This window comes from Drosophila simulans, chromosome 3R (genome assembly GCF_016746395.2).
Source record: "Drosophila simulans strain w501 chromosome 3R, Prin_Dsim_3.1, whole genome shotgun sequence".
Taxonomy (NCBI): Eukaryota; Metazoa; Arthropoda; class Insecta; order Diptera; family Drosophilidae; genus Drosophila; species Drosophila simulans.
Genome location: NC_052523.2, coordinates 19,791,684 through 20,738,133, shown reverse-complemented (window position 1 = coordinate 20,738,133; position 946,450 = coordinate 19,791,684). Strand labels below are relative to the sequence as shown.

Sequence of the window (946,450 nt, the reverse complement as noted above, 5' to 3'; positions counted from 1 at the left end):
CACCCTGTGATAAATACAATGTGGCTCTTCAATTTATGATATATGCATATAAGTAAGTTCTCCTGTAAATAATATGATAAAAAAATTTATTTTTTTAGATGTAATTAAATGTTCCATTATGTGAACCCTTTTTAACATTGCTGTGATCCAGATATTATTAAGATTTGCTTAAGGACTCCCTGGTTCCGCCCAACCCAACCCCCTTACTTAATGGCGTTTTTCTGACTTTCTTTGCTGTACTTTATTTTATTTTTGGCATTCCCTTTTTTTTTGTGTGTTGGCAGTTTTAAATTAGAAAAGTTTCTGCCAGATTTTTGTTTTACATTTTTCATATTTTCTACGGGCCGTGCCCCGCTGTGCATGTTTGTCGCTGTCCTTATTGTTGTTGCTGCGTCACATGCGTAGCTCCACAGCCCTCCACATCCGCATCCTCCTCCTGGTCCGCCTCCATCTCTGGCACCATCCTCATCTCCATCTCCATCATCATCAGCAGCGGCAGCAGGACCAGCAGCAACGGCTTTCGAGGCACCAAATCCACTCCCGACACCAGCTGAGATGAGGAGCTGCGAACTGGGCGAAGTATGTCATGTTAATTTCTATTTGCTTGCCATGCAGAGCGGCAAACTTGTGCCGGGTCCTGTTCTCCTGGAGACCTCGACTACAGTGGAGGTCAGATGCAAGCTCTTGAGCCACACTATGCAGGTAATCTTAGTAAATATGGCAAATTTATATAAAGCGCTCATTTTATAAACCGCTTGATAAACCAAGTATTTGTCAAAAAGTTGCGCCAAAAGGCATGTTGTCCATTTGTATGGCATTTTAAGCTCCATAAAGAATGCTTTCAATTGCTATCGCCAACCTCGGGATTGCTCTCGGAATAATTTAAATGTAATTTGAATGAGAACAGGCCAACGAGAGCATCCCCTATTTGTCAGTGACCACTGTGATGGCATTTGCATAAAGCCGCAAAGTATGCAACACATTTTCGGGCACAAGCTAAAGTTCAGCAAAGCACAAAACAATATGCAAATTGCCCAGCCAACCCATCCAACCCGCATCCACGTCTCACCGCTGGAAAAAAAGGCATTGGTAAGACGACTCTCGGGTCAGGAGCAGATCCCTTTTTGATTTTGTGCCCACTTTTTTTTCTTTCGTTGGTGCCATCCCTTCAGCTGCATGTGTTAAGCGACTGTTAAGTGACTTAAGCCCAGTTTACACGCTCAATTACACAGGAATCAGAAGAAAAAAGGGCAAGTTGAGAGTGAAATGGCAGCTAATTAAGAAGCGCGTTGCGCAACGGAAATCAAAACCATAAACTAAAATGCCGCAAAAGGAAACGCGGCGCGGAGTGCAACTAGCCGATGGGCCACGACCATCTGGTTCTGGCCAGGCCAAGATTCAGCTCGAAATGGCCAAAATGCGGAAATGGCAACCGGGAGAAGCACGTGCGATGCTAAGTTTGGCCAACCAACTAACCAAATACACACTCGTGCAACTTGAGGTGCACGAAAAAAAACAAGGAGTAGGTCAATTGTAAAATTCAATAAATATACATTTATCATGTCCATTTATGTATGTCCTTTTTCTGGGCAAATGTATCTCCCTCTTGTTTTGCAAGGTAAATTTGTGACCGAACTCAAAGATTCTTTTGGCAGTGCCCTCCGACACATGAACACCCTTGAAATGCACTCGTGTGTCCCCGTGTCCGTCGGCGTGACAGGAAAAAGTATGTACCACAACCAGGGTATTGCTACATTTGACCAAAAGCACGTCAATTAGAGTTCAAAAGGGGTGCGGTCCATGTGCGAATGACTTTGATACGCCAAAGGGGCTTAGATTTAGCTGAACATGTATCCGAGCATCCGCATCCGTGGTGTTGTGTTTTGGCAAGAACCGCAGCGCGTTGCTTGTTCCTTTCGGTTTGGCCTTTATATAATTTTAAAGTGATTCCTTGTTTGTTTTCTGCTTTTTGCATTGAGTTAGAGGTCTTGATTTGTATATCTTGTTAATGAGAAGGAAAATAGTAAGTGCTTGTACCCGCCCGCACTCCAGAGCACGCCAACGTATCCTGCCGTGTCTCACCGAGTTGTTTGCGGGACAAGTCCAAGGAACAAGTCCCGCCAGGTACCGCCAGAGATCCCGCTAAGTCCCGTCAGAGTTCCTAAGGTCTAAGGTCTAGATCTAGAATACTTCTGATCCTTCAAGGGTCATTGACGGGTGTTAATAGTTGAGTCGAGTCCTTTTGGACTCTAAAGTTCATTTGGCGAGAACAAAGAGGACTCGAGCAACAAACATATGGGTGAGTCCGTGTATTGTGCAATGATAAATTACAAAATATGTGCCTTTGGCAAGTGGCATGTGTGTGTTTGTGTGGCTGGCTGTTAGTGTGAGTGACCCAGTGCCAGGATGAGGCCGCAAAGGCCATTTTGTTGTTATTAAGTTTGGCTTTTTTCATCCTGTTTTTATACCCGTTACTCGTAGAGCAAAAGAGTATACCAGATTTGTTGAAAAGTATGTAACAGGCAAAAGGAAGCGTTTTCGACTATATGAAGTATATATATTCTTGAACAGGAATAGCCGAGTCGATCTAGCCATGTCCGTATGAACGTCGAGATCTCAGAAACTATAAAAAATATAAAAGCTAGAAAGCTCAAGTTTGTTGACCTATGTTGCCACGCCCACATTACGCCCCAATCACGCCCGCACTTTGGAACAAGTCTAAAATTTTTTCTCATTTTATTCCCAATATCTATCGATATCACAAATGCTGAGTAACGGGTATCTGTTAGTCGGGAAACTCGACTAAAGCATTCCCGCTTGTTTTGTATTGTTTTCAGCTGCACATGGCCTTTGTCTATGGGGCGAAGGGACAAATAGATGGATGGAGGGGCATGGAGTGCGAGGGGAGGCTCGACAGTTGTAGACTGCGTGAAATTAATGATGCGCCAAAGTTCTGCTTCTTCTGCGGACTTCATTGTTGTGCAGTCGAAATGGCAACGAAATGTCCACAAAATGTAGGTCTAAAGACGCTTTTATTAATAGTCCTGGTACGTGGTCACGATTAACTGCCATTTTACGCACTCGCACTCGTCCTGCCACTCCCCTAACTTCCCACCCCTCCCCACCTCCGGCCCCCACACATTTGGTCGATGGGCGGTCTTAGCCTTTTTGAAAGCTTTTTGCTGTTGCGTAAGTCGGAAAGTCGCTCATCTCTGTGGATGCGTGTGTGCGTGTGTAATCTGCGTGGGATTTGGACACGACTTTACTTAAGTTCATAAAAATTCTATTAAAGGCAAAAAACCTCAACATACGGGCACGCCTCTTTTTCGTATCCCGGACGCCCAAGTAGTTAGGCGTTCTGCAATCCCCAATCGCCAAGGTTTACAGATTATAATTATCCGCTCTTAGGAATAAAGTTGTTTTTATGAATGTGAATTTTCAAATATTGATATAATATTACTCAGCTGCCATTCAGAATTTTCCATGTAGTATCCTACTGAAATTAGGTCCAATTGAAGTGGTTCCTAAAGCGGTTTCAAGTCGGGAACATCCGGTTGATGGAGGACCCTCGTCCATGGCATTGTCCTGTCTTTGGAACAATCAGAGTCGACGGCTTTTAATAACATTTTTCGCTGCGTTCCCACGCCGCCTCCTCTTGCACTTTTTTGTCCCCGCTTTTGTCTTTCGGTGTTTTTTGTCGCTTAAGTGGAGGCCCCGGATCCTTCGAGTGCTGGCTGCCACGCCCCTTTCGTCCCAGCCCAGTCGCCCAACATTTTACATGACATTTTAAATTTACGATTTACATTAAATGGCGCAATGCAAGAGCAACAACAGGGCCAACAACTGGCAGAGAGGCAAAAAAAAATCTGAAATGGAGGAGGAATAAGTACAACGAGTGGTTGTTAAACGAAATTGCTCAGCCGCTTCAAGAGGCTCAGTTACCATTGGGCCCCAGCCCAAATCCCCATCCCCACTTGGCCCGCCCTCTGCGGTTGTCTGCCTGTCCTCGGAATACAGTTAAAAACCAATTTCGTGTATGTAAAATATATCAACTATATATTTAAGTGGCTCTGGCGATGCTGATTCCGTACTTCCCCCGCTTTTCTTCGCTTTCCTCTTTTTACTTTCGGGTATGTCCTTTATTTTTATTCGTTCTACTTGTCGCTTGTCAAGGATAAATGCATTAGCGGGTGTAGCAATTTACACATTAAGGCGTGACAGGGGGGCAAAGGTAATATACGAGTATAGAGATGGGGTAAAAATGGGGTTGCGTGAAAATACATTAAGGATAGGAAATCTCTTAGCGACTGGAAATAAAATCGTGTTGAACAATCACATAAATTGGTTGAGAAGAGCCCATTGGGAAGAAAGGATATGTGGAATAGAAAATGGTTTTGAAATTTATTTTTAGAGCTAATTTAAAGAATGACAAAGCTAATCAATTCCTTCAAAAATTTCAACGCTATTAATACTCACTGCGAGTATATAGTATTTCTTGCCAATTAAATCAATCTGTAGAATCTAATCAATTTTTTCGTATCTCAGGCATTAACCCAAATAAATCTGCACCAACGGCTAATTAAACTTTTGGCCCATGAACTCTTAATTTATGATGACTCCGCCGCGCTCCACCACCGAAAACTGTTGGCAGTTGAATAAATAGTTGTTTCGTCTTGTTGGCTACACACAAACACGCACAGACAAACCTGAACCACCTGTCCACACACTTGACGTGTATTTCCGTTTCCGTTATGCGAAAACTTTTTTTTCAAGCCACCAAGCAGCAGCTAAGACTTTCCCTTTTTCCCAGCCCATTTTCATGTCGAACTTGTCGAGAGGGCGAAAGTTTCACGCTTAACATTTGCGCCGTGCAAAAGTTGAAAAGTTTATCCCGACACACAGACACACACAAACAGGACTAACTAACTAGCGGACACCTAGCCACCAGCAGCGGCACACCTTTTTCCACACACACACCTGCAGGCGCAGCGTGTAGGCCTGTAGACAGACACACATACACGTGTGCTGATTAGTGTGGACCGTGATTAAGGGAAAGGGGTGTGCGGATACTGGTGTGCGGATACTGGCAAACTGTTGCCTAATTAAATTTAAATGCTGCTTAATTGCACGCCCGCCAGGGGGCGCTGCCGTGCTATTAATAATTTTTGACCAAAAACGCTAATGAGCCAAACTGAACTTAAGTTTAGTTTGAACTGAGGCACGCCTCCAGCTCAAACTCCACCCACAACTTCAAGTCAAGTTTTTCAATTTTTAAGCGAAACGCAAGGAGTGCCCGGGAAAGGTATAAACACTTTGCCAGCAAGCTAACACTATTAAAGTTAAATTCTTATTACTTTCAAGTGCAGCTTAAAGTTGTTAGTTTTCAAGAATTGTAAAGTATTTGCCTGGGAAAAAAAGAGATAAATGTTAAGATTCAGATGGTACATATTTATGGTAGTTTTTTGCTAAGGAACAAACATATTATTGTTAATAAGTAATGCTTTTGTAGCCCTAAACATTTATTAATAAAGTGCATATTTTCCAATCTAGCCCACCTTTCACATGCCTAGGGTATCACCATTTGAAACTCTTGGTCAAAACTTTGACGTAACCTTCGCTGCTTTCATTTATCATGCCGCCAAAGGACTCGGATGGCCGTGTGCCTCCGCCTGAAGTCCTGGCCACCGGCTGAGGCTATTAATTTCGCGTCAATTAAAAATTAAGCCAATTATTTGTGCCAACCCCGTGGCAGTCGAACTGGCTCAACACCGGCCTCCGTCCTGAGTCCTTTGCCCAGTGGTCTTTCCTTACTTCCATCCTTTCGGGGCCTTCTTCCTGGTTCGGTTCGTCTTCCTGTACAATGGCCTTTGCTATCCTTCCCCTTGACTGCTTTCGAAGTCCATTAGGGCTTCATTTGTTTTTAATGCCGTGTAACCTTTTGTCAGAAAGAAAGAATAACATAAAATAAAATGGCGGAGGAAAAACGCCAAATTTCTAAGTTGGCACTTTCACGGTTCGGCCTGGATCGTTCAGTTCTGTTTCCGTTTCCGCTTTGCTTCTGGGTATTGGTATTGGTGTCAGGCCGCCCGCCGTTTATTGGCTAATTTAATTTGCATGTCTTGCGTTTGGGCAATTAATCAGCGGAAACAGCTGTCCATCGCCTTAACCCTAGGGCGCCCACGTTCCTCATCCTCGTGCTCTCAATTTTTGACCAGTTTGTTTTGGCTCTTATTTTTAAATAGAATGGGACATACACTGTTGAGCGCTGGGAAGAATTATATTTTTAAGCAAAATTTAACTTAATTATAATTCGTTGTACTCAACAGCATATTTATATATCGAAAATTTAACTTAAGCATAATTAACTTAGAACAGACACTCATTTCACAGTACGTACTTTCGAGTGTCTAAGAAAATCGGAAAACGAATGTAATCCAATGAATTATAAACGAAACAGGATGATTTTTGTTCCGTACATTTGCTTTTTCGGCACTTAATTTCAATCTTCTTCAAGTCTCCTGCCATGCTCTTTGCATTGTGCAATCCAGTCTTCCTATTCCTTATTGAATTACGAATCCCCGCAGACCGCTTCCTCCACCCCGCAGCACACTGCTCCTGCAGATGTCCTGTGCCCTTCGCCTTTTAATTGCATTTTCCGTGAACAGGACTGCAGCTCAAGTGGCTGCCTCTCACCTTTTCGCCCCATTCCATCCTATTTCATCCCGTCAAGTTGAAATTAATGCAGCAATTTGTAATGAGTTTGCCTCTTTGCTTTGGTGTCACTATTGTTCCGGATTTATTGTTGTCTCCGGGATCAAGTAAATATACTTCATTTCTTTCTGCAATCCAATTTGCAGGCTGCCCGTAAATATTTTCTGCCGTATTATGATAATTTATTGTACTTAGCCGGCCACTAATTGTGCGCCCAAACATTATAATGAGCCATGGGCCGACGCCTTCTGAATAGTCAAGTGGCATCGAAAGCTGGATTCCGTAAATCAAATTATGCAAAACAGCATAGCTATACAATTTTTTATTGGGACATTCCCGGTCCCACGTCCCAAAACGAAAACGAAGTGCACTCATGTGTCGACTGAATGCTTGACCCATATTTATTAACATCTTGGGAGATATATATTTATTTTAAAGTCTACTTTAAAGACATCAGTCTATTTTTTTTGGTAGCTGCTTTACAGGACATATATTAAAATGGAAATTTAAATATTTTTGTATATTTTTGATTCCTTTTTTCAAAAATACTATAATTATAAGTGAATAAAGGGTTTTTTTCAGCGCATACACTTAAGGAAATAGCTTAAATCCGCCTTTTGCCTGTTTTACGAGCTCCATTTTGACACTTAACATGGGGATCGAGGAGAGGGGACAGCTTGGCGACCCCATTTTTATACACATTGTCAAGCCATAAATTTGTTTGGCTGCGCAGTATAAATTTTTAAGCAAAGACAAGCCATGTCACGCACCCTCCGCCGAAACCAGCAACGACCATTGGGAAAAAGGACAAACAGGATCAGGATGCGAGTGAAACTATAAAAGCGCCGAAAAATTGAAATAAATTGAAAATTGCAGAAAAATATAACAAAGTGGTGTCCAGCTTTTGAGGGTTAGTGGGTGGAAAAGGGGCAAGCGATTCGTTCTTGTGTGCTGCGAAATTTCCTCTTCTGTAAGTTGAATCCTTTGGTCCTTTGTATGTTTGTATGAGTGACTGTGTGTGTGTGTGTGCGTGCATATAAATTAAGTTTTAAAAGTAAGCGCTCTTTCTTCTCTATCGTTTTCCCCATTTCACCTTTGTGTTGTATTTGAAAACAAAATAAATGCAGCATCTAGAATTTCGTGGGAATTCGATAGACCAAAGTGCCGGTTGGTACGAGGGGAAAGTTTTTTGAGCTGACTGACTTGGAGAGCTCTGATTTCAGAAGTTTCTCCTTGGCCATCTTTTCAGAGTGCTGAACCAGCCCTTGAGTGGAAAATGCATTAGCATATGCTCAGTATTTAAAGATAAACATGGCATTGACTGGGAATAGTGGTCGGGTTTCAATGGAGATTGATTCTGTTTGGGCCAAGTTCCGGTTCAAGTTTTCATTCGTAATTTACTTAATTTGATTTTTGTTTCGATTTCGCAGCAGTGTGATATCCTTTTGAGCTCTTTACGTCGCAAAGTTTAAGCAACTGCCCTTAAATATGAATCTGTAAAATAGCTAACCCATTGAAGAGCTCATTAAAGTGCGGAGGGTGCTTAAAAGTCACGTCTAGAGTATATTAAAGCAGCTTAAGCGGCATTAAGGATGAGTTGGCTGGCTTCTCTGCGCGGCCAGCATTCATTAACCGAGCTTTCTTTTATCGATGCGAGTGTCAATTAAATGCGAGTTTGCTTTCCAATTAAACCACTTGATTAGCTTTTGTGCGCTGCAAAGCGATGTTCGTGGAAAGGATAGCCCACTGTGAGTTCCGCCCCTTGACCTGCAACCCATCCACTTCCCGTGGGCTTTGTGTGGCCGTGCGTGGGCGTTGACGTTGCAGTGTGACCAGCATTATGCGTGAAGCATGTTAATTGCGCCTAATCAGCTACACGAGCATTGGGTTCAGAGTTCGCCACATGGGCGCAAGTGAAGGGAGTGACTCCGCCTGCAAATCCAACGCTGAGTTTTCTGCTGATGCACCAGTTTTCCAATCGCCGTCGCCTTCCGCCAAGATGGCTAAAAGCGTCGGGCACAATTTGTTACTTCACCGCATTCACTTTCGGTTAACAGATTTCTTTTCGTGCAGCTAACTCAATAAACCCAACGTTGTCTTGCATGACAAAAGCAATGACGACAGACACTCAACGGGTTATTAGCGAGGGGTTGTCAAAGGACCAGGGGGCTAAGGTTCGGGGGGTCACGGTGATGAGCTGCCGCCCCCTTGTTGTTGCTGATTTCACTGCAGTGAGCTCGACGCTAAATGGATTTTTAATGTCGTTGGCAATGCAGGAAAAGTTTCCCAAAAGGTTGTTGTCATCGCTGGAGCGAGTATCCTGTGCGACTATGTAGTTGTGTGCGTGTAATAACACTTAAACGCTTAAATTCGGTAATAGATTGGGAGTTGAGTTGACTCGATACTCAGATTGGAAAGTAGTCACTTAATATTGGTAACAGCAATAATAAATACAAATTAAATCTTTAAATCAAGACTCGCAGCAAATATTTCAGGTTATTTAAAGACCATTTTCTTATTTCACATATTTTTGAGATATTCAAGGATATTTTTGATATAATTATAGTTTATTCCCTAAGTGTTTCTCTCAATTTTCACGCTGCCATCTCTGTGTATAGATAGCCCACATTCTCGGAGGAAAACTTGGTGGTGCTGCCTCAGCTTCTTTGGAAGGTACGTGCAACAATCAAGTGTCAGCGTAATGAGCTATCAAGCTGCAAAATATGCAATTTGAGCGCGAGTGAATAGTGCGACTAAGAGTGCCGCCCACCCACACATACACACACACACGAACACATACTCTCACTTACACAGAGGAACGTGGCACAAAGACGGGCACACAAAAATGCGGGTTGAGTGGAGAACAACGACCACGACAACTACAACACCTCGCTATCGCAGGAGCTTTTGCTAAATTTTGCGTGTAAGTGACAAGTCCCGCATAAAAGGGCATAACAACTGCAAAACGCTGATGACAATGTGTGTGTGTGTTTGTGTGTGTGTGTCATGCGGCTGTGTATGTGTGTGCACTGGTATGCGATGGAAGATGGCGACGCGTTTTTGTTGCACTTATTAATGAACAAACAACAGAGCGGCTACGTAATCATCGTTGTCAGCCAAGCGCCATCATAATCAAGCACTCAAGCGCATAATTATGCCATGGGTGTGTTGCGATGGGGGCGATGCGGTGTGGCATAGGAGGCGTCGCGACTCAGGGGGCGTGGCCAAGGATTGAGGGATGAGGTGGCGTGCTGCTCTGACGTTCGTTTCGGATTTCGGGTTTTGTGGTCTGACTGTTGTCCTGCGGTCGCCAACTAATGCGGCGCAGAGGCGTCCTGAAAAGGATTAGAATAAAATCACTAACCCAGCTGAATAGAAGTATTTAATTAAATACTAGTTCAACATATAAAAGTGGTTTAATGCATCATAATTTATATATTTAACGCAGTGGAAACCCCTTAGAGCTGCGCCCTTGTTGCCACAATCCGAGAAGTGGACACTGACCAGCGCTTTGCACAGGACACTGCGTGGCTTTGGTCTCGTGGTATCATTGCTCCAGTTTGCAGCTCTGCCGCCATCGCCGCTTTATGTTATTTTTGTGTTGGTCCATAATTTACAATTAAAAATCATGACACTTAAATATAATTAAAATATGAAAACGGTTCTGGATGCTGCGCAGCAATAAACTGTAATAAAAGTTAATTAGAAGACGGCCAAAGGCGAGTCCTTAAAGCTCTGCGCCCTGCATGGCAAAGCCACTAAATTCAGCAATATCCCAGATCTTAGTGCCCCACTCAAAAAGTATTGAGTACTAATGAGTTTTTAATCACCAATGCAGAGGGAGTTGCTGGTTGCTGGCAGGACGAAATACATTCGCAGCTCTTCGTTGTTTATTATCCTGCCGAATGGCTTTAAATAATAAATGCTGGAAATTCGCCCGGAGCACGATGACCACAAAGTGAGAAGCCAGAACAATGCAGCCATCGGGGTGTTAAATGGTTTTGTCTGCATGTCAAATTACAGGAAGCATAATTTCAAGCCTGGCTGCCTGCGCCTGTTCCCAATCCGCAAACGGACCAACCATCGACCTAACTGGGCCCAAAGTAAACAAAACGTGGCACATTCCAGGCCAAACAAAACAAAAGGTGCAAACTCTTTGAAATTATGCATTGCATTTTTGGGTCTGCCCAGGCTGGCGGATGTGTTCTGGGATCCGGGAAGGAATGGAATTGGAATTTATTGTTGGTCATTAGGCAAAACCATTGGGTAGTCGAGCCACATTAATGCCAGTTTTAAAGGCTTAATCGACACATCGTCTATTGATTTGCAAACAATGCTGAGCTTGCTGCACTAAGAGGTAATTAACTTCAAGTCGTTTTAATTGGCATCGTTTGAATTGAGCTCGATTTGCTTCGATAAATGCTTAAGTAAATTACGCTAAGACAGTATGTATGTATATGTTTATATTTCAGATTGAGGATTTAATAAAGAGTTCAACGAGCCATATCATTCCACACTTTGACCATTATTTCCAATATTCTAGCCAAAAATCAGATCAAAAAATCTTAATATTTCCAAGTTTCCGGTTAAGAATTATATCTTTGAAAATTGGCTAAATGTCCTTCTGAATTTTAGCATCGAATGCATTCACTTCATTCCGCGTAATGGAGTTTCGAGTGCATTATGCACCATATCCTTTGTGCGGTGTGCTATTAATTAGGCTTATTAAAATCGACGCTGACAGCTTTGCGGTTTGGCGGTTCGAGGTTTTGGTTTGGCCTGCACACAGCCGGAGAATCCAGAGCGGGTCTTAGCCATCAAGGATATTTTAATCAGGGCAATTGTTTGAGGACCTGCATAATGCATCGCGCCAGCCGAGTTGAGGCAGCTCAGTTGAGGCTCATTACAAATGAAAATTACCGCTTAATAATGTTTGAGGGCGGCGGCTCTAAAATTCTCATTACTCTCTCCGAAACTCTTTGAATGCACAAAAATGTTTCAAGGATATATATTTACTCCTGGCACATTCGAGTGCATTTCTCCTTTCCGGTCGGCCCGACAATTTCATTTCCCTTCGTATTTTTTATTTTTTTTTTGTGGGTCACAAGCCATTAGCCAGGCCAAACGGAAAACACGCTAAGCCGTCGCGGACACCGAAAGTCGAGTAAAGTCGAGTCGGTTCGAGATGAGACGAGGCGAGTCCTTTATGCATGCAGGATGAGCCGGATTCGCATTCGGATTGGGATCCTGATGCGGCCGAGGCTGCGGTTGTGGCTGAAAATGGAGGAGGTCCGGCTGCGGAGGCCCGCCCGCCACCATGGGCCAAAAAGTTAATTGTAAACATGACCCAGTTTGCCGGGCATCTCGTTCCTCTGTTCCTCTGTTCCCGCTCCTGCTCCTGCTCCTGATCCTGCTTGTTTGCAAGTCACTCATTCAGCTGCAAGAGCGCTTTGTCTGGAGCGGGAAGAGGAGACAGTGGGTCGGTTGGGCGGGATGAGCTGGAAGGGTGCATGGGTGCAGTGCATCCCTGAATGAAGAATGCCGCTCCCTTTATTATGCGACATTGGCCTCCGCAGCCGGCAGCTGCCTCAAAAGGATATTTGTAATGCTCCATTGTGCTGGTGTTGTTGCGAGCTGTGTCCTGTGTGCCTCTGCCGCTGTCACCTAAGTCATTTTGGCTTCACTTGAGTAATGGCAGCGACGCCTTAAAATATGCAAAAGCTCGAAAAATGTTTATAATATCTGCAGTGCAAACAAGGGGCGAAGACAACGGTACGATGTCGGTCGAAGCAGAAGTGTGCACTGCGAGAAATAGATTAAACTAAGCTGGGATTTTTAGGAGTAGATTGAGATGGTTCTAAACACAGACCACAAATCAATAAGTTTAAGTTTAGGCTATAGTCTGTGGCCGAGTTAGTTGCTCAGCATTTTTTCCAAGTGTACCCAATGCAAGGGGGATTTGCCCGATCCGCAGTCGTTCTTGTAGTTGCTTAGCTATCCCGACAAATGTCCGCCGGGCTTCGCTGCAGCACTTTCTTTGGGTCGAGGATGTGGGTGGTTGTGGGTGGCTATGGATGGTTGTGGGTGAAAGTGGGTGGTAGTGGGCGTGCGTGTGCTGGCTGCAGTTCAAGTTAATTGGATTTGGGCAAAGTGCTGCCACTGGCGGCTTTCGAAGGTTGTTTGCAGTGCAGTGCATGGTGTGAGTGAGTGTGTGAGTGAATTGGGGGTAAATGCAAGTCTAATGGCTGCAAGTGCCTTTTTAATGACACCTGAAGTCATTCGGTAAGCTTAAGCATTTGTGCCGGCAGTGAATGTTGGCAACTTGCGACCGCCAGACTGGGATCTTCATTTGAAAACCCTTTTTCAACCATCCTGTTTGGGGTTTTAAGACGTTCAGATTGCTTAATACTCTCCTTGCCGCCTGTTTAAACATCGTGAACAGTTATCGAGAATTGAATGCGTAATTCTGCTGGTATTTAAGTTTCAATTGAATGTAGCTTAATCCCCATTTCGAATGGAAGTATGGAAGTAAATATGATAATACAGTTTTGCTCTACAGCTCTGCCGATACTTTCACGCTCATGGAGCGAAAACACGTCACTTTTCGGGACTATGACTTACTAGGGGGAAAATATAAGTAGAATTTGCCTGAGAGCAAGTCACGGAAGAAGGGGAGTCATTGCTTCTGCCCCAAAGACTCCCCCATGGACATTTACATGCACGCCCACATGAAGTTATGCCATAACAAAGACGTTGCACATAGGACTACTTGGATATGCATAAAACTATGCTACATTGGCACTAAAACAAACAGCAAATGGGGATACGGTTGGGATAAGAGGATAGGGATGGAGCATGGAGACGAGGATGAGGACATGGAACCAGGTGGGGGCGTGTGTGTGTATTCAGTAATGTAAAAGATGCTGTGTGACAAGATGATGACGATGCTGATGAAATATGCCAAGGCAAAGGTAAAACCAACTGGCTAAAAACACGCAGGGATGGATAGTTCTCAATGAAATCTCAGTTGTGAACAAAACACATATAATATATTAAAATAAAAACAGAAAAAGCTTAAATTAAGCTTAAATTTTAAGTTATGAACTATATTTTAAAATTAAATTAGCTTCATTTCAACTAAGTGACATCTAATATAAACTCGAACATTTAGTTTGCTCTTAAATTCTTAGATAATAAATTGCCACAAATAAAGCCATGAAAGTTGGTTTCGAAAGTAGTCATTTAAAGATGAAAGTTGATAAAGTGAATCAATTTGCGAATGGAACTAGATCAAAGGGTCATTCAGCTCAGGGCCCCGGTTGAACTGGCTTTTCTATCTCCCTGCCTGCACCTGCCAACCGATGGAGCTTCTATGCTGGCTAAGTAAATGTTTAAAATATTTGGGTTGCCTGCTGCTGGTCCTGGTTCTGGTTCGTCCTGCAGATCCTGCCACTGCTCCTGCTCCTGCCACTGCTACACGTTCTCGTAGTTGAAGTTTTGCGCCCAAAATTATTAAGATGAGTGGCATAAATTATGAGCAGACCAGCAGGCCCTGCACAGGACTCGTAAAAGCCGCTGGCACATAATCCTTGGGGACTGGGAGTGGGTGGATGGGTGGGTGGATTGTTTGATGAGTGAATGACTAACTGCATGACAGTTTAGCCACTGTGTGGGTGTGGTCGTGTGCGGTATGTGTGTGTGTGAGTGGGCGGTGCTGATCACTTTAAGTATTGACAACGTTGGACTGCATGGCGTATACGTAATGTGGTTTGTGGTGGTCGGGGGCCTGTGGCAGTTAGTTTAATATTTATTTAATTTAATATGCTAATTGGATGTGATCTGAGTGTGTGGATGTGTGTGTATGTGTGTGTGCTGCTGCAACTTTACGAGCGAACAATTCATAAATAAATGAAACCGTCGAAAGTTTTCACATGTCAACGAATTGAGTTTGTGCTTGAGTTTTGCCTGCCAACAACTGCACCAATGACTTTTATAAATCGTTTATAAAATTTGCCACCGAAGACGGGAAATGCTGTCGAGGCAACTTCTGCCGCAAGTCGCCAGCCACAGGCGACGACAAATTGTTTTTGCGATAAAATAAGACAAGTGACACGCGGCCCTAATCGTTTGGGGGTCGGCGGGTGGTGGGTTGAGGATAGTTTATGGTGTCCAAAGGGCGATGGGCGTGGCCAGTTGCAACCTAAAAGGCTGCCACTCCGTTAACGTTAATTATATCAGAGTGACTGAGCCGGAACGACATGGGGAAAAAAGGTTTGGAGGGGGGAAAAGAGATCTAAAACGGAAACGGAAACCCAGAGAATAACTTTTGCCATTGACCGTTTCAGAAATTGCATTTAAAGTGTGGAAAACAGCAAATGCATTTCCCACCGACGACCTCAATGTTTTGCATTCAAGCAATCAAATTGAATTTGTCAGACGACATAAATAAATGGTAAATCAAACGAATTGCAAACTCTGCTGTCAGCGGGAAATGAAATTGCATGCCAAAAAGTATGCAATGAATTATACGTAAAAAAAAAGCCGAAAAAAATGCATCAAACTGTAACAACTCAAAAGTGGTAAGCAAAAACTCGAGCTGGGAATAAAAATAAATTCTTAAAATATACGAATGTATACAAAAATTGTGCAGCATTGGGAAATATTTTGCACCAATCGCAGGGTACACTGAATGGATTGGATTGGCTTTGACATGGCAATCAATTTTTGGTAAAGTTATGAAAAAACCCAATTTGTGCCAAGAAATTTCGATGAAGAATGAAAATTAAAAGTGCTTCGGACGCAATGCAATTCAATGTTGGGCAGTCTTCAGTATCATCGAGAATGAAAGTTATTAACAACGTATAATAAATCTAAGAAATTCTTTATGATTGTTTGGTTTCCAATGCATTGGGCTTGTAATAGTTGCAGAGCATCCAGCTGCCTCATAAGTCCGACTTTCTTTTTGTTTATCGCTGCAGCTGCCACTTTCCATTCCCATTTCACGAATTTTTTACATGTGGAGCACAAATAATATGAATTTAAATTGGAGCCGTGAAACAAAACAAAAAAGGGAGCCAGTGGGGATATACAGGAGAGCAGCTCGCTGAACTGTGAAAAGTAGACGGGAAGTAGCGAAAATGATGCACACGCACACTCGAAATGCGAAAAGCGACAAGCTGGCAAAGTCACTCAGTCAGTGGGTGGATTGTGGGTGGTTGTGGGTGCAGAAGTGGGTGGCTCGCAGCATATTGAACTTGTCAACATGACAGTGGAGCGGAACCGAAGCCAAGCAAAATGAATGAATGAGTGAGTGAGTGAATGGGTGTGTGTGCGTAAAGTGATTCCCGATAGTGGGGAATGTATGCAAAATATATGCGCACCCAAATCCTGCGAAGCTCCTGCGGCACAAGGAGCACGGAGCAGGGATCCCTGGAGTCTAGAGAGCAGTACTTGTTGAGCTGAGCCAGCGTTACTCACGCTCGTCATGCTGCTCGCCGCTCCTTTTGTTGCATTTCAGTCAGTAAGAAATTGCAATTGCTGTGCGCAAACTGACATTGACAGCCCCCGGCTGGGAAAGAAAAGGGGGCGTGGCACTGCGGCTGGCCTGCCACTCTGTTGCCCATCAATTTGAATGACATTCACAAACAGGCAGCCAGCCAGCGCAAATGCAAGGGAAATCCAGCATGCACGACGACGAACAAGAAATTGTGACATTTGTATAGAAATAGTTTTGCAGTTGCTGCAAATAGTTTTGCAGACATTTTTTGATTGCCGCATACTTTAAGCCAGCGAGCCAGTCAGTCAACCAGAATGGATGCCTCTAGCTCCTCCACAACTGAAATACTGAAAGATGCGGAAAGCTGAGAAATGGTTTCTGGCTGGATCTGGTATTTTTTGCCCAGATCCTGGGGGCTCGTTTACTCCTTTGCTTTGATGCGGCTTCATGATGCTGCTAGTAATAAATCTCTTTTCATACGAAAAGGGTCTCATCTGTGGCTTCAATATTAATTTTAGTAATTTGTTGGGAATGCCATGCATGGTTGGCTGGTTCTTAACAGTTTTATATGCCAATCTGCCTAGAGGTCTTTTCAATATACCTCAGTAAAAATAAGTACCCTATACACTAGTAACTTTAAACTATTTCCTCACCAGTCTGCCGTGAATATGGCTCTTAAGTAGAAATGCTGGAAAATTCGGGGAATTATCTCGGAAAAGCGTCATCTTCGGCTGTTCTTATTTTAATAGCCCGGCGATTATAGTGGATTACATGCACATACCCTTCATTATCAACTTATATTCCCAGCAGCTCTGTGCCGGCTGCACCGACGTCATCTTTCCCATGAGTTGGCATCCGTTGCCTGTGCATTTGCCGCATTTTCAAAAGGTTAATTTTCCAGTTATCAAATAAAAGACCAAGGCATGCTCTCGTACTTGAATCCATGGAAACCGAGGAGTAGCAGGCGGTGGAGGAGCAGGATGCAGCAGCTGGCTGTTGGATACACATGCTTGGCAAATAGTTTTGACAGCCACCGGGGAAAGTGGGCGGCAAAAAGGGGGCGTGCTGTGTGTGTGTGTGTGTGTAGTCGTGGCCAAAGCCGTTGGCATCCTCTTACGTACGAGTATTTTTGCTAGCATTTTTCTTGTAATAATTTTTGCTTTAACCTTTTTGGCATGCAGAGTGAAACGAGCGCTTTGCATTTCAGCATTTTGCTTGGCTGCTTTTGGGGCCAACGTTTTTATTATAGCGTATTTTAATTTTCATTCGCATCAATTTGCTAAAACACTGCATTAAACTAGGGAAAATTGTCTTAAGCCTACGTTCTCGTGAATTTAATTCTTCTTCTCGGTTAGATTGTAGATTTGCTTGGCAACATCGGATAGCTGAACATCAATGGCCTTGGTATCGTCATATAGCGACGGAGCCTCGCCCAGGATCACAAATGTGCCCACCAAGGATGCGATCATAAAGAGCCAGAGGAACAGGCGATCCATGACCATGGCCACAAAGCCCCAGTCCTGATCTTCCTGCAAGAGGTAAATGGTCTCAGTAAATTATGCACATTGAGTGCTGAAATAAACAAAAAGCTTTAAATATCCATACGAAATCGGAAAATAAAAATCAATAAAACTTCAGTAAATTATATACATTTAGTGCCGAGCTAATAAAAGTTATTAAAATATTCAAACGAAATTCGAAAATAAATCAAGAGAATCACATTGTTAGTAGATATAAGTGTATATCCAAAATGAATTTATATCAATTATGCACACTTTATATAAAGTTGAACTATTAAAAATGATTGCAATGAAATTGCTGAATAATATGTTCAACAAAAGCAAAAATCAGTCTCGTTTTCATATGAAAATTTTACTTTCTTTTTTGGCTGCCATCCAATTTGAAGTTGCCCGCATGCAGGACGGTTAATTGCGCTTTAAGCCCACACTTTGAGCGATTGGCTTTCATTAAGCACTTCGCTTAATCTACTTATGCCCGGCATCAGTTCGGTTATCAATCAAAGAGCGAAATCGCAGCGCCAGCAAAGCAAAGCCCGAAAAAATAAATGGCTCAAAAGGGCCAAAAGCGAAGAACAAGCGGGGCTGAGGGGAAAACCCGTGGCAACCAGACACCGCCACACAGAATCGCACAACAAAGAACATTCGGGGTTTGATTGAAACGTTTTGCTGAACCCGCTGATGAAGAGATGAAGTGGCTCGATTGGTGGGAGGTTGCCAATTGCCAGTCAATTGAACAAAAGCAATTAAAAGTGGATTTGCCGGGGCGAGTCTTTAAGTGCAAATATGGCAAAAGCTTAAATAAGTCGGCAAAAAAAAAAAAGAAAACCAAGCGCCTTCCAGGAGATCAGTCAGTGGGTGGCCAGTGGCCGCTGAACGAGAGCCTCCGGATAGGACAACATCATCGGCCAAAGCGATTTTTGCGGTTCCTCTTCTCCGGCTACGCCCGTGGACAAACGGAATTTCCAATTAAAAATTCAATCAGCTGCCGGACTCACCGCATTGAACTCGTCCTGCCGCTGCATGTGGTGCTGTATGAACATGACGTTGTGGATGGCCTTTTCCAGCTCGAAAGGATACTTTTTGCGTGCGGCCACATCGCTCAAAGAGTCGTCCAATCCGGATAGCACCGATGGCAGTCCGTTGTAGCCGCTCAGGGTGCTCAGTCCGCCGCCCAAAGCCCCCACCAAGCCGCTGAATCTGTAAGTTCGAGATGAGAGGTCAACACAGTGTCCTTGTGCCAGGATATGCACAGATGCGGGGCTTAAAAGTTATACATTCGTCCATCACAAATTACAATTGTTACTTTGTTTCGGACCGTATGTTAAAAAGTATTAAATTGTTACAACATTTTCTTAAATAAGTGCCTGTACATGTTGTTGAGACTCAAGTTGGTTTATTTACCCCGAAACTCGTTAGCATAACTCACCTGTTTGTGGCCGTGGTCACGTGCATGCCATTGCACCCACCAGCACCCACACGACCTTGCATCCGCCGCAGGGAGTCTGGACTGGAGCCGCCGGAGTTCATTTGCATCTCGTCCATCAGCGCCTGTCCGAACTTGGTCTTGCTGAACTTGAGGCCGTAGTTGATCTTGTTGGCCGCCAGGTCACGCAGCAGGTCCTTGGGCACACGCATCAGCAGGAGTTTCGGCAATCTCTTGATGAAGAAGGACCTAATCCAGGGTCGCATCTTGTGCGTACTCGGCTTCCGGTAGTGTATGTTCAGTATGATAATCGTGATGACAACACTCAGTCCAACCAGCAACATGGTGAAGAGTAGATATTTTCCCAGTAGCGGCAATGCAAGTGAAGTCGACGGTATAATCTCCGATATAAGCAAGAAGAACATGGTTTGCGACAGGAGGATGCTGATGCACAGGGCAATCTTCTCGCCAGAATCGGCGGGCAGGTAAAAGACCAGCACCGAAAGGTACGAGATGCCCACACATGGAATAATCAGGTTAACCGTGTAGAAGAGAGTCTTTCGCCTCAGGGTGATATTGAAGAAGATATCTAAACCGTCCAGCCATTGAAGCAGTTACAAATCCATGAAGTCGTGCAGGAAGTGGGTTACAAAAGTGTCGGGAAAAGGGGAGAGAGGGATATTTTTCAGGGGATGAGTTTGGGTAGAGCTTTCGCGTAATTGCTGGCGATGGGAAGCTTTAAACTCCACTAAACTCACCCGGATACGGTTCGGCGCAGCAGGGATAGTACTTCTCGTGCCGCTCAGCCGGAACGCCGAGTATGTCCCACTCCACACTGGGATAGTACTCACGCAGGTCGATGCCTATCTCCACCTTGTTGTCCTTGTCGTTCTTCTGGCTGATGTGCTTCAAATCGATCTGTGAATCGAGAAAAGCCCCGTTGATGGAGCCGTTAAAGTTACGCTCCTTTGCCTCCGTTGTCCGGCTCACTGCCACTTGCCGTGACAACGCTACCTGGCGCATCCCACTCCCTCCAATCTCCGCCAGCCAGACGACCGGCAGCCAAAGTGCAGTCGTTAAAAGAGTAGCGAAATTTAAATGCGTTGACAAACGCCCGGTGAAAAAGAGCTCTGTTCCGTTGCCTGTCCTAAAACCCATCCCAGCACTCAAAAAAAAATCTAGTGCCTTTAAATGGTAGCAAAGAGTCAGATAATTCAGGTTGCTCTCTAATAACTAGTGAACTTCTCACCTAAGTAATCGTTTATCATTGTACATATCTTATAAATTATAATTGTATAGTTCGTTTAATTTGCAATGTCCCGTACCTCAACTCAATATTGATTTAATATTTCTCTCAGTGCACCTGTCCCTCTTCGCAGCACTGCGAAGGGTCAGCGGAAACGGAAGCTGCTTGGGTTGGGTGGAAGTCGCACTTTGGCTTAATTTATGGCCGCGCATTTTTATGACAGCGACACACACAGTCGAGTGCCTCTGTGTGAGTTAGTGCCGCTCTCTTTCAGCGCCAGTGTGTTTGTGTGTGTGCAGCGGTTAGACAAGTTTCAATTACACTTTTACAATTTCTCACATTTTAATCTGCGAGTTGCCAACGACGCCTTTTCGATGTTCTTACCGCGTCTTAGGCGTGTAAGTCGCTACCTCATCTCCTCATCTCATCTCTCAGATAAATGGTGTACCATAAATCGTTGGCCACGCCCATTTATCTGAGGCTCAACTGGCATGGCACTGGCAGCAGATAGAAGACAATGACGCCACCACTCACCTGATCACCGTCGTAGGTCCACGAGCCGAACTTCATGAAGCAGGTCTGCTGATCGAAGGGAAAGTAGCGCACATCAATCTCGCAGCTGGACTTGAAGATGGCCGGCGGAGTCCACACCACTTTGCCGGTGTAGTGGAGGATGGCCTTCGTCATGGTGGTGACCACGTACTCGCCATCGGCACTAGAGGAAAGGGAGGAAATAGCTTTGATTCAGGGCTTGCAAGAAACGCAATTTTAACATGCAATACAAATTGGGCTTTAAGTGTACATGTCTGTATTCGAGGTCCTGTTGCGACTACTTACTTGTTGTAGAGCACGATGTCGGGCAGCCAGATGTGCTCGGAGGGCACATAAAGCTCTGTGACGCCGCCGTACTCCGAGGGATCCCACTTGAATTTATGATCCTGCCACTCGTGCTCCAGCCACACGTTGGTCGTTAGAATTTGATCTTTGAGATTCTGCAAAAAATTAAACTCGCATATATGTACGGATAGCTTTACAAGCCGCAAAAGTGGACAAGTGGAGCGATGCGGAGTGGAGTTGGTGGAGTAAGGCCCAGCCATGCATCAAGTGGGATTTGCATTTTATTCATTTTTCCCCTCACTTTTTTTTCTTCTGCTCCCAGGCGCTTCTTTATATCATTTGCACTTCTCGTCCTGGGCACCCGGTACCCCGGCTAATGTGCTTTTTGCTGTCAGCTTACGGCTTCTTTCCCTTTTCGGCTTGTTTTATTACCTTTTAAGCCTTCTGGTGGCAGGGCCAACCATCACCACCATCCAAAGTGGCGGCCCTTGCAGCCGGAATTGCAGTCTCGGCCGGCTGACAAATGACTTGGCCGGGGAACTTTAAGCAAGCGCAGACAACGATCCCCTCCATGTAATGAAATGTTGGAGTGAAATGTTATAAAAATCTAGTGCTCCCCGTTCGCCCGAAGTTTTTTGAGAAATGCCAGCGATTTATCTGGTGTTCTGGTGGTGCAAGGCAACCAGTGCTGACAGGAATAAAGTTGATGTTGCGAATTGAAATGTGCCACTTTAATATAGGGTCTACACGGAGAGAAATCTAGCTAGATGTGGGTAATAACACAATTAAGTCATTCCTAATTTACAGCACTCATCCCTCTTTTCTTTGGGGTGGGTGTCATTATGGCCCCATGGATTTCTCTGTTTGCCAGCTCGCGATTCGCCCCATTTGTTGCTGTTTATTGTTTTGCATTTTTTATTTACGAGCTGCTGAAAGTTGCTGGCAACTTTTACGCACTTCTTGTTGTTTTGCCAGCAAATGTAGCGAAACGCGGGCGCTCGAGCTTAATTAAAAAATCCCCCCACCCGCCGAACTTCGATGATTATACCAATTAATTGTGCTTACCAAATCGATGAGTTGGGACAGCCGTAGGCCCAACTTGACCAAAACCGTGTCCGTGTTATTGCTCACGGGGCGGATGAGGCGATTGTAGTTGCTCAGCAGATCGTCATAGAGTCGCTTGGCATCGGGATTCGCCTGAACGGTTTCGCAGAGGAGCAGTAGCACCAGGAGCAGGCAGAGCGGCTTGCAGTGGCGCCAGATGTGGGCGAGCAGGGCGATGGGGCGGGGTCGTGTGGTGCAGCAGCCAGGAGCCATGGTGACGTCACGGCGGAATGAAAAAAGGACCTTGACGTTTGTGCGGCGTGGGCGGTGTGCCGGTGTTTTATTGATGCACAAAACACGCGCACAGGTTTTTGTTTACCTTTCTGCCCGCCTTGGGTGCTTGGCTGCCCCTTGGTGCTCAATCTCTGACGCAGTTCGTGGGGCAGAGCGAGTAACTGGCTTTTAGCACATGGCCTAAAAGTGTTTACAAGTCTCCAAGTCTCGCTGCTGCTAACCGATTCCCGATTCGGCGCACTGCTTGAGCAGCTGAAGCCGCTGCGCCCAGGCAGCTGATTTTGTTTTTGCTCCGGCCGCCTTAGCTTATTTAAAAGGTATTTTTAATTTTCACCAACTCAATTTCGTGCTTAAAAAATTCTAAAAAATATTCAAACTTGTTAACTGATTTTTCAATATTTTTGTGTGCAGTTTTAAGCGGACTTTCACTAGATTTCAACGAGCCTTTGGGCCCCGCTCCGTGCTGTCCTGCATAGATATTCACAGGATTCGTACTGACGCGCGTTTTGTTTTTGTAGCCTGGCCAGGACCTCTGGCAGCCTCCGTTTTGTAGCTTTGTCGCCGGCGGGATATCATAGGAATGTGACAGCCGCTGATGCTGCGCAGCGCCTGCGCCTTGCGCATTCACCCTGTTATCCTGCGAGAGCCGCATCCTGTTACACACTGTAAAGCCAAGCCCTAGACGGAGGCTCTCTTTGGTACACACTCTCCGCAGGATGCTCGCAGGACTCTCTCTCAGGATGCGCTCTTCGATGGGTTAATCCCGCAAAGACTCAGACTCCATTACAACTCCGGCCTGGTTCGGTGCTCTTTTGGCCGTACATATTTTTTGGGCTCTCTCCCGCGATTCCGGCGAGCCACAGCCCAAAAAAATTCCCCACAAATACTCCCAGCACACAGTTACGCAGAAAAAAAGAAGAAATTCGAGGGAAAAAAAGTATGAGGCAAGGCAAGGAAAACTTCAACCATGTACATGTGTACACATACCGCTGCACATTTGGCAAACACTCATACGCCCCGTTGGACCCACATTTCGTTTAACCAGAAACCAAATTTTTCGTAATTGTCAACATTCGTTAAAATCTACGTTAACATGCAGTTCGCCCAGGATCCACACACACACAGACACACACACTTCTACATTGAGAGACACACACACAGCTATCAGCACTTGTGCACTTTGCATGTTTAGCGCTGCAATGCTGGCTACACTTTTTGCCTTTTGCATGGGTGTTGGTTCAGCTCGGTTTTGCATTTCGTTTCGTTTGGCATTTTGCAACGTCTGTTCACATATGTGTCATATTGCGATTTTGAGTTGTTTCTGTGGTTTTGGTTTGGTTTTTGCCACCCATACTTGTATTTCTATCTGCCGGCTGCTGATTTCCCTCCCTCCCTGCAGGCCCTGTGATGCCTGTAATGCGTTTGCCGTGTTGAAAACCAGCCGAGCCATTTCATCGCATAACGCAGCTAGGGAGAGACTGACGACTACCTTTGGCTGGCTAAATTTAATTACCGCATATTGAAAATGATTGAATTTAACAGCTTTTTCGATTGGTTAATTGAAATTAACATGTTTTTATCGCCGGTGATTTAAGGGAATTAAGGTTTAATTTTTACTGTGTCGAATAGTTTGACAAAGAAATGTATGTTGTGCTTGTAGAGAAATGTAACTTCAACGAAGTCGTATTGGAACTTAATGGCTCAGAATCAAGGCCCAAACTTTAAGCTGAAGTCCTGTTGGATTAGGCTTTATTTGCCCTGTTGGTCAGTGTTTTGGCTGTAAGTTCCGGCAGAATCCATAATGATACATGAACTCTGTCATTTGGCCGTGCCGCCATTGAGCCGCGTGTGTTTTATGGCTTACGGTCATTGAAGGCATTTTTAGCTGGCATTTGTAGCTTGCTTTTTTCGCTTTTTGGGGCCAAATTGGTGGCATCAGCGTTTTTACTTCTGCCAAAAGGGAAAGATTCAATGAGCAATTTATGCGCCTGCTGGCGGAACAACTTTAATCTAGTCTATTAGCTGCTTTATTGCTGTTTTCGTGGCCACCCTTTTTATTTATATCCTTTGTTTGAGCCTCATTTGAATGGGCTGCTGATACGGTTGCTTCCTCCGACGGTTGTTATTGCTTTCATTAGCCAACCTATTCCGACGAGTTACACATGTTTGAATTCTCGGATGTTTGCGGGTCGGGAATGGAGCGGAATGAAGGGTATGGGAGGGGAACGGAGGGATCCTCACGTTTTATTGCCACCCACACTCGGCACCCACTTCTCCACATAACAAAGCAATCAAAATTACAACAACCAGCGTTTGCCACAATGGCAAACAACAATTTTTAGCTTGTTTGCAACTCAAAGTTTTATTTTTATTTTCCTTTTTTACTATTTGAGTTGATGCTAGATGCTTTTTTTTCTTCTTCGGTATTGCGGTATTTTAGCAACAAGAGCGAGAAAGTTTTGTTCTCTGCACTTCGTCCTGGTAAATCAACAACGAAAATGGGTCGGCAGTGAATTGACTTTGATATACCCTAGATATAGATATACACAGGTGCCATCAATCCGAGCTGCTGGTTCTGTCAATCTCGGTGAAAATTAAATCTTTGATGTCATAACTTATATCAGCATGGCCCGCCATTTTCAATGAATAAGTTAACAAAACATTTTCGATAACAAAGCTCAGCCCATCAGGCGACGAGGCCAAAGTTTAGCCCAACACCTGACTTTCTGACTCGCAACTAGCTCCTGACCTAAGGACCTCAGTTTGGTCCCTCTGCCGCCTGAGTCCCACTTCCTGATTGCAAGAAAACTCAATTAAAATTTAAATTTTCGAACGTAAATGACAAAAGTTTCTCAACTATAAATAATCGGCAGTCGCTCCACTTGGCTTGCTCTTGGTTTTTGGCTTGCCACTTCAAAATCTGACAAAGCCGCGACCAGAGACCCTCTCTCGACCCCCTTTCGACCCCCTTTCGAACCCCCCTTCGAGCCCCTGAAATGCCAGTCGGATTCACCCCTCCATAAAATGCGTGCGTGGCTGCGTGATCGAAAGTTTTTGTCTATATTCGTACCATTTATCTAACTTTTATGGCAGCCACACCAGCGGCAACAACAAACGTTTTCCTGCTTTTGGCCAGAAATTAATTGCAAAACTGTTTGGTGTCTCTATATAAATCTCCCCTAACTGAAACAACAGATATGTACATGCACAGGGAGACAAAGGTTCAAAGTTTGCTGGGTTATGACATACTTTTCAGAATATTTTCCAATTATATTTGAGTTGCTTGTGTTACCAATATAGAATATTATAATAATTCGATTTTTAAGCTTATCTATTTAACATCGACATATAGTTTTTCTCAGTGCATAACTATGCACATATATACATGTGAGTTTGGTGGCTTGTTTTTTGGCCATGGCAGGCCAATCACAATGAGCGCTTGCCTGCCACTTGAACAACATAAAACTGATTGCGAAAATCTGTCCCGCGCAACCCTCTCCAAAAAAAATTTGTTAACGTGGTCGGGAAGGGGGTGAATCGGTTGGGGGCGGTATTTGGAGCCGGCACAGTCCTTTGTTCATCAATTCGAGGCTGCTGCGCTTGTCGTGCCCATTGTTGACACGTTTAAGAGCCGTTTGCTTTTATCAGCACTGTCCAGATCGACAGGCGACAAGCGACGAAAGGACGAACGGCCGGCGGGGTGGAGCGCCAGGACGAGAGGCCACCAACCTGCATATAACATTTTTATAACGATTTTAATTGTTTCTGTCGACTGTGGAATCGTGCAAGCACCGGCGACCCATCAATTTAATGGCATTTTCGCGTGAAGCGCGCCAAAAACCAAAATAAATAAAAAGAAAAAAAAGAGCCTGGGACCCAGAAAATCAAAGCCCGAGGCGAGAACACTGGTGGTTTTGGAGTCTTTTGGTCAATTAATGAAGATACTGGGTTTTATGATGAGCAGCGACAATTCGTGCTGGAAGTGGAGAAGGAATTATACGCCCATTGGTGGCGTGTTTATGGCGCCGTAAAATTGCCGCTCGACATAAAAATGTTGCATAGTTTTTGGGCCGCTAAGCGCATGTCATTAATTGCGCATTAGTTTGCTTTCTCGCAGCCCGTGTGAATTTCGTGATTTCGCGTTCGCAAATCAAAGGGAATTCGAGTGCAAACGAGGCGTATGCGCAATCTAATTTGCCATTAGCGTTGGTATGCCAGTATGGGTATAAGTGAAAGCGTAGCTGTAAGTGTAACTGTAACTGTGTGTAGGTGTGTGTTTTGGCCCTTAAGGTGATGACTTGGCGGTTCGTACTTGAATTTCTGTTTGGCTGGCTTTACTTGATTCTTTGGCTGCGTATGTGATTAGGATTTAAGTTGAACCGCCCGTTGAGCATCCAACAAAGTTTTGGCCAGTCAACTCAGCCAGCAGCAAATAATATAATAATAATATTATTATAATATTTTGCAGCAGTACCAGCAGCCGCCACGCCCATCAGCTCAAGCTTATGTACACGCCCACACAGTTTTATCAAAACGAAGAAGGAGCGAGTTGGATGCACTGAAAGAAAAAAATACGATTTAATTCGTAATAACTAAAGAAAGGGTTCTAATTTTATGGCGAACAACATGAACTTGAAAATATACAAATCTATATACTTTCTGAGTTGTTTAGATACAACTAGAACACTTTCAGCATTTGCATAACGTAAGATGTATATACTTGTTTCTTTCAGTGTCTGAGGAGTGCGAGTGACACAAAGTCATCAGGCTTCTGACTTAGCAACTTTGCAATGACAAGTTTCGCTGTCTCGCTTTGAGAGCGCGTTTTACTATGAATACTTTGTCAAGTTTTTGCTCCAGGACCCGGGACTCATTGTCGTTGTCATCATCAGCACTTTCACCGCCTCGTCGTCTGTGCGAAATGCTCTGCCTGCGATTTGCCAAAGTCGCTGCAAAACATGCAAACTAAATTAACTGGTACAATTGTGGGCGGGCAGTGGGTCTGATGATTTGATGGCCGTAAATCGGGCAGAATAGATTTTATACCCATGGAGGAGAGTATCTATCTTTGTCTTAGTCAATTTTGAAAGAAAATCAACAATTTGTCACACTTGCTTCATTATCCGAGGAATATTTAGGGAGCTCTAGTCCGGCAAACTCTTGGTAAATGTTTTGCCAACTTCGTTTGAGCACTCAATTTACCCAGCATTTCATGGCTATCTTCTCTCTCTTTGGTCCTCCATCTTGGCACTGCCACTTGGCATTTCCTGTTTCCGGTTCGTTGTTAGCAGCGCCACGTTGTCGTCTTTATGGTCAGTCGTACCCCTCCATTGTTTCAGTCTCTCTCTCGCTTGTATATATAGTACATTATCTTATGCGAGTCGGCTTTTGTCGTTTGCTCTTGAAATATTTGCGCTTCATTATCATAAAAAATTTATACAAATTGACAGAAATCCAAGTAAATGCATAAATCCGGCACAGATCTCAAACTTTTAATTGCGCCGTCTTGGATTTTATGGATGTCAATATATACGGGGGATCCCTTCGCAAATTCACTGTCATCGTCATCAATATGGTTGGTGCGTTGGGTAGATTATTGCGGCCACTCGCTTTTATTGTTATTTCGGCATGGCATTTTCTTTGGGCGGGGCGAGTGGGGGATAAGGCCTGGCTTGACTTGATTGAATGCCGTTCGTTTGGCAGGTGGCGCTGCTCAGGTTCCTTCCGTCTCCTTCGTCCTGTTGCTGTTCCCGGTGATTTATGTGCGTACGCGCGCCTTGACGTCAATTCCGCTTATGAAATTGTCTGTAAATTGGCCTGACATTGATTTTGGCTGGCTGCCATCCATTAGTCATCAGCGTATTGATTGACATATGATAACCGCAAGCGGTTGCCATTCACCAAAAGCTTTTATCCTTGCAGCAAGCGCAAAACACCGAAAACAAAGACCGCAAAAAGCCCCGCATGCACCACGAAATATGCTCCAAATTGCATTCAAGCGTTGACACCCATTAGTCGCCGGCAACAAAGGGGGAAAAACTCAAATAAAAACCGAAAACCAAAAAGCCCGAGCAAATGGAAAATGGAAATGTGTAAGGCGGCCCAGCAAGGCCTGCACTTGGCATCAATTTTTATATTTTAAGCCACAGGCTGCCTGCCACTTGAGCCGTGAGAACAATGCGATGCCAATGCAGAATGCCAGATTGCACAAGGCACGAGCTGCAGAAAACAAAACCAGCCACCACACTCGTCCCTCCAACCGAAACAAAAAAATAATAAAAAAAAAACACGGATAGCAAGTATGAAAAGATTCTGCCGAAAAACGCAAAATGCAAAACGAAAACTCGAGGATATCCAGTTTGATGCAGATGGGCCAAAAATCCCAAAGACAAAGTCTCTCGCCTTCCAAATGCGAACCTGCCAGAGTAACCCAATGAAAATCAGTGCGAAACGCTTTCCAAATTTTAGCAGCCAGTCTCTGTTTCCTTCTGCGATTTTCCTACCAACTGCTTGGCATCTGTGCACTACTGGCTTCGTTCCGTGGCACCCGAATCCTTTTGGCCGCTGCATCCTCTATCACTTTGCTGTAAAGCCTCTTGTGCGGATTTATTAGCTGAGCGATCGGATTTGTAACTAATTTCGAATAGGGAATTTCGAACAATAAGTGGTTTTTAAAGGGAAAGAATATAGGGGAACATGGGATGGAGATGGAAGGAAAGCTTATTAAATCTTTAGTTAATTTCTGCGACATAAGAGATGCCCTATGTGATCTTTTAAAATAGTTAGAACAAAACTAAACAATATTATTGTAAAACATATAAACTTATTCGGTTATTTTTAAAGTTTCCTAGAGCTATTTATTTCACTATTTAAATCTTAAAAGCAAACTCATTTTAAAAGAGTTGGTATTCGGATAATATATAAGTTTCTCTAGAGATTCTTTATTATTATTATTTTAGTCTTAAATCTTAAAATGAAATAAAATTTTGTCCACTGGTGAAATACCCGCCATGAGAGTATTCCTTTCGCGACTTAAGGCACATTTGGATTGGATTTTTGATTTTGTTTGCTTTTGCTCGGGTGTCGGAGTGCGTGCTTTTGGCGTTTATGTCAAATGCAGAATTTCCGTTTCATACTTTCTGCACTTGCTGTTTATTGTTTGCCCTCGGTGTGCAGTGGTGCTTTGTGGATGTGCGGCAGTATAGCAGTGTAGCTATATAGCCATATAGCTATTTGCTGTCGCTGCATCTGTGTGTGTGTGTGTGTGTGTGCTGTGTATGTGTGTGCGCTGTGCTGTGCATGGCTGTGCAGTTGCATCTGTATGCCGGCTTGTTCGAGTATTTTATAACTTGTTGGCTTAACTTCCACAGAATTTTGTCTGTTTTGTTTGGTTATGTGCTATTTTCCCGGGCGCCCCTTCCCCACTGCCCCACCCCTTTCGACCCCCTTTCGACCAAAGTGCCAAAGTGTTTGTGTCTGTGGTTGCGCTTAGTTCGGCAATTGTTTTCCAGAAATTCCTTAAGCTGCAAAATGTTTGTTATCAAACAATTTTTCGTGGCTTTCCCCCTGGGCTCTTGCTCCTGCTACCCTCTATTCCATTCTACTTCCACTAATTATAACGAAGCCGAGCTGCCGGAGTTGCAGTTCTAATTAGTTTGATTTTAATAGGCGGAGTTGTCGAGCGGTTGGTTGCCTCGAATCCTCGACAATAATTGAAAGCATTGTAGTGGCAGCAGTTCATTTGCATATGGGAAGCGCATTTCCTGGTGCTTCAAATTTATGGTACGTGCAGTTTAAATATTAAATAAAATGTCTTGCAAAAATAATTGAAAATCCCTGCCCTTCACTCCAAGCCCCGAGCAAGTTATGTGCGATTAGTGCAAATATTGCTGTCTCAGATTTCCACACAATGACTGGGCGAATTTCGATTATCAAGTTTTGGCCATATCAATATTTGGACAAGCGTTTGCAATTGATAATTGAAAAGTGTGCGGCCAATGGTACGTATGAGTAATGTACAAAGGCGGACCATTGTTTGAGTTGCCCGATTTGTACACGTGTGTCTGTGTGTCTGTGTGCGTATGTGCTGGTATGAGCTGGTGTGAGCGGATTTCCGTAGCCGTATCTGAAATGAAAATCAAATAGCAAGTGCAAAACGTGGCTTGGGGAAAAGTGCAGCTGAAAGAAATTAATTTGTGTGCAAATATTTTAGATAGTTCTTTTTTCCGGTTTTCTCGAGCTGCTTTCAGTGCTGCATTCGGTGTGTGTGTGTGCGAGTGTGTATGTGTGTGTGGCGTTGGCAATTTCAATTTCTTTGCCAAAGTAATGCTTCAACAATTCGCCACGCCAGAGGGCGCTCACGTGCACGGTCGGTCTGCTGATTAAGGAGAACTGCCAGCTGGCAACTTGTCTTGCAATCGCATTTGCTGCATCCACCACGGCGTGTCCTTGCAGCCACTGAGACTCCTTTCCCTGGCAAAACATTAAATTGTATTAGCCTAAAACATTTCATTACCTTCAGCCCTCCGACTGGAGCAATCAGCTTGAAAAAGCATTTGAAGATTTAAGGCAAATCCCTGAGAGCGTCGCTCGGATGGCAAAGCGGACGAGGTGGAGGCCAGCTTGTAGCATACTTTTCCAAACTGCTCGCCCCTGGCGTGCAGCTAATAAAAAGGAAAATATTATGCAACAAGTAAGCAGGAGTATACACTGCTCTCAATGGCTTCCAGCCAAACAGTACCGAGTGGCGCTTTATTAGCTGACCCATCTTCAGCTGCCACGCCCCTCAGCACCTCAGCACCTCGGCCCTTCAGCAATCCATCCATCCCATCCTCGAATCCGCCCACTCATAATCCAGTGTAAAATTGTTTTCAAGCAGCTGAGTGCAGTTCATGCTGCATGTACTTGTGCAGCTCTAGGGCAGGCCTTCTGCCGGATCTGCTGCTGCCCCTCATTTGTTGGCCCGGGTCCCAAACATACGTACGTACACAAAAATGCACAAGAATGTACAAAAAAGCAGAAAGAAGTACAATATAAGAATGCAGAATGTGTGCTGCACTACACAGAAATAATTTCAATCATGGCACTGTAATTCCCAGGCACACTTACCGCCTCCTGCGGATCCTTGAAGGTTCCGCCGAAGAAAACCACTTGCACTGCGCCCCATTTAATTGCCGGAGTGCAGGTGCTCGAGCAGATGAGCACCGGAATATATATATTCGGGAGTACCCTCGCTTAAGTAGCCGTGCAGGTGGGGCTATACTGAGCTGATATAATACATTCAAGGATGCCAACTTGACGCTCTATATTATATAAAATTGGTTTAATCTCTGAAAAATCAATGCATAACTCACAGAACCACAGGAGATTATTGAAAAAACGAAAAGCCAACAAAATAAATAGTTGCGCACTTGAGGAAAATGTTTATAGAACAATGCCCATGCAGGGGAATTCGCTGTATTGAGTGCTCACTAACATATTTCCACTAAATAAATTTTAATTTGCTTTAAGGAGGCAGCGCAGTGTTCATGCATGCTCAAATTCACCGGGAACCACACGAAAAGGACGAAGGGCCAGCGAGGGGAGGGAGGTTGGCTGAACAGGATGTGCCAACACTCGCTATTTATGAGTTAATCAACCATGAACTTTAAAGCCCCGCTCTGAAATGCAAAAAGGACAGCAAAGCCACAAACACTAACCGCACTCGAGACCCAATAATGAATTTGCATTTTCTACGGCTTCCAAAAGGCATTTTCCGGCTTGTTGTGCTGTTTGGCACATAGAGCGAAAGACCGCCGACCAAAACAGGGAAAAACAAATGAAAACCAATTAAAATTTAATGATTATGCAGTTTTGTACAGTAGCAACATTTTCCACGCTTCAACGGCGAGCCAAAGTTTTTAGCAAGGTTTCTGTTTGATTGAATATGAGTGTATTCACAGTGAGCTTGTATAAATTCTGTTGTGCGTTTAATTCCGCTCGAAATAAGTAATTCATGTGGCCGGTGATATAAGCAATCCAGCATGCTCCTTGGACAGGAGCAAACCTGTGAGCCATAAACCAAAAGAGGAAGCGAATCGGAGACAAACAGGAAATCAAACGCAAACCGCAGCTGAAAGCCAATGCCGAGCGATCCGCGGAAATGCGAAGATACCGAGATAAAGACGGACAAAATAAGAATGAAAATAAGAAGTAACTGTAACTGGTGATGGTGGTGGGTGGATGACAGGCAGATTACGTTTCCGGTTGCCGCTGACAAGCGATGCCGAAACCGGAAACCAATGAGCGGCGTATAAATGTATTTACAATACTGACTGAAAATAAAGTCCTGCTTCTCGGCTCGTGACGCCGAAAAGTATGCTACTTACACAAACACTTCGTCACACACTTGGACGGAGAATTGCAAATTAGCAATTGCCCATGTGAAAGTGAAATGAACGGAAACGTGGCCCAAATGGGCCCGAAAAGGGACAGCGGTCGGTTAAGCAAACAGCAAGCGCACTGCAAAAAGTTGAGAGCCAAAGGATGAAGATGAAGGTCGACTATAAATGCGGCCATCAATTAGGGGGCGGGGCAGATCGATGCCCGCCTGGACGGGTTATTTATATACATCAAAGTGCGGGTTTTTGCCTCGTAGTGGACCACTTAACTCGATAGAGCGCGTTCCCAGACGTACCGGCTTTTTGCGGCGAAACTACTGAAGGGTATCCGCTGTTCGCCAGAGCGAACCCTGCCGAACTTACTTTTGTCTATTTCCCCGGACTTACAGCCAATTTAAAGTGCTGGCTTAGAGTGGCCAGGCCGCAACTGAGGTCCTGCCATATGTGTGACCGGAAGCAGCGGCCAACAAGCGGAGCTTAGGCCCTAGAACTCAAGTTGATATTGACAGCACACCCGCACCAATATTAACCCTGACTCACAGTCTCACTAGGGTGACTAGTCCTTTTTCGAGTCAGATATTTATAACTAGAAAAATATCTTCAAAAATCATTCTATTGCACTTGGTACTTAGCATTTTTCCTATTCATGCGTAATTCCAGGAATAAGTTGTTATATATTACTTAAAAATCGAACTACCCTAGTCCCTAAAAACGGATCACCTACACCCACGCTAGTTGTGTGCATGTCAATGTGGCTAAGGGTAGGAAATGAGTTTCAAAGTGCTTAAAAGTGGCTGCTGGTGTTTGGCTTTCAGTCCGCTGGCCTGGAGTGCCAGCGTTGCGCTACATTAGATTAAACAGCTTAAGAAGTCAGCCAGTAATTCCAAGGCACCAACACACGCGCACATACGCAGCCGAAAGCTGTCAACGTGGCGTATGAGCAATGTTGCCTTTCGCCACTCGCTTGCCGCCTTGAGTCGAATGGCGATGGTGATGGTGCTGGTGCTGGTGATGCGGTCTTCTTGTGCGATGTGGCAGAAAAATTAGTGACCCTGAATTAAATTGCCATTATTTTCAACTCACTCGAAAAGATGCGCAAAATACACACACTCGCTGGCATCGAGTGTATTTGAGCGGCTGCTGAAAAGCGGATTTAATATGAAAATTCCGCATTACGAGTTGTTTGTCGTTTCACTTTGTGTACTGCACATACATACATATGCACAAGCAATTGCCAGACTGTGCTAGTGTGTGTGAGCGTGTTAGGGTGTGTGTGCGGGTTTAGCGATTGAAATTCAATTACTTGTGTCCCTTTTTGCTGCCGCCCAAAAAGCAAAAAAAACTGGCGAGAGCGAAGCAAACTTTTTCGCCAGCAAAAAAAAAAAAAAGAAAAATACTCGTAATATTCAGCGTGTATGTGTGAGCCTTATATCTGGTGAATGTCATCTGGATATGGCTACAACTACAACAGCATAACTTTGAACAACTGTCAGCCGGGTTCAGAGTGGCCACGTATCTGTGTGTGTTACACGCCCTTTGAGGTTGGTTAACTGTCTCCTGCGTGGTCCGAGTTTTTATCGCCGCCACTGTGCGCCAGTCTGTTTGGGTCTGAGTTTGAGTTTCGTTTTGAGTGCGTGTGTAGTTTGGGCCAAAAATACAAAACACTATCAGCAAGCAGGCCAGCACCAAGAGGCCGAGAAGAAATCGAGAGACATCGCCGACATGACACACAAAGTTATGGCCTCTCGTCTGGCAATCGCATAAATCAAACCTTTGTCTTGCAGGTGGCAAGAGGACTTCGCCATGGCTGGAAGCATTTTGGTAGCTGCATCAAATGAGTTTATTATGCCACATCGGAGGCCATTTAATTTACATTTTATGTGGCTGAATTTAAATGTTTTCCAGATTTGTGGCATATAAATTTGCTGATTAGGCAAATGTTAGGGTTGCCCTCAATGATTCGAATCAGATCTATGGCAATTAAAGGAATTCAATTAGCAAAGAGCCCCTTGGTGTTTTTCGTTTGATTGTATTACGCACATGATTGATGGCAATTTGAGCCACTGCGATTCAATCATAAGCCGTCCATTGATTATCCCTATTTTTACTCGGAGGCGAGCAAATAAAATTAATGAGCCGCAAATGCAAAGTAGGGAAATAAATCCACCAAATCATATTTAAAACACGTGGCTTTGTTCGCCGTGCCCAGCATTTCTTTGTTTTTATTTCATTTTATGGCTGTTGTTGTACCTTTCACGTCAATTGGAATGCCATACATTTCAATGATTACGATGCGCAAATATTCAATCAACTGCTCGCCCGTTCGGTTCTATGTGGACCCATACTCCTCAATCTTGGCCCCATTTCAATATCCGAACGCACCGATATCGTCTGTTTTTGTTATGGGTTTTGTTGTGGGTTTCGCGGGCCTGATTGCTTCATGTGCGAACAATTTCAGCATTTTTTCACGTTTATTATTTTAAATAATCGATTTTCGGCCAAACATATAAAGGCGTTTATGTGCGTGAGGGCCGGGGCTATATCTACATACATATATATATTTTATGGCCCCAAGCTAAGGACACTCATTATTCGGTTCGGCCTGTAATAATACCGTGAATAAGAAACAAGAGCTGAAAGATTGCTGGCCTAAGCCGACTGTCCAATACGCTTCTTATTTAAATCCCGGAAATATATGGCTCGCAAGGGTCAGAGCATCTTTCATAATAGTTTCCAATTAGTGGGCCCTCTTTGTAGGGCATACAAATCTAAAGCAATTTGTTTGTGGCCACTAAATTGGCCAGAACCCCGCCCCTTTTCGCTCTGTGTCGCTGTATGTATGTGTGTGTGTGTGTGAGGCGTCACAGCTGCGGTTCATAAATAAAAATAAATACATCGCTTGATTTATATGGCCCTAATGAGCTCAGCGCCCAGTTCAAGCGACTTTGGGCCCAACAAAGACCGAAAAACCGAAAGGAGGCGAGCCACAAAAATAAATAAATAAAATCCGCAAGCACATCATGTAAATGCTGTGCAAATAAAGAGATACATTCGCTGGGGTGTGGGTAAGGGGTATTGGTATAAAAGATGGCTATGCAGTTGGCAAAGTCGCAATGTTGCCTACTTTTCGGCTGTTTGGCCGCCAGGCAGCGGCCATTTATCCGCTACGTGCGACACACAAACACACACACGTGTAACACACGGCATCGCCATATGTATATGTGTATGTGTATATATTCCCCCAATTCGGTTTATCGTGCTCTACGTTTGATCTGCTTTCAGTGCGTGCCCATCATCATCAGCATTAGGCATGATTGTTGTTGTTATTAGACAAATATATATCTATCCATTGGGATATATGGTGGGAAGGATATCTGGATAGCTGGAAGGCGTGCAACTGTTTCTGGCATAATGACGCTAATTTTGTACGGTCCGATGGCATTGCGCTTACCCCGAGTCCTGTACGGAGTCGGAAGGACCATAACTTATGAGGCGCATTTTTCAGGACCAAGGCGTCCTGGCCTAATGTCAGGTGATTTGACAATGGCATTTATTAATTAAAACATGTGTCGCACGCACGAGCGCTCACAGACGGCTGATCCGCCAACCAGCCAGCCAGCCAGACGCTATTGATTCGTCCTTGCCCAACAGGGATAGCACTGGAAAAGGTTAACAGGACGAATTGGCAGGGGGCCAAAGGATCAGAATAGAAGCAGACAGGACACGACAAAATCATATTCCTGTGCGAGATGGGGAAACAAGTCAATTGGGTGAGACCCAAAGTTCATGCCAATCCTAATTCGTAGCATTAAAAGCCATAAAAAAGGATGAGCTTTATTTTAGATGCAATCAATTTAATTGAGGGCGATTAAAAACTCAAATTTTGCTAGTCAAGTTAGCATACATAAATATCGATGGTTAAGTTAAATGCATTTGTTTCTATGTTTTTTCTTACAGTTTTGGCGTTTTAAAAATTAGCTTTGTTTAAATTATTGATTTGAGCACAAAGAATGGTTTTTATTGCTTTACAAGCTTTAATTATTATTAAGCTCCATAAATAGTTGCAAAATAAGTTGTTTTGTTTTTTTTTTTTATTATTATTTCGGTGAAAGTATTGTTGTTAATAATGAACAATTACATTAAGCGATGAAATTGAATCGGTAGTTTAAACCCACTATAATTGCAAATTAGTGGCAAATAATCCGCGGACATCTCGCGGCCTGGCAATCCGGCTCGCAGGACCCACGATCGATGGCAACCCTGGCCAAAAACGGAGGCACAGTGGGAAAAGCAGAGGACAGTAGAGGCCAGAGGCAATGGGACAGAGCTGAGCAAATGAAGTCACGTACGTGCGATTTTTCTTCTGCTTTGGGGCACATATTAAAATACGTGCGTCTCGCTTTTACTATAACTTTTACACAAACACACACACATTTTTACGGAGAGAGAGGTGCCCCATACTCACACACATGCACATTAATGGCGGCATGATGAGGCAGCTAAGTTTGCGTGTTTGTTGCTGCTCACAAAAGGGCTACAAATGGCTTAGGCTTTTCCGCTGTCTCTTTGTATGTGTGTGTGTGTGTGTTTGTTTCGTTTTGGGCTCTTATTTTTCGGTTTTATGTGCTGGTGTGCGTGCGTATATATATGTTTGTTTCAATTTCAATGACTGCAAACAACATTTGCACTTAGTAAATAAAATATAACAAACGCAGTGGGTCGGGTTATGCTGTCGGCACTCGGTTCGTTTAAAGTTGGCCACACTCAGTTTAATGTTTTTTGTTCGGCTGCTCGCTTTCGGCCCCATTCCCGCTTGGCCAGTAGCCAGCATCCAGTGTCCAAATCCAGAATCAGAATCAGAATCTGAACCAGATCCAGAGTTGCTCATTTGCATTTTGGGCGCTGCAGCTGGGCAACATATAGTAAGAGCGGGAAATGGGCCAATGAACTGGCAGACAAAGGCCGGGGTCCATTCTGGGACTTCGACTCGAAAAGGGAACGCTTGCTCCAATTTTGGTTCATCTTCATTCGTGTATACATACATTCACACCCTGCGGAATGAAGCACCTACTTTGCCGTGAAGCAACAAACGCAATATGAAAAACAATGACAACTGGAGTTGATCACTATACTTTTGGAACATGGAACCAAAATCAATACATATTTACAGCTTTTGTGAATTGGTTTTTGGACTGCTTTTAATTTAGAAATGTTCTTTTGAAAATACACTATTCCGACTTCTGAATATCCCTCAACACTGGCACTTTCCGAGTAAAATCAACAGAAACAATGTGATGTGCCACGGCTCCCCTTTTGGCCAGAGTCATGTGCCCCGTGTCGCTGGGGGACAGTGGCAGACCCATTGTTGCCTTGATTTGTATTCGCCTTGGCTAAGTGCAATGGCCACTTTGTTTTTCGATATGTGCCCGGCCACTCGAAATTCCCCCATGGAGGCAACCTTATTGAATTTCCAGTGATATGCAAAGCAGCGCATCTCAAGACCGTAGATAAGACCTCGACAGCAGGATGCCCAGAATGCCCAGGGCAGCCAGCCAGCCAGCCAAGGGTGAGCACTTGACCACCCCGTTCGTATCCTCATCGCAGATGCAGGAGTGCAGGCAAATCTCGCAGGTGTCCCTCCAGCGCGATTGGTTTTGGTAGTAGATTCCGGCCAATTGCTGGCAGCCCAACTTCGGCGACCACAGACAGCACCAGTCCAGGATCGGACCTTTAAGACGCATTAGTTGCGATGTGGCAGCACAGGGCTAACTCTCACACTTACCCGTAACGTTGTACTTGTGAGGAACACACTCATCCAAAGTGTACAATTTTTGCCCTAAGCTGTTTGAAAACAATATCTTGTCCCTATCCGTTTTATTTTTACAAAATAGGCCAGAATGGGAGACGGTACATTTGCGTTGAATTTTTATGCAGTTTGAGCAAAGAGGCCCCGCTATGCGTCCCTCGTTTACGTCCTTCAATGCGCCACCTAGCCCTATGTAGCATAAAGATACAATTAGCCATGCTACCAGACATTTTCCGGTGTGCATGTCTTATATCAAAAATGTAGTGTGTGTAATAAGTGTGATTTTGAAAGATTGCTCTGTGCTAATGTTGTTATTTGATTTGTTTCTATTCATATCTTTAATATACATTTATTTTCAACATGGTAAAAGTATTCTTTAAGTGAAGTCTAATAAATTCAGCAATAATTTTGAAACGATAGTAGTCTCACAGCAGTAATTGAATTCAAGGAACTGCGAGATAAAATTGTAATTGCCAAGCATTTCCATTTGACCCAAAAAATAAATTTACCCCAGGAAGTTAAACAGTATTTGTATTTTCGTTTTTTTATCTTTCTATTTTTCATTTGTGTGAAAATATATCAGCCGCAATTTATCTGCCCCGTCACCTGTCGTCCTACGTGCGTGTTCATGTGTGCAACAGTGGCAGGAGGTGGACCAGGGATCCGCCGGATAAGAAGGATAAGGGAGGTGTCGAGGCGACCCCTCCGAACCTGATGAGGGTTAATTTGCCAACGGCTCAACAATTCATCAGCCAGTCCAATTAACTAAGCGCGACCCATTTCCCCAGCGATGCGGCGCGACTTGTCGGCTGTTATAAATTTAAATTTAAAGGCCAAACAAGGCGCGATGCCAAGTGCTTTATCGCTGGCCCAGCAGATTTGCTCGAAATGAAGAAAAACTGCCTGCCCAGGCCAAATCCGAAGTCGAGCAGCCAGACAGGCACTCACAGATGGTTACACCATGTCCTGGCTGTCCAGTTGGCCAACTACTTGAATTTTCCTATTCGACCCACTCCCGATGACGGCGTTTGCACTTTATCCTTGTCAGCTGTTATCGTTTGTTGCGCTTCTGAGGCAAAGGACGCGTCCGCTTTGAGAAATTGCCGCACAAAAGTCAACGTGTAACGAGAAAATAATAAATGCCATTAATACAGCAGGCGAACCAGAGACAGTCGGAAAAACAGAAAGGGAAAGCTTCCCAGAAGAAAACGAATCGGGTATGAAATTGAAAACCGAGGAGCATAGTTTAAGCACCTGCTTGGTTACAAAAGTCGAAGATTGGGTACTCTATAAATTAGTGAAGTGAAGATTTTCAATTACATTTGACAGCTTTTCTATTTGAGATTACTTGCATACATTGGCATTTGACCTGTAAAATGTATTTTATTGTAATCTAAAGTTTTCCCAGCGCTTAATAAATATTTACAAAAAGTAAGCCCTTTTAGTAGAAGGTAAACACATCAAAAATGTAAGCCGGTGAATAACAAACACAGTTTAAACTGAAAAGTCAACTTTTCCAACTGCCTATGTAAACCCTCAGAAGCACTGCCAAGTATAAATGAATGATTCACATTTGATAGGCTGGGAATTATGTTATGATCAATTATTGGGCGTCCCATTCGCCGGTTTGTATGTTTTTGAGACCAGGTGCCGATTGTCACGCAATGGGAAGTTGGCCTAAAGGCGGCAGGGTTCTTTACTTTTATTGACAAACTCGACGGGAATTTGTGCGAAATGTGCGTGCGCGACTTGGCCAGGATATACCTTATCCTTTGAGTGTTCTTTTTTCCCTTTTTCCTGTTTTTTTGTTTTTTTTTTTTGTTTTGAGGACACCAAAAGGGAACTTGCATGTGTGTGAGTGCGGTTTTGGTTTGGGCGTGGCCCAGGACATGGCATTTTTTTGTCGTAGTTCCTGCTTGTGTCTTTTGTTTCCACCTCGTGCCACTTGACATTGCTTGCGGTTTGTTAGCGGTCCGGGCGAATTCCAGTGTGCAACAATCTCGTACGGGAAATTTTGTTATTCAAAACACGACGGATTACCGTTCATTCCGCTTACTCACACACACACACATGCGTTTCGGTAGGGACAAGAAGGCAGAGCACTGAGAGAAATAATGTGATGCACTTAATTATATAACAGCTAAGCAAACTAAAATAGTTTGGAAACATTATTATATGCTAAATATTAAGCAAATTAGAATATTATTATATTTTCAAAGATTTCAGATATGTATACAAATTTTTCTAAGTGCACATACACGCATGCCTATGTGAAGACCGCAGGCGGCACCTTACCCTGCGACTCTTGTCGCTGGCGTTGTCACACGGCGCACATTTGTTAGACACTAAGCCCGTGTATGCCTCTCCGGTCGGGATAAGAATGTTTATTATGTTTATCACACACACATACACACTCAAACACATACCGTCGCAGGACTCAGCAACACAGAGAACGCTCACAACTACAAGCCAAACCGCAAAGCAACCGCACGTACAGAACTTAAAGGGCCTGACGGCGAATGACAGACAACAAAACAGCAAAATGAAGCCGCCGCTTCCGTTTCCGCTCGCAGCGGCCATTGTCTTTCGTAACTAACTTCAAAATGGCGATGTGCCGTGCCGCGCAATTATGGCCACGCCTACGACTTTTGGCATTTTCCAGTGCCTTTGGTCCTGGCCGTTTTTATTTCGCATTATTAAATGCTTCAGGTAGCTACTTAAACACGTTTTCGATTAGAGCAGCTGCTGTCATTACTCAAAGTCGCGGGGGGAGTGGCGGCAACGGCAGTTCTCGCTCTCGTCTGTCTTTTTTGGGGGGAGATTTCCTTTTTCCGTTGCCCCTACCTGCGATTTTCATTCTTTCCTTTCTTTTTTGTATTGTGTACATCTTCAATATTTTATAATAAAGTGAAATTCCAGGAAGAGGAATACAAAAATGTGCAGCTAAAGTTGCGCCAGTGGGCGAGCTGAGATGAGGTTGAGGAGCAGGTTGGGGCAGCTGCTTACTGGAGTGTGCTGATAAGACTCGGGATCAGCTTAAAAGAAAGGGAAACTTGCAGTATTAAAACCGAACCCGGGCGAGAGGAGCAGGAAGTATTATTTTTGTAATCACTAGACTACTTCATTTCCCCTCGCTGATAAGCCAGACTTAAATTTATATTGCTGCAGTTGTGGAGTGTTCTTGAATGTTATCAGCAACTTTAGTTTTGCACAAAGAAAACTTGCTAACTGCAATCTTCAGGAGCGGAAAAGTAAATAGAAAAATTTGCAGTCAATAAATAAAATTGACTGATTCTCCTACAAACTGAATCATTGCAAAAGCAAGTAACTTATCAAGTTAGGTTACTCTTAGGACCCCATATTATTTATATAATTCATGTTCGCTTCTTAAAGTGTAAGTAAATATATGTATATTTTTAATTTTTAATAGTACTCAAAAGCATACCATCGTTGAGATTAAACTGTATGGAAAAAGAACAACCCTTGTAGTCACTCCCTCGTTTCAGTGAGTCTAAGCATCTCGATGTAGCCATGCCAACCAAGCCGAGAAGCTGGGCGAATCCATCATGGAACCGTGGTACGTAGAATTTCTCGAAAACAGCCACAACCTGTCATAATTTGATGTCTTAAGCTGCCAGATGGGCGGCCAGAGCGAAGTGGGGCTGGGGCCTCTTTAAAAATAAATCTGACGGTGCTTTAATGTGGGATCCTGTTATCGCCGACGACGTGCAGCTGTCGCTATTAGCGTGTGACTGCCGTGGCCTCCATGGCCATTCCCACTTCCACTCGCAACTCACCCCTCCCCTCGCGAGTCCTTTTCGTCCTGCCAAATGGCTGCCGTGTTGTGGCTTCTCCTCATTGCCTGATGAGGCGTGTTGACAGGATATTTACAGGATTTCTATCAATATGCCGGCATTAGCACGTACGCCTGCAATGAACGTGAACGTGAGTAATGCCAGGCAAAAACCGAAATACGGGGAATTCTGCGAAAAAGCCTGAATGAGAGACAATGGAAGCAGCTAAACGGAAGTCCCCATCATTAACTTGCCTTCTAATTTAATCATATTTCAACAAACCAGCTTATCACATTAGTGATTCCAAAAAACACTCTGTTTTTGTATCCCTAACTTAGGTGGCTATTCAATAATTTATTAGTTGTGTAAAGAAAGAATCTTTAAAATACCCCACTGCATTTTTATAGAAGGACCCAATGAAATGGGCTCAATTCAGCTAATTAAATTTACTTTGTTTTTTCTTTTAAACTGACTCCTGATTCATTGTATTCATTGCTCTGATTGCTACGATTTCTCGCTATTTCTTTAGCAAATTGAAAGATCAACAAGACTCAGGTGCTGGCCGTTAAACTTATTCCTCTTAAATTATTTACATTTCATTTGTACCTGCAGTCGCTGGCTTCAATGGGTTAAGAGACGAGGGCCCCAGTCAATTGTTGCCAGTCAAACAAAAACTGGCACAACAACAACTAAAACAAAAGCAACAACAAAAACAAGTACAAGTACAACAAAAAGGAGCCCAAGTATTTGTGCTATTTAAAATTTGCTTTACCAAACGTCAAGTGCCTGGCAGCGGCAGTCGGGCCAAAGTGCCACTCGGTTCAACTTAACTCTTGACCCCTGACCCCTGGCTTTTGCCACGCCCCTTCCGGCCACCAAGCCCGCCCACTTGGACCTGGCTTATGTGCGTTGGTAACAGAGGAAGAGAAAGAGAGAGAGAAAGACGACGAAGGCCTATTGGCCATAAATTATTAATGATTACTAGCCCGAAATTACAGTTAACTCACTTATTTGCTCATTCGCAAATGAAGGCCAATTGCAGCTGGTTGGCAAGAGGGGCGAAGTGCGGAGTCTAATTTATTTTTACCACAGACCGGGCAAAAAGATGAAGAAGGGTTAGTCTCCAGCTAATTGTGGGTCCGATTATGTTTAAATATTTATTTTGATTGCTGAAATTGCGACTGGGTGGCAGGCCGGCATCTATCCAAAAACTTCTCTCATTTCATATTCATAACAACTTTTTCTTATTTATATTTCATATAATTTTATGCCTGCTGCGCATAGGCAAAATGTATCCTATTTCATGCGAAATTGCGCATTTTTATAAGCCATTTGCTTTTTGTGAACTTCCGCCTAAAATGGTATGCGCCCCCCAATTGATTTTCATTATTAGCGGAGGCAGGACTCAAATCAAAATTCAATTTTTTTGTAGACATTTGCTGATTGTGTTTGATTGTTGTCTGGGCCCCGTAATTCGCTGACTTTATTATGCCGTCTCTGCCTGATTTCCATTTGATTATTCCGAATTGTTTGCTTTATGTTCAAGAGTATGTAACATCAAGTTAGCAGTCTAAATTCGATTCATGAAGTGCACTTTCTAGATGGTAGATGGTAGGTGGGTGCTTGTTCATATATTTTTATAAATGGTAGAGAGGGGTGTTCATCTATTGTAATCTAGAGCTCAGAATGGTTGCCTTGAAACTCATTTCAAACTTATCTTAAATCAATTAAATTTGCCCATAACCCAAATATGGATTATTATCCTGAATGGCGAACAACTTCGCACTTGAGTTCGCTGTGCTCCCAAAGAGTGGAGATATCCTTTCAGAGGAGCGAACAAAGCGAACGGCTGCCTTGCTGAATGAAAATGGATGGTGAAAAGTCGATGTGCATGTGCATGGAGAAGGAGCGGGAGCAGATTGAAAGAGTGTTGACGGCAAACTATTGAAGAACTATTGAAAAGTATTCAGGCGCGGGAAAGTCTCAGCTGGGGCAGTGGACTAAATGGGCGCGGCACGAGTGGCCGGTGGGCGTGGCAGGCGGGCAGAAGCAGAAGCAGCCTACACAGAAAACACACACGCCAGCAAGAATGTGTGGACAAAAACAAAAATTCTTTCTAAAGCACTCAGCAGCCCAAAAAGCGTGGATATATACACATACACATAGAAACACAGACACACAGATACGCACACTGACACCCACACAGCTTCAGTTAGTTGCACTGAAAAGAGGATAAACTGCATTTTTATCTTTAAACACACTTCAAGTGCCGTCATGGGCGTTTTTCGGGCAACGAGAGTGGGAGTGGCAGCCTAACAGGCACGAAACTCACAAACACAAGTGCACGCGCACCTGCTGTCGAAAGTGTGAGTGTGTGTGGGTGTGTGAGTGCACGTTGCTGCAGGTGAGCGTGTCTGTGTGCGGCAGGTGTGCTTTTGTCACAGCTCGTCCTTGTTATTATTATGATTATTATTCAAGTCATCAACGACGGCCATAAAGCAAGTTTCTGAAGGAGCCGCACTTGCACTTCAAAAACGCAGCGAACAGTTATGAAGGATCGTTAAGAACGCGAAGGTGCCTTCGTCACCCATTAAATCTATCTGCTCGGATTGCCGTTGCATTAATCACCGAAAACCCCGCCCAAAAGCGGTCGATCGAAATGGCCAAACTATTTATGAAATCAGGCATTTTGGCCTTTTCGCTTAAGCGAGTTGTGCGATAAACGCTTGGCACCCGGTTGCCATTTGCCAGCCACGCCCATGAAGACATTACGCGATAAGCCTCAAGGTAACGACATTGCAGCAGGATTCCCCCCTTCGTTTTGCCCCTTCAAATTTTTTCGGCAATTTATTGCCAACCTTCAAAAGGCGAACTATGCCAATTTTTGGCTGCGAGCTGGCAGCGAAAAGGGAGTGCGAGCTAGAAGTGCTTTGCATAACGGCAAAAATTAATTTTTTAACACGCACACTGCCAGAATGAGATAAAAAGAGGTGGTGCACACTGAGAAAAACTTGTCATTGGTATACTAATTTTTAAAAAATATAAATAGTTTCATTAATTGCTGTTAAGAGTTTAGAAAGCCAATGGATAGTATATGTTTTGACCTAACCTGTAAAGAAAAACTATATAATCCACACATTTTGATTTTATTGTATTATTTGCATAGCATTGTTATTTATACGCCTATTTACTAAATTCATGAAAATTTTCTTGCAGTGCAGGAAGAGATACAGCGAAGGAGAAGCCCGCTGCGCGTTGACACTGATTTTGACGCATTGCTCCCAAAGGATGTGACCCAAAAAGTCAGTGCGCCAAATGAGCAAATGTAGGCGTTGGCAGAAAGGGAAGCGGCTACAGAAACCGGTTAAGTGTTCGCCAGTCTGGAGTGCTGGAAGCCCGCTCACGGAATATGAGAGCTGTCGGGTTCGCAGTGATGTGCGAATCCGGGCACCAAGGATCTAAAAGGTGGGTGCTCACCTAGTCGTTAGCCGTGGTTTTTAATTTGCGACCGACTTCTGGGCACAAAGTGAAAGGCAGACGGCAGCCCTGTGCAGTGGCAATCAGACAGAAGAGATCCCGCCATTTTAATATGCATATTGCGGGCCTCGAAAAGTTATGTCAGTAGCGGCACGGCTGGGCAGGAAGGGAGTCTCTTTGAGCTGGTTCAACACACCCGAATCCGAATTCAAATCCAAATCCCAGAACCTCCAATTGATGGAAACGAACTGGTTCAATGCCAGGCCAAATGCCGAGAAAAAAAGATGGTAAAAGTAACTCGCAAAGGATAGAGAAGGCAAAACACGAGCCAAGATGATTCGCTGCGAGCGTCGCACAAGTGCTACACAGTGAAAATGCAAAAGAAAACTGCTGGCAAAAAGGGGCAAAAAGGAGTGGAGCGGGTGTGGGGAGGGGAGGAAAATGCGAAAACGCTGAAAACCATGTCAGTTTCATGCTCGCGGCCGCACTTAACATTATTTCTGCTGCACCAGCTACGAAAATCCACTTCTTTTGTGGAGAAACAACAGAGGCAACGCCAGCGAAAACACTACCCACTACGTTCTTATAACGCATACGCCGCGTGGTACGTGCGCCAGCAGGTCAAACTTAAATATTTAATGAAGCGCCTAATGTGCAACTTCCCGTCCTCTCCACAACTTTAACCCTTAAGCACCCCTAATTGCCGAGCCCCACCGTTGGCCACCCAGAGCCCCCAAGCCCCCACTTTGTTTTTGCCCTTCTTTGGTCAAGCCGGGCAAAAAACCTGCAAATATTTTCAACAAATTTTTGCCTAATGCAAAAAATATTTTATTGTGCTTCTGGCCACTGAAAGGCGGTACAGGTGGGCCTGCTCGGTACCATAAATTTGAGCCGGGGGAAAAACAGTGGAAAGTGGAATGGGCAAAGGGGCTTCTCTGGCCAAGCAGCCCCGAAATATTTGCGGCGGTCCTCTAAGCCCTGGCATGCGGTTTTCCAGGCATGTGCAGCATTTCAAGCAGCGCACTTCACACAGAGCCAAAACAATAATATACGCACACACACAACCAGAAAAGTACACAAACACACACACAGCCACACCCACATTGGATTGGCGAACAAAGGACGCGAAGGCAGGCAGCCAAATCCATTCAGTTTTTCGGACGCCCAGCGAAGGTGACTAGATGCAGGTGCTGGCTTAGTGATGTCATGATCTGGAACTACATCTGATTCAGGATATAAATAATTGGCCAGGAGGCACACAAAAGCTGAAAGGCCGATAAGGAATTGTTAAAGAATTGAGAGCCCATGAATCGATTGAGTGGTAAAACGTTACCAGAAACTTGATCATTTTATAAATATAGTGAATTCGTTTAACTTTAACTTTTCCAAAGACGAAAGTCTTTAATTATATATTTCTTAACACATTTAACGACTGCTTTCTGACCCATTTTGCAGCAGCAACCTGAGTTGGCCATCACTAAACTGCCTTTGGTGACAAAGCATTAGGACCTTTGTACAAGCCAGCTGGAAAGCGGGCTCCTCCTGTAAGCCCGGCAAGAACAATGCCATGAAACAATGAAATATGCCCAGACAGGCTTGGAATCAGATCCAGTCTGGAGCGCTTTCTCCATCTCCCACTTCCACCCTGGCGCACACCACTTGTATCCCATTAACGTTACCCATACGCCCCCCTGGCCGGGCGATTTACTTATTTACATCAAAGTCCGAGTCAAGGTGTTCTGCACACGATGCAGCCTGCCTACCAATTACCCACTAAACTTAAACCCCCACACATCATCCTGTTCCACCCTTAGCTCACCCACCCACACACACACACACACGCACTCAAATGGGGATGCAATAATGGGGGATCCTTGCGACAGCAGTGGGCACAATAAACTTGCTAACGTAACAAAATTCAGTTAACACGATGGCCAAGGCGACGAGCGTGGATGTCTGCGCTTTGGTTTTGGCGCTACTGCCCACATGTGGCCATAATTTTTAAGCGCCAAATGAGCGGCCATCCATTGGCCATGATGTCTGGCATTTGCCGTTCTGTTGCCATTGCCGTTTGCCATTTGCTATTTGCCATTTGTCCGGGCCAGTGCGACACGTATACCTTTGGGTGCTGGCCAAATTGCGAAATGCTGTAGCCACCGGAAGTGCGGGGGATGTGACGACGATATTCTAACCGTAGTTGGTGGCCTGCCTGGGACTAAAAGCTGCACGTTAAAATTAACAACTTAATTGAGAAGAAGCACATATAAATCGAGCACTTGTCCGCTCCTTTGGTGCAGAATTACTTTATTCTTCATTGGCCGAACTCATTTGGATTCGCTTCATTTAGATTTCTCAGCACGATTCATGACCTTTGCTCAGCCAAATAATCAAAACCAGACAACCCAGGCAACCCTTTTTAGTTGGCCCAAAGCAAAACGGATACAGTCGGCAGCAATTGTGATTGAATTGCGGAATTGCAGGCTTGTCACGCACTGTCTGAACAAAATAAGCGTGTTAAAAGCCTTTAAATACACACAAGCAATGTATATTTTGGCCGAATCAGTAAAAATATGGCTCAAAAAATGGAATAGAATACTTTGTTAGACTCATAATTAAAAACGTAACACATTGGAGTTCAAAATTGGAAATTTAATTTTTTGCCATTTTTTGCAAAATTTGATGATGTTACCCCTTACAAAAAATACAAAAATCGATAAAAATTTTTTTATTTTTATTTTCACCTAAATTTGATAAAAATAATTAGTATTGGCAAAAAGTTGTAAGAAACTGTTTTTATTAGGTCTGTATGACCATTTTTAGCCAAGTTATGCTGAAAATCCTAGTTGAAAATAACGAATTTCATCAAAAGTTGTTTTTGTCATTTTTCGTCAAATAATAATCGGATTTTTTGCCAAATCTTTGGAAATAATGGTCCAAATATCGAATGTAATATCTCGATGTGATTGTAATGAAATCCCCAATCGATTAGAGTTTAAATTTGGCAATTTTATTTTTTTGTCATTTTTTGCACATTTTGATGATGTTACCACTTACCGAAATTGCAAAAATTAAAAAAAAATTTTTTTTTTCAAAATTCACATAAGGGCATGAGAAATAAAATTCATTCATCAAAAGCTATAAAAAACTGTTTTAATTACGTCTATATGACCAGTTTTGGCTAAGTTATGTTGAAAAAACCTTCTGAAACCAAAAATTTGAGTCAAAAGTCACTTACCGGATGTTTCGTCAAATATTACAATATAGAAAACGGCCCAAAAGATTTTTACGAGTTTAAAAAAGCCGCAAGAGACTGAAATATTCCAATAGCATTGGCCATAGTCAAAATGTTGTAACATGCTAATAAATACACTCCCAAAATAAAATAGCTAAGCTTGGATCTATTCAATTGTCGCTCGAATTTGGAGCAACAAAATGGCAGTTGGCATAGGACGAGCTCCGATTGTAAATATTGCCACGTGTTTGAATGCAAATAAATAGGGTAGCTGGCCAATTGGCCCGGCCAACATGCGAGTGGAATGCATTTCAAGTGAGGCAGAAACGGGAACAAAAACCCCAATCGCATGTCGCACAAAGTGCCAGGGCACACATTTTGTCAAAAATTCGACCCAACACACAGACAAATGAAAGCCAAACACAGAAAGGAGAAACAAAAACAGCGAAGATAAAGAGAAAAAGGTTGTTGGCGAAATGTGGGTTGGAGAAACCACAATCGAGACCATTATCAATTACACGCACAGCAGGACACGGCGGCAGGACAAACAGGAGCTGGAACAGCTACAGAAAAACAGAAACGGGAAGATGGAAAACAGAGGGTGAAGTCGGAGGACGAGCAGCGCAAACGAAATGAAAATACGCATAAAATTGCAATTTACATCAAATCCATTTGCACCCATATGTACAAGCACGCACACATACACAGGCGCACGCATATTGTTGCCAAATAAAATTCATTCACACGCATAATGAAACCCGCTCTCTCTTTGCCTTGCTCTCTCTTTCCAGAAAATGCAGAGGGCTAACAAAAGGCATGCCGAAATAAGGACAACAATGTTTCGAAATAAACAAACAAATGCGACTGGACACCCGGGGCGGTGGTGGGTGGCCGCTATGGGCGGCGGGGGTGTGGCAAGGACGGGCGGTGGGTGGCAGCGATTGCTCTGATTAAGCAGCACACGCATTCATCGCCGCTGGAGAGTTTTTCGGCCGGAGAAAAATCCACGCCCTATATGTAAATTATTAGCCTGGCTGCTTTTTGTCCGCCCAACTCGCGGCGACACAAGTCCCCTGGAGTTTCTCGCTAACAATTTGCGGGCGACTGAGAAGTGGTGGCAAAAAAAAAAACCCATAAGAGAAACCAAATAAAAAAAGAAAGAGACACTTTCCAACGGAAGAGTGAGTGTTGGGCGAAGGATGCTCTCGGTTTGTAGACTTTTGCCATGTGGCTCAAAGTAAAACGCCCTTTTGGAGTTGCAGATAAGAGAGTGAAAGGCTAAGAGAAGCTTTTATTTTTATTTTGTTAATAGAACGAAATTACAAAACTAATCCAATGAAATAACACAAACAACAGTTTCGTAAAGGGAATACATCTAACTAAAATCTTGACACATCTTTTCGTACCAAAATCTATTGCCTAACTATAATCTATCAACGCATCGCTAAAATTTGTTAACTACTTTCAAGCTAGTCCAAGAAATTACCAAACAGGAAGGCTGTGACTGCTTGAGAACCAAAGCCCATCGCTTACTTACCAGCATGGCAAAGGACCTGCCACTCGAAGAGAGCGAGAAAGCTCCTGGTATCTCTGAGATTCAGAGCAAAAAGGGTGGCTGCCCGCTCTTCGAGTTTGTCGCTTTGTGGCCCAGCATGCGCAGAGCGGCGGCGAGAGCGCTGGCGAGCGCCACACGGCCACATCCCGAGCAGCATCCACTCCAAAGGACCAGCGGCGGCGGCCCCAGCTGCGAAAAAGTCTGCCGTGCAGCGGCGGCCATCAGTAGTTGCCTCAGAGCCCGCGGGTTGAAGAAATCGTACGCATCGAGCGAGTGACAAGCGCCGAGTCTCACCAAACAAAGAAAAGCAAAAGCAGAGCCCCAAAAAAAGGAGAAAAGAAAAACCAGAAAAACCAAATAAAAAACAACAAAAATCCAACAGAAAAACGTAGAAAACCCGCTACACTGACACAAAAACATAGCCAGTCCAACGAATATTTTGTAGTAACCTCCCGCAACAACTAAAAACAAAAAAAAAAAACAATCGCAACAAAATGCTGCCACGAATCGCAGGCAAATGAGCCCGCTAGCCCGCAACGGCTCCCATCTGCGGCTGCTGCAGAGCAGCGAGTCCGAGCCCGGTCCCGCATCCGCACTCGCATCCGCATACGCATCCGTCTCCGTATCCGCATCCGCATTCGCATCCACATCCGCATCAGCCACTCGCCGCGTCTCCCAGTGTGTGTGCCAGTGTTCAGCCGAAGCGGACCGCCAGCAATTGCAGTGTAAGGCGTCCGCCAATCGCATCCAAGCAGCAAACTAATCTTAACGGCGCCGTGTGTCGCATCTGAAATTGAGTTTCGCTTCCGGTTCCGCCGCGCGTCGCCCACTCCGTTTGGCCAAGTCGGTCGGTTGGTCCGCTCAGAGACGTTCCGTTGCGTTCCGTTCCGCTTCGCTCGGTCGATCGGTCGTCCGTTCAGACAGTTTTTCCTGCTCAAAATTTGATGACAGCAGCAGACCTGTAATGTAAGTCAGAGTCGCTACTGCCCCTGCAACGCGAGGCATCACCTCCCTGCCCCCCAAAAGTGTGTGCTACATGATTCCTGCTTAACTGTTGCTCCAAACTGCGGCGGCGTTCAACGCCCCAGCCAGGCAGACATACAAAAAGGCAGACAAGCAGACGGACAGACAGGCAAACAGACGGACGGACAGGCGAACAGGGGCATCGGAAATGTGTGTCAGTGTGCGAGCGAGCTCACTGTACTTGAGTATTGAGGCAAAGGCAAGCCTCGTGTTTATGCCAAACCCATGTCATGATAATGCTGAAGAACTATCAAATATAGAATATATATATGTATTTAAAGGAATTAGCGTAGTTATTGAAAACTGTGCCACACAATATCATTTTTAAGTTCTTGTATACACACATTTACTTGCAAAGTTCAGTGAGTGAATTTTTCATTAATATGCAAAATGTTCCATCTGATAGATTTTAAATACTGATATACATTTAAAAAGTTCACATTGGTACATATTAATGGCATGCCTGCTAATTTAATCACAATTCAGTGACTCGTGTAAACAAATGTTGACTTCGCTAGGCTCACATGTCTGGGCTGCCTTTGTGTGTTGATTTTCTCGTTTTATTATTACCTCAAACGTTTTTCTCGTTTGCTCTAATGAATACGCTCCGACCTGTTATCCCAGTTTCGCCAGTCGCCTCCTTCAGTTGGTTCCCCTTACATAGCCACCATTCCTGCCCCATCCACTTGCAGTCACCTGCTACCAGCAAGGTAGCACATTACCCATACGCCCCGTACGCCAGCCAGCCAACCAGTCAGCCAGTCAGCCAGTCAGTCAGCCAGACAGACAGACAGTCTCCTTCGGCTTGCTTTCCCTGCTTTTCTTTTCGTTTCGTTTCTGCTTTTTTGTTTTCGTTGTTATTGTTTTTAACGCAAATTCCCACTTGCTTAGTTGCCTGTTCTGCCTTGTTTTTGTATGCCATTGTCTTTGTCCTGACACACAAATGTTCCTTTATCTTTATATATATATGTATATGTGTGTACATTTATATATCTATGTATATATACTATACAGGCAGCGCCATCGTCTTGTTGTTGCGCAAATATTTGCCTTTTTTGAAGTTGATTTTTGGTCTCCGTCTGAGCGTCTTTTGTTGCCATCTCAAGTTCTCAAGTTCTTCAGCTCCTGCAGCTCCAGCAGCCCAGAAACGCCCCACACCGCGCCAATATGCTGATGAATCGTTGCTAAATTGAATATCGAGTGTTTATTTATATTGGCCGGCAAGTGTCACGCCCGCCAGCCAGCCAGCCACCCGTGTCCATTGAGTCCGGCCAGCGAAGAGGAGCTCTGCAAATAATTTGAAATTGATGTATTATCTCGGAGGGAACGTGGCACAATTGTCTCAGTCGATGACCCGCTCGTCCTTTCATCCTGCTGCACGCTTAAGTAGTTTGTGCAGCGCAAACAAAATTAAGCAAGTTGCAAGTTGCTCGGACAAAAGTTGCCGTCACAATTGTTATTTTAGCGTTGCACAGTGGAAAAGGAAATTTGAGCAAACAATTTATAAAATAAACGAAGCGCGCGGCGGAAACTTGGGAGCATAAGTACTGCTCTTAAACAGAAATCAATATACGCATGAATCAGCTGAATTTTGTGACCAAATTATTTTGTGCACTCCAGTTGAAAGATATATATTTTTAATCAGCCAGGAAGCGAAATTCGATTGCAGTCAGCGTGGAATTGCCTTGTCGCTGTGGACCACAATTTATAGCATTCAATTTTCTATTTCCGCTGTCTGGCAAAATATTTAAGCCAGCTCATTAGTGGGGATTCCCTGGCGCGTATTCCGCACTTGGCCAGAACGTGCTACCGCATTCAATCTGAGCTTTAAGCGCCAACTGCCGAGTGCATTATGCGCTTCGCTATCTTTCCGCCAGAAATCTGGGCGAATCATTGTGGCCGATGTGGCACTGCACTTAGCCGACCCGCAGTGCCTACACAAGAATACTGCTCCATCTCCGCGGCATGGCGTTTTTTATTTTTAAGCCAACTGCCCGCATTGCCTGTTCCCAGTCCGCTGCTCCTTTATGCTCCACGCACACACACACAAAGCAGCGCACATGGAGGCGCCCCAGAGATGCCCAGAGATACGGGAACATCGATGTCGCTGGTTTTGCTGGTGCTGCTTTTGGTGGTGGTGGTGTGTGCTGCTGGCTGATGGACATTTGCTGGCAGCTCTTGTGCCTCCTCGGCTCCTTCCCTTTATGCGCCACAAATGAAAATGCAGACAGACAACGGGCGCCAGCCGACGACAGCAGCAGCAGCAAAAGCAGCAACAGCAACAGCAGCAACAGCAACAGCAACAGCAGCAACAGCAGCAGCAACATCGGCAGCAACGACAGCCACGTCTGACGATGACGTCGCATTTCTGGAGACAATGAAACAAACTGGACCCGGCACAGATCCCAGCCGAGTTCGTTGACAACTGTGTCTCGTCCTGGCCCCTCGTCCTTTTGGCCATGCCCGCTTCTGTTTGTTTAACATGCATTTGAGTTATGAGCCAACTGAAAGGCATACTAAAACCCACCAGCACACACACACACAAAATAACCAAACAACTTTGGCTTTAATTCATAATTATTTTTATGTCAGCGCACTCATTAAGAGTTGCAAGCTTTTCATTCCATTTCCATTTTCACTTGCAACTCCCTGCTGCCAGCCATTTGCCATTTTTTTACTGCCCACATTTTTGCCATTTTTCCATTTCCCATTTTCCTCTTTTGCACTTTATCCCTGGCTTTGTCATTTGCATTCCACATTTGGACTCCTTTTAGCATTTCAAATGTTCCCACTGCACAGTTTGTTCGTTTAAATGGCCCAACATTTTCTGCTCCGTTGTGCATTTTGTGACTTTTAATTGCAGTCCTCAATTACTGAATGGAAAGCAATAATAAATTGGACGCCGCATGAACTTTGCTCGTAGCTGCTGCTGGCCTTTAAAGGCTGCCATTTAAGTTTGGCTTAAATCGGTATTGCCAAAGTTTGCGCCAACGAATTCCTTACGAAATTGAGCCCGTTCAGCGTTATTGCAATTTAACAACTGCAAAAAAATATTTAATTTTCCCCTGGCAATTTGTCAACTGGGTGTGGCCCCTCCAAAGCCCAGACCAAGCCAGACCGAATCAGACCAGACCCGACCAGACCAGATACACACCATGTTGCCACATATAAAAGTCGGTACATATATATATATATATATATATATATATAAATTATCATTGCCAGCCAAAACTCAAATACGATAAATTGCCAGGCAACCGGGCAGCAGCCGAAGCAGCAGAGGAAAAAATCTATAATTTACACAAAATTCGTTTCCGCATCGGAACGCTTTTCCAATATAAATTGTTCCCATTCCGATTTCGCATCGTTTATAACATATTCATGCTGATGCCGCCAGATATGGCCATAATCGCATCAGACTGGAACCCCTTCACCGGCGGCGACCTTAGCCAACTCTCGATAGGAAGTGTGCCAAATGGCCAGGAGACGGCAGTCTAGTCCTCGACAACTTGGCAACTGTTTTTGGTTAATTCCATTTGGCTGCTCTGCTCGTTTTTAGCCTAATTGATAGTACAATATTCATTAATTTTTGGCCATGATTATTATTACTATTTTGCAAACTTGCCAACAGGCACACTCTTAACTTGATTTATTACTTTTTGGTATATAAATTAAATGTATTCGATGACTTTCTATGGAGGTGTCTTCTGTCAGCCTTCTTTTAGTTTTCAATTGACACTTTCCATTAAGCTTTCGTCCTGTTTCCTTGCCAAATTTTTGCAGCGACAACAACATTCAAGACTGCTAACTGGAATTGCTTCGAACCATCACCATCAAAAACGAAGAAACAACCACAACAAAGTGCTGCCAGCAACATAAACGTAATCAGGAATTTAAGCAAAACCAAAAAGAAACATCAGGGACAGGAAGGAAGACCCAGGGAGCATGTTTATGGAATTGTCATCGTTAGCGAGCAACTGACGCAACAGCTCAAGGCATGTGGCAACAGCAGCAGCAGCAACAGCAGCAGCAGCAACACTGAGCGGCAGGAGCAGAAACACCTGGCAAGAGAAGCAACTAGGAGCAGGACAACCTCCGCGGACAGGTGGTGTGCTGCTGTAAAGCAGCACCATAGCTGCCATTAAAATAGACGCCGCGGCGCAACAGCAACGCTGCCGTCGTCACAATCAACGCCAGCGACAGCACCACCCGCATCATCGCCATCGCAGACGACGACGGCGCAGCAGCAGCAACAGCAGCAGCAGCAGCAACATCAGCAGCAACAGCAATTGCAACATCAGCAACTGCAGCAGCAGCGGGCTGTTGGGCGCAGTGGGCGTGGCCGGCAGCTGCCCATTGCTCGCCACACAGCAACTAATCGAGGAGCCGGGCAGCAGCAGCAACACTGGCGACGACGACGGCGGCGCAGCAGCAGCAGCAACAACGCAGCAGCAACACTGCAACCTGCAACATCAGCAATACGGTCGACGGCGACGCTACGACGGCCTGTCATCTGTAGGCAATGCAACGCGCTGTGCAGCAACGGTAAGTGTATATTTAGTACATCAATTATAATTAGTATAATGTTGCAAGAACGCTTATGATATGAAAATAAGAAAGTGACTAGCCAGTATCTAAACGCATTTACTCGCTCATGACGTAGAATTTACACATTTCAAGATTATACAGTTGCCATGAAAACGTTTCCATAATTGTCAATAATTTGTTGAGGAAGTTGGCCCCTCAAGGAGCTGCGAAGATAGCCTCCGACGCGAAACTCAATTATCCCATCTTTACAAGTTACTTCCGAGAATTTCCCACGACCATTACGTGATCTCGTGTCAATCTTGCCAGCCGGAGCCTCCGTATCCGGAGGCCAATGGAAAATGTGAAAATGTGAAAATCTGTGCCTGTGGCTCGGGCCTACGCCTGCCCATTAGCTGTCAGGTTAATGCACCCAAAATGTTAATAAAACACAAACACACACACACACAGTGGAGCGTCGCACATATGAATTTATGATAAGCACACGCAGGGGGCAAAAAAAAAATATGTGGGGCGGTTGGGGGGTGTGCAAATGGCAATGGACTGGGGAATTGGAATGGGAAACAGGCACTTTAAAGTTGCGACAGCGTGACGTGGGCAAACTTTCAGCGAGAGACGTGCTAATGAATTCCCCAGCACACTCTGTCTGTATTTGTATCTGTGTGTACTTGTATCAGTATCTGTATGTGTATCTGTGCGTCTGTGCAGATATGTAGCTGTATCTGCGTGGCTCTGCCAGCGACAGTCGTATAATTTCTAATGCGATGCTTTTATGATCGCCGCACACACACAAACAAACACTCTGGGAAAAAACACCCACGGGTGTTGCCACGCACGTGTACCAGCCTACTGCTATTTTCCATGTGTGTGTGCTTGTGGAAATTAAAATGCATAAAAGGATAACAGCAGAGTTGTTGCTGCCACCGACAAACCACAGGCGCAAATCGAAGCCGTTGGCTGTCAGCAACATTGTCATTGTAGGCAAATTTCGCCAGAGACTGCATCGACACAAAAAAAAAGCTGTGCAAAATACTAGAGGAAAATGGGAGGAAAAGGAGGATTTAATGAAAGCGAAAGCGAACGCAAAAGCCCCTGACAAATTGTACTGCAGGGAAAATTGTGATTTTCGCGCTCATCAACGACGATGACAACAATGGCAATGGCCCAAAGTGCACGTGTTGCTGTACGCAGGCCACGTCTGGTTTAATTTTAGCACCGTCTATGGGTCCCTGAGCCAAACCGAATGCCAGTGGGTTGAATGGGGGGCACTGGGGCTGAACGTCGAACACCTTGACACTACAAAACGGGGCGTATACGTAATACACACTGCATACTATTAGGCGCTCATAAAAAATGTAACGCTGTCGCATAAAAATAGATGCCAAACTCGAACCCTAAAATGAAAACCCTCCTCGTCGCCGCTGTTGCGGCTTAGCGAGGAATAAACCATGCATAATGACCCCAATGTTGTTGTCGCCATCATCAGCATTTGAGTTATAAATTTTTATATGATTTCAGCTCGACTTGTATCATAATTACGTAGCTGTATGTCTTTGTGTGTGTCAGCTTAGGTATCGTAATAAAATGTACAACATTTTATGGGCGCACTTAAAGTTTGGTGTTGCTAGTTGCCAGGGCAAACTTGAAACTCCTTATCGCACACACTGAGAAAATGTACTGCATGCTATAAAAAGAAAACAATATGTTAAGCCAAGTTAGTGATTAAAAGAAGGACTTCAAATACTTTGGTATATTTAGTATCTGGTAAAAGGAAACTCAACTCTGCATAGATGATAAATCGATATACTGCAAGTATAGGCATATAACCCACGAAGCCGATTTATTTCAATGTGAAAAAGTGGCCAATTTCCCGACTTATTTTATTTTCTTTTGGTGCATCTGCCCTGCTCAAGTGTCTGCCTCTGTGATTGCGACTAACTGGAGGCACGTTTGGGCCAGGAGCCAAGGAAGCAGCGATTATTATTGGCAATCAAGTGGAGTGCCATCTTGCCTTTGGCTAGTTTGATCTCTGATTGCAGTCGGTGCGTCAGGAGAGAGTCGAGAAATTGCTCCGATGGGTGGCTTTCTGGCCAGAGGCGCAGACAAGCACACAGCTCACAAAGCAACCCGCTCCGTAACATAAATGGAAATAAAACCAATCCGGCGGGTAGTCCTCGTATCACAGGATGCCGTCTCTTCCGTCGATAAAAGCCATGAATTTGGGTTAAATATTTTCACGTTCGCTTCACTTGGCTGTCATCAGTGGGTAGTCACTCCCGAATTCGCATTACATCCAGCCAAAATCCAATCTACGTTTCAGTCATCCTCGTTCCTGCTGCCTTCTGCCCCACAGTTATGCAATGTACTCGCAACTCGTAACTCGTAATTCATAAGCCAGAAGCACAGCATGTAATATGCCTTCGATAACATTTTGCTCGTGTGACAAATTTTTGTCGCAACCAGAAAAAAAAAAAAAACAGAACAGGGGTAGAAAAAAATCAGAAAAAATGCTGCAGAGTAACAGGAAAAAGTTTGCCAGGAGGAAAGGACCTCGGCTAGCAAAAGGACAAAGTGTTAAATGTTGACATGTCATGACATTCCAAGGAGCAGCGGCCAAGCAGATGGGCCTTAGTCCACAGACAAGGGCTAACGAATCTGCAAAAGGACTCGTGAGATGGAGCGATGGGTCCTGGTCAACTAAATCGGAAGCTGGGAGCGGGAGAGAGAGGCAAAGTCGCTCGAACGAGCGGCTTACGTGCTGACAGCTGACAGGCAAACCAATGAACTACGATATGACATGGCCGCCATTTCGACCCGCTCCCAAGATCCTTTTCCTGGAATAACAACCACGGCGTGTGTGTGTTGTGTGTGTGCGTGTGCTCGCTCTGTTTGTGTTTGTGCGGAACATCAACTAATATTGTCAACGCAACATTCGACTTGTTATCCCTTCCGCTCGCCTGACTTCCTCTTCTTAATTTCGTTTTGAACTCCTCGACGTCAGCCATTTTGTCGGCCTTCTCGCTTTCGCTCTCGCTCTCTCTCTCTCTCTCTCTCTTTCGCTGTTTCTCTGTCTCTGTCAGTTATTTGCAGAAATTTATTGAAATTGTTTGTCAAATTCCGTTTACTTGTTTTTCGCATTTTGCCAAAAATTTCCTTTTTTGCCAGCACCAAATGATGACAAGGACAACCAGACTTCCGTCGATGTCCTCTTGCGCCATTTTGTTCTCTCTCTTTTCTCTATCTTTATCCGCTACGCTTTTTTCTTAACTGTATGTGTGTGCGTGTGTGTGTGCGCTTGGCAGTTAATCTAAGAAGTCGAAGTTGCTATAGGGTCGCTTGGTGGCATATCAACTATAAGTTGGTCCTTGCCTCGCGAGCCCCCATCCAGCCATTATATTTTTTATAAGTTGGCGCTATAAAATGTTGCGCCATTTCCCATATGCACGCTGCTCCGTTTGTTTTTGCATGCATTTCTCGCATATATATATGTATATATATATTTAGTATGGCGGGAAGTCCCTTTTTCCTCTTCGTTTTAAGAGGCGAAATAAATAGGGCACAAGCATGTATATAAATATATTCAAGAAGCGATCCAAGATTTTATTGATGTTGCTTGAATTTGAATGACATTGTAAAATTATACGCAAATGTATGCAGCCACCGAAAAAAGACAAGTACTCCGAGCGTCTCGTTCTGCATAAAAAAGGAGATATGATGGGAAAGGAAAGAGAATTTCGTGTTCCAAAAAGTTTTATGTGCATATCTATTACAACTTCTGAGTTATGTATGCGTGTCATATTGGACAACTGTCTTAAACAAACAGATGCATGGGTACACATATTCATACCAATACGAGCAGCGTATGGCTATGCATAAACCATAATCAAATTGGCCTAAAAGTGGAAGTTTAGTGGATGCTTCTAAGGCCATTGGATTCATATGTCTTATGTAAGCGGAGCCATGAAAATGGAAATATATAGGTTGAGTCATTCTGGGGACTGTAAAAATGATTGACATAAAGGGTTGGCTTTGAGGAAGCATTAAATGAATTTGTTTTAAAATGTTTTAATCAATTGAATATGTTTCTTTTCAACTATTTTCTAAACATTTTAAACACACGTTTCCTCTTCAAATGATTGCCACTTTACAGATTTGCTCTCAATCTAGCTGTTGCAGGCCAAATTCCGGAGTTAGTGTCTTTTATGGTGTCATGTTTTTTTTTCAACCCTTTAAGCCCAAACTGAGGAAATTCCTTCTCCATTTGCGTTGATAAAGTCGCAGAGGAGGGCTGTATGAAAATTGCACGATAACACGGCACCGAGAACACTCATCTAAATATAGGCTATGGCATAATAGGCTCAAGACGCTTTCATTCAACACTTTTTAGGCAGCAGCATGAAATGGCGCCAGCATGAAAGCCATTCACTCACACACAGGCAAAAAAGTGGAACTGGAATGAATGGCCCAAAGGAGCAAAGGGAGCGCCGAGAGCAGGCGGAGCAAGGGGAGCAGAAGGGGCCAAAGGACCAAAAGGAGTAATCGAGACACGCACGAAAGACAAAGGCCAAGAGCAGCAAAAAAAAAAGAAGAGGAAATGGGGAATAAAAATGAAACGAACCCCTTTTCAAATTTCCAACGGATTTTCTTTGTTTTTTTTTCCCCCACTGCCGGACAAAAGGTGGCAGCGAGTTTTCATTTAGACGAATATTCCGGGCAGGTGGGTGGCAAGCTGAAGGCCCCGAAATGCACGAAACAACTGAAAAGGTATTGTGTGGCAAAAATAAAAATGTCAATTTGCCAAATGTCGGCGAACGGAAGTTCGTACACCCAGCTCAGGTAGAAGGATAACCCATACCCACCGAACTTCAAAGCCGGAGTCCAGAGTGGTGTCAGCGTTGCCACAGAAACCACCACCAGCAGGGCAAAGTAATTTCCGAAATATTGTACTCAGATGCTCACTCATACTCGCACACACACACTCACACTTGCACACACATACACCCACCGACTTACACAGACGTAGAAAAGCCAACCCCCAAATCCGAAAAAGAAAACCACTTTAATTTCCTCGGGCTCCGTTTATATAAAATATATATGTATATATCTTTCGCACCAGTTACAGCTATTCGCATTCATGCGGGTTCTCGAAATGATTTCGACACGGATACTTTTGCAATGGAAAACGCCTGGACTCACGATTCTTTCGCTTAAGCCTGCCTTTAGTTTAAAGTGTATTTAATTTAAATGACTTAAGGGGGTAGCAAATTGCTTCCGAAAGGGTTGGGCACGGCCCATCTTGTATGCAATGAGTGGAGCTCGTTTTCGGGGATGGCTTTTCCACCCACAGGCAAAAGTTTTCCCGCCGAAGACCAACAAGTTTGGTGGCAGGAGCCTGGGAAGCTGTCAAATTGTATGGCAGCCACTGGTGTAAGGACCTTACGAAAAGTTTATCAAAAATGGTTAAAGCCCAACTGCCAGGGACTTGCAGTTGACTGGTATCGACTGGGGTTGGCCAGAAAGGTACGTTTTAACAGCGAAATATAGCCAAAGAATGGGCCAGGCCTTTAAAACGAAGCCTTTAGCCCCTTCGGTCTCAATGGCCAATTTCGCTTTTTGGACTGGATGAATTCGGTTCGTTGGCTGGAAGCAGTGCAATTCGCGCTTGCAACGTAATAAACTGTCTTGAATGCTGAAGGCGCGGTGTAAGCGGGTTGTAAGCGAACGAGGTGGAAAAGCTGGCAAAAGCTGGAGGAAAACTGGGAAAAACACGGGGCTGGATAAGGTGGAAAACCGCAGTCAGCATCACAGCTTCGTGCCCACGGGCGAGTCGGAATCTCTGAATCTCGGCCTGGCTGGCTGCGTTTAAAAACTTACTTCCTTCCGGTTTGTTAGGCGGCAGAAATTGCCGGGTGGCCAAAGCAAGAATGGCAAGGGGAAAGCGGGCCGAAATGGAAAACGGAAAATGCCAAATGCAGTGATACAAATGCGATTTTCTGGCAACGGAAAGGCGGAAGAGGTGTGTGCGCCATACAAATACACACACACACACAAAGTGTCAGGCAGAGATTTAAGGCTTTGCCTGCTGACACTTTTTCAAGTTGATGGCGCCTGGCAAACATACACACATATACACACACATGCACAACTCACGTTACACTCTATTTGGCAGCGTACCCAACTCAAAATGCTGTGGCGGAAATTATTGAACGCACTCACACACATGCGCCGATACGCAGGGAAAATCGGAAAAAACGAAAAAAACGGAAGGGATTCGCACACATTAAAAATGCAAAAAGTCAACGACTGCGCAGGAAAAAGCCACTGAAGCTCAGCTGAGCATTATAATGCGAGAAATATATTCATGCGATTACAATAAGAATCGAATAATGCCGCGTTCTTTTCCTCGCCAGTGCGTGTGTGTGTGTGTGTGTGAGTGCGACAAGCTAACGCCTCTGATTCACTCTCAGCTTCGAATTCGGATTCGGATTCAGATCCGGATACCGACTCAACCGCGTCAACGGTTGAACCGCACAGGAAAGAAGCCATCAGATACGAGATACTACCTGGGGGCATGGAATCAATGCAAGTTGAAACTCAATTGCAGAGATATGATGTTCACGTGATTTATGGTTATTTTCCACTTAATTGAACCGCTGATCATCGCTGCCTCGTCTCGAGACTCAAAGGTCCGAGCGATAGTCGTATGGAGATACCATAAATCCATAAATAACGGCGATGGACATAATAGCAAACGGCACTTGGCCCTGTGCCGTGTCTGCATTACGCATACGCCACGTTGAGCGGCGCAAGTGCCATCGATTTGCTGCCACATTTCGATTGCTCTTTTTCTTTTTTTTTTGGCCGCTTGCGCTTTTTTTGCCGAACGGCTATAACGAAATATTTATGCGACGTCATTGGGGCATCATTTAAGTCGTTTGTGCTGCGATATTTGCTGCACTGCGCGAAAAATCTGGTAGTTTTTTTATAGTTTTCTGTTTAGATATTTGCTATATGGAATAAAATTTATTTGTTGTATTATCTTAATAAATTAATAAATTATTTATTAGATTTTATTTGTGTTTTCTCTTAATATTTTCATAACTAGATATACATTTTTCAGTGTACATTATTTTTCGTTGCCAGCAATTGCTGCAAAAATCTCTGCCCATCTGTTTTGGGCTTAGGTCGTGGCTTAATTTGAATTTAATTGAAGCGCCGCTCGAACGAGCGCTGGTTTGGAAGGTGGAAGCTGAAGGTTGGAGACTGGGAACTGGATGCTGGGTGGGATGGCATTGTAACTGGCACATCCAATTAATGGTGGCCGAAACTAGCGCCGAATGTGTGTCGAGTGTTCGCACAGCGACTGTTAAATAAAATATGGAGTGAGCGCCAGTAGAGTCGAGACTCTTGTGCTTGGCCCTTTTTTTTCGCTCGAGCTTGTTTGCCAGCCGCTTGTTCGGCTTTCGTTTGCTTTAACCAGATTTTCCTCGGGTTTTTCGCCCAGCTTTTTCCAGCTTTCTCCTGCGTTTCGTACACACATATGAAATGGTTAGAAAAAATGCGTGTGTGCCACTTAAGTTTACATTTTCATTTGCTTGCCCCAATGACTTTCGCCGTTTACAATCATTTTTTCCGCATCCAGCGACGCGGATCCCCGATGGCTTCTCCCGCTGCCCCATGGAAATGGCGTATTAAATTAATTTTCAGCTTGTTTAAAGTTTTGACCCGACCAAGAGTAAGGGAAAACAGTAAAACCCACAAATGGAACATAAAGTTCTATAGTTTATGCCAACTGCATTTGTATGTGAGTGTGTGTGTGTGTGTGTGTGGGACGAACATGGCCATTCGGCAAAAGCCAAGTTGCTCATGGCTATTAGCTTTGGTTTTTTAGTGCGTTCGCCTCCAAAAATGAAAAGCCAGCGACGGCAAATAGTAAAATGTCAGCGTAAACCCGTAATTTATGTGCATGTGTGAGCTGCTTGGGTTCTTGCCCCGCCAGAAAATGGCCAAAATGGCAAACGAAACTGATACCTCATGCCACGCCGCCTTTTTGGCCTTTTTATGCGCATTCTATGCCGCTCTTTTGATGCCGTTTCGGGTTCCCTTTCGCAACCAGGCGTACATCAATCAATTCATTGACTCCGCTCGGAGCATAAAACCCGAAAGTATCCTCCTCGACAGGAGGAATTCTCACAGCCGTGGTAATAAAACTTTTCGCCAGCCTAGTCAGCCAACCTGATGTACACATTGCAGTAGAATCCGCAGTAGCAGCAGCAGCAGCAGCACCTTCCGATCGATATGGGTATAGTTTTATGTGGCCGACTGTGGCTGTAATTCATGTGCTGCCATCAAAGTAATCCCCCTGGCATAATATCAGTCAAGGGCAGTGTGAGAAACGACAGGCAAAGCCAATAAAACTAAATGAAAGGGGGAATTTTCGGCCAAAAAGGAACAAAGTTTCGGCACACAAACTTTTTCACACAGCCACGATAATTATTGGAGGGCGTATATTTATTCCGGCAACTTGGTGGAATTTATTTATACTTTTGAGTTCACTGAAGCGTTCCTGCTGCTGGCTTGTATGGCATTCTTTTTCTCTGAGTTCAGGACCCCTGAATGTCGATGAAAAAACTATTAATCACAGAGAGGCGCAGAGATATGCTCACTGTGGGTTGTAACTCAAGCAAAAGGCTTATTTCAGAGACCCAGTTAGCGATTCAGGCCAGGCCAGGACATATTCACGCCACACTTGTTAGCCAGAAAAGGGCAGAAACGGCAGGAAGAGTGGTGCCAAAGGGACTGGGACTGGGGCTAGGGCCACGTTTTTGTTGTGTAAACAACAGAAACGAACGTTCGCATAAATTTTTCCTTTTGGGGCCCCATAAAAATTTATATAATTGAGCCGCGGCAGGCGCCTAACTGAAAAACGGGCCGCAACGAAAAAAAAAGAACTAAAAGAAGGAAAACGATGCCGGGACACGCGGAAAGGATGAGCCTGCCTCAAAAGAAAACTCAGTTCATCTTGGGGCAATGGAAAGTCTGGGCTGCTGATGCTCGGGTTGAGGATGTGAACGGAGTGAAAGGAAAGTTGAAGGCAAATCAAAAACTCGGCGATAAGCACGAGTTCAGCCAACAGTCACGCTGATTGGTATTTTCTATCCTTCCTCCAGCTTGGCTTCATCATCGCAGCTCTTTTTTTTATATTTCCTTTCGGGGTAAACCATAAAATATTTCACATTTTCACTGGGCACGAAACCGTCAGAAATTTGTGCTATGCGCGGCAAATATGCTAGAAAGTATAAAATTTGTAGCATACTTTATGGGGCAACATATTATCCCAGTTTTGTGTGTATGGGAGTGTGTGTGTGCATTTTGGGGTCCAAACAAAAACTAAGTCCTCGAAGAGCCCACCTGAAGCAAAAGAGCGGTAAGTGAAGAGCACGGTAAACACGCAATTAAGCTCGAAAATGTCTCAAGGATTAGGCATTTCGCCTGTCGCTGGCTGCTGTCATCGGGAAACCGACACCCGAATCCAGGCAAAACCAAAGCCAGGACCTCAGATCCTGTGACAGCCATTGGCAACAGCTGTCGCCCGCTTATTATGTTTATTATAAATAATTTTGCAGCTGCTCACCGCCATTATTATATTGCATCTGCTTTTGAGTTGAATCCTCCAAAGGTGCAGAGAGAGAAAAAATGGGTTCTATTGCTAGCCTATCAACAAAATAATAAACAATATTTTACAAAAGAACCGCATAAAAGAGAAGACTTTTTAATGGGTATCCTTCTTATCATTCGTAAAATTAATAGATTTGATTAAAGCATAACACTGCAATGTATTTATTTGATATCCTTTTGTGCTATGTATTTTGAAACTTTGGTGAGTCCTTGCTGCAGCCAGGTGAAAGGGAATCAGGGGATGGATTTTGAGCGGAGGTAATGGCCCAGGAAACCTCTGAGCCCCGAATGTGAATGCGTATGTGTAGTTGCCGCAGCCAGGCAGTAAATAAATACTTGAGCAATGACATGTCAACGTTAATAAATGATTAACTTGTCATTTGAAGCAGCGTGGAGCGAGCGAGAGGGGAGTCAAGTGGCACGAATGGGTGGTTTGGTTTTTGGGTGGTGCGGCCTTGGTAGTGGAAGGTATTTATATGTATGTGGGTAATCTCGGTGGTGTTTGAGAGCAGTCTGTTTGTGCTGAACGTTGTCTATGCCTGTCTTAGATTTCGTTTATGTGCGTACTTAAGTTGTCAGTTTGCATATTAGATACGAGTATCTGCAAATAGCTGCCCCGCCCTCCCCCGTCTCACCGACCAAGTGCCCGACCCAATCGCAATCAAAGTTATGTCACATGCGAGTCCAAAGTCTTTGCTCTTGAAGGAAATAAAGTTTTCCCCTCAATCTTCCGCTCCGATTCGGTTTCGAGTGCCGGGTCACATAAATCTTCTAAGCTGGCCTGTGCGCAAAAACGAAAGCAGACATGATATTTATGATGTTGGTCCGACAAGCAAAAGAAGAAAACTAGCAGCAAGGAAGTACATAATCATAACGAAACCAATGTCCTTCGACAAGGAAAGTGGTAGCGGTGGGTGAAAGGACTGGGCCAAGATAAACCAACCCGGACAGGATGAGGCTGAGGATGAGGAATGGCGGAAGCCCGCCTCGGCAATTGTATCTCCACAGATCAGACCGGGCAATTCCATCATATTTTCCGGCTTCATAGCTAATTAATTTCCATGAAAGCGAAATTTAAATGCGTATTTTCACTGCAATCACAAAGGCTACAACGTCCATTTGCCATTCGGGGGCATATTTATGGCGCAATTTAATGGCCACAAAACCCCAAACGCAGTTCGTCTGCCACAAAGCCCCTTCCGTTCCCGCACTTCGCTCTAATTTTAATGTAACAAAAAATAATGAAATACACTGGCGGGGGGACAAACAATGGTGAATACCTTCTGGTTGTTCCATTAATTAATGCCACGATTATTATCTGGCTCCTGGAGTAATGACATTGCCACTGCACGTGCCACATGTCGGTTCGTTCACCCGACCAGGTAAACTTTCATAATTAGTTTTACTCGTACTACCGTTGGCCGTTGGCCCTCACTCCTCGAAGGACGAAGGACCACATGCATAAATCTACCGCACCTGCCCACGAACAAATCACGCTATGATGGCGCAAATGAATGGATGAATGACTGGATGTAGTAGTTGCTGCGAGCCAATTATTTACACTGGCCAACACAACTTCCGCTCCATTGAGTATCGCATCGAGTGGGATTGGTATTTGCATACACTCACGGAAAATTAGGGAAACTCGTTTGAATAGTTTATACTTTTAATTCTTTTCGGTACTCCAGAACTCCAAAATGTTTATAGCTGTACAAAGGATTCTGTTAATCCTATTAATATTCAATGGTTGCATTCAATCTGTGCTGTCCAGTGTTCCTTCTAGCTGGCACAAAGAATTACGAGTTCGAAGTTAGTCGGGGCTGCCATGTTCTTGCAAATTTATAAGCGCCCCACATCCTGTTTTCCTTTTGGCCGCGCATTTTACGACAGACCTGGGCATCCTACTGGGCATCCTGGATGCCCGGTGGCTCCAGGACTCCGGCGTTAGATTGATGATGCAGGTGAATTACGCGCCGCTCAAGTGATGTACGAGTATGTATGGCCAAGTCAGCTGGCTGGCTTTTAATTGAAAACCGAAATGACTTTTGGCCCGGAAAAAGCGGGCGTGGCTGTATCTCGTTGATTTTATGCTAATCCATGCAGCTCAGGAGCTGAGTGGCGCAAAGTCCGGCGCAAAGTTACCCAAGTCATTGAAATTCTGCATAAAATTAAGCGGCTTCATCTCCCCTCGAAAATGTCAAAGCAAAATAAACAGTCTCTCTTTTTTTGTTTTTTGTCGGCTGATAATTATGCGCTGCCAGTCAAGAAGTCCGGCCCAGGTGTTTGTGTCTCGGCTCAGAGTTTTTATCAGGTGCTGCAGCGACCACCGGCTACTGCATTGTTGTAAAATTCAATTAAGATCACAGGGACGTTATTGTTTTTATGATAATTAGACACCCTGCCTGGTGCAGCAACGTTTTTCGTGCACAAAGTATGTTGCAAGTATATGCGCTTAAGCGCATCCCAAAACTTGGGCCAACAAAGCCGCAAGTTTGGCCACGTCGAGATGAATTGAGTTGGGCCAACGGACTGACCCACTTAATTGGCTTTAAGGCCAAAATCAATTTATGCACCCAAACAAAAAGGCAGCTTAGTGCCAGTGAGACCAGTGATTGGCATCTGGCACTCGGATCGATTGCGTATACGCAATGTGCACGTTAATCAGGCCAAAGAGCTTTGAGTCGGGCCAAGTTTAAGTTCAGATTCAGGCGACAGTTTTGGATGCGACGGACTAACTTACAGCAGAGTTAGAAATTTGTAATTTTATAACTTAATTTTTTGTGGTTTCTTCAATTTTATCTTCTCTTTTAATCGCTGCTGCTGCGGGTGGCAAAACTTTCGGTTCAACCGAAAAACTATCCAACTTTGCTTAATTAATTATTTAAATTACCCGAGATGTGCTAAATAGCGAATGATTTATCTGGATGCAGCCATCGCGCGCTGCTAGAATGTATCTGATGCAGTTTTAATTATTATTCTTTGTGCTTTTTTACGCTTTTCGCTCTCTCGGCCGCCTTTCTATTTTCGGAATGGAATTATTTTTCGCTCTAACTTTTGTGCAGTCGAATGAAATATTTTGATTTGCCGCTGCCTGTGGCAAAAGTTCGTTAAAATATTCATAATTACTTGGCGTGTGATGCGGCGCCACTTCAGCCCACCACCACCCACTCTGCCACGCCCCCTGGCCCGCTTGCCCATTTTCCACATTTTCCCGCCCACTTGGCTGGCCGAGGAAAACTTGGCGAAGAAAACAGAAATTGTGCTACTTAATGAGCGGCGATGGAAACTTTGGCCAAAACTTTCGCAGGGGGCGTGGCACCATGGGCACATTTAAAATAATTACGAATTTATTTAAGCTGCTTTATGGCGAAAAAATAATTTACAATAGATGTCGAAGCGAAACTTTTTTCGCTTAACTCTTGAGTGCCCCACGAAATTGGAATTTATGCTTATGTCATAGATGGACAAATGTGCAAAATGCTGTGTCGTAAAAAAATATTAGTATTCGCTGCTCTTTGCGGCTCGTGTTGTTTCCTATTTTACATTTTTAATGGCTGCCAGGGCCATTTCATTGCCACACTTGACAGTTCTGGTTGTATATACTATATAGTATATATATATATATATATATATATATATATATGCATGTGTACTTCTGTGGAAATGTTTATGAATACACTCGTACGCACGCATGGATATTTGGGCACACAAAGACGCAATTATCTCGGGCATCCCTACATGTAACTACTGTCCCAGGGATATATAGTATATATTATATACTTTGTACTCCAGCCCAAGTAAAAAAAAAAATAACATGTGTAAAGCGCACACAAAGGACAAGTTTCGCTTTCGCCAAGTCCATTTGCAAATTCTGTGCTGAAAGCGGGTTAAAGTAACACAAAAGCCCCGGAAAAGCCCACACTCACCGGTTTTTCCGCATTTCCAGCTCTGTTCGCAACTCCCTGCCCCCACTGCCCGTGCAACATTTTTGTGTATTTGTGCGTAAAAGCCTTATAAATAAGTTATACACGTGGCTGGCAATGGGATCAGAAGGAACTGCCCCAGGAATTGTATTGTCATCCGATGGGAGGCGTGTTTAAATCCATATTTCAGCTATAATTTCACAGGGCTTAACTCTTTAGGCCAGCTGGAAGTTCCGCATTGCATTCTGGGCCGTAAATTTGATTGCTTCCAGCTAGTAGATGAGCACTTCAAAGTCATCGTGCTAACAACATCAGCACCGCATTTTATTATTTGTTGCTCTGGCAATTTCTTTGCCCGCCGGCCATTATGGCCGAGTGTGAAATGGCTAAAATCGAAGGAAAAACGCTTGCCATAAAAGCAAAAGTCATGCGGTTAAGGGTAAGAACTTCTTCTAGTCCCGATATCATTTATTATTTACAGTATTTCCCCTTACACATGAGTTCTATTCGAGAGTTTTTTTTTTTTATTCTGTGGGTAAGGTCGAGATATTTGGTATGGGAGGTGGAATGCCTGCTTTGCATGGAAATTGAAAATTACTCGTCGGGTGACAGTCGAAATTTTGTTATTGGTTGAATGCTGTGAGCAAAAAAAAGAAGAAAAATGCCGGGGTAATTTAATGCAATTTATACGGACCGAATCGGAGTGTGCAATTAGCAATCGGCCCTTGCCATATTGATTTGCAATTAAGTGCAGCGAAACCTAGCGAAAAAAACAGGAATGAGAATATTCCTTTCATGCGGTTGCCTTTTTCCGTGCAATCCAACTTAATGATGCGCGAACTATTAAGCGCATTAAGTGCGATTTTTGCCTTTATTTCCTTTTGTCCACCACTCACACCCACACCCTCACCCTTAACCCTTGCGGGCCAAAGTGTAGAACAAAAAAAGGGGGTGGGGCACGCAGAACGAACATTTATTACCTTTGACACGAGCCATTAAATAATTTAACGCGCCGCGCGGTAGATGAAAAAATGGGCGAGCTGAGCTGATGACACCTGGCACACGTGAGTGTTAACCGGAAATTAAATTAATATTTTTTCCTAACTACTTACAAAGCTTTTAGCCGTGCTTTATACACTGATGGCTCGATTTTGCTTTCCTTTCTTTTTTTTGTCATTTTCGTCTGAGGCGGAGTTTTGGGCGTAATCGAATTGAACTCTCAGACGGATTGGATTAAATTACGCTAGAGCGAAGCGGCTGAAATTGAAATTTAATTTAAAATACATCAAGCGGGCATTAGAGGCGGCCGTCTGCTGGCAGCTGGCTAAATGAACTTGGCCAAGACAAACAGCGAGTGAGCAACAAAATAGGGAATAAGCAAAAGGCAAATGGCAACAGAACGGCTGAAGGGAAACGCACTCACACACGGCTATTGGGGAAAATAGGAGCTGAAAAAGCGGCAGAGAAAAGCTGGAAAACAGAGCGGGAGAAGTTGACATATGACATTTAATTTAGTGTCTTTGGTATGTTGCCTTTGCCTGGCACAATGCCAAAAGCATTTGCTCGCATTCATTAATTTTCATTTTCGCAATGGTTACAAAACACAAAAAAAACCTCTCAAGTCCAACGAACCCCGCATACCCTTACAACCACACGCTCATTATCCTTTGGCGGGTGAGTGGAAAATGGAAAATTTTCCTTACCCCTGAACCCATTCGCCATGCCCGTTTTTCGCCAAGAAATTTATGTCTAAGCTGCCGAAAAGAAAAACGCCAAAAAATGCCAGTGTTTGAGTTGAGTGGCACTTTTTTCCGCTGCTGCCGCTGTCGACGTCATTATGTCGAGCTGGAGCTCTTCTTTTTGTTCTTTTTTTGCGCTGTATTTTCCTTTTTTCCCTCCAACAAACCCCCACCCCACCCTTCCCGACGAATGCAGTCGCTGGCTAATAAAATATTTTATGCTGGGCTTATCTGCCATATCAAAAGCATGAGTTTTGCAGCTGCGACAACACAAAAAGCCGGGACAACGCATTATTAACAGCCAGGCCCGCAGCCCACAGCCCAAAGCCCCGCCCCCCTGGCACCTCACCTCACCGCCCCGCACCGCATCCACCCATCAAAGGTTGCCACCCATCCACCCACCACCGCTCACTAAAACATAAACAAAAACCAAGCGCCGAAAGTATAACAAAAAATTCCCAAAAGCACAGACACACTCACACCCGCATTAGAATTTATGAGAGAAAGCAACAGTCCAAAGTGGCTACAGTGAGAAAAAATCGAATAATTTGACACATAGTCCATTTAATAGTAAGGGTGACTTTAATGTTAGATAAGTATAAGTACTATATAATGTATTATACCACGGCATCAAATTATTTTCTTGGCTAGAAAAACTTACGCATTTTTTTCTTCAGTGCATTTGCGGCTTAGATGGAGAGTTCTTGCTAATTTGGGGCTCGGTTTTTAGTCAAGTGCAGCCAAACATTTTGATGCCCTGATAATAGAACCACATGCGGTTCCGCATGCGGAAAGTGGAAACTTTCCACCTGCCTTCTGGGTGACAGAGGCGAGTTTTCCAGCTCGTGACAGCTTCCAGCTGCTGTGCACTCCCTTTTGCCCCGCCGACTTTTCATTTCCTCAAACGTCATGTCCATGTTCTTTGGTCAACAGCAATTTTCAATTAAATCCCGAATGATAAGCGCACTTTAAGGCTATCAAACTTCAGCTGGCATTGTTGTTCGAGTTCCTTGGGCTTCACGGCCTTTTGTGCGGAGATTATGTGCGATGATGTACGGGATAATGTGCAGTACATTTGTACTGATAATCTGCTAAGAGCATCCAATAGTTGTCCGCTCCTGTTTTCCGGATACTTTCACGGCTTTTTGTGTCGCAAATCCATTGAGGCCTTTGTGAACTTGACGTTTGCTTGGAGCTTAGGTTGCAACTTAATTATTTACATGAGTGTGACATTTATTAACCATTTGCTAATTGAAATTTTAATTTGTTTGCTTGCAGGTGAGTTGATTAACAAATGCATCTATTGGGAAACACGGGTGAGATCTGAAATCGTAGATAAGTGGCTGAGAAATTTATTGTTGAATTATACTTCAAATGGTACCTAATAGGCCCTAACTACTTACTATTATCCTAGAACTCTTGCCAACTGCACAGTAAAATGGCAAATTGAATATGTATAGATGAAGGTAATATTTTCAATAATGCGGATGAAGATGTATCTCATCCTTATGTCAGCAGGTTATAGCCTTTAAACAGCCCACTCATATTTATTTATATATATTTTATCCTCCACCTTTGTATGGGAATAGCAACAAAAAACAATCACAGGACTTTCAGTGCTCGGCAAAAATCCCGTAAGGATGCTGGAAAAGCCAGTGCCATTGCATCATTTTATCCATCAATTTTATACCTTTTACAATTTTCTCTTTTTTTGTGCCAACCCGCCTGCTTTCGCTACAAAATAGCAATTGTATTAAACGCGCTCGAATCTGAAGGAATCGTAGTGATTCAAGGGGAATCGAGGGGCCATTGGGGGCGACATTGTAGCTGCCATATAGACACATCAAGTAATTGAATGCACTTGCGACACGCGGCAGGAGACAAAAGGGCGGCACAAACCCACACATATATATATATCGGGCTGAGGGGGTGTGGCAAATCGGGGAGTCTCAGCTGGATGTCGTTGCTTTGATTTCGAGCTCGTTCAATGCTATTAGCGCAAGTAAACTAGAGGCGATGGTGCGCGGCAGATAAAGCCAGACATGAATGAGTTTCTCCTCAACTGATGATTCAGATTATTAGCTTTTTTACTATATTATAAAGTAATACGAACTGAATAAAGGTTGTCCATCTAATTAATGCGTCCCATAGATATAAACACACATTTAAAGCATACATCATTTCTGATCTAATTTCTGAAACTGAGAGGACTCATTGCACGAAGCTCTCGAGAAAACCATTTTATCAAAATTAGCACAAATTCCAGCATTAATTGGAGCGAATTCAGCTGCCGGAACAGTCAGGAGCCTCTCGGCTGCCCCATTCCCATGCCCATCTCCTGTGCTCCTCGGATCGTCGGGTATTTGCTCAAGTGCTCTGCCATGCAGTGGTGTGTGTGTGTACACGAGGATGTATGGTTATATGGGTGGCTGGATGAGCGTGTGAGTGAGAGTTCTGTGTCAATAGTTGGCACACATACACCCGATTGTTCATGGGAGCAACGGCGGTGTGGGGTGTGGATAGTCATCGTCTACTTTGCATAGAATTGAAATTTGAAATTGGAAATTGAAAATGGAAAATCGCTTTGCCAACTGTGCCGTCGAAGAGGAGATGAGCAGATGAGGAGTCTGTCTGGCTGATTGACAATGCATTGGATTTGCATTAAATAATCGAACTACGCGCTTCTGTTGCTTTTTAGCCATTAAGTTGAGCAAATATGCGGGGATCTGAGCCGGCTAAGTGCTGTGGAATCACATCATTTCGGTTTTGCCAGAATCTGCAGCGATTTCGGCAATTTATCAAATTGCCTTTGCCCAAAAGTTATGCAATAATTTAGTTTCCAAGCTGGTGGAATTGAGGGTATTTCTCGATTTCAATGGGAGTTTCGTGGATGTTGGCGTAATCGCTTTTGTGCCTGGTTATGCACCCGTTATGTGTGCCAGTTTATTTAGTTTTTTCCCCCCATTTTTCACAATTTGGTCGAGATTTCGCAGAGAAATTGAATTTTTTGCATTCTACGCAGACGAACTTCAAATGAACATGTTGGTTTGCTAACCTTGCGTTTAAATGGGCTATGCATTCCAATGTTTTCCATCATAATTCTGTTCCACCATGTCGCATTTGGTCGTACGTGTTGCTGTGTGTGTGTGTTTGTGACTTTCTACCCGGCCACGCCCACGCCCAATGCCGCCCCCTGTGCCAGAGCTCAGTTGCAGTTGCAAATTCAGTTGCATTTGCAGCAGAAAACTCAATCCAATTCGAGTGGCTGCAGTTTATGCTGTTTGAGTTTTGGTTTGGTTGCTTTTCGTTTTCATTTTCATTTCTGCCTCTAGCTCGCAGCTATGCATATATAGCATGGGCATAGTATTTGAATAATTCATGCGTGGCAATGCATAAGTCAGACCGAATGGAACTTCTCCCAAGCCACCAATCCACCCGCAACTGAGTCCACATCCACATCCAGATTGCAGTTGTTGTGGGTGTTCCAAGCTGTCCATTTTATTTGGGGTCTGAGGTCCCAGTATCTGGTATATAGTATCTGGTATCCAGCCGAGTATAAAGCGACCTAGAGCGACCACAATGGCTGCTAAGTCAATAAAGCTCTCACTTCGGTGAACTTGGCCCGGGGCTATGGCCAATTTGCTGCCCCGGAGCGAAACTATGACAACGATGGCTAAAATCGAAATCGATCTGCTGCCTAATTGACAGTGCATTGTATCGCAGGATATCGATGCGCCGTGCCAGTTAAATGCTAATGAATTTTTAATGCTTTTCACTTTTTCGCCCTTCGTGGCGAATGGAAATGCATTTAAAATGCAACAAGGACACAAGGAATGTCCGGGCTGGCAGCATAATAATTATCCGATTGTGTTTCTGTGTGTTCGTGTTTGGATTAATTAGCTGTCATTTATTCATTTATCGATTGCATCGCTCATTTCCTACCTGCGAATTACTGGCGAACTGAGAGAGCGATGGTCAAACATTAATCAAGCGCCAAACTTCGTGTTCCGCTATTGGGGGTAATTAAATAACAATGAAGTGGGAGCGGAAACATCTGTTTTACAATATCAATTTTGCAAATAATGAGCGCCAAACAAACCCATCCATCAATCAATCAATCGTGCATTCAAAAACTCCGCACATAATTAGTCAAAGCACCGAAATGTTGGCGAATAAATCAAATATATTAGGTATACATTTCCACCACGAAAACCTTTATTTATTGTATATCATTTATATACATTTCTGGCTATGTATAGATAGATATATACGTAGCCAAGAAATAGGAATAATTTTATAGCGGACATCTGTTGTCCAAGTTTCAAATGCTGTCTGGCCCTTCTTATAGATAAATTTGCAATCGCCTTCGGTCGCCTGTCAGACGGTTTGATTTAAATTTATGACTATGGTTTGTCCAAAGCATGTGGCGCAACAAAAAATAAGTTGAACAGTCCATGGAATGGAAGTGAGTTTCGACGGGAAATATCCTTTAAGTTTTATTCAGCTAGCTGAAAATTCACAAATATAAATTGCTTAGTTTGCACAATCAATCCCGTCGTTTAATCAATAAATTTAATATTTTTTACGACAAAGTAAGCAAGTATCATAAGTAAGTCATGGTTTATTCCTTTAGACATTAAAGTCTCTTTTGCATTAAAAAACATTTCCTGACTGTGAAATAAGACTTCCCTCTCAGTTTGTAGTAAAGGGTATATGAATCTTCTTGCTTGGGACAGATGTAGGTTTTTCTCGTCCAGCGATAGAATCGCAATCTTATGACCAGCAGTCCAATATGAATTATGACGCTGCAGTTGGTACGTGAAAGTGTGTGTGCTTGAAAATAGATACAAACTAGGAAGTCTGTGGAAAAGGTTAAGTGAAACGAGCTATGAAATTTAATTTGAAGCCCAGCTTAAACTTCGCCGATGTGGCATTTTTATGAATTGCCCGCCATTTTGTAGGCCATCCGGTGGGCGGCGGCCATCTTGAGGGTGGCCGCCATTTGCTAAGTGTGTCAACTTCCGGTGCAGCACACCGAGTGCAGTGTAAGTGTCCTGAAGCAGCAAGGATAATCAATAAAACCGACGGCAGGCGGCGTGCACTTTTTACCACAGTTTATGTTAAACTATTAACAGGATACTGGCTTCCGTAATGAACCAGCTGCCGCCGCAGTCCGTTGTCCCGAGTCCTTATTCCACAGTCGGTAGTTGGTGGTCCGTAGTCCTCGGCGCCAATGCACAAAAAGCGGGTCGCAGAAAATAGAGAAGCCGAGGAAAACAGCTGCATTGTTCACTCACACACATACACACTAGCAGCGAGATGATGGAGAAAAGCGACACAGATGGCGGAGAAAAGCGGGAAAGTGTGAAAGAGAGACATTGGTGCAATGTCCTGGGCCAGTGTGGTGGAAAATCGACACTCAATATTAGCACCGTTTATGAGCTATGAATGAGTTACGACTACCAAGTGAAGCAGACGCGTCAGCCAGCTGACCCAATTCGATGCACTTTAATGCATCCAGTTTACATTGTTGACACTTTAATACTAAAACACCGGTAGCGGCAACAATTGCGTTTCCGCTTTCGGTCGAGACAAAAAACGGCGAGCGCATTAATCATGCTCAACAATGAATGAATGAATCCGTTTCAACGGCCACTTCGCTACATTAATTAACTCATAAATCTTTTGTGCATATCGAATGACAGAAATTGGCAAGGGGTCTACACAAACCCACTCACTGGCCAATGCCCCAGCTCACATATACAGCCAATTATTTCTGCCCAAATCACTCGAAATACGAAATAGGTGAACGAGGAGGCCAGGACTTGGACTCGTTTGATTAATGTAGCCGCTCCTCTGAAATATTGACAGGCCTTGGCAGCTGTCGGCATTGTTTTTCCTCTGCTCTCCACGAGCATCTCTCTATCTATCTATCAAAATGGGTAAAAGTCATTCCAACAGCCCGTTGTTCTTTGTTTCCTCCAAGTGCTGAAAATCGAACTGGGACTATCAATTTGCTTCTGACACTGCCTGAAAGATGATGAGTGTTGTCGAAATTTATGAAAGTTTAGTTGGCTCGAATTGCTATTCGATATTAAAGTGATGTTAGCGGAAACTCATTTTATTGCTCTTCCGCTAACCAAATATAATCCCACTTAAAGTTTTATATTAGCTATAGACAGAAATTGCAAAAAAAAAAGGATAATATGATTCGTATCGCTCATTGCAATCAAAATTAAACAATGCATTATCAATTTATTTAATCATTCAAAGAAATTTGAGGGTCAGTAATTTTCAGCTTAATATGACAGGATTTTTATTTTTGGTCAATATAATGAATATGAAAGGGAATTCATACGATACTGAAGTCATAGGAATTTAAGGATATTTTTTCTCTGTGTAGCGCTTAGCCCATTTGGCTGAATTACATGGTTCTTCTTGTAGCAAGGGCGTGCCCCAATTTGTCAGATATTCCTGCTGGCGGCTCTAAAATGTCGTGTGTCTTGATTTTATGGCGTGTCGAGTTGCCAGTCGCGGGTGCCATCGTCATCGCCATCGCCATCGCCCTTGCCATCAGCATTTGCAGTTTGTGCATTATTTGTATGCATTAAAGATAAACACGAGGCTCTGTGTGTCGTGCAGGTGCGCATTAAATTCGCTGTAACCACCCCAAAATCAGGGGGATACATTACCATTCCCATTCGCGCTCCCGTTCCCGCTCCCATTCGGATTCCCCTCCGTCGCCGGCGGGCGGTTGGTGCGGTAAATGCGACATCAAATGGGTGGGCTGGCGGGTGTTGGCGGTGGCTTGCGGCTTGCCATTGTTAGGCAGCCAACTAGTGGGCGTGGCACGTGGTATATAGAGTACTTATCATGATGATTATAATCAGAGAGCAGCCAGCAGAAGGCAGCAAGCAGAAAGCGGGCCACTTGGCGCTTGTAATGTTGTTTGTTGTTGCTGCCGGCACTTTACGACGGCTTGCTGCACATCAAAGGCGCCGCGTAATGAGCAGCACACGCTTACCGCCACTACGCCCGCTGCCCCCCAACCGCCAGCCCACTGGAAACTACCCACCTACAGCCATGCCTCCACAAGCATTCCCTTAGCCAAACCATTCCCATCCGCCGGCATGTCCTGTCGTCTGCCAGCGCAAATTGACTTTGTCTGTGTGTTTTTGACACCTGCGGCAATTCGTATCCCAGGCCAGCCCTCAACCACCCACGCTTTTCGCATCAAAGATAATTTAAAGCGAACGCGAAACTAGTTCACGGGTAGCTGCCCCTCAGCGAAAAGGAGGCGGTGGAGGAGGTGGTGGCAACCAGAGAACTGCAAGGGTGGCATTTTTAGCCACTCGACTCACACCCAACAATTTTGTGTGCGGGTGCTACCCGCCACGCACATCGCGGGTACTTACAAACACACAGTATACGTCTGCACATGCAGACAAGACACCCCGTTGTGCGCGCACCCGAATCAATACGGTGACCTGCGTCGCGGGTGCCGATCATACTCGGCACCCATAACGGAGGGTAGAGAAGACAAACAGTCAGAAAAAGACAAATGCCTAAAAAGGGATGAGTGACAAAAACACTTGTGGGTTTACCGTTAAACACATGGGTGTTTCCAAAAATACTCGGGTGTTTCTAAAAATACTCGGGTTATAGTCTCTATCAGTCTATCTACTCTTGTAGATAGTCGAGTCACAGACAAGACTCCATGCGTTTTACACTCCATACGTTTACACACTATTCTTTCGGCGTGGCTCTAGACTTTGTCGAATACTTTGTAAAATATGCCCTTCATCTTCATTATATATTATTATAATTATATATATTATATTATATTTTATTATATTATATATTATTATATATATATATATGTAATTTAATTATATATATATATATATATATATATTTATATATACTACTACCACTATATAAATATATATATATAGTTTTTATTATTTAAATGTAAATTATAGTAAAAATAATAGTAATAGTAATAATAGGAATAGTAATAGTAACAGCCGAATCTATGTACATAATGTCACAAAATTCATTTCAAAAATGAATTTATGTAAGAGTATTTGTCATTAGAGTATTCAGCTAGCGACTTGTGAAAAATTAGTAAGGCAATGATTCGAAACGGGTGGCACCCGACATGAGCACGAAATTTTTCTTGGTTATTCCCTTTTACCCTTCATTTCTTATACCCGTCGCGCTTCCACCCATACAAATTTTAGGCGTACAAAAAATGACCTGCGGCCGATCGTTGACTGTGCGTCCACTCACCCATACGGCTCTTGCGCAGCAGGCCTCGGGTGGTTTTTTTACTCGTAACAAAAACACAACGTTGGTAAAACACCCGAATATTTTCTGTTGCCGCAAGTAGGGTGTCAAAAAAGACGGGGTGCCTAGAGACCGAGTGTTTATAGGGTGGACGTAGAGTGCCAGTGGCGGGCTGCAGTTCTCTGGTGGCAACCTACATATTTGCTAGTTTCGAGGCGTGGCAGGGCCCCAGCCCCAAACCCCGGCGTCTATTTGCTTTTTGGCATGCTGTTTCATAGCCGCAAGTCCCAACATTCTTTAGTTGTTAGCTGCTCCACCAGCAGCAGCCAAAGCAGCAGCAGTTTCAGTTTCTCTGGCGGCCCCAGAAAGTATGCCACAAATTTTAGCTGCGTGCATGAAACTGTTACTCGAAAAATCCAGCGATGCACGGGAATGGAAGGAAATCACCCTTTGCCGGAATTACCTAGAGCAACCATGGAAGCCAGTTTGCAGCTTTGACAGCCCCAACTGCGACAGGAACTACCCATTTAACTGGATGGCCAATACTATACGCCAAACAAACTCAGATGAGTGTACTCGTATATATCATGGTTTATAAGATTGAACTAAAAAAAATAAAATCTTTTTAAGATTTTCAGAGAGTTTTGAACATATCAGTGTATATAGACAGATTTTTGAGAAGATAAGATATTCCTGGATTTAATTGCTCTACAACTTATCTTTCGGTATTCCTAAATGACCTCCTCAGTGAGCTTGTCATCTCGAAATTACTTAGCATAATTGTCCATCTGAAATTGACATTATGCAAAGGATATCTCGTCTGAGAATTAGCATTAACCGTCACATTTCAGTTCCTGCCTCGGGCACTTCATGTTTTCGTAATTCGTTTATTAAATTAACACCTTGGGCTATTATGCATACATCTTGTTGTGATCCTGAAGTCTGAAATTTTGATGTACCCACAAGTCCAGCGAAGTGGAGTCCACTCGTCTGGCTGCTCTTTTGCTCTTTCTTATGCAAATGTCATTGCATAAACATAATTAACTCGGCCCGGTCAACAGGGCGTATGAAACTTTTTGATGACCAAATAAAAGCGCTTCAAGAGCTTTAGCATGAGCCAACTTTCCCGCCCAAGTTTTGCCGTAAAATACGAAAAAATAAAAATTTCAAAATAATCCAGCACCTGTGTCCCTGGCCAATTGCCGTATCCTTCAGGAGAAATATAGTTTCGCAAGTTTGGCGGCAAAGTGAATTCAACAGTTTGGCACTTATGCGTCCCAGCGGGAACTGCTGTTTATTGATAAGCAGATGGGATAATGCAAGTGCCACACACATATACACAATGAGTCTCAAAGTGGAGTCAACGGGCCATGAGTGAGATGCATTTCCAGCACAATCCATATCCATATCCCATTGTGTCGCCGCCATCCAGCTGAGCTGTCACTGCTGCCGATTGTCCTGCTCCCGAGTCCTGGTAAATGTTGCTGAAATTGTTGCCATTGTTGCCCCTGTCAGTCCGGCGTTTAAAGCTCAATTGGTTTAAGTGCGAGCATTTGTGTCCCCCTCACTGCTCACTCGCTGCTTACGACCTGGTTACTCCTGCATGAGTTGCGAATTCACGCTGCAAGTACTTGCAGTACTGCCAGCAATTTGTGTGGCTTTGAGCCAAATTAACCGCAGCAACGCCCTGCTCATGGCCCTGACTGATGAAGCTTGCACTCGAGTTGGACACATCATCTGTTAAGTAATTGGCAGAATAAGTTAGCTAGAGTGGTTCAGAGGGCTTGCATCTATTACCACGCTCATGGATGGTGTTTCAAGGGGGCCAGGATTTGATTTTATTAATGTTTGACAATCAGGCAGATGTATCATCATCAAACATCTCATCTTTCCCATTTGTTCTGAAGTAGTTTATAAATTGTTAGCACATATACATAGTTCATACAATTAATTTAATAATTTGTAAAATCTTGTGAGAAGATTTTAAAGTAGCTAATGGTTTTCCAATATGCCACAGTAACGCTGCGACATTAGCGCCGCTGCTGTTGATGCTGCAGTTTCCGGTTCCCCGGCAGGAGTACCAACAGCAATTCACCTGGGATGGGGGCAGCAACCCTTTTGCATAGCACTTAGGGCAAGTTACGACTCCCATTCGGTATTCCATCTCAGCACCCCGCGTCCTTCGCATCCTGGCCATCCTGTGCATCCGTCCGCCCCGCCTAAATAGTCCGCTGAGTGCAGAAGGCAATAAATGCTAATATTTTATTTAAAACGCTGATGGTGAAAGCAAGTGCATTTCATGCTTCCCCCTCACACATACACACACGCTCCCCACACACACACACAGGCTCGCTCACTCTCTGTTTGAGCGAAAATTAGCTTTGTCTGTGTGTCGTGCGTGTGAGAGCTCGAAGCACTTGAAATTAAATATTGCGCATACGCCGCATTGTACGGTTTCAGTTCCACCATTTGTGTGCGGTTCACGCACATTTGCACATCATTTGCCCTGCTCAAGTGACTGTGCAATGGTAGTTGGTAAGCCTCTTTGGACCTAATGCTCAGATGTTTGAGCTCATTTGCAACCCTTTGGCTGCCGCACACACGTGAGACTACATCAATGTTATTTATGCAAAAATAATTTTCAAATGTTTTGCATATTTGCAAAGGTTTTCGGGACGCATATTCATAGCATATCCGTTGGCCAGAAAAAGCCGCAAAAGCGCGCCACCCGTGCCATCAACCCCGATTTGCCCTTTTCCTTTCACGAATCAAGAATCTAATAAAACTTTGCCCAGCTACCTTGCATACATCTGCTTATTTGCTTATCATATGCAAATTTTCATGTTTCAAGTTGAAGTTTTCCTCTCGTTGCTCAACAAAAAATCCAAAAAAAAAAAGCACACCATATACACACGCGTTCATATATATTTGTGTATATGTAGGCAGCCCAAGAATGTTTAACAAGCTACCTGAGGGCGCTCATAAGCAAAAGTTCAAATAACAAAATTTCAGCTTTTACTTTTACCCGGCAAAAAGTACACGCAAAAAACTCAGTCAGGTATTTTGGACGGCTGTGTGTGTGCGCTCCTTTGATTATACAACTCTCTTTCTACATCTATCCCTTTGGCTTTCCCCATCACAGCTCCAAGTTTTCCCCATTCGATTTGTGTGCTCACTTTTAGCTTTTGGCTATGAATTTTCCGAGCACAACTACAGAGCTGCACCCTTTAGCATTTGCCCAAGAAATTACTTAAAAATATGTATAAATTATGCATGCATCTGATTCCGCACATAATTCTCAGTTAAATTTGCATAATTTGGGAAAAATGCACTCAGCCAGATAGTCAGCCAGCTAATAACTGGCCAATCAATGCGAAGGACGGACCAACTGCAATTATATAAAACATATTTGAATAAATTAGGCACTCGATGGCTTGAGTTGGCTGGAAACTTAAGCATTAACGGAGTTAAATAAATACTAGTTAGGGTACTACAGAATTATGGCAGTTGAAAAGATTAAATTGTCAAAGTTAACACCTCTTTTGAGTGCAGTTTTATACATCTTTTTTGTGAGTGCAACTTTTTGTGGCACAGTAACGAGTTGATTCGCAGGGGGAACAAACGGATTAAGTGCGATGATGACGGGTCTTTTTGAAAGGGGGAGAAGTGAAATTCAATTACGGGGGCGCAGAGACAAAAGCAATTACAGCAACAATGCCAAAAATGGCAGCTGCCGTTGCGGCCATGTTAATATATCAGCCGAGAAGTATGCAACGAAAAAGGCGGCGAGGGAGTAACAAAGAAATGGGATAAGGGACGAAGTGGCACATGCAAAACAAATAACACGGAAATGAAAAACGAACTCGACTGGAAAATTGCAAGAGCCCCTCAGCCCAGAGCGCACACCCATACAATCATACAGCACCCATAACACCCACACACACACACACACACATACAGCTCACATACAGCAAGCGGAAGTTGACTCGCCAGCCATTTTGCCGTCGACGGCGTTTCCGGCAGAGCTTCACTTGGTTATTGTTGCTGCTTTTGCTGCGGTTTCTCTGCGCAGCTCTGCCTACTAAAAAATTTACTGGCGCTTAAAAATGCCAGCGAAAAAAAAGAAACAAAAAAAAAGAAAAAGGGAACAACAAGCCGAACCAAACAAAAAAAAGAAAAGTAACAAAAATAAAGCACCCAGGCAACTACAAGTAAGCGCACAAAAGACGAGCACAGAAATGACATAAAATATTTACCACGCTGAAAGACATTTTCATTTGTGGCACAACACAGCAACAGCAAAAGCGCCAGCAACAAAAGTTGGCCAACAACAAAGAGCCAGGACTTTGGACTCAGCCGCAGCTCATTACGAACAAATTGACGGCTAGCTAACAAATAGTTTCTCTTTCAATATTTGCTGCAATTTCGCTGGCTGCACTCAAACGGGTGAAAAAGCGAAAGAAAAAAAAATCGAGCAGCGAAAGCGGATACACTGAAATCCACCCCTCAGCTCGGCTTACTCGCCAGTCCACTCTGCCGCACCCCTGAGTCCTGCGATCCTGCAACGTTTACGAGTGTTTTTAATGCCACATTTTGGCTGCTCCTGCTGCAGTTTCAGTTTGCTGGGGAAGTGATTGAAATTATAGCCGCCGTCGGACACGTCGAGTGCATTCAATGTCCGTCTCGTTCTCTTTACGGCCATAGAGCTGGTCAGTTATTTTTGATACTTATTATTTTTATATGCCACCACCCCTCCAGCGACCAACAAGTGCTAATAAAATGGCAGCAAGCAGGAAAACAGGATGGCGGTGCTTGCTTTTGTGCGGCACTGTTGCAGTGGATTGTGTATCTAGACTACATATATATATAAAAAAAATATATACATCGGGCAATTACATAACAATTTGTTCTGCTGTTGGCGGGGAACCTGAACTGCTGCTCATATTGCTTCTGCTGGACTTAATAGCGGTCGTAGTGGACTTCAATCCCCGCAAATGAGGATGAAGCACCGAGCGTTAATTTCACAGATCCCCCTTTCGAAAAGCGGAGAATTTGTCCTGCAAGTGCTGAAATCAAGCTCGTTCCGCAATAAGCCGGTCTCTTCTCTTTGTCTATGTTTTTTTTTTGGTCCTTTTCCGATTGCAATTAAAATTGTGGCCCGCAGTCAATGTCAGTTTTTTGGCTTCATTATCCTGTCAACTCCGTGTAACCAAAATGGAGAAGAAACATTTGTGTAATTAAAATTGCGAACAGTGGTGTAACACGGGTGCTTTACATAATCGTAATGGATGTTAAGCAAGATGGAATTATATGATCCGAATCTATAATATTATAGAAATGGAAATGAAAGGGATTTAGTACGAAATTTGTAAAATATTATGCAGGTTTGATATGAATACATACTCCACTGTGCAGTCGACCAGCAATCGTAGTCCTTCTAAAACTCTCGCAACAAAAAAAACCAGCGAAAATTCCATGAGAAAGTTTTGCAGTTTACATTTTTCATTAATGGCTTTGCGAGCTATTTTCGGGGCAGGACACGTCATCGTCTGGTTTTTATGGTGAGCTCCATGCTCTAACAAAAAGTTTACACACAAACCCACACCCACCCACACACACTCACACAGCTGACATACAGTATATATTAATAAATAGTCAGCAAATAATATTGCGCATACGCAGCGTTGACAGACGCAGCAAGCCAAATTGTGGCCAGAAATTGGGTGTGCGTGCGTGTGTGTGTGAGGGAAGTATAAATAATAAATAAATATAAATGGTCATATGGAAATGAAAATGAAATAATCTGCCAACTAAGAGGCGCATAAATAGCCCTCGAAATGACATTCATTTTCGTTGGCGTTGTTTATGCCTGCCATTTTCGTTGTTCGTTGTCCTGTCGCCATTTTGTGTATATGTCATGTTGCCTTCCCGGCTAATATTATTATTATTATTTTTTTCTTTCCCCGCTGTTTTTGCTCTGCTCTGCGGTCACTGACACGTGTTTTGTGCTGAATTATGCAGACGTCGGTATGTGATTTGATTTATTTCGGGTCGAAAGAGAGCCGCACTTTTATGGAATCAATGCACAAATTACAAACAATTTACACATCGAATTAGCATAATTAATTTAGCCTCGTTACCAAACCATCAAATTGATAAATGTAATTGGCCAAGGACATTCTTTTCTCCCTCCATCTGAGTCATCACATACGATTTTCTATGTGCACATCAAATTATGGAAAACTTTTCCAGCTGACACATAAAATCTTTTTTGCGCAAAACTTTTGCGGAGTTCAAGGAAAAAGGCTAAAACTAAGGATAGCGAACTTTTGAGTATACAGTTTTTCAGTTAAAAAAGTTTTAAGTTTTAAGTTACAGTTGCCTTGCTTGGGCAAATCTTGAGTCGACATAAAACCACTTGGTCAAGTGGCCATTCCGAGTTAGCCGAAGTAGCCAGAATTGATCGAGCTGCTCAAGAATATGTAAATATATGTAAATAACCATATAATTCGTGTGCAGTGTGATGCGCTTTGTTTGTGCCACGTGAAGTTGCATTGCCAAATATTTCAGTTTTATTTCTGCCCAAGCAAACAGTTATTGCTTTTGTCTCAATTACTTGGGTCAATATTTACTGGTGCACATGTATCGTTTCATTCTTTCTCTGCGCTTCTCTGCTTCTTGGCCACTTTTCTAATTGGCCAGAATGCCCAGGAATTGATAATAATTGCTTGTTTGCGCCTAATGTAGCTGTACACGACAGCACTTGAGAATGTCTGCTGAAATAACGCTGGGATTTTTATGCATAAAATGCAGAAACGCATATTTAGTGGGTGGTGGTGTATGCTGTGTAGTATATGGGTAATTGTGTGGGCTGGACTCTGGGATTGAACAATAACAAAAATGTCGAGTGCATGGGGATGGCAGCCAGGAGACGCCGGAAACGGAAGGATGTTCCAGCACACACACACACACACACAGCACACAAACTCACACTCAGAAATGTGGACATGCTTGTTTGCGATGGTGTCTTGAGTGTTTGAGCCAAAGATTAAATGGTGTTTATGGCTGCACGATGGTGCTATTGGGGCCCCAAAAGGGAACAAAGCTCCAAGACTTTTGACACTTTTGCAAAATTTACGACTCGCACTCCGCTCTGTTTCCCCTGCACAATTGCAGTGGAAAGTTTTTATGTTTTATACTGAAATAATGCTAATGCAAGCTGAACTAAATCCGCACTGCCAAAAGACATTACCCGCAACTTATTTCCATATTTATTTTTGCTCTATTTCCACCACTTTACAGGGTTGGACCTGGCCTAAGATGGGTAGCGTGCTATTCACAGCTGTATTCATAGCATTACACTTTGCCACCGGCGGCCTGGCCAACCCAGATGCGAAGCGACTCTACGACGACCTGCTGAGCAACTACAATCGCCTCATCCGACCCGTGGGCAACAACTCGGACCGCCTCACCGTCAAGATGGGTCTGCGCCTCTCCCAGCTGATCGATGTGGTAAGTGCCCTTCTAGTCAAAGTTACCCTTTTTTGCAGCCAAGGAAAGTGTGGTAACACGTTTCAGACATAAATCAATGGGGCGTTTATCTGGAAAACTTTAAATTTTATAGTTCTCAGGGGTGTTCCAAGTGCGTTTTGTCCAGGGTAAAGAAGAGTTGCAACTAAGCTTATTCTTTTTTAAATTAATTTCAAAGCTCCAAATGTTTAAAATATCATTATCTAGTTTGCAAAGAAATCGGAAAGTTATTACAAGATTGATGGTTATAATTGGAGAGCAAGTCCACCACCGCCTTGATCCCGTGCCAATTGATGGAAATTTGTTGCTAACGATGCCGCCCAACTGAGCAATCCATTTGTTTGACAAGTGAGCCGAGCTAGCGGCGTTGTTCCGCGATAAGCTTATCAAATGACAATCATAACAGATTAATTCGCGAAAGTCCCGCGACGCCCGTAAGCAGGCAACGGCATTTGTGTAAGCCGCAGCAAACAATCGGCGCACAATTAATAACTGTTTACCCGGCGATTAAAAAGCCAGGCAACTAAGCCAGCCCACTCCCCATTGTCCCGCCGCCTTTTTGTTGTTTGCATAATAAATCAATGGCTTTGGCCCAGTTGATTGTTTTCTTGATTAACTATGCAATTGCCAGTTGAAAGGGGCATCGGCATTTGAAATTAAGCAACACGCATACATACATATATCAAACATATATGCATTCGTGGCAATATCGAGGAGCTGGCTTAAATTGCAGCTGGGCCAGATCGGTTGGGGCCAGGCAAATGGAGCACAATCTTCTGCTCGGTGTGGCTGCACATGACAGCCGGAAATGGGTAACCGGCTAACAGTTACGTGCTGTTGGCCACACAGTAGCGCTGTTCCCTTGCTCCCTTTCCGCTGCTGAGCTTTGGTTCCTGCTCTTTGCCTCCTGCCCTGCGATGCCTGTTCTTTGGCTTAGTTTTTTGGCTTCCATTTTTTTGTTTTTTGCCCTGCTGTTATAAATCACGCGCTAAGCACCAAGACCACTAAAGGACATGCCAGGCAGGAGCAGCAGCAGTCAGATGCAGAAGGAGTCAAAGCCATGCACATTGGCACCGATCTTCGCCAAAATCTGGTTTAATTAAAAAAGGAGTAAGATAAATCGTTCCTTTAATCTATGGAATTGAAAGGAAGAATAGAGAATATACATATATCTATTTCCATGCTTTATTTGCTAATCGAAGTGCTAGCGTAAATTAACTTTTAGCTATCTTTATTATGTATTTGCAAAATAGTTCCTACTTCTTTCCAAATCACCAGAAAATCGAGAAAAGGACCAAATTATTTCGGCCAAATCAACCCTTTTAAGCCATTTCCCCTGCTTCCACGCCACTGTGGCCGGGCATCTGGGCAACTGGGCATCTGGCATAAGGTGCTTATATCGAAATTGCTTTTCTGTGTGTGCGAGCTGCTGCACAGAGAAATATCGCACAGCCGCCCTGTGTGCGCTTGACTGCTGACTGGCTTGAAATATTCGCAGAATTTCTTTTATTGCAATAGTCCACTAGTGGTAGTCCACGCTTTGCACCCACTCCGCCCACTCCCCCATTTGGTCCTGTTGTTGTGGGACACACGTGTTGCCTGCTTTTCCTTATTGGCATACAATTGCTTGTAAATTCTCCGCACTGAAATCACTGCTTCTGTACATTTTTTTTTTTGTTTTTTCCGTTGTCCTGGAAATTGCAATCAACTGTCAGAAGGACGAGGGAGAAAGCGAGAGAGGGAGCGAGCGAGGGGAGGCTGAAAAGTATGTGGGAGGGGCAGCAACAAAGCAGCCGTGCGTTTTGGCCGTAGAATTTGTAATTTGCAATTTTCCATCTGCTTGCTCCTCGGCCACCTGATCCATGCCTGAGTCCGGCTTCAGGTACCTTGGGCTTATTAGTTGCATAACTGCTGCTCGACCAGGTGACAGACATACTGTGCATGCAGGACGAGAAAGGCAATTCCTGTTGGCCATCACAATACCAGCTGCATTGTAAGACCGGCTTACATTTGCCCACCCAAAACGCATTCAAATGGCAAATGTTGCACATTTTCGTGCCAGTTAATTGCATGTTGCCCATAAATTACACATATTATTGGGGAAATTGAAACGGAGACCGAAATTGGGTTCTGTTCAGCCGGGAAAGCCCAAAGCCTTTTGTGTGCTCCTGTTGCAATCCCAACCAAATTAACTTTTCACATTCTATGCTGAGGTACATAAATGTGTTGTGGAATTTACAGAGCAGCAGTTTAATTGGAAATACCAGGAGAAGATATCTTAAGTGCAACCTGAACTAGGTCAATATAAATGTAATTTAAAATGGCACTATATATTGCGTTTTAGGGCTAACAAAAAAATACAACCTTAGTCAGGACTTATTTCCTATTTCCTAGACCCAACATTAACTTGACCTCTTGCATTTTCCCCCTACTAATTGTCGGAATTAGAAAGGCCTCCTGAAATAAGCCAGTATTTCATGATATTTTCGGAAATTAATTTACTGCTTATTCAGCTTACACCGCCTTTCAAAGGCGGCTCCTGCTGCTCCTGTGGTCACAGGACACTTTTTTGTGTGCCGAGTGGAATGCCTTTTGCAAAGTTTATTTACAGCACACAGGAAATTCGATTTAAATTGTAAACAAGCCCAGTCAGGCAAGTCATGGGCACGGCGCCGGGCTATCCTCTTCCTGCCCAGAACTGGGGGATCCGGATCCCTCGAGTAGGTAAACCTGTCACACACACACACACACAGATACTCAGAGGATGCAAATCCTGCTGCAGGACGACTGCTTAAAGCACTTGGCTTAAGCAATTTAAATGCTGCATATTCTGCATCGTGTTAGAGAGGGGGAGGGCAGAGTCCTGTATCCTTGCCCCCGCCTAAGTGCGAATAGGCGAGACGTGCAACAACGACAACAGCAACACCAATTACAGTCCTAGGTGCGAACTGCCCCAGGACCACTACAACTACTCTGGAAGTCGGCATCCTGATTGCAAATTTCTCAATTTCTTATGAGATAAGCTGCGGCGCAACCACTGTGCTGATGCGCTTGCCACACTGAAAGAAATAATTTAAAGAAATTAATATTCTAGAAACTCAGTAGTAAACTTTATGAATAACATAGGACTGTAATACCAAAGCATAACTCGTAAATATCTCGCAACGGAACATTGATTTTTAGTTACTTTCAGTTTAGATATGGTTCCTGATGGTATCACCTCCGAATACAGTATATCCCCATTTTTTAGCGTGCTCCGCTTACTGCCACTGGTTGCAACGGATGTCCCACATAAAGCATAAAGGCTACCGGCTCAGCTTCCCTCCGTATCCTGCGCATCCTTCGGCTTTCCCGCTCCCATGATGCCGCATATTTTATCTCTTCCTTATGCCATACTCATCGCCTTTCTTAGTCATTGTGCTTGGTTCTTGGCTTTGTCGTTTTATTGCCGGTTTTCCGCGTCGCCCTCGCCTAATGACCTTTCCACGGGCTGGCTGCTCTGCTCTGGTCTGGTCTGGTCCACAGAAGGACTAAGAGTCCTCGGAGCGGGTGATTACCGGGGGGATACCAGGATAAAGGATCCGGGAGCCGGCTGCCTGGGTTGCGTGGCTGGAAAAATCTATTAACACTGCGTGCCTCGACATATTGCCGCGGTCCCTGAGGTTTTCCACCCCCATCCTCCAAAGATTCCAGGTCCTAACTCTGCGGCGGAAAGAAGTGCGAGAAACGCGTTACGCCGCATCATTATCATTCTGTCGTTAATTACATTTTTCAACGCTTAAGTGATTTATTCCGCAATTTTATCGTTTTCTAATTCTTTCTATTGAGCTTCCCCACATTTAATGAGTTTCGCCCGCCGCGCAACGAAATATGAAGGAGCAGATTCAGTAGCTTCCCTAGAGATTTTTAAGAATGAGCCAGATAATATAGGGATATGCATGTACATAAGTGCTTTCTTCATCCTAGCTTGAATAAAAATGGTCACAAAGATCATATAAACAACACCTTTAAACATTTTTATTTTAATCAATTCATTTTTTTATCAATACTAATTATTTTTACCACTTTTTGGTGGAATTTGAAAAAAAAAATTTTTTTCAATTTTTGCAATTTCGGTAAGGGGTAACATCATCAAAATTTGCAAAAAATGGCAAAAAAATAAAATTGCCAAATTTAAACTCTAATCGATTGGGGATTTTATTACAAGCACATCGAGATATGACATTCGATATTTGGACCATTATTTCCAAAGTTTTGGCCAAAAATCCGATTATTATTTGACGAAAAATGACAAAAACTACTTTTGGTGAAATTCGTTATTTTCAACTGGGATTTTTAGCTTAACTTGGCCAAAAATGGTCATACAGACGTAATAAAAACAGTTTCTTACATATTTTTACCAATACTAATTATTTTTTAACACTTAGGTGAAAATAAAAGCAAAAAAAATTTTTTCGATTTTTGTATTTTTTATAAGGGGTAACATCATAAAAATTTGCCAAAAATTTCAAAAAAATTAAATTTGCAAATTAGAACTCCAGCCGATTGGGTAATCAATTGCGAGCTTATCAATGAATGCCAATCCAAAATTGGACCATTATTTCCAATTTTTTGGTCAAAAATCGCTTATTTACTTACCGAAAAATGTGGAAAAACACAATTGGCTAAAATGTTATATTTTCGATAGTTTTCTTTTATCATAGCTTTGGCTAAAAATTATGATATAGACATATTAACGAATTTTTAAACAATCCCCCCCACAATCATTTTCCCAATTAGCAATTTTCCGTGCGATTAGCGGCTCACCGCAATGGCCACTTGAGCAAGCGGAAAGTTTTAGCTGCTCTTAAAGCCAAAAGTTTCGCTTATCGACCGGGGGAAGATGATATCCCTAGCATATAAATTGATTAAAACTGAATGGTTATAGGAGACTGGAGCTCACTGCACGACATCCCGAACCCAATTCCACTCGCCCCAGTTGGAGCCACCCTCTTGCACTTTTCGGAGCACTTCGAAATAGATTTGTTAAGCGCCCAGAGCTGCATCGAGGTGGCAGTGGTAGTGGAGCCCGTGCTCAGTTCACTAAAACAACATTTTCCGGGCGCAACGAGTTCCATTTGATGGTCTCTGCCACTCAATGGTGCTTGGCTGTTGGAAAAGCCACCCACGCAGCTCCCCCACCCAATTCAGCTGAAGTGGAAACTGTCAGCATTAAATTAATGAAACACTTGTTAACATTCGAGTCTAACAAATCTGTACGCCTTTGTTCCGTTTACTTGCAGAATCTGAAGAATCAAATTATGACAACCAATGTCTGGGTGGAACAGGTAAGTTATTCGTTTATATAAGACTGAAAACAGCACACAAGCTGAAATAGTTGGACATATATTATTGCGTTTGCTCAACTCAACTGTGATTTGGCTTTCGAGGAACATGAATTTGCCATTTGCATGCTTCGCTGGCGTCGAATGCAAAATAATTTGTGCCAGCCAATTTCGACGCGCTCGCATTATGCCAAACTTCTAAGTTGGCCAAGTGGCCGGGCTCCATTTCGCAGGACCAGCAGGACATTCGAGACCGCCAGGACCACTCCCACTCCGAATTCCAATTCCAGTTCCTGTGCGCTTGCCACTCGACATGTCCATTGGCTTTGCACTAATGCGGCGAGCAGCAGTTGGCCACAAGCCCAAAAAACAAAAAAAAATATATATAAAAAAGAAAAAAGCACGAGCCAGAGGAATATCAATTGGTCCGTAATGCCTCTTTTATCCCAGCTGCTTTTAAACACTCTTCACATTTTTGTTTTTGGGCTGGGGGAGAGGGGATTGGACTTTAAAGTTTTCCGGTTTTGCATAAAACATGCACAGCAAATTCCTCGCACACAAATTGCAGTCAATAGTGGCAGCAGCTTATCCAAAGTATTTGGTTTGACAATTCACTAAAACCGAAAACAATAACAAAAGCGGAATACAAAATGATATATAAATTATGCATTTGCCAAGCAATTTGCGATTGTGTGCATCTGTGTTTGTTTTAGCCAAATGCAAGTGCTCATTTCGGTCCTCATTATGAGCGTGTGTTGCATGTTGAATGGCACATTGTGTTCCCAAATTGCATTTCGCCAGCAAATTCAAATAGATTCCATTTAAAGTTACAAGTATACTTAGTTATATAGAGTTATATCTATTATTTATATATTTAAAGCTTAAAGAAGTGGTAGTAAATATGCTGATCATTTGTTTAAACTCATTGTTACATTGGTATAATATCTGCCACTTAAACAACCAAATAATTTGTAATAATATGGCCAGATAAGGCCGCATTCAGGAACCAATTGCCATGAATTATACTGCAATTTATTTGTTTTCGCATTTGGTTTCGTGGTGTGCCACGCCCATTCATAAGTGGGCGGCAGTCTGTCAATAAAGCCACAAACGCTTGCGCACGTAGCGCCATAAAAGCTTTTGTGTATTTGGCCAACGTATTTGGCAGATGCACTTGCATTTAAGCAGGTGGCCAACCGCAGTTAAATGAGCCATGTATTTCCATAATTATAGTTCGAGAGCAGGGATATAAGGCCTAAATGTGTTATGTTGCTCGAATTTCTTGTGATTAGGAGCAATTAGCACTAGTATAATACTTTTTTTTAGGTAGATAAACAGCATAGTAACTCACTTACTTCGCATAATGGCTGAAACGCATGTAAGGACAATTGACACCCGATTTCGTGTGTAAGTCGGATCAATATTAAACCAGTTGGGAATCCCACTCTGCAATTATATTTGCAATTATCGGGGAATTTCGTGCTTGGTCAGCACGAAAGCGAGCGTGCTCCTGCTCCGTTGACCACCATGAAACCCCAACCCGATATCAACTCTGGTAATCCCCAGTGTGATGGCTCCCACTTGGCGTGGTCGTATAAACATATATATGTATATGGAAAGTGGCAATCAACATAATTACAGTTATGCGTATGAGCAATGAAAAAGAAGTTCGATATCAGATGAAAGCGTAGCGACTAACAAATACCTCAAATAAACATAATATTTAGCTAATTGTCACTGTATAATTGGAAATTGATTAAAATATATCAGAATTTGAATCTATTCTGCACTTACGTAAAACTTATACATTAATTGTAGAACTTCATACTTCAGAGCATACAAAAAACGTATATACCCCTGCCTTAAATAGTACTCCGTGCTTAAACATTGAAACCCAACATCGAAGCACAATTGTATTATGAAAATGTAATTTAATGCCAACAGCTTAGCGACCAATGAATTAATGCATAATTAATGAAATTGAAATTGCAGCCATACACGAGAGTTAAACGCCCTCAACCGCATAATGAAATATTTATAGATCGAGCAAACGCTGAATAGCCGCACTCAAAGTGCGGATATTTTCTAATTTTTCAACCCGCAAATATACATTTGTTTTTCTATTATTTATGGCAATCGGGCATAAATAATTGCCCATCGCATAGTGACATCTTTTGTTGTGCCGTGTGTGTGCCACTGCTTTACAATGTGCATTTTGCAATTTCAGGAATGGAACGACTATAAATTGAAATGGAATCCGGATGACTATGGCGGCGTGGACACGTTGCACGTTCCCTCCGAGCATATATGGCTACCGGATATTGTGCTCTATAACAAGTAAGTACCAAACTAATTTTCGCCCAGCTCATCGGCTCCGGGATTCGCCCGCAGTCAGCATCGCAGGCTCCTCCGATAGCCTGGAGCCAGGCGCTAGGAACTGGGAGCCTGGAGCCTCTTGGCCATTTGCATAATTGCCCCGAATGGGCGGCGGCATAAATCAAAGCCAAGCTGTACAGTTCCTGGACTAGGCCATTTATCAGGCGATGATTAACGTATTTTTATTTCAATGTAACTTGAGCATTGCGGTTGCCTTTCGGCTCTCCCTGGAGGCTGGCTAAGTGTCCTGGGGAGGTCCATTTCGGACCCCAGTCCACAGATCCGGGGTCCGTAGTGCTCTCAAATTGAACGTTTTCGTTGGGTCGGTATAATTATTATAATTTGCTGGAGTGAAGCCAATTAGGGGACAGGGATCGAAATGTATCCAGTGATACAGAGGCAATGGAACATGCCGAGAAATTAAAGGGAAATTCAAAGTCAAAGTAATTTAACTAATTAGATGAAATTGATTCAAAGCGAAACATACATAATAACTTATAATTTAAACTCAACAGCATTTGCCTTTATATTCCATGTGCAAATTGAACTTAATATTATTGAAATATATCCTAGCCAAGCATATCGATTCCTTGTGCCTTCCAATTTCATTTTGCAATCCTTTTGAGGACTTCGGCCCACTGTAGCCCTTCAGTTCGGTTGCCTGGACACTTGACTTTGTCGATTTGCCAAGCTGCTCGAGTACTCTTCCCAGGACATCGGTCAGGATATCTTGGCCATCGCCGCTGCTGTTGATGTTGTTGCTGCGGCAGATCGGCTTACGCGCTTTATGGGCCCTTTATGTGTGTGTTGAAACGAGGGGGGAGTTGCTCACATTTTGTACTCCAGCGACTTGGCAGCGGCAACTATACGCATTGAATACTTTCGGGGTGTTTCGTTGGCGGCAGTGTCATAAAAAGTCGTAATTTATTGCTTGGAAAAAGCTTAAATTTCATTTGCCATCCAGCCAGCAAGCGACAAAGGCATTGTAACTAAAGAAAGTGGAAGCGGGTGTTACCCGAAGAAGGCCATGGGTGTTATATGGCCAGGATTTTGGTCGTTGGGACGCTTTTTTAAACTGCAAATAATTTGTACACACCATAATGAAGCGCTTTCGCTTTGTTGCCACATAAAATTGAACTTGAAGTGTCCTTTGTGTTCAACGCACTTAATTGTGCTGCGTGTTTTTCTTTTGCTCTTCTCCAAAATGCCAATCGAAATGGCCTGGCCAAAGTCCATTTAATTTAGTGTCAAGTTAAGGTGATGGCTTACGGGCCGCTTTATGGCATTCCTCGCATAGAATCTCGGCCGACAATCTGAGCCAAATTCATAAAAGTTAAACGAATGATAGTCGAATATTTATCTTGTAGGCTTTTAATGTTGCCGCAAGGATAATAAACGTAAGTCCAATGTCAATATCAATATCCTGCCTGCTGGGCTCTCGCTCAGTTTGATTTGTTTCCGCTCGTAGATCCTTGGAGCAAACAAGCCGGCATGAAAATTTATGCAGAAATTAAGCGCCAAGTGTTGCAGTGCAAAAAAGACGCGTTTGCTGGCTGTAATTTTAAATGCAAATACATGTGCAGCAGCCGGCGGAGGAAAACGCGTTTATTGTCGCACTTACACATACCCACACACTCACCGACGCACGCGTGCAACAAGGACGATGGCAATCTATTTTACGATGCAACTTTCTGTACGCGTATGAGTGGCGGAATGGGAATACCCTGCGCCCATTTGTATGCAATGAAAAATGTTTAATTGTCTGCTAAACGCGCAATGGCAGCAAAATAAATAGTTGGCCAGCCTTTGTAAATGGCCCGAATTTGTGCCGGCCCTTCACAACCACCACAGAACAAAAAAAATACCTGCGTGCGTTGCGTGCGGCATTTGTGGCACACACAACACACTCACACTCATACATTCATATCCTTGCAAAAACGCGGCACATTCAGGGCCAAAATGCTGGGGAAATGCCACAAAAGAATTCAAAACAAGCGTCAAAAGTTGTTATTTATTGCTCGCGTTCTGGCATTCGGTTTTGTTTTCGGCCAGAGCCGCAGCAAATTGCAACATTTTTGGCAACATTTTGTTAATTTTTAATTGCAATTACCACTTGCATTTGTTTTCCACTCAGCTTGTAGTGGCCTCCTGGGATCCGGCCTAATTATCCGGCATAGCACTCGCATGTGAGCTCATCAAATGCGCATACAGCCGGCAGACGTGACTACCAAAGCTATTTGACACTCATACTCCGTGAGCAACTATGGAATCCACTTAAAGCCGCCAAAATAGACCGACTGCTCGGAATTACTGCCACCCTGAAGACGGCGAGCACCACCCACTGATTGGGCCACTGTTTGTATTTGTGAAAGCCGCTTAATTCCAGCAATTAATTTTCATGTTGATCCAAGATATTAAAATCGCACTCGACTGACTCAAGACCCCGGTTTCGGTTTTGGCCGTATTCGAGCCGTAACCAAGCTTACTCTGGCCGCACTTAGTGGTTTATTTCGGTTAGCCAGCATGCCACACACATAACGCATATGAGTTTATTTGGCAACCGTCGAATAATTACTGTTTGTCTACATGGAGAGCAAAATTCGGCCACGTTCTGCTCAAAATTTTGTGTCACTTAATTACTTTTATTTGATTTCATTTAATCGTTTCAAATATCTGTGCTATTTAAGAGGATTCCATGATATTATAGCCCGAGCAGATGCCACAGATTATGAATTTATATTCATTCGACACTAAACAAAACATTTGCAACTTCTTTTATATTTTTGCCACTTGATTATATCAAAATATTAAATGTTTGTCTTACTTTCATATGAAAAGCAATCTCATTTGATAACGTGACGTATAAATGATCGCATTAAGTTTTATTTTCTGTGCGCAAATAGTTCTGGCCAGCGCGTTTAAAACAGATTTAGGACCACGCCCATACATACGTCTGCCCTATTTGGCTGGAAAAATAATCCCACTAAGCCGACACACACACACACACACACACGTTCGCACACCAACTCAGTCATGGGCGAAACGCATTACCATTTTGAGATGCCATATTAGCTGAACGCCATAAATCTCCGCCTGGGCATTAGACTCCCCCCGTTCGGACGCCCGTTTTGGCCACATTGGGATGTGGATCTGGCTTCGTGCACTCAGCACTCGGCACTCGGTACTATTCCCAAAGTGCTCTGCTTTGGCTTTGTTTTCTTTAATTAAATGAATGTTGTTGACAACTTTATTATCAGCTGAACTTTTGCGAGGCCCGGGCTTCGACCAAAGGGCCACACCAATACAGTGGAATCAGTGGAACAGGAGCCGCAGCCACTTTAATTCTATTATTGTATGTTGCTAGATGGGCGTCTGGTTGGTCTGGTGGTGACTCTGGTTGCTCCTCCTCCATCCAACCCCGCACCCAGCATCCCCTATCTATGATTCTTTTTCAACTGCTGTTGGCTTTTAGTTTTTAGCATGAAAGCTGACGACAACTGCGTTGAAATCAAAAGAAACGAAATAAAATTTCATTATCTTTCATTAGATTTATAAAAATAAAAATGGCATGGCGAAGTACCAGAAGGACGAAGGGATGCGGATGGGCGGATGGGTTGAGCACAAGAAGCAAGACAAAGGCGATGGCGATGGTGGCGGCGGTGGTCAGAGGGAAGCGGGCGGAAAAGGACATGGCCAGGGAATCGGGAGCAGCGGCAACAAAGTCAGCAAAAAGTTTTTCCTGCCCGCCAGCGGGTTGCCAACTCCCTTGGTTCCGTGACGGTACAGTGGAGCCAACTGACACGAATACTTTACACAACTAACTGAAGTCCTTTGTGTGTGGAAGACCTCGAACTTCAACTAATCATTTCATCAAGTTTAAATAACAAATAGTTGGGATATGGTTAACGTTTGCCTTCAAAACATTTTCAAAGTAATACATATCACTGATTATTTCTGATCACTTTCCATGGCATCTGGCCCCACTGTGGACCGCTTCGATTTGTGGCATGAAAACTTTGACTGGGGGCGCAGGGGGCACAGATACAAAGATGGCGCTCGCTGTGCGGCGCTGAGATTAACGCGCTGATAGACGCGGCAGGCGCCGTCGGCTTGGCCAGGATAACTGCCAGGACCACAGCGATGACACTCATACGCCGCGTTGTCCGGCTCTATACACATACACATACATATATATACTTATATCTGTGTGTGGGCTTGTCGCTCGCTCTGTGTGTGAATCACCGTTAAGATAATGGCTGCAATTGCGGTGACCCCCAGGCGTGGTTTTGGCTTTTTTTTCGGTTTTGGTTATAAACTTTTGTTCGCTTTGTTGATTTTCTTTCTCTGTCGCCCCAGACTCCTGCTGCTCCACTCCCCCCTTATTCCATCCTTAATCTCCATCTCACTTCCCTGAGCCTGTGTGTGTGTGTGTGCACTGCCGACAGCCATTTTAAATGGTTTTTAGCCATTAATGGTTGCTGCTGCCAGTGCCACTGCCACCGCCACTGCTGTTGTTGTAATAACATTTTAAAACGCTTTGCTTTCGGATTTAGATTTAGTGTGAGTCTCTGGCCAGTGGCCATAGCCAGAGGATCCGAAAAGGACCTTGCTGCTAATGGACCGTCGTCAGCAGCGGCCGATGCTATATGCCTTATATAGGGGGGCGTGGCCTGCTTGCCAGAGGATACAGTACGCAAACAACCTAGCATTAGCCGCAGTTTTTTCCAGTCTAAAATGAATTCGTAATTAGAAGCTAAAATGTATTTTTAATTAGTTCGGCACTTTCAGTCGATTTCGGGCGGAGAAAAAAACGTTCCGTCGCCCAACAAAATTCTTTCTTTAAATCCTGATATATATTTAAAAGTTAAATCACTGCAAGATATACCTTTTATATACCTAAAATATTAGTTCAATCAATATGGAAATTGTTTTCAAATCTAACATATTCTCCATCGTCTTTCTTCCATTTCAGCGCCGATGGCAACTATGAAGTGACAATAATGACAAAAGCAATTCTTCATCACACGGGCAAAGTGGTGTGGAAACCGCCCGCCATTTACAAATCCTTCTGCGAAATTGATGTCGAGTACTTTCCCTTCGACGAGCAGACATGTTTCATGAAGTTCGGCTCCTGGACCTACGATGGTTACATGGTGAGTTGGGGATTTGATGGCGGGGATGACCCAGAACTCATCCACCGAAGGGAGGCAACAGCTGGCAGCTCTGGCCACGAACAGATTATCCCCCGGCCCATCAATCAAAATCGAAGCAAAATAAAACCCAGAACGGGGCTTTGGCTTGATTCTATCTGACTGAGTGCTAATCAAACGTTGCCTTGACTCGATTAAAAAAACATTAATTTAAAGGAAAAGGAAAAAAGAAAGTGGCGCTTAAACGACTATTTAAACATGTTAAAATAATGGCATTGAACGTTACTTTTTTATGATTCACTCGGGTGGATTTTCGTGGTTAAATATGTGCGCGTTTTTCATTTGGAATCTGCCGTTAATGTTTACTTTGTTTTTTTTCTATTTTTTTGTACACTTGACACGTTTCACTTGCTGTCATGTGATAAATCAAGTGGGGGACTCCCCCCATCCACCATTTTCCATTTTCCATGCACATGTGTGTGTGTTCTTGTGTTTGTGAGATAACAGCTGGCAGCTGCGTTTAATGAACCAGCCACGCCCACGACTTTTTGGAAAACTTTTTGTTTCGGCATGGTTTAATGTATAAAGAAAAAAGAAGCAACCGAAACACGAAGTTTGAAAGTAAAAAAATATTTAAAAAACTTTTCCCATGTCCTTTACTACTTTAAATTAAACCAACAACCAAGAATAATACTGCTAAAAATACCTTAAATAGATATATTCACCACTTTTCAACCCCGCTTTTTTCAAGTGTATGGCCAAAATGATTCGAGAAAAACACAACTGTTGCGCTATATTGCTATATGGCGCCTCTTTCCTGTTGTTATTGTGTTCATTATGGGCAACAACAAAAGCGAAGGAAAATCGGAAGTTAGGGGGGGAAAAATCGAAAAATGACAGCACATTATTCTACATATAAATTTTCGTTTTCCTCCCCTTTACGCATCACAAATTTCGAGCATGCTTCATTGAGTTTCGACTTTCCTACAACTCGTATGGGTTGTGAAATTTGTGGATCGCTTTTTGGGATTTTTATAGTGTCAGCACAAGTGCAGGACGAGGTATTAATGACGATTGTCTCACAGGAATAGATGTCCTTAAAGTTGTTTCATTTGACCAGTTCGAAACACAGAATTCTGAGGATTTCAATAGGTATATATGTTCTTGAAAACTTCAAAGAAAGTTAAATAAATCACATACAAGCCTGTGTCCTGATATATTACGGGAAGAAAATAAATTGTTATTATAAGAAAAACACTCCACTAGAAGTACCCACCCACTGGTAAATAAATGAGCAACAGACAACCAATGACAAATCAAGCCAAATGGAAATGAAATAAAGGTAACAAGCGTAAATGTCATTTGTGTTTCGGTTCGCACGTGAGTCGAACTTATCGCGATTCCTGCCATCTGTCGCTGAGTTAGGATCCGGAACAGGAATAGGAACCATTCGCCTGCCGCATCCCCAACTCAATCTCCGTTCACGGCAAACGATTCTCCGTGCAATTGACGATTGTCAAAAATTTGTCAGAAGTACGTTTTTCCATCACCTCTGATTTTCCGATTCTGTGAGCGCGGCACTTGGCCCAAATGTTTCCAAGGAAGCTTCGTCTGGGGAAATGGGCCAACAAATCAACATAAATAGATGTATGATTGGCCTGGTCTGGTGTTGGATCGAGGTGAACAGGTGCAGCAGTTGCCAAAGTTGCCGGCCATAAATCAGCAAGTTTTAAGAAAGACCAGCTGGTCCTGCATATTGATTATCTCACCCTTGAATCGATGTAATCAGTTGCCAGTTTTTGAATTAAAACGTAATTTGTAAACAAAATATAAAGCAGTTTGCAGTACACTCAAGTAAATAGTTATTTATCGCATCCTTTACAGGTGGACTTGAGGCACTTGAAGCAGACCGCCGACTCAGACAACATCGAGGTGGGCATCGACCTGCAGGACTACTACATCTCCGTGGAGTGGGACATCATGCGGGTGCCGGCGGTGCGGAACGAGAAGTTCTACAGCTGCTGCGAGGAGCCGTATCTGGACATTGTGTTCAACCTGACGCTCCGCCGGAAGACGCTCTTCTACACGGTCAACCTGATCATACCCTGCGTGGGCATCTCGTTCCTGTCCGTTCTGGTCTTCTACCTGCCCAGCGACTCTGGCGAGAAGATCTCGCTCTGCATCAGCATCCTGCTCTCGCTCACCGTGTTCTTCCTCCTGCTGGCCGAGATCATTCCGCCCACCTCGCTGACGGTGCCGCTGCTGGGAAAGTATCTGCTCTTCACCATGATGCTGGTCACGCTCTCCGTCGTGGTCACCATCGCCGTGCTCAATGTGAATTTTAGGTGAGAGGGCTAAAAAGTCACTTGTGTTATTGGATCTTATTTCAATCTTTACACTCCCTGTTTAGATCCCCTGTCACGCATCGCATGGCGCCGTGGGTGCAGCGCCTCTTCATCCAGATCCTGCCCAAGTTGCTCTGCATCGAGCGGCCCAAGAAGGAGGAGCCCGAGGAGGACCAGCCGCCCGAGGTGCTCACCGATGTCTATCACCTGCCGCCGGATGTGGACAAGTTTGTCAACTACGATTCGAAGCGTTTCAGCGGCGACTACGGCATTCCAGGTATGAACCACTATCTCATCCATAAACCCAATTCCGTATAACAATGGTATTCCTTCTGGCGGGCGAATCCCATACAAAAGAAGCAAAAGTTTTCCACCCATTTTCCCGCTCCGCTTGATGGCAAACTTTCTGTGTAGAACTTGGAGTCTTGGGATTCGTGGGCTTCTTGTAGTTCCCCATCCTGCAGCTGAGAAATTTATGAATGTTTTCAACTGGCTTTAGTGGGCACATTACCAACGGTGCATGCAGCGAGCGACGGGAAACTTGCAACTTGCCAGTTTATATTCCATTTTAAATATGCACAACAACATGGAAATTATATGCATTCAGACACACCGCTTTATAATGATGCCGTGTTCGGAGGGCGGGGCGAAATAATTTATGACAATTAACAAGTGCATCTGCAAGGACGCCGGCCAAAAGGGAAAGTTTTGTCCAGGCATTATAAGTTCTAGGAAATGCCTTTCATGCTATTTTGTCGCCCCAAACTGACAGCATTTAGATGGCTCATTAAAATGGAGTCAAGAGTAAAGAAGCTGTTTTTTAATAAAGCGCACACTTGGCGTATACGTAATATTACGCATACGCCGCGAGGAGCAATAATTTTAAGCTTACGGTCAAAGAATGAAATAATTTCTACTTCAAGTGGCTTTCAAAGCGCGCGAAAAAGAAAGGGAAATCGCAAAAGAAAAGACCTGAAACTTTCAAATGGCCCAGCGAAATAAATGGAAAACAGAATGCAGAAAACTATTTATTGAGTTTCCTTATTGTATCCCCGGACCTGAAGTCCTGCTTCTCTGCTTCTGTTGGGCCGCCCTCGAGGTTGAGGGTCCTTTGTCCACTCACTTCCTTCGGGGACATTGTGCCAAGGAGCATTGCGACGGCGAAGACAATGCAGAAAAGTTGCAAATTGCATTTACAACTTTATTTGCCTAATGCTGTTAATGCTGGCAAACACTCGGAAAAAAGTATCTACCCCAAATTGGGCCTTTGAATCTGTATCAAGTTACGTAAAAGCAGCGTCTGTTCAAGATAGAAAGTGTAGTTAATAAGAAGCTTTACTTTCTATGACACACCAGTAATTTCAATAGGATTATAAAGATATTAATTAGTATATTTTTATCTTTTTTCCCCAGCACTACCCGCTTCGCATCGCTTCGATTTGGCGGCGGCGGGCGGGATTAGCGCCCACTGTTTCGCGGAACCGCCGCTGCCCTCCTCACTGCCACTCCCGGGCGCCGACGACGATCTGTTCAGCCCGTCGGGCCTCAACGGAGACATCAGTCCCGGCTGCTGCCCGGCCGCTGCAGCCGCCGCTGCCGCTGCCGCCGCCGCCGATCTCAGTCCCACGTTCGAGAAGCCCTACGCCCGCGAAATGGAGAAGACCATCGAGGGATCCCGCTTCATCGCGCAGCACGTGAAGAACAAGGATAAGTTTGAGAGTGTAAGTAATAACTATGTAGCCATACTCTTTTTAACATCTAAACTTAATTTAATCTTGTTTATTTCAACATTTTATCATAAATTATATTTGCTTTTCAGTTAATTATCATAAAAAATATAAGAACCAGTGCTTAAGAGGATTCAATATATGGTAGACAGAATAGTACTCGTAAAAAGCAATTAACAATTCCAGAAAAGTTAATACAACTTTTAAGCCATTTATGAAGATTTTAAGTCCATGGCTTGTAGTGTTGCTGTGTTTACCTGCCTTTTCCATTGCAAAACAAATCCTTGCATTTCCGTTTCTCCTCGCAATCCTGATTCACAATTCGCAGTTCGTCCTTTTGAAACACCGCGATGTTATTAATTTTCCATGTTGCGAAACGAATCTAATAATCTGTACCACACCTCCGCACCACGCAGCATTTCAAAACGGGCGAATCACACCCGCCGTCGGTGGCCAATCAGCCGCAATCATTGTCTGGCACTCGCAGCTGGAACAGGCAGTCCGGACTCCAAATCCGCTGCTGGCCAGACCCGAAAAGACCTGGCCAGCATGTCTGGTGCAATGTTTATGTCTGCTCTTGATAACCCGCATTAGGACCGTAAAAATCCCCCATTTCTGCACGGCCAAAACGAACCGGAGCCGGTTAAATCGCGTTGCTAGCGTCCTTTCTAATCAGGAATCAAACGAGTGGGCCACTGGCGGATCCTTTTTTGGATCACGTTGGCTCTGGCACCGCCAGCAGTGCCGAGTGAAGGGCAATCGGTCTGTCGCCACCGTTTGGAGTTGAGTGATTGAGTTGTTTGTGCGCAAATACGAAGAGTTTGCAACATGCGGTTCCTGCACTGCAGTTTGCCATTTGTTGGCGAATTGCTGGGTGTGCAATTGGTTGCAAGGGTGGTGTGTGTACATCGTCTATGTGCATGCGTGTGTGCAGATGGAGTGTGCGGTGAGTGTGGGCTTCGAGTTGCAATCGATGTTTGCTCTGGAACATTTCAATTTAACTGGCAAAGCCCGGACCGCAAATCTGATTTGGATGTGCCAAAACCATTTTATTCGAATGGCAAAATGATTAATGAAGATGGTTAGGAGCAATGAAAGACTTATTAGTTTTCCTGTCTACTTTTCTTTATTTATATATGTACAAGCAATTACTTTAAATTGAAAAGCTTTGAAGTAGCTATTTGTTAGTATATGTACCTACTTTTGACTATTTTCTTGTTTAATTCAATGAAATCCCAACTCATCCTGACTTTATTTCCACAACTTTCAGGTGGAAGAGGACTGGAAGTACGTTGCCATGGTATTGGATCGTATGTTTCTGTGGATCTTCGCGATCGCTTGCGTGGTCGGAACAGCGCTGATTATCCTGCAGGCACCCAGCTTGTACGACCAATCGCAGCCGATCGATATACTCTACTCGAAGATTGCCAAGAAGAAGTTCGAGCTGCTCAAGATGGGCAGCGATAACACCTTATAGCGACCACTTGGGTTCGCGGCTGGCTGGTGGAATCTAATCATCAGCTCGCTGCGGACCCTGTTCGCCGCTCGCGACGATGATCGTGGATAATATACGATGAGCCAAACCATGAGTATTTCCTCGGCGTTGTACAACTCTAACAGCAGCAGCAGCAGCATCAGTATTAGCAACGCCAGTGACAGTGGCAGTGTCATCGGCAGTGTTGCAAAGGTTATTGTAAGTAGTGTTGGCAGCACCAACGAAACGGATGACTCTTGGAGCCCATCGTAAATATGCGCGAGGCGAGTGAAGTGAACATTGCGAAATGAATTGAGATACAATCGAATGGAGGCAAGTTTTTGGAGCAGTTGATCAAAATATGTATGTAATGTAATTTGATGGAGTTGTAGTGTTGATTAACCGTGACAGTGCTGGACAGCAACGCAAGCCACAAGATCGCTGCGGAGCGGAGCTTAGTTTGTAAGTTTTTTGATGTACTTGATGTATGATTGTGTGGTCGAAGAGTTTAGGTGGTTCCCGAACCAGTGTTGTAAAAAGCGTATGGAGTTTTGTAAGTTATATTGTATTTTTGAGCGCCAAAAAGTTCCTTGTTACATCTTTTAGTTTTAAAGTTCCACACAACACAAAACAAGAAAGCAAACAAAAAGAAGCAAAAACAAATGAAAATGTTTTAAAATTGCATTTTAAATTTAAATCTGACTGCATGTGTTCAGTGCGTGAGTGTGGGTGCTTCTGCAGGAGACTGTGTGAGTGTGTGCGTGCCACAATATACATATGAAGAAGAAAATCAATTTTAATGGTTTATTTATTTGTGCATATTTTTCGCATTATTTTTAGCAGAGCAAAAACAAAACACTGAAGAAATGCGCCCACGCAGAATGGGTAAAATTAAATCGCATTGAATTCCAATCTATTTTTAGCATAAATAAGTGAAGTTAATACGATAAACTACATTTAATTAGCCGATAAGTCGTAACTAGTGGTAGCTAAGCAAATCTAGTATTGAATTAAATTTAATATTAAAACAAACACGAGGTCCGACAAATCGGCTCGTAAGAAGCGCGAAATTCTGAAATAAATTTAGTTGAATGTCGATACAAGCGAGTCGTCGTCACATTTTTAAAGTCACACATTTTTACTAAACACACGAGCAACCAACACACACACAAACGTACATAAATATATATTATACCGTGCAAGCATACATATAAATATATATATAGAGTACGTATACGTATTTATAGGATTGCATCTAGTCAAAACACAAAACAATTTCAATTAAAAACACGCACACAAACAGACAGACACGGCGGTAAACAAGTAACAATAACTAAAGCGAATGGATATTTGTTTAGTTTGCAGCCTTTAATCAATTAAATTATTGCGTTTAATACGAATTCCATTTTCACTTGATTTCGATTTTGATTGTTTTCCAACCACCCAACCACCCACTCCGCCCTTGCCGTTTATTTAAGCAGCTCCTTTGTAGTTCTCGGCACTCATTATGCATTCATTGGAGCATACGGAGCGTTCCGAAACCTTTGGCAAGTTCAATTTAAAATAAAAGTTTTTAATTACTTTCAACGGGCCACGCGAGTACCGTTCTGAGCTCCGAGTTCTGGCTTCTGAGGTCTGAGGTCTGGGTTCTGGGCTCTGGTTTCTAGCCATTCCAATGGCTCCGGTCGAGTGGCACACAGAGAACACCTTCAATTTAAATGCCAAAGCAAGCGAAACTTGCCACAAGGTTGACTGCCACGCCCACTCGCCCCTCATTTATGCCTTTGCATTTTTAATTGATTTTGGAAAAGTTTTCTGCCGCTGGAGCAACAAGAACAGTAAACATTAAGCAAATGCAAGAGCCACCGTTGCTTTTTCGACAGAGGCGGCGCCAAAAGGGGCGGTGTTGGGGCGAAAGAGGGCGTGGCAACGCCGCAAGGCATGCAACAAATTAAGTGCGGAATGCAATTTGCCTTGCTGTGTGCATAAGAGGCTGTGTGCGAGTTAATAAAAAGCCAAAAGTAAACAAATACTTACACTCGCACGGTTGGAAAAGCACTGAAAACTAAAGTTTTTATTTTTATAAATATTGGATTCAATTTGATTTTCTCTTACTTTTGTTAAATATTAAAAAACAAAACTTTATTTCAATTAAATTCATAATGCGTGCTGAAGTCTTTTCAATTTTCTCAGTGTAATCACATTACAGCAACAATAACTTGCCAAGCATAAGTGAAATCTGTGGAAACTATTAGCAAAGAATGTCGCGACAAGCAACAGCGGCAACCCTGAGCTCACTGCCAGGGTTGTCGAGCGGCCTGGGTGTTGCTCATTGTTGCCACGAGAAATGTCTGAATGTTGCGTCAGCAGAGTTGTGCGTGCGAGGCGGCAAAAGTTTAATTAAAATTCCTAATCGAAAATATTCAACATTTGTGAGTGTGAATTAATTAAAATAGTTTTCCAAGCCAACGAATGTGGCACTGTTTAAGCACACGGAAAAAGCGGCACGGAGCTGGGCTGGAAAATGATATACATTTTGGACTTGTTCTGGGTGGAACTGGGTGGAAATTTTAAAGTTGCAATTATTTTATAATCAACTATTTTATCACGATGCACACAGCCAAAAAAGAAACACACACACACAAGCACACGATAGCGATAAAAAAGAGGAAAACTAAACAGGAAAATCTAAATAGCAGATGCCGTTTTGGGTGTATTAAAATGTATAGTGCATAAAAATCAACAGTTAACATTTTTTAAATATCTAGCTATTAAACTAAACGTATTATAAAGCCTATAAAATAAACGTCGGAATATCATAAATCAAGTAATTAAATACAAATGCGAGGACTTAAATTAGAATGAAACCAATGTCACATTTAAATTAAATCGATTAAATGAACAATGCAATGCAAAGGCAGCAACAAAATCCACAAAAATACCCGTTCATTTATTACACAAACAGGAAATACAATTGTGCATCATATATTGAAAGTATTAAACTGAGCTTATAAAATTTAAACTAAAAAAAATTGACACACACAATGTTGCTAACTGAAATGAAAAAAAGCGCGTAAACTATTTGACAACATTCTCGACTTCCGTATCGAAAAGCATAAAATAAAAAAGTCTGAAAAATATGAAGTATATATAGAAAAAAAACACACGCATAAATACATAGAATATGGAACACAACACATGACACCTTTTAAAATGCAAAACTGAATAACCACTGACACAAGGCAAAAAAACTGATTGCAAAAATTATTCATAGAGGACAAAATTGAATTACAAAAAGTCCGTACACAAGAAATAGTTTAAAGCAAAAGGGCAAACCGGTATTACCAAATGGAAAAATAAAATATATTTTGTACAATAACGATACATTCGGCTCTTAGTTATTGGTTTTGTTAAGATCTAACTTAAACTTCAGAATCATAGGCAAAAAATATCAGCCATTTTTGGTGTGACTTGTAAATATTATATACATTTAAATTAACACTTGCTTAGGCTTTAAATATGTTTGTTTATTAGGAATTATTCAAATAGTTTTAGTGTGCTGATATAAGTTTTGTTTGAATGCATACAAATTGTTGAATCGACTATTTACTGTAAGCTTCTTAATTTTAAACTATTTTGTACAGATTTCCAGCTTAACAAACCTTTTGTTATAGTTTTAGACAATCAACTATTTAAATATATTTAAACGCAGCAAAGCGAAAGAAAAACAAAGAACTAATGACAAGTAAATGGCGTAACTTTTCTGTGAATAAAATAAACTAAACGAGTAAAACCCCTATAAAACATTTATGCATATTTAAACCTAATGTCACTATGCAAATATAAAAATGCAAAAAGCAAAAAAAAAACACATAAAAATATGCGAGATGCGTGGAAGAACAATTAGATGAAATTCATTTCAACAAAAACCATTTTTGTAAATTGTTTCACTTGGGAAATCGACACGCTAAAGCCAAACTAAAACAAAAAACTAAATAAATAGAGAAATAAATGAAAACTCGTTTTACCAAATAATGCAAAACACAAGGAGGAAAAGTGAAAAAAAGACACTCGAGAAAACAAAATCTAATTAACGTCAAATACATAGAAGTGTATATGCTCTCATTGGTTGTGTTTTTAGGTTATAAACAAATAGGTTTGGCTCTGTGTGGGTGTGTGGGCGTGTGGGTGTGCCGGTCCTTCGTCCTGCACACACACAAACACACGCACCGCCCAAACAAACAAGCAAGCAGACAAGCAAACAATCGTTCATTCAATCACTCAATCAGTCGGTCTGTCGATCCCACTCACGATCGGTCGGACCTATAGTTGTACAGTTCATTTCAGCATTGATTCATAAATATTAACGAGTAAATTAAATGGAATTTAGCGACTATCTGTATATTATGCTAGTAATGTCAAACATTTTGAATTTGCCTTTTTCGAATCGATTCTGTTCAAGTTTTCCCTAGGTTCTAGCTAAATGTTTAGTGTGCTTGATACGGAGAGTTAAGCAGTTAATTTAGGTAATCGAGAAGAAACCGTGTAATTTAAATACTGCCACAAATAAGACGAAATGAAATGCAAATAGAACATATAGAAAATATACACATATATATGTATCATCTATATATGATATGAGTACGAGTATAATGATATACGAACTAGTTAAGAGCAAATAATTTTCGCAGTGTGTCCACGGAAATGGAAAACAGATCCTTTGCGGAGGAGCTATAGTCACGTAAGGGTCGTAAGGATCACGCAGATCGGGGCTCGAAGTTAACATTGAAGCTAAGTACTAACTATATAGGCAACTCACCAATAACTCTGTATATAACTAAAGTAACCACCACAGGACATACACACACACCCAAACACACACACACACAGCAATGCATACACAAGAAGCACGCAGTTGAAGCAGTTCATACCTGTATATATAGATATATATTGTGAGGCAACCGCCGATCCATCACCGATCGATCATTCAGCAAGCGAAAAGAATTTAATTCCAGTACAATTCATTTCCCGATTACAGTTACAAAGGACAACGAACTTGTGAGCACACACAAATCTTAGATAAAGCACAGGAAAATACTTGAGGAGATTAGTAACGAAAACTACTCAACAGTTGCCGAGTATAATGCCCTTATAGGATATACTTGAAATAACTAGATATTTCCCAAGAAATTCGATTTAATTCGCGTTGCATTCCATTTTAATAGGGGCATTTACACCAGGCAATAATGTGTTTCATTTTAGCAAAACGAAAAACCATTTTAAGGCCAATCACACTTAGCACTAACAATTATCATAATTAGTTAAACGCGAAATAGTTATTAAACAAAAAAATATATGAAATCGAGCAAAGTGGGGTAACTGAAGCAAAATAATTACGATGTAAACAGGAAATTGAGGTATTTGATAAATATGCGGCTTGACCCTGAGATTCAAAAAACATAAAATCGTATGTCTTCCAATCAAAGGTCGTCTTTTGTAGCAAACACAACAAGAATCAAAGTCTGCGTATTGCTAAACAAGAAAAACAAGTAAACAAATCGAATTGGAAGCAACTGCGGCGCTGATTAATGCAGAAATGCTAAATATCTGAAGCGCAAACCAACACACACACACAAATAGAAACACACACCAGCAAACGCCCAAGCACACTCACACACACACACACTGAAAGTGCACTCTGCAAGCTCGATTAGCGAATAATCATGGCATTCTTTAGGGTTAACAGGATATTCAATGAAGACACCTTCCACGAAGCATTCTTCGCTCTCACTCTCTCACTTGAACTCTGACCCCATTCGGTTCCCAGCAACTAATCAAGTACCTGACAATAGATGAACAACACTTTTCCAGAATTTCTAGGCACAGCACATCGATCCATTTCCATTAAAACTCGTCTTGTACATACAGTTGCCGAATGATTAGTATTATTTGGCTAACAAACTTTTACAAAGTTGTCCAGAAGCGAGGCAAATCAAAAAATACATAAATTAATTCATTAAAAACGGTTTCAATGACAGCTAGAAAATTTAGACACCGACACACGATACGCGCGTACACATTTCAGAGCAATTAGAGACAACTTTTGTAAAATATTTCCGAGAGCAAGGCCAAAACAATTGGTTTAGTTAGAAACTGGCTTTTTCAATGATTCCAAACTACTAAAGGTTCATCAGAAATTGATAGAACAAAGAAATTACAAATAAAGGTGGCCAGATGCAATGTTATTTTTAGGCTAATAACCCACGAATGCGCCTAAAAACATGCAATGGTATTTTAGCTGAATCTATCTATTTTTGATGCACCTCCACATATTCGAAAGAGAGGTTTTCAATAGTTGACATAAAAAACCGCAGATTCGCCAGCAGCACAATACACACACACACACAGCCTTAAGCTAAACACACACCTCCACGAATATACTCGAATATTTTATGCTTGTGTATGTATGCGTTTCGTGTATGAAATTGAGTGAATGGCATTGCATGTGTGTGTGTGCGAGATAAAGCCAAAATCAAATGTGTAAATTCATAAACTACAAATCCCTCGAGTGTATAAGAATTGTACTAACTATATATTTGAAGGTATATAGGATTATGCATATACACTTGTATGTATATTTTTTGTATTAACAATTAGGTGCCGTTAGGTTTAAGTGCTTCCGTTGCAAGTTTTGTGTAAATTTTCTTTCAATTCGTTCGATTGAGATATGAAAACCAAAATCAATTTTAGCGTCAAGATTTTTAACTCAAAAAAAAACGAATCAAAGCAAATGGCAAATCTTAAAGTCTTGCAACTCACTGGGGAAAACAACACCACGAATATTAAAGTTAAAGGTAAAGCGCCCACGGGCCAAACTAACGGCAAATTGCTCAACAAAAAAAATAAAACCCAAAACCAAATAATTAACGATAAATATACATACATATACGCAGTAAAATAAAGCCAGATATAAATACAAGTATGGAGTAAACATTTAGTTAGGCGTCCCAAGCGCTCGCTAAAAATTCTACACGAGAATCAATTTTGACTAAATTGAAAATTTAGTTAAATGGAGTCGCATAACGTAAGTAAGCTAAGTAACGATAATCCGATTTATGTAAAATACTTGCGACTAAGTATAGACTAAGCTAAATTTGACACTGCAAATCAAAGCAAGATCAGCGAAATGCGAACCTAATGAGAAAATGAGATGGTAAAATGGACATTTGTGCATCAGTATAATTCAGATAAATGTGACACGATACTTAAACTTAAACGGAAAAGCGTTGCATTTACATTTCACATAACAAATACGTGCGTAAATATATATATGATTACTATATATATTAAATATATATTCGAAACTCTCTTGAACAACAAAACCGCAAACATATTACATAACAAACCGAAACTAAATTAATTACACTCACGCGCAGCCAGCAAGCAAACAATTGAACATTGAAAATTGATCAAAAATTACCAGATCATACACAAACAAATCGAAGGTATTAAACAAATTAAACGAAATCGATAGAAGCATAAATATGTTGACTAAAACAACAGTATAAAATGGAAATGCATTAACAACCTAAATGTAAGACACTAATTAACGAACTTAAGCTAACGCAAAAACAAATTGAAATAATAGCAACAATTGCGAAAAAAAAACAACACTAAAATTGAAAACAATTAAAAAACGACAACACATTAAAAGAAAACAATTACTATATAAATAAATGTTACGCGTTATTAAATAAAGAAGAATGAAAATAATTTGTTTTAAAAAAAACAGCCAGTCTTTTATTTCGAAATGAATCTATAAGTAAGGGGATTTAGTAAATAAATAAAAAGAGTAAATAAATTCCACAACTGTTTAATTATTGTTAATCCTTTTTATTTTCTTTTTTTCAAGTAAATCATTTTTTTTCTTTCACATATAGTTGAATGAACTAAACTTTGTGGTTGTGGCCGCCATATATTTGCCCAATGCCAAAGCCAGCAGTGAAAACTGGCATCCTGGATAGATTTCATGGCACTCCCGTGAGTTCCGCTTGGATCGACGGTAGATACGATCGTACTGATGATGGGCTTGTGGTTCGTGGGCAGCCACCGGGGAGGGGGGCAGGCTGAAGACAGTCCTGACCAACTCGTGCAACATGTTGCCCCGTTCCTCGGACGGCAGCATGAACCTGGCACTTTCGCAGAGAGCTCGAGCCACACAAGAACGACCATTGAAACCCATGCTGCAAGATGCGATTCATTGGGTACAAAACTATATAAATTTGACTTCATTTTCACTCACTTGTCAAACAAGGACTGCACTTCATCATAAAATGCTCGCCGGGATCGCCGCTTGATGGTATCCTTGGCCAGGGTGGCGTTCAGTCCATGGGCGTGTTGGATGACCCACTGATGGTTGGGCAGATCGTAGGCCACGCCCCAGTTGACCGCCCAGCTGAGATAGTCAACATCGGGGTTGCCAATCATGCCGATCGTCATGCAAATGGCGCCCTGCAGGATATGTCTTCCATTAGAGACGTTTTACTGACCAATCTGGCCAACTGGCCATCAACACACTCACACCGAAACCGACGAGCCCTCCGGAAATGCCAGATAACGCTTGTGCCGGCGCAGAACTTTGGTCACCTCCCCTGTCCGGTTGGCATTTGCAGCTGGTGACATCATGGACATCACCTGGGATTGCACCTCGTGCAGCAGGAGGCAAAGTGCCAGCAAACTGAAGTGGCCAGTTCGAGAGAGCCTCATGCTGTCGGTAGAACGTTCCGTTGGTAACTGAAAGCCAAACTGAAAATGGGAACCAGTCGCTATAGCGGCTTATTAGTTCGAGTGCCGTGTTGATTGCACTGATTAGCGGTTGCCTGCAAAGTCCGCTTTTAACAAGTGCCCATTGTTAGGTGGTGGTCCTCCTCCTCCTCCACGGAATTGGGATTGGTATTGGGTTTGGGTTGGGTTTGGGTTTCCCTATCTCCGATCCCCCTGGCCATCGTGCGTCGATGCGGCCAACACTGATTGCTGTAGCATGTAAATTTCTGTCAACAGTGGGAAATACACTTGTTTTGTTTCCACTTCCACTCCAATTGTCAGCATTGTGAAGCGAAAAACAAACAGCACAAATTATGGAATTGGCAGTTCGGCTCCCCGGAGAGTGGGTTCCATGCACTTGGGAATCTATCAATGTTTCCATACCCTACTTTAGCTGCAGATATACATTTATGTCACCACAGTTCGGCTACTTAATATCGAGCGATCATACTAAAAACATTAATAATTTTAACCAATAAAACGGATGAAGAGTTGAACTCATATGCGCTGCAATTTTCGATGAAGCGCACCACAAAGTGGCCAAAAAAATGGTCAATAAAAATGTCGATGTACGAGTATTTACTTAATTTCCATTCAACTTTCTGCTGTGGCGCACAATAAAATTCATTTTTTTTGCTCATCAATTTATGCACTCATTTTTCATTTGTATTTATTGTTTGAACTGTGGAAATATTACACAATTTGTGCGAGCTTAATGCACGAAAGTATTGATTTTTTAACATCGTTACGAGCTTCAATAAACGCAAGAAATTAAAGGCAAAACTGAGCGACAAGGACTAAATAAGGACTCTAAATACCAAAATTATTATATTTTGATTAACCTTTAATGGCTTCTAAAAAATAATTATAATGGCTAGTTATTATCAAATAGAAAACATATTAACAATTGAAGTTCAAAAAGTATTAATGCATACCAATTTAAACCTAAAGTTTATGGATATTTCCAAGAATCTGCATTAAAAAAGCGCTGCATATTTACAATTCCGTTTATTGCACTTCATATTTATATCAAATTGAACATGCAACGCGGTGCATTAACTCTATATAGGGTGTCATAGCAGTCAGCTGAGGCCTTGCAGTTCGATAAATTCATTGGCGTGTTTTCCATATTTTCGCTTTCATTCATTCGCGTATTTCTCCTGAAACCTCTCGCTGATGAGCAGCAAAAAACTCTGCCGGCAATGTGGTCCATACAAACTGGCGCATTGGTGAAGCGAGTGGCCGGCGGTGAAGGCCTCCCGATACTTGGGCTTGTGGGCAATCTCCGGATGCACGTAGCGCAGCATGATGCGGAAGATGTCGTGGAAGAGCGTTAGGCCCGGCGGAGCCAGCAGATGACGTGCCTCGCACAGGGTGCGCATAACGCAGTAGTTGGGCTGGTAATTAAACCTGAAAATTGATATGGGAATGCTGACTATACATACTATACAAAGGGTCAATCCTTACATGGTGGCCATTATAGATATCAGATCGAAGAGCATGCCGTGCGGATTCTGTGCCTCATTGATCACCCTCCTACCCTGGCTCTCCAGTTCCCTTCTCAGCCGGCGGGACATCGCCGATGGTCGGCAGTAGTAGGTTCCGTACATATCCTTGACCAGGTGGGAGGCTGGACATCCCAGCTGCATCTGCTGCGAATAGGATTTGCGGCGACTCAGCGTGGGAATGCCTTGCGGGTAGGCGAAGTAGAAGGACTGTATGGGATCTGCGGGATTCAGAGGCACAATCACGGGCTGTGGTGGCAGTGAAACTGGATTGCCAGGAACACCAGGTGGAGGCGGTGGTGGTGGTGGCGGAGGTGGTGGTGGTGGAGGAGGCGGTGGCGGAGGTGGAGGCGGAAGCTTCGCCTTCGGCTTGCCTACATGCCTGGGTATCCAATCTTCAATGGCAGCAGGTAGTTCATAAAGACTGGTAATCTCTGCCAGCCAGAGAAGTCCTCTGGGTATCGTATCTAGAATTGCCTTGGCGCAATTCGCAGTCACCTGTGATCAGCAAAAGTAAGTATAACTTCCATTATTTAAAAATTACATTATTATTTTACTAACCGTTAGAGCAGATCCCAGTTCAAAAGTGAGCCAGCGCTTCTGGCGATGGAGTAGGTGAATCTTCTCGTGCATGTAGGTCACTCCCCTATTCCCGGAGTTGGACTTGGCCATTAGGGAAGTGGTATCATTTCCTGCGGAAACTAAGGCCACCAAAATGGCGCAAACCGCCACTCTAAGCCATATTAAGTTTTCCATGGCGAAGCTGGCCGAGAACTGAAGAACCAGGCTGCTGCCGGATCGACACTTAACTCCAGATTGAACAAGTAATGTTCCCATTCCGTTCGCGTGGCCATCCAATTTGGTACGCAGCAGCTATTTGGTCAAGGCATTAGTATGGAAAGGGGTCACTTGGCCAGGCTCTAATTCAATTAACAAGTTGCCATTTTGATAGAACGCTAAGACAAAGCGCTGGATGGAATATGGTAGAAATCAAGGGCCAAATCATTGATTCAGTTGGTATTATGTCTGCGACTTGGCTGACACTCTTGTTCACGGCATGGCTTTTGGGCGAATGCCAGAGCAGTTCGCCGGATGAATTTGCTCCGCCGGCGACAAGTCACGAAGCCGGCAAAGTCAACAATGTCACGCTGACTCCGCCAGGACACAGCGTCGTCGCACAGGGGAAAGCACAGGACTTCGACCGGGACTTGGACCAGGACCCACTGACACCACATGCGGCCCCATCGTCGCAGCGGAAACTCTCGAGAGGCAAGCGCTTTGTGGCCTTTCCCCAGGGTTCATCAGCATCGGTGAGTCAACGAACCCTCGAACAATGGGACAATATGCCGTCTTTATGCACAGGGAAAAATAATAATAGGAAATGGAAAAACCAATCCAAATGAATGTTTAGAATCCAGTTGGAATCTACTTAAATGCTACTATACTAACTTATTTAAATAAAACATTTTGTGGCCGTGTTCCAGGGCGCTGTCTGTCTGACCACTGGTGTTATTGGCAACCCCAACCTGCTGTACCTCAGTTTGGGCATCAATTGGGGCGTTGCCTACGACTTGCCCAATGTCACCTGGGTGCTGCAGAATGCCCACGGGTGGACCACAAAGAAGTCGGCCCAGGCGCAAATCAAGCGCAGACATCGACGTGAGCTCTATGGCCGCCTGGAGACAATGATAGACAGGTGAGTGGGCCGGGATTCATGGATCGGCATTCATGGGTCAAAGGCACTTGACCATCTCAGGTCCATTTGGGTGTGGGATTTCTTCGGCTCTAACTATTTGAAAGCGCCTTCAGAGCAGACAAAGAATATTTAAAATGTATTGTGTTCTGTGAATTGGTCTTACCAAAGTGCATAAGCTCATCATTAAGTTCAAATCAAAGAAAACAATTTAGGGAGCACATTAAAGTTCACTATACAATTGCAATATAAGCTGAAGCAAATAATAGAAATAGTTTAAAGTATCAAAGGAAGTGGATATAACTATAATTTAAATGTATCCTATCAGTAATAATGATTTATTAGCACAATTAAGAAACGTAAATCATCTCAGTCGCAGTCCTGAATTACTCGCATAAATTCGCGCTGATTAATGACTTTGGGGGCTTTTTATTTGCGAAACGCACTGTACGGCTCTCAACAGATGTAGCCACCCACTCATATGTAGATACTTTGCATGGCTCAAGTGGCAGGACACCCTGCTCGTCGTCCTGTTTGCGCTGCCAAAATCAGCCAAGCCACTTGGCTTATCACGCACAGTGCGACCAAGGGAACTTCGCACCCAAAGTGGTCGTTGTCCCTACCAGGCCACGCCCACCACCCACAAACGCCCATATTACCGCCCTACTCTGCGATGCGTGCTCATGGCATAATAATAAAATGTTGGTATTTTATATTAGCATTTAAATTGGCTTTTTGTATGCTTCGGAAATAGTTTAATATCCGTAGAGGACCGTGCGTCTGAGTCTCGAGTCTGAAGTCTGCGGTTCCGGCAGCTTTAACTTGGAGCCAATGCGAAAAATGCATAGCAAATTAGGCCGTAATTGGGGCAGAGTTATGTGGCGGGTGGCCGTTAAACTATCTGCAATCTGTAAAATGCCTTATCAACGATCCGCACACCCACACACACACACACACATACGCACATTGAGATACATTCGGTGATGGGCGTTGTCATGGTAATCAAAGGACTTGAGCCCCTTTTCGATACGACTTGCCTCAATTCCTGGGATCGACTAAGCTTCAAGTGGTTGTCAGAAAGTTACCATATTTGTCCTTCGACCGGCTGGCTGGCTTTTCCTTTCGCCATCCTCCGCAGGATTTTCCCCTGGCTTTGACCTTAGCTTCACGTGTCGGGAATTCGGTGACTTGTATCTCAAATGTGTGTTGTGCGCTGTGTGCTATGTGTTGTTCGCTCGTCTTGTGTTTCATGATTGTTTTCCCTCGATTGGTTTCGCTTTTCGATTGTCTGTTTTGCTTAGCGTCCCACAATTGATGCCCGGCCATTTTGCCCCTGACTTTTGGCATTGGCTCCTCTGGTTTACGACCGCCTCTCCCTCTAATGGGTCAGCTAAGCGCCTTCCCTGGCCTCAATTGCCTCTATCCGATATGTCGGGATATATATCCGCACATATAGTATACATCTACACTCGCATGTGGCAATGGCACTGGCAGTGGGAGTCCTTGTGTATGCGATGTATGCCCTATGGGGTTAATGAAGTTGTTTGTTTGTTTGCTCGCCTGTCGCCCTGGCCGCAGCATTCAAGTTGACAGCCGCCACTATTTCAGAGCGGGGGATTTGGCGTGAAGGGGGGCTAAAAAGTTATCCCCACTACCAAGCTTAAAATCCCCTGGAAATAATAGTTTGTGGTGGAACACTCCTTAAAGCAGTTCATTGTGTGCCAGTTTGTGTGGTGGCCAATGTTTAATCAGAGAAAAAGTATATTATATTCCATTTAATATTAAAAAAGCTTATGTTTAATCACACCAAGTTCCTTTCAATAGCATAATTTTGCACTTTAGCCATACTCGATAGGTATAACCCTCCATCCAGTCCAAACCAAGCTAGCCAGACCCTTTGAGTCACCCAATCACCCGAGGTGTGAACTAATATTGCACTGCACTTTCGCCGCGCAGCAGAGTTGGCAAATATGGACTCCATGGCCGTCCAGCCCATCGATCTCTGTCATCGCATCTTTGACTTTGCCCAGGCAGTCCGACCTTTCGCCTGGCATCGACAGGTGGTGGTGGGCATGCAGGTGGATGGGAATGCAGGTGCAGGTGCAGGCGGAGGTGCAGTTGCAAGTGTCGGCACAGGCAATTCAATTAAGTTGAATGCTTGCCGCTCTCCTCCGCCGCCCGTCGACCTTTTGGGCCGGTGCCATGTTTATTGTAAACGTGACTGCTGCAAGTGTCTGAAGAGCATTCTAAACGTTAACGGACAATTGACACATTTGCACTTGGGCCAGTTTCCTTTGGCCCAACCGATGCATTGTCTTGGCCCGAAGTGGAGTTTCCACTGCAGCTTGCAGTCTGCAGTTTTCAGTCGCCTGCTAGAGTGGCACGTGCCACGTTGCTCCTCTTTTCTGCCATGATTTACGCGCACCCCGCATTGTTTAATTATCGTTTAATTGTTGCAAAGTTTTTGATTTACGATTTAATTGCAACGACAAATGCCACGCCCTCGTTCCCCGCTGCCGCTGCTTCGTTTTTCCCGGGTAATGTCAGCCGTGATTTATGGTCACCGCCAACATTGATGACTATGATGGAACGTGCGGATGACTCCACGGCATCCACATCCACATTCGCCTCCGCGCCGGAGTCTCTGGTTACATCCTCGCATCTGTTGCACCGCCGGTGGCAGCGAGTGCTCAGTCGTCCGAAGCGCTATCTCAGCTTTCCCGAGGGCTCCTCGTTTTCCGTATGTGTCATGTCCCGCGACCAATCCCCTCCTGCAGTGAGTTCTTTTCTGTCACTGTCTCCTTGATCAGGTGGCCGTCTGCTTCACCGTGGGCATCATTGGTAATCCGTATTATGGCTACAACAGTTTCGGCCTGAATTGGGGAGTGGCTTATGACCTGCCGAATACCACGTGGGTACTACAGAATCTTCACGGATTTGCCACGCATCCTGTGGCTCCTGCAGTCCTGCGTAGAAGGTCGAGGAGCGCCATTTACCGGCAGATCGAGGCAGTTGTGGATAAGTAAGGGGGTTTTTGAATTATTGGTGTAGATCTTTCCGTGCTTATGACCTAACTAATGTTTTATTTTATAGAATTCTAGCATTGAACTAATATATGTATTTTTACTTTTCTTAACTCCATTAAGCATGGGCTATAATGGACGTGACTGCATCTTAAGAACCCTCTGCGAGAGTCGTCAGTACTTCCAGCGCACCAAGATGAGCATGGTAGGCGAGATGCTTCGTACTATATTCAGGTAAGTTCCAATTAATAACACCAGAAATCTTCTAATATCCATCCATATCCACAGCTTGCCAAAGCAGAGAATTTTCACCCGGGAACTGCACGAGAATGCGGATATAGTGCACTACGATCAGGCATATCGGAATGCCCATACCGACGACTGCACCCAGTACAATTGTCATTTCTCTTTGCTGGAACTGGCATTTGGAAAATATACCACACCGCCGAAAAATTATTACGCCTAATAAATTTCCGATTCCTAAAAGTGTTTCGCATCAAATTCCTTTTAAATGTCAACTTCGTATCCAGATGGGGGAAGTGCGAAGGGAAGTGCAAAAGGGCACTTGTTGAGCCAGGTTAAAAAATGACACTTCATGTATCTTCTGGCCAGCTGCAAGTTGGCATGCGACATCCCTCCTCCACAGCCAAGTGGAATTGATGGTGTCTGTGGGCCGACTCCAGCTGACTGATGTGGAAGTCGGTCTCCTGACACCTTCTGGTCCATCATTATCATCCTGGCAGTGGCAAACGAACCTCAATTGGAGCCAAATAAAAATACATTGGCCAAAGTTTCTTTGCTGCTGCTTTTTCGATTGAAATCAATCAAAAGAAAAGTTGGCATTGTCTTAGACAATGAGTGAAAATTAGGAGACCGGCTGACATATTTACGACTATTGGCCAAAAACAGCCCATTTGGGCATCGAGAAATATGGGCTGTAATAGATTTAGAGCGTAATAAAATCTGTCAGAATAGTAAATTGACAATTGGAGTTGGCTGAATTGAAAAATGAAAGAAGAAGACATCAGAAAAATAGCCAATTTAAATCCAATTTTAACTTTTTATCAACCTATAGCGACTGCAATAACCTAGAAAAATATTTACTTATTTAAATCTTTTTACCACTACTACTAATTCCTGCTAATCTGGAGCTCAACCGCGGCCGTAAAGAATCTTTTCCAGGTGTTCACACCTCATCCGCATGCTCCACGCTGGCCCCATTTATAAAGGTAAACGGGGAAATTGGGGACGTCAACAAGAAGCAGCAGCTCAGCGAAAGATGGAGAGAAAAGTGTTAACAAGTAAACGTCATGTCCAGAAGTAGAAACTAGAATTCCGGAGCAGGATGGAGCGGACAGAATGGATATAGTGGACAGAATGGATAGAATGACCAAGACACGAGATGTCACCGAACCACACAGAGCAATAAATAAATAAGCAACGCCAGCAAGAACAAATTCATTGTTTGTTGTTTGTTTGTTTGCTTCTCTTTTTGGCTCTCGTATTTATGTCAGCCAGATTAAATATATCCGAGCTTATATCAGTAGCCCAGGGGAACTGGAACTGGACACAAGACCCGTCCACGACGAACAATGTGAGCGAGGCAATTAAGCCGGAAAAACGTCAGGAATTGAAGTAGTTTCAGGGCGAAAATCCCTAGCAGTTGAAAGTATTAATTAGTGAACATTTGGAAATTCAGCAACATGACTCACCTGTCAGCGTTGGCATTGCTGATGCTGCACTTGCTCCTGGTGGTGCCCATCCCGGCGTCCAATCCCCCCGTCACTCAACACCAATCCGTTGACAATTTCGAGGGGCTCAGTCCACTATCCAAACATTTCGATAGCCCCATGGCCAGTCCATCGACCAGCAATATTCCCAGCTCCGACTTTGATTCCGCATCCGGCAATTCCACAAGGATTCTGCGTCGTGGCAAGCGTTATCTCCAATTCAGCAAGGGATCACGTATGTCGGTGCGTATATGGTGCATACTAGCATATGGTAGGTGTACGGTGTCCAGTTTTAATTGGCTCCCTTCGATGTCCTGCAGTGGCGTACCAACGGCAAGAACAATCTGTGGACAATCAACACTCTGTATGCCTACGGCTATGGCTTCCGTGCCAATTATCCCTTTCCCTCAATCGAGGAGCAGAAGAAGGATAATGCCGTCTTCTTTCGACTGTTCAAGAGGGACCTCTTCTCAAAACTGGAGACTGCTCTGGATGGGTAGGTTTACTAATGTACTATATTTTATATTTTATTAAATCTATTATCCTTTTTCCTTATAGACATGGCTTCGATGGTCGAGCTTGCATGCTGAAGTCGTTCTGCACTGCCATTAACGATGTGGATAATCCCAAACAAAAGAGCGGAATGCTCTTCAAAATGCTCAAATTGATATTTCGGTAAGTCGATCATATGCTCCGTATTCCACGTGAGCTGAACCCAGTTTGGCCTTTAATTAGCATTATACTCATAAGTCTATAACCAAAAAGAAACCTGTTTTGATTTGAGTTAAGAACAATCATATGCTTTCCAATCCATTCTTTGCTGTTAGTTGAGTTCTTACATTGGTTACAATGGTCACGGTTCGGTTGGGTCTACTTCTCACTTTCCTGACCCTGGTGGCAGGCCAAGATCGGAATTCCACCGCCATCCATAGTCGAGCCAAGCGATATTTGGATATTATAGAGACAACTCGTATATTTGTGGGTAGATCAAGTAGCGCTAACTGAAAAATATTTAAAGTTATAGTCAAATACATATATTAACTCCCCTTTAAAGTTCCGCGTTAATGCCAAAAACAATGTGATCAAATCGCCGATTGTGTGGGCTCATGGCTATGGCTTTCGAGCCAATACGCCGGTGTTGGTCAAAAGGGAGAATAGACCCTTTCGCAGGGACACCTACGAGTTGCTCCACGAGCTAATCGATCGCAGTGGCCTGGATGGACGTGCGTGTGTCCTGAAGGCCTATTGCACCGCCCTGGCCGGGGATCATGGTCAGGGGTTTTTGTTTAAGCTCTTGAAATACGTATTTACGTAAGTGCCTGCCAGTCGTATGTACATTAATGCGCCCAACCACACACACTTTACTTAATTGCAGACTGGATGAGCACGACAAGCGGCATATGCCGCATCTGCGGGAGGAGAACTGCGAGCAAATCATGCACAGCCATTGTCCTTTGAGTTTCGACAGCATATCCCCATACACCGATGATGTTTAGCACTAAGCACTTGGAAAGGAGAACAGATTGGCCAAATAAATATGAATAGATATCTATGGATAATGTTTAAAATAAGTATATTCACTTGATATTAAACTAATGGAACTCCGACGACTTTTTTACGAGTATAAACGTAGTTTTCCAAACAGAAAACCCTCACTGAACATCTGGCAATTGACAGAACTGTAGATTGAACTGGTTTATTTTTTTGAGCTACATAAAATAAACAAGACACAGATTGAATTGCACATCAAAACAAATAAATAGACCCACAAAACTGACGAACTGATTGCCTAAAATAATAATACTGATAGTAATAAAAGCACTTCAAAGTGATTGAAGCCTGGGGTGATTAAATATTGAAGCTCGTACCATGGCACAATAAACCTTAATACGATTGTTAATTCAGCGTGTTTTTAATACAAATTTAAAACTTCATTTCAGCACAAACGTATTCATCTTCATTTGAGTTATGTTTAATACCCTTTGATGGGGTATACATACAAAGGGGAAACTAAAACCTAAAAAAAAGTGAAATATATTCAGTTTCAATGATTTAACATGCAAGTTTTACAAGTACTACTACATTTTTATATTCGTTATTAATAAACCAAAAGTTGTGCATTAATGCTTTGCTATTTTCAAGATTTTCCAGATTTTTGTGGAGATAAGTGTTTGTGGCTGCTGATGATATTTATTCGGTGTTGTTGCCATTTGCAATTTATAATTAACTTGTGTGCCATTTGCAGGTTTTGGATGAGTGTTTCTGTTTTTCCGGCAGCCGCTGATGCTGCGTGTGGCAATCAGCGACATGCATTTAATTGGCATTTTTATTAAACAGCTGAAAATGAGCAGTTGCAAAGAGGCAGCGAACAAAAAACCAAAAAAAAAGAGGATACCAGGCGGAGCAAGGACTCGCTGGCCATTGTTGACCTCGTTGCATGACAAAAGTGTTCCAGCTGTTTAATGTCACCAGCACGAAAATACCGAGTGGTGTTAAAATGTTTGCGGCAGCCTTTGATGCACTTGCCACGCCCCCCAAGGAAAACCTGTCGCCCACCGCAGCGGCATTAAGAATTAACTTTAATTAAGTTGAAAAACATAAATTACATGCACGCGTACAAGGGCATTAAATTGCAGTTGCGGGCGGGCGCTCTCGAGTCAGAACTTTGCCACAAGGATACACGTATCGTAGATGGAGGAGTCCTCCTCCCACCGGGACATTGACCGCAAAACTTTAAGAGTTTATTGGGCCACAACTTTGTGCCACTTAAGCAAAGGTGAAAAATACACATGTAGTTAAATGCACACGCAGCAGCGAGTTGCATCCCCAGCCTTAATCAAGTATTAATTATCTTGGCGTGCGTTGAATTGCTGCATCAAGAGGTCAACTGTGCACTGGAAGTGACCTTGCTCGATCCACAAACATCCAGCCAACCAATCACTCCCCATTGCACATTACCTTCACCCGATTTCCTTAAAATTGGCCTGAGTAGCTATAATCCATTTGTACAAAATAATTATTATATGTTTTGTGTATTATTATTGAAAACTAGAGAATTCAATCTTCAATTAGAAAAGTATCGTAAGTATCTGCTTACACATCTCAAAATATTTTTTTTTTAAGTCTCTTGTAATCTTCTTATTGGCTTATTTTAATATTGAAGAAATAAATTGAAGGAATTTAATTTACAATTACTTAATTTACAATAAATTGTAAAATATCCTGGAAATGTGGCAACTGACAACTAAATAATAGTAACTGCTAAACCAATTTTTGTTCAATGATCAGTAAGCAAATGAAATCACCATAAATGTACAAAGACTTTAAACATTATTGACTGCTAACATTGTAAATAAAAAGCCAATTTATGTGTATTCAAAATGCAATGTGTAAAATCCAGTTCTATAAAAAATAACAATTTTTAATTGCCCCGAATTAAATCTGATAGCCTGGCACTTTGCAATTTTATTTAGTTCTCTTACTCGATCTGCCAATTATATATTTATTTATTTTAATACAATTTGTGACCTTTTTACAATGCAAAGCACTTGCCAAATGAATAAAAGTCAATAAATTGTTGAAAAGATAAAAGCATTTTGCTGTTGCCCAAAATGCGAAATTTATAAAAACTCGCTTGCTACTAAGCGCAAATAAATATTTTAATTGTCAGCATGAAAGCCATTTTAATTACTTAGGAAAATAGGCAATTTACAGCTAAACGGCAATTCGACATCCAAAATTAATATAACCCGACAGGTGTGGTAAGTTATTTCGGCCCCCTGCCCATACAGATACAATGCGATGTATCCGTGGGATTTTGGCCCAAACAATATAGACGAGATTAGAGCTCAGCTCGGGTAATTTATTGGCCGTCAAGGACCTGCGAAATGCGCATCTGGTTTGCCGGACTGGCTCATTATGCATGCGAAAAGGGCTGACGGACTGGGTGGAAAGGCCCATTCTGTTGCATTCATCTGCATGCCACACTCATTCATTCATTAATCGAACACGGAGGTGGAGTGACTGGCATGCAAATTGATTTGATGCGTTGTCAATTAAAATGTGCAATTAATTTCATTTGGTTTGCCTCACATTATCGAATATGTAATTGCTTGGTTGGGGCGATAGGCACTACCGCACTCCCTGCTGGCTTTCCATCTATCTACATGCCTATCCCTATCGGCGGATTGGAGGTGGAGGGATTTCAGATAGGGAATATGGACCCTGACAGCGGCTGCTAATGAGCTCAGTTAGCCAATTCAGTTTGTGGCCAGGATCGCGTGTGTGTATCTGTGTGTGTGTCTAAATTAAACCGTCTATGATACGGCAGAGAGCATGGCGTATACGCAATTAGTTAGTCAAACGCTGATTGCCGCGCTTTAGACAATGCAGGTCATGCGTATAGGAACTGCAAAAGTTATAGAGCTACAAAATACTATACATGATTTATATCTGAGTTAATTTATTTATTCTATAATTTTTACTGATATCTTAAAGCACTTCTATCTTATGCGTTCCTATTCTTATGGCTGGCATTATAAAAACCAATATGCCTAGACCAGACTTAATTTTAAAATCCCAAGACTCTCAGCATCAGCGAATCACTCTCGCTGCCGCCTCCCCAAATTAGTTCAAGGATTAGTGCAATAAAACTAACGTGCCATGGATTTGCGCAGCCCTTTTGTTGACTTAGGGGAACTGGGGCAGAGATTCTGGGCAGGAGCAGGGCACAGGGGTGGCGATGGTGCAGAGCGGGCATGTCACAATTTCCCAATTAGCTACTCATTGAGATAAATTTCTTATGCAAATGATGACAAGGCCAAGACAGGCGCTGGAGTGGCATTGGCATCCAAAATCCCCCGATTACCCCAGATGGCTGGTTGGTTGGCTGGTTGGCTGGCAAGGCTGGGGAGTTTGGGACTTTGAGTGGGGCAACTGCGACGGTGGACAACGGCAGAGTGACATTGACTGACTCGCGATGACGAAGACGCAGCGGCACATCCTTTGGCCCACTCCTCCTAATTGGCTGCTGACATTTGCCAGCTAACAACGGCAGAAACAGCAGCGGAAATTACAGAGAAAGAGCTGCTACTGAAATGGCAGCCAGAAGAGCAGCGTAAAGCTGAGTAAATTTGACATAATTAAAATGCTGAATCCAACAGCTGTACACAACCATGGCCATAGCCAGACAGCTCGAAAATATAAATAAAAGGTGTAGCGCACATTTTGCTAATTTCTTTTGAGTGATTAAGCCAAGGTGCTAATTACATTAGCCAACTGTCCCATATTTTCAACTGAAATGGTAACAATCTCATGACGAAATAGGGTTCCCGTTAAGTTTCTGGATGCAGAAGTTCATTGGACTTCTTCACACTCAGGTGTGAAATAATTTCAGAATTAGTGACTCCCAAAGGAGAACTGCTAAACCATAGATCATGATTTAAAGTGGAATTCTCTTGAAGTTCATAATTCTGTACTTATCTGAGATGATGATGCTTGAGCATCATTTGTTAAAGACCAGCATTCTTTATTAATTTAATTCAAGGACTCGGAATTCTTGGAGGCACTTTTTTTTTAGATGTCATCTGTGCCTTTGCATTTCCAAAATTTAATTATAACTTGAATTTGCTTAAGGCTCTACCTCGCATACAAATGCAAACTTGTTTTGTTTGCTATCTGGGTGCGATAAAATTCACTTGAGAGCATCGCCTAGAACTTTGTTTGGTCCCCCAAAGGATCCAAAAGGACGTGGCGCAAACAAATGCAAATTGCTCATACGCCGTGTGGACCAGAAGCCAACCAAAAACCAAACGAGGCCGACACGGAGAGCAGAAATGGCGCTTATTAAAGTTTGACTTGTACTTTTGCATATTTTTTATCATCATTTTTATTTTTGATTTTTTTTTTTGTGAGTGTGAGTGCAGCGGGGTGGGGGCAAAGTAAAAGTTTCGGATAACAAAAATTAAGCATTGCCTTTTGCGTTCCATGATAATTGCGAACAATAGACGCAAACAGGAGGACGCATCCGTGGGGCAGGAGGGGGTGTGACCATGTTAATGCTTCCGCATTTGCGTTCAGCTGCAACATTGCACCGCCGCCTGAGCATGTGAATGTGCGTGAGTGCACTGGAAAAAATAATACAGACTATTGATAATACATTGTAAGTTTAATTAGCTAAACTAATCAGTAAAAAGCTATCATATTCAGTTAATAAGCTAAAAGGTGCTACAAATTATTCAAATACATTATACTATAAATTATTAAATATTTCGAACTCACACCTTTATTGAAATGTAATATTTTAATTAATTTTCTCCGCGTGTGTGTTCCGTGTGGGTGTGGGTGTGTGCCCGCACACATGCAAAAGTTTGTGTGCCAGCGACATTCACGCCTCGCTGCACTTTTTACATGCTGCATGTTGCCTGCGGGCATTAAGTGTGATTTTATGCGATTTGTACCAGGCAAACACCCGTTCGGCGCCGCCCCCTAAGCCGCCCACATCCTGCCCCGCCCCCTAATCCGCACCAACCCCCCTCCCGCCTCATGCGACGCCACTGGCATGGGGAAAAAACCGCAGAAGCAGCAGAACCTTTCCACCCTCCGCACATCTTTGCTAATTTACATTTGACAAATGTTTTGCATGCTGGAAAATTTTTGCCACTGCTGCGACGACTGCTGTTCGTTAGTGCGAGGAGCGCCTGTACCTCGCCTGTACCCGCCCCTCCTTGCCCCTCGTTGTTCTGCTAGCTGCATTTGTTTTCATTTGGTTTCTCTGCTGACATTGTTTACAGTTCAACTTGGTTGGAAATTAGTAAAAATCTCACACGAGCACCAGCCACAGAAATAAAAAAAAAAACAAGCGAGACAATAAAAATACCAGCAGCTCGAATCGAAAAGACAAATGCAAAGGAGCACACAGCACGAATTTCGAGAAACTAATTTAAAATAATGTTGCTTAACTTTTGGCCGCAGTCAAGGGCGTGGACGATTAAATAATGTACACTAAAAACCATTAAATGAACTAGTTTATGAAGCGAAAAGCCTCTAAAATAATATTAAATACATAGAAGTGGCATTCTTGCTTCAAGAGATTTTCAACGTAATTATTTTTTATTCTACTTAGATAGTTATCCTGGCCATTTGCATGAGTTTATTCCAGAACTCCTGGCTGCAGTCACTGTAAGTTTTCCGGCAATTGGCACCAGCTTTTCCGGCATTCCGGGCATGCAGATACTTTTCAGGCACATTATCCAGGGATGGACTGTTAAATGGTTAAAGATAACAAGTGCTACATTTTGCTTAAGCATTTTAAAGATACTAAAAACTAGACTTACACCAGCACTGCATTCAGGATCTCGCCGAAAATGCTGTTGTGCACAAAGGGACGTTGGGATATCTCACAGATACTTTTGAGCAGGCAGGCACCTGCATTCCGATCTCCGAGCCTGCAACACGAATAACCTAGTAAAAGGCGATGACAGATGAGCCATCAAATACACACCGCTCCAAGCCCGTCTCCACGACATCGTACAGCCAAACTCGGGTCTCGTCCTGGAAAACCCTGCTCTGGATGCCTCTCCTCCACTCTCTGGCGGTGGACAGAAATGTCGAGGTGTTCCAGAAGCTCCACCAGTAAATTGGGACAGGCGATGGCACGTATTGGGCCTGGTAGTTGACGAATCCCCAAACCGACTGCACCGTATCCGCCTGCTTGATGGGAAACGCCAAGCCAGCGACAATCTGGGGGCGAACAATTAGGAGCCGGAATGCCAAAGTTGGATCGATGGTCAACCTTGTTTGTGCCCTGGCCATTGAAAATGGCCAAGCGTTTGGTGCGACTGAGGCTCAGCCCATGGCTAGCATTTCTATCATTCCCATCTCCGGCAGCACTCGCAGCAAGGACGAACAGCAGCAGGACGGAGGATGGATTCGGCTGGAACTGTTTGCCACTGGAGTGCATGGTCAACTAATTTTGCAGCCGGTGCAACTTGCGGCAGCATTGGGAAACTCAGCTCTTAGTTTGCCAAAGAAATTGACAGACGGGGAATTCGCAAAGTTAACAGAAAACTGCCATTATGCACTGAGGAAATAAGTGTGAGGAATCTTTGTATTGTAAAATGTCCAATTAAATTGCATCTTAAGCGAGATATTACCAAAATAACACATGTTTCAAAAACCACTATTTATATGAATATTTGAACCGGAACATAATCGCCTATTTATGTTTTATCATGTATAAAATGTATGTATAAAACGAATGGGCAGAATCAATACTGAACATCGAAACCGCAACTGAAGCTGTGGCGACTCCAACTATCTGGAACACTTACGTGGCTTCGATTCGCAATGCCTCCTTAATCCATCTGCCCTCCATCCATTCCATGACCAGAATGGCAGTGTGTGTGTGCCTGGATTCAATCGCCTTTGGCGATATGTGGATGCCACTCCCAATGAAGTATCCTTCCTTTAAGAGGTGTTCCTGGCGGTCCATTATCCTGGCCACCAGTTGTAAACTGATTGGTGTGGCCAATCGAAATATTCAGTGTATATCATAAAATCATAAAGATTTTTATTTACCAATTCATATTAAATAATAGTGTATTCAAAGAATTGACCCATGAATTAATTAAAAACTATGCCGTAACATTAATTTTGGTTTTGAATAATAAGAGGTAAAATAAAATAGAGCAGTTAATTCGAAAATTAAAAAGCACTCAATCAAGCTGAGAATTTCACCGAATGCGTGAAACGTTTAATCCATCCGTAAGCAGTAGTGATTAAAATATTTTAAATGCTAACCATGAGCTACTGTTTTTTTTATTATTTGACTGGCTTGTCACTTTAAAGATTATTTATTGCGGTGGCTAGCAGGCATTGTTAGCGCGAAATAAAAAACCAGCAAATATAGTAATTAAACAATCTGTTGTCGGGCAATTTGACAATGTACGAAATAAATGGGATGCATAGAGTGAAAAATCGAGGAATTAGTATTTCAGCTGCAGGTCATTTCAGTTGGGAGATGGAATGCAAATGGATCGGACTATTTAGCACCTTCTAAAGAGCACTTGGGATGGCACAGAATAGAGTTAACGACACTCAATTGGGTGCTAATTGTACAATTAAACTTGGCCGAACCAAACTGGACCAAAATCGTTGGCCGGAATACACGCGGCATCAGTTTCAGTAGCAGTTCGAGTTCGATTCGGACAGCTAATGGCATCAACATATCGTAAAATAAAAAGTTTAGGCCCGGCCAAAATCGCTCCCAATCGAGAAACCAATTCGCCCCTAATGGTAATTATCTGCTTCATAAATTCGCGTTCAATTCCGACCGGAGTTTTGGCCCCTCGAAAATGGCAGTGTTTTAATTGTACAGACCGATCGGAACGGATTCAAACTGGACCAGCGACCAGCGACTATTGGCCATTGGGATATTGGACATCTCTTGCGCTTCGAATATTGTCGAAAATTGCATTAATTTAACGCATGATTGGCAGTGCCGGCAAATGGAAGCGTCACAGCTAAAGTGAAATTATGCAAATTTCGTCGCCGCTTTTTTCGATGCGAGTGCCCAGGCACGCAGCAATCTGAATGTTCGATTGCTCAATTACACTAGTGAACAAAACTGGGACACCACTCTTGAAAATAAAAAAATTTAACTGGTGCCCTGAAATAGAGTTACATGATGTTCGTTTAAGAGATAGGTTTCGATAGGTTTCAAAAGTGTTAATAAACATTAATATAAATATCCATTCTAATAGCTTACAAAAATTACTTATAAAATGTGAATAAATTCTGAGATTTAGATACTTCTGAGATACTTACATATTCTTAAAAAATCTCCATCAAAAATATTTTCATTAGAACTCCATGTTGGCTGCTAAGTGTTGACCAAGTGACTTTTGCTGGCTTCCATTAAGGACAAATGGGGAAAACAATCAAAGTAATTGGATGTGCTGGAGTCGGCACTCTGCTCATATTGCTGCTGCCTCTTTGCCTGATCCAAAATTATAGTGCACCAAGTGGTAATGGTCACTCGAATGACTCGCACACAGTGGTCACCACACCTGCTTCTGCTCCTGCTCCTGCTCCCGCTGGCCCACTTGAATCTGGAAGGGATGCCATGTTGCGACTGCATCGCCAGAAACGGTACCTGCTCTTTCCCGAGGGCTCGTCCTTTCAGCTGGTGTTCGACATCATCATACCCATCATAGACTACACCAACTACGCCATCCTGGGCATCACCTGCTCCGTGGCCTGGGAGCTGCCCAGCAAGCCGCCCAGCGAGCTGATTGAAAACGTGCTCACGCGCATCAACGACGGCACCATCGGCACTGTCCGCCGGAACGGTAGCGTAGCCGATCCAGAGCCTGACCCTCCATCCCAGCCACTATCCCAACCCCTAACCCACTCGCAGAATCTGGAACTGGACAATCGAGGAGCAGCCACGGCTAATTGGCAGGCAGTGCACGCACCGCCGGCGAATCCACCGGCATATGCGGCCAATGAGCATGACTCCCACTCGTATTACACGAATATCCAGCGCATCCCGGCCGCTTACCCATATGCAAATGCAAATGCGAATGCGGATGCAAATGCAAATGGACAGCAGCGCCAGGCGGCGATTCCTGCTAATTGGCATGCGCGACAGTCGCCCGCCGAGTGGCAGCAGAGGGTGGAGACGGCGGGCGCGGACAACTGGTGGACACGGAATGGACAGCGAGTGCAGCAGAACTGGCGCGAAAAACAGCGCATATGGGGTCCCTCGAAGTGGGAGTAAGTAAAGCTACAAAATATACATATTTAAGTATATTATATAAAGAATATTTTGCAGCTATGCCTACTCCCAGCGACCTCGAGAAGTGCTGCGAGCACCACCCAAACATCACATATATCCCGTTTTCGCCAGGCGGAGGCGGCGACGCAGTCTGGAGCAGGATGCCCACTTCCAGCGACTCCACCTGCAGCAGCATCTCAGCTCGAGGCAGCTGCTCTTTGGCAAAATCGAACGCCTGTACAAGTCGTGAGTTTAAGACGCCTACTATAAATCATTTCGCTCAGTGGTGTAGTAAACGTGTAATCCCCCAGGCGACGACTAAATGGTACCTCCTGTGTGCTACGAGCACTCTGCGAGTCCTCCCAAAGGCAACAGCATGTCCTTCGAGGGACGAATGTGGTCAAGCCACAAAGCTTTATAATGGAACTACTCTCGGCCATCTTCCAATTGCCCAGCAGCGATGACGTGGAGCAGCCGGAGGAACTGGAGCTAATGATTTCCCCTCATTATCTGGAGGCACATCGGCAGAAGGGCAACTGTCGGCAAATCTACGGCGACTGCAATCACACATTCTGGTTGGAAAATAAAAGTCTGGGAAATATCTAAATGCTATTGAGTTTTATTCAAAATTATATATTAAATCTAAGGTACACTACAGTAGAACTCAGTGTTTAAATAACTTTGAAGATTAGCGAGTTATTTAATATATCTTATAGTTTGTATTGACAACCCACCCAGAAAGCTAGTCGGATATTGTAAAGAAAGATTGCACAAAAGTCATTTGGAAGTTTCTTCACTTGCAGCTAAAAGCATTTCCCGAGTCGAAGGCGAGCATTTGAGTTTATCCCCGGAAAAACGGAGACTAGTGATCACATTACTTCAACTTCAACTCCGCAGCACTATCGGAATAAGATGGAAGTGTGCTACTTTCGGGATGGAACGAATAAACCAAAAGTTGGGAGCGTGAAAAAGTAATTTGAACCTCTAAATAGACCAATGAGCACACGGAGCAAAAGGCGAAGGCAATGGAAGCAGCTCCACAAGACAAACTACTTGGCAAAACACAAAAGACGAAAAGTGTGAAAACTAATGAAAGACAAAGAAGGAGGGCAAAAGAAATTTAACGAACGGAGCTCAAACACAAACTGGAAACTTTCTGGAGGGAAAGCTGCTTGGACACCACCACTACTCACAATTAACAGCCAAGTTTTGGCCAAGAACGCTTCTGCTGCTGCCTCTCTTTGTCGGTTTGGGCCAGCATCGCGATACTTGGCCAACAGTTGCCGCATGGACAACGCTTCGACAGCAGGTTGGAAAAATGTGGACTCGGAAAAAGATGGGGAGCTGCTCCAATGCCATCGAGAAGGGAAATTCCCCAATAGGTAATTGCTGGCCGACCATCCTGACGCTTCTCATCGTGGCCAACTTGGTCGACGCACTGAAGACCGGGGAATCCATCCAGTTGGCAACCGGGAGCCAGCCATCACTGAGCATAAACAATGCGGACGACAGCAGCCTGGAGCAGCTCATCGAGATGCGGCTGAATGAGTCTGCGTCCGCATCCGTCCAGAACAGCCAGTCAGCCAGCCAGGAGCTGTTGTCCCGGAAACGACGTTATTTGGTATTTCCGGAGGGCAGCTCCTTTCAGATGGGTAAGTCCTCAGTCACGGGACAGTGACGCAGTTAAAGGGTATTTTACATTGAATAGGGGGTGTTGCATTTAAAATATACCTTAATTAATTAAAAGATTTAAATGCAGAGAAATAATTTTAAAAATTGTGAAAACTTGTCTATTAATAGTTAGGGGTACGCCACTGTCATAATGCAAATCACATGCCTATTACCCCCCATCTTCATCCGTTTAGTGTACGATGAGATTGTGGGAATGGTGGACCACACGAACTACTTGATTCTGGGCATTACGGTGGCCCTGGCCTGGGAGCTGCCCAGCAAGCCGCCCAGCGAGGAGCTGGACGATCTGCTGACCAAGTTGGAGGACGGCACAATAGACATCAGTCGCAACGACACCGTGTCGAACATAACCTATGTGGATGTGGATGCAGATGCCTCGACGACCACGACGAGCAGGCCGGCGGACTACAAGCCCAACTACATCAATTTGTCGAGTTACGGCTCCTCCTCCTCCTCGAGTGGCAGCAACTCCTACTACAGCCAGTCGCCCGTTTTCCGCACTCCGATGCATCCGTCGCATCGATATGCGGATAGTTATTACTCCTCACGTCCAAAGGGGGGCAGGCGGAAGGACAATCACTACTACTACAGTCGGCCCGGGGTCAGCTCCAGCTCCAGCAATCCATTCGCCAAGTGGACGAGACCCTACTCTCACGCCCAGAACTCACGCTATCCCTACTGGGCTCTAAACTCAAGGTAAAACTACATACTTAGGAATTTTTTAAGCTTCATCCTTCTTTGTTGGGATTTGGTATTCAGTCGTTTATAGTATGACCTTATGCATGTTTATATTTTAATTAATTATCTATTTCGTTTGCAGACTCAAAGATAGATACTACGGCTACAAAAGTCAACAGGCAGCACCGCCGGCGGCGCAGCGACGACAGGACAGCACCACCACCACCAGCGCACCCACCACCAGTCGACCCACTCGAAGGCCAGCTCCTCGACATCATCGCATATATCCGGTGTTTGGCAAGCGCAGCATTCCGGATGCAGCCAATCCGCATAAACGCCAGCGACGCAGTGGAGTGGCCACTGAGCACGAGGACAAGATGAGCCGCCTGGAGCAACTCCAGATCAAGCACCATCGCAGAAGCAGACAGTCCTTGTACGAACGAATCGAGAAGTATCTGGACAAGTAAGTAGGACTAAGTTAAGCATCGATTCCAAGGAACGTGTAGATTTACTCCACTATGTCATTAAGATACGTTAAAGTTCAGATACAAGTTTGAGGTATACTCATCAGGGATTTTAGTTAAGAAGTACTTATCCACTAATTAGCGTGCTAAACGACTTACTCCTTCCACAGGCGAGGTCACCATGGCCACCACTGCGTATTGCGAACCCTCTGCGAAACGGGCCAGAAATCGACGGAGGAGGAGCCCGGCACCTTCGTGGGCGAACTGATGCGTGCGGTGTTCACCCTTCCGGAAGCCATGGACAACGAACCGGTTGCCTATCGCGACACCCACTACGACAAAGCACACGCCTCCAAGGCGGACTGTGCCGCCCTCTATCCGGAGTGCAAGCAGTCCATGTGGCAGGCCCAGTTCATACAATAAACACCCAATCCCCAAGTCTGCTTTAAGTTGCCTTTATTCAGTTCCACTTTCCACCCATTAGCCAGGCCAGTAAGTTCAGCTTACACGAGTCGCGAAACTGCCGGTCACAGTCGTCCGCATCCATTTGCATTATCCGGGAATAGTCATCCTCTACGCCGGATGCGGTGGGTAGTCTAAGGTGGTTAATATGCAAAACTTAATCAAGCTGATATCACAGAAATCACATTAAACTTACGTAAACACAAGCCTCACAATATCCTGAATCATCGAATATCCACGCGGTAGAAGCAGGCGTTTGCTATCACAGATGGCTCTCAAAACACAGGCTTTAGCATCGATGCCCAAACTATAGTATTATGTACTAGTTATTCACTAAAGACTTAACTATAAATTCATTCTTACAGCTTACTGAAACCATCAAAGTGCTCAAAAAGCTGCCTGCGATCGCGATGTCCGTTGTAATGCCGCATATCCTCGAGATGCGCCAATTCAGGATAGTGAGCTACCTCATGCGGTGTCATGTCGGGATCGTACGGATCATAAAGCGGCTGAGACCGCACATCCTTATAGGGTTCCACCTCGGGATCATAGTACTCGCCATCCGCAGATCTATACCAGCGTTTCGACCACTTGGGCGACTGCGTGGTCCACTTGCTCCATCTGCCAGGTTGACTGTACTTCTCGTAATTGTGATTCGCTGGCGACCAGTTCTCGTAACGATTACCATATTTGGACCAATGTGCCCACTTGGCAGGATCTACGTAGGATGGTTTTTGTGGCCTCACATCGATGCGTTGGAGTAGTTTCATTGGCATGGGTTTCTTCAGAGGGGTAGCCTTAAATCTCCAGTTTGTTCCGGGTATCCAAACATAGGTGGGTTCCGTAGTTGTCTTTGGTTTCTCCGTGGTCGTTGTTCTCTGACGATATCGCTTTGGATAGACATCTTCGCGTTTCGAGGGAACGGGATAATAACAAGCCTGCTCGATATTCATATTCACTCCCTTGGGATAAGCAGAGATTAGACCTTTACTCAGCTGACCTGTAAACTTCAAATTTGATCCTGGAGGAAATAGCACGAAACGCTTTCGACGGGAAAAGACTCTATCAAACACATGATTTAACTCCGTGTGGTTTGAATCCACTTGGCCCAAAGTCAAGTGAATAAGCTCGAAACTAAGTAGGATCAACAGATCGATACGCATTTCTGAAGAGTACTGATTGAGATATTCAAAGTGAAGACAACCAGATCCAATTTCAATGTACTGTTTACCATTGTAGTCAAGTGTACTGAGGTGTTAATTGCACATTCAACAATTGAAGAACTTAATTTGAGAAGTATTGGTCAAAATACGTGACTGATAAATAAGTTTTACTTTATTCAAGTCTGCCACTCAACAGCCAAATTAATAAATTCATATTACACTTAGACTTTAACTCCGTTGCACATTCATCAGCATCTTTGTCCATTAGGCGACTGTATTCATCTTCCAGGCCATCCAAACGGGGCAGACTTTTAAATATAAATTTTAAAAAATATTTTATTTAAAATTAAGAGGAATTAAACTTACGTGAATACCACTCGCAACATGTCCTGAAGCATGGAATACCCAGGTGGCAGCAGTAATCTCTTGCTATCACAGATGGTGCGCAAAATGCAAGACTTGACATCAATGCCAATCCTTAAAGAGTTGTAAGATCAGATAAATTAAAAAAAATAAACTATAAGTACGCACAATGAACTGAGCTTGGCGAACCGATCAAACAGTGATCTGCGATCGCGATGGCCGTGGTAATGTTGTGATTGCCATGCTCCACTGTACTTGTTCTGATTCCATTTGGATTCCCACTTTGGCGAAGGTGTGGTCCATTTTGACCACTTTGCCTTGTTTAAGTCCCCTCCTTTCCATTGGTAAGTGTCCCATTTTTGTTTCTGATTCCAATCTTGCCACTTATAAGGATTGGCATAGCTATCATCATCGATGCGATGAGTTTTCGGAGCTGGTTGTCTCCATTTGGGTTTGGTCAAGGTCTGGGCCTTAAAACGCCAATCGGTGCCAGGTATGTAAATAATGGAATCAGGCAGCTTTTCCGGTTTTTTAGTCGTGGTCTTGGGTCGCAACTTCTTGGGGTAGATATCCTCCACAGCTCCGGGAATCGGAAAGTAGACAGCCTCTTCCAAAACAAAAGTTATACCTTTGGGATAGGTCGCCAGAAGTCCAGTAGCAAAGGAACAGGTGAACTTAACAAACGATCCCGGCGGAAACAACACAGCTCTTCTTCGTCGTGAAAAAACTCTGGGCACTACATCTTTAAGTTCCGTTTTCTTGGATTTTCCCTGATATGCTTCCAAACTTGGCCCAAAAGCGGCATACAGCACCAACAAGATAAAGATCTTGGCTCGTAGCATCTTAGCCAACTGAAAAGCCCAAATTATGGATGCTGCCCAAAGAGGCCAGTTATTCTGGCAGTGCCAACCGATTGCCCAAATATTTACTCACAGCTGATTGACGTCTTGATATATTTACGATGATCATGTATCCATTAACCCACCGACCCAATTTGTCCAGTAATTTTGGGAATCGCTTGTTTGTAGATCGATCAGTTCCCCTTCAAAACTCAAGACGAATGGTTCCCAAAATGAAACCGAATTGGCTAACTACGTGTATCCTAGTTATTTTTCTGATTCATCAATCGAGTTCTCTGCTATGGCCAGCATCTTCTAATTTGGGTGTAAGTGAAGTTTGGACACAAATCTGGACTATAAAACTAACTACATCACTTGTAGCTGACACTTTCAGTGTCCACACCCATTGCTGAACTCTATCCAGAACGTCGTATTCTGATCGATTGGTGCTTCGCCATCTCCTACAACTATCCCTATAACCTGACTGAGTTTTATAGCATACCCATCTGGCCAGGATTCGCCAACTACAAAGCGAAGCGAGAAGTTCCCCAACTGGAACTGACGGATGAGAACTTCTATACGAAATATGGACATAATAATGGCAATGGTATGCATCCCAAGGATTTTTCGGCTGGGGAACTCTATGCCTTCCTTGAGGATACTTTAGCGGGATATGGATACCATGAGACGTGCTTGCTAAGAAGTGTTTGCGAGTTGGCACAACACCCTTTCGATGACAACCATCAGCACTTGCTAAGCGACATTGTGACCTTCGTTTTGAGGTAAGAATATTTTAAGATATCAAATGTTTTAGTTAATTTAATTTATAATCTATTTCTGTAGCCCCTCCCAACACGAAGGTTTTCGGGATGACGAAGACGTATACAGAAAGACCTACGAATTGGCCGAGCAAGATGGATTCCTGGGTCGGGATTGCTTGAGATTATATTCCCACTGCAAACACGATCTATTACAGCTGATGAGTCAAGTTATATTTCACTAGAACTAATAAAAGATCTAGAAATGGGCCTACATGTAAATTGCAATGTCTGTGCGTTTCATTAGCAGCCACTAATTAAGTGCGTTGAGTTGTCAAGATATCGAGTTGAGATACACATTCTTCTTGCTGTGATGGTCACCAGATCAGAATGTATCTCACCGGCGTCCACTTCACTGGAGCTCTGCTTTCGCTATGGAGCATTCTCAGACCCATCCAGGCTGAGTTCCCACTGCTTTTTCCGGCATCTTCTGTTTACCAGATCACCTCATCGCTGTCGGTGCCCGTGGTCATTCCGGATCGCAAACTCTTCTGGGATTGGGGTCTCCAGATGAACTATGCCCTGCCGGCTCAACCTTCCTCCTTCTACGCAGCCACCATTTGGCCAGATGAGTTTTCTCGGCGCGGAAAGCGTCACTTGTGGAATGAGACCGCAAAGTATCTGCCAGAAGGTGTGTCCGCGATGCATCCAAGTGACTTTACGGCCGGAGAGCTGTACGAGAGCCTGGAGAATATGCTCATCCAGTATGGCTTCGATGAGTCCTGCCTGCTGCGCAGTGTTTGTGAATTGGCGCGACATCCTTTCAAGGATATGGAAAACAATATGCTCACCGCCCTGCTGACTTTTACCCTGACGTAAGTAAAAATCGAAGCTATATTAAATTTAATCTATGGATTTTGTTGTATCTTTCAATTTCAGTCCCTCTTTGCATGAGGCTTTCGCACCTGGGGAAAACGTTTACCGGGAAGTTTACGAACATGCCGAAGAACAAGGATTCCTTGGAATGGATTGTGGCCATCTGTATTCCAACTGCCCCGTGGACTTTCTCAGTGGCATCAGCAGCCTGTTAAGCTAGCAGTGTTTACCTGATCCATTAAACTGATTGTGGACAACCAGTTGGCCTAGAGGCATAATAATTTGGGAAAGCATTTTCAATTCAATGAAGCTTAATTGTAAACTGCAACTGTGTGCCAGTGCAGAAATAATCTAGACCAATTAAATAGACAACAATGTTATGGCTAAGATATTTATTTCATCTGACCAGTCGGGTGGCTAGGTTTATGATATCTGCTTGGCAACTCGGATATGATAGATGACACTGACCACCGAGAAAACCAATTTGCTCGGCTTTTTCGTATCTATCACGATAATGCTGCTCGTCCTCGGCGAATCCCTCGTGTTGAGATGGTCTGCAATTAAAAACAGAAAATTACGAATAAATATATATAATGGGTATAACAAAATCTTGTTCAGAATATTTCTTTTTTATAAGAAAAGAATAATGAGCTTACATTTTCAACGTTTAAAACTTACGTGAGCAGGAAGGTTATAACTTGGGTGACCATTCCATAGAAGTGGTCCTCTGCAAAAGGATGCAGGGCCAGTTCGCAGACACTGCGGAGCAGACAGGATCTATGGAAACCATAGGTTTCGAGCATGTTTTCTATACCCTTGTACAATTGACCGGCTGTAAAATCGCCGGGATGCATGCCGCCCTCCAGATCCCACTGCTGTAGATTAGCAACCAGGCTGTTGTCCAACTGGCGCTTTTGTCTCCGGGACAGCTCATCGGCCCAGATGGTGGCATTGTAGAAGGCGGACACCGTGGGCGGCAGGTTGTAGTTCATCTGAAAGCCCATGTCCATGAATACTTTGGTGCGGGTGTTCAGGTCGGCGGGAATGGAGATGGATGAGGTCAGCTGGAGCACCGTTGAGGTGGGAAAAAGCAGAAGTCCATGAATGGGTCGAATCAGGGTGATCAGCAGCAGGATGACCTGGCCGAAATCTCCGACGTTCTGCAGCTTTGAGCGATACATGGCGATGTGATCCACTTGGGAAACATGCAACGAGCCACCCGAAATCCAGAGCACTCCATTGTCTATTTGGGGATTAATTAAGGCGAGCTGTGAATAAGCGGATCAACGACCAGAGCCAGATGCGTGAATAGCAATTAGAACGGTCCACAAAACACCTCCGAAAGTGGAGCGCATGCTCCATCATTAAGATCCAAATGGCAGCGTGATCTGGCCAATCAAGAGACATCTTCGGCTGACTCCGTTTTCCTCCACAAGAACGTTTCATTACCCAAAGACCTTAAGTCATTGGTGCTACACAGAAAACAATTCAGGTTGGCTCTAAGTATAAAACTTATGCCTTCAATAGAAGTTGAATACATATTTTGATTAATAAGTATGAAATTTAAAATACCTTATTATATTTATTAAATAAGTGCAACAAACAAAAATAATTAAGTTAAATTTTTTTTCTCTGTGTATTCTTCCCAATCAGAATCTGTCAATTTCTTAGGCAAACACATATGGCGTTCTTTGTGTATCGTGGCTGAGATCCAAGTTTAAACAAAGAACGATTAGTTAGCATTGCACTAGAACACAAACAAGATGGTCCATAGAGTTCTGACCTGGCTTTTGTTTCTCCTCAGTTTGCTATTCACCATTGACTTGGTGCTGAGCTTCACAAAGAACATTTACACCTCAGACGACAGTTTTTTAAGGATTAGCAGAAGTATAAACCATCCAGATGAGGGCGGTAACAGCAGTCTTACTTCTTTGAGTCGCTCCAAGCGCGTGGCCATCTACAATGGACAGGGCGTTGTCAAGGTAGGATTACAACATGGTAGATTTGGCACATCTCCAACCATTCCACTTATACTACCACCCACTTTGCAGTTCGTACCTAGCCTGGCGTATCCTGTGAAGCAGACGGACAAGAAGCAGTCCTTTTGGTGGTTCTTCAACGTGCAAGGCCAGTGGATACCCACCACCATTCCCCTGTACTGGTGGAGCTTTTGGAACACCACCGCTTTCGTGTCCACTGCTCGCGAGTGGCGCAAGGACATGCAGGCAAAGGTCCTGCACGACGAGGCGCGCACATGGGTCTACAATGCCATTGAAGTGGGCATGGAGCAGTGAGTATCAGTTTAGGGATTAGCTACCTATTTTTTAATCCCCCTCTTTTTCTACAGACTAGATGGTGCTTACGGCGGAGTTTGCCTGCTCAGAAGCATATGCGAAATCTCGCAGAAACCCTTTCAGAACAGCAACATCTTCAGTGAGATCGTAAACGCAGTGCTGGTGTATGTGACATTTTACTTGGAATGGATGAGTTATGAATTGTAATTATAAATGAATTTCCAGACCCACCCTGGACAATGTGGCGAGTAAGTATTTACACGCCCGGAACGCGGGACGTGGAGGTGCCGACTGCGAGCGAACCTATAGCGATTGCAATCCGCTCCTCTGGAGCCTCGTGACAAATATGGCCAAGAATCCGTTTCAGTGATCACACATCCTGTATCCGTGCTGGCACTCAGGGCAAACATTTTAATCTCCTCATACAAATAAAAAATGTATATGCTGTAGAATCGTAAAAGCGCTTTATATAATCAGGGCCACGGCTCTACTTCTTGGCAATGGCTCGTCGTCGGAACTCGGCCCAAATCTCACAGAGCAGCGGTTTCGCCAGACAATTGCACTCCTTGAGTGGCGGGGCGTCGGGCTTGAGACGTCGGCACTCTGAGAAAGATGGATATGGCGTCCGGGGCTTCACACACGGCAGGGGTCCCCGTTCCCTTCTGCACGAGGGTGGTCGGCGACCATCGCGATGGCAGCGACGGGGCAGACGGGGACACAGATCCTCCGACGGATCCGGACAAGGCTGCGGGCAGGCGGTCGATGGCTTCGCCGATGGCTTGCGCCGCTTAATAGGAGCCGGCTTGGCCTTGGCGAAACAGCAAATCTTCTTGGGCTTGATCTGGATGGGCGGGCAGGCCACCCATGTCTGCCAGTACTTCCGCTTCGCCTTGTCCGACTCGACGTAGTAGATATCGTCGAAGCGCGGATTGAACGGACAGGCTGTGTCGTCGGGATCACAGAATGGATTCAGCCACATGGACTGTGCCTTGACGATCTTCCTCTTCTTCTTGGGCGGAGCCTGCAGATTGGGCTTGCCGCAGGGGAACTTGGTCAACACCTTGGGGCACCGGCTCGGCCCCTTCTTATCACAGCCAGACCCAAATCGCACACAGCTCTTAACCGCACCAAAAATCATCGCGCTTGGCCGGAACAGTGCTCGGGAGGAATAAACACTCAGTGCCATTTTGGAGCTCTGGAATTTTGAATTTTTAACCGAAATATATTTTCCAAAGGGTTTGGGCCGGAAATTTAGATGGAATTTTGCGAACACGAAACTGGGAGGCTAGAGACCTATCCAGCTCGAGAACGGAATGAGAACTGACGACTCTGGGTTATCCGAAATCACAGTACAACGACATGGGTCGGAAGTTCGATTCTCGGCTCACTATGTTTACAATTTTGCACCACTTTGGGTAAGGAAGTCTAGAACATTGTAGGGACAACTTGGGGCGTAAAATCGGGCACAGTCCTGGTTATCCATGCGATGCCTGTACTTATCGTCGGCCACCTCTTCGGGAACTCTGAAGTATAGTTTATTTAATGGATTTTTATATCACAATAAATTATTTTACTTACATCAGCACAATTCGCATTAGATCCTCCATGAGGAAACCCTGATCTTGGCCGGCGTTTAACTTGGCCCTTAGTTCACACATGGCTCTCTTGATACAGGACCTTAGGTCCAACTGAAAACTATTAATGGGTTATTTTAAATTATTTTGTGTAAAACTTGAATCTTACACTTTTCCCATGGCCTCAAGCTGATCGAAAATCTCTCTGCGTTCTCTGTATCCACGATGTAACTTCCAACTAGGCACTTGATCCCAGGATTCATAAACTTCTTCCTCCGGTGGATATGAGTTTCTCTGATTTGCAGACAAACTCCATGGGCTATGATAGAATGAGGCCCTATTCAATGTGGGTCTGAAATATTTAAAGCCACATTAGAGTATTTCAAAAGAAATAATCTGATATTACCTCGATTCATAGAACTCCTTCCTGCGATTAGTGGGCGAGGATAAGTGCCATGGAGCTTGGGAAAATGAATCCCTAGTAAGACATGGAACTTGTAATTATTACCTCGTGAAAGTAATTCATAATAATTTACCTCAATGTTGTTTGGTAGAATGGTACTCTACGGCTAATGGCGGGACTAAACTCAAAATTTCGAATTAATTTCTTTAACTAATAGATATAGATACTTTACCTATCGTAATGAGCATTTCTATGTGGCTCCGCATAGTACGGATAAGAGCTTTCAGGCCTTTTGCTATATGACCAATCATATCGGCGTTTTGCCATTGACATTGGCTTTGGCTTCATCTTCTTCAGGATCTTGGGCTGCCAACCCTCAATGGTGTCGGGAACCGGAACGTACATATCGAACTCCAGGCTGTACTGAAGGCCACTTGGTCGTCCGCCCAAAATGAGTTTGGTTAGGGCGGCGGTCAGGAGAAGGGAAGCCTTATCGGGAAATACCAAAGCACGCACCCGTCGCGATAGAATGCGATTCTCCAAAGAGGAGCCCACCAGATGGGTTTGATTCCCAAAAGTCGCCCTAATGGCTCCGATCCACAGAAGTACCAAAATCGTAGACCTCATGCCGCCACTCTGAGAACTCAACTGATCTGTGTGACAGATACTAGCCGTGGAAAATTAACGCCAGATGAACAGCGCTAATTAAGAAAGGTGAGCCGGCTTACAGCATCAGGTGTGCCTTGATTCGTACGCACCTTACATGTCACCTCGATTTTTTGGGAGCGGATTCAGTTCGTTACACGCCGCCTCTTTGGAAGCAGGCTACATTTTGGCATTCCAATACTAAAACTTACACAATTCCCTAATTCTTTTTAATAAAATTTCTAAAAGCGTAAAAAAAAGTATATCTACCGAGAATGGTTAACATCCACGGTGGCACTCGGATGATGGTGAACCGCTGCATCGAGCTCCTCCGTGCTCGGATCGAATGCGCCTCCACGCGTCACATCGCCAGGCGGTACCAGCGCCCCAGGGTGGGCAGCCCATACCTGCCCGACGATCAGATACTCAGGGAGCGGGAAAAGGCGGATGTGTACAAGAAGAACAAGCGACGCTCCATGTGGGAGCAGGACGATGGCCACGGCGGACGCATCTCCGTCGGGGACGATCAGGAACGCTTCGATAACGAGCAGTACCATCCGCGCGAACTGGAGAAGCGAAACTACGAGTGCACCTGGGTCAATTTCCCGGACAGCGTGGCGACCAAGCAAAACCGCAGACGGGACTTCCTGGAAACGATGGATACTGACGCTCCTCGACGTCGTCGAACCCAGGTGCTTATTTTATGGGATATTTCAAACAAAAATCAATTTGAAATAATCTTTGTTTGCAGGGAGACAGACCGAGTACGGCAAAACCATGTGACGACGAGGCCCGTGCCTTTATCAACCAATGGGACACCAATGCGGCGATGATCCAGCGCAACAAATTTGCTCGTGCCACTGATTGCTGTCCACCACCCATAGTATCTCTCCGGTTGTCAAACGCCTACAACACCCGAAAACGTCAGTTCTTATTCTAATCCGGTTATTTTTGACAGTTGTATTCGAATCAGAAATTCTAGCAATTGCTCATTCTTGTAGCCTGATCAAATTGATAGTGTCGAAGGCATCAGATTTTAAAGCGTCCAAATCCGAAAATGTAACTGTATAGTGCAGATGTCATATTTGTTAATAATAAAATATTTAAATGTATTGTGTGTCTTCGTCAAGAGCGGAGAAGGGATTTGAGATGAGATCATAGCTAAAAATCATGGATCATGGCTAAAAATGGTCTCAGAGACATAATAAAAACTGATTCTTACAGTCTTTTATCAGTGCTTATTATTTTTACCACCTTTTGGTAAAACTAAAAAAAAATATTTTTTTTCCCGATTTTCACATTTTTTATAAGGGGGTAACATCGTCTATTTTTTCAAAAAATGTCAAAAAAATTAAATAGGAAATTTTGAACTACAACAAATTAAGGGTTTAATTACAAGTTCATCGAGATATGACATTCGATATTTGGACCATTATTTCGAAAGTTTTTTACAAAAAATCAGATAATTATTTGGCAAAAAATTCCAAATACTGCATAAATTGGAAGTGAATTCTAAAAAAATAAAAAATTCAAAAGCTCTGTATTATTTATTATGACATTTTCTTGAAATGCCCATTAAGGTGGTCTAGAGTGCCATTTGGAAAACGCTCTGCGAGGTTAGAAATTTCCCAAAGAGTGGGGAGACGACTTTTCAATTCCATATTTTTCATATTTCTTGTATCTATACCCTTAAGTCGTACATAGATAGTTAGATCTTTTTTTTCATAACATTATTGCAGTTATATTTTTTGAAATTCACCTCCAAATAACGAAAAAATAAATAAATAAAAAACGTCCCCATGTTCCAAATCCAATATTTCGGTCAAATTGGTTTGTGTCGTTACTGGAGATTTACCAAAGCTTACAACCACTTCACAAATGTTGCACAATCCTTTAGTGTATATCTCGGAGCGAAATGATATATTTTTGTAACGGCCATTCCGCGGTCACACTTAATATCACGTTTAATTGTTTATTATTCGGCGGTTGGGTTTTAATTGTTTTTTGGCGATGGCGCTTCTCAGAAACGCGTCCCAGAGCTTCTTGGGCAGTTTCCGGCGCTTTGCCAGCAGCGGATGCACCATCTACAGCCTCAGTTCCGGTCATGTCAAGTGCGGTGTGTCCGTGATCCGCGTCTCCGGGCCGCAAACAAAGAAGGCCCTCCGAGCAATTGTTGCAAACAAAGAATACGAGCCAAAGGCAAGTCAATCAATATATACGTTTATTATTCGATATAAGAGGAGGGGTCATGACCTGTGCAGTGAATAGTTTTGCTTACTAGTATCTACAATATATGTAACCAAATGAAAATACCTGTAGCTTATCTAAATTAATTTTGGGACAGGTATCCTGTTTAAAAATAAACAAATTTAAAAAAATTCCTTACTTACATAAAGTTGACTAAATAAATTGAAATATTTCGTGAACTTTGGCAAGCTGCCAGGTTTCATTCGTATAATTATTCATATTTAAAGACGAGAAACCTCTTTGATAGTGAAACTTATAGTTCCTTTATAAATACTTTTCCAAATAGGCCCGTCAGGCGTATCTGAAATCCTTCTACCATCCCGCCAGCAAGGAGATGATCGACCGTGGGCTCTTACTTTGGTTTCCGGGACCGGCTTCCTTCACTGGGGAGGATTCCTGCGAGTTCCAGGTGCACGGATCTTTGGCAGTCATTGCGGCCATGCTGGATGCTCTGGGAAAAGTGGATGGCTTGCGGCCGGCGGAGCCGGGAGAGTTCACGAAAAGAGCCTTCTTTGGTGGAAAATTGGATTTGACAGAGGTGGAGGGATTGGCAGATCTTATCCATGCTGAAACGGAGGCGCAAAGAAAGCAGGTAGGCAATGGACTTCGGGTCTTATAAATGTAGTTTCAAGTCTACTCTTCCTCCAGGCACTGCTACAAAGTACTGGAGCACTGGCGCGTCTCTACGACAACTGGCGCCGGCGACTTATTCGCTGTGCTGCCCATTTGGAGGCCTACATAGACTTCGCCGAAGAGGAGCAAATCGAGGGCGGCATCATCCTGCAACTCGGCAAGGAACTGAAGGCGGTGAAGCTCGAAATTCGCGAGCATTTGAGTGACCAGCGGCAGGGAGAGCTCCTCCGCGATGGAGTTCGCACTGTGATCATCGGAGCACCTAATGTTGGCAAGAGTAGTCTGCTCAATCTCCTCTGCCAGCGATCCGTGTCCATAGTGACGGATCAGGCGGGCACCACGAGGGATATTATAGAAACAATGCACAATTTCGGAGGATATCCGGTGGTATTTTCCGACACAGCAGGATTACGCCGATATACTACGGATAGTATAGAGCAGGAGGGTATGCAGAGAGCCAAGAACTGTCTGGTCCAATCCGATTTGATATTGCTCTTAGCAGAAGCCAAAAACATTGCACACCTGACGCACGATGACGCAGTTGCTCCCTTTGTTGATAACTATCTGGGAGAGTTGGATATACCCCTGGACATGTGCTCAGGGAAACGTCTGCAACTGGTGGCCAATAAAACGGACACTTTGACAGAGGAGGAGCATCAGCAGCTGGACAAGCTGTCCAACGTGTTAGCCATATCGTGCCATAAGCCCGATAAGATGCCCGTCTTACTGGGATCACTGGAGAAGCAGCTGCAAGAACTGTGCGGGGAACCGCGGGCGGAGAATCCACGCATCACAAACACACGCTACCGACAACAACTGGAACGCTGCATTGAGAACATTGACATTTTTCTGCGAGATTACAGACCCGACGTTTACCCGGACATGGCCATTGCCGCCTCCAAGCTGCGCAACTCCGTGCGCTGCATCGAACGCATCACCGGACACATCAGCTGCGAAGATATACTCGACGTGGTCTTCAAGGACTTTTGCATTGGAAAATGAAGAGATAACCATAGTTTATAGTTGTGAGTTGCGAAGATTACACTGCCCCGTTGAGTATTGAATAAAATATTCATTTGTACCTTTAGAATTTTAATAAGCACAATAAATTAAGATTTCTGCACGTTTAAGGAAGATTGGAATTACATTTATTTCTAAAATTAACATGGGGCTTAGTGAACTTTTTTTTAAATTTTTCATTGAATCAAAAAAAATATATTTTCTTTAAAAAAAATAATTTCTTTTTCGAAATTACGTTACTTTTAGTGTGACCTTAACTTTGGATGTGATTATTCCGCGGTCAATCGCGATCTGGGCACACAGTGTTATATTGTTTACGTGTTTTGCTCGAAGAGATTTGTTTTTCTTAGAAAAATATGTCATCCTGGATCACAGGACTGGCGGACAAGGCCGAAAACATTTTGAACAAGCTGGACCAAAATGCGGCAACTGCCCTGCAGACAGAGAACGCCACCGGATCAGCGGATCCCATGCGCAGAAGCATGACGAGCAGCACCCAATCTCTGTCCACATCCCTGAAGTCCACTCTGTCGCCAGTGAAGCGCTCGGGAGCCAATAGCGCATCTAGTGTAAAAAGCGAGGGCGGAGGCTCCGTGGTCACCAAGGACCTGCGCCAAAAAATGACCACATCGGCCAGTTTCTCCAACAGTCCCGACATATCCGCCAATTCAATGGACACAAATGAATTGGCTGCCTTCAAGATCGCCCTAAATGAGATCACAGCTGAAAGGGATGAACTTCGTCTGCGCTTGGATGATCTCAATAACGAAACCGAAAAGTTCAATCTGCATCAGCACACCCAGGTTCTGGAAGCTTTGGTTAAAACTCTGTCCGAGGAGCGGGACAAGGCTGTTCATGACCACAATGAGGCCCAGGCGGCAAACATGGCGTATGTGCACTCCATCTCCGAACTGGAAACCAATCTGGCCAAGTTGCAGCAGGAATACATAAGCGCAGCTCACAAATTGCAAATGCAAACAAAGGAAACGGAGCAGCAGCGACAGGAGCTTCAGGAATACCGCATCAAGGCTCAGCGAGCTCTGCAAGCAAAGGATTCCCTCATCGCAGAGTTGAAGGCTAAGCCCACGGAGGAGGGCGCAGATCCAAACCTGGTGTCCAAGGACAGTGAAACGCGTTTTCTGCAAATTGAACACGAGTCACTTAAGCAAGAACTAGAGCATGCCAACGAGGAACTGCAAAAGGCGCGTTTGCAGTTGGACGATTACGTTACCCAGGAAAGACAACGACAGCTGGAACTAAGCTCTGCCCGCCAACGTGAGGAAACACTTGCAAAGGAGTTGCGACAGGCAAGGGAACACAATGTGACCTCCGAATCCGATCAGCGAGTGCTCACGCAGGAACTGGCCTCACTGCGGCAGCAACTTAGCAACCAAATGGCTGCTGCTGCCACTCGCCTCCAGGAGCGGGAGCAGCAGCTTCAGCAGATGCGTCAGCGGTTGAGCGAGGAAGCCAACACGGGAGCCAAGAACGATTACGAGACTCGGCTAAAGGCTTTAACCCAATCACTGGTCGAGCGGCAGAGTCTTCTGGAAAGAGTTACAAGTGAGAGAAATGCCCTGCGATTGCAGCACGAAAAGGCACAGACGCAGCTACAGCAAAACATGCACCTGGTGGAAATGGAGAGCCAAAGGGGCAGCTCCCGCCATGCTATGCTCAACAGCACAGATGATGGTAAGTCTAACATTCTTCGAGTTCCAGAAATCACCTAAATATGAATTCTACGTAGTCAAAGCTCAATTCCCGCTTCTCATGCATCCAAGTCCATTCGACAATCGTGTGGCCCGTCGCTTCAAGCGAGCCCTTCGCCAGGCGGACTCCATGGGCATTCGGGTGGGAACCTTTCTGCGTCGCTATCCAATGATGCGGGTCTCTGTGATCGTCTACGTGGCCCTACTACATCTGTGGGTCATGTTTGTGCTGCTCTCCACTACACCAAACTAATCGAATGAAATACATTTATTTGAGCAATTGTTGTATTTCCATAATATTGTATGTATTGTATTTTACACGCCAAAATTGGATATCTAGTGGTACGAGTATATGTGTCATGTTTGTGGTTGCAACAATTGTATATATCGATAGTATACTTGTGTCTCGCACTCGTTCTAAATTCAATATTCAATAAACATCAACTATGTACAGAAATTGCAATTGATTTAACGCTAAAAACATCAAGCAAACAAGTAACAAGACCGAAAAAATTAGCACTACTAAGTTAGGATTAGAACGATTCCTCACAGTTCAAATATTGCATAAAGAATCCATCTACAGATGCTGTAAAGTTGTTAAGTAAACGTGCATTAGTTTAACTTCAGTTTAACTCCAGTTGCTGGGCAGAGCTGACAGTTCTAGCTAAGCGGAAGAAAATAGAGAGTATACGCTTTTGGGACGATTCGCGTAAAACATGCGCTATATGCCCCGCAAGTTTTTATATCAGTCATCGGCATGGTAGCTCACATAGACAGCATCGCCACCGATGCTAATCAGGCACTGGCCCTAAGAATACAAGATTTCAGTGGAAAAACTACAAGGTGAGTAGATCATTGTGTTTGCCTTACCTGATTCTTGTGCTGATTATCGAACAACATTAGTTCGGTGATGTAAAAAGAGACCATGGCATTTCCGCCCAGCGAAGCGATATGTGCTCTCACCACAGCCAGCAGTTCGGTAATAAAGCCATGGACAAATCCGCTGATGCCACCATTTTCCCGGATCGAGGTGCTCTCCCGAATAAAGAAAAAGTTCAGGTTGCCCAAATATTTATCTATACGACCACCAGGTATGAAACTAAGTGGCGTCACATCCACTCCATAACGATCTCGCAGCGGAAACTGTCAAACAAATACATTATTAATATAAAGACATCGATGATATTTTAATCTTCTTACATAACGGCTACGTTGAACCGATCCAACGTTCAAGGGCTTAACTCCGGTTGAAGGCAATCCCGAAACGAGATTGTTAAGACGTGATGGCGAAGTTTTTCTCATTTTAAATGAGCTCATTCCGAATGGCGGAATAGCGGTGCTGGTTGGCGTGGGTGTGTCCACCATCTGATCCTCGTCCAGCGGAAATATGTAATCCTCCTCTTGCAGCATTCGTTTTCCGTTTAACTCTGGCTGAGATTGAGTGGCGTGCACCGTGCCATCATGAAATCCGTTCTGCTGTTGTGGTGCCTGCTGCTGCTGCTGCTGAGCTGGTCGTCCACGTCCGCGGTACTTCATTCTGTTGGCATCGCTTAGGCCCATGGCCATGCCAGTGACAAGCAATTGAATTTGATCCTGCAGTAAAATATGTAAGTTAATCATTCCTGATCAAAGTCCTAACATTTTCCTTACCGTCTCTGGCAGATCTAGTCGGAAGCGAAGATCGCAGATAGCACAGGGTATCATAGTGCGTAGCTTGAAGTAAATGGTCTGCAACAGTCTGGGAAAGCAAATATATTAATGTGCTGATCTCAGTATGAAGTTTAGACCTACCTCTGAAAGTGTTTTGGGAAGCCGTTTACACTTTGGCCCACCTCGAGTCGAGCGCGCCAAACTTGTGTGAACATCTGCAGATTCTTAACCGTATCCATTTCCAGCATGCCCGGCACCTGCTGCGTATTGACCACATGGAAGCCTTCCGGCGGATATGGCTCCATTAACAGCGATATGATTTCCAAGTCTTCGATATCGTCCACTTCCAGGACACACAACTCTTTGTTGCCACAGTTCAAGTCGATCTCGTTCATCTCCTCTTCATCAGAGTCGTCTGTATCTGATTGTTTATCGCCAGAGGCGCCTGTGGAAGGTACTCCTCCGACATTGGCTGCCAAATCCGGGTCCAAGCTTTTAAGCTGATAGATCTCCTGGTTGCGTTCAAATGTTTCTTGCAATTTCTTCTGCAACTCATTTAGCTTTTGCTTGTCGGTCCACGAGTTGCCTGCCACGATCTTTGGTACCTGTGGCACCGGTAAAGCTGTGAGAAATAGAGCCGTTCCCGTGGCTATCAACGCTATCATACGCTCGCCGATGGCAACTTGCGTGCGTAGCCCAAAAATGGCATTCATGCCCTTGGCCTTCAGCTTGTTGATCAGCACTCGATGAAGTTCGTACTCCAGGAAGGGCAGGCCATCCGAAATCTCTTTGGCGTTCAGCTCCGCACGCAGATCTCTTTTGGCGCGCACCACTTGAGCCTGCATGAAGCAACCTCTTCCGGTAACCTGCATAAACTCAGGCACTTCGAGTGTAGCCAGCAGAACATCCGGAACTCTTCCCTTGCGGCACACAGCGCACTTCTTCATCTTCACATTAAACGGAACCGAGCTTAGGTTGTAGGGTATGTGGCAAATGGCACAGGCATTCCGGGGCCCATTGAGTGGGGGCAGTCCATAACGTTTACCACCCGAACTGTTGCCGGTGCCGAGGGAACCGCTGTCCTTGCCAATGCTCGTATCTCCGGCGGTGCTTCCATTTCCGTCCTCCACGGAATTCGTCATGGCTGCAACGCTGGCTGTTGCTTTCGACATGGTGAAGATATCGGTTTGCGATACAGATCGATTAAATACCATGTTAATCACGGCCGCCGTTCCAGTGGCAGATAAAACGCAGACGTCGTCACTAAAAAGCAAAGATAGGGTATTAATTACGCTTATCTTAGCAGGTGTGCGCAGGGATTTCAATATAATAGATTATTCGTTTTATTTACGTACGATATGGTTGTGGTCTCCGCATAACCTAACACTACATTACAGCCCAGGGATCGGGCATGCGATCGGATCTCCATTCGCAGCTCCGTCCACCAGCTGTCTCGGACTTCCGGCTCATCCGGATTGGGCACACGCTCTAGTAGTTTTACGGAACGTGCCGCGACCGTTGCGCCCAAATGAAGAATGAATCCCGTCGGGTATTTTGTCATTGTCAGGAAGGGATACTCCAACATATCCAGACTGTCGGTCGCAGTTCCAGGCTTGGCTCCCACCGTCGGTTGCGTTAAACGCATCATCGCCGTGGCGGCCACCAAGCGCTCACTGGCCACACATATGGAGTTTCCTGTGGATTAAAAAGGGTTCCGAAGGTACTATGAGCATTTCATGCGCATTTGGATTTGTATATATGTAGCTCTTACACATAAAGATTACATTTATATTTACAACGGAATATCTTAGACCCGTATGGAGTGTTGCAGATATGACAGTAAACATTTAAAATATGGGCCAATATAATTTTCAATCAAAACTTGATTATGATAATCAATCAAAATAAATGTTATATTCAAAATATAACCCACAAATATGAAATATGGGGGTTATTAAGGAATTAAATTTTGAAAACATCAAATCAAATTAAAACCTATGAACTCAGATCCTCAGACCACATCAAGTCCCACTTCTATGACACACGTAATGATGGTGTAGTGTAACATGTAAGGATAAATTAGATCGGATGAAGCATTCAAGACTTGGCGATACAGAAGAGCAATAACCTGCTTAAGGTGCAGGATGTGAAGAGACAGAAAGGAGCACGCACAGACACACAGAGGTACATCGAGAAAGGACACTGAGATTAGGCGGAGCATCTACTTACGCTTCCGGTGGAACGTAAAGGCTGTGCCTGTTAGCGAGATGTGGCAGCGGACGCAAAGATAGAACGTTGAAAGATACGTTTATGGTTACTCAGAGACGAGACGGTCAGAAAAAGACGCACGTTGACAGCAAACACACAAATATTGACAGCCACTGGTGCTAAGATTCTTATAGTCTATAGTCTAAGCCTAGATATAAACTAAAGGGAATGAGTGTCCCTGAACAGCCATGTTTCCGATATCAAGTATAAATAAATATAAGTTTAATCATACTCGAAAACAGGGCTGCTTTCATTAGCTGGCTCCCTTACATACCTTTGGGCGTGACACTAAGATCGGAATCAGAGGATCTGCGACAGATCTCGCCGACGGTGGCCGGCACCATTGTCGTGGCCGTTGAGGCTGTAGAAGTGGATGCGCTATCCGCATTGGTTGTCGCCGAGATGCCGCTCTTCGAGGGACTGGGCGTTAACTTAAGGCGACTGCTGCTCACCGGCGAGGCGAAGCGTTTCAAATTGGGACTGCTACCCTCCACCGTTGTGGGTATGTTGGACGGTCCAGTGCTTGCGGCTGGTCCTGTGGAACAGGGCTGCTGTTGGAGCTCGGAGCTGGATCTAATTACGCGTGGTGGTTGTTGTTGTCGAATGGCAAATGGAGCAAGCAATGATGATTCATTATTGTGGTTACTATGGTTAGTACTATTAGAGATATTTACAGATTGATCTAATTGGGTAAGGCAGGGGGAGTTATTGTAATCGAAGACGACTAGATTGGACTGGGTAGGAGTGGGTGTAGATGGGCAGACGCGCAGCTCGGGCGCCTTCAGCAGCAGCGTGTTGGGCGGAACAGGAGTATCGGGAGCCACTAGATGATTCAACGACGCACTGCGTTGCATGATCTTCCCGTAACTGGGGAGAAAGTTCAATTGCAGCATGGACGAGGATCCGCTGAGGTTGGAACCCAGCCAATCATTGGAGCAGCTAGGGAGCTCCGGTTGTGAGCTATAGTATGGCTTGCGTTCCAGCGAGGGCACAAACGGATGCTTCTTCTCTAATTCGCTACTTTTGGGGCTCAGATGCATCATCTTTTGCAGGCGACGTGAGAAGCCTTTGAGGTCGTCGAGCAGATTGTGGTGGCTAGGCCCCAAATCCTGCTGACTGTTCTCGCAGCTACGAGTCTCTCCTGGCTTAATCCAATTATCCTGTATATCCTCCTCCTCTTCCGGAGAGTCTTCGGCATTGCTCTCAGGTGGACCTATTTCCAGATCCAACTGCAGAGAGTCTTCCGATTCAGTTGAGTAATTAGATGTTGGTCGAGTCCTGGCTTGAAACTCATCCCCTGGCAAGTCAGGAGCCGAGCGGGTATTCTCTTGATACTCCATCAATCCCGGCACAGTGAGGAAACTCTTGATGGGCATGCGACCGGGACGGACATTTGAATCGCTACTAATGGATCTCGTTATGAAAGGGGGAATCGACGACTTGGAAGTCGATGCGGCGAAACGAGACTTGCGCCGCCGCCTGAAACTCGAGGTGGCTGCAGTGGCCCCGCCAAAGATGCTGCTCAACGACTGTGTAGCATTCTCCGGTATCTTCGGTTCAATTCGTCGGATAAGTGTGGCGTATTTCTGACTAAAAATCTTACTCGATGAGAGCGTTAAACGCCGCATACGGTGTCGTAGTTTTTTCTCGCGATTTCGATCGCCGCGCTCGTCCTCTTGCCTTATGAGATTCTGCATCAGTTCCGCATCCTCGGTGTCGCTGCTGGCACTCTCCAAGTAGAACATCGTTGCTGCTGCCGCCGCTGCTGCAGACGAGGGCGCCGACGAGCTGGGCTCCCTATAGATATTGAGACGATATTGGGGCGTGCGTCCCGAAAGCGGCAAACTTGAGCTGCTTGCGCCCGCACAATTAAGGAAGTCTAGATACTTTTGTGTCAGTCTAGCCGTATTTAGAAATGGTAAACATAAACACGACACAACAACGAAACAACGACAACGATTGGAACGTGCAATACGATACGACAAGGAGCGAAAGTTAAGATATTGAGGGATGAACATCGTCGCAGAGATTTCGGTGTGGGGAAGAACGTTCAAAAGAAGAAAAAATTCGCTTTAGAAAATATTTTAGTTCGTTTTCTACTAGCACCTACTTTCAGCTACGGATGCTAAACAAATTGTTTGTACAATCAAGGGTAGGCTGGCTTCGGGAACCGAAGTTTCAAATACTTTTGCAACCTGATAAGAAACAATTTTACTAGCCCAGACATGGATATAGATATTGTTAATAGACTTATGCAATCATGTAATCGGACAGCTAAAATATGTCAATTGCTTTGCAAGAGTATAGTAAATATCAAAAGAAGTAAGAAGTTATGAGTAATTAGGCAGCACTAATACTCACTCTTCGATCAGTGCCACATCCGCACTGTTCGGTTGACTTGTGCTGGTGTCCTTGATCAGCGTGACAGCCGTTCCAATGCCTCGGGCCACCACACCCACGTCGCCCTCCAGATCGAAGCACTGGGTATAGCCGATGACGGCATTTGCACCCATATTAATAGCCTTTAGGCCCATTCTCCTCTGCACCTGACCCGACAACTTGAGAAACACCACCTGGCGAGCCTCGTTGGAAGCACGCGGTGTGCGTATTTTGTCGATCCACTGATACTCCGGGTCGTCATTCACCACTAATTCCTCGACAAAGCCATGAATCACTTGGGCGCGGTAGCCAAATGGCACACATTGAGCTGTTGGATAAAAAGGGATAATTATACTAATCCTTAAGAGAATATATTATTGTTTATACAGTGAAAGAAGGGGATGCCGCAGGAGCTCTGACGGAACTTATTGACGTCCGAGAACAGGTCAACCTTAACAATCACATTGATCTCGCCGCGGATACCGTGCATGGTGTCGAAAACAGGAATCCAGCCGGATAGCACGGTGCCCTTGCCGTGCACCGCTTGACTAGAGCTCTCCAGGCACAGAGGATTCAAACTGATGTTGACCTTTCCAATCGCATCGTTCGCAGAGTACGTGTCGTAGTCCATCAGGCGGATTTGCAGGGGCTCATCCTGGAGCTCAGCATCGTCCACCTCAAAACGGAACCTATCGGAAAGCAAGGGTTACATTATATGTAGCTAGTGAATGGTCAGACCTCACCAATCGGTATTCCAGGTGGGATTCAAACTCTTGCGGAAGACATCCGTCTTGTGGGTCACCGAGGCCAGTTTGATCTCCACAAAGGCGTCCGTGGTTTCGCTGCTTTTGTCCATCACGGGCAGGTTGCGCGCCGCCTTAATCTTCACCCCCACCTTGCCCGGCATCCTGTCGCACTCGCCTGTCGTCCCTTTTCACCAGATACCAGATTGTTACAACCGAATTTCGACCAGAAGGGTTCACGTTTTATCTTGTGTTTTCCATTTTTCCCAGTGCCAAGTGTGGCCGTGGTCCGTGAATTGCAAATTACCTGCAGATTAGTTACTTGTGCTGGGACTCCTCATTGTTTTAATTTGCTTATTTGTATGAGAGTGGAGCAGTTTCTTAAATCCTTAAGCAAAAATCATCTTTATTGATTCAATAAATTCTAAACTAACTACTAGCGAGAACCATTCCAACTGAAATTTGCTTCAACTCATTCCCGCCGGAGTTTAAATATATTTTTAAGACATGGTTATGTACTAGCCTGTATATGTATGTACTATAAATTAAATCATTACTTATTAACTTGTTTTGTACATTAATTTCTGGAAAATCACAATAACAAGTTTTGATAGCTAGATTGTCGCTGAAAGATGACAACACTGGCGCAAAAGAGCGACGAGTGGGCAGCGCTGCAACAAAAATCAATAGTCGCCGCCATATTTTTTCACTGAATGAAGACCAACGCGCTTCGCACACCGAAAAATGTAAAGTTAAATAAGTTATTTAAGATAAGCTACTGTTGAAAGTGCGCCGAGTGACCAAGTGATCAGTAAGCATCGACAGAACCGTTTAATCGCTAGCAATAGTTCCCCGAATCGCCAATCTCCGGCATCCTAACGCTGCTTCTTCTTCCTCCGGCTTCAGCAGTCTTAAAATCCGCGTCCGAGTGCGAAGTATACCAGTGCAAGTGGTAGTGCGTGTGATCTAGTGTACGAGAACAGCGAGAGAGGAGCATGGAAGGAGGCTCAGTGTCCTCGCCATCGATGGGCGGCCCACGTGGAGGCGGTTTCCGTGGACGGGGCGGTGGAGCGCCTATGCGCGGTGGCTTCGATCGCGGACGTGGTCGTGGCGGTCGTGGACACTTTATGGGTGGCATGCGCGGAGGCGGCGGTAGCGGAATGGGCGGAGGACCGCCCATGCAGGGCATGATGTCGGGTCCTCCGAGGGGAATGCGTGGTTCCCGTGGTGGAATGGGCTATCAGGGACGCGGCGGCGGCTATCAGCCGCGTGGTGGCGCTCCCATGGGCATGCGAGGCGGTCGCCCACCTTTGTACTCACAGCGTAAGTTCCCGCAGACAACCCTCGACTCCCTGCCGCACCTTGTAAATCCAATCCAATCCAATTTAGCTCCCAAACAACACACAGGTGCCGAGAACAACAAGACCGTATCACCAGTGCCCACCTCGGCGATCAGTGGAGAACAGCCAGCGGTTGAAGCAGCCGGTGACGAGGTCACCGATGGCCAGACATCAGCGGTCGTCCCGTCTTCGGGTAACTCGCATGGCGGCAGTTCCGCTCCTGGTGGCAGCAACGGCGGAGGACCTCCTCCATATCTGGGCCGTGGACGTGGACGCGGTGGTCCCTTCAGTGGACGTGGACGTGGTGGCGGCGGCTACAATTCGCACATGAACGGAAATGGAGGCGGCAGCATGTACGGTGGCTCCCACAGCCACCACGGCAATTCCATGGGCGGCGGTCCGGGCAGCGAGCACGGTTCGATGCCCAGGCGCGGAGGTCCTCGGGGCAGGGGCGGCTACAATCAAGGTATGAGTCGGCCACCCTTGCATCACCATCAGGCACATAATCCCAATACACAACTTGCACCGGTACCAGCTCTCAAACGCGGCGCTCCCGGTGGTCCTGGTCCCAAACGCGGTCGCTACGAGGGCGGTCCCTATGGCCAGCGGCCCATGACGCCCAAGTACCATTCAACACAGCAGCATATGGGTGGTGGAGGCGGCGGCGGCATGTCTTCGCAGTCCTCCTATGGCTCGCCGCCAAGTCACCATGCGCCACAACAAAGGTAAGGCATCGAATTTTCAAAACTTATATAATCTATTTAATCAATAAGGTGCACACTTTCTAAATCTGCAAAAATATTTTCTACATCTTTTGACGCTATTCATTATGCAGCCATCACAGCTATCAGACACACGAGCAGACCCAACAAGTGGATCCCTACGCGCAGAGCGGTTACAGCACCCAGACCACCCAGCAGGGATACAATGGCTATGGGCAGAGCGGCAGCAGCAGTTATGCGACTCACACATCGCAGACAAGTGCTCCGGCGAGCAGCAGCTACGGAGCCCACCACAGCACCGAATACGATCAGAGCCAGTATCAGAACTACAAGTGGGTTACCTAATCTTGACCTCTATCTCCCTACGTTTCTTGCCTTCAATTGGGCCACGCAAGTGCTAATGAATTGCTTTGTGCTTCCCAACAGCTCGACGGGCTATGCCGCACCGCAGGACACACGGTATCAGTCGTACAGCCAGGACTACAGCCAACAGTACGGCTCGACCGCAGTGGACTACAATGCTACCGGACAAGCGGACTACAGCCAGCACGGAGCGCAAAGCACTGGCTACGATGAGCGTGCCTACGCGGGTTATGGTAGGTTATTTCAGTTCCCTCCAGTTGCATCATCCGTCATCGGTGTCTTCTTGCAGATTCGCAGGCCTACTCGCAGAACTATTCAAATGCAGCCGCCTACTACTAAACAACCACTTCCCACTCCCACCCCTGACGGCACACTAGAGATCAGAACGCTGCGCGTGCTTCGATAGGCCAAGAAACCAAATAAGAAGGGATTAGGGCAGAAAAATATCGAGTAAAATGGAAGGGAATATATGTTTAATGCAACAATTAACTTGCTATACATAACACGCAAACACACACATACGCGGTCACTCAAAACATACAATTTTAGTTTTAAGTATAAAGTTCTCTTTTTCTTAGCATTTAAGCAAAACTAGTGTTTCGACGTCTTTCTATATAAACCCCCAACCCAAATTAACATCCCCTTTGTTTCCGTTTCGTCTCCCCATGAGTACTGAACAGATATATTGAAATAATCCGCCTTGCCTGTTGTTTAATGTTCTCTTAATAGACAAACGGAGCTAGCCTGCACTGAGCTCCAGCCTATAAATTTAAATGTGCTCCTCCTTAGTTCCATTTACAATTACAAGTCAACTGTGACCAAAGTATGCTACAATCATATTTTTTATATGACAGAAAAATGCGAGTACGTAACATGATCTTTTGAATGAACTAAATTTAAACATTTTGTGAATCATGTATATGATTTGTGAATATTGTATACAAATGAATGCAATGTATATTTTAGTTTTTAAGCTGAAAACCGCAAACGACTCTCGACACATTTATTTTCAATCCCACATGCATCTGAAAGCGTTTATGATTTTGCAAGATTGTGTTATTTTTCTTTATGAATGACAAAAACGTGACGAAAGCGTAACTTATTACTTTTGTTTTACAAAAACCTCTTATAGTGACAATTTAAGCAAAAAAAAAGTTCGTAATAATGTAACTCCTTAAAATTAAGCTGAAAAAAACAAGTAACGAAATACACAAAGTATATTAGAAAAAGATGCAAAAACCATAACCATAATCAAAGTCAATAAAATAATGTTCAAAAATGTGTTTAATGCATTAAACTTATTTAAGCGTACATATTATTATTTAAAATATTTTGTTTAAAAGAAATCAATCAGTAAAAATGCAAATTATTAAGCAAGACAATCAATCAAAAGACGAATAATAAGTGAAAAATGTGAAAAACGTAAGACTGAATATATTCACGAACTGAAGCTGCACTGCCAGCATACAAGTCATGAAAAAAGAGAGACCAATGAATGAAATAACAGAGTATTAAGTATTTACGAAACGATTACTACAAATGCAAAGAACAATTAATTAATCGCCAAGCGATTATCAAAGTGCCAAGTATACCTGACTAACAAAACTCAGGATAAAAACTAAACGAAAATCCAATATACCGAATGCGTTATGAAAATGCAAGGACATCAGTCAATCAAATTATTAAGATAGTGTCGCGAAAATATATTAACGAGAATGTTTACCATGATTGAGCTAACACGTACCATAACCATTCAATTAGATGAATATCTAAATTTACAAACTGAAAGCACTGAAAGTACAAAATGCAAATATTAAAACATATTTTGGTAAGTTAAGGTTAATGCTAAAAAACACATATATACAAAAAATTTAGTATATGATGACCTCAGCATGCAAAAACTATTAATCTAATATGATAATTTAAATCAATTTTTAAACAATTCTACCTCCTTGAATTAATTAAGAAGTTAAAGTATTTAATTATATTGTAAAGTAAAAGTTTTGAACAACTTATGGTTACTTAAAAAAACAACTTAACATAAAAGCTGTTGAGCTCTTCATACAAGAAAATGCGGCACTTTTGCCGCATTTACCATATAAATTGTAGCATTTAGATTTTTTTACAGGAATGAGAAATCAAAATTAACAAAATTAAAGCGATATACGCTTATCAAATCTGAAGGAAACGAACTAGATGGATATGTCAAGGGTGGTAATCTCAAAACAAACAACACGAATACAAAGAAATCAAAGAGATTATAAATATATGAAATATTTTATTTTAAATGTTGCACTTTTATGTTATTTATATATTTTCGTTTATGTATACAATGATTTTATTTGTTATTGTTAAGCCGAACCAAATACCTTAACTACAGTCTTAAAAAGAATAAACAAGATATTATGCGAATGAAAATTTATTAAAAAGACTGAATGATATTTCAACGAGATACAATCTCTATAGATCCAAAGAAACTAAATATAAAATCAATAAATTTATACAACAAATTTATATAGAATCGAATTCAAATGACAATGAAATGCCTAAGAGACTTTTTTAATTTCCTAGTTGAAAAAAATAAAAATATTAAACTAAACATTTTGCCACAAGAAAAATGACTTAAAACAAAGTCACATCATCCCATAAAAATGGAATACAAATGAAAACCATTACAAAATATCAGAAAATCAACCAATGAGCAAAAAGAGTTATGTAATGAGAATCAGCCAAAGAAACTCATTTTTAAAAGGCATACAATTTTTGATTTGCAAGTCTAGACATTTTATGAATATGCATAGAAACCGAATAACTGCATTATTTCACGTTTTTCTGTCCATTTGACTTACAATATTCTGTTATTTGTTTAATTTTTTATTAATTTAATAAAACCTTTAAGAATGGCAAAATAATTTAATAAAAACATGCAATTAAATGGTAACTTTTAACTTTTTCAGCAAAAGCAAAATATTGAAAATCAAAAAACCCAATGGAGCGAAAAAAACTGCGTACTATGGAACCCATTGACCATTCTCATACGAAATTATATATCAAGGATACGAATAAAATTCGGAAATATTTTTCAAGTTTACTCGAATGACGTACAACAAAATGCAATAGCGTCAAAAATCCATTTAGTAAAATTGACTTTATTAGAATGATTTAAAGTATAAGAAACCGTCAGCAGTAATAAATTAAAATGTAAAAAAAAAAAAATGATGTTACCTTTTTTATTATTTATTTTATGGTGAGTGAATATATAAACTTGTTAGAAAAGAGCTAAAAAGTTAATTATTTATGAAGTTTGCAATCTAACTCACCAAAATCATCGCCCAACTTTCCTATTAAATGTAAACCATTTCAATTGCATTTTGCTATGCATTCACAAATTGAGAGGAAAAGTTTGTCTTTATTAAAGTATACAACGGAATTTAGTGTTTGGATTTGAAAACATTTGTTGGTTATTTAATAATAGTGCTTCATGCTAGGGAAATATGTTTGAGATATTTAAACATCGTTGAAATACGTATTATTAGTTCTTTATAACACTCAGCAAATAAAGAGTACGAATTAAATCAAAACCAAGGGTTTAACTTTCAGAACATTTCGAGGGTCTTTGAGTATGTACAAATATGTATTCGATTTTTTTGTTGCATAGAAACATTGGACATTGGATATTTAATGAACTAGAGAGCTTCCAATTGAGTATAGTTCTGAGTTTCCATCGATTACGTTTACATAATTATGCTGAAGACGTCAAAGTAGTGTTGTGCTTTTTAGGAAGAACAGAAACGATTCCGCCGCTTGTGGTCAGGGTCCAGTGTCGTTGTCTCAAGTCGGGATTAAGTGGTGTTCGGGATGTCCTTGCACAAAAATGTCCTTAACGACGTTTTCCGAAACGCAGGAAGACGTGATCGACATCCGTTCGCTTGTTGTAGTTCTTCAACAGGTCATCAGAGTTGGCCACCAAAGCTGGAGCAAAGATAGATGTCAAGTAATCTAAGGATAATGGCCTGGTCCTGATTAACTCACCGGATGCCTCGTTGTTGATGTAGGACTTCAGTGCCGACGTCAGTTGATCGGAGTTCTCCAGGGCCTGGCACACCTTGCGGATGTGCGGGGGCATCTCCTCGACGATGCCGGACTGGCACAGAGGTGGACCCTGGACTGCGGCCCGTGTGTTGGACACGGCCAGGAGGACGATGGCCAGGCAGCAGGCGACAAAGAACTGAGCGAAGGACATGCTGCAAGTGGGTTATGAAACATGATTGACATCGGAAGCTGGTGTCGAGCTTATTTGATTATCGCCGGCAAAGGTTGCTCGGCAAGGACATCCTGGCTGGAGGGCGACTAAGCCATGCTTCACGCTCCATGCTCCATGCCCCATGCCCCTCCAACCCCACTGATTTTGATTAAGTGTAATGATCTTAATGCTACGTGCCTGATTGCCACTCGCTGATGATGGCGTTGCCCTGGCAAAGCATTATGCATAAATGGAGTTGTACTTGGCTGTCTGGCTCGCGGCGGTGTTACCATTTTAAATCGCATCGAAGCAGGCGTCTTAATGCTACCCTAATACGTTTACGCGACACACAATTTGTTTCTATTAGCTGGAAAAGGCAGAGGCTAAGGCAATTTGTTCTGCGTCAACGCCTCTGGATGATGATTACGCTGGAAGTGATGAAAGTGGAGGCAGCACTCATACGCCCCGTGTTGCAGTCGGCATGCAAACACCTGTGCGAACGTGTTGTCCCCACATCTGTTTAGCTTAGAAAAACCAGCACCGGAAGTCGGGAGGGAGGGAGGAGTAGGTGCTAGGCGGTAGTTGGTCATAGGACACGTTCCAAGGATCCAAACTACTGATGCTTGTTTAGGGCTCAATCAAGGTGCACGTATGCAAATAAATTGCCATGTCTGTTTACTCAGAAGACACCATCTATTGCGACTTAGTTGGAACGTCTCTCACTGCTGGTCAAAACTAATAAGTTCTTTAAATGTTAAATAACATATTTTTAGGAAATCTTCCTCACATACTATAGCGTTTTTAAAATCTACAATATTTGCCACTTCATCTATCTGACGTTTTTTGTAGTATTTAAAATATTTAAATAGTTTTACACTTTATATTATCGCAATTCTACCATTCTTTTAAATACCCAAACAAGTTTTCTAATCATTCTTACAAGACCAGGCAAGCAGGTGATATCGTTGGATACTAATTAATATCATCATTATGATAGTTCCACCATCTTTCTACACACTTTTAATATATGCTTATAAACTTTCACACATTTCGACTGAAACCTCAAAGATTCACTTTCTATGTATTCAGATAGTATTCCTCAAAAGTATCTAACACTCTGCACATCTCAAGACACAAGTACCCACCTGATTAGGGCTTTGAGGTATCGGTGCTTCCACAAAGAAGTTAATGGACAAATTTGTTAGTTGTTAACACTGGGGTTCAGCTGCTGCTCTGTTTGCTGGACTTGTTGAACGCAAGCACTCGAATGATGTCCTGTCCAGCCAGGACATCCGCTTTTATTTACTTCCGCCGAGGACGAGCGCAGATGCCGCGGTGGCCTCTGATTGGCTGACGGGAATATACAGGCAGGATTCGCACAAAACTGGGGGTTGGGGGACGTGGGACCACATGTTGCGCTCCTTGCTGGATACTTGGTGGGCGTGCTCAAACATCACTCATACGCCACCGAAACCGACCGAAGCACGATGTGTGCATTTGGCAAACGTTGGACGGTAGCAGCGGATGTGGGAATGGAAATGGTAGCCCACCGAGTTTCCCCAATATGTTTATCTATTATATAACTTTATCAGCTCTTAATTATGTTGTAAAAGTTGTCGGCTTTATGATCAGTGGCCGGCAACCATCACCTATTTATGGGTAGTTATAATCATTTATGGCCACCATCGAACATTGTGCTGTCCAACCCACGGGGATCTGCTTTAAGCCGCAACTTTAAAGCCGTTGTCCTGGCCACTGCATTTTGCTCCACGGATGCGTAAGCAGAGTAATCTTCGGTTTATGAGACTGGGATTTGCAGGCGAAGCGTTGCAATTAATTTGAATTTGTGCGTGTTTCGCACGCCAAGCTCCCCGATAAGAATTTCGACTGTGACGTCAGGAGATGAGTATCTCGAAGTGGGATGACCACGATGCACATATAAACTGGGAAAATTTGAATTAACCAAGAAGGAAATCTAATTTGCCATCCTTTTGTTATAGTCAGCGTGACTAATGCAGTGAGAAGATAGAGAATTTAGAAAATTTACCATAAAGAGCATCATCATAGTTACGAGTGTTATATTTAAATTATATTTAAAACAAAAGAAATGAAATGCATATGTAGGCTTTATTAAACTCTATAACTATTTGTATAACTGTGTGTGGCTTAAGATATATTTCATTATATATTATTATATTTGCCTCTAGAAATACCCACATAAAATGTTCTTTGCTAATGTAATAAGATAGAATTGGATTTGATTACTTATGGATAATGTGCTCCCTGTTGCCCACCAACGTTGAGCCCACTAATTGGGTTATGGTCGGCTGCCTGACATTCGCTGTCCATCTTTGATGTGGACAAATCCTGGCCAAATAATGCAATGCCAGTGCCATATGCGAACTGCGAAATCTGGGGTGTTGGTTATTCGAAAAAAAATCCACACTTTGCTGGCCCAACAATGTGTCGCGAAATTTGCACAAAATTTGAATAAACTGATTGAGTGTCAGTTGTACGCGAATAGTGCGTCAGTGCAGGGAGGAATTGGAAAGTGGAAAATGGGCGAATGGGCGCGAATGGGTCACCATGTAGCCCATCGATTAACATTTAAATTATTTTCGCCACTTTGCGGCCTACGCAAATAAACGGAGGAAAAACCCCAGCCAAACTGGCTTACATTTTATTTTACTTCTTGGGAATCGTATCGTACAAGCTAAGGTTCAGGTTGAGGGTCCTTGCAGCCCTTCAGTCGAGTAACTTGGCCACAATCGGATCCGGTGCGGTCATGGCATAGCCCAGCTGGTTCAGAGCCCTCCGGATCTCGACGAACACGCTGGCATCGTCGATGGTCGCCGGCAGGATGACGCGCTCGTTGCGGGCAAAGTCCGCCATCGCCTTGCGCATCGTCTTACCGGATCGAGTGCGTGGCAGGTTGTTGACGGACGTGACCAGCCGGAAGGCGGCGATGGGTCCAACCACGTCGCGGATCAGCTTGATGATCTCCGTCGACAGCTTGGCATCGGTCTTCTTGCAGTTCTCCACAGGAATGTACAAGCACAGTGGCACTTGTCCCTTGGTGGCCTCGGGCACCCCGAAAACGGCCACGTCCACCACGTCCGGATGGCGGAGCACGGCGTCTTCCAGGCTAGAGGTGGACAAACGATGGCCAGCCACATTGATCACATCATCGTCGCGAGCTGTCACAAAGATATAGCCACGTTCGTCCTTGTAGCCCGCATCCATTGTATCGTAGTAGCCCTAAGTTTAAGATAAAATAAGAAAAAATCTTTAAGATTTCAGATACTAACCATCCACTATACTATAGTAACTAAATGATATCTTAAAATTTGAGGATGTTCCTTTTGATGACTCACCGGAAACTTTTGAAAGTAAAGCTTGCGGAAGAGCTCTTCGTTCTTGTAGAGCGTGGCCATGTTTCCGGGTGGCAGTGGTAGCTTCAGCGCAATCCTGCCCAGCTCCGAGGTCTGCGCCTCGCTGCCGTCCGCTTTTAGGATCTTGACTGCAAGAGAGATGTCCCAGGACTTAAATCCTCACTCAGCCAAGCTAACTGGAGCATCACTCACCGTCGTAGCCCATGAGGGGCAAGCCAGTGGAGTAGGTGGGCGGACTGAGGTTCTGCTGGAAGCCCAGACATGTGGCGGTGACCGCGGATCCAGTCTCCGTCTGCCACCAGTGGTTGAGCACGGGCACCTTGAAGGTCTTCTCGATCCAGGACTTGGTCTCGTAGTCGCAGTGCTCGCCGGCAATGAAGATGGCGCGCAGCGACTTCATGGAGTACTGACGTCCATAGCTGATGTCCGGATCAGCACGACGGATAACACGGAAGGAGGTGGGCACCGAGAAGATCGAGCGCACCTGGTATTGGTCGATGATCCTGAAATTAAGAACAATTAATAAGTGTAAGAAACAACTTGGAGAATGACCACTCACCTAAAGTACTGACCCGGGTCGGGAGTACGGTCCGGTTTACCCTCGTACATGATACTGGTGGCCCCTAGGCAGAGTGGACCGTAGCAGATGTACGAGTGACCCACCACCCAGCCCATATCTGAAGCCGCCCACCAGGTGTGGCCGGGATTGATGCCATAGAGAGTGCGCAGCGTGTACACCAAGGCAACCAGGTGACCTCCGATGGTGCGAAGGACTCCCTTGGGCTTATCCGTAGTTCCAGAGGTATAGAGGATATACAAGGGATCGTTGGCCTCGATGGGAACACAGGCTATGGGCCGCTCGCCCTCCGACATCTTTAGAATATCTGACCAGAGCACATCCGTCAGAGGATCCAGTTTGGTGGTATCTGGCGTAACATTATCCCGCCGGAAGATTATGTTACGCTGCGGTGGTCGCCATCGCGACATGTTAATAGCTGAATGAAGAATGTCCAGGTAGGGCACCACCTTGCCCGGTTCCACGCCCACATTGGAGGCAATCACCAGCTTTGGTTCCACATGTTCGATGCGCGAGCAGAGTTCCCGGGCGGCGAAGCCACCGAAGACCACGGAGTGAATCGCACCCAGACGCACAATTGCCAACATGGCAATGATGGTTTCCGGAATGAGGGGCATATAAATCACGACGCGATCACCCTTGACTACGCCCAATTTGGCCAGGCCGCCGGCCAGCAGAACGATCTGGTCATACAGCTCCTGATAGGTAACCCGACGCACTGTGCCCGTCAAGGGGCTGTCATGGATTAGGGCCACATTGGAGCCGCGGCCGGCCAGTATGTGGCGATCAATGGAATTGTAGCAGGCATTCAGGTAACCGCCCACATACCACTTGGTGAATGGCGGATTGCTGTTGTCCAGTACCTTCTCCCATGGCCGATCCCAGTCGAGCAGGTTACCCTGCTCCTCCCAAAAGGCAGCCGGATTCTGAACACTCTGGCGATAGGCCTTCAAGTAAAGGGGATCGTGAGCCTCCACCGGCATGCCGCATACAGATTCACCTGCGGAAAAGGTGGAGCAGCAGGTGAGCATTAGATGGGCGGGTTCATTGTTTCCTCTATTGGGTTAATCGCTGCTTCTAATTAGGCAGGCTATCAAACTAAATTACAAACCTTCCACTCAATACCACCTTACACACACCAGGCACATTGAATTTTAAATTTTCCAAATGTCGCGGTCACTCAACTGATTTCTGTATACCCAACCTGGCACCCATGTACTGCTCATATGCGTCGGGTGTGCGGCTCACCCAGACGCCGAGCATAATCCACACGTCATATGCGATGGATATTGGACCTAAAAGCCTCCTTGTTGAATAAGCTAATCGAATTCATTAATATTTAGTGCCGACAGTTTGGGCGCACAACTAAACTCTAATTAATCACTTCAAAGTCGCATCGAAAGTTCATTATTTTAATTGGCGAGCAGTGGTTGAAAAAACAATATTTATCACCTTGAATAAAATATCTATCTATCTACATCCAACTAAAAGAATCCAAGAAGATTTTAAACTGTTGAACTGCACTTAGATAGTTTTTGGAAAATTTGAAAATCTTTTGAACTCGTTTAGATATCATCACACAACGAAACTTGCATAATAGTTTTCAAATCACTTCATTTGATGTTCTAAAAGTTGTTTCTTTTAACTGATGTATTCAATATGCGTATTAAAATATATGTAACGAGTTCCGCAAAAATCACGCGATTACTCATTGAATAACTTTTTAGCCTTTTCGTGTGAATTTCGAAACCGTTTTCGACTTACTGCCTTCGTAGTTCACTGCACTAGGACCGGGTTCCATTGTAACTTTCTATAACTTTCGTTCTTGTATATATTTAAGTCAAGTTTATATATATATCTATTTATTATATATATTCTTTTTGAATTTTTTGGATCAAACGAGCTCAGCACAACCGTCGCACTGTAGTCGAAACTTTGCAATGGGTCTGGAGAATGTAGAACGCAAGTTGGAAACCAAAACCTTAAACAAAACACCCGATCAAAGGTATGCTTTCGAAATTCTCCGAGATCGGGAGAGTCGGAACGGTGGAAAAGGTTTACGAAATGGAGCGGAATTTAAAAACCTTACATTTTATTTATACGAAATGATTGTAGTTACACATCTTCAGCGTAGTCTAGTTCCACTTAAGAATTATTTCTTTTTCTTATCCTTTTTGGACTTTTTCGAGGGAGGTGCCGCAGCAACCTCCTGACCCTCAGTTCCTTTGCTAGCCGTTTCCACGCTGAAGCCCTTGATGTATGGCTTGACCAGCCGGAAGATCAGCTTCTCGTGCTGCACATTGCTGGAATCCAGGCTAAGGCGAACGGTGACAGGATCAAAGGAGTGGAACACCACATCCCCGCAACGCTGTGTATGATCCTCTTCGTTGAAGGTGAAGACAATCTCGCTCTTGACGCGCTCCTGACCGTCCTTGCCATCCTTGTCCGTCTTCAGATACAGGGTGCCTTCCAGGCCATACTTGGGGATTAGCACTTGCAGAGCATTCTTGCGCACAAATAGCACATATCTGGAGATGGGAAATAATTGAAAAGAAAGTTGGCCACTAGTGGTTTCTTTGACTTACCCTTCCTCATCCTCCTCCTTGCCGCGGAAAAATAGATGCGTGTTGAGGGCCACCGATGCGCGACCAGCGTACTGAGCCATTTTGTGGCGGTAGTTAAGATTATGACACAGCTCCTCATTTGACTTTCGGTCCAATAGCTTGGCATAGGTGCTATCCGCGCCGATTGAGGCGGCCAGCAGGCGATGTACCATGATGTCGGAGTAACGACGAATGGGAGACGTAAAGTGCGTGTAGATGGGAGCAGCCAGACCGTAGTGGAAGAACTCCTCCTTCTGCAGACTGCCGCTGATGAAGTACACTGCCTGCATCATACAGCGTGTGGTGAGGATGCGGATCATCGTGTTAAAGTACGGATTGTCCGCCTTGACACACTTATCCAGTGAATGCGACAGCTCCAGCCCTGATTCGATGTCCACCTGGAAGCCCTGGTAGCGCGCAGACTTTACCAGCGGATCGAAATTGGTAGGCGGTGGCCGAGGATGGCGACGCAGAACAGCACACTCGGAGAACTCCGTCGCGATATGCTCGGCCACTGTGATGTTGGCCAGCAACATGAACTCCTCCACCATTGAATTCGTCTCCCGCATCTGCTTCACCTCCACCTCGAGTGGTTCGTGTGTCTCGCTGTCCACCTGGAAGCGGATCTCCGGCGAGGCAAGGACAAGGGCTCTGTAAATTATGGATGCATTAGTTCACTTGATTAAGAGCTGGTAATATAAACTTACCCATTATCCATTCGTCGTTTTTTTAGTATTTTGGCCAACCGGTTAAGATGTCTCAGGGACTTGGCTATTTCATTCTGTTGCGTGGCATCGTCGATGATACTCTGCGCTTCCTCGTAGGTCATGGCACGCTTCGATTTGATGACGCTCTTGTGGAAGCGTTTGCTTAACACATTTGCCTCGTTGTCCACTTCCCACACGCAGGAGAAGGCGAATCGCTCAACGCCGCCAACCAATGAGCAGAGATTTGAGCTGAGTAACTCGGGTACCATGTCGATTCGTTTGCCCACCAGGTATACGGTGGTTCCCCTGGCCGCTGCCTCCATGTCCAGTGCGTTTCCTGGCCGGATAAAGTGACTCACGTCGGCGATGTGAACGCCCACTTCCAGATTGCCGTTGGGCAGTTCTCTGCAGTGCAAAGCATCATCGATATCCGTGCAGCCCGGGGGATCCACAGAGCAAATGAACAGATCCCTCAGATCCACACGCTTGGAGTAGTCCTCGTCAGTAATTGTCCAAGGCATTTTCGGCAAGAAGCTAAGCACTTCGTCCGAGAACTTGCAGTGCGGGACGTCGTGCTCTAGCAGGATAACCTCGTTCTCGGTGGCCGTGTCTCCGAGCGGCCCAAGGGAGCGCACAAAGTGTCCATGTGGGTAGCGCGAGTTGCGCGGCCATGTGTCAATCGTTACGATGATGCGCTGGTTCTGCAGCTTTGCCGCCTGTCGCGTTTCTATACGGATGCGCGGAATCTTTCGGTCGGCGGGCACAAAGATGTGCCGATTTGTATCCTCTATTAAGCTAGGCTGTAGGATGCCGCAATACTGTCGCCACTTCCGTCGCACAATACCGACAATTCGCCCTGTGGGCGTGCGCTCTGCGGGTGAGGCAGCGGCACGCACCTGCTTCAACATGTCATTTTCATCCTTGGCCCTTTCCTCGCTGGGCACTTCATCGGCATAGACATTCTTCTCCTCCAGTACAATTTCACTGGGCGCTGACCACTCCGATTCGGGCAACAGCTCCACGGCCACCAGGTCGCCATCCACGGCCCGATTAAGAGCCTCGCGGCCTTGGATAAGGATCTATTAACCAGGAATACGCGGTTTCGTGAATCGTATGCCATGGAAGATATTTAGCGTTTTTACTTACACCCTTTTCAAATTTCTCTACACTGACGCTGCCCTCCAAGTAGTTCTCCCTGGATGCCTGAAAAGTGCCCTGTAGTATCTTATTTTGGCGCAGTCCTTCCAGCAGCTCCTTCATGCTGAGATGCGGCGGGTACTGGGGCAGACCATTTTTCTCGCTGTCGAATGTTTTGTGCGACAGCTTATCCATCAGAAGTGGAAAATCCTCGAGAGATTTCACGTACTCCGCGGCTGTGGTCACCAGAATACCTTCTGCCTCGGCCTTAGCACGATTGGCAGCATCATCTGTGAGCAGGACAACCCGCATAGCAGCTTTGCCACTGCGCTCGAACTCTTTAGAGGATTGCGAGGCCTGCAGGTGGTCATCGTACCACTTGGTGGCCAGCCGAATGGCCCGATCATTGCGATCATTAGCGGTCTCATCTGGTTCGCGATCAGCATAGGTTTCCCTAGAAGAAGCACTATATTTTAAAGATTCCCCTAGAAAATCCATTAACCTACTTGTGGTGCTCGTTGACGAACACATAAAAGTTTCTGGTGCGGTCGTGGACGATCTCATTGAACCGCTTGTAAATGGAGGAGCTCCTGTGCTTCACTTCGTTGAGCACGGTGGTCAGGACGACTACGTTGCGCAAAACATCCTCCTCCAGCACGTCGATCTGGTCCAGAACCACATTCGTGTCCAAAACGAGGTAGTGCGGGAATTTGAAGAGGGTGCTCTGATTCGCGTGCTGCGAGGTGAGCTGGTATACCTCGTTTTGGAAGCACTCCCGGCACAGTTCGGAGCCGCAGCCGATGTCGTCGCGCAGATAGTGCTCCCGCACAATCTTCAGGATGTTGCCGCGCTTCGTTTTACGCGTAAATTCGCGTAAAGTTTGCATTTTGTTAAACCGCGTCCGAATTGTTACACCTCCACATGTGTGCCGTGCCGGAATGGGTAGGCCCGTTCACGATTCGGCTGCGGTATTATCTGCCTAAGGCCTGTTCACACTGCAGCCGCAATGGTCACAATGGTTTGAGTCTGCGGACTCCCCCGTCTCTTGAGGTATAATTTAGTACCATTTATTAAACTGATTTTCTATATCGGCGCTTAGCACGTGTAGAACGCACGTTGCTCAAATTTTGTTATTTAAAACGCTAAATTACACAGCTCCCGGATGGTGCCGAACGAGAAAAGCTTTCCCCGCGGCGGGACAATCCACACAGATGCCAAAACCGACGACGTGAGCCTGAATATCGTGAGTTTGGCCAGCGAAATATCCGAGATCTCTGTACATACTTTTCTGTCCCACAGGTTTTCGGTGCCTCGCAGAAGAAGGTGAAGAAGGCGCCGAAAGTAAAAGAGAACTTCCTGAGCTCCGAAACCGAGGAACAAAATGGCCAACTGGAGGCCTTCTCCGCGGAAACGCTCAATATGGACACGCTGCAGGAGGACATGCTGGTCATGGGAGTGGTCAAGGAGTTGACAGCCACCGCGCTGCAGATTGCCTTGCCCGGCCGGATGTTCGCCCGCACTTTGGTGGCAGATATATCCGACGCCTACACCCGTGTGGCCAAGGCGGCCATGTCCGGAGACACCAGCGAGTACCACGACCTTACCGAGCTCTTCCAGGTGGGCCGCATCGTCTACGGCAAGGCCATCAAAACAGAGAAGCTGGACACTGGTCGGGTTAGCCTGCTCCTGTCCCTCAAGCCGGCTGATGTTCACGGTAGTCTGCATCACAAGAGCATCAAGAAGGGTTTCATCTTCTCTGGCGCCGTTGCGGAGGCTTTGGAGCACGGCTATGTCATCGAGTCGGGAGTACAAGGACTTCAGGCATTCGTGCCATGCGAGAAGCCAGCTCAGAAGCTACACGTGGGGCAGTTGGCTTTCCTGAAAGTCAAAACCGTTCATCACGACACCCACCAGAGCACCTGCACCTGTGTCCAGGTGGAGCAGGACCAGCTGCGCATCAAGAGCCAAAACGAGACGAATCTCGACTACATTCTGCCAGGCAGCATTGTAAGATTTAAGGTGGCCAAGCATCTGAAGGATGGCCTCAAAGGCAGCATCATGAACGAATCCTTTAGTGCCTACGTCAACGAACATCACCTGGCCAACGCTTTGGATACTTTGGATGCCTACGAGCTGAATGAGGATTACAATGCCAGGGTACTCTACGTGATGCCCCTAACCAAACTAGTGTACTTAACTCTTAATCTGGATATCAAAACTGGAGCTGCAGTAGCAAAAGATGATGATGAGGAAGAGCAGGAGGTAGAGCCCATCCAGGTGGGTTCCGTGGTGGAAAAGGCCAAGGTTCTGCGCCTGGGCAGCGGAGGAGTGGTGCTGCTTCTTAACAAGAAACTAAAGGGCATTATCTCCTACGGTTCAATCCGGGGTAACTTCAAGGGAAATTATGACAAGGACGAAGTATTGTCCAAATACGGAAGAAAAACCAAGCATAAGGTTCGCATCCTAGGATACGATGTTATCGAATCCTTGTACTACTGCTCCGATGATCCCAACGTGGTCAACGAAAAGCTGTTCTGCCTGGAGGATATAAATGCCGGCGATCTGGTCACAGCGAAAATATTCAAGAAGGACGACAAGATCAAGGGCTGGTCGGTGAGGATCGGCAAGGTCAACGGAATACTGGAACAGTTCTATCTGGCACCCAATGTCCGCTACGATGTGGGTCAGTCGTTGAAGTGCCGCGTCCTAGAAGTTAATGCCGAGCGCAAGATCTGCTACGTGAGCAATCGTGCCGAGTATTTGGGCAAGGGAATGAAAATTCTGACTGATTATGCGTCTGCTCACGTTGGAAACGTCTATATGGGCACAGTGGTCCGATGTGAGGACACTTACGTCCTAGTGAAGTTCGGCAATGGCATCAAAGGAGTTTTGCACAGGCAGAATCTAAAGGAAAATAGCTCCTTTTTCGAGGGACAAACAACTAAGTTCCGCATCCTAACCCGCAACAAGGACCAAATCACTTTGACTTTGCCGGAGGACAAGTTCCAGCTTGGTGAGATCTGTCCCGTTGAGATAACCAATGCCTTAGATGCTGGACTGGAAGTTAAAATCACCTTCGCCGCCGAAGATGACGAAGAGGATGAAGATGGGAATCCCAAGCTGGAAGAGTTCGTGGGCCTAATTCCACTGCGATTGTTGTCGGATCATCTGGAGCTGCTGCACGCCCAAATGCGTGTCCATCCCGCCGGCTCCTACACCGATGCGGCCTGCATTATGCAGAACATCTTCAGTTTACGAGATGTCCCCTACTTCAGTGGCCAGCTCACCAAGGATTGGCAATCCGTTCAAGTGGGAGACATAATTCGCTCTTATGTGAAACACGCCACCGACCAGGTGGTGGACCTCATGGTGTGTGTTCGCAACTACAATAAGCCGGTAAAGGTTCACGTCAAGATGCTTCGTCTGAATGCCGTGAAAAATGCGCCCGTGGAGCTAGTTCCGGAGCAACTGCTATGGGTAAAGGTACTCAGCAAGGAGGTGGAAACCAAGACTCTAACAGTGTCAGCAAAGCTTACGGATGTCTGGAGCGGGGATCTTAGTGATACTGCAAAACTGGTCGAAGGGTAGGTTCAAAATATAATCTCTTTGAGTTCATTAATCAGTTTTTCTTTGAATTTTATTACAGCTATTTAAATGAAGTGGCGCAAATAAAGGCAGGCCTTGAGGAAGCTTCTGCTCCTATTTCAAAATACTCCGTTGGGGAGAAAATCAACGTGGTGTTCAAGGGCATCGATGCGACCACCAATGACTGGGTCTACACAGTAGAGGGCAATGCCAAGGTGTCCGCCCTGCTGCTCTCCAGTTTGGCTGGAACTGCTAAAGCTCCTGAGATGGGTAGCAAGCACGAGGCAGTTATTTTATGGGTTGACTACTCCAGCGATGTGCTACTCATCAGCAACAAGAAAGTGGACATTGCGCATATTTCACCAAGCGGCGAACTATCCACGAATCTGATCGGAAAGGCTGGCATGAAGGCCAAGGTGCTGTTGAAACTAGAGTCCGTAGCAGTGTGCTCGCTTAAGAAGGGCACAAACCCGTTGGTCATCTGTCCGATTCGGTTGCACCCCAACGATATAGAAAATTCTGGAAGTGCCGAGTTGCGACAAGGAGATTTCTGCAATATAGCCTTTATCCATGACAAACTCCATATCGCAGTGCCAGAGACTGTTTGGCGCCTCTGGAGAGGAGTGAAGAGAACGGCGGACACAGAGGTAGCTCCTGTAAAAGCCAAGAAGGCAAAAGTAGAGGAGTCACCTAAACAAAAAAAGGCTACAATTGAGGAGACCTCTGCACAGAACAAAGTCAAAACGAAAGTTAAAGTGGAAACTAAAACGGAAGCTAAAGCCACATCTACCATGCGAAAGGCAGAAGTGGTAGAAAAAATTACCAATGGCCAAAAGAAGACTCAACCCCTGACCAATGGAATTGTGAAAGAGAAACCCAAGCAGAATGGCAAGCTCTTCTTCGAAGATAAAACTCCAGCCAAGAATGCCAAGTCTGAGGCACCGAAAAGCAATGGAGCAGAAGGCAAGTCGCGTTTGCCCGGTGTGTCTGGTTTCTGGGAGGATGATGTAAATCAGTCCAAGGACGCGTCTAGCGACGAAGACGAGGAGCTGAATGTGGCGGAAACACAAAAAAATGCAGCCAAGAAGAAACGGCTCAGCGCCAAGGAGAAGGCCAAGGCGGAGGTCAAGGAAGAGCAGCGACTGCGGGAGATCGAGGAGCGTAATGCGGATCCCAAGGCACGTCTGGAGACAATCGACCAGTACGAGCGTCTTGTGATTGCCCAGCCAAACAACAGCATATCCTGGCTGAAGTACATCGCTTTCCTATTGTCCAACACAGAGATTGAAAAGGCTCGCGCCTTGGCTCGCAGAGCGATATCCACGATATCCTTCCGGGAAACACAGGAACTGAGGAACATGTGGAGTGCCTTACTGAACATGGAACTCGTCTACAGCAACAATTTCGATGATGTGCTCAAGGAAGCCCTAAACTGCAATGATCCTTTGGAGATCTACATTAGCGTTGTTGACATCTTAAAGAAGAACAAGAGAAAGGACCGCCTTTCCTCCGTGCTGACCACAGTACTCAACAAGTTTAAAACGGAGCTCAGGGTGTGGCCCGTGGCCGCCGAGGCGTACTTCTGGCTGGGCAAGTCTGACCAAGTTCACAATCTGCTGCAGCGCGCATTGCGGGCCTTGCCAAATCAAGAGCGTAAGTTTACTTAAGTTAAAATGTAACTTGTTTTAATTTTATATAACCATTGCAGACATCCCCTGCATTGTGTCCTTTGCCAAGTTGTATGCAAAGCACGATAACAATGACATGGCGCAGACGCTGCTCGATGATGTAGTCACTTCCTATCCCAAGCGAATCGACATCTGGTCGGTATATGTGGACATGCTAATCAAGGCGGGTCTAATCGATTCCGCGAGGTGAGTTTGATATCTGTGAAATATAAACAGAAAAGATATCTTATTCCCTTATTTTATTTCAGAAACGTTTTGGAGCGTGCCGTGTTGCAAAAACTGAAGCCGAACAAGATGCAAGTCATATACAAAAAGTATCTGCAGCTGGAGGAGAATCACGGCACGGATGCAACGGTGGCCAAGGTCAAGCAGCAGGCCGAACAGTGGGTGAAGAACTACGCCAAGACGGTAAAGTAGTTCCATCATGCCCCACCTCTTTAGTTTGTAAATTAGGATTAAGATCAAAAGTTACATACAGTGTTTTTTCATGGTACTTTATTCTAAAACTATTTTAAATGAAGTGTGATTCCGAGTGCTACCTTTAAATATATATGTATGATAGTACCTATATATTATAGAAATACATATAAAACGTTGCTTTGGCCATGCCCCCTACACATAGAATGTAGGACTGATGCCAATATTCAACTTAAGACTTGAACATTAATTGAACATATTCTGCCACGGTGTATGATGGATATGGGCTGGCTAACACTTCACGGTTGGTGTTACGGATTTGACGGATCGGGGTGGGTTGGGTGTGGGACATTGACCGTAGCGGTGACACTGACATTACAATGAGAAGTGACGTGATTTACTCTTACATATTAATCAATAATAAGAAATAAGACTCTAGCAAATGTTACAAAGGTTTCTTGATTTAGCAATTAGATTTAATTTATACATAAAACAGTCTGCGGTCACTCCTTGAAGATACCGCGCGCCTTGGCAGACGGCTTGCGCACCCTGCCTCTGCTGCTAACGTTCAGCCGCTGTTCATCCGAGTCCACCGAGGTACCGTCCTCGTCTTCCGCCTGGTCCCGCTCGGTGGAGGCCTGTGATCGCTCCTGAGAGCTGGCATGAGCGTCGCCGTTACGGATTCGTTTACTCCGATGGGAATATCCAGCCGCCGCCTCTTCCTCCTCGGACTGCTCATTGTAGCGCGGTCTCTTTTGGTTGCGCCCGGCTCGCTGGTTTCCACCCCGGTTGGCACGACGACTCCGCGGCACAACATAGTCGTCATCGTCGTCGTTATCGTTGGCGATGGAGTTATTGGATGGCGGGCGACGTGTGCGGCGCAGCGGACGCTCCTGAGTTGTGGCGGATGAGGAAGAGGTTTTTGCCTTGCGCCTCGGGCGACCATTGCTGGGGGAAACGTAGCTGGTCAGTGGCTGATTGTCTTCCGAGTCGGAGTCTTCATCCTCATCTTCGTAGCTCTGCGAGCTAGAGCCTCCATCAGTGCCCTCATCGGAGGCAGCAGCCTCCTCTTCCTCGTGATCCTCGTCGTGCGAGTTCGCCTGGCTAGCGCGACCACGCCGACGCCTTGTGACCACGTTGCTTGTACTGTTGCTGTTCGTGGTAGAGGTGGGCCGCCGGTGATTGGCTATGGCTGAGAGCAGACGCGAGTTTTCCAGGACATCCAGACTGGTATCCAACTCGTCGGCATTTCGTTGGTGGCGCGAAAGAATGCGGCGCGGTGCCCTCGATGAATTCACGTTGCCTAGGTAGTTGTGATCGTGGGTGGAAACCGCTGGTTGCTGTTCTGCCCGTGATGCTGCGGCCGAGGACGTTGTGGAGGTGGCATGAGAACGGGTCATATGGGTATTCCGTTCTGGCGGCGAGGCTAATCGACGGCGCAGGCTCAGCGGATGAGGGGCCACTGTTGCGGTTGAGCTAGTTTTTGCAGGTGATTGATAATTTTCTGCAGGAAAAAACAGTTAGCTACCGCTTATTGAAACGAATTCGAACTTACTTTGCTGATTGTTGGCCAGCGGCTCGTTGTCACTGTCGTCGTCGTCATCGTCGTCACTCTGGGCTGGACGGACGACGGTGTTCCGGTTCGTGCGTAGCTGGCGAGAAGGACCGGCAGCCGCCTGAGCCAAAGCGGCTCGACTGGTAGAGGGCACGTCGTCCTTTGTAGGTGTTGGCAGTATCTAAAAGTTAAGAAAGATGTATTACAAAAATGCACTAAAAGTTACTTAATGTGTCGACTAACCTCCTCGGCTTCCTCGCTGTCTTCTTCCTCTTCCTCCTCCTCCTCCTCCTCTTCAATATCGCTTCCACGACCCCAGTCCATTAGCGCCCTCTTGGCGCTCTGACGCGTGGGTCTGATAACAGGAGAGTCCGTATCGGACTCGATTATGCGCCCGTTGCGCACTGGCAGGTGGTAACTGTGATCATTCTCGGCTCCAAGATGCGAAGAGGTTCTGCTTCCGTTCGCCCGAGTGTTCCGTGAAGGACTTTCAAGGCTGGAGTTGGAGGCAGCTGCGGCACTGGTACTCGGTCCATTGCCAATTGGTTGCGATCTGCTGCTTGCCGAGCGTCCCTTTCGACGTCCTATCTGGCTATCCTGTGTGCTCTCATCGTGTTGTGAGTGAGATGCCGCCTCTTCTGCGGAGCTGCCTGCTATGCGACGTGTCCGACGTGGCAAACTAGGGCCAGGAGCAGCATTGGCTGGGCTTTTGTTCAAACGTCGCCTCTTGCTCGAGTGGCCATTTGTCTGCCTGTTGCTGGATGGGCGTGCGGCACCTGGTCGTCGCCGACTGCTGCGTCCCTCGTTGGGGTTGTAACTGTCCTCGGAATCGTTGATATTGGAGTCATCGCTAAGCCGTTGCCGCTGCCTTGCCCTGCGCGTGCGTGTCTGCTGAGGAGAACTGTCATTGGATTGGGCTCTTTCCTCTTCATCGCTGCTGGCATCTGACGTGGCCTGCGCACTGGTTTCCTCTTCCTCTTCCTCCTCGCTACTGGTGCTTTTGCCTCGACGCTGTTGGGCGGCGGATGAAGAAGTCACGCGGTTGGAGCCAGAGGAACTAGCACTTACGGCCACACCGTTTCGCCGACGAGAGCGCCCCCTCGTTGCCGCCTCTTCCTCATCATCATCATCGTCGTCATCATCATCATCCTCCTCGTCCTCTTCTTCACTGGAGTTAGCGACTGGCAACCTTCTGGCCGCTGCTGTTGGCTTTTGATTGCGGCGCGTGGATCGCTCCTTTTTGACTCGCTTGTTGGGACTGCTGCTGGAACCGCGTCCTCCTCCACTGCTGCCGGACTTGTTTTTATTAGCGCGCCTTAATGCCGCCTTCCAGCTAGTGACCACTGTCTTGATATGCGACTCAAATAGCGCACTGAGTCGCAATGTCATGGCATAAATCTGAAAAATATTTGAAAACAAACGATCAATTGGTATTGGTTGCAAAACGGTTGAAACTAGTGCGTGGCAAAGAATGTTAGTATTACAGGCTGGGAGATGAGAAACCTTACCGCTAGATTATCCTACATTAGATGATAGTCACGGAGATCGTCATTCATTTGGTTAGACATTATATCAAAATGTTTTGATGGGTTATATATTTTTTAGATTTTTTTTTTTTTGTTTTACATTTTTGATGGTCATGAGTTGGGGTGGTTAATTTGAAGATCGAGATTGAAGGCATGTTCACGGAAGGCAAAAGAAACGTAAAGAATAGATGGATGAGCTTGCATTTGTGGCTACGTGAGTGAGTATGGGATGGGGTCACAACATAAACGAAAAGGCAATAGCTAAGAAAAAGGTGGATATCTCAGTCTTGGAATGCAATAAATGACGATCTGCAACCGATCTGCCAATCTGCTCTCCACTCACCCGTGAGCGCTTGTTGGTGTTGTAGTTCTTGGAGTTTTGGAAGATCAGTCGCACATCCTTGGCAAAGTCCAACGGATCATCGTAGTTGCCGCCCAGCAGATCCTCCTTTACAGTGCGCAGATCCATTGGAGTAGCTATGATCTCCAGGTAGTCAGGGAAGTCGATGGTGTCAACGGGCTCGCGGAACGGCGCCGAATCTGTCCTCGCCCACATTAGATCAAGCAGTTGGCGACAATCGGCACGCCAGTCCCCTTCCGAATGAATTCGAGTGGATCTATAGAAGATTGGGTTGTTGAGTCATATTATTATTAGGCATTATATATATTCTTACCGCCTGGCTGAGGATACTCTTTGCCTAGCTGCTGCTGCAGCTGCTGAAGTAGTTGGTCCTGTGCTGGTCGATGGCACTACATCCGAATCTACCTCGTTCTCGGACTCCGACGAATGGTACACATCCGCAAGCTGGTGGTAAACAGCAGCCACATCTATCTCATCCGGTTCCCTAGAAGATGTATATTTGAAAACAACTGCCTTTTTAAAACTTGAATCCCTTCACGCACCTGATGATCCTCAGACAAAGATCTGTCACAATTCGCGAATGCTTGACGATAATGGCGTGCCGGCGATTGTACTGCTCCGCATTGGTGGCCAGGTAACGCACATCGAACTGGGCTGAGGTTATTCGGCGGTAGAAGTGATTCTCAAAGCGAGACTTAATTGTGGTCAGGTCAATGGGATATTCGATCAAATAAGCGTAGTCCGGATATATGTTAAGGTCGACGGGGGCCAGAAAATGTTCCGCTATAGAGAGACGCATAACCTGTGAGAAAATCAATTAATAAAAAATACGATTAACAATATTTAAACAAAATTCTTACCTGCTCCAATCCATTGATAATGCGCCTGCAGGTCCCATCGCGATCCCCTCTGTGCCATTCCTCGGACTTGGGCTGGTATAGAGTGGCGCGAATCTCCTCCGGCAGAACTGGAACAGCACCTCCCACCTCGTCCGGTACCCTTTGCTGATCGATGGGTTCCATGTCCCAGGGACTCATAAACTCATACTCTCCGTTATCCCAGCGCACGCGGAAACACATGAAGGACGAGTCGGGGAAGTCAGCAGAGAGGGCGTGGCGCGATTCAATCTGACCCATCCACCAGCCGTCGACAATCATGCAGCGGAACCGGTCACCAATGCTCCAGTTGCGCTGCACTGCAAGATCGAAGGTCTGGCGCAGCACTAAAAAGTCCAAAACGTCGGGCATGTCGTGGTACTTGATCTTGAACGTTGTCCCCGTCATGTTGCCCTCTTCATCGATAATAGCCAACTTCAAGCAACACAATCGGGGTGGGCGGATTTCGTACTTGATTCCAATCACACGCACCAGCTCGTGGTCGCGCAGTGTGTGAAAGTTCCACGGCTCCGAGCTGTGCGAGAGCTTGTAGACCTTTTTCAGGCGGACTGCATCCAAGTACTTTGCATGTCCTTGCCGGAAGTAGACCACCTCATCACCCATCTGGGGGTAATAGGGTGCCTTTCGAGGAATCACCTCAGATAGCCACTCAGCGGGACGATAAAGCTCCGGTATCTCTCCATTTGCATCTGTGGGCGGAAACAAAACAGTTTTACGACCAACCTTCCGGGCCGTAACCTGCCCACCTCTGGATCTGCCCGCTCGCTCATCATCGCTGCTGTCATCACTACTGCGGGGTCGCCGTGAGAGTGGCTTACGCTTGGATCTTTTTGGTGGTTCCAAATTCGGGCCAGGAGTATCCGCCACCCAGTCAGAGTAATCGGAACTGTCCGTTTCCGACTCATCGCTGCTGTCCTCTAGGTTTTCTTCCACATTCGAGTAGCTGGTGTCGCCGGATGAGTTGCTGGACACTTCTTCCTCCTCTTCCTCGGGTGGCTGCGCTACCTCATCGTAGTGCTCCGGCTCCTGATCCCGAACAGCGCGGGTGCGATAGGCCGGTTGTGGTTGTCCGCCAGCTGGCTGGGGTCCACGTCTTCGTCCAGCTCTTGCGCCGCCGCCATTGGCTCGCGTGTTTCGTGGCCTGCCCACGCTTCCTGGCTGCTGCGAAGATGCTGCACTGGCAGTGTTTATCATGATGGGTCGGCGGCGCATTTCGCGTTTGTACTCCTGCTTTTCAAACTGACCGGCAGAGTAAATTGTCTGCTTAAGGTTTTGCAACTGGGGATACTTCATGGGACGCACATAAGTGCGACGGATGAATTTCAGAGGCAGCGCCTGTTGGACTTGTGCCTGGCCAGGTTCGGCTGCAGGTTCTGCCGGAGGTTGAGACGGCCCTGCTTGATCTTCAACTGGCGCGGCAGCTGCAGCACCCCATCCTTGGCGAGGCGTGCTCAAACGACTGCCCAGGACATTGCCACGTGAGGATTGCCTGCCGTTGGAGTCCGGCATTTGACGATTGGTCAAACGTTCGAACGACTGGTTGCCGTTGGTCGGATTGGCATCATTGGCATTTACATTAACAGACTGCCGATTGGCCAAGGCTGCAATCATGCGGTCGATATGAGAGTAGTTAGCTCCCTGTGGTCCTCCAGCAGCAGCAGGGGGCAACACTGCTGGTGGAGCTTCAGCGGGTGCAGCGGCCACAACAGCATCTCCACCTGCACCTCCATCGTCGATTACTACTCCATCCACGCCTACCGTAAGATTTGGAATCAATTGGTCCAGGCTACAGCTTTCACGACCAGGCACAAATCGTTGAAACCTTGATGGATGCGGGTTGCCATCTGCATCGACCAGGAAAGGCGGGGGCATTAGGTGCGGCATTATCTGAGTCTGCTCGTCCACCACATGATGCTGCGCATCTCTCAATAAAGGTCGAAAATCCGTATGAAAAAACAGCTCCGTGGGAAGCTAAAAACAAAAAATACATTTAACTTTATCCTTTTGAAAACCCTTTGATTCCTCAATCTACTTACCATTTTGTACTTTTCAATGCACACGCCCAAGCCAAAGATCAGGATGTGTCCATGCGAATCGGTGGCAGCTATCATTGTGCCATCCGGTGACCACTTGGCATCAAAGACACTGCCATGGCCTTGGCCATCGATGTCGTTAAGGAAGTTGGCCACACAAACGCCCTGCTCGATGTCCCACAGAAATACCTGGCCATCGTGGCCGGCGGAAAGAAGGACATGCTCATCTCTTGGGTTCGACTCAAGCACATAAAGCTCATCCTTGTGCCCACGCAGAACACGATGCAGCTTGGCTGACTTCGAGTCCCAGATTTTTATCTGTTTTTAAATGGGATAATTAATTATAAGTAAATGTTTAGCACGTTTTAAGACGGATACTCACAGTAAAATCGTTAACGGCGGTGATGACATAACGGTCCGAGGCATCCCAGGCCACCATGGTTACCTTAAGCCTCTTTCCCTCCTCTGGTTCCGGGCAGCTGCAATTTAATTACAAAGTTATTAGTGTTTATTGAATTCCTTGCAAGCTAGCAAAATTTTAGAGACTAGCACTAACCTGGCCAGACGCTCCGTCATGCATAGTTTGGAACTTTTCCACTGCTGCGACTCAAACGTCCAGATGTGTGCTGTTCCGTCTTTGCTGCCTGATATAAATCTCAGTCCACGATGCGACCACTGCACCGAGTCCACGGCATCTGTGTAAGCTTCCGTCTCCAATATTCTTTTCGGACCGTCCTCGCCCATCATATAGACGCGCACATGGTGATCGGCAGATCCAGCGGCCAGAAAAATGCCTCCCGGCGAAAAGGTGGTACACATCATCTGAGCTTGTCCGGGCCGCAGTTTCTCATGATACTGCGTTGGCTTCGGGGCAAACGTGATCTTTTGCCCGCGCGGCGTTGAGTATTGCCAGAAGGCGATCGACCCATCTGTGCTGGTGGTCACTAGATATTTTAGATCGCTACGTGGCGACGGACAAAAGTTCACCGAAGTTATCATGCCCGTATGAGCAGACAATACGGCGATGGGTGATGTGGTTTGCATGTCCCACACTCTCAGTATGTGATCCAATGACCCGGCAGCCAGCATCGTATTGTCCAAGTTAATGGCTATGTCTGTAATCTCGGATGAGGCGCCTCGCAGAGTGGCCAGCAGGCGGCCATCTGCCGCTGACCATATCTTTATAAGCAGATCATCGGCTCCGGTGATGATGTATCTCCCTGTGCGATCAAACAGCACGCAGTACACCGAGGACAGGTGGCCCACAGTGCGACGGAGCAATTTTGTCCGGCGGTAGAGGTCCGTGGGCACGAGGAGCTTGCGACGTACTTCCCCGCCGTGTTCCCGTCCAGTTAGAACGCGATCTTTGGAAATATAAATGGGTAAGTCTCTGAAATGCGATAAAACTCTACCATGAAACTAACCTAAGTTGTGGGTCGGCTTCGTGAGGAGTGAATCCGGCAACGAGACTCCATTAAGGCGGGTGCAGTAGTCCCTTAAGGAGCGATGGCAGTAGACGGTTTCCTTGGTGCGCAGGAGGTTCTGGCGCCCAGTACCCAACAGCGAGTTGATGCCCGGCACACTGGGCGGAAGCTCGCGATCCACCAGTGGACCCAGACGGCTGCATATTTCAAGCAAGTGATTGGCGCCAATATGCTTGTACTTTCGTTCCTGCGAATTCAAAATCAAAATTTAACGTGTTCCTATCGATTAGTCGATAACCAACGCGATAGCTTTAACAACGTATGCTTGTCTCGTTTACTCGCGCACAAGTCAAGGCAAAGTGGTGGTTGCTTGCATGTGTCTGTGCGCATGGGCATGTGTATGTGTGCGAAAGCAAAATGTCGGCTGGTTGCAGCTAATTGTTAAAACTAAATTACAACGCATTTGTTTAAAAAATTCGGATTTTTCAAAATTTACAATTTTTACGGAGGTTTTAGAATTTTTGCTTTCCACTTTAGCCTTTTACGAATTTTTGCAATTTTTTGTTGTCTTTTTAATTAAATAATTGCTTACTTATTTGTTAATTTAACAGTCAGAATGATTGATGTCTTTAGTTGCAATGTTTTTTTTTAATTAACAACTTAATTGGATGGGCAACTTTTTTCTCTATTCCCTCACACGATGACGTCACAAAGGCGCGCGAACGACAGAGACGGAAAATGCCGCAGCAGACACACACTTACGCAAGACTTAAATGCCGATCAAAAGGCATTAAACGATAACTTTGAAAAGCTAATTGATTAATTATGAAAACACTCACCAACTCCTCAAAGGTCTGCTCATGCTCGTTTCCCTGCCAATCGAGACGACGCGGCAAAACCTGGAAATCGAAAGGTGTACGTATATAGAGACGGGTGTAAATATATATGCATGCATGTTTGACTCTTATCACTTGCACTCCGTGACGTCGACGATGACGTCGCGGGGGCATCCCTATGATTCCATTTCTTTTTTCATGTTTTTCTCTTTTTTTTTTTATGGACTATATATTCACGTGGCCCCAGCAAATCCACAATTCAGTCTGATTCCCAACTCTGAGACAAGCGGACGTACAAGTGGGTTTTTCGTCGTTCGCTGCCGGCAGCAGAAACAACAACAAAACCAAAACAAAGCGTATAAACAAACGCGGTTTTCTATTTTTTTTTTTTTGGCCCCCCCTCATTTCGAGTCGGTAATATCTGTGCCAAAAACACAGCAGCAGCCCCACTAAAACTCACCTTCTTCTCCTCGAGTTCCCGGATCAAGACCTAAAGTTGGATAGAATTTAGTTTCAGAATTAAAGTAAATGTTTGTAAACAAAACGAAATTGCGCTCTTTTAGCGCGAAATCCGATTCCAATGCGATCTCGCGCGAGCGTTGCTTTCAACCCACCTTCGCCGTCTCCTCCAGCGGTCCCGCGGCCAGGAACTTGGAAATGAGGAAGTACAGCTCTGCAAGATAGGGAATTTCACGGGTTTTAGTGCAACAAGTTGTCGGGAACGCGCTCGCTGGGAGTCGCCAATATGCCAGATATATCTGGCCAAAGGGGCCCGTGCATTTCGCTTGGCCAAACGCAGTCGAAAAAACGCAGCCATTCGATTCGAAGGGCGAGCGAAACACAGACACACATTTCACAAAGTCAAAGGGGCTGCGTTTGGTGGCTCCGTTGGGCGCACTCGCTGCGTCACCGGGCGTTACGCACCTGGCTTTAGATCATCACCGGAACTGGGCTGTCTAGTTTCCATTATTCATTGCGAATTGCAGCTCCGATTATGACAAAATTGCAGTTGCTTTCTTCTAAAATTCTTTTCGCAGCTTCTTCTTCCCGTGTGACACTCGATTGCCATTCACAACGAATGACATGCTAACGCGTATCGATAGTTGGTGGCGGGGCTCACGAGATGGCTATCGACTCTCAGCCGAAGGAGCCAATTTTCGTATTTGAATTTGAGATGATGCCCTGAAAGACTTCGCAGGATTCTACAATCTGAGATATTTACATCAAATTGAGAATTTTAATTCTCAGTCAAACATATTCGGAGCCATTGCTTTGGAATTTAAACTTTTAATTAAAATAATCTTTAGAAGCTATCTGAATAAATAAACTGTTTGCAATTATTCGCTTTTGATTTTATATTGTAATTTAAAAGCTACTATACAAAATACTGATAACTAGTTTACTGATTTAACTCAACAAACAAGTGAAATCTTATAAATTTTCAAATTTTCCCATTGGTATCGATTATTTTCAAGTTATGTTGCTACTTCATTCCGTAGCCATGCCCAGGACAATATTTGAATTTCAGATGTTTTTAATTTGCAATTTTAATTTGAAACGAAATTGCTGTAATAACTATTTATTATTTTAAAGGTATGCTTATTGAAAATCGATATATTCATTTTTAAACGTGCGAATTAAACGTGAATACCTCTTATGTCAAACGCACACCCCTAGTTATGGATATCGGAGCAGCTGCGATATTTTTTTTTAGGGAGATATTGCCATTTTCTAATGTAACACAAAGTGGAGTGTAGCCACAAAGTAAGCGTAAATAGTAAATGCTCGCGGCCCATAAACAGCGGAAAAGGCGATAGATAAACCAGCGAACATGGAGTGCAATCTGGGCAGCGAGATTGGCCAGAAGATGCGCGTAAGTCATTGGAAAAAAATCAATGAACTCGTTATGGATACCACTCGGATTGGATACTCCAATACTATATATTTTTCCACTCAATTAATAGAGCGCCGTAAAGGCAAAGCTGCTGGAGCTGGGAACCGGAGGATCGGCCGGTTTTATAGACGATGAATTGCCGGACTACGTTATGGTCATGGTGGCCAACAAGCGCACCAAACAGCAGATGAACGCCGAGCTGAATCTATTCCTAGGCGATCAGACTGACCTCTTTGTCACCTGGCTGCACGAAGTGCTGCAAAAGCTCCAGGAGGTCACACTCCCCACAGCCAGTGGTATGATGGATATCCTCATCATACTTATGCACCCACTAACTCTATTTTCTTTCAGCTTCCAGCAAGAAGCGCAAGTCTCGCGGCCAGGAGAAGGACAAAAAAGGATCCAAGAAAGATAAGCGACCGCACCGAAAGTCTGGAGATGAGCTGGAACCACAGCCAAGCTCCGCAGATGCCATGCCAATCATCAGTTCCATCACGGATGTTTTTGCCGAAGAGCTACTCGAGAAGGCAAAGAAAACCATGGACATTGATCTCAGTGCCAAAGATGAGATCCTGCACAAAAAGAAAAATCGCAAGTCCATCGAGGATGAGGATGCATCGGCCAGTAGGGCTCTGGATGTGCCCGCTGTCTCCGAGATCAACTCAACTACTACCGGTGTTAACCGGCAAAAAGACCTCGCCGAGCTGGCCGAAATCCAAAAGAAAATTCATGCAGCCAAGAAGCATTTACGCCAGATTGGTGAGATCGGGGATGAAAACGATGAAGACGATGAGGATCTGTTGAACTTGAGCGCGCGAGAGGACTCTGTAGACCAGGAGCCAGAGGAGGACCCCCCGCAATTGGAGGCGCCACAGCGAAAAGCTAAGAGCCCCATTATTTTTAACAGACGCGAGAAGACACCCGAAAAGCGTCCAGAGGCTGAACCAGAGATCGATTCTCGCCAGGAGGCGGCGGAGGAGATAAACCCCAAAAAAGATTCTTCGGTTGACAAGGCCAAGGAAGATCGGTCTGAAAGGCGATCTGTGCATGACCGTCTTGGTTTAAAGGCCCAAACGCTGGGAGATCGTTCGCAGCGCAACCAAAAGGAGCTCTATGTGCCGGCCCATCGGCGACGGAGCGAGCTCGAGGCCATCAAAGAGCGCAGTCAAAGAGAGCGCTCCCGAGAACGACGCTCCAGCCGCGATACCCCTAGAGACACCAACCGTAATCACCGCCAGCGTCGTTCGCCTAGTCCGGAGGCTCCAAGTACAAAGCAACGCATTGGCTCTCAAGTTATTGTGGCCGTTAACAAGCCACCGGAGCCGTCGGACGATGAAGATATGGCCGATAAGCCAGTCAACTCCGTGATTAAGATCAAGCCCAGACCAAATGTTTCGCCCAGAAGACAGGCCTGCAAGAACCTCCTGTTGCGAGCAGTGGCCGACGCGCAGCGTTCTACAATCCTCGCCAAGACTTCGACACAGAAGGAGGACGAGGATGTGGGCAGGGACACAAGTTCTCTAGGCAAGCGCAAGTCGGTGGATAAGAATGATCAGATTAGTAAACGGAATCGCGAAAGGAAACGGAGAAAGAGAAGTGTACAAGGCAACGAACTCTTCCGGCGCACCACTCGGGAATTAGTGGTAAATGTTACACAAAGGGATGGCAAGAGTGCTCGGCGGTCCAACGAGCGTCGCGCCGAGATCAAAGTGGTGGAGGAAGAATATACGCCAAGCCTGATGACTGAGGACGTCGAGACGTATGTGCCGCAATTGCTGACCAACGTGGATGAATTGGATTTGCACATCAGCTCCCACGACGAGCCAAGTCCCAATTCCGGATCCCTCAAGACTCAGTTTGTGGTCACGTTAAACGGCGACAAAGCTCTCGGAGGTAAGAATGGCAAGGGAGGCGCCTCTCGCAAGCGGCCGAGCAACTCTCGTAAACGCTCCTCCTCACCCGTATCCACGCCACAAGTGTCCTCCTCCAATATTGAGCCCACGTCCACGACGGTTGATAAGCGACGCCGATCCAATCGGGATAGAAGCTTCTCGCCATCGCCGAGACAGAGCAGTGGGTCACCCTCCCTGCCGACAACACGCAGCATCAATCGCAGCGAGGTTCGTCGGCAGCCTCAGGAAATCAAGAAGATCATCATAAAAAATGACACTGATGAGGATGATGAAATGCACGGGTCACCGAAGAAACGATCACCAAACAAGCGCCAGCCAGCGGCAGCAGCTAACACATCGGCCAATGGTCACAAGGACAATAAGGATAAGGCTAAAATCGAGGAAGGCTCGACAACTCCACCGCTGCCAGCCAAACCAAAGGCGCGGCCGGAGAAGAAAGCTTCCAGCAAGGAGAAATCCGTAAGATCTAATTCAGCGGAGACGTCATCGGCCGCCAAATCTGTCAGCGCCTCACCTTCTGTTTCTACAACTACCAAAGCCAAGCACACGCCCATTCGCTTCACTCTTAAAAGTGAGGACGAGCCGAGTGCGAAGAAGAAGCGTCGTTCTGGCAGCCCCGATCGTGATGTTGCGGCTCCCGAGAGACGCAGGGTATCCATACGCAATGCGGAGGACAGGAAATACGACAACTTGCCGGCATGTAAGTGTATTTTTTAAATTTAAACAAATTTGAACAATTACTTAAGACCTTGCCCCATTTAGTGAGCGCGGTTAGCGTGGATTCCACCGTGCTGAAGGTGAACAAACCAAAGGAGCGCTGCAAGTATCATCCAAACTGCACAAAACAGTTCTGTGAATACTACCATCCAACGGCGCCGTGCAAGTCTTTCCCCAACTGCAAGTTCGCGGACAAGTGCATGTACTCGCATCCGAAGTGCAAGTTCGACATGGCCTGCATGAGCATAGACTGCAACTACGCCCATGGCGGTCAAAGGGATCTAAGCCATGTGCAGCTTGCTGCTCCACCACTATGTAAGTGATATCCTTTGTATTTACTTTTACGAACTCACAATTTTTTTTTAATTTACAGCATCTCACGTCATCCCAGTCCAGAATTACAAGTCGATATCGGCTCCTGTTACATCCACGACTGCGACTACGATGTGCAAGTACTATCCTAATTGTTCCAAGCTGGGCTGCACCTTCTATCATCCCAAACCCTGCCGCTTCGGCAAGAACTGCGTAAACAAGCTGGAGTGCATCTTCTACCATCCTGAGATGCAGAGCAAATTCAAGTGGGTGGCATCTTTGGGCTAATGTGGACTGCACTTTCGTTCAAATGATATTTAGCAAATGTACTCTAGACTCCTGGCCATTGGCCACTATTCGGTACCCCCTTATTTCGAGTTTATGATTAGGCGAGCTTGGAGTTTTTTCTATCTATATACACCGAGTTGTATACTTACATATTTAATCTTCATTATTATTTGCATTCATCCTACTGCTTATAATTATCAACTTGTGTATTAGTCATTAGCAGCTCGCTCACATACATGATAAACATAACTAAAATTTGTTGGTCTTGCGAATTTGTTTGCATTCAAACCATAAGATACACGTCACGGTAAAGGTGACGAATAAATTTAGCAATAGTTGCTACAAATTGGAAAAGAATACGATTTTTATATATGGGTTACCGGGTGTCTTGAACTGGATGATTGAATAGCCAATTGATTGGAAAAAGTCGAAATATTTAATATTTATTATATAGTACAGTCTCTTAAGTTTACGCTTAGATATTCTAGAGCAAAATATGTTTTTTATTTGATTTACTTAACCAATACTTTTTCTGTTCTAGTTGTCATTGCTTTTCGTTACTAAATTTTTTTTTGTTATAAGGCCACATTTACTGATATATATACTCGCGTATATATAGGCATATAGGATTTTCGGTTTTTAATTTCGATTTTAGCTCAGCTAATTTAGTTTAAGAGTCGGCAAACAATCTTATTTACAAAAATACTCGTACAATACATTTGATGGGCTTCCTTGTGGAATGCAAAGGGGAAATCGACGTCGGAGCTCAACTTTGTTCGCAGCTTTAGGATTACATATACGAGAAATCGAATACTGAATCTAAACTATGGGAACATAACTACATAACGACTATAGGGCGGTACGTATGTCATCTAAACTACTAGAATAAATAGACAACGGCATTATTAACTAACTAAAGCGTAGGCAGGGATCGGGGACGAGTCGAGGTGGAAGCCTGGCTGCTGCTGATATTGCTTTGAGCACCTTAAGATGTAAACCATAACTAGGGGCCAACTTAGTACAAAACATTGCGTTACTCCTACAGCTAGGTGTATATGGGCGGATTTAAAAATATCTTTTGTTTGCTTTGCTAATCGTCGTTCATGCTCAAAACTCAAAACTAAATAAGTCGCTCTTCCGGCGGTGGCTTCAGCACGTTGTCCATTTCCAGCCGTGGGTTGCAGTACTCTTGCGCGCTCGGGCTGTAGGTGCCCCTGGTGGCCCGCTTGTTCCTGGCCATCACCAGGAAGGTGCCCAGAAGGGCTCCCGCGATCAGCAGCAGCACCACCACTACGGGAATTACAATGATGGCAATGTCTGTGGTCGAGGGTCCGTCCTCCTTGGCCGTAATCTAAAATAGAGAAGAAATCAATATATAGTTTTTCTTACACTGAATTTGTAGTGTATCATTTGAAAACTTACCGGTGCTGTGCAGTTCTTGCCCGCGAAACCTTCCGGACACTCGCAGTAGTAGTCCGGTTTGGCGCCGCAGGACTCCACGCAGCGACCGCCGTTGGAGCAGAGGTCCGTAGCGTTGCAGGGATCCGTAAAGTTGCAGTAGGCTCCGCAATAGGGTTTCTGGCAAATGCACTGGAAGGATCCGGGCTTGTTGAAACACCGGCCCAGACCGCCGCAGTAATCTCCCTCCACGTTGCACTCGTCGATGTCATTTTCACAGCGAATGCCCTCGAATCCGGTACCCTGGCAATCGCACTCGTATCTGCCGACGAGGTCCTTACATTGACCTCCGTTCTGGCATGGATTCGATTCGCACTCGTTAATGTCCTGCTCGCACAGACGACCAGTGTATCCCAGACTACATTTGCACATCGGTACCTAATGAGAATAAAGTGTTCCGATAAATAAGTGATCAGTGGGGTATTCCATTTCTAGGCCACTTACCGCTCCAGTGGTCAGGCAAAGGCCACCGTTGTCGCAAGGCGTTATTTCACAGAAGGGAATGTCACACAGTGGACCCTCGAAGCCTGGCACGCATGTGCATGTAAAGTTATTGCCAGTAGAAGCATCTGCAAGAAAAATAGTAATCGTTTAAAGAAAAAATTGTATCATAATGATGGGGCATCACTTACTGAATCCATTCTGGCAGGTTGATCCGTTCCGGCATGGCTCGTTCTCACAGGTCATTTGTTTCAGCACGTCGCACTGCGGGCCCATATAGTCCTCCGGGCAGTCGCACACATACGAGGCGATAAGATCCGTGCAATTGCCACCGTTGTGGCACGGCTGATCCGCACACTCGTCGATGTTTTGCTCACAGTGCTGACCCTCGAATCCTGGCTGACACTGGCAGAAGAAAGCTGCCACCTGGTTGATGCAGGTGCCGTTGTTCAAGCATTCCGTGTTAAGACACTCATCGATGTCCGTGCCGCAATCATCGCCCTCGAATCCAGGTTGACAGGTGCAGGCGTACTCATCCGATGGAGACTGACAGAATCCGTCATTTTTGCAGTCCGACTGGAAGCACAGGATGCAGCCCTCCTCAGGTCGTGTGGCATTTAGACGGAATTGGGCCTTTTGCTGTACTGAAACATTGGTGCGCGAATACAGTTCCGCCATAGAGAAGTAGGGCAGTAAAAGATCGCCCACCCTTGCCTCTCCCACACAGCCCTTGAACTGAGAGCCCTGCTGGGCGGAGAGAGTGGATCCACGTGCTTGTCGCGACTCTGGCATGCCACCCAAGTAAACCTGGGTGCTCGTAGCGATCAGGGACTGGAAGGCCGCTTGGTCAATGTCCGTGGAAAAAGCTGGCGTCGGATCCACCATCGATTCCCATCCCTTCCATCCACCCTCCAGTTTGCTGTTGTGTGCCCTGAGGTAAATGCGACTCCATTCTCCGTCGGTGTTCTCCTTCTCAAATCGTGCAGACTCGCCAAAATGCAGTGCACTTAGCTTCCAGGTGATGGTCACTCGTCCTCCGTTTACTCCAATTTCAAAGAATCCGTCCACATTGTCGATGTACAGGAGAGTTCCTCCAGCACGAGTACGGAAGGCAATATCAATCACCGGTTTAAGGGTCTGCTTGGGAGCCGTTTCACTGACAATATCGTCAGATTGCGGCTCCTGGAAGTAGAAGAAGGCAAGAGGACTGCGTTCCTGGCCAGTAAATGTGGTGTTAGTAACACACTCATAGCCATCGTCCAGATTTTGGCACAAGCTCTGTCCCGGACATGTAACGTGTTGGCAGAATTCTATCTCCTGACAGTTCTTTCCCTTGTATCCGTTGGGACACTTGCAAGTGTAGTCGTTCCATGTGTTCCTGCACTCGGCATTATGAAGGCACGGATTCTTTCGGCACAGATCATCGGACACCTCACCAGGTAACACGGAGGCGCGATCGATGGTTACAGCGCCTAGAGGTTTGGCATTCACTTGGACATCCGTCACGTTCAGGGAATACATCTCCACAATCAGGTTGAGCGAGCCGTTGCTGACCTTCACGTCCTGGATTATGCCCTTAAAGTAGTCCCTGCTGTCGTCCGCCTCCTTGGGCACTGTTGTGTCCTCAATGGGTACTCCTGCTCCCGGAACTGGAATTATTCCTGGTTCTGTGGTCGCTCCCAGAAGAGACTCGCGTGTGGGTGCAGGTCCGCCCAAGTAAAGCACCTGTGCGTCCAGCAGACCCGTCGTGGACAGCGTCTTGCGGAAGTACTCGGTGCCATTGAGCTTGACCTGCACGAGCGTTTGATTGCGCACAACCTCGATGAGGTGGTTATAGCCGTTGTCCAATTTCTGGCCACCAACGGTGTAGGCCTCCGGAGTGCCGCTGAACTGCATCTTAACCAGCAGTTCTCCGCCATGTAATTTGGCCGCCACATATGAGTCTCCAATATCTGTTGAAGTAATAGGAAACAGGATTAATTTATTTGAATTCCACATAAATTTGTTTAAAGAAGAAGTTCATTTCGATTTAAACTCACTTTTAGTGGGGGCTTTGCGTGGATCGGTGCCCAAGTAAAAGACTTGACCGGTTGGCTCGCGGGTACGAATAAACATGGAAATATCTAGAATGGATCTAATAGCTCGCCTAGCCACATCTGTGGTCTCCACAATCACAGCCGAGTGGGTGGTATTCTCATGGCCAAAAGTAGCAGCAGTCATATCTAATAATATGGAAATCATGATGTGTCAAAATCTGGATGCATTACCTCCATTCAAGACTACTTACTGTGCTGACATGTGTGTCCAAAGAATGGTCTGGGACAATGACAAGCGAAGGTGTGCCAAAGGTCCGTGCATTCACCGTTCGAATGGCAGGGATTCGGTTTACATTGCTCGGTGCGCGGACAACCGCTCTGGACATTTTCCAGCTTGGTATAACTGACATTCGCATCCTGCTCCTCGGGAAAGATCCATTTCCCATTGACCATTATGTCTTGCATGCAGCCCACAAAAGCTGACGGTTGGTGGGTGAGGTGGCGCAGATAGGACTTCAGATTGGGAATGGTGCCGCCTAGGTATGTGCGCGGGAATGAAGGCTGGCTATTGTTGGCCGTTTCATAGGAGCCAACCGGAAAGATAGCCTGCTCGTCGTTGGCCGAAAGGACTAAATGCGAAGTGTTTATGGCCACAAACACCTTGTGCCAGTTGCTATCGTTCAGCTTCGATCCGATAAACACGCCCTCCCACTTATTTAGGAGCGAGGAATGTAGATTAAGTCGTCCATTAATCAGCTCCAAAATATAGCTAACTGGTTCATTCTTTTCACCGGTGGTTCCAAAGGCCAGAACTCCGTTGGGCAGTGTGGTCCTAAATTGAAGATTAATGTCGTAGCCCTCCTCGCGTTCCGTGGTAACCGAAATCAAGCTAGTGGCCACCATGGACAGAGTGGTGGTCTTCTCGCACTTATCGCCCTGGAAGCCGTTCTCGCAGGTGCAGTTGTACAGATGAGTTACTTCGTTGATTAAATACGGGAGACAAGCGCCACCATTTAAACAAGGCTGCAACAAGGGGATTAAACTTATTATAAAGATCTATCTTCTTTTGTTTGAGAGACTTACATTCTGGTCACAGCCTTTGAGAAGAACGGAGCAGTTTTTGCCTCCATAGTTTGCATCGCAGTCGCAGTCATAGTCATCTATCTGGTCATAACATGTGCCCCTCTGGCAGGGATTATAGCGATCACACTCATCTATGTTGATCTCACAGTGGGTGCCCTCGAAGCCAGGTTCGCATTCGCAGGTATAGGTTCCAATCTGCGAATAAACGCAAGTTCAATATTAATTTTCATTCTTTAAATATCATAAATTTAATAACTTACCCCGTCATTGCAATTTCCGTGTTTGCTGCATGGATTACTGTCGCACTCATTAATGTTGATCTCGCAGTTCTTGCCAATGATGCCGGGCACACAGACGCACTCGTAGCTGAGGATTAAGAAGGTTAAGCCACGAATTTAAGATGGGATCGCGCTGCAAATGACTTACCCGCTGGCATTCTCAAAGCTAAAGGGTTGGCTAAACACCTTGGGCAGATCCGTGATCCTACTCATTTGGTAGAGCGTCATGTTCGAACGCTCTAGGCAGTTGCCATTGTACTGGCAGGGATTACTCTCGCACTCGTTGATGTCCTGCTCACAGTTCTTTCCCTTGTAGCCGTTGTGGCAATCGCAGAAGTAGTCCTTAACCCTGTCCAGGCACTTGGCACCATTCGTGCACGGATTCGAGAGGCATTCGTCTATGTTCAGCTCACAATTCTCGCCCTCATAGCCGGTGCCACTGCAGTCACAACGGAAGCCACCCAATTGGTCGATGCACTGACCTCCATTCAAGCAGGGATCTCCCACACAGTCGTCAATGTCGATGTCACAGATGCGGCCCGTCATTCCCGGAATGCAGTTGCAGGTGAAGTTGTTGATCCTGTCAATGCAGGTGGATCCGTTCGAGCAGGGATTACTTCCGCACTCATCGATGTCCACTTCGCAGTTCTCGCCCTCATATCCTGGTTGGCAAACGCACTCGTAGGCATTTATCTAAATCATTATAAGTTGATTAAATATCGCTTGCATAATCTTCATTAATAGTGAAAATATTGGTTTCGCTCAAGCACTATGAAAAAAACAAAGCGATTTAATTGGAATTTGGAGGGACAAGCTTACTTTCAATTACATCTAATCGAAAAGAGTTATGTATATTCTAAGCTCCCACTCACTTGTCTCAAAATCCGATGCTTTCCGAATTTAAAGAAAAACAACTAATTACACTTTAGTAACAAACTAATCCTCAGTCACCAGCGGCAGACTCGGATCCAAGTCCGACTGCCATCTACCTACCTTATTGTGGCACGTTGCTCCGTTGAGGCAGGGAAAGCTAAGGCATTCGTCCACATCGGAATCGCAGTGAACTCCGGTAAATCCAGGTGTACAATAGCACTTGTACGATCCCTTCTCGTTCTTGCAGATACCATTGCCGCAGATCTTCGGATGCAGGGTGCACTCGTCCACGTCGTTGCCACAGGTGCGTCCAGTCCATCCCCGAGTGCACTTGCACTCGTAGTCTCCATTCGGTAGGTCCACACATTCTCCGCCATTCTGACACGGTTGTGTGGCGCACTGGTTGCACACCTTGTTCTCCGGGCAGAGGCACTGATTCTGGACACATACCATCGGTTCCTGGCAGTTCAGTGGCGAACAGTTCTCGGCCTTCTCGCAACGATCTCCCGAATAGCCGACGGCGCAATAGCAATGAGTTCCGTTCATGGAGCAGGTGCCTCCATTTAGGCACTTTCCATTGGTGGCATTGCAGTTGATGGGTGTCAGGGCCAAAGCAGAAGCTCCATCGCCCGTGCTCGTTTGACAGTTGTAACCTGGGAATAATACTAGAGATTAGTATGCAATAGGACTTTGTTTTACTATTTAAGTTTAAAGGTATATTTCTGCTTTCTTTAAGTGTTTTACCAAATATTAATTGTTTAACAAGATCTACTTTTCTACATATTTAAAGTTAGCTTATCTGGGGTTGCACTAAAAGTTTAGAATTGGTTAGACTTAAACTTGAATCTTGAATGAATCCACAATGTTAATTATTCTGGCATGTCTTCTGACTTCATTTGAGATTATTCTTTTGCAAAATAGGGGAGTCCCTCATTCATTTCCATGTGATAACACTTAATAATTTCCTGTAAATAACTTTCTAAGCACTGTGGCAGAGTGGATTCAGACAGGACTCTAGTCGAAATCAATATCATTTTAAACCCAAGAACCACAAGGGCCATTAACCGCATGCAAATTAAACTCCCTTAAGTGGATCATCAGTGACATGCACACTTTTAGGACAACCCCGGACAAATGTATGCCAAACCTGTGTATCCACTAGCACAAATACAGGAATAATTGCCACTATAGCCCAGGCAGGTGCCACCGTTCAAGCAGTTTTCTTGGGGACATGCATTCAGGGAGGCCGAGCGTTGGGTCGGAGATTGCAGTGGCTGTTGTGGTGGTTTCCTGCTACCCGTGGTCGTTCCCACCGGTGTTCGGCTGGTTGTTATTGGAGGTATCTTGGTTGTTGTTGTTAGGGTGTTGGGAATAGCTGGGTTAGGGTTTGCTGTTGTTCTGGGCGTTGTTGTTGGCTCTTGTTCTGGTGTCGGTGTGGTTGTTGTTGGCAGGCAGTGACCAATGGGTCCTACGATTATTACCCATCAAACGCAACATGGTTTTATACAATACAAGATTGGGGCATTAGCTTATAGCGAATAAAACGGGCAGATATATACATTTAGTGTGGGTGATGAGCTTTGTCTATGGATGTCAGATGGATAATGAAACTCTACAGGAACCCATTTTTAGCAAGCTACTACCGCATCCATTCGACCTACTTAGTTTTAGCTCACAACGCTTGCGTTTGAGCCACTCGGGCGATATGTAGCGCTTCTTCTTTTCGCTGGGGCACAGCGTGGCGTCGAGAATGTCCAGCTCGAGCGGAGTCAGCGGCTCCAAGTCGGAAGCTTATATATATCCCAATTGGTTAGGTGGAGAAATTAAGACCGTAAAACCCAAAGTAAGCGAGTGAATAGTCATGCAGTACCCAACAAATGATCCCCATAACCGGAAAGAATGGAACGTTGAACTCACCCGATGAGCCTGGCTTACACACGCACTTGCCGCCTACGCACTCCGAATCGATGGGGCACTGCTGGGCGCAACTGGGTGCGATTTGGCACAGTTCACCAGTGTACTCCGGCGGACAGAGGCACTGGAAGCCGATGGGCTTGTCCAGGCAGGTACCGCCGTTCAAACACTGCTGCGTCTGGCATGTCATGGGTCGATCACAAATCTCGCCGCCCCAACCGTCCAGACACTGGCAGGTGTACCATCCGTAGGTATCGAAGCATCTGCCGCCGTTCAGGCACGGATTCTTGTCGCACTCATCCACATTCGTTTGGCAGAAGGCACCTGTGTAGCCGGTGCCGCTGCAATCGCAGCTGAATCCATTGATACGGTCTATGCAACTTCCGTTGTTCTGACACGGCTGTGAGGCGCACTCATCCGTGTCCACCTCGCACCTGGCACCAGCGTATCCTTTGGGACACTCGCAGGTGAGGGCTCCACTGCCGCCAATCACCACACATGCTCCATTGTTCAGGCAGGGGTTCGTCTGGCAGAGTGGGTGGATGTTAACCTCCGTCTCGCAGTGCTGACCGCTGTGGTTAGGATCACAGAAGCACTGGTAATCACCTCGTGAGTTCTCCAGGCAGGAACCACCGTTCTCGCATGGATTCTTGGCACACGGCGAGCCATTGTCCTTCTGGCAGTTCTTTCCCGAGTAACGTGCCGTGCACCGACATTCGTATCCCTCCGGACTGGACGAGCACGTTCCATGGCCCATACAGGGATCATTCAGACAGAAGTTGTCCGGCAGTCGGGTGAAAAGATCGTGATCGCTGCAGGGACCCGGGGTCAAGGGACAGTGACCAAAGACCACATTCTGCACCGTCGAGTTGTTCACAAACTGCAGACCTGGTCCATCCAGAAGGCAGCCGGAGAAGGAGTTTCCCAGTATCAAGATGGCGTCCTTGTAGCCGATGTCCTGGTTCGTCAGGAACTGACTGTTGTACGTGGAGTTGGCTGGAGAAGAAAGAGAAATTAATTATTAAGATTAGCAAACTTTCTTGGTTGGTTTCCTCTATGCATTAACTTCTCGCACGTATTCTAAACAATCGTTTAATTGATTTTTCGAATGAGTTCATCACTGCCCATTTTCTCCCTCTATTCAGTTAGCAAGCACAATTGCATTACTTAGCCCTCGTGATGTGATTCACTTCCATGTGCTTTGCTGCATTGCACGATTGTCCACGACTGACCCGAATGAGTGGGCGATAGAGCCCATTTCGTCTGAAATCCAATTTGGGGCAGCCAGAGTGGCATGGTAACTTACCAAATATGCTTGCCGCGCGATCCACATGCAGGTAGAGATTTCCGTACTCGTACTTGAACTGCAGCGTATGCCAGCGGTTGTCCAGCAGTTGGTAGGGCAGCTTGACATCCAGCCGGTTGTTGGGCCCATGGACGGCGGGTCCAGCCAGTGAGATTTGCAGAAAGTCATTGAGCACTGAGATTACAATGGAGTTCTTGTTGTACTGCTGGGCGAGGATCTCGCCGCCGCGGCACGAGCGGAAACTAATCGCCGAGTGGTCCCAAATGGGCATCGGCGTGGTGAGGCGGAGGTAAGTGGAGCCATTAAAGTACGCCTCCTTCGTCGGCACCGCCACTGAGGCGACATCTGCAAGAGAAGATCAAGATTGCCAGGGTTAGTGAGATTAGCCGATGCAGTGGACATTACGTGTAATAAATAGTTTGTAATATAAACAGAAATATCTTAGAAGTTCATATATGTGCAGCTGATTAGGAACCACCCACTCTAATTACAATTTCACTTGAAATCCAAATTAATTTAATTTAAAACCGGAAAACTGCTGTAATTCAGAGTAACTTTTTCGCTGAATGCATCGGACTGATGGGTGAAATGAATGAAATAAAAGCATGACAAGGCCAGGTCGGTTTGGTTCGGGCCAAGTCAAGTCAAGTCAAGTCGGGCTCTCATTTAACTAATCGCATTTCATTCGCATTTGGCCAACGCATTTGTAACCGTAGACTTCCTCATTTCGCGTATTTGGCACACGGCAAATGGCCAATTGGTTTACTTTGGCTTACATAGTTTCCCAGTGCTGTTCAGTTCAGTTCAGCATTTTCGCCGCGTCTCTGTCCATTGCTCTCCGGCTAAGAAAGTGTTTTTTTCTTTCGACTAGCATTGACCAAATTAGACGAGTTGCCATGGCCCGGCACATGCCACTTAAATGGTTATCAGTTAAAAACCCCCCCCATGTCTTCTCAACTTTCGTTTGCGCTGATCACCAAAGCGCAGAATCAATTTCAGTTAAAGTAGAAAAACAGCCGCAGCCGCAGACCAGAAGACTCCATAACTGACTCCAAGTCGTTTTTCTCATTCACATTTTCTAAACAAATACGTAAAAATGGCCAAATGGCGAAACTAACTAGCTTTTTCTTAGGCCCGAGTGCACGAGGCGTTAAGATCTGCGAAGAGGGAAACTGTGAATATGCACCAAATGTACATACAACTTAAGTAGACTTGCATGTTCATAAGCTGGTTTTCATCAATAAAGTCTGCAGATCAAACATGAAAACAAAAACCCAAGCAAAATCTTGAAACGGAAAGAAAGCGGCGCAGGAAAAAGTTATTAGCGAAAGGAAATCGAAACAAAAATCAGCGAAACCTTTCGTTTTTTATAAATACGATTTTTTATACAAACAAAATTTCTGTACAATAAGTTAGTTATTAAAAACCAGGAAGCTTGTTATAATTCAGTGCTCAAATAGCTTATTATGAATAATTGCTTTCACTGGGATGAATTGATTTATTTTGCATAAATTATATGCTTTTCTTAACTTTTTAATACTTTTTTACATATTGATGGTTGCCATTTGCCATTTATGATTTTTAACAACTTGGTGTCATTCAAAAACTGAAAAGACCATTGCTGTTTCAATGGCACTGTCCAAGTTGAGGTTTATGACTAAAAAATAACATTTACTTAATTTTATTTCCACCTCAACATTGCTGGCACATGTGTACTTGAGTATTTTTGCACTTTCCACGCAAAGACGAGATCATTTTAGCACCTCCTGGCTCCGATGAACCTGTCTGTGGTCCGCTGTGCCCTTTGGGCTGCCCTGACCCATGGCAGCCACGAGCTTAGAAGGTGCTTGCGGGACTTGGAAGACATGGGGAGACCTCGACAGAACCCGAACCGTGTTAAAACACAGCGGGCAACAAAATACAATACTTTATGAGGCCATCGATTTTGCTGGCTCTTTTTGCGCGGTCTTCTCAAACATTTTATTTCGAACCTATTTAAAGGCGATTTGCTTCGCTATTTGCATTGACAGCAAGCGCGCTGTTGTTGTTGTCATTTCTGTGATTATGTGTGCCAGGTGAGAAGGGGGCGTGGCCGGGAGGCGGGCAGCCAAGGTGTAGTCAGTGAACAAGTAAATAAGTCGCCAGCAAAGTAGCTCATAATTATATTATACTCACGTACGAAACTATGCAGAAAAGTATTCAAAAGTTAAACGGCAAAAATGCTATAAAAATCACACATGTACACGGAGAGAAATGAAACACTCAATGTGTATGAAATTAAAATATCATACGACTAAATTTACTTATAAGGGTGCAATAAGTAGGTTCATTTTATATTAAAATTGTGCCCAAATACTGGTATCTCAATATAAAAGATTTATTATGTTAGTTTTTCATAATAAAACCACTTGTACCTACTCGTAAAACCAGAATTCCGTTGGTTTTGGGCTTTTATATAATCTATCCATTGAGTGTTTAAATTGGCCGCAAATAAACGGAACGGAAATTTCATAATCATAACCAGCGGCAAGAATTCTATTTCCATTTTTTATGGCATTTTGCCGTTTTTCGAGTTTCTGTTTATTATTTTCAGTTGTGTCATGAATGACTCGACTACGGATTCGAGCTGGAACTGCAAAACTCTGGATTAATTCTGCTACGGAGAGCGGAAGAATTCTTTTTAGCGGTGCCATAAAAGAAACAGTTTAATAGTTTCTTTCGTCTTTTGTCAAAAGCATTCTGGCCATTCTGCTGTAAATGCTTTTTAAGCTTTTAATGATGTCTCGCTTGGAGTTTTTTTGGGGACAAAGATTGTTTTGTGTCGGTTCTTAGAAAGAGGCGTGTCCAATAATCAGAACATACGAATTTTAAATGATCTTTATTGTGACAGCTTTGAGATGGTCAGCTATTTTCGCAGATTAAAGTATTATGAAAGTTCCTTTTGTACTCTTCTTGCATAATCTTCTTTTAAATGAATTTGAAAGTATCTTTGTCAAAGTATCTGTTTCTTCAATACAGTTCCGTGGCTAGTAACTCACTATAGTCGTTCATTGAAATTTATAATTAATAGGCTGACCATCATGCTTTTTCAAATTGTTTTGCCCACTAAATGGGTAATAAAGTAATTATTTCTTTGAGTAGTTTCCCTAAAAATGCTGAGCCCCTATACTTAAGTAAATCTTTCAATTTAAAAGAGAAAACGCTCTGTTTCTTCAATCCATCGTCGAGATAATCACTCATTTTAAGTTGTTCCATTTCAGGTTTCCCATACTATTTACCACCCATAAGAAGCGAGTGATTTATGCAGCAAACACAGTATGCGAAAAACGCGCAAAACTTTTCCATGGAGGAAATGAGTACTGCCAATTCCTGTCCCGCCCCCACTCACACCTCATCAAGTTGGCCGAAATGAGAGGCTCTCTCCAGTAGACCCAGTTAACAAAAACATTCAGCCCATTGCAACAGCCAACACAACATAAGTAGATGTATGCAAATTGGCTCAGCTCGCTTTGCTTTGGTTTTACCTCTGGCACTGCCAGTGCATTTTGCATTTCGGATTTTGCACTGCATTCTGTTGGTATGACTAATCAGCGTCAGCATATGCAAAAAAAAATGCCGCACCGAGTGCAATACCAACGTGGAGTGCCTACACACAGCTGCGGTCACAATAATAGCAGCGATAATGAAAGGAGCTGTAAATTGTGCAGTTATTAAACATGTAAAAAAACCAATAAATGGATAAAAGTTTTGTAAAAATGTACAAAATTATAGATGTACAATATCATCAAAATTATTACCTGTTTTGTACGATTTTTCAACATGCCATCAACCACCTTTATTATCATCTTAGTGACAGCTGTGCATACATACATCCAAATGCATATTGACTTCGTTTCCCAATGTCACCAGAAGCTACTGCATTTGGCTTCTTTTTTAACGAATTTTTCACGATTCTAAAGCTTGAAGAGCTCTTTTGGATTGTTATAAGCAATACCTTCCCCCTTTTGTACATACATGCAACCCTTATCCCAAGTTGCAGGTTCGATGTTTGGCCACAACAAAACAGGTTGCACGTTGCTAACTGGGCTAAATTGAGCGGTTGCTGAGGATTTATTTTAACTCTCCCCTAAATAGAAAATCCCCCTTAGTAAAATGATAAATTGAGATAATAAAACCACTGTAATTTAAGATAATGCGTACATTTCGATAGAGGAAGTCAACTAACGTATTGAAATGCTTTGAATCTAATATTTTTTCCTGTGCGACTATTCGTTTTTTGTTGATGCGGGCAGCTCTCTGCATTTGGTCATACCTCAATTCTTTTGGCTCGGTTTAAATGGTGTATGACTACTATGTTGCCTCACTTGGCAGCCCACACACAAAAAACACGTTAACTGGTGTTTGTGGATTTCAATTTTTGCTCTAAATACTTTTTACTTTTTCCGCAGCTTTTGAGTTAACTGAACGCCCACGAAAAATAAATAAATTTCATTTTGCACTCGATTGTTTTGTTGTTTTCATTTCGCTTATCGGATGTTCAGAAGTTGCATAAATTAAATTTGACCGAATTTACTTTTTTCCGTTTCTGTATTTAATTTGTTGGCTGCTGCAACAACAATAACACTGTTTTGTTTTGTCTAATTAAATTCGAAATTTTTTAATTGCACTTTAATTGTTGAGTTTTCGTTTTCAGTTTTCGGTGTCTGTTCGTTTTTTTTTTCTATTAATGGAAAAGTGAAAACGTGTCGCGATTAAAATTTAATTATAGCTTGTTGATAATACGGGCTTAATTGCACTCGATGTTCAATGATCATGAGAGCTAGAGATATTTTTATATATATATGGATAAATGATCACAAGGAAGGTCTTAAACAAAGATAAGCGGAAAAATAATGAAAATGTGTTTATCGTTGTAAAATTTAAGGAAATTAAAATGGTTTTAAAATTAATTTAATTCATTTAAAGAGGAAATTGGCATTTTAATAAAAGTAGCCAAATATGGATAGAGTTCCGCTATGAATATTTATGAAACTAATGTGGGTTTTGATTTCGACGAATTCTTAGGAGTTCTTAAGTTATCTTAGGCACTTTGAAATCAAATAGTTATATATTATAGGACGGTATCTTCGTTATGATAAATAGATACAAACTGTAACAAAGATAAGAACTCTCTTTCAAACCGCTTTTATAAACGATTAGCTTCGGCCAACAATTTTTCTAGGGTACATAGAATAATCCCTGTTGAAAATGATTTCTTTGTTGCGTTACCTGAAGTCAACGCCTTTCTTCTCAAGATCAGTTAGTTCCCATGTTCATCGCTCTATTCTATAACTTACACATTTTCATGTCTGACTGCACTTTAGAACCCGAAGAACACATTGCTCTAAGCTATCCATTTGTTCCAACACCTCGTTGGCGAGAAGAAAGAGCCCAAACGAAACTGAGATACGAATGCGTTCCCACACTAATTTCCGCTTTGGCTTCCAAGAAATGCGGTGAGGAAATATTTTTAAATATTTAAATAAAACCGCTTCGGCTACACAATATGGTAACAATACATTCAAGCGGCCAGAAGCTAATTAGTTTTCATAAATGAACGTTTCCCATGAAAGCTGCAGATTATCAGGCGAATCACACAAAAAATCCGCACCCACTACAAAGTTCGAGTGCGTCACCAATTCAGTGGATTTGCTCAGGTTACTCTCATGAAATTGTGCATGAAATCAAAATAGATGGTAGTAAATAATAGCAATGATATCAAAGCACATCATATCAATGTTTCATATCAGCAGAAGTGTGAAAAGTTTGAAGTAACAATTGAAGTTGAAATGAGTTCATGAATAATTTCATTTCAATGTAGTTAATTCATTTTTCTTTTTGTGCCATTTCTCGTTGAACTTGTCTATATTTAAGCGTGTGAATAAGTCTTTACGTTTAAACAGTTAGCGTTTATTCATTAATATCTTGGTTCTGGGAAGAGCAAGATGACTCTCAAGCGAAAAGACCCCCGAAAATAAATGCTTAGAATGGGGCAAACTCAAAATTAGAGTCGCTTTTTCTCTCCCCCGCTCATTTGGCGCCGTTCAAAATTGTGTGTGTTTTTTTTTTTGTTTAGTTTTTGGAGCCACCTCTGCGCAGGCGCGCCTGGGAACCAGTTTTGTGGCAGCCAGTGGTGTGTTGTTGCTCGACCGCTTTATGTGTGTTGCCAACAAGGCGGCCCTTGTACATTCTGTGGGCCTGGAAAAAGGGGCGGCCAGACTCGTTCACAAACTGGCACAAAGCAATGAACTGTTGAATAAAACAAAACCGAAAACACGCCTGAGAATCTTTTCCGGTGCGTCCCCAAAGAGCAGCACCATCACATCCAGCAGAACCACTAGAACCACCAACAGATCCACCGGAATGAACCTCTGGAACCTTCGGAACACACAACCTGGGCAAACACAGACTTCTGGAGTGTAAACGCAGTCCGTGGGCGTTGCACCACGGGAAGGTTTTCAAAATAAATTAAGGGTTCTGAGTAATTATGGAAAAAAAGTAAAAAATCATATGAGGAAGTGACTTTACACTTTCAGCAGGGCATATGATGTGCAGTAGAATTAACTTATAGAAGTAATAATTGCATGTATATATATTTTATTATTTATAAAATGGCTGCTACCTTATATAAGCTTTAGTTTGTGTGCTGAGCACCACAACATGCAAATAAATAATAAAAGCACGCATGCTGCGTCCGTTAATTGCCTTCAGAACCCAATCTTCAATTTCCCACCTCAATTACCAAACAATTTTTGTTCGATTTCGATGCGTTGTGGCCCACGGTATCGTTGTTGCTGTGACTCAATGCTAACAATGGAATTTGTTGTTGCTGGCAGTACGCTGCGTATGCAAATAGCGACAGATAAAACGGCACTACGTGATCACCGCGATAAAGACAATCCAACGGACAGCATTGAACAACGCCCACAACTTTTAAACATTTGTTTGCATCGAATAAATTTTTGGAATTATTATCGTGTAAAAGCGAAAGCTGCCACTGTCTTTTCAGTTTAGTATAATAGTTTCTCATATTTGTGGTTTTTGTGCATCGGTAATTTCCCAAGGTGGCTGGCTAATCGATGCAGTCGCAGACAACGGGCAACATTGCAAGGAGAAACTAGATAGAACTAAGCAGTTGTCTCGACTTCAAGTTACCTCATTACCTCAAAAATCATCACAAGAGTCCACATCCCAATTATTTCGGCTATAACTATAATAGGTCCTGAGATCTGGGCTCTGCATTCTCAGTATTGCATTCAATTCCACTTCCGCCACAATTCCCCACTCCCCACTAAGTACTGGGTAATGAAGTACGCCCTAACCCTTAAAGGACTGGGGAAAATCAGTTCTTTTTTAGTTATACTCTGGCTATTTTTATAGACCTGGCTAACGACTTGCACTAATGGCCAACGTCAGGCAATGGTCGCGGCCGGCTGCGTAGGCCCACGGAACATGGCCCACGACCCGCGTCACGGCCGATTGCACTTTAACACTTGACCAGGTTGAAACACCGGACACCGGAGAGCGGAGAACGCGGGTGTGTCCAGCGTACACTTTTCATTCCATTCTCGATTTCCATTTATGTACGTGCCAGAGAATTTCCATAAACTCGCGGGGTCACGTGTTGTTATCGTTAACGCAATGCAGGTAGTTTTGGTTCATTTGTGTTTTCCCTCCACTTTTCCACCGTGCAGAGTATACCTGCGCCGCGATTTTTCCCCTGAAAATGATGGATTATATCTGTTTAGGGCGGAAATTCAAACGAAAGCCGTACAGAAACCACTCTCGAAGTGAAGATGACGCTGATGATCTTCGCTGTCGGTGTCTGGATTTTACGATGGAAGCTGCCATAAACCAGTTGCTGTGATGCCTTTCAGGGATTTCCCAGCCCAGACATTCATTTTCTCTTTCTTTCATTCTTCGCTTTTCCTTGTCAATCATAAACCAAAGTCATTTGATAAATTCTACGATAAAAGGTATACCAGAGTACCGGGCCTATTAAAAAGGTTGGTTCAAACACAAATTAAAAGAAAATGTGTTCGTAGAAATGAATGAATAATAGCTATTTATTAGGGCTTTCCACGATTTTTAAATTTTTTATACAGTTGAGGGACGATGCATTTGCACTTTTGTTATTAAGCCGAAAATTTGTTTACTTTAGCTCCAAGAGCCGATAAACTGGTTTACTATGTTTTCGCTGCACTCCAGGGCTTTCCCTACTTCGAGCTGGAAAACTCTTTCTCTATCTGTGCTCCCTTTTCCTGAGTGTTCTCCTTATCAACCTATCAACGGAATTGCGGTATTGCTGACGTTGAGTTGGCCGCGCTTTTGCAACTGTTGTACTTCACTTTCCGGCCAAAAGATAAGATTGCGCGTAACAACAGCCGGATGGTTGGCCGTTTGGAGGGTTGGTACTCGAATTGTAAATAAATAAACCCAATTTTTAAGGTCGTTTTTGCACAATCCGTTGGAAAAAGGGGGGCAGACAATGCTAAGCCAGACACACAATTGAGCCGCGGACAACATGTAACAGAAAATTACACATAATGAGTCAGCAAGAGTTGTGAATCAATTATTATGATCGTTATGCGATAAGTTTCACAGATTTCACTGTTGTGATATCGCTAAAGGCGATTTGAAAATGCAGACAAATGAGGTGTTATTACCAAAAGATCGGACCAGTATCAACAAATGCAGAAGCAATAATTTGTTATTTACCTAAAAATTTGATATCCATTTGTATGCTACAGAGTGTACAAAATGCGGGTCACGTTAAAATATCTCTTCTGGTTTCAGTTATTAATTCTTCTTGGCCAAAATTGCTAGTATTAACCGCCTTTGAAGCTATAATTTGATTAATTATCTCGCTCAGCGACTAAAGTTGTGAAGTTGTACTATACTAAATATAATTTTATACGCAATCGAGGCTAATACATTTCTCAGCATTCCTTTTGCTTGAATGATAAGACCGAGCACACAATCATCAAAAATTAGAAATGAGTGTATAATTAACACAATCAAACTTCAGGCAGACCAGCTCCATGAGTCACTTCTTGAAGGAAAACCCGTTGAACGAGTTTTTCGTAGGCCCCGAAATCATTGGAAATCCAAATTCCTTTTACCCAACATGACTTTTCCTTGGGCCACATCCCCAAAACACACGAATGCCCCACTCACACACACACATGACCTGTTGCTCTTTTTTTTCGATTATGAGCTTTTGAAACATCAGCAAATGTTCAGGCTGAAGAATGCATGTGGCTCAGCATATAAACTATTTACAGTGTGACTTCCCTAACTCAATATCATTAACTCATTAAGAATAATTTCAAATTTACGGAATCGTATATGAGACTTAAAGACAATAACAACATTATAAATTCCATTTAAAATGGGTAAGCATATAATATACATTTTAAAAATTTAAAACGAGCAAGTTCAATGCTGTGGAGTTATCACTGTAGCTTAAGAACCGTGTAAACACAGTGTTGCTCTCTCATGTCCCCATCTATGCTCTCTCCTCCTGAATGTCCTCGACAGCCTATCGCCCTCACTCACTCACTCACTCGCTGGCTCCCTCTCAGGGTTCTCTCTCACCTGTTGCTAAGTAAATAAGTATGAAGAGCGGTATCCATTGAGGCGACGAATAAACTGAAATGGCGCGCTTGAGCAAATGCGACGTAATTTGAGCTGCGCTTTTCGTGCGGTCTCGACTTCTTGCTGTTGTTGTTGCTGTTTCTACTGATGCCGCCACTGTTGTTGTTGTGGTCGTTGCTGTTGCTGCTTGCCGCTGTTTTTGTTGTTGCGACAGTGACGCATTGGCGATTTTAGCCATGATCGCTGATTTGTTGGCTCAAGTCGTGTTTTCGTATTGGAAAGGGTTGTGTTTGGCTAGATATTATTGCTATTCAAACGATACTCATTGAGCTTGTTGTTGTTGGTAATTGCATTCTCCCTTTTCTTTCTCCTTTTCTCTGATCCACGCAAACACTCACACGCACACACACACTCGCGCGCAATCGGCACTTGGCTTAGAACAGGTTATTTTTATTTTTTTAAGTTATATTCCTCTCTTTCTGCTAGTTGTAGTATTTGCACACTTTCGCACGCGACACTTTCTAGCCTGAATTTGAATATTGAGCACAGAGATTCCGCTTTGAGCCAACTAATTTGCCATTTCTTCCCAGGCCACGATTCTGAATCACACCAACACACACAAACATACGAGCGCTGAAGACTTGGCTTAAAAGAGAGGTGCGCTGTTCTTGTTGTTGTCGCTGCCCTTTTGAACTGCAAGCAGCACACACACACGCGCGCGTACACACATTGGCCAAAACGGGGCGAAAAAAACGTTACGAGCGCGAGCGGCCAATAAAACGCACGTACGAGCAGCAAGAAAAATGTTCGACCGTTTGAATCAGCGATATCCGTTTCGTGGGCTTATATATGGTGCAGTGTGACCAGTCCGCTTGGCTGGGTTTGGCTGGATTTTGATATAGGTCCAGCATGCATGACCACACTGATTTTCAAGCTGCACAGTGGTACAATATTATATACAAAAACAAATATTTTGTTCTTGAATTAATTTCGCACAAGAATCAAACTTTTAATTAAATTTTGATCGAACTTCACTGATTTTAATATTCAATATATCATTTAATATCGTGTTTATATCCAGGTGAAAATCCAAGGTACACGAGCATAGTAAGGTTTAAATAAAGGCGGGAACATGAAAAAGTAAACTTCACTTAAGATAAGCCGAATATATTTGTAAGTTCTGACCTAATTACAGTATTCTTACATCATAATCCAAATAGAATCCCAAAGCCCTTTATAAGACCGCGAATCTTAAATTGCGAAAATTCCGCACTCTACTTATTTACAAGCTGGAATGCATAAAAACAAATTCCCCCATAAATCAAGAAGCCGGCGGATAGCAACTACGTACTTAATGTAAATGTAAACGCCCACAAAGCGCCGACTTATCGTTTCAAAGAGAACTCAGCATAAACAGGCAGCACCGACAACATGTCGTCAATTTTTGGAGGTCTAGGTGGGACTATATAATGTGGGTAAGCCCGGCTAGAAATCACAGCAGTTGGGGAAGTTAGCAAAATGGACAAATCGCGAAGTTATACTGGTTCGCTTTTGCTACTGATTCTACTGGGCATTTCGCTGGGAGATTCTATGCCCCTGGAGGATATGGACTCCCAGGAAATGATTGACTTGACAGATCTTGGAGATACTCTGTTTGGTAATCCGGACGTGGAGACCACTGGAGCCTTGGTCGAGGCACTCGATGTGGAATCCCCTCTGAATCCCGAGGAGCTGGGCACCTACCACGAAGGTGACATCCTGATTCCACTGAGCTACAGGGACGCCCGATTCAATGGCACCCGTAATGGCATTTTGGCGCTGAGTTCCCGCTGGCCGGGCGGCGTTGTGCCCTACGAGATTAAAGGTCCTTTTACCAGCCAGGAATTGGGGAATATCAACCACGCTTTTAGGGTGAGGTTTCAGCAATAGGCCCTATTCAGCTTGAAAATAAGATTTTGTATCTTAGGAATACCACACCAGAACCTGCGTGCGCTTCAAGCCCAGGACCACCGAAAAGGATTACATCTCCATTGGTAGCGGAAAGTCTGGCTGCTGGAGCAGCATTGGGCGCTTGGGAGGTCGCCAGGAAGTGAATCTGCAGTCGCCCAACTGCTTGCGTACATACGGCACTCCCATCCACGAGCTGATGCACGCCCTGGGCTTCTTCCATGAGCAGAATCGTCACGAACGTGACTCCTATGTGCGCGTGATGAAGGACAACATCAAGCCCGAGATGATGGTCAACTTCGAGAAGTCCAGTTCCAGGACACAGTACGGCTTCGGCGTGGAGTACGACTATGGCAGTGTGATGCACTACTCCCCCACCAGTTTCACTCGGAATGGCCAGCCCACGCTGAAGGCACTGCGGGCCACATCCGATGCCAGCCAGATGGGTCAACGCAAGGGCTTCTCTGCCGGAGATGTGCGCAAGATCAACGCGATGTACAAGTGCAAGGTATAGATGACAACTCCATTCGAAGCATTCGCGTACAGTATTTTGACAAACATAAATATTTATCATCAACAATCAATTGTGTTTACTGAAAAAATATGTCTATGGGTACAATATTTGGTTAGATAATTAACAATCGCCTATGTGCGTCGTGTCTTGTACTGCTCCGGGAACTCTCACGCCATCCCATCCTAGTGGTACGGCAGGTTCTTATTTGTCTCAAAGAAATAGTTGCCCTGCATGTTGAGCTCCTTGCAGATCGTGGAGAATCTTCGGATGGCGTTGTAGGTGCCGAGGTTACTTCCATCTTCACGGGGAAACACAAAGCATAACAGAAGATACTATATATACAGCACAGCAAGTGTCCGATTGCATGCATTGGTTGGTTGATTGGTTAGTAATCCGGATCATTCACTCCAGTCAGCGGGTGGTTAGTGGGGACGCGCCTTTTGGGTGGTGGCCTTACCTGGGCCCGCGAAACCGGCACCCGTCGCATTCAAATCCAGATTCATGTAGAGAGCCATGTTTCCGGTTGATCCGTGCCGAGATCGATTGTTTAAGAAGTCCCGGATATGCTGAACGATCAAATCGATGGCCACTGAAAGGAAAAGAGCGGACAATTAGTTCGCACTCAGTTTGGAAGTATCAAATCGAAATGCTGCACCATCGTAAGCATTGCAACTCAATGTGGAACAATGCACTTACCTCGCTGCTCCTCCCGAGCTCCGCCGATCCAAGCGGTCTAGTCTAAGCCCAGGACTTATTCTAGCTCTAGTTAGTGGGATCTATTACCTAATCGCATCTAAGCTGGGCGGCATGTTCTGTTAATTGTTATGCTACTGTGTTTTGTGACTGAAGTAAGTGTGCTTTACAATAAACTGGTTGTGTACTTACTAAATGAAACACCGATTTATCTTCACGCCTTGATAGGCTAATCACTGTCTTGCATTAGTATATATTTGAGACTGCATAAAGGTGTTTAAAAGGGACGCGATTTAATAACACTATAGTCGCAGGTTCCGACTTCAAAGATGCCCGGTACTAATGATGATTAATTTATATTAGCCCTTATATTTTATAAGGATATAGGTATTGTCTAAGAAAAATGTATAGGAACATCTAAAAAGTATATGACCAAAAATTGTGAATTTTCAGGAATGAGATAAATATTACTCCAATATGGTTAGTACGGAAAAATTATCCTTAAAGTTTGCAAAGCTACTTAATTTCAAAGTAATTAACATATTCTAGTCAGGAGTTTATACAAAATATTCAAGAAAATGTTGCTTATAAAACATAATAAAGCAATTGCTTACAATAACATTCGCAAACCAGAGATAGATAAGAGTAGTTTTCAAAGTATCGGGCATCATTAAACATAGATACAATAGTTAGATATGTAACATGTGTGGTTTGGTGGATAGAGTGCTTAAATCCTCGGGAGAAAGCCAATTGGGGCACCGGGGTTAAGTTTTAACGTTTTTCGCTATAACTTAAGAGTTAGACTGGAATCGCAATCGCAGGTTGGGTTATCTTGATGAACGGAAACGAGCTTAAATACACACTACCATGTATTGTTGAACATATGCAAGAGTAGATACTAAAGATACTTTTCAATCTTAGGACTACGTTAATCGGTTACGATGAGAAGACCAAATGAGAAGCGATGCCGGCGCTCGTTAATGAACATTTGCCTTAGTGTGCTGCGGCGCCACGGGTTTCTATATCATTCTTTAGCGTTTGGACTTTAGTTTTTTTTTTTTTTTGGCAATTAGTACAAGCTCAAGACGCGGCGCTAGGACGAGGAATTGACCGCCTCAGAAGCGAGTTGTTTACATTTGCGTTTAGTGATCTCGCTTCATGCTAGACGCCGCTACCCTGACTGTGTTGCTGTGCTGTGCGCTGTTGGTAGTGGCGAGAATCTCCCCGATATGGTGTACAATAAGATCAATGGCAACTGCAAGAAATACAATAAAACAACAGGAACAAAACGAAAACAACAAAAAAAAATAGTAACGCAAGAGATACAATTAACAGAGATGACGGAAAAACAAGTAGGGGGTAGAAATGTTGATAGGCATATAGTACTTATATAAATATTTGTAAACATCAAGCAATCTGTGTGATAAGGGTTTGTTGTCCCCAGACGGATTAATAGAACCAGAAACAAAAGAACCATTTCTAAAACTATGGTTATAGGCAACCAACTCAACGAAACACTAGAAACGCTTTATGTGTAAGAGTGTGTATTGTGGGGGCGCATAGAAAGTAAGTTGAAGTGAATAGGAGTGTGGGTGCTGCTGCCTCACCTGTGTTGTCGGCGCCTCGTGGTATAATAACGTCAGCAAACTTTTTCGTCTGAAATGGGCAGGGTCTATTAGTTCCATTATATGGCACATGTGGTATGGGCTCAACTTACGGGCGAGCAGAACTCCTCGAAAGCCGGCTTTACGAAGGTCATATACTGGGTGAGCACAGCATCCAGGTCCCGACCACGCTCATTGATATCACGTGGCACTAACGAAAGGTTTATTACAAGGGTTATTTCAAATCATGCCACAAGCCACAACTTACCTCTCCTGGCCAATCTGGTATCGGAGTCTGTGTCCACGAACAGCTTCATGTGGAACAGTTCGCGTATCTTGGGGAAATAAAATACCAAGATGCCCTCGAACAAGACCACATCGGCTGGGTAGATAACCAGAACGTTTTCAAAGTCGCTGCGGGAAAAACAAGTTATTATTAGAACTTATGAGATTGTACTCCAGTAAATGGATTCAGCATTCAGTATGCTTAAAAGAAGAAAGGAATTTACACATCCCCAAACTCACAGCGAGTTGGTGCGGTAGTCGTAGCTGGGTATCTCCACTTTATGGCCCTTTAGGATGTTCTGAAGCGTGCTGTACATAAGCTCCTCATTAAAGGCATCCGGATGATCGAAGTTGAAGAGGCCCTTCTGGGCCTTGGCCTTCTCGGCGGGCGTCAGTTCGCGGTAGAAGCTGTCCTGGCTGATGGACACCACCTGGCGCTGCGTGTGATCCATTTCCGCCTGCCCAAGTTGCTCCATGATCTTTTTGCACACGGTGGACTTGCCGCTGGCCGTTCCGCCGGCCACGCCGATCAGAAACGGCGACTTCACCTCGTCGTTGGCTGCTGCTCCGTCGCCATTTGGCAGGCGCAGCGTGTCGGCGTTCCTCAAATCTTGCATTTTTCTCTTACAATAGTAAAATCAAATGCTTCTACTTCACCAACAGCTGATTACTTTCGAGATGAGATTACCATTACCAATAGTATCGATATGTCGATTGTCGACCCGCCACGGTTATCGATACTCCGGAAGTGAAGCGTTGCCACACAGGCAAAAGTTTCAAAAGACGTTACTTTTATCTAATTAAGTTAATTTCAATAATTTTGTGAACCTATAACTTTTTGGGGAATCCTAATTATTGCCTGGCCAAAGAGTAAATGCAAAATCTACACATACATAGACCGTGATGACGCCGGCCCGAGATTTGAAAACAATTTACCAGCGCATTGGAATTGGAAATATTTGCACAGCTTGGCTTTTGTTTGAATGCTTTTTTATACTTGTATTTGCATAGTAACTGTATTAGCAACCCGCTGGCGGTCATATGCCAGTGTCTTTTCAAAGCCCAACTATGAAGGCTGCTTTAGATCTCAGCCCGTGGAGTTGGTTTTACTGGCTTCTTCATAGTTTCTTCATTATTTCTGTGCTTGAATCCTGTCACGCGGTGCCCATTGTCGGAGGTCGGATCGTGTCAACCGTGGGCAGTACTTCACTTACAATTTTCAGCTTAGACTTCTAATTTAAAGCTCCACTTCTACTTAAAGGCAGCACAAGTAAATATCCGTTCATGGTCTCATTGGAAGATGTAATCACGGGAAATACCACAAGTGGAGTTTCTTATCAACACTTTTGCGGTGGCAGCCTAATAAGCGATCGTTGGATTCTATCCGCAGCTCACTGCGTTTGGAGGAAGTAAGTTAGGTCCTCTTCATTAATTGCCAATATCAAGTTTGCTCTATCTGAAGAAACATTCACAACATTGCTGCCTTTATTGGCTATGAGAATATTGAAAACATTGGGCAGCTGGAGCCATATGGTCTGGAGAGCGTCGAGTATATTTACTTCCAACCGTGAGTAATCACTTGAGTCAAGTTTAATACTCCTCCTCAAGGGAGATTTATTATTTGGAGAGACTCTTTTCTTAAGATCGTAATAGTACAGATTATCGTTTATGGCAGATCCAACTTTCGGAATGATATAGCTCTGCTTTATATGAAACGTCGATACTGGAGTGATTTCGGCAATGGCTTACAATACGCTCAACTTCCGCCACATGGCATGAAACCGGACCAAAATGGTATGATTAAACAGCATCCGAGTTGAGTGCGATACTAATCCCTAGTTTGCATAGAATCCTGTCGCATTATTGGCTATGGAGCAACCCATCACGCTGGACCATGTCAGAAGAAACTTTTCGAGGCGGAAGTTCGCGTGATTGATAATCAAAAGTGCCGCGATATTATAGGACACATCTGGGCGCCACAAAACGGGGCCAATACGGTGTGTGCCCTGGGCAACAATCAGGACTCCTGTCAGGGAGATTCAGGGTAAGCCAGGGATCATTTTCTAACAAGCTTAGTGCCTAATTAATTTGATTGTTTCCTATTAAAAGCGGTCCGCTAATCTGTCCATATGGCGGCAAGGACTATATCTACGGCCTGGTGTCCCACGGACTCACTTGCGGCATCCCAGGCATGCCAAGCATCTATACAGTGACCAGGCCCTACTACGATTGGGTCCAACTACTGATGCAGTCCTAGATCTCTGGCGATCACGTACATATAAATAGTATATTTATTATGCGATATCAAACAGAAACACAATTATGAATATTTACTTAAACAATGCAGGAATAGCAGAAACTAACAAACTTACGCTTAATTACTGTAGGTATATATAGCTAGATTTATATTAGACTAACTAACCATTTTCACGACTTTCTTTATCAGTTTTGTCTTTTCTTTAGAGCACTTCCATTTCAACTATTAATTGTTTTTCTTTTTGAAAGTGTTTCCGATTGTAAAACATTTAAAATAGCGAAAGGCAGTTGGAGGTACAGAAGTTTTTGGGTCGTAATACCTATGTTGGTATACCTTAAAAAGTAGTTAATCAGTTTAGTCGTGGAAATGGAACTTAACCTATTGCTGTCATCACTGTTTCTCGGCCGGCTCCGTCGGAGTGGAGGACGCACTGCTCTCAACTTTGTCGGACAGCTTTCCCGTTCCCGTTTCCGGAAGTGTGAGAGTCAGTAGGCCAGCTACTAGAACGCAGCAGCCGCAAATCGTTGTTGGAATGTACCAGCCCAGAGCTCCAAGGACATCGACCACATACGGTGCCGAAATGGAGCCCACATGGGCGAAGGTGGAGCAGGTTCCCAATGCCGAGTTTCTTATCTGGGTGGGATACAGCTCAGCTGTGTAGAGCGTGACCACGGAGTAGGTGGCGCTAATGCCAAAGCGACCCAGCATAGCGAAGGCCACGATCCAGGTGGTGCTGCCGGCGGGAACAGCAAGGACCAGTAGCAAGGACACGCCGGTCCATAGGAACAGGAACATGGTGGTGAGGCGACGGCCCGTGAAGCGCAGCATTATCACAGGGACGAGATAGGAGGGTATATCCACCAGACCGGTGCCTATGATGTAGAGGTATCTGGACACCGACAGGTTGGCGGCATTGAGAGCTGCAGGAGAATGAAAGATCACATAACATAGAGATGAGAATCCTTATAGACTGAACTTACCCGTCACATAGTAACTCAGCGAAGTGACGCAGAACATGAAATACGAGGCAAAGATCATCCTGCGCACCTTGGAGTTGGCATACAGCTCGATGATGGACTTCAGGGGACCATTCTTCAGTTTCTGACCAAAGGAGAATCCCTCTTCGGGCTCCAGCTACAATGGTAGAGCATTCCATCAGCACTCCACTTAGCAATCAGATGCACTGATGCAAACATATAGGTATATGTTTCAGGGACTTTGCACTCACCGACTTCTTATCGCTGGCGACTTGAGATGGGGCTGCAACGGCGGGCTGAATTTGGTAGTGGCTGGGCTGTCTGAAGAGAATCTTGTAGACGCGATCATATCTTTGATTCGAGATCAGCCAGCGGGGTGACTCACTCATCAGGCTGAGGGGAAATGTGCTCGGTTACAGGGATTGATGAATCTAAATGGGATTAGGATCACTCACTAGCAGTTTAGAATGAGCAGCAGCGAGGGAATGGTGAGAGCCAGTTGCAGATGCCTCCACGGTTGGATGACGTAGCCAAGAATGGCCAGGATGATCATGCCCACCGGATAGGAGGCTGAGAAGGCAATAGACATCCAGGAACGATGCTTCAAGCAGATGTTCTCCACGACTAAAATAATATACAGAAACTAATTAAAGAAGTATAGCATATAGTTACGAACTTACTCATGGTAAATGCTGGATAGAACAGACCAGAGGAGGCTGCTCCTAGTGCGAAACGTCCTGCCAGGAAGAGGCTGTACCAGGGCGAGAAGGTACAGAAGAAACTGCCCACAATAAAGAAGGCTGCGCCCAGGGTGAATGAGGTTTTGCGACCAAATCTGCCGGAAAACCAAACATCAGACATTGCTTTAACCCTTATCAAGAAGTTATGCAAAGACTCACTTGTCAGCCAGGATACCAAAGGAGAAGGATCCGCAGAACTTGCCCAGCGATATGGAAACCTGGGCGGAGGTACGCTGGATGCTCCGGTCGCAGGTGAGATCCCAGTCCGCAACGAAGGTGGTCTCCGGATGGGCGAACTCATGTTGCCCCTTCACACGGCATGACACCTCAGCCGGCGGGGAAATCTGCGACAGATGGCCGGTGTAGTTCAGGGCCGCCTCGTAGGACATCTTGGCCAGGTGGCCATAGTTCCAGTCCCACACGGTGCAACCGCCCGAATCCAATCCCTTGCCGGCAATCTCACGCTTCTGGGCGTGTGTCCAGTTGGTGTCCTGCAGCTCCGGAATGCCGCACCACTGGTCATCGGGCAGGTGGCCCAGCAGCGTGTAGGATGACACATGGAATCCATTCAGTATATTGGGGGTGACACACAGGAAGAAGATCGCCCTGAGGAGGGATAGGGGATCTAAGTACTTAGGTTACACTCAGTTATTTGCCAATTACGTATATTTCACTTGACTGCTAATTGGGATATTGTTTTCGCAGATACTCTATCTCGTATCCGGATAAATTGTTTACAACACGCAACTCCAATCGAATTGGTGGCACATTGACACCGCTTGGCTAACTGCTCATCGGAATGCAAATAATGGCAACGATCACAACAACGGAGTAAAAACAAAGCTGTGAAGGTTGTGGGCGAAATATTCGGTAGTTGTGAACTAGCTATGCTGATCACATAATCACTTAATGGCAGTTAAAGATCCGCCGGAGAGCATATATGTATGTTTTGCGCGAACGGCAGTGTCGTCGTTAATCATTATACAAATCGGGCAACCGGAACGTTGTGCGCAATATTTACATATCCATCCGATTTTTTATTTCACGTGACTCCCCCACCCACTAAGCCACGTAAAGTTCCGCGAATATCATCAGCATTCAAGTCACTTGGCAGTAGGACTTCCTCCAGTGAATCAGTTGAACGTCCTCTACGCAGTCTACCCAGTGATCATATCAGATGGGACGGACTGGTTTCATGTCCCCGTAGCGATCTGGGTAATGGAACCGGTACTCAATCGCACATCGCCCGATTTCGATTCACAAAGTGCCTTATCAACCACGATTGAGCCTAGTGGAAATGTATTACTACACATATTCAATGTATATGCACACTGATAGGCCAGATTTCCGTGCTATATTTAAATGCCATACCGTCCATGCCGACGAGCACTCACATGACCGTTGGCCCCTCGATTGGAAGCCACACACAGCTGGGCGGTGAGTCGTCTTCGATCCCGTCCTAAAATTAACACCAGGAAGCCCCTTTTTGCTCAGCATAGCATAGCTTAAACCTAATTGATTTTAGTTGGAATTGTGCTGATTAGTTTGTGGCTTAAAAGGGAGCTGCATTCAACTCGGGCTCAATCAGAGCGATCAATCAAGCAGAAAAACCAATTAAATCTGTATTAGCTCTAAGTCAGGGGAGAAAAGTGCACCACCCTGAGTAATGTCAACGAATTCTAAAAACTCAGCCTTCTAAAAGCTGGTTCATTGCATTCATTATGAACTGGGTCAAGTGGAACGTGATTCGAGTTGAGTTGCAAAGTGACTTCCTCAACTTGGATCGAATTATGGCAGCAATATGACTCCTTTATTCCATTGATCCGAAAAAAAATCGTTGAAAAGTTGTAACCTCAATTATCAGCTGCTCCCATTAAGCATTATTTACTTTTAAGAATGAAAGTACTAAATTTAAACTATATAGAGTATATATATAATCTTAATCTTATGATAAAAGTAGATATTTTAACTGGCGGGCATAAGAATAACTGATCTTTATAAAAACCACATTTTAAACTAAAGTAGACTTTTCTCGCAGTGCATTCCACTTACCACACAAATGCCCCGCCACTGCCCACCACTTCCAGCTGCTTGGTGAGCAGATCCTTCATGCTTTCCTCGCTGATCAGCTCGCGATTCTTCTCCGGATTCTCCTTGGATTGAGTCATGATGATGCTTCAACTTGGGCTATTCAAAATTCGAAATCTTTCTCTCTGTCGCAGACTCTGAAGACGACGATGATGTTGATGATGATGATAATGGTGTTGTATGAGGCAGACGACTGACCCCACGCAAACGAAATGTTCAGATTGCTCGGGAGGTTCTGCCTCTGCCACTGAACTTGAATTCCTCGGCTGTGCAATCTATTTTTGAACTCGTGCAAAAAACACAGATCTGCGGATTTGAATTCTGATACGAATCGCGGGATTAGGAACCTGGTATTGTAGCTCCTCCGGAGTGCATTCACTTTGGGCAGAGGTGAGAGATAAGAGATGTACACTTTCACTTTCGCCCTCGACTGCAGGTCGAAATATATTTATTTATTTATTTTTTATTTTTTTCGGGTTGCTTGTCGTTCCTGCAGTGGCTGTGTTTATCTATATATTTTCTATATTCTGTTTCTATTTTCTGTTTATGTTTTTTCAATTGCCAATGCAGCAGCACATGGGAGCGCTTCACTTTTGACGGACGGCGACACGTTTTTCTTTCTCTTTACCAACGCCGCTTGTTGTTTGCCGAACCGAATTTTCCCCAAGTTAAAATAAACATGAAAATGTAATGATATATTTTCCGTTGGGATATTCTTTTCACTGCCTTGTATCTATGGTGCTGCTATTGCTGCAGCAGCGCGTGCAGTTGCGTTTGCCTGCCGGTTTTTGGTATTCGCCGATCTTCGCTATCAACTACTTGTCGCCTCGGGAGCGTCTCACAAACTAAGCCCACGGGAGGCCGATCGCCGCGTTTTGTATGCCGCCGATCCATTGGAGGATTGTGGGGGGAGCGGTGTGTCTGGCCAGGAGGAGGGGCCAGCGGAGGAGGAGGAAGCACTGGGGCGGTACTAACATCGCACTCGGTCAGTGCCTTAGTAGCGCCGATCCATCCACTCGCGTTCGTTCGGCTCTTGGCGATCCAAATACTCGGACTTATGTTGCTTACTTTTTGGATTCGGGTGCAGGCATTATTAACAAGAAAAAATATTTAAAAAAAATTGAAATCGCAGTCGTTGGGCGTCCAAAGAGAGCAATTCTTAGCGAATGTCGATAAGTGCGCACTCTGCGAACAACCAAAGAAAGCAATGATTTTTTTTGAAACAAGTGAATATTTTTAAAACAAAGCAATTACCAAAAATTTGCATGTTTTTGTGTGGCAGCTGTTGTCAAATTTCCAGAATAAGTATAAACATATAATTAGACTTCAAATTTGGATTATTTAGGGCTAATGCAATAACAACTGTTTGGTCATCTGTTCAACAATGATGTTATTAACCTTTTTAGGCTACTATAAATTATCTTATTTAAAATTGAAAAAAAGGCATATAATATGTATAATTTTTCCCACTTTTTTTTACCAACAACGCAACGTTTTCACTCGGATTGCTCATTCGAAATGCGTAGAAGAACATGAAAACATTTAAATACACTCCCGAACACTTGAACACATGGTCGCACTCGCTCCCTCTCCCGAATCCGTCAGATACATTACAATCGCGCTACCCGAACCCCGCGATACATTTACATTAGCAGGCCGTTTAGTGCTGTTGTCTCTGAATTTCATTACCATTTTCCCATTTGCTTTCTTGATAAAATTCGAGAGTCCGTTTAATGTTTACATTTTGTGCTTTTGTGTTTCGTGTATTTTGTATTTTGTGTTTTCGAGTTGCGCTAGTAGCATACGTTTGGAAAAACTGCTGAATGGAATGCTTGTTTACAATGTGGAAATAATGCCTACTCATATTTTGTTATTCTCGCGACTAATTTGTGAATAAATCCCACCGCCGTTGGCATAGAATAGAGTTTGCATGGAAACCAAATCGAACCGGAACTTTGAAACGCTGGGATGGCATAGAACCAGATCTCTCTGAGCAGTGACCCGCTTATCAGGTGATTCGATTAAGGTTAACCTGGCTTATCGCATCCAGCATCGAGAGTCCTCAACTCTGGCCAAGATCAATTGAGCTCAATCAGTCGATCGATCGAACGACGTCAATATCTTAACTGGCTAACCCAGCGGGCATATATGGAGATTGACATTGAAGGGTGATGATGGCTTGGGATCGCATTGTGGCATCTACATATAGTACGAGTATCCCGTGCACTTCAATTATGATTGCCCTTGTTATCGCATTCTAATTTTAGCCTTGCCGCAATTGCTGCTCACTTGTTCGGCTTTATTCGCTTCCCAGGCGCATTCTATTCATCCGTAAGTTAGCCGTTCTAGCCGCACTAACGGTTCTAGCCATACCCTCTATACATTCTAGTCTTAATTGGAGCTTCAGTTGATGGGTCGCTGTGATGCACATGGGCGTGCCGCCATTAGCAATTCGTTTTGGGGCGAACCCCGGCATTATTTCGATTCCAGAACCTCCATTGTTTTCCAAACGCACGTGCAGTTCGGTGCGGAAGTGTACTATTCTGGCTTATTTACTCCAAGCTATCCCCTTTCAGGCCACATCGGTCAATCCATTCAGAGCTAATCTAATAATATCAACGTAATCAGACAGAATTCTTTATAATGCGATATGCTTTCTCATAAAAAGATATATTGCACTTTAAGAAGATTCAAGCCCAATTTAAATATAGCACAGCAAATAAAGATAGTAAGCTACTTTATTTTTGCTCTAAAATGTAATATAAGATACATTAAGACGTAAAAGATACACATACCTATGGAATAAAACGCATCTGAAGCAATAACTGGCCTTATAATTAAATGATTTTGCACAATAAAAATGATCTGCATGTATTATATTATGTATATTATAATGTGTTCTTAAGTACTTACCCCCACACACACATTGTATGGATAATAATGATAATTTCTACTTATAACGACAGCACAATTTAGCCATCCAGGCGTTGGCGAAGCTTAAGTGAATGATTGCCCGGAATTGTTCACGAATTCATAGAAATCTAGGCGTTGCTAAACTCAATGAGCCCACTTAAGACATTCCACTCGACTTTTGATTTTCGAGACTAGGACTCCGACTAAAGGCATTCAAAAACAAGCATTTAATTTCTATAGATAGGTACATAGGTGTGGTAATTCCCTAGATTGACCTGGCATAACCCAGGTTCAGCAACCAGATGAGTCCGATCACAAAGAAGCTGTAGAAGGTGACATTGTAGAGATTGAGGCGACTGAGGAGTCCCCTGATTCTGCCGGCGGAGACAACATCCTGGCCATTCTTTGGCCGATCGACAAGCATGTCCTTCCAGCTGACCACCTGGGGTCGCACCACAAAGACGGCATTCACCGCCGCCCGGAAGCCACTCTGCACCGCACCGCCCATCAGGCTGCGATAGCTGGTGCCCACGGCAGAGGAACTGGACCAAATGACCCGATGCCAGGGCTTGGTCTGCGGCTTGTGCTGCGCCACATTCAGCTCGTCCGTGAAGCACTGGCACTCCAGTGGCTGGCGCATCTCCTCGCCGAAGTGTTCGGCCAGCAGATCGACGACATCTTGCAGCACTTCGTCCTGATCCTCCGGCGAGTGCAGCACGTAGCCGCAAAAGCTGGACATCCGACACTCGTGACCACTGACCAGCGGCTGGGAGCTGAGAAAGTTGCCGGAGTAACCGAGATCCGTCCAAACGGACTTCCCGTATCGCAACTGAAACTGGCTGATCACCTGGCGTTGCTTTTGGCCAGATCTGGATGTCGTCCTTGGGAGGAAGACCTTTGGTATGCGCGGCTCGAACTGCAACTTCTGCACCTTGTTCCAGGGAATGGCCAGGATCGCAGCCTGAGCCGTGTGCTTGTTACCCTGATCATCCGTCACCTGGACATAGTTCTTAAAGTGCTCCAATCTGACGGCTCTGCAGTTTAGGATAATCTTGATGAACTGCAGCTGCTCCAAAATGTTCTCTATCAGCATCTGAGTGGATATCTCATCGAAGCTTGTGGGGTAGGTGAAGTAGCTACATAAGGGGTGTAATTATCATTTAATAAGGTAATTAATTATATGATATTTATAACCCCTCCTTTTAGATGTACGGAATCAAATCAATCAGACTGCTGACACATACGTGACCTATAAAATGTAACTATTTCAAGTAATCAATCAATTTCAACTGTGCTCTGCTTTTTAGTGCGTTATCTAACCGTGTTATCCATAGTAAAAGTACTGCCTTTATGTTTTAATTACTGTTTTTAACACCTTAGCTTTTAAAATTGCGACATACAATGTTGTAATCATTCATCATTAAAAACACTTAACTGTCAGAAGCTGAATCATAAAAAGTAAGCAGGAAAATATAGACATAATATAAATACTTTGTAGCATCCAGCAACTTACAAGTCAATCAGCATTTTGAGACCTCCACAGGAGCTGCAGACGGACATAAAGACATCGTAGTCCACCTCATTGGCAGGAACACCGCAGACCAGCTGCACCAGGTTCAACATGAAGTTCCTCGACTTGCTGAAGAACAAATGGTGGCAAATGTGCTGTTCCATGTTGGACACTCGTTCCCGAAGACTAGAAAATGAGTCGTAAACCTGTGCAAATCTAACAAATTCTTTAGATTTAATTCAACCCACTTGAATCGTTTCGAGCGAAACTTGGGCATCCGCAAGTCCAGCATCTCGATGTATCGTCCTAGTTCGAATTTTGCCGGCAGAGCTGTGAGTCCACGATCCAGATCCCAGCATCTCCGAAGTCTGCCACTGATGCTCCGCCGCCGCCGCGGTGACAAGTGAATGAGGGTGAGGAGGGCCAGCATGTCCTGCTGTGCTGCATCCACCAGTCGGGTGCTGTTCTGGCCCATCAGGCCGCCCAAGCCATCGCTAGCCTCAATCATCCTCACCTTCAGGGTGCTCTCCAAGGCCAGGATTTTCAGGGCAGAGGACAGGCCCGAAAGGCCCCCGCCCACAATCAGTACATCTAGTTCGGGGGTCTGTGTGCCGAAGGGCAAATCCATTTAGACCGGCCAACAATTTGTATGCTCACTTCATTTCACTGAGAAATTTGAAAACTTGCGCCAAGACAGTTTGACATGCACAGGCAAAGTTTGAAAACGCTGTTTCTGATGTGTGGCATACTTTTGGGCTGCCATTAGAATAATTAAAATAAAAAGAGATTAAGCTATAGTCGAGTTTTCCGAGCCCGTTACGGCTTTAGGGCGTTGGAGTGGGCGTGGCAAAAAGTTTTTTGTCAAATCGATAGAAATTTACACGATCAATAAAACTATGCAAAAATGTGGGCGTGGCAGTTTTGGGCGGTTTAATCGCTTATTCCCCAATATCTATCGATATCCCAAAATTAAGAAATTTCGCGTTCGCATTCACACTATCTAAGTAACGGGTATCTGATAGTCGGGGAGCTCGACTATGGCATAATCTTTTGTTTTAATTTATAACCCATTTGCTCAACGACATCACGCCACAACTCACATACACGATAAGTTTAATCAAAACTAAAACTTTTTATCGGTGAATTAGTCAAGTAATATAACATTTAGGAAATGTTTTTTATTTCAACGTTTGAGGGGTATCAAATTATTACACGGCTCATAAATATTCGAATATCCCAGTTCCATATTCAATATGTGTAAGGTCGTTGAACCATAAATTAGATAAACTAGATCAGTCCATTAAATTGAACATACTGAGGGTTGTGACCATGTGAGTTTTGTGGCTTTGATTTTCTTATCAATGGACAGCGTTGACAGTAATCAGTTTTATCACTCACAACCACTGATATGTGAAGTGAACTTTATTAACTCGATTAATGAGTAAAAATGTTTGAATTTGAATGTTCCGCTAGCGGGCAAGTGCACTAGGAGATTGCACTCAATGAGATTATTGCGTTTTCTTATCAGCCGACCATTTAGACCTAATTCTTTTAATGAGCGAATTTATATTATCGTCTCACCGACGGTGAACCGCCTCAATAAACAAAGTTGTCACAAAGTTCGTTGAACAGACTGCGACTTGTGTGCAAATACGATTTAAATATTCTCGACTTTTATTAAATCGCTTGTAAAGGTAAACAAATAGAGCTGAGAAAATGGAATGAATTGTACAATATACATCGCTGGAGAAATGGAAGTGCGCTGAATGCTTAAATTCGTTGAAATGACCAATTGAGGCCATCAGTGTAGATTGAGTGATTAAGTGCTCGTCGTCTCGCAATTAGCTCGACTTTCCGTTGAGCATCCCGGACAGCTCCTGGGTGCCGCCCTCCTCGGCGGTTTCTTGCGGCGCCGGCTTCTTGCCGAAGTTCTCCCCATCCTCGATGGTCTCCGGCATGGGTTTGTTAAGGGTCTCCGGCAGGAGCAGGGACAGCAGGCCAGCGGTGAGCGACAGTGCTCCGCAGATGATCAGCGGAAGCGGTCGCCAGATCTCGCCCAGCAGTTTTAGGTAGGGTGCCAGAATGCCACCCACTCGAGCCACCATGGAGGAGGCTCCCAGACCCACATTCCGCACCACAGTCGGGAACTGTTCCGCCGAGAATATGTAGATGGTTCCATACGACGAAGTAATGGCCAGCTTTCCTATCATGGCGCAGGCAATGATCAGCCAATTCATGTCGCTCGGCACGAAGATGGTGGCCAGAAGACTAACTCCGGCCACCATCATGGTGCCGCACAGGATGGAGCGACGACCCCAACGGTTCAAAGTGAAGAGGAGCAGCACATAGCCGGGAATTTCCACGCCACCAGAGATCATAAAGTTAACCAATTGGTTTCCACCCAGATTGTTGGTGTTCCACGACAGGCCGTAGTAAACGCCACTGTTCACGAACCAATCGAAGAAGATGAGCAGGGTTTTCCGTCGAAGATTGGGATAGCGCAGGAGATCGAACACAGTGGCCGCTGGTTGGGAGGCCGCCATCTCGTCCTGCTTCTTCTTTTCGGCCACCTCGTCCACCAGCTGCTCGTAGATTTCGTTGGGCACCTCCACCTTGTTCTCCTTGGCCGCCTTCTCGATGATCACAAAGGCCTCATCCTTGCGACCCTTCATCAAGAGCCAACGGGCAGACTCCGGAACGATCCAGTAGTAGCAGAGGAAGAGAAGTCCCGGCAAGGTTAGAGCAATCTGGAGCCAACGCCAGTCGTGGATGAAGTAGGCAAAGCCAGCAGTGAGCATAAAGCCCACGGAGAAGAACATCTGCATGGCCACGCCGGCAAAGAGGCGATACGAGGAGCCCACCATCTCCAGGGCAATGACATAGGCAACCAGGAAGACTCCCGAAGTGGTGGCGCCCACAATCAAACGGGAAATCGTGTAGCTAAAGTACTCGGGTGCCACGCCAGCCAAAACGCCGAAGATTAGCTGAAGCACCAGCGAGGCGAAGAAGGTGGGCTTGCGTCCCAGCTTGTCGGACATCTGGCCAAAGATGAAGCTGCCCAGGAGCACGCCCAGCATGAAGAGCGAATCACTGGTGGCACTCAGCAGGCTTCGACTGCAGACCATGTCCCACTCGGTCACGGCACTATTGAGATACTTGCTCCGATCGTAAACGTAGCTGGAACAGGTCTTGGTTTCGTTGCTGCTCCGTGGAATGCTGCCATTCAGGTATTCCTCCGTATAATCCACATCGTAGTAGGAGCACCTCTCATTCGGCGGATACGACAGGTTCCACAGGTGGGGCGATAGTTCATAGGTACTGCCATTTTCGTATGGCAGGGCACATCGGAAGTCGGGTTTGGCCAGCAGGAACACGCCGGCCAGCTTGTGGAAGGCACAGACGATGGCCGGCAGGCAGAGAAGGTAGTAGATGCGCTTTTGATACGGTCCGAATTCACCCAGGTGGGTGATGACGTCGTCGTAGCCCATTGGTGGAGCAGTGCCAGGTGTAACACCTGAGATTCGGCGTTGTCAACCGTCGAGTGTCGTACGATAACTGACTAGCAGCGGTTCAATGGTCGCGGCACCGTGACGTATGCGCAATTTATACACGCGTCTGGTTGCGTATACGCCCGATGAACCCGTTCGATTGTGCAACAATCTGGTTGAAAAACGGAACCAGGTTGCACCAGCACCAGCACCAGCAGTTGCTGCAGCAGCACCACAGTGAATCTCTGTCCAGCGAATCTCGTGCTGAATTGGAGCGCGCGATCAACCGCTCGCCAGCTGCCTCAGTCTCAGACTGAAAACACAAAGAGCATCGAGGGTTCATACGAACCCAGAACAGAACGTCCGCCTATCTGGCCGTGTCTGTGTGAGCGGTACGCGTCTATCTATCTGAGTGTGTGTGTGTGTGGTAGAGCGTTCAACCCCGTGGCCAATATATTGATCAGCGATCCGCATTAGGAAACTCTAAATGGAATCAATAACTTCCCATATCAGAACGGGGATGAAGTCGGGGTGCCGCGCAGGCGGGGAAGTGGCAGCTGCCGCACTGATTTGGACATCGTACGATGTCAATTAGAGCCCGCAGGAACATCTTCTTCTGACCAAAGAAAGAGTCCACCGCTTGTGGTTCGATTCCGAATTCCAGCGAATCAGAGATTCTTTTATCTCACTTCAAGCCAATAAAGGAAAATAAATATAAATAAATGCTGTAAGTTTTAAAAAAATTTGAATTCCAAAATAATTCAAAACAGCGAAGTAGACATATCCCAATATTGCGACCGCGACTGTATGTTGATAAGTATATGAGCTCCCCATATACATATGTATGCACGTATGCCTTCTGCTTATAGATAATACACTATACTCTTCCAAAAACTGCTCTTACATTCAGACCTATTTCTCTTAAAAACGTATACTTCCGTTTCTTATCTGAAACATCGGCTGGTTTGTTTAAATATTAATTGAAAAGTGCCGAGAACATGTGGCAGTGCACTTGGAAAATAGTGCACTACAAATAGACGACCCACTTTTCGAGCAGCCACGTAGGAAAAGATCAAGGTCAAAGTGCTCGCGAGATGTGAATAATGCAACATTATGCCCAAGAATCATACGATTATGATTCGCATTCCAAGGCATATGATGAGTTCTTTCTGCAACTAAATATGATTGTTAATTTGTAGCACTAACTAAGCACTTGTTAATCTCGTGATTTATAGTACGGGACCAATTTTCAAATGATAGTCTCGTGTTTTGGGCGCTGATAAGAAGCAACTACGAAAATAAACACAGCGGAAACACGTTTCAAATTTCCTAATGGAATGGGACAGACATTCTGTCCGGGTTTACGAGGGGTCAACGAGGAGGAGGGGTAAAGTTATTTAATCTCTGGGAAAGTACGTTTATTTGAAAATCATCTACTACATGTATGTGGTAAACTAAAGTTAAATATATATAGGAATAAATTATGCAGCAACACGGGATATTTTCCAGCTAATTTTTCAGGGAAAAACCTCCCCTAATCTTCGGAATTCGTAACCCTCTTTATAAGACCGCTCCTCACTACCCGGCTAAATGCTATAAGAGTTGTGATCAATTTGTTGCTACCCATTGTTTTTCGTTCTTAATTCTTTTGCCTGGTCTTTTCTTTTTTGGTTACGTGTGAGATTTCAGAATTTATATAATACTTGGTCTATGTTTTAAAGGTAAATGCCCTGCCTTTGGCGTGACCGAATTCTAGATGCCCTGTTTGTAATTTCTGGAAACTTTAAAGTTCAGCCCCAGCGGCTTACTAGTACTAGTGGCCATTGGCTATGGTTGATCCATTCGTCTCGCCTGATCCCTTGAGTGGCTGCGCCTCTGCTGCTCTCAGTTCTTGGCCCGTTTCCAGGTAGACATCTCCCTTGGTCTTCTTGCCGAAGCGCTCGCCATCCGCAATGGTCTCCAGCATGGGCTTGTTGTGCGTCTCCGGCAGCAGGAGGGAGAGCAATCCGGCTGCCAAGGACAGCGATCCGCAGATGAGCAACGGCAGAGGCTTCCAAATGGTGGCCAAGAAATTGAGGAACGGTGCCATCATGCCACTGATACGGGCCACCATGGAGGCGGCGCCCAGAGCCACATTTCTCACCACGGTTGGGAACTGCTCGGCGGAGAATATGTAAACGGTTCCATACGACGCCGTGATGGCCAGCTTGCCCAGCATGGCGCACGCAATCATGAGGGTGTGCATTCGCTCCGGAATGATGACCGTGGCCAGGAGACTGAGACCCGCCATCACCAGGCAGCCACACAGGATAGATCGCCGGCCCCAGCGGTTCAAGGTCAGCAGAAGGAATATATAGGCGGGGATCTCCACGGCTCCCGAGATGACGAAGTTCAGCAGCACATTGCCACCCAGGTTGTTGGTGTTCCAGGAGAGACCATAGTACACGCCGCTGGTCACCAGCCAGTCCAGGAAGATGAGCAGCGTCTTGCGCCGGAGATTGGGGTAGCAGAAGAGATCCCACACGGAGGGCGGTGGTCCCTCATCCAGCTCCTGATCCTCCAGCTTCTGCTTGGCCTTCTCCTCGGAGTTTTCTCCCTCATCGAGCAGCTCACTCAAAGCCTCATCGCTGATCTCCACCTTGTTGAATCGCGCCGCCTTCTGCATGTTGGCAATGGCGCAATCCTTACGTCCCTTCGAGAGCAGCCAGCGGGCAGATTCCGGAATGATCCAGTAGTAGAACATGAAGATGAGTCCGGGCAGCGTTAGAGCAATCTGCAGCCAGCGCCAGTCGTGGACGAAGTAGGCGAAGACCGCCGTCAGCATGAATCCCACGGAGAAGAACATCATGACGAAGATGCCGGCGTAAAGGCGCTTGTCCGGACCCACCATTTCCATGGCCACCACATAGGCCACCAGGAAAACTCCGGAAGTGGTGGCACCCACCATCAGCCGGGCGAACGTGTAGGTGAAATATTCCGGAGCCACTCCAGCCAGAACGCCGAACAGCACCTGGATGACCAGCGAGGCGAAGAGGATGGGCTTTCTTCCGTACTTATCGCTCAGTTGGCCAAACACAATGCTGCCCAGGAGCACTCCCAGCATGAAGAGCGAATCACTGGTGGCGGCCATGAAATCCCTGCCACAAACCAGGTTCCACTCGGTCACGGCACTATTGAGATACTTGCTCTGATCGTAAACGTAGCTGGAACAGGTCTTGGTTTCGTTGCTGCTCCGTGGAATTCTGCCATTCAGGTACTCCTCCGTGTAGTCCACATCGTAGTAGGAGCACCTTTCATTCGGCGGATACGATAGGTTCAACAGGTGGGTGGGCAACTCGTAGCTACTTCCATTCTCGAAGGGCAGTGCGCACCGGAAGTCCGGTTTGGCCAGCAGGAACACCCCGGCCAGCTTGTGGAAGGCAACTGGAATGGACGTTAGGCAGATGAGGAAGTAGATGATCTTCTGGTAGCGTCCAAAGTCGCCCAGATGGGTGATGGCCTCGTCGTAGCCCATGGCGAAACTGCACACTCAGCACTTTTGTCCAGAGTCCACGAATCCGAATATTAGATTCCGTCCGCGCAGCTGACTTCGTCGAGTGGCGCCGGTATAATGAAACACCAAATCGGAAACGCTATGCTTTTTTGGCACAATCTCGTGATGTCGACGCACTCGCAAGTTTCCGAGAAATAGAGTTTACTCTCTGCTCCGTTGACGTGTACTTTGCTCCCTAGAGACAGAGAGAGAAAGTGGGAGAGGGAGAGCGAGAATTCTCCGTCCCGGTTCCGGCAATTATCGGCCAACACGTGTTGCCGAAATATGTTGGCCAGGGAGAGGAAGTGAATCCGCGGTGGAAACAAGGGCACTTCGCGAAAGAAACCGGCAACCCGCTATCTAGATGCGTCACCACAGGCCAACGAAACCGAACTGACTATCCAAACCAAACCAAGACCAAACCGAAGCCAAAAGCAATAGCTCATGCCGACCGACAGGGCCAACAGTAAAGGCGGCTATATATCCGACCCTCTCTGGTGCTCGGATATATCCGACTGTTCATATGTTCATATGCGAAACGAAGAACGGCAAACAAACGCCGGCTGCATGCGCACTCTCAGTGGAATCGATGTGGAATCGGGAGAGCGGGTCTCTAATACCAAGATATCAATACCAGATACCACCACTCCAGGCGGACGAGGAGAAGGCGGAGAAATGACTAACATGGTACGGAGCCACCCCTAGTCGTTTTGGTAGCACATTACACCGATCCCCGGCCACTTACAGGGAAATCCTCTACCAATTTCCATTTCCATTTGCACAGCCGCTTGCAGCCAGGTAAGCCAGGTAAGTGGAAACTCGAACGCCTCATCCGATGGCAGTCGTTCGTCAATCAGGCGATCACGATCACTCAGAGCTCCGCGCTCTCTTTCACTTCCAATTGAGCTGCGCTGCGACAGACAGACAATTAAGCGGGTATCGCAAAAATACGAAGAAATGGTCGCAGTTGAGGGTAGCGACTAGGAGATACCCATTCTTGTTCGATGAGATTTCACTTTTCATCTGCTAAAAGAACTTAGTTTCATTAGAAGATTATATCAATAAAGTTTAATCTATAAGTTCACTGACTTGAAGTTCTAACTTCAACTTTCAAGTCTAGTGTTACAAAGTTAGGAGGGTTCGACTATATATAGTATATAGTATATAATATAGTAACACAATATACCCCTACAACAATTAATAAAGACGCTCTTGATTGAGTTCAATTAATAAGCGGGGCGCTGACCCATTATGAGAGCGAAAAATCAAAGGCGGAAAATCGTACGATACAATGGCTCCTCTTTCACCCTCGTTTCTTGTTCTTTCGCCAGTGTTATTTATCTAAATCTTTGGACACGGTATCATCTTGCAACAAAGGCTGCCGGAATATTTGATCCGCAGAATGCATCCAGGTGGTGGTAGCGGGTAAAGTTAAGGACAGCAAAGTAATTAGTCACCTCACTTTTTATTCAGTAAACAACCCCTCTTGGAACTTTTACAAAGAGTACGGGTGGAATGTGGGAACCAATTGTTCTGCTCCACGTCACTAAACTTAAAATACATAGGAATCAAGAATATGAGAACGCACCTTTGTGCAGACATCGAAATCTATATTTTGAAAAGTTGCCAAATCTTCTTGCTCTGCTGAAATAATTATAGTTTAGTACTGAGAACTGAGTACAACCCTCTCCAACATACCGCCGGATAAGCCATTGCGACTGTGGACCAGTCGTGATGCAGGTGTTGCTGAAGAGTGAACCACTTGATATCACCGCATTCTTTACCCATTCCATTCAAACTTGGCCAATTTCGTTTGCATCTTTCTTAATTACACTTAAAAACGGCACGATCAGCGGCGAATCTTTTTGAAGAGTGTACTGATTACACTTACAACTCGAGCGTATCCAAATTTTTCTTAAGTCTTACCATAATTAAAAATCATCTTAAAGTGGCGCATCTTGAATAACCATATTCCAAAGTTAAAGCCTTAGCTTACTGAGATTAAGATTAAAAATCTTGTTATGAGCTTTAAGTTTAGAACTGATTATTTATTAAGTCTTGGCTGCACAAATGGTTTGATAAGTCTCCCAAAAGAAGTATTTTAAATACGAATCAAACCATTATGGATTTGAAAAGTAACGCATATTTAAAATTAGCGCCAAAACTAATCTCTGGTCACACTGCAGGGCAGTTTGTGCGCACAAACTATCGGCAATGGTGGTGGCACCTCTAGCGGTCAGCTGTTTTGCGCGTGCTTGTTGTTGTTTCGATGCCGTTGCTTTTCGAAATCGAAAATCCAAAAGTGGATTGTTGTGGATTTGATTTCAGTTCGACTCGACTCTCCAACGCGACGGTACGCGATTCGAAACGCTCGTGCTCGTCGCCTTCCGATCGCCGCTTGAATTTCAAATCTGAACTGTTAAAACCGAGGCAAACAAACACAACACCCAGCTGAAAATACTTCAAGTGTTACAAACTTTTCGGAATAGTTTAGCGTTGGTATAAATTGCAAGTTCTAAATTCGAACCAAACAAAATCCACGGAGGAGATCGATTCCAAGTGGATTGCGCCGTCATCAATGTGTTCGTGTGCGTCCACGGAAACATAATCCCCATTTGCCAGTAACTCACGCACGTAGAGATCTGCAGCCGTCTTAAGGTAAGTGGCCAATATCTCTCTAGAGGATTAGGGGTTAGGGGAAAACACCCGACAGCGAGTGGTGGTCACCTGTGAAGGCGGATTTGCTGCCTCTTGCGTTCTGTTGACTTGCGCTTTTCGCTTTTCCGCCTGACATTGGCACATTCTTGTCCACGAAAATCGGTTACCTATGTACATATGTACAATATGCCAGTGGTGCAACCAAGAAATCGATTAGCAATCGCGGAAGTGACTGCACCCTACATATGAGTACTTTCAACTGGGAATCGTCTTTGGTGCATAAACTAAACCGAAGTACAAGCAATTATTACATTTTATTTATTTCTATACCAAATAGTTACTCAGCATGTAGCTAGTTTTTGCTTTAATAAACTAATTGTAACCATGACTCATATTGCATTACATTTTTTTGCCCTCCAATATTATTAGTTCTCTATAGAACAGGAGGTTCGAACAGAAAACGTGACCGTAAGTCCAACAAAAGGAGTGCGCAGTCGCAACAGCAAATGTCACCACCATTCCTGTAATTCCCACAGCTGTCCTCCTACCACGCATCCTCATCCACATCCCCCGCACCCACAACCATGCACCCTATTCCATGTGTCCATATGTATGTGTATGTATATAATTCTATTTATAGACAGGGGCCCATGTCAACGTCGCCAGTTCACAGTTGTTGTTGTGTTTTTAAAGCAAACTCAAAGATAGTTTTGTGTCCCGACCATTTTAATTGAGTGCGGAAATGAGCAAACATTTCTTGGAGCCACCTAACCCCCTCCACTCCCCTCCCAACCAGGAACACAAGTGTCGTTCTCCCCAAACGACTCACTGGCCGTCTGATTTCCCATTCGAGGCACATTTCGTTTATTTATGTGGAAAATGGGTGAAGAGCAGGAGCTGGAGGAGCAGGGATGTGGACGCCGCTCCTGCGCATGCGTGTCCATGTTTGCAGACGTGCCCAATCTATTCTGAGTACTTTAAAGCCAATTAAACGGGTTCGTCGATACCCTTTCATGTGGCCAGGGTATTTACAATTCTCTGGGGGATGAGGAATGGTTCCTTTTTCACAGGAATCGGTGGCTAGAGAAGACAAGACTGTTTATATGGGTGCTAAAACTAAATTACATTTTTGTATTTCTCTTTAACCAGACATTTCACTTTATAGTAAAAATTTGATAGATTTGTTGAGGTATCACTGTATCATTTCACCTAATATTCGCACAAGGGTGAACTTCTACCCGACGTGTCGCGCATATAATTCCACATAATTCGAGATCCTTTGCGGTGCGCTGGAGTAAGTCCTGTTGTTGTCCCTGTGCTGGCTGTCACTCAAGCCCCGTTCAACCCCCTTTTCAACCCGACGTGACCTCCCCCTCGCCGGGTGGCAGGCAATTCCCAACACGCGCCACACAGCTGACAGGATCGCAGGATCACGATCCTGATCTCCATTGTCAGCGCCGACAGCTGCCCATATGAATTATATGGAACCTTCAACGGGGAACCTACAGATATGTAGCACACAGTTTCTCGGACGGAGGCAACCCAATCTTTTTGGAGTGGCCAGCAGTTGGGCTCGAGATGCGTTAGACCAATTTGCATATAATACAAAAAGAGAAACACTGAAACGGCCGACGATTGTTCAAAGATTCGCAGTGAAAGTCAGCCAGAGTGTGTGGTTTAATTGCAGCTTTTGTTTTGATAGTCGATTAGCATAATTCCAGATGTATTTTGCTCCTATCCGTGGCATCGTTGATGGATTTTTTATGTACATGCCCCTCTTGTTTTATTCATGTACGTTAATTTTGTTGTTTGGCCAACGCAACACGTGCTTATAAAATATTGGATCAATATATGCAAAGAAAGTTCCGTTTCAGTTTCCTGTTCAAAAATATATCAAAAACGTTGATTCAAACTATATAAACTACGAAGTACGGAATGCAGTTGTAACTATGATAAGATAGCACTAGCTTTTAAACACTAAATAAATAAATTATTTCAAGCTTAAACTTCAACCACTTAGCTCATGTGAGTCATGTATGTTGATAATGATACGACTATTTTTATAGTTACAAACGACTTCCCTTATTTGTAGCAACATTTATATTCATAATCCATAATCCCACAATCTCCAACTTTTTGTCAAAAACTGTTACTTTCGTTTGATTAATGACTGCCAGTCTATTTATAACTTTTCAATCATTAAACAATCGTTTAAAACAAAGCGACTGAAAATAGATTTGCATAGCTATAGTTTTCGATGGGAAAGAGGCTCGACTTTCGGCGATTTGCTAGTTGTGCGATTGTGTGGCCAATAAATTTGGTTATATTGTTCGCATTACAACCAAACTGACGAAAATAATTATATTTACCTGGTATTTATTTTTCTGGCGACAATCAAAGGGGTAATTGTGTTGGGGAACTGAGATAAGATTAAATGTGAAACGATAACACATATTTGGGAACACACACAGGCCGCCCAAAAAACAAAGGCTGGCTAACACAAAGCCCCAAATGTGACCCAAAATAAACAAAGCCTTCAAAATGGTGCTCCATGCTTTTTTTCCACCATGCTTACATATCCGCCAAGTGCAAAGTAACGACTTGCAGGTCCACACCATATGGAAAATCTGTGAACATGTGTCGTGGAAAATGAGTTATAGGGTCGTCACACAAATCCATCAACGTCTGTGTAAATGACTTGGTTAATGGCAATGGGAATGGAAATGGGATTCGGATCTGGGTCTGGGTCTGGGTCTGGATGTGGATAGCCAGCGGTTAGCATTTGCATTTTAATTGCATCTCCGAATTGTAGGAAACGAGCAGCGTTAATTGCCGTTTGGCTCTCAGTAAAAAAACGCTTTTCAATTGTCGGTAGTTTTCCGGCTTTTTCGGATTTCTTTTGACTGGTCCGCATTAATTGGTTCCACTTGCTCGACGTTTAACTATCGACAGTCATTTCTTCGCCTTAAATAATCCACCATCTCTCTCCGCTATATCTTTTTTAAACAATTCCAAGTCGTTGAACCCGCACTGCAGCTGAAAGCACTCGACTCGGCATTTGTGGGGCACATGAAAAACTTTAAACTAAACTAAAATACGAAAAAAAAAAAACCAAAAAAATTAAAAACAAAATCGGACAGGGATGGCAAATAACAGAGAAAGATTGAAAAACAAAATGCTACGAAAAACTTGTTTCGGTTGTGACTTTTGCGCATGCTCAGCGTTTTGCTTGCCAACGCTTTACGGTACAGTGAACTCTGGCCCCGTCACCGTTGCGTTTCCCGCTGTCGGTTAAGCGAACCAAACTCGTGTTCCTGTGACGTTAGGGCCATAAATTTTACAGCTGCAACTTCTATTGTTGCAAGTGTAATTGCTTTTCGACCAATTTTCCCCCCACATTTTTTTTTTTTTTGGCTTTTTGGATGGGCCAAGTTGGACCATTTAGCCCGAGTGACTCATCACTCTGAACCCATTTGGTAGTGGCCACTGGCAGCTGCAAAATCTGCGGCCAAAACAAGTTCAACTGGTTGCCCAGCGGATGGCTTCTAAATCCGTGCAGTGGCTACAGTTAGGGAAAGGCAGCTACTTAAATCGGGAATAATATGGATTGTCTATCGACTTGATATTTGATTTGCATTATCATCTTCAGAATGTGGGTAATAATATATAGATACTTATTATTATGTATATTCACATATGTCTGGGTCACCTTTGCACTTGATTGGGGTCACCATTATGTTGCCTTCTGATTAAACTCCTATCTAAACTTATTGAATAAAGTTAGTACATTTTCGATCAGTGCACTGTTGACTTTTGTAGCCCCCGCGTTGCACAATCGCTACTCCGAATACGAACCTGAACCTGTCGCACCGTTAGTGCGTCCCTGTGCCCCCATCCTCGCGGACCCGGTTCCCGGACTCCTGCATCACGTGAGCAGCGCGTCTTGACTGGTTGAACTTGATATTGATATCGGAAGATGGTCAAGGAACTGGCCGGAATGGCGAACGCAACTGGTTTTGGGCTCATAGGAGATCGGTTCTGGCTGAACAATGCCAATCTGGCCAACAATGTCCATTGGATTCCGATGAAATGCTCATCCACACAAAACTGAACGGGCTGCGAGTTGTGAGCTTCTTTTCTCAGCGCTTTTGGCCTCAAATTGCCTCCAGTTGTTCATGGGTTGTAACCCAGGAAAGTGTCGCAATTATTACACAATTTTCGTGGTTCGCCGTCTCGTTTCGACTTTGCTTTAATTTTCCTTTGTGTCTGAGATGTTTTGGTTTTCCACCGTGGTAGAATGGCATACGAGCTGGTTTTTTTTTCGTTATGAAATGATGGCAATTGTTTCGCTTGCAATATTATTTTTTGCTCTTCTCGTTTTCCTACTCTTTGTTTCGGGTTTTGTTTATACCGGGAAGTGGCACAAATATGCTATTCTAAAGGGCTCTTAGAGGAAATGGGTCACCGAGCAGAGTCAGCCAGAAAATATGGTAATGGGTTGGATAACAGAAGCGTTTCTCAACTTTGTATGCCAACTGCAAGAAAATCCATAAAGTGAGATGGGTTTGAATTGATAGAGATTCAATGAAACCAAATCATATGGGGTTACAAATTGAAAATTTCTCATAACACTTAATTGCCAACACTCTGCTTCAGTTTCCCCCAATTATTTATAATTTTCCTCACAAGTTTCCCCATCTAAATCAATTGATCGTAGATCATCTTCTTCTCACATTTCTTAAAGTTACGCCGCGAGACAAATCAAATAAACAACCTGTGTGTTGTTTCCATTAATTACTAGCTAGCTTTTCCCTTTTTCAGCCCGATGGCCAACAGCTTGCCCTTAACTGTTTTCTCATTTTGACCATTTCCAAGCAGCATTGCGCAATGCAACAGAATGCATAACAAAGCGCATGCCAAAACAATAGGCGCATAACGAACATGATTATTAATTATTCAGCAAAGGCAACGGCAACAACGGTCATTTATTGTATTTGCTTTGGGTTTAGGGTTGGGACTTTGGTTTTGGTTTTAGTTAGTTTTAGTTTTGGTCACCGCCCGCGGCTCTTTTGGCCAAACCGGAAGCTGAACCTCGTCGCAACGGTAGAACAGTTTTCCATGACACACACAGAATGACACTATTTTTTAAACCATTTTGGGCTGAAAATGAGCAGATCAGATACAAAATGTAAAAGGGGAAAATGGTAAAAATTCATGTGGTATGAAAGAAAATGTAATTCATGAAAGTGATTCATACTTCTGTATGTGCGCTATGCACTTCTTATCGCAATGTAACGCTTATCATCACCTTTAAGGGCAAAGAAACGTACTGTTACATCCTACGAGTAATCATATCAATAATTCCCCTATTTTATAGTTCCTTAGTGCACATGTGGTAAAATTCTATTTGAAGCAAGACAAGCCGTTTCCACTAAGAACTTTTAGATGTAAACTTCTAATATCCCGAATGTTAAACTACTAACTAGGCCATTTAATCAACTTGTACGAGTAAAATTCGTGTAAAACTAAGTAATTAATAAAATTAAGTCACTAAAAAAGAACTCAACAATTGTCAGGTGTGGGGTTCGAACCCACGCTCCCTCTCGAGAACCAGAGCTTAAATCTGGCGCCTTAGACCGCTCGGCCAACCTGACTGTGCAGAATCGCCGCCAAAAGAGCTATAAAAGCGAACGGGGCTGCCTGGCAGCCAGTGCCATTTTCATTCGGTCGTTGAATAAGTGGAAAAAGGGGTGTTTTCCCCCTCTATATATAGAACATGTACATATTTTGGATGTTGAGTACATGCATACCATTGTTTATCTATTTGTTTGCATAGTGATTAGGTATTTTCACTGCCGCATTCAGATGATGAGATTAAATAATTTAAATATTTAATTACATTGTGTATTATCCTTGATTGGAAATTTAGGACAAAAGCGTCCTACGTCCATAATAATTTACATCAATTCGTACAGTTATTTATAGAATGCTTTGCTGCACTCGTGAACATTTTTTTTTTTGCAAATTTCGCTCTCATTTCGCCTTGTTTCGTTTCGTTTCGTTTGTTGGTATTGATCAAGCGATTACAGAACAGCAGATAGGCAAACAATGGACTTAAATTCCCCCTCCCCGCATCACAACCCCCTGATTTTTCAGGTACGTCACAGCTCGCTGATTTGCTCTATCCATTCATCCCATTTGCTTTTTAGAAAGCTCGCAGGAAAAGCTTTTGTGATGCCGCTATCAGATGCATCTCACGAATACGAATCGCTAATCAATCTCGGATTTTGTTTTCTTACTCCCTCCGCCCTAATCGCTTTGTTTACCAGAATTCGTCGAGGAGCTTTGAAGCTTGCTCTTAACCTAACCCCAACCCATGTAGCCCATAAAACCCCTTGTTGAATGCCCCAGTCAAGCAGCTGTTGCGTGTGAATAACTCAATTTGCCAATTGGAGTGCAACATAGCCACGAGTATGGAAAATACATATATTCACTTATTTACAATTATTCATAAATATGTACAGTTGCGGTAACAATAATAGCACCAAAAGCACATTTCGTGTTTGCCCCATCGTTTCTCTATTTTCTGAAATTTTTTCAAAATTTTTTCCACTAATCTTAAATACTACAATGATTTTCAATTGAAATAATAAAATTGGTAACAGATCTAATGGATATTTTAAAAATAATTGGTAAAACAAAGAAAAACCTCAAAATTTAGGCGGTAACAAAAATAGCACTGTTTCTCGTATTTTGCTAAAACTAACTAAAAAAATAAAATAAGAGTTCAACAAATGGATTATATCTTAAGAACTATGTTTAAAGAATCTTAATATTTGGTTGCGTGACCATTGTAGGCAATGACAGCTGCGCATCCTCTTGGCATGGAGTCCACCAAGTCCTGGTACCGTTTTTGAGGAATTTTGCTCCATGAATCCTTGATCCTCGATCCCCCATGAATCCAAAGTTTCTCGTTATGGTTGGGCTTGGCTTCAGAAACCTTTTTTTCACGTCCGCACAAAGTTTTTCGATTGGATTCAAGTCGGGTGACTGATCATTACTCGGATCGATTTCTGCTCAAACCACTTTCGAGCCTTCTTCCTCGTGTGTTTTGGGTCGTTATCCTGTTGAAATGTCCAAAAAAACGGCATTTTATCCTCGGCATATAGCGCCATCACATTTTCCAGGATATCTGTGTAAATGTGCTGATCCATGATGCCTTGAATCATATGAATCGGATCTACTCCATAGTATGAAAAGCACGCCCATACCATGATGTTTGATCCCCAGTGCATTACCGTCTTAAAGGTGAAGCGAGGATTATTTTCAGTTCGTGGTGGACGCCGAACATAAGATCGAGAGCCTTTCCAACCAAAAAACCCAATTTTGCTCTCATCTGACCACAAAATGTGGCGCCACTTCTCCACAGGCCAGTCCTTGCGTATCTTGGCATATTCGATTCGCTTTGCCACATGCTTCACAGTCAAAAGCGGGACTTTTCTGGGACTGCACACATTATGGTTGTTTTGTCTTAAGTGTTTGCGAACTTTTTCCACGTTTGCAGCTATCTGAAGCTCCTTCTTCAGTTCCGTCACCGGCTTAAAAGGCTCCTTCTTGCTTTGCCGAACCAAGCGCTTGATCTCCACATTGGACATAGAGGGCTTTCTTCCACGTTTTTCGTTATTTTCGACAAACAGCAGTGCGTTGCGGATCATATTGTTTGAAAAACAAAAAAAAACGTCTCATTTTAGCGTAGGTTTTACCTTCACAGATCATGTTTTTAATCAAATTCCTTATTTCGACGGTAAAATGCTTTCCCCGACCCATAACTAGAGAATTTTTGGTCTTCTTTTGAAAAAAATTCAATTAAAACCTTTAATGCAACTCCTTTTTTCAAAATATGTCGAAAAAAAACCCAAAGCAATCACTCCTATTAATTTTATTTAGTAAAAACGTGGTCAGTGCTATTTTTGTTACCGCCTCATTTAGCGCCCTTTTGCAGAAAGTGCCCAAAAACAAAAAGAACCGTTACATTGAGAGAGTCAAAATTTCTTGCTTAGAGAGACAACATATGGTACTTATTATTCATGCAATCAGACTTTAAAAAAAATAAACATTCAATACCTTTTTTTAGGAAATAAACTTTCCACCTGCAGTAGTGCTATTATTTTAACCGCAGCTGCTGTACGTCTGCGGTCAGCAGGTTTCGCTTGATTCTTGCACTGGGAATCTCAACTTATATTGTTATCATATTGTTTTAGTTCGTATTCCATCACTTTGAATTAGTAAAAAAAAATATTGGAAAATATTATAAATTTACAATCATATCTCAAGATCTACGCGCTTGACCCCTGCTGTATGTATGTAAGTATGTATGTGCAGTTAAATCCGGAAGTTGTTATTCACGCCGCTGCATTGCCGCGAGGCGACTTCCTGGTGCAACATGGATCGGCTGCCATGACTCCGTCGTCGCACTTGAGGCAAGTGCCACGGGTGCCATTGTTTGGTCCCGCTCCCGAATTGGGGCACAAACAAATAAAACCTTTTCGAGTGCGGGGTATAAAATGCGCCTGGCACGCAGCTGGAATTATTACTGTGCCACCCACTCCGTCGTCCGTCGCCATCGGTAATTGCGGATTCGGCGCAGTTGGCAGCTAACGAAGCCGAATGCCGTAAACGATACGATATGCTGGAGAGGCACGATGAGCAGCAACCCCGTGTTTCCATGCGGGGCATCCTGCCCAGAATCCGGCAATCGGCAGTGCATGTCGCGCGTTTGCTGCAGTCGTCACGCCACGTGTGTCCCCCGTGTCTCGCCCTCTTATAATTCTCAATCGGTTTTTCTTTTTTTTTTGTTGTTTTTCGGGGCGGTTGCCCGAATCGTAGAACTCGGTTACTGGGTGAAAACTGCACGGCAACAGCAGCAGCTGTAGCAACATCATCATCATCATCATCCTAGCAAAGGCAGCAACAATAACAGTTGCATTTGATGTCAAAAGTTCAGCATCATCGCAAGCGATTTCCCAGTTATATATACAGCATATATCTCGACACGCGTCTGCTTTCGATCCGCCATTGTGTTTACCTCTTAATGTAGGTCAGAAATTGGCATAAATTGTGCAATGGCCGCAAACTAATCGAGAAAACTCAATTAAAAGTGAAAATCTGCATCTCATGGGATAATCCAGCGGATGGGCCAAAGTTCGCCAGCGAGTGGAAAGTGTTTAATCGATAGTGAAAAGCGGCAAAGTGAAAATCAATTGTGCAGCATTTGTGGTAGTCAACAAATCAGCTAACTACTTACTTACCCGTATTCAGTATTCACTCGCATCCCAAACGGTTTCGCATACAGTCAACCCCCGTGGTGACTCACCCAGCACCCTTATACGCACTCCCTTATCCCCTTTTTTGAGTGCCAAAGTCTTCGCTCCAGTGCATTGCACTGCAATTAACCTATTGAGGAGTTTGGCCTGCAGTTTGGGGACCCCGAAATGGATTTCTATGCCAATAGCAATCCGGTGCACTCGGCCAGCACGGGTGAGTTCAATTAACTTGGCTTAATTGTCAAGACAATCTTATCGCCAGACATTATTTCGATTAAGTGCTGGCAATGACTTTTTTAAGCCTTTTCTTTTGTGATCTAGAATAAATGTTGATTGGGTATCGTAATAATTAAGACAATTAAAACGAAAGCTTAATTAAAATGCATTTACTTTGCGCAACTGTTTGGTAATTAAATTGATTCAAATATTGAATTTATTTGAGGAAGTGCAACTTTATAACAACTAGAATACAACTTCATTTGTATTGTTCATAGTTATGAAATGCACAACAGTTTAGTGACTTTTTTGGTTACTATGCAACTTGTGATTAATTCTAGAATAGACAATGACGACTGCGCCTGCCAAAAAGTAATGAAAACAAACAGGCACGTTTTCCAAAAGCAGAGAAAATTACAATAATAAAAAGCTGGCACGCAACAAGGTTTTCCTTCTTTTTTTTTTGGTCGACGGAAGAGGGCGAGTAAACATGATGATATCACACCCAACAGCACCCACTCCGTCCAATTTTCGCAAGTAAACATTGTCTACTCTCTATTCCTTTTGAAGAAAATCACGCAGAGGCGTCTGCCTTGCGGGCTTAGCTCCTGGCTAATTGCTATTCGGACCTGGTTTGGGTTTTGGTTTAGCGGGTCGTGGGTTCATTGCATGTGCTCGGATTACGTATACGCACGGTGTGACTTGGCCAAAACCAAATAAGCCGGTTAGCTGCAGCAGGTGTCGTCACCCGCCCATTTGGGTGGCTCTTTCAGGCTGCACTTCATCATTTAGGGAGCACAAAAGGTTCGTTTGGTCTGTCCGGCTTCACATTTCATAAGCTTCTTGAACATGACTTGGCTGTTTCTCTAGTTCTTCCAGTGCCCCCCAGCTCATCATCTTCCTTTTCGAGGCCTCCGTCCGCTGTGTGTTCTTGATTTTTTTCCACACCTTCGCTCGCTTCTGGCCATGTCCATTGTCAATGTCGCCCTGAAGCATTTCCTCCGCCGCCAAGTCATTTGCTGCTTCCACACTTGGTTGCCTGCTCTTCACTCAGAGAAAATCTTGTCCAAAGACAATCGGAAACTAAAGATTTATGCTCTATGGTACATAAATGTAAGGATGCTGTTCTTATTGTAATAAACTCTTTCTGTTAACGTTCCTTAATGAATTGTACTAAATTTTGATTAAATATAATGTGGCAAGTAATACAATGTAGAATCCGGAAAGTGCACTTCGCATAGTGCCGCCTTGGGTGGAGAAAAGAATGAGAATCTGGGGGAACTTGGAGCCTGGATTTCCATGCCTGGTCGTCGCCAAGAATGCAGCCGGGCCAGTTCTTCTGCCCCCCATAAACGGCCATCAAATGCTGGCTTCTCTGTTTTCAGACCTCCATCACTTGGTTCCTAGGCAACTTCTCGCTTGTTTTTTGTTTTTTATTTCATCTTTTGCATGCACTGTGTGTGCTTGTTTTTTGCGCAATTTGTAATTTATGCCGCCATCTCATGCTGGGGCAGCAGTTTCGAGTGGCCCAGCCCATATGGAAAGGCAGAGAGGACTGAAGAGCACTGACTGGAGGAAGGCCCAGGAGGAGAAGAAGGCGACAACGTGGCCGTGATTGTGGCTGTCTTGCATATGGAACAGTGTGTGGAACATGGCCCCAACTCCATCGCCTTGCCAATCATTATTTTTTGCTCTGTGCATAATCAAGATTATGTTAAATTGTCTGAGTAATTGTTGTTAATTTGCCTGGGCGCATTATAAAGCGATTTCAACCATATGTCTGGGGTTAAGCTCCGCTTTCTTTCTTTCTGGCCACAAACTGGGCTAATTATGATGGATACATTGCAGCCCATAAATTGTTTACAACACTTCGCTATCAGCACGAGATTGAAGTTTCATTTAATATCCAACCTAATGCTGCTTAAGCCAAATAATAGTTGGGGGAAAAACTGACCCAACATGACTCACTTCATATGGAACACACAAAACTTGTGGGTCGATAAGACTTCACTAAGTTGTTAATGCAATGTGTTTGTCGTGACATAATTTAAATGCAAAAGTTTGGAACTAAAAGGTAACATGAGTCAGCATATAATAGATAGGGAATAGTACTGTTATACATATGAAGTTAGATGGTTATTTGCACTTAAGAACTTTTTAAACCAACGAATTGATGAGCCAGAAATAACAGTAAAATTAAATGTTACAACTGTATTGTAAATGAGAGATTCGTTTCCTAACAAAACCAATAATTGCACATCTGTTTTCCATACATCTTTCCGCGTTAAACGTTTTCAAGTGATCTATTGGAAAAACTCCCACACACAAAAACTAGTATCTCAGCATCTTTAGAATCTCTCCTCCTCTCTCGCTCTCCACTCTCTCTCACTGATTCTCTGTTTTGTTCTCATCTGTCAAAGCAGAGTCGTCCCACAGACCAAACTGACTCATTTTGCAAAACAAACACAGTGGCTTAACAATCATTTAATAATTTAGCACTTTGCGGCAATTTTATCTTGATGAATGCGGGAGAATGAACTGAGAAAGCTATTGTTTCCCCTACAAAATTCGAGAGCATTTTGTCGCCACAATATGTAGGTATGTATGTACATACATATGTACATTGTTACATGGAAAGAGATCGGGGAAAGAGTGAAAAGGCACCATTAACCTAGCGAGCGCTGAATAAATGGATTTCACCTTGACGCTCTCGTCAAAACAATAATTCCAACGTCACTGTCTCGCTTACCGAAATCAGATATCGGTCGGGGAAGGTATATGCAGATATATGCATATATAGAGCTATAGCTCCACAGCTACAAGTCTGTAAATGGGAACTTGTGGTTTTCTTATACGTTCGTATATATGTATGTCTATAAGTGATGCTAGTTGTTTGGCAAAACGCATAACAAGGTCATACACCTGAGATCAGTTGGCTATATGCAGCTATTCTAAGGTAAATAATAGAAACTTTTACTCATGAGAAGTGATATTTAGATGAAGAGAAGGGAGTGCGCTAAGTGAGCATCATCCAGCTTGCGTTTGCATGCGCATTTAATCTACTATTATCTCTTTACTGCCAGACAGTTACTATTATTTTGACCGCGTTTGTGGCCGGGGGGCTTATCAACGGGTCTACTCACACAACGCCCATGAGTCAGAAGGCAGTGCATGACCAAGAAAGGTAAGCAGCGAATAGACATAAACGAAAGGCGAAATAAGCGGAGGCAGACGAAAAACAGAAACTGCCACAGCGACAACAGCAGTTAAAGAACAATGGTATCCATATGTCACGGAGGCAAAGGTACTGCCTAAGCCAGTACCAGTTCCTCAGTTCCCTCAGTGGCTCAGTTCTCAGTTCTCCAAAGAGAGATTGAGAGAGCCGAAGAGAGGAAGGCAGACAGTTAAAATGGCCATAAAACACCGGCACCGGTAGTAGCCCTAATGACTCGCCGAGAGTCAACACACACAAATCTCTCCAGCCAGCCGATCGCTTCACTCCACTCTACACCACACCACTCACTTGTCTTTCCACACTCGACCAGTGTGGAGCGTTGGTTGTACCTGGCCGGAATCCCAGTTCCTCGGTTCTCTCTGTGTTGGCACTGCGAGGTAGATAAGATTTTTCGCATTGATATTGTCCCGCGCCATACGCTTGTACCTGACATAATAAATGTAAAAAGCTAAACTTTTGAAATTGCCCATTTGCTCGATGCGGTATAGTATATAGTGTTTTTTTTCTGTTCCCCCTTTGCAGTGCGCAAAATGTTGGAGGACACCCAACTGGTGTGGGTGCGAGATGCCGCCGAGGGCTATATACAGGGCCGGATCACCGAGATTGGCGCCAAGGAGTTCGAGGTTACGCCCACCGATCGCAAGTATCCGAAGCGCACGTGTCACTTCGATGATATCCACTCCTCGTGCGATGGACCCCAGGATCATGATGACAACTGTAAGTATCCAAGTTGGCGAAATATTAGATGACCTTTTGGAGTCTTATCTAGCACGTATTATTATATAAGTTGGGCAGGAAAGTTAACAAAACAAAATCTACTGCACTTGATCGCAAAAGAACTTTCCAATTCCACTTGGAATTGGAATTAACTACGATAGTTTATTCCCTTTAAAAATAAAACATTTACCACGAAAAATCATTTACGTGAGTCTAGAAAGCGAAACCACAAAGAGTAAAGTAGGGTAAAGAAAAAGATTTCGAACGTCAGTGATCTTAAATTAATATCAGGGCTATGAGGCACATTCTTAACTGCAACGGGTAGCGATCTTATCTACCAACCCGATAAGATGGCTTTCACATTAAAGATACCACCTATTTAGACCGAAATTTTTCAGTGAATTAGCTTCAAATTGAGTGAAAGAAACTCAGGGTAATGGTATGGGACAGATCTGGCGAAATGCTTTATATATTTCTTAACCCTAGAGTGGGGTAATCGTTAGCTACGCTTGCTTACCTGACCTCCGAACCCTGCAGACAGGCGGGTGAAAGTGGTCGGGGGGTTCGGGCCATAAAACCCGTACAATTTCCAGCGTTTTACTAACCCAAATGATTTTATGTTGCAGGCGAACTCATGCTGCTCAACGAGGCCACATTTCTGGACAATTTGAAAACGCGTTACTATAAAGACAAGATCTACGTGAGTACTCGAAATTAGAACCAACGAAAATGGAACCATGTTAAGAACTTGAATTGCAGACATATGTGGCCAACATACTAATCGCCGTGAATCCGTATCGTGAGATCAAGGAGCTCTACGCACCCGATACCATCAAGAAGTACAATGGTCGTTCCCTGGGTGAACTGCCTCCTCATGTCTTTGCTATTGGTAACTAGAATTGATATTAGTATGTTATAGAAGATAGTAACCGATTCCCTTACCAACCCACAGCGGATAAAGCCATACGCGATATGCGGGTATACAAGTTGTCCCAGTCGATCATCGTGTCCGGAGAGTCGGGCGCCGGCAAGACGGAGTCCACCAAATACCTGCTCAAATACCTGTGCTATTCGCACGACAGTGCCGGTCCCATAGAGACCAAGATATTGGACGGTAAGTGCTTCATATTTGAGGATGCTTGAGGAACAGCTCTAAATGATTACACTCCCGTAGCCAATCCCGTGCTGGAGGCCTTTGGCAATGCCAAGACAACCAGAAACAACAACTCCTCGCGATTTGGAAAGTTCATTGAGGTGCACTACGATGCCAAGTGTCAGGTGGTCGGTGGTTACATATCGCACTACTTGCTGGAGAAGAGTCGCATCTGCACGCAGAGCGCCGAGGAGCGAAACTATCATGTTTTCTACATGCTCCTCGCCGGAGCTCCGCAGCAGCTACGCGATAAGTTGAGCTTGGGCAAACCAGATGATTACAGGGTAGGTCTTTCCCATCAATCGTTCGGAAACGTTCTCTTTTCATGGCTTAAACTTTCTTTGGCAGTATCTCTCTGGCTGCACACAGTACTTTGCCAACGCCAAGACGGAACAGCTAATACCGGGCTCACAGAAGTCGAAGAATCACCAGCAAAAGGGTCCGCTGAAGGATCCGATTATCGATGATTATCAGCACTTCCACAACCTGGACAAGGCCTTAGGTCGTCTGGGACTCTCGGATACGGAGAAGTTGGGCATCTATTCTCTGGTGGCAGCTGTGCTCCACCTGGGCAACATTGCTTTCGAGGAGATACCCGATGATGTGCGCGGTGGCTGCCAGGTGTCGGAGGCTTCGGAGCAGTCGCTAACTATCACCAGTGGCCTGCTGGGTGTGGATCAAACAGAGCTGCGCACTGCCCTGGTGTCCCGAGTGATGCAGAGCAAGGGAGGTGGCTTCAAGGGCACGGTTATCATGTAAGGATCATCGAAGTTGAAGGGATCTTTTGTTATCATTTAATGACTTACAAAACCATCATTCTCGCAGGGTTCCTCTAAAGATCTACGAGGCAAGCAATGCACGGGATGCCTTGGCCAAGGCCATCTATAGTCGACTATTCGATCGCATCGTGGGCCTGATCAACCAGAGCATTCCCTTCCAGGCTTCAAACTTTTACATCGGCGTGCTCGATATTGCTGGATTTGAGTACTTCACGGTGAACTCCTTCGAGCAGTTCTGCATCAACTACTGCAATGAAAAGCTGCAGAAGTTCTTCAACGATAATATACTGAAAAACGAGCAGGAGCTGTACAAACGCGAAGGCCTCAATGTGCCCGAGATCACTTTCACGGATAACCAGGACATCATCGAGCTGATCGAGGCAAAGTCGAATGGCATCTTTACGCTGCTCGACGAGGAGTCCAAGCTGCCGAAGCCCTCGTACTCGCACTTCACCGCCGAGGTGCACAAGTCTTGGGCGAATCACTATCGCCTGGGTCTGCCGAGATCCTCGCGACTGAAGGCCCACCGCACCCTGCGCGATGAGGAGGGCTTCCTGGTGCGTCACTTTGCCGGAGCTGTGTGCTACAACACGGAGCAGTTCATTGAGAAGAACAACGACGCCCTGCATGCTTCGCTGGAGGGTTTGGTCCAGGAGTGCGATAATCCCCTGCTGCAGACCCTCTTCCCCTCGGGAAGTAGTACTTCGGTTCGTGGAAAGCTGAACTTTATATCCGTGGGATCCAAGTTCAAGACTCAGCTGGGCGAGCTAATGGAGAAACTGGAGCAGAATGTAAGCAACACAATGGACTTTTAACCAAAACCGAAATTTAATTAATCTTACCTTTCAGGGGACCAACTTCATACGCTGCATCAAGCCCAACAGCAAGATGATCGACCGACAGTTTGAGGGCAGCCTGGCGCTGGCCCAACTGAAGTGTTCGGGCACAATTTCGGTGTTGGAACTCATGGAGCACGGTTATCCATCGCGTGTTCTCTTTGCCGATCTCTACAGCATGTACAAATCGGTGCTGCCGCCGGAACTCGTTTCACTGCCGGCTCGCACCTTCTGCGAAGCCATGTTCCAGTCCCTCAATCTGAGCGCCAAGGACTTCAAGTTCGGCATCACCAAGGTCTTCTTCCGGCCTGGTAAATTCGTGGAGTTCGACCGCATCATGCGCTCTGATCCGGAGAATATGCTGGCCATAGTGGCCAAGGTCAAGAAGTGGCTGATTCGATCGCGTTGGGTGAAGTCCGCTCTGGGAGCCCTCTGCGTGATCAAGCGTAAGTAGTCCTCAAAACTTCCTTTTGACCTTTTGTGTAATGTTCATTACTTCTCTTCCCTAGTGCGCAATCGAATCATCTACCGCAACAAGTGTGTTCTAATAGCTCAGCGTATTGCACGTGGTTTCCTGGCCCGGAAGCAGCATCGTCCACGCTACCAGGGTATTGGCAAGATCAACAAGATCCGGACTAACACCCTCAAGACAATCGAAATCGCAAGTGGACTGAAGATGGGTCGTGAAGAGATTATTAGTGGGGTAAACGATATCTACAGGCAGATCGATGATGCCATTAAGAAAATCAAGGTAAGTTATGATAAATGCCAGTTCTAGTCCATTACTGAATACTTAATCCAAAACAGATGAATCCACGCATTACTCAACGGGAAATGGACTCGATGTACACCGTGGTCATGGCCAACATGAACAAGCTAACAGTTGATCTGAACACCAAGCTTAAGGAGCAGCAACAGGCCGAGGAGCAGGAGCGTCTGCGCAAGATCCAAGAGGCCCTGCAGGCCGAACGGGCCGCCAAGGAGGCGGAGGAGCAGCGCCAGCGCGAGGAAATTGAAAACAAGCGACTGTGCGTATTAGTTTTTGTTAGATAGGAGTTGTTAACTAACTCCCCATTCAAAATGCACAGCAAAGCGGAGATGGAAACTCGACGAAAGGCAGCGGAAGCTCAGCGCCTGCGTCAAGAGGAGGAGGATAGGCGTGCCGCCTTGGCGCTGCAGGAGCAGTTGGAGAAGGAGGCCAAGGATGATGCCAAATATCGGCAGCAGCTCGAACAGGAACGTCGCGATCACGAGTTGGCCCTGCGTTTGGCCAACGAGTCCAATGGCCAGGTGGAGGATAGTCCACCAGTTATACGCAAGTATGTGATTATATAGTCAAAACCTAGTACAAGTTATAAGGCCAGAAATAATTGGGTAATGTTTTAATTATGATTTTTAAATGGGTTTTAGTCCGAATATTGATACAGTAATTGGGATGTAAAAATAATACAATAATAATTCTGTTTAAATATTAGGAAATTATCAGATTTGGCCTGTTAGGTTGTCCATTTATATTGTATATATTATATATATTAATTATTTTTTAAAACTCACCAACTTTTTCCTTTTCCCCCACACGGAATCCACTCCACACTTTCCACAACCAAACACCACCACCCAACACCCACTCCAACCCAACGAACACAACACAGTGGTGTCAATGACGCGTCTCCCATGGGTTCCAACAAATTGATCAGGTATAGCACGCTTTATGAATTACCTATGTCTACCACTCTTGTAAATTTTGTCAATCTTTTCTTGCTTTCCCAAAAACACTAATTGGATATTGAATGAATTGATAAAAAAAAAACAAATCAACAAACAATTCTTTACTACTTTAACTTCTTTACTTTCTGTATATTTTTGAACAAGTTTTTCACAAGTTGTGTCAAACATTGCTTCGCGGTACTTGAATAAGTGAGTTGGTGCTGGTTTTGAAAACATTTCATACTAACTAAATTACTAACACCTAAAGTAATAAGCTCGTGCCCACTAATCGAAATCATCTGTAGCCTATACTACTACTAGCAAACTCCCATTGGCTTTTAGTTGTTGCCTTTCGATTCTCCTACTTATATCCTGTCACTATGAACATTTGATGCCATCAATGACTCACTTTGTTTGCTTGCGCTGAATATGTATACATATCTTTGTAAAAAGTATTTAATTGAAAATGATGCTAATTGCTCTTGCGATTCCTGTGCCAGATCGGAAAATGTTCGGGCCCAACAACAGGCCCTGGGCAAGCAGAAGTACGACTTGTCCAAGTGGAAGTACTCGGAGCTGCGTGATGCTATCAACACGTCCTGTGATATTGAGCTGCTGGAGGTGAGTCGTCAAGAGGAATTGCTCACTTAACACTTGGATTAATCCTGTGATTTTGCAGGCATGCCGTCAGGAGTTCCATCGCCGCTTGAAGGTGTACCACGCCTGGAAGGCAAAGAACCGCAAGCGCACCACCATGGATGAAAACGAGCGTGCGCCACGCAGCGTTATGGAAGCCGGTAAGTAAATAGCACTGAAATCTATATTTTATAATGCTATCAATCATTTCCATTGCAGCCTTCAAGCAGCCGCCTTTGGTTCAGCCAATCCAGGAGATTGTGACCGCCCAGCATCGCTACTTCCGGATCCCCTTTATGCGAGCCAATGCGCCGGACAACAGTGAGTGTACCACGGACTATAAAATTGTGAAATATTCAAATAATATATCCCCTGCAGCCAAGCGCGGTCTGTGGTATGCCCACTTTGATGGCCAGTGGATCGCTCGCCAAATGGAACTGCATGCGGACAAGCCGCCAATTCTACTGGTGGCCGGAACGGACGACATGCAGATGTGCGAACTGAGCCTGGAGGAGACGGGTCTGACGCGTAAGCGTGGCGCCGAGATCCTGGAGCACGAGTTCAACCGCGAATGGGAGCGCAACGGGGGCAAGGCCTATAAGAATTTGGGTGCCGCCAAGCCGAATGGGCCTGCTGCTGCTGCTATGCAGAAACAACAGTAGACCCCCAATACGACAAACCGGCACTGCATTGATCAAATACGTTGCCGTTTCGATGGTCTATAGGTCAAAATTGGTAACTAACGAAACTCGAAAATAAGTTTTTGTCAGTCAAATTTTACGGAAAGCGACCACGTCCATAAACATTTTTAGTAAATATAACTCTATTTGATTAGAAATGTGTGACCTTTAATTTGGATTCCGATCCCATTTGCCCAATCATTTTGTGCGCGCCCGGACTGTTTTTGGGGGCCTTATACACTTAGCTATACAAATATATATCTCTTATTAAGTGAATCTTATGATGTAAAAGGAAACGGCAAGTTGTATTTAGTATTTAACTAATTACTATTTAAATTGTGTATTTAGTTCACTGCGATGTATTTACATAATTGAATATATATATATTTTACAGTATTTTAAAAATAAATATTTGAAGTGAATAAATTCAATCAAAATCAAATATTAAATATATGAGAACTTAACCGTAACTCAAAATTAACTCTGAGCTTCAGTGTGAACGAGTCGATTTATTTAGTTTTCATCAATTGCTTTAAGTCTCAGTGTGTACAAGCTATTTTATGGAAAATAGTGTGACCCTCCTGCATAAGTCAGGGTGACCATCAAAACATCACCCATGCGATAGTTCTGCAAAATACGGTCACCATAAATTGGCAACACTGGCCCCGGTCTGAAATAAGCCAATTTGTATTTAAGCCCATTTATCTGTGTTAAAAGCCAGCTCGGGATTAACAGGTGATTCATTCAGTATGCCCACCATTGGAGTTAAACGGGATCTGCTCTTCGAGGCGCTCGGCAAGACGTACAGTGAGTTCGAAGAGTCCACGTGTAATCACGTTTTCATCGCTTGGAGCTCCCTAATGTTTACCCCTTTCCCGTAGCCGATGATGAGTTCCAGGATCTCTGCTTTGCCTTCGGGTTGGAGCTGGACGAAGTGGTAGGTGCTGCTGACTATTAAAGAGTAAACACATGTTAAAATCCCGTAAAATAATGCCCACAGACCACGGAGAAGCAGATGCTGACCAAGGAACAGGGCGATGTGGCAGCGGCGGCCAATGCCAGCGAGGAGATCATCTACAGAATCGACATACCCGCCAACCGGTATGATCTGCTCTGTCTGGAGGGTCTGGTCACGGGTCTGCTGGTGTTCCAGGGAAAGTAAGAACCATCGCTTTCATATTAATGAAACTATGCTACAGGACTGTGCCCTTTCAGACTCAAGCCCCCTAAGTTCCAGTTTGTGGAGCCGGCCAAGAGGCAGGTGCTAAAGATTGACCCTTCGACTGCGCAGATCCGTCCGTACGCCGTGGCCGCTGTGCTTCGGAACGTGACTTTTACGCAGGCCTCCTACAACAGCTTCATCGATCTGCAGGACAAGCTGCATCAGAACATCTGCCGCAAACGTACGCTGGTGGCTATCGGAACGCATGATCTGGACACCCTACAGGGACCCTTCAGTTACGAGGCTCTGGCGCCGAATCAAATCAAGTTCAAGCCACTTAACCAAACCAAGGAAATGACTGGCAGCGAGCTTATGGACTTCTATTCCACGCATGCGCAGCTGAAGCAATATCTGCCAATCATTCGGGAATCACCGGTTTATCCAGTGATCTACGATGCCAACCGTGTGGTGCTTTCACTGCCGCCCATCATCAACGGTGATCATTCCAAGATCTCGCTGAAGACCAAGAACGTGTTCATCGAGTGCACGGCCACGGATAGAACGAAGGCGAAGGTGGTGCTGGACACCATTGTATGCCTCTTCTCCGAGCACTGCGCCCAGAAGTTCACCGTGGAGCCGTGCGATGTGGTGCAACCCGATGGCAGTGTGATCTCCTATCCGGAACTGGAGGTGCGCGAGGAGCGGATATCGGTGAAGCGCGCCAATGCCTATATTGGCATCGATGAGCCGGCGGAAAAGCTCGCAGATATGCTGACGCGCATGTATCTGGAGGCCAAGGTCGATGGCGACTCGCTGGTGGTTAAGATCCCGCCCACGCGTCACGACGTGATCCACGCGTGTGACATCTACGAGGACGTGGCTATTGCCTACGGCTACAACAACATTAAGAAGTCGCTGCCTGCATTCATGCAAATAGCCAAGCAATTCCCACTGAACAAACTGACCGAACAACTGCGCGAACAGGTGGCCCAGGCGGGCTTCACCGAGGCGCTGACCTTCACGCTCTGCTCACGGGATGACATTGGGCGCAAGCTGAACAAGAACATCGACGCCCTGCCGGCCGTGCACATAGGCAATCCCAAGACCCTGGAGTTCCAAGTAGTGCGCACGACCCTATTGCCCGGTCTCCTCAAGACGCTGGTGGCCAATCGCAAGATGCCGCTGCCCCTGAAGCTCTTCGAGATCAGCGACGTGGTGGTTGCGGATGAGAGCACGGAAGTTGGTGCCCGCAATGAGCGAAGGGTGTGTGCTGTAAACTGCAATAAGACCGCTGGCTTCGAGGTAGTCCACGGCCTGCTAGATCGCGTGATGCAGTTGCTCTCTGTGCCCTGGAAATCGGCTAGCGGCACCAAGGGATATTACCTTCAGGCTACAGAGGGTAAGTTGTCGATGAGTTCTTGTGATCCTGAGTTAACCATGTACCATTTCATTCCAGATCCCAGCTACTTCCCCGGTCGCTGTGCTAATGTGATGTACGACGGTGTTGTCATCGGCAAAATTGGTGTTTTGCATCCCACAGTGCTGCAAGCCTTCGAGCTGACCACGCCCTGTTCGGCGGTGGAGTTCACCATTGAGCCTTTCGTCTAAAAGATTGAAGCGATTTACAAAATGTTCAACATTGTCTAAAAAAAGTTCACAAATAAATTATCACAAATTAATAAATAATGCCAAGGTTTTCTTATTTCTGAAAGCTGCAATTCCAAGCCAGTTCAAACAAAACAATTTGTTGTAATTTTTTATTTATGCTGTTTAATGTTCTCTTTTATATTTTTCCTTCAATACAATAATAATAATTATAAGAGTAATAATAATCCGTAGTATACTCATATAGTATGTGTGTATTTAATATATGTAGTTTTTTGTTTTTCTTGTTTGCATTTTTTTTGTTTTCATACTTTTCATATTTGAAGTATATTTATATTAATTTTTAAATTAATAAATCTATGTGAATTTAATTTCTTTCGCTTGAAAAAAATTCTATATTTATTCAGTATGCTTTTGTATTTTTCATTTTTATTCCCATCGTTTTGTTTGCGGTTCAATCAAGGATCTCATAATCAATCATCATCTCATAACGGCTGTATGTCCTCAGATATTCGGTTGTATCTTTTTGTTAATCAACAAAATCGAATAAAGGTCCTGTCGGGCATATCGGGCATGTGTTTGGGTTTAGGTGTTTGTGTATGTGGTATATATATTTCTCGTAATTTGTTGTATCAAATAACTTAAACAAACATCTCCACATTCTCATTACATTATTTGCTTGCAGCTAAAACATTGAAAAATAGAAAAAAAGTAGTTCATGCTTCACTTATATTATCATTTATTTCGTATTTTCATATTCATCATTATCATCGATAAAGTATATCTTGCAATAACCATCGGTTATTGTTTTACCATTTGTTGTGTTTCTGTGTGTTATTAGATTATGCGTGGGTTCTCTAAGCATTATATATCATCGTCTCAAGCAACGTTATCGTTCTCCTCTAGAATTTTACAAAGCAATTGCATTACGACCCCCACCCACACCTTTTTGACTTGTGTCCCGGGCTCCGGATTTCACTCGTGCCTACTGGAGGATCAGGCAAGAAGGGTTTTTGTTAAGGTTTATCAAGTGTTTTTACATATCTTCCTCTTCGTTAGTTTCACGTTCCGCTCGCGTTCATTGGGTGATCGAAATAAAAGTTCGTGTATCTCATATATGCTATTCCCTAGTATATATTTTAGATAGGTATATATTTTTTATGTACGTCTATGAGCAGTGTCGGAAAAGCATCAAAGATGGCAAGCAAGCGCCGCTTCGTCGTCTCGTCATCTTAATCATCATCATCATCATCATCGTATCGTATATCGTTTAGTTCTCGTAAATGGAATATTAAAACGTTACTCGACCATTATGTTATTGACGTTTTACTTAGTTATTTAAGCAATTTCAATTTCTACTAACTACATTTTTCGGGGTATCGACCACACCAAGGGTTTCATCATTCACTTCTGACCAAAGAACACCAAGCTCTGTAGCAGCTCCACCTCGGATGTTTCGTTCGGATTGGTTGGTTTGGTAGTATCTTTAAGTTTGGGAGTAGTTTGCGGTATGTATACGTTATAAGTTGAATTAAGTAATTATCTGTCGGCTGTGGTTTTTCGTTTCGTACTTTTTTTGCGATTCATAGCGTATGCATATGCGTTTTCATAGCTTTGTTCTAGTTTCCGGTTTCGTTAGCTTCTTGTTGTTTAGTTTAGTTTGGGGTTTGTTTTTTGTCGTGGAAAAACTGGGGAATATAGAGAATAGTGCGCGCCTTGAATTTACAGTTTCGACATTCATTTGTTGCCTTTATTAATGTTATTAAATATATATATAGATGTATTTATGTATAAGTGTTGTAATAAAAGTTTGTGTGTACTTTAACTTTAGCTGGCGCTAAACATTTCAATTTAATGTTTCATTCATAAGACTGACTTTTATCCTAACGTAAATGTATTTGTGTATATGTGGGTGTGTGGGTTTGTGTGTGTGTGTTGTGTGCGGGGAAAGGGGTTAGTGCTTGTATGTGTGTGTGTGAAGATTTACTTTTCGTTTCGTTTTCCCTATAGCTCAACACACAAAAAGCTACCACTAACTTCATGCTTCTTCAAAAAATATCAATACATTTAAAAATAAATAATATATATTGGACCCAGTTGCCTGGGCACCAGTTTCGAACATGTTTTCTTCTTCTAGCATTTTGCTTTTTTTATCATTTTGCATTTCTTTAGCGTTTTTATGTTTATATGTTTGCGGTTAAATTTCACGTTTTGCCTGCGAAGTTAAATAATTACCCGAATTCAAACGTTTTTATATTGTTAAACTAAAGAACAAAGCCATGTAGCAATTTTCCATCTAGCTGTTGCTGTTAGTTGGTTTCCACGAAAGTTGACAGGCAGTTAGAAGATTTAGGATTGGGGAGAAGAAGCCGAGAATCCGAATAGTAATCGTACAAATACAAAAAATATTATTTCGCTTTGCATGTTCAAATCAGTGAGATGCTATTGACGTGACGTTTCTGCTAGGTCCTGGTAATTTGTTTGCAGGAGTTCTCTCAGCCAGAGCTGCTCAGTTCAGGCATCGAAGAGATCCTCCATTTGAGTTTCGCTGGCACATCAGTTGGACCAGTTGGTGGTATAGTTGGTCCAGGGCATCTGTATGAAAAGGGAAGCATTGCGTTAGTGATATGGATTTTCAACCAATTTCATCGTTCTGATTGCAATTGCTAACTTACGTGTTTGTCGTGGTGATCCCACACCTCCATCTTGTCCGGCATATGTGCGGAGATGTCAACGGCTCCAGGGGCGCCCACAAAATGCTGGTAGCCGTATGAGGGCATCAAGTTGACGTGCTGCTGCTGCTGGCTCATATTTGGAGGTGCCTGCATGTTGTGGTAGTCCATTGGCATCTAAATATATTGAAATATCAAATTAAATAATGCCAATCTTGAAAAAAACATTTCATCAATCTCATCTTACATTCATTGGCTCATGCTGCTGCTGCTGCGGATAGGGTCCGTTGTTGTATGCCCTGTACTGCTGCTGCTGCGGCTGCTGCTTCAGCCAGTTGAGCGGTTGTTGCTGTTGCTGCTGCGACTGCGGCGGAGGAGGCGGTTGCTGCAAGCCCGGAGGCTGAGCCTTAAGCTCATGTGCCCATGGGGGCAACACACTGGCTAGAGCATCTTCCATGTTAAGTGACGGGGCTCCCACGTTAAAGTAGTTGTTCTTCCATGATGCGGCTCGCTCAGTGCCTATGGGGCGCGGCATCTTGCGAATGTCGTCGTGGTTGGGCGACATGGCAGATGGTGAGCCCATGCCCGCCATTCCGCCGGCACCATTCTCCAGGTGCAGCATATCACGGCCCGTGTATGAAGGATACTCCAGAGTGCCGCCATACCAACGCTGTGCAGCTGCGCCTCCTGGCTGTCTGGCACCCGCTCCAGGTGGTTGTCTGCCTGGATTTCCTCCAAATACATTCGACTGCGTTCCTCCCTGCGGCGGTGGCTGCGGTGGCTTGGTGTTGCCTTGCGGAAAGATGACGCGTGGATTCAGGCGCAGCACGTTATTAGCATCCACGATGAACGACGATGTGGGATCCATTGGATAGTTTAGCTGCTGTTGTTGCTGCTGTTGCTGCGAGGCTCCCACCATCCTTTGCAAATTTTGCAAAGTCTGCATATTCTGTAAATTCTGCTGCTGCCGATCGATCATCGCCGAGGCGGCGGCGGCAGCTGCGGCTTGGGCAGCCGCAGAATTGTTACCGCTAGCTGGGTTGGAACCAATCGCTCCAAATGTGGGCGGTGCTCCGGCCTCCGGCGCAGAGATCGGCATGGGCACATGGCGCTGGATGGGAACTGTGGCCGTGGGCGGTTTGATAACGCCTGGCGAATGGGCAGGAGCCGTCTCACCCAGTCCTTGGGTTCCATTGATGGAGGGTTGACCCACTGCGGGATTGCCCTCGTTGGCTGACACCATGGGTGATCTGGCTGGTGCTGTAGCAGGCCCTCCTGGTCCACTGGTGATGATGTTGAGAGCTTGTTGGCTAGATTGCGGTTGTTGCTGCTGCTGCTGCTGTTGGATCACATTACCTACAGGAGGCGAGGTGGAGTGATTCGACGAGGCCTTAGAACTGCCAACGGGCGAGCTGAGGATGTTGCGATTGTATCCTGGTGCCTTGGAAGCATCCGCTTGCGGCAGACCATCGCCCACAGCTCCTGCTCCACCGCCGATGCCTGGATCACCCAACTTGCCCCACTGCGACTGCTGATAGTCACTGAACAGGGAATATGCGCTAGACAACTTGGCTGCTAGCTGGGCACTGAAGCTATCGCTGGTGGTGTTTGCTGCACTGGCGGCCATCAGATCGTTCAGTAGGTTTGTATTGATCACGAGATTTTGCTGGGACGTCTGTGGTTGCTGGTTTGCCTGTTGTGGCTGCTGCTGAGGCGCTTGTTGTTGCTGCTGCTGCTGTTGTTGCTGCTGCTGATGCGGCTGTTGTTGTTGTGGCTGTGGGCCAGGAACTGGTGCTGTCTGGGGTATTTGCTGTTGTTGCTGCTGCTGTGTTTGATGCTGTTGCTGGGCTTGGATGGGAGATCCAACTCGCTTACTGGGCGGTGCAATGGGAGCAATGGGTTTCACATTGCTGTTGGTAGCTGCTGCTCCTGCTGCCGCAGCTGCATTCACGGCGGCCACATCCGCTACATTAAAGGTGCCAATTGGTCCAGCCAATATGTTGCTGTTGCTACTGTTGCCACTCACACTTCCGAGCTGGGCAACGTTGGAAGCCGCCGTTGCTGCAGGTCCTCCTTGGCCAGCTACAGGCTTGCCACGTCCAAATGGAGCCACCACGCCACTGCTGCGCCCACCGGCAGAGGTGATCACCGCAGATGTAGTACCACCCTCAGCCTTTTTGGGCGAGGACTGTCCAATAGCCGCTGCCTTTGCGAAATTCTGTGCACCCGGTGACACAGTCGATGATTTACCCAAAGTGGTACTGCTCTTTTGTGCAGCTGGCAGGGATTTGGAAGAGCTTTCTGACTTGCTCTTGATCACGCCATTTGAAGAGCCACCTGCGGAGCTGCGACCAGGCTGCTGTTGAGCAAGATAGCTACTGCCAGCCCTGCCGTTCCGGGAACCCGATCCACTCGAAGCCGACACCTTGGTGCTACTGCCATTAGACTTGACCGACGTTGATGACCGTCCACTTGGGCCCTTCACTGACTGCAGCTGCTGTTGCTGCTGCTTGTGCGCATTGCTGTACGAAGCTCCCGCTGGTGTAGTAGAGCTAGCTGACGAGCTGGAGGATGTGGAGGTGGTGGACGCAGCTGAAGAAAAGGTATACGCATTCACACCGGCAGCAGTGCGATTGTCCCAAGTTCCCACGGACATTGGTGTGCTCGCTCCGCCACTAGACGCCTGCTTAATACTGCTGTTAATCCTGGGCAGCATTTGCAATATGTCCACATCGGGATCCTTGATTAGTGCCAAAATGAGCATATGTGCCTGTTTTGTAGCATCGGTTAAGCCCTTGATCGTGATGCAACGCTCTGATTGATTCTTGCCCTGCTTCTCCACCTCGATGTGAGCACCAGTGGTGGCGCGAATGGCGTTGATGTTGCTTCCACCTCGTCCAATAACCCTGGAGATGGCATTTACGGGCACTTGCACCTTCTTGCAGGTCATCTCGGGAACCGAAGACGCTGCTGTAGTGGTGCTGGTGGCCAGGGAGCTCGAGCTGTTGCTGGAGCTGTTGCCTAGGTGGTGGTGCGGATGGTGCTGCACGCTGGTGGCCGAACTGGTGGCTGTCACAGGCAGTGGGGCTCCACTCGCTCCCACCGCTGTGGTCTGCTGGGCGCTGCTCTTGCGGACTACTTCCTTCCAGCCATCGACTTCGGTGCGCTTTGCAGGATTCAAACTGGTGGCACTCGCAGCTTGTGACACTGGCTTTGCAACTTCCTTCCGAGTAGTATTGGCGCTACTGGTGTTGGTAGCGGTGCTGCTGTTTATGTTGCTCGCAGACTCGCTGCTCTGCAGTTTGCTGGAGCTACTGGGTTGCTGCTTGGCTGGCAGTGCAACCTCCTTGGGCGCAAGATTCTCTTTCTCACGCTTGTTGCTGCTGCTGGACGAGCTGTTCTTCTCTTCCTTCTTCTTGAGAGCAGGTTCCTCCTTCTTCACATCGAGCTGACGCTTGAGAGGGGCAGCCTGTTGTGCGGCAGGAGGTTGCTTTACAACTTCCACTGCGGACTGCTTCTTCGCACAGATGCCCTTGAGGACGGTGTTCGATGTGATTACTGGTTGCGTTGGTTCTACCGATATCAACACCTTGTTTTTCGCCTGCTTCTTGTTCTTCTTTCCCTGGTTGTTGGTGGACACGGAATTGGCTGCCGCTTCCGCAGCCTGAGCGGACTGACTGCCACCGAAGCGCGCACCTTTGGTGTCTCCGCTGGAGCACGAGCCCTGATCGATGCCAGAGTCTCCCTCCTCGCGGGCGGCGGCCGGCGCTGCCTCCTCGTCTTCATCGTCCTTGTCGGAATCATCATCCTTGTCACTGACGTCATCGTCATCGCCTTGCATATCATCTCCGCCAGCCCCATTGCCCTGTTGTTGACGGCGTTTCTCTTCTTTCTTCTCCATCTTCTTCTTCTTCTTGCGCTCACGACGACGGGCGGCGGCAGCTTTGCGGCTCTCCTCGCGAGTACGCTCCAAATCCAGCTCCTCCAAAAGGATCGAAGCATTCTTATTGGCCTTGACGGCCTGGGCCTCTTTGGCGCTACGCAGGATCTTCATGCAGTCAAAACACTTGTCTATCAGCTCTTTGTCACTTATGGTACCGATGAAGCGAATCATCTCCTGGTCAGAGGGAAACTGCGACACATACTGTACCATCCACTTCACAATCTTGGTGTGCCCCTTGCGGAAAGCAGCCATCAGACAGGAAACACGCCGATTATCCTGTGAGTCAATGTCAGCATTATGGTCGTACAAAAGCTCAACCACACTCAGGTGACCACCATGGGCAGCCAGCCAGAGTGGGGAGTTACCCTTCTTATTTTTTACCTCTACGCTGGCATTACGAGATAGCAGGAGTTCCACGAACTTTTGATGGCCCTTGTCGGCGGCAATTGTGAGAGCCGTATCTCTGGACGTCGGTACCGGAGCAGCATTCACGTCCGCACCCTTGTCCAACAGAACGCGACCGACCTCTATGTAACCGCCTGATGCGGCTTCCATGAGTGGTGTCAGACCCGTCTTAGCTCGATGCTCCACATTGGCCCGTCGGTCGAGCAGCAGACTTACGACCTCGTGTCTGCCCTGGAAGCAAGCCAAAGTCAAGGCCGTATTGCGATTCGTCTCGATCTGGGCATTTATGTCGGATCCCTGATCCAAAAGCAACTTAACCGCCGGCGTATGACCATTCATGGCGGCTAGCATAAGCGGTGAAATGCCCAGCTTGCTGCCCGTTCGCGAGTTGATCTCTGCTCCATGGCTAAGCAACAGTTTAATGATGTTCACATAGCCCCCACTGGCTGCCAAGCTCAGTGGAGTGTAATCAGATACATTGCGGTGCTCCTTGTTGGCACCAACGCTAAGAAGAAGTTCCACCACCTCGTATCGGCCGCCAGAACATGCCAGGGACAATGGTGTATCCTTCGTACGCTCTGATTGAGCCTCCAACTCAGCGCTGTGCTTGAGCAGAATGTCCACGACTTTGTCGTGGCCAGCGGTAGCGGCTAGGATAAGCGGTGTGAATCCCTTCTTATCACGGTGCTCGATGTTTGCTCCCCGATTGATCAACAGTTCCACCAGCTCTTCATGACCGCCGGCACAAGCCAAGGTTAAAGCCGTGTCGTGGTTGGATTCCGTCTCTGAATCTATCTCGATAGTCTTGTCCAAACTCACGGTGGTCGCAACTGCTAACTGGTTCTGCACTAGAACTTGTTGCTGGGCTGTTGCGACCTGAGGCTGTAGATGCAGTTTGGTGTTCTCTGCGAGGGAAATTAATTTAAGTTATTTAAATTTGATGAAATAAAATATGTAATGTGGTTATTTGTAAAGACTACAAATGAATAAGATAGTAAGTATGTACGGATGACCCACCTTGAATGCCGGCTGGTGTCTGGCGCACCACGCAACGACGTTCCTTGCGCGACTGCTTGTCAATGGCCTTTTTGGCAATGCCGCCGGGCATCGACTTGTTTGAGCTCACACCGCTGCTGGGCGCGGGAGTAGGCGTGGCCATCGGCCAAATGGAGAGCTCGTTTTGTTGCATTTGCTGTTGCTGGGAGGCCTGAAGAGCGAATTGTGTATATCCTACAGCAGGCTGCGGCACTACAACAGAAGCGGGATGCGTCTGCGTCGCCACCTAGAATAGAATGTATAGCGCATAAGACTTCAATCGATTCTATCGAGTTGTATGAACATACCTGATGCTGGACACAGGTTGGTGGACACGGCGGCGGATGCAGGTTAAAGTGTTTTTGCTTGAGTGGAATTGCTTGAACACCCACAACAGGAGCTCCTGCCGGCACCTGGCCGCTTCGCTGAAGCAATAGCTCCTGAGCCACCTGCTCTAACTCACTCTGGGTGGGCGGACGCTGACCGCCAGTTCGATGCTGAAAGAGATGCGCCTGCTCAGCGTGTAACTGCTGCTGTTGCTGTTCGGTAAGAGGCTCGCCAACGCCCTGCTGTTGCTGCGCCTGATGCTGGGCCATGTGTGGTGGCAACTGGAAGAGCAATTGCACTGGCGGAGCATTCTTGTCGCCGCTCTCCACGTTGTAAACGAAGTTGGTTGGAGGCTGCTGCTGATGCTGGGCAGCCACAGCTTTAATGATGCGCGCGTTGGAGTACTGCTGAAGCTGCTGCTTTAGTTCTGGATCGTTTTCCAGGGCAAGCTGTTGGTGTTGCTGAAACTCGGATGCATTGGGCAAAGCTTGGTGATGAAGCTGCTGCTGCTGTTCATCCGTAAAGGGCAGTAAGGAGAGCGGTGTTTGCTGGTGTTGCTACAGAGAAAAGTAAATTGTATTTTTAAAAATCCGAATCCCGCAGATGGGAAAAATGAAACCAACCTGCAGGTGCAGTTCCTCAGCATCGAGTATCCGCTGCTCTAGTTGGATGTTTTGCATGGGATAGTCGAGGAGGACAAGATTTGCCTGTCGCTGGGCATCCTGCGGAACGTCGCCTGGGTTAATGAGACCCGGCGACCTTACCACGCCCACCAACTGCTCCTGACCAGTCCACTTGCCGGAAGATTGCGCCCAATTTCCAGCAAATCGACCCTTGCACATCTGATTGAGGCTAAACTCGGCAAGCTCGGGATAGTTTAGGCTACTTGCCAATTCCTATAACAAATAGTAACAGTATATGGTTATTATATGCAACTAATGCTTAAAACAACAAATCAATTAACATTCATATCCCTATTAGTTAAAATTAACTTGCCTGGAATATATCCTCCATTTCGCCATCATTGGCAAAGTGCTCCAAGCCCGAATATAGATCACTTGTGCTAGCACTGCCGTCATCTTCTGCAAACAGAGATCGTCGTCGTAACCAAATTAGAATATATATATATCACAAATATCCGTTTCTGATCTTACCGCATTGCTGATCTCCCTCTCCATGCTGCTGCTTCTGGTGGACTACAGACGCTTTGGCGTGCGCAGCTGCCGCGGAGGCTGCTGCCAACTGCTGCTGGAGTACGCTGTTCAGAGCCGCGTTGCTGTTGGCCGCTGCTTTGAGATTGCTTATTTGGGGCAGGACATGAACCAGATCCGAGTTGCTAAGTTCAGGCGGGAAGTCGCACAGTGTCTGCGAGGTCAGGATTAGGTTTTCCAACCGAGTGGCCATTTTGCGCTGTTTCAATGGCAACGAACTGGCACCGCTTTTGGAGTTGTTATTATTGTTGCCAGTTCCTTGGTCGCTGTCAGGCTCGTCCAAGAAGAACTCGTCATCATCTGCATCATCTTCTTCTTCCTCGCCTTCTCCACCACCATCGTCTTCGTCGATGTAGTCTACCTCACCATCGTTGTCCACCTCCGCGTCTTCGTCATCATAGTTCAGCTTGTCGCCCTCACCGCTGTTGGTATCCTGTTCTTCATCGTCATCTTCCTCCTCCTCGTCATCCTCCTCTTCCTCCACAATTATGCCATCCTCCCTTAGAGCGGCCGCTAATTCAATTGGCTCAGGCGGCAGTGTGTTTTCCTCGCCATCTGCTCCAGCACCACCGTCATCCTCGCATTCGCTCTCAAGATCCGAACTAATCTCAACCTGATCCTTGTTAACCGCTGCCACAGCAGCAGCTGCTGCTGCGGCCGAGCAGAGCGTGGCCAAGTTCTTCATCTCGGCAGGAGGCTCGGATCCGAGCTGATCTCCTTCGGTCGGTGAGGACATGGTAGTCTCCTCCATTTCCGGCGGAGTCTCAGTGGGCGACTTTGGCTGATCACCAAAGAAATTGTGCACTCCCACCATATGCCAGCCGTCCTTGAAGAAGTTCAGCTGGGGTGTGTTAAGAGCCAGGTCTTTTCTGCCCCTTGGACCATTTACCGCCGTCTCCAACATGCCACGGAAATCGTCCATGGCCGTCTTGCGCTGTAGAGCTACATCCATGGTCTGCTGTTGCAGCTGCTGATCGACATAGTTGCCGCTGCCAGTGGGCGAGGGAAGTGGAGATGCCGGAGAAATAGAGTAGGCCATGTTCGCGGATGAAGCCGCTGCTGCGGCTGCAGCCGCTGCATTGTCCAGTCCAGCTACTCGCTGGTGATGCAGTTGAAGTTGCTGCTGAAACTGGAGATGTGGATGCTGCAAGTGCTGCAAATGCTGCGTATTAAAGCGTTGTGTTAGTTGGATGAATAAGAAGGGTGGGCGTTAGCAAAACGTACCAGGTTATTATAGATGGAGACCATTGGGTTCGGCAACACTTGCTGGGCGTGTTGGGCAGCCGCTGCTGCTGCCGCCGCCGCTGCTGCTGCAGCTGCTGCTGCTGCGGCCGCTTGCTTCCGGTTGTTCTTGTTGGTGGCCTTTACCTTTGGCCTGTCGCTGATAGCTGTGCTCTGCAGAACTTCCGAGGAATGGGTTATTGCTCCGCCAGAGTTTCGCTGTAATTGACAATCCAGTTGTTATAGAAATTATTGTATAAGTAGGACAACATGTAGGACTTACCGCTGGGGTCTGGGCGCAGGGGCTATTGTCCAGTGCTGTCGGTACGGGCTGATTGTTGTCGGCTCCTGATTGTAAAGAATAATACAATGAATAAGAACCTTTAAAAGGAAACATTAAGCTGTGTTTTAGCTCACCTTTAAGGGCTAGCTCGTTAGGGTCACTGCTGCTACTCTCCGGCGGAAGTTCACCCTTCTTCAGCTCCGGCATAAAGCCGCGTCGGCGCTGCAACCGTGGATCCTCTCCAGCGCATGCAAACTGAGGGGTCTTTCCATCCTCACCCAAAGGCTGTGTGCGCACCTGCTCGCCATGCTGTTGTTGATCCACCGGGCAGTCAATAAACTCCACTACTTCGGCGGTTTTCAACGCGCGATGGCGGTTGGGAAGCATGGCCTTTAACTTGAGCTGACCTGGCTGAAGTTGCTGCTGCTGTTGCATTACAGGCTGCTGGCAAACGGTGTGGAAGAGTACAGGTGGAGCGGGCGGTGCCTTTTGCGGCGGCTGCAGAGAATTGATGTGCTCCATGTCCAGGTCGAAGTGCTTACATGGAACTAACTGGTGCTGGCCGGCTGCAGGTGGCTGCTGTTGTTGTTGCTGCTGCTGCTGCTGTTGCTGCTGATCAAAGCCGGGCTGCAAATGGAACAATCTCGACTTTGCAATAAGACCCTCCTGCTGCTGAGCGCCAAGAGTAGTCAAGTCAATTCCTCCGACTTCGCCATACTCCTCCATTCCAGTCTCACTGCCCGTGGTACTGGTTCCGGCTCCCGCACTCATTCCCGCAGTAGCCGTAAGTTGCAGATCACCGGCATCCAAAAATTCGCCAGTTCCCATTGCCACGATGTTGGAGGATCCATTGCCGGCACTGCTGAACTGTTGCTGGTGGAAATGTTGTTGATTGGATGCACGTGCCGCCTCAGACAACTCATGCAAGCCAGGGGGAGCGTTCAGCTGCTGCAACTGATGCTGAAGCTGCTGCTTCATGATCTTTTGACGCATCTGATTTGGACCAGGTTGATTGCTGGTTGGAGCTGCCTGGGTAACATTCGCAGCCGCTGCGTTTTCCGTAGGCGAAATGTTCGGATAGCGGAAGAGTAGCTCGACCACACGAGTGTGTCCACCCTTGGAGGCTTCGATTAACATGGTGCTGTTGTCCTTCAGCTTGTGGAACGGGTCGGCGTTGTTTTTTAATAGCAGTTCCACCACAGACTGATGACCCCCGGCACAGGCTAACGACAAGGCAGTGTGGTCATTACTGGTGGTCTGTTTGTTGACATTAGCGCCCTTTTGAATGAGGAACTTGACAGTGCACAGGTGTCCGGCACGACAGGCTTTCATTAGTGGCGTTCGACCACCCTCGGACTCGTGCTCCAGTTCAGCTCCATACGACAGCAGCACACCGGCCGCATCTGTGTGTCCGTTCTCACAGGCATGCGTCAAGGCGGTATCGCCCGTCTGGGTCTCTGCATGGACATTGGCCTTCTTCTTCAGCAGGAAGCTTACCAAATCGGTGTGTCCCTCCTGCGAAGCTTCCATGAGCGGTGTGGAAGCACCCAGCTCAAGATTAGCTCCCTCCTTGATCAGGAATGCAGCCACCTCCATGAAGCCACCGCAACAGGCCAGCGTCAAAGCTGTCTCCTGGGTCTCCTCGGTCGTGGCATTGATGTTTGCACCCTTGCTGAGCAAGAGGGCTACCATCTCCTCGTGTCCCTCGCGAGCGGCCTCCATGAGCGGGGTGTAACCCTCGTCGTTCACCTCTTCGATGTTGGCTCCCCTCTCGATCAAGAGTGTTGCCAACTCCACGTGACCACCGCAAGCCGCCAACGTTAGCGGGGACTCGAAAGAGTCCGTAGGCATGTTCACTTGGGCACCGGAGTCCAGCAGCAGGCGAGCAACCTCCACATGGCCGTCCATCGAAGCCTCCATTAGGGCAGTGTGCATTTCATCGGTTTTGTGCTCCTGATCTGCACCTGCCTGAAGCAGGAATCGCACCATGTCCAGGTGACCCTTGTAGCAGGCTAGTGTGAGGGCGCTCTCCTTGAATTCATTTGAGTGGGTGTTGATGCCGGCTCCATGTTCAAGCAGCACCTAAATGGGTACAAGGATAACCGATTTGCAATTAGCTAAGCGATTACAAAGTTTAAAACCAATACATTACTGCCGAATGCATCAGATAAGATCAAACTGAATCACAGAGCTTGGCATCTTGCCTACGCCAATCAGTAACGCGATTCAGGTCGCAGGTGTGCCAACACTCTCAAATCTCGGATTATAATCAGTTGCAGTGTACACCGTAAAAAGACTAGTGATTCTCTATATTGATTGCAAGGCATATACTGGTATCACTTACCTTGGCTACCTCCACGTGGCCGGCGGAAGCTGCTTCCATCAAGGGGGTGTGTCCGTTCTCGTTCTGCTCCTCGACGTTGGCGCCGTGCTTGAGCAGCACCTTCACCACGTCCACCTGACCACCGGCGCAAGCAAACATGAGCGGGGTGTTGCCCGTGGCGCAGTGGGCGTTCACATCGGCGTTGTGGTTGAGCAGCAGTTTGACGATGTCCAAATGACCGGCGGATGCAGCTTCCATTAGAGGCGTTGAGTCCTTTTGCCCTTTGTCCTCCACCTGGGCGGCAGACATGGCCAGCAGAACCTATGACAGTAGAAGATTATATTAGATGTATCCTTGAATTGCCCCACGTAATGTCTATTTCTTGTTTCGTCTTTTTCGACTCTGTCGGCATTGTTTTGTTAGCTGCGAACTAATTCGGGGCTATTTATCGATAAACCAGCTGAGTGGGAAAACGTCAGTGGAGATGTAGTTGGCACGTGATGCATTTACTTTATAAATAATTTACTAGTTCCCAGCAGAATTACCGAGTTACCGAAATTAGTCAAATTCATACCTGAGCCAATTCGTAGTAGCCCGCAGAGCAGGCCATGGAGAGCAGGGACTCGCCATCATCCGTGGAGGCGGCGGCATCGTTCAGGTTCACATTGCCCTTGCAAAGCAGCCGCTTCACCGTATTGACATCATTATCCGTGCAGGCAGCCACGAGGGATCTGGAGAATCCACTGCTACAGCAATAGGTAAATAGATTGCGAGTAAATATACAATGCATTCCCTGGTACAGAACGTCAACACTCACTTCTTATCGCGGGGACTGTTGGCGCAGCGCATCTTTGTCAGCGCCTGCTTGGTCTCGTCGATGGCGTGAGTGGCGTGGCGCAGGACAGGAGCCTTCTCGTTGGCCGCGGCCTCGAGCAGAGCGGAGATATTGCTGGAACGCTTGTTGTTGGCATCCAGGAGGAAGGAACTCACTTCGGGCGCGTCCTCTTCCTCGTCCTCATCGTCGATCTCCTCGTCGTCCGCGTCGTTGTCCTGTAGCACATCTGGAGGGATAGGATAGTCAAGAAATTACTATAACGTGAAGCAAGTATAGAAGCTTATTAAACTTACCTATCTCCTCTTCGTCCTCCTCTTCTTCTTCGCCTTCGGACTCATCAGAGTCTTCCGACTCCTCCTCCGTTTCGTCCTCATCCTCGCGCACCTCACCCTCGTGCGGACAGCTATCCGGATCCGATTCTGGAATATCGTCCTGTAAGGGAGAATACATTTTGATTCATTAGACTCTGGCTGCTGTCAAGTCAAACTATTTTCTACTAACGAACGAATATACGAGTATAAGAGTAAAAGCTGGAAGTTACAAATTAAAGAAGCTATTTAATAGTTGATCAGTAGAGCCCATTCTTGTTGTCTAAGGCCAGCAACAAAGTGGTGTGGTTTAGGTGTGTTTAATCATGTGTGCGAGGAGGAAGCGGAGTAATTGGGTTATAGATCGATCAAGTATTCTGCGTAAATTAATGTTTTAGTACAACTGGTGGTATGAAGGTTTAGGAACTTTCGTTTGCCTTTAACCTTCAGTTAATGGATTATGTTGGGTTTTCTTTTAACTTTTGGGATGCGGATCGGGAAACTGGTTTATAACGCGAAACTGAAACTTACCAGGAGATCTGGCCTTAAACACAAGAATGCCAATAGGATCTACAAATAAAGAGAAACGAAAGAAACGTGTACATAAATAATAAAAATTAACGCAGGCACATAGAGAAGAAGACTCTTTTAGGGCTAGTTGAACTATATTGTAGAGGTTACAGCGAATTTACATGGACGATTAAATGCAGCAGATAGTCCACGCTGTATCGGAATCTTCGTATCATTGCTTTGGTAAAGTTTTCAAAAAACGTGCTAGAAGTTGAGCGGTCAACCATTGCTGCCTTGTCCATTTGTTCTTCTCAGATGCGTTGGAATTCGTTTACAACGGAAATTTAAAGAGGTCTATTTTTTTTGTTTTAGGTCTAATTCAACAATTCACAAACTTCAAATATGACAAGGACTGCATGGCGAGAGAGAAACGTTTTAAATCCTACAACAAAACAAATGACGTTTGAACAGAGTTGCCAATGCGACGAATAAGCGATGGCAGGGCAGGTTGGCCAAAAATGTAATTATCGATAACAGAGTAGAACGAGGAGAAGACGTAGAGTGAAAATTAGCAGAAAACAGGACAATCATTTTAATGCACAGTTTCTGTTACTCATGTATGTTGACTTTCCATATTATTTCCCAGATCAACAAGGAAAACCTTTTCTGACCCTGATTTTTACCACATTAGCAGTAGTAGTGGGGAATTTTAAGAGCCGCATGAGTCAGAGAGTGCAGTTCGCACATCGATTTAAATACGGCACACACACATACACTCACACACTACTTAAATGTGCGAGTGTGTGTGTGTTTACGCCCACGCCTTAAATTATTGAACCAAAAATTAAAATAGGGAAAGACATTGCTGAAAAATATTGCCGAAATACATTTTCAACACGAGGCCAAGTGCTGTCTGCTTAACCTTTGATGAATGAACAGAGGAACAAAAAGAACATAACCAAGCTGAGGAGCAGAGAGAAACGGCAGCGGAAAGAAAAGAAAAGCAAAGAGAACCTACAACAAAAATTCATCATGAACGAGTTCAACAGCAGCCGTTCGTTTGTTCTCGTTGCTGCGCATTGGTATGCGTGTTGGCCCGCGTTTGTGTGTGTGTTTGTAAATTTGTGAAAAAGAAAAGCAACCATAAAATGTTTGCACGCTACCGCAGAAAATAATCAGCAGATTGTCTCTCTCTTGACCAAAAAAGTAAGATACCCAAGGTTCATTACACTCTAAATGCGTTATTATTATTATGGCTCTTATTTATTATTGTTTTTTAAGTGTTTGACATACGTTTCACTGCTGCAGCAACAAAAACAAGAGCAGCTAGGAAGAAGCAGAAGCGGCACTGGCGTTGCCAGACCGGCAATTGACATCTTTGTCACGCTGCCCAAAAGAGAATTCGCGAAAGCAGTCGAAAAAAAATTATGTACATGTGTAAGCAGCGAGGAAATTAAACTACAAATTTGCGTGGGAGAGGCGGGGGGTCAATTGCAAGATCCCATCGATGCGATGACCTTTGATTTTAATTGAGTAGCTGCAGCATAAAAGCTTTTACGTTTTTTCTTCTTTCAGCTTGCATTTAGCATTTCGCAAACGTGCTTGTTTGCTAGACAAAGAAATACATAGGCATTTACGCATACTATGGCAAGCCAGTGAGCAGTCGAACAGCTGATAAATCATTCACACACACTATCAAGCGAATAGGGCTAGCACACACAAACAGCCTTCCGGTGTGTATGAGAGAAAGAGAGCGACGCTGCAACAACAATTGCGTGTAGCACAAATATGTGCGATCAATTCGATTCGAGGTATTTCCCCACGTAAAATTGTATATAATGCAAATCTGTGGAGCGGCATGCGTGGATTTTGTTTGAAATATAAATACTTGTTTGTTCAACTACAATAATAAATCACTCGGTTATTCTGATAAGGAGTGTTTGGTTATCACTTGGCCGATAACTCAACGCCTTTAAGCATCTGTCTTAGCTAAATTGTTTGCATTATCAATCAAAATTGGCTGAGGGTAATTACATATATTACTTTATTTTTGAAACTATATGTATGTATATGTTAACACTTTATGTAAACATCCAAAAATAAGATGACTGCAATTAAAATGCTCAGCATTACCATCTTATTTAGACTATTTTGGTTTTTGCGACAAAACTAGTTTTATCCACAGTTCATTGTGTTGCCTGTAACTCTAAGCAACATTAGATGGTTCCTAGTAATAGTAGATGGGGCTTATAAAGATGAGTGTAGTATGTGTTTATGACTAAGGCCAAACAAAAACTAATTCTACTTCTAGAGGCGTCGAGTAACAAGCTTGAGATTTCAAAGTAGTACCAAAATGTCAGCTTTCGAAAAGATCGATGGACATGCAGGACAACTTTAAAGCGAATACAAATATGTTTTAGAGACAAGTCTACGTAATGGCTTTTATGCAGAGGTGGGCTCACTCACCTCTGAAACGGACTCCTCCTCCGATTCGGACAGGTCTGTGGTGACGGGCTGGGGATAGAACTCGGTGTCGGTGTCCGTATCCGGCGTGATGATGTTCTGCAGCGCCGAGGAAATGGCATTCACGATGCCCGCCGACGAAGACAGTGAGGAGGCGGTTGACGACATGGACGAGGTGGCGGAGCGATTGGAGGCGGAGGCCGAGGCAGCTGCAGCCGCATCCTTTAGCTTTTGCTTAAGCACGACAGCGGCATTGGCCATATCAACGGCGGGATTCAGGGCCATTCTGGCCCCGCCTACCGCTCCTACTGATGATGATGATCCTGATCCTCCTGCGCCTGATCCACCGGTAGCAGCGCCAGCGTTGCTATCGGCGGCAGCTGCGGCGGCGCCCATCAGCAGAGTGGTTGCGGCGAATTTCAAATGCGCCGAATCCTTGCTGGTCAAGTTGGGTGCATTACCGGTAACGGGCTGCTGCTGTTGCAAGGCCACCTGTCGCTTCAGGGCGGCCACTGCTGCTCGGGTCTTCTTCGAGGAGCTGGAGGAGCTACTACTGGGGGCAGGAGCAGTTGCGATTGCTGCTGTTGCCGCAGCAGCAGTTGCATTTGCAGGAGCGTTGGTTGCAGGCAGTGCTGGGCTGGGCGCCGAGGCCACGGCGGCACGGAACTTGGCGGCACTTCCAGCTCCGGTGTTGGTTACCGATGCGGGATTGGCAATGACCGTGGTGCTGCCACCGCCACCGCCACTGCTGCCACTCCCACCGCCTCCGCTGCTGATGTTCGTTGTTGTTGTGGTGGTTGTGCTGCTGCTGGCCGTGGGCGGTGTGGGCGTGGCCGAGGACTGACTGCTACTGGTTCCAGACATCTTGGCAGTGTTATTGGTGTTGTTGTTGTTGTTGTTGTTAACTTTCAATCGACTATTGCTGGGTAAAGGTGTGTTGGTTAAAACGCCTGATGACTCCGTCGTCGTCAGTGGCTCATTCTTGGCCGTCAGGATCTTCCGCCCGCTGTTTTTCAATAGAGCGGCGGCTATCGATTGTCTGGCGGCAGCGATTCGGGGTAAATTATGATTCAACTGTCTGTTGGGGTTTTGATTGGTGTTGTTATTGTTATTATTGGATCCAGAGCCAGAGCCTGCGTTATTCTTGCTGGTTGCTGGTGCTTTCGGTTGATTGGTTGTGGTTTGTTGGTTAAAATACGCTGTGGAGCGCACATTCAAGTCATCGCTTTCATGGTTCTTCGCATCATTATTCATTTTACTCTCTCGCTGGAGGTTCTGTGTTGTTGGGGTTATTCTTTTTGATTTACTTTCAATTCGCGCGTCCTTTAGGGTATCAAAAGAGGTAAAGGTAAAGAAATTAAAATTTTTTGTTTGGGTAAACAGATGTCACGTCCCAAATAAATTTCACTACAAGTGAATTTAACAACTTTGTTGATGTGTTTTTCAAAGGAGTGTAGGGGCACGGCGGTGACGGCGGCGGCACAGAAACACATCAACAAAAATAGGTTCTTGGGTTATATTGATTTTTGGATATTGTGAGGAATCGGTTTATATATATGCGATGGGCAAAGAAACTAACACACACATTCGCACGCGCACACACACACACACACACACGTAAGCACATGAGCCAGCGAGGTGGCAACTCTGCGCATTCTTTCACTTTGCCTTTGCACACTCGTTCGTACATCGTTCGTTCGCATTTAATTCTCCCATTCCAATTCCCCTGTCCACTGATTCACATTTTTACACCGAAAATGGTTCAGGTGCAAGACGAAACAAAAAAATTGCACTAAATCACTCAATTTCCCCACGTTTCGTATCGCCAATTTCGTTTATTCACGGATACAAGACCAATCGATGCGCAATTAGGACTCGGGGCAACGTGCTTCACTATTTATATAATCGCAGAGGGGAGACGCCGTCGAAACGACCAATCGATTGTTGCACTTTACAAGTTTACTAACTTTCGAGAACTTGGAATTGCAATACTTTATTTATAAAACATTTCGCAGCAGTTTCGACTTCGCCCGAACGAACGAAGAAAAAATCACTTTTCGACTTTGGCGTATGCGTTTCTCGCTTGGTCGATAGCCTCGTCTCTCTCCCGCACACGCGATGCCCTGACGCGGCCAGTCGGACCGCTGTCACCATCCCGCTCACACGCGCAGACGAAGGCAGAAAATAGCTGAGCGACTGAGGGAAAATTTTTTTGCCACTATTCCGATGTCGATTTTCACCAATTAAGTGACGTTTGCTGGACAAAAAACTAGCACAATCCACACCCCACCCGATCCCCAACAATTTGGTGATATTTGCGCGTATTACCGTTTAAAATTTCTAGCAAATTAATCAATTTTTCAGCAGTGTTAAATTCTCTGTCTATCGTCAGAGTTTCGGATCGCCATATTATTCCCGGATATTGAAAGAAAAGGTAGGACCGTACTGCGACTCACGATATGAACTCACATCGATATTTCTCCCTTCACTTTTGTTTCCGGCGGGGTGGTATTTTTGAATAGTCTTGCTGTGGTCCCATTAGTTTTGTATTTGTTTACTAACTTCTCTTTTGTTATATATGAGAGCGCTCATAATATTGAGATATTTTTAATTTTCTTTTAAAATCTTGCAAATTCAAAATTTTATGATTTTGATTTTGCTGCTATATAAACGACCTTGTCATGTTTCACTTTTTAATTTAAAACAAATTTTCACTGTTACAAGTGTGCCCATGTAGGAAAAATTGTACAATGCTAAAATTATCATTAAGATTTTCAGAGTTTTCGTTTGAAATAATTAAATACCTGATATTTCCGATTATGAGTATATTAATGATTTACCGCTAAATTTTGTGATTTTTAACCACCAAAAGGAAACCTGGTTAATCCCGTTGTTCTTTCGGGCCGAACCGGGAAAGTCATCGATAGTATCGCGTACATCCGATTATCGTGCCAGCTCTAATTTTTTTCCAAACTAACAACACGACGTGTCATTTGCCGGACTCGCAGGAATAAAACGATATTAAAATGCACACGGTTTTAACCCGAGGAAACGCCACGGTGGCATACACGCTGAGCGTTCTGGCCTGCCTCACCTTCAGCTGCTTCCTGTCCACCGTCTTTCTGGACTACCGGACCGAGGCAAACATCAACACGGTCAGAGTGCTGGTGAAGAATGTCCCGGATTACGGAGCGTCCCGGGAGAGGCACGATTTGGGCTTCGTGACCTTCGATCTGAAGACGAATCTCACCGGCATCTTTAACTGGAACGTGAAGCAGCTGTTCCTGTATCTCACCGCCGAGTACCAGACACCGTCTAATCAGCTCAACCAGGTGGTACTGTGGGACAAGATCATCCTGCGCGGCGAGAATGCCGTGCTGGACTTCAAGAACATGAACACCAAGTACTACTTCTGGGACGACGGCAATGGCCTGAAGGACAACCGCAACGTATCGCTATACCTCTCGTGGAACATCATCCCGAACGCCGGACTCCTGCCCTCCGTTCAGGCCACTGGAAAGCACCTGTTCAAGTTCCCGGCCGACTATGCCACCTCGTCCATTTAGAGCTTAGGGCTAATGCTAAATAAAGCTGGTTCCGCCCGGGTTTCCTAGCTTGTAGTGTCTATCTAATAAAACCCCAAATAAAATATCTTCGTAAAGATTTCGAACTGTATCCCAAACGAAAGAAACTTAAGAGAAATTCGTTGAAAATAATTTATTATTGGTCCATTTTTATAATGGCAATTTTATCTATAGTTTTCTATAGTAATTAACCAGCGAGTGACTGCAGAGCGCCAGCACTTAGTTTTCGGTTTTTCGTCTCAAATCGGGGCTTGGCAGTCGAACTAGGGTCCAAGCCGGAAGCTGAGGTGTTGAGGGACAGAGCGACAACCAAAATAGCAATGAAGAACTTTCCAAAAATTTAGAAAATATTAAATTTCGGAATGCAGATATTATTAGTACCAACTCACCAATTTTACTGAGGCCATGTTGATATCCGTTGAAGAAATCTAAAACCAAACTAAAAATGTACAAACGATCTCCAATATATATATGTCCCGTATTCAAGGCCGTATCAAATGGGTTGGTCTCAAATATTAAAACTGAAACAAATTCGTTAACATTTCTTACAAGTCTTACACAATCGAAAAGACTAATTGACCTTTGAAAATGTAATCCTTAAGCCGGAGATGATGAACCCAACGTGTGCAAATACTTTTTCGGCCAATTCACAACTGATACGAATAAGAATGGATTTTGCCTTCGGTAGATTATTTTTATTTGAGACTAGAAGCATTCATTAGATTACTTATTTTACAATGGGGTTGTTTAAATGTTATTTAATGCTGCAGCATCTGACATGCGATAACACAGTTGTCCTTGATCTAGTTTTGTACAAAAACATAATAGATGGACATCAAAAATGTTTATTTATAAGATCGGTTAAGTCTTAATATGGCAACGTATGGTAGACAATCGTAATACTTGCGTAAATGCATTCAGGAGTTGGCAGTTTTCTGATTATTTATCAGTTTACATATATTAGCCTTGGTATTTAAATGTTTTCCCACTGGGGACATGCGAGCGTATGTTGATTTAATATTCGTTGGTCTATATTTATAATAATTAAACAGAAATAAATAAAATGATCTAATTATAAAACAATACATACTGTCTTCAATGGCTATAAATTTGATATACCTAGAGTTCAAATAAATATTTTAAATATACTTTGAGATCGTGTTCTTGAGATACTTGTTTACTATTCGTTTCTCGCCTTTTGGCGATATTCGTCTAAAACTTCCCGCATTCGCTTGACAAACATAGGCTGATCTTTCGGAATAAAGCCCAGGAAGGCGTTCCTCGTGGGCGAATACAGCAGCATGATAACCTTGCAGACGACCTCGGAGGAAAATCGGGCACAGCCACAACTGCCGGCGGTCATCGACGATGCTAGCGAGTCGTGTTCTTCTCCAGGTGTCGATCGGAGAATTATAAGTTTCGAGTCCTTTATAAACTCTCCGGCGAACTGACCAAGGTAAATTGAGGGCATCAAAATCATATTCATATCAGTTGGCCAATCCTCCGCACTGATCCCGGGATCTCCATTCTTTATAGCGATGTACACGGAACACTCAAGCTTGTGACTAATGCTTGGCTCCTCTGAATTTGCTTGTGTCGACCAATTCAGCGTTCCAGTCCATAGAAGTTCATTTATAATGGCATCTTCCTCCTCAGGAGGCGGTTCTGCTGGCTGTGGCTGCTTGGGTGTTTGGGTGTTGACGCCCGGCTTTCGTTTTGCACCCTGAAGAATCTCCTGCAGTCGTTCGCTAAACGAATCCTCATTGTTGGGTATGAAACCAACCAAAGCTTGATGATCGTGCGAGTAGATAAGAATTAGAGCCTTGATGTTGCAGTTGGGATTGGAGGAGAAGTGGATGCAACCAGCGAAACCGGAGCTCATCGCCGTAATCAATGAATTGAGTACCTCTTCTTGGCTGGATCGGAAAATAACCATCCTGGCATCCTTAAGGAATTGTTCGCCAATTTTACCCAGCACTGTTTTGGGTATCAGCTGTGTTTTCAGCTTGTTTGGCCAGTTCTCCGTGTTAATCTCCGGCTGACCTTCTTTAATCATAGAGCAGATTTTGCATTGGAGCGTGTGCAGAGTCTTCGGTTGATCCAATATCTGTGCGTCCTCCCATTCGAGCTCTCCACTCCAAATTGGTTCCTTTGGGTCAGCATTTTCAGGATTTTCCGGGTCTTTTTGCAAAAGCAACGCCCCAATCATATGTGTTAGACAATCGAGCTCTCCTTCGTCATCATCCACTCCTCGGGCTTCCTCTGGAACCGGCTCCATGCCTAATTTAAGATGCAATCTAATTAAATAAGGATTTTGTCGGATAGGCAACTTGTCGGTTAAAAAATTGTTTAACTTTTTGTTTATCAGTGATATGCTTCTTCTTCTTCTTTTAGCGGTTTGTTATTGGTATCGCACTATCGGTTGGCTGGTTGGTCGATTGGCGGCCATCGAGATGCAACGCAATGCAACCCTGGCCAATCACTCTCACTTCTTCTTCTGCGTTTGTGTCAAAACAAAATTGAAACTAAAAACTCGCTAAAACCGTCTCGCAGCGCAATTATCTTTGGAATTCGTGTTATTTATGTGTTTGAATGTTAGCGTCGGCACCCCGCATCCCAGTGTTCATGACCCCATGTGTACCACCTAGGTTTAAATGCCACCAATCCCCTGGTAGAGTAGCGCGTCTGAGCGAATAAAAAAACTGGACATGTTTCGCTCCAAGCACTTGTGACTGACCAAATCTCATCTAAAGCCCTGCCATGCTGCAGTACAAGAGTGCCGCCAGTGCGGCTACTAGTGCGCCCTCCGCCACGCCTTCTGCGGCAGGCGGTTCCAGCAAGGCGACTATTCCACCAAATGGAGCTAGTGCAGCAGCTTCACAAACGCAGGTCCAGGGTGCTCCCGGGACACCAACCATGCAGCAGATCATCAACATTCACCAAATGCCTCCTCAGTTTGCGGGCGGAGCGATTGCCGGGAACGGACAGAACGCTGGCATGCCCCAAAACATGTTCCAGATCGTACAGCCCATGCCCATGCAAACGGTGAACATTGATGGCCAGGAGGCCATCTTCATACCAAACCTCAATGCACAATTGGCCACCGCTCAGGCGGTCAACTTCAACGGACAACAGGCCTTCATTACGCCCAACGGTCAAATTCTGCGGGCTCCCCAGATGGCAGCCAATCCGGCAGCCTCTAACTGCATCCAGCTGCAACAGCTTAACGGCTTGGGCCAGGAGCAAACCCAGCTGATCACCATACCCGGCACCAACATTCAAATACCTGTCACCAATCTCATTCAGCAACAACAGCAGGCACAACAAGTGCACCAGGGTGCAGTGCAACAGCAGGCACAAGGAACAAATGCATCTGGAGCCAATGGAGCGGGAGTTGCCAATAGTGGGACAGCGGGTCAGCTGCCAGGCAGCATCACCATACCGGGCACAAACCTGCAGATACCAACCTCGGTGGCGGCGGCCAATGGATTGCTGGGAAACATCTCCAATATCTCCAACTTACTAGGCGGCGGGCAATCTATAAAGTTGGAGAACGGCCAATTGCAGATGCGGCCGCAACTAGTGCAGTTTCCGGCGCCAGCCATGCCGCAGCAGCAACAAACGGTTGCTGTGCAGATTCCCGTTCAGACTGCCAACGGACAGACCATCTACCAGACTGTTCATGTGCCCGTCCAGGCAGCGGCAACATCGAGCGGAGGACTGCAAAACCTGATGCAGGCGCAATCCTTGCAGATGCCCTCCGCCTCGCAGATGCAAATCATCCCGCAGTTCTCACAGATAGCTCAGATTGTTACGCCCAACGGTCAGATTCAGCAGGTGCAGCTGGCAATGCCGTATCCTCAGTTGCCTCCGAACGCCAACATTATACATATCCAGAATCCCCACCAGCAGCAGCAACAACAAGTGCAACAACAACAGCAGCAGGCGCAACAGCAGCAGCAAGCGCAACAGCAACAGGCGCAGGCACAGCAGCAACAACAACAGGTCCAGGCCCAGCACCAGCAGCTCCTTCAGGCAATCAGCGAAGCCTCGGCGGGGGGACAACTGCCGCCCAATCAGCCCATCACCATTACCAATGCCCAGGGCCAACAGCTGACCGTGATTCCCGCCCAACTACGCCCAAATGCGCCTACCGGACCCACTCCGGCTCCAGCTGCTGTGCCCACACCAATGCAAATGCCCAATCTTCAGGCTCTGCCCATCCAGAACATCCCAGGCCTGGGTCAAGTGCAAATCATTCACGCCAACCAGCTGCCTCCTAATCTGCCAGCCAACTTCCAGCAAGTACTAACCCAACTACCCATGTCGCATCCTCAAGTGCAAACTCAGGGCCAAGTGCAGGTGATGCCCAAGCAGGAGCCGCAGAGTCCAACGCAAATGATCACCAGCATCAAGCAAGAGCCGCCGGATACCTTTGGACCCATTTCCGCAACCGGTAATCCTCCGGCACCTGCCTCTACTCCAAACGCAGCCTCACCGCAACAGCAGCAGATCAAGTTCCTGCATACGGAAAACAACTCCCTGTCCAGCCTGAGCATACCATCCTCCATTCAGATCACAGCCCTGCCACAGCAAGCGGCGAATCCACCGAATACCCCAGCCACACCCCAACCAATACCCGTATCGTTACCTGCAAGAAGTAAAGTCAACGCTGTGAGCACGTCAAGCACCCAGATTACAATTGCGCCGACTGGTGGCCAAGTGGTGTCGGTCACGACGCAGGCTAGGGGAGCAACTGCAAGCATAAGGAGCACGAACACCAGCACGACGACTATAACAACGCCGTCACAAAGCCATCTCAATATGAACATTAGTGTGGCCAGCGTCGGAGGTGGTGCAACTGGCGGCGGCGGTAGCGGTGGAACAGCGACTGGAGAAACCAAACCACGCTTAAAGCGAGTTGCCTGCACCTGTCCCAATTGTACCGATGGCGAAAAGCACTCGGACAAGAAGCGCCAGCATATCTGCCACATAACCGGCTGCCATAAGGTGTACGGGAAAACCTCCCATCTAAGGGCTCACCTGCGTTGGCACACTGGCGAGCGACCCTTTGTCTGCTCCTGGGCGTTTTGCGGCAAGCGCTTCACCCGCTCCGATGAACTGCAGCGCCACCGCCGAACCCACACGGGTGAGAAGCGGTTCCAGTGCCAGGAGTGCAACAAAAAGTTCATGCGCAGCGATCACCTGTCGAAGCACATCAAGACGCACTTTAAGACCCGCTCTGGCGTGGAGCTAATTGAGCTGAGCATCAAGCAGGAGGCCAAGAGTGGCAATGCACCCAAAAGCATTAGCACGATGAACGGCATTGTGACGATAGAGATTCCGGGCGGCGGTTCAGCGGCGGCGGGCAGTGGAGCCTCCAGTGTGGCGGCCACGGTTGCAGGCTCAACTGTGACGCCGGGCGGGGCCACGATCGTTCAGCTGCCGACTGTGGAGGCCAGCGGCGGGGGTGATAGTTTCGGCGATGATGAGGACGACGAGGAGGATGAGGAATTGACCGAAGAGGACGACGAAGACGAGGAGCTCGACGAGGACGACATGGATGATTGCGAGGATGAGGAGGATGACGAGGATCCGGAACTGGACAGTGGCGATGAAGTGAAGATGACAATTGCGGTCAGCGAGCCTGGCGACAATTCGTCCAACTAGCATTCGGAGTCGCTGTTCATGGAACAGTTCTTGTTTGACCACTTCCCGTAGCACCCACCGCCCCCTGCCACGCCCCATGGGACCATGGTTTAGCAATATATAAATTGTACATAGCGTAATTATGTAAAATCGAGCATTTTAAATGTTTACCCTTCTTGTACAGCTCCGGTTGCGGATCATCCTAGATTAGTGTACATAGCTTAATCGAGCATCGTATTTTAATTAAGATTTTTATTATACATTTTATAACATTTTTAGGGATTACATGTTTTTAATTAATTAACACCAATAAATGAAGAACTTTATATAGTTAAATATGGAAACTTTTAATTGATACATATATGGACATCAGGCTATTGAGTCAACGTCGATCGGCTCAGACTCTGAATTTTGAAAAGTTATAGTTCCTTCCGAATCAATTGACGGTCCAATCGACATGCTTTCCGAATTAATTTGATCACACCGTACCCAGCTCTCATTCATCTCTGTCTCTGGACAGTTTACCTGGTCGTCAGGCTCTTGCGTCGACGTGGGTCGTAGTAATGAGCTCAATTGGGTGCCAAACATATAGTAGTCCGGATCAGACTCCGTATTGTTATTTCCTTGTGAATTTATACATCCAGTCCGCATCCTTCCTGAATTAATTGGATCACATCTCACCGAGTTCTCGTTAATCGCTGTTTCTGGACAGTTGATGTGCTCATCCTGGAATTCTGACTGCTGATGTTCGTCTTCATCGTCTCCGATGCCGCTAAGATCAGATGACGACACGGCTGGCCGAGCCATCGCTTCCACTTGAAAGTTCACTTGAGACACTGAACTAAGATTTGCGTTTACTTGGACCTCGTTGGTCTGCATCGCGTCAATAAAAGATGCATGAGCGCCACGAGCTGGAGAGGATTCTTGTGCTGATAGGTTTTGAGTCTTTTTCCTTCGCCATCTATCCAATCGGCTGATGTTGTGCTTCTTAGTCTCGGCGGCAACTACTTCTCTTCTCTGGGCGACAAACTCCTCCGGATACGGTTGGACCATCTTTTTGCGCACCGCTTTCATATACATTCGGTTGATAAATCTCTCAGACTTGTTTACAAAACGTCCTTTTGCTTCAAACCTCTTTTTGGCTTCCCACAGACAATTCCAAGCGGTCATGTCAACCTTCACTTTGGTGCGTAGACACAGCTCCTTTACCTCGTCCTCGGTGTATGGGCGCGCCAAGTCCTCCTCGGTTATTCTCTTCAAATATAGGATACTACACTCATTGCCAGGAATTTACAAAACGAAATGCGTCTTACCGTTTTTTCGTGCATCCATAGAATCAATTTGTTGTTAGGATCGCTTTCTTTGAATTGCGCACGAATTTTTTTGTCCTCATCGGCTAGATACTGCCTCAGGAAGGCGGACATTTGCGTCCCCGACATTTTAACCTTTGTTTGAAAATACGCAACATTAAATTAAATAAAATCCAAATTTTTTAATGGCATTCGCGGCTATTGGCCGATCTATCGAAACTCTGTAAGGTGATAACCGATAATCGATAGATTAGTCAGTATTTAGTATTTAATGATTTAGCTCAATTCTAGCTAAATATTTTCGTTTACTGTCAAAATAAACACATTTTATTTTACAAATTAATATTGCAGAGCTCCTGATTTCAACCATATTTTTAAAAAATCAGTTCAATAAACAGGGTTCTGAAAAAACTGTCAACAAAATATAGCTTCTTTCTCAATACGCTAGTTGGAGACCCTGCTTGCAAATTCTTTCCGATAGCCGATTAAAAGCGAGTGGACATTACCGTGTACGCCAAACCAGCGCACAAAAGAGAAATGGAAAACGAAGGAAAGCGAAGAACGAGAGTTTACACATAGCAGCAGCACGCTAAATTCACAAATAAATCGTCCATCCAGAGATCTAAACTACATAAAATATATCGCGTCGAAAGCCGAGTTCTCAGCAAAAAACATTGACCGAAAAAAGTGGCTAGTAAAGCAAACAGTACGAAATACCTACGTGTTTTTATTTTCAGCCCTGCACCTCTGACCGTCTGTGTGTGTGTGCGTCTTGTGTGTGTGTGCCTCTTGTGTGTGCTGTGCTCTTGTTTTGTTTTGACTGAAATCCCATTTGAGTAGTTCTTTTTACAAACAAACGTCATCTCACACTTTATCAGAACACAAGGCCGGACTTCAGTTGGACGAATAAGCACGCATTTTGGCCCAAACTTGCCGTGATACCGTTCACTGATAAAACCGAGTGGCAACTCCGATTGCTCACCATGTATACAAAAACAAGAACCGACGATGAAAGCGAGTCGCGTGATAAATAAATGAAAAGCGGAGGCCCAACAGAAGAAAGAGCGATCCAAAACGAATAGGTTTGATTAGCAGAATCGTCGCTTCTGTTCCGACAAACACGAACGGAAAGCAGCAAAATAATAAAATAACAAATATAGGACCCAAATAAAGGCACCGAAAACAATAGAAGTCGCTTAAATTTCACTGTGAATCCTACGAATATCGAATATTGCAGAATCCCCAGCTGCGTCTTCCCTTTCCTTTCAAAATCCTCGAGTAAGTGCAGGCGGAGAGCGAAAAGAGCGCGCGAAACGTGGAGAGAGGCGACAAGTAAATTTGAGCCAGAATTTCCGATTGAGGTGACTTCCTGGGAAAAGTGAACTGAACCAGGTAATCCTACACAGGTTCCTGGTATCCACGATTTTCAATATGCGACATACGGCTTTCCTTCTTCTTGTTTTGCCCGCCCACGCCATTCTTCTATCTAACTGTATAGTGTTTCTGTGTGTGTGCTACGCGTCCGTGTGTGTGCGTGTGTGTTGGTGCTTGCACTTTGCGCGCGCTTACCAAAATCATTTTCGTTTGCATTTATTTATGATTTACAATTTACCATCCGCAGCTGTGCGAAAGCCAATAGCAGTAACTTAAAGCCTAATATATGTATGTATCTTTGAAAAAAAAGAAACGTTTCAAAATACATATCCAATTCAATTTATCAATAATATATTAAGATTTTCCTCAAATCCTATCCAACCATTGAGTTTGGCGGTATTTTCCATAACGACCTTTTACCTTGCACTTAAATTTTACTCATTGATGTTTAAGTACTGCTATTAGTTTTCCCTGAGCTGTGTATGTAAACCAAACCCGGACCTCAGACCCACCTTTGTTTACTAATACAAAATAATAATGGAAACCACTTTATTAATATTTTGCAGAGACGCTTATCATCAGGCGGTTATTATGAAAGGTTATGATTTGATTCCAATACTCCTAGATACATTTAAGCTAAAACTCAAAGCATTCATTTTTGTTGCTAAGCGAGGTTTTGTCTCCTAACATGAGCCCTAACTTCCTTGAAACAATTCCAGATATTAACTTGTTAGCTCTTACATTATACATATACTAATATAACTCTCTTCTATACCAAACAGGCAATCATTATAAAATGTCTCGTAACAAAGACAAATACGACAGCGCCAATCGGAGGCAGCAGATCTTTCTGTCGCAGGAGGACATAGCTGCGGGCAAGAAGACAAACTGGAGTGGCCTGGAGATTACTGGTGCGTATCACACACTAAATCCCAACAAATATCATATTAATTCTACCGTACATCTGGTTACAGGCTGCGTCCGCAATATCAGCCCGTCGCTGTGGGAGTTTGAGCATCTAACCGCCCTCTACCTGAACGACAATCAGCTGCTGCGATTGCCCGCAGACGTTGGCATGCTGACCAGCCTCCGAACTTTGGACCTGTCCAGCAATAAGCTAAGAAGTCTTCCCGCAGAGCTCGGCGAACTCATCCAGTTGCGGTGAGTTTGTGGCCTGGCATAGAATATTATTTAAATCCTATCTTAGTCCTATTATTATGTCTCATACTGTACTGCATCCTTAGCAGTTGATCTATTGTGAACTCGCTGTCTGGGCGCAGACCCTATTAATCACTGATCCACGCTTTTCACTAAGCCACTCCATTGTCTTGCCTCCTTTTAGGGAACTGCTGCTGAACAACAACTTTCTGCGCGTACTGCCTTACGAGATCGGCAAGCTGTTCCACCTCGTCATACTCGGCCTCATGGGCAATCCGCTGCAAAAGGAGTTCATGAACATCTACAACGAACCGAACGGCACGCAGAAACTGCTCACCTACATGCTGGACAACTTGTCATGTGAGTCCCCCCATGTCTATCTAAATCCCTGTGTGTGTGTGCGCCCGGTGCGTGAGCAGCTCCTGACCAGGTGTGTGTCTGGCTGCGTGTGTGCATGTGTGGGGTAAAAAGGAAAGCACGCGAAAAAAGGCTTCCGAAAAGAGAAAGTTTTCGAAGAAACTACGGGCTCAAGGGTATTTTAACTATCTTGCTGGACTTGATGGGATCTTATTGATAAAAAAAAGGAAGCTTAAAGTAGGAGATTATCTTGCCAAGCAAGAATTCCTTATGTAACTGCTCGATATATATGTTTATTGGGAAATTTAGGGCTAATGACTTGTTGGCAAATTTTGGTCTTAGAGATCAAAAACGATTTGGGTGTATTTATATATAGTAGAGTTGTAACAGCAGAAAGATATATTTATTCGTACATTTTCAAACGCAGCTAGTTAGCTAATGTTTTTCCGCACCAGGATAGTTCATAAAACCTGTTGCCAAAGCCATAATTAAAGTTCAAACTCATGGCTGCCCATTAATGCCAAAAAACATAATGCACGGGCATCAATTAAAAATGTCTAATTGAATGCAACAATTACAACAATTGACGGCGTTGGCCAAAAGAACTGCACGACCTCGACATGCAAAAGCCAAGAGCTGCTCTCCGATGCAAGTTGGCCCAAAAAAGAGAGCCGGTGGCTGAGCGTCAGAGCGTACGTGTGGACCTAGTGTGGAACGTAAGAGACAGAGAGAGAATGAGAGAGAGTGACTTGTCTTAACGGCTTTTACTGTTAGCCGGGTTTCGCTGTCAATCGCGTTAGCAGCTGACTTCAGTCTGCCGCTCGCTTGGCTACGAGGCGGACGCACTAGCTCCACTCTGCTCCCCAGTCTCTCTTCAGCTGGAAACCCGTTCGCGAGCGTCGCGCATGCGCCGTGTGTTTCGTAATTGCGATCGCGCCGTGTCCCAGTTTCTTGGCGTTCGCTTTTCATTTCGTTGCGGTGGAATCGCTCGACTGTTGGCCAACCGAAATGCCTCTCTGAAAGGTGGCTCGCTCAAGTCGAATAATCTAACCAAGCGGCCAAGTGATGTGCAATCGACTCGATCCGCCGACAGGATTCAGTTTGGGACTAAGACAAAAACAGTATGAGATCGCATGTGGCCGTTTACAGGGCGCCAGAATCAGCAGCACCACCACCACCGCCGCCCAACTACGCTTCCCTGCGATACCACCAGCATCCGTTGAGCCATTGGCCGGGTAGCCAGCATCCAGCTCCTGTGTACAGGCTGCATCATGGTCCGCCGTCTGCACCACCGCCCAATTGGGCAGCTCAGTCGGCTGGCCAACCACCTCAGCCTGTTGGCTATGGAGTGGTCAACCAGCAGCGGATCAATGAGTGCGCCGGCATACCGCTCATCTCGAATGCCTCCAGTCACTTGTCGCCAGCACAGCGACAGAGATTGCTGAGGAAATCCGCCCTTAAAACATGTCCAACCTGGCCACCTGGCGGGGCCACTATGTCCCAGCTGGCTGTGCATGCCCAGGGCATGCCGCTGCTCCAGCAGAATGGCAAGCACCATCTCCAGCAACAGCAGCTGCAGCACCACCAGCCGCAACATCACCATCATCCTGTGGCCAACAACTGGAGTGGCTACCAGCCGATGAGCAGTCAGCCTGCTTTCAAGTTGGCTGACAAATCTCGAGCCCTTCGCTATCAGAATTCGGCACCACCGGTGCTCAGTAGCCAAGAAAAGACGCCTAACAATGCTGCTGGCCAGGATCAGGGCAGCACACCAGCGGAGACCTGTCTGCCAAGGATTATTAAACCCAGGAAGCGGCGCAAGAAGGATCGCAAACCGGGAAATGGTGTTTTGCTCAAGATTGAGACGGACATGCAACCGAAGATGACCAATCCGCTAGACGGTTACACCGCAAATGCGGGTGGATCTTACCACCTACCATCTGGAATATTGCAGCATGATCATACGCACGGAGTCTGCTTCTGCCGAGAATGTGACCCACTTCGTTCGCTTTGGGATTACCCGCTTCGGCGATCGCTTTCCGATGCCTCTTCCAGCGAGCCAGGAGGCGGAAGCCGAGAGTCCTCCTCCTCAACGTCATCCACGCACTCGGACAGCTCCTGCGATAGCTCCATTTGCAGCCAGAGCCTGCCCAGCTCATTGGCCCTGCAGGAGGAGACCACCGAGGAATTCGCTCCCATTACCGGCGATAGCAGCCGGGCGGAAAAAGTGGGAGTAATCGGATCCCAGCGGAGTCATCCGAGCGCAGTTGCCACACCCTCGCAATGCCTGAGCGATGATTCCGGCTACGGGGATATCCTGAGTGGAATCAACATTGCCAACGATCTGTTTGGAAATTGCTGGCGTGGTGGGAAGCTGGGCAACGCCTCCTCCTCGATTTCCGCCCAGGCGGAGACGCTGCTTGATGCGAGCCTCAATGAGATATCACGCAAGCTGATCGAGACCTGCAATGCGGTAGATCAGGCGGGATCGGAATCGGGATCGGGATTTGGATCGGGTGCAGCCAGCGACAGCGGCTTGGATAGCGCTGGCAGCCACAACTGCGGATCGGGCCTTGTCTTTAACTTTGAGCATTTGAATCTGACGGATGCGACGCCCACAGCCTTGGATTTTCTCGTGGATTGCAACAACAATAGCAGCAGCACCACCACCAACATTGGCAACAGTTTGGGTTTGATGTGGCACGGGGGAAGGCAGCCTAGTGGAGGTGGCAGCCACGATGACAGCCAAGTGGCAGCTGCCAAACTGGGCCCAGACAGCCGGGCCACACCCACCAGGCTGATATTGGGCACGGTGGGTAAGCTGAAGCCAGCGTTTTCCACCATCTCGTGACGATGCCAGTGGAAAACTAATCAAATCCAAAGCCATGAAAATGGGAAACGAGACGAGACGATATCGCAGCCCAGAAAGTGGCTCATTTTGCGACGATTTGGTGAAACGTGAGACGAGATAGCGATGCGTGGGCGACTTTGGATTGGGGAAATGTAAATCTCCTCGATGGATTTTTGAATTTCTACCCAACCCAAGTTGCGCAACTCCAGCGAACACGGCGAAGAAAGAAGAAAACCCATTAAATGGATATAACGCACATGTGAGGTGATCATCATCATCATCACATCATCATCATCAAAAACATCGACGACGTGATCGGAGCGAAAAACAAAAGGCCAACGAGTTGACCAAATGGGCGCAGGCAGGCTGGCAAGCAGGCTGTTGGATACGATCCCCGGCTAAATGGAAACTTATATAGACAGGCCGGGACTGGAAACCATGTACATACGAATCCCAGTCCGACTTCCACTTCAACTTTCACTTTCACTGCGGCGGCGGCGGCGTTTTGTATATCTGTATTTTTTTAAGACATTTTTCTTTTCTTTTTCTTTTTGCCAAGACCACAGATCCACAGATGACGGAGCTGCGGGTGGGGGTTACGGGAAGGGTGCGACTCTTATGCAGATTTTGTGGCGCAAAAAGAAGAAGAAACTGTAGAAATCGTGTAGATGTACGATGTGAACTCTAGAGATACTTTAACTATACCCCCATGCATATCTCCATCTACCTTACACATACAATTAGTTGTTGTTGTTATTTGTGCATTAACGTTATTCCATAGGGCCAAAAAGCCAAGCAACCTGTCCCCAAATGTACTCCCAAAAATCTGGGAATTATATAGGGCTACATATACATAGGGGCTATAGGGGGTCGGTCCGTGGGTGTTAATTTTTATCGTAGAGCTTAGGCAACGTTCCTACATGTTAGTTTTGTATCTTTATGTATTTTTTGGGTTCTATTTTATTTTAACTGATTAGTTGGTTTGGATGTTTTTACTTAGTCCGTAAGCGAAGCGCTACAACGTGAACTTTTATAGCCGATAAGTTATATGTATATGGGGAAACACAAAAACAGATTGGATCTCTAGTGGTTTATAGCGATGTTCTACTAAAAGCTTATATCTGTGCATGATAATTTATTATAATATAGGGGTAGAGGATTTTTCAACAAGCCTTGTTCGATTAAAAGAAACCAAAACGTTCAGAAGATTCGCTTTGAGCTGATAACTCATTCTTTTCAATTGAATATTCATAAGCCTAAAGTGAGAGTTTCATTCTCTGAGGCGATCATTCAGTTAATTCGTTATCCATATCGCGTTATATCTTCGATATGAGATTCGCAATTTGAGGGGCGCATAAAACAGCCGAGCGAAGATCTGGTGCACAATTAATTCCGACTGCGATCGCCTCGCCAAGCATAAAATCTAAATCTGAAAATCGAGAGCAGCCCTAGTTACCTGCTTACTGCTTACCTGTGCTGCAGTTAGTCGGCGAGTAAAAGTTTTCGCCTTATTTTTAATTAAAAGAAACTCACGAACGCGCAGCGCGCACTGAAATTGCTTGAAGTTTTCCGCTCTGCTCGACGACTCGACTACTCCGGCTAAAACTTGGCTTGGCTGAAATTAACTTGGCTCGAATCGTGTTGGCTGGGAGTAGCAATCGGAGTTGTCTCAGCATCTCGGCGCTGGAAAATGTCACAGATTTTCCATTGGCAGGTTCCGGGCAGACAGTTTGTGTTACCATTCCCCAGATAGAAATTACCACTCGAAGCTAATTTATTTAATTAATATTTTCACTAGTTCGTATTGTGTGCGCTCCCGCATTCTTATTGTAGTGTTTGTGTTTATTCGTAAGCATCGTTTTTGCACAAATAACAATCCTATAGTTAACCCGACCCATCAACAATACACCGCATTTGTAACCCACACACAATATGGCCAACTTATTTATTTTGATTAAGCCCGAACGACGAGAACCCAATAAAAAGTGTAAACAAAAATGTCAAACAAAAAGAACTTGATTGCTGTTTTGATAGCCCAAAAAAATAACAAGGTGTTGGAAAAAACTAAATAAAATGGGGGGGAAAACAAAAAATCAAACTCCATCATCTATAATGAGGCACGTTTGAGCCGCATTCGAAGCCGGAAAAACAAACAGAAGTCGGCGGCTTTTCTGGGCCTACCCAGCACCCAGCGAATTCCCAGACGCACTGCATCGACAGCACTCGAAAATGAACTTTCCAAAACATTAGAAGAAGCTCACCGCTTAGCGGAGGCCGCGCAGCGTCGATTTCAATTACCGAGTGCTGCTGAGTGGGAACCTTTCACCCGGGAGAATCTGCTTGTGGCTGATGAGATGGGTCTGTCTTGCCGGCTTTCGCAAAAAGATTAACCGCTGTCATAACCGTAACCGGCAAATTAATTTCTGGGCATTTTGTGCCCGTCATTAGGCTAATTAATGTCTCCATTTTAGGGCCTCATTTGGAGTTCTGACCAGCTAGCCAGCCAGCTGGGCTACTAACTGCTTGTTAGGTCAGCTTCCAACATCGGCCGGGCTCTTTCGCAATAGCCGGCAAACCTCTGGAGGAGGAGATCCGTGCTGGAGTTCCATGCTCAATGCTCCATCGTTCGCACTGCGGACCCGGACAACGGACGAGCGTTGAGTGGGTCAGTGGATAATTGGGTCATTTGCAACACTGTTTGCGCCATCAGCCGCCATCTAGCACCAGCGAACCACCACCCCACCACCGCACCACTGAACCACCTGGCAGCCAGCGGTGGCTAATGTGTTTTGGCTACGTCAATAAATGCGTCGCGCTGCTCGGCCGGCTGTCGCTGTCGTTGTTGTGGTTCTTGGTCATAGATGATATGGCCGGTGGCCAACGAAGCGGGGCCATCTTTCTTAGCATGCTAGTTGTTCGCTTTTCCTTCTGTCCCCCCCAAGTTTAATTGTTTTTCCTCACCTTCCCCAGCTGCGGGTATTTCAAATTTGTCGTTCTATTCGCTGGGGTTTCGAAATGACAACCTTCGCGGACATAAAAAATGTTTTTTCTTTTAGAAAAGCTTTTGATCTAATAGGGAAATCAAAGTGTTCACTTGAATCGCGTAATAAATCAATTTTATAGTTGAAATTATCTTGCTAGTAAGTGTACTAAGGTTCTGCCATTTTCTATTTCTGAAATTTTTTAGTTAGCTTTTTTAGTTAGACTTTCCCAAGTCTTCCATTTCCCCCAGAGTCTTCTACTCAATTCGTTTAGCCGCTTTTCCAGTTGACTTTTCTTTTGGCTAGAAATTAGCATTTCGCCATGAAATTGAAAGTTTCAGTTTCCAATTAACTTGGCCAGTTCAGTGGGCCACGTACACACAACACCGGTGGTTCATCCTCCTCATTATCATCATCATCATCATCATCCTCTTGGCGTGGAGTTGCCCAAGTTTCTAACCTAACTCCACTTCCTCTGCACAGAGCGGTTAATCGGGATAAAGGCCAAATGTCTTCGAAAAAGGTTACGCAAAATGTCAAACAGTTAAGAATCCAACTTCTAACGGCCACACAAATGTCATTATTACACTTATTCTCCACTTTTAATGCCGTCTGCTCGTTCGCTGGGTCGTCTCAAAGTGGTTTTCTTGCTTTTTGCCGGCACCGCTGTTGATTTTCTTTTCAGCCGTTCTCGTGTTGACTTGCCTGTGGATTTTCACAGACAATTGCCGGTTGCCACTTGTCTGGCCCATTAGCCAAACTATACCCACACTATTCATGAGCCACTCGAAGGGCTCCACTCTTTTTTTTTTTGAATAATTCGGTGGAGTAAATGTTGTGCTCATGTTGGGCAATGTGTAAATTTGATTGTCGGTGTGGATAGCAAAAACAGAAGAAGTCATTAAAAGTCACGTTCTTCTTTTCGATTTTCGGCTTGAGTTCAGAGTGATCTTAAGTATTATATTAATATAAATTATGCTAAAAGTGGGTTAAATGCAACCTAAGTAATTAATCCTTATAATGGAAATATGTTCGTGGTGCCACCGAAGATTGCAAAAAAGCCAATCTTACAGAACAGAAAGTATGCCAGTATTACCTAACACTAGTTAATTGGGTCATTCTCTTTTTTTCCACACCTATTAAAGATTATCATGCTTGATTAGGTCACCAGTTGCGACTTGATGGTAGCCCGGTAGCAGAAGATGGTCTTTAGAACAAAGAGCGAGCGATTGAGCCCATCCAACCTGACCATTCATCCATTTCATTGTCATATATATTTGTGTATATATATATATAAGACTTGATCTCGCCATGCGTCGCTGCAGCCTCAAATGACGAAATCATTGGTTGAATGGCTGGAGGATGGGGTCTAATGTCTCGCCTGTGTCGTAATCTCCCGGCGAAGATGCATCGTGGCTCGGAGCCCATAAATCAAGTGGACGGAGAACGGCCAAAGGGCCGGTGTTAACTCTTTAAGTCTTTCTCATTTAAGGCTGTCGCATTTGTGACCTACTACTATGCTCTAAGGAAAGGTTTATACGATCAATATATTCACAATGTGCATAACTGGGATTCTATCTGGTATAATGTGTTATGATCTCAGGAATCAGCGAATCAAAGGATCTACCATAGCTATGCTGTAATATCATTTTATAGAGTATTGAGATATTCGGTCTGCAAAACTGACCATTGCTTCTTGTTGTAACTTATTCTTCCTCATCTTTTTTACCTTTTTTTTGTCCGCTCACGAAATGGGCACAACATGAATTTATTTTTTTTCTGTTTCTGGCTTTTTTCCGCTTGCCACTTGCTTGGCCGCTTGGCCCACCGTTGGTTGTACAAATTTTGCCGCTCTATGTAGGTTTATAACTCGACCCGTCTGAGCTTTATTATTGTTACTACCACTGCCTCCGTTTTTCTGGCCAATGACGATGGCTTTGTGTGTGCGCTGCATACGATGCTGCTGCGATTATTGTTGTAACTGTTACCTAATCGTTTAATTGGCTTAAGTCGCTTGATGATCTCCTGCCACCTCCCGTTCCCTTGATCATACGTAAGTCTTCTCGTTTTCGGCTTTTATTTAATTTAATTTTTATGACAACTTTTGTGCTTTGTAATGCATTTTAAACGCATCGCGGCGTCATCGATTCCCACAACGTTTGCCGATTTAGTGGAGCATGCCGAATTGTAATGTGGGAAGAGGAAGTGGAGCGAAAATTAACTGTCGGGCTGTGGACTTGTGCAGTACCCTGTAAAACCCACTTGATTGCCATTAAAACGCATTTCCAACACTTAAAGTGTAGGATATGTCATGGTTAGGATAGTATTGAACAGGAAAGGAAAGGGATTTGGATAGGATCATATAGGATAGAACAAAATAAATGTATGTTTTATAAAAAAAGTTATAAAAAGTTTAGTTTAATATTATTATATGTATATGCATCAATTTAATTTGTGTTGGCAGTGTTAATTAATTTTATAGAACCATATAGCATAGCCCTTACTATCTGTATGATTTTATATATGTATAAATATATAAGTGATAATGCTCCCTATATCGCTAACCTTTTTGGCCAATATACCCCGGCTTTCGCTCAGTTTAGTATGACAAAACGGCCCCAAACAACCGAAAATGGTTTATTTATATAGCGAAACCGGTATTTATAACTGCAATTGGGAGTGAAGAAGCAGCGATGATGACGATGATGATATTAGTGCCAAAAATTATAATAGTGTGGCGGAGGGCAGTAACAAAAGCGGCTGATCATTTTGGGGCCTCGGCACCGGAGCCACCACGCCCCTCCGCCCTGTCCCGCCCAGTCTTTGTCCGCCTTTGTTAGCGTTAACGGTTATTTCGGTTACGAAATGTGAACTTTTTTTTTCTGTCCGGGTTTTATATTATTTTGTGCTTTGTCACTGCGAAGCTTTTTCCGTTTTTTTTTTTTTTTTTTTTTGTATTGCTTGTTGGTTGCTTGTTTCTCTCCCCCCTCCGCCCCTTGTTTTTTGTGGAGTAATTCGCATAATTGGCCCATATTTCTTATAAATATGCATCAGAAATCGGAAATGTTTTTTTTTTGTTTTCTTCGTCTGGTCGCTACGCCTTTATTGTTATTGTTTTAAATGCGGAAGTGAGCTTACAGCCTGTTTCCATTTCGCTTTGGTTTCGTTTTCGTTTGCCGGTTGTCTCAGTTTTGGCCTGGCTTTTTGGGCTTATCAAGGTTGTTGTTGCGTAAAAGGAAGTGCAAATGATTAGAAAGTTTAATGGCCAGGGAATGGGCCGAACTGCACTGGGAAAAAATCAAGTATTTCCTGCTTAAGGCCCCTCGATGTGAAGAGGAGAAAAAAAAAGAGAAAAAAAAAAAACCATGCATCATGGCTGCGATTTCTCTACACAGTCATTTTAAGTGTTTAAGAAGCTATTCTTAATTGAAGTCCCCACGAGTTTTAGCACTTCATTTCGCTGAAAGAAACTTACTTATCCAATATATAAGTTTAACCAGTACATTTCACCATCTTCTGGTTAATTTATTGGTTCTTCGCATGGTGAAATGTTAGAAAACAGCGATTTCCCCTTTAAAATTTGGCTATCTTAACCAAAAATGTGAAATGAATAAAAACTTAAATTTACGAGTAAATATATTTGGTTTGTTCAGATATTCAACGGTTTTTTGGTATTGTGCTATTTTTAAATGCTGCCTATCTTTTCGGGAAAAAAACTGTTAAGAGTAAGATTAATGCCTGCTCTGCATGTATAGATTTATTTATTGTAATAAACAAATTTATTACTGCTTTTAATTGGTATTCCGTTTATTTGAATAGTGAACTCTATTATAGTTGCATTTCTTCAAGTATGAGCAGTAGTACTTCGGCGTTCGGTAGTTAAGGTTTCTAATTATAGTTGCGTTTTTGTTGGCCAACTATGAATGGATTGTGAGACCAGCCCCTGGATGTTTTCTTTGGGGCTTGGTAGATGGCTGGCTGGCTGGCTGGCTGGGATTGGATTGGATTGGATTGGTTTCCAGCAGGAGGCAGGCTGAAGGCTGAAGGCAAAAGGCAGTGTTCAGTAGGCAGTTGTCTCGTCGCCGCTTTCCAACGGCGGGAGAGAGAAAGTATCTGAGTGCTGCGACTGCGAGTGCGCGCAAAGATTTAAAAGTGGATCAGCGAAAGAAAAATAAACGTAACCAGGCAGCGTGCGGCATTGTTGGCCGTTGGATCGCGTGAGGCAGTTGCTGCCTCCTCCTACGAAGATGCTGCCACTGCCACCTAGTGCACTGGGAGAAAAAAATGTGTACAATATGTGTGCCCTATTATCATGCTGCCAAGCAACTCTTTCCCATTGTAATTAAAGATAATTTCCCTAAATGCACTTCATAGAATCAACAATGCTCAAAATCAATTTGATTTCTATACTAATCATTAGATGTTTCTTTTTTTTTTTGTGGTGTGTCTGTGTCTTGCTTCATGGAAAGAAAGCCCACGCCAGTCTGCGAATCCAACTGCTGATGGAGCTGGTGGAGATGGGGTGCTCCTCTGCAGCGGCTGTTGCCACTCGTCATCCGCTTGCCTGTGCATAATCACTGTGCGCGCACATTTTCAATTGATTTTCCATGTGACGCAGCACAATTGGAGTCTTTTGAATATGGCGCTCACGTTCGGGCACGATCTGTGTGAAACCCGGCAAGAAATGCAGCGGCAAATGCTGTCCAACTGGTTTCCCACACGCACATATGCAAGTGAACTGAACCCACAGCTGGGGCCAAAAGAATAGCGATTACAAATAGCAGCCACAAAAAATTCAAAAATATATCGTGTGACTTGTGCTTTAATGGAGGCTAAAAGGCAGCATTTTGTATTGGATCTCTCTAGTATTTCATTTCTTAACTGGTTAACTGGTTTACTAAGCACCATCTCATTCTTTCAGCAAATATTAATTATTATTGCTATTAATTTGACCCCATTTGTAGTTACTTGGCTGCGTGGAGTGCCTGAAGTGCACCTTAAATTGTGTTTCATTATTATGATTTTAATGCCAGATTGTCTTGAGTGGATGCTTCGCATCGCATCGCATCGAATCCCATCGATGGCGAAGTGGACTGACAACCAAGCCATACCAGTCAGAAACTGGCAATCAGCAGCCAGCAACTTTGCAACTTGCAACTTGCGATTGCTGAACGCCATTGAACATTGGCAGTCAATTGCTGCTGCTGCGAAAAAAACTGGTGCAAATGAAACAAGTTATCTAATTGCAGTGCTCGCAGAAGTGTGGCAAGTGGCGAGTTGACTTTTGTTTTCTATTCGGAGCGGAGCAGGTCTGGCCTGGCCTGGCCTCCAGTTCGCCACAACTCCGCCGGAGTGGTTGTCCACCTCCTCGCATTTGCCAACGTGCTGTGCATACGAAATCGTTGGCTTGGCCAATCCAATACACGCTCACTTACAAAACAGGCTCTGCATATTGGCCTCTTGGCGTTTTTAATCGCACCAAATTTCAATTTGAATTTCACTTTCTTTTTCGATACGCTCACTTGGGTTTTTGCCTTTCGAACTTTTGTTTGTTGTCTTTGGCTTTTTTTTTCCACTGCTGCTTCGCTATTGTATTTCATTTCGTTGCTTTTTGTTTTCAAATGCTGCAAGCAGCGACCATGAAAACTTTTTGGATAGAAAGGGCTTTCTAATGGCGCCCGAGGAGGAGGGACTCCAAAAATGAAGATCCAGGGGAAAGGTGGTGCTATCGTTGCTGCTGGTGGGTGGTGGTGGCGGTAAGAGGAGCCTCGGGCTGGATGGGATTGGGAGGATTTGGTGGGTTTGGAGGAGGCGACACGACATGGCGTGACACCAGGCTGCGAGGCGAATATTGAACCATCGAATGGCAACTTTGAGTTAACCGTGTCAAGAGAGAGTAAACATAATTGATATGCATCCATTAGGCAGTAAATAATCTTGATTGTGCGACGTTTGGAAATTTATGACCGATCGAGCGAGCGAGCGAGCTGGTGGATTAGGGAAAGGATCGGAGACTGTGCTCTGTGCTCAGTCCGTAGATGATTGGGAACATTACAATTGTGCTTTCCCAACTCAAAGTCATGATGCTACTTTGCCAAGCAAATTAACATCTGACAGCAGAAAGCCCACAGAATAACGTGCCAAAAAGTGGAGCACCAAACAAACATCTTTCAATTACCATTCACGAGTTTAGAGAAACAGGTTTCGTTTTCACTTTTATTTTGGCAATGAGAACGAAGTATTGATAAAGATAGGCGTAAAATACTCATTATATAACAAGTAAAATCAATATTAGGTGTAAGTATCTGAACTAGTTGAGATCTCCTGGAACAAAATTTTGATGACTAAACTTAACGGTAGAGAATTAATTGATTACATAAATTGTTGCGAAACTATACAATAACTGTCGATATTGTATGTATGATGTATATAATAATGTATGTATATAATTTAATTTAATTTGCGTGTCTAATCCCAGAGAGGTCCAAAGGGTGTGATCGGTGCAGCCTCCTGGTGCGTTGACTGGTGTCCAGCAGGTCTTGTGCCAGGTTGTTTGGGTGGTCTTGAAGCCTCTGCATGTACTGCCTGCTGCTTTTCTTAATCTCATCCTTCACCCAGGGGAAGCTGAGGACCTCGTGTATAGTGGCATTATCGTGGAAAGGGTGAGCGTTTGTGACTGTGCGGAGCGTTTTGTTTTCGAATGTCTGGATTATGTTGATGTTACTTTTCGATGCAGTGCCCCACAGTTGAATGCCATACGTCCAGATTGGCCTTATGATCGCTTTGTAGATAAGGAGCTTAGTGGAAGTCGGTAGCTTAGATTGTCTGCCCATCAGCCAGTAGAATTCACGGACTCTGTTCTCCGCCTGTTTCCGCTTCTTTAGCAGGTGTGGTCTCCATGTAAGTCTCCTGTCCAGTGTAAAGCCAAGATAATTTGGATTGGCTACCTCTGGGATTGGGAACCCGTTGAAACTGACTGGTGGGCAAGTGCCGCGTCTAGTTGCGAAGGTGGTAGCGGTTGACTTGTCGCTGTTTACCGATATATTCCATCTCGTGTGCCACGTGTTCAGTAGATCTAGTTGCTCCTGCATAGTCTGGGAGGCCTCTGCTGGGGTATCTGCTGTTGTTAGGAACGCAGTATCATCGGCGTAAGTGGCTGCCATAATGTACTGGCTCGGTATCACCGGCAGGTCAGCCGTATACGCGTTGTAGAGGAGCGGACCGAGAACGCTTCCTTGGGGAACTCCTGCACGGGCTTCTTTGACGTCTGAGCGCGCTTCTCCACACCTGACGGCGAATCTTCTGCCCTCCAGGAACGATTTTAAGAACTTGAAATATGGCTGGGGCAGGCCGTTTTTGAGCTTTAGGAGGAGACCGGGGTGCCAAACACGATCAAAGGCTTGCTTAATGTCCAGCATTACTGCTAGGCAGTATTTCTTATTCTCAAAGGCGTCCAGGATATATTGCGCTACTCGGTGGCCTTGCTCTGGTGTCCCGTGGCGGCGCCTAAAGCCAAACTGGTGATCAGGGATCAGACCAGCCTCCTCAATCACCGGCAATACTCTGGTCAAAAATACTCTTTCGAGTATCTTGGAGAGTACTGGTAGTAGGCTGATCGGGCGGTAGGAGGCGGGATTGGCTTCGTGTTTACCAGGCTTCAGGATCATAACTACTTCGGCGCGTTTCCATGATGAAGGGAAGTGCCCCAATTGCAAGCACTTATTTATTATGGTCGTGATTAGTGACTTGCTAATAGGGGGGAGGAGCTTTAAAGCAATGGCATTGATGGCATCATCGCCTGGAGCCTTGTGGTTACCCATTGCCGCTATTAAATTGCTGATTTCCTCTTCCGTGGCCTGGGGTATCGACTCGGAGTCAAAGAGAGGTTCTGACAGGAGCCTGGCTGTTTCGGCTGCTTCATTTGGGGAACATCGATTGGCTGGTGTGAAGACTTCCTCCAAGTGCTCGGCGAATGCGTTGGCTCTTTCGGTCTCAGTTCTGCACCATGAGTTGTCTTGTCTTCTGATGGGCGGGATCCTCTTCAGTGGCCTCTTGATGCGCTTGGTAACATTCCACAGGTTGTGGTGGGGATCACCCGGCGCGAGATTACCAACAAAGCTGTCGAGGGCCTCCTTCCTTAGCCTGACCAGAGTTTCCTTCAGCTCCTTGGTGGCTCTGTTGAGAGCTGTTTTGTCTCTAGGGTTCCTGGAGAGGAACCAAACCCGTCGGAGACGCCTTTTCTCTGACTTGAGCTCATTAACCCGAGGATTCCAAAAGTGGACGTCTCTACTTCTGTCCCTCGTTTGGTTAGAGAACCTTGGAGCAGCATAAGTTGCTGCCTCCTGAATTTGCGAGGTGAGGTTCACAACGGCCGCATCTATAAGTTCAGGGGTATCCAATGGTGGATTAGTGACTGTCGAGTTGTTCAGCCAGTGGTGGTATTTGCTGATGTCGGACGTTTTGAAGATTAACTTTTTACCCGCGGATCTCAACATGGCTGAGGCGTAGACCGAAACGGCAATGGCACTATGGTCCGAGAGAAGGTCTTCCACCTCCCTGGTCTGGATTCTTGCCGGGTCCAGGCCGCCAGAGATCGCAAAGTCCAAGATGTCTGGAGTTTTTGCAGGGTCAGTGGGCCAGTATGTTGGCGTCCCAGTTCCGTGGCAATTGAGGTTGCGGGAGAGAACCTGCCTGCATAGCGCGCGTCCTTTTGGATTGCATACTCTGGAACCCCACCAAGTGTGCTTGGCGTTAAAGTCACCTCCTATGACGAATTTGGGGCCGAGGCTGTCCAAAAGCGAAGAGAAGCAATCGTCCGTGGCTCTAAATCTGGGTGGGCAGTAGGCAGCAGCTAAGGTAATGTCTCCGTGGGTGGTGCTTACCGATATTCGGGCGCATTGCACCCAATCCTCTTGAATTGGTGGTTGGGTGTCGAATTTGATGCTGCTGCGAATAAGGATGGCGGCGCCGCCGCGTGCTGAACCATTAGGGTGGATGGCTGACACGAGGTCATACCCCCTTAAGGTGAAGTAGGACCTGTCTGAAAAATGGGTTTCGGATATGAGAAGAATATCTGCTTGGTTGGTCTTGCAATAAAGCTCGACCTCTGGCCTGTTGTTGATCAGGCCGTTTGCGTTCCAGATAGTTATGTCTAGTGCTGATTGCATAGGGACTTACAGACGGTTGCCATCATCTGATTCATTTGACTCATTACCTTCTCCATCATCTGATTCGTTTGACTCATCGCCTTCTCCATCATTTTTTCAAACATGGCTTCCATTCTGCCCATTATTGTTTCCATCAGGTTGTCAAAATTGGCCTGAGTATGAGGGATGGCATGTGTCTCATCAGTTGCCTGTTTGACAGCGTTGGCAAAACTAACGTTAGGAGTAACCTTGCTGCTGCTCACAGTGTAATGGGCGCGTGGGGCTGAAGCCAGCTTTGGAGCGAGCATGCTTTTGGCCTTCTTATATGCGGGACAACCTTTATAACAAATGAATGAAATGCTAAAATAGTTTATACATTTCACTGGCTAGTTAGTAATATAGGTTGTGACTTTCCACAGCAACACTTCCCCCATACCAAATACAAACAGCAATCCATCTTTCCCCACAAGCCGCTAAAAACTGTGGCACGCTTCGCTGGCTGAACAAATTTGTTTTCAAATTTCGTTGAACGCTTTGTTTTGAAAAGTGTTTCCGATGTGCGTTTGTCTTTTGTTACACCTGTCCATGGGGTGATCACTCACAAATTCGGTGAAATTATTTACCATGCGACCCACTCGGCGGCACAACATTGGTGTTTCGAGTGGGTGCGTGGGTGTTTTGAAGTCGGCGGGTAAAAGTTTCATAACTTAACCCAAGCTACCGAACCGAACACCTTTAACCCGCCATGATGATGATGATGATGATGACGATGACTATGATGAGCATCCACTTGAGGATGCTATTTATTTGCTAACAAAAGTTGGCATTGAGTTCGCTGTCAAAGTCTTTCGTTTTGGAGTTTTGTAATTCAAGCAGTTTAGTTTATACTTGTGCTTCGCACACAACGATCATTCAAGTACACGCGTTACGTTGCCTTTTCAGACATTTCCCGTTTCGGTGACTCATTTTCGTCGTCTTCTGTAATTTTGTGTGCCGTTCCATTAAATAACCATTTGCATAATTAAAGAGCAGCAAGAGTGCTGAGTCCTAAACACGAATTGCACAATTAAAATGCAATCAAAGCAGTGTTAATGTAGTCAGCAAAACTAATAAAAACAAAAAAAAAAAAAGCAACATAGCCGAAAACAAAACAAGGCACAGACAAAAGCAAAATTATTTAAAAAAAAATCACAAAATTTATTAAAAAGTGAAAGTTTTTAGTCGCCGTCACCGCGTGCACAAAATTACCAGAGGGAAAAAAGAAATGCAAAAACAATCAACAGGTCTGCGAAACAAAGCAAAACAAATCGCCCAGAGCCCCCCAGCTACCGCTTCGTGTTCAGAGCGCCAGAGAGGAGTCCGAACCGCTGGCCATCGGTGCGATTAGGTTCCACATTCCCACCGCCACTGTAACGCTGTACCGACGAGCGGCGCACCCAGTTCTTTTCCAAGGCGCCCTTTGCTGCGGCACAATGTTGTAAGCAACGGCCCAGTCACGGCTACCAATTCGAGAAAAGGTGGCGCGGGTGTGGCGCGCAAGAATTTCCAACCGCACCACCAGCGCCACCAGCAACATCCGAACCACCCACATCAACCGCATCATCAGCGCCACCCGCAGCAACAGCAGCTCCAATATCGTTCCTATTACGCTTACCTGCTGCAGCCGACGTTTATCGGTTTCGCCACACCGCAGCATGTTCCTCCCAGCTGGAGGAGCACATGTCCCAGTCGGCAGGCAAGCAGTGCTGCCCCATCACGTAGTAGTAAGTGGTTCCCGCAGCACCAGTGATGGGAAATGGTACTTATTTGCACACTTGTTTGGGTTATACATTTCACAATATCTTCAGAAACTTGCTAATCCTTTATAGAAGACTTATAGCCTAATATGAAAAAAAAAACGATTAGATATGTGTACCTAAATCCTAAGTACGAGTACCTTTGAACCAACATCACTTTGGCACCTCAGCGGCAAAAAGCGAATCACCACCTGACTTGAACTGGTGGTGCCGCTTTTGCGCTGGGGCAACCCAAAGGCGGAAGCAATTTGATTGCTTGTGCATGTCACTTTCACCGCTTGCAATCTGCACCCAGTGGACGGACGGCATGGGGGATTTCCACGGGGAGTAGATAAGTGGTTGTGGGAGAACGTGGATGGAGCCAGTGCAGCAATGAGTGTGTCAGTGGGGTAGCCGATACGGAGTGCTCGTGTGTGCGGGTGCTAGTTTCATAATAATCTCTTGCCACTTGGCATTTTCACTCGCGCAACTTACTAACCGCACATCCGCTTCTCTTTTTGTGCTTTATCTTTGCAGTTACCGTGAATCCACCGCCCCAGAGGCCCTGGCTACCACTGGCCAAGCCCAACAAAACGCGACCAGCCTGTAAGTTGTAATTAAAGCCTAATGGCCGACAAGCGGCCGACAAGAATTTTCTATTAGCCAGCCAATTGCAGTTGCCCTAGATAGCTAAACAAGACGCTTTTCCATCGACAAGTCTTTTAGCAGTAATAAGTACTTGAGAGTAATTTAAGAAAATTGTTTATTAAATTGATAATACTCTTAAAATTAAAAAATAACTTCTGCAAAAGCGATACCTCCGCCAACTTAGTAGTTGCCTTTCAAATTTTACGCTTAAGAATGCACTGGTTTCATAGACAGCATTAATAAATACTTTTCCACACCCGTAGGCATTTTTACGGTCATGTGCTATAATGTGCTCTGCGACAAGTACGCGACGCGGCAAATGTACGGATACTGTCCGTCGTGGGCGCTATGCTGGGAGTACCGGAAAAAGTCCATAATCGACGAGATACGGCACTATGCAGCGGACATTATCAGTCTGCAGGAGATCGAAACGGAGCAGTTCTATCACTTCTTCCTGCCGGAACTCAAGAACGATGGCTACGAGGGAATCTTCTCACCGAAGTCGCGAGCTAAGACTATGTCCGAGCTGGAGAGGAAGTACGTCGATGGCTGTGCGATATTTTTCAGGGCGTCCAAGTGAGTACAGATGTCAATACCTATTTAAATGATAATCTAATGCAGCGATCTCATTACATAGGTTCACGCTGATCAAGGAGTCACTGATCGAGTTCAATCAGCTGGCAATGGCCAATGCCGAGGGCTCCGACAACATGCTGAACCGCGTTATGCCTAAGGATAACATCGGTCTGGCCGCCCTGCTCAAGGTGAAGGAGAACGCATGGGAGCCGATGTCCGAGGTGACGCAGATCTCGCAGCCGCTGCTCGTCTGCACGGCGCACATACACTGGGACCCTGAGTTCTGCGACGTCAAGCTCATCCAGACGATGATGCTCAGCAATGAGTTGAAGACGATCATCGACGAGGCGAGCCACAGTTTCCGGCCGGGTCACAAGAACGACTCCAATGCTGTCCAGCTGCTGCTGTGCGGTGACTTCAACTCGCTACCCGATTCAGGCGTTGTGGAGTTTCTGGGCAAGGGCCGCGTCTCCATGGATCATTTGGACTTCAAGGACATGGGCTACAAGTCCTGCCTGCAGCGGCTGCTCTCGAACGACACCAACGAGTTTACGCACTCGTTCAAGCTAGCCTCCGCCTACAACGAGGACATCATGCCGCACACCAACTATACGTTCGACTTTAAGGGCATCATCGACTACATTTTCTACACGAAGACGGGCATGGTGCCGCTGGGCCTGCTGGGTCCTGTCTCCAATGATTGGCTGCGCGAGAATAAGGTTGTTGGATGCCCACATCCGCATATACCCTCTGATCACTTCCCACTGCTGGTCGAGCTAGAGCTGATGCATACGGCTAGCCAACAGGCGCCTCCTAACGGGCTGATCAATCGCCGGTAGCAATAGAATAGACGCGGCAGACCCACCACCAGCAACAGCACCACAACCAGTACCACCCTGATGACGACGACGACGGCGTCGGCGGCCACGCGCACGTCGGCTGCCAGCGGGGGAGGAAGCGGGAGTGGGACTGGGAGCGGGAGTGGCGGAGTAGCTGCAAGTGGAAGTGGAGGCGGTGCACTCATGATCCCGGGCGGATATAGGGGTCGGAGCTGCAGCAATAGCGGATGCCATCGTCTGACGGCTGCTCTCGGAGCGGCAAGAAAAGTAGTGAATCCACCGCCGCCGCCGGCGGATAAGCAGCAAACCGCCATTCCCCATCCCGCTCCCAACTGACGTGGCGATCTGCTCGCATCAAAATTCAGTTTAAGTTAGATACGACAAACTTTGATTTCTAATCCGGTCCCTCAGCTCTTGTACCCACCATCCCCCCAAGAACCCTAAGTTATAAGCTGACGACGTTGTGGAGGTTCCGCCGCTTTGTGCGCTGGATCGCAAAGTGTGCTCACCAATGCAACACATTAACTAAGATCGTAATCGTAATAGGAAGGAATATAATTTACTTGCTGCACACCTCTTACGCGCTTCTCGTTTTGATTTATCAACTGCACGTTTTCACCATCGAATAAATCCATTATATACAATATGCACATGTCAGCAGTTAAATTCTTGAAACACTCTCATCTAACCACATTGTAAATCTAAGCCGATTTCGTTTAGCCACATTTTCAGCAGCCGTTCGTAAAAAGTTCCCCGAAACCAATTATGCATTAAGTGAAAAGTAAATTACATTGTGTAAAAAGTAAAAGAAAAAGATATCTAAGTAAAAAGAACCTATGCAAATTTATCTGATCAACCCCGTTTTCCAAATTGAGTCTGTCAGGGTTACAAAAACTACAGAGTTACAACATAAACCTAATGTGTATAAAAACTATTTTGGCCAGGCAAGTAAATGCTCCGTATGTGCAAAGTAAAATAGATCTAGTTGATAATGCAGCCGCAGATTCATGTAATGTATAACATTAGAAAACTTCAACAAAAAAAAAACTGGTCAACTGACTATAATTTGACTGCATTTGGGATAGGTCGTTTTGTGTGGATTGGAATCGGTCATCGGTGGCGAAACTTATTACAATAAGATTCTTCTTAACAATCATGCAACGTGAAGAAAACTGTCAATGTATTCATTTCCGCCACTCCGATTCTGAAGGATAAGAAATACACCCACCCTATTGTGCATATTTAGACCTAAAAAGATCTTACAAATATAAACTATGTGTACATACATGCGTGCAGCAAAAATACAAAGTAAATGTCGAAGGAGAAGTATTTTTAAGTATTGAACGAAGATCCGTCATCTATGGAAACGTTTCAGCACACAGAAAAACTTCATGTCCGGCCCTCATTGTAAGCTCCAAAAAAATGTCGAGTGTATCAGGATAATAGAATTTGTAAACTGATGGCATAAACGAGGCGCACATCGGCAAGCGATCTTCAATCACTGAAACCCCTCATCAAACTAAATAAAATCAACAGAAAATCAAATGTCACATATCAACATTTTTTAATTAGGTGTAATCAGGTACTGATTATGGTCGGAAATGCCTCTCCGATGGCATTATTCTCTTTCAAGCGCTTGACAATTGGGCTCCAAATCTTTGGGAAGGAATCCTCCAAAATCGTCATATTACCGACGATGTACAGAGCCCAGCGGGCTCGAGAAAGAGCCACGCACACCCGATTTGCTTGGTGAAGGAAGCCAATTCGGCCGGATAGATTGCTCCGCACCAGCGAGAGCAGCACTATATTGGCCTCAAGGCCTTGGAAACTATCCACACTGGCCACTTGCACAGTCGAGCGATAGTTTTGGGGAAGCTGCAGAAGGAGAAAGCATTGAAAAATCAAATAATATACAATTGGGTATTGCTTACATACCGCCTTCTTGATGCACTCTATTTGGCCATTGTAAGGGGATAATATCACAATATCGCTGTGCTTATATTGGGCCTTCTGGATCAGGAACTCAGTTAATTTAGCCAGCACGCCAGCTTCATAAAGATTCTCAACGGACATATCAGAATTGCGGTGCTCAGGTTGGTTGTGCTGAACGAAGTACAAGTTCTTAGACATCAGGCGGATGTCCGCGTATTCCTTCACTGACTCCGAGCAGAGAAGCTCGTCATAAATGCTGGGCACAAGGAGTTCAGAAATACAGGGTCGCATGCGGTACTGCAGATTAAGCCGTGAAAATGGCAGCCCCGCCACAATGAGTCGTTCAAAGAGCGAGATCTGTGGTACCTTACTGCTGCCACTGAAAGGTTGCAGCTGCATGTGATCGCCGACGAGGATCACGTGCTCTGTGTGCGGCGTTAGGCATGCCACGATGTGTGCCTCCTGGATCTCGGCTGCCTCCTCAAAGAGGACGCACTTTGACTGTAGCAACCTGAACAAGAAGTTATGGCGAGCCGCGCACGTGGTGGTCATGGCCAACAGGTCCTTGTCCCTTGCTATAAAGAACTGGAAAACCATACGCAGTGTTTCGATACGCTCGGCAACCTGATTAAGCTTCTCCTGAGCCGCCAGAATGTCCTGGTAGCTTTCCTCGCTGCCATCAAAGTTTGCGTACAGGCCTTGTAGGTTCTGGAATTCTTTCTTGTGCTCACAATTGACTAGCCACCAAATTCGCTTCAGACGCGGTGGCAGCAGTTCTGGCTTGATCATGGTACGCAAATTAAACTTTGATATTTGCGGATCTCGCGACTGACTACCAAAGCGAAGAATTTCTTGGGTGTACCGCGAAATTTTTACCAGGAATTTGTCCAGCGAATTGTTGGTATAGGTCAGCACAATGATGGGTCCCGTGCCCAGGGCTTTGGCATTCTGTATCAAGCTGTTAACCAACTGCACTGAAAGGTGTGTTTTTCCGGTGCCTGGAGGTCCTTGAATGATGCTGAACTCCCTGCTTAAAGCTTCCTTGAATGCAGTTTTCTGACTCTCATTTAAGTGCAGATCTTCCGGTAGTTTGTCCAACGTGAAGGGCTTTTTATTGAAACTAAGCTGAACTCCTGGTTTCATGTACGCTGGCGGTCGTATCTCCATCTAAATAGTTGATAATGTAGAATATATTTTAGTTGTTCTCTTACACATTAACTTACCTGCCCGTCGACAATATAGCGACGCATGGAAAACTTCTCTGTGCTGCAAGTGCTCAGGTAATTGTGAACTCTGAGATAAGGTTCGAAAAACACGGGCGCCTGGAACATGATCAGTGGTCGGTTGTAGGCGTTTCCAATATTATATTGCTTGACAATCTGAACACTTAGCTGCGGATATATAGAAATAATATGAACATTAGTCTTAATATAATGATTAACACATATCTTACGCAATCCTCCTTTAGTTTTTCTGGCTCAGTATAACCAACGGAAGCAAGAATTAAATCATCAAAGGCCAGACTCGTGGTAAGACAGAGCAGAGTCCCAGATTTTATAGAATTCAGCCAAGCCTTATAGACATTCTTGGATACTTTAGTTGATTGAACCTTCAAAAAAACAAGGCTATGACGCTGAGCGTTAGCAAACTGTGGATTTAAAGTAAGATGCACATCGGACCATAGAAGGCCCTGTTGCTTCAACTCATCGACATCCGTTCCGCTGCGCAGCTGTTGAACAAACTCAACTAGTGGTGCTAAAAAATCTTCTCTTAGTAAATTCCGCAGTGTATTCACATATTGGACTACTTTGTCTGACACTAAGCGCTCATTCTCTTCTTCATTGGAAGCCTTAGTTGCTTCCTTGCCCAGTAACGTGTCCAGCGTTGGATAAATTAGGCCCTTGACGTTATGTGAAAAGTTACCGGTGAATGCTTCAAGACCATCAATCATGTCGCTTTTAAAGGAAGGTGCCAATTTCTTATAAAGTTCTACCAATTCGTAGCCCTGGCGACTAAGGAGGCCATGCTTATGGGCTCGTAGAAGCATCCACTTAACACGGCTTAATATCAGTGCCGACTCCGCATCGCACACAGAGGCTTTGGCCTGCAACAGATTCTTGATCGTGTCCAGAAGCGCCGTCTGCCGGCTGAATGCGGACAGAAAGATTTCATCAAATCCGCCCAATTCGAGTTCACAGAGCGACCACAGGACATCCACGAACAGGCCAACTCGTTTCACACTGTCATTGGCCAACACTTGATTCACGAAGAGATCTCGCTCTTCGGACAAAAAGTATAAGAACATGTCGATGGCTGGCATTTTTAAGGCATTTGTTAACTCGGTCAGGGAGAACTGTGAAGTTCGCTCCCTCAAAAAGCTTGATGGCTGCTTAACCATACGGTGGTATTTACCCTCAGATGAGGGGCTTTCGATGTACTCCTCATTCTTCTGCAGCTCCAGGGACTTCAAGGACTTTTCCAGGCCCTGCAACAGGTCGTTCTCATCCTGGTCAAACCAATCGTCATCTGAACTTGACATGGTGCTTCGTTTTGATTTCTTGGAAATAAATATCAAATGAATTTCATTTGATTTCGTGGAAATAGCAAATGAAATAGAGGTGGAGAAACATAGATGCCAACATCGATTATTTCGAAAAATCACAAACATCGATGTTTTTAAAGGAATCATCGATGTTTCTCCACCTCTAAAAATCGCAAAAAGTAAAATGCGGAATTTACAGTGAAGATTTCTTATGTGGACTAAGGTATTTAAAAATAATTAATTAGCCTTAGCATAAGTGCAAAGAAAACAAATATGCACGTTATATTTAAATGTGTTTTTAACTATTGAGCAATATAAAATTGCAGTTTGCTAGCATCTATAAAATGAACTTAGTTAAATATTTTTAAATATTAGGTGGTACATGCCAATGAATTTCTACTGCATTGGCAGAAATCGGGATTATTATGTGACGCTTCAAATCGCTTGAGATCTGGTCACTCTGCGCTTGGAACTGGATAGAATGGTTGTGGTGTTATTTCGCGAAATTGTTTAAGATAGTGCGCTTAAGATTTCTTTTGCATTATAAATATTGCAATCAACAACAATTACAATCACAGGCACATCAAGGCGAGTAAGCTAAGTAAGTATAGTCAGTGCATAACAAGTTGTTAACATTTAAAACAGCCCGCGCTTTTTGCCTTGCGTAGAACAAAACCAAATGGAGCGGAGTCGCAGAGGCAGGATTCGGCGGATGCCTTCGACCGGATCAGAAAGCGATGGCTCAATGGCAGAACCCACTCGCAAGAGGAGCAAACAGCAGTTCGTGGCGGAGGCGGAGCCGGAAATTGTGGCGTATCTCGAAGAGGAAGAGACGGAGAAATATGCGAACGCGTCTACTTCGCGGGCGGCAAGGTCTCGAAACAAGCCGGCGCGCCGAACAACTTTAAACATGTCCCAGCGCTCCGTGGACTTTACTCTGACGGTAGGATTGAGAGATAAACCATTTAGACCCCGTTTATCTAACCTATATTATCCATAGTCAGAGCTATCGATACCGAACGCATTCGATCGCTGCGGCAAAGTAATTTCCATGCGCCTTACCAACTTCATGTGCCACTCCAATCTGTTTATTGAGTTTGGGCCCAATATTAACTTCCTGGTTGGCAATAATGGCAGTGGCAAGAGCGCTGTAATCACGGCACTGGCTTTGGGCCTGACAAGCAGCGCTAGGGCAACCAACAGGGCTAGCAGTATACAGAGTAGGTAGAAGAAAGGGCCATGCAAATCAGGCAATTATGATATATGTATTTCAGAGCTAATCAAGAACGGCGAAGTTAGTGCCACCATCTCCATAACGCTGTCAAATTCGGGATTGCGGCCCTTCAAAGCGGACGTCTTCGGGCCCCACCTTACCGTGGTGCGTCAAATACGCCACTCCTCTTCGACGTACGATCTTCAGGACGCTCGAGGTAAAAGCGTCTCGAAGAAAGTGTCCGAGATTAGGCGCATGCTGCTCTGCTTCGGCATCAATGTGGAGAATCCCATTTTTGTGCTGAATCAGGAGGCGGCGAGGGAGTTTCTAAAAGAGTAAGAAGATCCGCTATAGCCTTCAGACATGCCTCTTAAGCATGTTTTATTGTTTGCAGGTTGGAGCCAGCATCGAATTACAAACTGTTGATGAAAGCAACTCAACTGGATGTTTGCACCAGCAGTCTAACTGAGTGCCATGCCCAGCGACGTCATTTCACCCAAGACCTGGAACAACTGGGAAAGGTGGAAATAATTTAGCATTTAATATTTCCTGTCTCTACATATGTTTTTTGTTGTTTTAATTTAACAGAAGAGAGATGCGGTGATCAAGCAGGCTGACGCGGAGGAGGAAAAGGTATTGATGCTTAAAGATAAGGAAATGGTCAAGGTAGGAAATTTCACTTCTTGTAATCACGGTTACACCTAACATCGCTATACTTATTCAGGTAAATCTAGAGCAGTGCAAAACAAAGCTTGCATGGATGGCCGTGACGCATTACCAAAATGAGCTCGATAAACTAGAGCATTCAATTAAACTGATTGAAAACAAGAAGGCGAGTCTGGAGCAGACAACATCCAAAAAGGAGAGTACACAAGCCACCATGAACCAAAAATTGAAGTAAGGTTACTAAATAATAATAAATAAAAATAAATAATAATTTTTTTTTGTCATCAGAGAGTTTGAGGCTTCTAAAAATCAAATATTAGCAACACAAAAGTTCCAGGATGAAAGACTTAAAACCGCTAAGAAAGCAGTACAGGATCTGCTTCTAGAAGCCAGCCAAGTCAAAGCCCAGATAGGGAACGCAGAACGGCGCATGCGAGAGGATCAGCATTCGTATGATGAATGTGAAAAGCTGATGGGAAACTATTATGCCGACTTTAATCGGGCTAAGGAGCAGCGGGAAGAGCACGCTTACAAGATGGAGACTTTAAAGAAGCAAGTAGCCAAAAACGAGGAGAGCATCGCCCAGTTGCGAGCAGAGCAGCAGCTGATTAATCGAGATTTAACATCAGCCCAGGAAAGGGTGGACGCTTTAAAAAATGAAAGAATACAGCTGCATAAATCAAAGCGTGAGTTGATATCTTCTTTCTAATAAAATCAATTATATGTTTTCCAATTACTACAGAAAACATCAGCAGGGAGATAGAAACTCTGTCCCGTAACAAGTCCAACAAACTGTCCGTGTACGGTGAGCAAACGATACAGGTTGTTCATGCACTGCGAACTCAGTATGCCGGTTCCAATATGCATAGAATGCCCCGCGGTCCGCTGGGCCAGTATATCAGTGCGCCCAATCCAAAGTACCGCGACCTGATCGAGAACCAGCTCATGCACTGCCTGCGTTCCTTTATCGTTGGTTCAGACCGCGAGCGCCAGTCGCTGCGGGCATTGCTGCAAAACAAATTCCAAGGCGGCAATATGCCCACTATTATAACCAGTCCGTTTACGGATCGGGTTTACGACGTGTCTAGGAATAAGGTGCGACCCACCACGCCAAATACCACAGTTCTAATCGATGAAATCAGGTAAATGCATTTGCAATTGAAGTATGTGATTCATTTCACTATAAATATTCTAAATATTCTAAACATTCAGCTGCGATGATCCTGTGGTAATGAACTACCTCATTGATATTCTGCGCATCGAAACGGTTCTTGTGACGGAGTCCAAGGAAATTGCCGAATTTCTCACCTCTGACACTGAAAATGTGCCGCCCAATCTCACGCGTGTGCTGGTGCCGAACCTGGGACTGGAGTACATACCATCCCCCAACTACGCCGTCTACTCGACTAGAATAACAGACGCCCGCTATATTCATATAAACGTCGATGATCGGATACGCCAGCTTCAAATGGAGCAAAGCGATCTGCAGGAAAAGTATGCTTCATTGGAAATAGACTACATGCAACACACAAAGGTAGTGGAAAACAACCAACAATTGATTACGAAGAACAGTACAATAATTGATCAGCATCAATCAAGGAATCAGAAGGCGATGCAGCAGATAATGGAGCTGCAAAACTTTGACTATCAAGAGCTACCGGAGTATGATCGATTGGTAAGTGCTAATTCTCACATATCCTTTTAGTATTCATTTATTTTATTGATTTTCTAGAAATCTCATTTGGCTGATAGCGGCGAGAAAATTGAGAAATGTAGGCTAGAACGGGAAATGCTTCAGGAAAAACTTATTAGCATCACAGATCGCCAGGCAGAACTTCAGTCAACTGAAGCCGAAGAGAGGCGAGCCCTTGAGGGGATTAACAAAAAGCTTACCACACTGGATACCGAAGCTTGCGAAGTCGAAAGCAAGATTCGAAGCCTGGACCTCCACTATGAAGAAAACACACGTAATTTCCAAAAAACGTTGCAGTTGGAGAGGAAAATGCTTGGCGAGAAGGAGGCCGTGCTAAACGAATTGGAAAAGGCTCGCAGGGAGGCCGAGAAGTTGGGAGAGTTCATAGCGACGTCGCAAACGGAGGAGGAAATACGCGAGGCAATCAGTCGTTACAAATCAAAGATCAAACAGGTGGAGCAGCTCAACTACAATCCTGAAGAGCTGGAGAGAGGTTTGGCGGAACTGCGAGACGAAGTGGAGCTTCAATCTCGGCACCTGGACGTGGTTGACTCCGTGATCAAGAAGCTGCGCATGGCCTACCATCAGCGAGCGCAACTTTTTCAGCGATCGCGACACCATTACTTCACAATGGTTCAGTTTCAGTTTGAGGTATATATTGAGTTCTTGTAAACCTATTAGAGTCTTACCAATGATTTTCTTTACTTTTCACAGCAAGCCCTTGCTATGCGAAAATTTAAAGTTAGTTTCGAGACCAGCGACAAGGAGAAGACGTGGAAGATCAACGTATTTCCGCCCAGTGGGAATGAGACTTCCAATACCAGGAGTTTATCGGGCGGTGAACGATCGTTCACGACAGTATCCTTGCTGAAGGGACTTTGGAGCACTTCAGATCATCCGTTCTATTTTTTGGACGAATACGATGTATTTACAGTGAGTTTGTTTTATATTCGCCACGTTTTTGAGTATACCGAGACAACGTACCTTCTTTCAGGATGAAGTAAACCGGAAGTTTATCACGGAAATTCTAATCGGCGAGGGTTTGGAGTGGTTGTCGCGTCAGTATTGTTTTCTGACGCCCCAGGATACGAAGGTCGAGGCTAGCAATCTGATCACCGTGCACAAGTATGAAAACGAATTAGTCGAATTTGAGCACTAAATTAATTGCATCCCATTTTATTCCAGACTAGAGGCTCCTGAACGGTAACATTTTAAAATTGTGTATAAACTTAAAAGTTGCGGGCGACGAAACATCAACACAAACTGTTTTATCAGAAACTATTAGATGTCTCCAGATAAGCTAGATTTATATTGACGAATTAAATTTTAAGTTATGTGATGTTTGTTTTTCGAATAAAATATTGTTCCATATTATTATTGGAATTTGGAAAGGTTTTCAAACTTGGCCTCAAATATTTAATATCCCAAATATTAAGGGTGTTCTTTGATGTGGCAACCTTGGTAAGTGCAGGGTGGCAGCCCTTGCGAATCATATGTTGGCTGCGTGTTCAAGCTGCGTAAAGTAGTATGATGTCTTTAATACATTGTTAAAAAAAAAGTAATTTGTCTAATGTTTTTGAAACCCATTTTTATTCGGGTTTTAAGTCTGACATATTTGGCTAAAGATATATTACTCTGTTGAACCGAACTCATCAAGCAGTCTGACCGTGCAGCGCCCCTCAGCTGTAAGTAACCTCAACGCGGCGGGTACCGGATTTGTCTTATTTGTTTGTTGAAATTGTTAAAGCTATTAAATTTGCACAATGAGCCGCAACTACAAGGAAGATCAGACCAACGAGGTCGAGGCGTTGGACTCCATATACTGTGGCGAAATGGAGAGTAAGTACAACGGCACTTCCTTGAAATCCATATTAATAATTGCTTCTGTTCAGTTCTCGCCACGGAGCCGCACCACAAATTCCAAATTCCCATTGCCACGGAGGAGTACAGTTCGGAGGAGCCCGAGAAAGGTCTCGCCTGCAAACTGGTCTTCACATTCACAGCCACCTATCCGGATGGAGCACCCGTGGTGGAAATCGAGGAGCCAGAAAACTTCGAGGACACGTTCGAAACGCGCCTCCTGGAACACCTGCAAAAGACAATTGAGGAGAACCTGGGCATGGAGATGATCTTTTCGCTGGTGAGCAGCGCCCAGGAGTGGCTGAACGAGCGGTGGGATGAGCACAAGTTCCACCAGGAGGAACTGCGAGAGCAGAAGTTGCGGGAAATCGAAGAGGAGGAACGCAAGAAGTTCGAAGGCACCCGTGTGACGGTGGAGTCCTTCCTCACATGGAAGCTCGAATTCGAGGAGAGCACCGGCATTGCCGCCAAGCGGGAGAAGAACAATGTGTCCAAGAAGCAGACCGGACGCGAACTCTTCATGTGCGACACCACGCTCAACGATTCGGACATCAAGTTCCTCCTGGAGGCGGGTGAAAACATTGAAAATGTCAAAATCGATGAGACGCTGTTCCAGGATATTGGCGAATTGGATTTGGATGACGATGATGATGAGGATTGGGTGCCCGGGGCGGACGACGATGACGATTAAGTTAAAAACTCAAACTCAAAGGCAAATTCATGTATTTTATAAAACATTAAATGCCAACTTCTTTATTAATCTAAGTTGTTTGGGTTTTGCATGCTCATTTCGGAAAGACGGAAACTGGTCTCCGCTTTAATGTCATCCAGGTCGAAGAACTCCTCATCGCTCTCCTCCTGCTTTTTCTTCTCTTCCACCTGGCTTTTCTTAACCGCTGGCAGTTTCTTGTTGGGGAAATTCAGATTGGACCAAGAGCCGGGCTCCAGTTTGGGCAGTGTTATCTCCACTTTGGTGCCATACATATGCGCGCTGGCATTGCTCACATTTACAATCTGCAAGGGAATACTATGAGCCTGTTCAGCATGGAATTAAGTTGGACTTGAGGCTTACTCCGCGCAATTCCAGGTCCAGGTCAAACTTGGCGTTGTCCTGCTCGGGAAATACCAGGTTGACGTGCAGCCTGATGGGGTTCAGCTCTATCACGCTCTGACTGTAATCGTATTTTTTGGCATAAATGGCCACCACCACATTGGTGGCCGTCTGGTGCCAGTCGTAGCGGCATTGCACAACCTTTTTGTCGTCGTTCTAAAAAGGGGAGTTTTTAAAAGTTCTTCTTGTTTCTTCCAAGTCTCTTGCTTTTTAAGGCACTCACCTCCTTGACCCATTTGTGCTCACCGTAGGTACAGCCCTTTTGCGCCATAAACTGGGCAAAGTCCGAGGTTCGTTTCTGGCAGCAGGACCAGAATTTCAAGCCCTCGTGAAAGATTGGCACGCCCGGATGGTAGGTGCACTCGCCAAAGTCGCTACTGTTACCCGTAAAGGAGTAGGTACAGCCGTTATTCTTGCAAGTGGTTCCCACCTCGATGGCGTCGCTGGACTTTTGAACAGCCGGCGTTTTGGCTGCAAAAACTATCTCTTTCAAGGCAGGAGCCACGGTGGGCTGTAGAACAGTCATCGGCGAATCAATGGGCGGACGCGGCAGGGCTTCCTGGATGGGAGCCCGCACCTCAATTACCTCATCCTTGTCGGACTCATCTTTAACAGGTTTCTCCGGCTCTGGTGGCTTTACATTCGAGTGCTTTGCCAAGGTGCAGCCCTTGATGTTGAGGAACTCGGTGAAGTCGACCGACTTCTTGTTGCAGCAGGACCAACCCTTGTAGGCGTCGTGGAAGAAAGGTTCGCCCGGATGGTGCCGACAAGATTCTGGGCGGGATTACGGGGGGTTAAACACTCAGCAGGAATGTGCATTGACTTTAACGCCGGCTGCTTACCATCATTGTTGGTCTGCGGATCGAAGAGTTGGCCACAGCCTCTGTTATAGCATTGTTCCATGATTATAATGTTTGGTTTTACTAATAATGTTTTGGTTTGACTAAATGTGCACAAATTGCGCTTAAAATCTAGAATATTCCCCTATAAGCAGATGTGTTCCATACGTTTTTACCTTCAGTAGGCGCACCGATATTATGGCATTAGTGTGTGATGGTCACACTGCGGGGGCTAGCGCCAAAATTCAAAATGATTGATTATTACAATTTTTGCGTAATAATGTATAGAAAGTTAATAACTTCATGTTATTAAGTATAATTCCAATTTTGTAACTCTTCGAACTTTGTCATGGTTAAATATAGTTAACTTCTTAAAGTATAAAGGTACCCAGTGACTTGTACTTAAATGCCTTGAAATATGTGACAATTGGCTGCTTTTTTGCACACCAATAATCGCTGGTGGCTTTGGAAAGGCCAACAGTCGCGAATGGAGAGCAATTAAAAGTGATAGTAAATTTGGAATTATGTTAATTGCTGCCACTGTTTGGCTGGCCAATGCGGTCTTTATAGAATTCGCTAATTGCAAGACGGAATTGAACTGAAAACCATTATTTGCAAATCACCTGAAGGTCAGCAACCGACTGTGTTTGGGCTACGTGATTTTCGAACGGAACTGGCAAGCGACATTTTCAAATTAGATCAAAGAATGGGCGGGATACTGGAGTGCTGGTCTCTGGCGGCTTCTAACTGGTTCCCGGAGGCCTCGGGTAATGTCTCCGCCTTGCATGATTGTTTATTTGTCACACTCAGTCATAGACACACGTTTTCGCGGTTTCATTTTCATTTATTGCCCGCGGTGTCAGGGCATAAAGCATACTTGCACACAAGAAAAAAAAAATGTACTGTCCCATTGACTACAACATTTTCTGTCACTTGGAACGAAAAATTTATTCAAAACCATCAATCCAATAAATTTTACATTTTATTTCAATTGTAACAAGGAACATTTCAAATATTTTGAAGCATTAACCCTTCGTTTTGAAATCAATATAATTTTTTCTCAGTGCTGTCGTTGAAACCGTCGTTTCGCTGGAAATTCTTGTGGTCAACAAGGTTATCAACACGTTAGCCTGGCTCTGTTCCTGTGTCGCACTTCGAAATATGAAATCACAGAGAACGCTTTAGTCGAGTTTCTCGACTATCAGATACCGATTACTCAGCTAGTCGGAGTACAAGAAAGATATTCCATCATTTTTTTTTTATATTGTTAGAAATTGGCAAGATTGTGCGTGACAATATTCTAAAACAAACTACTTTTCTAGCTTTTAAATTTTCCAAAATCACAGAGGTCTGGCGGACAAGGAAACATCGACTTGCCTAGTGATCCTGATGAACAGCGCCTCATTCTGCCTGTTGTACACCTACCTAGTATACTCTGCGAGTATATATATTAATGGTATAATTATGACAAAGTCGGCGTTTTCCGCAGCTCCACAGGCACATTCGCCGCTTTAACTGCGGCTGTGAATCATGCCATGATCCCATTGTTGTGCAACCGACCAAGAATAGTGGACTTTTTCTGGTGCGGTGCAATTCTGGCATTTGGCTTTTGACAATCGCAGAAATGCAACATATAAATAAATAAATAAATAAATAAATAAATATAGCGGACACTGTGGTCGCAACATCGCCAGTGTCAGTGGAAATTAACACCGCCCGTTTTGACTTCGGCTTCGGCTTTTGTCTTTTGCCCCGGCCGCCCGGGCGTATACGTAATTTAGCATACAATGGCGAGCGCGAGCAAGAGCCAAATAACATGCAATTGTGGCGCTGCTGTCATGTCATGCTGTACAGATTTCCCGCAACGGCAACATTCGCAGCATTCCAGAGCCACTGACGATGCCCAAGATGTGCGTGCTGCAAATGCCCGTCTACCATTGCCAATACTTATTTAGGCTACTAATCCTTATCGCCAATTGCCGATTGGCTGCCAATTTCCCAGCTGAAAGCTGAAGGGATGTTGCAATTAGGCCGCCGCAATGCAAATGATCTGTGCGCTGCACGCTCTCAAGTTCGTTTCCCAAGTCTTTTGTTTGCCAATCCAAATTTCAGGTTAAAAAAACAGCTTGGCCGTCAGTTGATTGCTTGTTAGTTTCAATCATAATTATTTCATATTATGACTGAGCTGTTTGTTTGCTAGTAAAGAATAAGTGCATAAATACATAAGGAAAATCATATGTAAATGATGTAAATGGTAGATGAGATGAAAATATTTTATTTCAATTATTTAATAAAATTTAGAGATCCAATTTTATGTTTGTTTAATAGCTGTAAGTGCATAATCTGGTTTTGCAGCTCCTCCTCATTCAAGTTAAACAATATTCATTTGTTAATAAGAGTTAACACATTTATTTACAAGACAATTGTTTCTAGTCTCCAGCTCTTGCTCCTAGTTCTCCTCTCCGGCGGCAGTCAGTCCACTCCACTGACCACTGAACATGACTCGGGATTTGGTTTTGGCCTCAGCTCCATCCGGCTCAGAAGTATCTAAACCGCGTGGTGTACGGACTTCCGAAGAAGTTGTATGTCGCGTAGGCGGTGTCGGGGGTCTGGAAGGTGGTGCTAAAGTACGTGGACGGATCCCCCGCGGCCGCCACAGCCACAGCCGCCGCTGCTGTTCGAACAAACAAGAGCATTTTAATTGGGTTTCTCACACGACGCGGCGTGATTAATATTGGATTATTAGGTAGAGGTAGAGGTATACGTATATATTGGGCAAGTGCACTTCGAGGCGGGGTATTTGGGATTTCGTAGTGGTATTGGGTATTGGGTATTAATTGTGGTTGCTGCGGGTGCCAAGTGGTGAATTCCAAGCGTGGGCGTCACCCAATGACACGGCTCGAAGGTCGCGCCGGGGTCTAAAGCTCATTCCGTCAATCACAATCGCCACTGCAATCACGGAGTCGACGTCACAGTCGTCGTTAGCCGATCTAGCCTTTGATTGTCCACCGAGTCGTCCGTCCGTCTGACAACGCCCAGCCACTTTGATTAGAATGTCGGTCACATTTGACCACTTCGGCCAATCGGTATGTACACTGGGGAAATTAATCACCTAAAGCTATACATTTCATAAAAAAATCCTATTTACGGTCAAACTCAAATATTCAAACAAGGCAAGCAGGAAAGTAGGCAGATAATGGTGGTAGAAACCAAGGTTCGTTTTCTAAGTCTTTTGTTTTCCAATACAATTGGAAGCAACAAATGATCTCGGTCGCTAATTAATGATTAAGGAAAAGTATTTATGCAATTATGGCCATTTGAAGAATCAAAGACTGAGATTCCGAGGAAGCCTTTGTGGAAACCAACTTCTCTTTGTGTACTTGTGGTGGGTGGCTGCGGCTGGAGATTGCCCAACTGCACACACCGGCCAATCGCCGCTCGAATTCATGCCTGAAACTAAATCATAAGGGGATCGCGGGGCATGGAGCAGGCGGAATGGGGCGGGGGAGCTGCCATTAATCTACGCCAGTCTTGGGCAATTGTTACGCTGCGGCTTCAGTTGGTCGTCGATTGGTGCTGCCGAAACCATTACCATGGCCTGCGGGCGAGTGGGTCTCCTAGCCGCAGGCAGTCCTCATCAGGAAGCCGAATCCCACTGCGTAACCATTTGGCGTTATGGTTTTGTGGCTCTTGTGGGGTTTGGGGGAGAGAACTTTTGCCATGCAAAGTTAATTACACAATGGCTGGTCCTTGTCGACTCGCAGGCTTTTCAGCTTTTCAATCGTGCATAAATTGTCAAATTGTAAAAATTATCTCAACTTAGCGTCGTTGCCGCGAACGCTTTTAACGCTTTTTGTTCCCAGCACCAGCTTCATTGTGAAATGTCTCTCCATTCATTGGTACAATGAGTTCGGAATCGAAGTCGGAGTCCTCCGGCTTTGGCTCGTATTCAGCATGGAAAAAGTTGCCCCATTTCTGCATGCTCAAAATCGATATGCAAAAACAGAGCAAGCTGCGCTCGCAAAAAGCGAAAATCAACTGCCGACATATTTTGCATGCGGCAAATGCAAAAGAAGCCAAGTCGCATTAGTTGCGCATATCATTGACTCCGTCTGGCCGGCGTCTGCTCCGTCCCTCCGACTCCATTCCATTCCTCGCCAGACCAGATTCCGCTCCTACTCCGCATCGAATCCGGCACGGGACCGTTTGCGGTCTGAGTTGGAGTCGCGAATCGCGAGTCACAAGCGGCAATTGTTGCCCCAGCACCTGCTTCTGCTCGGATCGTTAAGGAAACTGCTTATGTTCCCTGCCAGCTAAGGTTATGTCGATTCTTCTATGCTGTTGGTTCTAATAAAAATTAAAAGCTATGGAAAAGCGAAAAGATCAAGCAACAAAATTGGCAAGATAATTATGTCCTGACATTGCGTTATTACTTTACAAGTTCGTTTCCTAAGTCATTTGTTTAGTAAGTCAGCTATTGCTTCTTTAGAATTAATTAACTGCCTAAGTTCGTTGCCTAAGTCTTTTGATTTTTACTTTAACTGGTAATTTTTTCTACTTGGTCAAAAGAGGAATAGTCCACAAGTTCTTGCAAGTTTCAATTTGTTGTTTCTCTTCCAAATAAGACAAAGATCACACCTAGCTAGCCGAGCCAAGGGAATCAGCACCTTAACCGGCTTATCTGCCCATTTGCATATGCATCATTTTGTCTGGCTTCCGCAGGAGACCACTAGTCAGCCACCTGGAGTACATGTGTTCCTCTGCGGCCTGCTCCGCCAAGTGTGAAGCTGTGCGCGAGGAGAGAGGCAGAGCATGCCCAGGTCGAGTTGGAAGTGGTCACAGTCGATGGTTTCCCCGGATCCGTCTTCGTCTTCGTTAGAGTCTGCGTTCCAGTCTTAATTTCCCGCCATCCAATCGCGGAGCCGCTGCACTTCAAAGTCGGATCGGAGCTGTTAATTAGGCGCTAGTTTTATGTGCGCTTAAAATAATTGCTACCGCGGTGATTGGTGATCACTGATCAGCCGCTCAAGTGCTTTAATCCAGATACAAAACATAAATACAAGTCAGATGGTGCATTGATAAACGAAAAATGCTGCGAATTTAAGTGTGGATTTTTTGTTTAATAATATTTTTCGGTTTATTCATAATTTAAAATTTCGTTTTTTGTTACAAATAAAATAAGGTAAAAACAAAAGATAAAATCATAATACAATTCCAATTTGAAACATAAATTAAAAAGAAGAAGCGAAAATCATAATAAAAATTAAAATACAAAACGAAACAATAAGGTGGAAAATAACTCAATAGCGTTTTCAAGCTAATTAAACTAAGTAATGTTAACTTTACATTAAGGGGTGTGGGGACAGGAAGGGAAGGGAAGTGGGGGTGCCGCGTTAGTGGGTATTTTTACTTGTGGGTGGCTGCAATTAGCTAAGAGGGACGCATTTCCGTTTCCGGTGCTGGTGCGCAAAGTGTGTGATTGTGGTGCTTTCGAGTGCTTTGGGTTAATTACTGGTAATCGGTGTGTGGTGTTGTGTTGTATTGTGTTGTGGGGTGGGGAAGATTTGGTATTCGGTGTGCAGAAGATTTGTAACTTTAACCAGAGAGTTTTCCTGCGAATTAGACATTTGTTTTGGGTTGCAAATTACTGGGCAATTGTTTAACAATATAACAAAGAAATAACAAAAACACGACTACATATTGCACTAATAAAGCTTTTCTCTTCTAGGAAAGTGTTTGCGTGTGTGGCTGTTCAAGTGTGAGTGAGATGGAGATGGAGGAGCAGCTATCTCTATCTGTGTTCAGACAGTGCGCTTAAAGAGGTTCGCATTACTTTGCTGGGGCGGCACAAAGCCGTATCCGGAGGCGCCCACGACCACGCCGCTCGACTCGTCCACTGCGTCTGGAGGGGATGGGGGGAAGACCACGGGTCCTGCAAGGAAATCGGTTTCAAATGTTAAGCAAGTGCTAAAATACCTAAGTTTACTTATATTTCTGTTCTGCCTGCCACATTATTAACAAATAAGAATATCCAGCTGCTACTTACCCCTGTTCTGTCGAGGATCCCGAACCTGTGTGGCCGATGAGGGTCCCGCTAGCGCCACGGGATCGAATCCAAAGCGAGTCCTGCTGGGGAACTGGCCCAGAAAGTATTGCTGGCCCGCGGCGAAGGCCACAAGGAGGCAGAGGGTGGCAATGGTGACTAACTGCAAGTGGTGGAGGACAATGGAAATGGTTAGCACTGGGAGTATTTCGCTATTTGGGTATTTGGGCATTTGGGCATTACGAGCGCAGTGCAAACACATGGCTGTCGGCATGCACGGGCCAATTGCACTGGTTACACGCTGGCCAAAGCAATTAAGCCGTGGAAATGTGTGCCAATGCCATAAGCCGACAATTAAATACCGAACGCAAGACGCAGAATGCCACATGCTTTTGCTTTTGGCCCGGTCAAGTGCAGTTGCCTTGAGCACGAGCCAGAAAGCCAGGCCAGAAGCCCCGATAGCCAAAAGCCGGAGTGCCAAGTACCAAGTGCCCGATTGCCGGAGTGCCATTAACAGTTCCAGTCGGCCACCGATTTGATTTCGGTTCTGGTCGATGGCCAAAAGGCCTCTGCAATTTGCCACGTCAACTGCAGCAATGGCCCATGACGAATTTATGACAAAAATGGCACAGTTTGATATGCTTGTTAATCGTAACACTCAACGGGAGGACAATAACTTTCTAATAGTTAAGAAACTAACACAATTGGGCATGTTCTTAATTTGTAATAACAAGCTTGTTTCACAACAAGCAAGCAAATGCTAATTGCCACGTTTTAATTGCTACTTTGTTGATCCTTTTTTTGCGAAACACTTAACTAGCAGTTATGCCACCGTTCCACAAATTATAAATGGATTAAAAAGTGTGCGCATATTATATATTTAAATGTGCATTTAACCAATCAGTATGTGGCAAGTGCTTTAGAGAAATAAAATCTTAATTACACCCTGGGCTCCAGGAAGTTTCCAACTGATTTGTGTGTCCCAAGGCACAGTAAATTAAAGCGTGTTCCTTTTATGTTTTTTTTTTCTTCGAACTTTTTTGAAAGCATAAAAAACCAAGGTATTGGAAAATGTATGCGCTTTATTTAGCATATTCAATGCACATCACGTTGAGCCGCCACAACTGCGCTGAAGTGTGATAAATTTGTTAAATAGCAATCACGGCAGCGATTATTTTCCCACTGACCCCAATCTGCTCCATCGCCTGGGATGCTAATGGCCCATGGAGAAGGCGAAGGAGACGGAGACGGAAACGGAGGAGGTGCCTGATCAGGTGGGTGGCTGGCCGCAAAGGGGGCCACATGCAGTGCAAATTGTCTGGCTGACTGGTTCATAAATCCACAACGGCTGTCTTCATGCCCGACCGCAAGTCGAACGTCTTAGTTAAGACCGTCATTCGCCGGCTGGCAGAGTGACTTTAATCATAGGGCAAATTTGACTTAATAGAACGGGTTTTCTTTTGGCACGATCGATTGGACAATCGCCCCAAATGCACCCGTTTTCCATATGAGTGCAACCTGCTAATGCAAATGTTGCCAAAGTTGGTCGGGCCTCATTAATTGCCTAATGGGCCGCACCTTTCGTTTCAGTGAGGGATCAAAACGGGCCCTCCTGGGGCCAAAATGCAACAATAACGCTAATTGCTATTAGCCAAAATATGCTACAAAATAATCACAAAATATGCAAACAAGGCGGTCGCAAAGTTGCCAACAAGCCACCGCTCGACTTGTGAAAAAATTTTTGTTTTAATTAATTCTTGTTTGCTGCCGTTTGCCGCCGTTGTTGCTCTTGTTGCTGTCCAGCCAGAAACTAAGCCGCAAACTACAACTAAAACTGAGACCAAGACTATTGCCACATCCGAGTTTTTTCGAAACAAAATTGAAACAGTGTCGCAGGATTGAAGTTCTCAAGAGATCGTTAAGGGAAATACTGTCAAGTTTACAAGAGTGCAAACTTAACTCAGTTGAGCAGTGAGACTAATGATGCGATCATTAGGATTAGGCTATAGTCTGTTTGTAATTCAATTGCTACAATTACTCCAGAAGCTAAACCTTTAAACAACTTTAGTTTATGGGATTAATGTCATTCATATTAGACTATTAGACTCAAAACAATATTAATTTAGTTACTTATAAAACAGCCTTTTCATGAGCCAGCGAAATATTTCTTTTATAAAACTGGTTTAATTTAGTAATCGATGTAAAACCAATCAAACTTCCTACATGAACGGTTTAAACGGATATGAGACACTATAGCCGCCTGTGAGGCAGACTTTCAAACTAGAGGCAAACAAATTAGATTCATCTGTCTTGACCAGTGGCTTTCTGTGTTGGCATCTGTCTGGTCTCTCCCCCTTCAGCTGTTCCACTGCCAGGCGATCTTGGCCAGAAAATGCAGCTTGTAAACACATGTAGCCGTCAGAATGTCGTCAGTTGGCTATTTGCATCTGAAATTCCGCAAAGCACGAAAAACCTCAGCCCAACAACAGATGCCGAATTCGAAAGTGAGCGATATGACAAATTTAATAGCATTTAATTGGGATTAATTAGCGGCTTGCGGTGGAGTTAAGAACAATGCCTGCGGTCTTCCTGGGCCAGCCACCCGCTTGGAAAAAATTCCAACAAATTAGTCGAACAAATGACCTTAGATATGATTTCGTAATTGGGCGACTTGGGCTACGGAGCAGCAGAAACCACACCAGAAAGCACACACAATTCAGTTATCGAGGCACGCTGTTTTTGCATTTTTTTTTTTTGTATCTATTTAGTAGTAGTTGGCCAACGGCGGCTCATGCGAAAATAAAACCCACCCACCCACAACAATGATTAAGTGCAGCAACATGTGAGCGTGCCAGCGCATATAAAGCCAAATAAAAAGGCAGGTAAAATACGACTTGGAGCTGTAGTGGGAGCACCATGGAGCACCATGCGGCTCCATGGAGCAGCACCTCGGACAGACGACGATAGCTACATTGTCTCGTTAGCTCCGCACGCTGATAGCCCCTGGATTCGGGCTATAATAGCGCTGTCATGCCACCAGATATGGCCACTAGAAACCACTAGTAAATCCCTGCAAGCCGACATTTGTGGCACTTGAAATTGAATAAAAATTGACTTGTAATTGTAATTTTCGTTGAGGAGTTTTAACCTGTCTGCAGGCAGTTTAGATAGCAAACAAATTAATCTTAAGGATCCCCCTTTTGCTAACAACAAATCAATCTATGGATGCAAATGAATGCTAATTAAATTCCAGCTATTTGTTCGTTTCTTGCTATATTTAAATGCTCTATTTGTTAGAATTCCCCTTTCATTTTCTCACTTTAATTAACTGCTTATTGGTTATCTCTTATCAATATTCATAAATCTTTACTGCGACTTGTTGTGGTTTCACTTTGCGAGATTGCTTTACTTTAAGCACTTTCCATGCTAGCTACTCCCTTCAAATTTTCAATTAGTTTTTTCTATTATGCGCTGGCATTTATTGGCGTTTAGTTTTTGATTGGCTACCAATGTGCGGTAAAAGATAAATTATATTTATTGCTCGACCCAAGCAACAGGTAATCGAAACTGCGCTTTCAATGGCTGCGACTTGGCCCACAAAATGCTACAAAAATTTGCATGAGTCACAGGGGGAGCCTGGAAAAGCTGAAAAACTGAAAAGCTGATGGATATCCAGGTGGCAGGCGAGCAGCTGCTAATTAATCTTGTTTATATTTAAACTTTAACCGATTTGTCATTTGGCCAGTTGGTCGCTGGGGCGTAATTAATTTTATGTGAAAACTACACGCAGTTGGAAAAGTGAATGTGATCGCAGCGATTGAACTCGGAACCCCGAACACAAAGTTATTATTGTTATCTTTTGTTAACGATAGCAACGCCCAGTTGCAGAGTTTTTATTTCAATTTTTTTTTTGGCAGAGGGTTCAATGCTCGATTGAGCAACAATTTGGCTGACTTTCAACACGGAAGTTTGAGTAAAGAGCTCAGACTTAAGAGTTAAGCGTTAAGAGCTCCGGGAGCTTGGACTCTCCTGCTCCAAACGCAAATAACGCCGCTTGTCCGAAGCTGGATCGGTGTAAAGTGTTGGATGTAGTAGGTGCAACCAACTTGCAGCCAAACAGCCGCAAGAAAAAAAAAAAAAAACGAGCAAAAAAACAGAAAAATAATGGCAAGAGCTATGGAAAACCGACGACTGCCGCTTCAAATTACTTTGAATTGTGTTTAATAGGTGGGAAATGGAGTCAGTTGGCGACTTCGTGGCCAGCTGCCCCGCTGATTCGCCGATTCGCTGTTGCCCAATCTATTGTCAATTGTAATTGAATTATTAAACATCAATTTGCCTAGGAAGTGCAAATTGCCAGCGATCGTGCAGCGTGAGAATCGAGCTAATCCAATTTGATTTGGTCTTTTGATTTTCTCGATTCTTGTGATTTTTCCTTTTCCTGCCAGTGAAATGGGTTCAAGTTCAAACTGGTTTCCAGCTGCAACTCGGGCAAATTTGTATCGTTTAGAGTCTGACAAAATGCCAAACACAAACGCCAGATGACGACGACGACGCACATGCCTCATAAATATGGTAATGGACCGCGAATATCTGGCCACAAATGCCATACTTTTCGCAACTGGCCGTCGTCGCATGTGGGCAGTTGGTTTTCGAACTCCAGCTGGACATGTGTACGCCATGCACTTGCCATGGATACTCCGCGGACTGACCTGACTGAGTGACTGACTACATGGACAACTAGCTGGCTATATGGTTATCTGACAATACGATTGCGACAGTCGTTCCAACGCAACTGGAGAGCCCGAAATCCTATGCCTGCCAAATCCTATGCTCCAGCCTCAGCTCCAACGCTAATCGCCGTCCAGCGACAGAAAGGCATAATAAAAATTGTTGAGCCCGCTCCGTCCGATGGGACGATATCGAATGACATGGCCTGGAGGACCAGAGATCGGATTGTTCCACTCCTGTCCAGACTCAAGTGTTCAACGCTCGTTGGGAGCTGACTTAAATGCCTCTACTGGGAAATAATTAAAGAAGACTAATAGCTAGGAGCACTTTTCCAACTTTACGATTCCCAAATGACTATAAATAAATACTAATGTTCTAACAATGTTTTACTTTTCCTTTGATTCACTTTTACCTGCACTACTTCCTTATATTTCCCCAATAACTATCTATATATCTTTCGCAATATAGTCTGTATCCATTTTGGACCTGACCCAGAGCACAAAACTCCATCGCAAAGCAAAAGCCAAAGCCAAATTGCGAGTAATTATGCACGGAGTGGACTTGTCGTCGTCCCCGTACTTGGGCATTGAGCAATCGGCACTTTCCGGCGTGACATCTTCATTAGAGGGAAGCCAAGCGCAGCCGACTACGAATTCAAAAAACAAAGTAAAAAAAACCCAGATCCGAAAACCGAAAAACTAAATACAAAATACAAACATCAAAGTGTACAAGTACGTATGGCAATTAATTTGAATTTCCACACGCAAGCAAAAGAGGCAGAAACTTTGTAACTAGAAATCCGGTGACTGGTCGGACATCTGCTGGTTGGAGCGATTAACTGAGTTGGCTGGGAGCAATTAATAAATCTTGTTCGTGTGCATGGTCGAATCCTAATCGAGAGCGACACTGATTGCGGTTTCCCAGGGTGCCAGTTTTACCTGGAACAGCCACTTCTTAGCCCCCCTTTCAGTGGGCATTGCATAAGCCATTTTCCGATGCAATGCACGCTTGCATTTTTATAATGCATAAGTTGGAGTTAACGCAATGTTTTTGTTTCTTTTTCACTTCTTGCCATTTTTCACGCACAGCTTCGGTTCATTTGATTCATTCATGACTGCATCTGGGGTTTGGTTTTCGATTTTATGGTGGCTGGTGGCTTTTTAGCTGGGAGAGCCGGCTTGGGACACGCAATTGGACACGAGAAGTTGGTCAGCCGGCCAACTACCAACGGCCAGAGCAATTGGTCTTGGCTTTGGCATTTCGGCTCTTGGCTCTTGGCCATTGGCCATTGGCGCGTGTGTATCGCACTTTTCAATTAAGTTTACAAAACGCATGCCCAGGCACGTTTTCGCCTCGTTTTCTTGTCCAATCTGTCTATGCGTCTGTCTGCCAGCCGTCTGCGAACTCCGGGCCACCGATCTCCGATAGCCAAGCCCCGGATCACAGATCTCCACGGCCTTCAACGTGAACTTGAGACTTGTTTATTTTTTTTGGGTTTTTTGCACGCACGTCGCGATTTTGCGTGCGTTTTCCCATGTAATTGCGGGCTACTCGACTTGATTGCCAACTGCGTGGCGGAAACGGCTTGGACTTCTTATTAAATCTGTTTAGAGGCATATAATTTCGCGTTTCATTGACCCATAAAGTATGATTCAGAATGTGATGGGATTAAAAGCGGCCGTTTATGAAAATTAACCACTTGGCTTTACCCAACTTAAAATAACTTTTCAAATAGCTAGAAACTAATCAATTCATTAGCAGGTGTGGAGAATTCAATACTAATATGATAATCAATAAATATTAAAATAATTTAACTCACGGAAACAATAGCAATTTTAATCAAACTGAGAGTTCCTAAAATAAACTTTGAAATAAGTATTTCTGGGCATAAATTAAACATTGTAGCAAGCAAACATTTTAAATGAATGAAGAATATTGTTCATTGTGAACCGATAACATTTTGATGAGCTAATAAAAAACAACTGGTTTTGTGATAAAAACAAACGAAGGGGAAAACACATAAATTGCGAAAACTTGTGTGTGAAATTGAAAGAAATTTATAAAATCAAATATTGATTTAGACTAAGAGCTGATTGCCCAGCATTCCAAAAAGCGCGCTCATAAAAGCTGCCTATCAAGATCGAATTATGATAGGAAATATGCATATTTAGGTCATATGCATTCAAATTTTCATCAAATTTCCAGCGCCTTGAACGTGGATGGTCATCGAAAATAATGCACATAAACTTATATGGCTGAGGTGGCTTATAGATTCAGATATAGACATATCGAGGCGGTGGCGTGGCTTTCATGGCCCGCTGACACACGACATTGTGGACCATAAATTAGAGTGCCAGGGCCCAATAAAAATTCTTGCGGAGCAAACAATGACTTGGTCGACCGCAGCAGTCATTTGGCAACTGTCAAACCGAAATAGTTGACTTCATTTGTGGCCTAAACGAGGCTCAAACGTGTTAACAATTACGGCGCATTAGCGGCCGATGCAAATGCTGTGACAATTGTCGCGAAAAACGAAAGACTTAGGCAACGAACTTGCCGCAACTAACGAGGAAAACGCGAACGAAAATACTTACGAATTTCATATTTGCTGGCTGATTGAGCTGCGCGGCAGTGTGTGCGTGTGAGTGAGAAGCTGCAATTAGTTAACAAATATTTGAATTATATCTGACTCGAACACTGGCACTTTTCACGTAATCGATGCTTTGCTTGGTATTTCATCAATTTTTTACGTTTGTTTGGTAAATTCTTGGCGCTCCAAGTTTCGTAAACAAAAGGTAGCAATGCGTTATTTTGATGGGCTGTTAATTTTGTTTGGTTTTTTTTTGTTTGTATTTTTGTTTTTTTTTTCGTATGTTATTTATGGATGACAACCGACGAGCACGCGAAGCCAGGAAAAAACTGCATCCAAAGGCTGTGAACTGCGGAGTAGTACTCGTTGTACTCCAATATACAACATATATCTTACACGGTGGGGCGCTCGGGCTTTTGGATTTCGGATTTTGGATTTGGGATCTCGGATCTCGAACCGCTGTACGTCGGCCTGTGCGGTAAAACGTTTAATGAATTCCAACAGATATGCTCAGTTGATTTTATATAAAGCATGGCCCGATCTCTGCCGCCGTCGACGGCGCAGCCGTGCGTTTGTTTTGAGTGGCTTTTGTTTTGTGTGTTTGGCGGGCGATTTGAGTGAGTTTTTCTTGTTTATGACTCCGCTGGTCGGGGCTACGTGCTATTGGCTTTTGCATTCACCCCCGGCCACGTGATGTTTGTTCTCTGCAAGGGAATCGTTGGCATCGGTTAATGTTGATGTTAATGGGCAAATTGCAGTGGCACGGCAGCGAATTCAACTTTCTAGCGAATCAATATTCATCGGCTTGGTTCCGGTAACCAGTTTTGGGTTTGGGTGCACAAAACGGGTCGATCAGCTGGCGATGCTTATGCAAATCCGTGTATCTAGCATATGTAATTGGAAAGCTGGCAGCACCTTGACTTGATTGCAGGTGAAAACATCATAGCAACTTGGCTCGCAGCGCGGCATTTGGCAATTTCTTCCGGCTGGCTGGCTGGCACTTCCACTTGACCGTGAAATTCGCTGGATATTCGTTTGATTTAAATGACAATTTACGCGTTACGTTCGCTTCAGTGATTAAGAGTGGCATTATGCATAATCTGAATCATAATTATGTGTTCATAATACGCTCGTTCTCGGCCGGAAGCGTAGAATTCCGTTCGGCTCAGAATTCCGGCGGCATCTTTTCTATATTTTTTTTTTTGTTTTCTGATCCCCCCAACTTAAGTGTATCGCTAAACGATTGACATTTGCCGCTGTGTGGCCCTTAAAAAAAAATTATATATATCGCGATAAATGTGAAATTCATGAGGAATGCCTGTCATGCTTGATTAGCTTTAATCTTATACGATTTGCACACTTGTTTGCTGCTATGCGAGCAATGCGTTCGTGTTGTAGTTTTTGCGTTGATTTCATTTTAGCGACAAGTCGACGGGAAAGGGGCAGGGAACGGAGGGGACTGCAGGCAGCTGAAGCGGCAGCAAGTTCAAGTTCAAATCACAGCTGGCCACAAAAGCTCCTTGGCTAGCTGCAACCGCCAAAGTCGAAGCGATTGACTAGTAAACCATACTCTTCACAAAAGGTAATAGTGTCCAAAAGATGGTCTATATCAAAGTATTTGAATACTCAAAACATATTAGGAACTTTTAGCATAATAAGATTAATAGGTGTATTAAATATTTATAAATTGTTTTGAAAAGATTCTTTTATATTTATTTATTATATATAATATTCCAGCACTACTTAACTTATTTACGAAAATATTTATAGTGCAAAAACATAGCTACCTATAGCTATAACTACCTGGCGCGATCTAGGGTAATCCCCTGCAGTCGACTCCATGATCTACGATCGGCCATTTAGCCAGGGTATTTGGGCATTGTTCAACTGGCCTTCCGTTCTGTTCTCTTCGGTTTTTGCATTGTCTTCACTCCACGGCGAGAGGGTCAAGTTCAGATACAATTGCTGTAAGCGAGGCAATTAATGCGGCTAATTGTTGATTGCCATTGATTTATGCTGCTGAATCAATTAGCCAATTGCCTTGCGCCAGCGTACTGGGATTGCGGATTGGCTTTCTTTGATTCGGCCAGATTCGGCAGCTGGTTATCAATCACCGAGCGGCCTCAGACTTGGCCTGTCTTGACCAGGGCCCGGGTTATTGGCACTTTGAGGAATTGAATAGTGGATTTGAAAAGTGCTGCTTGTTTGGGCCTCAACTTGTCCGCACATGACAGCCGATAGCTGTAGTTTTATAAATGAGCATTTAAGCGGGCTACTAATTGCCAGATTCGATCTTCTCAGCTATTCTAAAAATACCTGCTGACGCGATCTTCTAAGCATGATATCAAGCCACATCCTGTTGGGAAACTCGGCTTAGCCATTTATCATTAATCATCTCCAACTTTCATTAGGGAGCTTTTGGGCCGCCACTCCCCGAAATCGAAAATAACCGCCATATCTCACTCCTCGAAACCATGAGGAAGTCGATCCGGCACAGGTGAGTCAAATATCGCGAGGCGACAAGAACGAATGAGAGGCGGTCAGGAAAAAAAAAGTATAATCTCAGCGGAAACTGGCTCGCAAGTTGTTGTTGCTCGAGGGAGGTGAAAAGTGAAATGATTTCATAAATGACTGATATAATTAGGCACGTTATATGCCAATTAGCGGCGTGTTGAGGAAGCAACCTCTGCCGCCTTTCACAGGTGACACATCTTGCACCGTTAGCCGCACACGGCTAATTGTGCCCAAATGTGCATTTGAATCGCATCATTATAATTCCGATCCGAATTCGAATTCGAATCCGAATCCAATGCAGCTGCATGCCAAAGTTCCTGCCGCATTTGCATTATTAGTCGCACATTCTCTCACGACCAGCGACCTTGACAATGACCCCCAAAGGCGGCGTCTAACGCACGCCGAGGAGGAAAACTCTTGGCGCACTGGAACTGGTTTTCCTGCCCGATTTCCACCAGCTGAGATCCATGAGCCGCAAGACCCGAGGCGTGAAGGCGCCAATGTGCGTGTGCAATAAGCCATAAAAACGTCTCGCACCATGACAAACGATCTGCTCGTGGTTGTTGGCGTTGTAATTCGATCGAAAGCTATTAATATGCAAACTGGTTGGACGCGCGAATTATGCGCCAAAATGGGGGGAAGCTGTCCAAAACAATAATTTGCATTCATCAATTTAGCAGTCTTAGCTGCACTTCCGCAGCGTATTTGAAATCTGCAAAATTGTGCCACATTCATTGTCACAAACAATTGAAACATGAAAAAATATCAAGGTATTTATTTTCAAATACATTTGTTGACAATTATACTGTTCGGAAAGAAATTAAAGTAAAAGTAGAGACATATATAAGCAGTTAACTGTTTTAAATATAAAGAAAATATTTAATTTGTTATTCTTTATACCGAAAAAGAAACAATTTAATCTAAAGATAAATGTAACTATTTAAATTTGATAGTCAACTTCGATAACGGTTGATAGTTGGTTTCGATAACAGTTTATCTGCGTAGCGTGACTTAAAATCGATTAGCCACCGATAGTTGCTAGTCACAGTAAGTGACTCACGGTTGCCCACCACTAATAGGCCGGCGAAAAAATTTGTCTGCAAATATTATTTTCCGTGTATGTAGTTTCATCCAAGTGGGCCACCGAATGCAGCCATGACCAAACCGACGCGCGCATACTGTTCCCTGGTCCTGCTGGCGCTCCTCGTCGCCCCGTTCGTGGTGCTCGGTGAGGATATGCCCAGGGAGCCGGACTACATGAAGCGGGAGCACAGTTTGGTGCGTCCATTCCAAGGTGGGTAATTGGTCACTGATGATACGGAGTGTACGTGTACCTCTAACGTGGCTTGGGCTCTATTGCAGGCGTAGGCGTGATCCTGCCACACTGGGACTTCCTGGGTAACACGATGGTGACCAGCAACTATATAAGACTGACGCCGGACTTGCAGTCCAAGAGCGGTGCACTTTGGAACTACTCGGTAAGCAGGAGCGTTCGTCTCTCCCCGCGACTTTTTGAAGTTCAATGGTAATTGTGTTTAATCCAAAGCCCGTGATGACTCGCAATTGGGAGGTGCACATTGGCTTCAAGGTGCACGGCAAGGGAACTGAACTGTTCGGCGATGGGTTTGCCATTTGGTACACAAAGGAGCGCATGCAAACCGGGCCGGTCTTTGGCAGCAAGGATCACTTCTCCGGACTGGCCATCATTCTGGACACCTATAGCAATCACAATGGTCCACACAACGTATGAACCGCAAGGCATTGAAAGTAAATGTATTAACCTTATATTTGTAGCACCAACATCCATATCTCAGCGCCATGGTGAACAATGGCAGCTGGAGCTACGACCACGATCGCGATGGAACGCACACTCAGCTGGCCGGCTGCGAAGTTCGTTTCCGCAATGTGGAGTACGAGACACTGGTTAGCATTCGGTACGAAAACGACATTCTGTCGGTGTCCACAGATCTGGAGAACCGCAACGAATGGAAGAACTGCTTTGTAGTGGCCAACGTTGAGCTACCCACGGGCTACCACTTCGGCATGTCTGCGACGACGGGTGATCTGTCCGATAATCACGATATCCACAGTTTCAAGTTCTATGACCTGGACTTGAACGTAAATGTAAGTTCACTTTTGTTTGGCAAACCTCGGAAGGGGAGCAAGCATTACTCAGTTGTCTGCTATTCGGCGAACGCGATAAGGAGTGCAAGGAACTCGAAAGCGGACTTAAGTTTCAATAACTGCGTATACGTATAAAGAAAAAAGAGTGAACTTGTTTTTAATTGCTGCAACTTGTAATAATTAAGCAGCTGGCTTTAAACACATTGTTTGGTGTCTAATCGTGTTAATCTTTATAAACCGAGTGTTATAATATTCATATCGTATTACTTAAAACCAGTTTTACTTTCTTGTTGCAATAACCCTCTATTTACTTTCTTTCTTGTTCGCAGCACGATGAGATTATCCGGCGCTCCAATATCATACCGAATGCCAAGACTTTCGAGCCCCCGCGCGAGCACAAAGAAGATCCCAAGCCGGGAATGTCCAACGCCAAGATCTTCTTCATCCTTCTCTTCGTGGTTGTCGTGGCGGCTGCAGTGGCCATCTTCGCCATCTCCTACTTCAAGGATCGCAACGCGCGAAAACGTTTCTACTGAGCTCTCTAGCTAGTTCATCATAGTAGCATCATGTTAGGAGTTTCCCGGACCTCAGTTGATCGCAACTTTTATTTATATCTATACCGCGACTGTATCCCATTTCTTATCACCCTTTTTAGTTTCCTTAATTGTTTAGTGAGAGGGTAAACATAATATTACACGTGTTGGAGAGTTAAATTTAAGTGCAAATTTTTAATCTGAACTATAGGAAAATTGAGACCGTGAGAATATTATTGCGTAGACAAGATTAAAAGCCACTAAACAAATGCATGCGCTTCTCAATTAACCAACCATCCGCAGCTACTGCTGACGTCCAGCCAACATGGACTCAATCTGGCGCACCTGGTTACTGACAAATCGATCCCGGGCACTGATCTCCTGGCGCTGCCCCGGCGGCTCACCCTCCGACTCCAAGGCGTCGTTGGACTTATGCATGCCGCTCAGAATGCACTGCTCAAATAGCGACTTGGACCGTGCATCATCGTCGTCGTCGTCTAGCGAGTCATCTGAGCTGTAGTTCGGCTTATCGCCATCCTCCGCCGGCTTCTTTGGCTGCCCATTTTCCCTGCATAGAGTGCTGGTACTAGCGTTCGCCAGGCTGGAGCTGGTACTGGCACCGCTGGGCTGAGGTCGACAACTTCCCGCAGCAATGGCCTATAAAAAGAGGGAACAACTTTAATATTTCTGATTTAAGCGAGAGTTTTCTGACTGCATTTTAAATTTAACTTTTATGAAATATCAACATTCCGATTGCTAACTCTACCAAGACACTTGTTTTTGAGCGAGTGTCCCACAAAATGTTTATAAAGTGAAATATATCAAGTGTTTTGAATGAAGTAACCTCTTCTCACCTGACTTAGAAGATTGCAGTCGTCATCCGAATCCATGGAGAGTGAGCTCAGAGAGTCGCTTTTCTTCGGCGGTAAGCGCGGCTCCGCCTCTCCTTGAACTGCACTGCGCCTGGGAGGAAGTTTGGGTGCCTGAGCCTCTTCTGCAGTCCTCACGGGCAGTTTTAGAACAGGCCCAGCCTTAGCAGAGCCAACAGTGAGATGGGAAAGTCCCGAGATGACCGAAAACGTGCAGGGACTGTCCTCGACATAGTACTTGCTCATTTCATCCGACACTGGCAGATAACTGGGCAATGCATTGCCACCGCAGCGCATCTTAGAGATTGCATCTTCTGCCGGCATCCGAGTGTCCATTCCGGTAACATCAGCTCGCGGAGCAGGCACTGGCTGCGCCTCATTCGCATTTAAATCATTCGGGATGGACAAAATGGACAGATCACTATTGCTTGGCGCTTTGGAAAGCACGGCAGGAGTGTCCTCTGTGCAATAGCTGCGAGGAGCATCGCCATTGCCGTTGATGTCATTTCCACGCTGCCCTCGAATAGCGTTTGCATTAGAGTCGTCCATCATGCTCAGATTACTTAGACTGGTGGCGCAGGAGAAGGCAGCAGGTGTGTGCTCCACGTGGAATCTGTTCAACTTGTCCTCAAACACAGTGCTGGGCTTCTGAACAGGTGTATCCAAGTTATTTTGAGTGGTCACTTTTCTATCCCTTCTCGGAGATTGCGGCATACTCTGGGTGGGTGAATCGGGCAGCTCTGAGGGGGAAATAACACCACTCTGCATCCGGCTGTATTCACTGATCACGGATCCATTGTCCTCGCAGGCAACCGTTTCGTCGTCGCCCACCAATGAGTCCATAGAGCTGCGCCGCGAAAACATTAGTGGAGTTTCTAGTGCGGAATCGATGTTTTGAGGCGTATTTCCGTCAACTTGTACCGGGAGAACAGCAGTTTTCGTTGGAGTTTTTGGCGGCATACATTTCTCCGGTTTCTCTGTGAGGCTGTTGAGCGAGTCGAAGCGACTGAAGCTGCCGGGAGTCCCTTCTTCACAGTAGTTTATTGGTCGCTCTGCAGTTTCCGTCTCCGTTTCAGTGGCAATTTTCTGCTTAGCTGCTGAAACCGCCACCAGCCCAGGACTATTGCGCAGCTCCGTGGCCGAGGAGGACTTTGTCAGTTGCAACTCCTTACTTCTAATCTCATTAGTCTCCGTCTTCAGCTCCGGCTGTGCCGTCTGAGCGGATCGTCTCTCCTTATATCTAGCACTGAAATCTGTTGGCTGATCCAAGTCGATCTCAAAGGTCTTACTGCTATTGGGTTTGTGCTCCATGTACTTCATGGAGTAGTCAATGGGCTGCTCTTCAGTGGGTGTGACAATTTCGAAGGGATTCTTCGCTCCCTCCGACTTGGTTGAGTATTTAGTGGAATCGGATTTGCCCGAGTAAATGGACTCTCGGCTCTCACACTTTCTGTTCAGAAAGCCAGTTGTGCTGACTGCTGAGGGTCGCACTTTCTTAAGCGATCCCGTGGGATTTGAGCTTAGGCGCAGTGAGCTGAATCTCCGTGGCAGCGTACCTCCATGGCCAGCTTCCTTGTCTAGTGGCAGGGACCCACCATCTCCATTGGGCATAAGCTCCTGAGTGGCCCTGAAATTAACTAGGTTTTTCAAAGCCGAGGCACTGCCCTCCGCAATCATGGAGTTCTTGGAGCTGATTAGGGCCCGCAAGAGCGGGATGGCATTGTGGTCAATGAGGTATTGCTGGTCCTCGGGACAACGCGCCGAGAGATTCCACAGAGTTCCGCAGGAGTTGCTTACCACGGTTAGAGACTCCGATTTCAACTGTTGCAACAGAATGGCAAGGCAATTGTACCGTCTTAGGATTTGTCGGTACGGCTCACACACCGCAATGTGGCTCGATACATTTCGAAGAATGCCGCCTGCATTTTCGATGATCTTAAGAGTTTTACTCGGACCCTCGTAGCTAAGCATTCCGACCAAAAAGGCCAGTGCTCCGTCTACTGCACAAAACTCCGCCTTGTTGGTGCTGCAGTGCGCTGAGAGATTCCAAAGGGCTGAAAGTATGGCCTTGAGAGTGTTCTCGTTCTTGTTTTGCATGGCTGCTCGAGCCAAGGAGGTCACAGTACCCAGCTCGTTAAAGATAGTCTTCATGTGTTTGTCCGCGCGCCACGAGAGATTGCGCAGCACACCAGCAAGAACCTGAAGAGATCAACGGTAATTGAATTACGATCTTTTTTTATTAATCTCCAAGATTAAACTCACCTGTAGAAGTTCATCCGGAGCCGTGTTCAATTGAGCAATGACCACTTCCATGAACTGTCGCTGACCGCACAGATACGATTTGTTGTGGACGTTCTCGTCTCCGAAGGTGAGATTCGTAAGGGCCATGAGGCCGTAGCTCCTGAGGGCGTTGCACTGTTCTCTACCGGCAGCCGGTCCATGGACCGCATGATCAAGGTGGACCAAATTGGGAATCGCCTTGAGGGCTCCCAGTTCGCACATAGTCTGGCGGTGCTCCTCGTCGAAACTGGCTTTCATTAAGAGCTTCATAGCCGCCAGCGGATGACGATCCTCATCATCTGCGATGGCCTCACCGCCGCTCTGCAACTGCGTGTGCAGAAAGTTACAGTAGTCGAGGATCTGGTCCAGCAGGCGCAGCATCTTCACCTCCCGCTGGCGCTCCTTCTCCTCCGGATTATTGTGGACGATGTTGTGCAGCGCCTGGCTGGCGTACTTTCTCGCCGTGGAGAGGCCTTCGTCGTTGGCGTGCAGAATCTGCACCAGAAGCTGGATACAGTCCGAGCTGCGCAGGGCGGTGCATGTTTCCGGATTTCGGGACAGCTCCAGGAAGTTGCGCGTCAGCTCCAGGCGAGTAGCGTCGCTCTCGTTCAGCGTCATTACTTTGAATGTATCCTCACCTATATGAGTGCATTCAGATACCAGGGATTCTGGGAATAAACCTATGCAGCTTTGCTTCTGGATGAGTCCTGTTGCACGGTCGCTTCAACAGGTAGTTACTTTTGATCTGAGATCCTCGATCTTTGTTTGAGATGGCCTGCGTTTAAGCCATTTTCCAAGCGCGCAGGCTCAGCGCTCTAGTGCTACCGATTAAGCTAATTTATAGCTAGTTCTGCCCAAGTTCAATGATCAGTCAAAGTTCTTTCGAATAAAGGGTTTAATACAAAGTTAATTCTTTTTATTAAGGAAGCTCTTAAAATGTTGTTTAAATATTTTAAATAAATGTGCAATAATGTTTTTACATTACATTCTTACATTTTCCCACAACTGTTGACAACTCTGCCCCGCTTTAAAACAAAATAAGAATCGATTTTATATCAATGCAATCCAAGTATTGAATTTAAGAACTAAAAATAGGATTTATACAACTAAAAATTAATCATTCTGCGTTTTTATTTAACTACTTCCTTTAATGTTTTTTTTTTATTTTATAGAAAATATTTCCACTACACCTTCAAAAACAATAATATCGAATACTTATCTATAAATGTGTCCATCTCTAGCAAACCGTTACGTCACGTCAATCAGCTGTTGCTGGACGCAAAATTGTTTCTGCCGCAAAATAATGAACTTCTTGAAAAAGGTGTGTTAAATAACAACAAATATGACCATTTATATATTAAAATAAGCTAATCTATTGCAGCTGGTGCCCCAGGTGGCGACCGAGGTGCAGCAGCTCAGCCGGTCAGGATTCCACACCAGCTCCGTGTGCTGTCGCGTGCAATCCGGGCGGTACCGCATAACCACAAAGCGAAACAGGCCTCTTACCTACGAGATGGCCAATCCGCCGCATTTTATTGGCCACCGCAAATCGTGGAACTCATGGAACACATGTAAGTTGTAAGAAAAGTTTATTAAGGAAGCATTTTGATGGCACCCCTCTATCTTAGCAACAATAAAGGATGCCCTGCGTCCGTCCCAGACCGCCATAGAGGATGTGTTCATCCGCAAGTTTGTCACCGGCACATGGCATGCCCTCGTCTGCTCCGAGATCATCATCAAGCGGCAGCACAACACTATTAGGATTGCGGCCCTTATTCGGCAGGCGATCACCCCGCGAAAAATGTACTTCCTTATTGGTTACACGGAGGAGCTGCTCTCCTATTGGATGCAGTGTCCCGTGACCCTGGAACTGCAGACGGTGGGCGATAAAAAGGACGTGGTCTTCAAATACATTTAGTTCATTCAGCTATTTACATGTCCAATATAAAAGTGTAGATTTACTTAGTGCGTGTACTCGACTTCGCTGCTGTTGTTTTGTAGCGATTTGATGGCCTTGTTTACGATAATAACACCGTCGAGATCCTTTACCTAAGGCGAATTTTTGATAAGTTATGGCTTAGCACATGGTTTCCTTATTTACTTACCGTTTCTATAAGTCTTTTGACGTCTGCTAAAGATGTTTGCTTTAGTATCGATGACCTTATGTCTTTAACTAGTTCTACAAACAGGAAAACAACAATCTTCCGGGACCCTCCACAGACTTTGTCCCATATCTTGACCAAATGAGTTGTACAAATTATTCCAGCAAAGCAGGTTATGTACCAGTTATCCAGTAGCGTTGAGTTGCCATCAAACAGGCCCAGAAGCTCCAGGTGACTATAAAGAGTAATCGAAGAAAATTAGTCAAATAACCGGACTAACCATGAGCAAACCCACTTGAGCAAGGACAAATCTTCGCGCTTCAGCATATTCTGCGTTTGCTCCTTCAGCTTGACGCACTCCTTCTTCAGTTCGCGAGTGTACTTGTAGAATCCCTTTGCTATCCAGTAGGTTTCCACGTTGTCGTCGAATATTTGCAGCAATGTGCGCACAATCTCTATGAAGTGCATGTCGTCCGCCTGGAGACTGGCACTAGTATTGCCATGCCACAGTCGATTGGACTCTATCAGCCACATGGTGTGCATGACCTGCGCCTTCTTCTTATGGTCTATCAGCCACATGAAGGGGTCCTTCTGCTTATTGTCGTTAAGCCGGAGCACGGTTACCGCTCGCCTCAGATCCTCGTACATTTCGCGTCTCTGGTCGCGTACGTACGCCGTGGACGCTTTGTGGAGCGGGAGAATGCCCATGACCAGGGCCCACAGATAGCTCCTATTGTTGTTCGGCACTGTGTAGTTCATGCAGAACTGCTTCAGCTTGCTCAGGTTGCGGATGTCATCCTGTAGTAGTTTGTTCAGCGACTTTTGTTCCTCGACGCTGTTTATTTGGCATTTTTCATAGTAGATGGACCTGAAGTTTCGCTCGTCAGTATTCATGGTAATTTTTGCGTTTATTATCCAAACAATAGGGATGGCAAACCCACCGCGAAGAATAACTAGCTTCGATTACCGACGCTGGTAACACCCTACCAATGTTAATAATATAATTTTGAAACTATTTTGAGAACTTAGGTCTAGTAAAATAATAGTAAAATAACAGATATTAATAAACCATTTAAGTTAATATCAAATGAATTGTTATTATTATATAAAACTATTCAAATAGATTCCAAAGCATAATACTCCTTGTAGGGTATGCAAATCGATTGGTGGCTTAGAGACTATATCGATATGGTCGTCGATGGCTGTGCCACCACTAGTACTCACTGGATGCAAAAATGTCTTTTCTGAAAAGGTAAACAAAATGTGCAAATCGTGGCGAATAAAGACAATAATACGCTAAAAACGAAGGCGTAGAAGGGCAGTCGGGAGTCCTGTTGTCACGGATATTAGAAGCCGGACTCTATCTATCCGGAATATATGAGTGAACACGAGCTCGAGGCTGTTGCTCGCCAGCACATGAAAATCAATAATTGAATCAGAAAATCAAAACACGGATTTGCCCAGATGCATGCAGGCCCGCGATAAATTATGCAATTGTTGGAGCCATTAACAACCCCCCTTACCCTTCCCATCGTTCCCGTTCTTGTTTTGGCCCCGTTTGCAGTTGATGTATTCAAATTCAAATGGTGAACTCGATTTTGGCCGTTGTCGTTGTTGTCACTACTGCCGTGCACGTTGTTGTAATTGGAGCTGGGAATCGCGATGGAGCAGGAAATCGGCACCTGGGATTCGGTGCTGTTGGAGAACCTGTCCGAGGATAGTTTCATAAACAACATCCACCAGCGCTATAAGCGCGATCACATATATGTGAGTCCTTACAGTTCTACCAACTCTTCAGATTTCTATACATTTCCTTATATTTTCATTTCCAGACCTACATTGGAACATCTGTTGTGGCTCTGAATCCATATCATCACATATCCGAGCACTCTCTGGACAATGTCCGCAACTATGGCGATAAGGGCATCTTCCAGCTGCCGCCCCACATGTAAGAGATCATTTAGGAGGCTGGCCCCTTATCATTACTTACACAACTTTTTTTCACCAGATATGGTCTCACAAATCTGGCTTATCAATCGCTCAAAGATCAGAGCGAGGATCAGTGTGTTCTTCTCACCGGTGAGAGCGGAGCGGGCAAAACGGAGACCTTTAAAATGATCGTGAACTTTCTGACCCACATACAAGATCGCTCACACTGCCCCCCAACACCGAATGTTCTGCGCAAGCAATCCTCAACCAGCTCGGCCAGCGGATTGGTGATGCACGCCCACAGGCGAGCCTCCAGCAGCTGCTCCGGCACTGCCAATTTTATTATATGCAAAAACCGGGCGGAAAATCCGTCAGGCAGTGTTTCACGGCGACAAAGTCCTTCGCCAGGACCATCGCAGCGATCGCGGACGCGGGCCGAGAGCATCGAGCGCCAAAGCAGGCGCCACATGCGGGAGAAAATTGTCGACTTTGATTTCTCACACCACAAGAGCAGCGAAAACATCAGCGGCCTTCCTGAATCGCACGCCCACCACATGCATCCGACCAAGTCGTGCTTCAAGCACCAGCAGACCCAAGTCAGCGCCTGCACTGCAATGCCCGCGGCAGCTAAGGGATCGCCCAAATACGCGGTACCCACCGTGTACGGCGGTTGCCGCCAGTGCGGACACAGCAAGTGCGTTCGTGCTCAGAGCCTGGAAAAGGAGGAGCGGGATGATCTGCGAGGCAGCAACTGCCGCCTGTCCACCATAGCCACTGCCACCACCAACCCGGCACATCCGCATCGCGGCAGTTGCTCCAACCTGATGCGCCAGCACTCGACAGAGAGTCAGCCGGAGCGGGAGCGGGATCGAAGCTCCCTCATGGGGTCCACGCAACGTATATCGCTGTACGATGCACACAAGCTGAGCAAGGTTCTGGGCGATCTGCCGCCGCCTCCGCCTAGTTCTGTTTCGCCCACGCCCTCGGCCAGCTCTTCGCTGCACAGGCGTCATAAATCGCCCACGCAACGAATGCGAGAGTGCGTCACCTGTGCGGATGTGTTCCTGGAGGCCATGGGCAATGCCTGCACCCTGAAAAATAACAACTCTAGTCGATATGTAAGTGAAATGTGTATGTACTGAAATGTGCTAGAATACCACTGCAGTTTAATGACTTTAATTTTAATGTTCTATTGTTTTTTGATTTCAGGGAAAGTTATTTGATATCGAAATTGATTTTAAGGGAGATCCAATGGGAGTGCACATTACCCATTGTAAGTAAAACTCCACCTATTAATTATAAATATGTATTCTGACATTTATTTAATTCGTGCGTACCTTTAAGATATGTTGGAAAAGGTTTGGTTGAATTTTAATTAACTTTAGTTTAGTTATTATGTCTAATATTTCATCTGTTTACAGACCCGTATAACGGACCCTATCATTGGAGAGCGAAATTTTCACATCTTTTACCAATTACTATTGGGAGCTGATCTCCAGTTGCTAAGTAAGATGTTTTACTCATTTTAAACGCTACCTACTCATCGCTATCTTCTTAGAATCGCTCAAGCTGTATCGAAATGTGGAAAAGTACGAGCTGCTGCGGAACACAACTGCCATGGAGGAGGACCGCATGAATTTTCATTATACGAAGGTTAGATCTTAACCGGATAATTATATAAGTGAACAAATAATCGACGTGTTTCACTTCAATTCCAGCGATCCTTGGATGTGCTGGGACTTAGTTGTGAAGAGAGCAACTCCATCTTTCGTGTCATCGCAGTGGTTCTAAAGTTGGGTAACTTTATTTTCGTACCCATTACTAACATTGATGGAACTGAGGGTTGTCAGGTGTCCAATGTTTACGGTATGTTGATTAAGGAAATCACCTGCAACATAATTTATATTATATTCCATTTACAGAAGTTCAAGAAACAGCACAGCTTCTTAATATGGAAGCCCAAATTCTCATAAATTGCTTAACCAGAGCGAATAGCTCGAACAGCGCTCAAGAGGATGTGGGTTGCGAAATGGATGCACGACAAGCAGCTACCAACCGAAACACGCTGTGTCGCACTCTTTACAGCCGTCTCTTCACGTGGCTGGTGAACAAAATTAATGAGTCCCTGAAGTCAACACAGCGCGAGAAGAACCTAGCATTGCTAGATTTTTATGGATTCGAAGTGCTGGACCACAACTCCTTTGAGCAGTTTGCCATTAACTATAGCGCGGAAAAGATCCACCAGGCAAGTACACATGACTCATCCACTTTAGAATTATAGGTCTTTAATAGTGTAATTTAATCCTTCTCCAATTTCAGAATTTTGTGTTTCATGTGCTGCGTTCGGAGCAAGAACTCTATATTCGCGAGGGACTGGAATGGTCTCGCATTGACTACTTCGACAACGAGTCAATTTGCGAGTTAATAGACAAACCCAGTTATGGTATATTGAGCTTGATTAATGAACCCCATTTAAATAGCAACGATGCTTTGCTTTTGCGAGTTCAGCAATGTTGCGCGGGCCATCCCAACTTTATGACCACCGGCAGCAATTCCATGTGCTTTCAGTATGTAATTTAGCTAGGTGATCTCATTCTCAATGATGTCTCAATGTGTTTATTTTCAGGATTCGTCATTATGCAAGTGTAGTGAACTACTCAATACATCGGTTCCTCGAAAAGAACTCCGACATGCTGCCGAAGTACATTAGTGCTGCCTTTTATCAGAGCAAACTTTCGTTGGTGCAAAGCCTATTCCCCGAGGGGAATCCCCGTCGGCAGGTTACCAAAAAGCCCAGCACGTTGAGCTCGAATATCCGCACCCAATTGCAGACGTTGCTGGCCATCGTTAAGCATCGCCGCTCCCACTATGTGTTCTGTATTAAGCCCAACGAGGGCAAGCAGCCGCACCAGTTCGACATGGCTCTGGTGCAGCATCAGGTGCGCTACATGTCGCTCATGCCGCTGGTCCATCTGTGTCGCACTGGTCATTGCTACCACCTGTTGCACGTAAAGTTCTTTCATCGCTATAAGTTGCTCAACAGCCTGACTTGGCCCCACTTTCATGGCGGCAGTCAGGTAGAGGGTATCGCCCTAATAATCCGTAACCTACCACTGCCCTCAGCGGAGTTCACGATCGGCACCAAAAATGTGTTCGTGCGTAGTCCCCGCACCGTATTTGAGTTGGAACAGTTTCGCCGCCTGCGTATTAGCGAGCTGGCCGTGCTCATTCAAACCATGTTCCGAATGTACCACGCAAGGAAGCGCTTTCAGCGCATGCGACACAGCCAGATGATCATATCGAGTGCCTGGCGCACGTGGCGGGTAAGCAGTTTTGTGGGAAATCCATTAATTTGCATGATAAGCTTTGTATTACTCTCATTTTCTGCATGTATAGGAATGCCGATTTGGCATTCCCTTCACTGGTCGTAGGCATTTGTGGAGTTTATATCGTGTCGTAAGCATTGCATGATATATTCTAATTTATCTAAAAGCAGTTTTTGTTATATATTTATTTTTAATTCATTTATTTTCCTTAGGCCCGCGAGGAGTATCGGTCCTTGAAGTACAAACGACAGGTGAGATGGGCCATCGATATTATAGGCCGCTACTACCGTCAGTGGAAGATTAGGCAATTCCTTCTGACAATTCCCTTGCGACTGCCACCCAACACGCTAAGTCCGCTCTCCACCGAATGGCCAGTGGCTCCCGCATTTCTGGCAGATGCCTCTCGTCACCTTAGGTCCATATACCATCGTTGGAAGTGCTACATCTACCGAAACTCCTTTGATCAAACCGCGCGCAATCGAATGCGGGAGAAGGTCACAGCCAGCATTATCTTCAAGGATCGAAAAGCTTCATATGGACGAAGGTAACAGATTCTTAGTTTTTTAAATTCAAAATATTAATTAAGGGGTATTTCCTTTACAGTGTGGGCCATCCTTTTGTGGGGGACTACGTGCGTCTGCGCCACAACCAGCAATGGAAAAAGATCTGTGCCGAGACCAACGATCAGTATGTTGTATTCGCAGACATAATCAACAAGATAGCGCGGTCCAGTGGCAAGGTAAGCTAATATATTTCATTTAACAGTGAAATATAACAAGACAAATTTTTTTATTTCAGTTTGTGCCCATTTTGCTGGTGCTATCCACGTCATCGCTTTTGCTGTTGGACCAACGAACGCTGCAAATTAAATACAGAGTGCCTGCATCGGAGATTTACCGAATGTCTCTGAGCCCCTACCTAGATGACATTGCTGTGTTTCACGTAAAAGCGGTATATATACTGTCCAATTCCTATTTCCTAATCTTAAAATCATTATTTATTCGTTTTGCAGTCTGAATTTGGTCGGAAGAAGGGTGATTTCGTTTTCCAAACGGGTCATGTGATTGAAATTGTTACCAAAATGTTTCTGGTCATACAAAATGCCACAGGCAAACCCCCGGAGATACACATAAGCACTGAGTAAGGGCTAACAATCAATGTCCAAAAATCCACTGGATATGAAGCTATTCTGCTCTAGATCCGATGACGATTAAGGCACTTTACCAAAGTCGTGGCCAACTAATACTAATTTTTAACCTTACAGATTTGAAGCGAACTTCGGCCAGCAGACTGTCATCTTTTCGTTCAAATACGGCGGCATGTCGGACTTAGCACAAGGCCCACCCAAGGTCACCCGTAAGGCGAACCGCATGGAGATAATTGTGTGATCCACGACAGAATCGAAATCTGATCGTGGCAGCTCATCGAGTCCGCTGCTATCATCTTCTTCGCCTTAGGCAGAACTCGTGTTCGGCGGAACGTATCCAAAAATTGTCGCCAGTCATCATGCAATTGCAATTACCATTGCTTTTTGCGGTGGCCGGGGTCAGTCGACTTTTATATGGTCCCAGGGATCAAAATACAATTTTAGCAATATATTCATACACTCACACAATTTAGTTTCGTTCACAAGTGACAATCAGAGTAACCAATTTGTTGTCAGGATTGTGCCAAAAGCAGGAAACTAGAATTGTGCCAATGGTAAAAGAAAAAAGAGCGAGCTAATTTTAAAATGCACCGTTTTTATTTAAATATGTAAAGTTAAACGAAATGAAACTAACGAAGTGAACAACTGAATTTATTCACCTAATTTGTCGAACTAGGTTTAAGTGTAAATCGTGCACCAAGTCGATTAGCATTGCAACAATAAGTATGTACTGCAAGTAAGCACTGGTAGCAGCGCAGCTCGAAAAGATTGGAAGCAGGATTTGGACGGGGGTGCGCCGGTGCTGGATGAGCAGTATTTAGGATTTTACACAAACTATGATATTTCCGTTATAGAAACCAAGGCATTTCTCTTACATTTAAGGTTTCATACACAATAATTAGTAAACTAATGCTAGAGACAGACATATAAACCTCTTTATATACTGGAAACACAAATGAACCCAATATATGCAATTTGCTGCGACAAAGCAAGATAGAAACTTTTCCCAAGCAAAACAAAAAATGTTAAACAACTATTTACAAAGCAGAGCAGATGAGTAGTTAAATATTTCAAATAAATATATAAATATATGTATACACCATACGAAATTAATAATGAGTCTATATAAAAGCGACAACAATATGGAAAAAATACAGAAAACATGTTTGTTACAAGTTGAGAACGAATGTATGTAGTTGTTTATATATAACTTGTTATTGATAGTTCGGGCATCTACGTAATTAAAGCTGGAGTTGAGTTCTAGAGCTCCAGCGATGTCACATGCTATCTGCGACATGGAAATCCATCAGTTTTTATTTGTATTTAAGTTTTAAGCGAATACTTCGAAAGAAAAGCCAAATATGAGTAAATCGAAACCCAACCAGTTGGTAGTTTATAAAACAAAGTTTAGCAATAATAAAACATACACATAGTAAATTGTTTGTACACACACCCTTAAGGGGAGAAATCCCTTACAACTTGGATTTTTGCTTCTTAAGCATTTCCCGCAGAATGCGACGCAGAATCTTGCCACTGGGGTTCTTTGGAATTTCGTCAACAAAGATCACGCCACCCCTTAGACGCTTGGCAGGCGAGGCGTTGTCGTTGACAAACTGAATGACTTCGTTCTCGGTCAGTTGAACATTGGCCTGTTTGACCACAAATGCCAGCGGTAGCTCGCCAGCCTCCTCGTCCGGCTTTCCAATGACCGCCGCATCCTTAATCTTGTCGTTGGTGAGCAGCAGAGCCTCAATCTCTGCGGGCGGAACCTGGAATCCCTTGTATTTGATCAGCTCCTTGATGCGGTCCACGATGAAGAACTCAAAATCATCATCATAATAGCCAATATCGCCAGTATGCAACCAACCGTCCTTGATGGCGGTCTGCGTGGACTTCGTATCTCCGATATAGCCCTTCATGATGCCGTCGCCCTTAAAACAGAGCTCGCCGCGCTCGTTGGCCCCCAATAGCTTGCCGGTGTCGGGATCGATCACCTTGGCATAGATGCCCACCTTAAGAACGCCCACACTGCCTGGCTTGCAGAACTCATCGTTCTGCACCAGAACACTCAACGTTGATTCGCTGAGACCGTATCCCTGTCGGATGAATGGCACTCCAATACGCTCCTTGATCTGATCCTCAGTTTCGCGACTGAGGGGGGCTGCTCCACACAGCAGGACCATCAACGAAGACAAATCGTACTTATCCACGATGGGGTGTTTAGCCAAAAAGACCATAAGTGGTGGCACCATGAAGGCCATCATCACGCGATACTTTTCAATGGCAGAAAGGAAGAGGTTTTCCTCGAACTTGGGCAGGTATACCAATCGTGCGCCACGGCAGGCGGTGGTGATAAGCGTCAGACAGCCGAAGGCGTGGAACCAGGGAATGACAGTGAGTAGAGTGATCTCCTCCATTGGAATGAGAGTGGGTTGGCTATTAAAGAAAAAGCATTTTAAAGAAACGTTTTCATAGCATATTATTAAACTTACATTTGTGAGTCGAGAGTGGCCAACAGGTTCATTTGGGTCAGCTGCACTCCTTTAGGAAGTCCGGTGGTTCCAGAAGAGCACACAATAAGAGACACGTCCTCGTCCTTATTGGCCGCAGGGCTCGTGAAGTCAGGCTGCGACTTGAACTTCTCGTTCTCCATCAGCTCCTTAAGATCATAGATGTTCTTAAAGTTCTTGGAAGTTCCACTGAGCGCAATGATGCCCTTGACGAACTTATTCTTGCTGGCCACTTTGGCAACACGATCAATGGTAATCTTAGAGGCGAATATGATCTTTGGCTTGGACAAGTTAATGGCGTGGTCCACTTCACGATCGGAATATGTTACGTTAAGGGGAGCAACCGTAGCCCCAACTGCTAGACCAGCGAACATGGCCAGGGCGAAGTTAACGCTGTTTTCGCTAGACAAACCGACGACGTCATTCTGTTTGACTCCCAGTTTTTGAAGGATGTATGCCAGCCGTACAATGGACTTGTACATGAAACTGGCAGTGTACTCCACCCCATTGACGGCATCCACCAGCACCGTCTGGTCGCCGAAGCTCTTGTACTTGTCGAGGATGTACTGACCCAGGGATCTGCAGTCCTGGGCCTCCCGTTCAGTCACAGGACCTCCGTACACAATATTTCCGGGCAGCAGTTTTGAAGTCATATTGTGTCTGCAAATAGAAAGAAACATGATAGTTAAGGTTTTCATTTTATGATGAGCTATTATGGAAGATAACTGAACTGCTATCTACCAAAAATTATTCCAATATACATAGGCCTTTGGGTAGTGTGAAGTTTTCCTAGAAAATTGTAAAAGAAAAGTGGTACAGGGGTTGAAGTTATAGCAACCCTTCAAACCATACTTTGAACCCCCCGGACTATCTAATCGCACTCGGCCTGCAGATCTTTTACTTGTGCCGAACATGCCATCGATGTTAACAATGTTCCTGCTATCTGAGATAGTGGATTATAGAAAATCTGCATGTTTGCCAGTCCAGGTTCCAAAGGTCGCAGTTCACAGCGGTTGAAGTGGCTTCTTCCAGCTCCCCTGCGGTCTAACATTTAAATTTTCAAGCGAACACTCGTTAAACCTTGTAATGTTTATGTTTTATACCGCTAATATATTCAGTATCATTCAGATAATCTCGTCAATTTACTTATGTACATACGCTAAAGTTTTCTAGGTTACGATGCGAGCGGGAGCGGCTTCCGTGCGAAACTAACTGTTCGTCGGAGAATGGTAGGGCGGAATGTCAGGCTGCGTTTACGGAACGATTAGATTAGCTTATTTGATAACCCCGGCGTTGCAACTGCGCAGGCGCGAGTAGTGTCACTGACTATTTTTCATTCAAAGTACACCAAAACTGCAACGGAAAATGGGTCAGGGGATGGTGCGGCACGTATTTGCAAGAAAAACAAGAGACAGCTGTTTTAAATACTTATTCGATAAATTCTTATTGAATTGTCAGCTGACGGTCTGGCAACGCCGTTTGTTTATTTTCATTTAAGTGCGCTACATTCTAAATTTTACGGTATATGGGTATATTAAAAATATAATATATTACTTAATTTTTAAAATATTATTAAAAACTAACAAAATTTATTACTTTTAATACCTTTATTCACATTTAACGATAACGATAAGAGTGGAAAAAGATACGTGTTGCAATGCAATAATATTGTTTATATATTATTTCATTTATTTACTTACTATAGTATTATTTTTATTACCGTGCAAAAAATGATTTTGACAACTTAACACTAATCAAATGTAGCGCATTCGTGTGTCGCTTCTGATCGATCCGATCCACTGACGATCTGATTCATGGATGCCTAACACGCATCGGAATGGAGTAAAGCGAAAAAATATAGGAAAAATGCCAGGGACCAGTACTTAGTTGTTGATATTCTTGGGCGTGGAACAGAGGTACGTACTACTGCTGCAGAGCTGCCTCAAGATAAACGTAATCAGCATGGAATTATCGTTGGCATGGCATTTTAATGGTCAATACATATCTCGTTCATAGGCACCATTAACTAAGGTGACGACGCCCTTCCTCAAGCAATACCATGTCAGTGTCCATTACAAAAAAGTTTTACAAGTTGGATATAAACCGAACGGAATGGGAGATCCCGGATATATATCAGGATCTGCAGCCCGTGGGATCGGGAGCTTACGGACAGGTGTCGAAGGCACTTGTTCGTGGCACCAATATGCATGTGGCCATTAAAAAGCTTGCCAGGCCTTTTCAATCCGCCGTCCATGCAAAGAGGACGTACCGGGAACTTCGACTTTTGAAGCATATGGATCATGAGAACGTAATCGGCCTGCTGGACATATTCCATCCCCATCCCGCTAATGCATCGCTGGAGAACTTCCAACAGGTGTACTTGGTAACCCACTTGATGGACGCAGACCTGAATAACATCATACGGATGCAGCACTTGTCCGACGACCACGTCCAGTTTTTAATCTACCAGATACTCCGTGGCTTAAAGTATATCCACAGTGCCGGAGTGATCCACCGTGATCTTAAGCCCTCAAACATTGCCGTCAACGAGGATTGCGAGCTGCGCATTCTAGACTTCGGGCTGGCCCGTCCAACAGAGAACGAGATGACAGGCTATGTGGCCACGCGTTGGTACCGCGCACCTGAAATAATGCTCAATTGGATGCACTACGACCAAACGGTGGACATCTGGTCGGTGGGCTGCATCATGGCCGAACTAATTACCAGACGCACCCTCTTCCCAGGCACCGATCATATTCACCAGCTAAACCTGATTATGGAGATGTTGGGCACGCCACCCGCCGAATTTTTGAAGAAGATCTCATCGGAAAGTGCACGTTCCTACATCCAGTCACTTCCGCCTATGAAGGGACGAAGTTTTAAAAATGTTTTTAAGAACGCCAATCCGCTGGCCATCGATTTGCTGGAAAAGATGTTGGAGTTGGATGCCGAGAAGCGGATCACAGCCGAGGAGGCTCTTTCACATCCCTATCTGGAGAAGTATGCGGAGCCCAGCGTCGAGCAGACCTCACCACCATACGATCACAGCTTCGAGGATATGGATTTGCCCGTAGACAAATGGAAGGAGCTGATCTACAAGGAGGTCACCAACTTTAAACCCCCACCATCGTTTGCTCAGGTTCTAAAGGATGTAAAGTGAACACAAACCATTAAGAATTTAAAGTATTACATAGGCCAATTTATTTGTTATAACCTACATGTTTCAACCACGTCTTTTGTACTCAAATTTATCAATTCTTAGTGTTAACTTTTTATTTTGTTTTGCCTTTTTGTTATGGCACGCCAAAAATACTATACTTTTTAACAATAAATTTGTTTTATAAAAACATCAAGTAATTCAACAAAAACCTTATTTTTGTCACCTCTTGGGCGGGATCTTTCATAGTGCTGTATGTCCGGTCATAAAGATGACTGAATCCAACAAGTTCAGTGTTCTTTGTGTCGAATGTGCACTGATAGATAAGGTGTTACGATACGATAAGCTTTGCGGGTGACTAAATGCAAGCTCAGTTTTCATTCTGTTCCCTTCCGAAGAAGACATATTTTTGCACATTTAATCCAGAATGTCGGAGTTCGTGAAAGTGGCAGTTAACGAACGCCTTTGGGAGTTCCCCGACATATACGAGTTCGTTTGTTTTCTGGGTGGCGGTTCCTTTGGCCAGGTGGCTAAGGTGAGACTACGAGGCACCGAAAATTACGTCGCTATGAAAAGGCTTATGCACCCATTCGAGAGGGAGGAGGATGCTAAGGGTGCCTATCGCGAGATCCGTCTGCTGAAGCATATGAATCATCGAAATGTTATCAGCCTGCTGAACGTCTTCCATCCACCAGCGCACAACATGATGGATTTTCAGCAGGTTTACTTGGTGACTCACCTGATGGACGCGGACCTGCACAGGTACTCGCGTTCGAAAAAGATGAGCGATCATGAGATTAGGATAATCCTTTACCAAATACTGCGGGGGCTGAAGTACATACACAGTGCCGGGGTTGTTCATCGTGACTTGAAACCCTGCAATATCGCAGTTAATGGAAATAGCGAGGTTCGCATACTTGACTTCGGTTTATCCCGTATGTGCGCAGACAAAATGACGGACTATGTGGGAACTCTGTGGTATCGAGCTCCGGAAATTATCTTCCTCAGGGGTCAGTACACAAAGGCAATCGACGTGTGGTCGGTTGGTTGCATTCTGGCGGAACTTATCACGGGGCGTGTCCTGTTCCCCGGTGAAAACTATCCAAACCAAATACGATGTTTGATTGACATAATCGGTACTCCGACGAGGGAGTTTATCACCGGAATAAGCATGGAAAAATCGCGTAGTTACCTGGAGAGGTACCCGTTACGCCAAAGGTGTGATTTTCACCACCTATTTATGGGTACCGATGTCCAGGCCGTCGATTTGATGGAAAAAATGCTCGAAATTGTTCCCGAAAAACGCATAACAGCTGCGGAAGCAATGCTCCATCCATACCTTCGGGATCTTATTGAGCCACACCATCATGCCGAAGACACCGCACCAGTCTATGATCAGAACTTCGAAAACCTAGTGCTGCCTGTAAAATGCTGGAAGGAACTTGTTGCCAACGAGATTCGGAACTTCTGACCTGACCAACTTGATGTGCATTTTTAAAATGTCTTAATTATAATAATGTAGAAGAATAAAGAAATTTTATATTTATTAAATGAACAAATTGTTCACAAAATTAAATTAAAAACTGGGTCGATATTCAGTTAAATTTAAATATTGAAATCTTTGAAATACCCCTATTAAATCTTCCGGATCTGGCAGCGCTGGCGACAGCTGATTTTGCCTTACCGGCTTATTTTTTTTACATTTGATAAAAAAATAATGTTGAGCTTGCGAAGTGTATTAAAACACTGCCTTTCGGCCAAGAAAACGTGCAGCAGAAACATCTCCGCCCTGTACATAACTGGCGACAAAGCAAACGAAAACTATGTAACTCTGCAGCCGTACATGGACTTTAATGGAACCTTTAGAGAGCGGCAATCTTTGGACCAGAGCATCTCCAGCCGGGGATTGGACATTCCTTTGGAAACTGTGCTCAGCAAGTACGAGAAGTATAAAACACATCACGCTCAGCTGTCCAAGGTGGTGGAGGAACGCGAAAGGGTGACCAAGCGCCTAAAGGAGCTAACGAAATCTGGTGGTAGTGCGGTTCAGCTGGAGGAGTTGAAAGAGCAAGGGAAATCGTTGCGCAACGAGCTAAAGGCTCTAAAGCAGACACTCTATCCCATAGAGGATGACTTTATTCATGACTATCTGCACTTGCCCAACCTGCTGCATGCCCAGAGCCCTGTCGGAGGGGAGGAAAAGCTTCTCTATCGCCATGGGATGCCCAAATCAGATAATAAGACTACATCCCACTTGGCACGCCAGGAACTTGTACATTTTGTGGACAACAATCGTTACTACTTGATGGAGCAGGCTGCTTACTTCGACGTAAATGCCATGCAATCCCTGGCCCGCTATTTCGTCAACCACGGGGACTTCATTCAAACTGCCAATCCAGACTTTGTGCGTTGCGTTCTCCTGGAAGCCAATGCGACACCCTTAACCGACTATCATCTGGTTCAGGAAGAGCACCTGCAAAACAAGATCAATACCGCCTATTTAACCGGAGGTGCGTCCTTCGAGAGCTACCTTGGTGCCATGACCAAGCTGTGCGTGTATCCCTCGGTGCTGCCCCTTCGGTATGTCTGCTGTGGTCGGAGCTACAACAAAGCGGAAGCGAAGTTGTATGGGCCCATTCCCAGTCTTTATACGGCGACACAAACGAATGCGGTACAAAGCTTTGTGGCAACGCAAACGGCCAACGAAGCAGACACCCAACTAGAGCATATTCTCAATCTAGCTACTGATTTCTACAAAGCTGTGGACATACCCTTTCGGATTTCATATGCAACAGCAGCAGCACTAACTCCGGCGGAGAGTCTCCGGGCAGTCATCGAAGTTTATGCCCCCTCACTGCAGCGCTACGTGTGTGTGGGACGTATCAGCAACTACGGGGACTTTGTCTCCAAACGAATCCTTTTTAGCACGCGGCGGGAGAAGCACTATGATTTCTTGCACTTGGTGGGCGGACCAGTGCTCTACACCTCGCGACTGATAGCAGCTCTCGTGGAGCATGGCGTGCGCTTGGAAGACTGCAAACTTTTGGGCTCTATTAGTCAGAAACCCAGTCATCAGCAGGATCTGCAGCAGTTTAAGGACCTTTTCACGTAAAAACGATAGGTGTTTAGTTTCTGTTGTTTGTTCTTAGGCCTAACAATAAGTAAAAGTTAAGTTTTACATACAATTATTTACAATCTAATGTAATCTCATGGTCAGCAGTGCGTTGAGCCCATAAACAGACTGCTAGTCAGCGCACTTGATCTGCAGCTTGGGAAATCTCTTCCGGAAATTTTCACATTTAGGCGTTGTGAAGGTAAAGACATTTCTGGAGTCGTCCAGCACGGAATTGGGACTGGAACGCGGAATCCTCAGCACATACGTGGTGTTGTACTTCAGCTTGCTGAACTCCAGCGGGTCCTTCTGCAATCAAAATGAATGTAATGTAGCTAACATACGGCAGCATTCGCTTGTTTGATCTTTGTAGTTTGGCATACACCTATGGCATGACCCGATTCTATTCATCAATATTGGGAAAATTTTGATTGGCATTTGACCACGTACTGCCAATTGGAAAGACGTGTTTTCCGTGTCAAATAGAGGAAACACGATTGCGCCTTGTTAAACAATACCCCATGGTCAACGATGTTCCACTAATTTGCCCTTGCCCGGTGGTCCGGCCAATCGGCACGAAGTATTCCGACATGTGGCTCGTGGCTCCCATCAGAGCATCATCAAGGGTATTACTTACTTTGGCGCGAATCGCGCGGAACTCTCGCTGCTCGCAGTTCGTCTCCTGGGGACACAGTTCATAGACCCTGCAATCGGGGTGATGGCATGAAATTTATGCATTTGGGCAATTTGTTTACAAATAATTACTTCTCCTTGTGTGGCTGGAAGCCCAGAATCTGCACAATCATGCCGAACTTCCGGTTCAACCGGAAACCCACTTCATACGTGGCGGCGGCCGCTGTCCGGTTTGTAATGGTGGGCGAAACTTCATTGAGGGCAACTGGCTCCGAGGTTGTGGCCCGTTCCGAGCTCATGGAGCTGCTAGTGTGATGATGTCGGCGCCTATTTGCATTCCCGGAGCACTGAAGCGGTGTGATTGGCTCCAGAGGCTGCAGCGTCGTGTTGAACAGCATCGACCACTGCTCGGACTTGAGGCGACGAGAACCCAGGTAGGATATGGCCTGCACCTGGATGTAGTACGAGGAGTTGGGTAGCAGTTCCTTGATCTCGAACTGGTGGGTCTGAAATCATCATAACGAGCGAATTGCTAAGGCGCTACAAGGCACACCTCGGGTTCCACTTACATCCTTAACGTAGGAGCTATTGGTAATCATCGAGGCCTTGGCACTGTTTACGTACAACGACCAGGTGATCTTGTACTTCTCGACAGGCAGGTTGGACTTGGAGGGGCACCACACCAGCTTAAGGGTCATGTATCGCCCATCAAACTGCTTGCCGATGATCTTCGAATCGTTCGGCGCCTTTGGAGGCTTTGGGTCTAAAGAGTTAACAGCAGAGTAAGTGAAGGTTGTATGGAAGACCAGAACTATACACTTACTGCCCGTAGAGGGAAAGGGATCGCTTGGCTCGGAATATCCTCGGAACCCGTAGGCGTTTACGGCTGCCACTCGAACCTCATACCAGCGACCAGGACGCATGTGAAAGAAGATGTACGTGCTGTGGAATATAGAGGAGTGATAACACTGAAAAAGAAATATATCATGGAATGAACATACTGCTTGCTGTGTCCGATGTTCTCCTCCATGGTCTTCTCCACCTTCTGCCATTGCCAAGGACCCAGTTTCCTGGCTGCAAAATGCCGTCCTATGTGGGATCTCACCTCCACGTGGAAGTAGTAGACCAGTAGCGAGGACTCGATCTTCAGATCGACAGCATGGCCTCGCGATCTCCGGAAATACAGGATCTTCGGTATGGGCGGAAGCTGCGTGTTGTTCCTAACGCCGAGAGGTTCCACGCACATGGGTCCGCAACTGGAGGGACAACACTTCTGCACCTCGGGGCATTCATGATCGTACTGACAGTTGTCCAGGCAGGAGAGCCTGGCACGCGATTGCCTTCCAATTTTGGGGCAACTGCCGGCTCTGGGTCCCAGCAAAAGCTCCTGGATGCACTTGTTTAGGCACTGTTCCCGTCCAGCTTTGGTTGTGGGATTGCTGCCACACTTCGCCAGGCACTGCAGCTCCAGGATCTTATCCTTAACATCATTGCTATCCCGGAACCAGTGTGCCAGCTTTTGTCGCTGCAGCTGATTTGATGCGGATGTGGAAGTGGAGCTGTAGGATGAGGATCCATTGGCCACGGCGCTTGGGAATAGCTGGCCGAGAACAAGCAGCGCCAGCAGCGCCACTTGCATGCTGCCCATCTGAACCGCTCCGATCCTCGGTGATTGCAATCTGCAAATGATCATGCGTCAGGTGATCAGCTCTCGGTTTCTGGACATTCCGTGCGTTCGTAATTTGTGCCGATCATCAGCAGCAGCCCGCTGATTATGCTAAAGGATCACCCGCTTCGCCTGCTCCCCGCGATATCGATGGGAGTCGAACCGGTTTCACCCATTTTGCATGACCAACTAACTAATCATTCCTCGCATTTGAGCCGCCCGACCCCGAAGTCGAGGCAATGAAAATGCAAAAAACACATAAATGTATCTCAAGTGCTTGACAGGACTTCAAAGCGCGCATCATAGTGCGTGCCACGAGAGCATCGGACAGACGGCCAGACGAGGCCAGCTATCTTCCTTCCAAGCTGACTCCGTGATGCCCTGTACTGGTCAATTTGAGTTGAAAATGTATGTATTGTATTTTTTCTCACTGTACAGTAAAAATATCTTGTGGATATCTTCGCACCTTTCCAAATCCCGGACAGCACTTTTCATCTTAATTTCGCATCGCAACAATTCTCGGAATCCTGAAGCAGACTCTCGAAATTCTTCACCTGTTAGCTGTTAACTATCGATGTGCTCGCATCGATTCCATGTAGGGTATTTAGCACGCAAATGGGAAACTAATGTTTTATGGTATGGTCGATGGTCGTCGGTTTATGTTGTTGTTTCGCTTTTTGTTGCTGTTCGACTGCGTGTGAATGTGCAGGCAGCAAAAACAAAATCGAGAAAAATACGACTACGATGAATGTGCGAGAGCTGCAAGTGGATGTCACCACATCCACAGCCACAACCACATCCACATCCACAGTTGCAGGGGCTGCAGAAGCAAAAGCAGCAGCCTCATCAGATCAGAAGCCTAGCCAGCAGATGCCGCACATACCAAGGCGATACAGACACTCTGGGAGCAGGAGCAGTTGAGTGGAGAAGTGGTGCAGCGATTCGGCGGCTGGTGGCGGTGGTTTAGCCAGGAGATGCCATGCTCCAGCACAGTTGGGTTCAGAAATATATGTAGGCATTACGATTGGATAATAATTAGAATCAATTCACAGCCTCGAAAGTTTTTATATATCTCAAAAGCAGAGGCAACACTGCGTATGAGTAATTATTTTTTTGATAGAGCTGTAATAATATATTTTCTACTTTCTAAACACAATTCTGAGTAGAAGTCGCTTGCCAAAAAGTATGCAATCAATTTACTTGCAAAATAATGGGATTGTTAGTTAAACCTAGTTAGCTAGCTGCATTGTTAGTTACAAAAATTTGATTCTTAATTGGAAGACCTTTTGTGCTGACCGCGTCTGTGGCGACTGCGACTGCCACTCCGCCTGGGATGCGATGGCGACTGGGGGCCAAGGAGCTCGGAATGGCTGCGGGGAGCGCAGGCCCGAGGCAGCCTAACTGAGGGACATTAAGCGACAAATGAATGTGCGCGACGATCGACGCAAGAAGATGAAGCGGCGACTGCGACGACGACGATCGCCAAGAGCAGACGAGATGAAATGCACCAAGTTCCGCGGAACGAAAAATTTGCAACAAAATTGGGCAGTAAAGCGTCGGCAATGCGGGGATTGGGTTGGGGTTGTGGTTGTGGTTGGGGCTTGGTGCGGGGTATGGAGTGCGGGGTATGCGGAATGGGGGGGATGAGGATAGCGGCCACGACTCTTCCAGATGAATGGGTTCCTCGGCTGACGCTGATGAGACAGTCGAGTCGCAGCCAGGCTGGCTGCCGTTGCGTAGAGGCGATTAATTGCTTTTAACGATTCAAAAATTCAAAATTACTTTTTATGCTTCACGCACACCAAGGCGCAAAGGCACTTGGCCAGCATAGCACAGCACACATACGATGCACTTGGGGAAAATGCTAATAAATTTTCGGAAATTGGTTGGATAAAATGAAAAAAAAAAAAACCTATGAAATTGAAAAACACTACAAAGTATTCACCAAAAAAGAGAAGGAGGTAATGACCATAGTCAAGTTTAAGGTCACGTTTGACCCATTTTTTCTGCAAGTGTACACACAGGGGCGTTGCTAAGGAGGGCAGCGGATGGCAATTGGGGGGGATGAGGATGAGGATGGGGGGCACTAAGATCCGGATCGATTTCGTTGACGTCGTTGCTGTGATAAATCGTTGGTGGTTGCTGCTCTTGCTGGAGTGTTGCTTTTGTTTTGCCTCCACTTGCAGTTGCTCCGTCCCACTAGCCGCCACCCCCACTTCACCCCTACCACGATCCCCCATTTGGGGCTTACTACAATGGCAATCCGGCGACAATGGCCAGTAAACTCGAGGCGGCAGCAACAGCGGCAGCAACTGGGTGTAATATGATGCAAATCGTTTAACACTTTGACCAACAGCTCATCGCATTGTTGCCTCCGCCGCTGCCAAAGTGCATTGGTGGTAAAAAACAAATCGAAAAACTTTAACGTTCGAAGAGGGCACGTAACAAAATACCAGCAAATGGGACGGAGAACAGGAGCAATCATCAGTTTTTGGGGACCAGGCCAGAAAACGGCGAGATCAAACCGAGGAGTTCGATGGACTGGCTGGATGGGCAGGGGGGCTAAACATTATCCACGATCATTGCTGAATCACAGTTAGCCATAATGTAAATATCAACCGAATGTTTTCTGTTGTGCATTTAAAGAAACCGTGAAGTTTCCCCTTCTCAAATATCATGAAAATAAAGTATGATTCCATTTTAGTATGCGTCAGATGTCAACGCTTTCGATGCATGCAAATTTATAACCTAAACAATTCATCATCAAGAACAACAAGCTTATGATTATCTTACAAATTCAAGGTCTTAAGCTTGAGCTCTATATTCCTAAGTAGGTAGTCCATATACCAATTTCACATGATCCAACTATCCTCTTGCTAGAAATTTCGTATCTTTCCCATTGTTGTCAAGCGCGGTATCCCCCGGATCGCTATGGTGACACTTAAGACCGCTAGGAAATCCAAGCGACCCCAATGGAAGCCCATTTATGGGGTTCAAGCACCCAGCTGGGCATGTGCTCAAGCTCAAGCTCAAGCGGAGCGAATCGGAGTAGGATCTGTGTCCATGGCGGTGTCGAGTTCTACGTCAGGTTCTGAACACGAAGCCGTGCTCAAGGTTCAGCGATATGATATGTCGTGTGTGCATTCGTACTCGTACTTCCGATTATAGAGTTCTGTAGGAGCTTTTCTTCTGGGATTCCCTTTCTAAAACTCAACTATGTTCTAAAATCTTCGAAAGAAAGTGCGCATATAAGTGCGCATACATATATGTAACGATATCCAAAGTCATAATAGATATTATATATATTAGGTATTATATTATATTATATTAGTTAGTTTGCCTGATCCCATTTATTTTCTCAGTGTTCTATAGGCGAAAGAACGCCGGCACCGCAAGTGTCCGGCTAAGAGAGCTTTTGGGGCGTGAGAAGTGATGTTGCCGCATGTCAGCCGTGCACTATCCGATGGGATCTCAGTCCATCCCCTTGGATGCCCCTATATCACCACCACCATCCTTACTCGTCCGCAATTAGCGCGAAGACAATCTCATTTACGCCGACGGAATTGCGCAAATGGCGGGCAGTGCGATACATTTTTAGGTACTCACGGTAATGGAAACACTTTCGGATGCACTGGCTCCACGCCGCGTGATCCGTGATCTCGTACTCCCACGCAGTCGGAGCGCCTTCTTTGATCGCTTGCAGCCACTTTAATATTTAATTCGCCGCACTGTTCCGATTTCCGCTCCTGGGAACTGTTGATCTTAAGTAACAAAACCGAAACCGAATCTCAATCCGAATCAGAATCTGAATCTAAATCTCAAGTGGGAGCTCTTTTCGTGCGACCGTTGCGCTGCAGCCCCCAAAAGAGAGTGACACACTGAACGCCACGGACTCGGACTGCAGGGCTCGAGCTCCAATGCTCCCGTTCTCCCGCCGCTCTCTCGCCACAGTGGGCAAGGTGTTGGATTTTCCGAACATAATATTATTTATAAAATATTCAAAATAATCACACAGTATGTTATGAATCGTAATGATTCCGTTACATAAATATTTTAAGTTCTAAATATATATTTTTGTTTTATTTATAATAGTAGTGTTTATACTCGACTGTTTCCATCATCGCAGAAATAATTTAAATTTAAGTGCTATATCAGCGATTTGTACCACTGTGCCGTGCTCCACTTGCTCCCGCTCCCACTCACCGTGTGTGCCGTGCCAAAACAGCGATCTCCACCTCCCGTCTCGCTCGCTCTCCCTTTCTACTACTACGATGCCGCGCCCCTTTGTTTTCATTCAAAATTTCATTAAAGGATGCACACACGCACACCTCCCCTCCCCCACACACACACACAAACGCACTGGTCTGTTGATTTGCATGCACCAATTACTTTATTTTCGTGATTACACATTTACACTGTGATTACAACGGGAACCTGGAAACAGATTAGGTTCTGATCGTTCGCATCCTTGGATTCCCACAGCATGCTGCCTTTCATCTGGAACACAGAGAGAAATATTGTTAAATATATAATTCGAAATATGTATAAATGAATATTAATGGTGATTTATACAGTTTATTGATGTTATTTACTTACCACCGGCAAAGTTTCGTTCACAAAGATATTGGCCCAATAGGCCTTTCCATCACTCGCGCTCTCTATGCATCCGTGATCTCCGTCGCAAGGATCCGGAGTTATGGCCGCCTGGGTCTTGATGTAGTTAAACACCCATCGGACTTCGTGCTTCAGAAAGCTGACGCCATTGCCTGTAAATGAGATACAATAATAAGTTATACTATTATACTATACCATTACTATTATTTTGGCTTGGCTGTACGTTTTTTTATCAAAGCTGAAACTCTAGTCCAATTATCTGAAAATGTTTTGCATGCTCTCTTCAATCTGAATGTTTGGCCAATCTTCGTTTCAGCCCCCTATCGCGAATTAGTACTCCAAATGTTCGATTCGTGCTGAGATCAATCGTTTCGATTTCGTCTCCATTTCTGCTGATTCATCAAAATACCATTAAGCGTTTAATTTATTATTTATGGATCGACTTTGGGGCGGAGCCTAGGCTGCAATCGAAGTGCATTGAAGTAAACAGTAGTAGCAGCAGCAGGAAATTCGGTGAGTTTTTGTAGATACACAATCTTCGCCAGCTTATCATTATAACCACCATCATTTGAGCACGCATATTCAGGTAATTCAGGGGGTTCCAAACACCTTGCCCCACCCGAACATCCGCCATTCACCTGATCGAAATTCTTCGCCCGCACCAGATCTATTTTTATTTCCGACTGACTTTTGCTCAGAACGCGAATCGAGCGAATCTGAGAAATCCCAATTTCGAATGCACGGATCTGCTCTTATCAGCGGAGCACCTACATACCATTATCATCGAAGCGCACAGTAACCTTAATGGTCGCGTTCCGGGCCATGGAGCAGGGCAGTGTCGTACAGCTCTCGATGTCCAGGTAGCTGACCTGGTACAAAGAACCTGAAAGCGGCAAAGGAAACAGATTTAAAAGGTATGTACTTAAAACCACAAAATATGGATCTTTAAGCTGTATATCTTATGCTAACCATATGCCAAAATAGTTCGTAATTATTCCTTTAAACATAATAAGGATGCGATCTATAGGTTGGACATTCTATCCTCATTGGATTTGATTACGTGACATAGTACATGCCATTCATTCACCCATATAACTAACACCTGGCAACAAATTAAAAACTTTGGTGAAAAACTTTCCCAGCAACTAAGCTGAATTATCTGCGATCCACACAGACGATCGCCTATACATACTATATACGCATTTCTGAATAATCTATAATCTATGACCAAGTGCACTTCTCAAGGCCGTTAAACAGTTTCTATCTTTCAAAAATGAACTGTGTTCAGCATTAGATTACAACACCCAATTAACTTGGCTCTTAATTGATTACTGTCCCCCCAAAGTGGGCGTTCGCCTGTCTATCAGCGTCATAAGGTAATCTCCCATAAGGGCGTCATATCTGTTTGTTTACAGTTCCTCAAATCTAGAACATAAATCATATATTTACTGTGCACAGTCCATAAATACTCCATTTAATCAGACATCGTAAAAACCAAAATACACTTAATAGCTCGTGCTCTGGGCAACTAAAACTAGTTAACGAAGGTTTAATGCCCTAAAATCAAATAAGCTAGGTAATTAAAAATAGTTAAAAATAGAATTTCTTTTTCCTTGACTCCAAAGTGAACGGCGTAAATCTAATTTTATATTCTGTTGATAATGAAAAATTGGAAACAAGTAACTATATTCGGGTTTTTTGTTGATGTCATTGGAATATCACTTCTTCCGTTTATTACGCCCATCTATCTAACCCACTTTCAAATTAAACTCTGATAGTATTTTTCGATTGATTCATTATGGTAATGTATCATAAATTAGATTTATCATGTCACATTGTAGTATATAGCAAAGTTAAAGGCGCTACTATCGGGGAATTACCCTTTATGATGGTTATATATATTCGTTACTCGTAGAGTAACAGGTATACTAGATTCGTTTTTTGATATTTCCATACTTCGTTTTAAATCTATTAAAAATAAATATATATTTAATCTCGATATTGATTGAATTGTAAAATTGCAAGATTTAATCCTTTGCTCGGACTCCCTTAAGCTGAGTAAGGGGTATCTGATAGTCGAGCAACTCTGTTATATCGTTTTCTCTTTTGTCAGATTGCGCCCTGTGAAATTTACAATATACTTGTTAGAGATCTAATCGGAATTACTTTGCACAATATTTGATCAATTCAAATTCCCAAAGATGGTTGTTGCGGAAGTAATTCCTATTTAGTATACTTCGATTTCGGTAGGTCGATTTTTACCGAAAAACTACATTTTTGGTGAATGACTTTTAATTTTAGTATTTTTTCGAATATAAAGCTTTTGAGGTTTCTTTTCGAATGCATACCTTTATAAAACCATGGTGTATAAGAAAACTGCTCGAGGTATTTTCTTACCGTTTTTTTCCCCTGTGGAAATCAATTGATTTTATACGTTGTATGAATCGACCCACCGAAAAGCACTGATCCTGAGATATACTTACCGCAGTCCTCGAAGGGCAAAGATCTTAGGGACAGATATTTTTTGTAAACAGCATCCCTGGTAGACTTGATCGTTCCGCCGGCCAATTCGTGGGCAGCGCAAATAACCAAGAGTATTTTTAGATAGTAATCCATTAGGGCGCCGCGCATGGTTTAATCGACTGTTTGAGATCTTGATCGCGGTATGATTAGAATATCGGCCAAACGAATTTTGCGTAGGTGTGCAAATAACAAATGTCAATAACAATAACAAAGCAATTCGTTAATCAGGATCACGGGCTGGCAACGTTTTTTTTTGGCGATACGATTTGCTTGGTGGCTATTGGGTGACTGACACCAAGAATAGTGGGTCCCAGCAAAAGTAGCCGGCCTCTCTTCGATTGGAGTGCTGGTACTCTCCGGGCAAACGTAAATAAATAAATAATTCGCGGACGCCAAGGCAATAAACTTTGATTTATTGACTGGAAGCCGATCGGAGCAAATAACGCTGACTTTCGCTTCAGCTCCAACTGATAAGGTCAGCGAATCACTTTGAAGATTTCCAAACGGGAAGTCCGTGACGTAGCTGGAGGCGTGTGTGGGTTTGGGAGTGGGTGGTTGGGCGGCGGGCACGCGTGTGTGTCGCGCCTATAAATACACGAAAGTAAATCAAGTGACTCGGGCGATGTATTGATAAAAGTAACCAGCCACTTGACTTTAATTGAAAGTTAAAGAACATGGCAAACCATAATTAAATATCATTAGATAATGTCCCCTTTAATAAATCGATTTAATCCGTAGACAGCGAAGGTGGAAAATTTTGGAATGTGAATCATTCTGGACGTCGAACTCCTCACTCAATAATACCCTTCAGATAGTTGGTGTTCTTGATGATCCTGAAATCAGTGCGCAGCTGAATGAATTGCCGCACCACCGACTTGTCCAGATAATTCTAAATAGAGTAGGGTGGATACAGATGGTAACGTAAGACTATCGCTCGAAATCAAAGGCACCGCACACTTACCAGAGTGTCACCCGTGCAAACTTCTTGAAGGTTTTGGGGCTTAACAAGTAGTAAATTGCACAATGCATGCAGGATGTCAAACAGTTGCGTAACCAGCGGACTATCCAGCTCGCGGATGCACTTGCGATACTCGTTCACGTCGCAGATGGCACACATGGCGCCAGCCGTGTTGAACTGCATGGTCTGAAGGTGATCGTAGATCACTCGGTGCAGCCGAGTTCCAAATTCTGTGAGAACATTCTGCAAATTCTCTCCATCAACACATTTTTTGATCTGCACAATCACTGGCTGCAGACTCTGAACGACTTGTAAGCACGCCTAGAAAAGAAAAATAACATTTTTAAGAAAAGCTCGAATTAACTAAATTTATATCTTACCGCTGAAGATATTGTATCCACATCGGTTTCCGGCTTGTAGTCCGTTTTCTTTTGTTCATATTGCAAATATACCTTGACCCAGCCAATAACAGCGCTAATGGAGCGATCCAGACCCTGGTCCAGCTTGGTCTCGATTTGCTCCATCAGAATACGCTTTTTGAACACATAGTCCGAGTATTTGGGCGTATTACTAGAAAAGAATACATTATACATTCTAAAAAATGTAAATTAATAAAGTCCCAACATACCTCACACAGGGTATGACAGATGTGTGGCACAGCTTGTCCAGTAGATGGACTATGATGTTCGTCTTTTGCACCACATCAAAGAAGTAGAGCTGGGGAAAGACCCTGCCCTCGGCCAATGGCACTGCCTGCAGACCCAACTCCAGTGCGTAATCTACGTGCTCGTGCATCAAGAAACGGAGAAGGATATCGTTCAGCTTTATAGCATTGCCTGGTAGCTCGTTCTCGTTGGACAGCAGACGACAGCGTTTAAGCGACGCCTTGGCCTCTTGCAGCATGTTGATGGCCAGCTCCTCAGACAGGAACGTCTCCCCGCCGTAGTCCTCGATGGCAGCAATATTTATGTTGGCCCGCGTGGCTATCAGCACCTCCATGTTTCGCCGAAAGCCCTTAGTGGTTGCAGTCTTTTGGTGTTTCTTGCTGGCATAAAACTTTTCCAGCTCTGTAGAACACTTGGCTGTGAGGCATTTGGTCTCCATTTCGGCGTAGCCGGCCAAATGCTTCATAAAAATCTGCTGTGTCAGCTTCTGTAACAAGTCGTCGTCGATCGTGGACATGTAGATTTGAAGATCTGTTGACAATTTTAGTGTGCTGCAATGTTGTTGTGAAATGAAAGTAATCGCAAATTTAGAATTTTAACGTAACTTCTGAATGACTCACCGCGAGTATAACTCATAAAGGGTGCGGAGATATTTCTCCTCATCTTTTTTGTCCTCCAACTTAGTCATGGCGTACTGGTGAAGCTTCAGTTGATAGATGTTAAGTATGAACTTGGACATAACCTGCTGCGGATTGGCAAACACCTTCTGGATTATCTCGTAGTGATGCTTGCACAGCGGTACAATGCCTATAAAGATGTCTTTGCCGCTGTACGGTTGCATTTGGCTCTGCTCGATGTATGCGTCTACACACTGGGCGTAACCCTTGAACTGGGACAAGATCTGGGCCAGTGTCTTCATGCGCTCGATGTCCTCGCTCTTTTGGGCGGTGGCAAACTCTTCGATCAACCGCCGCTCGACTTCATCGTATTTCTTTTCGATTTTTCTTTTGGATTCCGCAAAGTTTCCGGGCGGCAGATCCTGCGAGATAGCGTAGAGCTTTTGTATCACATCTGCGGCCTCACTTAATCTTGCGGCATCCGCAAAAATATCGTTGACAATTACAGGGCCAGCGGCCAAAAACTCGGACATAAAATTAAGTAACTTCTGGGCCTCCACTGAACGACTGCGTGGAGTGTTCACATTCTCCAACTGCTCGCCCAGGTGCATGATCTTGCCGGCCACCGAATTGATTTTTTCGTCCAGCTGGCCGAACACATCAATGGCCGTTTGGTGGCGTTCTTGGAGCTTGGCAATCTTTTTGGCGTGCGACTCCTTCTCCTGGCGCAGCGACTCCTCTAGCCGTTCACACTTGCTCTGTTGCTTCTCCTGCAGGATCTTCAAGTCCTTAATGGTTTGGATGAAGGTATCGTGCAGGGCCACAGGATGAAATTCCTCGCTATTCTGGAGTTCATTGTTGGTGCGCCAAGTAAGGCGTTCTATGAACTCGCCCACCTCAAAGGGTTCCTGTTGGTTATGATAAATATATATAAACCAAAATTCATCCAACATGTCCTGTGAGCTCACCTGTTCAAACTCCTCCATGTATTGGGATAGCATTTTAATGTATTGTTAAGTTTTCGGATTTTAATGATCTGATTTAGTAGGCGTTTCTTTCCTGCTTCTTCTTGCTATATTATTGTTGCTTCCGCTCAGCTGTTGCTTTTGAGGTTGCCACACTGCTCACTTTCTTTCAGCTGGCAATGTCGTTCGGTTTGTTTATGTTTTTGTTTGCTCTTTTAGCCAAAAATTTAAATGTTTGGCGGTTGTTATATAACCAATGGTAGGTTTTTTATTAAGTAAAATAAAACAATGCTTTTATGCTTGCTGATCTTAATCAAATGTTTATTATAATATGAATGCGCGTCTTACTTATTGCCTCGTATCAAAACCATTTTTTTTACAACAAATTGCAATGTGCTAAACAAGTTAAAATTTCAAACATTAATATTTTGTATAACCTTTATAATTATTGCGTGGAGTCAGCGATTTATTAAACCTTAGTTACAGTTTTGAACTGAATATGAAAATATGAAGAACCAATAACTTTTTTTTGTAAATTTTCTGTGCGGGTTTTCGCAATAGACATTTGTTTAGCGAAGGAAAGCTAGTTCTTATTTGTTTTTACAAACTGCGTCTGCTGCTGCTACTGCAGTTGATCCTGTTGCTGCTGCTGCAGGTGCAGGTGCGGATGCGGATGTGGGTGGGTGAGCGTGTGACCGATGCCGCCGGAGGTCGACGGCAAGTCCAAGGCGTGCGGCACGATGTTGATGGCACTGGCGGTGCTGGCCGAGGAGGCCAAATCCACGGCCGGCAGACGCACTCCGTCCTCGAACTGAGCGCCGCCAGCCAGGCTGTTCAGCACATCCGGAATAGAGGGGGTGTCCACTAGCTGGTGCAGGTTCTTCAGCTCCGTGGAGCGCAGGCTGGCGGATAAGCTCTCGCTCGAGGCCAGCGACGTGGATAGCGGTGAGTTGCGTTCAATGGATGATGCTATGTCTGTGGGAGTATGCAATAGTAAGTATTCCTTAGCTTAAAAGCAGCTCTTGCACTCACCAGTTCTGTCCGTGTCCGGGGAACAGGTGTTGTGACCTGTTGTTCCTTGCGGCTGCTGCATCATCATCATCAGCTTCTCCTCCATCTGCATAATAATCTTCTTCTGCACGTCATACTTCTTGTTCACGGACTGCAAGAAGAACGAATTTTATGGTTTATAGCTCTTAATTCAAATTAAGTTACTGGTAAACTCAGACTATTTCTTAAAAGTCCGAACTATATGAGATATAATTTTAAATTTCAGCCCTACCTTAAACTTTTCTTCGTACTCATCCTTGACGGTGCTTAGAAGTCGCTTTTGCTCCGTCATGGCCTTCTCGCTGTTGGCCAGCTGGGCCTGCAGGTCGCTGATCTTGTGCTTCATGCTTTCCAGCTGTGATGTCTTCTCGTCCAGACTATGCCTCAGATCTAAATAAATAAACTGAATGATTAAACATCCGTGTCATATAAACAATGAATAAGCACCCTTCAGTTCCAAGTTGCTGCTCTCTTGTAGCATCTGCAGTTCCTCGTCGCGGGCCCTGAAGTTATCGATCTCAGCCAGACGGTCGCGGCAACGCACTTGCACCTCACCCATGATAATGAACTCGGCCTCCAGTCGTGCCAGCTCCTGTTTGCACTGCAGCCCAATGTCCGCCTGCTGCTGGGTGTGCTGAAGCTCGGTTCCCAGACTGAAGACCTGACCGCGCAGAGACTCCAGTTCATAGTTCATCTCCTTGTGGCGCGCCAATTCGCTGGTGAGTCGCGTCTGCAGGTCATCGTTAGCCTGCCGCAGGCACTTCTTTTCCTCCAGTTCGTGCTGGTACTTAGCCCTCATCTCGCCCAGCTCCTCCTGGTGGATGTTCTGGCGCTCGTTGGCCAACCGAATGGCCTGATCCATTTTGTTTGCCAGATCCTTGTTCTTTGCATCGAAGTTCTTAAGCTGCTCCCTTAACCGATCCCGCTCCATTTCCAGGCTGCGCTTGTCCCTGCTTCGTCCCATGAGTCGTCGATTGCGCTCTGCGTGAATGGATCGACGGTAGCTTTCGTATTCCAGCTGTAGGCACATCAGTTGACCTTGCTCGGCGTCAAAGGTCTCATTGGCCTTGATCGCATGCTTAATGTATTCGTCCAGAATATCTTGCGGGTACAGAAGGTTCCTCTCATAGTCGATTCTTTGCTCCTTGCACTCCAGCAGAAGTTCAATGAGCCAATTCTCGTACTGCGCTGGAGCACTGTCCAGTCCTTCCACCGTCTGGGTGGAGGCATGGGTGCAGCTTCTAGCCGGATCCTTGGGCGCCGAAATGGCCAGGTTCCGGCCGCTCCTCTGAAGGCGGCTGCCAGTCTTTTGCGTATTTCCATTCTCCCCTCTCTGTCTTTGGCTCGAACAATCGGCCTCGTCATCATTCTCCTCCAGATGCTGCTGCCGCATTCCGGAAAGGGCCGAGCAGGATTTGGTTCGTCGCATTGGGTTCTCTGCCTCAGTACTCCAACTTGCCTTCTTTGCCGCTGAACTTCTGCTGTCCGCACAGGAACCATTTCCACTGTAGCTTGCCATGCGATTGCGGCGCTTCTTTGCCAGCTGGTGCATGGATCGGCTGGTGGGCATATGAAGTCCTCCCACACTGCAGAGGTTCCGGTCCGTCTCGTTGCACTCGCCACAAACTGCAGCGACCTCCTGGCTGACAGATGGATAGACGGAACCGCCAACAAGGGATAAATCGGAGTTAATTTCCGGCAGGCTGCTTGGACAAGGTGCGTTTACAGATCGCTCGACGTTATGCCTGTCCTGGATGACCTGCGACAGGCGACGGTCATAGGCCGTTCCTCTGTTGACCTCCAGATATGAGTGGCTGCTCTCTTCCGCCTCGCGAGAGACATCCGGGAAACTGAACTGACTCTGCTGGTCCTTGCGCATGGGTGAAGAAGGCTGGCTTACGGCGAAGATAGCTCTCACAGCATGAGAATTGACCGCACGTCCCGGCTGCTTGATATCCCTCATATCCTTTAGGGGGGTGGTCTCCGGTGTGGCCTCCACAGCTGCTTCGGGCGGCGAGGAGCCAGTCATGCCAACCATAAGCTGCGAGTTCATAGCCGGTTGAAGTGGCAAAATAAACGACGTGGTGGGTGTAAGCGGTATGCCGCTACTGGTCGTGGCAATCTCGTTATGCGGACTCCAAATGGGACCAACATCCCCACCCGAGGCAAACGAATCGAAGCGGTTGTAGACATTTCTCGATTGCTGAAACTCCCTCAGCTGATAGCTGTAGTCCGTATTCGAGGTGTTTGAAGTCATGCGACTGTATCCTGGCGTCATTGGATACGCATAGCTGCCGTCTTCGTTGCTCGTCTCGGGCAAGAGGACGGGCAGCGATAGGTTGGCGCACTCCATAACCACATCATGCGGCTCCATCTCCTTCCATCGCGTATTGTTTACCTCAGTCTCTGGCGTGGCCGTCACCAGCATGGGATGCACTCGCACAGTGTTTAGCAGCGGCTTGATTGTATGCTGGAAGATGCCCCCGCCGTTGCCTCGCTTGATGAACTCCACTAAATAGGCAATAAAGCTGCACGGATACATGCCGTACAGGCGGTGAAACAGCATCTGTAGACCCAACTGCAGGTGGACGAGCTTCTCGTCCGGCAGTTTATTGCTATTCTGCAGCTTCCACGAGGCCAAATGCCCGAACACCTCAAACAGATCGTTGAGAAAGTTGGGCACAGAATTCGGTATGATCGGCAGCAGAGTAATTATGCACAACAGGGCGCTCATCAGCGGAACTATCTCCTTCTCGTGCTGCCAAAGATATGGAAGTGATGCTGTACCCGGACAAAATTGTAAACAACTTCAAACTCACCGTCATCAGCTTAAAAACACTTTTGATCAGCCGATGTTTCTCGATCTTGTACAGCCAAGTAGGGTGATGGCGAACAATGAAGCAGAACACCTGGAGGCTCTGCACTCGGTGTTGGGACTGCTTTAGGCAATCGTCCAGCTTGTCAAAGATGTACCCATCGTGTGGTGCCTGGGCTTTTACCAGTACCTCCAAAATGCGCTGAGATCCGGTTGTAAAGAAGTAGTCCAGCATGAATTTCACCACCCACTGCTCCTTGTCTGTGGGAAATGGTATGTGGGAATAGGTGGCATATTAACCGTAGCGGGCAAGGACTCACTTTGGGATAGCAACTCCACAAGCTTGCGCTTGGCCTCCTCGTTCTCCAGCGTCATGTTGGACTCCAGGTCACCAATGATCTTCTCAATCACCATGGCGGCGGCTTTATTGGCTTCCTGTCGCTATGATTGATTTTTCCGCCCGCCCTCTGTCGACTGTTCCTGCTCCTGCTACTCCGCTCCTGGTCCTTCTACTCCACTCACTCGTCGTCGTGGTTGTCTTTTGCAGAGCTGCGTGTGCTTTTTCTCGTCTTGGTCGCTGTAAACTGGAGAACAAGTGTTGGCATTGAAATTCCGGCTGCGTTCGATGCACTGCACTATTGTTTCGGTTGTGGAGTGCTCATTTAAAATGCTTACCTCTGCTAAACTCATATTTTTTTACATGTTTGTCTTGAAATGAAAAAGGTTATTTTTTTGTGATATTCCTCTTGCGCTGTTATCGCCAGCCAATCGATGGTTTTGTCTGGCAACGCCGCTGGCGAATGTCCGGCAGCTTTGGCCGCAATCAAAACAACATCAGCTGTTTTGGCGCAACTTTTCACCGATTCCGGTGCGAATTTTATAATCGATCTAAAATAATGCATTACTCAATAATCCGAAGACTGGCAACGCAGCCAAAGCTAGCCAACGTTCCCAAAAGGTAATAGTGTGAAATAATATTATAAGGGCTTATTCCAATACTCTGAATTTCAGGAAATGGAAAAGCGTTGTGGGTTTGGAGGTGCACGCACAGATTGCCAGTGCGTCCAAGCTTTTTTCCGGCAGTGGCACATCCTTTGGAGCACCACTTAATTCTTCGGTGGCGTATTTTGATGCTTCCATACCGGGAACGTTGCCAGTGAGTTTAGGATCTCCCACTTGAGACGCCCTCATTACATTGTATCAATGCTTTCAGGTGCTCAACAGAAAATGTGTGGAATCCGGCATTAAGACATCACTGGCTCTGGGATGTCGGGTGAACGAAGTGTCCATGTTTGATCGTAAGCACTACTTCTATGCAGATTTGCCTGTAAGATTTGAAATTCAGATTTTACCATTCTAAGCCTTATTAATAATAAACTGATCCTCCCCAGAATGGCTACCAAATCACGCAGCAGCGCGCCGCTTTGGCCAATGATGGGAAAATGACTTTTCCCGTGATAACACCAGGCAAGAAAGTTTACTACAAGACCGCCAAGCTACTGCAGTTGCAATTGGAACAGGACAGTGGTAAATCTCTGCACGATGATTATCTCAAAAGAAGCCTGGTTGACCTCAATCGTGCTGGACTCCCTCTAATGGAGCTGGTTTTCGCACCAGATTTGGAAACGGGCGAAGAAGCGGCATCGCTGGTCAAGGAATTAATACTCATACTAAGGCGTCTGCAGACATGCAGTTGTAAAATGGAAGGTGAGTCAATAAGGATTTGTGTGGCTTCTTTTTAAACCGAGTACCCTTCATTGTAGAGGGTGCCCTGCGTGTGGATGCCAACATATCCATTCACCAAGAAGGCGATCCCTTGGGAGTCCGCACCGAAGTAAAAAACATCGGCTCGGTTCGAAGCATTTCGCAAGCAATTACGTATGAAATTAATAGACAGCTGGAAACTGTGGCTAATGGCGGTGTGATCACAAATGAGACTCGCAACTGGGATGCGGAGAACCGGCGCACAGTGGCCATGCGTGACAAAGAGGTGCTGCAGGACTACAGATTCATGCCGGAGCCGAATCTACCACCCCTTCATGTAAACCTTAAGCCTGGATCAATGTCAACAGAGGATTTACTTTCAGTGGCTGCTCTAAGCGAGGAAATTCCAGAATTACCAGAGGATACGAGGCAACGTTTGGTGGAGCAGTACAACCTGAATGCGGAAACTGCCATAATTTTAGTGGTGCGCATTCTGAATTTTTTTGAGTCAACAAAAATTTGTAATTGTATTACTCCTCGACTTTATTCCAGAACGAACCCATTCTGCTGGATCATTTCTTGAGCATCACCCGTAGTTTAAGTGATTTGCCCAACAAAGTCATTTACAATTTTCTTATAAACGATTTGTTGACCTACTGCAACAAATTGAACTTGGACGTGGAGGATTGGTAATAATAGGAAGTAAAATATCTAATTAATTTTACTAATTTATTGTGTTCATCCTAATGTAGCTCCATTAAGGCTGATGATTTGAAAGATATATTAAAGAGCTTGCATGCCGAGCTGATAAATCTCCAGGCAGCACGTCAGCTGGTTGATCTGCTTAATAATAACCCCAAAGCGAAAGTCAGTGAGGTAAGTTCCGCCCAATATTCCATATTTATGAGATTACACACATTATCTTCCCATCACAGCTTATTGAACTGCACAACCTGCAGCAGATCTGCAGTCTGGACGAGATCGAGAACCTGTGCCAGCTGGCTATCGCCAACCAGGCCAAGGCAGTCCAACAGTACCAGAAAGGCAAGGCAAAAGCTTTGTTCGCCATCGCTGGCGAAGTTGCCAAACTGTCGTCCCACAAGGCCAACATGAAGCTGGTAGTGCAGCATCTGGAAAAGCTGCTAAAACCCACCAATAAGTAAGAGATCTGGTCGATAGTTGTGTTCATTAGAAGTGTGTTTCGCTTGTATATATTTTATAAAAATGCAGTCGACAAACCGCACTGTATATAGGATTAAATATGCTAAGTATTAAATATAGTTGCTTTTTTTCGTGCTGACTAGTTCGGTGTTCTGGCCAATGTGTAAATGCAAATGATGTAAATTGTCGTGTGATATATAGTTCGGTGTTCTCCCACGTTCAGGGAGAATCGGAACTCGTGACCCATTAATGCATAGATATTTATGTGGAGATGTAAGGATGGCATCATCGCTGCGACTGGATGGAACGCACTATATTCGATTGTCTAACAGGGCAGACAATGAACAGCTAGAATTGTACTAAGGCAAACGAGTTGAAATGCACGTGATGATTAACTCAGATGCGTCTGGAGGACTCCAGGAAGCCTTTTTCTAAATAAATGCAAATGGCAGTGAGCGTTACGTCTTCTTGGCGGGATCAAATTTAACCAAATCTTAACTTCACATCACTCTAATCGCGATCATAGTCCCGGCAGCTCGATGGTGGCAGGCTCATTGAAACGGCCGAGTCGAGACTGAAATGTATAATGTATTTTAGTTTTGGAAGAACAAATAAGGACACGCAACTCACCGCCGGCTCTCGCTTTCCAAGAGATGGGGATCCACCGGGTGCTGGGAAACATTACGGAGGGAATCTCCAAGAGTGCTCCTCAGATGCTGCATTTCCCTATTGGCCTTCGAGCTGCGTAGAATGTACTGCTGTCGCCGTTTGGCCTCCTGGGCCAACTGCTCGCGCAGCATAGAGATCTGAAAAGTAAGGAACTTTATGTAGATCTTATGCCTTCAAATTTTTATAGGATACCAACCTGGTTCTCCAGGCGCAGCACTTGTTGCCGATGCGACTGCTCCCTGGCGTCAAGAAGCTTCTCTGCGTGCATCTGAGCACTGCGATAGCGATCTCCATCCAAGCCATCATGGCACTTAGCGCTGTCGTTCATTCGCGCCTTGCAGCGCGCCAACTCGGACTCCTTCTCCGCCAGCAATGTCTCCAGACGGCGCACCTTAAGTCGCAGATCACGCGTCTCCTGCTCGATTACGCTGTGATCCAATCCGCAGTTGAAAGAGCCTCCGCCAGCATTGCCTCCACCCACATCGTAGCGATTGGAGTCGAACTCGCCGGAATCAGCTGCGCCACCGTAGTAGGAGTTGGACTTTTCAGCCCGATCGTAGGCATTTCCGCCCGAAAACTTGCTTTTCCGGTCGCACTCCAATTGTTTGACCTTGTCCTATGAAAAATTAGAGGTTAAGTAAATAATCAAATAGGAAAATACATTGAAACTGGGTTTAACTATAACCGATAGCGCTGCGTATACTTAATTTATCACGTATACGCAGAGTGGACAGTAGTCCAATAATTAATTTAACAATTAGCTTACCTGTAGGGTCTGCAGTTTGCTGCGTAGCTCCGACTTTTCCCGCTGCGAGGACTTCAGCTGCCTGCTGAGCTCCTCCTCGCCATTGCCGCCTCCATTGCCGTTTGTCAGACCCTTGTCACCGCCACTCTCCTGGTTCCACTTGGCAATCCGAAGTTGGGACTCCAATGCCGAGCGCTGAACCTCCAGATCGGTTACCTGTTCTTGCAGGCGCTGGTTACCATCCAGCTGGGCCTGTTGGCTACGTCGCAGCTCGTTGAGATTGGTCTGAGCGCTATCCAAGCGTTCGGTGAGGATACGCTTCTCGTTCTCGGCGGTCTGCAGAGATTTTTGCACCAGCTTCAGCTTATCCTCGTTGGCCTGGGAGCAGTGACCCTGCTCGGAAAGCTCCTTCTGGAGCGTCTTTATCTCGCCCCGCAGTTGGGTTTCACTCACAGCGGACTTCTGGAGGCGCTCCTTCAGCTGATCGACGGTGGACTTAAGGGCGGTGCAGCGATCCTCCAGTTGGGTCAAGGCACGGTTTTGGTTCTCCAGCCGCTCAGCCATTTGACGAATGCTGCAGTCCTTCTCTTGCAGTGCCATCTGCAGCCGGGTAAGATCTCCCTCCATGGCAACTCTCTGTAGATCGAGTTTACTGGCGCGGCCCTCCACCTTGGCCAATTCCTCCTGCAGCTGGCGCTTCTCATTGTCCAGTTTGGAGCACTGCTGGCGGCTCTTCTCCAGGCGTTCCTCGTTCTGGCCATTCTCCTCGGATGTGGCAGCCAGTTGCATCTCTGTTTGGGCCAAACGTTCCCTTAGCATCTGACACTCGTCGTTGCGATGCTTAAGCTTCTCCTCCAGCGCCTGGATGGCTGAGATCTTCATCTTGCGGTCCGTTTCCAGATTGCTCTTTTCTTCCTGGAGATTTCTTAGCATGGCCTGCAGCTTGCCCAGCTTGGCATCGCATCGTAGCTGCTGGTCAGCAGCATCTTGGAGCTGCTTCTTAGCTGCTCCCAATTGGGATTTATAGTCATCCTTCTCGCGCTCCAACTGAGCCACTTGATGCATCAGGTTGCGGACACCCTTCCTCACCAGATCCGGGTCCACATCGATTGGTCCATCTGGGCATTGTGATGTGCTTCTGTTGTCATAGTCTCCGCAGCTGCGAGACGGACTGAATCTTCGCGAGGGACTTAGCAAGCGATGAGACAGATTCACACTGCCGTCCACTTGGATGCCAGCAATCCGGCGCAGAGTGTGAACCACCGAGGATAGCTTCTGTTCGGTGTCACGCTTGTGTAGCTCCACGCAGGACAACTGCTCATCCAAAGCCCGGATGCGACCTTCGGCGCCGCCCAAACGGGCCTTTAACTCCTGAATCTGCTGGGTGGCATCGGCCAGGCAGACCTCCAGATTGTGCTTTTGATCCTCCAGGCGCTTCTCCCTACCACGACCCTCCTCCAAGCGCTGGGCCAACTCCTGCTCCCTGGCATGGAAGCGATGCTCCTCCTGGTTGTTCTGACACCGAGCCCTGCCCAATTCCTGGCGAGTGGCACATAGATTGGCTTCCAGGTCCGATAATTGCTTCTTAATTTGGCAGAGCTCCTGCTGTGCCCGCTCCTTCAACTCCACCTCGGCGACCAGCTTGCACTGCAACTCCTTGCCGCCCTCGTCCTTCTGGGCAAACTCCACTTGAGCCTTCTGCAGCTGCGCCTTGGTAGCATTCAGATCCTGGGTGGTCTTTGTAAAGTGATTCTCCGTCTCCTTCAGTATGGTGCTCAATCGAGTGCGTTCGTTCTCCAACGAGTTCTTGGTATCCTCCAGATTACTGATCTTCTGCAGAGCCTCCTCGATGGCGCGTGCCTGTTCCCGCTTGGCGCTCTCCACGCGCTTCACATGGTCACGCAGCTCCTTGTTGCTGCCGGAATACTTGTCTCGCTCGATGTTGCTGTCCGCCAGTTGGCGGCGACAGTCGGTCAGCTCCTTGCGCAGGCTGTCGATGAAGCCCTCACCTGAAATCGGGATTTTGGATTAGAAATATGATAATTTTCTGTTTAAGATTAGAACTCACCCTCCTTGGACTTGCGCAGCGCATCTTGCAGCTCGTTGTTGGTGCCCTCCATTCTGTCCTCCTTCAGACGAATCTCCATCTTTAGCTCCTCACTCATACGGCACAAGGATTCGCGCTCTTCGCGCAAGCTGCTCAACTGCAGCTCCTGCTTCCGGATGCATTCCTCCAACTTAATCCTACAGATTATTAAGTATATATAAAATATTTGGAAATTTAATTATATATAGTATCACTCACTTGTGCTCCTCCTCTTTGGTGCGCATCTGCACCATCTCGTCCTTCAGCTGCGCAATGGCAGCCCTCTGCTTCTCATCGCGCGCATTGGCCTCCCGTCTGCTCCGGTCGAGGGACTCCTGTTCGGTCTTGAGATCCCGGGATACGGCCTCCAAACGCTCGGCCACCGCTTGCTTATCCCGGTGGGCAATCAATAGGGCTTGCTGCTTCTCGCTCTCCGCCCGAATCAGTGCCTCCTCATGCTGCTGAACAAGGCTCTCGAGGTGGGCCTGCAGGGTGGCCAGTCGCTCCTGCAACTTCTCGATCTCATCATCCTTGGCCGTCTGCAGCGCTTGCAGAGCCTGTTGCATTCGCTTTTCCAAGGCATTCCGCAACTGTAGAATCTCCTCGCCGTGTCGTTTGGCCGCCTCCTCTGCACAAGCTTGCAGATTGGCAATTTTCTGGTTGAAGTCACTCTCCGCCGCACGGGCAGCGTTAAGCAGCTGCGTCTTGGTCTCCTGGGCCTTGCGCTGACACTGCTCCAGCTCCTTCTGCAAGCGAGCCACGTGATTCTTCAGGCTCTCCTCACGCACCAGAGCCTCCTGCAGATCCCGCTCCAGCTGACTGCGTCGTTCCTCGGTGGCCTCCAGTGAGGTGTTGGTATCGAAGAGCACCGATTCCAGAGATTCCTTCTCCGAACGCAGGGCGGCCAGGAGTTCGTTCAAGCGATGGGTGTCCTTTTCGTGCAGATCGATGACAACCTGCTTCTCCTCCACATCCTTTACCATCTCCTCCAGATTTCTATTAAGCCGGCTGTTGGTCTCTGTGGTTTGCTCCAGACGCTGGCGCGTCCTCATAAGTTCCTCATTCAGAGTCTCCTTTTTGCGACACATCGCCGTGAGCTGATTGTGGATGTCACCACGATCCCGGGTGACGCAGGCCAAGTCCTGCAGGATTTTCTCCTTCTCCAGCTGCAGACACTTGAGCTTCTCCCCAGCCGACAGATTGTCTGTCTCCAGTTCGAGTCGAGCCTTGTCCAGTATCGCCAACTCCTTCTTAAGCTCTCCGATTTCATTGCACTGATCGACGGACTGGATACGAAGCTTCTTGCGCTCCTCCTGAGCCTCCTGAAGGCAATTTTGAACGGTCTTCAGCTCATCACTGGTGGAGCAGCTGTTGTTGGATAGCTTCTCGTGCTTCTCCTGCAGATCGCACTTCTCCAGCAACAGCTTGTCCAGATCGTACTCCAGGTCGGACTTCTGTTTCTCGAGCAGATTGATCAGATTATCGGACTCGATGCGCTGCTGCTCGAGAAGATCGCGGTTCAGGCTCACTCGGTTAAGCTCCTCGCGCAAGGATATGGTCTCCTCCCGCAGACGACTACTGCGATCCTCCTCGGACCTGTTGGGATTACAGATCTTTAGTATGTTTAACTTTAATTATACTATCATTAATACCTCAAATTCAACTCGGTTATGTTCTTGTCCTTCAGTATACGTTGGATTTCCAGCTCCACTGCCTTCTTGTCCTCCTCCATGGAATCGATACGTTTCTGGAGTTTACCACAGTTCAGCTGCATCTTCTCATAATCACTGCTCAGATTTTCGAACTACAAGAAATTGTGTAAAATTTGTTGAATTCAAAAGAAAGAAAAGAAGATTAGAAATAATTAGAAATAATTACAAAACTATGTAACTTCTTCGGCTTACTTATAAATATATAGTTATAGAATGCATTATTGAACGCCATTTTGATATAGTCTAGCTCTATACTATCCCCACTTTATAACCGATCCCAGCCAACCCCATTAGAGATACGAGATCCCGGTGCTGATGAACCTAGTCTCTTGCCATTTCCACTCACGCCGGCTGCAATTGCAATCTTCGCATCCATAATTTGTAACTCATCGCAGACATGGCATCACCCCGGATTTGAGTTGGAAACATCATTATTGTATACAATCTACTGCGTAATCAGAGGCAGACGCAGACTAATCGAGTTATCAACGATCCGCCCCCAATCCGCCTTGACATCCACACTCGGAAAAAACCAGATATTTCTTATTAATTAAAAAAATATTCCAAAGAACTTTGGATTCCTCGATCGGAAATGTCTTTAGAATGGGGTACTATATGGCACTTATCCACTTACCGCACTATTGATATCGGCTCGTCCCATCTCGGACTGCTGCTTCTGGACACGGATATCGTCCAGTCCGCGCTGCAAACTCTCCCTTTCCTGCAGCAGTTCCGATAGCTTGGAGTTGCTGCTGTCCAGTTTCTCGGTGAGCTGCTGCATCTTGGTGGTCAGCAGCTGTTTGGTACCCTCGCTGGTCTCCAGCTGGGACTTAGTGGTGCGCAGGGTCTCGCTGGTGTTCTGGAATTTCACCTGCATGTCGTGCAGGGCCAGCTGGTATTTGTGGAGCGCCGCCTGGACGGCTGAGATGGTGCCCTCGGCGAAGGCTTGAGAGGCGCGTGTCGAATTGCGACGCGGTGATTTCCCTCCACCGCCGGCAGTGCTGCCCGCTCCACCTGCTCCGCCCGCCACGGAGGCGGCGTCACGCGTAAGGTGCATGTGCTGCATGACACCGCCGGTGACCTCGGCGTCTGCCTCGCGATCCGCGTTCTCAGCATCTTGAACGACGGCCTGCGCGATTTCGCGCATGGAATTGTTCAGTCGCTCGATCTCGTCGCTATAGCGACTGGCCAGAGCTGCTTGGGATTCGGCTTGGGCGCAGCGATCCTCCAGCTTCTTCAACTGATTCATTAGCTCCAGTAGTCGCTGATCCCGCTCCATGATCTCGTGCCGGGCACTCTCGTACTGCACCTTCAGGGTGGCCAATTGATTCTGGAGCTCATCGTTGCTGCGCTGCGATTGCTTCAGTTCCTCATCCGCAGCCCGCTTGGCCTGCTGGACGGCAAAGGCGACCGTTGCGTTGGAGCCATTGATGTCCTTGCCCACGCAATTGATCTCCTGACCCATCTTGGCCACCTCCGCCTTCATGGCCGTCTGCATCTCCTTGAAGGATCTCTTGACGGCCACCACTTCGCGCCACATTTTTAGCAGGCGATTATGCTCGCTGTTGTAGTAGTCCTTGAAGGCCTGCTCCTCCTCCTTGAACTCATCCTCCTTGATCAGCAGCTCATCGCGCAGACCCGCCCAGTCGTTGGTCAGCTTCTGTAGGTCGTTGGTCAGTGCCTCGTTGGTGCGATTCGACTCCTCCAGCTGCTGACGCAGTGCGCTGTTCTGGGCGAGAATCTGCTCGCAGCGCTGGTGCTCCTCCTCCAGTTTACGGCACAGTTCCGCCGCTCCTGCTCCGCCTCCGGTGACCAAGACATCGTCGACATAGTCACGACTGCAGCTGGGCGGCGGCGAGTCCAGTGAGGAGCTGCAGGGCAAGCTGCTCTGTCCCAGAGTTAAAGAAGTTGAACACTGAAAAACAAGATGGACATTAGCTACAGTATCCTTGGACTTAAATTGATTTATTTGTAAGTATGTACATGGCAATGGAACAAGTTGGCAATTTTAATGATAACTGCAATCACATTAGCCCCTGATCCCCGAATTATAAATCAAATTGATTAAATCGCACAAAAATGTATTACTCATACGCAACGTTGCCCTTAGCATTAGAATACATTTTGAATACTCACCAGCACTTGGTTGGTCGGACCCGTGGTCAGCTTGGGTCCTGTTCCCGCCGTCGGCTTAATGGTCTCGTGCATGCGATCCTCCAGATCGCTACACCGCTGTCGATACTGCTGGATCTTCGACTGCAGCCGGCTGACCAAGTTGGCCTGGTTGTGCTGCGCCTGCTTGTAGGTGTCCAGGCGGCGCCGATAGCTATGCGACTCGTCGGCCAGCCGTTGGCGGAGCTCCTGATTCTGGCGCAACAGGGCCGAGGGATCTCCACCGCCGCCGCCGCTGACTCCTCCACCTCCTCCGGCGCCCGGCGGACCCGGACTCATCATCCTGGGCGTTAGGCCACCAGCAACGGAGGCGGAAATGGATGCGCCACTTGCCGAGGTGTCACGCCCACGCTGGCTGCGCGAGAAGGGCAGCCGGGAGGCGGTGGCCGGTGGGGGGGCTGGTCCCGCCGCCTGAAGGTCGACGGCCGATGGGCAGGGCGTTTGCTTGAAGTTATCGCGATACGCCTGCATCTGTGGAAGGAGTTGGTTGAGATGGAGCGAGTGAGTTGGGTTTGCTTGCTTCAGTGAGTTTTCTATGTTGCGGTTGGCATTGCGTGCAACAGCAAACATTACCCAAAATTTGGGTAGTTTTGTATTAGAACAAGGTTGTACCCTCTAATCAATTGTTAATATTATTGTACAATTGAAAAAGATAAGTATATTTAGGCAAACAGATAGATAGATAGATGTCACTCCAAAATATATGATTTATGTGCTTACACTGATTACTCTCAGCTAATATTCCACTAGTCCCATCAACCCTTTCGGTGATTCAAAAAGGGGTATTGCCTTTATGAAGCGGAAACTTTCTGGCCAAAAGTTTGGCGCCTCGCCTACGCTACAGACGGACTCGATAAGTTAGTCCAAATTGATTTATTAACTTGTTCCGGGCCTGGAGTCAGTCGTCATGACAGCTCCACCGAGGTGCTGTTTCCTCGCAAATAAACAAGCTTGGCGCCCCATCTCCACCTGCCCTCATCCCTGCATGTTCATTATCATCCAAGGATCCCATACTTTCGAATGATATTTTTGGGGGCCCACTTGAGGAAATTGTTTTTTTTTTTTTTTGGGACCCGGACGACACGCATTGCACAGTCTGTCACCAGGACAGCAAGTGTTTGTGCCCACCAACCCCGTGCTCCTCCAATCCGTGGGACAACTGCCAACTCCACTACCCCCCGAAAGTCATAATAATTTCCTTGTCCTCGTATTTATTTTAATAAACAACATTTCCGCCGTTGTTGAAACTTCCTTCGACACGAATGCGTCTTCTAATTTTGAGCTTCTTATGCTCCGCTCCCCCATGCCACCCAGTGCACCCAATGATTCCCCCCATCCCATTGCCATTTGGGTTTATGCAAACCATAAAAATATAATAGCAATATCCTTGATTGTGCGACTATGATTTGGCATGCAATCTGCTCCATGTCGCTTCTACTTTCTATTTTAGTTCCCGATTTGCTATCACCAAGGACTCAGTCACATGGAGGTAGTTTTTTAAGTTTATAGAGGGGTATATATATAACAGGGATAAGTCATAACATATATAGTACATCATAGATAGATAGTTAGTCTATATAAACAGTTAAATGTAGGTAGTTAAATTACAAGAATGACAAGACCTTATTTAACCAAACTTCAGGATTTTTGGAAGATCACAGAAGAAATTTTATATATTTTAACGGCTTGAAGCATTAAACAAATCTTTATCTGAACAATGTATAAAAAATAAAAGTGTAAGCTTTTTTCATTTCACTCTTTTATAAAGAAGTTTATTCATTGGTAACATGAATCATGATTCCGGAATCAAAAGGATTTAACTTAAAGTTTCGTGTTTGTTATTTCATGAACTTTTTTTTAAATTATTATGCTTATATTTTTATTAATTATTTATCCCACAGCTAACTGCAACTTACTTTTCACTGCCAGTGAATGTGGCTGGTATATGTATATATGTATCCCAACTGAATCCTAGAGGCACTTGCTTTGGTTTCTCCTATTTTATTATGTCCAAATTAAGACCGCGCACTAGACACTGTTGTTAACTGATTGAGCTCCAATTGAATACTCATCAAGTTATCACGGAATCCTGGGACTCGAGGCGAGGCCTACTCCTTGGCTCCTTGGCTCCTCCGCTAGCGTGTCCTGCCTGGTGGCAATTGACACAAATTTGCGGAATGCGGAAGCACTAACGCAACAAACGCTCCACGGTAGGGAAAGTAAATTCGGGCTTGCGGGCCTAGTTGGCTGTTTTTGGCCAGGATTCGAACTGTCTGCGGACGCGGAACCGAGCCAACTGAGCGCCCAGTGAACTTTTCGCAAGGAGGAAGAATGGAGCAAGTCGATGGGATTCCCTTTTCGAACTAACCGCCATTAGGGCCAGCTCCGTCTGGGGAGCAACTGCAACTTGGCCGGGGTGCATGGGACTGGGGCAGAATAAACATTGAATTAACAAATTCCTGGTTACCACCGGCAACCGCAATTGATTACGGAAAGAGGAGCTAGCAATTATGTTTGGCGTGCGAGCGAGCAACAAATGCAAATCGTGTGTCTCGAAGCATATTGCTCCGAATGCGGTCGGTCAAATCGGGCGATATCGATGGGGTATACTCGTAGACGTACGTACTGCAGGGTATAGCTGGTGGTGGTGGGTGGTTCCTCTCCAGGATCGACTGGGTCGCCTGGTCACATGCTTCATGCCCAACTGCTTTTAATAAGTCAAACCGCGGCGGGGCAATAAATTGAGATAGTACAGGTGACTCTGTCGTTGCGATTAACCCTTTTCATGATTTATTTGCGGTGAATATAAATGAGCTTCCATGAATAGTTCAACCCTTGGTTGTGAATAACATGAATAAAATGGCATTCATCAAAAAATAGTACGAGAAAAAAGAACTATGACTTGCACATAAAATTCAGATAAAATACCTCTGAATAATATTGTTTTGCTGATTTAAGATACCTAAAATGGAACCCTATTATCTTATCATAGTTCTATTCAAACATTACAAAATCGAAGTGTGCAAATCTCGTTGTCATTATCTGCAGTCACGTAAAGTCCGATCGAAAGCAAATGTCAAAATGTTTCCTCCTGGCTCAGGTTGCGCATTCTATTGCGATGGTGGACTCCTGGGGTTATCGCCATCGTTCATATCAGAGAACTGCATACTCATGCAACCCACACCGCATTCGCCATATGTATATAAATAGTAGGTACATAGGTGAGACGGCTATTTCCATGGCTCAGCGACGACGAAATAATGCCAGAAAAAAGTCCGATCGCTGAATTTGAATATATAGTATATATATATGGAAACCAAACACCCTTATCAGGCCCGCTTTGAACCTGATCGGCGACCTTGGGCAGGAGGAGGAGATATCAAAGTGCCAGGTACACAGAATGGCTTCCATTAAACACTCGTGTGTCCTCCATACAGATGTGGAAAATCCGAGACGCGACAACTATGTAGACTCTCAAAGTCCGAAGATTGGTTATGCATTCGGGCATTAAGGTGTTTGTTTGCTTCACTTTCGGTTTTTAATCTAAGGTCTATACTATGTGTAGGTGTGAGATTATTATTACCGAGCATAAGTTTCTTTCTGCGGCCGCGGGGTTCATAGTAGAGCCCCTTATCAGCAGCAGTAATGGGATTGAATACCAGGCCAAAGTCCGGCTGGGACCACAAATGTGCCTGGAGATCAGCCTGGAGATCAGCCAGGGGATCTGCCTGGGGACCTGCAATGCATCGATCGTGCTCCCCCCGAACTGACCATACTGATCTTCGGCTCCGACCGGAGATTTCCCGGCTCTCTTGGCAACGGGCGCCACCTCCGCCTCGCTGGAACCTTCAAGCGGCGACGATGATTTATACCCGATCGCCGAAAATCTCAGACGAACGGAGGAGAGCGGATCATCCCGAGAGTTGGCGACAATAAACATCACGTTCTCCAACACATTGTTCGGCTGATCAGCCAATTTATATGGCTACACTGAGAGAGAGAGTTCCATCATCCCGATGATGGCGACAGTATTTTATAATCACAACGAGTTGAGTAATCTTGATTTGAATGGTGTTACATAGTTACTAATCCAGTTCAATCAACAATATTATAGTGTCGGCAAGTAGTACTTTAAACTTAGATAGGTTTTTATGACATATGATATTGTTTCGTCTATGGAACTATGCTTATAAACCAAAAATTCCAAATTCTAGCGCCTGGCAACTAGCAAATCCATTGTGATAAGCCCATCAGCATAGACAAAAAGAAACTGACCTACCAGAAATGAACACACAACACTATTAAGGTCACTATTTTGAAATGGGCAGACTTTAAACTTAAGGTTTTCGTGGTGTCTGAATCTGATAGTGCTATTTATAAGACTTTCGAAGGAGTACCTGTTGTCGAAGTCTATTTCCAGTGGCCATAAAAGTAGTGCAATTAACTAATCAGTGCGATAAGGTAGCCAACAATTAGACCCAATAATTTCCAGAATAAATCGATTTCTTGATTAGTTTGCGTGAGTTTTTCTGGCAGTGCACAAGGTATAGACAGGGATTGGCCGATCCCAGCGCCGATGGACATGTGTGTCTGGGTTGGGTTATCAACGGTCGCGGCTGCATCCCATAGGTTTAAAGTATAGCTCCTATTTAAAAGGCGATTTAGTCACAGTTCGGATTTTGCCAGCAGCAGCACGGCAGCGATAATCGGAGATTACACGGCGAAGATAATACGGAATACGCGAGTGAGCGAGTGAAGATGTCCCAGACCCTGGACGATCTGCTGTTGCGCCAGGAGCACGCCCGGCAACTGCGCCAGGCCACGCGCTCCAAGTTCCGGCGCATCAACTCGCTGGATCTAATACCGGAGCACCCCAGCCAATCGGAGGAGGAGGAGGACAAGGAATCCCAGACGGCCCACAAGCACTTTGTCACCCTGAGACGACAGCGGACGGCTGATGGCAATCTGCTGAGGCATCAGTTCCAGACGCAGTCGCCGCCACAACCCAATCTGGGCACCCGAGTCCTGCTCTTCGGACCACAGCTACTGATGCGTCTGGTGCTGACCATCCTGAGATACGTCCTCTACATACCCCTGTCCATTGCGGCGCCCAGCTTTTGGTTGTCCGCCCTGCTCTGGATCTTTTGGAAACTGCTGCGGGTGCCCATTGCGTTGGTCAAGTGGCTACTGAGCGGCGAGGAGGAGCTGGGTACAGTGCAGCGACAAAAGACCATACTCCTCAGCTGCGGCAGCACCATACAGACCCTACATCTGGCCAGGAATTTCTACGGATCCGGCGCCCGTGTGGTGGTCTTTGAGTTCGAGGGATTGTTCGGATTGGCCAGGTTTTCCACAGCGGTGGACAAATTCTATGTGGTGCCACGGCCAACGGCCAGTAATCCGGATCAGTACATAGCCGCCCTGTGCCACATAGTGAAGAAGGAACGACCCTCGGTCTATATACCCGTTTGTGCCACCAGTCCGGCATACTATGATTCCCTGGCCCGACCCCATCTGGAGGTCCTGGGCTGTGCCAGTTTCATACCCGGAGTTCAGGAGACACTGCAGCTGGATGACTGCCTCCAGCTATTTCAGAGATGCGAGCAGCAACAGATGGCTCTGCCAGCCCATGTGGTGCTGACTGCTCCACGGCAATTGCAGCAGATCTACGAGAGCGGTTTCGTGGGCAGCTATAGGAACATACTCATGGCCGCAGGGATGCAGGGAGTGCTGGAGCGGCACAAGTACATACTGCCCAATAGGCGGGCGGAACTGAAGCTAAATCAGCACGAGATCAGCGAGCGGCAGCCGTGGCTGGTGGTGAGGGATCAGCCGGGCTATCACCACTATGTGACCTGCACCACCGTCAAGGATTCGCGGGTGGTGGCCAATGTGAGTTGTCGGGTGGAGCATCATACCAAGAATCTGATCCCAGTGCCCAGGGACGATGAGGCGCAGATAGAACTCTGGTTGCGTTCCTTCTTCGCCAAGGTGCGCTTTCAGAGGCCCATTAATGGGCATATAAGCTTTCGCCTGGTCAAGAGCCCCGCCCATGGTGGTCAGTTCGTGCCCCTGGGCACGCGACTGGGCGTGGCCCTGCCCTATATATGCCACAATCGATCGCATGCCCAGTTGCTGTGCCGTGCGATGAAGTGCATCCACAGGCGGGGACTGCCCGAGGACGAACTGCCCAACTGGAGCTGGTCCGCGCTGGAGAGAAGCACCTCGACCACGGCGCTGGACAAGCGGGAGGCATTGTTCGCCTACTGGGATCCACTGCCCTATTGTGCCTACTATCATTTCCAGCTGCCGCTGGAGAACGTGAAGCTGTTTTTGCAGCGCCGGAATCGCAGCGCGACCAAAAGCTTATCGCCACGCATCACGGTGCCGGTTCATTGAACGGAGCGGCCGGAGCTGGAGCCACTGCATCGGCTTTAAGCATCGAACAGCAGCATCTAGCCTCTGGCATCCAGCATCAGGCGTTTCTTTAGCGAGAGAGATTACACAGACTGATCAATAATGGAATATATAGAAATCTATATAGCATATATATGTACATATATATATATATATATATTTGCATTCTATACTATTTCTTTTTTTTTGTTTACGCCATTGGGGTTCAACATCCATCTAAGAAGATTAGGCCGTTAAAAAACAAACGTGTACCGCTCACATACACACACACCACACACACACATGCACGAATATAGCTTTTATACCACAATATATTGTACAATAAATAATATTTATATTTTAATTGCCCATTTGACTTAATTTTTTACTTGTGCGAACTTTATTTCGTTTGGAACTCAGCTTGTTGTGCGGCACTTCTTTGTTTTGCGATTCTAAGATGACTTGATAGATTAATATAAGCTGGCTGTTTGGGATAGTTTCTTCATATATCATGATATATATAATATAGTATTATAGTTGGTTTTGTTTTTAATTTTTTGTTATACACTCTTTCCACCATAGTAAAAATCAAGCAAGTTTCTTTTCACTTAAATATTTCCGTAGTTATTTATAAGTATTTCTAGAACGTAATATCGTTAGAACTGGGTATCGTTTATTTACCCATTTATATTAGTGAACCATTTATAAACTGCATCTGGCTGAATATTTAACTCGTAGCACACGTTTCTCCTTGTCTAAATACACAAACCGAACTGACCAGACGGGTTGCAAGGGTTTGTCCTTGGTCCTTCGGTGGTGCCTGCACTCCTGGCGGTGGTTGTTTTGGCCACGTTTCTGCCTCCTGAACGCGGCCAGTTGTTGTGGACACCTTTTGGGTAACCAGGCAACGGCTTTGGGTCAGCTTAATTGCGGTTGCTTGGCGGTAACTGAGCCATTTCCATTATCCTTATCAATGGGCCAACGAAGTGCATAGGAGGGTGGAGTGCACCACGAGGCCAAAAAGAGAAATTTGAAAATGATTTCCATAATTTATGGAGTAGAAAGCGTTTCTTATTTCTGGTGAAAAAATTAACTTAAATTGGTTTAAATAACTCCTAGACCTAACCAAGTAAGCAAATATTGCAAAATGGAATGCTATTTAATCTTTTGAAATCAATTTATTCGGTTATCACAGAATCTCCCTTATTAAGATAAGAACAATACCGTGCTGACTCACGTTCACATGAATTAATTTGTTAAGCTAATACTCTCGGCCAGGGAAATTAAACAATTTTCCTCATCTTATTAATATTATTAAAAAGAAAAAGAGTTATTCTAAAAAAACAAATTTTCCTCTTGCCAGGTGTGGGGTTCGAACCCACGCTCTCTCTCGAGAACCAGAGCTTAAATCTGGCGCCTTAGACCGCTCGGCCAACCTGGCTGAGGAAACTCACTGTCAGAAATTAGCATATATCTTCTGCTCGCTAGTTGGAGGTATTTTAATTTATTAAATTTTTAGAATAATGTATTAAATTAATAATAATGTATTAAATTATAACTATTACTAACTACTACTTACTAAGAATACCAAAAGAGGAAAAAGTATGTCCTAAAAAATGTAACAACAATATGCCCGATTCAGAAGCACTATTTGCGTCTAGAAATATGTATATGCAATATGCAATTTAATTGCCATCGACACCAATAAAATTTGAAACCCCTCTCTGAAATACAGGTTTCCCCTACCTCCATGAACAAATTTATGTTAAAAAAGTAGCTGAGTTTGTTTTTAAAAATCCACAGTCCACACATGTTCCACCCCAAAGTGTGACCGTACATGTCCTATTGCTTAAAAATTATGTTTCAAGAGTTTGTGTTGAATTTTTTTATCTTAAATAAATCTTATATAAAAATCGTTCTTTTTTTAATTCAAGATAGTTAGAAGTGTATTGATAATGTTGAATTCGGTTTAAACCGCGTTCATTTTGAGCGAAAATTTGGTGTGACCAGCTGACAGCGGAGGCAAAATACGAGAGACTTTGTTAGAAGTATTGGTGTTCTAAGTGAAAAAAGGCCAGCTCCAAGCATTGGAGATTGGATGTGGAACAATGAACAACAGCCCCAAGGATCCCTATCGTGGAGGAGGAGGAGGTTCTGGGCCCCAGGATGGCGCTGGATCGACCGGTGTGTCCATCAACATCGAGAGCGACGACAATGACTCGACGACGGCGGAACACGACTGCCTGCTGCCTGCCTCCTCATCGTCGGTGACCTCTGGTGGTGGCGTCGGCGGAGGAGGCATCGCCTCTGGGGGATCGACCAACATCAGCGTAAACCTGGAGCACCAACACGTACCAACGGCGCGGAGCAGCAGCCTTAGTGGTGGTAATGTCCGTCATGGTAACATTCTATCCACATTTTTGGCCCGTCAGCGCTCGTACACGCCAGCCAGCAACAGCAGTTCTCCGGTGCGGGTGACCACACAGATGAACCGTCGTCTTCAGCAGTCCCGTAGTATGGGCGCCAACACCGGTGGCAGTCTCGAGGAGCCGTCCAGCGCCGGAGCAGCAGGTGGACCAGGAGCATCGCCAGGAACTGCGGCAGGTGTTCGGCAAATGGGCTTTTGGCGTGTCAACCTCAACGATGTCTTTTCGCTTTCAACGGCCTCGTCGACGGAGGCACTGCGGTCCTTCATCTCACATTCCAATTTTAGATATCCACCTGCAACCGCTGCAGCCCCCGCGGCACCAGGACCACAGCCAGCCGCCAATCCCGTAGACAACTCGCACATAATGCTCGGCCAGCAGCAGCCACCAATGCCTGAGCCAGTCAGTCCTCTGCGATACGGGCGCGTTGCGGCCGGATCTGGAGCCAGCTCAGCTGGAGCTATGGGCAGAAGTATCTCGCTGCGTGAGGGTGAGATGCGACACAATCACAGCCTTAACGGAGGACGGCACAATGCCAGTGTCATAGGACTAAACAGCACTCCGGCGGCCTTCGACGAACGCGAAGCAAATGAGAGCCAAGACCTTGACGAAAGCGATGGCAACGTGGAGAACGGAGGTGGAGGTGGCGATCCACCAGGGCCCGCAGAGAATAATCTAGAGGACGAACATCTCATCTCGGATGACATGGTGGTCCAGATTCTCAGCCATTTTGTGCGCTATCTGCCGCTTATCTTTATACTGTTTATCAAGTTTTTACACGACCACCTGCTGGGCATTATGGATCTTCTGGTGCTGCAGACTGTGATGTACAATGTTAACCGATCAGTACGCAATCAGGTGGCCCGTCTAGCTCAGAAGAACTACGCCGTGATGGTGCGGGATGCTTTCCTCGTTGCCGTGGTGGTAACAGTGCGTCTATTTTTGGCCACTTCGCCGCCAGATCCCTTTGGTCTGATTGTGCCGCCTCCCAGAAAATCCGTTTTCATAGAGGTCACAGCGCTGCCTTTTCACACTAGCTCGGAAGGCGACAGCCCCACAACATCATCGGAACCCATCAGGGCCAACATGTACAAAGATACGTACAAATCTGTGAATGTGATCCCACTGGGCATGTTGTTTTACTACATTGCTGTGAGCGATCTCATTATCAAACTGCTGACAATGCTGGTCAAACTTATAATTACCATGCTGCCGCACCACTTGATGCGACTTAAAGTGCGGGTGAGTAATGCCTTTCCACAGGGATCAATGTGCGATAAATTCCCAATGCCACAGCAGAAAATTAACGCAATTAATGAAATCTTAGTTTTTGCATTACCAACTCAAAACCATTCATAATTTCAATTTAATTAAGAGCTTTACATTATCAAATGGGAAATGGAAAGTCACATTTGTAATATACATTTCCATTAATATAAAATGTTTTCGCATTTCAGGCTCGGCTTTATGTGTTGGTCGAGTACATTTCTCAGTTCTACCGGGCGATGACACCCATTACCCAGTGGTTCCTATTTCTCTACGAGTCCTACTCCGGCCTGGAGGTGGTCTCCGGAGGACTTTTTTCCGCACTGTACCTGGGTGCCAAGATATTTGAGCTGGTGGAGCGCGGCAAGTCGCTAAAGAAAGCCATTGTGACCTTTAGAAAAAATATTGTATGAATGCCTAAGACTTGAATGGTGTGTACCCATTTCTAATACAAATTTATTCAAGGACTCTGAGCGACCGCCGACCAAGGATGAGCTGGATGCTGCGGGTGCCCTGTGTCCAATCTGCCATGACGCCTTCAACACACCCACTGTGTTGGAGTGCGGCCACATTTTCTGTGATGAGTGCGTCCAGACCTGGTTCAAGCGCGAACAGACCTGTCCGATGTGCAGGGCGAAGGTCAGCGATGATCCCGCCTGGCAGGACGGCAGCACTACCTTCTTCCATCAGTTGTACTAGCTGCGCCACCAAAGAAATTTCCACGAATTTCGCGTGTACATATAGTCGCTAGCTAGCCCTTTGTTTAATTAAACTGACAGTTATTAATTATTACTACAAGTCATGAAATAGCTTAAGATATTTTTGCATTTTTGGTAATTTGCTATTTGCGACGCTTGGCGGCGTTCAGAGATCTGGCTTCGTAGAACTCTCCATCACCGCGGGTGGCCTTCTTGTTGATCTCCAGGTGGCGCTCTTTGGTCACAATCTCTTCCAGCACCTCACTGTCGCCTTTGATGAGCCGGACGCGGCCCGTCACCGGGTCCACCTCTTTGCGGATCTGGCTCTGACGGCGCTGGTATTCCTCTGGAGTTTCCGGAGCATGTGATTTGCTATTCATCAGTGCTTGGGTTTTGGGGTGGGTTCAGAGTGTTCAGCAATAATAAATATATACAGGGGGGGCTCTTACGGACCTATTGGTATGGCAAAGTCATCCTCCTCCTCCTGGTTGACCCTTTCAGGCTGTATTGGTGATGGTGAAGCTATCGGCGGGGATTCTTCCTTTTTTCGGCTGTGTTTCTTGGATTTCTTGGACTTGTGCTTTTCCTTGTGTTCCCTGCGCTTCTCCTTGTGCTTTTTCTTTGATTTTTTCTCACTTTTTCCCATTTCGCGGCTTGCAAGTGAACGTAAACAAACCGATTTTTGAAGAATGACAGCAAAAATTCGATACTTTGATACCCTATAACCAACTGTGGGGTATGTTGTGTCGAAGGTATGTTGATGCATTCTTATAAATTATTTTGCAATTTATGTGCCCAGTTTTATGTAATTATTCATTTGGTGATTACCTACATTATAATGTTACTTCTTATAATTATTCGAGTTGAAATAAATGTTGGTATTTGACTCGCTTAAATTCCCATCAAACAACGAAAATGAATCAAATGAAAAATGAATGAAATAAATATAATGAATATACCCTCTTCACTAGGGTATGTTATTGCACTACATGCAGTGTTAGCCAATGTCAAAATTCCTCTTCGACCTACAGCACTGGTCGATTTTGACAGCGCCGCGTGGAATGTGGATAGCAAGTGGAACCTAATCGGACGCATGTTGTGTTGTGTACAAAAAGAAACGTCAAACTAAAGTCGAGCGAACCAAAACTAAACGGCCAAGAAATAAGCAAACCCACTATAAAACGGAAAGGATAAGGCACAGGAAATACGATTGCTTACCAGAGAGAGCGGCGGACCCGTAGCGAACCGCTCCCCCAAATAGCGGCTGTCCCAAAAAATCGCCCACAAGAGAATCCACCAAAAACCCATTTGCCCACTCACACACACACACACACGCGCAGCCAAGGAGCAAAAGAAGAATTGCGCCAGAAGAAGCAGCAGCATAAAGAATCTAGTAGTGCAAACACCCGGATCCACAGGTACTCGTTCCAGAGATTGGAACAGCGCCACAGGAACAGCCAAGCAGTCAGCAGAAGATCACCAGTATCAGCTACCAGTTAGCATCATAATTGCCAGGATGAGCATGGAGAAAGTAGCCAACAAGCAGTACGAGACGTAAGTGGAGCACCTCCACCACCCACGCGCACCGCCTGCCCCACACAACCACAATCCCGGCCAGCAACAAAACTGGGCCAGCACCATCTTTACTTGGCCAATTGTTAGGTTATGTTCTGGGTGCATTTACGTGCTCCCAATCGCTTTATTAATCTCGATCCTCTTCTGACTGGCGGATTAGTATCTCTGCGGCCAGCTGCTCGTCCTTGTCGCAGGCCAGATAGGCCTGAACGGCCATCACACGTTCGAAACCCAGTGCCTCCAAACGCCCTACGGCGGCGGCTTCTTCGGCGGTTAAAGTAATCTCTAAATGTCCCACCTCGTTCGTGCGACGTGCACCGCCTGAAATCATGTTCAGGAAGTCCTGGTTACTCCCTAAGGCTTCGAAGGTAGCCGGATCGGTTTCAGCCAGTCTGTCCATCAGTCGGTGCATTAGTTCTGGATTCTGATTAAGCATCTCACGCATCCGTGTAATGCTAGGATCTGCCAATAAGTGCTGCAGTTGCTCACTTGCCTGTACGTTCGGGACTGCAGCTAATCCCTGCTCTGAAGCAACCTCCTGAGGAATCCCATTGATCAAATACTCTATAGCCCTTTCCGGATGATTGAAGCTGGCCCGGAGGGCTGAGCGTACCTCCTCTTCACCATATCCCATGGACATGAGATCGTTCACCCATTGATCATTGGGAGCTAGTGAAGGCGCCACATCCTCTGTGCGCAAAACAGTTGGGCCAGCGGCCAACGGTGGTGTCGGGGCAACCTGCTCTTCTGGCGGGCTCTCAATAACCCTCTTCTTACCCATCAACACAATGATCTTGTCCTCGGCTATACGATATTCACTGAGGGGCATGGCATCCTCCATAATGCGGCCATTGTATATCAGCTGAAGGTTCTCCGCGGCCATGGCGACTTCGGGTGATTTGCCCAATCTCTGCTTCAGAGCCCTCACCTCCTGCGATTCGTCCATCTCCAAAGTGATGGTGCGTTGGTCCAGCATGCGTATAGACAGCTTCATCGTTTTTTCTTTTTTGTTAAACTTAATTTTGCTGCGAGTGTTTGTGATAGTTATGTGAATGTGCGGCGGTTGTGTCATTTGGTAAACCTAATGTCAAATTTGATCTACATACAGCCTTTGACATACTAATCAAAATCTATTTTGTGTGTCATGTACTCGCGTTACAGGAAAAACTGGCCAGATATCGTCGACAGCGACGACAGCGATGTGGATAACGAGATAGATGTGGACAACCTGCCGCCACTGGAGGTGGGTCCCGGCGAGAACCGGCTGCAGCACACATACTGCCTCTGGTTCTCTCGCAAGGAGACGCAGCGGGCGGCCGCCGACTACAGCAAGTCGCTGCACATGGTCGGCCGGTGCGCCAGCGTGCAGCAGTGGTGGTCGCTCTACTCGCACCTCATCCGGCCCACAGCCCTGAAGCCCTACCGGGAGCTCCTCCTCTTCAAGCAGGGTATCGTGCCGATGTGGGAGGACCCGGCGAACAGCAAGGGCGGACAATGGTTGATACGGCTGCGCAAGAACAAGGTCGACCGGGCCTGGGAGAACGTTTGTATGGCGATGCTCGGGGAGCAGTTCCTCGTCGGCGACGAGATATGCGGAGTCGTGCTACAGACGAAATATCCGGTGAGTTTTAAAGAACCTATTTAATGTCTTATTTGGGGAAACCATGCCAGAATACCTTGTGATCTTGCTTTCTTAAAAAGTGTCATTTTTAAGACCCATAAACAATAGTAAATATCCTTAAAAGGTATATCCTAAACAGATGCTTAAAGTATTTACTATTTTCCTCGATTAAACCAAATGCATTAGAAATTTTAATTGTAATAATTTCCTTCTAAGTTCTTAAGTGAAATAGCATGTACATTTCGTAACTTAAAATTTATAATTGAACCAAGTGAATTTTTGAATGTTTCTGCAATAGGACCAGTGTTGGGCAACGTTCCACAGCGGTTCACTGCCCTTGGTGTTACTTAATTTTAATATTTATTTATAAATGCCGCGTATATATATATTATTGCATTTTGCGGCCCATTCCCCAGTTCCTTTTCAGCTCGCGATTCGCTTAAACAAAAGTGCCGGTCGCGATTCATTCATGAAAATTCTCGCGCATGACGTATCTCAGTGCAAATGGGATCCACAAACAAACCCGTGCAGATTGTTGTTGCTGTTGTGTGGGACTGACGTAATGGAACGTATGTGGCGGCATTTTTAGTACATTTCATTACGCGTTTTGCTGGCCTTTTCGCGGCTGTTGACAGCTAAAGTGAAAATACGAAAATGCCGAGCAAAAGGGAAAACAGAATCCACTTGCGGATTGCTTTTACAATCAAAAGTAAAAGGCTTACACATTAAAGTCTTGATTACATCAGCATGAAATTATCTTTCCCACGCTTACCTTTTAAATATAAAGATGAGATGAGATATAAATTAAATTACTTAAAGAAAAATATCCTGATCTAGAAATAATATAAAATACCGAAATTCATAATATACCAGCAAGAAGGAGATTGCAGAATCCACATCCAAATACACCCACATAATCACCAGATTCGCGAATCATCGAACTTGTGAGAATGAAAATGTTCCTAATTGTCGGTGCTTAATTGGTTGGAGTCCCCGCTTAGTCCTGTTTTTAGTCTGGTATATTAAGCTACTCAATGAAGTATATTTCCAAGGAAATCATTGCGAACCGGAAGGTATATTCTGGTAGTGACGGCACGGTCACACTCGAAAATTGTTTGCCCGCGCGAGGTGCTGCGTTTCGTTTCGGCTCGCATCGAAAACACACAAAAAAAACTCTTGGCCGCCGGGAAAATCGCGAAACAATATTGGGTTTTTTGTGAAAAAATCAAGAAAAATATTGTCAACACATTTGCCTCAGATAACAACAAAGAAATGTGCGTTTGAAACGATTGGTGACAACAACAAATCGTGGAACCTAGACAGCCAGTGTGCGAGAGCGAGAGCGTGGTCGTGCGTCCCTCTCCAACACACACACTGAATCGGCGCCGACGACGCGTACGCAACAAACGAAAATAAAACGCAAGCGAAAAGGAGAGAGAAAGAACAAATAACGCCCACCGTAACACCCCCCGCGAATAAGAAGAAGCAGAGTAGCTAAAGCAGAGAAAGACGAAGAAGCAGCAGCAAAAGCAGACGGCAGAATTGGAGCTTTGCGCAGAAATCGATTTTTTTGCCCATTTTAAGAGATTTTCGGTAGCCTCTCCCACTGCCGAAAATCGTTTATCGCCACTGCTGCGTGCGTGTTTTGTGTGTGTGTGTGTGCGTGTGCCTGTGCGAAAGTGAAACAAACAAATTCACCAAGCAAAAGATTAATATTATATGGTACCAGTGTGAGTCACAAAAAACAAGAGAGAAAAAAAAAACAGAAAAAAGAAAAATTAATTCAGCAGCAGCTTTAGCTTTTTAGCTGCTGGCATTGAAGAGGTGCTCTGCCGCAGTCGACGTCTCTGCCGCCGCCCGCAACACGCGCTCTCTTTGCCTCTCTCCGTCTCTCTTGTGAGCGAAATAACACCACACCAAACGACACACACACGAAAAAAGCATAATAATATTAACCAAAACGCCAGCCAAAGTGCCAGTTAAGTTATAATTATACACTAAAAGTAAACCGAGCAAAGAGAGAGCTGCCAGCCAAAAGCGGAAAATCAATAAAAGGTCTCTCGCAAAAGTGGAAAAACGTGCAAACAAGTTAAAAGCAAGGCTGCAAAAAAGAAAAAGGAAAAACTCCGCGCGCGTTTACACGTGTGGTTTATGTGTGTGTGCGTGTTTAACGTTTAACTGCTAATCGCAAAAACGCAATCTGCGAAGACCGCGTAACAAAGGCTTACGTAAAGCTTGGCCAAGGGAAAGAGCCAACTAACAACGAAGCATAAAAAACAATATTAAAAAAAATCCAACAAATTTAAAAACTGCACAGTAAACAAGGATAGCCCCAGAAATTCGAAACTCCCCAATTATCAAATCGGGAATAACATTCTCGCACACCCTTCAAAAACCAGGATAATACCCCGACACAAAGATGACTAAAGACAGATTAGCCGCTCTCCATGCCGCCCAATCCGATGACGAGGAGGAGACGGAGGTGGCCGTCAATGTGGATGGCCATGATTCCTACATGGACGACTTCTTCGCCCAGGTGGAGGAGATCCGCGGGATGATCGACAAGGTGCAGGACAATGTCGAGGAGGTGAAGAAGAAGCACTCGGCCATCCTGTCCGCCCCGCAAACGGACGAGAAGACCAAGCAAGAGCTGGAGGATCTGATGGCCGACATCAAGAAGAATGCCAATCGCGTTCGCGGCAAGCTCAAGGGCATCGAGCAGAACATCGAGCAGGAGGAGCAGCAGAATAAGTCGTCGGCGGATCTGAGAATCCGGAAGACGCAGCACTCGACGTTGTCACGGAAATTCGTCGAGGTGATGACCGAGTACAATCGCACGCAGACCGACTACCGAGAGCGCTGCAAGGGAAGGATACAGCGTCAGCTGGAGATTACCGGACGACCGACCAACGACGATGAGCTGGAAAAGATGCTGGAGGAGGGCAACTCGTCTGTGTTCACGCAGGGCATCATCATGGAGACGCAGCAGGCCAAACAGACGCTGGCGGACATTGAGGCCCGCCACCAGGACATCATGAAGCTGGAGACATCGATCAAGGAGCTGCACGACATGTTCATGGACATGGCCATGCTGGTGGAGTCGCAGGGCGAGATGATCGATCGCATTGAGTACCATGTGGAGCACGCTATGGACTATGTGCAGACGGCAACTCAGGACACCAAGAAGGCGCTCAAGTACCAGAGTAAAGCCCGACGAAAGAAGATCATGATACTGATCTGCCTCACTGTGCTGGGCATCTTAGCGGCCTCATATGTTAGCAGTTATTTCATGTAAATCTCGAATGCAATTACTTACACGACACATTCACTTCACACACACTCACACACCTCTCCACACACCCACACACACATTATATATCTCATCCAGACCCGATCTATATACATAGGATGTTGCGCAACCCACCCAGAGAAATTGCAGAAGACAAAATCGAAACTTAAACTGTAAGAGACCGCAACCAGTGAACCCCCGATAAAAAAAAGAAATGCACTCGAAATTAATTAGGGCTCGATTACAGCAATTATAGCTATTATAATATATAGAGAAAACATGTATGGTTAGTAAGCAAGAGTCTCAAGTCCCCAGAGTCTACCCTAAATACACATGAAACTCAAGTTATAGCTACCAGAATCTTTAGTACTTGTAAACAAATTGCTAATTGAAAATTAATAAAACCAATGCGAAGAGAGTTAAAACACAAAAACTACAAGACACGTAATTGCAAACAAAGAAAACATGAAATTTTATTGATTATTGTTATAATGCGAAGCAAAAAAAAAAACGAGAATTGTAATAAAAAGAAAGGAACACTACTCCACTCAAACACACAAAACACACTCATTGCAAATGCTTTGCAGGGAAAAGTGAAAGAAAATCTTGTTGATTTCCTCGTCGTTTTTCCGACTTTGAAAATGCATTTAGTTTTTGTTCGTTTAGCTAGTTTAGTTCTCCTGTTGAAAACTCACACAAAAGTAGCCTCATCACCCACACACTCACAACACCGATGAAGAGGAGAAAGATGCAACAAATCTCTAGTTCACTTTTGAATATTTATGATAAAAAGATTGTTTATTATACGATATAATAACTATATTGACTATTTACTATAATGCTATTTACTTAACATGTTCATATTTATTGAATGCATATGAAATATATAAATTATACAAACACAGCGCATATATATATACAAATATAAACCTAGATAAATAGCTAACTCGGACATTCTCAATGGAGATGATAATGCGAAACGAAAACATGAGAAGTTGAGGAAGTTGATGGAATGCCGATTTTAAAGGGGTAAACAATTCAATCACACTCACATATATAGACAGCTTCAAATTAATCGGCAAACAGTTAAATTTAAAGTTGATTATTCAGTTTTTTATTTGTTTTGTTGCGCAAACAATTGAACAAGTTTTTGTATTTGTGGCCTAATCTACCGGAAAAACTAGTTTTCTTTTGTTGATTTCCGCTTTTTTTTTTGTAATCGCCAGAAAAGTTAACAGAAATTAATGGATTTTGGTTTCAGCTATGATTTCATTTCTCACACTCACACCGCACCGCACACACAGTTTGTAATACTTTTTCTTTCTGATTAACCTAATTTATTTTTCCTTTCTTTCCTCCCACCGATCCACATCTGAAAAAACTAACAATCGGAATGCAAATTCAAAACTATACTACCCATACATAACATCTGGCATGCGGCTGTAAAATCCAATTTAACAAATAAATCAAACCAATCAAACCAACTCAACTTTTTCTGCACTCACAATGAAAAACGAACAAAACCATATAGAATCCAAGCATCCAAGTAGCATGCTCATCAAGGCCTATAATCTGCATTATCTACACACGTTTTGTAGTAAAATTCGGACAATGCAAAATCATTATAGTTACTAATAACAATAAACGCAATGTGTATGAGTTTTTGACAATTATTGTGATTAAGATACACGAAGAAATGCTTTCGCTTCTAAGTAGGAAATGCAAATTTGTTAATGCACCGCCAAACGTACTGGTCGATTTCTGTTTTGATCACACGAAATTACCAACTGCAAATGTCAGACCTGCATTACAAGCACGTTTATTTCTTATTCAATTCGTTAATTCACCTTTTGATCTTTTGAACGAGCAACGAATAAATGGGAAATTGAAAACCCAAAACTGCAACTGCAACAACAGCAATAGCGCAAATCAGCACGTTTTCACCACAAAAACAAGAGCAACAACAACTGCAAAAAAAAAAATAATAAAACACCCAGTTAACCGCGTTCAGTGAAAAGAAAATCAAAAGAAATATTACTACTTCGTATTATGTCAATCAATCAAACTGCGATTTAATTTCAACCACATAAAAATGCAATCTAAAGGCCCGAAAAAATTCGACAAACTCGAAAAATTATCGAAAAACGCGACTCCGCCCTGCCACGCCCTCACGTTCATTGGGAATTCCAGTCCGGGTTCCAGTGTTCCAGCGATACAGACCCGCAGCTTCCAGTGCGAATAAACAGCTGCATTGCTCCATTCCCACACGCTGAGGTGAGTAATACGATATAATTATTCAACATTTAGCATTCTTTTTATCGGCAATTCCCGCAATTACTCTCTCTACGTTTACGTTTACATTGAAAAATCGCCGAAGGTCGCGTTTCGATGTCCTTTAAAGTCCCCTTTGTCACTCTGCGCCCCTTTTTGTGGCACCCACCGCCCCCTTGAAGTTCCGCCCATTTTCTATTAATGAATTCGTGCCCTTTGTGTGTTGCGACATTTCGAGTTTCAAGTGTGCGAAACAGAGGGAGCGATAAAGAATCAGCCAAACAAGATCTTGGCAAACGAATGAAGCAAAACAAAAAAGAAACTTTAATTTCTTACCCCTAGGGTACGTGGGGCATATTGGGCTGCGGCAGCTCCAAGTGAACATTTTTGATTTTATAACTTTAAAAGCTTCCATAGAAACTACTATATATAAAGTATCTTTGGGCGTATAACTTTAAAAGTTTTCATAGAACCTACTCTATATAAAGTATCTTATAGTCAGTCAGTCCATTCTATTTGCTTGTTTTTCTACATATGTTGAGCTACATTTGTTTTAATCATCGTCGCTTTCATTTCTATTTGTCGCTCGGCTCTTTTCATCTTGATGTCATTAAAAAGAATACTATCTAATTAATAGACAGTCTCTTTAACTAAATGGAATATGGACAATTGACGAGATAGTGAATATTTATAGCGCAATAATTGTATAAAAAGTTCTCTTTCTACTTAATTACATTGTGGGGCTATTAAACAACAAGTTGAGTTTATTAAATCAAGTGAATGCACTGGTTTTGTCATCGATTATGGATGCTATAGAAAACGTATATGAAATATCTCACTCGAATATTTTTTGCAACCTCGTCATACAAATATGTATATTCAAACCAAGTTAAGGCACTTATTTTCTCACTTTTCGCTTTTATTTGTTACTTATAACAAAAGCATCTTGCCGTTGATGATCTCATGCAGCTTTTATCGAGTCATTTGTTGATTTTTTGTTTTTGGGTTCTGTGTATGTTTTTAAAGCTTGCTTTAAAGTAAGAAGCTATAAATATTTCTACAAATAATATAATATCTAAGTAGTTCACATTCATGTATCTTTTGCTTAGCTTATTTTTAAACGATGACCCCAGAAAGAGCACGATATCGTGCCAGTTGCGTGTTTAATTTGAAGGCATTATCCATCTGTGAAAGTTTCATTTAATATGGCCCGTTTATCATGTATCATTTCATTTCATTTAGTTTTCCCCATCACACTTCCTGTCAGCGATTCTGAACGAGCTGAACGAATATCGCCATATCGCCGCCCCTCTAATGTGAGTCGAACATGCAGAGAGTTCGCGCCTCCCCCGATTCAAAATGTTGGCTTTGAATTGAGTCATCGTTGTCACCCAGCGACCTTACACTTTTGTTCGCTGCCTTCTTCACCCAGCCGAGTGGCTCACTAATTTATCATAGGCGGTTTGGTATACTGAAAGAAAAAACAACGTCGTGTTCCATTATAAAGTTAATTTACTATGAAGATCTTGAGTCATGTATCCGGATTTATTGAGTTAATGATGCGGAATTTTCATTCCAAAGCGATTAAGTATGTAAAAAGGAAATACCTTATATTTACTTATTCTACAAGTTGATAAAATCTTATTTACTTTTCATTCCAATTAGTTATTAAACGGTTTAAAGCAGTTGTACAAATGTACACTAGACGTAGACGCACTAAAAACGATGAGCTGTGCAAAGTAACTGATGAATCATCAGTGTTATCACTTGATAACGGTCTATCGGCTGGCATAGATAACGAAGGTGTGTGTGGGCAGCACTTGACTTTGTGCCCATGTCCCGCTCTTTGCGAACTGCCACTGTGGGGCAAATCCGTCTGAAATGTTCGAATGCAATTAAAAGTTTAGCCCTTGAGTGACGTATACTCGCCGCATTCACATGTAACCATTTTTTTTTTTTCAAAGTCTTTGCCTTTTCACCTTGTTGTGCTCTATCACATGGCTTTTGTTTGCCTTGTTGTTCTCAAGCCCTCATGTGGCAAAAATGCCCGCAGCATTGTGTACCCATCTTCAAAGGGTATATTGGGCTGCATAGAATTTACTAGCAAATTCTGGAAACTAATATGTTAGGGGATATCTAGAAAAGTAAACAATTTCAAACTTTTAGGAGCAAGTATGAGTTGTGAACATTTACAGGGTAGCTGCTGGTGCGACTCCAGCTTTTCGCCCATTTGTTGGCTTTATGTCGGCCTTCTTTTCTGCCAACAGAGTTTGATGACACCACACTGCAGTGCCACGCCCCCTTGCAGTATTCAGTATTTGTCAGTCATGAATTCAATTTATATATTTATCTATATTTTTTTCACTTGTTCTCTGCTCTTATTTATGTTTACTTATTTGTCCGACTATCTATTATTTTGATGGCTTGCCAAATTCAGCTTTTTTTTTGTCATCGTTGTGGGAGTTTTTATTCGTTGGCCTCGTCTTGTGTTTTTCTCGTATCTCAACTTTGTCTGGTGAGTCACAAATCTTACCGGCTTATAGAGTACATATATGTTTTGTTGTTAGCTGTCAGCCGACGATTTGATTTATTGATTCACAAGGAGAAGCCATTTTTGCCGAACCAAATGAATATCCAGTACGTGTAATATCTGCTATCAATGTGAACTTGACTGAGTGGGGCACTTTAACTCATCTCATCTCGGATGTGGAAAGTTTTTTAGAATCGTCATTGTCGTGTTAACATTTGAAACTCGTCCGCCAAGATGCTCCTCTCTCAGCAAACTTGAAAACTTTTTGATTCGCAGGGCTAAAGTTTCGTTTTCTTCAGGCTCTCTCTGACCATGTAGAAATTTGCAATGCACAAAGGAACAGGAAGCCTGCATCCTGCATCCTTCATCCCTTTTCCTGCATTTTCCACATCCGAAGCAGACAAAATGCAAGGAATTTATGTGTACAGAGCAGTAAGATAAAGAATTCTCCTAAGAACTTTAGCTCTTGAATATTTTATATTATATGTACATCCATCATATAGAGCTTTTTTAAAGTGTAGAAATGCACGATAGCTTTGGCGTGGAATCAAATTTGCTGAAAATCATAAAATTTTATATGCCCAAGTTCAAATTAGAAGAAAATGGAACGGTTGGCGTTAGGAAAAGGCTTAGCTATCGATTTTTGTCGGCGTTGCGAAACAATTTGTTAATTGAAAACAAATTTTCATGGCACGTCGGATGAGTTTCGGCTCAGAGGTGTGTTGTGTGAAGTGGGCGGGGTTTTGGGGGGTGGTTGGATTTCAATATGACCCATGGGGGCCATCCAAAACTGGACAAAGAGCACACACACGAAAGTGGGCGTGGATTTTGTTAAGCTAGCAAAATTAATTTAGAGTTTTGTTCGTACAACAACATTTTCATAGGCTATAAAACCAACGTGTAATCCCAAAAAAGTAATTAAATTTTTGCAAAGTTTTTTTTTTTTTTGTTAAATATGCAAATCAAAAATAACAAAATTTTATCTATTGTAGCAAAACAAATTCATTGTTTGTTAATAAGTTGTATTTTATTTTATGTATCTTTTCTTAACATGAAATCAGTTTGTTTAAAATAAAATGTATATAATTTCAACTGATTAAATCCTGGTATAATACCAAATTAATTCTGATTCGGTCTTAGACCAAAGGGTATGCCGACATGAAAGTCCTTTAATACATGTGGCTTGACCCTTTTTTTTTGGGGGGGACTTACTTCCTTTTGCGGAAAGAGTTCATTCGCCTACTTTTATGTACTCCCAAAACATCAGATACGCCTGGCTCGTGACCACCCCCACCTGCCCTTCTTTTTTTTTTTTTGCCAAATTATATGTGTATTTAATGCTGCTGCAGTGGCAAGACAAAAAACAAAAACAAAAAAACATGAAATGAGTTCTGCTGGGCATTTAACGAGTGGCAGGGAACAAAAATAAAATGGGTAGCCCGAGGAAAACCTGACCCAGTAATACGATGTGGGTGGTTGGTTTGGTGTGGGCTCCATTGTTCCCTTAACCACGAAAAGAGCGAAAAAAAAGGGTTGAAAGTGATTCCCATTGGCAAGGTTGACCCAGGCTTCTTACGATACGATTTTCATATTTTCTCTTGTTTTGCTGCGAGACAAAAGTAAAATAAAAAGAAACGTGAAAAACTTATATTCTCCACATTTAAATTCCATGCGCTTCGCTTCATCTCCAATTTCCTTTTTTTAAGTTGGCTCACAAAGACGAAGAAATGCCAGTTAACCAAGCGTGAGTTCAGAAAAAAAAAAGAGGAAAAGTGAAAAGGTTGAAACCATAAATATTAATGGCTGCGTCGAACGGTTTTACCTTTAATTAAATGAACTTCTACAGCTTGGTTACGTGTTCGTTCGTTCGTTTAGATGGCTCCAAACAATTAATTGTGCAACCCGGTTTTGTTTGAGTGCAATCCAAATGGTTTCAAGTGAATGTTATAAATGATGTGAATAAATCAAGCCTTATCACAGCTGTTGCTTTCAATTGTTGCAGAATAAATAACTTTTAAGATAGCTTGTCAGGCGTTTCAATCATTTATATGTTCAACTCATGTTGTATTGCACTTAAACGGGTGCACATGAACTAGTTTCGCGTAATTTTATTTGAACCCTGATTGGCACCCTTTGCCATTTGTGCAACTACCTCTAATTAACTTGTTCACGGAATTCTCCTGCCAAGTGCACAAAATTTGCATCTTCGCAGTTGCTGGCTGAGCAAAAGTGTGCAAAAAGTATGTATATATAAAAGGGGCGAAGGAATGGCAATCAACGCAAAGGTGCCGAGTAATTACTGTTGTCAAAGGGGAGGAACTGCAGCAGGATAGCTGGACGAGAACGGAAGCGTGGCAAACCAACGAGTGACTCGAAAAAGGGAAGAAATACAGCAAAGCTGTATAGCGGAAAAGCAACAGTGGCCTAGCCCAGCTGGCCAGGATTCCGGGCTCCCAGAGACTGCCAATCTCCTCGGGGGCCAACCACTCCTCCCTCAACTCAGTGGTTGGCAAAGAGGCAAGAAGAATGCGAAAAAATTCTTACCCAGAGGCATCATCAACTCCTGCAAGTCACTGACAAATGGGCTTGACATTGTTAACCCAAAGCAAATAAAAAGCATTGCAAAGGGGTGAAATGCGTCTGGCCATTAGCAAGGCAAAGGAAAGATACTCTACCTACACCAAATCAAGGTATAAGACAAAACTATGATTTATGAAAGAGTCCCTGCAAAGATATGTATATATATCTAAATATAGCAGAACACTTAAAAAACTAGCGCGTTTAAAAACAGAACTTAAAAAAAAGGAAAATGTCACAGCTTACAGTTAAATAAACGTAAAACTTATCTCTTATTTAAAGGATACTGTGCGAGGTAACTGTCAGCTTTCGCTGCAGAGTTTTTCAACCCTGGAAAATTCCGTTGCACATAATTTCATTTGACGTAATTTCAACTTTTGCACTTTGCCTTTTGCAACACCATCTCCATCTCGGTTATCTTGCTGTTCCTGTTGCTTTTTCTCCTGCTATATAATATATATATATATTTTGCACAGCGGGTAATAAGAAGCAGCGACATCGGCTACGAAGAAGACAGCAACAAAAACATGAGCTACATTAACTAAACCGCATAACGGCAATCAGAAGGATAGAAGCGTTAGAAGCAGTTAGAAGAAAGGGGCGAAAGTGCGGGTATTTCTTATGGTTCTGTGGCTGATTCAATTGCTGGCATAACCTCTCAGTGTGCAGTCGCCAGTTGCTTCTGCTGCTACGCTTTCCTTGTTAGTTTTCCTCACTCGCTTTTCCACGCTGCCGTTTTCCATTTTCATCTTGTAGCTGCGGAACAAAGTGCGAGTTGGCTGCGCGGAACGTCTTTCTCCTGAATGAATGGAAGGAAAGCTGCAATGTCGAGTTCACTTTTGATGATATTACTGGGTTAAAGTGGTGCTATCCAGGGATTTGCGGTGGATGTAAAGCTGGAATATAATTGATATCAAATAGTATGCTAATGGATATGTTCTGTTGTCAGAAAAGTTAAGTAATTAAGAACTCAATATAGTATTAGGTTTTTTTTCAAATTATTTTTTCTGCAAAATCTTAAAATATAGTGTTTTCTTCAATACTCTCACACACTGTGCACTGTGCTCCTTTGGCAAAACGTTTTCCAGGGTATCATTGCCTTCTGCTTAATGCGCCCCTATATTCCCTTAACATCCTTTGATTGCCCCACAAAAGCTTCAACAGCTCACCGCCCTCGACACGCAGCGAGGGAAATTTTCTTTCTGGTATCTTTTGGCTATGCAACACCCAAAAACCCCATCCATCCATCCATTCCCCTCATCCGCTTGGTGAATTGCGCACATTTTGCCCGTGCACTTTGGGGGATACTGGTTTAAGAGTTGTGAGTCCGTGGGAGCTGCGACTGCGATTGTATAATAAAATTAAATTGCGGATTGCATTCAGGCGAAGCGAGTGTTGATGTCTGTCTTCATTGTTGTACTTGTACTGCACATCCCACTGTGCCTGCAATTAAGCTCGAATGTCGCGCTGCGGTTGCCAATGGCCTTGAGATGTCACTGGCAATTTCTGGAGAACCATTTCTCAGCGGCTAATTAGATTGCATTTGAATATTAAATGCCATCCAATGATGATATGATAAACTCCTACCGAGAATTAATTAATTGCTGAGCGCGGTGGTCTTGCAGTTCTCTTATCCTCGGGCAACAAGCCATATCCGTTTCATCGTCCTACTCCACCTCGTCCTCGTCCTCCTCCTCGTAGCCGCAAAATCGTCCTGCTGTGCAGCCTTGTGGGGGGAAGGCTTTTACGAGCTCTGCCCTCGAGCAATTTTGGACTGACCATGGGATGCTTTTATGCGTCCACAATATTAAAGAATTGTTCAAGGGTAGTTCGTTGAGTAGCTATGGTCAAGTGGTCAGTGGTTAAGTATAAAAAAAGGTGATTAAAGGAACAGAATCTGTTTCGTTGGTTAGTGATAGCGTTAAGCTTACATGAAAAGTATATCCTAAGTTCATTTTAAACCGCTAATCAGACTAACATCCTGCTACCCTGCATCATCGCTTTAAATCCCATTCCATACCGCATTGCGTATACGCCTCATTATCCCCGAAACCACAAGGAGCCCCATAAAAGGCATACATTTTTTACAGTAACATTGGTTGTACTCCCGTACCTTTCTTGTTTTTATATAAAAGTTATCTTTTAAGTAATTTTTTTCCTTGCTCCTTGTGTGTTGTTGTGGCTTTAGCCACCGCCCATCCCCCTGCCGACTTGTGGGACAATTTGTCCAAGGCGTTTCCTTTCTGGGGGCGTGGCAGCAGCAGGGACATGCCTGTGTCGACTTCCTTCCTGCCTTTCCTTCGAGTTCTTTGTGCGTAAAATACAAAAAAAGTGAACAACAAGGTGGCCAAATGGAGTGGGTCGTGTGGTCAAAACATGATGTGTGTGTCGTGTCAGCGTCTTTTAGTAAAAGGAAGTTATGAACGTGGCTACACTAAAAGATACAAATGGTGAGAATTAGCTAGAGATTTACAGTTGAAGAGAATACTAAATTTAATATAAAATCCTTGAAATGTAAACATTTTTAGAATGTTGAAAAATGATTTTAAAAAAAATGTATATTTTTAATTCTTCTAAACGGAATATCGGTTCTTCAGTTTTTTTCAGTGCACTAATAAGAGAGTAGCTTTTGGTTTTTGCGGCTTACGTCATATTTTATTGTTGCTTTGCATACGTTCATTTCGATAGCGGCCTTAAAGGATTTGGATTTGGGCCTGCTGAAATGCCGTTACCATGTTGTAAAATTCATTCACATGACACACATGTGCGAGCAGTGCGGCGATGGGTAAAGTGGTGAAGGGGTGACGAGGACGAAAGTGAGAGAGGAGAGAGGCTAAGAGGCTAAGAGGGAGACAGCAGCAACAGCATCATCATCGTCGTCGTCGTCGTCATTTTCAGTCGGTCACAATGTCAAACAGAACTGTACACAACAAACACACAAACATGGGAGCTCCAAATAACAAAAAAAAAGAAGCGAAGAAATCCGAAATGAGTGAAACAAAAATGGCAAAAACAAGTCCCGCACACACACACACATGCGCCGCACTTCGCTCTTTTCTTCTTTCCGTTATGTCGTTTTGCGTTTCCTTTTTGTACTGCTCTTCCTTCCTTTCGCTTTGGGGCTTAGGCAACTAATCCATTTCGCTTGCTATTTTTAACAGCGACGCGGCGACAGGCAGCGCAGTCGGCCGACGGCAGAGCTCCCAAGGGTCACAGGATCCAAGGATCCAGGCAGCGCTGCCTGCGTCGCAGCTGTGGCAAATCAAAAGCCGCACTCACTCACACACACGCACACCAACAGACACTGACACCAACACGCACCCCATGGGTTAGGCTACAGTATTTTGGCGCTCCCTGCGCACGACGCTCTCTCTTGCGGTCCATTCTCTCTCTCACGTCGGACGTTTCTTTCTCTCTTTCTTGGGCCTTTGAGTTGTCATTGTGTTAATTTCCACACCGCATACACTAAAGCAATGTACAAAAGAATTAAATAAATGATCTGAGCAAAACTTACAATTCAAAACTGATCTCGGCTTTAACCGTAAACCACCCTTACCTCTGTTTCGCATTTCTTCCTAATTATGTGTAAAGGCATGAAAATAAAGCACGTGTAAATCTTCAACAGGGTTACCACCTTTTTTAAATGTGCCCGAACGCCATGTTGCTTCCTTACCTTTATCTAAATATCACTTATACGCAATGTGTTACGAAAAAACAGTTTTCCCGTTTTCGGATTAACCATTAAATGTATTTTAAAAATCGATTTCCTTGTCAAATTTATGGAATCTGTTCACTGCTGCGATTGTCTAGTTAAGTTGGCCAATTTATTTGAATCGCCCGCACTTAACTGGGCGGTGATTTCACATGGGTGGGCGTAACCCCGAGCTGGTTACCCATGCCCTTCAATTTCCGCGCAGACAATCGCATTACTGGTCAGCCAAATCGATGCGACCCTGCCCCCTTCCGCCGCCCCTTTTGCTGAATTACTCCGGTCTTTCGGCACTAATGTGGCTTCGGATTTGGCTGGAGATTACGACTCCCCGGCATTATCCCATAAAAGTAGATAGAACACAACACTCACTTATCGCTGCAGGCATATCATTTAATTTCAACATTATTTGTCATATACAATGTGAGCGAGTAAGATAGCTGTGAAACGGGATGGCAACACATTTGGCTTGGCCTTTTGGGCTGGCACCAAATGAAACGCGCTATTAATTAGTTTTCCTAACATCTCCGGCTGCCAAAAAGCCTCGGGTTAGATAAGTTTCCCCCACACAAAGGTACACAGAAAAATAATGAAGAAAAGGGTAATTTCGATCAAATTAAAAGTGATGTTTTAAGATTGCAAAAATGTTATTTTCGAAGTCAACGAAGTTTCAAATGCAAATGTGTGATTTTAATTAAAACTCCCTCATAATTAAAGTCAAACCTGAATAATATATTTTTTTTCAGTGCCCAAACACTCGGAAACTTTTTCTGTGCTAACACAAAAGTTGTGCCCACAAGTGCGAGGGAGTTGGGTGTAGTGCATCCATCTCTTTTCGCCGCCGCAGGATCTGTGAGCATTGTCGGAAATTTTTGTAGCCTTTTCCGTCGCGTCATTTTAGCTATCTGTGTTCATGACTTGTAATTATTTTTGCTGCGCTCTGTGCTTTTGTTGTTCCTGTTGCCATTTCTAGTTTCTGGGCTTTGCCTTTTTTTCCGTGTCCTTTGGGCACAATTACTTTTGGCACTAAATTTATTTTTATTTGCCTCGGGGCCGCGCTGTGCTGTGTGCTATTCCATTTGGAATTAATCAAACCCAGAGCCAGCGACCATGTTGTATGCAACATAATGTTTTCCCTGCCATATATTACCCATAGATCACGCCCCTTTCTGATTGCGCCAGATGCCGCATTGTGGATTGCATGTCAGTGTGTAAACTGCAATTGATTGATTGATTGATGGCTGGCTGGCAAGCCGGCAGATGGTGAGTGGGAGCAATACAAGGGATGATTGACCCGTTAAGTCGGCGTTGGTGGGTTAAACATCCTCCTGGCCCATACAATTCTGAATAAAGTTTGCCTCGGGTATAAAGTTGCCTTCACTTATGTATGACGTTGAATAAATCAGATAGATTGCGGTGCAATTTGTTGAATTGCGATTGCGTCATTCAAAAAGCTGTCTAGACTCAATGCCACAAGTTACCGATATGTATAAAATAACTTGGAAATTTAAATTAAGCCAGTTTGGAGTTGTAATAGCTGTGATTACCGAAGTTCAACTGTGAACCATACATCAATTAGGTTGAATGAAAATTCGACTATAATGCCAACTTGTGGGAAAATAAGTTTCAAACTTTCTACCAAGCCAACGCCAAATTCTGCTCGAAAAGTAAGCCAGTGTTGTTGAACTCTCCTTTTTTCGGCCGCCCTTTTGGTTCAGGTGTAGTTTTGCCCACCTGGCTACGGTTTATTGCCCATCACCTGCTCTTTTCGCTGGAGGCCCCAGCCCATTACATAATGGAATTTCACTCGAAATTGGAAGTTCATTTCTGGGTGAGCCCCCCGAGCGTTGGTTACAGTCGGCCGTCATTGTCATAGCTTATCTTTTAACCATTTCTGTTGTACTCCCAAATTTGCATTTATTTCAGGCTAAGAAAGCAGAAAAATCAGAAAGCAAACAGTGAAGCGAGAAATTTTATGTCATAGAGCCGGTTTTTGTTGGCCAAAAAAGTTGGTGTCTCTTTTCGACCGCGTTTCTCTGGCAATCCACGTTTTTAGCTAGCTCTTCAAGGCCAGGCCGTATCAAATTGTTTAACGACTTTTTCTTTATTGTCTGTCACCTTAGACTTAGTTTGTGTTGTTCTCTGTTATTCCACAGTTTTGATAATGTTTGGCGATGACGGCATTGAAATGGTGTTGTTGTTGTTGTTTTGCCCCGATTTTTATGAGCTTTCTCGCAGCCAAATGACTTTCAGTTGTCAGCAAATGTAAATTTACCAAAATGGCCTGATATGAAGCGGCAACAACCGGGAAAATACCCCCACAAGTGGCCTTCTGCACTTACTCATTTTGCTCGTAATAAATGGTTTTGTAAAACCCCTTGATATGCGAGTATATGGAATCCTGAGTATGAATCATTCTGTTGGCTTAGGTTAAGTAAGTTATTTTCATGACAGAGTGGGCCAAAAGCGATTTATATTCATTTATGTAGAGGAGGCTTAGGGGGAGTACTAAGATCATGACTTTATTATATTAAAATATAATAGTTGAAACAAGTTTTATAAAATACGAAAATCTTGTTATTTCGTCAACCCCGTAGGCTTTCAAGCAAGGACTTTATTTTTCGTGCAACACATTTTGTTTTGTCAACATTTTGTTATTTTTTTCAGACTTCATCCTGTCAAGAAAGGATTGTGCAGCTCGTCGAGTTGGGAGCTCTGTTTATCCTTTGGCTGTTTCTGTTCTTAATGGAATTGTTAATGCTAATCGCACTTGCAGCAGCTGCAGAACGAAATAAGCTGTTTTTCCTCTTTTTTTTATTTATTGTTACCCGTAGTTTCCGCCCGTTTGTTGGCTCAAATTTATGCTGAACGTTAATTTGTGCCAAATGGAATTCAGGGCTTGAAGAGAGTGCCATAAAGTTGCCTCCGAGTGCAGCACAAATTTGGACTAAGGCCAGGAGGCAAGGAGCGGGGTATTGCAGAAGGACGACGATGATGGCGTCGGCCATTCCCCTAAAGCGGCGTTTGTGCATCATTTACAATAAACGTCGTTGGGGGCCGTCGTCATCGCCATCATTAAAAGCACAATTCCGCGGCGCTTATGTCCTTTTGAAGGCTTAAGGGAATGGGAAAACGAAGAAATGGAGGAAAGCTGATATTATGAGTATCACTTAAGACTGCATAATCTGCGGGGCAAAACTTCGGTTCTTCTGGCGAAATTTTTCGTTAATTTTCATGAGAAAAATTCTACAATATTCTTGGAATATTCTAAAAATATTATGCCCTTTTAAGATGACTTCCATTTTTCTTAAACAATCAAGTTTACCGCAAAAACGCCTGTGGGTTTTCCTACACGCCATTTAATCAAATCTACAGTCTTATTGAAAAAAGCATCAAAAAATATCTTAATATAAAAAGCACGCCCACGAAGATAAATGAAATGCAAAGAGATTCGTTCGTGTCTTGTATTATTTGCAGCTTTTGTTTTGTTTGGTTTTGTGGCTGTTTTCTAGGCTCCTTGGCTAAATTAATAAATTAAATTGGCGTGCAAACAGTTTTCTGGATCGCTCAGCGGCGCTTTTTATTGCATTTGCATTCGTTATAAATGCTGGATGAAATTGGTCTGTGGGGTGGCGGGCATGAGTGGGTTGGCATCTTGTTACCATGTCAATCATGATTATCGTATTGCCTTGCCTTGACTTTGACTTTTGCAATTTGTTTTAATTTAAAGGGAGCACGATAAATCTCAGAAACGAACGTAATTGATGGGTTTAGATAATCATGAATGGTCAAATACGTACTATTCACAATTTTATGCTGGCCATAAAATAGGTTTCTAGAATATTGGTTTCTAATAGTCACTTTTTCCTAGCTCCTATTGCTTTTTAGCTTCATTTTAGTCCAATATTTAGAGCATTTTTTAACCATATCTTCTGCTTTCTTATCTGTCTCAAATCTTCTCGAAATTTTCCCCTTGTCGACTTGTATTCCCACCAATTTGAGTGGCCCTGATTCTTTAATTTGGTTTTCGGGTCCGGGCCAAAATCTTTTCTGGTTGCCTTTTCTTTTTCTGCTGGTGCTGCTGACAACGCCACTTTCGGTTACTCAGGCAGGGCAATAAAAATTGTTTACCCCCCTGTATATATACGTTAGCTGCCACTTTACTCCACCTCTCTGCTTTTGGCCATTTTATGCTAGTCCTGCCACACGCACCGGCCACAGGAACAACAACAACGATAACGGGCAAAAGGAAAAGAGGGAAAGAATTTTCCCTAACAATTATCGCATTGGGTTTTTATAACTGCGCCTAGACCTCTGCGAATGGCTGTGACTCACGCCGCACACACGCACAAAAGTCATAGCTAATAATAAATACATACACATATATACATTTTCTTTTTGGCCAGGAAAATTTTCTAAGGCGCCAGTGAAACCCTGATATCGTTGTTCTTGCTGTTTACTGCTGACGTGTGCATGCCATAAAAATCCAGCAAAGTAAGGCGACCTTGCCTTGGCAACAAAACCCCTCCCCCCACCAAAAAAAACTGTGAGATACTTTTCCCTGCTTTCTGGACAGATATTTTCGAACTCAATTTGCATTACATTTACTTTGTTTCCATAATATTTTATAGATGTACATTTGAGCATACAAATTGGGGATTTTATAACTGGCATATTTTGGTATCAAATAAGTTGAAAATGCTGGCTAAATAATGCTAAAAGTAAATCTTTTAAATGATTTACTATCTTATAAATGATTAACAATCTTTAGCTGTTTTTTCTGTGCTGCTCTTTTGTAAATTTTTAATTTGTTTATAAATAAAATATGGATAGTACGCAGCAGATAGTGTAATTTATAGTTAATTTGTTGTTTTTTGTTTTGTTTTCTCAAACAATGCCAAAATATTGATTCATTTTGTGATGATAGTCGCACATGTTTTATGGGATCATATATAAAATTTGATTAGCTGCTGCCATTGGCGATACACATGAACACTTGGCGCCGGTTTAATGAAGCAATCAATCCTGCCGCTCTGCTCCGCAAAACCTCTTTGATTGGGGTTAGCTGGGAAAACAATAAAACTTTCCACTGACCCATCGTAAATCTCGCAGCGGGACTGAAACTGAGAGATGCGTATAATTTTTTGAAGAACCCATTTCTCGATTTTTGTTTTTGCTTCGCATCGGCGGATGAGAAAGAACAAAAGCGGAACCTCCTTCATCCTTGGAAAAAAAAAGTGTTGCCTACATTTGTGGGGGGGACTACTCGCTTCCTTTTTGCTTTTCGGGCTTGTTTAGATATTGCCCGGAAAACAGAAGCCGCCTGACCTTTGACTCACTTGTTGTTTTTGCCACGGCGTGTGTATTTGTATTCGTATCTGTGTGTGCGTGAGTTCGTTTTTAAGGTGACCCAAGCCGAGGCAAAGGAAAAACTCAAACTCAAAGTTCAGCGCCGGAGGCGCACTTGTAACTTTCCACATAAATTAACTGTCAAAAAGGGCAGCATCCGCCGAGATGGGAAAGAAAGTATCCTGCCGCCCAGGAATTTCCTTGTAAATTTGTCTTGTAATTACATTTGCCAGTTGTTTTGCCACTGCCTCCATTTTTTTTTTATTTTTTTCAGTCTAATAACAATCATAATTAATCAAAAACTTGTAAAACAAATAAAAATATTTCATGTCTTCAGCATTAATTGAGTTGAAGTGTGCAGTTCACAAAAATTAAGTATACGACATGTGTTGCTGATAATGGGATTAAAATACATGCTAAATTGAAACGAGCCGTTTGCTAGACAATAATGGATTTGCTCGAGTATTAAACTAATCTAAATTGCGTTGACGAGTTAACGAGTTAACACACACACACACATATTGCGCATACGACACGTGTACAGAAGTTTGTGCGTTAATTGCATCAATCAATTGGAATTAATACGATTACTATATTCATGAAATCCCTTGGTTAATACATATTGTGATAGCAGTGGCCATTGGCATCAATATTTAATTTAAGCCAATTTACAAAGAGCAATGGGAATTTAATGTCTAACAATAAAAAACGTTTACAAATGCAATGAATAAATTTGCTGAATAAAATATTATATACTACTGGCATACTATTATATATAGTAATGATATTTCCGTGACGCGTCATAAATTACACATATGTATGCGCATAAAATATATGACTAGGATATTCGCTAAGGATACCTGTCCTGCTTTGCTTTCCCGCAGTAACAATTTAAGCTCCATTTTGACGGCGACAAGGCCAAATCTATTTGCGTTTCGCTGGATTTTCTTTTTCCTTTGTTTGCTGATGCATAAATAAATCTTCAAATTAGTCAAGTCAAATGGGAAATTTGTCAAGTTTTGGCTGGTCTTGCTTTAGCCAAACGCGTGCGATATAGTCGCAGTTTTTTCCAGGATTTTCTTTGTCTCTACTGTTTTGCTGCGTCGATAAAACATTTTGATTTATTTAGGAGTTCAGCCAAGGCAACAGTGTTTTCCTTGTGTATATCCTTGTGTGTGTGTGTGTGTGTGTATTTATCCAGATATGTATGCCCAGCTATATGTGCACATCCTTCCGAGGTGGATTTAGTGTGTGGCAGCTTTCTTGGGTTTATCCTCATGACGTTGACCTCGCCTTGCAATCGCTTTTGACTATGCAATTAGCTGTGCGTGTGTGTGCCGGCTGTGGGCGTGGCATGTCCTGATATATTCCTGTGAGTGCTTCAAGTTGTTTGCTAATTAGCAACAATTTGCGTCTCGCACACAGGACATAATGAAGGCACAAACACCAAAGTTCATTATGAAAAATGTTCTTCCTCTTTTGCGCGATCCTTTTTCAAAAAGCATCCTAATGAATAGTCATAAATTTGTTCAACTTATTCCACACTTTTCGCCATTTTTCCCCAATGCCTCCAAGTGTTTGGCTTAATGTTGGGCCAATTTATTGGCAATTTCTTTGCCATCACCTGATGATGCTGTAGCCACGCCCGCGCATAAATTGTCTCTCAATCTTGGAGGTTTCCCAGCCCAAATTTGACATTTCTCATATCAGCCATTTCCTTGTGGGTCTCGACTTTGATTTATATTCGTTATTTGGGTTTATTTATTTGCGATTTTGTTTTTATCAAGTACACACACACGCCGAGTCGAGTTATCAGGCAATTTAGAGCCTGTACAAGTGAATTTGTTTGGCTTGTCAGTCAGTCCAGCCATAATGATAATGGCAAACCGATAAGATTTGCAGCCTAATGAAATTGAAATGGAAATCCAAGTAGGAAATACTTGGCTCATGAGTAATTGTTGCTTTAGGATTTTGGGTCTATCGTTGAGTGTTGTGAATGAAAGCTGAATAGGTTTTGGCCAGAAGGAAAAGAGCTTTGGCCATGTATAACATAAGCTAACAATTGTTTGATTATCATGCTGGTTATCAGTATATAAGTATTGCAGCCTGTTAAGATAAGATATTCTAAACTTGAAATTAGGAAAATTACCAACATTTTGTACTTTATTTAAAGTTATTATAATATTCTTGTACTTTCTTTACTTTGAATGCCAACTAAAGCCATTATACCTACCATTCATGTATTTCCCTCCACACATTTATCATGCACTCTTTTCTTCTTTGTGTCCTGGCAATTTTTCTTCGTTCCGTAAGGAAATTTTCCGCCTGCAGGCGTGCTTATGTGTGTGTGTGTATTTTAGGGCGTGTCTGCATCGATTTGCATTATATTAATGCCATTCTGCTGAATTTTCTATAATTCATGCAGTGAGAGTGCATAGCAGGAATATTTTTTTGACAGAACCAATGAAAAAAGAACTAAAATTGGGGGGAAAAACACAGCAAGTGGATTATTTAATATCCATGTGGCAGCCACGTGATGTTCGCTCTAACCAGCCAAAAAACATTATTTTCCAACTAACTGGGAACACGAAAAATGAACAGAAACTGTGTAGTTTGCTGCTCAGTTGATGTTCTCATATAAAAAAAATGTGGAAAAAGCAGCCAAAGAAGCGGCACAAACCAAAGAAAAAGACGATGAGAAGCAAAAACCATTTTGCAACGGATAGGGGCGGATATGAAAATTTTGAGGGAATTTCAGGGGGGATAAACATCTCTCATTTGGCCGCAAAAAGTTTGGCATTGTGGTCTGGTTTTCTCTCTCTCTCTATCTATCGTGCTCCGTCCCATTCGCTCCTCAGCGGTAAGTGAAACAATTTTGAATTTCGATATGAAAAGCCAGTCGGTTCTGCTCCAGTTTTTGCCTCCTCCTTGGGCGCCACTTTGCCCATTTGTCGGTAATTAATTTTGTGAGTGGTTTTCCATTAATTTCGCAAAAGTTTAGATCATCGTTCTGGTGATGAGCTTTGAAAATCAATTAATTTCCGTTCGGTTTTCGGATGAGGGAAAGAGTGTGTGTGTGCAACATGTGGCACAGATGACTCGATTTTGCTCTGAAAAGAAGATTTCAGGATTTTGAGTGTCACTATTGTTAAAGGATATCCTTTTCTACATAGTAAAAACTAAATTGAAATCATATGAACCAGAAAGTTAAATAGATAGCCACATGTCATGAACTTAACTTGCCTCACACTTAAAGCCGTAGAATGCACTTGCCACGCAAATTCCATTTGCTTGACAACATTTTAAACGAAAAGCAGCAGCAAGGAAACCCATTGAAAAGTTTCAATTTTCGAACAACTTTGTGTGTGTTTGGGCATCCGTTTCTCGATAGCAGCCACTACTGCTCCTGTCGCATCCTGTCAAACGGCAACAGCAGCTGTGTGCCATCCGATCTGTGTGGTGTGTCCTTGTTGCAACTGCGTTAAAAATCACTTGGCATGTCCATAAAATCCTCACCAGATCCCTCGGAAACTACAGCTGACAGGACCTTAATAAATTTCAGCACATAACCACGGCAAATAAGGAACTTTGGTGGATGTGACAAACATGCGGGAAGCTGAAGCTCTGCAGGGCATTTGTGTGAATCAATCGATGGATTTTCTGCTTGTCTGCTTGTAATTTTCGATGTTCCTTTTATATCGGCGAACAATATTTGATCGCTTGGCTGAATTGCTTGCCTTTTCTGCATTTCTGCATCCTTGACGGTAGATGGTTCAAAAATATTGCCACCCTTGACTGGCTGGCTGCTGTTGAATGTCCTTGTTGTTGGCTGGTTTCAACCTTCCACTTTCGCACTGCAGTGTGCTTGGGAATTTGCATAGTTTTCGTTTCATTTACACGCAGTTTGAAACCAAAAATTGAATCCCCTTTGGAGCAGTCTGAAATGGGAAACACATGAAAATTCCTTCGCACTGCGGAAAACGAGTGAATTTGTCCTGCGCTATAAAATGCAACAATAAAATTGTTTCATAATCTAAAACGTAGTTTTTATCATCCTGCAGGTGAAAATTTGTCGGGAAATGACAGGCACGCCATTTTCTTCCTGCGAGCAATGTAAAATTCATTAAATAAACAACTTTTGCTAATTTGTGTAATTATTTATATTTATGGGACAGCTGCAAATTTCCGCACGTTTCGCGCTCATCCTGTCTGTTGCTTTTCGCACACCAATGCGCGCACACACACACACACGCACGCATATCCTGTGAGAGGTTGCAAATTAAATGAGCGCCCATAAGTAGGCAACACATTTCATATGATTTTTGATGATTTTTCGGGTCTTCACGCACAGGCAGTTTTCAATTCCCACCATCTATCTGAGATTTTACCCACTTTTCCCCACTTTTCCACGCTTTTCCATGCTTTTCCACCTTCTCGACGCGCCATTCCTTTTAAATGGCTGCCATTTACTTTCCGTTTCCGTTACATTCTGTGCACGACTTGTGTTGATAAGATATCACGGATATCGGGGTTGCGAGCAGGGACGCCTTCCTTTGTCTGCCTTGTGTCGCTGGTGTAATTTGATTCGCCTTTGCCTTTGCCGTCGCCGTCGTTTTTAGTGCAAATATGGGTTAATGCGATTTTTATGTCATTTATTTTACTGATTTCTGGCTGGCGACTGACTGAGTGTGTCCTCCCTTGATGGATATTCACTGTGGGAAATTTTCCTTGTGAAAAATCAATAGAGCAATTTAACTATAAACTATACGTCTTAGCCACAATGTAGGCCAGATTTTCCAATTCGAATTAGATTCAGAGCAAAATGCGTTGGTTGCAGAGGGTTGTGAGTAACTATGAATGCAAAGGTAATTGGATTGAATAGGTGCACACATTTTCCTAAAGCTAAATTTAAAGGTATTTTATAAAAACTTTGCAACTTGACAGGTCAAACCATTTAATTGCTTCTATCTGCCGCAATCAATAAAGTCATAATTGAACATATTTATAAGCTGTCAACATATAAAATCGGTATTTTGCAAGTTGGTTTTGCTCGGTACCACATGGCGTATACGGGATTTCGGAGTAATAAACAAGACTGGTATCCTGCAACCTCAACTGTTGACACTAGCACGTCAGTTGCATGGCACTCATGCGCCCACATGCTGATGCAACTCTGCACTAGTGTGTGTGTGTGTGTGTCAAGGACTCGCAAAAGGATTTGGGGGACACCGAAAAAGCAATCCCCACAGTCAGATAGCTTAACTGGCATTTATTATTTACCATAATTGAAATGAACAACATAGATTCACATACAAAAGAGCCAATTATAAACAGAACAACGAAAAAAAATCGATAGTAATTCATTAAAGTTATTAACGAACGGCGGATGGTGGGAAATCCAGTAAGATTGGAATTGCACTCGTTACGTAAAATTCGCAGAGATATCTATATGTAAATGGATGTGCATGGGATAGTGGAATGTTGAGCTCGTCACTGTATATGTGCACGTCAAATGTGCGTGATGGCAACGCAACCAGACGTGACCTCATCCACGGACCAACGCCCACTAAAACCACCCACTTGCCACACTATTGATGCGGCATGTGGCAGAGAGCGTGAAATGTTTGCGCTTGTTTAATATTTGCTAAACATTTCTGATATTACATAGGGTGGTACATAATACACAAGTAGTAAAATATCATATATATATTTTTTATGAACTTTAAAAGTGCTTTAATCACTGGGAATGAAACCCAATGAATATTTATACCGCTTTTGACAACAATAAATTCCCATTTCCATATTAATTCTTCCATCGACTGCAGATGGATTACGAAAATTGGCTTGTGACTTACTTTTTTTCACTGCCACTTTTATCGATTCAAATGAACAAATGAAACTTTTCAACCACAAGTATTTTCTTTTTATTATTTCAATAACAAAACGCTACAGTCTGGGAAACTTTTAATTGCCATGCACTTCGTGTTTATTCATATATATAATGCTTTCTTTTGTTTACGGGCATATCGAATGCAAACTGAAATATCGCTTAAAGCTGGATTTAAGCTGGGATAGCAAACAGAAATTTGAAATTTCAATTCGGAGTCTGTTTCATTGTTCCGTTGGCCATGAATATTCTAACAGAATCGCAGCCAATTATTTATTAAACCCATGCACTTTGCCTTTGTTAGTTAGTGTTTATACTGCAGTTAACCGATTGCGTATGCATCTGTTCCTGAAACGATAAAATTTATGCAAATTTGTTTGCCTATCAGCTTTAGAAGGGAAAATTTTCTATGACGTCAAACGGTGTCGGTAGATAATAAATTGATATATTGCATGTTTTTCTTTTTTTTTTGGGTGAGTGTTTTTAAAATATTCACACCTTTCGCTGTGCTAATTGTCGTCTTCCGGTGAATCATTTTGACTCATTCCCAAGCTTTAGAAACCACTAGCAATTGACTCTGGTCATTGTAATTATATTTAGCTAGTTGCAATAACTTGTTGTCTCTACTTTACTCTTGCAAGTCATGCTATCTAGATACACTGAGGAAAAATGTGTCAATTGAGGCATCTTTTTACTTACAATCTTTCTGGTCTTGCATGTTTTTTTCCAGCGCAGTAGTTTATGGTTTTTTAATTTCAGTAACTGCATAATTTACAAGTAATAAACTTTAATGATTCCTCGAATCCATTGCAATTCATCAGTATATTTCATATTTAGCATGAAATCATCATTCATAAAGTTTTATTCTTCAGAATAGCAGTGAAAATGCGTAACTGGCATTACTCATATGCATATTAATTTAATTCTCTCCGAATTATCCCCTCTTTTTTGCGTTATCCTTCTGGCATTCGAACGATTCATTTAAATTCCTTTGTTCAGCGGACAGTTGGGCGCCAGTTGATGGCAATTTGTGGTAGTTTTCGCTTCTTAATGGCAACTTTTGTGCGGCTCTTTGTTTTTGTGCCTTGTGCAATTTAACGCCAATGCGGGCATATTTGCAGTCTCATTTTAATAATTCCCGTCGGTCGGTACTTTTGTCCTTTCGTCCTTCCGTAGCTTCTGCCATCTGCAAATAATGCGAAAAATGAGCGAAACAAGAGCAATGTTGCCCTGAAATATTTACTACCGCCCCCTCATTTGTGCCAGTGTAAGTGAGTGTGTGTGTAAGTGGTGTGTGTGCTTGGGTGTGCAAATAAACACTGCATAAATGGGGGCGCGCGTGATGTATTCATGAATGCTGACAACCAGCGAGTGTCTGTCAGTCGCCTTGTCATTGTTTTAGGGTATTTCACATTCCATAGTCTTTTCTGCTAGTCTAAATATTTAAAAGATTGAAGTGAAACATGACTTTAGTATAAAAAGTCTTGTTTTCCCTGTCCTCCTTTCAGTTTGATAGTTCTATTTCCAACTCCACATTTTTACACTTGCTGACTGACGAATTTGCGCTTTAAATAATTTACAAAGTCGCAGACGAGTGTTTTAAATTGCTCAGCACATGTTGCCTGTCATCGGAGTAAATGCAGCACTGAGAGAAATTGGAATGAAGCTATGAATTTAAAACAAAAATGTATTTAACAATTAAAACAAAAACAATCTAGTATTTAAAGTTAATATCAGAAGTTGATCAAATTATATCATATTATTAAACCTTTGAAGTTCAATGTTTTTGTCCAGTGTAGCCATCTCTGCTGCTCCTGACCAGCAGGCGAGTCAATTAGAGTGCAGTGTAAACAGTGCATCCGTCACGTGCAGATAGATTTGGCCATCTGTGCCTCGTGTGTTTGTATGTTTGCACTTTTGTCGGCTTAAATGTCTACGTCACTCATAAAGAGAAAGTCGCTCTAATCACTCTTTTTATAGAACCTTTGAGCATGGGATTTGCTGTACTCTAATCCTTTTGATTTCCACAGCATATAAAATAGTGTAAGCTGGCAAAAAGCACTGGATATAATTCTAGAATTAATCTACGAAAGATTAAATTTTGCTTTATGTTCCCAAAGAGGTTGTATATTTCAATAAATATTTCAATTTAGATGGCCTTTGTTCAATTCTCTCGATAAATTTCTAATTTTATAAAATAAACCAAATTTATAGTTCAACCGCTGCGGGTAATTGTTAAATTTTCGACGCGCTTTTGAGTTTGACAAGCGTTTTAGATATGTATATATATATTCCCTATCTAGATCCACCAAAGCCCACCCACTGACCTCTTTTTCCCAGCACGGCAGCCAATACAGCGACAATTTTGTGTAGTTTGCATTTCAATTTGTTTGCGGTGACTGCGAAAAAAAAAAAAGAGTGTTCTCCTGCGTGACGAGGCATCGATTTTTTGTTATTTTTTTGCACCAGCTATTTGCTGACCACGCCCACTTGATTGCATTAGCCCCGATCGGCGGGTTGCATGCAAAATGCGATGGGCTGAAATTTGCCACCCCCAAAAGGGTTTGGAGCGCGCAGAGGTCAGCCATTCAACTCCCTACGGATTTCAGTTGGCCAGAATTTATTTCGCAACGCCGTTGTAAAGATTCACTCTTTTGTTCTTCGGCTGGCTGGGAATTTCACAGTATATGGTACGAACGTATATCGTAAATGTGTATAGTTGCCAGCCAGCCTGCTTATATAATACGTGCCGATGTCTGAATGGCAAACACACACAGTCGCCGCAACGCAAATAGCAACAGCTTGGGCTGAAATAAAAAAAAAATATAAAAAAAAAGAAGAGAAGGCGTTGGAGAAGCTGAAAAAATATGTTGTAAATACGTGCGTCTAACATGTGCACTCGACTCGACTACAGTTGGCCATATAGGGATGGGTTCCTCTTTCTCCATGGATCCCCTAATAGGGGATGGCCCCAATTCGGGGCACAGATTGTTGTGTACACATCGTAAAACCGAACTGAAACTGAAAAATTGCTTGTAAAACCATCAATGGTGGGAGGAAATAAAACATATACTATATAGTCAAGTGAGGAACTTGTTGAGCCCTTTCAATCTTTATTTTATGGCAGAACATAAAGTAATGCCCATTTTAGAGATTTCTATCAATATCCCTTCTTATTAAATGCATTCCTAGAATAGTATAATATTTGTCAAGCATCAATTACCTGCATATTTCTCTCTGTGCAATTCCACGTCTTAGTTCTATGCAGTTAAGCACATTGTGCCAAGGTAATTGAGCCGTAGCTGCTGTTGAATTTCCCACTGCATTTCCACCTTGCCAGTTTGCCAGCCAAATAATTGGCCTTTGTGTTTAGAACGGGTCACAGTGGCTTACTGTTTTAGCCATTGTAAAGGATCTGTGGGCGCTGGTGGCGCTGGTTCAACAAAAGGACAATGAACCGCATCCATTACCCCGCAAAACCGCCGACACCCTGGCTTTTGGGCGAAGTTTAATGCTAATCAGTCAGTCGATCATTTTGGCATACAACTGAGGTAGGAAATTTATGGCTTGGCTTTAAACAGGGAGATAAAGTGAGTTAGTGAAAGATTTTCATCGCATTTTCTTAAAGATAGTTAACTAAGCTCCAAATAAAAACTCGTCTGAATACACAAAAAGCCAGTTTATTCGTGGCAGCACTTGAATTTCCTTATTTACGATCTTGCCCCAACATTGATTACGTCAGTTTGGTTTTTATGGTTTTTTTTCTTTTTTGCTGCTTTTGTTTTGTGGTGGTTGGTGGTGCCAAGCAATCAGCTTGAGAATTTCCTTCTTATCCAAGTGTCTAATGAAAGTTTTTCGCCAAAACTTATTCCGATTAACATTCTTCACGTTTCGCTATTTTCGTCTTTGGTTTCATTTTGTTGAGCTGGATTTCGTTACCACTCAAATTTTTCCACTTTTTTCTGGATCCTTGTCCTTTTTTTTTTACTAGGAAACTTGCACTTCACAAAAATACGTTTTTGAAATCAGAAATAACTAATTAAAATAGGTTACTTATTTCAAAAACAATAAATATATATATAGCGCTGCCTATGAACTTTAAACATGCTAATCATATATTAAACTTAGCAAGGCAACATTAAAAATATTGCTTAATGTTGTATAAATAAAATTGTTGAATAATTTAAACTATGTTTGATAAGGTTTCGCTGAATATTGAGTTGAGACCAAAGTTTTTCTCTTTGCATTAACAAAATGGAGAGCAACTGTGGACAAACTGGCGAAGTGGAGGCGCCACCCCACAGTGGGACGTGCTAAATTTGGAAATGGAAATTAAGTTAGCGCCAAAAGCAAGGCGGGGCACACAGGCGCAGGCGAAGGCGAAACTTGGAACAGGCGCCTCCAATATGGCGTCAGGTGGTGGCCATCGAGGAGGTGCTTCCAGCAGGGGGCTCAGCTCAGTGGGTGTTTGGCCTGAGGGTCGTGGGTGCTGGGTGGCGGGTGGTTCGGTGTTCGTTCAGGGCTGAACATAAATTAAACTCCACTTGACAACAAGGAGCTTCGCAGTTGCTGCTCCTGCTGTTGCTGTTGCTTTTCCAGCTCCTGTGGTTGCTGTGGTGCTTTTGTTGTGCTTGCTCATTTGGCTGCCACCACCCTGCTGTTGTTGTTGTTGTTGTTGTTTATTGTCGCACGCTAAACAAACAAACACTTGACTACACGCACGTACACCCACCCACTGGCCACCACCCGAAGAACCCACATCCCCCGCCATTTTGGGCAATGTGCTAATGCGCACAAAAAGCAAATTTACATTTAGTGCTGCATATTTAAGGGGCCTGCTCGGTCGTCCTTTGTATCCCGAATAAAAACTACAAAATCCTTGAAATCGATTTATGCCATCTGCATTAATCAGTTTATTTTTGGTGACATATATAGCATCCATTCGTTTTAGATTGGTTGAGCTGCAAAGTTTGCACCAACTTCCACGCATTCCAATTTAAAATAACAAACTCAGGACGAAATTCAGAGAGAGAGTTGCAAACAAAAGTTGGCTCCAGATTGCAATTAAATTTAACTCGGTTAAATTTAGCACACCCACGCACTTGGACTAAATCCAAAGAGCTGAAATACACCCCCTGGATTATATATGTGTGTATATTCAGAAATATGTATATATATAAAGCAGCGTAGGATAGCAGCTTAAATCAGATCGCATAAGTTGGCAGCTTTTAATGAAGGAGCAGCGTGATGAGGAGCCGAGTGGTGGAGGAGCTGGGATGAGCTGGGCTCAAGCTTCGGGAGACGCCTCCGCCGACGTCCGCCGCTTCATCAGGCGCCACTCAAAATCCTCAACTTTAGCAGCAGAGTTAAGTCGCTGCCAGCTTAATCCCAAGTGCCTTCGTCCTTCTGCTCCATCCTAACATCCATCCCCACCAACCCGCTGCCCATGTGCCGCCATCAGTCCTTTCGACAACTCCGACTGCTGCTGCTCCCTGTGCGTTTGTCGTTCTGCTCGAGTTGATGAAACGAGCGAGTCCCAGGGCCTAAGTCCATGTATTTATGTGTGCCCTAGGTTTCGTGGAGCCATGAAACTTTTCAGTCCGTGCACAGAGAGAATACAAAATGTATTTACCCGTTTGTATTGCGTAATGGTGAGCCTATTAGGATTAAGAAACTTAGATAAGTTCGCTTGAGGCAGTTTCTTTTTACACATTGAGCTCTATAACTTATTACCCAAAAAAAAGAGTGAAATATTGCACGAATATTAGCTACCTCTGCGTTTTATACTCGTTTTAAATAATGAGACCCTTTTTTTTTGGCTGTGTGAATTCCATTTAGCATAGAATTTGTCCCATCCGAGAGGCAATGAAATCAAGATGACAGGAAGGGAATTCCAGCCCACACGAGTTGTCTATTTTTAAGGGGCAACGGTGGGAATGGAAAACTGGTTGGGATGGAATGGGATGCGATGTTGTGTGTTTGGCTTGTGGGTGGCTTTGAGAATGTCGCTTGTCCCTCCGACCTCGAGTCATAAATTGGGCACAGTGGCAGCATAACAATAAGTCACAAACACACGCCACTGCTTGCTCCTTTTCCCTCTTCTTTTCATGCATAAATTTAGGAGAGCGCCAGAGGGGAAACGCTTGACTTGGCAACGGTCTGGGTGCCCAGATCCCACGTCCAGTCTCAGATCCTCCAAACTGCTGCTGCTGTGTCCGAACTGGGGAGCAACTTGGCAAGTTGGCTTGGCTGGCAACGGGCGACGTCGTCATTTGTGCAAACATAAGACCATTGTAAACAAACATGGCCAAACGCTTAATGCCAACACACAAACACTCCTCCAAAACACACGAAGGACCCGGGCATAAGCTGTAAGTTAAACCGTTAAAATTGGTTTACACATCCATGGCGAAGGTGGGAGAAACCCACCCACAATATAGGGGCAGCAAATTGCAAAAGGTGTGGGTGTGTGTGCAGAGTGGAGTGGAGTGGAGTGGAGTGTGCCACTGACAGCAGCAACCATTGTTGTCAGATAGTTGTTTTTATCCCCGCCGCTGTCGTTGCTCCGGCTATCTTATCTCTGTGTATTGCTGCCCCGTCCTGTTCTGTTTGGTTCCTCTGCCACTTTGCCAACAAACAAGGAGTTGGCCAAGTACTCGAGCACCGCCCAAGTACAGTGGTAATCCGAGCTGGAGACACACACACAAGTAATTGGGGCGGAAGGCAAGTGAAATGGATATTCAAAAGCGCATATCATGGAATCAAATAAAGATAAAGATACATATGCATAAATGGATATGATACATAAAATTACGTATACGCACGGTATGACAGAGAATACTATTGATCAGATGTGTATTCAAGAATAGGATAGCACTTGGAATGATACAAAGTATCTACTATTACAATGTTTCACTTCGCCATATTTCTTAGCTTAAACGTAGCCAGTATCTACTTTATGTGACCTCCAATGGCGAGCTGTACTCTTGGTACTTGGTTTGTAGCCCATCCGAGATCCAACCAGCCATCCAACCATGCTGCTTACTCCTTCGCTGTCACTTAACCGCACGCGCCTATAAGCAGGCAATACATTTTAACGGCAATGGAGACCGAGCATTCAGCAGGATGTGCAGGAGGCAGGGAGGATGAGCATGTGGCAGAAGGTGGGTTGCTCATCACTTATGGCCATTATGTGATTGTCGCTGCATGGCAGGCGCAAAGAAATGTATGTAAATCCATCCACATTCTCTCTGCAATTCCGAAATGTATGTGTTCTGATGACGACAATCTGGATGAGGATGATGATGATGATGATGTTGATGAGGACAACGTGCCTGCTGCCTGCTCTAATTTGCATATGCGAGCGACAGAGCGCATCTGCAACCCACACACTTTATTTGTATGCAGCCATAAGCGAAGCTAAATGTATTCCAAATGCTAAAATACCAGGAAGGGCGTGTTTTGGGAATTATATATATATATATATATATATATATATAGTCTTAAAGGACACCTTCCAAAATTAGCAATTAAAGCTAGATGAGCAATAGCCAGTGTAGTTTCTGTTGCTACTCTCGCTGCGCAACCTTGTGCACCACCACCACCCACATCACCACCTATTCCCATTGTTGACTGTCGGACGCAATTTGCAATGGGGGCAGAGAGTCCTTGATGGTTCAATTTGCAGCCAGGCATCCATTCTCCAAGCTGAAATCAATGTGTGGCCGTGTGGGTGTGCGGGGGTGTGTGTCCTGCCACGCCCCTGATTGAGTTACATGCTGCATTACCCATGCAACCGCCCCCGTAGTCATCGTCGTGGTTGCAGCCTAGCCGGTGGGCTCCTCCTCTCCGAGGAGAGGGATTTGCGTAAGCGAACCACATAAATAGTGATGGAATCCCAGTGCCGTCACCTGCAGTTCATAGTCAACTGTCCCCCAGTCAGCCCACACACACACACACTCACACACACAACCCACACCGCCCACCTGAAATGAAAGGTCGGAGACGGGCGGAGACCACAAAATCCCCAGCATGCGCCGAGTCCGGAGGTGAGCGGCACATTGGGCTATGGGTTACAGCACGTGTCCTCCTGTGCCGGCTGCTTTGCCAACATCTCGCTCGTCCAGGCAATTTGCTGGTGCGGTTTGTCCTAATGCTCCGCTCGCTGCTCTCGTGCCCTCCGTCCATTCCATTGCTGTCTCGTTTCGCTGATGGATGACCATCAAAATTCCCACCATTATCGCCCGCTCAGCCTTTTGTGCGCCCTTTTGTTTCGGGCTGCTCGTTTGCCAGCCTGAAGTTGACCGATTAACTTGCCACGGCGACACAAAAGTGCCCTGTGCCCTGTGCCCTGTGCCCTGTGCCCTTTGCCAGCTTTTCATGCCGCTCTTGTTGGCAATTCCATAAACAAATTTTAGTTAAAATTAGAAGCAGTGAGAGGGATGAAGGGATTCTCCTGGGATTTCACCACCTAAACTTTGCCTGGGCAATATTTCATTGGAGCTGTGGTGTTCACGAACTGCTTTGCAATTACCTATTGAAGTTAATAACTGAAATGAATTAATCATGTAATATATATTTAATCAAAACGTATTCTAACTTCGGAAGTAGTTGCCTGATTTAGCTCTTTCCTGGTCTGTTTAGACGACCTTCACTCAACCGAAATCATACATTTTAAATTTTTGTCCTGCTTCCCAGAGGAGCTGCTGGCCAGAAAGGCAAACAGTTTCGCACGGACTCCGCTGCGCTTCAATCTCCAATCGCCGGAGATGTCTCCCTGGGAGACGAACTAATTTGCATACATTTTGAACGCGTTGTTGTGCTTCCTTTGTTTTCGAAAAGAGAGGAAACGGGGCAATCGCGGAAGTGGGGATTGGCTTATTGGGTTGGTAGGGTGGTTCGGTGGGTCGGTGGGTTGGTAGGAGCTGTCCCTCAATTAAACTGTCATACTGTCAAAGTCAGTCGCGTCAGTGGTGGCGGCATTGAGGAATAGCGATGGCCATCGGGGTTATCGGGAAATCTGTGGGGTCTAGATGATGAGGCTGTATAGTGTAGGTTCCATCTTTTCCCGACTTGTCTGACGCTGCTTTAGCTTTTACAGCCTAGTCGGGCCCGGCACGTCACTCGGATTTTAAGTGCCAGCCTTGGGTATAACCCAACCCAAACCAACCCAACCCATCCCATCCAACCCAATCCCCTTCTGCTTGGCTCTGGATCAATTCAATTTGCCGCTGGTGGCCCTTGCTATTTCAGGCCTAGTCGCCAAATGGCAGCAGCTCAGCCGCCGTTGCCTTTTGACATTTCGAATTGATTCCCAGCGATTTATGTATATCATTTCCACCCACACACATCGCATCCACCCACCCACCTTGTACGTGGCTGTGAGTGTGGTTTTGGACCATGCAAATAGCAGCAAATTATCCTGATTTTGCGGTATTTATTTCGTTTGCATATTGTTGCCTTTGGGCAGATAAATATTTATAATTGGGTAAATCTCTAGACCAGATAAATGCAAAGAGTCGATTATTGAAATACAAGTACTTATGGTACTGTAATTACAATAAATAAATATATATATATATATATATATATATATATATATAAGCAGCTTTTCACTTCATCTAAAATGCCAGATTTCTGCATTCATTTGTTTCATACTTTCTGCAGATTCAGTTGATTTCAAATGCAAGTCTCTGCAAGGACCATTAAACCAAGAAATTTCTCTAATGAGCCTTCAGCAGTAAAAGCCAACATAAACGAAAACTAGTTAGAAAGGAAGGAAAATGTGTGTTTTTGGGCTAACCACACGTGCTCAAACTTTAATTGCCACTGACAGCAGTTATGAATGAGAGGTTCTAGGTCACCAAGTAATTGAATACTTAACCCAGTTATTATGTGTCAAGGTCGTGTTAAATAGTATTTAATCCAACGGAAATCACCTGTTCCCGATTGCCATGCAATGAAATGATAAATGAATGAATTTAATGCCTTTCTATTTTTGACTGACTCCTCATCCTCTTCACAATGAGAGATCAATTGAATGGCGAACTCGTGGGAGGGCAACTATTTTTAAACATTTGTGTGGGTCAGGAAAAAATGCTGTGACGCAAATTACTCGATTTTCACACTGCGAGAAAAGGCTTAGGTAGTCAAGTAAACTAATGAATATTTTTCAATATTTACTGGATTTTAGAGCAATTATAATAAGTATTGTAATAGCTTAAATAAGAGTTTTTTGTAAGGAAACCTTTTTGATAATGCTCCGCTTTTTTCTCTGTGTGGGATGTGGCTTGATGACTGGTCAGTGGGTGGCAGGATATCGCGAATCTAGCTGATGTCATCAGCCAGACGACAAGGACCAGTGGCCAGTGTTTCTCTGACGTTTTCGTCTTGCTTGCCTAACGCCAAATTAAATAAATAGAAAATGTTTTTTTTTGTATATATATTTTGTTGTTCGCCATCGCTCTAATGAAATTCTACCACGCGCCGCACTTCAAGTAGGCGATGAATGAATGTGTGCCCTCCTGGTCTGTCCTGGTGGGTGAGGTCCACGTCTGTGGTCTGGGTATTTGTGAGCAGCTGGTCATAATGAGCCACTTGAGTGGCGCACACGCATGCAAAAGGCATTCGAGGCTAAAGTCGTTCTCTGGTCGGTCGGTCTGTCGTTATGTGGTTCGGTGATTCCAGCACCATCATCTGGCCTTCGACTAGAGACAATGCCAAGGAGCGCGGACGGAGGTTGTGGCGGCAAGGCCAGGAGGATTCTGTGGGGCGGAGGTGTGAATGCTGGGTGGGAGGTTGGGTGACATGAGCTCCACTTCCTGTTGCTGAACCTTTGGCCACATGCACATGGGAAATAACTACTAGGTTATATGGATATATTCGGAAATCCCACTAAGCCACAAAATTTACTACGAATTCTAGCTAGAATGACATGTTGTGTTCTTGGTAGCACGTTTTATAAATGCATTTTCTTCGAGTGTACTGCACCAAATACTGTCCCACGTGTACGGATATTCCATATCCGCTTCTCGTTTATCGCATTGCCATTGCCAGGACGTGTTTACAACGCTTCCCATTGGAAGACGCGTAGAGAGAGTATAACAATTTGCCGCAGCTACTACAGTTTTTGATAATCATTTAACACTTTTCCGTGCATTTCTCGCTTTTAGATAAAAACCGAACACAGCCGGCCAATGCATACAAATGAGCGAAGGAGTCCTGGAGTCACGTAGCCACCAGGACGCACCTCATCCCTTGGAGCGGCGGCGAAGCGGTGGCTCTAATTAAGACAGGCCTGTCCTGGTCTGGGCCAAAATTAATGGATCCCACGAGCGGCGGAGGAGCATTTTCGGTGTTCACACAAATTAAATTCCATCAAGTTTATTTGCTGTAAATGAGGCAGTGGCACAAAAGGAGTGGAAGTGCCGGGCCTAATTTAATTTGCCCACCCTTAACCCGTTGTGCCCCCAACACGTGTTGCCATGTAACAACCATTTGCCACTTAGAAGCGAAACAATAGGCCTATAGACAACTACACTTGGACACCCAGATGCTAAATCAGATCGTTAGGTTTATATTCGTTGAATTTTCCATGTAAATAGTCATTATAATTATTATTGTGGTCTACGCTGGATTAAAATTCAGCGGTTATCCCAGGAAAACCGAAAGTTGTAAACATAAATCTAATATTTATTACGAAACTTCATATGTGTGCATCTTGCAAATGCTATGATTGTAAAATTAAAAACGAAATACAAAGCAAAGAGACGAAAGAGCAGAGGGCAAATCTATTAATTAGTAATTATTATAATGTGATGTTATATATATAAATGAATCTTTAACAAGAAACCTAAAGCAAGTAAAGCAGAAAAATGAAAAATATACAAAACTGTTAACCAACGTAACAAATTTCACTAAGTAGATTTTTCGAATTAAATTTAAATTATAATAAATACAAATTATAGCAAGAAAAGCGGATAAAAAACAAAAGAACTTTGCTGTAAACACGATATAAAACTGCGTTTTTCTACTAAAAATGAATATGTAAAATGATTTTTCAAACTTAGAATACCTACCCCATATTCCTAATTATATAAAAACCAATTATACATATATAAATTACAAATTCTATGTAAATGTTGTGCGTATATAAAGCAAAGCGTAGAATCCCACATTCAAAATCTTTCAGTTATTTATTATGTGTGTGCTATATCTTCTCTATGTATACATAAAAAGAGCGCTTGGCTTCGACTAGCTAACATTTTGGGCCTTAAACCAACCTACTCAAGCCGGGGCCTTGGTGTTCTTCTTATTACCCAGCATTCTTCAGATCGATATATCTATATACCCCTGGGGAGGGGAGCAACCCACACACTACTCGTTATTCTATATCTACGTGAATGTGTTCGTTTCTAAACTTGTAAAAAAGCACGCACCCCTCCCGCTCAGACACGAAATGTTTGTAAAATATTGAATGAGAGAAAACGATGGAAAATACGAAATTAACCTATAATATTAATACGATTTTCGAGAGTAAAGGAAGAAAACATTTTAGTTTTTCTACTTGAATCGCATTTCTTCCACTTTTCACCAATCAAATCAAATTTACATGAAAAAAAAACGATACGAAGAATTGAATTTTGAGTCTCTTCAATCCTCAAGCTCAAAACCCAAACAAAATAAATACAAACTTAAAAATAATGAAGTTTCTAGGTTCTATTATTTAGTTGTCTTGTTATTTATATGTTTAGCTTTAGTTCTTGTCTAATTTATTTATAAGTTTTGGCTCCGCAATAAATACAGACAATTATATATATTTTTCTATAATTTGTTTCATTTTATCATTTATTGATTGTGAACGAAAAAGGAAAAAAAATTAACTTAGAAAATAATAACAAATGAAATGCTAAATTTAAGCGCAAAAGTTCAATTAATAAAAATTAGAATTTTAATATTAACATAATTTGGACTATTTATATATACATACGCATATATATACAACTCTATATATGAATAATTAGTAACAAATCAAATCAATTTCCATAACAACCGCCAGAAAAAAAACCAAAAAAAATATATATATATTCTTAGTGACGAGTGCAACAAAAATCACTCGTGCAATTGTACTTTAAAATTGAATAAAATTCAAAAAAGAAAAAAATTAACAGTGGAGGTGGAAAAGGAACGAATGGAATGGAATAGAGCGTTACGTGCAACTCTGTTTTGCGTAGGGTTGCCAACGCCAACTTGCAGGCAGCCTTCAGAAGAGGCCAGCAATAGTCGAAACACAAGCAGACGCACTCACACACATGGCTTGAGATCAGGAGAGCGAAAGGGACAGATAAAAAGCAGTGGCTTCAGCGCGATGTTGAATTGATAGATTGATGATTATTTTTGGTGGATGTGTCGTGCATTGGGAGCAGCAATTGCAACAATAATTCCAGGCATATCGAAGCATTTTTACTCAGCACTCAGACGACAGCAATCAGCGAAATCGGCAACCAAAACTGATGGCAATAACAAGCAAAAGAAAACCAATTCGGGATCAGAGAGCGAAGACAAACAGGATGATGGAGAAACCACACACAGAGACACAAACATACACACACGAACACCATCACAATAAAGGACGAACGCATACAAGTAAATACTTAACGGGATTCACATATGTATATTCAAGAAGCAATAATGAAAGTATATTTCCAAGTATGATAAAACAACCAAGAAAGTCGAGAACTAACATGAATAAATATTTATACATATATTTTAATTATAGTTACAAATTAGCATATATATAAATTATACATACATACAAACATATATACCGAAGATAGTCCAAATAATTTAGCAAAGAATGAAACCAAACGAAGTAAAGTTTAATATTTACAAAATATTAAAATATCAATGTGCAATTTAACAAGCGTTTAAAACACCACACTGACACAGCCACACAAAAGTAATGCTACACCTATATATACACACATATGTAAACCGATTATAAACATTATATATGCGTATATATAAACAAAGTCGATACGAACTAACGATCCATTTAAGAACAAGAGAGAAGGCGAGCGACGAACTTAGTGGCGTAAAACAAATTAGTTTTGTGTGCGCACACGAACACCACAGTAAACCCTACTTAAAAGGAAATCAAAATTCAACTAACAAAACCACACGAAACCAAGCCGCGCTAAATGCTACAAAAAGCGGTTCAAGTCAAGTTTTTGAGCAAATACTCATAATTGTTAAAAATGTTTAAATAATATAATAACAAAAGCAAAAAAAAAACCACAAAAAATTAATTAAAAACCAACAAAAATCCGTAACAAAAACAAATTGCATATTATCATATATTTTCTCTCTTCTTAGACAATTTAGTTAATTATGAAAAGTAATGAAAAAAAAAACAACATTATACTTAAGTGTTAGTCTTATACATAAAGAAATGTATGATTAATAAATGCAGAAAAAGAAAATCATGGAACAGCAGCCGATGAAAGTAATATGTGAAGAGCACAGTAACAGCAAACAAAGAAGTGAAAACAAATTAAAAATAAAAACCAGCAAAGAAACAAAATCGAAATGAAAAAAAACAAAAGTTAAATTAAGAAATTAGATTTGCCTTTGTGTTAATATCAAGTGTGTTTTCTTATTACCATTATTATTATAATTTTTTCATTTCCAATTGGTCAGACGTGTGAAATGATTTCCTTACATATTGATTGAGAAATAAAAAGTATTAAACAAAAAAAGCTATAAATGGTGTTTTTACTTACTCAATTCTCCCTCGACATGGCATGGTTTGCTCGGCTCATTAACTATAATTTAAATTAACTATTTCTAACTTATATATTTCGTTTCGCCCGCAGGAGGATAGCTTAGCAGTATGGCACCGGACTGCCACTGATATGACCAGTACAACACGTATCCGTGATACGTTACGCAGGATATTAAATATACCTCTAACAACGGCAATGGAGTATAAGATACACTGTGATAGCCTTAAATATGTTTCAAAGTAAGTATGCGGAAGGTAATACTTTAACTGCCAACTAGACAAGCTTGTAGTTATTAGAGAATTTTCGCTAAATTAACTAATTAACTAATCTGGCAATTCGAATACCACCTGTACCATACGCAGGCCGAGACGTCAAAATCATAAGCTGGGAAACCATCTGTATCGAAATCGATACGGCTTTAATTCAAGATACGGAAAATCATGATACAAAAACCCAACTCGATTATCAAGATATTAGTGGAGTGAATTAAAAGTTAATTAATAATTTGGGATGGGAAACCAACAGTGGCCATCATACGATCTTTCAATTAAAGAACCAACATTATTCTTCTTCCTTTATTTGCAGTAATAAAGGCCCATTGAAAAGCTGAAATTCAGTGAATAACTATAAACAAAAGAAAAACAAAAACAATAATTACACAAACAGATAATATAGGTCGGTAGTGAAAGCAGCAACAGACACAACAGTTCATCGACAGCACAGGACACGAGTTACACCAACAGCAAGCACAATGAACCATCCTGGACACACTGGAAGAACATCATCATCCCCAACGGAATCGAAACACCAACCATGAATGCCGCATCGAGAACGAGGACAACCCGAAGATCAAATCCACAGAAAGGCAAATTAATATTTAAGCGCTAATGAGACAAATCTTTGTATTTACAAGTGTGTGTGTATATATGAAACGCCATAAACATTTTAGTTCGTATGTATAAAGTATAAATTAGGCATTCCCTATTAAAGAAAATCAGAGTCCCACTAACTGCCCAGAAACCGAAGCCTGAAGCCTCTCGAATCTGGCTTAATCGATCCTATTTTATTTTTCTTAGTTTTCCAAACCTTATCTCAATCTCCCACAGGCGTGCCCTTGTAACCGTAGCCTTATCGATTTTCGCCATAGCCGGCAGGCAGCCAACACACAAAAGTTAATAATGAATCAATGAAACTGACACACTAACTAGCCGATGCAATATTTATCTGTTTGCAATGATTATTTTAAATTAATGATACAAACCGAAACTGAATAATCAAATTGTTTGTTTTTGTTCTTGAAGAAATACAAAAAGTTTTTTACGTGAAGAAAAAAAAAGAGAAAAACTAAAAATTGAAACTAAAAGCAAAAACCCAGTTGTTTTACATATACCAAAAACATCCATCCATCCATCAATCAAACCATAATTTCACACATCCGAACACATTTAAATTTCTCCGGTACAGTACAACCAACGCAAGCCTAAATAAAGGAAACTATTAAAGTTGCAGAACATATTTTCAAAACATCTAAGTGGTTCCTATCTTTCTTTGAAGTAAGTATAATTGTCGAGTTACTAGAGTGCAATGGAATAGTTTGAAAAATTGTACGTCTACACATTTACTGGCTTTATTAATTGGAAATCCCGAGATTTACTTTAAAGTTACATCTAAGACTTAAAATACATCCGACATATGAACTTTACGTGTCCTCGAAAGTTGTCAAGTCCATTATGTAAACATTTGATACGAGACAGTCGCCTTCCTGCAAGACAATAGTAAACCAAATTTAGATTTGCCTAAACTTACACCAGTTGAGTACGTACCCCAGGCGTAATGCCCACAAGAGCATCAGCATGACCATAGAACTCTTCCTTCAGGGAAATGACGATGGTCTGCAGGTTGGTTGTGTGATCCCTTATATACGAAGCGACTTTACCAATATTCGTGTTGTCCAAAGCGGCATCAATCTCGTCAAGGACAAAGAACGGCGCTGGATGAAAGCTGCATAAAAATATATTAATATTTGCTCTCAACATGTGGCACGTTATTATATCTGCATACCTGTGGGTGGAGAAGAGCAGAGCCAAGGCTGCGATTGTTTTTTCGCCACCACTCAAGTTGTTCATGGGTTGGAAACGTTTGCCTGGCGCCACACAATTGTAGTTAATACCATCCAGATATGGTTCCTCGGGATTGTCGGGACCGATATAAGCCTGGGCTGCCTCGTTGCGGGCCAATTTCTTGTAGATACCGTCAATGGCGTCCGATATGTGCTGGCAACACGCAACGAAGCGCGAGGAGCGCTCGTTCTTAACCCGTTCAAATGCCGCCTTGGCCCTCTTTGCTTTCTTTCGCGCATTCTCGAACTCCTCATTGGTGGATTGCACTTTTTCCGTTACGGCATCGAGTTTCTGCAGTGCCTTCATGTTGGGCGTCTGTATGCGCTCCAAGACGTCCAGCTTGCTTTGCAGGTCCTTTTGAAGCAATTCGTGGGTCTTTTTGAAAGCGGAGTCATCCTTCAGCTTGGTATACTCTCGTGGTAGAGATGAATAATCCACTTCAATACTAAAAAATGAATCAATAAAGTACTTTAGTTCAGTTGTTTTTTATGCGGTGATTAAATAAACTTACATATTTTCCATTGCCGCAGATGTGGATGGGACATCTGGATCGCTTTGTCGCACAGCGTCGTCCAGCGAGCCGCGCGACAGTGGCACCACAATGCAATCGGTCTACAGAGTGAATAATACTAATAATAATAATTACCAAATAATTACTTCAACTTACTTTTGCTTGCAACAATATGTTCTGTCGTTCGTTTTTCTTGGCCTCGATCTTAGACTCTACCGCAGATAAATGACTGCCCACGTTATGGATCTCCTTGGCCAAGTTTGCCACATCCTTGCGGGCTTTAGATATGTCCTCTTCCATGTCATCCACGGCTTGCTTCTTTGCCTGCTTGTCTTGCTTGAACTTTTCCATTTTCTCCTTATCCTCGTCGATTTCCTTCAAATAGCGTGCCTCAGCCAATTTGAGACCCTCTAGGGCATCTTCCTCATCCTGCACGCTGCGCTCCCAGCGCTCAACGTTTTCTGGGAAGGCACGTATTTTAAACACTTTAAAGGCATATTATTTTATATACTTACTTTTCGTGTCTTTCTGTTTCTCGAAGTCCAGCTGCGAGTTTATGGAATCAATCTGCTGCTCGAACTCAGCCCGTTTACGCGCTCGCTCTTGCTGCATGACGAGCTCACGCTCCTCGTACTGTCGTATGTTCTTCACGCCCAAGCGACGGCAGAAAGATGCATACACTTTGTCCTCCACGTTGTTCATGTTCTCTTTGATTTCCTGAATGTGCTCCTCGCGGTTTTGCATACGACGTTCGATTTCAAGGATCTTGGGCTGCAAAATTAGGATAGACAAGATTATAAATTAGGTGTAGTTTTGTCATTTGAAAGGGGAACTCACTCCAAAATCGTCCAGCTGCGATTGGACTTGCTGCAACTGATTGTCATACTGACTAATTGACTTCTTGGAGGACTCCAAATCGACCATACTATATTTAAGCCTGTTTTCAAGACCCTTGATCTGCGACTCCACAGTGGCGAGCTCACTCTGCTTACGTGACTTTTTCACCAGCTCCTTGAGCTCTTCTTGGAGGCGCTCCTTCTGCATTTTCAGCTGAGCCATGTGCTTCTCGTCCCATCGCTTGGCTTTGCGGGCCAGATCGTGACTACCGCCAGATATGAGACCCGATTTCTGGTAGAATGTTCCGTCCAGAGCCAGAGCGTCGAAACGTGATCGGTCTATCTCGTAGGCCACTTTCATGGCGTCCTCGGGAGTCTCACAGACGAGAGCATTGCCTGTGGCGAAGAGCACAGCCCGTTCGATCTCTTGAGGCTCAAACTTTAGTACATCGAAAACCAATCGCACGTTCCGCGGGTCGCTGATGTTACGAAGTCGTTCCTTCAGAGGCTTCACTTGCAGATAGTCCAAGGGCAAGAAGGTTTCCACTTCCAGCATTTGCTCCTTCAAGATCTATAGAAGAATTTTAATATATTAATATATATGTAAAGCCCAGTTGATCAACTGAAACCCACCTGAATACAGTGTCGAGCCGTCTTCTCAGTGTCCACAATGATGGCTTCCATGAACTTGCCCAAAACTTTGGTGACGGCCACATTGTAGCGCTTGTGCGTGGGCTGACACATGTTAATCATACGGTCGTACACTCCGGGAACTTGTTTTTTGAAGAGCTCCACCACCTCCTGCTTCTTTTTCCTACGAGCGTCCTCGTGCTTATCGCTTTTGGCATCGCCCAGTTGATCGCGTACGTCCTCCAATTCGCGTTGCTTTTCGGCAATCTTCTCCTTGGATGTGCCAACATCTCGCCGGAGCTCGTCCTTGATCCGGTTCTGTTCCTCCAAGGCAGCCTGTGATGATTTGATGTGATCCATCAGTTTGTCTCGACGCTTTACAGCTTCCTCGCGCTGTAATGTGAGCTTCTTGAAGGACTCCTCTACGGAGGCGCGACGGTTTGTCTCCCCATCAAGCGTGTCCTGTTCGGATTTTTGCTCCCGGTTTACCGAGTCCAGCTCTGAACGGTACTGCGTAGCTGTGGCTTCCGCCTCCTGCTTCAGGCGATCGTACTCTTGCACAAGGCCCTCTTCCATGTTAACGCTTTTGCCGCGGCGCTGCGACTCGTTCTCGATCTCGTCCTCAAAACGTTTTTTCAGGGCCTCCACATCCGCCAGCTGCTTCTCCAGTTTCCGTATGTCCGACTGATGGGCATTGTCCGCCTCCCTGGCAGTTTCCAGAGTCTTCTGTAGGGAAATGAGCTTCTTCTTGCAGTGGGTAACTTTCTCTTTGGCCTTGATGTAAAGGGGCCTGCGTTTGTTCATCTGGGTTTCAAACTCTCTGATTTCCTGATCGATTTTGGCCAGATCTCGGGTGATTTTTCCGGCGTCTTTCTTCTTTTCGCGCAGGATTTCATCGGCGGCTTCTTTCCGCTGTTCGACTGCTTTAACTTCCTGCTGCCTCACCTCCAAATCGCTTGTAAACTTCCGGATGTCCCTTTCCACGTGGAATAGCCTAAACAGTTGATACTCCACTTGTTTTTCATTCTATAACAATAAGAAGATGTTACTAATTGGATACAGTTGGCAAAATACAGAGTCATACGTATTCGTTTTGCAGGCGAGTGTAGCGATCAGCTTCCATCTTCTCGTGTTTGGCCTCTTTTCTTTCCGCCGCGATGCCCTTCTTCTTTTGGTAAGTAAACTGGGTCTCTTCCTCGGCAACAATCATTTCTTGTTTGAGGCGATTATAGTCATCCTTAAGCAGGCCAGAACTGGAAAAGTGAACACGGGTTAAAAAATCAAGATTTTAGGCAAACAATTAAAATTTACCCGCTAATTTCCTCAAATAGAGCAGTGCGTTCCTTGGGTGTCTTCATGGCTATATTCTCCACAGCTCCCTGGAATACTAAAAAGTTCTTGGCCTTCACATTGATGCCAATCTTCTCCAGCTTGTTCAAATACGTGCTGCTCGATACGCTCTAAATGGGGGATAGGATTTAGTGGCTAATAAGTAGATTAGTTGTCAATACGAACCTCTCCATTGATGCGATATTCCGAGGAGCCGCCGATAACAGCCCTCTGGAAGTCCATGTGGCGCTCCTCGTTGAGCACAAACTTGGCGGTCACGTAGCAACTGCGGGAAACGGGCTTGCCAATGGAGGAGCCATGGATGAGGTCGTTCAAGCGCTTTACTCGCAAACTGCTGGTCTTCTCGCCCATCACGAAACTGATGGCATCCATGAAGTTGGACTTGCCTGATCCGTTGGGTCCAATAACAGCGTTGAATTGCTTCAGAGGACCCACAACTATGTGACCGCGGTAGGACTTGAAGTTCTCCATTTCGATGTACTCCAGGAAGGCCGTCTCGTCGTCCGGCTTGCGGACGGGCGCCGTCGCCACCCTTTGGGCCACATCGTCGTCCTCTTCGGTCATTCACACGCTCGGTTGCAACAAATACCCAAGAAAAATAACAATATGAGCGCGAAATAAATTTTTTTTCTCTTATGACAGTATGACCGTATCCGGCTAACGCCACCAATATCAGACGCTAGAGATGGCAAGACGTAGAAGACAAACTATCGATTGGATACATCAGCGATAGTCAATTTCCATTTCAAATTAAACACAATCGATTATTATCGGTCGCCTTTGTTTACAAAATGCAATTTGTAAACAAAAACATTTTTAAACTAATGAATAATTTATAATCTTGGGCATATGCAAACCGAAGGCATTTTCGATTTAAAACAACCATCACTGTATTTTCCGACGGTTTTTTCTTCATTTCAGGATCTTTAATAATAGACCTTCAAAAGGTCATGGAAATCAGAACTATACACATATGTATATATTAGATATGTATAATTATCTATAAATGTTCATATTTATATTAATAATGCACACTTGGCATTTGGTCTTGCATCTTAAAATTCGCTATTTATAAACACATTAAAGATTGTGCCGATCTACGAATTATTCTATATATCCTGTATTTATATCAGCACGATTCTTTAAATTTGTGGAATTAAATAATTGAAATAATTAGGTTTCGAAAAGTGTGTTCAACTTTTAATCTAATTGTGTGTCATATTCTGCAGAGGAAATATTCCAATTAGAAGAAAAATACATATGTGTATTGGAATATGCACATTTAATTATAGAGACATAAAACAAAAACAGAATCTAAAAATATGAATGGCTTAACGTATCAATACGCAAATCAGCCAAAAATAGCTTGCATACGAATTTAGTTTAATGGCCACTTAAAGTGCTGACCTATGGCAATAAAAAAAATATATGTAGCTCTCGAATTTTCCTGAACTTTTACTCCTTTCAACTGACAATTTCCCCTGCGAAGTACACACTAGTTGACTCGCTCGCACACACACGAACTGACTCGAATGTTCTGGCCCTTTCTCGCAGGGAAATCTCGAATTTTCCCCTCCCGGCGATTGAGTATAAATAGCGGCGCAAATTTCCCAGTCGCTTCATTTGAAATCAAACAGCCAAAGTGAAAACACTTCAGCAAACGAAAAATAAAAAAAAAAAACAGTTCAGAGTGACAGTTGAAAACTGAAATTTCTTTACCAAGTGAAAAAATATAAAAGCAAAACACAAAGAAACATACAATTAAGTGAAAACTATCCACAAGAAAACTCATACAAGTTTAAACCACAAATCAAAAGAAATAGCCAAAATGCCAGCTATTGGAATCGATTTGGGCACCACTTACTCCTGCGTTGGAGTCTTCCAACACGGAAAAGTGGAGATCATTGCCAACGACCAGGGTAACCGTACCACTCCATCGTACGTGGCCTTCACCGACTCGGAACGCCTTATCGGAGATGCCGCCAAGAACCAGGTGGCCATGAACCCCAGGAACTCTGTGTTCGATGCCAAGCGTCTGATTGGGCGTCGTTTTGACGATTCCAAGATCCAGGACGACATAAAACACTGGCCGTTCAAAGTGATCAACGATAACGGCAAGCCAAAGATAAGCGTTGAGTTCAAGGGCGCGGATAAGTGTTTCTCTCCCGAGGAGATTAGCTCGATGGTACTCACCAAAATGAAGGAAACTGCAGAAGCCTACCTGGGCACCACAGTGAAGGACGCTGTCATCACTGTGCCGGCCTACTTCAACGACTCCCAGCGCCAGGCAACAAAGGATGCCGGTGCCATCGCTGGCATTAATGTGCTTCGCATCATCAACGAGCCAACAGCGGCGGCTCTGGCCTACGGCCTGGACAAGAATCTGAAGGGAGAGCGCAATGTGCTTATTTTCGACCTGGGCGGTGGTACTTTTGACGTCTCCATCTTGACCATTGACGAGGGATCCCTGTTTGAGGTGCGCTCCACTGCGGGAGACACCCATCTGGGTGGCGAGGACTTTGACAACCGCTTGGTTAACCACTTTGCCGAGGAATTTAAGCGCAAGTACAAAAAGGATCTGCGCTCCAACCCACGCGCACTGCGTCGCCTTCGCACTGCAGCCGAGCGCGCAAAGCGCACCCTTTCCTCCAGCACGGAGGCTTCTTTGGAGATTGACGCCCTGTACGAGGGACACGACTTCTACTCGAAGGTGAGCCGCGCCAGATTCGAGGAACTTTGCGGTGACCTCTTCCGCAACACACTGGAGCCAGTTGAGAAGGCACTCAAAGACGCCAAAATGGACAAGAGCCAGATCCACGACATAGTCTTGGTTGGAGGCTCTACTCGTATTCCCAAGGTTCAGAACCTGCTGCAGAACTTCTTCGGCGGAAAGACCCTGAACTTGTCAATCAATCCGGACGAGGCGGTGGCCTACGGAGCAGCCATCCAGGCAGCCATTCTGTCGGGCGACGAGAGCAGCGAGATCAAGGACGTTCTACTGGTCGATGTTGCCCCACTCTCGTTGGGCATAGAAACCGCCGGCGGGGTGATGACCAAGCTGATTGAGCGCAACAGCCGCATTCCGTGCAAGCAGTCCAAGACCTTCACCACCTACGCCGACAACCAGCCGGCGGTGACTATTCAAGTGTTTGAGGGCGAGAGGGCTCTGACTAAGGACAACAATGTATTGGGCACATTCAACCTCACTGGCATTCCGCCCGCACCCCGTGGAGTGCCCAAGATCGACGTCACTTTTGATTTGGACGCAAACGGTATCCTAAATGTGACCGCCAAGGAGCAGGGCACTGGCAACGCCAAGAACATTACCATCAAGAACGACAAGGGTCGTCTTTCGCAGGCGGACATCGACCGCATGCTCAGTGAGGCGGAGAAGTACGCCGAGGAGGACGAGCGCCATCGCCAACGGATCACCGCCCGCAATCAACTGGAGACCTATGTGTTTGCTGTAAAGGAGGCGGCCGAAAATGGTGGCGATCGCATCAGTGCAGCCGACAAGAACAGTATTCTGGAGCGTTGCAGCGAGACGATAAAGTGGTTGGACAGCAACACCACCGCCGAGAAGGATGAGTACGAGTACAAACTGAAGGAAATGGAACAGTTCTGCAGCCCCATCATGACCAAGATGCACCAGGGAGGTGGTGGAGATGGCCAGCAGGCTCCAAACTTTGGACAGCAAGCAGGCGGTTACAAGGGTCCCACCGTCGAGGAGGTGGACTAATTCAAACGAAGTCCTCCTATGTTGATCTCATAACCAAAAATACTCAAATATCTAAAAATATAGTTCCAAAATGCTATTAAGTATTAATAAATATTATATATGACTTGCCAAAGCACATAAAATTTGTTTATTTTTAAAAATGAGTAATCGGGTTGTTTGGGGGAACTGGGGAATTGTTCCAAAATAATGGATTAACCAGATGGATAATATCAATGTTCGCATAGCAATGTTATTTACTTGGGCAGGCCTTCGCGTTCGGCCCAATCCAGCCAAGATCCCTGGTAGTTCTTTACATTCTTGAATCCCAATGCGGCGGCAGCTTCTGCAGCCTTAAGGCTCCTTTTGCCAATCTTGCAGTGAAATATAATCTCCGTTTCTGGCTTCGGTTTTTCACGGCCATATTTGGATTTAAAAAGCTGCTCACTGGCCGCCAATTCCTGACTAACCACGCCCAGAGGAATGTTGATGCTGGCGGGGATTTGTCCGGTTTCCTTCAGCTCCTCCGGCTCCCGGACATCGATGAGCAGTTTCTGTGGTTCGCTGGGCAGTTTCTTGACCACGTCGTAGTCCACGATTCCAATTTGAGGAGCCTGGCTGTAGAAACGCTGGAGAAGATTGCTCTGAGTATTCCTGGCAGTGCTGAGCGCGATCTGGGATCTAGCGACCCTCAAGGCCATCATACAGTGTCGCATCATCGTTTTAATGTGCTTTATAAACAATTATATTCAGAATAAATACCAATATTACGTAAAATCACAGAGAACAACAAATGAATGCCGGCTGTCAGCTGTTTAACACAGTTCACCTCGATTGCACAATGAGGTGAATTTAAGTGAAGGTCCACTTATCGAATTGGCGCGAACTTTTAAAAATAAGCCGAACAAATTTATTGATAAGTATATATATGATAAGTATATATATAATATGCCAAAATTAAACAAGTTTCTTATGTGTTTTTTCACAAAGAATAGCTTTGAAGAGTTGCAATACCACGACCAATACTTTTCTTTAAACATTTACAGCACTGCTGGCGCCAAATTCAAAATGCCCTTATTGATTGCCCTTAAGCCGCCGACGCAGATGCTCGATTCGCAATCAAATCGGTTGCCATGGCGAATAATTAACACTCACGGACTTCGTGGAGTGTGTGTGTGTCAAGGCCAGGAACCAAATCACCCGTCACCGCCTGATAAGTTCAACGAACAAGATTCCCGGCGTCCGGGCTTGATTGAATCAATTAAACGGAATGGATTGCGATCCCGGATTCTGCGCTGAAGTAAACACTGGGTGGCGCAAGGCATAGACGACTGGTCATCTTGTCGTCGGCAGCGGCACGCGCTTGTCTAGCCAGAATGGGTTTTGCTTCATTTTCAGGTTCACTGATAGCGTGGACTCCGCAAAGGAGGTGAGTGTGGAACCCCGGAGCGTTATTTGGCCCGATAAGCTGGCCACAGACATAGACTTCTGAATCTTTCTGAATCCTCAGCAACGAGGGGTTCAACGACTGCGTTTCAGCCTGGTATCTCTTATCAAAGCGTTCCCTGATAACGCCCCACCTCAACAATCGGTGTTCTACTTCAGAAGCGCGTGCCTGAATGAGTTAATTGATGGATGGTTTGTTGTTGTTCTCAAATATATTTCGACGTTTATTGTATAAAATATAGCTTAAAACTACTGAAATGGCAACAATACACAGAGTTAGCTTCGCAGGATGTTCACAAAATACATTTGCCTAGGACACGAGCGTCTAATGCTAATACAACAAGTGATGTGAGCAGATGGGGGACAGGACTTTGCACTGATTCGGTACATAATTGTGGCTCCTATTTTCATTTGGAGCCGACGATGTGGCCAAGGGACTCGCCAACGCGGATCTTCTGACCGGCGATAATATCAAATTTGAAGTTCTTTGGCGCCTCGAAGAGCAGGACTATGGTGCTGCCCATGTTGAACTGGCCCACCAGATCCCCCTTGCCGAACTCCTTGGGCGCTTCTGTTAGTTCCTTGTTCAAGACCAGTTCATCGTACTCGTAGGTGCTAGGCGGATGCTTGCCGACATTGAATCCAGTCCAACGGTTCGTCTTCAGATCGGCATCCATGTAGATTTCGACGGATCCCACGTTAGTGGCACCCACGGCGGTGTAGGAGAAGAATCCGTGCTTCCACTGGCCCATGTACAGCACACGTTCGTTGAGGCAAAACAGACCAGGCAGCCAGCCGGCAACTTTGGGGCTCACGGACAGCAGTTCGCCGGAGAAGTGACGACGAATGGTGGGCTTCCAAGCGGTAGGAGAGTGGAATCGGTGGTAATCTCCGGGAGCCAGATATATCACGCACTGGTACAACTCCGTAGAACCATCGCTCTTCTTTTTGAGGGCCTGAGCATAGGAGGCACCGGAATTGGCCTGCTCCACAGTCTCCAGTGGGCCAAGGAAGTCCTCGATGCTGTAGCTAACACCCTTGACCTGCTCTATTAACGAGTCCGAGGCGCTGCCAAAATGTAGAACCTTACCGTCGGCGGGGGAGACCAGTGGAGCCTGCTGATCGATGACACGAACGCCCTCCTTAAGTGGCCTGGTAAAAAACTCAGCCAGACTATTGTAGTGCTCATACTCCGGATACATGGCCTCGCTCAAATTGACATCAAACGTGTTGGAATACCATCCGTAGACGTAGGGACGCAGACTGGGAGGCAAGTAGCAAGCGGCCAGCCAGCCCCAGCATCGGCTGATTATGCGCAGTGGCAGGGAGCAGTAAATGCGCGACTGGAGCTCGGACGCTGTCCGAGGTTTTCCTTCCCTTTCGCAGCGATTCTTCTGCAACTGCCACTCGATGGCGCCAAACACACAGATGCCCATGGGAGCCCAACGCAACAGGAAGCCCGTCCACCGTGAGAGTATATTGCGCCGAATCTGAGCTAACTCCTGACTAGGATTCGGTTGTTGTTTATGTTGCGGGCGCCGGTGGTGTAATGGTGCCTCCTTGGAGGCTGGATTCGAGGAGAACTGGCGCAAGTGACGGGCCACCGGCAGACTGGCATTCTGAGCCTGCGGCTGCGGTCCTTTAATGGTCTGCAGCTGTAGCTGGGCCGGCTGATGCTGCTGCTGCACCACCTGTCTGAGATTGCCGGCCTTCAGCAGGAAGCGGCCACGAGGTACGAAGTAGGAAACCATTGTTGCTCTCTCTATTGATAAACGGCAGCCCCCGCCGCACTAATCACGTAATCACGTCTGCCTATATGCCCAGATAAAAATGGCACGATGTGGAACTGGTCGCGGCTTCTGTTTTTTGTTTCTGTTTGTTTAATCTGGCGCGATAAATTCGGTTGGCTTCTGAGTGACTGAGCTGCGTAGATCCGCAAATCTAGAGATTCAGCCGGAACCTAGGAACAGTTGCAAATCAAAACACTAGCATTCGGTGAGAGGATTTTGGTTCAGTAGGCACTCTTGTGTCAGAATTTAAATGCTCGTGGGAGGAGAAGTTCTGGACGCTTCAATTGTTGCTTCCGTATCGCTGAGCCGCCTGCAAGAGACTGAAAGTTTTCCATGGGTCGTCAAATGCGAAGAGGCTACAATGTGACCACCGACAGTGCTGCCAGCTTTTGAAAGCTAGATTTAAAGCGACCAATTTCGGGCTGCCCCATTGCTAGAAATTTCGAGCTTGATAACGGAAACTTTTCAAAAACAAAATTTTCCTTAGCAATTACATATGTCAGCTTTAAGTGCAAATCTTTATCAGTTTCTCTATTTTTTGTTTTGATTATGATTTTACTCCACTCTTGCAATTTCTTTGCTTATCAATGTTTGTGGCTTAACTACAATACAAAGATTGCAAAGGTCAATGTCCTTAACCTTTAATACTTTGTCTATATGTGGGGTGCTAAGTACGTCATTTCAAATTTTTTTAAAGTACTTCCTTCGCATAATTTACCTAATCTTATTAAAACTGACGTAAATAGCTTTTTGGCACATTGTGCTCTCATTTTTGTTAAAGGTATGTTTTACGCTAAAGTGAGTTTAAAATGGAGTCGACAAAAAATTTAATAAGTCCTTGGATATCAGGGTTGTCTTATAGCCCGTTCGCTAACTAAAAACTATTATTTTTAAAAATTGTATGTAGGTTCTTGCTCTTTTCTACTATGAAATGTTTTCTATAGCTAAAATAGCTAGTTTGGCAGCACTGGCGACGGCACTCCGTCTAATGTTCTGTCGCTTACCAAAACAAACCAAAAGCCAAACCCCTCGAGTTCTCTCTTATCAGCGAGAATTGTGGTCAAGGCCTGCAGCTCCGCGGCACGCTTAAGCCTCTCCGGTGGACACAATTAGGCAATGTTTTTGTTTAAAACTGGTTTTTTGTTATTTCTTTCTTTTTTACTGTCCCAGGTTGTTGTTGGTTGACAATTTACTGTCCGATTAACTGCGCCATTTTTCCACACTCTTTTTCGGATGGGGTGGCAACTCTGGTAGAATTTGCCAACAGCTGATGGATTATTTGTGTTTTTACACTCGGTGAAAGATTTAATTGTATGCAAAAATCGAAGGACAACAAACAGCAACGACAATGAGCGAGGCGGAAAAGCAGGCGGTGTCCTTCGCCTGTCAGCGATGCCTGCAGCCCATCGTCCTGGACGAGCAGCTGGAGAAGATTAGCGTGCACGCAATGGCGGAGTTATCATGTAGGTGATGGGTGATACACTCTGGAAATCCATCTAATAATTCACTTCTTCAGTGCCCATCTACGGAGACAGTGGTAATACATTGGACCCGCAGGACGCCAGCAGCTTCGATCACTTTGTACCGCCCTACAGGCTTACGGACTCCATAAATGGCACTGGATTCATGCTGGTTTCTGATGGCAGGGACAACAAGAAAATGAGTGCTGCTTTTAAGCTGAAAGCGGAGCTGTTTGACTGCCTCTCCTCCAACTCTGAGATTGACCATCCGCTGTGCGAAGAGTGTGCCGACTCCATGCTGGAGATCATGGACAGGGAACTCCGCATCGCTGAGGACGAGTGGGATGTGTACAAGGCTTATTTGGACGAACTGGAGCAACAGCGTGTAGCACCCAACGTTGAGGCCCTGGACAAGGAGCTTGACGAACTAAAGCGCAGCGAGCAACAGCTTCTGTCGGAGCTAAAAGAGCTCAAAAAGGAGGAACAATCGCTAAATGATGCCATTGCCGAGGAGGAACAGGAGCGAGAGGAGCTGCACGAGCAGGAGGAAAGCTACTGGCGCGAATACACCAAGCACAGGCGTGAGCTAATGCTCACCGAGGATGACAAACGAAGTCTGGAGAGTCAAATTGCCTACTCGAAACAGCAGCTGGACAAACTGCGCGACACCAACATATTCAACATCACCTTTCACATCTGGCATGCCGGGCATTTCGGTACCATTAACAACTTTAGGCTGGGTCGATTGCCCTCTGTATCCGTGGACTGGTCAGAGATCAACGCCGCTTGGGGCCAGACGGTGCTTCTGCTCTCTGCACTTGCTCGTAAGATAGGGCTCACCTTCGAGCGGTATCGCGTGGTACCCTTTGGAAATCATTCGTATGTTGAGGTGCTCGGCGAGAACCGAGAGCTCCCACTTTATGGCAGCGGCGGATTTAAGTTTTTCTGGGACACCAAGTTTGATGCTGCCATGGTAGCTTTTCTCGACTGCCTCACCCAGTTCCAGAAGGAGGTCGAGAAGCGCGACACCGAGTTCCTGCTGCCCTACAAGATGGAGAAGGGCAAGATCATCGATCCCTCCACGGGAAATTCCTATTCTATTAAGTAGGTTTAGATATAGCAAAGATTTTTCCTATAATAATGATGGTTTCCTTACAGAATCCAGTTTAACTCGGAGGAGCAGTGGACCAAGGCACTGAAGTTCATGCTGACCAACCTGAAATGGGGATTGGCCTGGGTTTCTTCACAGTTTGTGTCACCGTGATTTTTCTTTCTCTTTAGTCTTTAAAATGTATATTTATAAATTTCTTAATTATCCCCATAGTATTAAATCTAAATCTTTCAAATTTTAAATGAGAAGTATTTATATTTTTACGGGCTGCTTTAATTTCAGGTAAATTAAGAGATAAGAACGTCTTAGTTACATACTTAATTCGAAAGTTATTTATCTAGTTTTGTATGGCTTTTTTCTGTGTTCTTGGCTCCTCCTCCTCGCTGCCGTCAGAGTCAGAGTCGGATCCAGAGATGTCATCGCCTATCCATAGTGTGCCCTTTTTCTTCTTTTTTGCCTTGGTCTTGTCTACGGCGGGGGATTTCCTCTTTGTGCCACTGGAAGTTGCTTCCTCGACGCCTTTCTCCTTGTTCTCCTCGGCCTGCTTGAGTCCCTCCTCGAAGGCGTCGTTTACCTTTTCGGTCAGATTAGCCCTGGCTTCGTCGTACTTATCGTCCTTAAAGTCGTGCTTGGGCACGGCCAGCAGTTTCTCGATCTTTCGCTTTTTACGCTCCTCGGCCTCCCGTTCCCGTTCGCCCTGCTTCTCCAGCCAGGCGCGCACCCGCTTCTCCTCGTTGATATCCCGCAAACGACGACCACTTAGATCGCGGCAAGCCTCGCGATTGGTTGTCTTTTCAATTTGGGCACCAATGGCTCGAAGCATGGAACCGAATCCTCCTTTGCCACCGAGTTGGCGGAGAACGCAGTGAACATCTCCAGATGAAAGTTCTCCCTCCAAGCGCTTGCCATTGCTGACTAAGTAGTATTCCTCTGGCTGCAGGTTCTGTAAAAAAAAGCCACATTGCAAAATCCTATGAAACTTATACATAACGTACTCACTATTTTCTCCGCAATCCGACTGTACAGCTCATCATATTTAATGTGATCCCCACAAGAAATTATATATTTACTGTTTATAAAAATATTTATGCCCATTTCGACGACCTTTTCGATAACGATTGTTATTTTTAGTCTGCTTTGTGCTGCATTTGCGCCAGCGGTGCGTGCGTTAGAAAGAGAAAGCGGTGATGCAAGCGTTATCGGCTGCCCTAGGGTTGCCCCCTTTTCGATAACGTTGCTCAAAATGACTTAAACTCGCGAATTAATGTGTGATCCTGGACATATTATCGCTGAAATCCCATTAAATAAGCCTAGGTAAGTAATTTTATAGGAAAATCTTGTCAAATCCATACTCTTCATTGCATTTCCCATCTTGCCGCCATTGCGTTTTTATTTCTCAGCAAGTTGGCAGCCCTGGCTCTCGCACACAAAATCTCATTAATTAGTTCGCATTTTAGACGACGAAGGTAAAATTTTAGCGACGCGTTCAACGTAAATTTGCAGCCCCTAAAACATTGAAAGTTTCGCAAAATTAATACAAACCGGTAGCGGCTAAACTTGACCGTCAAATGAAGTGTACGAACAGAGTGCAGAGCAAGTAAAATGCGGTAAATTTACAAACGCAGCCACGTCACAGAGAGCGCATTAAAGAAAAAAGAAGAGAGTGCGGATTTTGGCAGCGAAATTCGAGTCTGAACAATGGACATTAAGCGAATGCACTATAGTGCGGTGGCGGCGACGGGGACGGTAATTGTTAAGCCCAGTTTTCGGCACCGCTGGTAGGCAGCGGGGTCGGGGCGGAGGCGTGGCGGTTGTAGGAGGCGGGGGAGCGGCATTAAAAGATGGCAGCACAAAAGCGAACAAGATACATACATATACGTACATATAGCGGCAAGCTGAAAAGGCAAATGAAAAGTCCCGCATTCAAATCGCCTTGGTATTGGTATATTGGCATTAGTTTAAATACACTCAATAGCCAAAAGCGAAAAAAAGCAAAAGCAAATGAAAAGTGGAGACTCATGTGAGCAAAACGCAAACAAAAAGACCAGCGCAAGACGCCTCTCTGTGCGTGTGTGTGTGTGCGTGTTGGTGCTAATGTGTCAGTGTGTGTGTGCGAAAAAGAGACGAAGAAAATAAGCAGCAAATGAGCAACCAAAACCACCCCGCCATTCCCTTTTCGCCGTCTCTTCAGTTCTGTGACTTTGACTGACATTTTCTAGCGCCGCCGCCGCAGAAATAATCAAAATCAAGTTTAGTTCTATGCAAATTAAAATTTGATTTCGCAAAGTGTGAAGAAGAAGAACACGAATCTAATGCAACCGTGTGTGTCACCCGCCCGCCGGTTTCGCAAATTTCCCACATCTTTCTCTTCCTTTTCCCTGTTTTTCTTTCTCCTCATTTTGTTATCGACGGTCATTCATCTTCTAGTCGATTTTTGTCGTTCTCCTTTTGCCCTCTTTTCGCTGGCGTGCCTGAGTGTGCGTTTCTGTGTGCTGTGCGTGAGTGGCCCAAAAAGAATTTGGATAATGTGAATACAGAAATATATTAATTATAAACTAAATCATTTTGCAAGGCCCGCAAATTCGTTGCGAATGAATGGCTATTGTCAATTGTTGGCCATTTGCTTTGTTATAAAGGCAGGCAGTCTCTTTCCCCTGCCCTTTCCCACCCGCCTCTCTCTCGCTTTGAAGATAGCTCACTCACTCTCCCCGTCTTTTTCGTGTGCGCCAGTGTGTGTGAGCGTGCGTCTGTGTGTGCGTGTCCCTGCACTGCTTTGCCGCCTTCTTTGTTCCCCTCATGTGAAAAGGGGAGGGGCGGGGTAGTCGATTTATATATCCATATCATTTGCGCCTGTTTTAAGGCCCACCGATCATGTGCCATTAGACCTTGTCCCACTCTTCCGGTTATCAGCCCAAAGCTAACCCAAATTTACCTCTCTCTTTTACAGCAGCAGCGATTCCAGGGGTCAGCTTCGAAACCCAAAAAGTACACTCAGCCTGCGAACTTTCACGCTGTTTAACATAGCTAACTAATTTTTGTACAAGAGCAAGAATAAGTAGTCGCAACCAAGTATTCATATGTACATTTATACAATCCTGTATATTGGAACGGACAACTATTTATAATCACAACAACCACATCCGGATCATCGTAGGATCGAGCAATTCTGAAATACCAACTGGTGTACACCAAGAAACCCCAAATCCAAATCCCAGGCCCCCAAGAAAGGAAGTCAACCGATTATAGACATATATATTAGGCGACTAATCGTATATTCCAAAACACTCCATTAGCGTTTAGTTAGGACAGATATATTTATACGTATACATATAGATGTTTAACGAAATTTTCAATTAGGCGCCAGATTAGGAACGAAATAAAGCAATAAACGACGAACCTCAGCGTTAAGCAAATAGATCAACCTACCTAGATTGAGAATATATAGTTTATATAATCCAAAAAAATCAAGCCAAGTCGAGAGTAAGTCGAAAGTAGTAGAAAATCAAAGTATTCAAATCTCTCTTAGAGTTTTCTGTTAGCAGCGAGCACCATTTAGATTGCCGCAAATACACCTGTTTAATTAGCAGACACTTATTTAGATTTTGTACGTAGCTAGGAACTAAATCTGCAAATTTTTTATACATCCCCTTCCGATTAATGCGGCCAGGTGCAGTAGTTGCAATTCCGGTCCTAGTGTAGAGTCAGTAGATTGTCGCTGTAGCCTAGTGTATAACCCGATCAAAAAAAAAGCAACAGTCCCGTGACATCCGACAGCCATGGACGAGTCGCAGCCGAAGACCCTGTACGTGGGCAACCTGGACAGCTCCGTGTCCGAGGACCTGCTAATTGCCCTCTTCAGCACCATGGGCCCCGTCAAAAGCTGCAAAATCATTCGGGAACCGGGCAACGATCCATATGCCTTCATCGAATATTCCAACTACCAGGCAGCCTCAACAGCCCTGACCGCCATGAATAAACGCCTATTTCTCGAAAAGGAAATCAAGGTAAGCTGATTAGCTTCTCTTTAGTTATCATATGGCCAGCGGTCATTTTTATTTATTTTTTTTGAAACTACACTCTTGCCACACATATTCCCCACGACCAAGCCCTCATGTTATTTTTAATTAGGTAGAACTTAATTGATTATTACCTATTAAACGAATGCTCTTCGCAGGTCAACTGGGCCACCAGTCCCGGCAATCAGCCGAAGACAGACATCAGTTCGCACCACCACATATTCGTGGGCGACCTCAGTCCCGAGATCGAGACAGAGACACTGCGCGAGGCTTTCGCCCCATTCGGCGAGATCTCCAACTGCCGCATTGTGCGCGACCCTCACACCATGAAGTCAAAGGGTTACGCCTTCGTGTCGTTTGTGAAAAAGGCGGAGGCAGAGAACGCCATCCAGGCGATGAACGGCCAGTGGATTGGCTCGCGGTCGATACGCACCAACTGGTCCACGCGCAAGCTGCCACCGCCTCGCGAGCCCTCCAAGGGCGGAGGCCAGGGAGGCGGAATGGGTGGCGGACCGGGCAATGGGTCCGGTGTAAAGGGAAGTCAACGCCACACCTTCGAGGAAGTGTACAACCAGTCGAGCCCCACCAACACCACCGTATACTGTGGCGGATTTCCGCCGAACGTCATCAGTGACGACCTGATGCACAAGCACTTCGTCCAGTTTGGTCCCATCCAGGACGTGCGGGTCTTCAAGGACAAGGGCTTCTCGTTCATAAAATTTGTTACCAAGGAGGCAGCCGCCCACGCCATCGAGCACACGCACAACAGCGAGGTACATGGCAACCTGGTCAAGTGCTTCTGGGGCAAAGAGAACGGAGGCGATAACTCGGCCAATAACCTCAATGCCGCAGCTGCCGCGGCAGCAGCCTCAGCCAATGTTGCCGCCGTTGCGGCAGCCAATGCTGCGGTTGCCGCTGGAGCGGGTATGCCCGGACAGATGATGACGCAGCAACAGATCGCCGCCGCAACAGGGGCGGCGATACCCGGCCAAATGATGACACCCCAGCAGATTGCAGCGCAGTATCCATACGCGTACCAGCAGATGGGCTACTGGTATCCCCCTGCGGTAAGTGTTGTATTCTTTAAATGCGCAGTGACCTAAAGATTGACCCTAACTTCGGTGCTTTTCTGCAGGCTTATCCCACAACCCAGATGCAGACGCAATACATGCAGCAGGGCTACTATCCCTACGCCTACCCTACCAGTGCTCAGCAAGCGGGAGGAGTCCGTAAGTTTACTTTTCTCTGCTGCTGAATAATCGTGACCTTGGCTTAAACAGCTTGCATACAATTTTCAGCGGCTGGATACCGCATGGTGCCGCCGAATGTAGCATGGGGCGTGCCCGGAACTGTGGTGCCCGGTGTGACGGCTGCCGCAGCATCCGCGGCCGCTGCAGCGAACGGATCACTTGCCCCCCAAATGATGTACAGTGCTGCGATGCCACAATACCAGACCCAATGAGCTGAGATGTGACGCCAGCTTCGACGCCGTTTGCAGCATCCGGGAAGTCGCCCCCAGCCGCAGCCACAACCACCTCTGCTGCATCAGCTTCCGCACCTGCAGCAGTTGCAAGCGCATTACGCACGTTTAGGTTACGTACAATACCGAGTAGTAACAAAGTCGGAGCCGCTCCTGGCCATGCCGTTGACCAGCGGCAGCAGCCACATTGACGGTGGCAATGTATCTGGAGATTATTAAGGATGCGCGAGTGTCCAGTTTGAAGTTGTGGCTACGGTTGCGGCTGACTGCGGTGGAAGGAAGCGGAAGCGGAAGCGGAATCGGGGGTGGTATAGACCCCCAAAGTCGAAGGTTAAGGCGGTGCGTGGAGCTCAACTTCAAGTGATCCACGCCGGCGACAACTGAAAGAACATCAATTGAAAAGCTCCGGGCGATGGGCGGGTAGCTGTAACAATCTAATCCAATCTAAGTACGTGTTAAAATAATTTAATGATTTCTAATTTAAGCAGATATAGGCGTATAAACGAAACGGAAATAAAATAAACCGAATGAGAAATTCAACAAAAACAAACAAACAAAAACTGAACAGAGGAAATGCTAATTACGCGCGACAGAGTTAAAACAAAAAGAAAACAATCGAAACAAAAACGTGACAAAGCAAATTGTAATTGTAACTATGTGGATCATGTGTCAACGAAAACTGAAGACGGAAAGAGGGTAGAGTCGGTGGGATGAAAGGATAGCCACAAGCAAGCAAGCCGAATGCAAAACAAGAGGAAAAACAAATTTAGTCACTAAGAGAATGTAAATTCGAGCATACATATTGTATATTTCCAATGTGGAAAACGAAATGCGATATAAATATGTAAAATGTAAAATAAAGAAGCAAAAAAATATATAAAACAAGTGAGAAAACGAACGGACGCTGTTTTTTATATAGAGATAAAGAATTCAGATGTTTAATTATGCTTTCAAAATTTAATTTATATCATTGATGATAGAAGTGGGGTTACTACTGCTACAAATCTGGTGGTTTCAGCTTGAGTCTAAAATATATTTAAAGGGTAATTAACCGTGCTAAAAAACTTAGCTTAAGGTAAAACATACATACATGAATGAATTTTATAGCTTTAATATTCTCTAGTGAAACGCAGTTTTTCTGCGAAACTAGTTTTCATGAATGCTTAATTCTTCTGCTTACTTTCTCTTAATTTAAATGCACCTGGTGATGTCAGCACTTGCTCAATTCTCAATACACTACCAATGGTTTCCAATAGCATAGCATTTTCGATGACTGTTGATGATTAAGGATGCAATTGTGATGTTTCTTGAAATCGATTTTATTTAGCGTATTCTATAGATTTCTTTATATATATAGTTTTATATGCATGTAGTTTTTTTTTGTATCTGTGTTTAGTAACTAGTCAAAGAACTCAAATTCCGGGTGGGCGAGCTGCGTTGAAGCTGGTTCAATGTGTCGCGATAAGCGACGGGCATGTGCTCGGGTGTAGATGTATCAGATCGATCTGATAACACCAGATCCATACGCACCTGCTAGGTACAACATTTTTGGGTGTGTTACTAATAATATAGGTGAATCGGAGACGATTGTATTTATGGCTGTAGGTACATAGATTGAAACAAAGGAACTAAACTAGACTAACCATACGGACAGTGATAACTATTAAAACTTAAATACGATTCTGCGCTGGTAAATGTATCTTTGTGTATAAGTATATCATCGGTCTTAGGTCTACGCTTACTTCTAGATTACATATAGCTTGTGGATGGGCACTCAATGTACAACAAAAATATGCTCTATAGTTCAAGGATACAATGGAAGTAGTTGTGAACTCCTTGGGCCGCCTGTCTTACAAAAAATCACTACGGAATGTTTCAAAAAAATAGTTTATAAAGCAATGTGGCCTTGAATTACTATCATAAACGATGATAGGGCAAACCTACTATTCTAGCAACTCCATTGAAAAGTACAGATCTTAGAAATATATATCATGTTAAATGAGTATAACGATAGTGGAGCTGCATGGCAAATGTTGCACCACATGGACATGGTGGTGAAACGAGGAAACAATACAATATTCTTAGGCTAAAACACAAGAAGTAGCTGGGAAACAAATCATATTGAATAACTCACAGGTAAATACAAATGTAACAATGTTTGTGAAACGAAAAGTCTACTGATTGAATAGAACCTTAAGGGCGAAAAATATGGGTCACATAATCAAAACTAGTGCAACGACAAAGGGTTGCGCTCTGAGACTCACATCACAGCTGCTCCAAATTGGATTGATGAAGGAGGGCAGGATCACTGGCTAGAACAGACTAGATGGTGATGTCGCCATAATCTTGCGACCACTTCTCGTATGAGTTAAGGCTCTGCGGTGCTACCGAGCGCCTGATGCGCTTGAGCGAACTGTGAAAGTCCTGCTCTGTGATCGCACGCATTGCACTGATGTCCAGACACTTCACTTGCTCCACATTCAACTCTCGAATGGGCTCCAATGCGGCGTCCTTGGCCAGTGCCGTTAAGTCGGAGCCCGAGTATCCATCTGTTATCTTTGCCAGGCGACGCAACGCCTCGGTATCCAACGGACTGCCTTGCTTCTGCAGCAGTCGATTGAGGAGCAGCTCGCGGGTCTGCTCGTCGGGCAGTGAGACGTAAACGCGCTTTGTGAACCGACGGAGGGCTGCCTCGTCCAGTTCCTGCGGTCGATTGGTGGCGGCCAGCACCACGATCCTATCTCCGTCTGGATTTCCAGGCAGCCCATCGAACTCCACCAGAAACTCGGTCTTCAGGCGACGCGATGCTTCATGCTCGCTGCTGCTTCGCTCTGAAAGCAACGAGTCCACCTCGTCGATGAAAATAATGGAGGGCTGCATGTGACGGGCCACGGCGAAGAGAGCCCTCACCAGTTTCTCGCCATCCCCCACGTACTTGCTGGTCAGCGAGGCAGCCGAAATGTTCAAGAAGGTAGCACTACATTCAGTAGCCACGGCGCGGGCCAGCAGTGTCTTGCCATTTCCGGGAGGACCAAACAGCAATAGACCCTTGGCCGGTGCACGAAGCCCTAAAAAGGAAGGAGAATTGGTTATGGTGACGGTTCTGGTCACAGAATAACCAACTCACCCGTAAAGAGTTCCGGTCGGACGGAGGGTAGAATGACCATTTCCTGTAGAGCCTGCTTGGCCACATCCTGACCGGCAATGTCAGTCCACTCCACTTTGGCCCCACCCTCGACGATCTCGTCGAGTATAAGTTGCACCAGCTTCTGTTCCACTCCCTTTACACTAACCACCGGAGTGCTGGCGCCACTGCCACTGGGTCCGTTGTTGTTTATGGGAGTCCGGGAACGCTGTGGCGGCGTATTACGCCCCGAAGACTGTAATATAGTTTAATTAGTATTTTAATTTCTGAGTATTTGCCAAATGTGCATAAACAAATTTAGTCTACTTATCAGATACTCACAAATTGGCGACGAACGGCGGGAGGCGTTGCAGCTGTCTTGGCTGGTTGCCTTTGGACTGCGCTCACAGATGTTTTGGAGCCAAGGTTGCGAGGCAGCGTTTGTGATTTGTTGGCCACGGCCAAGTTGACGGGTCGTTTGGATCCAATTGTCAGTTTGCGGCCAGATGCTGTGAAAGAATTAGCACATCAGAAATGGATAATGCGGAAGAATATAGTCTTTTACAAGTTTACAATTTGGCCAATCGAAATAAAAATTATAAGAAAATCAAGTGCCAAGTGAGGTGATAGGGATTGACTGATCGATCTGCTTTTGGTGGCTTTGCGCTGGCGTGCGAGGATCTTGTTGGGTGCGCGTTAGCTGGTGATGAACTTACCAGTGGGTTGGGCACTGGTGGTGGCCTTGGGCCCATAGCCACTGCTGCGCACCCTTAGCTTCATGGGTTCGTTGGTCATTCCCGCCAGCATGGGCTCCCTGGTCTTCTGCGGCTTGCTTCGCGCCTCTTCTTTCTGCTTCTCCTTTAAGGAGAGGCGCTGCATTTGCAAATCCTGCTCACGCAGAGCTGCTCACCGGATGAACACGTGCATATGGACAAAACGGAGGGACAACAAAAAAGCAGGGGAAAACGTGCAAAATGAAATAAACAAAAAATGAGGTAAACAAAAACTATGTTTTAGGGGTATAGAAAATATGACCGGTCACTTACCTAGAAAATGGAGACGATCCCGCGCCATCGAAAGGTTTGTCTGCATCTTGTCGTGCAGGCGCTGAGCCCGATCCCACACATCACCACGTCCACTCCAGCAATCGACAGCTATGCCATCCTCCAGCTCCTTTATACCCTTTCGGTAGAGCTCAATTGCCAGCTCTTTATGACCTGGAAAAATAGGATAACATTATTTTATGCTTATTTTATAACATGAAAAGGAGTTATATCCAGTATATTCAAGGAATTTTATAAATAATTTGTCCACGAACGTACGCTTATATAGCATTAGAATTTAAAAATCACATGTTTGGAGGACTTCCACTCAATGAAAGTCCATCAAGGCAGACAACCCTCCTCCGGCTGACATTTGGGGCATCCATTGTGCGCGCGTTTTGCCTTATTGATTCTCACACTCGACAGACAACAAAAGCGGCTAGCGGGCGATGACTCATTGAGCATTCGAGCACTCGAACTCGAACTGGAGCTGCCACCCCCGTCGCCATCACTCACCTTCGTTCTCCTCATCAATTTTGAGCGCCTTGGAGATGTACTCGAAGGCGCGTCGATGGTGATGCTTTTGCTTGGCCAGCAAGGGATCGCCGGGACCAGGTGAATACCCTCCTCCCGGACGATTGGCGGCCATCTCCAAGGGTTGAATGGGCCTGAAACGCTGGGGCTGATTGGATAACTGCTGCTCCTGTCCGTCGCCTTCACGGTTCAGCTCCGAAGGATGGTTCAACGACTGCTGCTGCTCCTTGGAGGAATTCTGCACCACGATTTCAATATTACAGTCGCGTCGGTGCGGGCGGTAAATCACCTTTGTGCTCGCACCGTATAGGTAGCGAAAAATACAAAACAGCTGATAAATCAGCGAGCGCAGAACGTTGAAGAGAAAGATTATGGGGAACGAGACGACGTAGAGGTTCTGTTTGTGAACGGAGGACGAGTAGCCGCCGTACGAATGGTGGTGGCCGCTGCGTGGGGAGCACGTTGTGGGGGTCAGGTCATCTGTGGTGGTGGTGTCGTCGTCGCCGTCGGGTGAGCTGCCCGGACTACGGCGATTCGATGAGGAGCCTCCACCGGCGGCAGATGAACCGCCGGCAACAACGGCAGCAACGTTTGAGGCGCTCGACGAGCGGTGCGTGGATTGGCGACCACCGACTCCTCCGCCGGATGATCCTGCCCCGCTGCTGGACTTTATTGGTGACTTGGTGCTGCTGCTGCTGGCGCTGGAGGAGGACGACTGGTTTTTAGTGCGTACCATCGATATCGATTCCGCGCTGTCTGCGCGTCCAGCACTCCGCTCTCCTTGCCTTAACCCCGTGAAAGTTGCACGGGGAAGTTATCCTTGTTAGCCAAATCCGTTGGCCGTGGCACGCGTTGGTATCGATGCCGCACAAAAAAACAAACAAATCTCGAATATTATTGTTGTACGTCGTTCGAGCTAGTGCTCATTTTGCTGATATCCGAGAGTACTGATTTTCTTCCGCACTTACAACTCTCACGACGTTGAAAATTGAAGCTAAGCTCTGGAGTCCCAGTCAGTGCTGCCCAACTATCGATTACCAAAACTAGCGGGCAAAGTTAGGAAGTCTGACTAATAGCCAATTTCAAAGTTTAAATGGTGGAATGTAACGGATGAAATATAATTTGGGAGATTTTCACTGAAGTGCAGTATGGAGACATTTATAACTGAAGGTTAGTTTGATTTATTGTCTTGTTTATCATTTCCTTTTTCTTTATACGAATATTTTTAACTGAAAACATTTCGTGTCCTTTGCAACATTCTTAACGGTTGCTTGCTTCAGCGGAAAAACGCTAACTTGGCATATCGTAGAGATCCAGCTGTCAATAAAGTTGCCAGACAGTTTCGGATCCGATGTTTTTGGATGGCAATATTAAAATTACCTGATCAATTTTAAACAACTGCGCGAAACAATAGTTTTGATTTGTTAAATTCGTAGAATTCTAACACAATTTCCGGAAAATTGGGGGAACACATCCCATTATTTGGCGGTCGCCCGGTGTGGCAGCCCTGGTAGCAGCCCTGGTAGCTGGGTTGCGATATATCGACCTTGATACACCAACTGCCATCCCCATCACTCTGGGTTGTTTTTTTTTTGCGTTTTTGCATAACAAAATCATAGAATTTCGGCCTAAACGCCAGCGATCTCTGACCAGGAGAGCACGAGCACAGGAGCGGGACATCTCACTTGGAGAGCAGTCGGAATGGGACAGTACACGGCGTCGCAGCGCAAGAATGTTAGGATCCTGCTCGTGGGCGACGCCGGGGTGGGTAAGACGTCGTTGATTCTGTCTCTGGTCAGTGAGGAGTACCCGGAGGAGGTTCCTCCTCGGGCTGAAGAGATTACCATTCCGGCGAACGTGACGCCCGAGCAGGTGCCCACCAGCATAGTTGACTTCTCGGCCGTGGAGCAGTCTGAGGATGCCCTGGCCGCCGAAATTAACAAGGCGCACGTGGTGTGCATAGTGTACGCCGTGGACGATGACGACACCTTGGATCGGATCACCTCCCATTGGCTGCCTCTCGTCCGGGCAAAGTGCAATCCCTCCCTGGACGGCGAGGGTGATGCCGAAGCGGAGGCGGAAGGCGACGCACAACGGGAGCCCATTCGCAAGCCAATCGTTTTGGTGGGTAACAAAATAGACCTCATCGAGTATTCCACCATGGACAGTGTGCTGGCCATTATGGAAGACTATCCCGAGATTGAGAGCTGTGTGGAGTGCTCTGCCAAGACGCTGCACAACATCTCCGAGATGTTTTACTACGCCCAGAAGGCTGTGCTGCACCCGACTTCTCCCTTGTATATGATGGAAGAACAGGAGGTAAGTGCTTCCAGATTGGATCTAAGGTCCGCAACTATATCATTGCGCCGTAATCGGCAGTTTTGCGATAGGTAATCAGCTTGTATTCTTCTAATAAAACTCCGCAATTTCAGCTCACATCCGCCTGCAAGAAGTCGCTGGTGCGCATCTTCAAGATATGCGACATTGACGGGGACAATCTGTTGAATGACTACGAGCTGAATTTATTCCAGCGACGCTGTTTTAACACACCCCTCCAGCCGCAAATCCTTGATGAGGTGAAGGCCGTGATACAGAAAAATGTGCCCGATGGCATATACAACGATGCGGTCACCCTGAAGGGCTTCCTCTTCCTACACTGCCTTTTTATTCAGCGGGGAAGGAACGAGACCACCTGGGCGGTGTTACGGCGCTTTGGCTACAACGACCAGTTGGAGATGTGCCAGGAGTATCTTAGGCCACCGCTGAAAATACCGCCTGGCAGCAGCACAGAACTCTCGCACCGCGGACAGCAGTTCCTGATTGCCGTGTTTGAGCGCTATGATCGCGATGGCGACGGTGCCTTATCGCCTGAGGAGCACAAGATGCTCTTCAGCACATGCCCGTCTGCTCCGTGGTCCTACTCCACCGACATTCGCAAGTCCTGCCCGATCAACGATACAACTGGATGGGTGACACTGCACGGGTGGCTATGTCGGTGGACACTGATGACGCTGATCGATGTGGTCAAAACAATGGAGTATCTGGCCTATTTGGGCTTCAATGTTCATGAAAACGACAGCCAGTTGGCGGCAATTCACGTAACTCGAGAGCGCCGCATCGATTTGGCCAAGCGCCAAAGCAGCAGGTCCGTTTACAAGTGTCATGTGATTGGGCCAAAGGGATCAGGAAAGACTGGATTGTGCAGGGGATTCCTGGTGGAGGATATGCACAAACTAATCGGAAAGGAGTTTAAAACGAATGTGGTTAATTGCATCAACTCTGTGCAAGTGTATGGTCAGGAAAAGCACCTCATTCTTCGCGACATCGACGTCAGACACGCCCTCGATCCCCTCCAGCCACAAGAAGTCAATTGCGATGTTGCCTGCCTGGTCTACGACTCATCCAATCCCCGTTCTTTTGAGTATGTGGCACGCATCTACATCAAGTATTATGCGGAGAGCAAGATTCCAGTGATGATAGTCGGCACCAAGTGCGACATGGACGAACGCCGGCAGGACTATCTAATGCAGCCGTCTGAATTCTGTGACAAGTACAAGTTGCTGCCTCCGCATCTCTTCAGCTTGAAAACCAACAAGAAAGAACTGTATACCAAGCTGGCCACGATGGCAGCGTTTCCGTGAGTACACCTTTTGTGATCCACACTTGGGTGCTTCTTTTGTAAGCTAATACGCCTAGCCAAAGGCAGTGAAATACTTTTGGATGCACTTCATGTAACGTTGGTTCATAAACCAACCCTTAAAAGTATTTCACTTTATAGTAGTTTTAGATTGCATCTAACATTCGGGATTAATGGTTACTTATCTTATTATCTTCTCTTCTACCCCTTTTTGTGTGATGGTTGGTGTCTGTTTTCTGTGTTGTTTGATGTTTGTACACGTCGACGGCTTCGCGGATATGCAGTCGCTTCCAGGCCGCATGGATACTGTTCTACAAGCACAGGTTGGTACAGCTGTGGGAGTCGGCGTAAGTGTTACCATTTAAACTGAACTCGTTACTAATATCAGCCTTATATTTGTTGTTCCATCTGCCACGGTGCCCGTATTACTTCCTTGGGGGCGCACAGATTCCCATCCATAACCGCTTGATTAATGTGGTGTGCGGCAGCATCCTGTAGTTCTTAGTTTTATCGTTACGATACCTTGTAAAATCTTGCCTATGCTTTGCCATTTCTAATTCGATTCTTTTCTCCCACAAACAGTCACCTGAGGCAATTCGGCCTGATGACGGAGGACCCCAAGCTGTGGTTAAAGGCGGGACTGGGAGTGGCCGCAGCTACCATGCTGGGATTTATAGTGCTGAAAACGATAAGTGCTGCCGGAGCCCACACCCGCTAGGTGAATCCACTAGGATAAGGGGACGGGCTTAACACACGATTACCCCGTGGTAAACACGTTGAAGTTTGACAAATTCATGTATCTTATTAATTATTTAATTGCTTGGTACTGTAAATCCAAATTTATTGTTACAAAAACTAAAGCAAACAATGAAAGGGACACACGCCGATGCTCTCATTCCTGACTTGTAAATACACACACCAAGTTCACTCGCAGGAATTGGGCTGGAGCAGTGGCCAGTCGAGCACATTGTGTACGCTGCATTTCTAATCGTATATTAACTTACTTAAACCATGTTCTCTCTGATAAGTCAAATAAGCTATTGTTACCAGCATACTCGAGTAACGAAGCAACCAATATCGTGCATAACTGATAGTGATATGTACACGTACTGCGTTCTATATAAACCAATATATACGACATCTAGAGAATCGCCGGGTTCGGCGATATCGCACTTTTGTAAATACGCGCAAATCCCCTAGTATGAGCAATAAACCTATCTATATGTGTGGATTAACATATAGTGATATTTAATGGCATTCGATGTTTTAGTTATTTCACTTTCCCCAAAAGGAAAATTTAACTTTAGTCTGCATGATGGACTTGCCCTCATTCATTATTAAATGTTCCACATAAGCCATTTAGGTTTGTAAAAGCTTTAATAATAATTTATCTTACTACAATTGAGTCTGTACACAACTCTGGCTTGTCGAGGTCTCAATTCATACAGCAAATACTATTTTAATCCTACTTTTGTATTCCATTGATCGACGCCGCATTGGCAGAAGCTGGCGACATGCAGTTACCATCTGGATAACGCTTCTGGAACTGCGTAATTAACTCCGGGTCCACGAGTCGAATGCCATCCAGTTGGTTTCCCAGGGTTATCCAGTTCGGTTGGATGTTGTGCGGACGGCCAAATAGCTCGATCTTGCGGGTGCCCGGGCTTAGACGCTCGATAATACCATAAATCTCATCCGGCTTGTGAGAGGTGGCCCGCACCTCCGCCACGATCACATCGCAATCGAGTCCGCGGTTCAGGTTTGTGGGATTGCCCTTCATGCCCACCAAACAGTGCTCCTTGCCGTGGTTTAGCCAGTGACCAGTGCGCCCAGTGCGAATAATCCGCTGCAGTTGGTTGGTCTTTACCCAGATGAGTTCGTCCACGCGCTCATAGCCCCACAACTTGAGGCAGTCGCGGCCAAGTTCCATGGCTCGTCCTGTGACCCACAGAAAGATCAAACCGTCATCCTGAAGTGCCGGAACGCCCAGTGCTCTCATTTCATCGTCCGACATTGTGCCGTAGGGCAATTCCATGTGAATATCCCAGGGAGGATCGGCCATCACCACAGCGAACTTTCCCAGCACCGTCATGTCCAAGAAGCGTAGGTCGCATTGAATCCATTGCGGCGGATAAAGCGTGCAACTGGAGTCTACGCTGCGCTTGAGGCTCAATTTGGTTTTCACATCCGTGGGCTTGTTTGTGTTTATATGCGGCAGGGTGTCCACCTCATAGTGCACGTACTTGCAGGTGGCCATGTGAAAGCAGGTGTTTAGGAAGCTGCAGTCCCCCAGAGATTCGTCCGTGTGAGCCTGGATGATCTTTTTGAAATGCAGTTTGGTGCACTTGTCTGTTGTCTCACTGCCGCAGGTATCGCTGCCATCGGTGGATTCCTGCGACTCGGCTTCGCAATTGTTTATAACTTCCGCGATGATTTCTCCATCCTCGGCTGCAGATTCTGTCTTGGGTACCTTACCGCTGACGCTCTCGCCCGCATCAACATCCGGGTGAAGCTCCTTTTGGTCTCTTCTTTCTTGTTTCTTCTTGGCCGCCATCTCGGCGGTGGCTTGTTGGGCCTTCAGGCACTCGACTTTTGTGCCGTGGGAGCAAAACTCCATGACCTGCGCTCCCCCGTGCGATTTAAACTTCTCAGCCACGGATCGCTCTTTGGCCGTAGGCTTAGTAAGCAGCTCAAGGATCTCCTCGCCCACCTGCTTACTCTGCTTTTCGCGGGTGGAAGGCATGGACAGCAGCATCATAATGTCGTCCGGAGCATCCAAGCTTGTGGACTCTTTCCGCGCTACAGTGGACTCCAGTTTTATTGTCTTCTCCTGTGGCTGATCAACATCGTCGACTTCCACTGTAAAATCAACAGCAAATTATTACAATTATTAGTCTTATGAGAGAAGTAATTTCTGTGAGACCCACACTTCCTCTTGGCCTCCTCCTCTTTTTGCTGACACGTATCGTTGGTGTCCTCCAGGATCTCCTTTAGCTCCTTGGGCTGAACAGAGATGATTTCGCAGCCGGCCTCAGTGCCAATGGTTACGTTCCGGATCACAATGGCACCCTGGTTGGCCAGTTTGCCTAGAATAAAGTTCACCATCTCCAGACTGCTGCCGGCAATCTTTTCCACCACCTGCGTGGAGACAATGGGCAGGGCCAGGGAGCAGGAACTGAGCACCTGCAGCACCTCCTTTTGTACCTCTAAGTCAGCCTCAACTGGAAATGCAGAAATATATTCGTTTTTGTGGCTCCAACTTGTTGCCATTGCCGGTACTCACCTAGTTCCTTTTTGGGATTCGTCAGATCCTCCTGAATGTCCGAGAGAATCTCGATGCGCTCCTTCTTGCGCTTTTCCAGCTTCTCGCGGAGCGTGTTCCGCTTCGTCTTGAGTGATTTTATGTCCCACGCATCTGCCATTGTTTATAAAACGCTGCCGGCCTTTGGTAAACAATGAAATTTTTTTTACAAAGGCTGGCAATGTGACCGTGTTCACAGTGCAGGTAAACACGTTGCATTAAAATACTAAACCAGGGTAATCTACATATACATTTTACACAAGTAAATTTTAAATCACTATGAAGAACATTAAAAAGGCCAGTGTTGGAGTAGGCAAGCATTCAAAATTTAAATTTAAAAACGATGAAAGTATTAACATTGCTGTGCCCCCAATATATTTTGTATTCTTATTTTTATAATTTATTGGAACGCACAGTTATTTATTGATTGGTATATACGATTTTACCTGTACCGCCCAGTTGATATTTTCAAGGAATCCGCTCTGGCCACACTGCTCCGCTTCTCATCGCAAAAAGCGGAAGCTGTGACATAGCTGTTCCGCAACATTTTGCCCAATAAAACGTGCCGAAACGCATAAATATTTAATGAAAACCGCTCCAATCGTAAATAATAACCCAATCAGTTTGATCTGTGATCGACTCTCGATAAAAACGCGCGCGAGTGCTGAAGAGAAAGAGAGCGAGTGCCGCCTTTTGACTGCTCCCCGAAATTCGTGGCGTTTTCTTTTTTGTTTATGCGCGCAAGAGAGAGCAAAGCATAAAGTGCGCGCACACCCACACAGTCACACGCGCGCACACAGAAGTGGGGATTTGCGAAAATCTCGTCTATGTGTGTGTGTGCGCATAGCATTTGCACACATTGTTATTGTTGGGACGTGATACAGAGAGAGTGGCGAGAGCGAGAGAGTGAGGCAGCTGAACTGGGGCCAGATTTATAACGCGACATTCGCACTTTTACTCTGGAGCATGACGGTTCTTTCGCGGCACTTTCGACGCGATCCAAAGCTGCAGCACAAGCAGCAGCAGCTTCCGAGTCCGTTCCGAATCCAAATCCGATTCCGATTGCGAGTCGCTAGCAGCCGAAGAGGAGGAGCTGTCTAATCCGCAACAGATTCCGCAGCGCGTACATACATATTGATTCAGTGCGAGTGCAGTTGCAGCGCGCGCCCCATCACAACAACAAGAAAGAAAGAACGAAAGAAAGAAGAAAAACACACCCCCACCAACCACCCCTCGTTTTTCACTGTGTATACTACAGCTTTTCGCTTCTGTTTTTAAGGCGGCGGCACGCCCTTCCCCAACGTGCGTGTATGTCCGTGCGTGCGTGTGTGTATGTATGTATTGGCGGGCTAACCCAGAAAATCGACAAAAAGAAAACTTTCGAAATATTGAATTGTGAAAACTATCAGAAAATCTGAAAATTATGTGCCTGCTCGACATATACTCCCCAGTTTGCATCGAAATAATGTGCACCCCAAGTACATAAACAACAGTTTAGAACACACCTCGTGTACACGAAAAAAATACCTTTCGACGAGAACCAGCAAAGAAACAACATGAAGATGGTCGATAAGTCGTCCAAGTTGGTGGATAAATTTGCCGTAATCAGCGGCACCGGCGGCAGCGGTCCTGGAGGCGGTCCGCTCAACCTGCAAGGCGGCGGAGGAGGCGGCGGTTCCGGCGGCGGAGGAGGAGTCTCCGGATCCGGTGGCTTATCCGGCACGGCTGGCTTGTCCGCCGGAGCAGGCATGACCACCAGCCAGAAACCGGTGCCCATGAAGCTATTCGCCGCCTGGGAAGTGGACCGAACGCCGCCCAATTGCATCCCAAGGTGAGTGTAAACAAATTTCACTCATGTACATACAAAATGCGACGTAGGGACAGTAAAAGCACAGTTTCTTGCCAATTTGTTTTGTTTAGTTTTATTTTGCTTTGTCAAAGCAAGACACAAAAATGCCAACTGAGGTAACAAAAGTGGTAACTGTTACTTAACTAGTCGGCGCTATAGCTAATTTGTTGTTAAAGCCATCACATTGCCACAAAGGTTAAGCAAGAATATTTTTAGAGCTTAACATTGAATACATATAAATTGAAAAAAATAAAATTGCTTAAAAAATTGAATTGCTTAAATAAGCTTTAACAAAAACATACCCTATCATTACTTTTGGCTCGAAGTAACGAACTTAAAGGTTATACATCTGATAAAAAGATAATACACATCGCCAGTTTGTTTACAGCTTATTGTTGATTTTCTGCCAATTTGGTTTCGTGCCGGGGTTTCCGTTCGATTGGGTTTTGTTTTGTTCCTATTTTTAGTTAACAAAAGCAGCAACTGCGCTAACTGTTATTTAACAGGTATTGTTGTTGCCGCTGACAGCGCTGATTTTTTTATTTATTCGCCTCGGCACAAGAAATCGAAAAAGTTTTTAAGTGCATTTTGAAAGAGATTGACTTTATGGAATTAATCGATTTACACTCTTTATAAAGTTTCAAATACGCTTTGCTAGGGAGGGAATTTTAATCTACAATTCCTGGAATACACAAATTCAAAAAGGTTTACGATCTTGACCCCTTCTAACCATAAATGTAGTAAAAAACAATGTCGAAATTTTTGGACGTGATAGTAAATCTGACCGCAATTAAATCCCAACCTAACCCAATATTATTTTAGAGATAAGATGGAAGGTTTGAAATTAAAGTGAGGCGCATAATTCTTTATTTATGAAATATTGAAGGAAGTAACATGTTATTTATATTGTAACCTAAGATCAAGGGAATATTTACAATGAATGTCAGGATGCTGCATAATGGCATAATCAAAAGTATTGTGCAATTTTAAATATTTATTTTAACCCCTACCAATTTCTAGAATTTATAATTTCGCAATCTCTGTTGATAAGCTTCTATCTTTGAATGGCGATCCGCAAATAAACCCGTTTGTTTTGCGGCATTGTTTTGCTTGCTTTCTTTCATTCCACACGTCTTGTGCCATGTCTTTGGCCCAGTAACCCCGAACCCGAGATGAGTAATGCCCCATCTCATCTGGCCGCTACTAGTTGGGGTTCTTCTGGTCTGGCTGATAAGAATTAGCGGCCTATTTGCATGCGGATGAGTCAGACTGTGTCCAATTTGGCTCAGATGTTGACTCTGGACAAAGATTAATCTATAATTGGGATAGACACCCCACTGCGTCGCAGAAATTAGAAATTAGCAAAGGCAAGGCGCACTTTTTGGCCGAGTTTAATCGCTTTTGTGTATTTTAAGAGCTCTCAAGGCGATAAACTGGTCAAGTAGTAGACTGACATTAATATCAAAACAGCCAAAGGCCTTGAAAACGCCCATTTTCGAAGAAAGTTTAAGCAAGTGAACAATCTATGAAATACATGCCAATGAAACAAGATGAATATGCTTCGGATGTTTTGTATGTGTATTAAAAACTGAAGTGATTTACAATTTCTCTATAATTTCTCGCTGTGTAGAAGGACCATCAGGCGGGTTTGGAAAGTATTTACTAAATATTTGATGGCCAAGGCCAAATGGGCTCCTCTCGCCTTCTTTTGGCACCTCACACCACATTTGGTGGCTCTTTTTTGTCTGTTCGAAAGGTCATAAACCGCTGATGCCGCCTCTGTTTTATCTTTGGGATACACTTTTCGAGTTTGGGTTTGAGTTTTCCGTCTTTGTTTTGCTTTGTTTGTTTATAATTATGCGCTCGCTTGGCTGGCTTATAATTAGAAACTGAAGCTAAGCAAGCAAATTGGGAATTTTTCAGTCACCAACTTTGAACTTTTCGCCCGAAAAGTGAAGAAGAGCGGGAAACTTTCACCAGAGCCCAAAAAAGCCAGTAAAGACGGCATATTTTCCAGTTGGCTAATTAAAAATCTCATTCTGGCTAATTGCAGCTAAAAGTAAATGTAATTTGTAGTTATGCCACTGCACCATGTGTCGTCACATTTCCTATTTCCCTGTTTCCCTACGACTGCGCAAATTGTATCTTTATGTTGATTTTATCTACGACCGAATGCGGCACGTAGAGCATATCCAGACTTTGATTAGGACTCAGGCGGCATTAGCGCAAGTTTTCCTTGCGGTCGCCAGACGTACGTGACCCGTCTGATCCGGCGCATTTGCCTGACGACGACCCGGCCAATGGCTGATTCATCCGGCTCCGCTTGACCCGTCAGAGCAATCAAATTCAAATCAAATCAGAAAAGGGAATAAAGAGGGCAAACACACACGCACACACACTCATCTACTTGGTGGCAATGTCAGGGTCTGAAATGCATTCAAGTTCGAGGCGTAGCAAATTATCCTTGGCAAAGTTTGTATCTGTGTATCTCGTTTTAATTTGCCTGATTTGGTCTGAGGGTTGCGGAAAAGTTGTGTGCCAATGCTGAAATACAGAAATTGCCGCGCTGTTAATTCACTTTCATGGAAGGAAGATACGAGTAAATGAAACTTTTTCCATTCTGATTAACAATGCGGCGAAGGGAGGTGAATCACCATATCCTTATCTTCGGTTATACGCGGCAATTTACTTAATATTCTCATAAAACTAGAGGGTTTTGCACTCCATTAATTGGATTGGTTCTTCTTAAGGAATTTCTTTGTTTTACTTGTGTAATTGGAATACTTTTTCATACAATTTAGATATGACTTGAATTCTTATCTGAGTATCTTGAGAATATTTGACATTTACTGAAAGTAATTGAAACACTATGAAGGCTAGATTTTATTAGGGATCCCCTATCTTTATCTTTATTAACATACCACATTATTTGGAGTGCCTTTATCAGCAGGACACTTTTTGGGAAACATTTTCCAAACTGTTTGCCAGCCTTATCATAAATTTGAGTGGCACTAATCCTTTTCCTTTCGCCTTGCATGGCGCTTATCTAGAATTGGTTTTGCTTGCGCGTTTGTTAATTTCAGTGGTTACCTGAAAATTGAATTGCATTTCAGCTTTTTACAAATCATTTATTTGGCTGCGGTCGGCGTACGCAATAAAAATGCACTTGGGATAGGTTCGGTTAATTTGATGTTTGTGTGTTGCTTGTGATATTTGTTATTTGCGGTTCGCTTCGCTTTATTTTTAACACCACGAAATTTCATGTTTTTCATGTTCCCAAGGAAGTGGAGCACGTCGGATGATGGATTGATCGATGGTATTGGCTCCATTATGCGACGCTTTCTTTGCCATTTCCCATTGGTTTTTGTTTTTGATTTCTTGCCCAGGTCTGATTGTATTTTAAGTGCCCAGCTTTTTGTTTATAAATAAATGTGAAATGCTTTGCGGCATTTCGATTTGTGATAAACATTGAGGAATGTTTTCCTCATCGTTTTCGTGTAATTTATAAACTGCGCCAATGTTTTTACTAGAAATTAATTTAAAGCCAACCAAAATAGCCGAAGAGATGCGGCCAAAGTTGTCAGTGACATATTTCCCAGGTCCAATTTGTATCTCTGCCGGCCGATCGTGGCAGCTGTTAAAGGTGCGGGGTGCGGCGGGGTTGTGTATCTGTATCTATAAGTAGAATTTATAGCGCGACAAGCGACAGCAGTTGGCTGAATTTTTGTTTTTTTTTCGCTGTAGCGCGTGTTTGCCCACGAAAAGTTAGCCTTGAACTTTTTTTTTTTCTCATCTGCTGGCTCTGTCGTTCTTTTATTTTGCACGAATCCAAACAATATCTAGAGCATCATCGTCACAGCATCACATGTATCTTTTCGTGTGTATCTGTATCCGAGCAGCTGTACCTGCATCTGCATCTGCATTGGTGTCTGTGTTTGACAAATTGAATGCTATTCCGTTGGCTATTTCCCTGCATTCAGTGGCAATATTTTTTATCTTTATTGTTTATGCCGAAATGTTATGTCAACGGAATGGTTCGCTCTTTGTTCGAATTGAATTTGATTGCTCAACGCGAAGATATCCTCTAGCAAAAAAAAGGTTAGGAACTTAATTTAACCATGTGACAAAAAGATACATTATAGTTTACAACTTTTTGCTTTGGTTTCTGTGTATATCTATTATTGTCTATAGATAACCTAGATTGTATATACCCCAGGTGTTGCTAATTTTTCCAGGGTATACCAATTTATGCTGATAGCTTTTCGAATTGATTCTGGGTGCAATTTTAATGGGATTTACTTTATTACGGTGTCAGTGCTGCTGGTGCTGCTGCTGTTGCTGCTGCTGTTGTTGCTGCTGCTGCTGCTTTTCCGCTGTCCCAACGCCATCTGTGCATCATCGAGATTACCGGCGACGAGTCAGCAGCTGTGCTTTTGGCCATGACCGATGATTCAGGTCTTCGGGTGTGGGACACGCGGGTGTTTGTGGAGGTGTGTCACTGTGGGAGTTTAGTGCTTTTTGTGGACGGGGGAACCACCTCAGCAATCAGTTTGCCACACGAACAGGAATACATGAAAACCAGATAAGAGTAGGGAAAAGAAAGTGGTTAGGCACTCGAGTTTCTTAACTGTTTCGTTGCGGCTAGACCGAAATTGAACCGAAAACCTAAACTAAAACCCAAACCAATCGATTTCCTGTTGCGTTTGCCGCGCTCTGACCCAAATTCCTCCAAACGAATTTTCCCCTCGGGTGATGGAGAGCCGCCCCCCTCTTCAGAGACCAGAAGCCGGGCCTCGACCCAAATTCTCTAGTGCAGCGCGAGGAGGCGGGGAGATCCGAGATGCCCTCCCCTGCATCTGATGGTGGTGTTGGTGTTGGTGGTGGCGGCGGTGGCATTCTCCTCTAAGCGCATTAACCGCGATCCCGAGCCAAGTCGAGTGTCGACTTGAGTTGAGTTGAGCTGGTGGCGTGTTAATGCCCACAGCTGGCAAATCTCCTGGTCATTAGGGTCGATGGAAAAGTGCAGCAGGAAAGTCAATTAAATTCGATGTATGGCAGCATCAACCAGCAGCCGAGCCATGAGAATGTGTGTGTGTGTGACCAAGTCAGGTGGGGATTAAGCACAGTTTCCCACATTGTGGTTAGTTTCTCCTTACAGAGTCGTTAGATTCCAATCAATTGTACAGTATACCATGGCGTTGGAGTACTCAAGCTATTGATTTTCCCCTACAATACTTGCCATCATATCCAAGTTTAAGATCTAGAAACTAAAAGTCAGGTCGTCAATCAAAGTGTTTTATATCCATTCCTAATGGGCTGCAAGCCCGAAACCAAACAATGCAAAATTCATTTCCTCGACGACAAAGGGCGAGTGTTGTTGGTTCTGCTGTGGCAGCCATCCTGTCCAGTCCAGCTTTTCCCGACCGTTGACTCATCCAGTGTGTTGGTCGAACTGCTTCTGCCTGCACCGGATTTTCCATTTTCCATTTCCCCCTCGGTTTTTGTTTGCACTCGCGTCCAAGGCGAAGGCGAAGGTGCTGGCATGGAAGCGTGGAAACTTGGAGTACCACGACATTGTCCAGGCATGTCAACGTCAAGTTTGTTGACTCGCCCGGCAACCTGCGCCCAAGTGGAGTTTTGCAGCCACACCAACAACGACCGTATCACCGCAAACAGCGGCAACACGAACGGGTGCAGCAACAACTACACCAACTACAGCCACTACAACAACGCCAAAGACGGCAGCAACTGCAATAACAGCCGCAAACAACGAGCAAGTTGGCGAAAACTTCCGCTCCCCCAAGTTCCCAGTTCCCAGTTCCAAGTTCCAGGTTCCATGCTGGCCAAAAGCAGACAGGCCAAACGAGCTACGGATGTCAGCTGCATAAATCGTTCGCCTCCAGACCCCCAGTTGTACCTTCATCCCCGCCTTCGATCTGCATGTGCTCCGGCACAGGGAAGTCTCCTCCAGACGATTCCTATCTTTGCACATATACGCATGTATTACCTAAAAGCTGGGTGGATCGATTTCCTGCGTTTAGGTTTATGTTGAAATGGTATGGAATTTGATGGAATTTACTAACATAAACATTTTGTAAACTATTAAGTTGCATATTCTCGATTTTGTTGAAAGAAATTGGAGACCCTTACACTTCAAATTCTTTGAGCATTAATCAGAAAGGAAGTTGGGCACATGGAAGCTCTACTGTGTGTGCACTAGCACCCAGCTGTAGATAGTGCCTCCCATCGAAAGCTGTTCATAAAAGTGCAATTTATTAGCATACAAAGTACGTCGTCTAGGAAGGCAGAAAGGCAAAGAGCAGAGCCAGGCGTTGGCGGGGCAGGTTTTGGGCACCGAGAGAATGAAAACATTGAAAGTTGCTCCACCTGGTGGAGTGGTTTGGTTTCCTCCGTTGGCCATGAAATGGCCATGTTAGGGAGATTTGTGTGCGGTTCCCAAGCCGCTCTTTCCATGCATTATAAGCTGTTGACCCAGCATTTCATTTTGGCTCTAAACGGGCCAACAGATACATACATACATTAGAGAAAGATTTAGAAGATATTGAAAACTGGATTCTAATGGGGTTAACATAGCTCCAAAAACAACAGGCAACTGGATGTAATCTAATCTAACTAAATGTAAAACAATTGATGGGCTGAGATAGTGTAATCTATTAGATAAAGTTGGGGTTGTTTAATTATTTAACAAAATCCCTGACTCTAGTAAAAATATCGATTGTATATGATGTAACATAACTGGCACATTCGCGTACATAATCAATAGTTAACTAAAACATGATTAAAAATTTACTTTTGTTTATTATAAAATGTGGTGGTAGATGCTTATAAATTGACAGATTTTCAAACACACATTATTCACACGCTTGTGTTAATGAAAAAAATAATATAACAAATACATAACAATGCCTTGCCAGTTTTTAGATAGTGATGTAAAAGAGTTGAGCCAACAAAATTATAATGGAGTGTTGGTAGTAACACGCCCATTCACTTAATATCCAATAGTATCGACTACATCTAACCAAATCAAATGGCTGATAAAGCCATCAAATAATGTATGTGATGGCTTATCAGACACCGGCAGCAAATCGGTCCTCAATTAACCCATTAACGACCCTTCTCTATGCGGTAATCCCATTCAGACTCACCTTTGTATTACGTATGCGTATGATCGGATGTTGGCCAAAGTTGTTAGCCCAAAATGCGATAAAATGCAAATACAAAACACATTGATTAAGCCGAAAGTGTGAATCGATTCGACAGCGGTGAGGGTCGGTCATCCAAAGATCTCCGGCCAATCTCTGCTCGAAATTGGATTTAACTAGTTGGTTTGGTCTCGTGCCGGCAAACTGCAAATGTGATTATCGAGTGAGTCACTTGAAGAAAGCCGCAATTCGAAAGTGAAAGGTTTCATTATATCTATTTTTGGAGTTTCTTTTGCCAAATTCGTGGCCAAAAAATATATATGTTGTTGAAATAGCTTTTCAACGAATTGCTGGCACTTTTGCGACAATTATGGAATTGGAGCGACCTGACCGGACTGGCTGAGTATTTAAGAGACCGCTTGACACGAATTCCGGCGGATGATATTCTCATATTCTCATTAATAAATACGAAGGAAAGTCGTTTATAGTTTGCGTATTAACATAAAAACTTTGCCAATGTTGAACTTTAACTAAAAAGGTTTAAGAGTAGCAAGCAGCCGAGTGGCAGCTTCACTGCGAGTCACTTGACACAGTTTGTGGCTGAGCCGCAGGGTTGCGGGTGGTTTTGGGGGGACTGGTGGGGTTTGGGCGGTCGGTGGTTGCGGTTGCGACTTCTGCTCGAGCTTAATTCTTCCTACGTAGGAGCTGCTGAGCAACTTTGGCTTTTGACTTGGCCCTTACTTGGCAACAAAGTATTTAAACCGATTTGTGTAATCTTCTGCCGTTAACGAGAAATTATAATTGAAAGTCGAAATACTTTGAGAGCCCGTTGTTTGTGCAGAATGTTTTCACGATATTTGTAATCACTTTTAAGCAAGAAGTTTATCTTTGAAAAGTTTCTACCCCTGTTTAATCCTTGACTGCTTAAAACTGTTATTGATAATTTGATATCATTCTGTGAGCTACAAGTTTCCGCTTTTAAAGATTGGAGAAGCTTAGATATTTTACTTAAACTGACTCATCAATTGGGTAATTCCCATTTCACTGGCTCGCAAATCGCCATGATTAAGACCCTATGGAATGTCGAAGCATTTCAACCTACTTATACTTATTTAGCCTTTGGCAATTAAAAAATTGAATATCTCTGAGGAATTCTTCATTTTGTGGGTGCGTGATATAAACAAAAGGCTTTCATTGTTTATATCTTGTGGCATTATGCCTACATATAGATCGTTGTCTGTGTATCTATCTCACATTTATACGCGAGAGTAAACAAGAGCCAAGTATTCATAAGTCGGAGCACGCTCTAACAGATCATAATTTTAATTTTATGGATATATGTACAGTGCGTTTCCGACGAAACGAACCGTAGTCTGAGATTAAAAGAATTTATATTACTTCGATGGGTTTTCTAGATATATAACAGTTGCTTGCTAATTTCCAAAATAAAATGTCATTGAACTCAAACTTATTTATTATAAGATGTATAGAGATAGAATAACTAAACTAATTTGGCAGGAATTCAAAAGATAACTCTCTCTCTGATTTGGCATCTCTTAATTTAATTGAAATAGATAACGAATTTACAAGTCATCGCAATTTGATTACCCAATTTCCCAGAAAGGAATTCTGTGTTTGCGGTCGTAACACTCGTACTACAACACACTGTAAACTAAAATATTGGCCAGAAAAATGCAATTAAAATGAGAAATGGGCGGCCAAACAAGTTGGGAGGTGCTGCCGTTGTTGGCTTCCACATCCTGCTGGGTTTTTGCGGACCACACGCAGCGTCCAATTTGGATTTATTGGGGGTGGCGAGGAGTAGGATCCTTCCTCCTTCCTTTTTTTGCCCAGTCAGATAGTGTCAGTTGCTGGTTAATTTTATTGGATTGCCTTACACTATCCAGCAGCGAACACTTTAAGTTTCTCGATTCTGGGTGCGCCGGGCTATTAACTCAACGTGGTGTCGTTCGCTTTTTTGTTGACTCTTGGAAAATGTCGTTTAAATCGCTTTCGGCCCTCTGGTCTGGTGCTTCACCTCCAACTTGTCCATTCTCTTGGGGATAAATGCCAGTTTCTTTGGCTTTTACTTGGGTTTGGTTTTGGTTTTGATTTTCCGAGGGCGGAACAAGCTGAAGACATTTCAAATGTATTTATAACACACATAAAATAGGCGTTTCAAAATTAAAACAATTTGCGTCAGCCTAGTGTGTTTTAATTTATTACACATTTGGGATTGTTATAAAATTTGTCCTGAATATTTATGAACTGTTGCGGTGCTTCGTGACACATTTTATCAGATTCAGATGTGGCAATATTTACTTATTTTGATAAAAGCATCTTCTGATGAATGAACAAAGGAAGAAATAGGATAAGTTACGTTTATTTTTCGCATATATATATTTCGCATATATGTATTTCGAACCCTCTTGACGATTCAGAGACGACGGCGAGTGCTTTTGATGGATTCGATCGGCTTATGGCATCAATACCTTATGCAATCAATCGAATGGCATTGGCAAATTGCTTTTCTAACCATGAAGTCGAAGCCAATCTGAAGCCGCAGAAATGCTCGCTGGCGGCGGGGAAATAAAGGGAAAATTGAGAAAAATCGAGTTGTGGCCGAGAATGAGCGGGTCATATGATATATGGGTCATTAACGAATTGTGCGACGACATGGAATATGCTCGAGTAATAAAAACAATAAATAATAAGAGGAATGTGTCACACGATTGCTCGTTAAATTCAAGTTTAGACGGCGGCGGCGTTCGCTCAATTGGAACAACAGCTCGCTAAAGTATTAAATAAATATTTAAAACGTATAAAAGACTCAAATTTTAAGCACTGAGTCATTTGGCGATCGGTAGTCATCCATGCGGCCAAGTGGGAGCTCATCAACCCACACACAACCAGCTCATATGGATGGTGTTGTATGTCAGCTAATTACCTCGTAAAGGCCACGTCATAACCTCACCAATTATGTCTCAAGTGCAAACACCCAAAATATAAAGATACTGCTGCGGATATGTGAAATCTTCAAGTTGAGAAAATTATATTACGGACATATTATGTTGCTATAAAGCTGGGGAGAAACTGCAGGAAATCTCGGGTTTATTATGAACTTCCTTATGGCAGTACTAAAGGCAAAAATGCAACAGAAAGCAGCCAACTTAGTGAAGCTGAAAATTGTTTATTGCACATATTGTTGTTTTCAATTAAGTGCGGCAAGTGTCTGGGAATTGAAAGTATCTCAAGCAAATCATGTACATTTTTATGATGTTAAGGGAATTTGCAATCAGTTAAATGAAGTAAATGATTGTTACTTTAAGTGGGCGTGAATTAAAATGCCTTAAAAATTATGTTTAATTACATATTTTTTCGGTTTTTGACCATAATGCATGATTTGTAAAAGGTTTTTCGCCAAAACTTATGTAAAATAGGCTCCAAAACAGTCTGAAACGCCTTTTTATGCTGCTTAAAACATAAGTAATATATCGCATAATTTTTTAGGCAACTTGAAAAAAAAAAAAAAAAACCAAAAATTTTCATTTTTTGTAACTTTTTTTTTTTTTTTTTTTTACAAAAATTTGGTCAAAATTTTCAATGCCAATTGACTTAGAAAATCAGTTTAAAGACCAACGATTGGCCCTTTCTTGTATTTCGGCCCAATTTCGATTATTTTTGGGTTGAATTTTTAAAAAATTAAACTGAATTTACCTTTTAGTGGTAACCACTTTATATCTGCATTAATTCCTAACTTGAACGTATCTTATATTAATCTGATCGAATTTCCTTAAGTGAAGCATTAGCATAAGTATTTATTTAATTGTGATTTGTTTGCACACTTGTTCGTTAAATAATTCCTTTATTGCTGACCTGTCCTAGGTCACTTACATTCGCGTTGTGCTGGCCATTTTCCGCACTTTTCCGCCGGTTAAAGGCGCCGGGCCAAGTGCTAACCACACCGCGTATTCAGCGAACCCAACCCCTTGGGGCGAAACTCATGAATGATTCAGGTGTTAAAAGTGGAAAAACGAAATAGGTGTGAAAATAATTACGTACCGCTTTTAGACACATCGATTGCATTCCACGCCGCTGAAACTCAATCGATGTTTACAATATTTATAGTAAGAACGAAGAAAGCGTTTGCGGCTGCGGGCACTTAAACTATTTCTGTTTTTTCCATTTTTTATGGTACCTCTCAATAATTGATAGACCATAAGTTTCGTGTCATATTCGATCAACGGCTGTGGAGTGAATGAACCGGAGTAACCTTTCCAGCTGGCCTGCAGCACTTTTCCCACATGGGTTAAGGTTTGTGGTGGTGCACATGGAGGAGCGGAGGAGCCACACCCACTTTGGCCGTATGACGTCGCCTTTGTGTTGTTGTTGTTGTTATAGTGACTTTGGAGAACGCAAACGTAAAGTGCCATTTAGTTGATAATTGTGGCAAATTACCAACGCTAGTTACATCGATTTTCATACCCTCCTGGATGGGTCGGTTAACTACGAGTGGGAGGTTACTGAACTCTCGCTTCTGGAAAGCTTTTGCTGTCATATCACCATTAATTGGATAGTTTGTGCTTTGAATTCTATACATTAGACACGAAACTATATCAGTACAGATACTTTTAACTTTTAATTTTTTAACTATGTGCAGAGTATTGTTCGTCTGTATTGCAAATTCCACACATTCGGTTATTAGAATTTCAATGGCAATCTCTGTGGCTGCGTCTGTGGGTCTGTCCCCGAAAAACATTCCCATTTAACATTCCGAATTCAATTGCAGCTCGTCTTTGGTTGCCATTGTTTGGGGGCTCCATCCGTTTCCGGGCATTGTCTCGTTCGTCGGTCTGCCACTTTGTCATTATGGCCGTCAGTCAGTCAGTCAGTCAGTTAGTCAGTTAGCCAGTCAGTCAGGGCCTGCGTGATTCTCGCATAAATTAACTAAGCACCCCGATCGGGTACCCCTCTGGTACCCAATGGTGCCCTCTGGTGTCGTGGCAAGTAGTTGGCATGCATAAGTAAGACTCACACTCCGTAAAACTTCGGATGGCAACGCATTCGGCATGCAGTTGATCAATAATGCAATGACCCAGGCCAGCGACAGACGGGCGCCAAGTAATGCCTAGGCTGGAAAGTTTCGGAGCCCTCTAATTAAACGCCCCCCAGAAGCCCCAACGTCCTGCCTCTAACTTCGCGCAGCCACTTCTGGCCACTCTCGGTGGCGCCACCCACACATCGGTTTTAACCGGTTTGGCTGTATCGTGCCTCAAATTCATTTAACCAGTGGCTCTAAACTAAAACCAGACCCCGCGCGTCCGTGACTCATGCTCACAATCCTTGCTGAAACCGAACGGCTACCAGGCGAAATGGAAATGCAAAACAAAAAAAAAAATATATATATATATAAAGAAAGGACAACGAATAAAACACGCTTAAATGAAACCGTAAAAGTTGCCCATAAGTCGCGACAAAATGACATAAACTAGCTTAACTGATGGCGGCCGTAGATGAGTTCGAGTTTTGGCAATACCCTGGAGCATTTGGGTGTGTTCTTCTGTGGAATCGCTAATTAATAATCATCTAAAATATACTGGCATAGTGGAGCACAAAACTAAATATGCATTCATTTATTTTCTTAGAAAACATGATGTAATTTCTTGCACCTAGAAGTGACTGTTTCTCACATGCATCACTCATACGCCGTGTGTCACTCGTGGGTATAACTCATTCGACCCGTGGCCCCATACTGGTTTACCCACTTGTGGTTATAATCGTACGGCAGCGATTTGCTGATTTGACGGGCTCTTTCGCAGCTTGACATCTTGTCAGTGAATGCGACCGCAGGGGCCTGCTGTCCTTGGAACGGGGCGACTATCCCAGCCGGGTCTCGCTTTGTCTCCGACCCGATCCGTATGGTGGTCAAGTCAAGTCTTTGTTGTCTACGCAAGCCAGGCACTTGTCGTCGCTGCAGGAAATGCAAAGTGCAATTTGCATACGGCTCTCTGGCGGCAGTTGAGCCATCCACGACGAGTCGCCCCCGCCGGCGGTGACTATCATTGTGAATCATATCATACATGCGCACATCATCCCGTCATCCCATCGTAGTAACTGGTCGCACGCGAATCTACGGATAAGTTTAGCGGCGGAAACAAAACTGCAAATTAACATGTTAACAAAATAGCCAGTTAAAGTCGGTATTTCAGTCGGTTTTGCCTATCTGTCCGTTTGTCCGTTTGTCTGGGGGTGTTAACAGCCGCCCCACGGCAACTCGCAACTTACAACAGCTAATCAACGAGAAAGCAAAAATGGAAATGGAAATGAAAATGGAAAATAGCTCAGCGAGCTAAACGGAGGATGAGCGAGGGTGATGAACGCGATCACGCAACCTGGGGCAACGTTTTTGCGACCAGTGTCGTTTTATTACCGGAATTGTTGTCAAAGGTGCTACTTACGGATCACATCACACATTCCCACATAATCTGTGATGACCGCACGGAAATCTGTAGCACTCGCAATGTGATTATGTTACTCACTTCCCTATAATTGTTCTGATGATTTAGATTATTGTTTAAACTGTTCCCTCCTTGCATTACATCCAAATTATGTTATGAATTATGAATAGTTTTACTAAAGTTGTAGCATTATTTTTGTGAATTTTGTTGCTAAATTACTGGGACAATGAGCAGCCATTCATCAACATAAATTCACATTTATGCGGACACACTCGAAAATGTCAAGCAAAATATTTAGTCTTTATTGAGACTCTGGACCGGCGGAGGAAGATCAGTGCGATGTGATGCCCTCTCTTTCTTCATCTCGAATCTTGCGCCAGTGACACAGTTTCCGTCTCTTTCTGCTGTCTATGTCCGTCTTGCTTATACGCTCCTCACTTTGATTGAGGCGATTTGCGGACTCAATTTGTTTTTATGTAGCATTTTCATTTCGCTCATTTTTCCCCCCTCTTTTTTTTCTGCACTAATCAGTTTCAATTTCCATTTTTTCATATTTTATTTGTGCCATAAAAAGTGGGTGCTAGAGCTTATCAAGTAAACGCCCGCTATCGCACTCTATTTATATGTGTACCTATAGTAGATGATTAAGTAATTAATACCACGACTCTTGTCGAGTGCTTAACCGGGTAATTGGTCTGATTTCCAATTAAGTCAACTTATTACGGCGTTTTTTTTGTGCTCTTCTCAGTAGTTTGCTACTACAGCGAAGATTGGATTATCCCCATGGATCAGCCAATCAATCCCCTAGGCCATAATTCATATTCATGTCCAATGTCCGTTGTCCGCTACCTCAATTGGTCATTTATCAAAGCTCCTACCCAACAAAGAAAACATTGTTGGCGACTTGGGTACGATGAACTGGAAAGAAAAGATTGGATAGTCGGGGATGACGGGACGAGGAGGTACTCAGGGAGATAAAGACGCGAATAAAGGCAACAGAAATATATAAGAAAATGCTTTCCGGCAGCATTCGACGTGTGTCATTCATGGGCACAGCAAAAAAAAAAAAAACCTACATGACAATCAAATTGCTAAGAAAATAATGGTCAGAAACGTAATGCCAAAATTGTTAGCGTACAAAAAGTAAAACTCAGGGAAGCCACAAGTTTAAACCCAAAGCCAAATAAACTCAAATCAAAAGCAAAAACGAATAATGTAAAGGCGACGAGAACAAGCGAAACGCGCCCCTCGATTTCTTATAATCATTTAAAAATACACCCAAGTCGTCGGGAACAACAATAAAATGTCAACTTATTTTTAACAAACAATGCGAACATGCCATGTCAAGTGCACGCAAATCAAATTGAATGGAAACCAGTGTTCTTTTCCGATTCTATCGAAAACTCATTTCAAATGCTGATCACATTTGATAGTTATTTATGAAATACTATATGATCTACGTGATAGGTTGGGTGATTTATTTATGCCACTTGGAAAGAGCTGTCCAAATGCGGAAATATATTCGTAATGTTTGAGGAACTTAATATTAATGGTATTTTTATGGGTTGTTATTGGGTGCTTTTACAAATTTGAGGATCCATTCGCGAATTGTCATCGACTGTGGGAAATGTTGTTTAGTAATATGTTCATTTATTACCAATTGTTATAGTATCTTCTATTCACTTTGCCGATAGACTTGTGCCACTTTTTTCTGTGAATCGTTTACGTTTTATTTTTGTAACGTCATTAACCAAGTCATTGAATTCTTTGAATTGCGTGAACTGTCTGTTCGACTTGCCTTATAAGTGCTGTCCCCATCCCTTCACCCAGTGACCACTTCGTTCCATCCCCCCCCGTAATGAAATTTGCATGGGGCAACAAAACGAATGTTTTGAATTATTAATTAAGAAATTAATTGCGCGTTGTCGGCGACTACGCATTCGTACATTCCATTCCAAGCGCTTTCATTTTGCAGTTGCACAGCAAGAAAAGGGTTTAATAAATCAAATGTAACTAAATACTATGCTGCTATTGAATTTTCCATTGAGCTACATATTTTATAATAAGCTTACATCATTTAAAATAGTTGTATTGTACCCTTTTGAATAGCGTATTTAAATTTATTTACTCTGTTTCGCTGATGGGTGGTGGTGGTCAAGGGAATTCAATAAGCGACTGCCATTGTCCGGCAATCAATGGCTGGCCATAGTTTCGACCTGATCCCGGCCACCATCTGCATCAGTCCATCGCCCATCGGGCGTCCAATCATTGTCCATTGTCGAGTCATCCGCCGGCTGTCTGTGCTTAGTCAGCTCCATTTGCATATCTTTCACACCCCACCAAGCCGGATATCTTAATCGTACTGTATCGTGTCGATGATGACGATGATGCACCCGTGCTCCAAGATCACCCAACTCCATCCAACGGCCTCGTCCATCCTCGCTGATTTGAGCAGATGATGAGTGAGCAGTGAGCAGTGTCCAACAAAAGATGTCCGGAGTCCGTAATCTTCTGCACGGCGAGGGGCATTACCGAGCAGAAATTAATCAGGAAATAAATTATTTATACTCATACTCGTACAATCTGGACTTTGTCTTGTGCTGCCAAAAACGTTAAAAAATGAGATTTCTGTCGGGTTGCCCGGCTGGCTGCTTTGTGACAGTGCGAAAAAAAAGAAAAACGAAAACTGAAATCCAATTTCCTTTATGGCTTAGTTATAAGCGATTATAATGGCCATTACATCTGACTTTGCTCAAAATGAGAGTGGTTTATTTCCTTTGAAAATCGCACGAGAGAAAACTTTAATTTTAATGTCTTTCAACTGCACTCAATCTTCATCGAACTCAATTCGGCACATGCATGTGTTTTTCTCCATTTTCATTTGCTTTTCCTTCGGTTTCCATTATACAAAATTTTTGTTTTCTACTTGATTGCATTTTACTTTTGATTTTTCTGCATCGCTTTCCAGGCCTTGCATCGCAAAATCTCTTGGCGTGAAATTGTTTTTTTTTCGCTTAGATTTCGATGATCGATTGTTCAGTGCATTGGAAATGCATTTAACGAGGTCTTTTTATTTAATACCTTTTTTTTATTGTTGGCCATCTTTGCTTGCAACATGTTTTTTGAGGGTTACCTAAGATGGTGCATATGCATTGAATTCTAATGTTGCTACTCTTTAAATCTCACTGCAAACTCAATACCACAACTATCTGCCTTTTACTTTATCGATTTAATACTAATCCAGGATGTTTGCTCCTTTGCATTTTTCAGACTCTGTTCGCTGACAATAACACGTCTGTCCATCTTGACTCCGCTGCCCGGTGACACCACCTCCTTATCGCTGGCGGTGAAAATGCAGAGCTCCAAGAGAACGCTGCGCAGCCACGAGATTCCCATCAACGGCCTGGCCCTGACTTCATCCGCCTCCCTGCAGGGCAACTCGCCGATGTCGGTGGCCGGAGGAGCTGGTGGCGGTGGTGGTGGTGGTGGTGGCACACCGGGTAGTGTGGGCACTGGAGGCGGACTGGGCATGGCTGTGCCCTTGACGGAAACCGAGCTGGACTTGCACTTCAGTCTGCAGTATCCGCACTTTATCAAGAGAGATGGCAATAGGTGGGTGTTGCATTACACAGAAAATATCCTTTGTATATCTTATATATTCTCCTTGTCATCCGCAGACTGGTTATTTTGCTGCAACGCCGCAAAAAATACAAATCACGCACCATTTTGGGCTATAAAACGCTGGCCGAGGGCATCATTCGCATGGACGCGGTGCTCCAGAAATCGATGGACATGATCATCGAGCTCACCGCTTCCGGGAAGAATGGCCGACCGGGCACCGTGGTTGCCTGTCTGCGAGCAGAGCGCGTTTCTTCCATTCCAGTTGACCATGACAATAAGAACAACAACAGCGTCCTGCTGGCAGGTGAGTTTGAAAATAGTCTAAGTTGGTTGGGAAACTGAATTCGGTTGAGCAGATATCCCAAGTTCATTTGACTATGCAAAGTTCATACTTTTCGATTTACTGTCCCATGACTAATGTCACATGCTTGATGGGCACATTCACACTGATGAGCATTCCCTGAAACGGACTGTGCTAAAGAATTTATTGGTAAATCCATAAAACACAAATAAATGGACCCACGAGTCGCAGGACCAGTCCAGATTAGAGAAGTGCTAATGACGCAAACTGGGCAATTAATGACCCAAGTGGGGAGGATGTGGAGGTGGCAGGAGATTGGAGCGCACCGACTGCTCCAGCAAGCACTCCATGACGGATGAGTGGCTGTCCCGAGATCAGATGATGCTCCCAATTTGAGCTGATGTTTATGGTAATTGCTTGTGAAACAATTCAAGGGGGACGAGGGCGAGATGGGCGTTGTAGGAGGAGCACTACGAGGTGCCCACGAGTGACGTCAGCGCACGCATTTCAGAATTTATGCCATGAATTTCCCCATGGCTGCGAATAGTAGGCCCCCACATGGCAACAACAGAAGCCTCATCCATGGCAATCTAATTGAAATTATTTTTCAGCTATTTCTGTTTGACAAGAGAATGGCGTGCGAACCGAAAAGAGCGAGCTCCGTCGAGAGGAAATTCAATTATGAAAATAGCGTTGAGCGAGTGGAAAACTCATTTACCATGCGGTTTCCCATCGGCAACATCTGGTGGCCCTACAAAAATAAAAGAGGAAGGGGAAGGAGAAGGGGATGGCGAAGGCGAAGGGAAGAAAAGGGTCTACAAGGAGTGGCCATTTGAGATGAGTTCCAAAAGGGCACCGAGTGCTCCTGTGAAAGTAGTTAAGCTGTTGAGCCCTTCTTCGGGTGGATGGCAGGCATGATGGTATAGAGGGATTTTGCAGTGTTCTCACGTCACTCGGTCAGGGCCAAGGTAAAGGTAAAGGTCAAACCTCCAAGCTCACCTCTAACCAGGCCGGGCTGATGAAATATGTATGACATGCAAAATTGAATCTTTGCAACGTGATTTTCCGGTTCAAACTTTTGCAGCTTCTAATGGCAAACTAATTGCTGACATGGGGGATGCCAAACCAAAAGCATTACATAAATATTCCCTATGAAAAAGGGTATCATTAGTTTGTTAAAGTGTTTTCTATACCACATAGTTAAGTTAATTACTTGGCTAAACAACTTCTTTACTCACCCTTTCAATTTGTAGATTCAAGTACTTTGCTTTAAAAATCGAACTAGAATAGGATATATTCACAACCCCAACTTACTTTCCCTTCCAAACTGAGAACTGTAAATCAACTCCATTTGCCATTAATCATGCCGTTGTCACTGTTCATTTGACGCTGCAGAGGATTGGCTGGGGAATCCCTACTCGTGGCCAATGTACGATGAACGACTCGACTGGTGGCCATCAGAAGTTCGCTACTCGCTGGCCACTTGGCACGGGGCCAAGGTTCGAGAATTTGGCTCCCGTGCGCGCGTTCAATCCGTTCACTTCGTTTGGCAGTGACAGTCAGACCCATATACACTGAGGGTCAGAACTTGAACCCGAGCTAAATGAACTTAGTTATGGCCAAAAGGGGGTAGGGGTTGGTGGGGGGTTGGGTACAGACAGCTCTGGGTCTCGCTTTCTAATTTGCAAAAATGGAATTCAAAAGCAGAACAGAGAGCATTGGGCAATGCGAGGAAAACCTTTTTGCCTCAACCTCAATTTGGTGTATTGATTTTCTCTTTATGCGGTCCGGCCTCCAAAAACGCTGTTGATGGCACTCGGTTCTTGTTTTTGGTAGCGGATAGCGTTCAGCGGTGGAAAAACGCCAAACATGTGCACTGGGCGAAAATTAGTTATAAAATGATTCCGTATTACAATTTTTCAAACTTTAATTTCATAGGATATCTTCTTTATATCTGTTGCACCTTGATTCACTCAAGTAAATAAACCAATTTGCAACCATTCTGTTGACAATATGGAACTAATGGTATATATATATATTTTTTCGGTGTGGGTTGGGTGTGGGGCCTGATTGCCGCAGGGCTGTTCGCTGCTTGTTGAATATGCCCCGACCGGCGCACCTCGACCCGTTCCGCCCACCGACTACTACCCACCCTCCGCCTCGTCCAGTCAGAACCACCCACCCACTAGCAACCACTGACAGTCCCGCACCCGTTCGCATCCATGCCCGCAGGTGCCATGCCGAGCCAGGCACCATTAGCTGTCGGACGGACGCTCCTTCAGCGAGCAGCAAGAGCAGCGGAACTTGTTTTCTGGGTGGACTTTTGAGCGGGGTGTTGGCATGATGAATATTCCATGGCCATAACGGGCTTAAACTGTGGGCCTGCCTGCAAACCGAAAAACAAGAGCCCTGTGTAAGTTGGTAGCACAGTACCCTAGTTTACGAAAAATTCAGAGGACTGTAAGGAATATGTATATATATATATATATATATATGTTCTGCTGGTTAAGTACTCATAAATGTTTTATGAGTGTTTTAATCGGAGTGTTCGGCTCATTAATTTTTCATGGCAATAACACTCGTGGTATCAACTAAACAGCTTCGTTTACCATTGGTGAGCGATATTTAATCATTTCTAAAATGTGCTATATTTGCGTTTTTAATCACTTCTTGTTGGCTGGTCATCTTAATTCGTCGCCCTTGGATGTTTGCCTAATGAAGTCCATAAATAAGTCGCAAGGCCGAAGGCGAATCAATCAAAAAACTTGTGATTCCTGGCCCATCATCTGTGTGCCGCCTATTCCCTTCGATTAAGGGCTTATAATTTATGTAGAGGATAATGCCACGCCCACATCCTGCTGAACCTCCCCGTCTTCAGCGTATTCTCGTTCTTATGAAGCTCCTGTTGATGACAGCTCCGACAGCTTTTCTCTTTTTTTTTTCCCCCTGTGCTGTTGCCACAACGACAGGAATTAAGTCATTTGTCCTTGAGTGCCAGAGATAAACGCTGTGCAGAAGTGTCATGGCACGAGGGGAGGGAATGGAATGGTATGGAATGGGTGATAGGGAGGCTGTATTGCGCCTCTAATGACCGTACAGCCACCCTTATATGTATATAGTGTTCTACCGCCCGTCTACCCCACACCGCACCAAACATACTGCTTTTTGCGCACCCCAACCATTGAGTGGTTAATGGCGAAATGCGTAAATTATGTCGAGAGTATCCACATTGTTCACTTCCACGCTGCTGCTGCTGCTGCTGTTGCTGCTTTTCCCCTTTCTGGTTATCATCTTTTCAGCCTCCGACCTCCAAACCACCCACCTCCACCCACTTGGCTGCCCCATTGGCTGTCAGCTAATGACAAGATTCGTGTGCTGGCCAAGGTCAAACCAATGTATTGCCTTTCTGTGCCAGTTTTGCTATTCCTCTTGGCTTGTTTACCCGGCACTTGGATGCTTGGTTCAAGGGTGTATTGTGTTTTTGCAATAACACATTTATTATTTTAATATTTCAGCTGACCTACAGCTGTGTTCAAAAAAATAGCAGTGCGATGGAAACTAAGAAACACAAATGTATTTCTCCACGTCCCTTTTTGGAATCCACTTTTTTTTCCACTTATTTTTGTAAAATGGAATATATAGATATAGAAAAAAAGAAAATCCCGTCAGTTTTTCATGTTACCCTTTTTTTATTTACATTCTTGAGCAAATTCACCACTTTTAGGCTGTTCATAAGAATAGCAGTCTCTGGTTTTGTCCATTGTAAAGTCTCGAAATGATAAATATTTTCTAAAAAGTGAGTTTGGTTAAGTTAATTCGTATATTTTAAAGGGCAATAAATTAAAAAAAAATTTAAAAAATTTTATTTTAGTGGGTAGAGGACACCACTGCTCCCAGGAGAAAAGAATGTTAATTTTTAAGCTTAGAAAGGAAGAAAAAACATATAAGGACATTCAAAAAACCCTTGAATGTTCTGCCAAAATGGTATCCAATGCCATTAAATATGAATGGAAGCCCGAAAACCGTGGTACCATACTTAAAACCACAGATATAGAGGATCGGCGCATAGTTCGTTTCAGCAAAGTCTATCCTTTTGCATCCTTTGGGGACATAAAGTCTGAGCTAAACTTGAAAATAAGCGACGTTATTATTCAGAGATGACTACTGAATCAAAATTTATGTGAGAGGAGTCCACAAAAGGATCCCCTACTTAGCCCTAGGCATATTAAGGCAAGGTTAAGCTTCCCTAAAACCTACCTAATCTGGCCAGTCTCCAAATGGCGTAATATCCTTTGGATTGATGGGTCAAAAATAGTGCTATTTGGTGGAACTGGTTCACTACAGTATATCTGATGACCTCCAAACATGGAGTACCACCCAAAACACCCACTGATGACTTCCCATCATGGTGGACCTAAAATCCTGGTATGGGCTTGTTTTTTTTTACAATGGTATGAGTCCATACCATATGATTTATGGTATTAGAGACCAAAACGCATATGCAAATATTCTTAGTGATGTCTTACTGTCATATTCTGAATATAATATGCCCTTAAAATAGACATTCCAACAGGATAATGATACGAAACGCAGAAGCAAATCGGCTAAGAATAGGTTCACCCAAAATAGAATAGATGTAATGCCGTGGCCAGCATCATCTTCCGATTTAAGCCCGATTGAAAACCTGTGGGGGGACATTGAACAATATGTGTCGAAGAAATCCCCGACGTCTAAGGCTCAGATTTGGCAAGTTGTGCAGGATGCATGGTCAAAAATACCCCTCAAACGTTGCCAGGACCTGGTGGACTCCATGTCGCGTGGGTGTAAGGCTGTGCTGGCTAACAAAGGCTATCCAACCAAGTATTAGGCCCTAATTAACACATTAAAAAGAAAAACTAAGTTCGTTCTAAGTCAAGTTGATTTTTTTGTACTATTTTTTCATAGCACTGCTATTTTAGTGAACACCTGAATTTCTGCCTATTATGTTGTTTTAATCTATATTTTCGAAACTATTAAAGAAATAAAAGTGAAACAACATAATTGTTTGAAATTAAATACTTAACGATATTATAAAAAAAATTTGACCATTAAAATTGTAAATCATAGGAATTTTTTAACTTAAACTCGCAGGTCCCAAGCACTGCTATTTTTTTGAACACAGCTGTATCTAATGTTTGGAAAAATCATTGGTTGTGTAGAACATTGTAAAAATGTAAGAGATTATTTTATGGCAGCTGTAACATTGCTAAACATTGCTAATGGTTGTATGTTATTTTATGGAAAATAATAGCTACTAAAACGAAGTAGCTAAAAGTCGGCAAATTAGGTTTCTCCTCGCTGTTATTGCGGCTTATCCGAGCTCCCGCATGGATGTACAGATACTAAATCAATGTCGCTCGTCGCTTTTCAATACGCTTTTCATTACTCATACGCAGCGTGGCACCAACAGAGCGTGGGATGAATGTGCGTTTGTGGCGAGGTGGAAATGGGAATCCAAATGGGATGAGGTGTTTGTTGGTGGCAAGGAATGAGTCTGAATGTAGGGGTTTTGCCCATGACACATCTTTCATAGCTTTCGGCAACACTTTGTCTGCCATTATGGTGTAGTATCTATCTCGCTCGCTCGCTCTTTTAGCCTTCGTTTATTTGCTTTGCCCAGCTCCCATGTGGAAAACACTTTTCGTGGAAATTCCTTGGACCAAAGTGTGCTTGTGCTGAATGCGTTTCGCCTTCCTGGAAGCGCAGACAAAGTCCCCAGACAGGGAAAAGGTCATTAAAGTGTTTAAGAATTGCATGCAATTATAAAGGAATAGATACTGAAAAGAATGGAAAACAGGAAAACAATGCCAGGCAGAGAAGTCATTAACTTGTCTGCGTAATTGCAACAACGAAGACAAACAAAATAATTCCCCTCAAGTAGGAAACTTACATATTCTGCTCTCTTTTCTCCTTTTTTTTTCCTTTCTTCACTTTAACCAACACGCTAAGGCGGCAAATGGGGAATAATAGTCAATAAGCTGGTATGCAGCTTCTGCTCTGGCCCAATTAATCATCCAGTGCCAGCAGTTTTTCCCAAGCACTACATCCCCGCCTCATTCTTCGTTTACCTTACTGTGCCCGCTTTTTAATCATTCTTACGTACTTATCACTTAACGGCTTTGAGGCTGTCAAAAGTTACACTTAACCGGAGTTTGCTCCGCACCCACACAAACACACACAGTCGGACGGGAAGCTATAGCTCATCCACTAGCACCGCCCAGCACGCGATAGATACCCAGATAGGAGCCAACCGGAGACGTAGCACCCACTGACACCCACTTTTCCTCCCACTCTCACGATTCTCGCGCAGACAACCGGCTACAGAAACCGGCCGGTGAATAGCTTTGGCTAAATGATAACGACAGCACAACATGCGAGAAAATAAACAAACAAGTCTAGTGGCGGGGTTATGGTGAAGAAGATCGAGTATTTAATACCCCTTAATTTTCCAGTGCTAATAAACGCAATGAAGTTGCAACACAGATAATTTGTTAATGGGCTTAGGTAAATGAATACATCCTAGGATAGGTTGATTAGGAAACCTTACTCCACCTTTTTGATAATATCCAAGCATAGTAAATGGTATATCGTTAGATAAGGTTTCATACATACAAACAAACATATATGGGCTTGACTAATAAAACTGATTTAATTTTAAAAACAAGAGTGTTGAGCTCATTTTATCGATTACCAAGAAATAAAACTGATAAGCGTTGGTATCTTCAAATTATTTATATCAAATTGAAGTGCAATAGTTTATATATACGAATATAGAAGTATCTGAGTACCGCATACCCTTAGATTATATGCAGTGCTGGGTATAAAAACAGATGAGAATCGTAATTGAAATGGACTGAAAACGGGAGTGGAAGTGGTAGCCAGTTTTCGAAAATGAAGTGGCAACGGTATGGGAATGGGAATCGGAGTGCAACAAGTGACATCAGAAGGCGATGACACAAATCTTATCGCAAACAATGTAATTGTCCGATATGAGCGAGTGTGTGAAGAAAAGCTCTCTATATATTCTTAATAAACCAGTTCGCACGATCAAAAAACATGCTCTTTAGTTCTAGATCAACAGGAACGCATGTGTAAATCGAGGAGTTTCAAGCTCCAGATACCCTCTAAGCTCAATTTATGTAATTTATGCACCGTCTTCGAGTTTCTCAATACAAACTTGTGTATATTTTTCAATTAAAATCAAATTTCACACTATGTCTTTAGAGCACTTATGTATATGTATGCCGTATGCATTCGGATATATAATCAATGAACTGATTGAGAGGGTGGCATCGCGCTGCCCCTTTATTATACCCATTTGGGAGGTACCTCACCCCTTTTTATATCCACTTAACACCCACTTCCTACCTAAACTTTCAGTTCAATTGCCCGAGTCGGGCCGTAAAAATAGCTTTAATGAGCATTTCCCATGCAGTGAGCTTTTGACACTTGTTTAGTAATATCGAACAGCGACCCATATATATATATCTAAGTCCACGTGTGTCGGCGTGTATGTTCAGATATAATGGAATATATATCGAGGCGCACGTTCGTCTGCCCCCCAATTGCTCATATTGATTTGAGTAATTTCTCTCGGTGCGCGAGTAGCTCATCTCTCTTTGCTCGCAGGTGTTGCTTTTGTTGTAGGCGCCGCTCTCTCCCACTCTTATCCTACCAGTGCTGACTGAATATCAGTGTAAAAATAGCTAGATTATAAAGGTACTTATTGTTTGCTTGTGAAATTCTTCAAATACCATTTCATATATAATTTATATTCGAAAACAGCAAAGTTCCTTTTGAGGGCGTGTACTAGGTATAGGATTGGTTATAGGTTTTCATCGGTGGCTCCTATATAGCAGTACAGCCAGCTATATTTAGCCAGAAACAAGCCAAGTGGGCGGCACTGCACCCCACTCTCCCTCTTCGCTCCCACTGGCCCCACTCTGCCGCGCTCTCTCTCTTTCACACATCGCAAGTGCACAAAACGTGCGGAGCTGCGAGCAATTCATTCATTTCACTGACAAACGCTCGACGGTTCACACACTCGGCACTCGAGGAGGAGAAAGAGGCGGCGAAAGAAAGCGAAATAATAACAACAATAATACGGCAGATGAACAGATAAATCGGGTGTAGTTGAAACCTCAAAACCAAAACAACAGCAACAGTTAAAAAAAGACAGTCAACCGTGCTATCTGTGATTTATTTACAAAAAAGAAAAAAAAAACCAACAAAAATACACCGTTGATTAAATCTTAAAATTGATGAGAAACGCACTTAACTGTGAAAAGGTGATTATTAAAAAAAAAAATGTTTAAATAAATAATACATTTGTTGAAAGGAAAACAAATATATATAAATATTTGGTTTACAACTGTTTAAATACCATGAATTCGAATTGTTTTCGAAAAATATAAGTGTATGAATACATCCATATAAATAAGACGAAAGTGTGTTTGTGCATAATTAAAATCCAAATAGATTTCTTAACGGTTCATAAACTGAAACGCAAAAGCCAGCTGCCGCTGAGCGTTTATCTCAGTTTTATCCAGCGATACGAGTTTACCAGCTAACCATTACTTATCCAAAAAATATATATAAATGTACATATATGTTAATCTTGCTCCGCAGATCGCGTTGCTGAGTACTCCGACGAGGACGAGGAGGCCGAGTTCAGTTCGGGCGAATTCAACGACGAGGCCAACGAACTGGGCCTGATCCGGGGCTACGATCCCAAGGATCCGAGGGACTACAACCATCCGGCCAAGCATGATATGCGCAAGTATCGCAACAAGCTGCAGCGCTCCGGAATCGAGGACTGCGCCTTAGTGGGTCACCATCCCGGCAGCATCCAGCACCATCATCCCGGCGTCGTCGTCGATAGCGATAGCGAGTTCGAGATGAAGGACAAGAGCTCGTCACGGGCCAAGTTTAGCCGGGTGAGTCAATTCAATCACATCGTATCATATCGTGTAATCCCGCCCAGCTGTTCCGCGTGGCACCCAAAAAAAAAAAGCACAAAAATTGTCTCTTACCCAAAAGTATTTTCATTACCGCTCGATATAATTGCGTGGCAACACGTCAGCAGGCGGAGGTCTTCTATTTGGGGGGCTCTAAAATTCATTATGCAAAGTGAATAAATATCACTTAGTGGCTATCTATATAGATTACAAGCACACATTCGCACATATAGCGTATGAAAAGGGGTAGAACCCATTCACTAAAAAGCTAGAAACGCAAAAACAGAAACGTTCTTCTTTTTTGAACCTTTTAATCAGATGGTAAAGAATGCAAAATAGATAATAGGTGATTTAAATATTCACTAAATTTGACTAAACTAAAACCATGTAAATAAAGCGTTGGATGATCGAATATTTAACTAGATTCAGTGAGATATATCTTAGGATTACCTTGTTCTAGTTCCTTCTAGCCATGCCTTTTTAGGAATTTCCCAGAAATTAGCATAAGCTAATCTATAAGGCATTTCCATATTATTCACATTTAACCCATTCTAGTCATCGAAACTATGCTTAGCCTTGTCTAACATTGTTAGTACCTTGTTGCTACCTCCTCATTCTTGCTGCGGCATTTGCCAATTGCGAAATATTGTCAGTTCCTTGCTGCTAACCCAGATCCGCAGGCACAGATATAAGATACAAAAAGCCGACCCAAAACAAAGACCCTCTACCTCTACCAAACCGGCGGCCAAATCAAATGAAATATGTATCAAAAATGTTATCCCCATAGTATGTATAGAAGAATATAGAGTGCATATACATACATTTGCACAGATACTTAAGTTCGGGGAAAGGCATGCCCCAAACGGGGTGGCCAAGAATTTCTGTGGCAAATAGTTGACAATTGTTGGGGCGGCGGCCTTGGCGTGTCGCTCACTCGACTCAATTTGCTTAGATTCGCCCGGTGGCATACTTTCGAACCTATGACTATATCCCAGGGCTATATATCGGGGTCGTGGATTTCCGCATAAGAATATATCCAAGTTGGGCAAGATAGAAAGGGTTTCTTGCTAAGAAAAAGGCGATGTTATTCACTTGAAATATGAAATGAATGGGGATTATTTTCCCCAAACAGCATATTTAGAAATTCCATGCTTTATTTATGCCTTTTTCCCCTTAAAAGCATTTGTACCAATCACAACAAAGACAATTTTCTTAAGCTGCCGCTTAAATATTTAAACAGCATTTGGCTTTGGCTCACTCGGCTCAGCTGTTTGGGCCAATTATGGACTTTTGCCTCGTCCTGCTGCCCGCCCATCCCCTCTCTGCGCCCCTTTTTATCTACGCACCTGGCCGACGTCCGTAGCACAGGTGTAAAATTAGCCTGCGGCTTTTATTGTCATGGCTTTTTATCGCAGGATCATTTTGAATGCCTGGCGTAGACAAAAAGTCGACTAATGACAGGCCGTAGCACAAAAAACGTAAAAAAAAAAAATAAAACAAACAAAAAGAAACCGATGAGCGCTGGGCAATTAAAAAAGAACGATGCATAAATTTTAACAGCTCCCCAAGTCGTCAACGCTGTCGCAGTCCTTGAGATTTCGTTTAATGACCCATAAGCAACTCTAGATTGATCCAGAGGCAATTAAGGGGTATTAATGGGCGAAAGGCAAGAGCAGAGAAAACAATATTTTCAACTTAATGAAAGATCTTGTTTCCTTACGATCAAGATCTTGTAGCTTCTAGTGTGCAACTACTGATGCAGTTTAATATTTTTTAGCTTTTTCCTTTAATAGTTACAAAATTGAAGCAATAAAAGCAAAGATTAATAATCATTTTTATGCTTTTTCCTTCATTTAGACGATCTCGCTGCAGCAGCGAAACTTCAAGCAGAAGATCGTGGCACTTTTGAAGCGGTTCAAGGTGAGCGAGGAGCTGGAGGGCGAGTCCGGTCATCGGGGCACGGCGGCGCTGCGCGGAGAACGCGACCTGGATGCACTCTTCCAGGAGCTGGAGTCGCTGTCCTGCTGCGAGGGCGACGACTCCGGACCGGACATGGACAGCATATCGGTGGGCTCCACGCCGAAGCCATCGCTGCGTCCCTTCTTCACCAACTCGCGGATTATGCTGCACGACAGCATCACCGGAAATGGCGGAGATCTGAGCCAATTGGTGGGCGGTGGCTCTGGACCCGGAACCGGAAACGCTGGTGAGTACGGGGCGGATGACTTTTAACGGCGGGCTGATTTGATTTTGCATTCTTATTGATGTGCTATTAACTGGAGTTTGACTAAACGACTTTTGTTCTATCAATTTTGTTTGGCTTTCTAATGCGTTGCGTTGCGTTGAGTTTGTGGGCGTTACGTTGCGTTGCGTTGCGTTTTCATTACGTTACTATTTAGCCTAATACTGATACACACTCAATTCTGACTTAAATTCAAGCTTAATAAATCATAAAAATATTTATAATGTTGATTAGTTTATATCAGACTTAATACGTAATGTAAAATTGCTTTTAAGTAAACTCAAGTGAGTAGAAATAATATAAACACACGCATATTTGGAAATTTTCCGGAAATGTGTAAAATGTATTATGTAAACTCTGTTTTCAAGAGCCGGTTTTATTTTTGTACAATTTTGTTGCTGCTGTCTGTCCGCTGCTCTGCGATTTTCCATTGTCAACAGTTTAGGTCAAGGTTAAAAAACACGAAAAATAAAGAAAACTTGCGGACAGGAATCTCACTTACACACCGAAACGCATACACAACACAGCATACCGACACGCACACAGACACACAGTTGAAAAGGGACAAATTGTTTTTCCTGGAAAATGGAGGCGTGGCATTGGGAAACACAGACAGTTAATTGTTTTGTTGACCATTACGAACACCACCGCCCACCGAGCAAAAGTGGGCGCGGCATTGCACATTTTCCGGGAAAAACAAGAGCGCAACCAGTGACTTTTTTCGTAGCTTTGCCGAATTAACTTTCAATTGTGTTCAATATAGATGTAAGTCGAGTATTTTCGATCCAAATGCTTAGCTTAACTATACTACTTAAGTATTATATACTTGAACAACAACTCCAAACAAACAACAAACAAACATAAGATACATTTTGCATGGCTTGAACAAATCTCTCTTGCAGGCAACTCTGAGCGCCGATCATCGGATAAGAGCGACCAATTGACCAATTCATCTTACAATCTTGAAAATAACAAAAACCAAAAATGCATTCATTTAACAAACAATAACAATTCGGCAACAACACCAGGTCTGTGTACATTACAGCAAAATCTAAAAAATAAAAACAAAATACAGAAAAGAATACCCCCCAATCAAAATTATAGAAATCTTACACACCATAACTCCCCAAAAAAATGAGACCACAAACAGTTGTGTGTATCCTATGGACACTGAATATGTATAGCATACTGCAATCCGTGTCCAGTTTTGTGTATAAATACTGCCAGCCAATGCCCACCCAATCAGATACATTTTCCATCCAGAAAATCTTAGCTATTTCCTTGTTTTTGAGGGTTAACGCCATCCTGGAGATATTAAAAGTTACTGTATTACCAAGTTATTCTCATAGATACAATATTTCGTGAGATTGCACCCTTTTTTCGGATTTTCCCAATCTATAAATCGAGAAAACGAAACAAAGAAGCTCTTGTGCTGTTTTCTTAACAAAATAACAAGAATATATAATGCGCAGTTTATAGGATTACAGGTTTTTAATATTTAAAGGAGGCGTTTACCCAAATTCCTTGCCTTGCTCCACACTCACGCACAGCCCACACACGCATACAGCTACACAGCCATACACACACTGCCACAAGTACACTGGAAATGTAAATGTATGCCTTGCTCGTATCCTAGTTGTTGTTGCACCACACCGCTCCGCACCTTTGCATGCTCGAAATTGGAGTGGGATTAGGGGGAATCTTTGATTTGTGCGTCAAATCCATTGATCGTTTGTTTTCGTTATACATAGTTGAGGTGCATGTTTGTGGGGTCTTAAAATAAAACTCCCCCGCCCTTTTTGCCACCCAACCAACCCCACAAAAAAAAAAGAACGGAGTCCACGTTCTCAACATGTGTGAGATTGTGTGTGAGTCTGTGGCATGACAATTGAACCTTCGACGCACTTGAAGCGGTTTTCCAATTAGCTCCGACATAGACGTCAGACCCTTGAAAACAACACCCTTAATCACGGCCCTATGCCGCCAGTATCGCCCCTACCACGTGTTAAAGTCTTGGATTTGTTTGCTCCCCCAGTTTTTCCCCTTTCACCGCCACCCCCTTTCATTTCTTTCACTTTCATTTTATTTACGTGTCGTGCGTTTTTTGATTAATCGGCGCATGGCTTTGAAAATTCAAGCACGACGAGCCGGAAATTTGTGCCTCACAGAAATATGGCTACTTTGCCGCCCCACCTTTAGCCCACCTCCCTCCCATTCATGGTCATAAAATAAAGAAAGCTTTAATTATATTTTCGGTCCGTTCTTTTTATTATTTATTTACACGGCGCTCCTTGGACTGGGTAACTGTTCGCAGGGGCGTTCTATTTCGGGACCTACTATTTGTGGCCGCCATTCTGTCTCACGATTCTGTTTTTACTCGTCTTGTTTGGTCTCCGCATGTCTTGTGCCCCCAGTTTCACACCGTCACTCACTAGACCCCTTCCTCCAACCGGGGTCATCCTAATGGCCGTGTCTTTGGAAAAATGAGAGGAAGCCTTAAAAGAACACTTCATGTTTGAATAAGAATAGAAATGGGCTTTCGTCTATATCAATTTTCCACAGACATTACCATTATGATAGCTCCTGCGTTAGATTAATCCAGACACCCAAATACGTGGTCTAACCCATTTCCTTATCTCTTTTGTGCTCACCACAGATCGCGGGGGTAATGACAGCTCCGGCAATGAGGGCAACGCTGGCTATACGGATGGCCAGAATTCCGATCCGCAAAACAGTCCGCCCAGGGACAAGGACTACCTGCGCCTGCAGCAGATGCAGCAGCAGCAGTTGACCCCAGTGAGCTCAGTGGCCGCCAGCATGGGTAGCGGGAGCGTAATAACGCCCGCTCAGACGGAGAAGCGTTCACGATTGTTCCGAACTTCCAGCAATACTCCGGCAAACACAGGAAGTGGTGGCAACAGTGTCAGTGCCATTAGCGCATCGGGAGGCGGCAAGAGGAAGCACACCCTGAGCCTGAGTGCCGAGCCAAGATCCGTGCTGGAGACTTGCCTGTCGCCCACCAACGTGGAGCCACGCAAGCTGCTGCTCGACCAACTGAGTCGCGTGTTCGCCGGCGAGGACAGCGCCATTCCGGAGGTGGTGACCATCATTAGCCCGCCGGAGGCGTTAGGCGGCAGTGCGCTGCTGGCCAAACTGGTCACGCTCTTTGCCAACTCCTTCAAGCCGGCCTTCGTGCCGCAGAACACTGCCGAGGTCAAGGCGGTGCTGCAGGCGCTCATGGCCAAGATCCAGAAGTAGTAAGTGTTTGCTTTCGAATGCAATTTTAATGCAAATATGCAATTTTAATGCATTTCCTCGCCCACGTTTAGTTGTAACTCCAACGCCAAGCCACCGCACACGGTGAAGGTGCTGCTGATTGGAGGAGATTGGCTGCAGGGAGCCACTCTGCGACACTACGTCGAACTGATGGGAGTGCGCCCTCCAGATTGGCTGAATCACCTGCGCTTCTACCTGGTGCCCGTCGGCGGCAGCTGCGGCAGCGTGGCCCGCCATCTCAGCCAGATGGATCAGGCGTACGCGGTGATGTTCGGTTCGGACAACTGGACGCAGCTGTGCGAACGGGCGGCAGCCACAGCGGCAGCGGTCAGTGCGGTGACCACAGTGAATGCCACCGCGCTGACAACCAACCTCGCGGATGCGGCCGGTGTTGCCAAGTCGGACATCGCAGAATTGGTGCAGCGTATTCAGCGATACCTGCTGGCGGCAGGACCCTGCACGCAGATACCCATTGCCGAAGCTATGGTTAACTACAAGGACGAGGACTCCTGCCAAATATTTGTGCCGTTTGTTAGTGTAAGTATATAGTCGAAGAAAATGGTTTCATAAGCCATAACACACTATTGTTCCTAATATACAGGATGTTCGCATTGGGTATCTGGACGCCCAGGCCTCGCTGGATCTTGAAGAAATTGCAGCTGGCTCCAATGCGGTCGGCAGTGGACTGGGTTCTGGATCCGCTTCAAGCTCAGCCATCCCCATAGGCAGCCAGAGCTCGCCGAATGTGCATGGCGTTGTGTCTGGCTCGCCGCCCCAGCAGCAGAGCTTGGGACGCATCTCACCGCCTCTGCAAACGCCACCGTCATCCGCATCTTCTCATCGGGAGAGAAATACCAGTGAATCGCTTAGTACGCCATCGTCGGTGCAGCAGCAGACTTTCAGTGGAGCTCTTGCGGCGGCCGAAGCAGTGGAACTGCAAGTTGACTATTGGCCCCTGGTGAGGCCGGGCGAAGGTCACGCCAAGGAGTCTAAGGGTGGCTTGTCCAAGGGTAGCGACGCTGGCGGCAAGAATAGCATTAAGAGTACGTTTAGGAACCTGCAGGTGTGGCGTCTGCCACAGCATGCACAGCAATTGGGTGATATGTTCAATGGACTGACTGTTAGTTTCGCCACCAAGGAAAAGAAGCAGAAGCAAAGTGAGTCCTTCCTAACTCGTGTTCAAAAGATTATCCTAAACCCACTGTCCTACCCTTTCAGTTATGCGCTTGGGCAAAAAGAAGGATAAGGAGCGTGATCTCGAGAAGGAGCAATGTGTGGAGGGCGTGGCCCGTTTGATTTGCTCACCGAAACAATCGCATCCAGTGCCACTGCGAGGTAAGAACATCCACTTTTTACTCAGTGAAGTGTTTGACTAATTTTCCCTTAACTTTGGCAGTGTACATTGATGGCACCGAGTGGACGGGAGTCAAGTTCTTCCAAGTATCGTCGCAATGGCAAACGCACGTCAAGAACTTTCCGATTGCGCTCATCGGCTGCACTCCCATGTCCTGTGCTGAATTATCCTAGTCATTTTAACCCCCGACCTCACACGGGACACTCCCAACTCCCACAAACAACACAGATATACGGACACAAAAACTGAAATGTGCTCGGAGCAAGGGAGCCAGTCACTTGCGCGGCAATAAATATTATAAAACTGAAAAGAATGATAATTTATTTATAACTAGTGTAAAATCCCAAATAAGAAGACTTTACTCGTTGAGTTTTTGTAAGAAACTGATTTTATTTGGAAATATCTTCGGTTTAAATAGGTGACATGAGAATCGCATCTTAAAGTAAATGGCCTACGCAGAGGCCTAAGTAAATAGTCCCCGCCTTATCGAGGTCCCACGCTCGGGCACATCTGCCTATCTTGAGCGGCGAGGACCTTATCTGTGGTCTCCCACTAAGGGACTATTTTAGGAGGCGGGGAACGATCTCAAGTGACTGACTCATGTGGTGTGCACATGTTTTTGAGCAATGCACCCATGTCGCCTTAGATAACAAAATCCTAAATATAATTTATCGCTCTCGATTCATTTACATAAGATATGAACGGAGCCCAAAATTGTAAGTCTTTAAATATATTCGTGTTCATGTGTGAACATTCTGCCAAAGGGCCAGCAAAGCTGAGATGTACATTAGTATATTAGTTGCATTTATAACAGTAGTGGACTGTATTTATTTGATATATGTTCATTTATTTTGCAACTAAGATTTCAATGGGCCTAGTTTTTCTGGCTTTTAATTTTATTGGATTACAATTATGGTTTATATTATTTTTAATTCAACAATTTGTACTCAATTAACTTATTTTAAACATTTTGCTTTTTCTATGTAGAAGTACATTTTCTATTAAACAACGATATAGTGGACTGTATATTTTTATTTGTTATATTATTTTATTGTTTATTTACTATTGATATTTATAGTACTGGCAACGGACCTGCAAAGGTTATTGCTTGCATTCTTTGTTGCACAGCACATTTCCGTATGAAATATATTATTAATACTATCATTAGTATTAAAGCAATAATTAATCCAGCATGTCCGGAAATATGATGGAAATGTAAATCTTTCAATTTTTGATGGTTCTCTTTCATAAATTTAATTTCATTATTCAATCGTTCAAATTCCTCAGTATGATTTAATATTGATAGTTTCAGCGGATCCCAAATAATCTTCGGCACTTCACTAACTTCTCCTATATAAGGTGTTGATAATAATTCTTCACTTTCGGACTGAATGTTATGGTGGGCAACTAGAATTTTATCGTCGGTTCTTGCCGTACAATATGGCGCAATGCTTAAAACTCCTTGCTGAGGCAAATCAAACAATTCAATTTGAGAGCCAGTACATTGCAGACGGACTTTTGAATTCGCAGGAACCTTAAACAACCAACTACATTGCCATAATGATTCCGATCTTGGACATTCCCGATGTCGCTCTAGTTCGTCTTTTTGGCTCTTGGTCAGCCTCATTTTTGTCAACAGACTTTATTCCTTCCAAGGGACAAATTTTAGTAATGGGTCTAGTGATATATCCTTCCTGCATCTTTACTTTAGCCACTCGGACCTTATCATCATTCCCCTTATGCACCTTTTCCACCTTTCCTAAAGGCCATCTTGCAGGATGACAATTCTCATCCTTTAATAAAACTATTTGCCCTTCTTCTATATTAGGAATTTCCTTTTTCCATTTATTCCTTTGCTGGAGCGTATGCAAATATTCACTTTTCCACTTAACCCAGAAATCTTTCTTCATTTTTTGGATAAGTCTCCACCTATCCAAATTTCCGATTTTTTCATCTTCCATTGGTTCGACTATTTCTAAAGGTGGTCTTCCAATTAAAAAATGACCTGGTGTTAAAACTTCTTGTTGGTCCTTCTCACTAACTATAGTGTATAATGGCCTTGAATTTAAGCATGCTTCTATTTGACATAAAAGAGTTGACATTTCTTCGTAAGTCAAAATAGTGTCGCCGATTATACGCTTTAAATGGTATTTCATTGACTTAACTCCAGCTTCCCAAATACCTCCGAAGTGAGGTCCTGCCGGGGGAATAAAATGCCAATCAATCCTGTCCTTTTCAAGCTGCGCTGCAATTGTTATATTTTCTTGTATTGCATTAAATAACTCTTGATCTAATTTTCTTGCAGCTCCTACAAAATTTGTTCCGTTGTCTGAATAGATATTGGAACATTTTCCCCGTCTAGCAATAAATCTTCTGAGTGCTGCTAAAAATGCGTCTGAAGTTAGATCGCTTACCATTTCTAAGTGTATGGCTTTGGTGGCCATGCAAACGAATACAGCAACGTATCCTTTAAATGTTTTTTGGCCACGATTTTTTGAACATTTAACATAATAAGGACCTGCGTAATCTATTCCAGTATTAAGAAACGGGAATGTCATCGTCACTCTATATTTTGGCAAGTTACCCATTATTTGCTGAGCTGTATTTTGTTTATACCTTGCACACGTTACACATTCTCTTAAATACTTTTTTAACGAATTTTTCAACCCGAAAATCCAATACTTTCTTTGGATATAGTTTCGCATTAGGTTTATCCCTCCATGCAATGTTTCCTTATGAGCATTTTTTATTAATAAGCTTGTTAGGTGGCATTTTTCTAAAATGATTGGATGTTTAACATTAAATTCTGCATTGGAATTTTGCAATCTTCCTCCAACTCTTAGAACCCCATCCTTGTCCAAAAATGGATTCAATGACAATATTTTATTATTTGTCTTGATTTCCTTTTTGATTTTAAGGCACTTTATCTCTTGCCTAAACTGGTATTCTTGTTGTTTCTTAATAACAACTGTTTCCGCTATTCTTATCTCCTTTACTGAAATAATTGATGAATAGGCTTTATTTCTTGTTTTCATCTGCACGAATCTATTTATGTATGCTATTATACGTATAAGTTTTTCTATACTGGAATACCTTTCTATTAATTCGTAAATAGGATCATCTATTTTGTCATTTAATACCGTATTTATTAAGACAGGTTCTTCTACAGACTGCTGCCGAGGCCAAAGTTCTTTTGGGTCTGCTAGCCATTTCGGACCTTTCCACCAAAAATCACAGTTGATCAACTGGTTAGAATCCACTCCCCTGGATGCTAAATCTGCTGGATTATCCTCTGACTTAACATGATTCCATTCAGTATTTTTTAATTTCCGAATGTCATCCGTTCTTCTTTTTATAAATTTGATCTTACTTTGACCACTGTTAATCCATGCTAAGGTAATCGTGGAATCACTCCAAGCATAGATCTCCATTATATTGTCAATTGATCCTTTTAGTCTTTGGATTAATTCACTAAGCAGGTGAGCTGCACACAGCTCGAGTTTGGGAATTGTCTTCCTATTTTTTATAGGGTTGACTCTACTTTTGCTAGCTATTATATTAACATGAGGTCCTACTTTAGCATAGACTACTGCAGCATATGCTTTTTCGGAGGCGTCCGCAATTCCGTGAATCTGAATGACTGAAGAACTGTTTGAATTAATCCACCTTGGGATTCGAATATTCTCTAACAATAATAAATTTTCTTTATATTTTTCCCAATAATTTTTATCTTCTATGGATAATTCCTGATCCCATTCACTTTTATTTATCCAAAGTTTTTGAATAAAAAGTTTTCCTGAAACCGTGACTGGTGCCAACCATCCTAACGGATCAAATATTTTTGCTAGCGTTGATAACACAACGCGCTTATTTATATTTTTTGATTCATCATTACAATTTACGCTGAACTTAAATAAATCATTTTGAGGTTCCCATTTTAGTCCTAAAGTTTTAACACATTCATTTTCGATAATATTGAGAACCTTATTGTCCCCTGTGTCCTCCACAGTGGTTAATATTTTGGAATTGTTGGAAATCCATTTCCTTAAGTTGAATCCAACTTTCTGCAATTCATGGAGAATTAATGTTATTAATTTATTAGCTTCTTCTACCGAATCAGCTCCAGTCATTAGGTCATCCATATAGAAATCATTCCTAATTATTGCACTAATAACTTGGTTTTTACATTTATCTGCAATATCTACCAGAACCCTGGTAGCCAAATATGGTGCAGATGCAGTTCCGTAAGTGACTGTGGTTAATTTATATGTTTTAATTTTTTCTTTTGGAGAATTTCTCCATAAAATATATTGATATTTTTGATCATTATTATCTATTTTAATTTGTCGGTACATCTTTTCAATGTCTGCCGAAACAACAAATTCCCATTTTCTCCATTTAATAATAATGTCAAAAATATCTTTTTGAACTCGTGGCCCAACCCACATTATGTCGTTCAAACTTTTGTTATTCGTAGTTTTTGCTGAAGCATCAAAAACTACTCTCAATTTGGTCGTAAGGCTTGAATCTCTAATCACTGCCTGGTGCGGTAAAAAATATTTGCCTTCATCACTCACTTCAATCATGTGTCCTAAATCCATGTATTCATTCATGAATTTAGTGTAGTCAACCTTAAGTTTTTCATTTCTTTTTAGTTTTTTCTCCAGATTCATGTAACGAGCTATCGCTTGTTTCTTTGAATCTCCTAAGGTGACATCCTCCTTGAATGGAATTGACACAATGTATCGCCCATCTGAATCTTTTTTTGTCGTTTTGATAAATTTATTTTCACAGATTTCAGACTCGATATCATCTCTTTCTTCTTCTTCCACTTCCCAGTAGCGATCTAACTCTTTTATTTCTATTGTTGTGGCTACAATGGTTTCTTTTCCTTTGGATTTTTTACATCCAGAAACTATCCACCCGAAATCAGTTTTTTGCCCAAGGAGACCGTCTATTTTTATAACTCCATTTTGCAGAATGTGAGTATATACGTCTGCTCCAATGATTAGATCAATGCGACCCGGTTTATTAAAATCGGGGTCGGCTAATTTAAAGTTCTTCCATTTTTTCTGATCAACATTAATCGTGTTGACTGGAAGTGCCTTCATAAGTTTTGGGAGAATAATTGCTTCAATTTCTAAATTTTTCGGAGAATTTCTTATCGAAATAACCGCTTTGTGCTTGGAGATGCACGTTCCTGTGGAAGATACTCCACTTATTTCAGTATGAGACCGAAATTTTTTCAATTTTAGAATCTGTGCAGACTCTTCTGAAATAATTGTGCTTTGAGAGCCACTATCAATCAATGCTCTTAATTGTTCAAAGCCTCCATACCTCGACTTTACTTGAATCAAGGCCGTGGCCAACAAGGCTTGACCTGTTGTTCTACACGTATTCACTTTTTCTGGATTATGACCTGCAAAGTGAAGTAACGTGTGGTGAGGTTTACGACAAGTCGAACAAAGCTGCTCGCTTATACATTTTTTACCAAACGGATGCCTCAGACATCTTAGGCAAATCCCATTTTTTCTTACCCAGTCAGACCGTTCTGCTGGATTCATTATTTTAAATTTATGGCATTGAATTAAATAATGCCCTGGTAGTTTGCAATATGCACAATTGTCACTATAATTTTTATTCTTGTTATTATTAATCATTTTCTTTACAGGTTTTACTTCCTGTGAGAATGATGATATAGAATTGAGCCTTTGCTCTAAAAAGTCCATGACATCAGAAAGTGCCTGTATTTCTTTTGTCTTTTTAACATGGCTTTCATATAAATTGAGTGATTCTTTATTGAATTTCCGAAGAATTATGTGAGCGAAAATTGCATCCACATCTTCTGGTAATTGTGCCTTTAATTTTATAATATAAATTGACTCGTTAATCGTGTCAATAAATGTCTTTATTTGCTTATTGGATTCTAAATTTAAATTTGGCATATCCATAAGCCTATTCATATGATCTGAGAATATGTTTCTTTTATTCTCATATCGCTTGGTCAAAAACTCCCAAGTGGCTTCATAATTTTCTCCAGAGCCGAGCAGTAAATGAGTAACCACATTTCTGGCTTCTCCTTTTAATGCTGACTTTAGATAATTAAATTTGAGAGAAGGACTGAGATCCTCTCTCACATGTATGAGCTCTGTAAAGAGTTCATTAAAAAGATCCCATTCTTTGGAATCACCAAAGAAAGTGGGAATCTGTATTTTAGGCAGGGTTGGTAACTCCTCCGCCTTAACAACCGTCGACATTTCAGCTTTATTTATTGTGCCACTGAGTCGACTATTAATGGCTGTAAGAATATTTTGTTTGTCAAATTCAAGTTCGCTAATTTCTTCTTCGAATAGCGAGCTCTCAAAATGACTATTCACCTGTTCAATCAGGTTATCTATTTTATGCCATAAAAATTCAATTTTATTTTTCCTTATTTTAAGGAAATCTGGACTACTGTCTATTAGTTTAGACGTATCTTCTAGATATACTCGAAATTGGCCAACATTATTTCGAAATGCCTGCTCTACTTTTAAAGCGTTGTTTTGTGCTATACCCTCTTTTTCAGGGTGACCACACATTTCAAGGTTTAATGTAGGGGGAGGGTTTGATTTAGGGACAGTGTTTGATTTAGGGAAAGTGTTTTCTACCGACTCGCCCTTAATTTTTTCATTTTTATTTTTAATTTTTTCTAACACCATCATTATTAAATCATACTGCTTCGTGTTAAAATATTCATGATCGACAACGCCGATCTTTAACAAATTGCTATGATTAGCAATGAAACATTTTTGAAGCTCATTTAATTTTAGAATTTCTTCATCTGTTAATGTTGGTTTTACTTCCAACTTTCTAATTTCCAAAATAATTTCGGACTGCTTCTTAAGGAATTGAATAGTCTTTTCTGACATCATTTTGAAAAATTTTTTGTAATTTCTTAATATATATAGTACGTGTATATGTATTTTATATGTATTTATATATATATGTGTGTTTGGATAGACAGAAAATTCTTGTTTTGACTTAGCTGATGTCGTTGTTGTTGCTGCTGCTGTTGCTGCTGTTGTTGCTGCTGTTGCTACTGCTGTTGCTGCTTCTGCTGCTGCTGTTGTTGCTGCTTCTGCTGTTGGTAGAGGCTCCTTTGATGTTTAAAGATGATTTTTTTTTTTTTTATTTGGCACGTTTTATTATTTTTGTAGTCCAGTCAGATTTTTTGTTTTTTAGCCATTTATTTCGGCATTTATGCTCTTTTGGCATATACACTGCACTCTATTTATGAGCTGATTTAATGCTATTAGAGCATTTATAAGGCACTGTTTTCAGGCACTTTTTATTTAATTTATGCTCTTATGGCATATACACTGCACTCTATTTATGAGCTGATTTAATGCTATTAGAGCATTTATAAGGCACTTTTGTTATGCACTTTTTAATTTCACAATTGCTGATGTATGGCCTCAAGCACGCCTTACCACAATTTATAATGGTACACAAAGCAACCTTTAGCTATAGACTATAAGGTGCTTGTTTTAAAACATAAAAGATTCTTTTGTATCTTTTTGCTTTTTATATTTATACTCTGTTCCTTACCTTTGGTAGGGGGAAACAAGAGTCACTTATTTTTGCTACCTTTAGCTGTAAGATGCTTAAAGGAGCTGGCCTTTCTCTGAGTTCCTTACCTTTGGTAGGGGGAAACTGCAGAGTCGATTAAAGGCTCGATTGACCAAATGTAAAATCCCAAATAAGAAGACTTTACTCGTTGAGTTTTTGTAAGAAACTGATTTTATTTGGAAATATCTTCGGTTTAAATAGGTGACATGAGAATCGCATCTTAAAGTAAATGGCCTACGCAGAGGCCTAAGTAAATAGTCCCCGCCTTATCGAGGTCCCACGCTCGGGCACATCTGCCTATCTTGAGCGGCGAGGACCTTATCTGTGGTCTCCCACTAAGGGACTATTTTAGGAGGCGGGGAACGATCTCAAGTGACTGACTCATGTGGTGTGCACATGTTTTTGAGCAATGCACCCATGTCGCCTTAGATAACAAAATCCTAAATATAATTTATCGCTCTCGATTCATTTACATAAGATATGAACGGAGCCCAAAATTGTAAGTCTTTAAATATATTCGTGTTCATGTGTGAACAACTAGTATTTGTAAATTTTTAGTTAATAAACCGTTAGCCTGTAACGTTCATTTAAGTTCAGTTCATTTCCGCACGCAACTTGTGAATTTATCAGAGATACTTTCGACCCGCAACCAGACACATACAGACAAACAGACACTACTAGTTTAATGATATGCTTAACGTAATTATAAACTCGTCAGAGATGAACAACGCGTATCAAAATATCCTGTACAAGAAGTTCTAGAACTAAAACCAAACTTTGTAGTTACCGTTTCAAAAATTTCTATGGACACGTTGCTCTTGCCTGTTGGCATGTACTAGCATATATAATAAAATATATATATATTCTCTAACCGACAGTTCCCAAGCAATCGGGAGCATTAGGCCCCATGATCTCAAAATCGCCGCTCCCGTTTGGCCAACTATCAAATGAACCTAAAAGTACAGCAGCATACTAAACCTACTTGACAAAAATTTGACATTATACCCAAGCCCGTCGTCTATGTACTACCTAAATCAGAAAAATATCTGTGTGTGAAATTATATACAAAACATACTATATATAGTTACCTATCTTATCTACCATATATACAAAACCATGTGTACTACTCTTATTGTTGTGATTTTTGAAATTTCGAGGCAGCCCAGTCTTATTAGCGGATGTTGGAAAAGCGTAAATTTATACATGTATACATAAATTTATACACAGCTGGCTCTAAAGCAAAAGAAAGTTCGATATATCATTATTGTATATTATATTCTATTCCCCCTAAAATCGCATTCGTGTCCCCGTAGTAGTTGCGAACCGATTAAATACGAAAACTCTGCGTGTTTCTCTCCCCGTTTGAACTGAATGATGAAATGGAGTTCGAGGTGCGTTGATTGCGTTGCGAAATGAAATATTGTAAGGCGTGTAATTTATAACTGTACTATTAAATATATTAAAGTTAACTACGAAATTATAAAGGTTTTTTTATTGAATATATTTCGATGCACATATATCTAGGACCAGCGAACATGAATCACCTGCTTTGGCAGGCCGTTGACAAGAATGCAGCGCTCGTTGAGGCCCAGAGATCCACTTATTCCACCCGGTGGCAACAGAAACTCATTATCTGGGTAGCCCTTGGGTTGGGCAAACTCTTTTAAATTTTCGTTGCTGTGGCTAAGCGTGTCCATTGGCCAAACGGCTAGGTTACGAGATTTACCATGACGAGCCAGGACATAAAACTGCGGTAAGGCTTATACATTAATATGGCCCATAAGACGACTAGATTTTTCCACTCACCCGGTCCTGCGTGTCCACCAGGTAACCCACAATCAAAGCCCAATGGGCTCGGTGTCCATTTTTAACGCATGGCGCATGGTTTACATCGGCATCGTAGCTTTTGACGTTATAATTGATTAAGGACAACTCATAGAAAAAAGTTTAAGATTAAGTGTAGGTGGTAAGCAAAAGAAAACAAGACATTCTTTTCTTTTAAAAGACATTTATAAACCTATTTAAATACAGCTTGTATAAATGCAGGTAATTGATTTAAAGCGAAACAAGACCCGCTAACCCACCCGCATGGGTGGCGAAACCAGGATGACACCATCGCCTCTAACGAATAGCATGGGAATAGTGCGCTTGGCGGTCTTATACACTTCCTCGTAGGTCTCCTCGTCAATCTCCACTGTGGTCACCGTCTCCTCCGCATCGCCCAGCACCATGTTCAAATGCTGATCAAAGGCCTGGATAAAGGTGTATATTGAACTAATGCTGGGCAACAGCAAAAAGAGGCATCAACTCACGTGAAGACGTCCTCGCAGTTCCCGCTCGTTGCGCATCTTTACGTACACCTTCTCATCCAAACTCAATCGGATGAGATCCAGAGGCTCCTTCACCGGCAAAATCACCTGACTGAGCTGCAAGTACGGAATATAGAGAAAATCCTTTTCGCTTTAATGCTTACACATACCTGCTCTGTTTCGTCGGCCATTTAATTAAAATATTTGCACTTTTCGTTTACTTATTGACTGAAAATTGTATATTATTTTGCGAATCACAAAACGCTGTTTATAAGTTGTACCACTGAACAACCGCGAGTTTTACAACACTGCCAGACAACAGTGTGCTGTTAACCGTTTACAAGTGCTGTTGGGCGCCAACAGCTTTAAATGCAGGGGAATACCAAACTCAAACCGGGTTTAAATAATATTTTTGGAAAAGGATACGGCACTAGTAGGCAGCCTCCGGCCTTTAAAAGTTCTTTGACTTTTTTGCAGTCCAGAGGACCTACATGCAACTGGCACGCAGCAGGTCCTGGCATATGCTTCCGGGTCAGTTTAAACAAATACTGAGCACTAAATAGTTCACCATTAAGGGTATACTCCTGGTCAATTGCATCCTTGAGGAGATCGTCTGCCGTGGGACTGCCACCGAGCAACATGCTTAGGGCCACTAATCCACAAGTAGGTCCCACCTTCCATACACATAATCGAATAACAAACTGAGAAATCTTTTTTGTTTTCTAACTCACCTGCACTATGCTGTTTACGGAGTAGTATTGACAGTGTTTCGGTGGTGTATATTGGCAGACGCGACTTAAATAGCATCCTTTCTGCACCTCAGGATACTCACATGCCCAACTGCACTCATCGGTGGTTATACTGTCTGCAACTGGACGTTCCTTTGTTGTAGCAGGTGTGCTAGGAGTGACTATCATGGGTGGTGGGGGAGGAGGTGGTGCCACAGTTGAAATCTTCGACATGGTATTTGATTAAATAAATAAATAGACTAAGCAAGTTAACAGACAATGGCCACAGCTGTTTTCGCAGACAAATATTAACAGTGCTGAGTTATCGATAAGCGATATTCTGTGCTCACCTGGTTGCAACTGTTTTACAGTGGGCACAAGTGAATTAAGCCCACATAAAAATATCAAAATAAGCTTATTTGACTTTTATTGTAAATTGTTCAAGTTTATTCTTTAAATTAAACCAAAGAGCATGAGAATTCATAAAATGAATCATTTGAATAAAATAAATTCAAAATATACGCAATTTACATATATGTATTACCAAAAACAAGGAGCAATTTTACATGGAATACTATTCATAGTTATAGGATATATCGAGTAACGTTATTACTAAACAAAATTCACTCTCGAATGTTATGCATAAAGGAGTTTTGTGGAGCTCAGCCAATTACAATAGAGTAGCCAATTCGATGGTGCAGGAAATTATGTCGTAAATTACATTTAAAAAGTTATTCTTTTATTAAATTTACAATCACAAGATTTTTTGTTTGTTTAGAAGATACTCTGATGTTGTATTCTCAATGTTGCTGTTCTGTTGCAAAAGCCAGCAGCGGTTGCGTGCAAAATTTGACTAATACAATGGCAAAAATAGTACTAGGGAGATAGGCGGGCGGTCGGTCAGAAACATGAATTATTAAATACGAGTACACAGAGCATACTTATTCATTGAACGGTTACTTAGGTCGTAGGAAGTTGGGTATACTGGTTAAGCCTTTGCCAGAGGCCCGTAAGACTCAGCTGATGTTGATCTGAATCTGAACTTTGCATCCTATCAGTTAATTAATTACTATGCTGTTTTGCTGAAATTGTTTTACTTAATCATAGAACACCTTCCTCTATCGTCCTTTGTGTTGCTTGCTTCTCATTTTCATTATTATGTTGGAAATATTATTTAATAATATAGATTGTGTAATTATCCATTTTGCGTTGTTGTTACATTAGCACTGACAGTTGTCAGGATTGCCAGGACGATTGTTTTGCGAGCCCAAGGTAATCTGATCGGGGAAATCGTTGATAACTTCAGCCTGTGCGAAAGTACAAAGTTCGTTTTAGTATGGAAGATAACATTTAAATAGGATTTCTTACCTCCGCCTCCAACTCTAGCGCATTCTTGGCTATAACTTGAAACGCCATCTCCACGTTAATGCCCTCCTTGGCGGACGTTTCGTAGTAGGGTATATCGTTCTTAGATTGGCACCACTGCTGCGCTCGACGCGTGGACACCTGGCGGTTGTCCAAATCCACCTTGTTGCCCAACACCACAAAGGGGAAGTGCTCGGGATCCCGTGGACTGGCCTGTATGAGGAATTCGTCGCGCCAGGAGTCGAGATTCTTGAACGAGTTGGGCGCCGTCACATCGTAGACAAGCACACAGCAGTCGGCTCCGCGGTAAAATGCCACTCCAAGCGACTGGAAGCGTTCCTGACCAGCAGTGTCCCAGATCTGTCATGGAAATTATGCGAGTAAAGTCACTGAAATAGGAATGTTGAAAGTTCATAGTGCTTACCTGCATTGTGACCACTCGGTCGTTGACCACCACCTCTTTCGTGCAGAAATCAGCTCCGATCGTGGCTTTGTATTGGTTGGAGAAGCGTTTGTTTACATACTGATTCATCAGCGAGGTCTTGCCCACACTGCTGTCGCCCAGAATGATGACTTTCAGCAGGGATTTCTTACGTCCGGACATTTCGATGCAGTTTGTGGCGTTGGCTTACTCGGGGTTATTTCTTTTGGTATTTGGCGCTGAAAACCACAGAATATTATTGATTGTGTGTTAAAAATACCATTGCGGTTTCCTCTAATTCGATTAAGGAGTGTAGGGGTGTGATGTGTTCTTTCCTAAGATAAATGAAAGTGAACTGCGCAAACCTCTAGAGTCTACACCTTTCATGGATTATCTATGTGTAAATGCCAATGAATGCTATAATCTCTACCAGGACATGACTTCTTAAATGCTCGAAGTGCAAGCCAGGCGCAGCTGTAAAATGTTTGTAATGACAAACAGTGGTGCTACGCCGTGCTGGGTGATAAACAAATCGGGTGAGTCACTCTGAGCAATCCGCAGTGTGTGATCGCTGGACTGTGTGAACAGGCGGTCAGTAGGGGAGGGAGGTGCCCGCATCGAGGCGATAAAGCGTGATCACTGCTGGCGCAGCGGAGAAAGTGCGCTGAGTACAGACAAAGACGAGGTCGAGCTAAAGAAGCGGGTCTGAAATACCAGGAAAAGTGCCTGGGAAAACGCCCATTTCCTTAAAGTCCTCGATGGCAGGGGGAGTCACTATGGTGCAATCGAAAATAGTGCGAAAGTCGACTCTCCAAGGGGAGATAAACTCCCCCGCCCCCTTTTTTTAGACCATGAACAACTTGTTTTTGTGCTCCACCATTACAACTACGCCACTAATTGCGTCGGTGTGCGTGGGTCTTTGTTGTGTACGTTTTTCATGTGTGCGTGTGTATGTTTGATGTGGGGCTCCACTGGCATTTTCCATGCACTTTTCGCCTGCTGCGTAACACTCTTTTTTCAACTTTGCTTTGCTTAATTCCTTTTGTAGTGGCACTCACTTTGAACACTAGTGAACACTCCACGAGCTGTTTCTTTATGGGGCGCTTCGGTTTTACTAAAATATATTCAATTAATTACGCAGTGAATTTTGTTGTTGTCTCGCTAGGAGAATCGCTCTCATCTCTACTGGTCAGTACTGGTTATCGATAGTGCAGTCGTTCTACAGCTATCGGTAGAAGTTGACTATCATTAGGGTGTCGTTAACCAACACTTTTTTGTGCCCAATTAACGAATTGTATCCTATTTTTGTTGAAATTATCACTGAAAAATATTGAACAGCCAGGAAAAACCGAAAGCTGCTGAACGCTGGTCACCTGGGCTTACAAAGGAGGCTATAATCGACATGGCCACGCTTCCGCCGCGCAAGAGTCAGACCCCTACGAGGATCTGCATCTCTAAGCAGCACCTGACGCCGCTCCAAACATTGCTCCAAATGGGATTTCCCAGGCATAGAGCGTGAGTTTTCTATGCATAACGTATTGGCAGTCACCAGCTGCTCTAGGTTTCACCCAAGATATAGTGGCTACGCGTGCGAATGACCCACTATGTGGCTTTGTTTCAGAGAATCAGAGTATTGATTTTTTTGCTTACCTACACAGGGAGAAAGCTTTGGCTTCAACTGGTAATCGGGGTGTCCAGATTGCCTCGGATTGGTTGCTGGCACATGTCAACGATGGCACCCTGGACGAGTGCGCCCCCAGGGAATATATTATATATGCTTGTCCCACGGGTCCGTTTCTACAGCAGCTGGAGGAGTTCTGGGCCAAGTCGCGCCAAATGTGCGGTTGGAATGGAGCACACAACTACGTGCCTCACATAACCCTGGTCTCGTTTTTTAAAGTGAGCTTAAATTGGATTATATAGACTTTATTTATTCACTTAATTCAAATTACAGGCCCCCGACGAGTGCTCGCTGCAGCTGTCCAAGGCGCTCAAACAGGTGGTGGACATGACGGGCGCCTTGTTGGATCGCCCCCTCAAACTGGAGCCCTACATGAGCCAGAACTTCATGGGTTTTTTCGTGGCCGAGGAGGATGCCAACTATCTGAAACGACTGGCCCTGCAGTACGTGAAGGAGGTGTCCAACTCAAGTACGAATTATCCTTCTGTTGGTTGCACTCTCTTTGGGTTGTTTTGGTTTACCTTTCTCACGTTCTGTTCGATTCGGTTGATGGTTTTCCATTTTTCGGAGTGGCTTACACGGTTATGTTGTTCTCCTCTCTTCCTGCACACTAATACCCGGATATCTGGATAATCTGGGATATGCTGCACAGTCATTAGCGATACGTATGAGCAGTTGGACGCCATTGTGGCCTGCTTTCCCTGGTGCGGTGCTGTCTCCTCCGGCACCCGCTGCATTCCGCGCAGCAGTCGATGTAAGCCATTAGCTAGAGCCATTAGTTTGCATAAAATCGTTTTTGATTCACCCAAAAGTACACTTTCTTATCACTATGCATGCTTTACTTGCACTGGTAGATAACTTACTAATCTACTCACCCTTTTGTCGAAATTCAACATGACACTGCTAATTGTAGTTAATTATCAGTAAGAACTGTAGATAGCAAGGTGATCGATGTTTTTGGTTGCTACATATTTAATTTGTTTATACCCCGTTTTATTTGTTTGAAAAATATTTTAGTTTATTATTAAAACCGAGCACGGTTAAGATTAGTGTCATTCTACAAAAATCTTTGATTATAAGAAGACCACAATTGTGGTTGATAAGCCCGTGACGTTTGGTTTTGCCCAAAGATAACTTTAAGTGACTATAATTCCTTATCGAAAAACATCGATTCACCGTGTTAGATACGAAAGCATATAAGCAGCACCGCCTTCATTTCCATTCAGTAATCGTTTGTTCCGCCTAGCGAAAGGCCACTAATAGCTTCTAACTACCCGTAGCCATCTCACTCGAGCCACACGTTAAGAGCCTGCACCTGACGCTTGCCTACCAGTTCCCGCAGGCACAGTTTAATGCACTGAAAGCACTCGTGGAGACCTTAGACGCCGGCTGCGCTTCCAATTGGGAACTTCGTCTATATTCCCGCGATCCTCGGCTCGCCACCAAACAAGTTAGAGCTCCTCATAATCGATCGAGGATGAGTTATAATTCCATTTTGTATTTTCCAGGTTCAAAAGGTAGTTTATCCACACAACCCGCATGAGACGGATGAATTGGAGCTCCGGATCGGCGACTACATCTACTTGAACACCGAGGTGGTGGACAGTTCCAGTGACGGTTGGGCCGAAGGCATATCCTGGTTGACCGGAAGCACCGGTCATTTGCCCGTCAATTACACCGAACGCACGGCGGAATCGGACGCCTGGACCCTGCATCGTGTGGTCCAGCTCTCCAAGAGCGTAGCTTCATCATTAACTTCCGCCGAGGACTTGGACATTGTGGACGGACGCAGTATATCAACAGAGCCCGAGGATCGTCAGAGTGAGTCGTATTTTGAATACAGTGATTCTGGATTGAGTTGCTTATGTGTCATTTTACATTGCCTCTCTCAACAGACACAGCACATCCTGATATAATTGAAGGCTCTTCGTTTGAGGAATCCGAACAGAGCGTGGAGAAATATTTGAGACAGACTCTAAAGCCCTGCCTGGAACTGCCCTCAGTGCAATTGCTAAACAGCCACAACTTGACCCATCAGCATAACCCTAACACGCCTACGATCGAGATTACGACCAATATGTCTTCTTCCTCCACCTCCGCGTCCAAGCAACCGGTGGACGAGATCTTGGTGGAACCACCGGCAGCCCAGCCTCCGCGTCCAGATGACACACTTAGCGTACACTCGGACCACTCCTTGCATCCCGGATCTCTTGACGCCTCGCATGCCAAGAACAGAAAGATCTACATTATGCGCCATGGCGAGCGTGTCGACTTTACTTTTGGAACGTGGATTCCATACTGCTTCGATGAGTTTGGAAATTACATGAGGAAGGACTTAAATATGCCGAAGACGCTGCCTCGTCGAAAGAACAGTCCGGAGGGCTGGCAGAATGATTCTCCGCTGACAAATGTGGGTGTCTATCAGGCCAATCTAATTGGTCAAGCTTTGCTGGAGGCTCAAGTGCAGATCGACCATGTTTACTGTTCGCCTTCGTATCGCTGCATCCAGACTTGCACCAGTGCGCTCGAGGGGCTGAAACTTACGGGCAAGCAAAAAATCAAGCTGGAGCCCGGCCTGTTTGAGTGGATGGCCTGGTATCCTAGCGGTGTACCCGACTGGCTCACTAAGAACGAGCTGACTGAGGCCAAGTACGACGTTGATTTGGATTATGAGCCGGTACAGCCATCGTCTGAGCTAACTGCTCGCCTAAAGGAGTCCACCGAGCAGTTTTATGAACGTAACCATGACGTTATCCTGCAGCTGTTGGAGCAGACAAGTAAATTTATCCAAATGTGGTTTTGAAAAATACTCTAATGCCTAATTTCTTTAATTCCAGCTGGAAATATTTTGGTTGTTGCCCATGCCACCACACTGGACACTTGTTCCCGTCAACTGACCGGTGGAGTTCCACGCAGCACGAACGAATTGCGCCAAGTTATCCACAAGATCCCCTACTGCAGCCTGGCAACAGTGGAACAGGTGGACGGCGTCTGGAAGCTGGTTGAACCCGAATGTCTTCCGGTGACGCACTCAAAGAATCCGCGGTTCGAGTGGAACGCCTTGTCGGCCACCTAGTGCCAGTGCTTAGAGCAGTTTCTGTGCAAGCATTGAGACTGAGACTCGACTCGATTGGGACGAACCTGGAGGTGAATCACACGCTGAAGGAACTATACGTAAAATTTTTGTTCGCTTAGCTATTTGAAATCCGTATTGATTTACTGTTTAGAAATTGGCGTCGCATTAAGTTGATTGTACTGCCATACAAATTGAAAGTAATTTAGATGTACACTTATGATGCAAACCGATGGAATGCGTTTTTGCTGCGGTGTATAAACAATCTATCTATTATAATTGCACTGCTTATTGAGAAGCCAGCGCGACGGACTCATACTTTATTGCAATCAATGCGATCTATTGACTATATATTGAATATATACATTTATACCGTATGCCAGTAATTATACTAATTGAGCGCTAGCTCGCCGCTTTAGCCATAGACTAACTTGCCCTGTTACTAGCTTAGTTGTTAGATCGTTTGATTAGCCTTGCTGCGTAACGCAGTTTTTTGTAGCCATTTATCCAAGAGGCAGACTTTTCTTAGCAACTTGTTGAGACTACTCCGTACGTAAAGCCCAAACATATATCGATATTATCGACTAGATTTAGTAGTACAAAACCATGTAACAACGCACAACATAATGGAACAATAAACAGTATACATTGAACACGTGTAATGCCAAAACATTGAGGTGTAAGCTCCATTTCGCTTCCACGATCCCCAAGAGGAAAGACGGACGATAATTTTGCATTGTCTTGTGCGACTCAGAAGGGGTCGACCTTTATTTAATGCGCATAGAATTAGAATTAGTAATGTAATTGGTTTAGTTGTTAAATCTATAATATAATTTCTGAACATTTTACGTGAATTATATATCTGCATTTTGTATTGTATTGATTCGGTAATATATATCCCCATATATATGCTTGTTTTGTTTTAGTTTGTGTGTGTTTGATTTAAAGAGAAACCAGCAAGGCTGCGGCTACAACATCGATCGGTATATCCGAATACAATGGGTTTCAACATAGCGTTTACAATATTTTCTGTTTCTCATTCAAAATAGATTACGGATCGCCGCTTAAGTATTTGAAGCATTAAATGGTATATTTAGTAAAAGACGCTCATCTCACGCGCGTTTTTGGAGAATTTGGAGGGCTTAAAATTAATGCTGGAGATATAATAACTCATAACTCTGATTAAGCGAGCGGCCGCCAAGCTGGGCCGAACTCAAAAGCTAGCAGCAGCAGGAGGACGACGGCCATCAGGCCTGCCCTCAGCCAGGATCATCGCCTCGCCGCCGTCCTGTCCAATTGTTAGCACTGCACTTTGCCGAACTGGGCGCGACGCTCCTGGTACTCGCGGTACTCCTTGTAGTGCATCTGGATCTCCTGCGAACGGTAGCGCGTTAGCTTGATGGACTTCCTCGTCTCCGGAGTTATGGCAGCCCGATAGCCGCCCTTCCGTAGGAGTGAGTCAATGGTCTGCAGCTGGTCCCAGCCCTGTTCGGTGGCCACCTGCGGCAAATAGGTGGCTGTGCGTTTGCAGCCGCGTTCTGTGAGGAACTCGATGCGGATGCCATGGACGCCTAGCTGCCAGTCCAGGTGGCCCTGAGCCTCCTCGAAGTTCTGCAGGATCGAGACCGAGACAGTTAGCCGTGGCAACTCATCCCTAGAGATAGGTGCAAATCTAGAGTCCTTAAAGGCGCTGGTCAAGGCGTACTCCCGAAGACCATGGTGCAGTTCCATTGCACTAAAAGTACCAATGCAGCCACGCAGCCTCTTGTCGCGCCCAATCTTCCAGGTGACAAAGAGTGGGTAGGCGTCGTTGCTAAACACCGGCACCGATGGACCATCGACGTTGTTCAGCTCACAGTCAAGCACCTCGAAGCAGAACAGGCACATGTCTGGCACAGCGACGCTCTTCATGCCATGGCCGTTGGAGAACCGTTGCGGCTGGTGCACCATCTGCTGGTGCTGGTACTCCGGATCTCCGTTGCTGGAGTGCGGCTGCTGCTGCTGGTAGTTGTTGTAGTGGGAGTTGGACATGCTGTTCCGTATCAGAACTGGTACACTAATTACGTTAGGTAGGTATATTAAGGTTACAACTAATGGCAGTGCACGTTGATGCTCTAAGTTCAATTAACACAACAGAACAGCCCCAGTAGGAGTTGCCACAGAAACGCTGCCGCCAGTCCTCTAATCGTCTTCTGAAAATCGGTGGTGGTGTTTAGTGCTGGGCTCGAATTCCAAGGCCTTGGCTTACCTGCTACTGCGTAAACTAGGTCACCTGCTGCTCTCCAGTTTGCGCTGACCTCTAGCCTGTGATTCCTGGCTCACTGCTCGCTGATCCAGACCTCGTCCCCGTGTTCCTTGGCTGCCGTCCTGCTGCTAGTTAGCTCATAAGCACCTCATTGAATTGCGTCCGCTGATCCGCTGCTGCGTCTGCAAAAGATCGTGTGGGAGATTGACAATAGAGGAGGGTGCTCTTAAATGGATTTCCATTTTGGTTCGCCCGAGCGATCTTCACCTTAGGTTTCACAACAGCCTCTATTGGAAAATTCGGGGAAGTGGGGAAAATCGGAGGAGAAAGTCCCCCTCCTCCTATCGCATTAATTGCTCTTTGTTCGCCCTGGCTGTTCCCCCCACCCCTCGCACTTATAAAGGGCTACGCGCCACACATGCACACGGCCCTTTGTCTTGGCTGACCTATCTAGGGGCCAGAGAGCACCGCAAGTACCCCTCAAGAACAATATTTTACCTTTTTTCAATGTAAACAAATTTTACACTTTTTTACGAGTTCAGTTGCGAACTAGAGATGGCTTAACGAGAATGAGGGCCCCTGGGTGTATATATCGATAATTGGGCATACCAATGCAGGCAACTGCTGCGTGCTGTCCAACACTGCTTATCGATAACACCAAAAGTGCATTGCCGTGTTTGTCTGAATATTGTTGAATTTCATTTGTTTTTGTTCAAATCAAAAGCAAAATGGCTTTGGCCAACGTGCTGCAGCTAAGCCAGATAGCTGGCCATGTCATCCTGTTTATCCTGTCGCTGTGCATCGTCGTGCCATTGTTTATAAACCTCGACCAATTCTGGTAAGTGCGCAGTTTCCCTTTTGTCCCCTGTAAATTATTAAATATCTATATTTTATTTTTCCCACAGTGGCCACTGCCTGCTCTTCACAACTGGCAAATGGCGGGAGGAGGACGGCATGTTCGATGTCCAGTGGGCTTCAAATGGCTTCTGCAACTTTCCCCTGATTACCGGGTTCTTCCTGCTCATCATTTCGGTGGTGCAGATATACAGGTATGTATCTTGTGAGTATTACTTGGAGTTTTTGATATCTAAAAAGTAAATTTCTTTTCCAAATAGATACGCCCGCATGAAGGAGGAGGCCTCGTTTATAGCTCTGTTCATCGATGTCGTTCTGGGCATCTGGATGCTGGCCATGTCCATTTTATCGGCTATTTTCATCACACTGGGCTTCATTGTCTGGTGCGATCGCATGACCGAGAGATTCCCATCCTGTGCCATTTCCGCCGGTCAGAACATTATCCACGGCGATACGGAGAAAATTAACACCTCCGGATTTTACATTGAAATGGGAACCACTCAGGTAAGATGGCCCAAAAAACAAAATACCATAAACTCATCTGTTTAATATATTTCTGAAGCAATTCTGAATGTTTGATTACGTATACGTAATATCTTATCTTTTTATGTAAAAAAAAAAAAAAATTCAGTTGTGCTTGGGAAATTAAGTTAATTAACTATTTTAACAACTTCTATTGATTTTGTTACAGTTTGGTGCATGGGGTTCATTTGCAATTTCCGTTGGCATCGGCGTCATCGCACTACTGAAACTGATCGACAACCACCAGGTGCGCAACATCAAGGTTTCCATGTACTTGGAGCGACAGCGGTTGGTGAATCAGCAGCAGTACGACGGCAGGTCAACCCCGCCGATCGTTTCGAACGCATCCTCTGACTCGGAACAGAACAAATAGTTGACGTTTGTGACCAACCAGCAGTTTGTAATTCTCTACGTATTTCTCATCATGTGCGTTATAATCATTGTATGTCATTTGGTCCTCGTCCTTGTCATTGAGGCAGACAGTCGGCAACACACATTATCTTTGTAGTGAAGCAAACTAATGATATTAGTCCTATGTATTAAGCCAACATACGTGATATGTATTGTATATATATATGTATTTAATTAAATATTCCATGTTACAAATATAGTAAAACCACATTATTAATATTACTGAAAGAATTCATTTATAAATGGTTTAAATACTTACGTTTTGGGGATCTTCCCCATCAATCCCAATCCTTCGAAATGAAACAATCAAAGCAACATGTTATGTCAGTTACATTTATTTTCCAGTTATCTTCTGTGTTGTGTGTGTTTTCTTGTTGATGTCATTCGAATCTGTCGTAATGTCAAACGGATTTGGGTTTGGATTTCACGTTTGCATTGCAACAAAATGTTCTTATAGACTTTAAAGCGACGCTATTGTACATTTAATATTAAATTCCGTATTTGCTTGCGTAGTCTGTTACAATTCAATTAAAAATTTCTTGATCGCACGGCATTTAGCCCCTGATCGCTGTATTTTTGCGTCTAAATTCAATCTTTGCCTGCACCGAGTTTGTTTCTTAAATGTGGAGCAAAAATGGTGGAGATTTACTTTTGGTATAGAGAAAAATAGTTACTTGTACATTTACGGGCTTTGCAGCTGAATCTCATCGATACTGTATCTGCATCTACGACTGCTTGGAGTTTGGTATCGGTTTTCTGTTTTTCTGTTTTCTGGCATTCATGAAACAATTTCCTGGGATCTTACAATTAACACTACATCAATGTATGTACTATAATTAGTATTTTTAGTTTTTGCGTTTTTTTTTTTTGTTTTATGGGTAATCATGTTTTGGATTTCTTTGAATAGCATATTATTTAAACTTACATTCTATTTTTGGTTTTTTCAGTGTTTTGTGTGTTTTCATATTTTGTTTTTCATTATTTGGTTTTGGTTTTTCATTTTGTTTTTGTTTTTAAATACATTCAAAAAACATAACGCAAGGGTGTAAAAAACGATGTGCAGTGTTTCCTTGTTGCGGTTTCTCTTTGTACGAAATGAGGCGATAATAACCAAATCTCCTGCGGGCTGCGATTCAATTTGCTGGGGGCTAATCGATCCAGTGAACGCCAATTTTGGAAGGCGTGCTGGAGGATGGTCCGGATGACGACGCCGCGTCGCCAAGGACGCCGGGGGCTACGCAATCTGGGATGATAGTGGGTCGAATCGTAAAGCAAAATCATAGGTTTTTCTTAATGGTCAAATATAAAAATTGGCTCTGGCGCATGTTTCGTTCAATCCATTGCATAGCCCACGACTGGTGGCGTCGGGCGCGCCCTCCGATCTCTGCCGGATTTGGCTAGAGACGTATGTCACGGAAATCGGTCGAGTGTGCTCCGATTAACCCCTGGCACTGAGCCCCTTAATCGCAGCCGGAGGTGATTTGCCGAACGCAAAGGGTGGTGGTGTTTGGTTTGGTTTCGTGTTTGTGTTAAGATCAAACTCCCACCCAGCCGCCCCATACCCCACCCCCCCAAATCCACAAGCGGATTCGCAGGGGGCGAGACCAGGGACGGATTGGGCTTGGATTTGGATTTTGGTGAGCACTGCCATGCGATTTCCGTGACCTTTCCATGGCAGTGCGTGTCTGATGGATTGCGGGAAGAACTCTGGTCTGTTCGTGGACGTGTGCCTCTCGGTGTGACCTTGTTTGGGCGGCGGACCTGCAGCCGAGTGCGTCCCGCGCTCAATGGTTTATCCGGTTTTTGATGCCGGATCCGGCTATTCCCGCACCCAACTGGGCCACGCCGTCGCTTCGTGTAGTGTGCCAGGGATGGGTTGAGTGCGCAGGCGAATAGCCGCTGGGGCAAGGGATCCGCATTCGACCCTTCCCTGGCCGGCGATACTCAACTGCTCCTGGTACTAGCACTACATAAATACATAGTTGGTAGTACCATGAGGCGTGTGGTGTGTCGTTCACATAAAACGTAATGTAAAATAAGTTATAAAACTTTCAAAAATTGTTTTCTTTATAAGCGTTTTAAAGTTGAAATTGTAGTTTTTCGGATTTTGTGTCTCCTCTGTACTCTTCTCATTCCTCTAGGCGGATTTGATATCCAAAATAAGTTGGTTGTTTTTGGTTTTTTCTTTCATTTTTTGTTTCTTGTTTTAGACAAATGCAGGTGAAATACTTGCGATGCCATTGCCTACGCTCGAAAAATGCATTTTCCTATTTCTCGTGGTTTTTCACTTTCTTCTTTCTTTTGGTGGACGCACAGCAGCGGAGAAAATTCATACCAATTGCACAATCCAAAGGTGTTTTTCCCATTTAATTCAATGGCGCACAGGACGAGCTAGGCCCGCCTGGGAATTCCAATTTATTCGTCCCAATTAGTAGTTAGCCAACTATGCAATTTGCAGCTTTTTCCCCACTCAAAAGTTTCAATATCGCGTTTCAAATCGATCCACAACATAAAAAAGTTTCGTATAAATTTTCCCGCATCTGCTGTACGTTTGTATCTTGACCTGGCTGGGTTTTTTTTTTATCCTTTTCACGTTGGTTTCGGAACACTAGGGTTCGCTGGAACACAACATTATTTAGCTACTTGGTAATACATAGCTTTACTTCTTCGATTTCATTTTGTTTGTCGTAGTTCGGGTGTGCTTACTTGGTTTTACGCGATTTCATTTAGTTATAACAAACAATTTTCAACAATTTTGTACTTTTTGTTTTGTTTTCTTGGGTTTCTCTAGCTTTAGCTTTACTCCTTCTTTTTGTTTTCTGTTTCATTCTCCCTGTTTCTTTTTCACTACTGCTTGCGCTTCTTTCTGTTTAACGGTATCACTAATCGGTTTCTGCTGTCGCTTACATAGGAACAAAACGAGAAGGAACATAATTGAACTTGAATTTGATACAACTTGGCCAGACTATTGCTGAGTGCTTTTGAATTAAATCTCTTTTCTTTACTATAAATACCCTCTATTGTTTAACATTTGAGTTGGCTTAGTTTCATGTCTGCCCGCTGCGCATCTTGCTGCTTTCAACACTGTACGAAATGCAAATGGCGGGCGGACAGTGTTGGTTCGAGCTGTTTGAGTTTAACGTACTGATTTCAGACCGTGGAAAGGCGGCCGGGTTCGCTGAGCTGCTTAACTGATCATCTTCATCTAATCCGATCTAATACTGTGGACTGGACACTTTATACAAGTAATTTTGATTACAGCTTTTGATTTTCGAGTTGCCAGCTCTTTGGTTTCTGTGGTGTTTGGTGTTCAGTGTTGGGCTATGGACTGCTGAGATGGCTAGTGGCTTCTTCTTTAGCTTCTGCTCCTGCTCCTTTTGCTTCTTCTGCTGCTGCTTTTGCTATTGGGTGGGGGGATCGGGTGGGCTTTTCGCGGGTGGGTGGGTCTGTGTGGGGTGTGGGATGCAGTTTGGTTCTGCGCTGGAATTAGCACGTTAAATCAGACGCTCGCTGTACCATATTCAGAAATCCGTGTTGTTCGTACCGCCGTCGCCCTCGGCGCCCTCCCCAGCCACGCCCACTTCGCCAACGCTGGGCGGTAGGGCCAGGGACAGAGGGGGGGCGGCCGAGCCGGCCACCATCATGGTGGGTTCCGTGTTCCGGCGTTTCATTTTCAGCTTGTTCTTTTTCAACATGGTGGCCTGCGGTTAACGGTATTCATTTGACATTTCATTTTTAACGGTGGTATTTAGATAGAGATAGAGAAAATTCGAAATTTAAAGTTCAAAGCGTCCGGTGCATTAATTAGTTAAGAAATTCGATTTTTTATAGATTTAAGTTGTAGCATTTGTTTGGTATTCGTGTGAATTTGTGTATTTTCATTTCGGTTGGAGAGAAAAAGAGAGTAAGAAAATAGATCGTTAACGTAAAGGAAATAAATTTCGTTTGCCTTAGCTTAGATTCGTTATAAGTGCTTCAAAAGCTAGCTGAGAAATCAGGCAAAATGCAACGGAAGTCAATCAACAAAATGGTTTCGGTTATAGATATTTCGAATGCTGATATACTGAATGATGGATTACGAAAGCTTGCAGTTGAGAAACGGAACGGAAACGGAAATGGAACAAAATTCGATCAAGTTCCTCCAAGCGGGAAAATCAAAGAAAATTATCGCATATAAATTAATCAAAAATGTTGTAGACAACTTCTAGGCGCTGTGGCTTGCGGTGTGGTGTGTTCGTGTGGCTTGGTGTGGTGTGGTGTACTGAGGTGGATAGTGGTGGCTTCAGTTGGCTAAGTTCAAGTTCAACAGCGGTGGTCACAGTTTTCTTGTGCAGTGGGTGGTTCTTTGGTTGGTTGGTTGGTGGGTGGTGTGTGTTTCATCTTGGGTGGTGGTTCAAAGTATTTAGAGCTTGACAGCACCAACTTTTATTTACAGCTATTTGTTTTAAGTTTTTACTTTAAATTTTTACTTTTTGTTTGCTTGTTAATGCTATTTCTCGCCTTTGGAAGATAAAGTTTAATTTGCTTGCGCATTGGAGTTTTGCTCTTGTTTAAATATTCGATTTTCGGTTACAATTTGGCCACTTTCTCTGCTGATCTGTTATGGGTCACTTTTCTGATGGTTTGATTATAGAGTTATCTGACTATCTGGTTTTATGGGTTGAAACAGGAGAACCAATATCGCAGGCCGGTAGCCAAGCTCTAGGTGCTGCCAAAGCCGGCAGGTAGAGTCATCGAAGCCTCCTTCTCCCCATTCTCGGCCAGCTGCTGCTGCTGCTGTTGTTGCTGCTGCTGCAGTTGCTGCTGCGACTGGGACTGCGGGGATCCCGATACCGACACGGATCCCGATCCCGATCCCTGTTGAGCCACTGAAAGACTCAGAACCGCCGGCGAGATATGAGGCTCCGTGAGACGGCGCTTACTCTTCGTTTTCTTCAGCATGGTGGCCTAAATATATAGCGTAAAACACACACATGGTCAAATCCGACATACACACAGGCACACGCACATCAAACAGAGAAACATTTTAGAACGCTACATACAGTCCTTCTCTTGCCGATTTCATTAGTTTTTCAATTATTATTTTTCAATATATATATCTTTTTTTTTTTCTTTTGAGCTGTCATCAACAAATGAAAAATGCAGAAAAAAACGTGGCTATTTTACATGGTTAGAGGGGGTGGCTCGGGGTGTTTCAATTGGTGTGTGCTCTATTAATTAATTACGACACAAGGGACGGGATTTACCAAGGGACAAATTACAAAGTTAACATACAAAACACGCATATCCAACGCACACGCAGACAAAATGTTACATTGTTTCAAGTTCGATGACAATCGGATCCGTTTAAATTAGTAATATAAGATCGTTTTCAGCAGCAACTATAAATTTTACTAACTATTAAAGCTCTGAATCTTGGAGTAATTATTAGCACCGATTGCCATCATATTTTGGTTATTAACAATTACTTTTATTCTTCATTGCACTAATGGAAATAAAACAACAGGCAATCCTAGTATTATATCCCAATTTCGGTTCCTTTTGCCTATATGTATTACTTATAACTAAATTTCAACTGTCATGTATGCTCTGTGGTTTTTCACTAAGTTAGTTCTTGTTAAAGGGTGTAATAATTGAAATAAATCGAAACTTAAATGTGTTGCCCTCGAAATATTCAATAAATAGGTAAGAAAAGCTTTTATTTTAGACGTGAACGTAGATGTTTTGTCTGTGTGAACTTAAATATGAAATGAGGATATCTTTTAAGAAGCCAGCATGCCATAGAACAAAGAAACATCAGATACATGCAGGGAATCGGCTAAGTGAAGGCCAAATCCGAAGGAAGCCACTTACCTTGAGGGCCGACTTTAGGACGACCACATCGCCGGGACTCTGGATCCAGGGCTCACCGTCCACCTGGACGGGCATATCGGTGTTCAAATGTATCTTGATGTGACCACCCTGTAGTTAAGTAGTTAAAGTTCATAAATTAATGATATGGTATCTAATCGAATCAAAAGGTTTTGTGCTTACCTGAGCTATGCGCATGGCCGTACGAATTCCGGATTGGATTTGACCCAAGTGAACCACGCCCGTCACACCGACCACCTCCAACATTCCATCGTAATGGTTGGGCGTTGAGAACTGGTCGTCCTTGTCGGGACCCCAGGGATTGGCACCGCTGCCCCAGCTGAAAAATGGCATTAGGTTGCATTAAATGGAATGTTAAATTATAAAAAGACTTGACATATACCTTAAAATGTTCAAGATAATGATGCCATCGACGGGTGGCAGTTCGACAATCTTGCCATCGACCTCCAGGCGCAGTTCCTTTTGCAAATCCTTGACAGCCTTGCGACCCACGATCTTGCGCAGTCCCATCTTGACGTAGTAGCCCTTGTTGCGCAGACGCGAATTGAACTGATTGGGATTCTCTTCACGCGCATTGTGGAAGTCCAGGCAGAGGTCCGCATCTATTCCAATGCCAAAGTAGTTGTTCATCACGAAGATCTGAGAGTTATCCTCGTTTTGGGCACCACCTGAATGGAACGCCAACACCGTTTAGTCATCTCCAATTTGCATATTATTTGGATTAAACATCGACACAGGACACCAAATATTTAACTGACAACATCGAGGTGTATAATATCCATGGCTTAATTTACCTAATTAATGGTTGAACCTTGTAGTGTCTGAGCTGATTGGTGTTTAGCTTACCTTTCTGGAAGTTTGTGACATGCAAATCCCTACAAGGATATTTTACACATCGAAACTAAACAGCATTTCTCATCAGATACCAAACTAGGCTTGTGGTTTACATAAGGGAAGGTTTTTTTGGGTTATCTTAGGGAGAGACTTTATTTTAGTGCACTGTAAGGACGTACGACTTCTATATCTTGAGAGTTAACAAAAAATATTTGCTATTAAATTTCCATAGCGGATCTTTGTTCCTGTAACTAAAAAGTATTACCAGATAAAGTTTGGATACATCTATCAAAAACCAGTTAGTTAAAGATAGCCTTTAAAAATTTACATATGCTACATTTGTACAGCCTTGAACATGAGTATCTATATTTTGGATTTGCGTGTAATAGGCGAAATATTACAGCCGAATCCGGTATTTAGTCAAAGCACAGGTTTAATCACAACACAAAATATAAGGTTCGGGCGTGGTCAAGGACTGGGACAGGTACTGGAACGGATTCTTCAAGGGTTAGACACTAGACGGGTTTACGAGTATGTAACGTAGAGAAAGAACACACGAACGAAGTTTTGAAAACACCAAATGACCTGATATATCACTCGATGTCAGAGCCGGTAATTGATGATGCTGATTGGTTTGTTGCGATTGCGATAGGTGTGCTTGGTGTGCCTTCTTCTTCTTACCGGTTGTTTGCGAGGGCGCCTTCATGGCCGGCTCTTCGGGCTTGTCCTCCGGATGGAAGACAACCGTCCAGCGGTCCAGCCGTATCTCCTCCGCCTCGATGACGTCGCGCAGCAGATTCAGCGGATCCTCACCGCCGGTGTAGCCGGAGCCCCAGCACAAAACGCGAGCCAAGTCGTTGCCTTGAGAGGATTTTGATGGGAGAAGTTAAGGAATTTTAATATATAAGATATAATGCATAGGAATTTAAAAATTACACAATTACATCTGGTTTAAAAGGGGGATCATGTATCTGTCACTTACCTGTTCCCAGCGGAACAATGGCGCAAGGTGGGCTGGAGCACTCCGAGTCCTGGCCTACATTGTCCAGGCACTGCAGCACCCAACCAATGGTGCCATCTCCGCCGCAAACCAGAATCTTGTAGTTGGTTATTTGCCGGAATACATACAAGCTAAGATCATGATAGAATCAAAGATAAGTGGGTGAATCACAAACAGGTGCTTGAGTTAAACGTACCCAGGCAAAGGACCGCCATTATCCAGATCGAATACCTGGTAGGGATTCAGCAGTTTCCTGAAGCTGGAGATCAGCTCCAATCCCTGGCAGCCACCGGACTTAACATTGACAAAGACCAGCAGCGGTCTCACATCCGAGGGCACCATGCTGGGCTCGATGTTCGGCAGGAGCAGAACCAGCAGTTTCTTGTCCTCGATGATGGTCTCGCGAAGATTGTAGAAGGCGCGAACCTGCAAGGAATACATCCCATAAGTTAAGTTCCACTTAGGCATTGCTAAATTCTGAGATACCCACCGCCTTCATGGAGTCCTCAAAGGTGAGCACCACTGATCCATACTCGTAGTAGATGGGTCCGATGCTAATAAACTTGTTCTCGTCGGTTACGTACTTGTTGAGGATCTGCTCGTAGTTGCGCTGCGAGAGACCGGTGGGCAGATTGCCCACGAACAGCGCGATATTGGGACCATGCGGATCCTGCTTGTGCTGCATGTAGAACCGCATGAGCTCCATCTGTCGGATGGAGTCCTTGCCCAACTGCTTCATAATATCCCACGGCCTTTCGTTCCACGACAAAATGCGTTCGGTCACGCCCCGATCGAGCAACACTTCCGAGCACCTGACGAAGATTGGGGATATGGGTTATTGATGGTTTAAAATCAATTGCCAGTGTACAACTTACCTGTAGTCCTGTATCTGGTTATCCTGCAGCCCGAACTTGTCCAGGGCATCGCGTATCAAATCCTTAATAACTGTGCTATTATCTACAGGAACACTGACATAGGGATCCTCCAGCATCGAGCACTGCAGCTTGCCGGGGTAGACGCGCACGTGGCCACGGTCACGGTCATGGAACCGGAGGTATATGGCCGGTCGCTTGCCCTCCAGGTGCACCAGGTTGAGCACGGGCGTGGGATCGAGCATCGGAGTGTCCTCCATGCCGGCGGGTGCATACAGATCGGTCAGATAGAAGGCCTGCGGGTCGCGTGTAATGTGGAATGCCCGCAGCGCGGTGGTCAGCAGCTGCTCCAGCGTATAGGTGCGCTGCACGATGATCACGCGGTACTGCTGGCGTCGGAATGAGTTGTTGCCATCGAACACCTTGATCATCTCTGTGGGATAGAAGAGTTTAAGTTTGTAGTTCTCATTTTTCAGACTCCATTCGCACCTATATCCTTTTCCTCGCGCTCCTTCTCCTTCTTCTCGCGATCCTTCTCCGACTTATCCGACTTGTGGCCGGAACCGGAATCGGGTCTATAGTGCCCGGAGGAACCACCGGCAGCCGATGCCGGTGCACCAGCTGCTGATGAGCCTCCAGCACCGCCACTTCCGCCTCCTCCACCTGCACCACCGCTGCTAGGTCCATGTCCCGATTCGGCCTTGCTGGCCGATTCCTCGTCCTTGAAACGGGGTGTGTCGCCGCTGCTGAACTCCTCGGATATGCTGCGTGCTGGGGATCACAGAGATGGGGGTTAGTACCTGGTCAGATCCTCACTGGGACAGACATTGTTTAGTAGCAACAAAAGCGGCCTTGACCTGGTGTTAGATACTTATTTACATTCGGAAAAATGTGCATTAAACAAGATATTTTTTTTTAAAAAGATTTATTAATTTTAAATGCAATTTTCTGTCTTAAATATATATATTTAATACATATCCTTCCGAGGATTTATCATGCGGTTATGTCGGTGTTAATGATTAGTGGCATTGCAATGTGGGGCGGAATGGTGCGGATGATTAGTGGTTCGATGGTTAGCGATTAGTGGGTTATGGCCAAGTGGTTGAACAGAAAACGGGGACGGGTCAACCAAAACAAAAACCAAAACAGAGTGGTTAGCGCATACTGAGGTCCTTTATAAAACCCAGATCCTTTCGGTTAGCAGGGACTGAGACAAAGACAAAGAGAGAGAAAGAAGTGAAAGGAGTACGGTTGGCTAGTCACCTCTGCGCTTCTGGTAGCGCGGCTTGCGCCAGCCGACGGAGAGGCCCTGCCGCACCTGGCGGAGCAGCCGGCCCAGGACATGACCATCGCTGGCGTCACTGGCCCTCGATCGACTGCTGGCCCCGCCGTCGCTGATGTCGCCGGCAAAAGCCACATCATCACTGGCCCCGCTCGGCCGGTCGTCCAGGTAGAGATCATCGAAGCCAACATCGTCGTCCACATCGGTGGCGTCCAGTCGCCCGGCCAGCATGTGATAGTTGTCGTCGTACGGATGGAAGTTGCCATCCTCGTCCTGGATGGTGATCTCGATATTCTGCGACAGCCTGTCCAGGCTGTAGTTGCTTTTGCCGCCCACACCGACCGCATTCTTAGGCGATCTCTTCGAGCGGCGGCGCTGGAACAAACCGCGTCCGTACTTCTTATAGCGCGACACAGCCGTTATGGCCGCCGACTCCTGGAAGGACTTGCTCCTGCCCACCGGCGACAGCTGCAACAGCGTGGCCGGGGCAGAGGGCGATGCCGAGGAGCAGTCACTCGAATTGGAGTTGGACAGCGGAGAGCTGAGGGAGCCGCCCTTGCCCTGCGCCTTGTGCTTGGGCATGAGTATGGGTTTGGGCTTAGGTTTGATTTGGGCCAGAGCCCCAGTCTTGGGTTGCTGGCGTCCGCCCTGGACGCTCAAGGCGTGTCCGGACTTTCCCGGGGCAGTGGTGCTGGTGGTGGCGATGTTCCTGGCGGCGGGTGCAGTTGCTCCGCTAGGAACATTGGAGGCATTGCTATTATTACTACTATTATAGCTAAGGTTGCTGATCAGATTGAGGCTGCTGTCGAGGTCATCGGTATTGGTCAGCTCGCCGCCCGTGTCCGAGGTCTCGTAGCAGCTTTCCCGCGGCACAGTCTCGCCCTCCGCCTCCGCTTCGGCATCTCCGTGGTAATCCGTCTCGCTGACGTCCCGCGGCTGCCGGCTGCGCAGGGATCGCCGCCGCAGGGCGACGTCGCAGTGGTCGTAATCATCGCTCAGATCGCCACCGCTTATATCACAGACACCGCCGTCCACATCGTCTTCATCTTCGCTGGGCGAGAGGCCGCCGCTGCTGATGCCCCTTTTCCGCCTCCGCTTGCCCTGGCCAAGTTTCCGAAAGAGATTCGTGTAGAGCAGGTGCAGCGAAGAGTTGGCCGAGGGCGACTTCTGAAGATTACCAATCACATTCGACGTGGAGGTGGTCAGCTGCAGGGCGCTGTCCTGCTCCGTGTTCTCCTCCTCGGGCTCCTCCTCCGGCTGATCCTGGTCCCGCTCACGATCTTGCTCCGCCTCGTTGCTCGTCTCGCCGACTGTCAGCGAGGAGGGCGTCGGAGAGTGGCACAGTGAGATGGAGCCACAGGAGGTGGGCGTGGGCGGCGTGGAAAGGAGAAAATGTTGTTTCGATTGCTCAAGCCTTTGCCTGTGGAGCTCGAGCAGCTCCTTCAGGCCCAGGCTCGTCAGCGAACCCGATCCGGCGCCCGGAATCGGGCAGCTCAAATCCGGACTGGCTGCCGGTGGCGCCCACACACACACATAGATAGACACATCATCAATCAACGGAAAACGTATATAAAACGTATCCATAAAACCCAAAAGAGAAAAAGAAAAGAAAAGAAAAAACACAACGAAAACTAAATCAAAAATCAAAAAAGTATTGGGAGAATCGAGGAAAATCGTCGGTGGGATTGATTGGTGGAGTGATAGATAGATAGATAGATAGATAGAGTGATGGTCTGCCATGATCTGAATGAGCTGGAGCGATGTGGTATCTGATCTTTGGAGTTCTTGTACTTGTTTTAGGATTTGTTTTTTTTTTTTCAGTGATCGGAGTGTGCACACAACACAACATCGATAGCAACTTTTTGGGGGGAGTGGGTGAGTATTGCTACATCGCTATAGAGGGTGAGTGCACCAGCCTACACTGAGAAAAAAAGGCACCTTGATATGATATGATTAAGGATACGAGCATCATAACTATTCTCAGTGTAGGATCTGGCTGATTAGGATTTTGGTTTTGATAGGGCCAGACAAATCTGGAATGCCAGCATATCCTGCCGGATCAGGACTCTGTACTTACGACACGAGTAGTCGCGCACGAGCGAAGTCTTCGATTTGACCTGGACGCCGATGATGGCCTCGATGGGCACCTCGGTGCGCGGAATCGAGACTGAGTGCGGAGGTAAGTAGATAGGTTGTAGAATACCAAAATTACATTCGGTTGGCAGGTACATGCGACATCCGGCATGGGTCGTCATGCCACACCACTCGCAACGATAGCCTGTTAATAAAGTTTAAACATTAATAAGCATAGTAATGATTGTTTAATTAGAGTTATCTACCAGTGAGACATTCCGAGGACCAACAGGTTTTCTTGCAGTAAGCGCATTTGGACGTTGATGGAAGATTGCCCTCTCGCCAGTGATGCTGTAATTGGACAATATACTCGATTATCCATTGCTGATCCTCACCAGCGTGGCGATTGCACTCACCTGATGCTTCACATTAAGCAGCTCCTTGCCCGGCACATACGTGGCATTCTCGGTGCAATCGGGCACGGCAAAATCTTGGCACTCAATATGCGCGAAATATTCGCAGACTGCGGATAGATATGTATATTATTAGATATGTATATGTATATATTAGGTATCCTAATAACAAGCTGACTAAAGTGAACTGTTGCGATCCGATGTGACTTGGAACGTAGCATACTTTTATGGCAACACCATTTGAAAATTGGTATGCCATGGGGTTAAAGCATGTGTCCATATAGAACAGAATGCGCTTGATGGCTTGAACAATGGATCGCAGGTGAACAGAAGTGACTGACACGGAAAACGACTGCTGCGAAACCCATTATCAGGGCGGGAACAGAAGGAGGACAGTGGACTGATGTATATATTCTGTCACTTACCTAAACAATGCACCGCTGGCGTTTCATCCAATCGCTTACGGCAAACTGTGCAGAATTTTCTCTTGTGATGAGTTGGCTCGGACCAACAATGGGCAACGGGATTCTGTGCGGAATGGAATGACACATGACAGCTATATTCGTTCGTTCTGAATTGTGAATGCGAGCTCCACCGCCGGCTACGTACCTTTATAATACATGGAGCGATGCCGGAACAGGGCGTTACCACGCTGCTGACACATCGTTCGTGAATGATAAAGTTGCAAACTGAAAGTGGAGGAGAGATGTGGTTATGCAATGTGCTGGCAGAAGTTCAGAAGTTATTTCAATGAGATCACAATGTCGAGTGCTTATCGAAAGGGAACCGGCTGGTGTGACACTTCGTATACGTAATATCCTGCGATATTAGGAAAATATGCAAAAATTGCGTATACGTAATATCCCAAGACTTGGTTTTTAATCATTTAAATATTTCTAAAACTCGATTGCAAATAAACCATCCTTATATATAAGGTTGATATATTTCAGATAGATAGTTTTCAGACCTCCGAGAGAACTGTGTGCTAAATGGGCCCCTGGGACCCCGATTGTGCTCCACCCCTGCGTGCAACCGCAAAGTCACCGCGTCATTGGTAGCCTGCATGCCATTCATAGTTGCCGAGTTCACGGACGACGGCACATTCATTGAAGTTGCCCGCAGGGCGCCAGAGGGGGCGTGGCAGGGGCAACGCAAGTGGCAAGCTCTGAGCTAAGTGGCCAAGGTAATGCAACCAGCATGAGTAGACCGACGAGGAGGGAGCGGGGGGCACATTGCACAAAGCCCGACTGCTTATCTCCCTCTCTCACTCGTATCAGATAGCTAAGCCCGCTCTCTATCCGTCCCGTTTCTCCTATCACCTGGGCTAAATGTTAACCCTTATTGCACTGAAGGATATAAGATGTTTTTGGAACATATATGATAATTTTCTATAATGTTATATTATTAGAACCACTTTTGAGGAAGAGCAAAGCAGTGCAAATTTAAGTACTAATGTGCATTGATGAGTGAACAAGTTTGTGTTTCCTAAGAGAAAATACTTTTTTCTATGATAGTAGCCAAAAATGAAAACGCACTACTTTCTCCTCCTTCTACAACTGTACATATGCATTTATGCTCTCATTTTGTGTGCAGCAATCTTAACATAGATATCATAGTTCTATTTTTAGCCCGCCGTAAAAGTTGTATTTACACATAGACAAAAGTCGGGGCGGCGTACACAAACAAACACTTGCTGCGTTCGTGTGTATGTAAATGCATAATTATCTTTGTGTGTGCAGGGGGGAGTGGCAGGGGGCGGCGGGTAGTTTGCGTTTGGCGTTCGGCGGTTGGGAAAGAGAGAAAGCAGAAAACTAGGCCGCTGACCTGAGGCGCAGTGCTGACGTCATGAATGAACTCGTGAATGTGCTTTAGTTTTTGGCCCGTTTTATAAATAAAACAGCGGGCAGTCGTCAAGCAGTGCAAGCAGAGCGAAGAAGAGAGACGGAGAAGGACAAACGTGACGCTCGCTGCAGTTGCGAATGCAGAACATAACTGTAGTTCGCCCAGCCAGCTGTCTCGCTCTAGCCGAGGCTGTTCCTTGTGACTTTCTTTCAACTGTTGTTGTTTTGTTGCACGTGCGATGGGTGGCTGGGCGGTGGGATTGCAGAAGCAACAGCTGAGCGTGTATACGCCCTGTGGGTCAGCGCTTGAAATCGGTGTATTTTTCCCTTTTTCGGTACTTTCCACTTTGTTGCATGCCTGCATTATGTATACCAGCAAAATTTGTGTTCTTTCTCCCGCTCTCTCTTTCTCCTTCTACCGTTTTTTGTGTAGATAAGCATAAGCAGACAAACAGCGATGCCAACGCATGGGGAAATTTTCGAAATGCTTTTCATTCTGCCTTCCTTGTGTGTGGGGAAATTTTGGGTTGGAAACTCAACACACTTTTACTTTTGCTTCTCTTCGCATTTCCTTTTTCCCTTGGCCCAAAGCAACAAAACCAAGAATAACAAAGGAGAATGAAGAGGAAGCAGAGCAAAAGCAGCAGCACAAAGCCAAATTTAAAGCACACACCAATACACATGCATGCGTGGGAAAAGGACGAAGCAGGAGGACAAAACGGAGCAGAGGGAGTTGGAGGTTAGGGACAATTGAATACGCACAAGTTGACATGCGTAGTGCGTGAAGAGGAAGCACAATTAAAATTGATATTTGCCCAGAGGAGAGTTATACAATTCAATTGAGGTGTAGCCAAAATACACACACACATTTACATGCCGAAAACAGGAAGGGAGGCTAAAGAAGAAGAACTCCTTGAATTAAAAATAGCTGGACATGCTTAATAATAAATAGGCGCACACATAAACACATTCGCAAAGAGACAGTTGGATGACGCATATCAAACACGCATAAATCAAAATCCCCGAAATGTTTTTGCACAGCGAGAAAAGTGGGGCAAGCTTTAAAATTCGAAATTAAATAAATTAATGACTTCGAAATAAATCTCTTGTTTTCCACAATTAGAAGTGTCTTCCGCGAAAAGCATTTTAAATAGCAGAACGGAGCACCCTTAGTAATATTTATTTAATTTGTAGTAATCCTTTAGTGACTAAAATATTTGAAATGAAAGTTTTCCCATCCTCCAACATAATTCTAGGTATGTCCAGTTTTAAATGACTATTTTCTCAATTCTCACACTCCGTGTTATATCTGTATTTTGCCCTGGCTAACCGACATTTAATCGTTCTTGGCTTGATTTTATTAGCGTCGGAAGTGCTTGCCACTGGAGATTTTTTCCGGCTGGCCTGCAACGTCAGCATTGCCCTTCCTCTTTATCGCTCTTTCGCATTCTCCTACTCCCCCTCGTTCTGTGCGATGATCCAGCCAAGCTGACGACCCCGAAAGTCTGTTTATTATACTCTATCTGAGCAGGGGATATAGCAAAATCAGATGTGTTTGGCATCTACATAACATGTTGATAATGGCCATAAATAGATCACTTTCAGGGGATTTAATTGACGTGTTTAATTAGTAATAATATTTTCTATTTCATTTACAACATATACATTTTTCATTAACATTTGCTTTGTTAATTATGTATAGAAACCATGTTATAGCGTATTTTTTGATCGTCTCGAAGTGCTGCCCTTTGTGGCTGCTCCCGTTGTTCTCCATTCACTTTGGTTATGAATGAACAGCGTCGACAACGAGGCAATTAACAAGGCAAATCCCCCTTCCATTCATCACCCCCATACCAAAAAAAAAAAAAAAAAAAAACGCCAGCCCCTCACCCCATTTGGTTTTCGGTTCCGCTGGCATCGTCGTCATTTTCCATGGCGGCCATTGATGACGCACTTTTAGCCCTTCGCTGCTATCGGCAGGGGCACCTCACTCGGATTCAGATTCGGATCCGGATCGGTGGGAAAGGGGTTGCTTTGGTTTGAGTTTGGGGCTCCAGCTTGCATTGAGGTGGATGGTTCATGGCTACAAGCACAAGCTACAAGCTACCGGCTTGTAGATATCCCAAGCTAAGGCAACCAACCAACCAACCAACCAACCACCCACTACCCAAACTCACACCCCGCCCGCAGGTCATGCATCCAATTTGATTTGGGTGCGCACCTGCTGCTCTTGTTGCAGTCCGCTGCTCCGCTTCCCCTGAAAAACCAATTGAAAATTCGCCTGCGGCCTGCGCTGCAACTGTGTGTGTGCGTGCATCCGTGTGTATGTATATATGTGTGTGTTTTGCACAGTGTAGGAGAGTGCATTTCGCATTTGACCTACTTTCGAGATTCAGAGAGCCTGAGCTCTATTTCTGGTACTTGCTTTTCTGGCCAAGTGCGTGGGCAGCTGCAGTTCCAGCTCCATCTAGAGTCCAATTGGATATGCAACTCATTTATGACGGCAGTTCGAATCATCTGCCCACTTCAGAAACGACGCCTCTGCACTGTTTTCATTTGGCTGGCCAACGCGGCGTATGCTTGATGAGCGACCAAGTAGCGGCACGCCCGGGGGTATGCAACACCCACAGCACATATTTGCCACACTCCTCATGCGGTATATGGTATGGCTGCTCAATATAAATATCGGATGTTTTGACCGCCATTAAAACACTGCCAAAATGCACTGAAAATGTCATAGGCAAGTGCAAAGAAAACAATGCGAAATTTCGGCATTTTTGACTGCCAGACGGGCAATAAATTCGCCAGCTATATGTTGGCGGACTTAGCGACTGAGTGCAGTCATGGAATCTCGTTTTGTTCACTTAGAGATAGCTTTTATGATCCCTCGCACTGGCCATTAAAGTGCACAGAACAACAAGTCATGGTCCGCTTAAGAAGACCAAAAAGATGTAAACAGCTTGGGCTATAAATGGGCATTCAAAAATATGTAGCTTGTTTTCAAAAACAATTCAGGTATTTCAGAATATATGCTTGCAGTAATGGCAAGTGCTTCATGTGGAAATCACAAACCTTAAGAAGATCAATGAATTATTACAGAAATACTTTTTATGCACTAGAAGCAAAGTAATATGGTTTACATTTCGTTCGTTCCATTTTAATGCGAATGAGCACATTGCATCTAATTAGAGTGTTAATAGTGCTAATATTGACAATAAGAATGGTTTTGAAGAACAGACTGAAAATCTGCGAAGTGGAAAAACTATAAACACGGAGGCCGCATAAAATGGCAAGCGTTAATCGCGATAATTATAATAATAGCAACAACCAGAGCCACAAATCCCGAGAACAAAATTACACAAATAAACACAGAGGAAAAGCGAAGAATATTCATCATGATGCCAGGCGCCTAACACACTTCCCATTGGGAGAGTCGGTTGCCTCAGTTCGGTGGATTCCGCATCCGATTTGGTGCTCCTGCCGCGTTTCATTTCGATTCGAATCGTCCCGATTTGGCGAGTGATGTGCTCTGTTTCATAGATTTCCATGGCAATGGCACATAGTACATACATATAGACGAGCCCATATACACACGTACATATCTACACAGCGAATCGGAGCCGTCTATGACGTCGTTGGCGCTCCGCTCACGTCACGACGGACACGGCCAACAGCCGCACAATTTGGAAAAGTTCAAACGCGCACACTTATCGGCCGCAAATAGCCCGATGATGCCGCCCCTAGATCTAGATGCTGCCACTGTCGGAGCACATATACAATACAATCTATACAATCTATACGATCTACACGATCCGTACAATCTACACAAACCGTAGATGACCCATTGGTCATGTGGCGATGACGTCGGGTCTGCCGATCACTCTGCACGAGGAGAACTTGTTTAGTTTCACAGGGAAAACGCAATTGTCGGGCGAGGCACAAACCAATTGCTTTATTTTCGGTTTGGATAATCTACTTTACTCTAGTATTTTATCAATAGCAAACCTTTATTTCTAAATGTCAAGATATACAACCTATTAAGTTATTAAATCTTTTTACTGTTGCTTTGAACACTTCACTTATACTATCCAACATAATAATAATCATTTCATGATAAGATTCCTATATTTCGCCATTCTGTGCATGTTTGTGTACCCACTACTGCCTCATCCGCATCGACATCAGCGGCCGCATTTCCATTCCAAGTTTATGGCAATTTAAAAAGTATTTTCAAAACTAGACGAAATGTATTTTTACATCTGCCGCTGGCGTTGAAGATGTTCGATGATTTGCGCGCTGCGTTTTCTCGGTTCTGTTTAGTGCTCATTAATTACAACTTATTTCTATTGCGGCCATTGAGACTGAATTGAGAACTGATGGACGAACTCAAATTCGGTGGAATCGAGGAATACTATTGCTAGTTTTTCAAGAAAGATGTTGTTTAAGATTCAAGGGAAAGTTTCGACGAAGATATGCCATTCAGATCAAATTGCATACGCAATAAATATGAATAATGATAAGTGGGATATCCTGTGATTTCATTGATGTAAAGTACTATTACGATGCTTACCTTCGCAGATATATCCCTGCTGGATGAGGCCCCAGAGCAGATCCGAGCAGTGGTGACAGTATGTTGGCTTATGAAATGTCTTCTTCACGAATGAATGCCCACCATCCGCCATTTTGTTTGCCTGTGTCCGCAGCCCGCCCCACTTCCTGTCCTTCTGCTTCCGGTCTATCCTGCGCCTCCTTGTGCCTCCTTATGCACCGTTGCCTTATGCGTAGAGTGGGTTCCTTGTGCGTTGTCCTGCTGGAGGATGCTGTTGCAGCTGCAAGGTCTCTCGATGTTGCAGTTATATGAGCAGTATTCGCGGCTGCTGCGAGTGCACTATGTGTTGCAGTTGCAATATCGCCTGCTGCTGCTGTGTAGATGGGCTATTTCGAAGTGGGATTCTTGCGGTTGGGCAACTTAGGCCGCTGCTGCCGGTGCGGGCGTCGACGCCAGCTGAGGCAGCGCTGCCGTACCGACCGAGGGCGTTCGATTGGCGTGGGCGTGGCAGGACTGCTCCTTCTGATCCTGCTGCTCCTTCTGCTGCTGTTGCTGCTCCTGGTGCTGCTGGTGCTTTTCCGACTTTTCCTGTTGCTGCTGACAAAAGCGATGCGATAGTGACGACGGCGAAAGTGACGGCGACGACGGCTGCATTTTCATCCATTGGTCAGGTAGCGGCTCCCTTATCCGGACATTTGCTTGCCGGGATCGGTGTTATTCCTCGCTTTGAACTTTAATTATCCTTACTAGTTTCTATATACATATTGGCTATGTATCATATTTGCTTGGATTCATATTCATGCATCTTTGGTTTGGTTAAGCGTTTTCGTTTAAAACTTTCTTTTGGTGGTAAGTTTTTAACTGTTAATTATTTACAATTTCTGGCGCTGCACTGAACAAAATAAAATTGATAATTGCTCGTTAGAATTTTTGTGTGCCATTTGGAATATATAGATTCCAGTTGAATTTTGTATATAGCACTGCACACACAGTCGCGGACACACACGTAGGCACACTTTACTCGGCGGGCGGTCTTCACTTTACTACTACCGAAAACGAACAGTCGCAGCAGCAGCAGCAGCTCGGAAAATGTTTTTCTTCGACTTCGCTCGTTCCTTTGCTTTTCCACTTTCCGCTTTCCTGCGCTGATACGTGGGCGCCGCACACCCCAAAAGAAAAAACACCAGAGCCAAAAAATGAAAGGAAAACGTTTCCCGATAATAAAATCCACAAGAGCGGGAGTTTCCACAGGGAAATGCGAGAGAAAGAGAAAGCTAGAAAGAGAGAGAGATGGGGCTGCGCGAGAGAGAAGGCACGCGTCATGCGTGGTGAGTTGGGTAAAAAAAGTTCCCAGTATTCTTGGAGCATCATAAAAAAGTAGTAGACATCAATATAATAATAGAAGTGGCAAAAATATGATATCAACAGCGTGTACCGCTGGGAAAAGGAGAAAGGGAGCCACAGGGAAAAGGAGAAAGAGAGAGTGGCATAGAAAGTGAGAGAGGGAGCTAGAGCAAACTGCATTGCTTCAGTTACCCCCACCCAAAGCGATTCTATCAATTTCCATAGCTGCGGCGCCCTCAAGTATGCAACATGTTCTGCGACGAACCAATTACCACCGCCACCCACTTTCGCAGCACCACCCCCTCGCAGCCAAAGGCCGCCCACCGCCAGCGGGTATGGCCAAGGACAATCCAGTCAAATATTATATCATACAGGTCCTAATAATAGACGGAAACAAAGGTAACGACACTTGAAGTTTTCAACTTGATGACAATAAACGATAGCTAACGGAAGGCGCACAAATCCGCATTGTGTGTATACGCAAAGTTAAGGTCGGCATAATGGCCCTCGAGCACAAGGATCTTGGTCCTTATTTAGTGTATATGACTTAACATGTTCTTAGCATTGATTTTCCATCCAATTATGTCCTAAGCTCATAATTCTATAACTATCTATTGGGACAACAAGATATGAGGTTCTGATTGTTTAAAACCCTCAGCTTTTAGTCCTTTTAGTCTTTCCGTTTCCTATAAAATATTTATACGCAAAGTTTATGTGCGCAGAAAAGCACCTACACAAAATTATAGTAGTTATGATGATTGAAAGCAGATTATAGATGGAATCAAGGAATATCTATAGAACTGAAACGAACATAGGCATTTACATTCTATAAATGAAGTTGTTAACTCTTGAAGTGGAAGTACTGCGAACTTGAGTAACGAGTTGTGAACTTGGACTTGACGGTACTATTATTTGCACCGCAACTGTGAGTGTGGAGCCAGCCTGACGACGTGGAATGTCCAGGACCCGTTTCCCGTGTCCATATATCCTGGCCACCAGGCGATGTCCTGGCGACATGCGCACTCCGGAACCCACCACACTCGCTCGCTCGAACTCAACTCCACCACGACGGAGCGTTTCAACGAAAGTGGCCAAGTTTAAGGATAAATCACAACGAGCAATATTTTTGCAACAAATGCGTTGAACGGGGGGCAAGTTGGGGGGTTGGGTGATGAAAACTTTGCGGCTTTGCTTTTCTTAGGGAAATTATTGTTTTGTTTTGGGCTGGGAGAGGCGCAAGCAGCAGAAAAAAACGGAAAATTATGGATGCTAATGGGGGGCCCAAAAAAGCGAGATATATAGATTTCAGAGGCTGTGTATACACACACACTCTACAACTGTAGACAAAGCAGCCGTACTTCGTACCCACTGGGGCCGTGGTGGCGCCCACCCAGCCCACTGACGCCCCCCATCCCTTTCCCCCTCTGGACTTGCCACCCACCACCCACTTTTCCCACCCAATGCTGCGCGCTTCGCTCTTTTCGGGCCGCATGAGCAAATCGCAATAGATAGAGAATTTTTTTCTTTCTTTCTTTTGCTGGCGCGGCTTGATTCCTTGCCACCACATATATATGTATGAATATATATATATATATCTGATTGGTATATATATGCGAATATATATGTATCTGGACGGAGTGCGTGTGGCCTTGTCTTTTTCCATTTTCATTGCTAATCACACGAAGGAGTTAATTTGTTAAAACTTTGGCTTCGGCTGGGAAAGTGGGGCCTGGAAAACTCTTAGCACTTGGCACATATGACAACGTAATTTTCACGCGCACACACACACTCGCGATTTTGGAGAGAGAAATTTTATGTACCATACATTTTTGAAGCTGCAAAATTTTGCACATTCGATTTTCACACTGCCACTAATGCTGCCTGCTACTGCTGCTGCTGCCGATGCTGCTTTTTCTTTCGTTTTTCTTTTCTAGCCGCACTTCAGACTTTTTTTCCTTCACCGGATGGAAAATTTTCACACGCACAGCAATCGAGTTAAAGCGAGTTTTTCGCGAGTTTTCAGCGTGATTTCCCCCGAGTTTTCCACGCGTTTTATGCACTTTTCTGCTGCGAGTGTGTGAGAATTTTCCTGTGTGCTGGCTGTGTGGAAATGGAAATCCAGTGAAAATCCGCAACCGTTACGTACGGAAGAGCACACCTAGCTGCTGTGTGTGCTCCGCTGAAGACGATGGTGCGCTCTGCGGACGGGTCTGCAACTTTCTCGCGGCGCAGCGCCTTTATCGCTGCCTTCGCCGCTGCTCCGCCTGGCGCTCTCGCTGCGTCCCGCTCGCACGCTCCGTGGGGCCAATCGCGCCCTCTCGCTCGACGCTGAGTGTGTTGAGTTCGCCGAATTCCTGTGTGCGTGCGTGCCCAACAACAAACAGGGGGAAATTTTGGGGAGCTCCCGTTAGGGAGAGAGCCAGCTCGCGCTCTCTCTCTCGTTCGCAGGCAGGATGCTCTCTGGCGCCCGCCTCCCAAATAAAAATGAAATCAACAATTTGTTGGTCGGCGAGCTGCCAACTTGGCCCCAAAATAAATGTGGCCAAGCTAAGAGCGGAAATCGGCCCAAAGAACGACCATTATTTCAAATTTTGGCTTTATTGAAGGTTAGAAATGTAGGTTTTTTGAAAACAATTAAGTTTTACATTAAATATTAAAATCAATCAATCAGTAAGAAAGTGTATTTTCTTGTATTTTCTAATTCAAATTAGTAAAATCTCATAAAAACGTACTTTTCAAAATCCATTGCCTACTTTCTTGTGCTTATTGCACGTCATGGCCACTTTTGTCCCAACAGAAAAGAATAGTCCTGAAATATAAAAACTCTCACTCTCGATACCATTTTTATTTGTAGCAAAAAATGCATAAAGTAAACAGAGTTGTGTTTGGTTACTTTGGATACAGCAATTTTTATATATTTATAGGGCTTTTAACTTACAACTATAGAGTTGAGCACACCGTCGATTAATCGCATCGCTTTACTTTGCTTATCATTAAGTTAATCTTTACAAATATGAATGTGTGTGAGCAACCGATATTGCTGCCTTTTTGTGAAATAAAATGTGTTGCAAATTGGATTTGCCAAGCGAAATTAGGAATAGGTTTAACAGCACTTCTATACACAATGTTTTTATGCTGACACAGGGTGGTTAAATTATAATAGAACCGGTATACTTTTGGGTTACGTTGAATACACAGAAACACGCATACAATTAAGGCGACTTTAAATGGGTTCAATATAGATAATGCCTTTATGGGTTACTTTTGCATAGAGCCAACTTAGCCCAGGCCGTGATCGTCGAAGAAACTCTGCGGGGTCTCATCCTGGAAAGGGAGAATGCTTAGCTTCAGTTACGTGATCTATACTTTACAGCGCTTGGGGTAAAAGGAAAACAAATAAAAGCATCGATACTGGGTGCTAACCCTCATAAATAGACTATGAAAACGGGTGGTAAATAGTAGCAACTAAAAACAAAAGTACACCAAACGGGTGCGCTAAGCCAGACAGATAGGTAGATAGACAGTTTGGAGGGAGTGGAGCTCAGAGATCAGATCATTGGAGGCGAAACAAAGTGGGCGTCAAGAAGTCAGATCAGTCAAACTGTTCAGTCACAACAACAGCAAAGACAACAATCAAAACTATACGTATAACAAAGACACTAAAAAGAAAACTGAGGTTCACCAGGTCTTACCATTTTCATATAGCATACGAGTACAATTAGGATTTGTTTCAAAAATACTTGGTTTTTATTTTAACTTGTTTTTCTCAGTTACAAAACACAGAAAATTTGGCTAAAACGTACAACACACATACATAAACATATATATATATATATACTTGTAGATATAGATAAACTAGATTTTTTATTCGGTTACCACTAGGGGATTACAATTTTCAATTATATATCGTTCAACATTAAAGCTTACATGTTTCTATTGTAAGAATAGTATTGCATTTCCCCACTAAATTAGTTATTGCCCATTTGGTGATTGATTGGAATGATCTTTCGATTATATAATGTAGATAGGAAGAGGAATATTAATTCAGTTCAGGAACCCCAGGTGGAACTACGTGAGGTTGGCTTGTTTTGCATGAACTTTGCTGAATCTATTGTGTCTGTGCGTGAAATTTACGAGATAGAGTGTATGGAAAACCGCATACCAGATGCTCTGATGTTACTATCTAGTATTATTGCTTTTTGGAGCCTCACGCTGCTTGGCGTCTTCTTACTTATCATTTCTTTCAGCGCTTTGGTGCTGTACAACAGCCAAATCACACACTAGTGTTGAGGAGTGGATGGATCAGTGCTGTAAAGTGCCAAGTGCAGCACACGTTATCGCTGGGGTGTAACTGTGTGTGTTATTGTGTGCTTGTTGTGTCTGGGTGTGCTTGTAATATCAACTACATAAGTTCTAGGGTGTTTTAGTTCTTTAGAGGAGTCCAATGTCTCTTAAAGTGCCCTCAACGGCTTCGTCCTGGAGTACAGAGAATAAGAACAATAAGAACGAGAAGAGTAGAAGGAAAGAGAGTAGTAGTGGTAGTACGAGTAGTAGGTGTAAGTGTAAGTAGAATGGGTCCAAAAAAGAAACCAATTTCGATCTTGTTTTGCTTTTCTTTCATGTACGGCACAACTTGGAAACACGAAATGCATATTATATGGATGAACATCACAGCGTAGCGCGGAGAAGGCAGGGAAATGGAAGCTGGGCAATATACACATATATATACAGCTGGACGAAGGATTGACTGATCTGACCTATCGACTCTCCACTAACTCTTTGCAGATCGGGAATATAACTTTATGTTCTTTACACTGGTTCTTTGGGATGGGTTTTCTTTTCTTCTTGGTATTTATTTGTTTTGATTGATTAGTTGAGATACTCATTGAAGTCCTGTGGTGGTTGTTCGTGGTGGTAGTAGTTGTGTTAACATCGATATATGCAGTGGCGGGTAGGGTAAGCGTTAATAATAACAAGAGAGAGGGTACATGGGTTACACATTTATATATGGCTTATGGTATGGCAAGAATATGTTTAGTTGAACATTGTCTCTAGTTAGTAATTCATCTACAAAGGTCATGCAAAATAATCAAGCCAACTACGATCGACAAATTGCTACAAATCGGGTTAGGAGACTTACAAGAGTTACGGTCACAAAATAAACACAGGCTAAAAATTGTACTATAAATGGCAAACAAGGTTTTAGTTTTTGTTTTAGTTTTACTGCACAGCAACATCTATGGCAAGTTCAATACTGTGGCGATTAAATATGTCCTGGTAGATTCTCACAATTCACAATTCGTTTTCGAGTAGGCAAGTTTCGAAACTCAAGACGGCATGCAAATAAAAAAATCGATTAAGTGCGTGTGTGCCAGCCGAGGTGGTTTACATCAGATTCGGAACTTAAAGATAATGACATCGCTGCTGCAAGGACACACACGCACACTGGACTTAGGATCTATTGCAGCGAGTAAAAGAACTCTTCTTGCTTCGAGTGGTTAGAGGTGTTTTGTTTATAGAGATTAGTTTTGATTGCACAAATTAGAGAAATAAGAACGAGAATAGGTAAGAGTAGAGTATAAAGAGAAAACCGTGATATGATGAGGTATGACATTGTAAACTTTATAGATAGGCATTAAATTATAGATGCAAACAAACACTAACGAGGTAACGAAACTAAAAACCATCAAGTTGAATGAATATATAAAACAATTAACAATATCCGGCATAGGTAGAGTGACACAACCGTTTTAGGCATTACAGATCATATGTCTCGGGTGTACTGACCTCTTGGAGCAGATCCTGCGAGGCAATCGCCTTAAGTACGTTCTTTTTGGACGTCTCCTGGATCTCGCCGCCAATGAGCAGCTCGTCCAGGATAAAGTATGCTTTTTCAAAGTTAAAGATAATGTCCAGCTCGCAGACCTGTTCAGCAAATGGGAAATATAACACTCTTTATCGCTTCCATTGCAAAGTGGTATTAGTAACTTACGCTGCCGAAGTACTTATCCAACAGCTCCACATAGCGATGAATGATCTCTAGTGTCAGCAATTCGTTGTCGTTCTGCTCGATGGCGCAACAGAAATACAAGCTGGCATACCTATACGGCAACAAACGTGAATGTATGTGTTATAAGTATGATATGGCGATCTATAGTTATTAAGAATATTGATACGATTTTATTACCTTTTGTAGACAATTTTGCAGTCCTTCCACTCCAGAAAGGAGCACATTTTGGGCTTGCGGGCCAGTATCGTAGTGACCAGTTCCCGGGTGATCTTCTTTTTTACCTTATCCGGATACGCCATGTACCACTTTTGTAACCGCAGTTTGCCCTGCCGACTAAACAGCAGCATGAAAAGCATCTGAAATAAGGCAGCAAGTCCAGAACGTTTATTGATTTTACGGTCGTAATGCATTTTTCATATCTTTTAAGGCCAGCGAAGCTCCCAATTTCCACCGACACAGTCATCGAGCAGCCCCACCAACACACACACACTTGTACACCTGGAGCCACCGCATCGCCAACACACAAATCCCATTCGATAACAAAAAAAATCACTTCTTCAGCAAATTTTTCTTGAGCCTTACCATTTATTTTTGTTTTCCTCTTTGTGGTTAAGTTTTTCCGTGGGCTGGGAGTACAAAATATATGGAAAAACCTTATTTTTCCATGCAGTCAGCGAGCAAAACACACATAGAAAGTTCTTCTTCGTCCACTGCTGCCATTCGCACTGCATCTGCCGACGTATTCATGGGAATGGCAAGTACAGTGGGCTTCAAGTAAATAGAGCTAGTTATACAATTATATAAAATTGTTTAGCACTTTTAAGGTAGATCCAATTTTTTTTTTAGGTAAGTTGTGTACATTGAAATAATATTTAATATTTTCACAATTATCATAAATGTTTCACTGTAACTGATCCGTGCGATATTTATCATTCACAGAGAACTATCGCACGGCAACTGCAGTTCTCCTCGTCCATCTCTATTGGACTGTGTGGACGTTAGCAGCTTGCCGTACTCGTGCCGTTTAAAAGGCGAAATTTCATCAATTTGTTTTCAATTGCAAACGAACAACCTGCGAACATGTCAATAAAGCTCAAAGCGAACCTCAACAATCCGCCCATAAGTGAGTATCCAAAGGATGCCGGCTGCTGTGACCTTCAGTGCCCGGAGGATTTGCACTTAGTGAGGTTATATCCGCATCGGGGTCTATTTATGTACACAATATATTGGGCATTCCATTCGAACCCTCTTTTATTGCATCAGACCCGGTATCGTGTGATATTAATTGACTCATTCAACTAGGTGGCCTAGCGACGGCGCACCTAATTAATGGCACGGTACCCGTGGAGATAGTGTGGAGCAAGGAGGAGACTTCGCTGCAGTTCCCAGATAATCGCCTGTTGGTGTGCCACTCCAACAACGATGTGCTCCGCGCCCTCGCTCGCGCTGCTCCGGACTACAAGCTGTACGGGGAAACGGCCATCGAACGGACACAGATTGATCACTGGCTGTCTTTCTCACTGACCTGCGAGGATGACATATCCTGGGCTCTCTCCTTCCTGGACAAGTCCATTGCCCCGGTGACATACCTGGTGGCCAATAAGCTGACTATCGCCGATTTCGCACTGTTCAACGAGATGCACTCGCGCTATGAGTTCCTCGCCGCCAAGGGAATTCCTCAGCACGTGCAGCGTTGGTATGACCTCATCACCGCCCAGCCGTTGATCCAGAAGGTGCTGCAGTCCCTGCCAGAGGATGCAAAGGTTAAGAGGAGTCCACAGTCTTCCAAGGAGCAGACACCCGCCAAAACGGGCGAGCGCAAGCAGGAGGGCAAGTTCGTGGATCTGCCAGGTGCCGAGATGGGCAAGGTGGTTGTGCGCTTCCCGCCAGAAGCCTCTGGCTATCTACACATTGGTCATGCTAAGGCGGCTCTGCTGAATCAGTACTACGCCTTGGCGTTTCAAGGCACGCTGATCATGAGATTCGATGACACGAATCCCGCCAAGGAGACGGTTGAGTTCGAAAATGTCATTCTCGGCGATCTCGAGCAGCTGCAGATCAAGCCCGACGTATTTACGCACACATCGAACTACTTCGACCTAATGCTCGACTACTGTGTCCGGCTGATCAAGGAGAGCAAGGCCTATGTGGATGATACCCCTCCGGAGCAAATGAAGCTGGAGCGCGAGCAACGCGTGGAGTCCGCAAATCGTTCCAACTGTGAGTTTATATTAATTCCTAAACTATAATATTCAGCACTTTATGATGAAATTTCAAACGGTTTAATTACTTTAAATTAAAATTCTCACTTGTATTCATGGTTCAGTAACTGTTCCGATTATATTTCACCATGATGTTTGAACAAAAAATGTTTTTTTACACATACTAATTCTCGTTTTCTCTTTTAGCTGTCGAGAAAAATCTTTCGCTGTGGCAGGAGATGGTTAAGGGATCTGAGAAGGGTCAAAAATACTGCGTGCGCGCCAAGATCGACATGAGCTCTCCCAACGGATGTATGCGTGACCCCACCATCTATCGCTGCAAGAACGAGCCACATCCACGCACGGGAACCAAATACAAGTGAGTATAACAAATAAAATGTTATACAAAATCATATGTAACTTTTTTTATTTTCAGGGTGTACCCCACCTACGACTTTGCCTGCCCTATTGTGGACGCCATCGAAAATGTGACCCACACCCTGCGCACCACTGAGTACCATGACCGAGATGATCAGTTCTACTGGTTCATTGATGCCCTGAAGCTAAGAAAACCGTACATCTGGTCATACAGTCGATTGAACATGACCAACACTGTGTTGTCGAAGAGGAAACTTACCTGGTTTGTGGATTCTGGTCTGGTTGACGGCTGGGATGATCCTCGATTCCCAACGGTGCGTGGTATCATCCGACGCGGAATGACAGTGGAGGGTTTAAAGGAGTTCATCATTGCCCAAGGCAGCAGTAAATCCGTAGTGTTCATGAACTGGGATAAGATCTGGGCCTTCAACAAGAAGGTCATCGATCCGATTGCTCCTCGTTACACTGCTTTGGAGAAGGAGAAGCGCGTTATTGTTAATGTGGCTGGCGCTAAGGTGGAAAGGATCCAGGTGTCCGTGCATCCCAAGGATGAATCGCTGGGCAAAAAGACCGTCTTGTTGGGTCCCCGCATCTACATCGACTACGTTGATGCCGAAGCCTTGAAGGAGGGTGAAAATGCAACTTTCATTAACTGGGGCAACATCCTCATCAAGAAGGTAAACAAGGATGCATCTGGAAACATAACTTCCGTTGATGCTGCTCTCAATTTGGAGAACAAGGACTTCAAAAAGACTCTTAAACTCACCTGGTTGGCTGTGGAAGATGATCCCAGTGCCTATCCACCCACTTTCTGCGTTTACTTTGACAATATCATCAGCAAAGCTGTTCTGGGCAAGGACGAGGACTTTAAGCAGTTTATTGGCCATAAGACCCGCGATGAGGTTCCCATGCTGGGCGATCCTGAACTGAAGAAGTGCAAGAAGGGCGATATTATCCAGTTACAGAGGCGTGGCTTCTTTAAGGTGGACGTCGCCTATGCTCCGCCCAGTGGATACACAAATGTTCCTTCTCCCATTGTTTTGTTCTCTATTCCTGATGGACATACGAAGGATGTGCCAACTTCAGGTCTGAAAGTCAATGCTCCGGATGCCAAGGCGACGGTGAGTCAATTTGTGCTTTACATAGATAATACTATAAAATAGGGTATTCAATATTCGACATAGGAAGTAAAATTAACTAGAAAATCAGCTGTTTGGAGCTCTCCGAACTTTTTCACTCTCCCACTGCGGCTCTCTGAAGCTCTTTCACTTTCTCTTAATTATGTGCCGCGTTGGTAGCGACGTAGTCTTCTTCTTGGAAGAAAACCAGTTGTATGCTGAACTACCTAGCGTGTGGATCGTTATCGTCAACCTCAGTAAGGGAAAGACAACAAATAAAAAGAGAGGCTCGTTGAATAATACATGTAGCTCTTGCTGACGTTGCAAAGAGCTTTTGGAAAATATTAATACATTGCTGCAGTTTGGCATTTTATCACAATTAAAAAAATATGTGTTTCTTTTACAGAAAAAGGCATCATCACCTGTAAGTTCTACCGGCCAAGCTTCCGAATTGGACAGCCAAATTACCCAGCAAGGCGATCTGGTCCGAGATCTGAAATCTAAGAAAGCAGCCAAGGATCAAATCGATGTTGCTGTGAAGAAGCTGCTCGCCCTGAAAGCGGACTACAAATCAGCTACTGGAAAGGATTGGAAGCCAGGACAAGCTGCTGCTCCTTCTGCACCTGCCGCCAGCTCATCCACTGCCAACGACGCCGTTTCAGTTAATGCCAGCATTGTCAAACAAGGCGATTTGGTCAGAGATCTAAAGGGAAAGAAGGCTAGCAAACCAGAGATTGACGCTGCTGTAAAAACTCTTCTTGAACTTAAGGCTCAGTACAAGACTCTCACCGGTCAGGATTGGAAACCAGGCACTGTACCTCCCACTGCCGCTCCAACTCCATCAGCTGCTCCATCTGCCGGTGCCAACGATTCAGTAGCCCAAATTCTTAGCCAAATCACTGCCCAGGGTGACAAAGTTCGGGAGCTGAAGTCAGCTAAAGCCGATAAGGCCACCGTTGATGCTGCAGTAAAGACGCTGCTCAGTTTGAAGGCTGACTACAAAGCAGCCACCGGCAGTGACTGGAAACCAGGTACCACAGCTCCAGCTCCAGCAGCAGCTCCTGTAAAAGTCAAGCAGGAGAAGAATCCGGAGCCAGCTTCTGCCCTTGCTGTAAACACACTGCTCGACAAGATCGCCCAACAAGGTGATAAAATCCGTCAATTGAAATCGGCGAAATCGGAGAAATCCCTTGTTGATGCCGAGGTTAAACTTTTGCTGGCTTTGAAAACGGACTACAAATCCCTAACTGGTCAAGAGTGGAAACCAGGTACTGTGGCACCCGCTCCTACAACTGTAGCTGTGGTCGATCTTACTGGTGGAGATTCTGGCAGTGACGTAGGCAGTGTCTTGAGCAAGATTCAAGCCCAAGGTGATAAGATCAGGAAATTGAAGTCCGAGAAGGCAGCCAAGAACGTAATCGATCCTGAGGTTAAGGCTCTGCTTGCTCTTAAAGCTGAATATAAGACGCTGAGCGGTAAGGACTGGACGCCAGACGCTAAGGCTGAACCCGCTGTAGTAAAAAAGGAAGCTAGTCCCGTTTCGATGGCATCGCCAGCTCAGGATGAACTCACCCAGGAGATTAATGCTCAGGGGCAGAAGGTACGCGACGCGAAAGGCAACAAGGCAGCCAAGGAGGTCATCGATGCTGAAGTGGCCAAGTTGTTGGCCCTCAAGGCCAAGTACAAGGAAGTCACGGGCACCGATTTCCCCGTAGCAGGTCGCGGTGGCGGCGGCGGCGGCGGAGGAGGTTCCGCCAAGAAAGCGCCAAAAGAGGCACAACCAAAGCCAGCAAAGCCGGTGAAGAAGGAACCTGCTGCCGATGCTTCCGGAGCTGTGAAAAAGCAAACCCGCCTGGGTCTGGAGGCTACCAAGGAGGATAACTTGCCTGACTGGTACTCGCAGGTTATCACCAAGGGTGAGATGATCGAATATTACGACGTGTCTGGATGCTACATTCTGCGTCACTGGTCCTTCGCCATCTGGAAAGCTATCAAGACTTGGTTTGATGCTGAGATTACACGCATGGGCGTCAAGGAGTGCTACTTCCCGATCTTCGTTTCTAAAGCTGTGCTGGAGAAGGAGAAGACGCATATTGCGGACTTCGCTCCGGAGGTGGCCTGGGTCACCAAGTCCGGTGACTCTGATTTGGCTGAGCCAATCGCCGTGCGTCCTACCTCCGAGACCGTCATGTACCCCGCCTACGCCAAATGGGTACAGTCCTACAGGGATCTGCCGATTCGCCTCAATCAGTGGAATAACGTTGTCGTAAGTATTGCCTTGAATTGGCCTAAATTATCGTTTATTAACCAACAATTAATTTTTTATGTTGTAGCGCTGGGAATTCAAGCAGCCAACTCCTTTCCTACGTACCCGTGAGTTCCTGTGGCAGGAGGGTCACACCGCCTTCGCCGACAAGGAAGAAGCCGCCAAGGAAGTTCTTGACATTCTCGATCTTTATGCCCTGGTGTACACCCATCTGCTGGCCATTCCCGTAGTCAAGGGCCGCAAGACTGAGAAGGAGAAGTTCGCTGGTGGTGACTACACCACCACCGTGGAGGCATTCATCTCGGTTTCAGGACGTGCCATTCAAGGTGCTACCAGTCATCATTTGGGCCAGAACTTCTCGAAGATGTTCGAAATCGTTTACGAGGACCCTGAAACGCAACAGAAGAAGTACGTTTACCAGAACTCCTGGGGTATCACTACCCGCACTATTGGCGTGATGATCATGGTGCATGCCGACAACCAGGGCCTGGTATTGCCCCCACACGTCGCCTGTATTCAGGCCATTGTGGTGCCCTGCGGCATCACCGTAAACACGAAGGATGACGAGCGGGCGCAGCTACTGGACGCTTGCAAGGCCCTTGAGAAGCGCCTTGTCGGCGGTGGAGTTCGTTGCGAGGGTGACTACCGTGACAACTATTCGCCCGGCTGGAAGTTTAATCACTGGGAACTGAAGGGCGTGCCGCTGCGCTTGGAAGTGGGTCCCAAGGACCTAAAGGCCCAACAACTGGTGGCCGTGCGTCGCGACACTGGCGAAAAGATCACCATACCGCTGGCCGATGTGGAGAAGAAGATACCTGCGCTGCTTGAAACCATTCACGAGAGCATGCTTAATAAGGCGCAAGAGGATATGGCCAGTCACACGAAAAAGGTGAGCAACTGGACGGACTTCTGTGGTTTCCTAGAGCAGAAAAACATCCTTTTGGCTCCCTTCTGCGGCGATATCAGTTGCGAGGACAAGATCAAGGCAGACAGCGCCCGCGGCGAAGAGGCCGAGCCAGGAGCTCCAGCGATGGGTGCCAAGTCGCTGTGTATTCCCTTCGATCAACCTGCTGTCATCGCGGCTAGCGATAAGTGCATCAACCCCAGCTGCACCAACAAGCCCAAGTTCTACACGCTCTTCGGACGAAGCTATTAGCCGAAAGTGATCTGGAAAGAAGCCAGGCTTCGTTGTTTCTCTAAATAATATTTTTAAAAAATGAACTCGGTTGGTTAGGATCGATTGACCTATATGTACTCTGATTTTCACAAAAGCTTACTATTCATTTTAAATTGATTAAATGTTTAAATTGAAAACCATTTTGCCTTTGTGTATTCATAGTAATTTATCATTATTTGCTTGTATTTCTCTTACATAATGCAGATCTTTAACCTACAGCAAGACTAATTTTAATTGGGATTTTCAATAAGTTGTCAAACTATTTAACCCCAGTTGCGCCGTGCAAATATAATTAGAAATGGGAATAACGAGGCGTATATTGCATACATCGCAATACTTTGTTTAGTTCCGTTTATAAAGCATAAATTATTTATAGACTTCTTTTCGATATGGAACACTAGACTTTTGAAAAGGTATCAATCCTATCGCCAGCCAATTAAATACTTAATTACGTGTCAATTAGCTTATATTTTATCGACTTCTTAATACTTACTGATAGTGGTCATTAAAGTTTGAATTCAATATAACTAGGGTTTCACTTGTATCATAAATTAAATTTGCTTAAAAAGGAAGCTGTCAATGTGAAGAAATCGGTCATATCCCTCATAGCCCCCTTTTATCTTTTAATAACACCAATTAAAAGAAACTTAGCAGCTCCATTTCAATAAATGGATAATTTTTCACCAGTCGCAATCAGTGGATTCCATCTTAAACTGTTTGGAGGTGGGTAGCGATATGACCAGATATAGGAATTGATACCAATGTTAATCGAACCGATGCCCAGAGCCCAAGGCATTCAAATGCCGCTCACCAAGATCAGTAGTATAATTGTCATAAATATGAGTAGGTCGCGGGAGGCGAAAAGTGGTTTAGGAATGCACCCTAAGCTGGGTGAGAGTGAGTCCAGCTAATTAAATGCATATCTCATATCTGGCCACTTTGCGTCAGCAGCCGGTGCCGCCGACCTGTTTTAAATGGAAAAATAATGGCTGAGCCCACACGGCGTATGGGTTATATGGACAATATTGCGTGCCGATATGCGTAAACATCAACAATCGCAGAACCACAAATGACAAGCAGTCCCAGTCAACTGCGATAAACAAATATGACTATTTCCATTCGTATTGCAACGATATGTATGTAACTGGTTTCCCCTGGGAGTAGTGATGCAATTGGAAAATATCACTAGTCTATACCATAATGGTATGATTAGGACATAACAAAGATCTTATAAATATGAATGGAATTTTGTATAATATAATGTTATCTATGTAATTTTTATCATTTCCAGCTATATATTATAATTTATTATAGTATTATTTATAGCAGTTATAAATCCTTTTCTGAAATTTTGCCACTAGCACATTCAGTTGCGAAACGAAGTTTTTAGTTAGGTATACCCCATTGGCACGCTACCCAGCTCAGTTGCTTGGTTGACTCAGGTCAAGCCTTAGTGTGTTCTACTTAGTCGTTAATCGAATCTCGAACAAATAGCAAATATTTAGTGTTATTTAGTATTCAGCTGCTGCGAAAGCAAGCGCGATTTGCAATTATGTTTGATTTATGGCGGCGGTCCCCATTTCGATGGGTGGTGTTGGTGGTCTCGGAAATCCCATTTATTTCATCCGCAGCTCCAGCTTCACCTCTTAACTCCTGCCCACTTGAAGTAATCAATTGCAACAAAAAATTGCATAATGATGGCCGCGACTGATTGAATGCATGGCGCAGACGTATGTTTGTAAGTATCTACTCAAGCAACCTGTTCACAAATGCCGGATTATTCATCGGTATAGTACAATCAAAAAATTTAATGGGGAGTTGGAGTTGGGGAAGTGAAAAGAGCAGTTCTAGAGTTCCGTAGGTGAGTCAGTATATATTTTTAGTTCTAAACTTAATTTCGAAATCGAAATTAGGCTCTTGATTAAAATAATCAAGATCTAAATATAAGTATTAAGATCATGCGAAATATATCATGTCTGACAAAGTTATCCTAATTAAATTTAGTTGTATTCCACTTCAGCTAATGACAATATTCTAACTTAATTCTCACATAAGATTCAGACATCTTTAATTAAAAACAATAACATTTTGCGTTTTATTTAACAAAAAAATTGCGCCTCTTTATGGATCTTTTGACGATATAGGAAAGATTATGATAATAGGAAAATTTTATGGTTTTTTGAGTTGTACACTTAAAAATTGTTAATTATAAGTTACAAGTATCAAGTTCTAAGCATAGCTTATAAACAGCAAAAGTGTGAAAGGCAAATATTAGCTAGTGAGTAACCAGATGGAAGTCAAACAGGATCCCGTCGAGATTCAAGATTATGACATTGTTTCCACATGGAAATCGTGGAATGTAAAAGGCAAAGATCAAAGACATTTTCCAAGGAGTTTCTTAGAGATTCGGGCACGTGTGCTGAAATCTCTTCCGCTTGACTGGAGACGAAGCCCGGATTGGTCGTGCAATTCGCGGATGGGTGACGAGACAGTTTCCTCGGTTCTGTCGCGTTTACAGAACCAATTAGAGTGGAACTATGAATTGGGCTGGACCAGGGGCGTCCGTCCAACGACTTGGGCTGCCAAAACAAATTATGTCATCAAAGGAAAGGGAAATGGAATACAACAGATGAGCTGCGAAGCCTGTTATTAACCGCAAGGTCCGTGGGCCAACATACCTGGCTGGAAAAAAAATGAAAACGTAACGGAGACGTTGCTGAATCACAATTTCAAGGTCGTCTCATCACGACATCTTCTGTAGTGGCTCGTTGTTACCGGATTGTGAAATCCCCAGCGATCCTGTGCTCCAATGTGTCCAATGGTCATGCCCCTCATCCCCACATTACGCCAGCCCACAAGCCAACTCACCTGACGGGGCAACTTTTTTTTTTACCTGGCCATTATCACAGCTTGCAGCCGTGGATCAGGTTCCTCCAAGAGGAAAAAAATCTCTTCTACAGCCAAAAATTGCATGAATGCATTTTAGCGCGGAAATGCGCTGGTATGAGTTGTCTGAATTCGTGCATATACCACTACAGTGGAGACTCAAATAATTGCGATTATCAATTAGATTTTCAAATCCTAATTAAATTGTTTTAATAGGTTAAATGCACAGGTGTCAAGCAAATGATTTCATTATCATTTTTAATAATTCATCATTTGCGCTAAACATACTTAACAAACTTGTTTTAGATTGAAGTAAAGAAATATAAAGATTACTGTGACCAGTACTCGTATATAAAATAGTATAAATGAAACTTTGGAAATTGTTCTTAAAAATGGTGTGTGTATGTATGCCTGACAAGCCCTCCAGAGAAAGTTCCTTATAAAGGATCCTCACTGTATGAATGCATCTGTTTCGCTGCCATGGATGACATGCGCTTTTTTAGGGCCACCTCAAGTGGCTGGCCTTGGTTTGGTGCGGCTCCTTTTTTTGCGGTCGAGGGGAATTTTGTTTTGGACTCCGTCTAGAGTTGTCAGGCCATTGCAGTTCGGATGGTCCGATTCCCAAGACGGGGGTTCCATTAGCATTGCCCTCGCTCGACTTGGAGTACTTTAAGTGCCGTTTAATTGGCTTTAATTCGAGTGTTTCGATTCGGTGTGTGTTTTTCGGCTTTATTGCCTGGCTGAGGGCAAGCTCATCTTACGCCTGATACAACCCGGAAAGCAGCGCTGCTCACCTGGGCACCACACACATGTCAGCGCACACGTTCACACGGAGCGGGCAATTGTGTTAGTGCGGCGTTGGCGAGGCAGCGACGCCGGCAGAACCGAGTTTCCTTTGAGCCGAGTATAACTTCAAGCCAATTGCCCGCTTTCAATTCAGTTGCCGCTGAGTTTTCAACCGATTCAATTCGAGACCGCCAACAACACTCGAAGATTCGCCAGTCACCGTCGCCTGAGAAGTGAGTTTCAGATTCAATCGAGGTGCTAATAACTTGGCCCAATAGTCGTTGGCCATCCTAATCCCCACGTGAACTTTGGCTCCGTGTGTGTTTGCCCTTACAATTGACACGAAAAGCCTCAATGAAAACAAAAGTCAATCCAACAATTGCAAGCGAAATGTGTGCGAATGTCATAATTTGCGTGCCGCAAGTTACGTGAATCTGTCCGTCCGCCCAAAAAGGAGGCGTGAAATGCTGTGAATAGTGTGTGCTAGTTCAGGAATTAAAAAAACTGACATAACAGTGGGAATAAAATTTAATGGAAATTAATGCAGTTAGAATGGAAAAGAGCAAACTGTTTCGAGTTTGTGTCTTAAGTCTTTTGTTTGGAGACAAACATTTGCATAAGTGAATGAGATTGCCAAATTATGCATATTTAAGCATACAATTTCTTGGGACAACAAAGTTTTCAACTTTAAACTTTAAGCTTATTAATATAGAAACTTATGAATTGTTGTATTTTTCTTAATATAATATTGAGTGTACTTTTGAGTAAACAATAAGACACTTGTACCAAAGAAAAAATAGTACGGGAAACTAGAATTAGTGAATAACTTATAGATGTTTTAATTGGCTTGTCGGAAACGTAAACAATTGTGTTTGAATAACTTAACAAATGCTGCATTTTATAATTTTGCAATCAATCAATGATTCAGTTTCATTCTTAAATGTTAAGCAATGGAAAAAAAGCGTCAGCGCATTTATTAAAATGAGAAACATTCCACAAGAGTTTGGTTATTATGTTTCTCCTGATGACTGCATATAAAAGTAAACTACTTTAATCAGTGCACCCATAAAACGAGAGTGAAATGCAGTGGCTTTTTATGGGTGAAAATCGCTTAAGTCATCATAAGCTGGCTAATTGCTTGGACTTCCACCCGCACTCGCATTGCCCAAGAGCCTAATGCACACACTAAAAACTGAAGAGCCGAAAATAAAAACCCAAAATATAGCAATGGTCCAAACATTAACCCATTGCGGGACGTACACTTTCCAAACATGAAATAAACAAACAGTCGGTGGCCGCTAACAGGTCTTTAAACTTGTCACTATTTACCAACGCAAACAGATGATGTGCGAGGTGTGATGGTATCCCAGGTGGTGATGGGGCTGTGGATGGGGATGGTGATCGGGGGTTCCAGGGGAACGGACACCCGAAATCCCAATTGGCCGCGGCAATTACACGCGGTTGGTCAACACTCCGCAGTTGTCTCTGCCTGATCGTATTTCACCAGTATCCGCTGCTGACATTGAAATAGAATCTGGCGCGGAGTAGGTTAGACAAACAAACGGCCAGTAAAGCGAACTTGAAAATATAAATATGGTAGTAACACGACCTCATCGACACTTCCCTTGCTAAATTTTACAAATTAAACTAAATCCTTGAAAGCATTACTCTCATAATGATCCGATTTCAGATCGCTGCTTAACCATGGACATACTGAGGAGCGATGCCGATTGCGGCGAGTCCGATATTGCCAAGTTCTATGCAAACAAAACCATCCTTATTACGGGTGCCACCGGATTCATGGGCAAGGTTCTGGTGGAGAAACTACTGCGTAGCTGTGCCGACCTGAACGTCATATATCTACTGATACGCACCAAAAAGGGGGTCGATCCCAGTGTGCGCAAGGAGCAGTACTTCAAGTGTGTGGTAAGTTTCCAGATTCGCCTCCAACTACCGGAACCCACAGCATTCCATTATTAAATGCTGTAAATTGAATAGTTTATGGCTCGTAAATAAGGCCCAGCCCCCTCGTTTTAAGCAGCTTAATTAGCAGCTACTTAGATTGCCATTCTCCGTTGTACCACATGACGTATGCGTAATGGCCATATAAAGTGCAACGAAGTGCATCAAAATTCCATGGAATCGTATAATGTGCTATGTTGCCAATTAAAACTGAGAATATTGATTTGTGTGATTTGGATTTTCTAATAATTACCAGCTGAAGCAAAAAAAAAAAAAACATTTCCGGGGTTTCTCCAAAAAGTATTGAGCAATATTTAATTCTAAACCACCAAGATTATCTGACTGAAGCTAATTTCGCAATTCCCCAATAAATTTTGATATTTCATAATACTGCTTGTGGTTTTATTACGACTGAGAACCCCAAAATTTTAGCTTGCATTAAGTACTTATTGCATAGCTAGTATAGTTTTGATACAATTAATCATTTATTTATTATACGTTTATGACTGTATAATGGTTTTCCGCTTATTTTAAAGTGAGATATGTGAGTCAGTCATAGATTGAGACACTCCATTTCAATTCAGCCACACGTCAATAAAGATCTTACAAAATGCGAAGCAATCTGTATTTCAGTATTATGACCTTGCCCACCGGCCGTTAGCCATAATTTCCACTTCAGACAGCCTGACAATTCCGAATCCGAATCCGAATCGCGACGCACTCGCACGTGAACTCAGATATAAATTCTATATAATTATACGCCATAACTGAACTAATACCCCGTTTGCCCTCCGGCAAAAAAGGGAAAACCTCAAACGCAACTCCCGCAAATTACCAAATTATCGCACAGCTCAAAGACACTTGGATCCGGTGTGACGTGGAGCCCACAAAGCGACCCACTCAAACACATCCACGGCGTTTATAAGTCAAGGTGATCATTATTGGTAGAAAAAATCCAAAAACTTACAATGACTCTTAATTGTTGGACGTTAAGCCGGCGCTAAAACCAGCGACATGGCCCATTAGGCGATTCTAGCCAGTGGAACAGCAGGCCGTTTGGATCCAAATTGCAATTCCAACGCCATGACACTTAACTAATGGCCGACCGACCGACTCTTGTTTTCGCTTTCAGATCTTTGGCAAGCTGCTGGAGAAGAATCCCGGCATCGTGGACAAGGTGCGCGTGGTAAAGGGCGATCTGCTGGAGCCGGACCTTGGCCTGAGCGCCAATGACACCAACACACTCGCCTCCAACGTCGAGGTGGTCTTCCACTGTGCGGCCAATGTGCGCTTCGACCAGCCGCTGCGTCCCATGGTCATGATGAACGTGGTGGGCACCCTGAAGGTCCTCCGCCTTGCCGAGAAGATGAGCCAGCTGCAGGCTCTGGTCCACGTGTCCACCTCATACTGCCAGTGCAACGAGAGCGTTCTGGAGGAGCGAGCCTACCCGGCTCCACAGAATCCCTTCTCCATCATAGAGATGGTGGAGACGATGGACGACGAAGCTCTGGCGGAGATTACACCCAAGTAAGTGGCTGGCATTGCTCTTTCTGTTATTATGAATCCAATGAATTTTTAGTAGCACTTACTTTTAGCAAACAAACGCTTATAAAGATTTGGGCTAACTAAATACTGGCAGTAATATAATAAAGTTTCGTGCTCCTTTATAGGCGTACATGGGTGGCACCTAATAACCAGTTTCTTTGGCTTATTTTCAGATTACTAAACGGCTTGCCAAACACGTACGCTTACAGCAAGGCGCTGTCGGAAGATTTAATTTGCAGATACAACAATAAGCTGCCCATAATCATCACAAGGCCCTCGATCGGTGGGTACACCATAGTGTCTACTCCGCTTTTGTGCCTCCTGGCTAATTGCTTTATTTAATCCATTGCAGTGACGGCCGCTATTCACGAGCCATTGCCCGGCTGGATCGAGGGCGTCAATGGACCCACTGGCCTAATGATCGGCGCTGCCCGCGGAGTCATCCGATCGATGCACTGCAATCCGGACTACGCCTCCACCGTGATACCCGTGGACAAGGCCATCAACGGCATGATCCTGTGCGGCTATCAGCGCGGCAAGGCCAGCCAGGAGAAGAAGGGTAACCAGCAGACGGGTGTCGAGTTCTGCAATCTGTGCATCTCCAGCAAGGCGCTGATGTCCTGGGGCGACAGCATCGAGACGGGTCGTCGATTCTTCTACGAAACGCCGCTCAGCTTTGCGCTCTGGTATCCGGGTGGATCCATCAAAAAGAACTACTACCACCACCTCTTCTGCGTCATCTTCTTCCACTATCTGCCCGCCTACTTCATCGACTTTTGGCTGCTCGTCTTTGGCCAAAAGCCATTGTAAGTAAACGCTTCAACTTTGAGTTCTCATATTAATACATGGATTATTCCCAATCAGCTTACTCAATGTCCAACGCAAAGTGTCCATGGGTCTGAAGCTGCTGCAGTACTACACAACGAAAAAGTGGGAGTTCCGCAACGAGCGCTTCCAGGAGATGAGCAGTCAGCTGAGCCTCCTGGATCAGGACCTCTTCGACACGTCGGTGGGTCAGGTCAACTGGGAGACATACATCAGCAACTACATCGTGGGCATGCGCACCTATATCCTGGGCGAGAGCGAGGACACTCTACCGCAGGCCAGGAAGGTCCTGCGTCGCCTCTACATCCTCGACTGGGTCAGCAAGGTGCTGTTTTTCTCCCTGAGCTTCTGGTTCCTGTGGACCCATTTGGATGGCTTTGTGGAGCGGAGCGATGCCTTCATCCGATCCTCGCTCAGCACCATTTACCATGAGCGAAACAGCACCATACATGTATAAACCCTTCTTTAATTATGTACTTCAAATATAGTCTACAAGATTTTGTTTCTTTTTAAGTAAGCTAGCTGTGTTTTATTGAAATTTTAACTAAATAAATGGGTTTCAGCTAGATAAGGTTTAAAAGAAAGAAAACATACATAGGAATTGTGTGAAAGATCAATAGCATGATAAGCCCGAAAGTAACTTAGTAAATTCCTAAAAGTATGAGTTCTAAATAAAAACGTAGCAAAACACTAAAAAAAGCTAAAGCTAAATTGCCAAAAAAATATATAAAATCAAGTGTATCAGTAGGTATTCAAATAATCAACAATTTATTGATAAATACACTATTTGGTCATGCTAAACAAATAAAATATAAAATATTACTATGCTTTCTAAAGAAATTCTGTACCAAATATCCCCCCTGAATTCAACATATAGCCGAAGATGATAAATCATAGCTTAATCTTGGAGTCAAAGAAAAACGTGAAAGTGAAACCGATAACAAATACCTAATCTCGCCCTGGCAACGAAGCGAGTAATCCGCCGTCGATGGTGCCGCATTTCTAGCGGGCACTCCACCCACAGAGCTTTTCGGTGAAAAGTTTGCATCGCTCTCGCCAGAGAGCCAAAAGCTCGGCTCTCCGAAAAAGCCGACATATATATACATATCTATGCGAGTGGCTCGGCCAGTTTGGTGCGGCGTCGAGTAGCGAGCGGTTGTGCAGAACAGAACGAAAGAGTTGGAACCCGAGCAATCCAAGCAACTAGCAGCATGTATCACCTGAAGAGTCTGGCCCGCCAGGGCGCCCGCCACCAGCAGGAGCTGGCCACGCTGGCCAAGGCACTGCCCACCGCTGTGATGCAGTCGAGCCGCGGCTATGCCACCGAGCACCAGATTCCCGACCGCCTAAAGGATGTGCCAACCGCCAAGGATCCGCGCTTCTTCGACATGGTCGAGTACTTCTTCCATCGCGGCTGCCAAATCGCCGAGGAGTCGCTGGTGGACGACATGAAGGGCAAGCTGACCCGCGACGAGAAGAAGCAGAAGGTGAAGGGCATCCTCATGCTGATGCAGCCCTGCGACCACATCATCGAGATCGCCTTCCCCCTGCGCCGCGATGCCGGCAACTACGAGATGATCACCGGCTACCGCGCCCAGCACAGCACCCACAAGACGCCCACCAAGGGAGGCAAGTGTTGATCCAAGATAACCCTAGATATAATAGTGAGAACTCTGCAAGTAGGTAGTACAAAGTGGGACTTTAAAAGGTTTCCAAAGGGGATGCAAAAAAATCATCACTAGATGATGCAGTTTTTTCTTGAAAGTCTGGAACGAAAAAAGCAATTACCCTGCAAGTTTAAAGCTAAAATATGTCAACACTTAAGTTTTAAAAAAAAACCCTCAGAACAGCTGTTGTAGCTCGATGCAAAATCGATTTTTCGTTAGGCATTTCTGGCATTCCGTCTTGATTTTTCAAGTTATGTAACCCCCAGTTTATGAGCCACACCAGACCAGACCCCCTTTTCCCCACGTTCTGCGCATGTACCGCCGCCGCCTGTTTTGTTTACGTTTTAGCCGACTGGGCTCCCCCTTTCTCCCCACTTTTTTCTTTTTTTTTTTTTTTGTTATTCGAGGGTTTTTAGGCCGCATTGCATAAGGCTCGGGCGTTGGGCACACGTGTTTGCATTAGATTTCCAAACCCTTCAAGTGTGCCACCATTCAAAAACAGTTGTACATATGCTGAATATACTGCCCGCTTTTCGCACATTTCATTATTTTCGAGCTGGCAAATGTATTTTTCGACTCTTTCGCTGCTGTTTGTTTTTCCTTTGGCTGGGTGCTATTTATAATGAACTTTTGCTTGTGTTTTGCTTTCTAATTGAAATGAGAACACAGCACTGCACAGTGTGTCAAGTGCTGGGCAAAAAGTAACGCCCCCAACCACCGAAAAAAAAACCCCTTGTTGTCAGGCCACTCAAATTGTTTGTTCCGAATTCTGTATTTTTTGCTTCGTCTCACATTATTAATTATAGAATCAGCTTGGTGCTTATCAAAAAAAAAAGAACTCAACAAATATGTAGTGAAAAATATTCGACTAGGGAATCTTATCTGACCTTGGTTATGCGCAAAAATAGAAAACAAAAACAGCCGAAAAAACGCTATGCCCCTACAATTTGTTGTTTACGATTATTGCCACGCTTCTTAGCACTTTATGATCTTGTTTTCGATCCATAGATCGACCGATCGATCATGTGGCTTAGTTGGGTCACCAAAAGTTGTAAACAGCCTGTTACTAAGTGAATTGAATCCACCTTATGGCTCGTCGTTAATGATTCACTCAAATAGCGAACTGCTATTTCAGTCGAAGGTGCTAAAAATTGCTAGTCTATTTATTTACTTAGTACCACTAGATCAATGGACAGTGTTTAATGGCCACCATTTTGTGCGCTCCATGCTCTAATTAATGCTAATTCCCGCTGATGCATCTGCCATTTAGCTGTTAATTATTTAATACGTTCTGCGTATGTACATACATCAAGTCCGGTCTCGAATTTCGGCCCCTTTAAAAAAAAAGCCGGCTCATGAATTTCGTTTCGTTTGGTTCCCTGCCCAAATGTCGGGTTGTGTGTGCCTCTGAAGAACTGGTTTCAATTTGCCCGGGGTGTCTGTCCGTTCGGCTTTGTTCACGTGATAGTCACGTTGTGCCAAAAAAGAATTGAACAGAAACTGCGAGTTTAAGATATATGCGTCATACGCTGTACCACTGTGCTGGTTTTCTTCTTTTTTTTTTTAACACATGGGGGTCCATTCAAAACCGATTTGATCTGGCCTGCGGCTATGGAACTTTCTACACATGTCGATGAACCGATCTAAATTGTCTAGCCAATTGATGGGTCTGCTCTGCAATTACCCAACTACAAGTACAAGTGATGCATTCAAACTCGAATCGAACGCGACAAAATACAAAACTGATAATGTAAAGCGGCGCCCTATCGCCTGTATATTATTTATACATATTTATTATACACATGTGGCGACATTTGCACACACATTAGTTCAAGTACTTGGCAGTTATCTTATTGACAAACATGTTCCGATTCTATTTGCTCGAGAGTTGCACTCGAAAAATGCGTATGCAAATCGTGTTAATTGTGTTACACTCAAGTTGATTCCGATACTTACCCCCACTGGAAAAAAACAAACAAACCTGTCCCCATTATCTAGTTCACAGCTAAATAGTTGATCACGATGGCATCGACATCGAAATGGCATGTTTCTTAGCACTTAACGTCGCTGGGGGTGCGTCCATATCTGCGTCACTTCCGTTCTTATCGAGCATTGAGATCCCAAGGCCCCCCTGACAAAAAGATTTCGGAGAAGTTTTTGCACTCGGCGGCATTCTAATCATATGGCGTAGAATTCTGGTCAGCTGACTTGCTGAGGCAACCGGTTTGGTCTATTCGAAAAACAAAAAGATCGTCGCCTGTTGCCAATGGGTGGGATATATACATATGATCATACTTATAGACGTGGCTATATGGCACACACACACAGCCACACGATCGAGCCCCCAAATGTGTTATCGCACCAACGATTGTATAAGCAGCATGCCCAACTAGACTATATAGGCAGCAGCTAACTTTGGAACCTTAATAGATTCATTATTTCTGTATTGTTTTTCAAAAAGTTTTTGGGCAAAAAACGAAAACAAGTCGCCGGTTCAAGCCGGTTGTTGCTGTTACTCTGGCATTTCGTATATCGGCGCTGCTGTTTTTTTGTTCGTTTCTTATGGTAAACATAAGCGAAAAGAAAGGCGAAGACTGGAGCTTCGCCAAATAGAGAATGATTCGCTGTCGTCAAGCGCGATGGGTACAGTCAGCACCATTCTCAGCTGGACTTGGGGTTCGATTCGATATGAGGGCTTAGCTCACTCAGCGGAAAGGCGAAGAGAAGACGCCAAATGGCTGGAAGAAAGGGTTCTGCAGACTCAAAAACCACTCATTATAAACTGCAAAGGGTCCACGTTCGCTTGACTGAATGATCTCACAACAATAGTCTTGTTTAGTACTAAGAAATGCTACGTGTATACAATCTTCTCAACACCAGCTCACTTATCTTAAAGTTTATTATTAAAGAGCAAAGATTGTGTGCTTCTTAAGATTATAGATTCAGTAACAGCGCAGAAGAAACTATTTTTAGGTTGTTTACAAGCATACCGGATCATAATTCACTTCAGTCGCGACAGGATAGTGTACTTTAAAATCAGACTGCCCCTTGAAAAACAATGATACACAAATAAGTTCCAATCGGTACATAATGATTGGTAATTTTTTAACTTGTGTACTCATCGTTTTATTTGTTTATAAGTTCCAGTTGCCGGGCCCCAAAAAAATGCTACACAGCTGATAATGTCGAGAACTCATTTCGAGTGCCAAAAGCGAATTCTGAGATTGTTTCTTGTGTGGAGAAACCAAAAGTTCGCTTGATTCATGGTCACTATCGGCCACTTGGCAACACGGCATTTAATTTAATCGCAAGAAATAAGTTAATTTGGGATTTTATAGTCTTGTTTTTTGGGGGCTCGTCCCGGGGTTCTAATGGGCAAGTCATTAATTCACCTAGTTCTGCATACAAATCTACGTATGTATAAAGGCCATTTGGTGGAACTTGCTCTTGCCAATAAAGCAGCATATATATTTATCGATCCATAAAAACGCAATTTGCGCACTTTGCACTTTCAAGTTCTTACAATTAAAACACGCTTGTTAAATTCGAATTACAAGCAGGAAACTTTGGCTTATCTAATCGCCGTCTTCCCAAAGATATCAAAATTATATGTGCCAAGCAAATAAAGATAAGAACCAAGGAGGGGTTTTTATGGTTTCTGTTCATGGGATTGTTGCGCCATCGGCGAAAGGTTTCCCCACGTCTGCCAGATGCAATGATTTTGTTTTTAGGGCACGTGCTTTAGCAAACCAGCCAAGAAATGTTCGGTTGTATCATCGATTCGAGGAGAACTTTTGCTTTCCGCGAGGAATTCGTGTAGTTTGTCGTCTATTTTTGGATTTGTCTGTTGGATTTAGGCCAAAAATGAAAGCTGCAACAAGGTCGCCGCAAGTTCTGAGCACACCTGTCGTATACGTAATGTGCTTATGCAATTCTTTTCCCTTGCAGGCATCCGTTTCTCGTTGGATGTGTCACGCGATGAGGTCAAAGCCCTGTCCGCCCTGATGACCTTCAAGTGCGCCTGCGTGGATGTGCCATTCGGCGGAGCCAAGGCCGGTCTGAAGATCAACCCCAAGGAGTACTCCGAGCACGAGCTGGAGAAGATCACCCGTCGCTTCACCCTTGAGTTGGCCAAGAAGGGCTTCATTGGACCCGGCGTCGATGTGCCCGCCCCCGACATGGGAACCGGCGAGCGCGAGATGTCCTGGATTGCCGATACTTATGCCAAGACCATCGGTCACCTGGACATCAATGCCCATGCCTGTGTCACCGGCAAGCCCATCAACCAGGGCGGTATCCACGGACGCGTCTCGGCCACCGGTCGCGGTGTCTTCCACGGCCTGGAGAACTTCATCAACGAGGCCAACTACATGAGCCAGATCGGTGAGTGTTGCATCATAACTGTTTAGTTTCGAAAGGGCATCATCCTAATGGTCTTATCTACATTCTTAGGCACCACTCCCGGCTGGGGCGGCAAGACCTTCATCGTCCAGGGCTTCGGCAACGTGGGCCTGCACACCACCCGCTATCTGACCCGCGCCGGAGCCACCTGCATCGGTGTCATTGAGCACGACGGCACTCTGTACAACCCGGAGGGCATTGACCCCAAGCTGCTGGAGGACTACAAGAACGAGCACGGCACCATTGTGGGCTACCAGAACGCCAAGCCCTACGAGGGCGAGAACCTCATGTTCGAGAAGTGCGACATCTTCATTCCCGCTGCCGTCGAGAAGGTCATCACCAGCGAGAATGCCAACCGCATCCAAGCTAAGGTATAGTTTTAATTGAATATAACAAAAATATCCTGTAAAAATGGGATATCCCGTTTAGATATAGTTATTTTATAAATTATTAAAATAATTTTCATACATTTTAGATCATTGCCGAGGCTGCCAACGGCCCCACCACCCCCGCTGCCGACAAGATCCTCATCGATCGCAACATCCTGGTCATTCCCGATCTGTACATCAACGCTGGTGGTGTCACCGTCTCCTTCTTCGAGTGGCTGAAGAACCTGAACCACGTCTCGTACGGTCGCCTGACCTTCAAGTATGAGCGCGAGTCCAACTACCATCTGCTCGGTAAGTTTATATCACTATTATTATCCAGAACAATAGGCTCTTGAAGGCACTTGCTCCTCATCTCTCTATCTATCGATCTATCTATCTATCTATCTGAATAAGTATACTTTGGCCCATTGATCATGCCATCTCATTGATCGGTTTATGGATTAGTTATGCTATTTATTTTAGAAAACACAAAACTTATCAGAATAGCGCTTGCTCTTTCGGCATTTGCTCTTCCCATATTGGTTCAGTACTTCCAAATTTCGTTTCTCGTCAATTTACTTTCGATCCTATCCACCTACACCTGAAAATCAAACCATAACCAAGAGACTCTAAGATCGTAATTTAATTTTGAAGTATCATCTAAGTAATTCGTTGTTTATTCTTCTTCTTTTTCCGTTTCTCTATCAACAATGTAGCCTCAGTCCAACAGTCAATTGAAAGAATCATTAATGACGGTACATTCTGATTATTAATTCTTTTCGTTACCACCTATCCATCCTTAAGCCCAAAAAACTATTTCTACCTCATGTTTACCTTTATTGTAGTTAGTTTTGTTCTGTAACATTTATTCTGTGCATTTATTACTTGTTTTTTTCTGCTTTATCCAACATAAAAAAACACAATATCATAATAAGACTAATACTAGGAACCATCCAATCCTATGCTTTAATTCGGTATCTAATTATTTGGTGGCTTAATACACCCTGTCATATATGTCTATGTTGTCCCTTGAGCATGTGGCACTCTTAACTAATCGCTTTGTCCTTTTGTTTCCCCCATCGCTGTCTTCCTGCAGAATCCGTGCAAGAGTCCCTGGAGCGTCGCTTCGGCCGTGTGGGCGGTCGCATCCCCGTGACCCCATCCGAGTCGTTCCAGAAGCGCATCTCCGGCGCCTCCGAGAAGGACATCGTGCACTCCGGCCTGGACTACACCATGGAGCGCTCCGCCCGCGCCATCATGAAGACGGCCATGAAGTACAACCTGGGCCTGGACCTCAGAACCGCTGCCTACGTCAACTCCATTGAGAAGATCTTCACCACATACCGCGATGCCGGCCTGGCCTTCTAAGCCCGCTGAGTGTGCTGATTAGCCCCCAGACTCTTAACTAGTTAATTAAGCAATCGAACTCAAGAGCATAACTATTGCTATTGCTCCATGCACCGCCGTCTTAGATGAAAAGTCACAAAACCGAAATGCAAGAATCGTAATTTATATCTATGGCAATTGGAGCTGGCCGGAATAACTCTTTTAAAAAACAAAGCAAAACAAAAGCCAACTTTCGCCCGTGTTTCGTATTAAGTTGAACAAGTTGCGAGCTTATTATTGTTGATTTTCTGTAATTTTTAAGTTAATGAGCGTCAAAGTGAAGCAATTGCATTTTCAATTATGTATCGCAACGTCTCGTACCGTCAAGTCGCGTTTATCGTACGATCGCTCCGTTGCCGTAACATTAAAATAATCAAATATACACAAAACTAAACTCTAAACAAGTGCATTTTAATTGTCGATTGCGGTTGGTCACTTAGCTAATCACAATGGAATACAATTGTTAGTCTCAATAATAAACTACTCGTACGCAAAAACGTATATATCGCTGGATCGACTGGAATGTATAAAGAATATATGGGTTCTATAATACTATAAGTACACTTTTGTGATAAAAACGGAGATACAGCACAGCGTGTATGTGAGAGTATCCGTGTCCGTATACAAATTGGAAGAGGTTTGATAATCGTTTTTAAGAACTAGTAGACTACAAGCTACAGGGAATATATGTCTCCGGGTCCGAGTGCATGTCAACGTGGTGCAATCTTTTGATAGGAGCAGTGAGTCAAAGAACCAACGATTTCGGAAACAATTGCTGCTTCACATAGTCGTTAATCATCTCCATGAGCAGCTCGCGAGTCACTTTCGGATGCTGCAGCACGTAGCCAAAGTCTTTCAGTTTCGTGTTATCCAAGTAGAGGTGCTTGTGCTGGAGCTGCTCCTCATCTAGGTACGGTGTCAGCGGGGTGTTGTCGATGCCATTGCGCTGGCAAATCTCGGCCCAGGGTGCCATGTGCTTGTCGTTGATTTCACTGACGGTGTCCGTGGGATAAAGCTGCAAATTCAAGCGTATAATAAACAATAAGCTAAAGCTTAGTGCGCCGATTAAATGCTAACTTACTTTTGCCAAATTCGACATTACAAGGCCGAAGAAATCCAAATTGATGTCGAAAATATCCACTAAAAGATTACTAATGGTGCCCTGCGTCGATGCTGAATCATCGCAGATGTTGTAGATCTGACCGGCGGTCTTGGGACTCTGAGCCAATTGCCAAACGGCAGCGCACACGTCCGATACGTGCACCGTATTCAAACGCATGGCATCGTTCCACAGCAGCTTCATTGTCTCGTTCAGGTATTTGTATATGGCAGCGATTATAATGCGCGGCACTGTGAACGGAAAGCAATGGGTGGTGGGGTCGGGTTTAACCCATGGGCTTTGTCAATTACATCAATTATCGGGTATAAGCGAAGAGGGACACTCACTCAAATAGCGCTTATCGCCAATGCCATAGACCACGGGCAAACGGACGACCGTGTAACTGAGATCGTCGATGTTGGCCAGTTCCTTCTCCACCTTCAGCTTCTGCTTGGCCACGCCCGTCCAGGGATCCGTCTTGCAGTCCTCTTTCAGCGGCGTCTTCTCGCTGCTGTTAACGCAACCGGAGCTGAGTTCCACATACCGTTTGACCCGCTGGTTAGCCGCCTCGTTGGCGCAGTTCAAGCTGAGCTTGAGGATACCCTCCTTGTACACGGCATCATCCTGGTTGGCACGCGTCTCGGCCGCACAATTGATGACAATGTCCCAGGCCCGGCCGGTGGTGGGGTGTGGCGCAAAAGCCGCCTTGCAAGAGGCTGTAAGAAAACAAAGGGAAGCGTTCTATAACCAGTTTAGGTGCAAATGCATTAGGGTGGCTCGTTACGGGCAGCGATAGCAAGGTGGTACTTGAAAATTCTATATTCGATAGCTCTTTCTTTCTACTAGAAGATTAATAGCGGATTATGGATCCCCATAGGCGTTGTGATCCGCATCCTGGTGGAAAGAGGCACCCTAATGTAATGATTACCTACCGGCGTTTATTAGGTTGGCGCTGCAGAACTCCACACGATCGCTCTCGAAGACCCGCGTTTGCTCCTCGTTCAGCCATGCCATCTGCGGAGGGGTCTTATCGGCCAGTCGTATTTCCTGCGCCAGTTCATTGTCCAGCAGATAAGTGGCCAAGTTGCGTCCAATGAAGCCGCAGCCTGCGGGAAGAGGAAGAGCAGCGATGCAGTCAGCGATGCTGATAAGCGGAAGTGTGGAGTGGGGAGCGGGGGCAGGATGACGATGGTGAGGATGCAGCGGGGCCACTTACCACCCAAAATCAGAACAGTCGGCTTTTCAGACATGCTGCAGGCGCGACGCGGTCAACCGGAATGCGAATGAGTCAAGTCGAAAGATATATATTTCTTAGCGCTCGAAATGCTTTTTGTTGTTTTGTTTGGCTGTATTTCTAGTGTGACCACCCCGTGGTCATTCTTGAAACAAGAAATACCTTCAATGCTCCGTAAGCTGGTCACACTATGGCGCTGTATTCAAACCTCTTTTAATGCTCCTAAATGAGCTTAGATCGTTTTATTTATTTATACAAACCCAAGTACAGCTGCTCCTTAATTCTTACTTCTTAGGGCTTCAGTGTCATAAAATTGTCCTTGTTAGTCTACCTTAAGCCCCCTGTCACCAAGGACAGTAGTTTTGCTACATTGCGTTCCTTTCAAAATTTATAGGTTAAGTTTTCGAAAAGCATTGCCAAGCTAACCAAAACTATCGGAAAGTAATCCTTTGGGGTCAATGACCTGGTCACTCTGTCAAACGTCACTTGTCAATCGCTCTTTTTGACTAAAGTCAGCAAACGGACAGGACGCAAAACTTTTTCTTCTCAAAAGGTAAGACTACTTATATGCATACATACATATTTCGGACACGTGGGCCTTAAAAACGTGCTTTCAAGAACTTAGAGAGCAACATGCCTGGAGTTACAGTAAAGGATGTTGATCAGCACGTTCTGACCAAAAATATGGCTGCTTTTCTCAAAAAATCGGGAAAAATTGATGTGCCCGAACAGGCCGTCTACATGAAGACTGGCAAGTTCAAGGAGACTGCTCCTACCGACGATGACTGGTTCTTCACTCGCTGTGCCTCCATCATGAGACACCTGTATCTGCGCAGTCCCTCAGGCGTTGGGGACTTCACCAAGATCTACAGCGGGCGCAAGCGCGACGGAGTTCGTCCGGCCAAGCACTGTCGCTCATCGGATGGCTGTATTCGCAAGGTGAGTGGGAAATGGTTGTGTTTTAAGGTTATGTTAAATATTTCTTGTCATGTATCTAACACATGAACAGGCTCTGCAAGCCTTGGAAGCTGCTGACATGGTGGAGAGGCACCCGGATGGTGGTCGCAAGCTGACTCCGCAAGGACAACGTAACTTGGATCGCATAGCCAACAAGATTGTGGCCAAGCAGCGAGAGGGCAGTGCACCAGTTCCCATGATTATCACCACCTAAGATGCTAATACCAATACCACGACGGAGCGTCTTTGAGTGCCTTGGATTTTCAATACATTCTCAATAAATCGACACCAAAAATAAAATTAAACAACTATATATATAATAAAATAACTTAATACTTGAAATATAAACGATTTGATACTTTATTTTTGGCACAAACACGCCGAATAGCAAGAATCCAAGTTATAAAATGTTAGCTAGACCACAAATCACCCGAATTTTTGTTGCCAGGAGCTCTGAAACCGCGAACTATGATCTCGGCCTGCCACCAACCGCTGGTTTCATTTGCTGCTTTCAAAAAGACCTGCTCTTCGTTGGTCTGGCTAACGTCTTCCCCAGATTTATCCAGATTCAGCACGCCAAGATCGTGATAAATGTCCATCTCCTTGCAGCAGCGTAATTCATTCGGTGTGTTTTCACTGCAATGCAGTAGATGCAGGTGTATGTCCTTGCAGCTGCGCGGAAGTTGGCTTAATACATGCTTAGGGATTAGATTAAATGAATCACAATGGGATCCTTGGAGACGATCTGAGTCTGTAAGGAGCTCCATTTCTAGAAACACGTTGGTGACTTTCAGTTCGGTGGAGAAGAGCCTGTACAGCTCCTCGCAGGTGAGCAGGCGGAGCAGCGCCTGGTTGATGCGACCTTCGGGCAGGGCATGGTGCTCGCAATAGTGATCTCTGGATATGGAATCATGTGGTATGTGCACGGTATAGGCCTCCGAGGGCATGAACCTATTGTTGCCAAACAGAAATCGCAGGCTCTTCACTTCAGAGCTCCTGAAGGCTTGGCGGATGACCTGTAGCAGAGAACTGATAAGTAAAGACCAAAGGAGTCCTGAATGTCAGGGGAAACTCACCTCTCTCATGTCACTAATGGATTCCTTGGTGGCCTTTGCCTTGGAGCGTTGCTGGTTCCTTTGGTAGTGGGCAAAGGACTCCTGATCCTTGGATTCCCCCGATTCATCCGCATCTGACCATTTATCCACATAATATTTGTATGTTTTGTACACAAAGGGGATTTGCCGGCGTTGGTAAAGCAAGAAGTCCAGGATGCCATTCACGAACTCCGCGGTTGTCCCACTGGTCAGAACCTCAATGTTATCCAGTTTGAGATCAACATTCTTGATATTTTGATCCATTAAAAGGTCGCAATATAACAATTTTAAACAAATGCTCTTTTCGAACTAATTGCAAGCGTTGCCAGACTGAAACACTCAGCTTGTTTACAGTAATCGATAAGTATATGAAAACAGTGACTATTAAAATATGTTATTTCCAGTCTTGAAATCATTTATATTTTGGTTCTTAATCATTACTTTTAATATAATCTGATTGTTTAAGCATTTCTTGCCTATTTTGATTTTCACGTTTTTTAAAAATATTTGTTCACCGTTAGAGTTGCCAGACGTTCATATTTCCAGAGTACGGCACCACAGCTAACGCGAATGACTAGTAATTTTGTTGCCGACAATAAAGAGTAAAAAGTTCATCAAACGTTCGGCACAGCAGCAAGCACCAAGACAAAATGGTAAAATATCACCTTCAGAACACCCTGAACCCATTTACAATCGAGAATAATACTTTTGCAGGGACAAAACCAATCGGCTCAAGGGGGAGCTGGCGAAAAGAAAGATGACAAGGATAAAAAGAAGAAGTACGAGCCTCCAATCCCAACGCGCGTTGGCAAGAAGAAGAGGCGCGCAAAGGGTCCAGATGCGGCCATGAAGCTGCCCCAGGTCACGCCCCACACCCGCTGCCGCCTTAAGCTGCTCAAGCTGGAGCGCATCAAGGATTACCTGATGATGGAGGACGAGTTCATCCGCAACCAGGAGCGCCTAAAGCCCCAGGATGAGAAGAACGAGGAGGAGCGCTCCAAGGTTGACGATCTGCGCGGCACCCCCATGTCCGTGGGCAACCTGGAGGAGATCATCGACGACAACCACGCAATCGTGTCCACGTCGGTGGGCTCCGAGCACTATGTCAGCATCCTGTCCTTTGTGGACAAGGATCAGCTGGAACCAGGCTGCTCCGTGCTGCTCAACCACAAAGTACACGCTGTGGTCGGAGTTCTCAGCGACGACACAGATCCAATGGTCACGGTGATGAAACTGGAAAAGGCCCCGCAGGAGACTTACGCAGATATCGGTGGCTTGGACACTCAGATCCAGGAGATCAAGGAGTCTGTCGAGCTGCCACTGACCCATCCCGAGTACTACGAGGAAATGGGCATCAAGCCACCCAAGGGCGTCATCCTATATGGGCCTCCTGGCACAGGCAAGACCCTGCTGGCCAAGGCAGTGGCCAACCAGACCTCGGCCACTTTCCTGCGCGTTGTAGGCTCAGAGCTGATCCAGAAATACCTAGGCGACGGACCCAAGCTAGTTCGTGAGCTCTTCCGTGTGGCTGAGGAGCACGCTCCATCCATTGTGTTCATCGACGAAATCGATGCCGTGGGCACAAAGCGATACGATTCAAATTCTGGCGGCGAGCGGGAGATTCAGCGTACTATGTTGGAGTTACTGAACCAGCTGGATGGTTTCGATTCGCGCGGCGATGTAAAGGTGATCATGGCCACCAATCGTATCGAGACCCTTGACCCGGCGCTCATTCGACCCGGTCGTATTGACCGCAAGATCGAGTTCCCGCTGCCCGATGAGAAGACCAAGCGCCGCATCTTTACCATCCACACATCTCGCATGACGCTGGCCGAGGACGTGAACCTTAGCGAACTGATCATGGCCAAGGATGATCTATCCGGCGCCGACATCAAGGCTATCTGCACAGAGGCCGGCTTAATGGCGCTGCGGGAACGCCGCATGAAGGTGACCAACGAGGACTTCAAGAAGTCAAAGGAGAGCGTCTTGTACCGGAAGAAGGAGGGCACGCCCGAGGGTCTTTATTTATAAGTCGCGCGAAGATATACTTTCAAGTTAATTTTGATAATTCCCAAACACATGCATTAAACCACATTAACACTAGAATCGCTCCCCGATGTGAATAAATTCGTAGTTGCCGGGAGTTGCTGTGCCAGTTTTCCTAGGAGGTCGTCCACATAGGTCCTTTGTTTTTCGGATATAACGTTGAGTGGAGCGCCCTGATTCTCCAAATATGTGAAGTGTGATTTATCTGTTGCATCTGCCAGTTGGAGTTTTTGGTAAGCCTCTCGTTCTGCATTCCATTCTAAAGTGTCTGCTACACCCGCATTGCTTATGGTTTCATAGAAGGCACTCAGTTTGGCCAGTTCGAATCCGGTTTTAAAGCCATTCTCAAAGCCTTCATCGAAGCTCTCTTGGAAGACCTTTTCCCTGCCATCGGCAACTCCATCTGCATAGCTTATCTTGAAAGGGAAAGGATATTTAGTAGTCGTGTTTACTCGACAATGTAAAGCCAGCTGATTTCATCATGAAAGCTGGCCACGCCAAACTCATTTTAAACTTACTTTTGCCACTTTTTCCTGCACACGATGATAATTAGTCGAGCTGATCTCTTTAAACTCAGTTTCATCATCCGAATCACCAAGTGCCGACATTATTTTTATGTAGAATATTAAAGCAGGCAGAGGACAAGATTTAATAACAAACAAAACGAGCGTTTTTTGTAACAGGTGTGACCGGGTTTTAAATGCCAAATATTACCGATTCATAAACTAAGCTGCGTAAACATCTTTCAAGAATCTTTTAGTTGTTAAAAAGGTACAAGAAGTTTAAAAAGAGTACAAGTTTTTAAGTGCTGAATTTGTATGTCAGAAGATTTAAAGTTTTTGCGACTCACAAACTGAGCTTTATAATAATTTGAAGAACTGATTATTTGAAATTTGAAAATTTTCGGTTATAGGGAGCTTAGGAAATTCAGTCGAAACTTGGAAATTGCACAATGGTTGTGGGCGTCTTTCCACTGGCAAAACTAGCTTTACTTGCCATTAAGCACATTAGCAAGCCCATTGGCAATCTGATCAAGCAAACGGCCAAAAAGAATAAGTCATTCAAAACCCTGGTTGTTGCTCCTCCGGCGAGATGTGAGTAAAATGCGTTGAATGCCCACTAGTTATCATCATAACCAGTATAATGTTCAGTATACCACGTTATTGATGTGCGCTCCAAGATGTGGATGCTGGGACTTGGCCAACCTCGTCTAATTCCGCCCCTCACTGACGCAATGACTATCCAAATGGGTGGCGATATCCTGGGCGAAATGGTCATCTTCATTATCGGCGCCACGCTGATTGTCGGGGAGTTCAAAAGGTATGCAAGCCTCGATTATCACAAAGAAATCTCGACTTTTTTCAAATATGCTTTTAGGCAAGCCAAGAATGACAGGTTGAAGCACGAAAGACACAAGATGCATCGGGAGAAGCTGGAGGAAAGAATTGGTGACCTCACCAACAAGGTCACCCGCCAGACCAAGGAAATCAATCAGCTCAGGAGCAAGCTGGGAAGCAGGGAAACCTATACGGCATATAGCAATACAGGGGATTTGGAATGTAACTGAATTGGCCTGGAAATCTCAGTCGCCAGTGTATTCGTGCCAAATTTTATGTAACGCACAATGGTGATTGGCAGTTTCCCAGTTGGAAAAATTTTCATTCATGGCGTGAAACGGATTAGTAAGCCATTCGGAGACCTTCTGATTTGGATGGGCAAGCATCATCCCTTCATCCGGCGCTACATCATCATTCCGCCTGCCCAGCTCTACAACACCTTTGAGGTCCGTTCCAAGCTTCGTATGCTTCGATTAAAGCAGCCCAGGCGGATTCCACCCCTCTCCACTCCGATCGCCACCAGATTGGGCGCTGATATGCTTAGTGAGGCTTTTGTGTTTGGCATCGGCGCCGGTCTCATATACTATGAGCTTTCAAAGTGTGAACTATTTAAAATGTTTTAATAATTTGTATTTCTATCAAATTATTTGTTTTTATAGAACATATGCAAAAACTAAGAAACAGAATCAGGAAATTGAGGATCAGAAAAGAGTTCTAGATGAGTGCGTGGACTGTATCAGTGCAGATGTGGAACGGAACCAAAGGGAAATCAACTGGATTATGGCAGCCCTAAAAAACGTGGAAAAATAAGGATTTATAATTTTATTATGTAAAAAATAAATAAATGAGTAATTTGCAAGTTCGTTTTATCGAGAGTTGCCTATTATTTGCGGTTATATTTCCAGTTTCAAATTGTCATCACTATCGTGCATCGCTACGCACACCGCTTCCTTAAACACATCTCTAATTTTGCACGAATATTTTGTAATAGTTATTAGTAAGAAAAACAATAGTAAAGAAAAACAATGGTTATTGGCGTCTTCCCGGCGGCCAAGCTCGGCATCTTGGCCATCAAGCAGGTCAGCAAGCCGATAGCCAACGTGATCAAGTCCAATGCCAAGTCGAGTCCCTTCTTCAGAAAGTACATATGCATGCCGCCCGCACAGTGTAAGTGGTGCGATGTGATTAGATGAGATTACGGGCTCTAATCCCACATTTTCAGTCTACAACTGGGTGGAGGTGAAGACCAAGATGTGGGCCCTGAACATGGGTGGTCGCGTTAATGTTCCACCGTTGAACGAGGCGATGGCCATTGAGCTGGGAGCCAATCTGCTGGGCGAGTTCATCATCTTTTCGATCGGAGCCGGTCTTTTGATTTTCGAGTACTCACGGTTGGTAAACAGAGATCCCAAGCCATTCCAAAGCTATATTGATCCAACCACCTTTCAGTCAAACCATCAAGGAGAACAAGAAAAACGAGTTGGCGCAATCGGAGAAGATGGCACTGACCAATATGCTGACGGAGATGAACTTTCGGCTGGAGCGACAGGATGCCCAGATACGAGAAATGACGCGAGTGCTGGCTGATCTAGGTTCCATTTCCTCCAAACCAAAAACAATTATCACGTAATCATATTCCAACTCCTTACAGATTCGCGAAACATTTTCCGGTGGCACAAGGAGCCCATTCAGGAATACGTGCCCTTCGATCCCGACACGCCGGACCAGAGTGCCAGCGCCAGGAATCCGAAAAAGTTCGACAGCTTATATGACCCGCAAGGCGGTATGGCCTTCCGCGCCCTGCACTTCCTGGATACGCAGATCTTCGTGGATGGACGCAACCGCAAGGCCAAGGAGGCTCTCCAACACCTGGATGAGGTGGCCGTGCAGCTGGAGCAGTCTCTGGGAGAGGCAGCCACCGTTGCCGTTGCCAGCACACTGCCTACAAAAGCAGCCGAGCTTTGACCAAAGCGGCAGCTAGAGCAGGATCTGGCCCTGCTCATGATGGCGGTGGCGATGGAGGAACAGTGAGGCTGCCCGCTTGTACACATTCAACCTGCAGACCATTTCATCAGTGCTAGTTATGATCAAATCGCGTGTTACCATTTCGTACTTTAAGTATAAAAGTCAATAGTATTCTATAACTATTGGACGTTTGTAGTTATATTTATTAATTTTTATTGTTACCGCAGACAAACAACTAAAGAGATGCAAAACAGTGTACAAGATGAGTGTATAAAGTGATGGATGGGTTTACTCCTGGCAGATCAGGTCCTGCAGCTGGCGCAGTTCCTCTCCAGGGGGCAGCAGATCGTCCAGATAATCGCTAAACCGGAAACAGATGGCGTACAGACTGCGGCGCACTGCGCATCGAAGCACGTTGAAGCTGGTGCTGGATGTCCTCATGTTGCCTATCACGCTACTTAGCTTATCCAGCTCATTTCGCAGCTTGTTGATCGTCTTGATGATAGCCGGCAAATCGTTCTGCACCACTCCATATGGATCCTCTTTGAGCGACGACGCACAAACCTGAGCCAGAGCCTGCGTTATATACACTACGGGCAAAGAGTTGGCCAGCAGAAACGTCGTCTTGGCACCTTCGGGTTCGTTGAATAAGTACACAATGCCGGGAACGCGCTGTATCAACCGTTGTATGGACTGCTCCAACTGCGTGGATACTCGCTCACACCAGTTGGGAAAATGTGGGATGCCATCCGCTGGACGATCTACAGCAACCTCGCGACTGGGCGACACAATGGGTCGAATGCCGTGTTTCTGGTTGTATTGCTGCAGCAACACCTTCTCGGCCATCAAGCTAGTTGTAAGCGATTCGGTTATCTTCGGCATTGGCAGAGTCTGGGCGCCTTTGAGTATACTTATCTTCTGCATGGACTCGATTAGTTCTTCGGTAAAGCTGCCGAGAATGCTCAAGCACTGGTCGCAGAGGGAGCGCCAACTTGCTGGACGGTTGCCCGGCTCAGTCAGCTGGAATATCTCTGCCCGTTGTGGCGAGTTCTTTCGCAACGCCAGCTTATAGAAATGATGAGCAGCAAGGCACTGCACCACATACACATTGAAAACTCCAAGACCCGCTACCAAGGTTATCTCCTGTTCATGGGCAAAAGCAGCTCGCGGTTTAGTCACCACCAGTGGCAAATCCTCCGAGAGCAGGATGCTGTAAAAGCAACGCAATAGGTGCATGTTGCTCAGAATCTGTGCGGTCAGCAAATAGCCGTAAAAAAGCAGGCGCACATTGGTGGCTACTCCGAAGAATCCACCCAGTCGCTCGTCCATGTCCACAGAGAGAATGTGACTAAGTCTGTGGCATACCATGGGTCCGAAAAGACAAAATACGGCGGTGTAACTGATCGTAGGCAGCAGCGAACCTACTAGAGATTTCGCCAAACTGGCGTAGAGCAGTTCTCGCATCTTCTCCGCGCGCGACTGCTCCACAATGGGGAATTCAATGGACATCTCCTGGCGCATGTGAACGGAGACAAAGTAGTAGCAGCCGGCGGTCATGCCGATGCCTAGTAGATAGACATTGTAAGCACTAATGCAATCCTGGCCATAGCACTTATATTTCAGGTGTCTGGAAATAAAAGGAAGCATAGGTATTGACCGAATTCAACCAACTGTATGTATACTTACTGATAGTCTGTGTGCAGATAGCCCGTGTAGAGCCAGGCGGTCAGCAGGCCGACCAGAAGGTGGGCGCACAGAAAGAGTACCTTGCGTGGTCCGTAGTGCAGGAGCCACCGGTAGCGAGTTGGACAGTATCGTCGCTCCGACAAGTGCTGCTGGCACAGAACCACACCGTAGAGCACGACTGAGGCTATCAGAGGGATGCTGGCAAACCAGGTGTACCAACTGGCTACCAGACGCAGTGTTCCCGTCACCCAGGCGAACGGATGCAACAGTTGGAAGTTCACAAACAGCAGGAACACTGTGAGCAGCAGGAATTGGATGCCCACGCTGAGGAGCACGGCGCGCAGGCAGCGGCCGAGCAGCAAGAGCTTGCAAGCGTTGCTGGAGGAGCTGGCAGACATGTTTGCGATCCGAACTGCTAGACCATCAAGGTATCACCAATAATTTGATTTAATACTATAAATTTATAATTGATTTCGCGAGTAATTGCAAATATTCGACGGTTGCCGACAACGCGCGCGTTGTTGCACTTTTAGGTGTGACCGCATGCGGAAACTGGAGCTGCCCGTAATCGATAACTCATTTGATGTCAGTAGTGAGTAACCCTAATGGAAAACGCTTTTTTGAAATACATATCTTTAATTACAAAGCACAATTTTGAAAAACTAGAAAGATGGCTCATAAAAACGTACGACTAAATTAATATATCTTAAATTTTCGATTTAATTTAAGCTTTAGTTCTTCTTATGCTTCGGCCTGAGGTAGCATTGGAAATAAAAGTTGGCGAACATGATGAACATGATCGTCGCGGAGCAGCTGACCAGAAAGAGGGTTCCCTGCGATGCAGTGCACTGCCGCTGCATGGCGGTTAAGGCGCAATGGCCAAACATGAGGAGGAACTGCAGCATTTGCATGAGGGTCAAGTACCGCTTCCATCGCACCGTATTGCCCTCGATGGCCGCATAGTAATAGGCATACATGAAAATATGAACTAATACATTGAAGGAGCACAGGAAGAAGAGTTGACCTCCGTAGCCATAGAATCGTATGATCAAGTATCCGGCGGATGGCATCAGGACGTGGTGGAAAACGTGCAAAAACGTTATTTGCGAGTACTTCTTGCGCAGCACGCAGAACACGGTGTCAAGCAGGTCAACGATCTTGTTTATGTAGTAGGCATAGCTGATGCAGCGCTCCCAGTTCTTCAGCGGATGATCCTGCTGCAGGACGGTCATGCAGCGAAAGTTGTACGGTTGGAATACCAACATGAAGTAGTATCCCTACGAAAGAAGCTTTTATCAATTGAAAAAAAAAAGGATGTAGGCTCAAAATTTCGACTCACGGGCAGGAGCATCATTATATTGTAGACGATCTGGAACAAGTTATAGTACTTAAGCACTCCTCGCAGATTATAAGGTTCTCGATGCTCCATGAACTTCCTGCCGGCCTTAAAAACTACCAGTAGGTATCCAATGAGGATAATTATGATGGGACCGGGTCCAGTTGCCAACGGCAGTTGTGTGGAGTCCGCATAGGGCGTTCTAAATATTTCCAACATTTCTGTTACCTAATTATTGTGTACTTTTCAATTTGACAAATAAAACAACTGTTAAGCCGCCTTGCTGGCTCATGTCTTTGCTAATGAAAACCTAAAGATTTTGTATGCTTACTTTTTAAATGAGTAAGTTCCCTAGGCAAGTTAGATTGAGTTGTGTGCAATACCAAATTAAATAAATTTAAATAAATGTAATTGACACTGTTATTTGGAAACAGCCTTGCCATACTGTTGGCTGATCCGCTAACGATTGTTGCATCGATGGAATAATCTGGCATCACCAAACTATCGATTGTACAGGTCGTAGTTTTCGCATTTTACAGCCGTCCGTCTTCGGTCACATCACATTTTGTTGTTGTCGCGGTCGGAAAAGTGCACGGAGTTACGGTCGTCGATTCGTCGATTTTCCGTTAAATACAGCATATAAATTCCAAAACAAATGTGCGCACTCGCCGCCGCCGCAAACGCATCGCAATAAGGTGTGTAATGTGTCCAATTGGCCGCAAATGAAAGTGAATAAAAGTCATAAAATTCGTGAAGTTGAAATCAAAAAAAATTAATTTTGTGTGCGCGTTTGCCAATGAGAGTGAGAGAGCAGGCCAGAAAGAGAGAATGAGAGCGAGCCATAATATTGCGTGAATCGAATCGAGCGACACAAAATTGTTGTAATTAATTCATATTTAATTGGCATTTGGCGTAATCCGAGTCTGTGCATAATAAAGCCCAAAGCGAAGTGCAGTCGTCAGTTGGCTGTCGTGTGTTTGTTGTGTGTCTTTTGTAGCGTAATGCGTATTGAGGTCACTTTGTACATATTATAGCAGCAGTAAACCGCAGCATAGGCACGCGTATCGTACATGTGCCTGTGTGTATGTGTGCGATTGCCCAATACCCATACCAGTGCACCGAGATAGCCACCAATGTTCGTTTTCATCCCACTGCCCAAGGCGAACAGCTGCTCTACCCCCTCCCCCTCCCCCCTTTGCCCATTACGCTTTGCTCTCGTGTTGTTTGTGTTGTCGCTGATCGCCGGAGCAGAACCGCAGGGCAGGTGGTGGCTATTGCCCACTGTGCCGTATTGTCCACCGTGCAGCAGAGGCAAACAAACAAACAAACGAACGGGCACGCATTAATTATACTACTTAAAATATGGTCTGCAAATTGTGCTAAACTTAACATGGCAGCGGAGAGCGAATGAGCGCGACAGAGAGGGAAAGGTGGATGGGAGGTGGTGTGGGTGATGCCTTCCCCTCGCGCACTCTCTCCTTTCCTCTCGCTCGCTGCCCTCGGTGTCTTCACTTCATGCTCCATTCACCTACTTTTACGCGCTCTGCGCTCTCTGCTCTCCACTTTTCACTCGATTCGCCACTGCTGACGTTCGTTTTCTGAATTCCAAATGAAGTCATGAGATTGTACACCAAAAGAAATAATCAAAACAAACACTATTAAGCACTTAATGGCTAATGATTGCACCTTTCTATGAGCGTTACCTTGATAAAGAGCACCTTTCTGTGGTCAAATTGTATGCCACGTAAATTAATTAAACTAATTAAAATATATGAATAAATTTTAAACATACAGATGTTTTCCTACCCGTGTACAAACAACACAATTCGCATCTAAACGCAAACGTCGTTGTCGCATTATTACAGCTACAAAAGGAGCAGAGTGGCATACAAAATAATATCGTTGCAAAAAAAAAGTGAAATTAAGTGTTTTAAACAACAGGAAAAGAAACCATAAAAAAAACATGAACATGACATGGCCGCGTCTCGTTTACACAATAACTCAAAATTAATTTAATATGCTGGCAAATGAGCAAAGCGAAAAGCAAGCTAAAAGGTGAGCGAATAGCAGAATAAGGGGCAGAAACTTAACAACGCATAAATAACAAAAGGTGCGGCCTACGATTTGTCGTTTATACGATCGTCCAGTTAGCAGTATCTATTTAAGTGCGACTTTGGGTTTACAACCTTGTGGTTTTTCCCTTTCTTGCCGCGCCGCTGGTGCTTGTGCGTGAGATGGCGGATAAACCAGATTTAGGCCACTTCCATGTTCATTACACGCGCAGCGCATAAACCCTGATTGGCCCTCAATTCAGCTACTTTGTAAGTGGTCAACTTGCGGAGCAAAACAAAGGCCGCAACGCAATTCCATTCGATTAAAGTCAATGAGTCAACCGAAAACGCAGAGACAAAGACATGAAGACCTCCACTGAAAATAACAATAGGTTAATTGTTTGAATGCAGAGTTATAATTTCAATTTTCATGCTGTCTGCAAATCTGCATAATTGTAATATATTCATGACTAGAGAGAATGAATTTTTAAATTTAATTTTGAAGATTTTAAAGCAATTATAATATCAAAAGGGGTTTGCTATACGAATGAAATGGGTTTACTTGGATGTGTATGGCGACTTAAGAAAAGTATGATGGAACATATAGTGATTATATTTATTTGAACACAATTCCATATAAATGATTATTCTCTGAGTCCATATATGTTCTATTCTCGGCTGTGACTAATCCGGGAATTCCCTTGAATTCTTTGCAGGCTTTGAATTGCGAAGGAGCTCCTGAACGGCTGCTTTTATCGCCATGGCCGCCGCATCTGCTGGCCAGCAACAGCAGCAACATCAGCACCAGCACAAGCTGAACATAGCTGGGAGTGCTGAGACGGTGGTCAGCGGGATGCATCATCAGCAGCAACATCAGCAGCAGCAGCAGCATCCACAGATCAATATGTTCAAGCAGCAGCAGCAAATGTTGCCTCTGCAGCAGCAACATCATCAGTTTTTCCAGCAGCAACAGACGAAATTTGTATCGCGGGTCGTTACAAGTGCGGCGGTGCATCAGCAGCAGCAGCAGCATCATCAGCAGCAGCAGCAACACCACCAACAGCAGCAACAGCAACAGATATTACCAGCTGGCTTGGTAAACGGCAATGGTAGCGGCAACATGATGCAAGTAGCAAATCTGCATCTGCAGCAGCAACAACAGCAGCAGCAGCGAAACAGTCAGCAGCACATATTTGTCTGCCCCACCAGCAACCAGCAGCTCCTTTTGCAACAGCAACAGCAGCAGCAGCAACAACAGCAACAAACCAAACAGCGCCAGGCGCAAATAAAGTTGCCAATAAAGTCAGCGGCAACAACGGGAGTAACGGCGGCAACTGTTGCTGCTGCAACGGCTGCTACTGGGGCAACGCATTGCATGTCGACAACAATTGCGGCGCGTCAAATGAGTCAGAACAATCAGCTCTATGCCAAGAATGTTGCCAAAGCCAACAATGCCAGTAGCAATGGCAATATCAACAGGAAGACGGCCACTAGCTACAATGGAAATTTGGCCCCCGGCTGGCGTCGCTTGACCAACAACAATGAGGTGGCCTATATCAGGTGAGTAGTCGGTTGGATAGTATCTGGCTACATCTGTGGCCACAGGATATCTCCCGGGTTGAGCACTGCTTGTTGGCTCCGTCGCTGGGCAGTGTTGTACTGACATGACACTTACAGCACGTTTGGCCGGGCCGGGCTAAAAGTCAATCTGGTTATTGTCTGGCGAACGCAAACGCATTCGAGAAGCCATAAAAATGTTCAGCGATCCCCTCGCGCTACAGGAAATGCCACTGTCCATGGGGGTTAGCGGGGTCAGAGCCGTCAGAAGTGGTGGAAGTGGGTAGGGGGGGCGCATGTTGTTTAGTGGGCGTCTGGGGGATTGCAGTAGTCGTGTTAGAAATGTTTTTGCAACCAGGCACAACAGCACAACATCAACAACTAGCAACCATCAACGGCTCGGGGTAAATATTTACCTGGCATTATCTGCGAGTTATCATCAAGCACACATAATTACAAACGCAAATAAAATGTTTGCTCAGATATGCTGAAAAGCATCGAGTATGTGGATATACATATCTGCTTGCCCGGGTACTTGTAATTGTTCTGGCTGTCCAATCGCCCCCAGGGCCAAAAAAGGGGGGCTCAGTCTCAGTATTTCAGCATTTCTTCTTGTTTTCCGTTTTTTTTTTTCGGGCTCTGTGCAAACTGTTGGCGATGTTGGTTTGTGGCTGTTGCCGATGTTGGGTAATTGTTGATTTTATAAGTGGCTGGCACTTCTGAGCGCTTGACTCGTCTCGTTGGGATAGTTTCCCTCGCAGCTGTTGCCCCGGGCTCATTTGCCCAGAAAAGGGTTGCCTGGCTGGCTGGCTGGCTGGTTGAATGGTCTGTGGCACTGGGATAACTGCTTTTCGAACCACTTGTGCGGATTATGGCTGCGATTGCGAATGCCAATGCCTCGCTCAATTGGCAGATTGAAAGCTACCAGGGGGCATGTTGTTTGTTTTTCGAGCCCCGAGCTGAGATTCTCATTATGACAGCCATGATTATGATTATTGGGCCTTGGCACTCGACTCACGTAGTTTGGGGCGTCAAGAAGTTGCAGCTTATCCGACGCAGTCCATTTACTGGCAATGTCACATTTCACTCAACCGACCGACGACCAGCCAGTCAGTCAGTCACTCTCTGGGCCATTACCCTTCCAGGACACGCTTTGAGGGCACCGCTGGCTGCCACGTTCACGTCCTCGCCATCAACGTCCTTTGCCCACTGGTATTTACTTGTGCCCGGCGACGACACGACATCGTGTGTCAAGCGTTGTCATTGTCCACCACCAGCAGAAGCAACTCCAGCAACTACAGCAGCAGCAGCAGCTGCTGCTCATTTCCACGTTGCGTGTTGCTGGTTGCTATTTGCTGTTTGCCCAAGCGGATGGATGGTCGCCATGGCCCCCTTTGCAAATTTTCGAGTTGAGCATTCTTTTTCGTTTTTCCGTAAGCCAGTTAGCCCCTTCGGTTTGCCAGCGGTGTAGTCTGAATTTTGGGTGACAAAAGTAGCTGAAACTCGCAAAAAATATGTGCTCTGTAAGTAGCTTTAAAAAGCAGGGGTGAACCGAGAGCAGTTACTCCTTTTATTGTAGTCAAACCGGTCACACGAAATTGAAATATATATCCACAAAGTCCGAAGTTAAATATGACGAATTTACTATATAAGATTTCCATGTTAAAATGCTCTAATAATCTGGGTAAACATACCATACCCTATATATTTCTAGAGCCCCAAGTAAGCGAATCCAGCACCTTTGGCTCTATGAATGCCCCTTTTTGTTTAGCTTCCGTCTTTGGCGCGAGTAGTTCGCTCCGTTGGCTTCGTTTTGGCTATTTCTCGGAAAGAATGTTGCACAAATTGTGTACCAAATCAATAATTGTTGCGCAAGCATGTAAATCTTGCTGCCTTTGCCTCTACCGTCGTTGTTTGCACAAGTGCTAAATGGTTTTTTGGCGCAACGTGACATCAGCGGAGGGCGGATTTAAAACTGTGACCGGGTCAGAGTCAAACGAAGTCGTTAGTCGTAGTCGTACTCGAAGTCGGAGTGGCAATGGAAGTGGAAGGCAGGCAGGACGCCCACTGTGCGGCAACGGGCGCATAAATCATAAATCCAAAACGGCAGCTGGAGATCGCCGGCGATCGAATCGAATGGAAAAGAAGGCAGGGAAAAGCGGGTCGAAGCGCCCCGCTAGCCTGAAAAACTGCTAAAGAATGCGGAATAGTTTTTGGCCAGCGCGATTCAGGCAAGCAGTTTTCAATTTTCCTATACTCCGTATGCATGTGTATGTCTACGTCGGTGTGGATGTGCACCCTGCCACGAGGCCTGCTCTTTCATTCCCTCCCGCCACGGGATGAACCTTTCAGCGGCCGCGTAGGTTGCATCAGCAGTTGGTCCCTCTGCCGTTTGCCTGGGCCCAGGCCAACTGCGCTCCATTGTCAGTTAGCCCAGTCGGGCAGTCATTCAGCCGGAGTGGCAGACAGATAAAGAGACGGACAGACCTTTGAAATGTGTTTATTTTACTCACATTTAGGCATTTGTTGCGAATCCGCCAGCTTAGCTCTGGCTCTCTGACTCGTTGACTTTGGTCAACGCCCACCATGCGAATTTGTCGCTGCTGATATCGTGGGAAAACCGCGGAAAGTTTCGCCCCAAGTGCCTTGTTTGGCTCATGGGAGTTGGCCGCTAATGGCGAGACGGAGTTTCGCATTAAACGGAAGATATAATTTGGCTGGATAACAGTTTAATGTATAAGTAATGATATAAAATTATAGTATCTTTGCTTATTTAAACGAAATGTTCTTAGACTTAACAACTTAATTAATGAAGTCTACAGTCAATTGATTTTAAGCGAATCATAAAATAATATTTATATATTAAATATATACATATATATTTAAGGAACCTTTGGGATCATATTTTTTCTGCGTGGGCATGATTCATTTTGCGATTGGCCGCATTCGTTCGCTTTGTGGGCTGTTGGATGTTCGCAACTCGCTTTCTTGTGCCCGTTGTCAAGGACATGACGGCACAAGGACAACGGATAAAGTCCTGCCCTGCCCTGCTTGTCTGTCCATCAGTCCCCGGACTGCTGAGTCCCCTCCGCGGGCATTGGACTCCGTCTGGCTGGCTGGCTTTGTGCGATAATTTTTTACAGTTTCATGCGCCACGACGTAGCTGGCCCACTGCCTTTGGGCCACGTTGGCGTTGCTGTTGTTTGCGCTGTTCGGGATTATTAATTTAGTAATAGGCTCAGTCTCTGCTGGCGGCCAACACCCAATCCCTATCCCAATCCCATTTGCAGTCTCAGCTGTCTGCACTCTCAACTCTTTTTTCTGGGCTCGAGGGTGCACTCAAGGTCACAGGGGCGTAAAACTCTTTCACCTTTTCTCACACATAGCCATGAAGTTGGAGCAAGACGATGGTTGATGGTTTCGTGGCTTCCAGCGGATGGATGGATGGCTGATGGGCGATGGCCACTCGACAGCAAACTCTTTGGCACTTGGCGTTTTGTGTGTATAATTTATTAAATTATTTTAACTCGTTAGCCCAACGCCTTTCATGTGGCCACAGAGCGGGAAATCCACCCCGAGCTGGCCGGGATTGGTGGCATTGTAGGGCAGGGAGTTCCTGCTGCACCACTCACGTTATTAGCGCATTTTGCGCAAATTCCGCACAAAAAAGTACGAGGTAAAGAACAAATTTAATGAGTTGCCGACTTCTTCGTCTGTCACAGAGAGAATAAAATCGGAACTTTATTACTCGAAGCCTTTCAAATCAAATTAAAGTAAATACTAATGATGGCTGCAGTGAGCAAATCGAAGTGCAAGATACATTTTTGATTGGAAATATAAAAGCTCATACAACGCTTTTGCTTGATCATAGTTTGTAGATAGATAATATGTTCCAAAACATGCTTAAATCATAGTAGTGAGTAGTTTACTTGAGTTTTGATTTAACCCAAACAATGTCACTTTCCACAATGTTGATGGCATTAATTGGGCTTTAAAGGATTGCAATCATGTGAGCTGCAACGATGTGTATTTAACTGCGCCCTGAATCGCATTAATTTCTCCGCGTGCACGATTCCTGCTGCGTGTTTGCCCTGCTGCCACAACTGCCTCAAAGGCGGTTGTAAGTGGCAAGCGGTGGGCTCTTAAGCCCCTTGCCACGCCAGCTGCATACAAATTGAGCCATAAGCTTTTGGCGTTGATGATTCGCTATCCCTGTCTCGTTCTCAGTGTCCTTCGTGATGTCTGGCAATCGACTTGCCATCGATTTTTCCAATCTCGAACGTGGCTGGGTCGCTCATAAAGCTCTTGCCCTCATAAGTAGTTAAAAATAATTAATAAAACAAACCAGAACCAGTTTCCTTTTTCCTTTTTCCTTTACCCCATTGATGATGATGATGCTGATGACGCTGCGACTCTCAACTGGTAACTGGGACTTGGATGAAATGCGATGAGATGAGATGAAATGGGATGAGATGCGAAGGCATCTCCTGTTTGGCCAGCTAAAAGGGCTACTCAATTGACAATTCGCATACTCGTTTAACCCGTAACACGATTCTCGATGCTGTTGCTGCTATTGTATGTTGCTGTCGCTCAATTATATTGTTGTCCCTGCTGTCCTGCTCCTCCGGCTACCGCTCCTGCCAGCTCCTCGAACACCGAGCTCGGAGCACACAGCTCACAGCTCCTGTTGCTGTCGTCGTCGTTTCATTTAATGCCCTTGCCGCTTTCACACTTCATGCATTATTCAGATTTCCCATAAGGCTTGAAACGGCAACACGCTGAGAAAAAATGCTTAAGTTCTGGAATTGTTGTTTAATATATAAACTAATTTATAATCAGTGTATAGGTTTGTTAATTATGTTTTTAACTTTTGATTGATTAAAGTTGTACTAAATTTGCTTCGATTTACTAATAATTTTCTCGCTGTGTTGACCTGCACAGAACTTCAGGGTCAGAGGAAGTGCGGAGCGGCGGCGAACTTGAGCCCTGGCATCAGTGCCCCGAGTTCGAGTGCCTCAGATACAGATTCAGATTCGGATTCGGTTCCAGCTACCGCTTTCCTTGGACGGCGGCGTCATCATGAGCGCCCTTGATTCCTTCAACGTGCTCACACTTTACAATTAATAAGCAGCTACGTTTTTTCCCCCCTGATTTTTGCGTTCTTTATTTTGCGTACGGTACCGAGTGTGTGCTGTTTTTTATGCGCACACACTTAAATCGAAGTATAACCCCCAGCTCATGCGACAACAACACATTTATGTCGGCAGATTTGCGGTCATGCGTGGCCTGATTGGCGGGAAGGGGGCGATGGTGAGCGGGTTTTTGTAAAGGGTTAACTTGTGTTGCGAAGGGAAAACAACCGCCCATTCCCATCCGCAAAAGGGGCTTGGCATTATTAAAACTGGATTCACCGGGTCTCGGTCGCATTCCCTCCTTTTTAGGCATTAAATGACCGAAATTTAAATCAATTTTTTGCCTTCTCATAATTTTATGGCGCATAGGCGCGTTTTTTTTTCGAATCGCTAAATATGTGCATATGTATGAGATCGCCTTTGTTCTCGCAGATGCGGAGTTTCCTCCTTTGTCGTCGCTTCTCATGCGCATTTTCTCGAGACAGATATCGGAATTGCCCCGAAATTCCAGTCGCAGATTCTGAACCTGAATCCGAAGCCCTTAAGGAATGTCAACTGTATCATAAAGCAGAAAAGTTTCCCTGCAAAAGGGGTCGCAAATAAGTTTACAACGCATTTATTTAACTACGCAAACGTAAACAAGTTTTCACCATGTGCGATCGGTTGCGATTGAAACTAATTTATGCGCGAATCACTTTACATTGTCATGCTAATGTCCATTATGGCAACGAGCTGTTAATCAAGCACTCGACGACCATTATCCATTATCCATTGGCCTCTGTAGTCAGTCACTTAACTGCGGCTAATTGCCCCCGGGATATTGGGATAGTCGACTATGCTGGGTTTTTGTGGGTGTCTTTCTGGGTGCTCAAAAGCTCTGGCCTTCTTCGGTAATTGCATAATTTCCATAAAACAAATTGTGCGTTTAGCTGGTGAATAACGGCATGACTGCCGCCACTTAATTAATCACGCCCGTTCCTCAACTAATGCATTTATCTCTTTAACCCCTTATTTTTCCAGCCCCTCGGGCAAAACGCTGCGCACGCAGTTCCAGATCAAGGACTATCTGCTCACACAGGGTACCTGCAAGTGCGGCCTGCCGTGTCCGCTGCGCCCGGAGTACCTATTCGACTTTAATGCCCAGGTAAGTCAAGTGCGGCAAACTGAAGTGGCTGCTAATGGTGCTGGATAATATATATATATAATGCCCAAGTGGGTTGGAAAATAGAGCTTACTCGGACACAATACACTTTCAACAAGATCTATTGAAGATGAGACATGGCAGTTAGTGGAAAATCTATTTTCTTTTACTCCATTGCATTTATATATCTTTTTCGTGGGCCTAATTAGAAATCATGGGCCATATATTGGTTCTGAGTCCGCAGTTTTCTGGTTCGCGTCACGCTGACATCGTCCAAACGGCGAACTGGACTTGTTTGTCTCATAATTGGCTGTAAATACCGAGCCATGAATGAGCGCTCTGATGCCAGGAAAGGGGGAAGCCAAGTCATGTCTAAACCTATACCTATACTAAATTTAATTGAATGTGCTGCTAGCTGGATGGCTGGCAAAAGGGGGGGGATTGGTGGGACGACCACGACGACTGACTGTCGACTTTCACTGAGCTTTACTCGACTGCAATGTAACTGGTGGCGGTGCTGCTGCGCCCCCTTCTTATATGGTATATGGCCTAACCTCCTCATCGCTGCGCTGGGGCTTCCAGATTAACGCAAAATATTTGTAAAACCAGTTTGACAACAAATCGACTGTGACGACGACGACGACGATGGCAGCGATGGCAGCGACGTCGACTGCATAATCACGGAGCCAAGTGAGCCAACTGAAGCTCCAAACGATTCGCCATGACCATCTGCCGCTTTTGCTCCGGAGCAGCTCCAATTTGTATATATCTATATATCTACCATCTATACGCTTTGCACTGAGTTGCGGTGCAGTGAAAATCGCAGTGAAATCGCCTGCAATAAGATTAATTTTCAACAGTAACACAAAAAAAAAGACTGTTAACGGTAAATCACGCCCAGAACTCAACTTCTTTTGGCTCTTTTTCGTCTTGGTAGTGCTGATGGCTACTGCTGTTGTTGTTAGTATTATTATTTTTGGTCCGCTGCGGCATTGTTGTTTTTGCTGTTCTTATTGGCTTCTGTCTCGCCTTTCAGCATTTGTCCGTTGTCTCCGACTCGACCCCATCCCTTCCCCATTTGCAGGGCACCCGGCTGCCCCTGCTGGGGTCATTAATTTGAGTTTATGGTTTCCCTTCGGTTTTTTGCGTGACGTTGATGCCGTCAAGCGCCAACGCCAACGCCCGACCATCCGACCAACCAAGCGACCGAACTGGAGCCCCTTCTCCTCCAGCTTTTGGCCACCGAACATCCCACCCGCGCACATTCAATGTCCTTTTAATATGCTCCAACAAACTTTTGAGCAGTGCTGCACGGTGGAAAAATCAAGATGACGCGACTTTAAGAAATTCAACACAATGAATTTCTGTTCAGTAACTTGTAATCATAAAATAAAATAATTAGTTATATCTCTGCCGAAATGAGATGGCTTAGTTTTTCGGAGCCCTGCCGAATATTTGATTGTAGGGCCAACTATAGAATGTCATTCGTTTTAAAAGCTTTTTCTTTATTTGCTTGTAAATTTATGATTATGGGTTCCTAAAAAGCTTTTAGTGACCCATAAATTATAGGTGCGCAGAATGCTATTTATAAATCTCGTTCCACCTCAGCCGAGAATGTGAAAAATGCCTAATTTAATTTAATTTAATTTATTTGTGCTTTATCCCTTATATATATATGTACATTTCATTAAAGCTAATGGTATAATTAGGTATTTACAGTGTTTAGCTAAGGCTTTCATCTGAAATATTTATTAATTATGTCTAGTTGACCTGTTTTTAGTTTTTTGTATAACAATATTTATTATTTATTAAGGAAAACAAGGGAGAAGAAAAACCTTAATTGACTTACAACTAACTTAAAAAACTAAGACTTGAAACAAAAGATTGTTAATATTGTATTTTTTGTTGAACTTTTTGTACACCTACTTTTATATGTAGGTACTTAGTGTTTGTGTAATAAGGTAAGTTCATTATTAATTTTAACAGCTTGTTTTGGCATATTTGAAGTTTTTTGATATGAGTTTGAGCACATCTACCCCAAACAGGTGACCCATACATTAATATTGGATTAAAAATTGTTTTAAAAATTATGATCTTATTGGATATTGATAATTTAGATTTACGATTTATTAGAGGGTACAGTGTGCAAATAATTTTATTAACTTTCATAATTGTGTTGTTGATGTGGTATTTAAATGTTAGTTTTTTATCAAAAATTATACCCAAATATCGAATGTTGTCAACCCATTGTATTGGAGAGTCTAGTATTCGCAACTGTCTATCAGGAAGATAACGAGGTTTCCTTCTTTTTGTAAAAAATATAGCATTCGTTTTATTAGGGTTAATTTTAATTTTCCATTTTTTGTAATATATGTCTAATTCATTTAAGTAACTCTGCATGGATTGATTTATCTCGCTGTACGAGAAACCAGCACTGTAGACAGCGGCGTCGTCAGCAAACAGTGAAAGTACACAGTTTGTAGCTTGTGGAATATCGTGTGTAAAAATATTAAACAATGTAGGTCCTAAGACAGAACCCTGTGGCACACCTGCATTTAAAATTCGTCTAGCAGATTGACTACTGTCCAAATTAACGCTAAAGTATCGATGTGTCAAAAAATTTTGAACTATTTTAATGAGGTATATGGGAGTTCCAATCATCTTTAGTTTGTGCAACAGTCCGTCATGCCATACAGTATCAAATGCAGCCTCAATATCAAGTGTAACCAGCCCTACAGATTGTTTGGATTGGATACTTTCTTTAATATAATTTCTTAGTTTTAAGGTCGGCAGTATGGTATTTAGACCATTTCTAAAACCATACTGTACCGTTGGTAGTGTGTTGTGTATGTCCAAAAATTTCACCAATCTCAATTTAATTAATTTTTCCAGAATCTTGGACAATCCGCTTAATAGGCTTATTGGTCGGTAGCTTTCAGGGTTATCAGGAGGTTTTCCTGGTTTGAGAATTGGAACTATTTTTGCTATCTTCCAATCCCGTGGGAAATAGCCTGCCTGAAGACAGTGATTGGCAATGTTAACAATATGATTAATGGCGCTTGTAGGAAGGTTTTTCAAGGATATATTAGGTATTCCATCAATTCCAGGAGATTTTCTAGTATGGAGAGCTTTTACAATTGAAAAAACCTCTGGATAAGTGACTCTACAAATTTCTGCGATGTTGTTTGGGGTTTCAGCTATAGATTGTAAAGATATTTTGACTTGGTCAATTGTATTTTGGTTTGAATATGAATGTGTCAGATTATGCTTCAGTTGAAAGACATCAGCAAGAATATTCGCTTTTTCTTTTCCAGAAGCGTATATTTCATCAGCTTTACTTAGACACGGAACAATTTGTTTTCTTTTTTTAATTGCTTTGGTTATATTCCAAAAGGGTTTGCTGCATTTATCCAGCTTTTGAAGTTTATTGTTCCATTTTGCATTATTATAAATGAAAAGCTCTTTTCGTATGATGTAATTTAAATGATCACATCTTGATTTTAATAATGGATGACGTGACCTAAACCATTGTCTTTGGATAATATTTCTTGTTTTAAATAATTCAGTTATATGTACAGGGAGTGTAAGCTTGGAGTGATGTATAGGTTTATGAGGGACTGCTTTAAGAAAGGCATAATTGATTACTCTAGTGAAAGAGCCGATTAAATTATCAATATCCAAAGTCGATATCTGTGAGCAGTTGACAACCACCTCTTCAACCATCAGCCTTTCATTTATAATTCTCTTAAAAAGCGCCCAATTTGCCCTTCCCAAAATCGGATATGTTTTTACATTGCGCATAAAATTTGTAGAGTATTTAATAACCACTGGTAGGTGATCAGAGGAAAGCTCTTGCATTACTGCTGGATTAGCCAGCTGGTTAGGGATATTAGTGAGGCATAGGTCCAATGTTGATGCTTTTGCTTTATGGTTATGCGGAATATATGTGGGTTGCGTAGGGTACAAAATACTGAATTTTCCCAGATCTGAAAGTTCATTGAGAATTTTGCCCCAACCATTGGCTCGGGTACACTTCCATGCTCTGTGGCGCGAGTTGAAGTCCCCGCAAATTAGAAAATTTCCATTTATTTGTGAGATCTTAAGGAGATCAGATCTATACAAACTTTTTAAATGATTATGGTCCCAAGATAAGTAAAATGCCTAATGTTTATTCGACAGACAGTTTGGGTGATTAATTATCATTGAATTGATGTAAGCCAAGTGGGCAGCTGTTTTATTCTTTAATTTTCTTAAGTAAGTTTTGAAAAGATTGCTCCACTTTTTATTAATTTCCGTATGAATAACACCAATTAGTTACTTTCACCTTGATTCAACAATTTAATCTCAGTGCACTCCACACGCATTTTAGGTTGAATGTCTGAACCCGCCAGCGTTGATTGTCGTCTTTTGTTGGTGGCGCTGCTGCTCCAGCTGCTGCTCCAACTCTGCTCCGTCAATCGATATTTCGGTGCAATGCACTTATAACTTGGCTCATCCCAGCCACCCACTTCGGCACCCGTCGCCCCGTTGCCACGCCCACTTGGCTGTGCATCGTTTAACTCCCGCCACAAAGAGCTCCTCACAGCTTCCATTTGAGTGCTAAGCTGAGCTGCGTATTATCAAAAGGCAACCGCAATTTGTTTACTAAACACTTCATTGTGCCACCGATAGTCCCCACTCTTTTCCTCCTTCTCCAGCCGTCCCTTTCTCTTGGCCATTCCCACATTTTCTGACCACAAGTCGATGACTCTGTGTGTGTGTGTGTGTGTGCTCTCTGTTGGCCATAACTTTTGGGCTTGGGGATATTCGTACATATATGGGGGTATATATTTAGAGGTAACTGTTTTGGATTTCTTTATTTGTGTGTCTTGTCTGCGACGCGTTTGGCTCATTCAACTCAGCCATCGCGTTTCGTTTTGGCCATGATTGATGGCCCAGCATGATGAAGACTACGTTCGCTGATTTGTTTTGATTACGACCATTTTATGCTGTCGCCTTAACTGCCTTTCTTTCCAGACGGAGAGATGTGAGCTGTGAGTTTGTGAGCTTGGAGCTTTGAGGTGTGGTAGGTTAGGGATTTCTTTTCATTTCATTGCCTTTGTTGGCCCCTCCATTTCCCTTCATTTCGGCGCTCGGTGAAAGTCTTGGCCAGAGCTAGACAAAGCGGCTGTCAGTCATTGGAGTTGGATTGAACATGGCCATCGCATCGCCTGGCAGGCGCAACTTGTCATGCGCTCGAGGTTGGGCCTGCAAATTATGATGTCGTCTTGGTATGTATATTCATGAAATCGAGGTAGAGATGCGAGGGGGGGCAACCGACAAACTCGGAGTGTTTTAGTGGCTCCGATTGGAAAGTTGGAGCTGAAAAATAATGCTAAGTGGAGCAGAGAAGCTGTCGGCCGGCAGACAATTGCAGTTGCAGACATAACTAGTTTTGAGTACCTCGACTGAATTGCCCAAGAAACACTGAAAGATAATATGTTATTTTCAATCTCGACACTGATTTATTAAACCTCTTTGTTTACTCTCATTTGAAAGGATACATTTTTCAGTGCATTTTCACGTCTGTATAGTTGGCCAAATTCCAGACATTCGATACCATCTAATGGTCCGAGCAGCAGGAGGAGGAAAAGAAATGCTTTCGAGGGTAGCAAATGCAATCCGATTAGGCCTGACATACTGATTGATGTATAATTTATGTACATAATGGGCTTGTAGACACCAACACGGCGTGTACGTAATATAGATTGCGTATACGCCGTGTGGTTAATTAGACATACGCATCGAGTGAAATACATGGTAATTACATCGCATTTGGCATTTGGCTGCGGGTCTTTAATTATCCCATATATAAAAGCATGCACATATTTCTTCATAACCGCAGTCCATGACTCAGATTTCGGTTTATGGCCTTTTAATGGGTGTCAGTGGGCGGGAAAATCAAGGGGGGGTGTATGGTTTAATATGACGCAGGCTGGCTAAACGAACGCTTTGTTGTCTGTGTCGACTGAGCGGTTCTCAGTCAGTCAGCTGCAATTGTCGATAATTAAGCAATTATTTACAATTGAAATTTTCAATTGCTAAGTGCAAATGAAAAACCGAAAACAAAGCAAAAGCGATCGACCCGATTCGTACGTACTGCTTGGCAATTTTTCAATTTTTTTTCGATAAGTGCGAGACAATTGAAATTGATTTTCCACAAGGCGTCCCCAATGGATTTCCATTTCGAGAGCATTGCACGCAGCAATTTTTCGAGCGGGATGGCCACAAGGGCAGGTCCCAACCCAGGCAAGTTGAGCAAACGAATAAAACTTTGGCCCCAGTTCGTTTTCGATGTTCGCTCGCATGCAGCAAAAAGCAACAGCGAAGCAAAAGCACAAGCTGAAAGCAAAAGCAAAAGCAAATCAAAAGCTGAGGCTGAAAAGCAGCGCCAGCAAGGCAAAACAAACAAACTTGAGAAGGTCAGCGACGAACGATGTCAGCAGCAACGTTGTTGCTTCATTTTGTTTTTTAAATTTACAGCTTACAATAAAAATAAAGGCAATATTAATTGTTGTCGTTGTTGCTGCGCCTGTTGATGATATTCACCGATACACAAACACACGCATTCAGAATGTCAGAGGCGCATGCACAAAATATTCCATTCAGGGGCCGCTTCAAAAATGTTTATTGACCTTTCATTTTTAATAAAGACAAACTTTTGTACTCAAATTGGAATCAGTATAGAGTTATTCGTCACTGCATAAATGCCATTGCCACGCATAAATGTTCGTTAATCTTAAAACCATAAAAGCTAAACTAGCTACTTTGATATCGTACTATTCCTATGGCTAGTTTAATGGCTCCAAGTGTAACCTCCATTTTAATTACATCAAAGATTACTATAAGTTGTAATCCCTTGAATTGCCTGCCCAGTGCACATACCCGCACTCGATTACGCCCAGCTGACTTGAGCTGAATGTGCGTGAAGGTTGCCTGCCGCCAATCATCAGCAATCCGCTGCAGCTCCGGGCTGTATTGTATATATGCGCGAAATGCGCTATATATACATATACTATATATGCTACTATATGTATATGTATGTGTGTCGTGGCGCGGTGTCATGGCCAGAAATCGAAAGTGAGCCGCGGACGGCGGCTATGGCGGCGCATTGTTTGGGTGTCACTCATTCATTCAGGGCTATCCCCGGAGCCAGGGCAAGTCCCCAAAGGCCAGACCCATTCCAGTTCTCGCCTGCTTCTGACGCACACGAGAAATGCAACCAAGCACGTCCGTCATTCGGTCGCAATCCACCTCCTACTGATCCTCCTGCTACGACTGCTCCTTCACTGGATTCTCGACAACTGCCGCTGCACTTTTCGGCCAATTTGCATTTATAAACATTTGCTGAGCGACGGCCACGGATACGGATGCGCCGGATAGTGTGCGAGGGCAAACTGTAGCAGACAATTTAGCATATTCATGGAACAACAACTAAAACAATTAGGCGGCAGGTGGCAGGTAGGATGGAATGGAATGGGATGGGGCTGTTGTTTCCACCGATTCGAGCCGCATCTTCATCCACATTTCGCTCTGTTGTTTTTCGTTTTCGGGGGTAATTTGCACGTCACTTGAATGTGAGCAGGAAGACTTGACTTGTCTTGACGGCAACGGCGACTACGACTTCGACTTTGGCTTCATCCCACTTCTGGCTGTCTGCCTGCCTGGGCACTTTAGCAGTTTTGGTGGCAAAAATTGAATTCCAGTCGTTCTCGCCTCGTTCCTTACCCCGTTCACTTGGCCCGGGCGTTTTTATAGAAACTTCATTAGTCCAAATTAAATGTTGTACGCGCCGTGAGCAGACAGCGTGGCATTGCCGCCAGGACAGGTTCCCGGGTGCAACAGCAGGACCCAGCCGTGGATGGCAGGCAGACAGGTCGAGAGCTTTGCTTCACCGAACCGCCGAAGAGTGGTTCACCGGGCGAACTGAAGTGCAGATACATCCAGGTGGACTGGCAAAAAGTTTTTGGACCACAGCTCAATTGAACGAAGCACGCTGGACTGGGAAAAGTTGTCGTCCATCTCACGAGCGGAGTAAATTGAGTTGCCAATTTAATCCTTTAACTGGCCCGAAAAAAGATTTCTTATAAATCGATATCAATGCCGCAGAGCAGTTTGCGGGTTTCCACAGCAGGTTGAATCCTTAAATTGGAATTCAATAGAGGAAATACTGAAATTGTTTTGACCATTTTTCAAAACACTAAAAGGTGCCAGGAATAATCTAAATATTAAAATATTCACTTTAAAGGTAAAAGTGCAGTTATTTAGTGTTAAAAATGTGTGTTTCGTGCACACTTAAGTGCCGTGTCGCCTCGATTTGATTTAATTTCCGCTTTAAACGCGTCCTGCCAACGTGATGCAGTGAAATTTATACATTTTGTGCGCACTGGCAAGGCTTCTTCTGCTTTTCAATTTAGTTTAAATGTGCATCCTGCTGGCTGTCCGTTCGTGCATTTTCCGTGGATAGAGGAACCAACCCATTCCCAGAAACTAACCAGAGAATCGAGCATTAACCAGAGAATTGCACGCGCGCCCGGCGACCGTTGAGCGATTTCCGTTGTGGGTTACGTCATGCACTGCCCTCGGTTGTAGCTGTCCTGCGGGGATGAGATGGTATGGAATGGAATGGAATGGTATGGGATAGAGTAGGGCCGTCGGGGCTGACAGGAAAATCTTGCTGCAGTCCTGCAGGACTTTTGCAGTGCAGGACTGGGCGCAGGCGACGTGACTGAGCGATTACTCATATCCGGCAGCGCCGCAAGTTCCTGTTGTGAGTGCGCGCACAATTGCCCGAAGGAGGTCCGTGGCCATGGCCATGTCCATGTCCGAGCTGGGATCCCCGAGAACTGGGATAGCATGGTATCGGACAAGTCGAGTCCGAGCCACCCCCTCACAAAGGATTAAAGCTGTCGGCCGGCTGCCGCTCGACAGTCATTATGACGTTAATGAAAACCAACACCGACGTTGCACCTGTGCATGCTTCGCACCTGCACCTGCCCTTCTCCTCCTCCTCCTCCCCCTCCAGCTCCTGTGGCGTCTCCTACTTGGCCGCCACCAGCATAAGTCTCGCCCAGCTCGTTTGCATATTGGCCAAGCCAAGCCGGCTCTGGCTGGACACAACGACGACACCCACTGGGCTAAAACCACCCCCTTCCGGGGTTCTGGCAGCAAACCACCTGCCGCCGCCTGGAACCGCCCCAAATCGCTTCGGCTGTCTGGCACACACACACGGTTCGTTTTAATTTTCACAATTATGCATGCAAAAGTGCAATGTTTGTTGGTATTTCGCTGGCATTTTCGTTTGGCATTTTGTTGCGTGTCGCACACACGCCCCCCGTATTCCCACTCGGCGAGGAATAAGCCCAGTTAATACGTCAAAAATGTAAAATGCATGTTTCCCTGCATGGATTGGACACTTTTCGGTTTATGTAAATAATGCAAATATATATATCTCTGTACGTATTTTCAATTATGTATCCGTATGGCTCCGCTCATGTATGTAATGCCCTGTATTCATTAGCCGCACGCTTTGTGAATTGGCGGCGTAGTGTGTGGAGTGAAGTGGAGTGGAGTGGAGTGGATAGGATGGAGTGAAGCGGAGTGGAGTGTCAACGCGTCGCCTCAACGCTTGGCTGGATTTGGTGCTGCTCCTGCTAATAACCATTTTGGTGGCCATTATGCTGGGCCAATGGGATATGCTCGGTTTGTGGCACAGTTGCCAAGAAAAGGGCGCCGTAATGATGGCCAAAATGAATTAGGGCTTTTCGAGGACATTTCAGTGACAGGTCAAGAGATGGAGATTAAATGTTTGGTGCCATACCATATTGAGGACCTCAAATGGGATGATCTTTAATTTGGAATGATAAATTACTTGGAATTTTGAAAAGCAAACAAACTACCTATTGCATTATTCATACTAATAAGTACTTAAACATACAACTTATTATCTAACCGTATAATCTCCAGACGCTTTTATGGGGAAAATAATACAGACAAGTTATTTACCAACTAAATAGAATTGCTTGCATTTAGTATAATTTACGTTCAAGCGGCAGGTAACAATTTTATTGACTCTCGTCACGTTTCTCATTAGATAATATACACAATTTGTTGTTAAAAACACAACTAATCTAACGAAGAAGTTTAGTTTCTTTAGCTACCGATGTTAAGAGCACTTCTCAGTAAAAAATTGGAATATATTGATTAATTGCATTTAACGAGTAATCTTTCAGTCGTTTATCATACTTCTGTTGCAATGTTGCATGCTGTCGACAACAGAAGCAGCAGCAGCAGCATCAGCACAGCTATTGCTTAATTATTTTTCCATTAAATGCCAATTAAATTTGGATATTATGTTTGCAACTCGCATTGAATTTCCTGCGTTGGGAGCGACAAAAAAAAAAGAAAAGAGGAAAGGTGGGGATCCTACGGTTGCCAGGCAACGTTTGATTGCAGTTGCATTTTCGTAATTTTTTGTTTTTACCATTTTATTATGTGTACATAATTTGCCCAGGCAGACAGACACGGATAGAAGGGGCAGATTTCACTGGATGGTGGCCATCTTGGTGGCAGACGATGACGACGACCCAGTTGGCAATTGCGAAATGTTCTACATCCATCCATTTGTTTGTTTGTTTGTTTGCTTTCTCTATGCCAAGAGTGGAAGAGCGGATGAGCCCGGGTTGTCCGGGGGGATGAGCTGCGGTTTTATTGCATTTCAAAAGTTGAAATTATGTTTGCTTTCTGCGGCAAGGCGGGCGCCGACTGCCTTTTGACTAAGTGGCAAGCAAAGCTGCAACAAAACAGCACTTGAAGTTGCCTTTGTGGCAAAAGCAGCAGCAGCAGCCACAGCAGCAAAAGCCCAGACATTTCAGGGGAATCTGGAATGGGTTTGATGTCCTCTAATGGATTTATTTCGACTGGCTGGGGCGTGGTCAATTAATAAACTTGGATCGTGCTTGTATCATGAATAAATTGATTTTGGCATATTGAATTGATTAAGTTTCGTTTTTATTTACACTACGTGCGCGCCAACTTTAAAGGAAACTTTCAGGCTACTAAATCTTGCGCAGCTATCAAGCAATTACCCCCAAAGATGGCCACCAGTTTCACGTTTCATTATCCCCCGCTTATTTGCCAATGATTCGTTTAATTTCAGCACTTGAACTTACAGAATACATACCACCATTCCGCCGTTGCCATCGTCGTCAGGTTACTTGGGCCACTTTATTGCCTTCTCCAATTGCTCCTTCTTCTCGGTCTGTCGGTCAGTGCTATAAAAAGCCAGGGAGCGGATGAGCCGGCGGGGCAGTGAGACATTTTAATGTTTAATAACCAACTTTGGCCTGTGGAATGTTCACTTAAAGCGGGCCCGGTCAGTGGCGGATCCTAAAAGGTCCGTTCCGAGTGTTTTGTACAAATTGCTGACCCAAAATGGTTGCGACACGTTTCCAGCGCTTGGCTGGCCAATGAAGCAATTGCCATCCACTGATTGAAATGGCAAAAAGTGCACGGTCCCAAAAGGGTCGTCCATCATCATCAGAAAATCCGTTCCCCTCTTTGCCCGCCTCATCGTCCGCATGGCCATCATCGTCATGGTTCATAAAGGCGACGGAGGATGAATCCGTTGTCGGCGGGGGAGGCCTGCAAATCGAAACCTTTGCCGGCGATTCATTTGCATAAATTCCAAGCGCACCTGCTGCTAAAAAGGAGGTGGGCACCACCACGATGCGGTCGCCATGGCAACTTTTGCCAGTCTTTTGATCTGCTCAACTCGATAATGATGAATGCGATGCATTTGATTGGATTACATGTGTACTCGGCCGGGGCTTCGTTGGATATTCATTTACAAAATGCTAATTGGACGGGTGCCTAAGCCTTGGGCCAAGGTCGTCGTTCGTATTCCTAAGTAATCAACCCAATGCTTTCACTCATCTCATCAATTTGCACAGAAAGGGAAATGGAAATTTTGTGGAAATCATTTGAATAATGCGACCGAAATTTGATTTCCTACAGCTGATTAAATGGGTGTGCTGTCAAGCATAAAAATCTGTTGAAATGTGATTAAAATAGATATTTAATTATTAAAACCCCCTTAATTGACTTGACATATGTTGCTGTTTAAAGGCTCTAGACACATCAAGGGCATTTCAAAAGTGTATCTCAGCTACGCCGCCTAATTAAAGGGTATAGAAAAGTTAGTGACAAACGGCGCCTTGGGCGCTTATCTAATTTTTAACGAATGCCACTCACGTTTCCCATGCAAATTAATAGCGCACAACCATCGCGAATAAATGTGTGTGTGTGCTTGAGTGTGTATGTATGCATTGCATTTGCGATAATGTGTGTTTAGAGTGGACCTTTACACGCGCCGTTTGGCATTCCAAGCGCGCTGATTATATTTTCGATTTCATATCTGACAGCCAGCGTGGTCGACGTTTGTGGTGGTTTGTGGATTGTGGGGTTTTATGGGTGTTCTGCGGTCGTCGTTATCGACGATTCTGTCGAGTGGCGGCGCCTAATTTGATTGTTGCATAGCATTTACACTAATTATGCCAATTTGTTGCCTAATGCTAATTGCAGGTGCCCAACCAGCCGCTCAAGTTGCCAACGGAGGCGTCAACGGTGACGCCAACACCTTGCCTGCACCAGCGGCGATTTCTTGAATCTCAGCAGCTTCAGCTGCCACAGCAGCAGCAGCAACAGCAACATCTACAGCATCAGCAGCAGCCACAACAGGCTGTCAAAGATGTATCTGTAGCCGTAGCCGTATCCGTATCTGGGCCAGCAGCTGTCAGCGATGTGTTCTCCACGCTGATGACATCGACAGCGAGAACGGCGACGATGGCGACACCAACAGCAGCAACATCACCAGCCCAGGCGGCAACAACCACCACACATGAAATGGCCAACAAAGGTGAGTGGTAATTGAAGTGTGGGATCAATATCCTTAGAATCAGGGATAAGCTGAAGCCATATTATGGCATCTCTTTAGTTAGGGTTGTGTAAATACTGAATAACTGCACACACAAGTAAAGTCATTGTTTATGATAACAAATTAATGGTAAGCATTACCTTGAATAGTTATCAAAGAGCTCAACTAAATCGTTTGGATTATGTATGAGCATTTGCAAGTAATCAACTCGGTAATGAGTCAAACGCCTTCATTTGCCACACAAAGCAAATGCCTTTTTAATAATTCGCCATTTCATTTCATTTGTAAGCTCTGGGAGTGACGGACGTTTTCCTGTTTTATCGGCGCCACGGCAACCCTGGCTGTCAAAGCGCCCCTGCGGGTGAACATTTGCTGCGCTCAAAAGTATGCTATGGAAAAATGTGATGGCTGCATTTTTGCGCAACTGCAAAAATAGAAGGGAAAGGCTGGGGGAAAAGTGTAGAAAAACGACGACAGCGACGAGCAAGACGAAGACGACGAACGGATGCACAAGTGCGGTGGAGGGTGCAGAAGAGGAGGGGGGAGGGACAGGATATAGCCGGAGGTGAGGTCAGGGCAAAAGGAAAACTAGTGTAGATACGTGCGAAAAATGCAGGCTGGGCCAAGGAAAATCCTAAGCAAAGCAAAATGGAGCACAGCAGGAACTGCACACAAACACACAATCGCCCAGCACACAGGCACACACCCCATCGCATTTGTGCACACACACACACAGTTGGGGTCAGCTGAATGTCCTTAAAGGATTCCAGATTTAGGAAAAACTTAAGGATTTGGTGTCTTGGTGTCTGTTCTTCCAACTAAGCTGTGAAGTTAAATACAGTTAAGAAGTAAGGAGTAAGTAGCTTGCTGCCTTCTATTAATTTGTTCATTAAGTTTTGGTCGATAGTTTGTCGCCAAAAGGTTTTTATTATTTTCTTAATTTACGCTTTTCTATTTATCACCATCTACTAATTAAACTTGAAATGTACCTAATCAAAATCAAATTTGGCACTGCTAGTAATTTGACCTCACCTGTTAGCGTACGTGTATGTACTACGTATGTACGTGTGTGATTGTGCAAACAGTTGCAGTGGAAAAGGTGCTCGATGTTGACTGTGGCTGCTGCCAAGTGAAAAACGATGCCTAGACAATGATAAAGTGAAACTGCACACACTGCAGCGGGAGGGGAACTGTAGCGGAAGGGTGGGAGATGCGGATGGATATACACCAGGATAGCGAGGGCTGGGGAGTTCAAGAAAATAAAAGGATAAAATCGCAAGGCGAGCGAGCGAGCAAACAAGCTCAGCGAAAGCTACGAGTTCAACAAGCTTAAAACAGCACAGTATATAGGTGGTTTCGGGACGCGGATGGGATGTTGATGATGGGATGAGGCGGGATGGGTTTGTTTGAGCATTGGCAGGAAGTGCATTTCGGATGCTTTCCACCCGTTTGTCGTCTGTTTGTTGTCTCCTCCTTGCCAGTTTCTCCACCGGCTCCGAAACTTTAGCTTGTTTTGATTTTGTCTTTTGTGTGACCAGTCAAAGGAAGTTAACGCGCTCCAAACAAAAACCAGAGCGTTAGTCAAAGACACATGCCACCCACAATTCACTTGGCTTTCCCCAAAACCCACCATCCTCTAGATTTTCCCGACCAACAGCTGCAGGCGCTTTAAGTCGGACAGAGCAGCATGATAAATAAATGTTATGTTTATTAAAGACCCCCAACTGCTGGGAAACATTTACACTTGAGAACGCCGAGAGCGTTTTGGACAGCTCGCATTTGGAGTGGGATTTCGACGGGGGATTCGACTGGCTAGAGGTTTCGGATATATACACAGCCACAGCTTCTTGAAGGTGACACAAAATGTGGAAAACGGCAAAAGTTCAGCGTTGATTTCAGTGACTCAGGAAGCCAATTAGCAAGATATACAAAACTTTACCCACTGAAAATAGAATTTTGCATCGAGGAATAATGGATTTTTAGGTGGGGCATATCTGTTGGAAGCAAAATGGTGTATTTATGATGTAGTATTTGTTATTATTATTTGTTAGAATGTTTATTTTTTTGACAACTGAATAGTTGAAAGCTTAACTTTTAGTACAATATCTATACTTTTCCTAAAGTTGTGCTAGGGAATGAATTATTCGTGCCGTATTTGTATTGGATTCGCTCTGCAATCATCCGGGAAGCACTTGCAAAAACTTTTATTCTATTGACACCGCACCAATTCAGCATCCGCATCCGCACTTTCCTGCATTCCGACCTGGTCCCTCATATCTGCAACTGCCGCAGGCTGGCGGAGTTTTTGAAAGGGTTTTTCTTCCAGCAATTCAAAGCAATTTGATTTCCATTTGAGATATTTGCCCGCCGAGTGCAAGGAAAAAGGAAAACAACTGCAAAACTGTTGCCAATTTGGGGGAAAAGGGTTCTCTCAGCTCACAACTCGCACATTCATTCATGAATTCGTGGCATTGCAGATGGAGATGAAGTAGGCGTGGCTGGGGAGAGGTGGACAAGGGACACAGCTCAGCAGTTGGGCAAACATTTGGCAAACATTGTTAAAAACTTTAAAATGAAAAGGTTAATTGAAACAAAAGGGACTTGATGGCAAAAGTTTAACCGAGCGCGTCCACTGCGTACCGCCTACCAGCCACGCCCACGTAACATTTGCACCACCACCACAACAGCCCCACCATTTGGACTGAAGCAGACACTTGCAATCCTCCAGGCGGGTGGAAAGTCCAATCAGCGTCGCATTAAAAACCCCACACAAAGCAAAACTTTTCCACGATTTAGAAAATTTCGCGAGCCATCGCAGATAATGGGGGGGATATCACCAGAAGGTGGCGCTTTGGTGGTGGTGCAAAAGTTGGTCAGACTGCGGTCTGTGTGGGTGTGGCAAGTATTTGCGAATCTTTGCCCTGGGTAAATGAATTTAAATTCTCTGTGGCCAGCTTTGTTCGCATTGTGCGTATTTATTTTTTTATTTTTGAAGGGATGCATCCTTTTTTTTTGCGTAAAGCTTTTTAATTATAAGTCTGCCATTATATGCTTTCGCTTGGTAAAAAAAAGAAGCAGCCACTGATGATGCCCCACCGAAGCCAATTTTTCGTTTGAGGCACTTGCCGCACGTTTGTGTGTTCTGATTTGGGGATTCCACTGAAGCCCCCCCTTTGCCACACCAGCAAACTCGCAGTTTAGAGGACCTTTTGTGGGTGGTGTTTTTGTTGGGCGGGTGAACACGTTGCGGGCACTTTAAGGACACGACGCGCTTTGCATATACAAACCAAGGATATCTTGACCTTTCACTGACTTTGCCTTTTCAATTTGTTGCTCCATTTGCAGACGCTGATTGCCACAAATACGGCAATAACAAATTACCTGCCACAAACCGGACGGCGACCACGCCCACGCCAGCTCCAACGCCCCCGCCTCAGCATCCGAATGCGATGCCAACTAGTCAAGCATTAGCATTAGGCGGAGTTCCAGTTGGCGGCCATCCCAAGCGTCCAGCTGGGGGCCATGTGATAAAGCAACCCGCCACCGTTCTTGGGCCACCATCCACGCCGCCCTTGGCTGTTGGTGGAGCCAACACAGTCATCCAACAGCAGCAGCAGCTACAGCAACATCCAAACTTTAAGGACGATCCTGCTGGCTATCTGCAACAGCAAACAGCACTGTTGCATAACAGCCTTGGAGTCGGTTTGGAGGCAACGAAAACGGCGGCTGGAACTTCCACTGCGAGAGCTCTGCCACAGGAACCCATTGTTCACAGCTCGCAGCAGCAACAGCAGCAGCAGCAGATGCAGCGTCAAAAGATCCGTCGTCTGTCGCTCTTTGGAAAATGGGAAACGGATCCAGCACCTGCCACCAATTCCCAACCAACAAATGGAACACGAGCACTGCAAGTGGATGCTGCCGCCTTTGCACGACCTCAAAAACCACAGGTCACTTGCGTAACGCTGGTGCCACCTCCACAGGAGTCTCCAGTATCGAGTAGTGCAGCCGAGACTCTAGAGAAGCGACCCGAGCAGGTGGGAGCCATATCCACCAGTCTCGAGAGTCCGCGGCAGAGTCTGTCGTCGCCCACGGATTCGGTTGACTCTGCAAAGAGCACGCCTTCAGCTTCACCCAAACCCCAAACACAAGTCCCAATGCAGCCGCAGTTGCTGCAGATGCGCCCGCATCTCCAGGCCAATCTTTCCGCTCAAGCGCCCGTCACCGTGCCCGCCCATGTACGTGTCATGCGTCAGCAGCAGGCTCAGATCATTCCCGGCCAACGATTGCCAGTGGCTAGCAGCAGTGCTGCGATGGCCACGATGACCAGGAGCATAGTGACGTCCACGGCGGGAACGAGTACGATTACAGGGCGGCCTGTGGCCACCACGTTAACCAGCTCGAATCCCACTGTGGCGCAGTTGCAATCCATGGCGAATGCCATGAATGGAGCAGGTGGTGGTGGACAATTGATAATGACTTCTTCGGGACAACTACTGGTCATACCGACGCCCAGCAAGCAGACAACGCAACATCATCGCCCAGGTCAGCCCGGACAAGGTGTCATCATCCAGCAGCAGCAGCCGGCGGAGTTGCATCCTCAACCGGGTGGTGGTTATATAGTCAGCCAGCCCTCTCCGGTGGCGGCGGCAAGCTCCAGCAGTAGCAGCAGCACTGTGATCCTAAACTCCGGTGGAGCCAAGTTGCTGCACCACCAGATCATCACCTCGCAGGCTGGACAGATTAATCAGGCGACTTCGGGAGGAGCAGGAAACCAGCCGCAGACGGTTCTGCTCAACACACTGCCCAATGGAGGTTACATCGTCCAGCAGCAGCCGCAAACGCAGTCGCCACAGCAGGCAGAACAGATCCTGGCGATGCCGCAACCGCCTCCGGCGCAAACACTTATCATCAGCTCGCCGGACACCAAGAGGAGAGCGCGGAAGCGCAAAAGTTCTGTATGCCATACACCGCCGCCAAGTGGATCGCCCGCCAAAATCATTTCGCCTCAGATCTCGCCCAGCATCCCAAGCCAGGCACCAGGCACCCTGCTTCACCAGCAGGCAGCTGCAGCGGCGGCTGCTGCTCCTCAATTCCAGCAACAATTCCAATTGAGTCCTAGCATTCAGGGAATTGTGGTAAACAAACCTAATCCTCCTCAGCAACCACAGACGCAGCAGCTCCTGCTCCAGAACGGGCAAATCTTGCAACAGGTTAATCTCATTGGACAGCAGCTGCTAATGCCCGCCGGGTTGGTAATGGGACCAGATGCCACACTGTTACAGATCCAGAATATGCCCGCAACAAGCTTGATGACACCGCAGGGTCCCGTGATGTTGAGAACGCCATCCCCACAGAACAAGCCCTCTTTCATTTCCCCGAGTGCCGGAGGCCAACAGTACTTAGTGGGTGCCAATGGCCAGTTGAGTCCCATCGGTCAGATCTACTCCACGCCCATGGGTCTGGTCATGCCAACCGGTCAGCAGGGAGGTGCATCCTTTGTGCAGGCTAGTCCCACGACAACAACTATACAGATCCAACAACAGCCAGCCCCGCAGCCCACGCAGATCAGTTTGCAGCCAGCACAGGCCACCTACATGACAGAGACGGTGATGAGTCGCCAGGGAACGGCCGCCAGTCCGCCGGACACAACTACCTGTAGTCCAAGAAGTCCGGAGCGACCTTCCAGCCATCGCAGCAGTGGTAGCGATATGGTAAGTTTTTGTGAAAATGTTTCTCTTCTTGATTTGTTCTAAACACTTTTACTTTGGTAGGTACAATGTGTATCCAGTTCGGAGCCGGATGCAGCTGTCTCTCCCCAAAGTACTGAGAGCCGGCAGTCGCCCTCTTCAACGGACTGTGAGAGGAGTAAGTGCATCTTCTTCAATAAGAACCCTCTTAATATTAACAAATTCTGTTTAACAACTAGGCATTTGTAAGAACAATGTGTTTACCCAGCCCAGTGGGATCTACAAGCACTCGGAGCCAAAGATCAGACGCATCCACATCACCTCACAGACGTCGGCGGAGAACGGAATTAGCCTGATGCAGGGACAAGGTATGCGCCTGGCGACATCTAACACAAACTCCACATCTGCATCCATGTCTATAACATCGTCATCGTCGGTACCACTAACCACAACTGCTCTGGCTGGTCAACGCCAGCTTATGCACCGCCAGCAGGCCGTGCACCACCACACTCCAAACATCTCCAACAACCATCCAAACACCTTCCTTCATAGCCACAAAGTAGTTAACTTTGACTACCAGGGTAAGGCCCCATCGCTGACCAGCACTAATTGCATCCACTCGCTAACCCACCAACACAACACCACCCATTTGGCTACTGCATGATCGCCTGCACCACCTACAGCACCTGCACCTGCACCTTTGTTTAGTTTATAATCTCTATCCTTCGTCTGTACTTCGCTGGGTGCTGGGATCACCATTGCCCCCGAGTAACCAAATTCGTAGTCCTAGTTTCTATGAGTGTGTGTGTGTGCCTTTCGTAGAGTCGCCCACGACAACGCAGCTGCTTTCATCAGTTCCAACCGCTCAAGCAACGGTCGAGAAGACGTCGGTCAGGACGCCCACGAAACGTTCGCGCCGCCCGCAACGAGGGGCAGTGCGTGCGGCGCCCTCTGCGTCCGATAGAAGTTTCCCGCTGCCACCTCGATCATTTGCCATTGGGGAACTGATATGGGGTCCGGCTCGGGGCCATCCCGCCTGGCCCGGAAAGATCGTCAAGATGCCAGACGGAGTGTGCACGCCGTCGCAGCAGTTCGACCACGTCTGGGTTCAGTGGTTCGGCGGCGGCGGTCGTTCGACCTCCGAGCTGATTCCGGTCAACTCATTGCAGAGTCTCTCCGAGGGTCTGGAAGCACATCACAAGGCCCAGAAGGATACGAGAAAGTGAGCATCGACTAAGGGTGGGAATTTCTGGGAGAGAACAGGAGGGGCAGTTATTTATTCAAGTTCATATTTAAAATAGGCAGCATTTCAAGAAATCTTCGGCTTTAGGTGAACTCCAGACCAGCCCTGTAGTTAGTTTTTGTACGATTTTGAAAATACGTTGAATTTAAATTTATAGAATTTTCCGATCTTTAAGTAATGCGTATTTATCTTAACTGTGTAGTTTATTCTTGCATATTGTATGAAAGCAAACGTTGCAATTTAATTTGTTTATTTTTGTATACAAAATATTTTCATTTCTTTTAGATAACTTTTTAGTTTATTTATGCAGCCTTACAACCGTAGCTATATTTAGAAAATTGGACACTTTATATTATTAATTGTGCAATTAAGCGATAAATCGGCATTTAAATGCATTATTAATTAGTTTAATCATTGTTTACAATTTGACTTTTAATTTGCTAATTAATATTCTTGTTTCTTTTTTTTAAATGCGCTGAACCAAATCCAAAAATTAAACCATGCCCTGCCAACCCCAACGTGTATAACTCTGTGTGTGTATGCATAATCATCATCATCATCATGACCAACAACAACCCCACTCGAAAATGAAAAACCCAAATCCGAACCCAACCTGAAACCAACCAAAAACTCAACCACATATACACACTCACCATGCGACCACAAAGGAGCCGCAAACTGAACTCGCAGCTCGAGCGGGCCATACAAGAAGCAATGACTGAGTTGGATAACATTTCAGCCTCCTCGACACCCGCAGCCACATCCTCGTCATCAGCAACCATCGCTGCTGTTCCCGCATCAGCAGGACCAGCTGTAATTGGCGGACAACAGCAGTATCAGCAGCAGCAGCAGCAGCAGTCGCCCTCTTCAACGAACAACAAAATAAATGGACTCGCGCGGAGCAAGCGCCAGGCCAACACAAGTGGGGCCAGCATGGTGCTGACCACCAGCACGGCGGCCACATTGAGTGGCCTCTTCAATCAGCAGCGAGCCAAACCCATACGCATTGCTCCGGCTCCACCGGTGGCCACAACGGGCACGGGCAACATTGGGACGATAGCAGCAGCTGGAGCTGGAGCAGCTTCAACTGGAACCGGGACAGCGACCACTCCGGCCCGTTCCGAGATCGTGAAGCTGGCCAAATGACCAGCGCTGTCGACGTTGTCGTCGACAGTGAGCACAGCCAGCTACACCCTCGTTATCGGGCATAAGTAGTGGGCAGCAGGGGGATACAAACCGCCAGGCCATACATATAGAGCTATCCATACATATGTGACGAAACGAGTATAGAGTTTAGTGTTAGGTGTCAGGCCTCAGCTTTGGAGTTTGTTGTTTTGTATTCTTTGACAGACTCCCCGCTTAGTTGCGTCGCTGGGCGGCGCGCGCCACACTTTCGAAATAGACAATAAAACAGCAAGATGATGTTAATGAAAATCAAGTTACAAAGAGCAGTTCTAACAATTAGCGATAGGTTTTTGGCTTCATAGACAGCGCTTCGGCGCAAATTTGCGTTGTTTTGTATATAGTAAGCACCCCAAGCTACCAAGATGTTTCGTATTAAGTATTTATTTATTGCATATAGATCCTTGGTTTTTATACGTTTTGTTTTCGTTGCAATTTATAGACCTACCGATTATTTGTATAAATAGGTAACCTAAGCTGATACTTAGCCACTAAGTTTAAAGAACATCCACAAACAACAATTAAATTTGCCTTGTCAGGCAAATGATATCAAATCAAAAACAGCTACTGATTTTCATTTATTGTGATTGCACAAATTGTTTTTTAAACTCTAGAAGAACAAATTATTTATGTCAAACACAAAAAGATAAAAATCATGAGAAAATTAGGAAGGGTTGAGAAAAATTATATTTATAAATTGTTATTATTTATTTAGTTGAAACTATTGTAAAATTATAATTGTAAAACAAAAATGAAATCACACTTAGCGAAACCACACGGAGCAAATAAAAAGTAAAAAACAAAAGATACCCATTGATCCAATCTCTAAAGAAATACACCCTTGTATACAAACTGGGAATATTCGGAGTTCCACACGCGATTGCCACTGAATTGATTCCCATGACTTGATACTGGCATCCGTCCCCGCAGTGAGGAATCAGCAGAGGACCTCCCGAGTCACCATTGCATGTGTCCTTATGGTCCGGAGATCCAACACACAGCTGGGACTCCGCCTTATAGCCTTCCGGCAGATCCTCGTTTGCATCCAAAGAACTGACACATGAGCTGCCATAGTTTCGAAGGACTACCTTTCTCAGCTCCCTGGACTGATCAAACACTGAGAATGCCTTCTGACCCCATCCGATGGCCGTGAAGTTGTCAGACATGTCTCCATTACTCAAAGGCAGGCATGCATATATGATATGACTAACATCTGGGCATGCATTTCAATTTATAAGCAAGTTTGCAACTGCATCTTTAATTATAAAAATCAAAACCGGTCTGAAAAAAATCTGAAAATCGTATTCATTGGCTGCGTTCAGTATTTGCCAACTCTCCTTTTATCCAATTGCCGAAATAGTGCACCCTTGTGTACAAACTGGGAATGTCTGGAGTATCACATGCGATTCCCACGGACGTGACACCCATTACTTGGTAACGGCATCCATTTGCGGCATGGGGAATTAGCAGTGGACCACCCGAATCCCCATTACAAGTGTCCTGGTGCCCCGGGGACCCAACGCACAATTGGGTCTCGGCATTGTATCCTTGGGGAACCTCCTCGTTCGGATAGGTTGTGTCGCTACAAGACCGATTATAGTTTTGTAACTCCACCTCTCTCAGCTCCTTGGACTGTTCGAATTCGTAGGATTTCTTCTGACCCCATCCGATGGCAGTGAAGGCATCTAGCTGTTCTCCACCATTCAAAGGCAGGCAGGCTGGCATCTTGTAAGGTCCAAAGGTTACCTGTCTGCGCAAACGAACGAGGCCAATATCGTTGTAGAGAATGGGATACCGAAAGTTTGGATGAGCCTTTAGCTCAAGAACTTTAATGTCCTCCGGTTCGGCATCGTCCTTGTCGGTGTCGAAAACTAGTTCTCCGAGTCGCACAATGTTCACAATACCACTGCAAAATATATAATAATGTATTATTATTAATTCGTTATTGTACAAGTTGCACTTACACATCTGAGTAGAAGCAGTGAGCAGCCGTTAAAACGACTTGATGACTTATCAAGGTGCCACCACAAAACCACTTCGTTTGATTCCCACTAGAGCTGTGATGTCCCAGCCGAGCAGCCATGGGAAACTTTTTTGGCGGAGCAGGGGTGCCACCAACTACCAAAGTCCCTGAAGTTGCACCTTAGAAAGGAGTATTATCACTCATACTAGACGATTGCTAGCTATCGAATGTTAGCTCACTGTGAATGTCACAAATTTTCACAAGCCCAATGTAGCACATAAAAATCAGTGACAAAATCCGCGTCGTCATTCTATATGTTCTGCTGTGCAGCTGCTAAACTAACTAACTAAACTAAAATCAATTATTGATTACCATTTCATGTAAGCGGCTCATCTTATCTATCAAGAAGACGATTAAATCGTGCTGAGACTGTGACTAACATAGTCTATGCATTGTAATGCAAATGTAAATCACATCACCATAGACTCTAGTGTCAAGAGGTATTAGTAGAGTGTGACGCAAGGAAGTTCAGTAAAGTTCTGTATTCCGAGCAGAAAGGAGCTGTGAATTTTTGGTTGTACAAAAAGTAAGCATTTGAAATAATTCAGATTAAATGTCAAAAAAAAAAACTACTTTTCTTTAGGCTAATATTCCGGGTTGAGTTTACAAACCAGCAATGAATGAACTGAAGTCGAACAACAACCAGCCTCCGCCGCGCAATGAGCCGTCTCTGCAGCCGGTGAATGGCATCGTGCAACCGCCGGTGATTCCGCCGCCGAATCGTCCTGGCCGCCGTACAAACATCCTAGAAGATCTCAAGTCCGTGCTGAATTACTTATGGCGCCATCGCTACTCGTATCACTTTCGCCATCCCGTCGATACTGTGAGCCTGGGTGTGCCCGACTACCATACGGTGGTCAAGCGCCCGATGGACTTGACTACGATCAGAAAGCGACTGCACAACAAATACTACTGGCAGGCGAGCGAGGCTCTGGAGGATTTTAAGCTGATATTCGATAACTGCTTGCTGTACAATTTGGAGGGCTCACCGGTTTGTCAGGAGGGCAAGCTAATGAAGGAGGCCTTCTACAAGCGAATGCAGTCCATTGATTTGAGCACGGAGGTGGAACTAGGGCCGAAGTCGGAAAAGCGCAAGAGAAAGGCTACCGAATCATTGGATGCAGCCACGACTTCTAGTCATTATTCTAGTCACTGGGTCTCGAGTAGTTCCTCTTGGCTCTGTCCCCCGCCGATGCCTGGCGGAGTGCCACCATTTCATCCTACATTCCGAAATTTCGTGGGTCCCAGCTTGATTCCATCTTTTATGCCCGATTCTTTAGGGAATCCCTTGACATCTATGCATCCAATGTCATCAATGATGAATCCGATGTTCAAGAATAATTGGGAGACAAATGGAGAAATGGATCCACCGCCCTCAGCGCCAATTTCGAATCGTCCCATTGCCTTGCCACCACCCTTGACGTCCACTCCAATCGAACCCATGACTTTGCCTTGGCCAACCCCAGCACCAGTTGAAGCTCCAGCTCCATCGCCTCCTCCGGCTCCATCGCCTCCTCCGGCTCCCAAGCCACCCATTAGCATCAGTTACAAGTCCCTGGACCGATTGATCGAAAAAAGCCACTCAGATCATCTTCTGAAGTCGATGGTAAAGCGAAAGCGCAAGCAGGTTACATGGGCTTTTAACCGGGCTGACTACTGGCGTAGGTACTCCCAGAATCCGGACTACGACCACGATCGCGAAGAGAAACTCGATTGGAAGATACTTCGGGAGCGCTTGGACTCTGATAACTTTGAGAGTTTTGATGGATTCGTGAGCTCTGTACGAAAGATGTTCCAGAACGCATTGCGTTGCTTTCCGGAAGATGGATTGGTCAAGGTTTCGGTGAAGAAAACCAATGAGATCTTTGAGAAAAGGCTGCCCAAGTACAGGGAGCTAATTGCAACGGCCAAGGAAAAGGGTCGTCAACTGGTGGCCAGCAGGGAACAAGATTTTCGTGACTCACTAAACATGACCACTGAAAAAGAAAATACTGATAAGATCATAAAAGAATGGGTTCCAAAGCCATTTATTATTAAAACGGAGTCCGTGTATGTGCAAGAACAGCGAGTGTACAATATGGAGCCCCAGGATGTACAACAATTTTCACCGGAGCCGCTGGATGAAGAAGCTTATGATAGCGATTAACGTGTGTAGAATTCTAGCACGGAAACCAGTTCTGTAAATGTCTAAATGCAAATTCATAAAGAATTGTTATTAGCATAAAATAAAATCCTAATTACGAACAAGCGACGTTCTCATAGTTTAATTATACTAATAATGCATGTCGAGTTATAGTGTAAATTATATATATTGAAAAGTATGTATGTAAAAGGCAGAAAGAAGTGATTCCGATCAATATCTTGCCAATTTTTATCGGTATACCAAAAACACTATGGCCACGGCCCTCTTTTACTACAAAACGCCCAATACGGTCACGACCACACTTTTAAACTATTTTATATTGTTTTCTCATTTTATTCCCCAGAAAAATTATGAAATTTTCCCTATTGCATTACCACTAGCTGAGTAACGGGTATCTTATAGGTGGCACCAAGGTGCCACCTTTCGGTTGGCATTGCAACTACGCAGAACTAGGGTGACCAGTCGTCTTGCAATCTGGCAGCTCTGTAGCAGAAGTGTTCCAAAGTGTCAAGCTGTCACGTGCTAACCAACACTAATCTGTTGCTTCGCATTAAAAATTTTTGCTTGACTTGACAGGTTCGTAGAAAAGTCCCAGAAAAAAACGCAGTTCCGTCGGAATTAAGGCAGCAACTATGTCGTATCAACTGTACCGCAACACCACGCTCGGCAACACCCTGCAGGAGAGCCTCGACGAGCTGATTCAGGTGAGTTGTGCACCGCAAAATGGCCACAGTTCGCGCTGACGAATTAGAACGCATTGTAATTTCGGGCTTCCATATTGCAGTACGGCCAGATCACGCCCGGACTGGCTTTCAAGGTTCTGCTGCAATTCGACAAGAGCATCAACAATGCCCTAAACCAGCGGGTCAAGGCCCGCGTCACCTTCAAGGCTGGAAAACTAAACACCTACCGCTTCTGCGACAATGTCTGGACTCTCATGCTCAACGATGTGGAGTTCCGCGAAGTGCACGAGTTCGTCAAGGTGGACAAGGTCAAGATCGTGGCCTGCGACGGCAAGAGCGGCGAGTTCTGAACACCACTGACCCGATCTTAACCCATGTAACCCCACTAAACACACCATTTCACCCAAAAAAAATACACCATGTAACCCCACAAAACACACAATTATAACCACTACAAATAGCTGTAAGATTCGTAGGCGATAAGCTGGGTTGGCCAACAAAAACCGACCGTGCGATGCAGCAGGCATTGCAACAAATACACTGTTAATTCACAGTTCAACATGTCGAGTATGTTTGTTATGTATTCCGGGAAAAAAGGGAATTCTTAGAAACATTGGGTATGCAAAAAATTGCGTTACAAAAATCTGTAGGGCACAAAAGGTTTCTTTAATGCCGTTACCAAACAGAAGTTATGCATAGATAGAAATGCAAAATATGTGTACGTGTGAAAACATGTCACATCCTGGTAATAAACATTTATTAATTATTTTCTAATAATTGTAGTTCATTTAGTTTGAGCGCTTAACAGAGCTCTGTAAGCTAATGGTTCGAGACCTCGCTAGACAGCAGTGCAATGCTATTTTGGTATTTTTTAGTCACACTTTTCGGTGTAGCCATTTCGAGTGGGCTCGCTAGCCTCGCGACCTGCAGTCACACTTGCTCCAACGAACAAAAACCACCGCCCGCATAACCACGCATCGTTATTTGTTGTTGTCTACGCCGTTTAATCGCTGACAATTAACAGCAAAACAAAAACAGGAACGGCAGGCACTGCCTTTGCTTTGAGAGAAGCCCGCGAATCGAAACTGCCAGGCGATCGAAGTCGAGGCGATTTTAAATCGAAAACGCGCGCGAGATGCGGAAAAGCCAAACGCCGCGAGCTTTGTTTATGTGTATCGGAAAATAACACAGGAAAATCCCTTAGATTCTGTGTGCGGATGAGCCAGTGCGAAAGCAATATCAATATTATCCCAAGCAGATTGCTGAATAAATCGCATTCGAGAGGTAAAAATGCAAAACGGAGTGTGATTTTCAAGAGTCTAGTGCCTAGTGTGTGGTGCGAAGTGACTAAGCGCCGCAACGAAAGTGGAAAAGCGGAAAAGCGGGGCTAGCGGTGGTTGGGGAGGCGAGAAGTGGGCAAGGGAAAAATCTAAAGTGCATTCATATTGCGTGCTAATCTCCGCCGTTTTCCACTGCAGAAACGTGAATATAATTACGGCGAAAGCGGATCAATAAAGTGATTTTTCGTGCAGTCAACGAGAAAAGAAGAAAAAAAAAATTGAAAATAAAACCTTGCGTTGGCGTCGCAGCAGCAGAAAAATTCGAAACAAATTCAGCTGCGCCCTGTGAAATATAAATAAATTCCTGTACCCCCTTCCCTTGTTGTTTTTTATGTTTCCAATTGGACTCCTGCTGCGTCTCCATCACTTAAAAAAAATACTCGCCTTCTAGGAAGTAAAAGTCGCGTTGAAAAGCTATTAAAATTAATCCATAATATCCATATCGATTATTTAAAGGTTTAACTAAAAGATCGGCAAAATTAATTTCCGTCGCATTAAAATCTTTACATCAAAACTGGATTATAACAGATCCGTTGATATTGGCACTCAGCAGGAAAACAACTCGGGGGTAACCAACAAAATGGTGAAACGGTAAGTAATCGTCCAATAATCGTAAATGCATTTCAGTTAGACTGTTTTATCAGTCAAGCCTATGTATTCCCCGATATCAAGCAATGTCGTTAACCCATTTCGACAGACCAATTAGCGTCTATGTTCGTCACAGACCTGGTTCTACAGTCAACGCCCCATAAAGCAGATGCATAAATCAAAACCAGGGCTATTGCTTAGAATGGGTTTTTTGGAAAGTGAAAACAGCTAAATAATAAAGATTACGATTATCTATAAGTTCAAGTACAATTTTCGTAAAATTCATTGGGATTTATTTTTTCTAGTCGAAGTTCCCTGTACTTCGCATTTAGAATGGGGATTTGCGTTGCATTCGCCGCGCCTGTCGGGTCTATTGAACCCCAAAAGTCTGATAAACAATTTCACATTCTCACCGCATCCATATCGCACCAAATTATAACGCAATTTATAATTGTTTTCCTTGTGAGGTTTCTGTTTTTTTTTTCTTTTCGGTTTTGTTAATCGCTACTACGTCGCAATGCAAGATTGCCGTTTCTATTTGTGTGCGCATTTTGTCACTGCCTTGCTTTCATTCCCCCAACTTCATGTTTTCCCACCGAACAGCGGCTCCAACAACAACCTACCCCCAAGCTGGGAAAAACACCCCCTTCAGGGTGCATTTCCATCACCCACCACCGCACCACCGAAATCTTCCTGTTTCAGCACTGAGAACTCAGAACTCCAGAACGCAGCGCCGCATAAATTTCGTGTGCGTTTTTCCCCAAACAAAAAGAAATTGTAAAAAATACAGCGCATACAGAAGGCGTGTTTTCAAAACCGGATCTTTAGTACCCTTCTATAAAATTAATCATTTGCCTATTAAGAACTGTAAGTTGCAGTCGGCAAATTAGTAAGATCATTATAGGGGCTTTTTATACTAACGTTTAAATCAGGCCTCTTGAGACTTAACGTATAACAATAAAAAGTGATTGATTTCCATGCATAATCGCTACTTCGATTGATTAAAGTAATTTAATTACTGTTTGAAGTTTAATGTTATTATCAGTTGTACTTTTCTGTTGGTTGTTTTATTGAAATAATGTTTTCGATAAAGTGGGATTGTCATAAATTTAAAAGTTCAAAGCCAAAGCATTTTTTAAAGATATCTGTTTTGTGTTTTATAGGAAGAGCTTAGCTACAGTCAGTCTCATTACACCCTCTCTATAAAGGGTATGAAAATCTTTAGCCTGCTTAATTCAATTCCTGGGATACCCTTTTTCCAGTTGGGTTAACAGATGATGACTAGTTACCGATAACTGCTTTCTATTCCCCACCATCAAGTTCAAAGTGTTTAGGGAAATGAAAACTTGAGTGAAAAGCTCTCAATGAAAATAAAAAATAACAAAAAATAGTGTTGCCAACACGGCGACGGAATGGGAATACCCTTCAACTTCAAACTGAAAGGATATAGCGCCATAACATCGTTGAGATGACAGCAAAATAAAAAAGCGGCATTCGGTTTAACGCATGCGCCCTGACGTCACGACTGCAGCGGCAGCAGCAAAAGCAACAACAACAAACACGAACAACGACGACAACATAATGTCCAAGTGGAGTTTGGCTTTGCAATTTGATTTTCTACACGATTTTCAGACTTTTCATCTGCGGGCCCCCAAAATAGCAACAACAAAAAACATGGCAGCGCCTACATAAATAACTGCATACGTTGCATTCTCTTGCTCGCGCTCTCTTTCTCTCGCTCCCACTTCTTTGGGCTTCTCGCTCTCGCTTGCTTAATTATAGACTTTGTATCTAACAATTTGTATACCCTTACTTGGGCTGCTAAGAAATAATGTTGGTGCTTGTAGTGCTGTATTTAAATTTTTGAAATATTAAGATATTTCCACGTTGTTTTATAAATTACGGTATAATTTTATCAAATTATCCAATACAAATACTTATATTGGCTTTATATTACTGATAGGGTGCAGAAAATTCGGCTTTTAGCACTTAACTTCCCCTCTCGTTTTCCATTACCTTGTCGCGTTGTTTTTCGTGTTCTTGTTGCCTTCTCTGTCTTTCGCTGATGTTGTTGTTGTTCTCCAAGCAGGTTCTTCTTGGTGCATTTTTTTACAGTTGTTGTTACTCAGTTTTTCTAGATTTTTGGTTTGTTGTTTTCGTTGTCGCGCCCCCTCAGCATCATCATCCGCGCCCCTTGGCTGCTTTTCCAGAATTTTCAGGCCTTTTTCCAACTACACTACCTGCTTGCCCCTTTTATCGATATATTTTATCACAGCGGCAGTGGGTCTTATCGATGCTCTCTCGCTCGCACTCGCAAACTTCCTGCCGTTTACCTGAGTCCGCGACCTGTTCCCCATGTTGTTGTTTTTGTTATTGTTGTTCCTCTGTGGCTGTTCGGGTTCCTTGGTTGTTGTTGTACTTGTTGTTGTGGCTCTGGCGATCGTCGCGCAGGGATTTATGTACAAATCCACACAGCCTTCATGCATATGGCCGTGTCTGTTCTGTTCTGTTTTGTTCGGATCGGTGTTTATTAAATTCCACGATGCGTGTACAGACGCGGGTAGAAGTATAGAGTCAGCTCACAGTTTAATAAAATTATTTATAAAAAAAAAGTGTGACGTATATTTCCCACGAGTCAACAAATTTCCAGCTATTTAGGTAAAAACAGGATGTAATAATTATGAATTCCGTTGCTTTATTTTGTATTCTTTCTATCATCTTATCATTACACTATGATTTTTGTCGGCCTACTATCTTGGCCACCGCTGTGCGCTTGCATTTTCAGCTTTCAGTGGCTGCAAGGCGGCCGTTTGCCTTCTGCTTGGAAATTTATTTGTCTGCACGCCGATCCCCATTATGTATGTTCATGGGTGTATGTATGTATGAATGTATGGTTTGTATGGAATAAGTCGCTTCCTTGTATTTCTGTCCATCTCTTTCTTTCATTCATCCATCTGTTTGTTCTTTTTTGGCGATTAAAATTAAAATTTAATTCCGTCGTTCTGCAGGCTGTTGTAGTGTGTATGTAGTTGTTGTTGTTGTTGTTGCTTGCTCTTGTCTGGCGGCTGCCATTGCCCCGTTTTTTCATTGAGCTTGGCTTTGTTTTACGGACTTCCTTGTTGTTTTCGCACTCCCCTTTGTAGCCCCCCCTCCCACCAAACTGCAATTTTACCACCGCCTGTTGCTGCTGCGCTTAGCAACATTTTGCTTATGTTGCTCATTTGTTAAGTGCAAATTTATTTATGAAATTACCACTACATACACACACCATTTCTGGCTGATTCATATGCACATACGCTCGTACAAACATAATTAACTGATATTATTCATGACCATGACTCCAGTGAATAACGCCGGAATTACCCTTTGCGGACAAGGGTTGAGAGATTCTCACTTTGAGGTACAAAAAACCAACTATATAGGCATTTTTGTTTCATTAAAACATTTTAAAGACTTCGTTTAACGAACATCCAAAGATACTGCATATTTCACCAGCATGCAAATGTTTTCAAACTGAAATTTTTGTGTGTTTTTAAATCTCACAGCGAGTTGAACCCATTTTTGTTTATCTACTATGTACTTTAAAGCCGACGAACTAAATATTCTTATCAGTGCGACAACTCAGCTTATGATAATTTACAACGCCTTATCATGCAAACGATGAAATGCCAATTTTAGAAATAGGAATTTCCCTATTTCAACTCAATTAAATGAATGAAATGTGACACAGTTTAATATCAGGGGAGTTCCAAATGTAGAGAAGCTTAGAGTGTCAGTGCTATTTGAATGGGAAATTGTTAGCATCCGCCTCAGAATTTCATGCTCACCTTGACAGTTTTTTAGCTGAAAGCTTAATAAACTGAGATTAACATTTCAGACTGTCTAATGGTTCTATCCCCCTCTTTCACAGTCTTTCTTTTTGGTCGTTCTAGATTTCTAGATTTGCGAGCAAACTCTCTGGCAGTTGAGTTACATTTTAAGTTGGCATTAAACCTGTCTCAGCATTTCCACATTTCTGCTGCTGCACTTTGCATTTGCCCTTGCTTATCATTTCACTTTTGTTTCAAATGCAGCGTGCACTGATAAGGAGCTGAAAAATCTCTGATTAGCAGCAGCCACAAAAAGTGAAAAAAAAAAACAGAAAATTAATCAGACAAGTAAATACACGTGACCTGGATCTGGGACTGAAAATCTAAAGAGGGGAACTTAATTAGGACGGTATTTGCTCGTGTGTGTCTGGCTCTGATAAGCTCTCTGGCGGAAAATGTCAAGCGGAAAATGCAAACACAACCAGCAGCAGCCCCATGAGCTGGCTGGATAAACAAACTAAATAAAAATAAAAATAAAAATAAAAATAACTTTTCGTACTAATCACGAGTGCGCTGCCGTTGTGGCTCCTACCATTGAATTCCTTCGCATTCGGAGCACAAAGAGCCGGAATCATCGGTATCAACAACCTCGTCGAGGTCCCATCCTCCGTACCAATCTCCGCTTTCCCGCTGCCTATATTTGCTGGCCGAAAACCGATTCAGCTGTAATATTTACTGCTGACCGATCTGAGTCGCAGTACAGTGACCACTCCCTAATGCACATGCGGTTATAAGATGAATGCATTTCAAAAATAGTTTTGAAAGAGCTTTTAAAGAATAACCAATCAATTTGATTGCTCGTTGCAATCTGTAAGATACAATAGTAAGGAAAATCACAAATTCAACTACATCCCCGATTTAAAGTTTCTAATTCGAGGAAAATCCACTTTGGTCGGATTGGGAAAACGAGCAGATCGAATTTCGATAGCTGGGGGCTCTGGGTTCAAAGTTCACGGCGCTTATCAGTGCGCACATCTCGTTCGGACAGCGCCTGAGATTGGAGCCAAATTGCCGTGGCGTGCATTGGCATTTGAACTCGAAGTGTCAAAAGCACGAACCGTTTGAGATTGCCCAAAATGGGAGGCAAGTTTGATGCTCTCGGGCGGTTGACCCACATAAGGAACCAAGCAACCAACCCCCTGGTTTCGGCCCTCTTTTCCTAATGGCCAAGTGAAAGTTTTCTCTCTGGCTGCTTGGCTTGGCTTAAGTAATTTACAACAATTTACGACAAATTTGCATTGGAGCTGATGAAATTTTCGGGCTGTGGTGTGAAAAAATATGAAAGTGGAAATGAAAATGAAAATTGCCCAACGAACGCATTTAACTTTGATTTGCAAGTGGCTGCAGCTGTGCTTAAAGTGAAATGTTTGGGTTATTTTTCAGTATGCAGGTGGGATGGGTTCATTTGCACATGCATACTCGTATGATATCGCTTTCCGCAGGTCCAGACAGGATATGCGCCTCGTCGGGCTGCAGCTGCAGTGCAAAAACTTGGCTACATCCTGCGGGGAAAATGAAACACTGCTTAATAAAAAACAAAACAACGGCACAAAAAGTGCCACCATTGTCATTGTCGCCTGAAACGTTGCAGAGGAAGTCAAGGGTGAACGACCACAGGGACATCCAGTTGACAGACAGACAGGCGATTCGATTAAACTTTTATGCAAGGTGGAATATTCAGAAAGTCGTAAACTTCGTTTAACCGCCTCTAAGTCTGCTAAAAGTTTCCGAAAGCCAACTAAAATAGTGCAGGCTTTTTGGGAAAATATTCGCAAGAGGGAAAAATTATTGTTTGCCACTTAAAATAAACCAGCTGAGTAAGTTGGTGTTATATTGGAATATAGAGTATTAGTATATATAGTTTTTATCCCTTCAATTATTAACTAGCATATGCATAATTAATGTGTCATTAGTAAGCCGAGCTTGGAGCACAAAGCCCAGATTCCTGGCTACTAAGTTGGCTAGAAACTGAATGCTGAATGTGGGCTTAGATCTTTGCAGTTGCTGTTTCAGTTCCTGTTTCGGTTGCCTTAGCCATTCGCCAGACGCCGACGAGCTTTTTGTATATGATTTGACCTTAATTCCCTGGCACATTGCACTTTAAAGGCAGGCCGACTGTAGGAAACTGCTCCTTTAAGCGCTCCTTTGAACTTTGTTTGCGGCTTTCCTCTTTCCTCCACTCGCCAGCTTGTTTTTTGGTTTTGTCGGGCATTTACGGATTTGTGTGCGAAGACGATGAATAAGACGAAGATGAGGAGCCTGGCTAAGCTCGTACCGGTGAAAGACGTTGGTGGGCCAGGACCTCAAGTGGACAGGGCGGCGGGAATGGGGGAGGTGGGGGGTGGAGCCACATCCTTTGTCTGCCAGTTGGCTTAGTTCGAGCTTCCATGGCACAATGTGCCCGCAGGAAAGTGAGTGTGTGCTAGTCTCTGTTTCTGTCACAAAGGATAGAGGATATTGCTCTCCTCCATGTGAGCGTTGTCTCAGTGTGTGGATGTGTGTGTTAGGTCATTGGCTGCTGTCCTGCTGCCGCTGCATCCTTTTCCCTCCTTGAACAGAACTTTGTACCAATACATAAATTTTATACTAAAAAATTTGTTTTCCTCCTCTGCTCTTCTTTTGCAGGTAAGTTTCGGTTGAAAACTTTCGGAGTTTAAGGCAACTGGAAACTGTTGCCTGCCCCCGCACATTGCCACTTGACTTTGGCCAAGACCTGGAGGTGGATTCAATTGGTTTCGGTCTGCTTTTTTTCGACAACTTTTTCGACCGTCTTATTTATTTATTTATTTTTTCTATGCGGTTTTGTGAACTCATTTGAAATAATTACACGGCTCTAACTCAATGTCTCGCGTTTTTGCCTGGGACGCGTTTATTTTGGTGAACAATTGATTTCCCACACGCGGAGACACAGAAATTGCAAAAATCACAAAGACCAGAAATGGGAAATTCCTTAGTTATTGTTGGATCCGCATAAATACATACATATGTATCTTAGTTAAGAGTTGAAAATCGCGTGGGCCGATTCCGCGAAGTCAGTTGGAGTTGAGCTCGGTTTTGCAGACCGCGGAGGCTCGTTAGCCTTGTTAACTAAGGCTTTGTAGGTTGGCAAATCCGTTCTGCGAGATTCGTTTCAGATGTGCCAACTGTAATTGGCAAGAAATTAAGTTAGGCCATAGAACTAAGCTGCATTAGAACTAGAATAGCTTCCCACTTAGCTAAAGTGAGTCGTATTAATTATAGTTACTCCATGCACATATTTCTGGAATTTATTTATGTGGGAAGATCAGCGCCCTGAAATAACGAAGTTCAAATGAAGTTACAAATAAATACATTTTTATGCAGTTCATACAAAATACAAAGTAGTGATATAAACTAATCATATGTATCCTTCTTGTAACGTCTATGAATTTTGCAGTATTCCACTGACTAAGCACTTCTAGCTTAAGCTAACTTTTAATGGGTTCTAAAGAGCCAACGGGGGGAAAAGTCGGTACATGCATTATCTATGAGTATATGCATTCCGGCCGAGTCCAAAGCCGCGCTCGTTCCCGTTTTCGTGGCTAAGAGCGATGCAACCGCCGATTAACTTGGCGTTTGCACATGGCCATTCTGCAATTTCTCGGTGCGTCCCTTCACCCGTCTGAGCCCATTTCGTGACCCAATTAAACTGTTTACTTGCATAATTTCCACGTTAGTTAGTGCGTAATTGCATTAGTTGGGAGTGTTAATAGACCATGCATAACTTTTCGCGCAATTCTCAAATGGCAAACAGACTAAAATTGATGAACAAACTGCCGTGATTATGCTGATGGTGATGATGATGATGATAGTGATGATTAAGGCGCGCCTTCATTTCGGTTTTCTATAGTTGGTTTGGTTTGGGTTGGGTTGGGTCTGGATCTAGGTCTGGCTCTCTGATTTGTAACTGCAATTGCAGCACACATACTGGCATTCTTGGCACACAATTGCCGTGGCATTTATTGGGTGTTATTGTTGCGGTTTCGCAGTTGACCCACATATTTGCCAATATGTTGCGCAGTTTATGCTGCTAACAAGTCCGGGTGATAGGGGGGGGGGATAGGTTTCACAGATACCCAACCGACCGATCGAGAGGAAGTTACACCAAAGGTGTCATTATGATTATTATTTATGCATATGTTGTCTGTATCGATTCGTGGGAAAACTGGAGCAAAATTAATCTGTCGGATGAAATGGAGAGATGGGAACTAGTTGCCGCACAAACAAACTCATCTTTCTCTGCGGCTCTTAAAAACATTAAAATTCGCATAAGTAATTTGTTGTGAGCATAAGTTGGCCACAAATTGCTTTCAACTTTTGGGGGGCCAAACGTAAACACTTAAATATTCATGGCCAGCTGATGTTGGATGAGCAAAATGAAAACTGTAGGACTATTTAAGATAATTTATCCTACAATTTCAGTTATGAAGTGAGCAATAAAGTGAATTATAACGTCATGTCTTTGTGCTGACCTCTTTTTCGCTGTAAATTGTTAAATGGTCTGAAAAAAAAGAATCTGTGGAAAATGCAATGGTAATTGCTGTTATCTTGCTGCCTTCATCCAGCCGCAAAAATGAGAGACAGGCCAGGAATAACAATACCATTTCAGCTGATAAGGCTGCAGGCGGATGAGGCCAAGATGCGGTCGTGACTTGGTGCGCGTTGGCGCTGAAAGAGATTGGGAATCTCTTCGTGAATTCGAATGCTAAGTACTGAGTTTGAATGGGGCTATGAGTTTTTAGGTACCTTAGTCATAAAGGCTATAAAGCTATTTACCATGATATCTTTTCTAATCTGCCTGAATTTTGATCCTCTTAATCATGGGTCAATGTCTTACCTGCTGAAACTTTCTTTTATCATCTGCAAAACAAGTTACTTCTGGTTTAATTATCTGGATGGCTTATCATGGGCTTAAGTAGGGTTTTCCCAGCAGCAGGCAGATAAGATAAGCGAAGATTTACAGATCTATCGTACTTATTTGAGGGCAGTACAGATTAACTGGGTTCAAAAGTCGGTATAGGTTTATCTTTAGGATGCTCATTACGTTCTCTTCTAATGCCGTTTACCTGACCCACATTCGATTTATTCGATAACAGCTGTTTGATGACCTCAGCTTAATTGACGCTCTGAATCATTTCTTCTTACGATGCTTTGTTTCAATTGTTAGGTATTTACACGTAATATACCTCATACTGCCACTCCCCCTTTTCGCCCTCATCTGGCATATGCCACGCCCCTTCGACATCTGCTGCCAATTAGTGGGAAGCTGAAAAAAGCAAAACATCCATGAAATTGCTGCAATTAACTAACAAATTGTTGGGGCAGATCAGTGATTAAAACACGAAAATGCTTTTATTAAGCGAATAAAAAAAACAAAGAAACCAAGGCACAAAAAATGTTTTCAATGCAGCAGCCAATTAACTAAAACAAAAAAAAAAAACAATTTTCGTGGTTTGTATGCAAACGTGTTTAATATTAAATACTGTTTAAATTAATAATCCATTAAATGGTGTGGAATAATGCATTTAAATGAAGGAAGGAAGATTGGTTGAGTTGGAAAATTTTCGGATTAAGATTGATCATCAGATAAAGTCAATTTTTCTGTTGATATAAGGTATCATAATGCTAGATTGGATCAGTTATTGAATTAGACAGAGAGATCAATTAAGACTGTCGTCTGAGGTCAGTTATTGAGTAAGATAAATTACAAAGTTTATTTTGTATGATATGCTATAGACACAAAAGGTCTGAAAATTGCCATAGTGAGAATTTTTAAATGCCTATTTTAATGATGATTTTCAAACACCTTGAGCATGGATGATCATTACAAAAGTGAAGAACTTGCCCCTGAAGAGCTCACTGCTCTAGTGCAATCTATAAATATTTTCCTTCAGATAATGCATATAACAATAATTTTTTCTATATTAAAGTAAACTTTATATAAAAAGAAGGCGATAAGAGCTTCAAGGGTATGCAAGTGTGGTCGCCTTAAATGCAATCATCTCTTCTCATCTAATGAAGCTGCGTATCAGCAATTGTTTGCTCTGGAAAACTGAAGTTCAAACCGATTAAATCACCGATAAAAAACCTCGCAAAAAGCGAAAGAAAAATGAAAACCTGATGGGGTTTTGCTGCCTGCGTCACAGATGGAAGTAAAACTGGTTCCACTTCGGGCCCCACATCATCGATGAGGCAATGTGGTAATGTCGCTGACCAGCTTTTCATTGCACCTTTACTTTATTTTACTTTACTTTACCACACTATACTATAACTATACTACACTTCACCACACTTACCCCCCTGGCGGCTGCCTTTCTCCGCGTGAAAGTGAGTTCGCTTGGCCTTTGTCTTTGGCCGACGGTCGGCGTCTGCGTTTGCACTGATTATGGCAATTGCAATTGCAATTGCAATTGTCGCTGCAAACAATGCGCCATAAAAAGCAAAAGAGTCAAAGAAAATAAAAGCCAAACAAAAGTAATGAAAAGAAATGCAGCTCGTTGAGCGATATACTCTTGGACGAGGTGTCGTAATTTACAGAAAAAACTGGCTGAAGAGTTCTGAATATTTATTGAAAATATTAAGAATAACTGCTGTTAAGTTATAATACTGAATAACTTAAGAATACCTGCATTATCACACTTGCAGTACATTTTATAGGTAAAAGATTTTACCTGACTTAATAACAACGTATCTTTCGGATATCTTTCTGTTGGATTTCTGTGACGGAAAAGGTTTAATTTCCTTATGCATATAAAATAACTGGCCTAGGGTATTGCTAGATTCACCAATCCCTGGCTAGATTTCCTTTTGATGTTGATTTTTCTGCTGCTGCTGTCTGTCATTGTCGCCTTGAAACGACATCGTCTGCTGCTGCTGTTGCGTCTTTTGGGTTCAGCGTCTGATTATTGACGAAGTCGACGTCGTCGTTGTCACAATGTTGTTGACATGCCCGCTGTTCCCCGCCGGCGATGCCCAACCCCATCCCCGCCAGCTCCAGTTGCACCGACTCCGCTGTCTCCTCCTCCTCCGATCCGTATCCATAAATCCCAGGCTGCGCCAAGGTGCTCGTGGTGTGCACTGTGTGTGCACTGCACTTGTCAACGCAATTTGTGGTTTTGTTTCAATCTCCGCCACTCTGCCACTCCGGCTCCTCCTGCTCCCCCTCCTCCTCCTTCTCCTCCTTCAGTTTCCCCTCTTTCTGGAGACGTCTGCTGGCTACTTGTCATGTATATATATATATACACGTGTATCTATGGGACTTATATATGTATATGTGTGTATATATTACCCGTGTGCGTGTCCATTGCGGCCGTGTGTGGCCTGAACCGGGCTTGTCCATATGGGGAGCCATCGCATTTGCATTAAAAATCCATGAGAAATTGATTTTTTCGTTCGGCTTTTCCTCGTGTTGAGATTGTTTTTTGTTTTCGTGCGGCGACTGCGGCTGCTGCAATTAAATAAAAATTATCTGCACGCTTTGGCGATTTGAGAATTCAGTGAACAGATATCCAGATATCCCACATGTCGGGTGGCGGGGTGGTGGAGGTGAGTGGTTATATGGATATGGATGGCATTGCATCGGTTATTTGCACTTGTCTGCGATTTGTCCGGGCGCGTTAAATTGATTTGCGCTTATAATGATGACCAATTGACTTTGATTCAGAGGCGATAACTGGGTGCAGCGCTTATGACAGTTTTTCAAGCGTTTCTTTGTGATAATTTTTACGTTTTGCTTTCGATATTGTTTGCCATTAGTATTTATAGAATTTATTATGAAGTAAACAAACCATAAATAAAGCCACAAATGCTCATTGCGTATTTGCTCTTGAAAATTTCTTTGTTCTAGTCTTATTTTTAGAAGAAGAAATATTTGTAGTCTATTTTATGCTTGCAAATATCATTTTTCGTATTTTAATGATATATTTAATAATATTTTCGTCACTAATGAGCAGTATTTGCAGAAAGGTTTATTTTGTACATTTTATGGAGTATTTATAGCTTTAAAATATATCATTATTTAAATCCATATATATATTGAAATTTTCATGTAGGTGTAAATTCAATGACAATTTGTGAAATTATTTGTGTTAACTGGGCCACCTTGAAAACAATTTGTGAAGGTCGAAAATTAATGGCTTTGCAGCGGAATTTTCGTTGAAAAGTTACCAACTTCCGTTGATAAGATCCTACGTGTTTGTAGAGCACCGGAAACGGAATAGAAAACCCAGCCAAAAATTTAACAACTTTGCGAGCGAAACTTATCAGAGTGTGTGTGTATAAACATATTTACTTTTTACATGTGGACGTAAGCACGACTTGGGGCCATAATAAAAGTTTTGCGCCAATATCCGTTCCAAATTGCCGGGGCCAAAAGTAAACGAAAGAAAAGAAAAACTAAAATTGAAAGTGCGCCATGGTAAATTTGACTAATGGGGGTTTTTCCTGCATTATACACTCAACTCTCTGATGGATAACCTTTGGCCACTCACTCAACGTAATCGAATCGACAAATTCTTGGCATTTCCAAAATCAGTTGGAGTCGTCGGTGGGCGGAATGGGGTTGGGGTCCCCTTTGTGGCCCCTTGAAACTTGGAAACTAGAACGGAACTGAGCAGCGTTTGTTGCATTAGCAAAATTGAAATAACAACAGCAGCAATCCTACATATAGTGTGTGGCATGGTATACATGTATATGCCACACAAGGGCACATATAACCCGAATTGGGGTCGTGGTCGTACCATCAGAAAGGGAGGCTCGAAACATTTCTCAACAATTAAATTTCTGGTCTGCCGCTTAGCGAGTTGCCCTTTGACATTTGCATTTGTGCTTGGGATCTGGGATCGGGAGAGATGTCAAAATACAGAGGACCTCGCATCTTTTTTTTTTTGCCATTAACCCGAGCATTTTGCGATTAACGGTTCCGACAGCTCGAAAAGCCATTTCTCACATGTCGCTTTTAAGTCGCAAAAGCAACTGCGAGCTATAAGCCCAGTTAATTGTACAGTGGAAAGCATTTTAAACTGCGTACTTTATAAAAATATGATTGCTTTAAAATATGAAAATATATTTGACATCACTTTAAGATATTCTGTTCAGTGTATTTCAAGGCCTTGAAAACGTAAAAAGAATCATTTATTCGGGTTTCAAATATTCGTTTGAAAGATCCAAACCGTCGAGCGTTCGACTTGTCGAAAATAATTTAAATCTCGATCGGTTAGCCTGACAGCTCCATTGCACATTTGCGTTGCCCGGCTCGAGATCTCTCGACATGTCAGCAGAAATAAGCCAGCTTACGAGCCACGACACAGAGAACCCGGTCGAAAGGGGAGAAGCGGGGCAAGAACCAACCAGACGACAAATGCCACAGAACACGTAATGATGATAAACGCGGGATGCAAGAAGTGGCCGAGTGGCTGGCGGAGGAACCTCTGCAGGAATGGGAGGCTAGGTGGTTGGGTGGCTGGGCGGCTGGGTTTGGTTGGAGGAGGTGCCTGTTCTTTAACCCACACAGCTCGGTGACATAATCGGCACAGTTGGCCTGGCAACAACTGTTTTGCCAGCGCTTGTTGTTACCACACAGTCAGCTGGAGGGGCTTCTCAATGGGGCCGAGTGTGGGGCTGGGATGGTGGGGATGGGGATGGGGAGAAAAGGAGCACTTGGTATTAAAATAAACATACACTTATGTGCGTACCGCTTGCGGACTTCCGATGACGAATGGGACATTTTCTCGATTTTGTATACCTTTGTGGGATTTGCGAGAAAATTATACCCTAGTCGGTGCTTAGGAGTTGCGCTGGGCAACGAACGATTTCCAATTAATTATTTGCATAGCTTAGTACCGAGAAATGCGAGCGACAGGTATAATTGGAAGGAACACATTAAATATGATTCAGGCAACTTGACGGTTAATTTGTATAGGGGGTACAGAGGTAGCCTCTCCATCGATAGGGGCAATCAGCGTAATGATGCTTTTCCCGGGCAATCGATAGCCCTTGATGATTGGCTTGTATAATGCGGAGAGGTAACGGAAGTTACAATGCTATACCTATGGTTACCAACTGCCAACTGGCAACTGCCAACCAACCCAATGTACGAATCAATATTCACGCACACTCGCTTAGTGGCCCCCATCCTTGCTTGGAGGGGGGTTTTCTTTTTCCCTGGAATCGGAGATTGGAGGTCATGCCGTGTCTGACCCAAAACTGCACGCTTTCTGCCCGTTATGTGTTTGCTTTTTGGTCTGTGACCTTTGACATCCGACTGCTTTGGCAGCTACGTATTTGAGCCCGGGTTGATTGACATAATTCGACCGACCGCCTTGATTTGGATTTGAGTTTTTGCGATGGATTGAATGTTATGGAATGGAATGGAATCGATTTCGTTGAAATGTCAATCGAAACTCTGGCGAAATGTCATTGAACCGTAGTGGTGTCGATCGGGGGGGCGTACGCTTAGCGTGTGGGCGTGGTCGGGCAAGACATTTGCCTTGGCCATTTTATGGCTTCATTTCAATTTAACATTAATTGGTGAATGTTGCTGATTGTTGCCGCTGTTGTTGTTGCGCCTGCATTTTCATAGTTTCGCCTGCGGCCGGCAATCAACAAGCAGCTGGCATCTCTCCCGCTCTCTTTCTCTGGCTACACTCAGAGAAAAATTTGCTGTGTAGTCATAATTGGTAGTTAGGAGTTGGAACCAAACTTAAAACTAGTTGAGAATAAGAATTGTGACCCATAGACTTTAAAAATTAAAGATCTATCTATATTATGTAGCATATTTCGGAGTTAACTCATTCTCGAGGTGTAGTTTTCGATTGGTTTTCTTTTCCCCAGGTGTACTGCCTTATTTTCCTTTCGCTCCTCCGCGTCCTGCGCTCTCCTCCACTCACCACACCGCTCCACCAGGCCGCCCATGCTCCACTGGCTCGGCTGTGTCTGCGTTTTGGCCATGCAGATTGTTTGCTGGCTGGAACATTTTCAATGCATAATCAACAGCAACAACATCCAGCTACGTGACGAATTACGTGCAAAATTGCTACCCAACAGCCACATCGACGAGCCAAGTGTTGCCCTTTGTGCAGCTGCTGCTGTTGCTGTTGCTGCTGCTTTTGTTGTGGATGTGGATGTTGCTGTTGCCATGACGGTTCTCAGCTTTTTATTAGTTTTATTTCATTTGCGATTCAAAGACCTCTTTCTAATGCGCAAAAAACATATTCTCTTTGCGCTGGATCACCACTTGGAGGAGTGTCACGTACATTGTGTCTAAAGTTTTATTGATCCTCCCCTCCAGTCTTTTTTCGGCTTTATTCTCAGCTGTTAGTTTTGTATGGGAGTTCTTCTTTCTGGTACGCATAACGCATAATTTTTGAATCAAATTGCAATTTTCGTGGCTGCCAGAGGTAACACCCCTTCTTAACTTCTTTTTTTCCTGATTTTTTCCTTTGGAAACGACTGAGTGGCTGTTGCGCTTGCAGGTGAAATTGTGTGCAGCGTAACATATTATTAAATTGCCTTGATTATGGCCAGAGAGCCATCGCTTGGAGCTCCGGAGCCGGGCTGGTCAGAAAAAAAAAAGAAAAAAAAAATAGCCAATTTGAAACCGCCCGAGTATTTCCTGTCGTGTTGCCGCTGTTCCTCTCCGCTGGCCGGCAATTAAAGTGTGTAAACATGGCCGACAGAGCTGGCCAAAAGTGAGCTAAATCGACTGTCGGAGTGGCAGACGTTTGATCATAAATCTTAGAGTGCCGCCAAAAATAGAGTCATTCTCTCGGAAGGGGGATACAAATGGAATGGACTCGATTCAATTCAATTCGATCCGATGCGAACCGATCCAATGGATGGATGGATGCATGGCTGCCTGGGCATGTTCAGAACAGCAGAACAGGAACGAAAAGAGCGATAAAGACCAAAAATAAACCCGCCACACAAATGCAGCAGACAACAAAGAAAACGAAGGAGCCTCAAAAATGGGGAGGTACTGCATTCGAAAGCAAAAGAAAACTATTTTCGTAGCACCGATCTGGAAATACTCTGGGATATGTCGGGCAGTTCATTAGAGTTCGGTAATTAAAGGTGATTGATATCGTTGAGTAAATAAAGGGCAGCTAAAGTAGCTTTATAAGCACAACTATTTTAAGGATCAATATGCTTAAAATCATTTTAAGTGGTAGAGGAAATCTTTTAGCTGCAGTATAATCCCCATCTATAGGCAACCCCTAATGTGAGCATTTTGGTTCCATTACTAGAGCTCCATTTCATTCACGGAATTACCTTATCGGAATTATCGCTTATTGGTAACGCCACAAAGTAAGGGTATCGAAAGGTTTTTGCCGCTCTAATGATTGATCTACGATTAGTTGAGCAAATGGAGGTTCTTCCTAATGCCCTCTGGAGTGGTGGGGATTCGGGTTGGAACCGATCCCAACCGAACTGAACCATTTATATGGGTCAATAGACTGACGATCGATTGATAATGGCTTGTCAGATAATTGTTGTGCCAGTTTTTCCCTTTTCCAATTTACTTCTTTGGCTTTTTCGTCATAAATAGAACTTATAGATAGAGTTCTTCATCAACTTTCAGGAAAGTAGGGAACCTCTCGTTTAGATTTATTTATTGTTATAAAATAGGCGATAGCTTGCTTTAGTTACTCTATTTCCTTGCTTTTAGTCGATGTGTTTATTATGTCATAACGATTTTAGTCACGCATCTGTGTCGACAATTTTCATAACTTTTTCTTTATTGTTTTGCTTTCTTAGCTTTTCTTTGGCTTTGTTTCTGCTGCGTTTGCTTTCGCACCTGCAATGTAACGCTTTGGTTTTTCTACACACACTTTTCCACTCGCCTTTCATTTGGCCAAATTATGTCACTTGTTGTTTAAATGCTTATTTAAACAGCGCCAAAAAGTTTCAATTTCCGTTTGCTCATTAGGCCGAGGCGTGCTGTTGGTTTTTGGGCCGTTTCGAAGCACTTTACAGGGGAATTGGGAGGTGGAGGAGGGCCCACATAATTAAGCGCTTTCCGACCAACTACGGGCCGTCAGAGGAACCGCCCACACGCAGCGGTAGAAATAACTGAATGTACTGAACTAACTGAAATAACTGAAATAACTGAATCAAACTAGCTGCGATTTGGTTTCGCCTATGCTGCTGCACATGCAAATACCCTGGAATATGGCAAAAAAAGAAAGAATGATGAACAGTTGGCAGTGAAAAATGCCAAGTAATGCTTATTAAACTAATTCTAAGTGTAAGTTTAATGTAAACTATGCATACATTTTAAGAAGGGTAGCACATAGTCCTTACCTTGTTTCTATCACTACGAGTATTACCTATTTTCTCTTTGCGGATGATTTATTCTTACCTTCTAATATTTTTTGGGTGCTAATGAGTTTAACAACCTGTGGCCATTTATGACGAGAAATTCGAAAATGGTTGTTGAAAATGAAGTGGGAATACCGAACAATGGTTTAGTCACCGCAAAGTAGATGAATCAGCTTGAAAACCGAGCGAACTCATTGCTTTCATTTCGAGAGCTGAAGATACTAGCATCTTTTAAGTTAACTTGTCTGTTTTCCCCACACTGCGCAACTTGCTTCTTATCAAAGTCCAAAAGTGTTATCGCACAATGAAAAAAAACAAAAAGTGCATATCAAACTTGTGAACCCATGACATCATATACACAGAGCTAAAAGAATAGATGATGAAATGGTTATGGCACATGCAGTACTTCAGTGTCTTATTTTTGCTGACCGTTCCCAGATCCATTTAGAGGGGCAGAATAATTAAATGCCATCATCTATTGAGAAGATGGTGATGTGGATGATGATGATGATAATGGGAGAATGGTTTCTATAGTCGGGCCGGGCAAATATCGTTCCCTTCGTTCTCCACTGTTTATTTCTTTTATCTATAAGCTTGTCATTAGTTTCATAATCACGCATACTGGCAGCAAAAAGTCGTGCCCAGCTCAACCCAGCACTTGGCATTTGTTTATTAAAATTGCTGAAAGCAACGCGAGCGATAATGACGTTTGGCCGTAAAAACCAAGAAATTAGCATATTCATGCTTTCATTACGATGACAAACTGCAGTGAGGCGGTGATGGAAGCAGTTCGGTTTTTTATGCCACTAATGCATCCCAGCCAACTAAGGGTCCAAAAGTGAGACAAAACAATGCACCAAATCGGAGCAGACAACTTGGTAATGGAGGCTACCACTGCAGGAATAGAAACACTCCACGAATGAAAAGCGAAATGGGTTGTTGTTTCTCCATCTTGGCACGCCGCGTGCTTTTTTTGTATTTATTTTTAGACAAAAAACGAGGAGGGTAAAAACTAAAAACGAATACTACTGTCAGTCGGCAAAGGAAAATCCATAAACTGAGGAACATAATGTAGCCAAAGCTTGAGGAAATCTAGCCACGCAACGATCAAAGGGTTCCGAAAATACTCTTCTTACTCTTCTTGGCCAATAGAAGTTTTTAGAGCTAACAATAAATAAAGTGGATTCTAAAGAAAATATAAATTGTCGTTATATTTAAAGTTAAGATAAGATATCAGCAAAGACTTCCTGACTTACATTCACTTTAAACGAAATTTTTATTTATGGCATTAGAATGTTGATACGAAGTTTAAAGCAACCAGATATTTGGCAGGCTAACAAATAATCCGATAAATAGATAAATACTACTTATTTATACCAGTTTGGATGACTAGAAATATTCATTATACCTCTTTTTTTTGCGTAGAGTCTTTGCAAAAAAGTAAGAAAACGTGCTCAAGAGCAGCTCAGACGTTTGCTTTTTGCCAAGTAAACTAAATACACTTTTTCTGTTTGTTTGTTTAATTTTAGTCAGCTTTGTTTTGGTCGCCTGGGTGCTGGAGTAGTGCAAATTTGTTTGCCAAAAAAGCAGCTGGGAAAGGCGAGCCGATGGCAAAAATATTGTTCGAGACGTGCGGCTGCATAGGCAAACAAAAAATCCAAAAAACTGGCAAGATCACAGGGAGCAGTGCCGGACAAAAAAGTATAACTTCCATTGTTCAGTTTGGACATGTGTTTTGTACAAAAAAAAAACAAAAATACAATACAATATAAGACCAAACTAACAGCGACACCAAACAAGCTGCTTTTAAATGAAATTTCTGCTGATTATGTAACAAACCGAAAGCGAGTGTGGGACAAAGAAAGAGCTATCTTTGTTGTTTTTCCAACCGGGTGCTTAAAGAAAAGTGGTTAAGAAATTGACGAGCGGCAATTTGCATAAATGGAATTAGTGAGCCGCCGCTAACAAGGCTTAAAAAACCCAGCCCAGACCCAAAAACTCTTTGACCCTGCCAGTCGATAACAATAAGTTGTATCTGAAAGATACACGATCCTGCGCTCTGTATATTCTACGTGTAGATATATATTTTTTAATTCTAATGAATTACTTATGTTCTGATTTAAATGCACATCTCCTTGCAGTCCAAAGATCGTTTAAGAATGTATGTATCTGAGCTAGTTTCATGGATAATTTGTTGCTTGTGTATACATTTTACTTGGCTTGCTTATTTTTTATGCTCCGCAATTTGGATGTTCTCTTTTGGCCATTCTTTGTGCTTGAATTTCGCTGGCAAAACGAGTTTTTTTCGTGAATGTTTTTTGAAGTTGTCTCAATGAGAGTTTCATTCTTGAAATGCAAACAGCTGTGTGCCAGAGACATGTGCACAGATACAGATACAGATGCGGATATGGATACAGATACGAATACGAATGCGAATGCGAACACTGAGATACAAGCACTCAGATACAGATACATCCACGGCATGTGAATGGGCATGGGAAGCATGAGAAGAGCCCGGCATTTCGCCCATCAGCTAACCCAGGCACAGACCGCAAATTTAACCATAAAATATGGTAACGAAACACCTGCTCTTACCTGCGCAAAAAAAAAAGTGTCGTCTGTCCGCCCTTCTCACCTGAGTGTGTGCGTGTGTATGTGTGTGGCTGCCATTGTTTCCCTCCTGTTTATTGTTTAATCTGCCATTGCACTTTGCTGGTTCTTGCATTTATTTGGCATGACACTCGAGGGGCGACACTGCAGTTTGAATATTCCACTAGCACTTCTTCGCCCTACTCAAATTTCAAATGCTACGGATGAACAAGAAGTGGAACTATCTATTTCTGCACTTCAACTGCACTTCTCCACTGTCGCCGCATGTAAATAGAGCCCCTACTTTGCTCCATTCACTCCTCCCCTGCTGTTGACGACAGGCAAACTCGGAGATTTATGAAAGTTATAAATATAGTGAGCCAGCCAGCCGACCAGTCCCCTGTTGCCACCGAATCTGGAGCAAACGAAGAAGCAGATGCAGCTGCCATTTGTACTGGGAACAGCCAACCGAATTTGATCGAAAACTTTGCCCGCAGAATTTTATTTTTAAAGTTTTGCCATCGTTGTCGCATTAAGTTATGGCCCTACTTTCCTGGTTTTCCTGGTTAACCACAGCACTGCAAATGATTATGGTAATCTTCATAACGAACTACAATAAGTTGTGTCAACTTAATATTTAAGAACGTACAGTTCGAATGAAGTTAGATTGATACTAGATACTATAGTTAGATTTCCCCAAAGTTCAAAGTACCTCCTAGTACACTTGGTGCACCCCCTCTGCACAATTGATTTCTGTGTTTCCATTCCCGCTGACCTTTCGACTCTCGCTGCCTGTCGCTTGTTGCTCTTCACACATTGGACCCCGTCATCCGCAGACCCCGCGGTAAACTCAATTAGAGGTGCAGCCAGACGCTAAAAGCCTTCCGAGAGCTCATTTGGCGGGCGGCTGTCGCCCACCTGGGCTAATCAAATGAGTGCAACGAATACGTGGGTTACTTTGGTGTAATAATCAAATTAATTTGCATAAGCTGCGATGCGACCCCGTGACATTAAACCGTTGCGGTTGCACTGCTGCCACATCCATAGGCTATGGTCAGGTCACCTCGGTTGCCCTGATTTCAGAGCCCTACCCTTGATGGGGGGTCCTGCTGCAGTTTTTAGCATGCAATCGCGTTGGAAGGGGCGCTACATATTTGCCCTTTGCGTTAGTTTGAAAATTTATTGTAATGCGATTGTGTTGGCCAACTATGGGTCTCGTTCTGGGCTGTTTGCTAGCATGCAAGGCAAACCGGCGAAAATCGATGCTTTGAGGGCACTGTCATGCAACTGGGAGGTAACTATATATAATGGAACATACTTTTACGCCCATTTCCCCACAAATACCAGCTGCATTTCTACACTTCACAAAATCAGCTTGCCATGTACAGAACATTAAGGTACAATTTTTGTAGGTTCAGATATCCTGATTTTTTTGAGTGCAGCGAAAACCTAAACACACAGACACGAAAATTGATTTCCCTAAACAACAGCAAAAGTACAAAACCGAAGCCGGCACCGCAGATACAGATACAGATACAAATGCAAATACAAATACCAGCACAAACTCTGGGGTCGCGCCATCAAAGATATCGTATCTCATGGATGCCCCTTTTAGTATCTGCGGATAGCTACATGTGTACGTGATTTTTTTTATAGCGTACACAGTATTTTCAATGTACTCCTGCTTTATTTTTTTGCCAGCTTTTTTGGTTGGGCCGTCGTAATGTGCTTGGTTTAGTTTTGAAATTGAAATGTATGCAAATAGTGGCATGTTGCCTTTGAAAATCGATAAATTCTTTGATGGCAGAGAGCACAGCTGATTGCATGTGAAGTAGTCACGCAAATAATGGGGGACATGGGGGTTTTAAAGCCCTCCAAACTGTTGTATCAAATAATCAAGATTTATGCGATTTGTTAATGAATTCTCGCCTCCATGCCCCAAAAGGGAAATAAAGTACCAAAAATGGAAAATGTTTCAATTGAAAGTTGAGTAATATGATGGCCCTAGATGGGTAATAGTTGTTGGGAGGATTGTGGGACTTTTCTCATGGCTACACGCATATTGTGTAAATATTTACTCCGATTCCAATAGTGATCACATCTCGAATTATTTGTTTGCCTTTGTTTTCCCCCCAATGTTTGTTTGTTAATTGAATTCAATTTGGACAGCAGTCAAATGACAAACTTTCATTATTATTAATCAGGCCGGGCTTAATCAATTTAACCCAGTTTATTCTCGGCTGCTGCTAACGGGTGGGTGGTCCCATTGTTCGAGTAGTAAATGTGGCCTAATTAAAGCTACTAATAATTGTATGATAAATGGCATTCATAACTAGTAATTCCCTAGTTTTAATACATTTAATACAGTTTAGTTAAATACCACAGTTGTACCAATGTGGGCTTAATATATTTGTCAGTTCAATAGGTATAACTTGGTGTTGGCTAACAAGTCCAAGTTCCAATGCCAAATGATGATGCCAAGCTGTCCAGAGCTCATAGACAGGACTGTACATCAAGCCAGAAGATATGTCTGTACATATCTAAACAAAGTTGCAGCGCTAATTTGAAGCCAGCAAACAGAGAGGCAGACAGGGCGAGAGTGATGAGCATTTGCCATTTCACCTTGCAACGCGCCCAGAGTCTGGGTGGTGCACCACGCCACACCATGGCTGCCACCCACTGCCGCCCACCGCCCCCTGAAATTCTGTCTGCAGTGCACATTTTCAAGAGCCACCCCCTTTGGTTGCGCCCATTCAGCCCACGCAAAAGGGGAGCAAGTTTAAATGCAGCGAGCAAAAATCAATGCAACCCCAGAGCAGCCCCACCATGCAACACCCCGCCCCCTGGAACCCCTTCGAGCCCCTTCGAACCCCTTTGGCACCTCCGCCGGTAGAGTACATTAAAAAAAAAAAAGAAATCCATTTGCCATGTTTGTGAGTGGGCGTGGACCGGCGCCATGCTGGTTTATTAGATTGCCGTAAATAAGTTTACGATGTGCCCGAAAAAATAGCCAACAAAACTTGTATTAGTTGTAATAAAAATAAACCAGCACAACCCACATGCTAATGAGAAAATCGTTACTGGGCGCAATTTTCCACCATTTTGGGATATAATTAACCCTCTAATTATGCGATTACGTACAAGTTGTCGATCTTGGTGCAGTAATTTGAGGCAGGATGGAAGGTGACACACTCCTAAGACTTCCAAGGGAAAACTAATTACACTTGGAGAAAAGGAAAGCCAAGATGAAGTGCAATGTTTTTTTCACTGCACTGCAGCGGAGACAGAGCGGAGCCATTTCCTCATTTGAAATTCTAGAAAACCAAGAAGTTGCAGAGTAATATATATATATATATATATAGAAGAAAAGGGCGTCCCAAGGCAAGTGTGAGCCACTGAGATGTTGAAAATGAGCAATTTCTTTGGCATTTACTTTGAAATTGTTTTGCTTTAGTTTTCTGCTTCTGCCATTTTGCTACTTTTTTTGTTTGCTTCCCCCCTGCTAACTGAGAAAACTTTTCCTTTATTGTTTTCCTTTACTTGCATAACATAATGGCTGAGCTGAGTTGTAGCCATTTTCAAAAGCATTGTGTGAATTACCAAAAATAGGAAAAAACCGAAACCATAACCATGTGCATTTCCATTAAATATGTAATTTTCAATTCCATTTTCACTTGCAGCACCGACGGCACTGAATCTCCCATACTGGCTGAAGACGGTGGCGATGGTCATGATAAACCGCGATTGCGCTACGGGGAACTGGTGATACTCGGGTAAGTCCAAGAAAATAATAACAATAAGGTTGTTCTTGACGTAAAGTACATTGTTTATACTATAATTATACGGCAGAGTTTGCCGCTTGCCAAGTGCTGAAATGGGCACTTCAAGTCTTTGAGTTCTCTGTTCTTCGATTTAAAGCCTTTTACTACAGGGCTATTTAAAATAAAACAAAGGCTAAGTCAATAAAGTACACAAGTCAATTAAGATATTGCAGTTGTTGCAGTTTACTTTCGCTTTTTCTAAAGTACGTGAAAGGATTTACCCACTACTAAGATCATTTACCTAATTTATGAAGGTTAAACAATGACTTTAGGTATATTTAAACACATAAATGTTGCTTGTGGGCTTGATAATCTTATAATTACTTGAATCGATAGTAATACTCTCGAATTATGTCACTTTGCTGATTAACATCTAAGCAGCTTAAACGGATTACCTACTTTAGCATACGAAGATCAGAGATTAGCTAACCAGTTACATCTGACACCATCTAGCCAGCACACCAGCCAAACCGAATCTTTTGACAACCTATTACCGTCCATCTCGGAATCATAAATTAAGATTCACTGCACTTTTATGGGATCTTCAGCCGAGCCGCGCACACCTAAAAGACCCACCGATTCCGGCCACCAGCTCCAATCAGTCAAACGCGGCTCCATCCAATCCGCCGCTTACAGAAGTTTAAGTGCTGGCTCTGTAAGCATGAAGCTAGAGACACATAAATTTGATCCACGCAGCGGTCCGCCGGCGGAGATTGATGATTCTGGCCAGCAGCTGGGACGGATGATTGTAAATCTTGTTGGTGGCCGGCGGGAGGGGCCAACCGGCTAAGCGCTTGACATTGTGCTGTTTGGCAACGCTTTGGCGCTGACTCACAGCCAAAGTGCGACTCACAGACTCCGGGAATGGGTCGGTCTCCAGGCTTGAGTCATTAGCCGAAAGCGTTCCGAGCTCGAGCTGCAGTTCCAGTTCTTTATGTGCCAGTTGTTGTTGGCATTTGTTATCTTAACACTTTTTAATTGGCCATAGGACAAAGGCGGGGCTGGACAAAAATTAAGGGAGCGGAGACCCTGTGTTGTTCCTCATCAATTCCCCATTTATCACGACAACCATGCTGGTCCCCCGAGCAACATGTGGTCACTCATTGAGGATTCCCCACTCCATGGTCACGGTGTGTGTGATATATGATAGACAACCGGACGATGATTGCTGGACAACAAACCTCGGCGAAAGATGCCGGACTCGTATGAACACTTGGATTGTTGTCAGCAAATCTGAAACTCTTAATTGTTGTCATCAAAATGAGACATAACCAATTAACGAACTGAAAAGCACAATGCTGGCCAAATGTGGGCATGAATAAATCCAAAAACCAAAGTAGCCTCACATTTACAAAGCAAAAGGTCAACATGTCCCGAGGGTTCAAACGTTGGGCTGTAAACATGGATTGGATTTATGTTTTTCATTAGTTTCACAGGTACTAACCTTCGGTTCTGGGAACTTTACATCACGCACGGAAAGATGATTGTTTGTGGATAGATAGATCAGTTTAAAGAAATAGATTTTGGAGAATTTCCTAAATTCTTATTTTTATTACCAACACGGAGGAACATGCTTGCTTGTCAATGAAATCACATAAAATATTATTATTGGCATTTTATGTCTGATCATTAAGTGAAATAAAAAGAGGCATTAAGAAAGCTATGAAAGGAACCTAGAAAACAGAATATTTTGGTACAAAAGTACCTTTCTTATAGCTTTATTCTAATTTGGTAAATCATAAAATTAAAAGTCATAAATATGTACTACATTTTAAGGAGAGAACAACGATGACCATGAACATATTTTTTTTTTTTTTTTTTTTTTTTTAATTTTTATTATTTATTGAATCTTCCCTTTGTGTTAAGAGACTAACAATAAGTGTTCAAATCTTAATCTAACTTAATTAACTTTCACTTAGTGATAGTTTTTTTTTTTCATTAATGCCCTAATAAGTTTATTGCTGGGCTGGGAGGTCGTTGCGGTGCAGCCGGCTTTGACTGCATACTCGGATTAGTTTTCTTGCGAGGGGATTTGTATGGGTGGTCAGCTTTTCGTTATACTTCGTTTTTTTCTCAGCTATTACTTCGATTACTAATTTGATTTTTAGGTCTCTGTGTATGTTTTCGTTTCGAAGGTACCACGGCGCTCCAGTGATAATTCTCAGAATTCTTGACTGTGCTCGCTGAATAATGTCTATGTTACTTCTGGATGCGTTGCCCCACAGCTCGGAGCCATAAGTCCAGATAGGTTGTAAGACGGAGTTGTATAGAAGAGCTTTGAACTCCAGACTAAGTGGAGAGCGAGCATTTATGAGCCAGTGGAGGTTCCTTGCTTTAAGTTTAAGATGTTTCGATTTGGCTTCTATATGTTTGCGCCAAGTGAGCCGCCTGTCCAGATGAACTCCCAGATATGTTACCTCGTCGGCTTGTGGAATGCATATGTTATTCAAGACCAGTGGTGGGCATGTTTGTTTGTTTAAGGTAAAGGTAACCTGCTTGCATTTTTGAACATTTATTGAAATTCTCCAGTCGGCAAGCCATCGTTCTACAGATGTTAAGTGTCGGGATAGAAGTGCCGTGGCTTTTATTGGGCATTTCGAGCGACTGAGTATCGCGGTATCATCGGCGAACGTGGAGGTTATTAGATTGTAGTCTATGGGGAAATCCGCCGTATACAGGGTGTATAAGATTGGACCCAGTACACTGCCTTGCGGCACTCCAGCTTCGATTGCGCAATCGCGTGAAGTGCTTGTATCGCATCTTATTGCAAACACTCTGTTATATAGGTATGACTTCAGTAGCTTATGTGTGTTTTGGGGCAACAGCTTGATTATTTTAAACAAAAGTCCATCGAGCCACACTCTGTCAAATGCCTGCGCGACGTCTAGAAAAATGGCTGTGCAGTATTCTCGATGTTCAAAAGCAGTACGAATTTCTGACGTGATTCGGTTGACCTGTTCGATGGTTCCATGTTTTTCTCTAAAGCCAAATTGATGTGTTGGAAGTGTGTTGTTTATTCTAAGATGAGGGCTAATCCGAAGGAGTAGCATTTTTTCAAACAGCTTTGAAAGACATGTTAGTAAGCTTATCGGTCTATATGATGATGGCTGCGTTTTATCTTTTCCTGGCTTTGGAATCATTACTATGGTCGACTTTTTCCATTTTTGAGGGAAGTATCCAAGCTTGGCGATTGCGTTGAACAACAGGCAGATGTGAAGAATAGCACACTTTGGGAGTTCAATGAGCATTCTTGGAGTTATTAGGTCGTAGCCAGGCGATTTTCTTGGGTTCAGTTGCTCTTTGATAACCTTTGCTAGTTCACATGGTCGGAATTCAAAGGGTTCTTGAGGATCTAGATTGGCTGCTATTAAAGGAGGGAGAATAAATGTGTTGGTAGAGGGATTTGGTCGGAATACATTTTGTAAATGGTCAGCGAAAGCACTGGCTCTTTCTTCATCACTTCGAAACCAGGTGCCAGAGGGACTTCGGAGTGGCATAATTGGCGCTATTGGAGTCTTTAGGTTTCTGTGAGCTCTCCAAAGAGGGTACTTAGTGCTGGTGGGAGAGAGTTGCTCGATATATGAACGTTGGCTGTTTTTTTCCTCTTGTTTGAGAGCATTGGTAAGCCTGCGTGTGGCTATCTTAAGCATGTGCTTAGTAATTGGTGATCTATTAGACTGCCAATCCCTTCGTAGGCGTCGTTTATCTAATACCAGCCGCTCGATTTCGCGATTAGTTTTGATGTAGTTTGGTTTTGCATACGTCACTGGCGGGGTTGAAGCCTTTGCAGCCGAAACTAAAATGTTTTCAAGAGTTTCCGTTGACTTGTCTATATCCTCCTTTGTAGATAATGCCGTCGTTAGTTCTATGTGTGAACAGACATACTTTTGATACCTTGGCCAGTTTGTTCTAAAATTTGTGAGTCTATACGGTGGGTCGACGATGTGGGGGCGAGTTAGCATATTTAGAAAAACAGGTGAGTGATCTGATGATAAATCTGCTAGTGCTTCGGCGGTGACCATGTTGCGGGGGACATGTTTAGTAATTGCAAAATCGATCAGGTCTGGGATTTTTCTTGGGTCTGCTGGCCAGTATGTAGGCTTACCCGGGGATACATAGTCTAGCTTGTTTTCTGGCTTCGTAAGCGCATTGTACAATTGCTTACCCTTTGGCGACACAAGTCGAGATCCCCAATGGGTGTGCTTGGCGTTATAGTCACCCGCTGCGATGAACCTGTCACCTAGTGTGTTAAAGAATTCCATGAATTGATCCTCAGAGATTGGAAAGCGCGGTGGGCAGTAGACTGCGGCTAGAGTCGTTGAACCATTGTTGAGTTGTAAGGCTATGGACGTAGATTGTAAGTAGTTTTTGTCAAAATTGTTTAAGTGGTGGTGTTTTATGCGATTTCTGATGAGTATTCCAGTGCCTCCATGAGCTTTACCATCTGGATGATTTGTACCATAGAACAAGTATCCTGGTATATGAAAATTGTTTTTATTTGTGAGGTGCGTTTCTGATAGTAGCATTACGTCGATGTTTTTTTCGTAAATGAACTGTGTGAGCTCTTGTGTATGCCGTGAAACGCCATTTGCGTTCCACAGAGATATCCGTAGGGAAGCCATTATGGGGATTTTGAAGATACAAGAAGTTGAATCAGGATATTTTGGTTTTTCATGAGCTCTTGCAAAGTATTTTGCATGAACGTCATGAAGTCTTTCATGCTTTGCTGTAGGGATAGCATCATAGCTTCGATGCCACTTTGTTGTGTTTGTTGGATGTTTGTCGGTGTATGTTCGGAATGAGCAGTTCTTGTCGGTGGGGCGGGCACTTCTAGTCCGGATTTTAGGGCGCTAGCGAAAGAAATTGTTGGAGTAGTGCTTGGGACAGTTAGGGGTGGTTGAAAAATCGGTTGCGGAGAGTAGAAATTGACTTTGTTGTATGTATGTGCTGTGGCAATACGTTTGTTTAGGCGGCTCTTCAATTCTTTGTACACCACACAGCCTCTGTAGTTTGCAGTATGTTTTTCCCCGCAGTTACTGCATTTCTTCACAGACTTATCGTCCTTGTTTTTGGGGCAGTTTGCGGTAGTATGAGGTTCGCTACAGACAACACATACGGACTTAAGGGTGCAGTATGCCTTGGTGTGGCCGTATTCTTGGCAATTAGTACATTGAACTGGATTGATACGTTTGTGCGGCTCCTCCACGGTGATCCTCCGATGTAGCAAGTACTGTAAATTGTATATTGGGTGCACTTCGTTTTTCTTTAGTGCCTGGAGCTCTGGTTCGAGTTCTATTTTGAATAGTGGCTGCGGAACTTTGTCTTTGTTTAAAATATTAATAGCTGTCTTTGCAGAAAAGTTTTTGGCCTTCAGAGCCTCAATTATCTCAGCTGGTGTCACTGTTGCTTCAATGCCCTTAAGTACTACCTGTAGCCCTTTGCAACTTTTTAATTGGTATGTGTAGTAGTTTTTACCAGCATCATTTAGGTATTTAGTCACTATACGGTGGTCTGCTTCTGTTTGGATCTGTAGTTTTATTTCATGAATATTTCCTTTTTTAAGTGGGATAATGTGGAACTTGCTGTCACCAATCAAAGCAACGAGTTTATTTACAAGTGCATTTGTACTTTGTTCTCGTATGAAAATTGGTGGAGGCCTGGTCTTTTTTGGTTCCCCTACCGTTTTTTCGTTGGGTTGTTCGGTCGCAGAATCAGCCAAGATAGCATATCGGTTTGAATTATTTACTGCAGAGTTTTCATTGCCGTTGTTGGTTCGATTGATTTTGGGTTGATTACCTGCCTTATTGTTTTGAGGGCTGAGCTTTCTCTTGATTTGGATGTAGCGATCCATGCCAGTCTGCACAGTCGAAATCGACTTCTGCTTTTGTTTTGATTCTTCTTTACGTGCATTATTGTTGTTGCAAACGGTCAGTGCTGCTGAATTATTTACAGCTGGCACAGCGATAATTAGTTGGGCCGCTGACGAAGTTGATGTTGTGGCAGTTGCCAGTGAGGTCACTGCACTCGTTATTGCAGTGTTACAGTTACCCGGGACGGTCGTTTGGCGCTGCGAGAGGAGCGGGGTAGGAGAGGCGGTCTCTTCGCTCCACGACTTGTGAGCCGAAGCAGGCAGAGAGGGAGAGCAAGAACGCGGTCTGTCGTTCGCTGAGGGCAAAAGTTTCGAGTTAGTTGAAGGTGAGGGTGCTCGATCACCGATTTGCGGTGAGACGAAAGAAAAGTATGCATTGTTGCGTTGTAAAGAGAGCCGGCGCTCGTCTTGTTCACATTGTCGCTGAGAACGTATGTCGTTTTGATTCATTGTTCTAAGTCCACATATAACAATTACCAGAACAATATGGAATAATTATTTATTTTAGTAAATAATTACTATAGTCAATAATTGTTAGTTGTGCAAACTGCACTTTACACTTTGTGTTTAACTTTCACTATACTGTTGTAGTTTTTAGAACTTGCTATTCGTAGCTTGAAAGAAACACACCTTGCTTGCTTGGCCGAACTTGGTATGAACCATGAACATATTAACACTTAAATTCATTTGCCGATTAATCTTAAAAGATTAGAATGAAGCCATTAAACCTTATTGTGTGGCTCATTTTGTTACCTAACTTTTAATGTTTGGACACATCTGCTATGGGGGTTTGTCCCTTAACAAAATGAGACACCTTTTGCAGCCATCAACACTATCGATCCCAGAGTCAATAATATATCCATTTATTAGAACAGACATTCATGGGCAATTGCATGGTTTGTGGTCTAGCTAATGTAGCAAAAAGACCGAAATAGCCAAGGGAAAACAAAAGCTAACCCGCAATTCTTTGAGTTATTAGTGGCCATTATCTGGGCGAGGCAGGGAAGTGTGCTCTGCCCACTAATTGTGTAAACATATTGCCGACGCAGAACTTGACCCACAAAACCGAACGAATTATATTTGTTGAGCAATAATCCCGCATGCCAGCTCTCTTATCAACTCAGCTTGCCCCACATCTGTCAGCAAATGTATCTCACACTAAATCGCTATCTGTCTCGTTGCAGCTACAATGGTTACTTGCCACAGGGAGATCGCGGTCGACGACGCTCCAAGTTTGTGCTCCACAAGCGGACGGAGGCGAGTGGCGTCAAGCGGTCCAAGCACTACATCGTCCAATCGCCACAGACCTCGAAGGCCATTCTGGATGCCAATCAGCATTCAATCTCGTACACACTCTCACGCAACCAGGCGGTAATCGTGGAGTACAAGGAGGACACGGAAACGGACATGTTTCAGGTGAGACAGCCCAAAGGTTTCTGGGCCGCCCGGTCCCCAGAGCTTCGGTTTCACGGTCTGACTTTGATGAATGTTGTTTGGCTAATTAGAGCCGCCAAGGCCCAGCAATAGTGCCCCGTTCCTGGAGGTCAAAGGTCTGCTCTGTTGACTTCTGGCCTTAGCTGGTCTCACAAAGCGACATTCAATATTCATATCAGTCTGGCCAGCAAAGTATCTCTTCCTGACTGACATCACAAGTGTAATGCCAATATTCGTCATTTATTTACTTTGTGATATATTGCCTAATCATTTCCTCATCCCCCATATTGCTCACACTCGACTAATCATGATTGCTGTTCGCCGCCAGGTGGGACGTTCATCGGAGTCACCCATTGACTTTGTGGTGATGGACACGCTGCCCGGCGATAAAAAGGATGCCAAGGTTATGCAGAGCACAATTTCTCGGTTCGCCTGCCGCATTCTGGTCAACCGCTGTGAGCCTGCCAAGGCGAGAATATTCGCCGCCGGCTTCGATTCGAGCAGAAATATATTCCTTGGGGTAAGTCGGCTGTCCATCCGGTAATCTCCTGCTGATTCTAATGAGATTCGAACTTGATTTTGCACAGGAGAAGGCCACCAAGTGGCAGGACAATGTGGAAATCGATGGCCTGACCACCAACGGTGTGCTGATTATGCACCCCAAAGGATCCTTCTGTGGCGGCAATGCCAAGTGCGGACTATGGCGCGAGTGCTCCGTGGGCGGCGACGTGTTCAGCCTTCGCGAATCGCGTTCAGCCCAGCAAAAGGGGCAGCCGGTAGGTGAACTTTGAAATCCAATTCAATCAGTTAATTAAAATTCCAACTTTCCAACTAGATCTATGACGAATGCAACATTCTGCAGGATGGCACACTTATTGATCTCTGCGGCGCAACCTTGCTCTGGCGTTCCGCCGAGGGCTTGCAGCATTCGCCGGTTAGTATATCAATTACAAATCAATCTTATTGCCTAGAAATTAAATAATTTATTGATTACAGACCAAACACGATTTGGAGAAACTTATCGATGCCATTAATGCCGGTCGTCCACAGTGCCCGGTGGGCCTGAACACGCTGGTTATACCACGCAAAGTTAACATTGGGGATCAGGTGAACCAGCCTTACGTGTACTTAAACTGTGGCCATGTCCAGGGTATGTTGTAATGATTTAAGATATTTTAGCAAAATGATCTAACTCTCCCTACTTTGGCAGGCCATCACGATTGGGGCCAGGACGAGAACACTGGCGCCCGCCGCTGTCCCATGTGCCTGGAACTCGGTCCGGTGGTCACCCTGTGCATGGGCTTGGAACCAGCCTTCTATGTGGACGTGGGCGCCCCGACGTACGCGTTCAATCCATGCGGACACATGGCGACTGAAAAAACTGTCAAGTGAGCGATTAAAGCCAGTTGTGACTAGGAAATGACTCTACTAATTGTGGGTTTATCTTCGAATCTTACAGATACTGGGCCAATGTGGAGATACCTCATGGTACCAACGGATTTCAGGCCGTCTGTCCCTTCTGTGCGACGCCCTTGGATGGAGCGACTGGCTACATAAAGTTAATATTCCAGGATAATCTAGATTAAATATAAATTTAATGGATTAACAAATGTATTTACGTCTATATAGATACTGTAGTAATTGAAAGATGTCCAAGTTTGAAGCAGGCATTAAAACTAGGCTTTATTTATTATCATTAATTAACATTTAACGGCAACAGAAAACGGAAACAATTTCTGAATACTGAATTAAACAAACACACAAGAGGAACAACTTTAATTGAAGAAAATGTTGTATTTGTTGTGTCTCTGGCTGCTACAGTTTTGCATTATTCGATTGCTACTATATAATTACTGCATTATGTTTAGCAAATCAATGCGATTAATTACGAAATGAGCAATGCCGCTTTCATCGCCCCATTATACACCCCATTCACCGATCGAAGTTGCATGTTAATGTTTCATGTTTGGTTTCCCCCACTGTATAATGTAAAAATGATTTGAAATTATGAAAGCGAGGCATACAAACGCAATGATCAGCAGCACACATCAACCATACGAATTAATTGAAATTGCATAATTGTAAAAGTTGAGACCGAATGTAAATCGCAGATATATTTATTGTGTATAATTGTGTAAAAACAAAAACAAAAGATTGAAATGTAATCGTTGAACCTAATTATTCGCAATCAATTGCAAATACCCAACATTTGCTATGGAACGGGCAACTAACCCATGAGCAGCAACATCATTTACGTATTTCTCACCAAATCTAGAGCTTACATTTAGATCGATGAATGATCGAGGAGGAGAACCTAATACACTTATAAACAACAATTAAACTTCAGCAATTGAAAACATGGTAAAGCATTATTCTAAATAACAAATAATAATGAAAAGTAAATATACAAAAACCGTATAAACAACATGTACAGTTTCGAAACTCTGTCAACCAATACGTATAAAAAGCGAAATCACGAAATCGAACACATTAAGTATGATAGCATCGTACGAATGGCTAGATCTATATAGGTTTAAATATATCTGCAGCGATCTATGTATGTTGATATTCATTTTCTGCCCAAATCGCATTATACATTACTAAGTTAGTTAATATTACACCTTATTATTATACATTACGATTATGTGTATTATTATTTTGTATGCATTAAACACATTTGTGTGTTCATTCAATTTTGCGTTGCGGTGTGTTAACAAATCACAACATTGCAAAACAAAAACAAAACAACAAAATAGTTCATAATAAATACAAAATGTAAAATAAAAACTTTCTAGCAATACATAAACTAAATATGAGTTTTTACTTCTGGTGGAGGTTCAAATTTTGATGTGGATATGGAAACTCTTCTATGATTAAACATTCGGTTTAGTCTAAGCAATTAGGGAATGATTTTGAATATAATTTATATTGCAAAAAATTTAGAAGTTGGATGGTTCCTTTGAAAAAAAGTATTCATGTGAACAAATATCTTTCCTTTTTTTTAATTCAATACGAACACTTTTCTTTTTATTCCTTAAAACATTCCTGAGTTGCAAGTAGATTTTCTTGGATTTGCTTGATTTAAAAAACATACTTTATTCATTTACGATCCTAAATGTTTACTACTACATATATATTTGGCCGGAACATTTTTTTACCTCCTATCAACTCAGCTGGGTCTGATATGCGAACGTTCAGTGCGCATGCTAGTGAATTTTGTGTGGCATACTTATAGGGGTTCTTTATTTCGCCACGCGTTCGTTGCAATTCCCAACTGGTTTTAGCCGCTTAGGCATGGAAACCTTGCTGCCGAGCAGCGATAAGCATACTTACCTGGCGTAGAGGTTAACCGTGATCACGAAGGCGGTTCCTCCGGAGTGAGGCTTGGCCATTGCACCTCGGCTGAGTTGACCTCTGCGATTATTCCTAATGTGAATAACTCGTGCGTGTAATTTTTGGTAGCCGGGAATGGCGTTCGCGCCGTCCCGACATTCATAATAAATCTAAGCTAAAAATAGTAAAACTGTAAAATATAAACAAAGTGTTATGAACAGCTCTAAATGTAGTTTGGGATTGAATTGACAAGCAATTTGTTGTGCGCCCGTTGATTTTGATGTTGTTTTTTGGTTACTGGATTTGAAAAAAGCCAGATATTACCGAAAATTAAGGTGTTACTTTTACATTAGAATATTCTATTCCATTCTAATGTCTTTGTGGTAACCGTGTGGATGGCAACAGCTTCATAAAAAGTCCTAGAAGAAGTCCCACAGCATTTAAACAAAACATAGCCTTGTTTTCAGAAATTTATTTGTAGAATATTTGTTTTTGATCTTTTTGTTACGCCCTTTGATTTATCTTCAGGTGAAGCTTCTTATTATTGACATCATTCTTTTAATTCTCTACCATTTATTTGAACTGGCCAATGTTGTGGCAAGCTATCGTCAATTGGGATTTTTGCCGGATCTCTAATGCGGTCTGTATATTAACATTTAAAAATGGATTAGTTTGCTCCTCACCCTCTTAGCCAGCGACTCATGCATACATATCTATTTATTAAATTGGAGATTTCGATTTTTATTTTAATGAAATTACTTCGTTAGGTAATGCAGAAAAATGTTGCTATCTAAGTACGAGATGTTAAGTTATAATCGACATGGAAATTTTTATATTCTGGGATATTCCTTGAAAGTCATATTCTTGCCTTTTGTTTAATGTATGTATATATGTATTTTTGTATATGTATATCAATTGAATATAAAGGTGAGAGTTAATTTATAAATCGTTTGATTCGCTTATCATTTTCGTTTTATCTGGACTTTTGTGCGCTTAGCTGCATTAACTATACAAAAATCAATTCGACTTATAAACCTGCTCCAGACCATTCTAAATGTCAATATCAAAACTCTCCACAGTTGTAGTTTATGGATCTTTACACTTTTCTGTACCTTTTTTTTACATTACTACAGCATAGTGGCCATCAATGTGAAAACTGATATAGGGAAAGGAAACAAAGGACAGCAAAAACAACAAAAACTTAACAAACTTTAGTGTCCAATAGCGTTTTATACATTCATATTCTTAGGAAAAGTTAGTTCAATTATTTAAATTAGCTCATTTAATGTCGATCTTTTTTACTCCGGCTATACAGTTCATTCTGAATTATTTTCGCTTAAATCAAGCCACTGTCCAAAATGAATGCAAACAACTATCAAAAAGATTTGCCGTGCGTGCGTATTTATCAGTTATAATATTACATATTCAATATCTTGCCAAATATTTCTGAAGTACCTAGCTTATTTATTTGTCCACTTCTTATTGTCGTACATCTTAGTTGTGGGTCTTTCTGCTTCAGTTACCATTATAAACATATCGCTTATTGTAAACATATACGAATATATATATATCATGCTTATATAAAAACACCAATTATGCAAATATAGTTAAAAAAGTTACAAGAAAACCATCTGATAACAAAAACTTTATCCCGTCCAAAGGGGGATTCTTGTATTCCATTCTAAACGTGGCGTTTGATTTACATACATTTCATCTAATATCGTTACAAGAAGCACCACAGTAGTCAGTAGCATTAAATAACATAGTTCTCTTATTTGTCATTAGTTTCTTAGTACATTCGAATTGTGTAAAAGTATTGTATTGTCTGCGAAACTTTTTCAAAATTCACAATTGTGTAGCTTTTATTGTCATACAAATTGCATCGATTTCTGCCCTTCCTATATCCATATAATTCTTATTGTACAATGTCATTGAGCTTCAGTTGCGGCCCAAATAATTAATTTGTTCGATATTTTATGTGTGTCGTTCACACACACTCAATTTCATTTATTTATTGTCGCAGTGTCGCGTTATTATTGTCGGCTTACGCTTTTATAGAACCGCATATTAAACATGATTCTGGTATCTACATGCCTTTGTAGGTTTCGTAGTAGTTGCTAGAAAAATTACAATTTTACTGTACTAGAGATGTAGATGTATAAGTAAATTTAATAAGTATACATGTAAAAAAGTAGAATTCCATACTCGTAAATGTACAAAAAGTTCTCGCTGCCTAGCCACAAAAATCTACAGCCAACAACCGATCAAGTTCCGGCGGTGGCTCAACACCCATTCGACGCCCACTGTAGCAGTACAGTGGGCCCTCACGCATGCACACACAATTTCAACAGTTTTACATCTTACGAATTATTGTCAAGATATGTTTTTCAGATGATATTAGCCTGGTTGTGAAAGTCGCCAAGTGGCCAAAAATTCTCGACAGATGAATTTCCCGAGTGCGTTTAGTGTGAAAAAATATAAATTCGTATCGAGAAGTTGGAAGTTGGATATGCTTCAAATTTTGGGCGGGATATGGTAATGTTGATGGATATGCAAAGATCTGGATTCAGATCTCAGGACCTCATCTGTCGAAAATTCTGTCTAGACATCTAGAATTTAATCCACACACTGGCACTATCAGGCAAGTACGTGACCAAAAAACGGAAGGCTAGTAACCAGGCTAAATACTGTGAAAATTCCGTAAATAATAAACTGGTGACTGCTGACTTTGGATCCCCCGGAGGCACCCATGTCCACGACGTTTATTTTCCAGCCGAGATTGTTATGTGTAAAGCACTGAAAAATAAGTTGAATTTGGATTATATAAACGTTTCGTTTGCACTATCGCTCTCACCTGATAGTAAAGCTGATCGGGAGCATTTGTGGGCACCGTCCAGTTGAGATAACCTGGTTCACCATCCTCGCACTTAAACACCAAGGTTTTCATGTACTCCTCGAAGGTATCAATTTCTGCGGATCGATCAATGGTCTGGTGCTCCCATTCGCAATAACGACCACCTGATATAAGTGGGAATCATATAGTTTGTAAAAGCACAGTCTGGATGAGGACTCACCTCCTGTTGGAATAGCATTGCCGTCCTCGTCGTATTCCACACCAGCATAGGCCTTCTGTTTTCGTGCTTCCAGACCCATTTTCTGACCCAGTCCACCTTCGGGTGAATCCGTGATGTAGAACGGATGATATCTGTTTTCAAAGCGATGTTTTTTAGTTAATGTCCTTATAAAATGTGGCTTGCTTACGTACCTAGCTGGTTGACTAGGATCATTGCCGCCCTCGATGATAAACTCGTAGGTCAGGCCACGTTCCACAGTGATTTCAGGGATCAGCAGATCGTTCACATACCAGGCAATGCCCCACGAGGGCACCCCCGTAATGGAGGTATATCCGCGTTTGCCGCCCGTGGGTCCAATGCTGGCACGGAACTTCCTGACACCTTCGATCTTGCGCGTGGGCCATGGCCTGGGTCCACTCTCGTCTTTAACATCGTACAGTGAACTCTGGCAGGCATGATCGTTCTGAAAGATTAAGGTTATTTTTATAAATTTCTTAAATTTTTCGATGGGTGAACATACCCTCGCCGAGAAGTTGATGCGAATGTCGTCCTGGTTGTGATCACTGGCGGTGTGCGAGTGGGCATTGGCCTCCTTTCGGGCATTAAGTGGTCCGATTGCTGCAATGACCGACACCTCGCGATCAGTGGGTATCGGAGCATCGTAGATGGCATCATTGGGCTGCAGGAGGCGCTTATACCGAATGCTAGTCACTCCATTCTTCCTATCACCGCTCACTGCAGGAAAAGAAGGGTTTTTAACAGGATTTTATTATGAGTACTTCATTTTACACTTACACACAATCACATCATTGCGTCCTCCGATTCTTTCGTCGGGACACGCACCGCGCTGGCCATCGCACTGGGACAAGTCCGAGATAAAGTAATCTTCTGCCCGGAACACACGGGTCGTGGTGTCGTAGAAGGCCACCACCACGTCGGACTGGGACATCTGCGCTCGACCATTCGCACCGGATAGTCCGAAGGCCATGTACTGATCCTCGGTGATGCGTCCGAATAGTTCCACCTGCAGATACTCGCCCTGGAGCTCCCACTTTATTTGAAGCTTATTCGGCAGGATCTCGCGACAGTTGCTGTACACCGGACGCGGAGTCGTCGTGGTCTGAAAATGCGAAATGGAGGCAGAGTAAGTGCGATTGGTCGGCTTGGGAAAGCGGGACATGCATGAGGCTAAGTCTAGTACTCACGGGTGAATACCACCATGAAGGCTAATGCGGCGCGCATAAGTCAAAGAGATATACATTATGAGTTGTGTGCAAATGGGCAAATGCTAGCATATGTATCGGGGCAATGTTCCGGCACTAACTATGTCCGATTTGGACTATCACACTTACCGTTATCTTGGTTTGTCCCAAGGCTGGTGGAACATCCAGATCCCGAGGTATATAGACATGTCCGAAGTTGTGCCTGTACTCCACGCACCACACAGCCAGCCAATCGATGTCGTAAACGGTCAGACTTCCCGGTAATTGGATCTCAATGTCCTCGCCCTGATAGCCGCGCAAGGGTTCCAGCGAACCACTCTCATTGGGAACCTAAGGTACATATATGGTTAAATATACTCGAAAGCATCTTCTTGGAGTCACTGACCTTTATGCCCATGATGTTTGGTTCGCTGCCATTGCCCACCCAAAAGTAGGCATCAGGTCCAGCTCCGTCATAGTGCAGGTTGGGTCTGGAAAACAAGGAAGTATATTTAGTTAAAGTGTTTAAATTGCAAAACTTCTGACAAATCTCACATGTAGAAAGTCTTGGCATCCAGCACACTGATGTTGCTGGAACGTAGGCCGTGGGCCAATCGCTTAAATTCGGGCAATACCCGTGGCTTGGGCACATCCAGATTGGGTGGTATGAACACCTCTCCAAAATCAACCTAAAAAGGGGGTTAAGGTCATTAGACTTCACTTCTTGGGCATATCATCATTAAAGGTTAACGTGCACATCATGATTGTTGGGTTTTTTTCTGATAGTTAAGGCGTGGCTGCGTGGTTGTTATTTTTCTACGTACATAATATATGCATACTTTACATCGCACCGCAGTTGATATGAAGCGAATAATTTTACATCATTAGAAACGGCATTGTCTCAAAAGTTTCAACAATGTATTTTTAAACTTTAAGAGACGATATTAAATTTATTGCTTAAATTCTTTAATGCTTGAATCGCACATGTTTCCTGTTTTGATAATTAAGAATAAACTAGTCCTTAATTTTAACTTTAAGAGAATGTCTTAAATTCTACACGTGATTTTTACGCGACACCACGTCTACATTCGACGCGGTTCTAAGTAAGCAAACAAGCGCGTTGTTGTTGTATACCCAAAACATTTGTACATAATGTGTGTTTATGTATGCCTCCGTGAGGGGCTGTCCCCCAACCGCCCACAAACCCCCAAAAACCCCCACACTCTTGGTAAAAAATCGGGCATGCGCGCTCAAAACTCCACAAACAACGCTCGCACACAGATACACACCGACGCACACAGAGGCAAACTAACCCCAATCTGGGTGCAACTGTGTGGGTGTGCGGCAGTCAGCCCCCAAGAAGTTTTTTGGCTGTCAGTCAATGGAAGGCAGCGTACACCCACACACATACAAAGGCAAACACACACAGTCGCGGAGGAGCACCCTGTATGCCACACAGATACACACGACTCGCCATCCATGTGAGTATCTGTGTGAGGTGGGGGGGCCTGGGCATCTGGCTGTGTGTGTGTTTATATGCAACCACTTGAGTTAATCAAAAATGTCTGCTGTAATTTATTTTACTACGGCCGCCATCTTTTATTCGACCGTGCAGCGAACTCCACGGCAGCCCCCACTATTTAGCCACCCCCGTTTCCCACTCCCTTGGAAAAAACCCGATTCCAATTTTGGGGAATTTATCTGGAAATGCACTTGTTCGCCGCCTCCTCGTAGGAAACTTAAACAAAAGTAATTTTCCCAGGACCAATGCAAACATAATTGCCAGTGGACGAAGGACATTGGACAGTGCAATTTGCATATTCAGCACTGTAATTAAAATCTAAAACTCTAATGAAAACAAAGTTCCAGGCGGCTGACCCAAATTATAGGCGGCACAAAAGGATTAGTTTCCTTGGCAAATCCTTCATTTACTCTTAAACAAACGCGAGCGGAGAAACCAAATAACTGCCCAGCTTTCCATTTAATTTTTTTTTTATTTTGAAAAGCTATTAAGACCATAATCGATAGCCGAGCAAAGCACAATGCTAAAATCTTAGTGCAGCTGCAGTTAAATTACAAAAATGTAATTACAAAAAAGGCTCTTGCCCGGCTAAGTACACACACACAAATCTGAGAGGATGGCGCGTGCCATCCGCAAAGAAAAGCGAACAAAAAAAGAAAACTGAAAAATAAAGATACGCTGGATGGGAAGAAAGAGCGAGGACTCACCGTGAAGCGTCTGCACCACACTGACAGCCATCGAATGTCCTTAATCCTTTTGCCCATGGGTAAGCGCAGTATGATGTCCGTTCGGTTGTGCGCCTGCAGAATGGGTGGATCCCTGTGGGTGGTTCCGAAAGCGAGACGGATGCCGGGAACGAGAGAGATGCAGAGATACAGAGTTAAATGGGGTCCAGGGTATACTAAAGTAAACTATAAGTACAAGGCAAGCCGAGTGTGTGTGTGTGTGTGCTGCCCACCCATATTTACAGCTTATTAGAAAAAGCAAACACAAAACCATAGCTATATTCCATTGCCAATTAAATGTGCAGAAGTATTAGGAATTTAAGAAACCTTTTGGTACTCGGTTAAATTAAAAGGCTAAAAGGGGGAAAATGGCCAACAGAATGTCATCAGATTTGCAACCAGCCAGGAAAATGCTATAGATCGGACTTTGGTCGCGATTGTGAGATATAGTATTTGTATGCATGTTACACTGCGACTTGATGTCATTAAAATTAAAGCAAAAACCAGGCGAGCGACGACAAAACCAAAAACATTTCTCATTTTCGCATATTCGCATTATTTATGAGGCGAGCGCTGATGAAGATTTATGGCTAATGCAGCGAACCGAGGCATTACACACGTCTCATGCCCCACAATTTGCCCTCCTCCCGATGCGATTTTCATTTTTCCAATGCATGAATTGTTATTGTACTACAATAATACTACTAGGTTTTACAACTTTTTGCCAGCGGCTTTAAGCTTCAGCCAATTAGCGTCTTTTTTGGGCTTCGCTTTCAGCATTCAGCATTCAATAGTGCAAGTGCATGGTGTTAATGCAATTTAAATCTTCATTCATCTTCTTCATACATAGTTATATTATTTATTTAAGTTAATAGAACAGATGAAGCCCGCGAATCCAAGCTCTGCTGGTATATATGTAGAAGATTTACTCTTAAGCCACTTAGTTTGGAAACCTAAAAGATACCTTGGCATTGGAATGAAAATAATCCCTTCGTTGGCTTACCCAAGTGCAGCGATGGCTTTTGTAATCATGTGGATTTTGCGATGATTACATATCCATTACTGCACTTACTGCATCTCATTTCACTTGCGGGGCGGAGCAGCAGCCCCGGGGTATATTAATAATCAACTTGAAGTCTAAGTATGCCAATCCCAAGGGGGCTGAGCAGTCAGCGACTGTTTGCCCAGATGAATCTGTATCTGATGTCGCGGATGGCAGAGCCGCATCCTTGGCGGGGATGTGGACGAGCTGCTTGAGGGCGGCGCAGGATCGATTTATCGCAACTGGGCCAAGTGGCGAGTCAATCAGTCAGTTGGGCGGTTAGTCAGTCGCTGAAGTGGAAAGGTCGACGTCTAATGAATGTCGACGGAGGCCACGCAATCCGCATTAGACACGGCTAAGCACTTAGCCAACACCCTTGAACTGACACAATGACAGAGGTCCAAGATCCTTGTTCCCATTTCGAGGTCGTGTCCAGATTTGGTCCACCAGCAACAGTTGCACCACCGCTCTAATGAGCCAAAACAAATTGAATGGCTCTGTGTCAACAGTGCATCAAATGTATCTGCTGGATACACAAACGCTATATGTCCCGCTCCTGATGGCAGCAACCCCAAGCGATTGGTCCATTGTCTCCAGTAGTTCGGTCCTTCAGTCCTCCAGCTTCAGTTGCTCGAATTCTGTTTGCTTTCGATTCCTAGTTCCATTACAGTTTCCGCCTGGCAAATATGTTTGTTGCTTTATTTGATTTGCTTGTCCTCCCACTTGGCAAGGACCTCTCCGTTCGACATTTATTGATGCACTCAGGCTGGGTTTTGGGTTCGGATTACTTTGGGGCTGACTGGCTGGCTGGCCCGCTCCAAGCATCGATTTTATTTTATTGCTCTCGTTCAGCTGGTTGAACAGCCACATATATGATATTTACATAAGTCCCTGTGCACTTTCACCCAATTAGTTTAGAATTCAGTTGTAGGTTCGTGCAAAGAGCACGCACAGGCGTCTTTTCATGTGTGCTGGCCCATTGACTAAGACTAAACTGGCCAACTTGTTGCGCCTGCTGACTGGCACTTTGCATTCCCGCTCGATAAACAAAACGCACAGCAATCGAGGCCATTTCGCAGACAATAAAACGCGCCAACTCAGCAGACAGCCCAACCATCCAATCATCCATCCAGCATTCAACCCCATTAACCCGCCAACTCATCAACCCCCCGCCCTCCCCAATCTGAGCACAGAGCCCACTGGGAAACCACCACCGAAAATATTCTAAAATTATTATGAATATTTCATGTTTCCGTGACGAAGCGCCGCAGCCAAGCCAACGCCCCCGCATTTTTGTCACTGACACACCGCAGACGGATGGGTACCCCGGACTACTCAATTAAATTTGTATTAAAGTGCCGTGGTCGGGGGCATTAATCACGACAACAACAATAATAATTAGTACGGCTTTTAGTATTTTAGGAGCGAAGGGCGGCTTGTTGAATAAGCATAAGGATTGGGGTTCCTTAAGGAGCTGCTAAATATCTTAGTTAGCGGAAAATGCTTGGTGAATAGTTATATACTATTCTTCTATCCAGATCTATATTAAATTTTTATATTATTTTATTTTGAATAATTTAAATTTTGAATGAAATTAAATGGAAGTACTGCGAAAAGATCGTAGACAATGCAAACCCCGCAAGGTGTGAAAATGAAAAGCATTGCCTACTTCTGAGCGCACTGAGGGTGAAGTGACAGCAACAGGCGCAACTACTTGAGTTCAGAAAACACGTATAGCCGGGGGAATGGAATGGGATGGGGGTGTTAGGTTGGATGCCGAATGAATCCGGCAACTTTCTGGTGCTTAATGGAGTTAAAGGCAGTTGGCACATCAGCCAGGGGCGAAATCAGTCGACAGCCAAAACAGTTGTTCGTGTTGCGGCTGCGCTGTCAACGTTGATTAACACAATGAAGGATGATCCGGGTAGGTGGGTGGCGGAGCTAAAGAATGGGCTGCCCGCTCGACAATGAAGGACAAAACTAAAACTTCATTTTGCTACTTTTCATGCAGCAAATTTTAATGAAATCTGCATAAATCAGCGCTAAGCGAGAAGGCAAGCGCCAAGGTGGCGGAGGAAGCAGGCGGGGTTTTTGTACTGCAGATGCAAATGAGCAACAGCCAGGGGGTGGGGGTTGTTGTGGGCGGTGGGTGGTGGGATGCGGCGGCAGGCGAAGGCAACAGCATCATCCTCATTGTCATGGCAACGGGCGTTAATCAGCGCGGCGTCGCTTTTATGCTTCTCAAAAATTTCTAATTTAATTACTTATGCTCGATGCATCCATTGTGACACATGCCCCATCCAAGCCACCCACTCCACTCCACCCTAACACGCCACCCACTTCAGCGGGGAGGTAAAACGAGCGTGAACATAAAAAGAAGTGAGCAGCATGAAAAGCAAGAGGGCACTCAGAAAAATATAGGTACACTTTACAAGTTTATTTCTTAGAAGCTTAAACAACTTGTTTGGTTAAAATAACAGAAGCTATAAGATAAACAATTAGATTATTGTTTATAGTTAGTTATATAGAATAGAAATCAAATCTAATCTAAATTTCAAGGATATATTCCTTGTACTTTTTCCGTGTGCCGGAAAATCTCGCGATGCATCAGGATTGGCAGCCCTTCAAGGAAGCCTGCCAGAAGCAGTTGTGATAATTAACGCTGATTGGCCTGCCCGAAAAGCTTAGCAGGAAGTCAGTTTTATGCCTGTCACTTGCCGTTCGTCAATCGGAAGGATGAGGATCGAGCTGCGTTTGTGGTGCTTCGGTTTCCAACAGCAGAACCTGTCCCAATGCCAATCAGTTGCATTTATCAATTATCGCTCGGCGACGTCATGGCACACACACACATACGTACATACATACATACATGAAAATCATTAGACATAATAAACGCGCGCAATTTGTTGGCTCAAATGCATGCGATTGCGATAGCAGCGGTGCGCCGCATAATACAGCAATCATCATCGTGCTAACACCAGTCCGCCCCACACCACTTGCCAACCCACCGTCGACCTTCAGCCACCCACCATTCAGCGCCACCCCATCCATCCATACCAACACGCATTTCAGAAGGTGCATGGGCAAACGGGTGGTATGGGTAATGTGTCTGAAAGCGTAAAAGCGTGCAATCGCTACGGCGTTCCGGGCTTCCACCTCCACATCCCCTCTCCTGGCACAATGTTGCTCTTTGTCAAAAGGACAGGAAGGACGAAGGACTAAGGATGGGAGATGGGGAAATGGAAATGGAGGCGATGGCATCGTTGTACATTGAACTAATAAAGCCCGGCACGTGGCATCAACAATGAAACGCATTAAAGTCGATTACAATATGAATGCCCGTGGTTTGGGGCCATGGATTCGCCTTGGTTGTTTCTTCTGCATCGGTTTCAAACCAACCAACCAACGAACACACACATCATCAAACGATTTCTCAAGCGCGAAACCGCGCCGAGCATTTCAAATTTTCGCATGGGGAAATCCAGTGCGTAAACATCCTCAGGTTTTTCTTTGCCGCTTTCGTTTTGGGAGCGTGATTTGGGATTCGAAATGGAGACTGCGCACTGGGAATACGAGGGGAGATGGGAGTCCGCTTTTCGGGAATCGCTTATGCTTATGCCTCGCACGATGCGCTCTGTTATTCTTGGGCTTGCGGAAATATTTTGCCAAAGATTGGATATGCAAAAATGGGCTAACCATAAGGATATGGTACGTGTTTTGGATGCGCTTTGAAAAAAAAATATTTGTGGCATTCATTCAGCCCAGTTAAACCATGAATATGAAATACAGCATTCACCAGAGGTAATGTCAATGCCAAGTGGAAAGCCACTTTACCTTTGCCTTGGAATACAGCTGGCGCAAAGTGGTTAGGAATAGACATATGCATGGGGATCTGGGAATTAAGATGGGGCGGCGGGATTAGTTTGGGCCTGCATTGTTTGTGATAATGAAATATGCAATGCCCGATTCCTAAGCGGACAAATGACGTCAAATTGTGTGTGCGTGTCTTGGCTGCAACGCGGGATTAGGCCGAAAAGTAGCGGCAAAAGTGGGTGGTGCAGATTTTCAGTGGGCGGGGACCTGGCTAATACCCGCTTAGTGCGTTCAAGTGGCGGCGCAAGGAGACTGGCAAGGTAAATAGTTGAGTTGAGCGGCTTAACCTTGTGGCGACTCAAAGTAAATAGTAGCGCACCACAGGCTGAAACTTCGCTATCTCTTTTCAACGCCCCACTTTCTCGGCTGCGGCTTTCTTTGTTCGCTGTTTACTGTTGTTGTGACTGTTTTTTTTGGGGGGTTTGGGGGGAACGCCTCCTGCCCCACACTCACATGTGACCGCAAATCTAACGTGAAGAAATAAATGAGTTTTTCACATTAGGAGGCAACGAAGCGACACCACCAACGGCAACTTGCTGGGCCACAAAGGCGCCGGATGGCAAAAGGAATACGACAACGAGCACAAATGGCAGTCGAGATGAAAAATGTTTTTTAATTTTTGAAAGTGGTTTCATTGTCAGCCGTGCGTAACGTAAAGTCTGCAAGGATACGTCGGCAGGGCATACATTTGCCCAAACATTCGCTCACGTTCTGAGGAAATGGCCTGCTGCGCTCGAGTAGCCAGCACATCTCCATCACCATCGCCATCTCCATTTCCATCTTGGACAAGGTCCAGCCCGACCATCAATGGCTAGCCCCAAAAATGAGTGAGTTCCAGTGTGTGGAAACTATTGTATGGAGTGCATTATTGACACTGCGCTATACTCACATGCCCGTGTACTCCTCCGGGTAGGGAATGATGTAGCCATCGGGACTGGGCCGCGGCGTCCTGCCCACCCAGAAGAAGGCGTCCGGTCCGGTGCCGTCGTAGGCAAAGGATTTGACGAACAGCGTCGACTCGTCCACCGCGTAGATTTGACCCTGCGGGGAAAGAGTAGGAATCCAATGTTCATAAGAAGAAACTTTTGAATTTGAACTACATATAGTTTAAAGATATAGTACTATACTTTCTAAAGCAAATTACTAAAATTTACCAAATTTACCAAACAGGCTTTCGTGCAGTTTACTTTGTTAAATCAATTTACTTTTGTTAAACCAAAATAACTGAAGATGCTTAAAAAGCATAGTAAAAAAAAACATAATAGCATTACTTATTACGCAAAATTTCGCAAAGCTTATGTTGCCCAAGCAGGCAGTATTTATATGAAATATAAAACTCACCTTGATGCCATGGGCAAAGTTGGTAAAGTCTCCGATATAGCGACCGTAGTAGGGTTCCGGTGGAGCTCGTCCGGCGGCTGTGGATGAAAGGAACGGGTTGTGAGATCGTTAGTTGCAGCAGATTTAATTGAAACGGAGCGTCCAAAAAATAAGTTTTCCACCTCATTCACAAACACAGAGGCGACACGGACGAACGAGACTTCAATGCGTTGCATTTGCAGGTGCTTTAGCTGCAATCTCTGCTAGGGATTCATAATCCGGAGGCTCAAGAAAATCGCTGGACACGGACAAAGAGCGAAGCCCGCTTTGCAAATTAATCCTCAGACGAAAGAACTTTGCCATACAAAAAGTTGCTGCCGTGACGATGTGCCTCCAACCATCCAATGGGCTCTGCCAGTGGATGATGGCTGCGAACGATGAAGATGACTATGATGAACTGGCTCTGTTTGCCAAAACTCTTGACAAGTCCCCGGGGGAGTTGTTGGCATGCCTTTCCCTTTGGGATTGCGCCATGAAATTGATTGAAAACCATGAAATATATTGAAATTCAATGCTAAGCTCGACTTGGCTGCCAGGGAACTTGCCACTAAACAATGCAAATGTATGCCAAATGTTTTAAAAGAACAGGAACAAGCAGACAGCCTCCAATTGATAGGTGTCAGAGCAGAGGTGGGTAGCCAAGGGGGATGCAATTTCAGTTCGATATTAAATCGCAATGCCGTAAGCTGCTCCAACCCACAATCGTTGCCAGGGAATTCCCCAGAATGTCTCAATTGAAGATGGTAGATGGTCGATGGTAAATGGTGGCTGGTAGCCACGACGACAGAAACAACAAAAGCGTAATATGAATTAAATCAACTAATGCGTGCATTAATCTCTGAAGTCCTGGCCCACGGAGCACGTGGCCCCAATGGCATATACATATATATATGTATGTACGTGCTCGAGGATATTTATACAAAGTGATGACGAGCACGTTGACAACCCCCCCACCACCAATAAATAAAGAGAAAAGCCCTAGGAAAAACCCCGATATAGTCACCGCCTGAGGCTGCCCGGCACACGACCACCGATGGTTGTTGTTAATAATGTTTGGTTGCTGCCTGGCTCGGGTTCATGGATTTTCGTGGAAATCAAAGGGAGAGAGGGTGGAACAAATAATACTCAATGGCCATGTCTATCTTTCTGGCTGGCTGAGTGGATGTGTCTGGGGCGTTCGTCTCCTGATATTTCGTCACTGGGAGGCGATAAGATTTCCAGCAGCCGATAAAAAAGGAAACGGAGCACGAAGACAGTTGCCAAGCAGATGGCTTTATTTTTGACTTGTTGCCAGGTTCTCCCAGCAAAATTGATTGGCAACGCACAGCAAAATCGGCAGACATTGCGTGGCTGAGTGTCCAGGCCAGTCACTTTGTCAATTGAATTCGACGAAAGCCGAAAGATTCGTCGTAGTGTACCGTCCCAAGGACATCGAAGACAATAAACGCTTTTAATCCACTAATGCCCAGCTAGCAGAGGAAAGGATCGCAGACACATAAGCCCTATAAATTAACGGGTTGCCAAGGATACTTAGCAGGACATCCCCTTTGCCTCGGGCTCCTGCCCAAAATCCGAATCTGCATATAACCATCAAATCAGAAAGGGTTGAGCCCGGCCGTCTCGCCCCTTGGTTATATCCCAACCTAATCCCATCTCCAATCCGCTCGACAAGTGCCCTTGGGGGTGGGTTTCCAGTCCGTGTAACCACAGGCAACCAGTGCATTGCATTCTGTATCTGATTTCCGAGGTAGTAGTCTCGCCAGCTTTGGCGAATAACTGAGATGGATGGACAAATGATTGACTGACTTTCAGGTTGTGGTAAATATTTACACGAATTCATAAGAGGAAAAAGAGAGCATAATCCTCTTGCTTTTTATAATTAGAAAATATCTTTTGTGTATCAACTTATGTATGTGCCAGCTTACATAGATATTATTACATATTATTAAATTTAAATTAGAATTTGCATTTATTATTAATGTCGGGACGGCGCGAACGCCATTCCCGGCTACCAAAAATTACACGCACGAGTTATTCACATTAGGAATAATCGCAGAGGTCAACTCAGCCGTAGTGCAATGGCCAAGCCTCACTCCGGAGGAACCGCCTTCGTGATCACGGTTAACCTCTACGCCAGGTAAGTATGCTTATCGCTGCTCAACTCTGGGATCTCCATAGGCAAGCAGCCAGAACCAGTTGGGAATTATAGGCACTGTGTGCGAGTGAAAGGAGAAAGTAGGCACTGCTAGGGGTTGGAAAATTCAGATAGCCGCAGGTAGGAATTTTTCCAACACAGACTCGCACACATTTTCCGCAATTAACTGGATGCGGAAATAATGTTATTAGAACTGCCGTTTGCATCATCATCATATTTATTCCCTTTATTTGCTTAGCGACATCAAAGGAACAAACGATAATTAAATTCGCACTAATCTGCCCGTAATTTATTTTATCACATGCCCATCTTCGACTTTGACGTCGTCATCAACATCATCATCCGCGTCGTTCGGGGATTCGTTCGGTTTGGGTTCATTGGTTTGGGCTGAGATCCTGTAACGCACGCACGCACGACCAGGACACACGAAATTCCAAATCAAATTTTCATTTACTTCCGCAATAGACTCTTCCCGGGCGAAAAAGTTAAGGGGACGTTGGGCGGAAAGCAGGTCGTCCTCCCCCTGCGAAGGACTCATTGGTTGGTGGCCCAACCTCATTAAAGCTCGGAAATATTCCTACCCAGGAATGTTGTGCCCTGGTCTTCTGACGGGGGATGCTGCTGTTGGTACATCTGTATTTGTCTTTCCCACTGCGAGGGTGTGTGTGTGCGCCCCTGTTCGGTGTGTCTGTGTGTGTGTGGATGGTAAATCGAATAAAATTTAGCTGACTCAATAAAAATCAAAAAGCGTTAATGCTAACGATATGACTTTAACCTGAAACCGAGTAAATTGTTGCTTGTGTCAAAGCCAAGAGAATTGGGAGGGGACGACCCCCGCCCGACCCTTCGATTTCACGTTTCTCTCGTCCTTCGCAGCGTGAATTTGGGCGGAAAGTCGGCAGGATATGGCAACTGGAAGCAATATTGCAACGTAATCTGACAGCGACAATTTTTTGTGCCGAACTCGGACCGACGACGACGACTGACTCCTTTCTTGGCAGGCAAGCGAGAGCGTTTAATAAATGATGATAAATAAATAAGGAAGCGCGAAAAAGGAGGCTGGACCGGTTACGTTTGGTTTGGCCAAGGAGGAGCAAAAAAGACCAAGGCAGTTAATGGATGGATGAATGGAATGGGGATGTTGAGGGATTTCGTAAAAACCCCTCCTCTTTTTCCCTTTCAATGATCGATGATTGGGAAAAGCGCAAACTAGCTGTTAGTGGTAAAGACATTTGTTTAAATTAACTTCCACACTAACTACTTCATCAATCTAATTATTAACTAAAACTAAGCGTTTTCTTTTCAATATTTATTTTAAATGTCGGGACGGCGCGAACGCCATTCCCGGCTACCAAAAATTACGCGCACGAGTTATTCACATTAGGAATAATCGCAGAGGTCAACTCAGCCGTAGTGCAATGGCCAAGCCTCACTCCGGAGGAACCGCCTTCGTGATCACGGTTAACCTCTACGCCAGGTAAGTATGCTTATCGCTGCTCAACTCTGGGATCTCCATAGGCAAGCAGCCAGAACCAGTTGGGAATTATAGGCACTGTGTGCGAGTGAAAGGAGAAAGTAGGCACTGCTAGGGGTTGGAAAATTCAGATAGCCGCAGGTAGGAATTTTTCCAACACAGACTCGCACACATTTTCCGCAATTAACTGGATGCGGAAATAATGTTATTAGAACTGCCGTTTGCATCATCATCATATTTATTCCCTTTATTTGCTTAGCGACATCAAAGGAACAAACGATAATTAAATTCGCACTAATCTGCCCGTAATTTATTTTATCACATGCCCATCTTCGACTTTGACGTCGTCATCAACATCATCATCCGCGTCGTTCGGGGATTCGTTCGGTTTGGGTTCATTGGTTTGGGCTGAGATCCTGTAACGCACGCACGCACGACCAGGACACACGAAATTCCAAATCAAATTTTCATTTACTTCCGCAATAGACTCTTCCCGGGCGAAAAAGTTAAGGGGACGTTGGGCGGAAAGCAGGTCGTCCTCCCCCTGCGAAGGACTCATTGGTTGGTGGCCCAACCTCATTAAAGCTCGGAAATATTCCTACCCAGGAATGTTGTGCCCTGGTCTTCTGACGGGGGATGCTGCTGTTGGTACATCTGTATTTGTCTTTCCCACTGCGAGGGTGTGTGTGTGCGCCCCTGTTCGGTGTGTCTGTGTGTGTGTGGATGGTAAATCGAATAAAATTTAGCTGACTCAATAAAAATCAAAAAGCGTTAATGCTAACGATATGACTTTAACCTGAAACCGAGTAAATTGTTGCTTGTGTCAAAGCCAAGAGAATTGGGAGGGGACGACCCCCGCCCGACCCTTCGATTTCACGTTTCTCTCGTCCTTCGCAGCGTGAATTTGGGCGGAAAGTCGGCAGGATATGGCAACTGGAAGCAATATTGCAACGTAATCTGACAGCGACAATTTTTTGTGCCGAACTCGGACCGACGACGACGACTGACTCCTTTCTTGGCAGGCAAGCGAGAGCGTTTAATAAATGATGATAAATAAATAAGGAAGCGCGAAAAAGGAGGCTGGACCGGTTACGTTTGGTTTGGCCAAGGAGGAGCAAAAAAGACCAAGGCAGTTAATGGATGGATGAATGGAATGGGGATGTTGAGGGATTTCGTAAAAACCCCTCCTCTTTTTCCCTTTCAATGATCGATGATTGGGAAAAGCGCAAACTAGCTGTTAGTGGTAAAGACATTTGTTTAAATTAACTTCCACACTAACTACTTCATCAATCTAATTATTAACTAAAACTAAGCGTTTTCTTTTCAATATTTATTTTAAATGTCGGGACGGCGCGAACGCCATTCCCGGCTACCAAAAATTACGCGCACGAGTTATTCACATTAGGAATAATCGCAGAGGTCAACTCAGCCGTAGTGCAATGGCCAAGCCTCACTCCGGAGGAACCGCCTTCGTGATCACGGTTAACCTCTACGCCAGGTAAGTATGCTTTTCTCCGCCCAATTCTGGGCTCTCCTTGCGGGATCTGCCAGAACTGTTTGGGAATTTCTAGCGCAGTGTTGGTAATAGTGCACCAGAAAAGTATGCAACAACTTCAGAATTCTAGGATATCGGTCCTGACCGGACTTCCTTGCCCGTAATTTGTAATTTAAGGACTTTAAGTCCTGTGCGTCCTGTGGTGCGCTATCTGCGCCCGGGTGACGCCAACACTCCTGGGAGATTTGTGTGCTTCCTGCTGCGTGGGCGCCGCACACCGTCTTAGAAGTGGGCGTGTCCGCTCAGCTGGAAATCAGCGCAACTCGCATTTATATTTATTTCAATTTTATGACTTCATGTTAGCCGAATCCTAGCCACAAACGAAATGAAACTCAAATATGTACACAAAGTTTCAATGTGGCTGGCTGCCGGGGAAGCAATGTGTAAATCCGGCGCGGAGATTAGAACATTTTGCGCGGCAGCATCGCAGTGGGCGAAGGGGCGTGGCAGCTTTACACCCGCAAGGACATCGTCGCATCTCGCTCTGTCTGCTCGATTCGGCTATGGTGGTGATTTCACATGGGAACCGCACACAGATCCCCCAAAGCTGAAAACTCCACTTCGAGCATTTTGTACCCACTTAATACCTTAGTCCTTCGCCAGCATCAACAGTAACAACAACAACAACGACAATAACAACAGCTGCAGCAACAGGAGGCAGGATGGGCATCGCTTCTTCAGCGGCACGCTTGAGCTAATTTAATCGCCGCAAATTGCTCGACAATCTGCCCGGCATTAGAACTGCTCCACACACGTGAATTGCGAGCACCCCCGGCGTATACGGGATATGCGATATGGAATGGTATGATGCGGGACACCGGGGATGCGGAATTATGGCGTGGATTTGATATGGCTGCTGGTGTGAAGTAGATTACATTGGCATGGCAGCAGGAACTCAAAAAAAAAAACAGTCAGTCTGCGGACTGCAAACAGGCGATAAGCTTGTCAAAAACTGCACTTTTCCAGTTACGCACAAAACGAAATTTAATAAACATAAAATTGGTCAGTAATTGGACATGTTTTTCGAGGGTTTATTTAATTTTGTATTAACTACAATATCTTCCAGGAACATCCTATCAAAGGGCAATTGATGCCAGTCCTTGATCAAAGCTAAACCCTACCATACAGGAACGTATTTATCTAACTGAATTTATCTAGCTGAATTTTAATCCTAATTCCGCACAGCCAAGTCATGTTCATGTTTCCCCGAAAGTGCAAAGGGAAAGGAAGTGTAGTGATGTAAGCACAGCATTGCACAAACAAATCAGTTTGATATTTTCGCTGTTATGGCTGTGGTCTGTCGATGTTTGCGGTCGTGCCATTGCACCACTGCACCACCCACCGTGGACAATTGAAATTCAATGAACCGCACCACCGCTGCTCCAACTGCCAACATCAATGGGGCAACTTCAATGGGCCAGCGGAATGTTACCAAAATGGCCAACGACGTTTAATTGGCCGCTCCGTTTCCCATATGTGGGCATATAAAGATCCCCCGTTGAAATTGGAGCGAATCACCTATGAATCTGACTATGTGGGTGGATTGCTCAACTTCATTCATAGTCAAATTCGCATGGTATCGAGCAATTCAAAAACATTTGACACTGATTATCATTTGGAACCGGATCTTGTTCATAAACGAGTGCCAGCGCAAAGCTGACATTAAGTGGAATATAACGATGGAGTTTTTAATTGCTTATTCCATCTGCCCAAGTCCCATGACGATTTCAATAAGTGTTTACTTTACTTTATCATGGTGGAAGCATTCCCCAATGAATACAAATTTAATAGTATCCATTTTTCGCTTCCCAGAGCTTAACATCATTATCAACCGGATGCGTTTTAATCTCATCGCTTTCGAAACAGGGTATCTCATATATTCTAAGATTTTAAACAACGAAAATCGATTGTTTAAGTTTTGATGCTCATTTAAACAAATTTCTGGAGACCCTTCCAGCTAAAATGAACTCTAGTTAACCAATTCAATTGACAAATGTGTGTTTTGTTGATTGTTTTTCTGAGATTTGTAAAAAAAAAAAGAAAACGTGTCATTTTATTGTTTCATTTCTTCCTAAAAAACTATTAACCCAGCTTTCTGTACTAAAACAAACAATCGACTGTATTGTGCACGCATTCGGCAGCTTCTGTTGAAAAACTGGTTTCATTATTACATATTTATGAGTTTTGTCGCATGTATATATATTTACTGGTAACTGGATTCGCATGCGTAAGACGAGACACGCACTTTTAAGACCGCTCGATTGCAACGATTTCGACACACTTTCGTTTTTTAGCTGGCCTTTTTAATTTACATTGACGGCAAGTCAAGCGTTTCATTGGTTTTTTAACCGGCTGCAGTTCGCATGAATTTCATTTTTATATTCGTTTTTCGTTTTTCATTTTTTTTTAATTTTCTTTGAGCTGTAAGTCGGTTACGTAAGTGCGAGACTGGGGCGACAAGATTGCCGCCGACTCACTTTTGTTTGTGTGTTAGTTTTGGGCCAAGACGGTTTCCACCTGGGAACTGTGCGGGCCAAGTACAAAGCTACTTGGTCTGTCAACCGGTTTCCACATTACACCATCACCATGCCCGAATTTTTTGGCAGTACCACTCGGCCGAGATATGAATGATTTACATAGTTCGTTTGCGGTTCATTGGCCCCTCTAATGCCTTATCGCGGTGTTTTGCATAATGCGAAGAGTAATTTCGGGCCATAAATAAGCATTTCCCTGCTCGCCGACAGTTTGCTCTGAATTTATAAGTAAATGTCGCGGGCAATGCCAAATAAATCGAAAGGAAAGTGGGCTCATTAGTCAGCTAGAAGATATGAACAAAGAGCGCGAATTTAAACTGCTTCGCAGGGCAGTAATTGGCAGTTTCAACCCACAATGGGTAACTTCAAAATAGCAACCATTCAGCTTTTGGCCAAACTCTCGTTCCCACATTCAAATTGCTAGTACCTCTAGCACCTGAGTAGGTCTGTGTTTTTTTGTTTTTGCGTGACCAATTCTGGTTCATTGAACCCCACTGACATTACGTCACTGGGCAGTTAAGCGCGGACCATCTAATTATGGCAATTAAGTAGTCATAGCCATAGTTTTAAAATATGCAAAACAATGGGTATGCTTTGATTTAGAGTCGCTCATTTGCATAATTTATTCGCACGATGCTAAATTTGGGGGGAAAAGACAACAAAACTAGTGTGAAGAGCTCGAAAAGAATGCCAATGAATTTCGTTGTATATAACTTTCTTTAAGGAATGCCGAATTGGTAATTATGATCTTGACTGTGACGAGTTTTGGCCCAAATTCTGAAAGCGTACAACGTGTCATGTTGCAAACAAACTATCTTGAACGGTGATAATTGATATAATTGGAGTCTTTATGCACTGAAAATCGTGGCACATTTATCTTTTGGATATTTTTTCTTTAGCAAGACAGCCTTAATTTTCTATGACATGAAAACTAGAAACGAACTGAAGGTAAACCTAAATACAACTGAGGTATTTGCTTAAAAAAGTTAAGTACTTTGTATAATAAATCTTGCAAGACGTTTCGTTCGATTTTAATTGCAGCCTCGTGATGGGTGCTAATAGCTTGTACAGGCATTTGTTTTTCAGCTATAAGCCAAGTTTTTTATGGCATTACAAGGAAAACTTAACGTATGAAGATGATGCATTAACTTGCTACTTTTCTGGTTGAAAACTCATTAAAAGTACATCATGGCCCGGAGCCTAAGTCATCTGCGATACATTCGGCCTTTTATTGAGTTCGCACTCGCCAAGCCTCAATTGAGATTGAGCAACTCTCGAGGGTTTTTGAGGTTCGGCGAAAAAAAGCGGCACTCGAATTAATTGAGGTTTCGTTAAAGTATTCACTCTTAACCAAGTTGCCTAAGGCCAAATTCGTCATACTTGCGACCTGGCTTTGGCACTTATTGAGCCATCTGGTGGATGTGCCGACAAGCCACAAGACAGCATTTATCTCAGCATTCTTAATGAATGATGACAGCAAAAAAAACTGAAAGTGTTTTGCACGCTGCCTCATCAATAAATTCAATTCGCATGGAAGCTATTCTACCGAAATGTTAAAAATGTTGAAATTCTGTGAATCTTACATATTAAAATGGGGTTGCAAGTTCAAAGAGAGGATTATAGTTGACCTACAGGTCGTATGAGTAATGTTTAATTAAATTGTCACACAGTAAACAGAAAGGAAATTATTGTGAAGCACTGTGCAGGATTACTGAACAAACTCCAATTTTTTTATTAAATGAATTGGAATGATTTGGATTTAAAATAGACCAGCATTAATTGGCGACCTTCCCTGCTATTATTATGCATCTTCTTTCCGATTCTGCAGAATCAATTGGTGACCTTTCCGCTCCTAATAAGTTGACCCCTCGCTGTCCAATGGCACCCACACAGAGACACTTCGAAGGACACCCACGGGACACGCGGATGGAGGATGGGTGCCACTCACTCACCTTGACAGACGTGGCATTGCAGGAGCATTGCAACAGCAGCGAGCTGCGACCATGTGATGATGATGGGTAATCCGCGGGCAGTCGGCGTGCTCGTCCTGGTCGATGGTTTTATTGTTGCTACTGCTGCTGATGGGGCTTCCGCTTGTCCCTGACGACGCGTTTTCCACGAGGTGGTTTCCCTGACCAACCTGCTCGCTTTCCTCCACATTTTCGGCTGGGCGATTGAAACAAAAGGCGGAATCAAAGCAAAAGTAATTTCGATGGCTCCCAAATTTTTCCACTAGTATCGAACTTTTGGATGCCTCGACGGTTCCCAGAATCCTGCGCTTGCGTGCGTGGTTGAGAATGCCCGGGGTTCTGGTTTTCCGGGCACAGGTGCTTCCAGGCGGGGGGTGGGGCTCAGGTGGGAGTACGCAGTTCCGCGCTTCGACTTTGTTTCAGATTAGGTTTTCTTAATTTTGGTGGGTTTCCTTCAAGCCAGCCAAAGAGCTTGGCGGCAAAGTGTAGTAATCCGTAGTCCTTGGCGAAGTCCTTGTTTCGAGGTCTCAAAGTGCTCTATATACACACATGCCTTCGCATATATATACATTTATCTGTATGTACTGCAATTCAGTTGGTTATTAATTTTCTGTTTACTTTTTGTATGTTTTAACTTGTAACTTTTAGTTGCATAACATTTGCATTTTGCATTTGCAAACAATGCAATTTACGAATAACGCACTTATGAATTTCTTTCAGAAATTTTTCTAATTATTGCACAATTTTCACATTAATATTTATTGTAGTCGAGCTTAAACGCAATTTACTTTGAGTAAATCTTGTGTTTGGTTTTATTTTAATTGATTGTGTTAAATAAACGGTACAAAAGAAACGAAAAAGTTTTATTTTGGGCTAGGCCCATTCTCGTTTTAACGGGTTTTCAGTTCGCGCACTATTTTTATTCGTTTCTACATGGATGCCAAACTTATATGAGTAAAATAATAGTTGATTTCGATATCCGGCTTAGGTGCAGTAGTCGCAGTCGGTTGCAATTTCGGTTTGGTGCATCCTCTTCTTGTTGTGCAGATTTTTTCAGCGCCAAAGTGGAGGAAAGTGATGCGGGAAAAAAGCGTTACGCGCGTCAGGGCGAATCAAGCTTCGGACTTAGTGTGACCGCAGCGGGAGCAAAGGAATTCGCTTTTAGTGTGGCTGCACTCGCGTCCCCGAAAGATACCACGCGGTGCTGTAAGAAATACCAAATGAAATCATTATGGGTTGAAAATATACCGCAAAGCAGAGGCTTTTTTTTAAGGGGGATTCAATTAAGTATACTTTTAATTAAAAAAAAAATTTTTCTGACGATATTAAATACATTTTTTAATGAATAACAGGCACTTGAATTTTACAAATCGTAACGTTTTGATTGAAATTTCGGCATTGTGCTGAAATTTCATTTTTAAATTATATTTTCAAAACCTGCCGCCCCCAGCGACTGTTAAATTCAAAATGCTTGTGCTGAGAGCAAAATTATTGAATAAAAGTTAGAGCCTCGTTCATTTGTTCATCTGTTGTCCTCACACTGTCTTTAGTGCAACCGCAAAGGCCACAAAAACATGACAGTACGCACAGGAAAACAAGCATTGCAAATGACTTCGCAACTGTATGGAAAAACGGACTGTCCGTATGCGGTTTTATTGTGCCAAGTTAAAATATTTGCATTTGCGGTCTAGTCTTTTTGCATTTCCAACCACCAAATAATCCCTTCAGACTCTGTTTGTGGGCACTCTGTGTATATTTTTTTTAAGGCTGCAAGAAGGCACCGACTTCATTCTTGCAGTCATTTAACTTTAAAGTTTTGGCCATAGTGTATACTGAGATAAGGAATGATAAGTAGACAAGGGTATAGCATTGGAAAAACATATACTGGAGTGAGGTGAGGGTGAAGAGTAAAGGATTATGTGGGAAGTGGAGGGCGTTGCGCATCCGGCAAAACAGAAAGAGCACAACTTTTACTACAAGCGCGTAAACACTGCAATTTCTGCACGTGGGGGAGGTAATCCGGTAGTTGTAGAATGGAATGGAAACCGGATTCTGCGCATGTGCTCTCCTACGAATGCGTAAATTATGCACATAGAGGAGGATATCACTTAAATTAAAAAGTAAAGTTAGAATAAGCAGTACTAACAGCGAAATATGTATGGTATATATCTGATATTCTGCTTCGTGCACCACAATGCGCATTATTCAATGATTGTTTTTTATTTTTCTGTTTCGAAAGAATAATTATTTTGATGATAAAGAACATTCAAAATATTACGCGCCAAACTTGAATCCAAGTTCTCCGCCACGGTTTGAGGGCGCAGTAAAATGTATAATATTCCTGCGGGATATTTCTGGAACTTTCACAATCGATATTCGCTGCGTAGACATCGATGCTGCTGCCATCGAGTTATGTACCATCCCTACGCGCAACGGTCACTCTGATTTCATCAAACGGAACGGACGTGTTTCTGCAGACTATTTACATTACAAAATTGTTTGTAACTTATAGTGAGCCGTGTATACATAACGAGGTGAAGCAGACGATGCACTGATGTAAAGGCGCAGTGCCAGAGCAACTTTTTAGCGTGTTCCCCGCGTGGAACTGCATTTTTTTTTGTTTCCTTCCTCAGTTTTGTGTGTGGAGTGCGAGCGAGAGAGCGTGCTAGCGAGCAGGAACAGAACGGTAAGTACTGACGGCCAGACAGAGACAGAGAGAGCGCAAAAAAAGAGCGAACGGCGAAAAGTCAAAACGGTAAAAAAACATAAACCAACGCCTCGCCTTTGCAGGAAAAACTATTACCTGAAAAACTGCAAACGTTAGAAACTAAAAAAGACCCCTTGCCATTGGTGTCAAAATACGAATTTGCACTTGGCCTGCCCATTTCTCATTCTCAATCCGGGGCTGAGGCTGCTCAGCTGGACAAGGAGAGGGAATAAATTCGTAGCAGGCGCTGCTCGGATGTTCATATTCATCATATTGTAATTTTGATTCCTCGCAATTGCAAAATTTAAGCATACGTTTTAACTTCCTCTGACGCCTTTATTTACAGAACAAATTACCGTGAAATTTTAGCACTAGCCGTACGTTATTTTGTATATTTGTACGCATGTACGTGTACGTGCCACTCGTCCGTCTGCACAAATGCAGATGTACATGTGCATCATAGTGAATTGGAGTATTTTTATACATGGAATATCTGAGCTATTGTAGTATTCCGGATAGAGCCAACAACCACAAAGACGAGGAGTTTCCACGGGAAATAGGAAAAAGGAACGGAGGAGCAAATAAGCAGCAGCAGGAGGCGTAGAGCTTGACCAGGTGTCAAGGGAAGACGGATAGGCTTAAAGGCAGGTCTACCTTGGGATCTTAGAAATAGGATAAATCGAATAAACTGAGAACCATCACATCTACCAATCGACGCACAGGAAGCGGTAAGTTTCGAAATCTGACTTACAAGTCACTCCCATTATAGTTTTTGCTTGCTTTTACACAATTTGCATTACTTGTTTGTTTATTAGTTTAATAAGCACCCTACTATAACACACTGCCTCCAGTACGAATGCACTCCCAATCAGCGATCGCGATCCCATTTAGAGCAGCACCCACACATACCAATTGGTTTTGTTTACAAACAAACATGAAACAAGTGAGCCTATCTGCCAGCCAGATTTTCGTTTTCCTCGCCATGGAGTGAAAAGAGCCATGCACGTACTTTGTCTGCTGGAAAACTGGTTTTCTTCTGGCTTGGAGGTGCTTGGCCACAAACTGCAGCGGAGTTGGTTTTTCTAGGCCAGCAGAGAGCTCCAAAGAGAACAACACAGTGAATACTGGCCAATGTTTGTTTTCATATTCTTATCAATCAGCATTGAACGCTTGCTTAGCAAAACAACAATGAAATTTCGTTTGGTTACTAAAAAAAATCATATCGTAAACAGTTTTAAGTGATCTAGTTCTGGCGGGCTCCACTGTGCCGATGGATGTGCTGACGGAATGCCAAACTGGTTGTAGCCATACAGACGACAGCAGACCATAGCTCACCTCCTACGCTCGCTGGCAGCTGCTTCTTTGTGGCTGCCTTTGTTTTGTTCCGCTTTAAGGCCAGTACTGACTAATAGAGCCACTTGTTATTACCGTGTGTCACCTATGTACAAGTATTTAGGCTGCGCAAGTGACTAGTTCATTGATAAAACCGGCGATAAGGTGTCGAGCCATGTTCGAAAGCATTTTGGATGTATACACGCGCCGCGAGTGACATCATGCACCACATTCCAATTAAAGAGCTCAATTGATTGAAATCTTGCGAATAAACAAAAGGGTAAAAGAGGGAGTGCATTCGTAAAATAGCCCCTAGTCATAAGATCTAAACACATAATTTGCATGATAATTTTTGGTTGCTTTTGCACACGTTTGTTATAACTCTCATTCGCATGTATTCACGGCTTTGCCTGAAACCCTAATACGCCAAGCATTTTCCACATCGCCAACTCCATTTTCACTTTCATTTCCATCTTACTAACATTACGATTTGTACATCTGTTTTGCTCTGGCCGCGGTTTTCTTAACCCTCCGTGTGTGCCTGTGCGTGTGACGGTGCGATTGTATGCGTGTGCAGATCCTTCGAAGGTCCTCCTATGTTCCCTCAACAGGGAGGGGGTGGGAAGGGAACCAGGCCACAGTCGACACATCAGCAGAACCACAACCATCAAGCCCAGCATCACCAGGCGCCGCACTCGCACCACCATCACCTCCAGCAACAGCAGGAGCAGCAGCAGTCCCACGCAGTGTTCGTACCGAACCACAGCGGCCTGCACCACCACCAGCAGCAGCACTTACTGCAACAGCAGCAGCAGCAACACCAACAACAAGCAGCCGCCGCCGCCCATCTTCAGCAACACATCCAACAGCAACAGCAGCAGGTGCAAGCCCAGGCCCAGGCGCACCACCAGCCGGTCATCTACTACAATACCCAGCCGTCCTACGCCGCCCATTCCGCGGCGGTTAACAACAGTGCCAACGGCGGCGGCGCTACCCTCCAACTGAGCGCCGCCGCCAGTTCCAACACATTGGGACATCCCCTTACTGGTGGTCACCATGGTGGAGCAAATGGCGTGGCGCCTGGGGCGAACATGTCTCGTGCCCTGAGCAACCCAACTCTACCACCCCACTTTCAACAATCAGCTGGCCTGATCGCACCTGCCGGCGGAAATGCGGGTGGACCCTACATTTCCGCCACTTATATACCAATTAATCAGACCGGACCTTTGATGGGCATGCAGCCAGCTGTGACATTTCCCACTAACGGAGCGGCTGGAGCTCAATTCTATGCGGCTGCGCCACCTCCTCCACAACAGAAACAGCTTCCTCCCACTGCTCAACAACAAGGTCCAGGCGGTGCACCGGGAGCTGGTCAAACGCCGACACTAGCTTACTACCAACTTGCGCCGAACGCTCAGAACACTGCTGGAAACAACGTGGTTAGTGGTGCCAATACACATCGCGGCAATATGCGCGGAGGGCAGAGGTCTACTCCCACCGCCCAACATACCAACTACTTTACCGCATATACCATGGCCCCAGGAAATGCCCAACGTCCCGCTCCGACAAGTGTGGCTCCCATGATGAACTCGCGCAGCGGTGCCCTGAACGGAGCTGCTGGTTTTCATCTGCCCCACAACTTTGGCATTCCCAGTTTGGCATTGGGACCGCCTGCTGGGATGACGACCCCTATTTTGGCTCCGGCTGGAATGCAGGCGCCGCCACCCCAACCACCAGGCGGGCTGCACACATTTGCTCCGCACTTGCAGAGCAACAGCGCCACCACCTTACCTAGTGTCCCAAGTGTGACTGGAGTTCCCGCGGTGGCCAGTGGTTTTTCAACCACCTCGCTTCCAACTCCTTCAGTAACAACAGCACCGCAACTGGGGGCCAACAGCGATAAGGTATGCACGCGCAAATACGCCATTCCCATCATCCATCCTGACACCATGGAGAATGTGATGGATGGATGGAAAAGATCGGTTTTTATAAAAAAGGACTCAAACTCGACACTAACACAGCACACAGATCTGGACACAGCTCTGGATGACAATAGTACCTTGTGCCTGTACCAGGCGCCCACCCTGATGGACTCTGTCTCGGCGTCATCGGTATTGTCTGGTACAATGGTAGATCAGCAGGTGCAGACTGTGAAGCCGACGACTTCCCTTAAGCAGTCCGTTTCCCTGGAGAAGGTGCCAGAAGCGGTTTACTGCAAAGAAGCTGTGGGTCAGGACGTACACCCATCACCTCCACCCAAAACAACGGATAAGGATCAGATCAGCGTAATTGTAAAAGACATACTAGCCCACTCGGGCAACACAGAAGACCATCTAAGCTTCTGGCAGTATAGTGACGGTGAGTTCATAAAAACGTCCAAATTTTCTTTAGAATTGTATTTGTAAACGAAGGGAAGCATCTCAATATCGTTGAGATGTTGAATCGAAGTTAGCCGGGCTTCAAGTGTCAAAGTCTAATGATTCCTCTTGCAGTGGACAATGTCACGGAGACCCACAATAGCCTGCCGATAGTACAGTCGGACTTGCCCGATGCAACCGATACATGCCAGCAACCAGTGCTTTTCCAAGAGCAAGCCAAAAAGCAACGTCCCAAATTGGCCAACAAACAAAGTAAGTACCGTGGCGTTTAATACATTAACGTCGACTAAATTATTTGCTCACAGGTACAGCTACGCCAGCATCCATAGCGAATGACGTAGCTGAGGCAGCGGCCAGCGGTTGCCCAGGCGTCTCCATCCTGCCCAGAGGCCAGTCGATGGTAACACCAGCTGGCCCCTCGACAACCCCGCCACCTTCGCGTGTCGCCCAGCAGAAGCCAACAACCAAGTCGATAGCTACCACAGCTGTAGCAGCGCCGGTTAAGCCAAAAACGGAATCACCCAACAGGAAGTCGAGTATTCAGGCCGCCACCTCGACTACGACCAGTTCGGGAGCCTCCTCGTCGACAGCCTCGACACCGACCCATGCATCCAGTAAGCCTAAACAGCAGCCTGTTAACAATCTGCAGCATGGAAAGCAGATTCCAGGAAAACTACCAACTCCAGCATTACCACCGACTGCTTCACGAATCTCGGCTGCCGTTACCCTGCTTGCCGGCACCGCGAACATAACAACCACTACCAAGAAACAACGGCAGGCCCAAAAACGGGCCAGGGAGCTGGAGAAGAAAAAACAGAAATCCTCGATAACAAGCACTACAAGCACTCAAGGGCAGAACAACAATGGCAAGGGCAATGGTAATGGCAACGCCGCGCTAGAAATTAACACAAATAGCAACAATGCTGCCACAGTGACCACAACATCAATGAGCACACTGACCACAACCACGGCAACAGCACCCACAACCAAACAAGGAACGGCGGCTGTCGATGACAAGGCGACGGCGCAACCGACGACTGATACGCTTAGTGCAACTAGTAATAATCCTAAAGTAAGTTCTATTCTAAGAGACAAAAAAACTATGCTCAATCCCAAGGAGCAATTGACAAGCAAAAACAACAACAATAATAATGAGGATGGCATCGACGCGAAGGTGGACAGCGATCCTGAATGTGAGTACAAATTACTTAATTTACAAAAATTAAAATTAGTTACGACAAAGCATAGGAGAGTCTTATCTTCTCTTCTGTGCAATTCCATTTTCATAGGAATGCAATTTCCTAAGAACTGATCTTATAAAACGATAATGAGAGTCAAATGAAATCATTTTTTCTTCAGCTGACAACAAAGACGACAGCATGTCGAACATTACCGGAGAGAAGTCAGAGAAGCATTTAGCCAACGATGAGATTGTGGCCAAGTTCCTGCAGAAGGACAGCCCCGACACATCCGTTGCGCACGCGGAGACGCAACAGCTTCAATTTCTTAACAGTAGTAGCTCAGTTTGCGAGGAAGATGAGCCAGTTCCGGTGATTTCTGGAGGAGTAACCAAAACGGAGGAGAATGCCGAGGCCGAAATCAAGTTCGGTGATTTTCATGAGGATCCACGCAACGACACAGGTTTCATATGCAGCTCCACATGGTCAAGTTCGACGATCAGTAAAGCGGCGGAGGATGACTCATCGCAAAGCAGCAGGAGTGCAGATAATGTGGATTGTGCTCCCAAGGTTGTCGAACAAATTTCTGGAGAGAAGGGCGCAAGTAGCAAGATGAGCTCTCCGGTACCTAAAGCAACTGGCTCAGAACCGGGCTCCCCCAAAACCAGTCGCCAACAAGAAATGAAGTCGAAGAGTCCCAGCTCGAGTCCAGCTCCGCAGGTTCCCAAAAACTTTCGCTACAGCATTGAAACCTTACGTGAGCTTGCCAAGCGAAGAGACTCACGTAAGCCACCTATGGTGCCCTGCCAGAAGGGCGACTGCATCTCACAGCTGTTCGTATCGCGCCAGCAGCAACCGCAGCAGCACCATAGCCAGCACATCCAGCAGTACCAGCATATGAGCTTCAACGAATCATTGGACTATGTGCCCGGGAAGCGTGGTCGTGGTCACGGACCCAACAAGAAGCACCACGACGGACATCAGCAAATGGGCGGTTCCAGTAGTATGGGCAGTGGAAGTAGCGGAGGAGGTGGAATTTCGAACTCCAGTCAGCGGCACATGGACATTATCCGTGTGCAGCTATCTCTTAAGGAGGAGATAAAGCTATCCGAGTGCGCGAATGCGTGGCAGCCAGGTACTCTGCGACGCGTTTCACTAGCCGGTGGTCAGGATGAAGACGACGATGTCGAGGGAGTGTTGAAAAAAGTGCGTGGAATTCTCAACAAACTGACGCCGGATAACTTTGAAGTGCTCCTTAAGGAGATGTCCAGTATCAAGATGGACAATGAGGCTAAAATGACAAATGTAAGTTGGCTTAAATGCATATGTATGTACATATAAGCATTAAACTAAATACTTTGATATACGATTTAAATATATTTCTTGAAAACTAACAACACCGTATCGACACATTTTTTCAGGTCATGCTGCTGATCTTCGAGAAGACAATTAGTGAACCGAACTTTGCACCCACATATGCCCGCTTCTGCAAGGTACTTTTCCACGAGATCAAGGCCGAAAACAAATCCCTTTTCACCAGCTCGTTGATCACGCGTATTCAGCATGAATTTGAATCAAATGTAAATGATGCCAACGCAAAGTCCAAGAAGCTGCAGCCAACAATGGAGCGCATCAACCAGTGCTCGGACCCAGCTAAAAAAGCGGAGCTGCGCGCCGAAATGGAGGATCTGGAATACCAATTCAGACGACGTGCTTGGGGCACTGTTCGTTTTATCGGCGAGCTCTTCAAGCTGCAGTCGCTTACCAACGATCGAGTTCTCAATTGCGTGGAGTCGTTACTCGAACACGGATGTGAGGAGAAACTGGAGTATATGTGCAAGCTACTGACCACAGTGGGTCATTTGTTGGAATCCAGTCTGCCGGAGCACTACCAGCTGAGGGATCGCATTGAGAAGATATTCCGCCGCATCCAGGACATTATAAACCGTTCCCGAGGTACGTCGCACCGCCAACAGGTCCACATTAAGATCAGCAGTCGAGTGCGGTTTATGATGCAAGATGTGCTCGACTTAAGGCTACGCAACTGGGATCAGCCGGCCACCCATCAGCCAGGACAGCAGGGCGGACGCGGTCAACGACAGAAGCAGCACGATGACTCCAAGGATCAGTCCCACAGTACCGGTGGAGGTCGTGGAGGGGGAATGAATCAGCACCAGCAGTCAACTCATCACCAGCACCAAAAGCATCATAATCAGCACGGTCACGATGGCGGAAACTACTTCATGCAGAAGATGCCAAACAAACAGCATCACGAAAATCAGACCCTAAGCATAGATCCCAGCAAGTTGCGATTTAGCAACAGCAGTGCCACCGACGATTCAATTGCTAAGCTAGGCAACTCTTCGCACTACCAGTGGCGCAATGTCGGCAACCGTCCGGTCAGTTCAACGCAAGTAAATACGTCAAGTGCACCTCCGCCTACATCCTTGTTGAAACGGCCGGGCCAAAACTACAAATTCTTGCCGTATCAGCAGCCTTCGACAGCTGCGGGCACTGCCATTGCACCTGCTGGCGGTAACAAGAGCAATGTGGAAGTAAATGACGCATTCGATGGCAAGCAATGTCAGGGGCTCATTGTAAAGCTAGTTGAGGAGGCTCTCAACACGCGCGAATGGAAACCGGAGGTCCTGAGTGTATGGCGTTCGCATAGCGGCTCGCAACAGTCGAAGACTTTGCTCTATTTACTGACGGACTACTTGCACAAGTCTACGGTGAAGCGTCAGCACCGGCAGGCCTGCGGCAATATCTTTGCTTATCTAATGGAAAAGGATGCCGTGGAGAAGAAGATTTTTGAAGAGGCGTACTCCCGGTTTGGCGACGATTTTCCTGATCTGCTGGTGGATGTACCAAACGGCTGGGGCTATGTATTCGAGTTCCTGGGGCCCATCATTCACTCGGGCCATTTGGACCTAAAAGATGTTTGGCAGCGGCGCTGGCTTGATGACTTTTTCTTTGCCGAGCGGTTTGTGTACGCCTTTGTTAGTTACTTTGTTCAGGAATTCGGAGCCGCCTATGCCCGCAAGTTGTGGCACAACGACTACAAGCTTGATCGAGGCCAGCTTTTCTGGAGCGACGTGCGCAAGTATCGGGAGTTTGTACAATCGCACAGTTTTTACTTTCTGGACAACGGACCCGGACAAAATCAAGGACATGCCAAAGTTAAGGCGCCCACAACTCCACGTTCGCCGGTAGAGCACGTAGAGCGGATTAGACACCTGTTAGCCATGTCATGTGACATGGCCATCGACTACATAAACACCAACGTGGCCATCAATGACAAGTTTGTGAGGCAGCTCACTAGATTTCTGTGCTGTGATTTCGCCCTGACTGTGATGACAAATACCCACAACAACAACAAGAGCGGCGGCAACTCTAAACCGCTGCAGCTGAACACCGAGAGCTTCCGTAGCTGTTGCACTCCACTACTGCGACTGTGTATCGACGCCCAGGAGGCGCTGGAGATAGCTTGCATAGACGAGGCTGTGGACTCTCTGCAGCAGCACTTTATGACCGAGTACGAGGACGACATGGCTGCCGGCGAAACTATCTGCAACACGTTCAGCGTTCTGTACGAGAGCGAGGTGATACCCAAGGAGTCGTTCGACAAGTGGTATAAGCTAGAGATGGCGCATTCGAGAGCATACCGTCGCCCATTCATTGACAAACTGCGGGGTTTCATCGAGGAAATGTAGATGACAAAACACCAACCAGCCCATCGGATTGCAGAGAAACAAATAACCACAACGAAGAAAACAACCAACCACAAACTGATCCACACGGAAACATTGTTTGAAACCATTCCTTAGACTAGGCGCGGTCGTAGGTGTCGAAGTCATAAACAATACCCAAACGATCATTTTAAAATTTCACATGTCAATCTTACAACACATGGGGTGTCTCTCTAACACTTTCGTTTGTTAGATATCTGGCAAAATTAAGATTTGCAAACACTTATAGGTTGCACCATGAATAGATCAGACGAAATGAAAATTCTTTGTTTTTATACACAGATTTCTTTGGGAACCTAAAACTTATCCATTTCATTTGTATCACAACACGTTCCTTACAAAACTATAAGATTATTCCCTTTGTATGACTTGGTCATAATTCAGATAAACATATTTACACATTACTCGTATCAAAAAATAAAAAAAAAAAAAATAAAAAAAAAATTGAAAAACTATGTAAAACTGAATCTACGATGTCGAAAAATATTTTCAAGAAATCAAATTCTGACAATGCCTTACCCAATGTGAACTGGGTATAGAAATATATTTATGTATATTTACATATGGACTATTCATTTTTGTAATCCCACAGTATTTCGTTAAACATTTAAATTAATGCGGACATCATTTATAGAACTAGGTGCGTAGCTTAGCATACTTTTCTAGACTTTAAACCGAATTTTGTTTATTTTACCTTTCAGTACAAAGCATTATGAACTTCGTTTTGTTTGATTTTTTATAACGAACTACATTGATTTATCTACTTTCTATGCGAATGGCTCAAAACAAATACGAAACTTACTCTCCTCTTTTCCCAAATGATCTGTATTTCCAATCTCAATTCTGAGGCTTCTTGATCGACTCAGAAATTTCAAGTATATTAAATCAAATATATATAAATAAATTAAAACAATATTAATTTATAAAAAATTATACGTACGTATACTAAAAAAAATGTAAATTATAAAATTCGTAAAGACATGTAAAGTATTTAGCACACAAAGCATGATTATCCAAAGATAAATCTTAAAATTAGCTGTAAAAAGAAAAAAAAATACAGTAATATTAATTTCGAAAAAATATAAAACCCAATATATAGCTATTTAAACCAAATTAAATAAAAAAAATAATCAAGCATAGAAGCAAACACAACAAGGTAACGAGAGAAAAAGCAAAAACAAAGAGCTCTAAGCCGCCTTTAATTAGTTATTTTTATAAAATTGAACGAAAAACATACAACTAAATTGAAAAACAAAAGCAAATCAATCTCATAAATTTATATATAAAATATTTAAAGCGAGGAAACTAACAAATGTAGCAAAAAAAAAGAGTTGTACTAGACTCGAGAATTTGTGTATAAACTTTAGGTTTTTTTTATTTTTACACTACAAGTGACAAAATATGAAATTGATTTACGGCAAAAGCAAAGGAAATTGTACGCATAAGAATTAGCAAAGGAAACAAAAACCATGAAAACCCAATGCAAAAACACAGTTAAATTAAAATAGTTAAGAATTGACAAAAAACAGAAGGAGAAAACGAGCAAAAGGAATAGAATCGCTTCTGCACTAACAAGCAAATATTTCTAAAGCCAAGCTAAACCATTTATAAGCTTAAATCGAGCAGTGGGCGTGGCACTTTAACTAGTTTCGTAGCAACTTTCGGCAGGCATTCCAAATGCTTTCGGCCAACTTCTGGTATTAATTTAACCAAGGCAAACTGGTGTCCTGCATTTTTAGCAGTCGAAGCAGAAGATTGAGCAAAGCAACAGCAGAATCCGAGCGAGTCGAATACAAAATCCGACAGAAGCACACACATGCGGCACCCAGGGCAAAATAGAGAGACAGGAAAAGGGGCGTTTAAGGCAAGATTAAACAGAAATCAAGAAGAAACTGTAAACAGCAAATAATAAAATCGAAAAGTAAAATTCCAAGGCGTTTCAATGTGGGCCCCATCCCCAGGAGCGCTTGGTCACATTCGCGGCATGCAACACACACTTTCATCCGTAGCAATTCCCATACACCACCCATCCACCCTCAAATCGCATCCAACACACCTAAAACATTCATCTCTTGGTGATGGCAGCATTAAGTTCCATTTGCATTGCTTAGCATAAGAGGTTAAGGATTTAAGGCTTGTGCGCTGGCAAAACGTAAGCAAAGTTGTACTCATTTTCCTATACTCAGTTATTAATTAGAACTATAATTTACTCTTCCGCCAGGCAATAAATCTTCAGGACTATGGAACGACGCGGTCGCATCCCGGTGGCCAAGTTCCGCACCCAGGAGGCCAAGACACGCAGTAGGAGTCGCGTCAGGGAGCCGGACTACAACGAGCAGGACCCAGAGCACGATATGTTTACCTTGCTGGAGGATAACATTGCCCTCCGGGAGGAGAACAAGGCTCTTAAGCTGGAAATCGAGACCCGTGAGTTTACGTTTGTAATATTATTCTAAACAGTCAAAAAGCTAATCCTTAAACGTTTTACAGATAAAACCACACAAGAAGAGCAGCAGGCTCAGCACGAGAAGATGTGCGCTGCACTGGAATCCCTGCAGCAGCAGCAGACCAACTTCGAGACCCAAATTAAGGAGCTGAGCTCCAAGTTCAACAAGGCTCTCAACGAGCGAAACGCTTTAGACAAGTTGCACAAAATGAAGGTCGATCAAATTCACAAGTATGTTTCATAAATGTCTCAAAAAAGGTCTCAACTTATTATTGACTTATATATCTCCATTTGTAGTCTCACCAGCGAGCTGGAGCATATTCGCGAGAAGCAGCAGGATCCGGCACCTCCAATAGCTCCTCGTTCGGTGCTCGGTTCCGTTGAACTTAAGCGAAAGCTCTTCAAGATCCTGCAGTCGGGCAGTGCAGACAGTGCTGACAGTATCGGAACTCAGGAGTTGGACAGTCTGGTTGATGCCAATTCGGAAGGGGTGCCCATTACCAGCGGTCTGGTGGAGCGTCTGGCCGATGAGTTTTTGACTCTCAAAAATTCCACCAATTCGGTGGAGCTGCAGTTGTACGAGGCCAACGAAAAGATGGCCGAGCTATTAGAGCAGGTATGATGTGGGAGTACCCAATAACAATTGTTTAACGCGCTTCTAGAGTTTGTTAATATATTGTTATTATTATAAACATTTTACATTTATTTCCTCCTTGTATGGGAGGAATAAATGGACTCAGTTTAATGGTCCACTTAGGTTTTAATTATATTTTTTTCTCATTCTTGTTTTAGCAACACGCCATGGAGGAGGAAAATGAAGCGCTGCGTACGGAAAACAGCAACTTGACCAAAGTGGCCAAGTTGTTGACCGAAAACATGAAGGAGAGCGTGGAAACTAGCCAAAAGTGGGTTCATTATTATATTCCTAACAATACTGAAATGTAAACTAAATGGATGGCGTTATAGAATGGAAGCCGCTCTTATCAAGTTGAAGCAGCGCAATGATGAGCTCACTGCGAAGACTCGAGATCTGACCGATGGCCAGCCAGGATCCAGGACCAGTACGTCGTCCAGCGTGCTGAACGAGCAGGTGGAGTTCGAGCAGATCCAGGACCAGGTGCAGCAGCAGGCCAGGGAGCACAACGAGCGCATTGTGGAAATGGTTAGTCCCAAGTTCTGGTTACACTTTGATTTTGCACTTGATCTATGGCTATCTATCAATCTATCTATTCTGTCCATCTGTCAATCCATTAGCAAACACGCAGCGTGTTTGACATTTTCAAGCCGTTCTCGAATATCTTCAAGAGCAACTGAATCACAACAAGATCAGCTGGTGGAGACGATTCCCCCAATGCACATATATAATACGATCTGAAAAATGCATGGAATGTGGCCAGCTGGGCGTGTTGTTGTTCCCCATTCTTGGTGCCGGGTCAACCTTTCTTCTTTCCTCTACCAAAAAAAAACAACCGAGACACGTAAGCAACTCGCTTGCCGTGCGCCGCTTTCCCCCCACTCACGATCCTCTGGCTTTCGATGCACTAACTTGCCCCCTATATGCTTTGATAGATCTACTAATTTTCTTACACTACCACCAATCAACCCAATCTCTCCCTGCTCCTGCTCGCCCGCCCCGTTCTACCCTTGTTCTTGTTTCTTGCATTTGTAGCAAAATCTAATGGATGCGGCTATAGCCAAAACTACTAACGATGAACTAAAAAAATTACAACTTAAGTTGGAGATACTCGAGGAGCAGTTGCGCGAGGCAGTCACGCGTGCTGATCGTGCCGAGGAGCAACTGGCGCACTACCAGCAGTCTGAGCAAAAGTCGCTGGCCGCTCCGCCACCGCCGCCTCCTCCACCACCGCCCCCTCCTCCAATGGCAGGAAAGCTTTTTCCGCCCGGGGGATTTGTGGCAGCTGGCGGTGGCAGCCTGAGTGACCATATTGCCGGACATAGCTTGCGCAAGGGCAGCGGCGACAAAATCATCGAGAATGTGAAACATCAGGTACAGGCCGAGGCTGCAACAGGTATGTAATCCGATCCAGAATCAAACTGCCTTCCAGTTGTCTAGTTTTGAAAGGATATATAGAGTTTGTGTGTATTTCAGTGGGTGGGCTAAAGTGTCAATGCCACATTGATGGCCCCCAAACACGTTTTATATCGGCCTTTTTGGTCTACACTTTTACGACAATGTCATTGGTCAGCCTTCCTTCGTTTTCTACTTAAGGGACCTTTCATAGGGGATGGAAATTCAATAAAGTTTTAGAGCTGCTGGCCAGTAACTTTTTACAATTGTTCGAAAGGAGCTCGAGTGCCAGAACTCATCGGGACCCGTGAGATCGAAAAACTATTCTCAAGTTGAACAGACTTTACTTCATGTTCGAGGTCCTTCATGGGCCTGAATCGATTTGAGCAGATTAGTTTGCCTGCATTGTCTGCGTGAATTCGGGAAATTGGCCTGAAAAAAGCTGTCAGCAGGAGATTTTCCATTTTACCACCCCACTCATGTTACCAGCCATGTGTCTGCGGCTAATCCTAACCAGCCGTGCGTTGACAAGTGCCTGCCATTGTCGCCGTGTCCTGGAGATCTGGTTGAAGCGCCCAACTTGTTGCTGTCAATTGTCAGTTACGCCCACGCCACTCATCCATCCGGTGGGGCCCCTGTCCCCGCTCCTCTTCTCCAACCTCCGTTCACGCAACACACAAACCCGTCTGCGATTGTAATTGATTTTACCTACACGTCGGCTTCTTTTACGGCTCAATGCAGGCTTTCACTGGCTGGCTGGCTTTCCGCCGCCTCCTCCACTTGTGCCATTCACTCTCGACTGCCGCAGCAGCAACTTCTTAATTAAGTTTGCAAGTAGCTTTTGGATAGGGTCAGGGATGCGGGAGGCAGCGGAAAGTGATGCCCTAGACATGGTATCAATTGGAATTATTAGCACAGGGAGCACGATGCTCCGTTTTAGCATTTAAATGCTGTACGAATGTATCGTTATCATCAATACATATTTGAATAGTGATGTCACATAAAAATCCAAGAAAATTATTCCTCAAATGTTGAAGCCTTTCTTATGCAATGCTTGAAGTTATATATTTAAAAAATGACATAAAAGTTTGACAAAAGCTTTAATTATTTGTCACTCTGGCCGTAATAACATCATTGTACACAAATTCAATTGACTTTCGGATTTTCGATACTCGATTTTGTCCAGCGTTTACCCGCAATGAAAAGCTAGTTGAAACTTAATTAGGCTTTAAATTTTACCTCGCTGTAAAGCTGAACTTACTGATTGCTGGTCTATTTGTTCTCACTTTGTAATACATATGGAGGACAATGCGAAGCTAAGGAAATATAACTATATACATATAAGTGTGTACTTCATAGAGGGCAAGGTGTTTACATTGCCATGGCACTTGTAGGCCATCTTTGCCGTTTAATGTACGTCTTTTTAACGGTGAAACAATTGTGTAAACGAATCTATTTGGGTTGCAGAAACATTAAACGATAAACATGTACACACACAACACGCTTTAAATCATCATGTTGTGAATAGGGATATCATACGCATGCAGGGCAGACTTTCTGATGAGCTCAATGAAAATGAAATCAACTCATACACCCGCATCTAATGGTAAATATACGCATGTTCATACATTGTTGCTGAACCTTTTGTGCGTGTGTGCAGCAAGGCAGGATATGCATGATTACATTATATACACCTTTGGCAAATATGTATCTACGTGCTATATATTAAATATTGATCCAGTAGCTAGACCTGAATGTGCAGCTACAGGTTATTGCAATGTGGCGATATATCTTATGCATGTAAATTTAAAATTCGTCACTTACTTGGGGTTAAAACCTCAGATCAAAACAGCAATGTCAGGGCCATGCTAGGCACACATACTCGCTCACTTCAACACTTTCACTGACACTGCACACTGTCACTAAGCACTTCCGTTTCCGTTTTGTTTTGGCGCTGGTTTCATTTCTGTTGCCTACTTTTTGGCGCGCACCACGAGTCGTATGCGTAACGAGCGCACATTCAAATCGAAATCAATCAACGCGCTTATTGTTGGAAGCCAGAAAAACGCAGCCACGAATGTGACGGTTTATACGTAAATATACGTATATATAAATATTTCGATACATGTATAGAAAACTTGGCTGTATGCAACTGAGTGGCGTAGCGCCTTGCGAGCGGAGTGGAGCGGTGAACGCGCGCGCGTCTCTTGAGGCACGTGAAGCGTTTGAGCTGGCAACCAGCCGTACATCAGCTTTACGGCTAGGCATCAGCCGCTGCTCGTGTCCTGGCCGCACTCGTCAAGTCAAGCTCGTCGTCCTGCTCGGCGGGGAGGCAAACACAAATGAAGCGTTCCACACCGGAACGAGATGGAGCGAAGCGAGGCGAGGCGAAGCGAAGCGAAGTGAATGGAAATGCTGATATTGTCCAAGCCAGGCTGTGTTGTGTGTATACATAACAACAAGTTGCTGCCTGGCATTGCTGGTGTGGCTGCCATGGCCACCAGATACCTGCTACCAGCTTCACTTTCTACGGGCGACCGACCTCCATGACCTGCCTTTTTGCCGAATCTACGGGCTTATGTGTGTGCGCTAGAGTACGGTTTAAACGAATTGTCTTTGGGAGTGGGGGCGCACACATTTGTCAATATCCTGCTCGACACTAAAGCTCTCTGCGCGTCTCTCTGAGTGCCATTTCCGGTTTCATGCGATACATTGAAAACTTAAATTTGATTTAAGTTTCTCCCGAGCCATGCCGAGATTCCGGCGAACTGGAGCAAAAGGCTTTTGACGGGCTTCCTTGGAACGCCACCAAGGAAACCTGTCTGAATTTTGGCTTTAAACGAAGCTCTCGCATTTTTCCTACACTTTGCGCTTGCCTTGCTTTATGTTGGTTCCTGGCCCATTTCCCCCAACCCCGCCCAAAACTGTCAAGCTAGGACCGTATCAAATTCGACGACCATGATGACGATGGCGGAGAGGACGCAATTTATTATTTTTACGAGGAAGGGCCATGGCCATAGCACCGTTCCAGAACCGCAAGCCGCATTGTTGTTACTGGGCGGCCGGGCATGGCTTATTATTATTATTTGTGCGTTTTATATTTCCGTGTTTTATTGCGCCACTTTTCCTGCTCCTGCTCCTGCAAGTCCTGAGCTCTCGTGCTGAAAACCCCACTGAAAACACACACACACACACATCTTGAGCAGGAGTAGGAGACCGTATATTTCCATTGACTTGTATCAGGGTCCAACTTCATTTGTCGGCGGTGACAGTTGCTGAGTGCCCGACATGGTGCTCGCATCAACCCGTTTGACTCTGTCCGTGATTTATGCCCAATTGCCACCTAGCCAAAGTCCTTTAAAGTCCCAAGCTTACTCGATTACGTAGGTGAGTATTGACTGCTCCTCGGGACACTATTATGTCAAATCCTATGCTAACATCTAACCGCATGTTCGTTCGGCTTTGGTAGCGACTTATTGTAATTTCGCCGCAAAGCCTGGGTCTCATTGTCTTTCACCTTTTTTGTTTCAGGTCTTGACGCTCTGATGCGTGAGTTTAAGTCGGGAGGCGTGACCCTGCGAAGACGCAATCGCCGCAAGACGGGCACCAGCGAGGCTCTCAAGGAGATGTTCCAAGTACTAGAGATAAGTCAAAAGCAAAATCGCAACTCTAAAATATGCGTGGACCTGCACTCGTCCCGTGGAGTTGATGTTTGATCCTGTTCCCGACACCTTTCTCGCCCACTCTCTTCCACCTTGGTCTCAAATCTCAGGACCCCGCTGTCCCTGAACAACGAACATTCCGTGCATTTTCAAACCGTATTATTGTGTGCCTTTTCAAGGATGAAACTGAAGCCATTTTAAAATTTACTAAACTTAAGCCCCAACTCCAGGATGGATTTTCTCTATACAAATCTGATACCTTATATATTATCTACTTGACAATATTTATTTATAACCAACTTTTAACCGGCCTGGTTTATGTGTTCATTTTGACAGGTTTCGTGTTTTACTAATCAAAAAAACCGCAAACAAAAAATTTAATAAACTTTTTTAACCAAAAAAAGAATTTGTTTTATCTTTAAAATGTAATATCCAGACTCAGCTATAAAAAATCGTAGATATTACATGCTTACTTGTATTTTATTATTGCTTAATCTTTGGCCGATACACAGATCGAAAATTACACAGAATCCAGTTAAAACATAATTAAACAGTGATTTTGGCTAAAATTAAATATTCAAACATTTGTTTAAATAATTGTGCGCTATGGTTTCAGTGCAAGTTGTTCATACATATAATATTCTTAACGAATAAATCTCAATATTTAGTTGCTCTACATTATGGCTATACGGAATCGTATAAAAACAGTGTAAATAGTTATGCTTTCTTTAAAAAATTGTGTAAAATTGTAGCATACAAGAATTCGTTTTACATTAGTATTTCGTAATTGACCCGTTAGTAAATTTGTGCTAAAACCACGTGGCTCGTTCGTAAAATCGAAGATATGGTTGCTATTGCATAAAGACTGTGGCACTTGTTTGCATAAGAGACGTACAACGATTTTCGACAACATTACATAGCCTACATCTAATCGTAGATATCTAAAGTACAACATATATGTGTACAACATTAATTAGTACTTGTGGAAGACAAGCATTTGGGTTCGTTCGAAAACAAATTACACGACAAAAACCTTAACTAAACACAAATGACATGTTCAACATAATATCATTTAAAAGTAATTAAACACCTAAACATAGTTATCGGAAATCTGAATTTTACATGCTAATGCGATCGTTTTTAAGACACTTGATTTGGTAGGCGGTCAAAGGTTGAGGCAAAGGTCGTTGCTGATTTTGTGGCTGTGGATACAGGCTCGATTGCCGGCTATACATGTAGTAACAGGAATATTTGGCACTCGACAACGTTTGAACATATATGGCGCTGCACTGGAAGCTTCTGGGGTTCAAAGATGCCCCTCGCTACCCTATGGAATGTGTTTGCTGTGGCGCGATGGCTTCGGTGGCGGCGTCGGCGGACGCGGTTTGTTTCCATCGATGGCACCTACCAAACTGAAGTTCGTGGTCTCCAAATACTCGTACGTGGTATTGGTAATACTGGTCTTCGTCAGGGTTGAGGTGGTGCTCATGCTGCTGGTGTTGCTAATAGTGCTGAGCATAGCATAACCATTCGGCGTCCAATCCATGTTTTGCGACAGGCTGGTAAAATCCGTTGAGTCGCGGGCCTTGGCGGGCAATGGCGGAGGTCGAATGTCCTCCTCTGAAGTGGAATCGGTGGTTTCTGTGGCGGAATTTAGATTAAAGTATGTAGCTAATAACAAATTAATTGTAGCCATCACTTACCAACAGAGTTGCGGTTGCTGCTTTCCGACAGGGAGCGCGTGTCAGGGAAATTCTTGATACTGGCCGTTGGCGTAGCGATACTGGCAGGACGAGAGAGTCGACGTTCCTTCTCCATTTCCGAACGCAGAGGTCGCTTGGGGGTTAGCTGTTAAATATCAATCACAGGGATTAGATAAAGATGAGGAAATGAATTTAATTAAAATTTACCTCCTCTGTCAGGACATGAGGATCTGGCGTCTTTGGACCACTTAGAGAACTATTTGATGTGCTCGCTAGCGAGGCTATGGATGTGTTGATCTCCTTCTCCGGCGTCGATGTTATAGTGGACAATGGCGGTGTGTACCACTGGCAGCTAGACAGGCTATGGGCTTCACGCTCCTGAGGTTTTAAATCGTTTTTAGAATATGTTTAATGTCCAGCTACCGCACACTGCTTACCTTCACCTTTCCATCCTTGTTTCTTCGTTTACTCGGAGTCTTATCCTTGCTCTTGTTGCTCTTGATGCTCGGCGAGTGTCCCAAACTGGGCCTGGACATGTTGGCATAGCAAAGTAAGCGTAGACGATAAGCAACAGAACGTGAATAATTAAACAGAACGAAAGAAAATGCAATTTAAAAATCAAACCAAATCAAAATAATGTTAGAGTCTCAAACTAAAAGCCAGCGGTTAGCATAAAGAAAGAGTTAAAAAGAGTTTTGGTTAGGACAAGCATTCCAAACAACTCGAAATTATCGAATGCACTCACCTTGTGTTGAAACTTAGGCCGGAAAATGGGTTTTTAATAGAATTTGTCTGTGGACGCGGCAGAAACGTTGACTTTGACAGGCCGCTGCTACAATTGGGAATACGGAAGGAATTAGTCAGCACAATCATCAAGAGATTATCAAAACTTACTCTGAAGATCCCATGCTGGTTTCGGAGTGTCGGTTGTTGCTGCCATCGAAAAGCGGAGGCAGAAAGGAGTTTGGACGTCGCATCACCACCGAATCTCGTTCGATTTTGAGGTCGCAGGACTTGCGACCATAGCGCGACTCGACATGCTGCTGCATATCGGCGAAGCAGCGTTCCAGGTGTTCCTGCAGTGCTTTCAGACTGTCTGGTGCCCGCAAGCGATGAAGCTGAATTGCCAAATCGAGCAGTGGAATCTGGTTCGCAATCAGTTCTTTGAGCTCTTCTACCAACTCCTTGTCATCCGGATTCTGCTCCAAGTAGTCCTCGGTGAGGAAGGCTTCCTCGTACTTGGCAAAGCCACCCATTACAGCCGGATCCACAATGCCATTAAGTTTCATACTCAGCGGATTGATGTGCAAAGTTTCGTCGCTCTTGTGCAGGATGACTAGTTGTCGAATGTCACGGTTCGTGTCTTTCATAATTTCGACCGCACGCTCTAGGGGAGAGATTTTAAAAGTATTGGTCTCAACGACGGGGAACCAGCGCAGAATACCCGGGAGAGGGTAGCTAATACGCAGCTCTGTGCGCTCCAGCCACAGATTTCGTACATCGTCCCTGTCGCCACCGTTCGTGCTGTCCCGGAAGGGACGTGAAAACTGAAACTTTTGCACGTTGTTGGCGGTGAAGTATTTGACGATTTCGTTGTTAATGATCTTATCGTTGAACTTGTTGAACGCCTGACCCATTATCGGCTCCACCTTGTTCACCTGTATGTACTGTCCATCACTGTTGGTGATGTCTTCGCCCGGAGCCTCCAGCGTTTGCATAAGCTCAGCCTGTGGATGCTGTACTAGCATCCGGGCGCAGAAGTCACTGTGCCGCTCGTACTCCTTGCCACGGAAGATGTAGACACGGTTCTGAAGAAACCGCGGGAATCCACGCCCGTAGAAGCACACGCGGAAATATTCGGAATTGTGGCGAAGCTCCTTGATGATCTTCTCATAGAACAATGCCATGCGATTCAGAAGTTCCGCCAGCTTGAGATAGTCGAAGATCTCCTCCTCGTACTGGCGGGCCAGCACCCTGCACATATCGATGGCGCACTCCCACTGCTTGCCCTTGTCGAAGTACTCCATGATCTCGAAGTAAAGAGCCTCCTTCAGTTGCCGGTGAGTGCGGCAGTTATTGTGCCGATAGCTGCGCAGTTGGTGCGACAGCTCCGTATCCGTCCAACGCAGCAGTTCCGTGTGCAGCTTGAGCGTGAACGCCGCTTCCGTGTAGTTCTCGAACTCCATGTGCAGAGCGCACAGTTTGTTGACATACCGGATGTACATCTCCTTGAGATCCACCTCCGAATAGAACTGCAACAGAGAGAAGGTGCAAGCCATGCGATTCTCCTTGCTCTCATCCTGGATTATAAAGCGGTACTCCAACAACTTGTCCATCAGCCGGGTTACCATCTGCACAAAGGCAGTGCCATCCACGTTAAGAGTGTTGTGAGCAGCGCAGCGCTCTAGCATAATTGTCTCGAACAGATGCTTGTACTCGGCGTCGCCTTTACCAGCTCCAATCAGGATGTCCAACTTCTCAATCATCGCTGTCTTGAAGTCGGAAAAGTTACCCTTGTGGTGGGCATTGTTGAATTTGGTGTCGCCGTAACTTTCGTGCTCCAAGCGCGAGCTGTAGTACTCGCACTGCATCATGTCGAAGAAGATGGGAATGGTCTCCTGGCGCAGCTCCTTCTCCGGTATCATGCTCATTTCCAGTATTGGCTCCACCAACTGCGGCACAAACTTGGGTTTGTGCTGCCCCAGCTGGAACCACATTTTCCTGATCTCCATGGCCGTATCCTTGCGGATGTCACGATATCTTGCGAACACAATTTGCCGTTTGTTATCGTTGAAGTCATTCAATTGCAGCGGGGATTGCACCAGAAAGGCAATAGAGCACTGGAAGAAGTTCGACCAGATCTGCTTCTCGAACGGGCACAAGAAGTAGTCCGTAATGACCACGGTGAGGTGCTTCAGAGCACCAAGGATCACAGTATTCTGGTGCATAATCATGTCCATCCAGTCCCGCGGAAACACTGCCTTCTGGTGCGGAGACACCAGCTCCTCAAATACCAGAAGGATCTCTATGACAAAGTGTTTCAACTCGCCGCGCTGGTGCAAGTCCCTCACAAAGTACTCGTAGTGCTGGGCGTCCATGCGCTGCAGTATACCCAGCATAATGGCAAAGAACTTGCCCACCAATCCCGTGTCCCTGTCCAGGGCGTGAGCTGCCTTCATCACGGTGCGAAACAGGATGATCATAATGTCCCGAATGTCATTGTGCGTGGAACCCACATCCGATCGGAACAGAAGTTTCAGTATGTTGTTCATGATGTTGATGCACTCGGCAATCTAACGATGAAAGGTGATATATTAAATGTAAGCCAAATAATTATTTTCAATCCAAGCAATTTGGGAATGCATTTCGAAAATTCATATAAGATTTGTTTCATTACCAAATTGCCAAAGATTGGAAATATTAATAGGTAATAGGTATCTATTTATTTCTTGAGCTATCAGAGATCCATTGACTATCTGATTGGGTTTCACGGGAAAAAGTTAACGTTAGTGTTCAATTAAATATAAATTAACATTGCAGATTTAAAAAAAACACGAAACCATAGAACATTGCATTGCAAAAAGCTGGAACAACTTAAGCCTAACTTAGCGGTTGTCGATGGCGGGAAAACCAAGTAGCTGGAAAATCGGCCCATGATTGTCTAGCCAACGACAGCGTGAAGCTTGGAAAGCCAATTGCACGAAGTGGGCGCGGATAACCTGCCCAGTTAGCTGCAAGCTTAACAGCGGTACATAATAAAGATCTTAGCAGGTACATCATAATAATACAAAACATTTGGGGTTACAAATCAAGGGATTGATGCTGATCACAGGAGGAACTGGAGCTGCTGATCTGACTGAGATTTGGAGATGAGAGACTTATTTCCTTTACCTTTTTGTTGGCAGTCGTATCACATGTATGCAGTTGGGATTTTTTCTGTCCGAGCACTTTGGCGGCTTTCGAAAGATTCTTTTCTTGCTGCCAGATATCGGTTTTCGAGTCTCCCTAGTTTTTTGTACAAGGCAATTGCGGTGGCAACAACAGAGAAACGATAACAACACATCGGTTGGGTAGTGCGTGAATAAAGATTCGATTTCATTTTTGAAATATTGTACGAAAAACATATAATGATTGTGGAATTAGAAAAGAGTTACAGACAGATAGGTATAGCTGAATAATTGGGTGCCAGTGAGGAGAGATCGCACATTCATATTTGGGTGGGTGTGTTCAGTGTGTGTTTCGGTGTGTGTTTCGAGGTGTGTTTATAGTTTACTATTCCCATGTGGTTGATGTGGTTTGTTGTAAGGTGCTTTGATGAGCTGCCAAATGCAAATTGCTTTCTAACTATGACGATGACGGGTGTTCGGGTGCAGTACTAATGGCCAAACTAAACACTTACATGAGTTCGCTACGCCCCATGGTAGATACAAGGGAAATCTCACTATAGACACACACAGAAAGATCGCTAACTAACACGGATCTATCGTGGAAATAACATTTCTATTTCACTACGTTGTACAATCTGTTTATGGTGCTTAGCACTAGGATATGGACGAACATTGATCTATGACTAGGACACAAGACACATAACAACAGTTGGCAACAAATCATTTAAGTTGCCAAATCACATGCTAACGTTCTTAAAATAAAAAGCAAATGCAACATGCTTAACACTAACTAAACATAGCTTGCAAAAATTACGTTCTTAACTAATTTCTAAATAACTCGAACTGGAACTGAGCAAAATTAAGACAAATCACATGTCAAGGAGAAAATATTGCTTATAGCAGATTGACCAAGTGTTTAATAGCCTCAAGTATTATGAATGCCAGCAATGAAATTGTATTTTTTCATTAAATGGTTTGAACTAATTAAAGGTTAAAGGCATCGCCGATGGATGATCTTTATTTTATAAATTGTTTTATAAAGCAATTATGTGAGGAAAATTATTTAAAAAGATTGTTTTTAGTTAGTTACTTAAGGAGCCAACTTGACTTGATCATGTGTTGAGTTATGTTTTAATTTTGCGTCTTGTCGGTGCATTCACAAGACAAATTTCAAGGACGATGCATTGGATTAAGAACAAAATGCAGTTCCCAAATGATAAATTAGTGGCACACGCAATGTAGTTATTGCTCAAGCACATACCTCCTCCTTGCTCTCGAGGTGATCCTTGATGTGTTTGCAGAACACGGGTAGTAGGATGGCCCGACACTTGGGCAACGTAAACAGTTTTGTCTCCACAAAATCTTTAATGCATCCCATCTTAGACTGAGTAAGACGTCGCGGCGGGAATTTCTCAAGGATTTCCACAATGGATACGCTGTAAATAGTAATCATTACCAATATGTTTCGAATTTTAATGATATTTATGTTGTTCAACTCACCTTAGGCGCACTTGATCAAAGACCTGCATCAAATCTGTGGCGATGATGTGCAGATTCTTGAGCAGCGCTCCCTCCGATTTAAGCAGATTGCTCGGACAGCCAATCATGTCGATGAACATGCGAAGAAGCTCCTGCAGTCGGGTGGCAAAGTCCACATAGTCTGTGTTGCAGTTCATCTCGGCGTAGAGCACACGCGATCGAATCACGAACTTCATCACATAGTGAAGGTAACGAGTCGTCTTGTACAGGCGGCGCACCTCAGCGCTCTCCTCCAGATCATTGCCATCAGCAGACTTTTCTTTTGGTGAGATCGCTTCACTAATATTCTTCTGCAGCACATCCATCAATTTGCTAGTTAATCGAAAAAACCACATTAGAAACATTTTATCAGTGGTTGAATCACCAAATAAATATAACTTACGTGTAGGCAAGTGTAAACGAGAAGCTTTCATTAATGTACACATCGAGAACAGTGAGAAAGTGTTGGTACTTGAGATCGGACACCGTTTCAATCAAATGTATAATGCTCATGAAGACGAGCTGGTCATATTTCTCAGGATGATCATTCTCCACCAGTATATTGAACAAGGCATCGAGTATGTCCTGCAGGAACTTCACCACCTCCTCACCGGGCACTGTGGACAAGGCGTTTAGCGACTGTTCCAGCGTCTCCTTGTGCGCTGACCAATTCAGAAGTCCCAGCAAGCTCACTGTAAGAAAATATAATATTTAAGATGATTTTTAAGTAATTAATTAGATCCCTGCTTACCGCTCTGCGTGAGCTTGGTGCTGCACAGGTTAACCCCAATGGATAGCTGATCTTTTGGTAAAAGAGTAAGTCCACCGATAGAAGGCTTTGCACCTTGCAGCTCTGCAACCGTGGCTGGAAGTTCTAAATAACAATTGGCTACCGTTTTGTCGTACTTTTTGTGATCGATTTTGTAAACGGCCAGAATATGTTGACCCTGCGTGATGGTTGTCCCGTTGGCCTGCATTAGACGCACATACGCGAGGCCGAAGGGCTTCTCAGTTCGATCCTTCTGTTCATTACTGCTACGGTGTTTGAGCACAAATCGCAGATGGCATTGCTTAAAGTCTTCAATGGGCACGTGGATCTTGAATGTCTCCTGCCACTTGGGCTTGTCATCGTGGTAGTATACAACCGATTTGTACTCATCAATCGGTTGATGTCCAGCTCCGATGCTCAGCACACCGGGCATAAGGTATCCCTGCTCATTGGCCACACACACCGACACCTCAACGTTCTTCTCCGAGGTCTTGGCAATGCGTGCGAATTCTCCACTGCAGATCGTGAGGTACAAATCATTACGTACATCGCCAGGCAATATAACCTCTGGAAATCCCATTTTCCGGGCAACCGGCACATTTGTGTGCATCAAACGTGGAAATTCTTCCTTTATCTGCTTGATGTCGCCCCGAAGCACCTCGATGGTTACAGCCATCTTGGAGTCAATCTTGCCGATATCCTTATTCGCGATTAGCTTCCGCAGCGTTCCGTCCAGCGTTTCCTTTTCGCACATGATGAAGGGCAGGTCTATGTTGCCTCGAAAGTCGTCCGACTTATTGATGAAGGGCGTGAGGTCCTTGCAGGCCACACCAAACGGACGTCGAATGATGTATTCCCCATTGCTGCTGGACGATCCACTGGAGCTCACGGATAGCTGGGAGGCCTTGCGGCTGGAGGCGTTCAGCATGCTGTTGGCAATGCTCATGCTGGTCCGCTTCGACTCGGCAGAATCTTTAAACTCCATGGAACCGATTCGGATGGCATAGCACACCAGGTACATTTTGGCAATGGCCAGATCGCTCTTACTGAGATCCGTGAAAAGCACGCGGTTGTTGTCGATCTGGTCAATATCACGCGCGATACCTGTCCGGGACCACTTGACCACATAGTTCTCGCTGATGGGTTTGTGCGTTTCGCCGTCGAAAAGCGTGAAGAGCAGGTCAGAGTCCTCCTGGAACTTGCAAACGAAGGCGTTCACGTGTAGCAGGATGTTGTGCGAGTACTTGTTGGGTGTTCTTGTAGTTCCTCGCTCGCTTGACAGCCGCTAACGGTTGGATGAAAAGAATTAGGATTAGTTAAAGCATGGATTTTCGCTATAAATATACGAATTAATGAGTCAAATCTCTCATGAATCATAATTCGTCAAAATAAACTTTTTCAGCATGTGTATAGTGCACGTGACACATTTGATGAAATATGAATAATATAGAAGAAGAAAGTATAGTTTTAACTGAACTATTATTTAAGCACATACTTAATGTATAATCGTTATAATTATATTTACGCAAATATCTAGATGCGAACTCATTTATACAATTTGTTTATGAGCCGAACTTGAATTTTCCCGCTGCACTTTTAGATACTCACATTGGCCTTGTCGATGCGTTGAACAGCGTGCATATGTTGCTCGTAGAGCTCGGTGGTGCAGATGGCATTGGTGTCCAAGATGTCTCCGCTCTCATCGCGCACCACCATGTCCAGGCCGAGGAGCTTGTTGCCAGTATCGATCTGATTGGTGGCCAGCAGCTTCACCTTTCGCACCTCGTCCAGTGGCAGGTTTCCGGAGATCAAAGCCGCCCTATTATTATTTAATTCGTTCATTTTTCGTCGAATTTTGGGAAAGCTGGGATTTGTGGTCTAAAATTGGAAGATATTGAGTTCAAATTGGGATTATACTTGTGAATAATTGCACGAGCTTACCAGAAAGTAATCCTTGGCTATGGAGCCCCACTCGAGAAGAACTTTAGTAATCTCCTCGACAATATCCGTGCGCTGGATGCAGTACTCCCCATTCACGTTATTATATTCGCATAAGTGTATATAGCTCTTGGGAAATATGCCGCGTGTTTCCTTTGCTCTGAAAGAATACCGAAAATAAAAGAGGGGGAGTCATTAAAATGTGGCAAGCACATGGGATGCAACAGAAAAATACAAATTGCCACTCCGTGCTTCATAAACGCCACAGTACGCACTCGATTTGTGGTTCCCCCTATCTGTTCAGTCAAGAATAAAGCCTCAGAACGACGCTCCACTGTGGACACTTCATATTTACATATATGACACAATTCAACAGCCATTGCGACTGATGAATTACCCAACCCAAGCCAAGAGATAGGGGAACTTGAAGTTTTGAAAAGCGTGCACTTCGGAAATGAAAGTGACATGGATTCTTGGTAAACATAATAATCATACATATATGATTTGTAGGTTTTTAAGAATATTTCCTAAATAATATCGTTTCAAAATAAAGTTCTCTGATTTAACTGCCTTGCCATTACTGATCTAAAAAATGTTCTAAAATATAATTTCCAGTGTGCGAGTCTGCAGAGGAAGTGCGCTCAAAGTGTGACACTGTCGGATGGAATGGAATGCTTTAATTTGGCTCAATTCGCCGCTTGACATGCGGGGTGGCCGCTTTAATTGCTCGAGGCATTCATCACTTATAGAATCAGCAGCCCACTTCCCCCACGTTCCGAACGCCCCTTCCTTTGCTGGGGTCCCTGAACCCCGGTCATAGTTCCACATCCACATCGATGTTTTTCGGATCAGGTGTCCCGCTCGCTGCGTAACCTTCAAATTGATTAACCATTTCCAATTGATTCCGCTGCTCAGACAGAGGCGTCGTAATTTTTTCGATATTTACGCTTTAAAATCGTGAGAAAATGCACAATTAAAATTGATATTTTTCTATAAACAAACAACAAAAATAGGCATTTGATGATGGGCAGCCACTGAGCCGAAAGCAAACAGAAACCCGGACCAAAGAGGTTATCAGCATATCGGATAACGTCTCGCCTTGAATTTTTCTTTTTATTGCCGGGAGATGATAAACGCACAGTAGAGTGTGGGAAATGTTCTACGCAATTAAAGCAAATTAACGTCGCCCAAAACTGGATGCGAACTGGTTTCCATAGGCGAGCCCTACTGTGATCGGAGAATTCGTGCTTTTATTTATTTACTTTCTTTGCTGCCCGCTACCATTCGAGATGTCTGGCTCTTGGAATCTCTGGTTCCACTTGGGATGGGGTTGTTTGGGTCAGCAGAAATATGGAAAAGGTCAGCTCCGTCAATTCGGATGGCGTTCTTTTTGTTTTCCTCGTTTTTTTTTTCCTTGATAAGACGTGGTCAGCCGTCAGGCAGATAAAACCCAGAGAGAGATACAAGAAGCATACGAAAATGAAACGCAAACAAACCAAACGGCAGCAAAAGGGTCAAACCCATGTATAAATATTGAATGGAGCAATGGAATGGGAAAAGAAAACTTTATCTCTTCATTGGACGGATGTGCCGCCATGCAACTTTGGCAGCCACATATGGTGGCATCTGTTTGGAGTAAAGGATGAAGGAGCGTTGGGCAAGAGCGCTGGCACAGATTTCCTCGGAATAACCAGGCAGGCATCTTGAGCGGTAAACAAAGGTCGAGCCAAATGGGCGGCGCTTGTGTACCTGATTTACGATTGCTTCACTCTGAATGTGCCTGTGAAATATCTGTTTCAAGCATTTCCGCTTCTGAACTTTGCTGGTTGCTGGTTGCTGGCTGCTGTTTCTTCTGCTTTTCCGTCTGTCTGTCGATTGTCTGCCACTTTTTTGTCGGCTAATGTCTGGGATGTTTCCCCAACGCTCATGCATATGCATTAGACAAACGACGAGATTGCAGTGAAAGTCGGGGGAAAAAGATCTAGCAGATTGTTTGATTAGGCAAGCTACACCGATCAAAATAATAGCAGTGCATACTTTACAACGAAATTAATGAAGTCAAGTGATTTACAGGTTGTTTTCGCTATCTGTTACAAAGTGATTTCAGGATAGAAACATTTTTTGGAAATGCTCGTAGTTGATGTAAGTGGCAAGCTGTTAGTAAATCCACTTTTTAACAAATGTGTACAACTTTTTAAAGATTCCCTTAACATTTTGTTTAATGTGCATAACTACTCACTTTTGTCTGTAGCCGTAGTACCAGTGGGTGGTCTCCTTAAGAATTATGACCGCATCACCCACATCCAGATTGAGGCGATGTGGCTTCGTCTCCTGGTCGAAATTGCACTTGGCTGAAAGGAAGATACATTTTAAACTTAGTATAAAATCAAATGCAATGGGAGCTTAGTCTAAAGCACCTTTTCCAGTTGTCAGCCGCTGCGAACTGAACGAAATCACAGCGAAATCAACGCGAATCAACGGGAGCGGAAGGTTATCAATTAGCCCATTCCATCATGAGGGGGACGCGCTGATCATCGGAAACTGGGTTGTCGCTATCTGTGCACCCAAGCGGATGGGATATTTGATAAACCCTCGGACGCACCCCCGCCATCCACCAACGTCGTCCCACCGGAATCCCCTTCTTCTAAGCGCTTGTGCAACCCATCCATTTCATACGTGAGATCTAACATACAAATTGTATCTCGCTTTGGGCAACTTCCTCGAAACCCCACTGTCGATAAGACTTGGATGTCTGCCGGGTACTGCAAATGACGCACTTGCATTGTAAATGCTACTGATATCGCACCAAGAAGTCGGAAATACAGCTTAGCATACCGGAATCTGCTGCTAGTGCTAAGATAAGTGGTCCATTTTTAAATAAGTCGCAAAACTAATACTTGTGACCGGAGGAACAGTATGCACACTCTCTTGGTTTGATTTTAGATTTTTTAAACAAACCGCTATAAGTTATACATTGAGGCAGGTTTGGAGCTCATGTATAACAGTCATAAATATTTCGCAAATGAGTAATTACAACACTGCTAGCGCAGCGTATAAAATTGTTTTAATATTTATCATATCAGCCTACAAAAACCCATTACATGCACTCCCTTAGGAGTAGTTGTGTTTTTGCTTCCCCGCACGAGACATAATGGGACATAACCATCGACGCCGACAAACTTCCTTCTTGCCTGATAGTGCAAGTTTGAGATATAAGCAACAGCGTACATATACTCGTATAATACATAATGCACACACAAATGTGCATCCCCCAATAAAAAACCCTCGTACTCTTACTCGAGTCCCCATCGCCGCAGTCAAGCACAAAAGATACAAAATCCAAGTTGAGCCGACTTCGCGTGGCACGCTCCGGGTGGTGCTGTTGTTGCTGCTGTTGCCGATGGTGGTGCTGATGACTGTGGTAATAGTGGTGCTGCGACTGGAACTGAGACTGGCGGTGGTGCCGATGGCGACTGCGTAACAGAAGGGGAGCAGTGGAGCCGTGGCGTCGGCGGAATGGGATACGGTCCAATGACCGATGCTCGCGATGTTCGCGCTGCCCGATCTCGATGGAAAGCATAACAAGCGAGAACGACCTCCACAGCACATTAAGAGCGACAGCGGCAGCAATTCGCAAAAGGTATTCAGTGCCGCTGCTGCTGCTGCTCCAACAGCAGAGGGCAAATTAATAGGGCATTACTGCTGACGAACCCAAATATGGTTCATTCACATGACTGTTTACATATATAAGGCCAATTGGTTTGTAAAATGAAAAGAACGTGGGAATTGGTAAAGATCATGATTCGAAGGATTCTAAATAATTACCGTTTTAGTATATTGTACTATTTGAACCAAATAGAATAGGCCAGTAATATATACATTTCCTGCTACCATTTCGACCACAAGTGTACTCTTCTAAGCGTGAGATGGTTTTGTCTGTTACTTTTTTTGCGCTTTGCATTTGATTTCGTCTGTCCAATTGCGTGGAAAGTTAACTTGGAGTGGGACTGGGTCAATTGCGGAAACCAGTTGAGCGGGCCTCTATAGAGAAGAGCTTTCCCAGCTGGGAAAGTTTCGCAAGAAGCGCGTAAATATAGATCTAGGCAATTAAAGACTTATCGAATTGATTGAGTTTATTATTAATATCCAATGCGCAGAGCGATTAAGCGGAATTCACTGCTTTCCACGTCAGGAAGCTATTTATGCCCAAGCAATATAAATACTCGGAAATGGCAATGAATCACCCGACGTCGACGCTGCGGTCAAGCAATCAGTCACAGGGAATGCCACACCTATAAAGAACATGAACCCCTGCACGAGTGGAGTTAAGTTGAGGGAGTTGAGTTCAAGAACGATCAAAAACGTCATTAAATCGAGCCCATTTCCTTTCCTTCGGTTTGCCGATAAGCGAAACAAAGCCTATCCCAAGACCTTTTTTCCCTTCGCTGCTGCAGCAGCGCGACAAACTTGTTGACTAACGGAAACCAGCATAAATAATGAAATGCACAACTTGCTGGACTATAAATACACAAAGATCGCAGCGCGGGGGAGTCACGGCTCAATGGCAGCGAGAAGGAAAAAGGGTTCGGACCAATATAGAAAACCGTCCAAATAGTCAGTCAGCACTCAACAGGCAGGCAGGTAGACCAAGCAAAGTATACTCGTACAATGAACTAGGTTTATTTTAGAAATGCACTGTGAAAAATATTTAAAATACGATTCACGATCTGTTCATAAAGTAATATAAACATAACATATTATTTTCTGGTTGTTCATATTCTTGTAGTAAGATTATCTGTTAGAAATTCCCCATCAAGATCACCCCCTTTTTGTTCCGTGTAGAGCTCCAACGGATGCAGCTGCACCTGGAAAAGGGAGCTGCTGAAGTGCCCGCCAGCACGTGAACAAAGTGTGCCTTCTCCGCGTCCAACCAAAGACCCCTTTCGGTCTATAGTTTGCTTAAAGCTAGATAAAAAGCAAAAGCCAAAACAATAATAAATCGCAGTCCGTAAAGCAACGCGAATATATAAAATAAACCGCAGTTGAGGCGCTTCGTCATCAATTGGTGTCGAAGTTGGCGTCGTGACTGGTGACTGGACAGCATGGAAAAAAAAGAGAAACAATAAAAAACCAAAAAGTACAACAACGTGACAACCACAGTCACAACTTGGCTCATTTCAAAGTTTCTGGTTTAAATAGCACGCGGCTCAGAGAAGATTCTTTATGTCTATATATGATCATACTACACATATGCAAATTCTCTCCATACATTTAGGCATTATATTTTTTTCCTATATAAAAGCGGGTTTGTTTGACGCTCACAAACGCTCGGTACGAGCTTTTATGAGCTAAGCCCCTAAAGCGTTTTCTATCTATATATATATATATATATATATATAGAGATATATATATCTTTTAATTGCCCAAAGCCTGGGGAACCGTTTGGAGGGTTAATTCTAATGATATTCTCGCTGGTTAAGATGCTCCGGCATTGACTAATTACAAAGTGGAACAGAAGATCTCTGAAACGGGGAGAGGTGAGAATACTATGTTCAGTGTGTGTTCAGCAGATTGGGGGAGTGCACGATGGGAGTTCTATTGTTCACTTGGAATACATCCCAATGCAGGACAGATACATATATAGATAACATATATATGCGGCTAATTGAAGACGCTGGGAGGAATTTATAATTAGCTATTGTGAATTAATTACCTCGCATGAATTCCATAACAATCGCAACAAAACATCAATTACTAGTTTATAGTGTTTATGTTTGTATATTTCTTAATTAAATAGACTAAGTGGAAATAAGTACATTCAAAATGAACGTGTGTATTATAAATTGTATATCGCGTTCTTGGCATAACTATCTTTATGTAAACATTGCTCTGCCTATCTATTTCCAAAGAACTTTTGGGCTTGCCAAAAAAGGAAATATTCAACGGCATTCCTAAAATCGGATCCCCTACCATCTTGGACTCCTAGATAATATTTGATGGGACATAAAATCATAAAATTACTTGCGCAACCGCTGCGAGCGTCTTGCCCGTTGACAGTTACGGTTAATGTCGTTGCGGTCGTAAAAAGTATCCAGAAACAAATTAGAATTAGTAACCAAAAAGCAGAAGGAATGTTGATAAAAAAAAGAGCGTTATTATTACGGAGCACGGCCATAAAAAATTGCGGAGCAACAAAAGACGAAAGAGGAAATGTAAACACAAACTTGACCCATTTGGGCCATCCAAGAAAATCACTTAAAAACAATCTACAATTGGTTTTATGACTCTTTGAACATGTGAGGTTAACTGCTGGGATAGAATAATGTTTCCTCAAAACAATTATATCAATATGGGACACTTTTTCTACTTAGAATTCTTTAAAAATAAATGAAACAAAGTTCGTAGAACAATAGTTTTGAGAAATAGAAGAAAAAAATTCATATAGATACATTTTAATATATATGAAAATCCAAAAATATAAGCAAAATATCTTCTCCTAAACAAAACGCTGCTCTGTTTATGTTTACAAAACATATTTTTAATGACTACCTGATGCGATCAAAAGTCGAAAACCTCCTGTGAAAAATATTTCAATGGAACCTGGTAACCTTTGTAACATTAGCTCACATTTCTCGAGCGGCTGAAACCAGTTTCCACTTACACCGGATGACGCACTGTGCCCCAATGATGCGGCCACCTCCCCCACCCCCTTTTTGGCAGCCCCGCTCACTTTCCCTGATCGGATTCGATCCCCATAACTGCTCTTTGCGGCAGGCAATTTATGTTTAATTAAGCAATTTCCGAGAGCAATCGAAGATTGCAGTTGGTCAATTAGCATAGAAGGGAAACCAAAGATGCGACAATCTTCGAAGCGGGGTGGAATGAATAGTTGCGACTTGGAATGGAGGAAAGCGATTGAGTTTCCATTTTGATTGCGAAATGGAAAGTGGAGATTCGCTTGCCAAGGGGGAGTGTATTCTGATAGTGGAGGGTTCCTGGGGTGACGATCCAAGTGGAATCAGAATCACAAGTGGATGTGCGAGTCACTTGGGCGGTTGCTCAACTATCCGAAGTTGATGGAGGATGGTGCATGTGTGAGGGTAAAGTCCGGGGATGAGTGTTCCCCGATCTGAGTCAGCAGCGCAAACAATTATGCAGCCGCCCCGGAGGAAGGGCATCTGCCACGCGATAAGGCGAATCGGGGGACTCTTATTCGGTTGAGCAAAATTATCTTCCAAATTACAAAAGGCAGAGACATTTAAGATGGCATCCGATTACAGGGTTAGTTGTTAAGTTCTATATTTCTTTTTTAAATAACACTTACAAAATCCTTCACTTTTCGAAACTAGTAGATACAATTTGATGGTAACCCTAGTTTATTAGGTTAGAAATATGAGCAGACCTTTTTTCGGCTCGCTTCCAAATTTGATTAAGTTTTCACTTGTTGTGTGTGGAAATGGCCTAGGAAAAATGCTTTCCTTTGAAATTATGCAAATCAAAAGGCGTTTCATGCATCTTAAACTCCAACGAAGTGGAAAATTTTAATTAAATTGAGAAAACCCAGACTCTGAAATCAGAAACCAAATCAACTAGGCCCCTTCTATCCCATCCTCTCTGTATATATATTCTTTCGGCATGGGTTTCCACTACACTTTTCACTACTCTCAGGCCTCATTAAGTTTTACGTTTACTTTGTGAGCACTTCCCTTCATTTGATGTTGTTGTATTTATTATTAACGCGGTTGTTGTTTTTGCTATTCAAATTTAAATGTAGAATGCATCTGCGTGGAGTGGGTAAATAAAACCGAGTGTCTGGGTGGAAATGGGGAGCCCTGCAGGTGCACACCAACTAGAGGCAATGAACAGTGGAGTAGTGCAGCAATGAAGTGAAGATGTCGCCGCAGGCAAACTTTTAACTTGGTCGACAGACAAATCATCAAATGCAGATGCGGCACAGTGGGATAATTAGAATAACTAAGTGGTCGTTTTGGAGTTATACTAGTTACCTAAATATATGGCTTTGTTAATTGTAAATTTAAAAAGTCTCGTTGGTGAATGGTAATTATCGTTTATGAGTAAACAAGCCTTCATTTTGTCGCTATTTGCTTGCTTAACTTTTATATATATTTCAGGTAAATTTCAGAAATCATCCCACTGTGCATGGCGGTGAGTGAGCAGGGAGATGCAGCATTCCATTTCACAGGAGTGAGTGGGAACAGCATACGAAAAATATGTATGTATGCACCAGATCTTTTATATGCGAGTGAGTGTGCTCCAACTACCGCTATGCAGGAGGCCGAGGACTTAACTTTAACTCGCTCACTCACTCGCACTTCAACGGAATTCAATTCAGCTGAGTGCCACCCACAAGCACAGGCACACATCGATAACCGATAACTTGAATGGGGCCCATAAAGTGATAGAGCGATTACTCAATGGCTATTGCCTTCGAGAAACTAAAATATTTCAAAAAATAATACGCAAAATGGATGAGCTGCCAAGCAAATCTTTTGGTTTAACAATTTTTACGAAATGTGGGGCAGCCGGCTGTTTGCTTAGAATTTGAAAATTGAAGCGAACAAAAGGTATGCAAACAGAATGGAAAACAGCGATAAGACAAGAATACATCAAACTTCTATTGATAAGGAGTTTCTTTTGAATTCCGTATATGGTGTAAGTCGTTTTCGCATTACAAAGGCCAAATTCGCCACTCAATGCCAACGACTAACTTATCTGCCGCCCCATATTCCAAATATTATCGCGCTTAATTACATTATACCACCAACCACCGCTCACCACCCACTACCCCCGTCCACCTGGCCACGCCCCAATGGTACTATCAGATACTCGTACTCGCAGCGATTTCGACAGCTAGTAAACGCGCAAACACAAAAAAGGGCAGAGGCAGAGGCAAACATGTGTAAATAACAAGTGCAAACACACCGGCAAGCTCCATTCGAGTGTTAACGAATGAGATTCCCAGTTCCACTCGATCTACCTGGACTAGAGGTACCTGTACTTTATGTACCTGTCGTATCTATTGATCAGCGGTGAAAAGGTCAACAAAGCGGGAGCCATAAAAAATTCACACGCATTCGAAGCGGGTCGCGATTAGATATTTCATGGTCACTGCCATTGAATTGGGATTTGTCTCACAGTGTACACAGAAAATAAACATTTCTACAGTCCGTTTGATGCAACTTGCCTTGGGGTTACAAAGACCTGGTTTCAAGTCCCACACCCACACCCAAATGTTGTAGTACTTCAGATTTAAATTTATTTAAAATGACATAAATTGGATAAAATTTCTTTATGTGTACCAGGCCTTTTTTTCTGGCAGTGTGTTGCAGTTGCACGTGAGAGAGAGACAGTGTGAAAAGCGAGAGAGACAATAGAAAACAGGTTTTAGTTTCAAGAGCAAATCTCAGAATTTTATGCTAGTGTTGACTGAGCAGGATGAAATGAAAAGAAAAACGAAACAACACAGTGAGAGCGGGAAAGGAGGGAAAGGGATGATCAACAGCAGCCGAGTGAGCGTGTGCAAGCGAGAAGGTGCAACAAGTTTTACCGTAGCAACGCAGCAGGAGGCACACACATGCGGTAAAATGAGAGAGAATGAAAGAGAGAGGTGGGGGTGGAGATGAGGTGTGCTCTGGAAAGGAGCGCCCAACAGTTCATAAACTTTTCCTTTATTGTTGTTTACAAAGCACTTTGTTTAAACATTCCTGACTAGCCATATTCTACCTAATTTATCGGCTTAATTGCCGCATTGCCAACTTACCAATGCCGAATTCTGCCTGCTTGGCATTGCAATCGCTCCACACACTCATCTTGAAGGCTTTTCTTCTCGTTGTTGTTGCTTCTACTAGTGTTGTTGCTGATATTGTTGTTTTTGCGCCGACTTTTACCACCAACACGGCGACAAACGATCGCTACTCACACATGCAAAGCGATGGACTTTCGTTTGCGAAAATAAAAACAACAAGACATTAAATTAGGCAACGGCAAAAGAGCAACACGTAGTTGAAATTTTGATTTCGTTTTCACAATGCCGCCAACACAAGCATTTCGCCTCCGATTTTGCTACAGATTTCGACGAAAAGCACACCGGTTGGACAATTGCAACCAATCGTCATAAATAATTATTGCACAAAAACTAGCATTCCGCACAAATTGTCGCTCCGCAAATGCATTTTGCGCCGTTTTTCGCTCGTTTTGTTCTCGACTTGGATTTGGGCTGGGAGTTGGCCGCTGCCGCTCAGCTAATTATCACATGTACACGCACTCAAACGCACACACTCTCGTGTGTGACAGTTGCCAATTAATCAAATGATCGCTCTCACAAAACAACGCGCGCGTTTCAACTGTTTGTTGTGAATGAGCGTACTCGGTGCCCAGAAGTACCGTACTGTTCCCAATCGAAAATATCAAATACAGAGTAGAATGGCGTGTTCACACTACTGATGTCAAATGGTATTTCACTTGGTTCGCAGTACGGTCACATAAAAATGTGAAAATCGAGCTTACCTACAAAATACAAGAAACCAAAGCTATAAAATACATTTTTGACACATTTTTAGTAAAATTGCACTAGGCAAAAATTTGATTAGTTAGTTAATTTCCTCGACGAGGAAAAAAGTTATGCGCCTGTTAGTTGTATCCTCCTTTTTTACAGTGTATCTTATGCATGCGATTTCACACCCTGGTCACACTTCTGGCTGCATTTTCTTCAACATCGTGAAAAAATCGGCGCGCCATTTCTGTCCACTTTTTGCGTCAGACTCGCTCGACTCCTGCTGGCTTGACAAATTCGCGAGTGTTTATTTGTTTTAAACTGAGCCTGTCCGGTCCCACAACCTTCGCATCCGGCGCAGCCGCCCCAGCTTGCCCAACGTGGTGAAATCGAAGCATTGCTCATCGCGATAGTTGGCATTCCGGCGAAGGACAAAGCAGGGGATCTACCTAGTATATGTTTGTTATCTGAGCAGGAGCAGTGAGCAACATGTTTGGCGGCGCGAAACCCAGCTTCGGAGCCACTCCGGCGGCCACCAGCTTTGGTGGTTTCAGCGGCACCACGACAACAACTCCGTTTGGCCAATCGGCATTTGGCAAGCCCGCCGCACCGGCCTTTGGAAACACCTCGACCTTTGCCGCCCAGCCCGCGCAGCAGTCACTGTTCGGTGCGGCAGCCACACCAGCTCAGCCCGCCGGAGGCTTATTCGGGGCAAACACGTCCACGGGCTTTGGAAGCACGGCCACAGCTCAGCCCACGGCCTTTGGAGGTTAGACACGATCATTTGAAGTGGTATAATGTTACCAATGAAGTAATTTCTTCTTTGCAGCCTTCTCGCAGCCGCAACAGACCTCGAATATATTTGGATCCACCCAGACGGCGGCGACCACCTCCCTTTTTGGACAATCGACGCTACCCGCCTTTGGAGCCGCCAAGCCGACGATGACGGCCTTTGGACAAACAGCTGCTGCCCAGCCCACGGGCTCTTTGTTTGGCCAAACAGCTGCCGCCACCAGTACAACAGGATTCGGAGGCTTTGGGACGTCGGCGCCTACAACCACCAATGTTTTTGGCAGTGGCACCGCCTCCGCCTTTGCCCAACCTCAGGCCACCGCCGTGGGAGCTTCCGGAGTCAATACGGGCACGGCCGCCGCCAAGTACCAGCCAACCATTGGTACAGATACCCTGATGAAAAGCGGTCAGGCCAATAGTGTGAACACTAAGCAGCACTGCATCACGGCTATGAAGGAGTTCGAGGGCAAATCTCTGGAGGAGCTCCGCCTGGAAGACTATATGTGCGGGCGCAAGGGTCCACAGGCTGGCAGTGCTCCGGGAGCTTTTGGATTTGGAGCTCAGGTTACTCAGCCCGCTCAGCCTGCAAGTGGTGGCTTGTTTGGAAGCACTGCCCAACCAAGCACAGGCCTGTTTGGCCAAACGGTAACCGAGAATAAGAGCATGTTTGGCTCCACCGCTTTTGGTCAACAACCAGCGACTAACAATGCGTTCGGAGCAGCGACCCAGCAAAACAACTTCCTGCAGAAGCCCTTTGGAGCCACCACCACCACGCCATTTGCCGCTCCCGCAGCTGACGCTTCAAATCCATTTGGGGCGAAGCCTGCTTTTGGACAGGGAGGAAGCCTATTTGGTCAGGCACCTGCTACCAGTGCGGCTCCTGCTTTCGGACAGACTAACACCGGATTCGGAGGCTTTGGAACCACAGCCGGAGCAACGCAACAGTCGACCCTTTTTGGTGCCACACCAGCCGCCGATCCAAATAAATCTGCCTTTGGGTTGGGAACGGCTGCATCAGCAGCCACGACAGGTTTTGGATTTGGAGCTCCAGCCACAAGCACCGCCGGCGGAGGCCTTTTCGGAAGCAAGCCCGCCACCAGCTTCGCTGCTCCAACTTTCGGGGCAACCTCCACGGCCAGCACTCCGTTTTCAAACTTTGGCCTGAACACCAGTACAGCAGCAACGGGAGGAGGGCTATTTAACTCGGGATTGAACAAGCCAGCAACGTCCGGATTTGGAGGTTTTGGAGCCACCAGCGCAGCACCACTTAATTTCAACGCAGGCAACACGGGCGGATCACTGTTCGGAAATACAGCCAAGCCGGGAGGCGGTCTTTTTGGTGGAGCTACTACGACCTTGGGTGGCACAGGAGCTGCGCCAACGGGCGGACTGTTTGGAGGAGGAACTACCAGTTTCGGAGGTGTCGGTGGTTCCTTGGGCGGAGGAGGCTTCGGTATGAGTACAAACAACTCGTTAACTGGTGGTATTATGGGAGCTCAGCCCACACTGGGAATCATGACACCTTCGCACCAGCCCATTCATCAGCAGATACTAGCTAGGGTAACTTCACCCTACGGAGACTCTCCGATTTTCAAGGATCTAAAGCAAAGCAGTGAGGCAGATGCAACAAGAGCTACAAATCCTGCTGCCCAACAAGCAGTTCTGGACCTGACCAGCAACCAATACAAGATAAGTGCCAGCACCAATCCTGCTCCTATGAAGTCAAAGGCGCTGGGCAGCACACTTAATAGAAAATCGCTGTTTGATGGTCTCGAGGAGTTTGATGCTTCTGTAGAGGGCTTCAATCTCAAGCCCAGTGCTAAACGATTAATTATTAAACCCAAAGTAAAAAGTGCAGAGGGTGGAAATCCTTCTAGCTCTATTGGCAGTGCTCCCAACACGCCTCAATCTCGCCCCAAAGGCGCAACTCCCAATAAAGAACGCGAGTCGTTTAGCGGAGCCATTCCAAGTGAGCCTCTACCACCAGCTGGAAACTCGCCTGGAGCAACGAATGGACGGGAAAGTCAGGATAACGGCCGCCGTGAGTCATGGCTGCATCCTAACAACCTCGAGAAGGTACGCCAGCACAACATTCAGACTGGAATGGATCAGGGATCGCCCCATAACAGCACCCTCAATGAGCTTGTCCCACGTAAACCTTTGGATACATACCGACCATCCTCCACCGTTCGCCTCTCGGTGTCGACCATCCCAGAGAATCCGTTTGAGGATCAATCCAGCACCATTGCACGTCGCGAAACCTTCACTTCGGAGCAGGCCAATGAGAGCGTGCTTTCGAGCAGATCTAATGAGGCAGAGGACTCTGCAGCAAACCGATCCCGCCTTGCCATTGAGGCAAGTGCTGCAGAGGCAGCAGACAACGAGTCCCACCCCACAGGCATTGTGCTGCGACGTGTGGGTTACTATACAATTCCATCGCTGGACGACCTGCGCTCCTATCTGGCCGAGGACGGATCCTGTGTGGTTCCGAACTTTACGGTGGGTCGGGAAGGATACGGCAATGTGTTCTTCGGCAAGGAAATTGATGTGGCTGGCCTGAACCTCGATGAGATTGGTAAGAGTCTTGTGCATTTTTTATAACCGCTTGGGTTTGATTTTATACGTTTATTTAATGCAAAACAATTTGTATCACAGTCCACTTTCGCAACAAGGAGATCATCATTTATCCCGACGACGAAAACAAGCCGCCCATTGGTCAAGGCCTAAACCGTGACGCCCAGGTCACTTTGGACCAAGTATGGCCGTTGGACAAGACCAAGCACGAAGCCGTCAAGGAGCCACAACGCTTGCTTGAGATGGACTGGGAGGGCAAGTTGCGCCGGGTGTGCGATAAAAACGATACGCGCTTTATAGAATACCGCCCGGAAACGGGTAGTTGGGTCTTCCGCGTCAAGCACTTCTCTAAATATGGCCTGGGAGACAGCGACGAAGAGGATGAGTTGCCCACGGATCCAAAAAAAGCCAAAATTACAACGCTTGAGGCTCAGCAGCGGGCAAACGCAGAAAAGATGACGCTCAATTCGCTGCGCCAAGCGCAGAAGATTTCAGAAGACGCAGCCCGTAACTTGGACCCGAAGGCCTTGGTCGCAGGTGTTGCCAGCGGATTCAGGCCAATGGATGATACCGCCGAGTTCCTTTTAATGGACAAAACACGTACGTCTCAAGTCCGTTTTAATAGGTTTAGTTTCATTAATTGTAATTTGCTTAATTTGAATTCGCAGAATTTTTCCAAGCTGGTGGCAACTCCGATTTCTCCATGTTCGATCCACCGCGTCATCGCCCAACGATTACCAGCCCCACAGCTGTTTTGGCTCAGGAGATGGTAGGCAACGAGGCGCACAAAATGCAGCTAATGAAGTCATCCTTCTTTGTGGAGGACAATGCTGCCGAGGACGAGCCCATGGGTAGGTGGATAATCTCTTGATGGTCTTTCAAATTGCTTACAGTAAAAGATTTGTAGATGATTAAATGTTAATCGTTAGTTTTGAGCAAATATGTATTGTTAATTATCAACGATATTTAATGATTTTTGATCGTTGCAAATACTTTCTTATAAATGTTAAACTCTAAAAAGTATTAAATATATATAATTCAAAGATATGTTGTTTAAAAAGGTAGCACAAATTATAAAGTTAATAAAGCTTTCAAGTGTGTTAGTAAATCAATTTCAATTCATTTTGCCTAATTTGACAACATTTCATTATCATAAGAACAATTCACTGCTTATCATCCCACGACCACTATACATTTGAAAATTACTCATGAATTTCTACAGAGACTACGGGGCGTCTTCTTCGTCATCGCAAGCTTTTCAACGTGGAACCTAATGTTTGGAAAGATGGTGCCTCCGAGAGCTCCACCAGTCAGTACGATTTTGAACACCCATCGCCCGCTCTGCCTATTTCTTCCTCCGTCTCTGAGGCCAGCCTGATGTGTGATGCGCAGTACGAGGAGGTATATCGACGTAACCTTTTACTTTGAAGCCCAATAAACATCCTGATCAATTGCAGACATCGTCGATGGCAACTGGAAGCATTGTTGCAGCTGTAAAAGAAAGGAAGTTTCAAATGCCTGTCACTAAAGCCTTCAAGTTTGTCTGTAATCCCAAAGTGGCTCCGGTTAAGGTGCATGCCACCACGGTTCCCCTACCCAGGTCCATTGCTTATGAGATGCGCGATAATTGGATCGCCGATTTGGGATTCTATAAAGGACGCAGCTTTAAGCTCAGTTTTGGCCCACAAAATTCATTGGTACTGCCCAGCACCTATAATAACATGCAAAACCTAAAAGAATGTAAGAATATCTGAAACAAGCTCTTAGCAGTGAAATTATATTAGTTTCCCTTGCTTTAGTTACTGGACCATCCCTGCCCGCCTCCATGGTATTTGCGCCCCGCTTAGCCACCGATTTGTCGCCCAGCGTAATGCAGTTGGTGGAGTTTAACATGGTCAAAGGCAACGAGGGTTTTCGAGAAAGTATCGTTCCCCATCTTGAGGTTCAGCTTAACGACTGCCTCTCAGTTAATGTGGAGGGCAGTGAGTGCCCGTGTATACATCCCGATAGCGGTACGAAACTAGTTTCCAAGCACTTCTCCGAGTCTCTTAAGCAGAGAAATGCTGGCTTAAAAGAGGACTATGCCGTGTCAGTGTGGTCGCTTTTATTCGCACTATGGGGCGATCACGATGAGCTGGTGGACCTGGAAAACAACTCTCATTACATGGTCATGTGTCGGCGCAATCTGCTATCCGAGTGGCTTGAGAACACGCTGCTGGGCAAGGATCTACTCTCGAAAAAAGTGAGCACCCACAGCTACCTGGAACACATGTTGGACTTACTTAGCTGCCACCGCGTAAATGAGGCTTGTGAGTTGGCCTTCAGCTACGATGATGCTAATCTGGCTCTGGTGCTGTCCCAATTAAGTTCCGGAGCTGTCTTCCGGCTATTAATGGAGGAGCAGCTCTTTGCCTGGCAGCAGAGCAAGTCGGATAAGCACATCGATCTGGAGCGCCTCAAGATGTACATGCTGGCCGCCGGAGCGCCCATGATGCAGTCTTCACATGGGGCCATCAACTTACTCGAGAATAAAAACTGGCTGACAGTACTGGCCCTGCAGCTGTGGTATTTCACAGCCCCAACCTCGACCATCACCGATGCACTCAATGCTTATAACGACGCCTTCCAAGCGGAAGAGTGCTATGCGGAGCCCCCGAAGCCCAGCTACAAAAACGCACCTAGTGACACCAAGAAGCCCGTCTACGATTTGCGCTACCACTTGCTCCAGTTACACTCTAAGCGGATGCATTCCCTGGAAGAAACTCTCGATCCTATAACGCATACCGCCGATGTCATGGACTTCCGTTTGAGGTGAGCTTAAAGAATTTTTAGGTACGGTGCAAAATAATTTATATGAAATCATTTTAGCTGGCTGCTCTTGCAAACACTGCGAGCTCTTGGCTACCGCCACTGTTCGCCCTTAGCGGAGGCTCGTCTTTCGGTGGATTTCGCTAGCCAGTTGGAGAACGAAGGCCTCTGGCAGTGGGGTATCTTCGTTCTTTTGCATATTAAGCAGCAGACCCAGAGGGAACGCGCAGTTCAGCAAATGCTACAGAGGAATGTCAGCGTTTCAGCCAAGGTGGCTCTATATGCGGAAGAGCGCTTTATCGTCGAAGAGCTTGGTATTCCGATGTCGTGGGTGGACTATGCGAAGGCGGTAAAGGCGGGAGCGTCAGGAAAGCATCACCTTCAAGCCAAATATCTGCTAAAGGCTAAACATTTTGCTACGGCGCACGATGTCATCTTCCAACACATTGCTCCTGATGCCATCATAAACGGTTGGTTCCTTATGAGAAACATGATTTCGGTGGTATACTAATGATTATCATTGCAAACTTGCAGGTAAAATGAAATACCTGCATAGCCTGCTCATTCAATTCGAGGATACAGAGGGCAGCAGCATCCGAGTGCCCAACTGGGCCAACCAGGGCCAGATCTTCTTGGACTTTATCGACATCAATGCCAAGTTCAAGCAGATCCGCAGTGTGACCAACATCTCTGACATCAATGCGCGCTGGGAGAACTTAAAACCACAACTAAGCGAACTCTGCTCCCGCATCAGTCTGCTCCCGTGCCCCACCTCCAAGCACCGCCTGTGCCAGAGTGAAATCTCGCAGAGCCTCAGCTGCTTGGTGCACGGCATGTGCATTGTCTGTCCCGAGATGGAGTCTTCCACAGTGCTTAGGGTGGCCCTAGAGCGGCTGCCACTGCCGCAGGAGTTCGCCTCAAAGGAGCTGCGCATCTGGCTGGAGGAGCTACTGGACAAAATTCAAAGCCAGCCACCATTTAGCGAGCGGCAGCAACCCACCATGATGGAGATATAGGTGCCGTAACATACAAAGCTTGAAGATACAATGTTTAGTCTAGGGTCAAATTAACTTAGTTATAATCAATTGATTAGAATCCCCCTCGCAAAAGAAAAAAGTCAGCTGTAGGATAGGTTTGAGTACGGCAGCATTTATGTATGATTGCTTAATATTTAAAAAACGTTTCGTCAGAAAAGACCAGAAGAATAATAGTTTTTGTTGATTTGTATAATTGATTTTCATAAATTTCATAAACTTTGTAGTATAAGAAAGTGAAAAAAAACATGTTTTTAACAACGATCGCTGAATGGAAATCATTTCAAATCCGATAGAACTGCGCTGTGCCTATCGAAAGCTTCATTGGCACCTACCTGTTTAGTCCAGTTGTGGAGCGAGATCAGTAGTCATTCGATCGCTGGTAAGACCACAACATATTTACTCTCTGATTAGCTTCTTACCTGCTGTACTTAGCGAAAAACTTTCCACTAGCCATGGCTGCTGTTGTTCCCCCTGAAACTCCCGCCGCCCCCGCCTCCTGGTGTGGACGCGGTGCCAAGCCCCGAACCTTTGAGAAGGAACCGCCAGTCATCTGCTATGACAAGCCCGCGGCTTCGATCGTTTCGAAGGAGGAGTATGATGTAAGTAACGCGGGCAATAGCAATAATACAATGATCAAATAATCTAATCCGACTCGGAGACTACAGAATAAACGCTATCGGGCCCTGACTGGCGATCTTGTGGAGACACTGATTGTGCCCAAACGGGAGGCACGCACCTGGACAATGCAAGAGGGTGATTTGTGCCGCGTCACCGTCCACGAAGGTTCCCAGGTGGGCGACATGAACTTTTGGAATCTGGAGAACACCGCCGAGCGCTTCTACTCGGGCAAGACGCGCCAGCTGCACTCGTCGCATCTGCGCGTCTACGATCGTCTGTGGAGCTGCCTGCCCCACCTGCGTCCCATGGCCACCTTTGTGTTTGACTCCCTTGCCGCCTATGGCATCGATGAGGATGGCGGTGCTCTGCACGACGTAATTGGAACACGCTGCGACGACTACACCTACAAGCTAATCACGGGCAAGGATCGGGTGGGCAGTTGCCACAGTTCCCTAGTCAAGGCGGTGGTGGAGGAGCGCGGGCTGACCGAGCTGGATGTACACGACGTATGGAACATCTTCATGTGCACCGGATTCACACGGGACACGCATCAGTATTTCTGCAAGGCAAGTCCGGCGCGCAAGGGGGATTTCATTGAGTTTGTGGCCGACATGAATCTTCTGGTGGCTCTGAGCGCCTGTCCACAGGGCGATGTCTCCATCGCAGTGGGCGCCGAGGTGCCGGACGACAAGTGCCACCCCCTCAAGGTCGAGGTGTTCCGTCGCAAGTAAGCAGAACCATTTTCATTCGTGCGCGGAAATCTGGTTCTAAAAGCGTGCCATTTATGTAAACAGTGCCATAGAGATGTGCAAGATCATCTGCCGTATTGATGACGAATTATCAATACAAATATATTACTGCAATAATTATTGAGTTTTTGTTTTCTTCATATAAATTCTAGAATTTATTAGTTAAATTAAAATTTTAAAAAATAAAATTTTTTTTTTTAAATATCTTTGCACAATTTGCACGGGCTGCAATTCGTTACGCGATTGTTTCTCGATTTTTAGGGTGACCAGTCCATCGAAATTTTCAGCCGACTCTCGTTGCCTTTTTTTATTATTTTGGCAAATGCTAAACAAAGTCATTTTCGCCAGGAACAAACTATTAAAATGAGTGAGATTAGGGGCGAGGATAACCTCGAACGGCTTCGAAACTATATCCTGCGACCGGAGCTGTCCCTCCACAATCCGCTGCCGGATGTTTTGCCCCGCAAATTCGATCCGATGCGCCTGTTGCATGCGCCCCGTTGCCCGGGAAGCACCACGCTGGCTCCTCGCCGGGACCAGAGTGGTCAGATACTGGAGTTCGTGGAATTGGACGTGGAGGTTGTGGGCGCCAATGCCAACAACTCGATGTCCATGCAGCGGGAGCCGGGCTTGCTGGAAGATGCGACGCGTGGCTCCCACTCCAATTTTCCCTTTTGGCCGGGCGGATTCGATGAGCAGCGCCAGCAGATCGCAGCTCTGGATGTCAGCAACATTCAGTTCGGGGACAAGCTGCTAACGGTGCCACCGGGCTTCAGCTCTGGCTACGACTTCTCCCAATCGCAATCTGTTACACTGCCGCCCGTGGTCACCGATCCCAGTAACGTCGATCTATTGGAAAACCTAGAGCAGGATCTGGACGTCCAGGAGTGGATGAAGCTTACGCGCAGTGAGGGAACAAGCTCCACTGAAACGCCTCAAAGTCCCAAACAGTCGAACGTGCAATCTCCTTCAGAGGAGTTCAAAGACGTGGACGATCACATTATGAAGGCTGACCTGAAGCCAGTGCTAAACATTTCCACCACAACAAAGAACTTCAAGAGCGACTGGGCCGAAATGGTGGACATAAGCCATCCCATCAATAACTTCAAAGAGCAGATACCTTGCCCCGCCATGGATTTCCCCTTCGAACTGGATGTCTTTCAAAAGCAGGCCATTCTCAAGCTGGAACAACGCCAGTACGTTTTCGTTGCAGCCCACACCTCTGCTGGCAAGACGGTTGTAGCTGAATATGCCATCGCTCTGTCCAAGCGAGATCTCACCCGCACCATCTACACATCGCCGATCAAGGCGTTGTCCAATCAGAAGTACCGCGACTTCCGAAAGACCTTCAAGGATGTGGGCCTTATTACAGGGGACCTGCAGATAGAGCCCACCGCCTCCTGTCTGATCATGACCACCGAGATTCTCCGCTCAATGCTGTATTGCGGCAGCGATGTTACGCGGGATCTGGAGTGGGTGATCTTCGACGAGGTGCACTACATTAATAACCCAGAAAGAGGACATGTCTGGGAGGAGGTCATTATACTCCTGCCCGAGCATGTTAACATTATAATGCTCAGTGCCACCGTGCCCAATACCTTGGAATTGGCTGACTGGGTTGGGAGCACCAAGAAGCGAAAGGTCTATGTGATCAGCACATTAAAAAGACCAGTGCCTCTGACGCATTTCCTCTATACTGGTGCTGGAGGAAAGAGCCGCGATGACATCTTCCTGCTGGTGGACGCCCAGGGAAAATATCTGCAGAGTAACTACGAGAAGGCCGTGGAGCGCAAGAAGGAGATGCAAGGCAAGGCCAAGGGCGGCGGAGGTGGGCCAAGAAACCACTTGAATGCCAAGCAGGAGCAGAACACCTGGATCGGACTAATTGACTTCCTGAGGCGGGGCAACATGATGCCAGTGGTGGCTTTCACTCTGTCCCGCAATCGGTGTGACTCCAATTTGGCCGCTTTGCAATCAGTGGACCTGAACACGGAAAAGGAGAAGGGTGCCGTGCAGAAATTCTTCCTCCAGTGTCTGGCAAAGCTGAAGCCACCGGACCGTACAATCCCTCAGGTTCTTATTCTCAAGGACGCTTTGGAGCGAGGAATTGGTGTGCACCACAGCGGCATCTTGCCCATTCTTAAGGAGATTGTCGAGATGCTCTTTCAAAATGGGCTAGTTAAGCTGCTCTTCGCCACCGAAACGTTTGCCATGGGTGTCAACATGCCCGCACGCACTGTGGTCTTCGACTCCTGCAAAAAGTATGACGGACTGGAGATGCGTAACCTGAAACCAGGCGAATACATTCAAATGGCCGGCAGAGCTGGACGGCGTGGGCACGACGAGACAGGTACGGCGATCATTATGTGCAAGGGCAGTGTGCCGCCATCGATGGAGCTACGGCCCATGATCCTGGGCCTGCCGGAGAAGCTGCAGTCACAGTTCATTCTGCGCTATGCGGTAATCCTCACATGTCTGCGCATCGAGAGTATCAAGGTGGAGGATATCATGAAGTTCAGTTTCAAGGAGTTCAACCTGAAGCTCCAATTGCCTACGCAGCAGAAGCAACTTCGCCTGGCCGAAGACAAGTTCGCCATGCTCCCAACTCTCGGCGAACATCTGCAACCACTTATCAACTTTTATGACAAAGCCGTCGAGTATTGGAAGGAAAAGCACCGCATTATGGTGGGTTATACGTACAATTGCAACTACATTTTATGAACTCCATCATGCATTTCTTTCAGAAATTTGTTGTTACACAACCCAAGATCCAAAAGGAACTGAAGGCTGGCCGCGTCATTGTGATCACGCATGGCAAGCACTACAACAAACTGGCCATTCTACTCAATACCAAATCTGTTCCTGGCAAGGATACCATCTATAAGGTGCTAGTGCTGGACCATCAATTCAAGGCAAAGGATAGCGACAGCCTCCAGCAAGGCGAGCTCTATCACAAAATACTTTCGCTGACGCCTAGAAACATGACCTTCCAGCCAGAGGGAATTGGAGGACACACTGTTCTAGACATCAAGGCTATAGACATTATCAGTATCACCAAGAGCACATTGAAAGTCGATGCAGATGCGATTATCCGGAATTGGGAGCAACGGCAGCTGGAGCGGTTCAAGGACTCCCCGCCTAGTGGATCGGTGATCAAGGCGGTGACCGAGCTAAACCAGCTCAATGAGAGTTACATTGACAACCCGGATAACATCAAACACGTTAATCTTTCCAAGGAAATAATCGTGAACGCTGACAGCGAGGTGGCCATGCTGAACTACGTTGATCACCTGCTTCGTCAGGTGGGCACATTTCTGCCACATACCAACATTGCCGGATTCGAACAGGAGTTCGAAAAAGTGTACGAGCGCCGAATGCTGGAGATCCACATCGAGGAGCTGCGCTTCATTAACTCCGCGAGAAATTTGACCCTCTATCCGGACTATTGTAACAAATTGCAGGTGCTGCGAGCCCTGAAGTACATAGATGATCTGGACGAGGTTACACTTAAGGGCAAAGTGGCCTGTGAGATGGGCCAAAATGAGCTACTAATCACGGAGCTCATACTGTGCAACATGTTCAACGATCTCGAGCCGGCAGAAATAGCCGCCTTGCTCTCCGGCCTTGTCTTCCAGGCGAAGCTGCACGATAAGCCGGTAATACCAGAGGCGTTGAAGGAGTGCGTGGCGGCATTTGAGCAGATCAACGATACAATTCTTGCCGAGGAGCAGCGCTTTCAGGCAACCATCTCGACCGATAATCGCCTGAACTTTGGTCTGCTGGAGGTGGTCTACGAGTGGGCTAGAAATAAGGTAAGCAGCCCTTAATATCTCTAGGACGCAATATTGCATATCCTCACATCTGTCCATTTAATCCAATTCACAGCCCTTTGCTGAGATTATGAAACTGACGACGGTGCAGGAGGGCATCATTGTACGCTGCATTCAGCAGCTGAATGAAACGCTGCGTGATGTTAAAACGGCCGCCATTCGGATTGGTAATCCGGGACTGCAGTCGAAGATGGAGGAGGCGTCGGCTGCTATCAAGCGCGATATTGTGTTCACCGCATCCTTGTATACAGAACTGTAGTCGGAGGAGATGGTCCAAGCCATCCATTGTGGAAGGAAAGAGGCAAGACGGAAATGTGTTTCTTACATCTATACTTTATGCACGTGTCAATTACAATTCCAAAGGATACTTATAAAAAAAATGTAAAAATATTCATGTGCAACGCGACGCGCGTAGGCGGAGGTGATCTGGCGATAGTGAACGAGCGGCGCCGCGCTGGGAAGCTATATTATCGCGACTCGGGCTTAAATTTTGGTGGAACCATCATGCCGGTCATATGCTTTTGTTTCTTGGCCTTCTTGGACTTGCCGGCACCCGACTGAAAGTCATGCCAGCTGTTCACCCGACTCTGGCGTGACTCTTCGAAGTTCTGCTGCCATTCGCGGTCCGCCTTTATCCGCTCCTCCTCCTCGATTTCCGTTTCGCGCTTTCGCTTTCGCTCCTCCTGGTCGCGCTGGTCGAGCTTTTGCCGTCGACGCTCCATGTCGGCAAACAGTTTCATGACCATAACGTAGATGGCGTGCTTGTACTTGGTGGGATCGTCCTCGGGTATTGGCTCAGTGGGCCGACCCTCTTTTTTAAGCTTTTTGCGCTTTTCTGCTATCTGAAAGGTAACGAACAAATTATTATAATACAGTTCAATAAAGGAAATTTGTGATTGCAATTGGATTTTCAATTATTCTAAAGCAGGACGACCATAGAGCCTAATGATCCGAGGAACTGGAACTCACCATTTGGTCCGTTCGCCCCTTTGCCTCCTCGTACACCTCCAGACACCTTTTGCGCGTGAGTTCGTTTTCGAGGATCTTCCAGGAACGCGACACAATATCGAATGCCATTTGAGCGCGCTCCTGGTTGTCGGGATTCTTGTCTGGATGGACGAGGATCGACAAGGTGCGGTAGCGCTTTTTTATATCCGCCAATTCGACCTCGGGCTCGATTTGGAGCACCTCAAACGGATTGAGATTGAAGTACGTTGAACCTGGACGAAGTAAACGATCAATTTGTTGAGAAGGAGTTAAAACTGAATCACGTTTTTCAATTTCTTTCACCTGCAATATAGGCACAAAATCATTTACTAAAGTGTACATAATAACAATGGTTTAGTTTATTTGGAGCGGCTGCCGTGCAAGGAGCCCAACCCAGTGCAAAAAACTGAGCCTGCGGTTCCGTCCGCTACACTTACTTCTGTGTAGAAGTCCTCGAAGGTGTCATGGGAGGTTCCCGGTTGGTCTCTGGCCGACGAGGAGGACATGCTGCAACAATAACGACGCTTTTTGCGTTTTCCGTACAACAATTTTTGATAAAAATATCAAGTCGACAGAGTGACCGTGCGCGGTTTGTTGGAAATTACCGTTCGCTGTAGTTAAAAAATGGCTCCAAGCTGTCTTGGATGGCTTATCACATAAAACCTTTAACTTTAATTACAATTATTTTCGACGTTGTTGGACCCAAAAATTAAGATTATTCTGCAATTATTTGGATATAACAAACATACAGTTCGATTTATTTCGTTCCTGTAATGACAGGAATCCCCCGTTCAGTGTTGGAAAACGTTCCTGCAGTGTGACCACTTGTTACCATGTTATCAAACACATGGTAAAACTGCCGAATATTTAGCAAAAAGAAACCTGCGCTACAGCTATAAATGCTTCGACGCGTCGGATTGTCCCTGAACCGTCAAATTCGGAGCAACATCGCATTCAATTCCACTGGCAGAATGAGCAGCACCTGTGGCTCAGACACGGACATCGTGTGGATGGACTTGGAGATGACCGGGCTGGACATTGAAAAGGACAAAATCCTGGAGGTGGCCTGCATCATTACGGACCAGGACCTAAACGTGAAGTCCGAGGGACCATGCTTTGCCATCAACCATCCGCAGGAGGTCTACGACTCGATGAACGAGTGGTGCATGGAACAACATTACAAATCAGGTCTAATTGATCGATGCAAGAGCTCGGATGTGAAGCCCGAAGAAGCCTCCAATCTAGTGCTATCCTATATCGAGAAGAACATACCAAAGGGCGTCTGTCCGCTTGGCGGAAACTCCGTCTACACCGACCGACTATTCATTATGAAATTCATGCCTTTGGTAAATGATTACCTGCATTACCGCATCGTGGATGTATCCACCATCAAGGAACTGGCCAAGCGATGGCGTCCCGAAATCCTGGCTTCCGCTCCCAAAAAATTGTGCACGCATCGTAGCCTGGACGACATCCGGGAAAGCATCAAAGAGCTTGCGTATTACAAAGCGAACTTATTTAAATAAATTAAATCAAGAATTTTAAGCACACTAGGATTGTTAAGCGTGAAGTTAGGCTTATATTATTGTCAAATGCATTATGTTAAAAATAGATGTACAATATCGTTTACTGTATTTTCCGTATATGCACGGAGAAACAGAACTCTATCATGAGAAATAAAAATACGATAGCAATAAAGAATTCAATGCTAGTAGACGCCGTTGATGTTATTGTGGGTGGCTGAATAATGGTTCGGATCCTGCCTCCTCCGCGATGACCTGTGGTTGGAATTGCCGCCATCGCTGCCCGTCACCTTCTCGGCCTCCATGCGTCCGGATAGAAAGCTGGCTACGCGCTCCTGTAGAATATATTTAATATATATACATAATCATCTTCCGACTGACTGCTAGTATCGCATCCTTTCTTACCAGGTAGGTATTGGTCAGGCCCTGAAGGCTACCATAGAACGCCAGCATGCGCTTGAAGAGAGATTCAGCCTCCTCTGAGATGGTTTTAACCTTGTCCAGTCGGGAGATTGTGATGATGCGGTGGTTGATATAGATAATATGGTGGGCAACCTCTGTTGTCGTGTGTGCCAGGTTTCTGTAAGGTTTGGTTCGAAGGGGTTCACATGGAAAGATAAGAATTGAAGCGGTATGTACCAACCTGGGTATGTTGGCTGCCACATGAGCACTGAAGTTCACCAGATGCACCACACGCCTAGCCGATTCGCGGGTCAGTAGCACAATCAACTGCTCCAGAGTGGCGGGCCTCGCTTGATTCTCGGGTTCATCTGCACTGAGATAGACCCACAGTTCCTTGGCCTTTTGAACGGCCTGCTTTGGATCGGTGGCAATCTGTGGGATGGCATGGGTTTCGGTTAAAAGTGTTATTTGGGTTATCGTTTATCGTGTTTATCGTAAGGAATGTGAATTGTGGTTAATGTAATCTTATGGTTTTTTTTTTTACCAAATGATGCTCAAAAATTAAAGAAAATTGGTTACTGAATTTTACTGACCAATTCTGCGGCATAGAAGAGCACGTGGATCGCCTCCTTGCTCTGCTTTTTGAGGGCGCGAGCCTCTGCTATGGTTCTTTGGGTGAGGCGGCGCTTCAGTTTGCGGGAGAAGCGCTGACCATGATGGATCGCCTTGATGGCGCCCTTCTCGTCCGGCACGGCATCGTTATCATCCTCCTGTGGGCCTGCAAGGCGGATACTCGGAATAAGTATCTTATACAATTTCGTTGAGCACGAGAGAGCAAATCCCGGCCAGTGCTTATCGCTACTTTCTCTGGCTTCAGGTTTCAATGAATCCGCCGTTCCCCAGAGATAACCTTCCCGACAACGTGGGCATTTATAAATAAACTATGAGATGAGTGCACCTTGAGGTGATTTGCCTGGATGCTGACTTTTCAAATCACTTGCTTTCGCTTACTTTTTATGTACAAGTTTTGGCAACTAAACTATCTTGCTTATGATTTTGATTATCTCTAGTTATATGGAGAAATATGTAATTTAGCATACTAACTTTTGTGGTCAAACATTCGGTTTAATTGTTGTCGAATCGGCGAAAAGTTACCATTCAGGGCCGAAACCAATTTTTTCACTACAACAATTTTGAATTATAAATTATTAGTTTAGTAAAAGTGCCGAAATATAAGAACTTCAGTTTAGAATGCAATGTAATAGATTCCCCAACTGGCGTTTGAAGATTAACCCAGATATGTGAGCCCACTGTGTTGCGAGATACCAGGACTCACCGTCGGTCTGATCCTGATCCGTTTGGATGGGCACCAGGTACTTGTCCACGAACTTATCGCCGGCTGTGAAGGCGCCATCAATGCGCTCGGCTGCATAAGTGGTAAGTGGGCTCTCGAGGACAGCATTACCGATTTGCTTGACGGAATCGGCGCGCTTCAGAACCGGACGCACCAGGTGATCGGACATGTACTCCTTGGTGTTCCAGTACATCTTCAAGCAGAGAAGTATGCCCTTTTGTCAGCGCATGGGGGAGAGTTACCGGCCGACTACTTACCATTTCGGGCGGCAGATAGACCAGTGGTATGCGCTGCTCCAGGATGTCCAGGCTCTTGCACATCACGTTGTCCAGGCGCTGAATGGATGGCTCGAAGAGCTTGACCGCCGGCTGGATGGTTTCGTAGGCGGCCGAAATGGTGGCCTCCGCCGTCTCAAAGTACCAGGAGAATAGCCTATTGTTGTTCTTCACCTTATCGTAGATGGTCTCCACCCGTTTCACACTGGATTCCACCAGGGGAATGGAGCCGATGCGATCGATGGCCTCCAGATGGAGTCCACTGCCGCTGGTTGCAGTTGCTGGGTTCAAAGATTCAAAGATCGTATTATTAAAGGGGGTTAACACTACCAGGCAGCGCGCGTCACTAACCCATTTGTGTTGGGATTTCTCGAGAAGATTCGGTTAAGATGCGAGAACTGTTGCTGTCGCCGGCTCAATTGATACTGGCAGGCCTCCGATCGAGCTGCTACCATATAGACTTGGCTCCCCAAATCGCCGCTGTCTGATCGCCGATCATGCTCGGAGTCCAAGATGACCTTTGCCAGCAGATAAGGCGTGGATGGAGGCACAAACACCGTTCACCTAGACGCTCCGCCGGACTTATCAGCAAACACGCCATTCGCACTAGTGTGGGGCTCCAAAGTTCGAACGTACTATATGGGGACTGCAGCTTAGGAACTCCGTGCATGTGAATCACATTCCAGGAATATCTGTACAGCGATCATAATCGCACCATATATGACCCGATTAGCGGCGGTAATGGCGAAAATTGCTGTGCTAATTTCGCGCAAGTGACGAAAAGGTTCAAACTGCAGTCCGCTGAATAAATGCGGGGGTGTTCTTGCTCGGGTTCGATGTGCTCGTTTCTGGGGCTCCAGACTCCATTGCCATTAACCCTAGACTGCAAAAAGCGTGTTTATTCAAACACATATAGAATATATAAAAATATTTGTTATTATAAATCAAACTTTATTATTAAATCTCATATCTAATTGTATTAAACGGCAATGTGAATGTAATAGCTCAAATAGTGCTAATGAAAAATATAAACTTGAGGTTCAAGTAATAATATTTCATTACAAAATGTGTGGTTGGGTTAATCTTTTACAGCTCTTTGTTGTCTGAGTACGTGTCATTAAGATTATAGAGTAAGTCTAAAAAGCGTTTTAATAGAAACGATTTTTCTCAAGAATTTTAAAAAGAGTTGATATAATATATTTGTATTAGCTATTGATTACAACGAAGTAGTTATGCTTCATAAAAAGTGCATACCGCATACACTTAAGTACAGATTATTCAAAAAAGTCCTAAAAACACATATATATACATAATATTAATCTCTATTTTTGAACTCAAAAAGTAACGCTCAATTCGATAAAGAGTCGATTAATAGTTATCAGCCAGTGCTGTGCAGCTTGCTCTTCGTTAAAGCCAGTGTTAGTAAGGTCGGCTTTGCCTATCATTGGTAACTTGTGTTTGTTGCGTGTTTTGCTATTGTTTCTGACTAAAACCGCCTTTTGTTGCTTCCATTTGAAAGTAAATTGTAACAAATATGTTAAGTTGTTAGTTCTGAGGACACCAAACACGCAATGCATTATTACCTGGCTGCTATCTGCCTGGTGGGCTTAATGGGCTCAGGTCAGTGATTCGATTCCCAAGCCACACCCAAGGCTCCAAGTGAATCATGTGAATTGGCCACCCGAAACTAACGCCCATCTATTTCAGCCCTCGCCCAGTACAACCTGGTGCAGAAGGACAACTGCATTATTCCGAAGATCCTGCAGGGATCGTGGTTCTCCTGGGAAACGGGCCTGCCCACGCTGACGGTGATCGACGCCACCTCGATGTCCAGCCGAGGCTACTGCATCAACTACATGCGCCACAAGGGCGACGAGTACTCGTTTGTCTTCAAGGAGCGATCCAAGGACTGCTATCACTGCGTCAGGACCATCATACGCACCCTCAATGTGTTCGAGAAGTTTGAGGGGCCCTGCGTGGGCATACCCGCTGGACAGGAACCCACCGTGGACTATGTGTGTCGTGGTGTTAAGGATGACCAGCAGTTGATAACGCTCTTTAACGAGAACTTTGTGCCCATCAACTGCCGATCGTCGCTGGAGGGAGTGTGGCATTTTACGTACCAGGTAAGATCAATATAGATACATAGATAACATAATTTGCTCATGCTGTGGTTTATTTATGGGTCTGGAAACATATCCATTTTATGGTGATTAGTTTAAATAATTTATCTTGATTCGAATTTTTATTATAGAACCGATTCCGATTCACGGGCGTATGCGATAAGCCTGATGCTCGAATTCAGTCCTGTCAAACGGCGGGAACGCAGTTCCTCATCCAGAACCAGAAGTTCAACGTCACCTATCAGCAGTGCGAGGGTATGGAGGGCACATTCACCGGCACCGTGGAGTTCAGCTGCCTGGGCGATTGGTTTGTGGGCAAGAACCACTACTTCGCCGTGGCCAATACGAAGGAGTCGCGTAAGGATGAGAAGTACCGCTGCTTCCTCAAGAATCGTGACGATGATCTTTACGTGGGCGTTTCCATTACGGCCGAATGTAACACACTGAAGACGCCAGAAACGTCACCGGAGCGTCTGAAGCTGACGCCTGTGAAGGCTGAGTTTGTGGAACCCGGTTGCACGCTACCACAAAACTTTAGCGGAGAATGGGTGAACACTGCCAACATTGATGCCGATGTATCGATCAGTGAGACCCACATCAACGAGACGTACTATCCGGATAAGGCTCGATACCGAAAGACAATCTATGTGTGCCGAGAGCGACGCGGTAATCGTGTGATGATGGCTCGCCTCACCGTCGACGGTTGCCAGAAGGATTACGTGTGCTTTGACTTTATGCCCCGCCACCACAACATCATTCGCTACCGCAAGGGTTTGGCTGTCATCAAGGACGATTTCAGTACAGTCTGCTCGTGGGTTCAGTTCCCCAATTCGGAGGCATGGAAATATGATCTGTTTCTTGCTCGAAATCCTGTGCCTGTTCGTTGCCCCGTTGCGGGAAAATTCAACTTTACGCAGCGAGGAGAGCATCCCTTCAGAACGAGGTTTGTAATGTTTTGCAATTTTAGCATGAAACGTATAATTAATTTGTATACCTCACAGAATTCTTGGTGGTGTCACTCTGAGTCCGCGTCCCGATATTCATTGCAAGCAAAACATCTCGGATTTGTCGGTCTGCGATACAGATCAAAAGGAATTGGCGGTGGATGAAAACTACTGCCTGTCGGTGGATCACTTGGGTCGTCCCGTTGATATCTACAGTGATCCCGATTACCGCATGAAGTGCATTGGCTTCTGGAAGGAGAACCTCAAGTCCTACCTGATTACCTACGACGATCTGGATCCGCTGTCCAAGTATCGTTGCTGGGTATATCAGCGCGCCGACCTCAACCGTGTCCTCATGTCGCAGGCTGTGGGCGCCTTCTGCAAACTGGAGCAGGATGTGACCTCGTGGAACCACTCGGAGGGCGCTGCCGTAGCCATCGATGCCGTGGAGTACGAAAGGGAGCGTGACGACTGTCCCATGTACTTCGATGACGGATTGAACCCTTGGAAGCCGTCGGATGCCTCCAACATCGTATTCGACTGGGACTTTTACCGAGCAGGTGCAGCGACACTAAATTCTCAACTGACTGGCGGCCTCGTTATCGTGGTCTTAGCCCTGGTTAGGAGTTTATTAGCTTAATAAGATCAAAAGTATTTCTTAACTATTCCATCCAACGAAATTTACAAAAATTTACAACCAACATAAAGTGACTTTTAGGAGCAATTGCGTGCCTTAGAATGCGAATTTTAGAAAGTTTTAAGCAAATTTTAAACTTAGTTTGTAAGATCATCACAATTTTTACGTGTAACAGCCATTCCGTCCCAAACGAATCTCAAATGTATTGTGCAAATGATTAAAGCAGTTAAATAAATGCCTTGAACTAAATTGTTTATTTATTACACCCTTTAATTGTTTGTTGAATTCAAAATATTTAACGGGGCATCCCTTATTATTGTGTTGCAATATTTTGACCGCTACTGTGTACCGATAACAAATCGATGACAGCTGACTGCATTAGCCCAGTGTTGTGTAATTTTTTAGACAAATCGGCCCAAACCGAACGGAGCGATAGAATTTTTATTTTGAGCTGAAAATTCTCAATTTTTACACATCCCAACATGTCCCTCTCGTTGCTCCTGCGTGGCGCTGTCCGTTGCAATGGTAAGGACCCACTGGATGGCCAAGCGCCTTATTATTGGCCGCAAAACAGCTTTCATTATATAACCAAACCGTTTGTTGGTATCCCAATTAGCCGCAAATCTTGTTAAGTCGGCTCGCATCACTCCCCTGAAGAGCTACTCCACCCTGGTGGCCAATGTCCAGCGGAAGGCGGTGGTCCAGCCCCTGGCCGTGGCCAAGATTGCAGCGGTAAGTGTTTGGAGTTGAAAAATTCAGTGGTGGCTAATCATACTAAATGGTAATCCGCGATTGCTTATGCAGCCCGTCGTGCGCGAGATCTCCGTGAGTGCGCCCCGTATGGCTTCCGCCGGATCCAGCCACACCCTGCTCTGGACTGTGGAGCGAATTGTGTCCGCCGGCCTGCTGGCCGTCATTCCAGCTGCCTTCATAGCTCCATCCCAGGTATTGGACGCCCTCATGGCCATCTCTGTCGTTATCCACACCCATTGGTAAGATATCCTTGAGGCAAATTAAACCTTTACTTATATTTTCCTCATTCACCAATCGCAGGGGCGTGGAGGCCATGGTAGTTGACTACATGCGGCCATCTGTCGTTGGAAACGTCCTGCCCAAGGTAGCCCACATTGCGCTGATCATCATCTCGGTGGCCACGCTGGGCGGCCTCTTCTACTTCATCCAGAATGATGTGGGTCTGGCCAATGGTATCAAGCGCTTCTGGGCCATCAAGGGCAAGGATGCCCAGAAGGCTTAAATGTCAAAGGAGCAATCAGTTGATGAACCACGAAACACCAGTTATTTATTCATAGTTTCGCGATAAGCATTAAATAAAGAATTGTAAAAAGTCACAGCTGCACAGAGCGGGTTTTGTAGAAAATTGTATATTCAACAAGAAAATCAGCACTAAAGTAGTTGGGTAACAGGCACCACCTTTGTTACGTATGGTAATCTACTGTAAACAATAAATTTGGGCTATTGTCCGGTTTTGGTCATGACTTGGTCTCCACATTGTTTGTGTAGAACAACCGGAGCGCATCCCATTGTTTGGTGTGCAGCAGAATGTGCGGTCGGCACTTACGCATGTGGTCAACCGCCTGATCCGGAGTCCATCCGTTCTTCTGCAAATTATAAGTTGTGGGCTTTTATAGAGAGAGCTACATGTAAATAGATCATCAACCCACCATCATGAGGTAGCATCCCACCAAAGTGGCACTTCGCGTCCTACCCGCTTTGCAGTGCACATAGACAGAACCCACGTTCTCCGGCTGGTAGGAGGAACTTAGACCGCCAATTCTCTGCTTTAGAGGCAGGAACTTATTTATGAATTCCACGCCGCGGAAGAGCTTCTCCTGGTTGGGCGACTCAAAGATGTCGGTGGTGGCCAGCTGCAGGAACTCAATGCCCAGCTTTCGCCACTTGTCCGTGTTGTTGGAGAAGGCGGTCAGCTCGTAGTCCTCGTTCATCGACACCACCGCCTTCATGTTTTCCTTTTCAATGAGCTAAGCAGTTAAAAAAGGATTTAGAAGGATTTCAAGCTTGGTTTCGCGGGGATACTTACGTCATTGGCCTGGCTGCGGAAGGGCAGTGCTCCCAGTATCACATGCTCATCGATGCGATCGTACCAATTCCTGGCCGATGCCTTTTCCATCAGGACATTGTACAGCAGGGTGGGGTAGAAGGACACGCGTGCGAACATGGCAGCCTGGAATAACAGGTGTCCGCTGGAGGATTAGGAATCGGGGCACAGGTGGCGGGTACTAGGTCAGCGTAGCGAACGCAACAGCTGTAACTTTCACCAGCACTAACGGTTGAGCTCGAAGAGTGATTCGCTGTGCGACTGACTCGGTTGAAGCGCGGGTTGGAACTGGTTTCGGTTTTCAATTTGGTTTTGGGCTGTGACTTTTGGGCCTGGGTGTCTGGCACGCAGGTCGCAGCTTCTACTTACACTCATCTCCATGCCGGCTGCTCAGTGGCTGACTTGGATTGGACGAGATAAAAGTTGGTGATTCACACGGGCGGAAACTTCCTCGTATTCTAATTAGTCCCGCTCGGAATTATCACCTTCGATCGCGCGTCAACAGTTCCAATTCAGATTCCTTCTGGTAAAACTCTGCGCGTTCCTTTGCATAACGAAACAACAGGCGGAAAATCCAGGGGCGTAGCTAGAAGCACCGGGAATTTTTCGGGGTAAGACATTCTAGACGCTTACTATCGCAGTTGCCCGGGAAATAATTATTGAGCATAACTTTCACATTTTGGTGCATATATGTTTTAAAGAATTGTACAAATATTTTTAAAATTTTATGTTTTACCGTCAGGCTTAAGCAAATTGTAATATTGTTATATGTGGCTTGTAATATAAAAAAAGTTGTAATTATGTTTTGAAATCGTCGTCACTAAATATTTATAAGCCTTCCTCGATTATATGACTACTAAGAATATGTTTTCTAAGTGGTAAATCCGCTCCTCTTTAATTCGCGAAAATATTATTGGAGACGCCCCTGGAAACGACTGTTTTAGACGCGGTGCTTTGCAGCACTGGCACACAAACCTCGGCCCGTTAGCAGCACTAAACATTGCAACAAAAAAGATTAAAAAGAATCTTACGTGTGAAAAATTAAGGAAAGACAACCAAGGTATTCCAACCACCACCAAGTCGAGGTGGCCAAGATGAGCTACCAGTAAGTCAAACGAATCCACCCAGAAGCAGCAATCAACTCCTTTTGCCGACCCTCCGCCCCAAGAAAACAGTAAATAACACAACACGTCAGAAGTGGTAGAGCACCATATAGACGCAGCAAAGGCGAAGAGCAAAATTGCCGTTGTACATCCACTTTGCCATCGAGAAAGGCAGATAGGCGAAGATGAAGGCCAACAGCTGGATGTGCCTGCTGGCGCTGCTTCTCGCCTGGCAGCTGCGAGCGGAGGAGCTCCAAGGGCCCAGCACTGATGGCACGGGCAGCAGTTTGGGTTCGGCCACAGGTACGGGTACGGGAACGGGATTGGGCACGGGAACAGCCACGCCAACGCTGCCCAATGAGCCCTCCACCCAGGCGGAGGCTGAGGAGGTGACCACGGCGGAATCAGAGTCACGGGTTCCGTCGGAAAGCAACGAACGCAAGGCAGCCAAACCCAAGGAGTCCACAAAGTTTGCTCCCAGGACGAAGGTTATGTCGGATTCCATGTTCGAACGCCTGTGGAACGACAGTGTGATCAGGCGGCAAAAGCTAAAAGCCGAGATCGAGCGCATCGAAGCCAAACGCAAATCCACTGAAGTGTTAGAACTTACTCCAGACCAGATAGAAGGTAAGTGGGCATCGTTTTATGTGTTTTGCAGTTGCTAATTGCGATTCTTCCAGCTCAAACCGTGTACGACAACGCAATGGACATATTGGCCAAGCCAAGCTCGGATAAGCGGGTAGCCTTTATTTTGCTTAAGAAGGCTGCTGAATTTAATCACCTCAAGGCGAGGGCGGAACTAGCCTGGGCCGCCCTACTGGGTCACTGGATGGACTTTGATTTCAACCATGCTGTCGATGAGTTTGAGAGTCTGGCCAACGAAGGCGTCCCAGAGGCTCACATGGGCCTGGGATTCCTTTATTCGGTGGGCGTTGGCGGTAAAAATGTAAGCCAGCCCCTGGCACTGATCCACTATAGCCTGGCTGCCCTCGGTGATAATACTCCGGCCCAAATGGCCATGGGATATCGCTATCTTTATGGCATCAATGTACCCATTAGCTGTGAGAAGGCGCTGATCCAGTACAAGCGAGTAGCCAAGAAAGTGGCTTCCAAGATAACCTTCGCCAATGGGCCGGTTGTGCATCGGGTGAGACTGCTGGATGACCTAGAGAATCCCGGCAGTCCCGAAACTGAGATTGTCGACTATTACAAACTTCTGGCCGACAAAGGCGATATCCAGTCGCAGGTGGGATTGGGTCAGCTGTACTATCAGGGCGGCAAGGTGACCCAGCAGGATCACCAAAAGGCTTTGGAATATTTCAAAATGGCCGCCACTGCAGGTAATGCAGTTGGCTTTGCGTTTTTAGGCAAGCTTTATCTGGAAGGAAGTGAGCAAATCAAGGCCGATAATGATGCAGCATTTGGGGTGCGCATAATGTTGATAACATTTTTTGATTAATATTTCTAATATGTATTATTATATTTCTCAGTACTTCTCCAAGGCCGCTGAAATGGGGGATCCAGTTGGTCAAAGCGGACTGGGCCTCATGTATCTAAAGGGTTTAGGGGTCCCCAAAGACTCCATCAAGGCATTATCCTATTTCACTCAGGCGGCTGATCAAGGTTGGGTTGATGGGCAACTGCAGCTAGGCAACATGTATTTCAGTAAGTAAACGATACATAATTTTAGTGATTGGGTTTCCAGGAACCATATAATTTAAATTTCTTTTCCAGCTGGCAATGGTGTAAAAATCGACTACAAGTTAGCCTTTAAGTACTTCAACCTGGCCACCCAATCAGGCCATGTTTTAGCCTATTATAATCTGGGAGTGATGAATGCTTACGGTATGGGAATGCTGCGTTCATGTCCAGCAGCGGTAGAAGTAAGTTTATTGCTCAATTAATATGTTAATTATTTTCTAACCCGTTTCATATTGCTCATTCCAGTTCTTCAAGACTGTTTCGGAGCGTGGCCGTTGGAGCAGCCGATTGATGATGGCCTATAGCGACTATAAAAATAACCGCATCGACGAGGCCTACATGCAGTACTCGTTGATGGCCGAAATGGGCTATGAGGTGGCTCAAAGTAATGCCGCCTTTTTACTAGACCGCAAGGAGGTGCATGTGTTCAACGATCGGCACGAAGATCTGATTCGTGCATTCTACTACTGGAAACGGGCAGCCGGACAGGGCTATTCTGCGGCCCAAGTCAAGCTGGGCGATTACTATTACTACGGTTGGGGTACTTCGACGGACTTCGAGACTGCCGCTGCTCTTTACAGGTTAGTTGGATATGAACTATAAAGTGTGGAAATGACTTATAACCGCATCAATCTCTACAGGAAAGCCTCTGAGCAGCAATATAATGCCCAAGCCATGTTCAATTTGGGATACATGCACGAGCAAGGGCTCGGAATGAAGAAGGACTGGCATCTGGCAAAGAGATTATACGATTTGGCTGCCGAGACCAATTCAGACGCCAAAGTGCCTGTGGCTATTGCGCTTATTAAGCTACAAATGCTGGCCACGATTGAATCGATCAAGGAGGTGATTATCAAACCTATGGATAAACTGTGTACCAGCTTTTCAATGTTGTTCCCCTTTAGTCGCCTTACAGGTTCATCTTCTACATGGATGAAAATATTGCTGCCAATTGGGACTTGTACATGATCACCGTTCTAACTCTACTGCTAGGCATCATCATGTACATGAGGCGTCCATTCCAGCAGCCGGATCAGCCGGCACAACAGCCAGCTGCAGATGACATTGCTGCTGCGCCAGTCAACTTGGCGCCGGTTGGAGCGGAAGCAGCACCTGTAGCCGCGGTGGTCGAAGGTGTGGGCGCCACCCCTGCCGCCGCAGTATCATCCCACGATGCTGTGGCCGCGTCCTCCTCTACGGAAGCCTCAGCAACCACTGCCACGTCCCGTGCCGATGCAGCGTCGCAAGTGGGAAGTGGCACGACATCTGCGGCGCCGGATGGCGCTAACACACTCGATCCCACTGGTTAGTCTTAGTAAATTGGTAAATCATCCCTCTAGGTTAATTAGTGTGCGTGTAAATATTTATCATCTAATTTCGCCCGATGTAATATTTTTTATTAATTCTAAAACCGACCTTTTTAGATATTTAAAAAATATCGTACTCAGAATGTAAATGTTGTACTGATAAACGAATGAATCGCTCGACATTTGATATATGTTTTTGTTTATTTTAAAAAGGTTTCAATCGTATCATTTTGGGTATTGATTTCAGTACGTCTCCCATTTTAGTAAATGGTTACTTATAAGGGCCGTTGCGATGTTATTTTAACTCAGTGCAACTCAGATCGATAAACTGAAATATTTTACATTTTCATGGTTTATTTTAATGGGAGCTGACAATGTGAAGTTAAACTGCAAATTTCTAGTCTAAGCGTAGTAGTTAAGATTAGCCTTCTTCTTCGCCTGTACTTCCATGATGGCGTCCATGAAGTCTTCGTGCGTAACCGAATTGGCGGAGCGACGCAGTGCGATCATACCAGCTTCCACACAAACGGCCTTGCACTGGGCGCCGTTGAAGTCATCCGTGGACCGGGACAATTCCTCGAAATTCACATCATTGCTAACGTTCATTTTACGCGAGTGAATCTGCATAATACGGGCACGGGCTTCCTCGTTGGGATGTGGGAACTCGATCTTACGATCCAGACGACCAGAGCGCAGCAGAGCAGGATCCAGAATGTCTACGCGATTGGTGGCCGCAATCACCTTGATATCTGCAGTGGAACTGAAGCCATCGAGCTGATTGAGAAGCTCCAACATAGTTCGCTGGACCTCACGGTCACCGGCCTTCTCCGAATCGAAACGCTTGGTGCCAATGGCGTCCAACTCGTCAATGAAGATAATGGCAGGCGCCTTCTCCTTGGCCAAGGCGAAGGCATCGCGCACCAGCTTGGCACCATCACCGATGAACATTTGCACCAGCTGGGGTCCTGCCAGCTTGAGGAAGGTGGACTTTGTCTGAGCGGCGCAGGCACGGGCTAGCAATGTTTTGCCAGTTCCTGGGGGGCCGTACAAAAGGACACCTGTAAATGGCAAGGATTAATATGGTTGTGTGACATTAGTTCGAGTGAGATACCCACCTTTGGGTGGGTGAATGCCAAGGTTTTTGAACTTCTCCTTGTGCGTCATGGGCAGCACCACAGCCTCGATGAGCTCCTGTATCTGCTTGTCCAAGCCTCCAATGTCGGAGTACTGCTCTGTAGGTCGCTCGTCCACTTCCATGGCCTTTACGCGGGCATCATACTCTGCCGGCAGGGTTTCCAGGATCAAGTAGGAGTCTTTGTTGACTCCGACCAGATCACCTGGTTTCAGTTTCTCGGCATCAACCAGGCCGATGACGGGCAGGAAATACGCCTGTCGAGTGGATGTTTTGATGACGGCGCACTTGCCCTTTCGCTGGTTGTCCAGAACGGTGACGGAGCCGTCGTCCTCCTCCTCCTGTGGATCCACATCCAGCAGCTCTATTACATTGGACACCAGGTAGGGCAGTGTCTTGTTGACCTAAAGGGGATGTACTTAACGAATGAGGCTGTTTGGTTGGGTGGCGTTTCATTGTCATCCCTACCTTGATCTTTTCGGTGTTGTCCTTGATCTTCTCATTTTGCGCCTGAATCTCGTGCGTTATGCGTATCACTTCGCTCTTCATGATCTTGATCTCGTTGTCCATTAGGCGAGTCCTGCTCACAATCTCATCGGTGGACATACGCATCACCTCCTCGCCCAGGGATTCCTCACCGTCCTCCCAGATTGACTTGTCCTCCAGAGTCTGAGCCATGTCTAGTATTATTGTTGATTAGCCGTTGCTGAATGTAATTCTTTGTTGAAATGCTATTATTGCCGATCTTTTTTGGGCAAACACTCTGTCGATGACTTGTAAATTTCTTGTTTTTCAGCGGCAAGTAAGCAACACTGAAAAAGTCAGTGTTGACAACTGAGCGCCATCGCCGCCGCTTATCGATAGTGACGGCGATAACACAGCGATAACAATACGGCAGGCTTTACACAGAACGCTCTATTCTGTACAAGATTTGGCAATTTATATTTTAATATTGCAAATAGACTTGTTTGCAATGTCTGAAAATAATGGTAAGCGTAGCAAAACAAGCTGTAGTGCTTGCTAGAACTTAAAGTGGCCAAATATCACGAATCTCGTGCCCTTGAAGAGTTCCACAAACTGACAAACGAGTCTTGTTTTTTCCCCCTTGTTTCCAGAAGCGTCAGTCGAAACTAACTGTTTCCGAGGTGGCTTCACCCTGAAGGCTTCTCGCCTGGGCGGTGCTGTCCTGCGCCCGGCAGTCTTAGCCAACAGCAGCGGCTCCAACAATAGTTCCACATCCCCAAGTGAAGGTGAAGACAGCGCCCTGCAAAATAATCCGTTTCTGCGCGAGTCCAAGGACGAGGACGATGACGAGGAGGTGGTGGCTACCGGATCTGCAGCAGCAGAGTCCACTGGCGACAAGGAGGACGACGAGGTGGACGAGCGGCCGGATCCGCTGACCAAGCTGCGAAGCAATGGCATTGAGCGCTCCAGCATGTTTGCAGCAGCCAAGAACAACATGCCAAATGTTCAGTCCAGCGGGTTCGTCTTCGGCCAGAATGTGCATGAACGTGTGGTGGCCCCCAATGCTGAACAGGTCACCGCTGAGCCGGATGCAGATACGGCAGCTAGCTCGGTATCAGCCCAGGAGGCTGCCTCCTCCTCCACTGCTGCTACGTCGTCCTCGGCGTCATTGCTCTTCTCAAGCGTCATTCAGAACGCTGCCCAGACCACAGAGACCAGCGAGGCCGCTGCCTCCTCATCCATTTGCAGCAGCAGCAGCAACAACAAGGAGTCCGCCGAGGCCAAGAGCCTGACGGAGGTGGCCCGGGAGTACGAGGAGAGCCGCGCTCAGAAACGCAAATACGAAGAGGTCGAGACCTTCACCGGCGAGGAGGACGAGATCAACATTATCGACGTAAGCTGCAAGCTATTCGCCTTTCTTAACAGCAACTGGGAGGAGCGTGGTCGCGGCAGTCTGCGCTTAAACGACGCCAAGGACGGAAGGGGCAACTCGCGAGTGGTGTTTCGCACTTCTGGAAATCTGCGCCTGCTGCTCAACACCAAAGTCTGGGCCGCTATGGTGGCGGAGCGGGCCAGCCAAAAGTCCCTACGACTAACGGCCATCGACAACTCTGGCGTTGTCAAGATCTTCCTGGCCATGGGCCGACCAGCGGACATCGCCCAGCTACACAAGGCGCTCAGCGAACGGATTGCCAAGCGCAAGGCCTCACATCCCGAGGAGTGTTCCGTAGAAGAAGCGAAAAACGGCGTCGCCTCTGAGGCAGCGGCTAGCTTGCAACCGGAGTCGACGACTCACGACGACGAGGATGAGGATGCTGCTCCCGGACCGTCGGGTGCCATTTCAGCAGAGGCGGACAGCTACGGCCCGAGTCCCAAGAAGGTGATCGTCCAGCCCGATAGCAGCGCCGATGTCCCTGTGCCGCCCGTTAAGGAGGGCGACGAGGATGCTGAGGCCGAGGCCAAGGAGTCAACCGATCAGAATTAACCGCCGCTCGCTCTTGTTCTTTTTATACGATTCATACATGGAGAAATACAACACTCACAACAACCACTAAATAATAAAGCGCGCCGTGAATTATTATAAATTAATTATAATAATTTATTAATAATTATTATTATTAAAAATAAAATAAATGAAGTGCTGATTTGTAAACCCGTGAGCAGCGTCGACAAAAGACATTTATCCATTACGCTTTGTGTTTATAATTTTTTGTTAAAAATGAAAACCGAAATTAAGATATCGATATCGATCGTACACGCTCTAATTAAAAGTTTTAATTTAGTCACTATACAAACCCTATGTACTACTTTTCGCTTAGGAAATAATTTTTACAAGTTCAGCGCTTGCACTAGTCCTGGTCATAGCTCCACTGACTTGCATCTGGTGTGGATTCCAGCGGATCATCACTCAGTATTCAGTTATATAGGTAGAAAAAAATAGCGTTACGACGAAAAGTACAATCTAAGTGGAAGTAGCAGCAGCAGTGGATATCGGATATCAACCCATCCATCCTATGCCCACAGCATTGGCTTGGAGCGATTTGCCGATGTGGAGGACGCTGGCTGTTCGGTTCCCTGGCCAGGCCAATCAGGTTATCTATCAAGCAATTTGTGAAACATTCAACTACAAGGTAACACCTAAAGAAATGAGTTGCAACGCCTGGCCTGCACGTTCAAAGAGACTCTATGTACAAAAGGGTAGAAGTCGGCGCCCCTGCAGCGCCCAATCTTAGCTGATGGTGCTGCAGCTGGACACGGTCACGTTGAGAGGATTGTTGGCGCTGCTCACGGCGATGGAGGAGCTGCAAGAAAGGGATCACAAGTTAGAATTTCACTTCAATAACATGTAGTAGATGTAAAACTTACCGATTGTGGCGCATATGACTCTTGACTAGATCGCTATTGACCAACGCCGCCATCAGGCTCAATTCGCCGGCCATAACCGTGGCGCAGACGATCTGTGCCAGCTTCTTGGCGTTGTCTCCTGGCCGCGTGGGATGAGCTCCGCGGACTCCGAGCATTTCCAGGCATGCGCTCTGGCCGGGCAACCCGGTTCCGCCGCCCACAGTTCCCACCTCCAGCGAAGGCATTGTGCAGGTCATGTAAAGATCCTCGCTGTTCTCCGCCCAGCACTCCATGGCAGTAGAGCAGTTGCTCGAGGTGACATTCTGGGCGGGATCCTGCCCCGTGGCCAAAAAGACGGCAGTCACCATATTGGCGGCATGAGCATTGTTGCCACCAATGCTACCGGCCATCGCGCTGCCTCCCATATTCTTTAGCTTGTTACATTCGACCAGTGTCTTGGCATCTGTCCTCAGCACGGAGCGCAGTGTTGCTGCCGAAATGGTACACTCGGTGACCACCCGTTTGCCACGTCCCTTAATCCAGTTGATGGCCGCCGGTTTCTTGTCGCAGCAGAAGTTCCCACTCAGCGAGATGATCTGCATGTCGGGAAACTGAAGCTGAATTCGGCGCAGGGCCATCTCAGCGCCCTTGGACACCATGTTCATGCCCATGGCGTCGCCGGTGATGGCCACAAAACGAATATACAGCTGTGGTCCATCCATGGCAATGTGGCAGTCCTTAAGACGGCCAAAGCGCGATGTAGAATCGAATTCAGTTTTCACCACCCGATAGTTTTCGTCGTTTTCGATCCAAGATTTTGCTTCGGCCGCGCGGGCAACGCTGGGGAATCTTACACACGGAGCACGGGTCATGCCCACGTCCTCCACGACAGATCTAACACCACGAACGGAGAGCGCTTTGCAGCCACGATTCGTGGATGCAACCAAAGCACCCTCGGTGGTGGCCATGGGCACGTAGTAGGTCTCTCCGTCTAATAGCAGGGGTCCTGCGTAGCCGACGGGAATGGGAACGTAGCCCAGAACGTTCTCACAGCAGGCGTTCAGCACTTTGCGGTAGTCAAAGTGTTCATAAGGCAAGACATCCAGTCGACCAACCGGCATCTTGGCACGACCGCTGATGATCATTCGGCGGATTCGCACACCCCTCTCCGGATCATTTAGTACAGATTCGATTCTGTGGAGTGGGCAGTGAGTGCCACCGGCATGGACAATGGATAAAATCTCCTCGTCACTCAAGGACGCTGGTCCACTGCCCTCTTCAGTGGAGTTCAGGATATCAAGGCATTCCTGAATTGGGCGCGGAGGCCTTGTGGGACCCACCAGTCGGTGGCGCAGTGGCAGCAGATCCGTCTGAGTTGAAGCATTGACTGAACTCTGATCTTCAATGGTAAATAATAGTGGGCGGGCTACAGGCGAAATTTCCGTATCCCTTTCCTGTTCAACGTGCTCTTCATCAATTGGTGTAGTTTGTGAAGCCTTGGCCGCGATGGCCACTGGACCTGATTGACGCAACTGATCCGGCAGAGGATCACGATTGTCAAAGCAAATAAATTTAACTACCAAGGCGATGAGAACAATTGAGATTACTATGTGATCGGCACTCATGGTCAGCCACCTGGAAGATATTAGAGTTATGTTATGTTTGGCCAATCAAATGGGTACTAAAGACATTCAAACTCACTTGATGATAATGTCGGCGATTTCACCCGATTCCGTGCGATTATTGCTCACATTGAGGCTTAGTGTGGGCGTCAGCGTCTTGTCCACGGCGTCGTAGTCGCTGCCGGAGAAAGCCACCCGGCTGTAAATGTGCACCGCCATCAGGCCTGTGGTCATGATCAGTTTGACACGCTGCAGCACGGGATTGGCCTTCTGCTCCTCCTCTGTTAGCGACTTGAGGAGCAGCGAGCCCTTCGCTTTTTCACGCACCACGGACATATCAACGCCGGAGCGGGAGAGATCGAAGATCAGCGACAGGCAGGCGGGATAAAAGGTCATGAAGACCACATAGTTGACCAGCACCGAGAGCACGGCAAACATGCACAGTACCTCCAGGCGCTGTACACCCGACAGTGTGCCCACGCCCACCAGCAGCACCTCCACAATTGTGTCCAGGGAGATGGCCGGTCCCAGGAGCTCCAGTCCCCTTGCAATGTTCTGCGTCACCTCCGCTTGGTTACTGCCCGATAGCGCTAGCTGCGCCAGGCGGCCAGAGTTGGACAGGTCGATGACCAGCAACAGGAAGAACAGGGCGTCCCTGAAAGTTGGTTGAAAGTGTGTTTAATTGTACATTTAATTAGCACATTTGGCTTACATTATAAACTACTGATTTTACGTCAGGGATTTAAAAGCTAATGACCAATATTTTGAATTTTTACTCACTTCAGTTCGGAGATGTCGCTGCCCAGGAACTTGATGATGGCCGTTGTGAAGATGAAGCTGGAGAAGACCGTGAAGAGGCCGGCGATGCCTGAAAGAGACGACGAGATAAGTGGGAGTCACATTACTGGACGGAGGTCGAATCGTTTAGAGCGCACATGAGAAATGCCAGGGAGCTCCGTTTGGCCACCTTCAGGTTGCTACCTGCTGGCTGTCCCACCTCTAAAATCTTGGCCAAACATTCCAGTCTTGTGTGGTTTACGTTTTTCCCAGCTTTTTTTTTGGTGAGGGGGAAGGGGGGGTGGCGGGTCATCAAAATAGTTCGGGGAGGGGACAAACAATGCCGATGGTGTTCTAACCACTTTGGTCAACACACGTGCCCCCCAAAACGAATCGGGGGCCCCCCGAGTGATGTAATTCCCACAGTACTCACCCAGCACATATTTGGATCCCAGGCGGTGGAGGCTGCAGAACTGGTAGTAGCAGTACAGTACGGCCGTGCAGCGGACGATGGTCATCAGGATTACGTCGGCTGCATTGTATTCGGCCTCCAGGCCATCACAGGACTGGCTCCATCCGTGACAGGGCCTGTGCCGGCTGGAAGTGGCCGAGCCACCCATAGACGGTGGTGGTATTGCTCCACTTGCTCCAGATCCAGCTGCAGATCCGGATCCTCCGGCGGCGGCAGCTGAGGCGGTAGCTGTGCCCAATCCGCTGCTCGCATCCAGGGTGTTGTTCTTGTCCACCGTGAGCATGCAGGCCGTAATGGTCAGCAGGGCCACGATGACCTCCCAGGGATGCGAGGCGCAGAACTCGCCGTGGGCGCGAAACAAACGTCCTATCATGGCTGCGGCACGTCCGAATCCCGTCCAGATCTGGCCAATCTTGGCTGGCTGTGGAATGGAAAAAAAACTGTCAGTTAACACACTTCTCACTGGGTTTTCTCAATTACCGAGAGAGCGGTCACCCTTTTATGTAGTTTTTTTCTTTTAATTTTAATTGTTCAGCCCAAGGACATTTGAGGCCAGGATGCGGGCCAGGCCAGTCAACTTTTGTGCGCCACATAATCAAGGCAGCAATGGGGAAAAGGGCAGTAGGCAGTAGAAGCAGGAGTGCGAGTTAACTATATCAACAGGGGAAAAACATATCGATTTAACTGTTGACACATTCGCAGGCCCGCAGGCTCAGGCGATAAAGACGACCCCTTGGCGAAAAGGAAACGGCGAAACACGTTATTACACTAAGCGGATTTGAACGGGCTGCGTGTCCTTGAGCTTTGGCACGCCTCAGTTCCTCTATACCTTCCCAGCTTCCTCCATTCCCAGGCGATGCAAATCCATGATTGATAGTTTAAGCCGGTCCAAGTTCCGCATGCCGGCAGAGTTCGCGACCGGCTTAATTAAGCCATTGGGCAATCTGGCCGGACGATCGCTCGCCCACCACGTGCCCGGCATTAAAAATGGCCAGCTCCAACCTGATGCTACTATGCATATACAACCACTGCGACTGCTACTGCCCTCCAGTTAGACAACGCGCCATAAATATTCAAAGAGTCCCGCCCAAATGCTGCGCCGGCGCACAGTCTCTTTTTCGGAGCGAGCGCGACTATCTGGCGTCCATAAACAATGTTTTCCATTTTGTTGTAAAAAGAGAAAGACTGCGATAAAATAAACAAATAAATATGCTAAATAAATCAAATGCCACTTTGGCACGCCAAGAGGCGATTTACGAGTGCGAGTACCAGCACCAAAGTGGCTGAGCATTGTGTAATCTGAAGCCTTGGAGGCCATAAACCATCACCAGCACTCAGGGAACAAGCATCCTTTTAAATCTTTATGGGATGCACCATACACTGGCAGGATTTTGCCATACAAATGGGATAAGGGAGCTAAAAGGGAAAACATTGGGGAGATAGAATAAGAAAGGTCTTGATTGAGATGATAGTTCCAAAATAACTAATTTATTAGATTGTATAAATATGCAGTGTTCTATTTCTTTAGCTTTCCCTACTTCGAACCTCTATTATAAATTGACTAAAGATTGCTTCAAAAAATGCATCAGCATCTACCGAAAAAAAATTCCACTCTGAAGTTTTCGTTGCAACTCGAAGGCGAACTGAAAGATCAGAGTAATGATTTTTATTGACTCAAAAGTTGCACGTCAAGGGGCCATTTGAGCGATCGTTAAAAGCGCGAAGCATAAACAATTCCTCCATAAACAAAATAGAACAACAAATTTGATGTTTCTTTCTTTTACTCACTGAATGGGGCTAAAATGGAAGACCCGCAAATGCCCGGCAATTGTTGGGTTATTTTTGGTAGGTGTTTTATGGCGAAAATCGGAGCAGGGGTTTCCCGGTGGCCAAAGGCCAGGGCTGAGATTGGGTGCGGATCAAGATCATGTTCGAGTACATGTGCACATGTCAGAAATCGAGTGTAAATCCATCATATGTTTGGCTAAGCAAAATTCACAAGGGGATTTTAAGTAAGCGCCAATTCCGTGGAAGGGATATTCGCCTCGAAATATAATTGAAATATTCAAGTGTGAAATTTTCGAATGTGGTTTTTTGATTTTTTTTTTTAATTTAAAGTGAATTGGCATGGGGAAAAACTCAAGGCAATAGTGTCAAATGCATTCTTACAAAATTACAAAATATTATTCATACTTATAGAAGCGATATTCAAGTTGAATATTTTGACCTGACTAGCAATTTCCCAAGAGATCTTCCTGTTTTTCTCGTCTAATTTTCAATTTCCTGCTTTGGACCCACTCATTGAAAACAATTGAACTGATGAAGTCAAAATGCATTTCGCACCAGAAACAAAGTCACTCCAAAGATGTTGACTATTCGCCATCAAAGGTCCATCAAATGTGTGTGAAAAACACGACAGGAACCGAATGGAGTGGCACTGCGCCTCTGATCTTCCAGAGAAATCTTTTTTCGGGAGCGGGTGTGACGTAAATGCAGAGTTGGAATTGCCAAAGCACAATCGAGAAATTAGACATATTTTTCATTTTCATTCAAATGTTTATTCTCGCTCGCTGTTTTACAACAGAAGTAGCGGGGAACAACAATTAACGAGGGCGCCGCTAATATCTGTTGAATGGCGAAATGTTTAAATTTAGCCCCCAGAAAGCCAGAGCAACCGAAATCCGGAGAAATAGAAGAAAACCGTATTCTTTTCCCTCGTTTTTTTTGGGGGCATGGGGCATGTGGCAAGGACGGCGGGCCAAGGGGGCGGCAGGCAGACCTATTCATTTGGCAACAAACGCCACGGCGCGAGTGTGTGCGTAAAAGTATCTGTGTGCCTTGTGCATTGTTTTGCATACTTTTTTCGTTTACATTTGAAAGCACTCGCCGAACGGATGTTGCGGCCGACCTCAACCTTATGGCCATAGAAAACAATCGTGGATGATGGGATTTCGGCTGGGGCATAACTACCAAAATAAATAAATGTATTCCAAAGCGAGAAAATGTCTAAGTAAAACTGAGTAACCGATAAGAAAACACAAATAGTAAGGCAACCGAAATAACAAAAGTATTGTCCAAGCAAATCGCCACTAAAACATTTGTTATGCAAGTAAGTAAGTATCCAAAAATAAATACATGACTTTATTTTTTGTAGCTGGTTTTAATCTAATTTAAACAGTTTTTTACCTTCGCTGATATTTGTATAAGATAAATATGTGTAGAGTACACATTTTTCACTTATTTTTTCTAAGAAAAACAGCATTATACAGGTATATCTTTTCATTTTCTTCCACAAACATTTTTATTAATACGATTTAGCATAAGTAATAAAAGTTCTTAAACATTCGAGGGCAGAATTTCTTATAGATAGCTATGGAAAGAGGCTTAAGTCTCGGAAGAAATTCCTTTGAAAAGAAACGGGGGTAAGCCCCAAGTGCTTGGGGACCTAATAAAACCGAAATTCTGCGAAAATATCGAGCGACGCGTGCAGCATTTGCATTTCCCCAAATTGAACTGCCGGCAGTCACTTCGCCAATCCCAATTAATATGCCCAATGGGTGATGGGTAATGGGTGTGGGTCGTCCAATTGCCGGGCTACCCAGAAAAGGGGAGATCACGATGCGTCATTATTTGCCTGGGTGCCAGTCTTCTTTTTTTTTTTTTTTTTGGGGAGAGGCTGAATGGGTTTTCCTGGAATCTTTGGCATACAGCGTGTTTTCTTATGGCTGCGGAAATTTTCCATATAATTTGGCATTGTTTTTGCGCAAATTTTTTGGTAATTAACACGCCAGAATTTAGCACAAAGATGCTAAAAGATAAAAGCCCTGACTCACTTAATTCTATCAAATGATCAAGACTTTCCCCTTAAGCAGTCAAAATACTTAAAAATTAAGAAGAAAATATTAAAAGTGTGCCTGTTCTAGAAAACATATATTTTTCTGGCTAAAATTTAAAATATTTGTATATATTTGCGCTGGCCAATTCGATTTCCTTCCATTTATTTTTGACTACTGCAAATTATTGCAATTAACGCCTCTGATTTATGGCTGTTTGTGATTATTTGGCGGTTTCGATTTGATCGACATGAGTAAAAGTTTGGACTTTGATTTAAACAAATCCAAATTCGAGAATTCTGTGTGTATACCTGCGCCAAAAGTCCAATACTTTCTCATAGCATTCAATCGCAATTGTTTACGTGCTTTTCCGCCCGATTGAAAAATTCGACAACAAATTGGTACAGTTTGTTTATTATTTGGGCTAAAACAATCAGGCATATAAAATCTGCTCTTAGACCAAGAAAATTTGGCAAACTGGCCACCTGCATGGCGAATAAAGTTGCAAGTAAAGCCATGTTATAATAATGTGATAAAGATTGGGAAAACGTGGCAGGTTCCATCCTCCCTAACTTTCCCGGTGCGGAAAAGTGGAGGGACAAACGGCGTGGCCATGCATTAATTTATCCAATTAATATTTAGGAGCTTAAACACCATTTTATGGATTAAGTTATTTGCTTTCACTTATATAAGAGCATTGTGTGCCCTGAAAATATTTATTTTTCACGGCCAAACGAGGAGTAGAATATTTATCATATTTATAGCTTTTTTTGGAGAACGCTTTATGGCATTCTTATTAAATATCTGACACTTGACCATAAATAAATAAATTAACCATCTAGTTAGCTAGAATGCATTTGGTTTTTAATAATTTATGCAATGTCAAGAAGTCGAATTCTGCATTTTTTTAAATTATTTTTTTATGGGATTACTAAAAGTGTTGGTATTGCTGAGATGATAGTTTACGATATTTAAATTTAAGTATCTAGAAAGACTGCTATGCGGCACTTTCTTGCCAGTTCGCACTGTAAAGATACAAGAACTGATTGCCTCAGGAACCGGATGGATGTATCTTTTCTGCGTAGCCGTCGTGTCTGGAGATCTTCAATCTTGCAACTAGTTTTTCGCCTCCTTTCTACACAAATCTCGTTGCAATAAAGATGTGTGAGTCATGTGGCCACTTGTTCTACTTCTTTTTCGATCGGACTTGATAGCCCAGTGGCAAATGGTAGCTGGCGAAGATTGTGACTCATCCGGCAGGGCTAAAACCATTTGTTTTTAGTGCAAGTGGCGTGGGATTGGGGGCAACTCATTACCACCGTTTGCCAGTTGATGTTGTAAGATTGATAAGGCACAAATAGATCACAAACTGGTGCACACGAAAAGGGTTTAAACGGGATTGATGGGCCAGTGCTGCGGAAAGTGGCCCCATTCGGGGCGATAAGATAGCAACAAAAAACAAGGTCAAAGCCAGAATATTAACATAGATATTTACTATGCAGATCGCACTTTGATATTGACGTTGTTTATTCAGACACTTTATTCGCTGTCAATGGCGAAATTCTTATCAGCCAGTGGCAATCGATGGCATGGCCAACACCCAGATATTCGCTAAAAGCCAAATCGAGTCTGAAAAGCAATCAGAAGCACTTGGCACGCAGATTAATGCAGACATCAGATGATAAGAAGGCGAAAACAATCTAAAACACTTTTTAAAGCATTTTTTCTTTGCTCGCCAGCAGTTTTTGTGTAATTTACAAGTTGCCAAACAAAAAGTAAAAGTTGTCGCGTGAGGCACAAATAAATAAATTAATAAAACGACAAACTCAAACGGCGATGAGAAGAAAAAACAGTTTTACTTTCTACCAAAAATGCGAATGCTGCTAATTTGTATGCATGTGAGGCCAAAAAAAAAAACTTAGGAAGTCTTAAAAAACAGTTGTGTTTTTTTCGAGCGAAACAATGGTAAAGTTAAACAAAGTAAAACCCACAGACTTTGCACATCAAAAGATTTCTTTTCAGCCTGTTCTCCGGCAAAGGGAAAACTTTTACAAGCTGTTGGATTTCGAATTGAAAAAAAGCAGTACTTAAATCAAAGTTAAAAACATTTAAAATTAATTCCCTGGCCTCTCTCTCCTTCCTGCGATGTTAAAACGCTGCGAATGAGACTGACATGTGTCAATAGATTATGTTAATCAGGTGCTCCAGCATCGCGATATCATCACCATCAGCATCAGCATCTCATCCTCTTGGCCAGCGCTTGACATTGACCCACTTAACGGTTGGTCCATCGATTCGCGTTGACCACAACGCCGTTAACCATCCCAAAGAGCTACCAAAAAACCGAAAACCGAACCAAAAACGCTGCGAGGGAAAAACCGGAACCGTTCGCAATGAAATAGAAAGTTTTGTTTTGTATTTCTTTTTTTTTTTGGGCTTCAGCCGTCATGGGTTTAAAATGCGTAGAAACCGAAGGCTTTTTGGGGGGTTGACTTCGCAAACTATAGAAATTTCAATAAAAAGTTTGATAGAATTCGGTTGAGAAACTATGCGTGAAATTTCAGAAATTTGCTCTGAATTGGAAGGATATGATTTGTTTACATATCCGAATATCTCCTTTTTTACCGCCTTTAGAAAATAACAATGCTATCTGCCGAGATAATGTATCTTATCAGTTCACGATACAAAAAGATTATGTTATTTACACAAATAGATCTTTATTTTGTACCTATTTACATACAAAGAAAAACAAGGCCCGCAGATGTAAAGTAAACGACCTTATCGAGGGAATTTAAAATAGTTAATGACTACAAAAATGACTTTAATGGAATTAAGTCAGCTCTTGATCGCACTTCAGTTTCCCATTGTATTTTAATTGAGGCTATTCAAGCGCTTAATTGTTAACATCCCTCGTTAGTCGTCCTTAAGACGAAGTTACTCAATACTATTAATACTATTAACTTCCCAGCCCTGAATACGAATATTATTTCCTGGGAATACGTTCATGTTGTCAGGGATTAAATGGAAACTCATTTCGTATTCATTTTATGCAAATACTTTCGAGGAATTCAAGACCATCACATTTGAAATACATAGTAATGCATCTGCGTGCCAGCTTCTTTCGGCTGGGCTAATCGACATTTTCGGTGTCGGCACGTGCAGGCAACAACTTGGCAGTACATTTGGCGTTAAATCGGTTGCATATATTATTAATATTATTAAGTATTTCAGTGCTTTCAGTGGCCAGCTAATTGGTGAAGCCCGCCAGCGTCGTAGTCGCGATCCGGTTAATTGCCCATTAACATGACTGCTGCGCCTGCGATCGCGACTCGACGAATAAACCTTTGTTAACAAATTAAGCAATCCAAGCTATTATTAAATAAACCATAATTGAAATGCGCCGCCATAGGCGATGTTTTTGGCCAAGGTTTTGTTTGTTTTATTTGCCAATGCGGCGCATCCCCAGTTTCAGTTGTCTGAGACGCGGCGATTCGCAATCACGCTAAGTAAAGCTGCCTTCATGCTCGGTTTGCCATTTGGCCAAAACCAAAACAAACAAAAAACGTAAGAAAAAAAGAGGCTAAAACAAACACGTATGAAAACACGGCAATTCTAATCACAGCAACACCCACATCATTATGTCTCGGATGCACACACATCATCATTAGCATTAGGCCCAATCTGAATCGGAATCTGAATGGGAATGGGGGAATGGGTACCTCATCATGGTTGTTGGCGCCTGTCATCTGCAACATAAGCGCTCGTAAAGTGGGCAACTTTGGTTGGCTGCCTCTGATTTCTGGCAGCTTGTTGCAAATCTGAATTTTAATTCGGCCTTCGGCGAAGGGAGAAGGCATTTTTATCGCCGCTCCGCCGGTTCTCTGATGTTTGCCGGATGCAATTTCAATTTCCAATCACAGTCATATTACACGGCTTCATGGATTACATGCTGAGATAGGGGCAAACACGAAAAAAGAAGTAGATGGGCGGGAGTTCTTCGCCGCCCACTCATTTCCCCTTCATTTCCCGCCTCCCGATGCCTTTTTCTGGCTTAAACAGAAATTGATTTGAGTTGGTTTGCTGTTCATAGTGTGTGTGTGTGTGATTTTTCGCCATGCGGGCAGTTTGAAGAGTTTCCGACCTTATCAAGCACACTCTACTATCAGTCCTCGATTACCCAAATCAGCATTTTCCCCCGAAGTAATCAATTCGATTAATGCGAAAGCATTTGCAATCAAAAGTTTCCCAAAGTGATTCATTTCTTTGAATTAAGATCGTTTCCACTGAACCGACATTGATGATGAGATAAATAGTAAATAGATCGCTAAGTGCAAATCATCGTGTCAGGGAAAGTGTGAGATATTTAGTGTTGAGTAATGAATTGTAAGGCCAACGGAAACCTTAAAGTGTAATAATTTATTGGTACGTGATGTTGGCGTTAGAAAATAAGCAGAAAATATAATCGGTTTTGAAAACAAAATAGCATTCCAATAAACTGCCAGAATTATATTCATTCATAAATATTTTCGGTTGCACTACGTCAAGCGAATAATTATTATATATTTTGGGTATATATAAGTGTAATTTACAAAATAAGATTGTTATAGATTCTCTTACTTAAATTAAGTAAAAGATATAGGAAGGCAGCCAATGGGAATTAATCAAAAGCATCGACTTAAGGAAGAGCAGATGAATTCGAAGCATATAGTACATTCCCATCTTGTTTGATTTAGCTAAGCACACATCATTAATTTATAAGTCCTGTCTTGCAGCCGATAATCCATTTATAATCTGATTAATAGCCAGCCCACTTACACTCGCATCCATGTTTGTTTTTACAACCTTATCTGCGAAATATCCGACATCAGCAAAGCAAAAGCCACCTCTCCCTCTCCACACATCAATATATCCAGCAAAATGCGGCGCATTATGGGAATTAATTAAATCCGAGGCACACGTAAAGAATGTTATAAATTGCACAAATATTTTCGTCGTCGGTAAGAAGACCTCGCCTGGCCAACAATAATGGCCTGACTTTGAAGTTTGATTATATACAAAGTGTGAGGGTCGTCGAATGTCTTTCCAAACGGCAGAACTCGTCGAACCAACCAGCTAACAACATATCAACAAACAAATGCCGAGTGTAGATTCAACACGTTGCGGCTGCGTTTGTGCAATATTTGCCAGACCTTTTGGTAAAAGGCCGTTCGCTCCAAGATTGCCTGGTGGTTAGCCTGGTAGTAGTTTCCTCGGTTCCTCACAGCCGAGAGTTTGGCAAACAAAAGGCGATCGGAGAATATGTCGCTTCGGTTAATGTAATTATGGGCGTTTTATTGGATGGACTCTGGGGGAGATCGCATCCAAGTGCCACAGCCCGGCTTCTGCATTGCTCAAATATTTGGTCCGCTTGCAACGACGTTGCTCAAAGTTTGTTTGACCGGCGTAAATAAACAATGTGCCCCTAGTCATGGGTGGCGACAATAAAAATCACGACACACAAGCCAACACAGCCACAGAAACAACAAGCTGCTAAAGCTGCTAGTGCAACACGGCAAGAAATTAAGGTGGGCTAAAAACATTGGATAGAAAACCATAAGGAAATCCATAAGTATTAAATTCATTGAACCACTTGTAATACTCCAACTGGTTTAGCTCTTATCAAATTGGTATGGCTAAGCTAGTAGTTCTTATCACAATGCAAGTATCTTTTATAGCCACTGTATTTCAAGCTTTGCAATTATTATAGCAAAAGGATTTAAGCCAAAGGTATAGATAGATAGATAGATAGATGCATATATAGACAGATAGATAGATATGTAGATAGATAGATAGATAGATTTGTTATCTTTTAGATAGTTTTGTCTTTAGTCAGTTTAGCTATCTCTTAACTAGTTATACATGCACCTACTACATTTTGTGCGCAGTGCATTGGCAACATAAGCTTGATGCAAACAGCATGTGACATAGACAACTTGGCAGCGCGAGCTGCAGTTGCATCCGCCCCGAACTTGGCCGGCTGGTATAACTTGGTTATGCCACAAAGCCAATAATACGTAAAGGCAACGCATTTTTCTTGCGTTACGCTTTGTTTCCAATGGATCCGATCGGATTGGCTGATGTTGGTAGTGGTTGCGTCGTCTGGCACCCGTTGCCATTAAAAGTCATCAGCATTCAAGGCGGTCAACTACGATTTCGGAGTGCCAATTGCTTGGGGTTCGGCGAGTTTTACGTGCCGAACGAAACGGGTTGCGGTGGGAAGCCAAAGACTCAACTTCAATTGGATGCAGGTGGGGTAGAGAAGAAGCTGGCCAAAATCGCAGTGGCAGTTGCAACGGTTTACTGGCTGCCACTTCTGAACCCTGAACATGAAAATGTTGACTGGTTTTTCTTCTTCGGCGACCTCATTTTACAACAACAGCACAGAAGTCCAGAGATAAAATGAAAAGTTGTGGCCCCTGTCAGTTTTGATCGAAGAGTTATGCAAAAACCCAGCATGGCTTCATCTTGACTTGTCTTTACTTTTTTACTTAATAACCATAAACTTGAGCTGAGTTTCGTTATGATGCAATCTCTCTAATTAATGGGTATTTAAGTGCCTGGAGATAGATCTCTTTAAGATTGTCGCAAGCCAATTAGAAGTAGGAAATCGATTTGTTTCAGTCGTTTTTTTTGCCAAACAAAAACTTAATTGGCTAGTCGGCCCAAACGCATGGTGGTGCCTCAGTTTTCATTAGCTGCGGTTGCTGCAACATCTTCGCCTTGTTTGCTTCTTTTTCGGGCTCTAATGCGGGCATAATAAACATAAACTTTGATATGTTTATGCCAGAAGTGCGTGCTGGTTTCGTGAGATGCTGGTTTGTTTGTATTTGCATGCGGTCGGTCGGCTTTTGTTTGCATTTGCGTTTTGTGCTTGAGCCGGAGATATTTGCATTTCAAAGTGAGTCCACAGTCGAGTCTGGGTGATTTTGGGGGGACGCCTTGGGGTACGGACTAATTCGAGCCGATTGAACATCGATTTTATAGCCCCATTTTTTCGTTACGACCATCCGCAACAAAGGGTTCGCATCTGGCCTTCGATGGAAGTTGGCCTAAAGCAGCGGAAATGTGTAGCCATCAATGCAATGTGTGGATGGCGATGGCTTGGCTTTGCAATACCGCTTGAAGGTGATCGGAAAAGAGGCAACGACGAATTCCAAAGTCATGCTCTCAATACTAGAAATCAATGGGGGTGCAGAGATATGAAATACCTCAAATGCCCGCAGACTACACTCGGCAAAAATAAAGTATCTTATAGATACAAAAATTTATTTCTTGAAGTTCCTTTTCCTATATGTTATGTTTTTTGGTAATTTACTTTAGTTCTTGGCTTAAAACCCTAATATTATTTGAATTTATTTCCCTATAAAAGCATTAGAAACCGTTTGTGGGGGTTTACTCATCGCTCGGCGATTTACGATCGCAATTTGCCATAAATAACAACAATTATGCTTGCCATGATGACGATGATGATGAAATTGCAGGCTGAAAATCGCGCACGCGTTTTGCATGCGACTTGGCGCGCGTTTTAGCTAATCGCGCAATCTTTGGACGGGCGGACAGACTCACGTACGCAGGCGGCGGCACATGACCAATTTCTGTTGCCAACACGAAGAGCAGGAGGTGCAGATAGGCCAAACCAGGCGGTGGGAAAGAGATGCCGCACATACAGGCGCGCCGAGCGAACTGCGCATGCGTGCGGTTTAAAACGCGTGCAAGTCGCGCGCTTTTGCAGGTGGCGGAGAAAGTTACCAGCACTGAAACCACTTTTTTTTTTCGGTCCGTCGCTGCCTGACTATTGTTGCTGCGGCTGCCCAAACTACATCGGTTTACATATATATATATACACATACTTCTGGTAAAAATAAAAGCAAAGAAAAGAAACGAGAGAGTAAAATGCCAGTCCATAAAGCCGAAAAAGAAGCGCGGCCAGCGTTAAATGAAAATAAATTTGTTTAAAAAACCAAATCAAAGTTGGGCAAAGCCAAAGTCGCACGGCGGTGAGAGCAAGAGTTATGAAATCGCCGCCAATGGAATCCCAATTCGAATTGGTATCAATGAATGTACAGTGTGGGTCAAGAAATTAGGAGCAATAGTTGCTTTAATGGTATATAAAAAAAACTAAGGGCTAGATTCTGTTCCGAAATTGTGGAAATATAGATACTTTATTATATTTATTCCATCGTAGTAGCAAAAACCAAAACATACAAGATTGTATTAAGTCATTAAATAGATCTTCTTTGTGTTTCTCTTGAGAGATGCATGAATGATCTATCTATTTAAATATTGACATTGACGAGCAGACTGCAGTGTCTATAATTTTGAACTCAGCTGTCTGCGCAAGAGCTTGGCACAAAAATCGAATATGAACATGCGAGAAACCAAGCCGAGCCCAACTCTTTCGCAACTCGGGGCAACTGGATTGGCCTGTAATTGAATAATATTACTACTCGGCTGCAGCAGCAACAAAAACTGAGCAACAAAATACAGAAAAAAAAAATGTAAAAAAAACAAGGAAGCGGCAATGCACTTGACAAAGCTGCTTCACTTGTTGCAGCAGTTTTATGGTTTATGTTTTTCTACATCTTTTTCTTTGGCTTTTGTTTTGTTTTTGTGGCCACTGCATCGGCGGCGACTGTGTGGCATTTTTCACTTTTGCTTTTAATAGCCAGATGCTGTCTGTTGCTGTCTGTCGTCTGAGATGGAGATGAAGATGAAGTCGTCATCCGACGGCGTTTTTTCGGAATTTATTTTGGATTTTTGAAATTGCCGCTCTTCACATAACCGTAATACGCCTTCAGCCGGTTTTCATATATACCATACATATCTATATGTATATCTATATATATATATATATATATATTTAGTTGTGTATCGTTTCTGTCGCTGCCAGATGTCGCCCATTTCGATTTTGGTAAATTGGTAAAGTGGGGAACAGGCCAAGGAAATCAACTGCCATCGAGAAAGTAGTAGTACTTTCTTTCTACCAAAAACGCACAGTGGCGTCAGGAAATGAAAAGAAATGTTGACAGCGCAGCAGGATGTTACAGTAAACTCCTGCCGATTTGGTTCAAGTGTTTTTTTTTTTTTACTAGGAAGGACGCACAAAATCGGTGACATCTGTGCAATATTACTTAAAGAGGAGGCATTTACTTACTAGAAAATGCAGTACGATTCGGTTGTCATATTTCTTTTCATTACAAAACAATACAAATGTTGAATCTTCTAATTGAATAGTTTTTTGAGTTCCGAATTCTCTATCAGCTCGAAAGTAATCTAATTATCGTTTCTTCACCCAACGCTCCTGTGCTCAAGTGGCTTTTGCTTTTCAAAGAGAAAGTTGTCCAACATGTGTTCCCACTGCAGGCCAAGAACTTTTAATAGACGGCGGCGACGTGGTGCCCACTGAGTGATAAGATTGGGGAGCCCCAATTGCATAACTGTCTACTAACCAAATAGTGGGATACAATGTACAAGCAATTATGCAGCTCTCAATGGAACGCGATCGTATCCAATGGGAAACGCTGCCCAATCAGTCGGGCCATGCTGCTTGGAATTTCGAAACCAAAAAGCGGAACCTCATCGGGCAGAGTAGTGACCCCCAAAAAGTCGAAAATAGAACCCAGAACTAACCTTGCTTTTCGACGAGGAATCGATCGGTTGCTTGGAGATCGGTGACAAATGGTTGGCACGCGTCTTAATCCACAAAAGAAATGCTAATGAGGATCTCTTTTTTGGCGGAGTGCGGTTTCCAGTTGGAGCGGTCGTTGTGGTCGCTAACTAGTTCTTCTCAGTTTGTCAACTTTCTGCGAACAAATCCACATAGTTTCTTGCACGACGCGTTGTTTGGCTTACATTTATATAACCACTAATTGCGGCACTTTCGTTCGCGAATTTCGTTTGCTACTTTATTTGGCTAACAAATTGTTAAATGTGCAAAACACACGACAGCTTTACTTTTTTTTTAGTTAGTTATTTTTGCTGCAGGGCGCACACTCGAGTTGTTGTATTTGGTTTTGTTGGCAGTGCTGCTGTGGCCCGGTTAAATATCGATATTCTCGCGGATCGGGCTAACTGGCTAGTTGGCTGCGCGACGACTTTCTGCCAAGGGGAATCCTGGCGTGCGGAATTATAAACTGTTTCGCTGCGAGCTCCAAAACGAATTGAAACGCTCTTTCTTCCGCGTACACAACTTCACGAGGAAACAGCTGTTTGTTAGTGTGGCCAGATGGCGAGTTGAAGGTAAGACCCAGCCCCGCAGCTATAGATAAGTGTTTGCTGTTGTTATCGAATGAGTTATCGAGTAGTTTCTAGGCACTGATATAAATACATAGAAAATGTTTTCAAAGTGATATTAAAACATAAAATAAAAATTACACCTATTTGTTATTAAGTACGATAGGCTTTTTTAATTCATTAATACATTTTTCATAAGAAAGTTGCCCAAAAATACTAAATACCAAAATAAGCTAAAAAACAAACGGCCACACAAGCGAACTGTCAATGTGACAGCTGCGTCGGCGATTGTGATTTGCAATTTTTGTAGTTTGGGAATACATTAAACATTACATTTGGAATTAACTCAACACAAAGCGCAGTTGCGATGTCCAATCCTCAGCCGAATGTCACCGCTTATCTGGCGACCCAGAAGAAGACCACCAACAAAGAACTCGCCGCCGAATGGACGCTCATCGAGGAGCTCTACAATGAAAAGTTAGTTCTCTGCCTAAAATTTCATTTTTCCTCTTGTAATACAATTATTTTACAGACTCTGGAATGAGCTGACCATCAAACTGGTGACCTTTGTGCGTCACGAATCCTTGCAGGACGAAACGGCGCTGCTGCAGCTCTACCAGAACTTCCTGTCCACCTTCGAGACCAAGTGAGTCGGCTTCTGCAGATGACTCGGCAGTATCTCATGTATTATATTTACAGAATAAACCCCTATGGCCTCATCCAGATTCTCGAGGTGGTGGTGGACAACATCAGTGACAAGAAGGAGGCCATCGAGTTCTTGGAAAAGATGAAGGACAAGGTGAAGATCTGCGACGAGGCCGTTTGGTATCTGCAGGTGATGCAGGGTAATCTTTACCTCAGCAACCTGAACGATCTGAATGCCACCAAGAAGATCATTGAGGAACTGCGTGATGTCCTGGAGGAAGCGGGTAATGTGACGCCCGTTCATGGCAAATACTACATGCTGGCATCCCAGTATTATCGGCGAGTGGGCAAGCACAGCGACTACTACCGATGTGGCCTACAGTTTCTGGGCTGCTCCATGGATGAGTACCCCCGTGATCAGTGGGCCCAGCAGGCATTCTTCTTGGGTCTGGCTGCTCTCCTGGGCGATGGTGTCTACAACATAGGCGAATTGCTGGCTCATCCCATTCTGGAGTCGCTTAAGGGCACGGAAAATGAGTGGCTCATGGAGCTTCTTAAAGCCTTCAACACGGGCGATATTAACAAGTGTGTAGTAATAGCAATTTGATATCTGCAGTAACTAACACTACCTATTACTCCTGGACAGGTTTAATGATATGAAGAAAATCTGGTCCAAGATTCCCGATTTGGCTGCCCAGGAGGTCAAGTTGCGCCAGAAGATCTCCCTCCTCTGCCTCATGGAGATGACCTTCAAGCGCTCAGCCATTGAGCGAGCCATCTCCTTCACCGACATCGCGCAAGAGACCAAACTGCCCGCCAAGGAAGTGGAGCTGCTGATCATGAAGGCTCTGGCTTTGGATCTCGTCCGCGGCGAGATTGACCAAGTGGCTGGAGTGGTGAACATGTCGTGGGTGCAACCACGCGTCCTCAACCGCAGCCAGATTGTCGGCATGGCCAGCACTCTGGACACATGGATGGGCGCCATCACGAACATGGAGAAACTGATGGAGAATCGTGCCGCCGAAATCCTCACCAATTAGTTTTAGTTTCGCCTGATCTAGACGATCCCACATATTCCCATTTTGCGCGAATGCTTTTGTATTTAATTAAAAACCCAAATACTGTATTCACTTCTTTTCATATGTAATTTAACTCCCTGACAGTTGCGCGTAAAAAGTTTTTTGTGCTTAATCCTAGCTTATTGGCTAAATCAGATCACTTATGGAGGAGTTGCTGCTTATGATTAGGCCTAGGATTATTTACAATTTAAAGAAATACGTCGAATTTGGCAATAGACTCTGGTAACCTAACATGCTAAAATGTCAATCAATAATTTGGAATTTGCTGTAGCAAAGAACGCGACCTGCATACCACTCGGCCGCCAGCACAGCAGCAATCAAATGTTCAGGCAACGCAGCTTGGTATCGGGCACACGGGATGTGAACTCGAAGGATGGCGGGCGGCGGATGTCCTCGTGCGAGTCGCGGCGTATCCTATCTGGATTGCGGCCCATCACAGACGACAGAGGTATTTGGCGGCGGTACAGTTCCTCTAAAACCAATCGCTCCAGCTCGAACAGATGATCGTCCCTCACGCCGGGAATCTCCTCGTGCATGAACAGGGCCAGGCGCAGCAGGTACTCGGCATTGTGTCCGCTGGGACCGCGACAGGATACGATCTGCTGGGCAATCTCCTCCACGGGGTCATCGCCCAACCAATGGATATTCTCTGGCGTGGCCACATAGACCAGTACCTCGACCGCCTCGCCGCTAAAGGGCGTGTCCTGTGAGGCGACGCGCGGGAAGAACTTGGTATCGATTGTTGCATAGCCACCTGTTGGAGTCATCGTGGGTTAGCTCAAATGTTGGTACTCTCCAGTTCGATTTACTTACCCAGGGTGCACTCGCGCTGCTTGAGATAATCCAGTGCCGTGCTGCCTGTTATTCTGTAGGCGCATCCCCAAGTGATTCCCTGCAATCAAAAATGGGAAATGTATATTTAATAAAATACACGAAAACATGTGGTTCACATAGATCTAAAAATATTTAAAGCGTTCGCCCAGCGCGGGTTTTGAACTCGTATCTTTCGGATCGGCGGGTGTGCTATTCATATCGCGCTCGGTTATGCTTATGATTCCCAACTCGTTTTTCCGCTGATGGCGCGTATAAATAGCGCTGATAGCAGTGTATGTCATGCCGGTTTGAGTCTTCCATGCTTGTCTCTCGGGGCCACAAAACGAGTTCCTGGTAACTCCACTGATAATGCCCTGGGCGAAAGTCCCCGGGCCTAGGATAGAAAGTATCAAGGTGTAAAAAGTGCATCCATCATCCTGTGGTGGTGGTGCATTCGCCTATATTCTGCGGAATTTCGCCTGGCGTATGGATAAAGAGGATTTTATCCGAATCCTTACGCGCCAGGTTGTCTGCGGAAATCTGCCAGAGTAAATCTTAGATATGGACGAGTTGGTAGGACTCGCCGGGTTGGTGTTCCCACACCCTCTCGGCTGAGAAACCGCCTACACAGAATGGGGCTTACATTGGGAAACTTGGACGGCGCACTCCCTTTTTTTTAACTACATATGTATATCATAATGTATATCATATCATATATGTACATATAACCCCCCCTTTGGAATCATGATCTTTATACTTTACTCACCTCTTTGTCCTCAACGAGCGTTGCAACACGTCCAGGCTGTAACAAAGAATAAAAGTACACATTAGCACTGGGCTGTATTTTATACACTTTCGTTTGTGGAGCTTGTGTATTCATCGACTGCACAAAGACTTGGGGGCTATTTGTTTACCTTCTGTATATGTGCATTATTTACGACACTGCACATGTATATAACTGGGGTTATACATACATATATGGACCTTGACTTATTTCGAAATTGTTGACATTTGTCGCGATCGCAGGGAAAATAGCCGCGTAAGGGATTTTAATTCAAATTTATTACTATTTATTTTCATATAACACTTTGCCTTCGTTCTTCTTTTTTACTTGGAAACGCTTAGATTACATGCTTGCAAATATTTAATGACCTCAATTAAGCATCAAAAATGATAAATACTATTATTTCAAAATATACGAAAATATTCCCATTTGTATCCCAAACTGGTTCATACTCCGAAACGAATTGATATCTATTTGAAAGGGGCCTGTCCTGCCTCGATTAGCAAGCAAATCACTTATGTTAATTGAAACACAATCTGTATCTTAATTGGCAGTCGCTCTAGACGCTGGTAAATGCTAATTTCACTTGTTGTTCGCCATTAGCCAAACACAACTGATAACGCGCGACGAATAGATAACGCGTGCCTGATCACTTTTTGCTCAAACTGAAAACTGGCAACTGTTCAAAACAAACAGCGGAGGTAATAAAATAATTACCAGATCACCACCACTAGTTGTTGGGTAAACACACGAGAAAAACGTCAACAGACGCGGACCAGACGTGTCTAAATCCATGGTTTATCCCACCTACCTTCTCTTCACAGCCGCGATGTGTGACGTTGCCCTGCCAGAAGCGTCGAACATATCCTCGGATATATCCCGTAATGCACTTGGTGTAGTTGAAGCCAGGATGCCAGCACAAGGATCCGTAACCGAAGACCCAGCAGGCGGGCTCCGAAGGTCCAGCATTGTTATTGTTACTGGGACGATTCTCCTGCTCGTTCTGGTCATTGTTGTTGCTCTCCTCCGCCGCACCCAACTGGCCATTGGTAAAGAGATCCTTGAAATGGGACGGCACCGCCGCCGGCTGGCGATGACCACTGAAGTGAGCCATGTTTGGTAATCAGAAATGTGCTCCGAATTCGAGTCCTTCACTTTTCTGGGCTTTCGATGTGTTATGCTGCGGCGCCTGGCTGAGATCGGGGCTCCTGAGGCTGCTAGCTGGACATTCTGATGGCTGTAGTCTCCGGCTTCTAGGCTAACATTGCTCGCCGACCGTTGGCTCCAAGTGCAATTGAGATTCTGTGGATGGCCAGGGCAGAGTGATGATGTTACATAAAACTCGAAATTTTGCTTAACTATCTATAATTAACTATCTACGTTGGGTGCGAAACCCAGGGAATAATTTTTTAGCTCAAGCTGAAACTTGAACCCCGGCTTACTTGTAGGTGGTTTTCTACGAATGCCCAGTGTTGTGTTGTGCTGTTTGCAAATTTTCTGTATTTTCTGTATTCCCGGTTGATCTACACTTATTTTAGCTGGGTAGTGTTTTTGCGCCGTATACGACCAAATAGTTCCGCGAGCGAACGGGAACTAAACCGCCCAGCGCGAAAACCGAAAACATTTTCAACGCGCGCCGACGTTCGCGAAGAGGAAGACCGACACAGAGAGGCGGCAAGTAAAAAAAAAATAAAGAAAAATAAAATAAAAATGTAAAATAAATATTTATGACGCTCTGTCTGACGACTCCCAAGACTTATCTATAGGTTTGAATGTGGCGAACAAGTATTTAAATCGCCTCTCGCCGCGACGCTCTCACTCTCTTTTTTTGTTCAGTCTAGTTTCACTATCAACCGAGAATTATGGCTAAATCTTGGGGCCTTGTATTAAGGTAAAGGTAAAGGTGACTTGCTGGCCAAACACGTCCATAAATAATGCAACAATTAAATAAAGTCAAATATTTATATACCTTATAAACGGTAAGTAATAACCGATCGTATAATGACCAAGCTGGAAATGAGCTGCGTGACGAGGAAAACCCCTTGAACTGAAGGATCAGCAATAAATTCGAGCATTTAATAATTATAAATATATAAATGCCGCAAATTAAGAAATGATTTTGGAAATTGCCAATCATGGGCCATAAAGATCTTAGTCGCCTTAATATTTATTAACAAAACCATTGAGACAGAAAGAAAAGGCCGCAAAACAAATCACTTCAACGGATATTTATTGCTATTTGCTATGATGCTTAATAATGTTGTTTTCCCGCATTTTCCTGATTCCAAGGAATACATCATGTCTGCTTGGTAACAGGCAACTGTTTTAACACCCAATTGTAACAAACTATTACAGCGATTAGATGAAAGCCAACAAGCTGCGACTCATTTTGATAAGATTGTGACTTGATTTATAGCCCTTCTAGGATTGTATTATTGCAAAATAAAGATCACTTTTTATTTATATTGCTTGCTAGCATTTCCCCCACGTCCAAAGTCTAGATCCAAGTGCACTTTACGATATTATCGCAAAGTATTTCTATCTGTTGTTATTTTTATTTATATACAAAGCCATTTTACGCGTTTGCACCAAGCGACTTAATCTTTTAAAATGGATTGAAGAATGGTCGTGTCCAAGATAAAGTGCTATCTGCTTAGGCACTATTTTCTTTTTGAGTTCATTCCCCGTCTTAACGTATCTTTATTCTCAGAAGAGCATCTATAGTTCTTCATGTTGAATACAATATCCATTTAAGTTTTACTTTCGCAAGTTCAAAGAGGGGAGAGGAAAGCGGGGTAGCATTTTTATTAAATATGTGTGACCAATCTTCTCGCTTTGCTAACTACGCTGTTGCCCATGACAAAATACATATGTAGAAATATTTTCAAATGGCCCACGGTACGTATACTTGATTTTTATGCTTGCATCAGTGTACACAACGAAAATGTATATCGGTAAAACGTAGTATGTGATATGTTTAAAAACAAATGAATAAATTCAAAACAATCAATCGCGCTTCAAATAATTTTGTTACCTTCGATTAAATATTTTCTGAATTTCTAATATTTTTGCAGATGTGGACTCTGGAATTTTTATCTGTGTAGGGCCCTGGCTGCCATACCATCGTATCGTGATGGCTCCCATTAACAAGGCATGCTCGATATATCAGCGTAACAATGTATGTATGTATGTATGTACATTTGTACTCTCGTGCGCATATTTGTTTGTATTTTTAGCTATTTTATTTCGCGTGTAGCACTTATACTCATGCATATGTATTGGGTACATATATGAATAAACTTAAACATTTCGCACACTTTGTTTTGATTGCCGCCTTTCCGAAATGCCGCAGGAATTTCTAAGTAGTTGTGAGCTTTCTGTTTTCATACGCTGTTTCTAAATACCAGTCTTTTTTGTTGGATTTTTATATTTGCTGGTGTATTTTTAATCATTTCATCTTCTTCTTCGGGTTTCGATATATTTTAGCATAAATAAATTGACCCAAAAACAGGCTGGATGGTGGAAAATTACCGAAAACAAGTTCAAAAACCTTAAACGCACATCCCCATGCATACACACATATATGTACATATTTATGTATGTGGATGCTTACGACATTTCACATCCTCAAAAGCACAAGCACACACACACACATACACGTTCACATGAGACTTTTCTTTGCACCACACAACTTGGTTACGTATACGCAGCGTTGGCCACTGCTCGTTTGCCAAATGAAAAACGCTCTGAAATCGACTCGCTACACATTTCTGGGTCCTTGATACTGAACTTTTTTCATTGTGAAAGTTTTTTGCCAACGGTTCAAGGTTAGCAAATTTTTCTCAAAAATTGTTTATACAGCAATCTATAGTTCCTATCGCTCGTGTATGAGAGTGGGGTAGTAGTAGTTGGTCTGCAGGTTCCCAGAAAGAGGGCAAGTTACATTTTTTTTTTTTTTTTTTTTTTTTGCTTCGGGTAACAGGCGCAGAGCACACACAAATTCTGGGCTCCGTTAGCTATGTATGTACATACATAGAACGCCTTAAGCCCATTGATATCACAAGCACATGTATGTATAAATGTACATCACATACGAGTGTACGTTTTTTAGGGGGGCATAAAAGTGTATCTTTGTGGCGACAGAATGAAATTCGTCGAAATCAACAAAGCACACGAACCCACATACACACACACACAGAAACACTCCATCCAGATGGGCAAACCAGGCGTTTTTGGATCAGGGCTTAGCACTTTTGGATGGGGATTTACGTGCAGCTGACTAAATTTCTGTCTGGCTTATCTCATATGCGATTCGCTCATTTAGCTTTCATCACCCGGCGAATAATCACAATTGAGATTGACAGGGTGTTAAATGGACTGAATTAGGTGATCTAAGGTTCTTAATAGTCGGACCTAATTCAAAAAATACAGCATGTTACATCATGTCTACATCGTTTGTTTCATTAAGCCTTAAACTTATCTATTTATTGGGATTCCATATTGCTTTCAATCCTCTAAAAAATACCACTCATCAAAAATCCTTAGTCATTTTATTAATTACATACACTACTTACGTATTATTATCTAGTACTCTTTTAAAATCAAATTAAACACACAAGCCGCCTGAGTACTAATTTATTTTGCTGCCTGATAGAATTCATACAGGCACTTGAGAACAAAATAATAAACACGGCTACTTGGCTACTTAGCACTTCTAATTAAACAATTAAAAATATATTTTATTTTATTGTGCGCTAACGTGGCTAATAATTCCACATCTGTTGCTTTTTTGTTCCTCTGAAAATTATCAAATTTATTCGACGAGGGCCTAGACTACTTTTTATTGATAAATAACCAACCAAGCAGACTGCAAAAACTCGAGTGTGTAATTTACAATCGCGCGTTGGCGTTTGCTATCGCCATATACTTTTGCTAAAATGATAAGAGTTCATTCCGACTTGGTCTTCGCGACGAAAGGCCTCTGATAAGGGGCTGTACGGTATGGCACCCCCTCGATAGAGAAGATTAGACGTGTGAACTACAGCCAACCGGCAGATTAAAGAGTTCGCCAGACAATCCGGTTGAACAAAAGCCCTGAAAGGTAAACAACTTTTCCTGGCGCCGAATTTTGGTATGTATTTTGTTATATATTAACACATCTGGCCTAATTTGTTCGCTATATGAAGAATCGAGTAAAACCGACCTCCTAATACCTTCTTTTGCGCATTTTAGTATCCCATCTTGTTGGCTAAGTGGGCATACACGTGTTGCTCTCTTATTCGCAGATTTTTCTTGTTTATTCAAAACTACAGACTATTTTTAAGCACCCAGCTTATATTTAACTTTAATGATGTTTGCTGTATGCATTCAAAGATATATTTAGCAACAAGAAGCAGTATTTGTGAGGAAGTTTGCTCTAAGATGAAGAAGTAAATGATTGAGTGTAAATACGTTCAGTTTTAATCAATATTTGCTATACTTAAGACACTTTTTTTGCATTTATTTACTTTTGTTCTTCTGTTTATTTTTAAAAACGCATTTATTTCAATGAATTCACACGTCTCACAATATGTATAGCAAAGCCGCAAAACCAAAAAGACATGCTATTCAAGTTAAATAATTTCGGAATGAATAATGCAATCTAAATATGGAAAAATATTTCAAATTTCGGGTGTACAGGCACGTGCCAAATACTGAGACTTACTTACTTATAGGTTTATAGGGTATTATAGGGTATAATGCAATAACTAAAATTTTGCAGAAAATCGTTATGTGTTTCAAATGTATTACTTTCATATCATAGCAAGTTTAAAATTGGCATTTCTTTAATCATATGTTTATATATGTAGAAATTTCACTTGTTTCGCTGATTTCTAAATGCATTTTCACCACTTGCATCAACGGATTGCATGCACAGTGACTGGGCAATAAATTAAGCTATTTAATGTAAATACAAGGAGAGTAAGCAAAGACGAAAATAAATTCAAATACGATTTGAATTAAATGAGAGGGAGGATGAGGGTGTGAGTAAGAGAGAACAGGCTGAGAGCGAGAGAGTGAGCGAATTATACCGGAGCGCAGGAAACAACAACACACATACACACACACACACACCGATAAGGCAGAGTAATTACAGCAACAAAGTGTTGTAAGTAAACAGCAAGGTAAATAGGAGCGAATGAGATAGTATATGCACGTGTTGACACTGAAAGTTCCCAACTTGGCACACTGACACACATATGAGCCTACATAGCAGCTATGTTTGTATGTACGTACACACGTACATCCGATCTCTCCAAATGCAACAATTTGATGCACAATTACCCACCTGTCCATTTAATACCGCTTCCACAGGTGCAATGGTGGCGTTCACGAGCGTTCATTAATTTTATGCTTATCAGCTTCCGTTCAATTTCTTGCACTACCCTCGATTTGTTTTCGGGTTTTATCAGCTTTTTTCATTCCGTTGCGCCATTCAGCGGGGCAACGAAAACACTAGCATTTCGCACTCGTCGCGCGCCTTGTAATGAAAACAATAACAATAACACACGCGCCTTCTCGCTTTCACACTATCGCTGTGTCTCTTTCGCACTGACTGATGGAGCAGTGCGACCGTCTCCACCGACGGATCCAATGTAAATGCGAGAATTGCGCCGTTTTTTCGCTCTCAAATAATGCTCCAAGCTCCCCGTTCGCCGCCACCCCACCCTATCTTCAACTCTTCAGCGAATTTCGCTGAACAAGCATAAACGGTAAAATAATTACAGATTTCATTGCAAACCAGTCCTGGCAAAAGTACATACATACATACATATCTTATAAACTAGACAATAAGTGTTTAATACAAGTTTTGAAGAACACAAAGGACATTGATGTTCAACAAATCACACTGAAGAAATCATTTTCTCATATTCATATGTAATTTATAAGTATGTGCATATATTTTTTGAATATCATTGTAATTTAAACGTAATTGCTTTCTCGCATGATTTGGTTTTTGGTTTAATGCATAATCAGAATAAACAGACATACTTATTATTTTTTGACGGTGTAGTTTTGATATTGAAGCTCCTTGATGCTGCCCGACGCTCTCTCTCTTTTCCTCTCTGTCTCTACACCTTTCACACAGAAGCGCTCTCAACGCGCAGAGAAGAGATGTGAAGTTACGCATCTCCACTCTCCACTCTCTCCACAAACTCACAAACATCCATTGGCTGACGTAATTCATACGCACTGTTGCCGCATGCAGCTCGATTTTATGAATGGAAAGCACGAAATGCAAAAGCAACAACCTCAATTGCCACCTGACAACAGACAAACTGAACAACAGGTGCAATTGGAGAACTTCGATCTTAATTGCTCTAATTGGAAAGTGATGTGCCGCATGTTCGATTGCCAAGCTGCTGACTGATGGCAAAATAACAACCTTCAGTTCAAATGTTACCTTGGTAAAAATAGACACGCACATACATACGACTGATAAGCGCATGCACTAAATTTCGTTGAAATTGCGTCAGTTGAAAGCTGTGCAACTAATGCGGAGTTTTCATGCATATCCCTTGTATCAGACAAACAAAGTTGCAAACATTACCTTAAAGTGGTCTGATATGACTAAATTGTTTAATTTATGTATACATATATTCATAACGGTAAAATGCTTTAATTAATAAAATTTAAATTCAACCGCCAGATTTTTTGAAAATAATTATTACGTTGCCGGCCATCCAAATAAAGATTTTAGAGCGCCATCTGTTGACTGTGCTTTCTATACGATTGGAAACACGCCCTCTATGTGTGGTATCTTAAATATTATTTTACAAATTGTAAAAAAATCGTCAAACAAATACAAGAAAATAGATTCATCCTTGGTTTAGTTTTGACCAAATGCTCACGAACTAGACTTCTGCATGAACGTACTCATTTCTTGCTTTACAGAACTGCACAGAACACAACACTAAAAATTGATCAATTATTAATGTAGGAACAATCCATTTCCAATCCATGGTTTTTATTTATGTATATTTACTTACATTGCCGACGTTTTCACAAATGTGATAGTGACAATCTCATGCTCTGAATCATTAGTAATCAAATGCATACTTTAGTTGTTTTGAGTTCGTAATCAGACAGCGCCAGAGATCCGAGTCAGTTGACTGCCGGCAGTGCTCTCGATCAAACGCATAATTGTTATTATACATGAGTGAAAAGTTTTTAAATTAAGTACCCGCCATCACTTTGCTTTCCAAAACAATACATTATTCGGAGAGATAATTTACCTTATATGGTCATGTGTTAGTGAAAATTTATGTGTTTAAAATTCTCTTAATAACACGCCAGTCCAGTTTCTCAGCTGACTCAATTTACGTTTCCCAGAATATATATATATTATACATTTTAGCTGATGGTCTAACTTTCATCCTCAGAACAGTCAAAGTTTGGACGTCCACATATTAAGATGGTCAAAGTATCTGTTTGCTTTCTCATACAAGGATTTCTACTGTCGCTGTCATTTGGGCATGGTACGAATAATTAAAAATAGTGTTGAAGTAATTTGTTTTTCAGTCAATTATCATTATTATTATCAGTTTTAGAGCTCATTAAAGCTCAAAAAACTCAAGAAACTCAAAGCCGCACAAAAAGCGATCTCTTTTACGGATCATATTTTTTTCAGTTCAGTTACAGTTTTACAATAAATTTTGTGACGCCAATGAGTACTGTACCCACCTTCAATCATGCGATCCCTTGAAATACTTTATGCAATCGGAGGATATAGGTTGGGCCAAAGCAGCAATATTGAGGGACAAACATTGTGGTTATGAAAGATACTGCTGCCGAAAGAAAGGTAAACGGCTGCCCAAATCGAAGTCTTGTATCTTAGTTTCTAATTTCGAACTTTACCAGCCTATGTAAGACCCAATGAAAAATGCACCATGCTCAATGAGTGTGCCCAGTTTCAAGGCCGGACGTGGACGATTAATATTCTGAAATCAATAATAAATAAAATATGTTATATCAATTCCGGACAGAAATCTGTAGGAAAAAGGATCTACGTATACTGTCAAAGGCAAGGTAATAATGCTTTTCGGATAGTAACCGATCTACCGAACACTAATTCTTATCCCTTACAGAGATGTATAATCCTTGCCAATTCGATGAGATATGTAAAAGTCAATATAGCTGCCCTTCTTTGTGGCATATTCGGGGAACACAAAAATGGAAAAAAATATTAGCGAGCAGGCAATGCGGCACTCATGCTTACTGCTGTCCAAGGCAGGGTAAGGAGCTACAAAATTCTTTCACTTAACCGCTTACTAATCGAAATAGTTATAGAATTTCCAGATTGTCCAGCCGATGAAAAATGCACCCGACGGGACAAGTGTCTTCGCATCCATAATACTACGTTGGAAGATGGGGCCCATTTACTGGTTGACAGACAGTGTGCCGTCGATACCAGAGCAGCAGCTTTGGATAGGCGGCACTACACCTGCTGCCCGGAACCAGGTAACGTTCTACCAAAGTCCTGTGGACAGGCTCCGGCTTCCTACCGAATGGCATATGGCACAGTGGCGAGGCCCAATGTATATCCTTGGATGGCCATGCTTATGTACGAGAATCGCAGACTGGCGACCTTGACCAACAACTGTAGTGGCTCCCTGATCAACAAACGCTACGTCCTGACCGCCGCGCACTGTGTGGTCAAGCCTATTAGTGTGCACCCAGACTTGGTGCTCAGGCGAGTGCGGCTGGGCGAGCATGACATCACCACCAATCCAGACTGCGACTTTAGAGGAAACTGCGCCGCCCCCTTTGTGGAGATCGGCATCGAGTATTTCAATGTCCATGAAAAATTTTCCAACACCTCGAGCTTAGAAAGCGATATCGCCTTGGTGCGTCTTCAAACGCCAGTTCGGTGGGTATTGCAATATAAGGCATCATTTTCTGACCATTATGAACCAAGGTTCTTATTTCCTTAGATATACCCGAGAAATTCAACCGATTTGTGTGCCGAGAGATCCCATCCCCTTGCATAAATCCGGATTGGAAATCGCCGGTTGGGGGGCCATGACCCACGGAATATATAGTCAGGTGTTGTTGCGCAACACCGTTTTTGAAAACAAGTATTACTGCCAAAACATGATGCCGTTCTTCCACAATGAATCACAAATCTGTGCTGTTGGCCCCAATGGAGAAGACTCCTGTGAGGGCGATTCCGGAGGTCCCTTGATGATAACCCTTAATATTCAATACCAGGAGCACGTATATCTGGCCGGTATCATTTCATATGGAAGTGAGAATTGTGGAGATAAAAAACCAGGTGTTTACACAAAGACTGGAGCATTTTTCTCATGGATAAGGGCAAATTTGAAGCCTTGACGGAAACTCGAAAGATAAATGTTTATAAAATGTAGACAAGTGTATGGAAAATTCAAACAAGGAAACAGTAATCTCAAATATGCACATATGTATTTTATTTAATTTATTTAATTAACAAAACAATAAATCGAATTTACTCAATGATTTTGGTTTTTTTAAAGTTCTGAGTCCATTTTCTAACATTTTGCGTTCATAGCACAGTTGACAGTACACTGCCGAAAAAAACACAGGCGATAATGATTAAATTTACAATTGGGATTATCGTGTGGCACAACAAATAGGTATTGCCACCAAAATACCATCAGACCGAATCAAAACAAAGCATCCATCAAAGTACGGCAAGTTGGAAAAAAGCGAGCAGAAAATACAAAATGGAAAAAGCGGGGCGGGAAAAGTCGGAAAATGAAGATGGAAAGTGCTCGAGCAAACCACGGTCCTAAGACAAAAGATTTACAATATCGCTGGGGAAGATTTAAAGGTGATTTCCAAAGATATATATTGTGCCTGAGCGGCGATAAATAAACACAATTCTTTGACTATTTTTATTTCGGCCTCTCCTATTTTATTTATTTTTTGCTCAATTTCTCGGTTTTTCTCGGCCGTTGCAACTATAACTCAATGGAAAAGTGGCTGCCATTGATGCGATCTGTGGACGGGGGCGGATTTTCCACTAAATGTGTCACATTAACGAATTGTTCAGCTCCCCCCGAAAGCTAATTTATGCCCCCCCTTACTAATCGCTGGCCAGGTAAAATTCAATTTATTTGATTTGAACTAAGCCTTTCACAAACACGATTCACATTGAGCGGAAAATCGCGTTGAAAAACTCACGAAAATGAAAATGGGGGGCGTGGCCTGCGGCAGCGTCCTTCTGCCTTAGAGAACCGCCAATGTCGTCTAATGGCGGGGCGCCTCTAAAAATAGGAACCACTCGAGAGCCGCCACTCAGCCACTCAAAACGCAGCAGCATCCGCACTCCGAGAGGATCGCGAGCACATCTGGGGGCCGCCGATATCTTGGATTCTTGGATATTGTCACCAAATGTGTTGCGATTGCCACGGAAGGCGGTACACACGCTCGCGTACGGCCCACAAATCGACGTCAAAATATTTTTGAAAATGTCGGAGATTTTTCCAAAACATCATTGAAGTGTAACTAACTAAATAAGGCTGTATTTTAAAATTTAAAAATCTAAAGTGAAACAATTACAAATTAATTTAAATAGAAACACATAACTCACATTTTACTCAAGCAAACTCGTGTTAATAAGTGTAACTAAAAATGAGCTTAAATAACTTTAAAAATGATAATAATCAGCTGACTAAATAAACTGTGCCATCAAAATTAGTATAAGCAATTAAATTCAGCAACTTGTTGAATCACCAAAAATTGTTTTGTAAAATATAACAAAATCGTAGTGAAGTGAAAAATGACCAAGTACAATAGTGGCAGTAGTGAAATGCCTGCGGCTCACACCATCAAGCAGGAATACCACAACGGCTATGGTCAGCAGACACATCCTGGATACGGATTCAGCGGTTATAGCCAACAGAATCAGCTATCCCATCCAGGCCAGAATCCACACCAGACCCTGCAGAATTTCTTTAGCCGCTTCAATGCCGTCGGTGATGCGAGTGCGGGAAATGGTGGAACGGCATCCAGCTCAGCCAACGGATCGGGTTCATCCTGCAACTACAGTCATGCGAATCATCATCCGGCGGAGCTGGACAAGCCGTTGGGCATGAATATGACACCGTCGCCCATCTACACCACCGACTACGATGACGAGAACAGCAGTCTCAGCTCCGAGGAGCACGTCCTGGCGCCCCTCGTCTGCTCCTCCGCCCAATCCTCCAGACCATGCCTCACCTGGGCCTGCAAGGCGTGCAAAAAGAAGAGCGTCACCGTGGACCGACGGAAAGCGGCCACCATGAGGGAACGCCGGAGACTGCGAAAGGTAGGATTTCCATGCCATTACTCACATTTTTAGATTTTGATTCATTCAATTCATTCAACTTATAATGGGGATTTGAGTATACCATATACCATATACCATATAGGTATAGGAACTCTTTTCCAGAGTCCTTTTCCATCAGCAAGCTTATTAATCCTCGGTCGATCTTAAAAATAGTTTACGCCACAGTTGGCAATTCCCCTGCGTTTAAGGATTGCAACTTTGTAGCAATGTCATTAGCTTGGCTATCACCCCACAAATTAACACATCGCCACCAGGGAGGAGGATCCATTGACATAACGCGCAGAAAGGGAAACCACCCAACATGCGTAAAACATAAACATTTGCCAACACCAAGAGTTAAACAGCGGCATTTATGAGTTTGACGGTCGTAAAAGTTTTGGATGAACCACACGTATTTATAGCTCCACATAGAGACATTAGTGAAAGGAGGAGATCGTGGGAGCTCCGGGGAGAAAGGGTATGGGCATGGGGGTGGCTGTCATAAAGAGACAGACGACGGGCGAACGGTTTAATTGTTGAAAATTTTATGCTCTATTTAATTTAAAATATGTTTTATTAAAGAGCCACTTAAAGGGGAACACGCCGCGTGTTGTGTGTTTTTATGGCGCGCCTAATGGATTTCCATGATTTCAACGATGGCCATTAATTGATTGTTATTCCGTTTACATTCTAGGTTAACGAGGCCTTCGAGATTCTCAAGCGACGCACTTCATCCAATCCCAACCAGCGCCTGCCGAAGGTCGAGATATTGCGCAATGCCATCGAGTATATCGAGAGCCTGGAGGATCTGCTGCAGGTAAATGAGTGAGCTCATCTCACCAGGAATAGAATACCATTGGTTAATCTGATTTTCTGATTTTTCGCCATCTTAGGAATCCAGTCCCACACGCGATGGCGACAACCTGGCGCCCAGTTTGAGCGGCAAAAGCTGCCAGTCCGATTATCTGGTAAGTTTTGTCCGCTGAACGCCAATTAATATTAAGCCCAGTATATCGTTCCGCAATTATTTTTTCGTAAAATTCTCATGCATGAGCAGCGCTTTCGTACATTTTTCTTTGGCGACGCGCACATTCATCAAAATCTCAGGGTCTGGTCCGTCGCAATGGCGAACATGAAAATAGAATATATGTACGTACGTACGGATGGATCCCCGAAAGAGTCAGTCCCATACGATCCGATATCTGTTGTATCTGCTGACCGGAATTTATGCGCTCGCTGACGTGCTACTTAATAAGCTACGCCGGCAGAACATCTCCACTTCTTCGAATCACATTCACCCGAAAACCGGGAATATTATGAGTTATGATCGGGAAAGTTTGCCCAGATGTGAGGGGAGCAAACTTTTATCACAGGAACGAGGAGAAAAATTTAGAGGACAAATAGCCGGGAGAATTTACGAGAATTCACAGGGAAAGGGTCGTCGTTGTCTGCATTTAGTGAAAGGCAATAAATAAATTTTCTTTTTATAAGGCCGAATGGAAATCGTGTTGTAAATTAATTACAACAAATTCGTTGGAGCAGGAATCGGAATAGGAATCGGCATCGGCATCGGCATCGGAATCTTCATCCCCATGTTTGGTGGATTGCGACGATCGCTTTTTCTGTTTCATAATAGCTTCCCTGCGACGTGGAACCAAAACCGATGTGGCAGTTGACAAATTGCACAGGAAAAACATGACAAGATCTCGGGGTGTTCTTCTTCGAAAGGTGTTGCAAGATATGGCCAAGTCGTCGAAAAGTGGGGCAACGGGAGCGGGTTGTACATGCATGCATATACCTACTCCCGAATGACAGGGCAACAAATTGTCAACAATTATGCAAACATTTTTGCCATCATCTTCAACGCCCTCTTTTCTTTTCCTTTTCATTTTCAATTTTCCTTTCGGGTTGGCCTGCGCTGAGTAATTTCCATGCAGTTTGTTTAAGTTTTTCACATTTTTAATGTACAAATTTGTTAATTTACCATAAAACTTAGCGTATTTGTATGTTGACTGCGCCCCCCATTGGCAGATATTAATGTGCGGCCATAGTTTGATTAAAAACTGGCATAGCGCCAAACGTGCAGGCATTCAAATGCAACTCAGACCCTGGCAATCCATCCATCTCATCCATATCCATTCATTTGGAGCCCGTGTATTTATAAACCTCGGCGACTTAAGTAGAAGATTTCCTTTTGAACTGTTTCCAACACGAAATGCGCACGCTAAGTTTGCCCATAAATTTCCTTATCGCCGCCAATAAAGTGAAGTAGTACTTGCGATATAAACGGCGAAGTGCCAGTACGTCTATATCAGTCAAATTTCTACGTAATGAAAGCCATGGCCATAATCATCTTAAGATAGAGCTTTTGGGTGCAAATGACTCACGGTAAGATGTGGGTAACGTGGGTGCAAGTCAGCCATTGATAAATGTTTGCTATGACAGTGAGTCAGGATTGATCGGATTCCCTGGCATTCAGTTTTTAAACTATTATCAGATACAGATATGCTACCGAACACGTTTGTTATCTTTGAATAGCTTTACAGCTACACTATAAGATAGTCAAATATTTTCTACGAATGGCAAGCAGTTAATAATGATATTGCAAATTATTGAGAAGAAGTAATTCCTGTGATTTTATTATGGTCTCACACTACAGATAACATTTATCACAGGTTTCCGTTGCAAAAATGTACTTTTTCCAGTTTCCCAGAAAGAATTAATGTTTGAAACATGATAAAATTATTTTGAAATTCATCATCAACATTATTTAAATCTTATTAAAAATGTAAATATCTAGCAAGCAGTTCTTGCATTTATTTCGGTGATATTTCCCAAATGGATTAGGAGAAGTAGCTATATTTCCAAGTGGGTTTAGTATATTATGAGCATATTTCATGGTAAAAATTCATGCAGCTTGTGGCTAACAAATCGCATAATGCCGCATATCCGTTACACGCTCACAGATCGGAGGAGGAGGAGAACTTCTAAGGGGAACGCGCCAAAAAGCGGCTTAAAATCTTTACGCAACCGAAGAATCGGAATGCCCAAGTGATAAGTGGCATTTCATTCAGATACAACGCATGATATATGCTCAAAAAAAAAAAAAATAAAATAAAATACACCGAAATACCATAAAGACATGCAAACAAGTACACAGAAAGAAGTCGGGCATGTCTAAAAATACATTTTGTTAAATTGAGAATTTATTTCGAAAGAATTTATTCAATATTTGGCATTATCTTGTCATATAAATACACTATATTGCTGCTTATTCAGATGTGCTATTTTTGTGTAATTTCTCCCAGTGTATCCGCTTGCTGTCACTAAACGCTTGAAAAAATGATAAATCGCTTTATAAAAGTGCAGTGTGAGTTCATCTGGCCTCTCGTTCAGTTTAGTTCACTTCACTCGGGTTGAATGCTGTTCTGTTGTTCTGCCACTCCGTACTTTGTTGTCCGCTAAATATAAACAGACGGAGATACATATACAAACGGGATGCCATGCGGGATGCCCTGTATTTGTCGATCCTTGCAGACGAAGTGACGGCACTTTGGTTGCACCAGATGCGGATTTGGTGGGGCAGCAAGGAAACCCACCCAGAAGTGGCAATTATAATTTGCTTAGCATCGGCGTTATAGCGAATTTTTCTTTTTCTAATGAAATCCCGAGCGAATCTCCGGATGCCTTGTCTGTCGTCTGCGTATGCGCAAAATTAATTTAATTGCCTCTAAAGTGCGCTCTGCACACAATGCCCCACAATGTTTGGGGCATGACAATGGCGGTGCGTTCGGTGGTTCAATGCATTTTAATTGGCCTGTGGAATCTCTTTACTGGCATAAATTTTGGCTTAATCTCATCATTAGACTGCATTCTGTATGGCACTCGTTGGCCAAGTTGACAGGACCGGAGCAAATTTGACGTTGTCATTTCGCCGGCGACACTTTTCTGTAATTTATTGTTTCCCCAATTTCGCTTGAGGCCAACTAAAAAAGATTTTTCCATTTTCATTTATTTATTTATGTTTTCCTTTGCAGAGCTCCTATGCTGGCGCTTATCTAGAGGATAAACTTAGTTTTTACAACAAGCACATGGAGAAATATGGTCAGTTTACAGGTAAGAAAGTAATTAAGTATTTGAAATATTTATATTAAATATATTTTTGCATAGACTTTGAAGGCAATGCCAATGGCTCCAGTTTGGACTGTCTAAATCTGATTGTTCAGAGCATCAATAAGAGCACCACGAGTCCCATACAAAATAAGGCCACGACCTCCGCTCCAGATTCCCAGTCGCCGCCCTCAGCCGGAGCAACTGCACCCACTTCTCTGCACGTCAACTTCAAACGAAAATGCAGCACTTAGCACTTAAGTATCAGCACCTTAGGCAATTGTAAAGCTATTTTTAAGAGGATACACGAGATACCCAGTGACCCGAATAGGCCTTAAATTATATGTATAGCATTAGCACTTAATTAAATGGTAATTCAAAACAGCGAATAGAGTCTTTTAACTTAATCCAGCTCCAGTTTGCGGAAGGAACCGCTCATCCCGTCCAGTTCTCCATTGGCCCAGGCACTGGCCAATCCGACGCGCAGTTTCTCATTGGTTCCGTACTGGGCATCCTTGGCCAGGTAATCCTTGCTGTCCAGTAGCTTCTGGCGCCAATGATCCACTGCCTCTGCATGATAGCCATTGGTGCCCCCATACTCGATGGTCATCGCATCTCTGGGCAGGTGCTGGTACAGATCCTCCGACTTTTTGTGGACCACGAACTGTGGAGAAAATTGGGTAGGTTAATACCAAATCTTAACGCAACATAAACATTTTCACCTTGAAGGGCAGTTTGGAGGGCAAAAACTTCGTTACAAAATTGAAAATGGTTTGTCCCTCCTTACGCATATTGATCATATGAATCTCAACAAATCGCAGTGGTATACATTGGTCCACCAGCGCAAAAGCCTTCTTCAGCAGGAAGGGATCGTACTGCATCATCTGCTCCATGGTAACATCTCTGGCATCCACAACCCAGACCAAGCCGGAAATCGAGGCATTATCGCACTCCAGAGCCAGTAGTTCCAACATGATGAAGACCAGTTTGAAGGCCTCGCGGGGATTCGATTTCTTGGGATCGATGTTTCGGAACTGAGAGATGATAACCCTTGGCCCCTCGGGACTCACAGGTCGCATGGGTATCACATGGATTCTGTTGATTCGAAATAGAAATTAAATAAAGTATCTTTACCTTCTTTGAATAAGACTTTCTAGTGGTAATGCCTTGAGGTGCTAACATTTCATAACACGCAACTAATTTCCAGCAATGCACATAGATAGTGAATAAATTATCATTGATAATGTTTGTTACGTTTGACACCACTGATTAGAAGTATTTAAATGGTTTGTGAAATATTTAGCAGCTCGAGGCAAAAAGGGTATTGCAAACGGAACAGGGAACCCACCCTCGTTGCAGCTGGGTGAGCAGAGCATCGTCCACCTGTCGGGATCCCAGAACCTCCGGGAACACGCTGCGCAGGGAGTAGTAGTTGTCGAATCGCCGTTTTGTCTCCTCCTGGCTGAAACGGCAACGCCGCAGAAAGGCCAGGATAAGCTGCTCATCCGTGGGCGCCTTGAGGTGCGGCGACTTGGTGATCCATGTCTGAATGGTGGCGATTATCTCCGCTCGCTGCGCCTGCTCCTCGTTGCACTCGCTCTTGGCCAGAGCCGCCAACTTTGGGTCGAGAGTTCTCAGGGTGTTCGCCATTCCGGCGCTCGGTTCAATGGTAACTGAATGCCAATACCACTGACGCAGCGCCGTGGTAGTGATGGTATTGGCTTTTGCGGCGGCATCGCTATCTAATCGGGGCAACACCTTGTAAACTAGCTGGAACGGCGAGCCGAAACCCGTCGGCAGTCAGTTAGATATAGATACACGAGTGCATAGATAGTTGATAAGTGGGTGTTATCTTTAATTGATCGACTACAGCAGAGTTTGGAATGTTTATATGGATAAACGCTATTGGGCAAGGGAGGGGCTAGGTTTCCTGCTTCCGGGCTAGTATCAATCCCAGTTGAGGCGACGGAAGGAGCCACTGGCTCCAAATTCCGCCTCATACGTGGCTATTTCACCGTGTCGCAGCTCCTCAATGGTCCCGTAGTTGCAGTCCTGCTCGAAATAACCACGATAGCTATTCAACAGGTCCTCCATGTAGGCCACACATTCACCCAAATGCCCATTGGTACCGCCATACTCCTCCGGCAGCGATTCCTTGCCAATGTGCTCGATAAGCTCTTCGCTGTTCTTCAGAACGCGTATCTGGAATAAGATAAACATATCTAGCCTTAATTGGTACTGAACCTCTATAAAAGCAATTTTATCACGAAGGTGATGACTTGCTGATTAAGGTATCAATACCCACCGGATAGTTGACTTGCATGCTAAGCACGTTGTACAGAAACATGACGGTACCCTGAATATCCTTGGGCATATTTATGATGTACATCTCCTTCACTTTTAGGGGACTGCAGTTGTAGAGCCAGTTCCACCACTTGCGAAATAGGACCCTATCAAAGCGGCGCATCTTATCCGAGTTGACGCCCTCGAGATCAATGATTTCGCAGATTCCCGCCAGGGAGGCATAGTCATTCTCCAGCGCAATCACCTCCATGGCCATCGAGGAAAAGTGATAGATCTCTCGCAGCATGTACAGATTGGGATCGAAGTGGCCAAAACGGGCTATGAACATGGCACTACGGCTATCGCCCTTTGGCATATCCGGATAGAGGCAAACTCTGAAAGCAAAACCAGCGTCTTGAGATACATGACTAACTTCAAATGATGTTTAACCATTTGCTCACCCCATGCGATTGATGTCCAGAAGTCTTTGCGTCACACAGCGGTTATTCATGATCTCCGGAAATAGGTTGTAGTGGGTGAAGTAGCGATCGATCCGGCGCTTGGTCTCCTCCAGGCTGTAACGGCAGCGTCTGAGGAAGGCGATCAGGAAGTCCACATCCGTGCGGGCGCGCAGATGCGGCTGCTGGCGAATCCACACGCGCAGAATGATGATGTCCTGCTGAATCCTGTCGGGCGTCTCGTTCACCTCCTGCTCGGCCAACTTGGCCAATGTTGGCGAGAGCGGACGTCGCATTTTGGTAACGGCTATGCGGTGTTTGATGGCATTTGGGCCATCTAATTTGCCTATCCATGCTCCCCCATCTGGTGGTGGGTGGCCCCCTAATCTAATCTTATCGCGGAGGCGAATCGGATTGGGAAAATACGACCGCTGCATGATGGTCTATGCTTATCTACACGCATTTGTAACTTGCACTTTTTTCCAGCTCGGAAAATGGGATTCGGATATAAGTGTGTTTGGGAGAGAGTGACATGTACTATATATGGGAATATAGCGCACATCCGGCGCCTGTCTGGAGGAGATCTCTTAAGTGCCCATCTCGTGCGCATTTGGGAAATGGATGCAGATGCACTGGGAATAAATTTTTGTGGAATGTTATCAAGAGAGAAAAGAATGAACATACATTCAAATACACATTTTAAGGTTTATAAGTTATAAATCAAATGTGGGTGCTATTATGGCATCAATATTTCCACTTCAGGACTCAGTTTCGCCCCATTTTTGCCAGTGTACGAGTACTGTCTTTTGAAATGCGATCCGCGTTTAATGCCCGAAATAAATCTAACGCTAAATGGTATCCAGTTCGTCGGTCGTCCGTGCTGTGAGCATTGAGCATTCAATTTGAGTGCCTGCCTGTCAGAGGGCATTACACACCGACATCCCGGCTAGGTGGCGATGTGCCGTTGGAGTTGACATGGAACACCTACAGCCGGGCAAATTGCTATGACATGGCGCTGTCAGCTGCTGACAAGCCGGAGAACTGGAGATCTGTGCATTCTGTGCAACTGGCGATCTGGGCTCCCAGGAAGCGGATCATCTACCCACTCCGCCAATAACTCATAACACATTATGGCCATGGGACTGGGACTAGGGAGGATTTGGAGTGAGTACATCCAGTGGAGGCTGTGCTTTGATCTCGCTGCTGACAGTGCAGCGCGTGTAAATTCCCTTCGCAGCCAGCTCATTGCTCATGACGCAAACATATCGTTGCCATATTAATAATGAGCCTCATTAACAGCTCGCTGCACTGCATCATCGCACTCGACACATTGCCCAATGTTGCCACTGCTTTCCTGTGGGGAGAAAGGGTGAGGGTGTGGCGGCATGTAATTGACACACTCATTGCTGATAAGTGTATTTTGTTGTAAGCACTTCAGATATGCTACCAAACCCTTGGAATGCATATGCTGCACTTGACGCAAGTGATGGATGCCCCAAGGAATCGCTGAGAATCTTGACACAAAAGGGTATGGAATTAATAACCCAAGGATTGTCTTGCTGAAATCTCAATCAGTCTGCAGTAGGACCTTTGTACTTAAGAACTCTTATTAAATAAAGTAATGTATTACTAAATTTTTAATATATATATAATTCATTTAATATTTTTCATCATTTCGTGTTTATTTTAAGCAATTCTGTGGGGTTAAGATAATTGTGCTCTTGCTCACAATAAAGTTTATATATTGAATATGTCAAAATATAAGTTAAAGTTAATAATCCTTTTGAATATTTTATCAAATCAAAATGAAAGTGCATTGCTGCCACAACCAACAGTCATATGGGTTTATAAGCGTTTCATGTTTTAATTTATAGACTTACATAAAACGCCCCATTTTGTGCGCTAAGTGCGAGGGAGAGAGCGGAAAATGCGGGGAAAATGGGAAAATGCATTTGCTTGGCGCTCAATTGACAATCATATTTATAGAGCATATTGAACAAATAGACCAGACACCGCAGCATCGCTAGCCCAAAGATAATATTCGGATGGCCGTATAAGTTCCCGCTCGACTGCCAGTTGTCACTCAACTTGATCCGAGATATGTTCCAATATACTACATAGAACACGCATGACGTTTGTACTTTGCCGTTCCCCCCCCAAAAAAAAAAGAAAAAAGAAACTGAAAATTAAACGGCAAATGAAATTTCATTGTAAACAGACGCGTTCCGGCAAATTGAGCAGCTTAAACAAATTTCCGTTGTCTCCGCATATCAGGCATTACATCCTGGTATTCGAGTCGAGTCCCCATCTCCACGTATCCATTATCCTGCTCATCCTGTTGAGCGCAATTTATTGGCTTCCGTTGTGCCGCCGTCACTTGAGCCTCAATTGGTCCTCTGGGCAGCGGCAGCTGGACCCACCCCCACTACTCCTGGCCTAGTTTAAATTACTACGAGTATATTGTCGGGTTCCGGGAAGGGAACCTCATTTGTAGAGCACCGTGTGCCAGGAGCGCGGCGGCAGGCGGAGCTGGATCGCCCCACGCTGGCTATCATCGAGGGCCACGTCCACCGGCAGGTTCTGGCTGCAAGATTACGGAATCGGGATCTTAGAATATGCTTGATGGAATGGCGTGCGGAGTGCTGGGGCTCCATTAGAGGGATTCATAAAAGTGAATCGCAACGTTGTCGGCAATTAAGTTGACGCACTTAAGCGGCACCGTCGCAGATGCAACTCGAAATAGAAGTGTGCTAGGCACTTGAAAAAATCATTTCGAAATTAAGTATGTTCTTAAACTATTTTTAAACGATTGCCAATATTACCGAGATTGAAGTGCAAAAGGAATAAAAATCGATTGGAAATTTTGTAACGATTGTAACAAGATTGGGCATTTCATATTTGATTCATAATTTCAAAATCAGCGGAAAACGAATTTGGCCAAAATTCAATATCTACGAAGAGTAGTTTTATCATAACTTGGCTAAAAATAGTCCTATAGCCAAAATAATAACTGTTTTTTACAGCTAATAACCAATGCTAACCACTCATATCACTTTTTGGTAAAGTTAGAAAAATTAATTTTTGAGTCAATTTTTGCATTTTTTGTAAGGGGTAACATCACAAAATTTTGCAAAAAATTTACAAAATTTTTTTTTTCCAAATTTGAATGCCCATCGATTGGAAATGTAATTTTGAGCCTTACAAGATATGTCACTCCACATTTGGAGCAATATTTTTAATGTTTTGGTTAAATTTCGAACGGAAATTGTAACTAATAACTCAAAATTTACATCTTCGAGTGCACTTACCCATTGTAGATGATCAACGCCACGCTACCGTCTGGTCGCTGGAAGCCCACAACACTTAGCTGGGTGAAGGGATTGCCCTGGTTCTCGATACGCGTCTCGATGCGCACGGATTCCGGCGGCAGGAACTTGGAGAAGTGGCCTATGGCATAGAAGATCGGCTGCTTGTATATCTCAGCCCGGCTCGTGGCATTCACAATGATCGGAGCGTCCACGAAGTTCTTAATGTAGTTCGGACCGCCCTGTTCGTCCAGCACGAGATTCCAATCCAGCCAGCCGTTGAAGTTGTGCGTCAGATCCTGGGTGTAGGCCCTCATGTAGCTCTCACCACGCTGCCAGCTGCCCAGCTCGGGACCATGGGTCTGCCATGGCTTATCACCGATGCAGGACTCCGTGTTCAATAGCAGCTTATTGGGCATATCCGTGTGTGCCTGGTCGATGAGTTGTGGAGCTATCAGTTCATCCCAGTACCAGTGAACAGCTAGGCCATCCAAGTAGTTCAGCGAATTGTTGCGTGAGGAGCGCATCTGTAGAATTGCATTTAATTATATTCAAATTCAATATGATTTTCGACTTTTTCGCATACCCTCCGGAACCACGTTGGGTAGGTGTACCGCTGATCGTCGTTGCCAAAGATGAGCACCTTGCTCTCCGCCGAGTTCCTGATGGTCGGGCCCAGATTGTCGTTCAGCCAGATAGCCTGGTCGAAAAAATGTCAACATGCTTAATAGCCAGAAACGTGATCGATGGCCAGTGGCCAATTGCAAATGGCTCATACCTGCTGCCAGGGCGTCCAGCCCATGCTCATGAAGTGTACAAAAAAGAAGCCAATGACGCCGTTTAACGGCTCATTGCCAGTGGATATGGCCCAAATCGGCATATTTTTAGCCCGCATAAGTTCGAGAAATCTGCAAGAAGCGCCAATCGCTCATGAATGGGAAATGAAATGGCCAGAGTTGTCTCACTTGAGGTGATAGAGGGCCCACGTTTGGTAGTATTCCGATTTCAGCTGCCCGAATCCTGTCCAGCGGTTATTGCTCTTCATCCAGGTTGGAGCACTCCAGGCGGCGCCTATGATTTTCAGAGTATCTACTTTAGCGATGGTCTTAAGGCGTTTCAGCTGTTCCACTTTCTGCAGATCCCGCGGATCAAGCTCGGTGAAGTTGCTCAATTTCGGATCATGAAGAGGCAATTCATTGTATGCCCAGGGTTCCATATCAAAGTCGGAGCCCCCAATGGACATTCGTATAGTGTTGTAGGCAATTCCAACCGGATGGAAATAGGATCTGCAAAATAACTAGTTATATATTTTTGTTTATTGCTTAATATTCAGCTCACCTGTAGACATGATCCTGTAGCTCCTCCGGTAGTTCTTTGAGTAAGTACGAGACTGTACCTGTAAAGGCCCCGCCAAAAATGGAGACATTTTGAAAACTCTGCTCTCGTTTCACCGATATGCGATATGTCTTAATGCTGGCATTAATAACTGAAATTATTTAAGAGTTCCTTGGGCATTTAGTTTTTAATAAAGTATTAATAGAGCGTTTTAGTTACAAAGGCTTTGGGGAATGTTGGCCAACTGCAGCCAGGCTCTCTCCTGATCCACCACAATCGCATCTGCCTTGAAGTTCTCATCGGTGAACTGTTTGTCATCTATTGTTATGGGTTTCTTTTCCGAGAGATCCCCTGTTGTCTTCTTGAAGCGCAAGCCATCCTATAAACCAATTATTATATAATTCATTAATTATATGATTATTATATGAGTTCAATATAGACCTAATAAAATTTAAATCCGTTTCGTTTAGCAATAAATTGGACATGACAAGCCACAGAAGATAAGCAAACTATTCCAAACAGACTTTGAATCTAATCTGAATAATTGACCTAAGCGTGCCTGATGGAGCAGTCAATAGCTAATGTTGTGACCGCGAGTGCGGACAATCCTGCTGACTCACCTTGCTGGAGCTAATCACCACAATCTGCGAGATATCAGTGAGCTGCGGCGGTTCCAGATAGTCGCAGTAGGTGCTGTTGCAGACACACACGCTTCCATGGCTCGTTTCGCGCAAATCGCAGGGCAACTGCCAGTCGGGAGCACCTGCAATGCGTTTCATTTGAGGAGCTGGCTTCATGGCCCAGGTAGGCATGAATTTAATGTTTTCTCACATACCTGCAGAGATTGCGATCACTGCAGAAAGAAAGCCAAGCAATGGTGTCTTCATGTCTGCACCTGGGACCAAAACAATGCGGCCCGCTCGAAGGCCCGTCCACAACTGAGCTCAGAAACGAGAGTCCGGCCTGCTTTCGAATAATCAAGCCACCGAATTTCACTCAATTTGATGTTTATGTTTTCGAACGCCACTTGACCCGGCTCAGCTGTTGATTTGATAAAGCAGCCGGACCGGCGAATAGTAGCTACAGTCGCCAGTAAGGCGATCCCACTTGGAAATCCGCGCACGCAATCAAAAGAAAAAGTTATGCAAACCCAGTGGCGCAGTGGATACCCCCAGAGGGGGGGACTAAAAAGTTATGAAACTATTTATTTTTTATTGAACATTTTTAAAATATTTAAAACGTGCTTTAAACTTAAATATTACAAAGTTACATTTTGTTTATTCAATTGCATGTTTTCCGGATGACATTCCGAACCAACTTAGGTTTTTTAAGGCATATATACCTTTCAGATAGTGCAATACTTCTTCGGTGCGCCATTCGGTCGCGTTGTTTCTACAATTGGGACAATCTCTTTCGCTTGGAAACTGAATCTTTGGGAATTGCGGATCCTCTGTAGAATCGCCGGCCAACTGTTTGTTGACATAATTATGCGCTGCCCAGAGCCACAAAATCTGTTCATCATCATTGGTCACATGTGCAATTGGTCGGAGCTTTTTGAACTCGCTTATCTTCATATCACACTCCTTGCAGTTCATAAAGAATCGCACGTAGCCGAGAAATACTAACAACACGGATCTGGGCTTGAGCTTTTCCGACTCCACACTAAGATAATGGAATAGAATCCAAAGGGAGCAATTGAAGCCGCGCAACGAAGGACGTGAGGCAATGCAACCAACATATTGCTTTCCATCAAACACGTAATTCTTTACTGATTTCAGCAGCAAGTTCTTGAATCCAACTCCGGAAAGTTGCTTCTTCACTCGCAGGGAATAATACAGGTCTGCCAGCTTTTCCCGCGCCTTTGGCTTTAAGGGACTTAAGTTGTATATCAGTTTAACAAAATTTCGCAGGACAACTATTTTAGTTCCGGCAAAGTGCGATGTTCCCGGAAACTCCACGTTAAGGATTTGATCGATAGCCCGTTCCAGATCGGCTCGATAGATTCGAGAGGGATGATGCTTGTGCTGCTCGAGTATCTCATACCTTAGGGCTTCACTTATGTTGGCAGGTGGGGTTTTGGGCAATGCTTTCTGGGGCTTCAGGTCGACGAAGATCAAGAATTGCTTAATGGCAGCCACATAAGCCTTACTGCTATCCATTTCGGGTGTGAGAAATAGGAATTTCCCAGCTCTATTTACCAGAACCACTAAGTTGGGCACGGGTGATATGCCAAATTTGTTGTAAACATCATGATTATCGAAGATCCGTACAACCACTTCCCTGTAGGGCAGCAACTCAAGAAGGGTGTTTCTTCCGATCAGCGAAACTATTGGATTATCCTCATTGCAATCGCCCTGAGAGGCATACTTTTCCTCCATGGAGTTGCCTGTTTCCAAGTGCGGCAGAAAGTGGTCTAAACACATTTGGAAAACGAAAGCAACGTACTCAACGTCCTTGTGGGTACGAAATATATGAGTCACATTGTCCTGCCGCTTAAACATTTTGAAGTAATCCAATTTTTGAAGATTTAGGGCCAGATTGGACTGTATTTCTTTGGGTTTTCGATGAGTGATCTCGGTGCCCAGGTCGTCTGGTGCTAGCTTATAACTTGGTGGAAAATATCGTAGTGTTGGCGTTTTACGATTGCTGTAAATGCTACAAATCCCATCGTTCTCATCCTTTCCACAATCTAGTACATGGACTTTCAGTACGCGGTGCCACTTGTAAAGTTTACGTGATAGATTCCTAAACGCTGGTATAAAATTCTGGCTCTCCTCGCAGAATCCGTTAAAGAACTGCACCAGCTTCCCAGTCGTTGGTTCACTAATTGCGGACTCGAATGATGCGAAATCCAACTGCTCCACATTGTCATCCGGATTAAAAAGCAGTTCGCCGTGTCCAGCGGAAAGAATCAGGACGCACAAGAGAAGTGAGAAGGCTGATAAAGTATCGTTTGGTTTCATTATATTATGGAGATACACGTTGTGCGACTGGCAAACTGCCACTGATGGATCTATATAATTTAGGTGTGATTTGATTCGGTTGGAAAACCAAAAATAAAAGGTGTGAAAATTGCAATTTTTAAAGCAATAACGGAGGAGTTATTTGAGAGCACTGAGAACTTGGTTGACTTCATTTTCACGAAGTTTAACATTTTTTTATTTAATTTGTTGTTTTTAACTGTACAGCAAAGTGTGAATGGATTTGGCCGGAACATTGACAACGAACTGACCCCGAATACTATCCACCAGAGTGATGTCCAGATCGGCGCGACCACTATTGAAGAGAACGGCGGCGATTTTGTTGTCCGGTCGCAGGAATGCAACGGAATCCAGATTAACATTACTAGGTACTGCATCTATGCGAACGGATCCCTCTGGAACCAACTTGGAGAAGTGACCAATGGCATAGAACATCGGCTGCTTGTAGAACTCCTCGAATGCTGCAAGAAAATCATATCACTAATCACAAACAGATCAAAGGGTAGTATTAAAATATCCCACTTGTTGTATTCACAATCACTGGGGCATCCACCGTGTTGTCCACGTAGTTAGGACCGCCAATCTCGTCCAGACAAATGTTCCAGTCAATCCAGCCATGGAAGCCCAGCTTAATGTTGAGCAGGTAATCTCGGGCATACTTCTCGGCCCGCTCCCAGCTTCCCAGGAGAGGAGCAGCTGCCTGCCAGGGCTTGTCCCCTATGCAGGACTCGGAAACTATCAAAATCTTGTCGGGGGCATATTCCGTGGTCTGTTCGATAAAGCTGTTGCCAAAAATTTCATCCCAATACCAGTGCACCGACAGTCCATCGAGGTAATCAATCGAGTTTGGCCGAGTGCGGTTCATCTGGAAATATCCGCGATAAGTAATGTGAACTTTGTAGTTTAATTGGTGCTAATTTGGTCATGCCTCTTGTGATTTATTAACACTCAATTACTTACCATTTTAAACCAATGGGGAAAGGTATAGCGTTGGTCATCGTTGCCAAACAGGATGATGTCCTTAAATTCAGAGTTACGGATCGTAGGACCCAGATGATCGTTCAGCCAAATGGCCTGCGTCTGTGGCGTCCATCCCAAGCTCATGAACTTAACGAAGTACATGAAAAGGATGCCATTCATTGGCTCGTTGCCCGTGGAAATGGCCCAAATGGGAATGCCATTGTCCTCCATAAGTCTGAGCCAACGCAGATGGTAATCGGCCCAGGTCTGATAGTAAGCCCGCTTGAGGCGTCCAAATCCTGTCCACCTGTTGTTCGTCTTCATCCAGGGCGGGGGACTCCAGGCGGCTCCTTTGACCAACAGATTCTTCACTCCGGACACCTCAATGAGGCGCTTGATCTGTGCGACTCGCGTCACATCATGCGCGTTCAGTTCATCCATATCGGATAGCACGGTGTCGCCCTCCTCTTCGGCATAGGACCAGGGTTCCAAGTCAAAGTCACAGCCGCCAATGGAAACTCGCATGAGATTGAAGCCCAGTCCATCCTCGGCGTAAAAGGATTTGTACAAATCAGCCAGTTCCGAACGCTTGAAGTTCTCCACCAGGTATTCCACTGCTCCGGTGTAGCTGCCCCCGAAACCAACCATCTTCTGGTGGGTCTTACTTCTGTCCAGTCGCAGGGTCACCGTGCGAGTTATGGAGCTCTCCCGGGACTCCAAGGTGAAAGCACTGGCCACCACCTTATCGAACAAACGAGACAGGATTGTCGCATTCGCAGTCTCCTGGGTGGGTTCCACATAATCCTGCACGGTAAACTTCTCCTCCTTCCCGAATTTGTCACTAGTTGTGGAGAAGCGTAGACCCTGTTTAGAACTGGAGATCAGGAACCACTCATTTTCGTCCGTCAGGACGGGATTCTCCAGATAGTCACAATAGTCCGCCGTGCAGACGCACACTTTGCCATGTTTGGCATCGATGAGTTTGCAGGGGATCGATTCAGATTGGCCACCTGCGGGTCCAATTTTAGTTAGACTTTCTGTTTATGAGTTAAGTTTATGGCCACTTACCAATTGCCGATACCAGAAGCACTCCCAGCACCAGGATTCCACTGCTGGCGAACATATTTCCCATTGACCGTTCACTCCGAACGCTGCCACCTGATTGACACCTGGTTCTTTTGGGAAAACGCAACTGGAGGTATTTGCTGTTAATCTTACCACTTGACGTTCACTTGAAGACAAGGAGCAGGAAGCTTGGCTGATAAGAGCATTTGACGATTACGTTTCTGGCTAAAAGGGGCATAATCAGTGTTATTTGTATTAGACAGATTTTTATCTGTTGTATCATCATCATCAGCCAGGCCTTGATTTTAACTTTTCCATTTAGTTAAAGGGAGTTCGGGAAGGTTTGTTCATTCCCAAGTAGAATCTCGTTCGGCAAACAACTCTTTTTAGAGTTTCAAAATTTTACATATTTCCAAAAACTAACTTACAGTTCCTGACCTCTCGTAACCTTTGCATAGGCTCATCGATTCCAAAACGTAGCTAAAATAAATAAGCCAATCTTTGGAAATCGCTAGTTTAAAAGCTTTTTGAGCTAAACATGTCGTGCAACCGTTCTTTTGGTAAGAAACTTCCGAGCCTAAACAAATTCCACTTTTTAAACTTTATTTCATTTTTATTAGGACCTGGCCCTGGAGCCTACAACCTGCCCAGCACCTTTGGCTTTAATAACTGCGACAAGAGGATGCAGCGAAGTCCACAGTTCTCATTTGGCAGATCGTCGAGGGCGTGTAATAGTCCTAGGTCCATCCAGTATGGACCCGGCCCTGCAGATTATCATGTGGGCAAAGTAACGCGATATGGACGACCTGCATCGGGGGACTTCAATGTTTATCGTCGTCGCTGATGGGGTGAAGGAATTTGTTTAAGGAGTAGTACATGACTGTGGTCAAGACTTTTTTGGCTATCTAATCAAATAAATGGAAATATTTACCCGATTAGCCTAATCGGTGTACTAAGCCCAAGTGGGCTGGGCGTTGATTAGCGGCTGCTAATGGCAAATTTGCACAACAGGTGTATTGTGTTCTTATCAAGTCTGTCAGCTATCATCTATTTGGTCACGGATTAGCAGATTTTTTGTTGAGCAATTACTCGGTTATTTATGCCACACGTAGACTATAAATAGGTCAATATCATTGGATGGCTGCCCCACCACACCCCCTTCCATAAGAAAAAAAATCAATTTTCAGCATAAAGAACAAGAAATTCATCACAAATTGGTCGGGGCCAAATTTAAACAGAAAAAAGGAGATGCAATGAAACGGAAAATGTGACTAAAGGCTAAAAGTCCATAGCCCGCTTATCGGGGCCGAGGCACACTCGTTTTGCCGGGTCTTTAAGCCATGTCTTTAATCTCCATCTCACCATCCCTTCGCCATCCTTTCCATATCCAGGGGAGTGCTAATAATAAAGAATACCATGTCATGGCTAAAGCTTTAAAGCCATGTGTGTGCGACTGAGTTTGGTGTTAACAAAAACTATTAACAGTTCAATACAAAAATTGTTATATACAACTAATGAATGCTCTTTCTTTTTTAAATAAAGAATATAAAAACTAGAACCACCTAGATATGTAGAATGGTTCTTAAAAACCCACATACCCTCCTGTAGGTCACCATCGTAGCCATGCTGAACACACAAACAGAATAGAACGGCCTGGAGTGGGATCCATCTGGCTGCCTTCGGCCTCCTGGCCAACTGGCTGTTCGGGCCGCTCACTCGGCTCGGTTCGTCTGGTGTCAATAAAATGGAACGGCAACTTGTCGCCGCCTTTCAATATTCGCACATACGTCGTTGCGGCAGCACCACCACCTGTTGCCACTCCGGATAGATACACTCGGGAGCATACTTTGTGGCGCGAATCGAGAGCCATATGGCAGCCTAATTTGGCGCTATCTGTGTGCCGTCCAATTAGCCATGTCGGAGAAATCGAACCGCGCTCAAATACACTCCAACTCCCGATCGGAATCCCAGAACCAGGCGGCTGTCCAACTGAATGCCTCGGGCAGACGCAGCTCCACTCCATCCGGAGCCAATGGCTCCTCCAATCGCTGCCTGATTGCCGTGATTGTGTACCTGGCCCTGCTGCTAGATAACATGCTGCTAACCGTAATTGGTAATGGCCAAATCAATTACAGATAAGCGCGGTAATAAACGATAATTTTCGCCAATTTCAGTGCCCATCCTGCCGGATTATCTGGCCAGCCTGGAGGCGGACGCATCGTCCGCGGTTGTGCTGAGTCTGGAGGACACATCGTCATTCTCGAAACTCGGCTACCGGTCTGGAGAATCGCCAGGCGGCGGACATCCTCAGCTGTATATCTCCAAGCATCCGATTCCGGGCAAATCAATGGTTAACTTCACACTCCTCCAGCTGTCCACAGAAGCCACAACCACGACCACCAGCATCACCACAACGGCCACATCCCCGTACAATTCCACGTCCATGCAGTCGCCGCCAAATGGCCAGTCGGGCGGCACTAATGTCACTGAAATTGGGCATGGGAGTGGGCACAAGAGCAGGAACAGGAAGCTGGCCTCCGGCAATCCCCCCAACCACGACAACAACAGCAACAACAGCAGCAACAACAACAGCAACAAGGAGCTGACCTTGACGCAGGAGAATGGCTCCATCGGCCTGTTGCTGGCCATGAAGGCCCTGGTCCAATTAATTTTCAATCCGATTGTCGGCAATGCGTCCAGCAAGTTTGGCTACCGCCTTCCCATTGTGGTCGGCACCTTCTTCCTGCTCATCTCGTCGCTGGGTAAGTGGTCTATTTTGGGGGCATTGAGTGGTTTTCCAATTGGGAGACACCATCAGGCGGATAAATGAATATAGGAAAAGATAACTTTCCTTTTTTTCAGTTTTTTAAATAAATTCTATGGAACTTTATATTGTATTATATTTCTATATTTTATATTAAATGCGTAATAACGATATACTCAACTTTTTCCAAACTTACCTTTCAGTTTTCACCGTTGGTGAATCCTACTGGGCGCTTCTGGTGGCCCGGGCTGTGCAGGGCGTGGGATCCGCTTGCATCAACATATGTGGCATGAGCCTGGTGGCCCAGCATTATCCGGAGGAGGCACGTCGTTCCAAGGTGATGGGCATCATCCTGGGCAGCATCGCATTGGGTGTGCTACTGGGCTATCCATTCGGTGGAATTCTGTATGACCTGATGGGCAAATCGGCGCCGTTTATCATTCTCTCCACTCTTATGTTCCTGAGTTTGGGCCTCCAGCTCCTGACCATGGATTTGACGGTGCAACCGGAGGTTGTCGTGGAGGATAGACCCAAGTGGCGAACGCTGCTCGAATGCAAAATGATTCTGGCCATTGTGCTGGCCATTTGGTTTTCCACCTCCACAATGGCCATGTTGGAGCCATGTCTGCCCATCTGGCTAATCCAGTATCTAAAGCCCAACAAGTGGCAGCTGGGCACCGTTTTCATTCCAGACTCTGTGGGCTACTTTGTGGGCACGAACTTTTTCGGCAGCATTGCCTACAAATATGGTCAGGTTAAGGTGTCCTGCATCAGTTTGTTGCTGGTGGGAGTAGCCTCTATTCTGGTGAGAACCTTGTTTTTATAAAACCTGAATTGGAAATATGTTGCATATATATTATTTACTTTGCAGATACCCAGTGCTACAACAGTGGCCCAACTATTGCTGCCCCATTTTGCCTTGGGACTGGGTATTGGAGTAATCGATGCGGCATTGGTTCCACTCTTGGCCACCTTTGTCGATGCAACACTGGCTCAGGAGGATCAGGGTGAGGGCAGCAGTTCCATGTCCAGCTACGGAACAGTCTATGCCATCCAGCAGACCTCTGTCAGTCTGGCCTATTGCTTAGGTAAGTGGATATTGTTATTTTTTTTTTTTTTGTTCTTAAAAAAAAGTGTATTTTTATCATCTTTATAGCTCCCCTGATTGGCGGTGAGTTGGCCCAGACCTTTGGATTTGCTTGGCTGATGCGCATTGTTGGCATTTTCAATATGATTTATGGCCCAATACTGGTCTACTTGCATCAGAAATACGATCCAAAGGTATTAACATTTTTTATATTTTCCGATTAAACTTCCTCTATTTATATGTTTTTATTTAACAGGCCCTGAGGGAACAGCATAATGATATGCTGCTCCAAAGCAGCGGGCGGGGATCTAGGTATAAACAACTTTACAACTCCATGGATGTGGAATAAGCTGTACTGCCCAGTTGTCCAGCAAAATCGTAAGCAACCTTGAGTGTCCAAATTAGGCGTTCCTTTGGCTCAATAAAGCAATATATCTGGAGCTGATTTTCGTAAACCATTTATTTTTTCGATAAAATTCGAATCTCCTAATAATAAAATCACTTTGCCATGTCTCAAAGTAACTTAGGTTATTATGATCAAATTTTCCCATTAAAAAGAATTACGTAATTATTATATAAATGGGTTTTGTGTGAGGGAATTATGGTGCTAAACCTTTTCCATAACAAGTGTGCTATGGCTCTGACTTCGAATGGAGCTGCGAGGCTGAGTTCTATGAAAGCCTCATTCTGCTACTGGAATCCTTTCGGCCAACACCTAAATATTAGGTTCTAAATTTTCAAAATAGTTTTTCTTTCTAATATTGCACAAAAGTAACTAAAATGGCGGTGCGACCTTTTGGTGAGTGAGAATTCATGAAATTGTAATTTGGTGAATAATATACTACATGCTTTTCGAAGGCCCCGGACCCGGCGTCTACATGCTGCCCCCCACTGTGGGCTATGATAAGCATGACAACCGCAAACAGCGTTTGCCGCAGTACTCCTTCGGCATGCGCACCCGTGCTCCTGGTGAGGATCTGGGTCCTGGTCCCGGGGCCTACAAGGTGGACAAGTTGACACGGTATGGCACGAGCAAGGGCTTGGAGTTCTCGATGGCGCCCAGGACCAATGTCATCGGTAAGATAACTTATTAGTACTGAAGACAAGGACGTTTTTGGTTAAATTGCTTCATCGCAGACAAGCGAAGCAGTCCCGGTCCGGGAGCACACGATGTCCATAATAGGCCATTCTTCAAGGGGGTCAATGCTCCTTCCTATTCGATGGGCCTACGAACGGACTTTAACTTCAAGAAGGATGGTCCCGGTCCCAATGCCTACAAGTACGAGGTCAATGCAGTTCGTCCTGGAGTCCCGAGCTATAGCATGTGCGTATTTCAATCCTGCAATAGTTTTTCCTTTGCTAAGGGGCTTATTTTTGTTTGTATCTGTATCTCAGGGGACTGCAAACCAAGATTTTGAACAAGACGAATTCTCCGGGTCCGGCTGCATATGGCGGTGGTGATATCAATGTCAAACTGACACGTGCTCCGATATACTCGATGCAGCCGCGCACCACTATTCCGGGCGAGAATGTCGGACCTGGACCCAACTACTACGACCTCATGTACTATCGTCCCGGCAAGAGCGGACCGGGCTACTCCTTCGGTGTGCGACACCACCAGTTCGCTCCGCCCATGATAGTTAGATGTGACAACATGTAGACCAAGTGCAATATTAGAAGAAATATGCCTAAATTTTTGTGAATAAACCAAGAATTTTTATACCAAGTTTCATTGTTTATGGAAAATGCTTTACGGGGCTTAAAATGAGATTGAATTTGTTTAAACTTGGTAGAACGCAATGAGTTGCCTTTATTGGAAATGCAGGGGAGCATTTTGATGCTAATGCGCCTATAAAAATAACAAGCTTATGTGATCACTTGGCTCTGTACATGTCTGAAATCCAAGTAGTCCTTGAACAACGTGTCAAATTAGCATTTGAAAATATAAATTTTTACATTACACTATTATATCAACGTAACGGTGAGTTTGCAGGCAGACAACAACACGCATTACTATTTTACGGAATTGAGAGGAACTGATTTTTTATTAACGCTTTTTAAGATTTGTATTTAGACGAACCCTTTTCAATTTCGCGGGCAAATGCTCAGCTGGTTTTCTCTTAACAGAGCGCTGTTAGCAAGATAATGGTTCGAGTGCTCACTAAAAGGCACTGGAACTCGAAACCATTGATTTTATCTAACTCCGGTATTTTTCAGTCACAAAATTCTTTTTTGCCTGTTTTATTTATAGTCTTTCGAAAGAAGTTGGCGAAATTGTCCAAGCAAACTGATAGCTTGCTCCAGTCCGTAAATTAGATGTGTGTTTGTGTGTCAGTGGCTCGTCGGGAATATTAAAGCAATTTGTAATAATTCGAGAATTCGCCACGGCAAACTTCTTGCCGTCCATGTTCCCAGCTTACGATTGGTAACATGATGAGCGATGTGGCGGGTGCGGCCGCTCCAGGTGGTACGCCAGGTCAACCGCAGCAGGAGCAGAAACAGTCTTTGGCGGAGTGTGCTCCGCGTACACCGACGCTGGCGAATCCTCCATCCTCACAGGAGCTGGGACGGACCCCCAACCAGGAGTGCCGCCATAACGCAAATTCCCACTCCCGTCGATCGGGTGGTGGCCAGGTGCCATCGAGAACCCAGGGTAACACCGAGTGCCAGTTCTTCTTCGAGGACGAGGTTTTTCGCATCGATCGCCGCGGTCGCGTTCATTTTGGCGTGGTAACCGCAACGACCGAGTCATATTCCTCCTCCGAAGAGGACGATGTCGATTCGCTGTCCAAGGGCGAGGTGCGTGTGGCCTTCTATCTGGATAGCAAGGAGATGGTGCACACGGAACAGTCGGTGAGTAAACTCCATTGAGGTTATGTAAGTCTCAAGGTCTCCAAAAAAATTACTGTTTTCACAACTGTTTTGGGTTTGCTCTTCAAGTTCTTTTGACACGTGTTTGTTTGCTTCTTTTCTTTTGTTCCATCGACATCCCACTATTTGGCATATACACAGATTGGTCTGGCGCACCGCACCCTATTGCCAGGCGATGTGGTCCGGAGGCGTCTGCCAGGAGAAAACGATCTGGCTGGCCAGGCGGGCTACGTGCGGGATGTCAATGTGCGCGCCGATGTTATGGTAGTGGGCTCCAGAATGGTCATTAAAAATGTGCCCGGCGAGAGACTGCGTCCGATATCCGAGTGGAACCTTGATGTGCCTGTCTGCATGGACACCTGGTTAGGCACCACCATTGGCGTTGATGAGTGCGCTGTGCTCAAGTATGTTTCATATCTCTCAATCAACTCGGGCAAACATAATTTTCAATATTTTTTGCAGATCGTCCAATGGTGCCCGTGTGGAAATCACCTCCAACGATTTCCACAAGTTTAAGGATGCTGTGTCCGAATGCTCCCGCGCGGTCTTCAAACCGAATGTCTTCTTTCCAGGAAACATTATAATCGGTCGCATGCCGCCCCCGGATCGTGTCAAGAATCTGACCCCGGAGATTACCCATCCCTTAACTCGCAAGAGTCGTGCTATGGTAGGAAGATAGAAATCCTTTATAGATTTTTTGTCTCAGATTGACCGATTGTATATACTAGTTAAGCTATTATTTTATGTAGCATTCCTTTGTCATGGTAGATTAATCACTTTTTTACTTAGTAATTTAACTTAAGAAAGCCCTCCCATACTATCGCTAATTGAAATTAACCTTATTTATGCAGTACACCGTGGAGTCTGTACACACTACATCAATTAATGTGGCTTGGTCCTGCCGTGCAGGTAATGGCACGGGCAGTGATGACACGGAGAGCGATCCTCTAAGGGAGCCAAAGGCCTCGATCAAGGGTGAGGATCTGAACAAAGTCGAGCCCATTAGTCTCTATGAGTCCTACATGCTGCAAATGCACGAACGATTCTACCTCAAATATTCAAAATGTGATCTATTACTTAAATACGCCGACTGGGAAGATGAACAAGGTAGGATATTAACAGGAAATAGGTTTAGGTTTATAAATGTATATATATTGTATTTTACGTATTACAGCGGAGAAGTACATCCCCATTTATCGCGCCCAGAAAAAAATGCAGCGCAAGGCCAGCAAACTGAACGCATCTGCTTCCACTAGTGGAAATGCTCGCAGTGTGCCAAAGTTCCGCCGCATGTCCAACAAGTTCAGCGGTATGCGAGGGCCTCGACCGTCAAGCGACCAGACTCACAATGCTTGCAAGTCGTCTAAGCGCAGCAAAGAGGATATGTTGACATCGGAGGATGAGGATGAGTTCGAGGAGTTCATGCAGCCACTTGATCATTCGATGACTGCCGAAAAAGAATTGGAGGTTGCTGAGCACGCACTGTCTCCGTCCTCTGCTACCACAGCTGCAGACGGTGCCGCCGTCCAGGCTCCCAGAATAACGATGCGATCTGCTAAGAAGCGACACGTAAAGAAAAAAATGCGCTCTGTCAAGAAAACACATTCTACGCCTTTTCCCAAAAAGGAAACGACTCCCAAGGATGGCGATAAAATCGTTGTGGAAACGCTGGTCATTTACAGCTCGGTGACGGTCGTCTGGCAGGATGGCACGGTGGAGCCAGGCGTTAACTCCACTCAGCTCTATCCGATCCATTATTTGGACAACCATGAATTCTTTCCCGGTGATTTTGTGACCAAAGCCAACGAGATCAGTACGGGAGCCACAGACTACGGGGTAATTCAGTGCGTGGACCACGATGCACGCATAGCCAAGGTCATGTGGTTCAATATCTACACGAATGTTGATAATCCAATGTGAGTGCACTTTTGTTTTTAGCTATATAAATTCTAATTCGATGTATTTTGTTTAGTCCTTTATGCAAAGGATTGGAGGAGCTGAGCGTTTATGACTTGAGGGATCACTCAGACTACCAGTACAGACCCGGCACAATGGTGATCCGAGTGTCAAACTTTACGGGTGAGGATGTTAACTCAACTGCTGGTCAGGTGATCGACAACTACCCTGATGGTCGGCTGCGTGTTTGGTGGGCAAAGGGCCATATCACAATGTGCTACCCTCAAGATCTTTTTGAGATCACCCAAAAAGAACTTGATGAAGATGGCTACGGATCAGATGGATCCGTAGACTCGTGGGAGACGGAATCGGAAAACAGCCACATATCGTCAATGGACGACGAGGAGAACATTCTTACGGGCATTGACAGAGCCACAGACGCCTTGAGAATGCTAGAAAAGGTGTTCCACGTTTTACATCCCAATCGCAAAGCGGAAGTGTTTAACGATCTGCTGGATGTGTACAAAAATTGCCGAGCCTTAGACCGTTTGCTAAAAACTAACTTTTTCGACGAGTTTCACTTCCAAGGCATTGTATGTTGCAAGCCTATTACCTCTAAAGTATGTTCTGACAGTGCCACCCATGACCGTGCGGAATCGACCCCAGAGACGTTGGCTGCCGTTCCCAAGGAGTCATCAACGCTCCAAGCTGAATTGGATCCAGTTCTGATGGATCCGTCTGTTCAGTCATCATCAAGTCCTACTAAGCGAAAATCCTCTACGGAGATGGATGAAGTTCTATGCAAAAAGAGCAATGATGAGATCACGGAGAAGCAAGATAACCAGGTGGAGAAAGCAGAGGTAATAGAAGATCCCCCGTTAGTGAGGAAGTATCGCAACGAGTACAACGAAATGTTCGCCAACGCACGTAAAAGCATTGCAAAAGCGATTGAAAATCGTACTAAGGTAGGAGTACTGCAAACAATAAAGAATTTTATTTTTTACCCCTTATCCTTTGCTTTTAGAATGATTCTGGCGTACACTCTCGCGGTGAAATCACCTCGGATGAGTCTAATAATCATCCAGAGAGCGAAAATAAGGTGGACATAGAGCATCCCACAATAAATGTAATGGATGATTTGGAAATTGAATTGGTTGCAAGTCGAGATGCTGACGTCTGCGAAGTCTTCTGTTATTTGATCAAGGATCAAATGGCCAAAATTCGTAAGACGGTCGCTGTGACGTTGAGCAAGTCAAATGACAATCCCAAGCAGGAGAACGAGGATGTTAGCGATGCAGAGGAAGCTATTGAGGAGCTCAGCCAGGCAGCGGAACCAGCCAATGATGCTGCTCCCGAGGGTAATATAATTCCGGAGAACGAAGCTATGGAACTAGCCAATGATGCTGCTACGCAGTGCAATATAATTTCGGAGAACGAAGCTATGGAAGAGCCATTGAATCTCAACGCGCTTTCCGAGTCACTGCCGGCTATTGACCAGCCAGGTCCCATGGCCTGCTCCTCACCATCTTCTTCAATAATTCCAGACACGCCCTCCATTGACGAGAATCGTTTCCAAGTGCTGCCCAATGCACCAGCTGCACATCATTTTATTAGCAACCTGATTACCCCTGCCAACAAGGCGCAGTATCAGCGAGCTGTGCAGCGGGAATACCATATGCTCAAGAACTCGCTCCCTAACGGAGTTGTGGTACGTGCCTACGAGGATCGCATGGACCTAATGTCTGTAATGATGGTGGGTCCCAAGCGCACGCCCTACCAGAACGCTCTATTCTTCTTCGACTTTCAATTTGGACGCGACTACCCGAAGAGTCCGCCGGTGTGCCACTACATCAGCTACTGCACGGATCGTCTCAATCCAAACTTATACGAGGGTGGCAAGGTATGTGTGTCGCTGCTTGGCACATGGATGGGACGGGACAACGAAGTGTGGTCAGCCAGCAGCACCATGCTCCAGGTGCTCGTCTCCATACAGGGACTCATACTGGTCGATGAGCCTTACTATAATGAGGCGGGCTACGAAAAGCAAAGAGGTAAAGTGCTGTTTCTATTCAATGCCATAGACTCCACTTAAAATTATTTCGCCATTTATTTTTAGGCACCCAACTGGGCAATGAGAACTCTCGTGTCTACAACGAGATGGCCATCATAAAAATTGCCCACTCCACGGTGAAGCAGTTGACAAATCCACCGCTCATCTTTCGCAATGAACTGATTGAGCACTTCAAGGAGTTTGGCCCTGAGCTATATGTCCGCATGCTGGCCTGGTCAGAGTATTCTCTTGAGGCACAGCGTCAAAATGTAACCAACATGAAGGGTGAGTCCGCCAATTACTCAGTTTTGCGCTATGATTCATAAACCATTCCCTTAGACATGTCTGTGGACCACAAGGTGCCTTGCGAGCTACCCGAATTCCCGCTGCTACCATGCAGTCGAGGCTTTTGCATAGCGGTCAAGCGCGTTTTGAGCCAACTTCAAAGCGAGCTGAATGCCTTGGGAGCCAATCTGGTTACGAGTGAACGTAATGGCATTGCGACTGGAATTGGCACTGCCCCGCGCGCTGCTCCGGAGGAGATCTGAGTGCCACTCGTCCTGCCCAGTGTATGCCTGTGAAAATGGTGCCTATCAGAAGAACCAAAAGACTTTTGCCGCCTGCGTTTTAGAAGTCTGATCAGGCCCTCGGCAAGTGTTTTATAGCTCCTATCTCGAATCTCGAATTTCTCTCCGCTCGTATTGCTGGCAAACAGCCTTTTAGTTAAACAAAATGTTCTAAGATTATTGGTTATTAGTTCAAAAATCATATAAAGCTGAATTATATATAGCGCGCAACTAAGCATAAATTGTTGAACGGATCCGCCTCATGTGATGTCAGCGAGTTTTACTTTTGTTGTTAGGCCAGCTAACAAATAAAATTTAATGTTTTGTTGCGAATAATGTGAACGCTGGCCTACGCGAATATTTGTAGGCATTCCACTAGAACCTAGCTTAGTTAGTCCAGCCCTCGTCCAATCAGCACCATGTACGTAATATTGTAAGCTAGCCAATGCGAGAAATGTGAATAAACTAGCAATTTTATTTATTATGCCTCCAATTTCTGCTGTATCCAATCGATGAAAGCCCCCGTGCGGGTATAAACGCCGGGCCATCCACCGAAGCCGCACTGCTTCGTGCCGTAGGAGGTAATGCCAGCGATGTAGAATACGTCCCGACCGCCTGTCGATATGGACACCATCAAAGGACCGCCAGAATCACCATCGCAGGTATCCATACCCGCCATGCCGCCGGCACACAATTGGGATTCATAGAGTTTCACCTTGAAGGAGGTGTACTTTAACTGGCAAATCGTTCGATTCGTAACATTGACGGTCAACTTTAGCTTGATCGGACTTGGCTGTCTGTTTTCAGTGAGGCCCCAGCCGGCCACATCCATGCTGTAGTCTACGAAGTTGTTCTGGATCAGATCGCCCGTGGGCAGGCAAATGGGGCGCACATAGTCGGTGTAGCTGGTGGAAGAATAACAATAATGAAGAAGTTGTGGAATACTCTTACATCCCACGCACCTGACACTCCTTTTCAGACGCACCAAAGCAATGTCATTCTGCTGGTCTACGGAATTAGGCACGTATTGGTCATGTACGATGCCCTTCTCCACCTCGATGTCGATGTGGCTTGGCGCGCAGATGCGCTGTCCGTTCATCTGGGTGCTGCAGTCAGGATCGGTACGAGTGTCCCACTCCCCCAGGCGAACGCTGTGCAGGACGACACCGGCCTTCTCCAGCTTTCGGTTCGCAAGGCAGTGGCCAGCTGTCAGGACGTAGAGGGTGTTGAGCAAAGTCCCGCCACAGTTGAAAGTATACTCATTTGAAGATGTCGACTTGTTGACATCAACTAAATTATACAAAAAAAAATCGTTAATAGAGGAACTGGTACTAAAATGATTAAATTATAACCAGGTATTTTACCTCAACTTACGTTTTCTATACTGCAGCAATACCATCCACGGAAATTCCCAGATGCTCGTGTTGGTGCCACCGAAAATGCGATCAGCGAAGTGGAATCCACAGACGTCGTTTCCAGGCAGAACATTACCAGGCTGCTGATCATTTCCTGGCAAATGCGATGGCTCCGGCTCCTCGACGTCGATCCGTTTGCTTCGCGGGCAGCAGACAAGGGTGCTGTTCAGCTGACCCTCAGCCCGGTTGTCCAGCCCGCATTGACTCTTGGAGAGGAGGAGAAGCTGGGCGGGAGTCTGTGGCTCTGTCGTCAGCAATTCAGCGAGGAAGGGGCAACTGGTGATGTGGATGCACTGGCCACGCTCATCGCTCTCCTGGGGCGTACAGCTGCCAAAGGTGATCTGTGCCGCGTCTGCAAGTGAGAATCGATGCAGTCTTACCGGTTCTCAGCAAATACAAAAAGATAAAGATATTCCTAAAAAGTATCTACACTTTAACTGCTGCACATTGGAGTAATGCGTGTTAAAATATTTCAAAATTTCAAGCGGATCCATTCGAAAACGTAGTTTATGGTTGCCAAGGGCAGCTCACCCACCTGAATGTTGGACCCATTCGGAAAATGCCATGATCACCATTAGCAATACTAGAAAATTCCATTCCGTGGAAGCCATCTCGATACCCCAGAACCCAATCTGATACTGACCAAGCTCTCCGGCACATCTGCTGTCTAGATCCGGCAGTGAATGTGATTGACAAGAGTCTATATCTGCGGTTGAGTGCGATGCATATTGCAACAGAGATAAATGAGTTCGAGAGCTTTTCCTCTACTTTTCCATTAGAATATCGGAAACTACGTGGGCAAACTACTACTAGACTTTGCTGATCAATTGACAGAAAAGTGGTTCGATATTATTACAACCGGTTGTGCTCGCAAAACTCGACAGTGTCGATCTCATGTGAATTGATTAACCCCCAGTATCACACGGTTATCATGTATTTAAGTATGTATTTATTATGGCTCCAATTTCTCCTTTATCCAATCGATAAATGCCCCCGTCCGGGTATAGACGCCGGGCCATCCCTTGAGGCCGCAGGGCTTCGTGCCGTAGGAGGTGACCCCAGCGATGTAGAAGACATCCCGGCCGCCTGTTGATATGGGCACCATCAGGGGACCGCCGGAATCGCCACCACATGTATCCACGCCCAACTGGCCGCCGGCACACATCTGAGAATCGTCCAGTTTCACCTTGAAGCTGGAGTACTTTTCCTGACAACTCGTTAGGTTCCAAACGTTGACGGTGATCTTCAGCTTGATCGCACTTGGCTGCATGTTCTCGGTAAGTCCCCAGCCGGCCACATCCATGCCGTAGTCCACGAAGTTGTTCTGGACTAAGCCATCCGTGGGCAGGCATATTGGACGCACGTAGTCGGTGTAGCTGTGGGAGAAAAAACAAAAAGCATGTCAGTGGTATAATTGAGGGATCTCTGGACCACATACCTAACACTGCTCTTAAGGCGCACCAACGCAATGTCATTACGTTGGTCCACGGAATTGGGGGCATACATCTCGTGGATGATGCCCTTCTCCACCTCGATGTCGATGTGTTTTGGCGCACATATGCGCTGTCCGTTCATCTGGGTGGTGCAGTCAGGATCGGTACGAGTGTCCCACTCCCCCAGGCGAACGCTGTGCAGGACGGCGCCGGATTTGTCCAGAACTCGGCTGGCTAGGCAGTGTCCGGCGGTCAGGACGTAGCGTGAGTTGAGCAACGCACCGCCGCAGTTGAAAGTGTAGGTTTCAGAAAAAACTGAAAGGATAATGAGCGTTTGCAAGGATTGTACTTTGATTAGATGTGAATAATAGCATAATAGCCTTGCATATATTGTATATGCGTTTTCTTATAAAAAGCCACAACTTTTCGATGATCCCAATGTGATTTTCCAACTGATTTCAGTAAGTGATTAAAGAATTATTATAGGTGACCTCGTGAAACAACCTTCCTATGAGAGATTAAAATAGAGCCTGGGTAGGTAATCAACTCACGTTTTTTGTACTGCAGCAATACCATCCATGGGAATTCCCAGAGGGTAGTATTGGTGCCCCCGAAAATGCGATCAGCGAAAAGGAATCCGCAGACGTCGTTTCCAGGCAGCACATTGCCCTGCTGCAGTGCATCCCCCGTCGGAGGAGTTGGTTCCGAGTCCACGATATTGCCCCGCTTGCTCTGCGGACAGCAGACCAGGATTCGATTCACCAAACCCTCAACCCTGTTGTCCAAGCCACACTGGCTCTTGGAGAGAAGGACTCGCTGGGCGGGAGTCTTTGGCTCCACCATCAGCAGGTTGGCCAGGTAGGGGCAGCTGGTTATGTGGACGCACTGGCCGCGCTCATCGCTCTGCTGGGGCGTACAGCTGCCAAAGCTGATCTGCGCCGCGTCTGGAAGAGAAGAGCGCGATTTACGATGCAGTCTAACCGGTTCTGAAAACAATCCATTAAAGGCAATCCATTTTACTGATGGACTTCATATCTAATATTTCTCACAACATTTCTTAGTCCGGCGAAGTATATGTTGATAGTTTATATATTTCAAGTTTTCAAATACTTTTTGAATATTAGTTCTTATGGTTTTTATTCTCACAATCAACAATGTCAAGTATTTAGTTTTTCAAGCTTTATTTAAACTATACGCTAGCTCCATTCAGCGGATTGTTATACTATAAACTTTTGAAAGAAGCAGCACTTAATCCAGTTCCTGTGTATATTGTTTGCATAAAGGACAGCTTACCCACCTGATCGTTGGACCAAGCCGGATAATGCGCTGAGCACCAGTGACAGCAGCAGAAGATTCCGTTCCATAGAAGCCATCTCGTCGCTACGGGCGCCAAGCTGATACTAACCAAGCTGTCCGGCAGTTTCGCTATCACCGATTCTCTCCCGATGCATTGGGCGTGATTAGCAGAGGTCATGGGACTAGATTGCAACAAAGGCAAAAGCTAGGTGAATACGGCAGTCTATCCCTGGCTTTTGAGCTGGGCGAACCCAACGGTGTAGTTCTTAGAAACTCATTTATATATTTATATATTTGTTATCTTCTCTCGGCACGTTATATTTTGAACACACGTTTTTTTAAAAACAATCTTCTTCAAAACAATCTCATGCGTACAAGCGTACTAGCCCCTTGGTAGATAATAGGAATAAAAACACTAAATGTTGAATTTCGGGAAGACCAGCCCATAAATTTAGTTGTGAAATGAAATTATTTGGTGATTTTCCAATCTTTTGGGATTTTCTAGGCCTATTACTTTGTAGTAGTGGGTTGATGGAACAGATGACGTATAGTGACGTATTTGTGTATAGTATAGTATGTATAGTATAGTGACGTATCCCAGCTGCGCAGCATTCGTTTATCTTTGGCAGCGCAGCCGTTCTTGTAAACATCCTAAAGCCTGACCTTAGCAGATTTGACTGCCCTCTTTCAACAATTCCTAATCTTAAGAACCCAAGAGCGAGGCTCTCCCGAAATACAAATATTGTTCAAATACTGAGGCTTCTCCTCAATGCAGTTTGCATTTGATTTTTAGTCTTAAGCTGAGATCCAAAGAATAAAGTCGTGAAACTATTTCTCCTAAAAACTATTTTTTTTATTTCTTGGCGTTGTCCTTAGTCAACTGACGGGACATTAGTTCGACTCAAAAATAAAACAACAATTTTACTATATGCATTTTTTATTGAAATTAGGGAGCCAAATTCGCCTTGATCCATTCCAAAAAGTGGTCAATTTTTGTGTAAACACCTGGAATGCCAGCAGTGTAGCAATATTGTTGTCCATATGAAGCAATGCCTTCCAAAAAGACGAACTCGTCGACGCCGCTTTCCATGATGCCCATTAGCGGACTGCCTGAGATGCCCGCACAGGTGTCCCTTTTCCGCTGGCCACCGGCGCATATTTGGGACGCGGGGCGAAAGCTGGTATAGCCAATCAAACAATCAACAGGATTCCTTTTCTTGATCGTGCTGGTGATCAGCGATTGACTGCTTTTAGTCGGATCCCAGCCTGAGACTTGCAAATTCAAGTCGTGTAGGGGAAAGTCGGCGTCCAGTAGACAAATGGGTTGGATCTGTTTCGTGTATCTAGCGGGTTTGTAAAGAAATGTCCATAAGACGAGGAGATCGGAGAAATTTCCTTAAGATGAGGAGATCAGAGTTGAGATCACTGCTACTCACCGCAGTGGGATTCGCAGTCGGAGGAGGGCGATGTCGTTGTGGTAAGTTCCGCCACTCGAAGTGAAACCCTGATGCACTGTTGTGTGCCCCACCTCCACATCCAGATGTGGCCACCTGCTTACCGAGGTGATGCTGTCGTTATGGGACTCGCCCAGGCGCACACTCTTCAGCACCAGGTCATTGTGCGTCAAGTAGCCACCGATCACGCAGTGGGCAGCGGTCAGCACATAGCGACTGTTGATCAGCGAGCCCACACAACCCGTTCGCTGATTCCACGTCAAGGATAGCCGATTCTCATATAGCAGCAGTACCATCCAAGGGTACTCCTTGAGCTCTGCGTTCTCGGCACCCCGAAATCCGAGCACTGGAGTCGTTTTTCCACAGGTCTGTTTGCTGGGCAAGACGTCACCCAACTCTGGGCAGCAGACATAAACCATGTACAACAACTCGCGTCCATTGGGGTCCAGGCCACACTGCCTGTTTGCAAACACATCTTTCTCCGCCTGGGTCATGCCCCGGGGCCTTAGGATGTTCATAAGCGGTGAGCAGCTAACCAGTCTGGTGCATTTCTCATCTTTTTGGCAGCTTGATAACCGAACTATAAATTACAAAAAGAGGTACATGTAAGCCCCGATTTCTGAGTGTATTGACTTTCACAATAAAGTAAATATTATTTTTTATTTTTATAATTCATGGGGACAATTATAGCTTCCCATGCAAAAATCATTTCTTCTGCTTACCACACTCAGCCAAATGGATGAAGAAAATGGCCTGAAGAAGAACCAAAATATAAACTTTATGTCTGTCCGACATGCTAGACGTTTGAATCCGATCTGCCACCAAACTTATAGATTTAAATATATCAACGAATTATAAACTGTATGAACTCATAAATTCACAATGACGTAAGGAAATACCCTATTTATTTGCGATAATTGGGCTCTATGGCATTCCCATGCTAACCACATATTTTGATTATTTCATTCGCGTAGTGTACATTTTCCATTGGATCCATTTAATGAATTTGGATGTCCTTGTGTAAGCTGCTGGTCCGGATCCGCACTCACTGTACCCATAGGATGTGATTCCGGCTAGATATATGAAATACCCGTTACCAAGGGCCATCAGGGGACCGCCGGAGTCACCTTTGCATGTGTCATTGCCTCCCCGGACGCCGGCGCATATCTGGGTCTCCTTGTCGAATCCCAAGTAAGGATCACTCAAAGAGCACTCGTCCGTGTTCCTGCCATCGACTTGGGCCCTTAGCAGCACATTGCTATAGCCCTCCTTATGAGACAATCCCCAGCCAGCTATTTCCAATTTATGGTTGCTGAAGGAGGGCTTCGATAACATATAGCCATGTTGAACACAGATGGGTTTGATTTCATCGGTAAAGCTGAAGACATATGAAATGTATTATATATATATTGTAAAGATATGACAGGTCAATTGTAACTAACCGTACTGGAAACTTGAGTCGCAGCAGGGCGATGTCGTTGTAGTGCCTTTGCATGATGACCATGTACTGCTCATGCTCGATTCTCAGATCGACGTCAATCTCCAGATGCCGTGGAGCGCACTGTTTAACACCATTAATATTGCTGAAGCAGTCGGGATTGCTAAGGATGTTATGCTCGCCAAGGCGCACCCTCCTCAGATCCCATTCCCTTATCTTCAGACAATGGGCTGCGGTCAGCACATAGCGGTTTGTGATCAGGGAACCAGCGCACTTGGACACGAGTCTTTCATTCGACACCGAACTGCTGCTTTGCGCATATAGAATCAGGGCCATCCAAGGCAACTCGTTGGGTTCCGCCTCATATCCTCCGATAATTCGAAAAGTCGGTATGATTGGTCCGCATATCGAGTTATTTGGCAAAATGTGTCCCATTTCCGGGCAGCAGATCTGAACTCTGTTCACTAATTCCTGCCCCGTGGAGTCAAAGCCGCACTGTCTGCCCTCGAATACTGCCCTTTCGGCTGGCGTCATGATGTGGGGGTTCAGAAAGGGCAAGAGTGGTGTGCAGTTGGCTAGACTAATGCATTTCTCACCCGGATTACAAGACGCAGATGCTGATACGGTAAAGAATTGGTTATATCAATAAATATTGTATTGTTTGAGTAATTTTTATTGTAATGTTAGCTAATGATTGGACGAAAGAGAGTTATTTATATTTAAAAATTCAAGGAAATACTCATATCCAAATGATTCATTTTCTTGAATGTTATAACGTCTATACTATGGAGTACTCGCAACATAAATTACCAGATTCCAGGTGCATCAACAACTGAGTATGGAGGAGCAGGAAGGATAAGTACAGCCTTTGTAGGAAGACCATCTTTAACCGTCAGAGTTCGAATAATAATTAAATCTTAACTAGATGCTCAACACGCACAAAGTCCGCCTTTTATCAGAATCCGGATTATGAATCAGTCATTTACGTACAAGACCGCGCTGTTTCAGTGGAAGTGATAAAAAGTGCCCGGCATTAGACCTGGACCAATGAAAATTCATGTGTTGTTTCGCCCTCTGTGATTTACTAGGAAATAGCTGAATTTAAATCGAATACAAATGCTTAAGCTAGGGCCTATAACATGACCTTTTCCTTTAGAGGACATCAGTTGTGGTTATTCTTAGCGGGTTGTGGCTGAAGAGCCCAAGACTGGAAGGGATGCAGGAGTAGGGGGCGTGGCGTCTAAATCTTGTTGTGCGCGTAGTTGTAGACCTGCTGGAAACCTTCGTCATCGCCCTCGCCATCGTCCGAATCATCGGAGTCGAAAGTATTGTCTGGGATGTCGTACAGACGGATGATCGGCTTGTTGGGGTCCTTCATGATCAGGTATTTGCCGTCCTTCTGCTTCATCACCAGATCGATGATGCACCTCAGAATTCCCCAGGCGTTGTCCATGCTCAGGTTGATCTGAGTGGCAAACTCATGCGGCTTGAACTGCTGCGTGCCGAGGATGACATGGCGCGAGTGATCCCTCGGATTGATACGCGACACATAGCCGAGCTTTAGCTGATCGGACCCGGCCAGTACGGCCTGCACAGTCCACTTGGCCAGCTTGCATGCGTTGTTCCTCAGCTCGTTGGCGAGCACAGCACCGCGCTGCGTGTCCAACTTTTGACGCCATTCCACGCCATTGGCCAACTTCGAGTCCCACTCGTTGAGTGCCTTGATAGTCATGAACTGCGGCTCGCCGCTGGGCGTCTGCAGGACACCATCGTGCTCGCAACGCGCCACCAGGACCTTCAAGTAAAATACAATAGTTTAATATAATATAGCAAAAGATTCCGGCTTTAAAGTTGGATTATGCAACACTTACAATGTCGCTTCCGAGCTCCCACTTCTTGTAGCGATAGCCCACGCTGGCGACTTGGATATCTTCGTCCTCGCTAATGAAAGGGTTGCTTTCCTCGAACTTGTACTTGGGTTCCTGGTCTCCAGTCTTAAGCACCTGCTGGCTAAAGTTGTGGTTAATGAAAGTGGCCTCGATGGCCAGGTTGCGGGGGGAGTTGCATGAGCTGTCGTCGTCGGTCGGTGGTTCCACGCTGCTCTCGTTCACGGTCAGCAGGTCGAACTCGGTGTGGTCACGCTTGTCCATGAAGACCTTGTCACCTAAAATAAAGTTACAATTATTATTTATTTATATTATTATTATTATATTTCGTATTTTATTAAACATACCAACTTTCTCGATGACAATATCCCAGGAATAGTTCGAGCGCGTAGAGCACATGATGGTGGCCAGGATGGCGTCCGTGGCGAAGACGTTGCCGACGGTTTTGGACAAACGCCGGATGACGGGATCGTCTGTGGTGGTCACCGTGTGCACAATGCGATCGATCTTCTGCAGCGGCTTCTCGTTCTTCACATTGATGCGGTCGTAGGTCTTGTCGTAGTACTCCAACGTGCCGCAGGTGACAATATCGACACCCTCCTTGATGTTGGGCAGCGACAGCTTGATGAGTCGCGGGAAGTCCATCTCCTCGATGGATGCCCAATCGGCGCGCACGGCCACCGAAGATTCGCGCATCTTTGGTGGTGGTCCGCGATGACCGAACTTCTTGCCCATGCCGCGACCATGACGCGGATCGCGGGCCTTCACATTCTTGCCGCTGAGCGTTGTCATGCCGTGGGTATTGAGGCCACCGCGGGCATTCCTGCCGCGACCGGAACGCGAGTTCCTCATGTTGCGGAACCGGCCGCGCTGGTGCGGCGGCTTCTGGACGCGGGCCGTGTCCACCAGGTGGAAGGTCGTCTCGTCCTCCTCATGGTAGTACGAGTACTGGTTGCCCGTGCCAAAGCTGGAGGCGTACTTGTCTGCAAATGGAATACAAACACCAATTTGTTAGCAACAATATCTTTGCCACGACACACCTACCTAACCTCACTTTCGGCGGCTAGTATTTTGTGGGTCGGTTTTTGCTGGGGATTAAACTCACTCTGGTACTTCTTGTCGTTGCTCGACGTGTTCGTCCAGTCGCAGATCTTGCCCAGACGATCGTTCTTGCTGAACGGCTGGTACGGCACATCCTTGAACGTATCGGGCAGCTCGCAGGGACCCCAGCCCTTCTCATTGAACTGCACGGTCGGCTTCTCGAAGCTCGGGAACTGCGCCGCGGTGTTTATGGTCTCGCTCATCTCGCGCGTTTTCCTGGTGCTCAGTCTGCAGTCGGCTATTCGGTCTATATACAGCGATTTTCCAGAAATCAACAAAGAAATGTGGAAAATTCGTATCGTCGCGTGTTGCGAAAATAGTTGAGTGGGACCGTTGCCGCGTTGAAATATACCACCGCCTAAGAAAAATACTTAAAAATGTAGCGCATGTTTAAAGGTCTGGCAGCATGGTATCATAGATGGCGCCACTGCTGGGCGGGAAAACTAAAAATTCGATCTATTCCATTTTTAAAACGTGATTTTACGTTTTAATTACAAAACAAAAACAAAATATATGTTTTAATACAAAATGTATTGTAAAATGAACACAATATTTATTGACAATTATTTAGCTGCTTATTGAACTTTTCCTTATACTTGGCGCAAAAAATGGCATCAAAATGATCAGTTAAGTTGGCTGATAGATCCGAGTTGTAAACCTAAAAACCAAAAAAGTTTTAAGTTAGATTTCATGATTTTCTTTTGCATTTAAACTCACGTTATCCAGAGCTACGGCTGGCACTCCCTGAAATGAGACCTTGGCCGTTTCCTTGCCGTACTTCCTCAGAATGTCGTTCACCTGTCGCGTTTTCTTGCAGTTTTTGACATCGCCCACGTCGATTTGATAGTGGTCAGCGCACTTATCCAGCCTGTTCTTCTTGCCCCTCATCATGCAGGCGATCAGCTTGAGGGATTGGGCAATGTCATGGTGCTCCAGTATGCAGGCGTGCCACGCATTCAATTCGCACTCCATCACTCCGTGCTGGCACTCCACATTTCCGTCATCGTTCGTCTGGAGGAGATTAGGCGAAGTTTAAGTGCGGATTAACGCTGATTGACACTATAAAACTCCAAATTGAGCTGCTTTTTGCAGTTGTACTATCAACTAGTTTAAGCTACTAAAAATTAATAACTTTATCTTTCAAAAAACTAAAACCCACCATGGCATTTCCATAAGGAACCAGCGTAAGATCAGTAAACGGAAGTCGATCCTGGCGTACCATCGAGGGATTGAGCTGCGTGGTCACGAACTCCATGCAGTAGGGACACAATGCTTCGTAGTACAGGGTGATCGCCAGTCGGTCAGCTTGCGGACCTCGCATACGCTGCAAAGTCACGATCAATCGAGCGTCGCAATTCGGATTCAGTCCGCTCAACTGGGTCACTTACCCTTGGCGTGGCCACGCCCACCAATCCCAGCAGCAGACACACAAAGACAGCCGCCCCCCTCATGACAAATTCAGTTTAATCCCGAGCTGATCTTGAAATATTCGGCCGCTCAACGCCAGCGAACGCTCGACACTGAAATAATTCCGGGACTTGTAATGCGCAGCATTGTCACTGCATTTCCTCAATTTCGAAGCGGCCAGTGGCGTGGTCCTAAAATGCTCAAAGGGGGCTCCAAAATCATATTAGTTTGAAAAAATTGATTTATGTTGGAAAAGAAGGGTGACTTTTCAGTTGTTTTGTTATTTAAAATTTTCTTGTAATAAATCCCCTATTCAAAAAATTAATATAAATAAATAGATAGATGCTGTTATTAGCCCCCCTGTTCGACGCCCCTGCTGTCAACAAGCATTTCCCCTTTGGATTCAAGCTGAGTGAGTCCGAAACGAAAGCCATGAAAACCTCAACTGATTACGGAAAACTTACTGAGCAGCGGCGTTTTAATCTTATTTTTAGACCGCCAGACAGCTGTTTCTGATTAGAATCTGTATACAAAAACATGCCTGATAAGCTGATATATATACTATACACATGTAAATTTATATTGGTCCCAGGTGAGTCAGCGAGTAAGCAAACGCTCCAGTTGGTTATAATTATTGGTTTATTGGTCTTGGAACATTGAAACAGTTAAATTACTCAGTACATTACATGAAAGTTTACAAAATTGCGGAACAAGTGGGCAGTTTGATGTTGAACTTCTTCAGATACTGCCGACAGAAGTGTCTCTCGAAGTTGTTGCGAATGCTTCTCTGATCGTAAGGATCAAAGTCCTGGGAATTCGAGGGTAATGTTAGGTTAAGTCTGGTATTTGAGCAGGTAGCTGGTTGGTTGGTTACTCACATTCTCGAACACAATGGTGGGCACAAAGGAGATGCCCAGCTTAAGGGTTTCCTTGCCGTAGGGCGCTAGTATATCTGGTGTGGTTCGCGATGCCTTGCACCCCCTGGCCTTGCTGACGTCCACACCCATGCTCCTCGAGCACGAGTCCAGCTCGTTCGAGTAGGAGCGCAGCATGCAGTAGATCATATTGAAGGCCTTCCGGATGCCCAGGGTCTCAATAATGCAGGCATGGAGCGCATTCAGTTCGCACTCATCCACGCCGTGCTGACAAAACACTTGTCTCTCGCCAGTGGATGTGTTGTTGTAGAACTGCAAGCAACAAATGCTGGTTTAAACCTCAAAATATATGAAATATTTCACGATCTGCTTTGATTATGCTTATGTAAATACAAATGTTTTTCACAATGAACTGAGCATGAATTTGAAATGAATTCTATAGGAATGACTATGAATGACAATGAACTGAGCATGAATTTGAAATGAATTCTATAGGAATGACTATGAATGACAATGAACTGAGCATGAATTTGAAATGAATTCTATAGAAATGACTATGAAATGTATAGCATTCATATCATTTTGATCTTGACTGACGACTCACTCCCGCCTTGCCAAATGGATATAGCTTCAGATCGGTGACCGACCACCAGTCGTTGTCCTGCAGAGCATCGTACAAACGGCGCCGGATGAAGCTCATGCTGTCCGGGCACAGGGCCTCGTAGTGGATGGCCACCAGGAGGCGGGACTCATCCGGCGACTGGCCATTTCCGGGCGTGGGCCAAACGAGCACCGGACACAGAGCAAACAGTAGCCCAAATATTTTATTCATCGTCCGCGTTCGTTTTTCGCTCTTGGCAGCCTCACAAACCAAACACAACTGCTCTTTTCGATTTGCCCATTTCACATGCGCCGCTGCTCCATGAAAACATCTGTGACATCCACACAAATACACGCTCGCCTCCTATATATATATGTATACGAGTATGTGTATATATATATATAAAATATTTGTTCTTTCTCTCCCGTTTCTCCCCCCCCCATCGAACGAACAATTGCTCTGCGCAAATATCGTAGCATCAACTGGTCATATATCTCTAATCTCTGTTCTCTAATCAGAGAGAACTGGCAAACGGCATGCGGCTTAACCCACTGAACTCTTGTACTATCGATAAGGCAGGCAGTATGGAGTTAATAACAGTTATTAAAACGTTTGCATATATGTATGTATGTACGTACGTATGTTTTAAGATTTAAGATTTAAGAGCTTTGTACAGAGCAAATGCAAATAGGTATTATTTCTCTTCAAGCGAAACAAATACCTAAAATAAATAAAAGAACTGAAAATTACTTAATAGCATGAAAATCAAGTGCAGCAAGTTATCAAATGGAGGTACTAATTAAATAATGCCAGCCATTGAACTAATTGAATTAAAATGATAAAGCTATTAATTAATAATTAACTATTCCCAGATAATTCTATGAAAGGCATGACTCTGCAACTAAAATAAGGTAATACCTATAGTATGTAGAAACTAAAACCTGAATTAATTAGAACCGGACCGGAAAATGGGTTAATGGCCAAAACGGTGCGATTGCCACATTTTGGCTGACCAGTGGCAAGCAATCATAATGAGTGTGATGGTGGGCTTATCAACAATTTAAGCGTAACAAGTTCAGTGCACCGCCATGTCGCCTGCTTGCTAATTGACAGACCGGCAATGGCTCCATTTGGCTAGCGTGCCCCTTGGAGGAGGCCGGTCCAAAACGGTGTTTTTGCTGTGTATATTATTATGTAGTTTTTTTTTTTTGTTTTTTTTTTTGTTTTTATTTTGGCCCGCAAACCAGTTGTTTGTGGCGCATATATAGATGTAACTGTCGCACAAGTTGCCGGCCGAATGCCATTGACCATCGCCACCATAGCGGCCTAAACGTGATCGCAAACGTGGCCGTTGAGCAATTTCAATTTCTTACTAATTTTCTTTGGCTCTTAATTGGCCAGGAAAATGTTTGGGATTGTTGGCCAGCACTTTTATGGGCACGTCATCGCATCGCAACGCATCGGGCAGCGTGTTTTTCATGGTCAAGGTTTGCACGCAAGAATGCCTCCGGCCAAGTGCACGGTGAGAAAATGGAAAGGGATCTGGTTCAACTAGATGTGAAGCTATTACCGAGTTACATCACTTTTCATATTTGCCCATGCATATGCAATTTTCATCAACATGGTCGCATTTACATGAATATTCAGAGTATCCTTTCTAACACTAAACATGTTGCAGGCAATTTGGTGGAAGATCATCAGGTTATTGATTGGCTGCATATCGATCAATTTTATTATATTTTATAATAATAATTTATTATAAATTAATGCAATTTTTTATTTATTATCATGTGCATTGGGATAATGATAATCTGTAAACTCTCTATATTGGTTCTGAGATACATTCAACTATTCTAGCAATGAAGCCGCCTAACTAACTTTTTTTCGGTGCATCCTCTTATTGTTTAATGCGCAGGTGCAAATGCAACCACTGACCATCGCGCAACTGCAACTTCCCATCAAAGACCGCTCTGCTGAAAGAGAGATGAGAAAAGCGACAGTATTTATGACGCGCCTCGTAGATTTCCGCACAATTAGTTGGCCCGAGTTTTCCGATCGTCGGCGTGTTGCAGCTGCAGTTAACCCAAATCGCTTCTTGGCCAATTGGGCCGGTCAGTCCATAGATCACAGAGACTGGACGCCAACGCTTTTGTGGCCCAGAGGCAATAGCACGAGTAACGTTTATCGACGGCCCCTCTCGATCTGAATCCAAATCGGAGTTTGAGTTGGAGTTGCAGTCTTAGTTCGTTCCAGTTTCTGGAGTCGTTTGTTGTGTTATTTTTTCGCTTCTTCTAATTTGCATTTTTATAGATTCGCCAGTTTTTCGCCGTTGTTTCGTGGTTTTGATGGTGGTGAGAAAGGGGTATTATTAGTCTGTGCAAAAGTGGGCTGCACAATGATTATGGGTTTATTGTAGGTTCTTCCAGGCGAAGCTTATGAAATTGAAGCAACAGTAAACCAAATTTTCAATATAAGTTTCTTTAAAGTAAAGAACGTATGAACATGAACGTACCTTCAATAATTTTTAATAACTACCAAGTGTATTTAAGCTTCGACTCATTTATCTTACTGCCTTTTTTAGTCGTCAAAGTTTTGTGGCACTGCCAGTTCTGGTTGCAACATTTCAACCGCAAAACCAATGAAGCCGTGCCAGTCGTATTTTATTGTTGTCTTTTTTTTGTTGATCTTGTTTAGTTTGCCGAAAACGCATTGGTCCGCAAACTTATCCCTTGTGTCGAAGAAACTTTGGTCAACTACTAATAATAAGTGCTTACAAAGAGCCCATAAATATTCTCATCGAAAACGTTAAAAGAATGCGCAACAGCTAATTACGATTTTGCGGAAATCTTATCTTTCTCCTTTGATTGATTTTTTCGTTTCAGCAAAGTGAAAGTTTTGCACATGGTCTAAAAATACAAGTGATGAGTTCTCGATGTTTTTTAAACGCAATTAACTGAAAGTTAAAAGTAAACGTGACTCACGGTAGCTTGAGCCTAAACAAAATTTACAAAGTGGAGATCGGGTCCGTTTGCAGCTTTTGGCCATGTTGGTGTTAAAGTCAGCATTTGGCGGCTGATTTTCGAGTAAAAAAGTAAAGAGTGGCTTTAGTGGGTCACGGTGGACCAGTTTTGCAGTTTTTTTTACCAGATCCCGGTCCAGGAAGAAATTTGGTTACATATCACTACTTTTCTCTTTTTCCGCTGCCACAGCCTTTCTCCGCCAAACAACTGTGGATCGGTCGTATCCAAAGTGGTTCCATTGGCTACTCCGTTTTCAGCTGCATGCTGAGCAGATCCGTTCTACCGACTGCCACTTAAGCTGCCCGGAGTACTCGGCATCCACGTCTGGAGAACGTGTCGGAGCATCTAATTGTGCATCCCGAATCCCCGGCGAGCCGATTTCTTATGCAAATTACGCTGGGGTAATACCCGATTTCCGCCGCCCCATTAGCATAGTCAATTTTTACGAGGTCCCTCCAGAGGGTCGGCGGCGCATCCAAATCTGGCCTATCATAATCCCACTCCGGCTGGCATTGCCTCATCGTTACACATTTCTCGGGTATTACATGATGATGATGATGATGATGGTATTCATCAGCGTCTTGGCTCGCGTGCAAATGCTCTATAAAGAGTGCGAATGGTTGGCTGGTTGGCTGGCTGGCAATCGAATGCCAGATGCTCTGCGGTCTGCAAAGGGAATCGCTACGAGATGGTTACCATGAGATTGGACCTCTAAGTTGGTTCAAACTGCCAGTTGAACCACATTTCAATTGTTTCCAGACACTTGGAATGGCGCCTTTTGTTAAATAGACTCATAAGAGTTGGTGATGGCTTTGGAACACCACCATAGCCTTCAAGTAAATTCCTAATTGTCTTTAGTTATATCACTGTGTATATTAATTATATTATTTATAAAGTTTCAAAAGGCTCAACTTACTTGCTTAAAAATATTTCTGCCGAGTCATCCAATTCCTCGAATTAAAACATGTTTTGTATTTTCCTGATGATCCTCTGTGAATTGGTAAAAATTTCAAAATTTTTATAAATTTTCCTGTTCAACATTCCTGTTTATATGTCCGGTTCAACTTTCAACTTGACCATCCAACTCTTGGACTTAAGTAATCGGCTTAATAAGTGGTTCAACAAGCTTGGCCAACCAACCAGTTCATACCGTTTACCCTTTCAATTGCCGACTTGCTGACTGAAAGAGTTCCTTTACATAATGCCAGGTGATTGGCCGCTTAATCAATTTTCTTAATTAGTTCTTGTCATAATTTTGTGCAGCATAATCGAAATACCTTTCGGCTATTTATAGGGTATCGTCAACAAAGCTCTGCCGCACATGCAACCAAGCATGGACCTTAAAAATGACGCCACAATACCGCGAATGCCGAAAATGCATTTTCACATGCCGCTGCAGGCAAATAAATCTCATAGTTTTCCACTTACCATGCAGTTGTCAACTTTGACATTCCAAATTGCCCGACAGACAGAATTGGGTATTCATAAAAAATAGTCACAACTTGCCTTTATTCGTATTTTTTTTTGTACAAATCCAGTTCAACTTATATCTGTATCTGGCCGAGAGAGAAGATTATCTTGTATCTTTTAGCGCTTTTTTCGCATGTATCTAGACCAAGTGCCGACAGATGAGTTGAGGGCTAGCTGGGAGGTAAAAACGGGTTCTCATGTGTGCGGTAAAGTTCCATTTTCATTTCCACTCTTTGTGCCACCTGGTAATTGAGTGCAATAGCCGGCCGAAAGGTGAGAGGCAATGATCGCTCCGAAAACAGTTAGTTCCGATGCCAATAACCCGGCAACATGACGCACAACCCCGTCGGAATCCGGCGAGTGTAACTCGTAAATCTTGGCCGCTGTCCAGATACGGATACATGTAGACGCTGAAAAAGATATCCGCTAGCGGCATCACGACACCTTCTAAACTCGGCCGACTTACGTCGCCGCTAGATAAACGTATTAGCTACTTATTTATAATTGTCGTATAATTGTGGCGCACACAAAGCGCCCAAAATAACACTTGACTCAAATCGGGGGCAGTTCTACCGGAACAGCAAACGTTTTTTTTAGGGCACCAACAACAGATGGTTTCGGCTTTTAATTGGATTGAGCGGTGAGCAGGCGTTCTGCCAGATACAGATACAAATGTGGATAGCAGTGGAAATGGAAAAGCAAACAGCAAATAGAAAACATGAAAAAACACACTTGCAGTTAAGTGTAAACCCTTAGTAGTTAGGCAATGGCATAGATAACTTAACCTACTTTAACAAATAACTATAAATTGTTTTTCCCACTTTTGTCAATTTTTATTTGGTTCAACTTCTTGCTACAAAGTATCTTAATTAATGTTAGTTTTGCACTAAGTCCTAATTGGGCAAATGAAATACATATTCAGGAAACCAGTATTCCCAAAAAGTAAATGCCATTATATTCATAAAGAGTTATGTTAACTTACTGCCTCAATAAATTTGAAAGCAAATCTTGTGACGTAAACCAAAATTTTAGACACATTATATGACATTTTTATTAAAATGGTTCTATCGCACAAAGAAACAGGTTAATAATATTTCAATGTAGCTTGGAGTAAATGTGTTTCTTTTCGAGTGCAATTTTCAGACTTCTATTTGTTCCCACACATCTGATAACAAGAAGCGGAAACAGAAAGCGAATAATTTACGGCTCTCGAAACTTCCTCCTGGGCTCTTGGAGGCGTCGAGTTGAGCAACAAGTGGCCAGAACTTGTCCACATCCAAAACAGAACGCCGCATCCAGCGCATCGGCACTTCAGCACATCGGTCTCTAATCACATTAACACAGTGGCCAACAAATTGCCATTGGAGTGATGGTACATAATTGTGCGAGCCATGCAAATGGCCATTGTCTTGGTCGGATTCGTGGCCCAGGGATCGGCGGTATATATAGTAGCAGTAATATATGGCGGCGTTGGAGTTCCCAGCCCCCTGGCGATGCCAATGGGGCGTTGCGCAAGATTTATGACGCCTCCGAGCGAACAGCTCAGCTTCCGTTAAGCGTAGCTTTAGCTTTTGGTTCTGGCACCGATTTGGTATCTAGTATCTTAGGTCTTGTATCTTATATCTTATATCTTTTATTCGGCATCTAGGTCTAGGTCGTCGGACTGTCTGACTTGATGGCTGATGGCTCGGCGGCCACATTCGGTGTTCAGTCAACTAGAAATTCTTTGCCATCTATTTCTGTTGCCTTTTGCGGTTTGTGTGTCGTACTTCTATGTGCCTGTACCAGAATATATATGTATATATTCGCATCTATATATACTTGTACTTTTTTTGGGCTCGGCGTTCTATGCCTTCTATTATAGAGCCAATTGCAATTTGTCTGACGCCTCTAGATAAATTATCTAGACGAAATTCAAATGCTCTAGTGGATCGATCGTCGCATGTTCGATCTTTGACGGGGAACTATATGTTAATGCCTGGGAATAGTTTGTTTATGTCAGGAAGTTAATGGAATTAATGGGTTAGCGTTGAAGTTTGGAGTGAGTAAGTATGTATCGCACAGATAGTACTAAACAAACTAAAATACTTTATATAGGTAAAAATAATTATACATTTGAAAATTTAGTTGATAATGATGATTAATGATGGGTTGCGAGTAATTTCTACACCTAATATTAGGATGAAAAACTAGTTTTTAACCATTTTTCATTCTAATTAACTTGAGTTGAGCAATTTATCGCATTCAATCCTAGACTTTAGCTAATAAATTTAAATTAATAGGGTAATAATTTAACACCTATAAATTCTATTTATAACTAGAATTGCCTGTGTACATTTTTCAAATGAAAAATAAATCCCCGATTGGGATTTACCCAAACCTTTTCCATGTGGAATATAGCCCTTGTGATCAAGGGTATGCTAAATGTGCCAAACCAAATGGGCTGAAATCGCTGACAGGCAAATTTGTTGACTACACACCGTGCATTTTCCGCCCTTCACCAACCACTTCCACCCCCCTTGCCGACAGAAGTGCAACAGGGTCTTATTAGAAACTTGTTTCCGACCACCTTGGCTTTGTTTCTTATTAGCTCTTCAGCTTCTTAGTCAATTACTATTTTAATGCAAGCTTATTAAGCGAACACCCCCGCTATTTTTCAAAAGAGCAAAAGCAAAAGCTAAAAGTGAGAGGAGAGGGAGAGCAAGCTTTGGTCTGTTTACATTTTCGAGGCGCAATCAGCTGTTTTAGTTTAGTGAGAGCGCCTAAGCAGCAGAGAAAGAGGGAGAGAGAGTGGATTGAGCAGCGGATGAGAGGATATAACTGTAAAGGCGATACCTTTTTGTCAATTGATTGACAACAACAACGACAACAAGAGAGCAGCGCAGCGACAGCAACAACTGAAGGCATTTTAACTGTGAACGAGAGTATTGCGTACACATAGAGAAAATTCGCGGATTAATTGAAATAACAACTCATATGTGGAATACTGCATTACAAATGTTTGCACAATTACGAGATTTATAATTCCAAAGTGGCACAGGCCACTTTTTAAGAATTAGGACCACTATTATTTCTTAAAAAAATGCAATCAGTAATCCGGAAGTACGCCCAATAAGATTTAGTTAGTTGATAATTTTTTACATGTTTATGTTATTCTGTTATTTTTTTTTCTGTGTATCACTGCGCTGCCTGCGCTCTGCCGCGATTTGAGATTTCTGCTTTCAGTTTTCCGTTTTCTCCGTTCAGTCGCTATCGGAACTTGGCGCTGTCAAGTTTGTTCGTCCGACGCGGTCGCATTTCGCTCGTTGACTTGGTGGGTTGTTGTTTCTGTTTGCTGCCAAAAAGGCAGCCGCTCTCTCCGGGCGCTCTCTCTTTTTTTGGGGCTCCCACGCGTGCACTCCCCTCAGAATAAATCGTTAATTGGCGATTCGCGAAAAATATCAAGGAAAATGCAAAGGTTTAGCGAAATCAACGCGGTGCAGTGCAATACGCTAACAAGCAAGGAAATCGGCAACAAAAAAGATACAGTGGTGCAATCAAGAAGCTTTCCGTGGCTTCGTGTGTGCGTGTGTGTGTGTGCTCAAGTTCATGGTGTTTGTTTGGTTGTCAGCAACAACAACAATAACATAAACAACAAACACACAAATTGACCAGGGAAATTCTTTAAAGAAATTAAAGTGGAAACACACTAACTCAACTAAACTTAAACGAAAGACGTATTTTCCAAAGACCGTGCTCAATGCAATTCATCAGAAAAATATATTGGAAATTTCTTAACCTTAGGCTATCAATCGAAACCAAGGGCTATAAATCCGACTTATCAAATATCAAATTATCAAAAAATTTAATTTAAAAAAGTAATATTGAAGAATGCAATAAATGGCAAATAAAATACCCAAATGTACCATATTTCTTAGTATCATGAAAATACAAAAGTCGTCGGGAATTTCCTTGCCAATATAGGGCAAAATTCAATCTTCAGCTGTTATCAATCTCGAGAGATGTTCTACAGCGCGCCAAACACGACAAACTATGAGATACAGATACACGGCGTGTATCCAAATGTCGAACAAGCTGTTGCTATATATACTCGCATATATGAACAACAGATAAGCCGAAGTTAAAGCCCCGTTTTTCCGGTGATTGCAATGTTGTTCAATTTGCCCCGTCTATCTAGATCTGGGTGTCCAACAGTATCTGTATCTGTATTTGTATCTGTATCTCGTGGCGTCATCAGCGGTCGTGTTGATAAGCACTGATAAGCCATCTAATACGCTCCCTATATGGCCCGACTTTTCGCTCTCGCTCTGGGCGTCGAAATCAAGAGCTAAATTTCTGTTTTTATTTTTTCACCGCTTTGTCAGCGTATTTTTCTGCCTGTTTTTTTATGTGTCTGTCTTTGCCGGCGACCTTAGACATCATCAAATCAAATTTTTTTGCCTCCATTTTGCGCGTTTAATTTGCCCCAGCTATAATTTGCATATACCTCATATATAAATTAGATTCCCTCGCTGAACGACGCGAAAATTGCTTTGTGTACGACTCTATCAAATATGGAAAAGAAAACGCGAGTGCATAAATAATTGCCATCTTTATAATTGTATCTATTATGATTGCATTTAATTCAAAGCGGAAATACTTACGGCCATAAAAAGAAAGAGATTTTCACATAACAAGGAGAAAACATCAAGCTATTAAAAAGTAAAAACAAACTACGCAATTATTGAATTTACATACAATACAAAGGCCAGGGTAAGTTTCCATTTAGTTGAGCAAATTAATTAAGTTGTCTGTTATCTCCGTGTATTTCCCATGAAATTGAGTTGACCCCCCCAACTGCCCCCTTCCGATTTCCACTCTCTTTTTACCACTAATTTTTTGCTGGCCAACTTACGCAGTTGAAAATCAATAAGCTTTGACTCTTGCTTATCCCTGGCTAAACTCGCCGACGTTTTTCATTAGCAACAGCTGATTGCACAAGCTGCACCCACCGTCGCCCTCTGACCAGTGCCAGCTCCCCCCCGCAGCGGACCTGATCCACACCTAACCACCACCCACCCCCCACCACACCTTCATAGAGCAAACGCTTAACCTTGGCACGCCTTCGCACACAGTGAACACACCTAGGGTAGAACAAAAGCTGGGAAACTCGGCTCAAAAGCCTCCAATTGAAGACGTGGATTTGAACAAGCCAGGCTGTTACAACTTCCGGTATTTTAGTGATGTTTTATGAAACTAGTACATCATTTATTATCTTGGCCTCTTAAAAGCACCATTCTTCTTCAGTTTGAATAGTATAATTAAGTGAGGCCAATTATATATTATTTTTGGTACCTAATTACTTAATTATATGTACCTAAGAGATAGAAGTTCTACATCATAAAGAAATCTCCACGGCTTATCCTTATTGATATTATGTTAAACTTAATGAGGCTAAAAAAATGTCAATTTCCTACTGCATTTTTGTTGCTTTGTACACTCCCCCCGAGGCCACACTGTATCCTTGGGAAACGCTGCTTTCTCCGCTCGAGCGGTTTGTTGGTGTTTTTGTTTTCGCTGGCCTGGCTTCCTGGCGCCTCATTAGTTTGACTCCCGGTCGCCGATTGTTTGCCAGAGTCTCAGGCATGGGATGTGCTGTCGCCCAGATCCACGCCCCGCTGATTGTCTCAAGTGGTGCATTTGCTACTTCATCGTGTCAATCAAAGTTGAAGTCTCCGAAGAGTGCAATGGGAAGTGGGCGGGGTGAAAAGGGGCCAAAAGGGGAGTGGCAGACAGTCGTCTAATCAGGCCAAAAGTGAAGGAATCGGGCCTCAATAACAAACCCACACCCAAGCCGTATTATAATCAGCTTTTGCTTGTTTTGACGTTTCCAGGACATGCGTATCCTTCGGCGCTCTCTTGTGCAGCAGTTCTCACTTTGCGGCTCTCCCCCTAGTTGCTCTCCCAAAAGCTCCACCACGTGATTTCGCTCAGCTGTCATCAGCTGTACTTTGACTTTCATTAAACTCCCGCAGGCGCCAAAGGCACAAAGCTCTACTCCATAGCTTTTCCGTATCCTAAAGCTCTTTAGTTCATTCGTCAGATACATTTCCCCTCATGTCTTTGACCACCTGTTGATGTCATATTCTGATGAGGTTCTTCACTTCTTTAGAAAGTTTCTTTTGCGGTAAGAATTTATGCAAATTGTTAATGTTAGCTTGTAGCTATAAAAAGATCTCCGATTGATAGGACCAAAAAGAAACCACGAAAACCATCTTCTCATGAGATGAGCATTCTATCATTTTGGGGCTAAACAAATCATTTGCAACAGTGGGAAAAAAAATTGAGGTCGTGGGTTTGCTATTTACGCGTTCAATTAATAAATCAACGCTTAATTTAAACTTAAGAGATAAGCAACAATTATTTTTAATGAATTTTCATGATATGAAATTATCAAGATGACAACTGATTTTCTTCTCCTATGCGTGGGTTTTCCTTTCTTTAAGATTACACTTTTCTCCTTGCTTTCACTTCGATCATTGTAAACGGCTGCTGCTCGATGTTCTTAAGTGAAAGGAAGTGTGTGTGAGAGTTGAGTCCGAGATGCTTTCTAAATGATTATCACTTATGCCCAACTGGCACTGGCCATTCATGATTGCCCACGCTGGTTGGATCTGGTACTATATAGAGCACAGCAGCACCCACGAAAAACCACTGACCGACAACATTCTATTTCAATTAGTGTAACTGACCTATGCCATTTGCTGTTTTGCAATTTTCTCCGTCGACGCCGCCAGCGGAGGAACATTAATCAGCACGATTTCGACCAGTTCGTAGGCTTCTGTTTACACACACTGGCTCCATAACTCCGGTCCAATAATGCCCAATGCCGGAGGCAGCCTGGAGACCAAAACTCCGATAGCAAACACAAACAACAGTCGCTCGAGTGCTCAAAACTCGTACCTCACACAAGAAGACAGTTTGCCCATAAATATCGCGTGAAACTGCCGCATTGTTTTGGATTTCAGATTTCGATTTCAATTCGACCCGTTGAGAGTTCGCAATGCTTGTACTTTTTGTTTGTCATTGCGGATTGCTTTTGTTTTCTCGCCTAATGGTTTTTTAATATGCCACCAAAAAAACCAAAAGGGAACCAAATTATAATTTTCTATATTTAGTGAGTGCAGCGTCCGTAGTCGTGTGGGAAATCTGGGCTTGTCACGCCGTTTGATTCGACTCATGATATAAGGTTACAAAAGTCAACACAGGAAAATGAAAATACCTTAAACGATAAAAGCATGCGGAACTTACAAATTTAATTTTAAAATCATATGGTAATGAGGTTTAAATAATGGCAAACCATTCATGAAATGCGGTGCCAAATTGAGAATTGCATTACACATCTCTTCAATAAAAGTCATATTTAAATAGTTCGTGCTGCACTTTTTCACTTCCTGCCGAGTATAATTATATATTTGTAGGATACCATAAACATTCGAACGATATATCCTCTGTAAACGTTTTGGCCAACTCATTATCTATTTGAAGTTCATAAATAACACTGAAACACGAAAGGTTTTTATCGTACCATCGGTGGGCATCTGTCATACATCCGTCAAAAGATATATATATATACATATGTACATATATATCATTTGATCAATCATAGTTAATGCTTTTGGCCAGCATTTAATTGCATTCAATTTGATGAGTTGTTGGCCGCGATTTATGTAATGGCTGGAAATTTTGTAAATGAAAGGGGAAGCAACGGCATTGTTAACGGCACGCCATATAATATATATAAAAACACAAACTCATTCACATGCTGATATTGACGCATGCATCATGCCAATTATTTAATATTTATTAAACGTCGTCATTTGAAGACCGATTTACAGTTAGTTTGACCCACCCGTAGACCGGTTTATTACCATATTTTTTCGGCCACACTTTTTTTCCCCCTTTTTTTCAGTTCTGTTCTGTTTGACTAGTTGTTATTTTTTTATTGCACTATTCACTACCAGGTTATTATACAATAAAAGGCAAATAAAATGAAATATTTAAATTTAAGGGAGTGAGCGAAACTTTTGCGGTAAAGAGCCAAATCTATGAAAGCCGTAAAAAGTGTGTAATGACGTTTTTTATAAGAGACTTGCTCATATTTGTTCATGAGTTATCTGTAAAAAAATGATAAATATTTATTATATTTATTCGTGTGCGCCTAATGGGATTTTTATAGCATCTGAACTTTCTATCAGTGGTATAGAAAGTTGCTTATGTTAAATTTGTTCATTCCAGGAGCTTTGCCCAGATGGCGCTAGTGCGTTTAGAAGATATCCTTTGAAAAGCTCACTTGTTGCTTTGTTTGAGTTACATATAATATTACATTTATAGCGAGCTTGGGGCTTTGTTTGATATTTGTGTTATCAGTTATTGATAACACAGCTTAAGTAAGGAATCATAACCACAATACTTAGAAACAACTTTTATTCGCTGACTTGGCTGACTTTACCCGCACAGTAACAAGTAAAAATATTTATTAAAAACTGAGAAAAACCCATTTAGAATACAAAGTATCAATGTGATGAATGTAAAATATTAAATTGATTTTATAATATAACCTCCTAGCGATCTTACTTTTTTTCGTGCTAAAATGGTATGGAAAATACGTCGCGTGGGACAAAACGTGAACCGCACAAACAATCACAAATAACAACAATAATAGAAAATACAATCACGAGCACAGAAGTCACGCAGTAACCAAAAATAAAAAATAACGAATTGGTTTGGAATAAAATTGCGAGTTTCACAAATGTCACGTTTTATGTAACATTCGTTTAATATAGTTTTGTTTCACCTGCTGCTTTTTGGTTAAACAAAATGTATTTGTGCAGTATTAATAATAAATTGAAACAGCTTGCTTGCCAAAAAACGAAATCCAAAATAATATATACAGAATACAAAGGCAAATGACAATTACTTCTCGTAAAAAATCGACTTTGAAATGACTTAACCCGGCAGCAGGAAATTAAATTTTGAAATTTAAAAAACCCGCTGCGTACATAAGCGCAATCAAAATAAATGTCTGAGGCATAAAAACAATGAAAGTATCGAATGCAAGCGAATAAAACAAAAAGCTTTAATAAACATGAAAGAATGCAAATAATATGTAAACCACATAGAAACGTGCGATCGAAGATTTGCGTTGAATTTAAATGAGTTAATTGATAGAATGGAAATGGGAAATGTTGCAAATATACGACAGTTGAGCGTTAAAAGTTTTTACTTGTTTGTAAACAGAACAACTCGTTTGAAATGAACCCATTAAAAAAAATTAACTATTATTAATGATTTTTGATTCAAATGGTTTCGTGATTAAATTTATCGTTTGGTTATTTATTGAACTTAACAAGAGGGACTTCCCCAAAGGTATCGTCATCAAACCAGTTTCTTTACAAAAACGGCTAAAACACCAAATACAATTATTTTCCGAAACTTAACGTGCCCGTTTAGAGTTCAAGATAAAATAAATAAAAAGCTTACAACAAAGTAAAAACTGTGTCAATGAAATTTTCGTGGGGTACTGTGGGTACAATTGTTGTCCATAAACCTTAGTCCGGAATTTACTAGCCTTCTCTGCCGTTGTGTTCCGAATGATTCACGAACTCGTTTCGCATCTTGGTTCCATGCGATCCATCGCCTCGAGGCCCATTTAGTTGGACGAGCTGTGAGTGTATCTTTTCAATAATTAGTTTGTTCGTTCGCCTCACTAATTATGCTGAAATATTCGATGGAAAACAAGTTAAACTTGTCGCCTTGTCCCTGTGGCTTTGACTTTGGCGCTCATTTGATTGAGCTTAGAGCACACACACCCCGAAAAGTGAATTCTTCCGAAAACGGTGTTAAATATTTCGAATAGCTGCTCCCCGGTTCTAGGCATTAGTATGCAGAGCATTGTCCACCGTCTTGGATTCGGGTTTGGTCGGGGTTCTCGACTACCAGGAAGCATACACGCCCGGCACATGCCACTCGGTTTCCAGATCTGGAGGTGCTATTTGGTATGGATGGTCTGTTGCCAGGTTAAAGTAGTTGTATCATATATGGCCGAGAGAGAGTACTTCCAGCGGTGAATTATGTTTGTTTTGATTGCCGCCAGTTATGAGTACACTGCTAAAAACTAAATAAAAAATAAACAGGATGGTTTGTTAAGGAACTTTAAGCTATAAACTTATATACATTCTACTTAATACTTATTCTACTTAAAGTTGATATGGAAACTTAGAATTTGTTGAATGAGTGAGTACTTCGAACATTGATATGAACTTCGATTTTCCATTTGTTTGTTTTAAAGCTAATACAATCACATACACTTTTCCCACAGCTATTTAATATCGAGTTTAAGCTTAAGTAGTAACCAAGAACTGACGGGGCTTAAAAAGTGCCATATCACCGGGAGTTTTCTAATCGGTCATTGGCCTGATTTCGTTTCTCGCCTTATTGTAAACTGCATTGACCGTTGGAATTTCAGTTTATATTGTCCGGATTCTTTCATTAACTGGCCATACAAAGTACACATGGCCGCAGTATCGTATCATTTAAGTGCATGATTAATCAGAAATATCGTTCTAACAGGCCTGATGGCTTGATGGAAAAGTGAAAATCATTGTTCGATGTGTTTGCAGCTTAAGCTAATGAAGCGCATTAAACGAAGCTCGGGAAGATAGAATTCCAGAATGTCTGGGTGTGTTTGTTTGCTTGTATATACATACGTATCTTGAAGATACTTGGCCAGAATTTGTTGGCTGCTGCCATTGTTGGTCTTGTGTCGGCCTGTTGTCGGTGTTCTCCGAGCCAGTGACATAGAACGCCACACGATGGGGCAAACACTCAAATACTCGAACAAACACAAGAACATCTGGGGTGGAAAGTTCGGTTCTGGTCCGCTCGGAAAGGTTAATGAGTTATAAAACTTATGGCACTTACTTTGCTTAGTGTAAACGATACGCATTATTAAAATGCCTTTATGTGTCTGTGGGTCGACTCGTTGTGTTTGGCTTGGCTTGCAGTGTGTTATTTTCGTGTGTCAGATATAATTTGACTTTGGACGAGATACATTTGTATGTAGGTACACAGATACGGTTTGTCTTTACGCCCGATACTTTCTTGCGGCTTTTGTTACGCTTTCCAGAACATGACTCCGAATTTTCGGCACAGCTTTCGTTCTTGTCTAGAAGTAGAAGTAGTAGCAGCTTTCTTAACTGATGAATAAAGGCAACAGCGCTAAGAAAAAAACACGGCTTAAATGGCATTTAAAGAGCAGAGCGAAATGGCCCCAGAAACTGTGTCAAACCTTTTTGTAGAGAAGTGCAGAAGTCGAGCAGAAGCAAACGCGGCAGCAGAACTGAAACAGAAACAGAACAATGCCAACGAAAATGGGGGCCAAGAAACGGGGCAGCATTTAGGCAGTCAAAAGGTTGCAAACACAAAAGCGTAACTGTGCAGCCAGATTCTTTAGCTACTCTCTTGTGTTCCACTGTCTTTTTTTTTTGTTTTTTTCTCGCCCATTTTGCAGGTTGTAATTAAATCTTATAGAATGTCTAGGTGGATGGCTAGATGGTAGAAATAAGCCAGTACTTTTGTGGCTCTCCACCTTTCTCCCAACGTGCGTTTGCTGTCCGATTGCAGCAACATCGTTTTGGCCATGCTTGAGCTGCTCCTACAGTCTCTTTATTATAACTCGCCTCTTTTTTTTTTTACCCATTTTTCGGCTTGGGGTTTCGGTTTTGCTTCCCTGCTATTTTTTCGGTTCTGAAATACCCGTACTTAAAACAGCAACAGCCCAACCGCATCACAGCCAAAGCCCAGCCTTAAAATATATCCACTTAACAAGCGCAGCTGCAGCTCAGCCCTAAGTGGGCGTGGCTAGAGCTTTAACCCCTGCCATCCGTCCGCCCACACCTGACCCTCCGCCCTCCCCCCTCCCATCGTTTAGTCTTTTCAGAGTGTGTGGCAACCAGGGGCAGACACGGGGCCACCTTGGGGTGCCACTTTCGGTTGGAGCCAATTCCCCTTGGCTTCGCCTAATGAGTAAGGTTTAAAGGTGTCTTTTTGCATACCCTAACTGGTGTAACTTAAAGCTTCAAAGAAACCAACTGAGGAAAAAATTAGAAAAAATCATTTTCTTTCATAAATTGTAGGTTAACAATTCCCGGCTCGTTTTCGTGTCAAAATGTCAAATTTGATATATGACAGTAAATAGGTAAACGCAAATGTATTATTTTTAGCTTAGGTATTTACACAACTATAACTGGCTTTTACTTATGAGATATTTGTACTTCACCTTATTCATGTCCATGTTAAAATGTCAGGCTCAGGTGATACTACAATACACAAATTTATCACCATTATCCGTTTTTTTGTTGTATTCGCTACTTACACTCAATATGTATTACCATTTTCATTTTTATTCAGGTTCAGGGTATTTAAAGCCAGAGGTTTTTTCAAAACTCGTTTTTCCAGGAAACTTAATTGACTTTGACAGTTAACCCGAAACCTGATTGAAATGTAATGAATTTGCGTGGTTGTCAAAATGTTTCATTTTTGGCTAATTTTTAAATGCGGATACTCGATTGAAGTTAACCCAAATTGAATTAATAAAGATGGACAGCACGACAGGGATCCTTAATCCTTTATCGGGTACATAATTAAGCTAGAAGTCTCATTAGATAAAACTAGTAACGTATGTCTGACAAATATCTAGACTTTAGTCTAGCTTCAAGCACTTCTCGTTGACTTGTGCATACTTATTTAGCTTTTCACTTTGAATTTCCATCCAGGTGTGGCTAATAGATGCATTTTCGAACTGACATTCGGTTTTGAAGGCCTTTAGGTAAGCAAATTTATTGGCCCATTAAAAGCATTGAATTTCAAAGTCAAAATACGATTCGAATTATCTTTCCCTATTGAATGAATGCATTTCGTTAGGTGCACCGAGAAAAATAAAAGTAAGAAGTATACAATGACCCTATTTTATTTACTTGCTAGTCTTCTTAGCATAAAATTGAGATATTTTTAAGTACCACATCTAGGACATTACAATGTTTAATCAAGAAATATAATTTAATTAAAATAGATTTTGTTTCTATGCTATCTGTACGCTTGCCGTTTGAATGTTTAGTTAGAAGTGCACTTGGCTAATAATTTGTTTAGCTTTTCAAAGCACTTCTCCCTTGCGTTGATGTAATTATTTCTGTTGTGGCCATTAAATCTTTATTTACAAACAATTCTTGGGCAAAGGCAAGAACTGAAATTCAGACAAATACAAATGCAATTCAATGTTGATCTTTTTAAATTCGGACGATGTATCCGACGCAACAGAAACTATGGTACAATAAAATTTTATTGAGAGATAGAACGGCAGCTAGTAGCTAAAAATGTGTCCGGCTAGCGACACTGACATACAGATATGGCAGTTGCTGTACGAGTATGCTATATGTTGTTATTGGAAATGTACTGGGCAAGTATATCGCATGATATGTCGGGAACAACAAATGTATACGCAAAAAGATGATTGTTTTGCATTGTGTTTTTGTTTGGCTTTGCTGGAGCATGACGCGACCGAGCTTAAAATTAAATTTTGAAAATGCATTACTGCAATTCCATCGAAAGCTGTACAAATTTCTTATAAAATATATTTCATTGCAATTTTCAGTAGCAACAAAAATGCTGATTGCCTGCAACTTCCGTTGCGGATTTGGCTTGCACAAAATCAACAAAAGTGCAGAATGCCGATAAATGTTGAAAATAAAGTGAAATAAATGCACTTAACTGGTGCTCCAAGCCAACTGAACACATGAACAGCACTCGAAAGGCGAGCTGCAAACTTTTGTCGACTCGAATCGACTCTCGAGTTGAGTTTCATTTCATTTCATATTCGGATTCGTACGCCGATTCGGATCTGGCCTCTTGGCCAATAATCCACATGTGTTGTTGGCCCAAAACATGCCGTAAAATTAATTTTACGCACGGCCTCGAATCATGACCAACTGAACATTATATAGTTTATAGTTGATTTTATTTCGGGCGAAGAAGCTCGAAAAGTTCATGGAGTGATTGAGTTTTGGGGAAGTGGTTGATGGCAATGCGAAACCCTTTCCACACCAATTAATTTTGAGTATCGTCGTAGGGCATCCAGAAGTAATTGAAAGTTTGCAGAACATGTTTTTGATGAGCTGCCTTCGAAACTGCATTAATTAACATGAAACCAAGTCGAGTTGACTGTTCATTATGTTGATTATCTGCGTGCCTGCCTTCTTGGTAAATTATTAAAAATAACCGAATTAGAGCTGATTTTGTTTTGGGTCTGTTCCAATTTAAATATAGCCGCCCTATTTATAAGGCTGCCCCAGTATTTTTTGGTATTTGTTACTGCCACAAAGTTGCTACAAAACAAATTAATTGAAAATTGAATTTTCGGTTTTGTGGTCAATGGAAATATATAGATGAAGTGGAAATGGGGGAGAGTGAGATGGAATAGAATAAAAAACGCAATTGTTTGCTTTTAATTATGAAACCGCCACCAAGGACTGAACCGAACGGAGCTGATAGAGCTCAGGTTACTTATTTCTGTTTTGTTTGCCGTAGCCGCTGTCGTTGTCGTTGCCACTGGTGATTTTGCTGGCGCTTCTGCTGTTTATCAATTTTCAATATTGACCTTTGCCTGTGTTTTTGCTCCTACTCTGCTCTTTTTTCCTTTATTTTTGTTATTTTTTTTTCGTTTTTGGATTTTGGTTTAGTTGAGCTCCATTAAATATACACACAACAGCAGCGGAGCGGGCCAGCGATTGCGTTGTGTTTGCCTTTGCGGTCGCTCTTGCTCGCTCTTCACACCTCGAAAAGACTACTGGGCCAGCCACCTGGCGGGGAGTCCGGGTACTAGGGCGGGGTAGTTGGATAGTGCGATTGTGCTGTACTGCGAGCTATGGGCGATAGGAAGAGATACACACAAATATTTGCGCTATGCAAGGTGACATTTTTCGGGGTTTCTCTGGCACTCTCCTCTCTGCTCTTCTTTTTCATTTAGCAGCTATTAATAGGGGCCTTCAAGTCGATTGAACTACTTAGGGCATGGGTATAACGGGAATAGTAAGGGTATTTAGGACTTAGGCTTATCTTGTGACTATCTCAACATCTTAATATCTATAATATAATTGATTCAGGTAGAAGAAAAAAGTTGTTGCCACTATTCTAAATAAGAATATTATAATTCTCATATTTTTATAGAGTTGCAATTACTCTTTATTGGGAATTCGATTGATCTTAACGATTGTGTACAAAATAACACGGTATTATGTATTCCACAGCTTGGCCTGCTTCGTTTGTTCTATTTTCGTTTAGCTTATGCCAAAAATAAAATTGCCATCGTGTTGTCAATTGAATTGGAGCGTCGATTTCAATTTCTAGGCAGTCTGCAGACTCCCTTCCTTCCGCTCGCTATCAAATTTAATTGCAGTGCAATGTCTGAGTATATCTAGTTACATGGGGGAATTCACACTACTGCATTGAGCGAGGGTATTAATGTGTAGATATTTTGCTGATTGATTGGTCACAGGAAGTTTAAAGTCGATAAGCGAAGTGCACTTAACCCAATTAGCTGCACAAAAGGCGATACAATGAGAGCATTTAATTAAAATGCATTCCATTCGCGGAATTGTCAAGTTTTGAATTAGCCTGCCATTTGTCGGCTAACTATTTGTTTCAATTTCCTTTTATCGGCGGGCCGGAAAATCAGTTCTGCTTTTGCTTTCTAATGACTTGCGTTTCAACGAAAGTTCAATTAGTCTGTGCACAGAGCGAAAGTTTTCAGCAACAAAGCAAAGAAAGCGGCAAAAAGAATAAAAGACCAACGCGAGCAGAAGTAAATATATTTGGTCTCACTTAGGGTCTTTTGTCCTCCGCGGTCATCTCAATTTTCTCCGCTTTTTAGTGCCCTTTTCCTCGCCCAATAGCATCGAATATAGCCAAATTCTTTTTGTCCCTCATTAACATTTATTTGGCCTTGTGGCATGCCACCAAAAAATAATAAAAAAAAAAAAAAACAAAGCACGAATGCCAACTGGTGCAAGTTCAATCTGAGTTTTATTGAATTCATTAAAAGCATTGCACACTTTCCACTTGATTTTTATTTAATTTTTTCAGTTTCCCCATCTTTTTTTATCTATTTTTATTTTTGGCTTTGCCGACACTTAAACAATTAAAATAGGATTGTTGGGCGGGGGGAGTGGATGTGGGTGTGGGTGGGTCCTGTTCCTGATCTGTGCCCATGGCACACATTGCAATTTCGCTGGTGAGCAAAAAATGCACAAAAACTATATGGCATGAATGTATTTAAAATGTAGCCATCTCTTGTCTGTATGTCTGTTTCTCCTTCCAAAATGTCATGTCGTCTCTGTGTGTGCAGATTTGGTTTGCAGATTGTATTTTTTAAATTGGTTTATCCGTTGTTATTGTTCAAATTTTTTGTATTTCATTTTCTCCCCATTGGGATTGGGTGCACAAATGGTGTTCTTTGTCTGGTTTATTTTGTCAGATTTGGCCGTAAGTCGCATGAAATTGTCACACAGGGCGTATGGGTGATATGCAAATGAATTTTTAATAGAGGTTAGTGAGAGCCATTACACAGGTAAAAGCTATAATTGCCATGTTATGTGTTTAGTTAAGCAATAAAGGGTTATTTCGCTTGGGCAAATAGGATGAAATTCACTAGAAGAAGTATTCTCAGTTATATATATATGGAAATAATTCTTCTTAGTATATTGCTTATAATTATAATGTAGATATAAAAAAAAGGCACAACAAAGTGATTAACTTAAGGTCTTAAAGTATATCCCAGAATACTTGTGATAAGATTGCGGGTAAACGGCTTACGCAAACAGAGAATAGCTTTATAATTTCTCCTGCATTTATTATTTTTAAGCTTAAGGACACTAAACAAAGAAAATAAATGCTAGCTTAAGTCTGTTTACCACAAATACTCTGGTAAAAATTCCGTTCTCCTTTTGCTTTTAATTCTCTAAATCATTTTTTGAATGTAATCAATTTATGGTTTGGCGTTTTTGTGGTTACCTTTGCTGAAACAGAAAAACGTGTCATAAATTGCTGATGTTAATAAAATTTAATTAAAGTGAAAACAAAGTCAGCCCATAAAGTGATTATGATAAACTGCTCGATGAAAAAAAAGGGGTAGAAAAAAATGAAACAACATAAAATTACCGGTAAAACAAATTGAAAAATTATTAAAATTTACCATTTGCCATAATTGGTGGATAACTTTCAAGTGCTTTAGTCAACTCTTGACAGTGGTATTTTAACCCTTCAGCGCATTGCGAATTTATTGATGAACATTTGTGAGTAATTTACATGACATGTTATTGTTTCTTTTTGTGCATATTAAAGTCCACACTTTTTTACTTTTTACTTTTTTTTTTTGTTTGGCAATGCAAATCAATTCCGGAATGCGCAGAGCAGCGATAAAGCCATTTGCATGGCAATCTTTCCTTTGTTGTTGTGCACTTAAATTTTAATTAATGAATTTGTTATCGTTTATCGCCATGGTGACAGCAATTGTTGCCATTTTCATTTCCCCCGCCCTTTTCCCTGCTGCCACCACTGTCACCACTGATAGCATTTTCTCCGGCCAATCTAATTGTTGGGTAGCACTGAGCTGCCTTTTGGTGCTTCGCCCTGTCGCATCAATGCCATTTGCTTGCCACAGCCATTGTCTGTCAGAAAATTGACAAGTCACGCGAATGAAAGATGTGGCAGAGCAGCACTCGGAATATGGGCTAATACTCACCTACGAGTATGTATATATGTATGTACGGCGACTTAATGGACTTTGTTCCATCATAAAGGTGCTGGAAATGATGCCAAAGTTGACAAAGGTTAATTGAGGCCTTTAGGCGAAATTTTAAGGATTAAGCAAATTGTTGTGCAGGGTTTTTAGGTGATTGCGTAATGAAAGTGCTGCCAAAGAAAATCAATTACTGAGCAAATTATACTAAAATGATATAAATAGCTTTAATACTTGCTTAGAATTTCAATTTCTTTTGCCTTCATTGATGCAAAATTGTAATTTGATTAACCACAGAATACCATTAAAAATGTTTCTTTTTTTGTCTTTTGACTAACTAGCGTTATATAACCGACTAGTTTTAATTACAAGACACTCTCCGGGGTGCAAGTGTCGCATGTCAAAGGCCATTTGAAATTCCGCCGGCCAACTGAGGTAATTCAAGCTCTCTCAGTTTCGCTTAGGCCTTCTTATTATTTTTATGGCGTTTTAATGGCTTAATTAAACAATTAACCGGGCGGACCACGATAGTTCAATTATGTAAGCAGTTCGCCAAGATGCCAACAATTAAAAGTTCATTAGAGCGGCAAGCGTTGGGTGGCTGAGAAAAGCCGAGAAAAGCTGCATAAGCAGCAAAGTGAAGTTGTTTTTGCCTTTTGCGGCTACAAAGAATCTAATTGTATATCAAGTGCAAGTGCAATTGTACAAGTGGGTTAAGCGGGCGAAGGGGGTGCTGATGAAAAGTGGCTGGAGGGGCTGCTCTTCTGCCCCAATGAATCGAGCAGAGCCGGCAAATACAAATACAAATACAAATACAAGTACAAACACAAGCCCCACGTTGGGCGCTACTTGTAAACTAATTCAATTAACGTTTAAGCCGCTTAACATCATCAAGTGACCCAGTCTGCGTGGCTCTCAGAGCCGCGGAACCTCAAAAGCTCAGAACCTACCCCCCTCATCGGCGCTTAAGCCGCTTTAAAGAGTGACCCACAACTGGTTGAAATTAATACATATTATCTAAATTAGCCAGGTATGCACTTAATGTTTTAAATGTTGTGCAATTCACGATGCCAACCGGTTGGCGCACACATCTGCCGAATGCTAAATGAAAACATTAAAAAAAACCCAAACTCAATCTCAGCCTGTCAGCCGGTGTCACATCAAGTGCATTAAACTGGTTTTGCGGTTTCAGCCCGGCTCAATTGTAGGCGGAAGTCGGTGGCGGGGCGTTCGAAACCAAACGAAAACAAACCAAAACTGGGTTAAGCAGTTAATCAAAGGCCCCTCTTGGCATTTGCATATTAATCAAGTTTACAATTTCCCTGTTCTCTTTGCAGACTATTCCCCGTTGAGCCATTGAGTTTAAGGTGAGTGAAGTGGGAATTTGCTTTTGATTTGCAACCTCTTATCAAAATATAATACACAAAAAACACGAACTCTGACAGATATTCTCCCCATTATTCACGGCAAATTTTCACACAATCCGTTTCATCAACAAGCCCCTGATAATTGGCCAAAGTCTCGTTAAGGCCTAGTCATGTGCCGGGTCTCTAATAAAAAATAATTCGTTAACCCTACACACACTTTTTGTGGGTTCATGGCTGTTCTGTGTGTCAGACGGGGCTTTCCATGTCATCGTCGGAAAATAAAAAACTTCAACTATATTGAAAACTGTAAAAATATATGCACAACGTAAAAAATTGAAAATCCTCTTGTTTCTACACCTCTCGCGCATTGTAAATGCCAAAACCTTACTAAATATTGAAACAAAAAAAAGCTGTGTTTCTGCCAGCAATCGTTTGTTGAGTAAAATGCAAATAAAATACAAAGTAATATGCGCGAATTGTTTAAACTAACAACGAAACAAGATTGAGTAGTGCTTCATTAAAAAACAAAGATTATTTACGGTAAGCCGTAAATATGCATTCTGAAAATATACGATGAGTAAAATTTAATAGCAATTTCTGGAGTTTTCAGTAGTTCTTTAAAATATTCAGCAATTTACAAAAATTTTAGATAATTATTACAATAATCATAGGTGTGGTTTTGTTAGTCAATATTAAGTAAGTTGTCTTCCTCGAATTCGTGCTCGTCTGTAACACTCGCCAAAAAAAAAATGCTTCATTAACAAATTTCGAAAATTTGAAGAGCAAATAAATTTATCTTTACTTAGCACATTTGCCTAGATTTCTGTGGTTATTTTGTCAATTGGATAATATTTGTTTATAAAAATTTATTTATACATATGCCTTTGGCTGAGCCAATAAAGTGGTTGTAAATTGGGTTAAAATTTGAAGAAAAACCCGTCCACTACGTAGTATATTCCATATTCTCTTGCGTATTTGGATCATGCATAATCAATGACAACATTTGTGCCAACAAGAGTCGCAAATAAACATTGTTGAATTTGCCGTCTCTGTTTGGCTTTGCATATTTTAGCAGGGGGCAAGAGCTAAGTAAATGTTTGCCAATGGCTCACAGCCAACCGGATACTGGGTGAACCGAGCACTCTGGATCTTTGTTATCTAATCCGGCGAATTCACATGAGGCCTCCGTAGTTCAAAGCACCGATGAAAGTCGATATCGGCTGCACATTCGTTTGAATTCAGTAATTACCAATATACCAATCGGCCAATAGTATTTACACGTGCTAAGCTATCAATGCAAATTGCTTATCACAAAACCCCTAATTAATGCCACAAATGAACAAATTGCAGCAGTGAAAAAACGAATAAAACCTATTGGATTGAATTTAAATACGATACAATTAATTATTGCTCTTCTAGCTGGGTCCATACAAATCAATAGAAAACAATTCGGAATTATTCGACGGAATGAATAAACATTTGCTCATTTTATTTGCCATTTGAAATATGGCTGCCATGGCGTATACGCAATGTTGGACAAATGTAAATACGGAAAAATCTATTTTTGATACCAACACAGAGGTGAAATTGAATTTGAAAGCTGTAAACGTTGTTAATTATTATGCACATTTGACCCACATTTTTGGCAACACCGATCGAGGAGGATACACAGGTGGGTGGGTGTGGGTTGTCTGGGGTAAAATGTCAAAAAGGAAGTTGGCAATTATGAGCACACAGTAGAGTTTTTGGCAACATTTGCCATGTGGCATTGTCCAGCCAGGTGATTTATGCATGCCATTGTACACTCCTCTCATTATTGTTGTTTGGCTTTCAATTGGTGGGGGCTGTTCGGGATTACCGGAATTCGAAATTAAATTTTCAGAGGTGTGCTTACGAGCTCAGTCAAATTTCAAATGCTTAAACCTTTGCCACAATTGACACGCTTTTGGCTATGCGTGTCTACACTTGAAACATTTTATGTGCAAAATAATAAGTCAAATTGAGATAATTGTACTAATTACTGAGGCTGCTACGCTGTTGTTAATACTGGCAAACTGAAAGTTAATGAAAGTTTATTCAGCTAGTTCCCATTTTTTCTTCCGGTCTATGCACGTTATCTCACACGCACGCATATTTGGCAAATATAACCCCCAACTTGGGCCAAAATTGAGTGGAGCCGGAAACTTTTAGCATTTGCCGAAAATTGAAAACGTGTGCAAGAAAACTAATTTGATGAGCAAATATCGCCTCGCCCGACTACGTAAAAACTTTACTTGTAGTAAATTCGTTACAAATTTTTCTTTTTTTTTTACTTCTAGCTGCGATAAAAGATATTTGTTTTCACTCCGGCGGTGGTGCAGTGATTTTCGGGTCAATATGTTTGCAGTGGGGGGAATTATGCTGATTGCCTCGCGTGCAGATTCTGGTTATGCAAATGTTACGTGCAGAATTGCCAGGGAAATGCTAAGCCGAAAAATTAAAAACCCAGCCAAATTATGCAAATGAACTTTGTCCCCAAAGGTCAAACAACAACCGGGGAATACAAGGTAATTAAGCCATTTGCTTTGAGCCTCGACACTGCAATTAGCAGCGAGTTTTCTTCTGCTGGCCAACCCCTCGGAGCCCCGCCCCTTGGCCGTATTAAAATGAAGGTGTCAACGTATTTGGCCAGCTTAAAATTTTCCTCGAAAATAAAAACAGAAAACAGCAAACGACAAAAAGCAAAAAATCGTACGAAATGAGCGGCAAAAAGCATTGAAATCGCTTTGGCTCGGGAAATATGCAAATTTTATGACTCGACATTGAAACGTGGCCATAATTGGGCCAAAAGTCGGAGAAGTTAAAGTTTGAGGTTAGAGCTTTTGTCTTTCCGAGCAGATTTGGCCTGTTCCTCTTGTTTTCGTTACCAAACCCCTGCAGGAAGCGCATAATTAGCTTGGCCACGTTGGTTGCATTTATTGCTGCTTGTTGGCAAAGTTTGCCCAGAGTTTGGTTAATTTTTTGTGCGGGCCATGCCTTTGTTGTCATTGGGTTTTTTGGGTCGGCTAGAAGTTTATTGCTTTCGGTTTCTGAAGGAGTATTTTGTTTGAGTTACTGCATTAAGCTGGCAAACAACCCCTTTATAAAATTAAATGTGTATTAAAGTTTGCGGTTGTAAGGGGATTCTAAACTCTCAAATCCAACTAGTGATTTTAAATCTTTACAAGAGTAACAATGAGCAGGTTAACCTATTCTAATAATGGAAAATTTAGTTGCATGACTTTTATGATATCACAAAATATACATCTATGACATAAGTGCTTTTTAAATAAAATTTAATGTTAAATACATATTAAACACTACATAAGGTTTTCTCGGCTAAGGTAAAATTTGTTAAGCGAGAATATCGAATGATTTGGTAAATATTTCAACGCCCCATATCCTCTAGGCATTCCAATTATCTGTGAAATTGACTACAAAACGTTCCACTTGGCAGTCGTCCCAGGAAAGCAATTTGCGTTCCGAACACTTTACAAGTTGGGCTGTCTATACCCAGCTAACCATCTAGCCATCCTGCAACCCCGACCATATTCCTGTGTATATAACCTTTTAAATCTGCGTTGTCACTAGCCCCAGACACACACAAAGGGAAAAAAATACATAAACTGTCATAAAGTAGCAATAATAATCCTTGAGCCTATGTCGAGAGCGTTTTACTGAATTTTTATTGACTCGACAAGCGGGGGGAGTCAAGAGAAAGGGAAAGTCAGCCAGGCACTCAGGCATTCAGACATCAAGGCATCCAGGCATCCGGGCGGGCCACTTCAGCTGTCAGGACAACAAGAACAAGGACGACAGGAGCTGGAGCAGGAGCAGGAGCAGCAGCAGGAGCAGGAGGAGGAGCAATAGCCGGGGCAGACAATGGCTCTGGGCCCAATAAAGAGTCGTCATCATAATTTCGTTCGGCCTGACACTAAAGTGCCCAGATTCGCCTTGAATGCGGCCCAAAGCCAACTAAACCGAAAGTAAGAGCCCGGCCGTAAATGCCCGCTGTTTCAGTCCCATAATTCGCACATTTTGACACGGCTAATGGGCGTGGTAGCAATCGCCTGGACACCATGGCGTATGCTTAATCATTATATAGCCTGCGGTTAGGCCAGTTCTTTTGTAACATCATCATTATCATCCACTGGCTGAGTGTTGATTTTTATTGTTAGCAAAATTATTTTTTAATTAAATTTTTACGACACGCGTGCCCGCAGAAAAATAAAAAGTGAGAAAAGAAGCCCCAACAAATGGGGAGCGGCGGTCAAGTCTCGAATCTTGCGGCTAAATTTTGTTGTATCTGTTTTTGTTCTGGTTTTAGTTATTTTTTTATTTTTTTATTTCTGTTTGGGGCGAGAATGTTTTTTGCCTGTCTGGTCGCTGCGGGCTACTTGGAGTATTCTCTGCATTTCCCTGCACATTGCCGCAAAACAATTTTCGGGGGGATCGGGAAAGGAGGTGAAGACCCCCACAGGATGCCTCTGTGGATACACCCGACTGTAAATACATTTGAACCCTTTTCCAGTCGTCTCGTTTTCCGACGCTTTTCCAATTTAATTCCTTTTGGGTTCTTTTAAAGGCACTGGCCCTGTTAGGTGGGCGTGTGAAATACTCGGAAAAAGGGACACGCACATTGTTTGATTGTGTTGTGAAATTCTTGGAGCATTTTCACTGCGAAGTGGTTCTGTCAGCGAGGCAAACATTCGAATTTGTGACGAGAGAGATTTTCTGGAAGAAAAGGATCCTTGAATTTAGCGCTCTTCAGACTGAGACGTTTTACAAATAATTAAACTTTTGATGAAAGACATTTTTAGAACAATAACATGTGAGTTAACAAAAATTTAGTTTAAAGTTTCTTTAATATGAGTGCCTTGATCGATATTTATATTTAAAATTCGTTACCTGTTTTTTTTTTTGTAGCGCATTTTGAATTCGATATTTTCCGCACTCATATTTAGATTTTCGCCAGTCTGTGTTTGTTTATGGCATTTGTGATAGTTTTTCAGAGCTGAAACGAACCGAATGGAAGCGGCCGTGCCTTTTATTGCTTGTTTCGCTTTTGGATCCTTTTCGCTTCGCTCCCTAACATTTTCACGCAAATCCAACAATTCCTTTTTTTCTGCATTTTATACGTTTTGGAGTTTTGGGTTACTTTGAGGTCACAATGTATGGGTGGGCGGGTGTATCTGTGGGTCTGTGGGTCGGCCGGCCCTTTGACCCAAACAACCACCCCCACCACGCACTAGCTGAAATACAAATAAATTCTGCAATAATGTTTGTCCACTCCACGACACACCCATTTGGGTGTTGGCATATTCACGTGTCCTGTGTCCTGTTCACCGTCCAATGTCCACTGTCTACTGTCCCTTTGTCTGAAGACGAAGCTTCTTCTTGGGTATCTGCTTTGTCCACTTTTAGTCCACTCGTAATGTCTTCAGCTCAATTCAATGGAAAATAATCGAATTTCGTACACATTACTTTGACATACAGAAAATTATGCAAATTGAAATTCAATTGATTGGAAAATGCGATGTTTTCGAAGCATCTATATATGTATTTGCGAGTATGTGTATGTGTAGGCACGACCTCACCCACAAGTTTTCCATATGTCTTGCCATTATGGCATATGAATTTGAATTCGAATGCGATTTGGCTGGCGGTCCCATGAATTTTGAATATGTAAATAGGCCCGGAAAATTATTTGGCAAAGCGGCAAAAATCTGTTTGCTAGCTTTATTCATTATTCATGGGTGCGGTGCTTGCCGTCCCAGCGCTATAACTACATAATGACCACGTTTATTTCTGATGAATTACATCGCTGTCTGTCTGTTTGGTTTGATACCAATGTGGCTTACTTCCATTGAACGGGGAAATCGGTTTACGGACTCTCGGCTTGGCCTTATTAAATCATTTTAATGAGTCAACCAAAGCCGGAGAGTGGGGCAGACAGCCAGAAAACCGCACTTGACAAACATTTCATTAATTCGCCACCGCCAGTCCTTACCAAACGTTCCTTTGAAGTTCAAATAAAGCTGGGACAGAGCTTAATGAAAAGGATGTGCCATTGCATAGATCGTTCATGGGTGAACTCCGTTCATGAACAATGTTTAAACTTACCATTACACTTAAATTAAAAATCCATTTGTTAAATACAAAAATTACTTTAAAGTGAGACGAGACATCTAATTAACCTAATTAGCACAGAAGTCAAAAAGTATTGAATGACATTTAAATACAAAACACAGCAAAAAAACATATAAATAAAATAAAATGTATTCTAATTGGCATGCTTAATAGGTTGGACATCAAGCCCAAATAAATCAGCTATTTAATTGTTTAACGTCTCATTAAAATGTCCCTTTAATTTACAGCCAATTGTTGAATGAACATTTGCATAAAGCAAATCCATCGCCAGTTTCGAAAATTTGCATAAACAATCGCAATTGCCATTACAAGTCCTATCAGATGTCACATTAATTACCCGCATAAACCTCTTCAATCCTTGGCTTTATCCCTTTTTTCTCGCTTGGCTTCAAAGGGATTAACGCTCGGGCCGAGTGTAAGCTAAAATAATTAGTGGGCCAGCCCCCGATGCTTAATGGTCACCATTCAGTCTCCAATCCTGGTAACGCAAATACCACCCGTTACCCAAAAAACGTAAAAAAAAACCAACCAAATCTGCTGGGCAAATATTTGCGTGAGCGCACTTGAAGCGAGGTGAACCATTAATTTCAATTAATTTGATTTATGGCAAACTGAAAATGCCGGCGCCCTCAAATAGATTTTCACAATTCAGATTCCGATTTTTCCTCCCCCCCCACCACGCTTTTTATTAATTGCTTGGCATTTTGTGCGTGTAATTGGTGCGGTTAATTCTTACGGGCCTCCCACGCTTACCCAGATTACCACCCACACCGCCTACCGCCTTCGGGAAAACAAAAATAATGCCCTGATTTCCATTGTTAACTAATTAAGGTCAAACTACATAATGCCAATCATTTATTTGGCGCCAGGCACTTGAGATTCTTCTGTTGGCCGGGAAATTTGCATTTCCAATGAACGTCGTCGCCGCACACAGCTGGGCGACAACTCGATAATTTCCAAATGGCAAAAGGCAAACAAACCGGCCAAAAGGGAAAACAAACTTGGCCAAAACGTTTGCCTAATTTCGCTACGCCTTTTGGTCGTGTGGCAATTACACCTGGGCGGCAAAAGGGGGCGGGGCAGTTGAAAGAGCGGCTAAAACAAATCATTTGTTTGCACAAGCGCGACAAAGCGAACTCTTGAACTTTTCCGAAGCTGCACAGTGGTACAAAGCGATCATTAAACTTAACTGTGAAAGTTGCATGCAGAAAAAGCTTTCTGCAAATTGCAATTATAATCTTTTAAAGCCAGTACAAACGCAATCTCGCAAGTCCTTAAGAAAGTTGGTACATCCATTTTTGGTCGGGATTTCGCAGGACCTGCTGCACTGTGCATCGTGGAGTTTATTTTGTCGGCGCTACCGTCTTCTTGTTCGACCGTCCGGGACTGTAATTTTGTTGCAAGTCGCTTGGCACATTAAATGCATTACGTTTTGTGTTTGTTTTGTTTGCTGGCTGGCTGGCTTGCCTTTCGGCTCGGGCTTCGTGCAGCCCTGACAGCTGACAGTTGGCGGGAAATAACAAATAAATTGACAGATGACCTGACAATTGATTTTGTTACGTCTTTTACCGAACTCGGGACTTGGGACTCCGGACTCTGAAGGACCGGGCATCCGGACCACCATGAAAGGTGGAGCACACTTGCATTGAACGAATGCAATTAAAACACAGCTGCTGGGAAATGTTATCAAAATGCAAATTGCATTTGTTTTGCCGCTGGAAAAAGTCAATAACTGCCAGAGAAAACTAACAGGGGGAAATTGCTCGGTTGAATTTGTCGGAGTGGGTGGATGCGGGCTTGCTGCCGTGCCAAAATGTTTCACCAAAAAGTCTTCGGTGCGAGATACACGAATCGTGGCCACGCTGAGTGGTCATCCCCTAGGGCAACTCAATGGTGGGGTTGGCAACTCTGGCAGCGAAGTTTTACTATTTTTTCTGCAGCCCCCGTGCACCGTCGTCTACCGTCTGCCGCCCCACGAAACAGTCGCCTCAACAAATAACAATTTCAATTTCGCCTATCGAACGCTCAGCGTAAATTCAAATTTTGTAACTTCGCCGCCGCAGGACGAAGGCCGCCCCAAGGATCGATGGCTGGCGACAGTGAGCACAAACAGTTTTCGCACACGCTCCATTCCGAACAGAGCAGAGTTGCCGCCGGGCAGCAAAAAACTAACAATAATGACAGCAAATCAATATCATTGTCAAGGTTCCCCGAGGGCCCGGCAACACCAGCCACAAAGTAAGAGTCTTTATTGTAATGCCTCCATCCCTTTGCTCCCCCTCCCCCCCGCCATTTACCACCCAGTTCCACCTTTTCAGACACTAGACACGGTGGAGGTAAAAAGGTAGCGAGTGTGTGTGATTTGCATTTGCCCGCTTTTTCTGTTTTTTTTTCACGGTTCCGGTCCTTTTCATTTGGCGTTGGCAAACATAACGCGCACTTACGTTTACGCCCTTCGGATACGCTCGCCTGCCACGCCCCCATATTCATTCACTTACATTCACAGCCGCCTCCACTCAGTGTTTCCTTTCCCTTTTTCCAGTTGTACGACCACACAGGAAAAAAAGTTATTTATTTAAATACTAGGCATTATGATGTTTAATCTATTTTTATTCAATTGAATTATTTAAAAAAAATATTTAAATATTATACTCTGCACTTGTCAATTGAATTGAATTATTGGTGTTTTATAGAGATATAATACGAAGCAATTAAAAGTACAATAATTGCCAAACTTTTTTTTTATCTAAGTTTGATGCTTGAGGCTTTACAAGCATAATTGCTAATTAATGGCATTTTGCTGAAATTTAGAATTAAATAATAATATTAAATGTTGGTTTCCCTGCACTCGAGTCAGTGGGATGCGCATTGCAATGCACTTGAATTGCAGTTGCAGCTGCACAAAAAACTGAGTGCGGCTAGAGGAAAATAAAACCCGACTCGATGCTGCTATTTCAGTTACCGCACTGGTCAGCTAAGAGGGGTCAAAGGGTGGGCGTTGCATCCGAGGGGGGAAGGTGAGGGTTGGATCCTGGGAGGATCCGGATGGGGGAGCCCCATGGGAAAGCAGATAGTGCGGCTAGCCCCTAGCCCCTCGGACAGCAGATGGGTCCATCGCATATGTGCTGCTATTCAGTCACGCATTCATGCGGCAGAAGGTGCAATTGATTGCAGTTGCAGTTGCTTGTTTGTTGTTTTGTTTGTTTGTTTGCCGGTTGCTGGGATGGGAGGAGCATGTTACCGGGCTTCTGGGTTTGTTTCTGGGTGCTGCTGGTCGTTCTCCCGGCGATAAAATTCCATTCAACAGAGGGTCTCAATGGAAAGTGGGCAAAAAGTTCACTTGAGTTATTGATTATGTTGCTTATCATATGGTTTTGTCGATGAACCACCACCACCCCTTGACAGCTCCGATTTCAAATGGAAAATTTATCGAACATAAACAAAACTTGTGGCTTACAAATTTCACTGCTTGTGGCTATGAACAATTCGTACAAGCACTTATTTAAATGGTTACTGCTTGGTATATCTTTTATATATAAAAATTTTTGAAATTTGAAGGTTACTAACTAATGGCTTTCCGTGCCAAATGAAGTCGCGACATTTTATAAAAAACGCAGGCAGTTCCTCTTATATACAAAGTACACATATTTCTACCATGAACCATTGTCTTAAGGATTTCCCTCACATAAGCTTGAGTATCAATGGAGATGATCAGGGAACTTTATGGGTCCACTTGAAGTTATCGCATATCAACGAACCTTTTTGCTCTTCCCGACTTTGTTTTGCATTTTTGGATAATTAAGCTCTTCTCCCACGCTCGATCTCGTGGATCGTGGGCTCCTCGATGCCTTGGGGCCTCTTATGCAATGCCTCAAAATTGTTGCCTGATGTTGGTGCTGCTGCTGTTGATGTTGCAGTTGCAGATGCAATTTCCAAAGTTACTGCTGCTTGCAGCCTGGTCACGGGGCTCCCAATCCCAGGTTGGCACACATTGTTGCCTGCTTTAAGTGGACACAGTGTGTCGCTTGCACTTTTCTTTAACAACGTTGCATCGGTCTCTTTACTTTTCCTGTTTTACTTCGCCGTTTTCTTTCCGTTGCTTATGACAAAACGCTTTTCCCCTCTGTGTCACATAATGCCAGCTTCCCAGATAAAAACGCGGTGTGCAAGAAGAAAAAGCAGCAGCAAAAATTGTCAAACAGCAACCGAATACGCCACGCATGCCTGAGGGTAATTCAAGACTCAAAGTGTGTCGCCAAAGGTGGAAGAGGAGCCACCGCCGACGCATTGTTGCCCCAGCCGAACAAATTTACAAATGCACGTGCGAGGCAAAAACTCGAGAGGTGGAGACACCAGATGGTGCGAAGAGATATGTGTACTTACAGACAAACCTGCTTAGGTTAAACCGACACTTAAAGCGCTAGAAAATTAAGTTCTATATTGTTAATTAAGTGATTAAGGTTCAACATCCTGTTCTGACTACATTAATATGAAATATATTATATTTGCTATCATTCATGGCCAACCTATGCTAGTACAACATTTTCAAGAAGTTTGAACCTATGCAAGCTGCACTGTTTTAACAAGTGTATGCTGGTCCAAGTTAAACATGAAAGTGAAATCTTCGCATGCTGCCGCCTCGCTGCTTCCGTCGAGTGGCAGTCATGGGTTTACGTTTATTGTTACCTCTGCCACATGCAGCATTCCGCCTGCAACATTGCACCCAGCTCCGTTCCAAGTTCCGAGTTCCCAGTTCGCAGCTCCCAGCTCTCAGTTCCCTTCACCTTTCACTGGGCCGTCAGTATTTAGTGCTAGGACTGCTATTTGGGAGCCAAGTGCAGTGGCAGTGGCTATAGATGTGGATGTGAATGTGAATCTGGATGTGGATGTGGAAGCGGCAGCAGTCATCGTTGATGTCGCCTGTCGTCGCCGCTCGTCGGTTGCCAAGTTGCACGTGAAATAAGTGAAATTGCAGCCCGGTGGCAGTCGGTAGTTGGTAGTTGCTAGCTTGCCAGTTTGCCAGCTGGCAGAGTAGCAATTGCTTCTAATTGCCATGGCCCAGGGCGTCCGCAGCAGCATCAGCACCAACAGCAGCAGCAGCAGCAGCAGCATTAGGGGCTGCTGGCATTTGTTGCTCGTTTAAAATATTTAACTTTTTCATTTATTCGGGGCAGTAATTAAATGCGATAACCGCGAGCCGAGTTGAGAGCCTGACAAGTGCACAACTCGATTATGACAAAGTGTATGTACATATTTATGTGTGCTTATAAATCTATCCTTTTTAAACGGGACCAGTACGGGACCGAGTGCGGTGGGGTAATAAAAATAATGTAAATGTAAATTGCCATATTAACTGGGTGAAAAGCGGGCAACGAAATGATTGCGATAAACGCAAATAAGGTATTGACAAACGGACCAAAGGACCAGGGACATCGGTGGTGCGTATGGTGGTGCGGGTGACGCGGCGTTAAGCTCTCCGCTGAGAGCAATTACGCCGAGCGAACCACAACGAGCGGAGCGCTCTGCCAAAGTGTCCTTAAGCGCCGTGTCGCGTTTTGCCTGCCAGGCTGTTTTATTTTCATTTAATGCTGCATTTCCGTTTCCTCATTGCCACTGCCTTACGTATTGCGTATACGCACGGTGTACTGTGTTGTTGTGCGTGGCGCCTGGCCCGCGTTTTAATAACTGCCCGTTGGCTGTTGGTCGATCTGGAGGCCGAATGCCGTCCATCCGTTCATGTTGTCAGTTGGCCTGTCAATTACATTTTAAATTTCTTGCCGTTAATTTTGATGCTCGCGGCACACGTCCGTTTTGGGCTGATAGGTATCACGAGCACGGTGGCACTGTGCTTTTAAGCAGATTAAGGACACTTTTTGGCCTTGCTCATTTTGAAGGACCTTTTATTTTTTGGTTGGGGAGGTGGCTAGCGTTTTATCAGCATTGCTCTCTGGACGGGCGAAAGTCATTAAATGTATTTGGTAAACGTCCCGGCGGCCCATTGTGAAATGTTATTTTGTATTTTGTATTTCGTATTTTTATATTCGTCCACGCATCTGATGTCCTTGCCCATCTCTGCTGGCTAAACTTTCAGTGGCCAAATTCATTTCATTTGCAATCAGCCAACGAGGCACGCGGAGAGCCATAACAAATGCTGAAATATATAAATTGGGTCTCTGCATCTCGCTGCGCGGAAAACATTTTTTATCGGCCTCGCCTTGGCCAAGTGGGGCAGTTTTATTTACTTGAGCGCAGTTTCTCTTCTCTTCACTTCGTTTTGTTAATTTGATTTTTATCTGCTTTTTATTTACTTGCCATCCCCGGTCAGCTTTTGCAGCACCTGGCATCTCATTTGCACGTGGCGCATACGCCCCGTTGACGGCTGCTTGATTTTTATTTAGGGTCCTTCATTTTTTTTAACCTGCTTTTGCCAAGCTTTCAATGTGCAAGCTTGTTGGGAAATTGCGCCCTCACTTTGTATACATACATAGTATATTTGTATATGCGTGTGTATTCCCAGGCTAATCGCAAGACAAAAGCCAAAGCTTTTCACACCTTTAATCTCTGTTAATTGGGGCTAGGGTCCTGGCTGCCCTGCTCCGTTGCTAAAGCTGCAAAAAGGAAAAAAATCGACCAATTATGCTCTGCAGCCCTAATTGCTTCCTGGCCCAGTGCGTCCGCTTGGCTCCCAACTTGATTTTTATAATAATGATACCGGATATTTAAGTAGATGCCGGCACAAGCTGCTGGCAACTAGCAAAATCACAACAAGAACTACAATCTGTCCCGTTCCATCTCGTTCACTTTTGTGGCAGCCAAAAAAATACACTATATATACATATATATATGGCCATATCCCCGCAGAACAATGGGTATAGAAAAGGGACGCACTGTGGCCAAAGTTGGTAGGAAAATGTGATATATCAGGACAGCGATATTTTCAGTTACCAATAAAAAGACAATTAATTTGCTTTAACAAGATTTCAGTAACAAAGCTAAAAAGCTACTTATTCAATTACCCGGAATTTCCAATATCAAATGCTTATTTTTAATTGCTTTTTTTATAGCCTGCAAAACATTTTATATCTCTTCTTTAATAACTATTAAATGGTTTGCATTTCATTACTTTCTTGTTTATTTGCTATAAAAATATTGCAAAACAGGGCGTGTTGTTTGATTTCCTCTTTATACCTTTTTTATTGCCTAAAAACTATTTAATGTGAATTTCAATTGCAAGTTGTAATTACAAAATTGTTTCTATTCGTGCGCTTCACTGCACATCGAAATAAAATTCTGCAACAATTTACAATTAAATTGCTTCTTGAGTGCCTGTATGCGTATTTGATATTTGTTTTATTACCGCCTAAAGCCAAAATTCGCAACAATGAATTTCAATGGAGGATATCCACTTGCTGGAACAGTGAACTCTGCAACGTAAAGGGTTTAGTATATATGCTAAACATAAATATGCACATTGTAATGGTGACTAGCAATTTTGCCAAATAGTTTCCTCACCGTGTGTTTATGCTGTCAAAATTCACCCAATTCTGGACAGCATTTTCCTTGCGGCGTTGATTTGGGTCTTCCTGTTTTGTGCTCGTTCGACCCACTGTGCGAAGTGGGGAAAAAGTGCTCGGAGTTGGCTGGGCAAAAGTATCTTGAAGTCATTTGTGCAGACTCTAATGATTTCCGCTAGTTTCCGTTTCGTTGTCATTGTCCACGTCTCCATTGGCGTATGCACAAGGAACTCAACTGGGCTCCAACGCACCACTGGCACCACCGCCCCACCCCTTTTCACATTTTCCTGCCAAATTAAGGTTTCTCCCCCCATTGTTGGACATGCAACGACCTTCTGCCTTCGGTGGTTCGTGCTGTTATTGTTATTATTGTTGCGTGTCGGTGCGTCGGTTGTTTGGCTTGATAAAGAAATTATTGTAATCTGGCTTGAATTTGAGCTCTGCTGCGACGCTGTCGCACTCTGAACTTAATCAAATTGTATGGCTAATGGAAATGAAGCGGTTATCCACACACTCACACACACACAACCAGCACACCCCGCACACACAAACCCCCCCAAAACCCGGCGGCAATTGCTGTTAATGAAATTGTCTGGCAAAATGCGTTCCACGATGCCGCGAATCGTGTGGAGTTGCTGCCAATGGCATTTATATATAATTGCTTATAATTCAACCAATTTACAGCTCATAAAGCTTCAGACAAAATGTTAGCCAAACAAAATTCAATGTATGAGCACCCTTGGAATTAAAAACACAAGGTGCAAATTACGGCGGCAGCTTTATGCAAATCTAAATATACTATGAAGGGAGTTAAGTTTGGAAAATACGCTGTATATTTATTATAAAATTATATTTATTTATTACTAGTGAATCCTTAAGCTAATAGCTTATTGATTAAATTACCCACCTATTAGTGATAGCAATCAGAAGTGTTTTCCTGGAATGCCAGCTATTTGATGCCATATATAATTCCATTTTCTATTAACCATACACTCCCGACTTTAATCATGGCAAATTGCTCTCGGGTTAAGCCCATTTTTCTGGTCCCACTATGATCGATTAGATTTAGTATAAGTGATTTATTACCCATACCGTACATTGTGCTTTGGTTTATGGATACACTTTGATTATAACATGTCTGAATAGTAGATATACCCCGCAAAACAAAGCCTGTCACATGCAACACGTGAATTACCGTCGCAAGAATGACAACAATAACAACAGCCATGACAACAAAGGCAAGCAACAAACAAACAAACAGACGACAACAATCAAACTCGTTTTGAGTGTTTCCCATAATCAACTGCGACAACGTCGTGTGAATTTTATTTTTCGGTTACAAACGAGTTCCGTCTTTAAAGCACACTATTTCTCTTCTACTTGCAACTGCAGTGCACTTAACTGTTGCAAGAATTGAAACGCATGTAAACAAATCATTTAATGCAGTGGTCATGTTTTTTCCAAAATAAGTGTCATATACTATGCAGATATTCAAAAATGTTTGAAAAACTTAAAAAATTCTATGTGTATAGAAGAAATGGAAATGGAAAGGTTACCATTTTTATAATTTCCACTACATATTTTTTCTAAGTGCAATGAGCTGTTGCTGCTGTAACTATTGTAGCAGTGGTTGTTTGCACAATATTTCACGCATACGTGCCTCTTCATAGCGTCAGCCAGAGTGGGTGGTGCTGGGCGGTTGGGCGGTTGAGTGGGTGGCTGGGCGGTTGAGTGGATGGCGAAATGCGCTCTGCCGTAAAATTGCGCGCAATTGGGTTTTTTGTTTGTGCGAGTACGAGTATGTTGGCTTAACGACAACAAACTGAACACTTTTGGGCTGAGCGCGGGTTCTGGATTGTGTTCAACATAGCAGAAAATTATGAGTTAATGGATTTTGTTTAATATTTCTTTTTTTTTTATTGTACATCGTGAATCGCATTGTTTGCTGCATTATTACGATTTGCAACAAGCCGAAAAGTGTTGACAGCCCCACATGGTTTTTTCCTTTTGCACTGACAGAGCATGAAAGTGTTGAGTGTTGTCACCGCAAAAAGCATTCAACAACAATGACACGCTCGTTGGGCAAATGCCTCCTCCATTTGGCACCCCATCCATTCCAATGGTCGCCTGCTAAGTCGGCAATTTGTTGCAAAATCAAGTTCAATGTTGCAGCGAAAGTTTTTGGGGGCAAAAAAGAGGTGAAGCAGGAGAGACGTCTGAGTGACAGCCAGATTCGCTCCTTGGCTGCATAATCAATGTAATTAAATGCGGAAATTGTTTGGCGCAGTGCAAAACTGATTTGGAGCTTGACGTAAACGCTTCCATTGAAGCCCCATCAACAGGCCCAGCCCCAAGCCTGAAGCTCCAAGCTCCAAGCCACTCGGCCCCCCATTTTGACTACAACTCCCGATCTGCACTCGGAACCGGCGACGTTGTCATTAGGCAAGCCAACGAGTTTAGTTTCGAGACTATGTCACATGTTAATACGCTTTAAAAAGTCTTGAAAACATACATCAATCGTATATCCATATAAGAACTTTAGAAATCATGATTTAAAGAGTTTATAAATCATATATTTCTACCGCTAACTTTTTCTGCACTTTTGCATGTTTATTTGTAAGCTAAATGTTCTTCTACCAAGTGTTGTTTGGCCTTTAGAACCATTTTACAGGGTATGCAGGAAGAGTACTTAGTGGGAAGAGTTAGACTACGTTGTCTGCCATTCGCAAATACACGGGAATGTGCAATTATTTAGCGTAATTGCTTTCAATACACCAAAATGTTCAACCACATAATTAGAAAATTACAAATTGAATGCCAGAAATTCGGCTGGAAAATTAGATAGAGAGACGGCTAGAGTGGAAAAACTGAAAAAGTAGATTAAGTTTAATTTTGATGCTATCGCTTAGAATAACCATGGGCCACAATGCAAATTTAACAATATAAGCCAAAACGACGAAGCCAATGCAAATCCTATTAAGCGAGTCACTGCCCCATAATGAAATTAAATTCAAACATTGGCCGCCAATGCATTTATAACTGTATATAGCGCACTAATATTAATACGTGAATTAATTATTTCGCATAAAGATCCGGCTTATGCAGCGTTTTTGGCGTTCACTTCAATGGGAGTTTTAAAATATTTATACTATTAATTTGCTCATTTCCAATGCACTCGCAGCTTTGTCCTCGCCACGTTTTTACCTCTATATTTACCTGATGGTTTCACTCTTTTTTTTTTACAACTTTTCCTACTGCGGTTTGATATTGTAAAATAATTTATTTAAATTGAATTTCTTTGCGGTTGATTTGTGGGCAAGCCCAGCTGAATAGAATAAATGAGTATAAATAAACCAGAAATGTGGGTCAGCCGGGGATATCCTCAAACCGATTTGCAATTTAGTTTATGGCATTAAAGACTTGAGAACTCGAGAGTTTTCTTTTGAACTCACTGGGCCCAGTGGCCACTCAAGGAGTCCTCTATTATTTAATAAGTTTCCTATTCGTCTCACTTATTTGTGTCCCAAAGCCTTTGAAATCTCTTTGGGCGGACTGTTTGCTGCTGCTTAGCTAGCGTTTATTTATTTCGCAGCCAGTGAAAAGCGAAATTGCATATTTGCTTTTATTATAATAAATGCCAATTTGGCCGACTGCAATTCAATTACGTGAGCACCGTGAAAATTTCCCTTTTCGGTTGTTGTTTTTACTGGCTTTTCCTACCGCCGTTGAGCTTGAGTTTTCCCATTGCAAAACGTGCGGCTCTCGAGAGTCTGCGGCCTGGGCCTCATAATCTCTGGAAAACGTGAGTTTCGGCCTGGCCAACTAAATGGCTGGCTGGATAGCCTAGCCCTCAGAGCCGTCATTTTTTTGCTGAGTTTTAATGCACTCGAAAAAGAGTTTGGGAAATAAAAATGTATATTACACGGAGATTTGCATGTAGCAAAAAGTGCTTATCGGATAATGTCTAATGGTTTTCATTGAACAAGGTGTTCGTATCTTAAGCAATGCATTCAAGATCTCCGATTAGGTATGCTAAGCCATTATTATTTTTTTATACTTTGTGATAGACGATTATATATTCATCTTGAGTGTAGCAATGAAAGAAATACATGTAATGCTGGGGATGATAGCCAAGGCAATCATGACGACGACGATGCAACAGTCGAGTGAATTGGATAATTGCGTATGATTTTAATGGATCGAATTGCAATCGATGTCTGCGAGGAATGGAATGGAATGGTTTACTTGGTTTTCCTCTTAAAGCGCGTTGTGTGTTAATGTGTGGCTTATTATTGTGCCGTCAGATGCAACGTCATCGTATCGCATCCATCTCCAAATGCTTTTGTTTCGCCTACAACCGTTGTGCATTATCAGGGGCCTTTGGGGCATGCCACGTCATGGCATCAGATAATACAATCAATACAAAGCTGCAAGCCTGGCCCAACTAATGATCCACAAGGACTTTGATTTCACATATTCAGGAAGGCCATTTAATTGGAATTCGCTCCACTGCTCACTGTTGTCTTTCAATCTAATTCAAGCCTAATGGCTTGTTGTCTTCGGTTGTCTTAGGTTAACATTTCATTTACTGCTCTCGAGCTTTGATTATGCAAAGTGATTCGATTCGATTCGATTCTATTTCCATCTGCTATTTGATGTTGGCCCATTATAAATGCTCGTTTATCAATTCCGAATGCTAATCAGAATGCTTCTTCCTTGTTTTACAGTTGATGAATGTGCCAGGACTCCACCGGCGGGCCGTTTGAATTGGGTAAGTTCTTGTTATTAGTTCATTGTTTGCCAGTTGGAATTGTTACGCCTATCAAACACACGGGCACGTGTCAGGTCTGTCAGTCAGTCAAGCAGTCATTTTGTCACTTTGTCCTACCAGCAGATCGCAGTGTGAGATTAGGATTTGCTTTCTCCACGGGATGGTCACCAGTGGCATGGCCCTTGTGGATGTCCAGTGGAGCCCTGTCATCGGCATGCAAATGTCGCCAGCTCTGTGACATTTGCATTTGCAACGCCCGCAATTAAATACGTGGGCGGTAGGTGGCGGGTTGGTGGATTGGCGGTCTGGTGGGAGGGTGGTATGTTGGTATGGTGGCAATTGCAATAGCAATGCGTCATACCAAAGTGTTGCGTGCTGCATTTTAAATGAATATTTTATGCCAACTTTCCGGCTCACTCCCGCACGCCTTAAATTATGCAATGCAATGCAACGCAATGCACTACTGCCATACAGCAGGCCCAATGCGTGTCGCATTTTAATGGCTCCACGCCGAGAGTCGAAGACGAGTTCTCGACGGGATTGCGAGTGGAAATAAAAGTTAAAAATGTCGGGAGTGCATTTTTATGGCCCATATGTAGTGGAATACATTTTCGAATATTTATAGCCGCCTCCCTCACTTGCGGAGCGTTGCGTCTAGACGTCAGTCAGTTAAAGCCGAAATAAAAACCTATTAAGACCGATTATACCCTGTAAGCAGGCGCATTTTTAGACCGTAAGGGAGAGACCAACTCAACAAAAATAGCATTTGTTCTTTGACTTGCTCTTTCGTGATAATATCTAGCTGACTACAAAAAGTTTCCTTTAAAAATTTTTGTTAAATTTCATTTCCTTGAAACGGTTAGAGATTTATTATAGGCTTTATTAAAAAAATTAATCTATTCCATAAAATATTACCTATATATGCTTAAATACCCTTGTTATCTGCGGGTAAAGGGTATTAAAAAAATCCTTGGCCAGGAGCGAGAGAAAGATAGACAGCCAACAGGCAAATGCACTTTACCCGGAATGTGTCAAGTGCGGAGAGCATAAGATGACTCGCATTGAGCTGCCCGGACGGATATATAGACGAATAGATAGATAGATAGATATATAGACAGATAGCTGTACAGACTTAGCTGCATGCCAGACATTCATCTCAATTTATCGTGCTTAGCCGCATATTCCGGCAGATCGAAGTGTCGCCTGCGTATATATCAAAGTCTCAGCCAGGACTCTCAGGACTTGCAGGACTCACAGGGTATGGTTGTTGCACACATGTGAAATGTGAGTGCGAGTGCGAGTGCGAGTGTATGCGTGTGCCAGCGTGTTGTTGTGTGTGCAAGTGCGTGAGTATACGTGAGCTGCAGTTGTCATTCCAAGCCGTATCCTTCGCAACCCTTCTCTATTCCTAACCCGTTTCTCTTTGGCAAACAAGTAATTTCACTTGACATGCAATTTTTTGTGGGCTTCCCCACTCCCCAGTTTTCGTCCTTTTTCCTTCCCAGGACAAACAAAACAGATGTAACGCTGCATCGGATAGGAATCTTCTCCTTTCGCCATCTTCGTTTGCACTCTGCGTGTGTGTGTGTGTGCGTGTGTGTTTGTGAGTCCCAAACCACGTTTGATTATTTTGGCTGAAAAACCGCACACAAGAGCTGCAAGGAGAAAAAATGGAAAGTATTCCTGTCTTACAGCTGAAAAATGTCAATGCCAAGGAGCGAGTAAAAAGAGACACGATGCGGGAAAGCAAGCTGGGGAAAATCGTTTTTTCCCAGGGCTGGAAAACTCCCCATGGACAGCCTGGCACAGAATCTAGAATGCATTTTTGCCAGCATTCATCATTAAATCTGCTCTCGGTATGCCACATATGGGCATCAGATGCAGCAGCAAGACAAAAAAGGATGAGTTGATTAAAACTGCTTTTTAAACACACACATTTCCGTATGGCTTCGAAAGAGCTTTAATTTAAATAAAGAATCATAAGGAAATCATACTTTCTTAGAAATGGCTTTTCCGCAAAGAGTAAAGTATGGCAAATATTTGCGGCGGGTAAAAATATAGCTCTTTCTATTTATTATTTATTTGGCACACAAACGCGCGCACATTTTCCGAGATCTACTTTCGGTGACATTGCTGATCCGCCCTGTTTGTCTTTTGCCGAGCGTAAATAGGAAAATATGCAGCCAACACAGTCGAAAATTGTTTGAAAGCTATATTTCCACGCATTTCCATTTGTGACTGCTGTTGGTATTTGGTAAACACGAAATATCTGTGCTTCAAGATATTGCCGGATTTTCCTTTGCATTTCTTTTTTTGCAGTCTCCACTCAGCTGGAAGAAGTGCCGGAGGAGAGCTTTCGTTTTTGGCCTTAGTTTTCCCACCCAGAGTTTTCCTAAACCCACAGCTGCACCCTGCTCCCTCCCCCGCCAGCATCGACCGACATCAGCACTTAAACGCTTCACACATGCTGTCCGTTTCTCTTTGGATTCCAAAACGATTTTTTCTGCCTCTTTGCTTCTGTTGTTGTCGTTGCCATTGCTGTGTTTTTCTGGAATTATCCGCTTATGCTAATCTGTCCAACGATTTTGAAATTTTGATGCTCCCTCTCTTACTCTTACTCTGGCTATCTGTGGATCCTGCACTTTCCACACACACACACCCACACCCACTTCACCGAATAGATTCATCCAGCTTTGAGATACACTCGCCGTAAGGAAAAGCGAGAAAAATCGGCAGAGCAAACTCTGCTGGGTGCTGTGTTCCACATCCACTTGATGACCTGAACCTCGGCTGGAAGAGGAAAAGTCTCCTAGTTGGCCTCCTTGAGTCCGCCTCATTCAATGTCACTTGCCTCGAGGACGAGTGTAAGTAGCACTCCACAAATGTTTTCATCCGATTATGAAAGGGCGCCGAGTTGACCGAGCATTGTCCTCTCTGCCCGGGAGTTTTTACTTCGAGTTTGGTTTTTACTTGAGTTCCATTGAGTTGAATTGCGTTGAGTTGTGTTCCGTTGATGGCTTAAATTATTGTTGGTTTGGCACTATCCGTAAGATAACAATTGTTCTGCCCGTTACCCCCCGTTCGATTCTACTAACCCCGAAAGATTGCCCCTTGCTTGAGCATGAACACGAAATTGGGCAAGAGCTTTCCATTTACAATTACGCGTCTCTCCATCAAACCAGGTTAAGTCAGGCGGCAGCGAAGTGGACTTAAGGCAACGGAATGCCAGCATCCGGAACCTCTTCGCCCCCTCGCCGGCTGAGTTGGCCAAAAAAAAGGAAGCTCGTCAAAGGAGCCGCAGCCAGAGCAGCTTCTCGCTCCAGAGGGCCAGCAGCCAGGATGACGGGATTGGAAATGGTATGGGCATGGGGTTTGGTAGCAAGATGGGCAGCCAGATGGGCCTGCCCAGTACCAAGAGCTTCGATGATTACGCTCTGGGCATAAATCAATTGCCAATGACTGCGAATCAATCGGCAGTGAGACAATACAATGGCCAGGACCATAACGAGCTGGGCTCAAGTCCCTATGCACCGGCTTCTACAACGGCATCGGCATTGGTAATTCCCAGGACATCGCACAATGGCTGCCATCAGAGTGCATTTGAATTGGCAATGAGCCGGACTCCATCGGAGCACAAAAACTGGAAGTCGACGAGCCAGCTGGAAAATTTTATTAACAGCAACGAGAAGCTGCAGCAGGAGCAGTGGCAGCAGCACCAGCAGCAGGACACTTCTGTTGACTTTGGTAATGAAATGACCTGGGGCAAATCTGCTGAGAAATCGCTGCCATTGAATCACCTGGTGCAAGAAGAAGGATTTTCCCGAGACGACCAGTGGGATTTGGACTTTCAGACGGAGCAGCGCGAAAGTTTGCACAGCCAAAGGTAAATTGACAAAGGGCCCAAAGCACAGGGAATGAGATAGAGAACAGAGAGGTGAAGAAATAGCCAGAAAGGCAAGGCAACTAACCCAAACTGCGTTTAGCTTTTCTATTTTCCATTTTCCAAACCCTTGCACCCGCCGCAATTTGCTGAAGTTTAGCGGATGCTTCAATGGCCATACGGAGGAGAAGGGAGCCATGTAAATGAGCCAAACGTGTAAGCCAAACTAACCTTGACACCCTCCACTCGACTCGACCGAATTGGCAACACGATGGCTGCAACAGTTTGGCCACCATTTGCATATCGAATGGCATCGCGATTGATTGCCCGTTCGATTGGGTCGATAAGGTGGCGGCTTCGTAATGGCAACAGTAGTTGTAAGCAGCTCAAGTGCAAACCGCTCAAATAGTGTGGCAACAAATCGATCAATAAGTCGGGTCTTTTGTGGCATCGGCACCGCCATCGCTATCGCTATCGCCATCGCCAACGGAATCGGAATCGGATTCGGATTCGGATTCGTATCCCGGCCAGTGGAATTCTCAACTGCCATCGATGCGTGGCCAAGTCACGCGGGGCAACTGGGTGGATATAGATGTGGATGTGGATGCACTGAGCGTGTCACTTCAAGCTGTTGCACAATCGCTGATTTGATTCGAATCGAGCTGAGTTTCAAGCGGGTTACGCATTGCATTTGTTAACAACAAAATTACAAGGGTATCCCCTCCACTGCAGTGCAATCATGCAGAGCAAATGGGGGGGAAAAACTGGATAAAGTGGGGGTCTCGCAGCTGCGATTCAAGTGCGGCACAACTACTATATAATATCAAGTACGGAGCGAGAGTCCACGGAATGCAGTTCGTTGACCGGCGAAGGCTAATTGAGCTGGAGAAAGGTAGCGGAAAGGCATTTGTCAAGTTTGATTGAAAGGGAGTTTGATTTATTGCATTGCGATAACCCAGTTTAATTCAGAGTGCTCCAATTTGGCTTAAGATTGATTTTCGGGGTCGTCGATTGTCGGAGTGTTTTGTACTCTTTGTACTGTTCACAATATGTTACTTCATATTGGAATAGCTTATAATTGAAATTGATTGGATTAATAGATTAGGAAGGCCTTAGCAACTTCCCACGATTCTTTCTTATGAGTCCCTTCTTTTGAAGTGAAATGATTAATTTGGCGGAATATTAACATATCCCGCTCTCAACTCAACGCGATATTGTGCTCTAAATTGTTTTGCACTTTATTGCCCCCAGCTCATTTAAGTACATCTCGCCTCATTTCGCTTTCTTTACTAGTTTTTTTGCATTTTTTTTTGCCTTGTGCGGCTATATGTCTGATTAATAAAAACAAAGCGCAAATTGGAAAGGAAATTGCTGTCACTCACTGGCGATGTTGTTGCTGCTGTCAGCAATTGCATTAAAACGATTGGTGTTGCTGTTGCTGGTGCTATTTTTACTCGACTCTTAGTTGACTCCGGAGCCTCGACCCTCGACGATGCGGCATTTAAATACACCGCATGAGTTTAATTTAATGCAACGCAGCAGTTTTATCAAGCGACAACAAAATGCGACGACAGCAATTGCTGTTAACTGCGTTCGCCCCACTCGCACTCGCACTCACACTCGCACTTGGCATGTCACTGCCACAGCGCTTATCGCCCTCACCGGCTGGCTGATAGGGAAAACTCGTGTGGATGACGCTTCTCCAGTACTCCAGCCCTTCAGCCCTCCAGCCCATCAGTCCACCGTCAGCTCCCACCCACTTTTCCTGGGATTACGTATGTGCTTTGCATTTGACTGCCCATTGATGTTGCCAACGCGCTGGTGACGGCGAGAGATGTGCCATTGTGTTGCCAGGCCAAGTCTCTTCAGCTGAGTTCCTTGTACACGTACTTCATGTACCTAAACCCACCAATCCATGACCCCTAAAACCATTCCGCCCTTGTCTGGCCTTAACCCCTTGGCCACGCCCACTCTGCAACTGTCAAATCATCTCGTCATGGATATGAGCAATTGCCAGGATCTCATCCTGCTGTACAGAGCTCAGGGGCGAGCCTGCATAGAAAATTGGCATGATATGTGCTTTGATTGACATGGCACTGCGATCCTGCTGCTGCTCCTTCGCAGCCATTTTCGGCCGCTCTTTGTTTGCCAATTTAGTGCCGCCTCTGTCATTTTATTTCTATCAGACCTGCTTGTAATCAGCATTTTTGCCAACGATTTTGACGTTTAATTTGTGAGCCGAGTTACGTCAGCAACAAATCGGTAGGCCTGTCAATCAAAGGGTTTCGCATTCAATTTGCAGGCCATACAGTAATGCACTCAAGAAAATATTGAAACTGAAATTAAACCAAATGTAACCAATATTTTGCTTTCAGTAACTAGCATACACTTTACGAAAATTAGAGTGTTTTAAACACAAATTTGTTCAAAACAATTGACAAGTTTTATGATGTATGAAGATTAGCTTTTATTGGAAAGGGAAAATGTTATTTGATACCTTGAAAATTTATTGGTTTATTTTCCACTTCCACACCACACACTTCCACTTCCGCCCTATTTTTTCAAGTGTATGTGAAGAACTGGAATATTTTGGTCACATTTAATGCAGTTACGGCATTTGTTGCCCGGGGCAATTCAACATTTCGCCCACAATTTTCGGTTGTCGAACGACCAGGACCGTGTTGACTTTGCATGTGGGCAGAAAACAAGGCAGCAACAAGCTTCGTTAGCTTACCACCACCCGACGGCCAAACAGACAACGGCCACTTTGCAGGTCCTATTCCAGATCCAGATCCTGGCACCGACCAGCTCTTCCTGTTGTAGTTACAATTCAAATTCCGACTGGAACCCGCCACGAGCTGGCTGCCTGCAAAATATGCTTCATGCTACGTGGGCCAGCAAAAACATGAACAATAAAAATGGAGACAATAAAATGGAACTACAACAACTACGGCAACTTGATGGCACCGGCAAAAAGCACTGGCAATAGCAACAACACGCTAGAGCAGCGATAACGGTGGACGGCGAAAAAAAAAAATGGCTGCTGTCGCATTTCCGGTGGCAGTCAACATGGCGGATGCCGTGACGCCGCTTTATGAATAACCAGACACAAAATACGAACTGCAAAATGGCCAAAGGTTCATATTTTTGAAGCTTGACATGGTTAGGGATAGTCCACAACTCTGATATGTGGAGCGGGTGATACGAATTAGCCAATTGAAAAATAAATACAGAGCTTATCACCAAAATAAACAATATCCATACAATGGGGACCTTGAAAAATGCAAATTTAGTCATTGAAATTGGAAAAATAAATGGTTTTAATGAAAAATCAATTCGTGATATCATTTCAAATTGGCAGAGCGAAAATAAAATATTATTCGTTGATAATTGATGTTTTATTTAGCATCATTTTTGCAGATGTTGATACATTTTTTATTGTGGCTAAATAGATTGTGCACTCTGTTGCTTTTTAGAAAGTGGTCGAAACTCTAAGAAGGTCATTCAACTAAATTTTACATTTACAGCAAATAAATTTGTTTTATTAGCAAAATAAATATTTTATAACCTTTGTTACTTTATTACTCTCCTGTGACTGTAATATTTTTATATCCTTATTTTTCATAAAAAGTTGTTCCAAAAAAAAAAAACGTATCTGGTCTGCATTGGTGCTATTGGCGGATAGGATTTACTGGCATTTCATTTGTGACTTCTTTGTATTCGTTTTCCGACCCTTCAAGTCATGAAAACTTAATAGAATTTTGATTGCCTATCACCAGAACTACACATCGCACCAGCCGGCACCCTTGAATTCGCATTGGTTTTTAATGTAATTTCCCGCTTTTTTTTTGCAGCTATCGACCGGCGGTCGCAGCGGCAGCTCAATCGACGCCGTTGGCACAGCGCCTTCAGCGCTTTCGATATCGCCAGCAATTGCAGTTGCAGTTGCAGCAAGAGCCGCATCAGCAGCAGCAGCAGCAACAACAAACGAGTGCTGATATCGACGTTTACGATAGCCCCTTTAACGGCCAGTTATCAGCTGAACCAATAGGCGTAGCCAATTGGCGGAGGGGGAACCTCGAAGGGCCCGTTGGCGGGAGAGCTCCAGTTGAGGCTGAGCACTCAGCTGAGCAGGAGGAGCTGCCGCCGGATCGAGTGCTATATCCAGATTCGGAACCGGAGGAAGAGGAGGCAACGCCACGACGTCGTGTTGTGATCAGGCGTCGCATAGTGCGTACCAGTCGCACCGCTACACAAGATCCACAATCACAAACTCTAGAGGTTGTTCCGAAACCCTCCAAAGATAGCTCATCCCCTGCCGAGATCAACGGCCGCAATCTTGGCTGGCTGACCAGACTGCGCAGTTTTGGATCGATCAATAGGAAAAGCCAGGAGACCGCCGTACCGGCAATACGCGGCCAACAAAAAGCCATTTCTGCTGCAAGCAACAACAGTTGCAACACCAATCCCATCATGGCCGTCCTGCGTACTATGAAATTAAAGGAGCGACTGGTCATCAGTCTGGGCGCCACCCTTGTCCTGCTCACCCTCCTGCTCATCGTCGATGTACAGATGGACTTCGGGGTGGCCAATCGCCACCTCCTTCAGCAGCAGCACCAGAAGATCCGACTGGGCAACGACTACGATGCCACGGGTGGCGGCGGAATGCTGCACGAGTTCAAGCGCAAATTCCTGCAGAAGAGGTAAGTCCGCATTCCCGGTGTCCGTCTAGTACACGAAATCTGACTCATCTATTGCTCCAGTCCCGTCATTAATCAGCGGATACCTTTCGAGTTCGCTTGGAATGTGGGCTTGGATGGATGGCCAGCTAGGATGTTGTAATGATTCCCTGCGAGTATTATAATGAAAACTGACCCTCATTGAATTAATGAAGCATTAGTGCATGTAGCTGGAATTTGGTTATCAGTTATCAGAGCTTGAAACATGGGGAGCATGCTAGAAGGGATTTGTTGTTTGTACAGTACTCGAAATTTTGTTATTAGGTAAGTGGAAAGTAAGTCGTCTGGCAGGAAATTGTTATCATTGCAATATTTTAGAATTTTACCAATACGGCAAGACCATAAACCATATACCCCTAGTTCGATACGTTTTCTCCTTTTTCATTTCGAACTCCCAGGTAGCAAAAAGCAGCGTGTTGTAACTTAGTATTCCCCAGACTGGCCAAAGCAAATGGGCCACCGCTGGCCATTCCGGGGGATTAAAAATTATGCACAAATCGCAAACGGGGTCGGGCCATTGACTCCGGCAAACACCCCACTGTTCCCTCGGGGCGACTGAACACGGCAGGGTACATAATTCAATTTAGCTGAAATGCAACAAAAGTTGCAATAAAACTTGGTTGGCCCCGGCATTAAAACGTAATTTGCTACAAAACATAAACCCAAGGCAGGGCCAACTTCTTGGGAACTACAACGAATACAAGAAAGCGGAACAAGCACAGGAGCGCCATGTTAATGCCTTTGCCATGGAGAATATATACAGACGGACGGGGCCGAGTTGCTTTACCTTTGAACACTTCATTTTTTCATGCTGGCCACTTTTTGCGTTGCGTGCGGTGGGCGAAAGTGGGTGGACTTTAAGGGTCCGCCGCCATTTTGCTGCGGCTGGCGGAAGTCGAGTAATAAAACATCAAAATGACGCAGCAAGGCGCAAGGGAAACTGTTAAGACCATCCTTCCAGCTCCCAGGACTTCCACTTCCTCCCAGGTGCAGTAAACGACTCCGGTTCGCATCGCGCATCCCGTGCTGCTTCGCTTTCGGTTCGTTCCGCTCAAGCTTTCGCTCCCGCTCCCTCTTCGGCAACATAAAACGCCAATGTTTAGCCAGTAAATATTTAATTAATTCATAAGCCGCCTGCCACCAGCCCGTAAAATGAATGCCTTCGGAAACCGTTCCTTCGTATTCGCTGCGTCTGAGGGATACCTCTTCCCAGAAAGATCGGGAGCATCAGGGCGGCCAGAAACGCCGGGCTTGAAGCTCCCTGCTATCTACTTATGCGCCAGGGCAAATGCAAAATTATGATGCCTCCATGCACTGAGTCGTGCAACGCGGCTGTGAAGCGTAATAAATTCTATTTAAGCATCAAATGTTTGCCCGTCTCCGTCTTCAGACGCCCCGAAAAGCCCGTGGAGGACGCCGCTCCGCTTCCTGATTTCCTGTCTACCTCCCCCCGCCCTCTTCGCCCACCAGCCTTATAATTTTTTAATTATTTCATTAAAAACTGAAAACTGAGGCAGCAACTTGGCAATGCTGCAAATGGTGTTTGCCGTCCACGAAGCAGAGGGAAAATTCATTTTCAGTGATGATTCTCATTTTTTGGGCTGTTATCAATCTTTATTCTATTTTCCTTGTTTTCTTTTTATCGTCGGGCATTTCTTAACCCTTTTAATTAAAGTTGCTGTAGCTGACAGAGATTTTAATTCGTTTCTTTTAATACTTTTATAATTGGATTAAATCAAATAAAAATGTGTTAAGATTCATATTAACTGAAACGATTTCGTAATTTTAAATGGATTCTATTATGACTAGATTTTAGATAATTATTAGGAACTCTGCGCAATTTAAACGTGACAAGTTATAGCCATTCACGAACTATACAAGATGGCATTTTCCATGGATGCCAGGTGGAAATGCCGTACTGAAATCCAATTAGGTCTCCCTTAAATCCATCCATTAACCCCTGGCAGTGTCACAGCTTTCGACTTGCATAAACTTTCACCTATCACCTATGATCCTGTGGCTGCGCGTTGTCGCTGCATTTGTTGCAGGGCCGTCTATTGCCATTACAGTTGCAGTTGACTGGTTAATTAACCGCAGCACATGGCCAGCTTATGTGGCCAGCGTTACGCACACCACGTGGCACTTTAATGAGCAAAGTTTCGCTTTTGCCAAAGTGTAATTAAGTGCACGCCACATCGATCAGTGCAGTCGAAAACAATGAGGGTTACTACAACACTACCCTATAGAGGCATATCCCCCATAGCGGAAGCCATTTTGAGCGAGCGCCATAAATATGAGGACCCTTCCTGCAAGTGGTTGCACAAGGGGCGACTTAAATACTTATTAGCACATAAAGTGGCATTATGCGGCTGCCAATAAAATGCGCGAAACGCGCGAAATCCGCCCAGGCTCATTGCGCCGGAAAATTCTTAATAAGCCACCCCGAGCCGTGGAAAAGGCTCTTTGTCGCCCAGATATTGTCTCATCCGAGCTGGGGAAAATGGCAAATGTTGACAGCTTCTCGGCTGTTGGCCTATCTGCTGTCTCGGCCCAGACATTCTCTGGCAACTGTTAATTGAAAAAGTTTTGCATTCTCACACGGCACACATGTGTGTGTGTGTGTGTGTGTGTATGCGTGTGTCTTTGTGTGCAACACACCTGTCTGCTTGACGGATAAGACAAGGCGCCGACAGACACACAGACAGACAAAGGACTTTCGCCCCAAAAACTTGGGGGTACTCGCACAATTAAAAAAAATATATATAAGTATTTTCAGACAACGACAATTTACGAAAAACTCAAATTTCGAAATTCTGGCCTAATGATGTGCACTCCGCTCAGCCTGTGCACACGAGTGCTGTCATTTGGCTTAATGGTCACACAACTGGCGCATAATTCTCGGTTTCCCGGGACATACATACATACATATGCTAACGAGGTGGAGAAGGAAAATGGGCCGGAAACGGAGCACCCGGCCAGGCCAGGTTAGATCTCAAGCATTTCGCCGAGAGCTGTTAAGAGTCAAGGCTAGCAAAATGGATGCAACAAATTCAAAAACTTTAATTCATTTTTCAAGCACTCTTTTTGTCTGAAGCAGGCGCTGTCTAAACGGCTGCTGATTACCAGCACAAGCACAGTGGAATAGGCTGGCAAAATGCTGCGCAAACTTTGGGAGAAATATGAATCTAAATGAATACGAATTTCTGTCACCAAAACCGCATTTGAATGGACTAAAATGCCACTTATATGTCAGAGAAAGCAAACTTATAAATTGTGAAGAAATTTGTCTCCCCCTTTTTTGTTCAGATTGTCTAAAGAAACTTCTGCAAATAATGTTGGCCAAAGTTTGCTGTATTTACCTGATATTGGAGGCACGTCCCCTAGGTGTCGCCACTGTTCCAACTTGTATGGGTTGTGGTTTTGCCCCCTTGAAGTGCCTGCAATTTCAGTTTATTGCAGTCGAGTGAAGAGTCCCATGTGTGTCTAAAGCTTGTGGGTGTGGATGGGGAGCTGGATGTGGATGTGAATGTGGGTGTGTTCGTCTTAGGTAAACGCAACTAAAATCCTGGCTGACAAAGTTTCCAGCTTACCGGCAGCAAGTGCGTGTCTTTGGGAGCCTGGCCAGGGGGCACTTAGCTGTCTAGGCTGCTTCAGTTCAGTGTAGCTCGATGGCTGCCACTAAAAGGCAGTGGGGCACTTGGCAGTTGCAATTAGCAACGAGAGCCACCCGGACCATTGTCAAGAGCACCCGGCTTTTGGGTCTCCGCTAATTATGGCAATTTTTTGCCCTGTTTTTTTTTTTGTTTTTCTTGTACATTTAACTCACTTTTATGCAGCTCCTTTTTAACAGAGGTACTCTCGCTTTCATTTTGCTTTTATTCCAGCAACTCCTCGGGCTCCAAGGAGGCATCCACGCAGGCGGGGGCGAGCCAGAGTGGCGGGGCGACCAGTGGTCAGGATGCGGCTGCCGGTGCTTCGGGCGGAGCAGCCGGACCCGGCACATCAAGGAGCACATCCACGAGGAAGCCCACACCGCACGATCGCTATGCGGATCTGCAGAAGCACCTGCTCAGCGATGAGTACTCGCATGTGATTGTGGACAATGCGCCGGATGTGAGCAGGGACAATCCCACGCTGGCCGAGATGCTGCACCGCAAGGCCAGGTGAGTGGCACATAAAAACCAGTAGCGAAAAAATTCAATTTCCCTTGAGCGGAAGGACATAATGCTTACATTTTTTTTTTTACTATGGGCCCCCGAGCCACTTTATCCGGCTACGTGGTAATTGATAGTGAAGGTGGGGGAGTTTTACGGTTCTAGGATGGAAAATGGATAGTAAAAGGAGCGTGGGGTGTGCGGCAAGCAGTTACGGCACTTTTCGGTCTTCAATGGAATTGAAATGATTTTTATTGAAATTTACGCTCCATTTACGTGACACATTTACGTTTTAGACATTTAGCCTGTACACTTGAGGAAAAGTTAACTATAACTAAGAAAATTAGACACTCTTGATTTGAATGTATGGAAAGGCACCAATTTTATAGATACAATCTTTCCAACGGACTAGATAGAATTTTATAACAAGACTACAGTGCATTCCCGCATTAAGGATTGGTTTTCCAACTCTAGATATATGTTTCGCTGAGTGTATGCCCCCCAGAAAGTTCTCGGTGCCCACATCTTTACGGGCATGTCTCTATCTGTCGCTGGTAAGTGTTGCCTGATTGTTGTTGCCGGTGGCAACTGCTCCACTGTTCCACTGCTCCTCCTCCCCGATGCCGACCGCCGATAACGTTGATGAGAGTTTGCCTTGTCTCAACACGGCGTATGCGTAATTTCATGCGAGCACAATCAAATAAAAGTGCAATAAAGAAATCAATGTGGATTTGCACTGCCACCCACCCATCGGTTATCTGCGTCACTGTTGGCGGCATCTCTTCCGTTTCCCATCTCGGTTTTCCACCCACACACACTTGAGACAGCAATGAAATTTATTTCGACGAGTTTTCATTTGATTTTCTTTTTCGGTAATCAGCTTAGTTTTCTCCATCTTCCGAACGGTCCTTTTCCAGCGATTTTCCTTTGCTTTTACAATGCGTTTGGCGAATCGTTTTGCTAGTTTTTATCAAAATTGAATACGTAGCGTATGAGTAATTTCATTTGCTCCAATAGTTGCCCAACATTTTGTCCCAGCTGAAGTTGCACAAAAATTCCGGGAGTTGCGGAGAAAGTGAGGCAAATCGAAAATGGGTAAAATGCAAAGTGGCAAAAACTTGTCAAGTTGTTGCTGCCCTTGTTGTTGTTTCACTAGCGGTGTGTGTGAGTGGGTGGTGTGTGGTGGGTGGGTGTTGTCTGGCTTGGCTAAGTGTGGGCGTCGGCATTAGCATAAAATGCTTGATTTTCTAATTTATAGCACATCACCGAAAAGCAAGCCGGAAAGTTTGCTACTTCTTTTTTTTTGGTGTGTCGCACGTAGCAAAATGCAAATTTCATTAACTAGCGAAATTGCTGGCAGTAAATGTGCAGGGTAAAAAAAGTTGGCAGAAGGTTTAGGTTTACCTGGCTTAGTCGGGCCAAGAAGTTCGGATGCTCTTGCAAGCAAAGTGCAAATTTTATGAAAGTGATTCTATTAAATTACTTGCTTACTACACAATGGTTCTTAGTTTTAAGATGCTCTGCAAGTTTGGGCTTTACAAAATTACGATAAATTTGTTGCGCTGATAGCTAGCTAAAGGTAATCACATCAAACCAATTTGGGAATGTTCATTCTCAAAACCATTTAAGTACCATATGTATTTGAGCCTGCTTACTACTAGTCCCAATTGCAGTGAAAAGCTAATCCTTACAACTCAGCCTCCTACAACTAATCAACCCAAAAAGATAGAAGGATCTGAGTTAGCTGAAACAGGATCAAGGCGGCGCCCGGATGCTGTGGCTCCATCTCCTCGCGATTCCCCCACTCCTGCTGTCGCCTGTCGCTCGTCTCCTGGCGATATCTCATTAAAATTCTGTCGCCGAGCAGCTCCCCACATGCTCGACGTTCTCCCATATCTCTCGTCCCCTTTTAGCTGGCGGCTTAGTCAGCAGTTTTTGGCCCAGAGCTCCGGTAACAATGCAGCCAAGAAAAGACTGCAGGTGGGGTAAAACAAAAAAAAGAATGCAATGTGACAAAATGCAAATGTGCCTAAAATTACTAGATGAGTTATTACCAGCGGCAGCTGAAGAGTCAGGTACAAGCCTGTCCGGCATTAGCCGGGTATATAATTACGACAAAGTTGCCGCTGAATCAGCCCAAGTCCCCGGGTCGCGTTTAATTAGTATGACAAATTTTTAATTAGCTTGCAATTGCGAGCGCCGAGCGGTGGCAGAAATCTTATTTCGAGGGAATTACACCCGGCTAAAAAGAAGAAACAGCAGAACTTTTACCAGCTGTCGGTCAGGATGCGAATCCTGCGAATCCTGAGAATCCTGCGAACGCCGGCTAATAAAAGACTATGCTCAATGTCGACGAGTGTGTAAAACTCCGAGAGCTTGCTGACATTTCGGATGGCGAAGTGGAAATGGAAGTGGAAGTTTTCCAGCCTCGACCCACTCCACACCCATCAGCTCCTCGCGGATCCCAGCTGCAGTTTGGTCTGCTGTCATTGGTTTTAATGTTCGCGCTCTTGCCGCCGCTGAAGTTTTATCCCCGGCTACAATATAAGTTTAATTTCACTTTCCTTTTGGCCCAGCTCCCCCTCTCACTGCAAACTCGGCTCAAAAGTGTCCGTGCTGCAGTCCCGGGTCCGTCCATTTCGATGGCTCCTCGTTGGTCTTGGCGGCCGCAAAATTTCACACGCACAAACTTTTCCTTCTCTCCATCTAAGCAGCACTTTTGCGGCTATGTGGCTGCGGCCAGGACGCAGCTGCTCCATGCTGGATAGTCGGGAATGTCGGGGAAATCGGGTAGAAAACTGGAGGACTGTGCGCGTTTGCGAAACTTTACTGACATTTTCTTATGGCAAAATAATTGCGGACTTGCGGGGCGGCTGGGGTTTGGTGGGACTTAAGCAAAGGCCAGGACATGCCGGCTGACAGCTGTTATTATAGTACCCACTTCGGCCGGCGGTATAACACCGAGGATAACAGCACCAACAATGGCAGTAGAAAGCCAGTCATTCGGCCAGTCATAATCCCGGGTAGAAAGTTTACCTCAGACGCGAGACTCCCATGGGCTAAGCTCCAATCCCGTGGAAAATGAAATTTAATATTTGGTTAATGAGTAATTGTTATCGAAGCAGAGGAAAGATGCCAGCACATCCAACAGGTATTCCAGTTGTGAAAAAAGTAACCATTCCGTTTGTACGTTACATTTTTTTAAGCTTCATAACTATCAGTTACCTGTAACACAGTTTTCGTTAAACAAAATCCAGGCTTATGGCATCTTTCCACCGCTTTTCACATTTCTCTTTAGCCTAAATTCGCGAAATAATATTAAGCTGTAAGCAAAGTTTATTCGTGGCCATTGCCATGGCAGCGATGCTCTGCAGGACTTGGCCAGCGCGATTCAGGACTGCGGCACTTGGGAATTTAGGAGACCGCCTGCCCTGTCAAATCGTCAAACCGAGCGCAATTAAGCTGATTAGTGAGCGTCATTCAGAGTGAAGCCCGTCCACGTCCGTCCTCCCATCGCTGACATAAATAAATTTAATTTCCGCTAAACATAACTCAAAGTAAACTTTTGACGCGAGTAACCGCCAGGAACGTGCAACTGTCGAGGGTAGCGGGTCGGCGGTTGCGGGGTACTACCAATTATATGAAAATCTCTTTTTCAATTATTTTTCCTTTTTTTTCGTGCATTTCGCAGCGTTTCTGTTTTTGCGCTGCGGTACGTTGTTGTCATCGTCGTTGAGCTGTCAACGCTTTGCATAACAAAGTTTTTCGCGGGCTTAGACCACTGGAATGGATGGGGGTGGCGGGAGGGGTTTGGTGGTTGAAGGACAGTGGGTGGGTGGAGGCGGCCATGGGGCCGTTTTTGGGGGGGCTGGTGGCCGACTGTCACTGCGGTTGTCAGCGTTTGTAAGACCATGTTTGCCGGGATATGTGCTTGTGGGCCACGTGTCACGTGCGCTTTTGGCGTGCTTTTAGCTCCTCCCAGTAGCAGCACACCGACACCCCTCCTCCCCATCATTTGGACCCACCTTCTTCAGCACTTTCTCTTGTAATGCGATTTCGGGTTTTGTTGACTGCCGGCCGCTGCAACTGATTTACGTGACTCAATTACCCAAGGGATTTGAATTCGGTTCGGGCTGGCGCTCTTTCTTTGTTTCAGTGTTGTTTCGGCCCCGAATATGCAACAGCTGGCCATTCGGAGCAAGCCGCAGACTCGCAGAAACATATGGCCACTCTGCGGACAGTGGCCAGTGCTTAGTCAGTGTCCGGATTGGGCGGCTTCATCAATTACGTAGCTCCTGCTCCGGATTCCATTGGCCAACTCTACTCCATGGGCGAGCTGCTCCACCGCAGTTGACAAATGAAGCATGGGCTGAAATTTGACTGTGCCAAGCTAACACGTTGCTTAGCATACTTTGGGGCACACTGCCAAAAGAAGCTAACGAATGAGATATTAAATAAGATCCACCAAGAAATCGTAATATTATATGATTATAAACTGTGTATTATTTTAATGTGTCTTAATTTATGAAGAACATTCTTCTTTTCGTGTCAAAACTTTATTTGTATACCTGCATTTTAAGTCAGATGACAGGGGCAGTTTGGTACTTATTGTAGAAGCAATTATATTCAAATGTTCAACCCTTTGGCTCAGCTTTAATCCTGCAGACTCGAATCGGTTTGCCTTAGCCTGAACCTGATGGAACCTTCGTCACTTCTTTTGACCCCCTTCCTGACCTGCGAATCCTGGTCATTGTCACCGGATTCCGAGCACTTTTACGCCGCCAGGTGAAAGGGGTTGCTCTGCTCTCGGAAGTTGTCACCATTTCCATAGAACGCTGATATATTGAAAGTCATTCGGGGCACAAGAAGGTTGTCTGCCAGACATTTGTTTCCTTCCTGCGCACAAAGACCATCTCAGGCGGCGAAAAAAGGGTTAGGCGTTGAAGTATAACAGACGTCGGTGGGCAAATTATGAATGGGCTGGGAGTGGGTGGTGGAGCAAGTGGATGCAGAAGGACAATGAGTTATGTAGACGCCATGGAGAGCAGCATTTGGGGGAGCACGGAACGGATATGACTTCATTATCGTGATAAACTTGCTGCACAATGGAGCTGACAACGCCGCCCGTTTCCCACTTTTTCACTGACCAACGAAGCGAGTTCAGGGTTTTGCATTTCAATTTGTCGTTACTGACTGTGACTACTGCTATAAATTGTTGTGCATTGTGAATTGCAACGGGATAGCTAATGCCGATGGAGAGCACTTTGCAGCTTAAATTCTGGCAGGGCCTGCAGTGCTTAACCAGCACAAATTGGACTAAATCTGAAAGCGTAACTGCCAGGGCTTAAGACAAAAGCATTGGCCATGTGAGCGGCACATGTCAAACGTGGAGTGCAAAGCATAATCGGAGAGGAAAAGATATTTTCCGACAATTGCCAGTCTGTCTGGCGGCAACAGGAAAAATCGACCACCAAAGATTACGGCTGGCTGATGTGGGGGTGTCTTGGCATTTGCAAACCAAATTGTCATGACAGCAGCGGCAAAGAAAGGGAAAAGGAGCACAAGGAGCAGGGCGCATTGCTTTGACAAATCAATGTGAGAAATCTTGATATGCAGCCCCAAAGCATAGCATACTTATGAGGGAGCCCCGAGAACTGGCTGCACTGTGCGAAAAGTACACTTTGGTACTCAAAATTATAGCCGTAAAATACATATTTTATTTAAGTAGCAACTGATAGCTCGTATGGAAGGAAGAGAAGGATTTTTACTTCAAATGTTAGAGGGAGTTTCCTTGTTATTAGGTATTACATTTACTCCGAGTGTACGGCTCCAGCTTGATTGTCCTTATGGCTTCCTTTTGCCTGCAAACGACAGCTGGCTCTCTTGGCTGCTATGCTCGATTTTTACTTACATTTCTGCCATTTTGTTTCCCTTTTGCCCGCACTATCTCTGAACCCGAACAACTTTCTCATCTCTCCTTGCAGTGCAAATGCCAGCAATTTGGAGCGCTTCCAATTGCGCATCACGAAGAAGGAGCTGTACGGCGAGCAGGACACTCTGGTGGATGCGGTGCTACGTGACATGATCAAGCTGCCAATACAGCATGTTGGTAAGACAGTCTGCTTCCGTTTCATTCAGCCGTTCGGCAATTGTGGGATTGTAAAGTCATAAATACTGGCCAAGTTTGTTGAACCCCAACCCCAACCTTCGAACCTTAGTGGGGTTTACACGAGGCCAAAAAGTGTAAGCGGGGCAAAAGAGACTCAGCTGCACATTTAACTCAATTATGTAGAGCTCGGCGGCTGGCATTATTGAGGTGCCACTGCGAAACTATTTTCATAGCAAAGTTTTTCCAGCGCATTCATTAAACTCATAATTTATTAATAATAAACTTTTAACAGCGGCTGCACGGAGCTGCGAAAAGAAAACTCATTTGCAGTTAAGGGGAAGGCAAGGGATAGACAAGAGTTGGGCGGCCCGAGCGCAACAATGACACTGTGGCAGCATAATTGCTGCAACTTTGGCTTTGTTCTGCCTGGCATTTATCACGTATACGCCGCGTGTACACTGGCGCACACAAACACAGCCAAACATGCAGCCCTTTGGCGTTAGAACAACTTTAGAGAGATAGTTCATAAGTAATATAGGACCAATTTTCATTTGTTTGTTTTAGAATAAATTCCAATGAAATGTGGCGTGTGTGTGGCAGGAGTTTCGGTTTTATTTTCCCTTACGGTCAGTCAGCAGCTTGACTGCAATGCCCAAACTACAATGAGCCAAGTTTTCGGTTCACTACACACACTGAATCGCAAAAGCAAGCCAAGGCGGGTTTTCGGGCTTCTTTGTGCGGTTGCGTTTACGCAATATTTGTGTGCTCTTTGAATGCATTTTAATTGCTATTTAGTCGAGTGTAATTTGTTTATGCAGTCCGCTCGGTACGGTACGGTTTGCCATTTTAAAAGCCGACTGCAGTCCGGTGATCGCTGATGTGAGAATTGCATGCATTTTTGGTTTTTGCTTCAATTAATTCCGAGTGCTTGATTAATTTACATTCATTCCACTGTCTTTTCTCCGTTCGCAGTGCAAAAGGAGGGCGGCACCCAGCTGAAATTGATCATCGAGTACCCAAACGATATCAAGGCCTTAATGAAGCCGATGCGGTGAGTTTGGCCAACGGATGGACGAAGATTTCCCGGTCTGTCGCCGCTTAATGCATTTGTCCCTTGGATTTCCGCGTGCGTAATGAATGCAACTTTCGCCCACTTGTCGACAACACTTTTCGCACAGTCGAGTAAATAAAATTGCGCTTTTTATTCGCTGACTTTCCTGCGGCCTGTCGATGGAAATTCCACGTCCATTGCCGTCGTTTTGCGGTGGCACTTCAAGCTGCTCGCAAATTTAAAACATTCATGCACTTTTTAATGAGATTTAAACGCGTTGGCTTGGTCAGCGTGCTGGCTTCCCATTCCTGCATCTCTGCCATCGCAGCTGCCAAAGTGCAAAGTGTCCTTATAATGCCATTCATTTGCAATTTAAATGAAAGCCCTTCTCCTTCTCTGCTCTTCTTTTTTTTTTTAAATAAATATATAGGAACATTTCGTTCTTTTTTCGTTTTATTTTTTTTAATAGCACTCCCTTTCGTGTAAGTAATTAAGCTGGCACATAGCACGTAGCAATGCAGGTTCACCGTGGGAAAATTCAAAGTGGCCCCACGCAAATGCATTAAGCTGGTGACAGAAGCCCGCAGTTTCTATTCATTTCATTATGTCGCATCCCCACCTCTGATCCCGCTCATTTGCAATTTGCATTTCCACAGGTTTCCGCGGGAGCAGCAAACGCTGCCCAACCACTTCTACTTCACGGACTACGAGCGCCACAACGCCGAGATTGCCGCCTTCCACCTGGACAGGTGAGTTCCGACTCCATTCCATTCCATTCCAATTCGACGCCACCCTGAACTTTCACCGGATGCATTCGAGTGCACAAGAATTCCGTTGTGAAATCGTTCGATCGAATTAAATCTGCCCAGGCATCGTGTAAATGTCTGGCATACTCTTATTTATTTTTAATTTAATTTTCAATTATACGTAAATATTTATGGTGAGCATTGAACGGATTCCCACCGCAGCACAAAGGCGGGAAAATCGGGAAAATATTGTGCAAAATCAATTTGAAATATTCAATTAGGCAAACCAGACTGTGCTCTGCAGACACTGGCTGAAAATACCTGAATTTAATTTTAAGCGACTAAAAAGGGATTGTTTCGAATGCAATGAAAAAAATATACATATATATTTATGATCCTTGCACTAAAACTATTAAAATTAAAATGAAAACCACTTTATGTATAACATTTTTAGAATAATAGACGTATTGATAGCATTTTCGCTTCATGCCTGTTAATTAAGCAAATGTTTGGATTTTATTATAGTGTCCCTAAAAGGGTATCATACTATCTAGGTGTTCCCTACAAATAATAGCCATTTCCTTGGCCAATACTCGTAATAGTAAAATTCCGGTTGGCAGTGCTCAAATTATTTTCGCTACCACATTTCAACTTTATGGCCCCTTGAAAGTTATTCCTTTTTTTAGTGCATGACAAAGCAATCAAATTAACCAATTTGTCTGCCATGTGAACCGGTCCCTTGGCCAACATTCGGCCAGCATTCAAATTTATAACGCTTTGGATGCCTGACCCTCGGCGATTAGAATCCCAATAATCCACACACACACACACACATACTGAGGTCAGACCGCAGTCAATTTATGTTCATTATTTATGATGGCCGGGCCGAATAAAATAAAAAATGTCCATACATTTACCCGTTCGGGGTGGCCAAGGCCAAAACGGTGCCATTAAATGATGTTTAAGAATATATTTTTCAAAAGGGCGAAAAAGCTGTGGCGCCAACTCATGTAAATGATGTGGCCACATAACCCCACTGACTGCCTGGCTATCTGGCTATCTGCGCCCTTTCATGGCTAATTAACTTGGCCAAGTGGCCTGACATGTCCTGCCGTAATTTAGACCGAAATTGTCTGCATAGTTAGCAGCTGCTTGCCTTTGACAAAACTTTGACGGCCAGGTTAATTGCCGGGGGATTTTTGAATTTAGATAAGGCGTCATAACTTGTGTAATTGTTGTGGCTGCCAACCGCACGCACATGCCGCACATATCCTCTAATCGAGTTGGCTCCACTCTCCTCCTGTCGATTGGCTGGCCAAAACTCCCGAGAATTGGACGGCCCAACTTCTGGCAACTCGAGCTGTCAGCCCTCTCTAATGGAGTCACATGTGTGTGATGGAGTGGCTTCGTGTGGCTGATGGAAATTTACGGCATTTTCCCATTTTGACCTCAGTGGCTGCCAATGCCCAGACAATGAAACATGCTTCATGTTGCCAAATAATTTCGATAATATTTTCTGGTCAGTCTGGCCACCACCACCATTCCCCACCACCATAAATCCCATGCGAACCCTTTAAGGTCGAAAGAGATTAACAGTGGACTAGGTGAAAAGATTGATGAAATCTTCATTTATTCGTTTCGATACGAGGTCTATTTTTTACGCTGCTACCATCGTAATTTGATTGATGAAAATAAAGCTAAAGAGGCTCGGATTTCGCAAAATTAGCACAATTGTTGTGCTTGGGCTTGGTTTTCTTAAATAAACAAGGAATTATTTTCCTTATTGTATTACTCCCACCGTCCGTTTCCCTGACAACAGCCCACAAATATTTTTCATGTTCTTGATTACGCATTCCGGTTCACACGCAGTCGTTTTCCTTCGCCCCCACAAACCATTAAGAAAAAGTTTACCCACAGAGCTCTTATTTCTCGTAGGATGTTTCAGTTAATACAGGGTACTCATAGATCATATGGGGTATATTCCACACGTAACTCAATTCAACAAAGATAATAGGTCGATTTTTACATGCATAAGATGTTTGTTTTAATAGTATTTAGATTATTTGTTGCAAGATAACATATAGCTCATAATTATAAGGACATTGCTTACAGGATATCTTCAATTCGCCAACCTTGACCATATTTTTTCCCGCCTGTATTTTTTTTGGCATTTTGTTAACCGCTTTTCTGCACCCCTCTACGGTTTCAGGATCCTGGGATTCCGGCGTGCCATGCCCGTGGCCGGTCGTACGCTGAACATTACGACCGAAATTTATCAACTGGCCGAGGAGAATTTATTGAAGACGTTCTTTGTTTCGCCATCGCTGAATTTATGCTTCCATGGCAAGTGCTCGTACTATTGTGACACCTCGCATGCCATTTGCGGCAATCCGGACATGTTGGAGGGCTCCTTCGCCGCCTTTCTGCCCAACTTTGAGTCGGGCAATCGCAAGGTATGTATCGTATTCCTAGCCACGCTGATACACCGCGTCCACATTGCACAGCCACCTCATCCAGCATCCAGCACGCATGCCAGTGGGTTGGAATTGGGATGGGATGGGATGACATGGTTTGGGTATCATGTCTGCGGGCCCGGCTAAGTGGTTTTTGATTAATGCACGGCCAGCTTTAACACTGCTCCAGATTACAATTTATGCTCTGCCCGCTTTCATTACCACATTCGTGCGCCTGGCCGTTCGGGCCAAATAACAAATCACTTTATTTACTTAGTTCGTAAGCTGTTTGTTTGTTTGGGTGTCTATGTGGCTCGCAACAGGTGAGCTATGGACTATGGACTATGTACTATGGACGATGGACTGTGGCTAGGTGTTGGTCAGTTCTTAGAGATACAACTCACTTAAGGCTTAGAGGGAATTTTTAATAGCTGGCTGCCTGGCTGGCCCAAAAAGCAAAAGAACTCACTTTTAATTTGCATAATTTCTGTTGTTCGTATGCCTTTTATCCTTTGTTTGTGCGGATGCCGGACTCGTTTACCTTTTCAGCCAACCCAGCGAGCCACTTCATTGCCATGCCCATTTCATTCATTCGTTTGGCCGTTGAATTAAGAGCAGAAATATTGTATCAGTTCTTCAGCGACTGGTAAAGCGTAAAATGGAATATAAAATGCAGGGACCCGGGACTCAGTCGTTGGCGTTAATAAATTCTAGAGTCCACTCCATCAACGTAAAAAAACACGAGCGGTGGGCGAATAAAAAAGGGGAAAATGGCAACAGCTTTTAAATGCAAATTACCGAAAAATTAAAGCCCAGTCCTGTCCACTTCAGGACTTCGGGACTGTCTCCTCGGTTGGCGAGCTGTGGCCATAAAAAGGGTTCAGTTCAGCCGGTGGACTCATCCCTTAGATTTGCCGCAGCACAGGCATTTTATTTTTAGTCTATTTTGAACGGAGATATATATATTTTTTTAGTATCCCTGCCCCGAAGCCTCAAAGGAATAATTCTCTTTATTTTCCCCCTTTTTTTTTGCGGCTCGCTCTCCAAACAGTTTACAAGTAGAAAATGGTTAAGTGTATACTTGAGATTTGGCGTAAGGCAAAACTGTAAATTATGCACAAGAGATCATTTTTCTTTCTCCTCTTGCACAGCCCCATTTCTTCACCCTTATTTTTCCCCCTCCCCCTTGTGCTATTCAGGTTTTTCCTACTTTCCTTTTCCGGCCTGGCTAAGTTTTGTTTCCCCTGCGTTGTAAACAACGAGGAAATTTTTGTAACTGAACAGAATTTTAATTAAGTTGCAAATTTGATTTGCACGCTTGTTAAATGCTTTGGGAATTCAGTTAAGGGGGATCTACGGGTAACTAAATTGCAAGGACCTAAAGAAAAAGGGAAAAATAATCGTGATAACTAAACAATTGATTAGATTAGAGCTGGGATAGAGTGGAGCTCAAGCATTTATAAATGAATTCCTTCTAATTGAGGAGAGAAGCTGACTTTAATCACAGAAATTGGCTTAAATTCAGGTGCTTCAATATCATCGAACTAAGTTATTCAGGGCATTTATTATTCCTACTAATCTTGTTTTATTTAACATTAAAGTTTCGCCTGCAACTTCAACTTCATGCATTTGAAATAACAACAAAACCTATGTGGGCATTTCATTTCATTCGAATAACTAAAGTATTTTTGAGCACATTTTTAATTAAATGCTTTTATTATTCGGTTACTAAATGCGGACTGTGATAATTGCATTCCATGAAAGTCCGCCGACTTTGGGTCGTCCATTTCCATAAAAGTCATTGCATCTTAAAGCTCTGCCAGCGTTCACAAACTTATCAAGTCCATTTAACGCGAAGCTAACAAAAATTGCAAATTGCTTGCCTCACATTCTATGTTTTTTGCGCGTTTCCCATTTCCCGCTGCTCTTATAAAATTTAATTTTGCTTGATTTATGCATATTTTTTTTTTACTTTTTGGCTAAGCTAAGGTGAACAGTGGAGCTAAAGAGCGCTATGAGAATCCCCGCTCCGCTGTCACCATGGCAGCGTTAACTTACCTGGGTTTTTCGCTTTATGTTAGCTTTTTTCACATATTTTTTCTCGTAGTAGTTTGTTGCTTTTCCCCAAGTTTGCATTTTCCGCTTTCTGTTTGCCTTGCTTTGCTTTGCGCGCCGCCTGCTGCATTCTTGCCCGCGAAAAGCTGCGGGAAATCCCCCCAACCCCCAAAATGGACGCCCCTGTTTTGGTCCCCGCTTCCGGTCATTACACACTCCGCCGATGCCACGCCCACTCAGCATAAAACGCCCAACGCGCCGAGCTTTTATGATGCATTTTTGTGCGCTCTGCTCCCCTTCTTATTTTTAATTCTTTTCTATACATATATATTTCATATATAATTTGTTGTTTTGCTGCTCCCGCTCCCGTTTCTGCTGCTCCTGTTCCCGATCCTGCTCCTTGTTGCTGTTGCTGTTTCTGTTCTGTTGTTGTCGTTGTTGTTGTCGCTATTGTTGACCCCCTGACCCCGCAACACAGGGACGCAAGGTAAGTTGCGGTGGCCCACAGGAAACGCAGGGGTCGAGACTAAAGTTTTATTGCCCACCTTCAGTTCGGGGCGAATAATTTAATTTAAGCAAAATTAATTTGGAGTTGCAGTTGAAGGAATTCGCAAGAAAGTCGGGCAAAGCAGCCATAAAGCAAAATTATTAGTTTTACACTCGTGGAAAAACTGAAATTTTGTGTTCTTAAAGTTAAAAACCAAAAAATGAGGCATGAAAAACTTTTTATTGAATTTAAGGGGTATATGAGAAACAGAAAGGTAGTGTTTATAAAACTTTTCATATTTGGAAGCAAGTATTTAGGCATTTAAATAAGACAGTGAGAACTTGAAGATGTTACTTTAAAATATTAGAAAATATTAGAAAATTATATTTCTTACTGTAGATTTAGAAACAAATGCCTTTCGCAACGACAGACATTACTCGGGTGATTGCATAAGCGGTTTACTGTCGGCCTGCAAGAATGCGAATTGATTTCCGGTCGTCCTTTGCTTTTTTCACCCAACAGCTGTGGCGGCATCCCTGGCGACGGTCCTACCACAAAAGGAAGAAGGCCCAATGGGAGACAGATGCCAATTATTGTGCCCTGGTATGTATACCCCAAGTGCGGCCCGTGCTCGTGCTGCGGTTTCTTTTATTTAATTTGCATTTAAACTCGATTGAAATGCAAATGTTTTTATTGTGGTCGTAGCGGGAGGGCGGCGCTTCTGACTGAAGCTGCTGACTTAATTAAGACATCGCTGGCCGAGCTGCAGCTTAATTTTGCATTTGATTTTCCCATTTTCTCCTCCGCCTCCACCAACTCGCTCCTGTGCACGATGCCCACTTAGGTCCGGGATATTCCGCCCTACGACGATGGAAGGCGACTGTACGACCTGATGGACATGGCCGTCTTTGATTTTCTCACTGGCAACATGGATCGTCATCATTACGAGACATTCAAGTGAGTAGCATTGGAGTATGGGTGGTATTGGCTATATGGGGCTAAGCCAAGCGGAGGGCGGCACACTGCTGTCTATGTCTGCGTCTGGGTGTAGTGTGTATCTATGTCCTTGGCATGGCAACTAATGCGATCGGTTTATTTCCGCACACATGGCTTTGTTGGCTTCCTGCCTTCGTATCCTCGGTCTGCCTTTGGCACGTTACGTATGCGCCCTGTGTGCGCCTAAGCGCCTGCATTTGCCAGGGATATGCCAGCACCTGCATGCCAAGCAGCGGCCAATGCCGATGCCGATGCCGGTGCCGTGGCCACAGATGCAGATGCAGCAGCTGGAAAGATATTTTCAGACCGCCTGCAAAAGGTTGCAAAACATCTCCAGGTTGTAAGCCGCCACACCAACGCCCCCGACATCATCGATGCGCCGGGTCCTTGGAGACCAGGTGCCAGGTGACTTGGCTGCGCTGCTGCTGCTAAATTGTTTGTTATGCAAAAGCGTTTGTTGGGCTTACGGCGATGTCATCGCTGGCACCCAGCTAACACCTGGCCGAAATAGTGGCCCCGTCCTGGTGCATTCCTGACTTTCCATGCCACTCTGCCACCTTGCCACCCACTTTTGCTAGGCAATTATCCCCTCCGCCAATCGCGTCCAGGAAAGTCCTTCGAAGGACCTGCCCTGGCTGATTGCCGAATTCACTCTAATTTGGCCCGGCTTTCGTTTGCATTCCAGGGTCTACGGCAACGAGACTTTCCCCCTGCATTTGGACCACGGCCGTGGTTTCGGGCGGCCCTTCCATGACGAGCTCTCCATCCTGGCGCCCGTGCTGCAGTGCTGCCTGATACGCAAGTCGACGCTCGTCAAACTGCTGGAGTAAGTATATACATATATATATATATATTGCATTAAACAGCATAGTTCATACTGCTCGCTTTGAATGGCACTACTTAGTATGCAAAATATAACTTTATAATATTCAATTGACGAATTTTGCAGTTTAATTACGCTTTAAGCGGTTGCTCCTAGTAAAATTTAGTTTTGAACAAGTGAGACTCTTATTTAAAGCAAACTACTAAACTGTACGGCTTAAATAGTTGCGTCTGAAAGTTGTACACTATTTAATGCAATTTAAGCCAACAGAAACCAATGTACTTATCCTATCACCAATTATATTTCGGGATTGAGTTGCTTTAATTAAATTTAGCCATTGAAAGCGATTAAATATCAAATGCTTCATAAGCATTTAGCTGTAATTGCTTTTCAATCACTTATGTAATGTTGCCAGTAGTTGAAACACAGAAGTGAGGTGTTAAGCTTATAACGCTGATTAAAAGCAATATTCTAATGTGCTATTTTATTTATCTGCTAGGTTCCACAATGGTCCCAAGCCGCTGTCCCAGCTGATGGGCGAGTCCCTGAGCCAGGATCCCGTCAGTCCGGTGCTCTGGCAGCCCCACCTGGAGGCCCTGGACCGCCGGACCGGCATCATCCTGCAAAGCATACGCGACTGCATAAAGCGCAATCCGCCGGGCGACGTGGACGGATCCGAGACGGACGTCTCCTCGTAGCGATGAGGAGGCGACCGGAGTGAGCCCACAAATCATCCTAGAGCATTAGATTAAATCCCCTAGCTGTTAGTCGCGTGTCCTGTGTGTTGAAACTGAAACAAAAAACAATTAGCGTTAATGTGTTGGTGGCAATCGGTCTTTGGAAAAGATCAACGTCCTAAGTGAAGGAATCCCTGTCGCTCTGTCTGCACATACCAAAAAACGGAAATTAGAAAACGAGGCCAAGAGCCGAGGGCGGAAATGAATTCACTCTAATGTTTATACTTTCACCTAGATTGTTTGTCGGGCAGCTGGAAAATGCTTTGATTGGCAATGAAATTTGAGTACCTCCCACCCAATCGCACACCCAAATCAAAAGGAGCACTATCGTACGCTTACAGTGGGTGCCAAAAGTAAACGAAGACGCCATGTGCAAACAACTTGAACGGGAAAGTAAAAACTAAAATATAGGGCAAATCTTGACATTTTGCCAGCGTGCGCCAGAAGGAAACTTGTTCAAAAGACTATAAAACATAAACAAGAAGAACTAAAACTGAAAGGATAACTACAAAAAATTGAAACTATTTTCTAAATATTTATTTATAATTTTTGCATACATTTTATGACTTTTACATATGTGCATACACTTTTCTCGTATGCAATGATGCCCCTACTTCCCCCGCCCATTCTCAAGAAAAGTTGTTGCAAGTTTAGTTCGTAAGTTGACCTAACATTATGATCGATATCAGGCGTAGCTTTATCCGATTCAAGGATCGTCTTATTAGTTAGTCCAATCAGTTCCAGCGAGAATCATGTACTTCATCATGTCGGAAGCAAAACAAACGTGAAACAACTACTGTTAACAAACTAATTAATACTATTATTGAGTACATAGCTAAGTTAAATTTGTTTTTATTATTGTAACGTTTTTCAATTGTACCTTGAGTGGTTGAGATAGAGAGCATTGATTGGCCAAGAAAAGAAGAAGAGACAGGTGAATAGAGTGTGAAAACTATGAGAAAACAACAACAAAAATGTGTTAGACATAGTAAAATTTTAGTGAAAATTTCTGATGTAATTAATAAAAAAGTACCAAAGAAATCTTGTGTGTTTTCATGGAGTGCATATAATAAAAATTCACTTTCCCCGTTCCTAAAATAGAATCTTAGTGTGGGCAGGGCTTAAAGAGCATGGCATACGGCTCTTATTCAAGAGAGAACAATATAAAAAGAGAACTTAGGTTTCTCTTATACATAAAAAAGAAGAAGATCGATCGCTGCTCAATTGGGAACAGTATTATCATTGCTGGAGGTTGCCTTATAAAGAAGGCCATTTCGCAGCTGTTGGGGTCAGTTTTTCGCTAGCTCTGAAGCGAGCACGTTGTGTAATTTTTGTTCGCGTAGTTCTATCAATTAGGTTTCCAAGTGAGTTCTCTGGTGGTTTCTTGTTTACTTACGTGTTTTTTTTTGACAAATTGAATTAAGTCTATAAAGGTTGAATTGAATATATGAGTTCAGCCGGGAGATCACGTGTTAAAAGTAAAGTAATGATTACGCAATCGCTGAACACACCACATTCGACTTCGATTCGAGTGTTTACGTCCGGAAGAGATTGTTTTCATTTTGTGTTGGGTCCCCAACCGCCTATCGTCCCATTGCCCATATCAATTATTTAAGGCAGTGCAACTGACGTGTCTCAATGTAAATGAGTGCGCGATTCCATGGGGGATTTGCTGGCCATAAAGAAGGAAAATCAACATAGCCCACCTTATGCAAATATCCGAGCTAATCAACTTGCAGAAAATGACCACCCACTCCGTTGTTGACCTGCGCTCGGACACCGTCAGCCAGCCCACGGACAAGATGCGGGCCCGGATGGCCGCCGCCGTGGTCGGGGATGACGTTTACGGCGAGGATCCCACCGTCAACGAACTGGAGGCGCGGACAGCGGCCATTTTCGGCAAGGAGGCGGGCCTCTTTGTGCCCAGCGGCACCATGGGAAATCTACTGGCAAGTGAGTGGCAACTGCCAGGAGTCGTAAATAAGCCCGGCTCATTTTCGGTCTCTGCGCTAGTGGGTTTCCGTAGTGGGGAATCGCTTATGTTTATTAGTTTAAACCGAGGCCAGTCTCAGATTACACAAAAGGTGGCTGGGTGGGCGTGGACCGAGCGAGAAGGTGAAAGAAACAAGAAAGCAGAGCTCATATCATGCATCAGGTACATTATCGTAAAGGCTAAGGGCAGCCATAAACATAACATTAATTTTTATAGACTTTAATATTAGACGTGGACGTGTGCCACACCGTCGAGGTCGAGCAAGGTAAATGAAAAACTGAAGGATAAAGGACGAAGTCGCAAGGAGCTACCGCTTTGGGCATCGCAATCTGGAGTAATTTATGCATTCGCTCAAATTAATATTTCTAATGGAATTTGAAGTTTGCATTTTATTCAAAAGAAAACTGCTGCACTCAAACTTGTGATTGTGCTAATTTTTCAAGGGGGTTGCTCAATGGGCATGCAGCAATAAAAGGTGAAATTTATATGAGTACTTTCTGGTCATGATTAAGATATTTCATTGAAGAACTCGAAAATAAGGAAAACCCCACTACGCTCGTTATCAAATCAAAATACATTTCGAGTGTTTCCTCTTACTGATAATATAACGTTATCTCAGCAAGATTATGCACATTTAAAGCTAATTAAATATCTATTAGGTTACTAGGTATTAATTCCTTACGGGAGTTATGCAAATGTTTGAACGATAGGATTCATTAACTGAATCTTGTGAAGTAGTATCTATTTAGATCAGAAACAATTAGCAAGGCTGTATTAGTTATATTAAAGATGAGTTCAGAGCTAAACCGAAAAGCCTGTGGTTTAATCCTTGATTATTCCGAGCCAAGCGAATACTCCAATGTTTCCCTTGATAATCCCCCCAGTTATGGTTCACTGCCATCGTCGTGGGACGGAGGCCCTGGTCGGCGATTTATCGCACATCTTTCTGTACGAACAAGGTGAGAACAGCAAACACTCCGCCAGGCCTCAACGACTCCAGTGCGTCTTCATTAATCACGTTTAGGTGGCGCCTCGCATTTGGCCGGAGTCCAATTAGCCACTCTGAAGAACGAGCAGGATGGCACCTTTAGTCTACAGGATCTGCGACGCAGGATTCGCCACGAAGACTGCCATGAGCCCATCACCTCGCTGGTGGTGGTGGAGCAAACCCACAATATCTGCGGCGGCAAAGTGGTGCCCCTGGCCTTCTTGGATGAGCTAGCTGCTTTGGTCCGTCAGCCGGGCGTGGGCACTGGAAACGCCCGCATCGCTCTCCACATGGACGGAGCGAGGGTCTTTAATGCGGCCACCGCCTTGGGCGTGGGAGTGGAGCGCATCTGCCGCGACTTCGATTCGGTATCCATCTGCCTCAGCAAGGGCTTATCGGCTCCCGTGGGATCCGTGTTGGTCGGCTCCAAGGCCTTCATTACAGAGTGAGTTTAACCCCGCCCACGGCATGAGTATCTAATACGCTGCTAGCCGGCTCATATTTGCTTTTCCGGATCCGGTGACTCCAATACTTCGATATAATTACGGAAATTGGTGCTTAGCTGCAGTCCATTTTTAGTTATTGGTAACTGTATCTTAGTAATGGAATTATTTGGCACTTTATTTACATATAATAGAATTTTATATTCGATGTTGGCCAATAACAAATAATTTTCCGCGTATAGAGCCCATCGACTGCGCAAAGCTTTGGGAGGCGGAATGCGACAGGTGGGAGTGTTAGCAGCAGCTGGACTGGTGGCTTTGGATGAAGTGGTTCCACTTCTGAGCAAAGATCACGAACGGACCAAGAAAATTGCCAAAGGTTGGTGTCATAACGTCTAACATAATTGCACACTCATAAATATCCATTTCCTCCTCAGCTATTTACGGACTGAATAGTCCCAACATTACCGTAGACTTGGAGTCTGTCCAAAGCAATATCCTTCTGGTAGAGATAACCCAACCCAAACTGAAGGCCAGTGAGTTCTCCACTCGGTTGAGCATCGTTGATGCTGGAGAAGTGGAGGCCGGAGTGACGGACAAAAACGGAGCCGGAATCGTGGTGAAGGCCTGTGCCCGGGATTGGGCATTTGCAAGACTGGTGCTCTACCATCAGGTGGACGATGAGCAAGTGGACCTGGCCATCAAGAAGCTGAAGTACGTCATCGGCCAGTACGACAAGCAATGGCCCAGGACCTAGACTTTTGTAATTCTTTTGAATATTACTGGAAAGACAAACACAATTAGATTTTGCATTTTGTCGTTTAATTAAAGACACAGAGGGAGAAAAGAAGATCTCAAATTTGTATTATTGCCCCTTGAGTGGGTCCGAGCTGCGTTTACATTCACGCATGACCGGGCACCGTTCCGTCGATGCTGATGGACATCCGGCCGGGCTCCAATCCCGCCGCCCATTGGGCTGCTGCTCCGCCGACTCCTGTGCTCCATTTCCCCAGAAGTTTTCCCTTGTGTGTCTGCATGAGTGCCCGTCTGAATGAAATAATAAAATTATTTTTAAAATATTATTGTCAATCCAGCGATGTGCTCATCGATTTAAAAGCCTGCAGTACCCAGTGCTCCATCCTCGCAGCCATCGGACAGTTGTGATTTATAAGCAAACTTATCGCCGGCGAAGGCGGAATGCGCTCAAAATGATTGGATCCCGGCATCCGGGGTCTCTGTGTGTTCCCTTACAATGGATTAGAGAGCTGGGCTGAGTGAATAGCAGCCATGCGAGGGGCGGGGCACGGCATTGAAATGTTATATTTTATAAATTATGCTATGCCAAATGAAACGAAATTCAATTAGAGAAATTGCTGAAGCATTTGATAAATTGAAATTGAATTGACTCGGCTAAAGTTGGTCCTTTGTCTGCATTTTGAGCCTTCGCAGATTCTGGCCGGGATTAATGTGTAACGAAAAGTCATCTGCCCAAATGGCAAGTAATTATGGACGGTTGATTTTTCGATCGACTTTCGGAACTGCACCACTGAAACAACAACAACAACAACGAAGTCGATTTGTGCCCGAAAGTATGCAATGCCCCCATTAAAGAGCCACTTTTCACTCTCACCCCCAAAAGCACACGCATGCGAGCTTTGCGCGAGTGAGACGGGAGCACGGTGTGCGAGTGAGCTGGGTAGAGGAGGGGCAGTCTATAAATAGCTGCTAGACATGCGACGCTGGGTGTGAAAATGTGTGTTTGCGGTATTGCTTTTTAGCCCATCGCTCCATCATCATCATCATCGCAGCAGTAGAAGTTAATAACCCTCCCGGTAATTCACCAACACCCGAATTTCAACTGCAAACTCAGTGCCGCAGCTTATAAACTTGTTCTTGCACGCTGGCCCGCAACATGTCAGGATGGCCGAGCGGTCTAAGGCGCCAGACTCAAGGCATTCAGTCTTGCCCTTCGCAGAAGGGCGTGTGAGCGTTCTGGTCCTCTCTGAGGGCGTGGGTTCGAATCCCACTTCTGACAAAATTTTTTTTTATATATTTTATATGGTTATTTACTTTTTTTATTATTATAAAAATATATTTAATTGGAAATAGGAAATAAGAAGCCATTATAATTTAAAGCTATCTAGCTCTAGCAAGGAAAAAGAAAATGGTAATTAAATTTATTAAAAAGCCAACTGTAAACAATACAAATGCTTATTTAAAAAATTAATAAAAAGCCTGACATAGATAACAAATCGTTTTATTTGTAAAAGCTTGCGTTACCAAAATCAGGGGGTTTAAATGCAATTATAGTTCTACAATTAATAAATATGCCTAACCTATAACCTATCCCACTTCTTTCAGCTTTTTGCAAATGCCAAACCTAGTTTATGAATTTTGCATACTATTTAAGCCATTTTCAAAAATGAGCTCTTGACATAATTGCATGGTCTTTCTGTTTTGTAAACATTTAATAGCATTTGAGGCCAATTAACGTAATTACATGGACCGGTAGACAGATGTGCAGCATGTAGCATGTAGTGCATTCAATTATGTGGCACACTCGCTTTTCCCAGCCGTTTAAACAAATGAATTGCTTCTAATGAAGTATTTAAGCGCACCTTTCTGGGCAGCCGTGTGTGCGATTTAGTTAAAGTTGAAGTAATTTAATTATGCATTTACACGGTCGACATGTTCAATTAACTAAAGCCACGTTACGTCGGCGCCGGCATTAATTTCTGGGGATTTTCAATTCAAACTCGCCTCTTAATGGGCATTAGCATGTTTATTATCGCCCCGAACGGCACCGACTTTATTGGCCATGCCGCTTTATGGCACGTGCCACGTCTGCCAGGATCGGATGGGTTGGGGCAAATGGGTTTCATATGCGCGGATACATGATGAATAGCGCAGCTCCTTGGCCCAATAAAATATGATGGAAAAACGCCATTCCCTCATTATGCCAGACGGGGATTGGCGTGTTACACTTTTCGGCGCCCGAAATGACAATCTGTCATGGAATAAAGTCGTAAACAGCGGCAGTGGCAGCCCAAGGAGCTGGCTGGGATTGTTCTGTGTCCCTTGCTAAATTGAAATTTGCATGAAGTCCAGCCCCCACAACAACAAAATGATTATTCAATTTCAATAGCCACCTTGAAATCCGACACAAAGATCTACAATGCTCGCCTTTTCCAAAAGGGAAAGGCATACATTTGCAGATAAATTGTCATATCCGATTGATGAATGTGGGTATTTAAACAATGTGATGTGCCAAAAAGAACACAGGCTTTTGAAATATTTAATTGCTGGATAGCAACTTAAAAAACAATTTATTTACAACGACGCCATGCTTGCAATATGTTTTCGATGTGTGCGAAATTTACTTTGAACTCCTTTCATCGAATGTCCCACTTGTTCGATGGTTTTTCGGTTGCTCTAATTTAATTAATTGCATGCGCCTAACTAAAGTCAAACAATTTCCGTATTTAATCAACGAGAAAGCAAACGAATGACTCAGACCCAGCGCGTCAAAGGCAAAAGAAGAGTCGGCCATAAAGGATACTGGATGATAGATGCGGGGTGGTGTGTGGTTGTAAGTCATGCGAACTCATTTCGAAAATTAAGCAAATGTGCTTAAGTATAGGTGCGGTGTGTGTGTGGGTGTGTGTATGTGTATGCACAGTATGTGTATTTGCTTTTCCCTATTTTCCTCTTTCCCCGCTTCGATGTGTGTGTTTGTTGGGGGCGTGGCTGGGTGAGCATAACGTGATTGCTGCCAATTTCACAAAGCAGCAAATTGATGATGAGCTAATGCTTTGAAAATTATTGGGAAAAAATATTTAATAGGTTTACGTCGAGCTCAAGCTGCGAACAAAAAACAAGGGACGGTTCGAATGGGTAGAGAAAGTGAGACAACTTGGTTAAAAGGGAAGGAAATATTCTTTAAAGCTTGTGGATGTCATATTAGCTTTGCTGTCAGTGGTTTTTGAACATTTAGTTCCATAAATCAAAGGTTCTAAAATATATACAAGAAATTTAAATAATGTACTTAAGTACAATGTACTTAAGAAGTGGGCAAGCTTTTGGGGAACCCCAAAACATTACCTCCTAGGCAGAAAATTAGGTATGGCTATCTGCAAATAAACGATGGCGTAGCGTATTTTGAGGGATGTTCCCATGAGTACGGTCAGGGTTTTCCTACAATCGACACCCATTGGGATACCCGTTGATAACGCTTATCGGAAGATTACGCCAAGAGGGATGTGGTATATAAGCTTTTTAGACCGCGCCAAAGCAATCAGACAAAATCGAATTAACATGGTCAACGGAATAGCCATTTTATTGCTTTGCGGACTGGGTCTCATCCATGCGAGCCAGTTAACGGAGGAACTTCACTTGGTTCACCACCGCTTAAGCAGGTTCAAGGAGTCACTATCCCAGGATATTAACCACGAAATCATAGACCCTCGAGCTTCTAGTACAAGTGATACACAATGCCTGGCGGATATGAAGGAGTTATTTGCTGGGGTGAAAACTGGCAGCTACTGGGCACTCAAAAGTAAGTTCAAATCAATAAGTTAATTGTGATTTTTAAGTAATATGTTATGAAATATTTCAGTGATCGATTCCTGGGGTTCTTTTCCCTCGGGCCTATTGTACGGAACCTTTTACGATCTGGGCAACTTCGACGAGTGTCTCAATATAAATCAGGAGATTAGCAGCAGCCAAACGATTAAGGGAAAATATTGTTTCATGGCTGTGCCTCTTAAAGATGTTCTTGATACCGGAATCGAATCCTTAGAAGGCATGCAGATCAAGATTGCCACCTGTTTTCCGGCCTCCTGTTCGGCAACTCAAGTCGAAACGTTTGCTGGTCAATTATACCAAAATAAGGTCAACTCAAGCATGAGTTTTAATATCAGCATCGATGAGGACGGTTGCCAGACAAGCGATCCTGTTCCTTGGGATGGTCTCACTATTTTCACAGTGTAAGTAAATTACATAATTGAACCATGTTTATAACTTATTTCTTATTAAAAATGTTATTTACAGTGTTATTCTGTCAGTGCTTACTTTAATAGTGGTTAGCGCCACACTTTACGACTATTTCCTTTGCACGACTCAACAAAAACCTGCTTTGATCAAGATTATATCGGCTAGAGCGAATTCCCGAGCTCTTTTCCGTCTTGAGGTTAGCAGTTCCAATTCGAATGTCATTGATTGCCTTCATGGAATTAGGTGCATGTCCCTCATATGGGTGGTTTTTCTGCATGAGCATTTGTATTCCCTGATATCCCCAAACATCAATTTCACCTATGCGCTTGCGGTAAGTGTGTGATGCAGTATTGGCAAGGACAACACACTTTAAATTAAATATTTAAATACGTTTACAGTGGCTAGAGAAACCGAGCTCTAGCTTCTTTGTACATGGCTATTTCTCGGTGGATACGTTTCTATTTATTGGTGGCCTACTGGTATCCTTGACAGCTCTGCGGACCATGGAAAAGTGAGTACAAATCTTTAATCATATTAATGGATAATTTAATTAGTAAATTGGCTTCAGGACCAATGGAAAGCTAAATGTCCCCAGGATGTATGTGAATCGCATTATTCGCATCCTGCCCGTTCTGGCCATGGCAATCTTGATCTACGTAAAACTAATGCCGGTTGTGAGCGGCGGACCCCTTTTCAAAAGTGGGTTCCATGGCAAAGAGGAGTGTGTGAATGGCTGGTACTGGGACCTGCTCTTCATCCAGAACTATGCTACGAAAACAGTTGTAAGCTCCACACTAAGGCTAGGCCCTTGTTTCGTTGCTGACAATTTTATATTTTTTAGTGTCTTGATCAGTCGTGGTATTTAGCGGTGGACATGCAGCTGTACATCCTCTCCCCTCTACTCCTGATTGGCCTTTACAAATGGGGCAAGAAGGCAGCTTGGGCCATTGTTGGCATTGTGGTTTTGCTTTCAGGTTGTCTGTTTGCCACCCAAATGGTCAATCATTACTCAATGAGTATTAAGTATGTCCTTGTACCTCCATGCAGTCACTTTACTTACTCCTGTTATTTTGCAGAAATGGTGGTGGCGATGATGAAGCCAACTCAAAGCTGTACCTTGCCACGCACACACATGCGGCTCCTTGGCTGATTGGATTTCTGTTCGGATACTTCCTGCACCTGAATCGTGGCAGAAAGTTCCAGATTAGCTGGCTGGTACTATGGTTGGGTTGGATCATCAGCTTGGCGATGTTCCTTACCTCGATCTTTGCAACCTATCCGTCTGCGAAGTGGAGTGCTCCTCCGCTCTCCACCTTGGAGGAATCTCTGTACTACACTCTCACTCGGGTTGGTTGGCCATTGGCCATGTGCTGGGTGGTATTCGTGTACATTCAGGGTTATGGTGGTCTGGCCAACAGTTTCCTCTCCACCCCCCTGTGGCAACCACTCTCAAGGTTGTCCTATTCCGTCTTCATCTGGCACATGTTCGTCCAGGAGATAAACAGCCGGAATGTGCGAACCAGCACTTACTTCTCTTCCTACACTGTGGTATGTAATGCACCTTTCGACCAATTTAGTTTTGTTTTGTAATTAACATTCGGTATCTTGCAGATGCTCAACTTCTGGTCTGACTTTGGCATAAGTCTGATTATGTCCTATGCTTTATATCTTATTATTGAGGCTCCTATAGGCGGGCTGCATTCACTTTGGAGACCATCATGAAGTGCAAAGCCTCCAGCGGTAGTGCGGCCTGTATTAACTTCTGTTGTGGAGCACAAGCGTAATGGTGATGAGCCCGAACATAGATAAGCTGTCTGTACTGATAAGTATTTAATAAAGTTAAGAGCGTTTACATAACTTTTCTGTATATTAGACTAATACAAAGTCAAATAGTATTAACTACAAAACTGCCTTCCTAAATAAGAGATTTTTTGCAATATGCACTCCATCAAATTATGTAAAAGTATCTCAGGTCTTAGCCAAATTAAATATAGTTTATCAAAATATGTTTGTGAATTTTTTCTTACTAACTAATTAATCGCAAAAATTGACATTTTCTTATGAATAATACTTGTTGGTTGCAGTATATAAACGTTGCCCCAAAAACACATACTTACTAATCGGTTGTCATATTAGCAGATAGCGCTTATCGCTTCTGATTTGCCATATAAAATCACGGTCGATTCCCTCAATGCTCTCAATCGCAAGTCAATTAAAATGGTTAATGTAGTTAGTATTTTATTGTTCTACGGACTGGTGGCCACCAGTGCCTTGGAGCTTACGGATCCTGATGTTTCGAAAACATATGAATACATGGGTCAGTTGCGGCCATTAGGATTGGAATTCGCGGAGTTCTTTAAAAATGTGACTCTAGAGAGCCTGGGCGTATCCGACTCCAAGTTGGCCAGTGCGGAGGATGAGTTATGTTTGGCAGAATTGGAAGCAGTAATGAATGGCATCTCGTTAAGGGAAACTTGGGCTTTAAAGAGTAAGTAAATCCAAATGCAATTGGCCTGTAATACTAATACTATTTTAATGCTATCTATTAGTGATCGATGCATGGGGTTTTATTCCTAACGGACTTCTGACCGGCAATTTATTCGATCTTGGTAACTTTGATGAATGCCTTTCCATTAAACAAGTGGTCGGTGGGCAGAGAATAACAGGAAAGTACTGCTTTCTTCTGGCCAACAGTGAGAGGATCGCCACTTGTTTTCCGGCTTCATGCTCATCCACACAAATGGAACCCTTTGTGGAGCAACTGATGGCATTGATCAACTTAAACAGCTCTAGCTTAAAAATGAGGATCAGTGAGGCGAGTTGCCAAACAAGTGAAATTGAGCCTTGGAATGGACTGACTATTTTCACCATGTATGTTAACTTTTATTCCCATCAGAAGGGTTGTCTTAACCATTTTGATTTCAGAGTAATCCTATCATTGATGAGCGTTATTGTGCTTTCTGTTACGTTATTTGATTACTTCCTGTGCGAGGATCCCAGTAAGTATATTAATGTATTTCCTCCCAATGAAGTACATTACACCAAGGTCAATTTTCCAGGTAGTATTCCAACTCTGGTGAAGGCTTTTTCGGCTAGAGCCAACTCTCGCGCACTTTTTCGCATCGTCCCAAACAAAAGTAATCCAAATGTGATCGAGTGTTTCCACGGCATCCGCTGCATGACACTTTTCTGGGTTATCTACTGCCATGAATTCATATTTTTTCTGACATCGCCAAACCTTAACAGGTTTGATTTATATCCTGTAAGGATACTCAACAATCAGATGTTGAAATATTTTGTAATAATGTGCATGTTTTAGTGGACCGTAAAACCATTTTCCAGTTTTGTGCTACACGGATACTTCGCCGTTGACTCTTTTTTCGTCCTAGGAGGTCTTTTGGTATCTATGATTGCCCTACGTTCTATGGAAAAGTAGGTATTATCGAGTGCCATTCAAAAACGAAATTTATATGTTAGTTCTTAATAGATCCGGGGGAAGACTGAACCCATTTTTGATGTATCTGCACCGGATACTTCGCATTTTGCCTGTCGTTGCAATCGCCATACTAATCTATATGACAATGATGACTGTAGTCAGTGGTGGTCCAATGCTCAAAAACGGTTACCATGGCACGGAGTATTGTTTAAATGGATGGTTCTGGACCTTGCTGTTCATTCAGAACTATGCAGCGCAGAATATTGTAAGTAATACATTTACGTAATGGCTGTAATCAGATACGATACGGCAACTACATAGATAGATAGATAGATAATTCGATAAATAACGTTATCAAAGCGAGGCCCAGACAGCTTTTTAATTTCCCAATATGCATTTATCTAGTACAGCATTAACTTCTCTATTGATTTCAGTGTCTGGATCACACTTGGTACTTGGCAGTGGACATGCAGCTATTTATCATCTCCCCGATCCTCCTGATCGCTCTGTACAAGTGGGGCAAGAAGGCAGCTGCTGGAATCGCAGTACTTGTGGTTTTGCTATCTGGCTGCCTTTTTGCCACCCAGATGGTCAACCACTACTCGTTGCTTATTAAGTAGGTTTACTGTTTTAATTTGATATTCTGAACTAAACTGTAACCTAACTTGATCCACACAGAATTAACAACGGCGATGACGGTGTTCCTAACAAAAAATTGTATCTAGCCACTCACACTCACGCTGCTCCTTGGCTTATTGGATTCCTATTCGGCTACTTTCTGCATATAAATCGCGGAAAGAAATTCCAGCTAAGCAAGCCTGTTGTGTGGTTAGGCTGGATTCTCAGCTTGGCGATGCTTTTTACATCGATCTTCGCACTATATCCGGCTTCACAGCTGACTGCTCCTCCTCTTTCCACGCTGAAGGAATCCCTATACTACACCCTTACCCGGTTGGCTTGGCCCTTGGCCATTTGCTGGATAATTTTCGCCTGCATGCAGGGCTATGGTGGTGTGGTCAATAGTTTCCTTTCCACACCCTTGTGGCAACCGCTTTCCAGACTTTCCTACTCCATGTATATTTGGCACATGTTTGTCCAAGAGGTGAACAGCAGAAGCGTCCGGACTAACACATACTTTACCAACTACTTCGCGGTAGGTTGTTTGTAATACAGTAATTGTAATATTTGTTATTCAATGCTACTTCTTTTTGCAGATGGAACGTTTCTGGTATGACCTTGGCTTTACCGTGCTTATGTCCTACATTTTGTACCTAATAATCGAAGCCCCGTTGTGTGGATTTGATAGTATTTTACGGCGCCGAAAGGGCCCTCCAGCTACTAATCAGGCAAACATCATTTCTAATGAAGGCGACATGGAGAACAGAGACCCCGAAGATCAAAATGGCACTGAGACGAACCCGATACATATTTCTGAAATACATAAATAATTTCGGAATGTTTTTCTTTATTTTTTAAAAATGAATAAATCAGCTAACGTCTCTGGTGAAGTTACCCATTGAAAACTTTTCTCTTCTTCTACTCCGGATGGCATAACTTACTACATTCTTAACCCACAGTTCATTCACCGTATCAAGTTAAACGTTTCCACACCTTGCAGCCTGATAGTAAATCAATATGACGATTACCTGATAACAGATAATAGCCCCATTGCGCGGTAATTATTTCTGCTACCCAAAGGTTTTATTGATTGCTCATAACAACCGCCTAGATGTCTCCTAGAATGTATTCTAATGCTGCGGGCATCTGAACCCGAAGCTTATCTTCGGTACCCTTGTCCCCAGACTACATTGAAGGTAAACGCAGGTGCCAAGTTCAGTTAATCAAAGTCTTTTGCGTCTGGCTACTGACATTTTAAACAGAAGGAAATAGACCCTTTAAACCAATGCCGCCGTCTCACATATCTAGGTTTAATATGATTTGAGTTCGCAGAACACTTTCAAAATGTATTGATCACAGTCCAATACACTGAAAAAAAAACTAAATGGCTTAGCTCCTTCAAATGGTAGAAGGAACAAAATAATTAATTATATTATATGTATCAATGAAACATGATTTTTGAATAAATTCTTTTTGAAATGTTATAGAGGATATTCCCATAGAAACCATGAAAGTCCCCTAGAAAATTTAGGTCTAAGGTACCAGAAATCCATGTTTACGCTCGATTAGCCTATCAAATTGTCCACCTGCACGACAATTGGACAACTGTAATAGCATTGATTACGTTTTATCAGTGATCTTTTTATCATTTAAAGAGTATATGTATACCTTGTCCATTTTTTTGGTGAGACTGTAAGTGTACGTGTACTTAAGAGTTCTTCCAATTGAAATTCTTTGACAACAGTTCATGACTTTTACCTTAAAAATTTATTATATTATATTTAATTCTAGTGCTCGGAAAATACAGGTGCTGTGTAATAAAGTGCACTTTTTATGTAACAGCCATAATTCAATAAATTGATTAAATAGTTACAATTCCTATAATTTCAATGATACATACACTGACTACAGCTTTCTGCTGAACTCAATGAAAAAGTACCGAATCGATAACAATTTTTGTTATAATCTCTTGCTTGAATAAATTTCTGTTGAAATTATTAAAAGCCTATAAATAAAATCCTGTGAATCCCAGTTAGTCTTTTACAGAGCGATTATAGTCAAAGCACAATAAATATAGAATCCATGCAGTATCAATAATTAGGTTAGGTTACAAAATCATCTCCTAAAGGGCATTTTCGCTAGCATGAATTAGAGATAATACGATAGCGCTATCATACCTTTTCATCAGAGTTGTACTATTTAGTCTGTATTGTTGATTGTCGCACGTATTGTCAAAAAGTTACCACTTGCATTATAAAAGCATTAGATACCTTTTAATTTTCAGTTAGAATTAAAAGATCAGCCTTAGCCGTTATATTAATCCCAAAAAAATTACCAATTGGGCCATCGCAGTCGATGCTATGTTTAAATATACAATTTTACTTCCCTGAATTGGAAAATTACTACACTCAAAAAATAGGATTTTAGGAATAGAAGCCAGTTGGACACTATTCAGCCACATCTTTGTTAGTCGAATAATTAATAAAATGCGGCTGATAGTATCTTCAGTGTTTATATCCTATTAAATTGTCGACTATTGTTATTCTCAGCAGGTGCGAGGTACATTCTGACTTTATGAATTTAATTTACAGCGAAAGTCCCGAAACCTACTCCAAATTTATTAAGTGTCATTATAATCAGGAAGACACATAATATGTCTATGTTAACCACGATTAGGACCATGTGAACTAAATACTGCTGTACGTGTTTTCGAAGTTAACAGGGTAGTAATATTCGAGTCTCCACTTAAAAAGTCAACCTTGCCCTTATCGCATTCAATACTTATCGCTTCTATATAAAGCCTCACGTTTTGGACAGAGACCATTAATAGCGATTCAGTTAGCATGGTTAAAATTCTCAGTTTTATTTTGCTTAGTGGGCTTGTGCTCATCGGTGCCATACAGTCAGAGGACAGAAGTGTCCTGGAAGAATACCAGCGTCTGAGGAAGCTCAAACCGCTGGGTATTGAGTTTGCAGATTACTTTCAAAATGTAACGCTAAATGATTTGAGCCTGTTTGACTCGCGATTGCCCACAGAGGCGGATCTTCTGTGCGTCAATGACTTAACTACGCTTGTCACGGCTCTTCAAGGTGGACAATATTGGGCAATCAAAAGTAAGTTAACAGTTCATAATACGAGATTGGAAAGAAGATCATTTGTGATTTACATTCAGTGATTGACGCATGGGGAGGCATACCATCTGGTATTTTCACGGGTAACGTGTATGACTTGGGAAATTTCGACGAGTGCATCAATATCAAGAAGGACGCCATACGTGGAAAATACTGCTTTTTAGACGTCTCACCCGCGAAAATACTGGGAGTTCAGAGTTCATTAGCCGGAATATTGAAAATGAAAACGGCTACATGCTTTCCGGCTTCCTGTTCGGCCACTCACATGAACAAGTTTGTGGATACAATTTTAAAAAAGATACTGAATGTGAATATGCCCAGTACAGCCATGAGTATCAGCGATGATTCTTGCCAAACAGCCGAACGCGAGCCCTGGAATGGCCTAACGATTTTAACAATGTAAGAATGTTTGAAATTTAATCGATGTGCCTTCTAATCAATTCTGATTACAGAGTCATACTGTCAGTGATGGGCTTAATCGTGGCTATAGCTACGTTGTACGATTACTTTTTGGTCAAGAGTCAGGGAAAGTGTTTATAGTACTACATATTTAGCATAAAATAATACATTAATGTATCCTTACATCATAGATCAACTTCACACGGCTGTCAAGTTGTTTTCAGCCAGGGCCAACTCTCGCGCACTTTTCCGCATTGTGGTAAACCAATCAAACCCGAATGTAATTGAATGCCTTCACGGAATTCGGTGTATGTCCCTTTTCTGGGTGGTTTGGCTTCATCAGTATGCAAGTATATTTGCTTCGCCAAACATTAATCGATTTGCTACTCTTTCGGTGAGTCAATAATTTCATTTTTAAATGAATTTTAAATACATAATAATAATTAAATATTACAAATTTAATTTTCTAGTGGCTTAAAACGCCTATCACCATGTTTTTTCTCGAGGGAACTTTTTCGGTCGATTCATTTTTCTTTATCGGCGGTTTGTTGGTTTCATTGATTGCACTGCGAACAATGGAAAGGTAGGTCGTTAACGTACTTTGAGGAAACGTAAACCTATATTCATATGCACTTGCACCAACTTTCAGAAACAAAGGCAGTCTTAATGTGCCATTGATGTATGTTCACCGTTTAATCCGCATTCTTCCTATTTTGGCCATTTCTATTCTGGTCTACACGCAACTTACAGGTGTTTTGGGAAATGGGCCACTATTTAAGGGCGGATCTAATAGTAAAGCGTCATGTGAAAAATCTTGGTATATGACCTTGCTTTTCGTAGTTAATTTCGCAAATGATATGGTAAGTAGAATGTTATCTTTCACTTTTACCGTGAGATATATTAACTAAAGCCTGAATAATATAGTGCCTAGATCATACATGGTACTTGGCGGTGGACATGCAGCTCTTCCTTATATCTCCCATCCTTTTATTTGCTCTTTATAAATGGGGCAAGAAAGCTGCTGCTGCTATCGCCGTTCTAATAGTTCTGCTATCTGGATGTCTGTTTGCCACCATGATGGTTAACCACTATTCTATAACGAGGTAAGCTATTACAATATGGGGTTTCTCCGACAACTAATCTTTTACAATTTTATTTCAAAGCCGTGATCTTTCCCTTCAGAAGAAAATGTATTTCTACACCCATACTCACGCGGCTCCGTGGCTCATTGGATTCTTATTTGGCTACTTTGTGTACTTGAATAAGGGAAGAAAGTTTAAACTGAACTGGATAGCCGTCTGGTCGGGATGGATTCTTTGCCTGGCTATGCTCTTTACCTCGATCTTCGCGCTCTATCCGAAACTTGAATCGGGAAAGCCTTGGCTAATGACCACCCTGGAAGTGTCATGTTTTTACACCCTTACCCGTGTGGGCTGGCCCTTGGCAGTTGGTTGGGTGGTCTTCGCCTGCATGCAAGGATACGGCGGGATGGCCAACACTTTTCTCTCCTCTCCCCTGTGGCAACCTATTTCCAAATTATCATATTCCATATACATATGGCACAGTTTCATCCAGGAAATAAACCAACGAATTGTTAGAACAAATACATACTTTTCGAATTACCAAGTGGTGAGTAAACTGGTATTTGCATATTGATAAAAATAATTTCGATATTATTATCATTTTTTAGATGCTTAATTTCTGGTCAACCATGGGATTCACTGTGCTCTTTTCGTATCTCCTGTACTTGCTAATTGAGGCGCCTATTGGTGGACTTGACATCCTATTCCGTCCAAAGAAGAAAGCTCCAGCAGAAATTAAACTGATGACAGATTCAGATAAAGTTTGTGAAAGCCATGGACATGATGTTGACCAAAGTAACCAAAGAGAAATTGAAGGCATTGAGTCAAATGTTGAACAACCAGCTGATAAGTCTCAATTAGAATAGAATTAAATAGTTTTATTGATCTTAACTTTAAAAAGCTATGTGCACGTGACTAAGGCAATTGTTGTTTTAAATAACAGAGCAGTCGTGTGCTAAGTCTTACGGAGTATCTATTAGTACTAAGTTGTAATCGCATTGTAAAAGGCTACGATTGGCTTATCATTTTCATTCACTCATTATCAAATGACACATGTCACTTAATGTGCTTCTAGTCGGTATTTATATATTTTTAGTTCTCGAATAAAAGGTGTTCCTAATTCTCTGAGTAACTAAAAATGTGGACCCTCCTGCTACAAATCAAGCGAACATAATTTCTAATGAAATGGGACTAAAATAAGCCCTTTCAAATATTTTTAAGCTACAACATATTTATTTACATAAATAAGTGATTTTCTTTACCTTTCAAAAATTAATAAACTTTCCAACGTCTCAAGAATCACCTATTTAAATAACCTATTTTCGCCTCTTATTTTATTCCGGCTGGCATAACTTACTATCTTCCTTAATGTGGGTTCATTCACCGTATCAAGTTAAACGTTTCCACATCTTGCAGCCTGATAGGAAATCAATATGACGATTACCTGATAACAAATAATAACGCCATTGTGCGGTAATTATTCCTGCTACCCAGAAGTTTTATTGATTGGTCATAACAACCGTCTAGATGTCTCCCAAAATTTCTTCTAATGGTGCGGGCATCTGAACCAAAAGCTTATCATCGGTGTTACCCTTATTCCCAGACTACATTGAAGGCAAACGCAGGTGCCAATCTAAGTTAACCCAATCGTTTCTCGATGGAGATTTAGAACAGTAGAAAAAATACCCTTACATCGATTTCATGTTCATTATAAAGTGCACTTTCAGAGACTTATAATTGCGAAGTGAAAATATAAATGGATTAGCTCCCGCTAACTACACATTTTTATGAACCATAACCAAATTAATTTTTCTTTTGACAAATCAAACAGATCCACTAATTTAAGAAAATGTTCTTCTCTTCTTATTGAAAAAGAGTGCATTATTTAAGAATCGTTAAAAATGATTTTTAAATAAATTTCTTTTAATTATGAAGAGCCTATAAAAACCCATATAGCCAATGGTATTCCCCTAGCAAATAAATGTCTAAGCTACCAGAAATCATTGTTTACGTTCTATTGGGGTATCAAATTGGCCACCTGTTCGTCACTTGGACAACTGTAAATGTCATAGATTACGTGTTATCAGCGATTTTCGTATCTTTTAAACGGTACACACCTTGGCAATTTTTTTTAGCAAGACCGTAAGTGGTACTTGTACTTAATAATTCTTCCTATTGGAATACTTTGACAGCTGTGCGTGCCTTTTACCTTACCAATTTATTATATGTTATGCCTCCTTGCTGGGTGTAATAACAATATTTCAATAAATTGATAAAAATAGTTACAGTTCCTCTATTTTCAACGATACAAACTGATTACAGCTTTCTGCCGAACTCAATGAAAAAGTACCCAATCGATAACAATTTTTAGTCTAATCACTCACTTGAATAAAATTCTGTTGAAATTATAAAGAGGCCATAAATAAAATCCTGAGAAACGAAGTTAGTCTTTTGCGGAGTCATTATGGCTTAAACACCAGTAATAATGAATATAATATAAATCAGTTGTTAGGTTAGGTCACTAAATCATCTATTTAAGGGTACTTCCGCTACTACGAAATTCTGATAATACATAGCTATTTTACTATTTAGTGTATGTGGCAGTTTTAATCGGTATGTGGGCGTTTAAGTGGAGGGTGATCCAAGTTAAAGAATAACAGAAGGAAAATATCAACACATTTTTAAAAGTAAAGGCGTGGCAGTTTTGGGTGGCTTGTGGGCGTGTCAGTTTTGGTGGGAATGGCAACTACAGGAAACAATCTGCTGCTTCTATGTCTCAGCATACTCAATCTCAACTTTCTGGATTTATAGTTCCTCAGATGAAGGCGTTCATACTTACGGTCAGACGGACATTGGCAGATTGCATCGGCTAATGCTCTTGATCAGAAATATCTATACTTCAAAAGTTACGAAACGCTTCCTTCCACCTGATACATTCCTTTCATCGGATCAAATATACCCATTTACTTAACGCTTAACGGGTATATTCAAAGATCAGCTCAAATCGTTACAGCCTGGTTTCCTCAAAAAATGGGATTATAGGACTGATATCCTGTTAGACACCATTCGGCGAAATCTTTTTTGAACGAATTCTAAGTAAGATACGGCTGATAGTGTCTTCAACGAAATTAATCGTTTAACCTGGCGACAATAGTTATATCCAGTAGTTGCCAGATGCATCCAAACTTTAAATACCATGAACCTATTCTAAGTTAAATCAAAGGCAGTATAATCAGGAAGACACATAATGTGTCTATGAACATAACGTAAGAATAAGATTAGGACCATGTGAACTAAATACTGCTGTACGTGTTTTCAAAGTTAACAGGGTAGTAATATTCGAGTCTCCACTTAAATGGTCAACCTTGCCCTTATCGCATTCAATACTTATCGCTTGTATATAAAGCCTCACGATTTGGACAGAGACCATTAATAGCGATTCAGTTAGCATGGTTAAAATTCTCAGTTTTATTTTGCTTAGTGGGCTTGTGCTCATCGGTGCCACACAGTCTGAGGACAGAAGTGTCCTGGAAGAATACCAGCGTCTGAGGAAGCTCAAACCGTTGGGTATTGAGTTTGCAGATTACTTTCAAAATGTAACGCTAAATGATTTGAGCCTGTTTGACTCGCGATTGCCCACAGAGGCGGATCTTCTGTGCGTCAATGACTTAACTACGCTTGTCACGGCTCTTCAAGGTGGACAATATTGGGCAATCAAAAGTAAGTTAACAGTTCATAATACGAGATTGGAAAGAAGATCATTTGTGATTTACATTCAGTGATTGACGCATGGGGAGGCATACCATCTGGTATTTTCACGGGTAACGTGTATGACTTGGGAAATTTCGACGAGTGCATCAATATCAAGAAGGACGCCATACGTGGAAAATACTGCTTTTTAGACGTCTCACCCGCGAAAATACTGGGAGTTCAGAGTTCATTAGCCGGAATATTGAAAATGAAAACGGCTACATGCTTTCCGGCTTCCTGTTCGGCCACTCACATGAACAAGTTTGTGGATACAATTTTAAAAAAGATACTTAATGTGAATATGCCCAGTACAGCCATGAGTATCAGCGATGATTCTTGCCAAACAGCCGAACGCGAGCCCTGGAATGGACTAACGATTTTAACAATGTAAGAATGTTGGAAATTTAATCGATGTGCCTTCTAAGCAATTCTGATTACAGAGTCATACTGTCAGTGATGGGCGTAATCGTGGCTATAGCTACGTTGTACGATTACTTTTTGGTCAAGAATCAGGGTAAGTGTTTATAGTACTACATCTTTAGCATAAAATAATACATAAATGTATCCTTACATCACAGATCAACTTCACACGGCTGTCAAGTTGTTTTCAGCCAGGGCCAACTCTCGTGCACTTTTCCGCATTGTGGTAAACCAATCAAACCCGAATGTAATTGAATGCCTTCATGGAATTCGGTGTATGTCCCTTTTCTGGGTGGTTTGGATTCATCAGTATGATAACGTATTTTCTGCGCCAAACATTAATCGATTTAGTTTCCTTTCGGTAAGTAAAATTTCATTTTTTCAAATGGATATTTTATATTTAATTGGTCTTATATATTTTTTTAATATTTAATTGCTCTTATTTTTCTAGTGGCTACAAACGCCTTTCACAATGTTTTTTCTGGAGGGAAATTTTTCAGTCGATTCATTTTTCTTTATCGGAGGTTTCTTGGTTTCATTAAATGCACTGGGAACAATGGATAGGTACGTTCTTAACTTATCTCCTGGAAAGAAAAATTTAATTATAAATTTGCTTACGCTTTCAGAAACAAAGGCAAAATGAACGTTCCAAGAATGTATATACGTCGTTTCATCCGCATTTTTCCTATTCTGGCCATGTCTATTCTGGTCTACACGCAACTTACAGGAGTTTTGGGGGATGGGCCACTTTTCAAGGGAGGATATAGTAAGAAAGCATCATGTGCAAAAACTTGGTACATGACCTTGCTCTTCGTTGTTAATTTCGCAAATGATATGGTAAGTGAAAACTGATGTTTAATATATAGTTATTTGAAGACGTCTATGATCCCAAACCGGAATATTTTAGTGCCTAGATCATACCTGGTACTTGGCGGTGGACATGCAGCTCTTCCTCATATCTCCTATCCTGCTATTTGCTCTTTATAAATGGGGCAAGAAGGCTGCTGCTGCTATCGCCGTTCTAATAGTTCTGCTATCTGGATGTCTGTTTGCCACCATGATGGTTAACCACTATTCTATAAAGAGGTAAGATAACAAAACATGGTTATGTCCGAAAACTGAAAAACTTGTTTACTTTTATATTTCACAGCCTTGACTTTTCCTTGCAAAAGAAAACGTATTTCTACACCCATACTCACTCTGCTCCGTGGCTCATTGGATTCTTGTATGGCTACTTTGTGTTCTTGAATAAGGGAAGAAAGTTTAAACTAAACTGGATAGCCGTCTGGTCGGGATGGGTTCTTTGCCTGGCTATGCTCTTTACCTCGATCTTCGCACTGTATCCAAAACTTGAGTCGGGAAAGCCTTGGCTAATGACCACCCTCGAAGTGTCATCTTATTACACCCTTACCCGTGTGGGCTGGCCCTTGGCAGTTGGTTGGGTGGTCTTCGCATGCATGCAAGGATACGGCGGGATGGCCAACACTTTTCTCTCCTCTCCCCTGTGGCAACCTATTTCCAAATTATCATATTCCATCTATATATGGCACAGTTTCATCCAGGAAATAAACAAACGAATTGGTAGAACAAATACGTACTTCTCCAATTACCAAGTGGTAAGTCAACCGGTATTTTCACACTGATAAGAATTATTTCGATCTCATTATCATTTTTCAGATGCTTAATTTCTGGTCAACCATTGGATTCACTGTGCTTTTTTCCTATCTCCTGTACTTGCTTATTGAGGCGCCTATTGGTGGGCTTGACATCTTTTTACGCCCAAAAAAGAAAACACCAGTGGAGATTAAGCCGATGACGGACTCAGACCGAGTGGGCGAAGGCCATGGACATGATGTTGACTCAAGTAACCAAAGAGAACTGGAAGGTACTGAATCATGTGCTGACCAACTCGCTGAAAAGTCTCAATAAAATCAGCAATAAATATCTTTATTGATTCAAATTCCGAAAACCATGTGACTCTTTAATCCGCGTGCCTAACATTTATTCAAAGGTGCATACAAGCTATTGTCACGTGCACGATAAGGTTGTTTTAAATAACAGAGATTTCGTTTGCTTAATCTTACCAAGTATCTATTGGTACTATGTTTTAAAAGAATTGATTAAGGTTACCTGCAAAGATTGGCTTATCAGGCGTTTTCCATTGAACTTGTTAAGAAATGACTAATGTCACTGATGGTGTTTGTAGACGGTGCTTATCTCTTTTTAATTCGCATATAAAAGGGGTTCCAAGTTCGCTGAGAAACCATTAGTAAGAGTTAAGTCAGCATGGCTAACATAGTCGGAGTAATTTTCCTCTGCGGGCTTGCCGTCATCAGTGCCGGACGCGTGGCTGACGAGGATGTCCTGTCAGATTTCCAACGCGTCAGGCAACTCAGAGGACTTGCCCTTAATTTTGTTGGTCAAGTAAAGGATTTTGATGTTAAGGAATTAAGCACCGTGGACTCCCGAGTGCCAAGTCAGGAGGATATGCTGTGTCTAAGTGATTTGACTGCGCTTATGACTGGACTTCAAAGTGGCCAGTACTGGGCACTGAAAAGTAAGTGAACTTTGAACCGAAACCGAGTCCTCATTTAATGGCCGTATTATTTGTATTACGCCAGTGCTCGATTCCTGGGGTTCCATACCATCTGGTCTACTTACGGGAAACATGTTCGACCTGGGAAACTTCGACGAGTGCCTCAAAATCAATCACGGAGTCAGCCTGGGCAGAACTATCCAGGGAAAGTACTGCTTTCTTTCAGTGTCTCCCACCCAAGCTCTGGGAGTCCAGGGCTCGATCATCGGGAGTTTTAAGACTGCCACTTGCCTACCGGCATCCTGCTCGGCAACTCAGATGAACACGTTTGTGAGTATGGTGGCGAAACCACTACTAAACGTCAGTATTCCCAGCTTGGCCATGAGTATCAGCGAATCCAGTTGTCAAACTAGTGAAAGTGTACCATGGGACGGACTCACCATTTTTATGATGTAAGTGCGCAGACATTTTAATCAGCTCTCGGCTAATGCTTCTGATTACAGAGTGATCTTATCGTTAATGGGCTCTTTAGTGGCTTTGTTTACCTTGTGGGACTACTGTCTGGGGAAGAATCAGGGTGAGTAAACAAAATCTTATCGATCTGATTCAAATTTCACAATGCTTAGTAAACTTTCCAGACCAGCTTCCCGCCATTGTAAAAGTGTTTTCGGCCAGGGTCAATTCTCGTGCTCTCTTTCGCATTGTAGAGGTCAACTCTAGCCCAAATGTGATCGATTGCCTTCATGGAATTAGGTGCTTGTCGCTCATGTGGGTGGTCTTCTGCCATCAATATGTTATGGCAGCTCTAGCCTCAAATATCAACATTTTCCATGTCATATCGGTAAGAATATATAAACTTAAATTAATTTGAATTTCATTTAATAGTAAATTAATAATTTGTTTAGTGGGAGGAGACACCCTATGCCAGTTTTATTCTGCACGGCTTTTTCTCCGTGGATTCGTTTTTCGTCCTCGGCGGTCTATTGGTGGCTCTCATTCCGTTGCGTATGATGGATAGGTAAGTCGACTATTTTACTGTGATTTCGACACACCATGATGATTTTGGATTAAATTCACAGAACCAAAGGTAAACTGAACGTGCCTTTGATGTACCTACATCGCTTGATCCGCATAGTTCCCCTCTTGGCGATAGCCATTGTGATGTATTTGAAACTCATGCCCATCGTAGCTGACGGACCTCGATTTGGCAGTGGGTACTCTGGAAAAGCGGATTGCGAAAATGGTTGGTATTGGACTTTGCTCTTCGTGAATAACTACACCGAAGAAAAGGTAGGTCCTGGTTTGTGCTAATCCCAATCAAAAAGTAATATCTAATCTTTGGACTTTAGTGTCTTGGTCATACTTGGTATCTGTCGGTGGACATGCAGCTGTTCATTATATCGCCGATCATGCTGATCGCGCTCTACAAGTGGGGAAAGAAAGCAGCTGCTGGCATTTTCGTCCTAATCGTTTTACTTTCCGGCTGTCTCTTCGCCACCATCATGGTCAACAAGTACTCCTTGGTGCTTAAGTATGTAGATCATGGTTTTATTTTGGTAACCCAGTTTGAAAACAATATATATGTTTGTCTAGGCATTTTTCAATGGATGCACAGAGGGATTTGTATTTTGCTACACATACCCATGCTACGCCTTGGCTGACAGGATTTCTATTTGGCTACATTCTACACTTGAACAGGGGAAAGAAGTTCCAGCTTAGCAAGGTAGTCGCTTGGTCAGGATGGATTCTTTGCCTGGCCATGATCTTCACCTCGATCTTTGCCCTCTACCCCTACGCCAAGTGGACCGGTCCAGAATTGTCCACCTTTGCGGAGGCTTCCTACTACACTCTCACTAGAGTGGGCTGGTGCATGGCCCTCTGCTGGGTGATCTTCGCTTGCATGAATGGATACGGAGGACTGGCCAATAGTTTCCTCTCCTCCCCGCTTTGGCAACCGCTCTCTAGACTATCCTATTCCGTTTACATGTGGCACATGTTCTTCCAGGAAATCAATATCAGAAGCATGCGAACGAATTCATATTTCTCGAACTACACCATTGTAAGTGTTCAAGTGTTCATTTTGGGGTAATAGTTGATACCTTAAACTGTGACCATTATCATTCTAGATGCTCAACTTCTGGTCCACCTTTGGATTTGCCGTGCTGTTTGCTTATGTGATGCACTTAGTAATTGAGGCGCCTTTTGGTGGTCTCGATTACTTCCTGAGGCCAAAACAAAGAACTCCCCCTCTGGTTAAACAGAAATCCCAGATAGATGACAACGGACACAATAACCTCGAGGAGCTCAAAGTAACGACTCCAGCACCTGCTGAAAATTAGTTGTAACAACGATCCTGCATTCCTAATAGTCTTAGTAATTTATATCTTTAATATAAGTAAATAAATGTACATTATTTTTTACCAAGCGACACGGTTGTTTGATTCATTTTCTTAAAGCCGGTTAGTGGTTGGCCAGCTCCTGCCTGAGTAAGACATTTATCTACGACTCCTACGCTTCCGACTGATGGGGCTAGACCCACAGCAGGACCCCTCCCACGCCACTTCTCTGGTTGCATGCCCCGTGTAAATTTAAGCCTGAAAACAAATGGAGAACTTCTTGACTCGCGTCGACTTCGCTTAGCCCGATGCCATAAACTACGTACGACTGCCGTTGCAACTCCAATCGCAACTGCATTCAGGGTTCTGGCCTGGGCCGGCAAAGCGATCTGGCTCCGGATCCGAATTCGAATTCCCACTGCGCATATTTTATGGCAGTTACGCGGCTGGCGGGCAACTTAATTAGTGCCTGCTGGTGCGCTTCGACTCCGGGTCGGGTTCGACTACCATTTCCATTTCCACTTCCACTTGCACATCCACTTCGATTGCGGCAGGGACAGCTGCAATGCACCTGACATTTAACATTATTACGCGGCGCCTCCGTCGAATACCGAATGAGAATGAGAACGCGAATGAGACTGAGTTGGCGGCCATTACAGGCAGCGCCTTAAAGTGGCATTTCGGCGGTGCTCGCGTTTAAGCGGCGTTAAGCTTAATGTGCACCACATTGACACCGCCGCCGGCACACGGAGGCCCACGTGGAATACGGAGCATGGCACATGGAGCCTTGACTCCCAACTTTCGGTGACAGTGATGGCAATCCCATATCCTCAAACATGGCCAGATGTTTTTCATTAACAATCTTTAAGTATATACTATAAAGAAATACAACTGAATTCGAATGTAATGCTCAAACATATTTGATTTTTAGGATGTTTTTAAAGAGTCTTAAAAAGTTGGCAACACTGTGTTCCGTCGGCTCAGTTGCATTAACGTTTTGTGACTGCGCCAAGGGTTGCGTGTTCGATTGCAGTTGCTTGCATTTAATGGGTTAGGGAACACTTCTGTGGGAGGGCCAGGCCACTTACGATTCATTGAATTGCCCCCGAATCCCGACTCCAGTGGGGCACAATTGAAAATCGATCCGCCTTCGTGTCGCTGCTGTTTTCGGTGATGTTTTCGGTGCATCCCTCTTAATGGACAGACGGTCTCTTTTGACCCACAGGGAGGGCGGTATTTGGCCGGCCGTAAGTCTCTGAAATAAGCTGTTGTAATATGCTACGAGAAGGACTCTGCCCGAAGAGAGGTGGCTTTTGACAGGACTTCCAATTAGCAGGAGTCAACTGCTCATGTAAACATTTTCCGATTTAACTTTCGGAATTCTGCCGCTTTGCCAGAGCAAAGAACAAAGTACAAAGAACTTTTGTGCACATTTGTGTTTATTATTGTATAAATCAAAAGATAAAGTTGCACACAGAGTTCCTGTTCCGCCCTCCGCCGTCTCTAGTCCTTTGGTAAGCCCGGGATTCGCTTGGTTAGGTTCTCCTGGCCGGACGGGGTATCCTCCGGTTGTTCCATGCACTCCGTGTTCTGTTTGCATGCAGAGGCGCAGTACGTAAACTAAACGGAGAGCACACATACACTCGCATGTGGGAGGCGTGCATGTTTGTGGCATTATAAAATATATCTGGGAACCAACAACAATGGTGGCTCTTTGGGGCTCTGCCCAATTTCAAAGTTCGTAATGGCAAAATGGCGATCTGGCTACCTCTGCTGCTGCTGGCTGGCCCGTTGTTGTTGCCACATTTAAATGCCAAACTTCACCGGACATGCTTCATAGCTCTAATTATACATGCGCCTTCCTTGGAACGCCTTCCGTTATTCGGGCGAAGGAAAAAATACAATATAGCCAAGGAGGACAACAATGGAGCGCGCAGAGCCAGGACTCTCGTTATTGTTATTGTTGTTGCCATTGTTGTTGTTGAGACTGCATTGTTGTTCGGTTTGTTGGCCCCTTGCCAACAGGCAACGCGTCGTATGCGCAATGTGGCCTGCTATTTTTCTAACCACATCTAAGCACACACAGCTATGCTCAAAATAATAGTAGTGGGATGTTTTAAAGAAAATGTATTATTAAAATTGTTAGTCTAGTCTACACTTTCTATTTAGAAGTGATTTTTTACATATATAAATGTTATCATTTACATTTTATTTATTATATTTTTTCATTTTTATTTCTATTATTTTGTACATGACTGGTGAGGGCATGGGTGTATTGATGTAAGTGTATGGGTGTGGGAGGGAGACAGTGACTTTTGCTTGAGTCAAAACCTCTGGAGAAGTTTGCATGTCTGTTTAGTAATTCAGAGAAAGGAGAGAAGCGAAGGCCCGTCACTCTTTTGATTTGATTAGTACCCACACAAACACAATAAATTTATGTAAATTCTGCCAGCATAAAATATGGCATTAAAATGTAATGTGCAACTCCAGGCACGCAAAACCAAATCGGGGAAAAAATGAAGACATTATGCTCGAGCCAAGATTATAGACTGGCTAATGTGCTGCTGACCCTCGATGACCAAGGCATTACAATTGTCGGGCTAAAAACTTTCATTAACAGAGAAGCATTAGCATATCTGCTCAGCGCCGTTTTTATAAATCACTTCATTGACATTTTTTACGAGGCGTCAAATCGGCGGTCGGGGAGTTTGCTGGCAAACTTTTCGAGAACAAAACATGTCCAAAGTCTGAGAAAATGTCTGAGCCTGCGGGCGGCGTTTGGGGATCGGGACACCCGACCCATGGCCCAAGACCCATAGCCCTTGGCCAAGATTGACGCGCCGCTTACGTGCCATGGAACCATTTGTCTTAGAGCCGCACTTTGCGTGTCTTAATTAGCGCCCCACCACCTTCCACCGGAGGTTTGCATCTCATCCTCCTTCTCCTCATGAAACAACAACCCGAGAAACTTTGCCGACGCCAAGTCTGGAATTTATGTATCCCAGATAAGAGAACACTGATAAGACTATAGATTCCAGGGCCTTGGCCTGTCTTTGCCCTGAGTTATTATTGAAGACGCGACATGCTAATGAACTCGGCTAAGAAATGGGCTCCAAGTGGGTCACAAAGGAAAGTTTTATTTTGGGGCAGGAAAAACTTAATTAGCCGTGTTTGGGGTTTACACTTTCTAATTTACTAGTATACATAGCTGCTTCGATACAGATTGAGTAAGAGATTTGCATTATAAATACAGCTAATGTAAAGCGCTTTTGACTTGTGTGCCACCAAAAACTCTTTTAAATAAGGCCAACGTAAAGTTTCTTGAAATTCTAGTTTAAAATGCAGCACTTAGATTACATGCAACATTTAGTCATTAATTTCTTTAAAGATAATAGCATGACTAGCGTTGAAACTTGTATAATTGGGTCACTATATACGAAATTCCCGCTTACTGAAAAGTATGGTCTAGCTTTGGTGCCCAGAGAAAAGCCGCCTTTGTGTTGTTAATGAAACTTTAAGCCTTCAGCCGCCATTGTCCTGGCCTTCATTGGATATTCGAGGGGTCAGGTGGACAGCTGCCGGCTGATAAAGCCCCGCGAATGCTAATTAAAGCCTCGCACTGCGCTCGAATGTTCCGCCTCTGGCTGAGCGTATGCAAATCGTGTAAATCAGAGAGTTTAGTGCCACTGGCCACTGGCCGTGTCCCACCATAAGCTGCCATATTTAGTTAAGTAATCAGGATTTTTGTGGGAGGCAGCCTGGAGGTGGCAGCTGGCTGCCGTTGGCCAATGGGCGTGGCTGGAAGGGGTTCAAATTGTTGACTGGGACAACAAAAGAGTTTTCTAGTTTCCTGCCCAGGAGACTGGGGCTCGGGGCCCCATGTATTTTGTCGATGACTTTGTCCTTTTCCCCCCAGCTGATGTCAGTGTTGGTGCCGGGGTGTGCTACTTGTAGTTGTGTGTATATTATTATGTCGACAGGACTCCCCCAGTGTCTGAGGACACACTGCCTTGTCCTGCCTTTGTGGCTGGCATGTGGTGCTCGTTAAATGCTAATTGCCGCATACTTGTAACCACTTTATGTGGATGCCTTTGTGCAGGAAACCCCTGCCTCTAACCCCATCCACACCCACACCAGTGAAAAACAAGGCAACCCCGCCCCCAATTGGGTGTCGGGCTAATTGAAACTGTGCACGGCCCCTGGGCCCGTCGCCGCATTTGCAGCGAAAACTATTACCACATTTCGCGGCCATCAATCAAAGGCTTAATATCCGCGAGCCTCATGCTCGGTTCCCCTGTCAGTGGAATGAGCTTGTCAGAGCCAGGGAGACGGCACAAAGTGCATCATTCGACCGCTAATTTGGGCCGTAAATAGGAGACCCACTGCAGTTTCCAGCTGACCTGCTGTTGGCCTTTTCGAAACTCTGGTATTCATAACGTAACGAGTCAGTTTCGCATGCAAATGTCACCAGTTGTGCAGGCCTAAACGGCTGGGTGGGTGTGGGTGGCTGATAGGTTGGCTCAGTGCAGCAAGATCATGCTGCCATATGTGACCTGTGCGAAGACGAACCCACTCGATTCCGGTTGCCGGCAGTTCGAGAGCTAAACCTCATTAGAAGTGGCCCACTCCTCCTCCTCTGAAACTTCTGAACGTGGCAGCTCTCATTTTAGCATTTATCGTTCAGTTCTTCAATGACTAGGCCAACTGGCCATCGGGCCAACGGGCTCTCTTAATTACCGAACATCGGCCAAATGCGTTTTTCTATTGGAAGCTGGTTGAGGCGGGAGTTCATCAGCCTGCGCCTCAATTTGCATAATTTCCAGCCCGGAAGCTCAAGTGCGGCGCTGATTGTGGGGGCTCATGACTTTCATATGCTCGCTGGGTTGGGGGGATGCAACGGCATCCATTTACCCAATTTGTTGGCCAGAATTTATTTGTATAGTCCATGTCAAGGATGCTGATGCTGATGTGATGCCATGGCTCGCGGGCATCGTGGCATCGTGGGTGGGCATGAAACACTCGAAATGACATTACGGCCCGTGTTCGACGGTTCGAGGCTTCGAGGCTGGCAAAAGGAATCAATATTATGCAAATAGCCAAAGTGGTCAGCCGACCCACAGCCGACCACCCACAGTTCTTCCAGCCATTTCGTTTCTGCATTTCAATCGACGAGAAAATGACGGCAATGGCATATTATTTTGCTGCATTCATTTCATTCGTTGTGCAATAAAGTGCATTTTGATTTGCCTTTAACAGGCATTGGGAGTGGCATAATAAATTATGCATGGCAATGCATGGACAGTGTGTTAACCTTTTTATCCCATCCAAGCCATCCAAGTTGATTCCCCAAATCAATGCGAAAAACTTTTCATATATATTTAAATTTTCAGCCCTGGCCATAGTGGTCATAAATCGCCATCTGCCACGTGCCCACTGATCACCATCTTTCAGCACCACCTTTTTGATTAAGTGTCTGCGGCAGGACCCCACCTGGCTCTCCTGCCACGCCCACTTCCTTGGCGGCAAGTTGGCGCTGTCAGAAAGTTCGCTGCACTCATTAATCAGGCCCCGTGTGGAAACTAATTTAATGCAACTTAAATCAAAAGCAATTGTTGTTTTAGCCCGCTGCAATTTAGTCAGCCACTTCCGCACGCACCTCCTTGAAAAGAGGTTGCTGAACTGGGAGGTGGTTGGGTGGTTCGGCGGTTCAGGGGTTAGGCGGTCCTGTTTGCCCCATCCAATTGACGCGTCATAATTTCCAACACCATCGCTGTGAGGCTATGACCGCGCCCAGTTGAGTGCAAACTAAATTTATCAGCTTCGCAATCGCTGGCAATAAATTTCTACCTCCGCCCCTCCAACAATTCACCGCCCTGTACCAACTGACCACGCCCACTTTTCCGACAAGCCCGAACATATGATGGCTAAGTTGGTGTATTTGGGTAAGTGGCAAGTTGTAACACTTCAAAATTCGAAGAGAGCTTTAATTCCATTTAAAATACATATGCCAGTTATATAGGTAAGTCCAAAAATATTTTCAATGAATTTAAGTTTCTTCTGCATTCATTTTCTTTTGAATAATCAAATATTCCTTAAAAAGCTTGAAATCCAAGGCCTTTTCTCTCGGTGTAGCAATTCAAACCCAGACATTTAAATGGCGTCGCTTATGCAATGCAAGGCACACATAAATCTTGACCAAACTGGCCAAGTGCAGAAGCAGATTAGATTGACCCCGTGGGTGGTGCTGGGTGGTGGTGGTGGTGTGTGGTTGGTTGGCCAGGTGGTTTGGATTTGGTTCGGAAGAGGCATACGCAAGGTAAACAGGATCGCCTGAATTGCCGTGGGCCACGCATGAATACCATTCTGACCCGAACCATTTGCGTGTGACCGCCCCTCGGTTTGCCCTCACCTCCACCCCTAAAAAACAAAAAAATGTTACCCACCTATTCGCGCTTCTCGACTGTTTTTATTTCGGTACTACCTTTGTGAAAGTTTTTTGCGTGCATTTCTATTTATGTGCCGCGCATAAAGTTTAGTGCGCCGTCAAAATGTTGGCCACGAAGACCAAGAAGGGCAGAAACAGGGTACAATGGCACATAAAAGGGATCCGAGTTGTGTTAGCCGGCAGCGCCTAAAAGGCTGCACGCAATTTTTTCATTCGCCGCCATTCCGTGCGTGTGTATTTGTGGGAGAGAGTACGTGTGTGTGAGATTGGGCGTCTGTGTGCGCGTTGCGGTTTGTTTGCATACAAAATTTGTACGTGTTATTTTAACTTTGCCGCTTTTATGTTCTATATATATAATTTTTTGTATCTTCTTTGTTGGCACTGCAGAGGCAGCCACGATTTTAACACCTCTGCAAACGGGAAGGTGGAAAATGGGAGTGGAGTAACTTTGGTCCTTCAGGTGTTAATGGTTGCTGTACGGACCGTGTGCGTGTAGCAGATAACATTTCCGTATCCGGTTTCGTATCTGTGCGGGAATCTGCCGGTAGCGCGGAAAATAAGAAGACAACTCCGTGTTTGCTTTCACATTTATATTTGTTTAAACAGTCTGGGGGGAAAAAGGGGTCTTGTCGTACTCATTTACTGTATACATATACATATCATCATATATAGTAGTTATATCTTTCGGGAGACTTTATCCTTTAGGTATCGCTACATACAGGATGTGGGGAATATTTTCTGGGGGACAGTTCGGCTACAACTTAAACACCTAACTTATAGTTCTAGTTTAGCAAAGGTTCTTAACAATAAGGATATGACACATATCCAGGTTCTCTTTTATACAGTTCATACAACTAGGATGTGCGGCAACTCAAAGCTTCTCAACTTTAGAGCCATCGGTAATGGATCCATCAACAATATAATTTAATTTCAAGTTCCCTTCTCCCTTACGGACTTAATTTACAAAACTAAATACAATTGGAAATACTTTTCAGAGTCAGGAAGCAAATACTTGCCAGAATCGTAACTAAAAGAGGGGAAAAGAGCACTTTTCCAGCTTACTTTTCCCCATTTGCTTTTTCTTTTTGTTTTTTGCAATTATGTAGTTTTAGCATCTGTTATGGGAAAGTTTCCAGCTACCATTCGAAATTGATGCCACTCAGACATTATTTGACAAAAGTCCAAAGTTTGCCCTAGACTTTGTCGTTCCATTCAAGTATTTACACAGAAATTACGCACAACGAACCCTCAGCTGGGCTTGATTCGGGAACGATGGGCGGGGATATGTCATATATATATATGGGATTCGAATTTAGTTACTTAACAATTTTGCTAATTGAATTCTGTGCGTCTCTCTGCGCATGAGTTTACTTTTTCGTTCCGAATGGGATCTGTTTTTAATACTATTTAACTCGTTTCCACTCGCGTTGCTTAATGATTTTTACATGCTATAACACATTTACCCAATTTGTCTGTTTTTCTTTTCCCTTCTCGTCGCCTCCCGTCGCTTAAGAACTAAGGATATTACACTTAAAGTATACAAAATCACCATTTATGCTCTGCAATTGCAATTGAATTGAATTGAATTGAAATGAATGCTTGTTAATTGAATCGAGTCGAATGGGGTGCCATCTGCCATCTTGGCGGTCCGGCTTAGGTCAGCTCCGCGCCAAGTAGCCACTGCCCAGTTCTGGCCAGGATGATGGCGATGGTTAGCGTTCGCAGAAAACTGCTCTCCGAGTGTCCAGCCGCACCTTTCACTGTGTGGAAGAAATGGGGCCAAGGGACAGCGAATCGAATTAGTTAGGAGTCGCAATGGCTCCGTGTCAGGTCACTCACCCAGCAGCATGGCCTCGCGGTTGTCGATGATCCCCGGCCGCCGCTGCAGGACACTCTCCTTGCCACCCTTCCACAGCACCGGCGATATGCTGGCCAGGCACTTGACGCGCATGTCGCCCTCGTGGAAGTGGCGCGGCTCTAGCGGCAGCTGCAGGCCCAATGTCGAGGTGATTAGCCCGTGTTTGTGCACGATGTCGTTGTATTTGTGCAGGTAGTGCTCGTCGAGGATCTGAAAAAAGTTGGACGGGGAGCTTAAATGCTGCACTGAGGAAAAGGCTTTATGAAGATAAATGTTTGTTTTGACTCTTTTGAGTCAACTCGTAGAGTTAATTAAAGTCTGTTTGAATTAAATTTATTCTTCAATTCCGTCTGGTTTTGTCTGTCTTAAGTTTCTAATCCTTTTATAGTCTTTTCTAATATAAGAGCCAAAATTCATGGCATCAGACTTAAATGACGTTGCAGTTAAATGCCATTTAATAATTGATTTCAATGGGAAAAGTGATAGCTGTCTTTAATAAACTTCCAAAATTGCAAGGGACAGGCAAATTCTTATTGAAAGAAAGACAACTAGTAACTGACAAGGCGAGAACTGAAAGGCAATGTGAAATGCATTGCTTAATTTACCATGTATATGCTAGGCAAGATATATAAAAACTGCAAGCCTTGCAAAAGTTATAAGCCAGCGTTTGAATTTTTCGGAGTTAATTCCCAGTTGCTTTCCGTGTACGAGCGGAATTAAAAGTCTGAATCGGGAGTTTCCTGCCGTCAAGTACTAGAGGTTGACACACGCGGCGTATGAGCAACGAAACGGAAACGGGACCCGCAATGGGCGTGTCTGGAACATGTCTGGCGAATGCTTGAGGGGACGCCTTTGTGCTCCAAGCCGGATTCGGAGTTGGAGTAGCAGACTCCGTCTTCGTCTACGCCGCCGTCTCCAAGTCCGACTTCCAAGTCCAATGAAGGTTACAATTACAAGAGCTTGATAATTCCTCCCTTTCTGTGTTTGCTGCTGTCAGCAGAGTGCACTGCCTCCACGAGGGGCGGAAGTGGATCGGTGGGGTGCTCGTGGTGTCGAACAAATGGGAAGGGGGCTGCACTTAAACTTGGCTTGAAAAGAAATAAAATCATTTGCCATAAATAAGAAAAATGTGCAGACCTGATAAAAAATGTGAAACGCTCAAATAAATAACTTGAACTTTTCCCTGCTGCTTTTTTTCGATTTGCTTCGAAATTGGGTTCTGCGAGGGTAATCGGAATGGGAATTCGAATTCGGTCTGTCCTCGGGGTATTTGGGCGGGGGGAATTGGTTAGCACTTTGCCAGCGAAATTGTTGCCATTTGTTAGGCGATTGGTTGCCTTTCCCCGAACGCTCCGCCATTGTGCCTCGCTTTAAACTTTAAGGGCATAAATTAAAACTGTGAGGTCCGATTGCGATTCCGGTTCCCTGCTGACACAACAAACATGCTAGAAAATGCCGTCAGCTGTCCACAGGACCGCTCCCACGCAAAACACTGGGAAATAGGGAGGTCTGGTCATAAAACGGGGCCACTTTGAATGCCCGGCGCATTCCGGAAACTTTCACCCAAGATGCCGCCAAAATTTATTTCCACGCATTTTGCGGCCTGACCAAAGCTCTTATATTAAAAGTTTTTCGTGGAATTGCGAGAATATTCTTGAGCCCCAACTCAAGATGGACACTTATATTGTAAATTGCAGGAATGCCTTGCAGGGCAGCGCGTATACGACATGTTGTCGTAGACGGCCAGACAAATGTTATTAAATGAGCTCTCCACCATTTCATTGTTCTCCACGCTGGCCCCTATATACATACGTTTGACGGATGCTCGGGTTGAATATGATAGGGTGGTCTTCATTATTCAGGAAGGGTGACGAAAGAGGGATGATTCCAGCTGCCATTGTTGGAAGGCAAATAAACCGGGAATCGTGCCTAATCGCACTTATTGATTTTTCTCGTATTTATACAAAGCGAACGAGAGGCACGAACCCTCCGGATTCGAGGATTTGTGGAAGGGGAAGTCAGCATGGTACAATGAACTAACTCGTACCTTAACGCCTCGATTCACACAATTTGAGTGCCATGTAGTCAGCGCCGACGATAAAATGCAGTGCGCCACCCACTCGCCGCCTCTCGATTTTTATGTTCCGGCCACGGCAGACATGTAACGAGCTTTCGGCCAGATGGATGGCCCAGTACCCAGTACCCCGTTTCAGACCCCCATCCTAACCCCCACCCCCATTCATCCAATATATATGTATACACCTGACGTAACCTACCCTAAGCCCCCGACATCGGGCCATAAAACATGCCAAAGCCAAAAGGGAAGAAAGACCGAAAAATGTATTCGAAGCCTGCCCGTCTACATGAGTTTTGTTCATGAAATTATTTCAACAACCTGCCCAGCTGAGTCCACTTGGCTCCGGGTCCGTTCTCGCTGTCTGCCGCGTTGTTAGAGGCTTAAATATTTACTGTATGCATAATTTCTACATTTTTTCCCCGCTCTTGATTAGCACGGCACCGTTTAGGTGCGGACCCCCAAAAAAAGGGGTGAATGTTGTAACGTTTTATTTGACTAAGGGGGAAACTCACCGGCTGCTCATTGACAAACCACTGCAAATGCGAGGCCGGATGCGACTTGCCTGACGTGCAATTTAAATACAAGTATTCGCCGATCTGATACTGATACTGCTGTCCTCTGATGTGTGGTCCATCGCGCGGCAGAACTGAAATGAAGCGGGTTGGGGGATACATCAATTATGGATACAAGATTTGCATAAATAAAATGGGGGATTAATGCTAGATATTATCCCTTCTGATGTTATCTGGCGTAGCTTTGAACTGCGTTCATTTGTTGGCCATTTCCCCATATTCACATGGCCAAAAGTCCCCCAAACCAGTTACCAATAAATATTTGCTGCGGCTTTCGCCCCTTGGTCGAGTAATTTATTAACAATTTTTCGTGTTGCTTTGCCCGGCAAATATTTACCCGGCACACACACTTCGCTTTTTTGGGGGCCTTCCCCCTTTTGCACAGACGATTTCAATGGGATATACAAATAAATATTTTTTCGCTGCTCAAATAGAACATAAAACACACAGATAAACCAACAGCAACAACTGCAATTGCAAAGAGGATTGCGGGGTGGAGTTCTCTGGGTGTTCGGGGACTACACAAAATATGTTGTAAGCGGCCAGACTGCGGAAATATCCATTAAAATGGCATTTTAACTTATAAATCGCTGGCGTGTCCGCCCCGCAGCCCCCTTGCCGGTCTACCGTTTTTATATATTCCCTTTTGCCGCTGGCCATTTGGTTTAAGTAAATAAAAATAGTAAAAAACTGTGGGCCAGAGCGGAAAGGAGCAAAGTTTAGCGCGTGTGTAAAACGTTAAAAAATGCTGGGACCCGGCTTGGATTACAAAAATATGCTGTTATGAAACTAAAGCTTATGAATGACTTTTTAAAAGCATTTCCGCCCGCACGGCCCGATAAAGAAAGCCAAAACAAACAACAGCACCAGTCGCATTAGTCGACCAAAAGCAAAAGCCGGCAGAAGCTGCAAAAATAAACTCGATCCGAATCAGAATATATATATGTACATATGTGAATATGTACATGTAGTGGGTGGATGTGTGGGCGAGCTTGTGGCGGAAAGTGGACCGCAGAAATGGTAAACAGAGCCACGAAAAGGCTTTTAAATATTCAATTTAAAACAGCTAAAGCTTTTACCAAAAATAATAAAATAATAGAGGAGAGCGAATGAAGGTCACAGCAGGGATAATTTTATTCGATTCAGCTCTTAATGCATTTCCCTCACAGCATGAGCGACAGGTTTTAATTTGAGTTTCATTCATTGGCATATTAAAATCCTATTTGTCTTACTTATTTCAACTAGTAATTCCAATAAAATCCCATATCAATTCCCACTCAAGCATTGAGTTCTCTGAGTTCTTAGCCGCTTATTGAAATTTCTTGCAGCTTGAATCAAAAATCTGTGTACAAAATCCATGAATACTATTCACATTGGATTCGGTCTGTATCGAAATGCTGCTGAACAAATAAGCAAACAAGATCCTTCTCTATGATGCCAATAACGACGGAGATCCTGATTTAAAACCCGCTCCTGCACCCCACCGCATTTGTCCTGTATTTACGCTCCCAATATTTGCCTGTAATTGATGTGAAATTTTTCGAGCAAACATTTGCTCGGTTGTGTGCTGCTTGCGGGGTGCAACAAATATAATAAAATCGGGGCAGGCAAATGCGGAACGTGACTTCGAATAGATTGGCATTCGCATTCGCAATGGCAGTACTTACACACAATGTCCATCCGCCCCTCGCCCTGCACCGATGAGAAGTTGGGCGCCTCGGCGGACACCTCGCAGCGGTACAATCCGGTCGAGTTGAGCGTCAGTCCGCGCAGCAGAACGCGACTCGCGTCCGAAAGCTCCTCCTGAATAAGCAAGAAAATTAACATAGGTAAATATCAACAATGCCTCAAATGTAAATTCTACGGCCAGCAAAAATATACAGTAGCTTAATTTTAGAAAAATAGGATTTAGGAAATGAAATCGGTGCTAAAAATACAATGGCCTTATGGTTTTATTTTGTTTTGAATATTTCTTTTGAATACTTTGGGTGTACTCACAATGACTCGCACACCGTCCACCCGGTAGCTGGTTTTCGGCGGCCGGGCCTTTGGCACGTATCGGTAGAACTCCTCGTTGTCCTTGTACCACTTGATGGCGTACAGGGCTTCGCCTTCCTCGGGCTGCTCCTCCTCGTCCTCGTCCTCCTCCTCCTCGCGATCGTGGCTATCGTCGAAGCTGTCCGCCCGATCGAAATCGGGCATATAGGCCGCCGGACCGCCGTTACTGTTCCCGTTGCTCACGGATACGGATCCGCTGTGGGTACTGGCGCCCACATGGGCGGCGCCCAGATAGCCGGAGGCGGCACTGCCCCGGTAAACACTGTGTCCGTACGGCGACTTCTCCGGCGGAGCTGGCAACTGCTGATGGCTCTGTTGGCTCTGATACTGACGCATGGCGATGGGTTCCCGCTGCCTGGGCCGCTGGCCATGTTGCCGCTGGCTTTGCCGCATCCTGGAGCGGTACGACGACCGTTCGTCCTCCAGCGCATCGCCATCCGGATAGTGGAACTCACCGGCATGGGTGTTGTGACCGTGGGCATGGTCCGAGTGGCTCTGCAGACCCGTGACCGTGTGGTGCGTCCGGTTCAGCTCATACTGGCACTCCAGAAAAGCGGACTCGCCACGCAATTTGTAGGCGGGAATGGAGACCTTAATCATGCGCAGGCCAACGGCAAAACCTGTTAAAAAATGAACATAAATACGTATCGCAATGAAAATTTATTCTGTACATATTTCAAAAATATAATATAGTAAAAGTTATAGATATAGCTCAAAAGCTGCGTTCTCCATTCCAGCAAAACTCTTACTCAATAATGGTGTCACCAATCAGGCGAAAATATTCACCAAAAATATCAAAATAATTTTCTTTATCGCCCAAGATGAAAACGACAAATATTGAAATCAGCGAGACTGGGAAATCAATAAACTGGCAAGTCGCCCGGGGATGCTGAGCGCATATTTGCATAAGAAAAGGGCGCAGGATGCGGGATGCTAGCAAGGATACTCGGCGAGAGCGAAAGGACAGAGTTCAGAGGACCCGCCGGGCAATCGCCAAGGATTACGCTAGTCGCAACAAGGCCAGAGGAAAATTAAAATATTTTCCGCATTGTCCGGGCCGTCAAGACGAGTCAACTTCTTGTAGCTGATGACGAAGCAAATTTTCCGCCTGCCAGCCTGCGCTGGCCAAGTATTTGCATAATTGATTTGTCCTCTGGACTAGACCACTAGTCCTGCCCGGCTGCCAGCACAAACAATTATTGTTTTAATTAAAAAGGACCCACGGTTTTGATCGTCAATTGCTTATTTATGAGTAGCGATTCTGAAATATGCAGGCGGTCGGAGGCGGATAAATTGCGGCAGGTGGAATGGCAATTGTTCTGGGCGCAGGCTATCTGTTATCCCGTGTCGGCCGGCTCGTAAATATTAATAAATGAGTGCGTAATCGGGCTTAATCCTTTGTGAAATTACAGCACCGCCGAGCCAGGGCCACAATTTATGAAGGCTGGCCGTGTGGCAGCCGAAGGACACCCAGGACGACCAACAGGATATGGGCAGTTTGTACACTTCCTGGCTGTCATTCACCCCCAGAATTACAGAATAAATGCTCTGTTTAGCGGTTTATTTTGGCGGAGCTGCTCAGCCAGCGTTAAATTAGAATCGCAGTCGTCATAAATATTTGAATATCTGGCCATTAGGAGCAGGACTCTGCGTCAGCTAATTGGCCATTGGCACTGCCATTGGCAGCTGGCAAAACTTTGGCAGCCGCTTAAAGACGTCAGCAATTGAATGGGATTAAACAGATTGACAGTCTCTGATCTGGGACTTGGCGAACAAAACTTTTCCATTGCAGCTGCACAACTTTTCAGGCACCCAGTCTCGCAGGCCCCGGGAGACCGATTGAAATTGGCAGGACTGAAGCGTGTGGTTGCGGATACTTGATGCTCGTTGAGTGCAGTAAACAATTTTGATTTGCCTAACTCTCATTTAATTACGAGCTGAATTAGATTGCTTTTGATTTGGTCTCGAGAATGCCAGAATTTTGCATTTTAACGTGTTAGCCAGAACTAATTACATTTGGCCATTAATTAGCGCCGGCATTTCAAGTACCTGGCGTGTGGGTGAACACGTTGTTTAATTGGCCAATTTTTATGACAGCGACTTTGATGGACGAGTTGAGGTGCGTCCGCCCCGTTCCACGCCCACCTGCTGATGTCAGTCGGGAAATGGGCTTAATGAATTAGGCCGCTTGCCGAAAAAACAAAGGCCAGAAACCGACTGCTGCAGATGCGATACCATATACTTGTTTGTATACAAGAAGCATGCCAAGACAAAGAGGCCTGTGAAAAGCGGTAAGCACATGTCATTTGGGCAATGCTACGGCATGTCTAAATGTTAATTAAAAAACAGCAAAGTCCCAGTCAAAAAACGATGGCTGAATCGCATGGAGAGGAGCAAACAATGGGTGAAAGTTGCATGAGAGCTGATTAAAATTGCCTGCAGGGCGGGCTCCTTTCAAAGAAATGTAGCCGGGGGAAATAAGAGCATTCCCTTCTCGCCAGACAGTCAACTCTGCATTGATAACAGCCAAGTCGAGTCGAGCGACGAAAGCATATGTATACATTCAGATCCGAAATTAAATTACAAGTTGATGTGCTCCAAATGGAATTCCATTTCAATGAGTTTTGTGGAAAAATACACATTCAACTCGTAAATATGCCACAAGCACAGCATCTCAGCATTGTCTAAATGCAACGCTGTGTGTCTTTCCTTATGAATGGGGAACCACCGCAATTGTACTGCATTAAGTAAGGATTTTCAGGCCTTTTCACATGAAAAGAAAAGCTTTTTATGAAAAATCTGTAAAATATAGCCAAAGGGTATGTTATGTATCTTCCTGTCCTACAAATAATATTGGGTATAAAGCACTTTAGTTTGCGTTCAAATTAATTCCTGACTTTCTACTCACTGTTTGGCTAATTAAAGGTTTTATTATCGTAGTTCGTCGTTGGAATGGTTTCCAAGTTTATTTTATTTTGGCAATTTTTTAAATTGATATTTAAGCAGGCAATTTACACTTCACAGCCATTGAGGCCCGGGGCAAAGACAACAAAGAGCAAAAGTTCCAACTGTCTGCCTATCAGCTCGCCTGTCTCAGACTCCCAGCTCGACTTGACTATCGCTTGCTCCTCCAGAACCTCCGAACCTCCGAACTTGCCAAAATAAAGTTCCATATTTAAATTAGTATGTAAAGTATCCGCAAAGCAACGCGGCGCACTTGATGTAAATTGAATATGCATAAGCCGGAGTCGTGGCAGAAGAAGGGAATATCATTCAGTATGCATGATAATTTCGTTCATTAACGCATATTTAAACAGGGCTAGCTCCCCACTCAGCAGAGCGGGGGGCGTCCCTTTGGGTTGCCCCGCAGCTCACCTGCAGGTTAAATAAGTCCTCCCCCGTTCTGGTCCTCTGAACTTTTCTGGTGTTTAGCATAATTCGATAAAATTGGCAAACAGAACGAGCAGCGGAGAGGGAAACGAACCATACCGAACCGAAGGACAGGAAAGTAGAAAGACAAACAAAGGAGGAGCTAAAATCTCCGGAAAGAGAAAGGTGGAAGGATGGTGGCCCAAGGTAAACTGACCCACAGTGCGTTGCCAAATAGCGCATAATGAAGGACGCCATTAGGAGATAAAGCTGGCAACAAAAATCGGTTGTACCAGCTTAGTTGCTATCAATGATGGGCGGATGGGGATGGGAATCGGAGTAGGTGGTGTAGGAGGAGGAGTGGATCGGTTGAACGGCCCTTAATTTTATACCACTAATGAGTTTGCGCCTTTGCAGCAATTATGCGCCCGCTCGTGGAGGCTGGCAAACTTTGCTATCTGTTAAATCATTTCGCTGGAGAATGTTGGCCCGAACCTGAGAACCAGCCAGAAAGTTGCCGAAAAGTGTCAAAAAACTGGAAGGCACAACAAGGACGCCAGTGAGGCTGCCATTGATAGTGGGCTGCCAGCCAAGTTGGAGCGGCGGCTCATTAAGGGCGTATTTCTTATTTGCGGCGTCTAGACTTCATTAAAAACTCTGACGTTCGCTTTTGGCTCGCACATTTTTCGTTCTGCCGCCAGCCGCTTGCCGTGGTTTGATGAATATTTATTGTGGCATTGACAGCTTAAACTCCGCTTAATGTTGTTCATTAAATGCGTTTAAAAAACAATTATTGCGACCACGAGTAGCGGGGCTCGGCGGGTGTTGGACGCTAGGCGCTTGGCCTTGTGCTAAATACGCAAACAATTATATTAAAAAAATAAAACATCAAGAGAGAGAAATGCAAACGGGGGTCTGAAAAAAGAACCTAGACGAAATTGTAATGAAAAAGCCTTTGGGATAGTTTTAGTTTAGTTTGCGCAGTAACCGAGCAACAACAAAGGCTATCCTTGCATCGGGCGAAACAAGAACAATGCGGCGCAAAAAAGTATGCAACAGTTTTTGAAAGGCCTGCAGAGAGAGTGAAAGAGGACGAAAGTACTCATACGCCCCGTTGCCACTGCGCGATTGCGTGTGCACTTTTTTTGTTTCGCTGTTGTTGTTTGCAGGCACCACAAGCGACAACGGCCAACAAAAAACAGAAACAGCATGCAAATCTGTTCAAGCGCTTCTGATGTATTCAAGTTGACACAAATCTGGCGCAAATCCTTGCACACATACACACACACATTCTCGCAGGCAAAATGGCCACTCCACCCTAAGCGACACTGACAAGGCGAACTAACACCAACACATACACATGTAATGGTGAGACAGGCAACAAAACATTTATGAATAAAATAGAAACAACACGAGCAGCAGCGACAGCAACTGACGAGCGAGAAACGAGCAAATTAAAATCAAAATAACCGCAGGTGATGAGCCAACAGAAAGGGGAAGGGAGGGGCGTAGTGGAAAAGGAAATTCGGGCAAGGAAAAGGGAAACGGGAAATGGAAAAGGGGAGAGCGAGGGAAAAACAGTTGCTGAGCTGGCGTGTAATTGAAAAGAGAAATAACAATGGCGGCAAGGCAAAGGCAATGGCGCAACATGTAAACGGTCGTTGTCCCACACGGCGTATGCGCAATATTTGATCACACGGCCAGGAACTCATTTGTGGCCACTTTGAGTTGAGCGAAAATGCAAGAAATATTACGATTGCCAGGAAGCTGGCGGAAGACGTGTGCCTCACGTTCCACAAACAATTTGCCAAAGTTTTCCCTTATTATTTCAGCTGATCGAATCGAATTGCGAGCGTCTGCAGTTTGCCCTTCGGAAATCGATTGCCATGTTTTGCACTCTAGGTGCGATTACATATTTGCAAAATGAAATGGAATTTATGGGGAACACCCGCTGCTTCGCTCCGCTCCCTTCGTGCGTCATTGGCGTTTAATACGTGTGAGTGATTTCCCCGGGGGGTTAGCATGCAGCTGGCAGCCGGAAAACCAGAAAAGCAGCGCCGGAAAAGTGCAGAGCCCAAGAACTGCGTCTGTCAAGTCACGTTCACGCGGCTGCACTTGACAGATGCATATGCGAATGAGTATGGAAATGGAGCCAACTTCGACCCCAGCGAAAATTGACAGCTCACTCGGCGGGCTGGCTGGGTGCTGAAACCTGGGAAATTAAGCCCCGGGAAATTCTATTAAAAAAATTATCATGTTTATTTAAAATAAAGCGAGAATTGCAGCTCCAAGTGGCGGCTTTATGTCTGTGGGTGCTGTGGGTGGCCTGACCCACTCATTTGTATGCGCTCCGCATGCGGCACACAAGAAAAATAACTGAAATAAGTGAAACGAGCGGGTCGTCAGCGGGGATTCGGATGGGTTGGCTTGGATGGGTGGCTCGGAGTGTATATATGAGGATTAGTGGGCGGTTATGCCCTTTTTTTCGGGCTGCCAACACGCACACAGAGTTACATATGTGCGTTTGGGTGTTAAAACGCCACAAGTGACTTTGTCGAGCAGTTACAATTTGCTTTTTATTGACTGGCAAGGTGTCGACACGCGCAGGCATTGAACTGGAAATGCTGGGGAAAATCACCCATTCAGCTCACTCGGCCCACTCAGCTGACTGAAACCAACCCACCCGCCGAATGGCATTGAACACTTTTGCACTCACCTTGCAGCAAACAGCAAATGAACACAATGATTCGTGTATCGTTTGTGTATTTCATGTTTATCGCATAATATGTAATCCTTGGCGAAACAATAAAGGAGCCTGGTATGATGATGATGATGCTCGGGAGAATGGAAATCCGCTGGCGGAAAACTTTTCTGTGGATTTCTTCTTCTCTACCGCTCTCGTTCGGTCTTGGCGGTTTCTTGTGCTGATTTAAGCGCTTTTTCCCCGGCGCGTTTTCCCATTTATTGTTGCTTGATGGGACTTAGCTCGGTTTGTGTGTTCTCTGCGTATTACTTTCAGAAACTTTTCGCATAAACTTCCAGCCTGTTGCCATTAATAGTTGGCTCGATCCGTTGGCCAGGGACAAGTGCTGCGGCAGTCGCATGTGTTCCGGCTGCAGGCAGCTCATTAAACTCGGTTTTGTCTCACTAGTGCAGCCTGCAAAGAAGATCACAATAAATGGGATTTAATAAAGTTTGATGGTCCTGGCAAAGGTAAAGTTATCCTAATTGTGGTGGGCCCCCTTCCAGTAGACCACAATTCGAGCGGAGGCCATCCTTTCATGGTGCCATTTCCCACAAAAAGTTCCCTTTTCAATTTGTCCTGGATTCTGTCTGGTTTATCATTTCTCATCAGGTCGGGGCACAAACAAGGCAGCCTAAGAATAATTCTCAATCAAATGACATTGTTTCGCTATCTGTTTCTCTTTCTGCAA

General features: G+C 44.3%; 156 protein-coding genes, 7 long non-coding RNA genes and 7 other non-coding genes across 280 annotated transcripts; 86 read left to right on the top strand and 84 right to left on the bottom strand.

The window, feature by feature from the left end:
• Positions 1–17,402: 17,402 nt before the first annotated feature.
• LOC6729415 (acetylcholine receptor subunit alpha-like 2) lies at positions 17,403–23,075 on the bottom strand. The gene is made up of 7 exons (XM_002104694.3): positions 22,299–23,075; positions 21,234–21,388; positions 20,931–21,111; positions 19,909–20,068; positions 19,154–19,739; positions 18,723–18,924; positions 17,403–17,736 (listed from the first exon to the last, which is right to left on the bottom strand). Exons 1-7 carry the CDS (start codon positions 22,548–22,550, stop codon positions 17,542–17,544), a joined length of 1,731 nt encoding a protein of 576 aa, XP_002104730.1. The 5' UTR covers positions 22,551–23,075; the 3' UTR covers positions 17,403–17,541.
• Positions 23,076–38,130: 15,055 nt separating this feature from the next.
• Positions 38,131–39,074, bottom strand: LOC6729414. The gene is made up of 2 exons (XM_002104693.4): positions 38,733–39,074; positions 38,131–38,678 (listed from the first exon to the last, which is right to left on the bottom strand). The coding sequence occupies exons 1-2, from the start codon at positions 38,998–39,000 to the stop codon at positions 38,446–38,448; spliced, it is 501 nt and encodes a 166-aa protein (XP_002104729.1). The 5' UTR covers positions 39,001–39,074; the 3' UTR covers positions 38,131–38,445.
• Positions 39,075–51,029: 11,955 nt separating this feature from the next.
• LOC6729412 (acetylcholine receptor subunit alpha-like 1) lies at positions 51,030–113,585 on the top strand. The gene is made up of 10 exons (XM_016174779.3): positions 51,030–51,780; positions 55,621–56,382; positions 87,314–87,523; positions 92,824–92,868; positions 95,093–95,202; positions 100,214–100,394; positions 102,276–102,736; positions 102,802–103,013; positions 104,150–104,457; positions 105,734–113,585. Exons 3-10 carry the CDS (start codon positions 87,332–87,334, stop codon positions 105,938–105,940), a joined length of 1,716 nt encoding a protein of 571 aa, XP_016036060.2. The 5' UTR covers positions 51,030–51,780; positions 55,621–56,382; positions 87,314–87,331; the 3' UTR covers positions 105,941–113,585.
• A 240-nt stretch (positions 113,586–113,825) lies between these two features.
• LOC27208577 lies at positions 113,826–114,769 on the bottom strand. The gene is made up of 3 exons (XM_016184152.3): positions 114,521–114,769; positions 114,240–114,448; positions 113,826–114,180 (listed from the first exon to the last, which is right to left on the bottom strand). The coding sequence occupies exons 1-3, from the start codon at positions 114,701–114,703 to the stop codon at positions 113,868–113,870; spliced, it is 705 nt and encodes a 234-aa protein (XP_016036059.1). The 5' UTR covers positions 114,704–114,769; the 3' UTR covers positions 113,826–113,867.
• Positions 114,770–115,749: 980 nt separating this feature from the next.
• On the bottom strand, positions 115,750–119,167 carry LOC6729411. Its single transcript, XM_016177398.3, has 4 exons — positions 119,044–119,167; positions 116,827–117,138; positions 116,228–116,763; positions 115,750–116,170 (listed from the first exon to the last, which is right to left on the bottom strand). Exons 1-4 carry the CDS (start codon positions 119,044–119,046, stop codon positions 115,900–115,902), a joined length of 1,122 nt encoding a protein of 373 aa, XP_016036058.3. The 5' UTR covers positions 119,047–119,167; the 3' UTR covers positions 115,750–115,899.
• LOC6729410 lies at positions 117,122–121,601 on the top strand. Of its 2 annotated transcripts, XM_039295202.2 has the most exons (6): positions 117,122–117,575; positions 117,750–117,961; positions 120,506–120,698; positions 120,769–120,980; positions 121,105–121,215; positions 121,270–121,600. In XM_039295202.2, the coding sequence occupies exons 1-6, from the start codon at positions 117,246–117,248 to the stop codon at positions 121,445–121,447; spliced, it is 1,236 nt and encodes a 411-aa protein (XP_039151136.1). In that variant the 5' UTR covers positions 117,122–117,245; the 3' UTR covers positions 121,448–121,600. The 2 variants fall into 2 exon arrangements, with proteins under 2 accessions (XP_039151136.1, XP_016036056.1); XM_016174780.3 differs by lacking the exons at positions 120,506–120,698; positions 120,769–120,980 and having other exon boundaries at positions 121,270–121,601.
• Positions 121,602–122,118: 517 nt separating this feature from the next.
• On the top strand, positions 122,119–124,588 carry LOC6729409. The gene is made up of 5 exons (XM_016174783.3): positions 122,119–122,575; positions 122,681–122,954; positions 123,032–123,207; positions 123,270–123,386; positions 124,087–124,588. The coding sequence occupies exons 2-5, from the start codon at positions 122,685–122,687 to the stop codon at positions 124,205–124,207; spliced, it is 684 nt and encodes a 227-aa protein (XP_016036055.1). The 5' UTR covers positions 122,119–122,575; positions 122,681–122,684; the 3' UTR covers positions 124,208–124,588.
• LOC120285044 lies at positions 123,516–124,072 on the top strand. Its single transcript, XM_039295450.2, has 2 exons — positions 123,516–123,689; positions 123,766–124,072. The coding sequence occupies exons 1-2, from the start codon at positions 123,561–123,563 to the stop codon at positions 124,024–124,026; spliced, it is 390 nt and encodes a 129-aa protein (XP_039151384.1). The 5' UTR covers positions 123,516–123,560; the 3' UTR covers positions 124,027–124,072.
• A 5,186-nt stretch (positions 124,589–129,774) lies between the features above and the next one.
• On the bottom strand, positions 129,775–130,741 carry LOC6729408. Its single transcript, XM_002104687.4, has 4 exons — positions 130,504–130,741; positions 130,213–130,451; positions 130,046–130,156; positions 129,775–129,972 (listed from the first exon to the last, which is right to left on the bottom strand). The coding sequence occupies exons 1-4, from the start codon at positions 130,669–130,671 to the stop codon at positions 129,831–129,833; spliced, it is 660 nt and encodes a 219-aa protein (XP_002104723.1). The 5' UTR covers positions 130,672–130,741; the 3' UTR covers positions 129,775–129,830.
• A 955-nt stretch (positions 130,742–131,696) lies between these two features.
• Positions 131,697–134,095, top strand: LOC6729407. The gene is made up of 4 exons (XM_016174784.3): positions 131,697–132,005; positions 132,576–133,487; positions 133,546–133,734; positions 133,800–134,095. Exons 2-4 carry the CDS (start codon positions 132,637–132,639, stop codon positions 134,092–134,094), a joined length of 1,335 nt encoding a protein of 444 aa, XP_016036053.1. The 5' UTR covers positions 131,697–132,005; positions 132,576–132,636; the 3' UTR covers position 134,095.
• A 489-nt stretch (positions 134,096–134,584) lies between these two features.
• LOC6729406 lies at positions 134,585–136,904 on the top strand. Its single transcript, XM_016174785.3, has 4 exons — positions 134,585–135,140; positions 135,354–135,876; positions 136,001–136,321; positions 136,493–136,904. The coding sequence occupies exons 1-4, from the start codon at positions 134,807–134,809 to the stop codon at positions 136,743–136,745; spliced, it is 1,431 nt and encodes a 476-aa protein (XP_016036052.1). The 5' UTR covers positions 134,585–134,806; the 3' UTR covers positions 136,746–136,904.
• On the bottom strand, positions 136,768–138,034 carry LOC27206920. Its single transcript, XM_016182697.2, has 3 exons — positions 137,148–138,034; positions 136,981–137,091; positions 136,768–136,918 (listed from the first exon to the last, which is right to left on the bottom strand). Exons 1-3 carry the CDS (start codon positions 137,945–137,947, stop codon positions 136,783–136,785), a joined length of 1,047 nt encoding a protein of 348 aa, XP_016036051.1. The 5' UTR covers positions 137,948–138,034; the 3' UTR covers positions 136,768–136,782.
• A 59-nt stretch (positions 138,035–138,093) lies between these two features.
• Positions 138,094–139,152, bottom strand: LOC6729405. Its single transcript, XM_002104684.4, has 3 exons — positions 138,479–139,152; positions 138,314–138,424; positions 138,094–138,255 (listed from the first exon to the last, which is right to left on the bottom strand). The coding sequence occupies exons 1-3, from the start codon at positions 139,150–139,152 to the stop codon at positions 138,120–138,122; spliced, it is 921 nt and encodes a 306-aa protein (XP_002104720.1). The 3' UTR covers positions 138,094–138,119.
• A 14-nt stretch (positions 139,153–139,166) lies between these two features.
• Positions 139,167–140,195, top strand: LOC6729404. Its single transcript, XM_016174786.3, has 3 exons — positions 139,167–139,475; positions 139,531–139,931; positions 139,993–140,195. Exons 1-3 carry the CDS (start codon positions 139,272–139,274, stop codon positions 140,150–140,152), a joined length of 765 nt encoding a protein of 254 aa, XP_016036050.2. The 5' UTR covers positions 139,167–139,271; the 3' UTR covers positions 140,153–140,195.
• A 78-nt stretch (positions 140,196–140,273) lies between these two features.
• Positions 140,274–141,250, top strand: LOC27206725. Its single transcript, XM_016182536.3, has 2 exons — positions 140,274–140,782; positions 140,847–141,250. The coding sequence occupies exons 1-2, from the start codon at positions 140,298–140,300 to the stop codon at positions 141,001–141,003; spliced, it is 642 nt and encodes a 213-aa protein (XP_016036049.1). The 5' UTR covers positions 140,274–140,297; the 3' UTR covers positions 141,004–141,250.
• On the bottom strand, positions 141,171–142,282 carry LOC6729403. The gene is made up of 2 exons (XM_002104682.4): positions 141,462–142,282; positions 141,171–141,337 (listed from the first exon to the last, which is right to left on the bottom strand). Exons 1-2 carry the CDS (start codon positions 141,962–141,964, stop codon positions 141,181–141,183), a joined length of 660 nt encoding a protein of 219 aa, XP_002104718.1. The 5' UTR covers positions 141,965–142,282; the 3' UTR covers positions 141,171–141,180.
• A 264-nt stretch (positions 142,283–142,546) lies between these two features.
• On the top strand, positions 142,547–143,447 carry LOC6729402. The gene is made up of 4 exons (XM_039295571.1): positions 142,547–142,765; positions 142,835–143,073; positions 143,131–143,241; positions 143,303–143,447. The coding sequence occupies exons 1-4, from the start codon at positions 142,547–142,549 to the stop codon at positions 143,445–143,447; spliced, it is 714 nt and encodes a 237-aa protein (XP_039151505.1).
• Positions 143,448–143,461: 14 nt separating this feature from the next.
• On the bottom strand, positions 143,462–144,408 carry LOC6729401. Its single transcript, XM_002104680.3, has one exon. The coding sequence runs from the start codon at positions 144,261–144,263 to the stop codon at positions 143,565–143,567; it is 699 nt and encodes a 232-aa protein (XP_002104716.1). The 5' UTR covers positions 144,264–144,408; the 3' UTR covers positions 143,462–143,564.
• Positions 144,303–145,735, bottom strand: LOC6729400. The gene is made up of 6 exons (XM_016177397.3): positions 145,287–145,735; positions 145,188–145,232; positions 145,058–145,129; positions 144,821–145,003; positions 144,656–144,772; positions 144,303–144,600 (listed from the first exon to the last, which is right to left on the bottom strand). Exons 1-6 carry the CDS (start codon positions 145,679–145,681, stop codon positions 144,471–144,473), a joined length of 942 nt encoding a protein of 313 aa, XP_016036047.1. The 5' UTR covers positions 145,682–145,735; the 3' UTR covers positions 144,303–144,470.
• Positions 145,736–145,844: 109 nt separating this feature from the next.
• LOC6729399 lies at positions 145,845–146,811 on the top strand. The gene is made up of 2 exons (XM_002104678.4): positions 145,845–146,391; positions 146,451–146,811. Exons 1-2 carry the CDS (start codon positions 145,975–145,977, stop codon positions 146,637–146,639), a joined length of 606 nt encoding a protein of 201 aa, XP_002104714.1. The 5' UTR covers positions 145,845–145,974; the 3' UTR covers positions 146,640–146,811.
• Positions 146,812–147,620: 809 nt separating this feature from the next.
• LOC6729398 (tRNA modification GTPase GTPBP3, mitochondrial) lies at positions 147,621–149,713 on the top strand. The gene is made up of 3 exons (XM_002104677.4): positions 147,621–147,898; positions 148,233–148,538; positions 148,595–149,713. The coding sequence occupies exons 1-3, from the start codon at positions 147,710–147,712 to the stop codon at positions 149,579–149,581; spliced, it is 1,482 nt and encodes a 493-aa protein (XP_002104713.1). The 5' UTR covers positions 147,621–147,709; the 3' UTR covers positions 149,582–149,713.
• Positions 149,714–149,868: 155 nt separating this feature from the next.
• On the top strand, positions 149,869–151,765 carry LOC6729397 (golgin-84). The gene is made up of 2 exons (XM_016174789.3): positions 149,869–151,291; positions 151,347–151,765. The coding sequence occupies exons 1-2, from the start codon at positions 149,956–149,958 to the stop codon at positions 151,559–151,561; spliced, it is 1,551 nt and encodes a 516-aa protein (XP_016036045.1). The 5' UTR covers positions 149,869–149,955; the 3' UTR covers positions 151,562–151,765.
• Positions 151,576–158,664, bottom strand: LOC6729396 (C2 domain-containing protein 5). Of its 3 annotated transcripts, XM_016177396.3 has the most exons (11): positions 158,349–158,663; positions 157,993–158,294; positions 157,588–157,933; positions 155,501–155,799; positions 155,188–155,214; positions 154,314–154,653; positions 153,100–154,221; positions 152,959–153,046; positions 152,509–152,901; positions 152,179–152,451; positions 151,576–152,116 (listed from the first exon to the last, which is right to left on the bottom strand). In XM_016177396.3, exons 1-11 carry the CDS (start codon positions 158,510–158,512, stop codon positions 152,054–152,056), a joined length of 3,417 nt encoding a protein of 1,138 aa, XP_016036044.1. In that variant the 5' UTR covers positions 158,513–158,663; the 3' UTR covers positions 151,576–152,053. The 3 variants fall into 3 exon arrangements, with proteins under 3 accessions (XP_016036044.1, XP_016036043.1, XP_016036042.1); XM_016177395.3 differs by lacking the exon at positions 155,188–155,214 and having other exon boundaries at positions 155,501–157,125; positions 158,349–158,664; XM_016177394.3 differs by lacking the exon at positions 155,188–155,214.
• A 343-nt stretch (positions 158,665–159,007) lies between these two features.
• Positions 159,008–163,262, top strand: LOC6729395 (glycine-rich cell wall structural protein 1). Of its 4 annotated transcripts, none has more exons than XM_039294515.2 (6): positions 159,010–159,671; positions 159,756–160,154; positions 160,224–160,413; positions 160,524–160,742; positions 160,837–161,006; positions 161,063–163,262. In XM_039294515.2, exons 1-6 carry the CDS (start codon positions 159,344–159,346, stop codon positions 161,110–161,112), a joined length of 1,356 nt encoding a protein of 451 aa, XP_039150449.1. In that variant the 5' UTR covers positions 159,010–159,343; the 3' UTR covers positions 161,113–163,262. The 4 variants fall into 4 exon arrangements, with proteins under 4 accessions (XP_039150448.1, XP_039150449.1, XP_039150447.1 ...); XM_016174790.3 differs by having other exon boundaries at positions 159,011–159,671; positions 159,738–160,154; XM_039294514.2 differs by having other exon boundaries at positions 159,008–159,671; positions 159,756–160,413.
• Positions 163,263–164,137: 875 nt separating this feature from the next.
• Positions 164,138–166,317, bottom strand: LOC6729394 (dromyosuppressin). Its single transcript, XM_016177393.3, has 3 exons — positions 166,162–166,317; positions 164,806–165,017; positions 164,138–164,745 (listed from the first exon to the last, which is right to left on the bottom strand). The coding sequence occupies exons 2-3, from the start codon at positions 165,014–165,016 to the stop codon at positions 164,654–164,656; spliced, it is 303 nt and encodes a 100-aa protein (XP_016036040.1). The 5' UTR covers position 165,017; positions 166,162–166,317; the 3' UTR covers positions 164,138–164,653.
• A 1,311-nt stretch (positions 166,318–167,628) lies between these two features.
• LOC6729393 (acyl-CoA synthetase short-chain family member 3, mitochondrial) lies at positions 167,629–170,925 on the bottom strand. The gene is made up of 5 exons (XM_002104672.4): positions 170,750–170,925; positions 168,968–169,985; positions 168,601–168,911; positions 168,391–168,536; positions 167,629–168,274 (listed from the first exon to the last, which is right to left on the bottom strand). Exons 1-5 carry the CDS (start codon positions 170,784–170,786, stop codon positions 167,762–167,764), a joined length of 2,025 nt encoding a protein of 674 aa, XP_002104708.1. The 5' UTR covers positions 170,787–170,925; the 3' UTR covers positions 167,629–167,761.
• Positions 170,926–171,057: 132 nt separating this feature from the next.
• LOC6729392 (exosome complex exonuclease RRP44) lies at positions 171,058–174,406 on the bottom strand. Its single transcript, XM_016177391.3, has 5 exons — positions 173,939–174,406; positions 173,442–173,886; positions 172,296–173,374; positions 171,571–172,239; positions 171,058–171,513 (listed from the first exon to the last, which is right to left on the bottom strand). Exons 1-5 carry the CDS (start codon positions 174,316–174,318, stop codon positions 171,138–171,140), a joined length of 2,949 nt encoding a protein of 982 aa, XP_016036038.1. The 5' UTR covers positions 174,319–174,406; the 3' UTR covers positions 171,058–171,137.
• Positions 174,407–174,495: 89 nt separating this feature from the next.
• Positions 174,496–179,372, top strand: LOC6729391 (protein RRP5 homolog). Its single transcript, XM_016174791.3, has 5 exons — positions 174,496–174,675; positions 174,732–177,016; positions 177,079–178,670; positions 178,726–178,891; positions 178,954–179,372. The coding sequence occupies exons 1-5, from the start codon at positions 174,595–174,597 to the stop codon at positions 179,120–179,122; spliced, it is 4,293 nt and encodes a 1,430-aa protein (XP_016036037.1). The 5' UTR covers positions 174,496–174,594; the 3' UTR covers positions 179,123–179,372.
• On the bottom strand, positions 179,179–188,931 carry LOC6729389 (bromodomain and WD repeat-containing protein 3). 3 transcript variants are annotated; one of them, XM_016177389.3, is made up of 16 exons: positions 188,678–188,928; positions 188,368–188,426; positions 188,214–188,243; positions 187,757–187,816; positions 186,918–187,164; positions 186,050–186,857; positions 185,876–185,972; positions 185,497–185,811; positions 183,425–185,431; positions 183,107–183,366; positions 182,878–183,048; positions 182,547–182,820; positions 181,746–182,075; positions 180,921–181,688; positions 180,678–180,858; positions 179,179–180,626 (listed from the first exon to the last, which is right to left on the bottom strand). In XM_016177389.3, exons 1-16 carry the CDS (start codon positions 188,718–188,720, stop codon positions 179,626–179,628), a joined length of 6,651 nt encoding a protein of 2,216 aa, XP_016036035.1. In that variant the 5' UTR covers positions 188,721–188,928; the 3' UTR covers positions 179,179–179,625. The 3 variants fall into 3 exon arrangements, with proteins under 3 accessions (XP_016036035.1, XP_016036036.1, XP_044779170.1); XM_016177390.3 differs by having other exon boundaries at positions 180,921–182,075; positions 188,678–188,927; XM_044923235.1 differs by having other exon boundaries at positions 180,452–180,626; positions 180,674–180,858; positions 180,921–182,075; positions 188,678–188,931.
• A 464-nt stretch (positions 188,932–189,395) lies between these two features.
• On the top strand, positions 189,396–193,234 carry LOC6729388 (zinc finger CCCH domain-containing protein 14). Its single transcript, XM_002104667.4, has 5 exons — positions 189,396–189,626; positions 189,718–189,943; positions 189,999–192,260; positions 192,323–192,592; positions 192,651–193,234. The coding sequence occupies exons 1-5, from the start codon at positions 189,585–189,587 to the stop codon at positions 192,875–192,877; spliced, it is 3,027 nt and encodes a 1,008-aa protein (XP_002104703.1). The 5' UTR covers positions 189,396–189,584; the 3' UTR covers positions 192,878–193,234.
• Positions 193,235–193,294: 60 nt separating this feature from the next.
• On the bottom strand, positions 193,295–212,782 carry LOC6729387 (protein crumbs). 7 transcript variants are annotated; one of them, XM_039294509.2, is made up of 15 exons: positions 211,903–212,782; positions 202,267–202,611; positions 200,964–201,956; positions 200,708–200,836; positions 199,167–199,699; positions 199,046–199,087; positions 198,322–198,866; positions 198,156–198,261; positions 197,896–198,090; positions 197,064–197,835; positions 196,816–196,998; positions 194,968–196,728; positions 194,780–194,904; positions 194,300–194,713; positions 193,295–194,228 (listed from the first exon to the last, which is right to left on the bottom strand). In XM_039294509.2, the coding sequence occupies exons 1-15, from the start codon at positions 212,138–212,140 to the stop codon at positions 193,998–194,000; spliced, it is 6,612 nt and encodes a 2,203-aa protein (XP_039150443.1). In that variant the 5' UTR covers positions 212,141–212,782; the 3' UTR covers positions 193,295–193,997. The 7 variants fall into 7 exon arrangements, with proteins under 7 accessions (XP_039150443.1, XP_016036029.2, XP_039150440.1 ...); XM_016177383.3 differs by lacking the exon at positions 200,708–200,836 and adding an exon at positions 200,194–200,514; XM_039294506.2 differs by lacking the exon at positions 200,708–200,836 and adding an exon at positions 200,194–200,514 and having other exon boundaries at positions 199,046–199,063.
• Positions 212,783–212,955: 173 nt separating this feature from the next.
• On the top strand, positions 212,956–214,392 carry LOC6729386 (hatching enzyme 1.2). Its single transcript, XM_002104665.4, has 2 exons — positions 212,956–213,813; positions 213,869–214,392. Exons 1-2 carry the CDS (start codon positions 213,421–213,423, stop codon positions 214,361–214,363), a joined length of 888 nt encoding a protein of 295 aa, XP_002104701.2. The 5' UTR covers positions 212,956–213,420; the 3' UTR covers positions 214,364–214,392.
• Positions 214,393–214,415: 23 nt separating this feature from the next.
• LOC6729384 (uridine-cytidine kinase) lies at positions 214,416–217,645 on the bottom strand. Of its 2 annotated transcripts, XM_016177381.3 has the most exons (6): positions 217,186–217,645; positions 216,929–217,074; positions 216,774–216,871; positions 216,664–216,712; positions 214,821–214,952; positions 214,416–214,661 (listed from the first exon to the last, which is right to left on the bottom strand). In XM_016177381.3, the coding sequence occupies exons 1-6, from the start codon at positions 217,560–217,562 to the stop codon at positions 214,546–214,548; spliced, it is 918 nt and encodes a 305-aa protein (XP_016036027.1). In that variant the 5' UTR covers positions 217,563–217,645; the 3' UTR covers positions 214,416–214,545. The 2 variants fall into 2 exon arrangements, with proteins under 2 accessions (XP_016036027.1, XP_002104699.1); XM_002104663.4 differs by lacking the exons at positions 214,416–214,661; positions 214,821–214,952 and adding an exon at positions 215,264–216,311 and having other exon boundaries at positions 217,186–217,644.
• Positions 217,646–217,974: 329 nt separating this feature from the next.
• Positions 217,975–219,304, top strand: LOC6729383 (elastase-1). 2 transcript variants are annotated; one of them, XM_016174794.3, is made up of 6 exons: positions 217,975–218,146; positions 218,207–218,354; positions 218,408–218,512; positions 218,621–218,739; positions 218,794–218,989; positions 219,055–219,304. In XM_016174794.3, exons 1-6 carry the CDS (start codon positions 217,987–217,989, stop codon positions 219,200–219,202), a joined length of 876 nt encoding a protein of 291 aa, XP_016036026.2. In that variant the 5' UTR covers positions 217,975–217,986; the 3' UTR covers positions 219,203–219,304. The 2 variants fall into 2 exon arrangements, with proteins under 2 accessions (XP_016036026.2, XP_016036024.2); XM_016174792.3 differs by having other exon boundaries at positions 217,976–218,143.
• LOC6729382 (organic cation transporter protein) lies at positions 219,219–223,894 on the bottom strand. The gene is made up of 7 exons (XM_016177380.2): positions 222,972–223,894; positions 221,079–221,525; positions 220,860–221,014; positions 220,635–220,803; positions 220,431–220,572; positions 220,183–220,336; positions 219,219–220,122 (listed from the first exon to the last, which is right to left on the bottom strand). Exons 1-7 carry the CDS (start codon positions 223,085–223,087, stop codon positions 219,593–219,595), a joined length of 1,713 nt encoding a protein of 570 aa, XP_016036023.1. The 5' UTR covers positions 223,088–223,894; the 3' UTR covers positions 219,219–219,592.
• A 99-nt stretch (positions 223,895–223,993) lies between these two features.
• On the top strand, positions 223,994–226,409 carry LOC120284936. Of its 2 annotated transcripts, XR_005544155.2 has the most exons (3): positions 223,994–225,215; positions 225,275–225,338; positions 225,397–226,409. It is a non-coding gene; the product is annotated as an uncharacterized LOC120284936 (long non-coding RNA). The 2 variants fall into 2 exon arrangements; XR_006541887.1 differs by having other exon boundaries at positions 225,275–226,409.
• LOC6729381 lies at positions 226,186–228,126 on the bottom strand. Its single transcript, XM_002104660.4, has 3 exons — positions 227,679–228,126; positions 227,434–227,616; positions 226,186–227,056 (listed from the first exon to the last, which is right to left on the bottom strand). Exons 1-3 carry the CDS (start codon positions 228,056–228,058, stop codon positions 226,186–226,188), a joined length of 1,434 nt encoding a protein of 477 aa, XP_002104696.1. The 5' UTR covers positions 228,059–228,126.
• Positions 228,127–229,086: 960 nt separating this feature from the next.
• On the bottom strand, positions 229,087–231,267 carry LOC27206481 (organic cation transporter protein). The gene has a single exon (XM_016177379.3). It carries the CDS (start codon positions 230,916–230,918, stop codon positions 229,272–229,274), a length of 1,647 nt encoding a protein of 548 aa, XP_016036022.1. The 5' UTR covers positions 230,919–231,267; the 3' UTR covers positions 229,087–229,271.
• A 1,298-nt stretch (positions 231,268–232,565) lies between these two features.
• Positions 232,566–234,991, bottom strand: LOC6729379 (organic cation transporter-like protein). Its single transcript, XM_002104658.4, has one exon. The coding sequence runs from the start codon at positions 234,430–234,432 to the stop codon at positions 232,732–232,734; it is 1,701 nt and encodes a 566-aa protein (XP_002104694.2). The 5' UTR covers positions 234,433–234,991; the 3' UTR covers positions 232,566–232,731.
• An 886-nt stretch (positions 234,992–235,877) lies between these two features.
• LOC120285076 lies at positions 235,878–236,476 on the bottom strand. Of its 2 annotated transcripts, none has more exons than XR_005544344.2 (3): positions 236,377–236,476; positions 236,149–236,311; positions 235,878–236,091 (listed from the first exon to the last, which is right to left on the bottom strand). It is a non-coding gene; the product is annotated as an uncharacterized LOC120285076 (long non-coding RNA). The 2 variants fall into 2 exon arrangements; XR_005544343.2 differs by having other exon boundaries at positions 236,149–236,283; positions 236,342–236,435.
• A 295-nt stretch (positions 236,477–236,771) lies between these two features.
• Positions 236,772–256,799, top strand: LOC6729377 (myosin heavy chain 95F). Of its 5 annotated transcripts, none has more exons than XM_016174796.3 (18): positions 236,772–237,108; positions 250,405–250,599; positions 251,226–251,299; positions 251,359–251,488; positions 251,552–251,713; positions 251,774–252,036; positions 252,101–252,507; positions 252,578–253,322; positions 253,381–253,813; positions 253,877–254,118; positions 254,175–254,395; positions 254,456–254,686; positions 255,020–255,064; positions 255,240–255,284; positions 255,575–255,695; positions 255,754–255,871; positions 255,930–256,031; positions 256,089–256,799. In XM_016174796.3, the coding sequence occupies exons 2-18, from the start codon at positions 250,413–250,415 to the stop codon at positions 256,370–256,372; spliced, it is 3,810 nt and encodes a 1,269-aa protein (XP_016036016.1). In that variant the 5' UTR covers positions 236,772–237,108; positions 250,405–250,412; the 3' UTR covers positions 256,373–256,799. The 5 variants fall into 5 exon arrangements, with proteins under 5 accessions (XP_016036016.1, XP_016036019.1, XP_016036021.1 ...); XM_016174799.3 differs by lacking the exon at positions 236,772–237,108 and adding an exon at positions 245,900–246,645; XM_016174795.3 differs by lacking the exon at positions 236,772–237,108 and adding an exon at positions 250,122–250,259.
• Positions 242,679–242,762, bottom strand: Trnal-uaa. The gene has a single exon. It is a non-coding gene; the product is annotated as a tRNA-Leu (tRNA).
• Positions 256,800–256,992: 193 nt separating the features above from the next.
• Positions 256,993–259,238, top strand: LOC6729376 (phenylalanine--tRNA ligase beta subunit). The gene is made up of 5 exons (XM_016174802.3): positions 256,993–257,197; positions 257,272–257,327; positions 257,391–257,548; positions 257,606–258,951; positions 259,009–259,238. The coding sequence occupies exons 1-5, from the start codon at positions 257,140–257,142 to the stop codon at positions 259,158–259,160; spliced, it is 1,770 nt and encodes a 589-aa protein (XP_016036014.1). The 5' UTR covers positions 256,993–257,139; the 3' UTR covers positions 259,161–259,238.
• A 634-nt stretch (positions 259,239–259,872) lies between these two features.
• Positions 259,873–279,165, bottom strand: LOC6729375 (ankyrin repeat and KH domain-containing protein mask). 10 transcript variants are annotated; one of them, XM_039295891.2, is made up of 18 exons: positions 279,022–279,165; positions 276,697–278,016; positions 274,252–274,290; positions 273,706–273,844; positions 273,395–273,638; positions 273,152–273,323; positions 272,599–272,898; positions 270,389–272,336; positions 270,255–270,319; positions 269,975–270,190; positions 268,694–269,912; positions 268,536–268,621; positions 268,163–268,435; positions 267,521–268,096; positions 267,195–267,459; positions 262,077–267,082; positions 261,833–262,006; positions 259,873–261,752 (listed from the first exon to the last, which is right to left on the bottom strand). In XM_039295891.2, the coding sequence occupies exons 2-18, from the start codon at positions 277,945–277,947 to the stop codon at positions 261,714–261,716; spliced, it is 12,012 nt and encodes a 4,003-aa protein (XP_039151825.1). In that variant the 5' UTR covers positions 277,948–278,016; positions 279,022–279,165; the 3' UTR covers positions 259,873–261,713. The 10 variants fall into 10 exon arrangements, with proteins under 10 accessions (XP_039151825.1, XP_044779385.1, XP_039151822.1 ...); XM_044923450.1 differs by lacking the exon at positions 279,022–279,165 and adding an exon at positions 278,661–278,974; XM_039295888.1 differs by lacking the exon at positions 279,022–279,165 and having other exon boundaries at positions 268,694–269,903.
• LOC120285077 lies at positions 274,931–276,163 on the top strand. Its single transcript, XR_005544346.1, has 2 exons — positions 274,931–275,436; positions 275,512–276,163. It is a non-coding gene; the product is annotated as an uncharacterized LOC120285077 (long non-coding RNA).
• A 455-nt stretch (positions 279,166–279,620) lies between the features above and the next one.
• On the top strand, positions 279,621–280,368 carry LOC6729373 (signal peptidase complex subunit 3). The gene has a single exon (XM_002104653.4). It carries the CDS (start codon positions 279,720–279,722, stop codon positions 280,257–280,259), a length of 540 nt encoding a protein of 179 aa, XP_002104689.1. The 5' UTR covers positions 279,621–279,719; the 3' UTR covers positions 280,260–280,368.
• A 27-nt stretch (positions 280,369–280,395) lies between these two features.
• On the bottom strand, positions 280,396–280,814 carry LOC6729372 (accessory gland-specific peptide 95EF). Its single transcript, XM_016177377.3, has 2 exons — positions 280,667–280,814; positions 280,396–280,605 (listed from the first exon to the last, which is right to left on the bottom strand). Exons 1-2 carry the CDS (start codon positions 280,682–280,684, stop codon positions 280,465–280,467), a joined length of 159 nt encoding a protein of 52 aa, XP_016036012.1. The 5' UTR covers positions 280,685–280,814; the 3' UTR covers positions 280,396–280,464.
• A 292-nt stretch (positions 280,815–281,106) lies between these two features.
• On the bottom strand, positions 281,107–282,696 carry LOC6729371 (protein PTOV1 homolog). Its single transcript, XM_002104651.4, has one exon. It carries the CDS (start codon positions 282,553–282,555, stop codon positions 281,458–281,460), a length of 1,098 nt encoding a protein of 365 aa, XP_002104687.1. The 5' UTR covers positions 282,556–282,696; the 3' UTR covers positions 281,107–281,457.
• Positions 282,697–282,717: 21 nt separating this feature from the next.
• Positions 282,718–286,262, top strand: LOC6729370 (transcription factor Sp1). Its single transcript, XM_002104650.4, has one exon. It carries the CDS (start codon positions 283,038–283,040, stop codon positions 285,945–285,947), a length of 2,910 nt encoding a protein of 969 aa, XP_002104686.1. The 5' UTR covers positions 282,718–283,037; the 3' UTR covers positions 285,948–286,262.
• On the bottom strand, positions 286,161–288,237 carry LOC6729369 (telomere-binding protein cav). Of its 2 annotated transcripts, none has more exons than XM_039295899.2 (3): positions 288,105–288,237; positions 287,240–287,371; positions 286,161–287,180 (listed from the first exon to the last, which is right to left on the bottom strand). In XM_039295899.2, exons 2-3 carry the CDS (start codon positions 287,363–287,365, stop codon positions 286,296–286,298), a joined length of 1,011 nt encoding a protein of 336 aa, XP_039151833.1. In that variant the 5' UTR covers positions 287,366–287,371; positions 288,105–288,237; the 3' UTR covers positions 286,161–286,295. The 2 variants fall into 2 exon arrangements, with proteins under 2 accessions (XP_039151833.1, XP_016036011.1); XM_016177376.3 differs by lacking the exon at positions 288,105–288,237 and adding an exon at positions 287,958–288,094.
• On the top strand, positions 287,713–310,491 carry LOC6729368 (CCR4-NOT transcription complex subunit 6-like). 6 transcript variants are annotated; one of them, XM_044923452.1, is made up of 8 exons: positions 288,493–288,628; positions 289,177–289,208; positions 289,393–289,521; positions 289,585–289,771; positions 289,953–290,128; positions 307,416–307,484; positions 307,790–308,102; positions 308,164–310,491. In XM_044923452.1, exons 2-8 carry the CDS (start codon positions 289,202–289,204, stop codon positions 308,939–308,941), a joined length of 1,659 nt encoding a protein of 552 aa, XP_044779387.1. In that variant the 5' UTR covers positions 288,493–288,628; positions 289,177–289,201; the 3' UTR covers positions 308,942–310,491. The 6 variants fall into 6 exon arrangements, with proteins under 6 accessions (XP_016036004.1, XP_044779386.1, XP_016036002.1 ...); XM_016174805.3 differs by lacking the exon at positions 288,493–288,628 and adding an exon at positions 287,713–287,942 and having other exon boundaries at positions 289,393–289,771; XM_044923451.1 differs by having other exon boundaries at positions 288,389–288,514; positions 289,393–289,771.
• LOC27206433 lies at positions 290,862–294,987 on the top strand. The gene has a single exon (XM_016174811.3). The coding sequence runs from the start codon at positions 291,249–291,251 to the stop codon at positions 292,974–292,976; it is 1,728 nt and encodes a 575-aa protein (XP_016036010.1). The 5' UTR covers positions 290,862–291,248; the 3' UTR covers positions 292,977–294,987.
• On the top strand, positions 302,444–304,731 carry LOC120285075. Its single transcript, XR_005544341.2, has 2 exons — positions 302,444–302,619; positions 302,694–304,731. It is a non-coding gene; the product is annotated as an uncharacterized LOC120285075 (long non-coding RNA).
• Positions 310,482–313,533, bottom strand: LOC6729365 (NFX1-type zinc finger-containing protein 1). 3 transcript variants are annotated; one of them, XM_039295898.2, is made up of 5 exons: positions 313,403–313,514; positions 312,327–313,297; positions 312,097–312,264; positions 310,877–312,040; positions 310,482–310,816 (listed from the first exon to the last, which is right to left on the bottom strand). In XM_039295898.2, the coding sequence occupies exons 1-5, from the start codon at positions 313,410–313,412 to the stop codon at positions 310,520–310,522; spliced, it is 2,610 nt and encodes an 869-aa protein (XP_039151832.1). In that variant the 5' UTR covers positions 313,413–313,514; the 3' UTR covers positions 310,482–310,519. The 3 variants fall into 3 exon arrangements, with proteins under 3 accessions (XP_039151832.1, XP_016036001.1, XP_016035999.1); XM_016177375.2 differs by having other exon boundaries at positions 312,327–313,533; XM_016177373.3 differs by having other exon boundaries at positions 313,286–313,458.
• A 7-nt stretch (positions 313,534–313,540) lies between these two features.
• On the top strand, positions 313,541–318,361 carry LOC6729364 (structural maintenance of chromosomes protein 6). The gene is made up of 15 exons (XM_039295897.2): positions 313,541–313,638; positions 313,791–314,016; positions 314,084–314,358; positions 314,416–314,635; positions 314,690–314,963; positions 315,023–315,149; positions 315,217–315,294; positions 315,353–315,525; positions 315,583–315,980; positions 316,037–316,436; positions 316,507–316,969; positions 317,027–317,638; positions 317,702–317,920; positions 317,982–318,112; positions 318,173–318,361. Exons 3-15 carry the CDS (start codon positions 314,095–314,097, stop codon positions 318,192–318,194), a joined length of 3,381 nt encoding a protein of 1,126 aa, XP_039151831.1. The 5' UTR covers positions 313,541–313,638; positions 313,791–314,016; positions 314,084–314,094; the 3' UTR covers positions 318,195–318,361.
• A 125-nt stretch (positions 318,362–318,486) lies between these two features.
• Positions 318,487–319,612, top strand: LOC6729363 (RWD domain-containing protein 1). Of its 2 annotated transcripts, XM_016174813.3 has the most exons (3): positions 318,487–318,672; positions 318,735–318,826; positions 318,880–319,612. In XM_016174813.3, exons 2-3 carry the CDS (start codon positions 318,751–318,753, stop codon positions 319,536–319,538), a joined length of 735 nt encoding a protein of 244 aa, XP_016035997.1. In that variant the 5' UTR covers positions 318,487–318,672; positions 318,735–318,750; the 3' UTR covers positions 319,539–319,612. The 2 variants fall into 2 exon arrangements, with proteins under 2 accessions (XP_016035997.1, XP_039151834.1); XM_039295900.2 differs by having other exon boundaries at positions 318,666–318,826.
• Positions 319,554–320,987, bottom strand: LOC6729362 (cysteine and histidine-rich domain-containing protein). Its single transcript, XM_002104642.4, has 4 exons — positions 320,801–320,987; positions 320,182–320,732; positions 319,920–320,114; positions 319,554–319,861 (listed from the first exon to the last, which is right to left on the bottom strand). Exons 1-4 carry the CDS (start codon positions 320,859–320,861, stop codon positions 319,604–319,606), a joined length of 1,065 nt encoding a protein of 354 aa, XP_002104678.1. The 5' UTR covers positions 320,862–320,987; the 3' UTR covers positions 319,554–319,603.
• Positions 320,988–323,182: 2,195 nt separating this feature from the next.
• Positions 323,183–334,694, bottom strand: LOC6729360. 3 transcript variants are annotated; one of them, XM_039294999.1, is made up of 5 exons: positions 334,558–334,694; positions 334,166–334,224; positions 326,844–327,003; positions 326,631–326,729; positions 323,183–323,471 (listed from the first exon to the last, which is right to left on the bottom strand). In XM_039294999.1, the coding sequence occupies exons 2-5, from the start codon at positions 334,172–334,174 to the stop codon at positions 323,335–323,337; spliced, it is 405 nt and encodes a 134-aa protein (XP_039150933.1). In that variant the 5' UTR covers positions 334,175–334,224; positions 334,558–334,694; the 3' UTR covers positions 323,183–323,334. The 3 variants fall into 3 exon arrangements, with proteins under 3 accessions (XP_039150933.1, XP_016035996.1, XP_016035995.1); XM_016177372.2 differs by having other exon boundaries at positions 323,183–323,468; XM_016177371.3 differs by lacking the exon at positions 323,183–323,471 and adding an exon at positions 326,025–326,409 and having other exon boundaries at positions 334,558–334,693.
• Positions 334,695–337,707: 3,013 nt separating this feature from the next.
• Positions 337,708–339,601, top strand: LOC6729359 (vesicular integral-membrane protein VIP36). Its single transcript, XM_002104639.4, has 5 exons — positions 337,708–337,969; positions 338,038–338,153; positions 338,222–338,419; positions 338,470–338,799; positions 339,129–339,601. The coding sequence occupies exons 1-5, from the start codon at positions 337,831–337,833 to the stop codon at positions 339,333–339,335; spliced, it is 990 nt and encodes a 329-aa protein (XP_002104675.1). The 5' UTR covers positions 337,708–337,830; the 3' UTR covers positions 339,336–339,601.
• Positions 339,508–343,322, bottom strand: LOC6729358 (adenomatous polyposis coli protein). The gene is made up of 3 exons (XM_002104638.4): positions 342,464–343,322; positions 340,187–342,400; positions 339,508–339,989 (listed from the first exon to the last, which is right to left on the bottom strand). Exons 1-3 carry the CDS (start codon positions 343,097–343,099, stop codon positions 339,636–339,638), a joined length of 3,204 nt encoding a protein of 1,067 aa, XP_002104674.1. The 5' UTR covers positions 343,100–343,322; the 3' UTR covers positions 339,508–339,635.
• A 322-nt stretch (positions 343,323–343,644) lies between these two features.
• On the top strand, positions 343,645–344,529 carry LOC6729357 (28S ribosomal protein S24, mitochondrial). The gene is made up of 3 exons (XM_002104637.4): positions 343,645–343,802; positions 343,863–344,052; positions 344,110–344,529. The coding sequence occupies exons 1-3, from the start codon at positions 343,707–343,709 to the stop codon at positions 344,397–344,399; spliced, it is 576 nt and encodes a 191-aa protein (XP_002104673.2). The 5' UTR covers positions 343,645–343,706; the 3' UTR covers positions 344,400–344,529.
• Positions 344,054–345,541, bottom strand: LOC6729356 (TBC1 domain family member 7). The gene is made up of 3 exons (XM_002104636.4): positions 344,879–345,541; positions 344,587–344,818; positions 344,054–344,530 (listed from the first exon to the last, which is right to left on the bottom strand). Exons 1-3 carry the CDS (start codon positions 345,475–345,477, stop codon positions 344,444–344,446), a joined length of 918 nt encoding a protein of 305 aa, XP_002104672.1. The 5' UTR covers positions 345,478–345,541; the 3' UTR covers positions 344,054–344,443.
• Positions 345,542–345,730: 189 nt separating this feature from the next.
• Positions 345,731–352,422, top strand: LOC6729355 (unconventional myosin-Ia). Of its 4 annotated transcripts, XM_016174815.2 has the most exons (18): positions 345,733–345,835; positions 346,148–346,350; positions 346,416–346,531; positions 346,592–347,630; positions 347,722–347,785; positions 347,857–347,870; positions 347,934–348,018; positions 348,071–348,165; positions 348,231–348,378; positions 348,435–348,757; positions 348,832–349,079; positions 349,139–349,835; positions 349,909–349,968; positions 350,051–350,382; positions 350,442–350,577; positions 350,637–350,789; positions 350,851–350,978; positions 351,103–352,422. In XM_016174815.2, exons 2-18 carry the CDS (start codon positions 346,246–346,248, stop codon positions 351,224–351,226), a joined length of 3,867 nt encoding a protein of 1,288 aa, XP_016035992.1. In that variant the 5' UTR covers positions 345,733–345,835; positions 346,148–346,245; the 3' UTR covers positions 351,227–352,422. The 4 variants fall into 4 exon arrangements, 3 of the variants coding, with proteins under 3 accessions (XP_016035992.1, XP_039151840.1, XP_016035993.1); XM_039295906.1 differs by lacking the exon at positions 349,909–349,968; XM_016174816.2 differs by lacking the exons at positions 345,733–345,835; positions 346,148–346,350; positions 346,416–346,531; positions 347,857–347,870 and having other exon boundaries at positions 347,491–347,630.
• On the bottom strand, positions 352,352–354,925 carry LOC6729354 (4-coumarate--CoA ligase 1). The gene is made up of 3 exons (XM_016177370.3): positions 354,654–354,925; positions 353,478–354,155; positions 352,352–353,421 (listed from the first exon to the last, which is right to left on the bottom strand). The coding sequence occupies exons 2-3, from the start codon at positions 354,146–354,148 to the stop codon at positions 352,458–352,460; spliced, it is 1,635 nt and encodes a 544-aa protein (XP_016035990.1). The 5' UTR covers positions 354,149–354,155; positions 354,654–354,925; the 3' UTR covers positions 352,352–352,457.
• A 331-nt stretch (positions 354,926–355,256) lies between these two features.
• Positions 355,257–356,863, top strand: LOC6729353 (mitogen-activated protein kinase p38a). The gene is made up of 2 exons (XM_016174819.3): positions 355,257–355,411; positions 355,512–356,863. The coding sequence occupies exon 2, from the start codon at positions 355,555–355,557 to the stop codon at positions 356,653–356,655; it is 1,101 nt and encodes a 366-aa protein (XP_016035989.1). The 5' UTR covers positions 355,257–355,411; positions 355,512–355,554; the 3' UTR covers positions 356,656–356,863.
• Positions 356,864–356,956: 93 nt separating this feature from the next.
• Positions 356,957–358,198, top strand: LOC6729352 (putative mitogen-activated protein kinase 14C). Its single transcript, XM_016174820.3, has one exon. It carries the CDS (start codon positions 357,080–357,082, stop codon positions 358,121–358,123), a length of 1,044 nt encoding a protein of 347 aa, XP_016035987.1. The 5' UTR covers positions 356,957–357,079; the 3' UTR covers positions 358,124–358,198.
• An 81-nt stretch (positions 358,199–358,279) lies between these two features.
• LOC6729351 (serine--tRNA synthetase-like protein Slimp) lies at positions 358,280–359,837 on the top strand. The gene has a single exon (XM_002104631.4). It carries the CDS (start codon positions 358,370–358,372, stop codon positions 359,762–359,764), a length of 1,395 nt encoding a protein of 464 aa, XP_002104667.1. The 5' UTR covers positions 358,280–358,369; the 3' UTR covers positions 359,765–359,837.
• LOC6729350 (anosmin-1) lies at positions 359,777–365,954 on the bottom strand. 2 transcript variants are annotated; one of them, XM_016177369.3, is made up of 7 exons: positions 365,670–365,954; positions 361,399–362,076; positions 361,221–361,339; positions 360,967–361,160; positions 360,530–360,903; positions 360,402–360,468; positions 359,777–360,070 (listed from the first exon to the last, which is right to left on the bottom strand). In XM_016177369.3, exons 2-7 carry the CDS (start codon positions 362,043–362,045, stop codon positions 359,897–359,899), a joined length of 1,575 nt encoding a protein of 524 aa, XP_016035986.1. In that variant the 5' UTR covers positions 362,046–362,076; positions 365,670–365,954; the 3' UTR covers positions 359,777–359,896. The 2 variants fall into 2 exon arrangements, with proteins under 2 accessions (XP_016035986.1, XP_016035985.1); XM_016177368.3 differs by having other exon boundaries at positions 359,777–360,073; positions 365,670–365,953.
• On the top strand, positions 362,075–363,219 carry LOC123327320. Its single transcript, XR_006541984.1, has 2 exons — positions 362,075–362,471; positions 362,549–363,219. It is a non-coding gene; the product is annotated as an uncharacterized LOC123327320 (long non-coding RNA).
• A 476-nt stretch (positions 365,955–366,430) lies between the features above and the next one.
• On the bottom strand, positions 366,431–369,710 carry LOC6729348 (NPC intracellular cholesterol transporter 2). Of its 2 annotated transcripts, XM_039295886.2 has the most exons (5): positions 369,161–369,710; positions 369,075–369,086; positions 367,453–367,560; positions 366,660–366,829; positions 366,431–366,560 (listed from the first exon to the last, which is right to left on the bottom strand). In XM_039295886.2, the coding sequence occupies exons 1-5, from the start codon at positions 369,306–369,308 to the stop codon at positions 366,474–366,476; spliced, it is 525 nt and encodes a 174-aa protein (XP_039151820.1). In that variant the 5' UTR covers positions 369,309–369,710; the 3' UTR covers positions 366,431–366,473. The 2 variants fall into 2 exon arrangements, with proteins under 2 accessions (XP_039151820.1, XP_002104664.1); XM_002104628.4 differs by lacking the exon at positions 369,075–369,086.
• A 115-nt stretch (positions 369,711–369,825) lies between these two features.
• LOC6729347 (exocyst complex component 5) lies at positions 369,826–372,560 on the bottom strand. The gene is made up of 6 exons (XM_002104627.4): positions 372,409–372,560; positions 371,444–372,348; positions 370,787–371,374; positions 370,539–370,728; positions 370,162–370,479; positions 369,826–370,089 (listed from the first exon to the last, which is right to left on the bottom strand). Exons 1-6 carry the CDS (start codon positions 372,439–372,441, stop codon positions 369,991–369,993), a joined length of 2,133 nt encoding a protein of 710 aa, XP_002104663.2. The 5' UTR covers positions 372,442–372,560; the 3' UTR covers positions 369,826–369,990.
• A 137-nt stretch (positions 372,561–372,697) lies between these two features.
• Positions 372,698–377,090, bottom strand: LOC6729346 (hamartin). Its single transcript, XM_016177367.3, has 7 exons — positions 376,946–377,090; positions 376,591–376,854; positions 376,275–376,531; positions 373,903–376,213; positions 373,688–373,845; positions 373,438–373,567; positions 372,698–373,380 (listed from the first exon to the last, which is right to left on the bottom strand). The coding sequence occupies exons 2-7, from the start codon at positions 376,682–376,684 to the stop codon at positions 373,028–373,030; spliced, it is 3,303 nt and encodes a 1,100-aa protein (XP_016035984.1). The 5' UTR covers positions 376,685–376,854; positions 376,946–377,090; the 3' UTR covers positions 372,698–373,027.
• An 8-nt stretch (positions 377,091–377,098) lies between these two features.
• LOC6729345 (glutamyl-tRNA(Gln) amidotransferase subunit B, mitochondrial) lies at positions 377,099–379,274 on the top strand. The gene is made up of 8 exons (XM_002104625.4): positions 377,099–377,228; positions 377,282–377,426; positions 377,484–377,597; positions 377,662–377,977; positions 378,034–378,458; positions 378,527–378,663; positions 378,727–378,850; positions 378,910–379,274. Exons 1-8 carry the CDS (start codon positions 377,167–377,169, stop codon positions 379,135–379,137), a joined length of 1,551 nt encoding a protein of 516 aa, XP_002104661.1. The 5' UTR covers positions 377,099–377,166; the 3' UTR covers positions 379,138–379,274.
• Position 379,275: 1 nt separating this feature from the next.
• On the bottom strand, positions 379,276–393,899 carry LOC6729344 (rootletin). Of its 2 annotated transcripts, none has more exons than XM_016177366.3 (10): positions 393,597–393,899; positions 386,484–386,990; positions 384,982–386,262; positions 384,288–384,439; positions 382,855–384,231; positions 382,618–382,793; positions 380,571–382,558; positions 380,001–380,420; positions 379,766–379,941; positions 379,276–379,709 (listed from the first exon to the last, which is right to left on the bottom strand). In XM_016177366.3, the coding sequence occupies exons 2-10, from the start codon at positions 386,988–386,990 to the stop codon at positions 379,646–379,648; spliced, it is 6,141 nt and encodes a 2,046-aa protein (XP_016035983.2). In that variant the 5' UTR covers positions 393,597–393,899; the 3' UTR covers positions 379,276–379,645. The 2 variants fall into 2 exon arrangements, with proteins under 2 accessions (XP_016035983.2, XP_044779400.1); XM_044923465.1 differs by lacking the exon at positions 393,597–393,899 and adding an exon at positions 388,436–389,120.
• LOC6729343 lies at positions 391,047–393,279 on the top strand. The gene has a single exon (XM_002104623.3). The coding sequence runs from the start codon at positions 391,278–391,280 to the stop codon at positions 392,916–392,918; it is 1,641 nt and encodes a 546-aa protein (XP_002104659.1). The 5' UTR covers positions 391,047–391,277; the 3' UTR covers positions 392,919–393,279.
• A 373-nt stretch (positions 393,900–394,272) lies between the features above and the next one.
• Positions 394,273–394,356, bottom strand: Trnal-uaa. The gene has a single exon. It is a non-coding gene; the product is annotated as a tRNA-Leu (tRNA).
• Positions 394,357–394,909: 553 nt separating this feature from the next.
• LOC6729341 (E3 ubiquitin-protein ligase RNFT1) lies at positions 394,910–397,405 on the top strand. The gene is made up of 3 exons (XM_016174821.3): positions 394,910–396,583; positions 396,799–397,014; positions 397,073–397,405. Exons 1-3 carry the CDS (start codon positions 395,024–395,026, stop codon positions 397,304–397,306), a joined length of 2,010 nt encoding a protein of 669 aa, XP_016035982.1. The 5' UTR covers positions 394,910–395,023; the 3' UTR covers positions 397,307–397,405.
• Positions 397,334–398,037, bottom strand: LOC6729340 (ADP-ribosylation factor-like protein 6-interacting protein 4). The gene is made up of 2 exons (XM_002104621.4): positions 397,759–398,037; positions 397,334–397,690 (listed from the first exon to the last, which is right to left on the bottom strand). Exons 1-2 carry the CDS (start codon positions 397,949–397,951, stop codon positions 397,449–397,451), a joined length of 435 nt encoding a protein of 144 aa, XP_002104657.1. The 5' UTR covers positions 397,952–398,037; the 3' UTR covers positions 397,334–397,448.
• Positions 398,038–398,334: 297 nt separating this feature from the next.
• On the top strand, positions 398,335–441,532 carry LOC6729338 (eukaryotic translation initiation factor 4E type 2). Of its 4 annotated transcripts, none has more exons than XM_016174823.3 (4): positions 398,335–398,859; positions 400,042–400,501; positions 440,987–441,135; positions 441,259–441,532. In XM_016174823.3, exons 1-4 carry the CDS (start codon positions 398,822–398,824, stop codon positions 441,338–441,340), a joined length of 729 nt encoding a protein of 242 aa, XP_016035980.1. In that variant the 5' UTR covers positions 398,335–398,821; the 3' UTR covers positions 441,341–441,532. The 4 variants fall into 4 exon arrangements, with proteins under 4 accessions (XP_016035980.1, XP_016035979.1, XP_044779325.1 ...); XM_002104619.4 differs by having other exon boundaries at positions 398,336–398,859; positions 441,482–441,532; XM_016174822.3 differs by lacking the exons at positions 440,987–441,135; positions 441,259–441,532 and adding an exon at positions 437,285–440,394.
• Positions 398,961–399,975, bottom strand: LOC6729339 (UV excision repair protein RAD23 homolog A). The gene has a single exon (XM_002104620.4). It carries the CDS (start codon positions 399,950–399,952, stop codon positions 399,008–399,010), a length of 945 nt encoding a protein of 314 aa, XP_002104656.2. The 5' UTR covers positions 399,953–399,975; the 3' UTR covers positions 398,961–399,007.
• On the top strand, positions 401,548–405,252 carry LOC27206665 (syntaxin-1A). Its single transcript, XM_016182472.3, has one exon. The coding sequence runs from the start codon at positions 402,921–402,923 to the stop codon at positions 403,794–403,796; it is 876 nt and encodes a 291-aa protein (XP_016035981.2). The 5' UTR covers positions 401,548–402,920; the 3' UTR covers positions 403,797–405,252.
• A 966-nt stretch (positions 441,533–442,498) lies between the features above and the next one.
• LOC6729337 (structural maintenance of chromosomes protein 1A) lies at positions 442,499–447,048 on the bottom strand. The gene is made up of 11 exons (XM_016177365.3): positions 446,509–447,048; positions 446,305–446,453; positions 446,078–446,246; positions 444,997–446,019; positions 444,365–444,934; positions 444,043–444,298; positions 443,684–443,988; positions 443,528–443,628; positions 442,958–443,461; positions 442,720–442,897; positions 442,499–442,658 (listed from the first exon to the last, which is right to left on the bottom strand). The coding sequence occupies exons 1-11, from the start codon at positions 446,905–446,907 to the stop codon at positions 442,596–442,598; spliced, it is 3,717 nt and encodes a 1,238-aa protein (XP_016035978.1). The 5' UTR covers positions 446,908–447,048; the 3' UTR covers positions 442,499–442,595.
• Positions 447,049–447,957: 909 nt separating this feature from the next.
• Positions 447,958–450,197, top strand: LOC6729335 (heat shock protein 68). Its single transcript, XM_016174824.3, has one exon. It carries the CDS (start codon positions 448,172–448,174, stop codon positions 450,080–450,082), a length of 1,911 nt encoding a protein of 636 aa, XP_016035977.1. The 5' UTR covers positions 447,958–448,171; the 3' UTR covers positions 450,083–450,197.
• On the bottom strand, positions 450,159–450,910 carry LOC6729334 (rhodanese domain-containing protein CG4456). The gene has a single exon (XM_002104615.4). It carries the CDS (start codon positions 450,775–450,777, stop codon positions 450,316–450,318), a length of 462 nt encoding a protein of 153 aa, XP_002104651.1. The 5' UTR covers positions 450,778–450,910; the 3' UTR covers positions 450,159–450,315.
• Positions 450,911–451,697: 787 nt separating this feature from the next.
• LOC6729333 (phosphatidylserine decarboxylase proenzyme, mitochondrial) lies at positions 451,698–454,437 on the bottom strand. 2 transcript variants are annotated; one of them, XM_016177364.2, is made up of 2 exons: positions 454,299–454,437; positions 451,698–453,614 (listed from the first exon to the last, which is right to left on the bottom strand). In XM_016177364.2, the coding sequence occupies exon 2, from the start codon at positions 453,253–453,255 to the stop codon at positions 451,912–451,914; it is 1,344 nt and encodes a 447-aa protein (XP_016035976.1). In that variant the 5' UTR covers positions 453,256–453,614; positions 454,299–454,437; the 3' UTR covers positions 451,698–451,911. The 2 variants fall into 2 exon arrangements, with proteins under 2 accessions (XP_016035976.1, XP_016035975.1); XM_016177363.2 differs by having other exon boundaries at positions 451,698–453,604.
• Positions 454,438–454,618: 181 nt separating this feature from the next.
• Positions 454,619–456,107, top strand: LOC6729331 (beclin-1-like protein). Its single transcript, XM_002104612.4, has 3 exons — positions 454,619–454,757; positions 454,811–455,858; positions 455,913–456,107. The coding sequence occupies exons 1-3, from the start codon at positions 454,643–454,645 to the stop codon at positions 456,016–456,018; spliced, it is 1,269 nt and encodes a 422-aa protein (XP_002104648.1). The 5' UTR covers positions 454,619–454,642; the 3' UTR covers positions 456,019–456,107.
• Positions 456,108–456,116: 9 nt separating this feature from the next.
• LOC6729330 (replication stress response regulator SDE2) lies at positions 456,117–456,999 on the bottom strand. Its single transcript, XM_016177362.2, has 2 exons — positions 456,865–456,999; positions 456,117–456,808 (listed from the first exon to the last, which is right to left on the bottom strand). Exons 1-2 carry the CDS (start codon positions 456,958–456,960, stop codon positions 456,203–456,205), a joined length of 702 nt encoding a protein of 233 aa, XP_016035974.1. The 5' UTR covers positions 456,961–456,999; the 3' UTR covers positions 456,117–456,202.
• Positions 457,000–457,042: 43 nt separating this feature from the next.
• LOC27208018 (nucleolysin TIAR) lies at positions 457,043–462,259 on the top strand. Of its 14 annotated transcripts, none has more exons than XM_039295595.2 (5): positions 457,043–457,179; positions 458,813–459,869; positions 460,040–460,948; positions 461,017–461,110; positions 461,162–462,259. In XM_039295595.2, exons 2-5 carry the CDS (start codon positions 459,642–459,644, stop codon positions 461,341–461,343), a joined length of 1,413 nt encoding a protein of 470 aa, XP_039151529.1. In that variant the 5' UTR covers positions 457,043–457,179; positions 458,813–459,641; the 3' UTR covers positions 461,344–462,259. The 14 variants fall into 14 exon arrangements, with proteins under 14 accessions (XP_039151529.1, XP_039151535.1, XP_016035968.1 ...); XM_039295601.2 differs by lacking the exon at positions 457,043–457,179 and adding an exon at positions 457,242–457,331 and having other exon boundaries at positions 461,180–462,259; XM_016183640.3 differs by lacking the exon at positions 457,043–457,179 and adding an exon at positions 457,242–457,331.
• Positions 462,260–462,930: 671 nt separating this feature from the next.
• Positions 462,931–467,101, bottom strand: LOC6729329 (spastin). Of its 2 annotated transcripts, XM_002104610.4 has the most exons (6): positions 466,045–467,100; positions 465,532–465,702; positions 465,202–465,387; positions 464,828–464,994; positions 464,489–464,741; positions 462,931–464,429 (listed from the first exon to the last, which is right to left on the bottom strand). In XM_002104610.4, the coding sequence occupies exons 1-6, from the start codon at positions 466,796–466,798 to the stop codon at positions 463,684–463,686; spliced, it is 2,277 nt and encodes a 758-aa protein (XP_002104646.2). In that variant the 5' UTR covers positions 466,799–467,100; the 3' UTR covers positions 462,931–463,683. The 2 variants fall into 2 exon arrangements, with proteins under 2 accessions (XP_002104646.2, XP_016035966.1); XM_016177361.3 differs by lacking the exon at positions 465,202–465,387 and having other exon boundaries at positions 466,045–467,101.
• A 314-nt stretch (positions 467,102–467,415) lies between these two features.
• On the top strand, positions 467,416–470,956 carry LOC6729328 (mitochondrial Rho GTPase). Of its 3 annotated transcripts, none has more exons than XM_016174826.3 (4): positions 467,416–468,381; positions 468,495–469,699; positions 469,984–470,022; positions 470,282–470,956. In XM_016174826.3, exons 1-4 carry the CDS (start codon positions 467,764–467,766, stop codon positions 470,415–470,417), a joined length of 1,998 nt encoding a protein of 665 aa, XP_016035964.1. In that variant the 5' UTR covers positions 467,416–467,763; the 3' UTR covers positions 470,418–470,956. The 3 variants fall into 3 exon arrangements, with proteins under 3 accessions (XP_016035964.1, XP_016035963.1, XP_016035965.1); XM_016174827.3 differs by having other exon boundaries at positions 467,417–468,381; positions 469,984–470,046; XM_016174825.3 differs by lacking the exon at positions 469,984–470,022.
• A 101-nt stretch (positions 470,957–471,057) lies between these two features.
• Positions 471,058–473,242, bottom strand: LOC6729326 (N6-adenosine-methyltransferase MT-A70-like protein). Its single transcript, XM_002104607.4, has 3 exons — positions 472,983–473,242; positions 472,627–472,920; positions 471,058–472,558 (listed from the first exon to the last, which is right to left on the bottom strand). The coding sequence occupies exons 1-3, from the start codon at positions 473,119–473,121 to the stop codon at positions 471,165–471,167; spliced, it is 1,827 nt and encodes a 608-aa protein (XP_002104643.2). The 5' UTR covers positions 473,122–473,242; the 3' UTR covers positions 471,058–471,164.
• A 216-nt stretch (positions 473,243–473,458) lies between these two features.
• On the top strand, positions 473,459–508,570 carry LOC6729325 (phosphofurin acidic cluster sorting protein 2). Of its 5 annotated transcripts, none has more exons than XM_039295587.1 (12): positions 473,459–473,603; positions 474,280–474,831; positions 491,741–492,082; positions 492,148–492,395; positions 501,060–501,367; positions 503,246–503,594; positions 504,533–504,658; positions 506,287–506,887; positions 506,960–507,443; positions 507,508–508,063; positions 508,125–508,241; positions 508,303–508,570. In XM_039295587.1, exons 2-12 carry the CDS (start codon positions 474,557–474,559, stop codon positions 508,431–508,433), a joined length of 3,537 nt encoding a protein of 1,178 aa, XP_039151521.1. In that variant the 5' UTR covers positions 473,459–473,603; positions 474,280–474,556; the 3' UTR covers positions 508,434–508,570. The 5 variants fall into 5 exon arrangements, with proteins under 5 accessions (XP_039151521.1, XP_044779324.1, XP_002104642.2 ...); XM_044923389.1 differs by having other exon boundaries at positions 473,461–473,603; positions 474,452–474,831; XM_002104606.4 differs by having other exon boundaries at positions 473,461–474,831.
• Positions 508,571–516,403: 7,833 nt separating this feature from the next.
• On the bottom strand, positions 516,404–519,231 carry LOC27208656 (UPF0692 protein CG33108). The gene is made up of 4 exons (XM_016184220.2): positions 518,909–519,231; positions 518,604–518,851; positions 517,675–517,771; positions 516,404–517,616 (listed from the first exon to the last, which is right to left on the bottom strand). Exons 1-4 carry the CDS (start codon positions 519,137–519,139, stop codon positions 517,389–517,391), a joined length of 804 nt encoding a protein of 267 aa, XP_016035960.1. The 5' UTR covers positions 519,140–519,231; the 3' UTR covers positions 516,404–517,388.
• LOC6729324 (U6 snRNA-associated Sm-like protein LSm3) lies at positions 517,860–518,506 on the bottom strand. The gene is made up of 3 exons (XM_002104605.4): positions 518,348–518,506; positions 518,181–518,294; positions 517,860–518,120 (listed from the first exon to the last, which is right to left on the bottom strand). Exons 1-3 carry the CDS (start codon positions 518,366–518,368, stop codon positions 517,944–517,946), a joined length of 312 nt encoding a protein of 103 aa, XP_002104641.2. The 5' UTR covers positions 518,369–518,506; the 3' UTR covers positions 517,860–517,943.
• A 193-nt stretch (positions 519,232–519,424) lies between the features above and the next one.
• On the bottom strand, positions 519,425–521,901 carry LOC6729323 (ras-related protein Rab-7a). 2 transcript variants are annotated; one of them, XM_016177360.3, is made up of 4 exons: positions 521,750–521,901; positions 520,695–520,930; positions 520,274–520,630; positions 519,425–520,212 (listed from the first exon to the last, which is right to left on the bottom strand). In XM_016177360.3, exons 2-4 carry the CDS (start codon positions 520,872–520,874, stop codon positions 520,126–520,128), a joined length of 624 nt encoding a protein of 207 aa, XP_016035959.1. In that variant the 5' UTR covers positions 520,875–520,930; positions 521,750–521,901; the 3' UTR covers positions 519,425–520,125. The 2 variants fall into 2 exon arrangements, with proteins under 2 accessions (XP_016035959.1, XP_039151537.1); XM_039295603.1 differs by having other exon boundaries at positions 521,829–521,844.
• A 36-nt stretch (positions 521,902–521,937) lies between these two features.
• Positions 521,938–526,299, top strand: LOC6729322 (protein UBASH3A homolog). Of its 2 annotated transcripts, XM_016174830.3 has the most exons (8): positions 521,938–522,206; positions 522,350–522,590; positions 522,646–522,841; positions 523,025–523,126; positions 523,653–523,822; positions 523,881–524,193; positions 524,268–525,149; positions 525,210–526,299. In XM_016174830.3, the coding sequence occupies exons 1-8, from the start codon at positions 522,094–522,096 to the stop codon at positions 525,446–525,448; spliced, it is 2,256 nt and encodes a 751-aa protein (XP_016035957.1). In that variant the 5' UTR covers positions 521,938–522,093; the 3' UTR covers positions 525,449–526,299. The 2 variants fall into 2 exon arrangements, with proteins under 2 accessions (XP_016035957.1, XP_016035958.1); XM_016174831.3 differs by lacking the exon at positions 523,025–523,126.
• On the bottom strand, positions 526,172–528,297 carry LOC27206480 (uncharacterized protein CG5902). Of its 3 annotated transcripts, none has more exons than XM_016177358.3 (3): positions 528,189–528,297; positions 527,694–527,872; positions 526,172–527,637 (listed from the first exon to the last, which is right to left on the bottom strand). In XM_016177358.3, the coding sequence occupies exon 3, from the start codon at positions 527,474–527,476 to the stop codon at positions 526,745–526,747; it is 732 nt and encodes a 243-aa protein (XP_016035955.1). In that variant the 5' UTR covers positions 527,477–527,637; positions 527,694–527,872; positions 528,189–528,297; the 3' UTR covers positions 526,172–526,744. The 3 variants fall into 3 exon arrangements, with proteins under 3 accessions (XP_016035955.1, XP_016035954.1, XP_016035953.1); XM_016177357.3 differs by having other exon boundaries at positions 526,172–527,634; XM_016177356.3 differs by lacking the exon at positions 528,189–528,297 and adding an exon at positions 527,958–528,152.
• A 21-nt stretch (positions 528,298–528,318) lies between these two features.
• On the top strand, positions 528,319–529,700 carry LOC6729320 (transmembrane protein 179). The gene is made up of 4 exons (XM_039295602.2): positions 528,319–528,528; positions 528,596–528,739; positions 528,806–529,049; positions 529,237–529,700. The coding sequence occupies exons 1-4, from the start codon at positions 528,419–528,421 to the stop codon at positions 529,438–529,440; spliced, it is 702 nt and encodes a 233-aa protein (XP_039151536.1). The 5' UTR covers positions 528,319–528,418; the 3' UTR covers positions 529,441–529,700.
• Positions 529,701–533,116: 3,416 nt separating this feature from the next.
• LOC6729319 (diacylglycerol kinase theta) lies at positions 533,117–548,369 on the bottom strand. Its single transcript, XM_044923391.1, is given in 17 exon segments — positions 533,117–534,425; positions 535,332–535,439; positions 535,512–535,668; positions 535,732–536,017; positions 536,865–537,044; positions 537,166–537,322; positions 537,325–537,609; positions 537,674–537,995; positions 538,059–538,488; positions 538,545–538,826; positions 539,319–540,845; positions 541,415–541,615; positions 541,677–541,761; positions 541,827–541,933; positions 542,249–542,351; positions 542,433–542,512; positions 548,235–548,369. Coding segments are annotated over 17 exon segments (4,716 nt in total). The 5' UTR covers positions 548,347–548,369; the 3' UTR covers positions 533,117–534,131.
• Positions 548,370–552,387: 4,018 nt separating this feature from the next.
• On the bottom strand, positions 552,388–556,317 carry LOC6729317 (AP-1 complex subunit sigma-2). Of its 5 annotated transcripts, XR_006541959.1 has the most exons (6): positions 556,150–556,317; positions 555,745–555,923; positions 555,550–555,658; positions 555,345–555,482; positions 554,371–554,450; positions 552,737–552,881 (listed from the first exon to the last, which is right to left on the bottom strand). XR_006541959.1 is itself a non-coding variant. In XM_016177351.3 (5 exons), the coding sequence occupies exons 1-5, from the start codon at positions 556,150–556,152 to the stop codon at positions 552,837–552,839; spliced, it is 474 nt and encodes a 157-aa protein (XP_016035947.1). In that variant the 5' UTR covers positions 556,153–556,316; the 3' UTR covers positions 552,388–552,836. The 5 variants fall into 5 exon arrangements, 4 of the variants coding, with proteins under 4 accessions (XP_016035947.1, XP_016035948.1, XP_016035950.1 ...); XM_016177351.3 differs by lacking the exon at positions 554,371–554,450 and having other exon boundaries at positions 552,388–552,881; positions 556,150–556,316; XM_016177352.2 differs by lacking the exon at positions 552,737–552,881 and having other exon boundaries at positions 553,282–554,450.
• Positions 556,318–556,515: 198 nt separating this feature from the next.
• On the top strand, positions 556,516–562,847 carry LOC6729316 (bifunctional glutamate/proline--tRNA ligase). 3 transcript variants are annotated; one of them, XM_016174833.3, is made up of 6 exons: positions 556,516–556,690; positions 556,870–557,787; positions 557,976–558,147; positions 558,205–559,267; positions 559,671–561,530; positions 561,598–562,847. In XM_016174833.3, the coding sequence occupies exons 1-6, from the start codon at positions 556,648–556,650 to the stop codon at positions 562,684–562,686; spliced, it is 5,145 nt and encodes a 1,714-aa protein (XP_016035946.1). In that variant the 5' UTR covers positions 556,516–556,647; the 3' UTR covers positions 562,687–562,847. The 3 variants fall into 3 exon arrangements, with proteins under 3 accessions (XP_016035946.1, XP_002104632.2, XP_039151508.1); XM_002104596.4 differs by lacking the exons at positions 556,516–556,690; positions 556,870–557,787; positions 557,976–558,147; positions 558,205–559,267 and adding an exon at positions 559,440–559,521; XM_039295574.2 differs by lacking the exons at positions 556,516–556,690; positions 556,870–557,787; positions 557,976–558,147; positions 558,205–559,267 and adding an exon at positions 559,465–559,551.
• A 3,660-nt stretch (positions 562,848–566,507) lies between these two features.
• Positions 566,508–571,228, top strand: LOC6729314 (putative fatty acyl-CoA reductase CG5065). 2 transcript variants are annotated; one of them, XM_016174834.3, is made up of 6 exons: positions 566,508–566,612; positions 568,070–568,305; positions 569,474–569,868; positions 570,060–570,169; positions 570,239–570,692; positions 570,751–571,228. In XM_016174834.3, the coding sequence occupies exons 2-6, from the start codon at positions 568,084–568,086 to the stop codon at positions 571,166–571,168; spliced, it is 1,599 nt and encodes a 532-aa protein (XP_016035945.1). In that variant the 5' UTR covers positions 566,508–566,612; positions 568,070–568,083; the 3' UTR covers positions 571,169–571,228. The 2 variants fall into 2 exon arrangements, with proteins under 2 accessions (XP_016035945.1, XP_039151523.1); XM_039295589.2 differs by having other exon boundaries at positions 566,536–566,634.
• A 574-nt stretch (positions 571,229–571,802) lies between these two features.
• LOC6729313 (glutamate dehydrogenase, mitochondrial) lies at positions 571,803–578,934 on the top strand. 2 transcript variants are annotated; one of them, XM_002104594.4, is made up of 6 exons: positions 571,803–572,340; positions 576,327–576,761; positions 576,831–577,150; positions 577,255–577,459; positions 577,864–577,902; positions 578,244–578,934. In XM_002104594.4, exons 1-6 carry the CDS (start codon positions 571,923–571,925, stop codon positions 578,513–578,515), a joined length of 1,689 nt encoding a protein of 562 aa, XP_002104630.1. In that variant the 5' UTR covers positions 571,803–571,922; the 3' UTR covers positions 578,516–578,934. The 2 variants fall into 2 exon arrangements, with proteins under 2 accessions (XP_002104630.1, XP_016035944.1); XM_016174835.2 differs by lacking the exon at positions 577,864–577,902 and having other exon boundaries at positions 571,804–572,340.
• Positions 578,924–581,027, bottom strand: LOC6729312. Its single transcript, XM_002104593.4, has 5 exons — positions 580,849–581,027; positions 580,565–580,738; positions 579,980–580,348; positions 579,615–579,883; positions 578,924–579,548 (listed from the first exon to the last, which is right to left on the bottom strand). Exons 1-5 carry the CDS (start codon positions 580,880–580,882, stop codon positions 579,279–579,281), a joined length of 1,116 nt encoding a protein of 371 aa, XP_002104629.1. The 5' UTR covers positions 580,883–581,027; the 3' UTR covers positions 578,924–579,278.
• Positions 581,028–581,264: 237 nt separating this feature from the next.
• LOC6729311 (40S ribosomal protein S19b) lies at positions 581,265–582,171 on the top strand. Its single transcript, XM_016174836.3, has 3 exons — positions 581,265–581,419; positions 581,485–581,805; positions 581,876–582,171. Exons 2-3 carry the CDS (start codon positions 581,500–581,502, stop codon positions 582,035–582,037), a joined length of 468 nt encoding a protein of 155 aa, XP_016035943.1. The 5' UTR covers positions 581,265–581,419; positions 581,485–581,499; the 3' UTR covers positions 582,038–582,171.
• LOC6729310 lies at positions 582,160–583,287 on the bottom strand. Its single transcript, XM_002104591.4, has 2 exons — positions 582,900–583,287; positions 582,160–582,839 (listed from the first exon to the last, which is right to left on the bottom strand). Exons 1-2 carry the CDS (start codon positions 583,179–583,181, stop codon positions 582,234–582,236), a joined length of 888 nt encoding a protein of 295 aa, XP_002104627.1. The 5' UTR covers positions 583,182–583,287; the 3' UTR covers positions 582,160–582,233.
• A 127-nt stretch (positions 583,288–583,414) lies between these two features.
• LOC6729309 (26S proteasome regulatory subunit 4) lies at positions 583,415–585,060 on the top strand. Its single transcript, XM_002104590.4, has 2 exons — positions 583,415–583,570; positions 583,632–585,060. The coding sequence occupies exons 1-2, from the start codon at positions 583,568–583,570 to the stop codon at positions 584,946–584,948; spliced, it is 1,320 nt and encodes a 439-aa protein (XP_002104626.1). The 5' UTR covers positions 583,415–583,567; the 3' UTR covers positions 584,949–585,060.
• On the bottom strand, positions 584,907–585,615 carry LOC6729308. The gene is made up of 2 exons (XM_002104589.4): positions 585,482–585,615; positions 584,907–585,379 (listed from the first exon to the last, which is right to left on the bottom strand). The coding sequence occupies exons 1-2, from the start codon at positions 585,569–585,571 to the stop codon at positions 585,002–585,004; spliced, it is 468 nt and encodes a 155-aa protein (XP_002104625.1). The 5' UTR covers positions 585,572–585,615; the 3' UTR covers positions 584,907–585,001.
• LOC6729307 (putative OPA3-like protein CG13603) lies at positions 585,603–586,530 on the top strand. The gene is made up of 4 exons (XM_039295604.1): positions 585,603–585,734; positions 585,877–586,057; positions 586,115–586,283; positions 586,341–586,530. The coding sequence occupies exons 2-4, from the start codon at positions 585,916–585,918 to the stop codon at positions 586,528–586,530; spliced, it is 501 nt and encodes a 166-aa protein (XP_039151538.1). The 5' UTR covers positions 585,603–585,734; positions 585,877–585,915.
• Positions 586,531–586,587: 57 nt separating this feature from the next.
• On the top strand, positions 586,588–587,162 carry LOC6729306 (putative OPA3-like protein CG43998). Its single transcript, XM_039295606.2, has 2 exons — positions 586,588–586,898; positions 586,960–587,162. Exons 1-2 carry the CDS (start codon positions 586,588–586,590, stop codon positions 587,108–587,110), a joined length of 462 nt encoding a protein of 153 aa, XP_039151540.1. The 3' UTR covers positions 587,111–587,162.
• A 69-nt stretch (positions 587,163–587,231) lies between these two features.
• On the top strand, positions 587,232–588,523 carry LOC6729304 (putative OPA3-like protein CG13603). Its single transcript, XM_002104585.4, has 4 exons — positions 587,232–587,467; positions 587,523–587,691; positions 587,750–587,892; positions 587,952–588,523. The coding sequence occupies exons 1-4, from the start codon at positions 587,326–587,328 to the stop codon at positions 588,263–588,265; spliced, it is 768 nt and encodes a 255-aa protein (XP_002104621.3). The 5' UTR covers positions 587,232–587,325; the 3' UTR covers positions 588,266–588,523.
• On the bottom strand, positions 588,437–590,504 carry LOC6729303 (nucleoporin Ndc1). Its single transcript, XM_002104584.4, has 2 exons — positions 589,952–590,504; positions 588,437–589,892 (listed from the first exon to the last, which is right to left on the bottom strand). The coding sequence occupies exons 1-2, from the start codon at positions 590,347–590,349 to the stop codon at positions 588,554–588,556; spliced, it is 1,737 nt and encodes a 578-aa protein (XP_002104620.2). The 5' UTR covers positions 590,350–590,504; the 3' UTR covers positions 588,437–588,553.
• Positions 590,505–590,567: 63 nt separating this feature from the next.
• LOC6729302 (elongation of very long chain fatty acids protein F) lies at positions 590,568–591,652 on the bottom strand. The gene is made up of 2 exons (XM_002104583.4): positions 591,291–591,652; positions 590,568–591,228 (listed from the first exon to the last, which is right to left on the bottom strand). Exons 1-2 carry the CDS (start codon positions 591,504–591,506, stop codon positions 590,683–590,685), a joined length of 762 nt encoding a protein of 253 aa, XP_002104619.1. The 5' UTR covers positions 591,507–591,652; the 3' UTR covers positions 590,568–590,682.
• Positions 591,653–591,792: 140 nt separating this feature from the next.
• Positions 591,793–623,062, top strand: LOC6729301 (mucin-5AC). 5 transcript variants are annotated; one of them, XM_044923387.1, is made up of 10 exons: positions 591,793–591,982; positions 593,153–593,342; positions 594,055–594,898; positions 601,048–601,171; positions 613,790–614,123; positions 617,487–619,852; positions 619,913–620,006; positions 620,068–620,196; positions 620,651–621,050; positions 621,740–623,062. In XM_044923387.1, exons 3-10 carry the CDS (start codon positions 594,099–594,101, stop codon positions 622,215–622,217), a joined length of 4,725 nt encoding a protein of 1,574 aa, XP_044779322.1. In that variant the 5' UTR covers positions 591,793–591,982; positions 593,153–593,342; positions 594,055–594,098; the 3' UTR covers positions 622,218–623,062. The 5 variants fall into 5 exon arrangements, with proteins under 5 accessions (XP_044779322.1, XP_016035939.2, XP_044779323.1 ...); XM_016174840.3 differs by having other exon boundaries at positions 593,082–593,342; XM_044923388.1 differs by lacking the exon at positions 593,153–593,342.
• Positions 623,063–623,477: 415 nt separating this feature from the next.
• LOC6729300 (serine protease snake) lies at positions 623,478–624,591 on the bottom strand. The gene is made up of 3 exons (XM_002104581.3): positions 624,456–624,591; positions 624,218–624,395; positions 623,478–624,159 (listed from the first exon to the last, which is right to left on the bottom strand). The coding sequence occupies exons 1-3, from the start codon at positions 624,523–624,525 to the stop codon at positions 623,559–623,561; spliced, it is 849 nt and encodes a 282-aa protein (XP_002104617.1). The 5' UTR covers positions 624,526–624,591; the 3' UTR covers positions 623,478–623,558.
• Positions 624,592–624,892: 301 nt separating this feature from the next.
• On the top strand, positions 624,893–626,422 carry LOC6729299 (bromodomain-containing protein 2). The gene has a single exon (XM_016174841.3). It carries the CDS (start codon positions 624,893–624,895, stop codon positions 626,420–626,422), a length of 1,530 nt encoding a protein of 509 aa, XP_016035938.1.
• Positions 626,423–626,909: 487 nt separating this feature from the next.
• Positions 626,910–627,661, top strand: LOC6729298 (transcription initiation factor IIA subunit 2). Its single transcript, XM_002104579.4, has 2 exons — positions 626,910–627,123; positions 627,204–627,661. Exons 1-2 carry the CDS (start codon positions 627,052–627,054, stop codon positions 627,450–627,452), a joined length of 321 nt encoding a protein of 106 aa, XP_002104615.1. The 5' UTR covers positions 626,910–627,051; the 3' UTR covers positions 627,453–627,661.
• Positions 627,662–628,898: 1,237 nt separating this feature from the next.
• On the top strand, positions 628,899–661,726 carry LOC6729297 (protein pellino). The gene is made up of 9 exons (XM_016174842.3): positions 628,899–629,033; positions 652,504–652,596; positions 659,698–659,929; positions 660,276–660,467; positions 660,535–660,723; positions 660,783–660,881; positions 660,944–661,097; positions 661,158–661,335; positions 661,407–661,726. Exons 1-9 carry the CDS (start codon positions 629,023–629,025, stop codon positions 661,531–661,533), a joined length of 1,275 nt encoding a protein of 424 aa, XP_016035937.1. The 5' UTR covers positions 628,899–629,022; the 3' UTR covers positions 661,534–661,726.
• A 1,546-nt stretch (positions 661,727–663,272) lies between these two features.
• On the top strand, positions 663,273–663,437 carry LOC120285123. Its single transcript, XR_005544436.1, has one exon. It is a non-coding gene; the product is annotated as a U1 spliceosomal RNA (small nuclear RNA).
• A 300-nt stretch (positions 663,438–663,737) lies between these two features.
• LOC6729294 (protein Skeletor, isoforms B/C) lies at positions 663,738–686,959 on the bottom strand. 2 transcript variants are annotated; one of them, XM_016177349.3, is made up of 14 exons: positions 685,769–686,959; positions 676,060–676,136; positions 675,608–675,759; positions 669,786–669,897; positions 668,112–668,245; positions 667,963–668,047; positions 667,707–667,907; positions 667,560–667,580; positions 667,150–667,474; positions 666,875–667,089; positions 666,546–666,817; positions 666,355–666,485; positions 666,135–666,298; positions 663,738–666,076 (listed from the first exon to the last, which is right to left on the bottom strand). In XM_016177349.3, exons 1-14 carry the CDS (start codon positions 685,974–685,976, stop codon positions 665,918–665,920), a joined length of 2,256 nt encoding a protein of 751 aa, XP_016035935.1. In that variant the 5' UTR covers positions 685,977–686,959; the 3' UTR covers positions 663,738–665,917. The 2 variants fall into 2 exon arrangements, with proteins under 2 accessions (XP_016035935.1, XP_016035936.1); XM_016177350.3 differs by lacking the exon at positions 667,560–667,580.
• On the bottom strand, positions 678,078–681,485 carry LOC123327308. Its single transcript, XR_006541960.1, has 2 exons — positions 680,524–681,485; positions 678,078–680,436 (listed from the first exon to the last, which is right to left on the bottom strand). It is a non-coding gene; the product is annotated as an uncharacterized LOC123327308 (long non-coding RNA).
• On the bottom strand, positions 678,079–678,243 carry LOC120285122. The gene has a single exon (XR_005544435.1). It is a non-coding gene; the product is annotated as a U1 spliceosomal RNA (small nuclear RNA).
• LOC120285113 lies at positions 679,574–679,738 on the bottom strand. The gene has a single exon (XR_005544426.1). It is a non-coding gene; the product is annotated as a U1 spliceosomal RNA (small nuclear RNA).
• On the bottom strand, positions 681,069–681,233 carry LOC120285102. Its single transcript, XR_005544415.1, has one exon. It is a non-coding gene; the product is annotated as a U1 spliceosomal RNA (small nuclear RNA).
• Positions 686,960–689,082: 2,123 nt separating the features above from the next.
• LOC6729291 (eukaryotic translation initiation factor 4G) lies at positions 689,083–699,057 on the top strand. The gene is made up of 6 exons (XM_016174843.3): positions 689,083–689,221; positions 690,403–692,183; positions 692,318–692,455; positions 692,509–693,396; positions 693,563–694,686; positions 694,803–699,057. Exons 2-6 carry the CDS (start codon positions 690,422–690,424, stop codon positions 697,092–697,094), a joined length of 6,204 nt encoding a protein of 2,067 aa, XP_016035934.2. The 5' UTR covers positions 689,083–689,221; positions 690,403–690,421; the 3' UTR covers positions 697,095–699,057.
• LOC6729289 (shootin-1) lies at positions 689,087–705,670 on the top strand. 4 transcript variants are annotated; one of them, XM_016174846.3, is made up of 8 exons: positions 689,087–689,221; positions 699,352–699,557; positions 699,621–699,807; positions 699,874–700,192; positions 700,369–700,481; positions 700,543–700,738; positions 701,246–701,606; positions 705,137–705,670. In XM_016174846.3, the coding sequence occupies exons 2-8, from the start codon at positions 699,371–699,373 to the stop codon at positions 705,319–705,321; spliced, it is 1,548 nt and encodes a 515-aa protein (XP_016035932.1). In that variant the 5' UTR covers positions 689,087–689,221; positions 699,352–699,370; the 3' UTR covers positions 705,322–705,670. The 4 variants fall into 4 exon arrangements, 3 of the variants coding, with proteins under 3 accessions (XP_016035932.1, XP_016035931.1, XP_016035930.1); XR_001599883.3 differs by lacking the exon at positions 701,246–701,606 and adding an exon at positions 700,831–701,054 and having other exon boundaries at positions 705,137–705,245; XM_016174844.3 differs by lacking the exon at positions 689,087–689,221 and adding an exon at positions 699,143–699,282.
• Positions 705,671–705,728: 58 nt separating this feature from the next.
• On the bottom strand, positions 705,729–725,516 carry LOC6729288 (dedicator of cytokinesis protein 1). Of its 3 annotated transcripts, XM_016177348.3 has the most exons (15): positions 724,864–725,514; positions 717,322–717,433; positions 715,086–715,242; positions 714,753–715,022; positions 713,127–714,429; positions 712,779–713,067; positions 712,358–712,708; positions 712,119–712,293; positions 710,862–710,975; positions 707,865–710,263; positions 707,716–707,802; positions 707,408–707,498; positions 707,178–707,348; positions 706,971–707,115; positions 705,729–706,908 (listed from the first exon to the last, which is right to left on the bottom strand). In XM_016177348.3, exons 1-15 carry the CDS (start codon positions 724,910–724,912, stop codon positions 706,595–706,597), a joined length of 6,027 nt encoding a protein of 2,008 aa, XP_016035929.1. In that variant the 5' UTR covers positions 724,913–725,514; the 3' UTR covers positions 705,729–706,594. The 3 variants fall into 3 exon arrangements, with proteins under 3 accessions (XP_016035929.1, XP_016035928.1, XP_039151507.1); XM_016177347.3 differs by lacking the exon at positions 710,862–710,975; XM_039295573.2 differs by lacking the exons at positions 705,729–706,908; positions 706,971–707,115; positions 707,178–707,348 and having other exon boundaries at positions 707,463–707,622; positions 724,864–725,516.
• Positions 725,517–725,759: 243 nt separating this feature from the next.
• On the top strand, positions 725,760–733,067 carry LOC6729286 (nuclear pore complex protein Nup98-Nup96). Its single transcript, XM_016174848.3, has 9 exons — positions 725,760–726,364; positions 726,425–728,962; positions 729,043–729,561; positions 729,630–729,812; positions 730,184–730,362; positions 730,419–730,701; positions 730,761–731,772; positions 731,830–732,239; positions 732,304–733,067. The coding sequence occupies exons 1-9, from the start codon at positions 726,085–726,087 to the stop codon at positions 732,783–732,785; spliced, it is 5,886 nt and encodes a 1,961-aa protein (XP_016035927.1). The 5' UTR covers positions 725,760–726,084; the 3' UTR covers positions 732,786–733,067.
• Positions 733,054–734,293, top strand: LOC6729285 (uncharacterized protein C11D3.03c). 2 transcript variants are annotated; one of them, XM_016174849.3, is made up of 3 exons: positions 733,054–733,185; positions 733,257–733,405; positions 733,472–734,293. In XM_016174849.3, the coding sequence occupies exons 2-3, from the start codon at positions 733,259–733,261 to the stop codon at positions 734,153–734,155; spliced, it is 831 nt and encodes a 276-aa protein (XP_016035925.1). In that variant the 5' UTR covers positions 733,054–733,185; positions 733,257–733,258; the 3' UTR covers positions 734,156–734,293. The 2 variants fall into 2 exon arrangements, with proteins under 2 accessions (XP_016035925.1, XP_016035926.1); XM_016174850.3 differs by having other exon boundaries at positions 733,062–733,185; positions 733,239–733,405.
• Positions 734,294–734,427: 134 nt separating this feature from the next.
• LOC6729284 (helicase SKI2W) lies at positions 734,428–738,905 on the top strand. The gene is made up of 3 exons (XM_002104568.4): positions 734,428–736,858; positions 736,918–737,985; positions 738,059–738,905. The coding sequence occupies exons 1-3, from the start codon at positions 734,537–734,539 to the stop codon at positions 738,260–738,262; spliced, it is 3,594 nt and encodes a 1,197-aa protein (XP_002104604.1). The 5' UTR covers positions 734,428–734,536; the 3' UTR covers positions 738,263–738,905.
• On the bottom strand, positions 738,317–739,609 carry LOC6729283 (dnaJ homolog subfamily C member 8). Of its 2 annotated transcripts, none has more exons than XM_002104567.4 (3): positions 739,428–739,609; positions 738,973–739,293; positions 738,317–738,845 (listed from the first exon to the last, which is right to left on the bottom strand). In XM_002104567.4, the coding sequence occupies exons 1-3, from the start codon at positions 739,494–739,496 to the stop codon at positions 738,471–738,473; spliced, it is 765 nt and encodes a 254-aa protein (XP_002104603.1). In that variant the 5' UTR covers positions 739,497–739,609; the 3' UTR covers positions 738,317–738,470. The 2 variants fall into 2 exon arrangements, with proteins under 2 accessions (XP_002104603.1, XP_016035924.1); XM_016177346.2 differs by having other exon boundaries at positions 738,973–739,223; positions 739,428–739,594.
• Positions 739,610–739,777: 168 nt separating this feature from the next.
• Positions 739,778–740,704, top strand: LOC6729282 (probable oligoribonuclease). The gene has a single exon (XM_002104566.4). The coding sequence runs from the start codon at positions 739,890–739,892 to the stop codon at positions 740,514–740,516; it is 627 nt and encodes a 208-aa protein (XP_002104602.1). The 5' UTR covers positions 739,778–739,889; the 3' UTR covers positions 740,517–740,704.
• On the bottom strand, positions 740,530–743,012 carry LOC6729281 (lipid storage droplets surface-binding protein 1). 2 transcript variants are annotated; one of them, XM_016177345.3, is made up of 8 exons: positions 742,896–743,012; positions 742,527–742,825; positions 742,252–742,462; positions 742,020–742,097; positions 741,509–741,693; positions 741,157–741,347; positions 740,919–741,093; positions 740,530–740,848 (listed from the first exon to the last, which is right to left on the bottom strand). In XM_016177345.3, exons 1-8 carry the CDS (start codon positions 742,897–742,899, stop codon positions 740,699–740,701), a joined length of 1,293 nt encoding a protein of 430 aa, XP_016035923.1. In that variant the 5' UTR covers positions 742,900–743,012; the 3' UTR covers positions 740,530–740,698. The 2 variants fall into 2 exon arrangements, with proteins under 2 accessions (XP_016035923.1, XP_002104601.1); XM_002104565.4 differs by lacking the exon at positions 742,020–742,097.
• Positions 743,013–743,938: 926 nt separating this feature from the next.
• On the top strand, positions 743,939–746,497 carry LOC6729280. Its single transcript, XM_002104564.3, has 4 exons — positions 743,939–744,164; positions 744,252–744,670; positions 744,799–745,610; positions 745,669–746,497. The coding sequence occupies exons 1-4, from the start codon at positions 744,116–744,118 to the stop codon at positions 746,249–746,251; spliced, it is 1,863 nt and encodes a 620-aa protein (XP_002104600.1). The 5' UTR covers positions 743,939–744,115; the 3' UTR covers positions 746,252–746,497.
• A 117-nt stretch (positions 746,498–746,614) lies between these two features.
• On the top strand, positions 746,615–747,597 carry LOC6729279 (succinate dehydrogenase [ubiquinone] cytochrome b small subunit, mitochondrial). The gene is made up of 4 exons (XM_002104563.3): positions 746,615–746,773; positions 746,865–746,980; positions 747,053–747,240; positions 747,302–747,597. Exons 1-4 carry the CDS (start codon positions 746,731–746,733, stop codon positions 747,501–747,503), a joined length of 549 nt encoding a protein of 182 aa, XP_002104599.1. The 5' UTR covers positions 746,615–746,730; the 3' UTR covers positions 747,504–747,597.
• A 17-nt stretch (positions 747,598–747,614) lies between these two features.
• Positions 747,615–748,916, bottom strand: LOC6729278 (phosphatidylglycerophosphatase and protein-tyrosine phosphatase 1). Its single transcript, XM_002104562.4, has 4 exons — positions 748,695–748,916; positions 748,308–748,451; positions 747,931–748,248; positions 747,615–747,867 (listed from the first exon to the last, which is right to left on the bottom strand). Exons 1-4 carry the CDS (start codon positions 748,704–748,706, stop codon positions 747,739–747,741), a joined length of 603 nt encoding a protein of 200 aa, XP_002104598.1. The 5' UTR covers positions 748,707–748,916; the 3' UTR covers positions 747,615–747,738.
• Positions 748,917–749,046: 130 nt separating this feature from the next.
• On the top strand, positions 749,047–752,623 carry LOC6729277 (protein sel-1 homolog 1). Its single transcript, XM_002104561.4, has 7 exons — positions 749,047–750,055; positions 750,109–750,854; positions 750,919–751,093; positions 751,163–751,311; positions 751,376–751,710; positions 751,771–751,975; positions 752,035–752,623. Exons 1-7 carry the CDS (start codon positions 749,614–749,616, stop codon positions 752,437–752,439), a joined length of 2,457 nt encoding a protein of 818 aa, XP_002104597.2. The 5' UTR covers positions 749,047–749,613; the 3' UTR covers positions 752,440–752,623.
• A 149-nt stretch (positions 752,624–752,772) lies between these two features.
• LOC6729276 (26S proteasome regulatory subunit 6A-B) lies at positions 752,773–754,249 on the bottom strand. Its single transcript, XM_002104560.4, has 3 exons — positions 754,037–754,249; positions 753,552–753,972; positions 752,773–753,494 (listed from the first exon to the last, which is right to left on the bottom strand). The coding sequence occupies exons 1-3, from the start codon at positions 754,244–754,246 to the stop codon at positions 752,839–752,841; spliced, it is 1,287 nt and encodes a 428-aa protein (XP_002104596.1). The 5' UTR covers positions 754,247–754,249; the 3' UTR covers positions 752,773–752,838.
• A 178-nt stretch (positions 754,250–754,427) lies between these two features.
• LOC6729275 (ran-binding protein 3) lies at positions 754,428–756,222 on the top strand. Of its 2 annotated transcripts, none has more exons than XM_002104559.4 (2): positions 754,428–754,557; positions 754,684–756,222. In XM_002104559.4, the coding sequence occupies exons 1-2, from the start codon at positions 754,542–754,544 to the stop codon at positions 756,015–756,017; spliced, it is 1,350 nt and encodes a 449-aa protein (XP_002104595.1). In that variant the 5' UTR covers positions 754,428–754,541; the 3' UTR covers positions 756,018–756,222. The 2 variants fall into 2 exon arrangements, with proteins under 2 accessions (XP_002104595.1, XP_044779320.1); XM_044923385.1 differs by having other exon boundaries at positions 754,445–754,557; positions 754,687–756,222.
• On the bottom strand, positions 756,108–773,964 carry LOC27206479 (3-hydroxy-3-methylglutaryl-coenzyme A reductase). 2 transcript variants are annotated; one of them, XM_039295459.1, is made up of 6 exons: positions 773,251–773,964; positions 759,710–760,169; positions 759,280–759,367; positions 758,579–759,154; positions 756,899–758,512; positions 756,108–756,834 (listed from the first exon to the last, which is right to left on the bottom strand). In XM_039295459.1, the coding sequence occupies exons 2-6, from the start codon at positions 760,119–760,121 to the stop codon at positions 756,762–756,764; spliced, it is 2,763 nt and encodes a 920-aa protein (XP_039151393.1). In that variant the 5' UTR covers positions 760,122–760,169; positions 773,251–773,964; the 3' UTR covers positions 756,108–756,761. The 2 variants fall into 2 exon arrangements, with proteins under 2 accessions (XP_039151393.1, XP_044779317.1); XM_044923382.1 differs by lacking the exons at positions 759,710–760,169; positions 773,251–773,964 and having other exon boundaries at positions 759,212–759,309.
• Positions 773,965–774,101: 137 nt separating this feature from the next.
• Positions 774,102–775,624, top strand: LOC6729273 (26S proteasome non-ATPase regulatory subunit 13). The gene is made up of 4 exons (XM_002104557.4): positions 774,102–774,330; positions 774,386–774,499; positions 774,553–775,083; positions 775,145–775,624. Exons 1-4 carry the CDS (start codon positions 774,221–774,223, stop codon positions 775,536–775,538), a joined length of 1,149 nt encoding a protein of 382 aa, XP_002104593.1. The 5' UTR covers positions 774,102–774,220; the 3' UTR covers positions 775,539–775,624.
• On the bottom strand, positions 775,625–783,824 carry LOC6729272 (glutathione-specific gamma-glutamylcyclotransferase 1). Of its 4 annotated transcripts, none has more exons than XM_016177339.3 (5): positions 783,503–783,824; positions 777,986–778,476; positions 777,157–777,192; positions 776,391–776,469; positions 775,625–776,331 (listed from the first exon to the last, which is right to left on the bottom strand). In XM_016177339.3, exons 2-5 carry the CDS (start codon positions 778,286–778,288, stop codon positions 775,895–775,897), a joined length of 855 nt encoding a protein of 284 aa, XP_016035917.1. In that variant the 5' UTR covers positions 778,289–778,476; positions 783,503–783,824; the 3' UTR covers positions 775,625–775,894. The 4 variants fall into 4 exon arrangements, with proteins under 4 accessions (XP_016035917.1, XP_016035918.1, XP_016035920.1 ...); XM_016177340.3 differs by lacking the exon at positions 783,503–783,824 and adding an exon at positions 778,617–778,772; XM_016177342.3 differs by lacking the exon at positions 783,503–783,824 and having other exon boundaries at positions 775,625–775,812; positions 775,870–776,331; positions 777,986–778,602.
• A 1,479-nt stretch (positions 783,825–785,303) lies between these two features.
• Positions 785,304–787,665, top strand: LOC6729271 (spaetzle-processing enzyme). Of its 4 annotated transcripts, none has more exons than XM_016174853.3 (7): positions 785,304–785,465; positions 785,603–785,693; positions 785,846–786,016; positions 786,076–786,243; positions 786,303–786,449; positions 786,505–787,084; positions 787,149–787,665. In XM_016174853.3, the coding sequence occupies exons 2-7, from the start codon at positions 785,630–785,632 to the stop codon at positions 787,546–787,548; spliced, it is 1,530 nt and encodes a 509-aa protein (XP_016035916.1). In that variant the 5' UTR covers positions 785,304–785,465; positions 785,603–785,629; the 3' UTR covers positions 787,549–787,665. The 4 variants fall into 4 exon arrangements, with proteins under 4 accessions (XP_016035916.1, XP_039151030.1, XP_044779318.1 ...); XM_039295096.2 differs by having other exon boundaries at positions 785,598–785,693; XM_044923383.1 differs by having other exon boundaries at positions 785,304–785,693.
• Positions 787,666–788,552: 887 nt separating this feature from the next.
• LOC6729270 (myogenic-determination protein) lies at positions 788,553–794,004 on the top strand. Its single transcript, XM_002104554.4, has 5 exons — positions 788,553–789,505; positions 790,200–790,322; positions 790,399–790,473; positions 793,543–793,621; positions 793,676–794,004. Exons 1-5 carry the CDS (start codon positions 788,978–788,980, stop codon positions 793,867–793,869), a joined length of 999 nt encoding a protein of 332 aa, XP_002104590.1. The 5' UTR covers positions 788,553–788,977; the 3' UTR covers positions 793,870–794,004.
• Positions 794,002–795,315, bottom strand: LOC6729269 (alpha-tocopherol transfer protein-like). Its single transcript, XM_016177338.3, has 3 exons — positions 794,964–795,315; positions 794,338–794,710; positions 794,002–794,279 (listed from the first exon to the last, which is right to left on the bottom strand). Exons 1-3 carry the CDS (start codon positions 795,263–795,265, stop codon positions 794,019–794,021), a joined length of 936 nt encoding a protein of 311 aa, XP_016035913.1. The 5' UTR covers positions 795,266–795,315; the 3' UTR covers positions 794,002–794,018.
• A 21-nt stretch (positions 795,316–795,336) lies between these two features.
• On the bottom strand, positions 795,337–797,932 carry LOC6729268 (alpha-tocopherol transfer protein-like). Its single transcript, XM_002104552.4, has 3 exons — positions 796,360–797,932; positions 795,921–796,293; positions 795,337–795,817 (listed from the first exon to the last, which is right to left on the bottom strand). Exons 1-3 carry the CDS (start codon positions 796,791–796,793, stop codon positions 795,563–795,565), a joined length of 1,062 nt encoding a protein of 353 aa, XP_002104588.2. The 5' UTR covers positions 796,794–797,932; the 3' UTR covers positions 795,337–795,562.
• Positions 797,933–798,542: 610 nt separating this feature from the next.
• LOC6729267 (lysosomal acid glucosylceramidase) lies at positions 798,543–801,958 on the bottom strand. The gene is made up of 9 exons (XM_016177337.3): positions 801,832–801,958; positions 801,617–801,759; positions 801,216–801,375; positions 801,000–801,147; positions 800,627–800,947; positions 800,440–800,569; positions 800,248–800,361; positions 799,665–800,188; positions 798,543–798,940 (listed from the first exon to the last, which is right to left on the bottom strand). The coding sequence occupies exons 1-9, from the start codon at positions 801,881–801,883 to the stop codon at positions 798,841–798,843; spliced, it is 1,692 nt and encodes a 563-aa protein (XP_016035912.2). The 5' UTR covers positions 801,884–801,958; the 3' UTR covers positions 798,543–798,840.
• Positions 801,959–802,150: 192 nt separating this feature from the next.
• Positions 802,151–804,012, bottom strand: LOC6729266 (sulfhydryl oxidase 2). The gene has a single exon (XM_002104550.3). The coding sequence runs from the start codon at positions 803,957–803,959 to the stop codon at positions 802,274–802,276; it is 1,686 nt and encodes a 561-aa protein (XP_002104586.1). The 5' UTR covers positions 803,960–804,012; the 3' UTR covers positions 802,151–802,273.
• A 106-nt stretch (positions 804,013–804,118) lies between these two features.
• LOC6729265 (lysosomal acid glucosylceramidase) lies at positions 804,119–806,218 on the bottom strand. The gene is made up of 4 exons (XM_002104549.4): positions 806,006–806,218; positions 804,938–805,947; positions 804,500–804,842; positions 804,119–804,438 (listed from the first exon to the last, which is right to left on the bottom strand). Exons 1-4 carry the CDS (start codon positions 806,067–806,069, stop codon positions 804,173–804,175), a joined length of 1,683 nt encoding a protein of 560 aa, XP_002104585.1. The 5' UTR covers positions 806,070–806,218; the 3' UTR covers positions 804,119–804,172.
• Positions 806,219–806,346: 128 nt separating this feature from the next.
• On the top strand, positions 806,347–806,937 carry LOC6729264 (outer dense fiber protein 3-B). The gene is made up of 2 exons (XM_002104548.4): positions 806,347–806,562; positions 806,623–806,937. The coding sequence occupies exons 1-2, from the start codon at positions 806,541–806,543 to the stop codon at positions 806,844–806,846; spliced, it is 246 nt and encodes an 81-aa protein (XP_002104584.1). The 5' UTR covers positions 806,347–806,540; the 3' UTR covers positions 806,847–806,937.
• An 829-nt stretch (positions 806,938–807,766) lies between these two features.
• Positions 807,767–810,422, top strand: LOC6729263 (synaptic vesicular amine transporter). Its single transcript, XM_016174854.3, has 6 exons — positions 807,767–808,115; positions 808,177–808,764; positions 808,970–809,571; positions 809,638–809,854; positions 809,923–810,047; positions 810,110–810,422. The coding sequence occupies exons 1-6, from the start codon at positions 807,917–807,919 to the stop codon at positions 810,200–810,202; spliced, it is 1,824 nt and encodes a 607-aa protein (XP_016035911.1). The 5' UTR covers positions 807,767–807,916; the 3' UTR covers positions 810,203–810,422.
• A 65-nt stretch (positions 810,423–810,487) lies between these two features.
• Positions 810,488–811,579, top strand: LOC6729262 (outer dense fiber protein 3-like protein 2). Its single transcript, XM_002104546.4, has 4 exons — positions 810,488–810,652; positions 810,712–810,930; positions 810,991–811,177; positions 811,249–811,579. Exons 1-4 carry the CDS (start codon positions 810,634–810,636, stop codon positions 811,511–811,513), a joined length of 690 nt encoding a protein of 229 aa, XP_002104582.1. The 5' UTR covers positions 810,488–810,633; the 3' UTR covers positions 811,514–811,579.
• A 436-nt stretch (positions 811,580–812,015) lies between these two features.
• LOC6729261 ((E3-independent) E2 ubiquitin-conjugating enzyme UBE2O) lies at positions 812,016–817,729 on the top strand. Of its 2 annotated transcripts, XM_016174855.3 has the most exons (10): positions 812,016–812,706; positions 812,866–813,128; positions 813,187–813,391; positions 813,576–813,831; positions 813,899–814,293; positions 814,351–814,640; positions 814,697–815,585; positions 815,645–816,671; positions 816,737–816,955; positions 817,010–817,729. In XM_016174855.3, the coding sequence occupies exons 1-10, from the start codon at positions 812,284–812,286 to the stop codon at positions 817,216–817,218; spliced, it is 4,176 nt and encodes a 1,391-aa protein (XP_016035910.1). In that variant the 5' UTR covers positions 812,016–812,283; the 3' UTR covers positions 817,219–817,729. The 2 variants fall into 2 exon arrangements, with proteins under 2 accessions (XP_016035910.1, XP_002104581.2); XM_002104545.4 differs by having other exon boundaries at positions 812,017–812,706; positions 813,899–814,640.
• LOC6729260 (spaetzle-processing enzyme) lies at positions 817,692–819,338 on the bottom strand. The gene is made up of 4 exons (XM_002104544.3): positions 819,187–819,338; positions 818,611–819,003; positions 818,199–818,526; positions 817,692–818,141 (listed from the first exon to the last, which is right to left on the bottom strand). Exons 1-4 carry the CDS (start codon positions 819,260–819,262, stop codon positions 817,718–817,720), a joined length of 1,221 nt encoding a protein of 406 aa, XP_002104580.2. The 5' UTR covers positions 819,263–819,338; the 3' UTR covers positions 817,692–817,717.
• A 245-nt stretch (positions 819,339–819,583) lies between these two features.
• LOC6729259 (spaetzle-processing enzyme) lies at positions 819,584–821,499 on the bottom strand. 2 transcript variants are annotated; one of them, XM_002104543.4, is made up of 4 exons: positions 821,382–821,499; positions 820,636–821,028; positions 820,090–820,399; positions 819,584–820,027 (listed from the first exon to the last, which is right to left on the bottom strand). In XM_002104543.4, exons 1-4 carry the CDS (start codon positions 821,455–821,457, stop codon positions 819,604–819,606), a joined length of 1,203 nt encoding a protein of 400 aa, XP_002104579.1. In that variant the 5' UTR covers positions 821,458–821,499; the 3' UTR covers positions 819,584–819,603. The 2 variants fall into 2 exon arrangements, with proteins under 2 accessions (XP_002104579.1, XP_016035909.1); XM_016177336.3 differs by having other exon boundaries at positions 820,636–821,070; positions 821,382–821,498.
• An 800-nt stretch (positions 821,500–822,299) lies between these two features.
• Positions 822,300–823,686, bottom strand: LOC6729258 (spaetzle-processing enzyme). Its single transcript, XM_016177335.3, has 3 exons — positions 823,557–823,686; positions 822,817–823,414; positions 822,300–822,723 (listed from the first exon to the last, which is right to left on the bottom strand). Exons 1-3 carry the CDS (start codon positions 823,627–823,629, stop codon positions 822,327–822,329), a joined length of 1,068 nt encoding a protein of 355 aa, XP_016035908.1. The 5' UTR covers positions 823,630–823,686; the 3' UTR covers positions 822,300–822,326.
• A 97-nt stretch (positions 823,687–823,783) lies between these two features.
• On the bottom strand, positions 823,784–825,193 carry LOC6729257 (spaetzle-processing enzyme). Its single transcript, XM_002104541.4, has 3 exons — positions 825,083–825,193; positions 824,277–824,889; positions 823,784–824,212 (listed from the first exon to the last, which is right to left on the bottom strand). The coding sequence occupies exons 1-3, from the start codon at positions 825,153–825,155 to the stop codon at positions 823,792–823,794; spliced, it is 1,107 nt and encodes a 368-aa protein (XP_002104577.1). The 5' UTR covers positions 825,156–825,193; the 3' UTR covers positions 823,784–823,791.
• Positions 825,194–825,334: 141 nt separating this feature from the next.
• Positions 825,335–827,626, bottom strand: LOC6729256 (eukaryotic translation initiation factor 3 subunit D-1). Its single transcript, XM_002104540.3, has 4 exons — positions 827,264–827,626; positions 826,506–827,141; positions 826,144–826,436; positions 825,335–826,067 (listed from the first exon to the last, which is right to left on the bottom strand). The coding sequence occupies exons 1-4, from the start codon at positions 827,460–827,462 to the stop codon at positions 825,513–825,515; spliced, it is 1,683 nt and encodes a 560-aa protein (XP_002104576.1). The 5' UTR covers positions 827,463–827,626; the 3' UTR covers positions 825,335–825,512.
• A 145-nt stretch (positions 827,627–827,771) lies between these two features.
• On the bottom strand, positions 827,772–828,802 carry LOC6729255 (GILT-like protein 2). The gene is made up of 4 exons (XM_002104539.4): positions 828,648–828,802; positions 828,419–828,583; positions 827,977–828,270; positions 827,772–827,917 (listed from the first exon to the last, which is right to left on the bottom strand). Exons 1-4 carry the CDS (start codon positions 828,708–828,710, stop codon positions 827,813–827,815), a joined length of 627 nt encoding a protein of 208 aa, XP_002104575.1. The 5' UTR covers positions 828,711–828,802; the 3' UTR covers positions 827,772–827,812.
• A 485-nt stretch (positions 828,803–829,287) lies between these two features.
• Positions 829,288–830,457, bottom strand: LOC6729254 (GILT-like protein 3). The gene is made up of 3 exons (XM_002104538.4): positions 830,146–830,457; positions 829,545–829,853; positions 829,288–829,474 (listed from the first exon to the last, which is right to left on the bottom strand). The coding sequence occupies exons 1-3, from the start codon at positions 830,371–830,373 to the stop codon at positions 829,361–829,363; spliced, it is 651 nt and encodes a 216-aa protein (XP_002104574.2). The 5' UTR covers positions 830,374–830,457; the 3' UTR covers positions 829,288–829,360.
• Positions 830,458–837,849: 7,392 nt separating this feature from the next.
• Positions 837,850–874,981, top strand: LOC120285080. Its single transcript, XR_006541837.1, has 5 exons — positions 837,850–837,945; positions 839,263–839,384; positions 853,800–853,829; positions 872,239–872,282; positions 874,964–874,981. It is a non-coding gene; the product is annotated as an uncharacterized LOC120285080 (long non-coding RNA).
• A 126-nt stretch (positions 874,982–875,107) lies between these two features.
• LOC6729253 (extracellular serine/threonine protein CG31145) lies at positions 875,108–901,553 on the top strand. Of its 2 annotated transcripts, XM_016174856.2 has the most exons (13): positions 875,108–875,146; positions 875,465–876,165; positions 880,017–880,865; positions 884,786–885,064; positions 891,040–891,164; positions 892,137–892,215; positions 892,872–892,964; positions 895,171–895,414; positions 897,948–897,956; positions 898,479–898,559; positions 898,801–898,913; positions 899,638–899,778; positions 900,275–901,553. In XM_016174856.2, exons 1-13 carry the CDS (start codon positions 875,123–875,125, stop codon positions 900,471–900,473), a joined length of 2,937 nt encoding a protein of 978 aa, XP_016035906.2. In that variant the 5' UTR covers positions 875,108–875,122; the 3' UTR covers positions 900,474–901,553. The 2 variants fall into 2 exon arrangements, with proteins under 2 accessions (XP_016035906.2, XP_039151842.1); XM_039295908.1 differs by lacking the exon at positions 897,948–897,956.
• Positions 901,554–901,746: 193 nt separating this feature from the next.
• On the top strand, positions 901,747–904,786 carry LOC6729252 (probable low-specificity L-threonine aldolase 2). Its single transcript, XM_016174858.2, has 6 exons — positions 901,747–901,876; positions 902,252–902,465; positions 903,390–903,464; positions 903,530–903,938; positions 904,179–904,315; positions 904,374–904,786. The coding sequence occupies exons 2-6, from the start codon at positions 902,255–902,257 to the stop codon at positions 904,691–904,693; spliced, it is 1,152 nt and encodes a 383-aa protein (XP_016035905.1). The 5' UTR covers positions 901,747–901,876; positions 902,252–902,254; the 3' UTR covers positions 904,694–904,786.
• A 1,064-nt stretch (positions 904,787–905,850) lies between these two features.
• On the top strand, positions 905,851–905,971 carry Trnal-caa. The gene is made up of 2 exons: positions 905,851–905,888; positions 905,927–905,971. It is a non-coding gene; the product is annotated as a tRNA-Leu (tRNA).
• Positions 905,972–907,809: 1,838 nt separating this feature from the next.
• On the top strand, positions 907,810–910,737 carry LOC6729250 (nose resistant to fluoxetine protein 6). Its single transcript, XM_016174859.3, is given in 8 exon segments — positions 907,810–908,491; positions 908,552–908,921; positions 908,986–909,259; positions 909,327–909,439; positions 909,497–909,707; positions 909,770–909,951; positions 910,005–910,476; positions 910,540–910,737. Coding segments are annotated over 8 exon segments (2,202 nt in total). The 5' UTR covers positions 907,810–908,109.
• A 381-nt stretch (positions 910,738–911,118) lies between these two features.
• Positions 911,119–913,854, top strand: LOC6729249 (nose resistant to fluoxetine protein 6). The gene is made up of 9 exons (XM_002104534.4): positions 911,119–911,416; positions 911,478–911,799; positions 911,854–911,927; positions 911,988–912,190; positions 912,248–912,360; positions 912,416–912,629; positions 912,799–912,980; positions 913,043–913,517; positions 913,579–913,854. The coding sequence occupies exons 1-9, from the start codon at positions 911,146–911,148 to the stop codon at positions 913,810–913,812; spliced, it is 2,088 nt and encodes a 695-aa protein (XP_002104570.1). The 5' UTR covers positions 911,119–911,145; the 3' UTR covers positions 913,813–913,854.
• A 1,921-nt stretch (positions 913,855–915,775) lies between these two features.
• On the top strand, positions 915,776–918,825 carry LOC6729248 (nose resistant to fluoxetine protein 6). 3 transcript variants are annotated; one of them, XM_039294956.2, is made up of 10 exons: positions 915,776–916,096; positions 916,156–916,513; positions 916,567–916,640; positions 916,705–916,907; positions 916,984–917,096; positions 917,163–917,373; positions 917,438–917,616; positions 917,677–918,142; positions 918,204–918,313; positions 918,738–918,810. In XM_039294956.2, exons 1-10 carry the CDS (start codon positions 915,826–915,828, stop codon positions 918,793–918,795), a joined length of 2,043 nt encoding a protein of 680 aa, XP_039150890.1. In that variant the 5' UTR covers positions 915,776–915,825; the 3' UTR covers positions 918,796–918,810. The 3 variants fall into 3 exon arrangements, with proteins under 3 accessions (XP_039150890.1, XP_016035902.2, XP_039150889.1); XM_016174860.3 differs by having other exon boundaries at positions 918,204–918,825; XM_039294955.2 differs by lacking the exons at positions 917,438–917,616; positions 917,677–918,142; positions 918,204–918,313; positions 918,738–918,810 and having other exon boundaries at positions 917,163–917,192; positions 917,264–917,367.
• Positions 918,826–920,996: 2,171 nt separating this feature from the next.
• LOC6729247 (nose resistant to fluoxetine protein 6) lies at positions 920,997–923,734 on the top strand. The gene is made up of 9 exons (XM_039294957.2): positions 920,997–921,315; positions 921,375–921,732; positions 921,786–921,859; positions 921,924–922,126; positions 922,217–922,329; positions 922,392–922,602; positions 922,673–922,851; positions 922,916–923,381; positions 923,443–923,734. Exons 1-9 carry the CDS (start codon positions 921,045–921,047, stop codon positions 923,692–923,694), a joined length of 2,127 nt encoding a protein of 708 aa, XP_039150891.1. The 5' UTR covers positions 920,997–921,044; the 3' UTR covers positions 923,695–923,734.
• A 289-nt stretch (positions 923,735–924,023) lies between these two features.
• On the top strand, positions 924,024–926,729 carry LOC6729246 (nose resistant to fluoxetine protein 6). The gene is made up of 9 exons (XM_002104531.3): positions 924,024–924,322; positions 924,387–924,753; positions 924,805–924,878; positions 924,940–925,142; positions 925,207–925,319; positions 925,381–925,591; positions 925,651–925,832; positions 925,895–926,360; positions 926,428–926,729. Exons 1-9 carry the CDS (start codon positions 924,052–924,054, stop codon positions 926,638–926,640), a joined length of 2,100 nt encoding a protein of 699 aa, XP_002104567.2. The 5' UTR covers positions 924,024–924,051; the 3' UTR covers positions 926,641–926,729.
• A 6,928-nt stretch (positions 926,730–933,657) lies between these two features.
• LOC6729245 lies at positions 933,658–946,170 on the bottom strand. Its single transcript, XM_016177334.3, has 6 exons — positions 945,733–946,170; positions 939,588–940,267; positions 939,257–939,392; positions 937,530–937,663; positions 934,922–935,150; positions 933,658–934,842 (listed from the first exon to the last, which is right to left on the bottom strand). Exons 1-6 carry the CDS (start codon positions 945,785–945,787, stop codon positions 934,736–934,738), a joined length of 1,341 nt encoding a protein of 446 aa, XP_016035900.1. The 5' UTR covers positions 945,788–946,170; the 3' UTR covers positions 933,658–934,735.
• Between the last annotated feature and the right edge of the window lie 280 nt (positions 946,171–946,450).

Coding starts and splice junctions, on each gene's coding strand:
- LOC6729291 (XM_016174843.3), top strand. CDS start 690,422: ATGTTCCCTCAACAGGGAGGGGGTGGGAAGGGAACCAGGCCACAGTCG. Junction 692,184..692,317: donor CTTCTGGCAGTATAGTGACG/GTGAGTTCATAA, acceptor TTCCTCTTGCAG/TGGACAATGTCACGGAGACC. Junction 692,456..692,508: donor CAAATTGGCCAACAAACAAA/GTAAGTACCGTG, acceptor ATTTGCTCACAG/GTACAGCTACGCCAGCATCC.
- LOC6729313 (XM_002104594.4), top strand. CDS start 571,923: ATGTATCACCTGAAGAGTCTGGCCCGCCAGGGCGCCCGCCACCAGCAG. Junction 572,341..576,326: donor CAAGACGCCCACCAAGGGAG/GCAAGTGTTGAT, acceptor TTTCCCTTGCAG/GCATCCGTTTCTCGTTGGAT. Junction 577,903..578,243: donor TGAAAGAATCATTAATGACG/GTACATTCTGAT, acceptor GTCTTCCTGCAG/AATCCGTGCAAGAGTCCCTG.
- LOC6729245 (XM_016177334.3), bottom strand. CDS start 945,787: ATGAAATACACAAACGATACACGAATCATTGTGTTCATTTGCTGTTTG. Junction 935,151..937,529: donor GGTTTGTCAATGAGCAGCCG/GTGAGTTTCCCC, acceptor AACTTTTTTCAG/ATCCTCGACGAGCACTACCT. Junction 934,843..934,921: donor CCGCGAGGCCATGCTGCTGG/GTGAGTGACCTG, acceptor TCTTCCACACAG/TGAAAGGTGCGGCTGGACAC.
- LOC6729396 (XM_016177395.3), bottom strand. CDS start 158,512: ATGCCGGGCAAGGTGGGGGTGAAGATTAAGGCGGCGCGCAACCTGCCC. Junction 158,295..158,348: donor CCCACCTGGAATACCGATTG/GTGAGGTCTGAC, acceptor GCTTTCCGATAG/GTTCCGTTTTGAGGTGGACG. Junction 154,654..155,500: donor TCTTAGTGTCACGCCCAAAG/GTATGTAAGGGA, acceptor TTTAATCCACAG/GAAACTCCATATGTGTGGCC.
- LOC6729301 (XM_044923388.1), top strand. CDS start 594,099: ATGGCCGCCGCATCTGCTGGCCAGCAACAGCAGCAACATCAGCACCAG. Junction 601,172..613,789: donor TATTCGACTTTAATGCCCAG/GTAAGTCAAGTG, acceptor TGCTAATTGCAG/GTGCCCAACCAGCCGCTCAA. Junction 620,197..620,650: donor TAGCCTGATGCAGGGACAAG/GTATGCGCCTGG, acceptor TGCCTTTCGTAG/AGTCGCCCACGACAACGCAG.
- LOC6729352 (XM_016174820.3), top strand. CDS start 357,080: ATGTCGGAGTTCGTGAAAGTGGCAGTTAACGAACGCCTTTGGGAGTTC.
- LOC6729269 (XM_016177338.3), bottom strand. CDS start 795,265: ATGGCGAACACCCTGAGAACTCTCGACCCAAAGTTGGCGGCTCTGGCC. Junction 794,711..794,963: donor CTCACCCAGCTGCAACGAGG/GTGGGTTCCCTG, acceptor TCGAATCAACAG/AATCCATGTGATACCCATGC. Junction 794,280..794,337: donor CCTCCAAACTGCCCTTCAAG/GTGAAAATGTTT, acceptor TTTTCTCCACAG/TTCGTGGTCCACAAAAAGTC.
- LOC6729323 (XM_016177360.3), bottom strand. CDS start 520,874: ATGTCCGGACGTAAGAAATCCCTGCTGAAAGTCATCATTCTGGGCGAC. Junction 520,631..520,694: donor ACCGAGTGGTCACAATGCAG/GTAAGCACTATG, acceptor TTTCCATGACAG/ATCTGGGACACTGCTGGTCA. Junction 520,213..520,273: donor CGCTAGAGTTGGAGGCGGAG/GTAAGAAATCCT, acceptor ACTTTCGCACAG/GCTGAAGTTATCAACGATTT.
- LOC6729311 (XM_016174836.3), top strand. CDS start 581,500: ATGCCTGGAGTTACAGTAAAGGATGTTGATCAGCACGTTCTGACCAAA. Junction 581,806..581,875: donor CGGATGGCTGTATTCGCAAG/GTGAGTGGGAAA, acceptor ACACATGAACAG/GCTCTGCAAGCCTTGGAAGC.
- LOC6729375 (XM_039295891.2), bottom strand. CDS start 277,947: ATGAATAATGATGCGAAGAACCATGAAAGCGATGACTTGAATGTGCGC. Junction 274,291..276,696: donor AGGAGGAGTCCGTTTCAGAG/GTGAGTGAGCCC, acceptor CTTTATTTGTAG/ATCCTATTGGCATTCTTGTG. Junction 261,753..261,832: donor GGGATCACCACGACAAACAC/GTAAGTTAGCAA, acceptor CTTTTCATACAG/ATGCCCTGGACCAACTATAC.
- LOC6729247 (XM_039294957.2), top strand. CDS start 921,045: ATGGTTAAAATTCTCAGTTTTATTTTGCTTAGTGGGCTTGTGCTCATC. Junction 921,860..921,923: donor CTTTTTGGTCAAGAATCAGG/GTAAGTGTTTAT, acceptor CTTACATCACAG/ATCAACTTCACACGGCTGTC. Junction 922,330..922,391: donor GCACTGGGAACAATGGATAG/GTACGTTCTTAA, acceptor TTACGCTTTCAG/AAACAAAGGCAAAATGAACG.
- LOC6729353 (XM_016174819.3), top strand. CDS start 355,555: ATGTCAGTGTCCATTACAAAAAAGTTTTACAAGTTGGATATAAACCGA.
- LOC6729308 (XM_002104589.4), bottom strand. CDS start 585,571: ATGTCGGCACTTGGTGATTCGGATGATGAAACTGAGTTTAAAGAGATC. Junction 585,380..585,481: donor TGCAGGAAAAAGTGGCAAAA/GTAAGTTTAAAA, acceptor TTCCCTTTCAAG/ATAAGCTATGCAGATGGAGT.
- LOC6729395 (XM_039294513.2), top strand. CDS start 159,344: ATGGAAGGAGGCTCAGTGTCCTCGCCATCGATGGGCGGCCCACGTGGA. Junction 160,414..160,523: donor CACCATGCGCCACAACAAAG/GTAAGGCATCGA, acceptor TTCATTATGCAG/CCATCACAGCTATCAGACAC. Junction 161,007..161,062: donor GCGTGCCTACGCGGGTTATG/GTAGGTTATTTC, acceptor GTCTTCTTGCAG/ATTCGCAGGCCTACTCGCAG.
- LOC6729358 (XM_002104638.4), bottom strand. CDS start 343,099: ATGACGCTGAACGAGAGCGACGCTACTCGCCTGGAGCTGACGCGCAAC. Junction 342,401..342,463: donor CTCCGGATGAACTTCTACAG/GTGAGTTTAATC, acceptor TGATCTCTTCAG/GTTCTTGCTGGTGTGCTGCG. Junction 339,990..340,186: donor ACTGCAATCTTCTAAGTCAG/GTGAGAAGAGGT, acceptor CTCTTTTTATAG/GCCATTGCTGCGGGAAGTTG.
- LOC27206433 (XM_016174811.3), top strand. CDS start 291,249: ATGAGATCGCATGTGGCCGTTTACAGGGCGCCAGAATCAGCAGCACCA.
- LOC6729304 (XM_002104585.4), top strand. CDS start 587,326: ATGGTTATTGGCGTCTTCCCGGCGGCCAAGCTCGGCATCTTGGCCATC. Junction 587,468..587,522: donor ATGCATGCCGCCCGCACAGT/GTAAGTGGTGCG, acceptor CCACATTTTCAG/TCTACAACTGGGTGGAGGTG. Junction 587,893..587,951: donor GCGAGTGCTGGCTGATCTAG/GTTCCATTTCCT, acceptor AACTCCTTACAG/ATTCGCGAAACATTTTCCGG.
- LOC6729402 (XM_039295571.1), top strand. CDS start 142,547: ATGGTCCATAGAGTTCTGACCTGGCTTTTGTTTCTCCTCAGTTTGCTA. Junction 143,074..143,130: donor ATTGAAGTGGGCATGGAGCA/GTGAGTATCAGT, acceptor CTTTTTCTACAG/ACTAGATGGTGCTTACGGCG. Junction 143,242..143,302: donor ATCGTAAACGCAGTGCTGGT/GTATGTGACATT, acceptor ATGAATTTCCAG/ACCCACCCTGGACAATGTGG.
- LOC6729248 (XM_016174860.3), top strand. CDS start 915,826: ATGGTTAAAATTCTCAGTTTTATTTTGCTTAGTGGGCTTGTGCTCATC. Junction 916,641..916,704: donor CTTTTTGGTCAAGAGTCAGG/GAAAGTGTTTAT, acceptor CTTACATCATAG/ATCAACTTCACACGGCTGTC. Junction 916,908..916,983: donor ATCGATTTGCTACTCTTTCG/GTGAGTCAATAA, acceptor TTAATTTTCTAG/TGGCTTAAAACGCCTATCAC.
- LOC6729407 (XM_016174784.3), top strand. CDS start 132,637: ATGGGGAAAACAATCAAAGTAATTGGATGTGCTGGAGTCGGCACTCTG. Junction 133,488..133,545: donor TGGGGTCCCTCGAAGTGGGA/GTAAGTAAAGCT, acceptor AATATTTTGCAG/CTATGCCTACTCCCAGCGAC. Junction 133,735..133,799: donor ATCGAACGCCTGTACAAGTC/GTGAGTTTAAGA, acceptor GTAATCCCCCAG/GCGACGACTAAATGGTACCT.
- LOC6729368 (XM_016174805.3), top strand. Junction 289,772..289,952: donor GGCGAACTCATCCAGTTGCG/GTGAGTTTGTGG, acceptor GCCTCCTTTTAG/GGAACTGCTGCTGAACAACA. Junction 307,485..307,789: donor CAACAAAACGCGACCAGCCT/GTAAGTTGTAAT, acceptor CCACACCCGTAG/GCATTTTTACGGTCATGTGC.
- LOC6729340 (XM_002104621.4), bottom strand. CDS start 397,951: ATGGGAAAAAGTGAGAAAAAATCAAAGAAAAAGCACAAGGAGAAGCGC. Junction 397,691..397,758: donor TGACTTTGCCATACCAATAG/GTCCGTAAGAGC, acceptor CCAAAACCCAAG/CACTGATGAATAGCAAATCA.
- LOC6729316 (XM_016174833.3), top strand. CDS start 556,648: ATGTCAATAAAGCTCAAAGCGAACCTCAACAATCCGCCCATAA. Junction 558,148..558,204: donor CGCACGGGAACCAAATACAA/GTGAGTATAACA, acceptor TTTTATTTTCAG/GGTGTACCCCACCTACGACT. Junction 559,268..559,670: donor CTCCGGATGCCAAGGCGACG/GTGAGTCAATTT, acceptor TTTCTTTTACAG/AAAAAGGCATCATCACCTGT.
- LOC6729306 (XM_039295606.2), top strand. CDS start 586,588: ATGGTGATTGGCAGTTTCCCAGTTGGAAAAATTTTCATTCATGGCGTG. Junction 586,899..586,959: donor ATATACTATGAGCTTTCAAA/GTGTGAACTATT, acceptor TTGTTTTTATAG/AACATATGCAAAAACTAAGA.
- LOC6729357 (XM_002104637.4), top strand. CDS start 343,707: ATGTGTCCATCTCTAGCAAACCGTTACGTCACGTCAATCAGCTGTTGC. Junction 343,803..343,862: donor TAATGAACTTCTTGAAAAAG/GTGTGTTAAATA, acceptor AATCTATTGCAG/CTGGTGCCCCAGGTGGCGAC. Junction 344,053..344,109: donor GTGGAACTCATGGAACACAT/GTAAGTTGTAAG, acceptor CCTCTATCTTAG/CAACAATAAAGGATGCCCTG.
- LOC27206725 (XM_016182536.3), top strand. CDS start 140,298: ATGTATCTCACCGGCGTCCACTTCACTGGAGCTCTGCTTTCGCTATGG. Junction 140,783..140,846: donor CTGCTGACTTTTACCCTGAC/GTAAGTAAAAAT, acceptor TTTCAATTTCAG/TCCCTCTTTGCATGAGGCTT.
- LOC6729393 (XM_002104672.4), bottom strand. CDS start 170,786: ATGGAACCCGGTCCTAGTGCAGTGAACTACGAAGGCA. Junction 169,986..170,749: donor TGCAGTGAACTACGAAGGCA/GTAAGTCGAAAA, acceptor CCTTTTCCGCAG/GTGAATCTGTATGCGGCATG. Junction 168,275..168,390: donor TTTACTTTCAAAAGTTTCCG/GTGAGTCATCAA, acceptor TCTTAAACTTAG/GGCTACTACGATACAATGGA.
- LOC6729382 (XM_016177380.2), bottom strand. CDS start 223,087: ATGACTCAATCCAAGGAGAATCCGGAGAAGAATCGCGAGCTGATCAGC. Junction 221,015..221,078: donor TTTGGTATCCTGGCTGACAA/GTGAGTCTTTGC, acceptor GTTTTCCGGCAG/ATTTGGTCGCAAAACCTCAT. Junction 220,123..220,182: donor GCTGAGTTACTATGTGACGG/GTAAGTTCAGTC, acceptor ATTCTCCTGCAG/CTCTCAATGCCGCCAACCTG.
- LOC6729355 (XM_016174815.2), top strand. CDS start 346,246: ATGGAGCAGGAAATCGGCACCTGGGATTCGGTGCTGTTGGAGAACCTG. Junction 346,351..346,415: donor ATAAGCGCGATCACATATAT/GTGAGTCCTTAC, acceptor TTTCATTTCCAG/ACCTACATTGGAACATCTGT. Junction 350,383..350,441: donor AAAGCTTCATATGGACGAAG/GTAACAGATTCT, acceptor TTTCCTTTACAG/TGTGGGCCATCCTTTTGTGG.
- LOC6729322 (XM_016174830.3), top strand. CDS start 522,094: ATGGCCACGCTTCCGCCGCGCAAGAGTCAGACCCCTACGAGGATCTGC. Junction 522,207..522,349: donor GGATTTCCCAGGCATAGAGC/GTGAGTTTTCTA, acceptor TTACCTACACAG/GGAGAAAGCTTTGGCTTCAA. Junction 523,127..523,652: donor CATTCCGCGCAGCAGTCGAT/GTAAGCCATTAG, acceptor AACTACCCGTAG/CCATCTCACTCGAGCCACAC.
- LOC6729360 (XM_039294999.1), bottom strand. Junction 326,730..326,843: donor GGATCCTCGACAGAACAGGG/GTAAGTAGCAGC, acceptor ATTTCCTTGCAG/GACCCGTGGTCTTCCCCCCA. Junction 323,472..326,630: donor CTTTGTGCCGCCCCAGCAAA/GTAATGCGAACC, acceptor TTGTTCGAACAG/CAGCGGCGGCTGTGGCTGTG.
- LOC6729310 (XM_002104591.4), bottom strand. CDS start 583,181: ATGGATCAAAATATCAAGAATGTTGATCTCAAACTGGATAACATTGAG. Junction 582,840..582,899: donor CCATTAGTGACATGAGAGAG/GTGAGTTTCCCC, acceptor TCTCTGCTACAG/GTCATCCGCCAAGCCTTCAG.
- LOC6729328 (XM_016174827.3), top strand. CDS start 467,764: ATGGGACAGTACACGGCGTCGCAGCGCAAGAATGTTAGGATCCTGCTC. Junction 469,700..469,983: donor GCCACGATGGCAGCGTTTCC/GTGAGTACACCT, acceptor GCGGATATGCAG/TCGCTTCCAGGCCGCATGGA. Junction 470,047..470,281: donor GTACAGCTGTGGGAGTCGGC/GTAAGTGTTACC, acceptor TCCCACAAACAG/TCACCTGAGGCAATTCGGCC.
- LOC6729408 (XM_002104687.4), bottom strand. CDS start 130,671: ATGCACTCCAGTGGCAAACAGTTCCAGCCGAATCCATCCTCCGTCCTG. Junction 130,452..130,503: donor ATGGCCAGGGCACAAACAAG/GTTGACCATCGA, acceptor GTTCGCCCCCAG/ATTGTCGCTGGCTTGGCGTT. Junction 129,973..130,045: donor ATCCTGAATGCAGTGCTGGT/GTAAGTCTAGTT, acceptor ACCATTTAACAG/TCCATCCCTGGATAATGTGC.
- LOC6729260 (XM_002104544.3), bottom strand. CDS start 819,262: ATGGCTTCCACGGAATGGAATTTTCTAGTATTGCTAATGGTGATCATG. Junction 818,527..818,610: donor ATTGCTGCAGTATAGAAAAC/GTAAGTTGAGGT, acceptor TGTATAATTTAG/TTGATGTCAACAAGTCGACA. Junction 818,142..818,198: donor CGTCTGAAAAGGAGTGTCAG/GTGCGTGGGATG, acceptor TTCTTCCACCAG/CTACACCGACTATGTGCGCC.
- LOC6729335 (XM_016174824.3), top strand. CDS start 448,172: ATGCCAGCTATTGGAATCGATTTGGGCACCACTTACTCCTGCGTTGGA.
- LOC6729343 (XM_002104623.3), top strand. CDS start 391,278: ATGTCCCAGACCCTGGACGATCTGCTGTTGCGCCAGGAGCACGCCCGG.
- LOC6729362 (XM_002104642.4), bottom strand. CDS start 320,861: ATGGAACAATGCTATAACAGAGGCTGTGGCCAACTCTTCGATCCGCAG. Junction 320,733..320,800: donor TCCGCAGACCAACAATGATG/GTAAGCAGCCGG, acceptor AATCCCGCCCAG/AATCTTGTCGGCACCATCCG. Junction 320,115..320,181: donor AGCACAAATGGGTCAAGGAG/GTGAGTGCCTTA, acceptor TCCCCTTTTTAG/AACGACGACAAAAAGGTTGT.
- LOC6729351 (XM_002104631.4), top strand. CDS start 358,370: ATGTTGAGCTTGCGAAGTGTATTAAAACACTGCCTTTCGGCCAAGAAA.
- LOC6729286 (XM_016174848.3), top strand. CDS start 726,085: ATGTTTGGCGGCGCGAAACCCAGCTTCGGAGCCACTCCGGCGGCCACC. Junction 730,702..730,760: donor CATGCAAAACCTAAAAGAAT/GTAAGAATATCT, acceptor CCCTTGCTTTAG/TTACTGGACCATCCCTGCCC. Junction 732,240..732,303: donor TCCTGATGCCATCATAAACG/GTTGGTTCCTTA, acceptor GCAAACTTGCAG/GTAAAATGAAATACCTGCAT.
- LOC6729401 (XM_002104680.3), bottom strand. CDS start 144,263: ATGGCACTGAGTGTTTATTCCTCCCGAGCACTGTTCCGGCCAAGCGCG.
- LOC6729415 (XM_002104694.3), bottom strand. CDS start 22,550: ATGGCTCCTGGCTGCTGCACCACACGACCCCGCCCCATCGCCCTGCTC. Junction 21,389..22,298: donor TGTCCCAACTCATCGATTTG/GTAAGCACAATT, acceptor AATTTTTTGCAG/AATCTCAAAGATCAAATTCT. Junction 18,925..19,153: donor GTGACCACGGCCACAAACAG/GTGAGTTATGCT, acceptor TCGAACTTACAG/ATTCAGCGGCTTGGTGGGGG.
- LOC6729345 (XM_002104625.4), top strand. CDS start 377,167: ATGCATTACTCAATAATCCGAAGACTGGCAACGCAGCCAAAGCTAGCC. Junction 378,459..378,526: donor AAACTGCCATAATTTTAGTG/GTGCGCATTCTG, acceptor ACTTTATTCCAG/AACGAACCCATTCTGCTGGA. Junction 378,851..378,909: donor CCAAAGCGAAAGTCAGTGAG/GTAAGTTCCGCC, acceptor TTCCCATCACAG/CTTATTGAACTGCACAACCT.
- LOC6729399 (XM_002104678.4), top strand. CDS start 145,975: ATGGTTAACATCCACGGTGGCACTCGGATGATGGTGAACCGCTGCATC. Junction 146,392..146,450: donor CTCGACGTCGTCGAACCCAG/GTGCTTATTTTA, acceptor CTTTGTTTGCAG/GGAGACAGACCGAGTACGGC.
- LOC6729334 (XM_002104615.4), bottom strand. CDS start 450,777: ATGATGCGACACTGTATGATGGCCTTGAGGGTCGCTAGATCCCAGATC.
- LOC6729354 (XM_016177370.3), bottom strand. CDS start 354,148: ATGACTTCAAAACTGCTGCCCGGAAATATTGTGTACGGAGGTCCTGTG. Junction 353,422..353,477: donor GCCACTCTCGACTCACAAAT/GTAAGTTTAATA, acceptor TTTCTTTAATAG/CCAACCCACTCTCATTCCAA.
- LOC120285044 (XM_039295450.2), top strand. CDS start 123,561: ATGGTCACGGTTCGGTTGGGTCTACTTCTCACTTTCCTGACCCTGGTG. Junction 123,690..123,765: donor TAGAGACAACTCGTATATTT/GTGGGTAGATCA, acceptor TCCCCTTTAAAG/TTCCGCGTTAATGCCAAAAA.
- LOC6729403 (XM_002104682.4), bottom strand. CDS start 141,964: ATGTATCGCTCAAAGCTGCAGAACGTCGGAGATTTCGGCCAGGTCATC. Junction 141,338..141,461: donor GTTATAACCTTCCTGCTCAC/GTAAGTTTTAAA, acceptor TTTTAATTGCAG/ACCATCTCAACACGAGGGAT.
- LOC6729381 (XM_002104660.4), bottom strand. CDS start 228,058: ATGGATTTGCCCTTCGGCACACAGACCCCCGAACTAGATGTACTGATT. Junction 227,617..227,678: donor TTTCGCTCGAAACGATTCAA/GTGGGTTGAATT, acceptor CTCATTTTCTAG/TCTTCGGGAACGAGTGTCCA. Junction 227,057..227,433: donor CTCAAAATGCTGATTGACTT/GTAAGTTGCTGG, acceptor CCCCTTATGTAG/CTACTTCACCTACCCCACAA.
- LOC6729252 (XM_016174858.2), top strand. CDS start 902,255: ATGACCACCCACTCCGTTGTTGACCTGCGCTCGGACACCGTCAGCCAG. Junction 902,466..903,389: donor CATGGGAAATCTACTGGCAA/GTGAGTGGCAAC, acceptor TAATCCCCCCAG/TTATGGTTCACTGCCATCGT. Junction 903,939..904,178: donor TCCAAGGCCTTCATTACAGA/GTGAGTTTAACC, acceptor TTCCGCGTATAG/AGCCCATCGACTGCGCAAAG.
- LOC6729397 (XM_016174789.3), top strand. CDS start 149,956: ATGTCATCCTGGATCACAGGACTGGCGGACAAGGCCGAAAACATTTTG. Junction 151,292..151,346: donor GCTCAACAGCACAGATGATG/GTAAGTCTAACA, acceptor AATTCTACGTAG/TCAAAGCTCAATTCCCGCTT.
- LOC6729281 (XM_016177345.3), bottom strand. Junction 741,094..741,156: donor GTGGCAGCCAACATACCCAG/GTTGGTACATAC, acceptor CAAACCTTACAG/AAACCTGGCACACACGACAA. Junction 740,849..740,918: donor GCCTGACCAATACCTACCTG/GTAAGAAAGGAT, acceptor TATATTCTACAG/GAGCGCGTAGCCAGCTTTCT.
- LOC6729254 (XM_002104538.4), bottom strand. CDS start 830,373: ATGAATAAAATATTTGGGCTACTGTTTGCTCTGTGTCCGGTGCTCGTT. Junction 829,854..830,145: donor ATCCATTTGGCAAGGCGGGA/GTGAGTCGTCAG, acceptor TGTTGCTTGCAG/TTCTACAACAACACATCCAC. Junction 829,475..829,544: donor CCACCATTGTGTTCGAGAAT/GTGAGTAACCAA, acceptor TCGAATTCCCAG/GACTTTGATCCTTACGATCA.
- LOC6729282 (XM_002104566.4), top strand. CDS start 739,890: ATGCTTCGACGCGTCGGATTGTCCCTGAACCGTCAAATTCGGAGCAAC.
- LOC6729388 (XM_002104667.4), top strand. CDS start 189,585: ATGGAGTGCAATCTGGGCAGCGAGATTGGCCAGAAGATGCGC. Junction 189,627..189,717: donor AGATTGGCCAGAAGATGCGC/GTAAGTCATTGG, acceptor CTCAATTAATAG/AGCGCCGTAAAGGCAAAGCT. Junction 192,593..192,650: donor GCTTGCTGCTCCACCACTAT/GTAAGTGATATC, acceptor TTTAATTTACAG/CATCTCACGTCATCCCAGTC.
- LOC6729259 (XM_016177336.3), bottom strand. CDS start 821,457: ATGGCTTCTATGGAACGGAATCTTCTGCTGCTGTCACTGGTGCTCAGC. Junction 821,071..821,381: donor CGGCTTGGTCCAACGATCAG/GTGGGTAAGCTG, acceptor GATTGTTTTCAG/AACCGGTTAGACTGCATCGT. Junction 820,028..820,089: donor CGCCTTAAGAGCAGTGTTAG/GTATGTGGTCCA, acceptor TTTCTCCCACAG/CTACACCGACTACGTGCGTC.
- LOC6729344 (XM_016177366.3), bottom strand. CDS start 386,990: ATGCAGGCGTATCGCGATAACTTCAAGCAAACGCCCTGCCCATCGGCC. Junction 382,559..382,617: donor GCTGCGCAAGTCCAAGGAGG/GTGAGTTCTAAT, acceptor TCCCGATTTCAG/GTGAGGGCTTCATCGACAGC. Junction 380,421..380,570: donor GCAAACTGCAGACCCTACAG/GTAAGCTAATTG, acceptor AATTTTTCATAG/GACAAGGTCAAACAATTGGA.
- LOC27206481 (XM_016177379.3), bottom strand. CDS start 230,918: ATGGGCTACGACGACGTCATCACCCACCTGGGTGAATTCGGACCGTAT.
- LOC6729297 (XM_016174842.3), top strand. Junction 652,597..659,697: donor GGGGAACTGGTGATACTCGG/GTAAGTCCAAGA, acceptor GTCTCGTTGCAG/CTACAATGGTTACTTGCCAC. Junction 660,882..660,943: donor AGGGCTTGCAGCATTCGCCG/GTTAGTATATCA, acceptor TATTGATTACAG/ACCAAACACGATTTGGAGAA.
- LOC6729253 (XM_016174856.2), top strand. CDS start 875,123: ATGTCACTTGCCTCGAGGACGAGT. Junction 891,165..892,136: donor GCTGCCAATACAGCATGTTG/GTAAGACAGTCT, acceptor CTCCGTTCGCAG/TGCAAAAGGAGGGCGGCACC. Junction 898,560..898,800: donor ATGCCAATTATTGTGCCCTG/GTATGTATACCC, acceptor ATGCCCACTTAG/GTCCGGGATATTCCGCCCTA.
- LOC6729258 (XM_016177335.3), bottom strand. CDS start 823,629: ATGTCGGACAGACATAAAGTTTATATTTTGGTTCTTCTTCAGGCCATT. Junction 823,415..823,556: donor CATCCATTTGGCTGAGTGTG/GTAAGCAGAAGA, acceptor TGTAATTTATAG/TTCGGTTATCAAGCTGCCAA. Junction 822,724..822,816: donor CGACTGCGAATCCCACTGCG/GTGAGTAGCAGT, acceptor CAAACCCGCTAG/ATACACGAAACAGATCCAAC.
- LOC6729379 (XM_002104658.4), bottom strand. CDS start 234,432: ATGGGCTACGACGAGGCCATCACCCATCTGGGCGACTTTGGACGCTAC.
- LOC6729377 (XM_016174799.3), top strand. CDS start 246,600: ATGGATTTCTATGCCAATAGCAATCCGGTGCACTCGGCCAGCACGG. Junction 253,323..253,380: donor TGGAGAAACTGGAGCAGAAT/GTAAGCAACACA, acceptor CTTACCTTTCAG/GGGACCAACTTCATACGCTG. Junction 254,687..255,019: donor AGTCCACCAGTTATACGCAA/GTATGTGATTAT, acceptor AACACAACACAG/TGGTGTCAATGACGCGTCTC.
- LOC27206480 (XM_016177358.3), bottom strand. CDS start 527,476: ATGTCCAACTCCCACTACAACAACTACCAGCAGCAGCAGCCGCACTCC.
- LOC27206665 (XM_016182472.3), top strand. CDS start 402,921: ATGACTAAAGACAGATTAGCCGCTCTCCATGCCGCCCAATCCGATGAC.
- LOC6729411 (XM_016177398.3), bottom strand. Junction 116,764..116,826: donor AACTGGGATCTGCTCTAACG/GTTAGTAAAATA, acceptor TGCTGATCACAG/GTGACTGCGAATTGCGCCAA. Junction 116,171..116,227: donor ATATCTATAATGGCCACCAT/GTAAGGATTGAC, acceptor ATCAATTTTCAG/GTTTAATTACCAGCCCAACT.
- LOC6729279 (XM_002104563.3), top strand. CDS start 746,731: ATGTCCCTCTCGTTGCTCCTGCGTGGCGCTGTCCGTTGCAATG. Junction 746,774..746,864: donor TGGCGCTGTCCGTTGCAATG/GTAAGGACCCAC, acceptor TATCCCAATTAG/CCGCAAATCTTGTTAAGTCG. Junction 747,241..747,301: donor GTCGTTATCCACACCCATTG/GTAAGATATCCT, acceptor CACCAATCGCAG/GGGCGTGGAGGCCATGGTAG.
- LOC6729272 (XM_016177339.3), bottom strand. CDS start 778,288: ATGGCTCACTTCAGTGGTCATCGCCAGCCGGCGGCGGTGCCGTCCCAT. Junction 777,193..777,985: donor ATCGCGGCTGTGAAGAGAAG/GTAGGTGGGATA, acceptor TCTTTGTTACAG/CCTGGACGTGTTGCAACGCT. Junction 776,470..777,156: donor CGCTCGTTGAGGACAAAGAG/GTGAGTAAAGTA, acceptor TTTTGATTGCAG/GGAATCACTTGGGGATGCGC.
- LOC6729302 (XM_002104583.4), bottom strand. CDS start 591,506: ATGTTGGAAATATTTAGAACGCCCTATGCGGACTCCACACAACTGCCG. Junction 591,229..591,290: donor ATATAATGATGCTCCTGCCC/GTGAGTCGAAAT, acceptor CTTCTTTCGTAG/GGATACTACTTCATGTTGGT.
- LOC6729261 (XM_002104545.4), top strand. CDS start 812,284: ATGATGAGCGATGTGGCGGGTGCGGCCGCTCCAGGTGGTACGCCAGGT. Junction 816,672..816,736: donor GGGCTACGAAAAGCAAAGAG/GTAAAGTGCTGT, acceptor ATTTATTTTTAG/GCACCCAACTGGGCAATGAG. Junction 816,956..817,009: donor AAATGTAACCAACATGAAGG/GTGAGTCCGCCA, acceptor CCATTCCCTTAG/ACATGTCTGTGGACCACAAG.
- LOC6729277 (XM_002104561.4), top strand. CDS start 749,614: ATGAAGGCCAACAGCTGGATGTGCCTGCTGGCGCTGCTTCTCGCCTGG. Junction 751,312..751,375: donor CATGTCCAGCAGCGGTAGAA/GTAAGTTTATTG, acceptor TGCTCATTCCAG/TTCTTCAAGACTGTTTCGGA. Junction 751,976..752,034: donor CGATTGAATCGATCAAGGAG/GTGATTATCAAA, acceptor GTTCCCCTTTAG/TCGCCTTACAGGTTCATCTT.
- LOC6729346 (XM_016177367.3), bottom strand. CDS start 376,684: ATGGTGATTGAGAAGATCATTGGTGACCTGGAGTCCAACATGACGCTG. Junction 376,532..376,590: donor TGTGGAGTTGCTATCCCAAA/GTGAGTCCTTGC, acceptor CATTTCCCACAG/ACAAGGAGCAGTGGGTGGTG. Junction 376,214..376,274: donor GTGTTTTTAAGCTGATGACG/GTGAGTTTGAAG, acceptor TATCTTTGGCAG/CACGAGAAGGAGATAGTTCC.
- LOC6729400 (XM_016177397.3), bottom strand. CDS start 145,681: ATGAGGTCTACGATTTTGGTACTTCTGTGGATCGGAGCCATTAGGGCG. Junction 144,773..144,820: donor CTTGAGGCCATGGGAAAAGT/GTAAGATTCAAG, acceptor ACCCATTAATAG/TTTTCAGTTGGACCTAAGGT. Junction 144,601..144,655: donor CTAATGCGAATTGTGCTGAT/GTAAGTAAAATA, acceptor ACTATACTTCAG/AGTTCCCGAAGAGGTGGCCG.
- LOC6729363 (XM_016174813.3), top strand. CDS start 318,751: ATGAGCCGCAACTACAAGGAAGATCAGACCAACGAGGTCGAGGCGTTG. Junction 318,827..318,879: donor ATACTGTGGCGAAATGGAGA/GTAAGTACAACG, acceptor GCTTCTGTTCAG/TTCTCGCCACGGAGCCGCAC.
- LOC6729317 (XM_016177354.2), bottom strand. Junction 555,659..555,744: donor TGCAAAATTGTCTACAAAAG/GTAATAAAATCG, acceptor GTTGCCGTATAG/GTATGCCAGCTTGTATTTCT. Junction 555,483..555,549: donor TGGATAAGTACTTCGGCAGC/GTAAGTTACTAA, acceptor TTTGCTGAACAG/GTCTGCGAGCTGGACATTAT.
- LOC27206920 (XM_016182697.2), bottom strand. CDS start 137,947: ATGCGTATCGATCTGTTGATCCTACTTAGTTTCGAGCTTATTCACTTG. Junction 137,092..137,147: donor TTTGATGGTTTCAGTAAGCT/GTAAGAATGAAT, acceptor ATAATACTATAG/TTTGGGCATCGATGCTAAAG. Junction 136,919..136,980: donor ATTGTGAGGCTTGTGTTTAC/GTAAGTTTAATG, acceptor TAACCACCTTAG/ACTACCCACCGCATCCGGCG.
- LOC6729392 (XM_016177391.3), bottom strand. CDS start 174,318: ATGCAAACTTTACGCGAATTTACGCGTAAAACGAAGCGCGGCAACATC. Junction 173,887..173,938: donor TTCGTCAACGAGCACCACAA/GTAGGTTAATGG, acceptor TGCTTCTTCTAG/GGAAACCTATGCTGATCGCG. Junction 171,514..171,570: donor AAGGAGGAGGATGAGGAAGG/GTAAGTCAAAGA, acceptor TCCCATCTCCAG/ATATGTGCTATTTGTGCGCA.
- LOC6729299 (XM_016174841.3), top strand. CDS start 624,893: ATGAATGAACTGAAGTCGAACAACAACCAGCCTCCGCCGCGCAATGAG.
- LOC6729262 (XM_002104546.4), top strand. Junction 810,931..810,990: donor GCCCAGGACCAATGTCATCG/GTAAGATAACTT, acceptor GCTTCATCGCAG/ACAAGCGAAGCAGTCCCGGT. Junction 811,178..811,248: donor GGAGTCCCGAGCTATAGCAT/GTGCGTATTTCA, acceptor TCTGTATCTCAG/GGGACTGCAAACCAAGATTT.
- LOC6729284 (XM_002104568.4), top strand. CDS start 734,537: ATGAGTGAGATTAGGGGCGAGGATAACCTCGAACGGCTTCGAAACTAT. Junction 736,859..736,917: donor AGGAAAAGCACCGCATTATG/GTGGGTTATACG, acceptor CATTTCTTTCAG/AAATTTGTTGTTACACAACC. Junction 737,986..738,058: donor ACGAGTGGGCTAGAAATAAG/GTAAGCAGCCCT, acceptor TCCAATTCACAG/CCCTTTGCTGAGATTATGAA.
- LOC6729266 (XM_002104550.3), bottom strand. CDS start 803,959: ATGAAACCAAACGATACTTTATCAGCCTTCTCACTTCTCTTGTGCGTC.
- LOC6729386 (XM_002104665.4), top strand. CDS start 213,421: ATGGACAAATCGCGAAGTTATACTGGTTCGCTTTTGCTACTGATTCTA. Junction 213,814..213,868: donor ATATCAACCACGCTTTTAGG/GTGAGGTTTCAG, acceptor TTTGTATCTTAG/GAATACCACACCAGAACCTG.
- LOC6729298 (XM_002104579.4), top strand. CDS start 627,052: ATGTCGTATCAACTGTACCGCAACACCACGCTCGGCAACACCCTGCAG. Junction 627,124..627,203: donor GCCTCGACGAGCTGATTCAG/GTGAGTTGTGCA, acceptor TCCATATTGCAG/TACGGCCAGATCACGCCCGG.
- LOC6729376 (XM_016174802.3), top strand. CDS start 257,140: ATGCCCACCATTGGAGTTAAACGGGATCTGCTCTTCGAGGCGCTCGGC. Junction 257,198..257,271: donor GGCGCTCGGCAAGACGTACA/GTGAGTTCGAAG, acceptor CCTTTCCCGTAG/CCGATGATGAGTTCCAGGAT. Junction 257,549..257,605: donor CTGCTGGTGTTCCAGGGAAA/GTAAGAACCATC, acceptor GTGCCCTTTCAG/ACTCAAGCCCCCTAAGTTCC.
- LOC6729404 (XM_016174786.3), top strand. CDS start 139,272: ATGATCATGTATCCATTAACCCACCGACCCAATTTGTCCAGTAATTTT. Junction 139,476..139,530: donor CAGCATCTTCTAATTTGGGT/GTAAGTGAAGTT, acceptor CATCACTTGTAG/CTGACACTTTCAGTGTCCAC. Junction 139,932..139,992: donor ATTGTGACCTTCGTTTTGAG/GTAAGAATATTT, acceptor CTATTTCTGTAG/CCCCTCCCAACACGAAGGTT.
- LOC6729373 (XM_002104653.4), top strand. CDS start 279,720: ATGCACACGGTTTTAACCCGAGGAAACGCCACGGTGGCATACACGCTG.
- LOC27206479 (XM_039295459.1), bottom strand. CDS start 760,121: ATGATAGGACGTTTGTTTCGCGCCCACGGCGAGTTCTGCGCCTCGCAT. Junction 759,155..759,279: donor AGCGACATCTCCGAACTGAA/GTGAGTAAAAAT, acceptor ACCAACTTTCAG/GGACGCCCTGTTCTTCCTGT. Junction 758,513..758,578: donor ATCGCCGACATTATCATCAA/GTGAGTTTGAAT, acceptor AATATCTTCCAG/GTGGCTGACCATGAGTGCCG.
- LOC6729350 (XM_016177368.3), bottom strand. CDS start 362,045: ATGGGCAGCATGCAAGTGGCGCTGCTGGCGCTGCTTGTTCTCGGCCAG. Junction 360,469..360,529: donor TTCCAGCCACACAAGGAGAA/GTAATTATTTGT, acceptor CCCCGATTGCAG/GGTCTATGAACTGTGTCCCC. Junction 360,074..360,401: donor TCCGCGCGATTCGCGCCAAA/GTAAGTAATACC, acceptor TTTTGATTGCAG/AAGGACCCGCTGGAGTTCAG.
- LOC6729256 (XM_002104540.3), bottom strand. CDS start 827,462: ATGAGCGAGACCATAAACACCGCGGCGCAGTTCCCGAGCTTCGAGAAG. Junction 827,142..827,263: donor CAACGACAAGAAGTACCAGA/GTGAGTTTAATC, acceptor TTCCATTTGCAG/ACAAGTACGCCTCCAGCTTT. Junction 826,437..826,505: donor TATTGTCATCGAGAAAGTTG/GTATGTTTAATA, acceptor ACTTTATTTTAG/GTGACAAGGTCTTCATGGAC.
- LOC6729337 (XM_016177365.3), bottom strand. CDS start 446,907: ATGACCGAAGAGGACGACGATGTGGCCCAAAGGGTGGCGACGGCGCCC. Junction 443,989..444,042: donor GAAACAGAAAGACACGAAAA/GTAAGTATATAA, acceptor GTGCCTTCCCAG/AAAACGTTGAGCGCTGGGAG. Junction 442,659..442,719: donor TTGTGGGCATTACGCCTGGG/GTACGTACTCAA, acceptor ATTGTCTTGCAG/GAAGGCGACTGTCTCGTATC.
- LOC6729341 (XM_016174821.3), top strand. CDS start 395,024: ATGAACAACAGCCCCAAGGATCCCTATCGTGGAGGAGGAGGAGGTTCT. Junction 396,584..396,798: donor TGATGCGACTTAAAGTGCGG/GTGAGTAATGCC, acceptor TTCGCATTTCAG/GCTCGGCTTTATGTGTTGGT. Junction 397,015..397,072: donor TGACCTTTAGAAAAAATATT/GTATGAATGCCT, acceptor AATTTATTCAAG/GACTCTGAGCGACCGCCGAC.
- LOC6729365 (XM_016177375.2), bottom strand. CDS start 313,412: ATGTCAAGTTCAGATGACGATTGGTTTGACCAGGATGAGAACGACCTG. Junction 312,265..312,326: donor AAAAACTAAAGGAGGATTGC/GTAAGATATGTG, acceptor ATATATCCGCAG/CTAAGTGTTCAGATTGTCAA. Junction 312,041..312,096: donor GCTATATTGTCGACGGGCAG/GTAAGTTAATGT, acceptor TCAACTATTTAG/ATGGAGATACGACCGCCAGC.
- LOC6729359 (XM_002104639.4), top strand. CDS start 337,831: ATGACCAAACCGACGCGCGCATACTGTTCCCTGGTCCTGCTGGCGCTC. Junction 337,970..338,037: donor TTTGGTGCGTCCATTCCAAG/GTGGGTAATTGG, acceptor GCTCTATTGCAG/GCGTAGGCGTGATCCTGCCA. Junction 338,800..339,128: donor ACCTGGACTTGAACGTAAAT/GTAAGTTCACTT, acceptor TCTTGTTCGCAG/CACGATGAGATTATCCGGCG.
- LOC6729267 (XM_016177337.3), bottom strand. CDS start 801,883: ATGAAGACACCATTGCTTGGCTTTCTTTCTGCAGTGATCGCAATCTCT. Junction 801,376..801,616: donor TGGTGATTAGCTCCAGCAAG/GTGAGTCAGCAG, acceptor ATTGGTTTATAG/GATGGCTTGCGCTTCAAGAA. Junction 800,189..800,247: donor ACCCAACGTGGTTCCGGAGG/GTATGCGAAAAA, acceptor GCAATTCTACAG/ATGCGCTCCTCACGCAACAA.
- LOC6729405 (XM_002104684.4), bottom strand. CDS start 139,152: ATGCTACGAGCCAAGATCTTTATCTTGTTGGTGCTGTATGCCGCTTTT. Junction 138,425..138,478: donor TTCGCCAAGCTCAGTTCATT/GTGCGTACTTAT, acceptor CAACTCTTTAAG/GATTGGCATTGATGTCAAGT. Junction 138,256..138,313: donor ATGTTGCGAGTGGTATTCAC/GTAAGTTTAATT, acceptor TATATTTAAAAG/TCTGCCCCGTTTGGATGGCC.
- LOC6729369 (XM_039295899.2), bottom strand. CDS start 287,365: ATGTCGGGGACGCAAATGTCCGCCTTCCTGAGGCAGTATCTAGCCGAT. Junction 287,181..287,239: donor TATGGATGCACGAAAAAACG/GTAAGACGCATT, acceptor CTATATTTGAAG/AGAATAACCGAGGAGGACTT.
- LOC6729324 (XM_002104605.4), bottom strand. CDS start 518,368: ATGGCCGACGAAACAGAGCAG. Junction 518,295..518,347: donor TGGCCGACGAAACAGAGCAG/GTATGTGTAAGC, acceptor CCGTACTTGCAG/CTCAGTCAGGTGATTTTGCC. Junction 518,121..518,180: donor AACTGCGAGGACGTCTTCAC/GTGAGTTGATGC, acceptor ACCTTTATCCAG/GCCTTTGATCAGCATTTGAA.
- LOC6729383 (XM_016174794.3), top strand. CDS start 217,987: ATGCCAGTGTCTTTTCAAAGCCCAACTATGAAGGCTGCTTTAGATCTC. Junction 218,147..218,206: donor GATCGTGTCAACCGTGGGCA/GTACTTCACTTA, acceptor TTCTACTTAAAG/GCAGCACAAGTAAATATCCG. Junction 218,513..218,620: donor GAGTATATTTACTTCCAACC/GTGAGTAATCAC, acceptor CGTTTATGGCAG/ATCCAACTTTCGGAATGATA.
- LOC6729338 (XM_044923390.1), top strand. CDS start 398,822: ATGAGCATGGAGAAAGTAGCCAACAAGCAGTACGAGAC. Junction 398,860..400,041: donor GCCAACAAGCAGTACGAGAC/GTAAGTGGAGCA, acceptor CTCGCGTTACAG/GAAAAACTGGCCAGATATCG. Junction 400,502..405,321: donor TGCTACAGACGAAATATCCG/GTGAGTTTTAAA, acceptor AAAACCATATAG/AATCCAAGCATCCAAGTAGC.
- LOC6729330 (XM_016177362.2), bottom strand. CDS start 456,960: ATGGGCATAAATATTTTTATAAACAGTAAATATATAATTTCTTGTGGG. Junction 456,809..456,864: donor GTCGGATTGCGGAGAAAATA/GTGAGTACGTTA, acceptor TTTTTTTTACAG/AACCTGCAGCCAGAGGAATA.
- LOC6729333 (XM_016177364.2), bottom strand. CDS start 453,255: ATGGTTTCCTACTTCGTACCTCGTGGCCGCTTCCTGCTGAAGGCCGGC.
- LOC27208018 (XM_039295595.2), top strand. CDS start 459,642: ATGGACGAGTCGCAGCCGAAGACCCTGTACGTGGGCAACCTGGACAGC. Junction 459,870..460,039: donor TTCTCGAAAAGGAAATCAAG/GTAAGCTGATTA, acceptor TGCTCTTCGCAG/GTCAACTGGGCCACCAGTCC. Junction 460,949..461,016: donor GCTACTGGTATCCCCCTGCG/GTAAGTGTTGTA, acceptor GCTTTTCTGCAG/GCTTATCCCACAACCCAGAT.
- LOC6729364 (XM_039295897.2), top strand. CDS start 314,095: ATGGAGCGGAGTCGCAGAGGCAGGATTCGGCGGATGCCTTCGACCGGA. Junction 315,295..315,352: donor AAGATAAGGAAATGGTCAAG/GTAGGAAATTTC, acceptor ATACTTATTCAG/GTAAATCTAGAGCAGTGCAA. Junction 315,981..316,036: donor ACAGCTGCATAAATCAAAGC/GTGAGTTGATAT, acceptor CAATTACTACAG/AAAACATCAGCAGGGAGATA.
- LOC6729406 (XM_016174785.3), top strand. CDS start 134,807: ATGTGGACTCGGAAAAAGATGGGGAGCTGCTCCAATGCCATCGAGAAG. Junction 135,141..135,353: donor GGGCAGCTCCTTTCAGATGG/GTAAGTCCTCAG, acceptor TCATCCGTTTAG/TGTACGATGAGATTGTGGGA. Junction 136,322..136,492: donor ATCGAGAAGTATCTGGACAA/GTAAGTAGGACT, acceptor CTCCTTCCACAG/GCGAGGTCACCATGGCCACC.
- LOC6729285 (XM_016174849.3), top strand. CDS start 733,259: ATGGCTGCTGTTGTTCCCCCTGAAACTCCCGCCGCCCCCGCCTCCTGG. Junction 733,406..733,471: donor TTTCGAAGGAGGAGTATGAT/GTAAGTAACGCG, acceptor CGGAGACTACAG/AATAAACGCTATCGGGCCCT.
- LOC6729331 (XM_002104612.4), top strand. CDS start 454,643: ATGAGCGAGGCGGAAAAGCAGGCGGTGTCCTTCGCCTGTCAGCGATGC. Junction 454,758..454,810: donor CGCAATGGCGGAGTTATCAT/GTAGGTGATGGG, acceptor TCACTTCTTCAG/TGCCCATCTACGGAGACAGT. Junction 455,859..455,912: donor GGAAATTCCTATTCTATTAA/GTAGGTTTAGAT, acceptor GTTTCCTTACAG/AATCCAGTTTAACTCGGAGG.
- LOC6729276 (XM_002104560.4), bottom strand. CDS start 754,246: ATGGCTCAGACTCTGGAGGACAAGTCAATCTGGGAGGACGGTGAGGAA. Junction 753,973..754,036: donor ACAACACCGAAAAGATCAAG/GTAGGGATGACA, acceptor CATCCCCTTTAG/GTCAACAAGACACTGCCCTA. Junction 753,495..753,551: donor TGGCATTCACCCACCCAAAG/GTGGGTATCTCA, acceptor TGCCATTTACAG/GTGTCCTTTTGTACGGCCCC.
- LOC6729289 (XM_016174846.3), top strand. CDS start 699,371: ATGGAACGACGCGGTCGCATCCCGGTGGCCAAGTTCCGCACCCAGGAG. Junction 700,482..700,542: donor AGCGTGGAAACTAGCCAAAA/GTGGGTTCATTA, acceptor ATGGCGTTATAG/AATGGAAGCCGCTCTTATCA. Junction 701,607..705,136: donor ACAGGCCGAGGCTGCAACAG/GTATGTAATCCG, acceptor TTTTTGTTTCAG/GTCTTGACGCTCTGATGCGT.
- LOC6729255 (XM_002104539.4), bottom strand. CDS start 828,710: ATGAGGGGGGCGGCTGTCTTTGTGTGTCTGCTGCTGGGATTGGTGGGC. Junction 828,584..828,647: donor TGGGCGTGGCCACGCCAAGG/GTAAGTGACCCA, acceptor GTGACTTTGCAG/CGTATGCGAGGTCCGCAAGC. Junction 827,918..827,976: donor CAGCCGTAGCTCTGGATAAC/GTGAGTTTAAAT, acceptor TTTGGTTTTTAG/GTTTACAACTCGGATCTATC.
- LOC6729414 (XM_002104693.4), bottom strand. CDS start 39,000: ATGCACACCGGAAAATGTCTGGTAGCATGGCTAATTGTATCTTTATGC. Junction 38,679..38,732: donor TCACAAGTACAACGTTACGG/GTAAGTGTGAGA, acceptor TGCGTCTTAAAG/GTCCGATCCTGGACTGGTGC.
- LOC6729387 (XM_016177383.3), bottom strand. CDS start 212,140: ATGGCTAAAATCGCCAATGCGTCACTGTCGCAACAACAAAAACAGCGG. Junction 200,515..200,963: donor GTGTAAGCCAGGCTCATCGG/GTGAGTTCAACG, acceptor TAATAATCGTAG/GACCCATTGGTCACTGCCTG. Junction 194,905..194,967: donor AACCTGCCAGAATGGATTCA/GTAAGTGATGCC, acceptor TTTTTCTTGCAG/ATGCTTCTACTGGCAATAAC.
- LOC6729307 (XM_039295604.1), top strand. CDS start 585,916: ATGGTTGTGGGCGTCTTTCCACTGGCAAAACTAGCTTTACTTGCCATT. Junction 586,058..586,114: donor TGTTGCTCCTCCGGCGAGAT/GTGAGTAAAATG, acceptor TATAATGTTCAG/TATACCACGTTATTGATGTG. Junction 586,284..586,340: donor ATTGTCGGGGAGTTCAAAAG/GTATGCAAGCCT, acceptor ATATGCTTTTAG/GCAAGCCAAGAATGACAGGT.
- LOC6729246 (XM_002104531.3), top strand. CDS start 924,052: ATGGCTAACATAGTCGGAGTAATTTTCCTCTGCGGGCTTGCCGTCATC. Junction 924,754..924,804: donor GGACTCACCATTTTTATGAT/GTAAGTGCGCAG, acceptor TTCTGATTACAG/AGTGATCTTATCGTTAATGG. Junction 925,833..925,894: donor AAGTACTCCTTGGTGCTTAA/GTATGTAGATCA, acceptor ATGTTTGTCTAG/GCATTTTTCAATGGATGCAC.
- LOC6729348 (XM_039295886.2), bottom strand. CDS start 369,308: ATGCGCGGCGCCCTAATGGATTACTATCTAAAAATACTCTTGGTTATT. Junction 366,830..367,452: donor TGTGCGCTTCGATGATAATG/GTATGTAGGTGC, acceptor TCTCATTTACAG/GCAATGGCGTCAGCTTTCTG. Junction 366,561..366,659: donor TGAACGAAACTTTGCCGGTG/GTAAGTAAATAA, acceptor TCTGTGTTCCAG/ATGAAAGGCAGCATGCTGTG.
- LOC6729394 (XM_016177393.3), bottom strand. CDS start 165,016: ATGTCCTTCGCTCAGTTCTTTGTCGCCTGCTGCCTGGCCATCGTCCTC. Junction 164,746..164,805: donor CATCAACAACGAGGCATCCG/GTGAGTTAATCA, acceptor TCTTTGCTCCAG/CTTTGGTGGCCAACTCTGAT.
- LOC6729409 (XM_016174783.3), top strand. CDS start 122,685: ATGACTCACCTGTCAGCGTTGGCATTGCTGATGCTGCACTTGCTCCTG. Junction 122,955..123,031: donor GCAAGGGATCACGTATGTCG/GTGCGTATATGG, acceptor GATGTCCTGCAG/TGGCGTACCAACGGCAAGAA. Junction 123,387..124,086: donor ATGCTCAAATTGATATTTCG/GTAAGTCGATCA, acceptor ACTTAATTGCAG/ACTGGATGAGCACGACAAGC.
- LOC6729303 (XM_002104584.4), bottom strand. CDS start 590,349: ATGTCTGCCAGCTCCTCCAGCAACGCTTGCAAGCTCTTGCTGCTCGGC. Junction 589,893..589,951: donor TATCTGCACACAGACTATCA/GTAAGTATACAT, acceptor TTTTATTTCCAG/ACACCTGAAATATAAGTGCT.
- LOC6729288 (XM_016177348.3), bottom strand. CDS start 724,912: ATGAGTGTGTGGAGCGATTGCAATGCCAAGCAGGCAGAATTCGGCATT. Junction 717,434..724,863: donor GCAGGCAGAATTCGGCATTG/GTAAGTTGGCAA, acceptor TCTTCCTTTCAG/CCAAGTGCAATTTCGACCAG. Junction 715,243..717,321: donor TACTACGGCTACAGACAAAA/GTGAGTAGTTAT, acceptor GTATTCTTTCAG/AGCAAAGGAAACACGCGGCA.
- LOC27208656 (XM_016184220.2), bottom strand. CDS start 519,139: ATGTCGAAGATTTCAACTGTGGCACCACCTCCTCCCCCACCACCCATG. Junction 517,772..518,603: donor GGAGGCTGCCTACTAGTGCC/GTATCCTTTTCC, acceptor TAACGTCAAAAG/CTACGATGCCGATGTAAACC. Junction 517,617..517,674: donor TGGTGGACACGCAGGACCGG/GTGAGTGGAAAA, acceptor GCCTTACCGCAG/TTTTATGTCCTGGCTCGTCA.
- LOC6729356 (XM_002104636.4), bottom strand. CDS start 345,477: ATGAATACTGACGAGCGAAACTTCAGGTCCATCTACTATGAAAAATGC. Junction 344,819..344,878: donor GAAGATTTGTCCTTGCTCAA/GTGGGTTTGCTC, acceptor TACTCTTTATAG/TCACCTGGAGCTTCTGGGCC. Junction 344,531..344,586: donor TCAAAAGACTTATAGAAACG/GTAAGTAAATAA, acceptor AATTCGCCTTAG/GTAAAGGATCTCGACGGTGT.
- LOC6729339 (XM_002104620.4), bottom strand. CDS start 399,952: ATGACACAACCGCCGCACATTCACATAACTATCACAAACACTCGCAGC.
- LOC6729325 (XM_039295587.1), top strand. CDS start 474,557: ATGAAGATGGTCGATAAGTCGTCCAAGTTGGTGGATAAATTTGCCGTA. Junction 474,832..491,740: donor CCGCCCAATTGCATCCCAAG/GTGAGTGTAAAC, acceptor TGCATTTTTCAG/ACTCTGTTCGCTGACAATAA. Junction 503,595..504,532: donor ACCCGGAACCGGAAACGCTG/GTGAGTACGGGG, acceptor TCTCTCTTGCAG/GCAACTCTGAGCGCCGATCA.
- LOC6729264 (XM_002104548.4), top strand. CDS start 806,541: ATGTCGTGCAACCGTTCTTTTG. Junction 806,563..806,622: donor GTCGTGCAACCGTTCTTTTG/GTAAGAAACTTC, acceptor CATTTTTATTAG/GACCTGGCCCTGGAGCCTAC.
- LOC6729384 (XM_016177381.3), bottom strand. CDS start 217,562: ATGCAAGATTTGAGGAACGCCGACACGCTGCGCCTGCCAAATGGCGAC. Junction 217,075..217,185: donor GACTACCGCACCAACTCGCT/GTGAGTTTGGGG, acceptor TTTTTCCCGCAG/CGACTTTGAAAACGTTCTGG. Junction 216,713..216,773: donor TCGAGGAGTTCTGCTCGCCC/GTAAGTTGAGCC, acceptor TGCCCATTTCAG/ACGAAAAAGTTTGCTGACGT.
- LOC6729280 (XM_002104564.3), top strand. CDS start 744,116: ATGCATTATTACCTGGCTGCTATCTGCCTGGTGGGCTTAATGGGCTCA. Junction 744,165..744,251: donor GGTGGGCTTAATGGGCTCAG/GTCAGTGATTCG, acceptor CATCTATTTCAG/CCCTCGCCCAGTACAACCTG. Junction 744,671..744,798: donor TGTGGCATTTTACGTACCAG/GTAAGATCAATA, acceptor TTTTTATTATAG/AACCGATTCCGATTCACGGG.
- LOC6729270 (XM_002104554.4), top strand. CDS start 788,978: ATGACCAAGTACAATAGTGGCAGTAGTGAAATGCCTGCGGCTCACACC. Junction 789,506..790,199: donor AACGCCGGAGACTGCGAAAG/GTAGGATTTCCA, acceptor TTTACATTCTAG/GTTAACGAGGCCTTCGAGAT. Junction 790,323..790,398: donor GCCTGGAGGATCTGCTGCAG/GTAAATGAGTGA, acceptor TCGCCATCTTAG/GAATCCAGTCCCACACGCGA.
- LOC6729312 (XM_002104593.4), bottom strand. CDS start 580,882: ATGTCTGAAAAGCCGACTGTTCTGATTTTGGGTG. Junction 580,349..580,564: donor CGCCAACCTAATAAACGCCG/GTAGGTAATCAT, acceptor GTTTTCTTACAG/CCTCTTGCAAGGCGGCTTTT. Junction 579,884..579,979: donor TGGCGATAAGCGCTATTTGA/GTGAGTGTCCCT, acceptor TTCCGTTCACAG/TGCCGCGCATTATAATCGCT.
- LOC6729391 (XM_016174791.3), top strand. CDS start 174,595: ATGGTGCCGAACGAGAAAAGCTTTCCCCGCGGCGGGACAATCCACACA. Junction 174,676..174,731: donor ACGACGTGAGCCTGAATATC/GTGAGTTTGGCC, acceptor TCTGTCCCACAG/GTTTTCGGTGCCTCGCAGAA. Junction 178,671..178,725: donor GGCCTTGCCAAATCAAGAGC/GTAAGTTTACTT, acceptor TAACCATTGCAG/ACATCCCCTGCATTGTGTCC.
- LOC6729398 (XM_002104677.4), top strand. CDS start 147,710: ATGGCGCTTCTCAGAAACGCGTCCCAGAGCTTCTTGGGCAGTTTCCGG. Junction 147,899..148,232: donor ACAAAGAATACGAGCCAAAG/GCAAGTCAATCA, acceptor TTTTCCAAATAG/GCCCGTCAGGCGTATCTGAA. Junction 148,539..148,594: donor CGGAGGCGCAAAGAAAGCAG/GTAGGCAATGGA, acceptor CTCTTCCTCCAG/GCACTGCTACAAAGTACTGG.
- LOC6729257 (XM_002104541.4), bottom strand. CDS start 825,155: ATGGTCTTCCTACAAAGGCTGTACTTATCCTTCCTGCTCCTCCATACT. Junction 824,890..825,082: donor GTTGATGCACCTGGAATCTG/GTAATTTATGTT, acceptor TTACCGTATCAG/CATCTGCGTCTTGTAATCCG. Junction 824,213..824,276: donor CGACTCAAGTTTCCAGTACG/GTTAGTTACAAT, acceptor ATATGTCTTCAG/CTTTACCGATGAAATCAAAC.
- LOC6729371 (XM_002104651.4), bottom strand. CDS start 282,555: ATGGAGCCGGTTCCAGAGGAAGCCCGAGGAGTGGATGATGACGAAGGA.
- LOC6729326 (XM_002104607.4), bottom strand. CDS start 473,121: ATGGCAGATGCGTGGGACATAAAATCACTCAAGACGAAGCGGAACACG. Junction 472,921..472,982: donor GAATCCCAAAAAGGAACTAG/GTGAGTACCGGC, acceptor CTGCATTTCCAG/TTGAGGCTGACTTAGAGGTA. Junction 472,559..472,626: donor GGAGGAGGCCAAGAGGAAGT/GTGGGTCTCACA, acceptor TTGATTTTACAG/TGGAAGTCGACGATGTTGAT.
- LOC6729412 (XM_016174779.3), top strand. CDS start 87,332: ATGGGTAGCGTGCTATTCACAGCTGTATTCATAGCATTACACTTTGCC. Junction 87,524..92,823: donor TCTCCCAGCTGATCGATGTG/GTAAGTGCCCTT, acceptor GTTTACTTGCAG/AATCTGAAGAATCAAATTAT. Junction 103,014..104,149: donor CGGCGACTACGGCATTCCAG/GTATGAACCACT, acceptor TTTTTTCCCCAG/CACTACCCGCTTCGCATCGC.
- LOC6729249 (XM_002104534.4), top strand. CDS start 911,146: ATGGTTAATGTAGTTAGTATTTTATTGTTCTACGGACTGGTGGCCACC. Junction 911,417..911,477: donor GGAAACTTGGGCTTTAAAGA/GTAAGTAAATCC, acceptor GCTATCTATTAG/TGATCGATGCATGGGGTTTT. Junction 912,630..912,798: donor ACTATGCAGCGCAGAATATT/GTAAGTAATACA, acceptor TATTGATTTCAG/TGTCTGGATCACACTTGGTA.
- LOC6729410 (XM_039295202.2), top strand. CDS start 117,246: ATGGTAGAAATCAAGGGCCAAATCATTGATTCAGTTGGTATTATGTCT. Junction 117,962..120,505: donor CTGGAGACAATGATAGACAG/GTGAGTGGGCCG, acceptor GGGTAATGTCAG/CCGTGATTTATGGTCACCGC. Junction 120,981..121,104: donor ATCGAGGCAGTTGTGGATAA/GTAAGGGGGTTT, acceptor AACTCCATTAAG/CATGGGCTATAATGGACGTG.
- LOC6729294 (XM_016177349.3), bottom strand. CDS start 685,976: ATGTGGAGGAAAGCGAGCAGGTTGGTCAGGGAAACCACCTCGTGGAAA. Junction 669,898..675,607: donor CCGGAGGAGTACACGGGCAT/GTGAGTATAGCG, acceptor AACCACCCACAG/GGATCCACCCATTCTGCAGG. Junction 667,581..667,706: donor TGGGACAAACCAAGATAACG/GTAAGTGTGATA, acceptor GCGCCGCATTAG/CCTTCATGGTGGTATTCACC.
- LOC6729314 (XM_016174834.3), top strand. CDS start 568,084: ATGGACATACTGAGGAGCGATGCCGATTGCGGCGAGTCCGATATTGCC. Junction 570,170..570,238: donor CATCACAAGGCCCTCGATCG/GTGGGTACACCA, acceptor AATCCATTGCAG/TGACGGCCGCTATTCACGAG. Junction 570,693..570,750: donor GTCTTTGGCCAAAAGCCATT/GTAAGTAAACGC, acceptor ATTCCCAATCAG/CTTACTCAATGTCCAACGCA.
- LOC6729271 (XM_016174853.3), top strand. CDS start 785,630: ATGGTCAAAGTATCTGTTTGCTTTCTCATACAAGGATTTCTACTGTCG. Junction 785,694..785,845: donor GTCGCTGTCATTTGGGCATG/GTACGAATAATT, acceptor TATTTTTTTCAG/TTCAGTTACAGTTTTACAAT. Junction 786,244..786,302: donor CGTATACTGTCAAAGGCAAG/GTAATAATGCTT, acceptor TATCCCTTACAG/AGATGTATAATCCTTGCCAA.
- LOC6729263 (XM_016174854.3), top strand. CDS start 807,917: ATGTCGGAGAAATCGAACCGCGCTCAAATACACTCCAACTCCCGATCG. Junction 808,116..808,176: donor CATGCTGCTAACCGTAATTG/GTAATGGCCAAA, acceptor CGCCAATTTCAG/TGCCCATCCTGCCGGATTAT. Junction 808,765..808,969: donor CCTGCTCATCTCGTCGCTGG/GTAAGTGGTCTA, acceptor CTTACCTTTCAG/TTTTCACCGTTGGTGAATCC.
- LOC6729273 (XM_002104557.4), top strand. CDS start 774,221: ATGTCCAATCCTCAGCCGAATGTCACCGCTTATCTGGCGACCCAGAAG. Junction 774,500..774,552: donor CTGTCCACCTTCGAGACCAA/GTGAGTCGGCTT, acceptor TTATATTTACAG/AATAAACCCCTATGGCCTCA. Junction 775,084..775,144: donor AACACGGGCGATATTAACAA/GTGTGTAGTAAT, acceptor ACTCCTGGACAG/GTTTAATGATATGAAGAAAA.
- LOC6729389 (XM_016177390.3), bottom strand. CDS start 188,720: ATGGAAACTAGACAGCCCAGTTCCGGTGATGATCTAAAGCCAG. Junction 183,049..183,106: donor CTTTGTCTGAGGATCATCAG/GTGCGTGAAGGG, acceptor TACATCTTCTAG/GGAACCGGATGAGATAGATG. Junction 180,627..180,677: donor GCTGGCCAACAATCAGCAAA/GTAAGTTCGAAT, acceptor TTTTTCCTGCAG/AAAATTATCAATCACCTGCA.
- LOC6729370 (XM_002104650.4), top strand. CDS start 283,038: ATGCTGCAGTACAAGAGTGCCGCCAGTGCGGCTACTAGTGCGCCCTCC.
- LOC6729347 (XM_002104627.4), bottom strand. CDS start 372,441: ATGCTATCCCAATACATGGAGGAGTTTGAACAG. Junction 372,349..372,408: donor ACATGGAGGAGTTTGAACAG/GTGAGCTCACAG, acceptor CATAACCAACAG/GAACCCTTTGAGGTGGGCGA. Junction 371,375..371,443: donor CTTTATGAGTTATACTCGCG/GTGAGTCATTCA, acceptor ACAACATTGCAG/CACACTAAAATTGTCAACAG.
- LOC6729278 (XM_002104562.4), bottom strand. Junction 748,249..748,307: donor TCCGCAGCCAGGCCAATGAC/GTAAGTATCCCC, acceptor TTAACTGCTTAG/CTCATTGAAAAGGAAAACAT. Junction 747,868..747,930: donor TGGGATGCTACCTCATGATG/GTGGGTTGATGA, acceptor TATAATTTGCAG/AAGAACGGATGGACTCCGGA.
- LOC6729329 (XM_002104610.4), bottom strand. CDS start 466,798: ATGGTACGCACTAAAAACCAGTCGTCCTCCTCCAGCGCCAGCAGCAGC. Junction 465,388..465,531: donor GGATCGTCTCCATTTTCTAG/GTAAGTGACCGG, acceptor TCCGGTGAGCAG/CTCTGCGTGAGCAGGATTTG. Junction 464,742..464,827: donor CCGCCGTTCGTCGCCAATTT/GTGAGTATCTGA, acceptor ACTATATTACAG/TCTTCGGGGCGTAATACGCC.
- LOC27208577 (XM_016184152.3), bottom strand. CDS start 114,703: ATGAGGCTCTCTCGAACTGGCCACTTCAGTTTGCTGGCACTTTGCCTC. Junction 114,449..114,520: donor CGGAGGGCTCGTCGGTTTCG/GTGTGAGTGTGT, acceptor CATATCCTGCAG/GGCGCCATTTGCATGACGAT. Junction 114,181..114,239: donor GTGCAGTCCTTGTTTGACAA/GTGAGTGAAAAT, acceptor CGCATCTTGCAG/CATGGGTTTCAATGGTCGTT.
- LOC6729265 (XM_002104549.4), bottom strand. CDS start 806,069: ATGGGAAATATGTTCGCCAGCAGTGGAATCCTGGTGCTGGGAGTGCTT. Junction 805,948..806,005: donor GCTTCTGGTATCGGCAATTG/GTAAGTGGCCAT, acceptor TTGGACCCGCAG/GTGGCCAATCTGAATCGATC. Junction 804,439..804,499: donor AGTGATTGTGAATACAACAA/GTGGGATATTTT, acceptor ATTTTCTTGCAG/CATTCGAGGAGTTCTACAAG.
- LOC6729283 (XM_002104567.4), bottom strand. CDS start 739,496: ATGTCCTCCTCGTCGGCCAGAGACCAACCGGGAACCTCCCATGACACC. Junction 739,294..739,427: donor TCGAGGACTTCTACACAGAA/GTAAGTGTAGCG, acceptor CCTATATTGCAG/GTGAAAGAAATTGAAAAACG. Junction 738,846..738,972: donor AGGGGCGAACGGACCAAATG/GTGAGTTCCAGT, acceptor GTTACCTTTCAG/ATAGCAGAAAAGCGCAAAAA.
- LOC6729268 (XM_002104552.4), bottom strand. CDS start 796,793: ATGCAGCGGTCGTATTTTCCCAATCCGATTCGCCTCCGCGATAAGATT. Junction 796,294..796,359: donor CTGGACATCAATCGCATGGG/GTGAGCAAATGG, acceptor TTTTGCTTTCAG/AGTTTGCCTCTATCCGGATA. Junction 795,818..795,920: donor GCATGCAAGTCAACTATCCG/GTGGGTATTGAT, acceptor ATCTTATTCCAG/ATACGCGTTCTGAAGAACAG.
- LOC6729320 (XM_039295602.2), top strand. CDS start 528,419: ATGGCTTTGGCCAACGTGCTGCAGCTAAGCCAGATAGCTGGCCATGTC. Junction 528,740..528,805: donor TCGGTGGTGCAGATATACAG/GTATGTATCTTG, acceptor TTTTCCAAATAG/ATACGCCCGCATGAAGGAGG. Junction 529,050..529,236: donor TTGAAATGGGAACCACTCAG/GTAAGATGGCCC, acceptor ATTTTGTTACAG/TTTGGTGCATGGGGTTCATT.
- LOC6729300 (XM_002104581.3), bottom strand. CDS start 624,525: ATGACGACGCGGATTTTGTCACTGATTTTTATGTGCTACATTGGGCTT. Junction 624,396..624,455: donor GAAAATTTGTGACATTCACA/GTGAGCTAACAT, acceptor CTCCTTTCTAAG/GTGCAACTTCAGGGACTTTG. Junction 624,160..624,217: donor CACTGCTTCTACTCAGATGT/GTAAGTGCAACT, acceptor TATATTTTGCAG/TGGTATTGTGAACATTGTGC.